Source organism: Monodelphis domestica, chromosome 2 (assembly GCF_027887165.1).
Source record: "Monodelphis domestica isolate mMonDom1 chromosome 2, mMonDom1.pri, whole genome shotgun sequence".
Lineage (NCBI taxonomy): Eukaryota > Metazoa > Chordata > Mammalia > Didelphimorphia > Didelphidae > Monodelphis > Monodelphis domestica.
In genome coordinates this window covers 448,472,560-449,625,992 of record NC_077228.1, presented here as the reverse complement: position 1 = coordinate 449,625,992, position 1,153,433 = coordinate 448,472,560, and the positions used below count along the sequence as shown (strand labels likewise).

General features: G+C 35.2%; 2 protein-coding genes, 2 long non-coding RNA genes and 2 pseudogenes across 6 annotated transcripts; 2 read left to right on the top strand and 4 right to left on the bottom strand.

The window, feature by feature from the left end:
* Window positions 1-338,485: 338,485 nt before the first annotated feature.
* Window positions 338,486-804,730, top strand: PDE10A (phosphodiesterase 10A). Of its 3 annotated transcripts, XM_016429717.2 has the most exons (23): window positions 338,490-340,610; window positions 522,527-522,655; window positions 600,697-600,725; window positions 637,679-637,801; window positions 648,537-648,657; window positions 654,202-654,251; window positions 666,990-667,130; window positions 671,847-672,002; window positions 673,042-673,092; window positions 674,820-674,878; window positions 680,855-680,906; window positions 690,886-691,028; window positions 693,932-694,024; window positions 699,124-699,310; window positions 729,061-729,203; window positions 733,524-733,607; window positions 736,023-736,173; window positions 737,272-737,427; window positions 749,685-749,857; window positions 775,705-775,816; window positions 782,539-782,619; window positions 787,384-787,472; window positions 797,693-804,730. In XM_016429717.2, the coding sequence occupies exons 1-23, from the start codon at window positions 339,530-339,532 to the stop codon at window positions 797,808-797,810; spliced, it is 3,522 nt and encodes a 1,173-aa protein (XP_016285203.2). In that variant the 5' UTR covers window positions 338,490-339,529; the 3' UTR covers window positions 797,811-804,730. The 3 variants fall into 3 exon arrangements, with proteins under 3 accessions (XP_003340504.2, XP_056670363.1, XP_016285203.2); XM_003340456.4 differs by lacking the exon at window positions 637,679-637,801 and having other exon boundaries at window positions 338,486-340,610; XM_056814385.1 differs by lacking the exons at window positions 637,679-637,801; window positions 797,693-804,730 and having other exon boundaries at window positions 338,486-340,610; window positions 787,384-787,476.
* Window positions 348,862-373,697, bottom strand: LOC130457602 (histone H3.3C-like; annotated as a pseudogene).
* On the bottom strand, window positions 802,200-806,068 carry LOC130456853 (uncharacterized). Its single transcript, XR_008915893.1, has 3 exons — window positions 805,814-806,068; window positions 804,019-804,202; window positions 802,200-802,556 (listed from the first exon to the last, which is right to left on the bottom strand). It is a non-coding gene; the product is annotated as an uncharacterized LOC130456853 (long non-coding RNA).
* Window positions 806,069-815,419: 9,351 nt separating this feature from the next.
* On the bottom strand, window positions 815,420-822,110 carry LOC107650980 (uncharacterized). Its single transcript, XR_001627230.2, has 2 exons — window positions 821,957-822,110; window positions 815,420-815,606 (listed from the first exon to the last, which is right to left on the bottom strand). It is a non-coding gene; the product is annotated as an uncharacterized LOC107650980 (long non-coding RNA).
* On the top strand, window positions 822,098-885,665 carry C2H6orf118 (chromosome 2 C6orf118 homolog). The gene is made up of 11 exons (XM_007484877.3): window positions 822,098-822,229; window positions 825,411-825,489; window positions 837,400-838,082; window positions 840,884-841,006; window positions 841,940-841,999; window positions 847,765-847,889; window positions 852,050-852,105; window positions 867,475-867,656; window positions 871,011-871,064; window positions 878,986-879,047; window positions 885,514-885,665. The coding sequence occupies exons 3-11, from the start codon at window positions 837,411-837,413 to the stop codon at window positions 885,566-885,568; spliced, it is 1,389 nt and encodes a 462-aa protein (XP_007484939.1). The 5' UTR covers window positions 822,098-822,229; window positions 825,411-825,489; window positions 837,400-837,410; the 3' UTR covers window positions 885,569-885,665.
* A 233,047-nt stretch (window positions 885,666-1,118,712) lies between these two features.
* On the bottom strand, window positions 1,118,713-1,120,476 carry LOC100032554 (rRNA 2'-O-methyltransferase fibrillarin-like; annotated as a pseudogene).
* Between the last annotated feature and the right edge of the window lie 32,957 nt (window positions 1,120,477-1,153,433).

The following is a 1,153,433-nucleotide window of genomic DNA, read 5'->3' as shown; positions in this document are numbered from 1 at the left end:
ATAAAAAACAAAAATTATTTCATTGCTTTAGTGTATGTGTAGGATGGGTTTGTTGTTCAGTCATTTTTCAGTCATGTACAGCTTTTCATGACCCTATTGGGGGTTTCCTTGTCAAAGATACTGTAGTGGTTTGTGATTTCTTTCTCTAGCTCATTTTATAGATGAGGAAACGATGTCAAACAGGATTAAGTGGCTTGCCCAGGGCCGCCCAGCTAGTAAGTGTCTGAGGCCAGCTTTGAACTCTTGAAGATGAGTTTTCCTAACTCCAAGTCGAGCAGTTTATCTGACACACCATCTAACTGCCAAGGATGATATGAGTTGATGGGAAATGACAAGCAGAACATGGTTACAGATAAACTGAATAAAATATTTTTGCCTCTCCTGTCCATAGTGATTATTTTTATAAGACTCTAACCATCTTAAGAATTGAAATTTTTGTCATTTTTTAGGTGTCTGAAGAGTGCCCGACACATGATAGATGCTCATAAATGTTTGTTGATTGATTCATGCATATTATTGACTCATTAATTGAATTAAGCTAAATCTAGGTGTGAAAGAGCATAGCAACATGGAATATATGTTCTCCTGCTTTGGAAGGACCCCTGTGGAAAATTTATGAGACAATATGGGCAAAGGTCAAACATGTTGAGAAATAATGTATGGTTTGCATTCTGCATTGATGGAGATAATAAACAAAATGGGAGATGCATTAAAATATCAAAATAGCAGTAATAAGCTCCTTTTACTTCTGACAAGATGAGTACTTGCACCAATAAAATATGCTACATTTCTATGTCTAGAACATATAAAAGAACTTCAAATGCAGATTTCCTATCCAAGCCGAAAAACCAGTCATTATTTAAGTCTTCTAATGACTAGGGGAAATTTCAGTTAAATTGTGGGGTTTGACTGTTTTGGCTTTAGGGGCTAAAGGAAAGAAAAAGAGAAAATGCCATCCACATGACCTTGAGGTCCTAAGTACTACCCCAACTTTCCATGACTACTCCTTCTACCACATGTGCTCTTAGCAGTTTCAGCAGACTATTTTTATGCTACACTGGGCGAAACCCTGAAACGGAAATTGACTAGAAATTGAGCAGTTTAGATTGAAGTGAAATGAAAAGTGGGAGAAGAAGCAGAAATCTTGATAAGAACTCTCATGGTTCTCATTCTTTGTTAGATAATCCAGAGTGAATGTCTGTGATTCTTCATGCACTTGGGTATATTTAAACTATTTTTCTGCTGTCATCACATTGAATTTTATTTTTGTTAATTAGTATTCCTTTAGAGAAAAAAGCACTAAGCAGAAAAATCTGAAGAGATGCATTGAAATTGGTTGCAGCAAGTGATTTTTTTAAAATGGCAGACTACCTATGACTCAAACCAATGCAGCACAAGGTTTAACAGCTTTCAGAAATCGACGACCCAAGTTTTCATTTATTCACCAGTAGTTGTGGTGGATATAACTTGATATTCAACTCATGGTCCATCAATTTATACACTAACACAGTATTCTTGTACATAGTAATTATTTAAACAATCTATTTGGTTTTTATCCTATTTTTGACAAGAACTGACCTAAGATGGCATCACAGATTCATCATTAGGATTCCAGAACCTTGAAAAAAAATAGGGTACTCCCAAGTAGTGATTTGGGAGCTCATTGGAGTAGAGAGAGATGCATTTTCCATCGTCAGAGTCTTAGACTCAGAATCTGAGGATAATTTCCATCAAGCATTAGTCTCTTTCATCATAATTGGCAGTTAAGTGAACCTGGATTCCTGAGGACCACAGGATGAGTTAAGATGGCTAGAAGAGGGAGAGACACCCTCTTGCCCATTTTCTAGAGTTCATACACCTCTCTGTCTTCTTCTGAGCTTTCAGAACACTGGATCATTTTGCATGCTATCTTTGGCATGCAGGGCATGATTGCCCGTTCTTCATATTCCCTGGTAGATGTTAGGTTTATTTCTTGCCTATAATAGTGCCTAAATACAAATTAGTTCAGAATGCTTAGCATAACTTCTTATATGCTATAAAGTGACTAAAATGGTTCAACTGCTTCAAAATGGTGAACTGAAGTGAGTTCACATTAAACATGTTGGACTGAAAAAATATTTTAATGTTCTATTGACCATGTAGCTACATGATGCCCAAGTCAGCTCATTCATTCAGTCACTCAGTCAATTAGCATTTATTAACACTTACTAAGTGTTAGGCATTGTGCTAAGCTTTGAAGCTAGAAAGACATAAATAGCCCCTACCCTCTAGGACTCACATTCACACAACATGTAAAAAACTGTTATATAGAAAGAATATATATATATATATATAGTATCATATATATATTGATTCTACATACATATGTATTATATATAAAGGCTAGTGTAAATGGAGCAGGTGTAGGAAATAACAAGTTCAAGTACACATCATCAAGAGAAGAAGTGTTGTGTTTGAGGAATGGTACGGAGGCCAGTGCAGCTATATCATGAAGTGAATGAAGGGTAAGACTACTAGAAAGGTAGGAAAGGGCCTATGGTTGCAAAATGTTTTACATGCCAACCACACAGTTTTATAGCTGATAACGAAAGTAATGTGAAGACCCTGGAGCTGATTAAGTAGAGACTACAAGAGAGGTGATATAGTTGGACCAATCACTTTGGTAGATGAGTAGAGAATGAATTGGGGAGAAAAATCAAATTAGTCATTTATTGTCTTGAAGGAAAAGCAAAAAAAAAATCACTAAATGTTTGGTTGAATGATCTTTTCACTTTTGATATTGCTGCCCTGGCATTATGCAAACCTAGCTATGGAATCACAGATTCAAATTGTGGATTAGTTTGAAAGGAGGGCAACAAACAAAGCAAATTTCACTTGATCAAAGCTCTATAAGATCAAATTGGAATAGCTGCAGTGTCCAACCAAAGGGCAAGTTTTGACTTAGTACAATTTGGAAGTTGCTAGTCTTTTCATCTTTCAGTATTTTAATCCTCATAAACCAAAGAAAGACTAGCATCATTGGAATAATCTTCTAAAATATAAAAAATAGTTAACAAAGGATTAATAATTTGTGGGAAGCGATACTGACATTGGAAAGCTCTTTACAACTGTAAGATATGGTGCAAACCTGACTTGATAAAAGGGAATTCCTTTCTGGAAGTTTCTATAGAAATAAAAATCACCAGTCCCTATCCTTATCCCCCAGAGAGCAAGCAAGAGAGTTGATAGCATTGTGAGGTAAGAATAGTCCCTGTATTCCATCTTGACTATGGATGCTTTTCGGTATTTTTGGTGTGATACTATTAACTGAGTTTCTCTATGTGCAAGATGATCTGGTACTCAAGTCAGGCTTTGATTTTTGCCAATTGCTAACAATGTGACTGGACCGTGGTAATTAGTTTTTCTCTTTTATAAATAAATAAGAAGTTTGGACTAGACCAGAGCTTCTACCCTGTTTAATGTCATTGAACACTCTAGGGAAATCTGTGGACCTATTTTCAGAATACCATTTTCAAATACATAAAATAAAAGCAATTTGGACTATGCCCCCAAAGTTACCAAAATTTGCATACCCTTGGATCCTGTGTTGCCACTAATAGGTCTATATCTCAAAGACATCAAAGAGAGAGGAAAGGACCCATATTCAAAAAAGTATTTATAGCAAATTCTAAAAATTCATTAATAATTTTTCAGGTACACATAGAAACAATTTTTGTTTATTGTGTTATTTTCTGACATTTTAGAATTCAGATTCTCTTCTCTCCTTTGCCCCCCAGGACCTAGAGGAAGTAAATAGTTGGATACAAGTTATACCAATACTTTTATGTACTACATATTTCCCTATTGCTTGTGCCATTACAGGAGGCACATATCACACTTAAAACAAAAAAGAAAATAAACCACTCATGAAGGAAATAAAGTAGAAGATAATATGCCCTGATCTGAATGAGATTCCAACAGTTCCCTCTTTGACTGTGGGTAGCATTTTTCATCATGGATCCCTTGTGGATGTCTTAAGAATTTTCTTGGTTAATAATAGTTTAGTTCTTCATAGTTAATCATCATATAATGTTTCTGATACTGTACACATCGTTCTCTGAGTTCTGCTCACCTTAATTTAAATCGGTTCATACGAGTCTTTCCAGATCTTTCTGAACTCATCTTGTTTGTCATTTCTTTTGGTAAAGAACTTTTTTTATATTAGAAAAGAACTGGAAATTAAGGAGGTGTCTATCAATTAGAGAGTGACGGAACAAAATATGGAAATGAGTGTAATACTACTGTGACCATACAAAATGATAAAAAGGCTGGTTTCAATAAATCCTAGGAAGATTTATAAACTGATGTATAGGGAAGTAAGCAGAACAAGAGCAACTTAAATAATAATACTGAAAAAAATAACTGAAATAAGGATACTAATGCAGTAATGTAAATGGTTAGGTGGTCTTGACCAATTAGCTTTGGTGACTGGTTTGCTGAAAGGGCTATTGAGAAATTAAAAATTAAAAATATAAAAAAAAATTAGGCTTTAAAAAAACCCAAAACATTGTTGAGCAACCTCACTTCACAAACATAGTGAGCTATAATTTGTATGTGTGTGTGTGTGTGCCAGAAAAGTCAAAGTATTTTCTTTATCTGAGTCTTCTTATCACAGGCTAGTCACCATTCTTAGGAGAAAGTAGGCAAGATAACAGAAGGATTACTGGATCTAGTTGTGGGAGAACAAGGCTTTAGAGCCAGGCTCTGACACTTACCTGTCACCTCTGACTTTGGGAAAGTCACTTCATCTCTCAGTTTTTACATCCATAAAAATTTAGGATGGGTTTGATTAAAAAGTCTTTAAAGACTCTTCTATGCTCTAAATCCTAAAGTTAACAACAAAAAGAAAAGTAAATCAAACAATCCTCTAAAGTTCTGAAGATAAGATAAAGTAACTGGCAAAGCTTTGGAGTTGGCTATTTCTCAACATACGATGTTCCAAGTATAGTTGGCTTTTGACTGTCATACAAGAGAGTATGATATGATGTGATATAGGACTGATCTTGGCTACATGCTAGTTATATGGAACGTGGATACCAGCAATAAAAATTGCTTTATTGTTTAGAGGGGCTTGCCAATTTATTTGTTTGTTCCAGGATCACTTGACATCATTAGCGAACTTGAGTTCTGGAAGCCAGTTGCCCTAAAACATTTGTCTAGATCTATCGCAATTAAGTGATTTCGGTGGGCAGTCAGGGTAAATGGTATCCTTTTTTTGCCTATTTCCCATCATCAATAAATACTGTAAGATTGTGTAATGACCATGTACAATTCAAAATGTTTTATATAAACAAAAAGAGACCTATTAGGACATGTCGGAATATGATTGTGGACATTTGTGAGCACTTTTGACTGATTTTAAAACATCACAAAGAACTCTCATAGAATCAAACATTATGGACGAGTCTTTAGCGACTGTTAGACAGCTGGGACCCAAGTTTCCTCCTTACTCATGCCTCTTGCCTTCATGAACTCTATCCTAGAGTCAGTCGTACTAGACTTGATGGCACAGTAGAGAGGGCATAGAGTCAAGAATATTTGTCATTAAATGTGACCTCAGACACTTATTAGCTATGTGTACCTAGGTAAGTCATTTAATCTTCTGTCAGCCTCAGTTTCCTTGACTACAAAATGGAAATAATTATAATAGTACCAACCATCCAAGATCAAATGAGTTAATATTTGTAAATCATTGAACACAGTTCCAGGCATATAGTAGGAACTTAAATATAAGCTTCCCCCCTGCTGTCCCTCTCAGAATATGTCTCATGTTTTGTTTACACCGTATCCTATGCCTAAAATGTCACTTTTTTCAACATCTCTATTTATTTGTTCTATTCTTTAAGGCTCAGTTTGAATGCTTCTTCCCCAGTTTTGCCTTTTTTTCATCCCCTCAAAGCAGTTGCAATGATCATTTTCCTATTTGTAGTTCTCATAGCATGTTGATACTGATGTTTTCACTTTATTTCTGCTTATGTTTAAGATCTTTGAGTTTTCTTCCTCCTGACATCTTTGGTAATTTCAGTCTCTCTGACCTGTCTCTCAACCCACTTCTCCAGCACACCACCTGGTTTTCCACCACTCATCCTCACTTTCTCATCCTCTCCCATCTGATGGTGGTCTCTTTGGGGGATGGTTCTCAAATTGTCTCAGCCTCCTCCCATACTGGGCAATTCATGGGGTTTTGCCCCAAGTCACTTGTGAGAAGAGAGAACTGGCCCCAGCTAGAGACTGAATTCCCCCCCCTTACTTTAAACTTAGTGGAGTACTTCCCCTCCACACATGATGGTTCTTTGGGTCACTTGCACTTCAGAGCTTTGCATGCTGGTACTGTGGGATTGTTACAGTCCTGAAAGGCTAACAATGGCTGTAGCTGAATAAACTTCTATATTCTAGAACCAGTACCTCTACAGCACTTGAAAGACAGAGAGGACTGGAATGTGTTATTGAATTTTATTAAAAGCCCTTGTATTGAGTCCTTGGGTCAGCTAGTGTATGTAGCCTTACTGCCAGTAGCATGGAAGGTAGGAGAAGGGTGGTGAATAAGCTCACAGTAGGCATCCATTCATTTAAAAGGAAAAAAAAGCTTTTTTTGGATTCTGGATGTCCTAGATCATGAAGACAATAATAATCTGTAGATTGAAAGGGATCTTTGAGATCATCCAGCCTATTCTGACACACTGTAAAGGAATCACTGCTAAAAAAAAATCTCAGATTCAGATCCTGTTTCTTCTAGAATACTTCCAGGAATGGGAATTGAAAGACAGTCTATTCTACCTTGAAATTAATTCAGTTCAATTAGTTTCAAATTACCAAACACTTAATAAGCATCTAATTTGTAAAAAAAAACAAACCTTTGTTAGTCACTGGTGATATAAAGATAACTATAGCACCGGATCTGCCCTCAGTGCTGTTGTAGACTCTTATGGGGGAAGACATAGAACTGTGGAGAAAGGGAAGGTGACATAATTACAAAAGAGAGATGTAGGTAAGAAACTATGAGAAATTTGATGAGAGAGAAAAGATTACTTGCACTGGTGTGAGAGAAGTCAGAAAGGATTGGAAGAAGAGAGACCTGAATTAGCCCTCAAAGGCAGCACAACTCAAGCTGAAAAGTCCATTTTCTTTCCCTACCCAAGATGGGGAGCATATACACGTTGCTTCTAGTTCTGCACCCATAACAACACATCAATTACTTTCCCATTTCTTTGTGATAGTTCTTCAAGTAATTGAAAGTAAGTACCATGTCTTTCCTGCCTCTGCCAGTCCTTGTTTTGTTCCCCCCCCCCAGGCCAATAATTCTCAATATTTTCTATAATTAGTTAGCAAGCCTTCTCCATACTGTATTTCCTCCTGTGGAATCTCTCTAGTTTATTCCTCTTAAAATGTGGCATGCCAAACTGAACTGAGTCTTCCATAGGTGGCCTGATCAGGGCAGACTACATTGGAACTCTTACTCTTACAATAGAAATACTGTATTTCTGTTAATGCTTTAGATTTGGAAACATGCTTCATCTCCTGATAGAAGGCAATATGGAACCACATCCAAATGTCCATCAAGACTGGGCATATTCTTTGACCCAGCATACTACTAGGTCTATATCACACAGAGATCAACTATAGGGAAAAGCACCTAGTTTTACCAAAAATTATATTTATAACAGTTCTTAAGAACTAGGAATTGGAAGTATTGCCTCACTTAGGGAATGGCGGAACAAACTGTGGAACATGATAGTAATGGAATACTTTTGGGATATAGGAAATGACAAACTAGATAATCACACACACAAAAAATAAAACCTAGAAAAACTTCTAAGAAGTGATGTAGCAGAGGGAGCAGAACTAAAAGAACATTGTACACAGTAACAGCAATAACATAAGATGATCAATTGTGAATGAGTTAACGATTATCAACAAGGTTAGGATCCAAGACTTCTCCAAGGGACTTCTGATGGAAACAGCTATCCACCACCATAAAAGGAACAGATGGAGTTTGAATATAGATTGAAGGATGCCATTCTCCACTTCATTTCCTCCATGAAGTTTTATCTAGTGTAAGTGATATATGTCTTGTTTCACAACATGATGAACATAGAAATATGTATTCAGGATAATGTATGTATGATTGTACATACCTATCTTATTGAGGATGGGGAAGGGATGAGAAACAGGGAGAGAACATAGATTGCAAAATGTCCAAAAAGATTATTAAACATTTTATTGATATAATCTGAAAAATACATATATGAATTTGAAAAAAGATCATATGTTATTCATTAGTAATGCTGTTATTATTCAATTGTGTCTGACCCTGCACATTATCCCATTTGGAGTTTTTTTTTTTTGGTATAGATACTAGAATGGTTTGTTATTTCATTTACAGATGAAGAACTGAGGCAAATAGGAATAAGTGACTTGCCTAGGATCACACAATTGGTAGGTGTCTAAGATGGAATTTGAACTCAGATCTTCTGGACTCCATACCCTAGGGCTGTTTCTACAGAACCACTTAACTGCTCAATATTAGTAATATTATCTTTACCCTAATAATCCCTCTATCCACACATGTTTTAGGGATAAAAATATGGAAGGAGGATTATTCTCTGATGCTGCTTCAACACAAGTAAATCCTCTGGTGGTTGATGCTATAACTTGCTGTTATTGAGATATCCAGATTATAAATACCAAACTTTTTTCAAAACGTGTTTATGGTGAATTATCAGGGTCTACTAGAAGAGACAATGATAGTTATGTGAATAATTTGGATTTCATTTTATTGTATAGAACTGAGATACTATCACCTTAGACTGAGATAGTAAAGGCATCATGGTCTATTAGTTTCAGTGCTTTCATTCATTCATTCATTCATTTAACAAACATTCAGTATCAAATACGTGCCAAGTACTATTCCAGGAAGATCTGGGTTTGAATCTATATTTACTAACAATGTGACCAGGCAAGTTTGTTAACCACTATGTGCCTGCCATAATTCCCCATGCAGAGAAAATCATAAATAAGAGAGAAGAAAAAAATATTTTACCACAGTTGCAAATTACATGTACATATAGCCTTGCCTCACTTAATCTCTTACTTTTATTTTGTCTTGTGACAACACAAAGAAAGAAAAATAATGCTTCAAAAATGCTATTTCCAGGACTTCAAGTTGTATCAGTAAACTTAGCAGAACAGGGATCCTCCTTTGTGCATGTTGGAAAACTACACATCACTTTGCAGATGCTTTGTCAAGCATAGGACAGCCTGCAGCCCCATGAGAAGGAGAAAAGTCAGGAAGAATAGTAATTGAGAGAATCCTATGTAAGCCAATAGGCAAACAGTGTTATAATTAGTTATCGAGGACTAAAGAGGTTACCTTGAATTTTAAATCACTACTAATACATTTTTATGAAGCCAGGCTGCTACATTTGGAAAGGGTGCTCCAAGAGGAGGGAAATTTATGTGGAAAAGGAAGAGGATAAATTTTTCCCTCCCAAATTGCAAAGACAACTGTGGTCAAGAGAGGGCATCTGACTAATTTTGTTTCATTCTGAAGAAATGATTCCATTTTGGTCCCTTTGGCAATGACCACATACATAAATCAGCCCAGTTAATCAGCTCTCTTACTTTGACCATTCAAATAGTTATTTTTCCCCATGGGTACCTCTATTTATGATAATAGGGACCGTGGTGCTATGATTCCTTTTCTTTTCATTTCCTTTTTTAATTTTCTCATACTTTTTGCTTATGGTGTCCTACTGTTAATCCCTTGGCTTCAAATTGTTTCAATTCCTCTGGCAGCCACAGAAAAAGTTCTTCCTGAAAATTCCAGGCATGCGCTTCTAAATGTAGGACCCCAGGGATGGATGAACTCTAGACTCTAGGGGAAAATTTGCTTCTTTGTAATGAATATGAGGGCAAATAGGTGATGGAGTGGAGAGAGTGGCAAGCCTGAAATCAAGAAGATTCATCTTCCTGAGTTCAAATCTGGCCTCAGATGTTTACTAGTTTATAAGTCACTTAATTCTGTTTGTCTCAGTTTCTTTATTTGTAAAAATGAACTGGAGAAGAAAGTGGCAAATCACTCTAACATCTTTGCCAAGAGAACTCCAAATGGGGTCACAAATATTTGGATACTACTGAACATTTACAACAGGGATGAGACCCTTGATTTAGTCCATTATCATTTAATGAGACTTCAAGCAAACCTGTGATGTGGAGGACCAGGGATTGAGTATTTGAGTTGAAAGCCACTAACTTCAGACTAAATCAATATGTTCCCTTGGTTTTTTGTTTGTTTTTAAATAGAAAAAGAATGATTCTTTTGAGGTATCCCTGGTTTCTTCCCTCTTTATTGGATTCTCCTAGGATGTACTGACATCTAGCGAGGGGGAAAAAAGAAGAAACATGTATCTTTATTTCTTCACTGACCTAACAAATACAATGATTATACAATGTCAGTTTGGTGCCCCCTACTGGCTAATTAAATAACCATAGCTTTTTTCATTTCTCAGAAGATACAGGGAAATTCAACAGGAAATTTTATTGGAGCTTAAATCATAAAATCAAGGTTCTAGAGCTTCATTGTATAATCACCCAGTCTAAGCTGCTTCGTTTTACAGATGGAAAAATTAAGGATATAGCAGTTAATTTTTTTAACCATCAAAAGTCCTTAAAACTTAGAAAGGTTTTAAAATACTTTGATCTCTTCCTTTTTTCATTGTCCTGCTTTCTTATCCCAGGTTATAGGCAACCACCTTACTAATGATGTAGAGGCCAGATTTGAACCTAGGACCTCCTGTCTCTAGGCCTGGCTCTCAATCCACTGAGCTACCCAGCTGCCCCCTAGAATGAATTTTAATGTTGTTCTGCCCAGTTCTTCTTGTAAACCAAAAGAATACTTTAGAAATTGAAACATTTTTGAGCATTGAAATGTAGCCAATATAAATACAAAGTATCATTATTGCAAAAGTTATCTTTTATTTAGATTAAGAGTTTAACATAGGTCCATGCACCATGAAACATACTAGTAGCATGCTTGATGAATCATGAAATATCAGATGTTTTTCTTGAAGAAGTTAAACTGTGGCCAGAACAGTACAAATTCTTTATTTTCCACCTTCATTTACATTTCTTAATGTCTCTCAATTAGAGATGGATGTTATATTTTACTTTTATATATTTTTGGTCAAACACTTGGGAATCACGAGTTTAGAGCAATTTAGCAATTGGAGGCAAAGAAATTTCAATAAAATAAAATAAGAATTTAATTACAAATTATAATGGTCATACAGAGAGATGGAAGGACCATCAGAGGTCATCAGGTCATATGTGAACTGTGTAGAGGATATAAACAGAGAGATGGAGAAAGATCATGGAAAGAAAGGGGCAGGGGAACGAAGGAAGGAAAGAGGGAAGGAAGAAAGGAGACTTATTTAGTGTCTATATTGTGCCAGACATGGTGATAAATTCTGAGAAAATACAAGAAAAAAAGAAAGTCTCTGATCTCAAGGAGCTTCCATTTTAATGAAGGAAGACTATTCAAGAAGCTACTCTTCTAATGGGGGAAATTGAGGTCCTGAGAGTTTAAATGACTTATCCAAAGTCACACAGATTAGTAAATAACTGAGCCAGGATCTTTTTACTCTACATCTATCTCCTTGGCTGCTATTTCCCCACAATTGTCAGAGCTCAACAGGGAAGAATAGCCTAGCTTATTTCATTATATGGTATTCATTCTGGATTTTAGCTCCCATTTCTAGAATCCTGTTTGGATATTATTAGCAATTGGATGGATCTCAAAACTCAGCTTGATATGTGAAGCATGTAAATAATACTAGTAAGGGCAGTTAAATGTTGTATCTACATACAGATATTTAATATTTGGTCAGATCACTTGCATTTTACCTGAAATCAAAGTCTGTAAAGGAATTTCTACAATTAGAGAATAATGTCTGGACTGAATAATGAAGATTCCATTCACTTTATCTCCTCCATATCTTTAGGTAAAAAAAACCTTTCTGTCTTGTCCTCAAGAACCATCAGAAATGGTTCCAGGATGCCTTCAATAACCCAGTTTTACCTTTAATAACTCTTGTCTAGCAGACTCTATTCATATATGGTTTTATCTATCCAGTCTTAGTTTTGGTGAAGTTTGAAACTGGACATGTTCGTTTGTCAGGGGAGCTAGCATTTCAATTCATTAGTTGGTCAATGAACATTTATTAAGTGCCTACCAAGTGCCAGGCACAGTGTTAAACACTGGGAATATAAATACAAAAAAGAAACTCTCTGCCCTTATGGAGTTCAGAGAATAATGAAGAAAGATGATAGATACAGGGAAGGTGAAAAGGAGGCAAGGACGCAAGAAGCGAAGGAACTTGGTATTGGCTCTGGGAGCATAATGATGTAGAGCCACATGGGAAATAATAACCATCTCTTTAATGCCAAAACATTGATCTATGCTCTGGGGATTAAAAGTCAATTTTATTTAATTACATCTTTTTTCCCCCATTTTTCACATTTAAAATCTGTTTCCCTGCCCTCCTATTTCTGAAACGGGTGTCATGAATGATCTCAGGCAAAACATTTTGTTTTTTGGTTTTAACTACACAAACATTTCAGGATTGAGAGCCCCCCCCCCATCCCCCAAACTAATACTTCAGTTCCAATAACTAATTGATCCATCCAAATAATTTTTTTCTTTTGTTTTATCACAGAAGTTGACCCATTCTTAAAAGTTCCATTTTGCTATTATATGGATTTAACCAATATGGAGTTTCCTCAAATGTAAAAATTTAATCAATACAGTACAGTACCCTTTCCTTTGAGGAAGATTATTAAGATTAATGGGCTTTTATTCTTTGTCATTAGAGAGTTCTACAAGTAGAGGGTTAAACATCATTATGTTCCATATTTTAATAGTATCATAAAATTGATGTTCATAAAGGTGACCTTGAAGCACTGTATGATCCTGAAGTCCTTCATGGTTGTAAACAGGAGATTCAATCTCACTTAAGTCATGTTTAAGAGAGGAATGATTACATGCTATCTAAGCTAGCATTGATCTGGTTTTGGAAAAATGAAAGAAATCCCACAAAATTAAAATCAATAGAATGTGAGATTTAAAATAGTGAAGCCCATAAACTGTAGTGAGTTAAAATGGTGGAAGATATAAATTGTGATAGATATAAGAGAGGGTGAGTAATTTTGACTGCAGAAAATGTTTCACTACAGTGTCTTGGTTTTTAAATCAAATATAAGGTGGTCGCCAGGGAAATATTCCCAATTATTCAAATACCCAAATCAACTGGGTTTTATAGAGATTTTAATTAATACAAATGTGGAATTAAAGGAAAGAGAGAAAAAGGAAATAAGTATGAAGGGCCTTAAGCCAACATGGCCTAGACCTGAGTCTTAAGAGAGAGGGATCAGTCAGTCAGTCTTTTAACACTCACCACAAGGTCTGCCTAAGCAAGGATTCTAGTGACACCAGGCCAGCTCCATCTCAGCTGACTTCACCAGAGAGAGTTCCAAAGGGCCTCTCTCCAGAGCCTCCATAAGGACAGAGTCCCCTCAGAGGAGCTCCAGAGAGATCTCCTTAGAGATTGTCCTCCAAGAGCTTCCCTTCTCCAGAGCCTCTCTCAAGAGATTCTTCCCAAGAGATCCTCATCAGAGATTCTCCAAAAGGATTTCTTCCAAAAGGATTGTCCCTCAAGAGATTCTGCTTTTTCTTATATAGGGGTTTTTCTCCTATGTCACCTCCCCTAAGTCCTTACATCTACCAATCACTGTAGACGTTTTCCAAAAGACAGCCCATTTTGAATTCACAGCTGAGTAGATTAATCTCTTTAGTAAGTCAGAAAAAAATGCTGCTGTGTCGACTAATTTCATTAAGAGAAAACCTCTGAGTAAGTTTTCACCTTTTAGGTCCAAGTAGTTTACAAGTTGCCCCACCTTTATAGGCACCTAGCATCCCATTGTATGAATTCCAAAAACAGCCATGGCTCAAAGAACTCCTTTCCTTTATAAGTATGGTTTTCAATTACTTTCATTGTTTTGCAAGGAGCTTTCTGCCCTAAAGCAGTCTTAAGTAAGGGTGGAATCGAGGTCCTCCCATAGCAAGGAGTTTTCTCCCCTAAAGCAGTCCCAAGTAGGGATGGGGTAGAGATCCTCCCATAGCAAGGAGTTTTCACATTCAAGTAGAGTTCTCACTGTCTGGTAGGGAATTATTTCAAGTAGGGAATTGGAGGATTCCTCAATGTGGAGTAAAATTTTTAGCATTCATAAGTCTGTGAAATTTTAAGGTTTACAAGAAAGAGCTAACATTTATATAGCACTAGAAGACTTTACAAAAATTATTTATTTGAATTATCTTACTTTTAGCCTCATAAATACCCTGGGATATAAATATTTATAGTGAGACTATATATATATATATATATATATATATATATGTATATATATATATATATATAATATTATATGATATATAGTACTATATATGTGTGTAATATGTATATGTATATATATATATATTATAAACATTATTTTCTGATTTTAAAGATCTGGAAACTGAGCTAGAGGAGGAGTTAAGTGGCCCATCTTAACAGTCTTACAACTGTTAAATGGGAGACTGGAACCTCCAATCCAGATGATCTGACTTCAAAGTCTTCTCTCTCTCTTCCCATATGAATACACACAAACACAAATATTATATACACATACATATTCTATGGTATATGAAAATATATGACAAATATTAGGTTATATTTAACCTAGAGTTTACAAATTTTTAAAAGATATTTTGATATTTTTATTTCAATATCATTGTTTTTTTTGATTGGGTTATGTATTTAAAAACTTTGTTTTGAGAAGGGGTCCTTAAGCTTTATCAGACCATCAGAGGGATCTGAGATAGAAAAAAATGGGTGAGAAACACCTAGACTAGAGAATTTCTAAAGTTTCTTCCAATTTAAAATAATTTTCTATAGATACAGGGATTGGACCTTGTTTGTAGAGAGCTCCCAGATGAGAAAACTCTTTATTAATACAAGTCAGTAACTTCTCTAAAATATATAGCCTTAAAACATTTTCTAGTACACTGAAAAGTCAAGTACCTTGCCCAAGATTACAACCTGAACCCAGGTGTTCCTGGCTTTGAAAAATAAAATATGTATACACACATACATATATACATACACATACATACATACTGTACATTGCAAGGGGACTGACATTTATTTGGCACCTACTTCCTATACTTTTGGAGAGACAGTGGAGTACGGGAAACCATTCAAGCAACTGTTTATTATTTCCTTTTAAAACTACATTATAAACCCCTTAATAGCAGGAATAGAACCTTGTACTGTGACAAGGAAATCACTTTAAAAGACTGATATATATTAATTTAAGGTCGCCAAGGAATTCAGCTATGTAATTCCTAAATGAAAACTCAAGTCAGCAGTCAATCTTTTATGGAGTTTAATTACAATAGGAGGAAGAAAGGAATTAGAGATAGAGAGAGAGAAAAGGGAGAGAAGGGAATAGGGCTTAAATACCCCTTCTGTTTAGGCTGGGCCAAAAGGCCCAAGCCCTTAGATAGCTGGGGCAAAGAAAAGAGATCAGTCCCTATTACTCACGTGACCAAAATGGAGAAACAGTCTCAGAGGCCCCCACCTTCAGCTTCCTTCAGAGCAAGCTTCTCAGAGCACACACCAACCACTCCGACCAACTTCTCAACCACCCCCTGAGTCTTCAGACCCCTCTATCTTTAAGGAAACCATCCAAGTTCCCTCCCCTCAGTTCTCACATCTACCAATCACTGTCCATCAATTTCCCTGTGCCAATGGAGGCTCTAGCTTAACCCAGGACCGCCCAGAGGTCTGGCTTTGCACATGTCTGTTGAAGGTCATATTTTCAAATAATTAAATCTTTGATCCTTTGCTACAGCCCTTTCTAAATCCTGTTAACCTGAGTAGGGTAGAGATTGGAATAATTAAATTTTGATCTAGGCTGCAGCCCTTACTCAATCCTGTTAGGACTGAATAGGGTGGAGATTGATTCCAAGTATCTCCATTGTATCAATTCTAAAATCAATCATGACTCAAAGAAATTCCTGTTCTATGCTTAAGCATAGGTCAAAGTCCTTTCCATTGTTCAGCAAAAGGTTTCTGTCCTAAAGTAATCTTAAGAAGGAAAGAGAAGGAACCTCCCATGCCAATGGGGTTCACATTCCAATAGTCAAGACCCACTATCAATAGGAAATTTTTCAAGTATGAAATTTCCCAATGGTGAATTTTCCAACATTTATAAGTCTAAGAAATTTTGAGGTTTACAGTACCCTCTTTGCTTGCACATGTCTTCCTTGCTCAAGTGCTTAGGAATTCAGTAAATATTTATTTGAGTAAATATGTTCTTTTAGTTGGGACCTAGGTTTTGTCTGTCTTGGCTCTTGTGATGCCATGATGTGTTTTATATAAGTGACTATTAAATGCCAGGCACTCTGCTAAGTGCTAATAATGCAAAGAAAATTATTTGTAAAATGAGGATATTACCTTTAAGTTCTCTTCTCTGCTAAGTCTGTGACTGTGTACTTTCATAAGACATATCTGCATATAATACACAAAGTATATAAATATAGATGTCATATGTAGTATTTTATAGATATATGAATCTACATAGATTTGTGGATTATAGTTACCTGTAGTATATATAGATATATCGTAATCTGTATCTCTCTCTCTCTATATATATATATATATATAGCTGCAGATATATAGCTGCAGATATTTTAGTGTTTTAGATATAAACACAAACATACATACTATCTATTTATCTATGTCATCCAACCATCTACCTACATGCATACACATACCATCTCTCTCTCTCTCTCTCTCTCTCTCTCTCTCTCTCTCTCTCTCTCTCTCTCTCTCTCTCCCCCCAATAGAAACCCCACACCTATATATTTATTCCACATTTGTAATTTCATTAGTTTATTAAATTCTAAAAGTAGAAATTCCTTCTCCCAATGTAGAACTTTTGTGCTAGAGTTATCTGGAACACTGGCAAGTTAGTAACCTAGTCATATAATCAGTATACAGTATATCAGAGGTAAGACTTAAACCCAAATCTTCCAGCCTACAATTTCAGACTCCTAGGCAAGAGATCATGCTGCTCTCTCTCTCTCTCTCTCTCTCTCTCTCTCTCTCTCTCTCTCTCTCTCTCTCTCTCTCTCCTCTCCCCCCCCCCCCGTCTCTCTGTCTCTGCCTCTGTCTCTCTGTCTCTGTGTGGCTGTCTGTCTTTCCTCACTTCCCTCCCATTCTCCCTCCCTGTCCATCCGTATGTCTTTCCATCTAATTATTTACCTACTGGTCTTATCAGCAGACTATTCTACATGTAATATTCTAGAATATTCTACATATTTCTCTTCCAGAAAATAATACCTAAAACATATTAAAAGAATTTATACAGATCTAGGTCAAAGACATTCCCTCTCTTTGCATGAGTTTCCATATTATCATAATGATATACAAAGATGTTTTGTCTTTTATAAAAAATGATTTTTTAAAATGGAAAGGGATTTTAAATATGCCTTGGTCTTTGCACACATATGGAAAAATGTTCCAGTAGCTGAATTTGGGATTTTGCTTTTGAATGAGTGTATACTTCCACCTAGTGGAACATAGCTGCAAAATCATGAAGATTATAGGTCCTGATCTGTAAATACAGAGTTGTTGTAGAGTTCTATAATTATGCCCACACAGTAACTGTAATATAGATGAACCTTGCAATTATATGTGCCCTATTCTGTCACCCATCTTTCCCCTTAATATGTTCAAACTCTTCCCCTGTGTTATTTCCTGTCTATCTTCCCAATTATTCCATAAGCCCCCTGGGTAGAGAATGTCTTTAATGCTGTATTCTGGACAAAGTCTGGCACATTGTCAGCACTTAATAAGTATGACCAATTATAATTAATGATAGCAAAAGAAAATAGGTGGTCATCAATCAAGATATGTTTGGAAATCATGACTTTCCAAATATCTGAAGGACAATTTTAAACCAAATTCTTTTTTTCCTCTCTTTGCTATGAACAATTTACAAAATTCACATAACTGGTCAGTTAAAAGGAAACAAATGGAAACATGGAAACAAAGACGTGTAATCCAGATTTCCTAAAGTTATGCATACAAACTTGTACCTTTCATCTGTAGTGTTTTTAGGAGGTTTTTGGACAGGAGTTCTTAACCTTTTTCTGTGTGTGTGTGATGGACCCCATTGGCAGTCTGATGAAATTTATGGCCCCTTCTCAAACATGTATTTAAATGCATAAAATGAAATAGGTGCAGCTGTGTGGCACAACAGATATAGCATTGGACCTAGTATCAGAAAGACTTTAGTTCAAATCTAACCTCAGACATTTATTAAGTATGATTTTTGGCAAAGACCTTAACCTGCTTCTGCCTCAGTCTCCTTACCTCTATTTGCCTCAGTCTCTTCATTAACAAAAAGGGGATGTTAATAATACCACCTTTCAAGGTTGCTGTGACCATAAAATGAAATAATATTTGTAAAGCACTTTGCAAACTTTAAAGTGCTTTCTAGATATTATCATTATTATTATTAATTTTCATACCATTGGAAAGGAAACCAAAGGTTATTTAAAAAGTTGCAGTTCTTTCCCATATAAGTTCATCTAGTCACTGAAATCTATCCATGGACACCACCAATGGATTCTAAATTTACATCTGTTTCAGAGAGCAGATACACAAATGCCTTTGTGTATAAAGAGAAAGAAGAGAAATGGTTTGAATTTGAAGATCTACTGTTAACTGGGTGTATAGGTTTAGACAAATCATTCCATTTTGGGGGCCTCAGTTTTCTCATTAGAAAAGTGAGCATATTGGACTAAATTGCTCTAAATCTCCCCTTTCATCTTTTAAATGAAATCTACTCACTCTATAAGGATAGATCCACAACTGTGATAGGAATCTTTATGTTAAAATTAGGTGTTTTTATTTGTTGATTGCACCCTCTTCCCTACTATACAAGGTGGAACCAGACAATCTTATTTTTGATCTTCATCAAATTATTTTTAAATTTTTAAACATTCAATTTAAAAATTTTCAGTTTCAAATTCTCTCCCTCCCTCCAGCCCCTTCCCCACCCATTGAGAAGGTAAGAAATATGATAGCCATTATATATTTCACTAAATTCTTTAAATAAAATGCATGAATGAAATATTGACCCACTATCCTATTACCATGTCTTCCCAGTGACCCTTTTCTCACCCTACCCTTTTTACATGGCCCCAGGAAAACAGATGTCACAGATGTACCATGAATTCCAGGACAGATTTCCTGGAAAACCAACATTTCTTTGAGTGACAATTGGTTATTTCCCCCATAGGTCCCTCATGACCATGATGTCAGGGCATATGTGTGCTATCAAAGCACATGTGTTGTTGTACATTCTTTCTCTGTAATATCCCCATCCTCCCTCCCTCCATTCACTTCACTTCCTCTTGCTTTCCTATCACTTTCCCTCTTTTATTCCTTTGCTAGTTTGATAAATATTCCATGTGTGAAGGCAAGGATCCCTAGAAAGTTAGGGGTCAGTTCTAATGTATGTAGTAATTCCATCCTATTCTGTGGAACCTCTCCTAGGAGACAAATGGGGAAGCAAACAAATGGCATATTGAAGTAGTGAGTCATTGAGCAGAGTTGGGGAGCTGACCTCCTTTCAATTTAGTGTTTTAAAATTTTGCTTTATAATTACTACAATTCACGATGGTATGTGACATCGTCGATGTAGGGTGAGACCATATGCTGTTAGTTTCTTATTAGATGTGACCCTTTTCATTTGTTATATACACCAAACATCTGCACAAACCTTTGGAAGTGGTTTTGATGATATTTTCCTCCAATGACCTTTAGGCAAAGAGCACCCATGATGCTGACTGTCCAGTGGCAAGACAAAGTCTAAACTCAGGATGCATTTTGATTTCTTGTTTCTTCAATGTCTGACCAAACTCTCAATTACTGAATAGCACCTGCTTCAGCAGCCTTCATGGCCATTAGAACAAATTGTTCTCATCTACCCTTTCAGCTGGGAAAAATCTTTATATGCCCGGGGTACACATTCCTCTAATGTACTGATAGGTTTGAGACCTGTTGGTTACCCTCAACCTGGTTCAGCCCGCCTAACCGAGGTGATACATCAGGTCACTAGGCACGCTACAGCTTCTTGGAACCACTGGTGAGAGCTGTTGACAGGTAGACAATAGACACAATTAGCTTTTATTTAAAAAGCAATTTCAAACAACCCTCTCCCATACCTGGTCTATTAACTGGTTATACTCCTCCCCTCAAGTCTTTGCATTCAGCTGTCAAATTAATTTTTCTAATCTTGCCTCTGTTTCCTCACATATAAAATGGGAACAAGGTTGTCTAGAGTATCTACTTCTAAACCTCAATTTTCTCATGTGTAAAATGAAAATTGTAACATCTTTAGTACCTATCTCAGAGGGTTGTTATGAGGTTAGATATGAAAATAAAGCATTTTGGAAACTTTGAAAATCTATGTAAGCTGGCATTATCATTTATGTAGTTTGGAAATTTGCAAGGTGTTTTTTATGCAGCCCCTTATCTGAGCATTACAGTAACTCATATTTTTGTTCAGTCATTTTTTAGTTGTATCTGACTCTTTGTGATGACCTTTGGAGTTTTCTTGGCAAAGAAAACTAAAGTAGTTTGCCATTTTTTTTATCCAGTTCATTTTATAGATGTGGAAACTAAGGCAAACAGGAGTCATTTTTTATTTTCCCAGGGTCATACAACTAGTAAGTGTCTGAGGCCAGCTTTGAACTCAGGAAGATGAGTCTTTCTAACTATCGATTGTACCACCTAGCTAGCCACAAGCATATTGCCAATCCTCATTTTTGTGTATTTGGCTATGTCAGATGGAATTCTAAGCAAAGTTAAAACAGGAAGGCCGGCCCGCAGCCTTCCAAAGAAAGGAAAGATAGAAAGCTGACCTTGGGGAAGGACTACAGCCAAGGAAATGGACAAGAAGCAGGCAGATACACACGTAATATTTGACAATGAGCTCCACAGAAAAGCCCCCACTACTTAGCTATCATGAGGACATGATACCGCTAAGCAGTCCTAAATTAACAACACATGGAAATAGGAGTATAGAGATTAGCTGAGAGGAAAAGCCACAATCCCTTGCAGCCTGGGCTGCAGGTACAGATCAGTCCGAGTTGAGGAGTTGATCAAGAAAGAAATCACCAGTTCCTTAGAGCTGGTACTCTAAGCACGAACCACTTGAGGATAAGAGATTGAGGAGGAAAGGTCTTTCAGGAAGAGAGAGAGATAGAGAGGGAGGAAGTTAAAGATTGAGCTTGGCCAGAGGCCAGGCTCCAGGAAATTCAGACATAGGTGAGAGGTGATGCTGCAGAGACCTGGCCTTCGGTGGAGCTCCTATTTATTTCCATTGAGATGCAAATGTGCACAATACATAGGGATGAGTACATAGTGTATTACCATTGGTTAATGACAAGGTATAGGTGTGGTTTGTCTCAACCAGGTGAGCACAAAGAAACCTAACCTGGGGGATGCTGGGATCAAGGGTTAAAGGCTTTATTTGCCATGCGCAAGACTGAGCATGCTTTCTTCTAAGACAATCTTTACATTCTGTTTCCCTTGTCCATAGATAGGTGTGGACTGCTACAAAAGTCTTACTGAATACAAAGCTATCACAATATTCAGTATGCCATGCTACTTTCTACTCCCCTCTACCAATATGCTAAATTAGATACCAGAAAAAGGTCCTTGACATAGGCCCATTACCATTAAGAGATAATTGCCCCAAATTTTAAATGACATTTACAAAATATTAGATGTAAACTTTGTTCCGTACACCTGGTTTCAAAGCCTTTTCACAAACTTGGCTTAAACTAAGCATAGTTGAGAATGGATTCCATCAAACTAGAATAAAAGCCTTAGTGTTGTTCCTGCAGTCTGATCCTTAAATCTTAGAAGCCATTCAGTCCAACCCAGAAATTTTTTTTCAAAATCAGTTCCAACAAGTATATGTCAACCTTTGTTGAAATGCCTCCAGTTAAAGGTTTACTCCCTCCCCAAATAATCCATTCTACTTTGGTACAGATTGGTTGGAAAATTTTTATGTGAACCAAGCCTAAATCTGTTTGTCTGCAGCTTCTGTGCAATGCTCCCAGTTCTTATCTTGCATATCTTTAGCAGTATTCAGGATCTTGAGAATTGAGATGAGTTGAAAAGAATATTGGGTAATATTTTGCTTAACATTCCACTTTTGTATGATATATATGATATATATTTTAATATAATATATTTAAATATTTTATATAACATGTAATATGTTATAATACATTGTAAGATATGTATTTATTGTCATATATTTACTTTAAAATATTTGGATTAATCTCCACATTGTTTTCCTTGTACCTATTTCACTAAAATTCTTTCCTACCAATCTGGGTCCCATGGACTAAACACTCTCAGGTGATTATTATTAATAACAATAAAATAAAAATTACAGTAAGTATTTATATAACACTTTAAGTTTGGCAAATTACTTTATAAATGTTATCTCATTTTATGGTCACAACAACCCTGGGATATAGTTGCCATTGTCATCCCCATTCTACAGAAGAAAAAATTGAGGTAAATCACTTAATCTCCCTCTGCCTCAATTTTTCTCTTTCCTTGTAAGGGTCTGAGGGAATTCGAACCCCAAACTGACTTCAGGTCTAGTTGCCCACATAGCTTCCTCTGGGAAGCTTTTCATGAAAGATGAGTCAAATTAATACTTAATTAATCTTAAACTATTAAAATGCAAGAGATTTAGAAGGCTAGTTGTTTAGAAAAGTATGTTTTTGAAGGGATCATTTAGTGTTCCATTGAAAAATGTCCATCCCTGTTAGCCAGAACATTTCCCAATACTCTTTGTAAAGGAAAGATGATAGATTGAATTTGGACAAAACTAGAACTAATTTGAACTTCCAAAAGAACTTGATATCCAAATTAACTTGAATCTTTAAAAACTCATGTTTTGTGAACTTCTTTTCTTTTCCTTAAAAATGTGGCTTTCTTAGTTTGAATACCAAAGGGGGAAAAGGCTTATTAAAGTACACAGAAGGCTTCTTGTACATCAAAAGACCCTTACAAAATGACACAATGATGAGTTAAGTGTGAATGAATGAAAAACATGCGGATTAAATTTCCCTTAAAATGCACATGGGTATAAGAATTAAGTGGAAAAAGGGCTTGGCATACTATACTTTGGCTTTCCTGGGCCCAGAAGATTTGATAAATGGCTTTCAGTATTCTGCTTAACCTGGCTGGGTGCCAACCATGTCTATCCCTATTGAAAGAATTTATTTCTAATTTCTCCTTGTGATTTTGTCATTGGAAACTAATAATGCCAAAGAAAAGATGACATCTGGATGTATCAATCACCTTTGACCATGGATTAAGGATCTGAGTGAAGCATATATTCTTTGAATTAGTCCCCATATAGATGTTCATCTAGTTAGTCCCCATATGGTAATTCTTAGATGCTTATACAAGAATTTTTAAAAATTAGAAAGAGCCCTCAGATACTTCCTATCTGTATGACCCTGGGCAAGTCATTTAACCCCAACTGCCTAGCCTTTGCCACCTTTTGGCCTTCGAATCAATACTTAATATCAATTCTAAGACAGAAGATAAGAGTTTTAAAAAGTTAGAAAGCTACATATAGTTAGAAAAGGATATTTCTGGGATATTTCTTGACCTCAAAATCTACTTTTGCACAGATAATCACCGATCAAAAATGTATTCCTTCTTTACTTTGATGGAGATGGTTTGTCTTTTCCATCAGAAAGCTAACATGTTGGTCAAATCCAATAATTCTGTTTAGTTTATGAAAAGATAATGATAATTGATAATATCAAGTAGATAAAAATGATGTTTTTAAATAATGAAGATATTAATGGAGCACACAGTCTATTGGTTATGTTTTTCTCTCATTAAGAAACCAGGCTATCTTCTTCTCATTTACATTTCTTTAATTCTGTATTTCCTTCTAGATCTCCTTTAAAATACCTTGCTTTCAATATCTCATAATCTACTCACACTAAATTATGTTTCCCTATTTCTCTCTGAGTAATACTCATTTTCAATTTTCTGGAAACTATAGTTATTCCAAATCCATACAACTCTATCAGTAGAGCACTGCTATTAAAATATTGGCCCTTTGGTTCAGGGAGAATCATTAAAAGAATTTCTAGGTTTTCCAAAGCTAATGCAGACAGTCAAAGGTGTGCTGGATCCAGAAGCAGCTCTCAGAGGATTCTTAAATTTTCAGTGTAACCCTTATTCTATGTAAACTGGTAAGCAATACAAACCAGGACTTGGTTTTCTGTTTTAAGGATTGTTTAAACTTAAGAAAATGTTGGAGGAAAAGTTAGTAATGTAGATTAAAGTTGAGTTCTTTGAGTACTGTTGCTACCAACAATCTCTTGCAACTAGCACTCTTTCTTTTTTCAATTTTAGGTCTAATTCATTAGATTTTTTTCTAAGATATATGAATAGGTATGTGAATTTTCAGTATAACAGCATATTAGTTTCTGGACAGTAAGTATTTTTTTACATACAACTATTTTTTTTGATGATGAGGATTCAGTCCCCTCCTGAAATTTCATTGGCTTTTAGGGAATTTCTGGTGAGTTCCTTCTATCAATAAAAATCAGCAACCATTATACCAGGGGAAAAGTTTAGGGAGTCACTTAAAGCCTGATACTTAAATTACTTGCCATCGGCAACAAAGCTAATTATATGTCAGAGAGGGGACTAAAAGATATAAAAGAATCACTCTTTGATACCCTACTGAAATACCATTACTCTGACACCCACTGTATTCATTACATCATGACCATTTGCAGTGTTGGAATTAAATAAATATTTGTTGGATTGAAGTGGAACAAGATAAGAGTCCCATATCCACTTGGAACTTTCTAGGTATAGGGGCAGGTATGTGGCTTACTGGATAGAACACTAACTGCAGTCAAGAAGACTTGAGCTCAAATTTGACTTCAGATATGTGCTAACTATGTAATCATGGGCAAATTATTTAACCCCTATTGTTCTCAGTTTCCTCAACTGTAAATTAATTACCTGGCAGGGTTGTTGTGAGGAGCAAATGAGACAATATCTGTATAGAGCTTAGTACAGTATCTGACACATACTAGGCACTCTATAAGGGGCAGCTAGGTGGTGCAGTGGTTAAAGCACTGGACCTGGAGTCAGGAAGACCTGAGTAAATCTGCCTCAGACAATTATTAGTTATGTGACCCTAGGCAAGTTATTTGGTGCTTTTTGCCTCTGTTTCCACAACTGCAAAATGAATTGGAGAAGGAACTGGCAAACTACTTCAGTATTTTTTAATTGAATTTTTTTTAAATTACATGTAGAAACTATTTATAACAATTGTTTTCTGACTTTTTGCAATTTAGATTCTCTTCCTCTCACCCTACCCTACTCCTTGAGGTGATAAGTAGTCTGATATAGGTTATATCATTGCTTTCTTGCAAAACATATTTCCATAGTCCCCATGTAATGACTAAAAACACATACACAAAAAGAAAAAAAAAGCTAATGAAAGAAGTGAGGGATGGCACTCTTTGATCTGCAGTCAGCTTCTAACAGTTCCTTCTTGTGAGTCCCTTAGGGTCATCTTGTAGCCTTATTTTGCTGTTAATAGTTCAGTTCTTCACAGTTGATCCTCATATAATATTTCTGTTACTGTAGACACTGTTCTCCTGTTTCTGCTCACTTCATTTTGCATTTGTTTATATAAGTCTTTCCACGTTTTTCTGAACTCATCCTGTACATCATTTCTTATGGAAAAATAATTTTCCATTTCAACTATATACCAGAACATGTTCATTCAACTCCCAGCTGATAAGACATTGCAATTTCCAATTCTTCGCTACTACAAAAAGAGCCGCTAACAATATTTCCTTTTCTCTTATTTCTGATCTCTTTGGGGTACAGATCCAGTAGTGGTATTGCTGAGTCTTGTATGGTTTTATGGCCCTTTGATTGGTTTCCAGAATGTATCAATTCATAGTTCCATTAGCAGTTCATTAGTGTCTCAATTTTCCCATATCCCACTTAATATTTCTCATTTTCCTTTTTGGCCATATTAGCCACTCTAATAGGTATCACAGGTAATTGTATCTCAGATTGTTTTAATTTGAATTTCTCTAATCAGTAATGATTTGGAGCATTTCCTCATATTATTTTAGTTGATTTTAATTTCTTCATCTAATAACTGGCTGTCCATATCCTTTGACCATTTATCAACTGGGTAATGCTTTGTATTTTTACAAATTTGGCTTAGTTCTTTATATATTTGAGAAATAAAGTCTTGTTAGAGACACCTGTTATGAATTTTTTTCTCAATTGGTTGTTTCCTAATTTTGCTTGTATTGATTTTGTTTGTTTGTTGCTATTTGTTTTTCTTGTATTGGTTTGTTTAAATTTAATGTAATCAAAATGGTCCATTTCATTTTCCATCATGTTCTTTATGTCTTGTTTGGTCATAAATTCTTTCGTTATCCATAAGGCTTACGAATACTTTTCTATGTTTCCCTAATTGGATTAAAGTATCACCCTTTACTTCTAGATCAAGTATCCATTCTGACTTTATCTTGATGTATGATGTGAGATGTTAGTTCATACCTAATTTCTGCCATATTGTTTTCCAGTTTTCCCAGCAGTTTTTATCATATACTGAGTTCTTGTCTAATAGCTTCATTCTTTGGGTTTATCCAACACTAGGTTACTATGATCATTAACTACTATGTGTTGATTTCCTGACCTATTCAATTGATCCACTACTCTCTATTAACCAGTACCATATTGCTTTGCTAATTATAACTTTATAATATAGTCTGAATTCTGATGTGCTGGACCTCCTTCCTTCGTATTTTGTTCTTTTGTTTTTCCAGATGAATTTTATTATTGTTTTTTCTAGTTCTAGGAAATAATTTTGAGGGTGTTTGATTGGTATGGCACTGAATCAATAAATTAAATTAGGTAGGATTGCCATTTTTATAATATTGGCTCAGCCTATCCATGAGCAATTAATATTTTTCCAGTCATTTAGGTCTGATTTTGTGTTAAAAGTGTTTTGTAATTGTGTTCATATGGTTGTTGAGTAAGCAACCTCCATGTTATTTTATATTCACAGTTATTTTGAGTGATACTTCTTTTTCTATCTCTTACTTTTGAACTTTGTTGATGATTTATGTGGGTGTATTTTGTATCCTGCAACTTTGCTTAATTAATTAATTTGTTAAATTAATTGTTTCTGTTAAGGTTTTTTTGGTTGATTATCTGGGTTTCTCTTGTATAGAGAAACTATATATGAACCATTATATCATTTTCAGAGAGTGATAGTTTTGTTTCCTCATTACCTATCCTAATATCTATAATTTATTTTTTGCTCTTATTGCTGTAGCTAACATTTCTAGTGTTATGTTAAATAGTAGTGGTGATAATGGGCATCCTTGCTTTATCTCTGATCTTATTGGGAAGGATTCTAGTTTATCTTCATTACATAAAATGCTTGCTGATTATTTTAGATAGATGACCTTTATTACTTTAAGTATAGCTTTTTATTTCAATGCTTTTTAATGTTTTTATAAAGAATGATATCTTTTGTCAAAGGCTGTTTCTGCATCTATTGAGATAATCCTATGGTTTCTGTTGGGTTTGTGACTGATATGGGTGGCTAGGCTTGAGAGTTTACCTCTATTATCGAACCAGACATGAATTCCTAGTATAAAACACAGCTGGTCGTGGTATATGATCCTTGTGATATAATGCTAAAATATCCTTTCTAGAATTTTATTTAAAATTTTACATAAATATTGTTCAAAAGATTGATCTATAGATTTCTTTCTCTTTGTAAAATTTTCATGTTTTAGGGATTAGTACCATAATTTGTGTCATAAAAGGAATTTGGAAGAAGTCCTTCTTCCTCTATTTATCCAAATACATTACTCAGTAGAGTAGTTAATAATGTTTTTTGAATATTTGGTAGAATTCACTTGTGAAGCCATCTTGCTCTAGAAACTTATTCTTAGGGAATTCTTTCATGGTTTATTCAATTTCTTTTTCTGTGATTAGGTTAAGTATTCTGTTTCCTCTATTGTTAAACTAGGCAGTTTATAGTTTTATAAATATTCATCTTTTTCACATAGACAGATTTATTGAAATATATTTGGACAAAAACAGCTCCAAATAATTGTTTTAATTTTTTCATTATTGGTTGTAGTTTCACCATCTCATTTTTGGTAGTGATAATTTGATTTTATTCTTTCCTTTTTTTTCATCAAATTGACCAATTGTTTGCCTATTTTTAAAAAATAAAATCAATTCCTTTTCTTATTTATTAGTTCAATATTACTTTCAATTTTATTTATTTATCCTTTGATTTTCAGGATTTCCAATATGGTGTTTAATTGAGATTTTTAAATTTGTTCTTCATCTAGTTTTTTTAGTTGAATATTCTTTCTCTATTTTTTGATATAATAATTTAGAGATATAAATTTCCCCTTGAATACATTTCTGGATGCATTCCATACATTTTAATGTATTGTTTCCTCATGGTCATTCGCTGTAATTATTGTTTGTTTCTATGACTTGTACTTTGACCTATTCATTCTTTAAGATAAGATTATTTAATTTCCAGGTGATCTTTTAGTCTTTCTTCTACCCTTTGTTGAACGTAATTATTTGAAAAGGAAGTATTTAATATTTCTGCCTTTCTATATTTGGTTGTTAAGTTTTGTGCCCTGTTATATAATCAATTTTTGTGAAGGTGCCATTATTGCTGAGAAAAAGGTATATTCCTTTCTATTCCCATTCACTTTTCGCCAGATGTTTATCATATCTAACTTTTCTAAAGGTTTATCTCCTTAACTTCTTTCTTATTTATTTTATCTACTCCCAAGAGGGGAAGGATGAAGTCCTCCCCCCACTAAGAATATTTTATCATCTATTTCCTCCTGTAACTCACGAAACTTCTTCTTTAGAAATCTGGATGCCAATGTATTTGGTGCATACATATTTAGTTTTGACATTGTTTCATTATCTATGTTACCCATTCATCAAGATGTAGTATCCTTCTTTATCTCTTTTGATTAAATAAACTTTTACTTTGTCTGAGATCATGATTGCTATCCCTGATTTTTTTTTTTACTTTACCTGAAACATACGAGATTCCACTCTAGGCCTTCACTTTTACTCTATGTGTGTCTCTCCCTGCATTAAATGTGTTTCTTGTAGACTTCCTATTGAGGGATTTCAATTTTTAATCCACTCTGCTATTCTTTTCCATTTTACGTGCAAGTTCATCTCATTCACATTTATAGTTATGATTACTAATTATAGATTTCTCTCCATCTCATTTCCCTCCCCCATTTACCCTTGCCTCCTTTTCATTTCAGCCTTTCCCTGTTTACAAATATTTTGTTTTTGACAACTAGTCCCCCAGTTCCCTGTTCTTTTTGTCCACCCCCCACAACCCATTTTTATTTCCCTTTCCCTCCTGCTTCCCTATAGGTTAAAGTAGTTTTTCTCTAGCTGGCTGAGTGTGGGTATTATTACCATTTTGAGCTATTTCTAATGAGAGTAAAGTTCAAATGCACCACATCCTTCATCTTCTCCAGTGTATTGACTCTTAGGCATCTCTTCATGGAAGATAATTTACTCACTGCTGGTTTTCCTTTTCTCTTCTTCACACTTCACAAGTATTCTTGCTTACTTTTTCTTGTTGTTGTTGTTTTTTAGTATCAATCCATCCTATGGTGTTTATTGCTTTCCATCTTTCTATGCATATTCTTTCTTACTGTCCTAATATTGACAAAGTTCTTGAGTACCTTAAGTACTTTAAGCATCATGAAAATTTTAAGTATCTTATGTGACTTAAGTATCTTTTATTATTACCTTCCTAGATATGAATACTCACTTAAACCTTATTGAAACCCTTAAGTTTTCTTTTTTCTGTTTACCTTTTTATATTTCTCTTCAGTGTCAAAATTTTTTTAGCTCTTGTTTTTTTGTTGTTGTTTTGTTTTCTTAGGAATACATGGAAGACTTCTGTTTCATTAAATATCACGTTTATTCCCCTAGAGGTTCATACTAAGTTTCATTGGGTATGTGATTCTTGGTTGTAGGCCTAGATCCTTTGACTTTTGGAATATCATATTCCATGCCTCCCAGACCTTTCATGTAGAAGCTTCCAGGTCTTATGTAATCCTGTCAATGGCTCTATGATACTTGATTGATTTCCCTCTGGCTTCTTGCAGGAGTTTTCCTTTGGTCTGAGAGTTTTTAAATTTTATTATAAGAATCCTATGATATTTTATATTAAGTTGGTGATTGGTGAATTCTTTCAATTTCTGTTTTCTTTACTTTTTTGAGTATATCAGGGCAGTTTTCCCTCAAGAGTCTTTGCAATATGGTACCCAGGCTCTCCCCCCCCCCCCCTTTATCATAGCCTTTAAGCTTTTAGGTTGTTTCTCCTGGATTAATGGATCTATTTCCTAGGGCAGTTGTTTTTCAAGTGAGATATTTATCATTTTCTTCTATTTTTTTCTTCTTTTGACTCTGTCTTATTGTTTCCTGATACCTTATTGAGTCATTTGCTTTCCATTTGCTCAATTCTAGTTATTAGGAAGTTGTTTTCTTGTTTGAACTTTTGTGTTTCCCTTTCTATTTGGCCAACTTTAGTTTTTAGAGAGTTGTTTTCTTCAGTGGGTTTTTTGGCCTCCATTTCCATTTGACCCATTCTAGGATCCAAATTGTTAAATATTTCTGTCATTTCTTTAATTTTTTAAATTTCTTTTTTAAAGTTGTTCCTTTGAGGCTTCACATTTCCCTTTTGCCATTGTTGACATCTTTTGAGTTTGTATTTTGATTTTCTCTGCCACTAAAGTAACTTTGAAAACTTAGTTTTTTTCTTTATTTTTTGCTCATTTTTTTTAGTTACTATTTTTTCTTCCTCATTACCTTGTCTATCTGATGAGGTTCTACTTTGCTCCTAGGATGGAAAGAGAGCACTGTTCCAAACTTGCAGTGTAGCCTCCTCTGATGTTTGGGGAAAGTCTGGCTGTCTTTGGATCCCTCAATAAGTGCTATCCAGGAGGTAATGACTAGCGTCTTGTGGAGAGACTTGTAGCAGTTTTTTTTTTATCTAGATTCTGACACACACACACACACACACACACACACACACACACACACACACACACACACTTTTATTTTCCTTGTTGTGTCCTGTGTTGGGCTATTCTCTGCCCTTTCCTTTCTTCAGGCCATGTGGAAGGGGGTAGAACTAGTTGAGCTGCTCTTCTATTCTGTTATCTCAGTACCTCTCTCCTCTGCTGATTTTGTGGTCACAGGCCATCTATAAGGCTGCTTTGCTCTAAAGTTTCCTTACTTCAAGCCTTTGTAAGGCTTGTCTTTGACTGCTCCTCTTCCACAGCTAGTGCTTGTGTGTGTTCCGCAAGCCCCACCCCCTTTATGCAGTACTCACTCTCACCAAAGTGAGACATGTCCCTCCTGCTTTCCTTTAAAAAAATTTTTTTTATTTTTTGTGTGTTTGAAGTGTTTGGGTGAAGTGAGCTTCCTTTACTCTGCCATCTTATGTCCCAGCATGGATCTCCTCTGTGTCTATCAGGGTCTTTTCCAATGATATCTACTTCTTTTTATTTGCCATGAAAATCCCAAACTGGTGTCTCAGAGTCAAACATGACTGAAATGACCAAACAACAATAGCAACAAAGTTAGGACAAAGCTTTAACAGTTCAAGGAGGGACCTTCTTTTGCAGAATTTCATCAGGCACCAAGAAACCCTATTTGTGACCATAAAGTCAGTATGTGTCAAACTGGACTCAGATACTCAAAATAATAATTATGCATCTGGACTTTGGGTTCCTCATCTGTAAAAGAAACTTATAAAGTGTTATCTAGCTTCAAGACTAGCTTTTTCACTTTTCAAGGTTTCCCCCTACCCCTTGCTTCTCACATGTTGGATTCCTTCAAATTAAAGTATAAGCAGAAGAAACTGTACTTTAAAGTGAATTTCTAATATTATTTCATTTCCCTACAATGTACCTTTTTTCCAATCAACTGAGGACTTGGTTTAGTGGGAAAATTGCTCCAGAGAAATAGATATAGTTACAAGTTCAATTCTGGAGATCTATCATTAACTGTCTGTGTGGAGTCTTAGACAAATCAGACTTAGAAGACTGATGTTATGTGGAGAAAAATAAATGCATACGCAGATGTTAAACAGCTTCTTCTTTGGGGGAGATATATAGATTTGGTATGTGATTTGTTTTCCTAATAATAGACACAGGGAATGTTCTACAGACAGTGGGGAAAGGTTATTTTAGAGATGGTTTATGGGGGATTTTAATCTTTTGAACAGTTCAATAAATTAATTACTCATAATTCAGAAAATCCACTTCTTAGCCAAAATTATCCCAGTATACTACCATGGATTAATTATTATAATGTTTATGAGCAAAGGTCACTGCATGGTAAATATATTTGTTATTTTGCAATTAGAATAAAGCACATTTTCAGAACTCACATTCAAGAATTTAATAAGAGCAATCTTCTGGAGGCACTTGAATATATCAATCCAGCTATAGTGTTCTCTGAGGTATTTTTAGGAAACAATGACAAGATATTCAGGTGAGAGGGCCTAGGTAGCAAGAGAATGTTAGTAATACCTAAGAATAATAAAAATAAGTGAGGACATAATGAGGAAATAAGTGAGCTCAATAATAGTTGGCCTGAACACAAAGAGAACTTTGACTGGGTATCTGAAAAGTTAGTAGTTGTGTAACAAAGAGTCACAGCAAAGGTAATACCAAAGAAGGAAGGCATGCGTGTATTTGGTAATACAAAAATAGATGGAATTCATAGGGAGGTTGCTTACTTTGAGGAATTCATATGAACCAGCTTGATCCTCTGTTTTGAAAATAGAATCTTAATGTTGTAAACCAAAGTAGTTAATTCCTGATTTACAGGATTATATTGTGGGATTATAGATTGAGAACTAGAAGTGACCTTTGAGGTCATCTAGTCCAAACTCCTCTTTTTGTAAATGAAGAATGGAGATCCAAAGAACCATAGCAAATTTGTCCAAAGTCACATATGAAGTAATTATTAGGATTTGAATCCAGGTCCTTTGCCTCTCAAAACAGCATACTTCTCCCTTCTTAAATACTACTTCTAATCTATTGCCCAAACTGAAAACATCATGCACCTTAAAAAACATGCATTACTCATTTTGCAATTTTAAATTAAAAGCACCAAAATGTTGATTTTTAAAATATATGAGATTAACATTATATATGCCCATTGCCCTGGGCTGTGAATTAGATATGCATTTTCTGTAGTAATTTATCTTCTAGCTTCATTCTCTCTTCTGACTTTTTCTATGCTCTCTTCTTCTCTTCTCTATCTTTGTTGAACACCAAAGCAGAGCTGACAAGGCACTAAATTTCTGAAAGGCAAGCAAACAGATTTTATGTACATAATTGAGACTTTTAAAATTATTGTCACTGATTAGTTACAGTTATCAGCTCCTAGACACAAGAAGATTTGGCAAGATCTCTTAAAAGGAAGTGCATAGTTCCTGATTTTTCAACCACTAAAGAGTTCCAATAAGAAAGGCAGTTATACCTACGAGGTATACAGAGGAAATGTAACCACATAAAATAATTGGGAAATAATTTCTTAATTTGTTGTTTTGTGGCTTTCAAAGTATAGTTTCTGTAGTCTTCACATCAAAGATGAAAAATATGAGAATTGAAAACCAAGGGATACACAAGGGATAGACTTAGTACAATTGTTATAGGTTAACTCTAACGGCAATCATCTAGATCTTTTTGAAGAAATAGAGAAAGAAATTATTTCCCTGAACTTTTTAAATTTGAACTTAAATTGCCTATAAAACATGCTTTTAAGTTTGAAATACCAAGACCAACTTAATAGGGGATCTTGAATAGAATTTGAGTTTCCTTTTATTCCTTATGGAGATGAATGGGATAACAATTTTTAAATGCAGTAACTGTGTTAATTTCTACTCCTTTCTCTAATAGACCAAAGTCATTTCACATTGTGATTTGTTCTCCTTAGGATTTGGTTCTAAAATTTGTTTAGGATTCCTTTTTCAACAACTTTGAAAATACCTCGTCCTCAAACCACTCATATTCCCATGAGCTAAACACCTGTTTGCTGAATTGATTTGTTTATCCTTTTCCCTCCCTAGGAGAATAAACTCTTTGAAAGCAAGGATTGCATAAACTAATTCATTTTTTAAGTCTCCCTAGTGCCCAGCACATGCCCTTCAGATGTTGTTCACTGACTGACAAATGTGTAATTTAATACCATCAACACATGGAAAACAGATTGTTTTCCCATATTTTCATTGATTCTGCATATAGCTTTAAACAGGTTTCTTTTATCTAACAACTTCTTTGCTTATTGCCAAAATGTATTATGAAGTATAACATGTATATACTCTAGGGGTCCTTGTCCCAACTCCTACATTGATGGCAAGTAGATTCTCAAAGCAAGACTATATCTTATCTGTCAGTGCCCTGGGAAGGTTAGGGATAGCTTTCTAATACAGTCAGATCAAGTCCTCATGCCAGAGTGCTTTCCCAAATATCAGTGACCAATTAAGATTTCTCCCATGTCAATGATTGTCAGTGATTAGTGGCTTCATTTAACCATTTAACATCAATGAATTTTTATAAAAGGGATATTTACTGAGCAGTAGCAAAAATAAAAGCAATTTTCATTGATAATTTCTAAAAATATGGTATTTATACTTTTACCATCGCTTTTTTTCTTAGATCTTTGGTACTAAGGTTTCCTTCCTGTCACATGGCTCTGGGACTTCCCCTGCTTTAATTTTGTGGCACTATCCACACCAGAAAGCTCACAGTAATTATTGCTTCATCATTTAAATTCAGGTAGGCATGAAAAAAAAGACTTAAATTGCCCTGGAGAGTAGGGTCTTCCATTATGTATCTGTACTTGAACTCATCAAGGAAATTCAGGACTTGTATTATTCTTTTTCTAGAAGTCAACTTTTTTTTTAACCCTTACCTTCTGTCTTAGAATCAATACTGCATATTGACTTGCACAGGGTCACACATCTGGGAAGTATCTGAGGTCACATTTGAACCTAGGACCTCCCATCTCTAGGTCAGGCTCTCAGTCCACTGAGCTACCCAGCTGCCTCCTAGGAGTCAACTTCTTATTAACCATTTTGTGGAATCTTTTTATAGTCAGATCATTTTCCTTGGTAGTAAAAAATAAAAATATTGGGAAGGATAATCATCTCTCCATCATCTATGAGTTTTATTCTTTACATTTTGAGCAGAAGTCCTCTTCCTTCTCTGATCTTTCTCTTTTCACCATTGTAGTCAAACAAACAAAAACTTCATGAACACATAAGACCATTTGGCTATCCTTATATGTCCAGGCTAACTATAGATCATTCCTTGTTTTTAATACTCCTAAAAGTATTCTGAATAGGCTCATGTTTTATTTTTTCTGTTTATTTTCTATTGTCTGATCTTGATTCTATCTTCTAAACATGCATTCAAATGATCTAAATTGCTTGATTACTTTCCAGCACATGTACATTAGTCTTTTCAAACGAGTCTTTTTTCTTCCTAATCAGAATTGTTTCTCTTGATGTTTTCAGAATTTCATTTTGGGTGCTGTCCATCTCAATTGGACTGACTTCACTTCTATCCAGGGGATTGAAACCTACACTTTCTATGATCCCTTTGAAATATGCTCTCTTAAAATCTAAGGCATGTTAAAGAATAAGCTTAGTTTTTTTCTTTCACTCTTACAAGTTCTAGGGTGGTGTGGTTACATTCTTCCAAAGCTCTCATTCTTTCTTCCCTAGCAACAAAGTATTAATTATTGGTAAGAACTGGGTCTCAACTAGACCTTGCCACTTTCTTCTACATTTTGATAGATGAAAGACTACCTTAATTGTTCTCTACCAACACAAGTCTCCCACGCATACATCCAAATTGTGCTATATTCCTTAATCAGTCAATTAATAAGTATGAATTATGTGACCACTATGAGGTACTCTTGGGTGCTGTGAAAATTAGGAGGCAAAGGAGGAGAAACATAGTTGTTATGTAGTGTTTTAAGGTTTACAAAGTACTTTACAAATGTTATCTCATTTTATTTTTTCAATAACCCTGGGATGTTATTATTTTATTATTATTTCAATTTTATAGGTGAGAAAACTGAGGCAGAAAGAGCTTCTAGAGATAGCCACAAGGGTTGGAAATTCTAATACTATTGCTCATAAACCAACACCAATGTGTTCCACATTAACAATTAGGACAGCCATGCTCCATTAGCTTTTAGAAAAGAGATTTAAAATGAAAAAGTATAATAAAAATAGAGTTTTCAGGTGGTATAATGTATAGAATGCTGGCCCTGAGTTCAAATCCAGAATGACACTAACTAATGTGATGCGGGGCAAATCATTTTATTCTTGTTTGTCTCAGTTCTTCACCTGTAAAATGAGCTGGAGAAGGAAATGGCAAACCACTTCAGTATCCTTGCCAAGAAAATCCTAAATGGGATCATAAAGAGGCAGAGTGATTGGAAAATGATTAAACAGCATAATAAAAGAAGCCAGTACAGAACATTTAACCTCAAATCTGAGGTGCATAATTTTCCTATACATACAAGGGAGAGAGTGGGCTCAAACTTAAAATATAATGACAGTGAACCCCAGATTTAGACAATACATTGTGGCAAAAGATTACCTCCTTGCCTTAGAAGTAATTTTCTTTCTTCATGAAGTCCCTAGTAGCCTATAACCAGAACTTCTCTCCCTGAGTAGGAATTATGCTCCCTTACCCTTCTGTTGTCCTTCCCAATTGTCTTCATATTTGTCTACAGTGACATTTCCACTATCATCAACAATTAGTATTTTGTTGGCTACTGCTACTGCCATTATTCAACTACCACTGGGCATCTGGTGGGATTTCTGGATCTCTTGAATGTATGCATATTGCCTACATACTTCCACCTCAGAATACTCATTTTGTTCATGATCAGGAAAGAATAACTCTAAGGAGGTCAGGTGAAACAGATGCAGCCTCTACCACACCCTATTCTTTGAACCAGTTCCAAGCCCTGCTTCTTCTCAACCTTTGCCCTTAGGAATTAGTTCTTGGGTTTTGGCTTAGAAATCTCTGCATCACTAGTTCTTTTGGCTCTATCACTAGCTAGCTGGCTTTTTGTACAAGCCTGTAAATCATCATCTCAAGCTTCTTCCACATGATCCCTTGGACCAAGTCCAGGTGGATAATATGTATGCATACTCCAAGAACGTTCCCTCCTAAAAGTCTACCGCTTTTGCATGAAAATTTAAATATTTGATAATGGTGAAATACCTCAATAAGTGAGCTTATTATTTCCCATCCTTTCCTCAATTAACTCATTATCTCCCTATTGCTCTTAGGATCAAATGAATATTCTTCTGTTTAGTAAGTAAATATTTTCACACCCAGAACTCTACCAATCTTTCCACTATTCTTATATATTATTTACTTCCTTATGCCCTACAACATAACCATACTAACCTATTTATTGCTCCATCCACATCTTCTACATCCACTATCTTCTGCCTCAGTTTTCTTGCTCTTACTATTCACTCCCTCCTCACTTATATATCTTAGAGTTGCTGGTTTCCCTCAAGTACCACCTACTACATGAAGCCTTTCATGATCCTCCCATCCTCTAAAGTGTTTCCTCTCCAAACTAGTTTGTATTTATTTTGACTATATTATGTATGTACTTTATATGTTAATGTAGTCTCCTCCATTAGAATGTTAACTCCTTGAAGGCTGAGACTTTTCACTTTTGTCTGTGTCCCTAGTGCTTAGCATTTAATAAAGGATTGTTAATTGAATTATTGATAATACTTTTCAAATGTCCCTGTATAAAGACAAACCATGTGGTGTAATCATGTTTGATATGCTGGAGCCATCAGAATGGCATCTTAGGACCTGCCAACCACAGTAGCATACATAGCACCATGACAAATTTTACAGTGGCCTATCTATCTAATTTGGCATTTTAGTTATTTTCATTGTCCTTTCTATAGCACCCCAATTCAGTTATTAAAATAGTGATAATCAGGTAGACTATAATGTATTTAAATGAAATAATATTGACCTATGACTTAAAAAGGGGAGGAGGCAATGCCCTTGCCCCATATAGCACATTTGTCATTTTGGAGGTAGGCCTTGGGGTACATGGATGTACATATATGGATATATACAAAATAGATACTAAGTAATTTGGTCTGAGGAGGCACTAGTTGCTGTTGAGGCATCACAAAAGGCTAGGAGGTAGTGCTTGAGCAAAGCCTCCAAGGAAAGTTAGAAGTTGAAGAGATGCAGATGATGTGGGAGAGATATCAGGCAGGGTGAACAGCCAGGGTAAACTTATGGAAGGGAAAAATGGAATGTCAGAGATGAAGCACAGTGTATTAAAAAACAATAAAAAGGCTGTTTTGGCCAGGCCATAGTAGAATGAAAGGGAATGGAAAGAAATGACTGTTTTCAACTCAAATACATTGTCTCAAAGGGAAATTTTCAGTTAACATCATCATTTCAGCTTTTCACAGAATTTGTCATTTGTTTTATCCATCATGTAGATAAAGGTCCAGAGCTATAAAGGACAGGCAAGGGGGTGGGGGGAGGTAAAATGTACTTTACCCATAAGATGAAAACCTATGAGTCTGGTAAAGTTTGGGTAAAGATGCTCCTTAAGTCTAGGAGTCTAGGACCAAACAATATCCATGTCCTATTTTTAAAAAATACTACATTATCGTATCCCTATTCTCTTTTGTCCTTGCTTTCACCTTTTTCCAGACATAATTTTAAATTAAAGATGCCTTTCTTCCTTTAGGCTCCCCTGCTCCTCCCTGAGCTTGCCTTAGGACACCTGCATTACGGTTTGACAAGTGTACCGCCCCAGTCAAACTCCCCACTTGACACTGTCCCCAGAGCCGGTTGCCTCCCGGGGCCCGCAGTGCGGCTCGGCCCTTGGCGCCAGAAGCGAGAACCCCTCGGGGCTCGCCCCCCCCCCCTCACCAGGTCAGTGAAAAAAAACGATCAGAGTAGTGGTATTTCACCAGCGGCCCAGAAGGCCAGCTCACCGACCCTGGGGACGCCGACCCGGGGGATCCCCTCGCGGCCTCCCACTTATTCTACACCTTTTTTTTTTAATAAACCCTTACCTTCCATCTTGGAGTCAATACTGTGAATTGGCTCCAAGGCAGAAGAGTGGTAAGGGCTAGGCAATGGGGGTCAAGTGACTTGCCCAGGGTCACACAGCTGGGAAGTGTCTGAGGCCAGATTTAAACCTAGGACCTCCCGTCTCTAGGGCTAGCTCTCAATCTACTGAGCTACCCAGCTGCCTCCTCTCTCCTCTCTCCCCTCTCCCCTCTCCCTTTCTCTCTCCTCCTGGATTATCAGTACAATCTCAGGAGATCTGTTTAAGACAATGACCCTCTTGACTTGATTCTTGTCCTTTTGTGAACTACGTCCTTGTCTGCCTCCAAGTCTGAGCCTCAAGAGCTGAGGTAATGAAAATAGTATAATTTGCTTTTTCATATTTGGAGTATGTTACCAAAAGACTTTTGACATCCCTGTGTGAACTAAATGTGTCATGTTGGATCTCTGATTATGCCACTGAGAATTTAATGGAATTTTTTGAGTGGGTTTGAAATGTGTTGGAAACAATTTTTCCCCTCCACTTCCTAATTTTAATTATGAGTGCTTTGGACTGGGTAGGCATTGGCAAAAGTTAATGAGAGAAAATTAAATAATACGTGCTTTAAAAAATGTTGCCAGAAACTTTAAAACCGCATCATATATTTCAGATTTCTGATACTATGGCAAAGCAAAATGAATGAATTATCATATCACAGAAAAGAAACACTGAGATATGAAAGAAGTCAATATCTTGGCTATCATCTTTCATGTCTGAGAAATAAACTGCAAGTATCCAGTTGATAGAGAATGAACCTTCCTTTTGAGGGCTATATAGTACATTATTCCATGAATAATGAAAATCTCTAGCCAAATGTCATTCTTTTCAGAGGCAAATAGATGGCTACTCAGTAATATTTTTGAAACTATCACCCATTCTCTCCCAAGCATTGCCTAATTCTAGGATTGTTTTAGAATAAAGTGTTCTTCAATATACTGTGAAGTGTGTAGTAGAAGTATTATCATCCCCACTTTTAAGGCTGAGTAAACTGAGACTTGGCGAGTTTCAATTACTTTTTAAGTCATATAGGTAATAAAAGGCTTAGAACAAGGACTAATTAAACTCAGGTTTTCTGATTTGACATCTAATATCTTCATACCACAACAAATTGCCTCTCTTCTCACAACATTCTGTATTGGCTGTTGTGTGAATGTCAGTCATATGGTGGTTAATTTTCTCACATGAACTTAGTTTTCTTAGATTCAAAGTTAAACTCCCTTGATAAGACCACAATATTGAGGAAAAGAGGTACAGAAGCCCCATTACCATTTTTGGGCTTAGTTCCCTAAAGAAATATTGAAATCATAAAAGTGTTTTGAAATTCCCAACACTAATGGAAGAAACTATTTTTCATTGAAATGCACTATTTTATGATCTTTCCTAATCCCATTATTTCATAGGAATTTTTAACCTGCTATCCAGAGACCCTTCTCCATCACTCCAGGAGTTCCATTGATAAATTGCAGAGGATTTATGAACTTGAGTGGGAAAACTCAACATCATTGTTTTTTTAATAGCTTTTTTCCAATTACATGTAAAGATAATAACATTCATTTTTAAAGATTTTAAAGTTCCAATTTCTCTCCTTTTCACTCCTTACATTTCATTGAGAGACCAAGTGGTTTATATCGATTCTACATGTGCTGTCATGCATATCATAGTTCCATATTGCTCATGTTGTAAAGGAAAACTCAGGAAAAAAACCCACAAGAAAAATGTTTTTTAAAGTATGATTGGGAGGGCAGCTAGGTTGCACAGTGTATTGAGAGCCAGGCCTAGAGATGGGAGGTCCTGTGTTCAAATTTTGTTTCAGATACTTCCTAGTTGTGTGACCCTGGGCAAGTAACTTAACCCCCATTGCCTAACTCTTATTGCTCGTATGCCTTGAAACTAATACAAAGTATTGATTCTAAGATGGAATGTAAGTTTTTGCATGAAGTATGCTTCAATCTGCATTCAAATTCCATCAGTTCTTTCTCTGCCAGTGGACGACATTTTCACCATGAGTCCTTTGAAATTGTCTTGGATCATTGTATTGCTGAGAATAGCTAAGTCATTCTCAGCTGATCATTATACAATATTGCTGTTAATGTGTTCACTGTTTCCTACTTCTGCTTACTTCACTTTGCATCAATTCATCTAAGTCTTTCCAGGTTTTTCTGAAAGCATTCTGCTCTTTTCTTATAGCACCATAGTATTACATCACAATCATATATCACAACCTGTTTGGCCAGTCCCCAATGGATCATCTCCATTTCTAATTCTTTGCCACGAGAAGAGCTACTATAAATATTTTTCTACATATATGTTTTTTCTTCTCTAAAAATTCCCATTGGGATATAATCCCAGAAGTGATATTTCTTGGTCAAAAGATATGCGGGGTTTTATAGCCCTTTGGGCCTAGTTCCAAATTACTCTCCAGAATGTCCAGCCCCCCTCACCACCTGTGGGCTGAGAGTCCTGCTGCTGGCTTGCTGGGCAGGTTCTTCACAGGTGGCGCAGATAGCCCACAATTCACTTTCACCCAAGAAGCATAGACTTTTCTGCCAGTCTTCTAGATTGTCTTAGACAAGAAAATTGTTTTACCTAGTCCTTTTGATTGTTCTGCCACTTCAGAACTAAAACAAGGCATTATGTTAATGTTATTTAGATGGGAATTTTGGAGAGCTCTCTGCCTTTACTCCATGATCTTAACTCTGACCCCAACATTTTTATTTTCAGAAACCTCTAATTATATTTCCTCAAATTTAAAAAAAAATTTTACCTTTTGCCTTAGAATCAATACTGTGTATTGGTGTCAAGACAGTAGAGTGATAGAGGGTAGGCAATGGGGGATAAGTGACTTGCCCAGGGTGACATGGATAGGAAGTACCTGAGGCCAGATTCAAACCTGGGACCTCCTGTCTCTAGGTTTGGCTCTCAATCCACTGAACCACCTACCTGCTTTCTTCAAATATTTTTTGAAAAATTATTCTCATAAAGGTTCATGAGACTTCATCAGAATGCTAATGTGTGCATGACACAAAAAGTAGCAACTCTCACCCAAACTCACATTCCCTTGTCTCCCTCCTCAAACTACCTCATATTTATTTATTTGTATAAATATTGTATCCCTCCTGTAAAACGAAAGCTCCTTGAAGGCAAATACTATTTTCTAGGTTTTTTTCCCTCCATCTAGTCTACAATATCCTGTGGATATTAGGCACTTAATTAATGCTCATTGAGTTGAAAGCATATGTACTTCGTGATTCATATAGAAAAATGCTCTTCTTTTGTTTCACAGATCTCAAATTTTAGGCTGTTTAAAGTCATCAGCAGACTTTACTGCCCTTTGGGGGAGAATGGAATTAAGGAAACCCATGCCTTCCATCCAGTGAGCTCATAATACAAAATGATAAATTATCACAGCTTTGCAGATGTAGAAATGGAAACACGGTGAGGTTAAGTGACTTCCCTGCAGAGCAAGTTAATGGAAGAGCCAGAAACAAAACACAAGTCTCTTCACTCCTTGTCAAGTTTTTGCTCTGCTTCCCAGAATTGCCTCAGAATTACTTTTGTTCTTGGATGTATAGGGTATTCACCATCCAAGTTGCTCAGAACACTGGTGGATGAGGTAAAGGGTTTTAAGCAAAGGAAATTATTTTGACAACCTTTTCTGAGTACCTATTTCAAATGGAAGTTTTGTTCTTCACCACAGGATATACAAATAAGTAGGGCATGGTGAATGTATCCTAGAGGAGGACATTGTCCACTCTTGTAAATGTGTTCACTTTCCAAGTGAGCAGGCCTGGAGCCAGGGATCAGCGTTGCCAAAATACCAGTTGAAAATCTCTGTTTTTCAATGCTTGAAGAATTTGAACTCAGTTTGCTTTACTTAACTGGGCGTTACACTCAAAAATGTTTCCTTCTCTGGTGATTGAAACAGAATTCTGCCTAAGAAACTTAAACAATATGATTTCTTTTTGCAATTAAATTTTGGGGATAGCAAGTTGTGGTAATTCAATAGTCATTATTGATATGTGGCAATAACACAATTTACCTGGTGGCCTTTGCTTTCTGAGGAATGTTTTAAATATTTTTCTGACTACTTCTTTTCTCAGAATTTTGTATACAGCTTCTTGTATCACAGAAGGATACAAATGTGATCTATATGAAGGGTTACTGTTTTTCTAATGAAACCTTACCAACAGATGGAGAAAGTTTCAGTCTCATAGAATTTCTAGGTTTTTCAAGTTCTAGAGATTTAGGATAGAGTACTAAGTCTATAGTTGGGGAGACCTGAGTTCAAATGTATCTCAGACACTTACAAGTTTTATGACCCTAGACAAGTCACTTAACTTCTGTGTGCCTCGAGTTCCTTAATTGTAAAATGGGGATAATTAATAGTACCTTCTTCACAGGGTTGTTGTAAGAATCAAATGAGAGAATGTTTAAGTATTTAATAATATACCTGTCCCCAGCTGATAGTGGATTGAGTGCTCCCCTTCCATTACTTTATATTTATGTTTTATATATTTTATATTTACTTATCTGGTTCGATGTCATTTCCATGTAAAAGGATAGAAAGAGTTTAAGGACAAAGATTGGTCCTTTTTTTCTCCTTTGTATCCTGGCACATGGCAGACACAATAAATGCCTGTTTAATGAATGGATGAATGGAGTTTGGGTGTAAAACTATTAGCCCATAAAATATAATCAAGCTAATTTCATTAAAATTTCCAACTTAGAAAAAAATAACTATGTGGACTTTTTTATCTTTATGAATTATAGCTCAAAAGGGGATAGATTCATAGTTATTCCAGGTCAGAGATTCAATTCCTCTCCTCTAGTCATCCTTGGTCAATAACTAATTGACATGGGGGGGGGGGAGATCCTAACAATTAGAGATATTGGAGATAGGGAGAGCTGCCTCAAAAGGAGGTAGTGAGTTGCCCTCACAGTGGAGGCTTTCAAACAGAAGCGGGATTAACTTCTAATTAACCTGGGATTAATTCACAGAAAATTCTTGTTCTTGTTAAAGTTGGACTAAATGGTCTCTGATCTCCCTTTCAAATGTGAGTTTCAGTGATACCAACTAATTCTTGAATTACCCCTTCTGTGCAACAAATTCTGGATCTAGAACATTTACAGATTCCTACTGACTTTTCCAAACTTATATCTCATACTATTCTCAAGTTTCCTTACTCTTCTTATGAATTAGTTACTCACCAATCCCTGAATCCATCCTAATTTTTATTGACTCCATCTTCATATGCTCTATGCCCATTCTAATTTGTAATTTCAAACTTCCTCTGCCTCAACTGGTTGAAATTCTACATATTCTTCCAAGTCCATCTTAATTATCACCTTTTCTTATGAGTTTTTCCTGCATTTCTTTTTCCCTTTACCCCTACACTCCAACCAAGGAAGTAATTGTTCCTTTCTTAGGGTAATTTCTTTGCTTTTTTATACTTTGTAGTCTTCCTGGAAACTTGCATTCATTCTCCTTTGTATTCTTATTGTATACATCCTAATATATACCGAAAATCTCCTTGAACACAAGGATCATGTCTCTTTTTTTGTATGGTGTGATGGCTTGCTGATTTTTAGGATTGTTCATCTGATATGATGAACATATCATCATTGGTATCACCCTGTTCAATGTAAACCTCAAATTTCCTTAGACTTATAAATGTTGGAAATTTCACCATTGGGATATTTCATACTTGGAAAATTTCTTACTGATAGTCTATTGGAATGGGAACTCCATTGGCATGGGAGGTTCCTTCTCTTCCCTTCTTAAGATTACTTTAGGACAAAAACCTTTTGCTGAACAATGGAAAGGACTTTGACCTATGCTTAAGCATAGAACAGGAATTTCTTTGAGTCTTGATTGATTTTAGAATTGATACAATGGAGATACTCCACCCTATTCAGTCCTAATAGGATTGAGTAAGGGCTGCAGCCTAGATCAAAATTTAATTATTCCAATCTCTACCATACTCAAGTTAACAGGATTTAGAAAGGGCTGTAACAAAGGAGTATAGATTTAATCATTTGAAAATATGACCTTCAACAGACATGTGCAAAAAGCCAGAAACCTCTGGGCGGTCCTGGGTTAAGCGAGAGCCTCCATTGACAGGGAAATTGATGAAGAGTGATTGGTAGATGTGAGGACTGAGGGGAGGCAACTTGGATGGTGTCCTTAAAGATAGGAGGGTCTGGAGACTCAGGAGGGGAGTTTGAGTTTTTGGGTCGGTGTGGTTCCTGGACTCTGAGGAAGCTTGCTCTGAAGGAAGCTGAAGGTGGGGGCCTCTGAGACTGTTTCTCCATTTTGGACACGTGAGTAATAGGGACTGATCTCTTTTCTTTGCCCCAGCTATCTAAGGGCTTGGGCCTTTTGGCCCAGCCTAAACAGAAGGGGTATTTAAGCCCTATTCCCTTCTCTCCCCTTTCTCTCTCTCTCTATATCTCTAATTCCTTTCTTACTCCTATTGTAATTAAACTCCATAAAAGATTGACGGCTGACTTAAGTTTTCATTTAGGAATTACATTGCTGATTCCTTGGCGACCTTAAATTAATATATATCAGTCTTTTAAAGTGATTCCCTTGTAACATTGTGGTGACCACGAAGGGACTCTAAAGAATCCTCTCAATAAAACTTTTTCCTTGCCTTTTTACTATACTGTTTCACCACTTAGTCCTTTTTTTTTTTAAAAAAAAAAAAACTTGGCTTAAAGACACAGCTGCTAGAACACGTGAGTATAAAAAACTTTTTCTCTTTTCTCCTTAAGTTAAATTGGAATCAGCAGTTTTTTCTTTTTCTTCCCTTTAATCTTAAGGGACAGCTGGGTAGCTCAGCGGATTGAGAGCCAGCCCTAGAGGCAGAAGGTCCTGGGTTCAAATCGGACCTCAGATACTTCCCAGCTGTGTGACTCTGATAGACAGAAAACAGCTGTTTTTAAATCTCAGCAACAGGACTCTAAAGTCCTGGCTGGAAGAACTGTTTCTAAATATCCTTTCCCTTAAGGAACAACTTCCTGGATTAAAAAAAAAAAAAAAACCCTGTGGAAAGTTTGTTGCTTTGCCCTGCTCCCCACGTGTTTTGTGAAATTACAAAATATACATATAAAAATGAGTACTACATTCTTTGACAATTATATGGCAGCTGAAGAAGTAGGGGCATTGAGGAATGAAGGATACCTCCAAATTTTTATATTAATAGGTACTGTCATTTTTGTACTCCTCAATACTATATTTAGAGATGAAAAAATAAAAAATATTGAGGATAAAATAAAACAAAATGAGGATAAAATAAAACAAAATGAGGATAAAATAAAACAAAATGAGGATAAAATAAAACAAAATGAGGATAAAATAGAAAATATTGAGGATAAAATAGAAAATGTTGAGGATAAAATAGAAAAAAATGAGGATAAAATAGAAAATATTGAGGATAAAATAGAAAAAATTGAGGATACAATAGAAAAAATTGAGGATACAATAGAAAAAATTGAGGATAAAATAGGAAATATTGAGAATAAAATAGAAAAACTTGAGGATAAAATAGGAAATATTGAGAATAAAATAGGAAATATTGAGGATAAAATGGGAGATATGGAAGATAAAATAGGAAAAATTGAGGAAAAAATGCAAGCCCAATTAGAAGATCTAAAATGTTTCTTACAGGATCAATGGGCAAACACCCACTCTACCAGAAACAGACCTGTTTCTGAACCTTTGAATGAGGAAATTTCCTTCCCTGAAATAGAGATGGAAAACATCCCCCCTTGTAGAGAGAAACTAATTTCTACCTGCCTCAGATGCCTCAGTCTCCCCCTCTCCCCTAAATTTTAATCATTACATCAACCAAATCTCACCAGTAGCTCCAAGAATCTGTAGTGTTCCCAGTAGCCATGCCCTGATAAAATTTTCTCTGTAGATGGGCTAAAACCAAATTGAGAATATCTGACAAGCCTCAAGTCTGTCAGTGACTTAGAGGTGTGTCTAATCCAAGCATATGAAAATTGCCCCCATTGGGAATGGGCGGATGAGAATAATTTGTCCCATCATTCATGAAAATGGCTTCGAGCTTAGTCAGACATCAAGGTCATCTACTGCCTCCCAGGCCATTGCCTCCTGTCTTGCCACTGGACCTTTGATAACTGGGAGAATGGGGCTAATGATTTTGTGAAAATCTGCCTCATTTATATCCAATTCATGAGTACTGCAAGACATCATCTAAAACAAAGGATGAAAAACAACAGTCTCCTAGTCCCCAGCACATAATCTGGCATGTGATAGGTTGTCAATAAATATTTATTGAATCGAATACCACCTACTTCCATGTCTCTAGTCCTGCCCTAATTCTGCACTCAAGTCCTACATCTGCAAACAATTAATAAACATTTCCATTTTAATGTCTATTTAACTCATAAGCTTCCCACAATTAACTTTCCCTCCTAAATGGTTTAATCACTTGCCCAGTCATCTGTGTTTGAAACCTTGGAATCATCTTTGATTCCTTTCTTGCTGTTTCTAACTCTGTTCAGTTGATTATTCTTTCAAAGCATCTTGCTAATGCTGGCATATCAATTTCTATAATAATATCTCTTATGTCTTTTCTCTCATCAAACAACTACCAACATAGTTTAGAGCCTCATCACCCCTTCCCTGGTCCATTGCAATAAGCAGTGGCTGGCTGTGGTCTGACGGGTCTCCATGACTGAATCCATCTACAACATAGCAGCTCACGTGATTTGCCTAAGGCTCATGTCTAAGATTCCCATCACTCAAATTCCAAGTGGCTCTCCATTGACTGTAGCATAAAATATTATTTCATCTTCATCCTTTTCAGATGTCTATTTTTGTATAAATTTTGCAGATACATAATGATAAGTATTAAAGAACAACATGTAACTCATAAATAAGCAAATGTTCACCTCATTGGGGTATGTGGTAGGAAGGCAGAAGGAGAACTATATGGATAGACTTGAATTTTGGCATTTAAATCCAGTCAAATCCATATTTCTAATAAACTCAATATATGAAAAAGTAGGCACATCTCCTTGCAAAACTGAATGTGTATATATATATATATATATATATACACATATATTAGTCTATGAGAGGAGAGATACATAGCAGTCTCTATATTTAAAGAAAATATGTATTTCTTGTCCCCTGTTTACATTCCATTTTAAGGCCTAGGGGAAATCATAGCATGTCAAAACTATTTAAGATTTACTTCCTGGAGCAGAGCTGGAATTTACATGTTCTCTGTCTAAAAAAAAGAATCCCTTCACATAACTAGAGAAACCTGAATCCAAATCATGAGTTAAATCATATTAGCACATGTGGCTCTGACTGGAAAGAGCATTTCACTAGCTGTCATACTTTTTTGATCATTTCTATAAAGCTCTGCCTAATAATTTTATAACCTCCTTGAAAGTCTTTAGGGGAAAGATGCTTAAAACTGAAATTGTGTTTTCTTCATTTAAGTAATAACAGCTATTTTAACTAAGCAGAAGAGCCTTGTTTTTCCAACCACAACACAAATTTATGATTCCTGCATTGCCTACAATTTACTGTCCAAAAGTATTCCCTTTTACTTTTTCTTAATTGTGAAATATATATTCATTGAGCAAAAGACTTATTTTCTCTATGACCCTCTTCTCATTCATAACAGGGACTACTTGGGAGGCCATTATGTCAACATTTCAAACAAATAAAAGCTAATGTATTTTAATTTTTCACAAGTACAGTAAATGTTGGAAAGGAGTGGTCTTATTAAGTAATCAATCAATTATAACTACAAGAAGTATGATTATAATGATAACTGACAGTTACATAGTTCCTTAAAACTTTTAAAATGCTTTAATTATATTATGTAGGCATCTCTGCAACTTCGGGGGATTTGAGAGATTGCATTATTTATTTTTTTTCTTTTATATTCTTTTTCCAATTACATGCAATAGCAATTTTCAGATGTGTTTTCCAAAACTTTGAGATCTAAATTGTGTCCCTCCTTTTTCTCCTTTTTTCTCCTCCTCCCCTCCTTTGAGATAGTGAGCAACTTGTTCTGGGCTATACATGTAAAACACATTTATACATTATTCATGTTATATTCATGCATATAAGGAAATGAAAAAATATGTTTTAATCTGCGTCCAAACTCCAACAATTATTTGTCTGGAGCTGGATATCATTTTTCATCATAAGTTCTTCAGAATTGTTTTCAGTCCTTGTATTGCTGAGAATAGCTGTCTTTCCCAGTTGAACATCATACAGTATTGATGTTATCATGTCCGATGTTCTCCTGGTTATGCTCACTTCATTCTTCATCAGTTCATATAATTCATTCCAGGTTTTTCTAAAATCCTCCCACTCATCATTTTTATAGGACAATAGTATTTCACTACAACCATATTCCACAATTTAGCCAACCATTTACTAATGACAGATACTTGAAGGATTATTACCCTCTTTTTTACAAATGAGGAAAAGAAGGCTCAGAAAGAGTTAGGTTCATGGTCATACAACTAGCAACTGTCAGAAGTAAGATTTAAAGCCAGGTTTTCCTGACTGCAGGTATAGTGCTTTATCCTCTATGCCATGAAAAGTAAAAATAAAAAGGTTATCATAATATCTGATCCAACTTGCCTGCATGTAAGAATTTCCCACAGCAACTTCAGTGACTGCCATGTCTATTACATCACTGACTTTAATTACTAATGTTGAAAAAGGTATTGAGCAAGATGTTAAAATGGAGAATTCTTGTGTTTCTTTCTCCACACCTATTCTTGTTTCCAAGACAGCTTTGACAATATTTGAGAATATGAATATTGGCGGAAAATGCAATCAGAGTAAAAACAATGTCAGTGACATTGTTGGGTGTGCCAAAACCAACCCATTCCAATGATTTTACACATTGCAGTTATTCTCCAAGCTCTAAGTACCATTCAAATTCCTGTTCAGTGGTGACTTATTCTCTGTGACTGGAAATTGCAAGGAGGTCACCATAAGGAATTGCTCTGACCTAGCTTTATTTATTTGGCTAAAACTGTCTTGAAGCATACAAAACCTACTTTTTGAATTAGGTTCCACAGTGTAGAGCACTACTGGAAATACATTGCACATTGTCTGTGGCAACTCTCTGACTTTGGCTGCTCTCTTAGTGACTGTTTTTTTCTCTTGTGTCACTCTCTTTAGAAAGAAAGTCCATGGAAAGGTACTGCCCTCAGCTTGAGGCTACACTTACAATGGGCTGTAGTTCTCCATCACTTATTTCCCTTGCCCGTACATCAGAATTCTCTTAAAGAATAAAAAACAGTACACAATATTGTAAGACCTTGTAAGAGGCATCTGCTTCTTTCCCAATTATAAATCAGAAGCAAAGTGTTTTGGAAGAATGGAAACTTTATTTGAAATATTGGCAGATTAGGCTGATGACTGAATGCTCTTTGTTTAATTATGAAGTCATCATCCACTAGGGAGCTGGCCCCCTGTGGGAGTTTATGCAACAAATTACCATCAAAAAGGAAGAATAGCCTGAACGTGGTTTAATATCAGAGTCATTAGGGTCAGAGGAAATCTGTCTTGCACAAAACTTTTGGTTCTTGGGATAGTAGAAAAGGTTCCATATTTAAAGAAATAAGACCTTGAGATAATGAGACAGGTACAATGGGAAGAGTGCTGAATTTGCAATCAGGAAGACCTGAATTGAAATTCTACCTCAGACATACTAGCTATTTAACCTGAAACCAGTCACTTACTATCTTTACTCTTCAGTTAACTCATCTGTAAAATATGGGGGTTGCCATATAAGGTCCACTCTACCTGGGTTCTAATGATCACTCTGCTATTAATTGTTGTATAATTAAGTCACCATTTTTCTAAGATTAGTCTCTTCATTTGTAAATTGTCAAGATTTTGACAGATAGCTTAAAAGGTCCCTTTCAAATCCAACAGTATACATATCATTATATAGACCCCATTAGAATAATGTGCCCTGTGATCCAAGACCTTCATATATGTAAACCTTGTCTCCTCCACATGATTATATGTTTTATCAGGGTAAAGGATCACATTCTATTTTCTCTCTGCAACTAGGTCTTAATTAGTGTGAATAATGAATCCTATGAAGTGGTCACCTCTATTCAAAGTGATAATTATGTAAAGGATAGTAATTATTTCCAGTCTAATGGAAATATGTAATGTGAATTCAAATAATGTGAGGAACTCACTGGATTCCTTATCTGCATTCATCTGGACCTCATTATAGTACCATAATATACAATAGATACTCATTAAATATTTGTTTAATTAAACTGAAATATGAAGTAACTGAATATTTTCATAGTGTGGAAAGAAACCAGTTCACATGTGATGAGCAGCAAATTATAGTGTGAAGGCAGGGCAACTGGACTTGTAGAAAGGAAGACTGGGTTCAAATTCCCCATCAGATTTTACTAGCTGTGTGCCCTTGACCAAAACACTTAACCTTTTGGGCCCTGAGTTTCTTCTTCTGTAAAATATTGGATTCATCTCAATAGACTGAAAAATCAACTCCAGGTCTAAATCTGTAGTACTATGATCAAACTGATAGAAAGAAATAGATGGACGCAGTATTGTAGCATTTAACAATGTAACTAAAGTGATAGGCTAGTATAGTGAATTGAAAGTTGGACTTGCAATTGGGAAGATGTAGGTTTGAAATATTACCTGGTAGTGTAGCCTTGTATATAGCATTTAGTCTCTTAAGCTTATGTTTTTTCAACTATGAATGGAAATACTTATATTTGTACTATTTGTGAGACTTATAGAACACAATGAATATAAATCATTTTGTAAAAGAGATATGTAAATGGCAATCATTAATGCTCTATTAGGGAGAATTAATGATGTACTGATGATTTCCCATCCAGCAGAGGTCTTAATGTTTTCCATTAAGTGACTTTGTTGGAATATCAGGCACAACTCCCTAGTTCAGCTTGCTAACCTTAAAATAGGCTTGATGAGTTCATAAGCCTTTCCTGAATCTATTTTATTTATTAGATTCAATGATTTTATGCTTTTGATAAGTTTTGGGTTTTTGTTTGTTTTTGTCATCAGTATACCTAACATTTTTAACTCGATTTTACTTTGACCCCAGGATATCTAAGCTACAACATTCTGAGAGATGTTGGTAGTCTCTTCTTTCTACTTTTCTATGCTTTAATGGGAAGAGAAAAATTTGAGTTTTGAGATGCAAGACTCAATGACGGATACTAGAGCAGGATACATAAATCAAAGGATGACAGATGAATCAATACACAATTCAAGGAAGGGTGACAGAATAGAGTACTTAACTAGTTCCTATGTAGGAAAGTGAAATGAATTACAACCTTAGAGGCAGGAAAATGGCAAACATCTGCTTTTAGTAATTATACCATTTTATCCTGTATAATGTTTTCTTAGCCAATATCTTGGTACGACAATATTATTAATACAAAATAACCAAATATTCCATGCTGTGAAACCCCAGGAAAATGTATGTGATTGACTTTGATCCAAGCTTTTAGATCTCAAGCTCTAGCAAAAATAATTTTTGAGGGGGGCAGCAGGGTAGCTCAGTGGATTGAGAGCCAGGCCTAGAGATGGGAGTTCCTAGGCTCAAATCTGACCTCAGACACTTCCCAGCTATATGACCCTGGACAAGTCACTTAACCCCCATTGCCTAGCCCTTACCACTCTTCTGCCTTGGAACCAATACACAGTATTGATTCCAAGATGGAAGGTAAAGGTTTAAAAAACAATTTTTTTGTTATCAGTATTTTGAGTTTATTGCCAGAAAAATTAAAGAAATTCCTAAAATCATCAGTGAGAAATAAAGAAATGGCTGATCCAAAGCCCATCAAAGTGAGTGGGCAAGAGGTCATCCCCTCCAAGGACACACACCATCTTGGATCTTCAGGCACCATTAATCTGGAGCCAACCACAGTCCAAATACATGGGTTTGGAGGAACCAAGGCAGCTGCATCTTTTGGATCCCCTAGAAAACTACCCAGGCATATGGATTTTTCTGTGGACAGATTGAGGAGAAAAAAATCAAGATGTGAAAATTTAGAAAAAATCTCAAGCATCTAGTGTAGCAAGATGTCTCTGGTGCTCGGCATCCATGTCATAGAAAAATATCCAGACATTAGATAAAAACGACCTGTGGACCAACAGTGTTCTTAGTGGCCATCCTCTCCTACCCTGATGAAATATTGCTCCCAACAGGATCAGGTATGAGATGGGGATATAAGGCCATGTGAGCTAAATGGTAGGAATGGAGGATCCTTCCCTAGGCTAGAGCAGTACTCTGAGGGAGCGCCCCGTCCTCTTGGTGGATATCTTAAGCTGGGGGTTCTTGGGCATCCCTTGGGTCCTTTCTCCATCATTATATTATTGATTGTATTGTGAAAATGTCATTCCTATGTAACTCATTGGTCCCCTGTGACTTATGTCTATGAATATCCATGGAAACCAATTTATGATGCTAAGTAGGGTATCCCTGTGTAGCCATTGATTGCTAGGATGCAGTGATGACTCTACAGTTATTGTGTATCATTAATGGGCATATATAGATTGAGGGAAAGAGATCCAGCAGAGCCATGAGCAAACAGGCCATAGAGTAATGGCTTGCCAGCTGATTACATGTCAATTTAGTGAGAAAAGCACAGTGGATATAGATATAAACAAAGATACGGGCATAGTTGTAGATGTAGGTCAAGTCTGACTGCAAATGTGAGAGGCACTATACTTTCAAAGCTTGAAACTGCACTAAGACTTTTGGAATACATTATATATTCCTACATGAAACATAACTACACTCCCTCTCCATAAATTACTGCTACTAACAAGAGCTAGAATTTATACAAAACATTTATGTTTACAAAGAACTTTACATCTCTTATTTAATTTTCATGAAAGCCCTGCAAAGAAGGTATTATTTTTGTCCCCTTTTTACAGCTCAGGAAACAAATGCTGAACGAAGTAAAGTTATTTTTCCAGAGTTGTAGAACTAGATACTTGTCTTATCTTCCCAGTTTCAAGTATAATACTAGTGTACATGGCTCCTCATGGCTAGGTGTACTTAGGTGGAAACAGACAACTGTGTCCTGGTTGAGTCTGAAGAAATATTTGGGAATTATTCAAGGTTATTAATTAAAACTTTCATCTAGGTGAGACTCTATGGATATAGACACAGGTTTAGAGACAGGAGGTTTGGGGCTCAAAATGTGACCTCAGACATTTCCTAGCTGTCTTGAAACCAACATAGAGTAGTATTGCTTCCAAGACAGAATGTAAGGGTTTAAAAAATAAAAGGAAAAACTATTAACCTTAACTTAAGCTACATAAAGCCTTGTAAAAAATGATACAGTTCCACTACCTTTTCCTGCCTTTCAAAAGTCAAAACAACATTTTAAAAACAATATTTTATAAGAGCTAATTCTAAATTCTGTTTAAGCTCAAAGGAGAAGTAAATGGACGTTTTCTTTATAAGTCATTTTTTCAGAATGTGTTGCCACAGTTAAATAACCCGAAATCTCTAAATAAATCTCCATATTTAGATGAGGTCATGTTATAGATATCCCTTTCTATGGGTAGGTAGGTATATGAAATAACCCAGCTCCATATACATACGGACTTCTAGAAATCTTAAGAATGGAGATTCTCTCTCTCTCTCCCTCCCTTGCTCCCCCCCCCCCCCCCTCTCTCTCTCTCTCTCTCTCTCTCTCTCTCTCTCTCTCTCTCTCTCTAGACAAATAGATAGATAACACACATAAGGTATACCTCTATAGCAGAACTTCCCCCATCAACATTTCAAGACAATTTTTTAACTCACTGAAAATAAAAAAGGAATCACTGAATAGAGAACAATCAAGGTGGGGATTCAAGCATCTTCAAAGAAAAATTAAACATCTTGGAATGAAATATTTTGCATCTAGCTTCTTGAGAAGTTGGCTTAGTTAGCTATATTAGCTGGATGTGACCATAAATAGTCATTATGCATAATTCTTCACATATAGATTTTGTGAAAAGAAGTTTTTGATACTTAAAATAAAACATGTTTAAAAACAAGCAGCACTTAAATATCACTCCCTTTTGAGGAGTTACTTGTGAAAGATATATTTGCTTCTCTAGTGAAAGTGTGTTATCTTCTGTTGGTAAATATAGTGGTAGTCTATTTACAGTAAAGATTACACAGCTAAATTTTACAAATTCTAACATGATTTAGCAGTTATCAATTTATGGACTCTGCTAATCCATCAAATTCTAAATCTGAATCACCTCTATTATCCACCAGAGGGCACAAATTCTCCATTGATTGGCATCTTGGCACTGAATAACACTTAAATGATTCTGTATAAGCAATACACAACCAGTTCTAGTGGCAAATTCATACAATGGCTTTTGAGAGTATCACTTTATTTGGACAAAAGAGCAAATAACCAAACTTAATGAATTTTAATTGTAGTTTTACACTAGAGGCCATGACAAACTTCTTCAAATGTTGCAGGTTGAGGAATCCTCAGGGATTTATGTCAGGAGTACATTAATGGTGGTTTGATTTAATTTCTGAAAATGAACTGCCATCTTTAGATTTTGAGTTATCATTAATAATGCAAATAGTAGGATAATAATATTTTCTTATTTTATTCTGTTTTCCTATCTGATAATTTAAAATCATCATTGCTTTTATAAAATTCAACCCAATTTCAGTGCCAGGCTTCCTTCTTCATTTTTCTCTATTCAGTGATTACTTTTTCATTTTCAGTGAGATACCGAATGATGAACTAACAGATTATGCTATGAAATAAACACCTGTTTGTTTGCTCACGCATAAATTAATCATCTTCAAGAGAGAGCAGCTATCATGATGGATATTGACTCCCCAATTCATAGCTATAATTTGAACATTTGTATGTGATTCTGTTTTCAAAATGTTTCTGTTATGCTTGACTCATTTTGTTTTCAATTAAGTGTTTAGCCAGAAGGGGATTGAAAAATGATTGTTCTTGCAAACTTATCAGCAAGTTTATCATCTACTAATTTTTTGAGAAATTATGTTCAACTTCTCTGTAGAGAGATGACAACTGTCAGTTTTCAATGTACTGGAAGAAATAAAATTTACTATCGACTAGTTTCTAGATAACCAGAATTAAAACAGGCATCTGTTGTAGGCAAGAATTTTAAGATATCCTGAGGGAAAGGAATATAACTTTATTCCAAAGCTATTTAACATAAAAAATAAATCAGAGAAAAGAAAGAACACCCAAGTGGTTACTGAAAAGCTGAGGTGGCCTAATGTCTATGGGGTCTCAGACCTTCCTACCAAGTAAACTCACAATGTTCTCTATTAAGATTTTGTCTGCCTTATATGTATTTTTGAAATTTTGTTGTTCTTTGAGCAAGTATCATCTCGTCTAAAAAAGAGATAGATAGTATCTAGTTCTTTTTGTTGTGGTAGTATTAGATATTCTCTAATTTTGACAATTTTTGACAATTAATGAAAATTTATATTCTTTTCCAATTCACTTCTCCCCATAGGGGGTGGGGGAGATGACTACCCTTGAAAAGATATGCAGAGTCAAGCAAAACTTATTCTTGAATTGGTCACATCTATAAATTTATATCTCATTTTGTGCCTGAGTATATCATTTCTCTGTTAGGAGATAGATCAATGGTCTTGAATAGTGGTTTGTCATTGCATTAATCAGAAATCTTAAATCTTTAAAAGCTACTTGTATTTTCAGTGTTGTTACCAAATACATGGTGAGGGCTAATCCCTGACAGGTACCATGGGAGTGTTATTGTATGCCTCAAAGGGAGACAGTATAGACAACTCTGGAGTTTTGAGCCAGAAGCTTTGTCACTGATATCCTCAACGAAAAAGGATATTGAATGAGAGTGATATTTTCCCCATAAATATTATTGCTGTCCAAGATGTTTTCAGGTTCAGACTAAATTCCTCATCACTGTTCAATAATTGGAGAAAAATAGAACCTTTCTATTAAAGGCTCAACTTCTCTCCCACTAAATACTAGTTCTCCAATAAACACAAATAGAGGAATAATAAAGAAACCCATTTATCCAAATCAATAGCAAAATAGAAATCAGAGAAAGTATACATAGGAGAATATATACCAGACAATACAAAAGACAGGAACTGTCCCATTGGGAAGTAGATAACTCAATTGAGAATCCTAGATCTTACCCAAGGGAATGTTGTCCTGAGTCTCTAGTATATCAAAGTGAAGATAGAGATAAGATGTAGACTTTCACCTAGTCTCATGGCAAATTCTTCACACAATCTTATTTTCCCTTCAGCACACAGAAGTAGGGTTAGCATTGCCTATATTCTCTCCCAAAGCTAGAAGCCAAAACATCCCAAAGTGACTACAGTGGCCAATGTTCACAGAGAATGAAGAGTTAAAAGAAATTGAAGAGACTCAAAGAAACTGGTGCTCTTTTTGCTTTTGCTGTTGCGAACTCTACCCCATCTCTCATGAAGACATAGACATTCATAGACATTTATTATTCATCAATGAGGAGAAAGTCCCATACCAATGGGCTTTGGGACTCAGGTTACATATAAATTATTTTCTAAGTTTTTCTGACTCTACTCTGTATCATTTCATCCTGTAAGTCTTTGTAGGTTTCTCTAGAATGCCCATTTTGTCATTTTTAAAGGCAAAAATTTATTCCATTCTTTCATTTGCCATAATTCAGGAATTAAATTCTTTGTGTGTTATAGACCCTTTGTCTGTCTAATGAAACCTATAAAACTCTTCACAGAATTTGGCTCTTCATTGCATCAAATAAAAAGAAACAGATTATCCTAAAAATACAATTATCAAACTATATTTTAAAAGTTCCCAAAGCCCAGATTAACAACTTCTGCCATATTTTTTCAGCCATTCTCCAATCAATGGGTACCATCTTTTTTCATTTTTAAAATACTACACAAACTTACTACAAATACTTTTGTATGTATAGGTTCTTTTCCTCCCTTTAAAGAGCTTTTTGGAAAATGGGTCTAGTAATGGCATTCCTAGACCAAAGGTTTCACAATTTAATGGCTTTTGGGAAAGAATTTTAAATTGATTTTTAGGAAGGCTGGACCAACTGATAACTCCATCAGCAGTGAATCAGCACCTCTTTCCCCCATTTTCTTCTTTTTGTCATTTTTACCAATCTGATAAGGATAACCTCAGAGTTAGATTAATTGTTGATGATTTGAAACATTTTTATATCGATATTATTAGCTTAGATTTTCTCCCTTTGACGGAATATTTGGAGTTGGAGAAAGAGAGAGAGAGAGAGAGATGGAGAGAGAGACAGAGAGAGACAGAGACAGAGAGAGACAGAGACAGAGACAGAGAGACACAGACAGACAGACAGAGAGGAGAAAGAGACAGAGAGAGAGAGAGAGAAAGAGAGAGAGAGAGAGAGAGAGACAGAAAGAGAGAGTGAGAGAACACAAATTCTAACTTGGTGAACATCTTATCTTGGGGGCCAAGGCATGGAGACAGGACAGGGAATGTCACATGCAATAAATAGGCCAGTAGGCCAGTTTGGTTGTAACAGAGAATGAATCTAGTAAAACAGTATACAAATAAGCCTTGAAGGACAGCTGAAGAAGAATTGTGAAAGACTTTAAAAGCCAAACAAAAAGTGTTTTATTTTATTCTAGATTGCATATAAAACTGGAGCCAGACTGGAAATTTATCTTTTCTCAGAAGTTTTATATTCTGAATATAACCATTGTAACTTTCTAGTCTGAATCGGCTATCTTCCTTATTTTAACATGAAGTATTTTGAACTGCAATAGGAAACTCAGAAGTATGGGGACATAGGACTTTCTTAAGCTTAAATATTCAGCAGCCTTGACCCGATCCTCTTGGTGTTATATTTAAACCCATTAATATATGGCTAAATCAAGAACTTGTCATTTGAATCAAAGAGAAATTTATCCTTTCATATATAACAGCCTCTTAACTATAAGTCCCAGAGAGGAAGACAAAGAGAAGAACCACTTCTCTGATACCTGTAATATTTCTCTCATTAAAGTCTCATATATAAGATATCATCATAACAACAGCAATAATGCCAATAATAGTTAGCATTTTGCAGCTTTAAGGACTGTAAAACATTTACCAATATTATCTCATTTGAGCCCCATAAGAACCCATGGAAAGTAGATGTTATTATTATCCTCATTTTACAGTTGAAAAAACTGAGGCTGATAGAGATTTGCCCAGGCTCACATGAATAGTATTTTCGACAATCTGCATTCAGGTTTTCCTAATTCCAACTCCAGTGAGCCACTGCCTATACCATCTAAATTGCCACTATACCACCTACCTGGCTCAATAATAATAGCTAGCATTTATATAGTTCTTTAAGGTTTGTAAAACACTTTACAAAAAGTAGCTAATTTTAAGATTATAGCAAACCTCGGTGGATTTGAATTCAAATCTTCCTGACTCCATATCTTTTTTTCCATATTTTGTTTTCCTTATTCACAGCTACAAGCTTCCTTTAAATATAATGAACAAATAAAAACCCATATAAATAATAAAGAAAAATTATGTAGTATAGTTTAATGGTTACTGTGTGTTTCATACCATGTCATTTGATTTTTACCAAAAAAAGTCTATAAGGAAGGTATCCATAATTCCTATTTTATAGTTTAGAAGACTGAATCTCAGAGATTTGTAAATCTCTGACTTGCCCAATATTATATAGAAAGCAAATGATAGAGGATTTACATATTATTCCTTCTGATCTATCTCAAGTTTACCTAAAAATATCTTTTAAAAATCATTTCTTCTAATCCTAAATGCAGTGTTCTTTTAATGTCAGCATGGAAAGAGAAGGTGAGAAATAAAACAGGGCTAGTCCTTAAAGAAATAAAACAGGGGTAGTCCTTAAAGGAAATAGTATCTTCTCTCTCTCTCTCTCTCTCTCTCTCTCTCTCTCTCTCTCTCTCTCTCTCTCTCTCTCTCTCTCTCTCTCTCTCTCTCTCTCTCTGTCTCTCTCTGTCTCTCTCTCTCTCTCTCTGTCTCTCTCTCACTCACACACACACACACACACACACACACACACAAACCATTAACTCTAAAATTTAAATCAGGCAGGCAGAAATGTCCAGAAATAAAATAAAAAACTGAAAGAAAGAAAAATGATAACAATCAATTCTCCACTTTCTTGAAGAGGACAAAGTCCTGAAAATCAGCAGTGCTAAAGATGATGTTGCCAGATGTATCATGTGGTGATACCAATGGGGTAATTCTTTCATCATCAAAAGGATCACATAATGTTGTTGTTAGTAGGAAAAGTCTTGGGAAAACTGCCAGTATCATATGATATGATTCATGTCTTTTTTCTGAAAAAGACTCATGTTTATGGCCTGAATTGATAATGAATAATGTCTGTCCTGGCCTCTGAAAAAATACAGAAGCTGAAAAAGTGAATTCATCTCTTTATGCAATATTTAGCAATCAATCGTTTTGGTCCATCAGATCAACAAATCAGGAAAGCTAACTATTAAATAATACCAGTGCTATGTCCAACAGCACAAATGTTACACTTCTGACTATTGTATATTAATGTAAAATCACAATTAATAGAAAAAAGGAGGATCATTTAACAAATAGAGTGACTTACCAGTTTGTACACATTTAACTCAGAGTCATAACCCAGGAGCAGCTGGGAATATTACTCCATTTGGGTATCTGACTAGAAATCATCAGTAGTTTCACTCCTCCAAATGACTTATGGAATTCTGAGAGATATGTTTAGCACCAGTCTGGAAGAACTGGGACCACAAAATTCAGGAAAAGTAAATAAATAATTTGTATCCTCAGATGTACCCAGGGCTTCATTGCTTTTAATGAATAGAGAGGAGGAAGCTCTATCTATCATCATTCAATGTTCTTACCTTCCCTCTTAGTGTTATGGTGAGCTGCCTTTCATATTCAGAAAAGAAAGAATGTGAAAGAAGGGAGGAAACAGAAGAAAAAAGAAGGAAGCCTAACTCTGCTTGAAAAATAAAACATATCTCCATTATTTATCCATCTAGCTGACCCCAGATCATGCTTCTTCAGATTTCATCCAGCTCTCCAGGCAATGAATCTTATCATTTACTGTCTCTGTCCCTCTACTACCAACCTGGAACAGTATTCTCTAGACCAGAATTTCAGAAGCCATTGCTTATCTCTCACTGAGGAAGTTAATCTGTTGTATAATTCTACCCTATGTTTGAGCTCTTGTGATGAGTAGAGCAGAAATCAACTAAACCACATCAAAGTATTCACCCTGGGAATCATACAATTTGTTCTCTGTGTAGTTGGTACTTCTTTTTCTTCTTCTAATTTCTACCTTTTGTACTGGGAAAAATAATCATAACAGTACTACCATTGCTTCTGAAAAGAGTGTGACACCTAACTTGTCTATGGCCCTTCTCACTACCTCTGTAACTCCTAGAAGGAAAACCACCCTTCTTTGACCACCATTCACTTATATATGTTATCTCTCCTTATTAGAATCTAAGCTCCCTGAAGGCAGGTACTGCTTTGCTTTTGTATTTGTATTCCCAGTGCCTTGCATGATGATTGACACATAGTTGGTGCTTTATGAAAGACTTTTTCACTAATTCATTGAACATGTAGCATGCATACACTTGAATGTGCCTCATAACTATTTGAGACCTATAAAATTGCTGTATTTGTATTGGAACCAAAAAAAGAATACTTTCTTTCCCATTGGATGCTTGCAATATGTAACACTGGAAGAATGATGTCGAAATCCCCTGTGGTGAACATCCTGCAGTTTTCTACATCTTATACTTTAGATGTTCAGAATATATTACAACTGGGGCGCAATTAGGGCAAATAAAGAATCCTCTCAAGTGTATGCACTATTCAAATTTGAACTGTAGATTTCCACTGGTCTTGAGCCAATTACCATAATTTACATAATTAGAACTTCAGATAGTGTGAATTCAAATACACACACAGCCACTTTAGCACACCCTTTATTCACACTAATCAGGTTTGAATTATGAATGTGCCAGGATGTAAAATTATAGATACTCATTGGAAGGAATAAATGTAACAATATTTGAAGAAAACAATAGTCCTTAAAAATAGGAGCTATTTCATGAAGAATTAGTATGGAATGTGTGTCAATGATCTTTTAAAAAAACTTCACCCATACTTATATTATCCCATTTCAGAAAAAGAAACTGAACAAGCCATCAATGAATTCCCTATGAAAAAATCCCCAAGGCCAGATGGATTCACAAGTTAATTCTATCAAACATTTAAAGAACAATGAATCTCAATACTATGTAAATCATTTGGGACAATAGGCAGAGAAGAAATTTTACTAAATTCTTTTTCTCACACAAATATGGCACTGTTAATTAAGCCAGGAAAACCAAAAACAGAGAAGGAAAATTATAGGTCAATTTCATTAATAAACACATATGTAAATTTCTTAAATAAAATACCAGCAAGAAATCCAGAACAAGATAACACAAGAATCATTCACTATAGGTATATCAGGAATGTACAACTGGTTTAATATTAGGAAAAGTGTCAGTATAAATAACCTTGTCAATAACCAAACTAGCAGAAAGCACATGATTATCTTAATAGATGCAGAAAAAACCTTTGACAAAAATACATTACCCATTGCTATTAAAAACACTAGAAAGCATAGGGATAAATGGGTTATTCCTTAAAATGATAAATGATATCTACCTAAAATTATCAGCAAGAGAAGCCTTCCCAGTAAGATTAGGGGTGAAGTAGGAATGCCCATTATCACTATTATTTAAAATTATACCAGAAATGCTAGCTTTAGCAATAAGAAAAGAAAAAGAATGTGAAGGAGTTAAAGCAGGCAAAGAGGAAACTAAACTATCATTCTTTGCAGGTAATATGATGGTATACTTAGAGAGTCCTAGAGAATCAACTAAAAATCTAGTTGAAATAACTTTAGTAAACTTTCAGGATACAAAATAAATCCACAGAAATTATCTTCATTTCTATATATTAACAACAAAGTTCAGCAGCAAGAGATAGAAAAAGAAATTTCATTAAAAAAACAAACTCTAGACAGTACAAAATACCTGGGAATCTACTTGCCAAGACAAATAGGAATTATATGAACATAATTACAAAACACTTTTCACACAAATAAAGTCAGATCTAAACAACTGGGAAAAATATTACTTGCTCAGAGGTTGGCCAAGCTAATATAATAAAAATGATAATTCTACCTAAATTAATTTACTTATTCAGTGTCAAGCTAATCAAACTATCAAAATTATTTTATAAAACTAGTAAAAATAGTAAAATTCATCTGGAAGAACAAAAGGTCAAGAATATTGAGGGAGTTAGTGAAAAAATGTGAAGAAAAGCAGTCTAGCAGTACCAGATTCTCAAACTGTACTATAATACAATAATCATCAAAACAGTCTTTTACTGGCAAAGTAATTTTTACATGATAATACATGTATAACCCAGATCAAATTACTCACTATATTGGAGAGGGGAAGGAAGCAATTAGGATCTTAAAGTTTTGAAAAATGTAAGATGCAAGTTGTTATTACATGCAATTGGAAAAATAAACTATCTTTGATGAATTATTTTTAATTTCACCTGTGATCATGTAAAAATACCAAAGATAGAGGGAAATGCTTATTGACATTTGTAATAGAATTTTAAATTATCTTTGTTCAGTTATAGACAATTAATTTGGATCACGTTTGAGTCAAGTTCAAATTATCAACATAAGTAATAACTCAATATGATTCTATGGCACTGAGAAGCACATTTCCAGGGAAGCAATTATGAGGGGATGAATGGGGAGGGAGAGAGAGAGAGACAGAGAGATTAAGAGACAGAGAAACAGAGACAGAGGAAAAGTGGAAAGTAGATATTACCACATAGCAATTTGATGAAAGCTTCAGAATCAGCCAAGAGTGAGGGGTAAAGTGAGCTCATGGACTAATGAAGCAAAGAAAAAGAAACTTTCTGGCCATGAACAAATCAATTAATGTCATTTAGCCCTTATTTCCTTATCTCTAAAATGATGGTAAGAATGATTATTGTTCCTATCTTACAGAATCATTTTGAGACTCAAGTGAAATAATGTATGGAAAGTATTCTATAAACCTTATATTAAAAGTATAATTATTATAATTAGTCAATTATAATAATTATTATTTATGAAGATTACTCTGAAAATAATATAATTATCAATAAATAAGGCAAAATGTTTAGATCTAGATTAAATAATAAATATCATGATTTTGATTCCATTTAATGGTTGTTATTTAACTCAATTCTCTTCTTTACCCTAGCAACTATAAAAACCAGCTGTTGTGTTACATTTTCCTAGAAACACTGGCTTCTGACCAATATCACCTTAGGAAATAGAAGCATGTTCTACAATCAGCTCTGTGGCAGTTGGCTTGCTTCAAACCACAAGATATTCTCATTTTTAGGAATTATATTAATTATTTATACATTTTGTTTAGCCATTTTTAATAATTTGCCTCTTAATTATAATATAATATCTTTTCCCTATGATTTGAATATATTGTGATATTAAGTACTCATATTCAGAAGAGACCATAGAAGGAATATAATTCTATGCACACACTATAAGTAAAGAAATAAAAAATTAATGAATGAGTGAATGAAAAAAGAATTTATTATACTATATACTATTATATCTTATTGTAATATATTATTATATTATTATATATTAAACACAGTGTTGATTATGTCAAAAGAAAAAGCCAGAGTCCCTTCTCCCAAGGAGCTCACATTCTAATTGGGAAACAACAGGGGAGAGGAAAAAGGATATTTCCCTGACAGATCTTCTGGATAGCAATGTTTTGAGACTACATTTAAAACCTCCAGCAAAAGCAAACCTACTACCTCCCAAGAAAATCATAACACTTTTGGCCATGTCAAAAATTTTAATTACATATATGTAAATATGTAAGATATATGCATGTGTGTATGTGTGTGTGTGTACACACACATACTTGGAGAAGAAACTGGAAAAGACTTCTTGCAAGTGATGGTATTTGAGCTGAGTCTTGAAGGCAGCCAGCCTGAGAAGCTGAAGGGAAAAGTGATGGAGGCGTGGAGAAGCACTGATTGGGGAAGAAAGAAGTACCATGTGTGAGGAAAAGCAAGAAGGCTAGCATTACTGGATCAAAAGACTATATGGAAGGGAATAACTTAGAAGAAGACTGGAAAAGTAGGAGGGGATGCAGTTTTAAAGGGCTTTTAATATCAAATAGAGCTATAATTTTTATTTGGTCCTATAAGTGATAGGAAGTCATTTAAGCTTATCATATAATAGGAGGATATGGTCAGACTTATGCTAAACTTTGAAAAACCATTTTGGCAGCTGAGAAAAAGATGGATGGGAAAGTAGAGACATTTGAGGCAAGAAGACTAATTAGAAGGCATTTGTGTAAGCAATGAGTGATAAGAGTTGGGACAGTGAGGTGGCTCAGTGGATTGAGAGCCAGACTTGGAGACAGGAGGTCCTAGGTTTGAATTTAGCCTCAGACACTTTCTTGTGTGATCCTGGGCAAGTCACTGACCCTCATTGCCTAGCCCTACCCTTTTCCTACTTTGGAGATGTGGGAGTGCTTGTATGTAGAAGGGAAACACCCAGTGTTAAGGAAAGGTTATGTAATTGAGAAAGTGGGAATGGTAGAGGGGGCAGTCTTTTGGAGAAAAAAAAGATGGAATGGGATCATTTAAACATGAAGTTGGAGTTTGACAATGGCAAGGAGAATTTTTCATGTGAGAGAGGGGGTGAAGAAAATAATAGAAGCAGACATAGGAGATGAGGAGGAATGTAGAGAGAGCTTTCAGCTAATGGCTTAATTGGGGTTTTGGGGTTTTTTGTGAATTATGAGGGAAAGCCCTCAGCTGAGAAGATTATAGGAGACAGAGCTATGGGATATTTAAGGAAGAATGAAAAGGTTTATAATAGCCACAATGGGATAACAAATTGAATTAACTGTAAAAAAGGAAGCGTAAAAAGATTGCCTTGATCCAATGAAAACCCAGTTGATAAATTTCTTGTGGGCCCAGTTAGCACAGTTTCAGGCTTTTCTCTGGTTGTAATCTATCAGTAAATATTTATTAAGCACCAACTATGTGCCAAGCACTGGCCAAGGGCTAGAGATATGGATGAGAAAAGGTTCCCCCCCTGTTTTTAGTTGTGTAACCCTTCCTGACTCCATTTGGGGTTTTCTTGGCAAAAATCCTGGAGTGCTTTGCCATTTCCTTCTCCAGCTCATTTTAAAAATGAGGAAACTGAGGCAAACAGAGTGAAGTTACTTTTTCCAGGGTCACCCAGCTCCAGGTGAGGAGTGTTCCTGACTGGAGTCCATGCGCTCTATCCCCTTCCCCATCCCACCTGATCCCATCCCCAGTTGCCCTGGGTATCCTCCTTGAATAGAAGATCTGGGAGGAACTCTCCACTTTCCACTCTCTCTAATCAGAGGAAAGGAGAGACCCCAGGAGTAAGGGATGCAGAGGTGTTTCAGGGTTGATATGATCTTGAAGGATGATGAGATGCCAGTAAAATCAGCAGCATAGGAAGGGCCATGCCTTCGCTAGATTATAGAGCCTAGAGAAGATTGGAGCCTTCCTTTTAATTGCTTCCAGCATGAGGCTGAGACTCTTTCTCCGTAACATTTTGCAGGAGTATTTTCTTTGCTGATGTATCTTGATGCTATATTGACAGATACCACATAAGTGGCCTAGAGAAGTAGAAATTTTGTTAATTTTTAAAAATGAGATTAATAAACTATTGATTATGTGTTCTGACTTTCAACTTCAAAAGCTAGTCAGGCTGCTTAAGGGGAAATTATTATTCTATTCTCATAAAAATCAAATTTTAATGATATAACTTTTCTTGCTTATAAAAGGCCTTTCCTAGTGCTTTCTGAACGTCATACAAAACATTTCTTTTTAAACAAATGTTCTTATTATTCTTTAACAACAAATTCATTTCCCACTCGGTCCCTCTTAACTTTGCCACCCAGAGCGTCATCTCTTATAAGCCCAGGGCTTAGCACAATGCTGGAACAGGGGCACTAATAAATGCTTATTGATTGATTGATAAGAAAAATGTGGGAGAGGAGTTAGTTTAGCAATTAATCAGGCAAATCCAGCAGTTTATGCAATGTTCTACAACCATAATCCCTACCAGTGCAAATAAGGAAGAAAGTACATTCTGACATCTCTAGTTCAGGACCAAACTTGGCCATTATAATTAGCTAGTGTTCGGTTTTTATTTTTTTGTTGTTCGTTCTATTTAGTCATTGTGAATATTGTTTTCCTGCTTGTTATATGCATAGAATGTTTCACTTACCACTCATATACCATTTTTGCTAGGGTACGTTTCATGGCAATTTTGCTCAGTTTTTAGAAACACTTCATAGCATGCAAAGAGCAAAGAAATGAAATTAGTATGCATGTTTGGATCTGCAAGAAGAAAATAATTGCTCATTTTGGAATAAGCAGCTAAAGTTCAAGAGAGCATCACCCAGGCAATGGGCTATGCAATATTCTCTAACAGGCTTTGAGGCTACAAATACACCTAAAAGTACAAGTGTCTGAAGCACTCAATTGGTATGCAGTTGGAGAATGATGATGAGGGACAAATGCTGTCAATGGAATCAATGTACTAAATCTCAAAAGAATATTCTGTAGTTAAAAGAATAAAACAGTCTCTAAAGCAACAACTACAAAATTAGGGGGAAAAAGGAAGATGCTTTAATAACTTAAAAAAAGAATGAGCTTGAGAGTTTAATTCCCAATGAGAGAAAGAAATGAAAATGGAAAGGAATGAATGGTTTTGTTTCATTCTCAGAAGGTTTGTGCTATTCATTTATCTACAGGTTGTTTTGGAGGGTGTTTGGGGTTTTTTGCTTTAATTTGGTTTCCAAATCAGTTGCACATATTTTTTCTTCCCACAAACTGCTTCAAAAGGAACTGGGAAGGCAGTTAGGTGGTATAGTGGATAGAGTACCAAGTCTGTAGTCAGTCAGGAGGATTTGGTTCAAACTTGACCTTCCTAGATGTGTGACCCTAGGCAAGTCACTTAACCCTGATTACCTAGCCCTTGCCACTCTTCTGTCTTAAAGTTGATACTAAGCCAGATGGTAAGGGTAAAAATTTAAAAAAAGGGGGGGGAATTGGGTCTCTTTTTATGTGGCACTTTAGGAGAGGCTATCACCAGCCTCTTCATTTTTTGGTTATAGCAAAACTTAGGATTTATCAGGCATACTTTAAATGAGAAAGATCAGTAAAAAGTTTAAGAAAAAAAATGTTTTCCTGAGGAAATCAGATCACAGGAACAAATATTCATTCTGTTTTCTAAATGCAGATTTTGCACCTATAACTACAATGACAGACATTTGGAACCAGAGAAATTTATCTCTCAGAAGATTTCATTGTTGTCCTTCAACTTTGACTAAAATCCTACTTTTATATTCAATCATAGGTGGAAGTGTGGGTTCAATCATACTGTAGGTCCTTGAATGTCTGTTTCTGGCAGATCCTCCTAATTTGATCCTTCATGGATGGATTTGTATCTATCATCCGAAAGGTAACCTTGTAAATATCAGAAAGGCTCATTACAGTGTTGATTATGGGATAATAAAGTTTTCATATATGTCTACCATCAACATTCTGGTTGGGAGGACCTCTCATGCTGATAGAATCACCTTGAAAATAAGAAGTAATTTTTTTTTAATGCCTAAAGGTCTACCATTGTTAATCTCCACATCAGGGTTAACTTCTTAATGTTTTCTATGGAAGAAAATGGAATTTTACTGCCCAACAGATGATTGTCAACCACAGATATGCAGATCAAAGAAAGGCTTAGTACCCCTCCTTTCACAGAACATGGCTTCCTCCCATGACTTCTTGCTTCTGGAGGGGAATGGTAACATGATTTTAAAAAGACTAATTCTCCTGGAGAGAGATTGAAGGCACACTTAGACTACAAGGTACAAAGAACTTATTTTCTGCTGGATTCCATGAGACCAGCCAGAACATGACAAAGATTAATCACAAGCTGTCTTGAAATCTGGAAATTGTTATGAGAAGCTGAAACCCTCCAAAATTATTCCTCTAATTGAGTCTGCCACCTATTTCCCTCTTAGCATCTAGAACTGCTGATCTCTCAGACAATTGCACTGTGGAATTTTAGTTTGTTTGGTCAAGACATACATATTTAATGAGTAAATGAAAGTTTTGGAAAAACAGAGTATCAGATGCTCTCATGCCCAGTCATTGGTTAAATTTATGGTCTTCTTATTAAGCAAACCAAAGAGAATGTAATAAATCATTTACATATTTAACAGATTCTGGCAGATTTATTCACCATAGGAAGTGATATATCAAGTGGTACGATTTAATGCTTGTTCCGTGTGCTCAGTGGATTCCAGATAGGTTTAATATTTTCCCTATGAGGTTTAACAGCACATAAATAATATCTAACAAACAACCTTTAACTTTCAAAAAGAAACACAGCCCTTGTTGAATGAACATGGCTGTTTGAGATGTATTTATTAAATTCTGACAGGACTGATTAGTTTGAGCAATATCCCCCCCACCCAAATGGGATAAATGGCTGTCTTGGCCAAATGTTGGTTAAACCAGTTAAAGATGTGCCATTTTCAATATGGATTTCTGCTCTCAAACAGAGCATTGCTGCCATCAGTGTAGAGGAAAATTCTGTTTATGCTTGGTTTGTGAACTTTTCCTTCTTACATACTTTTTCTCTTGTTTTCTCCTCTTCTTCTGTCCCTCATCTCTTCTCTCTTTCCTCCTCCCTCATGTCTCTTCTGTAAGCCTCCCTCCCTTTTGTCTCCCTCCTCATTTCTCTCCCTCCCTCTCTATCTTTACTTCCCTCTGTATTTCCATCTCCCCCTTTTTCCTTCCCTATTTTTTTCCATATCTAGACTTTCCCTCAAGTTATGAGAACAGGAAGAAATATCTGTGGATAAATTTTTGGGATTTGATTTGTCTTTTAGAGAATGTCCTGCTTTAAAAAAGGGCCCATTTAAAGTCACAATGATTCAAGTTGTCAGAGCCTTTTACTAGTAATTCTTTTTTAAAAAATTTATGTAATTGATTAATTTAGAGCATTTTTAAAGAATTACAAAAATCATGTTCTTTCCCTCTCCTTCCCCCACCCCCTTCCCATATCAGATGCACAATTCCACTGGGTTTTACATGTGTCTTTGGTCAAGACCTATTTTCATATTCTTGATATTTGCACTAGGGTGATCATTTAGGGTTTATAACCCCAATCAGAAACCCACTGACACTTGTGATAAAGCAGTTGTTTTTCTTCTGTGTTTCTACTCCCAAAGATTTTCCTCTGTATGGGATAATGTTCTTTCTCATAAGTCCTTCAGAAATGTCCTGGGTCATTGCATTGCTTCTCGTACAGAAGTCCATTATGTTTAATTGTACCAGAGTGCATCAGTCTCTGTGTATAATGTTCTCCTGGTTCTGCTCCTTTCACTCTGCATCAATTCCTGTAGGTCATTCCAGTTCACATGGAATTCCTCCAGGTCATTGTTTCTTTCTAATGTGTTTTAAAGAAATATTTTTTAAAATTCCAAATCTGATCACTTAAGATCGTATTTTGTAGGAACTATTTTAATTGGACCATCCATGTGATGTATAGTTTGGTTTTAAAATATCATGATTGGGCACAGACCAAAAAACATTTTTAATTTTTTACATGTCTCAGCTTTTCTTTTGCAAAGTCATAGGAGTATTGTAGGTAGGGTTGAATTCTCTACTTTCTAAGTTATCTATCATTCCTAACTCTTAAGGCAGGAAGAAAGATTTGCAGATATATACACTGTGTGTTTTGTATTTAGATGGTACAGTTGCTAGACCATTGGGCCTGGAGTTAGGAAGACCTGAGCTTAAATTCCATTTCAGACATTTATAAATTGTGTGATCTTAAGCAAGTCACTTAAAGTGACTTTACCTCAATTTCCTCAATTGAAAATGAAAAAAACGATAGCATTTGTTTCTAAGGATTTTTGTAAGAGTCAAATGAAATTAATATTTACAAAGAACAAAACATAATGCCTGGAACAAAGCAGGTGCTATACAAATATTAGCTACTAGCCCTACATGTGAGGGCTGTCCCCAATATGTAGCAGAAGGGTGTCATTTTATGACACAAATGGAGGCAGAATAGACAACTCTAGCCTATTCTCCCTTTAACTTTCTCTAAGGGAGACTTTAATTGCTGCCAAGAGAGGAAGCAGGAAGTTATAGTTGGAAGCCACTGGCTATATACTAGGCTAGAAATATATCTATCTGCTCCCTTATTATTGAAAGTTTAGGGGATATTAACAGGTTTAAGCTAACTTCTGATCACTGTTTCCTTATTCAGGGAACATGACACCAAGTTTTGTAACCAAGACCACCTCTTTCTCTCCAAATAACAGTTCCACAATGAACACACACAGAAGTTATGAAAAAAAAACCACTACTTATCAAAATTGTTAGCAAAACAGAAAATAGAGAAAGTATACATACATACATACACACACACACACACATACACACACACACACACACACACACACACACACACACACACCAGACAATACAGACTGAAGTAGCTCTCCCTTTGGGAGTAAGTAACTCAGCTCAGCCAAGAGAATCCTAGATCTTCACCGAAAAGGAAGTTACCTTAAGTCTTTAGTGTGGCAAGCTGAGGAGATGGATAGGAAAAAGAACACCTGCTCCTCTCATGCCTTCCCAGTCTTTATCTTTAGCAAGATGAAATGGGATTAACATCATCCATCTTCTTTCTTGAAGCTAGAGATCAGATGCACCTGAAATAACCTGAAGAAAACCAAAGAATACTGAAGAAACTAAATCTCTCTCCTCCCCTCCTCCTCCTCTTCCTTCTCCTTTTCCTCCTTCTCCTTCTTCTTCTTCTTTCTTCTTCTATTTCTTCTTCTCCTCCTTCTCCTTCTTCTTCTTCTTTTCTTCCTCCTCCTCCTTCTCCTTCTCCTTCTTCCCCTTCCTCTTCCTTTTCCCCTTCTCCCCTTTGAACTATCTCATTTTATTTTATTTTATTCCTTTGTTTATTTAGAATATTTTTCCATGGTATCATGATTCATACCCCTCCTTTCCTTCCTGTTCTTGCAATTGCCAAACACATTTCCACTGGGTTATACATGTACATTGTTCAAAACCCATTTTTCTGTTTTTCATATTTCTAGTAGAGTGATCTTTTAACTCCCAAACCCTAATCATATGTCCATGGAACCACATCAATCATGTGTTTTTCTTCTGTTTTTCTACTCCCAAAGTTCTTTCTCTGGATGTGGATAGCGTTCTTTCTCATAATTTCCTCTGGATTATCCTGGGTCATTGAATTGCTGCTAGTAGAAAAGTCTATTACATTCGACTGTAACATAATGTATCAGTCTCTGTGTATAATGTTCTCTTGGTTCTGTTCCTTTCACTCTGCAACAGTTCTTGGAGGCCTTTCTAGTTCACATGGAATCCCTGCAGTTCATTATTTCTTTCACCACAATAATATTCCATCACCATCAGATACCTCAATTTATTGAGCCATTTCCCAATCAATGGGCACCCCCTCATTTTCCATTTTTTTGCCACCACAAAGAATGTGGCTATAAATATTTTTGTATGAGTCTTTTTCCTTATTATCTCTTTGAGGTATAAACCTAACAATGGCATGGCTGGGTCAAAGGGCAGGTAATCTTTTAAAGCTCTTTGTGCATAGTTCCAATTTTCCCTCCAGAATGGTTGGACCAAATCACAACTCCACCAGCAGTGTATTAGTGTCCCAATTTTGCCACATTCCCTCCAACATTTGTTATTTTCCTTTACTGCTATACTGGCTAGTCTACTAGGTGTGAGATGGTACCTCAGAATTGTTTTAATTTGTATTTCTCTAATAAGGAGGGATTTAGAACACTTTTTCATGTGCTTATTGATAGTTTTTTTTTATTTCATTGTGTGAAAACTGCCTATTCATATCTCTTGACCGTTTGTCAATTGGGGAATGGATTGATTATTTTTTTGGAAAATTGACTTAGTTTATTATACATTTGGGAAATTAAACCTTTGTCAGAGAGTTTTGTTCTAAAAATGTTCTCCCAGTTTGTTGCTTTCCTTATAATTTTGGTTGCATTGGTTTTGTTTGTACAAACCCTTTTTATTTTGATATAATCAAAGTCATTCATTTACATTGTACAATGTTCTCTATCTCTTGCTTGATCTTAAATTCCTTCCTTTCCCACAGACCTGACAAGTATACTATTCTATGTTTACCTAATTTATTTATGATTTCACTGTTTATATTTAAGTCACTTACCTATTTTGAATTTATCTTGGTATAGGGTGTAAGATGTTGATCTAAACCTAATTTTCCCATATTGTTTTCCAATTTTCCCACCAGTTTTTGTTAAATAGTCAATTATTGTCCCAAAAGCTGGGATCTTTGGGTTTATTGAACACTAGCTTGCTGAGGTCAGTTTACCCCTAGTCTATTTCATTGAGCCATCCTTCTATCTCTTAGCCAGTACCATATTGTTTTGATGACCACTGCTTTATAGTACAGTTTAAGATCTGGGACTGCTAGGCCACTCTCCACATTTTTTCATTATTCCCTTGAAATTTTTGATCTTTTGTTCTTCCAGATCAACTTTGTTATACTTTTTTTCTAATTCTATAAAAATTTTTTGGCAGTTTGATAGGTTTGACACTGAATAAGTAGATTAATTTCAGTAGGATTGTCATTTTTATTATATTAGCTTAATCTACCTAGGAGCAATTGATGTTTTTTCCTGTTATTTAGATCTAGTTTAAATTGTGTGGAAAGTGTTTTGTAGTTGTGTTCATATAATTCTTGTGTTTGTTTTGGCAGGTAGATTTCTAAATATTTTATGTTGTCTAGAGTGTTTTTAAATGTAGTTTCTCTTTCTAATTCCTGCTGCTGAGTTTTGTTGGAAATATATAGACATGCTGATGATTTGTGTGGATTTTTCTTCTACCCTACAACTTTGCTAAAGTTGTTATTATTTCCACTAGCCTTTTAGTTGAATTTCTGGGGTTCTTTAAGTAGAACACCATATCATCTGCAAAGAGTGATAGCTTAGTTTCTTTGTTGCCTTCTTTATTCCATTCGATTTCTTTTTCTTCTCTAATTGCTATCACAAGCATTTCTAGAATAATATTAAATAATAGAGGTGATAATTGGTATCCTTGTTTCATTTCTGATCTTATTGGAAAGACTTCTAACTTTTCCCCATTGCAGATGACACTTGCTAATGGTTTTAAATATATACTTTTTTATCATTTTGAGGAATGGCCCTTCTAGTCCTATACTTTCTATTGTTTTCAATAGGAATGGGTCTTGTATTTTGTCAAAGACTTTTTCTGCATCTACTGAGATAATCATATGGTCTCTGTTGGTGATTATTTATATGGTTAATTATGTGGATGGTTTTCCTAATATTTAACCATCCTTGCATTTCTGGTATAAATCCCACCTGATCATAGTGAATAATTCTCATGATAACTTCCTCGAGTCTTTTTGCTAGTATTCTATTTAAAATTTTTGCATCTATATTCATAAGGAGATTGGTCTGTAGTTTTCTTTCTCTGTTTTTGGTCTGCCTGGCTCTGGAATCAGTACCATGTTTGTGTCATAAAAGGAAACTGATAAAACTCCTTCTTTGCTTATTTTGTCAATCTCTCCCATTCTTGACAACTCCTCCTCTGACCCTGCTACAGGTGTAAGCATTGATCTCCAACAATATAAAGCTATTCTCTTACCAATAGGCTTTGAATCTGGGGTTATATTTCATCTGTAGTAATAGTAGTGATGGTGATAGTAGTAGCAGTAGTAGTAGTATAGAAATTGTAATTGTAGCAGTAGAAGCAATAATAACAGTAGCTCTCAAATAGCTATCTTGGAGAAAGTAACCAAGTTTTCTCTTAAAGACCTTAAAGCGTTTACATTCTGAAATATATTTTGTAGAGCTCTCTAAGAAGTTGATACCTAAAACATGGGTAATATTGTGGGGTTATCTTTTCACTAACTAAGTAACTCCTTCCAAGTCCACATCATTTGATAAGCCAGTGAATTCATGGAATTAACTCTCTAAGAATTGTTTTCTCTGAGAAATGCATAATTGCAGAAAAATTCCCCTGTTACCAGTCATCTATGACTAAGTAATCTAAAGACTTTTGAACTTCCAAGGTAGTCACTAACAAAATATTTCTCTCTTATAATCTCTATTCAGACACCTAAACTCAAGGAAACAAATGCAAAGTAGAAGAGGCTGAGAGACTTGAGATTTTAAGCTGATCTCAGTTGGCCTCTATACTCTCAATGCCATGTTAAAAGCAATCTACCATTAATGCTGAGAGGGAAAGGAACCTTGTGTCACTCCAGTAGAAAGTTCAATGCACTTGATCTAACAAATATGATGCTCTCCCTGGTTAAATGGCCAGTTGTTTCTGGTGTATCTTCGTATGTCGTGGTGATGGGTGGAGAGACACAGAATTATATGTTCTTTTCATCAGGCAGAAACTCCTTTCAGAGCTTTAAAGTACATGCTATATTGGGATTGTTTCTTCTTTTGTTACCCTCTAGGGTTTGCCACCAGAAATTGGATTTCTACTTCTTATATGTTCTTTGGTGACCTCTAAATGACTATTAAATGACAAAACAAGAAATAATCTAAGCAATCCATTGTTGTTGGGATTTAAAAAAATAAAACCTTTACTTCCATCCCAGAATCAATACTATATGTTGATTCTAAGACCAAAGAGCTGTAAAGGCAAAGCAATAGAGGCCAAGTGACTTGACCATGGTTACACAGCTTTGAACCCAAGACCTCCCATCTCTAGGTCTGACTCTTTATTCACTGAGCCATCTAACCTCCTAAGTAATCCATTGCTAAAGAAGCACTATCAAAATGAAATTTGAATTTAAATTAATTTCTAGCATGAATTACAATGGTAAAACTCATTCTACCTTCTCCTTGAAATGGTTTTCATTCTTATATATTTAAACTCATTAAGTAGTTCTGAAAATATAGTTTCAGACCATGATGATGATGATGATGATGATGATGATGATGCTACTAATAACAATATTTATATAATGATTTAAGGTTTATAGAGTATTTTATTTCATGCTTAAAACCACCCTATCAGATAAATAATATTATTGTCTTCATAGTACAAATGAGGAAATTGAGTTTCACATGTTCCTGGCTGATGCTTTATCCACTATGCTACCTAGATACTTAAAACTCCCATAGATTAGGTATCATATTTTCTTTCAAATATTGAAAAACAGTGATGCAGAAAGTTGTGAACAATCTTTAAATTCCACAGTTGCTCTCTATTGCATTTTATGAATTGAATTGGGCAATTCATTTGTCATAGAATGTGTTTTTTCTATAGTCATAATGATAAGGTTCTAAGAATGACTTAAACTCATTCTCTCTCTCTCTCTTTCTCGCCCCTCTATCTCCCCCGCCACACACATGCTTGCAAATATCTTGTCCATTGTCCTTGACCTCCAAGTTCTCAAATGTACTTTTGTTGCCATAAAGCAAAATCCCATATTTATTTCAAGATACAGCACAAAAGTTCCCTTCTCCATGAAGTCATCCTTGATTTCTTCCATTTAAAAGATAGTTCACCCACATCTTTACTCCCATAGAATTTTATGCCATTTATATAGGACTTTCCTCTTTTGTTACACTAACAACCTAGTCCAGCCTACTCATCCTATAAATGAAGAAACTGAGGAAAGAAACTAATACAATCAAGCTTACAGGAGCAGTGACAGAAGAGGGATATGAGCCCAAGTTGTTTGATTCCAATTCAGTTCTCATTCTTCTGTATAGCACCCCAATATTCTTGAATGCTCATTGTCAGAGGCTCAGGATGGCATTTAATATTCATTTCTACCCAAAATATTTACCATCATTCATTCTGCATTTGCCTTCAGAATATCCAGGAGAGATGTTGCCTCAGTTACTTTCTTCTCCAATTTCATAAAAGCCAATTCCTTTCTGCTTTGCTCATTAGGCAATCATGTTTTAGGAGTGGGCAGCTTCTAGCATCTTTTCAGTATTGAGAACATTACAGTGTGTAGTTATTGATGTTTAGGGTCATAACCACATGGGGATATTTGGAAGTGCCACTCCATTTGGGGAGCTGATTCTACAGTGAACCCTTTTATGCCCCACAGAAATTTCCTGTAGATTTAAATGTCTCAGAATGATTTCTGGGATCATAAGTTAATAATAGCAGATAGAAAGATTTAAACTTTTACATAGCAAGTTTTCTCACAACAACCCTGGGAATTAAGTATGTATTGTTAACTGTTTTACCTCTATATTAACTCTAGTAGCCAACATCAACTATTTTAAAGATGAGGAAACTCACTGGGCATTTATGTTTAGCTTTACTGTGCTTGTTACCTTTATCTTCATAACTAAATTATAAGCCCCTGAGGTTTGGAACCTAGCTTTATGCTTCTCCAGCTACTCTTGTAGAATATTTTGTGCTCACAATTAGTTCTATAAATAGGGCACCACCCTATCAAGAATGGGAGAAATCATGGATGTTAATAACTTAAATATACATTCTTTATGTTTCACTCCATATACCTTACAGTATTAATTTTGTGTATTAAGATAGATGACTATTTCTAGATTTGCTATAATGTTCAGGAAAAGGAATCAGGCTCAAGAAAATTAACTACCTGTTCTTTGGACCCATCAAACTCTGAAAATTACTGAGCTACTGAGGATTTCTAATGGGTACATTCATAGTAGTAAGTGGGTTCACTTCATAGAACTCATGCATTATATCACCATGCTGGTATGAAAAATATAGGGAAACACAGTCATCTTTGGAGCCAAATTACCTAACTTTTGTCAGGTTGATTGATTGTGACAGTCTTAACATTTAAAAATGGATGACATTAGCTCCTAAGCTTTTAATATGACAAAAGACAAGCTTGTTAAAATTCTGTTTAGGCTAAAGCTAACAACCATATATAACTCAAGAGGGGGGAAAAGAGGCCTTTGTTATCACATATATTCACTTCTCATCTATAGGATTTCTCCCTCCAGATCTTGCATTTGCCTTTTACTTTATTTTTTCTAATTTTCTTTTCCCTAAATAAAATGTTGGGCTACTTACCAATGAGATTGTCATGTTGCAACATTTTAATCAATTAATTATTTTTTGTCAGATTGTGTGGTTTCATGTTTCTAGGGAGCTCCTGTTGAAGGAGTAATACCGATCTGATCAGCAACTGTTTAGCAGCTTGTTATATTAGAACACTGCATGGGACACTGGAAGTTTAGGTGACTCTTGAACTCAGGACTTCCTCACTCTGAAGCCATTCTTCTCAATACTCCTTTACGCTTCTTCTCTTTTTAAAAAATAAATATATTATAAAGCAAAAAATTAAAGGATAGGTGAAAATTGTAATAATATGATCAACTTGTATTTGTAGTAAAATGAATTGATTTTGTATGTTTGTTAGGATTTTAAAAAATATACACATTCTACTTTTATTTCCCGGATATAAATATCATATCCAACCTGGTTATCCTGAACATATAAAATTATGAACTCTCAAGTACTAAGACACAGCATGGGATTTAGATTTGTACTAAACCTTTGGCTCCATTTATTCCAATTCTTTCTTTTACAGATGAAGAAACTGAGACATGTACTTGCTACATAACTTAGATAAGGTTGCACAAATCACGGAGTTTGGCTTTGGCTATGATGCTCCATAATCCATTGTTCTAACTACCAATAGTTCTCAGTATTCTCAATATCAACAGATAACACTGATTTCTTTGGAGATCTTTTCCTCTTTTTCAGAATACTAAGTCCATTGTAAATTTCCCCATAATTCTTCTCCAGGAAGGTTAGTTTCGATGTATTCTGAATTGGTACAGCTTGCAGATTCAGATTTTACAGTCATTATCCATCTCTAGATCTGATGTTTGTTTGTTTTTTCCAACACTCCAATCTCTATTATTCTTGTTATCACTAGATAAAATTCCCTTTTTTGGAGATATTTCCCTCTTTTACAGAACACAAGGAAGTTCAATGTAACTTTTCTTATAACTCTTCTCTAGGTAAATTAGGATGAGAGAATGCTGGAGAGCTAGAAAAGAATTTGAATTATTGTCTAGTTGGTGTGGTGATAAGACTGATCTTCAAATCTGACCTCACACCTAACTAGCTATGTGACCTTGGGCAAATCACTTAATACTATTTGCCTCCATCATCTATAAGAAGAACTGGACAATAAAATGGCAAACCACTCCAGTGTCTTTGCCAAGGAAAACCCAAATGGGGTCACGAAGAGTCAGATACTACTGAAAATGACTGGACAACAAATATATTCTCAAGAATTGGCAGCAGGTTTGGGGGGAGAGGTTTTCAAAATTAAAAGCTCTTCTCCTTCTTTGACTCTTAGTCCCAACAGGCTTGTGATGTCCCAACCACCTGCTGATTTTGGAGGAAGATTTATAAGAAAACAATATGACAAACTTTCCTTCAGGAGAAACTTTGAGGCAAACATGATAATTTTCACTGTATTTTTTTTTTTAATTTTTGCACAGCTGGAGTAATTATAATACTTTGAGCTCCTGAGATGAAAGGTGCTATTTAAAGCACAAAGCACTTTATGAACATTAACTCAATAATTCTAACAACACCCTTGTGAGGAAGGTAGGTGGAAGAATGACTCATTCAAGGTTACATTACGAAGTCAGCAGCAGGGCCAGGTATATAGAAAGAGTTTCTGAACTCTTTGCAGTGTTCTTTTCACAGAACAAGTTATGGCACCTGGCCTCATTTCCTTTTCTGATAGAATTATACAACAGAAGTGTGTTTTTTGACGTTAGCAAAACATTTGACTTTTTTTTTTTGATATCTAGAAGTATGAGATGGAAAAAGGGAAATAGATGAAAGTACAGTTGGGTGGATTCACAGTTGCTTTGGATATTTGGTTATTCAGTTATATTCAAAAGGTTCATACAAAAGGTGACCCTGGGACTGTATCATCAAAGTATTAGCCTGGGCAGAAAACTATAATGATATGATGCAGAATTCTATCCCATTCATTCAGTATAATGAGCAATCACTTGGATGAAAAGATATAGAATATATACATTTAAGATCTGTAAATGACAAAAAAAATAATTTGAGAGAGGTGATGGTGGTGAGATAGCTAATATGGTAGCTAAAATCTGAACCTTTAAAAACATCTCAGACTAGAATTATGAAAAGAAATAAGGTAAAATAACTCAGAGATTAATTAAAAACCAAAATCAATCATATAGGATCAAGATGAAGAAGACCAGGATCAAAGTGAACAAAAATCTAGAGGGTTTTAGTTGACTTCCAACATCAATATAACATAGTTTCTCTAATAGCCAATCAAAATTAAACTAAATTAATAGATTTTAAGTATCAGAAGACAGAAAAGTCTAATACTCTGCCCCGTTCAGACTAAAGCTATAATACTATACTCAGTTCTGGACACCTCTTTTGGAAACATTAATGATGGTTCTCATAAAAAAAGAGAACAATCAGAGAGAAAAACAAAGTTAGTGTAAGGTCATGCCATATGTTCAATAGTTAAGAAAAGGAAAATGTTTAGATTGGAGAAGAGAAGACTTAAGTTAACTTTAATCAGTATTTTCAGATTTTCAAAGGATTTTGATGGAGAAGAGGCTTTAGAGTTATTATTATGTGCATTTTCAGAGTACATCCCAAGGGGAAGGACTCAGAAGTCAATTTAAACATTAAGAGCCACTTAACAATCAGAATTTTAAAATTGAATGGTTAAGTTAATAAGCTTTCAGCAGAAATTCCTAAACAAGGACTGAGTAACCAATTTTCAGTGATGTTAAGAGTTTTCTTCATTGGATGTGAGGTTGGACTAGATGACCTTAAAAAATCCCTTCTACTTCTAAAATGCCTTGATGTTAAAGGAGAAATTATAATCTCAAGCACATTTTATGATATTTTGATGATGCTTAGGAGAGAAGTTCGTCCCAGACATAAAGTGAGCAAAGCACAGTAGTAGGAGAGTATAAGATGAGGATAGGGAGAGCAAGAAGGGATGGGGTCACAGAACAGTAATTTAGTTTACCAGTAAACTAAAGCATGTGAAGTGGAAAACTGAAAAGTATATGAAGGTAAGTAGAGGACAAATTATGGAGGACCTGAAATGACAAGATTGGGAGTTTACTCGTTATTTGCTAGACAATGGGGAGAAATTAACTGAAGGATTTTGAGCTATAAGAAAGAATGATTTATGAAAATTCCTTGATTAAAAGGTTATATGAGTAGTTGTGAGAAAGTAGGATTGGAAAGAGGAGAGACTAACAGAAGGAAACCCAATTAGAGGGCTATAATTATAGACTAAAATGAGGTGATGTAATCATATGACAGGATAAATTTGGGTGATCTTTGTTTCTTAGCCTTTTTCTGGTGTTAAGGTCCGGGTTTTCACCCACCACCAAGGAAGTCTGGACAATGTAATCAAGCAAGGAGAAAGCCTTTATTGGGAAGACTGATTCGCGCATCAGTGGGAACCTCTACCATCAGAGTTCCGAGTTGCTTCTGACAGGCTGGGCTTTAAATACTTTTTTGTAAGCCTAGTTTTCCAGCCCCTTATCTACTATATACCATCCTTGGAATTTTGCCTGCATGTATGGCTCTTATCTGCTTCCTACTATTCTTGGAACTTTGACAATTCTATATTATTGGGGTCTTCCTGCAGCTGGAGTTTGGCATATTTATTGGGGTCTTCCTGGCCTTTATCTGGTACCCACTACAGCTGGGGTTCGGCATGTTTATGGTTCTTATGTTATTGGGGTCTCCTTGGCCTTTATGTGGTACCCACTGCAGCTGGCATATTTATGGTTCTGACAAACTCCCAAGGCCAGCTAGCTTGTTAAGGTTTTCCTGTATTTTCAAGGCTGGTCAATTTTGCCTCCCTCACTGGTAGTTTCCAATTCCTTTAAAAAATAATAGGTGTAATAGGGTATGAATTTAAAGTGGAAGTCAAATAATCAATAAGCTTTTATTAAGTACCTACTGCGTGCTACATATTATACTAGGCACGGAAGATATAAAACTAAAAGCCAAATAGTTCCTTGTGCTCAAGAAGAAATATATCCCTACAATGGGTATAATAAGCATATATTAGGTATATGCAAAAAAAAAGTAACAAGTAGTTGTTAGAAAAGCTGGGGTAAGAGGCATGAGTAGCTAGAGGGATCCAGAAATAATTCCTGAAGATAGTAGTACTCGATTTTAATCTTGAAGGAATTCAGAGGGTGAAGTGAGGAGGGAATTCATTCTGTGCATGAGGGATAGAGGCAGGAGATGAAATATTCTGTGAAATATCCCGTGAGACTAACCAATTAATAGCTGGTGATGTGGACCTGGCAATCAAAAGTAAGACTGTTTCCAAATAGGAAGTTCTAGGAGTTATCTGAAACCTACAGGAGCTAATTATGGCCCCAAGTGAGAGGACAGAAAGTTTAAAACAGAGAATTGAAGTATACCCGCAGTGAGGAGAGGGAGGACAGAAAGGAAAGGAAAAGTTCAAAAATTACATAAGATATATTGATGGAGTTTAGAATTGGCAATGGATTGGTTGTGTTCTATGAGAAAGCAGGATGGGACAAAGACTACTCTGAGATTTTGAACCTAGAAAAATGGAGATATCCTCAATAGAAATAGGAAAGATAGCAAGAAAGGTGGGCTTTCAGAAAGAAAGATAATGTGTTTGGAATAGAAAACCAAGTCTGGAAGAAATCCAAAAACTAAATTTTTCCTAGTTTCTTTCTCATATCCCCCATTAACTCCAGTATGCCCACCAATATCGGAGGTGTGACCAGAAGGGCAGCTAGGTGGCACAGTGGACAGAGTGCCAGACCTGGAATCAGGAAGACTCATCTTCCTGAGTTCAAATATGACTTTATATACTTACTAGCTCTGTGACCCTGGGCAATGTAAGAGGTAAAATTTATGGTTGGACTGAATATATTTTTAGTTGGTTATCAGAGATTTAAATTCTAAATCCCAATGAAATACTCAAGTCAGAATGAGATTTTATTGTGGTTTATTTACAATAGAAGGAAAAAATTAAGAAATGAGAGAGAGAGAGAGAGAGAGAAAGAGAGAGAGAGAGAGAGAGAGGAAAAAGGGAAGGATAGCTGCCATGGCCTGGTCTGAACTAGGCAGGAGTTCAGAGGCCTAAGCCAAGGGGTCTCTCCAGAGGCTAGTGACTCCAGAAAGCCAAAGGAAAGGGAGTCCCAAGAGATGGGCCTCTCCAGAAGCTGGTGCATCCAGAAAAGCCAAGGAAAGAGGAGTGAGCCTTCTCAGGAGTGACAGTCTAAGGGAAGCAGTCTGAGGTCTCATGCTAGAGCTCCTCCACAGTAGAGTTCCCTGGCCAAGTTGCTCTCACAGAAAGTGTTGTGAAATATAAAGGCAGTTATTTGCATCACTTCCTGTGTCTTACATGTACCAATGGTGGCTTAAACTTGGCTTTGGTTGGCCCAGTGGGTCAGCCAGTTGTTTCTGATTTGTCACTTGCTAGCACAAGAGGGTCATGGATCTTCCTCCCCCACACTTAATCCTTAAATGGGAGTATATACATTCCTGGTTGCTAAAATTCTAAAGACTAAGCATGGTGAAGTAAATCTAAAATTCACAGCAAGTAATGTAAGTTTATTTGCCTCAGTTTCCTTATCTATAAAATTAGCTGGAGAAGGAAATGATAAACCATTCCAGTGTCTTTGCCAAGAAAACCCCAAACGGAGTTACAAAGATTTGAGACAACTGAAAACAGTAAGACCTGGGTTCAAAGGGAAAGTCAACCAAATAACTCTAGACAAATTATTTACTTTTTCAAATTGCTTTTGGATTATATTTAAGTTACAAAATGACCCTAATCCAATACTGGTCTTTGTTTGCTCATATATAATATGAGGGGGTTTGACTAAATGGTCTTCAAGGCCCTTTCTAGAACAAAAATTTATGACCTGAAATCCTGTTTCTGTCATTAAAAGATCTATTTAAATAAATTTTATTCCCTCGTCTGTATATGCTTTTATCTTTTATCATTGCCACTAAGTGGTTTGAGATGCTCTTTCTTTGAATAGCATTGAAGTCTCAGTAGCTTGAGATCTGGATACTTCAGGGATGGAAAAATGGGCATTTGTAGGTATACAAATATCTAATATTTATCCTTAACCTAAAATTAATATTTATCATACTATAAATGTTGATATAATCCAATTATTTAAGCACAGTTATAAGAATTAACCTATAACAAGAGAGAAAACAAAAACTTATAGGTCCAAGAAAGTGTCTTATTTCTCCTTAGTTTGGCTGTGATATCTAGCTTTTACCTTCTTGGTCAGCCTTCCTTGGCTAATCTTAAACAGGCAAAATCTTAGTGTTCAATTTCCATTTAATATTAGCATTATACTCACTAATTTACTAAGATGCACAGTGTCCTGAATTTCCCTTGTCTGGCTTTTCCTTGTTCTTAGGACAGCCAGTCCTTTCTTTCTTTGGCAGCTTCCCTCCTGGAACAGCTGCTTTCTGAAGCAACCCTTCTTTGTTTCCGAACTCTCCACAAGGAGCTCCTATTATCCCTCCCCTCTCTCCTATACATTCTTTTAAAATACTAGAAATATTGTCTGCTCACAACTGTTTACAATTTGGGGGGGAATTCCCCTGTGTCCAGGTGACTTATTTCACCAGCCTTCTCTTTTTTCTTAATGGCCAGACTATTTTGAATATAGCCAACCAAGGTCACCAATCAAACAAGTTAAACATTGACACCTTTTTAATTTTTTTCCTTGTAATATATGCTAACTTTTTAAGGACAAATAGTGGTTTCATTTGTTTGTTTTTTGTTTTTGTTTTTTTTTGTTGTTGTTGTTTTTTCCAATTTGGCGAAGCTTAAAGAGAAACAATTTATATATGGCAGCAAATTCAGACTAAAGTAAATAATTGCAGACAATCTAGCAATGTCAAGGTAACTGCAGAGTACTTTGGGAAGTCTGGTCTCATTGTCAGGTCTTATACGTGTATAGACACATACGTGGAATCATACCATATTCGATTTATATAAGAGATTATGTAGTTCAGTACCTTCAATTGGAAGGTGAGGAAATAAATCAAGTAAAAAGGAAAGGGACTTGTCCAAATCCTTGCAATGAATTTGTGGCAGAGCTAAAATTATAATATAGAGTCCCAGATTCTAAACCCAGAATACTTTCCACTATGCCATACTACCTTTTCTCTCCTCAACCAGAGGATTGGTTTGTGCTCTTTTCCAATTTTATGATGTTTCTCTGAACTCTTTCTTCATTTTCATTTATCTAAACTAACTAGATTCTTCTTCTTTTAAATTATGTGCCTAAATCCTTTGACAGAACTGTTCTGAAGCTTCTTGCTAAAGACACAACTTTTTTTAAAGCATGTTCCAAGAATCAGTGAGACAATAAACATTTATTAAATGCCTATTGTGTGCCAGGAACTAAGCCCCGGATAAAAGTCTCATGCATTTGGCATCTCTGAGTTTGGTTAATGGTTTTTATCTGGGAAGATTGTGCCCAATGACATACTCACTTTGAAAACAGTCATGTAAACTTATTCATCATAAAGAATCAAATTGGGTATTAATCAGTTAGAAGATGCATTAGGTTAAAGACACATGAGCAATTTACTAATTAACAAATTGGTAATTAACTTAAATCAGATAATTTCTTTGCATTAGAAACTCAGATTCACTTCTAATGATACCCTATATATGTCACAGTCAGGAAAAATAAACAAAATAAAAACACAGAGAAACAAGACATGAACAAGATGGAAGTTCCTAAAGGGAGAAGACATTCACATAGAAAATTGGAAAAGCAACTTGCAAGGAAAGAACCTTCATGGAGATAGGACAGAACAGTGAATTTTCTTTCCCAGGGTCCTGTTGACCCAAGGCCATTCTTGCTTGGATAAATAGGCAACGTGAGAATGTCCAAATTCTCAGGCCTCAGAAATGCCTCCTCTAAGACATTCAGCAAGAGTGAGACCCTCTGAGTTTATATGCAGACTTGTGTAAAGAGAACAAGAGTACTCAATTGGCCTCAAATTTCCTTTTTAAAATAGGAAAAAAAATACAACTTTGCCTCTACTCTTTCTTTGTCTTGGTTTTGTTCTTTCAAAATGAAAAACACATAGTTGTCATTGGCACCCCTTAATTTTCCTTGATGAAAATGTTTTAAAAGTTGTTTTAATTCTGTCATATCCCTTTCTGGTCTAACTTATCCTTTCAAATATTTAACTCTTTTCATAGCATCATAAAATGATAGAGTTGGAAAATGATAGAAGATCTTATTCTATCAGTATGCTTCAGTTCCTCCAAAATAGTATTTCCTCATTTTACAAAGAAACTGAGATTCATAAAGGTGAAGTGACTTCTGCATAAATAGCTAACTGCAGAAAATGATGACAATAAAAATACATTCAAAGGGAGTTATAATAAGATTATCCAAACCATTATGTTTAATGCTATGCCAAAAGGACGTTCTGGGGTATAAAAAGCAACTTATTCTCAAACCACCCAAAAGTATCATAACATTTGCACAGCCTCCATTTGTTTTCAAGAAGCATTTGGCTCCATTCCTCATTTATAGTCATTCCCATATTGTAGTAGAGTACATATGAAGAGGTACTAATTGCAGACAGAAGACCTGGGGCCAAGTCCTTGATGTAACCTTGGGCAAATCACTCAAACTCCCTGTGCCTCAGTTTCTTCATATATAAAATGAGAGGGTTGGGGCAGATGACTCAGAAGTTCCTTCTACCTCTATAGCTATGAGCTTACTTGCAGATGTAGAACATAGACCCAAGTGTAGTGAATCCTGAGTTGTTGAGGTAGCCCAAAGAAGATGTAAAACTTGGGTACCAGAGCCGTGCCCAGTTTATCTTTGACTCCCCCAATGTGCCTAGTATATTAGTATCTTGTACATAGAGACATTCCATAGATTTTTGATGGATTAAATTGAATTATCTCAGATATAGAATGTTTGAGTCATGAAAGTTAAAATACTGTATTTTATACTTGGCATTTTCCAAGGCAATTTTGTCCCAGACCAAAGATGTCCCATTAATGTGTACTTTTCAGTGAAAATAGGGAATGATGAATGGGCTGCTGTAGTTTTGAGTGAAAATATATTCCTCCAAAAGATTTAAATGGCATTATAAATTATGGGAGGGGAAGTGAAATGTTTTATGATGTTACTTGAACCCCACAATTAAACTAACTCCTGATCATTTTCACTGAGACATTTGTTCTTCTTTAGAATATGTGGGTAGAAAGAAGTCTACAAAAGTTTAAATATTAAAATCTACTCCCCCCCCATTTCTTACCTGTATACATACATTAAAAGAGATGTTACATATACCAGAAGCCATTTTTGTACACAAACTCCATTATAACTAGCACCATTGTAGAAAATCAATTCATATTTTTTTTTTCTAAAACATCCTTGGGGGACTCTGCCTATACAAGTCTGGTTAAGTTTTCCAAACCCCGGTAATTATCTGAAGTTAACAAACCTATCCTGATGAAGAAATAAAGAACAATGTAGTTTATAAATTAGAAAGAAGGTGGAGATCTGAAAGCAGATGAAACAAAGAAAGTCAGTGCCAAGGAGGGAGAAAAACAAGAATAAAAAAAAAGATATGCATCCTTGTAGTCTGGACAATGTGATTTGGACAAACTGTGGGGCAAACAAGGCCCATAATTTAAAAATAAATTCAAATCATACCAAAATATGTGTTGGTTGTACAATTTCTATATTAAACTTTTCCTCTACATGCTTCCTTATATTCCTAAATTTCTTTTTTATATCTAATATGTCATTTCCATTAATATTCTGCACAAGAATATTTAAAATGGACTCAATAAGAAAAAGGATGGAAATTTAAGGATAAAGGACTTCTATGAATAGCTATTGAAAATGAGATTGTGAGGTCCTAAAAAAGATAGGGAAAACAAGAATGATTTGTAATATAAGAAAGGTTAAGGAAATAAAATGATGGAAGATTTAAATAGTTGGCAACCAGTGGGGAAGATATTCTAGGTGGATAAAAGATATATTTGGAGGGTACAACAGTCTTACTGTAGTAGAGGGCTTCTGTTGAAGGATAGTAGGGCATAAGGATGGAAAGCATGAATTGAGCAAGATTGTGAGTGTTCTTAAATTTTTAGCTAAGAAATGATGATGGTGTTGTTATTATTGTTGAGTCGTTTCAGTTGTGTCCAACTCTTTATGTCCTCATTTGGAGTTTTCTTGGCAAAGATACTGGAGTGGTTTGCCATTTCCTTTTTCAGTTCGTTTTATAAATGAGTAAACTGAGGCAAACAGGGTTAAGTGACTTGCTGTGGGTCATCCTGCTAGTATGGCCATATTTGAACTTACCAAGTTTTCCTGATTCCAGGTCTATCTCTCTATTTACTTCACCACCTTGCTACTCCAAGGAATGATAACAATGATATAAATAATAACAGCTGAAATTTATGTAGCACTTTGTCAAGTTTGAAAAGTGCTAGAAAGTTTTTAAAATGTTTTACATATATTATCACATTAGAGCCTCATAAAAGTCCCTTGAGCTACGTATTGTGATTATTCCCATTTTGCAGATGAGGAATTTGAGAGTCAGAGAGGTAATAACCTATTGAGGATCACATTAACCTTTGCAAAATATTTTATACCTCTCATCTCATTCCAGCCTCAAAAAAAAAAATCAGTAAATGTAGCACCACATTATAGATGTGGAACAGAGACTCAGAAAAGTTAATTCAGTTGACTATGATTACAGGAGCAAAAAAGTGTCAGAGGCAGAATTTGAATCCAAGTTTTCCTAATTTTCAGTTAGGGAACCGTTAAGGCTTATCATTCCTTGAGCTGTTGAAAATTCTTTTTCCTTGGAAAGTAATATTGGACTTGACCTTATTTGTCCAATTCTTTCAGTGTAACTCCCTGCCTATTTCTCTTTCCTTTCTTTGAAAGTTTAATTGTCATTGCATTCTTTGGGGGGGGGGGGGGTGTACACCTTTTTTCCTTAAGCAAACAGTTCAATTCTAGGGAGGGTCTCTGATTTTCAGCTGAGATGCCAACTATTTTGGTTGCTACATTTCTTCTGATCACTTTGGCACTGCCTCTGGTACTGGGGCAGCTTCATGGGGGCAGTGGAAACATATCATTTGAGATCACTTACTTCAGTTGCTCTTTAGAAGAGATTACTGACCTCTCTGTCAGTGCTTGAACGGAGCTTTGTCAGCATCAAAAGGGTTGGCCCAAGAAGGGTGGAGGCATCCTCCTGACAGCAAGAACCCATGGATTCTGGAGTCTCCGGTAATACTTTGGGTCCTGAGCTACATAAATAAAAAGGTGCAATGAATGATTTTATAATAGAGGGTTTGGTATGGAGGCAGGAAGGATGATGGAAGAGGAAGAGGGACAGAGAACCTCTGAAACTATTTGGGTCCCCCAAAAATGGCGCTCAATAAAGTGATTTCCTTTGTAGCTAGAGGGAAGGAATGAGGGGTAAGAAGTCAAAAGATAGGAGGGGGAAGAGCAAAGCCTTAGCTTGTAGTCAAAGGCATTTATTTTAATCGGCAAAACATCGTAAATTATAAGCCTCTGGGAATCATAGCCTGGAACTAGTGATCATTCTCTATTTGATGGAGAAGAGGGGGGGCCTTTCAGTAGGAAATTATTTCAGATTCTTTACTTGCCTGAAAAAGAATATTGTTCGAGGCTGTGGAAGTGCCCTGAGAAAGATTTAAAGGTGAATAGAAAAGTGCTTATTATTTCTGCATCAGATAAATCTTATTCCAGAGTCATATTGTTTTCTCAACTCCATTTCAGAATATTCTGTGCCTGGCCTACAATACTTGAAAACATCAAGTCTTGAACTTAACTCATTATCAAAAGGTCTATTTAGCAAATCAGGAATTAGATAAAGAAACATATTGGGGGGGGGTGATTTGGTAAGGGGTGAGTCCCTACGAATGAGTAACATATGGAAGGCTGGGCAAAGAGTTTCCTTGTTGTCAGGAAATACTGATCCCCAAATAGGAGAGTTAATTCTCCTGTTATGTTATTTCCAAAGGTAACCAAGGAAGATTGGTATAAAACAAATATAAACCCCAAGAACAGTAGGGTACATAAAGGGAACCCTGAGAGGAGAGATTAGCTCATTTAGTGGGTGCCAGTTTGTTTCTGAGATCATTTTGTAGATTGAAAATCCTGTTACAACCTCTGAGAGGAAAGCAAAAGGGATCTTAGGGAAGAAGATGATGAAGGAAAATGGGGTTAGGCTGGTGGTACCTTTTTTTGTTTGTCTTTCATCCTCCTCCTCACCACCTTCCAAAGACTCCTGACCCATTTGTCGAGTTGGTCTCAACACTACTTTGCTGCCTTTTTGGCTGGAGGAGACTACTGGAATCTAGGTTGATAGATAGTGCTCAGTAAAGGTCTTTATTCAGAATAAATGTTTTGATTGAAGTTTGAGCCTTCTTTTCTGATTTATAGACCCCAAACCCAAAAGGCAAGAAAAAAGCGGCTCAGACTCTCTCTGTTGTCATCTTTGGGCCTTTTGGAGCCTAGTCTGTGCTTTATACCTAGAAAAACCATTCCTTCTCTGATCCTCTTTTGGGGAGGAGAGTGGGGGAACATGGTTTTCCCATTGGCTGCTTAGGGAGGGCTTGAGTTGGGTCTTCAACTCCATTTGAACCCAGGACTTCCCAATCACGCCTAGTGCTCCGCTCTATCCACTGTTCTACCTAGTTGCCCCCAGTTAGATTATTTTTAGTTAAAGTTAATTTAATAAGATTGCCTTCTCTTCAGGTAGTGATGTGATTAAGTATATAAAACACTGGACTTAGAGTGGAGAAGACCTGAGTTAAAATATCATTCAGCTTCAGACACTGTTTTTGGTTGTGGGACTCTGGGAAAGTCATTTAACCTTTTCCTGTCTTGGTTTTCTCAACTGTAAAATGAGGATAATAATAGCATCCACCTGTCAGGGTTTGTTATAGGGATCAAATGAAATCATATGTTTAAAACAGATGTTCTCCTTTAAAATGCTAGCCATCATTATTCTTATCATCTGGCAGAGGTCCTCCACTCTGGGGAAATGAGGATTTTTGACTGGGGAGAGGAAAGGAAGGTGATTTTTTTAGCATGGGATGTGGGAAAGGGTGAAAAAAGGTGAAGGAGAGGTCCAGGTTAGGTTCTCCAGGGGATGGTGACCGGAATAGGTGAGTGGGAGTAAGAACAGTGGTAATATAGAAAGGGAAATGGGATAGCACTAAAGATATTTCTTTGCCTAGGGTCTTAGAAGGAGATATGCCTGTCTCAGCCATTAAAAAATTCTCTCTGCTATTACTTCCTATGTGGTGTTGGACAATTTCACCCTTCTGAGCCTAAACTTCCAAATCAATAAAAATGAGAGAGAAACATGATTTTGATCATCTTTAAGTACCCTTTTAGATCTGAATTTATCATTATGTGACCCTATATTATATATGTAGGTTGCTAGTTTCCTGTATAGGGAATGAGTATTTTCAGTTTGGGCTATAAAATCTTTTAAAAAGTTAAATATATTTCATTTTTATGTAAAAGTTAAAGACAATCAACTAATTTATATAACCCTTTAATATTTTCTAATAACTCTATGAGATTGATTTTTCAGGTATGATCATTATAATTTTACAGATGAGGAAACTGAGGTACTGGACATTTAGGTAATGTGCTTAGGTGCACAAAGCCAGGAAATAAAGATTTGAACTCAGTTCTATTTTTAATTCTTTTCCCTACAAAACCCAATGCTTCCTTAGAAGCCATGCTTTTGTGTTTTAGTCTAACTCTGTCATCCCATTTGGGGTTTTCTGGGAAAAGATACTGGATGGTTTGCCATTTCCTTCTCCAGCTTATTTAACAGATGAAGAACTGAAGCAAACAGGGCTAAGTGGTTTGCCCAGGGTTATACAGGTCGAGTGTCTAAGACCACATTTGAACCCAGGTCTTCCTGCCTCAGTGTATCCACTACACCACCTAGCTGCCCTTACAAGTTATAATTCCTTAAAGTATCAGGAAACTGGTGTCACTTAATAAAAATGCGCCTTTATATTTTCCTTTTTGTACTTGCAGAGTATTTTTATTATTTTCTTTGATGAACAATGATAAAAATTAGTTAGCAGGAAAGGGCATTGCATATATGATGTGATAATTACAATGACCAAGAAACTAACAGAAAAAAAATGGTTTCATTTTTAATCCCTTTCATTAACTCTTAACATACAAATGACATGCTGTGCCTTAAAGCATTTAGAAAGGTGAAATGTGAGTGTGAATTCACATCCCATCCAATCTTTTCTCACAGGAGAGGAGCTGACCTCTTCTTTTAGGGATATAAGTCTGGTAAAAGAGTTGTGCTAAGCTATTTACAGTATCCCATCTGTTTACCAATTAGTACAAATGCTAATGGGAGATTTTCAATGAGAACAAAAATCACTTGAACATTTACAGTTTTATTCTTGTTGTAAGACTCTAAGACTTGTAAGGGACATCAAAGGCTCTCTAACCTAACCTATGACCTGAACAAGAATCCCCTCTGCAGCACCCCTGAGGAGTGATCATTCAACATTTAACCTTAGGTGGCACAGTGAATAGAGCACTGGACTTCGAGTCAGGAAGACCTGAGTTCAATTCTTGCTTCAATCACTTAGCTTTGTGACCCTGGGAAAGTCACTTAACCTCTCCCAGCCTCACTTTCCTCATATAAAAGTTGGGACAATGATATTGCCTATCTCATATTGTTGTTGTGAGGGTCAAATGAGATAACATTTAAAGTGATTTGTAGATCCTAAAGAATTATCTAAATGCTAGTGAGGAAATTAATAATGAATTATATTATTTATTAGTAATATTTCTATGGGAGATCTTTTTTCCCTTTAACCCCCAAGATCAGGTTGAAATAGCCTGCTTCCAAATTAAAGTTTCTTCTAGTGCTCCAACTTATCAAAGTAGATTTTGCCTTTTGATAAGACCTTGAAAGGATTAAAGGCAAGGCTGATCAGCCTTGGTGAATTCTGATTGATTTGAAAATAAGCTTGATTAATTAAATGAAAAAGGAAAGGAAAAAAAAAGAAAGGTGGGTAATCTTCCTTATTTAGACAAACACCCTCCTACACTGTGTTGAAGGAATGAGGGAGGAATTGAAGTCTCTAAGTCTACCTCCTCATTAACTATTCACCAATCCAACATGTCTTGGGATATCAAGGGAATGTTGGATTGTATACATAGACCTGCACAAAAGAAGTTCTTTGACTTTGATTTTTGGGAGGGTCATAGACCACTTTTGAAAAGGCCTAATGACATCACAGGGTGATATTTTGACTTGCATCTGAGTTAGATTTAAGGGGGGCAGAGTTGTACAAGATGAAGGTAATCAAAATGGGAAAGCATTAGAAGCTTGGGAGACTAAGAAAGGCTCCCTCAGTTCAAAGGGAATTTGAGCTGTCATGAAGGCCAGAGAAACTAAGAGGAAAAGTGAGGGGGCAGAACATTCCAGGGAAATAAATGCAAAGTCAAGGAGATCAGAGATTTGGCATTCCAGGAATTGCAAATGCGCCAGTGCAAATGGATCATAGAGTTCATGGAAGGCAATAGGATTTAAGTAGAAGGAAAAAGAGAAAAAAGCCAGGAGATGAGAGTTTGAAATGACAAAGTTTATATTTGATCTGAAAGGAATTAATATTTAGGCACTGGAGGTCCTTGGGCAGAGGGTGGGGAAAATGAGGTAGTAACCTGGTTGGGCTTGTACTTTAGGAAGATTCCTTTGGCAATTTGGTGGGGAAGGAGAGCAATGGAGTCCAGGAATGAGATGAAGATGGACCACCTCAAAGTGGTGGTTAAGTGTCAGAGACACTGTTAAGTATGGAAATCAATTAGGGGATTCTTAAAGTAGTTCATTGAAAAGGTAAAAGGACCTAAACTAAGTTGGTAGCCTTGTGAGTGGAGTCTTTATTTTCTGAGCCAACTGATTAGACTGTGTGTGATTCATAGGTCCTGAAGATAAATTTAATTCTTTTAGAATAGTTTGAGAATAAAGTAAAGAGTCAGAAAAAACTATTCATAGTCACTACCCACCAGACTAATGGGAGAGCTAAATAGCACCTTGAGTAGAATACCTGGCTTAAATTCAGGAAAACTCTTTCTAAGTTTAAATCTAGCCTCAAATATTTAACTATCAGCATGACCCAGGGCAAGTCACAATCCTGGTTGCTTTAGTTTCCTCATCAATAAAATGACCTGGAAAAAGATATGACAAACTACTTCAGCAGTCTTTTTTGCCATAGATGGAGAAATGAGATGTCAGGCATGACTGTATGTCCTCTAAAGAGGATGACCAAAGAGGCTACATTCTAATGTGGGATGAATGAACCTGTCTTTTTGTCAGTAGATTCTTCTAGGACCCAAAGCCTTTCTCCCCATCTCTAGGCCAATAGGCAGGTCCCCTCCCTATCAACTTTCTTTCCCCCAATTTCTTTGCTTCAACTCAGGTCAAGTTTCTTTTTCTCCTTTCTCTAACCTTTATTTCTCTTCTGCTCTCCACTCCCTCTATGGCAAAACTCCCAGATCTTTAATTATGTTTTACGATATGTTTGATTTTATTTTAGTTAATGTTTAATCATTTTTCATAGTCTCAATTCTCCCTCATCTGGCCTTCAGGAATTCATCCTTTACCTCTGGTTATAAAGTTTATACAAAATAAGATCATGAGATTTAGAACTGGAAGGAGCCATATATGTCATCTATCTCAACTCCTCTTATTTGCGGAGGAAGAAACTGAGGCCCTTAGTTTTCAAGTAGCAAAGCCAGGATTCAAACACTGCTTCTCTGACATAAGATCTGGGGCTCTGAGAAGTGTTTTAATGGATTGATCTTTTCTCTTAATTGAGGTATCCTATTTATATGCTACTTAGCATTGTTTTGCTCAGTCTACTTAAAAAAATAAAGTCTAAGCCTTGGAATAACATCATGAGAATCTGTTGTATATATCACTTTGTTCTATTGTTGATGTTAGTGATAATACAATCTTAATAATGTTGAGTCTTCCCATTTTCAGTTATATTGCCTTCTACTGGGGATAAATATTAATTTTTGTTGAACTAAGTACTCTCTGTGAAGTCTATTTGCCTAAATTTCTGTTTTTGAGGTACCATTACTGGTATTAGGTATTGCAATGCTGCACTATATTGACATTATATCTTTTGAATATTCATTTTAATATCCATGTCTTCTTTTTAGGAGAGGCAAGGGCAATTAGGTGGTGCAGTGGACAGGGTACTGGATCTGGAGTCAGAGAAGACTCATCTTACTGAATTCAAATCTAGCCTCAGACACTAGTTGTATGACCATAGGCTAGTTGTTTAAACCTGTTTGGCTCAGTTTCCCCATCTGTCAAATGAGCGGGAGAAGAAAATGGTAGACCACTCCAGTATCTTTGCCAAGAAAACTTCAAATGGAGTTATGAAGACTTGAACAGTTGAAAGATGACTGAACAAAAATAACCTCCCCTTCTTATATGAAATAATTATAGCAAATTCTATAACCCTACTATCATGCTAGTTACACGGTGAGAAAAGGAGGAAGAGACAACATAGCTGCTATAGTAAAGACAGTGTTTTTGAAGGTGTCCACAAGCATTAATTCTCCCCCAGGTCTATTTAAAGAGTGCCAATGCATTGATGTTATTCATCCAGATGGTGGGACATCCTGGATATGTTTATAAGCCTGCAGAGGTTATTGAGTGAATTAAGTTTAATAGAAGGTGATGTCAGAAAGGGAAATGAATGTGAATCCAATGAATGTGTAGAAAGCAGGAGTAGACTATCTTCCTTGTGGGGTGAGTGGAAACAGGGAAGGGTCTCCATCCAAGTATTGATTCTCAGGGCTTATTCTGTACCTAATGAATGTGGAGAGGATTTTAGGGGTTATGCTGAGGTTGGCAATCTCATCTGAGTAGCTGATTAGAGAAATTTGGGGATCCAGATCCCTAGTTTATCCTATGGGATAATATTAATATTGGGGAAACTAAGGTAACCAAGTTATGACAGATGAAAATATCTAATTCTGATCCCTATATGACCTTTGTACTAGGAAAGAAGGAAACCAAATGATACAGTGTCTAAATATGGTTGTAATGAATGGAAAGAAGTGACATGCTTGAAAATATGGGCATCTATGTATCCATTTAACAGAAATGGGTTTTGAATTGAATTCCATCAATTCAATTAATGTTTATTGAGTATTTATTAAGTTCTAGCTCCTTGCTAAGAAATAAAAATATAAAGACAAAAATAGAAACAGTTTCTACCTTCAAGTAATTTTTGTGTGTTTGGAGGGATGATTAAAAAAAGGAGATGGGCAACGGTACAAAGATAATTAAATATATATTGATACAAAATAAATACAAAGTTATTTCAAGGATTGAGAAAAACTGTAACAACTGGGAGCACAGGGGCAATGGAAAGGACATTGTGTATGACACTTAAATAGTTTGACACTGTGTAACACATTAGAATTTTGAAGGAACATGTCATTCCAAGATGGAGCAGTGATGAATATCCAGAAGGTGAATTCTTTTAGGGTAGGGATCATGTTTTTCCTTTATATCCCTAACACTTCTCATAGTAACTTGCTTATATTAAAAACTAGTTTTAATCCATTAAAATTTCTTGTTGTCATTCACTGGAAGAATTCCAGGTATAAGAGAAAACATGTATAAAGAGGCAGGGGCAGAATATAGAATTTTTTATACATGGAAGTGCAAGCAGAACTATTTGGCTAGGACTTAGAGCCTATGTGTGTTAGCAGGGAAGTGGCAAGGAGGCAGAAGAATAATATTAAATCAGCCTAGCTCTGGAAGAAAGATTGAATGCAGATTGTGGAGGATCTTAAATACCAAAGAGAAAAGCTTGTATTTTATCACTCAATCCATAAAGGACTATTAAAGTCTCTTGAGTAGAGAAGTGACATGGTGAGACCTGAGCTTTAAGGATGTGCTTTTGACACCAGTCTAGAAGATGGGATTGGCAGCAGAAGAGCATGGAGGCAGGAGACCAATTAGAAATCCACTTCCATTGGCCAATCAAGACTTAATAAGGTTCTAAATTAGAATGGTGGTTGTATGAATGGAAAGAATTTTATGACAGATATGTTTAAGAAATGGAAGCAACAAGATTTGGCAATTGATTTAATATGTGGAGTTAAATGAATGGCATTGAGTCCTCTAAGAGGCAGAGTAGACAGAGTACTGGACCAAGAATCAGGAAGACACATTCAAATCTAGTCTTAGATACTTGCCAGCTGTAAGATCCTGTACATGTTGCTTCATCTCTCTCTGTCTCAGTTTCCTCAATTATAAAATGAAGATAATAATAGTACCTGCCTTCCAGGGTTGTTGTGAAGATCAAATGACATAATATTTTATAGAACAGGGCCTGGTACATAGCAGGCACTATATAAATACAAGCTATTATATTCTTCTTTCTATTATTATTGTCTCTGAACTCTTTTTTATATTCCAGTATAAAGCAAGGGCAGCTGCATAGTCTTCATGATGTATGGTGCTAATAATCAACTTTAAAAAAAAAATTCCTACATTTTATCTTAGAATCAATTATAAATATCAATTCAAAGGCAGAAGAGTAGTAAGAACTAGACAATTGACTTGTCCAGGATCACATAGGTAGGAAGTGTCTGAGATTGGATTTGAACCCAGGACCTCCCATTCCCAGGTCTGGCTCTCTATCCATCTAGTCACCTAGCTGCCCCTAATAATCTACTTTCAAGTCTTATTGAGAAACATTATTAATAATAATAAAATATCAATAACAACATATATGCAAATGTGTATAATCTATGTTTTTGTATATGTATGTATGTATTAAGGTTTACAAAACATTTTACACACATTACTTCATTTTATTCTCATACTACTCTTGGATGTAAGTGTTATTATTAGTCCCATTTTGTAGATGAATAATCTGAGGCAAACAAAGGTGAAGTGTCTTGCCCAGTGTCTCACAGCTGTTAATTGTCAAATTAACTTTTAAAATTGACAAGTTAACAAATTAACTGAACTTTTCCCCCTGACTTGAGTTCTAGCTCTCTATCTCCTGCAATACCTCATCGCCTCATTAGTCATTAACTGCCCCCAAACATAAAATAGCACGTTAAAATTCACAGCATGATATAGTTTATATTTCAATTTTAAAAAAATCCAGTTTAAAGGGGCAGATAAGTGCCTCAGTAGATAGACTGATTTGGAGATGGGAAGTCCTGGGTTCAAATGTAGTCTCAGACATTTTTTAGCTAGTGACCCTGGGCAATTAACCCCAATTGCTTAGCCTTTAGAGCTTTTCAGTTTAGGAACCAATACACAGTATTGATACTAAAACTGAAGGAAAGGGTTTTGGAGGTGGAGGAAAGGGAAAGTTTTTTTGTTTTTTTTTTTAAATTAGAAATCATATGAGAAATTATTTTTGTGGGGAAAGCTGCAAATAATTTATACTGGTGGAATGTTTCATGCTACTGAATTGATGCCTGTCCTAACAAATCAATTCACATGGTTCTGACCTTTGTATTCAGATGGAAATTGGTCACTTTGTTATGTAAATTCATCATTTTCGCAAATTAGAGATTATGGAGATTTTGTCTGAGAATTAGGTGACTTTTTTGGTTACTTCACCTGCTATTTACCAAAGAAACCAAGATCAAGAAGTGCTTATTAGCCTTTTAATTTTTTTTTTCTGCCACCCCCTGCCCCCACAGCGGGTCTGGAGGAGAGCAACACGCTGGAGGTAACCAAAGAACATTCTTGAGCTCCAGACTCTGGGTCTAGAAAGCAGTCATGCAAAAAAGGAAACAAAAACAAAAACAAAACCCAGCTGTTACATACAGTACTATGGCACTAAGAACAAGTGGCTGAGCCAAGGTAAGGCCCTTGTGAATTTATTCCAGGGCTCTGACGTAGTTTTTCCACAGAGCTTCTAAGCCAAAGAGCCAAATAGTGGTACATTTAGTGTTTTCATCAACAATGCAGAGTGCTGGGGCGGAGAAGAGGAGGAGAGCCAGTCCTTCTTCCTCCTCCCCTCCCCCGCCCTACCAGCTCAGTAGCACGGACCGCATTGGCTACTGTTCTGACGTAAACCCTCCTTCATTTTCCCATCTCTTCCCCCTCCCCTTTTGTCCCCTCTCCATTTCCCTGCTCCCTTTCTTAGTTCTGTGCTGGCTTGTGTGATTCATGAGCTTATTTTCAGTTGGCTGCTGAGCTGAGTGACTCAGGCAATGGACTTGATAAAGGTGTTGTTAGGTAACATGAAGGTCAGGATGAGGCTTGGGTCGCTCCACTCCCCTTCCCCCAATTCCATAGATATCATTCTTTTGGCCAGAAGATATCAGTGATGATAGAGGGTGGAGCTCCAAACCTTTGCCCCATCTCTACTCTGTGAATTGTCAGCAGGTTTGCGGAGGTATATACATTCTGGAGTCTGTGTGCACCTCTGATTAAGGGACAGATGATGGCAGCATAGACGCAACTTGCCACCTTTTGTGGGTAAAGCTTTGCTCTGGTTTACATCCTAGGGTATGGGAAAGTCAGCTCCGTATATTCATGAAGTTACAACCGCTCTGTATCTCCTTACAAAGGGATGTTATAAGATGAACCTACTTTTTAGCAATTCTGTGACTATAGAAAGTCATTGCTATGGAGGAGGGAGTAGGAGTGGGAGATAGATTTCCTGACAAGGACAATGAAAATGACTAATATATTAGAGGTTTTTTTAAGTTTGGAAAGTATTTTACAAATATCTCATTTTATCCTTATGAAAACTCTTGAGAGGGTGTTATTAGTATGCCTATTTTTACAGACGAAGAAACTGAGGCTGGGAGGTTAAATAATTTACCCAAGGTCCCTCAGCTAGTAAGTTTCTAAGATAGGATTTGAACTCAGGTATTCCTGACTCCAAGTCATCCCTCCATCTACTAAATGTATAAATGTAGATTTTGAAACTTTGACTTCATTCCCCCCAAATCCTTAGTATTTCCCAAAATTCCCTATAATCTCTCCTGTGCCTCCACATTGATGAGATCACGTTATTGGTGATTACTAGCTGTAACTCCTCCCAGTCTTCCTTTGGCATGCAGCCAGTGGTGATGGCAGTGAATGGTGATTTTGAATATGGCTAACCAGTCATGGGCAAGTGGTTTTTATTTTTTATCCTCTTTATTCCTTGATTTTTAATAATCCTTTAATAAACCTCCTAAAATATAATATTTTTTATTATTTAAGATTTTGACTTTAATTTTTATAGTTGGCAACCTCCTAAACATATTTTTATTATTAAGATCTAATTTATAATTTTACATAAACATTTGCAATTTCATTACTGAACAGCTTGAAAGATATGCTTTTCAATATTGTTTTTCTTTTAAATGACATTATTGGTTTTCATTATGAATGTAAAATCCCAGGATTATAGTATCCTAGTATTGCAGTTTTAAAATCAAAGTCTTATAGAGAGGAGCGGGGCTAAAGGAAATGAGGAGGAAGCAGAAATGGAAAAAAATATTAATTGATCTGGGAAGATGAAAGATGGGTTAAAATGACTCATTTGATTCTAGGTCTGAAGTTTAATTTATGTTTTGGAATTTTCTGAACAGCATTTCCTTCTGATGGCAGCTGGTGGCCTACTAAGAATGAATCAGGTTGGTTCCATTCAATCTTAAGACTCCTTTGAGGGTAGATACCCCCACAGTAGATAACCACATTACATAAGCTATCAATCAACATGTCACTAATTGGTCTCCTTGAAAGCAGTCTCAGCAGAAAGGCCAGCAATTGAATTGACCCAGTGGTTGCCCTGTGGTTTCAGTAATTTCATGGTGGGCTCTAGGCCAAAATTTGGGGGAAATATGTTTTTCTGTGGCTACCCAGATGTCTTAAGGAATGGATTTAAGGAAAGAACTCTTCTCTAACTATGATTCAAGGGGTGGAGCACTGGAGGAGTCAGGATCATTTCCTCTTCCTGAAGTCAACAGTAATCCATTGAGGCTTCCTCCCCTGTTATTCCCAGCTGCTCTTCAATTAGAGTTTACTTGTGCTTAATGAGTGCACAAGGGGTAACTTATTAATATTATCAAGCCTCATAGCTTTTTCTTCTGAATTTCCATATGAATGTTTTACCATCTTCTCAAGTGGAATGTATCCCAAACTGAAATTTTCTTTTTCTCTTGAACTTTTCTTCTTGACTTTATATTTTGATATTTCCCCCCCCCCAAGGTTGCTGCTCTTTTTATTTGTACCATAGGGGATATCTTTGATTCTCTCACCTCTTTAACCTCACATATTTGAATCATCTATCATGGCTAATACTGCTTCTGTGCTTTCAGTAACCTTCCTGTCTTTTACCCATTAAATTCCTATACATCTTTTAAAATTCATTTGATTCAACTTCCTTCTTCAAGTTTTCTTTGATTCCTCCTCCCCATTCAGTAATAACATTCCTTTTTGTTTTGTACTTTTCTCATACATTAATATATTAATTCACTAAATAATATATTAATTTTATGTACTGTAGTTATTTGTATTATGAACAAAGATATGTAATTATCTGAGCTCTATGTCTGGTGTCAACAAGGATGTAGGATTTCCCAACAAAGCTCATGGTTGTTTGGAAACCCACCAAGGGGCCCTTGGAAGTGGGAAAATTTGACACTAGCTTCTACCCCTTATTTTGGCATCCCAAGAAAACCTTTGGATTTTAAAGCAAAATATATTACTTCTGAACATCTGAACTATATCTCTCTGAGTAGATGTGTGGAGTCCTCCCTGTAATTATGGGAGACAATGTTGTATGGATATTCTTAGGACCACATGGCAACTCTTGGTGCCCAGAAATCTGCCTTTTATCTGGTCTGAGATCAGAGTCCACCAACTCTGAGGAATTCAGGAAAGGGGCATCATAAGGAACATAAATTAGAATTGGGGAAGGAAGTAGCTCTTTTTTGAGTTGTAACCAAGGACAGAAGAGGTGGCTGGGAGAATGTTGGTTTGCCCATGGTCTGGCTCAGCAACCAACTCAGGAGGAAGTGCCTAGAAGAGTGCCAATATCATAGATCTGGCTCAGTACTGGCTATGGGAGTACCAGTGCAAATGCACAGTCAGTCTTGGGTTTGACTAAAGAAGCCTTGGTGCACCTGAGGTCTGACTGTGGATGTCCACAGCCAGCTGTGGAGGAGGCTCCTAAGGGAACAACCAACTATACATGGCTCATGCCTTTTCTTTCTCTGGCATATTTTTTATTATTTAACAAATAATTATAAATTAAGATACAGTCTCCAGATAATTTTAATTTTAACAGAAACTACCATAAGATCTGACAAAAATAATACTGTAGTACCCCTGGCCCTTAGTCTCTGAAGTCTCTACTTATGAGATGCCATAGAGGACCCTGACAATCTAGCATTCTGAACTTAAAGATCCAAGAAAACCAACCCCAGGGGATGGAAAATAGCCCCCAAAACCCAGGTAATGTGAACTAAAATGAAGTAGGACTGACTATCCCATCTAAAAGAACAGTAGGAGTTAGAACTGACCCTGGCACAAAGCCTAATGCAGGAATTAAAACTGGGGAGACAAGTATACTGAAGAAAACACTAATCGCTATAAGGAATTATTGTAGGTTTAGAGATGCCAAAAATATGTATCCCAGAAAGATAAAGTATCAGCAAAACTATTGAAACTGAAGATTTCTTTTAAAATGCGTTTTCTACAAGGATTACTTGAATACCTAGAAGAAATGAAGCAATAAATTTTTAAAATTGAAATAAAAGCTCTCAAGGAAAGAGCTAGGAAGGTAATAAATGACTTAGAAGAAAAAATAGTAGACCTTTTCCAAGAAAAGTTTACTAAATATTAGAACAGATGAAACAGAAATCACTTGCTCTATAAGAACAAGAACTATCAGGGGAAAAAAACAACAACAAAGATTGGCAAAATACAAGAAAATATAAGGAATTTGATATGTTTTTAAAAACTGACCTGAAAAATATTTCAAGAACAACTCATTGAAGAATAAAAATAATAAATAAAAATCTCAACAATATTTCAAGAAATTGTAAATGAAAGCTATCCAGATATATTAGAACCAATTATAACTTAAAAGAGACTAAAAAGAAAAATCTCTGGAATATCTTAGTCAAAATCTTAAATTCATGTATTAAAGGAAAAATATTGCAGGCATCCAGATAGGAATTCAAACACCAAGAAGTCAATCAAGTTCACATAAGACTTGACAGTAAGCTCCTAAATGAGAGGAGAGCTTGGAATCAAATATTTCAAGAGGCAAAAAGCACAGGCTTACCAAGAATAACTTACTCTGCAAAAGTGAGTATAATTCTTTGTGGAAAACATGGAACTTTAGAGGAAGAGAGTACTTCAAATATTTCTGATGAAAAGACGAGAGTTGAATAAAATTTTGAGATGCAAACACAAAATCAAGAAAAATGTATAAAGCAAAATTTATTTGATCAATCAGAAGAGGTTATTTGATGATGTATGCCGATCTTTTAGTAGAAGAAAGAAGTTTTTCTTAAGAAACTTAAATGTAAAAGATATTGTGAAGCTTAAATAAGAAAAACAGAAGAAAAGAAAAGAGAAAGGTTGTATAAAGGAGGTGATTATTATTAGAGGGACTGCTCTACATAGTTCAGTCATAGAGGAGCAAAAAAAAAAAACTCATTTTAAGAAATGAGCAATTTCAGGCAAGCAGCCACAGCCTAAGAGTGTTTTCAGAAGCTTCTTTTAGAAGAGGTAAACGTATCTGTGGTAGAGAAATGGAATAAAATGAATGAGCTTTTGGGTGATCAATAAAAGGAAAGGTGTTGTTGAATTAAAATGAATTGTACAGAAAATTCGGTTATAAAAAAACCATATAATTGGTCATATACTCACTAGCTGCCTGGCTATGGACTTATACTCTTACCTCCTACCTTCCACACCCATTCCTGTTAATTAGTGCTGGAAAAAGTATATTACTCTATTCCACCAGTTTACCATTTAGAAGTAGGGAGAAGGCAAAAGAGAACTACAGAGTCATATTTTGTTTTGTACATGGTACATGTTTGTATCCCCAATTTATGGTTCTCATATTACATTATATTCTTCTACATGATATTACATAGTATTATTTTTGAAGCAGAAAGATACAGATTTGATTGTCTATTACTTTAAATTTTATATTACAATTCAATAAGCATTTAGTTGGTACTTTCTACGTTTAAAGAAGAATGAGTTTTGGAAAAAGAAATATAAGAAGAGCATTTCACTCCTCGTTAATCTAAAAAACAAGATATTTTTGGCCCTGACATACATATTAGGTTAGAACATATTTTTGATTCATTTACAGAAAACAATCAATAAATCAGATGGGTAATTTAGTTTTGGTACCTTTTCAGAAGCAACAAATAATCAGTTTTCAATAAATAATAAACAAAAATGGCCTTCAACTAACTTTGATTCCATTACAGAAGCAATCAATAAATCACATGTGTAAACTGACTTTAAATCATATCTGTTGCATTTCTGTGGTTCTTTATGGTTTACAAAATACTTTCTGCAACCGTGACAGGCAGGCAGGCACTGTTCTTAGCTTCATTTTACAGAGCAAAAAACTGAGACTGAGCAAAATGACTTGCCCAAGGTCACACAGGTAGTAGGTATCACAGGTGGATTTCAAACTCAGATTTTCCTGACTCTAGATCCAGAGAGTTATTCAATATGCCATGTCAATGCCTACACAAGTCTATAGAATCAATGTCAACCAGTCAAAGACAGGCAAAGGAGGGAGAAAGGAGAATGAGCCTAAGAAAGGTTCCCTACTCTTGCTTTCCCACCATTGACTCTGAGCTCAGAGAAATGAGTCCAGTAACAAATAGCACATCTAGTTGGGATCTCAGAGATGACAATAGACATTATGAAGGAAGGAAGCTTTAGAGAACCTGGAATCTTCAGGATGAAAAGAAAGTTCAATTTCAGATGAAAGGTTCCTACCCTCCAGTATTTGTTCTACTGGAGAAGATAACCATCATCCTCCCACCCTTTGGAATACCTAGCTATTCTCTAGAAATGGACTAGGGTTCACCTCCATCACATGCCTATCCTTTGCTGATCTCTGCCCAAGTCCTAGACTTCTTTAGATTGTCACCACACCATTTTTTGTATTTATTGTGTATATTCTTTGTAAATACAAAAACGTATAGTCCTTAGGGAGCCAGTCTTAGAACCAGCAAGACTGACTATATATATCACAAGTCCACTCCCTTTCTTTTCATATTCATTTAACCATATCCCTGTTGTATTTCATCTTTTAACCCCCCAGAGCATAGTTGTTTTTAATCTTAAACTGTAATATTATTAGCATAATTTAAAGACTGAATATTGGTAATTGTTCTTCAACTAACTGCTATAGAAAATTATTTTCCCAAGGTTTCACCACTATTAAGTTTCTGAAGCAAGATATGAACTCAGGTCTTCATGACTCCAAGCCCAGCATTCTATCCAGGACACCACCTAGTTCCCTGGAAGTTCATAATCAGTAAATTAGAATCATAGAATCAGTAGATTAGAATACCAGGTCAGGAGATGGCAGCCCAGGAAAGATATGTTGCAATGTAGAAAGCCATATGTTACTGGGCTTTACTAGGAAATTTTGAAATCTTACCTGGTACATCTCCAAGCTACTTGTCATCACCATAACTCATTCTCTACTACGTGCCAGAATTTCCAGTGGGGAGGGCAACATAAACAGCCAAAATGTCCTATCCTTCTCTCAAAGACTTCACTCAGGGTTGCCCCTGGTGACTTAAAGGCTTTGGAGAAATTAAAAAAAAAAAAAGTAGTTTCTTCATCACAGAAAAGGTTAAGAACTTCTTGTCTGGGTTAGTTTGTTTACTAAGCACATCATAATTTTTTTTTAGAAATCAAATATTTATTGAATGCTCACTAAGAACAAAGATTGATGCTGAAATCATATTGTAATAAAAAAGGGTCATAGGATCATGGAATTTAGAGTTGGAAAGGACCTTAAAAACTATCATGTCTAAAGCTCTCATTTCTTAAAAAATTTTACTGATGTTTTCTGTTTTTTCATTTTAGACTTTTCTGAATATTACTCCTTCACCCCACTCCTTCCAAATGATCCTTCTCCTATAAGAGAAAAAGAAAACAGTTAAGCAAAATAAATTCCAATGGTTCCCTATCACCTTCAGAATCAAATATAAAATCCTCTGCTTGGCTTTTAAAGCCCTTCAGAAATTGTCCCCTTCTACTATTTCTAGTTTTCTTATACCTTTCTTCTCTCAATAGAGCCAGTATCCCTGATCTCTTTACCTTTCCTCACACATGTATTCTATATCACAACATCAATGGTCCCCAGACCTAGAATATTCTCTTTCCCTTCTCATCTCCATCTCCTAACTTTTTCGGCTTCCTTCAGATCTCTGCTAAAGTCCTACCTTTTGTAAGAAGCCCTTTCTCATATCCCTTAATGCTAGTGCCTTCCCTCTAAAATTACCCTCAAGTTGTTCTGTCATGTCTTTATCTTTTATATGCATAGTTTCCATGTTGTCATCCCCCTTAGGCAGTGAGCCCCTCTGAAGTCTGGACTATCATTGTCTCTCCATATCTCCAGTGTTTAGCACAGTGCTTGACTCATAATAGGTGCTCAATGAATTTTAATTGACTGACTGAGCCAAACAGTGATCATATCCAACAGCAAAAATATTTCCTATTCATAGTCTGTTATCTCTCCAATAAAAGTATAGAAGTACATTTTTTTAATCCCTTTTCAGAGACCAGGCATGGGCATTATAATTGTACAAAGTTGGATTAAAAATATGTTATGGTCATTGCAAATTTTGTTCTCATTGTTCTACTTATTTTACTGTGCATCAATTCACAGAAATCATCCCATATTTTGCTAAGTTTCTTTTCTTCCAGAATAGTTGGACCAATGTATTAACTCTACAAACATGGAACTACTGTGCCTGCCTCCCTCAGTCTCTTCCACACTGACTACTTTGGTCTATTGCTATCTTAATCAATGTATTGAATATCAAGTAAAACCTCATAGTATGATTTTGCAAATATTTTTAAACTTGTGATTGTGAGCAATCTTTGCAATTCTTCTGAGAATTCTTTATATCTGACTACTTTGAGTAATGGTCCTTTATCTCATATATTTGTGTAATTTCCCATATATCTTAGATGTCAGAGTTTTGATAAAGATATTTTTCCCCAAATGATGGTTTTGCTTTCTATTCTAACTTCATTGATTTTGTTCATACTTTTCCTTTTTATATATTTGAAACCATCTATTTTACCTCAAAATCTTCTTTATCCCTCATTTCCTTAAGAAGTCTGCTTCGATTTGTAGTTGTGAAAGGTACCATTTTAACTTGTCTCTTATTTTTTAAAAATGATGCAAACTTTATATCTAGGCAACATATCCATTGGGGACTTAGTATGGTATATAATAGTGATGTCAAACCTGCCATCATGGCACAGGCTCCAAAGATGACACCCAGAGAACTCTCTGTGGACACCCAGAGTTCATTACTAGAAAGCGAGAGGGACTTGGGCAGAGCTGCTCCCTTCCCCTTCTCCATCATGTCTGATGACATTTTTTCACATTTTCACATTACTTACCCCTCTGTCCAGTAGCTCAATGGGAGTGGCACAGGGGGTAAGGTGACTCATAGGCAGCACAGGTGTAGGAGAACAAAGAGCTTGGGCTACTCCCCCGCACACTCCCTGAAGACATTCCTCACTTCACCCAACCTTCCACCCAGCAGCACAATGGGAGCACTTTCTCCCTCAGTGTGAGGTAAGGGTGGGGGCATGGTGGACCCATCACTCAATGAAGGGGAGGAGCATGGCATGCCATCTTTGGGTGGGGGGGTTGTGTGGCACTCGGTATTGTAAGTATAATTTTAGGATTGTGACCTAATCTTAATTTTGGTTGCCAGGTAATATCCCAAATAAAATACCCAAGTCAGCTTGGAAATTTATGGTGGTTTAATTAATAAAGAGGGAAAGAATTAAGAAGAAGAGAGAGGGAAAGGTATAGGATTTCTCCTACCTGGCCTGTGCCAGGGGGAGTTCAAAGTCCTCTGTCACGAGGTCTTTGAATATTAGAGGCTTTTTCTAAGAGGATGGTGTTTGGAAGGTAAAGGAGGAAAGAATCAGCATTAACTCTGAGAGAGCTCAGAGAAGAGTGCCTCACTTGAATTAGATTACTAGGCTTCTTCCAGTATGGTATCAAGGAAAACTCACTGCTAACCTGGGCAATAGTTGCCACCCTGCCAAGATGCTGAAAGGCTCAGCATGCTGCCACCAGCCACCCCTCCATCTCCAAAGAGGCTGGAGAGAGGAAGTGACGTGAAATACATAGATGATTTTACATCACTTTCCTGCATCTCACCTGTACCAATGGTAGCTTAAGCTTGACTTAGGACAGCCCAGGGGTCTGTCAGCTGTTTCTGATTTGTCATTTGCTAGTACATGTCTATCATGGGCCATTCTCCTAGATACTTAATCTTTAAGTATGAGTGTAGACATTCCTGATTTTGTTAGACTAAGTAGGGTGGAGTAATCTAAAGTTCACAGTATGGAGCATGGGATGGGGGTGGATCCTGGTACTCCATCTCTAAAAGTTTCACCATTGCTGGTATATAATATGAGAGACTGATATAAAATGATTTTTTTTTTACATTTTTCAAGTATTTTAAGCCATTCTTGTTAAATAAAATTTCGTCCCCAAATAGTGTATGCTCTTGGGTCTATCAAGCATTACTTAATTTGATTGTTTCTGGTTTCTGCTAATCTTGATTATTTTAGATCTACTCTTCTACTTTTTGGGCCATAGTAATTAATTTTTATGATTATTGTTTAATAGCATAATGGGAGTTCTGAATATTCTATTATTTTTATATCTCATTTTTATTATATTCCTTGAATGCTAGAGATATTATTGGTCAAAGTTAATTTGGCTATCATATTTGTATCTATAAAGTAACATTTTGCTCATCTGATCATATTGCACTAAATCTGTAAAATAATTTTAGGAATAGCATCATTTTCCTTATATTGGGCTCAAATGTTAGCAATTATCATCCTTCCACTTATTTATTAATGGTTTCTTTTAATTCTACAAAATATTTTCATAATTTTATTTGTATAGGCTTGAGTATAACTTGGTAGATTGATTCCCAGATGGTATTTGTATTTTGTGGGGTTTTTTTTTTTTTACAATTTATTGAGTTTTTTTTCATGTAATAGAGTTTTATTTAAACCATTTTTGAAACTCTTACCATATGGAAACATTGTAGTATTATAAGCACGTAAGTGATATGTTCCATAATGTCTCCATGTTGATTTCTGACTGGCAAAATGACAATTTTAGAAATCATTTATGATTCTTTGCAGATAAGCCAAGTCCTTCTAGATTATTTTTCTCTTGTCATGTTTTAACGTTAGAATAAATATTTTATTATATTTTATTTTTCTTTATTTATTCCAGTGATAAATTTACATATAAGTTTTCCAAGATTACATAATTCATGTTGTTTCCATCCCCTTTTCTCTCTCCCTCCTGGACGTGACAAGCAACTCCACTGGGTTATATGTGTATTATCACTTTTTGAGTTATTTTGGAAAGAATTTCTCTTCTCAATTTCCTCTTGGTTTTTGTTATTGCAATATAGAAATCCTGGTGATTTTTGTGTGTTTATATGTATAATGCTATTTGAACGAAGCTATCAATTTCCTCATTCAGTTTATTTGCTAATTTTCTGGACTACCCAAGTAAATGATTGCATTATCTATAAATAGGGATTATTTCATTTCCTTTTTACCAATGGATATATCTTTTCTTGTCTTATTTCTATCACTATGATTTTTAGAATTTATTCAAATAATAATGTGGAAAAGGGACATCCTTGCTCTACCTTTATATTTATTAGGAAAGCGATATCATTACTTCCTTTTTGCATTTAACATTAGCATTGGTTTTAGAGACTTTTTATTGTATTAGAGCTTGCCTATTGTTTTTAGCATAAACAAGTGCTATATTTTGTCAAAAGCTTTTGAAAACAATCTGTTGAAATAACGATTTGATTTGGGTTACTTTTGGTTTTAATATGTTTAATTATATAAATTGTTTTACTAACATTGGAACATCTTTGTTTTTCTGATATCCCAACTTGGTCATAATTAAATTTTTGTATAAATTGTTATAACCTTTTTTCTAGGATTATTTATAATTTTTTTTTCATCAGGGGCAGCTGGGTAGCTTAGTGGATTGAAAGCCAGGCCTAGAGACGGGAGGTCCTGGGTTTAAATCTGGCCTCAGACACTTCCTAGCTGTGTGACCCTGGGCAAGTCACTTGACCCCCATTGCCTAGCCCTTTTCACTCTTCTGCCTTGGAACCAATACACAGTATTGATTCCAAGACTGAAGGTAAGGGTTTAAAAAAAATTTTTTTTCATCAACATTCATTAGTGGTATTGTTCTACAGTTCTCCCTCTTTGCATCATCTTTCTCTTGTTAAGATTTAAGAACATGTTCTCTCAAAAAATAGATTTGGCAGAATGACTTTTCTCAATCTTTGAAAATAAATTTGAAATTGAAAATATAGACACTAAATGATCTTGAAATGTTTGAAAGAATTCATCTATAAATCCTTATAAACCAAAGGTCTCAACCCTTTTACCCTTGGTAGTTATTTTACAGTTAATTTAATTTCTCATTCTAATACTAGGTCACTTAAAGCCTCTGTAATTATTTACTAATTTGGATATTTTGGAGCAATCAATAATTTGCTTTGAATTATCTGGTTTTCTGGTATCTAAATATTTCTAGTAGGTACTGACAATTATATTAATTTCCTCTTTGCTAAAAATTTACTTTGTTTTCTATTTTGATCATTTGAATCTCCATCCTCTTTTTAATTTTGTCAGTTAAATATAACTGTAATGCTTTCAAAATATCAGCTTTTGTTTTTGATTATTATTTTTATACTATTTTTTTGTTTTCCATTTAATTTATCCCCCAATTTACAAGATCTCTTCATTGTTCTTATTCTAAATTTGTTAATTCTATAATTTTCAAATGCTTCTATTTTGTTAATGTTTATATTTAAAGAAATATTTGTTATCTGAGGACTAATTTGTCCAAATCTCCCACTTTTCGAATATTGTCTTATTACTAATGTTCTCTTTTACACAATTAATTTTTAGCTTTTTCTAGTATTTGTTCTTTCATCCACTCATTATCATTGTCAAATCTTCATTCAGGACTAATAATTTTATTTGTTTTACCTGTATTAATCATTTTTCCTATTAAATATGGAATATGAATTGTGTTTTAAAATTTTGCTTTTTAACATTTCTTTACCAAGTGTTTTTCCTTATTATATATCCTGTTTTTTTTTCCAAAGGGATCATATAATGTTGAAAAATATGTATGCTCTTTAATGGTCCCATTTAGAACCTTCCAAGTCTTTTAAATCTATTTCTTCAACTTTTTATTGAATTCTATATTTTACTTTTCTGTTTATCTATTATATTTATCCAATATTAGTAGTTAGCATTAGAGTTTTCTACAATTCTCTTGCTATCTATGACTTTTTTCTTTTTTCTTTTTGAAACTATCTGGAACTTGTCTAATATAGCTTTAATAATGATATTATTTCATTGTTTGTGATAACAAATCATAATATTATACTTTGTTTTCCTGTTCAATGTGAATTTTTTTTAATTTTTGCTTTGTCTAATAACATGATTGCAAATCCTGTTTAAAAAAAATCATTCCCATCTCATAAACTTTTTTCTAGACTTTCATTTTCCATCTATAGGGATTTGTATTTTAGATGCTTTTTTTTTTGTATGTAGCAAATTATTGAGACTTGCTTTCTTTTGCCTTCTTCCATTTTATTTTCTTGTAGTATTTCATACTTGGGCTCATGATTATTAGGTACAAATTTAAAATTTTCTTTTATATTGATTTTTATTCTCTTCCTATGGATAGCTAGATGCAATAAATGGAGTACTAGAATTCAAGTCAGGAACATATGAGTTCAAATCTGGGCTCAGGCACTTGCTAGCTATGTGGTTCAGGGCAAGGCACTTCCTTTCTGTTTGCCTCAGTTTCCTCAGCTGTAAATGGATATAACACCTATCTCATAGGGTTATTTGGAAGATAGCCTGAGATTAATATTAGTAAAAAAGCACTTAGCATGGTGTGGCACATAGCAAGCACTATAAACATGTTATTCCCTCCCCTTCCTCTTGTGTTGATACTTTCATCCTATGTTTAGTTTTGCCTAAAATAATTTGATGCCAATCTATTCCCAAATGCTCTTGTGACTTCTTCTGTTTTTCTGCCCTATGCCAGGTTCCTTCAATTTTCTTAAATTTTTCATTTATCTTTCTATTTATGTATCTTCTCTTCCCTTTGGTTCATTTCTTCCCTACCAAGAGAAGTAAGTAACTCAGAACCATCCCTTCCCTTTCCTGACACCTTTTTTCATAGTCATATTTTTATGGTACCCTTTTGAAAAGTTTTCATTTGCACATTCCCTCTTATTCTCATAATGTCTTCCATGAGAAATTGAGCCTTGGAAGTCAAAGAAAATTTGGATTCCCCCATATGCTAGCTCTTTATTAGTGAATTTGAAGATCTCTTCTCATTTTCTCCTCTTCTTTGTTCATTTATTTATCTATCCATCCATTCTTTTATTTTGCAGGGGGTTCTGTTTGGTGAAACCTCAAAAAATATATATTCATGAAAAAAGCAATAAAATATAATGGGGATCAGTTCTGTAGTCTATTTCAGAAGACACAGATGTCCTATGCCCCACTCATGAGGTCATATTCCCTCCATAGAAGATATATCCAGTCTCTGGATCTGTCTCCAATACTGTCTTAGGAGGAAACTTCAGGGATCCAATCTCCTCTCCTGGGCTCAAAGCTACCTGTGACCATCTGGTTTAAGTCTTGATTAGAGAAAGTGGTCCCTTATTGTGCCTATTAACCTTAGACAAAACACATTATAAAACCACTGACTTTCATCGTAATCATATACACCTACCCTCACCCAAATGTTCTGATCAACAGCTTCAGAAAACTCTTTCATTTCCTTTTTCTAAAGAGAAACCTACTTTCCATCCTTCCATCACACTTCCTAGTTCTGCCACAGCTCTTAGCCTACTCTGCCCTTACAACACCTACTCTTCTTCCCACTGGTGGAGATATTCCAAATGGTGTGGGATTGTATCTCCAGCTTCCTTCTCTTTCCTCTCATCTCTTAGATTGATTTATCTTCTTCCATCACCTACTAGCATCATTTATAATGTATTGATTTACTTAGAAGAGAACACAGAGTATGGCCTATGGAATATTAATTCAGCAATTCCTCCTCATCTCTTATCACTATAGAATTCAACAATCTCATTTTACCAGTGAAGAAATTGAGACCTAGAGAACTTTAATAATTTTCCCAGTGGCACAGAACCAAAATTCAAGGATCACAGAATTTTCATCTAGAAAGGATATTTAATCATCATAATTTTACACATGAGTAAACTGAAGCCAGAGTCACACTGATCATAAAGGCAATAAATTGTAGAGTCAAGATTCAAGCTAGAGTCCTTTGACTCCTAAATTAGTGTTCCTTTCAATATGCTGTGCTGACTTGAACCCAAGACAAGTTTTTTAGAAAGCATGAAATTATGATTTGTTCTGTTCCTTTAAAATAGAAGTGAATATTACAAAAAATTACAGTATTACGAAAAAAATATCAATCCTTATAGTTTCTTTTATGGAAAAGATGGAAAAACTGAACTGAACAACAGCTTCAGACATTTACGTCAGTGAAGTCATCTTCTGTTCTCAAATTAGCATTTGAATTATCATATGGGGTGGGTGGGGGATAACCACATGTCCCAGCTGGACTGGACATTCTCTACCTGCCCAATGAGATACGTATCTGATAATGTCTGTAAGTTTCATTGAGCCAAATGATTCAGTGAAAAATAGGACTAAAACAATACAACGATGCTAATAGGAAACCTCTTGAATTTTGTTAAGAGTATTAATTCAAATTCAATAATAATCAGGAAACTAGAAGAATTCGTTTTCTCCTTGGTTTTCTCATTTCAGATCAGGATGGCTGTGGATGCACAATCATGAAATTAGAAGTTTTTGTTACCTTTTAGGGATCATTATCTTTATCATTAAAGTAAAGAATTTAGTAAAGATAGAATGAGCAGCAACTCTCAAATAGTAAAAGTTTTGCCATTAACTTGAGTTTTTTTTCATTGTGATGATAATATTTAATCCAATCCATAAACATGATTTCTTTTTAAAAATGCATTCAGGTTCAGATGCTATTACATACACATAGGTGTTCTTCATAATAAAAACATCCAGAAGATCACTCTTCCCAAAAATATTATGATCTTTTACCTTTAATTGTATAGACCTAAAATAAATTTTGTAGTGTTTTCTAATTGCTCTTTAAGTGTTTGACTTCCAAAAAAGATATTTATTAATTGATCAGTTTTGGTTAGAAAACATTTTAAAATACTAACCTTCAAGTACATATAGTGATTTCCATATACTCATATTCCATATGAGTTTATTATTTTTTACCTTGTAAATAGCTCTTCACCCTTCTGGTCATATTACTAACCTGTATTTGTTTTTAAGATGCTCAATTATATTTCTATTTATTGCTGCTGTGTATAATACAAACTAGATTAATGTGAGAAATAAGCTTCTATTGCCATCTTCACTTAATGTTATACTTGCAGTTTAATATGCAGGCAACAAAGTAACAGATCATATGATCCTCATATCAGTTTCTGGTTTCAGTCATGCTGAGCACATAAATCATCTTTGAAAGTCTAGAATCAATTTACTGAGCTACTCATTTCATATTCATAGGTAAAGCAACCATATGTCCTGAAATTTCCAAGACAGTCCAATTTCAAGAAAGCTAAAGCTTTGCAAAAGAAATATCCTTTGTCAGATCTTGTCTTAATTTTTGGTTCAGGAAATTCATAGGTAATCTGATTAATATTCAAAAGCTAAACCAAAACAAAATAGCATCTTAGTCACTTCCAACATAAAACACAACATAAATCAGTGCATACCAACCTTTCTCAAGAGACCAAAATAAATAAAACATTTGCATCTTGGCTAATGATGGACTCTTCTGTCCCTAGATGTGAGATCTCTCTCCCTGATGTTCACCTCTCTCCCAGATGTTTGTTCTGTCCCCAGGTACCAAAATCGTTGGTTAGCATTCTCCTTATATCAATATTGTATTAACTATATTATCTAGCCAGAAATGGCCATTACAAGATATATTTCATTTTTCACTGATATGCTTGAATTTCACTTAACTTTCTTTTCATTTTGTAAGAATCAAAATAAATGTCAATAATGAAAATATTATATCTTAGGAGATTTATTAATGATCATTTGAAATAAAGGAATAAACAGATACAAAAATAAAGACCTTGTGCCTATGGCTCATCAGCTAATTCAAATACCTGCCTTACTGCCACCAGGCTTGTTGTCATCAAGCCAAAGAGGCGGGAACTCCACAAACCTCCCCTTTCTACAGGAAGTATGTAATGACAGGAAGTCAGTGGGCTCCTGGGAAATTTAGTTCTTTTTTTTAGGGTAACAGATTTTCAATTTTACATGTCCCCCTGAAATCCATGGAAGACTAGTCTCTTCAATGGATCTTGTAAACATAACCAACTTTTAAATTACAATAATTTGAGGATAAGAAGAAAATAGAACAAAACCAATCATTATTCGATACATTGACAAAAACCCAGTTAGGGGGAAGTCCCCTTCAGAATAAGAGTATACATACAAAACAAATGCATTCAACACCACATAGTTCAAATCACCACATCCCAAAGTTCACTCTAGATCTTCTGGTGCAGTTTGTGGTCTGTGTAGGCATCTTCATGGTGTCTTCTCCAAACAGTTCACTTTCTGAATTCAGAGAGGTATCATGTTTCTTAACCTAAAATTACTCTCAAAAGAATTTAAACTTTGCATTTTAGAATAATTATACATTCCCCCCTAAGGAGGTGGTGAAAAACACAGGGGTCACTTAGGGATGCATGGCTGAGTTATGAGGTACATGAATCAATTGACAAGAGAAATAAAAAAACATTAAAAAAAGACAAAATAATTTCCAGATGAAAATAGACTAACCCTTATGTGTAAAAATTTTAAGCAGAGGAAAATAAACCTTTAACAAGTCCTTGAATCAGGGCCCAATTAAAGTGATTTATGTAATTATGCACTTTCCCAACCAGTAGCCAGGATTATAGAAAGTTTTGCCACACAATGAAAGACAGAATAGGGACTACATTATAAGAGCCAGGTAGGAACCAAATTTGAGATACTTGGTAGAGTGTGGGACAAGGAAGACCTGCCTTTTACATATGTCAAAACAGCCATAACCTCAAACCCCAAAGAAGTTCAAATCCTCTTGTCTTGGCTCAAAATTTCATCAATCCCATTGGGATTGATTGGTCTCTTTGACCTTATGCTCAATTGGCACTATGCAGTTTAGCTTTGTGCTTCTTTGGCACTGTGCAATGGCTCTTTTTGTATTCCCTTCTCCTGGAATCAGACAAAATCATTTAAAAAGTTCCATAATTTTTTTAAACAATCAATGGCATCATTTTTATAGTCTAAAGCTTTTTGGGTATGCATTAATATTAGAACAAATATATTTTAAACTTATAGCAAAATAAAAAAATCAAAAAAATTAAAGAAAAATCTTTTCAATACTGTTGACATGTGCTTCAAATACAAAAAAGAGAGGAAAAAATAAAACTCAGATGCTATATTGCATATGCAAGGAAAAACAATAATTAAAAAGAGTTTTAAAAATCAAAAATATATAGCTTGCAATCAGTGACACATTGTGTCAGCCAAGGAGAGGTAGAAAAAAAGGTTTATCACCAAAAAAAATAAAATCCATTTCCTTTTTAACTTAACCACTATGTGAGTACAAATAATTTTCAAATAAAACAGTAATAAATTCAAGGAAGTATCAAAGTCCCCAAAATTCACAATAGCCCAGTTAATTACAATAGCAAACAAACCCATTATCATATTTCATATAAGTTGCTGTGTGACATAAAAAAACCCTATGAACTGATGGATATTTGTTACAATTTCTACAGATGTAGCAAATCTTTCAAACTTGGCAAACAAATTTTTAAACAAAGTAAAACTTATCTAGAACATCATCAAGAAATCTAGATTGTTCTGGTGGAAGTAAATTAAACTGAAGAGTTTTTGCAGATCTTTTTTTTTTGGCTTTCTGCTTCATAGAAACACTTTGGTAGGAACATCTCTTTGATTCTCTACCTTTACTACAACATTCTTTTTAATAGAAATAGAAATAGAAAATATCATTCATTCAGAAACCACTAGTTATCTACAATTATTTCTGAAGACCCCTTAAAATCAATTTGAGATATTTAGCTCATTAAATTTTTCAAAGGTTGTTAGCCAGGTTGAGTCCATCCTTCATCTATGACAATTAACAAATGCAAAATGGAAGAAAAAAAACTATTTATGGGCTTTTAAAGTATTTTACAATATTTTGTTCAGTTGTCATAGGGGAAAGGTAACAGAATATATCTAATAGTTAAAACACAGTATATTAAGCTAATTAAGTGTAACAGAACAGTATTGAATACATTAATATATGTACTTAAAACAACAAAACTAAATCTTAAATAAAACAATCAGCAAAATACAATAAGATACAAAGATTTTCATTAAAAAAATGGAGTCTGAAAAGGCTTAAAATTTCCCCTCCAGACTCTTTAAAGTTCTTTTCTCTATCCACTGAGCTTCCTTTTGTCAGAGCTCTGGAATTTCCCATATCAAGGGAGAACATGGGTTTGGGGAATCTCAAACTGGATGAAACTTAGAGATTGGGCAGGCCCAACTGGCAAAGGGTTGTAGGGAGATGAATTTCTATCCTAAATCTCAAGCAAGATAATTGAAAGGATCAGTGGTGTAAAGAAAAAAAAAATCCTTAAAAAATAGGCAAGGAACTGCTCTTTCATAAAATGAGCCATGCTTGAAATTTATTTCCTGTTTGGAAGAGTAACTTCCTTCTTCCTTTCCCTTTCCTCCCCCACCCCCCTGAGGGAAAATGCTAGGGAGCAGTTTGTTTCCTCAGCCACATGGAGTAGGAGTTATGAGGCTAATCGTTACATTAGGAAAATACACCTCAGTTTTTACCATTGCCCAGAGAATTGCTCCAAGTTTTGGAGTTACAAAGACACAGTGGCAGCTACCAGCAGTCTGGGACATAGGGCTGGGGCTTGGGCCAGATGACCAATTGGGGTCAGGGGCAGAGATCAGGAGGAAGCAATATCAGCAATGCCAGAGGCAGCAGCAAGGAACTGAGGAACCTGGGCTAAAGCAGATGGGCAAGAAAAGTTTCTTATCTCCTCTTTGCCAAGAGTCCCCCAGATAAAAATAGCGGCCAGTTAAGAAGTAGGGAAATAAAAAAGCAGCAGCTCCAAAGAGAGTTCAGAGTTCTCTTGGATTTTGTGAGGGTGGGTGGGTGTGATGGAGTGGGCGAAAAGACTTGGCAGGAGAAACATGGCTTAAAAATTTGTATCTAGGCTATCTTAAAAAATTGAGAGTCCCTCTCCAACTAGTGGTTGGCATCAATGTAAAAATTAAAATTAGCATCAATAAATAAAATTTTATATTTTAGAAGATTCATTAATGATCATTAGAAATCAAGGAATAAAGAAGATACAAAATAAATACCAGCTGCCCATGGCTGATTAGCCCATTTAAAATCCCTGTGCTTAGCTTAACACTGCCATCATCAATGCTCATTGCCAGCCAAAGAGAAGGTGGAACCCTCCACATCCCCCCTCCCCCCATTATCCCTGATCTACAGGAAGTACATAATGACAAGAAGTCAGTGGGCTCCTGGGAAATGTAATTCATTTTTTTAGGGAAACAGATTTTTAATTTTACAATTTGAACCCAGTTCCTGTCAATATATTCATACATACCTGTAATGTTGGCATAATATCTCACTGGGACAATCAGTTTGCCTTCAAAAGTATAAATAAATCATAATTGATGAATTTTCTAATTGTTATTTTCTTCTCCTGACAGCTTCCATGTGACCTTATTTGCTATAACCTACTTCTGTGATTAAATTGTTTGATTTTTCACCACCCATTGAAAGATTGGTTTAACTTTAGAGACTTGTCTACTTTATTTACAGTTTCCTATAATGAAACTCTATGTATCTACTATTACTGATAATCACATTTTAGATAAACATAGGTGACTAGATATGCAAAACACTGCAAACATTTTAATTACACTGATTTGGGAACTTTTGAAGAACCTTTTTACTTACTTTTGGACTGGATAATGGATGGAAAAGATGGACCTGGGAAAGAAAAAGATGGAATCATAGTTATAGGACAGAAACTGTATTATAGAGAAAGAAAATCAAAGCATATGATGAAAAAGATTGGAGAGTGAATATTGTGATGGAGGGCAAGGAGTAGGGGAGGTGTTTAAGAGCCATGCATTCCCATTCAGCCTTTTTTTTTCATTATTTCCTATAATCAACCCTGGTACTTAAGAGAGTAGAGCAGGTATATGTAAAGTTGCCATGGTTAAAGCATGAATAATAAAGCTACACATTTTGGGAATCATAGGATCATAGATTTAAAATTAGAAGTAATCTTAGAGATCCATCTAAATCCTTCATTTTATGAGTTAGTTAACTGGGCTCCCAGTTGTTAAGTGTCTAAGCATGATTTGTACTTAAGTCTTCCTTCCTGCAACTCTCTAGCTGTTTGCTACACCATGATGCTTTGACTTATCCTGACAGCTTGACAATTCTAGATGGAGGATTTTTTTTCTTACTTTTTACTTTTTTACTTACTTTTACTTTTTACTGCTATTGTTCACCCTCACAATCCAATTAGACACAAGAGATCCTTTTGTAATCTATCATAGTCTCTTCTCTGTTGTTCATCCCTGAATTCAAACTTCATCTTAATATGGCTCCTCTTTATACTGCATTATCTCCTTCTGTTCCACCATCATATCCCTCTACTTTATCTGGATGGTCTTCTTTTCTAGCTTTAAGATTAAGTCATTTACGTTATGTTTATATCTACTTCAATGCCTTCAAAGGAAAATGACTTTAGAATGAAAAGAAACCTTAGGAGTACTCATCTTGCCCAATTTCCTCCTTTTTTTAAACATGTAATACACTTTTACTTCTTTTTTTTTCACTAATCTCCAAATGCAATCCATCTTTCAAGTCTAATCTTCCTCTGGAAAGCCTTACCTATTGACTTTGAGAAGGATCTGGGATGTATTTATATCCCATCATTTAACACAGTGTCTGATACATAGTAGGTACTTAATAAATGTTTATTGACTCATCTTGAATTACCTTACCTATTAGAATTGAACTTTTATGACATATATACATTATATTGTCCATATAGCATTCTACCTTCCTGATTTAGACTTAATTGATCATCTCTATAGCTGGGTCCTGACTAGGAAGAAAAATGAATTCACTAAAGTTGTTAAATTTTTCTAAATCAAGCTGCATCCTTCCATAGTGCTGAAACCAATGACTATCATTTACATAATTCTAACTTCAAATAGTGCAAATTCAGATTTATGCATTTATGTCAGGGAATTCATTATCCACATTAATAGGGAACTATCTATAACATAGACCTCTGCATTTGTTTATGTTCACTTTGACATCTGATTATATGTATTTTTAACAATCGTTTTACTGTTTTGTGTATATATATATATCATCTCCTAACACCACCAAGATCAAGAGGGCAATAAATTAGTTATATTCTGCTTTTTTATTCCCATAGTGCTTATGATTCAGTTAGACACATATGATAATTTCTGGATAAATAAATACTTTTTTTCAAATGGCATTGTTAATTCACCCTCTAGATGGTATTTTCAAGGGCAAGATAACAGAGTTAGGGACCCTTATTACAACCTTACATGACCTACAGACATCATGACTCTTTATTCCCTGTACAATAAAATACAGAACTTGCCTGGCATTTAAGTGCTTCCATATGCACCTTTCCAGCCCTATTCCACATTACTCTCCTTTATATACTCTGTATTCTAGCCAAACTGGTCAGAAATACCTGGGCCCAAGTCCTGCATCTGACATATAACTGATCCATGTGACCATGGTTGGGTAAGTCATTTAACCTTTCTTTGTCCAAGGCAACTCTCTAAGATGATAAATTTCAGATGAGCTGCTGATCCACATTGATGGATAAAGTTCTTTCCCATGGAGTTCAGCAAAGAAATAAAGTCACAGGGCTAGCCATATATATAGACACACACATAAACACAAAGTATTACAAGATACTAGGAAAGTTTCAGAAGAGATTCAAAGATAAATGAGAAATTATTCTTGCCCCATTTACATGGGGTAAATAAAGGAATATTTCATAGAGGAGATAGCCTTTGAGTCAAATGTTGAAAGAGATATAATTTCTTTTTAAAATTGTTATTGTTTCTTCTTTTCCAGATTTCATATAGATACAATTTTTAATAATCATTTTTTAACATTTTGCAATCTGTGTTTTCTCTCTCCCTACTTATCCTTCCCCCTCCCTGAAATGGTAGGCAATATGATATATTATATGTTGTTTATCATGTTGTGAAAGAATATATGTCACTTTTCCAAGAAAAAAAAACTCATGAAGAAAATAAGGTGAAAATGGCATGATTCAATATGCTTTTAAACTACATCAGTTTCTTCTATGGCAGAGGAGAGCCTTTTTGGTCATGAGTCCCTTGGAATTGACTTGGATCCTTGCATTGCTGATAATAAATTCATTCACATTTGATCATCATATATTACTACTGTTTTTGTGTATAGTGTTCTGATTTAGCTCACTTCACTTTGCATCACTTCATATAAGTCTTCCCATATTTTTTTATGATGTCCCATTTGTCATTTCTTAGAATTTCAATGGAAAAAAATGAGACTGAGAGGAGGAAAAGATTCTCAGGAAAATCTATAACTTGTACACAGATAATGAAATTTCTAAGTTATGTTCAAGGACCCACTATCAAGTAGTCCAGTTTGACCATATCATAAAATATATGGGACTGGGCTTATTTGGGGAATAGGTTGGGAATACAGGAGGGAAATGGTGGTATTCTACTGGGATGTGGATTGGTGGGTAGACTGAGGGAAAATGGTAGAGAAATCCTAGAGCAGGCACCTTCTAATTACTGATTCTCCAGGGCCTAGATGGGTTATGGAAGCTTTTTGGATTAACTGGTTAAATAGATACTTTTTGAGTTTATATCATATAAAGTTGGGAGCTAGGATTATATACTCAACATAGACTTCTTGCCCTATCTTGCTGTTATTAATCAACTGACAAGCCAGACAAAGCTGGCTCAGAATATTCTTTATATGATCATGCACTCAAAGAGTAGAGATCCCCATTCTCCTTCTCAATCTCTTTTATCATCCCTCAGGTACAAAATCCCTTTTTAATGTGCCAAGGATCATCTACATACAGAAACAGACTAGTGTGTTTAATGGTTTGATTAATCAATTATAATGTGCTGTCAGATGTACTGGGATGTGACCATCGTTTAAAAAGTTGATTGCTATTGTTAGGTTTAATTTAAAGTATATATTTATGGCTTTTGGAATGTGTATGAATAAAGGACCTTTCTTTACTTTCTATTTCCCATCCTGCCATTAGATAGACAGTAGTTTGTCCAATTACAATTATTTTCCAGATGAATGAAGTATTAATTCCTTTTTTTTTTTTATTTGGAGGGTTCATCTTTGACCCTGATTTCAAACATAAAATGGAGCTCTACATTGAACTGAAGTCAGGAATGGAGTAGATTTATCATTATAACATTCAGAATATTAAAATATAGGAAGAATATTTCTTCCAAATAAAAACAGGCCATTTTAAAATTTAATAGCCATACATGGGCCTACTTGTTATCTCTAGTCAGTTGATACATGAATTTCCTGTTCTATATGCTTTAGTCAATAATTTTTCCCTCCTCAAACCTCCCATAATGCTTTGTGTCTTACTTCTTTCATATGCTTATCATCTAATATGGAGAATCATGGTTGCAACCTTGACTTGGCATGGACCCACACTCTTACTAACTGGAGTTTCTATAGTCACATGGTTAGTAAGTGTCTAGGGTAGTTTTTGAACTTTGGGCTCCTGACTCCAAGTTCATTCAGTGTTCTAGCCACCACCTCACTATATCCTCTCAAAATCATTATACCACTCTTCTCCCCCCTTTTTATTTTTATTTTTGGAATGATTCACCTTTGACTTTTGAATCAGATTAGTCAAAATGATCTCCACTGACCTTAAAAATATATCCCTGAAGGCATGGAGGGAAGAGAGAGAACTGGAACGTAAAGATAAAATAAAATTCAATTTAAAAAATATATATAGCTCTGGAAGAACATCAGGGAAGGCTTCCCAGAGTGTAATGCAGTGGTTTTGCTGTAAACTGGCATTAGAGTCAAGGTCAATGTCTTTGTGTGCTTTTTTTTTGTTGTTGCTTTCTTTCCTTTTCATCTTTCTAGTATAGAGTACCATTAAAACCTATATATGTTGCTGCTGTTGTTCAGTAGTTTCAGTTATTTCTGACTCTTCATGACCCCACTTAGGGTTTTCTTGGCAAAGATACTAGAGGGGTTTGCCATTTCCTTCTCCATTTCAGTTTCCAAATGAGGAACTGAGGCAAACAGGATTAAATGACTTTTCTAGGATCCCATAGCTAATAAATTTCTGAGGCCAGATTTGAACCCAGAAAGATGAATATTCCAGATTTAGACCTGGTGCTCTATCCACTGTGCCACCTAGCTGCCACAAAGCCTGCACATAGGCTTCTGTAAGAGAAAAGTGTTATAAACAAGAACATAGTGGTCTAGAGTGCTGAGTAAATAATAGATATGCAATAAATATTTAGTCATTAAGAATTTTCTCAGTCTGACTCTTGCCCCATACATTCCCTCAGAGCTGAATTCAGACTATATTATTATCTCATCAACATAGGCTTTTGTTTCTGCTACTTATAATTCCTTTAGGGGAAGTTAAGACATAATGGAGTCAGTAGTGAACTTAGAGTTAGAAAGTTCTAAGTTCAAAACCTGTCTCTAACTCCTCTGACTTGAGGAAAATGATTTAATTGCAGTGTGCCTTAGGACATTATAAAATTTCACTGCAGAGTCATAAATAGGTTCAGGTCTAGGTTGGTATATGGAATTACCATTTCAAGAGTTCTTCCCCTTGAAGACATAGCAGATTTCACTCTCTGATTGGCATTGAGTAAGATGCTTAACCTTCTAGGCGCCCACATTCTCCAGATGTAAAATGAGGCATTTGGACTAAGTTCCCTTCTAGTTCTAAATCTACAGTCCTATGATATTGCCCATATTTGTATAATAATTCCCTTGAGTTTGTAAATTATGCTCTAGTAAATGAAAGACCTGGACCTGGCAATTATAGTTCTCTCTATCATCAAAGGATTCCTCTAAGTTACAATGTGGTCTACAAGAAAGAGCTCCAAACAAGGAATGATACATAGTCTCAGCTCTGATGCTAACTTGCTAAACAAAATAAAGGGAATAAACCCAAAGAGCCATTCTGACTCCAAAATTCTGCAACGTTGATTCATTTCTGTCATTTTTCAGCCCTCCTTGACCCCATCTGGGTTTTTCTTGTCAAAGATGCTGGAGTGGTTTGGCCATTTCCTTGTCCAGTGCATCTTACAGATGAGGAAACTGAGACAAAGAAGGTTAAGTGACTTACACAGGGTCATACAGCTAGTAAAGGGCTGAGGCTATCTTTGAGCTTATGAAAATGAATCTTCCTGACCCCCAGCCCACCACTCTTATCTACTGCACCTCCTCTGTGAGCATATGTCTTTGTCATTTTAATAGGGTCAATTTTATGTGCACAGCACAACCACCACTTGTGAGTTTATGGGTTTAGGATCCCCTCCACCAATTCAGAATATAATAAAGAAGCATTTATTTCACACTTTCGGTGTCCCAGACACTGTGCAAGGGGTAGGCATGCAACTATACACAAAAAAAAAAATAGTCCCTTCTCTCAAGAAGCTCACATTCTAATGGGGGAGAAACACACACACACACACACACACACAGATACAATATATATAGGAAATATTTTTAAAAATCTATTTGAGATCATATCATTGGGGCCTGGCAAGGCTTCCTGAAGAAGTTGAGATTTAAACTAGACTTTAAAGACACCAGGGAAACTCTATTACTTTGTAGGTGAGTCCTAGAGAATTGTCCTGGAGCTCAGAGTTGTTGATGGGGAAAAAACAAGGTATTGCATAAGCAAAGTTTGATAGCAAGATGCAGAGACCACAACATAAGTCATGGGGTTGAAGAAATAGTATTGCAGTCCTAGGCTAGGGTGAAAGGGTGGACCCCAAGCTTGTGTTTGATATTTTGCCTTATTCCAAAAGAATTTTATACTTGAGTTGTGTTATTGGGGTTAGTGGGGAGAAATGGCTCAGGCTAGTGGTAGCATAAGTGCTGGTCTCTTTTGGAAGTGGAGTCACCTTCCCCTGGAGTAGTGAGGGATTGGATTTTTATAGAGAAACTGTCAGGTTCTTTTGCCCCCTCTCCCTAGGCTAGGCTTGAAGAGATGGGCAGGCACCCTTGGGTAGCTCTACACAAGTGGGAACTAGCAGAATTAACCGATGACTATTCATCAGAGGGAGCCAGTTGTCCTGCTATGCACCCTTGGCCTTGGACTGGGACTCAGGCTGATGTCATTTGATGTCTGACTCAAGGGTCCAGGGCTTCCAGGCCCAGTAAGCTCTCTTGGCTTGGTACAGGAGCTCCAGCACTCATAAGTGCCCCTGACTTAGAGATCCCAGTTCCCGTCAATCATTCTTAAATAATTGAGATATTCAATTGAGAGCATGGCATAGCAGATAATTAGGAAGACTGGAGTATAAGTTCCACCTTTGACACATAATACTAGTCCTACAATGCTGAGCAAGTCCCTTAACTTCTTGGTTAAAACCCTAAGTTAGAGATAAGGTACGAATCTGAATTAGTAAGAGTTTCTTTACATGAGAATTCCTATGCAATGATATTACAAGTCTGATTCTTATTCCTGTCCCCTTTGATAGAGAACCAAGGAAAGGTCTAATGTACAAGGGGGAAAATAGGGATTTAGGTCCATGGAACTGAAATATAAGATTAGGACTTGTTCACAAGAAAAAAATAACAACCCAATTATTGGCAAAATGGCACAAAATCAGAGCAACAATGATGCTATGTCTAAGTGTCCAGGGCATCTTGTATTTTTTTTTTCCTTCTAGGCTTTGAATTGGGTCTAAACGCCTCTGTAAAGTTGAAAGTGTAAATGAAGATTAAGTAGACTTATTTATGAGGACTAAGAGGTTTGTGGGCAGAGCTAGAATTCCATTGGTTTAGAAGGACTCTTGAATTATGATGCCCAAATATCAAAATCAGATAGACTAGTGAATTTCCCATTACTTCTAAAAAGGAGAAAAACATTCTCAGTTTATGAAATATTTATCTTTCCTGTATAGATATGATGTGAGAGAGGTTTTTTCTGGAGTTTTCAATTTGAGTCAGAAGTGAGGACAAACTTCTGTCTGCTCGCTCATGAAAACATAACATGCTTATTGAGAACCTAAGTCTCAAATGTAGGGAAATGTAATATCCCAAACTAATCTATTAGGAATGCTGAATAAGCTTATGTTAGACCTCTAGATGCTATTCCATATGGGTATTATTTGAAGGATCTAGAAAAAATCTAGAAAGAAAAGAGAACAGTATTTGGAGAGTTGTAAGAAAGAAGGATTATACTTGTTCTGCCTGGTCCTAGAAAGCAGAGCCAGGAGGAACAAGACAGTTACAAAAAGTTAGATTTATCTCAAAACTCCCTATTAATTAGAACTGTCTCAGAGTGGGATAGACTACCTGGGCAGGTAGTGAGTTTCCTTTTATTAGAGCTCATCAGGTAAGTGTTTGCATGGCTTCTTGTCAGGGCTGCTATACAGGGGATTCTTGGTCAGGTAGGACTAGATGATTTCCAAAAGCCTCCAGATAACTTTAAAATGATGTATGTTTACAAAGTTAAATATGTACATTATTATGATTCTTCAGCTGATATAATTTTATAATTTTGGCAATGTTGTTTTACATTAAATGTCATTTTTGTCATGTATCAGTCGGCTTATGATTTTAGCATATTCTAACATGAGAATGCAGTTTTCTAGAGTTGGTGTCTTCAAAATGTGTTCCCTTATTAATCTTTAGATTCAGTTTTTAGCAGGAAGCCATGCCATAATTTCTCAAATGGGAAACTGAATGTACCTCTATAGTATTCAATACTATGTCATCTCTGCCTAAAGGATATAAGATCTAAAAACCCTTAGAGGATGATGATCTCAGTGCTGTAGGTATTGCTTTCAGTGATATAGATGCAGCCATACCTGGACAACCTGGGTGACATTTTAAAATGTTTTTGTATTGTTGTGTATTGGTATGACCACAAGTGGTCAACTCAATGTCCTTCATTTATTACAATGAATAAATGTGCCTTGAAAAATCATTGGATGATTTTCTATTGAGCAATATACCTGTTTTGGAAGGTAGGAGATAGGTAGATAGAATCCTTATTCTCATGAAACATATTCTAACGGGGAACATAAATCACAGACACATGAAAATGTAGCAGTATAAAGTAAATGATGGTAAAATGACAAAGAGACAAAGACTTCCAGAAGTTCAGATGAAAGAGAGACTATTGTAAGGTAGAATGGTTGGAGATGGCTTAATGGAAGAATCAGAATTTAGAATGAATTTTAAAGGATTTAATTTGTATAGATGGGGATTGAGATGGGAAGGGGAGGTACAGGATAGAAGTATGAAGGTAGGAATGGGTAAATTATTGGGGAGGAAGCCTATATCAGCCAGCCTCACTGAATCAGAGTATTTATCTTAGATAATAGTCTGAAATTAGTTTATAAAGTGAGACTGGAGAGGCATTATGAAGACGCTTTAGTCCCAGTGAGATGCCATGAAAGACTTTTGAATTGAGAAGTAACTCGATCACTTTTTGTACAGAAAGACTCATTTAGGAGTGATACATGGATGCATAGTATTGGGTGTGGAGTAAGGGTGCATAGGGACACTAGAGACAGGGACACCAATTAAACCATAATTACTCTAATTCTAGGGTGAGGTAATAGGGCCTGGACTAGGGTGGAGGCCCTGGGAATGGGATATTATAGATGGTTGTAAGAAATATCAGAAGGGAAGAATTGCTAAAAATTTTGGTGATTAAATGGATAGGAAGACTGAGGGAAAAGGGAAGTCAAATGATATTGAGCTTTTAAAACTGAATGACTGGGAAAATGATGTAAAATATTAGAATTAAGTAAGCAAAGAGGAAGAGGAAGTTTTAATTTTTGAGGGCAGAGAAATGATACAAATGAGATGATGAATCTGACTTTTTAATTTAAAAAATGCAGAATTTCAAGTTGCCCTTGGGCATCTAAGGTGATACTTGAGGAATGAAGCTTGAGAGAAAAATATATATTTGGAAATTCTCATTAGAGATGCTAGTTGTATAATTGTGATGATGGTACTGACTAGTTCAAGAAACTTTAATAGATACTATTCATCTATGGAATAAAGTCCAAATGTCTTAATACAGGTTTCAAGAGTCTCCATGCTCTGGCATTATTGTAACTTTAGAAATTTTCATTTCCCACATTTCCACTTCAGAAGCCATTCACTCCAGAAAACATGAACATTTACTCCCTTTATTAAAGGTATACTTTTCATCCTCTATATCTTTGTTTATACTGTATAGCTTAGCTTCTTGTAGTAGAAGGCTAATAAACATTTTTAAAATTCTAGAATGCCATCTCCCTGATATGCCTACCAAAATCTTGTCTCTTCTTCAAGTTCTCACTCAAATATCATCCCTTCCATAAAGCCTTCTTTGAACTGTCCAGGCAACATGAATTTTCCCCTCATATATGTTACAAGAGCCCTTTGATTATATCCTCAGGTTAGCCTATTTTGATTTGTATTTTATTCCATATTCATGTTATCATATAACATAATACACTTTTATAATTCCTGGAACTGTTCTATAGACACTGCCTGGCTCATAGTAGGATCTTGATAAAGGAGAGTTTAATTGTTTGATCAACTCTAGTTATCTGTGTATCTGACTAATATCTTCCAAGTTTGATAGAGAATAAACAGAAATCATTTTTTTATTTACTTCATTTTGTATCCCTCACAGTGCTTCATACATAATAGGTGCCAAGTAAATATTTATTTGAGTCCTTCAAACCTGTACTCTCATCCTGTTTGTGTAAGTTTATGTGTGTTTAAGTAGATATTTCTAGAGGGAACAAAGCCAGTTTATCTCTTCAGAACCACCTGCCTTGCCAAATGTCAGGCAGTTAACATCTTTTGCCATTGAGCTCTCCATCCTTATGGCCAATGCTCTTCTAATCCAGGAGGGGAGGAGTAGGTGTCCTTATGAGAAGATTTTTGAAGTCCCACAGGGAAGATTGCCTGCCAAATATTTCAAATGTTCCGCCAACATGTTCTATCACTTTGTAAAAAGTAAATTCCTTTATCTTTTGAGAAGAAGAATAACTCAAAGAAAGAGTCTGTTGAGAATTATGTTTTCTGGAGGAATGTCGTAGAGTTTTTTGGTCTCAGTTAAGTTAAGGAATTCACCAGACAGGTTGAATCATTAGTTGCTCACATATTGGAGAGGCTAGGGAATATGATGAGAACACTATCTATTGCCTCCATGTGATCCAAGTGACCCATTATAAACTTTGAGTTTCGACCCTTTGCGTATGTTTCAAAAGTTATTTTCTGTATGTAGTAATGTTTCCAGTGTTGAGGTAAACCTTTCCAGTCCTTCAAATACTAAATTAAATATCTGAGGCTCCATATTTAGAGTTGCACATGAGAAAATATGATAATATTTACAATCTTACTTATTCCTTACATAATAGGAATAAACTGCTTTCTTTCCTTTTAACTGTGATGCTATAGTTAACCAGTTCAACTTTATTCTTCTATCCTAGATTGTCTTCCTCATTTTATTATACTGATTTGCACCCCAATTCTGCATTTCTCTCAACTTCACCATCTACTTTTTATTCTACTTGTTCTCCTTTGCTGTGGAATACTAAAAGAATAAATCATGCAACCTTCTTGACTGGATCTAATACAGATATGTACTATCTAATCTCAAGTATTCCCTCACTGTTACATGACTCCTCTTTATTTTTTCTTGATTGATTCTCTATTACATTTCTATAGCATCTGTTCAAAATCTTCTCTATTATCTTCAAGTCACTTACAATACTTCACCTTCCACTGGCTTCTCAGTCTCTTATAATCTGTTTTCTGGTTCCACTACTCAACTTAAATCTTCTTTCTTACCAAAGATGACTTAACTGTTAAATTTAATGACCTTTACCGAGTCCTTGTCCTTCTTAGTCTCCGTTTCTGTTGAGGGATGATATTGATTACCACATCCTCTAGGAAAATTTCTGTGTTTTCATGAAACTTTTCTCATGGTTTTCCTCCTACTTGTCTGATGACTGCTTTCTGTTTATGACTGTACCTCTGGGCTGTGTTCTGGATCCTCTGTTCTTCTTTTTCAGTGCTCTTTTTCTCAGTGATTCTATCCATTTCATTGACTTAATTAACATCATGATGGAGTTGACACTAAATCTATATATCCGGCCTTTTTCTTGCTTTTGAGCTCCAGTCTCATTTTCATCACCAATTGTTGTATGTCATCTTTCAAATGTCCTGATGGCAGATCAAATTCAGCATGTGCAAAATAGAATTCATCTTTCCCTTAAAAAGCATCCCTCTAGGGATGTCCATCTATTGGGGAATGGCTGAAGAAATTGTGGCATATGTAGGTGATAGAATACTATTGTGCTATAAGAAATGATAAGCAGGATGATTTCAGAAAAAGCTGGAAAGACCTACATGAACTGATGCAGAGCTAAATAAGCAGAACTAGAAGAGCATTGTACACAGTAACAGCAATATTACTGTATGATGACCAACTGTAGAAAAACTTGGCCATTCTTAACAATACAATAATGTGGGAAAATTCTGAATGACTTCTGACAAAGAATGCTATCCACCTCTAGAGAAAGAAATGTTGGAGTCAGATGCAGATCAAGGCATACTATATTTCACATTAGTTTGTTTAGGTTTTATTTTGGGGTTTGGATTTTATATGGATATTCTCTTACAACAGTGACCAACTTGGAAGTATGTTTTGCATGATAATACATGTATAGCTCAGTTCAAATCTTTGAGAGGAGGGAGGGAAGAGAGAGAAGGATACAACTTAGATCTCATAATTTTAGAAAATGTATGTTAAAAATTGTTATTACATGTAATTGAGAAAACAAAATATCTTTGAATAAAACATGAAAAAATTACTTCTTGGACTTCCCAATTCCCCTCAAATGTATCATCATCATTCTAGTTATCCAGCTTTTGTATCATGAAATTATCCTCAATTCTCTAATTCCCCTCACTTCATTTCCCCCATATATACTTAGTTACCATGTCTTATTCAATTCATACTCATTGCCAACTCATATTCACATCTTTTTTTTGCATCTAATTCATTCTCTGCATTCTCATGGCCACCATTTTAGTTCAAACCTCTTACCTAGACTGTTACATTAAACTTTTAATTGGTCTCTCTGACTTGTCCCTTATTTCTCAGATTTATTCTCTATATAGCTCTCAGTCCATGCCAGTCCTCTGCTGAAGAAATTTTGGCCGCTATTTCCAATAGCATTAAACTTAATTTCTAAAGTTTGGCATTTAAAGTACTTCACGATTTATCTCTAACCTGTATTTCTAGATTAATTACATTACTCTCCCTCACACATTATAAATTCTAGTCAAACTAGCTTACTTCTCATTCCCAATGCATGACATTCTATCCTCCAATTTCATGTATTTGTATAGTCTGTCCCCCATACCTGAAATGTTCTCCCCTGTCATTTGTCCTTGGATTCCCCATTGACCTTCAAGGCTCAGCTCAAATGGAATTTGTTTTTATAAGCCTTTCCTCATAGTAATGCTGCTCCTCTCTTCCCAGAAGATCATGTTTGGCTCCTTAATTTTTCCTTATGCTGGCAGGGCAGTTTGAAAAAGAACTTAAAGAGCTATGATAATACTAATTTTCCCTTAAGCTGGCAGGGAGATTTGATACAGAACTTAAAGGTCTATGCTAATATTAAGGGAAAGAGGAAAATAATTTCATTATGTTCACTGCCCATAGATTCAAAATGTGCCTGATAGATTTAGCGAAGAGCCACCTCTAGTCCTCCAAATTCATACTATAATAGCATTATTAGTGGTACATGAAGGGAAAATTGCAACTTGCCAATGTTATACAAAGTCTTAATTTAATCATTCAAGATTGAAGAATGTGATTTTAAATTAAAACTAAGAATACTTACCATTTGACCTCATATAAATGCTGTACTATTAATCACTTGACATAAGCGATGAATATGCATATTTCATATGCATAAAGTAACTTAATATAGAACTTCTATTCCACCGAGAAAATTGATCAGTAGTTCTGTTTTCACCTCTGTTGTCTTTGCTCACAATGGTTCAGCCATTTTTCAGTCATATCCAACTTTTCAAGGCTCCTTTTGGGGTTTTCTTGGCAAGTAGGCAGGAGTGGTTTGTCATTTCCTTCCCCGACTCATTTTACAGACAAGGAAACTGAGGCAAACAATTAAATGATTTTTTTTCCGAGGGTTACACGATTGGTAAGTGTCTGAGGCCAGTTCTGAACCGGCTCTAAGCCTGGCACTCTATCCACTATGCCACCCTAGCTGCCCACTCATAAAAGTACCCTTAAGATATAGAATGAATCCTCTCAAGTTAGTGATTTCCCTCATACCCACACTAAAATAGGTTCTTTTTCTTTATATAAGGTTTGTACTTACTTATCTGTATATGTCTTATCCCTCCCACTCATATCCCCTAGAATGAGCAATTTGAGAGCAAGGACCTAATGTTGTATTTGTCTCTATATTCCCAATATCTTGTACATAGTAGATACTTCACTAAATTTTATTCACGAAATGAATTAAAGGAATACTGTGGAAAGAGATCTGGACTGGGAGTCAGGACTACTGGGTCTGAATTAAATGAATGATACCAGATATGTGACCATGGACAAGTAAATTCTGAACCTCAGTTTCTCCATCTGTTAAATGGAGATCATATACTAGTCACCCAGAGCTGTTGTGAGAAGAGTGCTTTGCAAATGTCAAAACATTATATAAATGAGTTTTTACTCTTTTGTTTGGAATGTAACCTTCTCTCTATTTTCCACCTGCTGGAATCATGCAAATTATGCAAACTTTAAATGCTGACTCCTCCATAAGACATTTCCTCATGTGTTCCCACTTCAGGGATGTGCTGGTAAATGTTATAACAACTGAATCCAACGAAAACTGTATGCATAACACACTTTTAAGTTTATTATGCATTAGTAACATCACTTTTCAATGTTTTGACTATCAATAAACCAAGCCATGATTTTTTAAGTTCTGCCCATTTCCAAGGTGAAAATAATCACACTGAAAATTTGACAGTTTTCTCTTGAGGGCTTTAGGAGTTGGCTCTAGAACACCTCTGAGTCGCCCCCCCCCCTCCCCGTTCAATCTTTCTCTTCACAATTCTTAGAGGCTTTAATAAAAATTCACATATGGGAGAGAATTTAAAGTTCATCTATTGCAAATAACTAAAGCAGAAATCCATTCTACAACAGCTCAGAAAAATTAATGGTCTTCCATCTTCTGCTTAGAGACTTCTATAGAAGGGGATCTCACCAACAACAAAATGTTCATCCTACTTTCTAGCAGTTCTAGTTGTTGAAAGCTTTTCTTCATATTGAGCCCCTGTAATTTCTACCCACTTGCTCCTAGGTCATGCATGACAAGTTAATCCCTTTTTAACATTTGATATATTTCATTGATTTCTATTTTTTACAAATTTAGAGCAAGAAGGGGCATTTGAAATTCAATGACTTTCTTTAGAAATGAGAATAATACCACACAACCACTTCTAGAATTCCACATCCAACTACTTAGTCATATTGAACCTACAACTTACTGAAAAGTCCAGGTTTCTTTGAATCAGATAATCAAGCCTAAATTCTGTGATTTTTTGTCTTTGAATATTTACCTAGAATAATGTTTGTTGTGTAGCACAAACTTAAAAAAAAATGGTATGTACTAGTTGTATTCTAGACACTAGTATTTATTTGAAGACAAAAACTGAAGTAATCTTTACCTGTAAGAATGTTATAATCTATATGCTTTTTACATAAGCTGTTATCTAGCCAGGTATCTTCTCCTTTGTACCTGTGCAGATGTTTTTTTTTAAATCTAGATGGGATTTTTTATAATGAACTCTATTATTCTGAAATTATAGTGGATTCATTCTGTATCTTAAGAATACCATAATGAGCAGGCAGCTAGTCATGCATTGGATTAAATGTCATGCATAGAATCAGGAAGACTCATTTTCCTGAGTTCAAATCTGGCCTCAGACACTTATTAGTTGTGTGACCTTGGGAAAGTCACTTAACCTTGTTTTCCTCAGTTTCCTTATCTATAAGTGACCTGAAGAAGGACACGGCAAATCACTCCAGCATCTTTGCCAAGAAAACCCCAAGAGGAATAATGAAGAGTTGGCACTACTCAGCAATATTAGTTCTGTACCCCTGCTATGCAAATAGGACATTTCATGATAGTTATTTTGTTGTATGTCTTAAATTCCCTACTATTTAGTAAAGCCACTTGAGGACAAGGAATATGTGCTCATGCTTCTTGCTTTTGTATCACTTCATAACCAGCACCGTTCTTTGCACATCTAATCAATGTTCACTAAATCAAATAAAATGGAGAATTTTTTCTGTAAATATCACATCTGTTGTTCAGCCATTTCATTGTGTCTGACTCTATGTGACCTCATTTGGGATTTTCTTGGCAAAGATACTCATTTTGCCATTTCCTTTTACAGCTCATTTTGCAGATGAATAAACAGAGGCAAGCAGGGTTAAGTGACTTATCCATGGTCACACAACTAGTTACTATCTGAAACCATATTTGAACTAAGGTTTTCCTGACTCCAAGCTTGGTGCTCTATCCCCCTTGCCACCTAGCTGCCCAAATATGGCATATAAATGAATAATCATATGGGTAATTCACTATCTTCTTTCCGGAGTGATCCAAGAAAAGGTAAAATATTTTTAGAATTACAAAATCAAAGTGAACTACCTTGTCCAACTTTCTCATTTTACAGACTTATTAGGAATTTTATTGAATTACTGGAAATAATGAATCCCCATGAAGTGGTTGCATTATTTGAATTTGCAATGCATATTTCCATGAAGAAGAACCAGTTACTATAGTTTACATAATTATGTCTACAAATATTGCAAATCTGAGTGAGTATAAGCACTTCATAGGATTTGTTACTTATATGAATTGGGACCTACTTATAAATGATCAGCTTAAGATCACCCAATAACTTAGTGACAGAGTTAGATGTAAAACCTATATCTCCTGCTTCCCAAACTATCTCCGTTACTTCTAGTACATGAGTTTTTGTTTTCTTGTAGTACTTGGGTTACCCCATGACCTGCTGAACTCAGAGAACAGAGAGCCATTTCATTAAATATACGCAACTTCTGGGGAGAGTACAAGAACAATTGGCAACTGATAATACTATAATCCATCTTATTAAAGGTTAAATGCTCACAGACATTGTCCACTGCTCAGTAGCAATGGACAACAGATTGTCCAGGGTGAGCCCAGACAAATGTTTTCTGAATGATTTCCCAGGGAGAGTGAGATAGAGAGGGAACCAGGGATGATTCAACAACTCAACAACAAAGCAAAAGAAAAAGGGTGGGGGGATGTAAAAAATAGGGAGTGGGCAATAAAAAAGGCATAAGAAACTTGGCTGACTATATCAGACTATTTATGCATTTATTAAAAGTTTTCAAAAACAGTTTTTGGAAATATGAATCCTATCTCATCATAATAACTCCCTACCCCCCCCCCCCATACCTGGAGAAATTTCTTCCACAAAAGATTTAGTGACAGAAAATGGGAATGTGGCTATGTGGACACACATGGAAGTAGACATTAGGAGTGCCTAAGTCCAGAAAACATTAAGTTGCACTGACAAATTTATCATCCTTGACTTCCTCTGTACAAGGGTGTTGACCTTCATGTTCAGTGATCCATAGCTGCCAACAGTATGATCTGCTTGTATCGTATCTTCAACTTGATTTTGAATTCTTAAGTGGACTTTGGGGAGTTAAAGTATGTTCTTTTCCAATGTTTCTAATGCCCTAAGTAAGAAAGAGTTTGACGTTGAATTTGTCCTTTTCCTCTTTCCAGTTAATGTTCATCATTTCCATGAGCTGTACATATTCACTTAAGTAATGCCATCTTCACAGAATTACAGGATTGCAGAGTTGGAATAGTCCTTAGAGTTTGTCTAATCTAACTTCTTCCCCTTAGAGATGAAGACACTAAAGATAATAGAGGTGATGTGACTCGCTCAAGATCATCAAGAGTTGAAGTTTACTGTAATTCTAGGTCTTTTGCCTTTGCAGCCTAGGGTGTGATTTTCTCTATTGATTCATCTTATCTTCTATGACTCTAATTTTATTATGCCACACATAAAATATAATATTGTCTCTTCTTCCACAAATTCTGGTTATTTTTAGCAATAAAACAAGCTATTATTTGGGCTGTTAGATTAAAACCCAGGAGAGCTCAAGTCAGGAAGGACCTACTGAGGGTTCCACAATTATTGAGGTGATTATCAATCAATCAATAAACATTTATTAAGCATTTACTAGGTGCCAAGCACTGTGCTAAGTTCTGGAGATATAAAAAGAGGCAAAAGATAGTACCTCCCATAAGGATCTCGGTTTAATAGGGAAGAAAACATTCAAACAAATACATACAAAGCAAATTATATTTAGAATAAATAGGCAAGAATGAATAGGAGGAAAGCACTAGAATTAAGAGATTTTGGGGAAGGCTTTCAGTAAAAGAAAGAATTTTAGTTAGGAATTAAAGGAGGTTAGGGAGGTCCAGAGGTATAGAAGAGGAGTGAGAATATTCCAACCATGAGACATGAAGGACATCCAGAGAAAATGCCCAGAGCTGAGAGATGGAGTGTCTTGTTTATGAAATTGTCAGGGGCATTTTCAGCTTCATATAAATGGGTGAGACGAGGAAAAAAAGATAAGTGAATAGATTACATATGTATTAATTATAATTCTAGTAGATAATACAACTCCCCAAATATCATAAAGAATGATTGTATGATATAGGGAAACAAAAATAGATGGACCCATGAACAGTCTTTATTATCTCAATCCTTCCTACCTATTCTTTAAAACCTACCTCAAATGTTACCCACTGTATGAAGGCTTCTCTGATCTCTTTAGCTAGTAATGACCTTTCTTCCCCAGACCACACATGATGCGTTGTATGTCCCTCTCCTATGAACTCATATTATTTGATAAAGTTCATTTTTTCTGTACATAAGGAGAAGTGTAATAAAGTAAAAAGAGTACTGGACTTGGCAAAGGGAGCATCCTGTATCAAATTCCCTCTGCAATGCTTATGAGAACTCTGTGATCATGGGGAAGACATTTATTCATTCTGAGCCACTTAGACAATTTACTGAGGGAGAGAGAGTGTGTGAAAAGTAAAGGAAGGTGGATATCCCCTCCTGAAGAACATACAAGTCTTTGCAATATTGTATGTAGGGGTTATATCCCCCCTACAGAATATAAATTCCATGAGGCTATCACCTGTTTATTCTGTGTATTTCTCTGCAGCACCCAATGCAGTGTGGTTGGAGCATAATAGAAACTAGACAAATTAATAAATGGCTAACTGTATGCATATGTTCACCTATGTTATATAATTTTTCTGTCTGTTTTGGTATTTGTCTTGATTTTTTATTTCATTGGTTTATGGAACTCTTACTGTAGAAACAAACTCTATCAAAGTAGCTCAGCAACTTGTCTGTAACTTACAGTATTTGAGAGTTATGTGAAGTTCTTGGAAATTAAGTGACATGTCCATGTTCACACATATCTCATAAGCAGGACTTGAATCTGGGACTTCCTGACTCAAAGGCTAGGCATTTGTCCACCAATGGTTAGTATACCATGTCATATAAACACGAGATAGTCTCCTTGTCATTGGTGCCCTTTTATCTTACACATGGAAGGAAGAAAGTCTGTGTAGTCACTATTGTCCATTACTAACATTAACCTTGATTGACAACAGAGGTAGGTGCTTCGGTTTTCACTCCTCTTTAACTAATTTCTCATTGAACTAATAACAACTTGAGTATATACTCTTCATATCAAAGGGGTATTTTAAAATTTGGGGACAAAATAGTAAAATTTGACCTATTATTTTAGGAGATTCAGCAAAGAATATGCAAATGTGCCAGGAACACATTTGGATAAAGACTATAGTCAGGAATTAGGGTACACACCTATGTTGACAACAGAAGTAGTGATAGGACCACATTTTAATAAAAAAGGCTAAATGACAGATTGATGGGGATCACTTGCAGGATCACATGTTTCCATAAAGTTAAGTTAAATGAGCAAAATGTGTTGTCAGATTGATGTACGAGGTACAACATATCTAATCTGCTGTCAAAGCCTGTGAGTTTTACCTTTGCAGCATCTCCTGAATATGCCCCCTACTCTCCTGTGACACTCTGGAGCAGGTCTTTAATGCCTCGTGCCTAACTGTTACCATCATCGGATGGTGGGCTGCCTGTCCCAACTCTGTTCTCACTCAGTTCCTCTCTTTCTACTCACCTACCAAAATGACCTAATGCACATTTCTGACCATGCCACCCACTTACACCAACTCATTAAATTCCAGTTGCTCCAAGTCAGCTCCAGGATCAAATATAAAATCCAGTTTGGATTTTAAATTCCTTTATATCCTAGCCTCTCTCCCCTTACCTTTCCCAGTCTTCTCTCACTTTATACCCCACCGTGTACTTTGGGATCCAGTGATATCAGTCTCCTTACTGTTTCTCACATAAAAAAATGCCATCTTCCTCTTCTTGATCGTTTTTGTCTGGTTGTCCTTCATCCCTGGAATGGTTTTCCTCCTCATCTTTGCCTCCTGGTTTCTTAGGCTGTCTTCAAGACCCAGATAACTTTCTACCTTCTTCAGGAAGCTTTTTCCAGTCCCCCTTAATTCTAGTGCCTTCTCTCAGTTGATTATTCCCATCATATCCTGTAGATAGCTATTGTTTTTTTTTTTTTACATAGTTGTACATGTTGTCTCTCCCATTGGACTGGGAGATCTTTCAAAGGAGAACTCTCTCTTGTCTTTGTATCTTTAGCACTTAGCCAAGTATCTGGCACATGGTTAGAACTTAGTAAATGTTTATTATCTGACTGGTATTTAGGGGAAAATTAATCCAAACTGTACTTCTAAAATAAAGCTTACTATGCTATTGGCAACAACTCTACAAAAGAACCAAGGAGTCATTCACTGTATACTGTTCTCTGAGGTAATTGGCCCAATATTTGTTTCTAGCTAAAAAGACAAGTGAAATACCTGACATCATTAGAAAGACTTTCAAAAACAAAACAAAAGCATTATCTTGACCTTGTATTAGTAGTAAGCCTGAGAAGTTCTGTTTGGCATTTTTATCAGGGAAGACAAAGCCAATGGAAATGGTCCAGAAAACAACAACTAGAATTATTTAGAGGAGACATATGTGGGGATAATTAAGCAATTAGAACTCAGGGTCAGCAAGATGGTACAGTAAATAGAGCACCAAATCTGGTGTTGGCAGGACTTGAGTTCAAGTCTGGCCCCAGAAACTTCCTAACTATGTAACCTAGGCAAGTCACTTAACCATGTTTTCCTAGTTCTTGCCCTTCCATCTTAGAGTTGTTAATAAGACAGAAGGCAAAAGTTTAAAAAATAATTAAAGCAAAACAATTAGAACTCTCATAATGGGAAAATCCAAGTCTGAACAAGACTATGGTCCTATCTGATACTGTCATGAAAAATCTGAGTTTATTGGGTATAGACTTTTCCAGCAAATACCAGCTTCTAAAACATGGCCCTATGTGGTTTATATATGAAAATGGTCTAGTACATATTGGAGGTTAAATTAAACCCATGAAACTTGTTTTTCTTTTTTTTTAATTTGGAAAATTTTATTTAATTAATTTAGAATATTTTTCCATGGTTACAAGAAACTTGTTTTTTCTAAGAGGGAGTAGAGAATACAAATGAAAATTTGTTAGAGAAGGATTTAGGTTAATTCATGCTTAGTTAGTTCATATCTTGGAAAACAGTTTGGGTGCTTTGAAGAAAACCTACCTCTTGGTTCTGATCCTATCACTGAGATTTACTGCCCATGTGTCTCTGGGCCAGTTATTTAATCCACTCAAGCTTAGTGAAGTAGATCTAAAAGTTCCTTCCTCCTCCATATCTAAAGTGCTCTTGGGTCAGATTCCAACTGTTTTTCCTGGTTTGGAAACTCTTAGTTGAAGAAACTCCTTCTACTAATGTAGCTCAACATCTATTCTGCAATTTATAATCTTAGAAATTCACCCAGGGCCCTGAGATTGTCATTCCTATAGTCACAAGCAAGTATATATCAGAGGGAGGATATGAACCCAGATCTTCCTGACTCGGAAGTCAGCTCTCCACTAGATTATGCTGCCTCTTTTCTGTTATGTTATTTTTAAATTTTGTATGATTTTTGCTAATTAAGTATGTCCAACTCTGCCTGACCCCACTTGGGTTTGTTTGTTTGTTTTACAAATATAATGCAGTGGTTTGCCATTTCCTTCTCCAGCTCATTTTATAGATGAGGAAACTGAGGCAAACAGGGTTAAGTGACTTGTCCAAGTATACACAGCTTATAAATATCTGAGGTCAGATTTAAACTCAGGAAAGTGAGTCCTGTCACTTTATCCACTCTGCCACCAACCTGCCCATCCTTATATTAAAAGACAAAAGAAACACCTACCATATCTCTAAGCCTTTTCAATTTGGCTTCATAGATAGCAATCATCTTGCCCCATAAAAACCTCTTTTTGTTGTCCCAAAGACATACTACTACAGTGTATAGCCTGTCTTCTCCACTACAACATGTCTTATATTCTCAGTGTGATACTTTTCTGATTATCAGTTTATATGTACTGGTTCACAGATATGTTATTGTTTGATTGAAACCATTAAACTCTGGTTTAAGAGAAAGAAATATGACTTTAAAAACAATTTAGGGGGCAGCTGGGTGGCTCAGTGGATTGAGATCCAGGCTGAGAGATGGGAGTTCCTGGGTTCAAATCTGGACTCAGACACTTCCCAGCTGTGTGACCCTGGGCAAGTCACTTGACCCCCATTGCCTAACCCTTACCATTCTTCTATCTTGAAACCAATACACAGTATTGATTCCAAGACAGAAAGTAAGGGTTTAAAAAAACAAATAAACAATGATATACTTCCAGTGGCACTAAGCTGCACTTGATAAGCCTTTATAAAGTCCACCTTCCATATTATCTTGCTTGACACCCCTAACTATTGCTGAAGTGTCCCTCTTCCCTAACTATCTTGCATTAAACTCTTCTAATGTATTTGTGCCTAATAACTTTATGTTTATAATATGTATACTTTTTTATTTATACTTGTCTTCCCCATTAGAATATAAGCTCTAAGTATAGAGAGGTTATTCCATTCTTTTTTCATTTGTATCCAAGAAACTTAGTACAATGCTTGATGGATAGTAGGCATTTGATGAATATCAGTTGATTGGTTAATTGATTTAAAATCATGGGTTTTGTTCCAAGAAAAAATTTGAGAACAACAAAAGCAAAAAGAATTTGAGGACCTTCTCTTATGAATTGTTCTCTAGCATAAGTGATATGTGTCTTCTTTCACAACATTTTCATATTAGAAATGCATAGAAATACGCATTGCATGGTAGCACATGAACAACTTACATAAACTTACTTGCCATCTTTATGTAAGAAGGAAAGAGAGGATATGGATGGCAAAATGTCAGAAAATGATTAGTAGCATTGGATCTATATATAATCTGGAAAATTATAAAATGAAAACATTTAAAATTTTTAAAAAGTTTGGGGAATAAGTAGAAGGAATAATATTGATTTGAGAGATATAGTTAGGGAAAGAAAATGGTACTCCTCTGAGTGAGACTTGGAGCCTCGTTGGTAAATTCGGTTCCAAGTTGGAGGGCCACTTGGCTTCCATTTGGGAGCTATTTCTCCAACTTGTCCAAAAGGTTTCTCCTTCCCTGATACACATGGTGGAACCTTTGCTATTAAAAGCATACCCCTGCTTGAAGGGAAAGTACTGTCTTTCTCTGCACATCACCCACTGCACACCAGCTCGTGACTCTTAGTGCTGTCAGCCATCTCCCGCTTTCCCTCTCACTTGCCCACCCACTCCTCTCAGGATGTCAATCATTCACCCTCCCACTACTCTCACACTCACCATTCTCACTCCCCCTCCACACTGTCAGCTCTCAGCCCCAAAGCCTCTGCCACCCTCCTAATCCTCTCCCTCAACTCTCACTCAGCTCCTTTCCACTTTCAACCATTTGTTTTTTGCCACATTTTTTTTTCTCTTTTGACCTCACAAGTCTTCCACTCTGCTCAACAGCTCTTTGCCCTCTTTTGGTTCTGTGTTCTTTTAAGGCGATTATCTTCAAAACCTTTGTGTTGATGATCATTAAAACATCTTAGTGACTTAACTAAACTATCCCATTTCATTAGCTAGTCCAGGGTGATACTCATCTTCCTTGGATGTTTGAGTACAAGAATTGTATATGCATTGGGGCTCGAATTTGGGACCATTTTATTGCAGTTGTCCTTAATGGGACCCATCCTCTTTGCCCAGATATTTTTTTCTTATAAATGGACAAAGAGAACACTCATTTCTTTTTTGTACAAGAGGCTGCAAAAGGATTTTTTTGTTTTGGTTTGTTGTATTAACAAGTATTAAGATAACCATTTACAGGCAAGAAAGGCTTCTTTGCTAGAATTCCACTGAGCTTAACAAGGATTTTTGTATTATTTTGTATTTATTTTGAGACTTTTATCATGTTTTAGTTCACTTTATGTCCTAATATATCCATCCTTTTCTCCCACCCATAGAGCCAATGACCTTTATAACAAAGAATAAAAAGAAGTAGGGGAAAAAAGAGCATTCAGCAAAACTAACCAGTGCATCAATAGAATCCAACATAGCATGCAATTATCAATGTCCATAGACCCCACTACAACACTGAAAAGAAGTGAGGAGTTCATATCTTTGTATTTCCTCATTGGGGCCACAATTGGTAAATAAAATGACACATCATTCATTTAAAAAATCCTTCCTTCCATTATTATCATTGTCTATTTTCTTTTCTTTTATTTTTCTTGCTTCTCTTTCCATCAATCAGTTCATATTAAAACTGAAAATTAACAAAAGAACTTAAAGAGTCTGCTTTAAAATGGGAAAATGATAATATCAGGATGGAATTTGTAGCATATTCCTGTAGCAGCTGTCAGCATTTTAACATGGATTTGGAAAAGAATATAACAATTTAGGGACCTGTTAATATAAGATGAATCACTGTTTTGATAAAAATATTTTCCACTAAATCTTTCTTATCAACCTGTCCTAATCAGTCTACTCAATCCAACATACCCCTTTGCATAGTGCTTTGGTTTCCTGTAAGGACTTTTTTTCAGTTATGAGCTTGAGATGGTTTCAAAGGGCAGTCATTCTTAGAGTGTATTGGATTTTAAAATTCATTATTAATTCTCATTTTGTCTTTGTATATGCCTTATCCCTACAAACTCCTGGATTTTTCTGGGCTCAACATTCTAAGATCTTTTAATGAATCCTTGTATGGCATAGTTTTGAGCTTCCTTAGCCCCCAAAGTGGTACCCAGACAAAATGCATGGAGAAATGATGAGGTCCTCCTGGGTTTAAGTCCTGCCTATGCCATGCACAGCTAAGTGGTGCCATAGTGCAGAGCACTGAGCCTAGAGTAGGGAAGATTCATTTTCCCGAGTTCAAAACATTTACTAGCTGTGTGACTCTGAGCAAGTCACTTAACCCAATTGGCTTCAGTTTCCTCGTTTGTAAAATGAGCTGGAAAAGGAAATATCAACCCATTCCAATTCTCTGCCAAGGAAACCCCAAATGGGTTCATGAAGAGTTGGTTATAAACTGAAAAACAACGGAACAAATAGCATGGCATACACTGACTGTGTGATCCTGAGCAAGTTAACTTGATTATTAGTGTCCTTTAAGACTATAAGATCCAGAGAAGTAGAAGGAATTTTTTTTACCTGAGAGTTCCTTTTTCCAAAGAAATAATAGATCTAGTCTCTCTCTTCTATTCAAAGCATCCTGGTCACCCTTCCCTGGTTGTGCTCCAGCGAGAAAATGGCCTTCCAAAAATATAGTGACTATAACTGGACATAGTATTATAATCAGAATGTATTATATAGTATCATATAATTATTTATATAGTTTTATTTTTTATTTATTTAATTTATATAAATACATAGTATTATAATAGGGAAGAGTATCTTGAGCTTCTGACCTTCCTTGTTCTAGGAAATATGGAATTTAAAAATATAGCTTTTGGAGTTATTTGTTGGAAATATCCATTCATATTGAACAAACTCCACTATAACTCTCAACTATTTTTATACAAATCAACACTTAGGTGTAATGGCTATAGTTTATATTTATGAAGATAAATTTGGGTCCCTAAATTATGGGCCTTTATGTTGATGCCTATAAAAACTCTTTATATTTGATTCATAGTTCTAGCCAGCTGAGATCTCTTAATCCCTTTTCCATTATGTTATCTGCCCTTGCTAGCTTTGGTTATTGGCAGACTTAATTGTCCTAAAGCATGGGTCTGATCATGTCTCTGCCCTCCTCATTAGACTCCCTCAGTCTCTTCTAAATTAGGGAAGAATGCTCTGTTTGGCATTCAAAGCCTTTCGTCATTTGGCCACTTCCTGCTTTTCCAGGCTTCTAACTTTTTACTTTTTACTTCCCAACCTATACTCTTTGATCTAATAACACTGGACTCTTGGCTGTTCCATGAACAAGACACTCCATCTCTTGACTTTGGGCATTCTCTCTGGCTCTCCCTCTATACCTGGAATGCTTTCCCTCACCATGAGAATCTATGATTCTTATTTTAATATTCACAGGGTGGTTTTTACTTCTTCCTGACATCAGTGATTACGTGGAAATGAAGATCACTGATCTAGAACTGAAAGGGATGTCTGAAGCCATGACCACAGCCCCATGTTCTCACTTTACAGAGGAAGAAACTGCAAAGTTTGTTCCAACTACTGACCTCTCTCACTTTCTTTATATACTAGCTAAAATCCTACCTTCTATAGGATGCCTTGCTTAACCCCTCTTTATTCCAGCACCTTCCTTCTGTAATTTACTATTTATCCCATGTATTAGCATTCTTTGTATAGCTTTTTTTTTTTTTAATCATTTGGTCTCCCCCAATAGATTGCTAGTTCTTCGAGTTCAGGGATTGTCTTTTGTCTCTTCTTGCATGCCCAATTCTTAACACGATGACTGGCACATAGGAGATGCTTAATAAATGTTTATCAGTTATTTCATTCATCTCTGTCTTCATTCAAGTGACTTAATAAAAGTATTAAACAGAACAAGGCCAAGCTTAGATCATTGAGATATTTCGTAAGAGAAGTATCATCAGTTATTTAACAAATAACTTTGGGTTATTCATGGATTTTTTTATCCACCTAATTGTTGTATCATTTAGTCTACCTTGTGTCTCAGTATACTGTGAGAAACTTGAGATTGCAGCAAAGCATTTTAGAAATATATTGTGCCCAAGGTGGTTATTTACAAGCACCTCTTTGAACAAAACAAAACAAAGAGATGTAATATGTCATTACCCATTCTCAATGAATTCAGGATGATGCTCAAGTATTACTATTACTAAATGTTTACAAAGTTTCTTTTAAAATATTTTCCCTCCTTAATTCTCCTTCAAATCCATTCATCTCATCTCTTTGCCAAGAGATTTAGTAGCAAATGTTATAGTAGGACTCTATCTGTACTTCTGGTACTGGATGGGCTAGACAACTTTGAAAATTCCGCTCAACTCTAAATTTTTTGAGTCCATAAAATTGTCAGAATGGTTATGGGGGAAATAGTTGACCCAAGAAGAACTGATATAGGAATTTTTTAAATTGCTTTTCTTGCATAATTCATTATAAGGAAATCAACCACTGCTTTTTATTTCTCAAAATTCTAGTTATTAAATAACTCCTAGGGTATTAACAGCAAGAGCAAAGTCATAAAACTATTATAGCAGGTGTATTGAATAGGAAGGATATTGGACTTTCTTGAAAGGAGATTTTATCCTATACAGTAATAGGAATTAAGGTTAGATAGATAGAGAGGTGTGCTGCCTCTAGCGCTGCTTGCTTCCCTTGAGAGGAGAAAAAAAGAGCATTGATCATATCACTTATCGTACACACTCCAAGGCATACTAGCATCCTTGTAAGTTGGACCAAAATATTAAGACCTTGAAAGTCAGTAAAAGTATCTGGGAAAGGAAGAGCTGGGTTGCACAGTGGAGAGAGCACCAGGCCTGGAGTCAGGAGGACCTGGGTTCAAATTTGGCCTCACATAGCAGTGTGAACCTGGGCAAATTACTTAACCCCAATTCCCTAGCCCTTGCAGTGAGTTAGAATTGATACTAAGTCAGAAGTGAAAGGTTTAAAAAGAAAGATGTGTCTTGAATCAAAGAATCAGAGAATGTTGGGAAAAAGGAGATGATTTTGTAGGTCATAAAATCCAGATCCCCTAATTTTACAGATAAGGAAACCAAGAGGCTGTATGACATCTACAAGGTCACAAAGCTGCTAAATGGCAAAGCCAGAACTCAAATCCAGACCTTTTTAGTCTTTTAACTTCCAAGTCCAAGACTTTTTACTGTAACCAATAAGGAAGTATCAGATTTTTTTGGTGCTAGAATTAAAACTGTGTTCAATGAGGAAATAAGGAAAACACATAGCAAATAAGCTTCATTAAGCACTTACTATGTGTTTGGTACTTCATTAAGCACCAGTGTTATAAAGAGAGGCAAAAACACAGTTCCTGTATTTCAGGAACTCACAACATGCAAGTTTCTATATACATTAATGATAAATACAGTATAAATGGGAGGTAATCTCCAAGGAGTAGATTGGAGAGGGAAAGGATGGAAGGAAGAGATACCACTTAGAGACTGCTACAGCAGGAGAAATGGAGTGGAAGGGAGAAATAATGGGAATATTTTATTTTATTTTTTGAAAAATTTTATTTAATGAATTAATTTAGAATATTTTTCTATGGTTACAAGATTCATGTTCCTTTTCTCCCTTCCCTCCACCCCCTCCCATTGCCAATGCACAATTCCACTGGGTTTTACATGTGTCATTGATCAAGACCTATTTCCATATTATTGATATTAGTACCAGGGTGATTTTTTATAGTCTACATCCCCAATCATATCCCCATCGACCCCTGTGATCAAGCAATTGTTTTTCTTCTGTTCTTCCTCTGGATATGGATAGTGTTCTTTCTCACAAGTCCCTCTGAATTGTTCTGGAACATTGCATTTCTGCTAGTAGAGAAGTAATGGGAATATTTTAAAGGAAAAATCAGTCATATTGATACTTAATAGAAGAGAGGAAATATGGGGATCTTGGGTTAGATCTAAGAATAATCATCAACACTTCAGGTTGTACATCAAGAATAGATCAAAAAGTATGGTAAATTTATGGCTGTTTGGGGATTAAAACTACCTCAGTCTGATGGAGTGATGACTTTTGCTGAAATAAAAGTATAGATGGGATGATGGAAATGTGCTATGGAAAATACCTAGAGGTCTTAATGGATGATAAGCTTTCTATGTGTCAAATGTATGATATGAGAGCTTCAAAAGCTAGAGTAATCCTGGGTTTCATGATTAGAAATATAGCATTAGGGATCTGAGGATTCTCATGTACTCTACCCTACTCAGATTATGTTATGAGTATTAGGAAAATGTGGAAATATACATTGGCAAGTTTAAATGTGTTAAGATCAGGGAGGTAAGAATGCCAAAGGAACTTGAGCCCATGCCATATGAGTGTCAGTTGAAGGATCTGAGGAAGAGACCTTTTAGAAGCATCTGACAATTGTCTCTAAATATTTGAAAGGTTGCCGTAAGAGAGATTTACATTTCTTTCTTGATATTACCAGAGCCCAGAACCATTCTACCAAAATGTAAAACCAGAAAAAGGTGATTTTAAAATGGGCATAAAGGGAAATGTCCTAATATTTAGAACAATATAAAAATGGAATATGTTAGGATAATGAGTTCTCAATTGTTGGAAGTAGAAGCTTGATGGCTAATTAGTGATATTCTAGATGGTATTCATGATATAGGTAGAAAATGGACTGTATGGTCTTAGAGATTCCTTCAAGAACCATTTGACATGAGTAAAATATCCCTTAAACCTGCAAACTTAAATACTTAAATGGAGCTATGTTCTAAGATAGGAATGCTCTCTTTAGTGGTATCAAAATCAATCCATCAGTGCCTTCTGATCTGCATGGTTCTTATCTGTCTTTTGTAAGACCTCAATAGGAGATGCACACAGCATACTGAAGGCCATTGTCTTGTTCTTTTAATATCATCAATGCAAGTTTGCATAGGCATTTTCTAACACTCCACATGAAGGACTACATCATACTTTATGGACCATACATGTTCTCGAAAACACCTTCTGTAACACTTCTCAAATGAACTTCATTTCTGGGGATAGGCTTCAGTCAATTTACATACATCAAGTTGCATCCATTTTCCTTTGGGTCAACTAACGTGCTTCAGAGATCATGTTCAATGAGCTGCTACCATAGAGTTTCATCAGGAAAATATTGATGCTAATAATATCTTCATTGTGTAGCACTGATGGTGGCAATCAATTTAGAATCATTTAAAATGGGCTCAAAGCCCTAGCTTCTCCTTCTACTCATTTTGGGTCCATTTCATTGCAGTACCTGCCCCTGATATAAATAAATATTTCTGTATGTATTCATGCATATTCACAAACATACATACATATATAATACCTATTATATCTGTATATGAATATATGTTCTAGATATACTCAGTGGGCTCTCTGTCATAATCTAATCAATATGCATTTTTTCATCCATTTTGTTTTTCCAATGTAGATGGATATATTGATCTTTTTTAAATAATTATAGATTCTGGGGGCACCTGGGTAGCTCAGTAGATTGAGAGCCAGACCTAGAGATGGGAGGTCCTAGGTTCAAATCTGGCCTCAGACACTTCCCAGCTGTGTGACCCTGGGCAAGTCACTTGACCCCTATTGCCTAGCCCTTACTGCTTTTCTGCCTTGAAACCAATACACAATATTGAGTCCCAGACAGAAAGTAAGGGTTTAAAAAATTATATTATAGATTCTACTAAGTCTGTGTTATTCCAAAACAATGCAATTATTACATCATATGGAAATACTATCATTTAGAGAATTTTACCATCAATAAATATTCTTTGTACTGCTTAGACTTTCCACAGACTGTACTCCAAAACACTGGTGAACATTCTAGGTGAACACATGAATCCGTTTCTCTCTTTTATGTCTTACTTGGTATTGAGAGTGTATGGGCAATTGAAGAGAGACTATAGCTGGGGAATGTTACCCCTGGAGAGGAAATATGTGTCTTCTTTACCCTGATCAATTCTCTATCAAAGAATTTACCTAAATAAAAATGTATTTTAGTGGAAAGTCCACCAAATTGGGTATCAGAAGACCTCAATTCTAGAACTAACTTGGCTAACTTGCTTTGTGACCTAAGAGAGTTATTTTCCTTCACTGGGCCTTGGTATCTCATCAATGTAGTGGTTGGATGATTTGATCTGAGGTTCTCTTTCAGTTATAAAATCCTATCATTCCAGGATACTTTCCACTGATTCCCAACTACTTGGACAGAACTATAAAATTGGGAAATGATCCTACAAAGAGCGTGTGTTGTAGTTTACAGCTGAAAGGAAACTTAAAGACCTTTACATCTAGCACCCCATCTCCATTTTACAGAAGAGAAAACTGATATTTTGAAATTTCTCCAAGATTAAAAAGATAGCAAAAGTCTGATGCAGGATATAATTCCTAAATGCAGTGTCCCAACCATTAGGTCATGGGTTTTACAATTGTATTCCAGCCCCTATTTCAGTATCTGTCACATAGAAGCACTCAATAAATGTTTTTTGACTGATTGATTGATTGATGGTGCTTATGGAATAGCTTATGAATGAAGTATCATTTATGTTTCTCAACATCTCCTGCCAAGAGAGGTGTCTAAGCTGTATGTAGAAACAGACATCTGGTTAAAGGTTTGTAGGGGGCCTCTCAGGAAGCATTGAACCCACACTGTCATCTGAAATCTATTTAAGCAGCCCAGGTGGCAATAGAAAATCAATGTATGAAAAAAAAATACAGAATGGAAAAATGCAATGCCAGTCTTCCTTATAATGGAGGGGACAAGAACAGAGAAAATCCAAGCCTCATAGAGCAACATCTCTGGGAAAGTCAAAAGGGTTTATATAAACTAGAGACTCTGAAAGCCCTTCTGCCACAGTAACAAATTTCCTCTGTCTCTGCAGCTTCTGTAACCAAGCATTTCTTAATTTTCCTTCTCCAACATGAAAAGTAGGGTCCATTACCCACTTACAGTGGCCAGCCAGCTTTGATTTAGGAGCTGCAGAATCTGCCACTGTAAGGAGAGGGAGTCTAGTTCATTCATTTTCCAGGACCTTGAAACATACCAGAAAAGGAAATGCAAAGCCTTGTCTTTCTCTTTCTAACTTTCTTTCCTGTTCTCATTCAAGATTTAGAATGATGTTTCACTGCTTGAGAGATCATGTGAATTTATATGCAGGTTTTTCTGCCTGATTTTATGAAACCATCAATTCCCGGGTCCTCACATCCTTCACTACAAAGAAGATCAGGTGGTCATGCTGTCAGCCAGGAGAATGAACAAAGGGTACTCCTGAGAAAGGTCAGGCTTCCAATTACTCCACGATCTGCAGTCCAGGTGCTGCTCTCTGCAAGGACTAAAACAGGAATGGCCCTGACAGATGTCACAGCTGCTCTGCAGCTGAAAATCAAAAGATGCTCAGCCTAGCTGACATAATTAACAATTTAAAGAGCGATCAAAAGTGAGAATGTAATGAAAAAGTGTTGTTGCACATGGTTTTATCCTGAAAAATTTTAAACTTTCCTTGCTTTAATGTTGTTTTCTTAGAGGGACAAAGACAGAATCATTGGGATTGCGAATTTTTCATATCAGAATTCCAGTTTCCCAAAGAAATAGTTTATCTAGTATAAATGCGAAGAGCAAATTATTTTAGCAAAATCTTAATATAAAATATCCTATACTATTGTGCTTTTTTAATTTTCAAAGCACTTTCATATAGATCATCTTATGTATGTCAAAGTTCTGACCTAACTCTCCATATTCTCTCACTTAGTGACATCAATGTTCATTTTTCTTTCCTATATTGTGAACTATAAAATCTATATGTCAGGTCTATTTTCTCTCTTGAGCTGCAGACTCACATTATGAACTGCCTTTTGGACATTTTGAACTGGATGTGTATCTCAAACTCAACATATCCAAAACAGAATAAATTAGCTTTCGTAGAAAATATTTAAAACTTTTCCAAACTTCTCAGTTACTTTTTATTGTACCACCACTCTTCTAGTAACCTAAGTTCAAAATCTATTATTGTAGAAAGAACAAGTTACTAATATCATTTTCACTTTTATTCCACAAATCCAAAAAGTTGTCACATCTTCTCATTTCTATCTTCACAATCTCTTACATGTATTTCAATTAATTACCATCCAAGTTCTGGCCCTCTTCAGTTGTCTCCTGTCTTAATGCAATTTAGTCTACCTGCCTCAAGTCCCTTCTTCCTCTAATTTTCTTCTACTTAATCACCAACATGATTTTCCTAAAACATTGTTCTAACCTTATCACCTCACTTATCAGTAAACTCCAGTGGCTTGCTATTACTTTTCTGTTTTCTATTCAAAGTATTTTATAGCTTGACTCTTTTTACCTTTCTGGCTCATTTATATGTGACTTCGTTTTTTAATTTCAACAGTCCAACCATCTGGCATACTCATATACAACACTCGATTTCCCACCCCTGTGGCTTTGAACTGATGAACGTCCATGCCTCAAGTGCTCTCCTTGCTCTCCTCTGCCTCCTGAAATCTTCCATTTCCTTCAGAACTCTGTTCAAGTACCATCTACTATGTAAATGTTTATCTTACCTCATCCATTCCCTTTGGTGGGAAAGTGAGTGTGTGCTAACACTTTCCCCTCTAAAGTTACATTGACGTTGTAGAGAGTATCAAATGAGATAATATTTGTAAAAACAAAACAAAGAAACACAAAACACTTAGCATGTTTTTATAACACTTATTTGTGTCTGGTCCTAAGACTCAAAACACTTTGTGTGACTCCTGCATTAGAATAAAAAGAGAAGGAAGGAAGGAAGGAAGGAAGGAAGGAAGGAAGGAAGGAAGGAAGGAAGGAAGGAAGGAAGGAAGGAAGGAAGGAAGGAAGGAAGGAAGGAAGGAAGGAAGGAGGAAGGAAGGAAGGAAGGAAGGAAGGAAGGAAGGAAGGAAGGAAGGAAGGAAGGAAGGAAGGAAGGAAGGAAGGAAGGAAGGAAGGAAGGAAAGGTAAAAGAAAAGAAAGATAACAAGGAATGAAGGATGAATAAAATGAATGGAGGACAGAAGGAGGTTAAAGGGAGGATGGAAAGAGAAAGGAGAAAAGGAAGGAGAAGAGGAAAGGAGAAAGAAGGCAGGGAAGAAAGAGGGGAAGAAGTAAGAAGGAGGGAAGGAAGGAAGATGAGAAGAAAGGAAAGAAGGAAAGATTAAGAAAAGAGAGAAAGGAACAAAGAAGGAAAGTGAATCAAAGGAATGAAGGAAGGACAGAAGGAGAGGAAAATGAAGGAAGGAAAGAGAAGGAGAAAAGGAAAGAGAGGAGGGAGGGAGAAGGAAGGCAGGGAAGAAAGGGGGAGAAATAAGGGAGGAGGGAGAAAGGAAAGAGAGAAGGAACAAGAGAAGAAAGAGGGAAGGGAGGGAAGAAGGAAAAAGAAAGGAGAAGGAAAGAACAAAGAAAAAAGAGAGAGGGACAGAGAGAAAGGACAGTAGAAGAGGGAGGGAAGGAAGGAAGGAAATAAGTATGTATTGAGTACCTTCTATGTACCAGACACAACACACTTATTACAGATATATAAGCTCATTTGATTTTCACAACAGCTCAGGAAGTAGGCATTAATATTATTACAGTGGTTGTTGTTGTGATGATGATGATGATGATGATGATGTAAATGGGTCCTGCATTAGGGATACAAAGACAAAAATTCCTGACCTCAAGAAATGTTTGTTCTACTGGAGAGATATGGCATATAGAAAGATTAGACTTATTATTCTTGGCCTCAGAGAATAGAACTAAGAATTATGCCGAAAAGTTAGAGACACAAATATAGGCTGGTTGTAAAGAAGGAAGGAAATAAGCAATTATTAAGTACCTACTATGTGCCCTTCACTGTCCTTAGGACCTTGCAAATATTATCTCTTGTGATCCTGTCAAAAACTATGGAAGGTGTTGTTATAATCCTTATTTTGTCATTGAGAAAACTGAGGCAGGCAGAAGTCAAACTGACTCGCCCATGGTTATAAAGGTAGCACATATCCAAAGCCAGATTTAAATTCATTTTCTGGACTCTAGGGCCAATGCTCTATTCCCTATGCCATCTAGCTTCCTCTGGATATAAAGGAAAACTTTTTAATGAAGAGAGCTACCTCAAAGTGAAATAGGAGGCCTGGAAGTTAGAGGTTCTGCCTCACTGGAGGTTTCAAAAAGCAATATAACTATTTCCTGTTGTAGAAGCATTTTCCCTTCTCAAGTGCCAGGAGGGGAGGGAAGGAAATACTTGGGAATTTTAACATAACCAACAAACAACAAAATTAATTTAAAAAACTAACCTAAAATGTTCTCCATAATGGGGTAAGCGAATTATTCAGAAAAGTGCAGTAATAATCACTGTAATTAGAAAAGTTGTACATCAAGACAAAATCTCTTCAAATCAATTTTTTTTTCTTGCTGACTTAAATTAACTTAAGAAATATGCTTGAAAAAGCCACTAATTCTATTGGTCACTCTATTGATCAGCAGTTTGAGTTCACAAATATCAAATCTATGTATTTCATATCAAAGGCTGATAGGTGCCAATGTGTAATTTTGGGGAGATCTTTCATAGTTCCAAGAATCCTTTGTTGGATGTGGTGCTTTGTAGTATTCCAAGTTCAGATTTTGGGTTATTATGTAGGTGGTTTAGGAAATAAAAGAGTTCTGATTTAAAAAAAATTCTGTTCAGGAAAAGGTTGCTCTAAATCAAGGTTTCTTAACCTTTTTGATGCTGTAGACACCCATCCCCACCCCTACATCCTTTGTCAGTCTGGTGAAACCCAGGGAATTTTTTCTGAATCATACTTTTTAAATAATTGAAAGAAATATTAAAAGTTAGCATATACAAAGACACTTTTCTCCATCTAAGTTCATGGCCTCCCTAAAATCTATCCATCAACTCCTTCTAGGCTAAGAGCATCTGTTCTAAAGGGATTTTGATATTCTATGAATCAGGTCCACTCTGTCCCAGGGTATCTCTAAGTTATGATAACTTATCAAAGGAGAACTTTGGTGGAAGTGCAGAGGTTATAACATTTGAAAAAGGAAGGAAGAACTGAAAATTACCTTGAAATTCTTATAATTCATCAAAAACCCACCTGTTCTCTTCATAACTAAGGAATAATTGGCATATGGTAGTAGTCTCTCAGTAACCAAGGATGACGATTGTCTTTGTGCATTTTCATCTATGGTGTATAGATGAGTGTGCACAAAAACACTTGTGCATGAAGATTTAAGTGGAAAAGTCGATGCACAGAGACAGTCCCACTCTCTCGGCATTGGAAGCCTGGGTCCAGTGGCACGAAAAATCGTTACACCTGGAGACTTCCTCAACTGCATTGGATGGCCATGTTGTCTTTTGTGCTCCAACACACCCTGAGCACTCCACAGTGCTTTGCTGCGTCGCCCTCTCAGCCGTTGAACCTTCTTATTGGTTTCTTCCATCTGTTCTGCCAAAGCAGTCTTCACATGCTGGGTGAGCAAAGCCCTGGTTCACCAGGGATTGACGACCCAATGGCTACCCTCACAAGGTTTAGCCGGCTTGTCGAAGCCGTTGCCCGGGGTGTGGCTGCTGCCGCATGCTAGCAGCTACTGGGAGCCACAATACAGACATATAGGCATATAGACAATTACAAAATAAAGGGTACTTTTATATAGTGATATTTTGTTTCCATTGTTAAAGATTATAGACCACATATAACTATGTTATCCAATTGCATAACTAATATATTAAACATATACTTATTAAACTTGTGTCACTAGTAAATTATAAACTTTATATTATATGCATTCAATATTAACTACTGGAAAAATTAAGTGAAGTTTTTATTCATGAATATAATTTTGGTAACCACATATTTATATAATTATATATGTAATATGTAATATATAAGTAATATAATAATATATAATTATAAACACACACATATATATATGTAATTTGGCAGGGTTAGTAATATGATAGTCATTATATGGGAATTTTAGATTCCTTGAGTAAATGCACTCTTATAATTTTATTAATGTGTTAAGTAATTGAATAAAATTTATTTTTGAGAACTTACTAGTTTTAGATATTTGCATTTCAAGAAAATTTCTACTAAATTGTCTTGGGGAAATCTTTAAAAAATTATTCTCAAAAGTTCAATTACCTATAAAAGCCACATAAAATTGCCACAAGAATGGGTGTCTGTGAATCTAGAGTTTAAATCTTCTAGAAGAGTGATGATACTGATCAATCTGAAATGAAGAGGATGAGTGTGTAATATTCCCTAATGCCACTCTTGTAAATCCATTAGGACACTCATTGTAACACTTGGAAACAGAGCTGCCAACAATGAGTCAAACATGGTGACTGCTAAGAAAAAGTGATAAGTAACAAATTAGCCTGGAGCACTGCAGTCAGAAAAAGGGTGACTTACATTTTGTTAAGTTGAGGTTTTTCAAGACCCCCAAATTCTCTGAATTGCAGGCCTTACACATATACTTCCTAGCTGTGTAACTCTAAAGAAGTCACTTAACCTTTATTTGTCTGTTTTCTCATCTGTAAAATAGGAATCATAATTGTAAGAATTAAATTTTAATGTTTTGACTAAAATATATGAAGATTATAAATAATAATTGTGGTTTCCAATTCAAGGTATTATTGTTCAAAGTCAAAATGACTTTAATAGCTTTTATTTACAAAAGAGGTGGAAAGAGTGAAAGCAGAAAAAAATACAAAAGGGTAGAGAAGACATTAGTTTAACTAACTAAATATTGCTCTGGTGCTCAACTCAGGGAGGACTTGTTGACCTTCAAACAGAATTAAACTCTCTCCAGAAGACAGGAAGGGAAAGCCAGCTATTCTTTCACCTAAGTTCCCTCCAAAAGGCAGGTCAAGATGATGACTTTTTTCCTTGACCCAACCTTCTTCTTGAAGCTAACTTCCTTCTTGAAGTCCAACTCATTCTTGAAGCTGACTTTCTTCTTGAAATTGACTCTTTTAGGCCCAGAAATTCAGGGTGTTTTATAGTGACTTCTTGTCCCTTTCTCTTTTCACAAGGGCCAATCATAGCTTCCAAATTGTCCAGCACTGCCCAAGGGACAGTGTTTGTGGGAACCACTTCTCACCTTTTGGAGAGGTGAATACTTATCAAAGAGTTCACAGATTCCTGGCTGAGTGAGGTGTGAATTCTTATTTTTAGAATGATTGAGTTGAAAAAGTGGAGAGCTCCTCCAAACAGTGCTAAATAGGGGGTTCAAACTTTTGTTGATTCAATTCAAAAGTTAATCCTGTCTTCACAATCTAGTGAGGTACTAAGTAGGGGTACTTACGTTATTGTTAACCAAAGTGTTAAGTCAAAATAGACAAAGGGAATAAAGGATTCCCTTTCACAAGTGTAAACTCAGAGAAAACAAAGAATTTCCTTTAATATAGCAGCTCCTACTTTCCAAAGTTGTGATGATCAAAAGGGATAATAACTGTATAGTGCTTACAACAATACCTGGTACCTTGTAAATATTATGTAAATCTTAGTTATTATTATTATTATTAAAGGCTGACACCCCAAAGGAGGGACAAACTCCATGTGCTTATGGAGTCAGCTCTCTTAAGACTCAAATTGTAGTGCCATTGATTATCTACATCTGTTGAAGGAGCTAACTGTTCACTGGGAAGTATACACTGATAAGCAAAAACACTGATAAAATCAGAGTTGCCTCTCAATCAATCAACAGATAAACATTTATTAAACTCTTGCCCTGGGCCAGGTACTGTGCTAAATCCTGGATTTAGAGAAAGAAAATCTCTGACTTTAAGGATATTATATTCTCTTAGGAAACTACAGCATCTGCACAGAGTGATGAAACTTGTTCTTAACCTCATAAAGTAAAACTAGGAATAATAGTTGAAAATTGAGGAGAGATAAATTTAGTCTAGTTTTAAAGGAGAAGTACACTAGCTTCTGAGGGTACAAGGATAACAGTAAAACAGCCCCTTCCCTCAAAGATTGCTTACATTTTATCAGAGGAGAAAATATATAGATATATACAAAAACATATATGGACTATAGTTTATATATAAATATGTAGATGTGTATATATTCATAAATTTGCATATATTTAATTTCTTATGTACACTATTAGGGGTAAAATTAGGGTTGTTGATTGAATAAATTATTTTAGTGGTCGCCAGGGATTTAAATTCAATCCCAATAAAATACTCAAGTCAGTTTAGGATTTTTATGGTGGTTTAATTACAATAGTAGGAAGCAATTAAGAAGAGAGAGAGAGAAAAGGATATAAGAATTCTCTGGCCTAGCCTAAGCCAAGGGAAGTTCAGAGGCCTCACCCAAGAGGCCTCCTCCAAGATTAAATCTAGCTTGTCTTTCAGCTACAAGGCCTCCTCCAAGATGAGAGGTCTCCTTGGAGGATAGTGCCTTCAGGAGGTCAAAGAAAGGAGGAATCAGCCTAACCCCTCACCCAGGTCACTCAGGGAAGATGCCTCATCAGGCTACAAAGCTTCTCCTCCAGGAATAACCTCACCACCAAGCTGCAAATGCCAAACCACTGCTAGGAGCTCCCAACGTCTCCCTGAGATAGCCCAACTTCCCTGAGAGACGGGAGAGAGGAAGTGATGCGAAATAATAGGCAGCTCTTTACATCACTTCCTGTACCTCACATGTACCAATGGTAGCTTAAGCTTGACTTAGGGCTGCCCAGGGGTCTGTCAGTTGTTTCTGATTTGTCCCTTGCTAGCACATGTCAGTCACAGACCATCCTCCCCTACAGTTAATCCTTAAGTGGGGGTGTAGACATTCCTTGGTTGCTAAAATTCTAAAGACTAAGCAGGGTGGAGTAAATCTAAAATTCGCAACACACATATTTGTGTGTGTATGTGTTTGTGTGTATATGTGTACAGATATGTTTGTATTCATCAGTGATCAGGAGAGGAAGCATTAGCTTTGAAGTGAGAAGACCAGGCTTCCCCCTTCAGTTCTAATACATATTAATTAGGAAATCAAGGGTAAATCACATAACTTTTCTGAAGTAGTTTCCTCATTAGTAAAACGAGGTTAGAAATGAGGCTAGAAACATTTGGATAGCCTTCCTCCTAAGGCTATTGCCATCGAAATATTTCATAAACATTAAAGGGCTATATTGCTATTACAAACCACTTTATAAATTTCAGAGTGTTTTCCTCATCACTATTCTGTGAAGCAATATATCATTCTCCCCATTTTACAGATGAGAAAACAGACTCAGAGAGGTTAAACAATGTATTTTTTTTGTTGTTGTTCAAATAGAGAGGTGGCAGAACTGCTATTTGAACATATATCTTCCTACCCCAGGTCCAGTGTTCCCAACCCAACTGCTTATCTAACTCAGGTATGTTGCTAGCTGCACATTGCATGAGATCCTAAGATGCCTCTAGATCAGTGGTTAAGGAGTTGAGATGAGAAAGGAAAGGTAAAGTGTCACAGGTACTGTACTCTAAGCAAGAAGAATAAGAGAAACACAAGGGAGAAAAAAAAAGAAAGACAAAAGTACAGGCAATTTATTCCAACAAAGATAGTTCCTTGTTTTAGTCTATAAAGAACCACCTTCAGAAAAGTCACTTCAGGTACTTGGGAGTGACAGGAACAAGCTGGAGAGGGGGTGAGGGATTCAAGGCTGACTTGTATCTTTAAAAAAATTTTTGACAATGATAGTTCTGTTTTGACGTGCCACTAAAATAAGCCTGTGCCACATTCCTTTTTTCCTTTATAATTCTGTAGCTATATACTTTTAATTACTCCTTCAGTGTTTTGCTTTTAATCAAACAGTAGCTATATTCATATTTATTCCTGAATAATTTGGTTTCCCTCTCTACCGCTGACCCCTGGTCTAGTGAATCTTCTTGGCATCTTTCTCCTAGAATTTGGGTAAAATCCATAGGCATAATAACACTCCCTTTCATGTTCTACGTGTCCTTTAAAGTGGAGCTCCGAGTGGAGATGGAATCAAGAAGGACCACAATCTGCCTTCAAGAGAATGTACTTTTTCAGATTGTAGGTTTCCTTTGTTCTCTAAAGTGAGAATAATTGCCAGTCAGTACAAAGATAGAAGCAGTCATGATGGTACCATATTCATAGACACCTCTATGTAGTTAGGCTTGTAGACATTTTCATATTCTAAACTGGAAATCATATTTTTGAGTAATGGAGATGTAGCTGAATATATAGTCCCTGTAAGTGTTTGCCAAAATGTATTCAATATAGTTGATTCACACAGAGCATAAGTGGAAAAATAACTTGGCGGACAGTGTATGAATGACTGCAGCCTGATAGGGCACATCCTGATATGTGCATGGATATACAGAAACATGAGAAGGTTTTAATTCTAACCCTAATGCTAATAAGAGCAATTAATTTTATTTGAGGGATTGGGGGGTTGTGGGAGGAGGGATATGAGATACCTGAAAAAGCTAGGATGGTTAAGACTTGGTAAATGATTGGACTGGGGGATGAGAGAGAATGAGGAGGTAATGAATCTGAATTTGCAAATGTAGGTGACAGGAAAAAAATGAAGGAAGCAGGGAAGGAATGAGGGTTGGAAAGAAAGAAAGAAAATATATTTATTATGCATTTGCTACATAACAAAACACCATGGTAAGTGATGGCTTCACAAACATAAAAAACAGATAGTTCTACTCTTAGAATTTCTTACTCTGATTAGGAGAAATAACAACAACAACAAAAGTTAAACTGCAAGGCATATGAAAAAGCTTGGAAGTCCCGAAGATTCAATGGACAGAAAGATGGGAAGGTCCAAACATCCTTAGATTATATCTGTAGGTATGATTATAGTGCTCCAGGGTCTGCTGCTTGTAGAGGCAGGAAAAAAATGGTAAGATCTAGAGCACCTTAGGAAGGAAGCCATGGTAGTTTAGATAATAAGGATGAGTGGTCCTCCATCTCACTAGAGGTAACCAAGTCCATCCCAACTCATCTGAGATATACAAGTAGGATCTAAGAAGCCTGATGGGGAGAGGGTACAGGTTAGAAAGACAAGAGAGGAAGGGTATCCCTAGTGGTACCAGAATTAAGGAAGTTAGAAAGAAAAATGGATTGTGAAGAAAGTTAACGAGTTATGACAGACATATTGAGCCTGAAATACCCACAGGGTATGTGATTGGGTGTGTCAATTGAGCAATTGATGGTGCAGGACTGGATAAAGACTAAAGCCAGTTATATAGATCTTGGAATCATCTGCTCAGAGATGATAACTTACTCTACTGAAGCTAATCATCTTATAAGGAAAGAAGAGGGACCAGAATAGAGCCTTATAGGTACACTCAGTGTCAGAAGATGGGATATGAATAACGATTCAGCAAAGGTATCTGAAAAGGAGTGGCCAGACAGAGAGGCAAAAAACTAAGAGTGAGAAGTCTGTTTGTCTGTGTGTGTCTCTGACTATCTCTGTCTGTCTTGTTCTCTCTCTCTCTCATATAAAGTGAGAGAGACAGACAGACAGACAGAGACAGAGACAAAGACAGATACATAGGGGGAAGAGTATCCAGGAGAAAGGGGGCAATCAACACTATCAAATGCTACAGAATGGTATAGAAGGATGTAAGCAAAATTCAATTGGATTTGGCATTTTAGATCCTTGGAGATAGTGATTACAATTGAGAAATGAGGCTGAAAGTAAGTTTTTAAGGAGTTGAGAAACACAGGAGAGGAAAGAAAGCAGTCAACAAATATATTTTTCTGGAAGTTTGGTTATGAAAGGAAGGAAAGATATATAAGGGTTATGTTCAGAGCTCTATGATTCTGTGATTTATTTTTTTAAAGCAGCTGTTAGGAAAGGATAGAATAATTATGGAAATGTTTTTGTCTTTCAATCTTAAATTATCATATAGCTCAACCTCTGGGGATCTATCTGTCCCTTGGGGGGAGAGAAGAAAGTGTGTCCTAAAATGGGGTGCTGTTTTCTCTTTTGAGTCAGAGATAGAGGTCTGGCTTGAAACGGGGATGCAGATATTCTAAATCTTTCTTAAAAATACTATCTCTAGAAGTTTGAATTGATGGTTTCTAATCCTAAGTCTAACCCTCCAACTCACAATAAACCTATTTGTGATAAAAGATACCCATATAGAGCTCCAACCAGATCAGAAGTCATGAACTTTCCTCTCAGTAGAAAGACTGAAAACTGAAGAGGGAACTAAAATAATTTCTCAGATCAGAAGGCACCAAATCTGGCTTCTACAAAAAAGGGAGACGAGGGTGAGGCAAGGTACCTTTCATAACCAAAGCAGAGGGAAAAGCCAACCTAGAAAGCCTGAGATTCTGAAGATAATTTATCTTGGGCTGACCTCAGAAGTTTGTGAGAACACTTCTTCCCCCAAAACTGTACAGGGGACATTGGACTGCTTTTCCTGAAGCTTTCTTTGATCCTCTTCTCTTTATCTCTCAACTTTATCCTCATGACGCTCACTACTCCTCAGTCCAACTGCTTATTCTATCCTATGGCAACTGATCCATTTTTAGCCTGACTTTAGAAACAACCTATATTTTACTAACCATGTCCCAGAGCCTAGTTCCAAAGAAAATGCCCCCCACCAAAAAATAAATCATTCCAATTGATCCTATTGAAATTATAAGATGACAAATAAAAATGATTAATAAAAACTGATTTTATTATTAAGGGTTTCCTAAAAATCTTGTATAGTTTTAAGTAAATAAGTTTCAATTATATTTAATCATAGCTTAAATAATATTCAGTTTATATTAAGTTATAATTAATCAATTAATTACTCAATGCCCAATTTAGTAATATACTTTAAACTTAAAGGAAATGGCAAAACTTTGCCAAGAAAACTCCATGGAAAGTATATATGAAGCAAGGTAATCCATGCCTTTCACCCCCTTTAGACTTCAAGGTGGTGCAAGAAACTGAAAAGATATTGAATTGTAAGAAAGAAATGATAATTTGCAGGTACAGAGAATGTCCTGAAAGTCTTAGTGCAGGTTTAAGCTTTAATAACTTGAGATATATACATGCTACAAACATATAAAAATAACATTTGAAAAGATAATGATTTAGATTTTTAAAATATTGATAATTTTCTTGTTAAAAGCCAATTACTATCTTGTGCTACTTGAATCCATTTTAAAACTTTGCAAAAAATTTCATCATCTTCTGCTTAGTCAAAAGGAATGAATTTGTAATCCTAACCTTAAAACCATCCAAATAATCAAGTTTTGATGCATACAGGATCCTGTCATTCATAACTTGTATTTCTAAAGGTATTAAAATTTCAAGCTGCACTGAGACTTTGGGGACATGTTGTATATGGTATTTTAAAAATCAGTGAAGTTATAGAGTATATATATATATATATATATATATATATATATATATATATAATTGTGAGAGAATGGATGAGCAGAGGGTCTCCTGGCACACTGGTGTCCTCAAGACACTACAAGAATAAGAAGAAAACCTCCAGTACATAGAGTGAATCTGCAGAGAAATATGAATAATAATCCCACAGAATGACAAAGCATGGATGGATTACTATTGGCATGAATGAATAAGGCCCATACTATGTTCAGGATATCTTGGATCCTTTAACATGTTCAAATCTATATAAGTAAAGTTATTGGCATCCCCTTACCCCACCTCTTCTTTCTAGACTCCCTTCATTATTCACTTTCCCATTCTTTGCTCTGTCTGTCTGTCTGTCTGTCTATCTCTCTCACTCTCTCTCCTTCCCCTTAGCACCAAGCACACAGAGAACTTACACTTACTTCTCCAAGGCTCCGAATGAGATGGCCCTTTCCACCCCATTCCATGAGATATAATGATGAAGATGATGATTACCACAATAGATAGCCCCTACTATGTGCTAGGCATTGTCCTAAGTAGCTGGCAAATATTGTGTCATGTGCTCTTTACTACAACACTATGAGGTAGGTGCTATAATTATCCCCACTTTACAGTGAAGAAAACTGAGGCAAACAATGGTTAAGTGACTTCCCCAAGGTCACACAGCTTATATTCATGACCATATTTGAACTCATGCCTTCCTGCCTCCAGCCCCAGTGCTCTATACATCATCTAATTCTCCCTCTCTGATACTTGCCGCAAAAGAAGGAAATGTCATAAGCGACCTCACATTAAAAAGAAGGCAGCAAGGTATAATAAAAAGCATTGGGAAGAGTGGGAAAGTGAGCCTAGTTGAATAGAGTCATGAAAATCCCATTTTATAGTATCTTCTTTAGACCTCATCTGGAATATTACGTTCACATCTGGACTTCATGGTTTAAAGACATTGTCCAAAGGATGGCAAAATCAAGATGGTGAAAGGTCTTGAGTCATGATATATGGGGATCACAAGAAGGAACAGGGTATGTTTAGCCTAGAAAAGAGATTTAGGAGGAGATCTGCTAGCAGTTTTCAAGGGTTTTGAGGGCTATCATGTGAACAAGAGATTAGACTTTCAGCATTTGACCACAGAGGACAAAATCAGGACCAATGCATTGAAGTTGCCAAATGGAAGGATTGACATCAGGAAGAAATTCCTAACAATTTTAGTTGACCAGATGTATAGAGGTGCCAGATTCCCCCTTCTTGTTGGTCTTCCAGCAGAGGCACCATTTGTTGGGCATAGTATAACGTACATTCCTCCACCTATGGATTAGACTAGATGGCCACTGAGGTCCTTTTTCGCTTTCATTCTGTGATTCTGAATGATGAATTTGGGATTGTAGCACCTGTTGGTCAAATTCTGGCTCTACCACTATTACCTATGGGTGATCTTGGACAAATTAATTACTTTCTCCTCTCTGTTTCCTCCTCCATAAAATGAGAGAGTTGAAGCTGTAATCTTTTGGGTTCCTTCCAGTTCTAAAACCTTCCATGATCCTTACATGTTAATGAATGAGAGTAAATTTAATGTATTACTCCTCCAAAGGGCATCTACATGCATTTTGAAAAAGAATCTTTCATTACCTTTAGATCAGTTGTTTAAAAAAAAAAGAAATGGAGCAATTTCAGACATTGAAACATTGATGTTTTGGAACAGGGAACTTTCTTATGCCTCTCCAGTCATATCACAGAGGTGACCTGTTAGTAAGCTAGTTAAGTAAATAAGTAAGTAAGTTCATAAGTAAAGTCAGGTTGACCTTATAGATTCCTAAAGTCTAGAAGAGATCTTGGAGATCAAATTATCCAATTCTGTCATTTGTAGTGAGAAAACTGGCCTCCAGAATAATTGGCCCAGGGTTTCAATCAATCATTCTAGTACATTTATTAGGCACCTACTTTGTGCCAAGAACTGAACTAAGCTCTGGAAATTCAAAAGGAGAAAAAAGATAGTCTCTGCTCCCATGGAACTCAGTGAGGGAGACAACATGCAAAAAAAATATATCTAATGCAATCGACATACAGGATACATAGGAACTGGTTTAATGAACTAATGTGGCAGAGCTCTACTAGAACTCTATACAAGCAAGCACTAAATAAATATTTTAGGATGATTGAAGAAAAGGAGCTGTGTGGGGGTCAGAGTGAACAAGCTTTCTCTCCTTCAGTTTGTCAGGGCAGTCTGTGAAAAGAGATGACATGATTGTTATTGCAAATAAAGATTTTAAAAAGGCATTTTAACTGACCTAAATCTCGGCTGGGTTAGAAGATTAGAATATGGATGCGTGTCACTGAAGCACTATTCCAGGGAGCTATTACTTTTGCTTGGGTAAGAACTAGACCCAGATGAGTCGTGTAATGTCAAATCAAATACTTGTTCAGAAATGAGTGGTACGCTCCTAAACCCCTGTGGGGAAAATGTTGTTGCGTCAAAGCACCAGTCAGTGTCACCAGAGGCACTGGTCTCTGGGAGTTTCTGAAAGGAAGTGGTGATGATGGAAAGCACAGGGTATCATGCCAAAGAAAATACACAACAGAAATGTTAAAGGAGGTCATGCATATGAGCTTTACACCAGACCTGCTGGGACACAGTGTATTAAAGCAACCCATATTTCCAGCTGAGAATGACATTGAGCTAAACAGCTAGGATATGATGAATAGGGCAACTAAAAGAGAGAAACACCCAGCTGAGTGGAATGCTGTACCAGATGCCATTGCCGTCATTTTGACCTATCGCTAATAGATTTTGAAAATTCATTGTACATAAAGAACTTCTCCTTCCCCCCCTCCCAAAAAAAAAATCCCTTTACTGACCTAAGGTGCTAATTAACCCTGACAATGAAAGCACTGTTGAATATGAATGAATGATTATGGGAAATCGTTCAATCCCTAAATTCACAGAATATCAGAGTTGTAAAAGAACTCAGAGACTCTCTGATCCAACCTATACCTGCCCAAGGGTCCTTTTCATGTGTCTAAGTGGCCATCCAGCCTTGACTTGAGAGAAATAGCATGATACAACAAAAAGAAAGAATACTGTATTCTGAGTCAGTTAGCCTTTTGAGACATTGGGCTAACTGACTCTGTTTATTTGGAGATATTGTTATTATAAATAATTTATTCCCTTATATAAGGATTTAGTTAGCTTTAGTTAGATAGCTTTTGGGTTTTTTGTTTTGTTTTGTTTTGTTTTTTTTAGTAAGTGATAAATAATTCAGAGTAGCTTGTTTCAAATCTTGCCTTGTCCAGTCACCTGTCTCTGTAGGACTCAGTTTCTTCATCTGGAAAATCAGAGTGTTGAAAAATATGGTCTTTGAGGTTTTTTCTAAACCTTTATCTCTGATCCTCTGAACTGAGGTTCCAGCGAAGGGGTCACTATGTCATACTAAGTCTACCCATTCTACATTTGGACAGTTCTAGTTAGGGAGTTTTTCTTGACACTAAGACTCAATTTTCTTCCCTTCAGCTTCCACTGATTAATCCTATTTGTTCACTCTGGGACCAAGCAGACACTTTCATCTACCCCTGTGACAGTCAACTAAATGGTTGGAAGTAGCTAACATATCCCTAAATCTTTCTTTTTCATGTTCCTTCAACAGATTCTGTTACAGCCTAATTGTAAGAGCCTTAAACTTTCTGTTTACTCTCTTCCAAACACTCTCCAAATTATTATTATTCTTTCTTCCTAATCTGTGGCACCCCAAACTAAGCCCATTCTTTCATAAATGGTATGACCATAAAGGGCACAGCAATGACAGTATACCACCTTCCTTCAGTGTGCCATGTACAACTCTTAATGCCATTTTTAAAAATTAATTTTAAAATTCCAAGGTTTCTCCCACCCTCCTTCCCTTCTCTGTACTACAGAAAGCATCATTTATCAAAAAGATAAATGTATATATAAAACTATGCTTTGCTAATATTCTATTACATAAGTTCATTCTCTGAAGATGGAGGGGTGCTAAATACACTGTTGGTGAAACTATTAACTGATCCAATAATTTTGGAGAGCAATCTGGAATGATGCCAAAAGAGACATAAAACTGAGTATACTCTTTGACCCAGCAATACCATGTTAGGTTTTTCCCCTGGGGTGATCAGGGAAAAAAGAAAAGAACCTATATGTTCTAAAATATTTATGGCAACTCTCTTCGTGGTGGCAAAGAACTGGAAATTAGAGGAATGCCCATTAATTGGGGAATGGCTGAACAAGTGTGGTATAGGCTTGTGATGGAATTCTTTTGCACCATTAGAAACACCAACCAGGTCATTTTTTTAAAAATATGGAAAGACACTATGGCTTTCTTAATACAGTTTACAATTATGGTTGCTTTTTTGGCTGCCATGTCACAGTTTTAATTTAAATTGATATTCAAATCCAATCAGGCTTTAATATAATTTTTTCAGTGTGTTACTAGTACAAGAACAATCATTTACCATAAATCAAAATCATAGACATGTTTAATTACATGATTTTTCCATTTTTCTGACCTATTATACTCTGTTCAAGACTGATTAAGTCCTCTTGTTTCATGAATATTAGTTTATCTTTGAAATTCATTGTAAGTCCCCTAAGGGCAAGAAATCTCTCTTTTCCCCACACAGTTTCCTTCATAGTTCCTCTTACTCTGGACCAATTGTGGAGAAGTTTCCTTTCTCTAAAGGGAGAAATCTAGATCAAATCCTATTCAGTTCTAAAAGTAGCAGTGTGGTATTTGAGGGTTGAAGCAGACTGTTGAATTAGAAGGAATGCTGGACTAAAAATCGGGAGACTTTAGGGCTCCATTCATTATGTAGCCCTGGGAATGTCCATTTTCCTCTCTAAGCTGTTTTCATTTCCCTGCATCTATAAAGGGGGGACATAGCTCTACATGATTTTTAAGGCCCTTTGCTACTCTAACATCCTATGATTCAGAATAAAAGAAATACAACTGTCTTCCCCATCATCATTCTTCTAACTATAGAATCTGAACCTTGCCATTTTTGAATTTCTCATTTGTTTTGGGAAACCTGAAGCTTTTTAGACTTTAAAAGAAATTTTGGAATTTTTGTTTAAAATTTTGGTAAATATTGGGACCTGGGTAGAAATGTGGGTCAATAGAGATTTTTGTTCTATTCTAGCCCCTAGAGCGATGAAAGTAAGGTATAGCAATATGAGGAAGCCAGTGTTATTCTTCTTTGAGAGCCTATAGCTACTAAAAAGGCAGTTTCTTAGAGAAGTTAGTAAGATTTGATTAAAATTAGAAGTATCCAGATAAAAATCATTGTTAGTATCTCTCTTCTCATAATTTCTCCAATCACCTTTAATTTTCATAGGACTATAGACATGGAAAACACTTTGGAAGTAATCTAGTACAATCTCCTCATCTTAAAGATGAGGAAACTGAATCCTAGAGAAGTGAATAATTGGTCACACCGGCATCCTCCACAGCATTCCAGGAAAATTGTTCATCTTGGATCTATCAATATTAGTAACTTTACATGGAACTGTTGGAGTCAGAATGCAGATCAAAGCATGCTATTTTTCACTTTAGTTTGGGTTTTTTTTTAATTTCGGTTTTTGTTTTATGTGAGTTCTCTTATAACAATAAACAACATAGAAGTATGTTTTGCATGATAATAGTGTATAACCCAGATTGAATTGCTTACAGATTTAATTGAATTCCAGGAAGAGGGAACGAATGGAAAAGAGGGAGACAATTTAGATCTTATATCCTCAGAAAATGTATGTAGAAAATTATTATATCTAATTGGAATAATAAAGTCTTTTTAAAAATAGTTTTACATGCTTGATCCCTTTCCCATAGCATACAAGGATGTGTTTTTATACACAGAGAAACCCATCCTATGTGACTAAGCACAAATCAGTTGACTTCCCTGAACTTCACTTCATATCTGCAAATTGAGTATAATATTGGTTGTAATATATACCTTAGGAAATAAAATTTAAATTAAAATATTTAAAAAGAAAAAAGAAAAACACATACCTCATAGGGTTATTCTGAGGAATCAGTGAGTTAATGCATAGAAAGTAATTTGTAAACATTAAGATACAAATATCAGGAATTTCATTCCTGATATTAAAATTCTGTGGGTGTATAATTATTCAGTCGTTCAGTTGTGTCTGACTCTTAAGTATCCCTACAGACATTTTTCATGGCGTCTTCTTTGCAAAGTAATTGGACTGATTTGCCATTTCCTTCTCCAGTATGTTCTCATTTTACAGATGAGGAACTGAGGTAAATAGGGGTTAAGTGCCTTGCCCAGGGTCACACATCTAGTAAGTATCTGAAGCCAAATTTAAACCCCAAACCTAGTGCTCTAGTCACCATATCATCTGTGTATATTTGCTTTTATAGCTATAGGTTCATGAAATTCTAAAAGTGACCCAAAGAAGCCATCAACTGCCAGAATGATCTGGTGATGAATGTGAAGGCTAACAAAAGGAAGTTGGTTTTTTATGTGTTCAAAGTACTTTTTTTCTGAGACAGAAGAAGGAATCTTCCACAACGAGTCAAAAGTACTTACTAATGTTAGGATTGGATTTTGGGCAAGGGAAACAGAAGAGGAAAAAAAACATATTAAAATCTGCTTTATTGTTTAGGAAGGGAAAGGAATAAGGGCTTAGGGATCTGCTTATGCTTACTCTTATTTAAAACTAACTAAACCATACTAACTAGGTTACTAAACTAAAAAACTTAATCAAATACCCAGATATCGGAGCAGGAGTCCAAAAACAGAGCCAGAATCTGTTGTTAGATATCCAAGCAAGTCCTGATGTCCAAGTAAGACTGATGCTGCCAGCAGCCAGAAACAGGGAAAAACTCCTTCCACAGTTTGATCACAGGCAAACTTCTCTTAAAGTCTTTAGGAGAGCAGACACCCTCAGAAGACAAACTGTTGGTCCATAGGATCTTCCCATATCCTCAGGCTCGGACAAAGTAATTAACAAATAGGTATCACTTCATGATGAACTATGAAGGAAATTTTGAGAAGAAAAGGGATTCCTTGCTCTTATAGAACTTACAATGTATTTCAGAGATAAACTAATATTCATTAAATGAGAGAATTAATCAGTCCCAAAGGAATGTCAGTATCTTAGGCAACTCCAAGATTATCAGTCCAAAAGGATAGAGATTGAGAAAAGGCATTTAGATAAAGTAGTTAAGAGATGATAGGTAACTTGTGAAAGAGAAGTTTCACTTAAATAGTGAAGATACTAGTCAAATTTCAAGATGCTAAGAAGTGAGCAAAAGTAGAGGTCATAAAATGAAAGAGAAATGGCTTAGTAGATAAGGCACTCTATTCAAATTCCAGGAGTTCTGGGTAAAAATATTGTCCTGATATGTCCAAACTGTGTAACCTTCAGCAGCCTCTATAGATCTTTTTTTTTTCAACTTCACCCTTACAAAATAGGGATTGGAATAGATGAACTCTAATTATCCATTCTAGTTATCAGTCTGTGATCTTATGAGTATAGATAGTTTTTATATGACTTCTGCTGCATATAATATATATGGCATTTAAGATATAGTTTAAGGAATAATAAGGTCAAGCAAAGGATTTTTAAGGTGAAGGATGAACATTTTGATAAGTAGCAGAGAAAGAGTCAGGAGAAAAGAGAGATAGACTGATTATTTGTGCACACATTGTAATAAGTTCTAGGGGTAAAAATACAAACAAGAAAGATAGTCCCTGCCCTCAAGGAACTTACATTATAGTAGTGAAAAAACAGTACCTAAAGAGGAGCAAGGAAAGAATGAAGGATATGATTGTGGTGACAGGAAACATTTATTAAGATCCTAGTATATGCCAGGTATTGTGCTAAGTTCTGGGGATATAACGAAAGACAAAAAGACAATTCCAGATCTTAAATTGCTCACAATTTAATGGTGGAAACGATACTAGCTCCACAGGATAAATTGGCAATAATCAAGAAAGTCTTCATAGAGAAGGAGGCATTTTAACTGAGATTGAAGAAAACCAGTGAAGCCATTAAGTAGAGATGAGGAGGGAGAGCATTCCAGGCAGAGGATACAGGTAGTGAAAGACAGGCAGTCAAGAGAAAGAATATATTGTTCGAGGAACTTCAAGGTGACCACTGTTACTGAATCACAGATTACATAGAGAGGTATGAAATTTATGATGACGTGTAATAGATCTATATCTTTTAAAATAAATTGATAAACATCTTTTTTAAATGTATTAGTTTTGCACAGAAGAAAAACGTATGATTTATCACTTTTTTCAGGGATATATGATTTTGTGTTTTGGTTTTAAAAGATTTCTTTATTACAAAAATTAGTAATATAGAAATAGGCATCAAGCGATAACACATGCATAACCCAGTGGAATTGCTTGCCAGCTCCAGGAGCAGGGAGGAAAGAGGGGGGAGAGAGAACATGATTCATGTAACCATGGAAAAATATATAAAAATAAAATTTAAAAATATTAGTTATATTTTAATACAATAAATATTGATAGCTATAAAACCAACATACAGAAAAACTCTTCAGCATCCTCAATAATTTTTAAGAAAATATATGGGTTCCTGAGAACAAAAAATTTGAGAACTACAATGCTCAATATTCTTATGTAGATAATTTCAATTGTATATATAACTAATTCTCTGTAGATGACCATTTCTATAATATCTGTGCAGAGATGGTTTACATATTCCCATTTTAGCCTTTTTTAATTATTTAAGATCTGTGTTTTATCTTTATTCCTGTTTTTCTGAAAATGTTTCTAGTGTTTTCTGAAATAACACTCTTAAAACTTCATAGAAAATGCTTAAAAGAATGAAACCTCTTTTTGAAAGTACAAGAGGCAATATAGCATAGTCAATCTTGGAGTCAGGCGTCCTGTTTTTATTTCTTGTGTGACCATGGACAAGTCAGTTCATGCTGCAGTATCCCAGGCAACTGAACTTTCCGAATGACAGGTGAGGTAACCATCTGGATCAGTGGAGGAAGTTTCTGCACTGGGAGGTCTCCATATGGATGAAATCACAGTCCCAGAGAGAAAAAAAAAATATGATTACAAAGATATTTATTCAATCCTGAAATATGGGTATTTTGAGGAGAGTAAAATTTTAGGATTTAGATTTGAAAGGCCACTTGGAAATCATCTCGTTTAACCATTTTGAGTTACAGATGAGGAAGCTGAACTACAGGAAAGAGGGAGTCTTGCCCAAAGCCAATGACAGGCAAAAAATAATAGATAAAGAAAATTAAAGAATAAAATGTTCAGGAAATACTTCTTTCTTTAATATATGAGATTGAGTTATCTTTTTACTTAGAGTGCATCAGCAGCACTTATGCAACGGGAGACATAGGAAAGTATGTTTTTAAAATTGAGGATGGAGAAAGTAACGGGAAATGAGATCAGTTTGAGTAGAGCTGGGTGGAATGTACCCTGAAAGCATATGGAAACAAATAGCATTCTTAGGAAAGGGATGTATTGCTAAAATGAAGTGATTTCTTGACAGTTGGCCCAAGATATGGTATTGTTAACTAACACTTTGAACTTGCTGCATATAGTGGTGTTTTCGTAGAAATGCTTTTAAAGCAAATATTTTTCTTCCTATTTTGCAGATGAAGAAAATGAAACTTGGAAGGGGCCTGGGGCTTATCTCTAATATTCCAGAATGAACTGGCAGTGGGGTAGAAGAAAGGCCCAGACCTTGAAGTCTTCTACTCTTTTCTTTGGCCATTCTATATATTTCTTTCTATTGGAACGCTTTACAGAGTTCAGGAAAAAGAGATATGCAAGCGATTTTGCTATACACAAAAGGATGTTGACTGTGGAGTCCAAAAATCTGGGTTCAGATGATCTTTATTCCCATGTATGATCTTAGATAAGTCACAACCTCCCCGAGACTTAGTTTTCTCAACTGCAAAAAGAATGGGTTGTTAATACAAGATAGCTTCTGAGGTCCCTGTCAGCTCTAAATCTAAGATTTGTTCTGTATTTATGTAAAAACTCACGGTTCCGGAGGATGATCATTTTATTTATAAAAAAGATTTCTATTTTCCTTTCAGTTTTTGTTATTACATTTTGAAGAAGAATTTAATTCAACAAAGACTGAATAAATATTGAGGAAGCATTTACTTTATGCAAGGCAGTGTTCTGGGATCTAGGGAGCTGGGCTTACAAAAATGAAAAACAACCTAATTTTTGCTACTTTAGAAAAGGTTATGATCCAGTCTAACATGTGTGTTTGGATATGAGTAAGGTGATATGTTATAAGAATATACCACTATGCCAGTGAGTAGCATGTGACAGGGACAAAGAAAAGCTAGAGGGGAAAATGGTATTTAAAAAAATTGGAGTAGAGACAGAGAAAGAGAGAGATCTCTTTGTCCTGATCAAAGATCACAAAATTCCATAAACAATGGACACTATTGAAAGCAAAAGCCTCATAGCTGAACAGTTTCTCATTGAGACTGAATCATTTAATGGTATGCAATCTATATCTCTTCATGCCAGTAAACATTATAATTTGATTTAATTTATTTTAAATTTTCAGCAAATATTGACCCTCCAAATCTGATATTTCCTATCATGGGAGTTCTCTTGCTATCATCTGGGTTTTGTTCAAAATTTCTTTTAATTTTTTACTGTCCTTTTCCCCCATTTAATTATATTTATCCTTTCTGAGGACAGGAGTTGTTTCATTCTTGTCTTGTATCCCCCAAGCCTAGCAAAGCTCCTGGCATTTAATAAATACTTGCAGATTGATTATTAATCATTAAAACTATTAAAATAGAATGATTTGCCTCTTTGGATGTTAAGGTCACTTATCACTACTATAGGCATTCAAGTGATAATTATGAACTTTTGTCTAAGATGTATAAAAATAAGATTTGTAGTTTGATTAAGTGTTGGACTCCATGGCCTCATAGGATCATAAATTGGGAGCTGAAGTTAATTTTAGAGTCCATGAAGTCCAGACCCCTCTATTTACAAGACATGCCCAGAGTCTCTCAGCTCATAAGTGGTTGAACCTCAGTTTTGCTCACTCATTCTCCAGTCTCCTAACCATTCTGCTGCTGCTGAGGTCCTTTTCTCTCTACCCCTCACCACTGCTGTGTCCCAGTTCTAGAACTAAAAGCTATTATAGCTCATTAGCAAGCTAATTGAGAGTCGTTTCCTTAACAAAGGGTCAGAAAGAAAAAATTCCTCACTCCCCTCTTCTTTCTACTTCAGAGAAATCTGGTATCAGTTCCACAGGAAGTCAGTAAAAGTCAAGGAACAGAAAAGAAGGTGCCATCTGGTTAGATTCATTAACTTCATTAATATAGAAAAGGTCCATTTGTTGTAGTCATTTCATGGAGGCAGCTTAAGGACACCCTGCCAGTTTTTCCACAGTTATTTCATGTGGTTAAGACATCTTCTCCATGTGAGTGGGGAGGGGGAGTAGAATATTCTAAATATCTTTTCCTCACATCTTAATTTAAAATAGTCTAATACTTACTAGAATATTCACTAATGGGAAAAAAAAACCCAAGCATTTTGAAAAATCACATTGCTGTGCAGAGACAGAAAGCCTGAAACTAGATCCTATAATTTTTTCATACACAATGTAATAGATTTTAAAGAAAATGATAAAAATTTGTTAGGCTGAATTTTGTCTTGCCTGAGATTACCTCTGCCATGTAATTTAGCACTTAGTCATTTTTTTATCCATACCTGTGATTTTTATTGGTATGTGGAATTCCCTGAAGTAGATATTCCCATCATTGGTACAAATGAGCAACTTATTATACTATCACAAATGTGAAAAAGCTTTGTGATTTCTCCAGGGTCATAGAATTAGTTAATATTGAGGACAGGAGATGGGCACAAGTTTTCTTTTTTCTTTTATACAAATTCTTTTGAAAACTATTTAATTTTCCTCAATTATACATAAAAACAAAGTCTTGACATTGATGTTTTAGAAAAATTTTTGAGTTCCTAATTCTATCTCTTTCTCACTCATCCTCCATTCCTTACTCTCTCTTATACCACCTCCCTCCTGGAGACCATAAGCAATCTGATATAGATTTTACTTGGAACATAACTTTTCTTGATTTTAAAGTGGCCTTCTAACAATCACATCATACTATGCCTTTATACTAAATCATTTGGGAGGAGATAGCGAATTTCTATGATTTCACTGGTTTATAGATGAGGAAATTACCTTTTCCAAAACAGATTAGCAATAGTCCTACAATGTATACTCTTTGAAGAGTTTTCTAGGATGCTCAGACCTTGAACCCCTTGCCCAGGGTCACAAAGTCAATATAATATATGCCAGAAGTAGGATCTGAACTCATGTCTTCCTGACTCTGGTCTGTCTTCAGTCAATTATTCCACACTATCTTATACTTAATCATGTTATCTGTTTTACAGTTTGCTTTTTTTTCCTATATGTTTTGTCTCCTAAGCTAAATATGAGTCAGCAACTTGAGGACAAAATCTCTGCTCCATGAGGTCTCATTCATTTTAATTCAATAAATAGGAAACTACTCTGATATAACATACACAATACTAAAAGATAGAAAGAATAAGCTGGAAAGGAGTCTGCTCTTAAATGGCTTACATTCTGAAAGGTACCTTCCTTGCACATGTCTTTTAAGGATTCAGAGGAAATATTTATTATTCAGTTGTTTGAGTCAGATTGTGTGTGGTTTTTGTTTTTTGTTTTTTTGTGGCAAAGATACTAGAGTGGTTTACCATTTCCTTCTCTAGTTCATTTGACAAATGAGGAAACTGAGGCAAATAGGATTAAGTGACTTGCCCAGAATCACACAGCTAGAAACTGTCTGGGACCAGATTTGAACTCAGAAAGATGAGTCTTCCTGACTCTAGGTCTGGCATTTTATCTAATATGCCACCCAGCTGCCCCAAATGAAAGCTACTTAGGGCAATTCAAAAGAGACTTGAAGTTTAGGAAGAACTTTTCATATGTAGATGATGAATGTGGACCAGCACAGAGCTCTCATTGCTTGATTGTTCAGTTTGCAAGAATTAGAGGGTGTGCATTGGGCACAAAAGTCTGCCTGATTTTCTGCTCATCCCCTGCTCCCTTCCCATAAGTCACACTGAACTTACAAGATCTCATCTGTTGTATTAGCATTTTCCTGAAAGTACCACAAAATACAGTTTTTTCATCTAAACAAATTTTAATTTCAGAATTCTTTCATGATGGGACTCATAGTGAAAATAGATAACTTGCCAAGTTCCCAAGCAAATATAGTAGGAGTGATGAGTAACTGAATCTAGTGTTTCTCTCCTTTGGCCAAGAAAATAAGAAGGGTTAGTTAGATACAGCGATCCCCAGTTCAATCTATAAGTTGCATATGCCCAGTTTGGCACAATTCAAACTCTGTTTTGCAGGCAGTTAGTGATATGTTTGCCTTGTTTTTGACCATATCTGCCTTGCTCAAGCCACCTGACAAAGAAACTAGGGTGCTTATCTGCTAAGACAGTCAAAAAGATCTCCTACAAACTGAAGGAGGGTGGGGTATCTGCGTCAATGGATTCTTGTTCTCTGAAATCGTTTCAAACTTTGTGAAGTGATTTCTTTTAGGCATTAAATCAAATTCATGAAGAGGATGACAGTTGGATCCCAGAGGACAATTAACTTGTCAGTGATTCACATGACTTAGTTCTCGCACTGGCAACTTCGGTGGTGAAATTTTGAGTTATTAAGAAACTGCTGCTTTTAGGAATTCAAGATAAAAGTACTTATGTTTAGAAATTACACATTATAGTTTGCTTCAGTAAGAATTTTTTCCTAGGGATGCAGACCTGTGATTTCATAGGTATAGAGAAACTGTAAGTAATTTATAGTCTTAGAGAATTCCTGGAGTCTTGAAAGATTAAATGATTTTCCCATGGTCACTCAGTCAGTATGTATCAGAAGCAGGATTTGAACTCAGATTTTCCTAACTCTGCAACTAACTCTCCAAACACCGTTTGATTTTGCCTCTTCAGGCAACAAATAGCCACTAATCACTAGATTGCTTGATCTTCTCCAAACTCCCATAACAGATACTGTCTAACACTAAATGGTATGTTCTAGCCAACCTATTCTATTTCTTCCTCGTTCAAGAAACAAAAGCAATATTGTCTTTGCTTCTGGAAACAACAGGAGAATGAATTTACATCTGCTCTTCTCTGCCTCCACTCCTAATTCCTCTGCTACCTTTCACATTTCAGTAGAACATAAACTCCTTGAGGACAGGAGCTACCTTACTTTTGACTGTATATTCCCAGGGATTATCACAGTGAGTAGCACAGAGTAGATACATAAAAACCTTTTTGATTGATGACATTCTTTGTTTTACCATCATTTATGCAAGATGCCTTGTGCCTTCTTCTTCTAAATGAAGGGTCATCTTGGCCCTTTGGCCAAATCTAATCCACCTGTTTTTTGTTGTTTTTTTTTTTTGCATGACTTGTGATTTAAGAATAGTTTTGAGTGGCATATAAAAATGAGAGGCAGCCTGGATTTGACACCTCAGGCCATCATTTACCAATCCTTGTAAGTAGATTATAAATTCCAAGAGGACAATAGCTGTGTTTTACACTTTCTTGTATGCCCCATAGCAACAAGAGTAGTGGTTTGCATACAGTAATGGTTTAATAACTATTTGTTTGAATAAATGACCATGCGGTATGATTATGACACTTGTATCAGTTCTTAGTAAAAAAAAAATCTGCCTTTTCAGTTAATGCATTCTGTCATAACAATTAAAAAAACAAACTCTTACTTTCTGTCTTAGAATCAATACTAAATAGGGCTTCCAAAGCAGAAGAGTGGTAAGGACTAGTCTAATTGGGGTTAAGTGACTTGACCAGGGTCACACAGCTAGGATATGTTTGAGGTCAGATTTGAACTCATGAAGATGAATCTTCCTGACTCCAGGTCCAGTACTCTATGTACTGTGCCACCTACCTACCTCACATACAGGACACAGACCATAGAAATGGAAGATAAATCAAGAGGAAAGGCACCAAAATTGAAGGCAAAGGGAGAAACTGCCCTCTGCAAAAGATGGGATTTGTGCTGTCTTGAAAGAAGCCAAAGCATCCAGGAAGCAGAATGAGAAACACCCAGAGCAAATGCCTTAGAGTCATAAGATAATCATGTAGGGGAGACAGCAATTAGGATATTGTAGCTATATTAAAAGTGCCTGAAGAAGAGTAAAGTATAAGAAGATTTATTGAGTTTTGAAGGCTTTAAAAGCCAAAGCGAGAACTTTATATTTAATTCTAGGGGTAATAGAACAGTGTCATCTATTAAGCTTGGGACAGACATGGTCATGCCTCCAATTTAGGAAAATCACTTGGGCAACTGTGGAAGAAGGATTAGAACAGGAAGAGACTTGCACAGAGACCAACAAGGATGTTTCAATAGTCCAGACAAGAGGTGATGACAGCCTAGGGAGGGAAACAAACCCAAGAGACAATGTTCACCTCTAAATGACAAGATTTGACAACAAAATGGATATGGGAGTGAGTGAGAGTTTTAATCAAAGATGAGACAGAAATTGTGAGCTTGGGAGGATGGTGTTGTCTTCAACAGTAATAGAAAGTTAGGAAGAGAGAAGTCTCGGAGGAAACATTATGAGTCCTTTGGACATATTAAGTTTGAAATGTCTATAGGACAACCAATTTAGATGTCAAAAAGTGTCCAAAAGACATTCTGTGATGGAGAATTGGAACTCAGGAGAGAAACTAAGTCTAGGTATAAAGATATGGAAATCTTTTATGTAGAGATAATAGTGGAATCCATGAAAAATGACAAGATTACCCCTGGACACTGTAATATAGAGGGAAAGGATTAGATGACTTAGGATGGAGCCTTGGAAGACACTTGGTTAGTATCACTTAGATTAAGCCCTGGAAGAATGTATTGGGAACAATATGTTAGTTAATAGATGTACTTAAGTTAAAATATATTTAGGAGAAAAAGCTATGGGTTTGTGGCTAGAGGAGTTGGGATCAAATTCTAGCTTTGCCACTTTCTAGTTCCATAAGGCTGAACAGGTGGTGTTTTTGTTTTGTTCTTATCTCTTAGGTATTTAATTTTATCATCTGTAAAATTGAGATGATAATACCTGTACCTCCTACATCTCTGAGGTTGTTATGAAGGAAGTGCTCAGTAAACCTTAAAGCGTTAAGTCTAAAGTCCTTATTATTTTGTTAATTTATATACATTTTGTGAAATACATTATCCCTTGATTTATTTTCTCAAGTTCTCATTTTGATGATAGGATGCGAATTCATAGTTATCATTCTATTTATCAGGAATACTGCACTCATTTTTGGACCTGTGGTTTCTTGGGTATAGGATTTACAGGATAGAGACTTTCTCTACTGATACAGATTAGCAACTGATTTGCAACTTTGAGTCTTTCCTGCCACCAGCTCCATAATGTGCCACTTTTACCCCAGCCTTCATTCCCACCTCTTCCCACCATAAACTTAAACTTTATCCCAGGAATTTCATTGGGTTCTAATAGGTGAGCTTTCTCTTTATTTTGTCTAGACTCAAGATAGTCTGAATTGGGCTACTTTTACTGAGTGTTTTATGAATTATATTTCTCTATTAGATTTAAGCCCCAGAGAGCAGGAACTTTCTTATTTGCTTGTATTGGTATACATAGCATAGTGACCTTCAGTGATACCCACAACACAAATCATCCTTCTTTCCTTGGGTCTTATATAGCAATTTTTATTACCCCCCCCCCCCATTCATAAGAGTGCTGCCTTGAATATATACTTACTTAATAGATATTTTAGTTAATTAAATTAATCTATTCTTATAAAACACAATCCATCAGATCAATTTATTCAGTTATTCAGGGATACATTGTACAGCTAAGCCATCCTGGCAAACCAATCAAAATAATTTGCAAAATCAGAACTTTATTAGGGTTATATTGAAATCCTTCTCTGATGAGTCATTAGCACTGACCCTTAGCATCTTTTGGTCTCTTATCATCCAGTCCATTTTACCACCTGAAGCAAATATTAGCTTTAAGCACTTATGAAGTTTCCAAACTGAGTTTTGAGGAAAAATGGTTAGCTCTTTCCCCTAGTGCCCCTGCAACACACCTTGATGGGGAAGTAAGTTTTTGCTTTAAAGAAAAATATATTATGTATTACCTCAACTTTCATAGCAGAATGCCAACTCTGCTTCCCAGATGGCTGATACCTGAAGCTCGTGGGATGATCTTTAATTAGGAGCACAGAATAGAACCATGGCAGATGAAACTTATATAATTAAAAAATGAATCACCTGTGATCTATCCTCTTCCTGAAAGCTCACTTAAGATATCTTAATTCTTGATGTTAATCTAAGGGCATTTCTACTCTCTAATCCTTTAGCCTCTCTAAATGCTATCTCTGAATTCTTCTTGTTTGATTCAGTCATGTTCAACTCTTCATGACCCCTCTTTGTGTTTTTTGGCAAAAAGACTGGAGTGACATTCCGTTTCCTTCTCCATCTCATTTTAAACATGAGGAAACTGGGGCAAACAGTTAAATGACTTGCTCAAAGTCATGCAGTTAGAAAGGCTGAGGCCAGATTTGAACTCATGAAGATGACTCCAGGACCAGCACTCTATCCATATCTATGCCACTTAGCTGCCCATCTCTGTATTATGTTTGGTTATTTGCCATATGTAGACCTTATTACCTCAGTTTTCTACAAAAATAACTTTCATTATTTCAAGATTTAATAATCTACCCTCCCACTTTCATTTCAAATGCCACATCTTTCATAAAACCTTCCCTGACTTTTCTCACTAGAAACCATTCTTTCTTCCTTTCTTAGGCCTCAAAAAGAACTCTATTAAGTTCCTCTCATGTATATGTCACTTTCTATTTTGTTGCTTGTATATACTCCTTTGTCTACTTACTAGATGATCAACTTCCTAAAAGTAGGGGCAGATATGCTACTAAATGGATTTATGGGGTAGGCATAAAATTGTGCTACACAACCCTGAATTTCTTAAAATTTCAAGACTTTGGGATTAATTTTAGATATCTAGGAGTTCCTTAAATAGGGTTAGATTCTAATACTAACTTACTTTTCGAGTGTAACTTTTCTGCACAACTCCCAATGTATTATGATTCTTTAGAAAATGAGTGAGCCAAAAAGAAACACAAAAAAATGTAAATAATTACAATTATAAAGACTAAGAAAGGAAGTAATTTCTCTTACATTAATAGATGAATGGGTTTATTTCATTCCATTAATGATTAGAAGAAAAAAAGAAAAGGATCATTATGGGACTAAAAATATCTAAAAGGCTAATGGTTTAAGGGAATTTTAAAATTAGAATCTGAGGAAGAAGAGTTGAATACCCATAGACTAAATCTCATAGGTCCCTATATAAGTGAATCAATATTCTGGGAGATGGATAGAAGATGTAATAGTGTAAAGTAAAAAATTTCTGTAACTGAGCAAAGGGAATCAAGAGACAAAAAAGAGCTTAAGATGGTTCTCATCCTCCTTCCAGACTGAAAGTGATTAGAGAAGAAATAATACTTTCTTTAGACTCTCAAAAGCAGTGAATGGTTTAAAATAATAGAATAAAATCAGTGAGAAAAAAGTGTATGGGGTGAAGGAATTAGAAGGCAGATCTTATCCTACAAATGAAAGGGTGTTACTAAAGAGGTTTCTTATAATGGAAAAGGAGAGTGTGGGGAGATACAGGCTTTTTTTAATGGGGGAAATGAATTAATAGACCATTTTCTGAAGCTTTGGTTTGGTTTCCAAATGCTGTAATCTCCTCAGGAGTGTGAAGATAGTATCCTGGGCAGTAGAAAAATAGACACTGAAATAGAATAGTATTGTCTCAGAACCTAAAATTAATAATGGTAAGAAGAAAACTCAGTACTTTGCATATAAACCTAATTCTTTACATGACACTACTTCCTTCATGAAAAAAATGGTTCATAGTAGAATTAGGATCCACCAAAACACAACAACAAAATCCCCCCCCCCAAAAAAAACTTAAATTAATACTACAGGAAAAAAGAAAGATAGGATCAAAGTAATAAATGCCATTATATATAAATAAGGTAGATGAAGGAGCTCAGATTTTGTACTCCAAAAGGTCTAAATCTCTTGAGAGTCATTTCTTTCTCATAGAAGGGATAAAGAAGAAAAAAAGTAAGAATATAACCTAGCTGTTTGAATGGAATTTAGAATAGACTAGAGGGGTGTAGATGCATATTAACAAAGAAAGTAATCAAGACAAAATCTTCTACAAAGTGTCAGAATATAAAATTTCTACATAAAATTAACAAAAATCAGGAGAAAATGATAAAAAAGAGAAATACTATTACAATAGGTACAGAATGCATAAAATATTTTGGATCCAGTCTACCAAGATACACACTTCATTAGTTTGATGAATATCAATATAAAACTCTACAGAAATAATGGAAATCTTAAATAATTCAAGTATATTAGTGGTCATGGCTGTACCATATCAATATAATAAAAATGACAACACATCAAATTTTAAGTAATGCATCTATAATAAATCATATAAACCAAAACTATTAATTTTCAAATAATGTAGATGCTTTTAATTGCTCTTCCTATCAGTGATGTCAGAAAATAATTAGTGTCATACTTAGAAAAATACAGTTAACATAGAATACATCTTTATGTATTTGTAAAACATTCATAAAGATAATTAAGCATACACACTGAGAGGTCAAGAGCCATGTGTCATTCTATCTTTATTTTATCCTATCTCCATACCTTTGTTTTTATTATCTCACTTTTAGGGATTTCACTGTATTTGCCACCACTCCCTCCTCAACTTCTCTGCTTGTTGAAATCCTTCCCCTCTTGTCATTTTTTCTTTTATTTAATTCACTTTTACTTTATTTTCAGTCCTAAATTCTCTATGTCCACTTCTCCCACTATTTCCCATTTGGAATGGAAGAAAAACAAACTTATTATAAATACATGTAATCATGCAAAACAAATTCTCAAATTTTTCATGTGCCTAAACAAGGAAGAAAAGAAAAAAAGAAAATCTGTACTGCGAATTGGTCAGCTCTACATCTGGAAGTGGAGAGCTTATTTTTGTGGTTGGTCATTGTGTTGATCAGAGTTACAAAGTCTTTCAGAGATAATTACAGTATTTTTACAATTTATAATATTGCTGTTATATAAATTGTTCTCCTGGTTCTGCTATTTTGTTTTGCATCAATTCATGCAAGTATCTCCAGGTTTTTCTTGAAAATATCCCCTTCATCATTTCTTGTAGCACAACAGTATTCCATCACATTCATAACTTTTTGAGCCATTTCCTAATTGATAGATATCCCCTCAGTTTCCAATTTTTTGCCACCACAAAAAAAGAATTATTATGGATATTTTTGTACCTATTGAACTTTTTCCTCCTTCTATGATCTCTTTGAGATATGGATTTAATAGTAGTATTACCAGATCAAAGAGTAGGCATAGTTTAATAGCTTTGGGATATTGTTCCAAATTGCATTCGTAATGGTTGGATTAAATCACCTGTGGCCCCACACATTAATATGTCTGTTTCATTACATTACATTACATTTCATTACATTAATATGTAAAATGTCCCCACATTTCCTATAGCATTAGATATTTTCCATTTTTTTGCATGTTAAAAAAATCGGATGAATGTGAGATATCTCACGATTATTTTAATTTGCCTTTCTCTGATCAATAGTAATATTTTCAAATGACTTGATAGCTTGGATTTCTTCTGGAAACTACATATTCATATCTTTTGTTGTTGTTCAGTCTTTCAGTCATGTCTGATTTTGTGACTCCATTTTGAGGTTTTCTTGGCAAAGATACTGGATTTTTTGCCATTTCCTTCTCTAGTTCAATTTACAGATGAGGAATGGAGGAAAACACGGTGAAGTGACTTGTCCAGGGTTGCACAGCTAGTAAGTGTTTGAGGCCAGATTTGAACTTGGGAATATGATTCTTCCTGATTTCAAGCCCAGCACTCTATCCCTCGAGCAACCTAGCTGCCTACTTTCTTTGAACATTTATCATTTGGGGACAGTGGTCATATTTTCAATAAAACTTCTCTAAAGGTAGTTTCCCTACCATTAATTAAAAATGTCTCCCTCTTCATTTAGTCAGTAGGATTAACTGCTTGTTCAATAGATTTCATTTACATTTTAGAGAAATATTTTTATGAAAAGCTCAATACAACCCAAAATTGGTTAGCTACTTTTTTCTTATGTCTGCTCAAGGTTACCAATCAAGGATAATTCTTTGGATGATGAAGGAATGGTAATAAATCCAGTAATCATAGACAAGTCCTGTAGGAGTGACAATGATGAGGATGATGATGATAGTTTTTCTATAGTGCTTTAAGATTTACAAAATGCTTTATGATGCCCCAAAGTTATTATTTCTAGTACAATATTGAAAAATAATAGGCATCCTTACCTCATTCTTTATCTTATTAGGAATGATTTAAGTTTATCCTCATTATGGAAAATGCTTACTCTTGGTTTTGGCTAGATACTACTAATCATTTGAAGAAAGACTCCCTTGATTCTTATACCTTCTTGTATTTTAATAGATATGGTTGTCCTATTTAATCAAAGGCTATTTCTGTATCTATTGATGTAACAATATAATTTTTGTCATTTTTCTTTTTAATATACTCAGTTATGCTCATAGGTTCCCTAATATTGAACTAGCCCTGTATTCTTGGTATAAATCCCCCCTGGTTGTAATGTATAATTTTTGTGATATATTGCTGTACTCTTGATAATATTTTATTTAACAATATTGCCTTCATATTCATGAAAGGAATTGGTCTACAGTTTCCTTTCTCTGTTTTTTCTCTCCTAAACATATATGTTTCTTTTTTTTCTGTTAATGGGAATGGGATTTATTTAATCTCAAAGTAATGTTAACCTCTTTGAATAGGATAAAACAAAATACTCTTCCCTCTAACATTTTTCTGGCTAACTTTACATGTAGTCTTCTTTGATGATAGCTAGTTTGCTAGATCCTGTGAGATTTAAAATGGTTGAGGTCTTAAACTGTAGTGATCAAAATAGTGGGAGATATAAATTGTGATAGATATGAGAGAGTGAGCAAATCTGACCGCAGAAAATATGTTTCACTACAGTGTCTTGGTTTTTAAATCAAATATAAGGTAGTCGCCAGGGAAATATTCCCAATTATTCAAATACCCAAGTCAACTGGGTTTTATAGAGATTTTTAATTAATACAAATGTGGAATTAAAGAAAAGAGAGAAAGAGAGAAAAAGGAAATAAGTATGAAGGGCCTCAAGCCAATATGGCCTAGACCTGAGTCTTAAGAGAGAGAATCAGTCAGTCAGTCTTTTAACACTCACCACAAGGTCTGCCTAAACAAGGATTCTAGTGACACCAGGCCAGCTCCATCTCAGCTGACTTCACCAGAGAGCCTTCCAGCCAGAGACTGTTCCAAAAGGCCTCTCTCCAGAGCCTCCAGAGGGACAGAGTCCCCTTAGAGGAGCTCCAGCGAGACCTCCTTAGAGATTGTCCTCCAAGAGCTTTCCTTCTCCAGAGATCTTCAAAAGATTCTTCCCAAGCAGTCCTCATCAGAGATCCTCCAAAAGAATTTCTCCAAAGGGATATATCCTCAAGAGATTCTGCTTTTTCTTATATAGGGGTTTTTCTCCCATGTCACCTCCCCTAAGTCCCTACATCTACCAATCACTGTAGACGCTTTCCAAAGGACTGCCCATCTAAATTCCTGCTAAGTCGACCAATCTCCTCAGTAACTCTGAACAAGAGAAAACACAGCTGAGTCAACTAATCTCATCAAGAGAAAACTTGCCTGACCCTTTTAGGTACCTAGCATCCCATTGTATCAATTCTAAAAACAGGCCTGGCTCAAAGAACTCCTTGCCCCACCATAAGCATGGATCCAAGTACTTTCTTTGTTTAGCAAGGAGATTTCTCCCCTAAAGCAGTCTTAAGTACGGTTGGAATAGAGGTCCTCCCATTTCTGATCCTGGCGAGTTCTCACATCAAAATGGGGAATGTTTCTCAGTAGGAAATTTGTTCCAATTAAGAATTCCCCAATGGGGAAATTTTTAACATTCACAAGTCTGAGAGATTTCAAGATTTACAATCCATGACCTAATCAAAGTATTTTATTTATCGCTTCTATTTTTAAATCACAATAATTCCCTGGTATATATTGCTCCATTGAACTTTTTCTTTAAAGAATTAGAAATGGTGAAACAAAACCAATCAATGGAGCAACTCTAAATGTTAGAGGATGCTGTATTCTGTTCCCATAGTCCCTTGCTTCTCCATTGAGAGAAGGGAATTGTTTTTCATTGTTTGTTCTCCTGGATTAAAATTGCCAATTAAATTTTAATAATGTTTTTGTTTATATTATTATAATAATGATGCATTTTTCTCCTATTTCTGTCTTCTTCACTCTTTAGCAATTTATGTCTCTTCCCTTGCTTCTTGAATTTTTGATTTTCATAATGTCTTATGGTAAATTAAAATTTTGTTACTTTATATATCCTTCAAAATTATATTGTGTTTTACATATACCTATGTAATAATAACCAACATTTATATAGTATGTGCCAGACACTGCACTAAGCACTTTATAATTATTGTCTGATTTGATCTTTTTTTTTCATTTTTTTATTGGCATTCACAACACACTTCCATATTTTGGGTCATTGTTGTAAGAGCAAAGACATACATAACCAAAACCCAAAATAAAAACAAAATACATTGATGTAAAAGATGACTCCAACAGTTTTTTCTAAAACCTTATATATTTCATAAAAGGAATGTAGTAGGAGTCCTTTTGCCAGGTAGTTTATTCTTGGTTGTAATCCCAGCTCTTTTATCATCTCTAATATCATCTTACTTTCCCTCCATTTCTCTAGCTACAGAAATGTATGTGATCCTCACTAAGGCTTTATAGTATTTGGATGATCTTTTTCTTTTTTTTTACATATTTTTCTGATTACTTGTAGAAAAAAGTTTTGAGAATTATTTTCTGACATTTTTATGTTTCAGATTCTCTCCCTTCTTCCTTCTCCCTGTAAGAATTTAAAATTAAGTTTTTATGCTAACATGAAAATTCTAAGGTAATATTGTGATTGCCAATTTAAAATATTATAGCTCAAGTCAAAATTACTTTTATTAGCATTTTACAAAGTAGAAAGAGTGAAAGTAGAGAAGTGTAAGAAGAGGGTAGAAAAAATGTATAGCATATCACACTAAATGTTTCTCAGGGTCTGGCTCAGCCCCAGTAGGGCTCGTTAACCCTCAACCAGAGGATCTGATGGTGTATTATTCAAGGGTTCCACCTTCACAGGAAAGGAAGACTTCTCCGGAACTAATCTCTCCAGAAGCCAGGAAAGGAAGACCAACTATTCACTCACCTAAGATGAAGTCCAAAGGAAAAAATCCAGGAAGCAGTCCAAGAGCCAAAGCCAAGGTCCAAGCAGTAGGTCAAATCCAAAGCCATGTCAACAGGAGAAGTCCCAAGATGAAGATTCAAGCCAATGGTCCCCCAAACAGGAAGCTCAGGACTTTTTATAGTCCTTTTCCCACATCCTGTACCTTCCTCTTGTCACAGGGGCCAATCACAGCCTTCAAATTGCCTAGCACTGTCCAGGGAGGCAGTGCCTGTGGGATCTACCTCTCATCCTCTGAGGGTATAAACTCTTATCAAAAGATTCACAAGTTGCTTACTGATTGAGTTAAAAGGGTGGAGTTCTCTAAGTAAGTGACTTGTGAATTCTATTATGTGATAGCTAACAAAGTGTTAAGTAGGGGTTTCTTGATTGATTAACTCAAAATAGACAAAGAGAATAAAGAATTTCCTTTCACATCCTCTTCTCCAAGGTAGTAAATAGTCTGATATAGGTTATACCAATGCTTTATTACAATACATAGTTCCATATTGCTCATGTTATGACAAAAGACACTTTATAAATACAATAAAAATATCAAGAAGGAAATAAATTGGAAGATGGCATGCTTTGTTCTATAATCAGATTCTTATAGTTCTTTCTTTGGCTGTATAGAGCATTTTTATCATTAATCCCTTGTGGATAGCTTGGAAACTAGCTTTCTTTCTGACTGCTTGAAGTATTTTCTCTTCGGGAGCTCTGGAATTTGACAGTAATATTCCTGGAAGTTTTCATTTTAGGTTCTCCTTCAGGTGGTATTTGGTAGATTATTTCAATTTTTATTTTAACCTCTGGTTAGAGGATATCTGGGCATTTTTTCATGATAATTTGAATCTTTCTTTAGTCATGACTTTTAGTTTGTAATTTAATAATTCTTAAATTACCTCTCCTCAATCTGTTTTCTGGATCAGTTTTCTTTCTCACTAGATATTATACATTTTCTTCTATTTTTTTTTCATTCTTTTTCTTTTGTTTTATTATTTCTTGATGTCTCATGAAGTTATTTAGCCCCCACTTGACAAATTCAAATTTTTAAGGAATTTTTTAAACTGAACTTTTGTACTTCTCCAATTCTGTTTAAGGTCATTTTCTGTAGTATTTTTGTGCCTCTTTTAGCAAAATGTTAAAATTTATTTTCATAATTTTCTTCCTTTGCTTTCATTTCTTTACTTAATTTTTCCTTTACTACTCTTACTTGATTTTGAAAAGTATTTTTAACTCTTTAAAAAATTCTTCATGAGCTTTTGTTTAGTTCTCTGTGTATAAAGAAAAAAATTGAGACTTTGCCTATAGCTATTTTTTGTCTTCTTCTGAGTTTGGATCTTAATCTTTCCTGTCCCCAAAGTACCTTTTTATACTCAGGTTCCTTTTTCCTTGTTTGGTCATTTTTTCTTGTCTATTTCTTGACTTTGAACTTTATGTTGTCATTGGGCTCAATTCCCAGTGTCAGGGTAGAAGGCATGGATCCCAAGCTTCAAGGTTTGTTTTTCCTGTGGTGCTATTGCTTTTGGAGCTCATTATAGGGGTAGGGAAAGTGTGGCCATTGCTTTTCCTGGTCTATTTTCTCTTCTTTTCCAGGAAGGGCCCCATATCTCTTGGGATTACAAGTAATACTGTTCCTCAGGGACTCTGCGCATTTGAGAATGGAAACAATAGTGTTCCATGGAGTTCTTGATTCCTTGAGACTGAAGGTGATGCTGCCTCATGGGACTTCTAACTCCCTCTTAATTGAAAGTACTTCTCTCTGCTCTTGAACCATGACCCTTAAGTATATAAAGGCAGTGAAGTTGCTGAACATTTGATCCTTCGTACTTTCAGAGGACCTAGTAATCTCTTTCTGAATGGTTGCCAGAGTTCTTTATCATATCTGGTTTGAGAGTTCCCAAAGCTATTGCTGCTTCTGTCACAATCATTTACCTCTGGTATTTCATCCATGTAGGCTCTAGTCCAGCCTCATCCTTCCCCTTATCACAGATCTCTCCAACCTCCTACATTGCGTTGGGCAGGAAGGATGTTTCATTCTAACATTTAGTTGACTTTCATTCCAGAATTTGATATGAGACATTATTTTAAATGTGTTTGCAGGGGAAAGTTGGGAGAGCTAACTGACTGCTTTCTCTACTCTAGTATCTTGACTCTACCCCAACAAGTTATTTTTAATATAAAAAATTTCAAAACTGAAAAATTGAAAATGGACTTTTCCACACAAACAAATTAGACTTATTGCTAGATAATTCAAGAGGTATATTATGATAGAAGAAAGAAGAGCCACGGCCACCCCAAAAATAAAAAATCCAATACTCTTGTTTTCATCTGATGCCCTTTCGAAAGTCAAATATTAAGCTTGTTACAAAAAATAGTGAGTTTTATCAGTCTTTGCCCTGTAAAATCAGTTACTAAGGAAGTGTTACATTGACTACTCTTGTGACTTAATGTTTGCTGTAACTGTATTACTGTCTTTAAATGAGGGGAGTAGACATTAATTACCCTGGAAAGATTCAACCTACCATCTTCTCAACAATGCTGATTATGATTGTGATCTTGTTGGGACAGCAAGTGAATCCTCTGAAATATTTTTGAACAGTATTATCTTGTTTTCTCCAATGACCTTGTTCTTGAAGAGATTTTTATGGTAAATTGTAAAGGGAAAAAGAAAGGTCTTTGGCTGACTTGAAATATTCCTTTGATGTAACTTATAGTACATTATCTAAAGTGGTCAATGGCTTCTCCACCAAATATTCCCAAACTAAGGACTGGGATGTTATATGAGGAGTTCTTAAGGAGTTTTTGAACCTATAGGTACAACCATTCCTATCATTTTGATCTTTATTTAACTCCAACAAAATATATAGGGTAAAATAATGAGTTGTGGTAAAAAAGGAAAGAGAGTTGAATTCAGTCAAATGATCTGGGTTCAAATCCCTCCTCTATCCTCATATCTAAATCCTCATCTCAAAAAAGAGTTGGATTTGATGACCTCTAAAGTCCCTTCCAATTCTAATCTATGATCTTATGATCTTATTTACCCAGCTGACTTTTTAATTAACAATATATCAATTCATATAAAATTATACTGAATTTATAGTAGATTTTTCTCATATATTTTTCAGTCAACAAATACTAATAAGATGACTACTATCATGTAATAGCCACTGAAATGTTTTCACATTAAAGATGAAGAACTATGGGTGTGGAACATTGTGTAGGTTGGCAAACTTTGTTGATGCACTGATTACTTTTACTGAAATGCTTTTTTGCTTCTTTATTATGAAGAACTGGTTTTATGGTAGGAGATGATGGATAAATATATGTGGAGATGGAGGTAGGGGAAAATAATGTAATAATAATTTTCTCTTAAAGAAGGAAACTTCTTGTTATTATGGATACTTATTCTTAAAAAGAAAGAGAATTGCCATTCTTTACTATTAGGGCTGACCAGATTTTCCAGTCTATCTCATATGGAATTGCTATGTCTTTTAAATGGGCATCCTTCCCTGGAGAGGGTGCCATATACAAGTAGAGTGCACAAGATGCCTATACTTTGCAGGAGACAGACACATAGTTTCTTGCCTGCAAATCCTTCATTATTCTATTTGCCTTGGCAATCTTCCCAGCAGGTTGGGGCGTCAGTATCATATACAGAGGAATGCCCATATGAGGGGAAGATTCTCTGGGATCCCCATACAACTGAAGTACACCTTCCCTCTGAACTCAAGGTTTACTTGGGTCATTTTTTTCTGCTGACTAAACAATTCTATCAAAAGGTATCAGGATTGCTACTTGTCATATGCACTAGCGATAATTGCCACTCTTGGTTTTCCTTGAATACTCCAGGTAAATGCATGTTAGAGTGATGGAACTCCCTAGGTAGCCCATATGTTCCCTCTGGCTCCAGTGGGTTTCCTTAGCTATCAGGCTAACACATTTTTGCCTTGTTAAACAGAATACACTGAACATAATTTAACTTTTTTTTTAAAATGGTTCAGTCAGTGTTATGAATCATACGCCACTCTTGTATTATGTCCTGTCAGACTAATGGCCTCAGGGACTATCAGGGTCTTAGCCCTTACAACAAGTGGCCCCCTAGACTGCCATCATATCTGAGTTTTTATGTCTAGTTTTCATGGTTTACCTATGTCCTCATTTGCAGTCAGGCTCTCAACAGTCACTTCTGGATGTCAGAGTACCAGAATCTTCTTTGAGTACTCTTAATCTACTCCAAACTGGAAATCCAGATAATAAAATTTATTTAAAATGTGTCTAAAATTAAAGTGATATATAAATTAGGCTACAGAAAATAGGTCTCCGAGTTTCTAAGTAAAGGTATGAATGAAGCCCAGATGTTGAGACATGCATATTAGCTCTTCAAAAGGACTTTCATCTTCCTTTCTGATTCTCAGATGGGCTGTTGATAACAGAACTTACCAGATAAAATGACCACTGGATGGGAGGGGAAGGGAAGGGACGGAATAATTATTTATTAAGAACCTATTCCATGCCAGGTACTGTGTTTTATGTTTACAAATATTATCACATTTTATCCTCACATTTAACATAATGAAGTACTCTCAAATTTGAATTGGTAAATTTCAAGATGTGACATTTACAAAAGATATGATATTAATGCTGATTATAATAATTACATATAGAAATTAAACCAATGTATTAATTGCTATGAGAAGGAGACCAAAAAATCTCCCCAAACACCTTATCCAGGAAATACTTAATTGACTTTCCATCCAGAAAGAGATGACCATAAAAGACAATATCAAGTTAGAATATAAACTCTTCTGTAAAAGCTTAGGAAGAGGGAGGATGGATGATTATGAGCAGTATCACCTCATAAAGTAGAGAGAGGCAGTGAAGGGTAAAATCAGTTTAAAGAAAGCTTGGCTAGATATCCAACTGAGTGAAGTCATCCCAAGGGCATTCAAGGATGGAGATGGAAAGAAGATTACAAACAGTAGAAAAATGGGAAAAATTGTAAAAATTCTTACAACTGTTTTTTCCATCAAGAATAATAGAACCACCACATTTCAACATTAATGTCATAGTACTGAGGTATCTATTTGGGAGGAAGAAATAGCATGGGAGAGAACAAAGACAGAAAGGAAACCATTGAGATTTGGAAAGGGAGGGAGGGACCAAGTATTTATTAAGTACTTGCACTGTGCCAAGCACTGCTATGCACATTATAAATATTATCTCCTTTGATCTTCATGACAAAGCTAGAAGGCAGGTACTATTATTATTTCCATTTTAAAATTGAGGTAACTTAAGAAGATGAGATGAAGTGACTTGCCTGTGGTCACACAACTGTTAGATATCCAGAGCAATGTTTGAACTTGGTTCTTCCTGACCCAGTATTATATCTACAACACATTGCCTGGTTGACTGTAAATGGCATCTAATATACAGAATAGTGTTCCTTACTGGAGATGATAAAATGATGAGGCCACTGAGAGATTGATAGAGAAGAAATGTGCAGGAGGGAAAGATACCAAAATCTTGGAGGAAAAACTCCAATAATTAATAACAGGAAAGCATCAAACAGATATTTGACGAAGGGAACATCAGTATTTATTGTCCTTTATGCCTATTTTCTCATCTATACAAAATCTTTATGATGGTTATCTATACGTGATTTGAGGCATTCTCCATAAGGCTACTAGAAAGGCATAAACAAGGTTATACAAGTTAATACTCAGAAAAGGAATATAGCTAAGTGGCACAGTGGATAGAATGGGGGACCAGGAGTCAGGAAAACCTGAATTCAAATCCAGCTTCAGAAACTTACTATCAGTGTGACACTGGGCAAGTCATTTAACAACATTTGCCTTACTTTCCTCATTTTTAAAATGAACTAGAGAAAGAAATGGCCAACCACATTAGTATTTTTGCCAAGAAAACTCCAAATGGACTCATAAAAAAGTCAGGCATGACTGAAGTGACTGAACTATACTTTACTACCTTACAATTAGTTGAAAGATGTTGAGAATGTAAAGTTCTGATTGTGCTTATTGTTTGATAATATTTTTAAAAAGCATTTGGCTGGGTAAAATAAAGTACCAACTTAAGATTCTTTTAAATATATTAAGATCATTCAGGATTCTTTGGAAAATATTATACAGAAGTAACCACATTCAATAACCCAATAATAGTAAACCTCAGGCAAGGAAGGCATAAACAGGGAGCCAAATTCTTTGACAAAAGTTTCCAGGAGGAAAATGGAGAAGATGCAATGTAGGATCTGAGTGAGAATGGATTTTGTGCAAAACAGGGGCTTCCTCATGCACTTTTTGGGTGGGGGATGACATTGTGCTGATTTGCCTCCAGCTCCAAGATCTGTCAGTGAGCTTCCTCAAAAAGGTCTATCCCCTGTGGCAGATTCATGGCTGGACATGGTTATTTTATACATACGTTGTTATTTATGTGTTGTCTTCCCCATTAGAATGAAAGCTCTCTGAGGTCAAGGAACCAAGGTTTTGCCTTTATATTACCATCATCTAGCACAGTGCCTGGCAGATAATTAGCACTTAATAAAACTTAATTATTCTTGCTGATTGTCTGAGAGGATGTGCTACTAGCTGAAAGACAAGTTGATTCTTTGGAAATTAGAAGTAATTTTAATTCTTTTATATAAATTTTATTTGAAAAAATATTTTAAAAATAGCATTATGTTGTCTTCATATTGAAGTATTCTGTAGATAGCATCAGATGTCAGGTTAGGATTTTTAATATAGTCCACAGCAGTTTTATATAGTTTTAAAAGTAATATTGGAGTTGGGGGTAGAAGTACTAACAATTAGGGGAATCAGCAGTAGTGCAAGTTTTATTGGTCATGAATATGAAATTACAAATAAGGATATAAGCAAAGTTTTGTTTTGCCTATTTTTGGAAAAGGATTTTCCCCAAGGAACTTAATAGTGTAAACAATACTGCAGAGAATATTTTACAAGAAAGTGAACTTTTCAAACAGTCTCAAAACAATGCATTTGAAAATAAACATATGCTTATCATAATCAAGTCCAGCAGCCTGTCTACTTTATATTGTATTCCTGTCTTTTAAATGAATTTACAATATACACCTAAAGTAATAAAATTACATTTTCAAAATCAATGTGTAATTGAAAGGAATAAAAACACACTTCCTCAGAAATAGTCTAATATTTTTCTGCTAAAGGCATCATATGACTTGTTTAGTCAAAAACCATTTTTTTGAATCTATTATATTTTTAATCTATGCTTGAATATATATGACAAAGTTCCCACCCACAATGAGCTTTTAATTTACTTAGAAAGAACAAGACTAATTAATGAAAATAATTAGAAATTTAGTAACCAATAAGCATTTTTTGAGTGTCTGTTATATATCATGCACTATTAGGAGCTGGGATTGTAAAATACAATGAAAGAAACAATTACTCTAGTTAGTAAAATGACATATATTCATATAAAATATATTCATATATGTATATATAGCTAAATATGAGACTGTCTACCGTGCCACTGCTGGAACACAAGATGTATTATATTTCACTATTCCTCCAGGGTTCCCCAATACTAGTAAGGGGATTTGGAAGGTGGGAGTGAGTGTTTGTACTCTCTGCAAATGACTCTAGTCCCCTCAGCTATTGTTCCTTTCAGTGATAAATTGGGTACCCTGTACCCTATTTCATTTAACTACATTAGCTTTGACAAACAAAATTTTACTTCAAAATGTGTAATTATGAATATACAAAATTATTACCCCAAACATGGTAGACATCCTCTATCTCCCCTTTTGCACCACTTTAGTAGCTGGGGAGAGGAAGCAAATTAGATTCATAGGTTAGTTCAGTTCCCATAGGACTTGGTTCCAATTCCAAGACTAAAATTTCCCATTAGTCTTGAGTCCCAGGCACTCAGGTTTTTTAAGGCTTCTGTGCCAAAATGGCTGCACCATCACCTACCGTCTTGGCTCCAATGTTAGCCAGAATTCCTAGGTTCTGTGGGAAATCAGCCTGAAATAGAAGTAGAGGAACAATGCAGAACAGAAACAAATACATCCCCTCCACTATCTCCAATCCCCATTTCTCTGAGCTGGGGAAAGAGTCCTTTTCTCAGCAATTCAGTGCAGGGCGCTTGTGTTATGACTAAACTGTGATCTTCACCTTCTGGATTAAGTAGATGAACGGCCAAAAAAGAGCATAGTAGGAAGAAGGAGGGATCAGTTTAGGCTCCCCAGTTTTAAAAACAAAAGGAAACAATGGAAAGAGGCTATCCCAGCCCATGCAGTAGAGGCCTCCCATGTTAGGACATCTGGAAATGCTACAAAGGTACCTCCATGTTAAGTGAATTGGGCATGCCCAAAGAAACACAGGCTACATGGATATTTTTATAGATTTATGGATATTAATATATTTGTATGTTTATATTTATATGCGTTTCTAGAGATAAAAATTGAGATATAGTTATTCAACAAGTATTATGAGCCAAGCACTCTGCTAAATGGTAGAGATACAAAAAAAAAAGGAAAATACAGAGTCTACTCTTAGAATGCTTGAAATCTAATCGGAATAAATGGAAAGGAAAAATAGGATTATGAAAAATTATAACTAAAATTGAGTTAGTAAAGGGAGATGAAGGAACCAAATTGGTCTAGTCTTTAGTGAAGACTTTGTAGATGAGGTAAGCCTTAGACTAGGCCTTGATGAATTTGGGAATTTGTTAGAAACAAAAGAGAACTTTCTACAATTAGGACATTCCAGGGCAAACAAACTGAATGAAGTCATGATAGAACCAAAAATGTTATGCAGAGAAATAAAAGGGAATAATGAAATGGAGATGAGAGAGGAAAAGAAATAATGTTATCTTCCCCATTAAAATGTGAGCAACCTGGGTGGTACAAACTTTGCTATTCTTTTTATCCTCAGCAGTTAGAACAGTGCCTGGCACATGGTATATACTTAATAAATGTTTATTGATTGACCAATTCACCCTAACTGAAGCAGAAACTCTGTACTGAGGAGTAGATGCAAACAAGATTAGATAGATATGGTGGGTCCATATGATGGAAGGGTTTGAATGTCAGATTATTAAATGTAATTTAATAGGATAACAGTCAATGGAAAAAGTTGAAAGGAGAGAGAAAAAAACTAGATTTGTAGAGAGAAGATGCAGATTTTAATCTTGAGTCTTTTTAATTGGTTTTATGTCCTTGAACCCTTTCTCAGGGGTTCATGAAGTTCCTCATTTGCAAAATGAAGGAGGTTTCATGATATCTTTAAATTCTCTTCTAGTTTCAAATTCTGTGATCCTATAATAATTACAGGTTTTCCAGCAAAGTTTTTCTGAGCTGGTGAGATTTTAAAAGAGGTTTCCTAAAAATAAGTGGTAGAAAGCAAAAAAAAAATTCTCAAAGCTGAGATCAAAGGTAGAGAAGTGCTATGGGGTGGACCTGCCTCCCACAGGGATGTGGTGTTGGAGGTGGGACAGTGTCAGCAAAATGATGGATGGGCCACAGTTTTCACATTCAACCCACAGCACAGGTTTCACGGGATAAACTACTCTGCCTTGGCTAAGGCCTGGTTTTATTTTATACCCTCATGATCACACATATACTTGGCACACAGTTTCATTCTCAACATACATGTTTCCGTGGAACCTAACAACAGACAGGAAGCCTAGGGAGATAGTTAATGAAACATTGTTGCTAAGTACAGGATCAGAAGGTAGAATCAACATGACCCAGATATAGGTTAGGGAATTCAGAGCACATATTTGCCAGATGTTTTTATGCATAGAAAGGAGGGTCCTATCTAAATGGGTATATATAAGAATCCTTAGGTTTAATTTTGTAAGTGGGCTCTCCTGATAATATTCTGGGGGGACAGAGTGGGATATCTGTATTAACCTTGCAAGCATGTTGCTCTCATCTATTTTTCCTGGGACTAAGTAAGAATAATAATCATAGCAATTCCAATAATAAGAGGATGTTAATAATTAAAGTCACTTAGGGGGGTTTCAGTGGATGTTTCCATCCTTCCTGGGGGCTGCTTTGCAGTCCCTGGTTTCCACATGGACCATGTCAAACACCGTGGTCTTTGATGGCTCCTGAAAGAGAAGGTAGGTAATTTTCTCAACACATACCCACAAGGCATGCTTTTATTTTATTTTTATTCTACTCTATTTTATTTTTCCAGACCCCTGTCTTAGGTATGAGGAATCCTCAGAATTGAAATTCTTTCCAATATAGCAGACCTGCAATCCATCTGGATTTTAAAATTTTAGACAATTGCCCTGGGGTGCTGAGATATTAAGTGTCTGCTCATATAGTTAGCATATGTCAAGAGCAGAACTTGAATCTAAGATTTCCTTAGTCTAAGCACTGTATCTTATATATTATTACTTTTTTTTGTTTTCATAAATGAAAAGAAAAAATAAAATGCTAGACCTAGAATCAAGAAGACTAGAGTTCAAATTTAGCCTGAGATACTTACTAGCTGTATGACCTTGGGTAATCATTAACCTCCACTTACCTCAGTTTCCTCTTCTGAAAAATTGGAATAATGCTAGTACCTACCTCCTAAGGATGCTGTGAAAATGAGATATTTTTGTAGAGGCTTCATAAACCTTAAATTGATGCATAAATGCTAAATATAATGACATAAATGGACATTTTAAAGGCTAAATTTATATAAACAATTTACTTGTGAAAAACAAGGACTTTGCTGCCTTTGAATTCTGCGCAGGAGTAAATAGTTTCAAAATCGTACAAAATTCATTGTTATATAAAATCAGCAACAACTTCTTGTCTTTTGAAATAAAATAAGAAATTTAGACCTTCAAGGGACCTTGAAGGTCATTTAGTCCAACCTTTAATTTGACCAATGAGAAACAATCTGAGTCTCAGAGAGATGAAATCATTTCCCCAAGTTCACACAGCAAATAGGCAATAAAGCTGGAATTTGAACCCAGATCTTCTGAATATAACCACTCAGCACTTCTTCCAGCTTTGACAATGATCAAGACTATGCCTTTGAGGACTGCTATTCAAACAATTAGCATCCAACATTTTTTTTTCATTGTTACATCACTATAAGGTGCAACCAAAAAATGTAAATTTTGAATTTTATTAAGTTCAATTATAAAGTAAAACCAGATTATTAATCTAAATTCAGGCAAATCAAATATAATTCAAATCCATGTGCTCTCATGGAGTCAGAAGCAATACAATGACACTCTCAAGATCTTGCTGAAGAATTTTAGTGTCAATTGTGAGAAGAAATGAGAGACCCTGGCACAGGATGTAATAAATGCTATTACAAGAATATATACGGTAATAAAGACTGAGACACAGGAAGCCAACCAAGGCAAAGACTGGGTTTTGCACTCCTTCCCCCCCCCCCCCATCTTGTCTCTGTCAGCTGACTTCAAATGCCTTTCTTCCAAATGGTAAGATTTAAGAGGGTTTCAAGGACTGGTCTCACAATCTAGCTCTTTACTAAAAGGGGTTTTATTCTTAAAGTAAAGGAAATAAGGGAAATGGAGAAGATGAGAGGGGAATACGGTTTCCCTAATCTCTAAGGGTTTCCTGTTGATTAAAGGATTCTCCCAAGGTGTTAAGTTCAGGAAACAGGGTTAATTTTCTATGGGGAGACATGGATAACAAAATTAACAAGGTTCTTCAGAGCTAAGCTCCCAATCTTCCCAATAGTCAATCAATAGATAATCAGGAATCCAGAGCAAGTCTGTCTGTCAGCCTCTTCCTAATGCTCCCAAGGGAAAAAGTGCCTCAATTCTAGCTGCTGGCTTCTTAACTGCCTCCTGACCAGATTCTCTTTGGAATCTTCTCTTCCTCTGGTTGATTGGCAGTTCATTCAACATTCCATCTCTTGCTTTTTCTTGCAAAAGCCATCTTGTGCTGTCATTTTTTCTTTACAAGGATCATCCAGGATGGTGTGCCCACAATGAAGAAGATGCTGTGCTCCCTAAGCAAAACAGAATCTCAGTAACAGAAAGAAAATGTGAGATGCATAAATTTAGAGGCATCTCAAAAAAAAACCTAGAAAAAGAACAAATTAAAAATCCTCATTAAAAAACTAAATGGAAAATCCTAAAAATTAAAGGAGAAATTAATAAAATTAAAAATATGATGGTAAAAGAATCATTAAACTAATAAATAAGACTAGAAGATGGGTTTATGAAGAAAAAACAAATAAAATAGATATATTATTGGTTAATTTGATTAGAGGCACTTCTATCCCAAATATTCAAAAAGGTTATTTGTGCCTGACTTGCAATAAACCCTGCCAAGCTCATATTGAACTGCTCAGCCATAGTGGAACATACTGTACCCCAACCCCAACATAGTGATGCCATTGGGTTACTACAGTATACTTCTAAACTGAAATAAACCAGCATAGTGTATTTCATTCACTTAATCTTTCAAGACATTCAGCTTGGCTTTTGTTAATACTTCTGTTTCCGAGTCTCTTTAAAGTACATATGGCTCCACTATTCCATATTTATTACTAGACCCCCCAAAATATATATGTGTGTGTGTGTATATATGTGCATATATATGTGTGTGTGTGTGTGTGTGTGTGTGTGTGTGTGTGTATTTAGAGGGGGTTTTTCATTTCACACGTATATATGTGTGTGTGTGTGTGTATTTAGAGGGGGTTTTTCATTAGGATTAAGCTTATCAGGTTTTTATATCATATTCTTTCATTTTACTTTAATTTCATAGAAATAGGGATTTTGAATTCCCAAGTACTTAAAAAAGTATTTGAAATCAAGGTAGTAATGTAAAAATTAAATTATATCTCTAATAATAAAAAGATTACATTTTATGACGTTTATTAAGGATCATTAGAAATCAAGGAATAAAGAGGATACAAAATAAAAACCATGTGCCCAAGGCTGGTAAGCCATTTCAGCCATCCCCACCTTACCACCATACTTGCTGCATCATTGCAAAGGAAGAGAGTGAGTGGGAGGTGTTACTACCAGTTAAATACCAATCATGATCTCGCCAACATGGAGACACAGGAGAGATTATAGGGAATTCTGGGAAATACCAAGGACTTCTGGAGAATGAAGTCTAGGGTTCAAAATCTCCCATTTATAAATCCCTTCCCCCAGACCCCTGGAAGACTAGTCTCTCCAGTGGGTCTTATAAACATAATAGCTATGAAATTGCAATAATTTGAGGATAAGAGGAAAAGAGAACAAAACCAATAATTGCTAGGCTCATTGACAGAAAGCCAGTTAGGGGGCAGTCTCCTTTGGAATTAGAGTATATGTACAAAACAAATGCATTCAACCCCACACAGTTCAAATCAACACATCCCAAAGTTCACTCTGGATCTTCTGGTGCAGCTTGTGGTCTGTGGAGGCATCTTCATGGTGTCTTCTCCAAACAGTTCACTTTCTGGATTCAGAAAGGTAGCATGTTTCTTAACCTAAAATTACTCTCAAAATGAATTTAAACTTTGCAATTTAAAATAATAATAATTATACATTTCCCCCCTAAAGAGGGTGATTGAAAAACACAGGGATCACTTAGGGATGCATGACTGTGTAATGAGGTATATGAGGCATATATATTTGCAAAAGAACATCAAAAACATGAAAAAATCCAAATAAAAGAGAAAAATAATTGTGCATATAATACAAAATGTAAAAGTCTAAAAAAGTCTAAGTAAAGAAAAAACAAATCTATAACAGGTCCTTGAATCAGGGCCCAATTAAAACGATTTAAGCAATTATACATTTACCCAATCAGTAGCCAGGACTACAGAAAGTTTGCCATACTATGAAAGACAGAAAAGGATTATAGGAGCCAGGTAGGAGCCAAATTTGAGATACTTGGTAGAATGTGGGACAAGGAAGACCTGCCTTTAACACATGTTAAACAGCCACAACCTCAAACCCCAAACAAGTACAAGTCCTCTTGTCTTGCCTCAAAATTTATATCAATTCCACCAGAATTGGTTGGTCTCTTTGACCTTGTGCTCAATTGGCACTATGAAGTTTAGCTTTGTGTTTCTTTGGCACTGTGCAATGGCTCTTTTTGTATTCTCTTGCCCTGGATTCAGACAGAGTTACTAAGCAACGTCCCATAATTTTTAAAAACAATTAATGGCATCATTTTTACAGTCTAAAGCTTTTTGGGTATGCATTGACATTATAGCAAATATTTTAAACATATTATTGAAAAATAAAAAAAAAAGTTAAAGAAAATCTTCTTAATACTGGTGACATGTGCTTCAAATATAAAAAGGAGAGAAAAAATAAAAACAAATAGTATATTGCACATGCAAAAATATAATAATATAAGAGTTTTTAAAATAAAAAATACATATAGCTTATAAACATGGACACACGTGTCAGCTAAGGACATGTAGAATACAAAGGTTTCTCACAAAAAATGAGATCCATTTCCTCTTCATACCTGGCCATGATCTACTGTGAATACAAGCAAATGATTTTCACAAAGTAACAGTTTATATATATATATGTATATATATATATAAAGAACAGTAATACAACAGGTAATGCACTTTCAAAAAGTATCAAAATCCCCAAAGTTATAATAGCCCATTTAATGACAATAGCAAACAAACCCATTATCATATCTTACAGGAGTCTGCTATATGACATTTAAAGAAAATGGATACTTCTCACAAGTTTTTCAGATGTAGCAATATTTCAACCTTGGCTGAGATATTTTTTAAAAATTCTATTACTGCCATTACAAAAATGTGGCAGAAGAGTCTAGAAAAAAACCAAACCTACCTACTATTGATATTGGGTCTAAAAATGTCACCAAGAATCTAGAGATCATTCTGGTAAAAGGGTAAAATTAGCTGACAGGTTACAAATGAAAGATGTCCCTCTTTTGGGAGCCATCCAGGTACCTTGCCCTGGGATCAACTTCCCAGATCCCTTTGGTATGAGACTGTAATGTTCCATTGGGAGGTAGGGATTATAATTGTACTTCACCTCATCTACTAAAATGAACCTTACCTCCTGTTAGAGGCAGGCAAAATGATCAGTTGTTGAGAAATATCTAAAAATCACATCTAAAGACCCCTTAAAATCAATTTGAGATATTTAGCTCATTAAATTTTCCAAAGGTTGTTATACAATTGTAACCAGTTTTTGATGAAGTCCATCCATTCTCTATGTGACAAGTTACACAACCAAAATGGAAAAAAAAAACAAAACCCTGCTTTTTATATGGGCTTATTCAATAATGTTTGTTCAGTATAGTTATAGGGGGAAAACAACAGAATATAATAGTAGTTAAAACCTAGTACATTAAAATGATTCAGTGTAACAATACTATTGAATACATCAATATATGAACTTAAAACTAACAAAATTATATCTTAAACAAAACAAGCAGCAAAATGCAATAAAATATAGACACTTATAGAGACTTTTATAAAACACTGGAGTCTGAAAAGTCTTAAAAATATAACCTCCAGTCTCTTTAAATTTCATTTGTATGTTTTGTTTTTTTTTTTATCCTTTGAGATTCTTTTTGTCAGTACTGTAGAATATCCCATAGCGAGGAAGAACATAGGTTTTAGGAATCTTAAATTGGGCAGGCCAAATGGCAAAGAATTGCAGGGAGACGAATTTCTTCCCTAAATCTCAGGTAAGATAAGTAAAAGGATCAGTGCACTCAAAAAGCATCCTTTCAAATAGGCAATGAACTGCTCTATCATAGAATACTCCATGCTTTTTTTTTTCTATTTGGAAAAGTATCTTCCCTCTCCTCGCTGCCCCCCCCAGGTGGTCCCCTGCTATGTGTAGGCTTATTGGTGCCTAAGGAAAAAACACCCTAGTTTTTACCAGTTGGCTTGTGATTCCAAAGACACAGAAGCAGCTACCAGCAGCCTGGATCCTGGGGCTGGGCCTGGAGTTGAATGAGTGATCTGGATCAAAAGGCCAGAGATCAGTAGTAGAGTTGCTGGGGCCTGAGGCTGGGGCTGGGCTGGGTGAGCAATCCAGGTCAAGAAGGTCAGGAGTGGATGACTAGAGGCAGGAGCTGGCAGCAGGAGCGAGCTGAATCAGGAGAAGTGGCTTTGTGAGGGTGGGTGGGTGGGTGGGGTGAGCGAAAAGCCTTGGCAGGAGAAACATGGCTTAAAAGAAATTATCTAGGCTATCTTAAAAAAAATTGAGAATAATTCTCGTCCCTTTGTGGTCACCAAAAACTGTAAAAATAAAATTATATCTCTAATAATAAAAATATTATATTTAATGAGGTTTATTAAGGATCATTAGAAATCAAGGAATAAAGAAGATACAAAATAAAAACCACGTGCCCATGGCTGGTTAGCCATTTCATCCATTACTACCTTACCACCATACTTGCTGTATCATTGCAAAGGAAGAGTAGTGAGTGGGAGGTGTTACTGCCAGTTAAATAACAATTGTGATCTCGCCAACATGGAGACACAGGAAAGATTATAGAGAATTCTGGGAAATACCAAGGACTTCTGAGGAATTAAATCTAGGGTTCAAAATCTCCATTTATACATTAATAAAGTTAAGTCAATTATAAATTTAGGTTAATGCTAGACCCCTAAAATCTCTGGTATTAATGACTGGAGACTCTTTCTTCTCTTCCTAATTCAATGTTACTTATTAGGGTAATCAGTCATACAAATAGGAGGCTAATAAGCCCCTACAAGTATAATACTCTCTATTACCACATCACACGAAAGTTATCAATTCAAAAGCAAGAACATTTAAATATAACATAAGTACAATATTGATAAAAGGAAGGAAATCTAGTGGGAGAATACTTTTCTGCTTCTTGCACCCTTCCCTCATTTACAAATGAGTAGAATCGATTTACAGACTCCTGGGAGTGGGTAATGGAATCTTTCCTAATCTTGCTAAAACAGTGGTGGAATAGTGATGGGGAAACAGTCATAGATAGACATAAAGCTTAGATTTTAGTCTTTAGATATTTGTCTCATGCAAGTTTGACAGCAACCTCTTGCAGAGAATGGAGATTTGTGAATATTCTTACTTCAACTCAAGAAAATTCCTTTTTTTGGAGGGGGGAAGCATAGAAACACACTTCTTGGATATTTTTTTAAAAAGCACTTAAAAGGAAGTTAAAAAGGAAGATACACTACTGGAATTCAAAATCATCATCAGACCAAGATATTGCTATATTAATGATGTGGGTTTTGTTGCTTTCTTTGTTTGGGAACAGAAAACATGATTAGCTATTTTCTGTCATCTAGTTTCTTTAGAGAGAAAAAAGATTTTATTTTTGTTAAGGGTTGTGTGTATGTGTGTGTTTGTGTGTGTATTCCTAGTGAAGAAATGACAAAAACATGCCTCATATTTCTTGTTACATTTCTTTGAATTGTGATTCAAGTAATTGTTAGTCTACATAAAGAAAAAATTATCATTAAGTTAATTTGTAAAAGTGGAGGATGCTGCTGAAGGGAAAGAGTGATATATATATATACATATATATATATATATTCTAAGACAGAAGGTAAGGGTTTAAATATATATTATACATATATACTATTTTTCTATATTATACATTTATTAAATATATATATATATATTTAAACTCTTACCTTCTGTCTTAGAATCAGTACTGTATATTGCTTTCAAGGCAGATGAATCAGCAAAGCCTAGTATAATGTTGAAAAGAAAACTCTATCTCTTTGATCTAATAAAAACTTTTATTCAAAGAAAAACTGGAGTACCATCAGCCTGAAACTGACAACTCTCACCCCCCCCCAACTCCTAAACTAGTAAGATTCAAAGGTCCCTCCTTAGCATGGGCTTGGTCCTTATATAGACCAATCCCATGCCAGGAAGCAGGGGGTGTGGTCCCTCCCTAGCATGAGGTTGGTCCATTGAAGACAAGTTCTATGCCAGGAAGTAGTGGTGGAGAGGGATCCCTGGAGCATGCAGTCCCATGGAGAGACAATATTTTGAAAACTCACACTAGTCAATAGGAGTTAAGTGGTTTGTCCAAGATCACATAGCTAGGAAGTGTCTGAGGCCATATTTGAACCTATCTCTAGGCTTAACTCAATTCACTGAGCCACCTAACTACCCCCAAGATACATATATTTTTAAGGTTTAATTTTAATTTTCTTTTGCTGTTTTTAAGTGGGTATGTATTTGTGTGTGTTTTTAATACTGTAAAAATATTGGCTTTCTGACAAGACAACAGGGTTTTATATATATGTACTAGCTGACTTTAGAAATACAAAAATTATATCAAGACTAATGAAGAAAGTGGAAGGAAAAGTGGAGAATTCTGAAAGGCTTTCATGTATGGTGAAGAGGTTAGGATTATATGTTATGGGGTAAGTTTTTACTGGGTCTTTGGTTCAGTGCTCCTAAAACACTACAAATGAAAACAGAACCAAAGTCAACTTTCAGGCTGATAAGGCTTTCCAAATCTATAGAACTCTTAGGAGCACTTTCTCTAAAGAATGGATTGTTGCCAACAGTATCCCTTTAGTCATGGGCACCTGATGACTCTATTTCTCTCTTTTACTCTTGGCATATCTCCAGTAACATTATGTAGAATTACTTCTTAATTCTAAGGCCATTATCCTTCTTAGACTTCCATTCTATCACATTATAATAGCATATTTATGTAATGCTTGATAACTGTAAAGCACTATCATACATTATCTTATACTAGATCCTCAGGATAACTCAGTGAGGTAGGTAATCCATGGATTGTTTGATTATTTTGTTCCAGAAAAGGAAACTAAGATACAAAGCAACTTGTCCAAGGGCTACACTGATAGTTAATAGCAGAAATATGATTAAATGACCGTGTCACAATTTAGTCTATTTTTTCATATAATTTTTATGTATATATAACTCAGGTCACAATCAAGTAACTTATTTCAAGTTTCTAAAATTGTCAAAGTCTTAAAGAATGACAGTAGAATATGGGTGAAATAACTCTAAACTTGGGGCCAGAAGATCTTGTCTCAGATATTGGCTTTGCTATTAACCTTGGGATAATTATTTTTACTCTTTAGTCACAGCAGTAACCAAGATAGGATTGGGGATTTCCTATAGAGCACCAAAATTTAGGCAGTACTAACATTCACATTCTTCCAACAGTATAGAAACAACTGAGCATAGCACTTAATTATGAGAATAATCAGTTAAAACAAACTTATAGATTTTATTTTATGAGAAATTTATTATAAAATTATCTAAGTTAAATTATAAAAATAATCTAAGTTAAAAGAAACTTCTAGGATCTAACTGATATGCTTCCTCTTCCTAGCAACTTCCATCCACTGCCTCTAGATTACCATCATTGCCTCTAGATTACCATCTTGACTTCTTTTATAAAGAATATAAAATCTTGAGGGCAGGGACCATTTCACTCATGCCTTTCGATCTCTAGAACCTGGCATGGTGCATGGGGAATATTGCTGCTCAATAAATGTTTCTTGAATTAAATTGAATTGAATTGAAGTAAGTGATATCTTTGCTCAGCATCAGCTTCTCCACCTACCTGGACCATGTGATATATCCCTGAATAGAAGCCAATTTCAGAAGTGGTGTGGCTGAATATGTGACAACACCATCTCTCATATCCTGAACTAATTGGTGGCAGAAAGCTTGGTAAAAGCCAGAGCAGAATCAAAAGTGACCTCTGCAATGGCACATTCTCTCTCCTCAGTGCCATTTCATCCTCACATAACCAGTTTGTCCTCGAGTAGATTGGAACTAAGAATATAAAGAAAAACAAAAAACTTAAAATATTTTTTAAAAATCCTCTTCACATATCAGTGATGTCAACCTGACTGACACCAGAATAACTGAGATGGAACTGTTTCATGATTCATATATATGTCATGGAGGGGAGGGAGGTAAACAGAAATGACAATGGAAATGTGCAGTGGTAGCAATGAGTCTTGTGTCACTAAAACTAGTTAATGAAGCTAATGGTAAGGGATAGAGTAGGAGAAAAAAATGGACTTGTAGAGAAAATATCTGGTTAAAAAATTTGAAGGAGTCTTAGAGTGGGAGATATGCTTTTGGAGTTAGGGTGTCAAGAAGACCTGAGTTTAAATGTAGCCTTAGACACTTACCAGTTATGTAAGTTTGGGAAAGTTATTTAAGCCTCCTTGCCTCGATTTTCTCATTTATAAAATGAGGGTAATCATAGCAAATATATCTTAGTGTTGTAGTAAGGATTAAAATGAGGCAATTTGACACTTAGTATGCATATATACTTGCTTATTTCTTCTCCTCCTTCCCCCAGATAGCTTTTGTTACCATCATTTTCTCAATCTATCAAACTTAAAACCCCAAAGGTATCTTGAAGTCAGACCTCTCTCCTTGCCCTTACTTAATTACTCTGAATTTTTTCTTTACTATATATATATATATTTCAACCTTTATTTCCTTTATGAACTACTGGACAGTTTCTTACTTACAGCATCTAGGGGCTCTTAACTTAGGGTTCATCAACTTTTTCTTTTTAGTTAAAATTGATTTGCTTTATAATACTATGTATTTTGTCTAATTTATTTAAAAACTTTATTCTGAGAAGTAGTCCATATGCTTTACCTAACTGTCAAAGTGTCTATGTTCTCCCCCATAAAGGAAAAAAATCTTTGTTCTAGATATAGCTACCAAAGTAATTTTCATAGAATCAGAGAATTTAAAAATAAGAAAGGGCCTCAGCAGACATCTAGAGCAACTTTCACATGAACCGTATCTCCAATATAATATATCCAACAAATGGTTATCCACTTTTAGCTTGAGTACCTCCAAGGAAGAGGAAACCTACCTTCCTTTGAGATAGGTCATTCTACTTTTAGACAGTTCTAATTGCTGGGAAGTTTTTTTCCATATTTCAATCCCAATTTTGCTTTTTTTTTTTTTTGAAATTTCATCTGTTGTTCCACCTGTTGGTTCTGTCTTCTGGGACCAAAAATTATCAAATCCAAGCACTCCTCCACAGGATAGCCCTTTAGATACTTGAAGACAACTATCATGGCTACCGCTAGTCTTCTCTTCTCCAGCTAAATATTCTCAGTTCCTTCATTGGATCCTCATATGACATTTACTCCAAAAGCTTTACTGTCCTGATTATCCTTCTCTGGACATTCTTTAGATTATTAATGTCCTTCTTCAATCATGATACCCAGTACTGAGCAGAATACTTCAGATGAGATCTGAAGAGTACAGTTGGACCATCTCCTCTCGATCCTACTAACATTTTTTTTGTATGTACCATCCCACTGCTGGTTCATAATGAGTTAATGGTCCAACAAAACTCTTAGATCTTTTTCAGAACAATTTCTCCATGCCTGTCAGTCCTTCCTCCATCTTATACTATTGAATTTCAAAATTGGATCCAATGTTCTAACATGTCAAGAAACCTTTATATTTTGACATCTATTGTATTAGTTATCCATCCCAGCTTTGCATCATTTGCATAGTTGATGAGCCTATTGTCTATGCCTTTATCCATATCATTAGTCAAAATGAAATACCACTTGATCACACTTCCAGCTAGTTCTAATTTTAAATTTCTCTGGTGTCTCCAATTGGTTGACAACTAACAACTCTACTTTTTGATATAGCATTCAAAGTCATTTATAATGTGGATAGAGCCTTTTCTTTAGTCCTTTGGTCTCATTGTTGACTCTCACATATATCCCCAGAGCAGATAAACTTCCTCAGTGCCCTCTATACATGTTCAAATTCCTCCTTCAGTGCATGGCTCATATACTTTTCCCAACTTGCGTTATACTTCCTATTCCTTCTTTGACCACCTCAGGAATATCCATTAGTCAAAATCCAAAATACATTCCACCTTCTGTATAAAACCTTCTGGGGTATTCCATTCTGAAGTGATTTTCTATTTTTTCTGAATTCTCATCACTCTTACCATCTGTACAAATCACTCAGATATCTTCAACTGCTCTTTAAATTTTGTGGTTATTTGGCATTTCAGAAATTTGTCTTTTCTCCCCAGTAAGATTGTTGATCTTTTGAGAAAAGAGATCATATCTCATTTGTCTTCCCCCACCCTTATTAAGACGTGTAGTACCCATTGGTGTAGTCAATGAATATTTGTAGATTTTATTTGATTACAACTTTTGTTTCTTGGGTGGTAACAAGAAAGAATTCCCTAAGTAGTGATCAAAAACTACCAGGAGTTTGCTACTCTTTGTTACACTGAGTCACTCAAAGATCACCCATATAATCTCCTTTTCCCTATTAATTTGCTTAACAAACCATTATTATAAAATGAATAAACATAGCTCAGCATGGCTCTGTCTGAAGGGCCTTGAGTTCTAAACTAGTAAACTCCAAATTAATAAGGGTTTGTCCTACTTTTATAAGTTCTACAGACATAGTGGTAGATACTCTTGAAATATTAGATGGTGCTAGGAATTAATAAAACTAAAATTTAGGGCAGTCTATTTGCTGAAAAAAATTCCCTAAAACCTTTTCTTCATCCTACCTCATTATTTTGTGTTTCTTCATTTTTGTTTAGATCCAAGCTGCTGTCAACTTAGTTTTAAATTGTGATATTTTTTATTACATGCTGTTATTTTACTTATGGTTTCCCTTTAAGGAGTACAGAAGTACATATACACACAAATATGTGTATATCATATATATATAACATACAATATATGCATATTATATAATCTACTACAGACTATGATACATGTATAGAATATACACATATACAACCACACATGCATGTATTTACAGTAAATACATATTAAAATATAACATGTAATATACATAATTCAACATTCATTAAATCTCTATTGAGAGCATGTTATAGGATAGAATATCTTAGAATCAGGAACTCACGGACTCCAATTCTGTCTCTGATACATAGCTAAGTGACATTAAGAAAATAACTTAACTTTTTAGTGGGACCAGGCAATTCTCTGTCTTTAAATGACAGAAAAGTTATCTATTTCTTTGATAGAGCAAGTTTTCACACCAGTAGTTCCATGGTGTGAAATCACAGATCCATACCAAACTAAATGTATCAGTTATATGTTTATCATAGTTATAATATGAATAGGCAAAGCTATTTCTCTATTCAAGCATAAAGCATAAAAATATGCTGAAATGAAGCTTAAATGTTTTTAGCAATGTATTTTAAATTTGCTTGAAAAAATGGAGTACATTTTAAATATATTAATCTTTATAGAATTGTAACTTTTTGGAACTTAATTTTCCATTGTTATTCATTAATTTTCTCTTTAGGCAAGGATGAGAGGTCAAGAATAGTTGAGAATGATAGAAATTGTTGTAAGCACGTTGCTTTCCTGAGTCATGATGTACAATTTCACTGAATCTTCAATGTAATAACCATTTTTGGTCTTGATTGTGAAATGCGCTTGCCTGACATCCAAGGAAAGGAGATCTGAGGGATAACTCTGCTCCCTTTTTAATTGTGGGACTTGGGTGTTCCTAAGCTTTGGTTCTGATCTCCTAATATTGTTTTTATTATATAGATAATTTCTTGAGCCTCAAAAACATTCTTCTTTTCTAGGTTGTAGAATTCTTTCCCAAACTGTGCAGTAACTGACTGTGCCTTTAGCATAGTTCAGTTTTCCTTCAATTTTCCTTCCTTTTATAAACAGAGAATATTTTGACAATGCAATGCAAGTAAAAAGGAAATGTACATTAATATTCATCTCTCTCCTGATCACTACTTGCAATAAACTAATATATTAAGTAACCTTTTGGTATTTGTTTCTCTCATTTTCCACAGGGAAACATGGGCCAGATTTCAGCCATTTGCTAAAGTCCAATAGCAAAGGTCAGAGTAAAAACCAGAATAAAGTTTTGGTGCTAAAAGATCATTTAATCCAACTTCCCCCATTTTATAGATCAAGAGAAGGTAATTTCTCTGAATATAATCTAAATCTTATATGAATTGTTAGGGACAAAAGCAGGATTTGACCCTCCATTTAGGGTAGCTAAGCAGTGCAGTGGATAAAGTGTCACGCCTGGAATCAAGAAAACCCAAGTTCTAGTCCAGCCTCAGACTCTTACTAGCCATGTGACCTGGGCAACTCACTTCACCCTGTTTGCCTCAGTTTCCTCAACTGTAAAATGAGATAGAGGAGAAAATGGCAAACTACTCTAGTATCTTTGACAAGAAAACCTCAAATTGGGTCACAAAGAATCAGACACAACTGAAAACATCTAAACAACCAAGACACCTTTTCAGTGCTTTTGAAATATGAAATCCTTGATACCGAAGTATTTAAATATTTTTAGGCATTGCTGGCGGTAGGGAGGCATAGGATGGTTGGTAAAGAGTGCAGAATGATTATAACCAATCATATTTTGTGAACTAAAAACATCAACCAGAAAGAGGGACAAGGTTTCTCTTCCACTTTCAAAAAATAAAAGAGGGATTATAAAATTAGAGGAAAGTTTGAAAGACTAAACTAGTTAGCATCATTTTGAGTCAAAATGACATGTTATATAATCTTCCAATGACTATAAAAAAGAATAATTTAGAACCACATAGGATTTTCCCACGACTCTAAAGTTTTAGATAAATGGAATGATTTTGAGAGCACTGACAAACTATTAAGCACATTTTATTTCAATTTATTTGTCATTCTCTTTGCATTTTTATCTCTCTGAAGTGCCTGCTTCTTGCAGGAAAGAGAGACTGAATCATTGGAAGCAGCCCACAGGTCTGGTGATTTCATTTCCTGGGTTATATAAAATCCAAACTTCTGAACAAACTGTCTGCAGGAAGTGATTTCTGCACAGTTAATACATACTTGGAGTTGGGAGAAGAGTAAGGTGGGGGTGAGGTGGGATGAAAAAACATAAAAACCCCCTAAAAATAATTTTAAAAAATTCTTATAACTGATATTAATTAACAAGATTTAATCCATTCATTATAATATTCAGCAGGTGTTAAAATCCCATTTCTGCTGCCAAATTAAGGGTGGGGACAAGAAAGACAAACTTGAACTTTAGTAAGGAAATTCTTCCTGAGACATCATAGACAACAATAGGTATTAGATAAGATAGTTGTGAAAAAGAGTGAACTTTATCTTTAGATAGATGTATCCCACTGACTCAAGCCTAAGCTTCCTGATCCAAATATTCAGGAGGAACAGCCAAAATCTTCTTCCCTTAACCTTGACATACTCACGCTGTAACTAACAAAGTATTTTCCACCTCTTTCCCACCATAGTATATACTAATGTAGTCCCTGGAAAGAGCCAAACAGAAATGCTAAATGAAGGAAAATGACATTAATGGTCATTTTCATGGTGATTCCATTTCACTTCCTAGTGAGTTAATTCAATATATGTGAAGCCTTAGAAGCCTGTTCCACCCATGGGTGACTGAGGAGCAGCCATCATACAATGAGGAAATATCTTCTAATTGGCATAGGAGCCGGAAGAATCAGTACCTTCAGTTATAAGTGACTGACTTCTCTTCTGGATTCTATGGATTGTCGTGATGTAGATAGTTTCTAGTTTTATAGATCCCAAGCCCCCACTGGAATGTTCCTCATTATCAATTTACCAGTTTAAATTCACTTGATTTTACCAAAAGGATTTACTGAGAAGGCATGGCAATAACAAATGGTATGAAGCATTTTTTATTCCTCCACCCAGGGAACACAATGCCCCCTTTACTCCTACCCCCCTACCTGGGGAGAGTGGGTTCAAACTTAGCAAAGATTGTGAGGCAAATGAATAATACAAGTGGTAAACTTTCCTAAGAGGTCAGCAGAGGGAGAGATTTTATGAAAGAGGTAAATTTTGAACTGAATCTGAAAGGAGGAGCAGGATATGGCCAAAAAATACCTCCCACCTCCTGTACGTAGAAGTAATTTTTTTCCTTTTCATCAAGTCTTCCCCAAATTTTTTTTGGTGTAGCACTGCCTAGTTCTAAGGATTAGTGGCTTTATACATAGTCCATATGTAACATCATTTTCTATTACAAGGGATCAGGTGTACCTAAATCCATCATTTCTTTGGGGAATTGCCAGTCCACATCTACCTGCCCATTCTTCCTCTATCATTGGTCAATTCCACTCTGGTGACTCTTGCTACAGCCTCCCATGGCCTCAGCTACCAACTTTGTTTGTCAGTGGGACCTCTGATTTTTCTGGAGCATCTCCCATGATTGATAAACACAATAAATGTAACAAATTGCCAAATGATATGTAATTAGAAATCCATTACCCTAAAGACTACATTTCCCAGGAGCCCACTGATTTTCTGTTTTTATGCACTTCCTGTGGACAGAGGGATAAATTCATTGGGGTTTCTGGTCTCTCTCTCTTTGCTTCCTGGGTTGCGACCATGGTGGTAAGCAGGGTTTTTGAACAGGTAGATTAGCCATGGGCATGTGGTTTTTTATTTTGTTACCCTTTTATTCCTTTACTTCTAATGATCACTAATAAACCTCCTAAAATATAATATTTTAAATTATTTTGAGAATACTTTTAATTTTTACAATGAATAATATAAACAATCAACCTTCCCAAGAGATCAAAAGAGGGAGAGATCACTTTAATATGATTTTATGAAAGAAGTAAAATTTGAGCTGAATCTAAAAGAATGGGCAGGATATGGATTTGTTGAGGGGAGGAGTCAGGAAGACTGTCTAAAAGGGTGTGGTAAACAAGAAACTAAATTACTAAATCAGAAGAAAATTCATATCCTTAAATGATCAGATTATGCTATCATTATATGATTTGCAAACAGAAACAATAAAGAGACTGTCTCATCTCTTCCCTTCAAACAAAGTGAAAAAAATAATGACTGTTAAAAAGCATTTAATATACTTTATACTTTATAATTTCATTATATTGATATAAGTTCATGATTTCAGTCTTTTAAAAATTGAAATATATACTTCACTGGAGCCTCATTGTACAATAACTTTGTTTTGAAAATTTACTCCAAAAAGCATAGCAGATTATTGGCTTTGGGTAATTATAATTATAATTCACATTTATATAATACTTTAGCTTACAAACTTGATTCTCTGATCTTCCTTCTTTTCCCCCTCATCCATCTATCCTGCAAACAACTGCCAAATTGACATTTTACTAAAACAGATTACATGTCTCTCCAGTGTTCAGTAATTCTCAGATAAAATATAGTATCTTTTGCCTAGCTCTTAAAGTTTTCCACAATCTGGCTGCACCTTTCCTCACCCCCCCCCCATATTACTCCTCTCTCTTTTCAAACTGTCCTGATTACTTTTCATCCATTTTTCAGTCATTTCCAACTCTTTGTGACCCCATTTAGGGTTTTCTTAGCAAAGATACTGGAGTGATTTGCCTTTTCCTTCTCTAGCTCTTTGACGGATGGGGAAACTAAGGAAAATAGGATTAAATGATTTACCCAGGGTAGGTGTCAGAGGCCAGATTTGAAGTCAGGAAGATGAGTCTTTCTGATCCCAAACCTGACAATTTATGCCCTGTACCACCTACCAGTTAATCCTTATATTGTGGATTTCATCTTTTGCTTCTATTTCTTTATCTCTTGCCTAGAATACATCTTCTCCTCCCCTTAGACCTGTTAGATTTCCTAGCTTCTTTCTTGATTCCTTTGTGAGAAGGCTACCATCTTCTACAAATAGCTTTTCCTGATCCCCAAAATTGTTAATGGTTCTCTCTCCAGAATGATTTTGAATTTAATTATTTGCATATAAGTTATTTCCTTCTAGTAGCAAGTAATCTTTTGAAGAAGAGATTGTTTCATTTTTGTCCCTGGTGGCTGGCACATAGTAGTTACTTAATAAGTATTTGCTGAATTCAAATGAGTAAGATATTGAAACTATTATTTCCATTTTACAAATGAGGAAAATGAGACTTGGAAAGTTGACGTCCCAAGAACTCATAGTTTTAAATACTGTTTGTACATATTTGTTTGCACGTTGACCCTCCCATTAGGCTGTGAGCTCTTTGAGAACAGGGATTATCTTTTGCCCCTTTTTGTACCTTCTGAGTTTAGCACAGACACATAATAGACATTTGACAAATGTCTACTGACTGACCAGCATATTAGATTTAAAATTCTTTCTCACTAATGTCTATGCTTCAAGGACCTTTACAAAGTACCTCAGGTGCCTTCCAAGTTTTTTTTTTTCTTGATGGGATTAGCAATTAAGATTATTAATTAAGATATTGCTAGAAGTCATATTTGACATAAACAGAACTAATGCCTGATTTGTCTATCATGAATTAATAAATGAAAAGTTATGTTTTGGACCTTATAAAAGAATAAGGGAGAATAATGGTCTTTAACATTTCCTTTCTTTTTTGTCAATATTCCTAATGGTAACTTTATTTTAGAAGTCAAAAGGCATTTTTAAATTTTTGTCCAAACCTATGATTCTTTGGGTATAGGGAAGTCCCTGCCAAACTGATCAGAAACTTTTCTACTACGTATAGTCCTGGGAAGTTGTCTGGGGGTACTGAGAAGTGTAATATGGTCACACGATGGCAGGGACAAACCTACGTTCTGCTTCAACTGCTCTCCCTCAATGTAGTGTATGTGGCTTATGCCCCAGAGAATGACCAGCTGTGGACTGAGGCCAGTAGGAATTATAAGGATGATAATTTACAAAGTGGTTTAAGTTCATTTGCAAGTGTTGTTATCACATTTGACTTCACAATTACCCTCTGGCATGATTAGTACCTTTTTTTTCCTTTTCTACAGATGAGGAAAGTGAGTCTCACAGAGGGAAACAGATATCCTCAAAGTCTCATAGCTATTTGGTGGCAGCCCAAAATATAGATGTCAGGTCCCCCGACTTCTGGATCTGTGTTCTTTCCACTAAACTAATCCACTTATTTGCATTTCCTGACTTAGAAGTTGAGAATAAACAAAAGAACAATCTATGGAACTGTGTGCATCCGTGGCATGATTTATTCTCCTATCCACTCCCTAAGCGAAATTGAAATGATCCCATTAGATTATAAACTCCTTGAGAGAGCAAGAATTGTCTTTTGCCTATTTTGTATTTGTAACAGCATTTTTGGACTGCTAGGTGGCACAGTGGATGGCGTGCCAGACCTGGAGTCAGGAAGATTCAACTTCCTGAGTTCAAATCTAGCCCCAGATATTTACTAGCTGTGTGACATTGAATGAGTGATTCATTTATGTTTGCCTCAGTTTCCTCCTCTATAAAATGATCTGGAGAAGAAAATGGCAAGCCACTTCAGTATCTTTGCCAAGAAAACCCCACATGGCGTCACAAAGAATTGGATACAAATGAAATATCTGAAAAACAAACCCAGCACTTAGCAAAGTGCCTGCCTCAAAGCAGACATTTAATAAATATTTATTGGTTGATTTCTGTGTTATGCTGTTGTTCTATTAGACCAGCAGTTGGATCTTTGCTGGTAATCTCTTTACATTTTTGCTCATAAAGCCAGATCGGCTTCTATGATGTCCCTAGGATAATTGTGGAATTTAGCCTCATGAGTCATCCTTAGAGAAGCTGCTTTTGAAAATCAAAGGCACCTCCAGAGCCATCCTTCATTATTCTCTCACCATTTATGCTTAACATAACGAAGAAGGGCTCAATCCCAGAGGTTTTTTTTTGTTGTTGTATTTTTTTGTCTTGAGTTATAGTGAAATTGAAGTTTAATTTATTTTCCCTGAAATTTCTCACGTTTTTTTTTCTAGAAATAAGTGTTATTTAAAGGAAATGCCTGAAAGCAAAAAGCAGGCCAGACATCATCAGACTGTTTCCTAAGAGCTTTCATCATAGCCCCTGAAAAGAAAACAAAAGGGAAAAAAAATCTGACGCAGATACATTGACAAAGTGGATCTGAGAATTTATTTCCTTCTCATTTTCAAGCTAATTCTTAACCAAACAGAAGTCGACTGCTCAGCAACCCCCAACATTAGAAAACAAATGAAACAAAGAATTGTACTTTATTTTTCTGACTGATCATTGGCCCTTTAGCTTCTGATTTGGCCATACTATGCATCCTATATTCTTTCACTTTCTCAATATTAGCATAATTCCTGGCACATAGTAGGTGCTCAAAAATATTTATCACATTGAATTATTGAATTTCTTTGAATTTAAGTCTATGATCTTAGGTACATTTAGTCCTGTAGCAAATCAGAACATCTCTGAGCCTAAATATCATCATCTATAAAATGGAAATAATGCTAGCACTACATATCTCAGTGGTTTGTTATGAGAACTGTGTTTTGTGAACCATAGAGCATAACATACATGTTAACTATTATAATATTCTATAAATTAACAAAAAAATTAAACCAAACCAACGAACAAAAAGCACTCGCTGAAAAATACGGGTCCCATAAATAAAACTTGGACCTCCTATAATAATTTCCTTTGTTATGAAGGTATTAATGGTCATTGCATAAAAACTGACATTTATGTACCAATTTAAATATGTCATCTCATCTGAATTTCACAACATGGAGAGACTGGTACTACAGGTATTAATGTCCCTGTTCTTTAAACAAGGAAATTGAAGCTCAGAGAGACAAAAGTAATTTTATCCACAGTCACAAAGCTAATGAGTGTCTTTCTTGCCTCTTTTTCAGAAGGACTAGCTTAAAAAGGTTACTTTGTTTTGGAAGATAATTTTTCAAGGAAAATTATTTAATTTGAAAAATTAGTATTTTGATAATTATAGAATCATTTAGCATGAATCTATATATTTAGTATCATTTGATATTTACAACAACCCTGTGAAGTAAGTGCTGTTATGATCTCACTTTTACAGTTGTGAAAACCAAACAAGCAAAGGTTAAGTGACTTTCCTTGGGGTCATACAGCCAGCAAATGGATGAGACCATATTTGGACTCATCTTCCTGACTCTAACTAACAAGCTCTATCCATTGTGACTCCTAGGTGCTTGATATCTTTTTCAACTTTCATGGGTTAACTATTTTAAAATATGCAATGTGCTTTTAAAAACCTATCCCTTAAAAAATTAAAAATAAAAATCTAACCCTTCCCCCACTTTTTCTTAAGTCTTTAGGATCGTAGCTAGTAGGGACTTTCTACAGCATCTAATCTAGCCTCATTATATTAGAGATGAGCAAACTAAGGCTGTGAGAATTCGGCGTGATTTGCCCAAGGTTACAAGGCTAGTCAATAAATTTATCAGCATAAATACAAATAATAACAAGAATACAAATGCAATGAGAAAATCTCTGCCTATTTGGAACTATGCCCAAAGAGTACTAAAAGACTGTCTGCCCTTTGATCCAGCCATGGCACTGCTGGGTTTGTACCCCAAAGAGATAATAAGGAAAAAGACTTGTACAAAAATATTCATAGCTACGCTCTTTGTGGTGGCAAAAAATTAGAAAATGAGGGGATGCCCTCTGGGGAATGGCTGAAAAAATTGTGGTATATGTTGGTGATGGAATACTATTGTGCTCAAAGGAATAATGAAGTGGAGGAATTCCATGGAGACTGGAACAACCTCCAGGAAGTGATGCAGAGTGAGAGGAGCAGAACCAGGAGAACATTGTACACAGAGACTGATACACTGTGGCACAATAGAATGTAATGGACTTCTCTACTAGCAGCAATGCAATGATCCAGGACAATTCTGAGCAACTTATGAGAAAGAACACTATCCACATCCAGAAGTACTGTGGGAATAGAAACACAGAAGAAAAACAACTGCTTGATCACATGGGTTAATGGGGACATGATTGGGGATGCAGATTCTAAATGATCACCCTAGTGCAAATATCAATTTTGGAAATAGTTCTGGATCAATGACACCTGTAAAACTCAATGGAATTACACATGAGCTACAGGAATGAGGTGGGGAGAGGGGAGGGAAAGAACATGATTTATGTAACCATGGAAAAATATTCTAAATTAATTAATTAAATAAATTTTAAAAAAAGTCTTCCTCAGGAGGCATGCATTACAATGGAAAAAGACAACATAAAAGAGAAAGGTGGGGGGACAGTAAGGAACAAGGGTACTGGGTACTAAGTCATGATAGAGAAGCCTGGAGTGCAGCCTGCAGAGGAATGAGGCATGATTAGCCTAGATACCCTCCTTAATTGGCTACTTAAGAGGCAGAACAAGGATTTGGTTCCTTTGTTTTGTTTTGTTTTTTAATTTCATATTCTAGTTGAAAATTATATTTGTACCTAGACATAATAGTTTTGTGCCAGTTGAGGTAGAATTGCCCTAAAATTTCTTAGAACTAAAAATTGGCATTTATATAATAACATTTAAGTTTATAAACCATTTTTCATACACTAACTTATTTGATACTCACTAGAATACTGTAAGGTAATGATACTATAAGTTTTATGATTATGATTTTATAGATGAGAAATTGTAGATTCGGTGATGTACCTAATAGCCATGAAACTCCAAAGTTTCAGAGGCAGGATTTGAACTTCAGTCTCTCCAAGATTTGAATTGTATTCTCTCCAGGTTCTAAGGGCAGCATGCTTTCCACTACACCACACTAACACATTAGATAATACTAGAAGCTATTGAATCTTGATTTGCAATTTGGTTATCACAGATCTATAGCTGAAATGTAACTCAAAGCCATCTACATCAACCCATTCATTTCACAGATGAAGAAACTGAGGCAGAGAATTGAAGTGAATTAATTAAAGTCACAGCTAGTTGTACCAGTATAGCACCCTTTACACTATATTGTCTTTTAAATGAAATTGCATAGCTTTTCATTTTCCTTTACAAACTGAGAGCTAGATATAGATTAGATTGAAGGAAAAAGAACAAAATAAACAAGAAAAGATTTTATGAAGCAACATGACATGAATTAAGCATTTAGATACTAATGTTCCACATTTGCAAGTATGTATATATGTTTGCATATATGGTGTGCCTATGTGTTAGAGTACATTTTAGGTACTGTGGGAAAATGGAGAAAAAACTAAATCAGGGTCATTCATACTAGAATCAGAAATAAATGACTCAAATTCTCACATCTCTTCTCTTAACAATAAACCTAGAAAGAGAAAAACAAAAAAGAGTTCTGCTTTTCTTCCTTCAAACTTGCCATCCCTTCTTACATTAGTTAGATGGAAATGCAAATTCCTGGCAGAGTTGGCAGTGCCTCCTCACCTTTCTCTAAGAGTGTGATGCTTGTATTTTGTGCATGATTGGACTGTTTTTGTCTCTTTCTCCACTGACTTTTCAAAGCTAATCTGGTTAATTATTTCTGTAGTCAGATAGACTCATTCTTATTGTCATCAACATCATCATCAAAAATCATATGTGATAGTCTTAATTATCCCAAAGACAAGACTCTGGAGTTTATGTCCCTCCTCAAGTTAAATATTTCAAGTAGATTTTCCTTTTTTATCTTTTTCTTTTCTTAATTCTTCCAATGGGACTTTTTGTCAAAGATTGTTTCTGTGCGTAATTGAAAAACAATTAAAAAGTTAAAAGTGGAAAAAAAACTCAGGGAGTCTTACAGAAACCATATTTCTGCTGTTAGAGGAATCCCACTAAACCCATGAATGAGTTTGCATTTATATACAATTCCATATTAAAAGTTCTCTGTGCTTCCTAGAGCAAGAACTACTTAAAATTTAACAGTTTTTTTCAAATGATGCTACAAGATCTCAATGCTACATCTATGGAATTCTGTCATGAATGTTTAATAAATGGGTATGTTTCCCATCTTCCAGACACATACTTTGACTTTAATATTGCCTGAAATCGTTTTGTCCATTCATTCAGGAAGTGACTTACTGCATTTTATGGAAGTATAGTCTCAGAATGAATATTTTTCTTATTTATTTTAAAATATTCACACATTTATTTTTTAAATAATCATTTTATTTCTGGTTGCAACATAAATGCATATTATTACATAGTATCTTAGAACCAGAAAGATCATAATATTGAGTGAGAAAGGACCTCAGTGGTCATTTACTCAAATTCCTACATTGTACAGGTGAGGAATTTTAAAGCAAAGAGAAATGAGTGAATTGACTAAAGCGATACAGGTTTGTCAGTCAAAAGCAGTTATTTAGGACCTTTATGTGCCAGACCCTGTGCTAAGCTCCAAGCACATAAAATTTGCAATCTAACAGGGGAGACAAAATACAAATAACTCTATATAAGTAAGATACATACAATAAAGATTGATGGTTATCCATAGAGGGAAGGTGTTCGTATTAAGAAGAATTGGGAGAGCCTTCTTGAAGAAGGTGGAATTTTAGATCAGACTTGAATGAAGGGGGGAATGCCAAGTGAAGAAAATTCTAGGCATGGGAGGACAGCCCATTAAAATGCATGGGGTAGGAAGATGGAGAGCATCCCCCAGGAATCAGTATCACCAGATTGCAAAATATATAGAAGGGAATAAAATAAAAGAAGACTAAAAAGCTAGGAGGTAACCAGAATAAGGAGAATATACACAGTGATTAAGCAGCTACGTAGTGTAGTGGATGAAGTGCTTGGACATGGAGTTGGGAAGAACTTTCTGAGTTCAGTTCTGGACTCAGACACTAACTAGCAGTGTGGCCCTGAGCAAATCACTTAACCCTTTTGCCTCAGTTGCCTCATCCTGGAGAAGGAAATGGCAAACTCCTTTGGCATCTTTGCTAAGAAATCCCTGAAATGGGGTCATGAAGAATCAGACATGACTGAAAAGTGACTAGTAACAAACAGTGCTTGTTTAATTTATTGGGTATAGTAGAAACATAAGGTCATATTCTTTCTTGCATTTGTTAAATTCTGTTTGATGATAAAGAGGCAGATATTGAATAGAGCTAGCCTTTGAGTCTTAGAGGAAGTCTTATTTCCTCTGCTGGATGACCCTTGGCAAACTACTTAAAGTCTCTGTGCCCCAGGAAATTCATAGGTTGCAAAGTAGTTGCCAATTTGCATTCGTAGAGGAATTTTCCTCACTCTAAGAGAAGAAAGAGAAGGAGAAGGAGAAGGAGAAGAAGTGTTCATCAAATAAAGGATCTTTTTTCAGTAGGATTTCTTATTTCTGGAGTAGTTCAAATGAACTAAGATAACATATCACAGTTTATTTAGAAATATTCTAGGTTAATCAAATAGGGAATGTGAACCTCCAATTTTCATGGAATCATCAATCCAAACTTGACCTCAGAAGCCATCTAAATAAGCTGTATTATTTTATAACTGAGGAAAGTGAGGTTCAGAGAGGGATGAAGAGGCTTTTCGAGGTCACACAGGTTATCATCAGAGGTGGGATGTGAATTTAGGCCCTTTGACTATATCCTCTTCCCAAAATGACTCTTTTGGTGTCTTTCTCCATTGACTTTTCAAAGCTAATAATTGTGTGGTCATGTAGCTTCATTTTCATTGGCATCAATAGAATCATCAAAAATCACATTTCATAGCTTTAATTATCCCCAAAGACAAAGGTCTAGAGTTTATGTGCCTCCCCATGTGCCTTGCCATCAGAGAGGAGCATAGTTACAAAGATAACTTAATAAGAGTAATACTGATTTAAAGATATTTTTCCGAAATAAAAACTTGAAAGCTTTCTCTTGTTTTGCTCGCAAAATTTCCTGACTAACCACTCCATGTCTATATCCAGTATACACCTGTCTATTCTGATTCTTTCTGGAGAACTACCTTATCCCCTCTGCTCTCCTTCACCTTGTCATCACTTTACTGACCCCTTCACTCCTAGACATAAAACACTATTTGTCAACCAGTCTTTTAATTGTTTTCTGGGTAAAGACCAGGGAAGTTTAGCTGATGAGAGAGAGCAAGGACTCTGCTTTCTCTACCATGGCTTAACAGGTGGCAGTTGTTCCATTTGGGTTTCCAAGTGACTTTAGAATTGAAATTCTTCAAGGAAGACTGCAGAAGAGCAAAGAAAATGTTTGAGTTATTTAAAGGGATACAGATAACAATAGTCAGGATTTCCATAGTACAAAGCACTTTACATATGTCATCTCATTTTATCCTCACAACAGGAAGGTAGGTGTTATTATTATCCCCATTTTGCAGATGGGGAAACTAAGGCAGGCAAAAGTTCAATACACTTGTTAAGAGTCAGTACCTGAAGCTGGACTTGAACTCAGTCCTTTCTGATTCCAGGTTTAGTGTTCTAATCATTGTACCATTTAGCTGCCTCTACTTCTGTTGCTTATCATCCAAAAGTTTAACATATTCTGTTTGGATGACAATTTAAAAGCATTTTGCTTAGTTGTGGAATAGAGGGGGGTTGTCTTGATTTACCCAGGGTCAAGTTTTTCTTTTTCATTGAATCTTGTAAATAACTGTGGTTAAACCATTTGATTCACAGTTCATTTAAGAATGACAAGTTGTAATTATTCTTTTAAAATGCACTAAGATCCTATTGGAATGAAATAGCACTTTCCTACCAACCAATCTCATAGAAATTGATATGTTTGTTGCTAACAACCCTCATTCAGCTACACACAAGGGCAGCAAAGAGCTTTGATTCTTCTTCTTAATTACAACACCTATCCAAGGCTACAGAATGCTAAAACTTGTTGCTTTTCCTTGAATAGAGGATACAAGTATATTTTAAAGAAATCCAACTGGAAAATACAAATATTTCTTTGTCGAGCCCTAATGAATGAGTATTTTTTGTTGTTGTTGTTGCTGTTCCTTTCCCAAAAGGATCTGGATTTTTTTGTTTATTTGTTTCAGTGAGGCATGTGAGGCATTTCCCACAGATGGCAAAAAGATGCACATTTCATAAATTACATTTTTTTGTTTAACTCTTCTGGAAAAGATACCTCACAAAAAGAAAGAAGCTTTCCACCCTCTATGTCCTCCATGTTTACTTAAAAAGTTATTAATATTAACAATTCATATCTATGTAGTAACTTATAGTTTACAAAGTATTCACCTCAGAGCAAATATTATCTCTATTTTAAAGATGAGAAAAATGACTCAGAAAGGCCAAATTCTTTTCTCATGGTCATGTGACTGGTTACTTATCCGAGCCAATACTCAAATGCAGGTCTTTACTGACCAAAAGTCTTAAACAATACAGAATTCCAATGGCAGATCCCTGGGATTCTGTATTCAGTATCTCCCACCAGGTAGACATTGGTTAACATCCTCTGATCCAGTGATTTATCCAATTTCAATTGCATCTAAACATTCTTTCATCTTACACATTTATCTCTGTTGTGTGTATGTAAGATGCAAGAGACTGTAAAATACATATCGTGTTTTCAGCATTCCCCTCATATATCAATTTGTTTGGGTGTTAGAATGGTGACTATGATTTTATTGGTATAGGCAACTTTCAGGTGAGGCAACTTCCTGTACTAATATTCAGTCAGCACCTTCTCTGCAATTTCTAGTCTTAGAGAGTTGACTAGACTTCTAAAAGTGTAGATGACATTCAGAGACTCATAGATGACTAAAACTGTTAAATTTTCAATGTGGTCATTTTCACCTTGAAAATGCACAAAATTTGTTATTGTATTGTTGTTCATTGCCTCTGCACTTAAGAAAGCAATGAAGAAAAATGCTAATAATTAAGATTAAATTTAAAGATGTGTTGTGTGTACATTTTTTCCCTAGAGAACTAGTTGTTAAACAACTATATGTTTAAGAGGAAGGGCATGAGCAAGATCTTCCTAGATTTCTTATTTTACCTCTATATGCTTTTATATTCTGCTTCTTTTACAGATATAATTAATTAAAATAAGTGACATTTTAGAATTTCTCTGAATTGCACATATCCATTATTTCTTATGGTTTTATTACCATTTTTATTATATTCACACAGCATGGTTGATTCAGCCATGTTTCTCAATCCGTAAGATTGATCTTTTTTCTCTGATCATGTATCTTCTGGGGAAATCCTTTGCACTGCTTTACCTATTCAATTCTTCATTATGAGGAAAACTATAAGACAAAAAATGTATACATATAAAAAGCAAGCAACACACTTCAGTTAATACTCCCAGTGATATGTTCTTATTTTTCCTATTGCCATGTAACAAGTAAGTACAATAAAAAATCTAGCCACCATTTACCCCTCAACTTCTGTTGTATAGGCATAGAATTGGAAAAGGGCTTGATAACATAGGACACTTTTCCAATGGTACGCAAAATAATTAAGGCTGCTAATTAGAGGAGGAAGAGAACTAGATCTCACTTTTGTGTGTCATCCTGTTTCATATTAGTGATTCTACTCATAAGGATCATTACCTGTGCATTTGAACAAGAAGACTTAATCATCCTTTCCCTTCTTCCATACAAATGATGACTCTCCTTTGGTTTATGCCTACTGGTAAATCATAGCCAGAAATACCTTAGATGGGGTCATCTCATCCCTTAGGATTTCCTATATTTTATATTTACACTATAAAAATGTGCCCATGTTGTAAACAATATCTTGGTTATTAATACAAACCCAGATAAATAAGAAATATTCTACTTTTAAATTCTTTGAATGGGAGAAATTTCCAACAATCCAGATATAACATATATGTAAACATATAAATATATGTATAATACTTGTATTCTTTTTTGCCCTAGGTTCTCTTAAGAGGGGATCAATTTGCATCAAACTTTGGACTGCCATTCATATTTATTTCCCCAAATCATCACTGAGTTTTTTCCATTCAGAAAGCCAACTCAATTACTTTATTTTCAATTTCTTTATTTCTGGCAGATTATTAATAATTTTATAGACATATAGATTAATTAAATAGCTAATCAGATACCTACTTTTGTTCTCATAAATCAAAATAATTTTGAATCTTTTTATTGACTAATTAATTAATTGACCAATTTTCTTAATATCTTCAACAGAGTGTGGTAAGTGTACCATTCATAGGAATTTCTTTTTTTCTCTGATTCTAATATGGTGGTTTCAAAATAAGCCTATTTTCAGAACTTGTTCATATCACAAAATGGTTGTAAGCAAGTACTCTTCAAGACCTAAAATATTTTATGAATAAGAACTTTTCATACCTTATATCAATAGACTTATTATTATTTGTGGTTGCCAGTTAATATTGCTGATGTAAGATGATGGCCTGAAATTCTGGTAGAGCATGATTTGGTTTCATTGGCAACATAATATTCATGCACAAGTTATACATAAATTAATAGAGTTCCACCTTATCATCTAACATTCTAGATTGCTTCCAAATCCAAATAATGAATAATCAGAACTGTGATGGAATATAAAGATTAGTAGGAGGAACTGACCCATAGATGGAAGGAATGCCCATAGAAAATGCCTAGCTATATTCAAAAATAGCTAAAGGAGTAATCAAGTGGAAGAGGGATTATGCTTGCATTGTTTAGCCCTGCAGGGCAGAAGTATAGGAAATAAGTAGAAATTGGCAGAAAAGACTAGTTTCAGCTGAGGCTAAGGACAACCTTCCTAACCATTGGTGCTATCCAAGAAGAGGAATAGGAGACTGTGAATTCCCCAATTCGGTACGTATTTAAATTAAAGCTGAATAACAAGTTCTTGAGATTAAGGACTGTATTGGATAACCAACCTTTCAAATATGAAGTCATACAGGTTTATGAAATACCTTTTGCATTTTAGTTTTGTGCATTTCAAGATAAACTGATAGAGTTTCATTTATTTTCATGTTGAATATGCTGTTATCCCAGAGGAAGCAGGGTTAGATGGATTTAATATTATATGATGAAGGCATTCTAAATGGAGCCTAAGGATGATAATCTATTTTTATGTTTTTTTACAGCTTTGAAATTTATGAAAAAAATTTTGCAGGATTTATGTAAAATTTCTCAAGTGGCCTAAAACAGTTCTGTTCCTGATTCCACACAAATAGGTTTTCCATCTTAGGACAAGTTGTTATATTAGTATACAATATAATATATAACATATATTATATCTTATAAAACTAGCCACTCTCCTAGTAAAATATAAGATTCTTGAGGTTAAGGACTATTTTTTCTTTTCTTTATATTCCCCAGAACTTAGCACAGCACCTAACATAATTGGGACATGGTGTAATACATGCTTTTAAAAATAATTTTAATGAATTAGTAAAAACAGCATTTAAAAAGAACTCTTTAGAAATCTCAAGGTTTCCAGTATAAACTTTTTAAAGATCTGATACCACTGGTGGTAGTCTCATCTTTAAATAGAGAGGACAATGATACATGGTTGTAGACAGAGGACTGTGATATATGTAGGTGTGTGTGTGTGTATACATAAATATACATGCATATATATTTATATGCTTCAGCTTTTCCTAAAGATATTTTCTTTTACTTTTCTGAGAGGAGGCTATGGTCCATTTGTGAAACACATTTGGAGTTTTTAATATCTAAATCTTTTAGGAACAGTTGATTGTCAGAGAGGAATGATTCTTACCACCTACTACTGATAATCAGTCATATACAGATTACAAAGTAGCTCATATTTCTTAGTTCTTGCATATTTTATCATGTTTATTCTATGAGCATCAACCTCATCTATCTTATAAATGACATATAGGTTTCTCTAAACATTCTTTCTGCAAAAAAAAAAATATGCCAGGGTATAATTTATAAAGAATCAGCAGTCAATTTTGGAATTTATGAAATAATTTAACCTAAATTACCTTGGGAGCTAAGGAAATCAGAAGAATTTATTGTTTTATTGTTCATATGGTTAATTATGTGATACTAGGTAACTAAATGTATACATCACAATACTAAATTTGAGTTGATAAATAACTTATGGCTGGAAAAATGTAGAGAGTTGTATAAAAAAGATCAAGAAAGGATTTTTTTGGAGACATGTTCATTCTCAATTCTTAGTTGGTCTTTGACAATTTTGCAAGCAAATAAACTTTCTATAATTTTCAGAAATCAGGAGATGCTGAGGAATACACAGGCCTTAATTAACATGGCAAAAGCAATGTAAACAATTCAGAAAAGAACTTTAAATTAATTTTTTTCTTTGCTGATTTGCCATGCCTTGGTTTTTAATGTATGTGGAAACTAAGCATGAGAAGGTTAAAGGAAAGTCAGCTTCAGTAAATTATTTCTAGTCAAAGATTATTAACATAATTTTCCCCCACGTTAGAATCAGTTATCTATAAATAAACACCAAAAGTTCCAAAGGAAAAAAAAGTATTGTGAATTAAGAATATATTCCTTCACAACTGTGTATTTAAACATGACCTAAAATACTTAGAGGAAATTGCTCACCCTCCTTATGAAATATCAAGAAATACTTCCTTGCTATCAAATTTAAATGCAACAAGTACTTTTTGTTTGAAAACTATATCATAAAATGCAGATGACTGAAATATAAAATTATGAGGATATTTATTCTTTTATTTTTAAAAAGATATTAGGTATATTCAAGTCCAACCACAAATAAATTTAAACAGATATAAATCAGAAACAATTTTAAAAGAAAAAATATACTAGAGTTTTCCTATAATGTTCTCCTTGAGTTTCATGGTAGGTGTCTATGCTATTACTTTTAGTACCTTAGAAAACTGTATGTATAGTGTCCAAAATTGATCCACTTCATACTAAATTAAGCTTAGAATATGGCAAAGGTGCAAATTTTAATAATAATAGCTAACCACACCTACTACTTTCTAGGCATTGTGCTAATAATTTTACAAATATCTCACTTAATCCTCACAGCTCTAGATATACATACTATTATTATACTTGTTTTATTATTGAGAAGACTAAGGCAAATAAAGATTAAATAAAGACTGCTCAGGGTCACAAAGGTAGCAAGTGCCTGAGGTCAGATTTGAACTCATATTTCCCTGACTCCAGGCTCCATGATCCATCCAGTGTGTCACTTAGCTAGAGTCAGAGGAGTCGGTTTCAGATCTCTACTTTCCTGGTTAATACCTGCTTCAGCCACTTCATTTGTACAATAAAGGAAAATTAGACCAAAAGACCTTTAAGACACACACTTCTTTTTTTATTGAAAAAATTTTATTTAATTAATTTAGAATATTTTTTTTCTATGATTACATGATTCATGTTGTTTTCCTCCCTTTCCCCTGCCGTAGCCAGTGAGCAATTCCACTGGGTTTTACATGTAAGATTCACACACTTCTATAGAAAAGGATGTTGCAAGAACAGTTGGATAGACAATAACTTTGTCATTCTACCTGCAATTGTTCCAAAATTTCAGAAGGTGGCATTACTAGCCTTTTCCCAAAGGAAAATTTTGCCTTTCTGTCCAGACTCTGTAGAGGGTGTGGGAATGGAAAACAAGGTGCATAGATATTGCCCAATACCTTTTAGTTCATTTGTTATAGCTGAAATGCTCGAAAAGATCAGTATCTTTAACCCTGAAACTTCTCTCCTGAATTCTATTGCCTGATCACCTCTAGCCTCACAAAATGCGCGCGCGGGCGCACACACACACACACACACACACACACACACACACAGAGTTTAAGATAATGTATATATAAAACATTTTGCAAATCTTAGGATGGAAATTCTAGCAGTTGTTATTGGTATTTTGAAATAGGGTCTTGCTTTATCATTGACTTCAGATGTAAATTAGACAGGATTAATTCATAATCTGTTATTTCCTTTCCTCTCCATCCCCAAGACCTATATTTCCTGCCAATATCAGCATTTCTAAGATCACAAAAGCTATATAGCATTTTTCTCCTCCCCCTAAATTTGTTCCTCTAGGCAAGCCCCAGAGTCTATATGAATATATGTGTAAGGGGAGCTGGGTGAGGCGGATTCAAATGATGAAGGGTCGCTTTCCCCTACCTGTTGGATAATACAAAGGAACCAAGCAAGTGTTATCTTCACAGGGACAGGAGAATAAATAGAAATTCTCACTCTAAAATAGTATATTGAAATTTTAGCATGAAATCCCACAGATCCCTCCAAAACATAGAAATTGAGGCTTCATTATTTAGCTTGCAAGCAAATTCCTTATATCTCTTTAGGTATCCAACATCCTCATTCAGTCCCCTAGCCAGCACTGCTCCTCAGTGAATCCTGCATTTTATTCTGTCCTTTTAAACACAATAATGATTTCCTGTAGCCTATTCTATCAAAGCCCCACTAGGAAACTGGTTAGTTAAACTAATTAATTCATTTTCATTAACCTACCAATTAAGGATACTCAATTAATAATAACTAAGAATAAATAGAATACTTGATTAATAATGTATTGCCCCTGGTAAGATTTATTTGCATTTGCCAAGGACTTTTAATACTTGATCCAAAGGAATATCATTTGTAGATGGTCTGAGCCCATCATTAGGTCATTTCCCTACCAACCTAACATTGCATCTTGTAAGGGACTTTTTAGTCCATTCATCCTCTCTGCCTCTTTAGACTTAGAAATTCCTGGAAACATCATTAATGGCACTTTTCCTTCCTTTTCGTATCCCGAGTTGAACTAGGACTGGGAGAAAACATTCTGGCCTAGATGATGATTGAAGTGGCTAAATTCACCTCACCTGCCCTGCCCCATGCTGGAAAGAGAACAATGACTGCTCTCTTCCAGTCCTGCTCCACTTTCTACTGTGGAAGTTATCTCTACTGGTCCAGCACCCTCTGCCTCCTTTTCCTAGCAGGAAACAGATTGAGGATGTTGTCTACTTAGCTGCCCAAGTGCAGAAGTTCTGACTGTGGTCAATAAACAGCAATGACCCCCTATCCAAAGGCTTGGCAATTAAAGTCCTCAACAAAAGGTCTCCTTTCTACATTTCAAGTCTTATATGTTACTCCCCTTCATGCATTCTATGATCTAGATACACCTCATCTCATCCCCTGTTTATGCTTTTGTACTAGCTGCCTCCCATGCCTAGAATGCTCTCCATCCTCACTTTCAACACCTACCTGCCTACTTTTTTTCTAGCTCTGTTCAAGACCCAGCTCAAATCCCACCTTCTGCAGAAGGACTTTCTTCTTCCCTCTCCATGCTCCATTGTTTGTTCTGTTCTGCTAAAATGACCCAGCCTTCCTCAACCTTTCTTAATTCTAGTGCCTTTCCTTCTCTCTGATAATGATTTGCCATTTATCCTCTACATAGTTTGTTTTGTGTTTCCCCATTAAATTGTGAGCTCCTTGAGGTCAGGGACTGTCTTTTGCCTCTCTTTGTATCTGTAGCACTTAGCATAGTACCTGACACTTAGGAGATGCTTAATAAAAATGTATTGATTAATTTTATTTATTTATTTTAAAATATGTACATATGGAAATATATATAAGATATGTGTATACATAAGGAGATATGTATGTGTGTATGTATATATATTTATATATTCTCCATTAGAAGCTTCTTGAGAGCAGGGACTTTTTCCCCTTTTCTGTCTTCGGTGCCTAGCACACTACCTGGCATATAACAAGTTCTAAAGTGCTGGTTGCCTGCTGTGTCAGTAACACTCTCAGAATTGGTCTGAGATGCTATTGCTACTTTAGACTACATACTCAAGGAAATCAAAGCCATCAAAATATGAGTGTCTTATTGGATAGAAAAGGTACTGTTGGGTCAGTATAAAAATATGTATTGGTGTGAATGAACACTTTTCTGGGAGGTTACATGCATGGAAACCTATGCACATGTGTGTATTCATATGGGCTTTCTGTAATATGACTGACCCACTGTATGTATAAATGTGACTAAAAGGAAGTGAAATTTCAGTAGTTAAATCAGACCTGAAAGATTTTCTTCAGTGAAGGGACAGATCAAAGTAGTATCAATCAAAGGATTATTGGATCAAAAAGGTGGCTGTTCTAGAAGGGGAGGGGAGGGGAGCAAAGAAAACACAGAGAGCCTTGAAAATTTTAAAGTATACTTGAGGTACTGTGTGTAGCCATATGCCCTAATTATTAGTATATTTGAAAAAACAAACAACATTTTATGCTACCAATACCTTTTAAAGAAACTATGCCTACAGATATGAAATTGGAGGGAAGGTGTTAAGAGTAATAAAATAGTGTTTTGGAATCCTATTTCATACAATATATGAAACTTGATATATTTTTAAACTTTTATCAGACATGAGACATATCTGTATATATTTAATGTCTTAATGTGGGGATTTAAAAACAATGGGAATTGGGTGGATACAACCAAAAATGTCTTTGGAATTAGCTAATTTATATTAACTTTAAAATTATATTTGGATTTCTATTATTTTCAGTTCTATATTATTTAAACTTTGTTTATTGCAGGGAAGGTACCAAATACTACTTTTTTTAAAGTTTCTAATATTTATACTTTAACACATTAAGTTTTAAAACAGAATGACTAAAGAAGTGTTTTGATTTCAAAAAAATCTAATTTGATGACTATTAGAACTTGACTCGGGGGGAAGCTGGGTAGCTCAGTGTGTTGAGAATCAGGCCTCGAGACGGAAGGTCCTAGGTTCAAATCTGGCCTCAGACACTTCCTAGCTGTGTGACCCTGAGCAAGTCACTTAACCCCCATTTCCTAGCTCTTCTCTTCTGCCTTGGAGCCAATACACAGAATTGATTCTAAGACGGAAGGCAAGCAAAAGTGTGCCAAATTCAATTTGCACCTATTATGCACCTATAATGTTTAGAATACTGAAAGAGGTAGAAAAGTATAGATAAATCATGATCTCTGCCCTCATGGAACTTAAAATTTAGTGGAGATCTAGAATGGAAACATAACTATAATATAAAATTGTACATAGAGGAAAATTACATATATGATGTCAAAACAGAATGTTTTATAAGATCCAAGGAAGAAAAATGGAGAGGCAAGGGATCACAAACGGGAAAGGGCATTTAATTAAGCATTGAAGATCGGCAGCTCTACATCAGTAGTTAGAGCATTAAACCCAGAGTTAGGAATACCTGAGTTCAAATCCATCCTCAGAAACTTCCTAGTTATGTGACCTTGGACACATCTCTTAAACTCTATATTGTTAGGTAAGTTAAGCAGTTAGGTAAGCTCAGTTGATAAATCCAGCCTCAGACACTTCCTAGTTGTGTGACCCTGGGCAAGTCACATAACCTTTGATTGCTTCACAAAAGAATTTGCTGGATCCATTGGAAAAGTATCTGGCAAATCACTCCAGTCTCCTTGCCAAGAAAACCCCATGGATGGCTATGGTCCATCGGGTCACAAAGAGTCAGATATGAATGACTAAACAACATCAAGTTGACTCTTTGGAAAGAACAATGGATCAGGAGAACTGGTTTAAAAATCCCAGTTTTGCTGTTTATGACCTATGTAACTTTAGGCTTCATTAGATTGCCAAAAGTTGCCGCCCCACCCCCCCAATTCTAACCCCCTTCTATTGGCCCCAGGAATAGGAATAACAGAAGTGGACTTCAGAGGAGAGGGTTTCAAGACATCCTCAGGGGATATGTATCTTCAAGGGAAATCCAAGTTTCATTTAAAGTGAAGAAATAGAAGGAATGTTAAAAGGTTCAAGGATGTAGGAAGGGTTGTTTGTTTTTTTTTTTTAAGGAATAAATGGGGGCTTCCAAAGGAGTGTGTATGAAATGGGCCTCTGGTTGGGGTACAGGCTGGGGAAGAGTAAAGATACTCTCAATAGGGATAAATCTTTGGGAAAAGACAATATAACCATGAGCTTTACCCTAAGGTACTTGCCATGTTTTAGAAACTATTATAGTATCTAGATTGTACTGGCATGCTGGTTATCAAGGAAACAGATTTCTCAACTTAAAACTATGAAGACAACACATATGTTTTTCTAGCAAACTTTTCATTTTTGATCCAGATGTGTGATTTCATTGCTCTATGGAACTCCTAGTAAGGAAAACACCCTTTGCCAATAGAGACCAGAAACAATTGTGTAACTTAAGGTCTCAAGAATTGCCTAGAACATTGAGACAACTCCTCAAATGATTTGCCCAAAGTCATGCAGAGATTGTGTGTCAGGGTTTGAACTTGAATTCAGCTCTCCTGCCTCTGACAAATTAGGTCATTTATATTGATGTACCTCACAAATCCTCCCTACCTTTAGCTTCTTCTCTTTGTGTTAGTGCAACAAAATTGTAAAATGCTTTTTTTTTAACCTAATAATTCTGTATCAGATTATTTTCCCTCAAACCAACGATGGGATCTCCTTTATATCCACTTTTACATTGGTTGGTCCATAGTTCATTAGTATCGACACTGTCTTTAAAGATAAAGATTTCTACCTCTTCTTAATTCACAAAAGCCTTATTCACATATCCTGAGCATCCAATATCTTCTTTCCCAGGATTTGATAAATAGAAGTAGAAAAGATCATAAAAGAAAACTAAGGGAATTTTAAGGAGTGTATTTGGCACGCATAGAGGGAAAATTACAACATGGTGGCTCACCCTGTGTCAAAGAGACTTAGGTTCAAATCCCACCTTGAATTTAAAATAAAGAAAAAATACTTCTTCCCTATGTGACTATAAGTCACCTAATTTCCTTGGACTTCAGTTCCCTCATCTGCAAACTGTGGAAAATAACTTACTTCACATCATTTTTAGGTTCAAATGTAATGTGTACAATGGACTACAAAGTCGTAAAGCACTCTATTAGTGGTCTGGTCTTGAAGTCGTGAATATACGGCATTTAAGGATTCGGCACTACCTCCATGCGGCAACAATTACTTTAGCGATTATGCTTTCCACGTATAATTTAGGTGCCTGCCTTTTTTTATTACAAGGCCATCGAAGAGTCTGTCCCTGTCAATGGCATCACTCTCACCTCCCCCTACGCCTGTCAGTTCCCTTCACTCGAGTTAAACAAGTGCTTGCTCAGTCTCCTGAGTTCCCTCATCCCACTCCCACCTCCCCGCCTTCTCCTCTGCTATTCCCTATGCGTGGAAAACCTCCCACTGCACATCTGTCAAGTTGCCTCCTTCTCCCTGTTGCAGTTCACCTCGAGATTCACATCGAAGGAGTCTAACCTAGGTCAGTGAAGGTTAGTAAGTGCAATATCAGTATCCTCGCCTTGGAGATACTTGGCTAAAAAATACCTTTACAGCTTTACTCTCTGTTCCTTTGTTACAAAGACTCTGGAAGAGCAAAGTTGTTTTACATACCACAAGACACCTGCTGTACCGTGAGAGTGGGAGACATGCTAAGAGAAAATCCTGGCAGAGGAATGTAAAGCCTCAACGAGAAACTGCTTAAAGTACTGGTAGCAACATATAGGTGATGATCCTTTTTGTCCAAGAAGGTGATTTATCCAGCTTTAAAAGCAGTAAATTTAAAACTGAGGAGAGAGGAAGCATTTTCAAGAAATACACAAATTGTCCTGTGTATTTCCCACAAACAAAAAATCGAGGAAATGACTGTGATTAGATACTTAGAAATTAAATATTTGGGTGCCATAGGGGTTTGTAGATATAGCAACTGATATCTAGATAAGAGATAATTAAATTATAAGTGCTATCCCAAGCACAAAACATTTATGCTTCAAATAAAAGAGAATGGGACCTGTATAGTTATTTTGTTGTTGTTCAGTCTTTTCAGTGTCTGACTGAACCCCATTTGGGGTTTTCTTGGCAAAGATATTAACATGGCTTGCCATTTCCTTCTCCAGCTCATTTTATAGATGAGGAAACTGAGGCAAACAGGGTTAAGTGACTTGTCCAGCATCACCCAGATAGTATCTGAGGCTGGATTTGAACTCAGATCTTCCTGACTCCAGGCCAAATGCTCTAGCCACTGTACCACTTAGCTGCCCTCGTGTTCATTAAAGGCATGTTTCAAAAGCAATTCTTGTCTCCAGTAGTTCCCTAAAAGTATATACTTTATATATTTATATAGTATATATACTTTAATACATACACTCACACACACACATAAATATATATGTACATATATATATATCTTCTACTATAGTAGAAGAAACACAGGAGAATATTTTGACTTTTAATGCCTTTTACAAATCAGCTCCTACCTTATTTTCCAGTCCAAGTTCTTATTATTCACCTTCCTTCACTCTAAGTGTTAGCCAAACTGGACTATTAGTTCTTCTCTGAATTCAATACTTCATCTCCCATTTCAGTGCATTTACATTAGCTTTTCCTCTCTATGCCCAGAATATACTCATTCCAAATCCCTATTTCTAAGAATTTTTGTCTTCCTTGAAGGCTCTACCCTGGTATTACTTTCTCAGCAAAGCCCTTCTCAATCCTCCAGTTATTAGATCTTGTTTCTCCCTCAGTTTGGCTTGTATCATGCCTATTTCTGTATGTACTACATCTTCCCAAAAGAACACAGGCCCCTTGAGGGCAGGAACTGCTTCATCTTTGTTCTTTGCAAACTTGGTGTCTGACACAGTGCTTTGCACATACTAAATGTTCATTGAACTGGTTGTTTGAAAAGTGCTCTAGAGAAAATGAAATATTGTGTCATGATGTTCTATAGTGGCATATAGAAACAATTGCAACCTTGAATGGGTTTACAGGTGAGTCAACCCCATTCTCTTGTAAATAGAACTTTGCCCAATCATGGCCATTTGATGCCTTCATGATCTACCCACTGTCCTTTGTGACAACCAGCGACTAGAATCCATTTAAGTAATTGGACGAATGGTGGCAATCATGCCACTGAGGGAAACTTCCTCTGATGATATTTCTGAAGGGCATGTTATAATTTTCCTTTGGGGAAAACCACCCCTCATCTTTTTATGGTTGAGAGCTATGTTCTTGCAAGAGCCCATTTATTTCTAAGGAAAGGCTTATATTTTAAATTAATATATTTAGCCAAAAAGAAGGATCTATCTTGTGCCTTTAGCAGGAAAATTACAATAGTAATAATAGACTTAGGTGGAGCCAGTGTGATAAGTGCTTGGAGGTGCTTTAAAAAGGGATGAAAATCAGTCACAAACCTTTTGAAGACATTTGCATTGAGGTCTTAGAATACAGACAGTAAAACCAGAAGTGTAGAATAAAACCTGAGTTTGATAAGATCACATGTGGAATAGGAAGGATGAGGTAAATATCAGAGGACAGGGTCAACTCCTCCTTCCTCCATGAAACCCTTTTTAACATTTTCCAGACAAGGCCGCTCTCTCTCTCTCTCTCTCTCTCTCTCTCTCTCTCTCTCTCTCTCTCTCTCTCTCTCTCTCTCTCTCTCTCTCTCTCTCTCTCTCTCTCTCTCTCTCTCTCTCTCTCTCTCTCCCCCCCCCCTCCCTCTTCCAATCTCTTGTTCTACTTGTACTCAATTCTAGCTATTTATTTCTTTGATACATTAAGAAATACACACACACACACACACACACACACACACACACACACACACACACAAATTCAGCCAGCAGTAATTTAAGATACATAATTATCCAAGATCATTTATCAAGGCGATTCCATTCCTTTTACTGTGCTATTTTTTAAACTTTTGTTTTAAAATCCTTACCTTTTGTCTTAGAATTGATACTAAATATTGGTTACAAGGCAAAAGAGTAATAAAGGTTAAGCAATTGAGATTAAATGACTTGACCAGGGTCACACAGCTTGGATTTGTAGCCACCTAGATATCCCTACAATGCTATTTGTAATAATGTCTCAGATGAAACTAACTTTTCTTCGTTCCTTGTATATTTGTTTTGTTTACATCACTGATGCTGATAGTAGTCTCTCGGTAACTGAGGATGACGATGTTTACATCGCTAATCATTAATCATTGAACATGAACTAAATGTCTAATATACACCAAGAATTGTTCTAGGTGCTGGAACTGTGAATATAAAATTGAGATTCTCTTTGCAAGAAACTTACCTTCTACTGGGCAAAAGAGATCCAATTTACTCATTAGACTGGTGTTGCCCTGGATTATAAATTCCTTGAAGACAGGAATCTGTACTCATACTTTGCATCCCTCATAGCACCTTACATATAATGGACACACAATAAATGCTTTTTCATTGAGTATATATCAACACTATAGTGACACATAATCAATGAAAAAGCATTCAAGAACAATTACAGCTTGATGAATAAGAGGTATAGATTTATTCTTTTTCTTTGGAAAGAATTTAAGGGATTGAAGTTTGGCATCATACCTTTCTAACCTTATTTCATACTGCTTCTAGTCATCTAGACTGTATGTCTGCCAGTGAAAATAATATAGCATACTTTTCTCAGGGCTTATAGAAATGTGGAATTTAGACCAAAAAGGTCATTAAAATAATCTCCCTTTTGTACAGAGGAAGAAACCGAGGCCCAGGGAGGATTGGACCCAGGACTTCTTGACTTCCAGTCAAGACTTCCAGTTTCTGCCTACTATAACAGTGTCCCCTAGAAGCAAAATCTAACTAGGAAAGAAGCTTATTTGTAACTATTTTGCAGGTCTTGTTTATTTCTCAAATGATTAGTTTGGCAAATATGTTCATCTTGATCAAAAAACATCTTGAATTCACTAAATATATTTAATAGTTACTAACATATATGTGTATATATGAACTTAAATTCTAAATATATATTCATGAGATATTTTTATATTTGAACCATTTCATAGCTGCCTCTTGGATAGACTCATCTCTAGATCATCAATTCATGAGCACTACTTCAAAATATTGTAATTACTCAAACCTATTTTATTTCATATATATGTTTTATATGTACATATACATTTATGTCACATGAAGCCTTCTCTGATCTCCACCCTCAGCTTCTAATGTTTCCCCCTAATATCTCTTCATTTTGTATATAGTTTGCTTATTCTTATGTGTGTGTCTCTCCCAATAGAATGTAAATTCCTTGAAGGAAGAGATTGTTTCTTACTTCGTATTTCCAATCCATGGCAAAGTACCTTATACATAGTAACTCTTTAATATATACTTATTTATTGATTGATCCCGAAAACCCACACATAAAGTATCATTTTAGAGAGTTATTTAAAACTCAGAAAAATTAAGTGATCATACAGCGAGGAAATATCCAAGGTGAGATTCGAACACTGGCCCTCTTAATACCACATCCAGCATGCTAGTCCATACACACACACACACAGATGTCCTAAATATAGATTGGTTCAAATTTTGGAAGCACCCCTAACTGTATGTCTTTTTGAATGAGAAGAATATGTATGTTTATTCAAATGTATGAATGCATATAAATACATGCATTCATGCATGTATGATAGTTGCATCAGTAATTTTATCCTTTACCCAAAATAGGTTGGAAAATCCTAAGGGGTTCATCAGTTTGCTTTGTAGTTGCTTAAAATACCTCCTAATATAGGCATTGAAGAAACACTTTTTTGTTGGTTTCATTTTCTTCAAAAAAATTTACACACACACACACACACACACACACACACACACACACACACACCCGCCGCCGCCACCACCACCACCACATCAAATGAACTATACTGGAGAAAAGTTTTTCCTGACTATCTAAGTCTATACCTTCTCAAAGAATCATAGAAATTCAGAGTTAGAATTCTCAACAATTATTTATTTTTAATCTATACTGATTTGCTATTCCATATTCCACTCTAGGAAACTTATAATTTTCAGACCCAACCTACTGCATATAAAGGGTTCTAATAGTCAATTGTTGTGTTGGTGGTGGTGGTGGTTATGGTTGTGGCTACTTGATGGTGATGACTTTGCACACTTTTTTATCCCATACAACACCTGAATTCTAACAACTGGAAGAAATAGTGAAAAAAGTGTAGACAAAGGTATAGAATTTTATAATCAATAAGACCTTAAAGATAATAAACAATATAATAATATCACTTTAAATTGGTACTATTTTATAGTAAAATAAGATGCTCAATTTTGCATAATTGGACTTTAGAAAATAGAGAAAAGAACAGATACAGTGGTACCTTGACACACGAGTTTAATTTGTTCCATGGCCAAGCTCATAATTCAATTTGTTTGTGTGTCAAATTGAATTTCCCCATTTAAATGAATGGAAATGCAATTAATCTGTTCCAGACCCAAAGAACCACATTTTTTTTGTTTTATATGTTTTTAAATACAAAAATGTACTTTATAAATAACATATATTTATAGATAATAAGAAAGAATGTAAAGAAATAAATTTGCTTATGAAATGTTATTTACCTTCATGGTCAGGCAAAGATGCTTGTGGAGAAGGTTTTCATTTCATGCACTATTGCTTAACAAAGCTTAACTCTCTACACGCATAATGCTACATTTAAATGCAAAATTGACCTTACACATTACTTATGATATATAACTTTAATGTTAAACTTAATTGCTATATATATATATATTTTTTTTGCTTTACTTAATTATCATTATTTTCTTCATTGAATTTTGACTGTTTTGCCATACTTTCCTTGATTTCACTTAGAGGCTGTTTCAACAAAAACCCTTCCATGGAAATTTGTTTCTTTCTTATTTTTAGAACGTTTTGATATGTGAAACAAGTGTTGTTGCACAGCTCTAACGCATGACTTTGGCAACTTTTTCTCAGTGTGTATTTTTAATAAACTATTTAATTTTTTTCCCAAATCCTCAACATTTCCTTAATCTCTCTTGTGCTGATTACCGCATCCACCTCAGGCTCCTCCCCACTAATTTCCTGAAAAATCTCTGTGTGCTGCTATCTAGTGGAGTGTGGCAAAAGTTCATGATTCAAATATCCACTCCTGACATAAAGTAAAAAATCCCGATCATGATTGCTCATGACTTAAGGTGCTCATGTATCAAGGTACCACTGCATACACTATGGAGATCTTTATTCAGAAGACAAATACAAAGAGATTTGGAGTAAAGTCAGTATTACTGAGTAAGTAGTAAAGGGTGCAGGCTCTCAGTCACCAGGTATGGCTTCAATAAACTATGTTTGAATTCTGTAATTATCAAGTTACTATTTGCATAAATATGAATCTTGTACATTAGGTGAATCAGGGCATGGCATGCTAGAGGCAATGCTATGTCATTTCTACAACTATTTCACAAGTAGAGTCTTTAAGTGGATAAAATTATGAAAATATTACTTCAGTTAGTTATAAAGTAAATTATTAATGTAAGTTGAATCCATATTAACATTTTAGTTCCAAGTAAACTTGTTACACATTTAAAAGTCAATATTAAATCTGTAACCTTCATTCATCGATAACATTTCTTTCACTTTCAGAATTTATTTTCCTACTAGTGCTTTGTACTATAAGTTAATCACACCAAACTATTTGTATTTTTCTGCCACACAATAAGCCATCTGTTCCTGATGCATAAATATGTTTTAATGTAATTTAACACTTATTAGGTACCTACAATGTTCTAGTGTATATTATTTCAATTTTGTAAAGTTTCAGTGAACTATGATTTCATCAGAGTGGGTACTTCTCTGCAGATACAGACTAGAGCCCTCCAAAAAATAACAAGAACTTTAAGGTTTGCAAAGTGCTTTGCATAAAATAACAATAGCTAGCATCTATATAACACTAAGTTTTGTAAGTGATTTACACATCATTTCATTTGATCATCACAACTCTGTGTGGTAGGTATTATTATCATCCCTATAAGGAAACATAAAATCAGAAATTAAGTAATATGCCCAAGGTCACTCAACAGGTAAGTACCGGGGGCAGGATTTGAACTCTGATCTTCCCAACTCTATGTTCAGTCTGTCAAGCTATATGCTGCTCCACCTCATTGCCTTAGCAGACAGTACTGCTGAATAGTAAAATTCTATAATGTATAATAGAGAGAAACAGTATGTCGAGAAGCCTTTTCATTCTTAGCTAAGTTGATTTTCAAGGAACAGATATACATACAGTTTATTTGCTGGGCACTTTTTAAAGACAACTTAAGCTTGTTAGGACTTGGCAAGCTTGTGTCCCATTGGCAACCAGGGTATCTTTCATTCACAATGAAGTATCAAAATAGAATTTTGGTGGAATAAGAGCTATATGGAATATTTAAGACAATAATAACAAAGAAAACCCTATTGTCCCTGAGATTCTGTGGTGAAAACAAGGCAAATTAATTTCATTATAAATTGGTTTTGAGATGATGTGAATATGAGACTGCAATTTCGATTTCTTATCTGTTTTTCTACTGAGAAATCCAATTATTAAGTAAAATATAAGCTCCTTGAGAGCAAGAACTATTTTTTTTTTTTCAGTTTCCAGTCCTATGACAGTGACTAGTCCCTGGTAGATACAGTAGACATATGTTTGTTGATTGATGAAATAATTATAATGCTACTTCTTTGAATATCAAAGTAGCACATTTATTTCTTGAAGGAAAACCCAGAGATAGCTCCAGGCTTTTTACTCTACATCTGAGATTGTGGTGGCTGAGAATATTTATGACACTTCTGTTCTTTGTGCCCAGGTCTCAATTTGCAAGGACTAGGTGCCAAAGAATTACAATATAGAATTTCATTTCTTTTAGTGGTTATCTAAACTGGGATTTGGCAAACACTCAAGCTTAGGGCAATGTGTTTCTAGGAATTAAGCTTTTGGATGGTGCTAACAAGTCTTTGGTGAATTATGGGGGAGATCTTCTAGATGACATGGTAACAGTAATTGTATTTACAAAGGACTTCCTGTGCAGGTATTAGTTATGTAAATATGCCTGAGGATGTCATAGCTGTAGGTGCCAAAATGGTGTCATGGATGATCTAGGTCTATTACCCAAGGACTTTGGGGCATAATTTCCTCATGAGTTCCCATATCTACCTTTTTCCACTTGGCCAATTCTATCTACCTTTTAAGTTCTTTTCTTTGGATTTTTTTACTTATTGCTCTATTCTATTTTTTTTTAAGTATTAATTTCTTCAGTATTTTTTTGGCCTCTTTTGCCAAGCTGTTGACTCTTTTTTCATGATTTTCTTGTATCACTCATTTCTTTTTCCAATTTTCCTTCTACCTCTTTTATTCATTTTTTAAAATCCCTTTCAAGCTCTTCCATTAATTCTTTTGGGGCTTGAAAATAATTCCTATTTTTCTTGGAGGCTTTGGATGCAGTGGTATTGACTTTATTCTCTTCTTCTGAGTTTGAGACTACCCTGTCACCAAAAAATTTTCTATGCCAAGTTTCTTTTTTAGTTGTTGTTTGCTCATTCTTCCACCATTTTCTTTTCTTTTAGTTTAAAAAACTGTTTAAATTGGGTTTTTTTTATCTGCGGTGAAGGGAGCACTGTTCCAAGCTTTAGGTTCTTTGTGCAGCTGTCTTCAGAGCTGGCTCTGGTGGTCTATCTGCTTTCAATTCTTCCAAGGCGGTGTGATGTAAGGAGAGGTGTGTTTAATATTCTCCTAGAAAGTACTTCAAGCTATCTTTTATCCCTTGGAACTGTGACCAGGGCCCCCTGCTCCCCTGTGGCTGCAAGTGCTTGTGTATGCTGATGTCCCTCCTCACCCTGTGACTGTATCCCAGGACTGTGACCTGGTTCTGCATATGGGCAATGCAACAAGAGTCTTCTTATACCCAGAGCCAGCAAAGGGACCCCTGTAGTATCTTACTGTCTGTGGTACTGTCTATAGTTGAGAGTTCCAGAAGTCTTTGCTGTTGCTTCAGTTGTGCCCAAGGCCTGTTGCCTAGGTAGGTCTTTGCCTGGCAGGCTGTTCCACTTCCATATGGGTGCACTAGATCCCTGGTGCCAGCCTTCTGAGTTGCTTTGTCCTGAAAATATTATTTCACCTTGACTTTTTGTAGGTTATGCTGCTCCAGAATTTATTTTGAGATGTTATATCATTGCTTTCTGGAGGGTAATTTGGGGAAATCATATAGATCCTATACTTTCTCTGCCATCTTGACTTCACCCCTCACATCGTTTTCCCATATCTTCCTTTTAACTGAAGATAACATGCAGTGAGCAGTGCCAGAACAATAATGTATTCCCTCCTCACCTCTACCTCTCTCCTATATGAGAACTTTCCTGTTTCACCTCTTGCCAACCTCTCACCCCAACCTAGTTAATTGCTAGGACCCTAAAAGAATTATATTTGCTTTTTATACATTTATACTTGGGGGGACAACATGGGGTGTGGTAGATAGAGATCTAGGCATCACAAAGACTTGGTTTAAATCCCACCTCTGCTGCATACTGGCGCTGGGTGACCCTGGGCAATTCACTTAATATCTTCTTAGTGACCAAACCATCTCTAGGATTAAGCTGAAAATTAAGAACTAATGTATTTGGCAGAGGAAGTTTCTTGCCCAGAGGACATCGCACATCTGGTCCAAGTACGGGGTGTCTCCAAAGTCATAGTGTATATCATATATATCTGGGTATGTGTTTGCATGCATACATACTCAGATAGGATATGGATAGCTAATCTCTCTATCTATATGCGTGTAGTGATATATGTATATATATATATATATATGTGAAAAAAATTTCCTATTTTTCTTGGAGACTTTGGATGCAGCGGTATTGACTTTATAACCTTCTTCTGAGTTTGAGTCTACCCTGTCACCAAATAACATTCTATGCTGTTTCTTTTTTTGTGGTTTGCTCATTCTCCTGCCATTTTCTTTTCTTTTAGTTTAAAAAACTGTTAAAGTTGAGCTTTTTATCTGTGGTAATTATCTATCTATCTATCTATCTATCTATCTATCTATCTGTCTGTCTATCTATAGCAATGATCCCTTACTATTAGATCCTTTTGGATCTCTTCCTAATAGAATGTAAAGTCTTCAAGAGTGGGTAAAGTTTTTGTTTTTGTCTTTGTGTACCAATCACATAGCCCAGTGCTTTGCACACAGGAGATGTAACTATCCTTGAAATATAAACAAAGAAAATGTCTTAGTAGACCTAGACCCCTTGGATTTATAGAATAAGGAAGCTTTTGAGGCAGCTAGGTGGTACAAACCTTGGACCTCACATCAGGAAGACTTGAGGTCAAATCTGGACTCAGACACTTTCTAGCTGTGGGACTCTGGGCAACTCATTTAACCTTGTTTGCCTCAGTTTCCTCATATATAAAATGAGCTGGAAAAGCAAATGGCAAACCATATTAATATCTGCCAAGAAAATCAAAAAGACTTAGATACACAAAAGACTTAGATGTACAACAATACATACATACATACATACATACATACATACATACATACAAACCTGTCTATAACTATATACATATGCATATATATACAAACACACCTATATTATAGATGCTTATATTGGTAAAATCAATAACTACTCAGTTACCATACAGGATCCTTATCTCGCTACATGCTTTCTCTGTAAGATATTCCATTGCACATGGGCCTCTTCTGACTTCAAGAGTTCTGAGCATGGAAGATATCTGTGGGGGTGCAGAAGGGGAATCAAAATTTCACATTAAGTCTTTTGAAACAGGAGAGCAATTTTAATTTTCCCTTGTCAAACAACTGGGGCATTTTAATAATCCCAGCTTTTTAAAGTCTCAGACTTTTAAGTTTCCTTAAATCTTTGACACGATTTCTCTTTGCAATTCCACCCACTCTTTATGAGAAGAATAATACAGTAATATTCTATTCTTCCACTGTGCCTTTTATTCAGAGAACTCTAAGCACTTTGCAGACATTGTCATTTATCCTTACACCACCCTAGGAGGGGAGATAGTTTGTGAGTAGAAAGGACTGTTGTCCCTGTTATATGGCACCTGAGATGGAGTCCAAGGTCATAACAAAACCACAATGAAAAAGATGAAAATGGATTTCAAGATTCTTAGTTTTCAGATTGTACCTCCAACAACGAGGTCATTCCTATTCAAAGCAAAAAAGAAAGGGGCTTTCCCCCTCCTTTTATTCCTGCAGTTTTCATCTGTGGTACCACAAGAGCAAAATCCCTTACTTTAGCTAAAGAATATTAAAATAATAGATATCCTTAGTTTCCTGCTTCCCTCTGCCAAGAGTATCCAATATGCCCATTCTGGAAATGGGTATGAGTCAGAACTAGTTACTTCTATTCTCACCCTTTCCTAGTTATTCAAGTTGAGAAAAAAATCCATGATCCTTTACAAGTCAATGTGGAAACTGAAAATAGTGTGGATGGTAACAGCTTCTATTACTGGCAATGTGGTAGCTAAAAATTGAAAGTTCATATGTATAGGTGGGGTTCCCAGGGAACATGGGTATGTTAAGGAAGGGGTCGTTTATGTATCTTGTCTCTATTCCTTTGCATAGTCTGTCATCTATGTCTGGAATGTTCTCCCTGCTCACTTCAGTCTCTTAAAATTCAGAGCCCCTCTTAAGGGCCTCTTCCTTATATTATAATATATGCAATAATATAATATGTAACATATAATAATATATTCTTGATTATCCCCTCCCCAAGATCTGGAAGTCTCCCCTTTCTCACTAAATTACTTTGTACTTACTTTGAATATATTTCCCATTTACTTTTATGTCGGTTATTTCCTCTCCTCTGTCCCCAGTAGCATAGAAGTGATATAAAGGAATGTAGTATTTTCATTTTTGCCCTTTTATCCCTACTCCCTAGTATAGTGCCCAGTACATTTTGTCACTTGAAGGCAGAATAGTATCTTACTAAGAAAAAATTTAGAGTCGTAAGTCCTGGGTTCAAATCCTGACTACACTATTAACTACCTGGTGACTTCAGTGAAGTCACCTAGTCTTGCCGCCTCTAAGATTTTTTATCTGTACAAAAGTGGAGTTAAAAAAAGATGGCATATAAAGTTCTGTCCTCTAAATCTACAATAAATTGCAGGGTATCATATTGGTTGTCTTCTCAATGAGTGGGGGAGGGGTTATGGAGAGAATTTCAGACTCAAAAAAAATCTATAATAAGTGCCTTTTTAATTGAATTTCTCAAGAACAAGTAATATAGCACCTATGTGCAAGGTAGATTAGCTCATGATAGGACTCATCTACTAAGCCATGCAACGATTGACTCCAATTGCTTTTATTGGTTATTTAGCCTTTACACTTCTTGGAAAATGTGATTTCTCTTGTCACTAGTTCACAGGCTAGAGAGTATTAGCTTTATTTCATCATAAACATTCTAGATAAAGTTTCTTCTCTTCAAAAAACCCACTATCTACAATATTATAAACCAGAATATCCAATGCTACCATATTTTTTAAAAAGATAGGTGGAATGGGATTGGGGAGGGAAGCAGCGAGGTAGCTCAGTGGATTGTGAGACAGGTCCAGAGATAAGAGTTCCTGGGTTCAAATCTGTCCTCAGACACTTTCTAGCTCTGTGACCCCAGGACAAGTCTCTTAACCTCCATTGCCTAGCCCTTACCAATACACAATACACAGCATTGATTCTAAGATGGAAAGAGAGGGTTTAAAAAAAAAAGATAGATGAAATCTCAATTTCATTAATTTCTTGCCGATGCATATAAACAAACAAAAAAAAATCCTAGTCCTTGAAAAGTCACTCAAAAACTGAATATTTTTAAACCTTAGAATAAGATTAATTCTTCATCACTTCATTAGAGGCAGTTTCTCTATGCTATCAAAAGATCCTCCTTATACAGCAGTTGCACAGTATGAAGCCTGAAGTGAAATAGGAATCTCAAGTAAACTATTCCATAGTTTGTACTCAACTTTGCGTGTTGATTCTTTCATTTGAGAACCTATTTCTTTTTTAAGAATATTGACTTTTCACACCTTCTTGATCATGTGGGTCAATGGGGATATCAATGATCATCCTAGTGCAAATATTAATAATATGGAAATAGGTCTTGATCAATGACACATGTAAAACCCAGTGGAGTTGCTCATTGGCTATGGGGGGGTGGAGAAGGGGAGGGAAAGAACATGAATCATGTAGCCTTGGAAAAATATTCTAAATTAATTAATTAAAGACATTTTTAAAAAAGAATATTGACTTTTCTTTTGTGGATTCTTGTATTAATTACAACTCTGAAATAATTTAAAGATTTTTGTACTTTTATGAGCTCTTAAATTTTGACACTTACTACTTTTGTGATCTTGGTTAAACTATTTAACCTTTCTGGTTCTCAGCTTCCTTATCTCTAAAATGAGAGAACTGTACCAAATGACTTATGAAGTCTTACCCAACTGTCCAGCTATGTATTATCCTATGTTCCTGTAGGTTATGTTCTTCCGCTACCAGCAAATCTAGTCAGTTCATTTGGTTTGGATTCTTTCTACTCTAGTTGGTGTATTTAACTAATGACTGTAGCCTTTATCCATATTCATCATAGCAACTTGGGATAGAATATATTTAAGTGAAATGTAATATGTGGACATATGGAAGGATGTCAAAGAATCCCTGATAACTCAAGGTGATGATGATATAAAAAAAAAAAAGTTGACATTTATATAACATGTTAAGGTTTGCAAAACACTTCATAAATATTATCCTATTTTATCCTCACAAAAATCCTGGAAGGGTATGTGTTTTTATTATTTCCATTTTGGAGATGAGGAAACTGAGGCAGGAAGAAGTGAAATGACTTTCCGAAGGCCTCACAGCTAACAAATATTTATGGCCAAATTTGGACTCAGGTCTTTCTGACCCCAAGTCCAGTGCCCTAACCACTATCTCAGATAGCTTCTCATTCCATTTAGCAATGTAGAAAAATATATGAAGATATATATATATATATTTATATATATATATATATATATATATACATATGGAAAACCTAAAGCTAACACATTCATTAGGTGTATTTTCTTTTGCTTTGTGAGTGAGGGGTGGGATGGAGGAGATGTGTGTGTGTGTGTGTGTGTGTGTGTGTGTGTGTGTGTGTGTGTGTGTGAGAGAGAGAGAGAGAGAGAGAGAGAGAGAGAGAGAGTGGGGGGGGGCGTGGAAGGACAGAAGAAGGTTTGAGTTGCAAGCTAAAAAGTGGTAGAAATGCTTCTAAGCACTATGAGGCCACTAAAGCTATATGAGCTGGTAAATGGATTTTTTTTTCTTTCTGGTAAGCTGTCGTTCTCAAAGTCTTCAGATAGAATAACTTAATCTTTTTCAAAAGGACCAGAATGCCAAAGTAGCAATGAGCCACTTTAAAGTCATGCCTAAATTCTTCTAAACAGAAGGTCACTTCTGTCACCCTGGAGAGAGGGGAGAACACTTTCTTATCACTGATAATCCACAAGAAGTCTTGCTATTTTATTTCATCTAAGTAACAGATGTCAAGTGGAGTTGCCTATTCCTCCTCCCTTAACTAATAAGCCAATGAACAAAGTAGTTAATTATTATTGTCTTCTACATTAAGCTGAACGCTTATCTGATAATTAATGCTGCCAGAGGTGAATTCTCCCACCTTATGGAATGGTAGAGATTTCAAATTCATATGATTTGCTGAATTCAATAGCAAATAAATAACCCCCCCATTGGGGGACCCAAATGATAGGTGAGTATTATCTTGCTGCCCTCTAGTGACAGGAGTAAGAAGTAAACCATTAATTAATCTTCACAAGCTTCATAGCTTCACTCATATAGTGGTGGTGGTGGTGGGGGTCTTTATCTTCAGTTTCTTCAGGTTTTGCAGTGTTTCTTTGGGGTCATTTTAATTTGATAATGCCATATCTAGTTCTAGATCATAAATTGCTTGAATTTAGATATTTCTCATTTGAATTAAAGCAAAGGGATAAAAATGGGGGAGGGGAGAATCCAGTAGTTCTTTTCCTTTGCAGAGGATCATAGATTTTGAGTTATTTAGGAGCTCTGAGACCAACCTCTTCTTTTTAGAAGGAAGAAATCTTAGAGACAATGACTTTCTGGGAGTGACACGGATAATAAATATCTTAGGCAGTATTTGAGCCCAATTCCCTGACCCCAAGTCCAGGGCTCCATCCATGGCACCATACTGCACCCTGGCTTTACATGTTATAAAAGGTTGCATTTCAATAGAAAAGTTAAAATTTCTCAAATGGGAAAAATCTCTGAAATTCTTATACAATGATTTCCTTTCTTTAAGCAGATCCATAACTATAGTCCCTGCTATTAAATGAGTGCTATTCTTTTTTTAATCGGATCCTTATATAGTTAAATAATATACTTTGCTCTTAAATATATCGTTAAATAATATACTTTGCTCTTAAATTTTATCATTACAGGGCCCTTCTGTTTTAGGCATTTCTTTGCCTTTATCGTTATTTAATTGGGTTTGCCACTATAGTTTTGTTTTTTAATATCCAGGGGATTGGGGATGTTGAGATTATGAAAGGTGAGAAGAAAGAACATGCCTTATTACTCCGTTAGGACTGCTTGAATTGAAAGAATACTAATTGCTGTCTAATTGGGGTTTGCCCAGTTAGTTCCAGAATAAGTGGCTAGGTAGAGTCATGGACCTCCTCAATGAAGGGGTTACTCACTAGTTTTACTCCTTTAGATAATTTTGCCTTCAGTTTTGAGAGGAAATATGCACATTTTCCCTTCTGCAAAGATACTTTGATTCACAGCAGGGGAAGTTCTGAAGGCTTACTCAGAGCACTTAAAGAAATGTAACAGCATGTCTGCTGTAAATAAAAGGAAGAGTTATTAAATAGCATTACAGTGGCTAACCATTCTGGCCAAGCTTTCAGAGGTTCTGCTGGGTAAAATATGCTGTTGGCTACAAGGAAGCAGAGATAAACAGGGAAAATGTATAAGCATAATTCTCTCTACTTCTCCACATTCCATTTTACCATTAAAATATTTCCTGCAAATGGCCAGGATGGGAGGTGGGCATTAAGGGAGTTGCATGATATTCTCGGCACCATCAGACTCTCAGGAGTTTTCATCCAAGGGCCAACAAGAAAGGATTATTAGATTTTCCCATCCTTCAATAACATTGTATAACCCCTGGATTCCCAATTGCTTTTTCTCTCCCCTGTAATTCTCCATTACAACTTAGTTTTACAGCTTGATCTTTTTTAATGCTTTAAGCTAGAATACCTAAATTGAAAGAAAAAAAAAATCTATATTTTTCAAAACACAAACTAAAAAGAAACCTCATGAACAGCTCAACCCTCGATTTTTTTTAAAAGGAAGTTTTTGCTTAGATAGGGACTGGATCTATCATTTCCATGGTTTAGGGAACTCCCTGGTAAAGAAACTTCTTAGACCAATGCAGTTCAGAACCTTGTCTCCAACTTACACTCTTTCAGAGTTATATAGAGTGAGAGGTTGTGATTTGCCCCAAGGCGCATAGACAGTGTACATCAGAAATAGCACTTCAACCCAGATCTTCTAGGATTTAACAGGGGATTTTCATCTACAGTGCCCTGCTGCTTCCTCCCTCCCCCACTTAGGTTGAACCGAATGACCGAATAGGAAATAATAATTAAAAATTATGGTCGTTTAAGGTTTACAAAGCATTTTTAGACACTCCAAAAATTTCTCTGATGTAAGTACTTCAAGTATTGACTCCATTTTACAGATGAGGGAATTGAGGCTTATAGTTGGATGTCAATGGTTATATAGAGTGTCAGTGGGAGTATTTAAATCCAGGTCTTGGTGACTCCCAGACCTATTCTGGGTGCTACTAAATAAATTAAGTGGAAGACAAATTCATACCTGTAACCTCTGATTCTCTAATAAAACTTTCTTTCTTCCTAAAGTTCCCAAGGGAAGTTAGAATATTATAGTTTAGTAAAATGTATTACATGGGATTATACACAGTAGTGAATTGATCCTTTCTCATGGAGTATTTATTGGAAACATATGGTCTTTGTGAGTGTTCATTTTAAAGTGACTGATGATATATGTGTGATACAAGGTAGTTGGAGAAAAAGTACTTCAGAGACTCTTCAGTAGCCTTAGGAATCTTAAACAATCTTAAACAAATCTCTGAGATGTTTGCAAAGACTTTTTTGAATTTAGAAGACATAGTATCCAAATAACTTGGTGGTTTTTTAACTTGATTTATCTCACTATAGCTTGTCATCCTAGACTTAGAGTTCAAATTGAGTTGCATCTCTAAGTCTAATGCAGCAGAAATCTAACTAAGATTTATGTACAATAACTATGGACATTTCTTGTGGAGGAAATGGACAAAAGGACTTTTGAAACTGGTTTTGTGTTTATTTTTATTGAAATTAGTTTCTCTAAACTGTTTAGTCAGGGATGTATTCATCACAAATTAAATTGAAGTTCTCTTCATGATAGGAACATGAAGCAAATAGTATAGACACTGGTACAAAAGAACAGGGTTAATTGAAAGACAGAAAAATGGCTCTAGACTGATTGCTTTCTGTATATCCCCACATAACTTCACCTCTTCAGCATATTTATTGGCATCTCTGATGTTTGCGCTATTTTTTTATTCTGGCAATCATTGCCTTAGCTGTCCTTTGAATGGTTTTCTGTTTTTTCAGTTTAGAGTGCATCTGGACTTCTCTCTAATCCTTCTTTTTGGTCATAAATGAAGTAGAATATGTTTTTCTTTTCAAAAGGTAAAAGCAGTGCCTGTGCTCAAATGCTAGACAGCTGCTCTTTTATACTATTTTAATATGTGTTGAACTCGGATATCCAGGACCACAAATTGTGCTATTAACAGGCATTATTCCTACTTTTCACATGGAAAAGAAAAGTCTCTGCTACTAAAAAAGTCACTAAAAAGGTATTAGAGTATCACCTGGGTTACTTATTACTGGGATACTAATCTAGTGGTCCAACCATAGGGCATCTCTCCATCAACTCAGAAGTTCTTGGTTCATAGGATCATAGAATCAAAGCTCTGGAGCTGGAAGGGACCTCCAAGGTCATTTAGTCCAAATCCCTCATGAGCAAACTGAGGCCCAGGAAGGAAAAGTGACTTCCCCATGTTACAGTTACATTAATTGTCAACTTATTCACAAAACTGGGGAGGCAGGGGCAGGGCACAATTCTAATGGAAATGTGATGAATTTTGTCTTTTCATTATCATTGTTGAATTCCTCCTGATGTCATTCTGTCAATACATATAACTCCCTCATCATTTTATAGCATGCACTTTGGTTATTGTAAAGATTAAAATTTGGGGGGAAGCTAGGCATGTAGAAATTAGTTTCTCTCTGCAAGGAATATTATATTTTTAGAGGTTTATTTAAGATTAAGAACTTAAGAATATACAAGTAAGAAAAGCACATGTCTAGGCCAGAGAGAGAGGCCTACACAATCTCACCTACATCATGAAAGACCCGTCTGCTTGCAAGCAGAAACAGGAAAGAAAAGAGAGCCCTAGAAGCCTTTCCAATCAGGTTAAATACACCATCTTAATCTCGGCCCAAGTGAGAATTAAGTGATATTACAAAGCATTCTGGGGAAGTAGAGCAAGGACTTCTGGGGATTGAAGTCCTGGATTCAAGTCTCCATTTTTATATTTATACATAATTGTATTTCAATATTTCAAAAGATTTGTTATTTCATCAACATGAAGACTCCTGGAATTATAATATCATGAAACTAGAGGCAGAAGGGAATTAAGAAATCATTTGATCTTATGCCATCATTTTTAGATGAGGAAATTGAACAATATGGGTTATTACTATAACCCTATAGGTTAAGTAATTTGTTCAGAGTCACAGAGCTAGTATTGAGGGGGGGGGTGAGATTCTTGCTCAAGTTTTCCAAATTCTACATCCAGTGCTCTAAACCATTTATTAAATTATGGACAATTTGAGACTCACGTGGTATATGATTATCATACTTTTGACAAGGTGCCATGAGTTGCTGTGACCAAAAAAGTTATAACATTGTGACTGATCCTCTTGGTGTCTGGTCTAGTTATGGACCTTCTGATCTCAAATGATAGGACCATGTTCTCTTTCCAGTCCCAAACTTAGACCTTTACCAGACTGTTAGCTTGGACTATGTTGACATATCTTTTAGAGTTCAGGGTCCTTCCATGTCATAGGGAGTTATCAGAGTAGTCTTTTAATGGAGGTTACAGGATAATACAGTTATAATATAGTTTGCATTTTAAAAATCCTTACCTTAGATTTTAGAATCTATACTAAAGTGTTGATTCTAAGACAGAAGAGCAATATGGGCCAGGCAATTGAGGTTAAGTGATTTGGCTAAGGTCACAGAGCCAAGAAAAGTCTGAGGCCAGATTTAAACCCAGGTCCTCCAGACTCCAAGCCTGTCACTCTGTACTATATAGCTGCCCCTAGAATACGTATATTTTAATATTAGTTTCAGGGTAGATGTGATTTTTGCATATATCTGGGGCCACATTCTCTAGATGACATTATAAATACTTAAAAGAGAAACCAGATTCATTCATCTCACTTTTTAGAGAGAAACACCAAGGATATACAATCATAGAGTGTCAGAGCCAGTAGGGACCTAAGGGAAAGAGTTCTGATACATAGTCAGAGGACTTGAAGTCAAGAGTCCATACTATCTGTGAGACTTTAAGCCAGCCACGTTCTTCGTTGAGCCTCAAGCTCCTTATCCATAAAACTAGATGACTTCTAAGGATCTCTTCAATTTTTAATCCAAGTTTCTAGGAAACTCCAGTCCCCCCTTCATTTTGCAAAAGAGGAAACTGATACAAAATATGTTCAATGATGATAAAAACTCAAGATGGCAAATCTGAGGTGTGAAGTAGGATAGCAATTGGACTGAATCTGTGATTTTATTGGTATAAAGAGCTCCCATATTGGTATACAAAACTCCCAGAACTCTGCTAGTAAGGATCAGAACCTTCTCTGAAACTTTAGCTTTAGAGGTTGCAACTTGTCCATTATCATACAGCTAATATGTGTCAGAGGCAAGAACTGGATTCAGATCTTTCTGCGTCCAAAGCTTACTTGTTGACCATTGTACTTAAGTACCTTTCAGTAGAAAAATTTGAACATTTGAGCACCAATACAACACCAATTTCATTGGTGAATGAGAAAGGGAAAGAATGGAGCAGTGAAACAGAGACAACAATGTATAGTGAAAAACATAATGAATATAGAGTTGATCACAAATTAAATTGAAGCCTCTTCATCACAGGAGCCCAAAACAAATAGTATAGACTCTGGCACACACACACACACACACACACACACACACACACACACACACACACACACACACAGAGGACTGATTGAAAGACCTCGATTTAAATTCTAACTCTGTTACCAATTACATATGAGGTCTTGGGGAAATTATTTAACTTCCCTGGCTTTAGTTCATTGTCTGTAAAATGGTGGGATTGGGGTAGAGGATCTCTTGGATGCGTTTAGCTCTATCTCTACCATCCTATATATTATCAGGGTAAATAATTCCCTGAGAGAGTATTCAAAAATAGAAAATTTACAATAAAGTTGATGAAAACATTAAGAACAATAAGTAATAAATAGCCACAATTCCTGCTTAGAAGTTACTTACTCTGAAGCCTTAAAATAATTATGAAAATAATTCCATTTATATGAGTAAAAAAACCTTAAGAAAAGATTTGAAATGACAATCAAGTACCAGATATTAATATTCTTATTATACTTATATATTTGTTATGCCAGAGGTAGCTAAATGGCTTAATGGATAGAGTACTGGACCTAGGAACAGGAAGATTTGACTTGTCCAAGTCACTTAACCACTTCAGTATCTTTATCAAGAAAACTCCATGAACAGTATTGGGGTACTATGGTCCACAGGGTCACGAAGAGTCAGAAATGACTGAATGACCAAATAATCCTCATTATTTTAATCAGTTTCACAGTTATTTGGGTACATATAATCTGCCTTTCCCCCCTTAGATAACAGACTCTACCACAGAAATTATATACCATCTCTTTGTATTCCCAGAACCTAGATTAGTACCCTATGTCTTACACACAGTAGGGGCACAATAAATGTTAACTGAATTGGATTAAATAAAGAACATCAATATTGTACACAGCTGTATAATGTAGAGAAATTGTATCATTTTAAGTAAGAATGTCTTTAATTGAATTTATTGATTGAATTTTTAATTTAATTTATTTGGTTTTATAAATATGCATATATTTATATATTCTATATTATAAAATTACATAAAATAAAATATTTATTAATTTAATTAGTAATTTAAATATTAAGATAATTTTCATAAGTTTAAGTAAGATTAATTAAGACAAGGATCCACAAATTCCACCTTAGTAAAAGTCTAACAGTACTGTTCTTTTTAGTCTGAATTCCCTTTTATCCAAGTATTGGTCTCATAAATAAACTTCATTTGATTAGAGTTACTTGATCAGAAAATGGAGGGATTTAGGTAAATTTCATATTTGGAAATGATAAAGCATTAGCAGTCTTGAAAAGAAATTCTTTAATTTCCTGATGGTACATTTAGTGCCATAAGTAAAGGAAGTCAAGGAGGCTATCAGAAGGAGAATTACTAATTTCAGGTCAATCCAGAGAAAGATTACCATCCTGTTTTTTGAAAAGCTCCTTTTTCTATTTATGGGGATTTATTTCCAACTTTTAGAGTAATGTTAATGAATTTACCATCTTGTATCTGTAGAGCACTCAGTTTTCTTTTCAGCTCTCTCATTTCCCTTTATTCAAAACCCAGCAGACCCATGAGCTAAGGAGAGTAAGTTCTACTACCCCATTTGACTGATGAGAAAATCGAGCTAGTTGAGCACTTAAGGCCCATCTAACCTTAAGTTTCTGTGATTCCATAAGACTTAGTTACTTGCCAAATTTGTACACCAAGTGAATAGTCAGACTTCCTGCCCTTGGACCTTTGGATTCCTGGTGTGGTGTACTTCCCACTACAGACACACACCTAGAGTATATTCCCAAATATATGATCTTACATGAGTGATTATACATGATCATTTCTCAAACCAAAACTTTGTGATCCTAATTAAGATGAACTATTTACAGCTGCAACCCCCACTTTTAATGTTAAGCCTGCAGCAATGTGAACTTGAAAATTCCTGTTTCTGGAATTGCTTACATAACTTTTGACATGCCAGCAACACACTGTGCTACACAATGAAATAGAACTCTCTCTCCTCCCCCACCCTCTAGCCCCCAGGATTGCATCATTTCAATGGACTTCACAGGCTGGGATTCAAGAGAAAATGAACTAATCATCAGTATAATCCATTCCCTGAAATGCAAACCTATGTCCTCACCATTTTTTCAATGATGTTTCCTTTTCATGAAGTTCTTAAACAGTTTTTTAAGGTTAAGCAGTTTGAGAGTGCTCATCAGAAACAGCATTTGTTTATACAGATCTGAACTTTAAACAAGTATGCTTCAAAAAAAGGTATTTGAAATTCATGCCCTACTTTATCTTTTTTGCAAAGAGCTGGGCTAGAGGTTATTGATTTCCCTGTTGACTCCCTGTATGACTAGCAACTACAGTGATTTATTTCTATTTATTTTTAAAATACAAAACTCTATAGATTCCTGTATTCAAGTCCTGGCAAGTGAAAATGGAAATATTTAATTATTTACTTAAGTTGATCAGATAACTAAACTTGATAATTAAGCTCAAAGTTCCTCCACATTTTCTTGATTAGTTGTCTACACTGATCAAAGTAGGCATTCAGTATGCCCATGTATGGTTCTACTCACCATCCCTTTAACTTTCAGAACCAAAGTAGCTCTTCAAAGTCACTGCTGGCCTATAGAATATATAAGCTCTTTGAGTGTAAGGATGGCCTTTGTTTTTGTTTCTGCAGTGCTTGGAACATAGTTAATATTAAATAAGTAATTGACTTGATCACTATAATCAAAGTATCAATCCATTTAATGAAAGATCTGTATTTGATATCGTGTAGATCATAGTAAAACTGTGATTTGACTACTTTCTACCTTTATAACAGCTGTGAAGATGTTATCCAGATACTGAGACAGTTGTCCTGAAAAGTACTTCTGAAAGGAATTATTTTTCATAATTTTCCGAAGTGGAAATTTTAATAGTTTTGTCATTTGGGAAATGTTGATGTTTTCTAATCAGCAGTGATTTAGCAAGTCTGGTAGGTAGATAACTACAAAAATCAATCATGCACTCAATACACTAATAAGAATTATATAAAAGCATGTTGTATTCATACTATGGAGAAGCTGAACACTGTGACATTTTCATTTTTAAGGCAGCAAGGTACTTTTTTCCTAACTTGAGAAATTAAAAAACAAACAAACAAACAAACAAAAAACTTCACATTGTCCTTAGAGAATGAATGATTAAAAACTGTCATTATTAGAAAAATTGTATTTGTTATATATTAAAATAATTATTGGTACCAAATAAAGATCTTTTTAAAATTTGGACTTATTAATATAGATCAATAATTATTCTGTAACTTACAGTATCACAGATCTGGACTTAGAGATTATTGAATCTAATCTCCTCATTTAACCAATTAGGGAACTGAGACCTATGGAGATGAGATGATTTACCTAAGATCTTAAAGAATTTCCTAGGGTATTAAGTTCAAATGACTTAAATGTTGCCCACAGATAGTACGTTTCAGAGGTATGAGTCAGGTCTTCCAAGTCCAAAAAGGCTGGCTCTCAAGAATATTGTGCTAAGATTTTTTTAAAGAAGAGAAAGTTCTTTCACAGGGCTTTTACAAAATGAGTGTGTAAATCAGGATGTAGAAATACCTAGAAACACTGTTATAAGGCTGTGCTGTATTGACATAGCATGTCACACGAACATACCATCTATCTTTATAAGCTTTTTTTGATAAGCATTGCCCCAGTTTCCCAAAGTAAAAAGGACACAAAGTAAAAGAGGACTTAACTAGGGAGAAGCATTGAATTTGTGGAGACTATCAGGAGCAAATTCCTTGCTTCTCATTCACATCAGGCTACAATTTTATTCCTTTTGGCCAAATGCCATCTCAAGACTTACATAACAAAAAATAGGTACAGAATGATCTTTAAAATGTTATAAAGATCAAAGTGAGTCAAAGTTTGCATTGAGTTCCAAAATGTAAAAATGCCACATTCTGAGTTAATTACATCAAAGGAATCATGAGACCGATTCATCACTGGGTCATTTTAATTGAGCACCTAAAATAACTTTAGCTCTAAGAGTTGAAGCAGTGAATAAACTCAACAAAATTCTAAAAGTTACATACACCTCAATGAGGTCCAAAAAGTGACTTAGTTTTTCCAGTATATACAAACTTCTAGTATAGCAACATAGGGCACTATAAAACGTAGCCTGGGAGGTTCTTTACTCCACAAATTATTGTTTACCATGTTAGTTGAGTTCAGTAACAATGGATAGAGGCTCAGTATGGTTAGTAAATGGATTTCCATAAAGACATGTCGATCAAAGGCTGTTGGCCAAAGATCGGGGCATGTAATTTAGAGCCTTTTTGAGAATTAGTCCATGAGGATAGAACAGAATTGTAATAATCTCCAATATTGATAAATTCAGCTCTAATAATACTGTAATAAGACCATTTTTTAGACTTACGATTTCATTAGTAACTTCTTCTGCAAATGGAGTGGCACTTTCTTTGCAACTTAGAATCTTAGTCTGAATTTTTGGCAGGTTGGAAATTATACACTGTCATACTGCCAATATGTAGCAACCAGTATATGGTAAAGAGAGAGAGGTCTACCTTACCCAAAATCAGGCTCTATCCATACACCATAATATATCCTATAAGAGTAGGAGTCAGGATATAATTAGACACAGCAATTTTTACAAATGATTCCCAAGGGAAACTTTTGCTTCCTTTGAGTAATTAATTAGCAACCTACAGCCCAAATTCATATGTCACTATCCTTTAGCTTAGTTTCTTTCTATGTCTTTTAATAAGACAATTTTAAAAGGTAAGTGTTAATATTGGACTAATAATTAAATTAATAATGTCATGATAATAAAATAAATAAACAAAAAGTGTCCATCAAACACTTTGAGTTGTACAACAGCTGAGATTTCTGACAATCCAATCCATACAGCAAACACTTACTAAGTATTTCTCTTATACTAAGTACTCTACTGGACCCCTAGGGACATAAAGATAAGAAAAACAGTAGTTTCTGCCCTCAGGGAGCTCACATTATACTCTGGTTTAGCAACTATTTCTCCTTTATGACAAGTTATTCAGATGCTAAGTGACTATGATACTTTCTAAACTCTTGTAGCAATAAATTTACATAAATTAAACTTACAGATAAAATAATTTCATTTGATATTAATGTCATTTCTGATGTCCTTTATCCAGGTTAAAAAGGTTCAGTTATGTGTTTAAATGCTTTGGAGTTAAATTATTTCTGTACACCATTTGTTTTTCTCATTATGATTCTTTATTTTAATTTCCTGTAGTAGCTCTGACAAGTTGATGGTCTGCCTGTATACAGACAAATAATTCAAGGATAATTCCAATATCAATATCATGCCTTTTCCTAGCTGATAAAATTAATCTGACCACCAAAATGTGGTCACCATGTCCACTTACCATAATTTCTGAACTATGCTTTCCATATGTTTCTCCCCATCTTCACCTTTGATTTCATTTGGAACTTCTTGTCAAGTTCCTCAAATTTTTCATTCTTAGCAATTAGTTTTAGTATACAAACTACAATTATTTTCATGGTGGTCTTTGTGTAAATACTCATCATTAATATTACAATATTCTGAAGACAAAATATCTCATGAAATAATGTTTATTTTAGCCTCTGGACACATAAAATAAAGCCCACACCACCAATTCCTTTATTTGTCACTCTAAGTAGTACCTGTGAGCCATCCCCCTATTTGCTATAACTTTCTCCTTCTGGTTTTATTTATAGCAAAAATGTCAAGATTGACATGACTCAGCTCCTTCAGCAATATGCCTTCTCATTGGTCATTGGATTTGGAAAATATGAAGCATTTCATGAATGTTCATGAGCAATGAATCAAAATTCAATAGTTATTTAATAAGTGGCTACTATGGGCAAAAATACTACAGCACTTTACTCGTGTTTAAATGGATATCTTGGAAACAAACTAATATCCCTTGGGTCCAGTTCACTTTTTGTAGGAAGGAAGTTTTTAACTCAAGCAGGCATCTGGATTTGATTGCTTTTTAATGCATCATAGACTGCTGATGAGATCTGGAACCATTTATGATGTCATATCCTGTAAATAGTACTTATACTATGAAAATAAATAAAGGGAATGCCAAAAAAAAAGTTAATCTCCTGAGAATTTGAGAAAGTTATTTTTCTTTTTATTCAGTGATCTTTCTTAGAACAAAGTTCTGTTGTATTTTTACTCACATACTAAGTTTGCTATGTTTGCAAAGTCAAAGAGTAAGCCAGGAAGTACTTTTTCTTTAAGTTAATGATGGCTTAAATGGGTTGGATAAAATAAAAAGAGACCCAACCTTTACCAAAAACTTTAATGATGTATTTTTGAGGTAAAAAATTGTTGATATATGATTTCATTGTATATAATTAAAACCAAAGTGAGAAATGATGGTATTCATATTATCAGTGAATCTTAGTTGCAAAGAATTCCAGAAGTCAATTTATCCAATTTTTCAGACAATTTTTCAGCAAAAAGTGACAGCATTCCCAGTAGTTGTTCATTTAGCCTCTGCTTAAATATTTGTGTAAATATTTATAGAAAAATTAATCATAAAAAATTACAAAGCAATCAATTCCTTTTCTGAATAGCTATTGTTTTGGGGAGCCTCTGCTTATATTAAGCAAACATTTCAAGGCTTCCTTTTGTTACTTCTATTCCTTTGTCTTTGTTCCATCCTTTCAAACTTTATAGATTATTTGACCTCCCTTCTTCTATATGATAAGACTTGGATATTTAAAAACAGCTGTAAAATTCCCCTACAGTCTACACACCTGGATTTTCTTTACTCTTTCCTCATAAAACATGATTTTTCAGATTCTTTTAAAAATCCAGATTGTTATCCTCTAGGTACATTTCATTTTGTAAATGTTTATATGAAAGTGTAGAACCCAGAATGACTAAGAGCCAAGATGGTAGTAGAGCTGAAAAAAATGTTTAAATGTATGAATCAGATAGTGGAAGAAAATTTAGAAAAACATGATTTATTTTCAAATATTGAAGGCATGATTTTTTAATTAAAATTTCATTTATTTATTTCAAAGATATTTCTATGGTTACATGATTCATGTTCTTTCCCTCCCCTCTTCCTTAACCCCCTCCCTGAGCTGACAAGCAGTTCCACTGGGATATACATGTATTATTGTTCAAAATTTCCGTTGTTTTATTCCATAACTATTTCCATATTATTCGTATTTGCAATAAAGTGATATTTTAACACTGAAACCTCAATCATATCCTAATCATATCCCCATTGAACCACATGATCAATCATATGTTTTTCTTCTACATTTCTGATTCCGCAGTTCTTTCTCTGGATGTGGATAGCGTTCTTTCTCATAAGTTCCTCTGGATTGTCCTAGGTCATTGCATTGCTACTAGTAGAAAAGTCTATTACATTTGATTGTGCCACAGTGTATCAGTCTCAGTGTATAATGTTTTCCTGGTTCTGTTCCTTTCACTCTGCATCAATTCCTGGAGGTCATTCCAGTTCACATGGAATTCCTCCTTTTTTTTATTCCTTTCAGCACAATATTATTCCATCACCATCAGATAGCACAATTTGTTCAGCCATTCCCCAATCGATGGGACACCCAATTTTTTTTCGAATTTCCAATTTTTTGCCCCCACAAAGAGTGTGGCTATAAGTATTTTTGTACAAGTCTTTTTTCTTATTATCTCTTTGGGGTACAAACCCAGCGGTGACATGGCTAAATCAAAGAGCAGGCAGTCTTTTCAAGGCCTTTGGGCATAGTACTGAATTACCTTCCAGAATGGTTGGATCAATTCACAACCCCACCAGCAATGCATTAATGTCCCAATTTTGCCACATCCCTTCCAACATTTATCATTTTCCTTTGCTGCCATATTGGCTAGTCTACTAGGTGTGAGGTTGTATCTTAGCATTGTTTTTCATTACATTTATCTATCTAATCAGGAGGGATTTAGAACACTTTTTCATGTGCTTGTTGATAGTTTTGATTTCTTCATATGAAAACTACCTATTCATATCCCTTGACCATTTGTGGATTGGGGAGTGGCTTGATTTTTTTTTTTGTAAATTTGACTTTGTTCCTTATATATATTTGGGAAATTAAGCTTTGGTCAGAGAGTTTTGTTATAAAAAAAATCTTGTTACTTCCCTTTTAATTTTGGTTGCATTTATTTTATTTATACAAAATCTTTTTAATTTTATATAATCAAAACCATTTATTTTACATTTTGTAATGTTCTCTGCCTCTTTCTTGGTCTTACATTCTTGCCTTTCACACAGATCTGACAGGTATAGTATTCTATATTCACCTAATTTATTTATGATTTCACTCTTATTATTTAAGCCATTTACCCATTTTGAATTTATCTTGGTATAGGGTATGAGATGTTAATCTAAACCTGATTTTTTTCACATACTGTTTTCCAATTTTCTCAGCAGTTTTTGTCAAATAGTGAGTACTTGTCCCAAAAGCTGAATCTTTGGGTTTATCGAACACTGGCTTGCTGAGGTCATTTACCCTTAGTCTATTCCACTGATCCACCCTTCTGTCTCTTAGCCAATATCATATTGTTTTGATGATTACTACTTTATAGTAAAATTTAAGATCTGGTGCTGCTAGGCCACCCTCCTTCACTTTCCCCCCCCCCCATTATTTCCCTTGATATTCTTGATTTGTTGTTCTTCCAGATAAACTTTATTGTAATTTTTTCTAAATCTATATAAAGTTTTTGGTAGTTTGATAGGTATGGCACTGAATAAGTAGATTAATTTGGGTTGAAGGTATAATTTAGATGAGAAATAAAAGATATCAGACTTATGTTGCTTCGTTCCAAATGGAATATCTGGGAGCAATGAGAAATTTCAGAGAAGTTTCATTCATAATCTAGAAATTTTATCTAAGAACAATATTGTAAAAATGAACAACTTTGAGAAACTTAAGGCTTTTTACCAATGCAGTGACTACATGATTCCAGAGAGTCAGTAATGAAAGTTGCTATCTACCTCCTAACAGAGAGGTAATGGACCAAGGATGAAAGAGACAATTTTTTATCATGGTTGCCATGGGAATTTGTTTTGGTTGACTATGCATGTTTATTTCAAGATTTGTTATGGTTTTCTTAAGTAGGGAGTGAAAGTGGAAGAAAAGAAATAAAAGCTTTGTCAACAAGCATTTATTAAGTAGTAAGCTAGGTGATGGGATACAAATATAATCAGAAACAAAGACAATTCTTGTTCTCAAGTAGTTTACAATTTAATGGGGGAAAGATATTTCCTCAAGAAGTAGTGTTTCCCATCAATTGAAGTCTTCAGGTGGGTGTTTTGTAGAGGGAATTCTTGTTAAAATACATGTTGGACTTGGTGAATTTTTTTAGTTCTGAAATTCTAGGTACTATCAAAATCTTTGTACTGAATGCATTACAGTCGTCCCTCGCTATATTGTGGTTCATTTATTGAGTCTTCACTGTATTGAGGTTTCTAAAATAGATATATCCAATTCTGTATTGCAGAATTTTCTTTATATTGCAGGATTTTGTGGGTGGATACCATACTGTATAAAATGGAAATGCAGTACAGCACAAGTTTGCCAAGGTGAGGTTGTACACGGCAAGAGCAGATATTTCTGTATTGACTGATGGAATGAAAGATGACCAACCACAGTGCTGTGTTCTGTATCCTGGGCACTGAAAAGCTCAGTGTTTATAAGAGTGAGGAAAAGGTTTACAGGAGAGTGGGAAGGATTTATAAAGCCTTAAAATATATACAAATAATAAAATAAATATATCGCCTCTACTTTGCAGATTTTCACCTATTATGGGGGTCTCTGGAATGTAACCAGTACAAAGCACAATAGGTGAAAATCTGCATTATATGTTAGACTTGTGCTGATTCAACCTATGTTTACATTAAGTTTTTTGTAGTTCTGTTATACTGGTGTCTTATTGAACGTGAAATCTAATAAAAATTTCCATGTTTTTTCATGGAACCAGAGTCCCTTCCTGGGTAAATACCAGGGTACAGACCAGGAGAGCAATGACCACAACTTTCATTTCTCCAGATCACATCATCTTAGAATCACTGAATAGTTATAGACCCCCTAGTAGTAACTGAAAGCAGCAGCATAAAAAAAGCTTGAAGTTTGGGACAGTGACTCTCAACCTTCAGATGAGCAGAGCCCAAATTTAACATAAAAGTTTATAGTCAAGAAATAAGCTGGACAAAATGAGCAAACAAAAATATTTTTTAAATAGTTGTAAAAGCTATTATGGTGCCTGGGAAGATCGAGATATATACTCAGAAACAGAATCCTAAGCTTCCTTTAAGACTCAAGTCAGCTGCCAGTTCCTCCATGAATCCCCTAATTATTAATTTTCTCACCATCTTAATTTTTCATTGTGCCATATTAATCTCCATATATGTTACATTCTTTCCAGGAGTTCTAGGCAACTAGTGGAGAGTAAGGTCCTTGAGTACAGGGATGGTTTTTATTTTATCTTTGAATCGACATAGCATGGTGCTTAACAAATGTTGGAATTGAATTTTAAATCCAACTAGAAATCTGAAAGTATTATTATACAGGATATTTTTTCCTCTGCAATTTGAGTTTATGATCATTTCTCCCTAATTACTGAAATTAAGACTCAATGGTTTTGCCATGTCCCAAAGACTGTACGTTCAAGAGGACAATGGCCATGTGCTAGCTAATATAACTATAGGTAACTATAATGTTATTTAATTTATAGCTCCAATATTATTCCTTCTCTCCCCTCCTCCCACAGCTGCTGTACCTTTCTTTTCCAAGACAATCATAAGATTTGATGTGTGTTTATATATATAGTTATATATATAATATTTCATGTTTAATAATTCATTCAATTATATATATTATATTTATGTATTTATATATTTTGAGTATGCATATTTGGTACATTTATATTTATCGATGTTTGGGTATGTGTGTATATACATACACAATCTATATAAACACTTATGTTTATATAAATACATGTCTGCACATATATGTATGTGTGTGTGTTCTTTGAGCTAGGGGACTTTCACTTTTGTTTTTATATTCTAATAACAGGCCTGGTATATAGTAGCTGCTTAATAAATTGCTTTTTGCTTGCTTGATTGGTTGTCTATTATATTTGTTCTTTTGAATGAATGAACTAATGATGAGTTAATGGAATGACTTTATTTTTGGAGTATGATAATAATGTTGGTAGAGTAACCTGTTTCATTTTTTCCATGTTGGTTCTCATGTTAGGAAGAAAGAGCATTTCTATAAAATAATATTATTATAGTGAAATTTTATTTATAATAGTAGTCATATTCATTTTACAAATTAGGAAACTAAGGCTTAGAGATTTAAATTAAATTGCCTATAGCTCCAAAGCTTAAATGGCACAGGCAAGAGTTAAACCTAGGACATTAGGACTCCCAGTCTAGCTGTTTTCCCACCAATCCATACACTTTGTCACTTTACAAGGTCCATCGTGATGTTTCGTTCTGATCATTTTTCTATTTATTCCAGCAGAGGACAAGCTCTAGAAGATTTTGCCATTTTGGAAAGACTTTGGTCATGGTATTGCCAACACTTTATAACTATCTTCTCAGGACTAGTCTAACTAATTACAGAGAAGCTCATGACCAACAGGCTGGTCACTTGGTAATGAATTCTTTGCCTAGAGCAACCCATGGATCAAAGAAAAATACAAAATACAGGCTTGTGAGATTTTCTTTTACTTCAATAATATTTATAGGAGAGTGATAGGGAAAGGTAAAAACATGCTAAAAATGATGCAATTCTTAGAACTTTTATGAACTTTGCTTTAGTTATTGGTAATATAAATGTGAAATCTTTGCCACTGGACGAACAAGTAGACATTTTACTAGAATCAAAATCCTATCAATCTTGATATTCTCAGTGTAAATAAAACCAAAAGGCCAAAGGAAGTTGCTCCTAAATGGAATGAAGGTTCACAAGTTCTCCTTGGAGAGGTAAATAAAGGGATTGGCAGAGTAAGTTTTATTGTTTGCCCAAAAGCAACAAGAGCCATCATTTCCTGGAACACTCGGTTTTCTTGTATGGCAGTAATCCACTAAATTTTTGCAAAAAGAGCATGATGGAGCCAAGCAAACCTTATGTATCAGCATCTGTTGAAGATGATCAGGAAATTTTTTTAAACTTCTCTAAAGAATTAAAGGAGAACCTACAAATTAAATCAATGTATAGTTGGTGGCTTGAATGCAATGATGAACATAGAAGATTACTATGAAATGTATATTGCAAAACCTGGCTCATAAGTTAAAAATACAGAAAAGTACAGAATCTTCATGCCTACTTATCATATACACTTTTTTGAGAAAATTGAAAGGATCAGATGTGTTCAATATAGAATATTAAAATAAAGTATATGCTTTATTTTGGCAGTGTTGGGAACTCTGGTTCTGAAAACTTCCTCTCCTGACAGATCACAGTTAATCTACAAATTAGTTAATAAATTCTAAGAAATTTCTCAAGGCTGGTAGAGTTAAGTGACTTGCCCAAGATCTCACAGCTAATAAATGTCATAAGTGGGATTTGAACAGAAGTCTTCCTAATTCCAAATTCAGTATTCTTTCTTGTACACATATTTTTTTCAGTGAGTATAGCACAACATTGCATTATTTTAGTTTTGGGGTTTTTTTTTGCTGATTCCCTAGGTTTTTTTTTAAGTAAATTATCATACTAACAGCAAATAGAAATAGTTATATCATCTCTTTGTCCATCTTTTATACTTTTCTTTGTCTTGCTTTATTGCTACTGCTAGCATATTATTTCAAATAATAGTAAAGAGATTGGGCATCCTTCCTTTGCTTCTTTATTTAATGAAAAAACCTCTGTGTATCTCCATTACATATAATGCTTACTTTTGATTTTTGACTTGATATGCATTTTATGATATTAAGAAAGACATCTTTGTGCCAAAATTTCTTGGTATTGTTAGCACAAATGTGGCTCAGGACACTTTTGTTTTTAATGTTATTAATTATACTAATTTTCCTAACAGCTAATTTGGTTATAATGAATAATTTCTTGGATTAATTGTTATAGCATTTTTGATTTTTGAATTGTATTTAAAATTTAAGTTGAAATTCATTCATTGTATTTGTTTATAGTTTTTTTTTATTTATCTTCCCCTGGTTTAGATATTAGGACTATATTAATCTCATACAATTAACCATATAGAGTGCTTTCTTTTTCTTAATTTTTGAGAATAATTTATGTAGCATTGCTATTAGTTGGTCTTTAAACATTAGATAGAATTCTCTTATAAATACTTCAGGACCAGGACTTTTGTCTTCTGTAGCTTCTTTACATTTAGTTCTATTTCCTTTTCTCAGCTTAGATTATTTAAACTCTTTATATGGTGTTCTGTTATTTATATGGAGTCCTGTCTATTTTTGAAAATAATCTTCTACTACACATAATTTTGTTGTGATCCAGTTCATTCAGTCATGTCTGACATCTAAATGACCCCATTTGGTTGTTTTCTTTTTAGCAAAGATACAGGGGTGGGTTGTCATTTCCTTCTCTGGCTCATTTTACAGATGAGGAAACTGAGACAAATAGGGTTCAGTGATTTGCTTAGGATCATATACTGTCTGAGGCCATATTTGAGCTTCACTCTTCTTTACTTCAGGCCCAGTGCTCTATCCATTACACCATATAGCTGCCCTCTATGCATAGTAAGATTCTATTAATTATTCTATTCTTTTTTTCTGTTGATGTGATTTTATTTTGATAATTTTTATTTTGTTGATTTTTATTTTCTATGCTCTAATTTTTTATTTCATAGAAAAAGCTTTTAATTTTGTATCAGTTACATAGAATTGTTTCATCTCTAATTTAGCTATATCGCTTTTAATTTTAAAGTTTTCTTCTTTTTTCTCTTATTTTTGGTTTCTTTATTTGCTGGGTTCCTCATTTTTAAATGTATATTAAGTTTATTATTCTCTCCCTTTCACTTTTGCAAATGTTTGTTCTTGAAGATATAATTTTTTCTCCTGATGACTGCTTTTAGCATTCTAGAAGTCAATTGTATTTTAATAGAATTGAAATTTTTACATTATATATAAAACTGAAATGAACAGTTTTTGATATGAGTTCTTTCTGAACCCTATAGGGTATAACTGACTTGTTATGGCAGTGATCAATATAAAAAAATTCTACCAAACTTCAAAAAGAATAAAAATGAGAAGATAATATGACATGCAATTCAGGTCACTCCTAAAGACACCTTTAAATGGTCTGATGCTACTAAAAATGAGAAATTTATAAAAGAAAAGATATTGATATACTCTTGCCATTTCCTAATGAGGTTCAACTTAAGTAAATCAATCACCATGACAAGAAAACTAACCTTAAAATTGCTTCCACTAGCAAACCCAACCTTCTTGTCAAGTGAAAACCAAGAATATCTCTAGTTTAGAATACAGACTTGTTTGTAAATGGTCACTTTAGGATGGTGAAGGTGAATCATTAACATTGTCATCTGTAAAACAACAAATTAAAAATAGAAGGAAAAACCAGATTTTTAGAAAGTTCAACCAGGAATCCAATTAAGAGAGATAAGTCTATGACCATTTAATACACTTTCTGCTGTATGTCTGTCTGTCTCTCCTTCCATCTAAGACAAGTAGAACAATTGCATCAGAATTCTAACCTCGGGATGCTACATGGGGAGGTGGAAATGTCACAAAAGAGAACCAAAAGAAAAAGAGGAGCTGAATTCAACCAACAAATGATGGTCAAGACAAAAATTTGATATGGCCAAATGGTCATTTGATAGGTTCAGTCCAGCATTTTAGGCCATCTGGTAACTGTGACCAGGGCTCTAATGGAATCCTCAACTTTCTACCTCTACAGATAAAAAATTTCCCCAGTAGTTTTATCATAGAATCAGAGATTAGAACTGAAAGAGACCTTGGAGATAAAGCCTTATCATTTTCAAAATAAGAAAACTCAGTTCTGTTGACCTTAAGAGAGTTGCCCTAGGTCACATAGGTAATAAGAAGTGGAGCTAGGACTCAAATCCATATCCTTTGACTCTAAATCATGCATTCTTTCCACAGCACCATTCTGGAAAATTACAAATCTAATGTTAGAGTTCTCTAGTAAAGGAAAGGATGGAGAAGGAACTGGAGGGAACCTACTCCCTCAGGGTATTCCCTGTTTCACTCACTTTTGCCTTTTCTACAGAAAACCCAAAGAAACATTCCCCTCCTGTTTTAATCTTTGGTGATGTTAAAGGAGGAATTACTCATTTACAGACTGTAACGAGAGTTGTTGTTCACTCACTTTCATAAGTATCCAACTCTTTTTGGTCCCATTTGGAACTTCTTTGGGAAAGATACTGGAATGATTTGCTATTTTCTTCTCCAGCTCATTTTACAGATGAGGAAATGGAGGCAAACAGAGTTAAGTGAGTTCCCCAAGGGTCACATAGGCAGCAGGAATCTGAGGCCAGATTTGAACTCAGAAAGATGTCTTCCAGATTCTAGCCTGACATTCTATTCACTGTTCCACTCAGCTGTCTAGCTGTAAAGAGTAAAAAGGTATTAAATCCATTTTGAGGGAAAAAAGAATGCTAGAAACCCCTCTCCCCGATTTTAGCAAATGAGAATCAGTGATTTTTCCTTATACAGTGAGTTAATAGTCCTGTGACAGGTGAAGTTGTAAGACTGTGCCCATATTGTTTTGCTATCAGTGCTGAAACATCAGCTCTGAGGGTACTCCTCAACCTAAAAACAAAAGGGAGGAGGAAGTCTTAGTCTGAACAAACTGTGGCTCCCTCAGCACCCACATGGGTTCATCAGGAGGGTGCCTAAATTTGGTGCTTGAATTGGGGGTGGCCCTCCCCAGATAGTTCCTAGTGTCCCCAGAGACTGCATGCTAAGCAAACTAAAATCCATATGTTAAGAGCACATGCATTGTCTTAATTAAATTAAAACTGAAAAGCAATAAAAAGGAATGATTCAGTCAGACATTTACCTTGAGGTCTTCAGACTTGCTTGTATTTTGGAAGGAAAGGAAGCAGTGGTTCTCCACTCAATTTAGCAATCCTATAATGAAACCAATCTGATCCTATTTTAAAAAACAAAGGGAACAAAAACCATGACCATATCTCAATACTATGTATTGGTTCTAAGGCTGAAAAGTGGAAAGGGTTGGGCAATGGGGTTTAACTGACTTGGCCAGGTCCCACAGTTAGGAAGTGTCTGAAGTCAAATTAGAACCCAGGACCTTCTATCTCCAGATCCAGAGAGCTGCTCCTATCACCCTGTTTTTGAAAGACAGAAATGAACTTTAGCATGTCTGTAATCGACTCTGGAGATTACAAAGGTTTTCTGTTTTATCTATGGCCAACATTATGGAATGGCACATCCAGTGCCCCTGAGTGTGTGCCATCTACATTTTGAGTTGCTCCTAAACTTTTCTGGGTGCAGATAAATACAAACTTAATACAATATGACTGGCGACCATTCAGAGGTGTGAACTGAAGCTTTAAGTCTTCATGCCAACACTTCCAGGAGGACCATCATCCTTTGATAATGACAACAGAGAAGATGGTCATTCATGTTTGCCTTCTACTGCTGTGCAAAAGAATAGTGTTTCTATCTTGACATCCAAGTATTTTAGGTCTTCATTTTATGAATGAATTTCTTTCAGACCACAGTTTTGTTTGTTTGTTTGTTTGTCCCATCTAGCAAAGGTCTGCTGCAGAAGATTAAGGTTAGCAAGGGAAAGTAGGTGTGGCATGAGAAGGAATTATATTATCAAAAAGTTTGTGTTTAACGTTCACTTAAACTCATATTTCCAGTATGTAGAAGAAAGGGAAACTCCATCATCATACTGGAACAAAATAAGCCTGCAGGAGCAAATAACTTCTCTTAAGTAATCTGTGTGATTTCATCAGGGAGGATGCTGATTCCCATACTCTTTAAGATGCTGAGCCTGCTGAGAGAACTGCCCTAAGGAGGAAGAACCCCTTTCTCCTTTGCCCCACACAAAAATTTAGAATACTTGTGCATTTTGTCAGGGAAATTTAATTTCTTTTCCTTTTGCCTTCTCCTCCCTTTCTCCTACATGCCCCCAGATCCTCTTGTTCTTGGCAAAGAAATATGTTGTCCCCCATTTCATTCCTTTTCCCTTTCTTCTTTTAATTTTCATCAGTACCTGTTAAGTTGGGAGATTTGGGGGTATATTCCTTTCCAGCAGGTTTCTTTGTTCCCAAGGGCAATTTTGTCTTTCAAATAGCCAAAAACAAGGCATTTCTGGAATCTATTGAATGGTAGATGTGGAAAAAATGTCTAACTACAGCATGGGTCCAAATCTGCCCAATGTTTGACGCACACACAGCTCCAGGGGCTGAATTTTTTTGTGCAGGAAAAGTGCATGGTTCCAGGGTTAATATTTTTGGTAGCCCCTGTCAACAGAAGGAAAAATAAAATCCTGATTTTCCTCATCCTTTTAAAGATGTTTACCCTGGAAAATTCAATCTCTAAGTTTCAGTCTTACTTTACTTAAGCAGGCTGACAAGTGGGGCATTTTGGCTTCACTATTATGAATTCAGATGTCCTTAGGTGTTCCATTTTTTAAAGCATATATGTGATTAGAATTATAGCAAAGAACACTGAATTTTGAGTGAAAAACCCACATTTTAATACCATTCTAATCATTAACCCACATGACTTTGGGCAGGTCATTTAACTACTTTGAGGCTTTGAATCCTCTCTTTAAGAAGAAGGTGTTTGATATCTAAAAACCTATCTTTCCCCAAATCTACAATTCTGTGACACTAGTCTAGTTTTCCCATTTTTTTAGATGAGGATTTGGAGGCTCAAATAAATCAAATGAAATGCTTAAGGACATACTCTATCAGTTAGTGACTATGTCTAGGTTAGAATTCTGGTTTCCTGACTTTTCTTCTTCATCAAGATACTCTGACTATTTAAAATGCTGAAGAATCTGTATCAACTCCATATCTTTATCATAGAGCCCTACTCAAGGGACATCTACTTCTTCATGAAATTCTCAAAATCCAATGATATCTTAATAGGTACAGAGAAGTGATTAATAAAATTTACATTTAGTGTCACCTGAGTTATTTGATTTTAAATATTCCTCACTTTTCGTTTAGTCTTTTTCAGTCATATAAAACTCTTTGTGACCCCATTTGGGGGTTTTCTTTACTAAGATCCTAGAGTGGTCTGCCATTTCCTTCTCTCTTTTTATAGATAAGAAAACTGAGGCAAACAGAGCTAAATGACTTGCCCAGAGTCACACATCTAGCAAGTGAGGTCAAATTTGAATTCAGGAAAAAGAGTCTTCTCTGGACTCCAGAGCTGTCATTCTATCCATGGGGCCACCTAATGACCCTTGACTTTCCTTTTTAAAATTTTTTTAAACATAGCTCTATTTACTTTCCAATAATTATTTTTTTGAAACCAAATGTTTCAGTGTAGGCAGACATAAGGCAGAACTGAATCATGGATAGAGTGCTAGATTTAGAGTCTAGAAGATCCATATTTTAATAATGATTCTGATGCTAATTGTGCAACTCTGAACTCTGTACAAACTAAGATGTTTAAGCCTCAGGCTCTTCATTTCTTAAATGGAAATAAAAAGATCCCCTACCTCCCAGTGTTGTTGTATAGATGAAATGAAATTTTCATGTAAAACACTTGACAAACTTGAATGTGGTAGATAAATGTTAGTTTCTTGTACATGAGAACAAGCCCTGCTTTGTATGCTTGCTCACACATCTTATACATATTACCCATAAATGATTTTTGTGTTGGATATTTCCCTGTCAGTGTAACGAGGAGGGCTGCAGAGCACTGTCAGAGAGCCTTATTAAGACCTATTTTATGGTGATTCTACTTTTCATCCTCTTATACTTTTCACTTTTGCCAAACTCTCTTCCCTAATTCTCCCCACCCCCATTTATCCCTTTTTTCCCTCTCCTAATGACTTGTCTGTGTTTGGTTTTTTGGCCACATTATTCTGGTCTCCAGGGTTCTAGATACCCTTCCTTGAACTCCAAATTATGCTGGCAAACAGACTTTCATTGCAAAGATTGTCAATTAATCATTGTTGTCATCAGTAGGAAACATTTATTAAAGCACATTTATTGGAAACTGTGTAGGTACTGAGCTAGCTGGATTCTTCTTTTGCATATTTCAGGCTTAAGTACCTTTTCACCACCAAGTGAGTTTTGTGTTTTCCTTTTCTCTCTCTCCAATAGCTATTATGCAACCTTAGAACAGTAACCCCTTCTTTATATGGTGACAAGTACACTGTTAATGCCCAGTAAATAAGTGTGAGTAGATTTTTCAAAACTGGCTTTAGAAATGCTGCATTAACCATTTAAACCGGCATCCACGCTACTGTGGAGAGGGAAGGAATACCAAAAGGTCCTGGTGTAAATATGACTGATATCTGCTCAAGAAAAAAAAAAAGGCTTTGGACTTGGAATCAGGAAGACCTGAATTCAAATCCAACCCCAGATACTTTCTGGCGGTGACTGGAGAAGTCACTTAATCTCTGTCTGCCTTAGTTTCCTTACATGTAAAATGAGGATAATAATAGCACCTACTTCCCAGAGTTGTTGTGAGAATCAAATGAGATATTTGTGAAGTGCCTGGCACATAGTAGACATTTAATAAATACTTCCCCCCCCCCACTCCTCCCTTTTCCCTTCAAATATGACATTCATGGTAATCTCAGCACAGAGAACACTCCTCCCTGGGACTACACCTCAACATCATGTATAGAATACTGAATTTAGGGTCAGGAAGACCTGAGCTTCTGCCTCTTAATAGCTGTATGACCCTGGCAAGTAATTTAATCTCTCTCACCCTGAGTTTCTTCATCTATTAAATAGGGGTAATAATAGCAATTACCTCATAGGGTTATTGTAAAGATCAAATGAAATAGTATATGTAAAGCACTTTGTAAACCCTAAAGTCCTCTATTAATGCTAGCTATTATTAGTGATTATAATACTAGTTCAGCTCTAGAAGAGTCCAGGGAACTGGGAAGGCAACCAGCACTGTTGGGCAGTTGTCCATAGTGATTCCAGAAAATTTCCAAGCAGGAACTTTGCTTGCAGATCCTATCTACTCCTTCCCTCTTCCTCTGTTCTTATCTCAAGGAGTTTTGATCTAGCTAAGAAGGCTTCTGGGAAGTAGAAGCTAATGGGAATTCCTCACTAAGAAAACCTCATAAATGACTTAGAACACCTTAAAATCTTTTCTCCAGACCCCAGTGACTCTTTCTTCAAACCAGAAGAGAAACAAACATATGCCCTAGGGAACTATGGACTAAAGCAAATTCCCCAAGGTTATTCTAGACCAAGAGGTTCTGATGTAGCCTAAGGTTTGAGAGTATTAATGTATATGTTTCTTGTTGATATGAGACCTATCTCATGAGGTTATGGTAAGGAAAGGATTTTATATGGCATAAAGAGCTATACAGCTAAGATGCTACTGAGGATTGAAGATTGTTGTTGTTCAGTAGTTTTTCAGTCATGTCTGACTCTTTTGTGTCCACATTTGGAATTTTCTATGGAAGAGAAAATTGGAATGGCTGACCATTTCCTTTTCCAGCTCATTTTACAGATGAGCAAACTGAGGCAAGCAGGTTTAAGTGGCTTGCACAGGGTCACATAGTAATAAGCTTCTGAGGCCAGATTTGAACTCAGGAAAGTGGGTCTTCTTGACTTTAACCTAACACTCTATCCACTGCACCAAGTAGCTGAATTAATCACACTGGAGGGTCAAAAATCTGAGAACTCCTAATGGGTATAGGTCAGTATGAATCTAACAGAATTCATTCTGAATAGAAAATCATATCATAAAATCAATTTGGACTTCTTTAGGGTACTAAATTTTTAAAAAGAGTACCATTCATACCTACTAGCCATTTCTGGCTTAGGAATTATTTCTCAGTGAATGGAAAATGACCAGTAAGAGCTCTGTGCTCAGTTCAAATATCATTTGCATTTATTTTTTTCTTAGTATTAGTTACCTTTAAAAATTAAATACTGGGCTATTCTTTGCTAGCAGTTGTCTGTCTCTCTTTTGTGACTAAAAATGGGAACCACTGAAAGGCTTGGCTGACCTGGAGAAACGGGATAACTTCATAGAAGTGGATGAATAATCCCTGAAATCTTACAGTGTCACAGATGGAAGGAGAATTTTGTCCACTTGCCACCTCCCTTAAGGTTATGATTCCTCTCTCTGTTTCTTTTTTCTTTCTTTTAAAAATATTTTTAAAATATCCTCTATTTTTTATATTGTCTACACTTTCTAAGTTATTGCTCCCAGAGAACAATTCCTTGTAGTAAAGAAGAAAAAAAAGATGAACAGTTGAATTGATCAATCAATAGATAGGAAAAGTCTGACAAATGATGTTCCACAGTAGTAATCCCCCATGTCTGCAAAGAAGCATAGAAAGAGTGCATTCTTTCTTGTTTCTAAATGAACTTTTATACAATTAGCAAAATGAATTTCTCTTGATGATACAGAACACTCAACGTAGGGCTCTCTCCTAACATCTGAGAGTCACAAAATTTTTCTTTTGTCTTCAAATAAGAGCAAAGCCAGGCTTCCAGAAAGGAAGAAGCAGCATTTATGTAGTGTCTAAAGGTTTTTCTTGGGTCAGTTTTCCCCCTGAGAGTTTAAGAGTCAACTCTTAAGGTCCTGAGTGTATTTTAAATTTGGGAGATTTTGTTGGGGGAGTTTTGTTTAAAACCTAGTCAGGGGCATAATAATCTTTATTGACACTTTCCCCATAGGAGTGCCAGGTTAATAGTTCGGAAAATGATTAAGAGAAATCAGGGGCCCTTTTCCACCAGCAAAGCCCTGAAATTTTCAATGGTAGGGTAAATTGCATTGGGTTTTGCCTGTAATTTATATAAGCCATTTGACCTTATTGAAGACCTTATTTTTTTTTCTCTTTCTTATTTACCTTTTGATGCTTCTCTTGAATTTTGTATTTGGGCATCTTTTTTTTTTTTGCTTCAATCTGATCTTTTCTTAAGGAATACTTGGAAATCTTCTGTTTTATTAAATGAACACACTCTCCCCAGAAAGAATATAGTCAGTTTTGCTGGGTAGTTTATTCTTGGTTATAAATCCATTTCCCTTGCCCTCCAGAATATCATATTCCAAGCCTTCTGGCTCTTCATTGTGGAGGCTGCCAGATCCTATGTGATCCTGACTTGGGCTCCCTGGTATCTGAATTTTTTTCTTTTTAGCTACTTGTAGTATTTTATCCCTGGTTTGGGAGCTCTTGAACTTGGCTATAACATTCCTAGGAGTTGTCATTTGGGGACTTAATATAGGAGGTGATCCGTGGATTATTTCAATCCCTGGTTTACCCTCTTGTTCAAGAATATCAGAGCAGTTTTCTTGGATAGTTCCTATAGTATGATGCCTAGGATATTTTTTTAATCATGACTTTTAGGTAGTTCAATAATTCTTAAATTGTCTCTCCTGGATCTATTTTCCAAGTCAGTTATTTTTGTGAATGATATATTTCATATTTTCTTCTATTTTTTCATTATTTTGTTTTTGTTTATTGTTTCTTGATGTCTCATGAAGTCATTAACTTCTAATTGCCCATTTCTAATGTGTAAAGAATGAATTTCTTCCATGACATTTTGATCTTCCTTTTCCAATTGGTTCATTCTTCTTTTCAAGTTACTTTTTATACTTTGACTTTTTTGCCTCATTTAACAGTTGGTCAATTCTAGATTTTAAAACTCTATTTTCTTGTTTTAATTCATATGTCTCTATTTCCAGATAATCTATTTTGCTTTTCAAGCTGTTGTTTTCCTTTTCCCATTTTTCTTCAACCTGTCTTATTTGAGTTTTGAATTCATTTTTGAGCTCTTCTAGAGCCCGAGTTCAAATCCCTGGCTTTTTTTGAGGTTTTATTTGAAGTTCCTTGGATCCTGCTGACCTCTGTTGGTTCTGTTCTTTGGTCTTTATCCCTGTAGAAGCTTTCAATTGTTGCTTCTGTTTGTTTGTTTGCTTTTTTAAACTAATTTTTCCCCCTAGTGGACTGTAAACTCCCTATGTTGGTTTACTGGCACAGGGCATGTGAGCTGATCTGCCCTGGAGGGAATCTTGAGTCTTCTCTCTCTTCTGCTGGTATACTGAATTAGACCAGTTGAGTTGACCTGCTGAGCAAATCTGCCCTCAGGCCAAATCTTTGCTGTAGCCTTCTGCCATGGAGGCCTAGGATGCCCAACCAGATGCCCACCCCCCCCCCATTTCCTCCCCAACAGCCACTGTCAGAACCTTGGACTTCATGTGGTGGATTTGAGGTGTTCCCTTATGATAAAAGCCCCTGCCCAGGAATCCCACAGTTAGCCCAAGTCTGATCACAGATCTCAGTGTGATAGGTGCAGGAGGGATGTCAGGTTTCTCCCTTATCCCATAGAAATTGATTCTCTCTTCCTACCTTTCCAGTTGTGTTCAGCAGGAGAGTCCCATGGATCCACCTCATTGTTTGATTTGGATTTCTATCTTTTTTAAAGGACTTTTTAAAGACTGGTATGGAAGGAGAGCCAGAGAGGTTTCAACTTCTGATGCTCCTAAGCCATTATCTTGACTCTGCCCCTTGCCTGTAATTTCAACTGTAGCTAAAGTAGGTAATTAGTGGCCAAATCACTTTTATGTTTTGCCATTTTCATGAAGAAGAGATTTTTTTCCCCACAGTTTTCTGCAAGAAGGCACTCAATTAAGTCTTTCTGTCAATGGACAAGCATGGCCATCTTATCAGTTATGTTATATAGTATTTTAAAGTTCATCTCACATTAGAAAAGTACTGGTTACTTGCCCTTGTGCCAATCACCCAATAAACAAGCTTTCCTACTATGTGCCAAGATGTGCTAAATGATATCTGTCTTTTCATGTGTGCAGATCACAAAAATTTCTAGTCTCTCCCTTTTCAAACATATCTTTCTCTCTCTCCCTACCTCCCTCACCCACTTCACCTTCTGGTCCAACTTTATTTCATCAATCTTGTGATTTCATTGATGTTAGAAGTTTCCAATGAGGTAACCCCACCTGTGCAGATCAGTAACTATCTTGCAAGTTATATTAGAGAATTAGTTACCTGGGACATTTAAGAGTTTAAAAGATATGCCCAGGGTCAGCCAGTATGTATGAGAGACTTTTTCAAAATCATTGTCTCTACAACTTGCTGATGATGATGAGCCTCTAAAACATGCAGCCTCAATTAATCCAGTACTTTAGTAAAAATATCCTATAAATTAGGTAGTTTAAGTAATAAGTGATTTATTTCTGAGCTCCTATTTCAGTCAGAATGGAGTCCAAATTGTCCAGTTCTAAATCCCATGAAACTTCTGTCAAACACAAACCTTTGATAAAATGTGGAATTTTCTTCTTCTTTCCTTGATGCAGCTTTTTGACCACCCATTCCTGGGAGCAGCACCTTTCCTCGCTGTAAGTCATCCCAGGTTCTTTGCATCTGATGATTTTTCCCTTTTGACAATGCTTTATATCCTCCAAACACTTTTATTTTTTCAATAGCACACAGATATGAGTTACTTTAGGCTTATCCACAAAAACTTGCCCTACTCTCCAGAGACTATGCAGTGAAGGACCAATGATTTAATAATGCAAAAGGGAAATAAGAAGGATAAGAAGTAAACCAGAATAACAGAAAAGAGAGAGGCTAATGACAAATACGTACATATATATCAAACAATTGTTCAAATAGGACAAAGTTTTTCTGTTGAATCATTATTCAATTACTTGGATCATTTTGGCACATGAACAACATGTCCATTTTCTTTAAGAATGGCATGAAATTATCCAATAAATTACAGGAACATTTTTATTGGTTTCATCTTTTTATTTGGTTTTGTTTTTTTAAATCTGTCAGTCTTCAAATATATACTGAAGAACGGTGATATTTCCTGTTCAGTGAAAGCTGTTCATGGAACCCAGTCAATAGGCCCTCCTTAAGCAAAACTCTTCTTTGCTTTTACTTGGGTATTTTTATGAGCAACCAGTAGTAAGTAGTTGATCTACTTCAGGTTACTGATGTGATGAGAATAAATAAAATAATATGCATGAAACATTGTGAACCCTTTTAGGAAAAAATTCCCACCTGAAGACTATCCAAGGTAAAGCTATTCCTTTTGTTGCTATTGTGACTATTGACAATCCCCCTTGTAAGGATCTTTGCATTGTGGCACAAACCTTCTTTGACCTTCAATAGAAGATGATTATCTTCTACTCACTGACTTTTTTTTCCCCTTTGCCACCATCCTGTACAATCTTTCTCTGGAAAAAGCCCAAGTGGATCCTTCCAAAACTGATGCCATTGTACAATTCTGTTAATCTGGCTGTGGTTATTGTTCAAGGAAAGGAGCCAGCAACCACCCACAGTTTCTGCTGGCCCGGAGCCGGAGCAGTTGAGCCGGTTCTCAGGCTCCTGCAGAATCTGTTAGGAGCACAGCATATTGTTGTACATGACACTGCTACAGCTGAGTTTACTCCATGCCTCACAAATGTGTGTGCGCACTTTGCATATGTATATGGCAGCCTTCATAAAGTGCTAGGGGGGGAAAAGGCCTGGAGCCATGTGTTTGTTCTCTGAGTCCACTTGGACTGAATTATTCTAGTCAGTTTTATGTTGTCATTTGATTTTGTGACTTAAGAATTCAATTTTTTACTGTTGAGCACTTCAAACATTTTTTAAGAGAAAAGACAGTGTACAGAGAAAGCCAAAGTAGAAGTAACATTTTTGTTGATACTGTTCAACCTATTAGAGTGCTGGGCCTGGAATTAGGAAAATGAGTTGAAATCCAGTTTCAGACACATCCTTGCTGGTTGACCCTGGACAAATCACTTTAACCTCTCAGTTTCCTCAGTTGTAAAATGAGGATCATAGCAGCTCTTTGAGGATAACATGAGATGACATCTATAAAATTCAAAGTGCCAAGTCCATATTAAAAGCTTAAAATATGCTTTTGTCATTTTCCCTCCCACCTTTATTCTTTCCTAGGCCATCACCTGTGCACTAGCTACAATCTCCTTTACCTAACTCATCTCATTGTTGAACTAGTTCAGCTCTACACTATTCTCTGCTCTTGAATTCCTTCACTCCTCCCTCCACCCCAATACATACACATTTCCTGTTGCTCACCATAATTTATCAACCCCCACCCCTGTTATCTCCTCTCTTTTCCTTTTATTTACAATCTGCTAAAAGGAGCTGGAGGAGATCTTGAAAATTTGAAGACCTTGCCTTTGATGAGTGCATAAAAAAAAACCAACTGAGACCACATATCAAAAGTTCCTTCTTTTCTCATCTTCTTCACTACATACTCCCAGACATCGTCCCCTACTATCTCCATCTTCACTCCACTCTTTAAAGAGTTGGACCTTCTCCTTGCCAAAGAAAACCATTCTAGACTCATCCTTGAAACCATATTTTCTAGTCTTTTCCAACAAATTTACCCTATAATCTTCATTCTCTAATTTTCTTTTTCTCTCTATCTACTTTGCTTCCCTAGTGCCTAAAAACATGCCACAAAGTTTCTCTCCTTAGAAAAAATTCTCATCAAAGAATATTGCCTTTGCTAGCTATCATCCTATATTTTCCCTCACTTTCATGGCTAAATTTCCATGAAAAAGTTACAATCAGGGCCTTGACTTTGTCTTCTTAAACTTGCTTCCTTTTAGTTTTCCAACATTATCATTTAACTAAAACTACCTTCTCCACAGTTATCATTTATCTCTTAACTGCTGAATCTAACAATGGCCTTTTCTCAATTCTTAGATAATTTGAACCCTATGGATAATTTGACACTTCTGATTACCTTCTATTCTTGGATATTCTCTTCTGTGTTTTCATGACATTCTTTTCTCCTGGTTCTCTTGCTAACTAGTTGGAAACTCCCCCTCAATTGCTTTTGCTGGATCTTAATCCATGTTATATCTGCTACTTGTGAGTATCCCTCCTACTTCCCCCCAACCAGGCTTTTCCCTCTTCCCTTTTTTCCCTTTACTATCTCACTGGGTGAACTCATTAGTTCTTATATGTTTAATAATTTCTATGTAGATGGTCTCTAGCCTTAGACACTTTCCTGAAATCTAATCTGACATCCACTGCCTATTGGACATCTACAAATATATATCCCATAGGCATCTCAAACACATTGTTTAAAATAGAGCTCATTATCCTTTTCCTCTCTAAATCATACCCTCTTTTGAACTTCCCTCTTCCTTTTAAGGACATTTCCATCCTCCCATTCACCCAGGTTTGCTACCTTATCTACTTACCATGATATCAAATCTGTAGTCAGATACTGTTTGTACCTTACATCTCCTATGTGTGTTTCCTTCTCACCATTTCCACCGTCACTACTTTAGTTCAAACCCTCATCATCTGTTGCCTAGACTATTACTATGCCCTCCTTATTAATTTCTCTTCCCACTTTAATCCATCCTTCAGTTGCCAGTGATTTTCCTAAAGTGTAAGTATGACCATGTCACCCCCACCACCTACTCAAAAAAGAAAAGGAATCCAGTGCTTCACTATTGCTTGCAGCATCAAATATCCCTTATTTGATATTTTAAGTTCTTCACAAGCTAGCCTCTACCTACCTTTCTAGACTTTTTATTCTTTACTTCATATTCTGATCACTTCCATGAGCATGATACTTCATCTCTGGTCTATGTGACTTTGCACTGGCTGCTGCCCAAGCTTGAAATGCTCTCCATGTCACATGTAGAATTCCTGGCTTTTTTCAAGACCTAGTTCAAATGCCATAATGCTGCCTTTTGCAGGAGGTCTTTCTTTGTCTCTTCCACCCCCAAGGTGCTGGAGACTTCCTTTCTTATCTACTCTGTATGGATCTTGGGTGTCTCCATTTTATTTATATATTTTCTCCCTCATTCGATCATAATGTTCTTTAGGTCAGAGACTGTTTCTTGTTTTTTTCTATTCCCAATGCTTAGCACATAGCATCTTACATACAGCATTTGGTTGTTGATCTTTATCAAAATGGTTTAAGTTTTGTATATGGCCCCTTCTTGTGAGATTAGGCATTGACCTTGTTTGAAATAAAGTGGTTGAATTGAATGTATAAACAAGGTAAAAGGTTGGCTACAATTCTTCTGGCTAAATATCAACAAATTTCTCATAGGTGCATAAGGACAATATTCTTTAATGATTTCTAAGAGGCCGTTGTTAGGCAATTTAAGATCTTTCCTAGCATCTCTCTTGACTCTGAACCCTAAAGTGACCTAATTTTTATCTTCAGGTAGCTAGAAATGAATAAAACTATTTGCAACCAGTCTCAATACCCCAGAGCTTAAAAACTCTTCTTTGATAACCTAACATCAATGAAGAGAACTAGTGAAGTAATAATAATGATGATAATAGCTAACATTTATTCTGTGCCAGCCACTATGCTAGGTACTTTACAGTTATTTTCTCATTTGATCCTCATAACAACCCTCACAACAATCTTTATAATAGTTATTTTAAAAAATTTGTTCATTTATTTAATTTAGAATATTTTTCCATGGTTACATGATTCATGTTCTTTCCCTCCCCTCCTCCCCACCCCAAACCCATAGCCAAGGAGCAATTCCACTGGGTTTTACATGTGTCATTGATTAAGACCTATTTCCATATTATTAATATTTGCAATAGAGTGATCATTTAGAGTCTACTTACCCAATCATATCCCCATCGAACCATGTGATCAAGGAAATGTTTTTTTCTGTGTACAACAGCTATTATTATCTCCATTTTACAGATGAAGAAACTGAGACAAATAGAGACTAAGTGACTTGCTCATAGTCACACAACTAGTAAATGTCTGGGGCTGGATTTCAACTCAGAGGAAGAGAATGATGAGGTAGTTGTTTAACAGTGATGGAGAATTGTGCTTTCAAAGTAGGAAAATAAAATAGAAAATCATTTAGGAGAGGGAAGATCCCATAAGATTTTATAACTTTTAGCCAAAGGACACTGCCAGGTGAAGTCAAGAGAAGGTACAGTATGACCTTCAGAGGGAGGTACAGAGTTTTTGAATATGAAAATGTGTTATAATTCCAGTGCAGCTTCAATAAAAGGAAGCATCGGATCAATATATCACCATGTTAGATCAGTTAGAGAACTAGTGTCCTAATTTCTGGATTGGAAGAAATATATAATGCATGACTATTCCTAATAATTTACCTTTATCATATCACTTTGAGTAGCCAATGAAGGAACATCAAAAAGGGATTGAAATGATAGGCTTCTTGATGATATGGTTCAATCCATGAAATATTGGTATTCCACTAAGTTTTGATGAAATAATGATGCTTATATTCAGCCTTCAATAGAAAACCTGGGTGAAGGAAGCAGAACATATTATTATTGGGAACCAATGTTCCCAAGTTCACTTATATAATTAAAAGTGGATGGGGGTGGGAAATGGAGAAGGGGAAGAGAGAAGGAAGGGTAGGAAAACGGATAGAGAAAAAGAGATTTCACTATTATAGACCACACACCATAATTTACTACCACATTACTGCAGTTTTTAAATGTTACAATATTAAGTTGGTAAGTTGTTTTTTTGTTGGTTTGTTTTATTTTGTTTATTTAAAAGATACTAGTTTGCAAAGTTGCAAAAGACCTAAGCAATTAGCTTTTGCAGCATTGCATAAGCTTTAATTCTTTCCTAAAGTCAAATATTTTGTTTAGTAAATTACTATATATACATGAACCTTTACCTTAAAAATCACCTTGGATTTTGAATTGAAAATTATTTTAAATTGCATGATAGCTTTGAATAGCACCAGACTTCCAAATGCATTTTGGTTCCCAGGATTTTGGAATACAACTATTCCTTTTTCCAAGTGTGCTATCAATGATTAGCATCAATGCCTGACTTTTTTAACCAATGTTAGTCTTGGGGCAAGGAGTCAAATTCTGCCAGTTAAAGTAATCAGAGCCTTTGTATATGTTTGGTTCTAAAGCAGATGAGATAAGGAGAAAATAATATTGTAGTAAGGAGTAGGATAAACTGCAATGTTTATTTTTAAATAGACTGTGGGTAGGTAGAAGAGCTAGAGGCCAAAATAATTCAAGTACTCAACAAGAATGTATTGTGCCCACCATCTGAATAGTTCTTTCAAAGAGTACCATTCTTCAGTCTGGATTTTTTTTTTTACTTCCTTGTATTTCTTAATTATTTTAATTAAATGAATTTAAGTATTTAGAAAGATAATATCATTTTCCTAGTTTATTATAATGGAAAGTACATTGCATTAAAAATCAATCTTAAAGCCAGGTTTAGTCCAGGCTTTGACTCTAATTAGCAGTGTGACTTTGAGCAAGAAAATTATCCTTCTGGACCTAAAGTTCTTCATCTATATAAGGAAAGAAGGAGATGGGGAGTAGGTGAGAGCCAGGTTCATTCCAGCTCTATGATTCATTTGCCAGTCAATTTTGAGTTTATCTTGCATCGATTTCTTGTCATTACAATGGACAATTTTCTGAATAGCAGTAGTGGGATTTAAACTTTTTTTGGCTTTCTTTTTATCTTATTCATACAGGTATTTCCATGTGTGTCGAGTAAAATTTGAAAAAAAAATCTATTGCTGCATTCATATATGTAGCTGCCAGTTATTCAGGTTATGAAGAGATGCTGTGTGTCCACATGTCTGAGATTAGAATCAAGCCCTCGGGGCCTTTGTACAGTCCTTTCTCAGGCAAAAAGCCCATTGACGTCAGTGACTGTGGAACAGTCTGGTTTCATTGTAGGTTAAAAGTGGTCACTGTCAGAAGGAAATGGAGAAAAGCCTGTGTTTTGAGAAGCTTAAGTAAAATAAAAAATGTGTTCTCTCTGTCTTTATGTGGTTTTCCTTTTTAGTAGATTTCACAAGGCGGGTGTGCCTCTCACTTAGAATTTGTCAGCCTGGTTTGGGGCAGTCAGGTTTGGAAAAGGAGAGTGCCACGGACCCCGACCGAAAAGTCATCGACCCGAGAGGAAGGGACCCTGCTGGAGCGGAACATTCAGGGGAGAAACACAGGCATTGCCAGTTGAAGCAGAGGAATATCTTAAGACCCAGTGCTCTGTCTGTCTGTCTGTCTGTCTCTGTCTCTGTCTCTGTCTCTGTTTCTGTCTCTCTCGCTCTATCTCTCTCTGTCTCTGTCTTTCTGTCTGTCTCTGTCTCTCTTTCTCTGTCTCTCTGTGTGTCTTTCTGTCTCTCTCTTTCTGTCTCTGCCTCTCTCTATCTCTCCCTCCCTCTCTCCTTCCCTCCCTCCCCCCTCTCTCTGTCTCTGTCTCTCTTTCTCTGTCTGTCTCTCTGTGTCTTTCTGTCTGTCTCTCTCTTTCTGTCTGTCTCTGCCTGTCTCTCTGTCGTCTCTGTCTCTGTCTGTCTGTCTGTCTGCCTCTCTCTCTCTCTCTCTCTCTCTCTCTCTCTCTCTCTCTCTCTCTCTCTTGTGTGTGTGTGTGTGTGTGTGTGTGTGTGTGTGTGTGTATTGCAGTACTCTCTTCAGTTCCACCAACTCACCCCCTCCCCAGCATTTAGAGTGAACTGTCTCCCTTTTAGGGAAAAAAAAAGTATGGATCAGCAGAGACTGGCAAATTAGACCACTGATTTATACACACCAGAGCATGTTTGCTCATTACAGGGGATCAGGACTATGCAAGACAACTACTGTGAGAACTCTAGAGGAACAAAGGGCTCAGACTCTGGACTGTGTGTTTAAAGCAAAATTCCCAGCCCTGCATCATATGTCTTATCTTGAGCTGAATACACATACTCCAAACTTGCAATTTTTCAGGGGTCAGTGTCTGTCAACTTTCAGAACTGAAGCTTTCTTAGACCCCAGATTTCTCGCAGTCTTTCTTGACGGAGGAATGAAAATCTTTTTCAGTGGCTGACCAGCTTGCCTGTTGGTTTAATTAAAAGCAGTGCACATCAAATGGAGGTGTTTTATAATCCCTGATTTTAGATAGATAGATTTAGAGATGGAAGAGACCTAGGAAGGCAGCTACTCTGACTCCCTTATTTTATAGAGTAGGAAATGGAGGCACAGAGTAATGAATTTGAGGTTATATTGTAGGTTCTAGAAATCTATATTTATCCACAAGGCAGGTGAAATGACAGCTAGAGGATTGTAGATCTTCTTTGTGTATAACTGAATCTGTGAAATGGTGAGATTCTTTATTGATGAGCTTTTCAAATGCATATACATAATTAATAATAATAATAATAACCAGCATTTCAATGGCCCTTGAAGGTTTCCAAAGTGTTTAACATGTTATCTCATTTGATTCTCACAACCTTGTGAGGTGGGTGCTATTATTACCTCCACTCTTCCCCCAAACTAAGGCTGAGAAGGTTTAAATGACTTACTTAAGGGCACAGAGCTTAAGATTAAAACTTAAATTTTCCTGACTCCAAGTTCATTGATGGATCTGCCCACTAAATCATCAAATCATTTTCTAATTGTAAAAGGAACCAGCTCTCCTGAATTGTGTTTATATTGTTGTTATGTATATGTGTTAATTACATTGAATTGATTGAATTGATAAGAGCATCCAGTCAAGTTGAATACTGATTGATTTTTCTAGTTAGCATAATCACTGTATATGAATAGACCTTGAAATATTTAAATTCCTACTCTGTCAGTTCAGTAGGCTTAAGGGTCTACCTATTAAATATTGAGTTTACTTATAATGAGGGATCCCAGTATTTTACTATCAAAGAGAAGACATTTGTTCACAGACTATTTTTTGTTTTGCATTATTTTAAATTTATGGTATTCTACATTAGGTGTTGTCTGATAGTACTATATAGTGAGACATGGTTCTGCACTGCAAATTGTCAAATGCTACATTAGGTGTTGTCTGATAGTACTATATAGTGAGACATGGTTCTGCACTGCAAATTGTCAAATGCATGATACTTATTTCAGATTTCCTGCTCTGGAGCCCAGATTCCATTTTAGAACAACCAAATTAACACATTGGTTTCATGCAATTGTTTATTTAACTGGAAAGAATGTTTGAGAAAAACATGGGCACCTAAGGGAGCAGCAAGCATAATTATTGAAATCTGAAAATAGGTTAAGTGAAGCCCTGTGAATTTGTTAGATGTTCTGAACCATCTTGCCTGAAGTGAATTGCCCCTGGAATGAATTAACAGCAGGATGTTTTGGGGGTTCACCCAAAGGATTGGGGGAATTTAATACAGTCTGTTTAGCTTGGTTCTCAAACAAATCTCATCCCCAAAACACATGACTAAGTTACTCTCATAAAAGTGACAGACTTTAATAATTAAAGGGTAGGTAGAAACTATAATGATTCAGACTATATTATATTTACCTTCTGTTTTTTTTTAAATAGTACCCTTTCCCCAAGACAGGTAGGTGGCTCAGTTATCTGATGGCCAGATCTATAGACAAGAGGTCCTGGGTTCAAATTTAGCCTCAGAAACTTCCAAGCTGTGTGACCCTGGACAAGTCACTTAACCCCCATTGCCTAGCCCTTACTACTCTTCTGCCTTGGAACCAATACAGAGTATTGATTCTAAGAGGGAAGGGAAGGAATTTTAAATCCAAATGAATGAATGAATGAATGAATAAAAAAAATTTTTTTCTGTTTTATTAAAAGGATAGGGATAGGAACTAGACTAATTTCATTCGTATTGGGTACTCCTAAATAAGGAAACACTCTCTTCCAATGCAGAGCTATAACCTCCTTATATTTTTTTGTCTTAGATAGCATCATATTATTAAAATGTTTTATTAAGATTATGAATTACTAAAATGTTCTTCTGAAACTATATAAATGGTCAGTGTATTGATTCACATTTAAAGATGGAGAAGCTGAAACACAAATCTGTGGTCAATTAGGTAATAAAATGGAGCCAAATTACATATTGTACTTATTCCTTGTTTTATTAGCTCCATGGCATAGTTTTTATGAAATGATGACAGAGAGCCATGATTAGTAGCAGGCCACCATATTTTTATTCCAACACTTTGAGATGTTCTGCGAGCTTCTTGGGACCTTCTTTCCCATAGAGTGAGAGACCTCATACTTTACTTTCTGGTCCTCCACCAACTCTGTGCCACAGTGCAGCCTGAGCATTATTTGGCTGCTACCCTCTGAATCACTGTGGTACCCTCTCTTGGAGCTTGCCTTCCCATCCACTCTTCTTAATAGAACATTCTCTGGGGAACTAAATTAAACACAAGATTTTGCTCTGATTCAGTTCTAATGTGGAAATAAAACCTGGTACTGATGTTTTTTGAGTTAAACAATTATTGTCCCTAACTGTTATCTGTTTCTGCTACGTTAAATCTATCAATGAATTTATTAAGCACTAAGGTGCCAGGTTCTGAGGATACAAAGGTAAAGTATACTAGAAGGGGCAGGGGACAAAGAATATATCTACAAAGATCCTTCAGTGACTTTCAGGTAAGAATTTCTCTTCAAAAATTCTGTCATCTATGGCTGGCAAAGCTTTTTTTCACACCAAGAATGTTACAGCCAGGAAAATCCTTCTTGACTAAAGAGATGAGAAGAAGCACTTCTCCAGATGGTTAATGTCACTGCTGAAGGTTGTAGACAGGCAGAGAAATCAAAAGGAAAGAGGCAGCCTTTGAAACCCTGATTGATGGAAATGAAGCATTTCAAAGAGGAATAGGTAAGAATCCTCTGGACTGATGACCCATAAGGCCAGTCTGTGGAGCCCTTTGAGGGGCTGAGCTTGCCAGTGTGTAGTCTTTTTTTTCAATGACTAAATTATCATGATTCTAAAGCTCACCAAAGGGTCTCTCAGCTTGTAATAATGTCCTGACTTATTAATAGATATCTCAGTGATACCAGAATGCTTTTATTTCAATGTAGAGCACAACAGTTTCGTCAAAAGACTAATGCTGCCCTAGACTGTAAAGCCCTTCTTAACTTGTCCCAAATCTCCCTACAGCTTTTCCAGTTATCTTATACTTTACCCCTCCTCAAGTATTCTGAGATCCAGCAACACTGACCTCCTTGCCATTGCTTGAACAAGACTCTTCATCTCCTGATTCCAGACATTTTCACTGACTGTCCCCCATGCCTGTAATGTTGTCCCTCCTCATCTTTGCCTACTGACTTCCCTGACTTCATTAAAGTCCCAGCTGAAATCTTCCAGGAAGCATTTCCTGATTTCCCTTAGTTCTAGTGATTTCCCTCCATTAATTATCTCCAACTTATCCTGTCTCTAGCTTGTTTGTATATAAATATTTACACTTCATATTATTCGTTAGATTATGAACTCCTTGAGAGTTTGGACTATCTTTTGCCTTTCTTTGTATGACTTCAGCATTAGCGTCCTGCCTGGCACATAGTAAGAACTCAATAAATGTCTTTTGACTGACTGCTGATCCTTTCTATCCTTTTGACATATGTAGGAGATCATGTGGTCCAATGGAAAACAAACAGATCCAAGAGTCAGAAAACCTAGGCTGTATTTTTAGGATTCCATCACCTGTTGAATTGAGCAAATTCCTTAGTCTTCCTGTCTTAGTTTCTTCATCAAGAAGATGAAAGTAACAACAGTAATATATTCCCTTGGTACCCCATAGGACTGTTGTGTGATTCAAATTAACTTTTATAAAGGAAGGTATTTAGTAGGCAATAAAATAGTTAGGGATGAATAGCAGATGCAACAAGGAGGAAACTTCTACAAAAAAAATGAGGCAAGGTAGATATGCTTCTGAGGGAATGGCTTTAAGGTTCAGAAATCCAAAGAAGGAATTAAGGTGGAAGAAGATAACATCTAAGGACATTTAGGGAAGGAAAAAATGAAGAGGAGAATAATCAGAGTAGAAGGCTCTCAAGAGTATCTACAAAACTACAGGAGTGGAATGAAATCACCAATAAGTGATGATAGTGTATATATAAGAATCTAATTTAAAGAATGAAAATCAGGAAAAAAGATGACAAAGAATTAAAATTCAATTTTATTATGTTTAATAAATACTGGAATATGATCTAGGGGTTTGAGGATATTTCTTGGTTAATAAGTTAAGGAAGGACTATCAATATGTAGATATTTGGCATATAAAATAGTTGTTAATTAATTATTAATTACTAACTAGTTACTAAATAAAAGTTACTAATTAATTAATAATTAGGATTCCCTTTAAGAATATGATGAAATAGTATATGCAAAAATGCTTTAAGAATTTAAGAATTAAGAAAAGTAAAGACAAAAGGTGTATTTTGAAGGCATAATCATCCACCTAGAAATGTAGTAAATTGTTGCCATGTAATTAGTTCTTGAAATTTTACATTATGTCATAATTTTGTTTTTGGTGAACAGAATAATTTCCTAGGGAGTTTCACTAGAGTCAGGGAGACAACTTCTTAGTGGTCAGGGTTCCTTCTTTGTGTCTATTTTAACTCTGACAATATTTTTTAGCAAATAAATTAAACTACTACACTCAGATTCTCCATTTACTATCCCCAGAACTATTTTCAAGGCCCTTTCTTCTTTGGAGAGAAATATTGAAAGCACATCCACATGTATGTCATGTGTGTGCACATACACTGAAACATAACTCTTGGAATAATGAGAGACAGAAAGAAGAGAGGAAGAAAGGAGAGAAGAAGAGAAGAGAGGGAAGGAGAATGGATGGAAGAATAATGGAAAGGAGTAGAAAACCATTCTAAAGCTAAAATTCCACAAAATCCATGTCAATTCTCCTCTCCAAAAATTTGGGAAAAAGAAGTTACATTCTGTTCATTCTCTTTCCTTTGACTTCTTTAATGTGATACATGCTGAAGCAATTCAGTATATATACTGAATGACTGCAGTAGCTACTATTCTACGTCCAATTTACAGAACTTATAATTAAACTATTTAAAGAAAAGGGCAGCTGGGTGGCTCAGTGGCTTGAGAGCCAGGCCTAGAGAGGAGAGGTCCTGGGTTCAAATTTGACCTCAGAAACTTCCTAGCTGTGCAACTCTGAGCAAGTCATTTAACACCCATTGCTTAGCCCTTACAATTCTTCTGCCTTGGAACCAGTACATGATACTCATTCTAAGACAGAAGGTAAGGGTTTAAAAAAATATTTAAAGAAACCAATTTTGAATGAAACTAAAGGGGAAAATTCTTTTAAAATTATGTGTATGTATAAATTGTGTGTGTGTGTGTGTGTGTGTGTGTGTGTGTGTGTGTGTGTGTGCAAACTCATGAAAGTATAATAGGACTGGATGAAAGGAAGGGACAGCAGATATAAATTGTCACCAGTTGAAGCTACACTTCACAGGAAGCAAAATTTGTAAACCCCAAGTAATTTGTTCAGTAAAATTGTTTTCTGTTTTTACTATCTTCCCAATGAGGAAAACTTCTGTTTTTCCTTCCTTATACAAAATTGTACCTTCCTAGTTATTTCCTAGGGCATTACCATCTGCAGCTAGGTAGCACCATGGATAGTGTGCTTGGTCCTGGAGACAGGAAGACCTGAGTTCAATTTCCACACCAGATACTTACTCGCAGGGACTCTGGGCAGATCATTTAATATCTTCCTGCCTCAGTTTCCTCCACTGTAAAATCAAAATCATAATAGCACCTACCTTGCAGAGTTATTGTGAGGATCAAATGACAATGTTTTCAGAATAGTTCCAGGCACATGATATGTATTTAATAAATGATCATCATTTTCCCTTCTTCTTTTCCATAATGTTATAATCATGGGAAATTTGTATGAAATAATTGAATGATTCCAATGGGGTCATCTTCAAGATATCTGCTGAGATGATTTTGAAATTTGCAAATTGTTAATGGAAATCTTAATAGATTTGAAGCTGACAGATGCTTTCATTTTGTCAATGTGTAACAGCCAAGCCAGAGATGATTCTATTGTGTGGAGTTCTTATGACAGTGAACTTTACTGAGTCAATTATGTACCTGAACTTTTAGCCACAGACCCACTCTGATCCCTTAGATAACTTTACTTCCATAATTAAGAATGTTTCTTAAGTAATATGGCCATAAAACTTTCAGGCAAAAAAGTATGCCTCCCCTGCGTGGGTAGTAGCCTGCCTTTGGGCATTGTTCTGTGTGCTCAAAAGCTGTAGTGATAGGTGCTTTAGAAATACATGGAGAAGATGGATCCTTCATGCCACAGTATATGTAATGACGTGGGTGGATATATGTGGGTGGATAGGAAGGAAGGCAAGAGAGATGTAGAACAGCTACACTTGGAATTGTTTTTAGTGCACTAAAGCTTATCATAGTTTAAAATGTCTTTATTCAACTATTGCTTAGAACAGACTGAACAGAAATCAAATTCAGGGGGGAAAAAGTCACTTGAATAAGCTCCTGTTTTATCAGGGGTTGTTCACTTTAGCCTGTTTAGATTCCAACCATTTCTATTTTTCAAAAAGTTTGCTAGGCATAAATATGGATTCTAAATGCAAATAATATTTAAAAGAGTAGAGAAAATAATGTTTCCTTCTTCATTCAAAGGCTTGTGATTTCAGCTGTGAGGATATTTTTCTTTTTCATTTTGATTTGAGGGGGGGATACTATGGTATAGTAAAGAAAACATTGGTCCAGTAGTCAGAATTTTCCACAACAACTTCTGGAGACAATAGGTCCCAATCCTCCAGCATGAAGAGAGAAAAAGAGAAATTCCTTTTATTTTTTTTTATTTTAATTTTTTAATTTTTAGGCTTTTTTTAGAAATTCCTTTTAAAATACATAGATAATATGATGTACTTGAGAATCTTCCTGCCAAGTTAAACTCAGGGATTAGATGGACATCACAATAAAACACTTTTCATACAAATAAAGACAGATCTAAACATTTTTAGAAATATTAATTGCTCATGGGTAAGCCAAGCCAATATTTTATTCATTAATTAAATTGACCTATATTTTTCTTTCTCTAATTTTGCTCTTTCTAGTTCAGGTATCAGCAACATATTTATATCATAAAAGGAATTTGGTAGAACTTCTTTACCAATTGTTCTAAATAATTTATTTAATATTGGAAATAGATAATATTTAAATATTTGGTAAAACTCACTTGTAAATCCATCAGGCCTATTTTTTTTCTTAGGAAGTTCATTTATGGCCCAATCCATTTATTTTTTCTAATATAGGATTATTTTGGTATTCTATTTCCTCCTCTGTTAGTCTAGGTAATTTATATTTTTGTAAACATTCTTTTATTTCAATAAAATTATTAAAATTGTTGGCATATAATTGGGCAAAATGACACCTAATAATTTCTTTGATTTCATCTTCATTAACCCTTTTCATTTTTGATATTGGTGATTTGGTTGTCTTCTCTATTTAAATCATAATCAATAAACTAATGGTTTATATATTTTATTCTTTTTTAAATAAGACCGTTAGCTTAATTAATTCAATGATTTTCTTATATTTAGTTCTGTTACTCTCACTTTTAATTTTTAGGATTTCAAATTTGGTATTTGCAGATTTTTAATTTGTTCTTTTTTTAGTTTTTTTTAATTTATACCAAATTTATTGATCTGTTATTTCTCTATTTTATTGATATTGTTGAAATTGGAATCTGAACCCCAGAACTTCAATTCCCATTAACCCACTCTCCTTCTCACATTACATGCTGACAGAAAAATATAAATTTTGGGTAGCCCTGCCTCTTATACTCTCTCCTTGTGATTGCAGGCAATTATGGATGTGGGCTTTTTGAGAGCCAGACAAACTTACTTGAGTGGGTTTACTTTTGTTAGATAATTAGGTGTTTATACTTCTATTTCCTTTTTATTCCTTCTACGTCAAGTGATTATTAATAAACTTTATACAATTAATACTTGGAGTGTTGGACATTAATTTAAATATCATAGTATAAACATTTAGAGATATGTTTTTCTCTAATTACTGCTTTTTTTGTATCCCCTAGATTTTGGTATGTTGTCCCATTATCATTTTAAGAAGATAAAAAATATCAAAGGAATTCATGAAAAATACAAAAGAAGGAGATTTAGAAGTATCAACTTTAATAATGCAATAATGATTAAAACTATCTGGTAATAAGAAATAGAAAAGCAAAGCAGGGGAACAGAATAGACATACAACAAACATTTATAAAATGTAAAAAATAACATGCAAAATATCATAGTAACTTTGTGTTTGACAAAAGTAAAGATCCAAATTTCGGGAATATAAATTCAGTGTTTGGTCAAAATTGTTGGAAAATCTAGAAAACAGTCTGACAGAAACTAGATATAGACTAATAACTTAGAGCATTTGGCAAGGTAAGATCAAAATGGATACACAGTGTAGGCAGAAAGAGAGGTATAAGCAAATTCAAACAGAGAACATATATACCTTTCAGATTTAGGGATAAGCAAAGAATTTATGAATAAATAAAAGACAAAATATTGCAAGAGGTAAAAGGGAAAATTTTGAATGCTTTAAATTAAAATGTTTTGTACAAATAAAACTAATATAAACAAGCTTAGAAAGATAGCAATTAGTTGGGGGAAAATTTATATATATTTTCTCAGGTAGAGGTCTTATATATAAACTATGTAAAGAACCTTGTCAAATATGTAAGAATATCAGTTATGCCTCAATCAATTGATAAATGGTCAAAAGATGTGAACTGACAGTTTTGGGATGAAGAAATCAAAGCAATATGTAACTATATGAAGAATTCTTTAAATTATTATTAGAGAAATATGAATAAAAACTCTGAAATTTTATCTGATATCCATCAGATTGGCTAAAATGATAAAAGGACAAAATGACAAATGTTGAGGTGGTAATGGGAAAATGGAGACACTAGAACACTGTAGGTGAAACTGTGAACTGATATAGCCATTTTGAAGAGCAGTCTAATGATGTTCATAGTTATAAAACTGTATATACTTTTTGAACCAGCAATACTATTATTAGCTTTATTTCCTAAGTTGATCAGGAAAAAGGGAAAAGAATCTAAATGTTCTAAAATATTTATAGCAGCTCCCTTTGTTGTGGCAAAGAGGTAAATACTAAGGGAATTTACATAAATTGGGGAATACCTAAATAAATTGTGACATTTGATTGTGATGGAATATTATTGCAACATAAAAAATAATGAGCAGGTTAATTTTGGGAAGAAAAAAAATCATGAGAAAAACTACCTAAAATTATGGAGAATGAAATAAGCACAACCAAGAGAATGTCATACAGGTATCCCTTCCACATCACGGGAGGTAGGGGCATGATGCCCCCAGATCTGTAAAACCCATTTAAAAATTTTTGGCCCTCTCTTCATACCAGAGAGGAAGCCTGAATTTTTTCTTTTTTTTTCTTTTTTGGAGTATTTATGTCCTTATTCTGAAATTTTGGTTAAGTATTTTGTCATAGGCTATATATAGGTCAATGTTAAGATATTTCTACATTTCAAGCCTTTGTGTGTTGTCTGCTGGACTTCACATTCTTTTCACAAATTTTTACTTTTTATTTTAACCTTGAAAAAGAAATAGCATATATTTATGATTTTAAAAAATGTTCATATTATAGAATACCATGCAAGTATCTTATGTATTTCTGAGTTTCTAAACTTTTCCTGTGTCATCAATTGGCTTTTGCATGTCATTTGTGGCTTCTGCAAAATTCCCCCCAAATTATAGTTTAACTTCTTATGCCAATCCTCAATATAATGAAACTTCAATGGGGAAAGTTGAGATGTGAAAGGGATATTTGTATATAGCATTAGAAATATGGTTGGAAGAATGACTTGTGTATGTCCACCTACAGGGAAAGCACTGATAAATAGAAATAAGATATAGTTTTATGTATGCAAGGGTCTTTTTGACAAATGATGCCTTCTCTATTGGGGGAAGGGGAAAAAGAGAGAGAGTTAACTGGGTATTTTAATGTAACAAAAAAAGTAAACCTAAATTAAAAAAAGAAAAAGAAAAATGTATTATATTATACTAGAGTATTTATCCAGAATCTTAGAAAATTCCAAATAGTCATGGAAGCAAAACAGTAAATACCAACATAGTTGATTACTTAATTTAGCTCATAATACTATCTTCTTACTTCAAAACCTCAAAAGATCTATGCTTTCATTCATGTAGGTTTTCTTTCCACTGTTGCAGATCTCAAAATTTCGACGTACAATAGAAAACATTCAGGAATTTTCCAGGCCCAAAAAATTTCAACCCCTGGTGACAACTTTTCTGATAATAATCCTCTCTGAAATTAACCAGGTTAATCTTTGGATAAAATATAACAGGTGAGGGGGCAGTTGGGTAGCTCAGTGGATTGAGAGCCAGGCCTAGAGATGGGAGGTCCTAGGTTCAAATTTGACCTCAGACACTTCATAGCTGTGTGACCCTGGGCAAGTCACTTGACCTCCATTGCCCAGCCCTTACCACTCTTCCACCCTGGAACCAATACACAGTATTGATTCCAAGACAGAAGGTAAGGGTTTAAATAAAAAATAAAATATAGTTATCAGGTGATCCAGACTTAAAGCCTTCTACCTTATTATGACTTCTCAAAGTCTATGCTCATTATTTTCTACCCTAAACCCATTCCTATGGCAAGATTCTTTCTTTCTTTCTTTCTTTCTTTCTTTCTTTCTTTCTTTCTTTCTTTCTTTCTTTCTTTCTTTCTTTCTTTCTTTCTTTCTTTCTTTCTTTCTTTCTTTCTTTCTTTCTTTCTTTCTTTCTTTCTTTCTTTCTTTCTTTCTTTCTTTCTTTCTTTCTCTCTCGCTCTCACTCATTTTCTTTTCTTCTTGCTTGCTGCAGATACCACCATCCTTCTGCTCCCCCCACCACATCATAATCTAGGAACCATCCTGGACTCAGACTCCTCTTTCTATGTTATTCCCATATTCAGTCAGGTGCTGGATCTTGTCATTTTTATTTTTAAAAAAACTATGTTTATTTATCACAAAAACATCACCCTAGTTCAGGCACTCATCATCTTTGCAATCTGTGACTATTGCTATTTGTTGCTGTTATTCAACCATTTCAGTTGTGTCCAACTCTTTATGACTTCATTTAGGCTCTTTTCAGCAGATATTGGAGTGGTTTGTCATTTCCTTCTCCAGTTCATTTTACAAATAAATGTGAGGGAAATAGGATTATAAAGTAACTTCTCCAGGGTCCCACAGCTAGTGCATAACTAAGGCTAGATTTGAACTCACTAAGTCATCTTGACTTCAGGCCCAGAACTCTATCTATTGCATTACCTAGCTACCCCTACTATTGCAACTACCTTCTCACTGAACTTTTCTCTCCAAACTGTGTTCTCTCCAAATTATCCTCCATACAACTAGCAAAATAATCTTAATATAGCCCAAATCTTACTACATCATTCTTTTGCTCCAAAAAAATTGTAATGGATTTCTAAATCCTTTAGAATAAAATAGAAACTCAGAATGGACTTTAAAGTCTGTTGTAGATTCATTTCAGATAATCTTTCTGTGGTAATGGCACATAATTTCCTTTTGCTCAATCATTGTTCTCAGAATCACTGAATTTTAGAGCTAGAATAAGATACTTAGTCCAGCCCATACCCCAAAAGCATTCACTACTACACAGTATAGCAGTAGATGGTTATCCAGCTCTTGCTTGAAGACCATCAATAAAAGGAAACTCTCTCCTTGCCAAGGTAGTCAATTATACTTATGGATGACTCTAATAATTTAGAACGTTTTTCACACTGGAAAAAAATTTTTAGGCAAACTGCCTTCTTTGTTTCTAGAACCATAAAACTCCATCTACCATTCCTGAGCCTTGCACTCATAGACAGAATATTTTCCTCTGCTCTTCTGAATTCTTAACTCCATGAGTTAGCTCATGTAGAATCTCTTAAGGCAGTGTTTATTGAGCCTCTTAGTTGCTATGCTTGTTTCCATCTTAAATTATCATGAACATACTGTTTACCTTTTATATCCTTTCTGTCTCCCCCAATTAAATGTAAGCTCCCTAAGACCAAGGTATATTGCATATCAATATTTATGTTCACCACATATAGTTGTGCTTAATATATGTGTTTAATACATATATATAGTGTTTAATATATATAGTGCTTAATAAATGCTTATTGGACATGATTAAAAGACTTGTAGCCTGGTATTTATCTACAGAATGAATGAATGAATGTAGAAGTTTTAAGTTCTTAAGCATAAACAACTATGTTACAGACTTGGGATACAAATACAAAAGTGTAACAGTTTCTACCCTCAAAGAGCTTGCATTCTAATAGGGGGAAACATTGCATTTAAGGTAGTAGGGATCAGAGAAGAGAATTCTGGTCTGGGGAGTCACAGGGATGATGAGTTGAACTATACGGCAATAGACATTTTTTTTCTTACTAGAAAATATTTGAAGACCTTCAGGGAAGCCTTCTCTCAAACCTCCTAGCACACTGACTGGAAATAGTGGGAGGTGCTTTCTTCATACCCCAAAATAAAAAGAATGAGTGAAATAAAAGAGAAATTAGCTAAGAGAGAGAAGGAACAGTGGATTATCATGTAATGTGGAGACTGTTTTGAAACTGCTGACAAGTCAAAGGATATTGAGAGCAGCAGTGAAGATGATTTCCTAGAGTCTAAAAAATTGAAAATGGCCTTTGATAAGATAGTTCATTGTGCAGGAAGTCATTCCTGTTTTCTTCTAGAGAGAGATGGAAATGACCAACACAAAAATTGGAACTTTTTCAGAAAAGCAAGGGAGCAAGTTTCTAGGTATCTGTGGAGTGAGTTTTTTTTTTTAACCTTCCCTTCCATCTTGGAATCAATACTGTGTATTGGTTCTAAGGCAGAAGAGTGGTAAGGGCTAGGCAATGGGGGTCAAGTGACTTGCCCAGGGTCACACAGCTATGAAGTGTCTGAGGCCAGATTTGAACCTAGGACCTCCCATCTCTAGGCCTGGCTCTCAATCCACTGAGCTATCCAGCTGCCCCCAGGAATGAGTTTATAACCACATTGATAATACCATTCTATAAAATATTAAAGCAGATCATCTTGAGTTATGTTAAAATTTCAATATTAATCTAAATATTGCTTGCATGAATGTAAATATATGGTTTTACCATATATTAAACCATATGAATATGTGGCCTATAATTAGTGGTATTTCTCTTTTTTTTCCCCTTTTGAAATAGATCTCATTTAGGCATGTAGTCAGATGTGGAAGTGGCCTGTATTAGACCAATATGATATCCTCAAAGTAGGCTTCAGTTAAGAAGACTCATTGTATGTAATACATTTCAGAAAGATCTCTATTAAAACAAACAAACCAGCAGTTTAAAATTCCAGCACTAATTAATTAAACTAATTTTCTGAAAAACTTGCTTATTCAGAGCAACCTATTCACCCTTCTCTTCCCCGTGTAGGATGATGTGGAATGATTGAAGTGTAACTGTATTAAGACTGACAGCAAACCTGGACATGAAATTTCTCCTGTCCTTTTAATTTAACGTAGTAAATATTTAAGTGCCCTCTTTGCAAGTACAAAATGCAGCTAACTGGGACCAGTTTTGTTTTTGTTTCATTTCTCATTCAATCACTAGTTTTGTCTGATGTATAAAATAATTGCCCCCAATGCTCTATCCAAACCATAAAAGCTTCATGCTTAGTGAGACTATCTACTGTCACTCACTCTTTCCCAGAAGGAAAGATCTTAAAAGTTGTAAGAAATTAGTGTAACATTATTTCTACTTATCCTACAAGTGATCAGCACCCTTCTACCTACTCTTTGAGACCTGATTTGATTAGGTAATACTATACTACTTCTAATTTTTATATGAGATTCTAGAAATTTTGCTTCACCCAGTGAATTTTGATAGTCTTTTGAAAAGTTCTGTAAACTATTGCCTAAATCTATAAAGTAATGTGATTTTAATTATATTGACATAACCCATCCATGCACAGTAGATATCACTCCAATTATTTGCCTCTCTTTATTTCTGTGAAATGTTTTATAGTAGATTTATAAGACATATATTTCAACCATTTTCTATTTGATAGGCATTTCTCTTTGTTTCTAGTTCTTTGCTACAACAAAAAGGACTACTATAAAAATTTTAAATATATGGGTCTTTTTCTTATTTCTCCCATCTCAGCATTTCTTAGGGGTAGAGGTATAGTAGTGGTATTGATAGATAAAAGGTTATACATACCTTAATGATTTTGGAGACATAGCTTAAATTGCTTTTGAGAATGATTGGGTCTATTTATAACTCCATCAATTAACATTATATCGATGAGCTTGTTTTCTTTTTGCCTCTCTAACAATTACTTTCCTTCTTATCATCTTTGCCAATTTTGTCAGTATGAGCCAGTATGTTTGAATTGGATTAATTTTCTTATCATTAGTGAATCGAAATTTTTTTCCATATAACTATTGATAGATTGAATTTCTTCCTTTTAGAATTATTCATTTATGTTTTTGGATTATTAGGGAAAGACTGTTGTTCATATAAATATATGTATATACATACATATGTATGTATACACACATATTTGACTCAGTACTTTATATATCTTGGATATTAGAAAAACTTGCCACAAAGAATTTTCTTCCCAGTTAACCATTTTCCTTCAAATTTTAACTACATTAACTGTGCAAAACTTTTAAATTTTATTTAATCAAGGTTGTTGATCTTCTCTTGATCCTCTATATTCCTTATTTCTTCATAAACTCTTTCTCTTACCAAAGTTATGATAGATATTTCCTTCCTTGCTTCTCTAGTTTGTTTAAAATGTGGCCTGTTAAATTAAGTGTATGGTGTGAATTGTTGATCTAAATCTGACTTCTACCAGACAGCTTTCCAGTTTTCTCAACAGTTTTTGTCTAATAGTAAGTCCTTTCCCAAATAGTTCATGTCTTTCAGTTTACTGCATACATAGTTTCTATTTTAATTTGTTAATAATATATTGTGTGCCTAATCTATCCCACTGATCAATTTCCTTACAACTTACACTGATCAACTTACTGTGTCAATGTGAGATTTAAAATGGTTGAGGTCTTAAACTGTAGTGATTAAAATAGTGGAAGATATAAATTGTGATAGATATAAGAGAGGGTGAATAATTTTGACCACAGAAATGTTTCACTACAGTGTCTTGGGTTTAAAATCAAATATAAGGTGGTCGCCAGGGAAATATTCCCAATTATTCAAATACCCAAGTCAACTGGGTTTTATAGAGATTTTAATTAACAATACAATGAGTAATCAAAGAAAGAGAGAGTAAGAAAGGAATAAGTATGAAGGGCCTCAAGCCAATATGGCCTAGACCTGAGTCTTAAAAGAGAAATCAGTCAGTTTTTTAACACTCACCACAAGGTCTGACTAAACAAGGATACTAGTGACACCAGTCCTTCCTCAAAGAGTCTTCCAGCCAGAGATTGTTTCAAAGGGCCTCTCTCAAGAGCCTCCAGAGCTCCTACCCCAGAGGGACAGAGCCCCTCAGAGGAGCTCCTCATGGAACTCTCCTTCAGAATGAGAGTCAGAAATCGAGAATCTCCTGCTCTTCTCTGAGCTCTTATTTTTAAGGGCAAAATCTCCTCTGTCACCTCCCCTAAGTCCTTACATCTTCTACCAATCACTGTAGATGTTTCTAAAGGACCGCCCATTTTGAATTCACAGCTGAGTAGTTTCAATCTCTTTAGTAAATCAGGAAAAAATGCTGCTGTGTGGACAAATTTCATTAAGAAAAAACCTCTGAATAAGTTATCACCCTTTTAGGTTTAAGTAGTTTACAAGTTGCCCCACCTTTATAGGTACTTAGTTTCCCATTGTATCAATTCTAAAACAGTCATGACTCAAAGAACTTCCTGTATCTTCCATAAGCATGGATCAAAGTACTTTCATTGTTTAGCAAACAGTTTTCTGTCCTAAAGCAGTCTTAAGTAGGGTGGAGCAGGGACACTCTCATAGCTAGGAGCCCCCACACCCAAGTAGAGTTCTCACCATCTGCTAGGGAATTTTTTTAAGTAGAAGATTCCCCAATGGGGGAAACCCCTAACATTCATAAGTCTGAGAAATTTTAAGGTTTACATCAAATAGTTCCTAGGATTACTACTTTATACTGTGGCTTGAGATCTAGTACTGCCCCTTTCCTTCCAACTTTTTTCCCCCCATTATTTCCCTTGAGATTATTGACCTTTCATTTTTCACAAAAATATTTTTAAAATTTTGCTGCTCTACAATATAATCTTTTTGGTAGCTTCATTTTTAAAAGTAGTTTTTGTTGTCGTTGTTATTCAGTCATGTCTGGATCTTTATGATTCTATGGACCATAGCATGCCAATTCTGTGACCAGGGGATTTTCTTAGCAAAGATAATGGAGTGGTTTGCCATCTCCTCCAGTGAATTAGGACAAATAGGAGTTGGTTTATCTATCTAGAAAGTGTCTGACATCGGATTTGAACTCAGATCATTCTGACGGAAGGCATTGTGTTCTAGCTATTAAACCAACTAGCTGCTTTGGATAGTTATATGTGAATATGTAAAATATGTAAAATTACTTGGGTAATAGTTTCATTCTTAATATATTTGCACATCCCAACCATGAGTAATTACTGTATGTCCAATTGTTTAAATCGATATATTTTTAAAAGAGTATTTTTTTATTGTATTCATATAGTTCCTATATCGGTCTTGTTAAACAGATTCCCAAATATTTTATACATTCTGTAGTTATTTTGAATTAAATTTCTATTTCATTTCTTCTATTCTGTTCATAATATACAAAAAAGCTGATGGTTTGTGGGGTTTTCTTTTTTCCTGCTACTTTGTCAAAGTTGTTGTTTTGACTAATTTTAGTTTACTATCTAAGGTTCTCTAAGTAGACAATCATATCATCTGCAAAAAATGATATTTTTTTCAACTCTGCTATGCTTATTTCATCAATTTATTTTTCTTGTTATTGCTATTACTAGCATTTCTAACATTGTCATAACTAGCACAATAGCAAGTAATAGTGCATATAATTGGAATCATTCTTTTACCCTTGATCTTATTGGAAAGGCTTCTACTTCATCCCCATGACATAGAATGCTGGGTTTGGGTTTTACATATATGATATTCATCATATTAAAAAAAGATCCATTTATTCTTGTGCTTATAGAAATAGGCATTCAGTACTGTCAGTTTTCCCCCTCTATTGATATTATCGTGTAGTTTTCATTATTCATGTTAGTAATATGATCTACACCAGTGGTCATAGTACATGACCTAGTCATAGTATATAACATTTTGATATGTTGTTTTGATTTCTTTACTAATATTTTGTTCAATTTTTTTCATCTATAGGAAATGGCAAACCAATCTAGTGTCTGCCAAGAAAACCCAAATGGGGTCATGAAATATCAATTAAATTAAGTATCATTAAAAATGATTGAACAACAAAAACTGGTCTATAGCTTTCTTCTACCTTTTACCTTCCCCTGATTTAAATATGAAAATGATATTTATACCATAAAAGCAATTTAGTAGAATTATATATCTAAATAATGTATGCAAAATTAGATAATATGGGCATTATTATTTGAATGTTTGATAGTCTTAACTTGTAAATCCACTGAGTCCTAGGCTTTGTTTTTAGGGAGTTAATTTATAACTTTTCACTTTTCAATTTCACTTTTATAGATAGTTATTTAAATTCTGTTTTTATTATTTTAATAGCTGCATTTATATTTTATAGGTACATATCAATATAATTTGTCACTTATGTAAGTACATAATTGGTCAAAATAAGTGAATAATTTCCTTTATTTCTTCAATTGTTCATTTTTGAATTCTTTTTCATTTTTGATATTGGAAATTTTATTTTCTTCTGTTCTTAAATCTGATTATTTAACTATTTTATTGCTTTAAAAGTAGCTCCTGCTTTGTATATCAATTCAGATGTTTCTTTGCCTTTAATTTTGTTCATCCTTTTTATTTTTCAGAACCTTTTCTTTTTCTTTTTAAAAATTTTTTTACTTTTCTAGTATTTTAGTTACATGTCCAATCCAGTGATCTATTTTTTCCCTCTCTTTTGTTAACACAAGAATTTAGTCAGTCAGAAGATTTTATTAAATGCTGACCATGTGGCAGGCATTGTACAAACTAGTGGGTATGTAAAGAAAGACAATCTTGCTACAAAAGCTCTGGCAACTTCTTGTAATCTGTAATGGTGGAAATTTAGGCCTCTGGGAGAAGGTTATAATATATTGTAATGGCTAAAATGTGGCTACAGGATTTATGTAATATTAAACAATGGCCGCCAAGGAATTTACTTATGAAATTCCTAAAAATGAAACACTCAAGTCAGAATGAAGTTTATGGAGGTTTAATCACACTGGGAGTAGGGAAAAGGATAGGGAGAGAAGGAGAGAAGAGAAAAAGGGAAAGGGGCTACTCAACCTCTGACCAAGGCAGAGGGAGTTTTAGGCCCAAAGGCCCAGGTGGAAAGAGTCAGTCCTTAACTCACGTGACCAATCTGAAGGAAAGCTGTCTGCGGGCGTCCTCCCTCTCCAAGCTCCTAACACCAACTCTTCCTAACACCAACTGGCGTCTCCCTCTCCCCACAGGAAGTGCGCGAATTCCAGAGGCTGTTCCCTACCTCACTTCCTGTGTCTCACAAAATCCAATGGTTGGCTCTAGCTTGGCTTAGGACAGCCCAGGTGGGCAGTTAGTTATTTCTGATTTGTCATTGACTAGCACATGCCCGTGTAGTGTGGGTGTGCACAATTTTTGGGTGCTAGACCAAGATGGAGACTTTTAAAATTCACAAATCCTAACTGTGTGGGGGTAATAATCTAATGCACCTATCCTATGTTCTATGGGACTACTACCTCAATAATTCAGGATAATCAGAGTGAAAACTTTTTTAATACTTTTGTCATTATTTTTAATCGTTTATAAAAATTTTCATCTTTGATTTTGATTGTTTAATATTAAGAACACATTTTATCTTTGCAATAATCTTTATGAGCAAAGAGGAAGATTTTATTATTGTTGATAATCACACTTACTTTTTTCAGCCAAGGCTTTGGCAATATATGGTGAATATCTAATTTTAATCACTTGAAGCATCAATTGGTGATGCTACATGATTTTTATATTTTTGATTTTGTTCACATTTCTATATCAACCACCTTTCATTTAAAAAAAAAGGGGGGGGGGATATGTAGCATCCCAAGCATATTCACATCTATGAAATATAGATGACTGTATGATTACTGTGTCTCCAAGCATAAGGTTATACCAATGAGGCTTGTGAATGTAACCTTGAACTGGCCATGCGGCCCTTGGCTAAGACAAACTCATTAGCATGCTCGGAGTCAATTCCCCAGGAAAGCATGGTTTGCAATGTACACGCCCAAAGGTGTTCCCTCTACCTTGCCACCCAATCTTAATTGTCTATACTTTGTGATGTGGTTACTTAGTCCTTGGGAGTACCGCCCAAGCAGGACAGGAATAAATTCAGAGGCAATCCCATGAACTTCCTCTTGGCCTTTCTCCCTTCCATGGAGCTCCACTGGGCTCCTCTATGACTATGTCTCTCCCTTCTTGACCTTCTCCTTCCCCGAGGCTGTAACCATCTTGGCCTGCATTCTCTATCTTAATCTCCTCAACCACCTTGTATTCCATTATCCTCATTTTCCGCCTTAAGGAAAATCATAGGGGTTGCCTGCCCTATCCAATCACTGATTTGTCGGTGTCTTTCATTTCCACCCTGGTTCTCGGTTCCTACCTCTCCTCGGGTCCCATCACAAAGGTGAGCCCCTTCCCTTGTGGGACCCTGCTGGTCAGGGAAGTCCATTAAGGAAAACCCCACACTTGGCACCCCAGATGGGACACAGAGTCCTGACCCACAAGAAGTTCACAGTCTAAAGGTATAGACAACAAGCAAGTAGGATGCACAAATCAGCTAAATATGAGATAATTGGAAAAGAATTAACAGAAGGAAGGCATTAAAATTAAAAGGGATTGAGGAAGGCTTCCTATAAAAGGTAAAATTTTAGCCAGTACTTAAGGGAAGCCAGGGAATGCAGATGGCAGACATGAAGAATGAGAGAATGTCAAGCCTAGGGACTACCAAAGAAAATGCTCAGATCCAAGGGATGGAATGTCTTAGTCATGGAACAGAAGATGGTATTACTCTGTCAAGCAATACATTGGTGGGGAGGGTATTGGAGGGTAAAAAAGGGTAAAAAAAGATAAGAAAGGTGATGCATGGGGATAGGTTATGAAGGGATTTAAATGTCCAATAGAAGATTTTATATTTGGTTCCAAAGGTGTTGGGGAGTTACTAAAGTTTGCTGAATGGGAAAGAAGTTTATTGCTTTAAGAAAATTACTTTGGCGACTGACTAGAGAATGGATAAGAGTAGGAGAGACTTATGGCAGGTAGACCAACCAATAGGCTATTGAAATAATCTAAGCATAAGGTGATAAAGTCCTGCACCAGAGTGCTGGCAAAATCAGAGGAGAAAAGCGAGCATATCTGAGAGATGATCCAAAGGGCAAAATTGACAGGTCTTGGCCACAGATTGGATTTATGGTGGTATGAAAGATAGTGAGAAATCAAGGTTGATACCTAAAGCCTTATAAAAATTAAAATTAATCTCAATTTCAAATATATTTTGACATTTATTAATGATCAGTAGAAATAAAGGAATAAAAAGATAATAAAATAAAAACCATGTGCCCATGGTAATCTACCTGTTCAAAACCCCATTTACCACCACCCAGGAAGCAAAAAGCCCAAGATCAGGAACCCTATCTAATATATGTCCCTGTCTATATCACCACATAATGACAAGAAAGTGGGCTCCTAGGAAATGCAGTTTTTAGGGTAACTGATTTCCAATTACATAGTCTGTGGACCTGGAAAGGGGGGAGACTATAAGGAAAAGATAATAGTTCAGTTTTGGACATGTTGAGTTTAATGTGCTTACTGAGCATTCATTTCAAGATGCCTTTTGGAGCTCTAAGACTAAAGGTCAATAAGAGAGATAAGCAGAAAGCTAAATTTAATAATCATCATTATTGAGATGGTAATTAACTCCATGGGTGCTGATGAGATTAACAAGTAGAAGAGAAGGAAGAGAGAAGATGGCCCAGGTCAGAACCCCCATGAAACATCCATAGTTACTGGGTATGCAACAAGAGACTGAGAAGGAGTCTAATAGGTAGGAGGAGAAACAGGAGAGAGTGATATCCTGAAAACCTAGAGAATAGAGAGCATCAAAGAAGATTTTTAACATCAGAGGCTACAGAGAGGGCAAGAAATATGAAGGCTGAGAAAAGACTATTTCATTTGGCAATTAAGAAATCATTGGTAACTTTGGAGAGAAAAGTATCAATTGAGTGATAGTCAGAAGCCAGATTATAGGGAGTAAAAAAGAGAGGAGAGTTACTGTGTATCTAATATATTAGTATAATATAACCTCTTTGTCAAGTTTAGCCACCAAAGTCAGAAAAAGTATTAGATATTTAGCAGAGATGGAAGGATCAAATGAAGGATTTTTTTTAGATTAAGGGAGGCATAGGCATGTTTATATGCAATAGGAAAAGAGCCATTAGATGAGGAGAGATTAAAGATAAGAGAAAATAGAGATAACAGAAGTGGGAAATTTGTTGGATGAGATAGGACCACTTGTGCAGGTAGAGGGCCCTTGACAAGTAATAAGGCTACCTCTTCATGTAAGATAAAAGATGAAATAATGCCAGAAAGTATACGAGTAATATGAGATAAGGAAAAGGGAACTGCTAATGAATAGTCTCAATTTTTTTCCAGGAAAATATGAGGCAAAGTTTTCAGTTTAGGGGCTGAGGGGAGAGGAAACATGGAATGATTATTTTGGAGAGTGGGATGTTAATTTGATAAAGGAAGTGTCAAGGATTTTTTTAGATGCACAAATTTCCTTCGAAGAATTGCTTTGTATATTCCAATTTTTTGGATATGTTTCTTTGTTGTAATTTTCTTAGTAGCCTGTCAGTTGTTATAAGCAGGACTATTTACCTTCTTCCCTCTCTCTCTTACCTTTCTTCTTTCCTTTTTCCTTTAACCTCCTTGTATGGTTCTCTCTGCCCCTTTCCTCACCTCTTTTCCTTTCTTTCTCTTTTACTTCCTTCTCTTCTCTCCTCCCCCCCTTACCTCTAACTTCTACCTCTTCTCCCTTCTTCCTTCCTCTCCTTTCCTCCCCCCTTTCTCCATCCTCTCTATTTCTTTCTTCTCTTCTTCCTTTCCCTCTCACCTCTTTTTATTCCTCACTTTTATCTCTTATTTCCCCTTTAAATCTTTCCTACATCTCCCCAGTCCTCCTGTTCCCTTCCTCCTATTCTTTTCTCTTCCCCTCTTCCCATTGTATTTTGGTTGTCCTTATCCTCAGGAAAGGGGCCTTAATTTCTGCTTAGAAAAATAGATCCTTCTAGCAAACTTCAATAACTGTAATTTTCTCCTGTGTGTGCGTGTGTGCTTTTTTTTTCATACAGTTTGCTAAAGCTGAACATGGAACTTCTTAGAGCCAAGTCATTTTCTTTTTAATATATAGTATTTAGTTTTCCTGTTTCTTCCTAACTTAGAGATCTGGTCATTTCCCATAATTACCCATTTCTTATATAAGACCCTAAAACCTTGAAGAATAAACCTCTGCATTGTGCTTTATGTGCATATTTTAACTCAAACTTTTTCTTTCATGAGAGTAGTTTCCATCCAACTTTTTAAAAACTATAATCACAAATTGTACACCAATGAGGGACTGTAATCCTAAGACCTAAAAGAAAAAAAAAATACATTAGTACTTTTTTTTAATTAGCATAATGGAGAGCTGGCCTTGAACTGAAGAGAGAAAGAAGGAAACAAACATTTATTTATTTTTTTAAAACCCTTACCTTTCTTCTAAGAATCAATACAGTGTATTAATTCCAAGGCAGAAGAGGGGAAAGGGATAGGCACCCTGGGGGTAAACAACTTGCCCAGGATCACACAGCTAGGAAGTATCTGAGGCCAAATTTGAGCCCAAGATCTTCCATCTCTAGGACTGGATCTCTATCCACGGGGCCATGTAGTTGCCTCTGAAACAAGCATTTATTAAGAACCTTCTATGTGCCAGGTATGGTGCTAAGCCTTTTACAAATATCTCATTTAATAAGAAGACCTAAGTCCAAGTCCAGTCTATAACACATACAGTTTATGGGACCCTGGATAAATATCTAACCTTACACTGCTCCAGGAAACTTTCTAAGATGATGATTTCCAAAGCCTATACCAATGAAATAGCAAGTCTAGTGAAAATGACATTTTAAGATAAGAATGGGATCTGTACTCAGTTTACAAGCTTTCACAATACAGAAGCTGCTTTCTAACCTATGGACTACTCCTGCATTCTTCCCCAGGCTGATCATTCTCTCTCCTCTACCTTACCCTTCCTAAGAGTTCAGGCAGGGAATGAAGAAACTGGGCCCAAGAGATATTATTATTGGAGGTGTGTTATTTTGAGGATCATAGATTGAGGTGAATCTGGAAAGGACCTCAGAAGCACTCCAATTCAACTCCTCATTTCAGAGATAATCTCTGCACTTCTCTTTGCTTAGAGGACTTGCCCAAAGTCATATAGCCAGTATCAGAATACCATCTATCACTGGTGCTTTATCTGGCCTTCTCTAACAACAAAAAAAAACTATCTTTTTCTGTAATCAAAATTATAAATACAAACAAACAAAAAAGGAAGCTACTACTGGTTTTCATCATATACATTTTTAACCTGATTAGGTGGGTTCTGAAGCAAGTATTTTTATGTGCTTCAGAACTTAGGGGTTTTCTTATAGAATTTCTTAACTCAGGATCCATGAACTTGGTTTATATTTTTTAAATAACTGCATTTTACTAAGATTTATTTCTTTTGTAATTCAAAACATTCAAAATATTTTTATGTATTTAAAATATTATTCTGAAGAAAATAAATAGAATATTAGTCTGAGAAAGTGTCTGTAGGCCTACTCAGACTGCCAAAGGCATCCACAGGACTAAAATAGTTAAAGAACTCAATTAAAGAAAAGGATGCTGGTAGAGGCCCAACTGTTCCAGTAGCTAAACAAGTCATTTCACCTCATCCTTGCTTCTATAAAATGGAGATAATATCATGCTGTACATGCTTTATGGGATGATTGAGGAATTAAATATATTAGTAGTTATGGATGCTTCCTGTACCTACAACTCCAGACATTCTATGAACAGATCAGTAATTAACATTCACAATAATGGGTTTAATTTAATTTTCATTGATAATACTTTTTAGAGAAGCAATTGACTTCTTCCATATTTGTGGTCATTTTGATGGAATTTTTTCTCAAAAGGGCTCCTTGCTTCCCCAACTTCTTGGTATGTTTTCTAATGCATGTTCTAATAACATATTGTTTAGAAAACAAAAATAGCTATGAAAATCTAACACTGCTTTAAGCCTCTCTCTAGAAGTACACATAAACTGACCATCTTATTGGATGACAGTTGATCTAGTGACCATTTGCTAGGATAAATTTTCCTCTTACAAGTAGAAAATAATTTTCATGCTAATTTATCCTTCAAAAGAATTTTTTTGGGGGGTAGGAAGTAATATGCAAATTCTGTTTGTATATGGAGGTTAGAAGAGAGGCTGAGAGTGATGAGACTTATGATCTAGTACTGTGAAGATCTCTCAGACTCATACTGCTAATAAAACTGGCTGGACAAAGGTTGTCCAGAATAATATGTAGCATCAAGGAAAAAAATGTGTGAATTCTGGGAGCAGAGGGTAGAAAAGAAAGGAAAATCAAAATAATTTAAATAAATAAAAATTTTGAATCTGGACTGATCTTGCTGGAATCCTTTATGGTACCTTCTTCCCCAGTCACAGATACACACACACACACACACACACACACACACACACACACACACACACACACACCTCTAAAAGTAATGATCTTCTATAGAATCTCTCAAGATCAGTGTTTTTGGAGGAAATAAGAAAGAATCTGATTGCGCAGATGTTAATATGAGGGCTGTAATGGTGAAAATTTCACCTTTTTAAGATTGTTGTAATATTGAACAATGGCCGCCAAGGAATTTACTTATGAAATTCCTAAAATGAAACACTCAAGTCAGAATGGAGTTTATGGAGGTTTAATCACAATGGGAGTAGGGAAAAGGAGAGGGAAAGAAGGAGAGAGGAGAAAAGGGAAAGGGGCTACTCAACCTCTGACCAAGGCAGAGGGAGTTTTAGGCCCAAGTCCAAGGTGGAAAGAATCAGTCCTTAACTCACGTGAGTGATCTGAAGGAAAGCTGTCTGCGGGCGTCCTCCCTCTCCAAGCTTCTAACACGAACTGGCCTCTAGCTCTCTCCACAGGAAGTGAGTGAATTCCAGAGGCTGTTCCCTACCTCACTTCCTGTGCCTCACAAGTGCCAATGGTTGGCTCTAGTTTGGCTTAGGACAGCCCAGGTGGGCAGTTAGTTATTTCTGATTTGTCATTGACTAGCACATGCCCGTGTAGTGTGGGTGTGCACAATTTTTGGGTGCTATACCAAGATGGAGACTTTTAAAATTCACAGGGCAGAGAAGGATAGGAAGAAATCTGATTGTTGGAGAATAGTTTTGGAATTTCTTTATCTGAAGTACTTTGAGTAGATTTTAATTTCCCAGGAATAACTTAGTCCTGTGCTTTCTTCAAGTCAAAGTTAGCCTAGATTCAAGTTAATTAAATTCTACAAATATTTAGGAAGTGCTTACCACATATCAGTGTCTGTGCTAAACACTGGTGATACTGTTCCTGTCCTCAAGGATCTTATAATCTCCCAGAATTTCACATCTATATGAAATGATTTGAGAAATTAGAGATGAACAGCTCAGGGAATGAGGGAGTTAAGTGGTGAGGGGCAGGAAAGTGGTGACAGTCAAGGAATAAGCTTCACCAAGGCAGTGACACCTGAACTGTGCCTTAAGGGCCAATTAGATTTCTGAAAGTCAGGTAAAAGGAAAGACTATGTTCTAGGAATGGATATAAACCCTGAGATGCATGCATGCAATGTGAACTAATATGAAATTCAGGGAACAGCTAGTAGCCCAGCTTGCCAAGAATATAGAACAAACAAAAAATCAATATGAAAAAGGGTTGGAATCATATATTGGAGCCAAACTATTTTCATTTGGAGCCTTAAACGCCACACTGAGGGGTTTGTATTTCATCTTAGAGGCAATCAAACACTATAGAAGATTTTTGAGCACACAATTATACCTGTGCCTTAGGAAGATTATTTTAGCAGTAGGATATATCTGAAAAGGGAGAGAATGGAAGCAGATGCTTTCCCAGAATTCACCAGTTTATTGACATCATTTGGAACTTAACTTAGATGTCTGCAATTAGTCAATCAATCAATCAACATTTATTAAGCACATTACTATGTGCCAGACACTATTCTAACCATGCACAGAAGAAACCTGAAGGGAAGAGATCATCCATGTTGGGTCATGTAGGAAGAAATAACACTGGTAGGATTAAACCAAATCTGACTTGTAGATACTGCTTCCATGTTTCCCCTCTCCATTCTTCTTATGGGATTCAGTGGTGCCCTGAAATGATGGGATCCTTTTACTGGCTTCACTCTATTTTCTGCACCATTTGAGGAGGAAGAGACAGAGTTCTGAACCACCCCCTCTGCACTCCCTATTCTAGCCATAGTGGCCAGTATTCTTGATGATGTTTACCTTCTAATCCAGTCTCCTCCACCCATCTTCCCTTGCATTGTCAAGTATGTCTTGTGTCTGATTATCAACAAATAAAATCTGACCACCAACTCATTATCTAGTATGATTAGTGGTGGCAGCAAGTCAACATTCATTTGAGAAGTTTTATCTCCTTAGGGAGATGATTGACACATCCCAGCTTCATAGTAGACTGAAGAAACGGAAGGGGCATGAGGTGGAAAAGAGTGGAGAATGATCCTGTATAGAAAAGTCATCCACAAAATGAGAATAATGATATAATACTTCTGGGCAAATATAAGATCTTTTTTTTAAAGGAGAGCTTATTAGGGAAAGGGAAGGGAAGATGTATTTCTTTTTTATTTTAATTTTTTTATTCAGCCCCTCCCTCATTCTCCACAACAGAGAAAGTAACATTTGACAAAATATATTTTTATGCCTTTTGTACTTTAATTCTCAATTTATCCTCTGGAGGTATGATAAAGGCTGGCACTAAAGAAAAAGCCTTTATCACAGAGGTAAACTTTCACAAGTTATTCTTCAAACAGTAAATCTATAGCTGCATTTAGTGTTATTTGGGTTCTATTCATTTCATTTTTCATTATTTCACATAGTTCTTTCCAAGATTTAAAAAAGTTAATCTGCCCATCTTTTCTTATGGTTCCACAATTTGTTTAGCCATTCCCCAACTTATAGGTATCCTTTTGATTTCCAGTGCTTTGCCAGCACAAAAAGTTTCTATAAATATTTTGGAATCTATAGGTTCTGATGCATGTGAGATGATAGCTCAGAATAATTTTGGTTTGCATTTCCCTAATCAGTAGTGATTTAGAGCATTTTCCATGTACCTATATCTGACTTTGATTTTTTCATCCAAAAACTTCATATTTTTGCCCATTTATCAATTGAATTTTGTTATTATTTTTTCTAGCTCAATAAGAATGTTTTTGTAATTTGATTGTGATGGCACTGAATAAGTATGTTAGTTTAGGTAGGATTGGCATTTTAATTAAATTAACTGCTTATCCATGAACAATTAATATTTCTCCTATTATTCAGATCTGACTTTATGTGTATAAAAAGTATTTTAATTATACTTTTATGATCCAACCATTTTGAAGAACAATTTGGAATTCCAGTCAGAGAGTTAGAAAATTGTGCATACCTTTAGACCCAGCAATATGTATTCATTGTTAGAGATCAGGGAAAAAGGAGAAGAATCTATATGTTCCCAAATATTTATAGCAGCTCTCTTTGTGGTGGCAAAGAAATGGAAAATTAAGGAGATGCCCATGTATTGGGTAATGACTAAACAAATTGTGGTGTATGAATCTGATGGAATACGACTGTGCTATAAGAAACAATGAGCAGGCTACTTTTAGAAAACCTTGGAAAACATTATATGGAATAATGAACAAGTGAAATGAGTAGAACCAAGAGGATATTATACACAGCTACAGATTTAATATTTGAAAAATACACTGTGAATGTTACCTCCAGAGAATCAGTTGAAAGATGGAAACATGAAAGACCTATGGGATGATACTTGCTATGATGAAAGGGGAAGGAGGGGCAAAGATGCTAGTAAATAAATTCTATTAATAATATGTGTGTGTTTATGCAGTTCCTGGGTTTCTTTTGGCAGGCATACTCCCAGATATTTTATTCTTTCTGTGGTAATTTAATGGAGTAACTATTTCTCTTTTTATAGGATATTGTTAGTAAAATATAAAAATTCTGATGATTTGTGGAGTTTGTTTTATATCCTGCTACTTTTATAAAATTATTGAGTTTCAATAAACATTTAAGTTGCATTTCTAGAATTTTCTACATATACCATCATATCATCTGCAAAAAGAGAAAGTTTATTACCTCTTTGCCCATTCTTATTCCTTCAATTTCTTTTTCTTCTCTTATTATAGGGTTTCTAATTCCATGTTAAATAATACTGTTGATAGTAGGCATCCTTGTTTTACTCTCAATCTTATTGAGAAGGCTTCTAAGATTCTCCCCATTATAAATAAAGTAGTTAATATTTTTAAGTGGATGCTTCATATAATTTTAAGAAAAACTCCATTTATACCTATGCTTTCCAGAGTTTTTAATAAGAATGAGTATTGAATTTTATCAAACTTTTTCTGCATCTATTGATAAAATTATGTGATTTTATTACTTTTGTTTTTAATTGAGTTGATAGTTTTCCTTATACTAAATTATCCCTACATTCTTACTTTAAATTCTGTTTGGTCACAGTATACAATATTTGTGATATATTGTTGTAGTCTCCTAGCTAGTATTTTATTTGGGATTTTTGTATCCATATTCATTAATGAAATTTGTCTATAATTTTCTTTCTCTTTGCTCTTCCTAGTATAGATATCAGTATCATAATTGTTTCATAAAAAGAATTTGGTAAGATTTCTTTACCTGTTATTTCAAGGAAACAAGCATTTATTAAATGACTACTATGTGTATGACACTAAGCTAAGCACTTTACAAATATTATTTCATTTGATCTTTAACCATTTGGGAAGTATGTGCTATTATTATTTCCTTTTAACAGTTGAGGAAATTAAGGCAGAGGTTTAGGTCACTTGCTTTTGATTGTACAGCTAGATTTAACTTGGGTATTACTGAATCTAGGTCTAGAATTCTATCTGCTATAGAGCACCCTGAATGTACCATGTCCATTTGGAAAAAAAAAAAACACATTTTATCACTTTATAAAAAATATGAGGGAAGCCTCCATTTTATGAAATTCAAGCACTCCTTAGGAAACTAGCATTTCTAGGTTGGGATCAACTATCTAGTAGAGGGCCACAATTTTATACAGATAACCTCAGATGTAACTGAGGAAAGCCCAAGTTCTTGGAGTAAATGAGAGTTGCACCCTAACCCAGATAAACATTCCATGACATGGGGGCTTCCCTCAAATCTCTTATCAAGTAATGAGCCCTGTACTTTGCCATATAAATGGTTATGGTACACTCATGAGTTCTCACGATTTGTTTAAAATATTATATTTATATTGTTTTAATCTGTGCATATTTTCCTTCTGAATCTGTCATCACTTTATACAAATGTTCCCAAGTTTCTTGGAATTTTTCATATTCATCTTTGCTAACAGGGCAATAATATTCCATTTCTTCATTGGAGGAAATATTTTCTGTACTGGGAGTTCTCTGACTGACAACCTCATAGGTCCAAGGACTTCTCATGTCCCATTTCCCCCTATCCAAATGCACAAGGCTTCATTTATAATTTGAAAATTCTTGAGAGAAAATTTTATTCAATTGAAAACAAAATAAATCCATATACATAAGTGTATTTGTGTGGTTTTGTGTAGAACATTGGAGGGCAATACTTGTCAAACAATATTATTAATCTTTACCAGTATTAACAGCTACATTTTAGTTTTAGATCCCTCAGCGAAGTATTTCCTTCTTTCACACTTACCATAACACAGCCCATTCCCCAGGATTTTCTGTGTATGCAATATGAACTTTTATGTGTGTTCCCTCAAAAAAAAATGGAAAAATTCATGTTTCTTAAAATGAGGCTTCATGTTGTGTATAATAATTTTTTTGTTTGCAGAACAGTGAGACCAAATTAGATTATTTTTCCTCCAGACAGTTTTGTTTCTGATTTTAAAGCAGCTGCAGGAGCAGGCACCACTACTAACTTCCCTACATGGAAATATCTTAATGGCTTCCCTTGGCTCCTTCCAATTTTCTGAAAGCTGTTTTCTTTTCTTTTTAAAACAAATTGATTTTTATTGAACTTTTGCATTCATATCACCTTTATTTCTGAATATACTCACTCCTTCCCTATCCATATAGCCATTCTTTGCAATAGAAAGAAAAGAGGAAAAGAAGGAAGAATTTAGTAAAATCAACCAGCCAACCTGTCAACAATTTTCTCAGAGAAAATGAAACAGTCTATACCCACAGTCCTCTCTATATGAAAAGGAGGGAAGTACCTCAGTTCTTCTTTGGGACCAAGCTTTGTCAGTGAAATTATATGTTACCCAATTTCATTTTTTTTTACTTCTCATTGAATGTCATTGTTGTCATGTATACAATTTTCTTTTTTGTTTTTTTTTCTTACTTTACTCTGTATCTGTTCAAATAACTCTTCCTAAACATCTCTGAATTCCATTACATTTATACCCCCAATTTGTTTGGCCATATCTCAACTAGGGGAGATCTACTTTGCTTTCTATTCACAAAAAGTAAATAATGAATATTTTGGTTATATGTGACACCTTTCTGCCTGCTTTTAATCACATTATATTGTAAGCCTTTTATTGGAATCTCTTAGATCAGGGGTGTGAACATTTTCCAAAACTGTTTCCTAAAAAAAAAAAAGCCAACTTTTGATTGTCTATCTATGAAAAAAGATGTTTTAGATGTAGGTTTACTTATTTATTATTAACATATTATTAAATATTATTATTGAGAACTATTTTAGAGTGTTGATGCTGGTGAGACATATAAAAGAGTCAAAGGATCCTAGTGTTGGAATTAGAAAGGACCTTAGGAGGTAATCTAGTCTAATAATTACATGAGAGGAAATTGAGCCCCCCCCCCCCCCATTCAAGGCTAAATTATTTGTTCAAAATCACATAGTAAGTGGATAATTTGAGACTTGAACACAAGTTCTCTGATTCCTAGTCTTGCATTCTTTCAACTTTACCAATCTATTAATAGATATAGTGGACAGAGCTGTTATCCTGGAAAGTAAAATAAAAGAAGAATTTTTACTGTCATAATTTCAAAAAGAAAAAGTTTTAGGAATACTTCTTAAGAAATTAAAGAATAGTTTCTTTGATCATTTTTAAAATGTCAGGGTACAAAAATCTTCCATCACACTGTTGATCCTGATGTTTTAGGCCACAGAAATTCTCTTATTCCATAAATCTTCTGGTTTCTCTTTAGCTATACAGTTGTTCTTAAACAAACAATCCCTGGTTAAACATTAATATTTTGCAGGCCTATCAGCCATCCTTATTGATAGAATAATTAAAAAGCATTTTGAAAAATCTTGACTCTCTCTGCAAAAGGTCTGATTAGAGGGGATTGCTTATTTTACTTTAGTGTTTCATTCTTTTAGGGATAGTCTTAAGGTAAAAAGGATACAGGTGGATTTAATTTACATAGTGTTCCTTATACTTCCCCGGGGACTTAAATTGAATTAAATTGAATTTGTATATGTCAAAACACATTGAAGTGCATCATGGAAGCTTCCTATAAAAAGTCTACAGGGAATTGATTCTCTTATGGTCCTCTAAGGATCCACTGGGTTTTTCCATCTTACCTGTAGCTGAAACCTTCTGTATTTGTTGTCTCCCTTATTAAAATGTGAGCCCTTTGAGCCTGGGGGACCCATCTTCCTTTTCTCTTTGTATGCCCAATGCTTAGCAGAGTCCTTCACATATATTAAACATTTATTTACTCATTCATAATATGAATAACCTTCCCCCATATCTATTTTATCAGTTAGGGGGGGAAAGAGGCAATACAGTAAGTAGGGGAAAAAAAAGAACTGACCTTAGAATATGTAAGTTGGAGTGCTAGCTGCATGACTTTAGCCAAATTACTTAAGGTCTTCCAACCTTATTTTTCTCAACTGGGTATTGGGGATAATAAGATTTGTATATTCTATCATATAAAATTGGGAAAAATACTTTGTATACTCAAAAGCAAGATATAAATGTAAGTTTTAACTTTCAGAATTTAGGACTTCTTAAAAGTGAAGGTATAAGCACTTTATTGCTCATATTTGATTTTTTTTTGCCTCATTCTTCAGTAGAAATGACAGCCCCAAAAGACATTATGTGATGGCTTTAGGGTTAGTTATTTTACATGATTTAGAGTTTGGTTAGGATGCTACTTTGATTCATTCGAGTTTCTTTTTGGTTAGGAAGAATACTGTTTGTCAAGATAAAATGGTAGGAGGCAGCGAGGTAGTTCAGTAGATTGAAAGCCAGGCCCAGAGATAGGAGGTTCTGAGTTCAAACTTGACCTCAGACACTTCCTAACTGTGTGACCTTGTGCAAGTCACTTAACCTCTTTTGCCTAATCTTTATTGTTTTTCTGCCTCAGAACCAATACACAATGTTGATTCTAAGATGGAAATAAGGGTTTAAAAAAAGAGTGGTAATCAATGACTTCAGTAGGCCGAAGTACACTACATGGATGAATTTAAAATAAATTTTAAATTAAATAAACTTAAAAATAAGCATATAAATATATCATATATAAATATGAAAAATAAAATTTTAATTAAAATAAGTCTTTATGCCAAGGATTCATGCATACATTATTCACTATCAATTATTAAATGTTTATAACAGCTAAGTGCTAGGAATATTTTAAAAAGAACCAAAAGATAGGCCCTCCCCTCCAGAAGTTCAGCATCTAAAGAGGAAGGCAACATGAAAACAAATATTTACCTATAAACTACATACAGAATAAATAAGAAATAAATAAACAGACGGAAGGCTCTAGAATTAAGAGGGGTTGAGAAAGGCTTCTTGTAATAAATAGTATTTTAATTGGTACCTAAGGGAAGCCAGGGAATTCAGCAGGCAGAATTGAGTAGGAAAAGAATTCTAGGGATTGGGGACATCTGGAGAAAATGCTCAGAGTTGAGAGATATTGCACATTAGAAATACAGAATAAAGATGTGCCTTATTTTGTGCAATAGATGTATTCCTTAAAAAAACAAAAATTGGAAACCCTGATACAGTAAATTCAATAATTCTTTAAATGAATCAGAAGACCTCAGCTATTTGAGCAATTCAATGCAAAAAAAAAAATCTAGAGGCAATTGCTGAATATAAGGCAGAGTATTAGGCATAGAAAGATTTAAAATAACATAGTTTCCCCCTTCTAGGAATTTACAATTCACAAGGAGGGAAATGATACATACATACATACATGATACATAAGTACAAGAAAGGGTGTGATAGGGCTAAGGAAGAATTCAAACAATTGATGAGGGAGAGAACATTTTTTCAGCTAGGGCAAGGGGCTGGGGTGGGGAGAAAGCAGAAAGCCTCATGAAGTAGTAGAACTTGAGTTGAACCATGAAGGGAAGAATTTCAAAAAAGTTTTAAGATGTAGAAAGAACATGATGCAGACATAAAAATGCATAAAGAGGATTGATCTAGGCCGAGGTTGTAAAGGTAGTGCTGGGACCAGGTTGTACTGGGACAATGTGGATATCTTATAGGCAATGGGGAATAACAGAAGATTTTCAATTCTGCAAGTGACAAGATCAGAAGTGTATGTTAGAAAGATTCTTTTGAGTTTTATGTAAAATTGTTATTGGAGATAAAATAGATAGGAGGCAGGGAAGCTAGTTAGGAGGCTGTTACAGTACTCCAGGAAAGATGGATTGCAGATTTAGATTAGGATTATAGCATGGTAGGGGCCATTGAGTAGCACAGTAAATAGGGTGCTAGGCATGGAGTCAGGAAAATTCATCTTCCTAAATTCAAATCTGAACTCAGAATTTACTGTGTGACTCTCGGCAAGTCATTTAACTCTGTTTGCCTCAGTTTTCTCATGTAGAAAATAAGCTGGAGAAGATGCCAAATGATCTTAGTATCTTTGCCAAGAAAACCCTAAATGGGGTCACAAAGAACCAAACATGATTCAAATGAATGAATGACAATAACAATGTTAATGGAAAGAAGGGAACAGGAGAAGTTGTAGAGGTAAACTTGGCAGAATTTGGCCAATGATTGTATTTGGGAAGTTAGAGAGGGCAGGAATAGCTCGTATTCCTATAATACTTTAAAGCAGTAACTAATGCAAGTATTATTTCCATTAAAAAAAAAAAGATAATTCTGTAGGAAAGTTGAAGTTAGGAGGAAGGGAAGGTGATAATCTCAGTATTGGCCCTATTGAATTGGAGGAGTGGATCTGGAGCTCAGGGGAGAGATCAGGTCTTGAGATATAAATATATATATGTGTGTATATATATATGTGTGTGTGTATATATATATATGCATAGAGGATCACACTATTCCCAAAATATTTAGAGGCAGTTAGTGGTAGTATAGATAGGATGCTAAACTAGAAGTCAGGAATATATGAGTTCAAATCTAGCTTCAGACACTCACTATCTGTATGACCCTAAACAAGTCACAACCTCTATATGCCTCAGTTTCTTTAACTGTCAAATGAGGATAATAATAGTAACTATTTCCCAGAGTGTTGTGGAAATCAAATGATATAATTTTTGGAACAAAATATCTGAGCCACCAGCTGCCTCTAAAATACTTTGGGAAAAACATGATTCTTTATGTCACTATAGTAAGTCCTAATCTCTCTCCTGAACCCCAGGCTACATCTATATCTCCAACTCTAAAGGGCCAGTACTGAGCTTCCCTTTCTCCCAACTTCTGTTTTTCCACACTTTCACACAATGAATGCAATACAATAAGGCAGAGAACAGGGGAGGAGGATGGGACTAATGGGGAAAAAAAGAATGATAGAAAAGACGAGAAGCATCAGTGAAACAGTTTCTAAAAATCAGAACTACATGAAGCCTTCCTGTCTGCTTCTCCCAGAAGCCTTCTTAACCTGCTGAGTAGAGCAGTATAGTTATTTCTGTACTCCTGCCATGTGGGATACCGGTCTGAGTCAATCAGATAGCATAGATATTTCATTCTAATCCAGTCTGACTCCAAAATAGATGTGTTTTAGGGCCAGTTGGGGCTTTTTAAAAATCACAGATGAGACACACGTAAGCATTCCCACCTCTTCTCACCTCAGACGGTGGTATTGTGTGACTGTGTACTTCTTATTCTGAGGCTATCGGAGCACAGCAGTGAGCTAGGCTCACAGTGTGTGCAAAGTGCCATTGCTATTTATTGTGATCGTTTAAAATCAAGTCTCTATGACAGTAAACTAGGCTCTTAACTTATTTTTAACCTAGTGGCTAGCAGGAAGAATGGATAGAGGTATATTTTTTCAGTGACTAATAGGGGAAGTAGGCACATTGTGATCTAATACAAGTCTCTAGCCTTTTCCTGAAGAGTTTATGATTTTGATAATTGATAGAGGTGAAAAAGAAGGAGTAATGATGGGAGTGTATGGACAGTTATTTCCTGATGGGAATACCCAATAACAGAGTAGAGTAAGATATGGCATCACCAAGCTATCTTCAAGATTGGTCATATTGGATGGTGATATAACCACCATTTTCCTGGGAAGCCTATGTAGCAGAAGGGGAAGGAAAAAGGATTTATTAAGTACCTACTTTGTGTCAGGCATTGTGCTAAACATTTCAAAAATGTTAATTCATTTCATCCTCACAAGAACCCTGTGAGGTATACTATAATTATTTCCATTTTGCAGTTGAAGAAACTGAGGCAGACTCATAAGTTACTTGCCTATGGTTACATAGTAGTTGAAGTTGGATTCAAAGTTGGGTCTTCTTGACTCCGGGACCAGTGCTCTCTATCTACTGTGCAACCTGATTGCCTAGACACTTAAAAGATGCCTAAAAATAGGAGATTAACTTCTCTATGAATTCTTGTGTACCAGACATTTATCTGTAATGCTTTGCTCCTGGCTGGGGGTGGGGGGCTTTGCTTTCATGTCCCCTACAGAAAGAACATTGAGCTTTAAGTCAGGAAAAACTGACTTCAAATCCTACCCACATATTAGCTGCATAATCCTGGGTCTGTATTTCAGCTTCTTCATAATGTAAATAAAAGCCTTATTTACCTCTTTGATTGCTCCCAACTCCAAAACTACTATCTTATAGCTGGGATGGGGAGTATAGTCTGAGTTTCATAGTCTTTAAAAGCATAACATTTTATAAATGAGAGAACTGAACTTAGTGATCTCTTAGGTCCTTTCCAGCCATAATACTATGATCCTTTAAGGACCCCTCTATTTTTTAAAAGTTTATTTATTTAATTAATTAATTTAGAATATTTTTCCATGGTTACATAAATCATGTTCTTTCCCTTCCCTCCTCTCACCCCTCCCCTCCCATTGCCAATGAGGAATTCCACAGGTTTTTACATGTGTCATTGATCAAGGTCTATTTCCATATTATTGATATTTGCGCTAGGGTCATCATTTAGAGTCTACAACCCCAATCATATCCCCATCAAGCCATGTGATCAAGCAGTTATTTTTCTTCTGTGTTTCTGCTCCCACAGTTGTTTCTCTAGATGTGAATAGCATTCTTTCTCATAAGTTCCTTTGGATTGTCCTGAGTCATTGCATTGCTCCTAGTAGAAAAGTCCATTACATTCAGTTGGGCCATAATGTATCAGTCTCTGTGTACATTGTTCTCTTCGTTCTACTCCTCTCACTCTGCATCAATTCCTGGAGGTTGTTCCAGTTCACATAGAATTCCTCCACTTTATTATTCCTTCGAGCACAATAGTATTCCATCACCAACATATACCACAACTTGTTCAGCCATTTCCCAATCGAAGGTTATCCCCTCATTTTCCAGTTTTTTGCCACCACAAAGAGCACAGCTATAAATTTTTTTGTACATGTCTTTTTCCTTATGATCTCTTTAGGGTATAAACCCAGCAGTGGTTTCAAAGGGCTGGATCAAAGGGCAGGCAGTCTTTTAGTGCCCTTTGGCCATAGTTCCAAATTGCCTTCCAGAATGGTTGGATCAATTCACAACTCCACCAGCAATGCATTAATAGGATCCCTTCATTAATAAAAATCTGCAACTACTTTTCCACTCATATTTTTAGAGAGTTACCTGGAGCCCAGAGTAGTTAAGAGATTTTTCCCCAGAGTGAAGCAACCAATATGAATCAGAGGCAGGACATAGATGAAGGCTGTCTAGATTCTTAGGGCATTTTGCTCTGCATTTGACATGCTTGCCTTTTGTATCATCATTGCCCCCTCATCCAAAGCTGCACTGAAAAATTCAAGTGGAACTTGGCCATTTTGTGATTTTTATATTAATCACATGGATGAATTGTACAAGGAGACACATTACTGTATAATTTTCTCTATAGCTTTCACCACTTAAAGTTTTGCAAATTAAGACCATGAAGTATCATCAAGATACAGTCCTTTTTGAAGGAGCAACTAAGTCTATGGTCTAGTGAGTAAGAGAATGACTCTTCATCTTATGAATATTAGTATTTTATCCCAAAGAATGTCATTTGTGTAGAGCTCTATTCATCAACTTGGGGGAAAGTATTCAACTTTCTTCCTTCATTGGCATATAGTTTTCCTTTGGTGAAATATCTGAGATCAGGCAAAAACTAACATTAATCTTGTAGAAGAACAAGAATGGGTCAGGTTTAATCATATATGCATGTGTGTAAGTATACATTCACATATATAGTGTATATGTATGCATATGTGTATACAGAATTTTATTTTTTTCTCCAACCCCAATCTAAGGGGCCATTTTCCCATTTGTAATACTTTTGGTTTGTTTGGTTTGTTTTCCTTTTTTGTTCTTATCAAAAGAAGGTATGAAGGTAAAGGAGTTGGGGATTGGATTAGGTTGGGGTTAGACTCATTACCAGTAACTACACTGATGTGAGGAACTACCAGTATAAAACTGCGGAAATCCCCTTTCACTGATGCAGATCAACTGAGATATATAATCTTGGAAAGTTTCCTAGACCAACCAAAGGTTAAGTGCATTAAATGTATCACTTTAGCCTAGATTTTTCTGATTCTCAGACTAATTCTCAATTCATTATGCCCCTACCACAGAATACTTTTGGTATAATACATTGTTTGTATTGTTACACTTTGTGTGTGATTCTCTTATGCATATAAAATTTAGTATTAATATTGGGATCATTGAAAAGCAATGTGAGATATTTCCATTTTGAAAGCAGTCAGACAAGACTTTGAATTGAGGAACATTAAATCCTTTATCATGTTTTAATTTTTGTGAAATCAAAAGTATTTAAAATGTAAATTATCTTTGCCTGACAGTCATGGAGAGTATAGTGAAAGGCCAAATGATTTCATCTTGCCTGAGTAATGTTCATAGCATTTTTAGTGCTCTGTGAATAAAATAAATCCTATTAATGAACTACTTAAAAGGATTTATATTATCAAAATTATATGGAGAAAATGTAAATTACTGACATAGGTATAGAGACAATCCCTATCTGTTGGCAATATTGTTGATGCGGTAAATGAATTAAAAAATAAAACTTTGATTTTTAAAAAGTCAAGAATATATTCTTGACTTTCTGTGGGCTCTAGTCCCACCTGAAAGAGGCAAGGAATAAAGCATTCTAGAAAGGACTTTTATTTTGTATGTTTTAGAAAATAAAGTTTTATTATTTTTTATTTCATTTACCCCATCAACAATATTGCACTCCACACTATAGTATTAAGTTTAATTGTAGCAGTTGCCTGCCTGTATCTCTTTTTGAAGTGTGATTGAGTTAAAGGAATAATGTTATTGGCTGAGCCAAGATATTAGTTCCACCTCCAAGGACTCTAAAAACTAAGTCCCCATGAGAGCAGGAGTGAAATATTTTGCAAAATGGGACCTATCTGTAGACGAGATTTCCAGCAGGCAGAAATTATCTCTATTCTCCTTTCCTAAATGCCTACCCCCATATTGGCTACCTTGCTTTGAAAGGAAGTCATGGACCTGTAGGATATAATGCATATACTGGGAAACATGGATACATACTCCCAAAAGAACTAGATAATCGCTCAAGGGAGGAATATGACCTTTGGCAAAAGAGAAGAGTGTCAGTCAGAGAAGAGTAGACCCTGGGAATCCAGTTGAGCAGCCCACCCATTAGAGAAATCTGGGTAAGTAGAGTCAGGTGGCACAGGAGATGGAGTCTAAAATGCCAAATCTTGTAACTGGCAAAGAGGGCATTGCTTCATGGCAAGAAGACTTTTTTCCTTCCTCTCTCCCTTGCCCAGCTAGGTGGTACAGTGATAGAGCATGGTGCCTGGATTCAGAAAGACTGGAGTTCATATACTGCTTCAGTTATTTTACTAGCTGTGTGACCTTGAGCAATTAAATTAACCTCTGTTTGGCTTGGTTTTCTCATCTGTAAAATGAGGATAATAGCACCCATTTTGGAGGGTTGTCCTGAGGATCTAATGAGATATTTTTAAAGTGCTTATCAAAGGGGCTAATATATAGCTTTGTTCAGCAGTGTCAGTCTTTTCTGACTCTATGACCCCATTTGGGGCTTTCTTGACAAAGATCGTGGAATGGTTTGCCATTTCCTTCTCCAGCTCCTTGTACAGATGAAGAACTGAGTCAGAGCTTAGGGTCACAACACTAGTGTGTGAGGCTGGATTAGAACTTGAAACTGATTTGTGCCACCTAGCTGTCTCCCTGGCAGATAGTAGGCACTATTTAAAAACACATTCCCTTTCCTTCTTCTGAACTCAAGGAGAGTTTCAGGCTCTGTAGTACCAGGAACTATAAGTTGCCTTTGCCACAATGTGTCTTCTATTCATATGCCTCACTCCTATTTTACTCTACATTTGTGCCCACTCTTCCCAGGGAAGCTGTGTACTTATGGGCACCCTAAGTTTTTTTGGGGGGGAATGTTTTTGTAGCCTTCATTTGTATTTTGCCATTTGGGTAAATTCCTTTGCCAATGGAAAATGAGTATACTAACAGATTATTAATGGAAACTATGCTGGAGGGGTCCATGAGTGTTAGAAGAATGGGCCAAAGGGTTAAGCCTCGAGCCCGAGGTTGCAGTGGCCCCATGGGAAGCAAAACTGAAAGCGAAAGCATTGTGTTGGGGAGGGGGAGGTATTCCAGAAGGAATTATTACAAATTCATAAATTTGTACCTATATACTATCCAATTCCTTATTTCTTGAATCTGCTCCATTGCTGGATAAAGCTGTTTTTTCATAGATTCCATGCCATTTTCTGTCAAATCATTTAGGTAACAAACATTCCTGAGAACATCTGTTTATTTTTTGCATGCTCCTAGGTAATTTTTATACTGCTTTAATGCATTTGGTACTTTTTCTCTTTCAATAGGTTGCTTTCTCTGAAACAAAAGGTAGTTTGTGTTCAACACACAGGATTAACTACATTGCCTGAAGCTTTTCTATTAGAAAATCCAAATTCTAAAAAAGAAAATCCTATGACATCAGCACTTATGTGTGTGTCCATTTCAGTGTAATTGTGTACGTCAGTAGCTGAGAGAGCCTGATCATTGCATTGAGCTCAGTCCTTTTCTTCCTTTTGGCGCTTCAATAAAAGCTCTAGAGGGAAAGGGGAAAAAAACAAAACAAAACAAAACACAACAATTCGATTGTTCTCTCCTCTTTAGAGCCTGTCATTTTAATAAGACTAAGGCTAACATTGAAAATATATCTATGCAAATACATACAGCCTTGACTTTAAAGCTCCAGAATAATTCAGCCAGTCAACAAGCATTTATTAAGGGATTACTATATGTCAGGCACCGAGGGGATACAGAAAAAAGACAAAAACAAGTTGCCATACTCAAGGAGGTTATGTTCTAATGGGAGACTCTGACGCAGTATAATCTTGCCCAAGACATCCAAGTCCAAGTTTGGACAAGACTCACAGGCCTGATCCATTCTGGACAGTGCCTGAAGTAGTTCTTAGGCCAACTTGGAGGGTCAGGTCCTTTTTGATTGATTAAACCCCAGAAGCAGCCTAGCATAATCTGAAACTTTTGTCTCATACAACTAAATGAGCCTCCTAAGTGTATTCTAGAATTGGATAATCTAAGAGTAGATCAAGACCTTCATGGACTTCTTTAAATTAAAACTCAGTCCCAGACCAAGACCCAGACTAAATTCTGGGTTCAATTGGGACCAGCCTCCAATCTGGGCAAAAAGGTATGGAAATGTGCACTGCATTATTTATCCAACTGAATCATTCTCAATTTGGGATTTTGTTTTGAAAAGCAGTATGTACTTTCATAACCATGCTGCTCATCATTTCACAGATTTGCGAAGTACTTCGTTTGTGCAAGACATGTTTATTTTCTTAGGAACAGTTTGAATCTTTGTGTTTCCATTCACACAACACCATATGCCAATGGAAAGAGTACTGGTCTTGGAATCAGAAGAGGTAGGTTCAAGTCCTGACTGTTTATGACCGTAGTCATGTAACTGGGCAGTTTTTTGAACCTCAGTTTCCTCATCTATTAAAAGGGGATGTTAGTACTTCCACTAGCTATGTCACATTGTACTTTATAACCTTATATTTGGGTTAATATCATTTTCATTATCAAGATAATCCAAGCAGCAGCTGGGCAGGGCTAATAGAAAAATGTTGGATCAATAGTCAGGAAAATATAAGTTCAAATCCAATCTCCTTCATGTACTAGCTATATGACCCTGGGTAAGTCACTTAACTTTTATCTCAGTTTCCTCAATTGTAAAATATAGTAACACCTACCACCCAAGATTATTATTAAGATCAAACAAGATAATATTTGTAAAGTGCTTAGCATAGTGACCAGAACATAGTAGGCACTAAAGAAATGTTTAAGGGCAGCTAGGTGGCTCAGTAAGTAGAGAGCCAGGCTCAGTGTCTAGAGGACCTGGGTTCAAATTTGGTCTCAGACACTTTCCAACTATGTGACCAGTCACTTAACCCCAGTTGTTTAGTCCTTATTGCTCTTTTGCCTCAGAACCTATATTTAATATGATTCTAAGGCAGAAGATATGGATTTAAAGAAACAAAATCCTTCCTTCCTTCCTTCCTTCCTTCCTTCCTTCCTTCCTTCCTTCCTTCCTTCCTTCCTTCCTTCCTTCCTTCCTTCCTTCCTTCCTTCCTTCCTTCCTTCCTTCCTTCCTTCCTTCCTGACAACATCAGCAGCAACCTTACACTGGACACTCCCAAATGCTTTGTGTTATGTTGATTTAACTTCTTTTTAGATTTAGCATTTCATCAATAAACTATTACTAGCAAACTGAAAAAAATATATAGGCAGGTCTTTAAATCAGATAATAATTAGAAACATCATCCTAAACTAGTATAACCTATATAGAAGGAATTCTAAATTTTTAATTACTAACCATGTTTGTATTCTTATTTTGGGGAATAATCAAATGGATATTCTAGTAGTACTTGAGGATTGTCATCTTTTAGTGTTCATTGTTTTGATGATAAAAGAATTGTTGCTTTGGTTCCTTGAAATTGGTGCTATTATGGGTATGGTGGAGCTCTTGAGTGTGGTCTCATTAAAAATAAAAGTGTAAAACAGAATTGCCCCCTTTTGTTTTGAAGCAGGAGATATACAAAATTGTAGGACTGACATGAATACACATTCCATTACAATGTAAAGTACTACTGCAGATAGTGAATAACAAAAAAAGATCTCAGTCATAGCAAAAATCTCATTTACTTTAGAGATCTGAAAAAAAAGGAAAGAAAAAACACAACAAATAAAAATGAATGGAAATTCATAGTATAAAATGCAAAAGAATTTGGACATACAGTCCCATAAAGTTTATATACTACTGAACTTGCTAGCCCTCTACATGTTTTTCTTCAGTTTACAGTACTTCATTAGGATCAAGACAAGGGAGTTTTTAAATTAATAAGTAGCCTCAATAATCCCCTAAACCAAATGATTTATCTTAGATATCAAATCCTTCCTTAATCTTCATTACTACTCTTATTTTTTTTTTGTATTTTAATTTAAACTCTCTATATTAGACATTGGTTTTCCTGCTAATTTTCCATAGACTGAAAATAAAAGTCACAGCTGTTTTGGGTACAGGTTTTCCTGAAGCAACTGATTATTTTAAATGGCTATCTATTACACTTAGTACTTTGTCATAACAGGAGAAACTTATATAAGAATATTAGTAATAGCATATTTATGCTAAGAATTTAGTGTCATTCATAAAAGCTCCATAGCACTTTTTCTCACTAATACAATTAAAGATTTCCACCTTACCCTTCTCCTCAGGGCAGGAAACCATGGCAAAGGCCATTCTGACTGAGCACATGTTCTGCTGGGTCCCATCAAGGATTGAATGAAGGCCTACTGATGGACTCAGTAACCAGCACACCCAACTAGACCCATTTGTCTCTAGGAATTCAAGTACAAAGTAATATTTGGGGGGGGGCATAGAAACTCAAGAAATCATTCACTAAGTGATATATGAAGGAGATTAACCATGTGAAATATCAGATTCCATGCAATTTTGTAATTTAGGAGTAAACTGTTAACTTCCAGTCATGAGAAACAAAATTCACTTGAGCCACCACTTGTCAGTCAGGCTATACTTTTTTCCTTTCTTCAAAAATATCCAAAACCCTTCAATAAACATTTATTAGGTGCCTAATATACAAGATATTTTATTAGTGGCTGGAACAAAACACTTTAAGATTTTTCTTCTGAACATTATTAATTTTTCTTCTTGTAAAAGATGGAACTCTATTATTAGTATTGAAAGTATTAGTTATGTGAAACTGGCAATTTTTAAGTTTCCTGAAAATTATAAAAATTAAACTTAATTGAAAAAGTCAAAACCAATTTGGTGTTTATGGCATGGAAAAAATAAAAGGAAGTCATTAAAGTTTTTTGCCAATGTCTAGTCAAAAATCTGGGCAAGTTTTAGCTTTTTGATTTTGTTTGCATTTTCCCTTCAAAATTTTCCTATAATGCTTCCTTTTGCTATTTTGCTAATATTTACTATAATATTAAAGTACTAAGTTTAAGAGATAGCCATTTAAAAAGAAATCATTTGGTCAGGAAAACCTGTACCCCAAACAGAAGTAATAGACAGAAATACTATCTTAATTTGATACAGTTAAATAACTTATATGGTTATTGAAATCTTTAACATGAAAGATTATTTCAAATATACCTTATTTGGAATCAGTGAAATAAATTAAATTTATATAATGCAAAAATATCTAGGAATATTGGGGTTGTGAAAAGTTGTTTTTATTTGTTTAGTGATATTTTAAACAATGTTTCCTTCCTCAGTAATAATGGCTTTGTAATATCCCACTCCTCCCTGCCAGTCTTTCCAATGTTTGTTGTTGTGTTTGAATAAGAAAACACTAGCCATCTGATTTTCATTTTCAATCCATAATATTCCTGAAATTAACTTCTTTGTTGCAGTTCTTTTCTTTCCCTGGCACTACCCCAACCCATCTCAGGTTTTTACTTTTTCTTCTTTTCCTTTTGATCCTTCCTTTACATTCTCTCCAAAATTTGAGTCTCTTTTATCTATGACAAATAAATAATTTATTGAGTGCCTATGATATGCCAGGAACTGTTCTAAGTGCTAGAGCAAAAGACCCTGCTTTCAAGGAGTTTACAATAGAATGAGAGAGACAATATGCAAAAAAATATATACAAACAAGATAAATAAGAAATAATTCACTCAAAGAAGGCACTGGAATTAAGAAGGGTTGGGAAAGACTTTCTGTAAAAGATTTTTTCATCAAGACTTAAAGGAAATCCAGGGATGTCTATCAATGGAGTTGAGGAGGAAGAGTTCTGGAGACATAGGAAAAAACCCAGAGAAAAAAACAAACCCTTTTTATTCTTTCATCCTTCTTAGATCCCTCTCTGCCCTTCCTTCATTTCTGTCCCCTTTTATTTCCTTCTAAGTTTTCTGAAATGTCTACCCTTAATGGTGCTCAATCTCCCTCAAACCAATTCATATGCAAGTGAGATGGGATGCCTATTTCTTCCCTACCCTTCTTCCTTTTTGATTATCTAGTCTTCATCTTCTGTCCTTCTATCATGCAATAGTTATTTCTTTATGTTTCTCTCACCTCCCGTTTTTGTTTACTAAAAAAAGTCATTAAAATAGTAAAAAGCTTCCTTCATCCTTCATCATTTTTACCTTTCTTTGTGGCCCTTAAAAACATCAGGGTTATGAGAAGACATTTGTTTCTTATCCCCTATTAATATGTAGATGATTTATCCCCATATATTCCCTTTCAATGAAAGAGAATGACCAGTTAAAAGAAAAAAAAATTACATATAGAGGATGACTGTTTAGGAGGGGGAAACCATACAGGGGAAAATAAATTTGAGTGATATAAACAAGATCACTAAAATATAATAAAAACAACACTGGAGATTTGTAGGTATCTAAAATATAGATGGTGCTCAAGATTTCCTATTTTTTATGGTTAGGTAGCTAATTACAAATAATTTATCAATTGTAAATCAATATGAACTGTAGCTGTGGTAAGAGGAGGCAGTTTCAGAAGGCATAGTATCATACCTTGAGGAATTTATAGTGGGTTTGGTAGCACTGTACATGAAATAACATGTAGATAGTTACAAAGAAACGTGTCAACATAGACATATTCTTCAGTACAGGTGAAATTGGTACTTGCTAAAAAGATACTGGACAAAGAGGTTATTGAATTGGTATGGGGCTATTTGAAGAAAGTGTGGCCTGTGGAGAAATCATCTTGTAGCCAGGTATGAACAGATTAAGTGGTTTAGGGGAAGGCACTGGAGGATAAAGACTGGCACTAATTAATGACCATTCTCTTTGAAAACAGAAGTTTGTGCCTAAATGAGCTGTGTGGCTTCTTCAGTTGGGGAACTCCCAGCATGGGAATGCTATGCCCTAGTAAGTCCTAAGAAATTGCACCTGAGATACATAAAGTTTAAGTGGTTTACTCAAAGAGTTAATAAGAATCAGAGGCATAATTTGATTTTAGGCTCTCCTGAGTCCAAGCCCATTGCTCTATCCACAGTTCCACAAAATGAGGAAGCTGTGTAGAAAATGATAGTAATGTGGTAATTCATCTTTGAAATTTGGGTATAGACTTGAATGCACTTGGAATAATCCAGGAGCTGGGTTGGAATGCTACCTCTGACATTTATCAGCTGCCCACTGCTAGTCACTTAACCTCTGTCAATCTCAGTCTCCTCACCCATAAAATGGGGATAACCACACCTCTCTCCAAGAATTATTGGGAAGATCAAACGAAATAGTATCTCTAAAGTGCTTTGCAAAAATCAAAATGCTAAATAAAAGTGCATTCTCATAAAGCTAGCTGCCTTTGGTACTACACAGGCAGATGATAGTTCATTCCTTTATCAAGTTGTAGAATTTGACATCTGAATATCTTGTTTTTACTGAATATCAAATAAAGATGTAAATGTACCAACAAATTCTTCATCATAGATATCTTTTAAACATAGGTCATACATTTTTTAAAGGGACATAAAAAAGTCTTTATCTTTAGTAATAGACAATTCATCATCTGACCTTTTGTACATCTTATTTTTACTGTATGGGGGTCAGGGAGAGATTACTATCAATTACAAGAAGGAACAAAGCCATTAAAATAATTCTGATGGATGAATTGTATAACCATTGTATTCTTGAAAATGTGTAAAAGATACCATCATTCTGTGGATTGCATACTTATTAAATAGTTCATAAAATATTGGTAAGTTAACAAAGAAGGTAGTTGGTGAATCTCTTTTAGGGGCAAACTGTGGTGGGCTTGATGTATTCATGAAACATAGAGGACATTTTACTTAAATTAAAAAGTTTCCATGAATTCAAAGAAAAAATATTTAGATGTCTAGTCTTATTTAACCCTTAAGGATTTTGGGCATAGTGACTTTAAAAGTAGCCAATAAATGGTTCCTTCCATTTATAAACTATTATACAAAACTTAAAACATTTACTCAAATTTTATTAGTACTAGATATAAAAAACTAGCAAAATACAGAACAGTGTTTAGTATTCAGAGTGTTATAAACTTATGCTTACCTTGGCCTTAAAAAATTAAGTCCTATTTTCTACTAGAGATCAATCTCTAGTTATGGCTTCTATGCCATATGGTTAGTCTAGGGGCTTCTGTTATGATGAAAAAATAACTTTATTCTTTGATTGTGTGAGTGTATGTATGTAATATCAGACATCTGTGGGGGAGGTTGGAGAAGAAAGATGAGAAAATAATTTGGTATTCACAAACCTCTTAGAATTCTTTTGGTTTTAAATTTTGTGATGTAGGCCAAGATATTTTCTCAAATGACTATGATAGAATATAAACCATTTCTTTTGAATGACCACTGAAACTTAGTAGAAAATTTCCCTTGAAAAATTTTCCTATGTCTTTGAAGTCAGAATGTAGCTCTAAAATGCAAATATTCACTCTTAAATCCTACCTATCTCACAGGATTGGGTGTGAAGAACGAAGTTGTATGCTATAATATAGAAGGAAGTACTTTGAACCCTAAGGTACAAGTGTAAATTTAATAGGTTATCTGTGAACACTCACCTCAAACTTAAGTGTGAGCTCACAGTATTTTGATGTGTTCCTTTCCAGGAACGGTTTCTTCTAAGAAGTCTTGCATAGTAATTGCCACTTTATTCTCTTTTGATGACGGTCTAGCTTAATAATGTAACTTTGTTTTGGAGCTATCAATGTGTTAGTGACAAAACTTTTTCTCCTTTCTTGATGTTATATATCACTATAGAAAAATCAAAAGAAAAGCAGTGGGCCCAGGAGAAAACATTCGGAGGGTGTTGCAACACCGGGACTCATCGGGGTGAGTAAAAAAAGCACACCTTTATGTCCGTGTGATTAATATCTCGTAAGCAAGCCCTGATTTTATTTCCCACCCAATCCTCCATCTAGTATACACAAAGAAATTTGGTTTCTAACAGTAGGCAAAAGGTTTAACAAAATCTTGCTGAGGGTCATTAAAACTGTTCCCAGAATTGTTTGCCTTTGTCATTCCCTATGGTCACTTTTGAATCGGCTGAAAAACCGGTCCATTTGGAGAAAAGAAAGACAAGTTATTGTCATTCGTGGGATTCGAATAAAGGGTTAATTAAGATATGAAACCTTGCTAATTAATTTATTTAAGATCTCCAGCATAGGGTAGAGCAAATATGTACTCTTTTGTCCCACCTTAGGTTAAAAAGAAATCTGGTTTACATTCAATTTGGATGTGTATCTTCCTCCAACTGGAAACCGCCCTTTTGGCCTCAGGTTCTTTGAAAGATGTTTGAAAGCCACTTTTAATATAAAGGAGAGGAAGAGACCACTTTGAGAAGTACAGATTTCCAGAATATTGTGGCTCTCACCTTTTTCAGACACCGCTGGATATAGTTCCTGCCCAGCTCCAGGCTCCAGAGAAACTTCAGGGTAGTATTCTCAACCATCAGAATCATTTAAAGAGAACAATTCGAAAAATATGTTTATCCTGGGACGCCCAGCGCTGGAGGAAAAGCCCGGAGGGGGGTAGGGAAGGGACCATTTCCTGATAGGTACTAGTTTTTCCTTCTCAGAAAAAAATTGTAAATGTCACTGTAAAATGCCCTCCCTGTAAGGTAAAAGGTCATTGGGACTATTTTCTTTCTGGGAGGGTTTGAGAATTTTGATCTCACGACCGATATTATTGACATCCGTTAAATCATAAATCTAAGGACCGCTGAGAAGGCAAGAAAGGAAACCACGCCACCGGATCATCCATGGAAAGACTAGCATTAAGACAGGATTTCAAACACCAGCCGTTTAGAGTAGATGCAGAAATAAAAATTTCAACTCTTGTGAGTGGGTAAAAAGGACACGCAGATTAGCAGGCTGTATCATTCCTCAAAATGAAAACATCGGAGAATTGGAAAAAAGCAAGTTTAGATCCGGGCCAGGGGAAACCGTTTGTCAGTCGGGAAACTTAACTTCGTGTTCATGGAATACTTTTTGTGACCAGTTTGTCCTTCAAACTGCCTTGGGTGTGAGTATTCCAGCTGAATTGAAGGTGAGCTAATCTCAGCCAAGCAAATGCCACAAAGGTCTGCCCTAGACCTAGTTTAGGGGACAAGTCTGTTCAATCTCACATCTTTCCAAGTCTTATCCATCCTTAGTAAAATACTGAACGTTATTACCTGTCCGTCTCGAGGTTTTCTACCAAACCGTCGCAAACTCTAGGATCTAAACTTTCTGTGCGTTCTAAACTTTCTATGCGGCAACCTACCGAAGCGTGTCATTCTTTTCGCAGTCAGTTTGGTTTCGTTGCCAGGTTAGAAGAGGCGGGCAAAAAGCTAGCTTTAGCTCCGTTTTCTTAGTCATTGGTGCCATAAAGACCCCTTGACTTTGTTTTGATTTTATATGTCCAATGAGTTCGTCATTTCGGTTTTTAATCCACAGAGGTAAGATGGGAAGAGCCACTAAGCTTAAGCAAATAATTTTAAGTTGGGTTTTAAAGAAAATGAGCGAAATGTGAATAATTTCTTTAAACATTTAGGACCTGAAAAAAAAAGTCTACTGTACTTGTGAGTATCTTTTAATCACAAGATGTCCTACAAAGCTTTTCATTCCACCGGAATGACAAGTATTGCCTGCTCTCGTTGTTCTCATTCCTAGGTTAAAGTTAAGTGGAAACAAACGGTAGGTAAGGAGGGAGGATGCTGTTCAGCAGCTCACAACTGGAGTTGCAGCACATCTGTCTAGTTCAAAATTCAGAAAAGATCCAGCATCTGTGTGGCCCCCTTCCCTGCATTTGTCTACTGCCCCCAAGTATACTCATCAGTTCTATGACTTGGCCTGCTTCTCTTCCCTTTTTTCCTTTATCTCCCTCTCTTTGTCCCCCCCCCCCCCCCCCTTCTAATTGTCTTTCTACTCTTTCTGTTCTCTCTCTCTGTCTCGGTGAGTGTGCTTTGGGTACGTATAATGAGAAGGGAGGAGGTAGCTTGAGAAGCAATAGCTCCGCCAGTGGGCGTTTTCTGGCTGCTGCCGGAGCGTCCATGGGAGGCACTGCAGTGATTTTATCCGCTGCTTTTGAGCATCCATCGAGCAACATATACATCAGAGAGCATAGAAAACACACAGACAGAACCCATAGGTATACTTCCCCCCCTCCCCCAACCTCCACAATTGGAGAGGAAGACGAGTCCTTGTTCCATTTGGGAGGCACTGCTGGACCAACCCTGACAGACATCACCATGTCCCCTTCCACCTAGAGAGGGGATGAAAATGTGAAGATTTTACAGGGCGGGGAACCGAAACCAGGAGACAAGGAAAAGGACCCCTTCCCTCATTCCCCCAACCTTTCGCTGTGGTTAGCCTGAAAATCTCCTAGCGGGGAGGGGAGAGTAGACGGAGAAAGGCGCCTGGCTGCGTCCCTGGCTCTTCGTTCCCCCACCTCGCGGCGTCTCTAGCAAACGTCCTGCCTCAAACTACCGCGAAAAAGGGAGGAGGGTCATGTCCAACCCCGAGAAGCCGCTTTTATCCCGCCCCCAGGCCCCACGGTCTGCAGACGGAAAAAAGCCCAGATCCGGCCACCACCAAGAGCACTGGGATCTCGGCAGCGGTGGCCAGGGTGGGGACGGCTTCTGCGCTCCGAAGGCTGGGAACGCCCGCGGCTTCCCCTCGCTCCTGGCCCGCGCCGCCCGGGGCACAGACCGCCCGGGCCCCGGTGGCGCCGGCGCTTGCTTCTCTTCCTGCGGCGCTCGAGGCAGCGGCGGGGTTGTCCCCCCAGTTCCTTTCTCCGTTCCCTCTTCCTCCTCCCCTTTCCCCTCCTCTTCTCCATCTTCCTTTTACTTCTTACCGCCCCCACCTCCCCCTCCTCTTCCTCCTCTTCTCCCCTCCTCATCTTGCTTTCACCTCCCAGCGGGTCTCCAAGGAAGGGAAGCCGCAGCAGAAAGAGCAGGAGGAGGAGGTGGAGGAGGAGGAGGTGGAGGAGGAGATGTTGGAGGAGGAGGAAGAAGAGGAGAAGAAACAGCTCCCTTGATCGTCCATCCGAGCAGTAGTAGTAGCAACAGCAGTGGCATCAGCAGCGGCGGCATTAGCAGCTGCAGCAGCAGCAACAGCAGCAACAGCAACAGCAACAGCAACAGCAACAGCAGCAGCAGTAGCAGCAGCAGTAGCAGCAGCAGCAGCAGCAGCAGCAGCAGCAGCAGCAGGAGGTGGCGGCTGTTTTTCTCTCCTCCTTCTTTCCAGGGTTTGCTGCTCCCAGCCTCCGCCGGTCCCCGGCTGCAGCAGCCGCAACAGCAGCTGCCTCGGTTCCTCCTTTCCTCAGCCGCCTGCAGCCTGTGGTCCTACAATTTCCTAGGAGCTGCAGGGGCAGCCCGCGCCGGCTGTGGGGTCGGAGGCGGCGGCGGTGGTTACAGCAGCAGCAGCAGCAGCAGCAGCAGCAAAATTCAGCAGCAGCAGCAGCAGCCCAGAGGCTCCTTCTTTTCCTTCGCTGCCTCCTCCCCCTTGTCACTAGGGTCAGACATGGAAGATGGACCTTCTAATAATGCTAGCTGCTTTAGAAGGTTTACAGAGTGTTTCCTGAACTCGAGTAAGTGTTTTTATATTTTCTTTATTCGTTTTACCCCAACCCCCCATCTTCCTAATTCTTGTGAGGATGGCGAGGAGAGGGGGGTTGTATTGTAGTGGAAGTTGAGGATTGGAGGAATGTAGCTGGAGGTAGTTCATGCGATTGTGCAGTTTAGAGGGGTGGGCTTTTTCCAAAGTGCATTTTCGCAAAGAGGCAGTGTGAGGGTGGTGGTGTTTTCTAATCCAGTGTGCTTTTTTGGAGAGGAGATGAGAGTAGGAAAATAGATGGAGTGTGCGTGAAGTGGGCTTCATGAGTGTGTCGAAAAGGGTTATTTTTTTTTAAGCGCGCGCGTGTGTATGCGCGTGTGTACTGTATATGAATGCCTCTGAGAGAGGCGGGAGAACTGTAGGTGATTTGTCGAGGAAAAAAAAATACTGTCCAATCCCTGTGTTGAGGTCCCAGAGTTTTTTCTAAGTCTACCTGGCATTTACCCCTCAAGTTACTCTGATTAAGCTCAGAACAGAAAGCCCATTTTTCCTTTTCTAGGCTTGGGACGGACTTGTCCAAAGTCAAAGGTGTTTTATTCACTTTAGAAGCCGGGGGACTGCGGGGTGGGGAAGGGATTAGGTTGAGGGGAGCTTGGTGGCTTCTCCGTTAGTAGAGGAGAACAAGTTACGGGCGCCATGCTGCCTTGACCCCCTCCCTGGGCATGCTGCAAAGAGCACTAATTAGCATGTTGCTGGAGAGTTCTTCAGTCAATTCCCAAACAAATGCATATTTAGTTTTTGCAGTTTTTTGATTTAATTATGGTTGCTGCCGCTCCAACCAGCGTCGGGTGCCTGTGACTTTATTAGAAACTCTTGTTGCCGGAGAGGAAACAAGTGTTTGCTGCACCTGGCACTTTCGGGACCTCAGAGAAAATTGAAGTTTCACGGTCTCTGTACTCCCTTCTGAGATGTATGCTCTGGTCTCTGGCTCCCATTCCAGAATTCTTTTCTGTTAAATGTAGGGTATTAATTGGCATCCAGGTTCTCAATAGAAAATAAGTCCAAAACTGTAATCTTCATGCCCTGGGGACAAGGAAGACAATCTGCAGACAAACTGTTGGATTTACACCTTCTCCCAGCTGGCATCTTCCTTCATCAGGTGCTTTTTATCCCGCAAGTAGGCATGGGACTGGGGACGAGGCAGAGTTGGGGAACTGGCAGAAAAGGGTACTCAACTGGGAAATCACCTTAAAAGTCAAGGGAAAAAGTGGAACGTCTCCAAGAACTAAGGAGGTGCCTTGGGGAGAAGGCTCCAAGGTTAGAGAAAAGAGAAGGTTTTGATAAGTGTCAGAAAAGTAAATCCAAAGTTGGACAAAGAAATTGGGGAATGGGTTAGCAGGGGGTGAATGGATTCCAGTGTGAAAGAGATGTTGCCCTACGTGACCCCCTTCCCCCCAGTTCCAGAAACTACACATTAGACTACTACTGAAGGAAAAGCTTAGGACAGGGAGAACATTTGTCTTTGCAGAAGTCTGTTATTTTCCCAAGGATTCCACCCCCCCCCCCTTGATTTCAACCATCCTTCTCTTGGGGCCCTTCGATTTTGCAGCTTGGCCTTTTCTGGGGGAATGACATCTCATGTTTACCGATTAGGGAAACTTCCCTATTGGGTTAAATGGCTTGCTGATCTCATGCAAGAAGCTCCTTCAGGAGTTTACCAATGCTTTGGAGTCCACTGACTTTTCCATTTCAGGTTTCCTTTTCTTTTTCTTTTTTTTCCCCCAAATATATACTTGAAGGTAAGCACTTTGCTGGGATAGCGTTTGGTATACAGCTTCTAAGGGAAATCAATGGACCTTTTAGGGAATTTTACTCCACCATTGGAAGAACCAAGGCACTGGCTAAATAATCTAACTAGGGGATGCTGGAAAAAGCTTGTAGCTGCTTTCAGTAGAAACAGATTGCTTGCTAAAGGGCAGTTTCTTGTTAAAGGACTTTCCTTTGCTGGATTTCAAGTCAGCCAGGCACCCTCTTGGACATCTTGGATTTGTTTTGTCTGTTAGCTGTCCATTGGCCAGTAAATTACAGCTGTGATACATTGCTTAGTTCCTGTAACCCTTACCTCTAGTCTTGTCCCAGAAAAGTGCACAAGTGAATTGTTCCTGTTACAGGTGCTAATCTATTGCTACAAGTTTCAGAAGTTTAGGGGGTAGAAGAGGGGAAAAGTAAGTGAGTGAGAACTTCTTTACAGTGTAATGTTCATTCCTTTCACTAAATGTACAAGGCAGAAAAAAAAATGCCCTACAGAGAGCAGTGCGAATTTATTTACTTTTCTTATAACAAAGTTGGCAGACAGAATCTAACATATGGGTCAGAGGATTATAGGATCCAAGATTTGGAGCTGGAAGAGATTTTAGAGGTGATAGGGTCTAGTACCTTCATCTTACAGTTGAAAAAACTGAGGTCCAGACCACAGTCACAAACTAATTAGTCCGGTAAAAAGAATTTGAACTCTGTTCTTTTTGAATTCTAGCTTAGTACTCTATTCACCATACTATCCTGCTTCTAAGGAGGTTTTTTTACTCTGAGTGCAAAGTAGAAACCCATGCCATTTATTTCTTTGTCTATAAACAGAAAGCATGGCTCAGTGTGTAGGCTTTCTATTTCTTGTTTTTTGAGCTATACTTACGAATTTCCCTTTTCCTTCAAAAAACACTTCTAGAATATGGGAAATTCACTGACAAAAGCTGGTTGGGGGAAAAGTATGTTGATAAATAAAAAGAATTGGTTTTTAAAAATACATTTAACTGAAAAAATGAGAAGAGAAGGGAGGAAAAAATGTGGAGAAAGGTGATGAGGGCTAACCATTTGATGCTAGAAGATTGTAAAATATTGGACAGTCAGTACCTGCGCTGCCAATAGCCATTTCAGGGGAAGATCTAGAGTTTTAGGAGTGCAGGAGGAAGGTCTCACCATTATATATACTTCCTAGGTCTTTACCTCTACTCATAATACCTTAGATGTTCATTGGAAAATTGGGAGGGGGGCTGAAATTTTTCCTTGGATTATTATAAAAGTAGAAAGATTCTGTTTCTATTCTTTTTTCATCATCTAAAGAGGTCACAAGCTCTTTAGCTCCAAGTAATTTCAATTGATTTATTAATGCTAAATGTAGGTAAATGCCACCAATTTTCCTGAGCCCTGTTTGTCACAGTGAAGCACTTACTCAATTTATGTGTTGTAATGATCTGATTTTTCAAACATTATTTTATAATAAATTGCAAAAGTTAAAAATAAAAACAGAGAAGACAAGAAATTTTGTGGAAGAAAAAGATCCAGTTTTGTGATAATTACTTGACATCCATAGTCCAAGAAAGGAATATTATTATGACATCATCTAGATTTATCTAACATATCTATGATCAGTACAAAAATTTATTAGAATTTTAGATTTTTGAGAATTATAATGAATATAAAATCATGTCCAGTCAAACTGCAGTTTACAAAAAATTCAATAATAGCTGGTTTTAGAATGAGACAGATGTCAAAAAAAGCAAATTATTGTTAAAGACACTAGAATGGGTGCAAAATTGGTCATAATTAAGGAATGGCTTATTACTTCAGAAAAAAGATCATAGATTTTGAAGTGGAAGGAACTTTAGAGGTCACTAGTCCAAGCCTCTTATTTACCTACTAAACACCAGGACTGCTAATGCCTTCCCTCCTAAATCTACTTGGTGCTTACCTATGTTCAGGTTGTTTTTCTATCCAAATATAAGCTCCTCTAAGACCAGGGCATTGTTGTCTTTGTATCTCTTCTTCTAGGGGCATAATTCAAGTTGTTTAATAAATATTTGTGGAATGAATTTCACTGAAAAATAAAGTCCCAGCAAGATTAATTGATTTGTCCATGATCTCCTTGGTATGTCAGAAATGGAACAGTTAGATGGAACTGTGAATAAAGCATTGGTCCTGAAATCATATTCTACCTCAGATCCTTACTGATAGTGTAGCACTAGGCAAGACACTTAACCTCTCCCTTACTCAGTTTCCTCATCTGTAACCTCTCCCTTACTCAGTTTCCTCATCCTCATCATCCTCATCTGGAAATAATAGTTTTGTAAGGATAAAATGAAATATTTGAAAAGCTCATTGGAAACCTGAAATTGCTATATAAATGCAAGCTGTTAGTATTGAATACAGGACCTCAGATTCTAGATCCAGCACTTTCTTCTATACTTCATACACTTTCCATACACTCACATATATTCAATGTCTAATATGTATATAAGTATACACACACATACACACACACACACACACACACACAGAGGTGTTGATGTAACCTCCTCAGAACTCAAAGGAGGAAGGGGACTTTGTGCTGATCCTTCTGTGGTAAAAGGAAGGAATGTTAAATTCAGAATCTGGAAAAACCTGTGCTTGAATCCCATTTCTGACACTTTGTACTTTTGTGATCCTCAGTAAGTCACTTGGCCTCTCTGATCCTCAGTCTGTTGTTCAGGCATTTTTCAATCATGTCTTACTCTTCTTGACACAATTTTTTTGGCAAAGATACTGGTGTGGTTTTCCTTTCCCAACTTGTTTTACAGATGATGAAACTGAGGCAAACAATTAAATTATTTACTCAGGGTTATATAGTTAGTAAATTTCTGAGATCAGGTTTGAATTCAGAAAGATGAAGCTTTTTGACTTCAGGTAAGAAATCCATCAAGCTGCCCTGACTCAGCCTACTTTAACTGTAAAAAAGAGATAATAAAAAAACTACATAACTATCTCAAAGGATCATTTTCAAGCTTAAGTAAGATAATGTATGTAAAGTACTTTGGAGACCTTGAAGAATTATATAAATGACAGCGATTATGAATAAATTAATTAGAAATGTGCTGTTTTAGATCCTTAGAAATAATATTTTAGATTCCGTTTCTAATTAATTTATTTTTCCCTTCCAACCATAATAATTAAATCCTAAACCGTTGTACTCCCCACTCCCTAAAACTGTTCTTCTCCACTCCCCTAAACTACTGATTGAATTGTGCTGTGATGTCCCAGAATGAACTCTGCTACTGATAACACATTTATGACAGAAAATCCTGAGAATATTTGGTAAGCCAGCAAAGGGTTTGCCAATAATATTTTTATGTTATTTAATAAATTCTTTCATATTTTGAGATTTAAACTGACAGTAAATGCGTCAGTATTGAGTAATCTAAATTTTTGTTCTTCATTAGTATCACTGCCTCATTGTTTTTCATTAGTCTCATCCTCTCCTCCAGGAATGGGTAATTGTCTCGGTTATTTGAGGTTCATTGTTTATTTTCATTTCTTAACTAGTGTTTGGGTTGCCAAAATGTGTTAGGGATTTTTGTTAAGCTAGGTAGCATTTAGTAGTGTCATGAAATATAGATAAGAATTGTATGCTAGTGTAGAACTAATAAGAAGAAAAAGGTTTTAACTCTTTAATAAAAAAAATCATTTTCTCAACTCATTTGAAACCAGTATACTAATTCATTATTTTGATCATTCAGATGACTTCAAATTATTTTTCTAATTGACTTTCAAAGCATGTAACATTGAAAAAAGTTTCAATTATGTTCATACAGATTTCAATATATTTGAGGAAACTTAATTTAAATATTCCATGTACTTAAAATATAGAAATATTAAGATTTTTTAAAAGGCACAGTTGGATTTCATTGTTCTATGTATGAATAAGCTCCTTGGGGCTATGGACTTTTTTTTTTTTGTAGTTTCAGCATAGTGCCTGCCATGTAGAAGATTCTTACTACATTCTTGGTGTTTGACTAAATCCTAGTACCTAGATGTACTTCTGACAAATTGTTCTTTTCAGCCCTTCATATTAAGAAACAGTAATTTAATTTTGTCAGTTTCTTTCTCAGCTGTACTTGTTAGGCACAATTCTATCTAAAACATTTGTGGGGGATAGTATATATGTGTGTATGTGTGTGTGTGTGTGTGTATTCTATATTTTTCCAGGTTTTGTATATGTGTGTATGTGTATTTGACTATATTTTTTCCAGGTTTTGTGTGTCTATGTATTATATTCTTTTCAGGTAGGGAAGAAGATTAAAATGATTCTTCTTTAGCTCAAATTTGACCAATATTTTGTTCCCTGCCACTTAAAAAAGAGAGAGGGAAAGGAGAAGAAGAGGTAAAGAGGAAGGAAGGAAGCAAGGAAGGAAGGAAGGAAGGAGAACCTTTATTGAATTAATTCTAGATTCCAAAAGAACTTCTAAACTTAAAACCACAGATGGTCTGTTGAGGCTTTTGTCTATGTTCATTTTTTTCCTGTTTAATCTCTCTCCTGGTTGGCACTTGTCTATTTCCAGCAAATTGTGAATGTTGTATCCAAATTGCTATGTTTATTAATGGGAAGGAGTTAGGAATTTTTTGAAAATGCTTATTTTGTTTTCTGTATTTTCATCCAAGTGAGTACAAAAGACCATATGTATAGGGACCAAACATTTTATCTTTATACTCAATCCTTTAGTCTACATGTCTTTAGTCTTGCCTCTCAAGAGGGCATTTTGAAATTCATTCCTTGATCTGAAGCAAGTGGTTCATGTTGGTTATGTGTCTTCAGGACATTAAATGATTAGACATGATCTTCCCATAGCTTGCCTACAACTTGTCTTCAGGGACTTGTCTTCAGAACTCCCTTACTTAGGAGGGGCACTGGATTTAAAATGACAACATTGGTGTTCCTTTATTTTCCTAGATTTTGGAGCTGAGTAGATTCTCTCAGAATTAATTTAGAGAGTTCACTGTTGCTTGTCCTGTTCAATGAACAACAATGGAAAGACAAAGAGCCCTTTTGTGTGCTTTATACCCCATCTCCTGGCAAAAACAACATGGGTTTGCCTATCTCCAGTTGTCACTGCTGCTGTAGTTTTAGGGGTGCTATGCCAAACAGCAAATAAAAAATTGGGGTTGTTACTTGGAGAAGAACCCTTTGGCTGTTCTTGACTTTTCATTTTGGCAATCCCAGAGATACACAGTAGAAGGTAGAAAATTTTCACCTGTCCCAGACCCTTCCTTTTCCTCATCAATGTTTGCAGCAAAGCCAGATGACAGAATCTCAAAAGTCGGAAGCAAGTTCATTGGCTCTAGGTATCAGCCGGAACCTGACATCCTCTTTTATGATGAGCCTAGACAAGTAGTCATTGAGTCTTTCTCTGAAGATCTCCAAAGAGGAAAGAGATCACTACTGAGGCTGCCCATTTTCCTTTTGAACAGCTTTAATTTATTAAGAAGCTTTTCCTTTAAGCCTAACTTTTCTTCCCTCCTTCCATATTCTACCCATTTGTTGCTGTTTCTGCCCACTGGGTCCTGAACAAACAAGACTATATTTAACTCTTCAGATAGTTGAAGACAAATTATCCTGTCCACTGGCAGCCTTCTGCAGTCAATATATCTATATTTCTATAGTTTTTTTTTTCCCCTTTTTCAAACCAATCTTGATCTGGCATGTCATTCTTAAAGTAAGATACCCACAACTGAGTACAGTAGCTAGACAGCTGTGGCATTTTACGTGTTCTCTCAGAGTTTAATCTGTCATAGCAACTGTGAAAAAAGAAAGTGTAAAATTTGACCAGCAACAAAGCAGAGCCAGAGGAAATCAAGTAAGAATACAATAATAAACCCCTGTGACCAATGACTGAATGTATATTTGAAGCACAATCTATTACTACATCTTCAGATTTTACAGTTTGCTTATTTCTTGGTTCCAAGAAGTAGGAAGTTTTTATTTTATATTTTAGCTTAATATATTTTAATAGCAAACTTACAGGAACAGCACAGAAGACAGGCAACATCAAAACATGTACTTGGGTGTAGGATTACTGAGAAGTATAGTGAATGGATGGAATCTACCATGTGTTAGAAATGCTACAAATACCATTTAGTTGCTGTCAAGAAGATATATTTTTAAAAAAATCCAAATTCTGGCATTGTCCAGAAAAATTTAACAGGTTTATTTATAATTGTTATATAGTTCAATTGTTGAAACTTGCTCACGAAATTATTTTTTTTTGATTGGATCAAATGCTTTATGTCCTGGCATTTATATTCAAAATTCTCACACAAATGAAAGTGAAAAAAAACAAACTTGGCCAATATCTGATTCTATCCCTTATTTTTCCATTCACAATTATATACTTAGGTACCTTTTGACCCCATGGGAAAAAAAAAAATCTAACATTCAGAACTACCAATAACAGGAAGAGGTTTTTTTTTGTTTTGTTTTGTTTTATGTTTTGAGAATGAAGAATGTTTCCCATCTACGTGGAGTTTAAGCACATTCTCCACTTATGCAGTGTGCTAGTTGGATATCTTTTGGCATGATTGTGCCCCAGTTGGCTTCGATAGCACATATAGGTGTACTCAAACCAGAAATGCTTCACTTGCCTCCTTCGAAGCACCAATTACTGCACTCTGGAAGCGCAGATCTGTTTTGAAATCCTGAGCAATTTCCCGCACCGAACTCTGGAACGGAAGTTTGTGAATCAGAAGTGCAGTGGACTTCCGGTAACATCTGATTTCACAGGGAATCACAGTACCTGGCGGGTAGGGATGGGGATTCTTGACCCTTCCAGTAGAGGACGCACTCTTGAAAGCAGCTTCTGTAGGGAACTGCTTTCTGGGTGTTTTATCACGGGTGGATTTACCAGCAGTTTGCCGTGTAAGAGCCACGTACCTGAAAACTTCTGCTATAATTCCCCTCTCTTTTGGCTTGGGCTTGGACAGCGAGAGACGTCCTTAACACCGGAGAGCTAAGGCGGCAGTTGCTGAAAGATCAAGTAGGGAAATTTTAATGCCCTTTTATCAAACTAGACATCATTAGTTTTTTACTAGTCATAATAATGCACAAATATATATATGTGTGGATGTGTATATATATATATATATATATATATATATATATATGCACACACACACAAAACCACATATTTAAGGAATAACGTGTGATATTACTTGACATATGCAATGTGAACTGTCCACTTCTTATCTTGGCTGAAATGAAAGAGTTAAAATCGAAATTCTAAGCCCTGTAATTGTAAGTGAGGTTAATGCATACAAATTAAAACATCTTACAGTTGATTAATTCACCTTTTATTTTTACAAGGATGATGAAACTGAGATAATAGAGAGAGGCAGGACCAGTAATAATATTTCACATGTATATAGTCCTTTGTAATTATAAAATGTTTTCACATTAGCTAATATGAGCCTCCCACCAGTATGAGGTAAATAGTATAGTAAATATTATCCCCTTTTATAGAAGAGAAAATTGAGGCAAATGGAGGCTACATGGTTTTTCTGAAGGCCACACAGCTTGTATTTGTTTATACAGATCAGAATCCTTTTTTTCTGAATTCAAAGCTCTGTGTTCACTTTCCAGTGTCCTTGGATGCCAATAGCAGTGCCTGCCATTTCATTTAGGGCTAACAGTTGCTCTTGGGACTAAAACTTTTAACAGATCAACCAATAGATTTTACTGACTGACCCTCATGTAGGTGGTGATTGTTGGTTCTGTTCTAGCTAACTGAAAGAGATATAAAGTGACCCCTTCTTTTAGGCTAACTTCTCCCTTGTATGTGAATTAGGTTCTGTACATTTGAAAGGGTAACTATTGAAGCAAGGCAGTAAATTATAAGATATAATGTGGTACAGTAGAAAAATCAGTGGTGTTAAGAGTCTAGGGGCTTGGGGTTCAGATCCTATTTCAGATGGTAATTGTCTCTGTGACCTTGGACAATTAATGAGCTGTTACACTTCATGAACCTCAGTTTTCCTAACTGGTAAAATGAAGGGGTTGGACTAAATGGTTTCTGAGGTCCCTTTTTGCCTAGATTGAGAAGCCTATCATTTAAGTGCCAAATGGGTGAAATTTGAGAGAAGAGGTATAATATTTCTGACTAGTGGTGGTCAAGAAGGCTTAGAAGAAGGGAAAGACATGTTGAAAGGTAGGCAGGACTCCAAAAAAACCTCTTCATTTCTAGAAGCTTCATGACAACTTCCCAAGGGGTTTTGAACTTAAAAATAATTTTTTTAAAGAAACAGGTAACATATAATTTATTTTTCCTATAGTAGTTATCACTGAAACATTCTTTGAGGATTCCTTTCATGCATTTTTATAGGTATATATGATGAAGTATATTAAAATATAGGTGTGTAATATCCGTTTGTAAAGTGAAGTATATTTTATGTGTATATACACATACATATACTTAGACACACACATATCGAAAACCTCAAAACTGTTTTGAGCAGAGGTTCCCTAACTTTCTTGGTTTCTAGACCTTGAATTGTATTCAACATTGATCTTCTAACAGAATACTTAAAAAAAAAAATCACAGCAACCACCAAAAATCAAGCTTCGCAAAAATAGGATGTTGCAAACAAGAAAACTTGAAAAGTTACTGACCTAGCCAAAAGTTTATGGAAACAAACACTTATCTCTGTCATTTGAAAGCTTCATTGAAATGAGATTATCATAGAATTAAGTTAAAACTGTAATTTACCTTCTGTTAGTAATTTGCCTGTTGACTGATAAATGTCAAGTATAGCTATGTTTTCCCTGAAAATTTAAAATTCTACATGGGACATTCCAGGTGCCACAGGAGTTTGGGAATCAGTTCAGGGTAATTTTCCAAATTCTATCTTGGGTTGCAAGTTCCTGTAAAAAACTTTTTGGGACTGTGGATTTTATGAGGTGAGGGAGCTTGGTTTTATTCTCTTTTTACCTTTCATTGCTGAGTTACATCTTGTCTTTGGCATATTGAGGGAATGGAATGTTGAAAAATTTCTTGTTTAAATGATAGGAAGGCAAATATAAATGAGTAAAAAACTATCTCAAAGTTAATCACATAATGCTTTATACAAGTCAATGTGTTAGTAACTTTAGACAGGAGTTCTATATATATAATGTTCCAGATTACAAAACATAGTAAGAGGTGAATCTGATTTAGACCACATTTAAGGGATTTAATTAGCAGCCAAATCAGGAATCGCCCCAAGGAAAACTGTGAAGCAGATGAAATAAGTCTTTGCCTACTTTTTCTCAAGCTTTCTGTGTGACATCCAGGCTTTGAGTGCGTAAAACTACAATTTTCCTTTTGGAGGAAAGCAATCTAAAACAAATAGGGAGATAAGGCAATTGCATGAAAGTATTAGTGACTTTTATTATACTTCCCAGGGTATTTTTATTTTTAATATTTATTTTTAGTAAAAGAAAAGGTATTTATTAAGACAAAGGGAAGAATCACAAAATGGAGAAACATATGCACCAGTGATATTTCCCCTATTCTACAAATCACCCTTTATAGTCATAAAACCAGGCATGATCAAAAGAATGTTCTTATTCTATCTCTTTGAGGAAGTTCACAGCAGAGATTTCAAGGAGAATATAGTGATAGTAAAATATATAGTCATAAAATAATTCCTTTTATTCTCTGGAGAATTTGTTAAAAGAATTACATAGAATTCTAAGTATTTTTAATGGCCAGAATATTCTCTCTTAAATAAATATATACTGATTTTTAAAAAAAACTAGAATATTAATTCAACATTTATGGTGAGCTAGAGCATTCAGCATAGGGTGCTAGCAGAAGAGGGTAATCTCTGCCCTCAAGGATCTTGTTTCTTTGGAGAAATTAAGGATATTTATATGAAAAAAATAATTAACAGCACAAGGCTGAAAGCTTCAATCAAATGATATACTATAAAATGAAAAATGATGAGGTAAATTGCAAAGAGCCTTGGATGAAGTCAGAGAGTTTGGTTAGAAGGTTCACTTCCCTATTCACTCTCAGTTCCTGGGCAAATCATAACCTCTCTGCTTGTTTCTTTAACTACAAAGTGAAGGAGTTGAACTAGGCAGTTAGAAATTAGTAGTAGGAGTTAGAGGCAGTTTGGTGATGCAGTGGATAGAGCCTTGGTCTTGGAATCAGAGCTGAGTTCAAATCTAGCATCAGGTGCTTATTAGCTGTGTGAAAGCTGTGTGAACTTGGGTAAGTCACTTTTCCTCATCCCTAAACTGGAAATAATAATAGCACCTAATGGGGGTAGTTTTGAAGATCCAATGAGATTATATTAGTAAATTGCTTAGCACACACATAATGCTGTTTGGCACATAGCCATTTAATAAATGCCCCCCCCCCCCCAAAAGACAATGATTCTTCAGTTCTCTTGCTGCTCTCAGTTCTTGAATCCTGAAATCTCACCTCTTATGGTCTGGGATGATTTTTTGAAGGAAGTAGATAGGAAGGAAAAGGAGAATTTAGATAGGGGAAACATGCATAAAGGTAAAGAAGTTGGGGGGCACAATATCTGATGCATGGTTTGGAGGGGAAGGTTTTACTTTTATTTTTTAATTGTAATTTTATTTATTTATTTAATTAATTTAGAATATTTTTCCATGGTTACATGATTCATGTTCTTTCCCTCCCCTCCTCTCCTCCCCCCACCCCCAGCCAAATGCAGTTTCACTGGATTTTACATGTGTCCTTGATCAAGCCCTATTTCCATATTACTGATATTTGCATTAAGGTGATCCCTTAGAGTCTACATTGGAGGGGAAGATTTTAGGAAAGGAGTGGGTGGATGATAAGACTGAGAAAGTGAAAGCAAACTTTGGAGATCCTTGAATAATAGGCTTGAGAGGTCAGACTTTATTCTCTAAGCAAGAGGGAGGTATTGAAGGGCTTGAAGAGATGACTGCTATGGATCCAAGTACTATGTTAAATAATAATAATAATAGCATTTATATAGAGCTTTGAATTTTACAAATTGCTTTACATATACTAAGATCACTTGAGCCTTAAACTAATAAGTAAATCACCTTCTTCCTCTGAATACTCCCCAAACCTTTATAGCTTGAGATGAAGACTAGCACTGTAGTGGAGGAAATGCTGGACTTAGAGGCAGGAAGATCTGAAATAAAATTCTGCTTCAGGCTCTCGCTGGCTGTGTGAGCCTAGACAAGGCATTTGCCTCTTTCAGCCAACTTCCCCATCTATAAAGTGGAGGTATTATCACTCCCCTCACAAGATTATTATGTGAATCAAATGGGGTAACCTATGTAAAACACCACAAATTTTGAAGTACTGTATAAATGTTTAAATAGCTATTCCCTCTGCCTTTCTTTGCTAACCCTGTTTCATAGCTCTGGAATATTATCCTTGTCTTCTCAGATTCTTGAATTCCTTTCTGTGCTTCAGTCATTTCCATTGTGTCTGACTCTTCCTGGCCCTATCTGGGATTTTCTTGGAACGAACACTAGAGTTGTTTCCCTTTTCCTTCTCCAGCTCATTTGGCAGATGAGGAGGAAACAGAGGCAAACAGGGTTAAGTGACTTGCCCAGGGCCACCCAGCTAATAAGTGCCTGAGGCCAGATTTGAACTCATGAAGATGATTCCAGGTCTGGCACTTAAACCAGTGAACCACATAGTTGCCTCTATCCATTCTTTAAAGTCCAAATCAAATGCTACCATGAAGCCATTTGTGATGCCTCCAATCTATAATGATCATTGCCCCCTTGGAATTCCCATAACACATATTTGTAACTGTAATGCATTTCTCATGTAGTGTCAGGGCTTTCATCACAACAGTTCCATGGTAGGGATAATCAAAATACCATTACGTACAAATGAAGAAGTAGGTGTAAATCCCTTATATATAGTAACTAGTAAGTATCAAAGCCAGGAGTCTGACTCCCAAGTCCAGCCTCCATTGGGGGGATTGCTTGTATTGTAGCTGTATATGTTTTTATCCTCTCCTCCTAACAGATTGTGAACTCCATGAGGGAAGGGATCTTATCTAATCTAAACCTTGTATCTCCCCCCTGGGTCTAGCACAGAGCTCTGCACACAGACATTTAATAAATATTTGTTTAATTGAAGAAGATGATTTTTTTTTTATAAGGAAGAAATGGGAAGGAGTTCAGTCGCGGATAGGGAAGGATGTGAATTAGAATTGAGAAGTTCTGACTCCTTCTCTTCAAAGATTATGAGGCCACATGGCAAAATTCCCAAACTAGTTAAAAAGGTTACTGTGTTATTTGTATAGAAATGAGGCAATCCTCTTTTAGTCAGTGGCAATTTGCAATTTCTTTGGCCTGTTATGGTTCTGTCACCATAATCTGAGGGCAATGTTTGGCCCATCATCTACCCAGTGGTGGAGTTAACATTTTGACAGTGTAATAATAAATCCAAGATTCTTGTTCTGTCAAATCAGTATAATAAAATTCCTCACCAACCTCCTGGGGACTCATGTGAGTATGTAAACATTTTGAATTTTTCTGTTTTGTTACCTTTGATTAAAAAAAATTGTTGACTCGAGCTCTCTTCCTTCACTAGCAAAGAGAATATGCTGGTTGGTGAGATGTTGGGTAAAATGCCTGATGATTCCCACATGCCAGATTACCCACAAAAATGATCACCTTTCAAGGGGGATATTTGTACAGTTAGTAAATACTTTGGAAGCACCATAGTGTTACTCAGATTTTCAAATAGCACAATCCAGGGTGACTGTTCAGAAACAGACAGCCTTATTTCCAGAACTGTGGGTGGGAAAGCAGGAAAATGTGCATTGATGGAATGCTGTTTAAATCCTATAGGTTTACCTTTGGAATAATTTCCATAACATTGAATATTTTGCTGTTTCCAAAGTCATAATATAAATTTAACATCCAAAGACCTTATCATATGAAGGCATTTTATAATAAGAACTGACAAAAGGCAACTTTTTTTCTGATGATAATAATAATAACAACTAATAAATATATATATATATATAACACTATAAGGTTTCCAAAATACATTATGTTTATCTCAGTTGATCTTCACAACATTCATATGCGGTAGATGCTATTATTAACATCTCCTTTTTACAAATAAGGAAACAGGTATACTGAAGATAAGTGACTTGCTTAGGGTCACACAGTTAGTAAACAATCCCTTGACCAATAAGCATTTGTAAAGGGCTGCTAGGCACTATGTGAAGCACCAGGGAGTCCCTCTGCTCAAGGGGCTCTCAGTCTAATGGGGGGGGGGAAACTATGTCCAACAAATTATATACAGGGTAAATTGGAGGTTATCCTAGAGGGAAGCTCCTTTCTGTGGGGAAGACAAAGAAAAACCTCTTGGAGAAAGTGGGATTTGGTCTGGGTCTTCAAGGAAGCCAGGAAGGGGAGGGAGAGTGTAACAGTCATGGGAGATAGCCAGTGAAAAGACATGAAAGGCAAATTTGTGAAGCAAAGCAAGCAGACCAGTGTTTCTGGATCAAGCATGGAGAGGAAAGGGAAATAGCCTGGCAAGCTTAGAGGAGGTCGGTTGGTGAGGACTTCCAAAACTGAATAGATCATTTTGTATTTGATCCTGGAGGTCATGAGGAACCAATGGAGTGTACTGATTTTGAGAGGGGACAGGGTCATCCCATCAGCTCTGCACTTTGGGAAGATCACTTTGCAACGGAATAGAGAATGGGCAGAAGGGGGGGGGGAGACTTGCAGGGAGACCAACCAGAAGGCTGTTGCAATTGTACAGGTGTGAGTTGATGGAAGCCTCCACTACTATGTAGTAGTAGTAGTCTCTCGGTAACCGAGGATGACATTTGTCTTTGTGTGCTTTCATCTATGGTGTATAGATGAGTGTGCACAAAGACACTTGCGAGTGAAGGAGATTTAAGTGGAAGGGTCGATGCACTGAGACAGTCCCACTCCCTTGGTGTTGGAAGCCTGGGTCCAATGGCACGAAAAGTTGTTACACCTGGAGACTTCCTCAGCTGCATTGGATGGCCGTGTTGTCTTTTGTGCTCCAACACACCCTAAGCACTCCACAGTGCTTTGCTGCATCACCATCTCAGCCGTTGAACCTTCTTGTTGGTTTCTTCCGCCTGTTCCGCCGAAGCAGTCTTCACATGCTGGGTGAGCAAAGCCCTGATTCACCAGGGGTCGACGACCCGATGGCTACCCTCACAAGGTTTGGCCGGCCTGTCGAAGCCGTTGCCCAGGGTGTGGCTGCTGCCACATGCTAGCAGCTACTGGGAGCCATAAGTGAGAGCTGGGTGTCAGGTGGGGGTCAGAGGCTGGAGAGCTGCCCTAGGAGGGCACGACAAGCCCTCCATACCATACCAGAGATATTACCCCTCCCTGAACACCCCATACATAAGAATGAATAGAATGGGGTGTATAGAGAGATGTTGTGAAGGTCTCCGCGATAAGCCTTGGCAACGGTTGGATAGAAAGAATGAGAAGAATGAGAGCAAGTGTAATACTTGGGTAACTTGGTAAACTGAGAAGATGGTAGTTTCCTAGACAGTAAAAAGAGTGTTTGGAAGAAGCACAGATTTTGGAGGAAAGATAATGAGGCATGTTGAGTGTGCGATACTTTACATCCAGTTTGAGATGTTGCAAAGGCAGGTAGGGATGCAAGATTGGACTTAGGAGAGAGGTTAAGGATAGATTTCATACTTCAACTAAAAATTTGAACTTAGAATTTGAACTCATGTCTTTCTAACTTCAAGTCAAGCACACTATCTATTATGCCATGTATATTCTTTTTTTTTTTTTAAACCCTTACCTTAAATCCATACTGTGTATTGGTTCTAAGGCAGAAGAATGGTAAGGGTTAGGAAATGGGGTGACTTGCCCAGGGTCACACAGTTAGGAAGTGTCTGAGGCCAGATTTGAGCCTAGGACCTTCCAAGGTCTGGCTCTCAATCTGCTGAACCACCTAACTGCCCCCCATATAGCCTTATTATTTTGCAAACTTATTTCAAGACCAAAATTTTCCTTAAATGCCTGTTCTTACCTGTTTTGACTTTGGGCTCTTGTTTCTCACTAGATGTATGATTTTTTCCCCTGATAAATTAAAAAATTGGGTGATAATAAAGAAAACAATGACTGGCTCCTATTTTTAATATGTCTTCTTACCTAGACCTTCCCATTTTCTTCAATTGTTATAAAATTATATATTCTACTTTGCATGTGAGGTGCTGGGCAGACCAGAGGTCAAATGCACAGCCAGAGGATATGAGAACTAGATACTCATTTAGTTGGTATAATTTGCATGAAATCTTCTTAGTGATTAGTAAACAACATGGATGATAATTCTGGATCCCAGCTGATAGCATGATGATACAGATAAAAAAGTGGAAAGCTTTGGGAGTTTTAATTCACTTGGGCCAGATTCAATGAAATAATGTCACATCTTGTCTCTTTTGACCATGAAATTAAGAATATTAATCAGGCTTGTTAAAAAGAAACTGGGACCTTTTTTGTGGGGAAGGGAGGGATAGGGAGGTGAGGTTATTAAAACGAACCATTTTGTATTTCTGAAGTGGTTAACTATCTTATCTTTTTTGCTGTTTTTGTTTTAATTGGTAGAGGGAACTCCCAGATGAGAAAACTCCCCCTACTCCTGAGATTTATAATCTTGGAGTTGTCTGGAACATTTGAAAAGTTGTGATTTGTCCAGTCAGGGTAATGCATATCAAATGCATATCTCTGTACAAGTAGTAATCTTCCTTAGATCCTTAAGATACACACATCTTACTTAGAAGCTTAGGATCATCATGATAAATGTTTCCTGCTGGGCTTGCCTTCAGTATTTCAGAAATGCCATAATTTAATCAGTGCCAATACTATGGTGCCTCATGTCTTAATTGCTGATCTTCTTGAGTTTCTGTGCCTCCTCAAAATTCGCCTTCTGGTGGCCAGTCTTATTGGGATGACCTTATTGAAAATTTAGCTAGTCCAGTTTGGGGATGACAGACTTTGCGTTACTTGTATTGCCTTGGCTAAATTCTTTAGCTTGCCTCAGTCACAGCTACTTCATCTCTAGATCTTTAGATGAATCTCTAGATCTATGAAAAGGTGACAAACTATTCTAGCTTGGTATGACCTTCCCATACCATTCATTCTGTTGGTGTAGACTTTGAGAATATTCTTATTCTTATTAATTTTATTAATATTAATATTATTAATTATAGTAGTAATTATTATTAAATACATATTAGTAGCAAGAATAATTGTTAAATAAATAAATATTATTAGTAATTACAGTAATTATTAAATAAATAATATTAATAATAGTAATTGTGGTTATATAACACAAATAGTAGCCATGATTATAATTAAATTATTAATAATTATAATTATACATTATTAGTAGTAATATTAATAATTATTATTGAATAGTAGTAGTAGCAGCAGTAATAGCAGTAATTGTTATTAACTAAATATATTAGAAGTAGTCAATTATTAAATAAAGATTATTAGTAATAGTAGTAATTATTAAATTAAAATTTCTAGCAATAGTAGTAATAATAATAAAATATGAATAGTAGTAATAGTGGTAGTAGTAATAATATAGTCCTTTATGAAAACTTCGTGAAAAACTTTGTGAAAAATGTTTACCTCATAACCTTCCCTCTCCTCCCCATTTCCTCATGTGCTGAGGTAGGTAGCATAAATATTGAGGAAATTGAGGTTTATAGAAGCTAACTTGACCATAAACCCATAGTTAGTAAATGACTAAGCTGAAACTTGATTTAAAACCTATGAAACCAGGTATTTTAACTATATCCATCATTGCCTTACAGCTAATGCCCTAGGTTGGTTCCACATCAAGGTAAACTTCCATTAACAATTTTTTAAAATTACATCTTTTGTTCCTCTCTAAGAAAGCATAGAACTTTTGAGTCTATGGATAAAAGGATTTTTTTAATTGTATAGGAAAGAATTTGTATTCTCCGAGTCTGCCATGATCTTTTTTATAGTATAAAATATATGTTCATATAATCATAAATTTAGAGCTAAAAGGAACTTCAGAAATCATTTTGCACATGAGGAAACTGACACCTGGTGAGATAAAAGTTACTTTCCTGGGGTCACTAAGGATTTGAACTCATGTGTTTTGATTCTGTATCCAATACTTTCCACTGTGCCTCTGGCTCTCCTATTTGGTAACTTACGTTGGCAACATCTTTTTGCCAATATCAGGATTTTATTGTCTAGCTTTTCCCAGCAGGGGTTTGGTTTTTCATTCTTTTTAAGTCTGACCTTTTATCCTTTTTAACTTTTGTCAAATTATAGGTATTAAAACACACATAATTAAGGAGGAATTCAATACAACTTGCGTTATCACTTCTGTTAACTCCAAGCTGGAACTTCTCAGTATAATAAACAAATTTATAAAATTATGGCATATGTCAACATCAAAAAGAATTCTGCTTTCACTTTGTGACTGACACAGGTGGAGGCTACAGAATGGGTGAACTCTTGTTTAAATTTACTTGGACAACTGCCCAGACTTTTTCAGTCAATGAAAACTACCAGACTTTGGCAAGAAACACGGAACTGTCTTCCTCGTTGAAATAGGAATTTTGCTATTGTACACATTTTCAGTGAACCAAGAATTAGGATTTGTGTATTCTATCCTTTTGGCATAGCTCCTCTCAACTGTGTATTGAACCTTGCAGAGTGCTAAGTTTTTAATGTTGAACATTAAAAAAAAAGAAAAAAGAAAATATGTACATACACACACACCACCAAACTCCCAAGTTTTTAAAAGCTCCTTCATTAAATCAGTACTGCATTATTGAATTATAGCATGATGATCTGTAATTGGAAAGAATTTCAAAGGGCATTGAGCAATTTAAATGCCATTGTTTTCTTGTAGCAGAGTTGGGGCTAGAGTCAGAATCTCCTGATGTGCTGCTATGTGCTATGGCACTTTCTAGTACACCTTGCTATCTGAAATCAATTTGTGATATTTTTTGTATAGCACTTTAATGATCATAAAGTGCACTCTCTCTAGCTCTCTCTCTGCCTCTCTGTTACTCTGTCTAGGCTTTTTTCTCTCTTTCTCTCTACACATACACTCCCATGCACACACCCACACATAGACACACATACAAACTCAGCTGATTCTCACATGAACACATTGCCTATATTTTGCAGATGGGAAAATTGGGGCCTAAGGAAGTCAAGGAACTTGTCCAAGGTCAGATGTAATGTAAATGTTCGAGACAGAAGTTGAACCTGTTTTTGTAACTCCAAGGATAGCATCCTATCTGCTTTGCTGTGAATTATCTGTATCACAGAGCTGATGCTCTGTAAGTTGGATTGTATCAATAGGTTAGAAATTATTGAAGTAGATTAGAGTATATCAATTGGCTAGAAAGTCCTTCCCTCTTATAGTAATGTTGTACCATTAGAATTATGCTTTAATTTATTGTTCTTAGGAAACCAATATCTGTTCCTTGTAATTTCTTTGAATTTGAATATCCATTGTTCCTATTGTCATATTTCCCTAAGCAGTTCATTTCCCTTGGTGCTTACTCTGGTTCTCACTTTACACTCTATTTTGGATTTCTTTTGTTGTTTTACTTAAGATGCAGTATCCTTCTCTCCCCCCCCCCCTATGTCTTATTTCTAAATATTATTTCCTTCTTGTCCACCCATTAGTTTATTTTTGCTTCTACTTCTTTCCTGATTACTGGATTTAGTGACTATTATTTCCTAACTTTAACTGACTGGTGCCTTATTCTTTTACCCTTACATCTTTATAGTAAGTGCTTATATTTCTTTAGCCAGTATATTCACACTTGGCTGATCTTCACATAGCTAAATTAAATTGAATTAATTTTCATTATCTTCAATTTTCCATGAAAAAATTCCTTAATCCTCACAAACTTATTTCCTTTCTTTGCCCACAACATGCTTTTTGGAATATATTTTGGTAATAGATTTAGGAAAGACTAAAATTCCTTTGTTTTAAAAGAAAGCCTTTACTTTCTGTCTTAGAATCGATGCTGAGTATTGGTTCTAAGGTAGAAGAGAGAGAAGGGCTAGGCAATGGAGGGTTAAGTGACTTGACTAGAGTAACATTGTTCCAGAGTGTTGAGGTCAGATTTGGACCTAGGGCCTCTCATCTTAGACCTGGCTCTCAATCCACTGAACCACCTAGCCCTATTTCCTCATTTTTAATGAAAATAAAGCTATCATTTAATGGAGATTTAAACCCCTGGGAGTCCCTCAGATTCTTTACAATGATTCTTTGTATTAAAAGTTTAATTTTACTAATAATAATGCCTTTGTTGCTGTTTTCTCCTTGATTCCTACTAGTACCTTTAGGGTTTGGGCCCTTTCTCTAATATTGTTGTTTCAATTTTTTGTACAACAAAACAATCTTTAAAAGTTTATATTTCTGAGATGATATAGTATTTTTAAAAATAATTTCATTTTTCTTTGGATTTTACTTTTAAAAATTGAATCCTGGTCAAGCTTTTTGAGTTTTCAAGTACTTAGGTCTCCATCACTCTAAATATAGTAGGGCATAAAACTAATTGTTGACTGTGTGTGGAAAGTAGGTTTTGATTTCTTTTGTCCTTTGCTTATCTAGTCTATTTCATTAATCTGTTTTTCAGTGCTTTAATTGGTACTGAATGATGGTTTGGATGAATGCTGTTTTATATTATAATTTGAGATCTGCTAATGAGCTAAAATGTTCTATACCCTTCCTTTGTATTCTGTCCTCCCCTCATTATTTCACTAGTCAGACCCCCCCCCCCACTTTGTTATACAAAATATTTTCCTATGGCATTTGATAGGCATAGCACTAAATTTGAAAATTAATTTAGGTAATATTTTAAACATTGTATAGCCTGTCTATAAATAGAGAATAAATACTTATCTAGTTTGATTTATTTATTTCTTTAAAGGGTATTTTATTGTTTTATTAGTTTATTAGACTCTTCTTCCTGAGTTCAGATCTCTCCTGACATACTAACTGTGTGACCCTGGACAAATCACTTAACCTTGTTTGCCTCAATTTTCTCATCTATAAAATGAATTGGAGAAGGAAAACCACTACTGTATCTTTGCCAAGAAAATCCTAAGAGTCATGAAGAGTCAACATGACAGAAAAAGGACTAAACAAAAAATAGACTTCTGATCAAATATTTTACTATTGTTATTTTTGATTTCTCTTATTTCTTCCTGGTTTTTGTTAGTATTGAATAGAAATGCTGAGAATTTTTTTAAATTTTATTTAATTGATGAATTTAGAGCATTCTTCTAGGATTACCAAAATCATGTTCTTTCCCTCCCCTCTCCCAATTCCCCTCCCACATTCCCCTCACAATTCCACTGGATTTTACATGTGTCTTTGGTCATGACCTATTTCCATATTATTGATATTTGCACTAGGGTGATCATTTAGGGTTTATAACCCCAATCATATCCCCATTGAAACATGTGATCAAGCAGTTGTTTTTCTTCTGTGTTTCTACTCCCATAGTTCTTTCTCTGGATGCGAATAGCGTTTTTTCTTATAAGTTCCTCAGAATTGTCCTGGATTATTGCATTGCTGCTAGTAGAGAAGTCTATTATATTCAATTGTGTCACAGTGTATCAGTCTCTGTGTATAATGTTTTCCTGGTTCTGCTCCTCTCACTCTGCATCAATTCCTGGAAGTTGTTCCAGTTCACATGGAATTCCTCTAGTTCACTATTCCTTTGAGCACAATAGTATTTTATCACCAAAATATACTACAATTTGTTCAGCCATTCCCCAATCGATTGACATGCCCTCATTTTCCAATTTTCTGCCACCACAAAGAGTGTGGCTATAAACATTTTTGTATGAGTATTTTTTCTTTTGATCTCTTTGGGCTATAAACTTAGCAGTGATATGGCTGGATCAAAAGGCATGCAGTCTTAAAGTTCTTGGCATAGTTCCAAATTGCCATCCAGAATGGTTGGATCAATTCACAACTCCACCAACACAATGCATTAATGTCCCAATTTTGCCATATCCCCTCCAACATTTATTACTTTCCTTTGCTGTCATGTTAGCCAATCTGCTAGGTATGAATTAATACCTCAGAATTGTTTTGATTTGCATTTCTCTAATTATAAGAGATTTAGAACATTTTTTCATGTGCTTATTGATATTTCTGATTTCTTTATCTGAAAATTGTCTATTTATGTCTCTTGCCCTTTTATCAATTGGGGAATGGCTTACTTTTTTGTACAGTTGATTTTGCTCCTTGTAAATTTGAGTAATTAGACCTTTGTCAGAGGTTTTTGTTGTAAAGATTTTTCCCCAGTTTGTTACTTCCCTTCTAATTTTGATTGTTTTGGTTTTATTTTAAATTTAATATAATCAAAATTATTTATTTTACATTTTGTAATATTTTCTAACTCTTTCTTGGTCTTAAAACCTTTCCTTTCCCATAGATCTGACAGGTAAACTATTCTATGTTCACCTAATTTACTTATAGTTTCCTTCTTTATATTCAAGTCATTCACCCATTCTGAATTCATCTTGGTATAGGTGTGAGATTTTTATCTAAACCTACCCAATCTCTCCCATACTGTTTTCCAATTTTCCCAGCAGTTTTTGTCAAATAGTGGGTTTTTGTCCCCAAAGCTGGGCTCTTTGGATTTATCATACACTGTTTTGTTGAAGTTATTTACCCCAAGTCTATTTCACTCATCCTCCCTTCTGTCTCTTAAACAGTACCAAATTGTTTTGATGACTGACTACTGCTTTATAGTACTGTTTAAGATCTGGTACTGCTAGGCCCCTATCACATTTTTTTCATTATTTCCTTTGATATTCTTGATCTTTTATTCTTCCAAATGAACTTTGTTATAGTTTTTTTTCTAATTCAGTAAAAAAAGTTTCTTGGTAGTTTGATAGGTATGGCACAAAATAAATAAATTAATTTGGGTAGGATTGTCATTTTTATTGTTAGCTTATCCTACCCATGAGCAATTAATGTTTTTCCAATTGCTTAGATCTATTTTTTTTTTAAACCCTTACCTTCCGTCTTGGAGTCAATACTGTGTATTGGCTCCAAGGCAGAAGAGTGGTAAGGGCTAGGCAATGGGGGTCAAGTGACTTGCCCAAGGTCACACAGCTAGGAAGTGTCTGAGGCCAGATTTGAACCTAGGACCTTCCATCTCTAGGCCTGGTTCTCAATCCACTGAGCTACCCAGCTGCCCCCTGCTTAGATCTATTTTTAATTGTGTAGAAAGTGTTTTGTAGTTGTATCTTTATAATTCCTGTGCTCTTCTTGGCGGATAGATTCCCAAGTATTTTATATTGTCTAGGGTGATTTTATAGATTGATTGATTTTTTAATTAAAAAACCTTTACTTTCCATCTTGGAATCAATACTTTGTATTGGTTCCAAGGCAGAAGAGTAGTAAGGGCTAGGCAGTAGGAAGTGTCTGTGGTCAGATTTGAACCTAGGACCTCCCATCTCTAGACCTGACTCTCAATCCACTGAGCTACCCAGCTACCCAGCTGCCCCTACTAGGGTGATTTTAAATGGAATTTCCCTTTGTACTCTTGCTGCTGGGATGTGTTGTAAATATATAGAAATGCTGAAGATTTATGTTGTTTTATTTTATATCCTGCGACTTTGCTAGTGTTGTTGATTATTTCCACTAGCTTATTAGCTACTGTTTCTAACATTATGCCAAGTGATAGTGGAGGAGTAGCCATCCTTGCTTTAGCCCTCTTTGTACTGAGAGAGCTTCTAATGGTGTTACAACATTATATGTCATACTGGTTCTTGATTTGAAATAGGTGCTCTGATTCACCCTCATGTATCTATATCTCTTCTGCCACATTTGTTCATAATCATTCTCAGGACTGAGTTACTTCTATTGATAGAAACTGTTCTCTGGATGCTTAAGCCCCAAGTGAGAGAATGCTCAGCAAGGGACAAAGTTAAAAGCAGCAGAGCATTCTTTGGATAACAAGTATGATTTCCTTAAAATATTAACCTGCCACTAGAGGATTTCTTTTTAAGCCATTGCCCAGAGATGTGAAGATACCATTATTAAGCTTTTAATAGCTTAAAACTACACTAAGAGTTTTGGGGTACCCTATGGAAGAACTTGACTTTATTTTTGTTTTGTTTCATTTTGTTTCAAATGCCTTTACCTCCTCTTTTAGTTGTTGCTTAATACCTTTGAAGTTTATATACTATTGACTCACTTTTCCCATTGACTGTACAATGAATTAGTGCATTTAAAAGTACATATATTCAATGTCAATAATGTGAACTCTTAGCAGGTGACAAAAAGGGAACACCTTGAAGCTCTGTTGTGAAGAGATCTGAAAGGAAGTAAACAAACCCATATGTATTTGGCAAAATTTATTCTCACCACATAATAATGAGAGAGCCAGTTTCCAAGTCTGGGAGAACTCAAGGACATAGGTGCTGTGCAGGAGAGCATTTAGAGTTGCAGTGAGGCTGGAGTATGTTCTCATTAGCCACTTTGGACATTGTTAACCTACCTTACAATGAACCAGTTTCTGAGATGCCTCTAAAACTGGTGATATTCTGGCCACCTTTCTCAATTTTACTGAGAGGTTTTTGCAATATAGGGCTTGTTTATTATTTGATAGCTAGGATGCTAATATTTTTATGTAGGACTGTATACATTAAAGACTTCAGAACCTGGATCCCTTACCTAACCTATTGTGTAAGTTTTCTGTGTCATCCTTAAGATCTACCTAGTCACCATTAGCACAATGGAAACTTGTATTGTGTTTTATTTGTATTTTCCTGAAAATGTGGACCCCTGGGTGTACACACCCTCAGAGTTTTTTGGGGTTTTGAAGAGTTATTTGGAATGGACTTGAGTCAGATACGTATGGATATTTAGACACTATGAGAACTGGATCCAGACAAGCCCAAATAGAGTTTTTTTTCTTTCTTCTGAAAGTATGGTTATGGCTGCCACTATATGTATTTTCAATGGAAATTCAATGCAAGAAACATTTATTAAGCAACTACTATATGGTATAGATAAGGGCAGGTAGTTATGTAAATAAGGTAAGGTGGGCTTGGAATCAGGAAGACTCAACTTTGTTTCAAATATGGCTCCAAATATGAGCCATGCGACCCTGGGCAAGTCACTTAACTCAGTTTGCCTTATTTTCCTCCTCTGTAGAATGAGCTGGAAAAGAAAATGGCAAATAACAGTATCTTTGCTGAGAAAACTCCAAAATAAGAGTCACAAAAGTAGAACATGACTGAAAGGATTCAACAACATATGATATGCATGGATCTGTAGTTATAAAGTTCAAAGAGTAAATACAGGCTTCGAAGCAGTGGTACATTCTCTCATGAAGTAGATACAAATTATTTTCTTTCAAAGGTAAATTTTGAGAAGACTAGCTTTTAAAAATTCTCTTTTCTATTAAAATATTTTTGTAAAAGTTACATTATTTTAAAGTTTTATAATTCATACAGGGAGAATTTTTTTCCTGTTGTGACATTTTAAAATGTTTTCCCCTCCTTTCCAATGATTTACTTGCCAAGAGAGAAGATGGTAACACTGGTTTACAATATAAATTCATTTCTAAAAGATGAATGATTATAAGATGCATCTCATGAAGCAGAAAGAAGCATTGGTGGAAGAAACTAATTTAAAGAAAGTTTGGTTAAAGATCCAAATAAGCAAAGTGATCCCAAGGGCATTTAACAATAAAAAGAGAAGAAAGATAACAAATAGGATAAAACTTGAAAAGAACTAAGGTTACTACAAAAAATATTTTTATCATCAAGAGTAATGGAATTACCATACCTGGACCAAAATAAATAGTTGTGGATGTGTTTATAAGGAAGATAAAGATAATCTTACAAAGAATAAATGTATAAAACACAGCTGTTTAGGGAGGGATTGTCTACATATGAAAAGACACATTTGTTTTTTAATAATAGACTTAAATGTCAGTGAATATACAATATATTCTTTTTTATTTATTGCCTATTTACATTTTTAGCAGAAACCTGAGGAAATATATGGGAATAAAATATGCTAGTATATTTTAAAAGAATATTTCTTTAAAAATGATTCAAGTATATAAATAGGGTTTTCCCACTCCTTAGTTATATTATTGTCATAGACCATAGTTACGTTGTTGTTACCAAATCTCACTGAATTTTTTTGTTTCAAATTTTAAATAGTTCTCAAGTTGATTACAGGGAATTTGCACCTTATGATTCCTGGAAACAGCAACAATCTCTAGATGAACAGGCTACTCTAGTGGAAAAGGGGCCTGCCATTCCTGCCACCAACTCTCAGCAACAGGACAGGCAAACCTGACAGTTGAATGTCGTGGACTTTTCTACTAGCAGCAATTATCCAGGATAATCCAGAAGAATTTATGATTAAGAACACTATCCATACCAAGAGAAAGAACTGTGGGAACAGAAACACAGAAGAAAAACATATGATTGATCACATGGTTTGATGGGGATATGATTGGGGTTTTGGTGTTCACTCTATTGCAAATATGAATAACATGGAAATAGGTTTTGAACAATGATGCATGTATAACCTAGTGGAATTGCTTGTCATCTCCAGGAGGGAAGAGGGTTCGGAAAATCATGAATCATGCAACCATGGAAAAATATTCCAAATAAATAAAACTATATTTTATTATTATGTAAATACTTATATATATATTTTTAAAAAGACAGGCAAGCCAGATTGACAGAAGCAGCAAGGTATACTGAAGGAAAGAGAGGAAGCCTCATGCAGTCAATTCACACAGACACATTATCATATAAAATAAATTATACACTGAAATATTCATATTCGTATTCATTGACATTTACATCCATTGAGTTTTTTCATATGTAAACATCCCCTTCGTAAGTGAGAAAATAATGGACTAGCTGCCTGGTATGATAAAGAAAGTGGAACTATGCATTCATGCTTCAGGTGGTTTCTTCCAATGTATGAATTCCCTTTTTCTGTATCAGAATAAATGGTATAGTTGGATATAAAGCAAAAATATCAGCATAATTGTAGATGGGGAACTAGAATGGAATACAGGGAAGAAAAAGTGTAGTCGTGTAAGACAGTATAAGCAACACCTTGTACAGCATGCAGGAAACACAAAAAAGAAAGCAAAACAGCTTTGCCATCCCTTCTTGGCCGTGCTGCTGAATTTATTTGTGATATGCAAAGAAGGTTGTCCAAGTTCACAGGATGCATTAATTATTGGTTCTGATTTTAGAAATGGATCTGTTGTTATGTCTGCTGTAGCCCCTTATAACACTGCTGAGCTTTAATAGGGCCCTATCTCATTGAGATGCTGTGAAAGTGAGCCCATATCTGTCATAAGCTTTGAGGATCTTGAGTAAGAAAATCTTTGTCATCATAAAGAACTGAATCATTTTTTTCCACCTTTGCTCTCACTGCTCCTTATGCCTGGTATGTTTTGGGATTTCACTGAATATATCCAATGTCTTCATTACCTAAAAATACAGATTTTTGTTTGTAATGAAGTTTGTGACTCCAGATTCTCCCAGTCTTCTAGTGTGGGGAAGAAATATAGCAATTGACTTCAATTGACTGGTCCCCAAGAAACTCCAACCCTAATTAACTTAAATTTATATTCTCACTTAATTTTTAGCAGAAAGTAGCAAATTGACCATGAAGAAAGTTTTTTTCTCTCAAGGATTTAATAAAATATAAAATATAACAAAGATTTAGTAATAATATTAAGTATTTTTCCTAGTCACTCCATAAAAGCAGCCTTATCTCATCTACCTTCTACAGTCCTCCTTTACATTTCAAGAATTTAACAGGAAATCCATTCATGAGTATTTAAAAAGGGGGGCTCAGATATGTTCACTAGATGGTATATATTAAAGCAGAAAGGGGGGGAAACTATAATTTTGACAAAAAAAGTTTGAAATAAATAAGATTTTATGATTAACCCTCAATTAACCATGAAATTAAATTCTAATTAAGTAAAATTTTGTACTGTATTTCTAATCTTTAACCTTTAAAGTTTTCCTATTCTAGATAATTCTTTTTAGAATTGAAAAAAGAATGAAATTTTATTTTTAAACTTGGCATAAAAGGAATATTTTAGTTTATTATAAATCTGAATATTATTTTTATATTTATTATATTTGTATTATGCTGAATTAAAGAATTATCTAATGTAACTGATTAAATTACAAACCCAGGTAACTTTAAACTGAAGGAGGTGGATATGTAGAACAAATGTCTGAGGTTATGTGCTAAAGAAATAAATGTCTTCTGTGTATGCTTCCATTTGAAATTATTAAGTAATTATTTTATCCACGCCAAATACTCCCTTTAGGCATTTTCTATGTATCATTTAAGGGAAAGCAAGCTCTTTGGATAGAAAGAGTTTCTGTTTGATCTTATAAGATAGTATGGGTAGTTGGACATACACACACCACACACACACACACACACATATATATGAAAATGCTTGATATATTTTAGATCTTTGCTCCAAGAACTCATTTTCTTATGAAGCAAGGACATGCTCTTATAATTCAGTTCCTCTACAAAGTTTCAAGTGCCAACCTTTTTTCTAAGGGCTGATTTAGAATTTGTAACCTAGCAGTTGAAAAATATATTATCTTTAGATGTTCAGCACCTTGTATTACAGTGGAAAAAGTAAGACATGGATGGCTAACATGAATAAAATTCATGTGGTTGTGGTCCTTTTTAACTGTTATGCGATATATTGTTTTCATAGAACTTCATGGTGTTTTACTATTTTTGAGACCCCTGTGGAGTGAGTTCATGTTATAGATAATTGAATTGAAGCACTGAGAAGTAAAGTCACTGGCCTTTTATGGGTACACCAACTTATAAAACTTTCATTGAAGCTCCACAGGGTCTCACCAAATTTCTGTAATTTGTTTGCATTATAGTCATCGTTTTTCTAAAGAATTTGATGACTCAATTCATGTGGATGATTTTTATAATGCAGTAATATTTGATATGTAAATGTCAGATGTTTTTATCTGCATGGATAGGTTAGTACTTAAGTAAATTACATCAAACGAAAGAAATTGAGCAGAAATTCAATAGTATCACTTGATTAGCATGGTACTCAGAGATGAAGAAAAAAAAAGAACAGACTCTTTTTATTTTGCCCGTGCCTGTGCCAGTGAAGCCTGTTGGGGTAGTACCACTCTAAGTTGTTTCTTAAAATGTGTAGGTAGGATGTTGCTATATTTGTAAAGCAAAAGATGTTCTACAACTGTTCAACAAATCAGGGGGAGCTAAAGCCTAAAGAATGGGAAATTGCCACCTGAGAATTTTGAAGGAACTGAAGAATAAATATGTGTCCCTCTAAGAGAGTATAGAAATTTTAGATTTAAATGATCATTCTGCTGGACACCTAGCAAATGGCCACGGTTAGCACCAGCCCTTCTTCCCACAACTATTCAACCATTCTTTCATTTTGAGGGGTGAAAGGCAGGGAACTTAGCAACTAGACTATATAGGGTTAAAAGGGACTTTAGTCTTAATTTTTCAGATGTGAAAACTATGTCTAGGGATGTTAAGTGATTTTCTCATTACCTGTTTGACCTTAGGCATCACCATTAGAATTTGAGCCCTGGTTCTGTAGAGTCATTGTTCTTTCCTCAATTTGAGTAATGGTGTAATTTCTTTGGTATAGGGAGCTTCTGATAGGAAACTCCCTCTCTACACAGAAACTATTCCTCAGTATATAGTGCTAGTGATTTGCTTGGAACACTGTGATTTACCTGGAATCACATAACTAGTATATGTTAAAGATGGGAACTGAGCTCAGGCTGCTTCACTCTGAGGTAGTTTCTTTTATCTACTATACCACATTGACTATAATTAGGATGGTATTGATAATGATAATGACATTCATATAAGACTTTTAAGGTTTCAAAGTGCTTTACATATTATTTAAATCTTGGGGAAGAGGGATAAGCCCTATAGATATCAACACCCCCATTTTACAGAGGAGGAAACTGAAGTTATGTGATTTGCTTGTGATCACACACTAAGCATTGGAATTTATATTTTTTGGTCCTATTAAAGAGAGGACTTGTTTAGAGATAGGAGGCAATAGTTGGGGATAAATGGACATTTTTGTAATGCAGGGGTTAAAACTGTAGACTCCTCTTAGCAATATAGTCTCAGACATATTATTTAACATTTCTTTAAAACATTTGGAAAAGGAAGTGCACAATGAAATCTTCAATTTTATATAGGATATGATTCTTCTGGGTGGTGAGATATCAAAGTCCTTGGCAATGAACTACAAGAAGTGTGTAAATAGAACATTAGTATGTAAGAATAAAGTGAATGTGGACCTTCTCCAAGTCATGGAATATCGAAGCAAGGCACATATATTTGAAATCTGATTGGATGTGACATTACTTTATAAAGTAGCACTGAACTTAAGTGATTATTTTCCCAAGGTGAGGAAAGAAGTAGAAAATATATAGATAAACTAATCTCTCCCTCCCTCCCTCCCTCCTTCCCCTTTCACCCCCCCCCTTTCCTTCCATTCTTGGTCTCCCAGTTTTCCTACTTTCCCGCTTTGCCCTCTCTTCCTTTCTTCTCTCTCCCTCTTGTCTCTCCATAGGTTTACATATAATATATAAGTATATGTATTTAAAATGATACTTTGAACTTAGGAAGGATGTCAGCACCTTTAAAGACAATTATGCCCTAGCATAACTTCTGGACATCATTTTGTTTTTCATCTTTAAAGTGAATCCACTGGTGTAGATAATCTCCAAATTCCTTTCCAAGTCTAAATCTTATGATCCTCAGCATGCATATAGTGATTTTTTTCCTTCTTAGTTAATATTTTCAAACTTTCTTTTGAATTGTTTGTGATTGTAATTGAGCATTAATGAATCAATAATCTATATTAGATAACCAAAATCCAGGTGTACTTTGAATCTTTCTGTCTAGTTCATTCAGTTTTTCATCTTCTTCTCTTGCCATTAGTGAGTCACCTGTCATTTCTTTCCTTTTTTAATATGCTTGCTTAAAGCATTTGAGCTTTCTAATTTGTTATTTCTAATCAATAGCTTCAGAAGTCATGTAGCAAAGTATATTAGAATAAAGTAAGAGAAAATAAGCTCTGAGTTAGTGCTTTAGGAATTGCTTAGAGTAGAATATAAATTTTAGCAAAGGGATTTTTCAACATTTATTTTGGCTAAAGTACTTTCCCCCAACCCCCACCCCTTATGCTGATTCTTGGCTATATTCCTGGTAAGTCAGATTGTAATCCCTGGATAGTTGAGATACTTTGTGCTCCCTGAATTTTGCTGGGTGTTAGGCATATAGGTGAGTCATTTTTCAGTCATGTCTGACTCTTTGTGACCCCATTTGGGTTTTTCTTGGCAAAGATAATGGAATAGTTTACCATTTTCATCTCCAACTCATTTAAAAATGAAGAAACTGAGGCAGAGTTAAGTGACTTGCCCAGAGTTCACACAGCTAGTATCTGAAGCAAGATCTGAACTTGGAAAATAATGCTCAAAAACTTATTGGTCTAATTACAGTGATACCTCATCTGTTGTGGCAGTTATGTTCCAGACTCCCCAGAGATAGGTGAAAATCCCTGAAGAAACAGGAGAGCAAATAGACCCATGCTACAGTCATTGAGCCAATCAGCAATGAGGTTGTAGAACACAGTACTGGTGAGGGGTCCCCAGCTGTTGGTTAAGAGTTAGCACCCCAGGAATGTCTCTGTCTCAGGTAAATTCAATTCTTCCCAAGGAGGACAGAAGGGGTGGCCTGAGGCCAAAGGGACAGAGCTGGCTGGGAGGCCAGCATGAAAGGGGCAGTCAGGGCGATGGAACCCCTCATTTCCTGGCTAGCTGGGCATTATAGGGAAGGGCCCCTCTGTCCCCGAGGCGGGGTGGATGCTGCCCGGCATCCCTGGTGACCTCAGAAGTGTCCTGTCCATGTTGTGCATGTGTCTTCAAGAACTCATTGGCTTTTGCTCCTGCAGCCCTGCTCTGGCCTGCTCTCTCCTCTTCATTCTGGGTGACTCCCCTGTGCACCAGGCCCTGCCCCCTCCAGCTTCTCTGCTCCCAGCACTTCTGCCCACCCACATTCTGGCCTAGTCCTGCCTCCCCCAGGCTCCCACCCCAGCCCCTCTTCTCCCTCTGTGAGCAGCCTCCCAGATCGGGGGAGCCCCTGTGAGGATCTCTGCACTTTTTGTTCCTGCCCCAGCCTGACTGCGAGTGTCTACAGGCCTCATTCCTCATGGTGAAGGCATGTCTGAGCCCGAGCTTCCCCGTCTTCCACCCTGAAGATGGGGGATTGAATTCTAGGTGCCAGGCTACAGGTCTCTGTCTTCTAGTCAGTGTTCTGTCCACTGAGACCCCTTGCCTGCCCCCAAGCTCATTCCCATTCCAGAGGTTTGGACAGAAAGACGTTCTCCCTTCTTAGCCCTCCTGTGCCCCCCAGGTCCTGCTACTCAGTCCTGCTGTCCAAAGCACCTTGTCTGGGCTCAGCTGCTCTCTAGGTTGAGTCATGGGTAGGTGGGGAGTTGCTTTTGGACTTTTCATTCAATAAACTGGTGGTTTAAAAAAAAATCCTGTGATATAGTGAGAACTCCTGGTATACAGAATTAGATATATATTTTTTAAAAACCTGTGATAACAGTGAAGCTGTGAACTGCGATATAGGGAGGGATGACTGTATACTGTACTCAATCAGTTCTATAGATATTATTTATGATATTTATGTTTTTCTGTTAACCAGGATTCATAATTTAGTCTGAATATTGTTACCACTTATTCAAATTTTATTTGGCACATTGACAGCCTTGTTCTTTTAAGGATATGTCGGAGTTTTAGATCCTTGTCTCTGAAGAATTAGGAAGTCAAAAGAGAAGGAATTACAGTAGTAATTTAGCTAGAGAATGTCCATTGCTCAGGTGGCAAAAAAACTACTTTTTTTTTTCTCCCGGATACATTGTTTTACAGTGTTGTTTTGAGCTGAAATTGATTTTTAGAGGTGTGTGAGCTTGTCTTTATTTGGTAATGGAAATGATAGCAGGTAAATTAAAATTTTTATGTTTAACAATTTTGATTTATGGTACTGGTCTATTACAGGCAGTGATTAAAATGTAATTAAAGTTCAACAAACAGAAGTACACTATAACACTTGTGACTTAAATCAAAATGATGAATTAAATTAAATATGCATGATAGTAGCTATTTTCCTGGGAAACTGTTATAATAATGGCTTCTTTTTTAAAGTAAAAAGGTCAAGATGAAAATTAAAAATGTTTGTGCTTTTTTTGGAAAATAACATGATTACTATAACTATGTAAACATGTCCATATATATCCAAATGTGACTAATATAATTAATATAATAGTTATAATTATTATAAACTTATTAAATTTGATACCCCTAATGTGATACTATTGGGTGCTTTTTTTAAGAATCTTACTTGACTGTTTTGCTTCAACAAACATTATGTACCAGCAGTGATCAGAGTATATTGTCCATGACCCTGGGGAAGATAATGAGAGAAGATAAAATGAATCCAATCTCCACTGAATGGGACACTACAGTCTAGTAATTATTTGCAGTTGAATGTTATACTTTTGATCTTGGCCACAAGGCTGGTTCCAAAAAATTAGGGTCAGTCTTTGAAAGGTAGAAAGAAAAGCTTTGGAGATTAAGCTATTTTTTTTTTTTTTTGGTGATAAATAAATAGCGGGAAGGTAGAAGAACAATTGACTTTTTGGCTAAAATCTAGTATGTCCAAAAATGAATGAATTAAATAAATGAGATAAATGAATAAAAACATACATTTGTAAATAAATATGTATAATTTTTCAATCCAATTTAACATAAAATTTAAAGGCAGATCTCAGAAACAGATCAGTAACTGTTTACTGAATAATTTTATCAATATCCATAAACATAACTAGATTAGGAAAATTTTTTCATTTTAATAAGGTATGGTCTTTCTGGCTTTTATTTTGATTATCATATTTTTGTTTTATTTTTCTTACTGTTCTCTTTACTTTTCCTTTCCTACTCTCTAAAGATTTAGGGAAAAATTCTAAATGGTCCATTTATTACTTCAATAATATAATTTTTGTTGTGAAGATGTGTTGGGAGAAAAATCTTTCTTAATGGACAATGATTAGCCAAAAAGGTGAAAAGTTTCATTTTATGAAAAATTAACTTAAAATTTTTGGTCCAATTCTGCTGATCATCTTTAAAGATATTTTACCTTTTAGATCTTTACTTAAATGAAACTATATTTTGGTCAGACAACCCATATGCACACAATACCTTCTCTCTCTGTGTGTGTGTATATATATATATATATATAACACACATCAAGGTGCTCCAACATTGGTTACTCTTGATATGAGCTTATCTCCAAAAAATAAAACACGAATAGGGATTATACTATATATAAGATGTATATACAATAAATATTTTTAAGTTTAAATGATTGAATAACATAATTGTTTTTTTTTTCTTTCTAGATTTTGTGAGTGATGGCCTGGATTAAAATCCTGGCTTTGCCCTTTACCACCTGTGTAACCCTGAATAGTCACAACCTTTTTGAATTTCACTTTCCTTAGCTATAAAATGAGGGAACTCTAGAGAATAGATCAGGGATTCTCAAATTTTTTGGTTTCAGGACCCAATTAATGCTCTTAAAAATTAATGACCCCTGTGAGCTTTTGTCTATATGGCTTCTACTTATCTATATTTATTGTATTAGAAATTAGAATATCTTAGAATAATAATAAAAATAATTTTGACAATGGTTCCCAGAACTAAATTTGAAAACCACTGGACTTTATTAACTTATAAGATCCCATCCAACTTTAAATCTGTGTTCCAGTAAAGGCTACCAATTAGAGCAAAGATAATGTGAACTATAGAAGAAATAATATTCTGTTATATTTATATAAAATTTGAGGGCAAGTAATATATTAGGCACTGTACAACCTGTATTTCCCCCTAAATATAATAGTTAATTTGCTGTTATTGTTCCTATGTACTATTTTACATTGCTAGGTAGGCATCTAAATACATATTTTTGTATGCATTGTGGGAGACATGTGGGTGTAGTAACCTTGGAACAAGAAACTTAACTTTCATTCTTTTTGACTGACAAATGTTTAAATGAACAAGTTTAGGATTTCATTAGTATGTATAATGTTTTGCATTTTCAATTGTGCATTTGTGTGTTGCCTGCATAACGTACAATATGGAATATTCTATCTTAAATAGTCATGTGAGCTGGGACATTTCAGTGCTGAAGTGAAACCTGCTTTTATAATTCAGTAAAACATTAATAATGACATTTGGAATAAAAATGGTGATTGGAGACATTTTCCTTAAGTACTTAGATTTTGTTTATTAAGAGAGCTTTTCTCTGTATGAAGCCTTTGCCAGTCCCTCTTAATATGCCTTTTCTCTGAGATACATACACACATATGTTTATATATCTATATACAGTTTATACATAGTCATTTAAATATTGTCTTCCCTCACCCCTCATTATAATAATTTGAATTATCAAATTAGATTATATTTATAAAGCACTTAGCACGATATTTGGAACATAATTGGCTCTTTGTAAATGCATCTTTCCCTCTTCTCCCCTTCCCTCCCTCTCTTCTGCAATGCTACCATACACCATCCCATCCCATCCCATGCCATCTAATTCCATTAGATTGCATGCTTTTTGAGGTCAGGGACAACTTTTGCCTCTCTTTTTTACCCCCAGCACTTAACTCAATGCTTAGCACATAAACTGTATTTCATTAAATGCTTGTTGACACTTCAAAAAATGCTTAACCATCTAAGGAACTATATTGTACATTTAGGTTTTAATTATAATGAAATAACCATCAATAAATTAGACTCAGTGCAGCAGTGACTTCAATCATACCTCAAGTGATTAGATTTATAAATGGGAAAAGGATTACATTGCTATGGGTCGATGGGACCATTCAAGACTTTGGACTAAAATATTTAAGAAGCAATGTTCTAGAAGAGGAAAGGAGAAAATAAAGTTTGGCTGCATTACTTCTGGGGCAGGTCATGCAAGGGGTGACACCTTAAAAATAGACTCAACAGATATCATTATGGCTTTAGCAGTGAGACCCTACCTTAAATGAGACAGGATCTATAAACACAGCCAAGGATGAGGGTATAAGGAAATGGTGAGTGGGATATAGAGATCTTTGGGAAGAAAAACAGTAAAACAAATACAAATGATGGACATTTTATCTCCTTTTAGAAGAAGAGGGAAGATATGTTAAGGAATGGGTTTTGGCTTGAAATTTTGGCCAGGTTTTCCTTTACCTTTTTTGATAGTTTCCCCTTGATTCTCCATATCATGTCTCAAGAGTGCTTCTAGATTGCAAGCAGAAAATACATATTTTTCTGATAACCTCTCTTAGTGAGATATTGAAAAAAGGGAGAAACCTTGTTATAGGATTTCCTTGACAGGTACAGACTGCTCACATGTTGCAAATATTTATAGGTCTCTAGCTAAAATGATTGTATGGGAGAATTGCTCTTCGCAAGCTAACATGTTATAATTTAACACTTTCATGGGAAGAGGGATAGGAGCATGAAAAGTCAGTCTTGGGAAGCATAGTGAGAAGATCAAGCAGAGAGAGGAACTATTGAGGGAGCTCAGTGGACAGAGCACTGGACTGAGAATCAAGAAGGTTTGAGACCAAATCTAGCCTCTGACATTTACCAGCTATGTGACCCTGTACAAGTCTATTAAGTTCTGTCTGCTTCATTTTCCATATCCAAAAAATAGTAATAAAAACACCTACCTCCATGTATATTGTGAGTCTAAAATGAAATGACAAATGCCTTTTTAACCGTTGAAGCACTTTGTAAATGTTAACTATTATTGCTTTCCTGGGGTTCTCTTTATAGTATTAGCACTAGAGTATGCCCCCAGAACCTGAAGTGAATGTGGGTTCTAAGAATCTGATTTTTTCCACTGACTCTCATGTCTATCTTATTAGAACTTTCTGTCTGGAGTAGCTGGATCACTGTTTTTTAAGTAGAGGGATATGCATTTTTTCTTTTATCAATCATTTTTACAAATGAACAAAGGAGCTTTATCTTCTTTAAATTCAGAAGTGAGTATTTATTAAGAGGCATCTTGGTGGAGTAGAGTGGACCTTGGTTTTGTAAGCAGAAGGCCCGAGTTCAAATCTTGTTTCTATGAATCAATTAATAAACATTTATTAAACTACTATGTACTGTGCTAAGCCTAATACAAAAAGAAGAAAAACAGTCCCTGCCTTCAAGGAACTTCTACCTTGAACAAGTCACTTTGCCTCTCTGGGTCATGATTTATCTGCTTGAGAAGCAGGTGAGCTTGGACCAGTTTCCATCTAGTTCTCAATTTCTATATAAATTGTAATGTAAACCTTTAATGTCCAGAGAAGCTCCAACCTTCCTTCCAAATTTTTCAGTTAAAAGTTACCCACGTGAATGTGTAATCCCTCTATCCAGTTTCCCCGCAGAATAATTACATGTGGAGTGAATTTAACTTTCTGGATAGTGATTATTGCATTTACTGTGGGAACTTGAAAGGAAACAGACAGCTGTTCTTTCTGTGGATTCACTTAAGGCCTTTGAGATGGAATGCCTGGAATGTGAGGTTTCCTGTATGGGCTGATTTTGCCTACATACTTCCCTGTGAGGATTTTCCGAAAAGTTGTAAATCATAGGAAGATCAGAATGGGCCTTTTAAAATAATTGATATTTATTCCTCAGAATTGAATTTTAATTATAATAGAAGAAAACATGCTTCATAAACCACTTTTCTCTGTTTCACCTTAGTGTTGATCAAACTGAATTCACAGTAGGACTTTGGGGGTAATTGTAGCTAGAGTGTGAATTAAATTTCCCCATATAGTTTTGTTTAGAATAGCCAATTGAAGTGGCATAATAGGCCTTCTTGACTTAGAATCTAATACTCTATCCAGCTGGCTACCTAGCTGCTAAAACATTTGTATATAAGTATACACGAATATGTATATATTCCCCAAGGTACCTAGTACCCTTGCGTTTTCTCCCCTCCTCCCATCAAAACTTTCCCCCATAATTTAATTTTTGTATAACTACCAAATATTTGTTATTTCATATCATCATGTTCCCCTACCCAAATATATTTGCATTTTCTATTTTTTAATTAAAATTCACATATATTAATTTTGTTTGTTTTGGTTTGGCTTTCAGTGGTATTGGACAGAGGCATTAACATCAACTAGAAAAGAAAGTGACTAAAACATATATAAGAATCCCTGTGTCCCAAATATTGATTCAGAAAACCACATGTTAACATTGTTTATGTTTCATTGTATCTTCATGTTCTTACATATTTCCCAATTGCATGTTAATATGGTTTGGGCTGCACTTAGGAGCTTGTGGGCTGCAGATATGCTTCACACCTCTAGTGTAGGGAATTCCCAGGGAGGTTCTATAATTTTTTGGTTGCCACTCAACAGCTTAGAGAGAACTCTAGGACACTAAGAAGTAAATGACTTGGCCAGGATCATCTAGCCAATATAATGCAGAGGTGTGACTCGGGCATGTGTCTTCCTAAATCTGAAGCCAGCACCCTATCTGCTACCCACTCTGCTGTACTATCGTTTATGTTATTATCTTTATCAATATGTCTTCTCCAAACACTATAGTTTAAAAGCTCACTGTGGCCTGGCATGGAGGGGACCCTTAGCTATAGAAGGACATGCCATTGGAGAAGATGTTCTGGCCAGTTCTATGAAATTAGAAACACTTTGGGTACAGTTTCAGAGATGGAATTCTCTTCAGAGACGAGCATAAAGATGCTTCACTTGGAGGTCTGGCCTCTCTGTGATGAGGTTTTTGGCTGTAGCAATTCAGAAAACAAATAAAAATTCAAAATGACCCTTTTTGATTCATTTTACATTGCAGTGATAGTGGCATGATTTTAGAAGAAGAGTGGAGAATGTTTTGAGATAATTATATTGTACCGCTTTTTAATTCAGTATTTCATATATACACATACATATATCTATTTATCTATATACACACATACTCATAAATATTTATTCAGGCAAATACAATATGTGAACCTATTAGTAAAGGAAGACAGAAATTAAGAAACTTGTGGTAGGACACAGAGATGGCAAGCATTCTGACTTAGAACTTATGAGATAATGTGTTGATAAATCATAATAAAATGTAATCAATATGTAGATTCTTTTATGGTCACTTACAGGTACCATTGTATAAGTCCAGTTTCAGACAACTGCCTTGTAAAGTTCAAAGCTCAGAAACTGGCCAGCTCAGTTGGCCTTTGATTATAATGTGTATGTGCATGTGTGTTTTTTGGGTACTTCTTCTTCCCTGTGCTCTGCATTCCTATGCCCTGGCATAAGTGATCTATCCCCAATTTATTACCTCCCTAGAGCCTTTAAGTAAAAAGCACAATTTAAATGCTACCTCCTACTAGAGATCTTACCTGCATCTATCACAGTTATTAACACACTTTCCTTTTAAAAACAAAAGTAATATTACTTTATATTTAGTTGTAAACATATAGTATCTCTTCTTCCCTTTCCCTCCCTTCTACACCATGTAAGCTCCTTAAGGGTTTGTATTTATTTTTTGTCTTTAGGGCTTAAAAGTTTCTTGCACAGAGGAGTTGAATTCTTTACATCTAAAATTGCATTTATACAGTATTTTCACAGATGATAAATAAGTATATTTTCCCCTGTTAATCAGAGTGTCACATCCAGTTGGGCATAATGCATTTTTGCTATTCATTTCACTAATAGCACAGCTATTACTCATTTTAATTCTGTTTTTATTCTTCTCAAGGGCAGAGCTTCATAGCTGGGCTGCTAATGCACCCCTCTTGAATAGGCTCCTTTAGTTAGTTTCATGTAATGAAACTAACCCCTCTCCAAAATGATCTTGAATCTCTGATTTTACAGGCTAATTAGAATGGAAATATTTAAACTGATTGAAGATGGTTCAAGTACATGAGGTGTTATTCCACATCTGAAATGTTCATTCTGCAATATTTTGGTAAAATTGTTTTCCCCTCAAAGAAGCTAACTCATAATCTGTTTTCAGTTTACTTCTTGGCGAATTTTGTGGATTAGTCTTAACTATGTAGGTAACAAAGGGCAGTATACTTTATTTATTTTTATTTTTATTTTTTTAAACCCTTACTTTCTGTCTTAGAACCAAGATTGGTTCTAAGGCAGAAGAGCGGTAAGGACTAGGCAATGGGGGTTAAGTGACTTGCCCAGGTTCACACAACTGGGAGGTAGTCAAGGCCAGATTTGAACAGTATATTTTATGCATATTAATTAGGACGTTTTTTTCCCCCTTGGAAAAACCAAATGCAAATTTATCTTACTACTTTTAAAACTCTGTATCTCCTGAAAATCTCACAAACAAAAACATCCTCTGACCAGAATTTTCAAATGTCTGTGTCCAAGATGTTGCCTGTGTTGTGGATTGCACTTTAGGAGACAATAAAAAGCCATGATAATTTTCCTGTAGACATTGTTTCACTTTTTCATGTCTAATAACAATTTATTGAAACAATTATTTGTGTAATAAAGAAATCTGAATTTCTAGCATTGCTTTATAGCTATATATACAGTCCTCCAGAAAAATGGTTTGGTAAAAAATGCAGGATTATCAAAGAAATCAGAAGGTAATACTCATTGACAAAATAATTTTATAGAAGAATTTGCCATACACTTTTCATAAATAGCAAACCCTCAGTGCATTTAAATTATTATCTTGATTATAAAAATTAAATTTGTGTAAAGTTTTTCAAGAACACAACAGTTATTGTACAAATTGAGGAGCATCTTTAATAAAAATGTTTAGTCCTACCTACTATTGTCCTTGAATTGTTCAAAACTGACATCTATCTTATAGAGAACAAAGGAGCATAATAGAACAACATTGTACTTGGAATCAAAATTGTTTCAAATCCCAGCTCTGATACTTATTAGCTGTGTAATCTTAAACATATTGCTTCATTTGTCCACGTGTTAGTTCTTCATCTGTGAAATAAATTATCTGCTTTGCAATATTAAATGAGATAGAATACATAAAAATACTTCATAACTATTAAAGATTTGATTATTATTTTTGTGATTTCTAAGAAAGAACACTGAATTTTAATAAGTAAAGCAGGTACAATTCAATCAAGTATAAGGAGTTATTTTTTTAAATGTCCCTCAAAGGAAGTATTATAGTTGTCCAAACTAGCTTGGCAATTTCTTATTTGTGGCTGTTGGGTTATGCTAATTTGGGGATAAAGAAGGGAAAGAATTTCACTGTATCTTTATGTAACTATATGTATCTATCCCATATAATTGAAAACTTCCTTAAAAACTGAAGACTACAGTTAGCATTGGGTTGTAATTTTAATTGACACTTTTAATTGTTATTATATTCCATCCAAGTGAGAGATGTGACAGCTTCCTTGCTCCTAATGCATGATGGAAATGTTTGTCCTGCATCAGAATGTGACTCCAGCTTTCCTAGGGCTTGGTTATTTCTGTAGCCACATTTTCATGTTGTCACCACCAAGTAAGAATACATTGACCTAAAAATGTTTGCTATATTTTTCTACTACACTTTAATCTTTCTATTTCATCCTTGTGGGTCTAGAATGGAGGCTTTCCTTCTATATCAGCAAGTGGGTCTTTCTTGAAAAGTAATTTTTCTAACTTTGTAATAGACAAGTCAAATCAATATAAAAATGGTATATTTATCCTCAGTAAACTTCTCAAGAATGAATGCAAATTGATCTAATTAAAGGTCTCAAATTAATCTTGTTCACTATCTGTTATCAGTGTCCAGAAAAATATATTTATTTACCACTATTCCCTGTAAACACCATATGATGAGTCAGTGTGAAGGTATTACTTTTAAATTTTCTTGGGCTTCAGAGGTTCTAGGTGTGTTTATAGCTAGAGCTGTGACTGCCATGGCAAAGTTGAGAAGATTTTTAGTGAACATCAATGAAGGGGCAAGAACTATGTCTTATAGAAATACTTTCAGACTAATTTTGAGTCTCTGCCTGCTATAGGTCCTAAAATAACTGTTCTTTTTTGGAAATTAAATGCATTTTTATGATGAAAGTGAAATGTGTTTGCTTCATAGTTTTCCAGCAGTAAACTTGATACTTATCTTGTTCATCTAATATTTGAGAAAACTAATTTGCTGCTTAAATTATTTCTACATCAGTGTCCTCTCATGAAGTAGTAGACAACAGTATAATTATAAGACTTTTTTTGAGATTGTGATTACTTATCTTTCCAAGACTTGAAGTGCAGAGGCTACTCATGGGCCAGTTACTCTCAGTACTTTAATCTTCACAGAAGATTTAACTTACTCCATTTTTCTGACCTGGTTAGGCATTTTGATGGCCTTTTGCTCCTAGAAGCTCACCATGTTGGTGACCAATTTAGTGTGGAGAGCCAAATGGCTTTAGTACTATTGTAGTTTAGAATTCTTGAACTTAAATCAACCCACTGGCCTCAGCCTCACTTTTATCAGGAACTAGGGGTATGTGTCAACACTACCAAATAACAGGGAGACTTGAAAATTGATTTATATGACTGGAGTCATATACCTTTAATTTTTTCCTTGCTTACTTCTGTTCTTTAATTACAGGCTTATTTTAAGGAAAAATTATTTGTATAATGAATTCTATTTTTTAAAAATTCCTTCATTCCCTTCAGTTTTCATTATTTTTTTCATTTTCCCATCATCTTAGTTCCTTTTATCAGGGAGTTCTGCAAAGCAAGAAATTTGCTGAAATTATAGAGCTATGAGAAGTATCCAAAGAAGGTAGGGCATAGAGTTAGAAAATTACTTACATTTTCTTTAAATTACATGTAGGCTATTCTTAATACTGTGAATGTACAATCAGGTAGCCTTATATTTCCAGTCTTGTATCCATAATTTCAAATGACAATTTTACTTCCTTAATTAGTGGTCACTCTAGAGAACTGTGGCTCCCTTCTAAGTACTTATTGGTATGATCATTCAGAATCTCAACTTTTTATTTTTTTTCTCCCTATTCCTCAGACATTCTTTTGATTTGTCATGATTCATTACCTAATTCACTCCCTTAAGGTTGGTGGCTATAATTAGTTCCTAGATATCGAGTACAAATTCTTTTAATTTGAGGTTTTTTGTACAGTAATTTTATAATATCTCATATAAGTACTTAATAAGGAAGTTCATAATTGCTCTTTTAATTCAATAAATATTTAATGTATAGATATTTGCAAAGCATTTTGTAATGATAATTATGAACTGTATAGAATTTTAATGGGGTAGGTAGTTTCCTTTCCACATAATTGTTTTAAAAACTTTTTTATTTTAAACTTTTTTTAAAATTTTGAGTTCCAAATCTCTTCCTCCTATTTACTATCTCCTTTGAAGAGTCAAGCAATATACTTTCTTAATATTTTATAATTGCTTTTATTTTTGTAATTATCTGCTTAGTGGTTTTAGTGTGAGTATAATCAGTGGAATTATTTAAAATTATGAGGCATGCTTGCAATTGATAAATTAATGAAAGTAATGAAGACAGCAAGGAATTAGTCTCATAGAGGGGTAGATTAGTTAGCATCTTTTTCTAGCCATGAAATGACTGAATGAAAATTAACCTTTACAAATGGGGACAAGAGTATGTCTCACCTTTTCTTACATGCCCAAAGTGATGGAATTTTATCTAGCATAAATGTTACAGCAATATGCCTTTTATTTTAATATGACACTCAGCTGTATTTTCTGAAAAAGGCATTCATCTTCATATCATCTATCCATCTTTCTTTTCCTTCACTTCTCTGCAGTCTTTGACTCAGTCAATAACGTTCTTGTCCTTATTGCTCTCTTCCCTCTAGGTTTTATTCTCTTACTGCATATCTGACCCCTTCTCAGTTTCCTTTTCTGAATCTTCATCCAGATACTTCCCTCTCACTTGAGGTGTCTCCACAGGATTCTGTACCTTGACCCTCTTTCCTCCTCTCTCCATTCTACTGCCCTTAGAGATCTCATCAGCTTCCATAGATTTAATTAGCACCCTTATGCTAATGATTCTTAAGTTTAACTGTCTTTCCCTAATCTCTTTACTTGACTCCAGTCTCTTACCTTCAATTCCCTATTGGATATCTCATACTGAATGTCCAGTAGATATCTTAAACTCAGCATCTCTAAAACTCAATCCATTATGATCTTCTAAACTCACTTCCTAACTTCTCTATTGTTTTTGATAGAAACACCCCCTAGCATCTTCTTTATTCTCTTCAGAATCTCACCCTGCACTGCATATCCAATTTATTGCCAAGACTTGTTGATTTCCCCTGGACAACATTTCTTAAATATGCCCCCCTTCTCTCCTCTGACACTTCTCTCTCTCTGGTGCAGAACCGTATCACTTTACTGTTGGACCTTTGCAATAACCTACTGATGGGTTGCCCTGCTGAAAATCTCTTTACATTCCTGTCTATCTTCCATTCAGTTACCAAAGTTATGTTCCTAAAATAAAAGTCTAATTAATCAAGTCTCATTTCTCTACCCTTCCATCCCAAATTCAATAAATTCAGGTGGATCTCTATCACATCCAGAATCAAAAAACAAAATTCATTTTGGTATTCAAAGCCTTTTATTATCTGATCCCCTCTCACCTTCCTAGGAATATGCTTTATTCTCCCTACCCCAGCAACACTTTATGATTCAGTGACACTGTGCTCCTGGAAAAAAAATCAGGGAGTATTTTTTTTTATTTAAACCCTTACCTTCTGTCTTGGAACCAATACTGTGTTTTGTTTCCAAGGCAGAAGAGTGGTAAAGGCTAGGTAATGGGGGTCAAGGGACTTACCCAGGGTCACAACTGGAAAGTGTCCAAGGCCAGATTTGAACCTAGGAAGGGAGTATTTAAATTAGTTGACTTAATGAAAAAATAGTATCATATTGCCTTTCTTTAATTAAAATAATCTTGAGGACAGGAAAGGCAATCTCCAGAAGGTTTTGTGACACTATTCTCTAATTTATCTAACTCTCATTTTGGTTGAGAGGCCATGTGGGTAGTGCAGTCATGTCAAACTCAAATAGAAATGGGGCTACTACACTATATATAACAATCCCTGTTGGTCATATATTGACTTAGAAAATGTTAATTTTATGGTTGGACTGAATATTTAATTGGTCACCAGGGATTTAATTTCTAAATCCTAAAATTTAATTACTACAGTCAAATGGTAGTTTATTTTACAATAAAGGGAAGATATTAAGAAAGAGAGAGAGAGAGAGAGAGAGAGAGAGAGAGAGAACTTCGATTTCCTCTGACCCAGGTAGCAATTCTAAGGCCCCAGACAAGGGAAAGGAGTCTCAAAATGATGGGCCTTTCCCAGAGGCTCACGCCTCTATAAAGGGCAAGGAAGTCAGCCTTGACATTCACCACGGTGGCCGTGTAAAAGGAAAGCAGTCTGAGGTTTCCCACACGAGCTCTTCCAGGGTCGAGTTCCACAGCCAAGTGTCCCTCTTCACTCCAAGTTTGAGTGTCACTCCCAAGTGTGTCTCTGTTTCCACTTTTAAAGACCTTTTTCTCTTTTGTCACTTCCCCTAAATTTTATGTCTACCAATCACAGCTGACACTCCACTCTAGGACTGCCCACTCTTTCACAAGTGGGTTAAAGACCTCCCACTCAATGTATGAAATGGGTGTTCACACCTTTTTGTGGTTAAAATCCAAAATGGGTAGATCAACTTTGAGTACTGTGTTTACACTTTGGGGATTAAAATCTAAAAATAGACAGGGGATTACAATTTAATCTTCAGAATCAAGGAAGAGCTAAGTACTTCATTGTTACAATCAGGAGAGAGCCAAATCCAATCTTCACAAAAACAACAGTAATATTATCTGTGTTCTATAGCATTTTTGTTCATTTTAAATAATATTTATCAATTACATTTTAATCTAATTTGGGTTCAAATGGGAGTGTTGAGCCAGAGGGATGTGTGTAATGAATAGAAAATTATCCTAATTGAAAAATACTTGGGTTCAGGTTTTGTCTTTGATACCTATTATGTATGTGACACTGGAAAAGATTATTTGACCTCTAAGTTTTCTGAGCAACTCTCTAAGACCATAAGTTGCAGAGAAAATGCCAACCTGCTTGCTTAAGTAGGAGTCTCCACACTTGTAAGTTTCCTATACTAAACAATCAAATAGCAACTAGCTGTCTCCTTTCTGAAGTCTCCCAAGTCTCTCCATGTACTCTCACTTCATTCACCTTTCCATGTAGATGAACTGCAGACTTTTTCCTTGGTACAGTTCTTTTCTTTCTCAACAGTCTCTAACTTTGTGATCTCATACTTTCTTTTCCATTGCTTCAGTTATTCCCACTGTGCCAGTAATTCCCTAATGTACATATCTAATCCAATATCTCCCATGAGCTCCAGACCCATACTTCCAAATGCTACTAGAGATCTGTATATCCCACTGGAATTTCAAATTCAATGTACTGCAAACTGAATTAATCATCTACTATCCCCCTAGATCTTCTCTTTCCAGATACACTGTTTCTGTTGATGCCAACAAATCAACTAATTGAAACCTTTGAAGTAATTTTTGATGTTTCTTATCCCTCATTTCTATCAAATCAGATGCCAAATCTTGTGAATTACATTTGGCAATATCTCTCCTATCCCATTCCTTCTCTCTGTTCACATCCAATGACTCTGGTTGAGTCACTTAATCTTTCTCTTTATTGTGATAACCTTTGCATTCTTCTTATACATACATACTTTTACATTTACTCTTTTCTAGCTATTCTGTGCCCTCGTATCATCTTGTTCTCCCTTTTCTACTTCCAACTGTGGAGGTGAGCTTCTATGCCTTGAAAGCATCCCCTCCAAATATTTTTATTGAAATCCTTCAATTCCTTCATGACCCAGCCAAACTACCACCTCTTTCTTGCATCACCTCTAGCTGATCTCCAGCTAAAAATGATCACTTCACCCCCCAAAATTCTTTTAGTACTTTGTACTTATCCTATTTTATTATTATTTATTATTATGGTATATAATATTATGTATAATATTATATACCATATAATAATATATTATTATTAATATAATTATAGAATATTATCCCATTCTACCTTGTATTGTGTTTATCAAGGCATATCTCACGCCTCCTGCTGTACTCTAATATCCTTGAGGGCAAGAATTATATTGTCCTTCATCTGAAAATGATTGACATTTGAATGTGATGAAGCTATTTTGGGAGGAGACTCTCTATTTGTTCTTCCATCCTTTCCCTGTTAACACCAGGAGATTGTTGTACAACATTCCTGAGAATGGTAGCTTTCTGTTACTCACTCCAGTCAGTTCTTTCTTTTCAGAGTCCTCTGGTTCCAAATAATTCTTCCACAAAGTTAATATAATATTCATCCTATTATCTGGATTTGTAATCTCTGATTCCCCTTTTCTTCTCTCCAGTCTATACAATCCAATCAGTTGCAAAGTGATATTACATTTGACTCCTCAATACCACTGACATTCAACCCCCTCTCAGTCATTTACAATGCTAGAATCCTAATTCGAGCCTTCATCACATCTCATCTAAACTATTATAATGGTCTCCTCTTTCCAATATGTCCTCTGCACATCTGCTAAAATAATGTAACTAAATTATGAGGAAGAATATTGCAATGATATTTGACATGGCATCATTGGACCCAAATTTGAATCCTGACCACTACTTACTGTGTGTTCTTATCTCTGTGGGCCTCAGTTTGCACAATATTTAGTTATACTTAGATCTATGATCACCTTTGATTGAATGATATATCTGATCATGTTATTATACTGCCCCCAATTTTTTTTGAGGTTATTATTGCAGTCATTCTCTCCTTTCAAAGAAAAGATGGGAATCCAAGAAAGGACCAGATTGCTACAGTCTTGGGGACGGAGCTGCCTCTCCTTGGACCTTCACTGAGGACTTTATCTTCTATTACATTTTGATAGTGATTCCCAGTCAGAAGCACAGGTCATTGAATTTCTTAATCTCCTCTTCTTCTCCCCCTTAATTGTACTGATCAGGGGAGAATTTGTTTTAACTTTTTTTTTTTAAGAGAAGCTAAATGTGAAATGAATATGTCAATACTGTCCAAATCAGCCATAGGGCCACACTGGAAAAAATAAAAGGGGGTGGGGGAGCAGCTGGGTGGCTCAGTGGATTGAGGATCAGGCCTAGAGATGGGAGGTACTGGGTTCAAATCTGACCTCAGACACTTCCCAGCTGTGTGACCCTGGGCAAGTCACTTGACCCCCATTGCCTAGCCCATACCACTCTTCTGCCTTGGAGCCAAAACACAGTATAAAATGAAAACAACTTTGCCTGACATTTTCAGTTCCCCAGAGTCTGACTTCCACACATCTTTTTAGACTTACATTATACTATTCCCTTCTCTGAATTCTACATCATAGCCTAATGGATTTTTAGTTGTTCCCCAAATTCTCTTACTTCCATTGTACACTTATACAAACCATTCTTGGTTACGAAATGTTCTCACCTCTCATCACCATCTGTTGAACCCAGTTTCCAACAGCCAAGCAAACTCACCAAAATTCACCTCCAAACAATCACAAAAGAAAGAAAAATCCTCAAAGTAAGTTTTATAGTGACAGAACCAATAGAAGAAAGGACAGAGCAGAGTTCTAGCCAAAGATAATGGAGAGGAGTAGCAGGAAAGACCTATCAGGTAAGAGATGAGATCAGTGGAATCAGCAACCTGAGGAGCAGTCTGGTGTAAGCACATGCTTTATTTATAATATCTCATAAGTACTTAATAAGGAATTTCATAACTACTCTTTTAATTCAATAAATATGTAATGTATAGATATTTGTAAAGCATTTTATAATGATAATTATGAACTGTATAGAATTTTAATTTTAATGGGGTAGGTAGTTTCCACATAATTGTTTTAAAAAATTTTTATTTTAAACTTATTTGTGTACACGTGACCTTCTCCCCCAAGTAGAATATAAAATTCTTGAGGAAAGGGACTGTTTCAGTTTACTTTGTTTTCCCAAGCCCTTTATTAAATTATTTTTGCCAAAACCTGTTGGGACTATTGGAAAGAAGTTGGACCAAAATTAGTTGGAGATCAACATCTCCACCATTTACCACAATAATCTGAAAGTGAACCTATGACTTTTGTACTTAAAAAGATATGTCTTGCAAAAATTAGAAGAGCATAGAAGGGACAGCTAGGAGGTTTAGTAGATAGAGCACTGTCTTAGAATCAGGAGGATTCAACTTCCCAAGTTAAAATCTAGATTCAGATACTTGCTAGCTATGTGACCCTGGGCAAGTTACTTAACCCCATTTGCCTCAGTTTCTCATCTGTAAAAATGAACTGGAGAAGGAAATGGCAAACCACTCTAGTATCTTTACCAAGGAAATCCCAAATGGGGCCATGAAGAGTTGGATACAACTGAAACAACTCAACGATAAGATACTTTCTTTTCATACCTTTCTCAACTGTGGTCAAGGGATACCCTTAACTCTCACACACAAACACACACACAAATGATAATCCCCAAATATATAATAGATAATATCATTAAATAAATTAAATTTAATTTAAAAGCTTTGGCACTAAATGAATGCAACAAGAATGAGAAGGAAAATTACTGATTATTGTATAATTAGAATCTGTTCCCTAGGACTCTAAATCCCAGCATCCCACTTTCATTTTCACATTACATCCAGATGATGTTTGTGTGTGACCCTGCCCCTCTCTCTCTTTCCCCCGATTGAGCTGGGAAAGGCAGCTTTATACTGGGCAGGAGAATTGACACATGTAGGTTTTTGTTAGATAATTAGGCTTAAACTTCTATTTTTTTTTTGGTTTATTTTCTTTCTACTTCAAGTGATTATTAATAAACTTTATAAATCTAATACTTGGAGTTCTTGGATATTAATTTTAATTTTACATTATGAAAAAACCTTGCAGCAGCTATCTATAATAAGCACCTGATACTTTAGATATATAGGATAACTGGCACAAACTTATGCTATACTCAAATTTATAAGTAGTAAAAATAAATAAATAAATATCAAAAGAACATCCATATGGAGCAATGCTTCAAAATACAAGTAAAAGTGCATTGCAAATCAAAATTCCAAGGCTTACTTTAAACCCAGCAAATTGGGGAAGGTGTCAGAAGATAGAAATGTTAGAGAAATTCTAAAAGGACAGAAAGTGCTGGTGGATCTAGAATTGTTTCATTCTAGAGAGTAATTTGGAATTATATAAATAAATGACTAAAATGCCCATATCTTTTTTTGCTTAGAGGTGCTACTGCTGGCATATACTGATGAGATCAAAGAAAGGAAGATTACAATAACATCATAATATCCATAGTAACATTTTTCATAGTATCAAAGAATTAAACATGTCCATTGATAGACTAAGTTGTGATACATGAATGTAGTAAAATTGTACTGTGATGTAAGAGAAAATGAACATGAAAAATTTAGAGAAACTTGAAAAAAAATTAAGTCAACTGATACAAACTAATGTGGGGACTTGCCCACAATCACAAACTTTAAACCCAGGGCTTTCTACTTTTAAGCCCATTATTCTTTCTAACAGATCTCAATGTCCTATTTCAATGGGGTTCATGTTGCTGATATTGTGAACACTATGAAATTACCTGGGTGCCATTATAGCATCAAAGTGAACAATACTGTAATGTCACCAAATAGTTTAATTGAACATTTGAAAAAATCCTTGATCTTATTGCTTACACCACATTCACCTTTTATTTTATGGTATTTTATGCACATTTTGTGCATAATTTTGTGTTCTTTTTACCATTCTCTCTTCTCATATACTTCAAATGATTGCAAGATTGCAGTTAGAATTACTTATTCTCTAAAATTCACTTTGTAAGGATTTCTCAAAAGTGTCAGGTGTACTGGTCAGACTTATCAGCTGTAAATATATAATTTAGTGTTAGCAAAAGAACAAAGATGGAAGAATGAAAACTTTTGAAAACAAATGATTTAAAAATTTAAATATACTTGGATATGTAGCCAGGAAAACCAGCCAGTTAAGAAAATGACTAATATCTTAATGTTGATCAGGAAAAGCTTTAAAAATCACCCTCACAGCTCTCTTGTTCTTGTCCATTGAGGCACAACCCTGCCTCCCATGCAGTGTGGCCAGTGGGAGACTTGGGATAAATGTAGACTGAGACAGATAAAGGGCTTCAGAGCTTTGGATCTACCTGGGGGAGTTTCGGTTTCATTCAAATCCACCTCCCTTGATAATTTATTTAACAGAGAAAGCAGCCTGTATGGTTAATTCTCTTCTTCAACTTTAAATAGCACAGAACTCTTTCATGTCATTTTTTTCAGGTAAATACAAGTGTAATTACATTTCACATCAGTATTGAAATAGCTGTGTTTCTTTTTGGATTAGCATGGCATTGTGAGGCTTTCAAAGAGCTTGAATGATTTTTTCAGACTTATACATGCACATGGACATTTAGATACTGAGTATTAGATCTGTGTTTTCATATGCTATTTTTGTTGTTTATTGATAGATGTATTTCTTTAGTGATGGTGGTGTTCAATTAGAAACAAAATGAAATTGGTACGATAAAAACTTTTTTATTCTGTCAGGCATCCATTTTAGTTTTAAATTTCAAAAAAAAAATGCCATTTTTCCACTGACTGAAATGCCTCATTGTTGAGTTTTTAAAAATCACATGGCTCTAATAGTTAAAAGTCTTTTTTTGTTTTTTGTTTTTTTTGTTTTTTGCATGGGTGAGAGTAGCTGCTCCTTTTTTATTCATTTAAACAGTAAGTTAAAGATATCCACACCATTCAAACTGGGGACAATAATCACGCAGTTAAATATATTTCAAAAATAAAATATACCTAGAAATATTTACAATGTACTTTCTCTACAACCCTGTGTGCCAATATTTGGTTTGGTCATTATTTTGTAGATATTAAGCAGTTGCTTATTAAGAGCATTATGAGTTTCAGAGTAGTGAAATTATTTGCCCAGGGTCATATGGATAATAAATATTAAATTTGGGTTATGAACCTAAATTATTATTTACTTCAGGAACCTTGCTAAGTTATTGTTCCCATTTTCTTTAAATGTGGCTGTCATATTTTTACTTTATAATATTGTAATAATTTTCTGGAAATCTTTTCTCCTCTTCTTTCAGTCACTGCATTCAAGAAGGGGAAAGATGATTCAGAGAGATGTTAGATGAAGTTATTCCTCCAACCTAGATGAGATTTTTACCTCTTCTTAGGGTTGTCCCTTTGTGTGATCTTTATTGTCCTCTTGTGCAGTGGAAAACAACTTTCTGCAGCTCTCAAGACCTTTAACAGAGTTCTCTCAACTCTTAATCATCCCATCCACCTACTACCTACCCACCAACACATCAGAAATCCTAAAATAATGTCAAGTCATGTATTGCTTCTCTCAAAAAACAAAACATAACAGGATGAAACATAAAAAATCTCATAAAAATCAGTGCATCTGAGATTCTGCCAAGAATGGCAAAAGCATATTTGTTTCCTGAATTTTACTGTCTATTAACTAATCGCAAGATTTCTATAAGAACCCTTTTCTTTTGCTATCGTTCTTAATTCATCCAAAGCCCAAGGATCCAGGTTTTACAGAGAGAGTAGATGAGTATGAACCAACAGTACAACACTGGGGAAATAAGTTGTTCAGGATAGCCATGTTTTTTAGATAATAGATGGCTTACCCTTTAAGTCCCCCACCCCCAATAAAAAAAAATCATTTTAACCATATTAGGTGAAAATAATCCTGAAATATATCCCAGCTCTCCCTTCTTTAAAAAAAGAGGACATAATTTGCACATAGTTTAACCATTTCTAGATTTCCTAGCATCATCATTATTATTATCAGCAATTATTCCCTCAGAATCTACACTAGGGTTTCTCTGGTTTAGAGATAACTGTGCCTTATTGAATTAATATGTGTACTTGTTTCTTATTAGCTACATGACCTCATACAAGTCAATATCTGTGGATCTCAGTTTAGTTATCTATAAAATGGGAGGTAGGCTTGACTTTGATGACTTCTAAGGTTCCTTCCAGTTCTACATGTGTGATGCTATAATTCCTATTTTTCAGGTTATTCTTTCCCTGAAACTTTTATGGAAGTAGGAGTAATTAATACTACTTCAAAGGGCCATTCCATCTAGGCTCAGTAGATGTTTCTCTAGCAAAATTCTTCATATATACTTTATCTACTGGCTTGTTATTGTGTAGTGAGAAATAAAGTGGTACTCTTTGGACTAACAATCCTAGCTTTCTTAGTTCTTCCAACCCATTTTGTATTTCTACTAGATAAGTGTGAAGTTGGCATTCTCCTTTTAACATGGATATGTAAGATAGTTTAGCTGTTCATCCATGCCACAACAATTATCCATATAGAATTTTGAATGGGGAGATGTGCAAGTCTCCTCTGGGCCTAGTTCTAAGATGGAATAAAGCTAAAGGAAGAATATCTGACAGTTTAGATGTGTTTGTGCACAGAGTTTTCCTATACTTGTTTTAAATTCTTTATTCATGTGCTCCACCTGTCTTGAACTTTGAGGCCTATACACATCACACAGACTACTTTTGATTTCTAAGTTCCTATATACATTTCTTGCAAAATCTGCAATGTAAAATGCGATCTCCTGTATGAGTCTATGACATCAGGAATGCCATATCTAGAAATTATTTCCTTCAGTAGTGTTTTTACTACTGTGGCTGTGTTGTTTTTAGCCGGATATGCCTCTATCCATCTAGTTAAATGATCCATGATTACAGGTGCATATTTGTATCCCTTGTCACTAGGCATGTTAATAGAGTCAATCTGTAAACATTGGAACAATGTGTAACTCAAAGGTCTACCTCCTAGTGCCTTGTTTTTAAAATGACCTTGATTGAACTTCCTATATATATCATAAGCCTGACAAACTCTAATAGCATTTCAAGATATCTCTGGGGCTGTCCAAAATCTCCTTATCTCATCCAGCATGGATTGCACTCCATAATGACCTTTGGAGTGAATCACATTGCATGGATGTTGATAAACTTTTCTAGGTAGTATGAGCTTCCCTCCTTCAGCAGCCATATGCCTTTCACTAATTTGGCTCCTAGATGTTTTTGCCATGACTGAATCTCAGAGTCCCTATGATAGGCTTTAGTAATCTCATGCTTTTCCACCAGAGAAAGATTCAGAACACGGTAAGGACCAAATCTAGCTGCATATCTGCTGTTATATCTGCCCTTTGGTTCCCCTGGGATGCATTGTCCTTGTCAGAAGTATGTGCTTTGCAATGTATGACAGCTACTTCACAAATCCACTGCTGCTATTAGGCAGGATATGAGATCTTTATATGCAATTTGTTTCCCAACTGTTGTTATAAAACCTCTGTTCTGCCGCATATATGCATTCACATGCAGAACTGCAAATGTGTAACTGAAATCTGTGAACATGTTCACTCTTTTGCCTTTTGCTAAATAGCGCGTGCAGGAGAACTTTTAATTCGGCACTCTGGGCGCTGACATGACTAGGCAACGAAGCATGCCATAGCGTCTTTCATTAGTCACTACTGCTGCACCTGTGACCTTTTGTTCTCTAAAGATGTATGAGGATCCATCTGTGTAAAACTCCATCTCTGGGTCACTAAGAGGTGTTTCTTTTAGATCTTCCCTTGGTGTGTATACCATTTCTATAACTTGGGTACAGTCATGTAGTGGTTTTTCTCCTAAAGGCAAATCAGGAATCAGAGTTGCTGGGTTTAGAGGTGCACACCTATGAATGGTTAGATTATCATTTCCTAGCAAAATGATTTCATACTGAGATAACCTGGAAGATATGAATGCATGCATGTTCTGTGACCTTAAGAGTTTTTCAATTTGGTGAGCTGAAGATACATTTATCTTACATCCCAGTACTATGTCTTTACTTTCCTCACCATGAGGGAGGCTGCAGCAATACTCAAGCAATGTACCATTCCCTGTGCCACCTTATCTAGGATCTAGAGCCACATAAGCAATAATTAGACCTCACATAGGGTGTTAGAATAAGCATTGAAATAAAGTGATCCCTCACCTATTGCGGGAATTAGATTCCAGAGACCCCTTCAGTAGGTGAAAATACCTGAAGTAGTGGCATTATTTTATTATTTATATATAGTGTAAAACTTCATAAACCCTTCCCACTCTCCTATAAACCTTTTCCACACTCTTATTAACCTACAGTCACTGAGCCAAACAGCACCCAAGATACAGAACATAGCACTGTGGTTGTCCATGAGCCAATAGTGTGCCTCGATAAGTGTAACTCCTCGCTGCAGAAGTTTTAAAAGTTTTAAAAAGCCCTAATACAGTGAAGCCTGATAGTGAACCATATTATAGCAAGGGATAACTCTATATTAGCACATGTAGGGACCTTGTAATACCTTTTCTGCCTATCACAGGCCCTTTTCTCCTTGTTTACTTCATTGGTCTAAGTGTAAGCTTTATGATGGGCCTCCTGATGAGTGCTCTGAGTGCAGAGGTGCAGAGAAATGATGAACCAAAATTCCTACTCTTTTTCTTTGGTCCAGTACTTGAGTACATCAGAAACTTTAAGTCCATGTTATTGAAATGTTTTTAAGGGAAGAAATAAGGTTCGTTGCAATGACGATCAGGAATAGTGATCCACTGGGAGCCCTTTCAGAGGTGAGTATAGCATCACTGCTGATCCTAGGACAGAAGTCTGGATAGTCCTTTAATTTTTCTTGGTCCTAGAATTCCTGATGGCTGGGATTGTGGTAAGCCCTACCAATAAACAGCTGAAAATGAACAGTAGTAGCAGTAGGGAGGATTCAGTTGCTGAGTGACCCCAGCCTCTTTCTCCCCCAGGGGAGATGTTTTTGGTACCCCTCAAAGACTAGGTGGAAAAATACAGATACAACTATTTTTATCCCCCCCTAAGGAGGCAAGTTCCCACAGTGAGCTCACTTGTGACTTCTGGTTTGGGGTTTGACTACTATTCAAAGAGGAAATCAGGATTAATCTTTGTAAAAGGAGGCATGTGCCAGAGGGGCTGTACATATCAGCTTTCTCTTTAGTGGGAGAGCAAGGGTCTGAGTGCAGTAAATTCCTGGGAAACAAAGCTTAAGTAGAAAGTAAAATTCTAGATATGGGCATATGTCATACGTATGTGGAGTACAGAAATGATTCCTTGTAAACTGATTTTCAGACCAGGGATACAACTACTCTGCTTAAAAATTATAATTTTGGTTTATCCTATCTAATTTAAAATTTAAATATGTTTTTTACCAGATACTAATATTGATACTACTGATTATAACAGAATAAAATGGGAATTCCATATTAAAAGATTATGAAGACATTTTTGTTTTGCTTTCTTGGGGTGCAGATCAACTTCTTTAGCTTTTAAAAAAAATCTAAGTGCCTTTCTGAGGATCTTAGATTAGAATTTTGCTTCACAAGGTATCAGAGCTGGAAGAAACTTTAGATGTTATGTTGTCCAACTCCATTACATAGAAGTACATGAATGTCCAGAGAGAGGTTAGACAGCTTTCCCAAGATCACACATATATTAAATAATAGAGCTAGGGCTAGACCCTAATACCAGTCTTTTTCCATGGTCTACCACACTGCTGCCCAGAATGGACCAAAACCACAGGGGTTTTACTCTTAGCTCCAGGATCAGATATAAAGACCTCCATCAGACACTTAAAGCCCTTCACAATCTGTACTTTTCCTCCCTTTCCAATTTTCTAATTCTTGACTCTTTTCTGTATTCTCTACCATCTAGCTGGCCTGGTCTATATGCTATTTTTTTTATATGACATGCTACTTCCTTGCTTGATGTCATGCTATTGGTTGTTCCTGGTGTCTGTAATGCTTCTGTTCCTTGCTTCTGACTCTTAGTTTTACTGGTTTCCTTCAAGATTCAACTCATCCCAGCCTTCTCCTCCAGTTAGTTAGTTGGTGCTTTCCCTCAGAGATCACCTTTTGTAAACTGACTTTCCTGAATTTTGTCTTTGACTTCTACAATCTACTACTACTAACTGCTAAAGTTATATTCCTAAAGTATTCAAGGAATGGTAGTGACTTGTTTTTGGCCCTAGGTTAAAATAGAAACTTCTCCCTAGGTATTTAAAGCCATTTACAAAATTACTTAAAAATTGATGATCTTCTTTCAGATACTCTACAACTTCAACCAAACCAGGTGATTTTTAGATTTTAATTCTCAGGACATCCCATTTCCCATCTCTTTGCTCCAGCTATCTACTATGTCTGAAATTCTCTTTCCTCCTCACCTTCACTTCTTGTTATCTCCAGCTTCATTACGTATCCCTGCCTTCATGAGGCTTTTAATAGCCCCTAGCTCTTAGTGCTCCAGACCATTATTTTATATTTATTTGTAGGTATCCCATTTTTACTTATCTGTAAACATGTATTTTACTCATTCTCAAAAGAAAGTAAGCTCATTGCAGACAGGTACTATCTAGTTCCCCCCCCCCCCCATTCCACAGTAGGTGCTAAATATTTGTTGTTGTTGATTAATTCATTGATAGGAAGCTTTATTTGTTTTGTTTTGTTTTTTGAAGCAAAATAATAGTCTCAATATTTTCTACAATGGATTTGTCTATGTTGCAACTCTAGAGATTAGTTCTTCTTAAAGAGAGAGATTTAATTCTTAGATACAGAAATGAAACATCTGGGAGTAGCAGCTCCTTAAAGACACCAATTCAAAGTTCATTTTAGGCTTTGTTGGATTCATCCCAATTCTGAATCCCTGATCCAGTCACTTGTTATTACAGCGGCTCAGGGAGAGCCCTGTGGATTCCTATTTGGGCTAACTGCATTACATATGAGATAGCTCCACTTACGTAAGGTACTGGGAGTACTTGTAGTGTCCAGGGCTAGTGATAGATAGTTCTTGCTGCTAGTAACTCATTTGCTTTTCTGACTCTACGTTCTTCTGGCACCAATTCACTTATTAGTTGTTTTTAATCTCTTGTCTTTGGCTGTAAGAGAATTTGGGAGAATGATAGTTTTTATCTCTAACACATAAATTATGGTGTATGATTAAAAAAAGTGCTCTATGCTTTTCAGATAGAATTATGTTGTGAGAGTGAAGGGAAGATTCCAGAAAGTAATATAGGGACTATATGTAATACAATACAGGGATAATAATAGCATTAGGCCATACTTATAGCCCTTGACCAATCAATAAACATTCATCAAGTGCCTACTGTGTGCTGGCACTATGCAGAGTACTGCCGATTAGATGAGGAAGAATTCTGTACTAGTAGAAAGAGTCCTGGAGTTGGAATCGAAATATATGAAAACTTTGTAAACTTCAACAAATGAGTTAACCTTTCTAGAACTTAGTTGCCTTAGCTGTAAAAATAAAAGTATTAGATCTGATGGTCTCTAAAGGTCTTCCAGGTCTAGCTCTTCTAAATAGTTTACAAGATATTCAATGAGGAAACTCAAACACTCAATTATTTAGGGTCTCAATTTTTGAAGTAAGGTTATATGATGTCAGAATTTGAAGTCTGAGTAAGGCTGCTGAGAAGGGAAGTGATATTTTGAGATAATGTAGCATGAAGGAGAACCAAAACTAAAAGAACAAATAAAGAAAAGAGAGTTCTCTTCCTCAAGGGCAAGGCAAAGCACAAAAGAATTTTTGATGTTTGTGTCTGTGGAAATCTGTGTATCTTAAGTGCTGCCTCTGTACAGCTACTGCATCACCAAATTCAATTAGAGCATCTGTCCAGAAAGAAAGCCAATTTGTCCCACAATAGAACTTTATTTGTTCAGAAGAGAGATACCATTTCATTACAGAAAATCAATTAAGGCAGGAGTTCCTTTCAGGATAAGAAAGGTATGTATAAGATTCTTACAGTCCACTCTTCTTTATTCCTTCATACAACCTCATATTTGAGCATTAGGAAATTATTCATTCAATACATATTTGATAGAGTTAAATATACATATATATTAATTATATATATACATATATATATATAATAGATAGAATTAGAAAGGACCTCAGAGGACATGTGGTTCAACTGTACTTGAATCAGCATTCCCTGTAACTGAATCAACATTCCCTCTAGCACATCTCCTGCACCTATATTTCTTTTGAAGACTTTCAGGACTTTATCAAACACCTCCAATGTTTGGGACAGACTCTAGACAGAGAGAACAATATAAATAAAAATAGAGACATTGCTCTTAATATCTGGGTAAAAATGCCAAATGTGATGACTATAAAATGAGAACAAATAGTTCAAGCCAGAATATGAGAAATATAGAGTAAAGGAGAGGAATTCAAAGGTAGGGCTGGTAGAATTGTTATGTTATGTTTTGAATCCATATGATATGGATTCAAAGATAGCTCTTTCTATGACCAAGTCATCTAACCTCTCTGTTGAACTAGATGACCTCAATATTCTTTCCTTGTTGCTGTAGGCAATGGAGAATCTGATTTTTGAGTTGAGGGCGAAGTATATAATGAATTCAGAGTTTGAGGAAGATTAGTTTGTTGGTTGTGAGTAATAAACTGGTGAGGGTAGAGACTAGAGGTAGATAGAATGAAATTTTTATAATGTGACACTGAAATAACCCTCAGCAGTTGAGTATGACCATGTCTTCCCAAGTTGATATCAATCCATTCTTGTGTATTTACTCTACACTCCAGCCAAAACTCAGCATATAGAGATGACTGAGTTTATGATTCTCCATTAAAGCTGTAATCCTCCTGCAATGGTGAATTTCACCCCATCCTTTCAAGTCCAGTGAATATTCTTTCATGTGCCATTTTACTTGTGCATCTTTTATGAACTGATGTTACTGGCACATATATGCTATCTTCCTGTATGCCTAAACTTTTTCTAAAGCATTTTCCCAAGTTCCTACCACAGTACTTTGCTCACAATAGGAATTTAATGCATGTTGATCTCATTTCACTATTGCAATAGGGCAATTATAAAGTGAGAAGAATCCTTGAGTCAGGTAATCCCAGTGGGAATTGGTAGAAAGAGGAAGTTGGATTAAAGAATCATTTTTAAAGGCTGCATTTAATGCCTATAATGTGTATGTAGGGGCTAAGTAATGGAAAGAATCAGAAATGAACCAGAGGATTAGGTGAACAAGAGTGTCATTTACAGTGAAAACGTAGAGTGGTGTTTTTTTTTTTTGATGAGACAGTTTTTAGGCATGCCGAGTTTTTGGTGACATTGGAAGAATCAAATAAAAATGACCATCAGGCAGTTAGAGATGGGACATGGTAATTCATGAGAGAGGAGAGGTAAGGAAGGGGTGTTATTGAGTCGTTTTTAAGTGTATCTGATTCTTCTGAACCTATTTGGGTTTTTCTTGGCAAAGATACTAAAATGGTTTTCCATTTCCTATTCCATCTCTTTTTACAGAAGAGGAAACTGAGGCAAACTGGTTAAGTGACTTGCCCTGAGACATACTGCTAGTGAGTAAATTTAGAAAGATGAGTCTTACTGACTTCAAGCACAGTGCTCTATTAACTGTGCTACCTAGCTGCACCAGGAAAAGTGTAGGGGCACACACACACACACACACACACACACATATATATATATATATACATATATATGTATATATATATGAATGGATGTATATATGAAAATGTAATAGTTGTGAAAAAGCTCTCTGAAAGAATGCAAAGATGGAAAAACACATGATGGAGGGAACTAGTGGGAACTTTAGTAGAAAGAAGGCCCAGAATAAATTAGAAAAACTAAAGAAGGAGATAGAGAAAGGTCAGTGAAGTAGGAGAAAAGTTCCATGTCAAAGAATAGAATTTCAAAGTAGTTGCCAGTGTCCGATGACTCAGAGAGGTCAAGGAGATGAGGGCAGAGAAAAAAGCCACTGAATTTAGTGATTAGGAGGTCCCTGGTGACGCTGGAGGAAACAAAAATGAAATCTGGCTATGAGAGAAACTAGATTTCATTTCCTAAGATTTAACTTTTCCTGTGCTATTATTACTTTGTTAGACAAACTAAAAAAGTAGACTAATCTTTCTTTTATTTAAAAAAAGTTTTAGACTTATTTGATTAGCTTGGTTTCAGGCACATGCCTTTTATGGTGTATTTAGATTTTGATGCTTCTATAACCATTTCCTCCTCTGTAGTTTAAAAAGGCACAGGACATCGTAGAAACTTTCGGCTAAGTTGAATGTTTAATTTTTTAAAAGGAATTTATTTCTATATTTCTCTTTCATGGATAAAATATTAAAGTAAAACAGCTTTCTAATAAATCTAGTCTCCCCCCCCCTCTGCCCCCCCACCTTCACTTCCTCCCACTGCTGCTGTGAGAACATATGAAATTGGCTTGGTCTCCTTAAAGAACATAAACGATGATTGACCATCTTACTGTGGTTTGTTACGAGGCTTGTCTGGAGATGTGTTACTGTAGGGCCAGGTCTGGGAATGTGAGGAGGGTGGTCAGGGAAGAGGGAAGAGAGGTGGTTGAGAATTCAAACTTGACATTTTACTTTATTGTCTTAGGTATTAAAATCCTCAGAAATAGCTATTAAAATGAATTCTGTGAGGCAGGATGCTGAAGAAGAAACAAAAAATTGGGGGGGGGTAGTTTTTAAACATTTCATCCAAAAACCAAGTAAAAGATGTCTTTGGAGTGGGCAGCTCTTCTGATTGTATCTTTCTTTTAGCTCTTGGTTATTAGGCAGTGTAGGGAAGCATTCAGTGGGTTAGCTGGGACACTCTAAGAAAAGGACTTTGACACAACTGAATAATGAGGGAGCAGAAGAGAGCGCTGGCCTCTCCTGGCAGATTTCTTTTCCCGTATCTCTTCTGCTCCTCTGCTGTGCTGATCATGGAAATGATTTTCTCGGAGAATGTAATCATGATCTTTTAATGTGGTGAGGTAACAAGAAACCGGTGGTGAATGGAGTTTTTAAGTTGACATTTGGAGTGGTCATCTCGACTACATTAGAGATCTAACTATTCCCTTTGGTTCGTTCTCTATGGCAATCTCTGGGTATAACAAACTGTCTGAACCCATCTTCAAGATGAAAACTCTAACTCTGAGTGTTGACCTTGAGCCCTGAGTGACCTGTCCCTAGCAGCTGTGTCACCTCTTATAGGAATGGGACTGGGATCTCAATTTATTTGGGAACAAAGGATCTCACCTGATTTTTTCTAACTATGAATTCAACAAGAAAAATAGAGATGTCTTTAGGTAAAAAAAAAGTCAAAGAAAGGATTCTCTGGGTTTATACATTTCTTGGGGAAGTCATCTTTGGCCTTCTCTAATTTTCCCATATATGGACAAGCATTTTGTGTCACTAAACATGAAAACTTGCTTTTTTAGAAAAAAATGAAATGTTTCTGGGATTTGGGAAAGTTAAAATTTAAAATATGAATTGAATATTAGTGGAGTTTCACACCTTTCAAAAACATTGAGGCTTGAGTTGATATTGTAATTATTTCAAATGCAGAAGTATGAAAATGAAAGTTGTTTAAATATCTTTTTTTTAAACCTTGAAGAAAAATCAATCGACCCTTGTCAATTGTTTTGAAGACCATATCCCATTCTGAGAAAGATCATTCAAAGAGACTTGAGGGTAGACTTTTAACTTTTTCTCATTCTAAATATTTCTAGTTAATAATAAAAAACTGAAAGCAGTTTGAATTTTTTCTTTTAATATTACATTTCTGACTCCTCACAAAATGAATATGTTGTATGATTTAGTCCAGGAGCTAAAAATTTAATTGTCTGCCTTGCTTACTAAATAAACCACTTTACAAACTTTGGCAGATATTATTGTCTTGCATGTATTAAGTACCACTTGTGTGCCAGCTGAGGCCTGAAGTACAGAATTAGAAGTGATCCTTGCTTGAAGCTCTCAATATAGAGCCTCTCTGGATAAATGTTTTTCTCTTTGGCTCGTCTAATAAAGTGACAGAGATGGAGATGAGAGAGAGAGAAAGAGAGAGAGAGCGAGAGAGAGCGAGAGCGAGAGCGAGAGAGAGAGAGAGAGAGAGAGAGAGAGAGAGAGAGAGAGAGAGGGAGGGAGGGAGGGAGAGAGGGAGGGAGGGAGAGAGGGAGGGAGGGAGGGAGAGAGAGAATGAGGAGTTGCTGCTTTCTGTTCATCTTTTCTTCACACTTCTACTACTCTAACCATTGAGAAACTAGTATGACAAATGTTGTGTGATACTAGTGCCCACATTGAATACCTGACCAGGGCAGGAGATCTAACGGAATGCTTTCCAGGAGTCCATTTATGAAATGTTTGATGCTCTACATAAAACTTTATTTTAGTTAACATGAGACAGATGTGGCTTGACCCTCTCACAGGTAAGCTAGGTGGTATAGTGGATAGAATGCTAGATCTAGAGTTAGGAAGACTCATCTACTTGAGTTCAAATCTGGCCTTGGACCCAAGCTGTGTTACCCTGGGCAAGTTATTTAATCCTGTTTGCTTCAGTTTGCTCATCTGTGAAATGAGCTGGAGAAGGAAGTAACAAACTACTCCAGTATCTTTGCTAAGAAAGCTTCAAATAGGGTCACAAAGAAAAGAGATCAGAAGAGTTGGACAAAATTGAAAAATTGCCAAACACCAACAATAAACTCTTGTATCTTCAGCCTAATATTTTTCACTAGAATTTTAATTTTTATTCTAGAAGGAATATACCTTTGATTTTTTCATTTAAGGAGCAATTAAAACATTGAATGATACAGTAGGAAAGTTCAATTCCCAAGATATTTTGTTTTTGCAATTAATGTTTGCTTTTCTGAGAGTTTATTGTGCATAGCCTTAAAATGATTTGTATTTTATTTAAATACTCCTACAAAGGGAGAGATAATGAGGAACAGTAGTGACAGGGCTAGACATGGAGTTCTAGTTATATTACCCTGGGCAAGCCACTTAAAGATTCTGAGCCTTGGTTTCCTTATTTGTAAAATTGGGAAATTGCCTGTAGTGTCCATCTCAGGTATTTTGAAAGCCTCAAAGGAGGATTTATTTAAATCTTAGCTTAAACATTTAAAATAGTAAAGTTTAAAACTGTGCTGACTTTTGGGATACACTGTAGGTAAAATTATGTAAATTTTAAAGTACCATGAAAATAGTAATTTTTATTATTTATTGTGCCAAAGGAAAGCCAAGCTTTCTGCCAGGTCAAGTTTTGATAACCAGCTACCACAGTATTGTAAGGTTTTTTACCTGGAACCTCTACATGCCAGGAAAATTATTGGCTACCTTTACATATTCATATTCAAACCTTTGCCCCAGGGCAAAGTTTAGCAGAGATGATCCCTTCTCCTTAGGTAGTAACATGGCAGGTTCTAGAAAAAGGAGGAAGCATCTGTAGAGAGTAGCAGGCTTCACTGGTGTATATGATCTTGGCATACAGGCTTCTTCCCAGGCTTTCAGCCTGATAATACAAATTAAGAAGATAAATAACATACTTGATCAGGGAAAAATGACATTGACTGCTCAAAATAAGTACTAACCCAAAGGCAACTAAATGTGTAGGAGATGGTGCTCAACTGGGAGTCAGGAAATTGTTGTTCAGCTATGTCTGATTCTTCTTGACCCTGCTGGCACTGGCTGTGGGGTTTTCTTGGCAAAAGTATTGGTGGTTTGCCATTTCTTTATCCAGTGAACTAAAGCAAAGAGAGGTTAAGTGACTTGCTCAGGGTCACATAGCTAGTAAGTGGCTGAGCCTCGATTTGAGATCAGGTCTTCCCAACTCCAGATTTAGTGCTCTGCCCACTAAGCTTCAGTTAGGACCTGAGTTCAAATCCTGTCTCTGACACTTGCTGTGTGACTCTGGATAAATCACAACCTTATTCTGCCCCAATCTCTTCATCTGTAAAACTAGAGCAAAGTAACAATAGTATCTGCCTCTCAGAATTGTTGTGAGGATGAAATGTATAAGATAATGTTATTTTATTTATTATACATCATATAATGACATTATAACATTATTTATAATAGGACATAAATGCTCGTTATTCTTATCACATTTCAAAATACTATGCCCCACATCTGTAGACACAGTAGCCTTTTCTCACTAGTGGTTCTCTTATATCCTCTACATTTTTTCTTCCCTTCCCCCATTTATTTCCTTTTTTATCCAACTTCTGAAGTCATCAGTTTTGGGAGGTCTTGGTAACAAACTCTCTAGCAGTGCAGATCTGGTCCTACTCTTTAATTTAGTCCTAGAGAATTGCAGGATTCAATCCCACGTGTTCCTGCTATCACAGCCAGCTTTTTATGCAGTATACCATGGCTGCTTGTGCCCTCTCAATCCCTTATTTATTCACAATTTCACAGAAACTAGCCTTTTTAATTTAATTTTTTTTTTTGCTTCAAGTTTCATCAGTCACCCTCCTGTGGCCAAAGTGACCTTTCTTGCTATTGTGGGACTCTTCTTTTATGTGGTTTCTGGGACAGTTGGTGACAGTTTGTGGCTATCAGGCTTGGATGGGTCTATGTTCTCATCTTGTAGGTGGGGTTTTAATATATTGGAACACGGATCCCTGGGGGGTCAGAATAGAAAGTTATCATAGGTAGATGGATCCATGGCTGGCTATCTGATGGAGAATTTCTGGAGACTGTTTGCGTAATTTTGTGGAAGGTGAGGGGTTTGGGCACCAAGGCAGACATTCAGAGTCTTGGTCTTTAGATCAGAAATTTGCTCTATGTGTGGTCTGATTCTGCCCAAACTATGTTCCCACCAAGGTTGGATCATTTTGTTCTCTCTAGTGTGGCACAACATTCCCACCCAGTGACAAGCTGCTGTTGTCTTTGGTGCTCTTCCCCATGGGAAAACTGACAAAATTGCAACAGAGGCACATTTGAAAGACTTCTGTGCTTTGCCTGTTGTTCCATATCTTAAAACCTATTATGCTAGAAGATCAGGCCAAAAAAATCACTCTCTACTCACTTCATTGATGAGATAGATCTTCCCTCTCCTGGCTGCCTCTTTTGCTTGTTTTGTTTTGTTTTGTTTTGTGGAATAAGCCACGGCATTTGTGTAGGTGTGTATGGGTATGATGGTTTCATTATCAAGGCATATAGAAATTAGATTTCACTATTGAGTTGATCTCATGAAAGTCAGACCTTAATCCATAATGCCAGTTATATATTGTAGTTTTATGATCCAATTAGGATCGACTTTTTTTTTCTTTCCCACTTTAATGATGATATTCACATCAGTTTGAGGCACAAAATTGGTTTCTTTGTAGCTTGGTGGTGGGAGTTCTCTACACCCCCAAGGAAGATCTCATTTTAATACTCAAGTCCATTAATATAGACATTATACAAGACACAGGGCAGTGTATTAGTATATCCCCAAATTTATTCCTTTCTTTCCAAAATTTTGAACTTGTTTGGGAATATTTCTCTTTTACTTTTGAACACATCTTTAAGTGACATTAAATTACATGAACTTACCTTTTTCTTCCTGGAACAATGACTTTCTTATCTCTTTAGGACTTCATGATCAATCCAGAGTTGATCAAATATTAAGAGGTAAAGGTAGGTTTACTCTGAAGACTAGCTATTTTTTCTTTTATTATTATTCTAAATATTCACAAATCCAAATAAAAGAAACATTTCTATATAGAATGGAAATAAGATTAAGAAGATATTACACAAATGAAAACACAAGTCTCCTATATGTTTAACTTAATTTTCTTCATATCTACATAATAGATCCTGTCCACCAGTGTCCCACCTTCCTCACATCACATAGGATATCATAAGGGTGGCCAACATTTTCATATAAATTCACACTTTCATGTTTTATCTTTCTGTTCACTTATTGGAAGTAACATTCTCAGTTTATTCTTCTAATATATTAGCTCTATAACTATGTATAAAATTCTGATTCTACTCATTTCAATTCTACTTTATTCATTATCTTATGTACATACTATTTAAAAATTTTCACTTTGACTATATCAGCGTGATATAGTTAATAATAATTGCCAGCATTTATATGATGCTTTGCAAAACACTTTTCAAATACTATCTCATCTGATACTCCCATAATCCTGAGACAAATCATATCTCCATTTCATAGATGAGGAAACGGAAACACAGAGAGATTAGGTGATTTTCCCAGCGTCAAAAATCTTGTATCTGAGGAAAGATTCGAATTCAAGACTTCAAATCCCATGCTCTCACTCTTACAAGACCCTACTGCTTTCAGTAGACATTACTGTCAGTGCTGTTGTTTAAAAATGGATCCTCTTTCTCTATTATGATTCTCCATAGAATTAAAATAACATACTTGTGAAGTTCCTATGTAAATATACATATTTAAATAAGCATAAATATACATATTTAAATAAATATATGAAAATATTTAAACTTATTAAATATATAATATATATGAACAATTAAATATATTTATATAGGAAAAATGCATATACAGGAACATAATGCATATTTAAATATATTTTATTATAGGTACATACATTTAAATATATATTTAATTATATATTATATGTATATAAAATGTAATTTATTATAAACATTTTATTATAATCATGTATATTTAAATATATATTTTGTTATATATATTTATTATATATTTTAATATATCTATTATAGGTAGATATTTAAATATAATTGTTATAAATATTATAAACATATATATTTAAATATCTTAAATTTCTATCTTAAAATCAATATTGTTTATTGCTTCCAAGGCAGAAGAGTGGTTAAAGCTAGGGAAATTAGGGTTAAATGACTTGCCTAGAGTTGCAGAGCTAGAAAGTATCTGAGGTCAAATTTGAACCCAGGACCCCCAGTCTCTGGGCTTGGCTCTCAATCTACTGAGCCACCTAGCTGCCTCCTATGAATATTTTTAATAACAGATTTATAATTTCAGAAATATTGGCTTACTGTGCATACATTCAATAGACAGCTATGTGCTAGACTTCTGATTTCCTTGAATTCAAGGCTCAGATAAAATCCTCCCTTCAACCAGATATTAGGGCTTTCCCTCTGAGATTATCTTGTAATGCATTTTATATGTGCATAATTATTTGCATATTTTCTCACTCCATTAGAATGTGAGCTCCTTGAGGGCAGGGACTGTTTTTGCCTTTGTTTGTATACCCAAAACCTTATTACAATGTCTGGTACATTGTAAGAAGTTAATAAATGCTTGTTGACTGCCTGTTATTAAACACCCTGCAAAAAATGCTTTCTTCACTCACTGGTGAAGAAAAATGATATTTTCCAGATGAAATATAGCTAGAAATTGTAGTTTTGATTTCTATCTATCTTGGAAACTCCCAAGGAAGTTAGGTTACCCCATGTAAATTTTTATAGTTAAAAGTTCTGATGCTCTTAATGAGAACTCAGTTTTCTTTAGTAACCAACTTATTTTTCTTTATTTTTTAAAATGACTGATAGGTGGTTGAATTGATGAAGTTACACAGTTCAATCCAGTAGACTGTATCTATTATTAATAAAAATTAATGCCATTGTTTGAAAAACTTATCCATTTAAATTCAGGAAGTACATAATGTACAACATGGCATATCAGCTAGGAGTCAGGGGAAAACCTCTGAACTTACTTATGTGACCTTGGAGAAGTCCTAGAACTTTATTTCATCCCTGTCCTACTATAGGGGTCACTATATACCTCAGAGGGCTTCTGTGAGGACCATTTAGATAAGATATAAAAGAAAGTTGCATGACACGCCCCCACCAAATTACAACTGGCAAAGAACAAAGGTTTTGGAATTGGAGAACATGGGTTTGAATCACCCCCCTGATGTTTTCTCCCTTTGTGACTTTGAGAAAGTCATTCTACTTCTCTCTGCCTCAGTTTTTCTCAATTATAAAATGTAGTAAGACTTGGTGACCTCTCAGATTCCATCTAGCTCTAACTATGCAATTTTATAACCAAACTGGTATTTTTTTTTGCTTATAAAAGTATTTTTTAACTTCAAAATTATAAATTGTCTTTTTTTTTCTAAGGCATCCACAAATTTCAAAAATCCTGGTTTTTTAGTACAGCTTTTAGAAATGAGCCATTAGGGAAATCCATTTTTTTTGGTATTATTTGAATCCAGCTTGTCAAATCCATAAGTAAGAGTGATTACCTGTATTAGGACCTCACCCTTTCCTCTTCAAACAAGATTTGTTAGCAGGTAGTAGCTTCCTGACTAAAGCGGAATGGATGTAATATGTACTTTCATTTACAAATGAAAGCTACTAGGGAGAAGGGTGACTTAAAAAAAAAAATTAAAAGTTCTTTACACCATCCCATTGCCAAAGAGCAGAGACTTCATGAAATCATATCATGGCAACTAAAGGTTGTTCCCTGGGAATGGAGCAGAGTTTCCTCTCCAAATATGGTTAGGAAGGCTTTTCCCCCCCTTTCTTTCCTTTTTACAACTAGGCTGTGTACCAGAGGGGGAATCTAATTGACAGAATAATTTTCTAGCCTGCTTTTTGATAGGATTCTGTGGGTGTGGTAGGTTAGGGAGGGGGTTCTCTGCACACTCACTGGGAAAGGCTAGAATGGGACAAACCAATAACTGCTTAAATTCAGTTGCCTTGGCTTGGCTTCCTGTGTTGTGTGGACAGGGCCAAATAGAGTACTAAAAACTATTTGACCTGAAAATGCCTTTTGTGCCTTTGGAAAGAAAAAGAGAGAGGAAATGAAGTCGGAGCAATTTTACTAGAAAGCCAGCTTTTCTAAACTGCTAATCAAGCGTGTATGCGAAGAAAGGAAACTCAGGTTTGTGTGTAAAGGCAGGGCTTTAAAATATCTAATGTGAATCAATGAAAATGCTTCCTTCTCCCTTCTCTTTTCCTCTTCTGGGTGTGGATTTATACATTCCCCTGCAATGTTGCAAACCCAATAAGAACATGGTGTTAGCTCATAAGTCCCAGAAAATGAAAGTGACCATAAACAGAAGGGAAATGGTGTTAAGTTCACAGCTGAATCCTGAGTTAAATATTGAGAGTAGGGGAACAGGAATATGAAAAACAACTTATGTGTGGTGTAATTTAAAGTTTATCAGTGATGTGAAATTAACTAACAACAGTGACCCCGAATAATATTTGTAATCAAATGAACAGATACTTTGGAAGAAGAAATTCCAAAATGAAGGTATTTTAAAACTTTTATAGAATTATTTCATTTTTAGAAAATCAATGCTTTGTAATTCACTTTTGTGAGAAATATCATTCTGAAGTGTTTTGTGTATAAATAAAGCAGTTATCTTCATCAAATAAGATAATATATGTTAAAGGGCTTCATATAATTCCTGGCAAATAGTAGTTGCTATGTAAATGCTTATTCCCTTTTCTCCTTCATCTCAGGCAAACAACAATTGCCATCAGCTTCTGTTTCTCAAATGTGAAAAGCATCCCATATTGTACTCATCATTTTGGTGTCAGAAATAAACCTTCCACAGACTATTTTTTAAATGTTCAAATAAAACCTTCTTTAAAAGGATAAGTGTCAATGATAGTTATGACAATTATCTTCAATAACTCCAAAATATTTTTTCTTAAAACAGTATCTATAATTAAAATGTTTATTTTATATAAACTTGGCCAACGTGGATGAAAACACTGTCAGATTCTGAGAATGGCATTATTCACTGATATTAATTCCCTTCTTTAGGAACCCAGCATTTTTTAGTTCTATTTGGACAAAGAATTCAGCCCTCTCAATGAAAGCCTATTTTACTTGTTAGGAAAATAATACATTTAGGTTTTTTTTTATTCTTTATATTACTTTTATTGAGAAATCTGAAGTTTTCCCTCTCATGTAAATAGCTGACAAATATTATCACCTTCACTTTGCAGATGTGAGACTTATGGTTATGTGGCTTGTTCAGGGTTCCACAACTAGACCATTTCCTGATTCCTTCTTAGGTTGTCCACCCATTAAATGATAGATTTTAAAACCATGACATCAATGTTAACTAATTCTAAATACTTTATAGTACCTCTTTTTAGAAAGCAACCTCTGATGGGAAGACTGGCTTCTTCTTTTGGGAAGACTGGCTTCTTCTTTTGTCATGTGTATTAAGCAGCAATAAACTAAGAGAAGTTTATGTCAGAATTAAAAATTTGCCAGAAAACTTCTCAGAAAAAGAACACACACAACAGAAACTAATGAAATATAATAGTTCTGCTTCTTGAAAAAGAAGAAAAATGTTTTTAAAGCATTTTACTGATAATTTTTATTCCTTTCTTTTAATTTTAAATGTCTATGAATTTTTTTATTGTCCAGTTGATGATTTTTATCTTTTTTCTGCACTATTTATTAATGACACATTAGTCTCTATATAGTGAATTCTCTTGGTTTCTATCCATTTATTTTACAGTTAATTGTGGAATCAGACTCTGTAATCAAAACGTAAGCTATTGTAATGTTATATGTAAAGTATTCCTAATTTTTTTGAATTTCTAATTTAAAGTGGATACTAAAAACAGGAATTGAATTTAGTCTTTTAGCTTTATAGCATATCATATAGTGTGCACATTTTTATTGTTGGCTTATTGTAAAAATGTCTAGTGTAAACTATTATTGTTAGTTATTGCCAATTAGAAAGTGCTTTTTGAAATTTTATGGTACTGTTAGTAGAATGAGGCAGTAGCAAATTTCTTAGAACAGAAGCAACTATAGGAAAATACCTTTAATCTGCCTGTTGTTGATGGAAGCATAATTTTATTTGGATATAGCTAATATAAAATTTTGTTTTGCTTGACTATACATATTTGTAAAGGGTTTCCCCCTCCCCCTGATTTCTTAGTAAGTAGGGAAAGGGCAGATGGAAGAGAGAGAATTTTGAACTGAAAATAAAATAAAATGGAACTGAAATTTAAAAATAAAAACAATGGGACAAAAAATCGTGTATTGCTCTAATGAGAAAATTTTATTTAAGGCAGGATTCTTACTTATCATTACTCTGATCATTTCATTATACTTTCACATTGAAATGATGAGCCATTATGTGTCACATTTACATTTCTCATTGGCATATCACAGTAACACATTATATATGACATTTGTGTTAGTCAGAGACCCTTTTCCCTCCTAAGGGAAAAGTGTTGGAAGTTTAATTTTTCTAAGGAATTTTGCAAGGTGCATCACAGATTAAACACTAAAATTGACTAAAGAATGAACTTTTTAAAAAGATGAAATAATATATCAAGTTGACTTTGTTTTGTAGTAGCATAAAACAAAGATAACTTGTTTAATCCAGATATTTATTGTGTGACTATTACGTTGTAGTAGTATTTGAAACATAAATATATTTATGTGTGTGTATACATATAATTTTATACATATAGTTTATAAGGAGATAAAACATGTTAAATAGTCATGATTATATATACACATATATGTATATATGCTAAAAGAAAATCATAGCATCCTATTTAGATATAGAATTTATATCTATATACACACAAATGTGTATATATATACACATATAAAAAGAACAGACTGGTTTCAGGATCCTGCTGCTATCTATAGAGCTTAGATAAAAAATAATGAAATGTGATGACACCAGGGTCATGAGATATAGATAAGTTTAGAATAATATTCTCACCCGATAATGTTTTGGTCTCAGTTATTCCATCACTAAAAAGAAGAATTCAGCTTATTCCATAGCAGTGATGCAAATGGATTGATTCTTTATATCTTTATAAAGCTTAAAATGGTGAAAATGGACAGAATTTTGTTTTCCTCTTGGAGGATGAGAGGGAGAAAGGGAAGGACATAGGAAAACTGTCTGTCTATGAGCTTATGTTTGTTAGGAATAAAGGGATAATTCCTTCCCATTTAAATGTTACCGTTTAACTGTTCTTTTAGCATCTCATCTAAAGCCACAGTTAACATCCCACATTTTTCCAATAAAATAATAAAATAACATTAAAATTAAAATAAGTTAGTTACAATAATAAAATTAATAAAATAAAATAAAAATAAAATAATGTATCAGTTAAATAGGGGAATAGGTATTTAGATTGCAGGTATCCAAATGATATGCAATACACAAAAATTATATCAGATTAGAAAAATAAAAACGTTGTCTTATAAACAAATAGCCTTTAAAAGGCATCAAAATGCAAATAAACCATTTTAAATTGATTTAGTTTTCTGTTTAATCTTAAATGCATCTCTTTTGTCTTGAAACTATCTTCAGGGACAAGTCCACAACTCTTCAGTTATTTGCTCATATGCTATGTTTAATGCTGCTATAATTATTCGGTTTCTACCTCTTGCTATGTGTAAGTGCCCCTGAAAATTACATTTCATGCTCATGATTGGCTTGTAACTAAGATGATTCCCTAGAAATTTAATGTTTCTAATTTATGAGATGATTTCATTAGCTTGGGTATCAAGAAACCTTGATTCTTATTCAAACCCTATCAACCACTAGTTGTGCTATATTAGTTGATTCATTTGCTCCTTCAGAGCTTTGGCTTTGGATAGGTTTGGATTATGAATTCTGAAGTTCCTTCAAACTGTAAAGTATCTGATTCCTACATTTAGATAATGGTAGCAATTTAGTTTGGCTGGAGTTTAAAACATACTTTAAAGAGTAGAAGGAAAAGAATCTAATAAGTAATCTGGACTCAGATTTTGTAAAGGATCTAAAGGCCAGGATAAATAGTTTTCAAAGGAATGCCCAGATAAACATATAAACCTAGACATTAGTAAACATAGCAGATATAGAAAGAATTTAGAGTAGTGCTGGTATTCAGTAATTCACAAAAGAAAATAAAGGGGAAGAAATTTAGGGGCATTACCATAGTCTTACAGTTCTATATATGAATGCTCAGAGGATAGATATAAAGTGAACTTGAAATGTTAACACAATGAGATACATTTAATCTTCTGGTTATCAATAGGATTTGGTAAAGAGTTGCAAATCTGCATTTAGTTTTGACATAGAATGAATTAACTTTTTGAATGCAAATTATGTCAGCCTTAGGAAAACGGGAGCATATTAAAATAGAATTGCTTAGAGTGGAGGCAAAGAAGACTGGGCATAGTCACAGAGATTTCAGAAAATTAATCAAAATAATAAGCATTATTCCATGGATAGAGTTTCTTTAAGGAAAAGAGATTTGAAGGATTGGGATGCTTTCAAAAACAAAATCCTGTCAATCTCAAATGATCCCAATGAGGAGAAAAGCTGTTTCTAAGGAAACATATGTCTGTATAGGGAGTTTTTTTAATGTTCTCAGATTTTAAATTGGCATTTATGAGAGATTGAAGTAGGGGTACATAACCAAGGAACAGTATGAAAGAATGGCACAGAAGTGTCAGAATTATGGTAGGAAAAGTAAGTTTGGCTTCTAAAAAACTAAAATGCTAAGGACAAAAACACCCCAATAATTTTTATGTATATTTGGAGAAGGAAGAATAACAAGGAAAGGATATACCACTTGGGACAGATGGTGTAATGATAATAGAAGAGAAAGAAAACAGAACTACTCAAATTCAGTACAGCATTCTTTCAAAGAGAATAACTTTCAAACTAATAGCATTGATTAAAAGGAAATTAGACTTCATGATAGGAAGGAACTACCAAGACATCAACTTTAAATGTATTTAGAACTCTTGTCCTATAGTAATTAAATTTGAGTTCTGGTAGCACTTAGAGAAAATCATAGTCCTGGAATTATAGAATAGTGGAGAATAGAAAAGTCACCAAATAACTGGGGAGAGAAAAATGGTGTCCCGATTTTCATTAACGTAGGAAAAAAAATGGAACCAAAACACTGTGGACTAGTGAGTTTGACCTTAATCCCATGAAAATTCTAGGAGAAATGATTAAACATATAATTTGCAAGCAGGTAAAGAAATGTTGATCTTTAGGAGGTACTATATATTCACAGGGGTCAAATCATACCAAATTTCCCTCCATTCACCTATCAACTTTAATTCCAATAATTACCAGGTCTGTGTATCTCAGAAGTGACTCAAATGCAACATGTCTAAAACTGAACTCATTAACTTTCCCCCCAAACTCCACCATCTTTATAATGTTTCATAATTCTTTTGCTTTTACCTTCATGATATTGCTTACATATACTCCCTTCTCTCCTCTGCCATCATCCTGATTCATATACCCTCATCACATTATACCTGCCCTAATGAAATAGTCTTCTGGTCAGTCTCTGTGATATAGGCCTCTCCCTCTTCCAGCCTCTCCTCCATGGTCATTTACATAGTTAATTATTTTAGTATTCATAGTAATTCATTTGAAAACCTTTGATCACTTATCCATTGGAGAGAACAGCAATGAGTCTTACAAATGTTTGCTAGTTTCTTATATATCTTGGCTATCAGATCCTTATCGGTGAGATAGCTGATATAAAGAGCTTTCTCCAGTCAATATTTCATCTCAGTTACTTTGTCTTTGTTAGTGTAAAAGCTTTGAGTTTACATAATCACAAATATCTATTTTATCTTTTGTGATATAGTCATATTTTTTTTGGTTAAGAACCCTCAAGATGACTGCAAAAAGATCTCTTTCTGTTTGATTTAAATATTAGTTTGACTTTTGATATTCAGGTAGTGTAATCTTAATGATTATTTCTTAAGTTCAATTGTAAAAATATCATAGATCTAAGAGGCTTTGGAATCTCTCAGGTACAACCTCCTCATTTTAAAGATGAAGGCACTGAGGTAAAGAGATAATAGATGACTTGCCAACAATCATAAAACTGTTAAGTATCTGAGTTAGGATTTAAATCTGAATCTTCTTGACTGCTAGGTAATTGCTCTATTATAATACATTTGCTGTTTTTCATTATAAATATATGTGTAGCCATGTATATGTGTGGAGATATATACACATTGTACTAATATATATAGAGAAATTATAGAAGATTAAGAATGAAATACAGAATTGGAACATTTTAGCTATAAAGCCCTGTTTTTTTTTTGGGGGGGGTCTTTCAAAATTAAAGTAAAGTAATTATTAAATAGTATTGATTAAATGTAGGCTAGCTTGTTATTTAAAATATTTTAAGATCATAGAAATATGATGATATTAAGAAGCTACCTTCTCTCTTTGGTTGTCTTGTGAATAATTGAGAGTGACTATAAAATAATTAGGCAGCTAGGTGGTGCAGTGAATAGAGCACAAGCCGTGGACTCAAGAAGACTCATGTTCCTCAATTCAAATGTGACCTTGGATATTTGTTAACTGTGTGACCCTGGGGAAGTCACTTGACTCTGCCCTAATTTCTTCATTTGTAAAATGAACTGGCAAAGGATATGGCACATTATACCAGCATCCTTGCCAAGAAAATTCCAAATGGGGTCATGAAGAGTCATATATGACTCAAAAGAACTGAACAACAAAATAAAATAATTTTATTAGGAACTAGGGGCAACTGACATTTAACAGTTAGAGGAATATTAATAGTAATCATCAGAATAACCATATTTGTGAAAATTATCATTTTTTCTTTTGAGGGATCAGATGGAAATGATTTCAAAATAAGGGAAGCTGCTAGTATAGCATAGCACAGTGATGACGAATTGATGGTAGAGGCCAAAGATGGCACATAGAGCACTCTGTTGGAACATGGTTGCCCTCTCCCCATTCCCAGAGCTGATTACTAGAAAGGCATAGGGACTTTTTCCCTCTCCTGTTTGAGGTAAGGAAGCAGGCAGGGTGAGCCTGGCACTTGGTGTGGGGGAGGGGCACAGTACAGGGTCTGAGGAGAGTGGTGGGCATGGCACTTGGTCTGGGGAGTGGGAGCAGAGGCCAGCACTCTGTCTCTAAAAGTTTCGCCATCACTGGCATAGCATGTATTCATGTTTTGCAAAACATTGATTCATATTTATCATTTTGTAGCTTTGTATGTAGGTAAAGAAAAATATTGAAACCTATTTAACAATCATTGGGTAATAGGTATGAAACAATTGATGTTGATACTATTATCAAAGTCAGGTGTATGTAAAGAACTTTTTATGTAGAGATAGGGAGTTGGGAAGAATGGGTTTGCTATTACTTGATGCAGAGACATGCTGCTTTTTTATTTTTGGTGACCAAATGAAGTTAAGACCTTTGTATAGGAAACATTGCAGGCTTTAGAAAGAAAATGAAGAATAGAGTTATGCATAGTCAAACAAGAAAGGGAGAGATTCTAGAGAATGAGAAATAAAAACTGCTTAGGGGAAAATAAAGGCAAAGGTAAAAGAGACTAGGATTTTTTCAAGAAGGCAAGGAAAAGCACATTTCATGGTGGTTATAAAATCATTTATTGTTCTGTAAATAGATAGGAAATGTTCAAAGGCAAAACAAAACAAAATAGAATAAAAGACATTGTAAATATTTCCTGTGACTTTAATTTAGTTTTTTTTTAAGAACTTTTAAGAAAATGCCAATATGGAGCAAACACTCCATCATCGTAATACCACTCTATTACATCTGCAATATTTAATTGCATAAAAGTCTCTGTCTCTGTCCCTTTTATCCCCTTACTTTCTGCTCCCGTCCTCCGTCTTTCTATTTTTGTGCTTTCTTTCCCTTTCCCTGTCTTTCTTTCCTCTCCCATTCCCTCCTCTCTTTGCACCTCTCTATTGCCACCCAATCCCCAGGATCTCTGGAGAAGCAGAGGGTAAGTGTTGGCAAGGTTTTCTATTTTCCCCTTGAGAGCAGTGGAAGAGATAGATATGGGAGGATTTGTTGGGGGGGTTGGGGTAGTGAATTAGAGATTCCAGGGTTCAGACTATGATGTCATAGAGGACACAGAGAGGCTTCTGCTGAGCATGTGGCAGTTGGAATCTGTTAGAAGGTGGTTAGTGATTCCCTTTATCCACAGTGAATGGGGATGATTCGATACCCTAACTGTGTATCACTTTTGACTCTGAATTGTTCAAAAGTCACTGGGGATTTGTGGTTCTTGCTTCTTGACATAACTCAACAGTGTGTGAACCTCTCCTGGGCCTCTAGGAACAAGACTGGCAGAGACGAATTCCAGGACAGCCCACTTAGGAGCTTGGTTCGTGTGGCTAAAGATGGATTATTGTCACATCCGTCCTTAGCTCCCAGTCACAAGTAATTTTGCCATGTCAAGGTTTCCTGGTGAGATGGAACTCATTTCCTTTTAACATTTTCTAAGTGTTTTTTGTTTTAAAAACAAGCATTTGTTGGTATCTTGTATCTGGGGTGCACCAAGCAGTTTTCACACTCATACTCAGGGGATGGAAATCCCCCTGATTTTCATTGTCACATGCTTGGGGAAATCTTAGTTGGGAAGAGAGGCTAGGAAAAGAAGATGGAGTAGAGGAGAATTAACCCAGTGTAGATGACTGGAGGAAACTGTGAACTCTATCTCTGTTTAAAGAGATTAGGTGGGGGGAACAAAGATAGCACAGCAAATAGAGTGCCAATTCTGGAGCTTGGAGAACCTGAGTTCATATCTAGCCTCATACTTCTTAGCTGTGTAGCCCTGGACAAGTCACTGAATCCCAATTGTCTAGGCCTTGCCACTCTTTTTTTTCCCCTTAGAACTGATACTAAGATAAGGCTTTTTTTTTTTAAATAAAGAAATTAGGTCAAAATAAGAAATTAATTATATTCTAGACTTGAGATTTTATGAAGACAAAGGCAACTAAAACTGGGTTTGGTGACCATCCCTATTCTGATAGATAAAATTCCTAACTCCCAGGTGAGGCAGAGATGATTCTTTGATAAAGTGTGAGCAGTTACAGCATGAAGTGTTGCCAAAAGGCCATCCTTGATCTTATCTTGAATTTCATCTGATATTCTGAAAGTTGGAAACCCATAGTCACTTTTTCCAGTGCATACTTTAGAGTTGAAAAGTGTTTTGTCAAGATTTTTATAATTATTTAACTTTATAGATTGCTTTTTTCCTCATTCAAAACTGAAAGGATGCTAGGGTTCTAGGGATAGTGAATGATAAATGGATTTATTTTTAAGAGATAAGTTGGCAAGGACCTTTTTGGGAGAAAGTGTTTGATGGAGAGAAAAGTCTGATTAGCTGAAAGGCCTTGGAAAGGATGGCTTACTAGGTAGAAAGTTATAGAATTCCCAGTTGTGGATTCTTTTGTTGGCTAGGGTGCTACCTCTAGTTGAAACAGATAACATTTATTCTGATCTGAGTTAAAACTCCAGAAAACTTTCTGGGTCTTTAAGAAAATGCATTTTGAATAATTTAATAAGTAATTATTGAACATTTGTTGTTACATGGTGCCTAATATAATTTGTGTGCTTTAAAATGAAGGAGAAATCCAGTGGTGGTGGTATATTATGTTACTGATCCAAATGATATTCTGTGTTTTATGTTTTATGCAGAAGTTAATAGATTCAATGACAGCACATGAAGGCTTAATGGTGGAGTAGAGCAATAGAGGAGGGTGTTCACAGAGTTCTAAGAAACTGTTAAAAATTCATTTATACTCATGATTTTGCAAAATAGTTTTTTGCATTATGGAAACAGTTCTGCTGGACCTGTAATAGAAGCATAATTAACTTGGTAGGATCTACTGGAACTTGTCATCCTCTTAGCATAGACTTAACAGCCTCACTTATGTCTATACCACAAGGAAGCTTTAGAGTAGATTTTAAATAGAAGAATTTTCACATTTGTCAACTATCTACCAAAAAAAAAAAAGGAAGTTCTTTGAGGATATGGATTTTTTTCAGCATGTGTTCGAATTTGTTAAAACTTCAGCTGCAACACATATAGTGAACCATAAACATAGCAAATACAGAGAAAAATATACTTAGTCACAAAACTAAAAGACCGAGACATTAAAGCATTTGTATAATCTACTTTTCCCCTGAAGCTTTATTCATATAAATATATCTTTGAATAGGATCTTAATCCTTTAGTTGCTAGTTAAATATTCCTTCATTTCCTATACCACTGCCCTGCCCACAAATAAGGTACCAAAGTAATAGGAAAAGTAAGATAGCAATCTTATACTAATGTGTTCATATTTAGGAAGATATTCTTTTAAATATATAATATATATATTTCCAATTACATGTGAAAATAATTTTTAACATTCATTTTCAAAATTTTTGAGGTCCAAATTCTCTCCTTTCTTTCCCCCCTGCCTCCATTGAGAAGGCTAGCAATTTGATATAGTTATACATGGGCAGTCATGTAAAACCCATTTATTTCCATATTAGTCATGTTATAAAAAAATCACAAACCAAAAAAAAGAAATGAGATTAAAAAAGAATATGTTTCAGTTGTATTCTGACTCCATCATTTTTCCTCAGGAAGTAAATATCATTTTTTGTTATAAATTCTTTGCAATTGTCTCTGATCTTTGTAGTACTGAGAGTAGCTGTTATTCACAGTTGATTGCCATACAGTATTGCTGTTATTGTGTACAATAGTCTCTTGATTCTATTCACTTTACAACACTTCATTTATTTTCAGGTTTTTATGAAAGCATCAGAGAAGGATTCAGTGCAGGGGGATTCATGCAAGGAGGTAGACTTTTTTTTTAAACAGTTTTCAAGGCATTAAGTGATCTAATACTCAATGCAAATAGTAATAGTACCTACCTTCAGGATTCTTGTGAGATACTACACTTAAAAATGCTTTTCAAAATATAAAGTACTATATGAATTTTATATGAATAAAGAAAAAATTATTATTATTATCATTATTATATTTTGTTAAAAGATAGTGAAGAGGGGACATTAATCCACTGTTGCTGGAGCCACAAATTGATAGTCATTCTGGAGATAAATTTGGAGCTATGCCCAAAGGATCATAAAACTATGCATATCCTTTGACCCAGCAATACCATTAATAGGTCTGTATTAAAAAGAGATCAAAGTCAAGGGGAAAGGACTTACTTGTACAAAAATATTTGTAGCAACTCTTTTTATGGTGGCAAAAAATGAAAAACTGAAGGGATGTCTATCAACTGGGGAATGTCTGAACAATGTCTGAACAAGGTATATAATTGTAATTGAATAATACTATTGCACCATAAGAAATAACAAGATTTATATGACGTGATACAAAGTGAAGTGAGTAGAACCAGGAGACTGTTTTACATAGTAAGAGCAATAGAGTATGATGATCATCTGTCCGTGACTTAATATTATCAGCAATTCAAAAATACAGAACAATTCCAAAGGACTAATGGTGAAAAAGGCTTTCCACTACTATAGAAGGAACCTGAAAACAGATTGAAACATACCATTCTTCACTTTATTTCTCCATGAATTTTTCATTAGTGTAAGGAATATATGTCTTCTTTCACTAACATGGAAATATGTATTGTATGATAATACATGTACCATCAATATCATGTTACCTGCCTTCTCGGGGACAGGAGAGAGTAGCAAGGAAGGGAAAGAATATCAATTGCAAAATGTCATAAAATGATTATTAAAAATATATTAACATATAATTTGGAAAAAGTAAAAATCAAACAATGAACAAGATAGTAAAGAGGATGTTTCAGAGATAAATTAGTAGTATTTCTTATAGAGATGGAAATGGGAAGGACATAATTTTCAAAGAATCATACAAAGTTAGATCTGGAAGGAACCTTAGGAATTATCTAGCGTAACCTTCTCATTTTACATATTGCATGCAATATAACCTTTACATTTCACAGATTTTCATTTTATAGAAAGTGAGGCCTACAGACTTGCCTGTGGTCCCATAGCTAGTGAGTTGTATAATCATAGCTAAAATACAAGCCTCTTGGGTCTCAGCCTCTAATGCTTAATTCCATAGCACCATGTTAGAAATACACAAGAATAATGTATATGAAATTCCTTTGAAATTATTTTTCAATAACTTCATTAGAGGGGGGGCAGCTGGGTAGCTCAGTGGATTGAGAACCAGGCCTAGAGACGGGAGGTCCTAGGTTCAAATGTGGCCTCAGCCACTTCCTAGCTGTGTGACCCTGGGCAAGTCACTTGACCCCCATTGCCTAGCCCTTACCACTCTTCTGCCTTGGAGCCAATACACAGTATTGACTCCAAGACGGAAGGTAAGGGTTATAAAAAAAAAATAACTTCATTAGAATGGTTATAAATTAGCTCCAACACATTACAACAATACCTAGCTGAAATGGAGCCTAAATTCCAAAGACTGAAATTTCTGCTTCCTTCTGTTTGTTTGAAGAAATGATGTCTTTAGTAGTCTTGAAAATTTGGGTTAATTAGTAAATGGCCCTTGTATATATAAATGGCCCTCCTGACTCCTGCCACCACTATGAGCCTCAATTCGATCACATTTGCAAGAAAGACTTGGGAAAAGCAGTGGGTAGGCAATGCTTATAAAGTGGCTTCTCTCCTTGAATTGATGGTGAACTGCCAAAGAAAGGTGCAAAGTTGTGAAGGGAATTAGTGCTGCCAAGAGAGCCCTCAAACCCAAACCTCCCCCAGTACCTACAACTAGCCACAACTCTGCAGGGCCAACTCTTTGTCCTACACTCCCCTGGGTCTCTGAACTAAGAAAAGTTGGAGGGCAGGAAGAGGGGCTGAAATCAGCATTAACTGCTCTAACTTACTTCTACATAGAGGTTTATACTTTACAGAACGCTCTCAGTTCTCTGTAAAGACCTCATTTGAAGCTTTTATATTATGAATTTTGGTAACTTTGGTAGTTATCTGACATTTATAGTATTGTTTCTATGGAACTAAAGGCCCCTGAAATGTTTCACCTAATGTTGTACTTTCCTGGAACCAATTAATATTAGGTGTGGTATGCCTGTAAAGAAGGAATAAAAACCAGAATATGAAGGGATTGTGGGCATTTCTTTGTTGCTGGAGTATAAGTGCTGTGGAAAATTTCCATTTTAAGAAAGCATTGACTCACTCTACCCACTAAGTTTTTAAAGTACTTTGGGATCACTTAGAAAAGAATACAAATGATGTCTCCAGAAATGGTCTGATTATTGATTCTTGAAAATCCAGCTAATTATATGACATTTTTACATGTAAATGTATTTAAGAATGGATTGAAAATTTCTCTAGTCTGTTGATTTTGAGAGATTGATAAATACCTGTGGGTTTATTTAATTCTCAAGAACTTATATATAACAGTTAACTTCAGATAAAGTACATCTTTGCTAAGAAGTAAGATTTTAAAATATTTTAAAGAAAATCTCATTCATCTGTTGACTTGTTTTTTGGTTTAAAATTTTATTAATTTTTTTCCAAGTCACACTAGTGTTTGGAGGCTATTTCCCCATGATCAGGAAGCTTAAATGGGAAAGTTCAAAAGGATTTGAGTCTGAAAGCCATTCTCATTTTAAATGCAAAACCATCAAGAGTCTGTTCCCCCTAACTCCTGTGTGTGTGAGTGAGCATGTTTTTGTTTGTGTGTGTGTGAGAGAGAAAATAAGAGAAAGATACCCTTTGATTAAATAAATTTTACCATTCGTTTTTAACAATCTAGTGATTACCAGGATATATTTTGGAATCATTATCAAATAAAAATATATGTGCATATTCAGGAGGAGTCCTCAAATACAAATAACAATGGAAAGAAGAGATTATTTAATGAGATATGAATATATATATATAGATAGATAGATAGATACATAGTCATCCATATCTTGTTAAAACCAATAGTTTTTGAAATTCAAGGATGTTCCTAGGAAGTAATTTGAAGCCTAATAATATGATGATGTAATTCAGAGTGTATGTTATCCTGGTGTAGTGGAAGGAATGTAGGACTTGGAGTCACTTAAATGACAATGGGGCTAACCTCAATCAGATTAGAAAGGTTAAGAAGATGGGAGAGCTTGATGGAAAGATAACAGTTCTACTTTAAACATGCTGAGTTTAACTATTGGAAATCTAATAGGAATGTAATGTGGGTTGGAGTTCTGAAGAGAGACTACATGTTGTTAATTCCTACTTGGAGGGAGCTTACATTCTAATAGGGCACACAAGCACTTATAAAAATGAACAAACATATAGACACACATATATGTGAATACAATAAAAAGCAGTTAAATACAAGGTAGTTTGTAGGGACAGAAAGGGAGGGAGGGGGAGAGAGAGAGAGACAGAGAGAGAGACAGAGAGAGAGACAGACAGACAGAGAGAGAGAAGAACGAACTAGCAATTGGGGAGCTCAGAAATGTCATTATGCAGACTACCTAAACTGCATCTCAAAGGAAGAAAAGGAATTTGAGGTAAATGCAGAAACAGAATTCATTTTAGGACTGAGCATAGCCAATACAGAGGAACAGAGACGGAGAATGAAGTGTTCTGAGTGAGGATCAGTGAGGCCAGGTTGAATAGAGGGACCACAGATTGCAGAAGGCAAAATACAATGAGGCTGAAAAGATAGGTTGGGGTGAGTTTGTGTAAGCCAATGTAGAGACAATGGGAAGTCCCTGGAGTTGGATGAGTTAGGTTAGTCACACAGCCAGATCTGTGCTTGAGAAATTACTTTGGTTGTGATGTGTACGGGGCAAGGAGACTAATTCTAGGCTATTAAAATAATCAAGTCAAGAAGTCATGTGCTGAACTACAGTGGAAGCAGTCTGAATGGAGATAAGAGAGGATGTTGAAAGCTGGGAGGGAGAGAGAAGTATCAAAAAAAATTGGTGGGGGAGAGCCAGGGTCCAGAAAGAGAGGAGGTGGCCAATCAAAGGCTGCAGAGAAGTAAAAAGGAATGAGATCAGAAAAGTAAAATAGAATGAGGACTGAGAAAAGGCCATTCGATATGGAAATGATAACCTTGGAAAAAGGGAGGAGTTAGATTACAAGAGGGAGGAAGTGAAGGCAATTAGTATAATTACCTTTGAAAGAGAGGAGAAATCTCTGAATGAAAAGCTCTAGGCAAGTTGTGTTAAGAATAAGTTCAGTTAGACTGTGTCCCTTAAAAGTAGAACCACACTTACCCACCCATTTCTTGCATTTTTTAAAGGAGGATCTTTTTCTCTCTTTTCTCTCATTTAGTTTAGCTTTATTGACTTATTTATGAACCACTTAAAACTTCATTAGGAATTAAATATTAACATGAAATCATTGGAGAATCAAGATTGGCAAGTAGAGGGATGGGAAGAAAGTTTATTTTAAGGGGAGGGATATCTATACTATGGAGAGTTGGGATCGGGTTTTTGTTCTGTCACTTGTTCCCTATGTGAATTTGGTTGTCACCTTGCTTTTGAACCTCAGTTTCTTTACTTGATAAATGAGGGTGTGGGAGTAGATGGTCTCTAGTTTCCTTTCCTCCTACCTCTTTGATTCTCTCATTTTTAAAATTCAGGAAGAAAATATTAGAATTCTTCATAATACCTGAAATTAGATTAAGCTAAAGTTGGAAAATGATAATTATTTTTGGTTTTATTTTCATTGCTCATAAACATTTTACTAAGGAATTAATCAAAGTATTGGGTGTATGGGCATCGTTTTGTAGAAGTGGTACTTGGTTCTGCCCCAACAGTATATCCACTTGTTTGAATCAAACAGTTAGCATCTGTTGAGTTTCTTTTCATACAGTTATTTTAAAAAACAACACAACAAAACTCTTACCTTTCATCTTAGAATCAATACTGTGTATTGTTTTAAAGACAGAACAGTAAGGGCTAGGCAGTGGGTGTTAAATGACTTGCCCAGGGTCACACAGCTGGGAAGTGTCTGAGGTCAAATTCAAACCCAGGATCTTCCATCTCTGGGCCTGTCTGTCAATCCATTAAGCCACCTAACTGACCCCTTCTGTTTTGTTTAGCTCTGGTGAAATATATGATCTGTTTTAATTTTAGGTCCATTGGGAAAAAACATTTGAAAGAGAAAAAATATTTTACGTTAAACAATGCATCAGACATACTTTGAATTGGAAACCATCTGTATGTAGAGACAATCTAAATGGCTTTGAGCTTTACTTGTCAGCTTTTCACATGGAAAATTGGAAAGGCAAAACCTGTTGGGGACCGCATCTGGAAGGTAGTGGTGGGTGTTTGCTGTTTAAAGGCCTCATGAGTCATGGCCAATTTTTGCGCAGCAAATCCCAAATTCCTCATCAAATTCAAGAAAAGTTTTCACACTTCAGGTGATGGAAGACATAGATCTAGTTAAACTTTATAATTACTTTTGTTATTAGTTCTTTGCTTTGTGTGGTGGAGGAGGAAGAGTTGATACAATTACAGCTTTGCACTTATAAAGGAACTTATAATTTCTACAGTCATTGAACACCTACACTAGGGCCTTTTGCTAAATGTTTAGCATTTCTCCATTCAAAATGACCTCTCATTCTTTAGTGTTTTCTACATGGTCCTGTAATATAGTGGTAGGGATGAAGGATTGGGAATTTCTTTTTAATGAAAGAATATTTCCAGAAAGAGCAAAAATGTTACGAAAGTAATATGAATTGGAGTAGATGTGATTGATTATAAACTTGTAGATATGTAAAGGAAATTGAAAAAACAAAAAAAGGAGAAATTGTCATAGTAATACTAGTCACTATTATGTTTTTAAAAAGATTTGTGTTAATATCAAAAACTTTGTATTGAGAATTTGTTTTTTGAGGCAACAAATTAATACAAAGACTTATGAATAGAATTCTTAATGGATATGGCTTCCTCTTTGCACTGCAGTGACATAGAATTGTGTCCTACAAAAATATCATGTAAAGATACAGAGAACTCTGTAGGATTTAAAGATATGATAGGGTTGAAGTTCATGATATAAATATACATTCTGACCTGAAAAATTATTATCAAGAATTGAGAAAAGGATTAGAGATGAAGAGACTGATACAAAGGTGATAGCCTTTATGAAAGGGAAGCAGAAAAGGAATAAATTGTTTGTGTTCTAATGAATTAAAAAAGAGAAATAATTTAAAATGATCAAATAAATGAAAAAAGAAGAGAAAGGCAAACTATCTTAACTCATATAACTTGATTAAAATACAATTCATATATAAAGTGGTAAACTTTGTAAATCAGTGGAACCTAATAACTGTTTTTTGTATGTGAGTATTTATATTGATAATTTATAGTTCGTTGGCAAGAATTAGTGAAGAAAGGACTGATAAAGGTGGAATTGAAGGGTCACAATCAGTAGAATATATAGTTGACTGAAGACTGACTGAAGAGGAAAATCTCTGCTTAATTAACTTGGATCTGGTTAAAAGGAGAGGCTGTGAGATGAGGGGAGTAACATAAGGAACCTCCTGCTTTTGATGTTTACTGACTTTGGGACTTGTATTCAAGTGATTGAACCTTTCTCTAGGCTCCAGTTTCTTTATCTGTAAAATAAAAGAGATTTGACTAGTTGGCCTCCAAAGTCTCCTCTAGCATTAAATCTTTTATTCTATGATCCTTTCTCTTCATTTCTGAGTCTAGTTTCTGTGCTAGTAAAATAGGAATAATAAAAAAAACCCCTCTATCTCACAAGGTTGTTAAAAGGATCAGCATAGAGGTTATGCAAAGTGCTTCGCAAAAATTAAAGCACATAAATATTAACTATTTTAAAGGCATTTCTATACAGAGATTCAGAATGAAAACAGATAAGTGTTACCCAAACATTTATAATGTGTTGCATTTTTGTTTATGCAAAGGATGTTTTACTTTTAACTAATTTTAATGAAAACAAAATCATCTTAGGTTTTTTCAAATAAAAAGCATTGAAGAATGAATGAGTCAACTTTTATCTATACATTTTTCTTTAGCTTGTTACACTGTCCATGAAATCCATAAAAGGTCATCCCTTGTGAATTATATTTTTACCCTAGGTCAGAACAATATGTTGTGTTTCAGCAATTGCTTTAGAAGACATTTATTTTAATCTTCTGAAGAGTTGTTTAAACTCTCAGTTTTGTGCGTCCCATGTGTCCGGTAAGCTTGACTCTGCCTTTTGGCCCAAATCACATAGGGCAGGACCAGATGAGTAATGCTTGTGGTGGTTCAACTCTTTGGCGAACCATTCCATGCAGCTGTGGTTCCGAGTTATTGGAAAACCTGGGCTTTGATTGAGAGGCAACAGCTGGGATCTGGCAGGTTTGTTACAATAAACTAAAGTGTCACCCCTCCCAGCCAAAAAATAAAACACACCCCCAGCCTGAAAAACCTTTTGGTAATGACCTGAGCCCTAATGGCAGCAGCTTCATTCCTCCTGTGAAATTTAATTCAACTCCTATCTCTTCCTTTAAAGGAACAATGAACAAAGAGAGACTGGAAAAACTTGGAGGAGAAACTGCTTGCAATACATTCAGTCTTCTTTGTCTACTGCAAAAGAAAAACTTTGTGTTTGTGTTGGTCATTAGAGGAAGGTAGCTGCAATTGGGACTCCCCTTTGACAGGAATGTGAAATCCACAATGAATTACACATTTTCCCCCTCATTTATTTTTCATTTCTTGTCCCATCCCTCCCCCATACATACTTCTCTCAATAAAAATACCTTTTTGGGGGGTTTTGTTACACTTGAAAGCCAGATGACTAATATATTTCAAACACAGTGAAAAAAGATCTGTGAAAAAAACCCTCTCATTTTCTAATTTTTTTAAAAAATGTAAACACTTGGCTAATTAAGGAAAAAGAACACAAATATGCTACTTCCCCATGATTCTCATAATTGAATTAAATGTCTAGGCAGTGTTTTTGTTTGTTATTTTACAATTTTTAAAATTTGTGCTTATTATTTCGATGTCAGCTCAACAACCACATTAATTTTTTTATTAGCAAATAGTTGAAATGTGGGAAAGGTGTATGCAATCTGACAAAATGGAAAGTGAGTGTTAATCTTTATGTTTAAATAGAAAATTCACGATGAGCAGATATAGTACCTACTGCAGATCTGTTAATGTTTCGATTTGCTTTAATGGACCTTTATATATTATCAGTGAAAAAGTAGAAAAATCAATAAGATTGCTTTGAAAATAACAGTTTGCATTATTTTATGTTTTTAAAATTAATCAGAGATTGGTCAAATATATTAAAATTTGTCACATAGAATTTCTTTTGTTTTTAAAGCTGGTGCACTCCTACTTTTTTCAGGTATGCTTTCTACCTTAAAATTTATACAATAAATATCTCTGGTTACAAAAAAGGGCTAGTTTTGCATGTTTTAATACCTGTTTTAAAAGCATATATGTTTTAATAGAAGAATATTTTGACCAAGTAAAGATGGATAATATATATTTCAATTGAACATTTTATTTTTGATAATGTATTTTTATTTTGAATATCCTTGAAATCCTTTATTTTAGAGTTTGAGGACACAATAACTTACTGAAATTCATTCCTTTACATATACTTCTTGTTGTTTCATCTCCATATATAGAGAAGTAACTAGCATGTTGTGTCAGCTAGATGTACTACCTTTTTTCTTTGAATCCATTTAAGATTATTTTCTATGAAATTTGTGTCTAATCTATGTGATAAGGATTTTTTGTCATCTTTTCTTAACATTTACATTGACCTTTTTAGTTTACTTTCTTTTGAGTCATCAGTTTTTTGCTTGGTTTGTCAAAATGGTGAACTGGTGTCAGAAGAATACGCTTTTCTTGCTTTGTTAAGTTTTTTTTTTTAATGCAGTATAATATGTGCTTTGTAGACTGTTTTAAATTTTAAGTGTATACTATATATATTTACTTTGCTTTTCATATGTATCTATATACATATAACTCAGAAATAGAAATCACAAATAGTTCTAATAGAAATAGCTAATATTTAAATGTGGTAATTTTTTCTACTTAAATTCCTCATACCAATTTGTTTTAATATGTTGATTTTACTTGACTCCACATATTTTAAAGGGACCAATGGAAGCAGTTACTTAGTTAAAGGATCTTGGACATTAATGTGAATATAGGTAGATTCCTGTCCCTTATCACCCCACTCTAGAGTAGCCAGTATGAGAATGTGTCAGCGTTCTTATCATCATCATCTTCATCACCATCCTCATTGTAAATATTTGTAAATATTGTTTTATTTGAGCTTTGCAATAATCCTAGGAGGTGGGTGCTATTACTATATTGATTTTTGTTGCTGTCCGGTGTTTCAGTCATGTAGATTCTTTGTGACTCCAGTTGGAATTTTCTTGCCTTTGACTTCAGATTTTATCAGTTTTATGGTTCGGAGAAAGAACCAAGACTGACAGAAGTTAAGTGACTTGGTCAAGGTCACGAACTAGTTAGGGTCTGAGAACATATCTGAACTCCGATCTCTCTGAATTTATCTCCGTGGTGCAGTGGATAGAATGTTGGACCTGAGTTTAAATCCTGCTTCAGACATTTACTAAATGTGTGACTCTGGGCAAGTCACTTAACCTCTGTCTACCTCAGTTTTCTCATTTGTAAAATCAGTAAAAGAGTACCTGCCTCCAAGAGCCTTTTTGAGGATCAAATGAGATGACAATTATAAAATGCCAGATAGTTATTATCTGAATGTTTGTTTTCTGCTGCTGCTGCTACTACTTCTACTATTGTTTTTGCTACTATTGCTATTCCTGACTCTGGCCAAGCCCAACATTCTAACTGCTGAGTCACCTAGGGTCCTTTAACAGACCTAAAGCCCTAAAGTCCTTATCCATGAGCAGAGTTGTATATTTTACATAAGAAGCTCATTATAATATTTATATAACTATTAATTTACATACTTATGCTTTTTCTTCTTACTTCATCTTTCCCCTAAAAAAGAAGGCATATTTTAAACATGGATTTTGGCTAATCTTACCTTTTTATAATTGATTTTCATAACTTTCCACTAGAATGACACTCAAATTAAGAAATAAAATACAGGTGCACTTTTATAGGAACTACTGGCCCAAGTATTTGACAGAATCTCAATGTTGAGAGGGACCTAAGAATCTTCATAAGTTGAATCTGGGAATCTGGATATAACTAGACAACAATCACCTCAGCAACGTAACAAATGAGTGGTCATCCCGCTTTTTGCTTGAAGACATCCAGTGAATCCCCCATCTCCAAAGACAGCATGTTCTTCCTTTGGATAGCTAAGCTTAGGAAGTTTTTTGTTTTTTTGTTTTCTTCTCATCTCAAGTCTCTGACTGCCATTTTTGCTTCATTTTTGCTCTTTGAGGCTAAATAGACCATACCTTCTCTAAATCTTTTCCAGCCTGGAATAGTCACCACACTAGGCCTGGAGCTTTTCTCTCTCTTAATGTAGTTGAAGGTTCAATTAGCCTTCTTTCCTATCCGTATGGCAATATCAATGCATAATGACCTTGAAGTTCATTGTTGTTGATTCTAAGTATCAGTTCTAAGACAGAAGGTAAAGGTTTAAGAAAATAAAAGAAACTGAAGTCATTTTGGTTTTATATTTCACTGAGCTTTTGTTCAGTCCATATTTGAACATTTGTCCTTTTCCCTTCAGCAATCACACGTAACAATTCTTTCAGTACTCGAGGATGTTGTTCATTTGGACCATGTTATTCGAGCCTATCAACTGCTACTAGTTTCTGCTTTTACTCTTGTTTTACTCATCTTGATGATCAACTCTGTATTAGCCATTTTTTGTTCTTGCTTTTCGAGTCCAAAGAGAATTCTCCTTGGTAGAAAACTAAGTGAGAAGTTATGCTTTTAATGCATTATCTCTTACCATTGTGCTGGCCACCCAAAGTAGCCTTTCCTTTCATAATATGTATATTTATTGGACAATCAGTATTCAAGGCACTTTAAAAAAAGCAGATCTGTGATTTCATCCATGCAAGAAGCTCCCAAGGGGGAGCTTAGTTATCTAACTCTGTAACTTAAATTTGCCTGAGGGCTCTAATCATAGTGATAGCATTTTAGCATTTATATATGCTTTAAGATTTGGCAAGTGCTTGACAGGTAATTCTTAGAGCAGCTCTGTGAGGTTATTGCTTTTATTATCCCCATTTTACTTTAAAAAAAAAAACTGAGGGTTAGGGAACAGAAATAACTTTCCCAGAGTCATACAGATATTAAATATCTAAGGTAGAATTTGGACTTGACTCCAAGTCCAGCATTCTATCTGCCATAATGCCTTAATGCCTGCCACCCTCTGCCTTTAACAATGACTTATGTGGAGTCCCAGAACCATACGTTAGAGGAGAGATGTCAACTGAGCTCTTTCTGTTTCAGTTCTGTTCTCTTCCAGTTACATAACATACTAACATTCTGTTGCTTTGTAAGCAGCCACATGTTTTATTGTTTTGTTCAGTCCTTTCAGTTATCTCCAACTCTTCATGACTCCATTTGGAGCTTACTTGGCAAAGTAATTGGAGTGGTTCACCATTTCCTTCTCCAGCTTGTTTTACTGATGAGACAATGAAGACAAACAGGGATAAGTGACTTGCACAGGATCACACAGCTAGGAAGTATCTGAGCCCAGATTTAAAATCAGAAAGATGAATTTTCCTGACTCCAGTCCTAGTGCTCTCTCCACTGTGCCACCTAGCTGCCCTATGTGTTTTATTATATATTGGTAAAAGAAATGTATATAATTCTTTGTCTTTTTTTGATCATGTTCTAATTATGCTTCGGTTATAAACAATTTATAATTTTAAAGAATTCCATCAACTTGTATACATTTTATATAGTAATATATTATCTATATAAGAATAACAAGTACTTATTAGGTACCTACTGTATGCAGATCACCATGGAAGATAGTTGGGAAGTCACAAAGTTTAGAAAACATATATTAGTCCCACTACTTGCTGCTGTGCCAAGAAAACTCCCCAAAATGGGGCCATAAAGAATTGGACATGACCGGAACAACTGAACAGTAACCACCAAAATTTACTACTTACTCATCTGACAAAATGAGGGAGTTGGGCTTAACTTTTAATATCTTTTAAAACTCTAAATCCTGTGCCTTATATATTAGTATACATGCGATGAACTTGAAATGAATTGGGAAGGAAAAATGGAGACCCATTCAGCCCAAGTGGCCTAGAGTTGCCTTGTCTCCTTATAATGTTGATGTAGTCTAGTGAGGGGAAAGATAATCATTGAACTATGAAATCATGATGTCTGAGTTTTATTCCCAAGTCTAGAAATTCTATATTGATTTTAGAGCAAGATTCTTCTAAGTGCTTACTTTGTGAAGCTATTTAAAATAGGCATAAAATATTTCATGTAACTTCAGTAGTTTATAGACTTCCAATATAAAACATATATTATAACCATAGTTTCCTTACCTTAAGAGATATGAAAGTGATAAATTTAATTTACATGGCATCTTTTTCCAAGGATCCTCATACTTTTTTGTTGATTTTTAAAAATAATATCCTTATCTAGTAGAAAGGACCATGAGTAATGAAGCATATTTATATGTTGAGAAACTAAAACATACCCTTAAAAACTGAATTGTCATTAACTTGATCAAGATCACATATAATCAGTAGTAGGGACTTAGAACTAGACTTGAAAAAAAATTCAGAGCCTTATATTTTATGGTAACTAAATATGTTATTAATAAAATTAAATCATATGTATACAAAGTATAAGCATATAGTTTTTAATAATTAAAAAATGCAGAATCCAGGACCTGTGGAAAAATAAAAAGCCCTGGTTTTATGCCCCTTCTTCTAGTTATTCCTTGTGAACCTTAGGTTTGATTGTTTTTTTTAATCCTATTTGTCTTTTAAAAATATTTTATTTTCCCCAATTACATATAAAAACAACTTTTAAACATTCATTTTTTTCAGATTTTGAGTTCAAAATTATCTCCCTCCCTTCCATCCTCTCCGTTCCTGAGATGGTAAGCCAATCTGATATAGATTTTACATAAACAAAACATTTTTCCATATTAGTCATTTTGTAGAAGAGATCTCAAAGTGAAAAAACAAAACAAAACAAAGAATGAAAATGACATATAGTATGTTTTGGTTTGCATTCAGACTCCATCAGTTTTTTTTTCCTGAAGACAGATAGCATTTTCCCTAATGAGTCTCTGGGATTGTCTTGAATCACTTTATATCTAAGAATAACAAGATCATTTAGAGTTTGTAAAAATAAATGGCTTTTACTATGTGCAATATGCTTCTGGTTCTGCTAACTTCACTTTGCATCACTTCATGTATGTCTTTCTAGGTTTTTCCATTTCTCATAGCAAACATATACCATTTCAATCATGTACCACAAATAGTTCAACTATTCCCCAGTTGACATCCTTTCAATTTCTAATTCTATGCTACCACAAAAAGAGCTGCAAAAATATTTTTGTACAAATGAATCTTCCCCAATGCAGTCATCCTGAACAACTTGGAGGAATCTACGAGAAAAACCACTATCCACTTTCAGAGGAAACACTGTGGGAGTAAACACACCGAAGAAAAACAACTACTTGAATACATAGGTCCAAGGGATACGGTTGGGAATGTAGACTTTAAATGAATATCCTAGTGCAACAAAATAAAAAGGTTAAAAAAAACAAAAAAACAAAACAAAACAAATGAGTTTCCCCCCCTCCCCCTTGTTGGAATAGAGACCTGGTAATAGTATTGCTAGATTAAAGAGTATGCAAATTTTATAAGCCTTTAGGCATGGTTCCCTCTTCAAAATGGCTAAATCAGATCACACCACCAACAGTTCATTAGTTTCCCAATTTTGGGATATCTCTTCCAACAATTATTAGTATTCCTTTTCAATAATATTGGTCAATCTGATTGGGGTGAGCTGGTACCTCAGAGGTATTTAAATTTGCATTTTTCTAATAGAGCGATTTAGATAACTTTTATTTCTACCTCTAAAAATTGTTTGCTTATTTATATTCTTGGACCATTTGTCAACATTTGTCAACAATTTATATTTTTATAAATTTGATTTAGTTCTCTTTATATTTGAGAAACAAGATATACCATATACACACATGATGTGAAACTCACATGTGAAACTCACCCCCCCCCCCCAGCGTTTTGCTTTTCTTCTAACATTAGTCATACTAGTTTTGTTTGTATAAAACCTTTTCCCTTAAATCAGGATTATCCATTTCACATCCTATAATGATCTCTACTTCTTGTGTGGTCATAAATTCTTCCCTTTCCCATAGATTTAACAGACTAACTCTTTGTAAATCATGTAACTATATTATCTTTTCTTGGTATATGGTGTGAGATTTTGATCTATCCCAAGTGTCTGCCTTACTATTTTCCAGTTTTCCCAATAAGTTTTTGTCAAATAGTGAGTTCTCCCAAAAGCATGGATATTTTGAATCATCAAATACTGTATTACTATGGTCATTGCATTACTGGGTTTTGGGTACCTAATCCATTGCACTGGTGTGCATTCTATTATAATTATTGCCCTGTAAAAGAGTTTGAGATCTGGTACTGCTAGGCTACTTTTCTTAACATTTATTTTCATTGGTCCTCTTGATATTCTTGATCTTTTGTTGTTCCAGATGAATGCTGTTATTATTTTTTCTGGCTCTATAAGATAATTTTGTTCTGTTTGATTGGTTTGGAACCGAATAAGTAGATTAATTTAGGTAAAATTGTCATTTTTATTATTTTTGTTTGGCCTTCCCATGAGCAATTGATATTTTACCATTAGATCTGACTTTATTTGTGTGAAAATGTTTTGTAACAGTTCCTATAGTTTCTGGGATTGCCTCAGCAAGTAGACTCCCAAGTATGTTACATTATCTAACATTAATTTAAATGGCATTTCTTTTTCTATCTCTTGCTGCTGGGCTTTGTAGGTAATATATAGAAATACTGATGATTTATGTGGCTTTGCTGAAGTTGATTCTCTAGGTTTCTCCAAGTATGCCATTATGTCATCTATGGAGAACCTATTTGACTTAATGAAATGTTTTTCTGTTATTTACTAGTGATATGATCTTGTGCAAGTCAGTTAATATTTATTAACTTGAGTTTTCTCAACTATAAAGTAAGAAGATTTTACTAGATGCTATGACTTTCAATATTATGATGCTAAGACATTCTTTAAATTATTTAGGGAAGATTAAAGACATTCTTTAAATTATTTAGGGAAGATAGGGAATTAATAATAATAGTATGATAGCTAGTATTTGCATAAATCCTTTAAAGTTCACAAAGTGCTTTACATGTTTTTTAATACTTGGAAGGATGATTGTTATCAAAAGAAGAAAAAGCTTTTTAGCCTTTTGTTACTCCTAAATTCTGTAAAACCTGAATTCTAAAAGAAAACAATAAAATTAACCTCCCATTATTGCACTAAGGATTGATCTCTGCCTATATATTTTATTAGTTACTTACTAATCCTTTGGTTAACCTGGAAGCACCATTTTCTAGAAATTATTTTAATCATTCTCCCTCATTAGCTCCACTTTTTTCCCTCATAGTTCTTTGCTTTTTTTATTTGTTCTTTTACTTTTCTCTATTCCTAACCCCTCCACTTACTTTTTTAAAAATCTCTCCCATTTGGTCTTGATTTCCATTGTTGCATACTTTTTCTAATCCTAAAAACTAACATTAAAAATTAAAATTGTATGAAAATATTCCATACCCTGATTTAAATATCAGGGGAAACAAAAATACTATGAGCCATTTACTTTTTTTTTCTCATTTCCCCCTTATATTTCTGTCTTACTTAGATACATTCATGAATTCATTGGTATATTTCTTGCACTTGTCCAGACTGCATCCTCTCAAATTCCTTGCTACTTACGGTGATTTTCTTTAGTGGTCCTATATGCTTTCTGTTTTCTTACTTATTTTATATATACAGAGATATCAGCCTAGTACTTGGTGTGTCCACTTTGGCAATGTCTTTCAGGTTGCTTTGTTGGAGAACTTGGTAGTGAAACATGCTTGTAGGGTATATGTGTGGCAAAGGCAACCCACAGCTCCTGATACTTCAGGGCCCTAAAATCACTTTCTCTTCTAATGAAGTCTTTATGAAGTTTCTCTGAGTACAGCCTACCTCTTGCCCCTTAACTGGGTTTCCAATTTCCCCTTCCTCTCAATAGTCTGACTTAAGGTTGCTGGTGTTCATAGCACTCCCTCCTTCAGGTGATTATCCCTGTATCTATTTTTCTCAGTATTTCATGTCTCATCCATCACCCTGATAGATGCAGTATTTGCAATAGGCAAGGCAGATATCTCTCCAAAAGAACTTGGCTAATATTGGGAAGGCAGAAGAGAGAGAGAAATTCTCTTCCACCTTCCCTGTAAGTGTACCTTCAACAAGCAGCTTCTGACTTTTAGTATCTTAAACTTTAACTGTAATTGTTGAATGCCTGTTTTTAAAAGTAATACCAATTCTCTCAACTTGAACCACTAGCTAGGTATTGATTGTGTGGTGTTCCTTGCCTTTATCCAGTGGCCAGAACTCAGTTATTTTCTCAAGTTAAGTTCTGGGATTTTAGGAAAGTCCTTTAGCACCTTGAAATCACTTTCTCTTTCTGTGACTATATTAACTTTATATATAAAAAGCTAAAAGACAATAGAAGCTGGTATGGATTACTGTTGACTAGCAAATTCTTTTATACAACCTATTTAGCTTGCTTCTGCAGCTTTGGTCCAAGGACATACTCTATTTAGGGGAGCTTTCCAAAGACTTACACCCTTTAGTATTGCAGGAATGCAACTCCCCCCCCCCCACCGCCCCCCAAGAAGTAGATCAGCCTGTCACACTTAGACAATCCAGATAAATCTGTGACTGATCAAAGAAACTGGCATAGAGCATTCAAGGCATCAATTTTGTGTTCATAAACACCCCTTATACATTATCATGAAGCTTATATCCCAGTTTCCTGCCCTGAGTCTCCACCACTCCATTTAAGGAAGATTATATCTTGGGGTCTTAGCCCTCTCTGTAGACTATTGTTTAAGAGATGTCAGGAAGTGGGAAGGATAGCTATGGGGAAGGTCAGGGTTCTCATGCTCACCATTTTTAATGTTCTAGTCAGTATTTTTTTTATAAAGGATGCTACAAAATGCTGCCTTCTATTCCCTGCTTAAATTTCAAGCCCCATATAGGGCCATTCAAAACCATTAGTACTTTTAGCTTTGAGGAGGTAAGCAGAATAAACAGACCTCTGGCCAAATGGAAACTGGTGCTTCTGGGTTTCTGGGTTTTTCAGAGTCATCAAGGCAATTTTCTCAGGGTCTGAATGTCTCACAAGTACTTTCTAATAGTTTTATTGATTCTTCTTTCTCTTCTTTTGTCTGAGGTAAATTGACATGTAAATTACTAATAAGCCACTTCCACAGTTTGTTGATATTTCAGTTGATTTTAAATGACTGTAAATTGTTCTCTACATCTGGGCAGAACTAATTTGATTATTTGAGAGTTTGCAAATAGATGTATACAAATCAACATATTTAGGTCCTCTTGGACTATATTGCAGTGTGGTATGATAGCTTTATTTGCTTCTATACTATGAGGGAAACAAATAGATATTTAGTTCATTTATCTTGCTTTTGTACCCCTAAGCTTTAGTTATACATTTGAAGTAGAAAATTTTACATGTTGAATGTTAGCTGGATAGTTTAGACTGAAGATTTTTGTGTATATAAGTTGAGATTCAAAAATGTAAATAGCTCAGTTTCACGGGTTATACTTGGTTAAAATTATTTTTATAAGCATTTAATTATCTTTCTCCCACAGCTCCTTATAGCTAACAATTTAACAAACAAAAAGAAAGAAAACTAAAACCCTCATAACAAATATGAAAGTAAAGCAAAACAATTTGCCTCATTGACCAGGACCGTAAATATATATCTCATCCTGAATTTTTAATTCTATCACCTCTCTGTTAGGAGCTGGGTGGTATGTTTCAGCTTCAGTCCTCTACTCTCCATGGTTTACCCTTGAATTGATCAGAGTTCTACAGTCTTTCAGAATTGTTCTTCTCTATGATGTCCTTGTATGAATTGGCCTCCTAGTTCATCTCATTTTGCTCTGAATCATTGCATTCCTCAGAAGATGTTGATTTTGTCATTTCTTAGAGCACAGTAGCAATATCCCATGACATATATACCATAATTTGGTTAGCCATTCTCCATTGAGTATTCTTTTAGTTTACAGTTTGGAACACCTATCAAAAGAGTTGCTATAATATTTTATGTATAGGTTTTTATCTTCTTTGATCTTTTTGGATGATAGACAGTAATTTTATAGATGTATAGGCTCAAAGAATATATACAGTTTAGTAACTTTTGTGGCATAGTTCTGAATTGCTTTCCATACTGGATAAACCAATCCAGAGCTCTACCAACAGTGTACAAATGTAGTCAGTTTGTGCCAGGAATAGTCTTTTTCTGACCTTCCTTTCCTAATTTCCCTTACTCAACTTCCTAGGTTGTCTGAGCCATAAAATGTACCAAACTTGTGTAGTTGAAACCTTTACGACTTGGTGGGTGCCAAACCCTAATAAACTAATTAATGGGAGGATGGGGCCAGAAAGCTAAGTGCCACTCCATCCTTCTTGTCTATTGTAGCTATGGTAGAACAAAGTAAACCTTTTTCTTTGTTAAATGTTCAGTGACTTTCTGGTGCCTCATTTCATCCTCATATCATGCCTCATATCAAACCTGACCTGAGAATGCTGACTTTGGAGCTTTGCCTACAACATAGTCACTGTGAATTTATTAAATTTATTAAATACAGACTATGTGTCAAGCACTGGGAAAAGCATGTTCATCCTTTATTGCAGGTGATATCTTCTCTTGCCCATGAATTGGATTTAAGTGAGGCAGAGTTGCACAAAGTCCTCGGCATCATTCTGTCTTCTGTCATTGAAGTCTAATAGCAAGATAAAAGTCAGGATGATTGGCGATGGTTTAGGATGCAGTGTCTGCATCCTCTGCAATGTCTGAGCAAACTTCCAAGTTCTCCACAGTGTTGGCTTACACTGCTTTAATGTCCATTGGAACAAATTGTTCTCATATGTCTATTTTGCTGGAGGAAATCTTTGGCTGCTTGTGATAGACATCCCCCTCATTCACTAACCAGTTTGAGGCCTGTGAGTTATCCTTATCCTGGGTTAGCCCATCTACTGAGATGATTTTACCAGAGTATGACCATTATGCCAGCAACAGCTTCTTGGAGCCACAGTTGTAAATTGGATGAAAAGTAGACACCAAAAGTGGAAGAGCAACCATGAAAATGGGCTGAGCAACCCCCCTCATACTAGAGGTCTAGTAATTCCTGAACAATAAGCACTGGGGTGCAAAAAAAGAAAAAAATTCCCAGTTTCCAGGAGCTCACAGTTTGATGGGAGAGATGACATAGAAACAAGTAAGAACAAACAAAATATGTGCAGGATAAATAGGAAACAGTCCACAGAGAGAAGGCACCAGAAGTAAGGTGCTTCAAGAAAAGCTTCTCAATGGAAGATTAGGGTTTAGCTGTGATATGAAAGGAGCCAGGAAAGCCAGGAGGTAGAAATGAAATGGGAAAACATCCCAGGCATGAGGAAAGTCAGTGGAAGTGTTTGGAGTCAAGAGCAGAATGTCTTGTTTTAGAAACAGCAAAGAGGTTAAAGTCACTGGATCACAGAGTTTGTGGCGATGAATAAGGTATCAGAAGACTTAGAAAGGTAAGGGGTGGCAGGTTGTGAAGGGCTTTGAATTTTTTACTTTTTGTTTTTTTATAGGACTTTTTTTTCTAAAAAAATAGAAATGTAGACCTGTGCTTTAGGAAAATTAATTTGACAGGTGAGGAAGATAGACTGCAGTGGGGAGAGACTGGAAGTAGATAAATCAGTAGGCTTTTGGAATAGTCTAACTTGATGTAATGAGGACTTGTGCCAGCATGGTGACAGCTTCAGAGGAGGTGTTGCAAAGGTAAAATCAACAGGATTTGGCAACAGGTTGTTTATAAAGAATGAGAAAGAGAAAGTGAAGAATAGAAAATGGTATGTGAGTTATGAGCTGAGTGCCTGGGAGTGTTGTGGTTTCCTTGGTAGCAAAAGGAAAATTAGAAAGAAAGAGAAGGAGGGCTTGGGAAGAAAATTAAAGAAGTTAGTTATGGTCATGTTGAGTTTAACTATAAGACATGCAGTTTGAGATGTTCAATAAGATGTTAGAGACATAAAGGACTAGAGAGAAGGTAGAACTGGATAAGTAGATTTGAGAAAATGACTAATGTTCCCATAGAAATAATTGAATCCATGAAAGCATTTGTCATTTTCCACTTTTCCCCTTCTTGCCAGTTTTGTATGTGTGAGGTAGAAATTCATAGTTGCTTTAATTTGCATTTCTCTACTGATTTGGAGTATTTTAAAAAAGGTATTTAGAATTAGTACTTTATTTTAACCTGGTGTCTATTTTTAAAAAACCCCTAAGAATGTGATATAAACTAAATATGAATAGGTGGATTTAGTATTTCTTTGAAAGTTGTTGATTTCTTAGTACCACTCACTGGCTTTGAATCCGTTGTAAGGAATTTTGACCCAGCTAATCAAAAAAATAAGTTCTATTTCCCCCTTTCATTTAACACACGATTTTGACAGAATGGGTTTAGCCCAAGAAGTAAAATATTTAGAATTATGGAATTAAAAATAGATTATTTGAACTCATAGATAAAATCATGTATTTAGAGCTAGAAAAGAACCTTAGAGATCATGTGGCCCAACCTCCACATTTCACAGCTGAATAAACTATGGTCCAGCGAAATGAGATGACAGAGGCAGTATTGTGCAGTGGATAGAGTGCTGGCTTTGGGGTCAGGAAGACAGGTTTAAATCTTGAAGCAGATTTTAAGTAGCTGTATTTCTCTAGGCATGTCTCTGAACATCTTTGTGCTTCATTTTGCTCATCTGTAAAATGAAAGGGCATGCATGGACTCCCTGACCACAAATGTTTGTTCCTTCTGGCTTTCAATCTAGGATCTCTTGATCTCAATGTCCTCCTCAACCAATCATGGAAAGTGGGCAATGGAAGAAATTGGGAGTTCAAGGCATTCCTTGAAGAATTGCTATGGCTGAAGGAAGGGGAGAACAAGAATTGGGGAACAAAGGGTATTTAGAACTTTTTAATGTGTTTTAGTGGATCAAGATGAGAGTTGACATATTAATGATTTATCTCACAAAATATTAATATATAAATTCAGACCAATTTTTTCCCTTCTGGTTCTAGATGACCAGAATGCATTAAGAGAGCCACAGAGCAAAGGAAGTTATTTCCCAGACCCCTTTTTGTGAAATAACAACCCTTCTCACCCAATAGAATGATATCTTGACTGCTAGCACAAGTGTTGGAAGATCTGAGTCAGTGTTATTCATATTTAATATAATTTGAGGCAAAATCCATCAAAGAAATGAGCATATTTATTCAAATGGCATGCATCTGCTATTTAATGTAGATAATTAACTGATTTGTCAATAAATACTACAGTGTTTATTACTTTTGATGCAGCCTTAGAATCTACCATATACATTTTTTTCCATCTTTGACAGAATAGCATTTAAAGGAATGACTCAGCGTATCATAAGTTTCATTTTCTTTAGCTTTATACCTCTATCCCCCAAATATTCCATCACACTTTTTATTTACAAGAAAAACAGTTTTAAATGCCAAATTTCACTATGAATAATTTTATTTTAAATGGAATTTCTGGGTTTATTTATATTTTCCAGTCATTCAACATGTAGAGTATTGTAATCTAATGCAAACTCTTTTAAGCTGACAATTGTGCCTTGCTCTTTCCCCTTGTTTGAAGTCCTTGTTCCATGTTTTGACAGTTCTGATCCAATGAGCCCCACCCTCTTTCCCTCACACCCTACCTGACCTCTGACATGTCCAGAACTGGTGCCTGTAGAGGCATTGGCCTGAAGGCTTCAAGCACACTCCTTTTGGGTTGGTGTATTTTATACAATGGTCATATTTTTATAAAAAAGACTCACTTCTCCTTTAAATACTTCCAGATGCAATGTAATCTGAAAAACATAACTGGCAATTGTAGCTTTTATATATATTTGCACAAGTAGGAGAATAAGTGGCTGTCACACTCTATTCAGGGCACACTTGAAAACCCTATTATTTTCCCTTTAGACTGGTTTTCAGGGTGGACAATTTCATAATAATTAATTCAAAATGTTGGGCAGTTTGTTTTGTTAATAATTCACTAAAACCTGCTTAACTAGCAACTTCTACTCCCACCCCCCTACCTCCCAATTACATACACCTTCCTTCCTCTCTTTTACTTTTCAGCTCACACTGTAATAGTTGAAGTGCCAGACACTATAAACTGATAAGATAAGAAGCACATGGTCCATTGCCATAAGCCAGGGGTCCCTACTGGGCCTACTGACGCACACAGTCATCCCCTGATGTCAAACAGCTGATAAGTAGCACCTTGGCTCAGGTCCCAAATTGTGTGCCAGAGGGGAAAAAAGGCTCTTTGTCTGCAAAAGCAGCTCTATTGAGGTATTTTTTAACATCTTATTGCTTTTCTTGAATTAAAGCCAGATTCCTGTCTGCTTAAGCTATTTTGTATTATTTCTGAATTGTTTGGCAGGAATAAATGTCCGCTAGAAAAAAAGTATGTTTAATTCATTATGTATGATATTCCTTGGTATGTTGGTTGCAGATTATATGGAAGTGAAAGTTTTATATTTTAGATGAAGCCCTAATGTAAGCCATGCTTGATTAAAGGTAGTTGATAGATGTCAGAGGGTTGTTTCTTTTGCAGAGTTAAGCTATTAACATTTGCCTCACAGTCACTTATATCAGAACTCACAGATTTGCCTAAAAACATTCCTGATATGTAACAAACACTGAGATAGAAGGGCTATGCAAACAACTAATCCATATACTGTTACAAAGTTCATTACACAGGAAGAGAAAAAAGGATGCTCAAGAGTGAGAATATACTCATTTCACCAGTATTAGCACCTGATAAGCTGCTTATGGACAAGCACAAGCTGTCAGGAAAAAACATAGCTTTTTTGAGTTGAAAAATTAGTTGCACACTACTTTGAACACTTAGCTGAACTCATCAATATAGGTATATGGGAATAAAATGCTGAGAGACTGGGTTTGGGGTATGAAAAATCAATTTATTCACTAGGTTAACAATTGTCAATAAATTAATGGTCAGTGAGCTTTTTTAGTGATTTAAGATGAATAATAGAGACATGTATCATTTAAATGCAGTTCTGAAACTTCATTATTTAACCCTCCCCTGAACAGTAAAAGACACTTTCAATGAGGAGGTGGGCTAATATTTTTTTGGCCTACCCCAATTATTCTATAGTGGTAGTGGAAGTCGTGAAGAGGAAGATCTGAGTCACAAGAGTCTAGTAGGTCTGGTTAAGTTTTGACTCCATAAACTAAATGCACTCCAAATCAGTGAGGGGAAGCAAAAATACAAACTCATCGTCCTCGGGAATTAGCTGGTTAGAGTCAGTTCTCTTTATAGGAAGAGTGGACTTACATTCTCAATCCTAATTATACCAGTTTTAGAAGTTACTCTGGGGCAAGGAATGAAAAGATGTTTATAGAACTCTGAGGACAATGGAGCAAGAGATTGATTTCAACTTGAAAGCTGTTAGATTAATATTAGAAATTAAATAATACAATATATTAAAAATAATTTTCCTTAGGCACTCATCAGAGGGTGGGATTTAAAGGCCTTTTCAAAGAAAAGCTGTATCTCTGTGGCAGCATATTCTGCACAATTCTTACCTATGTTTTTCGGGAAAATTCCTTTTGATGGAATATTCCCAATAAATAGAAAGCTTTTCCTTGCTTCATTGAATATGTTCAGATACAATATTTGGATTCATCTTTCTGTTATCCTTTCTTACTCTGGTGATGTGACCAGCCCACCCTATTTATGATGACATTTGCTTTTGATGACATCCATTTAGACATAGTTTGCATACAAATTACCATCCATCTCAAACATACAGGCTCCTTTTCCACCCACAGCCCCAACCCCATTGACTTGGTTCTTTGGAGAAGGTGGTATTCCATGATTAGCCATAGAGTATCATTTGTGCCTGGCACATAGTAGTCATTTTAAAAATGTTTATCGGTCAGTTCTGGGAAGATGGCCACTTAGATGCAGCAAAAGTTCAGACCTCTTTCAAACCCCTTCCACAACCAAAAAAACCCAAAGTGCTTTGAGGGGACAGAAAACCAAATCTAACAACAGAGCTTGGAGACCCTCCTGCTGGATTTGACTTAACAGATAAGCAAAAAAACAAAAACAAAAACAAAAAAAAACCCAAAACCTGAATTCTTGAACTCTCAGGTTCAAGGGAAAGGAAGAAGGAAGGTCCCATGATCCTTTCCCCACCTACTGTGCTGAGTCTCCAGAGGTCACTGGAATCTCTGGGTGGGCAAGGACCCTAGTCTGGAGGAAGTGCCTTGCTGGCACAGTTGTGCCAAGCTCAGGGTGTTGAAAACAGACTGCAGGGAGGCAGCTGGAGGAGAAGCTCAGAATGGGCAGCCTAGTTGAAGCCAAAATGCTATATCTTGCCCCCTTTCCCGCTCCCCCTTTTCTCCAGGTTTTGGCCTCAGGGCACATCCAGCTCTGAAGATCAATTCCTTCCAGGCTTAATCTTATAAATAGGGCAGATAAGAAGTTTTCAGAGGCCAGGCAAGCTAAATACCCAATATCCCACCCCAAAAAGATGGTACTGAGAGCCTTGCTGATTAAACTCTGAGGGTGAAGCCTGCAACAACTAGAGAATACTCTGATAAAGGGTAAGAAGCCCTGCACAGAAGCCCTGTTTAACTTCAACTCCTTTATATATACCTTCAGCTTCTGCTGCCAGCTGGTGAGGATCTGACCTCAGGATTCATTAATACCATTAGCCTAACATAGTCAATCAACAGAGCAGAGAAGAAGCCCCTTCAGGATGGAATAGCCCAAACCCACAGATACAGCAAATAATCAGAGGAGCAAGATTACATCCAATTACAGGGGGCGGGGTTTGGGGGCAAGGAATAAAATAAATAAACAACAGAAAACGAAAAAAGAAATTACAATGGAAAGTTACTATCCAGATAATGAACAAATAGCAAATGGAACAAAGGAGGACCAAGGAACACCAAGCAAAAACACAGAAACTCCTGCAAATTGGACATAGACTCTGGGACACAGGCTTTGGAAGAACTCAAAGCACAATTCAAAAAATAAGAGAGGCTGAAGACAATTGGGAAAAACAACTTAAAAAGCAAAATAAGTCATGTGGAAACAGAAAATAGTGTCTTGAAAGCCAGAATCAACCAGCTTGAAAACAAGCCAAAGAAGGTGGAAGATGATCTACAAAGAAAATCAGACCAGAAGGAGAAGGATGACCAAAAAACAAGGGATGAAATTCAGTCTTTAAAAATTAGAATCCAACAGCTACAAGCAAATGACTTCACAAGGCAGCAAGAGTCTATAAAACAAAATCAAAAGAATGAAAAAAAATTGAGGAAAATATGAAACACCTCATTGAGAAAATGAGAGACCTTAAAAACAGATTGAGGAGAGACAATTTAAGAATTAATAGACTGCTGGAAGATCATGACAAAAGAAAAACCCTGGACATCATTCTACAGGAAATTATCCAAGAAAACTGCCCCTACATTCTTGAAAAAGAAGGAAAAGTGGAAATAGAAAGAACCCACAGATCACCCCCTGCATTTAATTCCCAACTGACAATATCCAGAAATGCTGTATCCAAATTCAAGAACTACCAGACTAACAAAAAGATATTACAATAGTGTAACCAAGGAATAATGTTCTAAATTGACTAAATAAACTTCTTCAAATGGAAAAAAAAAAGATAAAATATTACAAGTTGCTAAGAAGAAGTCATTCAGATACCATGGAACCACAGTTAGGATAATACAGTATCTGGCTGTATCTACACTGAAGGACTGAATGACATGGAATATGATATTCTCAAAAGTAAAGAAACTGGGTCAACAACCAAGAATCAATTACCCAACAAAATTGACCATATTCTTGCAGGGGAAAGTATGGTCATTTAATAAAATAGAAGACTTCCAAGCATTCATGAAAAAAATACGGAACTTAAACAGAAAATTTGATCCCCACACACAGAACTCCAGAGGATCACCAAAAGGTAATTAAAAAGGGGGAAAAACAACTTTTTTAAGGGACCCAATAAGTTTAAATGATTTGTTTTTCTATGAGAAAAGATGATATTGGTAACTCTTAAACACTGTGATTATTACCTGGGTAGCTAGAAAATTTATACTTAGAGGAAAGAGTGAAAAATTGTATTATATATATTTATATATCTTGATATTTCATCCAATACAATATAATATATATATATATGTGTATGTATATGTAAATATATATATATATATATATATATATTTGGAAGAACTCAAAGCACAATATATATATATATATACATGTATATATATATATATATAACGAGGTTAAAAAAAGAGGTTAATATTAAGAGAAATAGGAAAACAGACAAAAATGGGTTAAAATTATATTTCATTAAGAAGTGTATGACATGAGTAGGGGAGAACATCAATATCCTGGAAGGGTAAAAAGGTTGGAGACAAGAAATACTTAATTCTTATGTGCATTGAAATTGACTCAAAGAGGGAACAACAATCAGACCCATTGGGGCAGAGAATTGATTCATGCCCTATAGAGAAGTAGAAGGTAACAAATGGACTGGTGGGGAGGGAAGCAATACAAGGGAGGAAGAGTATAGGGGTAGTTTTAAAAGACCCAAAGAAAAATAAGAGGGGAATAAGAAAGGGGGGAGAGAAAGAGAAGTAATTTAAGGGTGGGAATTAGGGGGACTGATTATAAACAAAACACTAGTGTAGAACTCTGAAGTGAAAGAAGAAAAGGCAGGACTAGGAGAGTAAATCAAAATGTTGGGGAATACACAGGTGATAATCATATCTCTGAATGTGGATGGAATGAACTCACCCATAAAACACAAGGAAATAGCAGAGTGGATTAGAAACCAAAATCCTACCATAAGAAACACACATGAGGCAGGTAGGCACAGACAAGGTAAAGGTAAAAGGCTGGAACAAAATTTATTGGGCATCAACTGAGAAAAAGAAGGCAGGAGTCACAATCCTGATATTTGACAAAGCCAAAGTAAAAATAGATCTGATTTAATGGGATAGGGATGGTAATTTCATCCTGATAAAAGGCTGTATAGACAATGAGGAAATATCAGTACTCAACACATGTATGCACTAAATGATATACCATCCAAATTTTTAAAAGAGAAACTAGTGGAGCTTAAGGATGAAATAGATAGAAAAATTATACTAGTGGGAGACCTGAACCTTTGTCTATCAGATCTAGACAAATCAAACCAAAAAATAAATAAGAGGTAAGAGATATGAATGAAATCTTAGAAAAAATTAGAGTTAATAGATATGTGGAGAAAAAAAAGAAATAGGGACAATACATCTTCAGCAGCATGATATATTAACAAAGAATGACCATGTACTAGGGCATAAAAAACATGGCAAACAAGTGCAAAAGAGCAGAAATAATGAATGCAACCTTTTCAGATCATAATGCAGTAAAAATAATAATTAGTAAGGGTACATGGAGAAGTTCTCCAAAATTGGCTAGTTAAAACAAAAAATTAGAGAAACAATAATTTCATTGAAGAATATGACAATGATAAGACATCCTATCAAAACCTATGGGATGCAGCCAAAGCAGTACTCAGGAGGAAATTTATGTCCTTGAGTGCATATATGAACAAATTAGGGAGGGCAGAGGTAAATGAATTGGGCATGCAAATTTAAAAAAACAAACTAGAAAGTGAACAAACTAAAAATTCCCAGATGAAAACTAAATTAGAGATCCTAAAAATTAAAGGAAAATTTATATTTTCCTATAAGTAAATTATATTTATTTATATAAAATTAATAAAATCAAAAGTGAAAAAACTATTGAATTAATAAATAAGACTAGAAGCTGGTACTTTGAAAAAACAAATAAAATAGAGAAAATACTGGTCAATCTAATAAAAAAAGAAAAAAGAAAACCAAATTAACAGCATCATAGATGAAGAGGGAGACATAATCTCTAATGAAGGGTAAATTCAGACAATAATTAAAAACTATTTTGCTCAATTACATGGCAATAAATTTGGCAGTCTAGGTGATATGGATGAATATTTACAAAAATATAAATTTCGTAGATTAACAGAAGAAGAAATAGAATACTTAAATAATCCCATATCAGAAAAAAGAAATTGAACAAGGCATCAAAGAACTCCCTAAGAAAAATCCCCAGAACCAGATGGATTCACAAGTAAATTCTGTCAAACATTCAAAGAACAACTAATCCCAATACTATTCAAACTATTTGACATAATAAGCAATGAAAGGGTTCTACCAAATTTCTTTTATGACATAAATATGATACTGATTCCAAAGCCAGGTAGATCAAAAACAGAGAAAGAAAACTACAGGCTAATTTCCTTAATGAACATAGATGCAAAAATCTTAAATAGAATATTAGCAAAAAGACTTCGGCAAGTGATCATGAGGGATATGCATTATGATCAGGAATACAAAGATGGTTCAATATTAGGAAAATCGACCAAATAATTGACCATATCAACAAGCAAACCAACTAAAATCACATGATTATCTCAATAGATGTAGAAAAAGCCTTTGACAAAATATAACACTCATTAATATTGAAAACACTAGACAGTATAGGAATAGAAGGGCTTTCCCTCAAAATAATAAACAGTATATATCTAATACTATCAGCAAGCATCATCTGAAATGGGGATAAATTAGAAGCTTTCCCAATAAATTCAGGAGTGAAACAAGGATGCCCTTCATCACCCCTATTATTTAACATTGTACTAGAAACACTAGCAGTAGCAGTTAGAGAAGAAAACGAAATTGAAGGTATTAAAATAGGCATTGAGGAGATCAAGTTATAACTCTTTGCAGATGATATTATTGTCTACTTAAAGAATCCTAGAGAATCAACTAAAAACTAGTGGAAATAATCAACAACTTTAGCAAAGTTGCAGGATACAAAATAAACTCAAATAAATCATCAGCGTTTTTATATATTTCCAACACATCCAGGCAGCAAGAGTTAGAAAGAGATATTTCATTTAAAACTACCCTAAATGTTGATCGACATATGTAAAACCCAGTGGAATTGTGCATCAGCTATTGGAAGGGGTGGGGTGGGGAGCAGAGGGAGGAAGGAGGGGGAAAGAATATGATTCTTGTAACCAAGGAAAAATATTCTAAATTGACTAATTAAATAAAATTTTCAAAAAAATAAAATAAAACTGCTCTGGACAATATAAAATATTTTAGGAATATATCTGCCAAGACAAACCCGGGAACTATTTGAATACAACTACAAAACACTTTCTGCACAATTAAAACTAGATCTAAATAAATGGAAAAACATTAATTGCTCATGGGTAGGATGAGCTAACATAATAAAAATAGCAATCCTACCCAAACTAATTTACTTATTTAGTGCCATACCTATCAAACTACCAAGAAACATTTTTTACTGAATTAGAAAAAAACAATAACAAAGTTCATTTGGAAGATCAAAAGATCAAGAATATCAAGGGACATAATTAAAAAAAATGTGAAGGAAGGTGGCCTAGCAGTACCAGATCTTATACTGTCGTATAAAGCAGGAGTCATCAAAACAATGTGGTAAGAGACAGAAGGGAAGATTAGTAGAATAGACTTGGGGAAAGTGATCTCAATAAGACAGTCTATGTTTAACACAAAGATTCCAGCTTTGGGGACAAAAATCCACTATTTGACAAAAACTGCTGAGGAAATTGGAAAACAGTATGGGAGAGATTAGGTTTAGATCAACATTTCACACCAAGATAAACTCAGAAATACTTGTCAGATCTTTGGGAAAGGAAAGATTTTATAATTAAGCAGGCTTTAGAAAAATTACAAAATGTAAAATAAATAATTTTGGTTACATTAAATTATAAGGTTTTTGTACAAACAAAATAAATGCCACCAAAATTAGAAGGGAAGCAACAAATTGGGAAAACAAAACTTTAAAACAAAAACCTCTGACAAAGGTCTAATTGGGTTTATAACCCAAAGAGATCATAAGAAAAAGAATTGTACAAAAATATTTATAGCCACACTCTTTGTCATGGCAGAAAATTGGAAAATGAGGGGATGCCCTTTGATTGGGGAATGGCTAGACAAATTATGGTATCTGTTGATGATGGAATACTATTGTGCTCAAGGGAATAATGAACTGGAAGAATTCCATGTGAACTGGAATGACCTCCAGAATTGATGCAGAGTGAAAGGAGCAGAATCAGGAGAACATTATACACAGTGATGGATACATTGTGGTATAGTCGAATGTAATGGATTTCTCTACTAGCAGCAATGCAATGATCTAGAATAATTGAGAGGAATTTATGAGAAAGAACACTATCCACATTCAGAGAAAGAACTATGGGAATAGAAACAAAAGAAAAACAACTGCTTGATTACATGGGTTGATGGGGATAGGATTGGGGATGTAGACTCTAAACAATCACTCTAGTGCAATTATCAGTAGTATAGAAATAGGTCTTGATCAATGATACATGGAAAACCCAGGTTATGGGATGGGGTAGGGAGGGGCGAGGGGAAGAACATGAATCTTGTAACCATGGAAAAATATTCTAAATTAATTAAATACAGTTTTCCAAATTAAAATATTTATCAAATTGAATTGTACTGAGAAAATAATGGTGGTAAATTTATGGACATTTGTGACAGAGAGTACCTTGGAATCACTGAAAATTTTCCACATTGTCATAAATCAAGGCATCTTGTTCTCTCTCTCTCTTATTAAATTCAACCTCCCTGCCTGTGTTCTGCTGCCCATATTGTCTGTGACCTGGTAAACCTATTTCCTGGACCACCTTCCTATGACTGTCTCTCTGACAAATAATCCAGCCATTCAGCAGCCTATGCTGACTTGAGGTTAAGAACAGTCAGCTATTAAGTAGTCCTAGATGGAACTTATTGAGGGTCAAAAGGAGGCTAAGATCAGTAAGCTAGGATAAGAGATTTCCTTGGGTGTCTCCATTATACTCAAGATTAACACCTGCATAATCAATTGACCACTTCTCTCTTAGAAATCTCTTCAAATGAAAGAAAAAAATAATTAAAAAAACTCAAAAACATTTAAAAGTGAACAGTAGGCAATACAGATGGTTTTACTAAATATGTCAAGTTAGGTAATTAATACCTTGAAGAAGGGCAGAATTTTTAACCTCATATAGCTACTGAGAATTATTGAAAAGGCAAGAGAGGCTAGTTTAAATATCTATAGTAACTTTTCCTTCTCATAGTGAATTGAGAAAAATGTTCAACAAACATTCAGAAAAACTCATACAACATCATTAAGATAAAATTCCAATAATAATAACAGAAGTGTACACGTCTCTATATTGTTTGGATAAGCAAGGACAGTATATGGTGTTAATCTCAAATCAGATGTACCAGGTATAGTGACACTAAGGAGGAAACATCAACATATAACATATAAATAACATTCCTCTATACAAATTATGGAAACCCTTTTTTAAACTATTAACCCTAGTAACAAAAGCCTTTCCAGAAACATACCCTATTGAAAACACAATTACCCTTAGCACTGTGGACTTGACTGCTGCTTGCCCCTATCGTCATGTGAACTCATCAGGAAGTCATTGAATCATAGCATAGCTATAGGCTCAAGAATAACATAAATATAAATTGTGAATAGAGGAGGTATGAATGTGTGTATGCATGTTGGCTAATGATTCTTGGGGGGAAATTGTGTTATTATCTGTTCACTGATTGTGTTCTAACATTTCCTTCCTTTGATCTTGGTTTTGGCAACTCTAATTTTGACAAGAGGAAACAACTTCTTGTAAAAGTGAGAAATTTTCTTCTGGTCTTAATTTACCCCTTTTAGTCTTGACTTCCACATATATATATATATATATATGTATATATATATATATATGTATATATATATATACGTATATATATATATATACATATTATTCAAATGGCAGCATCTTTTAATTGAATATGAAGTTTAAGAAGGTAATAAAATAACTCCTTTCCAATGCTTAAGTGGTGGAAATAGAAACTGGGGTCTTCAAAATTTCATGACATGAAGAAGGCCTTTATTTTCAGGTTCATCAGTTCATAGTTATTTTAGTTGTTCCTCATTCTAGCAGAATAAATAAAATAAGTGATAAATTAAATGGTTGTGAGCTTGCAGACCCTGAGAACTTTGTTCTCATTACTTTGATTGGCAGAGAAAGACATGAAAATTAGTTCCCACAGGGACATTTATGCTTAGGAGACCTGACATACAGTATAGGAGAGGCCACAAGTTGTAGGGGATAGGAGCAGCCTACTATGAAGACAACCTGAGTTTTCCCATCCTACCTCTTATAGTAGGTAAGCCACTTAATGTATTGGTGCCCATGGCAATTTTTGTTGTTTATTCTTTCAATCTTATTGGACTCAATCTAATCAGACTCAATTAAATTGGATTCTTTGTGACCTTATTTGGAGTTTTCTTGGTAAAGATAATGAAGTAGTTTGCCATTTCCTCCTCTATCTCATTTTACAGATAATGAAACTGAGGCAAACAGGGTTAAATGACTTGTCTAGGGTCACAGAGGCTGGATTTGAACTTGGGAAGATTTTTTTCCCCTCACTTCAGGTTACTGTGCTACCTAGTTGCCCTAGGCAACTTATAGTTTTCAAATTAAGTGCTAGTTTACATTGATAGAATAAGTTCTTCATCAGGAACTCCTCAAGCAGTCAAATTATAGGCTTGATTTAATATGAAAAAATAAAATAAGATATAAGAATGAAATCTGAGAATGAAATGGACACACTTTAAACATAAGCATGTCCAGTACAGATATATCACAGATATGTCACAGAGAGCACTGGGTTGGAAATGGTAAGCCCCCAAGTTCTAATAGTCTTCTTCTTGAAAACTGTCTGACTTTGGGTATCCTCTCTGAGTCTGTTTCCTCATCTGCAAAATGAGCATGTGGCATGTAGACCAGATTACTCTATAGTGTGCCTGCCAGCTCTCAGTTCTATGCTTCTTCAGATTACAGATGAGGAAGCTAAGTCTCCCAAAGCTCCGAATTTGCTAGTTTGTCACAGAACTGAGACCAGAAGCAAAGGCTCCTTGATTCAGTACCATTGCCTCTCCACTAGACAGTCTGTGATTCATGAGAATTTAATCACCCGAAGTACTTCATTATAAGTACAAGCAAAGCTCTGGGAGGTAGGTGCTATTATTATCCCCATGTTATAGATGAAGAAACTGAGGCAAACATGTGAAGTAAATTGGCCCAAGGTCGCATAGCCTGTAAGCATCAGAGGCAGTGTTTGAACTTGGACCTTCCTGACTTCAGACTCAATGCTATAGCATTCACATTTATTAAATTTATATAGTGCTTTTGGCATCTCTATCATTTTGATCCTTTGAAAATCTTTGTTTTCTGTAGAAATATTGATCTTAAAGGGAAAGGCTTTTGTGACAGGGAGTGAGTGGCTTGGGATTATTGGAAGTATTGAATAATTTTTCAAATATAATTTCTCTGGATTCCGCAAACATTACCTATTGTGTACTAGCTACTTTGGAAAGTGCTTGTAATTATTATCTCATTTGATCTTCACAGCAATCCTGGGAGAAGTAGGTGCCATTATCATCTTCATTTTACAGTTGAGGAAACTGAGGCAGACAGAGGTTAAATGACTTGACCAGGGCCACATAAATAATAAATTTCTGAGGCTGCATTTGAACTCATCTTCCTGATTCCAGGGCCAAGCTGTCTAAACCACTTGATAGAAGAAATGATTGTTCACCCCAGCATGGGTTCATATCTTCCCAGTGTTGCTTTCTCTTTGACCTTGGGTAATTAATCTTCCTCGCCTTTTAAGTAAGGGTTGTTGTACTGGGTGTCGTCAATGGTTCCTTCTAACTTGAGATCTATGAGCCTAGGCTCTTATTATCCAGTGAAGTTTGGGGTCGGTCTCATTGCAGGGCTGTATAAGGGATATATATCTACGCCATCCCAATGGACTGCCTATGCAGCTTCTTTAGACTCTGGACAACATGGGTTTTTAATCCAGTTTGTTTTTTTTCCAGTATTATTCAATACCTAGAATTTTGCATTGCTTTGCATTTTACTGAGGAATTGTCATAGTATTCCTGGACTCAATGTAATCGATACACAACTTGTATTGAAAATGCTCCTCTCTTCCAGAACAGGAGCCAGGGGTCACAAAAGAGCAAGTATGACTTTATTAAACCTTAATTAATCTCCTAGCTTGTGGGGGGAAGGAGAGGGATTACCAAGCTAGTAGGTGAGGGGAATTGTGTAGCCAGTTTACCCCAGATTTAAGCAACAACTTCCACAGTTTTTTATGTTGTATTAGGTGTAAAGGTCATAAGGATGGCTCTTTTGGAGTGGGGAGAGATACATGGGGGACTTGAGATAATATAAAAAATAAAATATATATGAAAAATGTATCTTACATATAATAAAGTAAAAATCTACGGGGGATGTGGGCTAGATGATACTGCATTCAGGTAGTTTGAAAACTAACTGAATGTCCAAAAGCAGGGCTCTGATATTAGCTTGGATAGTTCCTTGGAGCATACTTCGGGGATCTGTTTTGGTCCAACACTGTAAAATTATTACCAATAACTTGAATAAACACATAGATGATATTCCTAACAAATTTTCAGATGATGCACATCTGGGAGAAATATCTAACATGTTTGATGTGTAGTCAGGAACCTGGGGATTTGAACAGGCTTAAATCACAGATTTAAGAATTAGAGGGAACTTCAGTAGTCATTTAGTCCAATTTATACAGAGAAATCGTCTTCCAGCTTCTTCTTAAAAATCTCCAGGGAATAGGGAATCCATCAACTCCCAAGACATCCTATTTTCCTACTAGATAACTTTAACCCTGAGAAGAAGAAAAAATGTCTGAATCTAATAAGTTGAAATTTAATAGGACCAAATGTAGTCTTGGAATCAAAAATCAACTTCACCAGAGCAAAGCCTAAATAGATACTTGTTTGTCTTTAAAAAACAGCAAGACCTGGTGATTTTAATCTGTATAGTAAGATAATTATGATTCATCAACTAAAAGTCTAATGTAATCCCAAACTATGTTAAGACAGGCATCGTGTTGGAGACCAGACTCCTTACTGGCCTCCCTGCCTCATGTTTCTCCCCATTCCATCTATCCTTCCCACAGCTGCCAAAATGATTTTGCAGAAGCACAGGGATAACTTAGGTCATTCCCTTACTCAAGTAAACTCCACTTTTGTTATGACAAAATACAAATGGCTTAGCTATCCTACTTGCCACACAGCAGCTCTTTTCAATTTTTTTTTCTTTTTTATCACTTCCTCAAACCTGCTATGGCTCTCACTCCCCCAGCCTTTCAGCTGAGAACTTTGCCTCCGGTTTTTGTAGAAAAGCATTTGGCCATTCACTATGAGTTCTCTCTTCTCCCCTCTTCCTCATTTCATGTTGCTCATGACGTCTGCCATTACCCCTTCTTTCAGGCTTGTCTCCCACCAAGAGGTGGCTGACCCCCCTGCCTGAATGAGTGATCCCATTCCCCTCTCTCTCCTCCAGCAGATTGTCTCTCCTCTGTTGTCCCTACTCTGTCATTTATTTTCACTCTCTTTGTCAATTAGCACCTTCCCTACTGCCTGCAAACATGCCCACGTCTTCTCCATCCTCAAAAGATCCTCCTTCTATGCTTCCATCCCTGCTACTGCTCTTTGTAGCTAGGCTTTGTGAAGAGGTTGTCTAAAATTGTTCTATCTGCTTTCTCTCTTCTTATTCTTGTCTTAACCTTTCATAACCCAGCTGTTAGTCTAATTATTGCTCTCTACCAAGTTACTTGAGATTTTGTAATTGTAGAATCCAATAGTTTTCACCATTCCTCATCTTCTATGACAACTCTGTAGTCTGACCCTGTTGATCACCCTCTTTTCCTGACACTCCTTTCTCTCTCTAGGTTTTTGGGACACCTACCTCCTGATTATCTTCTTGCTTATTATAACTGCTCTTTCTCAGTTTCTTTTGCTGGATCCTTATCCCAATTGTACCCTCTTACTATAGATGTCCCACAGGGTTCTGACTTGGTTCCTCTTCTTACTTTTATTTCAGATTATGGTTTCATCAGCTCCCATATATTACTTTTCATTTCTATATTGATTTTTCTCAAATTTATCCCTCCTGGTCCATAACCTCTCTGCTAACCTCCAATATTGCTTTTCCAACTGCCTTTCATCCATCTCTAATTGGGTGTCCATTAGACAACTAAATTCAATATATCAAAAAGCAGAGCTTACCTTTCCCCTTACACTGATGCTGTCTCCCCTCCTCATTTCTTTATTAGCATCTTTCCATTCCCTCTGGCTTCTAACCTGGGAGTTACCCTGAATCTCTTACTGTCTCTCTCCATCTCCATTCTATTGTTGCCAAGACCTGTTGATTTTATCTTTGCTACATTTCCTGACACACTCCCTTATCTCCTGTGGCACTGCCACCTGTCTGGTGCAGGTCTTCATCCCTAGCAAACTCAGATGGCTTCCTTTCATTTCCAGCATCATGTCTGCCTTGCATTCAAGCCTTTATAACCTTAGGTCCTTCTTCCCTCTCCAGACTAATTATACCTTACTCTCTGCCATGGCACTGGCATTTCTGAAATTACTCAAAGAAGATGCTCCATCTTTTGGCTCTAGGCACTTTCTCCATTCCAGAAATACTTTCCCTCCTCATCTCCCACCTACTGACCTCCCTGGCTTCTTATAAGACCCTGCTAAAATTCTGCTTTCTACAGGAAGTCTTCCCCTTCCACCCTCCCCTTGTAGTGTTTCACCTCTATTGATTATTTCTCTTTCTGATTATAGAACTTGTTTGCATATATTTGTTTGCATGTCATCTTCCCCATTACTTTATAAATTTCTCGAAGGCAGTGATCTTTTTTTTGCCTCTTTTTTGTATGCTCAAGTTTAGCATAGTGCTTGGTGCATAGCTGCCACTCAATAAATGTTTACTGACTAATGACTGACATATTTAAAGCCCTTCATAAACTTTCCACCTTGTTATCCATTATTCTCTTTCCTGGCTCCTAGTGCCCTCTTTCCCAAGATTGCCTTGCATTTATTTTGTAAATATTCTATAGATACTTTATTATGAGAATATTGTTTCATCCTTTTCCATAATGTTTTTAAAATTAGCTTACACTTGAACTGGGGCTCCCTGAAATACCATGACTTTGCTTAGCTAGGGAATTGTTTGCTGAGGAGATGGTTTTTCCCTCTTTCAGTCTCCTCTGCATGATGACTTGTGTATCAGTTAAATTCTGTATGAAACAGTGAAAATTAGTGTCTTCATTTTTGTCATGTTTTTCAAAAATAATAATTGATTTAAGTAGGTCATTTTAACTGCTTTAATTGCAAAAAAATTACATATATGGATATGTATATCCATATATATGTATGCATATCTTCTCATTTGGTATTTATTTTAACCTTTGCTTCATACAGTTATTTGACCTCACACAAGCCGATCATGCTTAAATGACTGCTGTTTCCTGTCATCCAAGATAATTGTCAATCTTATTTTTTAAAAATTTTACCATATCCAGTCCCTTGAGACTCATTTCTTGAAAAGAGTACTTCTAGACATGAACTCTGCAGTATGACTTACCTTTTATTGATAGTGTCTTATATTTTCCCACATTGTTTTTGAACTCATCCTTTTTTTTTGCCTTCCTTGCTCTGAAATCACTATTTTTTAATATAACATAGAATTTTAAAGATTCTTAATCTTCAAGTATTCAGTCACATGGGCTGGGGGCAGACCCAAAAGGATTACTGCCTGATAAACTCATAGATGTAGGCTAGAAAGGATTCTTAGATACTACCCCCTCACTTTACAGATGAGGAAACTGAGTTTCCTAAGGTCACATTACAACATAATCAGCTGACTCCAGAGCTGATGCTCTTTACATAATACCTTCCTTGCATTTGTCTGGCTCATTATTGTACCTGTTAGAGATTAATCTGGGAAATCTCTGTATAGCTTGTACATAAATATGTTTAATTTTCTATAAGTCTGGATAATAGAGAGACCCTAATTGCTGTAGGAGCCCTGAAAGTAACAAATGCAAACCAAATAGAAGTCCAGGTTTATTTCACTCCACAGAAAATGCAAAGAACATTCATAGGAACCCATGAGCAAATACAGATAACATATAAAGTGCTCATGAATTACCCTTAGGAAGGAATCTAATTTGGGATCTCCACCATGGCAGCATTCTGGTGAAATTCCTCTCCTGCATAGATATCTTTATAATGTCTCCCAGACTCATATCATCACTGTGTTTTTTAGTCTCTTTGAAGACAGACCCACAGGATGACTTTTGAACAGTTATTTCTCTTCCCATGAGACTTTCACTATGTAAATAACTTGTGTTGATAGGAAGGGGAGGAAGCAGAGGTTAGCAGAGAGAACTGGCTTCTTAGTGAGAAAAATTTGAATGTAAATTCTACTGCTGACATAGACACTTCAGCTTATGAATGCTTTGAGCTCCAACACCTTCAAAGAAGTTACAGTCATTAGTGAGAGATGAAATTGCCCTACCTAGGAGTTTCTTTTATCACTGAAAAAAACATCAACAGGTCCATTCCCTATTCCCTAATAGCAGGGCATAATATATAGGTCTTCTCTTAGCCCTGTAATGGATTTGATTCTTGATCTTCCAGCTATAGTGATTACTTTTCTATAAGGTCAAAATTTGGGATTATTTTCAAAGCTATACCCCAAACTGATATTACCTAATAAGTCACCCTTCTGTGTTAGAAGGTTAGATTCTAGAATTTCACTACTAAGAGAACTTCCCAGTTCCTCCATTTAAGAGGTAGTGGTTCAGGAGTATTGTCCTTGAACTCATGCCTAGTGCCAGGTGGGCAAACACATCCTCCAATGTTTTTTTCTCCAGGATACTCCACTACTGCTTTGGCTTTTTGCCATCCTTTGGACTAGGAAAATAGTTTTAGGAACACTTCTCTCAGGTTGTGTGATTGAAAAACCAGGGGCAAGTATATTCATCTACCATGACCCATTGTACTCTAGAAGAAAGGTATAAGGGAAGAAATGAAAATAAATCAAGAAATCATCAGGTTTTTTTTTTTAACAAACCCTTCAAGAGGGTTTGGTTCCTCCTGCAAGTCATTTTTTCTAGAATCCTAGCCAATCAAGTTATTGTTGGAGGCAACCCCAGTAACTGTATCTTAACTTGTAAAATCTGGAATTTTCTTTTGTTTTCTTAATGAGGAATCTATGAGCATGTCCATAATCTATATAGGAGATATATACTGGACAAAGGTTCCAAACAAAAGCTCACTTTTGTAAATTCATCAGATGTGTTTTGGAATTCTTGTGATTAAACCTTCTTTTGCCCACTTCCTCATATTCTGTAGGAATTGTTCATATATCTTCATTGGGCTATGGTTTCTTATTTTTGTTGCTAATGATTGAAATGACCAAGTGTCTCCTGAAATGAGATCCTTCCCCCTCCCTCCCTCCCTCCTTCCCTCCCTCCCTCCCTTCCTTCCTTCCTTCCTCCCTTCCTTCCTTCCTCCCTCCCTCCCTCCCTCCCTCCCTCCCTCCCTTCCTTCCTTCCTTCCTTCCTTCCTTCCTTCCTTCCTTCCTTCCTTCCTTCCTTCCTTCCTTCCTTCCTTCCTTCCTTCCTTCCTTCCTTCCTTCCTTCCTTCCTTCCTTCCTTCCTTCCTTCCTTCCTTCCTCCTTCCCTTCTTTCCTTCCTTCCTTCCTTCCTTCCTTCCTTCCTTCCTTCCTTCCTTCCTTCCTTCCTTCCTTCCTTCCTTCCTTCCTTCCTTCCTTCCTTCCTTTCTTTCTTTCTTTCTTTCTTTCTTTCTTTCTTTCTTTCTTTCTTTCTTTCTTTCTTTCTTTCTTTCTTTCTTTCTTTCTTTCTTTCTTTCTTTCTTTCTTTCTTTCTTTCTTTCTTTCTTTCTTTCTTTCTTTCTTTCTTTCTTTCTTTCTTTCTTTTTGATTTTTGGAGCTAAAATGCAGATAAAGAATATCCTAAATTATATTAATATTTGTAGATGCTTAAAAGGCAATGTGATATAATTTAGCACTTTGTCCCTTTTTTATTAAAGAAATAAAGCATTGATTAAAAAAAATTAAAAATAAAAATAGTTTATTGGAGCCTGCCACTCTGCTACCATAATTGAGGAAGTTAAAGAAGCCAATGGGGACTCAAGGCCATTTTTTATATTACCTGTTTCATTTGTTAGTATGGCCAAAAATCATTCTTCATCTGGTGGTTAGTTTTCTGTCATGAACTAGGTTGTTGCACATTTATTTAGTCTGTTTGAGACACTCCCAGAGTCATTTTCAGACTGTAGTGAAATGTTAGTGATCACTTTTGTGATGATTAACTGTGAGTTCTCATGTCTTTAAACTTCTGACATTTTTATTCTTAAATTGATATATTACAATATGAATAATTGTACATTATACATGCTTAAAACCTTCCTCACCCTAAGTTTTATCAAGTGAAAGCATAAATTTGACAAGGGATGTCAATAGTGGGGAGAGAACAGTACACAGAGAGAAGGAAGTGAGACAAAAACCTAGAGAAGGGGAAAGAACACAAAAGAAGCTAAGACTAGAGGAGAATGATGAGAAGAGGGAAGAGACTAAAGAGAAAAGGGATGAAAAGGACACAGAGAGAAAGAGAAGGGGGAGAATAGATGTAGGTGGGGGACTAACTGAGAGGGAGAAGCGGGAGGAGAGAGAATATGGAGAGCATTCAGAGAGAACTGCTTGGAAGAGGGAGAGACACAGATTGAGATAAAAGGTTTTACTCTTGCCTTTTTCCTAGTAACAAGCATTAGATTTTCAGAAAGGAGAAAACAACCTACATTTTGGCCCGTAGCCTAAATCTTTTGGCAATCTGTTACTTAAAACAAGTCATTTGTGTGCAGTTCATATTGGAAATTCCCTCCAACTTCATTTTTCCTCTTCAGAAAACAAAGGCCTTTTAGTGCCTTTTATATTATTTCTTACTCTTCATGAAACAGCTGAAACAGATGTATGTTGTCTGTTAGAACTAAATGACCATGGGGAAGTATATGGGCTTCTTTTTTCTCTTATTTCTTTAATGCCCTCTGAGGGCAAGACATGAAGACTCACTCAGTGAAAGGTAAATCAGAGGAAAATTAAAAAAGGACTTGTTTTTTAAAAAGAAAGAAGGGGTAAAGGGGGGAGGAGAGAAACTTAGAGATGAGATTTAAGGAGAGGATGTGACTCATAGTTCAAAAAGAATGCAAAGATTTTTCACATAATGTAGGGATGAAGCAATATAAATAGAACAGTGACCACCCCTTCCTCTGCTATATGGAATAAACAGGCAGTCTTAGAATCATATATGTCAAAAAGGCAATCAGTTGATTCTGTGGGGAATATTTCAAATTGAGTAGGAGGAAGTGCATTTTGAATTTGATGAAATTAGATAAATCTATGAAACTAAAGGCGATAGAAGGTAGATTTTTTTTTTTAAATTAGACTTCAATGGCTATTTAGGCTACTCCTTGTTTAAGTGACTGGGGAAGAAAAATATACATGCTATGCTATATGAAATCCTTACTGTACAGAACTTCAAAGTTTGAAAGGAGAGCTAGTCCAAGCCAGGAATCAAGCTTGCAGCATCTCTGGCAAATGGTCATTTAGCTTCCATTTGCAGATATTATTAGCTGACCTGGAAGTTATACAAATCTGGTTTTCAGAAAGAGTATCATAAAGAAAAATTAATTCACTTCTCTGGAACTTAGTTCTCTAATCTATAAATTGGGTTTGCACTATATTTTTCTCTAAAACTAGGGTCTCATAATTCTGTGAAATCTGTGGCTTCAAATCTTTTAAAACTTTTATATAAGATTCTCAGAATCAAGTGTGAAACAAATTTGTTAAAGTATTGTGAAAGGTACAGCATGCTAAGTAATGTGAGGTGTCCCATGCAAACTTTTTTTGAGCATTCCTCTATAGATCTTGTAAGCTATTTGACTACTTATTAGAAATATAAAAAAGATTTTTCAGGCCAGTTGTCATATCTTCTGGTCAAGACATTTCCAAGGGGAAAGAATATTAGGAGGCATATATGGAAATCTAACAATTAATAAGTGTTTATTAACTATGCCAACTATTGTGTTAGATGTTAGGGCTTTAAATATAGTAAATGAAACAGTCTTTACTTGCTTAGCATTAAAAAAAAAGAGTTTCTATATTCAAGGGACTTTGGGTATAATAAAGCAGATAATAGAGGTAGAGGAGAATCAGTTTCCCTAAAAAAGAGTTTGAGAGAGAAGTTCATGTACACATATTTTCTTATGTTTTGATGTTGAACATTTTTTCAGAGCATTACAAATTTACTTTATATTTCTGTATATTTCTGAAAGAATTGGAGACACAGAGAAATGCTACAAATTATATTTACTAGAAGATACTGAATCTGGGAACTGTATCCTTGTGATAGTGATACAAAGTAGACTGGTAGTTCCATTAGTGAAGAAAATGGGAAACTCTCCTTGCCAATGTCATCAAGAACCAAAGTATTGAGAAGATTTTTGCTGCTGTTGTTCATTCATTTCAGTCTTGTCAACTCTTCATGACCCCATTTGGGGTTTTCTTGGCAAAGACCCTGGAGTGGTCTGCCATGCCCTAGTCCATCTTATTTTACAGGTGAGGAAACTGAGGCAAGCAGTCTGGTCCTACATCATATAGCTTGTAAGTGGCAGAGGCTAGATTTCAAGTCAGGAAGATGAGTCTTCCTGATTCCAGACCCTGTACTTTATTTGCTGTACCATCTAACTGCCTATGAATTATATGGTGAGATTAAATAATGATGTTCCTTTTAAACACACAGACATTTCTTAAGCATCTACTATGCCCAAAGTATTTTGTGAGAAGTTCAGTACAAACATACCACTGAAATAGTCCTTGCCTTCAGTGCTAATGTTTTACAAGCATTTTGTAAGCTCCAAAATAAATCTAGTACCTCATTTGAGGTTTTTTTGCTGATCATCGATATGGCAAGAATACAGGCAAAGCCTATGGAAAACAATGACCTTTGTATCCTTCCCTTTTTCTGTACACTGGCTCAAATTCAATTGCATGCCAAGTCAGAGAAGATCTTGGCAATTTCTAATCCTGTATCAAAATAGTGTGATCTCAGCCCTAGATACAAAAGTTAAAAGATCAGCAAAGCAGGGAAACCTTCTGCCTGGCTTTTGTAATGTAAGAGGCAGGCTCAATGCCTTTGGCTTTGGCAGAAGAGCTGACAGCCTACCCTTTTCAGGGAGATTTTTGTCATGGAGTCCCCAAAATGGGAACAATGATTAGTGATCCAGCAACAGCCAGCCATGAGACCCGAAGAGTAACTTCAGAAGACTAACCCAGTAGGGAGCAACAGATGTATGATGGGATATAGGTATAGTCACACCAGAAAGTGACCAGCAGAGAGCAGGCCCAGGGAGGTTGGTCTGATGATGTTAACAAAAGACACTGGTCACCTTTGCTGTTTGTATTACATGGTAACTTGAGTAGTTGACACATTTCATTGTTTGTCTTATTTGAGTTTTTTTCTAAAAGGAAACTAATAATTCTAGATGTAAAGTAAATTTCAAAGTCAGAAAACCATACAACACTAATTATATAGTCCACTAATAGCACCAATGCAGAAAAAAAATGAGTTTATAACTCTCTTCCATATGGAATACAAGAAAGAGAATGGTCATAGTGTGGTTTCATTGCTCTTTTCAGGTTTCTAAATTAGTGAAAAAATGGTCTTTACGAAGTTAATATTGGAAACTTTGTAAAGTAATTTAAACAATTCAAAACTGAAGCTAGTGGCCTGGAGAAAATTTAAAAATAAATTAAAGATGAGGAATATCAGAAGAGATACGATATAGAGCCTTTACCAGTTGTTACTTTAGGAATCTAAAAAATAAAATTTAATGCTCATCATACTTATTCCTTTGAAATTTGAAAGTCATAGGCTGTGATATATTTGTGGTATATGTATGTGTGTGTATATATATATATTATATATATATATATATATATAATACATAAAACACATACACACACACACACACACACACACACAAACACATACACACCCCATTTGTTAATTTTTACTAGAATCAAGGAACCCTGGGGAAAAAAGGTACATTAAAAAGTAATGTGGTTCAGACCCCTAGGCAGAGGAGTGCTGTTTATTCTCCTAGACAAATAGCTTTTCATCTGGTTTTTAAAGGTAAAATAACCCAATTTTCATTTTATCTGATAATCTCCAAGATAGTGGCAAGAGTTTAGCCAAATCTCATTTTGGCCAAGGACTGCCTCACTCAAAGTCAAAAAGGGATCTCTTCATCTTTTTCTCTCTCTCTTTCTCTCTTTCTCTCTCTCTCTCTCTCTCTCTCTCTCTCTCTCTCTCTCTCTCTCTCTCTCTCTCTCTCTCTCTCTCTCTCTCTCTCTCTCTCTCTTTCTTTCTTTCTTTCTTTCTTTCTTTCTTTCTTTCTTTCTTTTCAAGTTTTGAGAGTGATAGCAATACTTTTGCTCTTATCCTTGGTGCTATAGGTGTCCAATTGATTTTCTGGTTGTAAATTAGACCTGTTCAAAAGTGTATAGGTCTTGTAGCTACTGAAGGTGGTTTACCATTCAATAAATTATTAAGAAAATGATTTAGCAAAAGCCTCCAAATTTCTATTGAGCTTACCAAAGAATAAGTCACTAAATGTTACTCTAGTGTTAAGAAAATTAAAGCTGTCCTTTTTGTTGACAATTTTCTACATGTTATGTTTTGATGTAATGCTCCCTGTGAAATAAAAATTTATCACCCCAATGATTCTGCCAGAATTCCTCAAATAGGTTATATTATCAGATATTTTAGGGTATTGTCATCTTTGAGTAATAATTATAAGACAGTTACCATGATTAGCTTATGATGAAGCACCAAAAATTACCAGATCTTTGAGAGTGTGTAAATTATTCACATCATGTAGGAATTCAAATTATTGATATGTGGACAGCTCTTGCTATATTATTTCAAAATTTTCTAACCAAAGAAAGCACATGATGGTTCATCTCTGTTGGGAACATTTATAAAAAAATCTTTTTTAATTCACATGGCTGCCACTTTTAGGTATCTGTAAGGCAGAGAGTAATTATAATTCTACAAATAAGTGGCTATGGTCCTGAAATATTTACACATGGTTTTTACATGGCATGGTTCTCTTGAACAATCTAATGGTGAGAATAACAGTAAATTCTAATTTATTCTTACTGATCATATTATGGCTCAAGGCCTTATGGAAACTCTAAATCTTTCATGAAAGCAATCAGGACACATTCTCAAAACCCTCATTGACCTTCCTATCTTTTAAACATCTATAACCCTTATACCAGTGTTGCACAATTTTTATCATAAAATTTACTTAATCCACTGTGATACCTATTTTATTAATTTAGATTTTCCCAAATGAATTGTTAGACCAACTGAGTGATTGTGATTCCAATAGAGGAAGCTTTCTAGTATTTTGAGAGTTTGATGCAATCAGCAAATTGTCATCTATGAGCAGGAACATATGGAGCAGTGGCATCAAACTCCAATACAAACAGATCCCTATGGGTCACGTATTGACTTGGAAAACCACAAATTAACATTATCTATGTTGTATTCCATATTTATTTTGCTAACACTTTACTAATTTTATTTAAATCTGGGTCGGAAAGCACTCAGGAGCCACCTGTAGGTTACACACCTCTAATTTGAAAAGTGTTCACTAGAAGGAAGCCATATTTCATTTGGATTCATCACTGAACATCCTCTATGATAATAGAAAACACTATTGCAAACATCTAGGGCTCCATGTTTTTTGTCTAACATCATATGGATAATTGGAAAATTGTTATCATTCCTTCATCTATTATTGATTTTAAAATATGCATGAAAGAAAACTCATTGGAAGTTAGCTTTTAAAGCCACATTTTGTTTTACCTAGTCACATCATAATAAATACTATGCTAATAATAAATGTACATTAAATTTAATTGACTTGCAGGTGCTTAGTGTACCTACTTAATTAGTTGATCATAATTGATGGCAGTTCCAGTAAATGTATTCTTTACTTTGTACCTTTACTGTTGAATCTTTAATGAACTGTTTTTGCTTTTTCCTACTATCCAACATAGACAAATCTGTTTATGTCTAAAAGTTTTCATGAAATATTAGAAATTTACATCTGAATGCCCAAAGAGAATTAGAGTGGTAGTTTAATAGAAATATTTGTATGACATTTTAGACTAGTGATTTTATTCAATTAAGCAATAATTTTTCTTCATGGCTTTTAGGTTTTATACTAAGCATGATCTCTTTGGGAAGAGAGTTCCCCAGGAGATTAGTACATTCTTGTTATGTGACTGTTATTGTTGTTGTTATTTTATGAGGAAAACCATCTTTTTTTCTTCTTGTGATTTCATTATGTCTTGGAACCAAAATATTTCTAGAAAACATGATACTAATTTTATGTGAATATCATTAGGGAAATATAATTTTGTTTAAGGAATAGAATTGTATTTTATTTCTCCTAATGGATAGTTTTTCACATCTCTACCTGAAATGAGAGGTTCATGAATATTTTGAAGACTATCAGGCTGAGAGGATTATAAAATTATTTAATTTGTTTCATTTTAGTTTGCTTAGACTTAACCTCATGTAAAATCTTTGCATCTTGATCTCAACGAACAGAAAGAGAAAATTTTCATATTGTATAATTTTCATAAAATCCAGCATTTAAAATTTTTCGAGAGAGATTTCAGGAAAAGAAGCTCGCTAACTCCCCGAATCAAGAAAGTTAACTGTTTGGAGAAGGGGCCATAAAGAAACCTACAGAAGCCATACACTGTATCAGGAGATCCAAAATGAACTTTTGGATGTAGTAAATTGAACTGAAGGGGGTTGAAGACATTTATTTTGAATGTAAACTCTTCTGCCAAAGGGGATTGCCCCCTAATTGGCTTTTTGTCAGTGTGCCTACCAATCATTGGTTTTGCTTTCTCTCTTTTATTTTCCCTTTTATCTTCAAGTATTGTAACTTCTTAGAAAGTGCAATATTATATGTACTTCTAGTTAGAAAATATTTAGAGATATAAGCTAGTTAATGTGAAATGATTCATTGGGGAGACTAGGTGTGTAAATCTGGGAGATTTCAACATACTCATCTCCCAATCAAATCACAGTGGGGATTGTGAAAGAAACTGCTCCTTGGGTAGTGCTAGGCAATTTGGGAGGTTGTTATTGGTTCCCATGAAATAGGAGAGAGCAGGAAGTGACATGGAAAATGATTATAAAAGGTGAGACAGAAAAGATTTCATTCATTCCTTGGCTCTTCTATAAGGAGATGTTCTTGGGTAAGAGTAATTCTGCATGATTCTGCACTGGAAGCTTTCTGGGTGGATGACTGGAACTAAAGGAAGAGGATTACTAAGTGACTGCCTGCAGTCACACATTAATATATTCATGGATGGACACCTGAGAAGGAGAATTGGAAACTGAGGGAAAATAGGCGAAGGGGATAGAGAGAAAAAACACAACAAAGGAACTAAGACTCAGAGACAAAGAGTTAAAACACATGGGCTCTAGCAGGCATGCTTCTCTGAATGTGGTGGAAAGAGAGAGGGAACTGCATGTATCCCCAATCTTTTATTGGAGAATACAAGAATGTGGAGTGGGAGGTAGCTAATGAACATGTGACATGGCATAGGATTTAACATTGGCTCAATTGACAACCACATGATCAAAGAGGAGGAGACTAATCAAACATGTGAACTAGTATGGAATGTGGTCTGAGAAGGTATGAGCTAGGACCCTATGGCATTTAATGTCCTGCTCAGGAATCCTTTTGTCCTTTAGACCTTAGATATGAAAATATAATGATCAAGAAATAAAATGACCATGAGTCTGGTACCTGAGCACATAAGTTGCAATATCAAAACATCAGTAATACTTTCAGGATGACAGTATACCTGGGATGCTACACTTTGGATCTGCAATTATAGAGTATTTAGCTAGGAAATATTTTCTACTTCCCTCTTATATTTCTCTCTTTTGCTATATTTATATCATATTAAATTATTAAGGACTACTAACAGATTTTTTTGACTTAAGAAGTTAATTATTTTTATAAACAATGACCACAACACTTTTGTAACTTTCATATTGAGTCAAACCTAATTTAATTTTTACAATATAGATAATTGCATTCTCTCTCTCTTTCTCTTTTCTTGTCTCTATTTCTCTTTTTATACATTTATACATTTTAAATAGAATCAGTACACATGCTTATGTTAGCATTGTGCCATCCCTGCTTAGATCTATGAAAAATTTAGACGTCTTATTATGAATTTGAATATGCCTTTTCATAATGTGGTAAAAACAATTTCTTGCCCAGAGTTAAGTCTTATAATAAAATGAATCAATTTTTGGCATATTCTCTTATTAATTAATAATCCCATTACTAATTGCTAAATGCTGTTAAACATTTGGCACATAGTAGACACTTAGTAAATGTTTATTGCTAAATATTATGAGAGTAATTAATACCAATGAAGACTGAAATTTTAAATGAAGTTTAAAATAATTTATTTCCCATTGCTAGTGAATTTAGTTATGATAAACCTATAAGCTAACTTTTTTTGAAATCTAATTATATCCTACACTATATTATTTTATGCCTGTTGTAATGGGAAAAGGGAGTTTATTTATATAAAAAGGTTGGACTGGATTATATTTAAAATAGGGTCTCTAGGAAATTAATTTATTCCAAAAGAGATTTATTTACAATTTATTTACAAAATATAGAAAGAATGAAGTAAGAAATCAGAGAGAGAATAGGGTAAGATATCTAGCCTAAGCACTAAGTAATTTACTCCTGGCCCCCGGCTCAACCTGGGCAAGGAGAGTTAGTCCTTAGACCTCAGCAAAGCCGAGGACCTGGGGAAGTCTCTCTCAAGAGGTAAATTTCTCCTGAGGCTAGTTTTTTTTTCCAGAAAATCCAGCAGTTTAGAGTCAGCTTTTCACTCACCATGTCAGTCCAAAGGAAGAGATTTTAGAAAAGCCTCACCAGGAACAGGGTCTCAGGTCCAGTCAGCAGATTCTTCTCTAGTCTCATCTCAAACTCAGAACTCGAAGTAAGAACTGCACTGGAAGTTGTAACTCCCTTTTAAAGAGACTTTCTTTTGTGTCACTTCCTGTGCCTTCTGCTAATTTTATGTCTACCAATCACAGTTGAACCTTTGCTTTAAGACTGAAGAGGCAATTAGTTTAATTCTGATTCGTCACCCACTATTGCACACATTGGTCACAGACCTCCCTCACTCAAGTGTGAATGGGGCATTTACACTTTTGATGATTAAATCTAAAAATGGGCAGGGGAGTTAATTTAATTTTCACAATCAGGGGAGAGTTAAATTTAATCTTCATACTGTTCTTGCTATGTAATAAGCATAGATATTTATTTACATGTCTAATCCCCAGATTATAATCTCTTACTTGGCAAAGTCAAGGAAAAAACATGACTTTGCCAAGTAAGAGATTATAATCTGCACCATACTCAAAGATTTAATTATTTGAGGAAATGGCCCTCAACAGTCATGTACAGAAAAAACAGCCAGACCCCTGGGCTGTCCTAAGTCAAGCTAAGCTATCGTTGGTACAGATGAGATGCAGGAAAGTCACATAAAACCATCTATATAAGGCATGTCACTGGCTCTCTTCGCTCTCTTTCCCTGGAGAGGCGACTCTGGCTGGCAGCATGCTAGGTGTTCCAACATCTTGGAGTGGTGGCAGTTATTTGTCTGGGTTTGGCCGTGAGTTTGCCCTTGAGCTGATTCAGCTCAACACTGTAGTTTATTTGGGGGGGAGGGAGAACCTTTGGAGATTTAGTAGCCAACAGGGTGAGCATGAGCCAGCACAGTAGATCAGTTAAGAATAATTAGATTCCTTTAAGAGAGGAATTTGTGTCCAGAATGAGGGATGTGATTCTCTTCTTTGAAGAGGAGACCTCTGAGTTTTTGTAGGTCTCATTTTAGGAAGTCATTGACCAGCCAGAGAGAGAGATCAGGGTTGGGGGGACCCAAGAGACAGCCAGGATGTGGCGGGCTGGGGAATAGAAATCATGCGTTGAGGATTGGTTGAAAGAGCTGGGAATGTTATTCTAGGGAAAAGTAGAGAGAGTGCACCACATGCAAGCAGCCTTTGGTTATTTGAAAGACCATCCAAAGGACCAAGAAAGAACTAGTCATTTTCTTTATCACAGAGAAACCAGGAAGGATGTATACAAATTGCAGATAGGAAGATTTTGACTGTATATATGGGGAAAAAATTCCCCCAAATTAGTTATTTCCATGTTGAATGTGCTCTTTAGGAAGATAAAGAATTTTTTCTCTGTGAAGGTCATCTAATAAAGGTTTGTTGACAACTTCTCAAGAATGCAATAGAAGGCATTTCAATAGCACTGTGACATAATAAATTAGTAAGCCTCAAAAATTCATCACACAGGGTGTATATTAAAATAATGGGAAAACATAATGTAATTGTATTTTCCACATTTCTAATATGGAATCTACATTTTCAGCAGGTACCTCATCACCCTAAGCTTCAGTTTCTTTATTCATAAAATGGAGATAAAAATACCTGTGCTTTGTATCTAACAAAGATGATTGTGAGGAATTTTTTCTGCGTGTATGTGACTGTATGGGTAAGAGAAACTTCTCACCCAGTGAAGGCTCAGCAATTTATCTATGACTTATAGTCTTAAAACAATTGCTTAGGGCAGAGAATGATAAAGTGTCTTGTCATGGTTACACAACTATTATATGTCAGAGAGGACAGATTTGAACCTACATCTTACTGCCTTTAATGTGAGGAAGTTGCTGTGTAAACCTTAAAATGCTATAAGAATGTGTGGAATATTATGTCCTCTCTAAATGTGATTCCAAACAAAGACATCTGTGGTAGATTAGATTGGATTGCTTTTTTTTCACCATCTTACATCAACAATAAAACTGAGTATTTATTTGTAGAATCTTCATTCACTGATTATTTAAGAGGAGAAACAGAATTTGTTTTCTAGATCTTAGAGCTGTAACTTAGAGAGATTGATTTTTCCAGTTTGATTTTTCCAATTGAATAAAACTTCAATGAATGTATTTGGGAGAAAATGTGATTTATTTCTCCTTTCTCATATTTCACTTTTAAGCACTTTTGACTCTACCATGAAATATTTAATGACTTTAATTTGCAATAATACCCAACTTAATAAACCATTAACAACTTAACCAAAGTTAGTAAATGGTTTATTTCAAAATTTGAATATACATCCTATATAGACAATGTTATCAGTAATGGTTAGATTCCTAGCTAATCCACAATGTACCTTAAATTAATTTATACCTTCAGTTTATCTCTCTATTAACTGTTTCACTACTAGGGCTTATTCCTAAACCTCTTTACCTCCCCCCACCCCCATTTGACCTTATCCTATTATTTTTCTTGTTCCTCTTCCCATTTTCTTTATTTCTATTTAATTTCTCTTCCTTCTTTTCTATTATACCTGATCCTTTCTGTGTGAATCTAATAACTATTTATAAAATGTGTTTCATAGGAACATGAATTTAAAGTCAGAACCTGGCATGAGAATCATCTTTTTTGCTAGGTGACTAATAAGGAAGGGAATATTGTTGGCATTATTGCCTGAAGGCTCTTGCCAGAGAAGAATTATTCCCCTTGAACTATGGAGATTCTTAAAGGATAGCCTCCTGCCTCACTGTCCTAACATTGTACTGGCAAGCCATTTGCATTTGTAGCCAGTAGGTGATGCCATGAAGCAAAGCTGGTAGAGTATTCTCTCTTTTAATTTTGCCTCCCAAAAAGAAAAGAGGGAGGAGCTGATTATTCCCCATTAGCCTTTTTTTTTTCCAATTGGAGAGTCAGAGCATAAACTTTCCATTAATCCTAATCTCTATTTTCCAGGGGCTTTTGTGATTTGAATAGTCATCCTCAAATATAGAAGTTGAGTCAACTTTCCACCTAAGGCAAATGAATATGTGGATAACTTTCTCTGCCAAGTTCAGGTCTCTATGTAAATTTTTTAAAAATTGGTAAAATCATCACAGATCAGAAATCCCCAGTTGGGAAAATTCTTAATATTGGGACAGAGATCTATATTTTGATTCTTTTAAAAAGTTGTGTATTTTCCAAATAGCCATTGACTTTGCACCATTTTGCCTTTCCTGGATTGGTCTAAATATATAAAAGCATTCAATGCATATCAATCATGGTAGATCATGGATTTTTATAAAAAGGAAAAGTGCCTTTGAAGGAACATACCAAGCAACACAAATTAAAATAAGATTTTAATATAAAAACTTAGAAGTAAAATGCCTATTATCTGCAGACAGAGATAAAACAGAGACAGGGGATTTGAAATACATCACCAGTTTCAGGATTCTCTTAGGGAGAAGCATTTAAGCCATATTCTTCTGCAGAATTCTTTCAAAAGTGAAAGTGATGAATGGGAAAAGTATATCTTCATGCCAATTGTCAACTAAGATTCAAAGTCCTTCTTCATACCTTGGCACTATCTTGCCCTCCTGTCCCTCACTCCTCCAGGGAGAATTGTTACAAAATTCCTAGTCTGGGAGCTCTCCAGCCCCAGGTTCACATCTCAGTCATGATGGACAAGTTTCTTCCTGAGCTGGGGAATGGGTCAATGTCATTCCCATTCTGTATGGGATGTTTATTCTCTATGGATATGAACCATGAAACCAGCTAGGTTTTTGAGTAAGAGGATGATTGGCATTTCCAATGGTTTGGTTAATCCTTGGAGCCTATCTAAGGACGCTGTGAACTGACTGACACCTAAGCCCTCCCTAGTCCCTGAGGGATTTGATAGTAACATGCCTGCACTTATTCTACCACTTTGATTAAAAACTTTAATGCAATGACTTAAGGTTAAGTGCCATCAAGTATCACAAATAAAACAGGCCACAAAACAAATGATAGACACATACTACTTGTGGAACAGTCACAGCAGCAGACTCTTCAAGCTGTTAGAACAGAGATTCTTTGGGCAGTTGTATGCTACTTCCTGCCCTTGTGTGGGGCACATAATGGACTGGATTGCCTCTGAGGACTCTTCCACCCTAAGGACTTGGATTCTGTGAATCTCGGAGAGACGTTGTTTGCTTTTTATGAAGATCACACAGGAATCATATAGTTGCATATATCCTTTGCTAGAACATATTTAGCTCATGCTCACCCAGCATGTGAAGACTGCTTTGGCCGAACAGAAGAAACCAATAAGAAGGTTCAACCGCTGAGATGGCAGCAAAGCACTGTGGAGTGCTTAGGGCGTTTTGGAGCCCAAAAGACAACATGGCCATCCAATGCAGCTGAGGAAGTCTCCAGATGTAACGATTTTTCATGCCACTGGACCCAGGCTTCCAACGCCGAGAGAATGGGACTGTCTCTGTGCATCGACTTTTCCACTTAAATCTTCATGCACAAGTGTCTTTGTGCACAAAAACGCACAAAGACAATTGTCATCCTCGGTTACCGAGAGACTACTACTACTACTACTACAGTAACAAATTTTACATATTGTGTTAAAGTTTATGTACTGTTTAGTTTATGTTTATGTAAATTCAAAAAACTGTTTAGTTTATGTAAATGACAATACACTCCTCTATTCTATCTTTATATCCTATGCATTTGTACATATTAGTGATATGAAATGGGATTTAGTATTATATGTGTACTTATATACATATATGTATATATAAAACACACACACACATATATATAAATAAAACCTTAATTTACCAAAGTTAAAGGATAATAGAAGCCATTTAGCCCGGTCTTTTTGTTTTATGAAGCTATTAAGGCTCAAGGAAATTATATAACTTGCTTAAGAGAAACCAAAGGAAAGAGAAAAAATATGTTTTAGTGATAATTCAAAAAGTAAAGGTATTTCAGAACTTGTCATTTCCAGATATCTTTACTTTTGTTTTTTATCATTAAAATGCAGTTAAATTGTACTTCAACCAGATATATTCTTTGCAGACATGAAGATATCATTAAAACTTTTATCATAAAATGGAGCAAAATTATCTTTCAATGAATGTGCTTTCTACTTGTAAGTCTTCTATAATATGTTTAAAGAGGGAAAAAAGTACTTTACCTGTCATGTTAAAGAAATTTAAGTTTGTACATCTTCTGTGACAGTTCGGAATTGATATTTAACATTTAATTTTTATTCTGAAGGTAGATTCTCTATCTCCCCTCAAAATTAACTATCTTCCTTAGTTTAAAATTAAATGAAAATGCACATCTGAGTTGAGCATATATATTTGACATATGAACTTGAGGACAGTATTAAGGCAAAGAAGTTTTAGTAAGTCAAGTAAATCATTTCACCATTTAAACTTTTTTATTTTTAAAGGTATAAAAATAGAAAATGAAGAAAGACTATTTTGTGCAAATAAGATGGGGACATTATGCTTTCAGCATTTGTCCTAAGAATCTTTTTTGGGGTAGATGTTTTTTAGGGAAGGGGAGGGAGGCAATTGTTTTATTTTATGTTGACATGTAGAAGTAGGTCCTTGGCAAAATGCTGAGACTTTGTTTAATATAAACTAAAATTTAAGATTCTTCAGTTTATTCATCTTTTTAATAAAGGGAGACTATTATTTTTTCTGATAATATAAAGATACTGTGATTTTTACATAGAAGATATAACTCAGGAAATTCTGTATAAAATTCCTTTGAGAGAGAAATTATCTAATTCCCTCAAAATATTAGATTGACATATAACATATTTGAACTGGAGTTGAGGTTTATCTTCAGCAGGTTAATGCCTCAGTTTCCTATGACTTTTTTTTGGAGGGGGAAGCATGAAGCATATCCATTATTTTAACTCTCATTATTAACCTTTAAGAAGAATTAAAGAATAAATAATGTGTCAATTTAGAGTGAAATATAAGTTTAGGAAGGCTTTTGAGCCCACATTTGAAAGTCAGAATAATTTATGGAGTGTTTTAGCCAGCTGTTAAAATTTCAGATGGATCTCACTCACATTTAAAAGAGATTGTTTGGCTTCAAACAGATATGGAATTGGGCTTTTTTGCCCTTCCTTGTTTCATTGCTATCCAAGACAAGGTGCTGCCAAAACACTGATCATTGGGTAGAGAAATGTTAGTAAGGATTGATTGGTAAGCCTTTTTATGGATTGCCAATTACAAACTCTTCTTAAACTGTTCTAAAGTAAACTTTGAATACCATAATTTGGCAGAATCATTTAGTCTAATACTTTGTCCAAAAGCGAGCACTCCTAAAAACAGTACAGAGGCTGTTATAATATTAAAGTATTGCTTTCAAATTAAATGAACACCACCATTTGTTCTGCTATTGGACAACTTCCATTCAAAACAGTAGCCATGTCACTCTTTTGCTTATGGTTTCATGAACCAGGTCTTCTTATTTCTGCCTTTCATCCTCCTTTTTAGCAAGCTTGAAAATGGAGAAGGTAGGGAATATTTTTTGGTTTCATCACAAAGTTTTTCTTTACCAAACATTACTCTAGAAAATGAATTAAAAAAAAAAACAGCAGAAATCAGACTAGCACTAGGTATTCAAATGCAATTTTCTTGGTATTCTAGTCAAAATGTTTTCATTACTTCTTAGTCTCAAATCATTTGCCTAATTATCTGAATGTTCCATGTTTCACTTTCTCTCTAGCCATTTTAAAGTATTCTACTGTGACCTCAAGCACATTAGGTAACTTTTATCTAGTTCTTACAAATATTAATGACTGGTTAAAAAAAAAAGAAACAAAACCTTTATCTATACATTTGCTTGAATTCTTACATTTTCCAGACAATTGAGGAAAATGTGTTTTAAGAGACTTTGACAATTTTTGAGAATTTACTTTTACATATAATCATAGACATAAATATTGGTTCTCCAAGCCATTTCATCTTATGTTTCCATCTAAAATCAACCCTGAAACAAATATTTGAGTATCTACTATGTGTGGTACGATGATGACAGTAGTTATTTGCATATTGTTTGTAGTGTACAGTGAAATGTCATGGTCTTCCAGAGATGCAAAGATGAAGATAAAATATCCTCTTGTATCTATCTAGAAGATTATGCCCTATTAGAAGAAAATAAATTTGAAAACAGATAGCTAGCATGGATACTATAGTGAGATAAGTACATAAGAAATATATAAGAAAAGTTGAATGAGTTCAGCAGCTTTAGAGTTATAGAAAGAGAACTAGGTTTCATTTTATTTTATTTTTGGGGGGAAATTTTTATTTAATTAGTCAATTTAGAACATTATTTGTTGGTTACAAGATTCATATTCTTTCCCTCCCCTCCCCTCGCCCCTTCCTGTAACCGATGTACAATTCCACTGGGTTGACAGCAGCCATTTTTGATGTTACGACAAATATTTTTCTGTCTCACTATTTTGCTATTTTGTTTCCTCAAGACTTTCTTTTCAATGCTATCTCATCTGGTTGATCATATCCTAGACACTTACCAATATATGGTCCAGTATTGTTAATCAGTCATTTAATTTGTGTCTGACTCTTCATGACCATATTTGGAGTTTTCTAGGTGAAGATACTGTGATGGTTTGCCATGTCCTTCTCCAGTTCATTTTTCAGATGAAGAAACTGAGGTAAGTATGCTTAAATGACTTGCCCAGAGTCACACAGCATGTGTCTGATGCTGGATTTGAACTCAGATCATCTGGACTCCATGCCTATGCTCTATCTACTGTATCACCTAGATATCATCCAGTACTGAGATCTATAGACTTTTAAAATAATATTTTATTTCTCCCCAATTACATGAATAGGTAATTTTTAAACATTCATTAAAAAAGGTGATTTCCAAATTCTCTCTTCCTGCCCATCTCCTTCTGTCTCATCCTATCCTCTCCCTGAGAAAATAAGCAAACTGATATAGAGTCTACACATGTGATCCTGTAAAACATTTTTCTACATTAGTTATTTTGTAGAAGGGATTTCAAAGAAAAAAAAGGAAAGAAAGCAAAATATAGTATGTTTTGGTCTGTGTTCAGACTCAATCAGTTCTTTCTCTGAACACAAATGGCAGTTGTTATCTCGAGTCTCTGGGATTATCTTGGATCATTATTTTACTGAGAATGATTAGGTCATTCACAGTCATTCATCAAAAATATATTGATGTTTCTATATGTTATACTCTTCTGGTTCTGCTCATTGAAATCATCCTGTTTGCCATTTCTTATGGCACAGTAGTACTCCATCGCCATCATATACCACAACTTGTCCAGCCATTCCTCATTTGATGGATAACCCCTCAATTTCCAATTCTTTGTTACTACAAAAACAGTTCTATAAATATTTTTTGCACAAATAGTCCCCCCCCCCTTTTATTTATTTTTTATTTATTTTTAATTTTTATTTGGTCATTTCCAAACATTATTCATTGGAAACAAAGATCATTTTCTTTTCTTCCCTCCCTTCCCTCCCACCACCTCTCCCATAGCCCACGCGCAATTCCACTGGGTATCACATGTGTTCTTGATTCAAACCCATTTCCATGTTGTTGGTATTTGCATTAGAGTGTTCATTTAGAGTCTCTCCTCAGTCATATCCCCTCCACCCCTGTAGTCAAGCAGTTGCTTTTCATCGATATTTTTACTCCCACAGTTTATCTTCTGCTTGTGGATAGTGTTTTTTAGATCCCTGCAGATTGTTCAGGGACATTGCATTGCCACTAATAGAGAAGTCCATTACCTTCGATTGTACCACAATGTATCAGTCTCTGTGTACAATGTTTTCCTGGTTCTGCTCCTTTCGCTCTGCATCACTTCCTGGAGGTTGTTCCAGTCTCCATGGAATTCCTCCACTTTATTATTCCTTTTAGCACAATAGTATTCCATCACCAAGATATACCACAATTTGTTCAGCCATTCCCCAATTGAAGGGCATCCCCTCATTTTCCAGTTTTTGGCCACCACAAAGAGTGCAGCTATGAATATTCTTGTACAAGTCTTTTTCCTTATTATCTCTTTGGGGTACAAACCCAGTAGTGCTATGGCTGGATCAAAGGGCAGACAGTCTTTTATTGCCCTTTGGGCATAGTTCCAAATTGCCCTCCAGAATGGTTGGATTAATTCACAACTCCACCAGCAATGAATTAGTGTCCCTACTTTGCCATATCCCCTCCAGCATTTGTTACTTTCCATAGCTGTCATGTTAGCCAATCTGCTAGGTGTGAGGTGATACCTCAGAGTTGTTTTGATTTGCATCTCTGATTATAAGAGATGTAGAACACTTTTTCATGTGCTTATTAATAGTTTTGATTTCTTTGGCTGAGAACTGCCTGTTCATGTCCCTTGCCCATTTATCAATTGGAGAATGGCTTGGTTTTTTGTACAATTGATTTAGCTCTTAGTAAATTTGAGTAATTAAACCTTTGTCAGAGGTTTTTAGGAAGATTTTTTTCCCAGCTACCCTTCTGATTTTAGTTACATTAGTTTTGTTTGTACAAAAACTTTTTAATTTGATGTATTCCAGATTATTTATTTTGCATTTTGTGACTCTTTCTAAGTCTTGCTTGGTTTTAAAACCTTTCCCTTCCCAAAGGTCTAACAGGTATACTATTCTGTGTTCACCTAATTTACTTATAGTTTCCTTCTTTATGTTCAAGTCATTCACCCATTCTAAATTTATCTTGGTGTAGGGTGTGAGGTGTTGATCCAAACCTAATCTCTCCCACACTGTCTTCCAATTTTCTCAGCAGTTTTTATCAAATAATGGATTTTTGTCCCAAAAGCTGGGATCTTTGGGTTTGTCATAAACTGTCTTGCTGAGATCATTTACGCCAAGTCTATTCCACCGATCCTCCTTTCTGTCTCTTAGCCAGTACCAAATTGTTTTGATAACCACTGCTTTATAATATAGTTTGAGATCTGGGACTGCAAGACCTCCTTCCTTTGCATTTTTTTTTCATGATTTCCCTGGATATCCTTGATCTTTTGTTCTTCCAAATGAACTTAGTTATGTTTTTTTCTAATTCAGTAAAGAAGTTTTTTGGTAGTTCAATGGGTATGGCACTAAATAAATAAATTAATTTGGGTAGGATTGTCATTTTTATTACGTTAGCTCGTCCCACCCATGAGCAATCAGTGTTTTTCCAATTGTTTAGATCTAGTTTTAGCTGTGTGGAAAGTGTTTTGTAGTTGTGTTCATATAGTTCCTGTGTTTGTCTCAGCAGATAGATTTCTAAGTATTTGATATTGTCTAGGGTGATTTTGAATGGTATTTCGCTTTCTAATTCTTGCTGCTGAAATGGGTTAGAGATATATAGAAATGCTGATGACTTATGGGTTTATTTTGTATCCTGCAACTTTGCTAAAGTTGTTGATTATTTTGAGTAACTTTTTGGTTGATTCTCAAGGATTCCTTAAGTAAACCATCATATCATCTGCAAAGATTGATAGCTTGGTCTCCTCATTGCCAATTTTAATACCTTCAATTTCTTTTTCTTCTTTAATTGTTACTGCTAGTGTTTCTAGTACAATGTTAAATAATAGAGGTGATAATGGGCATCCTTGTTTTACTCCTGATCTTATTGGAAAGGCTTCACATTTATCCCCATTGCAAATGATGTTTGCTGATGGTTTTAGATATATACTGTTTATTATTTTTAGGAAAGGCCCTTCTATTCCTATACTTTCTAGTGTTTTCAATAGGAATGGGTGTTGTATTTTATCAAAGACTTTTTCTTCATCTATTGAGATAATCATGTGATTTTTGTCAGTTTGCTTGTTAATATGGTCAATTATGTGGATGGTTTTCCTAATATTGAACCATCCTTGCATTCCTGGTATGAATCCTGCCTGGTCATAGTGGATGACCCTAGTGATGACTTGCTGGAGTCTTTTTGCTAGTATCCTATTTAGGATTTTTGCGTCTATATTCATTAGGGAGATTGGTCTATAGTTTTCTTTCTCTCTTTTTGACCTGCCTGGCTTTGGGATCAGTACCATGTTTGTGTTGTAGAATGAATTTGGTAGAACTCCTTCTTGGCCTATTTTGTCAAATAGTTTGTTTAATATTGGGATTAGTTGTTCTTTGAATGTTTGAAAGAATTCATTTGTGAATCCATCTGGACCTGGGGATTTTTTCTTAGGGAGTTCTTTGATGGCTTGTTCAATTTCTTTTTCTGAAATGGGGTTGTTAAGGTAATTTATTTCTTCCTCTTTTAGTCTAGGCAATTTATATTTTTGTAAGTATTCATCCATATCACCTAGATTGCCATATTTGTTGCCATATAATTGTGCATAGTAGTTTTTAATGATTGCCTTAATTTCCTCTTCATTAGAGGTGAGGTCTCCTTTTTCATCTTGGATACTGTCAATTTGGTTTATTTCTTTCCTTTTTTAAATTAGACTGACTAGTACTTTGTCAATTTTATTTGTTTTTTCAAAGTACCAGCTTCTAGTGTTATTTATTAAATCAATAGTTCTTTGACTTTAAATTTTATTAATTTCTCCTTTGAGTTTTAGGATCTCTAATTTAGTCTTCATCTGAGGATTTTTAATTTGTTCACTTTCTAATTTTTTAATTTGCATGCCCAATTTATTGACCTCTGCCCTTCTTAATTTGTTAATATATATGAACTCAAGTATATAAATTTCCCCCTGAGTACTGCTTTGGCTGTATCCCATAGGTTTTGAAAGGGTGTCTCACCATTGTCATTTTCTTCAATGAAGTTATTAATTGTTTCTATGATTTGTTCTTTAACTGGTTTTGGAGAATCGTATTGTTTAATTTCCAATTAATTTTCGATTTACCTCTCCATGTTCCCTCACTAATTATTATTATCATTGCATTGTGATCTGAGAAATTTGCATTTATTATTTCTGCTCTTTTGCACTTGTTTGCAATGTTCTTATGCCCTAACACATGATCAATTTTTGTAAATGTACCATGTGCTGCAGAAAAGAAGGTATATTCCTTTTTGTCCCTATTTATTTTTCTCCACATGTCTACTAACTCTAATTTTTCTAAGATTTCATTCACTTCTCTTATCTCTTTCTTATTTATTTTTTGGTTTGATTTATCTAGTTCAGATAGAGGAAGGTTCAGATCTCCCACTAGTATAGTTTTTCTATCTATTTCGTCCTTAAGTTCCTCTAGTTTCTCCTTTAGAAATTTGGATGCTATGCCATTTGGTGCATACATGTTGAGTACAGTTATTTCCTCACTGTCTATACTGCCTTTTATCAGGATGTAATTACCTTCCCTATCTCTTTTAACTAGATTTATTTTTACTTTGGCTTTGTCGGATATCATGATTGTGATTCCTGCCTTCTTTTTGTCAGTTGATGCCCAATAGATTTGGCTCCACCCTCTTACTTTCACCCTATGTGTATTTACCTTTCTCATATGTGTTTCTTGTAGACAGCATATGGTAGGGTTTTGGACTCTAATCCACTCTGCTATTTGCTTGCGTTTTATGGGTGAGTTCATTCCATTCACATTCAGAGTTATTATTACTAGCTGTGTATTTCCCAGCATTTTGATTTCTGCTCCTTTTCCTGCCTTTTCTTCTTTCACTATTTCCTTCTACACCAATGTTTGCTTTTGAACAGTCCCCCTTATTCCCACCCTTATTTTACTTCCCTTTCTACCCCCTCCCTATTCACCCCCCCTTATTTTCCCTGTAGTCTTTCTAAAATTAACCCCCCTCTCCCTCCCTCTCTTGTACTGCTTCCCTCCCCACCAGACTGTTTGTTACCCTTCTACTCCCCTATAGGGTGCAAATCTATTCTCTGTCCCCAATGGATTGGATTGTTTTTCCCTCTTTGAGTCACTTTCAAAGCACGTTAAAGTTGAGTATTTCCTGGTTCTGACCTCTTTACCCTTCCAGTGTATTGATGTTCTCCCCTCTCCCAACATGAGCTTCTTTATGACATATAAATTTACCCCCATTTGTTTCTTTTCCCATTTCTTTTAATATTAACCTATTTTTAAGCTCTAGTTATATATATATATATATATATATACACACATATATATATATGCATACTCATGCATATGTATTTTTGCATGCATATATCTATATACCTATTTATGTTTTGTCCTTTCATCCTATACAGTTTGTTGCTGTTCCCTGTGAGTATACTTCTTTTTGCTGCCCAGCTAATAACAACAGTTTTTAAGAGTTACCAGTGACCTCTTTTCTTATAGGGATACATATCACTTTAACTTATTGAGTTTCTTAAAATTTTTTTTTGTTTTTCTTATTTTCCCCTCTTTTTTAATTACCTTTTGATGATTCTCTTGAGTTCTGTGCTTGGACATCAAATTTTCTGTTCAGGTCTGGTCTTTTCTTTACTAATTCTTGAAATTCTTCTTTTTTGTTGAATGACCATACTTTCCCCTTTAAGAATATAGTCAGTTTTGCTGGGTAGTTGATTCTTGGTTATAGACCTAGTTCCCTTGATTTCCGGAATATTGTATTCCATGCCTTTCTTTTTTTCAGTGTGGATGCAACCAGATCCTGAGTTATCCTCACTGTGGTTCCTTGGTATCTGAATGACTTCTTCTTGGCAGCTTGTAATATCTTTTGTTTGGTCTGATAGTTCTTGAATTTGGCTATAACATTCCTGGGTGTTGTCAGTTGGGGATTAAGTACAGGAGGTGATCTGTAGATTCTATCAACCTCTACTTTTCCCTCTTGTTCAAGGATTTCGGGGCAGTTTTCTTTAATAATTTCCTGTAATATAATGTCCAGGCTTTTTCTTTTATCATGGTCTTCTAGTAGGCCAATAATCTTAAATTGTCTCTCCTTGAACGATTTTCTAAATCCTCTGTTTTGTGAATGAGATGCTTCATATTTTCCTCAATTTTTTCATTCTTTTGGTTTTGTTTTATAATGTCTTGCTACCTTGTGAGGTCGCTCGATTCAAGTTGTTGTATTCTGGTTCTTAAAGACTGGATTTCATCCTTAGTTTTTTGGTCGTCCTTTTCCTTTTGGTTGGATTTTCTTTGGAGGTCATCTTTCATCTTCTTCACCTCTTTCATCCGCTTTGCTTCATCTTTCATCTCCTTTGCCTTATTTTCCAGCTGGTTGATTTTGGCTTTCAAGACACTATTTTCTGTTTCCAGATGACTTATCTTAGTTTTTAAGTTCTTTTCCCAATTGTCTTCAGCCTCTCTTAATTGTGTTTTGAATTGCATTTTGAGTTCTTCCAAAGCCTGTATCCAATTCGCTGGGATTTCTGATTTTTCCTTTGCTGGGTCCTCCCCCTCTGTTTCATTCGCTCTTTGCTCATTACCTGTGCAGAAGCTGTCTATTGTAATATCTTTCTTCTTTTTCTGTTGTTTGCTCAAGTTTATCCCTTCTTTCCTCCCCATATTTGGCTGTGCTCTTGCTCCTCTCATTTTGCTTTGGTTTTGGGGCTGTCAGTCTCCCCTCTTGAAGCTTTGTCAGATCTCTTGGTACAGTTTCTAGGGGAGGAATGTTAGCTTCCCTGTCCTCTGGAGGCTTTTGATTGGATTGCGTTCAATTGGGTTGGGCTGTATGTTGTATGAAGCACTGAGGCTCTGAAGACTCCTGGAAGGCTGGGCCGCCCAGGCTCTCTCCAGTTCTCTCCAGCTGCTTCTCAGCTGTCTGCAAGTGCCTTTGTCCACCTCCCTAAACTCTGAGGAGTTCTGATGGGACTAGTTCAACTGGATTGGTCTGGATGTGCCCTAGGCAAGGGTGAGACTGGAGGCTGATGGAGGGACCCAGCCACACCTGTTTCTCCCTGGCTTCATCCCCGCTGTCCAAGCTGGATGCTCCGAGCCCGGCACCCTGCTGCTCACAAGGTAGACCCTGCAAACCAGCACCTTTGCCTGCTCAGAGGTTCCCGCTGCTGCTGGGGGCTCAGCCCTCTGGGTCGTGGGGGAGGGGCCCTGGAACCTTTGCTCTGCCTTCCCCTTAGCCCAGAGTATTCTCGGATTCCGGCTTTTGGGGGGGGGCGTACCTTTTGATTTGAATCCAGAAGGAGGGTTCCCCGCTTCTGTCCTGTTGTTCAGATTGAATTTCGGTGCCCTAGGAGCATTCAGTCTGTATCGATAAGGAAGGGTCTTCCATGAGGTCTGAACTTTTGCTGCTTGCTAAGCTGCCATCTTGACTCTGCCCCCCTAGGTTTCATTTTAAAGGACCTGGGGCTAAATCCTGATGCCTCAACTTACTGCCAATGTGTGATGTTTGGAGGTCATTGTTCAGCTCTAGGCAACATGTTTTAGGAAGGATATTGATCAGCTAGAGTATCTCCAGAAGGCAGCCAGAACGTCCCAAATTTATGCCATATGAGAGTAGTTTGAAAGAACTGGTGATGTTTAGTTTGGAGATGAAATTATTTCAAGTAAATATAATAGGAATATTTCAAGGGAAGGGCTTTGACAAGGGTGGTTTCATAGGTGCTGGGGTTTGTGTGAAAAATGGTTAGAAATTTCAACAGGTATTTGAGCTGTTATAGAACCTACTACACCCAATTCTCATAAGTGACTGCCTTCTTGAGATCTTCTAGGGACTGACCAATTGAGTGCTTGGAAAGTTGCATTCTACTACCTCAAGACTTTTGTTTGGAGAAAGATATAATAAAACTGTCAATTTATGAGATGAATTCTTAATTCACTATGAATATACACATTGAAGAAAAGTAATATGTAAAAACACATAATTCTTAATAAATAATTTGTAAATTATCCTAAAGATGAGAAACACAGTTAAATTTGAAAGGAGAATGGTAATGGAAATGTCTTTTGGCCCATGTTCAGGGGGGAGGGAGAAAGGAAGGGAAGGAAGGAAGGATGAATGAATGAATGGATTTTTTTTAAAGTACCATCTATATGCTAGACTTTGAGCTAAGAGTTTTACAACTATTATTTTTTTTTGATCCTCTCAATATACTCTATGCCTTGTAGATATTATTATTATTCATGCTAGAGAGTTTAGGAAACTGAGATATTAATCTACTTGCCCCAGGTCACAGAATTGTTAAATGGTAGAAGGCAGATTTGAGCTTATCATATTCCTAACTATAGGCCCAGTGCTCTAACTACTGTCCTGGCTTGCTGCTGTATGTTGTCTGGACTTCTCAAATTCTAGGATAGAAAATTTTAAAATAAGTTAATTAAATGCTCCCCAGCCCAATCTTAGAATCTCCTTCAGTTCATCATTGGCCTCAGTAAAAGAATGTGCTAGTGCTCAGTTCTCCAGAAGAGAGAAGAAAATAGAAAGGTCACCATCAAGAGAAAGATCCAAATCTAGAACCCTTTGAGGCTGGATTCTTTTATATTTGCCTCCAGGCTTGCTCCACTCATTCCCCTTTGAGGTCTGAGGCAGGATTTAATCATCTGCATAACACTCTAGTTCTGTCCCTAGAGTTGTCCTCTCTATCCCTTTTTCTAGGAAGAGTTCCTTTTAATCAAAAGAGTTATCCTATTTGTACATAAAGGCCTGCTTTTCTCATTAGAGCTAAGTGAGCCTTCTACCTATTCCCACTCCATTTCCAAACAACCAGAAGATATATGAATGTCAGCTCTTAATTTTGATATTGTTAAGTATGACAAAGTTGAGAATCGGTATCAATGGAGGAGATGTCAAGACAAAAGATTCATGCTGCCAAAGACTTAGAGAGAAAACATGGCAGAGTATGAAAGAATGTTGGATTTGGGGTTATAAGTGGCCCGGCTTTTAAGTCCTGCCTCAGATACTTAATTCCATTTGTGAACAAATCAGTTTATCTCTATGAGACTCGGTTTCCTTAGTTGTAAAATTTGTATACTAATAGCTACAGTACTTATATCATGAACTTATTATGAGGATCTAATGAATGATAATATGTAAAAAGCTTTATGATAACTTTATAAGAACTGACATTATGAAGATAGGGAAAATAATGACTAGATTATATATAAGTGTGACGAGAAAGCATGATTGTCTTCTCTGATGGTCCAACTTATATGCTGAAGGGAATAATCCATTGACTATAATTTTGCCAAAATAGAAGGAGTTGCCCTCAGGACACTTTTCCCTCTTCCAGAGTTAGAGGACCTGAATTTGAATCATAGCATTAGCACTCAAGACAAGCTATATAGCTGTCATCCTCTTTAAAATGAGTACTTTCCCCCATGATTAATTTTAGTCTACTACAATATATCCTCTCACAAAGTTTTTTTCACTTAACTAATCTGTCAACCTTTTCTGCAGATTTGGAGTTTTACCCATTGATTTCTTTTTTCCTTATTTTATTTAATTATCTATAAATATCTTCTATATAATTCTCCTTTATTTTTTCCTTTCTTTTCCCCCTTATTTAAGTATTTAGTTCATAATTATCCTCTTTCTTTTCCAGCTTTTTCTAGTTGTTTTTCCTGCATTTTTAAGAGTTTCAGTATCTAGTCCTGCCTATTCCAAACTTCTGTTTTTTGATTCATGGACAATATGCTTATATATTCCTCCTTTAATTAATTTGTGTTCTTTGTAAAATTAGAGCTTCTGAACTCCACTTTCTGAACAGTTCTTGTTATTCTTGTGTAGATTTTATCCTATCATTCCTTTCTTTTGTCATTCTTCACTTTTCATTTTTCTAGATAATTAGTTCATGAGAGAAATAATGAAGATAGAAGCATAGTCCCATAAGAGAATAATACCTTATTTCTCACATAACATCATATAATTTTGACCTCTTTTCTCTCCATGATTATTCCTTTTTCTATTTCCATGAAAGTCTACTTTCTTTATCTATGTCTTTCCACTCTTCTGAGTGCCAGAAGCTCTGATTACCATCTGCATAGCATGATATTGTCTATAGAAGCATTGTACTCTTAGAAGAAATAATATTCCCAGATTATATCTATTTTGAAGTCCCCATCTCCCATTACAGATTATATACCTTTCCCCCTTCATTAACTTCCTTCTCTGTCCCTCACTAGGTAGAGACTTTCCTCTTGTATTCTTTCTATTTCATTCCCTTCCCACTCCCCTTTGGTGACTCCTCACTTTCTGCTGTAGCCCTTATTATTGAACAATACCACAGTTATCTATCCTTCCTTCATACATAGTTTAGTTGTGTACTTAAGTAGAATACACTTGATACTCCCATTTAGCATCCATTTTCCTTTTGAAATAATCCCTATAAATGGGCTAATTTGTTTTATTACATATTCTTTACTTGGAGCACTTTAGTTTTGTAAACTACAGTATTTTGGGTTTTGTGTTTATTAGGATTTTCTTTCTTTTATATTTGAAAGCCCTTTTCCTGGTTGCTTGCAGAATCTATTATTTGTTTTTGTGGAATTTAACCATTATATGCCCCAGAGTTGAGTCATGGAGTTCTTCTCTTTTACCCATCCTGAGGCACTCTGTGGATTCTTTTGATTGGTTGGTATATTCAGAAGTAACAGGGATATTTCTTGCATTATTTCCTTTATGGTAGCAGTTATATGTCTTGTCAGGCTATTCAGGCTATTCAGGGAGGCTTTTGATCCTTATGTTGGCTTTAAACTTCTTGTCTTTGAGATCAGTATGTATTACTTGTATAGAAGTAATGTGTTATCATTGCCTACTGCTTCAGTTCTTCCAGATTGGTCTTTTCTTCAGTATACATGTATTTCCAATCTGCTGTTCTCTTTTATTTCTTTGGAGAGGTCACCACTCATTCAAATTTTTCTAACCTGCCAATTATTTTTGTTGTAGAAGCCATATATTCTCACATTTATATCCTAATTTCTCTTAATTCTTTTATTTCCCATTTTAACAATTCTGGAACATCTAATTGCTGTTACTTGCTCTCATGGAGTGAGACAACATTCTTTGAGGTTCAATTTTCTTTTTCTTGTAACTTTTAAATAGAAAAGTTGTAAGCTTTTACATGTTTTAGTACACATTCTTTAATTTTTAGTATCTTTTATCTTTTTGTGCACTGCATTTTTATTTAAATTGTCTTTCTTTTGGAATAAGTCACTTTCTGACTTATACAATAATGGTGGGTTTTTTCCCTTGGGACTGAACCATTGGGCTATATCAGCCACCCTCAGTTTTTGCTAGCCTCAATCCCTGCCCGAGGGATTCAGTTCTGTTTCCTTCAGGTCCAGTTGCATATTGGTCCCTTGGGTTCCTGCTCCAACTATGACCTTTATTTTTCTATTTTGGTGATATTAATGTCTGACTTTTTTTTTTGTAAGGTTGGTGGTGGCCAGATTGAGATTTCCCAGCAAAATCTATGTGATTTTGAATTTTCCTAACCTAGGATCTCTCCCAATTCCTTTTCTTCCTGTTCTCTACAGAGCTGAATGAACTCAATATCTGCTGAATGTTGCATTGTTTTAGAGTATGAGTAGAGTATATCAGCAGTCTCTGCCATAGAAGGAAAATTATTTTAAAAAAATTCTTCTTGCTAAATATTTCCCAATTATTTATAACTTTCTTTTGAAATTTATTTTTTAAAATTTGGCTTTCTATATTCTTTCTCTCTGTCCTCCCCAACTCCTTGAGTAGTCATATAATATGATTCTGTCCTCCCCAACTCCTTGAGTAGTCATATAATATGATTTTGATTATACAAGTGAAGTTATACGAAATATATTTCCCTATTAGTGATGTTGCAAAAGAAAAAACACACACAATAAATAAAAATTTTAAAAAAGGCATGCTTTATTTAGTCAGTATTCAAACTTCATCAATATTCTCTCTCTGGAGGTAGGTAGCATTTTTTTTAATGGGCCCTTTGTGCAGTGGTCTTGGATCACTGTCTTGATCAGAGTAGCTAAGTCTTTCTAGGTTAACTGCCCTTTTAATATTGCCATTGCTTTGTACAAAATTCTTATGGTTCTGCCCACTTCTCTTTACATAGGTCCATATAAGTCTAACCAGGTTTATATGAAATCATCTTGCTCATCAGTTCTTGAAGCACAATCATTCCATCAAAATCATATACTACAATCTGTTCAACCATTTCCCAAATGATAGGCATCCCCTCAATTTCCAATTTTTTGCTACCCTAAAAAGAACTGCTATTAATATTTGTGTAAAAATAGATCCTTTGCCCTTTTCTTTTATATCTTTGGGATTCAATCCTAGTAGTACTATTTCTGAGTCAAAGAATATGTACAGTTTTATAGCCCCATTGGTCCAGAATAATTGGAATAGTTCACAACTCCACTAACATTATATTAGTGTCCCAACTTTTCCACACTTCCTTCAGCATTTGTCATTTTCCTTTTCTTTTATGTTAGCCAATCTGTTTAAGTGTCTGGTGGTATCTTAGAGTAGTATTAATTTGTATTTCTCTAATCAGTAGTTATTTAGAGCATTTTTTAATGTGACTTGATGGCTTTGATTTCTTTTGAAAACTGCTTGTTTATTTCCTTTGATTATTTATCAACTGGGGAATAGATCATATTTTTGAAAACTTGATTCAGTTTCCTATATATATATTTGAGGGGGAGAAGCCTGACTGTAAAACTGTTTACTTTCCTATTTACTTTCTTTTTTGTTGTTTTAAACCCATATCTTCCATTTTAGATTCAATATTGGGTATTTATTCCAAGGCAAGAAGAGCAATAAGAGCTAGGTTAATGGGGGTTAAGTGACTTGCCCAGGGTCAGTCTAGGAAGTGCCCGAGGACCTATTTGAACCCAGGAATTCCTTCCTGTCTCTAGATTTGGCTCTCAATCCTCTGAGCCCCTTAACTGCCCCCTCCTGTTTCCCTTCTAATTTTGCCTGTTTTAGTTTTTTTGTGCAAAAACTTTTAAATTCATATAATCAGAATTATTCATTAGTTTAGTCATAAGGTCTCCCCTTAAACATAGATCTGTAATGTGTGAAAAATAACAGTAGAAAAAAGAGATAACAGAAAAGGGTTCTTTATTCCAGCAAGCTAGCTCCTACTCTCTCCTCTGCTGCTCTGCTCCTTAACTCCAAGTCCCCTTCAAAAGTTCCCTCCCTGGTGTGGGATTGGTCCATTTACATAAACCAATCCCAAACTAGGAAGTAGTGGGTAGGGAACCCTTCAAGGTGCAAGGCATGCTGGTGGTTCTAATTCCCCAGCATACAATTTTATTAAAGTTATAGAGAATGTTGGAGAATGTAGTTCTTGAGCATACAATCTTTTTCTCAAAACCCACATTCTACCCCTGGGATTTGTTGGGAGACTAGTCTCCCCAATGGATTCTGCAAAAACTACTAAAGATACACACAGTTTTTTAAGGGAAATATACAACAACTTGGGGACAAAAGGAAACAGAAGAGAAAAAGAACAAAACCAATTAGTGGGTAGTCCCCTTTTGGCACAATATACAAAATAAATGCATTCAACAAACCAAATGCATTTAATCCCCCAAAGTTCAAGTCAGCACATCAAAAGGCTTGCTCAGGATCTCTTGGAGCAGTATATGGTCTCTGCAGGCATCTTTATGGTATCTTCTGCAAGGAGTTCACTTTCCGGATTCTAGGAGGCAGCAAATTTCTTACCCTGAAATTACTTTTAAAAGAACTTAAAAGTTTCCTTTTAAGATAATAGCACATGGCCCCCCTGAGGAAGTAACAAAGAAACTGAGAATTACACAGGGAAACATGGCTGAGGTATGAGGTATATGAATCATTGCCAAAAAACCCCCACATATTATAAAAATCCAAATAAAAGAAAAAAAGTAACTACTGGATGAAACATAAAATAGCCAAATCGAAATCTGATATGTAAAAATCCCAAGCAAGGAAAAATAAAACCACAATATGTTCTTGAATCAGGGTCTAATCAAAGTGATTTATGCCCAATAAGCTTGTAATAGTAATCATGCACTTACCCACTCAGCAGCCAGGACTTCAGTAAATTGCCACCATATGAAAGATAGAAAAGAGATGAGATTTTCAAAGCAAATGGGAAATATCATTCCCTGGTCTGATCTTTCCTGTCTCTTAGGGATAGAGGAGCCAGAACAGCCAATGCTAGGTATTTGATAGAAAGTGGAGTGTAGTACAAGGAATACTGAGTCTTAACATATGTCAAGCACCGCAATCTCAAGTCCCACACAAGGTTCAAGTCCTTTTATATTGGCACAGAATCTCATCAATCCTACCAGGATTGGTTAGTCTCTTTGACCTGTGTTCTCTTTTGGCACTATTCAGGTTAAGTCTGTGCTTCCTTGACACCATGCAGGTTAAGTCTGTGCTCCTTTTTGATCCCTTTTCCTTGAATCAGACACATTTATGAAGCAAAGTCCCATAATATTTTAAACAAACAATGGCAGTTTCCACAGTCTAAGGCTGTTGGGCATGAATTTACATTTAGGGCTAAGGACATTATAAACCTACACTAAAGTAAAATTTAAAAAAATCTTTTAATATTGGTGACATGTACTTCAAGTGTAAAAATGGGAGAAAGAAAAGAAAGGAAAATGCAAAAACTATACTATACATGCAAGGAAAAACAATGATAAAAAGTGTTTTAAAAATAAAAAATATATATCTTACAATTAGTGACACACTGTTAGTCAAGGAGAGGTAGAATACAAAGGTTTCTTACCAAAAAATGGAGATCTATTTCCTTTTTAACCCAGTCATGACCCACAAGTAAAGGAACAGGTTTATAAAACAATAGGCAACAGGTAATGCACATCCAAATTCTCAAAATTTCCAAAAATCACATCAAGGTACTAATACAAATTTTCTGTCCAACTAGTTTATGGATTCAAATATAGGATGGTATAAAAAAAGATAGTACTACAGAATATACATACAATAGCAAAATTGCAATAGATGAAAATGACACAGAGTAACAGTAATATGTATATATATATATATATATACACACACACACATATTTTATATATATACACGCACTTAAAAAACAGAATGAATTCTCATAACAAACAATTACTCATCATCTGTAGAAGGTGCTCTCTTGACATGGGAGCAATGGATTCAAGAGACCTTATCTCCAATTTTAATGGCTGTTTGAGTAGTTAACAGGACTTTGAATGGATCATCATAGGCAGGTTGGGTTGCCCCAGTATGACAGCAGTTATTTATGTAAACTTTGTTATCTGGGCACAAGTCATGGAGCAAGAAGTCTATAGGACCTGCTTGTACAGCATCTCCAGATTCATGGAGCTCTTGCAATTTGTCTGTAAATCTTGTATGTATGAGGCAATGGAAGTATCTCTACCTAGTAAAGATGTATACATGGGGGAAAAATGCTTAGCCTGTATAGGAGAATATTTGAAAAATATCTCGAATGGTGAGATGTGCAGATCACCTCTGGGCCTGGTTCTAAAATAAAATAGGACCAGAGGGAGAATTTCAGGCCGTTTTAAATGAGTCTCAGTGCACAATTTTCCAATCATAGTTATTAGTTCTTTATTCATTCTTTCACCTTTAAATGGACCAATCCCACACCAGGGATCTGAAAGCATATTTTTCTATACTCCTTGAATTTAATTTATAGCACCCTTTATGTCTGAATCATTTATCCATCTTGACTTTATTTGGGATCTTGTGTGAGATTTTGGATCTGTGCCTAGTTGTTGTTTTTTTTCAAATTATTTTAAAGTTTTCTCAACAATTTTTGTCAAATGGTGAGTTCTTAATTCCACAGCTTGTATTGTAGGATTTATCAAACACTCAATTGCTATGGTAACTGTATTGTGTATCTACTCTGTTCCATTGACCCACCACTGTATTTCTTAGTCAGTGCCAGATGTTTTTATGATTACTGTTTTCTAATATATATTGATATCTAAACTGGCCAGACTGCCTTCTATCACATTGGTATTTTTTCACTGATTTCCTTGATATTCTTGACCCTTTGTTCTTCCAGATTAATTTTGTTATTTTTTCAAGCTCTATAAAATAATTCTTTGGGAGTTTGATTGATATGGTAATAAATAAGTAAATTAACTTAGGTAGTATTGTCATTTTTATTATATTGACTCTGCCTTCCATTGCATAATGAATCTTCCTCTAATTATTTAAATATGTCTTTATTTTTGCAAAAAGTGTTTTGTAATTTTGTTCATGTAAACCTCTGTGCTTGTCTCGGCAGGTAGATTCCAAAATATTTTATATTGTCTGCAGTTATTTTAATATAATTTCTTTTTCTGGATCCTCCTGCTGAATTTTGTGGGTAGTATATAGAAATGATGATGGTTCCTGTGGATTTATTTTATATTCAGCAGTTTTGCTGAAATTATTGTTTCAACAATTTTTTAAGCTGATTCAAAGGATAACATCATACCTTCTGTGAAGAGCAATAATTTTGTTTCTCTATTGCCTATTTTTATTTTTCAATTTTTTCTTGAATTATTGCTAAGACTAGGATTTCTACAACATTGAGAAATAGTTGTGATAATGGAAATCCTTGTTTCCCCTGTTACAGACAGGTGGTTGCCATAAACTGTGACCGCGAAAATATGGGTTTCAAGACTATGAATTGCCAAACTGTAAAGATAATTTTTAGTGTCTTGATTTTATATCAAAAATAAGTGGTCACCATGGGAAAAATTCCCAAATATGAAATACCCAAGTCAACTGGGTTTTATGGAGATTTTAATTAATATGAATGAAGGGAGAGAGACAGAGTAAGAGGAAATGGTAGGAAAGGGTGTAGGCCATTGGCCTAGGCCTGAGCTTTAAGAGAGACTAGTCAGTCCTTAATCAACTCACCACAAGATTGTCCCAAGCAAGTTCTAGTGTTCAGAGACAGCCTCCCAGCAGCCTCCTCTGACTCCTGACCTCCAATTCAGCTCCAAAGCTGAATTTTTCTCAGAGGCCTAAACCCCTTCCTTTTAAAGAAAATTTTCTCCTATGTCACCTCCCCTAAATTTCTACGTCTACCAATCACAGTAGACATTTTCCAAAGGACTGACCATTCTTAATTCACACCTGAGTATACTAAAACTTTTGAGTAATTCACACCTGAGTAGATTTGTCCTTTGCAAGTTGCCTGATTAATTTGATCTTCATAGGTACTTAGCATCCCTTTGTATTAGATCTAAAAATAGACCTAGCTTAAGGGTTCTTGCTTCACTTTAAGTATGGGTTGGGAACTTTTCATTGTTTAATCAGGAGTTTACAACTTTATCTTCCCCTAAAGTATGGGTGAAGTAATGTTAGAGTTCCCACCTACATTCCTGACCAAAGTCCCTTCATTGTTTTAAAATGGGGAATGGTCCTAACCAAATGTTCTAAGGTAGAGTCTGAGAATTTTTAAGATTTACAAGTCTGAGAAATTTTAAGATTCACACCCCTTTGATCATATTGGAAAGGTTTCAGGTTTATCCCCATTATAGTTATTGCTTGCTGATGGTTTTATATAGATACTACTTATTTTAAGAAAGGCTCCATTGATGCCTATGCTGTCTAATATTTATTCTTAGGAATGAGAATTATATTTTATCAGAAACTTTTTCTGAATGTATTGTTATAATCCTATAATTTTGTTTTCATTTTTGTTAAGATATGGTCACTATGCTTTTAGTTTTCCTCATATTGAACTAATACCAAATTCCTGATATGAAACCTAGCTGATCTTTGTGATATATTGATGTAATAATCTTTAGGAGGAAAATCCTTGAGACTTAGAGCACAAGGCTCTGGGTTGGTTTGTGTGCCCTTTTGGAAAGCAGAAGACAGATGATGGAAGTGTTCAGTGAAAAGCATTAAGGATTAATTATTCCAATTGCCAATTCATACAATTTTTACCTCATTGGGCCTCTTGCTTTCTTTTTCTGTGGAATCATAGACAGTCGCTCAATTAGTAGCCTGTCATCTAGAGTGTGTTTTGTGGTTTTGAGCGTTACTATTGCCAGGAGAAAATGACTAGTTCATTATCTTGTTGGTGATTTGGACACTATCATAAGATTTGGCAATTAAAAGATCATTAATAACTTTGAACAATGCAGTTTCATTTGAGTGTTGAGGTTCAAAGCCAGATTATAAAGATTTGGGAAGTGATAGAGGGGAGGTGGAGGCAAGAAAGGTAGAAGGCAATTCCTCTAATTTTCTTTATTAAAGGGAATTTAAGGGATTGTTAGGGTCATGTGAGTACTTCCCCCCCCCCCCCCCCCTGGGTTGGGGCTATTAAGGCTTATTTGTAGGCATCAGTGATGGAATAACTATGTAGGGAGAGATTTACTTTACTGTGGGAGAAGCAGGATGATTATGGACTCTACTGCTAAAAGAAATAAGTGGAAATAGGATCAAGGATACATGGTCTTATGAAGTAGGACAAAGGAAGTTAGGGAATTTAGAAATGAAAAGATGGTGATAATAAGGCTGTTTGTAAAATACAAGGTAGGTTCCTCAATGAATGGTGGGGGTAGGCAGTGTTAGAGGAGCATTGAAGGAAAATAGCTGCTAAAATTAAAAAACACCCACTTCACTCCCCCCCCCCCCCCCAAAACAAACAAACCTGACAACTAGCTGCTATAGGAAGCTAACACCATCTATTTGTGCGGCTGTGTTACAGCAGAATATAGGCCATAATAGTTATAGAGATTGTGTACATGAAAGATTGATACATTTAAAGGAATAAATATATTTGTTGAGATCTTTTGGTAAAAGAACTGGTGTGGGGATGTTGTGGAACATTTTGTGTCAGGAACTAAACTCCTTGAGAAATGATGGAGAAGGATTTGGAAACTGGTAGCCAAATGCCACCACGATTTGGTTTTGTGATTATAATTAGATAAAATGAACCTTAAAAGTAGAGAGGTTGTTGACAGATGATGGTAGAGAAAGATCCTGGAAGTGGAGGAGCAAGATGAATTCTGTTCTCACTCCAAAACTTACATGTGTACAGAAAGGAGGGTACAAGAAATGGCTGATCTTGGAAAGGATTACCTAGGATCCAGGGTGGATTGAGGCACCTGTTCTCTCTCTCTCTCTCTCTCCCCATTTCTCCAACATATCCCCAAGAGTGCTAGAAGCTGGAAGGATTTTACAGTGTCATAATTTAAATTCTGGACATTTGTGTTGCAACTTCAAGCATATTGAACAAGCCAGTTTTACTTAGTTTTAAGAAAGCACTGTCTTAACATGAAATAACATTCCTTTGGAGTTTGTATGTATGGAATTATCAAGAAACAACATTGATTAGAGGTTAGAATAATGTTCTGCTGGATATGACTATATAATGCAATGAAATAGATTTCAGAACTATGCACAAAAACCATTTTCATTATTTTATCACCAAGCTTTACTTAGAAATTTCCTTTGAACAAAGAGATGGACTGGGTTAACTACAACTGTATTCTCATAATAAATTTTTGCTGAACATATTCCACATTTAAGTTATCAGTGTATAAGACATTTTGTAGGGATTCAAACTTGAAGTCATTATTAGTACAATAATATGGGCCCTTAAGAAACCCACCAAATTAAAGAGATGCTGCCCTTAGTTGACCTGAAAATGACCAAGTTTTTTTTTTTTTTGGTTTTGTTTTGTTTTGTTTTGATATTCTACTGAGTCTATGTTACTGTGCACTGGCTTCCCGCCCTGTCCTTGTAAACAGGGGAGGTATTGAAGTATATGGGGATCCTGCCGAGCTCAGGGACAGTGTGACGTGTGTGCTTGCAATTGCAAACAGACTTCCAAGTTTTAGTTATTTCAGCAAAGGGCTATTGAGCCATGGAGAAATTCAAATTTTGGAAGGACAGTCTTGTCAGGATAAAGAAATAACTGTTGAAATAGCATCAATCTTGAATCAATCCTTTTCATTCATGTGTATGTAGAATGTTTTTAAAAGAATTTTTTTCTAATTTAAATTGTCACCTTGGGGGAGGAATAAAAAAACTACAGGGTATCCCATTATTCGGTTACACATGAATAACTGCTTATTTTCTCTTAGCATCCCCAGAAAACAGTTACTTTACAATTTCTAACTTCCTGTACAGTGATATCCCTTTCTTTAGAGCTATAGTAAACATCCATCAAGCAGAGTGAGCAGTGTGTTTTCAGTTACGGATTTAAAAAAGGAAAAAAGAAAACTTGTAAGGCTCTCTTGATTTACTGGTGGAAAACTAATTCTTTTCAAAATATTTTAGGAATAAATGATTCTGTGAAAACAACCCACACCATGCGATTTTTAGGTTCATTTTCCAGATAATGTCTTTCCAATCTAGAGCACAGTTAAAATAAAGTTTAGGTGACTGTTTTTAAAAATTAAAGGTTAGAAAATGCTCATGTGGGAATAGTGGCTCTAGTTATTTTTCATAAATATTTGCTTTAGCTTAGAAGACATAGAGGGAGCAAAAAGACAAAGAGTAGATTTTGCCCAATCCTTAAGAGTTTCAGATGATTGAGGTCCTTGTAAAAATCAGGCACCATTTAATTGGTAAGAAATTAGGAGGGACCCTTAGACATTTTGAAGCTGTATGAAATTACTTTTTGGTGAGTTTGGGAGGTTATCAGAACTAGGTATGACAAAAATAGTAAAACAAGAGTAGAAACAGTAAAAAAAAGTAAAAAAAAGACAAAAATGTTATTGGAAACGTGAAGAAAACCATGAGGAGTTCCTTTTTTAAGGATTTAAGTTGTTTGTATTTTAAAATTATTATCAGGTTCCTGTTGATTCCTTTCAAACTTTATTTACTAACTTCCAAAGACTTGCTTTGAATTATATGATTATTTATATTAAAAGGCTAATTTACTAGATTATATGCCCTCATCACACATATGCAACTAATGAAACTGTCTGCAAACCAGACAAAATCTAAATGGGGCATTTATTTATTGGGATAATTCAGATTACCAAATGGCTTCATAGAAAATGGTCGCATGATTAAAGACGCTTTAAAACTGTTTTAAACTGTAAAAATTTCGTCATTCCTCTAATTTATTCTATCTTAATAGGCAAGTAATTGAGATTCTACCTCAGACTTTTTAATTAGTTATGGGAATTACAAAGAAATAACCTGATATTGTAAATAGAGAACTAGCCACAGAGTCTGAAGGCCTGAGTTCAAGTTCTACTTGAAGCATATTGACTATTGGACCCTCAAGCAAATTGCTTAACCTGTCAGTGCCCTAGGCAGATTTCTTAAGGTTATAGAAGTCAAAGCAACTACATCTCTGCATTGGTGGGAGAGAGTTTCCTCACTATCCACTGGGAAGCTTTCCTCACCATGAAATAGGTCCAGACCAATGGAAGAGAAAAATTACTGTGCTTAAAAAGTTACAAATTAAAATTCACCAAATTTGGCAGTTATTAAATTTAACTGCATATTTTAACTAATGTATAAATTTAAATATACTTAAGGTTTTCTTGACTATCACCATAATATATTATCATTTCAAAGAAATCTTAGGAAAGTAAAAAAAGAAAATGACATAGTTTTGTTTTTAGAAACCAGAAGGCATGTTCATTATTCTCTTTGTGCTTTTAATGGAGATAATACTGTTTGTTTCACATAGCTATTGTGAAAGCATTTTTATGTACCTTAAAGTGTTAAAAAGTGAGTTGTTACTTTATGTTAACTAAAATATATCATAGCATCACTGGAGAAGAGTCAGAAGCAAAGCACTTGTTAAGTGCCTACTATGTGATATGCCAAGGATGACACATGAAAAATAAGTAATGTAAAATGTGAAGATTAAAATTCTTTAGAGATTATATTCATTTATAAGTAATTAATAATACAAAGTAGGCCAGAGAAAGAAAAGGCCTCTAGCCACATGTGACTAGACATTCCCTTAGGAAGCCTCCTCAAGGAGCCCATCTAAAAAGCATTAATTTCTCTCTCTGTATTCCCTGAAAAAAAACCAAAACCCTTCCTTCCTCTCCCAACTCAAATTTATGTTCTTAGTGACATCTCTTTCCAAAGTCCTCTGATTGGAGGACTCTGACCTCATTCTGGGCAAGAAGGGGTTGCTGTGGATGCCAGGATGTTACAGGGGGCCAGAGACAAGGGACTTCCAGATGTCAGGAGACCTTTAGGGTGGCAAGCATAGTGGCCACACCCTCACTATCTTTCCTTTATCCCATTATCTTAAGTAGTTTGTTTATAGATAAACAAAAGGCTCTGTGTGTTCTTAATTCAATCAGAGGGCTGGGTGAATTTCAACTTAATTCAGTCAGAGGTGACTTCAAATTTAAAATCAAAACTCTCCCTTTTTAGAATCCAAAATTAATCTTGGGGTACTTAAAAAAAGTACTGGCTGGTGTTAATTTTCACAAAAATTATGACAATTTTGCTCTTAATTTTTTAAATTTAATAGCCATTTATGTATAAAAGTATTATTTATTAAAACTTTTTTTTAACTGTACCATAGGATGCTTTAGAGAGAAATCATGTTAGCTGAGGTCTCAAAGATAAAATGTTGCCAGACTATGGACAGGCTAAGACGTTGACATTTTATTGAGTTGGGGCAAGTAGGTGGCACATGGATAGTGAGGCAGCCTGGAGTCAGGAGGATCTAAATGCAAATGTAGCCTTAGTTATATTGTGACCCTGGGCAAGTTACTTAAGCCTGTTTGCCTCAGGTTCCTCATTTGTCAAATGAGCTGGAAAAGGAAATGGTTAACCAGTATGGTAGGAATGAGTGTTGTATTTTGTCAAAGGCTTTTCTGCATCTATTGAGATAATCATGTAATTTTTGTTGATTTGCTTGTTGATATGGTCAATTATGTGTAGTTGGTTTTCCTAATATTGAACCATCCTTGCATTCCTGGTATAAATCCCACTTGATCATACTGATGACTTGCTGGAGACTTTGTGCTAGAATTCTATTTAAGATTATTGCATCTATGTGTAAAGATTAAATTTAATGGTTGGAATAATTTATTATATCTCAAGTCAATTTACCAAAATAGAGGGGAAACAATAAAGTAAGAAATGTGGGAGAGGTTAGAGAAAATACCTATACTAGTCCTCAGCCAGGAGGGCCAGTAGTGAGTAACTACAAGGCCTACTCCAAGATGGAAGCTAGACTCTTAGGAAACTAGAAAAGGAATCAGACCTTTTCCCTCACCCAACAAAGTAGACCAGGAGTCAGAATCTAAGTTAAAACTAATTTTCAAGCCCACGATCCAAGCCTCAGTCTCTAGTAAATCTCCCTCTAAGACTCTCCCCAGTCAGAAGACCATCCCCAAAAGGCAATCTCTTCAGACTATCTTCTCAAGCACCATAATCTCTCTTCCCCCCGCCCCCCGCCCCCCAGACTGAGTTCAGGGCTTGCTTTTATGGTGAGTCCTTGTCCCTGCCCCACATCATAGTATCCAAAATTGTCTTGCACTCCCCAAAGGGTTCACAGTTTCCTGATTGAACAATTTCCGAGGGTGTGAACTCTTATTAGTTTCTGACTGATTGAGTTTAAAAAGGGGTGGAGCTCTTCCAAGTATCTTGCTGGATTCTCACCTAGCACTAAGCAGGGCTGGAATTCACTAAGTGGTTTGTGAGCTTCACCACCTAGTTCAAGCTTGATTCAATCAAAAGGTAGACAAAGGAGAGTTAATCCTGTCTTCACAATCTAGTGAGGTACTTAACTAAGTGAGGTACAATAGAGTAAAGAATTCTCTTTCACATATGTTCATTGGTCTGATTGGTCTGTAGTTTTCTTTCTCTGTTTTTGATCTGCCTGGCTTTGGAATCAGTACCATATTTGTGTCATAAAATTAATTTGGTAGAATTCCTTCTTTGCTTTTTATGTCAAATAGTTTTTTATAGTATTGGGATTAGTTGTTCTTTGAAAGTTTGATAGAATTTACTTGTGAATCCATCAGGCTCTGGTGATTTTTTCTTAGGGAGTTCTTTGATGGCTTGTTCAATTTCTTTTTCTGATATGGGATTATTTAAGTATTCTATTTCTTTTGTTGATCTAGGAAATTTATATTTTTGTAAATATTCATCTAGATTGCCATATTTATTGCCATATAGTTGGGCAAAATAGTTTTAAATGATTGCCTTAATTTCCTCTTCATTAGAGGTGATGTCTTACTTTTCATCTTTGATACTGTTAATTTGATTTTCTTCTTTCTTTTTTTTAATTAGATTAACCAGTACTTTATTTTATTCGTTTTTTTTCAAAGTACCAGCTTCTAGTCTTATTTATTAATTCAATAGCTCTTTCACTTTTAATTTTATTAATTTCTCGGATTTCTAATTTAGTTTTTTTCTGGGGATTTTTAATATATTCTCTTTCTAATTTTTTTATTTGAATTCCTAATTCATTTACCTCTGCCCTTCCTAATTTGTTAACATATGCACTCAAGGATATGTTTCCCCCCCAGTACTACTTTGGCTTTGTGGAGGAGAGAATTTACAATGCATGCAAAGGACAAAAAGCTAGAGATGGATCATCTGTCAGTCAAAATGAAAATTCCATTTGGAATGTTACCGGGAAAAGCAGTTGGAGCCAAGCCAACTACTGGACTGAGCAGAAAGGGATTTTGGCTTCTGCCTGATGTGGAAAAAGAAGCTAGTTGTATTTCTGGGACTTGAGCTAATCATGTTGGAGGTGACCTGCCTGATTTAAAGGAAGAAGAAAGACCATAGTCCTTATATGACTCTTATTTCATGCTTGTGACAGAATTGCCATTTTCCCTCAATATCCTCCAATCTAACACTCTCTATAGAAAATAGGGATATCCCACTCCTCTTACCTTATCCTCGACCCTTGTACTGTTTTCCCCAAATAAACCCTTACTTGAGAAAAGAAAGGAGTATTTCCTCTGAAATCTCATAGCTCCCACTGAGAGGTTTGAGGAAGACTGAAGAAAAGGGGTGAGGGGAAGCTGAAAAGCTTCTGAAGAGGGAGGAAAATGGGAGGAGGATAGGCAAAACTTGATCCATTAGTCATCTAGTATCAATCAATCAAATATACACCCTCAAAATATCATCTATTACAGATGCATCCCATAGATTTTGAAAGGTTGTCTCATCATTATAATTTTCTTCAAGGAAATTATTCATTGTTTTTATGATTTGTTCTTTAATTTTGGAGAATCGCATCATTTAATTTTCAGTTAACTTTTGGTTTGACTCTCCATATACCCTTACTAATTATTATTTTATTGCATTATTTCTGTTTTTTTTGTATTTCTTTGCCATGTTTTTATGCCCTATTACATGGTCAGTCTTTATGAATGGTACCATGTTTCTGCTTAAAAGAAGGTGTAGTCCTTTTTTTCCCTATTTATTTTTCTCAATATGTTTACTAACTCCAATTTTTTATAAGATTTCATTCACATCTCTTGCCTCTTCCTTGTTTATTTTTTGACTTGATTTATCTAGATCTGATAGAAGGTTCAGGTGTCCCACTAGTATAATTTTACTATCTATTTCCTCATTAAGCTTCAATAGTTTTTCCTTTAAAAATTTGAATACTATACCAATTGTTGCATACATTTTGAGTACTGATATTTCCTCATTTTCTCTACTGCCTTTTATCAGGATATAATTATCTTCCCTGTTTCTTTTAATCAGATCTATTTTTACTCTGGCCTTTTTTTTTTGGTCAGATATCATGATTGTGACTTCTGCCTTTTTTTCTCAGTTGATGCCCAATAGATTTTGCTCCAACCTTTTTACTTTTAACCTGTATGTGTCTACCTGCCTCATGGTGGGATTTTTGGTTTCTAATCCACTCTATCTCCTTTTTTTATGGGTGAGTTCATCCCTTTCATATCCAGAGTCATGATTATCACCTGTGTAGTCCCCATCATTGTGATTTCCTCTCCTAGTCCTGGCCTTCCCCACCCCAATTATTTTCTTTTACAGCAGTGTTTTGCTTTTAATCAGTTGCCCTAATCCCCACCTTTATTTAACTTCCCTTTCCACCCCTTTCCCTTCTTATTCTCTTATTTTCCTTTAGGGTATATTAAATTCCTTTCCCCTTTCCCTACTACCCTCCTCACCCTCCCCAGGTTTCCCTCTCATCTTTCCTGTAGGGTAAGATAAATTTTAATACCCCAATGTATCTAGATGCTCTTCACTCTCAGAATTGATTCCACCTAGAGTAAGGTTTAAGTATTACCTATTGGCACTCTCTTCTTCTCTTTCTTATAATAGTATAATTTCCCCTACCCCTCCTATGGGCCCATGTATGTGTTATAAATTATTCTGTTTTTCTTATTCCTTCAAGATTCTCTTGGTGCCATCTTTGATTCCCCCCTTTCCTTTTTTTTTTGCATATTATCTTAAACTTAGTACCCTAATCTCTACCTGTGAATGATTCTTCTAACTACTATAATAGTGAATATAATTTTTGATAGTTACAAATAACATATTTTCATATAGGAATATGAAGAATTTGACCTTATTGAAGCCCTTAAAGAAAAAAAAAAATCCCTCTCTTATTTACCTTTTCTTGTTTCTCTTGTTTTTTGTATTTGGACATCAAATTTTCTATTTAGTTCTGGTCTTTTCTTTATAATTACTTGGAACTCTTCTATTTTGTTAAATGTTCATACTTTCCCTGAAGTATATAGTCAGTTTTGATGGGTAGGTGATCCTTGGTTGTAGACCCAATTCTCTTGTCTTTCTGAATATCATATTCTAAGTCTTGAGATCCTATAGTGTGGAGACTGCCAGATCCTGTGTAATCCTGATTGGTGCTCCTTGATATCTGAATTGTCTCTTTCTGGCTTCCTGTAATATTTTTTCCTTATCTTGGAAGCTCTTGAATTTGGCAATTACATTCCTGGGGGTTGTCTTTTGAGGTTTTAATGTAGAGGGTAATCTATGGATTCTTTCAATATCTATTTTGCCCTCTTGTTGAAGAACATCAGGGCAATTTTCTTGGATAATTTCTTGTAGTATGATGTCAAGGTTTCTTTTATTTCTAGATTTTTAGGTAGACTTATGATTCTCAAATTGTCTCTTCTAGACCTGTTTTCCAGGTCAATAATCATCTCAGTGAGATATTTCATGTTTATTTCTATTTTGTCATTCTTTTGTCTTTTATTAATTCTTGCTGTCTTGTGAGATCATTAGTTTCTACTTGCCAAATTCTAGTTTTTAAACACTGGTTTTCAGCTATGATCTTTTGATTTTCCTTTTTGGTTTGGTCTATCCTGCTTTTTTTGGCTTCTTGTTGTTTAATTCTGGTCTCCAATTTCCTTTTCATTTCATTTGATTTCTGGGCTTTTTCCAAGTGGGAATTTCTCTCTTTTAAACTTTTATTTTCTTTTTGATCTATTTCCCACTTTTCTTGCCAAGTTTCTTCTATTTTTCTAGTTTGGTGTGTAATCTCAAATCTGAGCTCCTTAAGGGTTTGTGACCAATTTCCATTTTTTAGGGAAGTTTTGGATGTGTCTACTTATTTGTCATCTACTGTCTCCTCTGTAGTCAGGAATCTTTCTGCATAAAAAATTATCTAGGGTCAAGGTTGTTGGTTTTTGTTTTTGTTAGCTATGGATTGTAGTTGCTTTATTCCTTCATGGTCAGAAATCTGAGTAAGGAAGGTGGGCAATCTTTGTATTCAGGTCCAGAAAGATTTTTGCCCTAAGGCTATTTTTCTAGTCTCTGCAATGTTTGCTGTGTGTATCCCCTCTCTTCCCAATCTCCATGTTACCTCAGCCTTCTGGGGTCCCAAGTCTCTTCCCCCCTGCCCCCCAAGAACCTAGACTACTCTGACTCTGTCACCTTAGGTGGAGTGGAAGAGGGGTGAGGAGCTCATACTTTGGTGGGAGTAATTTTGTCCCCTTTTAGCATGGAAATTCCCCATCTCTGACCATCTTCAATGCTGCACCCTACAGTGGAGCCCCTTTGCTTGGTTATTGTCCTTTTGAGGCATTTTATTTTGGTTGGTGGAGACAAGAGGAAGAACCTTGCTTCTACTCTGGGGCCATCTTAACCCAGAAGTCCATTTTTTTTTTCTGTTTAAACAACAATAACAACAAATTAATTTCTGTAGTGAATAAGAAACCATCTTTTTTTTCTATCTGAAACTGAGGTTGGGTTATGATAATTGCTTTATTCATTGTTAGTTGTTGAGAATATGATTAGTTTTCTTAAAGTTTGACTCTCATTCTAATTATTACTCCCTAAAAAAAAAAAACTATTATCACCATAAGTAGCATATGTACTTTTAGTCTCTTAGTATTCAGTGAAACATTCATTGATGTTCTCCAGCAGATGCAATAAGTTTTGCTTGTGTTTAAACTAGATGTAAATAAAAATAAGAATTTGAGGGGAATGGGGAGAGACTTTTCTGCAACCAGGTACAGAGAGGGATCCCTTGAGTTATTAATTCTTATGGAATAAGAAACAGAACACATAGCTCAGAATTCTGACAGAATATTAAATCAAGGTTTATTAAATGACCACTTTCTAGATCATATGTAAGCCCCTTTTCATCAGGAATGTATGTGGGTGGAAAGAATAAGATTTTTCTGATATAGAATGTGTGCAGGAGGAGGGCATGATTCTTTTAAGACTTGGGTTTGTATTTTTCCTTTACTACTTTATTTGCTCTGAAGTCTAGAAAGTGTGAAAATAATAAAGTTAGATGATTGTGGGTTTTGGCAATGAATAAGAACCATTTCCTCTGTGGGTCTTTGGGATAAATTCAGAGCCAATTTACAACTATTGAAAGTCATTAACATCTTAAATTTGGAACCTTAGTTCACAGAATGATAAGAAACGTACACATACTGAATGGATTTTGCTATTTTCACTAAAGAACTCAAAGCTGAATAAATCTTAAAGATTAGTATGCGACTCTCTTAATCACAGCCAGAATTAGACATGAAGATGGAACTTTATCACAAAGTACCAACTAGAGGGGGCAGGAAAGAATAGGAATAATGTCCTTCTCCCTAACTCTGCCATTTCCTAGTGTATTGATGGTGAATCTTTTAGAGATGGAGTCCTGGGTCCCACCTGCACCCCCACCCCACTCCCTAGACTGAGTGCCATGCCCACCTTCACCAACATGCTGGGTATGCCCTGCCTACCTCCCATTACCCTACACAGTTAGGGGAGAAAGTGCTTCAATTGGGCAGCTGGGCAGAGGGACAGGTGTTGGGAAAAAATGTCAGGTGCAGTAGAGAGTGGGAAGAGAGAAGATTCATTCGGGTTCCTCTGCTTTTCTAGTAACAAACTCTGAGGAGTGGGGGGTGAGGAGAGAGGGTGGCCAAGTGCCCACAGAGGGTACTCTCTGTGCATCTTTGACATCCACTCCATAGGTTTGCCATCACTGCCCTAGTGATTCCTTGTCATCTGTAGACTTTTATCTTAACATGAAATTCTGTGAAGTTCTTCTATTGCTTCTTCTTGCCTTACTCCATGATATTTCTGATTCTTTCCCATCATTTAAAGTTCTTCTTGGTGTTTTACCAATACTACCCCTCTTTTTTAAAAACCATTTCTGTTGCCCCTCTCTCCACTCCAATTCTCATCAGGGTTTCTCCAATGTCTTCTCTATATCACCACACTGTATCTTTGTGTGTGTGTGAAGGTAGGAAGGGGTAAGGAAAAGGGAAAGACAGACTTTTTGTGAATAAATCCTTGAATATTTTATACAGTTTTCTTGAAACTCATTCCTTTCCTCTTTTTGGGAATTTATTTATAGTTCTTTCAGATTCTTTTTTTTTTCATAACTGAGAATGGGTTATTTTTTTCCTTTTTGGCTGATCTGCATATTTTGTATTTTTGTCAATATTCATCTGATTCATTTAAATGATCAGTTTTGTTGTCAAGAAATATAATTTTCAATAATTTTAAAATTTTAAATAAATTTAGTGTTTTTCTTTAATTTTTATTAATTTAATTTTGAGAATTTGTATTTTGGTGTTTAGTTTTTGTTGTTATTGGTTTTCTAGGGTTTTGTTGTCATATTCCTGGTTCATTTCTTCTTCTTCTTTATAACAAAAATAAAATATACTTATTTAAAAAATAAAACAGGTAAATTACATTATATTTAAAAGTCCTATAAGCAATAATAACATTCTGTGTGTAAGTGTATATGATATTTTCCAAATTACATCACATCAAAGTGCTTAAAGAAAAACTACAATGAGGGGACCTCAATGTAGCCTTCTTGAATCTAGATAATCTAAACAAAATATACATAAGAACACATTAAAGATCTGAGTACAATTTTCAAAAAGGCAGATATGATCTTTGGTGATCACTGAACAGGAACAAAAAAGGAATAAGCCTATTGCCCAGATATGTATATGCTATCTTTACAAAAATGATCCCATACTTAGATGTAAAAACCTGACAAAAAGTTCAAAAACAGCACAAAAAACAAATGCACCCTTGTTGATGACAGTGCAACAAATATGTTTTTAAATGCTTTCATTGAAAATAATTAAAATTTGAGCCTAACAATCTTAAAGAAAATGTGAGTTAAAGAATAAACAATGGAGGGGGGCGATAAAAGAAAAAAATTCACTGAAGCAAATTACAACAGTGTAATAAAAACCTTTTTGAAATGTAGCCAACCCAGTCCTGAAGGGAACTTTTTTCCCCCATCTAAATTTTCATCAACAATGAAAAGAAGAAATGAACCAGGCATATGACCACAACAAAACCCTAGAAAATATGTATTAGTAAAGAGAAAGAAATAGAGAAAGAACAACCTAACTTCCAAAAGTTTCCAGTCACATGCTTCCTCATGTCCAGTTATCCTCATGGTACAGTGAGTTCAGGAAGGGAACACAACCCAAGAGGTTGATTTTTCTGATTCCCAGCTGGGTGGTGTCCCTGCTGGGCAGCCACCTACTGTTTCACTTGCCAGAGATTTCTTATATAGATAGGTGCCAGTTCAGCTGTGAGAGAGCTCCTCTGTAAGTAAAAAAAATGACACAGAGAGATTCAGCTTGCTTCACATGCTGGCTTTTAAGTTCAATCTAAACCCTTCCCCTAAAATTTTCGAATTGACCAGGGTTTCACTTCAGTCCCTACAAGTCACATCCCTTGACTACCATCAATCAAAAATCTTGCCTGTCACACTGGCAAATTAAAACACATGGTGAGGCTTTTAGATTCTGGTTGGGAGTCCTCAAACATTTAATTCACACATTTTTGTCTAAGATTATGATTGCTACCCCTGCTTTTAAAATTTTAATTCGAAGCATATAATTGATTTATCTCCAGTATCATATTTTTAATTCTTTGTAATTCTTTTTTCAAGTGTATTTCTTATTGACAATAAATTGCTAGATTTTGGCAGTCTTATACATTTGTCTACATTTTTCCCTTTTGTGGGTGAATTTATTCCATTTGCATTCAGTTATAATGATCAATTGTCTTTCCATCATATCTTTTTTTTTAAGTTTCCTCATCTCTTTATTCCTTGCTTTTCTTTTTAAAAAGAAGGCAACATTCAAAAAGGAGTATGTGGAGTATATTCAACATAAAGGATAGATATTTGCTACTTTGATTGTTTTCTTCCTCTTCCTTTCTTCTTGCCTATTTGTCAATCACAAATTCTTACCTTTTCTTTTTTTTATTTTTCAGTTTCATTCTTCATCTTCTGAAAATGGAATTTGTTTGATGATTAATTCTTCCCTGAATCTACTGTCCTCAACATCTATCCTCTCCCTGTTTTTTTCCTGAATTACTGATGAATTTCATTATATTTATACCAAGTCTTCGTATGTATAAGTTTGTGCATATATGTTTTCTATATACACATGTGTATATTTATGTACGTATGTATATATAGTCCAATTTTTCTTTGTCTTGTTTAGGTAAAAGAGAAGTTAATGTGTAGTTCAAATTCTCCACCCCTTTCACAATATTCATACAGTATTCTCATGCAATCTGATCCATCTCCTTCCATTTTTTCCTTTCCTTTTTTTCCTCCTCTCAGTTTTAGCAAAATATAAAAAAAATGTTTCCAAGTGTCCTACATTATTTACTCTCTTACTGACATATAAAGACATTAGAGTTCTGATAGGATGTGTGTTTCTTTCTTCTACCCTGTTGATGACTCTCTTCTATCTTAGATTTTCTCAATATCACCCACTTCTCATTCATCTACTTATCTAACTACTACTTCTCAGTCTTTTTAAATCTTCATTCGTAGAGTTCTGTCCTTGACTCTCTTCTCTGTCTGCACTATTTCCCTTGGTAATCTTATATACTTCTCTGGATTTAATAATCATCTCCATGCTGGTTATTTTCAAATCTTATTTATCTAGCCCTAATCTTTCTGCTGACCTCCAATTAGACATCTCAAATTGACTGATAAGAAGACATCTTAAACTCAACATGTCCAAAATGAAATTAATTTTCTTTCCCCTCAAAGTAGCCTCTTTCTTCCAACTTCCTTATTACTATAGAGAAATGGTGTCAAAGTCAAATAGAAATGAATCCCTATGACTACATATTGACTTAGAAAACTGCTAGTTAACATTATGTTGTGTTGTATTTTCACTAATTTTGTTAATAATTTCCAATTATATTTAATCTGTTTCAGGAGGCATTTAGGACTTTTATAGGCTATAAGTTTGATATCTGTACTGTAGAGGGTGATTATCATCCTCCCAATTCCTCAAGCATCCAACATAAGAGCTTTCCTTGACTCTTCACTCTGTTCACATCCCCCATATCCAATCTGTTGCCAAGTCCTTTTGATTTGACCTTCACACTATCTCTTGAATACTCCCCCTCCTCTCTGATACTGTCAGCACTTTGCTATTGTTCCTAATAACATTACACCTGAGCTGTTGCAATAATTTCCTGATGGTTCTCCATGTCTCTCCCTACTCCAATTCATTCTCCAATCATCCACCAAAGTGTTTTCTTAAAAACATGTCATCCCTGCCCCTGGCCCCAAGTAAATTTAAATGATTCTCTATCAACATCTTTTGGATTTTCAAACCCCTTTATAACCTAGTACCCTTATAGCTTATTCTTTTATATATATATATATATATATATATATATATCTTCATATATATGTATATTTTTTTATCCCAGTGACACTGACTTCCTTGCAGTTCCACAAATAACACTCCATTTCTCAGGTTCAGACATTTTCTCTGGCTGTTTCCCATGTCTAGAATGTTCTCTCTCCTAATATTTGTCTACTGGTTTCCATTAAGTCCCAACTAAAATCTCATCTTCTATAAGGAGTCTTTCTCAATTCCCCTCAACTCTAGCAACCTTGTTCTCTTAATTATTTCTTTCCTCATTAGTTTTCTCATTTGTAAAAATTTGGATAACACCTAGGTCCCACAGTTTTTATAGTTAAAGTGAGATATTAATGAGTACTTTTGGAAACCTGAATTGCTATATAAATAATATTCATTTAAAAGAATCAAGGTTTTTCTGCAGAAAATTTGTGAGGTCATGTGGACAATAATGGTACAATGATAAAGAATAAAGAGGTGTCATTAACCCTTTTTTTTAACCCTTACCTTTCATCTTAGAATCAATACTATATAATGGTTCTAAGGCAGAAGAGTGGTAAGGATTAGGCAGTGGGGGGTAAGTAACTTGCCCAGGGTCACATGACTAGGAAGTATCTGAGACCAGATTTGATCCTAGGACCTGCCATCTCTAGGCCTGGTTCTCAATCCATTGAGCTACCCAGCTTCCCCCAGTAAAGTTAACTCTTGCAAAGCTTGTAGCTATCAAGACATGTTTCATACAAACTATAAATAGTACATTCATTCTCAAGAACCCACATGAGATAGTGACAATGTTATGGGAAGAAATGAAAAATAGAAAGGGCAAAGATAAAGAAAATTATTCTTTGACTAGCAAAGAGAGAACACTGCCATGACCACCATCACCCAATAAATTTAACTTTCCATATACTGTAGAATATGATGAAGATGAAGACTGGAGAATGGTCACAATTGAAGAAGCTCAAAGACAAAGAATGAATGAAATTGGTGATGATACAAAGTTCTTGCACTTAGTGATGACCCAGAAAGGACAATTAAAGGAAAAGTCAATGCTTCATTTCAAGAAAAATGAGGTGATATTGACACTTCTGGCAATTAATCCCAGTAAGACTGGGATGTAGGGAGTACTGCTTATAATCAGTCAATGTAATGAGAACTCTGTTGAAATATAAAGGCATAATACTGCCTAAGAAGTTGACTGTAGATTAAATGAATATAAATGAATGGAAAAGAGACAAATAATATTTGGTTTGATTTTTAAAAATAATAATTCTTCTAATAAACATTGTTTAAGTCTACAAAACATGCTTAGTTTCTTATTTTACCCAAGTCAGGAGCAGAGTCCCTCTTGACACCATTCTAATTTTCTATGAAGTATTTGTTTCTATGAAATGAAAACAGTACAAAAAATTTTTATACTTGGGTCTTTTGAATGTAATGCCAAATGAAACTGAAATAGATTTTACCCAGAGAATGATGAATTCAGCATCTTATTCTATTAGGCACCCTTAAATGAATTCTCCACATTTGTTTTTAAATATATCTATAAAAGTTTATCCAGATATGCTACTTTAATTAGAGCCTATGAAATTTAATCATTATCAAGAAATATGTACCACTTCTAACTGTTACGACCTGGCTCTGATTTACAGAGACTTTGAATCCTTTGTACTGAACCGTTAATCTATACAGTATAAGAACTGGGCAATAATTCTATTTCATTTCATCTGGGAAGGAATGTGAAGCATCAGAATGTGAAGCATATTGTAATTGTTGGCACTTTAAACTGTATTCTTGGCCTTGTTTTCTTCCCTTTCCATTTTTTTGTCTTCCTCTTTTAATAAATCTAGCACATCTGTGCTTTAAACTTTTTTGTACACTTTGACTCCTGCTAAACCCTCAAGCATTATACATATAAACTGATCAGTATTTTAGTTAATTAAGCTCCCTTAATGACATTATTACTGTTTGAGGTACTTTTCTGCCTAATGAGGAAGAAATCTGAACCAGAGAGCAGGACACAGAAGAGCAAGTAATTCCAGACAGTTCTCACTCAATGTACATTTTCATTACACAACTTTAATTTCAAATACAGGAATCTGAAAGAAATCTGCATCCAAAATTTTCTTTTAAAACAATCTTAGACCACAGAAGTCTTCATGTATAATAAGAGCAAAAATTATTATAAGTTCAAAATATATATACATATATAATGTTCCATATATTATAGTATATTAGACAATGCATTTATGTTCTGTCTATTCAATGTTAAAAGATGATATTTTTAGGAGATAATTTATTCCTTATTATGCTTATAAAATATATTGCTAATAGAAGATGAAAATGGCTTGCTAAAATTATTCCAAAATCATATTTATCATATGATAGTCTTAAAACACTTAAAATAATTCATTTTGTAATCAAATATTTAAAAAAATATTTGTAAAGGACCTCATGGAGGAATTCGAAAGAATAGACCATCAATGCTGGAATTAGCATCATTTGACCTAATTTGAATCCCATCCTTACTATTTGTGACTTATATGATTTCTGCTAGATTATTTAAGCTTTTTGGGCCTTGGTTTTCTAATAAATGTAAAATAAGGGGATTTGACTAGCTGATGGAAGTCAGATCAATCCAACTCTAAATCTGTGAAAATGAATTTAACTTGAACTTGAAGGATGGATAGAAATGAAATAGAGAAGAAGCTGTCATGGGGGCAACTGAATGACTCAGTGTTTAGAAGAAAAGGTGTAGAGTTGGGAGATTCTGGGTTCAAATCTGTCCTCCTATACTCCCTAGCTGTGTGATCTTTGGCAAGTCACTTAACTCCTCCTGACTAACCCTTACCACACTTCTGCCTTGGAACCAGTACTTAGTATTAATTTCAAGACAAAATGTTAGAGTTTTAACAAAAAGAAGAAAAAGAAGCCTTTACACAATTGAAGAGAATAAAACAAACACATTAAATATAGATGTGAGATTGAGATTTTATATTAATGAAATATTAAGGAGAATAATTTAATTAGAGGAGAAATCACATTTTGAGGAGTATTTGGATAGGTAGGTTGGGTAGAATTATATAAAGATACTTTGAAACCAAAGCAGATTAAAGTTTGGTGTGTTCATATGTAACTGAAAGTTTTGAGTAGTAGAGTGAAATTATAGAGGTGGGAAAACCTTTTGTAAGTAGGAACTAGAGAAAAGAATAGATGAATACCATGAAACCAAGTTGCAGGACCATTAAGAATTGAGTGCTTAAACTGCTTGACTACAGCAGTTGAGGGGACATGACAGAGGAGAGACTCTAAAGGAAACCCTAATACAAATATTAACAACATAGCAACCATATTAGTGGGAGACTTGAACCAACCACTATCAAATTTAGATAAATCAAATCAAAAAATAAATAAGAAAGAGGTAAAAGAGGTGAATGAAATCTTAGAAAAATTAGAATTAATAGACATATGGAGAAAAATAAATAGGGACAAAAAAGAATACACCTTCTTTTCAGCACCACATGGCACATTCACAAAAATAGATCATACACTAGGTCATAGAAACATGGCACTTAAATGCAGAAAAGCAGAAATATTAACTGCAGCCTTTTCAGATCACAAGGCAATTAAAATATTGATCGGCAAGGGTACATGGAGACCCAAATCAAAAATTAATTGGAAATTAAATAACATGATACTCCAAAATCGGATAGTTAGAGAAGAAATCATAGAAACAATTAACAATTTCGTTGAAGAAAATGACAACGGCGAAACATCCTTTCAAACCTTATGGGATGCAGCCAAGGCAGTACTTAGAGGAAAATTCATATCCCTGAGTGCATATATTAACAAATTAGGGAGGACAGAGACCAAGGAATTGGAAATGCAAATAAAAAAACTTGAGAATGAACAAATTAAAAACCCCCAGAAGAAAACCATACTAGAGATCCTAAAAATTAAGGGAGAAATTAATAAAATAGAAAGTGACAGAACTATTGAGCTAATAAACAAGACTAGAAGCTGGTACTTTGAAAAAACAGACAAAATAGACAAAGTACTGGTTAATTTAATTAAAAAAAGGAAAGAAGAAAGGCAAATTAATAGCATCAAGGATGAAAAGGGGGATCTCACCTCAAATGAAGAGGAAATTAAGGCAATCATTAAAAACAACATAGCAATGGGTTCGACTCAAGAACAGATGTAATACCCAGTGGAATCACGCGTCGGCTACGGGGGGTGGGGGGAGGAAAAGAAAATTATCTTTGTCTTTAATGAATAATACTTGGAAATGATCAAATAAAATATTATAAAATTAAAAAAAAAGAATTGAGTGCTTAGACTAAAATTGTAATAGTGGGAATTGATAGGAAAGATTATAAAGTTGGAAAATGATAGATACTATTAGCACAATATATTGTATGTAATAGGTCTTGAACATACTTTTGTAGAATAAATTGATGATAAAGAATATAAAGGAAAGAAATAATTCAAAGAGTATTCCAACTTTTAATTTGAATTGACTATGATAATGATGAATAATAATGAAATGATAGCTGGGAAGGAAAAGCTTAGACAATGACAGTTGGTTTCATTTTGGACTTGTTGAATCTTATGTTGTTTTTGGAATAAACTATTATAAAATATGGGATTGAAGGTTAGTGAGATGACAAAACAAAGGGTGAAGATTTGGGAGTCAGCTGTATAAAGTTGAGAGTCAAAGTTACATATCAGGGAGAATGTGGAGAGAAATGAGTAAATTCACACTAATGGATGATTTCTGATACAAAGCAAAAGGAAGAACCAGAAATATTGGAATACATTCAGAAAGGTCAGATGGAAATATCATGGAAAGCCAAAGGGAATGAGGAAGACTTTCTAGGAGAAGGAATCACCAATACTGTCAAATATAGTAGATGTAAAAATGAAAATCAAAGGAAATATCTCAGCTTTATTTTAGATGCTGTTCATCTTTTTTCCCTTAAATTTTTAGTTTAGTAATATTTTTTTCAAAATTACATGTGAAAACAATTTTAACATTTGTTTTTTAACATTTTGAATTCCAAATTCCCTCTCTTTCTTTTCCCTAACCCTTCCCTGAGGTATAAGCAGTTTGATATGTTATCATGCAAAACATATTTCTATAATCATCATGTTGTAAATTTTTTTACAAAGAAGAAAATTAAGTGAAAATGATATGCTTTCATCTACATTCCTATTCCATCAGTTTCCTTTGGAGTTAGTTGTCTTAGATCATTTAATATTGCTGATATTTGGATGCTATTTATCTTAAGATGAAATATATGATCATTTTAATGATAACCTGTATGTTTTGTCTCAAGGTATTATAACTAGTTTTTCCAGGGGAACAGAATCACTTAATGAATCTGTTTAATTTCTGATTACTTGGAGAGTTTTTCAAGTTGAATTTTATGCTTTTTTTGTGTGGAATGAATATAAGATTCTCATTGCTCTGCTCCTTTGTATAACTTTTGAGTAAATGGTTTTAAATAGACAGATTAAATGCTGGTTACATTGAGAGATAAAGTTTGGGTTCACAATGAAATAATGAAGCTAAATAGTTACTGCAGTTGTGACTTCAGTCCCCAACAGAATTAACACTCTTGAATTTTGTAAGTTTTCTGATTGTGAAAATATGCAACCTACTCTCTGGAGCCATCAGGAAGGCTCATCCTTTTGTTATTCCCTTGTCGTCTTCTTACATGAAATAATCTGTTGTTTTTTTATATTTAACCATCTCCAGAGAGAAGTAGTTACACTGAAATAATTTACTGGGAGAATAGAGTAGGAGCTGTGATTAACAATTATCATTACTATGTTATGTTATCTTGCTGTGGTTGTGATTTTGTGAATGTGGCGTTTTATGTGACAATGCATACTTCTTATCCATATTAGGAAATACATAGGAGCATATAAAGTGGCAATCCTTAAGCAGTGTTTATATTGAGAAGTGGTGGTCATCAGTCTACAAGAGTTTTTTATAGTGTTTTCTGTGTGCTGGATGCTGTGCTAGAGATACAAAGAAAAGCAAAAATGTAATGGGAGAGACACAAACAACTTGGTAACTACAAGACATCCACAGAGCAGAGACAAGGCATTCTGAGAAAGGTAGGCATTGGCAGCTGGAGATCAGGGAGTCAGGGACAAGGGAAGACTTCTCACAGAGTAGAAGGTGGAAGTTGAGCTGAGTCTGGTGAGAAGGCAGAGCTCTCCAGTTGTACAGGCACGGAGATGGTAGGAGGAAGTGCAAGTGGGATCTAGAATGTCACCTGTGAGGATCTTCCTGTCAGTCTTTGTTTCTGGAACACAGTGGGTGCTAATGAAGGGATCTCAGGTCTTAGAGTCATATCCTGCCTCAGGAACTAAATAGCTGACAGTAGTGCCCTGGGCAAGTCACCTTTCCTTTCTAAGCCTTGTTTATTCCAATACAAAATTGCATTATAATAATTCTATTACTTAAGTCATCCAATTGTGAAGAAGAATGATTTTGCATACCTTAAAGTTCTGACTGTAAAGGCTTCATTCAAAGAACTAGATTTTAGAACTTGTGAAATTTGTGATCCTAAAATCAAGCATTGTGCTGAGATGGGATCTGAAATGAGCTGTAGACTGGTTGGATCAATAGCCACTGGAAAAATGAACTCTAATGCAGGAAAAAAATATGTGAACTATATTAATCCAATGAGCATTATTAGGTGTTTCATATAGTGTTGGCTACATTGCTGGGTTTCCTCCATTTTTGCATACCAAATTATATACTCTGATACTCTTCTTTTAGAGCTATAATCCCCCCCCCCCAAAAGATTAAAGCAATTTCATAAGCACAAATAACCTTATTGTCAACAAGTCCTTTTGTTCTATATCCCATCTCCATGTTTTTTTCTTTCTTTTTAAAAGTATAATTTATTTTTCTAATTATATATAATTAGATTCATATATGTTCATATAACAATTTCTAACATGTTTTCCAAAATTATAAGATCAAAATTATCTCTCTCCCACTCTTTCTCCCCCCTTGAGATGGTAAGCAATTTTATATGAGATATACATGTATGAGCATGCAAAACACATTTCCATATTGTTCAAATTTGAGAGAATGCTCATATAAAACAAAACCCCAAAATAAAAGTACACAAATCAAATGAAGTGAAAAATAGCATGCTTTCAGTCTACATTCAGACTCCATCACTACTGTAAGGATGATATTAGAGAATAAGTATTGTTTTATTAGTTTAGAGATAAGAAGTAAAGTGGCTGCTTGAGAAAAGAACTAGAGTTTGAAGCAGAGCTGAGAGAGCCTGTTAATTTCAGATGTGACAGTTAGAACCATTTTTCTATGTCAATTACAGTTGGCAGAGACACACTCTCAGAAACTCTCACGGCTGGAAGAGGTAACATCTTTGCCTCTCTGTCTGAAGGAAAGACCTGAAGGAACTCAGTGTTTTCCTTTCCCAACTTGGGAAACACTATTGACTATCTATTGTGGTTTTGTAGATTGTAACTCTGAGAAGACCAAAGAAAAACCTGGTCTTTGGTTTGGACTCTGAGTCTCCTAAGACTTGATTCTTGTTGAGACTCAAGCAGCTAGCCATTGCTATTTTATAATTTGAGGGCGAAGTTAAGATTTATAGGGATAATAGCAGTAGTTTTTATTTAGATGGTATAAATTTGCGTCAGATCAGGGAGGATTAGTGTAGCCTGTGAAACACAGGAGAAGGGGTTCCTTGCAGAACCTGGGAGTTTATGGGTGGATTTGGAATCCCTTAGAATGAGAAATTATTTCTTTATCCTTATATATTTCAATAAATATTTTATGTTTATAATGAGTCCCTTTAGCATCTTTGTCCCTGGCCCTGAAGGGAAGTTCATATTTGAGCTTTACTTTATCACTGAGGATACTTTTGATTACCTCTATCAAAAGTATCCAAACAGTTTGAACCTGATTGGTGAGTTAAACAGTTTTAAACAGTTTTGAACCTATATTAGAACTGTTTTTCCATCTGAATATTTTATTTTTTTAGATCACAATTTTATTTTTACAGTTTGGCGAGCTAAATAGGACAAAGAACCTAACTGTCTGATTTTAAGGGTCCAAATGTCAATTTAGACAATTTAGAACTGAACTCTAGGTGGCTACAAAATTCATCTCCCAGTCAACTTGCTACAAAGAATTTGTACTCTCAGAAAATCTGATGAATAGCTACATAAAATCACCATGGGATTTTCTCTATTAGATATGACTTCTCTCATTTTCATTATTGTACCAGAATTTATACAAAATATAATTGCCTATGACTTTTTAATGCCCAGTACTCTCATTGACACTCCTACAACTCTCTTATGTCCCTGTGATACCATTGTTTATCATGTGCTTTTTACATGATGATCAAATCTTTAGCCGTTTTGTTTAAACATTTAAAAGCAAGCATCAAGCAAACTACTGCAAAGAGTGATCTAATATTGAAAGTGAACTATCTAGAAACTAAACTAGATAGAATGCAAACTCAGTATGAGGAATTACTCTGCTGGTAGATGGCATTTTTTTCTCTTGGATCATTGTATTGCAGAGAATAGCTAAGTCTTTCACAGATGATGATCTTAAAATATTACTATGTTTTTAGACAATTTTCTCCTGGTTTTGCTTACTGCACTCTGCATCAATTCATGTAGGTCTTTACAAGTTTTTTTTTTTTCTGAAATCATTCTATACGTTATTTCTTATTAGTGCAAGAGTATTTCATCATAACAATGTACCAAAATTTGTTCAATCTTTCCCCAGTTGATGGACATCTCCCCAAATTCCCATTCTTTGCCACCTCAAAAAAAAAGAGCTGCTATAAATATATTTTGTAGAACTAGGTCCTTCTTCCCTCCTTTGTATCTCCTTGGGATACAGATCTAAAGGGCATGCATAATTTTATAACCTTTTGGGCATAGTTCTGAATTACCCCCCACAATGTTTGTATTAGTTCACAATTCCACCAACAATGTATTACTGTCCCAATTTTGTCACATCCCATCCAACCATTTTTTACTTTGCTGTAATATTAGCTAGTCTGATAGGTATGAGGTGGTACCTCAGAGTTGTTTTCATTTGCCTTTTTCTAATCAATAGTGATTTAGAACATTTTCCCATATGAATATAGATAGCTTTGATTTATTTTTCTGAAAACTCCCTAACTTGCGAATGACTTCTTCTTATAAATTTGACTTAGTTCTCTATACATTTGAGAAATAATGCCTTTAGCAGAGAAATTTGTTCTTTAATCTTCTCCCCATTTTATTTCTCTTATACTCTTGGATGTATTGGTTTTGCTTGTGCAAACCCTTTTTAATTTCACATAATCAAAATTATTCATTTTACATCTCATTTTGTTCTCTAGAATTTGTTTGGTCATAAATTCTTTCCTTATTGATAGATCTGACAGGTAAACCATTCCATGCTTCCCTAATTTGCTTATGGTATCAAATGTCTAAATTATACTCCCATTTTGAAGTGTTCTTTAAATAGAATATGAGATCTTAGTCTATACCTAGTTTCTGCCATTCTGTTTTCCAGTTTCCCTAGTAGTTTTGGTCAAATAGTGAGTTCTTCCAAGAGATTGGGTCTTTGGGTTTACAAACACTAGATTGCTATGGACATTTACCCCTGTATATTGTGTATGCTCTATCTATTTCCTATGCTGGGAATGCACTTTCTCCTCCATTCCACCTCTTAAAATTCTTGACTTCTCTTCATTCAACTGAAATTCTATGCCTGAAGATAGTTTGGAGCTAAGTTGTGAAAGCCTGTAGAAAGGCACATATGGGAAACTACAGGTTGAAAATCCGTGTCCCTGTATGTGTGTGTGTCGTCAGTTGTGTTTTCAGATGTCCTAGCTCCTTGCTGTTTTTAGATTGTGTATAATGTGCTTCCATGACACTAGCGGTACTCAGAGTATTTATTAATTTTTATCAATGTTAACCCTGGAGGTATAAATCTTATTCTTTTTTGCTTTCTTTTAGGTCTTACAGATGAAAAAGTGAAGGCCTATCTTTCTCTTCACCCCCAGGTACTCGATGAATTTGTTTCTGAAAGTGTAAGTGCAGAGACAGTTGAAAAATGGCTGAAGAAGAAAAACAACAAACAGAATGGTAAGACTTGGCATAAATTGAATAGGAAATTATTTTAAATTGTTTTTGTTTGCTTACATTGCAAAATAAAAGGCTCACTTCTAATGCACATAAGTCTCACACCTCAAAATAAATTTATGTATGTACAAATAGCTTTGAACAACTACAGACACATTACACCAGGGTTACTTTTTTTGGAATGCAGCTGCTAATTTTAGAAAAAAATTAGTACAACAATGGAACAATAATATGGTGTGGTGGGAAAAACATTGCATTTCAAGTTAGAATAACTGGGTTTAAATCTGACCATTGAGTGGATAGAGCTCTAGGTCTGGAGGACCTGGGTTTAAATGTGGCCTCAGACAATTATTAACTGTGTGACCCTGGGCAAGTCACTTAATCCCAATCGTCTAATCCTTATCACTTCTTTGGCTTTGGAACCAATACTTAAAATTGTTTCTAAGAGAGAAAGTAAGTGTTTAAAAAAATCACCTTTGTTTACAGCCTTTCTGGCATTGGGCAAACCATTTCACCCATTGGGGGCTCAATTTTCCATTTTTTGTAAAATTAGGGGATTAAGTAAATTCTAATATTTCTTTTTAGTTCTAAAACCTGTAACCAATTTGTATCACTTGTAAACTCTTAGAGACTTTATCTCCATTCATACTGATGAATTGGGTCCCTCAAGAAGGAGCTTTCTAAGGACCTTCCCAAGCAGTTATGGTATTCTTTTCTGTTACTTCAAGTTCTCCTTGATATGAGTCATCAGGGATGAGGATTCTAGTTTCATTTAATTAGTTTATATCAGTTCTGAAATTATAGATACTGGGAAATTACATCAGCTAACTGATATAAAATGGGGATGCTGGTGATGCATAATGCAAATTTAATCTGAATTTCTTTGAAAAAGGTGAAAAATATGATTATTCTTTATGAGATAATATTGTGTCCAAACTGTATGTTTCATTTTTTTAAGTCTATTTTCTCTCTGGGAAAAAGTGATAATCAAGTTTCCTTTTTCTTCTTCCGGAATTGTTGTTTGTCATGTTGTTCAGAGTTCTAAAGTCTTGCCCAGTTGTAGTTTTTTATAATGCTGTCATATAAATTGTTTGCTTCTGCTCACTCCACTCCATGAAGGTTCATAAAGGCCTTTCCAATTACCTCTGAGACTGTCCATTTTGTCGTTTTTTTATGGGAAATAAACTTACATTACATGCAGATTATCTATTTTTTTAAGCTATTATCTATTAGGTGTATAATTTTTTTTTACTACCAAAAGAGTACCTATAAATAACTTTGGGCATTTGAATTCTTTTTCTTTTTCTTTGATTTCTTTAGTATATATATGTAATAGTACCATCACTGGTTATACATATGTACACATATATAAAATATACATTATATATGTACTGGTTAGTTATTTTCTCTAACCATTTTTAATGTGGAAACTTTTTTTTTGCTACATTAAGCACAAAGAAATGTGAACTAATTTAAAGACGGTAAAAGCAAATACATTTTGCCCCAAAGTTTAGAATGATGTTCTAACTATTGCTATTGAATATTAGAATGTAGTGTTTGAGATTTTTGTTTGAATAATTAAACTTTTTGCAAAATTCAACTCCTCATCTCTAAGGAGATTTTTAAATGATTCACAACACTGAGGTAACAAATTGGCAAAGAGAATAATTCTTTTTCAAATTAAGTGTAAACAAATTAGAAACAGAATGATTAATTCTTAAAATAGAATTAAATTCTGAAATTAAGACTATTGTATGGACAAAACATTTTTGAGGGGATGCCAAACCCAAAATATTTGGCAAAAATTTGAGTTTGTGGTATCAACATTTAGGTAGGATTTTAATGATCATTTTAAATAAACATACAAAATAAAGTGATATTCAACTTGTTTTAACTAATGGGATAATGTATTTAGCAAAATTATGCAATGTATGTGAACTTTGAAAAAAGAGGAAAGTGTCTTGAAAAATACTAATTACATACATTGCTCAGGAAATAATATGAACTTATAGTTTTAACTAACTACTGAAAGTATCCCTTGATTTTTAAAAATATTTTAGAATATCCAATGACTTTCTTTTAGATGTCATTTACAGTGACTATGTGATTTTCAGGAAATTGCTTTCTTCACTCAGTTTCCTCATCAGAAAAATGAGGAAATTATAAATTAAATGAATTCTTATTTATCTTTTAGCTCCAAATCTATGATCCAGTGATCTTTATGGCAATTGAAGCCATACTTTAAAATAATAGAACCCTTCTAGTGATAGGTTCTTTTTAGGCCAGACTTGATTTTATCAGTCATAGAAGCACTCCTAGTCTGGAAAATCCCCCCATTGATGCAAATCTGTATCTTAACTAAAAGTTGTTGTTATAGAGATTTCCTTGGGGACAATGTTAAATTACTTTTCTTGGATCACACAGTATATTTCATAGGTGGTACCTGAAATCAAATTGACCTGAATCTGAGGTTAGCTCCATACAGGCTCTATGGGATTTTTTTCTTAAAAATTTTATATTTACTGAATTATTCATTGTAGGGGTCTTTTAAATAGTGAGTTCCTCTAGGCATGTGAGCATATTTGGAAACAGAGATCATGTACAGTCATCCCTCGCTATATTGTGGTTCACTTATCACAGCTTCACTGTATCCCAGGTTTTTTTTAAAAAATATAATTCTGTATTGTGCAGTTTTTGCTATATTATGAGATTTTATGGATGAATACCATACTTAACAATATAGAAATGCAGTATACCACTACAGGCACTGCTTGTGCAAGTTTGCAAATGTGAGATCATACATGGCACACTATTGGTTTATGGAATGAAAGGCGAACAACCATAGTGCTGTGTTCTATATTCTGGGTGCTGATTGGCTCAGTGCTTATAAGAGTGTGGGAAAAGTTAAAAAGTATGGGAAAGGTTTATAGGAGAGTGGGAAGGGTTTGTAAAGCCTTAAAATATATATAAATAATAAAATAAATATAATGCTGCTACTTCATGGATTTTCACTTATCACGGAGGTCTCTGGAATGTAACTCACATGAGTGAGGGTTCAGTGTAATTAGTAAAATGGCTTGGATACATTTTTTGGGTGGGTTTGTTCATTCTTTCAGTTTGTAATCTAGGTGCCTTCCCTTCCCAGTTTTTATACTGTTTACACTTCTATATTGGAAGAGGATACATGTAACTCCTAAGAAGTCTGCATAAAAAGTATATGGCTATGAGTCTATCATTTTGGGGTGAACCCCCCCCAAAATGTAGGCGTGAGAAAAAGGGATGCATTGAGAGAAGAAAGGGAAAGGTATAATGGCACAAATTTTTTCACATAAAGGAGGTATAAAAGGAAGAGCTTTCATAGTGTACAGGAAAATGGGAGGAGTAACAGGCAGTTCTTAAAACATCATTCACACTGGAATTGACTAAAACAGGGGAGACTACACACACACACACACACACACAAATGTGTGTGTGTGTGTGTGTGTGTGTGTGTGTGTGTGTATTCAGTTGGGTATAGAAATCTATCTTACCTAATAGGAAGATAGAAGGCAAAGAGAATAAGAAATATGGGGGTAGATGATACAGGAAAAGGTGGATTTGGGGGAGGCATTGGTTAGAAGTGAAACAGACTTTTGAGTCTGGGGAAAGAAAGAAGATAAACATAGGAAAATAGGAAAAAGGGAAATACAGTTAGTGACCTTAACAGTGAATCTAAATGGGATGAGCCAACCTATAGAATAGAAGAAGATAATAGAATGTATGGGAAACCAGAATCCAACAATGTTTTATGTTCAAGAGGGATAGACTCATGAAGAATGGAATAGAGTCTGTTATGCTTCAGCTGAAGTAAAGAGGGCAAGGATGACAATCATGATCTCAGACAAAGCAAAAGCAAAAACAAAATTATACCTAATCACTATTATTTAGACAAATACAAATTAAAACAACTCTAAGGGCACCACTTCATAACTATCAGAAATGACAAATTATGGAAGAGTGGATAAAAAAGGAACGTTAATGAACTTTTGGTAGAGTAATGAATGACCTGGGTAAACTTGTTGGAGAACAATCTCATGGTAAGCCAAAGGACCATACATTGTCATATCCTTTGATCCAGTGATACCACTACTAAGATTATACACAAAAAAGATCAAAGAAAAAGGAAAAGATCTGTGTATAAGCAAATATTTATAGCTGTGCTTTTGATGGTGGTAAAGAATTGGAAATTGAGGGGATATCCTCAATTGGGGTATGGTTCAACAAGGTGTGGCATATAATCGTGATGGAGTACTATTTTGCTATAAGAAATGACAAGGGATGTTGGTTTCAGAAAAACATGGCAAGATATATGATGCAAAGTAAAGGAGAACTAGAGGATTCATTGCAATCAGTAATAATATTGTAAAGTTGATTAACTGTGGAAAACTTCACTACTCTGATCAATACAGTGGTCCAAAACAATTTCAAGGTCTTGTGATGAAAAATACTATCCCCCTCCAAAGAGGGAACTCTGAGTTCAAATTGAAGTATAATTTTCTGGTGTTTTTTTTTTTGTCATTTGGCTAATAAAGAAATATGGTTTACATTATTTCACATATATAATTGATATATATTGTGCCTTTTTAGTGGGTAGCAGAGGGAGAGAATCTGGAATTCAAAATTTAAAAAGAAAAGAAGGCTAAAAGTAAATATTTTTATTTTAAAAAAATGCTATATGTGGATCTCAATTACTTGGCTCGAAAGCTATATTCACTTAATTTAGGTGTATCATTCTTCTCCCAACTCCGAGGTTACCAAAAGGGGATCATTGTTCCAAAGCACTGTTTGAATAAACCCTAGTTGAGAGAACTATTAAGGCAAGTGTGCCATGGTGATTAAAAAACTAGACTTCGTGGCAAGTTGATCTGGTTATTTGGATAATAATACGCATGCAAGGGGCCGGAAGCAGAAAGTCCTGTCAGAGGAAATTTCCAAGTTTCTTGGCTTAAGATGGACCATTCTACAGATCTCTGTTCCACACAAAAATGGTATTAACAGTCTCTTGAATTATAGAACCTATTACCTGCTGGGTGAGGCTGTCCCTCATAGTCCCTTACTAGGCCCCCAATCAGGAAGACTTTGTTCAAGGGTTCTAGTAGAAATAAGACCTGCAAACAAAAACTCCAGGGTTTTTTGATTACAGGTCAATGCTGGAATCTATCAGGTCTTTCTGAGTGTTAGCCCTGTATTTCCCTTAGAGTTTTTCCTTTTGACATCAACCATTCAGTTCTTAGGACTGGCTGATGGAATCTAGGATGAATTGGTTCATAGCTAGATGACAGATTTCCTTCCAACATTTTGCTCTTATTGCACCAGGATAGAGAATTGGGCCAGTATCTGCCTGAAACTATCTTGGGGTTATGAAATCAACTTCACAGATTCCTACTAGGCTTACTTAGGACTTTGGGGGGAGTACATACAATATAGGAGGGAGGTGTGTTAGGGGAGATCAAGGTCACATAAGTTGTGTATGATTCATTACACATAAATGGGCTTGATAGTTTGAAGATGAGCACTATGGACCTGCAAGAAGGAGGAAACAGAGAAGATAGAGGAAAGTTGGGAGTACTGAGGAGCCCTAATTTTCATAGTCCCTAAGGATCCACAGGTCCTCTTTTACCACAACTCTTCCAATTCTCAAAGAAGGAACTTCCTATTAAAAATCAAACCCACATTTTTAGCGTTGGAAAAAATGTGTCTTAAAATGTCAAATGGTATTAAACCTGGACTATGGTTTCTCATGATCTTGAGAATTGAGTAGTTGTTGGTCAGATAAATATAACAGTTCCCATAATCTGGCCTTAAGTGAATCACCACCATCAGTGCACCCTTTTATTGATACTGCTGCTGGAAATGAGACACTGGAGCACTTAACCAGCACTCTTCTCTGCTCTAATGGGCATCTCTCTGGTTCACCACTTAGACCTTTAAGAAGAAGCTTAATCATCCAGTCAGTGATTGTACTATCTCATCTTCAGTACCCAAAACAGTAAAATCAGTTCTTTTCCCATATGCTCAATGATTCACCCTGTCCCTGACTATGCTACTGCTTGTCTTATGTACTCCTGCCCTGGCTGGCCGAATATACAGAGGCCCGACATAAATCCCACGAAGTGTTTTATCTAATTGACCCTGCACCACTCCCAACCCCCCTTCCTCTTACCAAAAAAAAAAATGCTCCATGTCTTATCTATTTGAAACAAAAGCATATATTTTTAGTTCATGTTCACTATGTACTGAGCACCATTACTCATTTTCTATCATTCATCTTCATTCTCTTGAAGAACCTAAACCATCCTATTTCCCCCCTCCCCCAAGAAATTAGACTCTCATGGAGTGTGTGCATGAGAGACCAGCAAAGTAATGAAAAAGACCTCTTCTAGCCAGTACAGGTATTATTGATGCTGTTTAGGATCAGGGTTGACCTCATTGTTTACTAGCACTTCACGGATTGTATCTTCTGGGACCTGTTAACACCATAAAGTGAAGTTAGATTAGCTTATTCAGATTACATTATCCTTGAATGTCTGCCTTGAATTGGTTCCTTTTCAAACTGGAGAAGAGCTGCCTAAATTAGGTGTTTCCAGGGCACCTAATAAGCTGGCAGGGATAAAAATGGAGCTGTTGTAGGCATAACATATACTTTTGTGGAAATTCCTACAATGTTTAATGACCTCCAGAAATTCTTAGGTTTTGTAGCTTATTACTATTGCTTTATCTATTAATTTTATATTATATGCCACCCCCAACCTTCCTATTGTACAAATTCAACTTTTTTACTGCACTGCAGAGAGCAATATCCCCTTCAGTAAACTCAGTAGATAATTTGAGTCAACTCCCATCATGTAGTTCCCTGACTTGAACTCACCTTTTAAGAGATACCTCTAAAATGAACAGTGGATCTTTCTTATTAGCCAGTGGGTCCTGTATTATCCTGTGAGCCTGGGCATATATTTTTTTTAGTAATAGTAATTTAATAATAATTTTTAAATGTTTGGATGCACAAGACAGTAAATGGAACTTTGAGGTAGTAACCTTCAGATAAGATGCCTAAGCTGATCATTTCCCTGTATCAACCTGGCTTTTTATTCAGCTGTGGCATTTATCTTTCTTTAATGACCAAGATATTTATGTTCATTTATAAAGACTTTGACTTTAAACTGATTCTCTTAGGTAGGATATCCTACTAATATTCGTACCACTCCAGATTAGAATTGTAGCTTTAGTTTTGAGCCTCATAAATATTTTTATCCAATTATAGTTTTGGATAAATTCACTATTAAAATTAGTTATAAGAAAATGAACCAAGTCTAAAATTGAAAGTATAAAAATAAAAAAGTTGAATCCAAATGATTTTTCACAAAGAAATGTAGAATATATAAATGGATCTTGATTTTACCAATGAATAAAGTTATTTATCATTGTAAAAATCTGCAAAAAATTAATATAATATTTCATTGTAAGTAGTTTACAGTAACAGCAATAAAGTATGATGACCACCTGTGAACTTAACTATTATAAAAAATATAAGAATCCAGGGCCACTCCAAGGGACTCTTGATGAAAAAGGCTATGCACTGCTAAGGAAGGAACTGACATAGTCTGAATGGATATTGAAGCATGACATTGTTTGCTTTATTTCTTCCATGAATCTTTCTCTACTGTAAATGATATGTGTCTTTTTCACAACATAATGAACATGAAAATGTGTATAGTATGATAACCCATGTACATTCTATATCATATTACCTGTAGGTGTGGGGAAAAGGGAGAAAACTTGGATCTCAAAATACCAGAAAATTATTATTGAAACTTGTTACCAACATGTAATCTGGAAAAAATGAAAAATGAGTTATGAATTATGAAATTTAAAAAATAAAATAGACTGGCATTCAGGATTAGGGTGGTGATTATTCCACTGTACATCATGACATTGTTCTATATCTGAAATATTGTCTTCTTTTCTAGACACATAATTTTTAAAAGGACATTGATAAAAGTTAGGCAACATTATGAAGAGGGCAACCAAGATGGGAAAGTGGCTGAGACTAAAGCACATGAGGACTGACTAGTGGAAATAGAGATGTTTAACTCAGAGAAGAGAAGATGGTAGGCTGGGACATAAAGTCTGTCCTTAAGTATGTCAAGAACTATCACATAAGGAAGAGATTAGACTTATTCTAGTTGGCTTTTAAGGGAAGAATTAGGGGCAATAGTAAACAGAAAAAAAGAACACTTAGGCTTGGATATAAAGGGGGGAAACTTCATAATAATTTGAGCTATTTAAGAATAGAAATGGGCTGCCTGGTGAGGAAGAATACCTACTTTCATTCTTTTCAATTTAAAAATATGTCTATAGTAGATAGAACACTGGGCCTGGCATCAGGAAGATCTGAGTTCAAGTATCTAGCCTCAGATACTCTCTGACTGTCTGACCCTGGGCAAGTCACTTAAACTTCTTTTTTGCCTCAGTTTCCTTAACTAAAAAAAGGGAGATATCATCCATCTCCTGGGGTTGTTGTGAGGATTAAATGAATGAATAATTGTAAAGTGCTTAGTATAAGCACATAATGAGCACTATGTAATTAGCACTTATCATTCTTCTTCTTCATTACTTATGGAGAATGCCGTGGGTGTTATTCTTGTTCAGACCTGAATGACCAGATGACCTATAAGTTGCCTTTTATCTGAGAGATGGTGTGAAAATTGACAGCTTGTGGACAAGAGGAGCCCAAGAAGGGGAATGTATAATGATATATATATATATATGTATAATGGGACTACTGTTGCTAGCCCCTTATTTCCAGATTCCAACTAATCATATTGTTCCCCAGCTCTGTAATCAATCACACTGCCCTCAACCCCATGATGTAATCTACCCTGTTCTGTTCTTTGTTCTAACCTCATAAAAACTAGTTATGTCTTAATCTTAAGTGTTTTGGGCATAACTTAAGACAAGCTATTGATCCATTCTATTGGCACATAGCAGCCCTGCTAATATTATCTTACTTGGAGAAAATGTGCCTTATTTAGCTTTATTAAATTTTACTCACTACAGTTACCATTGTGTTTGTATCTCTAATACTGACCAAGTGCCTAAACCCTAAAGGCTACTTAGCCAATAGCTGTTGGTTTTTGGTAGGTTGTGCAGATCTTTTAAAAAACTAATTACATTTTTTTCCAGATTATGTGTTGGTAAAAATTTTAATAAACCTTTTCTGATTTTGTTCTCCATATTCTCTTCCCTAAGACTGCAGGTAATATGATATCAGTGGTACATGTGGTTTTATACAATACATATTTCCATGTTCATCATATTTTGTAAGATGACACACATTGTTTACATTAGGGGAAGATTCAGTAGCCATGGGTAGCCTTATTTTTATCATGAGTCCCTTGCAGTCGTCCTAGATCTATAAACTTCTAATAATTAAGTCATTCACAGTTGATCATTGTACTTTATTGCTATTATTGTGTACAATGTTCTCCAGGTTCTGCTTACTTCACTTTACATCACTTCAAGCCTTTCCAAGTTTATTTAGATCATCTTGTTCATCATTTCTTAGGGGACAATAGTATTCCATTTTAATTACATACCACAACTTATTCAGTCCTACTCCAGTTGATGGACATCTCTTTAATTTCCAGTTCTCTGCCATCACCAAAAGAGATCCTACAAATCTTTTTATACCCATTTTATAGAAGAAGAAATTGAGGCTTGTATAATTTCAGAATTTGCTAAAGATCAGACATGTAGAATGTGGCCAGGCCAGAATCCAAGGCATCTGCCTCTAAACCAAGATTATGTCTTGTATTTTATATTATCTTTGATCCTTAAACTTGAACCCATTCCTCTCTGGTACTTTATAATGCAATGGAAATAGACCTGGATCTGGACTCTTGGGTTTTCATTTACTATGTAATGACAATAGCTAAATCATTTAAACTCTTTTTATACAGTATTTTGTAAAGTTAAAAGATTGATTAGAATCAATTCAACAAACACTGAGTACATGTACTGGACCTCCTGATATACCAAGAGAAAAGCCTCTTCCCCTCTAGGAGCATACAAACCGGAACCTCTAAGATCCCTTCAAGCTCCGAAGCCATGGTCCTATGAATCCTATTTTGATTGGGACAAGACAGTGTAAAAGAAGAACCATCAGAGAGAGGTAAAGGGGTAGTTTAAAAAAAAGGCACCCATACATGAATATTTTCTATTTATTCTTGAAGTGGAATCCAGTTAATGCCAGTGCTTCCAAAATCACATTTTAAAACCTTCCAGTGAATAGTTTTGTTTTAAGATCTTATCATAGTTCTCTAAGAATTTGGACTTCACATGTTGATGATGTATAAGAACTATTAGCTTATAGGGAAGAATTCATCCCTTTCCAATTTATAAGAACCCAGCTGTGTTTACTTTTTTTTGCCAGAAGTCAAAGCCCTGGGCCTAATGCCAAAGTCATTTATTTGAATTTCATTAGTATGTACATAGAATTTAGTGTCTGCCTTGAGAATAAATGTTCTAGCAATTTTCAGTGATCAGAAGATAGTGTGTATAGAAAGGTGGAATGCATGTTACTTTTCAAACACAAAAATAGTAAAGTGGAAAGTCAAGGAAATTGTTGAGTATAAAGTCAATCTAAATTTTTGTCATTGTGTACATGAAGACATGGGAAGTTTTCCCCCTGCAACATTCTTACTATTGTAGCTTAGTCTCTTTGTGGTACTCTTTTATCACCTAGTTTTAACTAGTGGTATCTTTTGATTTTCTTTAAGTTATCATGATGATAAAATAATGCTCTTTGTTGAACTTTTATGGTATATGGCTTTGTTCTAACAGCATGCATGAATCAGTCAGCCTAAGCTCCATAAAATGTGCTATCTAGTGAAAGACAGTTCTTCTACAGCTTGAGAAATGGGAAGATAATTAAATAGAGAATGTTGTAGCAATTGAATGAAGGGCTAGTTTCTCCTAGAGTTACTGTGAATGCAGTCTTTGAAGGGGGTATATTTTAGGCCCATGGCTGCCATTCCCAGTATCACAATTTTATGGGGGACATGTGGGAAAAGAAGAGGTGGGAGTTACTGACATCATCAGCATCCCTACCTTTGGGGCACTAATGCTAATGGGATACTATTATACTAACAAATGATGATGGTAATAGTTAGAAGGATGGATGATGGGAAGAAGAGGGCATGAGTAGTGGGAGCCATTTTGAGTACATTTCAAGCTTTTCCTAGAATTGGAAAGATGAGATTATGAGAAAAATGTGTTGGTATCCTGCTAGAGTAATAAAATGAAATTGGTACATACTTCACAAAGGGAAGCTCTTAAGTATACAAGGACAGAGCAGAGGGCCTCTCAGAAGAAGGGCAAAATTTGTTAAGTTCAATTCTATTATACAGTTCACACTGGCAAGGTCATGTTTTGTGATAGATTTTATTATCACCTGTATTTTTATAAAGTCATATTAAGTTTGACAGTGTCATCATCTTTCTCCCTTTGTTCTTGACAGGTCAAAATAATAATGTAACTTAAAATTGTCTTTCTAATCATAATATTGATAGTGATCCTTTTTAGGTTCAAGAATATAGCAATTTCATTTTAGAGTTTTTATCTTCACTGTTTTAATTTTTTACTGATGCTTTTTTTTTTTCAGTTAAGTCATTTCAGTTGTATCTGACTCTTAGTAACTTCATTTGGGGCTTTCATGGCAAAGATTAGTTATTAGAGTGGCTTGCTATTTCTTTTTCCAGCTTATATTACAGGTGAGGAAACTGAAGCAAACAGGATTAAGTGATTTGCCCAGAGTTACACAGCTAGTGAGTGTCTGTCTGAGGCTACATTTGAACTCAGGGAGATCAGTTTTCCTGACTCCAGGCCCAGCACTCTATCCAGTGCACCTCCTAGCTGCTTGTTTTGTTTTTCCATCACAGTCCATCTCTTCTCCCTGTAAATCCTCCTATGTAACAAACATAAAACAACAGTTAGACAAAACCAGCCTCTGTACCAATTCTGCCCGAGCATGTAACATTTCTCATTGGCTTGTCAGGGAAAGGAGAGGAATGCATTTCAGCATCTCTTTTCTGGCACATGATAATTTCAGTGTGTAGTTTCATTGTTTCATTCTCCTCATTTCTATTGCTTTAATTATTGTATACATTGTTTTGTGGTTCTGCTTTACTTTCTTTTGTGTCAGTTCCTAGAAATTTTCATGTTTCTCTAAATTCCTATTTGTTCTTTTATAGGACACAATTTGATTCCATTCCATTCATTGGAATAAGAGAGAGATTCTAGCCCTGATCTCTGTACAATACACCCTAGAACTCTGGAGTTTTAAGCCTTTGGGAGAGTTCATCTTCTCAGTTTTAAGCTTTTCCCTGGGTTAAACCATCTGGATTAGTGACTAAGTAAGTGCAAACTCGCTTCAATCCAGTCGAACTTTTTGAACTGAGTTCCATGCTTTGTGATCCTTCTATTTGTTTACACATTGAGATCAGGGCTTGCTTCTCCTATGCAAAAACTTGCTCAGTGGCTTTACTCATCTCTATGACTACCTAGCATAAAACTTCCCAAGTCTCCTTTCATGCAGGTGTATAGTATCCCTCTGTTGGAATGCAAGTTCTTTGAGGCCAGGGACTGTCTTGATTCTTGGTATCCTTCAAGCACCTTGCTGGCATGGTAGATGCTTAATAAATTCTTGTTTGATTAACTTGTTTGATTTGCCACTTTTTTGACACTTAATTTTATTTTCAGTTGTTTGCTACCACAAAAAGTGCTGCTGTGATTTTTTTTTTGTATTTCTGTCTGATTTTCTTGGAGTATATCTAGTATTGAGATGGTGGGGTTAAAAAATATAGAAATAATAGTCACTTTTTTGTTTATTCTGTTAGTCTATTTCACAGATCTTTGAACTGTGTATCAGTGTCTTTATCTTCTCATAGTCTTATGACACTGAAATTCTGCTTTTTGGTAGCTTTGCCAGTTTGGTGAGTGTGAAGTAAAACCTCAGAGGTTCTGCTTTCTTTTTTAATTTGAATTTCATGTAATTAGTGGTAATTTGTAACAGTCTCTCTAGTGGTTGTTAAAAGCAATTAAGAAATACTTGATCATTTTTTAACAACCTAGTCATTAAGGAATATCCTTTACTCTTATAAATCTCAGTTAATTCTCTAAGTATCATGACTATTAGGTCATTATTAGACATTATTGATTTAAGATTCTTTCCCAGTCAAAAGTTTCTTGTTCTGAATGCAACAATTTTATTTTTGCAAAATTGTTTAGTGTAATTTAGGTTATTTATTTTATGTTTGTTTGTTTTTTTCCTATGGGTGATCTACAAAGTACCTTTTGTCTCTCAATTTTAAAATGATATGAATTTTTATTCTTAGATCATATATTCATTTGAAGCTTATTTATGTAGTATATGGCTTATGGGCATGATTTAAACTTTTTGTGGAATTGTTTTCCAGTTTCCTGAACATGAATAGGGAATCATTTCCTACTTCCCCAGGTTTATAGAACACTGAACTGTTGAGTTCAATTGACTTATTCTTTTCTAGTTGGTTCTGTATATTTACCTCTTCATTTTTCAGCAATTTGAAATAGTTTTGGAGATTATTAATGCAGTTTGAGGGACCTCATGCTTTTAGAATAAAGAATTCAGCATGTGCATCAAAAGTATTAGGTGCAGCTAATTTAGAGAAATGGAATTTGAGTTATTCCTCCAAACCAACCAAATTAGAGTATAGATGGAATAAATTTTGTACTATTTAATGTATTTTTTTACTTTTGAATAGACAAAAGGCATCCATGCTATTGCATATAATGTAAAGGAATATAAAGTTAATGGGTTATGAATTATTTCATCAAAATATAGTGTTGCCAGGTGTATGCCAAGTAGGATATAGCTACTATTAATAATGTATTAACTAGTGATACCCTGAATAAGGAAAAACAAAGGAAAAATCCTTGAAATTGCCAATTTGTAGTATAGATTTTCGTCACTTCCAGTTTCTGTTACAACCTTTAGAAAGATATTTTGTTGAGTATTCTCTAATTTTCTTAGAGAACAATTAAATTCAGGTACCTTTGTATATAATACTTAGATCATTGTCATTTGTGCATAGCTTTCATAATTTTTTTAATGAAAACAACTGTAAGTATCTTAAAACATGTTGAACTCCTTAGTGACTTGTAAATAAACAGGTGCTTACCAGATGGTAAGTATTCATGCAAAAGGCTGGTAAATTTTTTTTGAATTCTAATTTTCCTATATATAATTATTTGACAGATTGTGGTTGTTCTGTTTATTATTTGCTAAAATTTATGAAAAGGTGTTGTCATTCCAGTCATCAGCTTTTATTGCATGCCAAAATTTAGGATAGGGCCTAGCAAGGTACATGGGAAATGAATGAAATGCAAATAAGTCAGTCTGATCATCCCATCAGTCTCAGTGATTAATTCCAGATCTCAAAATTGGTCAATATATTCATATTAACTGTGTTTCACATCTTTGTATTATTTGCAAAGTGAAATAGCACTTTATTCAAGTAAAAAAAAATCAGTGTTTTTTAGAATGATACGGTTAGAATTTTATTGTCATTATGAGTTCTAGGATTATTAGAGAGAATGATTTTTCCCCCCACAGGTGCCTTAGTTCATACAAATAGTTCATTTTAATTTCAAATTGTAATGTAAGATAATAATTTCATAAGAGAAAAAAAGAAGACATTTTAAAGTTATGTCATTGCTTTGTGCACATTCTTTTTTCTCCTTGGAACTTGCTGAATCTTGAATGTTCTTGATTTTAATTTCAAAAGCAAAATTTAAACAGCTTCACAATCCTACAAAAGTTATGCATGAAATTTTATCAGCCTATGTTTATCTACCTACACAGTACAGAGTATAAATGAAGGTTTGGCAGTGATCTTGTTAATTTGATTATTGCAGATGGCAAAATTTAATTAATCCAAAGCCAAGAATGTGAACAGAAATTTCTAAAATTTTATCAAACATATCAAGTTCCATTATTTTAAGGTGGTAGATAAAGTCTCATTAAGTTTCCTCTTGGTCTCAGTTTCCTTATTAATGGAATGTGGTATTTAGACCAGATGACCTTTCAGATCTTTTCTAGCTCTAGCATCAGTACTAATTACCCTTCAGAAAGGTGTTTTGGTGACTATTCTCTGATTTTCATAGAGAATAAATTCAGTTTGGTATTTTTTCTATAAAGACACCACTAAAAATACAAAATTTTACTCTTTAAAAAATCACTTCTCCTAAGAGACTTTCAGGAACAGAGCCAAAATGGTAAAGAAAGCACTCAGTTGATCTCTTCCAACCTTATCCTCCAATAATATTGAAAATAATGCCTTCAATCAAATTCTGGAATAGCAATGCCAACAAAAGGTCAGAGTGAAATATTCTTCCAGGTAGACAACTTGGGAGGTTAAAATAAGATATCTATGACATGGAGATAGAGTATAGTCTAGCACCACTGGGAATGAAACAGCAATTATATGACTAGGTAGTGGTGACAAAAGTAGCAGTATAATTTGAAGCTCTTAAGCCAGAGATGGTAAGAGGATCTGGCAATCAGTTAGAAAGATATTACAGAGCATTCTGGTCCTGGGGAGGAGAGTACCTGAAAAGGAGTATTGTATAAAATTAATATTGAACTATAACTTTTATATAAACTTTTCTTAAATCTTGGGTTTAGACAGTCAGCCAGCTTCCAAGTTAAAGTTATTTATTCCAAAAATCTCAGTTAGGGGGACCTAAATTGCTGGCTTTTGTTACAGGCAAGATAGAGACCTACTCCTTATTTATCTGTAAACAGAAACTCTCTTGGGTGATGAAATCAGCAAGTTTTACTCACCATTTTGGACTGCAGTGACTCTGCCACATGGTGGGGAGAAAGGGACTTCATGGTATTCTTAAAACTCACCTCTTCCTGTGATGAAGTATTATGGGAGAGGTTTTGGTCTTTGATTTCACTTTCTCAGTGATAATTTATTTTTGAGTCAGAAATATCTTGGGAGAAAAACTGAGTGGTGACATCACAAGGGACATATTTTGGGCTATACCATAGGAACTCTTTCTTTTGTTGGTCTTTTTTGCCTTGCTTGTGCTCCTTGGAGTCCATGCAGATTATGGAGGGAGTCTACTAGCTAGTTTAGTTTCTTGAGTTAAAAAGTTTAATTTACACCACCACTTGAAGTTATAGTATCAATTTCAATCCCACTGGATCATGGATCTTTCCTGGATAAAAACCAAAGTGCAAACAAAGAGAAAAAACCTCTCCTTAGAGCATGCTACCTTGGAAGCACTGAAAATTTCCAAGTTCACATATCTAGTTTTGAATTCAGTGTGAAAACACCTGAAGCTTAGATAGTGCCCCTGCCTCCCACCATTATTACATGCCACAAACAGAGCTCAACTTTGACATACAGTTTACAATAAAAAAATACAATGTGAAAATGAGGAAACTATAAAAAAAGAGCCTGACAATAAATATTTATTATGGTGACAAGAAAGATCAAGACATAAACTCAGAAGACAATGAAGTCAAAACAGCTACCAATAAAACTTCAAAGGAGAAAAAAAAGTGAAATGAATACAAGCTCAGAAAGAATTGCTGGGAAGAGCTAGGAAAAGGTGTAAATTTTTAAAAGACAGTTAATACCTTGGCACAATTGACAGAGACATGAAAGAACATTGAAGAGAATAATACTTTAAAAAGCAGAATTGACCAATGGGGGGGAAAAAGATGCAAATCTTCCAAGATGAAAGCAACTTTTTAAAAATTGGTATTAGCCAAATAGAAAAAGAGGTATAAAAGCTCACTGAAGAAAATAATGACTTTAAAAGTTAGAATTGGGCAAGGGGAAGCTACTGACACCATGAGACATCACGAAACAATAAAAACAAAGTCAAAATGAGGAAAGATTTGAAGTAAATGAAATAACTTATTGATAAAACAATGATTTAGAAAATAGATTGATAAGAGTTGGTTTAAGAAATATCAGATGATATAAAAGCCATGATCAAAGAAGGAACTTAGACATATTTCAAGAAATTATCAAATAAAACTGCCCTTATATTCTAGAAGCAGATAGTAAAACAGAAATTAAAAGATTCCGCTGATCATCACTTTAAGGAGATCCCAAAATGAAAAGCAAAGATCAAGAATATCAAGGGAATCAGTGAAAAACAAAATATGAAGGAAAGAAGCCTATTAGTTCCAGATTTCAAATTATATTAGAAAGAGTAATCATGAAAAGAACTGTGTAAAGAAATAGAGTGGTGTAGTAGAATAGATTAGGTACACAAAAGAAAGTGGTAAATGATCAAAGTAATCTGGTGTTTCATAAACCCAAAGATCTGACATTTGGGAATAAGAATTCAACATTTGATGAAAATTACTGAGAAAATTATAAAGCTTCTTGGCATAAATGAGTTAAAGACTAACATCTCACATCATATTCAAAAATAAGATGAAGAGGGATAAATAATTTAGACAGTAGTGGTGATATAAGAAAATTTGGGGAGTGTAGAAAAATGTGCCTGTGGCTAAGGGACAACTAAGCAAAACCTATGACCAGCAAGAAATAGGGAGGAACATGAGAAGGAAAAGATAATTTTGATTAAGGAAATTAATTTTGATTATATGAAATTAAAGTTCTTTTGTACAAACAAAACTAATGCAGCCAAAATTAGAAGGAAAACAGAACTGGGAGAAATTTTTATAGGATGTTTCTCTGATAGTGTCCTCATTTCTCAAAAATATAAGGAAGTGAGCCAAAGTTGTAAAAATAAGAACCATCCCCCAGTTTATAAATGATTAGTAAATATTAACAGGCAATTTTAGAAGACATCAAAACTCTTAGGAGTCACATAAAAAAAATGCTCCCAATCATTACCGATTAGAGAAATGCAAATTTAAACACTTAGATACTGTCTCATACCTATCTGATTGGTTAACATAACAGAAAAAGTGACAAATTTTGGAGAGGATATGAATAATTGTGACTTGAATACTCCATTGATGGAGTAGTGAGTCTAACCATTCTGGAGAACAATTTGGAACCCCAACCAAAGTGCTATAAAGCTGTGCTTAACTTTGGACCCAGAAATTTCACTATGAGGTCTGTATTTTATTGAGATCAATTAAAAGGGGGAAAGAACCTGTGTGTACAAAAATATTTATAGCAGCTGTCTGTGATTGAAAAGAAATGGAAATTGAAAAATATCCATCAATTTGTGTATGACTGAACACATTCCAACATATGATTGTGATGGAATACTACTGTGCTATAAGAAAGGATGAGTAGGAAGAATTATGTGGACTGATGCAAAGTGAAGTGTGCAGAGTCAGAACAACATTGTACATAGTAATGGAAATATTGTAAAGATGATCAGCTATGAAAGACCCAGCTACTACTCTGATGAAGAAAATTATCCAAGACAGTTCCAAAGACCCCATGATGAAAAATGGTATCCACCTCCAGCATAAGAACTGGTGTTCTCTGACTGCCATGAAAGCATTTTTTAAACTTTATTTTTCTTGTTTACTTTTTTTCTCTGGGTTTTCTTTTACAACATGGTTATTATGTGGGAGTATTATCCTCTTCTCCTACAGGAGGCAATGCTTATTTTCAAAATAAATTTAAGGTGCCTTCTTTGGGAAAAAAATGAACAAGTAAAAATAATAATTTCAATCTCTTCAATAATTCATAAGGTTTTTTTACTTTTACTTTGTAAGGAGGATATTTTCCCCAAATCAAGCCCATAGTGTCTTTCTGTTGAGCATATGTTGGAGTGGTATGTAGAAGACAACTTCATTATTCTCCTATCCTCCATAAAAGTTATTCAATTAATTAAGAATTTAGTAGATAAGCCAATATCCCTGGGGGAAAAAAACAACAACAAAAAAGCTATCCCTCTTGATTCCTAGCTCTTTGAATTGGACCCTTGACTGGTATAAATACACTCATGGCAGCTGTTGACTGTGAAGATAATTTTAGGGTTGGGACTTACAATCTAAATTAATTGGTTGCCAGGGAAAAAATCCCAAATAAAATACCCAAGTCAGTCAGGAATCTTATGGTAATTTTAATTAATATAGAGGGAAGGATTTTAAGGAAAAAAGAGGGAAGAGAGGGTATAGGATTTCTTTCACAAGGCCAAGCAGAGTTCAAGATCTCCACCGCTAGGTCTCTGAAGGAGATTAGAGGCTTCTAAGAAGATAAAGTTTGTAAAGTAAAGGAGGGAAAACTCAGCCAGAAACTCACCACTGAACTGGACAATAGCTGTAGCCACGCCAAGATGCCAAAAGGCCCAGCACACTGCCACCAGCCATCTCTCTGCTGCCAAAGGTCCCAGAGAGAGGAAGTGACGTGAAATATATAGACCTTTTACTCTTGTGTCCCCTGCTCTAAATTTTCACATCTACTAATCATTCCAGAGGCTTTTCTCCAGGACTGCCCATTCTTTAGTACTCATCTTCTTTGATTAGATTACATCTTTTGAGTTACTTAACACTTCTTTGTTAAGTTCACCTTTTGTTAGTTACTTAACCTTTTTGTGATTAATTTACCCTTTATAGTTACTTAACCCCTTTTGATATTAAGATCTTAAAATAGACTTAGCTTAAAGTTCTAGTTTCACTATAAAGTAAGAACTAAGTACCTTCATTGTTCAATCAGGAGACTACAATTTCATCTTCTCCATAAAGTAAGATCTAAATAGGGTGGAGCAATCTAAATTTCACATAAATTTTATTTGTGGTTGGACTCAGAGATATATTAATTAGGTGGTCGCCAGGTATTTAATTTCTAAATCCCAAAATGAATTATTAAAGTAAATGGGATTTATGGTAGTTTATTTACAATATTTACAATAGAAGTAAGAGATTAAGGAATGAGAGAGAGAGAGAACACTCTGGCTTCTTCTCCTACCAGTTAGAATCTCTAAGCCCCAGCCAGGGGAAGAGAGTCTCAAGAAGATGGGCCTTACCTGGAGGCTTTTTAACTCACCAACAGTGACAGTCTAAAGAAGTCTAGGTGTTTGCCTTCCAGTTGCTCCTCAAGGGTCTGTCTTCCAGTTGCTCCTCTGAGTCAGTGCCCACATCTCTGAATGACTATGTCTCGAATTTCCAAATCATCTCTTTTTAAAGATCTTTTTCTCTTGTGTCACCTCCCCTAAATTTTAACATCTACCAATCACAGCAGACACTTTTCTCCAGGACTGCTCATTCTTTAGTTCTCACCTTCTTTGGTTAGATTTTCTCCAAGACTGCCCACTCTTTAGTTATCACCTTCTCTGGTTAGATTATATCATTTTGGGTTACTTAAAACCTCTTTTGGTAAATTCACCTTTTGTAGTTATTTTACACCTCTTTGTAGTTAAAATCTAAGCTTATAATTCTAGTTTCACTATAAAGGAAGAGCTAAGTACCTTCATTGTTACAATCAGGAGATTACAATTTTATCTTCCCAATAAAGGAAGAGCTAAGTATCTTCATTGTTACAATCAGGAGATAGCTAAATCCAATATTCACACAGCCTTCCACAATATTTGTAAGAGTAAGGGAATTAATTTCCATTTCCTTAACTCTAGCCAACATATGTCTTCTTTCCTCCAGAAATGGTATATCCTGTACAAGGACCAGCAAGTTTGCCAGTTTGGCCACAACTAGAATCTGTTGAGGAGCCTAATGCATTACAGTCTAGAAAGGTACTCTAGGATTAAATTGTTAAGAATTTAAAAAATCCAAGTGGAGTTCATAAATTGGCTTAGAAACAAGAGAAGTTTCTTGAACAGGAATGATGTGGTCAGACCTATACTTCTGGAATAATAATAATAAATGATCATTTATAATAGGTACTGGGCCAAGAACTTTACAAATAGTATCTCATTTAATTCTCACAACAGTCCTGAGAAGTAGATGCTATTATTATCCTCATTTTACATTGAGAATACTGAGGCAGATAGTTTAAGTGATTTGCCTAGGGTCCCACATCTAGTAAGTGTTTGAGATAAGATTTGAACCAAGATTTTCCTGAATCCACACAGTGCTGTATCTACTGCACCACTTAGCGGTATAGAACAGGGGGGTAAGTTGAAGAAGGAAGAAAATATAGCCTGGTAAATCAATTAGGAGGCATCTGTAGGTGAGAGGTGATTAGGACCTAACTAGAGTAATTGCTATTATAAGTGTAGAAAGAAAAAGATAGTTATAAGAGATGTTGTAGAGATATTATTGAAAAAAATTATGCTGCTAATTAGATAGGAGAGGGGAAGAAGGCTAGGGTTTCTTATCCCCAGACACCAGATATGAGTGCTGATCCAACAACAGAGACTTGAGGAGTGGTCAGATTTGTAAAAATTAAATTAGTTTCTAGAAATAAAAGTATTACCTTTTATGAGGTTTATTAAGATTATTAGAAATCAAGGATACAAAATAATAAACCACGTGCTTAGGGCTGATTAGCCCATTCACAGCTTACTCACTATATCTTGCAATGTCAGAGTAGAGGAAGAGTAGAGCATGGAAGAGGTCGAGGTAGGTGTTACAGCCAGTTTAAATACTAATTGTGATCTCGCCCAGGTGAAGACTCAGGTGAGATTATAGGGAATTCTGGGAAATACCAAGGACTTCTGGAGATTGAAGTCTAGGGTTCAAATCTCCATTTTTACACATTGGAAGTAAAAGAATTGAATGACATCAAGCAAATTTTGGCAAAGAAAAGCTTCTAAGAGAGGGCTGATCAGCAGTGTCAGATATTGGAGAGGAATAGAGAATGTTGAGGACTGAGAAGTCATAAGATTTGGCAATTAAGAAATTATTTGACAACCTTGTAGAAATCAGTTTTTGTTAAGTGATTAGGATGGAAATCAGACTGTATGGAGTTAAGTGAATGAAGGTTAGAAATTAGAACCAGCTAGTATATAATCTGCTTTTTTCTTAAAATTTGATTATGAAATGAAAGAGGGAGAGATACAGAACTATAGTTTGAGGGGATAGTCAGGTCATATGAAAGTGCTTTAAGGATCTTGGAATGTTTTAAACAATTAGGAAAGATTAGATAAGGAGGAATTGAAAATTAGTCTGCCACAAGAGTCAGAATGGCTTTGGCATCCGAGGCACAAGTAGAAAGCTGGTTTGAAATTTTCAAGGAGAAGGGTCATATCTTTCTTTGAGCTTGGAGAAAAAAAAGGGGGAGGGGGGATAAATTGAAAGATTCATTTAATATTTTTAACCAGTTCCAAATAGTTTGATATCTATTACCTTCCAAAGTGTTTGAGATCTGAAGGTACTATACCCACAAAATTTACCACAAAATTCAAGACCTTTTGTTTCTTTAACAAATGTTGTTACTAAGTTGTCTAATATTATAAAGTATTCTCCTTGGTAATTTTATCAGAATAACACTTACTTTCAATATTAATTTAGGTAGTATCATTTTTTATTATCCCAACTTATGGGTGCAATAAATATCCTTCCATTTAAGTACATTTAAATGTCTTGAATGTTTCTCAGTAGAATGCTATCTGGATATTTTATACATTTGTTAGTTAATTAGAATGAGATTTCTCATTTTATCTCCTGCTTTTTTTTTTTATTGCTGTAAAGAAATACTTATAATTTCTGTGGATTTATTTTATCCTGCTACTTTCCAGAAAGTAATGTCTCAATTTCTTTGTTGATTTTCTGGAATTTTATAAAGGAAATGATCCTGTCTACAAATAAGAATTTTATCTCTCATTTTTGTATTTACTTGCCTTCTCTTCTTTTATCACCACCAGTTAGCATTTCTAGAATTCTGTCAAATAAAAGGTGGAAAAGGAGGCATGCTTGGGAAAGGAGACACCTTTGCTTCATCCTTCTCCCTTACTTTCCTTTTATTTTTCTTGAGATAAAATCTCAAAATCTGGATATGTAGCAGCTTCTCATGGTCTTGATTCTACTATTGATTGCAAAGGAGTTCTGACATAGTCTATTTTTTCAAACTAGGCTGAGATTCACCTCTCTTTAGGCAGCCTCTTCCTTCTCACCTCCTCCATTCTTTCCTATGGCCTCACTATCAATCAGATTAGTCCATTGTTATTCAGAACTCCCAAATTCAAATGAATGCTTTAGCCTCAGCTTCTTTGGTTGTGGGGATTATAGGCATGTAACTTTACTTCTAGCCTTAGCTCCTTTTTTTCAAGGAAATTAGAAAATAAGATAATTTATGAAAAACAAGTCCTGAAAACCATTCTTGTAACTAAAGATCTCTTTCATGTGGTCATGCATTGATAAAACTAAGATTAAACATTACTTAAAGAGTTTTAAACTTTAATATGTCCTACAGTTTTGTTCATTTCTAATGGGAAAGTGAAAAAGATGGTTTCTATTTTTACCATTATTAAAGCAGTTTTCATGTGACTTAAGGAGTAATAAATCTTCACACATGTACAAAATAAACACATTTGGCATTGTGATAAGCAAGATATTGGTTAAGAACTCCATTTTTCTGTGGTAGTCTTAACTGTCCTCCCTCAGAAGTTAAAACAAAAGGGGGGAAATGACTTATGTAGGTACAATTTTGTTCGTGAAACATGAGACAAAATTGATAGGCTAGAAATGTTTTTAGAATACCCTTATTTTCATACTCTTAAATCTTATTAAATAACAATGTCTTTTCAATCTTGGCACCATTTAAAGAAGACTGAAAAAATAAACACTGAATATAATGTTAGAATGAAAATTCATAATGGGGTGACCAAGAAGCAGAAGTGAAAGAAGACAAGTCACATCTGTGCAAATGGTAAAATATTATCCAAGGAAAATGATTGACAGAATACCAAACAATGAACAAAGATACAATAGTATATAGAGGATTCTGAGATATATAAAAAAAATCATAGAATAATGATGAAATGATACATGAAACAGATTATTCTGGAATAGTATAAACATCAATAAATAAAAAAAAAACCCAATAATTTCCAGGAAATATTTTAGAATTTTGTATATACAAAAGAACCATGATCAATAATGTACATACTCTCTGCTTTGGATATAATCAGTTCTTTCTTACCTTCATTTCATGTTAAATATACATAGTGTTTCGCTTAGTTTTTTTGAATCACTGAGATAAAATACATTTGTTTTAAAAATTCTTTTGAGGCCCTTCCATGTCTTATGTTCCAAATGTCAATGCCCTAATAGCTTTATAAATGGGGATCAAGTGATTGGATTTGCCCAGGATCACACAGCCAGGAAGTGTCTGAGGCCAAATTTGAACTCAACACCTCCAGTCGCCAGACCTGTCTGTTATTTACTGACTGCCTTGATTCTAATAGCTCTAACAATTGTCATTGTTTTTAAAGTATCCCACACTATAATTTTATTTTCCACATAAAATATTCATTGACTTCAAACACATTTACTGTTGTCTCTTTTGCCATGTTACATTTCCTTTTATTATTGCTCATATTACAGAACTCAGACAATACAGTCCAGTAGCAAATAACACCTAGAGTATTATACACAGATTTTCATGAAAGTAAGAAAAGAGTATATTAGATTGCTTTTCTTTTTGTTTTATACTGTGTACTGAAGGGAGGAGGATATTTGTGTATGTGTATGTATATATACACATTTGTATATAAATTTAGTTTAGTTTTAAGAACTTTAATCCCTTAGGATTACAATTCTACTGTAAATTCAAGAAATTAGCTTTTTAAATACTCTGGGCAACTATGGGCTCATTTAGTACCCATTCCTTAAAACCAATAATATGTTTCTCTATTTCCAGAATTTCTTCATTATATTTAGAAAGGAAGAATTTTTCTCTATTTAACCCATGAAAGAAGAGGCTAGCCAAGAAAATACGAAGAATAAAAAAGACAGACATAAAGAAGATGTTAACAGGGAGGAGTGGGTAGAGGAAGATATCAGGAACAGAAATAATTTGCACTGACTTCATAGTAGGAAGGCTGGGACACAAAGCCTAGGAAAGAGCTTTAGGCTTTGTGGAAGAGGCCCTTTCAATAAAAACAAACAAACAAACAACAACAACAACAACAACAAAAAAAAACCCACCATTGCTTCCTACTGTTATCTAGTTGTTAGAGCTATATATGATGTGTGCAGTGATAAAATGGATTCTACAAATTGGTCTGATGACCCCAAAGACAACTTAAAAAAAATAAAAATAAAAACCCTTACCTTCCATCTTAGAATCAACACTGTGTATTGGTTTAAAGATAGAAGAATGGTAAGGGCTAGGCAATGGGTGTTAAAATGTTATGGGCAGGAAGGATACCTTGGGGGTATGGGAAGGATGCCTTTTGCAAGCATGCAATGACTCCAAAACTTAGCTTAAAAACAAAAAGATTTATTAATTTAGAAAGTAATGTTGAGAGTGGCCAGGAGGATAGCAAGGTAGAACCTCAAGATGGGGAGCAGTTCCTTGGGAGGACAGCATGAAAGGAAAGGCTGTTCCCCCAGATGACATCAGTTCTGGGGATTTTATATTTTTCACAACAGTTAGTCACTCAACAGTTAGTCACTCAGGCATGAGGTGGGGTGATCATACTGGGGTCTGCCTGGGGACATAAAGATTCCTTAGTTTTAGGGGACAAACAGATGTCTGATAGGATCGAGGTGTGGCTTGAAGATGCATCTTTCTGTCCATCTAGAGGACAATCAAAGGAAGATAGTCATCTCAGGACCCTAGAGGGGTCATTGGGCGTTTTTAGGCTCAGAGTCAGGAAAAACAAGGGAGTTCCCCTGATAATAGTTCTCCTGGGCTTCTGGGGTACAGTGCCCATGTCAAAATGACTTGCCCATGTCAAAATGACTTGCCCAGGGTCACATAGTTGGTAAGTGTCAGAGGCCGGATTTGAACCCAGGACCTCCCATCTCTAGGCCTGGCTCTCAAAATACTGAGCTACCCAGCTGCCCCCCTCCCAAGACCACATTTTAACTGTATATACAGATCCTATCTCTATTACTCATCTGAAACTTTTTTTGTAACTTATGAATTATAATCTTCACCTTTTTGAAATCCTATGTTAGACTGTACCATTACAGTGAGATTGGGCAAAGTGCTTGAGAAAGTCTTGGCCCCAGCACTCCACATCATACTTGGAAACCATGCGAATGTCCCTGAGGGAGGTAGCCCCTGAATTAACTGTTATTTAACATTGCTGATTTCTCCCTTTCTGTTTGGAAGGATATGAGCCCCTTATTCTTGACCTCTACCCCCTCTGTCCTATGTAATTTTTTTTGGACCAAATTTATGACCTGATGAAGGAAAAGCACTGTGGATAAAAATTGGTGGCATATGCAACCATGGCAAAGAAGCTTTTGAAACAACACAAAGAACTATAGTTTACTTGGATCTGGAGAACTGACTTTATGCTATGATGCTTTCTTTTTTAAAATTTAAAAAAATTAGTATTTTCACTTTGGAAAAACCTATTTTCTTACCTTCCTATATTCCCCCCTTCCCCAGTATGGGGGGAAAAACCTGTTAGTAAATATTTTTATGGTAAAACCAAACAAATTCCCTTCATTAAATATATTCAGATTAATTGTGCAGGTGAGATTCTAATCCTTGAGTGTCACATCCTTCTTAGGATGTAGGTAGTTTACCTTCATCATCAGACTTCTGGAATCATGATTAGTCATTGCAATGATCACAGCTTGGAGGCAAGAAGATATGAGTTCAAGTTTTGTCTAAATAGCTGTAAAAAAATAAGAGGATCAAGAATTCAGGCAACTGCAGGGAGTAAAGAAGAGGTAAATATGAGCAGACAACAGAAATAGACAAAAGAAATTACAATCAACAGCTTCTATATAGGCAATGAACAAAGAGCAAATGGAACAGAGAAGGATGAGGGAACACCAAGCAAAAAAAAAAAACAAAAAAAACCCAGGGAATTGGATACAGGCTCTGGAAGAACCCAAAATACAATTCAAAACACAATTAAGAGAGGCTGAAGACAACTGGGAAAAGAACTTAAAAACTAAGATAAGTCATCTGGAAACAGAGGCACTTTAACTAAAACAAGAAAATAATGTCTTGAAAGCCCAAATCAACCAGCTTGAAAGTAAGACAAAGGAGATGAAAGATGAGGCAAAGAGGATGAAAGATGGCCTCCAAAGAAAATCAGATCAGAAGGAGAAGGATGACCAAAAATCCAGGGATGAAATCAAGTCTTTAAGAACCAGAATACAACAACTAGAATCAAGTGATTTCACAAGGCAGGAGGACACTATAAAACAAAATCAAAAGAATGAAAAAAAATTGAGGAAAATATGAAGTACCTCATTCACAAAACAGAAGATTTAGAAAATCATTCCAGGAGATACAACTTAAGAATCATTGGTCTACCAGAAGACCATGAGAAAGGAAAAAGCCTGGACGTTATCCTACAGGAAGTTATCCAAGAAAACTGCTCCAATATTCTAGAACAAGAGGGAAAAGTGGAGATTGAAAGAATCCAAAGATCACCTCCTGTACTTAATCCCCAACCAACAACACCCAGGAATATTATAGCCAAATTTAAGAACTATCAGACCAAGGAAAAATATTACTAGCTGATAAGAAGTCATTCAGATACCACTGAACCACAGTGAGGATAACACAGGATCTGGCTGCATCTACACTGAAGGACAGAAAGGCATGGAATATGATATTCCGGAAAGCAAGGGAACTGGGTCTACAACCAAGAATCAACTACCCAGCAAAACTGACTATATTCTTACAGGTGAAAGTATGGTCATTTACCAAAATAGAAGAATTCCAAGCATCTGTAAAGAAAAGACCAGACCTGAACAGAAAAATTTGATGCCCAATCACAGAACTCAAGTGAATCATCAAAAGGTAATTAAAAAAGAGTGAAAAAAGAAAACAAAAGAAAACAAAAACCACCTTTTTTTTTTTAAAAGAGACCCAATTAGTTAAAATGATATGTATCCCTATAAGAAAAGAGGTCATTGGTAACTCTTAAAAATTGTTATTATCCCATGGGCAGCTAGAAGAATTACACTTAGAGGGAACAGTGACAAACTGTATAGGATGAAATGCAAAGATATAAATATGTAAATAGATATATGTTTGCATAAATACATATATATGTATATATACATATACAACTAGAGCTAAAAGGAGGTTAATACTAAAAGAAATGGGAAAAGAAAGAAAAGAAGGTAAATTTATATGTGACAAAGAAGGTCATGGAGGGAGTGGGTAGAACATCAATACACTGGAAGGGTAAAGAAGTTGGAGATAGGAAATACTCAACTCTTAAGAGCATTGAAATTGACTGAAAGAGGGAAGAACAATCTAATCCATTGGGGCAGAGAATTGATTTTTGCCCTATAGGGTAGTAGAAGCATAACAAATGGACTGGTAGGGAAGGAAGCAGTATAAGGGAGGGATGGGGTGGGAAGGGTAGATTAAAAAGACTATGAAGAAAATAAAGGGAGAATAAAAAGAGAGGGGGTAGAAGGGGAAGTAAAATAAGGGTGGAAATTAGGGGGACTGATTAAAAACAAAACATTGGTAATAGAAGGAAATTGGTGTAGAAGGAAATAGTGAAAGAAGAAAAGGCAGGACTAGGAGTAGAAATCAAAATGCTGGGAAATACACAGATAGTAATCATAACTCTGAATGTGAATGGAATGAACTTACCCATAAAATGCAAGCAAATAGCAGAGTGGATTAGAATCCCAAACCCTACCATATGCTGTCTACAAGAAACTCAAATGAGGAAGGTAGATAGGCATAGAGTGAAAGTAAGAGGATGGAGCCAAATCTATTGGGCATTACCTGATAAAAAGAAGGCAGGAGTTGCAATCATGATATCTGACGAAGCCTAAGTAAAAATAAATCTAGTTAAAAGAGATACAGAAGGTAATTTCATCATGATAAAAGGCAGTATAGACAATGAGGAAATATCAGTACTCAATATGTACGCACCAAATGGCATAGCATCCACATTTCTAAAGGAGAAATTAGTGGAGCTCAAGGATGAAATAGATTAAAAAAACTAAACTAGTGGGAGACCTGAACCTGCCCGTATCAGAACCAGATAAATCAAACCAAAAAAATAAATTGAAAAGAGGCAAGAGAAGTGAATAAAATCTTAGAAAAAATAGAGTTAGTAGATATGTGGATGAATATAAATAGGGACAAAAAGGAATACAGCTTCTTTTCAGCAGCACATTTACAAAGATTGGCCATGTATTAGTGCATAAAAACATTGCAAACAAGTGCAAAAGAGCAGAAATAATAAATGCAAACTTCTCAGACCACAATGCAATGAAAATAATAATTAGTAAGGGTATATGGAGAGGCAAATAAAAAATTAATTGGAAAGTAAACAATATGATTCTCCAAATTTGGTTAAAGAACAAATCATAGAAACAATTAATAACTTCATTGAAGAAAATGACAATGATGAGACATCCTTTCAAAATTTATGGGATATAGCCAAAGCAGTACTCAGGGGGAAATCCATATCCTTGAGTTCATATATTAACAAATTAGATAGGGCAGAGGTCAATGAATTGGCCATGCAAATTTAAAAAACTAGAAAGTGAACAAATTAATATCCTCAGATGAAGACTAAATTAGAGATCCTAAAAAATCAAAGGAGAAATTCATAAAACTGAAAGTCGAAGAACTATTGATTTAATATATCTAATTAAAACAATCTAATTAAGAAAAGGAAAGAAGAAAACCAAATTGATAGTATCCAAGATGAAAAGGGAGAGCTCACCATTAATGAAAAGGAAATTAAGGCAATCATTAAAAATTATTATGCCCTATTATATGGCAATCAATATGGCAATGTAAGTGATATGGATGAATATGTACAAAAATAAAAATTATCTAGACTAACAGAGGAAGAAATAGACTACCTAAACAACCACATAACAGAAAAAGAAATTGAACAAGTCATCAAAGAACTCCCTAAGAAAAAATTGCCAGGTCCAGATGGATTCACAAATGAATTCTATCAAACATTCAAAGAACAATTTATCCCGATATCATAAATACTATTTGACAGAATAAGCAAAGGAGTTCTACCAAATTCCTTTTACCACAGATATGGTACTGATTCCAAAGACAGGCAGGTCAAAAACAGAGAAAGAAAACTATAGACCAATCTCCTTAATGAATATAGATGCATAAGTCTGTGACAAGGAAATCACTTTAAAGGTTTACAAGTCTTAAATAGAATAATAGCAAAAAAGTTTCCAGCAAGTGATCACGAGGTTTATTCATTATGACCAGGTCGGATTCATACCAGGAACGCAAGGATGGTTCATTATTAGGAAAACCATCCACATAATTGACCATATTAACAAAGAAACTGACAAAAATCACATGATTATCTCAATAGATGTAGAAAAAAACCTTTGACAAAATACAACACCCATTTCTATTGAAAACACTAGAAAGTAAGGAATAGAAGGGCCTTTCCTAAAAATAAACAGTATATATCTAAAGCCATAAGCAAACATCATCTGCAATGGGGATAAACGTGAAGCCTACACAATAAGATCAGATGTGAAACAAGGATGCCCATTATCACCTCTATTACTTAACATTGTACTAGAAACACTAGCTGTAGCAAGTAGAGAAGAAAAAGAAACGAAGGTATTAAAACAGGCAATGAGGAGGAGACCAAGCTATCACTCTTTGCAAATGATATGATGGTCTTTAAAGAACCCCAGAAAATCAGCCAAAAAGCTTGTGGAAATAATCAATAACTTTAGCAAAGTTGCAGGATACAAAATAAACCCACATGAGTCATCAACATTTCTATATATCTCCAACACATCTCAGCAGCAAGAATTAGAAAAAGAAATTCCATTTAGAACCACCCTAAACAATATAAAATACTTAGGAATCTATCTCCCGAGACAAACACAGGAACTATATGAACACAACTATAAAACACTCTCCACACAATTAAAAACTAGATCTAAACAATTGGAAAAACTTTGAGTGCTCATGGGTAGGATGAGCTAAAATAATAAAAATGACAATCCTACCCAAATTAATTTACTTATTTATTTTCTTTATTTATTATAATTATATATACTAAATTACTTATATACCATACCCATTGAACTACCAAAAAACTTTTTTACTGAATTAGAAAAAAAAATTACAAAGTTCATTTGGAAGAACAAAAGGTCAAGGATATCCAGGTAAATGATGAAAAAAAATGTGAAGGAAGGAGGCCTTGCAGTCCCAGATCTCAAACTATAGTATAAAGCAGTGGTCATCAAAACAATATGATACTGGCTAAGAGACAAAGAAAGGAGGATAAATGGAACACACTTGGGGTAAGTTTCCTCAGCAAGACAGTCTATGATAAGCCCAAAGATCCCAGCTCTTGAGACCAAAACCCACTATTTGATAAAAATTGCTAGGAAAATTAGAAGACAGTATGGGAGAGATTAGGTTTGGATCAACATTTCATACCTTACACCAAGAATATAATTATAATGGGTAAATGACTTGAATATAAAGAAGGAAACTATAAGCACATTAGGTGAACACAGAATAGTATACATGTCAGATCTTTGGGAAAGAAAAGACAAGAACTAGAAAAAATCACAAAATGTAAAATTAATAATTTTTGATTACATCAAATTAAAAAGTTTTTGTATAAACAAAACCAATGCAACCAAAATTAGAAGGGAAGTAACAAGTTGGGAAACAATCTTCATAACAAAAACCTCTGACAAAGGTCTAATTACTCAAATTTACAAAGAGCTAAACCAATTGTACAAAAAATCAAGCCTTTCTAGAATTGATAAATGGGTAAGGGACATGAATAAGCAATTTTCAGTTAAAGAAATGAAAACTATTAATAAGCACATGAAAAAGTGTTCTAAATATCTTATAATCAGAGAGATGCAAATCAAAACAACTCTGAGGTTTCATCTCATACCTAGCAGATTGGCAAACATGACAGCAATGGAAAGTAATGAATGCTGGAGTCGATGTGGCAAAGTTGGAACATTAATGCTTTGCTGGTGGAGTTGTGAATTGATCCAGCCATTCTGGAGGGCAATTTGGAAGTATGCCCAAAGAGTGATAAAAGACTGCCCTTTGATCCAGCCATAGCACTGCTGGGTTTGTACCCCAAAGAGATAACAAGGAAAAAGACTTGTACAAGAATATTCATAGCTGCGCTCTATGTGGTGACAAAAAATTGGAAAATGAGGGAATGCCCTTCATTTGGCGAATGGCTGAACAAATTGTGGTATATGTTGTGATGGAATACTCAAAAGAGTAATGAATGGAGGAATTTCATGGAAACTGGAACAACCTCCAGGAAGTGATGCAGAGCGAGAGGAACAGAACCAGGAGAACATCATACACAGAGACTGATACACTGTGGTACAATTGAATGCAATGGACTTCTCCATTAGTGGCAATGCAGTGATTCTGAACAACTTAGAAGGATCAATGAGAAAAAACATTATCCACATTCAGAGGAAAATCTGTGGGAGTAGAAACACAGAAGCAAAACAACTACTTGAATACATGGGTCAAGGGGATATGGCTGGGGATGTAGATACTAAATGAACATCCTAATGCAAACACCAACAACATGGAAATAGGTTCTGATCAAGGACACGTAATACCAAATTAAATTGCAGGTCGGCTGAGGGAGGGGAGGGGAGGGGAATGAGGGAGGATAATAATGTGATTCTTATAACCAAGGAATAATGTTCTAAATTGACTAAATGAATTAATTCAAAGAGTAAAAGAATATGAACAAGCCACTCTCATCTTCCCCTTCTTTCTTCATCTCCCTTTGGATAGATATGAACTAGCTATGAGATTTGGGGGTTAAATTGGTTGAATGTGTACTCTGCCTTTCTGATTTTTTGTTTATTATGTGAGTTAGAAAGTATTTGTTCATTAAGTTAATTGGAAACATCTAATTGGTTGGAGTTTAAAACTTCTTGGAAGATATATAAAAGTAAAAATGACTTACTGTCAAGGGCCAGTTAGGTAGCATAGTGGATAAAGTACCAGGCCTTGAGTCAGGACCTGAGTTCAAAGCTGGTCTCATATATTTCCTAACTGTGTGACCCTGGGCAAGTCACCTCTTTGCTTAGCCCTTGTCCTGTTTTAAAGTTGTTACAGTATGAATTTAAAAAAAAGACAAATTAGAAAAATAGCTTGTCAAGTTTTTATGAGGGGAGTTGGGGCTGCTTCTAAACTATTATAAGTTATCTGCACAGAAGAAAACATGGGATAACATTTGATCAGGAAATCATTTGGCCACAGATCAGAAAAACCTTATTCCTAAAAATATGATAAAACACTGGAATTAACTACCAAGAGATGTCAATATCTACATTTTGATGACGTTTTAAAGTTAAAAGGGAAATTTTTATGCAGGAGAGGGGAGAAAATGATTCTTTTCTTCTCCCTTGTACTGCACCCACTCCTTCATTTGTGAGAAAAAAATTTAAGCCACCTGTTTTCCTTAAATATTTCAAAGATCTATAATTTTCCAAGTGTAGGTACTTTTTCAGCTGATCACAGTACTTCTTGTACCCTGACTAGGTCATCTGCAGTAATAGCAATGGTTAACCATTTCGTTACCCTTTGTATGACCACTCCAGACTTAGGTGCATCAATGATGCCCTAACAATTGAGAGTACAATCTGTCACCAAGCTTTCTCCAAAATTCTCACATAGGACCTGACAGAGCCCCTGGTATAGCATTCAATAACCCAGAGTCACCTCCATGAGACAAGGAGGAACTGAAGCAACCTGAGTTATAAAGGGTTTAATTTTCTTTGCTGAAACTTAAAAAAAAAAATCCTTTGAAACAATAACCACAGCAGTCATCCTAAATTCCTTTACAACTTTTAGAATGTCAATTAGTTTCATAGCTGGAACTAGAGATAAGTGGACAGTAATTCTCTTAAATTCCCCCACCCTGCACCCCTGCCCCACACCTCTTCTTTCCATCCAATAACTTTTATTTTTCTTTAAGTCAAATGAGTTCAGACTATAATAGAGTGGTCAGAAAGTCAAATTAAAGGAGCAGTGTGCAGTGTTCTGGTCTCAGCAGCTGCTTCTCATTGGCTTTATCTTGTCCTCTCTTGCTTGTTGTTATAACCCTCATTGCTAATCACCATCATCCAACATTCATTCTCAGTGTATCAAAGTAGTATGGCAATGGAAATTTGAGGTCATTGGCTTTTTTTTTAAAACCCAGTCCTGCCAAGTGGTTATAATTTGCAAGTTTATCTTTCCCATTAATGAATTGCTTCTGACTTGTTTAAATTTTGCTTTAATAACATATGAAACTTGGTATTTTACCTATTAAATAATGTCTTCCTAAACATGTCCTTTTTGAATTTTACTTTGCTTTCTTTATGTGCACCCTATATTAATGATATTTATACTATGGAATTCTTGTGATTAATTTTTATTCATATTACTATAAACAGATTTTCTACTCTGAAATAGTTACATAATTGCCTTTGAGAGACAAAATTGAAAGCAACTCTAGGCTTTCCATTCCCATAGTAGTCACCATTAACTGAGAACATGTTTAATGAGTATACTGCAGTTTCTCCATTGATGTCACAAATATTTTGGATCATCAGATGTTGAAATCTTCCCTGAATGATTAAGTTTGCCCTTAAATGTTTCTGAAATAAGTGTACAGATGTTCAAAGTCCAGTGCATAACTGATTACATTTGTTGCCAAACATTTTTCTATAATGGAATCATAGTTTGTCAGTCTCTAGAATAAATGTGTTTCCTTCAGAGGTGATTGCACTAAAAAATGTATATTTCCATATTTTTGGAGTAAAATCATTTGAAGCTGTTTGGGTGTCCAGCCTTGACCTGGCCTAACTCATCCTATGTAGCAACCACATGATCCAGAATATTTTGCTTCATTTCAAATCTCTTTCTACCATAGTTGTCCTTTAAAATTAAGTTGTTGTACTTATTATATATATATATATATGTACAAACATATATATATATTTTGAGAATTAAGAGCTGGTTCTTTTTTATTAATGTTGTTTGTGTTTTTGTCTTTGTATCTAGAGCATTTAGCGCCTGTGCCTGACATATTGAGGAGACTTAATAAATATTTGTTGAATTAGAGAGTTGAATTGTTCACAATTATGTCCTGACTTTTATTTGCTTTTCATACATTTAGCTTATTTATACTAATATTGAATACAGAGTAGGGGCTCAAGTATTTCATTAAATGAATGAAAAAATGAAAATTATTATGTAATTCAGATGAGATTATTTTTGAAGTTTAGCAATCTTTTCTTCAGTTTCATTATATAATTACATTAATTTTTGCCTTATTTACCTACACTTTTAGATTTATAATGAGGTGTCATCTGGGGAAAGTAAGTAATTTTACTTTTAAAAATTATCTTTTTTATCACATTCATTTCCACCTTCTTAAACCTCTTAAAAATTATGAGAGAAAATGGGAAAAGAAGCTTAGAGAAACCATTGTATTTGGAAGTATATGTAAAATTACATACCAGCTCAGTAAAGAATTTCTGCTCTTTACATTTTTTATCTGTTCTCTATGGCCAGGATTAATTATTTAAATTGTAAAATATTCAGTTGCTTCCCCTATTCCCACTTTCTCACTTTACTCTTTCTCTTTTCTCCTTTTCATTTGTTGTTGTTCAGAAAGTAATTAATGCCCTATTGCCTCGTGGCTAGCCTAGTAGAGATGATTCTCTCTTTTTTGAGAAGGAAATAGCATTTACATAGCACCTACTGTGTGCATCGATTGAATTTTCCTTTCATTTGAACATTTTGCCATTAGGCCAATTTATAAAGAGACTATTTTAAGGTTATTAATTGAGCTAATGCAGGGCCAATATTGTTGTGTCTTGGGGAAGATGGGGAGGACCTATTGTTGGAGTAGTCAGAACACACACATTTGTTGATTTAGTTTACATTTTGTATGGGTGTGAGTAATGAGTGCCCCAAAACAATTAAAATAGTAACATTAAAGATCACTGATCACTGTAAAAGATGCAATAATAATGAAATAGTTTAAAATATGTCAAGAATTACCAAAATATAACAGAGATACATGATGTGAACATAAGCTTATGGAAAAATGGTGATGTTATACTTGCTCAATTCAGGATTACCACAAGTCTTCAATTTACAAAAAACTTCAATATGTGCAAAGCACAATAAAGTGAAATTCAGTAAGATGAGGGCTGCTTTCCTGAAAGTCTCTCCAGTCTTCTAGAATCTGCCACAGAATGAACTCTTTGGGAATTCAGTATTGCTTCCATTTCATGTGGAGATATCCAAGATGGAATTTTGTGTAGGTCATGCTCTGTGACAATGAACTGAGGAACATCATAATCCTGAAGGAATCAAAATTTTAGGTGAAACAAAGGATAGATGAAAATAGTCTTTAGCATACTGCCAACAATGATTTGTGTCCATAAAAAGAGTAAAGGATGTTTTTCAGTTGTCCAGCTCTTTATCACCCTATTTGTTTTTGTTTTAGCATAAATATTTGAAGTAGTTTGCCATTTCTTTCTTTAGTTCATTTTACAGAAGAGGAAAACAAGTGATTTCACCAGTGATTTTAAGTGATTTGACCAGGGTCACATACTTCATAAGAATCTGAGGCCTGATTTGAACTTGAGTTTCCTGTGTTCAAAAATATGTAAAAGATAACATGTATGAAATAATATTTATATTTATGTATAAGTATATATAAAGAATATTTTTTAAATTCATGATCAGAAAGAAGAAGGATGGGTCCATCATATGGAAGGCAAAAAGGTAGCTACATACTGTACCTATGTGCCTATAATGTTGGAATATGTCCAGATGGCTTCCAAGTTTAAGAATAGCTGCTATTTTACTGCATAGTTGTCATGAGACAGAATAGCATTCCGGATAAAGAGCTGACTTCAAAGCCAGGAAGACTTAGGTTCTACTGATCTTGTCTTATTGAATGGCCCTAGGGAAGTCTCCAAACATTTTAATACCTTGAGAAAATCTAAGATGGGTTTTTAAACTATGGCCTGTGAATGCAAAGAAAACAAAACCAAACCAAAAAATCCAACAACTATATTTTAACATAATTGAATCTTTAATACTTCATGTTTTATTTTATGCATTTAAAAACATCCTGGGAAGGAGTTCATAGGCTTTGCCAGGCAACCAGACGGGTCCTAAACACACACAAAAATGTTAGGAACTCATGTTTGAATATTGAGTTTCAAAGAAAATCCCCATGTATTAAGCAAATTACAGGTTTAGTCTTTATCCTGTATTGTCATAATGCTACTAATGGGAAATGTTCATTACTTTATTCACTTCCAAAAGCTTTTTCAGAGGCCAGGTTTTTCTTGAATGAATTATGTAGAAGAGACATCTGATCTGGCTTATTTCAAATCTTCTCAAATCTTCATGGTAACCTATATCTATTATCTGTTAGTGACAATTATAATGGAAGAGTCAATTATTCTTTGTCTAAAAATTCTTAATGGATGATAAGAATGTCAAAAGTGCTAAGTGTTTTTACAAACCCAGCAGAAATGTTGCTATCAAATCAGGACATACTTATGCTACATACTAGGCTGTTTTAGATCAATACAGATGGGAAGGAAGCTTGTTCTGAATGTATAGTAGTATAGCTCAGAAGTAAGCAATCAATAATTGGAATCTTTTCATTACATTATAGTTAACAATGAAAATTATTGCAATGGAGAAGTACCAAGGGTATAGGTAGTTTAGGAGATGAAACATGATTGTAATTGGAGCATTCAAACATTTCATTGCAACTTTGCTAACTCTTGTGACTGTGTCCAACCACAAAATCTTTTTTCATTCCATATTATGATGGTTTTATGTTTTGTTTTGTTTGCTTCTACAAAGACATAGTCTTATAGAAATATAGTCTTTATATTTTTACTAGGTCTTTGATGAAGATATAGATAGTACTTGGCCTTATGTAAACTTTACCTAAAGAATTCTGAAAGAAATATGCATTCCAAAAAAACTCTGTTAATTTTACTGTATTTTACTGTCCATGCTCTCTTTGTCTCTGTCTCTCTCTGCCCCTGTCCCATAGCTTCCCAGCCTTTCCCACACTTACCTCCCCCTCCAAAACAAAACAAAACAAAACAAATTAGAAACTAAGAAAAGCTGAAAGTAGAAAGAATGGACTCAGGGAATTTCACCAGAGGAATAGGAACTTGTCTTGAGACCTCCACTGAGGATAGGAAACTTTTGTCCCACTCTGTTCCATATCAGACTCTGCTTGTCTCCATCTATCCACTTAGATACTGAGCATCTGTATCCTGCCCTAATATGTCTGTTGTCCTTTCCCATCTGCTTGTGCCTGGACTCCACTTGTCTGCCCTTCCCCACCCTCCAGTATGTTCTTCCTCTCCATTCTTGCCACTACATGTTCTTCCTTCTCCTCCTTGAACCTTGTAATGGTCTGCTCTCCTCCAGGGCCAGATTTTCCCTTACTTTCTCCTTTAGTTCTGCTCACTCTCCCTTCTTCCCTCCTTCCCCTCATTGCCTACAAATCACTTTATATAGAACCCTGGGGAAGAGTCAAATGAGAATTAACCTGTATGTATCCAAAATGTGAAGATCTGAATGATTTGGGTGATTTCTCTCTATTGTATGCATTCTGAATATACTTATATAGCTAAACCTTGTTGCACTGATAGAACGAGCAAAACATTAGGTCTCTAATTTGTTTTTGAATCCCCAGTGCCTAGCAGAGTGCCTGGTGCTTAGTAGGAGTTTAATATATAGCTTAAAAAAATGACCATGAGGTATTTATTAATGTTCATCTTAGTTCTCTAGTTTATTGTTTTTAGAAGATTCGACTAGCTTGCATTTCTTAAAAGTAATTTTACAGGATTATTTTGTAAAGTTTCAGTGCTGTTGCCTAGTTCAGTCTTTGACTAAAATAATATCACCTTGAGGTATTTTTAATTTATATATTTCAGACTGGTGGTTAAATTGGACAGTGATGTGGCTTAACTTTTTATTAAATTCATCTTGATAATTAGCACAGATAACTCTGTGCTTGGTACACTTGAGTCCATGGTAGCAAAAGTGATCAACTATAATTCCAATTCATATATCAAGCCAAATGGAAGAAATTGGGGCACATTCATCATTCTGTTTCTTGAATCTTCCTTGTTCTGTTGTCATGCTTTCCATGTCAATGATGTTTCATAGCCAACACAAATTGGGTGATTGATTCTCAAAATTCTTCTCAAGCTGTTGCACAGATGCAAAAGAATTTTGGAAATGCATAGTTTCTAATGGAAGCATAGTTTCCCTTATAAAAGAAAATTAGTTTAAAGTTCAGCCTGTTCATTTTCTAAAAGCAAGTATTTTTGATATGACTCCTTCTGCTGGGTTGATGTAACTGAGTTTGTGCCATACCTAATTAGTAAGTTCAGAACCCTGAGATAGGCTCACTTGCATAACAGATTATATAAGGTATATATCCAACTTTGTTAGTTTTCTTGTATGACAAAATATGCAAAAGGATGTAAAATCAATTAGAAATTTACATTAGAAATCAGGGTCATTTTCCCTATTTGGAGGTTCTGGCAAGCAATTGATAGCTTAGTAAGCAGGTAATTAGTGTTAGTAGAAGAGAGATTAAAACTAATTTTTTTTTGTGAATACTTCTCTTTGCATAAAAAAGGAAAATTTTCAGCATTTTTAAATGATTGAATCACTTAAGTGATTTTGTGGTTGGTGAAAATGAAATGTTTGAAAGTGGAGGGGCTTCTCTTGTGAGAAGATATTTTTAAAGATCTTTTCGTATTGGACTTGCACATAGTAGTATTCCAGAGTAAAAGAAAATAAACAGGACCTTCTTGAGACATTCCAGCCAAAAGCAGCCCCTGCAATAGTGTTGTCCTCTGCAATGTTGAAAGTCTTGGGTTGAAGGATTCTATGATGAGATGATGATGTGCTGTTGGGAATCAATAAAGTGCAAATCCTTTTTTGTACACTATGATAAATGGAAGGGTTGCTTCTCTTTTGGCTGGTAGCTGTCGGAGGCTGTATTGGCAGGTTAGGAGTCCCACTGGCAAAAGATAAAATATTAGCATTTTAAATTCATTCCCTGAGGGACATGGAGCACACCATAATGATAGGAAAGTCTTTCATAACCTAGGTCTGTCCTGCCTTTGCAGTCTTCTTATACCTTCCTCCCTGACACATGTTCTTCTGTCCAGTGACCCAGGCCTCCTGGATGTCCCATGAAGAAGACATTCTATCTCTCTACTCTGGGTGGCCTCTACAGTCCTTGATGTTCCCATTGTTCTGTTCTGCCTACTGACCTCTCTGGCTTCCTTTAATTCCCAACTAAAATTCCATCTCATACAGGAACCCTTCCCCCACTCTTCATTCCAGTGCCTTCCTTCTGTTAATTATTTCCGATATATCCTCAGTTTAGCTTGCTTTGTGCATTTTTATTTATGCTATTTCCTCCATTAGATTGTGAGCTCCCTGAAGCCAAGTATGGTCTGCTTCTTTTTGTATTCCCAGTGTTTAGAACAGTGCCTGGCTCTTAAACATTTAATAAGTATTGATGGGATTGACAGGAGTGCAGAGTCTAGGGGATCATGCATGGTACAGTGATGAGATTTCAAAGAATTATAAATCTAAGGCTAGAAGATACCACTAGTCCATCAAGGTCTAAAGTTAAAGGCCATCCTTTCCACTGCCCTTGCTACATCATATGGTTGTTGTTTTTTATACTCAAAGAGGACCAACATGACATCACTATATTAGGGTCGATATATAGTGTGTTGATTGTGATTGAGCAGATCAATGTGAGCTCAGGAGATTCTGCCATAGGTTGGATATGCAGAGCCCATATGAACATTTGGGACAGATGTCTCTAAATTTGTGCATTTCACATTTCTTTTCATCTATTGCAATTCTGCTTTGCACAGAAAGCACAGTGCCTTGTTTGATTCAGGCACTCTGTGCAGGGTGGTCCTGTGTCAATGTCTCCTGTGTCTCCCAATCAATAATAAAGCTCTTCAGAGATGCCTCAAGAGCATCCTTGTTTCACTTCCTCTGACCTCCATGTGAATGCTTGCCTTATGTGAGTTTTCTGCGAAATAATATTTTAGACAAATGTACATTTGACATCCAAAGAATGTGGCCAGCCCATCAGAGTTACTCTTTCTGCAGTAGAGTATGAATATCCCTTATCTTGTCAAGGGATCTTCAGATGCCACTTAAGATAATTCAGGTGGAAGCAATTCCATTTCCTGGAATGGTGTGATTTGTTACTCAGGTTAATGAAGTCAGCTTGATAGCTCTGTAGACCGTTCAGTTTGGTAGATAGCCTAATACTTTTTCATTCTCGTGCTTTCCTTTGGAGCATCCCAAACACTGAGCTAGCTCTGGACATGCATGCATCAACCTCTTCATCTTTGTCAGCATCCCTGGAAAATATACTGTCAAGGTCAGTGGACATATCCACAGCATTCAAAATATTTCCATTTGCTGTAATGGATAGTTCCCTATATAAATGGGGTAGTGCCAGCTGGTAGAGATTAATAGCAATAGTAAAATTGAATGATTGATATCTTTTTACTCATGCATGAATTTGATTTAAGTGAAGCAGAGTCATATAGAGTCATCAATTTTACTTTTTCTTCTAGTCATCAAAGTCCAGTGGCAGGACAGAAGTCAAGATGTCCAGTAATGGCATGGGATGTGGTGGATGACCTTGGATTCTTAAACTTCTAACGAAGCTCTAAGTGCTCCCCAGTGCTTACTTCTCCTACTGCCTTCATGGCCATTGGAACAAATTGTTCTCATCTTCCCCTTTTACCAGTGGGAAGTCTTTACATGTTTGAAGTAGACACTCTGCTGACTTGTCAGCAAGCTGGAAGTCTGCCTGTTACCATTATCCTTGCTTAGCCCTCCCACTGAGACACTTTTCCTGGGGTATAGCTTCTGTGTATGCTACAACTTCTTGGAACCACAGGTGATAAAGCTGGCTGGCAGGGACACACCAAATGAGTATTCCATTATGTAGATGAGGAAAATGAGGCCTGGAGAGATTGAGTGACTTGTCCGAGATCAAATTGATATCAGTTAGAATATGGGGTTAAACTCAAGTCCTCTTGTGATGCCCCTTATTTCATTCACTGAATAAGAGGTAGACATAGTCATGTTACTTAAGTTAGTTAAGATATTAGCCATCTTACTATATGTTACTTGGAGTGAGAATGATTTGATTTTATTGACATGCAATAAATTTTACTTTTTACTCTTTTAAAAACCGTTTGATGTATGTTCATGGCTTCCATTTGCTACAATTACTTATTTTATGTCATTTGGCATTGAGTTTGATGAATATTCTATAATTCTTCATTTTTACATCACTCATCTTGTTGGATAGAAAACATATCTTTGAAAAACAATATCTTTTCCTAATTGTAGCTTTGACTGTAGCTCATAGATTTTCAATGATGTTTAAATAAAATGAGTTCCCAAGTCATTGAATCATGTTTATCTCAGTTTTTAGATATATTTCCCAACTTTTTGTGACATATGGCACAATGCAAGACTTTGTTACCATATCACATGCCCATTTGAGAAGTTCTATAATTCCTTTCATCTATCTATCTATCTATCTATCTATCTATCTATCTATCTGTCTGTCTGTCTGTCTGTCTGTCTGTCTGTCTGTCTGTCTGTCTATATGTCTCTCTGTATGTTTGTCTAGAGTTCAGCATTCCCTTGATAGTCACAAAACTTTTAGAACCCTTGGAAATAACAAAAATCCTCCAAATATTTTTGGGTGAACTTTTTCAGTCTGAGAAAGATGATTAGATCCTATATAGGATTGCCTGGATTTATTCTAACAATAGTTTTGGTAGCTTTAGCTGAGAGGGAAAAAAGTAAGCTTTATCATTAATGGAAAGAGAACTAGCCTTAAAATTAAGGAGGCCTGCCCTTAACCTAATAATATAGGCCTTAACCTATGTGCCAAATAGTTGCCAATCTCTCTTCAAAACTAAGAATGAAAAGAAATATCAATTAAGTATTAGAAAATATAAAATTACAGGGATACAGTGTTATAATGTATAGACTAATAAAAAATATACCAGTAAACTTGGATTCTGTATCAGCAATGCCAGAAGCTAACTATGGACTTTTAGGAAAATTACTAACTTTTTGATGTCAACTTTCATATTTGTAAACAGAGAGAAATGGAGTTGATGATCTCTGGATTTCCCTCTCTGCTCTCAAATTCTGTAATTCCATTGATTCTGGACAAGATTAGAAAAGTGGCAGATTAAAAGGATAGTTTATGAACACTTGGAAAAGAAAACAAAGATAAAATAACCCCACTCAAACTTAATATCCTTTACCCATAAATTTATTAAACTGATAGATTTGCAGTATATGATAAGCATAATATATCTTTAACTGACCAGAGTATTTTAATCATGTTTTACAGTATCATCATAGATTAAATAGACATAGGTGATATTGTAGTATATGTGGGTTTGTACCTATTGAATAGCTGCACAAATACATGTTAATGTTTCACTATCTTCTTAAGTTTTCTGCTTTAAGGGCTGAATCAATGTCAGCATGGAAGGAATTCTCTTGACACAAAATTTTATTCTCAATACTGGCCTGTAATTTTTCTATCTCAACCAATAAGAACTTTAAAGCATTTACTACATGCCAGGCATTGTGGAACACAAAAACAAGCAGAAAGATAGTCCTTGTCTTTAAGGAGTTTACATTCTAATGGGAGAAAAGAACACATAAAACAAAGTAGAATCGGGGAGGGGAGGAGAAACAAAGATGCCAAGTGCTGGGAGCATGGCAAAGTTCAGAATGCAGCCAAGAGAGGAATGTACAAGTTTGGCTTGGACACCCTCCTTAGATGTTGTTTTGGGGAGGATTAATCTAATCAGGAGAATTAGAGGGTATTCCCAGACTGAAGTGAGCTTCTGGATGAAGAGGTTTCTGGGACATGGTAAAGGAAATTCAGAGTACATCCTGGAGAGGAATTAGACCAATGATTCCTTGCTAAACTTGGCATGCTTTAGCTTCTTGTCTTCTTATAATATTTTCCCTGATGTGATGACACTGTTCTTAAAGTAGAATTTTAATTTTAAAAGGGAAAAACTTAATTTCATTTTAACTATAATTTTCTTTGATTTTGTGCTATTTGTCCTCTTTTTAAAAGTTTTTATCTGTCAATATCACAGCACATTTTTAGAACACTTCAAAGCCATCTGAAATATTCTGTTGTTTGATGAAGATTGCTTGTGGTAAAAATCAGTTAAACTTTTTATGAAGAGTGATTCTTTGACTCAAAGGTGTGCTGAAGCCAACTAATTTATTGTTAGTTTTTGTTGTGAGCATTTACACTTTGGGAATTGGCAAACACTACAAATCCAAGCTTGATTTGTTTTATTGATTGTCTAGGCTTAGGAAACTGATGGAAAAATAATAATAATGCTGATTAAATTTAAGTGTTATGAGTACTGGGTTTGTTTACTTTTCTTAGAGAGCTAGTTGTTAAATGTTCACATGCATACTACAGCTAATGCTCATTAAATATTAGAGCAAAGTCATTAATAAATATATGAATACATATATATAAACGAAAATTAGCAAGTTGATTTTTTTTACTAAATAACCTTCATAAATATTAGCTAGTATAGTATTAGACAAAATTTAACTTACATACATTTCTTGCATTTCAATAAAAATTATATCAGAAGAGCAGAGGACTATAGAGTTTTACATGTACTAGAAAACAGTACAAATCATTAAACAGTAAAATAACAAATTTATAGAAATCTCATCTTGTATCCTAAGAGGTGGTAGAGGTAAACAATTTTTCTATCATATTCTTATGAAGCATGTCGGAACCTTAAAAGAAACTAAAATATTTGAATATAAAGGCATTAAGAGAATAGCCAACCTTATTCTCCTAACTGATATTTTCTTGTTTGAGGATCTCTAGGCAGTTTTCTTTGATAATTTCTTATAATCCGATGTCAAAGGTTTTTTTCTTGATCATAGCTGTCAGGTTGTCCAATAATTCTCAAATTGTCTCTACTAGATCTATTTTTTAGGTCAGTTGTTTTTTCAATAAGATGCTTCATGTTTTCCTCTGTTTTTGTTTCATTCCTTTGATTCTGCTTTATTGTTTCTTGATTTCTCACTAAATCATTAGTTTCTAGATGCTCAATTTTGATTTTAAGGCCTGACTTTCCTCTGTCAATTTTTGGTTCTTCTTTTTTTTAATTGGCCCATTTTTTATGTATCACTTTCATTTCTCCTTTGTTAATTGTGGTTGGGCTTTGAATATATTCTTTAATTAGGTGGTCACCAGGGATTTAATTCTAAATCCCAAAATGAATTACTAAAGTAAATGGAATTTTTGGTACTTTTATTTACAATATTTACAATAGAAGGAAGATATTAATTAATGAGAGAGAGAGAAAGAGAGAGAGAGAGAGAGAGAGAGAGAGAGAGAGAGAGAGAGAGAGAGAGAGAGAGAATGAACGAATACTCTGGTTTCTTCTGATACCAGTTAGAATTTCTAAGCCCCAGCCAGGGGAAGAGAGTCTTAAGAAGATGGGCCTTATCTGGAGGCTTCAGGCCTCCAGAAAGGTGGGGTTACTAAGTCAGCTTTTTACTCACCAATGGTGAGAGTCTAAAAAGAAGTCTGGGTATTGGTCTTCCAGTTGCTCCTCTGTCCTTCACTCCAAGCCCAGGTGACTGACTCTCCAAATATCCATCCATCTTTCCTTCAGCTCCAAGTGACTGATTCTTCACTCTAAGCCTGGGTGACTTTTCTGTCCTCAGTCCTTTTTTTTTTTCCTATTTAAAGACCTTTTACTCTTGGGTCACCTCCTCTAAATTTTCATGTCTACCAATCACAGCATATGCTTATCAGGACTGCATATGGATATGCATATCAGGACTGTCCATTCTTTACTTCTCACCTTCTCTGGTTAGATTATATCCTTTTTGAGTTACTTAACACCTCTTTTGTTAAGTTCACCTTTTGTAGTTACTTAACACCTCTTTTTGTAGTTAAAATCTAAAAATAGATTGTAGCTTAAATTCTAGCTTCACTATAAAGTAATAGCTAAGTGCCTTCATTGTTACAATCAGGAGATAGCTAAATCCAATCTTCATACCTTTTATCACTTTCCTTTCTTCATACATCACTTTTCTTTCTTCTTGTATCATTTTCATTTCTCTTGCCCACTTTTCCTCTGCTTCACTTGGTTTTTGAAGTCTTTTTTGAGCTCTTCCTGAATCTGTGTCCAATCCATTTTTTTTTCCTTTTGGACTTTGTGTGAATTTCCTTTGCTTTTATTATCCCCTTCTGTGTTTGCGCCTTGCTCTTTGTTTCCATAAAAGTTCTTTAGAGTTAGTTTCTTTTTTTGTTGTTATTTGCTCATTTTTACTATCTAATTATAGGTAGGCTCTGTTTTCTGAGAAGTTGGGGTACCCTCTTAAACTTCAGTCCTTCCTTGATGCTATGTTTAGCTAATTTTCTGGGTTTTTACCAGTTTTATTTCTTGGAAGCTGATGTGATGGTCTGAGTGAGGGCTAAGAGTTCTGAGAGATCCCTCCCCTGCTGATTCAGTTGACACTTGAGATGCTTATAAGGACTTGCCTCAGGCTTGGGCATACACTTTTGGTTTCACTGTATACTTGATCCAATAAGGCATACCCTTGATATCCCTGTCCTGGAGCCCCACCTTTAGTTTTGGGCAACAAGATGGAAGGGCAAGTCATCCTTGCGAACTGTGTCCTTACCCCAAAGTGTGAACTATGTCCTTTTCCTAAGCCCAGACTCCATTTCCGGGCTTTGTTCTGGACCCACAAGAACCAGCCCACTTCAGCTCAGACTGCTCTTGGCTGTGACTCTGGAATTCTCCTTTGATTTGAAATTTCAAGAGGTATGGGTTGGCTTAGATCACTATTTGCCCAGGCAAGATCTCAGGGTATGGATGTTGGCTTGATATTAGGTTCTGAACCTGAGATAGCAGATGTAGGGTATATGTGGGGGTGTGGGTTGCTGTTAGCTTGCTCTTCCCTCCTTGCTATAGCCTTTTGCTGGCTCTGCTCTTTTCTCACCCCAGTACGGCAGATGTTCTCTGCCTAACTTTTAGGTTTTTCTTTTCTTGAAAGTTGTTTCATTCTGTCTCTTTTTTGGTTCTTTTACTCCTTTATTCATTATGTGGTGATATTTTCATCTTGGTTGGAGAGGATTTCTCTTGGTGGCATAGAGCAGCTCTGTTTCACTCCTGCCATCTTGGTTCTGCCCTAGGAAGTCCTAACATTAAGATTTTCATCAGTAAATGAAGAAAATCATTCAGAATTCTTTTGATATTCCAAATTCTTTATACTAGTTTAAAAAGTCAGAAGCTTTTAATTTAATTTAACTGATAAATGTAAGAGAATATATATATATATATATATATATATATATAAATTCTGAGCACTCTATTAAGTATAGTATTTATAGATCATAAATTTTTTCTCTCTTTTTAAAAATAACATGATGTATTAAAAAATTCTGATATGCCATTAAAACTTAGCCATTAAGGGAATAGCTAGGTGGCTCATTAGATAGAGAGCCAACTTTGGAGATGGGAGGTCCAAATCTGGCCTCAGACACTTCCCAGCTATAAGATCATGGGCTAGTCACTTAACTCTATTGATAGCCCTTATTGCTTTTTTTTTTTGCCTTAGGATCAATGTATAGTAATGATTTTTTAAAGTGTTTTAAGAAAAACAAAACGAAATAAAACTTAGTCATGTAAGGTTTATAAGGTTTAATGCACTATAATAGTAATAACCACTGTTTGGCAGAGAAAAGTATTTTCCAGATGGCAGTTTTTTAATTGATTTTTAAAAAATTAATTACTCAGGTGGTTTTTTTTGACCCACCCTGGGTGAGATAGTTTATTTAAAACTTCAGTAAAAAATAAAATCTTTCATCTTAAACTACATTTTTTTTAGAAAGGGGAAGAGTAATATAGCTATACAGAATTTAATTAGAGAAAACTCAAGCTGGTATATGAGCTTCTAAGACTTCTCTTTTTAAATACTTCTAAAGGAATAGTTAGGTATCTGCACCCCTAAGTAGAGAAAATGAGTTTGGGTGAGTTCAGTTAAAAGAAAATATCAATTTTGTTATTCAATTGTGGATTTATTTGTTGTGGGTTTATTTTTTTCCTTTGGCAATGACACCTTGGAGCAATCATTTGTAAGATGGATTCCCCAAAACTTGTGATTATCTTGAATATATGCCCTTGTGTTCAACTTTACTGTTACTTTATGATTCTGTGAGGGAAGCATGATGTAAAATATAAAATACTCTTTTAAATTATAATTAAATTGTAAGAAAATGTTCTTTCTGGTTCAGTACATTAAATGAGGTAATTTTCTTTAAGTCTAGATTCATCAAATTATTCTTAAATGCTTTGGAAATTGGAGGTGAAGAAGAGAATGGGACAAGGGAAGTATATTATTGACTGTAAAAAAAAATCCTTAAAAAACATTGCTTGAACAAAGGAGCTTCAAGTTCATCCTTTTAGATGAAAGCAATCTCTCCCAACTCTTCTCATATTGGGTATGTTGTAATTGAAGTGTAGAGATATAAAATTACTTGTTCAAGGAAAAATTAGCAAATGATCCCTTACAATACAGTGGAAAGAGTCCAGATCTGGAATTAGAGAAACAGTTTTAATGCTAGTCCTGCTTTTAACTACTTATATATCTCTGAGCATATTATTTAACCTCTCTATTCCTGATAAAATTAACGGATTTAATGAGAGTTTAATTTCTTTTCTAGTTATAAGTCCATAATTTATGATCAAAGCAGAACTCCTGAAGACAGTGACAGAGATATATTGTTAACAGTTATGTTTGAAAGCGATAGGAACTTGATATTATTTTTAATATTATTTGAAAAAGGAAATGTTCAATAAAATTTCCCAATTTGCAATGAGTTGCCAAACTGTAAGAGATAATCTGGTAGATCTAATGATTTTATGAAGTTGCATTTTTGGTCAGAGAAGTCCCAAATGTTCTTAAGTGTGAACAAGCTTAATATAATTCAATTTCTGAAAAAACAGAGAAGCACGCTCAGAATTCTAAATAGTCAAATTTGATCATTGACATTGGAACAATTGTCCTGCACCTGTGCTGGGAGCAGGGGTGAGCCTAGAAACTTACAGCATGAGAAGCATTTCTAGAGTCTGATTCTGTGGTTGAGGTGAACTGGAGACAGGACTTAAGAAAGAAAAGGTAGGGAGAATGGGGGTGAAAAATGTGCTCCTTGTCACACTTAAGTCTTATAGGATGTATTTTCCCCTAAAAACAATGATACAAATTGTGATTGAGCTCCCAAGTAAGGCAACAGAAACTTATACAAATTATAATGTACTATGATGATAGTAGTAGTAAGTTATGGGTTATGGAGAACCTTTTTTGTTGATTGCTCTAACATAACTGCTATTTATTACATTTGAACTAAAAGACATTTGCCTGAGAAACAAACAATTAAAAAATCAACTTTTCAGGTACCTTCATTTGTATGTAGGAGATATAAAATATATCATATTTATAGAATAATATGCCTTAATCTCTTATTCAATGTTTAGGAAAGAGATGCTTTAAGTCATTGTAGTCTGTTTCTTGAAAACACTGACTTTGTATGCTTTTGTGGTTATGAAGATGAAAGAAAATTGTGGGCCGATTTAGAAGGAGCACCAGCAAAGGCATAATGCAGTGTCCTAGCATTGTATTTTTATGAAAGTTCTACTCTGATGCCTCAGCATGTCAGCAAGACCCAAGTTTTGAAAGAGGCAGGAGAGGTACCATCCCTACTATCCATGAAACAGTCTAGGTTTTGGGCAACCCATTGGAACAAGAAAAAACAACAAAAAAAGGATATAATGAGGGACATCAGCAGTCATTTCATCTTAAACCATACCCAAAAGAAACCCCCATCTAATATGTTCTTGGTCATCCAGGCTCTCCACTTCTCCATGAGTTAGTTCTGCTTTTGAACAGTGCTTATTATCAGGAAATGTTTCCTGCATACAGCCTAAATTTATCTTTGTGCGCTTCCACCTATTACTCAAAGGCTTCTGGCCTCTCAGACTAAACAGAACAAAAAAACCTCTTTCACATGTCATCCCTTCACAAATGTGAATGCAGTTCTCATGCCCTCCCTCTTTTATTTTTTAAGTTAAACATACCTAATTCTCTCAACTGCTTCTCTTGCAGTTCCTTCATCAATTTGGTTAACTCTCCTATGAACACTCCAACCTATCAGTGTCCTCCTTAAATGGAGAGTGCAGAACTGAACAGATGTCATCTGTTTAGGGAAGAGTATAGAAGAACTGTTGCTTCTTTATTCCTGGAAACTAAGCCTCTTTCTGTGCAGTCCAGAATGACATCTTTTGGCTGTCACCTCACATTGCTGAGCTTGTTCTACACTAAAAGCATTGGATCTTAAAAAACAGACACCACAAATAGACATCAAAAACCAAAAATACTATCTAATCATGTTTCAATATTTTGAACCAAGTATAAGACTAGATTGAAGTTTATTAAATTTTACTATATTAAATTCATCACAATATGTATCAGATTCTTAAAAATGGTTTTGCATCCTATCATACAAGACCTTCAGATTTAGAGTAAAGGGAGGAATAAGTCTGTGTTATTCATGCCTTTATTCAAGTCACAGATAAAAGTGTTAAACAACACAAGGACAAGATGGGTTTCTAGGGCTATCTCCTGGAGTCTTTCTCCCAAGTTGACTTTGAGCCATTAATTACCACTTTGAGAGTGACCATTCTACCAGTTCAAACCCCATTTAATTGAATTATCTACATTCAATTCTACTTTTTCCAGCATTATTAAAAATATAATATTATATGCCATTATTGAATTTGTATCATGGATAAATTTCATTTACTCATTCTACAAATGTTTATTAAGTACTTCCTCTTTGGTTTTCTTTTAAAAGACAAAGATAAACAGAACATAACTGTTTCTATAATTGTCACATAAAAAAGCTTTCTTACAAATACAATATAATATGTTTGATCTAATTGTTTCACAAATCTTAAGTAAACTATGTCTATGTAGCATTTCCATGGTATTAATTTTAGTTGTCCAGGTGTTGAAAACAGAAAAAAGGGGTTAATGTTGGCTTCTGATAATCCACACTTTCAGATATTTTATATTTTCACAGAATATTTCTTTTTATTATGTCTTCTAGAATGTTCCCAGTAATTAAAATTCACTGCCCAATAGTTTGTATATTTTATTCTCTTCCCTTTTTGTCATCGAGGACATCAGCTTTTTTTTTCCAATCCTCAATGCCTCCCAGTCTCCCAGATCATTCATAAATCACTGGAGTGGAGCTACAATCACATCTGCCAGTCGTTCATCAAGATAAGATGATTTGAGTTCACCAATGTTTGCCATTTTCAGCACAGAAGTAATTCTTCTTGTCAGAGAAAACAAGAAAAATCAGCACTGAGCACTTCTGGCTTCTCTCTCTAGTCATCATCATTGTCCCATCCATTCTAAGCACTGGGTCCTGTCTCCTCTTTCATGAGTCTCCCAATCCCAGTATTAGAAAAACCAAAATAAAAATGAAGCCATTCCTCTTTTTCTGTTGTTCTTGGTTTTCTTTGTCAGTCTCACCTCATTCGGAGCTCTGGCTTTTTGACTTTTTTTTTTTAAACAGGACCATAGCCTGTACTTATATTCAATATTATATTCAAAAGAGATTGCTTTTCTTTGCTTCTATGCTATGTACATATCTTTAAAAAAAACTAAGGTGATGGATGATGTCCCTGTGCAGCTACACTGATTGGGAAAACATTGGGAAAACTCCTATTTTTTCTTCTCATTAGAGTTGTTCTTATATAGTCAGTATTTTATTTTTGATAGGCTCCCAGTACTTGTGGATCCATTTGCCCTGTAGACTTTGAGTTCCAGGAACTCATTCTTTGCTTTCTTCAGAATTCTTTATAATCTACTTTCCCAAAATCAGGGAGGGGAGGGGTCACTCTCCCCAAGTCACTTCTGCTTCATTGCCAGTCAGTGAGAGTCAGATACAGAACAGAATTTTCCCTAGTTTGAAATTATTATTCAGGCAATTTGAGAAGTTATTAAAACTTCTCTGTATTTGGCAACCAGCATGCTAACCTTATCATCAATTTCCTGAAATCATTTGTTTCCTGTCTCTGTACATGAGAAATGTAACTCAAGATTAGGGAATGCAAGGAACTAAATGCTTATAGATTAATTAGAAACCTCATGCCCTGAATATCATGTATAATTTCTTCAAGAAGAGAATCAGAAAATGGTGCACATGTTGAGAACAAAAAACATTGCAGAAAGTGAAAATGGCCATATCTTAATAAAAAGGAAATGATGGGTTATTAGAATATAGTGGTATGAGAACCACTTCAGAACTAGCTGTTATAAAAAAGTAAAAAAATAGCTCACATCAAAATACATATCTAAAGGATAAAGAGATGAGAAGTACAGTGGGTTATCATAGCAGCTCCCCTGTGATCCATTTAAATAGTATTCATTATGAAAATTGGGAAATGGCTATAATTTTTCAAAGTCTGCTGAAGTTTAGTTGATGTAAAAAAGTTGCCACCATGAGGACAATAGAGCCCAGAAAATACTTCTGTTAGGAATTCCTGGTAAAAAGAGAATCCTGGTAGCCAAGAGAAACAATGAATTAATTAGAACACATGTTCATAAGAGAGGAGTTAATGACAGACGATTATAAGCAACATCACTTTACAAAACAGAAGAATTAAAGAAGAGGAAAAATGAGCCAAAAGTAAGCTTGGTGTAAGAACTAACCAAACTTGATCATCTCAAGAGCATTTATAGATGAAACAAGAACAGATAGAATTTGAGCAGATATTCCAGGACTTCTCAAATAATCTTTTCTTATCAATGATGAAAATCGAATAACTGGAAATGGAAATGAGAACTGGATATTTTACCTTTTAACTAACTAAAATGAGGAAAAGGAGAGCAAACTAACTTCCTTGTTTAAATAATGTCAGATTTTTAAAAAATTCAAATAGAATGTTTATTGTTAATGCCCTAAAACATCACAAATAGGAATGTAGTTTTGCTTTGTTATACCATAAAGACCAAAGGTGAGATCACAGGTTTACTTCTACCTTCTAATTGTACTATTTAAAATATATGTGGATGCCATTATGCTTATGCCATGCAGCCTGCAGAATCTTTTAATGTAGAGTTTCTTTTGTGTGTGTGTGTGATGGACCCCTTTGGGAGTCTCTGAACCTTTTCTTAAAATCATGTTTTTAAGTGTATAGAATAAAATACATAATGTCACAAAGGAAAGAAATTCTATTGAAATAGTTATCCATATATACATATACATAAAAATTATGTGTATGTGTTTTTTTTTAAGTTCATAGGCACCAGGTTAAAGCCTCCTGCCAGATTCCTGGAACCCTAGATAATTTGATGAACTTCCCACAATTAACTTGTTGAAATTATAGGGTGTGGACCTTGTTGCAGACTTCTAAATGGCACTACTCATAAAGGTGAATGTACATTAGCACCCTACTGATTTGACTTTAGAGATTAGGGCATTGTCATTTTCAGGGTTACTGACCTATACTAAAGAAAGAAAACAAAAGCAATGAGGAATTGTAGGTTCAGACTTAGTTTCCATATCTGTAAAATATGTGAGGTTCAAATGAGATATTATATGTAAAGCACTTTGCAAAACCTTAAAGGGTATATAGATGCTAGCTATTATAATATTTCTGAAAAACTGGGCCTAACTAATCAGGAATTAGCTCAAGGGCTGAGTGTAGAGCGCTAAGCCTAGAGTCAGGAAGATGAGTTTGAACTTGGCCTCAGACATTAGCTGTTTGACCCTGGGCAAGTCACTTAACCTTGTTTGCCGCAATTTCCTCATCTGTAAAATGAGCTAAAGAAGGAAATCACAAGTCACTCCAGTATCTTTGTCAAAATAACTCCAAATGCAGTCACAAAAAGTTTGGAACAGCTGAACAACAAAACTATCCACATGGGAAGTGTGAAAATAAGTATTTCTCAGAATATGATAAGTGTTTGAAAGATACTATGGATGGAGAGTGGATGGAGGGCCCTGAAAAGGAGGAAGAAAACAGTCTGGTTCCTATTTGGGAAATTATATTGACTTTTCAGTGACCTCTTTTTAAAACAAAAACCCATTATTGTAACTTTGGTATAATTAGAATGCAACTTCCTTGCTTCAGATTATACAATACTGCAGTCTATGAAAAATCAAAATTTCACATTACCAAAAGTATAATGGAGAAATACAGTGTAGTTATGGAAAAATTATAATATATCATCAGTGATGAATTGAATATAAAAGCAGTGTAAAATGATGCCACCAAAGAGATGTGTATGGAAAACCTGGAGAGCCACATTGGTATGCTATTGATGTTAAGAGTTCTAGAGGGAACCTATTTTGTTTCCAGTAATTTGCTTCTATTAAAAAATATTTCTATATTCTTGAGATATGGTTCTTCTACCTTTTTCCTAAAATTTTTTTTGGGGATATATGTTTAATAGTTGAATCATTGAGTGAAATGGTTGATATAGTTTAGTGACTTTTTGATTCATATGCATTTTCAGATAGGACCAATTTGTAGAATAGAAAATACATATTTGTTACAAGGGAAGGCTTCTACTTGGAGAGGAAAAGTATAAAATTGGTAGGTGAGTTGGTAACTGATAGAGACTCAAATGAGCATCGATGAATCATTTATTTAAAATGCATATTATTTTTAATTACCTTGTGAAATTAAATGTACATACTACTTAAATGAACTATAACGGAATTAATTGATATTTACAAAAAGGGCTTAGCACAGCATCTGGCACATAGGAGCTGCTATGTAAATGCTTATTCTCATCTCCTTCCTTAATGGATTTTTTGTTCTCCATGCTTATGCCAGATCTCCTGGTAGGTCTCAAAACATCATCTAGTCTTGACACATACCAGGTGCTTTGGGCTTATGCCAAATCAATTATGAGTGCAAGTTTCATAGTTCTTAAAAAAAAGAAATTATTCCTTTTTTTTTCTATGTTGTATAAGGGTTAAAGTAGGGATTTTGACAAAATAAGGGAGCAGTTTTTAACAATTTAAGTTTTAATGAGAATATAGTAGAGTTGTAAATTAATATTATCCCTTTAAGTCAGAGAAAGAAAACTTCTAGGAGCTATTAACAATTAACAATTTAATTTAATTAAAATAGAGATTGTAAAAGAATATAATAAAGGAGGGAAATATAGAAAAGAGGAGATTACTAATCTTTATACTCTATAAATATACCTAAAATTCCTAATATTACGTAAAATTCCTAATAACTACCTTTAACTGTCTTCTGAGGACAGCCTCTTCTTGGCCTGCAAACACTAGGCCTGTCTAATCTACACTATCTATAAATGATTCACTAAGTACCTAACTCTCTAAAATAATAGACAGCTATAACCCACTTACTTCTTCAATCAGTTTTCTATAGCAGCCCATACTGTCAGTACCCAAATTATAACAGATCCTTGCCTATGAGACAGACCTCCTGCTCTCTAGAGATCCTAGAACCCTTTCAAGGCTTAAGCCAAAAATCCTCTCAGTAAACTCAGGCCCACCTTCATATACCAGCAACAAAACACTAACCCACACTACCATCAAACAACCCCCAATGATCAACTGACACCCAGCAAACAACTTCCCCTTAACTGCCAGACACAAATGTCAGCAACTGACAACCTGCAATTGATGCTGGCTCAGCAAGGGGCTCCTTGGTTCCTACTTCCTGTAGGCTGGTTAATCCCTACACATCTTTATGGTATGTAAGGAGCAGAAATGTAAGGGGTTGGACTAGATTATTTAAGAGTATGATGGCCAGGAATTTAATCAATTCCAAAAGACTTTTTTAGCAATTTTTTTTAATAAAATAGAGGGAAAGTGTAAAAATAGAGAAAAGAGAAAGAGGGCAGAATAAGAAATCTAGCTTAATCAGCTAGACTATTGCTCTAGTCCTGGTTTTAGAAGCCTCAGGCAGAGGTCCTGAGGGTCAATTAACCAAGGTTTTAGCCAAGAGGCTTCCTCCCAGACTAGGGGCCCCTCCAGAGGCTAGTACCTCCAGGAAAGCCAGGTAAGGGAGTCAGCCTTTCTCATTCACCTACATGGTAGTCCTAATAGAAGTAGTCCTCAGCCAGAGCTCCTCCAGAGCCAAGTTCAAGGCAAAAGTTCTTGGCATTTTTAAAGCCCATTCCTTTTTTATCACTTCCTATGGACTTCCTTCCATTTTACATGGACAAATTACAGCTAAAACTTTGTTTAGGATTGTCCAGAGGGCAGTCAGTGGGTTCTGATTGTCACCCACTATTGCACACGCGGGTCATAGACCTCCCCCACATAAGGATAAGAGGGCTATGTAAGCTTCTGGTCATTAGATCTAAAATGTACCAGGGAGAGTTAATCCCATCTTCATAGGTAAGAGGACCTTCAGGTCCCCCATTAAATTAAAGAAATTAAAGAATTCTTTTTTACAGTTGAAATATTTAGATTGTTATTAAATATGTAAATGTAAAAATATAACTTTAAAATGAGAGTGCCAGAGACCAAGAAGTAGCTTTCCAGCGAGGCAGAGCCAGGAGAGGATTTAGAGGTCCCTGGACAGTAAGTAGTGCTCTGCCTGGGATAGTTTGGGATGTGTGTACCATTGCTCTGAGGGGAGCATGGGAGTGGATGTGTCCTCTGAGCCAGGGCTGAGCTCTTTTCAGGACTCCTTATCCATCTTTCCATGTCCAGCCAACTCACACCCGTAGATTCTGGAGAATGCTTGACAGCTGCGCCCCCCCACCCCCCACCCCGCCCCCAGAAAGCTGCCTCAGAAGAATGGCTACCTGTTGGCGAATCAGGGGGAATGTCTACTCCAAGCCACGGAAGACTTTTCAGGGCAGAATGGGCAGATGAGAACGGAGTTGTTTCAGTGACCATGAAGGCAGCATAAGCAGCCCCTGTGGAATGTTTAGAATTTGGTCAGATACCGAAGGTTCCCAGGTCACTCATTGCATTCTGAGCCATCCATTGATGCTGATTTTGTCCTGCTCCTGGGCTGCACTGACCCCGAGAGAGACTGAGGCTCATATCTTTCTGAGTCTGACTCACAGCAAGGCAACACAACAAATAACATTAACCATAGAGTCAGGTCCCCAGGATCTCTTCCCATCATCTCCCAGCTAGGAGTCACACTCTCCTTACTCTCTGCTACTTAGGGCTAGAAGGAAGCTTCAGTCAGGATAAGAAAGGAAAGACTGAGCCAGGACTGAGAAGGGAGGAGGACAGGGGGACCCCTTGACTGTGAGCTGAGGCTGTAGCGGCGAATTAGAGGGAATATTCCAGAAAAAGGTCTGCTCTTTCCCCAGCTTCCCTCCTTTGTCTCTTCCTATCTCCGAATGTATCTGGTGATTTATTTAAATTTTACATCAGATATAAAGAAGTGAGCAAGTGGCATTAGATTGGGATGATATTAGGGTATAGAAATAGACTTCTCCCTAAATGTTGGGAATTATTGAACTCTGAACTGTCCAGTGCATATAAACCCCTTAGCCTGGTGGAGGAAGGAAGCAGGGGTCAAGAACATTTGTAATTGCCCCTGGGTTTAGGGGAGGGGGAAAAGGAGAAATCAAGATGTGACTGATGAACTCACCCAGACTAAGGGGCTGGGGCTGGGAGGAAGAGGCCCATGGTGACTGGACAGTAGGTGAGACACCCACTAACACCTGTGTCATAAATGTAGACACCACCTTTATATACCTGCTGTCAGTATTTACTGTGTGTGTAGCACAGTATAGAGAACATCACCTGCCACTCACAAGAGATGATAAGCATAGAGTTCATTTTGATAATGTAACTTCTCTAGAAAGTTTTAGTAATAAGTGCAACTGACTATGAATAGACCGGGAGGCTGATTTATATGGATTTTTAATGCATGTTCCTCCTTTTATGCAGTTTGTCTGAACAGGTTTTTCCTAGTGCAAAATAAACACTTATACTGGAAACTTTTCAGATAACTGTTTTTTCCCAGAAAGAAAATATTTTAATGTAACAATACTTTTTTGTCACTTAATAGTAGGTAATGTAGAACCTTTTTCATTTAAGAATTGATGCCTCAATTTCATCATGTAACTCAGCTATTTAATAATCTTTCTTTTCATTAACACTTTATTTATTTAGAACTTTTCTTAAGAGATCTCGGAATATAAAAAGCAGTCTATTTTGTTATTTTGAAAAATATATTGGACTGTATGAAAAAAATGTACAAAACAGGGAGAAGAAAAATGAAACAAATGAAAAGAAAAAAGTATGTCTGTTGGGCCAGGTGGGCAAGCTGGAGGATCCATAGAGAAGGCAGAAAAAGGAAAAATCCTTTCAAGAAATTCTATCCATTGAGTTATCTAGCTGCATCATGTGGTTAGTTAGTTCTGACTTTTTAAAGAGACATTATATCCTTTAATGTTTGCAAAGTGCTCTATATCATAAAGAGAATGTTAAGAGAGACTTTGATTTGCCCAAAGTTAAAAAGCTAGTGAGGGAAAAAACCAGAATTTAATTTCCTGATGCTATATGTAGTGTTCTGCCTATGGCAGAACACTACATATAGCATCAGGAAATTAAATTCAGGTTTATGTTTATATATATATATATATATATATATATATATATATATACATATACACACACACACACATATATACTATACTGTCTCTCCAAGATTGAAGATGATGAATTAGCTATAAATTTTCATTTAAAATACATGAGTGTTGATTAACTTTCAACTCAATAGGACATGTAATAAGATATGAAAGTTATAAGTAAAATGTTTTTAATTTAACAAGGAAATGCTATCCTTTTATTTCTTCTAAAACCCTGATGAGTTGTAATCTTGCTTTACTATATTGAGAAATATTGTGCTTGCTTTAGTATATTAAATACTTCTTATTTTATTCTGTTGCATTGAAACAAAGTAATTCCTCTTTAGTGTCTGTCACATTTTTACTCCTAGAAAAAAGAGGATCAGATTGTGTATTTGTTTTTTAAGGTCTTTTTCATCCTGATCACTTCTTTAGTCTGACACTTTATTGTTGTCTTTATTTCTGAAATTGTATTTTGAAATCTTGCTTTTTCTCAAACATTTTATTCTACCCCCCAAATATTTAGAGTGCCAGAGTCTTGAGACTAAGTCTATGCTGCCTTCAGAGTAAACAGATTTTTTTTTTAGCTCAACCATTTGATAGTTGGAGGTTATGGTAGTTAGTAGTTATGGTCATGCATTCAGTTTAATATCCCCATTTGAAGTCTTCTCTGAAAATCTTGCTCATCCAAGATTGTAACCACCTATCACTTTTCTATCCTTAGGAGAGAATTACCCTCACTGCCATCCTCTTATAGAATATAGAAAATTTGTATCATTCCTCTATATCATTATTCAACACAATGAGAACACAACCCTACCAAAAAGCAAATTAGTTTTTATACAAAGTAGAACAGAAAATGATGATTGTACATGAAATTGTAAATGTATGTTATGAACTGTAGCTTTCTTTTCTATAGAAATTCATCAGCTAGTGACAACTGGGGAGTGCTTTGGATAGAGTGCTGGACGTGGAGTCCAAAAAGACTTAGGTTCAAATTTAACTTTAAACACTTGCTAGCTATGGGATCCAGCAAGTCCCTCTGTCTTCCTCAGTTTCCTCAACTCAACTTTAAAATGATGATGATAATAGCACCTACATCCTAGGGTTGTTATGAGGATCAAATGAAATAATATTTATAAGGCACTTAGCAAAATACCCAGCACATAGCAGTTGCTTAATAAATGCATGTTCCTCTTTCAGTGTATGACTTTAAAAAATATCCAGGACAGATGGAGTGTCTGAAAAGCCTGTCTGCCTTTCAGGAGTGGGAAGGGAGAAGTAGGTTGTTTGGTTTTGAGTTGCCATGCATTTAGGGAGAAATTTCTACCAGATATTAGGAAATGTTAGTTTAAAACAAGGCAAGTAGATGGGGTGGGAATCAGATCTAAAAACATAGCTTCAAAATTAATCCAGATGAAGATGAGAGCTAAAGGTGAGAAGTAGTAGAATGCTTACAGTTAGGAGGTGGGAGGAGGGAAATGCAGCTTGCAATGAATCAACTAGAGAAACAAAATACCTAGGAAAGTTTATTTTAATGGAAACCAAAGAAGCAGACAGTTCCAGAAAGAGTGAAAGAGATGATCAATAGGGCCAAATGATACAGGATGAGGACTGAGGATATTAAATTTTATTACCCTTTGGGCATGATTCCAAAATGCTCTCCAGAATGCTTATATCAATTTACACAGTGTATCAGTGTCCATTTTTCCACATTCCCTCCTTTATTATTTTCCTTTTTGTCATATTAGTCAGTCAGATAGTTAGAAGGTAGTACCTCAGAGTTGTTTTAATTTGATTTTTGTAATTAATGATGACTTGGAGCATATTTTCATATGACTAAAGATAGTTTTAATTTATTTGACAGTTGCCTGTTCCTATCCTTTGACTACTTGTAAATCAAGGAATGTTTTGTATTCTGACAAAATTGACTCAGTTCGCTGTGTTGTTTGAAGTAGATTAAAAGTGTTAGAGGGAAGTTAAACAAGGGATCACATTAACTAACTAACTAACTAACTAACTAACTAACTAACTAACTAACTAACTATATATATATATATATATATATATATATATATATATATATATATATATGTTTATTAGCTAAAGGGACAAGGGAATGGAAGGGAATCAGGAACCAACTTAATACTATTCCACCCAGATATTAACACACTAAAGTTTTCTAATCTAAACTTAACCTAACTAATAAAAGGGGTAATTAAATTGGAGGGAGATTTTGTATGAGAAAGACAACCAGGACCCAAAGGGAATCTCACGAGAGTCCTCCTTTGCTCCAGAGAGAGAGATGTCAGCACCTCCAGTAGAAACCTACTTTCTCTGTGTAGTATAATCAGCAGGAAGCAGGCAGGAATCTCAAGACAGCCACAGAGAAGGAACTAAATGACTTTTCCTAGGTTCACCCCAGGAAAACCAAACAGCTACCCTCTGAATATCTTGAGAACAAGTAGGACACAGATTCTTTCTCCTATGGAGTTCAGCAACCAACCACTAACTGATTTTTCAGTAACTTTCTCTCTGTCTAGTCCCAGGTCTTGGGAGTTCCAAGTGGAATGTTGGCCCTGCAACTTCTTCTTGCATTTTTGCAAACCCCTTACTACAGTCCCCTCTTTGCACAAAGCCGAAATCATGTCAAAAACACTATTTTGGCATTTGTGCACTAACATATTTTATATATTCCATAAACTAAAATTTCTACCCAAAATAGAAAACAACCTACACTCTGCTATCTTATCCTGTCTAGTACTATCCTATTCTAGGGATTTAGTGAAGGAAAGGAAAAAAGGGAAAGTATATAATGAACAATTATAAAGTTCAAAATACAGATCAAACATATGCAAAAGCACAACAAGCAAATAACATCAAAATCAAAATGCAAATAGAAATACATGCAAAGCATTAAAATCATAAAATACTATTCTTTTCAACTAATACAGAAAATTCTACTACTATTGCAATTCATAAACATCACTTAGAGAAAATATTTTGAAAAATACAATAAACACAACATTGCATACGTTTCACAAAAAATTAAACCAAACCATCAAATTCACTTATGTAAAATACATATAACAATAGATAAAATTAAACATAAGTGATAATTTTACATAAATTTTACATATATACATAAAATACATACACACAATATATACTTGTATGCTATACATATATACACTTCATATTTATATGTTACACATATAAATATACATACACTATAATACAATTAATTTTATAATCCTACCTATTATGCATACTATTTATGTATATTTATATATGTATTTGCATTTTGTGTGATATGTAATGTTATATGTCATATGTGCTATGCAATATATATTTTTATGTTTGCTGCAATGTATTTTGTAGGGTAGTTATGTATATTACCTTATCTTATCAACCTTAAATTCTAATTCTATTTAACTAAAGCCCTATTTTCATAAATTCTCTTATCTACCTATATTCCTATATTAAACTAAGTAGCTAACTATTTTTGTTAGTAACTAACTACTGTAACCGCAAAAATGTGGGTTTCCAAGACTGTGAATTGCCAAAACTATAAAGGTTTCAGCCAAACTGTAAAGATAATTTTTAGTGTCTTGATTTAAATAAAAAATAAGTGGTTGCCATGGGAAAATTCCCAAATATGAAAATACCCAAGACAACTGGATTTTATGGAGATTTTAATTAATATAAATGAAGGAATTAAAGAGAGAGATAGGAAAAGAAAAGAGTAGAAAGGGCCTAGGCCAAATGGCCTTAAGGGATACTAGTCAGTCTTTATCACTCACCACAAGATTGTCCCAAGCAATCTCCAGTCCTTCACTGAAATCCTCAACTACTGAACTGAGTTCAGAGACCCTCCTCTAAACTCCTGAACCTCCTTCAATTCAGCTTCCAAACTGAACTACTCAATTTCGAACTCCTCTTCCTTTTAAAGAAATTTTCTCTTATGTCACCTCCGCTAAAATATTTTCACATCTACCAATCACAGTAAACGCTTTCCCCCAGGACTGCCCATTTTTAGTTCTCACCACTCTTTAGTTTTCACCTTCTCTGGGTAGATTAAAACTTCACACCTCTTTTGTTAAGCTTGCCTTTGTAAGTTGCTTGACCTTTTAGTGATTAATTTAACCTTTATAGGTACTTAGCACCCTTTTGTATTAGACCTAAAAATAGACCACCTAGCTTAGGGTTTTTGCTTCACTATAAGTATGAGTTGGGAACTTTTCATTGTTCAATCAGGAATTTGCAATTTCATCTTCCCCTAAGGCACTGTCTGAGCAGGGTGGAGTAATTTTAAAGTTTTCAATACATTCCTGACCAAGTACCTCCATTGTAGAGAAAATGGGGAATAGCTTAGTCAAATCTTCTGAAGTAGATTCTAAGCAATTTTAAGATTCACACTACTTTATAACCAATTATAACATTGTTAGTATCTATCTATACATTGTTTCACTCATTCAACTAGTGATTCAATGTAACCTAACCATGTTTATGTTTTTGTGTATGTGTTTTTGTTATGTTGTCATTCATGCTATGTTATGTTTTTTGTTAGTGTTATGTCAGTGTTACTGTTGTATTACTGTTGCATGCAATATACCTACCAAAACTTTAGATTATTCCTTCTCTTCTCAACTTGTTTGAAGAATTCTTCCTCTCCAGAATTCATGGCAGTAAAATGTATTTATGAATGCTTGTGTGAATATATGTTATATTACATTACCCAAATTCCTTAAAACCATTAGTCCATTAATCACTTGATCCTCTTCATTGAAAATTCCCTCAAAGTCTTTATCTACTTTATATTTATCAGTCTTTCAGTCTTTTACAATGTCCATCAATTTTCTGAATCCTCCTCTTCATCTGTAATGTCCTCTTCCAGTCAAATGTCCTCTTCCACTGGAATGGTCTTCTCCTTACTGATTTTTTTGACTGCAGACTCTATTTGACTGATGAATCTCAGCTTTCCACAATCTCTTCTTCATCATTTTCTTCTTCAATAATTTTTACACTTTCATTATTAATTCCATGTGAACAATGATACCATGAATGTCTTCCACATACTTCAACTAAAGAAGGTGAAACTAACACAGTTGTATAAGGGCCTACCCAACTCTCTTGAGTTGCTGATGTTTTTGCAAAATTTTTCACATACACTATATCATTTGGTTGAAAATTATAAAGAGAATAATCCAATGGACTAAATTGGATTAATATTATCATATCATGCAGTTCTCTAAGCCATTTTTGTAATGCACTTAAATATGAAGCAAGCTGACAATCTCCTCCTAAGTGAGATATATAAACTGTCTTACAAGTTTTTGCCTGCAATGGAGCATGTCCAAAGAGCATTTCATAAGATGATATATATATAAATCTGCTCTTGGTCTTGTACTTAGGTAAAACAAAGCTATGGGAAGAATATGTGTCCATTTTAAATGAGTTTCACCACAGATTTTCCCCACCATAGTCTTGAGTTCCCTATTCCCATGCTCCACTTGACCTGAGCTTTGTGGGTGATAAGGAACATAATATTTAGGTGTTATTCCTAGATTCTCATAGACTCTTTTCAGGATATCTTGTGTGAAATGAGATCCTTTATCAGAATCTGTGGTAAGTGGTACCACAAATCTAGGAACAGTTTCCTTAAGCAATACTTTCACCACAAAGCTAGCTGTGTTAGTATTAGATGGGAAAGCTTCAGATTTTGTTAATCTACCAATTACAAGACAAAACTTGTATCTTCCAGCTTTTGGAATGCTGATGTAATTAATTTGCAAACTCTCAAATCTACAATATGCTAAAGGTCTACCACCCAAACCTTTTTTTTTCTGAATGCACCTTGGTTGAATTTTTGGCAAACAAAACAACTTGTACAGATCTTATTTGAAACAATACTTATTCCTGGTGCTACCCATTGCATTTTTACAGCATCTACAGCTTGAGTACCAAAATGACCTTTTGTGTGAATGGCTTGACACAAATAGGTATATAAATCTTTTGGTAGCAGTAGTTTTCCAGTGTCTGCAACTCATATTCCACATTCTTTCCTTGCTCCAAATTTCTTCTTCCACCTTTTAATTTCTGAATCTACATAAGCTCTTTCTAAATCATAGGACTCAATAGTTGACAAATTCATTACATACACTAGAGCATTCCTAGCTGCAAATCGTGCAGTCATATTGGCTATATGATTTCCTTTAGAGACTGAATCTCTGCCACAAGTATGACTTTTATAATGGATCACTGATAGCTGTTTAGGTTTTTGGATAGCATCCAACAACTCAGTTATTATTTCTGCATGTACAATTGGTTTCTCCCAATGCAGTAAAAAACCTCATTGTTTCTATATCTTCCCTCTAGAAAATGCATACCTTGAGTCTGTATAAATATTTGCACTTTTCCCATCAGCTAGAAGACTTGCTTGCTTCAAAGTCACCAACTCTGCCCCTTGAGCATGAAGATTACTAGGTAATGAGCCATACCACAGTTACTCTAATTCTGTGGCCACTGTAACACATATACGTCAAATTCCTTCACCCAAGTATGAAGAACCATCTGTGAATAATACCAAGTCTGGATTTTCAATAGGAGTATCTTTCAATTCCATCCTAGGCATATCCACTAGATCTACCACTTCTACACACTCATGTAATTGTTCATCATTCTTTGGCAAATCAGGGAGAAATGTAGCTGGATGTAATACACTATACCTTCTCAACTGGATATTCTCACTTCCCAAGAGAATAATTTCCTACTTAGAAATTTTCTTTGATCTGAATAAGCTTGAGTATGAAATTTCCTCATTAGTGTTTCTATTTGATGTGAACAATACACAGTCAATGTACATACCAAAACCAAATCTGACTTTTGGACTAACACTGCAGCAACAGCTACCCCCTTTAGACAAGGTACAGTACCTGCAGCTATTGGATCAAGTTGACAACAATAATATCCAATTAGACAAGAACATTGTCCTAAAGTCTGTGTCAGTACTCCAGAAGCAATACCTTTAGTTTTATTAACAAATAGTTGTAATGATTTTGTATAGTATAGGATACCCAAAGCTGGAGCAGATAAAAATGGTTTCTTTAAGCTTACTTAAGGCTTGAGGATGTTCAGACTTTAGTTTTAAAGGTTCTGGTTCTGTATTCCTGATTAAATCTGTTGGACATTTTGTTAGTTAATTATACCCAGGTATCCATTGTCTATAGAAACCAGTTGCTCCAAGAATAGCTCTGAGTTGCTTTTTGGTCTTGGGAGCACTCAGTTTCTGGATATCTGCTATTATTTTCTGTGTGATACTTTTGGACCCCTCTGATAACACAAAACCAAGATATTTCACTCGAGGCAAAACCCACTATAATTTTGCCTTGGATATTTTATGCCCACACTTATATAATTCTAACAAAAGAATCTTGATATCTCTTAGACATACTTTAGCATTTGGGGATGCAAGGATAATATCATCCACAAAATGCACCATTTTACTTCCTTTGAATGTTATAGTTTTTAGATCTCTATTTAGAATTTGTGAAAATTGGCTCAGCGAATCACTGAATTCCTGTGGCAAATGAATCCACATCCACTGGGTTTTTTCCCAGGTAAAAGCAATGGTCTTTTGAAAATCCTCATGAATTGGAATTGAGATGAAAGCTGAGCATAAAATATACCATGGTGAAATAAATATCTTGCCTGAGTTGGTATGGAAGAAATTATAGCAGCTGGACTTTGTACAGGATGAGTTTTGATCACATTTAATCATTGACTGCTCTTAAATCCTGTATAAAATGATATACCACTTTGCCATTTGTATCTAACTTTGGATTTTTAATTGGAAGAATTAAGAATTAAGAATTTAATTGGAAGAATTAAATTCTGAGAAGCAAAGTATTATGATCCCTTGTTGGATTAGGGATTCAATAATTGGTCTTATACCCTCAATTGCTTCTTTAGTCACATGATATTGAGGTACACAAGGAACTGGTCCTTCCTTAGTCTTCACCCTTACTGGATTAACTGATTTCAATAGACCTACATCTGTGGAAGACTTTGACCAAAGATCTTGAAGGATATCCTCAGGTATAGGATAGTTTGAATCTAAGTCACCCTCTGTACTGATTGAATCTAAGAACAGCAATGGAAAAGCTTTCAGAGATTCCTCTGGTAGATATAATGAGATATCATCAATATCAGTACATTGGATTGTTGCTCTTATTTTACATAATAAATCTCTATCTAAAAGAGTCATTGTACAGTCTGGCATACAAAGAAATGCTTGTTCCACAGATAATGGACCTAAAGTAATCATTTTTAGTTGTAATTTTGCCACTCTTTGTGGTTTACCAGTAGATCCTATAACTTCCATTGTACCAACAGCTCTACAATTCTTAGGAAGACTTTGCAAAACTGATTTTCTGGCTCCAGTACCAACCAGAAGATCATACATCTAGTCTCCTGTAGTTATAGACACATATGGTTCTGTACTATTTGGTGGTTGGAATGTTTCCAACACTGATTCTAGTACAATAACATCAGTACAAAGCTCAGTCATTTCCTATCCATCCAAATTTACATCTGCTTGAATTGCATGAAATTCCCAGGATTTTGCATCTTTTACACCATCATCAGCTTTTACACAACTCTCATTGGTCCTTATAATCTCTACCTTGGTTTCATTGCTCTCATTTACAATTACATTATCTTTATCCAATTTATATTCTTCACTATTTTTCATTATTTCACAATAATTATAATTTTCCAGTAATTTTACATGACAATTTTCTTTTTCCTCAAAATTATTAACACTAATTACATTATCCTTTGATTTAATCACATCAATTATAACTTCATCAACCTTATCACCATCATCATTTTCCCTTGATTGTCTAATACAGAAGAACTCTGGGCACACCTTCATAATGAACAAGCCCTTTTGTTCTGATTACCCTTAAACTACCTGACAGTATTTGGGTCTTGCTCCAGATTTAACCCATTCCTGCATAGTTTTTAAATCTGGTGCTTGAGCCCCGTGATAGCAAGCATTTTGTCAAGTATTAACATTATTTCTCCTTTGGTCATTGTTCCTATTATTATTATTCCAATTATTCTGTCCTATTTTACCCTCCATTTCTATTTGTCTGGAAAATTGCCCTTTGAACCTACAGTCCCTGACAAAATGTCCAGCAGGATTACACAAGAAACACCTCTGAGGTCCAGATCTTCTTTCTCAAAGCTTGTATTGGTTGCTTGGTTGTACAGATCTTAAAGCTTCCACAGCCTTCACTTCCTTTATTTTGTTTTCCCTAGCTTTATTTTCTGCATCCAACAATTACTTTTTTAAATCCTCTTTTACAGTGTCTTTTTCATCATATTTATCCTCATTGTCAATACACAAATATGATGCCTTTATCCTTAATCCTGCTAGTCCCATTTCTTCCCAATCAGGGCAATTATTCTTAAAGAATGAATTAATTTTAGGTATTACACTTCTTACAAAGATCTTCTTAATATGAGCCTTCTAAAACACCCATGCCTAATAAAATTTCTGCTGCTTCTGTAATTCTCTCCAGGAAACTTGTAGGTGTTTCATTTATTTTTTGTTTGATATTCTCAAATTTAGATCAGGCATTAGGTCTTTTAGTGTGTCTATTGATCACATCCATAATTGACTTTCTGACCTCTTTCATCAATTCATAATCAGCTTATTATTCATATCCACACCTTGAAAAGTTTCTGGCCATGGGGTCAATAATGGATCACTTATCTCATCAATAAACATATTTATTTCTCTTTTTGTTAATAATTCTTTCATCAATAAAAAATCACCATAATCAGGGTAAAAAATGTCTATAGCCCTTTGAAGTTCCTTTACAACCTTATTAGGTTCTTTTATAAATGATGGAGTCCTACATTTAATAGATTCAAAATTCTTTGGTGTAAATAATTTGTGAGTTTTGACTTTGCACATTTCATTATCAGTTACAACAGGGATATCCCTTAATGGAAAAAAGGATGCTTGATTTTTATTGCATTCTGCCTCTTTCAATTGTAATCTAGTCAAATTTTTAATTTTCCCATCATTATTTTCTTTATTAATCTCATTATCTTTTAAATGATTTGTTAAAATCATCCTGTCTTTCATGCATAACTCCATTGCCTCTATCCTTTCCTTCATAATTATAATTATTTGCTTCATCTCAGAGTCTTTAGTAAGCCACACCTCGATAGCTTTAAATACCAAAAACACCACAAATTTATACTTGTATAATATAAACATACACAACTCAAAGGTACATATGATAACACAGATTGCATAGTTAAACACATCAATGGTTTCATCCACTCAAACCCTAATATTACATAACAACATTGAGAAAACATATAAAAGAGTACATAAGGGATGTGTAAAACACAATCCCACAAAAGGTACATCATTTGTCATGTCCCCTGACATGTTTACCTTAAACAGAAAACTACTATATGATATAGGATATGATCTATTATTCTCCAGTTTTATTTATATTACTTAATACCCAAGAACAGAATAACAAAAAAAAATCAACAACAACAACAAAAAAATGGCTACCTAGCACATGTGCCTTTGGGCCTTTAACTTTTTAAATCTCCCTGGAGTCCAGCCAGAGTCAGAGAGTTCCTTGGAAACCCCCTTGGAAGCAACCAAGTGCTGGGAGTGACAATGGAATCTTTCCACTCCCTGTCAACATGCCCTCTATCTGTTTTTCCAGGTCAAAGTCAATTAATTTCCTAAGGTTTTGCCTAGCTGGCTCTTCCAAATGTTATAGGGAAGTTAAACAGAAGGGATCACACTAACTAACTATATATATATATATATATATATATATATATATATATATATATATATATATATATATATATATATATATGCACATATATGTATATTAGCTAAAAGGAAAAGGGAATGGAAGGGGATCAGGAAACAACCCACCCAGATATTAACACACAAAGTTTTCTAATCTAAACTTAACCTAACTAATAAAGGAGGTAATTAAATTGGAGAGAGATTTTGTAAGGGAGAGACAGCCAGGACAAAAGAAACAACTTGGGAGGAAATAACTATATGATATAAGGGAGAGAAAGCATAATTAATATAGAAAAGATTCCATGGGAATTCAGAAGGAATAGAATAAATTCACAAGGGAAAGGCTAGCCTTGGAGAAACAAAAGACCATCATATCTTTTAAAAAGGAATGATCTTTTGGTCTTAAGATAGAAAGCTAGAAGAGGGTCCAAGTCCTTCATTTTAGATAAGTAAACTGAGGCAAAGTTAGATGGCACAGGAATGGAGTTGTAGATGGGAAAATCAGAACTTTAATTTTTTGTCAGACAATCAGCTAGGCAAATCCTTTAATCTCTCTTAACCTGTTTCCTTGTTTGTAAAAGGAGGGTTGAACTCCGTGGACTCAGGGATCCATCTTGCTTTAAAATTATAGATTTTAGGAAGAGAATTGGCCTATGGTCTTACAAATTAGTGAGTAGCAAGGTCAGGATTTGATTTCTAGATGTTCTAACTCCAATCCTATGTGTCTTCTGCTGTGCCATACAGAAAGGCCAATTGAAAATAGAAAGAAACATTCAGAGGAATGGAAGGGAAACTCCAGGAAGATGTCCTGTACCTTCTCAATGAAGCAAAAAGGAAGGCTGTCTTTTCAAATATTAGGTATAAGCTTCAGGACTGGAGAAGAAAAATTGTTTGGAACACCTAAGGGAGTTGTAAGGGAATGTAGAGGAAGAGGTCTCTTCTAGACCAATATATGCCTCCTGATGTATTGGTTGTAAATTTTTTGCCATTTATTTTACTATCAATCCCATTTTTTCCCCATTCATTGAGTAAATACTTGTTAATTATATGAATTATATGAAAGGTACTGTTAAGTGTCACAAGTAGCATAAAGATGAAGGAAACTATCTTGCTCTTGGGAGATTTATAGCTTTATACTGTGACAATACAAGTACACAGTAACTAAGACAAAGTAGACTATTAAAAAGTGGTAGAATAAAAATATACAGTACTTTGAGCATCAAAAGAGAAAAACCATATTCATTTGGGAAGATTGAGTCATGAAAAAGGGATATTTGTACAGATATTGAAAAGTTGATAGCAAGATTTTGAGTAGGTAGAGGTGGTCAGACATCAAAGATGCCAATGTTATCCACTGCATCTTGGGCCCTCACCAGTTCTCCTAATTTGTGTCTGGTGACTGGGCTTCTGTGACTTTGGGATAAAATATGAGGCTAACAATTTGGTGAAACTTTGCCTCCCTTAAATTCAACTAGCCCTCAAGTCAAGATATCACCCATGATGGCATTGGGTCTCTTAAAAAGGAAGAATGAATGAATGAACAATATGGTGGAAATGGGGGAGGAAGAGGAGGGAATTCTAAAGAAAAAAATATCTTTAGTTTATTCCAACACCTTAAACACATTTTATGAGAGGGTAGTTATGTTAGGAATTTTTAGTTGGTTGTTTAATCTAAAAAAGATGGAGAGGTTTCCTAGGAAAATTTCAGTCATCAAGGTAATTGTTTTGCTTAAAGTATACCTCTGAGGTTGGTAAAAGCAGGCTTTTTCTCTTCTGGTTTATAAGTCAAAGAAGCTTAGGCATAGAAAAATGCCAGGTTGAAGTATGCTGCATTTTATTTATTTTTACATATATACATACACAGTTAAATCATTAGTGCATGGATATTGTATCTGTTCAAATATTGCTTTTCCTACAATTATTTCTCAGTTTGGTCTTTGTGAACATTTAGGTTTCTAATTCTGATACTGTAGCAGAGTTTTAAGATTATAATAGTGCAAGGGCAAAGTAACATTTTTTTTCAGCCAGCATGAAATTTTTCTAATGTCATCTGTGTTTATAGATTTTTGAAAAATTGTTGCCCTATTTCTAATTTTTGTGTATACAGAAAACTTTGCTATACTCTAAATCTCACATTGGCAAACTGGAAAGAATAGCAATATCCAAAATCATCTCAAATTCAGTACACCTTGTATGTTTAAGTGCTAGGGCTTTCAAAAAGCTTCATAGAGACTCAATCAATTCCTCAATTTTCTTTCATTTAATTTTTTTCTCCACATAGTTTTCTATTAAAAATTCCAAGATGTTCAAAGAAACAAACTTGTTCATAATGAGAATAAACAACAGAAAGAAGTACGTTTGCAAGGGCAAAGTAACATTTTTTCAGCCAGCATGAAATTTTTCCAGTGTCTTCTATGTTTATAGATTTTTGAAAATTGTTGTACTATTTCTTTATTATTAATAGAGTGTTGAAAATAAAAATGGATCAATTATTTCAGAAAAAAGAAACCGTTTTCAATAAACTCGTAAATTTATATTTTATTCAAGGCCAAAATCTACTATTGACAGTGCTCAGCAAAACCTTAACTGCAGTGGTAATATCCCCATACTAGGTACTTTCATGGAATCTTGCATGCCCTAGAGCAGCATTGGCAAAGTATTGGCACACTTGCTGGGCCCACATGGGGGTGCTGCTCCATTCCCCCTTTTCCCAATGAAGGTAAATTTTACATGCTCTGTCCCTCTGTTCAGTCATCCAAAGAGAGCACTTCCTTCTTCCCCTCTGGGGTAATGGAGGTTGGGTCTTCCAGGCAGCTTGAAGTTGCAGTATGGGCATGCAAACTTGAAAACCTTTGCCAACTCTGTCCTAGAGAATATTGAGAGACTGGAGATAAGCAGTACATTCTCAGATTTTTCCATCACTGGATAACTTTTTTTAAAATGTGGTTTTAGACTAGGCTTATGTTATTTTTATTATGAACAATAGTCATGGAATTGTTATTATTTTATTTTTTCCACTTGAAAGATCATAAAAAAGAAATTTTAAAGAATACTGGGAAAACATTTTCTGAGATTTAGGTTAGTTCATTACCTTTCAATTTACAATTAATCCAGAGACTTAGTCTCTGTTATTACCAACAAATTGGAAGTGAAGGACTTAGAGAATACATTATTGAATACAGGGTTTTCTTTAGTAATACTGAATTTGTTTCTTTTCTGGTAATAATTTATAGTTTTTTTTACTTGCATCATAAAGAATAATAGAAGAAATAGGCAGAAAATTCAGTATTCAATATAATTTTCACTTTTCCCTGACCAAGAAACATTTCTCACAGGTTTCTTAAAATATTTCTTATATATTTCAAATCTGATCATTTGATCTTATGAGCAACCTACTAATTCATAAAGTTTAGAATTTGTAAGCTTTTGTTTTAAGTGGACATTCAAAACTGAAAATGTTTATGAAAAATTAACTTAAAAACAGGAAAATAAGTAAAAGAACACATGAATATCCCAAAGTACCTTCTACCATAGCCAGAGGTTTCAAACAGTGGGTAGTAAAATATCTGCAAAATAAAATGTAATTGGGAAATATTTAACAAAGTAAAATGCAATAGAACATAGACAAAGTTAATATGTGGTTTTCTAGGTCAATATGTGACCATTGGGGATCCTTTTAACTTGCTGACTCAGAAGTTTGAGTTTGACACTACTGTTATAACTTGTTTAAATGTGATTTCAAATCATGTATAGTTCACATTATAGCAACATTACATGATTCAGAACTAGGAGGGATCTTCAGTCCTCCAAACCAATTTCTTCATCTTAACAAATGAGGTGCACCAAAGCCCATGGAGATGCAGTGACTTGGGCCAGTTCACAGGGGTAGTGCATAGAAAGTAGTACCTTTTGTGAGTCAGGTTTATTTACACACACAAACACACCCATATATATTTCTCTGATGTCCTTAAGAGGGAAAATGTCTTGCATTACAAAGAATACATATTATATGCTTTGTGAAATATGGTCTATAAGCTAAATGTTTTTAGTAGAGTTTGCAAATAATTTGATATTTTGTGCAGATTATACTTGTATCCCTAAGTAAGTCTATATAAGCTGCCCTTGTTCATTTGTTCAAACTGAAACTTCATCACCAGACTTCACTCTTCCTGTGTGTCTGCATTTTACAAGATGAAGTAAATGAAGCAATTCAGCAAAAGTGAGACTCGATAGGTAACTATAAAATTAGCATTCTCTTAGAGAGAAACAAATCATGGGAAATCTTATGATTTGTGAAACTCAGCATTATCTTGTTAGCTGTATTACAAAGAACATGCTATATTTACGTGGATCAGGGTACTGGATAAAGAGCCCTGGAAAATCTGTGATCATCTTAATGTATGTATGACTTTGATCAAGCCTGTTCACCTTGTCTGGGCCTCAACTTCCTCTTCTTTATAATGAAGAATGAAATTAGGTAACTTTTGAGGTCCTTTCCATCTATAAATATGATCCTAGGATTTTCGATGATTTTCAATGCCTGAAGTCCAACAGTGAGGCAGCAAATTCCAAAAAATGATGATAAATTTTGTTTCACAAAAATAACTAAGGGATTAGAAGGTTTTGGCAAAACTGAATATCCTGTCATGTGCTACCAGTCCATGATACGAGTTTAAGAATAAGCTTTCATCTCTTTGTCTATCCTTAAAAAAATTACACTTCACATTTTATATTCATTTATTCATTTAATCAACAAGTACTTATGGAATGTCTACCACTTTATCAGCATTGTGTAAGGCTTTGGGAACATAAATTCAAAGAATGAAATACTTTCAAGTCTCTAAATGCATATGCCTAGTACTTTGTTAGGGTCTAAGGAAACTGAATGTAGTAGTCACCTAATTAGTCTCCTGGCTTCATTTTTTTTCTCTTAATTTTTTTTTCTTTAAACAAAGTCCTACCAGTATAATATCCAAAACACACTTCTTTAGGGTCTTTTCTCTGCTTAATAACCTCAAATGGCTAATTACTGCTTTTATTAAAAAGCCCAAACCCAAACTCCTTAGCCCCTGTCTCATTCCCATTCCTAATTCCATTTTGCTCATCTGGGTACTAAGCTATCCAGATAACAAGATCACTTTGCACAAGGAAGCAGTGAAGAGATGGCTACTAACTGGGAAAATGGAAGCAGAAAGCCAAAGGATAGGCTGATAATATTAAGGGTGGAAATAGTCATTAACTTTTTTTTATAGCAGTTTAAGGCTTAATAGCTACAGGAGAACCTTGATTTACACAACCAAAATTAAATTAAAAATCACACATAGTAATAAATCCCATTATTTAATAAGTATTTCTCACATGAACATACGTAGGCACTTTATAACTTTTCTTAAGCTTATCAGTGCTCCAAGCACCATTGCTCTTCTACTTTGGGATTATTATTAATAATTAAATAGCATTAATGAAACAAAGAAAAGCACTGCTCTGACCAGGACATGACTTGTCACAAGCAAGAATGCCAAAGACTGACGGAGGTATCTAATGTTTGGTATAAAACAACTGTCAAGATTTACACTAACACAGACCAGGTCAACCCTGGTTCTGGTTCTTATTTCAACAGCGTTTAGACAAAACCAATCTGGGGTCCCCCAGTGTGATATTGAAATCACTTTAAAAGACTGATATATATTAATTTATGGTCGCCAAGGAATTCAGCTATGTAATTCCCTAAATGAAACACTCAAGTCAGAATGGAGTTTATGGTGGTTTAATCACAATGGGAGTAAGAGGAGAGGGAGAGGAGAGAGGAGGAAAGGGAAAGAAGTTAACTTAACCTTCTGGCAGAGCCAGAGGGAGTTTAGGCTTGGAAGGCCAAGGTAGAAAGGAGAATCAGTCCTTGACTCACCTGACTGATCTGAAGGAAGCTGTCTGGGGGCCTCCTCCTAGCAAGAACTGCCGCCCAGCTCTGTCCAGAGGAAGTGAGCGAATTCCAGAGGCTGCTTTCTATGTCACTTCCTTTGCCTCACAAGTGTCAATGGTGGCTCAAGCTTGGCTTAGGACCGCCCAGGTGGGCAGTTAGTCATCTCTGATTTGTCATTGACTAGCACATGCCCGTGCAGCATGGGTGTACACAAGTTTTTGGGTGCTATACCAAGCAAGATGGAGATTCCAAAACTCACACCAGCACCCTTGCCCTTGCCCTTTGGGCAGCATCTGGGAAGTCCTGCCTCTGGGACCAGCCACCCCCTTCCTTTATCAAAACTGCCAAGATAGCTCCCCTTTCTGCCTTTACCCACCCTACTCACCCAAGGCCTCAGTGAGATTGAGTAAAGTGCTGCCAAACTTTATACCTCTGGGGGAAATGGCACTGATTTAGTAAGTCCATTAAATATGTTGATGTGATAGTTTTGGGTTTTGTGTTTTTTTTTTTTGTCTTCTTGGGTCACAATTTGAGGCAGTTTCCCACATTTTCTCTGTAATCCCCTGGGGCATGTGTCTTGTATCTTCTACCTAAGACAATGCCCTCCCCCAATAAAACCTTATATTTTAAATGATTGATTTCCAAAGTCATATATTTTTAATCGGTGGTAAAAGAGGGTGAACTATGAAATTTCCAAGGTCTCCTCAATTTCCATCCCACACAAGATCATTGAGTGGTAGCACTTAAGAAAGCTAGGTCACCCTCATATTGGGTAACAGGATGGAGATCCCATGATTCAGAATTTTTGTACAAGTTGTCAGAGAACAAGCACATCTGGGACTCCTTTCAAAGGTTCTTCTTCCTTGAAGGGTACCCAGGGCTCAAATCCACATCCTGAGAAGAATCTTGTTTTGGGACATTTTAAAGTGTTAAATTTGGTTCAGCTAAATGGTAGCATTAGGGTATGTCATTACGCACTCCACTTAAAAGGTAATTTCATAGGGTCATCTTAGAAATATCACAACTGCATTGTTGAGAAGATCATACAACTCTCACTGGTGTAGAAACACTCCAATAATAACTGTTTATTTCTTTGGAGAAGTTTAAATCAATGAAAAATTAGTACCAGAAAATGCTAATGAAATTAAGCTTCAGCTAATCCACATTCCTCAATTGGATTACATGAAATGGATGGAGAATTACTAAATGACAGTCTGTGTCTGGCCCCCACAGCAGGTCAGAAACTATTTTAAAAATTTGTTTCATATAGAAGCCATGCCTTTTTGCAAATCTTATCTCATGATTACAGTTTACTGACACCAAATTATTCTGGATATCCTGAAGGAAACACATAAAGCATAATTTCTTCTCTATTTTCAGGTTAAAAGTTATTTTTATTTATTCATTAGAAACTTTTGAAAGTGAAACTGCTACAGAGAGTCACAGTCTTAATGAAATCTCACCTTCATTGCTAGAATATATGTGTTATCAACTATTAATAAAGAATTAAGATAAGATAAACAGATCTTTAACATGTATGAACTATGATTGTAAAACTAAACTTGTTTGGATAAAAACCAAATCGTCCAAAAAAAAGGAACAAAATTCAGCATGCAGCACTCATCATTAGATACAAGCAGAATGCTTATTGATGAATTTTAACTGGTTGGTGGTGAGATTTGGTTGGAGAGCACATAGGCCTGCAAAGACAAAGGTTTTTTTTAAAGAGATTATAAAAAGATTAATCATGATTGAATGAAGGATTTTTTTTGAAGAATAATGAGCAGAAAGATCTTTATTTAGACTTTATTTAGTTATCTCCATGAGTCTTAATCCAGGTCCATTAACCATACCCACCTGCCTAGTATAAAGAGAGATCACCTAGAATCAACTATAGCCAGATCAGTTGATTCCTAGAGCCACCCATCCAGGCCTTCCATAAAAATATCCCCTCTCCCCCACAGCCTCTGACAGGTAAACCCTGTGGTCACCCATCTTCCACTTTTATTCATCTCACTTCTCCAACTTTACCTTGAACTTTATTCAATAAGGGGTTTTAATAACTTAAAATAAGAATTGTTATTATCTGCTAGCACTGTTATTATCTCTGTGTAACAAGTCCTAAACTGGAGACTTAGATGCAAAAAATACCTATAATGTATATATGCACATATATTTGTATGTATACATACCCATACACTTATGCCTAATTCATGATATTTGCTTATTAGAACAAACATTTAAAAACCAAATTATCAGATTTATTAAGAGGAAGATGTTATGGGATATCATGGTACCTCATGTCAGGACCTACTTAGAGTTTCTAATTATTATTATTTTTCCTTCACAGATGAAGAAGCTTGTAATGAAATCACCCGGGTAAGTAACAATGAAGAATTTTTATTTACTCTTACCAAATAGAAATTAAGAACCTCTGATGAACTGTTGCTTATTGTATACTTCATGGTGTAGACTTTTATTTAGAAAAATTCTTGAGGATAGAGTGTCCAGATGTAGTTGGTTATTGGGGGAATGGTGTTGGCAGCATCATAATATTAGTCACTTTGGAAAATACGAAGTAAACCTTTTCACATCCAAGGGAAATAGTCATTTGATAATTTTCAGTAACTTGGGGGCTAAGCTCCTGGAGGACAAGGATTGTATAACACCTAGTATATTATGGGTGCCTAGTAAGTGCTAAATTATTAATTAAGACTCTTAGATGAAATTATTTTTTAAATATTTTTCATTTCAGTAACCTATTTAAAATTGAAAAACAAAACATTGAAAACCCAATTCCAAAGCATTAGAAGGAAAAAACCCTGTTACATATCATTCATCCTTTTCAGTGTTGAAAATGAACATTTGAGAATCATTGAGAGAATTGCCTGTACAAATATCCCTTTACATTGCTGGAGATAAATAGAAGGAAAGCCTTGGAAATGAACAAAGGTAGCTAGTTGTTTGTACTACTATCCCTGTATAAATAACAATTCAAATATGAAGAATTTAAGAATCAGGACATTAATTTCCCCAACACACATTTTTCAAGGTCTTTCTATGTGCAATGTGCTGGGGTAAGCACAAGGATGAAATGCAAGAATAAATATGATACAGTCCTTGCCCTCAAGGAGCTTACAATATAATTGAGGTAAGGTGTACACACACACACATACACATATACACACACATATAAATGCAATGAAAATTAGAATGAGGTATATATATGAGGAATATAGAAGAGAGTAAAAGTCTATTATAAAATCAAATGAAGGAGAGATCACTACAATTTAGGATATCAGGAAGACTTCATTTTAGAGGTGATTTTTGAGTGAAGGTAGAGAGAGAGGGACAAAAGGGAGAATTAAGGGATCAGTTAGCAAGAAGAATATGGATTCAGAGATAGGGAAGCACAGAATATGTCCAGAATGGTTTTACTTTGTCTAGGTGAGGACTAGGAAAGGAATATTGGATGTAGGAATTAGAAGGGCATTGATAGATTATTTTCTGCAAAGTGGTAGGGATGGATGCTAGATCACATGAGGTTGAAGGAGAGTCAGACAAGTCATTTATGATCCTGGGAAAGGTTTGTAGGTTGAACTTATTACTAGTTTATAGTTCATTTGACTCTGTTTTTTTACTATAACAAATTTTCCCTTCCTATCATGGACAGCAAAACCTTCTGTCATCATAAATACGTATATTTGTTTTAACAAGCATTAATAAAATATTGCCCCTTCCTTCTCCTTTTGTGTGTCATAGGCAACAGGTATCCTCACCTTTCTCTGGCTTCCATGCTGAGAAATGAGTTGATAATGAGGAAATGGGGGCAGCAGGTGTAGACTACTCATTAAAAATGTGTGGCAGGTAAAGAAGAAAAATAGGACAGTGCTTTGAGGAGTAAAAAAGTAGAGGAAAAGCTTAAAAACTAAGGGAAAAGATTTGAAAGTGTTTGTAGGAAGAGGGAAAGAATCCAAGAGAGGAGAGTTAAGATATAAGAAAATGAAGAGATTTTCAATATAAGCAAGACTGGTCCTATGAGATGAGGGAAGGGAAATCAAAGATATTAATGGAAGGGAAAATTATGAACTTGAGCAGGAAAAGACCCACCTCTTCCTCAGAGGAATGGAGAAGATAATAGATGAAGATTCATGATTTGAGAGCAGATAGAAGTGGAGAGACTTCAGTCTTTTCAGTGGTATAGGAAGTGGCCTAATCTGTTGAGAGTGTAGAAGTTCCACTGCTCAGAAGCTTGAGGACAGAGGAAGGGGTATAGGGCCTACCGCATGAGAATATAACAAGGGGCTAAAGAACAGATATAAAACTTTTGATGAGCAGCAGGGCAGGGGTCAATTGAAATTATGGTAACAATTACAACAACAATAATGTCATTGATTATAGCCAATGTTTACATATAGAATTTTCAAGTTTGCAATTGAGGAAAAGAGAAAGGGCCAATTTGGTTGGATTGCAGAGTGCGTGAGGAGAGTTTGCAAAGACAGGCACTGGCCAAGATGTGAAGGACTAAAAGGAGGAATTTATATTTGATCCTAAAGGCAATAAGAAACTGCTGGAGTTAATTGAGTCAAGAGGATTACATGGGCATATCTTCACTTAAGAAAAATTACTTTTTGGAGCCCCGAGACAGGAATGCCAGTTAGTTTGTTGCAGTTGACCAGGTTTGAATCAAGGGACCTGAATAAATGGAGAGGAGAGTTTGAATTAGATGCAAGATGTATTGTGCAGGTAGAAATGGAGAGACATCGAACCTAAATAGAGATCTAGGATGAAGAATAAGGAGTCAAAGATAATGTCAACCTAGCAGATGGAGGATAAGTATCTTATCTTTAACATAAATGGGAATAGAAAACTGTTGAATTTGTTGGGGAGGAAGAAATGACGGGGGAGAACTTATTAAAAGACCTACTCTGTTTTGTAGACATTTGTAAAATTTCACAAAGATAAAGCACTAAGCCAGAATAGGTGCTTTCTGATTATTTCTCATTTGATCTTCACAACAGTCCTAAAATTTAAGGACTATTAACCACCCCCACCCCCTTTTATAGTAGAGGAAGTTGAGATAATCAGAGGTTAAATAACTTTCTCAGACTCATACAGCTAAAGTGTCTAAAGCTGGATTTGAACTCCTTTCTTCCTGACTCCAGGTCCAGTGCTCTATCATCTGTGCCACCTAGCTGCCAAATGATTTTTACGATTACAGCATTTTAGTATAATTTGAAGTCTGAACAGAATATTTCCCTTTTATTCCTGCTTTTAAAAATTATTTCCTTTGAGATTATGGATCTTTTCCCTCCAAATTAATTTATTATTTTGTCTGAGTTTATAAAGCACGAGTTCAAACCCAGATACCCCAAATCCATATCCAGTACTCTTTCCATTCTAACTCATCCTCTCCATACTGGTACATGTCATGTGGATGCTAGATCAACCTAGCCTGACACAAATACCAATAAATGCTCCTCACATATTTGAGTTTAAATGCCACAGATTCTGCTGCTCTGTGCCTCCCACTTATTGCTGATAACTCTCTAGCAAATGTTTCCCTGAGTCATATCCCATGACCTACTTATGTCAAGTTATACACTCTCCCATGTATCTACCAATTTTACCACTATTCATGTTTCCTTCTATCTGGTAACTAGCTGTCATTACCCTAGAATATGCTCATAAAACTAACCCCTTGTCACAGCCAATAGTATATTAGAGGGAGGGAAATCTCATTTTCCCAGCCCAGTATCCTCTCAATATCTTCTTCATAAAGCCCCTGCTGCAATTTTATTCATATGGGAACCAGTCCTACCACTCCATCTCTTCCCATGGAAATCAACTCACTTTTGCAAGGGTATTTCCTTGCATCAGTAACAAAACAATGTCTATATTGGTTCACTATCTTCTGTGTCACTGATAGGTTTACATAGAATCATTCTTATGATTTTTTCCAGTGATTTCCTTCCTCCTGTCTAGTGTTTTCTGAATCTTTAAAAACAAATCAACAAATGAAGCTTTTTCTCTCTGTCCATTACTTAGAGAGTTGGTTCTGAATGTTACTGTGGCAATTCCTTTTGCATTAATTTATTATCAGAATCTGGCATTCCCTTCAAAATCTAGCTCTAGCTTATCTTCCTACATCAGGAAATTTCTCTCTGGTCCAGCCCAGTTTACTTACTTGCCATTCCTGACACATGCCATTTCATCTCATATATTGTCTTGGTATAAATTGTTCCTAAGTTCAAAGTGTTCTCTTATCTCACTTCCTACTCAGAAAATTCAAAGTTGCTCTCAAAACTCAACTCGGGTAACCACCTCCTCCATGAAACCTTGTGTGTACATGTGTCTATACAACCACACATGCATACAAATGCATTTGTGTGTGCAAATAAACAAATGTTTCCATCTCTTATATATACGTAAATTGTATTATTCTGTCCCCTCTTCTAGAAGCCAGGTTTCACTTTATATTTATCATTGTTACCCCAACACATAGTACATAATAGGTGCTTGCAAAATACTTGTTAACTTACTGATTGGCCCCTGAAATTTCAATTTAAAAGTTCTCTTCAACAAGATTCTACCTCACTCAACTCAGTGTGAAATGCCTGTTATTGACTATTCTGGTAATTTACCTTCAAGTCTGAGAAGCCTCTCTTTATGTTCACAACTAACAACCCATCCCATCCAGATTCAAAATGTAAGCTACTTGTGAATAGAGGTCAATTCATTCTTTGTACCAGTAAATCCAGTTTATAGTATAGTATTTCACACATAGTAGGTAATACTTATTGATTGATTGGATTATGAAATTAACCTCCTGCCATGAAGGTAGAATTGTGGAAATGGTTTCAGGGTAAATATTCTGGGCCTAACCAGAAGGAGTTACAATGTATGGATCTTTCTTTAAGATATTATGTTGCCCAGACCATTAGATCAAGGTACCAACATGTCTACACACACACACACACACACACACACACACACACACACACACACACAAGCACACGCACACGCACACATACAATGGCCCTAGATGTGCCAACTACAGCTATGCCTCAGAGGTCTGAAGCTTCCAAATGACAATTGCCAATTCCCCCTCCTTTCTTTAATATCCTTAATATCTAAGAATTCCTTCTGTCACGGATTTCTAAAAAGTAAATGCTTTGTTAGCAGAGAATGTTCCTTGTTTTTTTTTTTATTTGCTTGATTTATCTCCAAACTGCCAACACTGCTGGCCCAGATAATTTAAGCCTTTGCATTTAACACTTAGGCTATAGCTTGTCCCTTCTTTCCAAATCTGAGAAGCCTCACTTTGCCAGATGGCTTCCAGCTTCATAGGATTAGAGAATCTATTGCCTATCAATAACAAACCCCTTTACTCTCACATTCATATCTTTTCTGTTAATTACCATCATAGTAGATTAGTTCCTACCGAGAAATAATTTATTGTGGTTGCTCTGTCATTATTGAGTCAGAACACCTAAGTTCAGATCCCAGTTCTTGGTAACCTTGGGCAAATAATTTAACCACTCTGGGACTCACTTTCTTAACATGTAAAATTCAGGGATTGGGGTAGACCAACTTTTAAGGCCCCTTCTAGTTCTAAATCTCGGACAGTTCTGTGCTTGCATTGATGTCCTGACCTTACAAAACTCTACAGGGTGTCTCCTCTTGAGTTGTACCAACAAATCTATTTATGCTGAGTAATAGACAGTTTGTTAATCATCTCCAGTCTTTTCATCCATGAAGTGACTTATGGTGTTAATTTCCCATAAATACTCTTTCTGATTGCAAATCAAGCATTGTCTACACTATGCCACCTCATTGCCCTTTACCACCCATCCCCTTCTGGGCTACATGATCCTGGATGAGATTGAAGGTTGTTATAGTCAAAAGAGTGTTTGCCTTAAACTGTGACCGTGAAAATATGGTTTCAAGACAGTGTCTTGAGTTAAATCAAAAATAAAGTGGTTGCCATGGGAAAATTCCCAAATATTAAATACCCAACTCAGCTGGGTTTTATGGAGATTTTAATTAATACAAATAAGGAATTAAAGAAAGGGAAAGAGACAGAGTAAGAGGGAATAGTTGGAAAAGGGCTAGGCCAGGCTAGGCCAGGCTAGGCTTAAGCCTTAAGAGAGAGATCAGTCAGTCTTTAATCCACTCACCATAAGATTTGTCCCAAGCAAGATTCTAGTGTTCAGAGAGACCCACCAGTTCAGCTCCTGAGCTCCACTTCAGCTTCCAAGGCTGAATCCTTTCACTTCAAAGGCCTTCTGGCCTCCTTTTAAAGAGAATTTTCTCCTATGTCACCTCCCCTAAGTTTTCACATCTACCAATCACAGTAGATGTTTTCCCAGGACTGACCATTCTTAATTCACACCGGAGTAGACTAAACTTTTGAGTAATTCACACCTGAGTAGACTAAAACTTCACACCTCTTTTGTTAAGCTTATCCCTTGCAAGTTTGCAAGTTGCCTGACCTTCATAGGTACTTAGCACCTTTTTGCATTAGATCTAGAAATAGACCCAGCTTAAGGTTTTTTTAGCTTTACTCTAAGTATGGGTTAAGTACTTTTCATTGTTTAGTAAAGAGTTTACAACTTTAACTTCCCCTAAGGTATGCTTAAGTATGGGTGGAGTAATGTTAGAGTTCTCACATTCCTGATCAAGTACCTTCATTGTTTAAAATGGGGAATGGTCTTAACCAAATGTTTTGAAGTAGAGTCTGAGAATTTTTAAGATTCACAAGTCTGAGAAATTTTAAGATTCATAAGGTTTGTGTGGACTCTGCAGAGAAATGTTATGATGTCTGTCTTCATAACAGGTACTTTAAGTATATGTTCTCATTTGCTTCTTACAAGTTTGATGAGGAAAGATGAGGTGATGTTATTATTCATATTCTGTAGATGAAACTAAGTATCAAAGGGATTAAATGATTTACCCATTGTCATAATTTGCACTTTACCTATTGCTCCTAAGTATTGGAGGCAGGATTTGAACCCACATTTTCCTGACTTAAAGAACTTAAATGTCATTCCTGCCAAGAATAATAATGAGCTACAATTTATATAGCACTTAAAGGCTTACAGAGTACATGTATAATTGCATTTGATCTTTTTAAAGTGAGTAATCAATGTTTAATTATTAAAAGTAAAAACCAGAGTACTAAATTTCCTTAGACTTCCTTGGAAGAGAACATAGATGCCTGGTAGGCAAGTGGAAGTTGTGCCAAAAGACACAATGATTGATTGTTTTTAGCTTATTTCCAAGGTCAAGAGTCAGGTCCCCCTGCCTTAAATATGACTTCTATGCAACCTATTTCAAGGAGCCTCACTAAAATATAGAAACTCAGAGTGGAAGTGAAATGGTTTTCCTTGACATACCATGGTAAAAGAGCCCCAAACATATTAAGGCGATGCTTTCAGAATTTGAGCTCAAGAGCAAATGCTAACAACTAGTCAAGACTCTCTAGAGAGGAAAAAGTCATGGTTGGTAGCAGGTGCTGTCTGAAAACTGAAATCACTTCTTTTGTGCTTTAGAGGCATTTTCTAAAATGTTTCTTTTTTCCAGGCTTCCTAATCATAGTTTAAATCTTCTCTTTGTTGCTGGAAACTTTGCTTTGTCTTCTCCTTCCTTAACTTGCCATTCAAACTTTTCTAGTTATTTACAGAGATGATCAAATATAGCTTTGACCACCATTTTCTTTTTATTCACTATTAGCTTTAGGACTGCATGCTGAAAACAATGCAGCTGTAGTGAAAGGAGCATGGACTCTGCTTTCTGAATGTTGGGAAGAATATCTCCCATAGTATCTTTGAAGCTATGTTTTCTGCCTCTGTGTAGTTATAATAAAATATAAGCTAAGTCTTTTATTCTCAGAGTTGAATTCAGGATGAACAAATACTCAAAAGAGTTTAGAAGCATCATCTTGTTCAAACCAGAAAATACAATTAAAGAAGTTCTTTTTAAAGCCACCTCATACAAAATTCAGATATTTGATTGCATGACTAGTTCCCATTGTATGATCAGATGGCCAAGTGCAGTTTACTTGGGACAATTGCAGGTATTCCCCATCTTGCCTTAGAACAGAGGGAGTCTGTGATGCCCATTTGGGATATGAAATGTACAATGGGCATAGACTCCATGGCATGTGGATAGCAGGGGTAACCATTATTCGATATTTACAACATCCCTTTGAGATATTATTTAAAAACCCTTACCTTCTGTCTTAGAATCAGAACTGTGCAAATAATAAGTAGTTTTTATTTAAAACTGTCAGCAAATATCAACTGTAATAGGGATAAGTTAGAAGCCTTCCCAATAAGATCAGGATGAAGCAAGGATGTTCATTATCACCCCTATTATTTAATATTGGATTAGAAATGCTAGGGGTAGCAATCAGAGAAGAAAATAAATTAAAAGGATTAAAGTAGGCAGTGAGGAAACTAAACTATCACTCTTTGGAGTTGATATGATGAATATAAGAGAATCAGAGAAAATCAACTAAAAAGCTAGTGGAAATAATTAGTAACTTTAACAAAGTTGAAGGATACAAAACAAACCCACACAAATCATCAGCATTTCTAACAAAACTCAGCAGCAAGACTTAGAAAGACTTAGAAAGAAACCCTATTTAAAACCACTCTAGATAATATAAAATATTTGGGAATTTATTTGCCAGGACAAACTCAGGAATTATATGAACACAAGTTTTCACACAGATAAGACTAGATCTAACCAATTGGAAAAACATTAATTGCTCATAGGTAGGATAAGCCAATATCATAAAAATAACAATCCTACCTAAACTAATTTACCTATTCAGTGCCCATATCTATTGAACTACCAAAAAAGTTTTTTTTCATAGAATTAGAAAAAAAAATATAACAAAATTTATCTGGAAGAACAAAAGATAAAGAATATCAAGGGAAATGGTAGAAAAATGTGAAAGATGGCAGTCTAGAAGTGTCAGATCTTAAACTGTACTATAAACCATTATCATCAAAAAAATATGGTACTGGCTAAGAGATAGGAGGGTGGATTAATGGAATAGATTAGGAATAAATGACCTCAGCAAGTTAATGTCCAATAAATACAAAGATACCAGCTTTTGGGAAAATAACTCACTATATGACAAAAACTTCTGGGAAAATTGGAAAACAGTAGGGGGAAAATTAGGCTTAGATAAATTCAAAATGGATAAATGACTTAAATATAAAGAGTGAAATCATAAATAAATGAGGTAAACATAGAATAGTATACCTGTCAGATCTATGAGAAAGGACGGAATTTATGACCAAGTATGAAACATTACAAGATATAAAATGAATAATTTTGATTATATTAAATTTAAAAGGTTTTGTATAAGCAAAACCAATGCAACCAAAATTAGAAGGGAAGAAACAAACTGGGAAAAAATTACAACAAAATTATCTGATAAAGGTTTAATTTCCCAAATATGTAAGGAACTAAATCAAATTTACATGAAATCAAGCCATTCCCTAATTGACAAAATGTCTAGGGATATGAATAGGCAATTTTCAGATGAAGAAATAAAACCATCAATCACATGAAAAAGTTTTCTAAATCCCTCCTGATTAGAGAAATGAGATCAAAACAACTCTAAGGTTCTACCTCATACCTAGCAGATTAGCCAATATGATAGCAAAGGAAAGTGATAAATATTGGAGGGGATATGACAAAACTGGGACACTAATACAACTGATGGTGGAGTTGCAAAGTGATCCAACCATTCTGGAAGGCAATTTGAAATTGTGCCCAAAGGGCTTTAAAAGATTGAATGCCCTGTGATGAACAATACCATTACTAGGTTTATATCCCAAAGAGATAATAAAAAATGATTGTATAAGAATGCGCTCTGTGTGGTGGCTAAAAATTGGAAAATGAGGGGGAATGGCTGAACAAATTGTGATGGAATACTATTGTGCTATAAGGAATAATGAACTACTTGATTTCTATAAGAACTGGAAAGGCCTCTGTGAAATGATGTGAAGTGAAGTGAATTCATTTAGTTTTATTAAGAATAGATTTTAAGGCCAGAAAAGGGTTTTTTTCACTTTTATATTGTCCCCTTTAAGAAAATAAGCAGGAGGTTCTTATGCATAAGTCCAGTGAAGAGGAATTCTAGGCTCCATTTTCTTTGGCAGCCTGGGAGACCAGGGGTGGCTGTTGTAAACTCTTAATCTGAAAGATGTTTAGTTGATATTGAAGGAAGGAAAAAGAGATTTAAGAAAGCTGAAAAAGAAAAGTTATGATTTACGATTAAAAGTTAGTGACTGAGACTTCTGGGTAAAGATGGCTGCAGATTAGATGCAGGAATCGACCTCTCTTTATTGCCTACCAATATAGACATTTACAAAGTTCAAAGTCTTAGCTGTCCATTTCAGCTTTTCCTCTTTGTTTCTTTTCTTGATGCTTTTCCTCTGGGCTGGTTTAAAATCTTTTCCTCTGGGATGCTTTTCCTCTGGAATGCTTTTCCTCTGGGATGCTTTTCCTCTGGGTTGCTTTTCCTCTGGGCTGCTTTTCCTCTGGGTTGCTTTTCCTCTGGGCTGGAAAGTTGTCTCGAACATTATGTGTCACTATTATTTCTTATAAATCGTACTTTTTATGTTAATTAGTTTTTGTTTCCATTTCTCAGCCCTATCTGTTGTCTAATTATCTTCTATATCTATTACAGTGGTGTTGAACTTTTTCTGGTTTGTTTCTGGTCTGGAAAGACTCAGTGAAACCATGTGTCTTTCCCTGCAACTTTTATAGCTGTTGGGGTAGTAAGCAATACTTCATGTGGTCCAGTCCATTTTATGTCTGTAGCCAATTTTCTATTGAAATTTTTTAAGTATACTATGTCTCCTGGTTTGATGTTGTGCAAATTGTAATCCAGGGGTACTGTTTGTTGTATCAAGCCCATTTCATGCAATTCTGCTATTCTTGTCTGTAAAGCTTGTATATATTTTGTTAATTGACAATCTCCCCCTGTCATGGCAATGTAAGCTGGTTTACAAGTCCTTCCTTGCCAAATTGCGTGTCCATATGGCATCTCAAATGGAGAGATGTGCAAATCTCCACTGGGTCGTGTTCTAAGATGGAACAGAACTAATGGCAGAATGTTTGTCCATTTTTGGTGTGTTTCTGCACAAAATTTTCCTATCAATGTTTTAATGTCTTTATTTAATCTTTCCACTTGCCCTGAACTTTGGGGATGATATGGTGTGTGGTATGTTGCTTGTATTCCTAGATTTTTATAAATGTCATTTAATATTGACTTAGTAAAGTGACTTCCATGGTCTGCGTTCAATTTTGAGGGAATCCCAAATCTAGGTATGATTTCTTTTAATAGGATTTTGACCACAACTGCTGCTTTGTTCTTTTTGGAAGGAAAACTTCTGGCCAACTAGTCAGTCTGTCTATGATGACAAGGCAATACTTAAACTCTTTGTCTTTTGACATATTGATAAAATCTATCTGTATGCATTCAAATGGAGTATATGCTAAGGGACGACCTCCTAAGCCTTTGGTCTTATAAACTCCTTGATTGAATTGCATACAAATTTTACATTTTTGACAAATTCTTATGGCATATGAGGATATTCCTGGTGCAGTCCAAAATCGTCTCACTGAATCGATCACAGCTTGGGTTCTACAGTGTCCTTGTGCATGTATTGCATTGCACACGTGATAAAATAAATTTTTAGGCAGGATGGGCTTGCCTAGTTGCGAAAACCATATTCCTCTTATTTGTTTTGCTCCTAAGTTCTTTATCCACAATTGAATTTCCTGCTCATTATGGGCATCAGTTAGATTGTCCTGTTCAACTATTGAGAAATTCAATACATGAAAAGGTCCTTCTCTAGCTCCAAATTTTGCTGTAATGTCAGCTCTGTGGTTTCCTAAAGACACATGATCATTAGCCCCTGTGTGTGATCTACAGTGGATTATTGCCACTTCCTTGGGAAGTTGTACAGCCTCAAGAAGTTGCATTATTTGGCATATGTGATCTCTTTACCTGCAGTTGTCAAAAATCCTCTGTTTCCAAATTTCTGCAGTGGTATGAATTACTGAAAATGCATACTGGGAATCTGTGTAAATATTGACCCGTTTATCTTTTCCGATTTGCAAAGCATTTAATAAAGCAACTAGCTCTGCCCCTTGAGCACTCACATGCTTTGGTGAGGACGCATACCATAATGTCTCTGTTAGTGTTACTACTGCTGCTCCAGTATAACTTTCTCCGTTAACTATCCTGCTCGAACCATCGGTATACATTTCAATGTCGGGTTGTCCCAGGGGAGTGTCTTTTAAATCATTTCTTGGCTTTTCTACTACTGATATTGTTTCTTGGCAATTATGTATGGGTTCCCCTTCTAATGGCAGATCTGGAATCAAGGATGCTGGATTCAATGGTTGGCAACATTTTAAAGTGATGTTTTCGTTGCTTAGCAACACAATTTCATATTGAGAAAGTCTTTGCTGTGTGAAAGCGTGTAAATGACATTTCTTCAATATGGATTCTAGTTGGTATGCAGAGTAGACATTAAGTTTTGATCCTAATACCAAATCAGATGACTTTTGGATCATGGTTGCTGTGGCTGCGATTGCTCTCAAACAGGGAATCATTCCTTTCTCAATTATATCTAGCTGTGTACTATAATATGCCATTGGCCGAAAATTGGGTCCTAAAGTTTGGACTAACACTCCAGAAGCTATGCCTCTTGCTTCATGTACAAAGAGATGGAATTCTTTGTTGTAGTCTGGAATACCTAAGGCTGGAGCTGTTATGATTGCTTCTTTGAGCTGTGCCAATGCTCTTTCATTAGTTTCAAAGGTTCTGTGACTGTGTTTTTGGTTAAGTCCATAAGCCATTTTGTTATTTGGCTATAGCCTGAGATCCATTGTCTACAGAAACCTGTCACTCCTAAAAAGGCTCTCAGTTGTTTCTTAGTCTTTGGCACACTGAGCTTCAGTATGTCTTCTACTCTTTTCTTGGAAATTTTTCTCGTCCCCTTTTCCAAGATAAATCCTAGGTATTCCACTTTAGGCATGACCCATTGTAGTTTTGATTTGGAAACTTTGTGACCTTTTTTATATAGATCTAGGAGGAGTTTTTTTACTGTCCTGGTAACAAACTTTAGCAGATGGGGATGCAAGAAGAATGTCATATACATAGTGCACAATTTTGCTTTCCTTGAATCGGATGTTCTGTAAATCTTGTTGCAAGATTTGGCAGAATGTGGTTGGGCTATCACAGAATCCCCATGTAATCTGAGCCCCATTCCAAGTGAAAGCAAAGATTTTTTGGCTTTCCTTTGCAATTGGAATGCTAAAATAAGCACTACACAGATCAACAACAGTATAATATCTAGAGTTACTTGGGATTTCTGAAATTATTTTAGATGGGCTTGGAATGACTGCATGGGACTTTTTCACAAATTTATTTACTGCCCTTAAATCTTGGACCAGTCTCCACTGAACTTTTCCTTCAGAGTCACGTTTTGTTTTCTTTATAGGTATTATTGGTGTATTATATTCTGAAATTGTTGGGATTAAAATTTTCTGATCCAACAAGCTTTGGATAATTGGGTTAGTCTAGTTTCCTTTCCACAAGAATTTAAATCTGAGATTTTGAGAAAAATGGAGGAGTTTTGGCAAGAAAAGTTGGAAATAGTTCAAAAGGAAAATAACAGTCTAAAAGACAGGAACTCGGGGGCAGCTGGGTAGCTCAATGGATTGAGAGCCAGGCCTAGAGGAGGTCTAGGTTCGAATCTGGTCTCAGACACTTCCCAACTGTGTGACCCTGGGCAAGTCACTTAACCCTTATTGGCTAGACCTTACTACTCTTCTGCCTTGGAACCAAAACATATTCATTCCAAGACAGAAGATAAGGGTTTTAAAAATAAATAAAGGACAGGAACTCTCAATTGGAGAAATAAGCCCAGAAACCAAATGCCATGATAAATAAATTGGAGAACACAATTAAACAACTGGAAGTCATGAAAAGCAGGATAGACCAAGCTGAAAAGGAAAAAAAAAGATTATAGTGGAAAACCAGTCTTTAAAGACCAGAATTGGGTAGTTGGAAGCCAATCATCATGCAAAACAGCAAGAATTAATAAAGTAAAGTTAAAATACTGCCCAAATAGAAGGATATATGAAATATCTCACTGACAAGATACCTGATCATGAAAACCAGTCTAGAAGAAACAATTTGAGAGTCATTGATCTACCTGAAAACCCAGAAATAAATAGAAATGTTGACATCATACTACAAGAAATTATCCAAGAAAACTGCCCTGATATTCTTGAATAAGAGGGGAAAATATACTTCTTGAATAAGAGGGCAAAATAGACATTGAAAGAGCTCATAGACCATCCTGTACACTAAATCCTCAAAAGACAACCCCTGGGAATGTAATTGCCAAATTCAAGAGCTTCCAAGCTAAGGAGAAAATTTTTACAAGAAGCCAGAAAGAGACAATTCAGATATCAAAGAGGACCAATCAGGATTACACAAGATCAGGCAGCTTCCACACTAAAGAAAAGCAAGGCTTAGAATATGATATTCAGAAAGGCAAGAGAATTGGGTCTTCAAACAAGGATCACCTACCCATCAAAACTGACTATATACTTCTAGGGGAAAGTATGGGCATTCAACAAAATAGAAGATTTCTAAGTATTTGTAAAGAAAAGTCCTGAACTAAGTGGAAAGTTTGATATCAAACATAGAAATCAAGAAAAACATGAAAAGATAAATAACAAAGAGTGGGGAAAGAAAAATTGTTTTTATTTAAATTTTTTTCTTTAAGGGCTTCAATAAGATCAAATTGCTTATATTAATATATGGAAAAATATTATTTGTAACTCTCAAAAATTATATTCACTATTATAGTGATGAGAAGAATCATTAATAGGTAAAGACTGGGGTAATAAGTGCTATGTAAAAATAAAAGAGAAGGGGGGAGGGGAATAGAAGATGGCACCAAGAGAAACTTGATAGAATAAGATAAATAGGACAATCTGTGTCACAAAAAGAGGTACATGGGAAGGGGAGGGGAAGAATACTATTAGAAGAAGGAGAAGAAGATAGTGCTAATAGGTAATACTTAAACCTTACTCTCAGTGGGGTATCAAATTCTATCTTACCCTACAGGGAAAGTGAGAAGGGAAAATATGGGGGGGGGGAGTAGGATGGGGAGTACACAAAGGGAGGGATAGAGAGGGGAGGGTATATAATAGACCCTAAAAAAATAAGAAGGGAACAAAAAGGGAGGGGGGTGGAAAGGCACGTAAAATAAGGGTGGGAATCAAGGGGACTGATTAAAAGCAAACCACTAGTTTAAAAGGATATAGCAAAAGAAGAAAGGACAGAACAAGAGGATATCAAAATGTTGGGGAATGTAGACGGAGGCAATCATAACTCTGAATATGAATGGGATAAGCACACCCACGAAATGAAAGCAAATTACAGAGTAGATTAGAAACCAAAAACATACCATATGTTATCTACAAGAAACACACACGAGGCAGATAGACACAACAGAATGAGGGTCAAAGGCTGGAGCAAAATCTATTAGGCTTCAAATGAGTAAAAGAAGGCAGGAGTTGAAATCATCTCTGACAAAGCCAAAGTGAAAAAAGATCTGATTAAAAGAGATAGGGAAGTTAATTACATCCTGATAAAAGGCAGTATAGACAATGTGGAAATATCCATACTCAACATATATACCAAATGGTATGGCATCCAGATTTCTAAAGTAGAAACTAGTGGAGTTGAAGGAGGAAATAGACAATAAAACTATACTAGGGCAGCTGGGTAACTCAGTGGATTGAGAGCCAGACCTAGAGATGGGAGGTCCTAGTTTTAAATCTAGCCTCAGACACTTCCCAGCTGTGTGACCCTGGGCAAATCACTTAACCCCCATTGCCTAGCCCTTACTACTCTTCTGCCTTGGAGCCAGTACATAGTATTGACTCCAAGATGGAAGGTAAGGGTTTAAAAAAAAAAACTATACTAGTGGGACACCTGAACCTTCCTCTATCAGATCTAGATAAATCAAACCAAAAAATAAATAAGAAAGAGATAAGAGATGTGAATGAAATCTTTGAAAAATTAGAGTTAATAGATATATGGAGAAATATAAAGAGGGACAAAAAGAAATATGCCTCTTCTGTACTAGGGCATAAAAACATGACAAATAAGTGCAAAATAGCAGAAATAATAAATGTAACCTCTTCAGATCATAATACAATAAAATAATAATTAGTAAAAGTACATGGAGAGCCAAATAAAAAATAATTGTAAATTAAACAATATGATTCTCCCAAATCAGTTAAAGAACAAATCAGAGAAACAATTAAAAATTTCATTAAAGTAAATGACAGTGATGAGACATATTTTCAAAATCTATGGGATGAAGCCAAAGCAGTACTCAGGGGGAAATTTATATCCTTGAGCTCATAAAAAAATTAGGGAGGGCAGAGGTCAATGAATTTGACATATAAATTTAAAAACTTAAAAGTGAAAAAATTAAAAATCCCCAGATGAAAACTAAATTAGAGATAAAAAAATTAAAGGTGAAAATATAAAATCAAAAGTAATAGAACTATTGAATTTATGAATAAGACTAGACGCTGGTATTTTGAAGAAAAAAAAACAAATAAAATAGACAAAACACTGGTCAATCTAATAAAAAAAGAAAGGAGAAAATCAAATTAACACTCTCCAAGATGAAAAGGAGATCTTTCCTCTAATAAAGAAGAAATTAAGGAAATCATTAAAAATTAGTTTGCCCAATTATATGGCAATAAATATGGCAATCTAGATGATATGGATGAATATTTACAAAAATATAAATTGCCTAGATTAACAGAAGAAATAGAATACTTAAATAATCCCATATGAGAAGAAGAAATTGAACAAGCCATCAAAGAACTTCTCAAATAAAAATCCCTAGGATCTGATGGATTCACAAGTGAATTCTATCAGACATTCAAAGAACAACTAATTCCAATAGTATACAAAGTATTTGACAGACTAAGCAAAGAAGGAGTTCTATCTAATTCCTTTTATTACACAATTATGGTATTGATTCCAAAGCTAGGCAGGTCAAAAACACAGAAAGAAAACTATAGACCAATCTCCTTAATGAACATAGATGCAAAAATCTTATTTAGGATACTAGGAAAAAGACTCCAGCAAGTGATCACAAGGGTTATTCATTATGATCTGGTAGGATTTATACCAGGAAAAATCCTAAATAGGATACTAGCAAAAAGACTCCAGCAAGTCATCACTAGGGTCATCCTCTATGACCAGGCAGGATTTATACCAGGAATGCAAGGATGGTTCAATATTAGGAAAACCATCCAAATAATTGACTATATCAACAAGTAAACCAACAAAAATCACAAGATTATCTCAATAGATTCAGAAAAAGCCTTTGACAAATACAACCCTCATTCCTATTGAAATCACGAGAAAGTATAGGAACAGAAGGGCCTTTCCTAAGAATGATAAAGAGTATATATCTAAAACCATCAGCAAGTATCATCTGCAATGGGGATAAACTAGACGCTTTCTGTAAACCTTAAAATTTCCCAGACCCTACCTGATAAGATTGGATTAAGACCATTCCCCATTTGGGCAGTGAACTCTACTTAGATCAGAATTGTGAGAACTTGACTTCACCTACTTGGGTCTTCCCTAGGGGAAGATAAAGTTGTGAACTCTTTTCTGAACAATGAAAGTACTTAAACCCATACTTACAATAAGGCAAAAAGTTCTTAAGCTAAGTACCTATAAAGGTTAAGCAACTTGTGAATTTACAAGGAACAAAGAGCTGAGAAACTTACTCAGAGCTTTCCTGGTGTGAATTACTCAAAAAAATCCACACCTTCTTAGGTGTGGACTAAGAATGGTCTGTCCTTTCAAAAACATGTACTGTGATTGGTAGATGGAAGAACTTAGGGGAGGTGACATAGGAGAAAACCCACTATATAAGAAAGGACAGGCTGTTGAAGGAAAGAGTCAGCTGGGAAAGGCTGCCTTGAAGGGTCTCTCTCGAGACTCTCTCAGGGACAACTCAGATTGAAGATTGAGCTAGTGGAGGAAGCTGAGATGATGCTGGCCTGGTGTCACTAGAATCCTTGCTTCACAGATCTTGTGGTGAGTGATTAAAGACTGACTGATCTCTCTATTAAGACTCAGGTCTAGGCCATGTTGGCTTAAGGCCCTTCATACTTATTCCTTTCTTACTCTTTCTCTCTTTCTTTAATTCTTCATTGTATTATTAATTAAAATCTCTATAAAACCCAGTTGACTTGGGTATATTCATAATTGGGAATATTTCCCTTGCGACCACCTTATATTTGATGTAAAACAAAACAGTGTAACGAAAACATATTTTCTGTGGTCACAATTTACTCACCCACTCTTATATCTATCACAATTTAAGTCTTCCACTATTTTAATCACTACAGTTTAAGACCTAAACCATTTTAACTCTTACAGTTTATGTCTCCCACTCTTTTAAAAGCCACATTTCCCAATAAGATCAGGAGTGAAACAAGGATGCACATTATCACCTCTATTATTTAACATTGTACTAGAAACACTAGCAGTAGCAATTAGAGAAGAAAATGAAATTGAAAGTTTTAAAATGGATAATGAGGAGACCAGGCTATCACTCTGTGCAGATAATATGATGGTCTACTTAAAGAATCCCAGAGAATCAACTAAAAAAGCTAGTGGAAATAATCAACAACTTTAGCAAAGTTGCAGGATTCAAAATAAATCCACATAAATCATCAGCATTTCTATATATCTCCAACACATCTCAGCAGCAACAATTAGAAAGAGAAATCCTATTTTAAATCACCCTTGATAATATAAAATACTTAGGAACCTACTTGTTAAGACACACATAAGAACTATATGAACAGAACTCCAAAACACTTTCCATACAATTAAAACTAGATCTAAATAATTGGAAAAACATTAATTGCTCATGGGTAGGATGAGCTAACATAATGAAAATGACAATCCTACCCAAACTAATTTGCTTATTTAGTGCCATACCCATCAAACTACCAAGAAACTTTTTTTTACTAAATTAGAAACAAACATAACAGGACAGATCCCAGCTTTTGGGACAAAAATCCACTATTTGACAAAAACTTCTAGGAACATTGGAAAACAGCATGGGAGAGATTAGGTTTAGATCAACATCTCACACTCTATATCAAGATAAACTCAGAATGGGTGAATGAATTGAATATAAAGAAGAAAACTATGAGTAAATTAGGTGAAAACAGAATAGTATACTTTTTATATCTTTGGGAAAGGAAAGATTTTAAGACCAAGCAAGAGTTAGAAAAAATTACAAAACTTAAAATAAATAATTTTGATTATATTAAATTTAAAAGGTTTTGTACAAACAAAACTAATTCATCCAAAATTAGAAGGGAAGCAACAAATTGAGGGGAAAATCTTTATAACAAAAACCTCTAACAAACGTCTAATTACTCAAATTCATAAGGAGATATATCAGTTGTACAAAAAATCAAGCCATTCCACAATTGATAAATGGGCAAGGGGAAAATTTTAGATAAAGAAACTAAAACTATTAATAAGCACATGAAAAAGTGTTCTAAACCTATTATAATCACAGAAATGCAAATCAAAACAACGCTGAGGTATCACTTCACACCTAGCAGATTGGCTAACATGATAGCAAAGAAAAGTAATAAATGCTGGAGGGGATGTGGCAAAATTGGGACATTAATGCATTGCTGGTGGAGTTGTGAACTGGAACCATTCTGGAAGGCAATTTGGAACTATGCCCAAAGGACACTAAAAGACTATCTGCCCTTTGATCCAGCCATAGCACTGTTGGGTTTGTACTCCAAAGAGATAATTACGAAAAGGATACATACAAGAATACTCATAGCCATGCTCTTTGTGTAGCAAAAAATTGTAAAATGAGGGGATGCCCTCTAATTGGGGAATGGCTGAACAAATTGTGGTATATGTTGGTGATGGCATACTATTGATCTCAAAGAAATAATGAACTGGAGGAATTCCATGTGAACTGGAATGACTTCCAAGAATTGATGCAGAGTGAGAGGAGCAGAACCAGGAAACATCATACACACAGAGGGATACACGGTAGTTCAATTGAATGTAATGAACTTCTCTACTAGCAGCAAAGCAATGACTCAGGACAATTCTGAGGGACTTATGAGAAAGAATGCTATTCACATTCAGAGGAAGATCTGTGGGAGCAGAAATGCATAAGAAAAACAATTGCTTGGTCATTTGTTTTGGGGATATGATTGGGAATTTAGACTCTAAATGATCACCCTAATGTAAATATCAATACTATGGAAATCGTTCTTGATCAAATATACATGTAAAACTCAGTGGAATTGCATATCAGCTTTGGGAGGGGAGGGAAAGAATATGAATCTTGTAGCCATGGAAAAATATTCTAAATTAACAAATTAAATAAAAATTTAAAAAAAAGTTAATTACTGAGGGTTTTTTTTTTCCTTCTCAGCACTCTTAAGTCTAGCTTTGAGGCCTATTCATTATTGGAACTCTAGGGGGCGCAAGAGAGCTGGTCTGTGGAATCTCACAGGCAGCAGTATTCTTTGAACTTTCATGAGAGAGGTATTTAGTTTTCTTTATAAATTACTTTAGGTGTTCACTATAAATTAAGATTTATTATTTAGTATAAGGTAGTAAGAATTTCATTTAGTGAGAAAGAGTAGTTAAAATCAGATCTGTTTTTCAGACAAGAAGCAACTCCATGAGGAGTGGTTTGTTTTGGGGGATTTATTTAGAAATATTAGTATAGGGTTTAAATTTTAGTCATAATATATTAATATATACTTTCCTAGTTTCAAATTTTATTCCTATCTCATGGTTTCTGTTTTTATATCTCTCCTTCATAATAAATTTAGGTAGGATCAAACTGTTTCCTGAGATCCATCAATTGAGTAATTAGTATAACAAGTTACAGCTTTAATTACTATAGTGTGTGGCCCATACACGATTTAGTTAATCGAATAACAGTTCAATATATCAATTTTACCTGGGTATCAATACTAGATTTACTTTACCCATAACAGTTTTCTCAAGCCCTCTATCAACCACTAGTAATTAATTTAATGATATATAAGATTTAATATACCCATTACAATTTCTTAATGTACCAGATTTATTTTAATTATTACAGCAGAACCAGGAGAACAACTTATGCAGTAACTGAAACTTTGTGAGATGATCAAATGTGATAAAATTTGCTAATAATAGCAATGCAATGATATAATGATGGGATTCTAGAGATTTTTTAAAAATACTGTTACTTATGAACCCACCCATCTATTATGTTCCTCTCAGTAGCATATTTAATATTTCCCCAATAACCAATTAACAAGAATTGCTTTTTTATAGTAAGAACTTGTAGCACATGCTCCTTTACTTCCTTGGTCCCTGAGTTCAAGGTTAAGCTGACTCTGAAAAACATTCCCTTCCAAAAAGTACTCTTCTTTGTGTGGCATAACTGATGGATAAATGACTCCATTGTTTGTAGGATATGGTGTCTTACCTACTGGATTGACCTAATTGTTGGCTAGAATGAAGCCTGCAAGTCCCAGCAGTTCTTGTGTGCTACCAAGGAAAGCTAGGTGGTGCAATAAATAAAATCTAGACCTGGAAACAGAAAGAGCTGAGTTCAAATTTAGTCTCATATATTTATAAAACTGTATGACGTGGGGCAAGTCACACTCTGTTTTCCTCAGTTTTCTGTATTGTAAAATGGGTATAATAGTAGTACTTTTCTCACAGAATTCTTGTGAGGGTCAAATGAGATAATATAAAATGTTTGGCACAGTGCCTAGAACAAAGTAGAGCTATATAAATGCTAGCTATTATTATCATTCTTTTTTTGGGGCAGGGGATGGAGGTAATATCTGTAATTGATTTTTTTAAAATCCTTACCCTCCATTTTAGAATCAGTACTATATATATATATGTGTGTGTGTGTGTGTGTGTGTGTATATATATATATATATATATATATATATATATATATATATATATATAGAGAGAGAGAGAGAGAGAGAGAGAGAGATTCTAAGACAGAAGAGCAATAAGGAACAGAAATGGGGTAAAATAAGCGTTTAATTACTTTTGAAATCATACTATTTAGCTCACTGAAGCTCTTTTTGCTATATTGTTTTTATTTCCTACCCTAGAGATAGGTTTTTAGCTCTTGCTTTTAGTGTTGTAAATGTTTATTTTGTCCTCCTTTAGATATGAACAATGAATTCTATGTAGATATGTAGAAAAGATCTATGTAGATCTTTTTCTCTCAGATTAGAACATCACACATGTCATTACACTTAACATTCCCAGTATTTTAGTTTCCTTTTATCTGCATATCTGGGGATACCAGAGTAGGATCAGATGAAATTACTCCAAGGGATGAGAGAACCCAATTTTGGGACTGAATGTGAGCAGTTCTTGGAGTTGATTGGATAAGAAATTTGTACCCCTCATTCTTTGTGCAGCTGAGTGAAATGACTAGTATTTTGAGAACTGACTACCCATTTTTGGCCCTTTTTCTTGCTAACGGAGGAGGGAGTGGTCTGATGTAGCTCAATTCCTTTTAGAGGTATATAGTACTATCCTGACAAGTTCTTTGGCAGAAATTGGAACCATGTATTCACAGATGCAGTATAATCTGTACTTCTTGTGCTCTTGTATTTGGAGATGGTGCAAATAACCCCTTTCTTATGAGGCTTCAGATAATAGATTCATTTTTGGAACAGTTGCGACTCCTTAGATTTTATGCATGAGATTATTTTAGTTCTTTGCTCTAGAAGGGAGAATTTATTGCCTTTACAAAGTACTTTCAATGTGCCAGACACTATGCTCAATGCATGAAATACAAATACAAAGAAAGCAAAGGAAAGAAAGTCTTCTCCCTCAACTCTACAGTGAAGAAAATATATGAAAGAGCCAAAAGGGAAGGAGTTGGAAAAATCTAGTCTAGAGCAGATCTGACAGAGAAGTTAGCATGGCTGTTAAATTTTTTTGTGGTTGGACTGATAATATATTAATTAGGTGGTTTCCAGGGATTTAATTTCTAAATCCTAAAATGAATGGAATTTGTGGTAGTTTATTTACAATAGAGGGAAGATATTAAGGAAGAGAGAAAAAGGGAGAGAGAGATAGATCTCTGGCTTCTTCTGATACCAGTTAGAATTTCTAAGACCCAGCCAGGAAGAGAGTCTCAAGAAGATGGGCCTTACCTGGAGGCTTTGGGCCTCCAGAAAGGCAGGGTTACTAAGTCAGCCTTTCACTCATCAAAGGTGACCATCTAAATGAAAGAAGTTAGGGTGTCTGTCTTCTGGTCTCTCCTCCGAGTCAGAGAGCTCCTTCGATCTCCTCAAATTGAATCAAAATATCTCTAATCAATCTTCTTCTGCTCTGTTGGTCCTCTTAAAGATCTTTTTCTCTTGTGCCACATCTGCCAATCACAGCAGATGCTTTTCTCCAGGACTGCCCACTCTAGTTCTTATCTTCTTTGGTTAGATCATATCTTTTTGGGTTACTTAACACCTTTTTTGGTAAGTTCACCTTTTGTAGTTACTTAACACCTTTTGTGGTTAAAATGGGTAGATATATTTAAAATATGGAGTTATCACCTTTTTTTGTAGATTAAAATCTAAAAATAGATTGTGGATTACAATAGAATCTTCCCAATAAAGGAAGAGCTAAGTACCTTCATTGTTACAATCAGGAGATAACTAAATCCAATCTTCACATGGCTGACCTGGATATTTCTTTAAGTGACAATTCAAGAAAGTAATTCACCAACTAGTGGAAGGGGCCATAGAGGCAGAGGCATCATCAGAGTAAGAAGCTGCTTGGATCTGTAGAAATTATGGATATTTGATTAATTCCTTGTCCTGAGAGAAGATGAATGTCTAAATTAGCGCACGCACACACACACACACACACACACACACACACATACACACACACATATGTATATATATATGATTTTTCTTATTTTTAAAGCTTCTCAGGGATAAGGCTTTTCCTTAGAAGCTTATTGTGTTGATCATTTTCCCCAGGGAAAAGGTCTAAATAAATAAATTCACTCTTTTTGTTGTTAGGTCATTTCACTAGTATTGACTCTTTGTGACCCCATTTGCAGTTTTCTTGGCAGAGATACTGGAGTTGTTTTTTGTTTGTTTGTTTGTTTGTTTTTTACCATTTCCTTCTCCCAATTCATTTAACAGATGAGGAAACAGAGTACAGTGGGGTTAAATGACTTGCCCAGGATTACAGAACTAGAGAGAACTGGCTCAGTACTGTATGCCACTTAAGTACCCAAAATCCTTCTTACTGAAACGTAAAACCACTTTTTTGGCTTTCTATGGAGTTGGAGAACAATAGTCAGATTTTTTATTATTATATCTCTACATATACCTGAAGACATTTGCTAAATAAATACTTTACCTCTTATTGTAGAGAAAGGATCATTCCTTCTGAGTCCTTTTCTGATCTCTTTAATTAACTTTTGATTAACCATACTTGTTTTAAGTAGTAGCACAACCAGATAAGCAAGCTTATAATTTTTTTACAGATTTCTTCTTTTCTCCATTTCCAATATAGAAATCAACACTTAAAATTATTATCTTTGAAGTTGGCCATAAGATGCAACACTGCACCCATCTAAAGTTGTTCTAAGACAAAATTCCATAAAAGAGATATCCTTACATTTTCAAGACAAAGGACATTTTATTGTCAGGTAGACATTTTAAAAAGGCCCTAATCTTAATATGAATTCATCTTATTGATGCTGGGAGAAAGGATAACATATTTATGGAAAAGGAAAGATAAAAAAAGAAGTACAAAATAATTTTTACAACTGGGTTTTGAGGGAGGAAAGTTTAGCAACTGGGGGGAATAAACAAAGGCTAAGTATAAGAGGTGACATTTGAGCTGTGTTTAAAGGGAATTGGGGATCCCTATACACAAAAGTGATGAGGAAAAATATTCAAGACAGTGTATGAACCTGTGCAAAGAAATTAATATGTCACATTGGGGAGATAAGTAGGCCAGTTTAACTGAAGCATAGAATAAAATCATGGAGACTAGTGGGAAATCAGGTAGAAAAACAAAATGGCAAACATGTGAAAAGTTTTAAATACTGAGTGGAGGAATTTGCATTTTATTCTAAAGGGACATGATGGTCAGACCTATGCTTTAAATATATCAGTCTAGCAGATATGTTGAGAATTTATTAAAGAGAGGAAAGACCATGGTAGGAAGACCAGGTAATTGGAGAAAAGTAATGGGTACTGATGAGTACCTCAGTGAGGGTGCTGGATTGTGAGTGGACAAAAAGGGACAAATATAAGAGCTGTAAAGATATAATTGACATGATAGGTCAGTTGACCAGATGTGTGTCGTGGGGAGGATAAGCAGGGAAAGTGAGGGAGAGTAAAGAGTCACAAATAACTAACCTTGGGTTGGAAGTGACTGAAAGGATGGTGGTGCTCTTGAAAGAAGTTTTAAAGAAGCTTATGTTTAAGAGAAAAGATGAATTTGTTTTGATCATAATGAGTTTGAAGTTTCTATCAGATATCCAGGTGGAAAGGTTCAGCAGGCAGCTGGCATTACTAGAGCTCAGAAGAAAGAGGAGGGTTTAGGATATATAGATATGATAGACATCTATATTGATGAGATATTTGGAACCGATTTTTACTGATGATTAATGGAGAGAATCTATGCTGATGAAGAACCATGACAGAACCTTCTCTGCCACCACATAGGGGTCTGAACTTGAATGGTAAAAGTCTTATAGAATACATGAGATGTCGCAAAAACCCAGGGTAGGTATGCAAAAGGAAGAAGTGCTCAGTATGTAGTATCAGATGCAACTGAGAGGTCGAGAAGGTTGAGGATTGAGAACTGGCTATTAAGAAGATCTGAAATGGTGACTATTTGTGCAGTATACCTCACTAGAACAGGTGGGTAATAAACTATAACCAGTGCATCAAATCCAGGCTTCTAGCTGATTTCTTATACTCTAACCCTCCCACTCTTCCTAATAAGAATTTGTAATATACATTCCTAGTCTTTAGTATTGTCCTTTGAATGGATACAAAATAAAGTTGTTCAATTAAATGATAACTTTTCAAATATTTGAAACTATCTGGTTCTTCCTTTAATCTTTTCTCTTATAAGCATCTTAGTTCCTTCCACCTTTCTCATATGACCAGATCCTTTTGCATCTTCTATTTTTACTCAGTTCCTTATTAATATATGACATTGAGAAATAAACAAAGTATTATAGCTGTAGTTTGACCCATACATTATATGGTAACACTATTATTTCCTGCATTTTTTTCTGGACCTTCTGTTAATCAAGCCTAAGAATACATTAGCTGTTTTAAACTGTTATAATTGATGACTTACTTTTTACATATATATTAGAATATTATATGTGAAATATATATAAAAAGTGATGAACCTTTTAGAGATGGAGTGCTGGACCCTACTCCTACCCTACCCTCTAGACCTCCAGACCTACTACCCTGCCCACCTCCCCAAGACAACATGCCATACCCCTCCCTACCACTACATGTTGGATATGCCTTACCCCACACAGGGGAGGCAGAAAGCTCTCCCATTGGGCTACTGGGCAGAGGAGCATGGGATATGAAACCATTTCCTCAGGCATGGTGGAGAGGGAGCCAGGATCTAGGGACACAAAGTGTTGAGAAGGGCTATTTAGGGGCAGCTAAATCATGCAGTGGGTTGCCAGCAAGGCCTAGAGAAGGGAGGTCCTGAGTTCAGATATGATGCCTGATACTTCCTTGCTGTGTAACCCTGGGCAAGTCACTTAAACTTCTTTGCCTAGTTCTAATTTTGAACCAATGCCCAGTATTGAGTCTAAGATGGAAGGTAAGGATTTTTTTTAAGGGGTATATAAATGTAGTTTATCCTTTATTGCTCACTTATTTACTTTCTATATCCATTCTTTTGTCAAGGCTTGTGGTTTCTGCCTCCATAAAATCTCTCATATATGTCGTCTTCTCACCATTCACACAACTACCACCACAGAGCAGCTTCTCATCACCTCCTGCAATACCTATTGCAATAGAATGGTGACTGGTCTTCATGCCTCAAGTATCCCCACTCAAGTCTCTCTCCCCATCCTATAACACACATCAGACCATGTCATTTTCTCTGCCTTCCCCCACCACCCCTCCCTTCTCAGTAAAATTCAGTAATTCCTTCTTATCTTTGGGATCAAACATAAAATTCTCCTTGACCTTTTAAACCCTTCACAACCTGGCCCTTTCCTACCTTTGCAACAATCCTTTGAAAATAGATTTCTTCTCAGTTACCTCTCATTTACATGTCTGATGTCTTGCTTATACATTGTTTGCATTTAGTTTCCCTTATAAGAATGTTAGCTCCTTAAGGGCAGGGACCTTGTTTGTTATCTTTTTTGTTTTTCCTTTATAGTCCCTCAGGGCTTAGTGCAGTATAGGTCCATACTAAGTGCTTAATAAATCTGTTTGATTCTTTCTACTCTGAAGCATTATTGAGTTCCACAAAGCTATGAATTTTTCTCTTAAATATTTCTTAAGCCACTGATACAGCAAGACATTTTGAAGTCATTCATAGCATTCCTATATCCAGTTTTGTATTTTATTTTTTTATGACAGACAAGTCAGAGAGAATGAGGAGCTAAGACTCTTGTCGAGATTTCTGCTGTTCCTGAACTTGTAATATATTCTTATCCTCCATTCCTTTCCTGTTCTCTGTGTCTAAGACCTCTTGCAGATTTCTGCACAGCTTGGCACATTATAACTTCTTCAAGGTCTAACCAAAACATGAAATTGTACAAATATAGATATGCTGAAAACCATTCAGGAATACCAGATAGCTGGAACCATACTATTAAGTTTTTTTAAAGTGTCACTTGGTTGTAATAATAATAATAATAGCATTTATGTAGTATTTTAAAGTTTGTAAAGCACTTTATAAGTATCTAATTTTTTTTCTTAGAACACCCATGGGAGATAGGGGCTATTATTATCATGGTCATTTTAAAGATGAGGGAAGTCAGATTAAGTGATTAATCCAGAGTAATCATAAATTTAGGAAAATTTACAAAGGTAGGAACTAATAAATGTCTGAGGATGGATCTGAACTTATGTGTTTTCTACTTCATGTCCAGGACTTGATCTTTTAAATCATATAGCATGATAACTATATCTTAATGGACTAGCATATTTGGCAATTGTTCAAATGTTCTAGTTCTCTCTCATTTATTTATTGCTTATAGTCAGTCTAGAATGACATGAGAGTGTTAACAAGAGTCCTTGTTAGGGAACAACTTCTATTTTCTCTCTTCACAGATTCTATTTAGTTCAGTTCATCTAATGTTCATTAAGTACTCATTTGGTACAAATCTGTGCTTGGTTTATGAGAACAAAAATGAAATAGCTCTTCCCTACGGTGAGCTTGTATTTTATGGTGATCTAATGCCTTGCCTCTTCGTGGACACTTTTAATTTTAGCTTATTATTTGTTTATCAATCTCATAAGATAATTCAAAATATATTATCTCAAAAGTAATTTCAGAGAAAGCATAAAGTCATCTGTTTTCTGTCATAGTCCTGAGCCTAAGGTGTTCACTGAGCACTTAATTGATTGGAAAAGTTAATAAAAATTATCTATGGGCTTTCAAAAATATTTCATTCTGCATATATTTGTATAACCTTTATTGAAAAAAACTTAAATGATATATAATCTTGCTTAATGTGAATACCAAAACAAACAGAAACCCCCCCTAATTGTTCACTGAAGTTTCAAGCCTTTCCTTTGAAGGTATATCTGTGAGTATTTTTTCTTGTGTTAAACCAAATGCATTTTTGACTTACCACTGAATTTCCTCCTTTCTAGGTTAGGCCATGACACTGAAGGTAGACATAGGATATGTATTGTTAGCTGAGGATACTTCAGAGTTACATCAAACACTGTCTGTATATTTTCTTTTCATCTAATCTGAGAAAAAGAATTCTTACTTTTAAAAATTTCCTTCTCTGCCTCCAAAGGAGATGGTCAGGCATGAAATCTAAAGGGTATGTGGTTCAAAGGAAAGTTTCCTAGTTTCTGCTCTAAATTGTTGGCAGGTCATGATCTGATAGTCTTGTTTAGAATTATCTATTCTTCTCAAAAGCTTTATCTTTATCTTGTCCCCCAACTCTTTACCAATATTTTCAAAGGTTCTTTTCTTCTTTACATATTTCTTTTTATCCTGTTTTATTGATATGCAAAAGCTGATTCTGAAAGAGCAGACATTTTATTCTTTTTGTTAATTGGTCATTTATAGTTCATATATATATATTCATATAGTTCATACTCACCCTGCTATTGTTAGAAATTTAGGCATAGAGTAGACAGACCAGAGCCAAGATAATGGTGGTGGATCTGGGGGAAGGGAGGGAGAGTAGATAGGAGAGAGAAGAGCCTGTCAGGCTGGGTTATTTTTACCATCAGGCATTTTAGCTGACAACAAGAATAATTCTTTCAAAGAGAAATCCTATTGAGTTGTTTACAAATATGGCAAAAGGAAAACTGAGTTGCTTTTAAGCAAGAAAACAAAATGGAAATTGGTCTTTTACTAAGAGCAACTGTGGAAGAGAAGCTGTCTTACCTACAATACAACACAGCATAGTTTTACTGTATAAATTACATGATCCAAAAATGAGCCTAATGTGTATTTTATCATTAATTTTTTTCTATTTTTAAATATTTAATTTTTCCCAATTATATATAAAAATTTTAGACATGTTAAAGCTAAATTAAAACTACAGGCTTTAATTCCCATAGAGTTTATTAATATTTACTTGACTAAGAGAAGGCAGACAGAGAGTGATTCTGAACTAGCCACCTGGATACTCTTCTCATAGCTCAGCCCACATCCTTTTACCATAGCCTAAGGTAATAGAGAGAGAGCTTTGTCTAGAACCTTTTAACCTCCCCTTCCCTTCCCATTCAAACTAGATCATCCCTTGATCAGGTACATAGGCCACAGTCCAATGACCTACACTCAAGTGTAATGATGTGAAATAGCATTAGTAGGATGTCAGTACATGATCCTGGAAGGGAGGTTCCCTTCACACAGACATTAGGGTTTTTAAAAAATTTATTTTGGGTTCTAGATTTTCTTTTTCCTCCCTCCCTACACTGTCAATGAGAAGACAAGCAATGTAATAAATGTATAATGATACATAACATTTCCATGTTAGACATATCATGAGAGAAAACACAGACACCCCCCACTTCCCACTCACCTATACATTTTCACTTGAACTAGCTATCCCCTCACATATCATCCCATATTTCTTTTGAATGAAGATCAGACTCCTAAAAATCATTGGACACACTCATTTTCTGTCTTCCAGTTCACTTCTCAATCTCTTGTAATCTGGCCTCTATTGCTCAATGAAAAGCTATCTATACTAAAGTCACCAATGTTCATAATTATTGACTCTAATGGTCTTTTCTTAGTCCTCTTTTTAATTGATTATTCTACAGTTCTTAAGTCTGTTGACCATCACTTTATCAACATTGTCTTCTTCCTTGACTTCTAGCATTGCTCTCTCTGGTTGTTCCTTTCCTTGTACCTATCTGATCATTTTTCTCAGGCTGCTTTGCTGGATAGTCATTCTTCTATCCACTAAAAGCAGAGGCTCTTTTTTTCTCTGTAGTATTTCTTCATATTATCATCATCTTGCATAGATTAAAATGTTTTCTATATGTACATTGCCACCAAATATGTGTATATATATTCAACTTTAATATTTCTTTCAAATTTTAATTTTATATTACCATCTAACTACTGATATTGCCTCTTGATGTCACACTGAAACCTAAAATTCAACTTTAAAATTTCATATTTCCCCTCAATCCCAATCTATCTTCCAAATATAAATGTTTCTGTTGAAGATAATACATTCCTTCTGGTCACTCATGTTTGTAATCTTAGAGTCATCTTCAAATGTTTCCCCTCAATATTTGCATTCATTTAGTCACATGCTAATCTTGCTTCATCTCCACAATATTTCTGGTCTCTAAATCCCTTCTTTTTTATGCATGTAACCTCTACCTTATTTCTCACCTGTTTTTATTTTTCAAATTAATTACAATTTGAGAAATTGCATGAAAAGGATAGAATTAGGAAATATAATAATTACTTACAAATTGATGAAAATTATGTAAAACAAAAGCATACAAAAGAAATTTAATAGAATTAATAATTTAATAAAATAAGCTAAAACATTTTATATCCTAAAGTCTTATAACTACTATTATTGTTGTTATTAATGAATTAATGTTTTATAACACTTTCATATTAATAGGAGATTAGTAGTTCCATACATTATTATAATTGTATAGTGACATTCTTATAAGATAGAGCCTAGATCTGTGATTTCCTTGGTGTAGGGGGCATCAAGTCAGAACTTCAACTAGGGTAGACATAAATGCAGAACTTCCTGGAATCAAGGCCAGCTTTCTATGTTTTATTTTATTTCTGTGTTTTATTCAAAATCCCTTTTATTCAACAATAAATCAAGATTTTGGTTTAACAAAACAAAGAAGTGGATCAGTTTTTTAAAAAACCTTACCTTCTATCATAGTACCAATTCTAAGAAGAGCAGCAAGGGGTAGACAATCAGGATCAAGTGACTTACCTGGGGTTGCACAATTAGGGAAGAGTCTGAGCCCAGATTTGAGCCCAGGACCTCCCAACTTCTGGCCTTGTGTTCTATTCACTGTGGTATTATACTGCCCCTTAAAATTATTTGTAAGACTTTCCCCTTAGGCCACTTCACCTTCTTACTCCCAACCCCATGGGGTACAAAATGTGAGGGGAGGACCTATATTTAAGGCAATCACATAAAACATCACTCTTGGGGGAAAAAATATAACAAAAGAATTGCAATCTCTAATTGCCTGTATTCCTCACAGTTCTAAAGTGTGTGTGTTTTTTTTTTCTATATAGTTTTCATTTTATCCTCAAAACTTCTTGTGAGGGAGCTATTTCTTTGGTGGAGCATTAATATCAGTGTAGGTGATATCCTCTATGCCCTTTTATCCTGTGTGAATTTAATCCTTGTTTTTCCATAAATCCTGCTTAGAGGATCTAGTCGATTTATTGGAGAATTTCCTTTTAATTTTGTAATAGCTCAGGAGTACTTACATACATGCCCATACACATACATATCCTTATATAGCTAGCTATCTACCTACCTGTCTATCAGATTGTCAGTCATCCAGTCAGTCAGTCAGCAATTAGGATGTATAAAATATTCAAGAATGGTTAGTTAGCACCTCCAATATTAGATAACGCTGCTCATCCACTTTTGGTATCTACCTTTCACCCAGCTCTCACCTGTAGCTACAAGAAGTGAGAGCATGTGAGGCAACCTATCCCCTAAACCCTCTCAACAGGTAGGCCCAGGTTGAGGGTAACTAACAATCCTCAAATCCATTGGTGAGTTAGGGGGAGTATCTATCCCAGGCATGCAAATGTGTCCCCCCTGGTAGAAGGGGCAGAGGAGAACAGTTTGTTCCAATGACTATGAAGCAGCGGAAGCAAGTGAGGTAACATGCTTACAGTTTAGTTAGACATGGAAAAAGCCAAGGTCATCCACTGCCTCCTGAGCTTTCACTAGTCATCTTAACCTTTGTCTTGTCACTGGCCTTCAATGACTCTGGAAGAGAGAGTCTGAGGATGGGACTTTGTGAATTCTTCCTCACTTAACTGGAGATTAGTAAGGTGTCATAAGACTGGAAAGGTAGATAAGGGCTTTTAATGCTAGAAGAATTTATATTTAACCCTTGAAATGATATAGAGTCACTGGAGTCACCAAATTGAGAGTGACATGATGTCAAACACTTTAAGACAATCAATTCGAAAAGTTATTGGAGGAAGGACAGAAGTTGTCATGGAGACTTCAGACAGGCAGACCCAGCAGCACGATTTTGCAGTGCTCCAGGCATGATATAGAATTGAGAGCATGTACTAGCCTGGTGGCAGTGTCAACGGGAAGGGGTCATATTTGGGAGAAGTTGCAAATGTGAAATTGACAGGCCATGGCAGCAGAGTGGATTTAGATTTTGTGTTGGCAGCATTAGAGAGAGTGGAGTTGAGGATGTCTCTTGTGTTGTAAACTTGTGTAATTGACAGGACAAGATAATAGTGCCTCAACAGTGATAGGGAAGAATAGGGAAGTGCAGAAGAAGGGGAGAGTTTGGCAAGGAATAAGAGAAGTTTAGTTTTGGATGAGCCCATCTGCTTTGGCTCATTCTTGCTATTTGACTGATCCACTTCGGTTTCTTGTGACATATGTCTTCCATAATGTCATTTTACTTCATATGTGCAACTCATCTTTAGCACCATTCTAGAGCCTTTTTATAGCCACTACACATCTTTCAAATGCCCTTTGAGTTATTTTATTTGAGTAATTTGAATTCTTCTAAGATTGCGATATTCCATGAATCAGAGCCATATGACATCATGTTAAAGAGAAGAAACTTGACAGCTGCAAACTATTAGAAATCAGTGAAAGCACTTTTTAGATGCATTTTTTTTACCCATACACAGCATCTATTTCATGTACTCACTAGATTATTGGTGAAGTTATATCTGATCATTGACCAAAGTTACTTTGTATTTTCATTCATCATAGAGTGTGGCATGTATAAAATGTATATGTAAAAATCATCTATTATCTTCCTATTTCTTGTACAAATGCTTCCAGGATGGTCTGGATTATTTTTGTAAATAATATTTTATAAGAAAATGGGACCCAGCTTTGATTTTTGATACACTATTTCTAGTTCTACATGATAGCTGCTTCTATAACTGGCTTGATCATTTTGAATGAAATAATTCCATTTAGTTCAAAGACTTAAGTAGACTACTCTCTTAAATTGTTAGTTTGATTCTTTTTTTGATTTGACCAAACAAGCCTCATATTTTTGTGTGACACAGAATAGTCTGGGAATGGAATTATTTAGAAACATTTGGGAAAGGTTGAATTCTGTGAATGCAAGATTGGTTCAATATTAGAAAAAATGTCTACTAAACCATATTAATAACATAAATAATAAGAACCCCATGCTACTTTCTGTTAAAACTAGGAACAAATATTTATGTAATGGAGAAAGGCCTTTCCAATAAGATTAGAGCAGAGCAATGATGTCCATGAATACAACTATTATTTAATGTTGATCTAAAATGCGAGCTTTAACAGAAAGCTTTAACAGAAAGAATTGAGCCAATAATAAAAAAAAGCAACATTATAACTTTATTGTAGATATTATTTATCTAGAAAATACCAAAGAACAACAAAGAACCAATTAAAAATTATTTTAAACATCAACTTCTACAGAGTTGCAGAATATAAAATAAATTTACATAAATCATAGCATCACTGTATATTACATACCAATCCCCACATGGAAGAGTTAGAAAGAAAAATTCCATTCAGTATAACTACAGAATATATAAAATATTTGTGAGTTCATTTAATTAAGCCCTACTCAGGAAATAAATCTAAGTACAAAATGTTTTATGAATATAAATATTGTTATATATTACAACACATCATATTAGTTTTATTCATATCATTTATTATTTATTTTATTTGTATTCATATAAGTTATATTAATTTATTAATTTTATTATTTATATTAATTTATTTATATTTATTGTTTATATTTACCTGTTTTATTTATCATTTATGTTAAATTTTATTTATTTTAATATTTATATTTTGTTCATGTGTTTCTTTTTATTTATTTATAAGAATAACCAACAATTAAATTATTGTTAAAAATAAATACTTCGCTATATAAAGACTGTATAAATCATTGAAATAATATTGTCATGACAATACAAAATACAAATACAAAAAATGACACTATTTATATTACTTTATTAAGTGTTGGTCCAAACTACCAAATAATTATTTTATAGAGTTAGAAAGAAGAATAACAAAATTCATATGGAGGAACAAAAGATCAGAAATCTCAAAGGAAATCATAGAAAAAATAAGTGAGAAAGAAAGAAGAAAGCAGTATCAGATCTAAAACTACACTATAAGGTAGTAATCATCAAAATAATTTTATATTGAATAAGGAAAAGAATAGTTTATCAGTGGAACAAAGTAAGTATACAAAATTCCAAAGCAAATGAACACAGCAGCATAATTTCGGTAGGCTCAGAGTTCCTAGTTATTGGGGTAAGGACAATTTGTCGAAACTTTCTAGGAAAACTGGGAAGCAAATATGGCTGAAATTTGGTGTAGACCAACAACTGTACAGGTATTCCCTTTCACATCTTGACTTTCCCCATGCAGTTTTGCTATATTGTAGATTGGCATAGCAAATTAAATGGCATTTTTTTTTTAGGAATTTAGTACAGATGATACATGAAGGCCAATAGTCAACTCAGAAAAAATTTAGATCCTATTTAGTTTATGACCCAAATTTTATAAGAAGGCACAGTAAACACTCCATAAAAGAAAAAGAAAAATCCAGACTTCTTTTCTGGTATGAAGGGAGGGACAAAAATTGTGGATAAAGGGATACCATGCTCCCCCTCAACTCTGTGATATGGAAGGGATATCCATATGCTAAGATAAGCTACAAATTGATACATAATTTAGACACAAATGGTCACTTAAGCAAATTAGAAGAGCATGGAGAAAATTAACTTTGATCTTTAGATAGGAAAAGAATCTATGTCCAAACATTAGAGAGGTAGAAGTTCATGTAAGTTAAAAATAATTTGTTATCCGAAATCAAAAAGTTTCTGCTCAAAATAAATGTTAAAATTAGAAGGAAACAGGTACCAAAACTTCACGACTAATTTTCTTTTTTTTTCTTTTTTTTTAGTCAATTTAGAACATTATTCCTTGGTTACAAGAATCATATTCTTCCCCTCCCTTCCCTCCCCCCAATGAGTAATTTTCTTGGAAGAGGCCTCTTATCAAAAATATATAAGGACCTAGATTTAAATTTATAAGAGTGATTCCCTGATGGATGAATATTCAAACACTATAAACATTTTCAATGGTAGAAATCCGAGATGAAAATGGCCACATGAAAAAGTGTAACAAATGACTAATAATTAAAAGAAAATCAAGCAAATTAGGCTCCATGTCATACTCAAACATTGATAAGGGTAGCAAAAGAGGAATATAAACAAGTGTCAGAGAAGGCATGTGTGAATTGGGACAGACACTCCAAAAGCATTTTCGAACTGTTCTCATGGAGCTGGTGACCTGTATCAATCCTTGCCTAGATTGATATCCCATTTGTGCATATATCCTATGGAGGTAAAAGAAAGAGGAAAAAGATTAATACAAATAAAAACATTGTGCTCTTAGAGAAGGTGAAATTGAAAATTTCAAAGGAAAACCAAGCATACCTCTATGAATCGATACAGAATAAAGTGAGTAGAACTAGAACAATTTATAAAATTACATTCACTTTGAAAGACTTGAGAACTCTGATTGCTATAGAGACATACTTCATATTTTATTTGCTTACCTTATTTTTGTTATGAAATTTTACTGCTTTATCTACTATTTTTTATTGACAGGATTCTTAGGCTATTGTATTGTTATATAAATTCAAATGCAGGAACCCAGAAGAAGAGTTTTCTCTTTCCCATGCCAGTCATTACTCATACTTGGAAGTTTATATAACCTTTTTGACATAGCTAAGAGAGTATAATTTGTCTGATGGCAACATTAGCAAAATATTTTCATTCAGTGTCTTCTGATTGCCTAGGGTCAGAACATCATTGTGGTAGTAAACACTAGCCAAAATTGTTCTCCCCTACTTCAGATTAGAAAAGCTAGACTTTTAAAGAGATATTCTGGCTTAATCCCTGGCAAGGTCATTTTATCTTTGATGATGAGCACAGTTTATTTTTTATTTCTGTTTAGAATTTTGTATTTTCACTGTGCCCTACCCATAGTTTGATGATCATATAGAGAAAGCCATAAACTGAAACAATATTTCATAATTTACTATCTTGAAAAACCATTGGTTCTTTATAGATGCCATTAAACTATGCTTCTGTGGTCCATTTCACATCTTCAGTCAGATCAGAATTTTTTCAAAATATGGCTTCCACCTTTTCTTCTTCCCATAACTCAAAACTCATACTACCGTCCCAACAGTCAACTATGATCCTGACGACATTGAAGTCATCCAGGAGAACTGACAGCCTATCCCAGAGTCTTCCAAGATCATCTGTAAATACACTGAAGATTACCATCAGACCCTCCAGGGAAACCCTTCAGGTCAGCAAGCTTTAGCTCATAACCAAGAACTATCATATCAGCCAAATTTCCTAGAAGCTGTATGATAAAAAATATCAGGCCATTCCTAAGAGTGTAAAAAATGAGTACACTAGGATTCAGGCAATGGCTCCATGATGATTTCAAATGTCCTGTCTTGTATTCCTGGAGCCCTAATGACAACCCCACTCTCCATTTCTTGACCCTCTCCATATCTCAGCCGATTATTGATGAACAGAAGAAGGTCATAGTCAAAGGAGTTCTGTATTTCAGGGTTAGTTGTGGTGACTCCTCATGAACTGGGAAAACTATCAGCCAGATAAACATAAATTGGAGCCTACTAGTAGACAGAATATTCTTGAAACAATAAATTTTTTTAAATCAACCATCTGAGCATCTTAACCCCAGGTAAATACAAGGAAATTTGAAGGATGGTACATTGAAAACTAGAGGATTAGGAAAAGCTTTTTTCATAATGATGGCATCAAAATTAAGGCTTGTAAGTAGCCAAGAATTATAAGAGGTAGTATAGAGTAAGTGCATTCCAGGCAGGAAGGACAGTTGTGAAAAGGCATGGAAGATTAAAGGGAATCCTGAGATTGTTGTTTCTCAAATATTCCAATTTATTTGGAATATAGACTTACTGATGGGGATTTGTGTTTAAAAAAGCCTCCAAAAATTTGGTTCTATAAGGCTTGTCAAGTCAAGGAGTTTATGTTAAATTCTAATGGTAATAGGAAGCAGTTCAAGGTCTTAGGGAGTGGGATGATCATCTATTTCTCATGATTATTTTGACTACTTTGCTGAAGACTGATTTTGGAAGGTAGAGACACTGGAAGCAGTTCTAATAAGAGATAATTAGGCCTTGAATAAATTAGGATTATGATTTTGTGAAAATAGAGAGAAGGATGTACCTGGGAGATGTTATAGAAGTAGAATGATTAGATTTGGCATCAAATTGAATTTGGAGGATGAGGGAAAAAGAAAGGCCAACCATTAATTTGATATTGCAAACTTGGGTCACTGGCAGATTTGCCTCAGCCAAAATAGGAAAGTTTGAGATGAGAGGGACTTAACAATGAGTTGTTTTGGACATCTTGAATTTGAGATGTCAGTAGATCATCAAGTAGATATGTCATGTGAAACTGAAGTTCAAAAACCAGGTCAGGGGAGATATGTAGATTTATAGAAATGTTCTAGAACTCATAGAATCTTATAAAATTATTGAGGAAGAGGGTACGGAAAGAGAAGAGAAGAGAATCCAGAACAATGCCTCATATGGTATGACAGAGGGTGTTGCTCTAGAAGATACTGAGTGGTTCATAGGGTAGATCAAAGAGAGAGCAGTAGAATGAATATAGAGGAGCAGGGAATAGATCACAATGTGAACACTGCCAGAGGGGTCAAGAAAGATGGGAATTAAGAGAAAGCTACTGGATTTCTTAATTAAGAGAACAATAGTAAACTTTGAGAAAACTTTTTCATTGAATAGTGTTGAGTCAGAAGGTGGTTTAAAAGTGATTAAAAAGGAAGTAGAAGAGATGTGGAAGTAGAAATTACAAGTTTTGGTTATTGGGTACAAAAGGGGAATGAAACTTAAGATGATAATTTGAGAGATTTGTAGGATCAAGTAATATTTTTTCAGCATGATGGACTCTTGGACTTTCAGGCAGGAAGTTTAGAAGAAGCTATTCTGTATGAGAACAAGAAAGACTGATTGAAGTGGCAAACTACTGAACTCCTGGAAAAAACAGAAGTCCAGAGCATCCTAATATGATAGGGTACCTTCTCTCCTGAGTATATACTCTATAAGTTTCCTGATCTCTCCTGATGTCTTTATGCTGGAAGAGGTAATAAAGTTGACCCTTGTACAGTTTCCTGTATTCTGAAATTATAAAATAGATAAATTAGGGGAGGGAATGTCTTTAAATAGTGTCTACTAAATTCCAGGCATTGTTACTAAGTGGTTGACAGAGATTATCTCATTCAATGGCTCAAACAAATTTGAGAGGTAGGAGCTATTATTATTTCCATTTTACAGACAAAGAAACTGAGGTAAACAGATAAAATGACTTGCCCAAAGTGACAAAGTGTTTGAAATTCAATTTGAACTCAATTCCTTCTGACTTCAGGTTCAGTTCTCTATCCACCTAGCTGGCTCAAGAAATTAGTTTGAATCTAACTCCTCTGATACCAGGGTTAGTACTCTTTTCACTGTAGCACCCTGACTCATTATTTAGCAAACATTTATCAGTCCCCCATCATGTTATATTAGGAAGTGAGGAAGATACAAGATTAACCAACAAACATTTGTTCCCATAACCACACACTGTTGAATTGGTGCTGTTCATGTACAAGCAGCAAGAATTGTAAAAAAAAACAAACAAAAAACTCTTCTTACAAAATAGTTATGTCCTAATAGGGGAGACAACAAGGGGACATAGAAATATATTAAAGCATAATTACAACATGGATGCGTTCAATATAGCTTAATAGAAAGTAGTTTGGGAATGAAGGCACTAAAAGGTGGAAGGTTGGAAAGGGCTTCATGCAGAACATGTTTCAGTTCCATCCTAAGGAAAGAGGGATCCTGAGAGGAAGGTAAGGAGATAGTGTGTTTCAGGGAGTGAGGAACAACCCATGCCAAAGCAGGAGAAATGGGAGATGCAATGTTGGATATGCACAAGGAAACCAGAGAAGATTAATTTTGCTGGATTATGGAGTACACAACATTGATAAGAATATATAGGGAGATTAAAAAGAGAGGTCTCGATCAGATTGTAAAAAGCTTTAAAAGCTAACCGGAGTAGTTTTTGTTCCATTCTAGAAGCAAAAGGAATCTACTAGAATTGATAGACTGAAGGGGTCCTTTGGTCATATCTGTGCTTAAGAAAAACTACTTTGGTCCTAGAGAGTGGTGCAAATAGTGAAAAGTTGGAGGCAGAGAGACCAATTAGGAGACTGTTGCAATAACCTGGGCAGGATATTGGGAGAGTGTGAAAAGTCCGAAGCAGTGAAAGATATGAGAGTTGTTATGGAGGTAGAAATGGCAATTATTTGCCATTGATTAGGAATGTAGGGTGGGACAGAGCTGAAGTTAATATGAAACAGATTTAAAGGATGGTGATGCCTTTGACAGAAAAAAAGGGTATTTGGAAAAGGGAAGGGTTTGTGGGGCAAAGATAATGAGTTTATTTTAGGCATGTTTAATTTTGATATATCTCTGCATCCAATTTGAAATATTCATAGGAACTAGTTAGAGATTACTGAGACAAACAGACTGTGGGAGGGAAAAGATAACATTATGGAAAATTCAGATTGTTGTGATGTTTAATAAGCCAGCAAAGGAGCCTGAGAAGTTGTTAGGTAGGAGAATCAGAAGAGAGTTGTATCAGGAAAATCCAGAGTGGAGAAATATCCAGGAGGAGGATTATCAAATGAAGCTGTCAGAAAGGATGAAGACTGAGAAAAGACCACAGATTTGAAACGATGGGTTTGGCAGTCCGTGCAAAGTTTGACGAGTGAATGGGAGGGGTTATTTTTGGTAGATCTTTGACATATTTGAAGGAGAGATTCAGATGTTGGTAACAAATATAAAGCTAATAGTATTAGAGCCCATTAAAGAACTGACATAAAAAAGAAAAAATAACAGGACAAATTTAATTAACAAATATTTTATTCCTTGATATCTACAAAACATTGTGTTTTGTGTTTTGTAAGTATGAGAAAGGTATGGCCCCTGTTCTCAAGGAGCTTAGAGCTGTAGTGGGAATGAGTTCATGTGCATATAACAATAATAATAAGTAGTACAAGCATCAAATGAGCAACAAAGAAAAGTGTGTGCAAAGTGAAGAAGTAGTCACTTTGGGATGGGATGATGGCAAAGTAAAGCTTTTCTGGAAGAAGGAGAATTTAAGTTACATCGTGAAGTATGGGGGGAAGTGTTGGAAAATAGTCTCTTTTAGAAGGAAAGAAGTATTCCAAGAAAAATGAACAAAGAAGGTTAAGTATAAGGTTGGAAAGGGTAAGAATTTAGAGAGCTTTTAATGCTAGACTAAGTACTGTATTTTATCATATAGGACAGGGATTCTCATCTAGTAGACTATAATATATTCAGTCTTGAGACCTTAGTGACTAGATCTCTGCACCAGTGACCATGGACCTTTCCTCACCTCATACTTTTTTTCTGCAATTTACTATGTTAGTGGGCTATAAAGAGCACAAATGGTCTTACAATGAGGGCTCTTCTCCCTGACAGTGATGACAGTGTATCATTGACCTGGAAATTAATAATCTTCTGAAAAGATGAGAATTTCCTCTTTTGAGAGTATAATGGGGCAGGAGAATGACATAATAAAAATGTTTTAGGAAAAAAATAATATACTATAACTCAATACAAGTCAGATTTTCAGGAATATATATTAACTGACTAGAGTAATTGAATTGAATTTCATTCATCAAACATTTCCTGAACTGATTTATGTGATAGGCACTGGGGATGTTACAAACAAATAAAACACAGTTTATGGAGCTTATTATCTAGTAGTGGATCATGACACATAAATAATTATAACACAAAATGAAACATGAGCTCATAATGGAAGTACAGAGTACTGTGCTGAATTGAGAACAGAAGGATTTCTCCCAAGAGTATTCTGGAAATCTTCAGGAGGGGTTGCTTTGAAGATAAGTACCCTTAAAACAGCATATTAGAGGGAACAACTCTTGCAATAGTATTACCTCACTTTAATTTCTCATCAAATTACGGAAACTTCTTTTGCTAACAGCCTTAATTCTATTGGTCACTGATTGTAGACTAATTCTGGTTTATTTCTTTTATACTTTATACAATTTACTACTTTCCTATGCATCTTTAAGTAATTTACAAAGGAAAACATCTCTGTCCTTCCTCAGCTTTTCCATGTGCCATTTCTTCTTCTTTGCAGTGTTGACCAGAAGTTCACTGCTCTTTCAACATGCAGGTCTCTTGCCTGCTTGCTCCCAAGTGCTTTGCTGCTGCTGCTGCCCCTGATGCCTTTTCATGGTTACTCTAGTGCTGATTAGATGAGCCTGTCCCATTTTTCCTCTTCAGCATCTAGAAATTTCTAATGTGCATTACATAGAATGACATTTTGGGGGGATCATTAGCTTGTTGTTTCTTTTTTTTATATTATATTTATTTTTATATTCTAATTTATCTTCATATGCCATACAAATATATATGTATTCAATTTTATATTCTTTATTTATGTTTAAATATTATATTTTTATATATTGGAAATTTATCAGAAAACACAAAGAACAAGAGTATTAGTCATATATTCTCCTTGTCAATGGCAAGTTTCCTAAGGGCAGATTTTCACTGTATTTCATGTATCTTTTCATCCCTTTGTTGTGCCCAGTACAGAGTAAACAAATACTGGATATTTGATTATTATTTGCAGTTTAGGATGTTAAAGATTTTTAAAGAAGTGATTTCTTTCTCCCCCCCCCCCTTTGCTCTCTCATGAAATCTCTTTGGGAAAATCCCCCAATTTAATGTTTTTTTATTGCAATTGTCAATTTTGGCAGGGTGGGGGCAGATTTAGGAGTTTGCACAACTACAGTGATACTGAAAGACTATTGCAGTTTTTAGTAGCCTTTGCCTAATAATTGGTCAGATAGATGGCCCAGTGGGGTAGAGTGCTGGTCTGTCCTGGAGTCAAGAAGACTCATCTTCCTGAGTTCAAATCCAACCTCAGACACTTTCTAGTTGTGTGACTCTGGGCAAACCACTTAATCTTGCTTGCTTCATTTTTTCATGTGTAAAATGAGCTGGAGAAAGAAATGGGAAACCACTCTATCTTGCCAAGAAGACCCCAAACAGGGTCATAAAGAGTCAGGTATAACTGAAAAACACCTAACAAAGTATAGTAATCACATTCCTTAAAAGTCCTTAGCTTTGTGTGTATGGGTGACATGAGTATATGTATATGGATGCTTTTATTTCTATAGCATGTGGACTTTTTCATTAAATATATTAAATAAAACTTTATTGAAATGATTTAAATTATAGGCTGAAGCCTGACACTTTACTCATTGCACATGTCTGATTCATTTTAATCAATGATTTTTATATGCCTTTTTCAAATATATTTTCATTGCCAATCAAAATATGTTGAAACTTTGCAGACTAATTAAATTGCAAATAAATGTAATGTAGAAATTACCAAGCAATGTGTACATCATAGCACATGTAGGTGTGAACAGAGATGCAAATTTCAGATAAAACTCCCTTGAGCTTGCAGTCTAGTAGAGGAACAGAAAGAGCTTCCAAAGAACAAATTTATAGGATATATGCATTACCAAATATTTTTTTAAGTTTTATATGAAATCTAAAAGGTTCCTTGCCAGCTTAGGGTAGGAGTGAGGAAATCAAGGAGGGATTTGTGGTAAAATATTTTAATTGGACTCTTAAAGAATGGTTGGAGAGCATTTTAGTCTTTCTCAACCATAGGCATAGGATGGTACTTAGTCATGGCCACAGAGAGGAATCTAATCTGGTTAGATCTTAGAGTATGTGGGATATAAATGAAGTATAGATAAGGTGGTATGTCACTAAATTGTGGAGGGCCTTGAGTCCCAGGGAGAGGAATTTAAATCTTTCTCAGAAAGAAATATGAAATCCCTTAAAATTTTTGAGCAATGGAGTGATGTGATAAAGTTCATGCAGAAGGATTATTTTGGTAGTATGAAGGATGGATTGGCATGAGGAAAAAAGGAAAGTAGAAAGATGTTTTAGGGGACTATCAGTGGGGTGTTGGGTAATACCTTTTATTAGGTTTATAATTGGAGGGGGTGGTTACTAGAATATAGAGTGCTGGAGAAAGAAGTCCCTGAGGGATTAGTAATAAATAATGATTAAAGGTCTTTGAATAGTATTTTATCAAGTTGACATTGATGCAGTGTAACAAGAGAGCAACAAGAGAGCCTAAGTCAATAGAGGTAAATGGCAACAGGTAGTAGTGTTTAATTTTCAGCCTTCATGATTTCCTGAGATTATCTCCCATTCCTCACCCATATCCTGGCAAATTCAAAATCATTTCCAACTCTTTTCTTCTGGTTTGCTCGCTATCCCTACCCCTTCCTTATCATGTCCATTTCCTCTATTTCTTTTATCTCTTCCTCTCTTCCTTTCTCTCTCTCTCTGAGGTTGAGTTTCATTTCTGCCTTCTGCCTAAGTTTCTCTCAACTTTTTCCCTTCTTTCTTTCAATCCCCCTTTCTTGTTATCTGGTGTTAATATGAAATTAAAATACATTTTGTTATTGGGTGAAGTGTTTCCTATTCATAATTTCAAAATCAATTGTATTTAATCTTCCACTTGTGCAAATACCCCCAATTGCTAAAACTAAGTTGCATTTTCCTTCCATTTCCTTCCATTTAGCTCTTAATTGACTTTTGCTTTTCCTTTGGGGGTCAATGGCACTGGGAAAAATTCCCCACTCCATATTATCAAGTAGTTCTGTAAACCATGGCCAGTTAGATTCCACTTTTAAAATCTATTCCTCTTGAATGGTTGGTACCACAGCATTATCTTTGGTTAGGTTTTTTAAATAATAAAAGAAAATTAGGAAAGTTTGAATAGCCTTATAAAAGTATGTAATCATCTCTAAATTGCTTCTGTAACTTTCTTTACCTCAGAATAGAAAAATCAGCTTTATTTTCACGGAGTTGATTGACTGTTTATTTTTCCTTTTATGATCTGAAATTTTTAAATGCCCCAAATCAATAAGAAAAAAGAATGACTGGTATTTTATCCCCTCTTTTAATTCTCCAAATTACCATTTTGTAGAGCTATTAATAAGTAACTCAATGGATACAAAGCAGACAACACAAAAATAAAAACCAAAAATGGATAAGAAGTTCCATAATCAATCTATAAAAAATTATTGATTCTATGATTAATAATCTGTTGAGAAATGTATTCAGTATGATTCTTGGTATTAGGGGGAACCAAGGGGAAAAGAATCTATTCCTATATCTATTATTGTTAACATAATTTAAAATTTAATGTTGAAATTCCTTCTGCCAAATGTCTTTAAAACTTTGCCTAAATTTATATGTATTCATTTGTTTTGTTAGTAATTTTATAAATCACCTTAAGTTCTGAAGTTCAAATAAGGTATAAACTACTGATGATAATCTACAAAAATAAAGTCATGGAGATCAAAGGAACTTGTTTCTTTGATTTTGTGTCCCCCTTTTTCATAAAGAATTATAGCAGTATCAAATACTTTGTATATAATAGCAGTTTGCATTTTTATGGTGCTATAAGGTTTAGAAAAAACTTATGGCAAACTTTCACATATTAAGAATATGGACCACTTTCAGTGTGATTCCTGTCCAAGGTGATTTATGTCTTTCTTTGGAAACATTAGTTTAGATCACAGCATGTTTTGAGGCATGCACAGAAGTATACAGAAGATCTGTTCTGCCCTTCTCAGCAACTGTCTTATCAGTCTTGGCTCATAGAATCATAGATTATTAGATTGAACTAGAAGGGACTTTATATAGTTCATCTAGACCAACACCTTCCTTTTACAGATGAGGAAGCTGAGGCCCAGACATCCAATGCTAAACCTTAAGATCAGAAAATTCTTCTTGGTGTCTAATAAATTGTGCTACAGCCCATTTCCTGTTCAGTGGAGATGGAAAACAGATGATTATTAATCTCAGTACAGGTATAATAATCCTTCAAGTAATTAAGACCTGTTCTCAAAAGTATATTAGAGGCTAAGTCCAGGGGGATAAGAGAAAATCTGTCTATAAGTGTGCTTATAGCCTTTTTTTCCTCTTTTCCCTCAGTAGCCCTTTAGGGGAAAATTAGACTTTCTCATTATATCATCCATATCGATATTAATTTTGTTATTTTAATAAATTTTGGAATTATGAAATGAGTTTGTATAGATAAGCAGAACTTTGCCACAAGTAATGAACTAAAAAAATGTTTAAATTGAGAGACAAAAATAAGGTTAAGAAATTAGAAAATAAGATCAATGAAAAAAATGACCTACCGTCGCTTCAAATTTAACAACTCTAGAATCACTCATTATTTAAGCCTTATATTGTTATTAAGCTGTTTTTGTCTTTATATCTTGTCTCTCCAAGTAGATCATAAGCTCCTTTAGGGGTAGGTCCATGTCTTATATTTCTTTGTATTCCCCACAGTGCCTTGAACAAAAATAAATGTTCATTTTGTTGATTGAAAGGTTAAAGGAAATGGGATTATCCATCCTGGAAAAGGGGAGCCTGAGGGATGATGTAATAACGTCAACCTTCATGTATATGAAGGGGCTCTACTACGGAGGATGGTAACCAGTGATCTCAGGATCCACGACTAAAAAAGTGAGAACAAAGTTGCTTAAACTGCAGAATGAAGGGTTTAGATAAGTTATATGGACGCTGTTACATTAGAATGAAATGCTATACAATATTTTCTCTGGAGATGTTCAAAAATAGGCTAGATTTTTATCTTCTTGGTTCAAGTGTAGTGTAGTAGGATTAATTTCTCTAGATGATCAAGCAGACTGGATAATTTTTTATGACCCCTTACAACTTATGATTGTATAGTTTTTTGAAGGCTTAATCATTATGGATTTCTATGTAGACCCTGGCAGCTACTGGACCAGGCTAGCCATATAGGGAGGGAATGGGGCCAGGAGAGATCTGGGCATGTACAGTGTAACAGTCTATGGGCCAAGAGATCATCAAGCCATGGGACAGAGAGCTATTGACTGTGGTCAATTGCAAACTAAAGGTCTAGGGTGGGGAGGAGTCATCAGATCTAAGGTCAAAGCAACCTAGAATCAGGAGTCACCTGATCAGGTGATTTGAACATATGGCATTAGTGATCAGAATAAACCTAAGTGAGCCTGATCTTAGGGAAGAGATGGTTTTCTCTCTTCCCTCTCTTATAATTTCTGCCTAGGTAGGAAGTTGTTTCAGAATCTAGGCCTGCAGATGTGGGGAAGGTGGCTGCAGCTGGTTAAGAAAAGGATGAAGGAGCATCAGCTGCAGGTAGGATCCTGATACTAGCTAATTAAGAATTTTTAAAGCCTGTGATTGACCACAGTGATTGGTGGATGAGTGTCTCTTGTGATGACTGTTAATGTGTTAAAATCAGATTATATGCTCCTTGAGGATAGAGACTGTATTGCTTATCTTTTTGCATTCCCTGAAGTGCCTAGCACAGTATTCTGCACATAAGTAGGCACTCAATGAACATTTATTGAATTTTATTTATATTCACCATGAAAGTTAATTTGGTTATATCTACATAAATCATTTGGAATGGAGGGTTTGACTTAATGTGATACCTCCACAAATTGATCTTGCAACATCAAACAACATTTAACATACTTAGGAATCAAGGTCATAATTCCTCCTAACGAAGGTTCATGATGGAATTATCTAACAAACCACCAAAAATGTAATTTTTAATGTGTTTATAATTCAGAATAAATATACATAGTAATTATATAGGCACTCTCTGAAAGAAGATTTTTGTTAACTTTTAGGCCTTTTGACTTCTTTTTCTGTCCTCTGGCAAATTTAATGATATCCAATTAAATATATATGTATATATATAGTGCCTGATTTTATAACATACTAATAGCTCATTTTGTTAACCAAACAACATTTCCACTGTGCTAAACTATTTTTCTTTTAAATTTTATTTCATTACTTTTGATTCAAAAGTACCGGGATACAAATATGCAAGGCGTTGTATATGAACTAAACAGCTATATAGAACAGCGATTGGATACAGGAGGAGACAACCAGCTGCTACTCTATGAATTGAGTAGACTCATCAAAATAGGTAAGAAAATGTATTTTAATCATTTATATAGAATCTTAAGAAAAGGCAATATGGCATAGTGAATAGAGGGAGTTGGAGTCAGCAAGACCTGGGATCAGGTTCAGCCTCTAATATTTGTTCTTTATGTTCTTGGAGAAGTTATTTAATTTCTCAGTGCCCTCGGTCAGCTATCTAAGACTGTAAATTACATACCAACTGTGAATTTACCTTAATAGTTTCCACAGTAGACCTTCCTTGTCCTGGTAATAAAATATCACAGATCTGGTCTATGTAAGAAACATGGAATCAAAATGTTCTTCAGTTTATGAAGTATTTGTGGAAAAGTTGAACTCACTGAAAACAATTTCAAGTCATTAAGTCATCTTACTGCTATGCTATATTAATTGTGAAATAATAATATACCTAACAAGTTAAACTTAGGACAAATTAAAATGTCAAGAGTAGGGCAACCCAAATATTTTAAAACTGTGACATCATATGATATGAGAATTGAAGGAATGAAGGGAACTTTCATCTGGAGAAGACCTAGAGGAAGCCATTATTTCAAAGTTTGTATGGCTATGGGCAAAAGACACACAACACAGCCTTTTAAGACTTTGCCTTATCTATAAAATAAGGGTTAGATGATGTTAAAGCTCCCTTCTACCTCTAAGTAGACGTTTGTATGATAAATGTGTTTGGTGTATGAAGGATCCTCATGAGAATGATTCATTAGACTTATTATTGTAGGCCCTTGAGTACACAATTAGCTGCAAAGTGGTAATCTCCACAAAAATGGAATGAGATGCTTGTGAACATAGGAAATCTATCCTCAGTAGAGGGGTTAGAGCAGAGGCTAGAATACCGCTATTGAGTATTTTGTAGAGAGGATTTGGGGTTTGATTTATTTGATGAGTTGATCTCTGAAGTTCTTTCCAAGTAAGAGATCCCTGAGGCTATGAGACATCAAGAGCAGTTGCCACGTTTAATGTATACTTTCATAATAAAAATACATTCTTGATATGAAATTAGCACAATTTCGTCAAATAATCCTCCACAAAGTTATATCAGGTACAGTATGGTGGCTTGGAAATGACCCTCGGTTATTGAACACTATGACAGTAGAATACAATCTTCACCATGTTCAATGATGATAGAAACGATTTGAGTATAGTATAGCCCCAGCAATATTAAGTTTTCTTAAAACTTATTTATAGCTAATTATAGAGAAGATTACTACTAATTGTCTGTTTTCTGAGTGATGAATTCTTTGGCAATAGTAATCAGCAAAATGAAGAAAAGTGCAAAATGGCCTTGATTCCTTATAACCCCCTTCACTTTCTGTGATAGAGGCAGTGTTAACAAACACAAAATATTAGACTCTCTAAGAACATTAGTGAATAAGTAGACAAACTACTAAGGAATAAAAACATATCAATATTGATCTAGCTCGAGATGAAACCCAAAGTCAAAGGGACTCTTAAGAGGGAGTACACCCAACAGTGAGGTCACATCTATCAAACGGTATTGAAATATTATGATAGTGAATTAAAAAAAATAATCAGAAAGTAAATAAAATAATTTTCAAATCATGAGAATTTTTAAATTTCATTTACTACTGGGGCAGGTAGGTAGCACAGTGGATAGGGCACTGGAGTCGGGAGAAACTGGGTTCAAATTTGGCCTTAGACACTACCAAGTAAGTAACACTGGGAACAATTGCCTAGTTTTTTCTGCTCTTCTAACTTAGAAATGGTACTAAGACAGAAGGTAAGAATTGTTTGTTTGTTTTTTTTCCAAAATTCAGACAGTATTATGAATAATATGTACTCAGGTGTGTTTTCTAATAGAAAAGTTCTTTTTAATTTTTATCTTTTGTTTTTATGTTGTTTTCATTTCCACTTATCTTTTTTTTAGCTTAACCAAAAAGGCATTACCTGTTTTATTGTGACAAAGAAAAATGAGGGAGATTCATTTGATACTCATTTGTAATATTATTTTTATCTAATTCAAAGTGAACTTAGCCTATTTTTAATAGAGTAAGTATACCCAATCCACCAATTGTTCTTAGGTTTACATTCTATCATCAAACAGAATGATTTAAAACAAAACCCATAACATACACACAGAGTGCAGCAAAACAAATTCCCACATTGGCTATATCTAAAAATACTTGTCTCATTCTGGATTTTAAGTCCATCCCAGCTTTGGCAGAAGGTGGGTGGCATGATTCATCTTCAGTACTCTGAACTCCTGATTTATAATTGCATTCATCAGATCATTTTTGAAGATCATTTTCAGATGAATTTCTCTCTAACCATGTCTCCCCCTTATCTTGTATTTATGAATTTGATGTTTTTCCCTAAATTTTCCTGTACCCTTTTTGAATTTGACCTCACAGATTTTTAATTTTACTTCACTAGATTTGGTCCTAAATTATAGCTTATAAGGAATTTTTGGGGTCCTAATTATTTTACATGATGTGGTAACTATCTCTGATTGTCAGATTCAAGAACATGCCAATCAGTACTTTGTCCTAAGCTTTTTTTTAATTCCTAGAACAAATAACCAAAGGTAGAACTGTTCATCATGGTAGACCCTGCTAGAGCTTATGCTTCATTGACATAGACTTTGAGAACCTCAGGTTAAATGATGACATGGCATCAGAAGCATCAGAGATAACACTAAAGATACTTTCCTACATTGTACAATACATTATTGTGGATACATAACAAATCACCATTTGTCTCTAGAATTGTTTCATTGATGTAGGAAACCTCTAGTGAGGACATTTCCTCTAACAAAGCAGATTGTATAGTCGTAGTTGCTTGTGGGGGCTAGAGAGTTCAAATGATTTACACAGATTCACACATAATCAGTAACAGTCATTACCATACCAAAAATATTTATTTGATATACAAGAATCTCAAGTGCCCAAACTATTTAAGAGGTGATAAGTCCCTAATATCATCTACCACAATGCCAGTTTTTAAGTAAGTGGAAAACAAATTGGAAGACAAGTATTTGGGCCAATGAAAGTTATATTTCAAGGGCTTTGTGCCAACCATCTACAAAGGATATGATGTTAGAACTTTGTGTTCTAAACAGTTTGTGGCTTCCTATAAAAATGTACTTTGGGCCTCTTTTTTCTTTAAGTTTAACAATATCTTTGTCATTGTAATTTTTGGGAGATGATATCACTTTGACTTGCATTGTGCTAGAAGATGCCTTTTTTTTTGTCACTTAGGAGTTGATTATATACCTGGACCCACTGTCTTAATTCTGTCCTATATGATAAGAAAAAGTAGGTCAATATAGAGCAAGATAAATGATAGAAGATGAGTAACTGAAACAGTTTCTGTCTTTATGTGTACAGAATCTATCATATGCAAGTGTTCTTACCCCTTCAACTATTGGAGTTACAAAAAGGAGAGAAATCCAGTTACATTGTAGTTTGGCCTGAGTCACCAGTCCCATCTCTTTTTGCTCTCTATATCACTGAGGGGAAAGGCTAAAAGAACCTAGCTGGTATATAGGTAGAGATGGAATTGTATTAGAGGTGATCTTGAGAGAAGTCATTTAAACTCTGGCTTCAATGTCTTCTGCAAAATGGGGATAATACTTAGACTATCATCATCATCACAGAGTTGCTATAACAAAAGTGATTTGTAAAATATAAGCCACACTATCAATGTGAGTTATTGTTTTTTACTTGCATCATGTGTTTGCTGGGGCAGGGTTGGAGAAAGAATGCTTTTAAGACCTTAAATGATACAAATTATTGCCTTCATTTTTTAGCACCCATGGAGCCTGATTGCTCTTAATACAAATGTAAAATACATCTACAGCAATACACAATCATAGTTATAGAATGTGCATGAACCTTCTAACCATATACCTTAACCTCTTCATTTTACAAATGAAGAAACTAAAGCCTTGACAAGTTAAGTGACTTGACCAAGCCTATATAGGTGACAAACTCAAGCCTCCTGCCTCCTTAGCAAGCACTGTACTACTGTACCATGGCCTTCATGCCAGTTATACTCCATTGAGATAATTTCATTCATTCAAAATTCATCTGACAACCAGGAAATAAAGGGGAAGTGAAAATAAATGTCATAAAATCTACTCCCTTACTTTTTATACTTTCTAATTTGCAAAATCAGATTAGAAAAGTTATAATTAACAGGGGAAATGATGATACAATAAAAATTTTAAAAGTATCTTACTTGAAGCTATTTAGTTTAAGGGCAAAAAAAGTTGTACATTATTCAGTATATCAGGAGGGGAACTCATTCAGTAATAGAATAGGATGGCAATATGTTCAGAATGATCAACCTGAGTCATAAAAAATGAGTTGCATTTTATCTTCATTAGCATCTGTTTAATAAGACAGGGAGGTGATATTTTTTATAAAAATTTTCATTCAGAATGTTTAAGAGATATTTGTTTGCTAAAATGATGAAGCCCTTAGGTCCTTAGAAAACTTTACTATTGGGAGGGATTTCCTCAAAACTGTGATGGTTAGCCAAGGTTTTATTGAACCCTGTTGGAATTCAGTGTTGTCTGGAATACATTAATATTAGTTCATCATAGACCATTAATATGTTATAATGAAGGATTTTTGGAAATAAACAGGTTTCTTTTTTTTGAGAGGACTTAATTTTGATTTGCCCTTCATGTCCCGTGCTATAGCATGATTATATACTTAAATAATCCTCTTTTAAAAGTTAATTAAGCAATTATTATTTGCAAGGTAGTGTGTTTAGATGCTGGAAGTACATAGACAAAAATGAAAACTTTTCTTGCCCTCAAAGAGCCTGCTTATATTCTCCTGGTAGATACACATGTAATAATAATAATAATAATAATAACAACAACAACAACAACAATAGTTAGCGGGGGAACCTCCTAATGAGTGAGAATCAGTAAAGGCAATCCATGGGAGTATGATCCCTAAGCTGAACTTTGAGGAAGATAAGAATTCTAATGGGCTGAGGTCAGGAGGCAGTACATTCTTGACCTCCCTGACAAATGGCCTTTACAAAAACATACTGGTGGAAAATGCAATGTTAAATGTGGAGAAAAGCAAATTGGCTAATTTGGCTGGAACATAAAGAATTTAAGTAAGAGTAATGTAAAATAAATTTAAAAAAAAAGGCAGGTGAATTTTGAAAGGTTCTAAATGCCAAGCAGAGCAACTGACTGTTCTTGAGCAGGGGAATGACATGGTAAGATCTATATTTTAGGAAGATAAATTTATTCAACAAATAGCAGAAAGAGAGAATGGAAGCAGGGAGATTAGTTAGGCTGTATGATTTAAATCGGGTTACTAGCCAGGTGAATAAGAGAGGAGGCATCAATGAGAGAGATGTGATTGTAGAGTCAATGAAACTAGGCAATTGATTGGATATGGGAAGTAAGAATTAAAGGTATCACTGATTTTGGATATGTCACTAAATCCATTCAGAATATTCAGTGAAATATATTTAAAATTTTAAGTTTAAAAATTTACATTCTATTTTCTTTTGAGATTAACCATTGTTTATATTGTTATTTTGGCAGCCACAAGAGCAGATGGATTTGCACTATATTTTCTGGGGGAATGCAATAATGTAAGTATAGAATGGATTTTAGCTCTGTTATTTTATAGTGTGAAGAAACCTTTCTCTCTAAGATTCTATAGAATAACTAAGATCCTTTTTTTCCATAGGAAATGACATAAATTAAATGAAATAATATATGTAAAGTACTTTTTAAGTCATAAAGAACTATTTATTAGATATTTTAGTATGTTAAATGTTCATTTGAAATATTTTCAATAAATAGAGGTTTCTGCAAATTTTCTAATAAACCATTTTGAAAAAGTATTTTATAAATTACTATTAAATTTTTTGGAAAAATATATTTTTTGTTTTTGAAAACTTAAGGAAATTAAAAATTAGATTACTTTAAAATTTACTTCATTATTGCTAAAAACTATTTAAGACACAGGATGACCCTCAGTAGTTGCTCAGTTTAGACCAGAACTTCATCTATAGTTCAAAAATGTTATCAGTTGTGAAAAAAGTATTTGTTTTTTCCAGGTATCTATGGCTTTTAAAAATGATACTATCACTGATAGGTTATTGAAGGTTTAGAGAGACATCCTTCTACAGAGAAAGCCTTCTTATTATATCTGATTAGCTTGTGTTGAGGACAATCACAATTCTCTAATTCCATTTATATAGTGGCATTTAAAAATAAGATTTCATTGTTTTTGTTCCTCTAGTTTTGTTTATAACATTCAGTTCCCTTCATGTTTTATAGAATCTAATTTTTCACTATATACTTAGCATTAGGCCATAAAAATTTGTATCTATGATTTATAATTGCAAATCTGCTTGGGAATCCCCATCCTTATCTGAATTTGCAAGTTTTTTTTTTAATCACTATAATAATTCCTGAATAATGAGACTTAGAACATTGCTTATACAGAATTTCATTGTCATCATAAAGCTATTTATTCATTAAAATTTCTGTTGGATTGAGTTTAAAATGCATAGCATAGTGCTAACTGTTTAAGTCTTCACCAAGTGCTTAATTGACCACACTAACTCTCAATCAATGTCTGTATACCAATAATTAGCAAAGATGAAGTTAACAGATTTTATCTAATGGCATTTTCCCTTGAATTATTTGATAAGGACTTAGTTTTTGAACTTGTGAATTGTTTATTTCACTGGCTGCCTCTTCTTATTTTTAAGTATAATTTCATTTTAAAAATTAAGCATTTACATTTTTCTCTTCTGCCTATCTTCTCCCACTCTAAAACAGAAAATAAAAACAAGCCATAAAAGACTCTTTTAAACAAATAAGCTTAAATAAGCAAAACTAATTCCTATATTATTTTTATTCTTAAAATGTGTGTCCAATTGATTCATCCCTAAAATGTGTGTCCAATTGATTCATCCCTTTTAGTTTTTATACTCAAGTCCTTTTCCTGTTTCTTTGATCTCCTTAGGGTATAGACCTAACAGTGTATAGGTAATGCTGTCTTAAAGATAACTTAACATTTTACTTTTTTTTTTTTAACTAGAAAGACACCTATTTCAAAAATACAGTATTTGATATTAACTTTTTTTTTCCTTTTCTCTCTGCTTATGGGGAATTATCAATATCTTTAGGTAACTTCATACAATTTTTCCATAATTGCTGTTGTTGTTTTTTAATGATATAGACTTTAATATTTGGGCCATATATGCAGGCCAAGGTTATGGTGGGATATAATACAAGATGCTGGTATAAACCTAATTTCTTTCAGTCCTCTTTCCCATTTTTTTCAACAGTTCCTATCAAAAAGTTCTCAAAGTAATTTCTGCTGTCAGATATAACTAAGTTCTTGAGTTTATCATTTCTGATTCTTCTTTATCTGTTCTTTTCTACTATACTGCTCCACTAATACCAATTTTTTTTACTAGTACTGCTTTATTGTAGAATTTTAGATTTGATCACAGTACTCCTTCATTCCTACTCTTAAAAATGGTTTCCCTTGAAGTATGTACATCTTTGTTAAAAATATTTTATCTGATTTTTAAAGAATCTTTTTGATAGTTTGATATATTAAATCTATGAACAAAAAGTAATGTACAGTATGAATTATATATAGGACATAATTTAGTCTTGTATAAACACACACACACACACAAGAAATGCTAAATATAAAAATCAGTGTGCCTTGAGAGACATAAAGTAGGACTTAGTAAATCAAAATTGTTATTACAATGATTTGGGATTCTGATATTTAAACCTCCAAAATACAAAGCAATTCATAAGATTGCTGATTTGGCATTTTATATTTTGCCTTGGCTCTGGATTTTGCAAACAACTTTCAGAACATTTCTGCTGTTAAATTAGCCAGACTTGGGTCATTCTTTTTATTGACCTATATGAAAACAATGAAGTGATTGGGAAAGACTTTTTCTGCCATGATTTGTCTCAGAACAGATCGTTCCAAGTCTTTGAATATCACAAGATTAATTCCAAATCTAGAAATGCTTATCAAAGAATACCGTTACACCTAAAATCTAAAAAGACCAAAAGAGGAAATGATATCCAGAGGCCAGGTAAGATGTCCTCCATTTGAGCTTTCCTGTGCTAGCTGCCACATTAGGTTGTAATAATTCTTATGTGAAGAAAGCCAGCTCTTCTTTACCTCTTTATCATAAATCTCCATTCAATAATGCCATGTGGAGTATAGAATCAAGAAATCATCAGCCAAAATCTTTCTTTTCCTTTAACTAGGGCAGTCTTCTTACCCATGCCACTATCATGGGATAGAGGAAGACCAGAGGATCACTCAGGACTTTGTTACATCCCACTAAAAAACCAAAGTCCTTTAGCAGTGGACTTTTAGTAAAGAATACTTGATCAAAAGCACAATATCTCATGATACCCTATTGGTAACAATATGAAAGTTGGGTCGTAGCATACATACACATTGCTAATACAGTTAATGAGATATGTGAACTATGATCATTTTACATTAATAAGTTTACAAGAATAGAGAGAAATGCTAAAACTAGTAGATGGAATGATAGTGTTAGATTTTGTGGTACTTTTGTTATGCCAGAATACAATTGGAACGTGTGAGCATTGTCAGTTTTGAGAAGAGGAACTAGTGAGAGCCCCAGTGAATGCCTAGCCAGCACCGAGTCCTATTGATTTCTCAATCCCTGTAATATATCTGTGAGCCAAGATATAAGTGCTGCTTATTTGAAAAGTATTAACCTGAGTAAAAGATATATACTTAGCCATGATTTTAATATCATAATCAACTGCAATAAATCATAATAATAGAATGTTTTCACTGAATAGGATTGTTTGATTGCCAAATGTGTAAGGACCTTTCATAAATGCTTTGCTAGGTTTATATAACTAATAGTCTTGTAAAGATAATCCAATTCTTCATTAAATATATTTAAATCTGATTTAGTCTAATTTTAAAGAAATTCATATATATATATATATATATATATATATATTTCATTTTTGGATATAGCATAGTATATTGGAAAGAGCAATACATTTGTTGGCTGAAGACTTAGATTCAGATTTTGCCTGCTATTTATTGCCTTGGGACCTTTTTATGCTTTAAATGATTTCAGGATACATCCTTTCAAATAATCATGATTAAAAAAACAATTCAATCGTTTTTAAATTTTATTTTATTGTCAGTCTTTGAGCTGTCACTTCTTTCTGCTGTTGATGTGTCAGATTAGCAATTTTCCCTTCTAACTGTTTGTTTACAATCTGGAAAATCAGATAACTGAATTCATGGAAATTGAGTCTGTTATCAGTATAAATAGACTCACCAGGTGCTTCAGAGTCTTTCAAGTCATTAATGAAATATGAGAGGTCAAGTCCAGTGACACACTCATTCTCTGAACTGGAAGGAGAAAACTTCAGCATTAAGCATCAGGCAAGAGGCACCTAGCTGAATATAAAGGCATTTATCTTTTCATTAACTAGTTTCCTCTGTTTTGTGCTCTGCCCAAAGCCTCCTGCTTTCCTTAGCCCTAGATAAGGAAAGACCAGTGATTCTACTCCAACTGTGTCCCAGAAAATGTATGCAATCCCTTTTCTCTTCCATAGTATCCCCATTGCCTCATAGGTTCCAGGATAGACATTACTATGGCAAACATTCTGATTGGCATCCAAGATTTTGAGCTACTAATGAATGTGGAAAATAAAATGGATTTTCCTAGTACCTAAGGATTGACTGGATGAATCCCCTCTGCCTTCATAAGTGGCAGGGGGTATTAATTGAAGATTGTCTTACAGAATTTGGGTGCCATAGATATATAGCTATATCCTCACTTAGACCCAGTCTCCTTGTTAAACAAGAGGTTACCAGGCTGAATATGCTTTTCCTAGTGAAGAAAGATATCTTTTGGACCTCTAAGCATCTATTGGAGGTATGTGATCAGATTATAGGCAACTGGGAAAAGCAAATTTCTAAGACCAAGAATGCTAATTTGTTCTTGGTGAATTCCTTGGAAAAACAGAGCACCTTCTTATGCAAAGTATACTGTGTAATGCTAAAGGAACTATATTATGTTCTGATTTACTCTTATGCCTGTCTATTGCTTCAAAGATGCAATGTCATGAATTGTATACTTCCCCAGGGTTCTTCCTTTAGCCAGGAGTTGTGGGGTCTGGTATAGGATGATTTTCACCAAAATCTGATAGCTTACCATTGTATTTTTTAGATTGTGGAGTGTTCTCATGGCAATATCAGATATAAGATCAGATGTTGGGGCAGCCAGGTAGCGCAGTGGATAGAATGCCAGGCCTGGAAACAGGAGCTCTTGCATTCAGATGTGAACTCAGATACTTCCTAGCTGTGTGGTCTTGAGCAAACCACTTACTTCCAATGGCCTACCCTTACTGCTCTCCTATCTTAGAACTGATGCCTATTATCAAGTCTAATACAGAAGGTAAGGGTTATTTTAAAAATCTAGATGATCTAAGCTGAAGAAATAATTGAACGCCATAAATAGTTTATCTCTTAAAACTTTTGAAATGCATTCTCATTCAGTACCATAGAACTCATGCAGCTTGAGTGACTTGCTTGTGGTTACAGTAATCTTTAGTTTTTGTAAATTATCTTTTTTCTTCCATTAGAGTACCTGTTGCATATTGTAAAGATTAAAATTTGGGGAAACCGAGGCAGTAGAAATTAGTTTCTCTCTGCAAAGAGTATTATATTTTTAGAGGTTTATTAAAGGTTGAGAATTTAAGAAAAATACAAGTAAGAAGGGCACATGCCAGGTGGGCCAAGAGGCCCAATTCAATTTCACTCACATCATGAGACGTGCTTGCAAGCGGAAACAGGAAAGAAAAGAGAGGCCCAGAAGCCTTTCCAATCAGGTTAAATACCCCATCTCAGTCTCGGCCCACGTGAGAATTCAGTGATATTACAAAGCATTCTGGGGAAGTGTAGCAAGGATTGGGGATTGAAGTCCTGGATTCAAGTCTCCATTTTTATAATATTAGACATTTCGAGCCTAAATTAAGCATGGTAATGCCAGTAGATAAGTCTTAGTCGCTATCAATCTGGAATATCCCATCAGTAAGGCATTTCAGTATGTTCTAACTTCTTTCTAGATCTCTGGCAACTCTTAACATGCTATTGTTGATAAAGGAGTCAGTGTTTCTTTGATCTATTCTGCTTCCTAAGGCCATAGACAGCCTGGACACTAACAGTTGTTTCATATTCCTAATCTTCATCAGATTTGTTAGCTCTGTACTGGGGACAGGGTATCTTTAAGTGTGTGTTTGGATTTGGAGAGCTGTACCATGCATTGAAAGGACCAGAAGAGCTGCAGTTTCTATGGCAACTTGACAGGACAGGTATCTTTAAAATGGACACAATTTTCAAGGTCCATCATGATTGGCAATTGAGTGCTATCTGACTTTATGGTGATGATTCCTCATCTTTGAGGTGTGCTTGATTGTCAGTAAGCCATGGTTAAGTCACTAGTCTGTATTAGAGAACAAGAATAGCCATAGTGAAGAGAGCACTAGGGCTAGAGTTATGAATGCTTAGATTTGAATCCTCTCTTTCAAACTTAATAGCTTTATAGATATGGAAGAGTCATTTAGATTCTCAGGGCTTCTGTCTCCTCTTTAAAATGAAGATAATCTATGCCAAAACTTGCAAGACCAAGGCAAGTTTTGCATATTGTATTCTTTGCACCATATTTATTTCTGCATTTCTATCACTAACTTGTGAATGTTGGCTGTAGTCTAAAATTTAGCTCCTTGACAGCAAAAAGTCAGGGCACCTGAGAGATTGAGTAAAAGAAAAAATAACAATTATATAGACAGTATCAGATTTAGCCACCTAAACGCTGTTAACATTGCATAACTCCCTGACTTCTGGCATCATGCTAGGTTCTATTCAGAATTTTAATTGTAAAAGACATGCAATTTTCTTCATTTGTGGATTTCTGGTCTTTATTAGATTCAGGATATTCAGATATTAGGTATTTGATTGCTTTGTGAGGGTAGACATAGACCCCAAAATCTGAGTAGCATTGGAAGTAGTGACTGGTTTTTATGGACCAAATTTTTGTCTAATAATTTACTTTTCTGATTTTGAAATCATATTTCTACATATTAAGTGTGGATCTAAACCAGAACCAGGGAGTAGGCAAAGTAGGAAGCTGCCTAAGGCACACAGGAAACAAATCAGGGCAGCAAGGTAAAATGCAAAGAGTCATAAATTTGGAGACAGAGGACCTGGGTTTGAATCCTGCCTCTACCATTCACTTGGTAAAGTCACTTAAAACACTCTAGGTCTCAATTACCTCATCTGTTCAATGAGAAAATAAAATTAATTGACTTCTAGAATCCTTTTCATTTCAAAATCTATAATTTTATAATCAGAGACTGAGCTTTTATATTACATTGCAAATTATGTATGTTTGTGGTGAGCAGGAAGGAGCAAGAAAATTCTGTTCTCTGTGGAATGTAGGTATTTATTTTGAATTTAGATCAAGTTGCCTAAGGTACAAATTCTCAAAGCCTCTTGTGAACAGTGATATATAAGGGCATAATTATAAAATGCAAAGAACATCATATGCAAAGCTAGTTTTGTATATGCAAATGCATTTTCTTGGCTTTTAGATTGGCATTAGGTGCTTATTTTGAAATTCATATAAAGAAAATATTTGAAATTGATATTATATTTCAATATGTTCTTTTTCCCTTAAAAATTTCATTTATATAGTTGTGACCTCTTAGAAGAATATAAATGGAAAAGTATTATAATGAGATTAGAAAATTGACAGGTTTATATTTCAGTGATGTGGCTTGGCACATGCTATAGAACAGGAGTCATAGGCTTCCTATTCCATAATAATCTTGTGAAGCTGATGGACTACTTTCACAGAAGAATGGTTTGTTACTTACATTCATAATAGAAGGGAATGCTAAATTTTAGTTAGAGGCTAATGAAAATAAAGATTCATTTTCCTTCCAGTAGTACCCAAAGGGCTTATATTCTCCTTGGTAAGAAAATGCACTTCAGGTTGCTAGAGAAACAACCTTCTTTTTCACTGGATTAGTGTAATTCAAGGATCTCATGGTATTACAGAGGACAAAATCCCATTTTCTTATTCTTTTGTAATATGGCTCAGTCTGTACCTATTACCTTGTTCTGTATAATATTCTTCTTCCAAAGATACTGATATTGCCCAATAACAATATCTTTCATTAGATGATGGCATGAGCTTTTTCCTCTACAAGAATTGATCGTGGTGATCATAGTCTCTTAAATAAGAGCCTAAAATGACTGAGAACCAATGCTTTTGTGTTATAGAAGTTCAATACTCTGAACTGTATAGGTCCTATACAATGAAGAACAGCTTATTGGGCAAAGATAAGTTCCTATATAGGAATCTATCCACTCATTTTCTAAGAATATTCTTTGATCAGTTTGATGACCTTATTACACTTTTGCCTTTCTTTGTATTCCCAACATTTACAAAGAGTCTACCACAAAGTAAGAGCTTAATCCTTTGAGACTTTCATTCATCTTCAAGTTGGGAGGGAATTGATTCACTTATGGTGAGAGGACAAGGGTTTTCTCTTCTTGTTTTCCTTCAAATGGGATATGTCCCCCACCCTGTCCCACACCCTGAGTCAATAAAGTGATCCTTGAGATCTGATTGAACTCACCTCCCTTAATGCAGCTTTCTGGTCACTGTAAGTCATTAAAAAATCCCACCCATGTGAAATTGGGATCTTGCTGAGTGCTCTGTAAAAGCCAAGTGCCACTATAGCCATGTTATTTGTCCTTACCATGTTAGGGGAAGTAAATTTATGTTTGTTAACTATTCATTTTCTTGTGAGAGTCTTATTTCATTACAACACTAAATTTGAACTAACAGGATATGCTGCTCCTAACTCTTAGGCTACTGCACATCAACTGGGGTGAATAATTGAGTTGGCTTATTATGGATCAGAACCATTTCTTAAGGTTGGCTTATAAACAGGGATCTTTTGGAGATTTGAATTCAGAAGGTTTGATTCTTTTTGCCTTTTGCCTTTTTTGGAGTGTTCCAGGGAACAGTGGACTTTAGCATGGACCTAAGTCCTCATGTCATGGAGTCTGTGTGTATATAAAACTTTCACGCAAGAGCCGATAATGGTTTCCACACAATTAATAGTTTTCAATCATATGGCCCAAGAAGTGAGTTTTTAGGCCACAGATTCTCTCCCCCCCAAATGTGGAAAACAGTGTCAAGAATTTCAGAATCTTATCCTCTTGGAGACAAGAGGGCAGGCTGCCTGTGTATATCCATTTCTGAGGAATTTGAGGATACAACCTTCTAGAGCTACATAGGTACTATCACTATTGGTAATAAAGCATGAATTGTAACAAGTTCATGTCAAAAAGCAGCAGATATGATGCCTTATCCTTGCTTCATTACCTAACTAACTCAGTTCTATGTACCTAGGATCAAGGATTTAGAATAAATTAATATTTTATCATCTCCTAGAGTATCAAGCTATTTATTATTGTAGAAATTCCAGGAAGTGACTGATGTCTTACAAATATTGGCAAAAATACCATTATAATATGCCCCTAAAGTACCAAATGAGGATAGCAACCATTAGATAGGAAGCAAAAGCATTTATTCTAGAACAAAATAGATTGCAGTTTCAAGCAGTTTGTTAAAGCTTATCAAGTTATATACTTCAAGCTGTAAAAGTCTCTACTTTAGAGGTCACTTAGTCCATTCCTCTTATTTTCTAGATGAGGAAAAGAGGTCTAGGGGGGCTAAATGACTTGCAAGTTAGCACAGGTGGTAAGCTATGTACTGAATTGTGAATCCAGCTTCTCTGACTCCAAATTCAGCATTCTAAGATGGAATTTAGTAAATTTTTTCATGCCTTTCCATTCCTATTTTTTACACAAACCATCCTTATGAAGTAGAAAATAACTTTGGAGTCAGAGCATGAATCTGATGGCAAATGAAGGTAAACCTTCAAGGTCATCTCAAACATCCCATTCATTTTACACACGAGGAAATTGGAACCAATAGAGTATAAATGACTTGCCCAGATCATATAACTAAAGAAAGAAGTTAATTCTACTGATTTACTAGGCAATGTGCTTTCTACTGCACAGATTGGCTTTGTATATATATAAGTATATGGATATACATACAAACATATAAATATATAGACAGAATGTTATGTAGTTATACTTTAATAAATATATATTGCAAAAAATTAATCTGAAGATATTACTTTTATTGTTTGTTTTATATACTTTCTAAAGATATATTGTCCTAAGTAGTTAAATTAGTTAATGTTGAGTTGTGCCTCAAAAGTATTTAAAACATAGATTTATATGAAAAGTTTTAAGCTGTTTATTACCTCTACTACTAGCTGTATTAGTCACTCACTTTTCAGTATTATGAATATTATTAGAAGCCATTTTATACTAAGACTTAAATCACTTTGTTCTTATACATGTGGGGCTAAATATCTTCCTTTTATAGTTTACAGATAAGTGTTGAAGTTTATTTCAGTAATAGTTTGGAAGTGCTTTCAGTCTAAGTTCTGTTGTAGCTGAACTTTTTTATCTATCCCCTGTTGGGGCTAATACAGTGCTCTATCTGAAGCAAGTGCCTAATCTTTTTTTGAATCCAGTTAACTGACTCAATCTAATTTTAGCTTCTTGATTAATACTGCCACCTAGTGCCTTCTTTGGCAAAATGCTTGGTATATTAAATACAACTAACTAAACCCCTTTGTTATTGCAAAAAGAAAAATTCTAGATATTTGTAAGGATATCATTATAAGCATCCTATTTGAATTGTATTAGGATACTTGGGCATTTGATGAATCATTTTTGATAATGATTTATGATTGACTTTCTTATAGTGTTGCTATTTTAGTAAAGTCTGAAATAAAGAACATGCAATAAAGAAGTGTAGATGGTACCACAGTGAATAGAGTGGTAGGCCTGGAGTTAGAAAAATTCATTTTCCTGAGTTCAAATCTGGCCTCAGCCATCCATTGACTGTTTGAAGGTGGGGAAATTACGACCTATTGGTCTCAGTTTCCTCATCTATAAAATGAAGTGAAGAAGAAAATGGCAAAGCTCTCTCTTTTCCAGGAAAACCCCAAGTGGGGTCATGAAGAATTAGATAGAGTTGAAAAACTACTCAACAATGATGATAAAATATTGAACATTTTTATTTCAAATTTTATTCAGGATTAATTATTTCTTTTCCCAGAGGTGAGAAGTAAGGACAATTCTTTTTTTTAAATTACATTTAATTTTTTTCAGTTAACAAAAGTTATTTTCCCTTCTTCCTCCCCACATTAGGAAAAACAATAACTAAAAACCCTTGTAACCAAGATGCATAGTTGAGCAAAGCAAATTCCTACTTTATTCATTGTCTAAATATACACATATGGGCACTCACATACATTTTCTTCTCTAAGTATATCACTTCTTTGCCAGAAGATGGGTAGGATACTTCATTGATTTTTCTGGAATTGGTTATTACATTCCTAAATTTTACACAGTTGTTCATCTTTACTGTTGTTGTATAGTCTTCTAATAATTCTCTTTTCATTCCATATCTGATGAGGTGGAGTTTCAAGACTGATGAGATTTAAAGGATGATGAGATTATCTCAGTAGGGAGCTTCCTGGGCCATATAAGGGAAATCAGTCAAACAAGTCCCAAGGTGGAGGACTTGCAGCCAGGGGAAAAGATTTTTTCACAATTGAGATAATTTTTAAATTCAAAAGTACATAATACAATTAAAAAATGTCATCTGTCTAATAATGAAGAGTTTACTTTAACAGAAAGGAATGTAACACAAAATGTTTCACACTTAAAGGTATAACAACAACAATAAAAACCAAAAACTGACAAATCAGTATAGTAGAAAGATGTGGGTTAAAGATCCACCAGTTACTGTCATAAATTCCTTTGTTTTCATTGACCTTAGTTTGTTTATTTGTAATTTTGGAGATTTGGATTGATTGCTTTTTCATGGCATTTTTACCTCTAATATTTAAGGCCATTAGATTTGAAGGCAAAAGCAGATTTGGGTAGGCACGCATGTTTTCTTCAAATATTGAATGGTTTGCCACTTTTCTTACATGTCATAACTAAATATTTCTTTTATGCAAGAAGCTACACATTTGTAAATATAAACCCATAGGTGTATTTTATTTGGATATAGCTCAGAGCATGGGAGTGTATGACCTAAAAAGAAAACAAAAATCAACCTGAATTTTAGCAAAAATAGAAGATAAAGTATATAGTATTAAAACTTTCTAGTATACTAGATCTACTAGTACACAGTGACATCTGATACACTTTTAAAATCTATAAGAAAGTTGATTCAATGCTTTTTATCTTTTTGACTGATTCAATTCACAGAATCTGAGTTGGAAGAGACCTCAGAGAACATCTAGTCCAACCTGTACCTGATCAAGAATTCCTGCTACAACATACCAGACATGTGGTCGTCCAGCCTTTGCTTGAAGACCTCCAGTGAAAGGGAGCCCATAGTCTCCCAAGGCAGTCCATTCCACTTTTGGATAGCTGTCACTGTTAGGAAGTTTTTCTTTCTGTCATATTTATATTTGCCTCTTTGTTGCAATACTCCCAGTTTGGAGTTGATTTATAAGAAAACATTTCTTCCTCATTTAAATCTTGCTCATTATGATACTACTGAAAGTATACTCTAGTTCAATAAACCCAGCTGTTGCTATGCCCTTGATTCTCCAGTATCCATGTCATTGGATCTTCAATTCCAAAAGTCCTACTGAAGTGGAAAGATTGCATCTCATCTAAGGAGCATTCTCACAAATTTCAAAGAGACTAATTAACAGGCTGATTTGCAGGGTGATGCATCTTTTGGTGACAGCCTTGTTTGAAGGCAACCGACTAAATTATAAATGGTTATTTGGGAGATAATCTATATAGGTGATATCACAGGTCCTAGAAGGATTTAAATATTGAAATACTGCTTAAGATGTTTTATTTTGTGTGTGTGCATTGAGTAGAGACCTATACTTCTCCTATAGTTCTTTTTCACAGTAAAACTGAAAATGTACCCACTTCCTTGTAATTTTTGCCCTAGACAACAAATGCATCCCAAACCAAACAAACTAAAACTTAACCCACTAAACAAAATTATTTCCTTTTATTGTTGTCTTTCTTCCTTCATTTTCTCCACAGAGTCCTTAAAGTGCTTAAAGTTACCAGGAGTTTATGTGTCTATGAGGTATATATTATTTATTTGCCTTTTTTCCCTTGTTTTTACTAGAGTCTATGTATGTTCACACCACCTGGAATAAAGGAAGGAAAACCACGACTCATCCCAGTTGGACCAATTGTGCAGGGTACAACAATATCTGCTTATGTAGCCAAATCAAGGAAAACAATGCTAGTAGAAGATATTCTTGGGGTAAATTATTTTTAACTTGTAATGGCATATTTTATGTTTGATCATTTTTAAATAAAGTATAACTTACTGTTTTGATGTGAGCTCTCCTTTAGGTGTTTTTTCCTGCCCCGTCCTCTCATGCACGTTCTACTCCCTGTTTGCCCTACAAATTCAGGTCTCTGACTTGGGAGCAGGCACCACATAATTCTTTTAAAAATAAGTGGAAAATGTTTATATGTGAATTTTCTACATTTATTTCATTGGAATTTTATTATTTTGAGATTTTTTGAAAAGGCACATATTTGTCATAATTATCCATATACAGTTATTACTTAGTATCATTTACTTGATATCCTCAAGGAATAGGATTTTCAGCAATGAGGAAATTTCCCAGTTGTAATTTTTAAGAAATTAATAATTCAGAAAAGTTAACCATTTTGATTGATATCTTTCTAAAATATATTTGGCTTTCAACCTTCTTAAACATAAACATTAAACACAAACATTTTTCTAGGTGATACTAGGTCATCATTATATACACAGAATCAAAAAACACTTAGAAGTTACAAGAAGATTTTGTATTCTTACTTCCTTTTTACAGATAAGGAAACTGAGGCCCAGAGATAATTTGTATATTACCTAAAATCATACAACTATTTTGTAATAGAATTTGGATTAGTACCCATCCTTTGGGACTCTCAGTCAAGTGTTCATTGCATTCCCTCCTCCTTAAGTACAATAAATGATGTTCTCAGAGGTATTAAACCTAAATGGCTGCAGATTCCTTTTTTTTTTTTTTAAGTTTTATATCTGCTTTTTATTATTTGGTTTCCAAAAAGACTTTTTCTTTTGTCATTATTAACAATTTTCAGTGTGCTGTTACCTAAAGGGGTGTCCCATTTCAAATTTGCTAAGATTTCATAGTCTAGATAACTAAGCTTATTAGATGTCTAAAGTAATAATGATTGAGAACCTAGGGATGCTTTTATGAGAGTGGATGTTTTCAAGAAGAGACCAAGTAGCATTTGTTTGGCTATCATCAGGGCATTTTTACTTTCTATCTCATCATTAATTATGAGTTCTTAATCTTCTGGTTGCCTGATGAGAGAATTTCCTTTGGATGTGAAAAGTATCACCTGATTTATAAAAGTACTGAATAATTGTATGTAATCTAGGTACAATTTTGACATACAAAATGATATTTTGTAGAAAGCAAGGAATTGAACCTATGAATCTAATACTGGTTCTACCCTTAATTAGCTTTGTAACTTTGGACTTCTAATTTATCTGTCCTCTATTGCAGTTTCCTCACCTGTAACACAAGAGTGTTGGAGCATATCATCTCTAAGATCCCTTTCTGCACTAAACTTTAATAATTCTATAATTATTTTTAAAAATTTAGTTGTAATTTTCATAGTCTAGTCTAGTCATACAATGGTAGTAACTGCTATAATAACATAATAATAAAAATACCTTGCATTTGTATAATGCTTTATAGCAGTAGTTTCTGAACTTTTTGAATATGAATCCTTTGTTAATATCAGTTTTCAGAGACTTCCATGACAGTAGTAGCTGTATTCTTGCTGCATATTTTTAAAAATACTAAATAAAGATTAAAACAAAAATTTATTGGTGTATGTATGAATTCAAAGACACTTTATACTAAAAGTCCACAGCTTAGAGGTTGGAAATCTTTACATTTTATAGAGTTATTTATATTCATTCCAATTTATTGAATGTGTTAGGATATTTAGGTAACTAGCATTTTTTACTTCTAAAACAATTTATCATCTGCAAATACTGGGTTTTACTATTTGTGGTTGGGGGGAAAATCAGATTTATTTTTAATAGCCCTTTGCAGGTTGGATAAGCTGATGAAAATGAATTACAGTTAAGCCATGGCCAACAATCTGAAGTCCTAAAGAGGATGTTTGCTCAGATAAAAATTGTTATTTTCATTTTTTGTAACAATTACTGATTAATTCAGATATTTAAAAAAATTAATGAATTCACTGACCACTTAAAATTCTTTTATTTCAAATATGTCTTATTATAAACCTAAAATAAACTTTATATTAGGCATATCTTTCAAATGTGACCATATAAAATAAGTATATCACAACTATTTGAGTTAAAAGGAACCTTGGAAATCATTTCTTCCAACCTCCTAAATTTTCATATGAGGAAATGAGTTCCTAATATAATTATGTGACTTTTCCAAGGCTACAAAATTAGTAACAGGATGGAGAAGAGAAACCTGGATCTATTGGCTCTAAATCTATTGTTCTTGTCACTATCCCACTTGTTAAACCAAAATTTTATTTGAATATTAAGTAATGATTACATTTTTAACATATTAAGTCAGGAAATTAATAGTAGTTTGATAAATTGAAATAGTGGAGCATTCTAAAATAACATTTTTCTGAAGAATAATTCCAAAATCATTGTGTTAATTTGACTGCTGATTCTCTCAAGTCCTATGACTAATGAAGTTATAAAATACTAGGAGAACTGAACCACATAAATATTAATATTTTCATGTAAATGAAATAAAATATAAAAAGTAGCCTCTATATAAAGGGGATCTATATAGATTGCCCTTTTTAGAGTGAATTAAAGAAATGGAGTTTGATCTCTAATGCAAGTTCCTTGAGAGATAAGACTGTACTTGCTTTTATATTTATTTATATCCCTAGTTCATTGCACTCTATTAGACACACAGTAAACATCTACTAAATGCATTTTAATTTTTCATTCACACAGGCTATATACAAAGGTATTAAAAATACCTTTCATGGAACTCTTGGCCCTATTTCCTGGCAGGGCTTATGATGAGTATGTAAATAAACAGATCACTATAAAATCATAGTTTTTTCACAAATATCCCTTGAAGAAAATGAATATCTAGATAAATTTAATGAAGAACTTGACAAGATCCTGCAAATTAAGTCACATATGCAATGATGATAAATGATGATTTCAGTATATAACTGGGCACAGGGGAATCTGGTAAAAATTTGAAAACTTTTTTGCCAAAATCCAATTCAGTACTAAGAAATGAGTCCAAATGATTATAGACTACCCCCAAAACATTGTACCTGTGTTTCATTAGTGTTTTCTTAAAAAAAAAAAAGCTAAACTCTGAATGACATCTCCAAAATTTCATTGCCTATGTTTATCAAATGAGGAATCAATAATTGATTTCAGTTAACTGTAGAATTTGTTAGAATAAAAGTTAAAGTAGGTACCAAATTAACTGAAAAGATACTAATGAGAAAAAGTTTCTTTTTGGACCTACAATAGCTCTGAAATAATCGTTTACTTCAAAAAATGAGTAATAGTTCAAAGTAAAGATAAAGATTTTGATCTTTATCTTTGAAGGTTTGGCCAGTGTAAAAGTGTTACTAGTGAGAAAGGCAAAAGCTCAAAATCACATTAGCTTAGAAAAAGCTTTCTTTCAATTCTTTTCCCTTCCTTCCTTCCTTCCTTCCTTCCTTCCTTCCTTCCTTCCTTCCTTCCTTCCTTCCTTCCTTCCTTCCTTCCTTCCTTCCTTCCTTCCTTCCTTCCTTCCTTCCTTCCTTCCTTCCTTCCTTCCTTCCTTCCTTCCTTCCTTCCTTCCTTCCTTCCTTCCTTCCTTCCTTCCTTCCTTCCTTCCTTCCTTCCTTCCTTCCTTCCTTCTTCCCTTCCATATTAGAATCAGTACCAGAGGAAAAGCGAAGATTTATTCATTCAACAAATATTTATTAAAAAACATTATGTTCCAAAGTACTGTTCTAGAGGCTGTGAATATAATGTAAAAAAATAGAGTTCTTACACTAAGGAAACTGACATTCTAATGGAAGGGTAATTAATTTGAGAGACTAAGAATTTTTAGAGGTAGAATTCCAAAAGTATTTCAGCTTTTTTTTTTTTTTACAATAAAAAACAACAGAGATCCAATATGGAAAGTCATATTCTGGGAACAGCTGACACCCCAGTTTGACTGGCATATAGTATATAAGTAGGTATACATTATGTTTTCTCAAGAATCAAATGTGGAGATGATGCAGAACAAGGAAAGGAAAGACAATATGAAGAGGTATATAAACTTGCAGATTAGAAGTGGCATAAGAGATAAAATGTAATAAAAGAATTGAAAAGGAAGTGGGGCAACATTTTAGTGAAGAGACAGACCACAAATGACTTTGGAAAGCAAAGTAACAGAAACTATGACTAGCTTTTCTATGGAAGATTTCAACAAAGGTGTTACACTCATGAACACACAGGACTGTGAAGGTTGGGGAAGAATTATAACTTACACTATTTGAAGAGTAACAAGCATGCTACATATAATAGAATTTGAAGCAACGTCAGCAATGATCTCAACTAACCCATAACCAAAAAAGAATTCTCCCCAACAACATCCTGGACAAGTATTTATCCAAACTTTTCACTCCGGGGGTTTTCTGTTAAAGGAAGTTTTTTTCTTACATGGATTAGATTAAATTGAATAAAATAGTCATTTATTTCATTCAAATCCTGAGGTTTAATGATGCTGTGACTTCCCTGATGGTCAAATAGCTAGTAGGTGGTTGCTAATGAATAAACCAACAAAAATTATCATTTCATTGTACTTATTTATTATTATTTTCCTCTGGATAGTATAAATCATACTTTATTAATTTTACTTGCTAAAACTGATTGGTGTGGGGGGTATTTTCTCTCTTTTTTTCCTTTCCTTTTTTCCCCTTTTATTAGGATGAACGATTTCCCAAAGGTATTGGACTGGAATCAGGGACACGTGTCCAGTCTGTTCTTTGTTTACCAATTGTTACTGCAATTGGTGACCTCATTGGTGTCCTTGAACTATATCGGAACTGGGGCAAAGAAGCTTTCCATATCTGTCACCAAGAGGTGAGAACTCAACATGTTTGTTTCTGAACTGAAAGTTTGTCATGTTTCAGACAAGTTTAAAATACCTGTTTGGATTATGAGCATCCTTATTTGAAAGTATACCAAGGCTTTTAAACACAAACAATTTTTTTAGCTTTTGAAGTGGGAGGAAATTTGACTTTGTTTTGATACATTGGAATTGTGGTGATAATTTAGTAGTATTGTTTACAATATAAAAACTGTACATCTTCTTTAGAGGAGTGATATGGAAAATTTCTTAAGACAGTATACCTCACCCAAAAAAAAGGAGAATTGGGTTGCCTATGTTTTTGTTTTGATAGTGAAAAACTACCAGACCTTGATTCAAGTCCAGCTTCAGAGACAGGAACCGAGCACTCATAATGCTCCAAGTAATTTAGAAGTTCATAAGTTGCAGAAGGATTATGGAACTAAATTGGACAAAGAAAAAATAATGTTTTTACAGAGTTCTCTATACTCGAATATAATATATATATAATTAGAATGTCCTCCAACCTTCTCTTCCTTTATCCCCAAAAAGTCAGATTAAAAAGATAACAAACTGATGTCCATTATGGTGTATACCATAGATATTTCATCATTAGATCCATTTCTTAAAAATAAGGAATTATTTTTGCTGAAATATAATTTAATAGGAGCTTTTCCTAGACATAAAAAAGATGGTAAAGCTTTTGAGATTCCTCTTGCTCTTGTAGATGAATCTAATTTTTGCCTTAATATGAATTTACTAGAAATATGACTACATTGAGTCTCTACACTGCAGAAGAATGAGAAATGAAGAAAAAAAACCCTGAATAAACTCAATTTTTAATGAAATCTGAACAGTGGTATATTTGTGAAGCATCTACAAGACCAGTGACCTTAGAAACCTATTTCACTGCTTTTTTACTAATTATCTAATAGGTGATCTGTAGGTGAATTGTCCTTTAGCCATTACAGATAAAATTCTGGACATAATTTTGAAATCACTACTGAAGTTCATATTAAATAACTTTATATACATTTCTGTTTTCTTTTTCAGATTGCAACAGCGAATCTTGCCTGGGCCTCAGTAGCAATACATCAAGTACAAGTGAGTCATAGTGATGTTTTCATAAGAAAATAGCAGCTATCCACTGTACACACTTGACAACGAATCATAGGCAAAATCTAAAAATGCAGTAGTATATGCATTAGTATGAGCAGTTAGGACTTAGCAGTTCTACCTTAGTAAACTACTGTTTCCTATTTCTGACAAAAATAATAAAATAGAGCAACTAATGGAACTAGTTATTTTTAGGACTTCTACCATTCCCTTGCCTGTTAATGATTTTTTTGTGTTTTCTGAAAAACTGGCATATTTGTAGTCATAGGCCCTGTGTTCAAAACTAACTTTGTAACTTGCTATCTTTGTGATAATGGACAACTCAAAGGCTCTCCATGGGCCTTTGTTTTCATTTTTGTTGTTGTTGTTGTTTTTAATTAAGACTTCAAACTCGGGGATTTCTTAGAATGCTTCCATATTCATATCTATATTCCTGTTCAGAAAGTGACGGGATCAGCTCATTAAATGTTGGGAAAGATTCTCCTAAGAAAGAAACCGCTGACAGTTTGGGCTGGTTCATTACTAGGCTTTTCAAGGAATCATTTGCTAAACTGTCTTATAGTGCAGTATGAAGAGCCCACTTTGAAATATTTCATCAGGACACCCCAAATCAGAATTTGCCTCTGAGACATACTGCATTTGTGAGCCTGAGGAAGCCACCAAACATTTCAGTACTCTAGGCAACTCTGTAAATTGGAAAGAAGGTGCCAACCTACATTAGAAAAGAAGTTTCCTCACCCAGAAGTTCCCTATACCAGTGACATCACAGGAGTGGATTTTTGACTTTTTTTGTAAAAATAACCAAAGGGGACAGATGCAGAGTTAGTAGTTGCACCATCTCCCCTAGTGAAATAGATATATGACTTTGATGTTGATTGAACATTTTTATTAGGAAAAGGTTTGTGAGGGAAGGTGGAACCTTCCAGAGTATAGTTTTTTTGCTCTCGTCTTAGAAATTAATATTTAAGAAACTTTTGATAAGAAAAGAGGATAGAGCAATCATTAATAATTAATAATAATCATTAAAGCAATAATTAATAATGAATTAAAATTATATCTATATACACACATATATATTTAAAATTATAAAATATATCAAACTAAGCTACTACTTAAGGTTTTAAAATTTAAAGAACACATTATAGGTATTTCTCATATAATTCTCCCAAGCCTCATTTTGCACTGTAGCATTACTATATTATAACCATCTTCCACTGGAAAATCTTAAAAATCCCTCTTAACAGGGACAGCTGGGTAGGTCAGTGGATTGAGAGCCAGGCCTAGAGATGGGAGGTCCTAGGTTCAAATGTAACCTCAAACACTTCCCAGCTGTGTGACCCTGGGCAAGTCATGTAACCCCCATTGCCTAGCCCTTACCACTCTTCTGCCTTGGAGCCAATACACAGTGTTGACTCCAAGACAGAAGGTAAAGGTTTAAAAAAAAATCCCTCTTAACATTTAATCAACAACATTCTTCATGTGATACTGTAGTGTCTGTTTTCATGAAAACATTTGACATGCTAAATAATGGTATAGCTATGTATTAAAAAATACTTGCTAGCTTTGTGATATGAGCAACATGACATAAGTTACAAACCAAGTTATTACTTTAAGCCTATTAAAATTAATGAGACAAATGACATCACTACAATTTTATTTGTTTAATAAAAATAAATACCTTTTGCTGCAATTAATAACACTTTAATTTATATCAGGTATGCAGAGGCCTTGCCAAACAGACTGAACTGAATGACTTCTTACTTGATGTATCAAAGTAAGTATCATTTGTTTCTAGGAATGTAATAATGTTTTTTGAGCAATGATTTTATATTGTGTGCATATTAAAAATGAAGTCATAAATAGTTTTATTGATTGGAGATCAGACTATTTCCAAATATAATATGATAAACCACGTATTGCCTTCAGTCACATCTTAGCAGTTACTTCATAATATGAAGGTAGAGATATGAATGTGTGTATGATGAAAATTAATTTTTAGTTTAAAATATAGGGCATGTAACTTTAAAAATTTTTCAAATATGTCCACTCATGTTGATTAAAAATTCAAGTATTTTAACCTTTGAGAGAAAAAAAAGAATAAGTTGAGAATGTGGGCTGGAGGATAGATATCACTTAGTATATTTTCCAATAATGTCAGTACATTTATTTTCTTTTAATTTATATGAATATTTCATATATTGAAATACCGCTTTCATTAGAAGGGAAATATGTCTGTACAACATGAGCTCTTTACCTTTCTCTTTGTTATAGACTTCTTTGGCAATATGAAGATAGGTCTATGTGTCACTTTTCAAAATAACATTTTAAGATAATTGAAGGAAATTTTAAATTTCAATTAGAGGTTAATAAAATCAAGATCTTTTTTTTTTAACCCAAATTTCCAGACTCCATGGACCCAAGTTAATAACTTTTTTCCTAGTGATTTATCTTGGCAGCTCCCATAGAGATAGGATTAGTAGAATTTAGGAGTTTACCAAAAGGCTGGTCCTTATGAAAGAATGAATGAAAAGCATTTATTAAATACTTGCTAGGCATTGTAAAAATTAAATTATATTTCTACTAATAAAAATATTATATTTTTTGAGGTTTATTAAGGATTATTAGAAATCAAAGAATATAGAAGATACAAATAAAAACCACATACCCATGGCTGATAAGCCCATTCAAAATCCCTGCTCTTAGCTTAGCTTACCAATATACTTCCTATATCATTGCAATGGCAGAGAGAGAACATGGGAGGTGTTACTGCCAGTTAAATACTAATTGTGATCTTGCCCAGGTGGAGACTCAGGTGAGATTATAGGGAATTCTGGGAAATACCAAGGACTTCTGGGGATTGGAGTCTAGGTTTCAAAATCTCTATTTATACAGCACAAAGCACTAGGGGATACAGAGAAAAGTAAGACATTCCTTACTCTCAAGGAAATCACATTCTTACAGGGTACTTAACATAAAAAGGTTTTAGCTACTAGTCAGATGAAAAAGTTCTGTGATCTTTAGGGTAAATCAGGAAAGCAAATAATAATGTCATTCTTTTAATGCCACTTTGACCAATAAAATCACGCCAGGGTCTGATGTTGAATCATTTGACAATGCCCCAGAATTAGGTGGCAAAACTTTTTTTTTTTCCTGGATCTTCAGCAACTGTGGCTATATAGCACCCACAGGGCTGCAACTTATACAGAGATTTCTTCACAAAGTGATACCTTGGGTTTCTGGGTTGGATGCATTTCAGTTCACAAATATCTTGTGTTCAAACATCCTGTGATCCTGAGGGAGATGACAGTCAAAGTATAGACATTATTTATCTTGCCTGGGACAGGCTGCTTCCCATTTCTCCCTGAAAGTGCTTTGCTGCTACACTAGCCTGCTTTACCTGTCCATTGGTTGGCAATTGTTCGAGATTACTGATCCATCCCTTCTTATGAATTGCTTCCCCATTTGATGGCTGGGAAGACTAGGGTGTTTGTGATTTCCTTCAAAAATCCGCTAAGGAGGTGTTACAGCATTACTTGAGAGTGCATATTAATATTTCACAATCCTTATACCATTTCCTATTTCTAGAGTTTAATCTTCCTTTCCTATTCTCTATAGTTAAATGACCTATTTTTGCCACATTTTATATTTCAAATATTTTTGCGTATTTCAGCTTATTCCAGTGTTGTTTTCTCTTATATTAAATATTGACTAATTTATTTTTAAAATTTCTATTTCTGCTATTCTATTTTGTCCTTTCTCCAGAATTGATCATAATCCCATCTAATTTGCTAGACCTGACCCATACAGCTTACATAATTGAAACATTAACTCACTTTACTCCTGATGCATTCACAGAGGCAAAGTTGGAAGAGACTTTTCTGTAGTCCTACTTGTTATTGAACTGGAATTCCTTCTACCATGCTCCTCCCTGACAAATGTTTATCCAACTTTTGACTGAAAACCTATTGAAGTGAAAGAGAATAACCCATTGCCAATGTCTAAAGGAGCTCATTTCACTTTTGGATAGATTTAATTTTTAAGAAGTTTTTCTTTCAATCTTTAGTCTGCTTTACTGAAATTTCCATCTACAGATCCTAGTTATACCCTGTGATGGGACCAATTAAATAAGACTAAATCCATCTTCGTATTAATAACCCTATCAATATTTGATTGGAGCTAAGATATTTTCCATGAGTCTTTCTTCTAATTTAAATATTCCCATTTCTTCAAAATATCCTTATACATCCAGCTTTAGAAGTCTTTTACCCATAACTGTATCATTCTGAAAATGTGTCACATTCAACACAGAAATTTAGATACACCCTGGCCAGACCAAAGTACAGAGGGGATTCTTCGCCTCTGCAGTTCTGGAACTTACTCTTCTCTCTAATGCAGCCAAAGAACTTATTAACTTTATTGTTAGCTATAACACTCTGTTTATAGGCATTGAGGATTACTGAATAGAGAACTAGATTTGGAGTCGGGGAGATTTACTTTAAATTTCCACATCTGATAGCTGTGTAACACTTGGTATCGTCTGTCGATCTCAGTCATCTCTGTATGACTTATCTGCTAAGCATAGACAGGGTAGCCTGTCTACCCTAACCCTAATTCCACACTGTTAGAAGGAGTTTCCATTCCATAATTTCCATATGTCATCAGTGTCATAGATCTTCATGTATTTAAGAAACTGTGCAGCTGAGTCATATTATAATATAATATAATATTCATTATCTTACCTCCTAAACCCACCTGTCCTCTAAAGTTGTATAATTCCATTAAGAATGCCATAATGAATATATTTGGGTATCAAACTTTGTTTATTTAAATCTATACATTTCCCTCAAAATCAACTCTTGGCACACTTATACTTGTTTTTGTTGATGATTTATTGTCATTTGCCCTCTCAAAAATTCTTCCCAGGGTCTCATACTGAAAGGATTCCTCTACGTTTCATGATAATATTTGATATTTATTTGATTTGAGTGTTTTCAATGATTTCTATATACAGTTCCTCATTGGTGATAACCCTATATATGCCTACCATGATTCATTCCATTGCTCTATGTGGGCCCCACAATTTTAGTTCTAGAGAGCTTTTGGTATTCTGTGATGCACATACAGAAAAAAAAAAAGGCAAATTTGACAACTTTTCCTAGAATAAGTTCTGTTTACCTTGAGTTGGGTGGGTGGAGATAAATAAAAGCTGTCAGAACAGGCAGTTTTGTCATGTAGAGCTATTTTTGTCTCTGAATACATATTAAGTCTTCATTCCATAATCTAGTACATTTTGACAAGCTAATCCACTCGGTTTATATCCATGAATTTATCTGACTCATAAAGATCATTTTGAATGAAACATCACATAAATTGATGGGGCTATCAAATTCAAACAAATTGTCTTTTCCATCAAGTAAATCATTGACAAAAATATTAAATAGAACAACCAGAATTGACTTCTGTGTAATTACATTCAAATCCTCTGAAAACATAACTGAAGAACTATTCTGGCAATGCTTTGATTAATGACTTCTCTAGGAATCAAATTCCTTTTTAACAGAGTATGTTTAAAACAAATGAAGACCAATAAATGATGGAATTAAGAGCTATATGTATATGTAGGAAGATTCCTCTTCATAACAAAATTACATCTGATGACAAGTTCTATTTTTCCCACCCAGCTGAAAATAAACAAGATTAACTTGAGTTAGAAAAGTTTACCAAGATTTTTTTAACATACATTTTTCCAAACATCTCCTTCATCTTTTCTCTTAGTCATCCCTAAACTCACTTCTTTCCCTTTCTTCCTTTTCCATTATCTGTTAACCTTATTTCAGTTTTTTTGCATTCTTTTATGTATCCCAGAACTCCAATTTGAAAATGCTATATTTTTAGCCATGTTGGATATTTTGGTATTTAATGAAAGAAGGCACTGACAAAAATGATCTTTTTACAATTCATCTTTTTGTAGAATTGCCAAATATCAACATTATTAGATAGATCAATGTCTTTCTAAAACAGAAGTGACTTATTATTTTAGTTACTTAATATATATGTAACAGAACCTGGACATGCCTACATGATATTTCTCATAAATGGCAAAAATGTAGTGCCTCGTGGATATTGATTCATATTTGTGGTAGAATTTTTTGCTAAATCACTTCTTTTGCCTCAATTTCTTCACCTAACAAGAGACTTGATGGGAACTTCTAATTCAACTTGAATCCAAATATTTTTAATTTATCTATAAGAGAAATCCAAGTTAAAACAACATATCATGAAACTATGAAATTTAGATTCCTTTGCAGTCAGATTTGATTTTTGATGGATAGCACCTCATAGGAAATATTCCTAAATGATGAACTAGTGCACATAATATTGAGTATGGGATTACTCTTGTATAGTACCTTTTACTTGTAGTAACCCCTTTTTTCATGACTTCATCAGTTCCTTTTGGTTTACCTATTATCTGAATGGAGGTGATTACCAGATCTAGCTTTTGCTTATCTTATACATGTTACTTTCTTGTAACAGCAGACAATTGGTTATTTCCAATTATATTTATCCTAGGAATATAAATTCATCTGTTATATCAAAGAATTCTTTTCCTTTCCCCCTAAATCTCCTCTTACTCTTCTTTCTAACTTCTTTATTTCTGTTAAGGATTCGACCATCCTCCCAGTCACTGGATTTTTAATCTTGGATATATCTGTACTTTTCTCTCTAATTCATACCTTATATTTTTAATCAGTTACTAATTCTATTAATTCTTCTGAGGAAGGAGGGTAGGGATAAGGAATGTTAAAATATATCTCTCAGCTATTCCTTTGTTCTGTATACATAGCTACCACTTTAATTCGGGTCTTCATCTCTCAATTATTACATTGGCCTTCTCAGTGTTCTTCTTGCCTTCAATCTCTTCTCTCTCTAATCTCTCCTCTACAGGTCTACCAAATTGATATTTTTAATGTTCAGATCTGATCTTGTCACTTCTTGCTCAAGAAGTCCCAAAGGCTCCTTTTTACCACTAGGATATGATGTAAATGCCTCTTTGGCATTTAAAATCCATTACACTCTGGCCTTATCTTTTCAGATTTATTGAATGTTATTTTTTCTTTGAATATTCTATATTCTAATCAATCAGACTCTCTTGCTTTTCTCATTCAAATCATTTCATCTCCTAACTCTGTCTTTCCACAAACTGTCCCTACCCTAGGATGCATTGCCAATTTCTATCCTCCTTCAATAGTTGGCTTCAGTGTTACCTCCTTTAGGAGACCTTTCGATTATCATTCCAACTTGTTAGGGTCTCCTTTCACTTCAAAATTATTTGGTATTTATGTTCTATATTTTTATTTACATATCTCTATGCATATTATCTTCCCTATCCTTCCCTGGGAGAAGTGAAAGACCCTAACATTGAATCTAATATGAAGTATCTTTTTAATAAATGCTTGTTGAATAAATCAATATTAAAATTCCATATTTATAAAGGTTGTTTAAAATTAGCAAAGGAAATCAATTATTTAGCACACTTTTTACAAAGTTTCAATTATTGAAAATTGCTATATTGAATATTTTAAAAGTCAACATGTGAAACTGATGCTTCTTTTTAAAAGAATTATAGTGTAACTCTTTTTGTAGTTTTTTCCCTAAGCAATCAAAATCAGAAAATGTACTCAGATCTTAGTGTTTAATGTAGTCAAAAAAAAGTCTGCTTACAAACTTTATGTTCCTTTTTTTCCTACAGAACCTATTTTGATAACATAGTCGCAATAGATTCTCTCCTTGAACACATAATGGTAGGTTGGTTCTTATTTTTAAAATTATATTTTAAGTCTTAAGAATTCCACTTCTGATTCTGTACTTATGTAAGCTGCTATTAGTATTATGATCAATGATATTCAGTATAAAGTAAGTTTTATATCACTGTCAAATTATTGATAATTCATAATAATGGCCTATTCTTTTTAGTAAACTGTTTTTTTTAATACTTCAAAGCTCATCTTTGCTTAAGTGACGACTATTTTGAAAGCTAGGTAGACTTTGAACTTTTTCTTTTCAGTTCAGAATATATTTGTATTTATAGCCTAACTAATGTGATGTATGAAAAAATAAGAACAGTAGAAAAAAGAGGTAAAGAAAAGGGTCACTTTATTCCAGCAAGCTACTCTTCTCTCTCCACTGAGCTGCTCCCTGGCTCTAAGTCCCCTTCAAAGGCCCCACCTTAGCTTGGGATTGGTCCATTTAAAGACCAATCCCACACCAGGAAATATGGGGTAGGGAACCCTGGGAGGTGCAAGGTAGAATACAAAGGTTTCTTACTCCCCAAATGAGATCCATTTCCTTTTTAAATTAGACATTAGCGGCAGTGAGTGCAAATGATTTGCCAAAAATAACAGGTTTATAAAACAGTCGTACAATAGATAATGCATACATTCAAAGAAAGTACCCAAATTCTCAAAATTCACAAAAAAACTAATACAAATTTTCTGTCCAACTAGTTTTGGGACTTTTACAAAGATATTTTCCCAGGTTCGAGGATAGGATGGTACAAATGAAAAAAAGTGAAACAGAATAATATACACACATGAAAACAACATAATATACACACAATAACAAAAATACAAAAGCTGAAAATGCAGAGTATCAGCAACATATATAGATATAGATATAGATATAGATATGTATTTAAAAAAACAGAATGAAATCTCAAAGCCAACAATTACTCATCATCTTATAAAAGGTGCTCTCTTGACATGGGAGCAATGAATCCAAGAGTTCTTTTCTCCAATTTTCATGACTGTTGGAGTAGTTAACAGGACTTTGATTGGACCATCATAGGCAGGTTGGGTTGCCCCAGTATGCTGGAAGTTCTTTATGTAAACTTTGTTACCTGGTCGCAAGTCATGGAGCAAGAAGTCAATAGAACCTGCTTGTACAGTGGCTCCAGATTCATATAGCCCTCACAATTTTGTCTGTAAATCTTGTATGTATGAGGCAATGGAAGTATCTCCCTAGTAATGAAGTATATGTGGGGGAGAAAGGCTTAGTCTGTATAGGAGGATGTCCAAAAAGCATCTCAAACGGTAAGATGTTTAGAACACCTCTAGGCCTGGTTCTAAGATAAAATAGGGTCAGAGGGAGAATTTCAGGCCATTTTAAATGAGTCTCTGCACAATTTTCCAATCATAGTTTTTAGTTCTTTATTCATTCTTTTAAATTGACCTCAGCTCTGGGGATGGTATAGTACATGGAATTTAGGAGTTATCAGTAAAATGAATACCTCTCTCTGAATCAGTGCATGTTGGTAGGCCAAAGTGAGGAATAATTTATTTTAAAAGCACTTTGGCAACAAAAGCTACTGTGGCTCAAGCAGTAGGAAATGCTTTAGGCCACCTGGTCAATTGATCTACTATGACTGGGTTTTATGTTAATGTTATAAGGGGCTTAGTGATTTCCCCATAGCAAGGAATCCACTGCCTATAAAATCCTGTTGCTCCAAGAATTGTCCTTAATTGCTTCTGAGTGGAGGGTGCATTCAATTTTTTAATATCTTCAATGTGCTTAAGATAAATAGAACAGGAACTAGCAGTTAATATGAACCCTAAATATTTGACTTCGGGGAGATACCACTGAACTTTTTCCTTTGAGACATTGTAGCTTCTCTTATGCAACTCTAAAAGGAGATGTTTGCTGTCTTCTTGGCACACTTCAGCATTTGGTGAGGCCAAGAACAAATCATCCATATATTGAATCAAAGTGCTATGATCAAATTTAAGTGTCTGTGTCTTCACAAACCCTTGGGGAAATCGAGCACAGGTTCCCTGAGAACCATTCCAGGTAAAGGCAAATATATGCCTGGAATCCTCATTAAGAGAAATTGATAGAAATGAATGTGGATCTGGGCTTCTGGGTAGCTCAGTGCATTCAGAGCCAGACCTAGAGATGGAAGGTCCTAGGTTCAAATCTGGCCTCAGACACTTCCCAGCTTTGTGACCCTGGGCAAGTCACTTGACCCCCATTGCCTAGCCCTTACCACTCTTCTTCCTTGGAACCAATACACAGTATTGATTCTAAGACGGAAGGTAAAGGTTTTCAAACCAAAAAAAAAAAGGAAAGAAAAAGAATGTGGAGCACAATTCTGCTACAATAAAGAATGTCTCTATGTTAGGAATATTTGAAAGAACTGAATTTAGGTTTGAAACCACAGGATGTCTTTTAATGATGTGATTATTTAAGGCTCTTAAGTCCTGGACAAATCTATACATAGGTTTTCCATTGGGGCCTATTTTTGGCTTTTTTACAGGTAGGGAGGTATATTATATGCAGATTTGCAGGGAACTATTATGCCTTGTTCAATTAATGAGTTTATCACCATCAGTTGCTTCTTTTGAGAGAGGGTACTGAGGAATGAAAGGAGGTGGGGCCAGATTTTGAACAGGAACAGGATTTTAATAGACCAACAATAGAAGATGATGTTCCCAGAGAAATTAAAAGATTCCTCAGGCAATTCCAGTAATATAGAGCCATCTGGAAAGCCAGTTAAGTTTGCATAAAAGATCTATCCCCAGGAGATTTATAGGGGAGGTAGAAGGAAAAATTAAAGCCATTAGAAGGAAAGAATGTTTCACTGCTACGCATCCTACAGACACCATTTGAGGGGAAAGATTTGGGACCTTTAGGGGTGGCCCTGATGATCTCTTTACATGTAGTGAGCCAGTTGAACTATAGTCAGAATCAGGTGTACTCATCAGTAAAGATCTGGAGGCCCCTGGTGTCCAGGAAACATTGATAAAAGTATTCCCAATGTTTGAGGTTACATGAGATTCGTAAGTATGGGGGGACAGTAGATGGGGATAACTGGCATTAAGACATCAGAGTCTGGGAAATCAAAGATTGTTGTACCCTCTGATTCCAGTGCCCTTTCCTCCTTTATCACCTTCATAAAGATCTTTGGATAGTACCTTGGACTCCTCTAGGCTGAGGGATAGTCTCTCACCCTGAGTATAGCATGGACAACTCCACTTTGAATATATAGTTATTATGTATTTTGGTGTGTGTTATAGTTTGCCTGATTTGGAGTGGGATGCATTGTATTATTACCATAATTGTTATTTCTATAACTGGTATTACTTCTATAGTTGTAATTTCTGAAGTTATTATTTCTAATGTTATTATTCTGAATTGTTTGTTTCTAGTTCCTACATTTTATCATTATGTGACCCCTTTTTGCATAGAAGTGGCATATAAGAGATTGATATGTGGATTCCTGTAAAGGGACAATGGCCACTGCTTGCCCTTCTTTCTCTTTTTCTTTTTATCAAGACTTTCAGTTAATGATTTTAGTTCCTTTTTTAATTCTGCTACCAAATCATTTATTTCCAAATTTTTCTGTTCATGGCCTTTTGATACATATACTGCGACCCTCCTTAATTCCTTAAGGTCCATATTAGGTCAGTTTGGGCAGTTTGTCTTAAAATAATCCCAGACCACTTTGCAACATTTATTTGCAAACTGTCATCTAATTTACCATACATCCCTTTCTTTGGTAAGGCCAAGGTGTCTGTACCTTTCTCCCAGATCAATAAATCTATCCATAAACTGGGAGGGTCTCTCATTATCTGATTGCTTAAGGCTTTCAAACTTGGTTCATGTGCCTGACCTGTCAGGGCAATCTCAAATTGCCTTTAGTAATGCTTCTCTAGCAAGGTATAGTTGTAAATATTCTCCTTCATCTGTTACATCCCATTTCAGGTCTTGCTCTGGCCAGTGAACCACATTCCTTCACCAGGCTTTATTAACAAAAGAAATAATTTTACTTTTCTCCTAATCAGTCAAAAAGCCCTGGAGCAAATTTTGTACATCCTGGTATGGAGGATCATATGTAGGAAATATATTTCTTGGGTCTTAATGATGACAATAGGATCATCCTTAAAAGAAGGGACATTTTGTTTAAATTTCTTGATATCCTGAGGAGAAAGAGGCATATGGTGGCTTAAAGTCAAGAAGTTCCCATTAGTCCTCAAGGTGGTAATTTCCCTTAAGGGGAAAAGGTATTCAAATGAATCAAATGGGGTTCTAGTCTTTTTATTGGATGTCTGTGTTGATACTGAGAAAGTAAGAGGAGGAGTGGGAAGGTGGGGAGGTAGAGGGCCTGGGTCTGGGGATGGACATGTCTGGGAACTGGGACAAGGATCAGGAGAGGGCAGGGCATTGATAGAAGGGAGAGAGGATGGCAGGGTGGCCAGGAGCTATACAAGATGAGAGAGGAGAAATTTCACCAGAGGTATAGAGGTATAGGTGGGGAGGGATCTTCCTGTTGCATCTGGAGACCAGGCAAAGATCTCTTTAAAACCTCCATTTGGACCTGCATTTGGATCTGCAGAGTAGTCATTTGGTGTTTATTGTTGAGGTTAATAAAAAAGAAAACCTCCTAAGATTAGCAAAAGAAAAAAGTCAGTCTAAATCCCTAAGGTTTTCCAAGTATAGAAAAATCCCTGGGGAGAAAAGGTTGTTTATTAAGGTTGCAAACATATTTTGTAATATTATGTCTCAGTTACAGCTAAAGACAGAACAAAACAAAAAAGAGGAGACTGCCCCTCCCTGGTAAATTGCAGGTGCAAACCTCCCTGAGGCAGGAGGGTGGCAGTGGTAGCAGGGAGGAGAAAGCCACCAGAGGAAGGAGGAGGAAAATAGTGGGAGTGAGGCTCCAGAAGAGCTCATAGCAGGGAGAAAGGGAGAGGGGAGATGTCAGAAAAGCACCTGGTAGTAGTACATGCAGCAGGGGCTGCTAATTCAAGAAGGAGGAGGAAGAGGAGGAGGAGGAAGGGAATGATGATAAAGGGAAAGTGGCTCTGAGAAAAGCTCTCAGCAAGGGGGGGAGAATTCAGCTGAAGGAGCTGGCAGGAAAAAGGAGCTTGTCCCAGCAGGGGGTCTGCTGAGGAGCTGGCAGGAAAACAACTTGGCTCAGCGTGGGGTTTGAAGGGAAGGAGGAGGTAGAGGAAGACGAGAAGAGAAAAGGAGGAATGGGAAGGAAGAAAGAGGAAGGGGATGAGGGATGAAGAGTAGGGAGTGGTGGAAGCCTGATTGGGAAAGGGGCTGCTGGTAAGTGGCTTACTGCCTTTTGTGTAGACAGATAGTGAAGGGAGCCTGTGCAACTGGAGCAGGGGTTTCCTACTTACCTGAATGTCCTTTGTCCCTTCATGGGTCACCAACTGCAAGTTATAAAAAAATAACAGTAGAAAAAAGAGATAAAAGAAAAGGGTATTTTATTCTGGTAAGCTACTGTCCTTCCTCCAATGAGCTGGTCCATGGATTGATCCATTTAATCCCACACCAGGAAGTAAGGACGTACAAGGCATGCTGGATGTAGTTCCCCAGAATCCATTTTTTAAAAAAATTTTTCCATTTTTTTTGAAAAATTTATTTAATTAGTCAATTTAGAATATTTTTCCTTGGTTACAAGATTCATGTTCTTTCCCTCACCTCTCCCCACCCCCTCCCATACCCTACCACAATTCCACTGGGTTTAACATGTGTCTGATCAAAACCTATTTCTATATTATTGATATTTGCACCAGGGTGATCATTTAGAGTCTACATCCCCAGTCATATCCTCATCAACCCATGTGATCAAGCAGTTGTTTTTCTTCTCTGTTTCTGTTCCCACAGTTTGTCCTTTGGATGTGGATAGTGTTCTTTCTCATAGAGACCTCCAAATTATTCTGAATCATTGCATTGCATTTCTACTACTAGAGAATTTCATTACATTTGATTGTAGCATAGTGTATCAGTCTCTGTGTACAATGTTCTCCTGGTTCTGCTTCTTTCACTCTGCATCAATTCCTGGAGGTGGTTCCAGTTCACATGGAATTCCTACAGTTCATTATACCTTTGAGCACAATAGTATTCCATCACCAACATATACCACAATTTTTTCAAAATCCACACTACCAAGTGTGTTGATCTCTGTGCTATTTTGTTATATTACAGGTCTTAAAAATCAAGATTGTGGGATATTCTAACTTGAATCTGTTTGATTATGGGCCAGTGTTATACCAAATTTTTCTTCCCAAAAAACTAACTAGCATTTAATGGAAGAGCCTTGAAAAATATTCCTTATTGGGCATGTATCATTTTTCACATCTAGTCACTCAATTAGCTCAATTTCCACCCTGTTCACCTCAAAGCTTTCTCTTTTTGCAAATGGTATGAATTCTTCCCTACAAAATTGTTAGTAGTCATTTATGCCCTTTCCTCAATGACAATCTAAATTTTTTGGGTGGGATGGCAAAGTATCAGTTTATTTTGAAGATATTCAGGATTGCCATGCTTCATCTTCACTGTAGTGTCTTCTTTATCTAACCTTAAGCTAGATGAATTTGACAGTCATGGCATGTGAGACCAAATGCATAAGATAATTTAGAATGTTGAGTTTTTAAAAGCTTTAATAGCACAGAAACAAAGTGCTAAAGAGTTTGGGATTCAGTGTCAGTCAAGAGCTTTAGATCTTTCTACTTAATTAGCACCACAGAATGTTTTAGGGTAGGCATTTTAAGAGTTTTGGTTGTCAAAGCAAAGGAGCACTATTTCCTTAAAAAGAAAGCTTTCTTGGAAAAGTTTTTTAAGCTATGATTAATACTTGTCTTTGTTCTTTAATATCCTGTTTCTTTATTGACAGCAAAATATCCACATGACTCCCATTTTATTTCCAATGCATGAAACATAATTCTACTCTTTACTCTCAGTGTATGTCAAGTGACAGACACATAGACTCATCAGATACTTTTTTATCTGTTTTTGGAGCACCTACTTTTGATATTCCACAGTAGAGCCTATGTGAAAAATAGAGCTTTCTATCCATTACCAAGCTTTTCCAGAAGGACATAAAATTTTTATTCCATTGTAAAGTCATAAACTTTAGGTTAAAGAAACAGATTATTAATTTATCTTAAGGTTAGTGGGGTCTTTATTAATATAACATTTTGTATACCCTGTTTTTTGTAAATGTCCTTAGGCTCTGTTGCAATATATAGAACTATTTGCTTTATCTTAAAAAACAACAAACAAGCAAATTAAACTCTTATTGAGTCTGTTTTTCCTATTATCTACTCCGTCTTTTTTAACGGAAACTTCTTGTGATTTCAGTAAAAAGATATCACTTTCTAGTTTGCTCTCTTACTTCAGCCAGTATTTGGAGTTCTCTGTCTTAAATATGGTTACAGGATTTTTAAATGAGTTTTTGATAGCCTTTTTCCTCATAGCACTCTCTTCTCCATACATCAGTTTTATGTATCCTTAGCAAATGAAACTGAGCTGTATGACCTCTGGAAAAGCAATGTGTTGCTCTACATAACAATGAAATGTCTCTCCATAATCATAGAATCTCCAGGAGCTTTAGTAGCCATTTAGTTCAATATATACCTGAGCCCAGACTGCATACTGCATAATTCTCAAGTTGTATATTAATCATATTTATTTCATCATTATAATTTTAAGTATCTTTTCTAGAATACTAATTCTTTCACCTAACATGTTAATTTTCCTCCTAGTCTTTTATAAACATGCTGCTATAATTTCATCCAAATCATTCATAAAATTATAGAGTAACAAAATAAAACTAATGCAGGTATTAAAAATGTAGATAGCAGGTGTGCCCAAGCACCTCTCTAACCTTGATTCTATCCTTCCCCCACCTTTTTGTGGCTCAAATAAAACTATCATATATATATATATAATATCTCATTTCATCCTCAACAATCCTAGGAGGTTATATTTCCCTCCATTTTAGAGATTAAGAAATGCAGGCAATTAGATGTTAACTGATTTGCTGGGAATTACACAGTAAGTGTCTAAGAATGGATTTGAATTCAGGACATAATTCTAGACCTGGTACTCTATCCACTTTGACACCTAGCTGCCTAGTAAGAATTAAATGTTAAGTTATAATATTAAATCATAATAGTTAACTGTTAATTGTTACTTTATGTGCCTCATGATCAAACCACATTACTTATTTTGTTTCTGATTTTCACAAGGTGATTCTAATTTAACCAGAGAGAGAAATTCTCTGAATATATAATTAAGACTGTCATAAATTAAAATTATTTCTCCTAGTCCCAGAAATTTCTTAAGTAGTTTTCCCAAGGTGTGATCTTTTTTAAAAAAAACTTATAAAATATCAGTGAATATCTGGACTTATACCAAAATTTCATTTTGCTGTATTCCTACTTACCACAGAAGTTCTGAAACTGACTTTCTTAATGTTAAATCATTCTCTTTCCTTTAAGTTGGAAAAAATATTCACTTTAGAAAGATAGATAGACAGGCAGACAGACAGATAGATAGATAGATAGATAGATAGGTCGATAGATAGATAGATAAGATAAATGCATTATCTGCCCCCTAAGATCACTTTGGGGTGAAGTGAGAGTGACTAATTAAATCTGCCAGACTCATAGAAAGAAATATATTGGGGATTTTAGATTCTCCCTCAAAACACTGAAACATAGATTACATTGGGATGATAAGTTCTGTTTGATATATCCCAGGCACTAAATTACTAAAATTTGTAGATCATGATGACAATTGCATACTTTTTCAAGGTCACTCTTTTATATCTATTTAATCTTAAGAGATCTATTCAGTTCAGTTAAATTAGTGGAATTAACTAATTATTTTATGTTTCTCTTAGGTATTACTTGTGTCTCCAAACATTAATGGAGGTTATCTAAGACTAAAAGTTGTCCAAACTAATGTAGAAGGCCAACAAATTCAAAGAAGGAAGAGCTGGCATTATTGATATGACTAATGGGGTAGGGTTGGAAGCAAGGTAGAACAGAATAGGAAATCAAGGATTGGAGATCATGAAGAGGATTAAGAATGTCTGACCAATTGGTTAACTGAAGAATGGATATGATGCTACAAAGTTGAGTTGAGAGAGTTGAGAAAGTCAAGAAATGATGATAACTAACTAGAAGACAGAAACTGAATACCAATACTGAAAGAGTTATAAAAATCATAGATACTAAAATTTCAGGATGTTTTTAGGAAGGAATTTGAAAGGAAGACTAAAAATCAGGTGATAGTAATAAGAAAATTTCTTTGGAGGTCAGTATTAGTGGATGGCAAAGAATTGAGAGATTTAAAAAACCAGATGTTATGAGCTTCAAAGGAACAGGAATGGTTGATTAATGATGACTGAGTAAAGATTTAGAAACAGCTAAGGGGGAGGCCAAGAAATATGTGTCAAGGAAATGGATGAAAAAATTAGTATTGTGAACTTTAGTTATCTGGAAGAGGGCTTGGATTCTGGTTAAATACTCCTCCCATTTAAAAAAAAAAGTTTTATTCAGACAAATAAAAAGAAGTGCCAAAGATTTGAGATTACTATCAGTTAAAGAAAAGTAATTCTATATATGGTAAATATTTAATGTGAATTACTTTTGACTGGTTGTGGAAGCCACTTGGAAATCATAGGACCATGGGACTGAGACTTGGAAGGGATCTGACTTAGAGGTCAGTCCCCCAATCCATTTTCATTGTTTTGCATAAGGATGTAAAGTCTGGAGATGTTAAGCCTTGTCCCTGGGATGTTAATGGGAAAGCCCAGTTTTGACTTAAAGTCTTAGGGCTTCAAATTGAAAATTTTTTCATTGTTCCACATTTTCCTTTGTTCAGAGCCAATTCTGGCCAGCACTTATTTAAATAATGAGTTACTTATGCACTTCATTTAGGAGTTTCTTTATGTCTAATCTTTATTTTGTTATATTTCCTTAGATATATGCAAAAAACTTGGTGAATGCAGATCGTTGTGCACTTTTCCAGGTAGATCATAAGAACAGAGAACTGTATTCAGACCTTTTTGATATTGGAGAGGAAAATGAAGGGAAGCCTATCTTCAAGAAGACCAAAGAAATAAGGTATGCAACAATGTAAAAAAAAAAGCAAATAGACTCTGATTATAGATGTGCAAGTATTATGTTACCCGCTTTCTATGCCTATTCACAGGTATGCTGACAATACTTGTCATACTGTGATATCATTCCCACCAGGACCCGCCTCCAGAAGGTAGTACTTCTGGGAATGACATTGCAGTGCCACCGAAACAGCATCTCTGAAGCAATAACGTCACTCCTGGAAATGCCGTCTTCCGGAGGCGGTCCTTTTGGAAATCATGGTGGAAAAACTTACTAGTGTCCCAAGGTAGGTGAAGGTGCACCCTTTCTGCTGCTGTGCATCTTCCATGTAGAAGAGCATGGAGATGTAAGGGTGCACCAATATTGAGTGTCTCCTCAGTCATACCTCTAAAGCTAAAGAACCAAACATAATGTGCTTAATTTAGGAATTAATATAATTAATTCAGATCACAGAATCCACTTTTGTCAAATAATGCCATATATTTTTTTCACACTTGAAACTGGAATGATTTTTAATGGCCTATGATGGCTACATAAGCCAGAATTTGGTTTACAGAAATCATCTGATACAGCATTGCAGATCAGTAAAATTCTTATTTGACTGGTGCAGATAATGACTTTTTTCACATTCAAACTAGAAAACATGTGGAGAACTCTAGCATAACTGACAAATATAAAGAATTCAATTTCCTGACAACTCTCACATCAACACAAAGTACCGTGATAGTTACCAGTTTCCATTGTACTTTCCCCTCCTCTACTAAATCAAATTCTTGTCAAAACTGTGCTCCTATAGCACAATGAGAATTGGCTAACTTCCATGCCCTATAATAGGTTAGGAAACCAGAACTATATGCTTTCTCTTTTGGCTTGCTAAGACAAGTAATTTAATTATTATAAGTTTTAGTCACTCCCCCAAAACAGGTGTAGGTAATCGTTAATTGAGTCATTTACCTAAGGTTTGAGTATTTGCTGACACCTTCAGATAGAGTATAAATCTTATTTTGAAGACCGTTTAGCATGTTATCTCCTTTAACAATGCAGTAGACTATTTTTATGTCTGCATTCATTGTAGGGAGAATAGTCTAAAGAAAGTTTCAGATTTAATTTCAGATGTTAATAAAAGGCTTTATAGTTACTCATATAAAATTCCATTGTTTGTAAAAGATAGTAAAATGGCAGAATGAAAGTTAACTTCATGGTTTTTGTGGCATGGAACTACAATGCTTTGTTTGCTTATTGATGTTTTGAAAATGATATTTGTCTAGGTATGTCTTCTAAACATAACTTTTATTTGACATAATGTACAAGTGTTATTCCTGTATATATATATATGCAAAAGATTTTATATAATTTATTTCCAGCCAGCACCATTAATTTTATTGCAGATGCTGATTATAAAATTCATTCTTAGCTAATTCAATTAAAGCTTGCAATTTAATTATAGTAATCCATTTAATAAACCTTGGTAAACTCTTATTGTATACAAGGCTAATAAGGCATTTCTTGAACATCAATTCTGAAACTAGTACTGTTTCTCAGTATTTGCCATACACAATAATTAAGTAATCTTAAGAGTATGATGACTGAAATGTATTTGTCTCAGATAACTGTGAGTGTTTAAGTCCATATGTATTTGAGATATAAAAAGCGACTTATTCTTTATAGAATGACTCTATTTCAGAGTCCTTAAGGACCTTACTCCTTATGTCAGCTTCATGGTGTTGATGCCATTCCGTTTTGAATGCAGAAGAATGTTAGTTATATATGTTGAAAAGTTTGTAATGAGTGGTTGGGAGGAAATGAGAGTGATGGTCAACTCATTGACTTTTTCATATATTAAAACAATACTTGGAGGTATCTTGCAGGATGGTGTTAATCTCTGCCCATTTTACTGTCTGCCCAGAATGCGACAGGGTACACTGAGCTTATATTACCTACCTTGTTCCATATTTGGCAAGGGTGAAGGACTTGTTATCACCTTTGGTGTAACAATTCACTGACCTTTTGAATATTCCCTCAATAACATTTTTACAGCGGCATGGGCTCTGAATTAATTGTACCTTGATGTATAATCGGTTATGCTCTATATATGGAAAGAATTTTTCCTTTTCTATCCTCCCCTATATCATAAACAGATATTTTGAATTGCTTTAAATGTTGTTATAATATACTATTTACCCCTTCTTGATGGGGACGAGAGAACCAAGCTCTGTTTACTTTATGCTTATAAATCAAGCAGTAAGTCAGTCCATCAGTCATTAGTTACTTACTAAGCACTCCTTATGAGCCAGGCATTGAGCTAAATTGTGGAGATATAAGGGCAAAAAGAGCTACTTGCCTTAAGGAGTTGACATTCTAATAGAGGAAACAATGTATAAATAGGTGTGAATAATAATCAGTGTCATCCTGAATATTTGTTGAGAATCCACTGGATTTTTGACCATGAACTAACTACATTTTTATAATGTTTTCTTATGTGAGGCTTTTCTTTCAAAATATGATTCTTGTTCTACAAAAGGAAGAGATGTAAACAGCAGATTGTAGTAGAAATTCCACAAAAAATAGAAACAATTATCAAAATGATATAAAAATGCAATGTAATTTTGGCAAAAGATAAAATATTATAGTCAGTGGTCCTCTAAAGAAGTCTTAGTATCATATTGCAAACTGGAATGCTTAAAACATTGTAAATATTATCTTTTTTATTACATTTGAAGTTTATTATGTGAAGTAATTACTACATATATTTTTACTGTTTTAAAAATAATTGGAATATAGGTTTTAGAGCCTTTTAAGTTCAAGGTTAATAGCATTTATAGTTTGTATGTCACTGAATGTGGGAAACTCATTTTGAGACTGTGATGTAATTTACTGATAAGCATTCCTCTTTTTTATGTGTGCAGATTTTCAATTGATAAAGGAATAGCTGGCCAGGTGGCAAGAACAGGGGAAGTCCTTAACATCCCAGATGCCTATGCAGACCCACGCTTTAACAGGTGAGAAATACTTGACAGGAGGACACATACTTTTCTTCCTCCATGATGCTAAGAGTGAGCAATACAATTGCCATTATGCCCTACCATTTATGTGAACCCAGTATAAGTCATCTAACATCAATCAGCCATATGTAATATTATTAGGGAATAATAATAGCACTTATTTCACAGTGTTGTGAGGATCACAGGTAAAGCACTTTGCAAACCTTAAAGTGTTATTTATATGTCAGCTATTACACTGTAATATATGTGTCAGAGTTACATGTGGCTAATAAGTTTCTGAGGCAGAATTCCTTTCTTCTTGCTGCTGAGTGTGAGTTCAGTTCTCTTTGCACTTAGTGCTTTCATCATTCTGTTATATTATCACAACTACGTATACATACATACATATATATATATACATATATATGTATATATGTATATATATATATATATATATATATATATATATATATATATATATATGTAAACTAGAGCCAGCAGGAACTCACTTAATTTCAAAAAGGTTCAGTCATGGTACCAAATGGTAATGATAACTAGTGGTGTTGGGGGAGACATTCAGCAGTAATTAACTGCTTTTTAAAAAAGTTTATTTATTTGAAAATTCTGATCGTATATATTTCTCCAAATAGTTTCTTCTACTTTCTAGTAAAAGATATAGTTTCAGAGAATAGAATCTTTTCCAAAGGAAAAAGAGTGCAATAATGTCCTTTTAACAAGTTAAGAAGAGTTATTACCTCCACTTTCGAATTAATTTAACCCCTTCCCCAACAAAAATTGGGAGATAAAGGATACTATACCTGTGATTTCATGGTTGTAGAAAACTACTAATTGAGAAATTTCCTCTATCAAAGCAAATCAGTGGGCTTTTTTTAAGTTTAAGTCTTGGAAATGTCTCTGGGTAACTATGAAGTGATTTGCCCAGGTTTACATAGCCAGTTTATTTTAGAACAGAGTTGTTAAACAAGTGACCTGTAGGCAACATTGACAAGCATTAGTCTCAAGGGCTGCAGGAATCAGGTTAAAATGAACTAGGGAAATGAATACAAAAGAAGTTTTGTGAATATATGTTTTCTAAGTCAATATGTGGCCAACAGAGCTCCTTATGTATGGTTTAATGCCCCTATTTCTATTTGCATTTAACATGATCACCTTAGAGGCAGGACATGAATCCATGTCATTCTGACTGAGGCCTCCCCTTTAGCCATCATGTTGCCTCTCCAAAAATCTATATTTTGTAAAATGCATAGGCAGACAAATAGCCAAATATCCATTGGAGCTAGACAGATTTTATTTGCATATTCATGAAATCCTTTTCAGTTTAATTTTATGACTATTACATAAACCCCTTTAGGACCTTTATTATTATGAACTCTGCCTTGAATAAAGGATTGAATGACTGAGTGAAAAAAAAATTCTTTTTATCATTTTAGGTATACCAGGTATTCTACTGAATGCTTTGGACACAAATAAAAAAAGTAAAGTTTAGTCCCTGCCCTATAGTAACTTTTCCTTTCTATTAGGAAGACAGTGAATCTAGTGGAGTGGCAGTCAAAGGAGCATTTTGCTCAGTGGGATCAGAGCTCTGGTGAATTGACCCACAAACATGCCCTTTCTAGAAGTGATGGATATGATTATGGATTTGGTTATTGTGCTCACAGCAAGAAGTAGAATGGGGGACGAAGACTGAGCAGAGAGGAAACAAGATGGCCTCAGGGAATGGCTGGGAACCTGAGTGATTGGATACAATTTTGAAATGTAGTCTGGGGCTTAGCTAGATAAAGAAGCTAAGTAAGTTACTCTCTCTCTAACTAAAATGGAGTTTGCTTCCCTGGAGACAGAGAAATAAGTTGTAGAGGTTTGTAGCAGAGAGACAGGTCCACATGGGAAGAAGCAGTACTGGCATAGCATGGTCAGTGGTAAGATGGTGTGGGTTTCTTTTTCATGTAAAGAAAGTTTGTTGGAATTTTTGAAGCACGTAAAAAAACATATATAGAAAAAAATAGCCTGAATAAAGAGCTAGTAATCAGAAAATCTGACTTTGGGATTCCAATTAGTCTATAATCTCATCTCTCTAGGGGGTGCAGATTGCAATCCATGCATCCCTTTCCACCCTGTGGTACTCTCATCCGTGTCCTCTAGCAAGCTCTTCACAGATATCCACTTGATGTGCTTTGGTGTCCCTTTAATCCTCTGGACAGTTCTGTTGAGCAAACAGGCTGTCCATCACTTACCTTTCCCTCGTTACATGACCTTTAGATAGCTAGGTCTTTCTGTTTGCAGTTAACAGTGTACCAATTGCATTAAGTTCTCCAACACTGCAGAATCTCATAATTGAAACTCATAATCAGTCAGAAATGTATGTATCTATTAGAGATGCATACCTAGCTTCTGTCTAGTTCTTCATTTTAAAAATAAGTGTCACAGGACTTTGTCTCTTAATGCTGTTATATTGAAAATAATTCATTTTTGAAACAGCTATTGAATAGGATTACAAAAGTGAGGGGGAAACTAACTATAAAAATAGCTTAAAGGTCTCTGTGGCACATGTCTGATTTTTAATACAATATTCAAAAGAGCATAAAGGAGATTCAAACAAGTTTAATAATTTTAACAACATAATTTGAAATATTCCACTAAAGTGCTGTTCTAATATATGAATATATGATGACCTTATCATGTCATAGAGAGCGTGCATTCTCTCACACCATGCCATTGCCACGAGCATAAATATCAAACTTTCACTTCAAGAATCAGCCTGATGGCTTCCTGGTACCTCTGTTTGTTGTTGACCAGTCTAGGAAATGTTGAGAGATTCATCAATAGAAGACTGGCTACTGAGTTATTTTGACCGCGGCAATTTGTGAAGATCAGCTAAGCTAAGAAGAATAGGTGCTAGGAGTAAACCCATACCAAAGAAATTATAGGTCCTTAAAGCTCTAAATTACTTTACAAGAAAACTTTAATTTTCATTAAAAAACTATCCATCCTAAGTGATTTAGGGGTTGTTACAATGCTGTGTAGGAGCTTTACTGACTGCTGGATATACATTTCTTTCATCTTTGAAATGAGAGCGTTGGGATAGTTGATATTTTAGACCAATTCTGGCTTTTAATGTTCTATCTTATCTAGCAGAAGATATCATCAAGAAAAGGTATCCATCTTATCTACAACACCTTTATTATATCTTTAGGTTAGGAATTTTTATACCTATTTTACAAACCAGGAATCTGAAGCTCAGAGTGACTGAGCTTGAAGTTATATAATTAGTAACAAAGCCAATTTCTTGACTTTCGTTTCAGGTATATCCTTGGATCACACTGCACTTTCACAAAATTGGGACCATATTTTTCAAACAGCTTATGTCTGTATTCAGTGTCTCTTATTTTCTCTTGCTTATTTCTCATGATTTTGCAACCTGACTTCTGACAACTGAAACTATTCTCTCCAAAATTACCAAAAATCCCTTGATTGTCATAATTTGATGACCTTTTCTTAATTCACATCCTTATTGATCTCTCCGCCGCATTTAAAACTATTATTGATCATTTTCTCTTTTTTTCATTTTTGATTTTACAATTCCTTTCTCTGTTGGTCTTTTTGTCTCTCCCTATCTCTGTCTCTTTCACTCTTTTTCTTCCCTTTCACCCATCTTCCTCTCTCTTTCTCTTCCTCTATTCATTCACTCTATTCTTTTAATTTGATTACACCTTATTCAGTCTTTTTTAATGGGATTATCATTCTTGCCATCATTCTTATTTCTGGATTTCTATCCTAGGACATCTTATCTCTTTTCTCTTTCTCTATTGATGTCTCTCTCCTGAACTCTAGTTTCCCACCACCAATATTCTGTTATATATTTCAGACATATATTTCAGACATGTTATATATTTCAGCCTTAGACATCCCAAAATTTTAATTTCCAAAATAACTTAGTATCTTTCCCTTAATCACCCATCTTCCAATCTCTTTTTTGTCAAGGACATGTCCATCCTTCCAGTCACTGAGATTTGCAACCTCTGTGGAACTCTTTACTTTTAATTCTTAACTCACATATCCAGTCTATTGCCAGATCTTACTGTTTATATGTCCATAACATCTTTCACCTCCATTCCTAGCCCCTCATCACCTTTCACCTGAAGTAGTACAGTAGCCCCTAATTGTTCTTATTCCCATAGCTCTCTCCTGATTCCAATCTATCTCCCACTTAGAGAAAGTATTTCTCCTAAAATATAAATCTTTCCTTAGTACTGCCCTATTCAACGAACCCCAATAGAACCTTTTTGCCTCACAGATAAAATACAGTCTCTCCTGGGATATTTGGAACCTGGTTCCCAAGCTACCTTTTTAACCTTACTGTACATTACTCTGCTTCAGACACACTCTAATATAGTCAGACTTCTTTCTTTTATGCCTCTCTCCTCTCCATGTCTTTCCACTGGCTATCCCTGGGGCATAGAAGATATGCCTACCTCTGGTTAAGGCTTAGCTTAAGAATGACATCATTTGTTTTCTAATCCCATTAACTACCAATTCTTTCCCTCTGGCAAAATTGCCTTTTATTCTGTCTATATTTTATACATGATATTTTCATTGATCTAGTGAAAAGTCCTAAAGCACAGAGGCTATTCTACTTTGGTTTTCTCCTCAGCATCTGGCATATGTGGTGCATAATAGTTATTTTTTAAGGGATTTCATCTGTCTCTTCATTCAATATTCTTTTCTTCTGCCCCTCTAGCATACTGTAACTATACAAGGATTTTGAGTAGATGGGCACTTAACTTTCCCTAGAAAACTCACTTAAAAAAATGAAACAAACTGATTTGGTAGAAATAATAAAGCTCTACTGAAATATTTGAGATAATAAAGTTTGTTTTTGCTTTGAATAATATGCTTTTTGCCTTTGAACACCAGTTGTTTACTTCCCTGCACAATTTTTTCTGCTAATTTAAATGATTATGCCTTCCTACTCAGTACTAATATTTTCTTAACTCTTTTGAATAGTAGTACTACTGTTAAGTAGAATAATTGAGACCCATTAGACAGATGACATTTAATCATTTTCTCTTCTGTTTTTTTTTCCCCCAACAACTCTTTAGAGAAGTAGACCTATACACAGGTTATACCACACGGAATATTTTGTGTATGCCTATTGTGAGTCGAGGGAGTGTGATTGGTGTTGTGCAGATGGTGAACAAAATAAGTGGAAGTGCCTTCTCCAAAACAGATGAAAACAACTTTAAAATGTTTGCAGTCTTTTGTGCTTTAGCCTTACACTGTGCTAATGTAAGTAATATTTCTCAGATTTTTTTAATCCAATATTGATAAAAAAGCCTTTCATACAAGTATAGTTTTCTATTGTATTATCTCTGTTGATTAGAGTGATTTGTTATTTTATGCATTTAATAATTACAAAAATTTTAGAAAATGTACTTTAATCAAATGAGTATAATACCCATAACTTTATTCTAGTATCCTGAAGTTTGAAAACCCAAGAAAAAAAGAAAGTTGTGGGAAGTGAGAAATGATCAGCTTTGTGAATAGTTCAGAATGAAAAACAAAACTAAAAATGGAAAATATTATCTAAGTCATAATCTATGACATGTGAATGATAGTTGAGAAGACATGACCCAACATTTAATAACCCTTTACTTTACTTAATGTTTGTGTGGTGCCCTCTCGTGGAGAAATGTATTACTGCTTCAACTTTGAAATCAAATTTAGCCTATATTCTGGGAAAGATGCAATATCATATCTTAAAATTACATTTGAAAAGACAGAAAAGAATAACAATTAAAGTTAAATACTAAAGATACATTTTAAGTAATAAATGCTTGTGATTATCTTTTACTTAGAAAATGAGATGTGAAAGGAATGAGATTATAGCAAATTTGAGTAAATTGAATTTTAGAGAAAACCATGTTAGGAGGATGAGAAAAGAATGTGAAGTAACAGCAGAAACTAGAAACAAGTGTCTAGAGGCCAGTTGTGATAAAGATATCTGGTAGAGAAATAACAAAGGATTAGCTAGAAAAGACTGACAAAAAGTGCTGAATATGGTAGACTTTTCATGAAATAAATATTCATTTCTTTTTGGAATTTAAACTTGCAGACAATAGAAAATAGGGATATATAGAAGTGATGCAGTTTTGATTTCATGTGTATATCTACTCTTTGAGAGATCACAATTTGTCTCATTCTTTTCATCTTTTGTGAGCCTTATTCAGGTGACAACAGAACATAGTATGTGCTAATTGATTATTAGTAGCTGATGCCTTTTAGTTAGACTTGTAACTTTGGTTACCAACATGTGTTTCTCTTTCTTTTTTCTTAACATGTTCTCTTGAATAAATTTTACTTGATTAACTGAAAAAATGTAGTTTTTGAACTTTGTCTATATGGCAGAGAATTTTTAAAAAGCTAGAAAATTCCTAACATGTAATATGTTAGATGGCTGGCTTAGGCAAAGAATTGTCTCTATTTTTACTGGATAGTATATGCTGTGACTTTGTTTAGCCTAAATGACAAGCTTTCATATGGCATAGAAATTAAGATATATATTAATTAATGTAATACTTTACCTTCAAAAACATTCCCTCAAAAAAGACTTTCAGAGGAAGTTTGTATGTATCTTTTTAACACTCTCTTAAGAAATCTTAATTGTATAAACATTTGATTTTTGCCCCTTCATTTGCATTTTGCTTTGGGATTGAGTGGGGTTATACATCTTTCAGGAGATTTTATATGTAATATTTTACTAAGACAAGACTAATGGTACTATTGTTATATACCTTGTAATTTAGATGTTAAAATATTGTTAAAATATAGTATTCCTTCTCTTAAAAAATTCATTACTTAATCATAATCTCTGTTTCATCATCTACACAAGAACTTCTTGAGATTATTAGATTATTTTTTGCATGTTTGTTTAGCTAAAAAATGCTCAGAAACACATTTTTTATTCGCTATATTAAGCTGACATGTCACTAGAAGAGGTTTGATTCTTTGTATTTTTTTTATATTTTGAAATGGGAAATAGAATAGGCAAACAGGAGACACTTGAGCCTACTCATGTGCTAAAACTCAAAAGTTTGCATAGGAAGTAGAGTGATTCATTCTCATAAAACACTTTTTACAAATACAAAAGATGTATTATATGCAGATTAGTATTCTTATGTTTTTGTCTTCACTCCCTTTCTCTTTCCCTTAATTTTGCTGCCTTCTCTATATCATGTGTATATCATATGCCCTACAATCCTAATAGCTGTACTCTATCCTCTTTTTTCCTGATTCGTTAATTTCATTCCATTTGCTTCTAGAAATTAAAGATTTAGTGGGATCCTGATTATTTATATGGACTATTTTCTCCTCTCATGATTAGAGTTCTTTCTGGTTCCTAAGACTTATCTTGTTTACTGCTAGAAACATAGTTATAGATGAAAAACTGCTCAAGAGAAGCAATTCCATGAATAATGCTTGCTGGTCTATAAAGTTTCTAGATATCAAACTAAGGAGTATAGTCTTTAGCTATTCTAAATCTTTCATTTTACAGATGACTAAATTTAGGCCCATACAAATTAAGTGACTTGCTCAAGATCACATAAGTAATAAATGACACTCATGATTCAAATCCTTTGACGCCAAATCCAGTGCATTTTTCACCACATCTTATGAGATCAACTGATTAAAAAGGGTTCTTGTGGCACTGTGTACATCAAGGAGAACAAGACTGAGGCAAGAGACCCAATCCTCTTCCAGTAACTTACTGTTTGACATATAGGGTAAGACTTCAATTTCCTCATGTGTAAAATGAATATCAATTAATCTCTCAGGTCCTCAAATATGTATTTCTGTATTTTAATTTCTGTAATCTTCTACTTTAAGAATAAGGAAACTCTGATTGTCAAGTCCTAGAAGACCTTTTCCAATTATTTCAGATAATACTGTGGAAAGTAATAGCAAAGCAAACTATCCTTTTTAGACAGCCAAGTTATTCAATTGAATTGCTTACCTTTAAATAGATCCCAACTTTAAAAGAAACTGTGTATTGTTATTGCCTTTGAAGTCTTTTAAGAATCTGAGAAAGACTGTAAGAAAATTAGAGGATAAGAACTGCTTAAAGGAATGTTGGCCCTGGAGGTAGATACAAAGGCATTTCTGATATAAATTTGCCCTTCAGTCAAATATATCTTCCTCTACATTGTCTCAGAGTTTTCACCTACCTTTTTTACATTGCCTAAAATTCTACCATCTATAGAAATATTTCAATTAAAATATATTCTTTTAAAAATAGAGATAACATAGAAAGGTAGATCAGTGGAATAGATTAGGGTTTAATGATTGCAGCAATCTAATGTTTGATAAACCCCAAATCCCAGCTTTTGGGAAAACTGGAAAAAAAGAGTATTGTAAATTTAGTTCAATATCTCATACCTATACCAAGATAAGGTCAAGATGGGTACATGATTTAAACATAAAGAATGATTTAAACATAAAGAATAAATTAGGGGAACATAAGACAGTTTACCTGAAAGATCTATGAAGAAGGGACGAATTTATGGCCAAACAAGAGAAAGAGAACATTACAAGATGTAAAATGAATAATTTTGATTATATTAAATTTAAAAAGCTTTTGTACAAAAAAAACCAATGCAACCAAAATGAAAAAAAATAACAAATTTCTCTGAAAAGGTATTATTTCTCAAATATATAGAGAATTGAGTCAAACTTATAAGAATCCAAGTCATTCCCCTGTAGATAAATGGGCAAAGGATATGAACAGGCATTTTTCAGATGAAGAAATAAAAGCTGTCAATAATCATATAAAAATATTACAAATCACTCTTGTTTAAAGAAATGCAAATTAGAACAATTCAGAGATACTACATCATACCTATCAGATTGACCAATATGAAAATAAAGGAAAATAATAAATGTTGGAGGAAATGTGACAAAATTGGAAAATGCATTGCTGGTGGAGTTGTGAACTGATCCAACCATTCTGGAGAGTAATTAGGAATTATGCCCATAGAGTGATAAAAATGCATATCCTTTGATCCAGTAATACATAAGGTCTGTATCCCAAAGAGATAAAAATGGGGAAAATGGTGAAAAAGAATTAGTAACTAAAGAAATGTCCCTCAATTGGGGAATAGCTGAACACATTTTGTTATGTGGTGGTGATGAAATACTATTGTGCTATAAGGAATGTTGAACAGGATGATTTCAGAAAGAAATGGAAAGACCTACACGAACTGATGCAGAGTGAAATAAGCAGAATCAGGAAAACATTGTACACAGTAATAGTAATATTTTGGAATGATCAAATATAATAGACTTTATTACTAATAGCAATACAAAGATCCAGGAAAATTCTGAGGGAGTTATGGGAAAGAATGCTGTCCAACTCCAGAGAAAGAACCATTTGAAACAAGATTTGCAGAAGAAAACATGTGATTTATCACTTGTTTATTTGGGTAGATATTTTGATGTTTTGTTTATTCACTTACAAAAATGAATAATATGAAAAAATGTAAATACCTCAAATTTATTGAAAGGGGAATATGGCTTTTACTCATTAGTGTGAATTAGTTTAAGTTGCTTTTGCCTTAGCTATATTCCCCCAAACCAAGGAAATATAGTGCTTTTGCTTAGAGGTAAAGAAATGAGTTTTTGTTTCTTATTTTTGTTTTGTATTTTTCTTTTTACAATTTAGATTTAAACATCATGTCAGTATATCAATGTTATTCAAGCACCATATTTATAAATATTTTAAAAAGTAGAATTTTAAAACCACTAGTTGTTGAACAAACTTTTTGTAACTGAGCTCAGTTCTCTATTCAAGTTCCAAGGCAATCACTGACGTCATTGATATGAAAAAAATCCTTCTTTATCCCACTGTCTGCCACAAAATGGGTGGGTACAGACTCATTAGATAATTGGTAACATCTCTGTAAAACTAGTATGATTACATTCCATCCCATTTTGTGTCTTCTGTAATTCAAGGAATAAAATTAGTATAGTATGAAATATGTTCTCAGAAAAGCATTATTAGACTAGAAATGTGGTATTGCTTACCAACAATAAATATTATTCATAATTTCCACATAAGTACAACCCATAGCATATTGATGGTGGAGTCATGCAGACTTATTATTTTTTAAGTTATTTTTACTACATTTTATTTTTCCTAATTACACACAAAAACGATTTTTAACATTCAGTTTTTAAAAATTGTGAGTTCCAAATTCTCTCCTCATTATTTCTCTCTTCCCCCCTTCCTGAGATATTAAATGATCTGATATAGATTTTACACATGATAATCTTATAAAACATTTCCCACAAAATATGGAAGAGATCTCAAAACATAAAAAAGGAAGAAATAATATGAAATATATTACGTTTTGGTCTGCATTCAGACTCCATCAGTTCTTTCTCTGGAGGTGGAAAGCATCTTGCATCATGAATCTTTAGGATTTTCTTGGATCATTATATTTTGAGAATAGCTAGGCCATTCACAGTTATTCATCATAAAATATTGCTCTTACTGTGTATAATTTTTTTCTGGTTCTATTTTCTTAACTTTTCATCAGTTCATGTAAGTCTTTCCAGGTTTTTCCAAAATCATCCTGTTTATCATTTTTACAATAGCAAATTATATTTCATTACAATTATATATCACTACTTATTCAGCTTTTCCATAGTTGATAGACATCACCTCAGTTTCCAGTTCTTTGCTATCACAAAAAGAGTTGCTATAAATATATTTGTACAAATAGATCCTTTTCCTTTTTTTTTTATTCTTGATGGGACTTCATGATATCTGAATTATTTCTTTCTTGCTGCTTGCAGTATTTTCTTTTTACAATATTGGCCTGGGAGCTCTTGAATTTGACTAACATTCCTGGGAGTAGGCATTTGGGGATTTATTGCAGGAGGTGATCTGTGGGTTCTTTCGATGTCTGTTTTGCCTTCTTGGTCAAGAATATCTGGACAGTTTTCTTGGATAATTTCTTGTAATATGGTGTCTAACTTTTTTTTTTTTTGGTCATGGCTTTTAGATAATTAAATGATTCTCAGTTTGTCTCTCTCTGATCTGTTTTCCAGGTCAATTTTTTTTTCAAAGAGATATTTCATATTTCATATTTTCTATTTTTTCATTCTTTTGATCTCAAGAAATCATTAGCTACTATTTACCCAATTCTTATGTTTAAAGACCAAATTTCTTCAACAACCTTTTGATCTTCCTTTTCAATTTAGCCCATTTTGCTTTTCACAGCACTCTTTTCTTCATTGGATGATTTTGCACCTTTTCCCAGTAGGTCAATTCTGATTTTTATGAAGCTTATTTTTTCAGTGGATTTTTGTACCTCTTTTTCCATTTTTTATTTTTAAGTTCTTATTTTCTTTTTGCATTGCTTTCATTTCTTTTTTCCATTTTCTTCCCATTCTTCTTCAACCTGTCTTATTTGATTTTTGCATTCATTTTTGAGTTCTTCCAGAGCTTATGACCAATTTCTGATTTTTTTTTATTTTTGGTTTTTGCTTTTGCTTGCTTTGCATGTGACTGCTTGCATCATCTCCTGTTGGTTCTATTCTTTGATCTATTTCCCATAAAAATTTTCAAGGGTCAAATGTTTCTTTTGCTGTTTACTGATCTTTCCACTCTTTTTTTCTTGCCTTTGGACTGGGAACTCCAAAAGCTGCTTGCTAATTCCTTCTCCTCTGCTGAATTTTGCCCTGGGGCTAAGTCTTCAGTGCAGCTGACCAGAGTCTTGAAAGGTCTGAGCCCAGTTGGTATGCTGAGAGTTGTGCTGGTGCCAGGGCTTGAGATATCAAGGGGGTGAGTCTGAGATGATCCCTTGCTGGTGCAGCCCCTATTCTGTTCCCTAAATTGGCTCACACCCAGGTTCTGATAATCTCATGGTAGGTTGGGTCGTGGGGTGGTGGTGGTCATCCTGCTGGCCTCTATTTGGGTTTTTTTGGTTTGGGTCTGATTTTGGGTTTTCCTTAATTCTTTAAATTCAACTCTCTCTACCTACCTTTTAAGTTGTATTCAGTAGGAAAGCCCCTTCACTTGTCCTGCTTTGACTCCTGTCCTTTTGTTGTGCCTTGGAAAGATCAGTTTGGAAGCGCTGTCAATGTGGTTTCTGCTTTTGCTGTTCCTAAACTGCAATCTTGGCTCTGCCCCATTTTACCTTCTTTATTTTTTAAACCCTTACCTTCCATCTTAGTACCAAGATTATGTATTGTTTCCAAGACAGAAGAGTGGTAAGGGCTAGGAAATGGAGGTTAAGTAACTTAACCAGGGTCACATTGCTAGGGCAAATTTGAGCCTAAGACCTCCTGTCTCTCAATCCAGTGAGCCACCTATTTGCCCCCTCCCCCACTTTAACTTCTTTTAAAAGAACTCTTTGGGGTATAAACCTAGTAGTGGTATTGCTGGATCAAAAAATAGGCACTGTTTTAAAACTCTTTGTACAAAGTTCTATATTGATCTCCCGTTCAGCTCTCAACTCCACCAACAGTGTGCATCAGTGATCCAGTTTTACCGAGCCCCTCTCTAACATTTATCATTTTCTGTTTTTGTTGTATTGGCCAGTCCAATTGGTATAAGATGGAACTTCAGAGTTGTTTGTTTAATTTCCATTTCTCTAATCTATAGTAATTTATTTTTTAATTTTAATTCTTCAATATTAGTCATTGTTGTAAGAGAATACTCATATAAAACTAAACCCCAAATAAAAACATGAATAAACTAAAGTGAAAAATAGTATGCTTTGACCTGAATTCTAACTCTGTGGAGGTTTATAGCATCCTTTGCCATAGGTCCTTCAGAATTGTCCTGGATCATTGTATTCCTGAGAGTAGCTAAATCTTTCATGGTTAATCATTGTGTAGTATTGCTTTTGCTGTGTATGGCATTCTTCTTATTTTTCTTTGCCTCAGTTCATGTAGGTCTTTCTACCTATTCTGAAGTCATCCAGCTGATAGTTTCTTACAGTGCAGCAGTATTCTATCACCATAATATACCCCAATTTCTTTAACCATTCCCCAATTGAAGGGTATCCTTTCAATGTCCCATTCTTTACTACCATAAAAAGAGCCACTATAAATATTATTTTACAAGTGGGTCCTTTCTAATTTTCTCATGATGTCTTACAGAATCAAAAAGTATACACAAGTTTATGGCCCATTGGGGCATAATTCCAAATTACTCTCTAAAATGTTTGGATTAGTTCAGAACTACAACAACAATTTATGTGTTCCAACTTTGTCACATATCTCCAATATTTATCACTTTCCTTTATTTTCATATTGGCCAATATGATAGATGCGAGGTGGTACCTCGGAGTTGTTTTAATTTGCTTTTCTCTACTCAAGACTGATTTAAAACATTTTTATGTGATTATTTAAAACTTTGATTTCTTCATCTGAAAACTTCTTATTCATATCCTTTGACCATTTTTCAACTGGAGAATGACTTGTATTCTTATAAATTTTACTTTATTCTCTATAAATTTGAGATATGAAACTTTTTTTTTCAAACCCTTACCTTTGCCTGGGTATTGGTCCCAAGGCAAAAGATCAGTAAGAGCTAGGCAATGGAGGTCATGTGACTTGCCCAGGGTCACAGAGCTAGGAAATGTCTGAGGCCAGATTTGAGCCTACAATCTCTCATCTCTGGGCCTAGCCTTCTAATCATTGAGCCACCCAGCTGCCCCCAGAAATCAAACTTTTCTCAGAGAAAGTTGCTATAAAAATTTTCCCCCAGTTGTTTCTCTTCTAATCTTGCTTTCATTGGTTAGGACTTGTTCTTAAGAATATCAGTTTATGAAGACATTTGAGAGTCAAATAAATTTCACTAAAATTATAATTTGTTTATTCTTGAGGAACCTACATTTATTTGTCAATGAAAATGATGTCTATGAATGGTAAAAATTGTAAAACAAACTGCAAGTTGTAAAAATTAGAACCTACTTAATATCTACCAACACATAACATGGTGGTTAAAATTATACACCAAAAGCTTGCTTTTTCAAAAATTAATAACTAATGGTTCCACAAATTAAAAATATAACCTCAAAAATATCCATGAAGATTCAGCAGATAAGTTGTAGTAGAATCAGACAAAAGCAACTAGGTAGCATAATAGATTGAATCCCAGGCCTGGAGAGGACTCATGTTTACGAGTTCAGATCTTGCCTCAGACATTTACTAGCTATGTGATTCTAGGCAAGGCACTTAACTCTATTTGCCTTATTTTCCTGGTCTGTAAAATGAGCTGGAGAAGGACATAATCTACTTTAGTACCTTTGCCAAGAAAATGTCAAATGGGGTCAGAGAGTCAGACATGAAGGAAAATGACTGAACAGCAACAAAGATCAGACCATTTTCTCAAGCAGAGCTGTTTGCCCACATTTTCCTGGGCATAACCATGCAAATTTACACATAAAATTTTTAGTATATCACTGAAACACATGAAACTGAAAACTTTCAAAAAGGAGAGAATTATCAGACTAAATTAAACTATCTAGAAATGGATGAGATATATATCAATTCTATTACCCTGTCCACTATTAGAGCTGTCCTGAAGATGCTTTAATAAAGATTAGAGAAGATAGCTTTACATCCTGTTATTCTTCCAGGTTAAAAAAGTAGTTATTGTACAGTCATCTATAGAATATTAAATATAAAAGATTACTATCAGAACAGTAACTTGTTTTTGGACTATTGCTATCTGAACTCAATTAAAAAGAAAGAGAAGACAAATGGGATTGATACTAATAAATTATACAAAAAGCCACAGAGATACTTTGGGGAAAAAATCAGGCATCATTTTACTAAGAAAGAATAAAGGTTCAAAATAAGTGTACATCATTGAATTTGTAAAATGTAACTCAAAAGAGTTTACTTCCAGATTGAACCCTTGAAACACTTGAGATCTAAAAGTTAAATAAATAGTATTCCAGGTGTAACATCTGTGTGAACTCAGCAAGAAATATATCAACAAAGGAACATCAAAAAATGACTGTCATGCAGATTTGTTTATGGGTTTGAAGGTTTTTTTATGATGATTATTCAAAACCAGTTATCTCCACCTGGAATTATAAAAGAATTTTCCTTAAGGATCTCACACTTATTGATCAATGCAAATTATGCAAACAAATGATAGAAACTGTGTAACCCATCACCATAGGATGTATACATTTAGTACCTGCTAACAACCTAGCAAAAAAGTATAAATGATTGGAATTAGACATCAGAAGATTACTATTTTGTTAATATCTAACAAGTAATATACATTATCACAGACTAAACTGTTGACTCAATTCATCTGGGTGTAATACTGGTCCAAAAATATGTAAGAATAACATTTAACAGATCTCATTATACCAAATATTCAAAACTTCCAAGCTGCATGAAAGAAAAGTCATTTTTGATACAGAGCTCTACCATATAAATCAGCCATATTGGGATGGAAGAAATTACTTATTATCCCCATTATCCTTTCTGATACTGGAATTGAATTGATATTTTTGGTAAAGTGAATAATTTGGTTTTATCTACTTATTTATTTGCCAATAGAACAGTAAACATAAAAAATAGAATAATTATTTGTCCCAGAAGCACTCCAATCTGAACTTAAAAGATGCTTTCTTTCCATCATCATAATTTTTCTCCATTGATGTTTAAATATTGCTTGGAGATAGAGATTGAATACTGTATTTGAATGAGGTCAATCTAAACTAAGATGGTATGACATTGACCTTTTCCAGGCAATATTCCTTGAAGATAATGGCATGAGCAAGGAGAGAGTGGTGTCCATATGTGTCAAGAGAATTACTGGAAGAATTACTGGCATCTTGTTTAAAGAAACTTATACTTACATAATACTCATTTAAAATATATTTTTGAAAATATAATATGGATAATGAAAGACATGGAAGGAATTCTAGTAAAGATCTATATAACATTAATAGAGGGATCATCACACTAAAGTAGCTTTAGAAAGATGAACACTTTTTTTCTTCAAAGAGAATTTATGTTCTCTGAGCACTTGATAAATAGGGTCAAAACTTAAAGAAATACTGTTTCCCAAAATTGCCTGATCCATAAATATTTAAGAACAAAATCTGTAATATACAATAATAATAATAAAGTCACATGGAATGAAAAAATTTCAAAATATAAAGACTGAGCAGAATAAAGCAAAACCAGATGGGAACAGAATGAGATATACCTAACAACTTTTGTATTTTCTCCTATGGAAATTATGTCATATATGCTTTCATTGAATCTACAGAATGAAGTAATTTTTTTCTGGAATGATCTTACATCCAAAAAAATTTCCTCAGATACAAACAGTTATTTTTTATACTTGTATACATACAGTACAAAGAACATTAAAAATAAACATGAAATAGCAGGGTAATGACTTGACTATTCCTATTGGAATATCATTGAAAAAGATGACAATGATGAGATTGATAATAGTCTTCATTGAAAATTTTCAAAGCAGAATTTAATTTTTGCTTATATTTAAACTGGTGAAGTAGCTTTTACTTGGTATGACTATGTTCATTTCCTAGATGACAAAATAGCCTGTGTAACATTTAAAATAGTTGGAAGGCCATAAACTGTAAGAGTTAAATGGTTGAGGTTGTAAACTGTAGTGAGTAAAATAGTGACTGCAGAAAATATGTTTCCCTACAGTGTCTTGGTTTTAAATCAAATATAACGTGGTCGCCAGGGAAATATTCTCCATTATGAATATACCCAAGTCAACTGGGTTTTATAGAGAATTTAATTAATAATACAATGAGGAATTAAAGAAAAGAGAGAAAGAGAGAAAAAGGAAATAGTATGAAGGGCCTTAAGCCAACATGGCCTAGACCTGAGTCTTAAGAGAGAGATCAGTCAGTCAGTCTTTTATCACTCACCACAAGGTCTGTCTAAGCAAGGATTCTAGTGACAGAGTCTCCTAAGAGAGAGTTCCAGCCAGAGTCCTCCTCAAAGAGATTTCCAGCCAGAGACTGTTCCAAAGGGCCTCTCTCCAGAGCCTCCAGAGGGACAGAGTCCCCTCAGAGGAGCTCCAGCGAGACCTTCTTAGAGATTGTCCTCCAAGAGCTTCCCTTATCCAGAGCCTCTCTCAAGAGATTTTTCAAAAGGATTCATCCTCAAGAGATTCTGCTTTTTTTATATAGGGGGTTTTCTCCTATGTCACCTCCCCTAAGTCCTTACATCTACCAATCACAGTAGACGTTTTCCAAAGGACAGCCCATTAGAAAAACACTGCTGGGTCGACTAATCCCTTTAGTAAGTTTGTACCAGAAAAAACTTCTGAATAAGTTTTCACCTCTTTGCTCCTGGCAAGTTTACAAGTTGCCTGACCTTTAATAGGTACTTAGCACCCCATTGTATTAATTCTAAAAATAGGCATGACTTAAAGAACTTTTTGCCTCATTATAAGTATGGGTTTAAGTACTTTCATTGTTTAGCAAGGAGTTTTCTCCCCTAAAGCAGTCTTAAGTAGGTGGAGTAAGGTCCTCCTATTTCTGATCCAAGTAGAGTTCTCACTGTCAAAATGGGGAATGTTCCCAGTAGGGAATTGTTCCAATGGAGAATTCCCAGATGGTGAAATTTTTAACATTCACAAGTCTGAGAAATTTCAAGATTTACACCTGAGACATTAAGCAATTTGTCCATGGCCACATAGTATCAGAATGGAAGTATTTGATTGGAGGTCATTCAGATTCCAATTCTAGCCCTGTATCAATGAGCAAGCATTAAGTTAAGCATTTATGATATACTAGGCACCATGCTAAGTGCTAGGGATTGATTCAAAAGAAAGCCCTTACCTCCCTCTCCAGAAGCTTCTAGTTTAATGATGAAGATGATGTGTAAACAAGAACATACAAGTTATACATGGAGAGAAGAAAGGTAACCAGAGAGAGGATGGCATTAGTAGCTGAGGCGATCAGGAGAAGCCCCCTTTAAAAGGTGGTACTTGAGCAAAGTCTTAATAAAATAACAGCAGCAATGTCTTAAGAAAAATAAGATAAATGACTCATCAATGAATACAGAGGGCAGTCCTGGACTTGGGAGGTCCTGAGTTCAAGTCTGGTCTCATCCACTTCCTAGCTGTGCGACTCTGACAAACACGTAGTACCAGTTCTCTTGACACATACAGACACCGCTCTCTCCTTGCTTGTGCTTTATCTTCAAGGAATATTGCCTGGAAAAGGCCACAGTCATATCATCTTTGTTCAGCTTAACCTCATTCAAAGACAGTATTCAGTCTCTATCTCCAAGTAATATTTAAACATCAATGGAGAAAAATTATGATGATGGAAAAATAATAAAGTGGAGGATAAGGAAGAACATTACAGGCACCAGGGATATCCAGTTCAAAGATATAAATATGGAATGCCTTTTGAGAGAAGTAGCAACCCCAATGTAGCATGATCATGCATTGAGTGAGGGAGAAGAGTCAAGAATAAGACATGAAAAGAGAAGAGCTGAGGATTCAAATACCTTTTTCCCTGCCAAAATAGAATAGCTTATCCTGGCATATAATAAGGTTAAATATCTTTCCTCATTTCTTCTCTTCCCATTCCTTTCTCCTTTAATAATCTGCTCTCTAACCTAAATGCAAACAGTCTTATTAGTATTAATTATGATTGAAATTGTGTTTGTGTTATTAGCAACCTGCTGACATCTGGTCTTACCTTGCTTTACATTGTAAATTTAGGAATTATTAGTCATCAAATACCTTGGCTGTGCTTGCCAATTATATAATTTAAATATCTTGTCCTTTTAGGAGAGCTCTGAGCCTAGTCCAAAATAATTCATGCCAAACTACCTTTAATATCTCATCAAAGTCCATTATAGTTTTCTTTATTTTACATTAACTCAGCTTATCACTGGCAGTTGCTATGTGAAACTTCTCCTTAATTCTACTCACAAGTCTTTTCACATTTTCTTTGCTCCTGCCTAGTAATTGCTTAAATGCATTATTCTGGGAAGAGAAAATTTGTTCCACCAGACTCAGGAATGAAGAAACACTACTACTGTGATCAATGCATTAGATCTCTTTGTTTTTCATTGAAAAAGCAGTTGATTATAGAGATTGACCTTTTGTGTTTTTTTCCTCCCTGTAATTTCTTAAAGATGATTAATTTCTACTCATTTCTCCTGCTTCTTTTCTAGAAATCTCTCTAAAATATGAACGTAATCATTCAGTTGTTCAGGAATAATTGATTTGGGGTTGAGACTGATTTAAAATTTAGATATTAGGAGCACTTCAGCTCTGTGCTCCTCTGAGGCTTTTGTTCTTCAGGGATTCTTTACTGAGTCATGAAGGTAGAAAGCCTGGTGATCAACTTTCATCTTTAAAAAAATTTTTACACATATGCATAAGTTATGTAGACCACCCACTTAAATAGGGTATGAGAATAACCCAAAGTACCCATCAGATGCTTTAAAGTGAGTAAAATTCTTTTGAAGGGTAAGGTCATGGCATTGACAGGAAAGGCTGTGCCTACCTAACACAGTCTTGATACATATAGTTGTGACAAGACAAAGAGGGTATAGTTGTAACATGGCACAGTTTGCTTTATGACAGTTTTTCCAACATCAAAGTCTATTCTCAGAGTTTGAACTGTAACAAAAAGAGGGAACAATAAGTTTTCTTTGGTGATTGAAAATATTTTCTTCATAACAGAGCTAATGTTGGCTCATATAGGGTTACTACAGGTGTTTTACATTACTACTACAGAGCTGACATGGTTGGTCTGATTTGACCTATGGTTCTAGTCCATGATTTTGACAGTAATAGTTTGACAGCAGCAGAGTTTACTCTGAGTGTACACAAGCAAAAGACTGTTGTTATGCCAAGCTCACAGCACATCTTGATTGGGTGAGATATGCTCAATTGCTAGGTCTGGGTTTGGGGAACATGATAACTCAGAAAAATGAGAGACTTTAGCAAGAGGTTAATTTTAGAGTCTTGATACCTGTATTAAATTATTTGCCTTCCCAAGGTGGAAAGGGGGGAGGAAGGGAGGTAGAAAATTTAAACCTAAAGATTTAGAAAAAAAATCATTTTTACATATAATTTGGGGAAATAAACTATTAAAGATAAAAAGGAAAAGTTTCCACAAATGTCTCTCTAAAGAATTTAGGACTGTGAAGAGTGAATCAACCTCTCTTTGTCTATAAATCAGCTAATTTTAAGTTGATCAATCAAAAACTTAAGTACCCTTACTTTGTACCTTATCAGTCACTAAGTTTGAGAGTTCACAAGTCACTTGCTAGAGTGGGTGACAACTCCAGAGGCCACTGCCCTCCCACCCATGCAGTGTTAGGCAAATTGAAAGACTGCAATTGGTTCCCATAAAGTGGTGAAGGGACAGGAAGTGACATGGAAAAAAAGGACAATAAAAAGTCCTGAACTACCTGTCCAAGGGACTTCTCATTGAGGCTTCTCCTTTGGAGAATAGATCCTTGGGGCTTTGGGACATCAACTTTGACTTGGAGCTTTGAGCCTTTCGACTAGAGTTTTCAGCTTCAGGATTTCCACTTTGGGCTTTGGAGCTTCTTGGAGTTGTGGACTTTGTTGTTGGGTTCACTGCTGCCTCAGTGAGCTTAGCTCATGGGAGTTTTTCTGCATTGGGACCTTGCCTGGATCCTGCCCACCTTGCTGGTGAGTGACTAGAATTCCCATGTGGATATTGGAACTCTGTCGGGGAGCGAGCTTCATTTCACAAGATCAGCATTTAAGGTAGGCTAGGCCTTACCCTTTCCCTTCCATATTTCTCTCTTTTTACTAATATTCCAATTAAACAAAATTGTTAATAGCTGCTAATACTTTTCCTGACTTAAGGGATAATAATGGGCAACCATTTTTTAACACTCTTATTTAGTCAAAATGCCACATTAACCATTATGGTGTAGCAGTTACTGTGTCTTACGTAGAATATAAAACAGTCCTGAATCATCTCCATTTAATAAACTCTTAGAGGATTCATAGGCTATGATCACTACTGTGTTGATACATGAAGTACGTGGCTATATTTATTGATTGCTATTTTATTGCTCTAATCAATTAAGATTTATTGCCGCAAATCAATTAATAACAAGTATTTATTTTAAAGTATCTTCTTAGTTCCAGACATGAGTTTACATTCAAATGGAGAAGACAAATAAGTATTTAAAATATACAATGCAAATATGAAGTTAGCTTGTGTTTATACACAAAGTTGTTTTTAGAAAAGATTCTATGGGAGGAGGGCACTAGCCATTGGGGAAGATCTGGAAAAATGTCATTTAGAAGATGGTATCTTTGCAGCATTTTAAAGGAAAGAAGAGTCTCTATAAAATGAAAGTAAGGAGGGAATGCCTTCCAGGCTTTGTAGACTACTGAAGCACAAAGATAGAAGGATTCTTATGGTGAGTGAAGAACAAAAAGAAGATCATTTGGCTGAATCAGAGTGCAGGAAGTGGAGTAATATCGAGTATGGCTAGAAAGATAGGTTAGAGCCAGGTTGTATAGGAATTTAAAAGCCAAACAAAGGAATGTATATCTTATTTATTTATATTTTATTTTAAAGGCAATGGGAAGTAACTAGAATCTATTGAAAAGAAGAGTCACATGGTCAGGTTGTTTTGGCTGCATCTGTGTGGTATGGACTGGGGTCTTGAGAAACATGAGGCAAAAGTCCAATTAGGAGACTATTGCAGGACTCTTTGTTGAGAGATATGTAGGAGTAAAAAGGAATAAATATTTCTAGTATTTAAAAATATATAGGATTTTTAGTAATAAATCAAGAGAAGGGAAAAAAAGGTCCTTTCAGTCAAGTGAGCAGAGCAAAGAGAGACAGAGACTGATACCTACATCACTTTACTAAAAGCACAAGCTCTGAAAAAGAGCCCCACAGCATTTGTCTCTGCCAAATTTATCTCTTAAGCATTCTTACGTAAAATGAAGATGTAACTTAATAGGATGCTGGGAATGTAGTTCAGGTGTTGCAAATTTTCCATCTGCACATACTAACCCCCATGATCCTTTAGGAGACCAGTCTTCCCAAAGGATCATTTTAAACATAATTAACTAAGGTACATACAATTTTACACAGGGAAAATACAACAACTTGGGAATAAGGAAACAAAAGGGAATCAAGAACAAAACCAATTAGGGGGCAGTCCCCTTTGGTACAACAAACAAAGAACATATAAATAATGTATTCAACCCCCCGTCCCCAAATTTCAGTTCCACACATTCAGTTCTGCTCAGGAACTCCTGGAGCAACATGCAGTCTCCATGGGCATCTCCATGACATCTTCCACAAGGAATTCAGTCTCTGGATTCCAGAAGACAGTAAATTTTTTACCCTTTATATTTTTTTTTTCTCAAAAGCAACTTAAAACTTTCCATTACAAAATAAAAACACATTCCCTCCTGAAGAGGATATCAACACATCTACCCCCTCCTCCCCGAGGAAGATTCAGGGTTACACATAGGAATTACACAAGGATACATGGTCAACTCATAAGCATATGAATCAATTATCAAAAACGTCAAAGAATCCAAAGAAATTTTTAAAATAACCTCTGAATGAAATATAGAATATCAAAAATGTGAAAAATTCTAGGAAAAAGGGGGAAAATTTCACATATTATAACAGGTTCTTGTAACAAGCCATGTCCCATAAACCTGCAATGACAATCACTCAAAATTATCACATCGTGAAAGAAAATAGAAGAAAAACTAGGTCTCAAAACAAATGAGAAATAGCATTCCTTGGTTTGACCCTTTTTTCCATTTTGAAGGATAATGGAGCCAGAACAATTGATGTTATATACTTGATAAAGACTGTGGTACAAGGAAGTCCTGCATTTAACACATGTTGAACAGCCTCAACCTCGAGTCTCACACATGATTAAGTCCTTGAGCTCTTTGAGCAGAATGTCATCAATTCCCATAGGATTGGTTTGGTTTTTTACCTTTTGTGCTTGTGTGGCACTTTGCAGGTCAACTTCTGTGCTCCTTTGTGGTCCATTATTTCCTTGATTCAGACATATTCATTGAGCAAAAGTCTCATGATATAAGTTAGTGGCAGGTTGAAAGTCCAAAGCTTCTTGGGTACGCATCTATATGCTAGGCAAATGGACATTTTAGCTTATTCTATTGCAAAAAGTAAAGCAATAAAAAATATCTTTTCAATATCGGTGACATGTGCCTTAAATATAAAAACAAAAAAAAATGAGAGAAAAACTCAAATACTGTATCACACATGAAGGAAGAAAAGCAAAAATGAAAAAAATATCAAAATTGTATATATTTCACAATTACAGAGATAAAATATGTTTGCCAAAAATAAGATTCATTTCTTCTTTAACTTGCTATGATCCGCAGTATGAGTGCAAATGAGGTAAGTAAAGTAATGGAGGTATAGCACCAGTAATACATTCAAGATAAAAACATTCCCAGAAGGCACAAAATGTTATAAAAGGCACATAAGGTCAATATAGGTCACTAAATAAATTTTTTGTTTGTTTTAGGTAATATATATATATATATATATAGTTCTATAAGGGCAATTTGTTCAAGTAGAAGGATTAATAAATACAGTGCAACAAATAATACAGATCCAGCAGTAGGGAAGTCTTATCATGATCAATAGTCAATACAGTCAATTATTCATTATCAACTGAAGGTACAATCAGTCACATGAGTTGCTGTGTGACAAATACATGCTACAAGTTCTTTTACATCTAGCAGATCTTGCAACCTTAGAAGAGATAGGTTTCAATAAAATCTAAAACACAAACCTTTATATTGCGATAAAAGTATTCTTTTGATTCAAAATATCATCCAGAGGTCAATAGACTTTATGGGAAATGCTCCCTCTTGGGAGTCATCCAGGGGTATTATGTCCCCTAGGAATACCTTCACACCTCCACTGGTACGAAACTGACACTATATGTCTCATCCATTGCATTTCTACAAAAGCAGAGGTGGGAAATACAAATATTGCTATAGCATTTTATTTCAGTTTCTTTTCTAGTAGATCATTAATTTTTGATTGTTTTTCTTTATTTCCTTTAAAGACATAAGCAGCAGTTCACCTTTGGGGTGGGAGAAGGGACATGGTAGGATAGGGCATTGGGAGAAGGAGCAAGGGAGGGAGGTTTAGCCAGGAGTTGCTCAGTATGAGAGAGGAGGTTTTCCATCCAAGACATATGAGAAGGGTCCATCTTTATTTCAGGAAAAATAGAATTTTCCTCTCTGAGTAGTTTGGAAACAGGCTTGTAAAAATTTGAATTAGACATTTAAATGGAATCCTCCTTTTCTACTGGATTGTGTAAACAATTCAATTTGTATTGTTGCTTGTATTTTTGCTTGCAGTTTCCTGATTCACAGCCTTTTGCATCTTAATAGTAATAAGTAGGAAAAGATTTCCTAGCAGCATTAGGAAAAGGAGCCATTCGGGAACCTTAAGGGTTTCCAATTTGACAAAAGCCGAAGGGCTTTCTTGTAGAGAAGCGATCATGTTGTGTGACTTTTATTCTATAGAATGATATAGGGAGGCTACATTGTCTTCCAATTTTCCCAGCAGTTCTTATCGAATAGTGGATTTTTGTCCCAAGACCTGGGATCTTTGGGTTTATCGTATACTGTCTGGCTGAGGTCACTTGCCCCCATTCTATTCCACTGATCCTCCTTTCTGTCTCATAGCCAGTACCAAATTGTTTTGATGACTGCTGCTTTGTAATATAGTTTGAGGTCTGGGACTGCTAGGCCCCCCTCATTTGTGTTTTTTTTTTCATTATTTCCCTGGATATCCTTGATCTTTTGTTATTCCAAATGAACTTTGTTATGTTTTTTTCTAAATCAGTAAAGAAATTTTTTGGGAGTTCCATGGGTATGGCACTAAATAGATAAATAAGTTTGGGTAGGATGGTCATTTTTATTATATTGGCTCGTCCTACCCATGAGCAGTTAATGTTTTTCCAATTGCTCAAGTCTAGTTTTAGTTGTGTGGCGAGTGTTTTGTAGTTATGTTCATATAGTTCCTGTGTTTGTCTCGGGAGGTAGATTCCTAGGTATTTTATTTTGTCTAAGGTGATTTTGAATGGGATTTCTCTTTCTAGTTTTTGCTGCTGAGCTGTGTTGGAGAGATATAGAAAAGCTGAAGACTTGTGTGGGTTTATTTTATATCCTGCAACTTTGCTAAAGTTGTTGATTATTTCAATTAGCTTTTTGGTTGACTGTTTATTATTTTTAGGAATGACCCTTCTATTCCTATGCTTAAACACTAGAAAGCATAGGAATTCTGTACCCATTTTGACCTTCTCTTGGTATAGGGTATGAGATATTGTTCTAAACCTAATTTTTTGCTGTCTTGATTTTTCAATTTTCCAGCAGTTTTTGTCAAATATAGTTATTTTCCCAGAAGTTGAGGTCTTTGAGTCAGCCTATCATAGAGAAGATTACTGAGATCATTTACCCATAGTATATTCCATTGATCCACCCTTCTTTTTCTTAGCCAGTACCAGATTGTTTAGATAACTTGCTTTATAGTACAGTTTGAGATCTAGATCACCTTGTTTCACTTTTTTCATTAATTCCCTCAATATTTTTTATCTTTTATTCTTCCAGATGAATTTTGTTATTCTTTTTTTCTAGTTCTACAAAATAGTTTTTGGTAGGTTGATTGGTATGTATATAATTGCAAATCTGTTACCCTAAAAAAGAACTACATTTCCTGGGAATCTATTGACTTCCTGTCATTTCATATTTCCTGTAGATAGGAAATAAATATTCTGTGGGCAGTCCTGCTCGCTCTTGGGCTTGAAGGCAAGGATGGTAAGCATGGGGGGTTAAACTGGCTGATTAGCCATGGGCACATGGTCTTTTTATTTTGTTACCTTTTTATTCCTTTATTTCTAATGATCCTTTAATATATCCCTTAAAATATAACATTTTTATTATTGAGATCTAATTTTAATTTTTACATTGATGGCAGCCAGAAATTGGAGAAAAAACTCAATTTTTTAAGATAGCCTAGATAAATTTTTAAGCCACATTTCTTCTACCACAGGTTTTCACAACCACCCACCACCCCCTCACAAACTCTAAGAGAACTCTGACCACTCTTAAGAGCTGCTGCCCTATTTCTGCCATTTTTCATTCCCTACTTTTTGACCCATTGCCCCCTCTACCAGCTTGGCTGTTTTTAGTTTGAGGGACTTAGCTAGGGACTCTTGGATTGAGCCCATGTTCCTCATTTCCTTGCTGCTGCCTTTGGTGTTGCTGCTACTGATACTGGCTGCAATTGCACCTGCTCCAGCTCCTATTCCTGAATCTTCCTCCTGATCTCTGGCCCCCAATCCCAACCACTATTATTGGTCCTGCTAGGCTGCTGGTAGCTGCTGCTGTTTCCTCGGAACTCAGAAACGTGGAGATGCTCTCTGGGCAGCTGGTAAAAATCAGGGTGTATTTTTCTTAGGAAACAATTAGCCCCTTAACTCCCTGTCCATGTTTCAGGGGAAACAAACTGTTCCCTAACATTTTTCCTCAGGGGAGAAGGGGAAGGGAAGAAGTTTACTCTTCCAAACAGGAAGTAAAATTGCAAGCATGACCTACTCTATGAAAGCACAGTACCTTGCCTATTTCAAGCATCTTCCAGTTTTAGATGTTTTGTTTTGTTTTGTTTTTTTCTCTCATTCATGGGTGCACTGATCCTTTCAATTATCTTGTCTGAGATTCAGGGGAGAAATTAATCTCCCTACAACTATTTGCCATTTGGGCCTGCCCAGTCTCTAAGATTCTTCCAATTTGGAATTCCTTAACACTATGCTCAGCAAGGAATTCTCCCTTGCTATGAGAGGTCCCAGAGCTTTGACAAAAGGAATCTGAATGGATAGAGAAGGAATTTTAAGAGACTGGAGGTGAAAATTTTAAGTCTTTTCAGACTTCATTGTTTTATAAAAGTCTGTATTTTTTGTATTTTGCTGATTATTTATGATTTAATTTTGTTGTTTTAAGTTCATATATTAATTTGGTCAATACTATTCTGTTATACTGAATCATTTTAATCTACTGTGGTTTAACTATTAGATATATTCTGTTACCTTTCCCCTATAACTATACTGAACAAAATATTGTAAAGCCCATAAATAGCTTTTTCTTTTATTTTGCATTTGTTAAGTGTCACATAGATGATGGATGAACTCAACCTGGCTAAAAACCCTTGAAGAATTTAATGAACTAAATATCTCTAATTGATTTTAAGGGGTCTTCAGACATGATTTTTAGATTTTTTTCTTTCAACAACTCTGACTGATCATTTTGCCTGCCTCTGAGATTTTTGTAACAAGAGGTAAAGGGTACTTTTAGTAGCTGAAGTGAAGTGCAATTATAATCCCCACCTCCACATTTGTAAAAATGTAAATGAATGAAACATAATAGTCTCATACAAGAGGAGCTGAGGAGTTGTTCCTTATGTGTGGTACCCCTAACTCTTCAGCTTACTCTACCCTTCCACCAGAATGATCTAGATTCTTGGTAACGTTTTTAGACCCAACATAAACAATATAGAGGTTTGGTTTTTTCTAGACTGCTCTACCACATTTTTTTATTGATGGCAGTAATAGATTTTTTAAAATATCTCGGACAAGTTTGAAATATTGCTACACCTAAAAAAAACCCCTAAAACTTGTAACAAGTATCCATTGGCTTCTAAGGTGTTTTTTTTTATGTCATACAGCAGACTCATGTGAATTCTAATGATAGTGGGTTTGTTTGCTATTGTCATTAAAGGGGCTGTTATAACTTTAGGGATTTTAATACTTCTTGAATGTGCACTACATGATGTACTATTGTTCTTTATAAAAAACTGTTAGTGGATCATGGCCAAGTTTGAAAAGGAAATGGATCTCATTTTGGGGTGAGAAATCTATGTATTCTACTTTTCCTTAGCTGATATAGTATGTCAATGATTATAAGTTATATATTTTTCATTTCAAAAACATTTTTATTATTGTTCTTGCTTGCATGTGCAATATACTATTTCAGTTTTATTTGTTCTCTCCTTTTTGTATTTGAAGCAAATGTCACCACTACTGAGATTTTCTTTAACTTTTTTGATTTTGCAGTAATATAAGTTTAAAATACATTTGCCCTAATTTTGATGCATACTCAAAAAGCTTTAGACTATAAAATGATGCCACAGATTGTTTAAAAAATTATGGGTCTTTGTTTAATGATTTTGTTTGATTCTAGGAGAAGGGAATACAAAAAGAGCCACTGCACAGTGCCAAAGAAGCACAAAGTTAAACTGCATAGTGCAAATTGAGCATAAGGTCACAGGGACCAATCAATCCCAATGGGATTGATGAAAATTTGAGCCAAGACAAGAGGACTTGAACTTGTTTGGTGTTCGAGGTTGCAGCTGTTTTGATATATGTCCAAGGCAGGACTTTCTTATCCAACATTCTATGAAGTATCTCAAATTTGGCTCCTACCTGACTCCTATAATCTAGTCTCTATTCTGTTTTTCATAGCACGGCAGGCTTTCTGTAGTCCTGGCTACTGATTGTGTAAGTGCATAATTGCTTAAATCACTTTAATTGGGCCCTGATTCAAGGACCTGTTACAGGTTTTTTTTTCTTTACTTAGGATTTTTACACATAAGAATTTGATAGTCTATATTTCATCCACAGATTATTTTCTCTTTTATTTGGATTTTTTTGATGTTTTGGATTTCTCTTGCCAATTGATTCATATACCTCATATAACTCAGCCATGCATCCCTAAGTGATCCCTGTGTTTTTCAAAGCCCTCTTCAAGGGGGAATGTATTATTATTGTTATTCTAAATTACAAAGTTTAAGTTCTTTTTGAGAGTAATTTTAGGATAAGAAACACACTACCTCTCTGTATCCAGAGAGTGAACTGTTTGGAGAAGGCACCATTAAGATCTACTACTACCCTCTGCACCAGAAGATACAGAGTGAACTTTGGGATGTGGTGATTTGAACTGTGTGGGTTTGAATTAATTTGTTTTGTATGTATACTCTTATGTCAAAGGGGATTGCCTCCAACTGGCTTTTTGTCAAGTGCCTAAAAATCATGGCTTTTGTTATTTTCCCTTTTATCCCCAAATTGCTGTAATTTAAAAGTTGATTATGTTAAATGATCAATTGGGGAGACTAGGCTCCTAATCATCATCAGGGGTGAATGTATAATTGAAATTCTGTTACCCAAAAAAGAACTACATTTCCTGGGAACCCACTGACTTCCTGTTGTTATGTACTTTTGGTAGACAGGGAATAAATATTCAGTGGGTGGTCCTGTTCACTCTCTTGGGCTTGAAGGCAAGGATGGTAAGTGTGGGGGTTTTGAACTAGCTGATTAGCCATGGGCACGTGGTCTTTTTTTACTTGTTACCTTTTTTTCTTTACTTTTAATAATTGTTAATAAATCTCCTAAAATTTAACATTTTTTATTATTAAGACTAATTTTAATTTTTACATATGGCATTGAATAATTAAATTCATTTAGGTTTTATTGCCATTTTTCAATATTAGCTTGACCTGTCTATGATCAATGAATGCTTTTCCAATTGTTTAGATATAATTTTATTTATGTGAAAATTGTTTTGTGATTGTGTTCATATAATTCCTGCTTTTGTCTTGACAAATATATTCCCAAATATTTTATCTTGTCTAGAGTTGTTTTAAGTTGAATTTCTCTTTCTAATTCTTGATGCCAAGTTTCATTGGGAATATAGAGAAATGCTGATGATTTATGTGGGTTTATTTTGTATCCTGCATTTGATTTTCTAGGATTCTCTAAGTATACCATCATACCATCTGCAAAGAGTGATAGTTTAGTTCTCTTATTGTCTACTTTAATTCCTTTGATTTCGTTTTCTTCTCCAATTGGTGAAACTAGTATTTCTAGTACAATATTAAATAACAGAGGTGTTAATGGGCATCCTTGATTCACTCTTGAGCTTATTGGGTAGTTGTCTAACTTATCCCCATTGCAGATAATATTTGCTGATAATTTTAAATAACTACTACTTATTATTTTGAAGAAAGGCCCTTTTATTCCTTTGCTTTCTAGTGTTTTCAATAGGAATAGGTGTTATATTTTGTCAAAAGTTTTTTTCTGCATCTATTGAAATAATCCTGTGATTTCTGTTAGTTTCATTATTGTTCTGGTCAGTTGTACTGATGTTTTTTCTAATATTAAACCAGCCTTGAATTTCTGTTATAAATCCCACCTGGCCATAGTAAATAATCCTTGTAATATATTGCTACAGTCTCTTTGCTAGTATTTTATTTGAGATTTTCCATCAATATTCATTAAGGAAATTGGTCTTTAATTTTTTTGTTTGTTTATTTTTGGTCTTCCTGGCTTAGGTATCAGTACCATATTTGTGTCATAAAAAGAATGTTTTAGGACTCCTTCTTTGTATATTTTGCCAAATAGTTTGTATAATACTAGAATTAAGTATTCTTCAAATGTTTGATAGAATTCACTTGTGAGTCTATCTGGCTCTGGGGATTTAAAAATTATTTTTATTCAATTAATTAATTTAGAATATTTTTCCATTGTTACATAATTCAAGTTCTTTCCTTCCCCTCCTCACTAACCTTTCCCAAAGTCGATGAGCAAATGTAGTGGATTTTACATGTATCATTGTTTAGAGCCCATTTCTATATTACTAATATTTTCAGTAGAGTGATCATTTAAAGTCAGCATCCCCAATCATATCCCCATTGAACCATGTGATCAATCATATCATTTTTCTTCTGCTTTATACTCCCACAGTTCTTTCTCTGGATGTGGATAGAGTTCTTTCTCATAAGTTCATCAGAATTGTACTGGATCTGCATTGCTGCTCGTAGAAAAGTCCATTATGTTCAATTGTTCCACAATTTATCAGTCTACGTGTACAATGTTCTCCTGGTTCTGCTCCTTTTGCTCCACATCAGTTCCAGGAGGTCTTTCTAGTCCACTTGAATTATTCTAGTTCATTATACTTTTCAGCACAATAGTATTCCATCACCATCAGATACCACAATTTGTTTACTCATTCCCAATCGATGGACATTCATTTTCCATTTTTTTTTGCCACGAAAAAAAAAAAAGCTGCTATGAACATTTTTGTATACATATATTTCCCTGTTATCTCTTTGGGGTATAAACCCAGCAGTGTACTGGCTGGATCAAAGGGCAGGCCATTCCCCTACATCTTGATTTCCTCTTTTAATTCTGCACTTCCTTCTTTCACTCTTTCCCTCCACACCAGTGTTTTGCTTTTATTCAGTCCCCCTCCTTTATATTACTTCCCTTCCCATCTCCCCTCCCCCACCTTCTAACTTCCTTTTATTACTCCCCTCCCAACCACCCCTTTTATTATTCTACATCTACTTCTCTATAGGGTAAGATAGGTTTCTATTCCCCAATGAATCTGGCTATTCTTCCCTCTCTGAGCCAATTCCATTGAGAGTAAAGTTTTAAGCATTTCCCATCACCACCCTCATTCTCCCCTCCACTGTAATAATATTTCTACCCCTATGCTTCTTTATGTGATATAATTTACCCCATTTTACTCCTCTCTTCCCATTTCTCCTAGTACAATCCTCTTTTTCCAACCCTAGGTTTTTTTTTACATACATCCTAAATAGCTTACTACCATACCCTCTGTTTATGTATACTTCTCCTAACTCCTCTGATAATGATAACAATTTTAAGAGTTATAGATAGTATCTTTCCATATAGGGAATGTAAACAATCAGATCTTGTTGAAGCCCTTAATTATTTTTCTCTTTCTTATTTAACTTTTTATACTTCACTTGTATTTTGTATCTGGAAATCAGATTTTCTGTTTAAGAGTCTGATCTTTAAGAATGCCTGGAAATCTTCTGTTTTATTAAATGACCATACTTTCCCCTGAAAGATTGTAGTCAGCTTTCATAGGTAGGTGATTCTTGGTTGTAAACTCAGTTCCCTTGCCTTTTAGAATATCATTTTCCTTGCCTTGTAGTCCTTCAGTGTGGAAGCTTCCAGATCCTTTGTAATCTGGACTGGGATTCCATGATATTCGAATTGTTTCTTTCTGACAGTTTACAGTATTTTCTCCTTAGCCTCGGAGCTCTTAAGCTTGGCTATAACATTCCTGGGGGAGGTATTTGGAAGATTGATTGTAGGAGGTAATCTGTGGATTGTTTCAATTTCTATTTTACCCTCTTGTTCAAGAATCTCAGGGCAATTTTCTTGGATAAGTTCTTGTAATATAATTTCTAGGCTTTTTTTTGTGGTCATGACTTTCATGTAGTCCAATAAATCTCAAATTTTTTTCTGTGGGATCTATTTTTCAGGTCAGTTTTTTTAATGAGAAATTTCATATTTTCTTCTATTTTTCATTCTTTTGATTTTGTTTTATTGTTTCTTGATATCTCATAAAGTCATTAGCTTCTGTTTGCCCAATTTTAATTTTTAAACACTGAATTTCTTCCATGACCTTTGATCCTTCTTTTCCGTTTGTTCCATTCTACTTTTCATGATACTCTTTTCTTCATTTGACTTTTCTGCCTCTTTTTCCAGTTGACTAATTTTGCTTTTTAAGCTGTTATTTTCTTTTTTTTCATTATTTTCATTTCTTTTCCCCATTTTTTCTTTGACCAGAGCTTGAGAACAATTTCTGTTGTTGTTGTTGTTGTTGTTGTTGTTGTTGAAATTTTACATTTGGTTGCTTGAATCTCACTATCCCCTGTTGGTTCTGTGCTTTGCTGTTTGTCCTCATAGAAATTTTTTAATGTTAAATGTTTCTTTTGCTATTTACTCATGTCCCCAGGCTTTTTTTTGCCTGTGGACTGGGAAATCTGAAAAGCACTTGTTGAATATTACTCTTCTGCTGCTGGTTTACTGGGTTTGACAGTGTGAACTATTTTGCCCTGGGGCTAAGTCTGTACTGGAGCAAAACAGGATTGAAAGGAACCAATGCTATGGCTTCCCGAACTCATTGAAGGCTGTTACTAGCATCTGGGACTTCAGAGAGTGGGTTTGAGGTGTACTTTTGCTAGTGTAGCTTCAGCCTGGAGATTCTGAAGTTAGGCTACACCCAAATGAAGAACCTAGCATAATAAGTTGGAAAGGGGGAATGGGTCAGCCACCTCTCCTCTGTGTGTTGTTTTACTTCTGGTTCCCCATGAAAATCAATTCTCTCTCTGCCTACCTTTCAAGTTGTGTTCAGTGGTATAACTTTTATCTGTTCATTTTTGACGCCTATCATTTTGAGGTGGTTTTTAAAGATTGGTTTAAAAGGATTGTCAGGGTGGTTTAGGGTTTTGATGCTACTAACCTGAAACCTTGGCCCCCTAGCCAGAATCATGGCAAGTACTTTTGACAGTAATAAAATACTTTACTAACTTAGCCTTATTCAAAAAGTCTTACTAATCTCAACTAGACTCTAATCCAAGTATAATAATTATTTTATTCATTTTGGCTTGACTCCCTATTGTTTTTCACTGAAATTATTCAGAACCTAAACACTCTCCATAGACCTTTAAGACAGTACTTTACCTAGAAGTAATAAATGAAGCCACAGAACTGAATAAAGTCATCAAGAAAGTATGAATGGTATTTTTACTGTGTTCACATTGTTACCTTTTGCCTCCCTATCAACAGGAAAATATGTTTTTATTTTGATACCACATGTGTTTCAGAATAGTTACCTTGATTTCATTGATTTTCTAAGTTCATATGCATGACCATTCTCCAGGGAAGGGCATGTCACCAATATAAAATGGAGTTTTGTCAATAGAAATGATTTTTGTCACTATTAATCAGAGGTAAGTGCACGTGGCTAATTACTCAGCCTCCTTAGATACCATTGTTTGTCCAAGAACAAGACAAGAACAAGAACCAGAAAATATTGTTTTCCTTTTGGTACCTTACCTATAATCTCATTGGAAAGATAAAATAAATGACATTCCATATATTATTATAAATTATTATAGTAATTATGTATTTCTCTCAGAGAATGTTAGTCATTATAATTAACCTTGTTTCTCTCTCCAGACTTCAACAGTCCCTCTCCCCATCTCAATCCTTTCTTGGTTCATAGAGGACTTGTCATGATTTCTTTGTGTTATATTTATAAATAATATTAACATAATTATTTAGTCATGGAGATATTTGTGTATTTTTCTCTGGTGAGAAAAATTAAGCTGACTTTATGATATCCTTGAGCTCCTCAATAATTTGTATTTGTTATTATTTGGAATGAAAGATGTCAGCTTCATGAATGGGGGCTAAATGGTGTTTTCTGTTATTTTTAGGAAAGATTTACATAGTTTTCTCTATATATTATGAATCTTTAGGATTCTTATACCTTTTTCATTCAGTGTTTCTTATCCTATATAAGTTTCATGAGGTCAGAGAATGAATATTTATCTTTTTTTCTCCCTAGCAGCACAGTGCTCTCTATACAAAATATGTGCTTAATAAATATTTCAGGAACAACTAGAGGGAAGGAGGAGTAGAAAATAAATTAGTAATGTATGTGTCACATTCATCATTGTGATTTTTCCATAATTATCTTTTCCCAAATCTGATGGAAGTTTTATTTGGTGGTTGTAGTGGTGTTTTTCCTGCATTAGTCTATATGTTTTACTTAGTTCTTCGCCCTTTTAAAAATATAAGTTGTATTACTCCTAATGTTATAACTTTAGACAGCATGGCCTATGATGGAAACTACTACCTTATAAAGAAAAACCTTGTTTTCTTAAAACTCATTATTTTAGAGCATTCTAAAACAGAATAAAGCAGCGTTTTAAAGAGAAACCACATGGTAATCTCTTTCTATAATTTATATATGTTTTTGTAGATGAAGGAGGAAACAATGATTTAATCTGGATGAAAAGTTATATATCTTTTACATGAAAAATTCTGAGCTTTACAAAATGCACTTGTGAAATTATATTAATTTTTTCCTGAAATTTTTCTTCTAGATGTATCATAGAATTCGCCATTCAGAGTGCATTTACCGGGTGACAATGGAAAAGCTTTCCTATCACAGCATATGTACTACAGAAGAATGTCAGAACCTCATGCATTTAAGAGTCCCAATAAACCTCCACAGAGAAATTGAATTGTGAGTTTTTTTAACTTCTTATATCCATTGTTTCAGATATAAAGTTTGAACTAACACCTATTACACATCCTTCAAGTAGCTGATAACTGTCAATTTAATTTATTTGATTCTAATTTGACAAATCTGAGCTGTTTACAATAGAATGGATTATAGGGATTAGAATAAATAATCTCTACACTGTGCTACACACACACACACACACACACACACACACATATATAATTTTTGTGAACATACCTTTCACTTGCTGATTATGAAAATTCTGTGATTAAACTTGAAAATAAAACCATTTCATTTTCATTTTGACAAACACATTTTTTAAGTTAAAGGGAAAAGAATGGACACTTGTTCCGTGACTGAAAATGTTATTAAATATATTTTGACATTTCAGTGCTTTCACTCAAGTATTAATGTTATTAATGTTCATATGCATGACCATTCTCCAGGGAATGGCATGTCACCAATATAAAATGGAGTTTTGTCAATAGAAATGATTTTTGTCACTATTAATCAGAGGTAGGTGCACGTGGCTAATTACTCAGCCTCCTTAGATACCATTGTTTGTCCAAGAACAAGACAAGAACAAGAACCAGAAAATATTGTTTTCCTTTTGGTACCTTACCTATAATCTCATTGGGAAGATAAAATAAACATAGTAAGTTAAAAAGGAATTAATTGATAATCCTATAGCTTATTATCCCAAAATTATAGCTATGGTGAAATATGAGAAATATAATAATATTTAAACTTCTTAAAAGTAACCAGTTATGTTGGAAAGTCCTCCATGAACTGATGCAGAGTGAAATTAGCATAACCAGGAGAACATTGTTTGTAGTAACTGAAACATTGTTTATATGGGTATATGATTTAGGGTTTAAAATAATTTTTTGAAAAGTAGCCAGTTATGGAGGATGGAGCCAAGATGGCAGAGAAGGTACAATGATCCATCTGATTTCTAACAAATCACCCTTGAGAAAAGCAATGATATAATGCCTCAAAATGAATTCTGGAGCATTATAACTCACAAAAAGGCAAGGCAAAGTAATTTTTTTCAGTCCAGAACAACTTACAAGAATGGCACAAAGGATCCAGTGCACCCAGGTAGAGCTGGAACACAGTGAGCCAGGGCAGGTGCTACAGGTATCAGGCACAATTGAAGCAGGAGCCAAGGACTGCAGAATTTTTACTACCAGATTTTAAGGGAGATTGGACAACTGCTTTGGAGATTACAAAGGTCCCTTTGCTGGTTGTGGGTGTGAAACTCTTGTTGTATAGCCCATACTCATAATCAGGTACTGGGATTCAGTGTCAGGGTGAGGAGTAGCACCAGCATGCACAACACTTTCAGGCAAGAGGTACATTATGACTCTGGTCATAATTCCAATGGGTAAAAGAGTCCTTGAAATTATTCAAAGAACAGAGCACAGGCTGGGAGACTGTTAAGTACATCTCTCCTTACATCATACCACCTTGGAAGAAGTGAAGGAGATTTATCCTTCGTGCTAGCTCTGAAGGCAGCTGCACAAGGAACCTCAAGCTTGGAACAATGATCCCTTCACCATAGTTATAAGGCCCAACTTTGACAGTTTTTTAAACAAAATGAAAAGAAAAGAGCAGAAAATGAGCAAACAACAAAAAAAAGAAACTCAAGATAAAAAGTTATTATGGTGACAGGATAGACTCTAAGAAGACAACAAAGTCAGTACTGCTGTATCCAAGAAAAATATGAATTAATAGTCCCTAAAACAATTAATGGAGGATCCCCAAAAGGATTTTAAAAGTCAAGTAAGAGAGATAGAAAAAAAATTGGGGAAAGGAAGAGTGATACAGGAAAGTCATGAAAAAAGAATAAACAGCTTAGTAAAGGAGGCACGAAAAATACTAAAAAAAAAAATTAATGCTTTAAAAAAAAACAGAATAGTCCAATTGGTAAAAGAGGCACAAAAATCCAAAGAAGATAACCTCTTAAAAAGCAGAATTGGCCAAATGGAGAAAAATATTCATAAATGTTCTAAAGAGAAATACTTCTTGAAAGACAAATTGGCTTTTTTTAGGGAAAGGTACAAAAACTCACTCAAGAAAATCATATCTTATTTCTGAGAGACTTATGAGAAAGAATGCTATCCACATCTAGAGAAAGAACTATGGGAGAGGAAACACAAAAGAAAAACAACTGCTTGATCACATGGATTCATGGGGATTTGATTGGGGATATAGACTGTAAATGATCACCCTACTGCAAATATTAATAATAGGTCTTGATCAACTGGAGGGGAATGTGTGGAGGGGGGAGGGAAAGAACATGAATCATTTAACCATGGAAAAAACTTATGAATTAATCAATTAAATAAAATCTAAAAAGAAATTAAAATTAAAAAAGAAGTCATATCTTAAAAATTAGAATTGGGCAAGTGAAAGCTAATGAGTCCACAAGACATGAAGAAACAATCTAACAAAATATTTTAAAAGAAAAGATAAAAGAAAATGTGAAATATTTCATGGTAAAAAATGACCCAGGAAATAAATTCAGTAAAGATAATTTAAGAATTATTGGACTATCTGAAAATCATGATCAAAACAAAAGGGAATTTAGACACCATCTTTCAAGAAATCATCAAAGAAATCTGCCATGATATTCTAGAATAGATGACAAAATAGAAACAGAAAGAATCCACTAATCACCTCCTAAAAGAAATCCCTAAATGATGACTCCCAGGAATATTATAACAAATTCCTAAACTCCAAAGTTAAGGAGAAAATATTGCAAAGTAGCTAAAAAAAATTCACATATTGTGGCACTGTAGCCGGATAACAGGATTTAGTAGCTTCTATATTAGAGGGCCAGAAGGCCTGGAATAAGATTTTCCATAGGGCAAAGGAACTAGAAGTTTAACCAAGAATCTCCTAACCCAGAAAAACTGAGTGTTATCTTTCAGGGAAAAAATTAGATACTTAATGAAATAGAAGACTTTCAAACATTCTTGATTTGGAAAAGATAGGACCTGAATGGAAAATTTGACTCTCAAATTCAGGACTCAAAAGATTCATAAAAAGGAGAATCAAAAGACATTGTAAGGTCATCCTCTACATGAGGAGATGATTCATTTTAAATTATTTATTACCAATTTCATTTAATAACAAATTGCCCCATAAGTTTTACAAAGTTATATGAGTATATTTGTTTCCCTACCTCCCCTCCAAGAGATGGCAAGTGATTTGTTCTGCATTATTCATGTATTATCATGCAAAGCATATTTCCATATTGTTCATTTTTTAAGTGAAGAATCAGATAAAACCAAAACCCCAAAACATAAACCCAAATAAACAAATGTATGCTTTCATTTGATTTCTAATTCCAACAGTTCTTTCTCTGGATATGGGATAGCATTCTTTGTCCTAAATCCCTCAGATTTGTCCTGAATCATTGTGCCGATCAATCCACAATATTGCTATAACTGTTTACAATGTTTTCCTGCTTCTACTTATTTTACTCTGCATTTGTTAATGTAGGTCTTTTTCAGCCATTCTGTAATTGATGGATATTCCTTCAATTTCCAAGCAAGAGAAGCCCAAAGACTTAAATGAACTGAAATAGAGTTAAATAAGCAGAACCAGGAGAGCATTGTACAATGACAGGGATACTTTATAATGAATGAGTATGAATAACAACTATTCTCAGAAATACAATGAACCCAAACTATCTCAAAGTAGTAATACTAAAAAATATCATCTACTTCCTGAGAAAAAGAACCGAGTCTGATTCTACACCAAAGCAAACTTTTTTCACTTCTTAACTTTTTCTCTATTTAAGTTTCCTTCCACAAAAAGATTAAAATAAGAAGTTTTCCATGATTGCACATTCAGTATTTTTTGAAAAATATTGGAAAGCTTTTATATGTAATTTGGGGAAAAATATTTTTAAAAATATTTAAAAAGTTACCAGTTACAAATGAGTCTCTGGGTTTTAGAGACTGGAGATGGATTTTGATGTTTCTAACATTTGAGATAGTTCATTGTACTTTTTTTGGTGCTACATAGACAACAATTTGTAATACATCTTAATAATAATTAACAATCCTAAACATTGGTTAAGGAATTTGCTTTCCAAGAAGATCTTAAATAGATGATGGGTTTGTCTGGGAAAGTAAAATAAAAAAAAATATCAGATTACCTCAATTTAATTTCTGGCTGTTCTATTCTATGATTATTTTGAATCACTTGATTATATATTTAGGTAATATGTCTTTTATTTCTCTGTCCTTATGTTGTTTTTTTAAAGTTACATGTAACTATACGTGAATTTATCTCTTCTAATTTCAGATACCATTTTGATATCAGTCCTTTTGAGGAATTGTGGCCTGCCATTTTTGTCTACATGATACATGAGTCATGTGGGACAGCCTGGTAGGAATTTCCTATATACTATATTATCAGAAATTTGGGTGTTATTGTTCATTATATAATTTTATTGTTCCTCTTTTATTTGTTATTATTTGTAAATCTATTATACATTGAACTTTTTAAAATATGTTGCTTTTCTCTCACTACAAAGGGCACTAAGCTTCCAGGACAAGTCCTAAAGAGGCTTTGTTCTTTTAGGACACTACGGATGTAGACTGGTCAAGCAGCCATGAGGCTGTGTCCAAGGAGGAATATGTCATAACTAAATAGTAGTTAAAACTTATAGTATTTCAGACATGACTGAGTTAGAAAGATAACATTTAAGATACTCACTTTCTAATTTTCAAAAATTCTTATTTAAAAAGCAGCCTGTAAATTTATATTTACTTTCTACTTTTCTACCATAAAATGTTGTCAAAATAAGCATTAAAAGAAAAGGCACCTTTTATCACCTTATCACTAGTTTAATTATTACAGCTCAGTTTCTTCAAAAATTCGCTTCTTTTTCATCTCACCTTTGAGTCCTTCAAGCCACATCTCTTCTAGATGACAATTATATTTTAGAAAAACCCTTGTATTTTGTCCATCAGGCTCTTAGTTTATTTGCTAAACTATAACCCTTCTTTGTGATACTGAGTGGTTTGTACTTCTCTCCTCTTTTTCTCCTCCCACCATAGGTCTGAACTGCCTCATAAAAGTATATCTTTTTAGTCAAAATATATTAGGGGCAGCTAAATGGTGCAGTGGATAGAACACTGGACCTAGAGTGATGAAGACATTACTTCTTATGTTCAAATCTGGCTTCAAATTCTTACTAGCTTTGTGTGACTCTGAACAAGTCACTTAACCCTATTTACCTAAGTTTCCTTATCTGTAAAGTGAGTTGGAGAAGGAAATGACAAACCAGCTCCAGTACCTTTGCCAAGAAAACCCCAAATAAGGTTATGAAGAGTTGGACAAAACTTAAAATTACTGAATAACAAAATTCTAAATTCTAAAAATAGTCTCAAAAGTCTTAGTGAAGCTTTTAACTATTAAAGTTTAATCATCATTTTTTCTCCTTAACTTCTTCAATAAGCCAAACTTTCTTTCTGAACATTATAAAATAATGAAATGAAATAAAACATGGTTGGAACAAATCTGAGTTTTATATCTACATACCTATAATTATAGCTATATATCAATATAGATATATTGATTCCTTTTACCTACTGTACCAGCAGAGGTTTAATTTTATGTGCTTGTGTTTGGCATACCAATTTATATATCTCTTCAAACTTTTAAACATAGAATTCTAATTGTATAGGAAACACTTATGATTTAATTCCTTACTTTACTTTTTATAGTTTTGAACGTTAATTCTACATGACACCTCTCCCCAAACAATTTAATAACACTTCACTTCCACTGAATGCAAGTCAAGTTCAAAAGTGCTTGCAAAAATGAGATTTAGGGGGATTTGGATATTTTGTGGTTAAATATTCTGAAACAGTATTCATTGTACATATTCCCTGGTTGTCTAGTTTCAATTTTAGGACCAATTTGGAAGGTTTAATTTGCATACTTCAGCTTCCCCTAGTTGTGTTCAGCTTCCCTGTACCAGTCTCTTGAGTTTGGCCTAGTCTCTCACATTGGAAAAAGAAAAGTTATGTATGTATGTAAAATGTAAAATGAAGGAAGGTTAGATTTGCCCATATGACTTTTTTTTCCTGTCTTCTTAAAAGTAATAAGGTAGAGATTCTAAATTAACACTCTAATGCAAATATTATCAACAAAGCAATGGGTTCAAATCAAGAAAACATGTAATGCCCAGTGGATTTACGCGTCGGCTATGGGGGGTGGGGGGGAGGAAAAGAAAATGATCTTTGTCTTTAATGAATAATACTTGAAAATGATCAAATAAAATATAAAAAAATTAAAAAATTAAAAATTAAAAAAAAGTAATAAGGTATAATTTCAAATGTAGGCAAAATATACATATAAGTAGATCTGTAGATAGTACTGGCTATTATACATATTCTGTGGAAATGCACACACATGTATCTCCTCATTTTTTCAGTATGGTTTTTAGAGATCCCTAGAAGGGCATATTCCTACTTGTGGAGAGGAGAAGGTGAGGAAGGCATATATATATATACATTTGTCTGTGGATGTATTTATAATTTTCTTCTCTTACAATAGAAAATTGGGATGTGCATATGTATGTGTGGTCTTACAAAATAAAGTTAAAACACAAAAGCAGATCCTGCCTCTCACATGTTAATCACTAATATGATAACATGTATACATGTGCTTATGTGTGTATACATATATATGTACACCCATATATTTGGCATTTTTCTTTTAGAATATGTAGTTTTAATTTGATTTAGATTCATTTAAATTTTTGACTATTAAAACAATTTTTTTTCCCTACAGCTTTGAATATGAAATGCTATGTCGTTTCATTATGTCTGTTAAGAAAAACTATCGACGAGTCCCTTATCATAACTGGAAACATGCAGTTACTGTGGCACACTGCATGTATGCCATACTACAGAACAATCATGGGCTGTTCACAGACCTCGAGGTAGGTATGGACAGAAAAGGTACTTCCCATTTCAGTTCAACCTAAAGAAAAGGCTATCCTATGAAGCCAAATAACTTAAATACCTTGATACTCAGACTTAAAACTCAGTAGCCAAACCTCATCTGTGTCATAATTACTGAGGGCATATTTCAGTGCTAAATATTAACTTTACCAATTGATCAAACAGAACTTCTGCAGTTAATTTTTTTAGCGTGATCTTAGTTACTTAGTATTTTCTTTTTTGTGTGCAAAGTATAGGTAAGAAGATAACACTTAAAATGATTTGTAAAATATATGCAAACTGCATCAAGTTCCATACAGTGAGTTTCTTCAACACCTCGCCTCCCCTTTTTGTTTCTACAATTCCCATACCAACTTTGATTAACTGAATGACCTCGTAATATCTTCCTGGCCTATACTTTCTCCTCAGTGAATTCTTTATATCCATAAGAGAATTGTCTTCACATAAGCATAGAACTGATTATATCACACATATACTTACAATCTTCAGTGGCCCCATATTGCTTACCAAAGAAACTTATGATTTTCCTGATGTTCAGGGGCTTTAAGCCCTAGGCACCAGCTTATCTTCCCAATCATGCTTCTCATTATTTCCTTCTATGTACTTTTTGCTTGGTCAGTTCTCAGTCAGGGTAAAGAAGAATGAGAAGGACACACAGATAAAAAAATATATTTTTAAAATCCAAATGAATGTGGCTAATGCCAAATGAATTTCCAATACTGATACTTCATCACTATTCTTTCACCTTTTCTTTTTCCTTTTCTATCAACTCTGGTTATAAATAACTAGAGAAATTGTATAGCCCTGGGACAGTTTCAGCTGAGGGAAAAAAAGGAAATAGACCTTAGTTGGGATTGGGATCTTGCTAATCAATCAATAATAATCAATCAGCCTTAAGGGCCTACTATGTGCCAATCAATCACTGTGTTAAGTGCCAGTGGCTATAGATGTTTCTCAGTGGGGAAAAGAAGGACTTGATGGCATTGGGGAAAGTGGTTGGTGTGATACTATGACCAAGTCTGAGTCTCATGGTGGCCCCTTTCCTTCCTTTGAATCCTTGTATGTCATCTCCTTAGCGAAAAGGACTTCTGATTGCATGTCTGTGCCATGATCTGGACCACAGGGGATTCAGTAACAGCTACCTTCAGAAGTTTGACCACCCTCTGGCAGCTCTCTACTCCACCTCGACCATGGAGCAGCACCACTTTTCACAGACAGTGTCCCTCCTACAGGTAAGGGCACCAGGGCTTCACGCCAGACAAGGGCATGCATCATTTCCATCCATCATTTTCTGAAGCATGATGGGCTCATGTAAGTGATAGTTATAATTTATAAGGGAGACATAAAAGAGCGGCCTGGGTTAACATCACTGGCTAAGGTCACCTGTCACATAGTTATATTTAACTATCTTTAAATTAATTGTAAAAATTTTACTTAAATTTCTGTTATACTTAGTGAACTTTGAATTTTTCTCTGTGATATGATCAGAAACATGCATTTCTCTTAGCAAGTTTGACTTAGACATAGAAGCAAATACAAAGAAATCCAAAGAACTTTTGTTATTTTTTATTTTTTAATTTAAACACATGCCTTTGGACCACAATTAGAAATATAACTTTTGTATGCTAAAATCAACCTCAGGAAGATGTACAAACAGAAATTGGGGGACCTTAGAACTTTGTTCACCTTCTTTTTCCCCTAAATGTCTTTTTGATTTAAAAATTTATTTAAGTAGGATCAGCCACTTGTGCAGAAGAAGTGCTCACTTTCACTGTATTCTCATTTGGTATGCTTGCTTATTGTGTACTTTAAATTAGCTCATTTTGCCTATGTTAGCAAAACTATTTGTCAAATAATAAGGGACATAAATATTTCCAAAGTTTGGGTATGATTTAGTTTTTATTTAAATAAAATGACTTGATTTATGACTAGTGACATGGATTATTGCCTTTATGTTTATAAATCATTAATTTACATCTACATACTAATTTACATCTTTCGCCCTCATCTTGATAGATCCCCTCCGATTCAGATAAGAAAATTAAGGTCTAAAGTGATTTAAGTGATTTGCCCAGTGTCATAGAAATAGTAAATGGAAGAACTATGATTTTGGCCCAAGTTTTCCTATTTGAAACCTGGGGCATTTTCCACTAAATTATGAGACTTGTCATATAATGATGCCTGGCATATATGCTTAGGGCAGGTAGGTACCCCAGAGTACTGGGCTTGGAGTCAAGGAAACCTGAGTTCAAATCTAGCCTCAGGCACTTACTAGCTGTGTGAACCTGGGCAAGTCATTTAACTGTCTTTACCTCAGTTTGCTTAAGCTATAAAATGAACTGGAGAAGGAAATGGCAAACCATTCCAGTAGCTTTGCTTAAGAAAATCCCAAATGAGGTCATGAGGAATTAGACATTACTGAAATAGGCATATGTGGCCTTCTTTATAATTCCCAAGGTATAGTGAAGACCTTTTAGCCATTGTTTTCCAGTAGCTTTAAAAACAAAACAAAACCCTTACCTTCTGTCTTAGAATTAATACTAGGTATCAGTTCCAAGGCAGAGTAGTAGTAGGGGCTAGTGTGGGTTTTAAAAATTAATAATCAATAATTAAGTATTATATTTTAAAAGTTTTATTAATAATAACTAAAATAAAAAGCTACCTGAACTCAGCCTCAACTTAAAGAGAGGAAGAGGGAGGAGTAACAGTCACTTATATAACAATAATGTAATCATGCAAAAGTGGAGGCACAGGAGAGATTAAAGGGAATTTGGGGAAATACTAAGGGACTTCTGGGGTATGAAGTCCAAAGGTTCAAAATCTCCATTTATACATATCCCTCTGTGATCCTGATGGAAGTCCAGTCTCCCCAAAAGGATCATGGAAATATAACTAATTTATAAATTGTAATAATTTGTGGATAAAAGGAAAAGAGAACAAAATCAATGATTACTAGGTTTACAAAAAGCCAATTTGGGGGCAGTCCCCTTTGGCATAAGAATACACATTCAAAGCAAATACATTCCATCCCCCCATAGTTCAATTCACATCCTAAAGTACACTCTGGATCTTCTGGTGCATCATGTTGTCTCTGCAGGCATCTTCATGGGGCCTTCTGGATTCTGGGAGGTAGCAAGTTTCTTATCCTAAAATTGCTCAAATTCAAATCAAAATTCACAACAATAATTTGGACCCCTTGATGTGAATAATAACAAACATAGGGATCACTCAGGGATGCATGGATGAGTTATGAGTTACATGAATCAATTTGCAAAAGAAAATCAAAAACATCAAAAAAATCCAAATAAAAGAGAAAAATAACTTGTTGGTTGATGAAATGCAAACTATAAAGCTCTTATGTCTAGAAAATCTAAGTAAAGAAAAAACAAATCTATAATAGGTCCTTGAATCAGGGCCCAATTACAATGATTTAAGCAATTATGCATTTACCAAATCAGTTGCCAGGACTACAGAAAGTTTGCCACACTATGAAAGACAGAAAAGGGACTAGATTTCAGCAGCAAATGGGAGCCACGATGGCAGCAAAAATGAGGTGCTTGATAGAATGTGGCTCAGAGGAAGGTCAGCCACTGAAAGCTGTCAAAACAGCCACAACTTTGAACCCCAAACAAGTTCAAGTCATCTTGTCTTGGCTCAAAATTGCATCAATTACATCATTATATTGGGATCTGTTCTCTTTGACCTTGTGCTCTGTAGGCACTATGCAGGTGCTCTGTGCTTCTTTAGCACTATACAGTGGTTCTTTTGTTATTTCCTTCTTCTGGAATCAGACAGTCCCCAAAATTCACAATAGCCCAGTTAATGATAATAGCAAACAAACCCACTATCATATTTCACATCAGTTCTTGTGTGACATTTTAAAAAACCTATGAATTGATGGATATTTATCAGTTTTTACAGATGTAGCACATCTTTCAACCTTGGCAACCTTGGTTTTTGTCAATGAACTATTATATTTTAGTTCCTTTTCTCTTTTATTTTCCTCTTAGCCCCAAATTATTGTAATTTCCCTTTAAAAACTGTAATATTTTTGTATATAGCTCTAGTTTAAGTTATAAGTTAGTGATGTTTTCATGATCCATTGAGGAGACTGGTCTCCCAAAGGATCATGCTGGTAAATGTATTAATTAGAATGTGTACCACAGACATTTCCCACAATTTCCTTTTCCCTTTCATCGTTGCATCATTCCCGTGCATCGTTGTTTTGACTGAGGTTTTTAGTTTTGGTTTGGGCCACCCACTCTCTCTCAGGATCCATGTTGAGGCAGGAGGAAGCTCTCTTGGTTTTTCCTATCTTTACATTCCCTTTTGCTTCAATACTTGGAGTATTGGATATTAATTTTAATCTTTACACAAGGCAGTTAGGGTTAAGTGACTTGCCCAGTGTCACAAGCTAAGTAAATGTCTGAAGCCAGATTTGAACCTGGGATCTCCCATCTCCAAGCTTGGTTCTCTATCCACTGAACCACCTAGCTGCCCCTTTCTAGTAGTCTTTGATTTTAAAGCATGTGAATTAAAAATTTTACATTTTCTAAATTTACTTAAAACTCTGGCAGTAATTCAGTTCATATGCAAAATTGTAATGAGAAATACTCTTATACTCCACTCTTATTTTTGTTATATCACAATTTTTAGGGCTAATGGATATTTTAAATTCATCCTAATGCAAAATCAAAAAACTATTAATACTGGTAACATATGCTTCAAGTACAAAAAGTGAGAGAAAAAAGAAATCTCAAATACTCTATTGCACATACAAGGAAAAGCAACAATAAAAAAATTTTTTTAAACTCAAAAATATATAGTTCACATTCTATAAAAAGGTGTCAGCCAAGTAGAGGCACACTACAAAGGTTTCTCACCCAAAAATGATATCCATTTTTTTAACTTGGCCATGTTCCACAGAGTGAGAGCACATGATTTTCACCAAGTAACAGCTTTTAAAAACAGTAGTATACCTGCTAATGCACATTCAAAGTACCAAAATCTCCCAAATCATAAGAGCCCATTTAGTGACAATAGCAAACAAACTTGCTATCATTGGGATTCACATGAGTCTCTATAGCTACTTGCTGTGTGACATTTAAAAACCTATAAAGCTCATGGATACTTGTCACAAGTTCTCCAGATCTAGCCAATCTTTCAACCTTGGCGAAGATATTTCTAACAGTCAAGTACTACCATCATTCCAAAATGTGGCAGGAGAAACTAGGGGAAAACAACAACAGCAAAACCAAACAAATAAACAAAAAAAACCTCTCTCTACTGCTGATGAAAACCTTTTGGGTTTAGAATGTTACCAAGAATCTAGATCATTCTGGTAGAAAAGTAAAAACCATCCAGGAACCATAGGAAATTCTCCCTCTGGGAGTCATTCAGGGGTTACCAAGCCCCCTGGGAAAACCTCCCCATCTCCTGAATACAATTATAACCCATCATAGGGTAACTGAGCCCCTTAGAAAACCTCCTTCCTGTGGTATGAGACTGTAGCAGCCATAAAGGGCATGTATTTATATGTCCCATTCATTGCAATGTGGAGGTGAAGAACACAATACTTGAAAATCACTTCTGATATCTTATCCATTACATTTTTATAAATGAGGAGGTGGGGAATACTTCACTTCAACTACTAAATGGACCCTTGCCTCTTATTACAAATAACTCAAAGGTAGGCAAATGATCAGTCAGAGGTAGTGGTACTACTAGATATGTGAAAACCAGTTCTGAAGATCCATTAAAATCAATTGAGATTTTTAGCTCATTAAATTCTCCAAATGTTGTATATAGATTGTAACAAGTTTGATGAAGTCCATCTATCATCATCTATGTGACAATTAACAAAGGCAAAAAGGAACAAAAGGCCATTCAGGCAACATGTGACCTCGATGGATCTAGTGACAAATCTAGCATCCATAAGGACCTGTGGTTTTGTCATAGAAAAGGGCTTGTCCAAATTTTTTATGGACTTTTATAATGGTATTTTTCCAGTTCTGTCATAGGGAGCAGGTACAAATAAAGATAGTGTAACAGAACATGTAGCTAATTGCCAAAACACAGTAGCTGAAAATGACATAGTGTAACAGAAGATATAAGATTAGATTAATATGTCAACTTAAAAAAACAAAATTGAATTTTAAAGCAAACAATCAGCAAATACAATAAGCATAACAGGATACAGGCACTTGGTATTAAAAAAAGGTTTTACATGTGAACAATCAATCCAAGAGTACTTTTCTCCAATTTTGATAGCTGAGTTACAGAGACTTCTTCGCTCTTTGGAGGGGAATAAACTGAAACAGTTAACATCAGTAAGGCAATGGAGTCTGAAAAGGCTTAAAATTTACCTCTAGACTCATTGAGGTTTCTTCCTCTCCAGAGTATCATCATTCATCTAGATTCCTTTGGTCACACTTCTAGGATTTCCCATACCAAGGGGGATTTCTGCACTGAGCATAATGTGGACAAAACCCATATTGGATGTGTTGTAGAGACTGGGTAGAATCTCCCTTCTGCATCTGAAGATTACTCAAGATATATTTCAGTTGTTTTTTCTTGAGGAGGAATGGATACATTTAAAATTTTCCAATCAGTACAAGTACTCCCAGGAATGGTAGTAAGAAAAGACATCCTAAAACTGCTCTTTCATTGAGAAGGGTTATGCTTTTAAATTAAATTATTAAATCAGCAACAATTCTACTTCCTGTTCATATACATATATATATATGTATATATATATATGTATACATATATACATACATATATATATATATGTATAATACAGGCTACTCCTGATGGTCAGGAAACCAGAGCCTAATTTCCAAAAATCTGCTTTGCAGTCCACTGAGCTAATAGCTTCCCCCCTGCTATGCTGGGTTTTAGGGTCTAGAGGGTGGCATGGGAGATTCCCATGTGGGCTAAATCAGTTTAAATCCCAGAATCAATTTAAAATCATCTTGGACGCTAGAAGGGGGGTGGGGTGGTGAGCAGTGTGGGAAAAGCCCAATACCTCCAGCTTGTTGTGCTTCTGTGCTATTCTGGGGGCCATCTCAGCTGTTAGTAATATAAGGGAAATGTATACTTTACCTTCTGTGCAAGAAAAATGCCTCGCTCAAAAGACGCAGCAGGCGGGCAGTGGCTCCAGGCTTGGCAAGTACTCCCAGGCTAAGTCCTGCAGATCAAAGTGGGCAAGCAGAGATGCCACTTTGGGTCTCCTGTGCCAGGAAGACTCCAAAGAGAGTTCCCCTGAGGGGGAGGGCAAAAATGGCTGGTGAGAAACACGGTTTTCTCAAAATAATCTACTCCTCATCTTTACTCAAAGGCTATCTTAAAAAAGTCAAGGATTCTGCCTCTTTGTGGCTTGCCAACAATTTTAAATTTTAAATTAATGCCCAGTAACTCCATGTATTATATTTTATAAAGTTTATTAATAATCAATTGAAGTAGAAGAAGAAAAAATAGGAGTAAAAACTTAAGTATGACCATGTGAGTAAACTTTCCTGCCAAGCTTTCCCCCCAGCCTCTACATCCACATTTATGGGAAGAAGAGTGGGAGGGACATCAAAATGTATCATCTCTACATACACATTACACATGCAGTGTGAACACATAAATGAAATGCTGGATAAGAGAGTCCTAGGGAGGAAATGCTATCCACACAATATTAAAAAGGAAACATTTTGCTTCAACACAGGTGTTTGAAAGAAAGGTTTAAAGATATTTTCACCTACTTTTTTCTGTATACAAAATATAATGTATTCTTTCTTTGATGGCTGAGATCATTGTATTACATCAGAATCATTGCTATTCTTCTACAAATATACTATAAATTTAGAAGTTAGTGAGTACAGTGAGTGAAATTGAATTAAATCTATGGTGTTCTAAAAACAACATGAATGTAGTGGGATTTTTAAACACTAAATATCTGACATGAACTTGTTTTGCTCTCATTTGTATTTGTTGCTTTTTGCTCAAAGATGAGTTGTAAAGTGGGAGGGGTGGAAAATTAGATTTCAGTGATAAAGTTTGTAGTATTCCCTTTACAAAGTGTTAATTCTTAACTTAAATTGTTTGAACGATAAAGGACAAACATGTTTGCTTTAATAAGAACACACATTTATGTAGCACTTTACAGTTTATAGAAAATTCTCATCATAGCCTCATGAAATGCATATTTTGAACATTATCTCTGTTTTACAGAGGAGAAAACTGAGGCTCAGAGGAAAGAGTGGTCATGTAGCATTTCAGTATCAGAAACAGAATTCCAACTCAAATCTTTTCTGATTCTATGTCCAGTTCTCACTACACTATGTACATTGACTTGGTTTCTAATTCCATAACCCATAAGTCTTTATTTTCTCCAAGACAGGAAAAAAAATCAGCAAAGAATAATGGTTCATGAATTCCTTTCTAAATACAAATATACCCTAGAATCAGCTTAAAAGACACACTGTCTAATTCACACTGTTGGTTTAGTTTCAAGCTCATAGCATATGTCAGAAGAAGAGGGAATATTTAGCTTGGAGTTTAGCTTTAAGAGAAATGCTAGCTTTCTTTCAAGGATTTGAAGTGAGCTCACAGAAAGAAAGAAAGAAATAGAAATAGAAATTGTGGGATATAAGTTTGGCAGATTGATCCTCAATGTAGGAAAACATTCCTAAACAATTAGAGCCACTGAAAGCCAAAATATATTCCAGGAGAATAGTGAGAGCCTCAACTCTACTCCAGATTTTTAGGCAAAGATTGAAGGACTGCTTTGGGGGATATTGTTGAGAGAATTTCGCTCAGGTAAAAATTGTTTTACCTCAAAAGTTGTCCCCAAATCTGACGTTCTTTGATTCTTACATATGATATTCATTGAATTGACTTCTCTAATCGTTTTAAGTTTGGACAGCAACTCTGTAACACCTTGAATCTCATCATTTCTCAAAATTTAATCTGAACTTTGTAATTATAATCTCCAAGAGCACCCTCTTAGCTTTTTAATTCTCCCTTTCTTTGTATTCACACTATCCATTCTTCATCATTGAGGAATTATAGCATCATAGATACAGAACTAGAAGGGATCTCAGAGGTCCTTAATATAACCTGAGGAAATCTGAGGTTCAGGGAGATTAAATGCTCAAGGTTACACAGGGAAGAGGCTTTGAAGAGTGGGATTTGAGCCAAGGTCATTTGACTCAGGAGTCATGCCTCTGCCCCCCATACCACACTGCTGATCCTTTTGTCCATCCTTCTTGCTGTTCATTTTGCCTGAATTGCTTTCAAGAAACTCCATATTCAAAATTTGCCTCAGGTTCTACACCTTCCATGTTTCACTAGATACTATCCTAGGATATTTTGCTTCCTCAGTGCACACTACACTACACGCTACACTTTGTGGAATTGACCAATTCATTCTTCCTGACTGAGCCCCCAGCATGTGATTTCTCTGCTCCTGGACCTAAGTTCCTGAATATCACCACTAAAAATCACCAAATATAGCTGAGCTTTGACACTATTAAAAAACAAAACAAAACTACTCCCTTGAAAGTTCTAAGAAGACCTTTTACTTAAAATCCAGCATTTTTTTCTCACCTTCTTTGAATTGTTTTCAGCATTTGATAATAATTTAATAATTTTCCCTTAGATTTAGAGAAACTCGGCTTGAAGTTCTCCTACCTTTCTGTGTTCATTTTTTTTATCTCCTTCACTAACTCCTCCTCATTTTCTTACCTTTTATGTTGCCTCTTCCTTAAGGTTCTTTCCTTGGCTCTCTTCAGAAGGCATAGTCTCTCCCTTGGCACTTATCAGTCACAGGACTTAATGTCTGAAGGGACTTTGATGCTATTGAGTCCAAATTGCTGCTGAATAAGAATCCCTTCTAAACCAATGATCATCCAGCTTCCACTTGAAGGCTTAAAAAGGGGGCTCTGGTTGTAACCCATTTTACTTCTAGAAAATTCTAAACCTAGATTTGCCTTTTTGCAACTTTGCCATTCTGATTTCAAGGCTCCTGGTTCTACAGTATTGTTCCAAACAGAAGTAAATTATTATCTTCTCCATGAAAAACCTTGAGTATTTGAAGAAAATTATGTTTCTCCGCAAGTTCTTTTTCATGCCAAAAAAATATTCCTTTTGCCCTATCTTATAGCATATTCACCAATCCTTTTGAATGATATAGCACCTCCAAAGAGTCTTGAATATAATTATAGCAATATTCTCCACTTAATTGTAATTAATCAGGAAGTATTTGTTGAGCACATTATTATGTAAATAACATTGTTGGGAGAATATAAAGGAAATATAGGACATAGTCCTTCAAGGAGTTTTCAGTCTAGTAGAAGACACAGAATAAATAAATATGAAAGAATGAAAATATATAAAATTATAATTATATAAGGTTACATTTGGAAATTAATTCTCAATGTCATTTAGATCAAACTTATCACTTTACCAACAAAGAAATAGACTCAGGGAAGTAAAGTAATCTATATAGAGCCACAAAGGGAATTAATGGCCGATTCAAGAACTGTTTAGTTTTGTGAGCTTCATCTTTCCTTTACCCTGTGAAGTAATTTTTCTCCCCATTCAAAGTAACATATTTAATGTAATTTATATTTTAGTGCAAATTAGTTTAACTTCTTATCCTTAATTCTATTTATAATTTATATTTTATTTAAGAGGGCTATTTTAAAACAGCCATTTTGGAAAAGGGTTGGGGAACACTAGGATCTTTTTGATACCTCTCAAATCATACCATATCCATTGAATCTTGTTAGAGAATACCATAAACTGACCATGAAACCAAAAATGATAGTAGGAATGCTAATTGGACATATAAACATTTGCAGAATATGGGTATATTAATCCATTTTAGATTAAACTTAGCATTTTCTACACTAGACCTTTTTTATTTTATTTTATTTTATTTATTTATTTTTAAACCCTCACCTTCCGTCTTGTATTGGCTCCAAGGCAGAAGAGTGGTAAGGGCTAGGCAATGGGGGTCAAGTGACATGCCCAGGGTCACACAGCTGGGAAGTGTCTGAGGTCAGATTTGAACCTAGGACCTCCCGTCTCTAGGCCTTACTCTCAATCCACTGAGCCACCCAGCTGCCCCGTATTTTATTTTTTTAAAGAATAACATGTAGCCCAGTGCTTGACCATTAGTTTGTTGAATGAGACAGGTTTTGGTCTCATCATAAAAAAAAAAAATGGAGAACTTGGAAAATTCTAAAGACGAATACAATGTTGAATAAAGAACTGATCATCATGAGTTGGGAAAAAATTTCTTTATTGTCACTAACTTCTTGTTTCCTTTGTAATCATACTTATTTTACATGTTTCATGACATTATTCTGAGAAGAGTTCCATAGTCTTCTCAAGACTTCACAAGGGAGTCCATGATACAAAAAAATACTAAATACTTTTTATTTAATTAACCTAAGGTTATTTAACTTAGAGAAGATCCTTTTTGGTATTCTTACTATTATTTTTAAATATGACAAATACCTCAATATTAATTATGCTGATAAAATCATATAATGAGAATATTTGTTATTAAAATTATATTTTCTCATCGTCTTAACTTTAGAATTTTGGAACTATGTTTCATAGGATCAAAGACTTTGATGTGGAAGGGATCTCAGAGATCATTGATCTTAATATAAAATAAAAATCATACTCAAAAACTCATTGTAGTTTGCTGTTTCTTTGAAAGACCATAGTGATCTAAGTGATGTCAATCACAAATAAAAATGTAGACCACTAAATTTTATATAAGGGTACCTATGGTCACATATTGTCTTAGAAAACCATATGTTATCAATATGTATGTTCTATTATAATTTGTTAAGTATTCCTAATTACATTTTAATATGGGTAGAGGCTTGCATTCAAGAGGGTTGTGAGCCATCCATGGTGTTTGACACCTGTGATCTAACTACAGAAAACACTAGTATAAAAAGAACAAAACAACTCCAGGAGACATTTAAGGTTTTGAAGGGAAGTACCAGCCTTATCAATGTGTTTTTTTTCCCACTACACTTAGAGAAGAGCTATGATAGTTTCCCAAAGGGGCCTGAGACATTTATGAAATGTGAGTGCTTTTGATGTGTTTCAGTTCATTACAAGCATTTACTAAATGTCACAGTGAAATTGTACTTAAAAGATTGTTCTCTGAGCAAGATTCTCTTGTAATTCCAAATTATTTTAGGCAGACAGTCTTAGTGTAATATAATATAAAACTATATAATAATATTTAAGGAAATGGAGTCATATTAAGTTTAAATGCAGAATACTTTATCTGACAAACTGATATTAATTAAAGTAAAATAAATTAATGAAAAAATTGTATTTTAGTATATTTACATTATATAATACTTTGATCATACAGATAAAATCTTTCCTATATGAAAATTATGTTTTGAACTCAGAATCAAAAGTCTATTAAAGGACTACAAACTTGTAGTTATAGTTCAAATTCATAAAAACTTTATTGTTTGCAAATCTATAAATAGATCTAAACAGATATAGATACATATCTGTCTCTCCATAAAAAGATATATTTTACACTCATAAAGATATATAGATTCAATGAGTGTGTGTGGCTGAGTGTATAAATTATCTCATATCATCCTTACAACAAGCCCTGTGAAGTAGGTCTTAAAGGTTTTATTTTCATTTAATATGTGAAAGGAGTAGAAGGGAGAGGCATTTCATTTCCCCCCATAAGAATCACATATATAAAATTCAATGATCATGAAGTCTGAATTATTGGAATCACACTTAATTATCTTTTACTGTGTATGAAAGTACACAACTGTTTCCCATCTCTACTTAGGATATAACAAGACAAATGGCCTTAAATGAATTTCATCCACAGAGGTTTAAGTTAGAAAGTCTCTCCTGACAGTGAGTTGTTAAATAGTGAAATGAGGTACTGGTAGAGATTGTGGAATTATTCTTTGTTTCTTAAAACACTGAAAAGAACAATATTTTTTTCACATGTCTCAGTTTAGAAAAATATTCAGCAAACCAAAGGAAAAACTAGATGATCATGATCTTTCCAGGCTTGTATTTGTCTCTGTAAAATAGAAATTAATGGGTTGTAGTAGTTGTGAGATTTAAAGACCAAAGCCCAAACTGTAGTATTTAAGATTTGTTTGTGCTAGATTTTAGAGATGACCAAACAAACAAACAAACAAAAAAAATGTTTAAGTTTTGCATTGTGATGATTGGATTTTACCACATGTAGAGCTTGTTCATTCATTGTTTCCATGGTAGCAGCATTCTCTTAAAACTTTTCATGAGAAATCAGAAAGCTCATTTCATTAAAATCACTTCATACTGTCTGTTTCTTTATTTCTCAATTTTCATTAGCATGTAATGTGGCTATAGCTATCTTGTTCCAAATAACTGAAAGTATCACAAGATTAGAACTTTTGCTTTTTATTGGTCTCTTCTTTTTTTTATTTTTATTTTTTCATAGCTGGAAGGGCACAATATCTTCTCCTCTCTGAACTCCAGTGAATATGAGCAGGTGCTGGAGATCATCCGCAAAGCCATCATCGCCACAGACCTTGCTCTGTACTTTGGGAACAGAAAGCAGTTGGAGGAGATGTTCCAGACAGGATCGCTAAACCTTAATAATCAAGCACATAGGTAAAGAACAAATTCAGTTTAGAGATTTAGGCATAACTATGGGGATTTTATTTTTCATGAGCATAGAAAATTTAAAAAGTTCTATTCCCCAAAATTGGGTATTAGTAGATGACATTTGTATATGTGTTTATTTGAGTTTCTTAAATTTAAAATCCATTAAATGTTTGATTACTCTATACATTGTTTAAAGTATTAATTGTGCATATTAGAAAAAGGACATTTTAGAAATAGACATTGAAGATTATGCATTTCTATTAGAAATAAATTCAGAAAAACCGTTTTAACTTCATAGCTTTCTCAAGAATTTCATATACTATTTTGGGTTCATGATTTTTATGCTCTGGAATCAGTAGTTATTTTTAATTTCATCATCTTCATACTTGTACTTTTTTAGGTCACTGTGGTGTAGAAATCAAAAGGTTTAGTAATAATTTTTGATTATTTTGAATGCTTTGAATGCTTTGGTATTTGGTATTGGACATTCACTATCTTAAAAAAAATCAGTACCTATATTTGGTGAGCTTATACATATATATACATATATATATGATTACTCCAGCATATTAATGGATCTTGGATAGTCCCTCCAATTATGGAGATCACAACATATCCATTTTGCCCATCATGTGTATATCTTTTCCATATCCTCTCAAATGTTAGTTATGAGGCATATCTGTTGTGCTAGAGAGTATCTAGAGGAAGTGCATTCCCCTTAATATTATGAAGTACAAAGTAGTGGTTCCATTTGTTAGTAATTATAAAATTAATGAAAATGGCATGCTTTGGGGTTGGAAAAAACAAATGTTTACTTTCTATAAGGTCTTTTGAATTTACTATTTGTCGTCTAATCACCCTAATATAAAGTCACATTACCAAGCATACAACTATATTCAGGTATAAGATATAGATTCTGTGGTATAGGGAAAAATGTTTTGTCTTCATGTTTCCTACTAAATTACAAAAGCTTGGGACAGTTTACATTAACATTTACTTAGATTTGGGTTTTTTAAAAAATAAATCATAAATATATATTTGTTTTGCTCTGGTATTATTTTGTAGTCCTTGGAATATTTTATTATTTGTATTATGTATATATTTAGATTAGTAAGTACCAGGGTGAGTCTGAGTACTTTACTGTATATGCTTGTTCTAAATTTGGGTTAGTAACTTTTAAAATTTATTTTAATTTCAAACTTTTGAATGACAGTACTAACACATTGACCCATGTTAATTAAATTCATTAAAAAATCTTAGGATTGACAATATTTCAACTAATATCATGTTATGGAAATGTCAGTCCTGTCATAACATTTGAGTTCATAAAAGGCAGCTAAAAGCTATAAAACTATAAACTATAACTATTTATCCAATTTAATGTAGTAAAATTATCAAAATATCTAGCTTTTATTTTTATCCACCATTTTAAATTAATTTTTTCTCAATTACTTTTAAACAAAAATTTTTAACATTCTTTTAAAACAATTTTGAGTTAAAAATTCTCTCCCTTCCCTATCCTTGAAAAGGCAAGCAATTTTATATAGATATATGCATGTAGAACATTTCCATATTAACCATGTTGCAAAAGAAAACACAAACAAAAAAATGATAGTAAAAATAGTAAACTGAAATTTCCAGACACCTTCAACTCTTTCTCTGGAGAGGGATAGCATTTTTCATCATAAATCCTATGAAATTATCTTAGATCATTGCATTGCTGAGAATAGTTGTCATTCACAATACTGCTGTTACTATGAACAATGGGTCAGTTCATGTATTATTAGTTCATGTCTTCCAAGGTGTTTTCTGAAACTATCCTGTTTATCATTTCTTACAATACAATAGTATTCAAGCATAATCACAACTTGTTCAGACATTCCCTAATTAATGGGCACCATTCCCTCAACTTCCAATTCTTTACCACCACAAAAAGAACTGTTCTAAAATATATACATATGGGTTACTGGACCGTTATAAAACTCCAAGGACGTATTATCTGTAAATCTTCAAATTTCAAAGTAGTAATGCCCAACTAATTTTTTAAAAGTCAGCTAGGAAGGATGCTAAAAAATGAAAAGAATATAGAAAATTAATCTGTTCTTTGGAATTGTGCTTAGTCAGGGCATTAATCAGAGTTTCTGAGTCTTTCAAGGTATTTCAGTTTAGAGTATTGTTAAATAATTTATATTCTATGTCATGCTATATCAATTCATATAAGTCTTCTTAGGTTTTCATTTCTTACAGAGCAATGACATTTCATCATATTTACATGCCATAAATTATTTAGTATTTTGCCAAAAACATTTTCTGCATTTGTTGAAACAATCATGATTTTTATTGTTTTTATTAATGTTATCTGTTATGTTGACTTGAAGCACCTCCCCAACATTCTGTTATAAATCCAACCTGGTTATGGTGTATATGGTTTATGGATCTGTAGTTTTCTCTATTATGACTTTTTCTGGTTTAGGTTTTGATATTATATGAACATAGAGGTTTGCTTTCTTTTTTTTTAAATAGCTTTTGGAATATTAGAATTTATTATTATTTAAATATTTGATAGAATTTGTTAGTCAATAAATCGTGTCCTGTAATACTTTGTTTGGAGGTCATTTATAGCTTCTTTAATTAATTTTTCCAAGAAGGGATTGCTTAAAATTTACATTTAATTGTATTTTTAACATAAACATTTTATTTTTTTTTATTTTTATTTTTTTATTAAAACCCTTACCTTCCGTCTTGGAGTCAACACTGTGTATTGGCTCCAAGGCAGAAGAGTGGTAAGGGCTAGGCAATGGGGGTCAAGTGACTTGCCCAGGGTCACACAGCTGGGAAGTGTCTGAGACCAGATTTGAACCTAGGACCTCCCATCTCTAGGCCTGGCTCTCAATCCACTAAGCTACCCAGCTGCCCCCTAAACATTTTATATTTTTGCAAACATCCAATCGGGTCATTTAACTTTCTGTTTTTATTGACTTATATGTGTATAGTATTTCTCACTGTGTATCATTTTTCATTTTTTATGTTGGTAATTTGGTTTTCTTTGTAAAAATCAAGCTAAATAATGGTTTCTTTATTTTATTTATTTTTTCTTTCTGAAATTCTTACTTTCTGTCTGTGCATTGGTTCCAAGGAAGAAGATTAGTAAGGACTAGGCAATTAGGGGCTAAATGACTTACCCAGGATCAGACAGCTTGGAAGTGAATGAGATTCGATTTTGAAACCAATAGCTTCTGTCTCTAAGTCTGGCTCTCAGTCCACTGAGACACCAATGTCTCCTCTACATATTTTTTTACTGAGAAGCCCTACTTTTCTTTATTAGTTCTATTTTTATTTTTCAGTCTTTTTAGATCTGTTACTTGATTTTCAGAATTTATTTTTTGGTGTTTAATTAAAGTTGTAAAATGTGTTTATTTTTGGGTTGTATGTCAAATTCATTGATTTGGTCTTTCAATCTTTGGTTGGTGAAGATATTTAGAGATTTACATTTTCCCCAAAGATCTGTTTATTTCCATTACACAAATTTTGGTGTGTTTTTCTGATTTTAGTCATTTTTAATGAAATTATAATGTCTTGTGTTTGTTCATTGACCCACAAAAATTTTTACAACCCTTATCTTCCATCTTAGAATTAATACTGTGTATTGGTTCTAAGGCAGAAGAGTGGTAAGGGCTAGGCAGTGGGGGTAAGTGACTTGCCCAGGGTCACATAGCTAGGAAGTGTTTGAGGCCACATTTGAACCCAGGACCTACCCTCTCAGGTCCTGGCTTTCAATCCACTGAGCTACCTAACTGCTGCCAACTCACAAGTTCCTTAGAATTAAGTCATTGTTATTTTCTCCTTTGATTTTCATGATTTCAATTTTAGAATTTTGGGGAAATCTTTTATACAAGTTTTAGTCACCTTCCTAATTTGTTGATCTGATATTTCATTCTTTGATGAAAGTGTTATGAAGTACAAATTTCCCCCTGAAGACAGCTTTGCTGACTTCCTCAAAATTTTAGTATTTTATTTTGGCTTATTATTTTTATAATGTTTAATGAAATTGAGTGATTTTATGATTTGTTCTTTAAACCACCTATTCTTAAGATTATGTTATCTTGTCTCCAATTAATTTCAATAATTTCCTCAATAGTTTCACATTAAATATATATTTTTTTTTATTTCATTGTAGTTCTTATAAGATGTTTCTCAGATTCCTGCTTTTCTATGTTTGTCTGTTTGTGTTTGGACTCAATTACATAGCCACGTTTTCACACCCAAGAAATATCAATATTAATACTACTAATATCTAACATTTACATAACACTTACTATGAACCAGGGACAGTATTAAGTACTTTATAATTATTTTTTTATTTGATCCTGACAACATCCAGAGGAAGGGAGGTATTATTACCCCATTTTACAGATGAAGAAATAAGGCAAAAAAGATTTAAGTGATTTGCCCAGGGTCACATGTCTTGTAAGTGACTGTTTGGGAGTTCAGTTCCTCCTGACTCCAGACATGATGTTCTACCAGAGGTCTATCATACCTAGCATTCTTAAAATTCTATTCAGATCATTAATTTCTTACTTGTTTATTTTTAATTAGAGTTATTTAGATCCAAAGCAGGTAAATTGAAGTCCTATACCTGTGATGGTGAACCTATGGCATATGTACGGCACACAGAGACCTCTGTGGGCATGCACAGGCCCCTAGCTCAGTGGGCTGGGAGCCTGGCCCCACCTCCAATACAGGGGCTGGGGCATTCTAGCCTCCCTCTACCATCTAAGGCTGAGCGAGGCTGCCCAGTGCAGCCTCAGCAGCCCCCACTGACTGTGTAGCCCCGCCCCCAAGTGCAGGCACAGCATGCAGTTGGGGGCGGGGCATAGCATGCAATGGGAGTGGGCACTGGCAGGCAGTCTGGGGGGGTTGGGCATGGCACGGGTCTCCAAAAGGTTTGCCATCATTGTCCTCTACTATTTTAGTTTTACTGTCTGTTGCTAACTGTAACTATTCAACTTTTCCTTTAAGCATTTAGATGCTGTTTGTATGAGTTTAGTGTCAATATTACTTTGTCTATGATACCTTTCAGCAAAATGTAGTATACCTTTCAGCAAAATGTAGTTTCCCTTTTTATCTCTTTTAATTAAGTCTATCTTTTCTATTGCCTGAATTACGATACTGTTTCCCTTGACTTTTTTTTTATTTCACTTGATTCATGATAGTTTTTAACTCTGTGTGCATCATGCCAGTACTCTTCGCTTGGTACAGTTTGCTTCAATTCTCTTCTGCCTCTCTTCTTTTCACTGATGCAGAACCCAATTATAGGTTTTGTCCTTTTTTAATCTCTTTCTGAGATGTTCCCTCTAGTTAGATGCTAATTAGGACTAACCCCTCCCCAAACCTCTTTTCTTTTTTCTTTAAAAAAAATTTTTTTTTTCTAAAACCTTTACCTTCCATCCTAGAATCAATGTTGTGTATTGGATCCAAGGTAGAAGAGCGGTAAGGACTAGGGTCACATAGCTAGGAAGTGTCAGAGGTCAGATTTGAACCCAGGACCTCCCGTCTCTGGGCTTGGCTCTCAATACACTGAGCTACCCAGCTACCCTCCCCAACCTCTTTTCCCATTTATTGCCTTGTTCTTCCTTTAAACTTAACTTAAACTTCCCCCTCCCATTGTTGAGTGAAATATATATTTCTTTTTACCCCATTCTCTGCATGTGAATATTCTTCCCAACTTTGAAAAATTCATATAAAAGTAAGGTTTCAGTGTCAAACACACTCTTTCCACCAAGTTTGTATATGATCTTCTCATTGTATTCCCTGGTTGTATGAGATATTTTCTCCCACATTTCCTTTCCCCAATCCCTAGTACTTTTTTTAAACTTTTTTACTCCTTACTTTCATTCTTCTAACAAGATCATCAAAACATTACAAAATACCTCCCAGGTCCTCTGTCTTTTTGGATTCCCTATTGATGAAAGAGTTCTGAGGAGACATGAATAATTTCTCCATACTGGAATATAAATATTTTATCTTTTTTTAATCCCTTATGACTGTTCACTCACAGTTGTTTTTGTATTTCTTTTGAGGACTGTGTTGTTTGTAGTTTAAGTTACTGTGCAGCTTTGGTCTTTTTATGAGGAATGCTTAGAAATTCTCTATTTCAATAAAAATCTAGTTTTTCCCTCTGTAAGATTATATTCATGTTTTCTGGATAAATTATACTTCGTTATAAGCCTAGATTCTTTGCTTTCTGGAATATCATATTCCAAGCTTTAAATTCTTTTTAGTGGTGGTTGCTAAGTTTTGTGTATTTTTACAACATCTCCTCAAGGAGAACAAACATTTCTTAAACTCCTATTATGTTTTATGTTCTGTGCTAATTACACTTTACACACATTTGATCAAAGGAAGCTATAGTAAAATCTAAATCTTACATGACTGATTCTAAATTTAAGGTGATTTACCTTTCAATTTCCTATTTCAAGCCATTAATCAATCATCAGGTATTTATTAAACACTTAACACTGTGTTAACCATCAAGGATACAAAGAAAATGCAAGAAATAATCCTTTTCCTCAAGAAGCTTACATTTCCATGAGGTTTTCAACATAAATAAAACAGAGCATAGAAGATAAATACAGAATATGACGGGTAAAAACTTTTCTTTTCCTTTATTCAAAAGCCCATCTTCTATATTGATCCTCTCCTAATTTTAGTGCTTTCTTGCTTTCTTCCATCAGTCAATTACGTACCATTTGTCCTACATATAACTTGTATGTATATATTCATTTGCATGTTGTCTCCCTTATTAGACTGCAAACTCCTTGACTGTAGAGAATGCCTTTCACATCTTTTTGTATTCCTAGAGTTTGCCACAGTGCTGGACACATAGTAGGGATGTAATAAATGCTTATTATTTAGTTTTATTGTCTCCCAGATTTGAATTTTTGAAGATTACCAGGTCTGATATCTTTTGACAAAATCATTTAATCATTTAATAGTTCTTTGATATGAATTATCTTTCCATTGACTGTAGAAATTCATGTTTGTCTTACCCCTATACCCTCAGGGCTGCTTCTATAAGTAATATAGAGTTTTCTTTTTAAAATACTTAACTAATTTCTAGAGGTTCATATGAAAATTGCATTTATGAAAAGCAGAGTCTTCAAGCTTCCCCAATAAGAAAGATTTTTAAAATTAATTTATCATTTAAAATGAGAGGTCTTATAAGGATTGTGTTCATTTAATCCTCTTACTATTTTCTATTATGATATCTGTATCTTCTGGTCCCTTCATTTTGCAGCCCTAGTCATTCTTTTTTTTTTTCTAAACTGTTTTTTTAAGCTGTTTTCCATGTTTACATGATTCATTTTCTTTACTTCCCCTTTTCTCTACCTCCTTCCAGATCTAACAGGAAATTCCATTGGTTTGTACAAATGTTGTCACTTGATAACTATTTTCATATTAGTCATTTTTGCTATAGAGCGATTTTTTTAAGGCCTAAACGCTAAATCATATACTCAGATATACATCTGATAAGTGATGTCATATGTTTTGCTTTTGCATTTCTACTTCTATAGTTCTTTTTCTCAATGTAGTTAACATTCTTTTACATAAGTCCTTCAGGAGTGTCCTGGCTTACTGCATTGTTACTAATAGCAAAGCCTATTATATCAGATTGTTCCACAATGTTTTACTTTCTGTGTACAGTACAATGTTCTTCTGGTTCTGGTCTTTTCACTCTGCATCAGTTCATGGAGGTTCTCCCAGTTTATATGGAAAGCTTCCAATCATAAACTCTTACAGCACAATAATATTCCATCACCATCAGATGCCACAATTTATTTAGCCATTCCCTCATCGAAGGGCATCCCCTCATTTTTCCAATTTTTGCTACCTCAAAGAGCACATCTATAAAATATTTTTGTACAAATATTTTTCCTTATTATCTCTTTGGGTTACAAACCCAGCAGGGGCATGGTTGGCTCAAAGGGCATACAGTCTTTTAAAACTCTTTGGGCATAGTTCCAAAATGCCCTTCAAAATGGCTTGATTAATTTACAACTCCACCAGCAATTCATTAGTGTCCTGATTTTGCCACATTGCCTCCAACATTTATTTCCTTTACTGTCATATTGGCCAATCTGCTGCTAGGGGTGAGGTGATACCTCAGCATTATTTTAATTTGCATTTCTCTAATTATTTTTTATGTGCTTATTGATAATTTTAATTTTTCATCTGAAAACTGTTTATTCATGTCCCTTGCCCATTTGTCAATTGGGGAATGGCTTGACTTTTTGTACATTTGACTTAGCTCCTTATAAATTTGGGTAATGAGACCATTGTCAGAAGTTTGGTTATAAAGAATTTTTCCCAATTTGTTGCTTCTCTTCTAATTTTGGTTGCATTGGTTTTGTTTGTACAGAAACTTTTTTAATTTAATATAATTAAAGTCATCCATTTTACATTTTGCAATGTTCTCTATCTCTTAATTGGTCTTAAATTCCTTCCTTTCCCATAGATCTGACAGGTATACTGTTAACCTAATTTATTTATGTTAACCTAATTCTATTTATTATTATATTATATTATTATTTATTATTAATTCTATTTATATTACCTAACCTATTCTATGTTAACATAATTTATTTATGATTTCCTTCTTTATATTTAAGTCATTTATCCACTCTGAGTTAATCTTGGTATAGGGTGTAAGATGTTGATCTAAGTCTTTCTCCCATATTGTTTTCCAATTCTCTTAGTAGTTTTTGTCAAATAGTGGTTTCTTGTCCCAAAAGATAGGATCTTTGGGTTTATTGAACACTCTCTTGCTATTGTCGTTTACTCCAAGTCTATTCCATTGATCCTCCCTTCTGTCTCTAAGCCAGTACCATATAGTTTTAATGATCATTGATTTATAGTATTGTTTGTGATCTGATAAAGCTAGACCTGCATTCTTCACATTTTTCACATTATTTCCCTTGTATTCTTGATCTTTTATTCTTTCAGATGAAGTTTGTAATATTTTTTCTAATTCTATTTAAAAAGTGTTTTGGTAGTTTGATAGGCATAGCACTGAATAAGTAAAGTAGGGTTGTCATTTTTATTATATAAGTTCATCCTACTCATGAGCAGTTGATATTTTTCCAATTGTTTAGATCTATTTTTATTTATGTGAAGTTTTTTGTAGTTATTTTCATATAATTCCTGAATTTGTCTTGGCAAGTAGATTCTCAGGTATTTTATCTTGTCTAGAATAATTTTAAATGGAATTTCTCTTTCTAACTCTTGCTGTTGGGTTTTGTTGGAAACATATAGGAATGCTGTTGATTGATGTGGGTCTATCTTGGACCCTGCAATTTTGTTAATTATTTCCACTAGCCTTTTAGTTGATTTTCTGGAATTCTCTAGGTATACCACCATTCCATTTGTAACGAGTGATACTTTGGTTTCCTCATTGCCTACTTTGATCCCTTTAATTTCTTTTTTCTTCTCTAATTGCTACTGCCAACATTTCTAGTACAGTATTAAATTGTAGTGGTGAAAATGGGTATTCCTGCTTCACTCCTGATCATATTTGGAAAGCATCTAACTTATCCCAATTGCAGTTGATAGTTGCTGCTGATTTTAAATAAATATTGTTTATTATTTTGAGGAAAGGCCTTTCTATTCCTATACTTCCTAGTATTTTCAATCGAATGGGTGTTGTGTTTTGTCAAAAGTTTTTTTTTCTGCATCTGTTGAGATAATCATGTGATTTCTGCTAGTTTCACTATTGTTCTGGTCAGTTGTACTGATATTTTTTATAATATTAAACCAGCCTTGCATTCCTGGTATAAATCCCATCTTGCCACAGTGAATAAATAATCCTTATGATAATTTGTTGTAGCCTTTTACCTAGTATTTTATAATATTTTTGCATCTCTGTTCATTAAGGAGATTGGTCTATAGTTTTCCTCCTCAGTTTTTGTTTTCCTGGCTTGGGAATCAGTACCTTCTTTGCCTATTTTATCAAATAGTTTGTAGAGTATTGGAATTAATTGATCTTTAAATGTTTGATAGAATTCATTTGTGAAACCATCTGTTCCTGGTGATTTTTTCTTAGGGAGTTCTTTGATGGCTTGTTCAATTTCTTTTTCTGAGACTGGATTATTTAAGTATTCTATTTCCTTTTCTGTTAATCTAGGTAATTTATACTTTGTAAATATTCATCCATTTCACCTAGATTGACATATGTATTGCCATATATTTTGCAAAATATTTCTTAATAATTACCCTAATTTCCTCTTCATTATTGGTGAAGTCACCCTTTTCATTCATTATACTGTGAATTCAAAGGTGTGAATCCTAGGAGGAGAGTTACTACCTTCGGAGGATGAGAGGTGTGACAATTTTGGAAACTGAAATTGGCCCCTGTGAAGAGGCCACCACCATAACAGCTACAAAATCCTTCAGCTGGCAGTCTTGTGAAGTTGAGTCTTATGGAGAGTGTCTCTTGGAGATAATCTTCTAGGAAACATCATTGGAGACTGCAGCATGGATCCCGACTTCAACTTAGACTCTGACTCCTGGACTACTTGGTTGGGTGAGTGAGAAGGCTGACTCTCTTCCTAGTTTCCTAAGAGACTAGCTTCCATCTTGGAGGAAGCCATGTGATTGCTCACTGCTGGCCCTCCTGGCTGAGGACTAGTATAGGTATTTTCTCTAATCTCTTACATATTTCTCTACTTTATTGTTTCCTCTTTATTTTGGTAAATAAATTGCATCCAACCATTAAATTTAACCTTTACACACTCAGAGTTATGATTACCACCTGTGTATTCCCTATCATTTTGATTTCCTCTTTTAGTCCTGCCCTTTCTTATTTCACTATTTCCTTCTATACCAGCGGTTTGCTTTTAATCAAACCTTCCCTTATTATGCTTTCCTTCCCACACCCTTCCTTCTTATTCCTCTCTTATTTCTCTTCAAGGTCTATTAATCATTACTCCCATGAAACTTTCCTTCCCTTTTAGTACTCCCTGCCCTTCTCCCCCCACTTTGTTATTCCTTCTCAACTTCCTGTAGGGTAATATAGAATTCTATACCCCAATAGATCTGGCTATTCTTCCCTCTCAGAACTGATTCCACTGAGAATAAGGTTTAAGTATTACCTATTACCACTCTCTTCCTCCCCTTATTACAATAGTATTCTCCTTGCCCCTCCATGTGCCTCTTAATGTGGTATAATTTATCCTATTTTTCTTTTTCCTTCAATTTTCTCTTAGTACTATCCTCTTTTTTGTCCCCCCATTTTTTCACATATCATCTCTAATAACTTAATACCACAGGCTCTGCCTATGAATAATTCTTCTATCTACTATGATAATGAAAACAATTTTTAAGAATTATAAATATCATTTTTCCATATAGAAATATAAACAAATTGACCTTACTGAAACTCTTAATTTTTTCCCCCTCTTTCTTATTTAACTTTTCATCTTTCTCTTGAACTTTGTATTTGGACATCAGATTTTCTATTTACTTCTGGCTTTTTCTTTATGAATGCTTGAAAGTCTTCTGTTTTGTTAAATGCCCATACTTTCCCCTGAAAGTATATAGTCAGTTTTCATTGGTAGGTGATTCTTGGTTGTAGACTCAATTATCTTGACTTCCAAGCCTTGTGGTCTTTTAGTGTGGAGGCTGGCAGATACTTTTGTAGGAATTAAAATTTAGGGGTTTGACTAAAGTATGATAATTCTAAAGTAATATTGTGGTTACCAACTAAATATATTATAGCTCAAGTCAATATTACTTTTAATAGCTTTTATTTACAAAGAGATGGAAATAGTGAAAGTAGAGAAATGTAAGAAGAGGATGGAGAAAATATCTAACCTATCACACTAAATGTTGCTCCAATGTCTGGCTCAGCCCTGGCAGGGCTTGTTAACCCTCAGCCAGAGGACCCAGCAATGTTTTATACAAAGGTTCCAGCAACTCAGCCTCCTTCAGAAGAAGGAAACCTCTCTGCAACAAATCTCTTCTGAAGCCAGGAAGTGAAGGCCAGTTGCTCACTAACCCAAGATGAAGTCCAAAGGAGAAGATCCAAGAGTAGTCCAAGAAGCCAAGGTCCCAGGTCAAAGCTGAGGTCCAAGTCTAAAGCTACCTCCAAGAGGCAAGTCACGAGCCAAAGCTCCAACCCAAAGACTCAAGCTAAAGTCTCACTGGAGAGGAAGTTCAGGATTTTTTATTGTCCTTTTCCCACATCACTTCCTGTCCCCTTCTCTCTTCACAGGGACCAATAACAGCTTTCAAATTGCCTAGCACTGCTCAAGGGAGCAGTGTCTGTGGGATCCACCTCTCATCCTTTGAAGGTGTAATCTTTTATCAAAGGATTCACAAGTTTCTGACTGATTGAGTTAAAAGGGTGGAGCTTTCCAAGTAAGTGATTTGTGAACTCCCTTACTTAGTGTTAAGTATGGGTGTTTAAGTTTTTGGTTGATTAATTCAAGATAGAGAAAGAGAATAAAGAATCCCCTTCCATACTGTGTAATTCTGATTAGAGCTCCTTGATATCTGTATTCTCTCTTTATGACTGCTTGCAATATTTTCTCCTTGGTCTGGAAGCTCTTGAATTTGGCTACAACATTCCTGGGGGTTGTCTTTTGGGGATTTAATGTAGGGGTTTATTTATGGATTCTTTCACTGCCTATTTTGCCCTCTTGTTCAAGAATATCAGGGTGGTATTCTTGTATAATATCTTATGATATGATTTCAAAGCTTTTATTTTGTTCCAGACTTTCTAGTAGACTAATAATTCGCAAACTGTCTCTTGTGGATCTGTTTTCCAGGTTGGTTGTGTTTCCAATGAGATATTTCATGTTTCCTTCTATTTTTTTTCATTCTTTTGATTATGCAGTATTAATTCATGCTATCTTGTGAGATTATTAGCTTCTACTTGCCCAATTCTAGTTTTTAAAGACTGATTTTCATCTATGATCTTTTGATTTTCCTTATTGGTTTGGTCTATCCTGCTTTTTATGGTTTCTAGCAGGTCAATTCTAATCTCTAATTTGCTTATTACTTCATTTGATTTCTGTACCTCTTTTCCCATATGGACAATTTTGTCTTTTAAGCTGTTATTTTCTTTGTTTTTTTTTGGTATTATTTTCATTTCTATTTCCAACTTTTCTTCCATCTTTTCTCTATCTTTCTTACTTGGTTCTTAAACTCATTTTTGAGTTCCTGAAGTGGTTGTGATGAATTTTCATTTTTTTTTTGGAGAGTTTGGATATTTGCTTGTCTGTCACTCCCTGTTGTTGCTTCTGTATTTTGCTTTTTCTCCATAGAAGTTATCCAGGGTCAAGAGTTGTTTTTTCTTGTTGCTTGTTTCTTTTGTCACTGGTGTATTAGGGTTCCTGAATGTTGATTGCTTTCTTAGCTTCTGTCTCACAGGGCTTTGCTTTGGTAGTATCTCCCCTTCCTACTCAGAAGCCTGAGTAAGGACAGGTGATGTGATATTCTTTGTGTAGCTAGCTTTGTGTAGCTAGCATTTTGCCCTGAGGCTATCTTTACATCTCCTGCTACCTCAGCTGTACCCAGCCCTACCTCTGCCCAAGCTCCACACTCTGTTGCCCAGGCTCCATGTTCTTCAGCCTCAGGTCTCAAGTCTCCCTCCCAAGACCTGGCACTGTCCCCACACTGCCCCCCCCCACATATCTGTAGTACCCTTAGCCAGCCTCTGAGAATTTAGAGTTTGCCAGGGCCCTTGCTCTGACTCTGGTGTGGTAGGTAGTTTGGGGAAAGGGTGATCAGCTTGCCCTTTGATAAATGCAGCTTCACCTCCTTATAGTGTAGAATCCCCAAATAGCACATACCTTTAAGGCTGTATCCCATGGGAGAGCCCCTTAATTGTCTGATTTTGATTTCTGTCCTTTTGAGATGCTTTGCAATGATCAACTGAAAGGAGATTCAAAAGACTCCTACTCTTAAGCTGCCCTCTCGTCTCTGCCACCCTAGTGTTAATCTGGGAGACTGTGTAGTAGTTTTGACTACTTTCTTTCTTTGACTGCTTTCACAAAGTTATTTTTCTAGATTTTGCTTTTATTTACTGGTTATGGTATAACCACTTTGTGGGAAATATTTGTAGATTCAAAACAATCTATCATTCTTCCCATTTCATTGTGTACAGTTTTCATATAATATGGTGGCATCATGAGGGAAGTTTTCAGAGTACCTTTCTAGAAATGGTTTGCTTGTAAAAAAATGTATAAGGGTCATAAATTAGTATCTACCACTGCAGAAGGTACAAAGATGTTGTAGGAAGTAAAGTTTCAAAGGATTCTCCATCTGCTCAGTCCAAATTAATTCCCTCATATTTTCTTTCCTTATATTATATTCTTTGAATTCTACCAACCTTTTATTTTGATGCTTGTTTCAGAATTGATTCCAGATGCCCTGGCTTTTGAACTTTTTTAACTTCTTCCTGCCAAGACTTCTTACCTCCTCAATGTAAATGTACTTGTTTAAAATGAGCTTTTCTTGAGGGCACCAATGAATAATGAGTTTTCTTCTGTTGTTTTAGTTCATAATAAACCAATATGAAGAAAAATACTCTGCCCTTTCACTAGTTTTATTTTTGATAAAATACTCCGGTCATGGAAAATTTTAGATTTTTTTATCATTTCACTATGTAGATATTCCTACTTAAAGATGAGATGTGAAAAATTTTCATCACTATGAATATATATTTATGCTACCTTTCCATCATATTAAAGCTAATCACATATGATTATTTACCCCCATGATTGTAACTAATGTTTATTAAATAATTGTTACACATTTATTAAGTATTTTTTCATATATTACAAAGTGCTTTGTCATCCTACTCATCATCCCTATAATTTTTTGATTCTGTGATCAAGGTACTCACTATAAAATATTTATGAATTTCTTTTAGATGGATGAAAAAGTAGGACAGGAACAGAAACATAGTAATTTATGGTGAATATTAGCCTAAAATTATTTTCTAAATTCTTAATGACAACTTCTTCCCATGCTTCAGGTGAAATTATGTCTATTTGCTCCTCATTAACATTAATCCTAGTAGGGAAGACTTGAAATCAGAATATTCTGATTAATAATAATAATGATTGCAAACATGGATATAACACTTTATAATTCCAAAGATGTTTTATCGCATTTAATCCTTACAACAACCCTTAAGATGTTGGTGCTATTATTCTAATTTTTTATGTAGTAGATGGAAATCCAGCTTAGACAAGTGCTTAAAATCATTCTGAAGAGAATATTTTTCAGAACAACATTCACTTCCATCCTGAAATCCTGAAATCATAGAATTTCACAATTGGAAGGGACTTTAGTAGCCATCTTGTCCAGTCTGTGATTCTTTTGCAACATTCTAAAAAGAATTTAACAGTCATTTGATTTGGAGAAAACTAGGTAGTGCATGTGATCGACCAACAAGCCAGGAGTCAGATATTTGGTAATTGTATGACTTTGGGCAAGTCATTTGACTTCTTCTGGTGTCAGTTTCCTCAGTTGTAAAATTGTAAAAAGAATCTATCTCCCAGGGTTGTTATAAGGATCAAAAGAGATAGTATAACATTTAACACAGTGCCTGGCACATAATAGGTACTCAATAAATGTTTATTTACTTTCTTTTTTGCTTACAGATCATCCATATGTTAAAAATTTACCTTTACATTCTGAGACAACTTTATTCTATTCTTAGGTAACTTTTAAAATGAAGTTTTTCCTAGTAATACCCTAAGTTTTCAACTTCTAACCACTGCCTTTAGCTCTTCCCTTTTGAGTCATATAGAGCAAGCCTAATACATATTTTAAAAGACATTCATTATTCCTCATGTCATAATAATATTCTTTACATTCATATATCACATTTTGTTTAGTCATTCCATAATTGACAGGTAACTCCTTATTTTCATTTTTTGCCTCTAAAAAAAGAACTTCTAAATATTTTTTATAAAATGTCTTTTTCCTCTGTGATGTCTTTGGGATAGAAGATTGATAGTTATGTTACAAGATTTAAAGTATGCTCAGTTTTATGCGTTTTTGGATATGGTTTAAAATTTCCTTTCAAAAGGGTTGAACCAATTAATTCAGGAGCTCCATAGACAGTACATTTCTCAGAGTTTCTCCAGCAATTGTCATTTGATTTTTCCCATCTCCACCAATCTGATAGGTGTGAAGCAGAAACTTAAAATTGTTTTAATTTATATTTCTTCTTAGTAATTTGGAGCATTTTTTCATATGCTTATTGGTTGTTTAGATTTCTTAAGAAGTAGATGTTCATATCATTTGACCATCTCAAATAAATAACTATCATTGTGTGTGTGTTGGTGTGTATTTGAAATTATTCCTTATTTTGGATTATAGACATTTATCAGAAGAAACATATTACAAAGATTTTTTTCCAGTTAATTGTTTTCCTTCTAGTTTTAACTACATTGCTTTTATTTGTGCATCATTTTTTATGTAATCAATATTGTTCATTTTATCCTCTCTGGTCCTCTCTATCCCTTGTTTAATCTTAAACCCTTTCCCACCCATAGTTGTGAAAGATAATTTCTTCATCACTCCTCTAATTTGTTTATTATTTGACATTTTATATGGATTCATCTGGGAGCTTATCTACATATATACTGTGAAATGTTACTCTTAAATTAATTTCTTCCAGCCTCATTTCTAGATTTCTCTGAATTTTTTTTGTTTAATAGTGAGCTTACACTCAATAATTGCAGTCTTTGGGTTTATTAAACAAGCCATTATTATGTTCTTTCTTTTGTATGTTGCTATAACTAAACTGTTTCACTGCTTAACTTTTCTTATTTTTTAATTGATAACAAATAGTCTTAATATGATTGAGATTTGGTACTGTAGGCACCACACTTTTATCCAGTTAAATTTTTTTCTTCGACATTTTTGATCTCCCAATGAAATTTGTTAGTTTTTACATCTATAAATTAAATATTATTTATTTTTATCATAGCAACATTACATAATATATTATAATAATATATCAATAGTAACTATTTGCTATATTGTTATGTATATATAAGTAATACATTATTAACAAAGTAACATGGATTGGCAAATACTGTAAATTAATTTAATGTAGTATTAATATTTTTGTTATTGGTACACTGCAGCTAGAAACAGTGGTTTATTTAAGTCTATTATATTTATTAAGATTGCTTTGTAGTTATATTCATGTTTTTTTATGTCTTGGTTGGTGGACTTATAAATATTTTATATATACTTGAATTATTTTGAATGATGACTTTTTCTGTCTTTTCCTTATGAATTTTGATACATTTTGGGGGGCATTTTTATCCTACTACTTGGCTAAAATTAATAATTGCTTCTCTTATTTTTATATGTTTTATATAATTCTTATAAACACTATCATTTCATCAGCAAAAAGCAATAATTTTAATTTCTTCTGTGCCTGTTTCTTCTTTTTTATCCCTTTAGCTGGTATTTCTAGACCCAAGTTAAATGATAGTATTAAAATAAACACACTTGCTTTATAACACTGATCACTGATCTTATTAGAATAGGTTCCGGTTTAGCTCCATTATATATATAATACTGGCTCTTGGGTTTAGATAGATGCTATTTACAGTATTCAATAAAGGAAACCAACTGTTCTTCAAATTTTCTGTGTTCTGATATGTTTGAAGTGAAGAATTAGGTGGCTGAAACTCATCCCCTTGTTATTGAAAGTGGATCAAATCATTTCTCAGTGTTAAGCAAAATTCTTAGGTAGGAATGGTGAACTCTGAGTCCTTTCTGACTCCTCCAAAATTTTTTTCCCTCATTTTAAAGATTAAGTATTTTGGTTTTTCTCCACTGGAACACATGTTAAGAAAGAACAAATGGACATAGTTCAATTAGTAAAACAGAGATAATGATCATTAAGCTCTCCAGAACAAATTATTTTACTTCCATTAATGGTATAGATTAAGTCAGTTGAGATTTGACTTTAATATTAAATCACTTTTAATATTGTAAGCTTAGATATACTTTGTTTCTTAGCAAGATAGTTCTGTAATTTAGAAATGGATTAATTGAATTTAAGACACCATATTTTTTGCACTATAAGTATTTGCAGATTTCTCTTAACTACAAAATTATAATACACTTTTTTTCATTATAGATGCCAATCATCAGTCACATATCTTAATACATAATACCTATTTTCAATTTTAAAAAAATATCTTTCCCTGCCATTTCTAGCCTTGTATAATTTTACCTCTATCTCTCTTTCCATTCAGATTTCATATTACTCTTTTTCTTGAAATCTCTATTCTCACTAAACTGGCTTACAGGCTATTTCTAGTATACAATAATCCATCTCTCACCTCCATTGTATTCAATATTACAGAAAACCCATGGATGAAATGATACTCTTAAGTATTAATTTATAAGTAAGTGGGCCCTGGTAATGAGAGATTCAAATAGATGTGCATGCAAAGAAAGGAAAAACAATAACTTTACCAAATTATGTGGGATTCTTTACTGAAATGTCCCTTAAAAAATTAAAATAGAAGGCATTCTGAAAATTAGCCATGGATCCAAGAAAACACAGTGGGACAGCACTGTAAATTTTAATTTGCTTTTCATTCTAACAAATTTATTTGCCTTTGACTATGAGTTCCTTCAATATTAGAATTTTGACAGAAGCATTGAAGTCATTTTTCTAATTAGATAAAATTATCCACCAATTACTAATTGAAACCTCTTTATTCTCTATAAATAAGCAAGGAATCTACTTTGTGTAGTCTTTATCCACAGAGGAAGAGGAAAACATGGCAAAATAAAACTCAGAAGCACATTTTTTATCAAAATAAAGCTTTTAATTAATCCATCATTAAACATTTATTAAACTCCTAGTATGTGCCTATTATAGCCTAAGAACTGGACAAGGGACATGTTTTCCCTTGAAAGCAGCCCTCTGTAAAAGTTTTTCTGTTAAGTAATTTACCTTTAATTCAAATATCAAGTTCTCTTCAGAGGTAGGCTCTTTGCTCCATCCTTTATTTTTTGATGCATGTATCTAGCTTAATTTATGCCTTCATCAGACCAAGTTTTTTTTATTATTCTAATTGTTTTTGTATTGGTCTCCCTTCTGTCACTTCCTTCATCCTTTGTACAGATTTCACATCAATATTCCTAAAACAGAGATATGAACATATTATTCCCCTACTAAAACATTTTAGTTGGATCCTTATATCTTTGGAAATACAAAATAGCTCTTCACCTGACATTGGGAGCTTTGTATAATTTTATACCTATGTCTCTTTCCTTTCACATTTCATATTCTTTTTATTGAAATCTCTATTCTCACTAAACTGGCTTACAGGCTATTTCTAGTATACAATAATCCATCTCTCACCTCCATTTTTTTTATTTGGACCAAATGATCATCATCTTTGCTGAAATGTAAGCATTCTTTACTTTATAGAATCCGTAACTTTCTTCAAAATATAGTTTTACTGTCCCCTCCTACATGAGACAGTTTCTGAATAACCTAGTAAAAAGACCACACCTTTGTAAGTATTTTGCATTACTTTGAATTTAATTTACGTGTATGTTGTTAAAACTTGAAATTAGGGAGGAACCCATCTCTGTGATTTCATCAGGGCAGGATGCTGCTTAGTTTCAAAACTCCCCTCTACTAATGCCAGATAGCAGCTCTTTTTTAACTTGTGATTTGGAACACTGAGATAATTAGTAATTTGCTTATGATCTTACAGTTGGTGTGCCTTAAGAGGCAAAGCTCACTGCTTATTCCAAAACTGGCTTTGTCTTTTTGTCATGCTGTCTCATTATAAACTTGGATGGTTGCACCAAGGTCGGCTCCCCTTGAAAGTTTTTTGAGACTTGGTATGGTCAATGAGGTTTAAAGAAGAAAATGCAGGAAATATAGAAAAGTGAAAAAAAGGAGAGATTGGCAATGAGAGAGTATCATATCAAGAATTGAACCCTACTAGTATCAACAGTCTCTCATGATATAAAAATCATTTTATTCTTTCATCTTACACCTACAAATTGCAGTTTATTGTAACCTTTGACTGTCTATTATCCTTCTTTGTCTACATCAATCTTCACATTTCATACTTTTAATTGTAGTACTTTAGCTGCTGACCTTACTAAAAGTCATAAAAATAAGCCAAGAGGAGATTTTTTTGCTTTCCAACTGAGCTTTAGAACTTCTAGAAAGAGAGGGGGAAAATACATAAAACAATGAGGTTGTTGTCATTGTTTTTTAATAACAAACCTTCCCCCTCATTTGCTAGATAAGAGACACACTGACACATCCCTGTATTTCCTCTTTAGAAAGAAAAGGTCAGTGCTAGAAGCAGGAATGTTTTACAAATGTTTCTTAAATAGGTAAAAAGTGGAAACTGAATCTGTTATAAGATTCATTATACTCATTTAATTTTTATTTCATGTTTAAGCTTATGTATTAGAATTATTTCTTTTATGCCATTAGAGACAATAAAACACTAAAATCTGTCATATTCTTGGGAAATCATTTATTAAAATGTGATTATTTTTAGAAAATCTGTATCACCTCTGTGATATTTTAATAGGAAATAATATAAATGGGATTTTTATGCAGAATTATACATTTTAAGCATAATCACACACTTTAAAATATTAGCTGAAAAGAGGCATTAAGATTAGTATAGGAGGGGGCAGCTGGGTAGCTTAGTGGATTGAGAACCAGGCCTAGAGATGGGAAGTCCTGGGTTCAAATCTGGACTCATATACTTCCCAGCTGGGTGACCCTGGACAAGCCACTTGACCCCCATTGCCTAGCCCTTACCACTTTTCTGCCTTGGGGCCAATACATAGTATTGACTCCAAGACGGAACGTAAGGGTTAAAAAAAAAAGATTAGTATAGCAATAGTGTAAAAAGATGATATCTTTAAAGGAAATCGACTTAGCCAATGGCTAAAGCAAACAACAAAATCATGTCAGATACCTTTTTTTCAACAGGAGACCTAAAAAAACCATAATGCTAGAGTATCCCTCACATCCTAGACTTAATTAATACATCAATCTTTTGACAACTTTTTCCATGTTAGAACCTATGAGTCAATATGGTATCACACAAGTAAGTCAATTTTATATTAATGAAGAGGTTCATCTATTTTCTATAGTTACCATAGGATACTTAGCATATTAAATATATTTTAAAATTAATCATAATGTAAATCTGACATTCATAGAGATTTTTGTATATGAATATGCTATATAGCACTTACTTCCAAGGGTGGTTGAAAGGATCATGAGGCAATATTTGTAAAGCACATTGCAGACTTTAAAGTATTATATAAATCTTCACTTTTTTATATTTTCATTGCTGCTGTTTATTAGTTACTACTTCTACCAATTATTATTATTAGCATTACTAAGCTACACAATTTTGAGATTGTTATAGAATCAATTAAAATATTTGAAGCATTTATTATGTGCTAGCTGTATGCCATTGCATGCTAAAGTCATACTAAAGTTCTTGCAAGATTTAATAAAAGTTATAACTTTGTCCAGCCATCTTCTGATTATAAAAGTCAAGCAAGGCATGAAACATTAAATATTTGAGAGCAGATGTGTATTCTTCAAAAGCATTTTCCACTGTCATGAAAGTTGTTTAGTACAGAGTTAAAATTAATGAAATCACCTGTAACATAATGAGGCCTTCCAGTTATTCTTTTCAAAGTCAGCCTTAATTCCTAAAGTTTTTCAGATATTTTCTTAAGTGAGAGCCATAATTACTTCAAAGTGTTCACTATTCACATAGGAAAAAAAAAAAACAAAGAATGAATGAAGAACGTCTATTGGCTACATTTGGCAATGCAGTTGAATAGATAAACCATTGAGCTGATTCATCATATTATATGTCCTAGCCAAATGCTATGCTTAGACAGTTAGCCAGATGCGAGATTGACTCTGAAGAGTTGTTTTACTTTTAATGGCTTGAGACTTCTCTTTGAAACAAAATCCTAGTTTTTAAAACAATATTCTTCTAGTGATGTATGTTGCACTTTTAGTTAAAATGCATTTGAATGTGGGAAAAAGTAGAGTGGTCAAGAGAAGTGGCAAAGAATATAATTACAAAGATTTTTTGACTAGCATAGAAGGTGAACCAGTGAGGAGTAACTAATAACAGCCTTTTTACTGTTCATGCACAATGTCAAGAGGTCTGGAGGAAGATCTCTAGCCCATTGAGTGAACCTCCAATGGAGAATCAGTAGGGCATGAACAAGAGTCACACAAGTTCAGAGAGTTTAGACAGACTGTGATTTGCATCATTGTAAACAACTGCCTCTATCATTCTATTTAAAATTTATTTTAACTAGATAACAAAGAACCTTATAAGGCATGATGGGAAAGTTCAGGTTCAATAGAAGTAATTTTTTTGTTCTATTCCCACCTTCCTTTATCTCAATTTTAATTTGTAAAGCATCCAAGGGTTATCAAAAATAGCTCTATATAGTATTTTTGTAGTATCATACATAGAGTAATATGTACTATGTACTTTATTAGGATATTTGGATGAAGGAAATGGATATAGTTTATTCCCTTTTCTCATAAAAATATAGTCTTCCTAGGTTCCTAGAAGAATCACATATAGAGTTAATCAGTTCTACTATTTCTTGTAGAGTTTCAGAAAATGTTTGTTCAAATAATAATGAGAGGAACTTTGACAGAAAAGATATTTTCTATTTTGATTATTTTATCTTTGATGTATCTGTAGATCATCCAGTGAGAGATGTTGATTTGAGGGTGTTTGGTGCTGCTTTTCTTGGATGCCAGATTTATAATTTTTAGATGAGGATCTAAACTTCATCTCTGCCCTCCTGAACAGTGATATCGAGCTGAAAACCATGTGTAATCTATGGTTCTAGACCAGGTAGAGCTCTCACCCTTTGGTTGGGCTTATTTGAACCCCAGGACATTATGGCATAATAGAGAGCTGGCCTCAAAGCCAGGAAAAGCTGGCTAAGTGATTCTTTAGTTCCCTTAGCTTTTCAAGGCTCTTAACCATTCTCTTAAGACTGAGTTTCAAAGAAATTACCAACTTGTACTGGTAGAGAGTGTTATTTTGAGAATTTCCAATGAAGTCACCAGTCCAGTCCTTATCCCTGTGTCTATCCCTGGCATAATATCCCATGATGGTGTTCAGCTCAGTAGTTTCATGATATCCCATGATGGTGTTCAGCTCAGTGGACTTATGATTCAGAATAGAGAATCATAAATAAATAAATGATTTATTGAGGATTATATTTTGATATTTTAGTTTTAGTTTTTACTTTGTTAATTATATATCCTGCTTTATATAAACTCATATTTGTGTAGCTTACAACTCTTAAAAATTATCAGAGATTCTTTAAATTGTAAATGTTATTCTGAACAAACACATAACTAGAATCTCTAACTCATCACAATTTTTACTTGAAATCTACTCAACAACTACAGTTGAAAAATTTTGTTTAACATTCTTTGTCAAGACAATGGACTAAACTAAAGGCTCTTCTTAAAATGCACATTATTTAATATGTATCAAAGTTAGACAGTGTCAACTCATTTTAAAGTTATCATGAAACAGACAAGTGTGAAATGGCAACCATTTGAAACAGAGACCTTTTTCATTCAGTTATGATGTTCTTGGAAGAGCCAATCATTACAGCGACTTCCCTCAATATGAGACACCATAAAATAGCAGGAAGTTCAAAAACATGGCCTTTAAATAGATAAGTTGCATGATGTGAGAATGCATGCATAGAGAACTGACCAATACCAGATTTAAGATGGTATTCATAGATTTATTTTCCTTAATTTTCAAAGTCCTTCCCTAAGGACTATACTGAAAAATCAGTGACAAAGAACATCAGGGTTTGCAATATAAAATCAAAATGTGAGAGGTGAAGAAGTGAAACAATTTATTTTAATTGTGAAGAGAGTAAGAGACATAAAGTTTCAGAAATCAAAGGGAGCTCAAGGTCTAGTATACCTTCTTACCTGAAAGGTATGAACCCATGACAGGTGATACTCCTGTCTTTAAACTATACTTCCCCTATCTTCTCCTTTTCACATTTTTACCCTGAAGCCACCAAGTGTATGTCGATTTGATTCTGGAAGATCTTATGAAGTTGTTTATAGAGTTACCCCACCACCTTTCCCTGAACAAATATTACTGGATCAAAAGTTGGGTATTTTCAGTGGTGGTCCTTTGGCAAATATCATTAATAATATAATATTTGATAAAAAAAATTCCCATTAAGTAATATTTCTTGTAGGTTAGGAGTATACTATAAAATCCATTCCGGTAATTTCTTTCTTTTCATTGCTTCTGGTAGGAGAACCAGAGAGCTATCCTTCCATGTAGCTGCATCATTCTTTTTCCTCATTTTATTTATATCAGGAATACCAGGATTGATATTATTCAGTTCCTCCAATAGTGTGTGTTAGTCATTTCACAGGGATCTCTCATATTTGTAGTAGCAATAGTCAAATTAAAGTTTATTGACAGTCCACAACTGGTTATTCTTAGCATTCCTCTGTTCCCTTTTCTTCTACCACTATCTGTTGAAATAGAAGGGATGGAATATACATTCAGAGGGATATTTAAATTTTTTTTTTCATTGATTTTTTTTTCATTGATTGCCTTGGCCAAAAAAAATGTTATCACCAAGTAGTCAACCTACTACTGATGTGCCTCTCTGTGATTAGCTATTCTAGTCTTTGGAAACCAGAATTTATCTGTTCTGGGGCTATACTCAAGGCCTTTCCAGCATGATAGTATCTACCAGAGCTTGTACTTCTAGCATAGCCTTTGGGGACCTAAGGTTACCTCTGCCCCACAAAAAAAGGTATTAGAGTGCCTGTTTATGTCTTTGTTTGTAATGTGAATGTGTATACACACATACATATATTTTACACATATATCCTTACTAAATATGGCTATATGTAAGGATATATTATATAAGGATATATATGTTTCCTTAATACATCATTTGAAGGTCAAGAAAGCATTATGTAGAAGATGGCATTAGAGCTGAGTCTTAAAGGAAACTAGAAATTCTGAAAGATGAATGTGAGTCAGCAGTGCATTCCATGTGTAGGACACAGTTATAGGGAACGGAGATGAATGAGCAACAATAAGAAAGTCAGTTTATATTGATTACAATGTAATTGAGTATGCATTAAAGTTAGAAATTAGATTGTATATTTCAAATGAGTCATTTTTTTTTTTTGCATTTGATCCTTGAAATAATAGGGAACCATTAGCATAGTCAGATCAGAATTTTAGGAAAATTGCTTCTGGTAGCTTTGTAGAAGATGGTTTGGAGCCTAAATAATTTAGACCAGGAGATAAATTAGAAGGCTATTGTAATACAACAGACAAGAGGTGGTAAGGGTAATGGCTATGGATGCACAGGGTATCATGGGGTTAGAAATTACCAGATTTGGCACCTGATTAGATATGGAGGGTATGTGAGACTATAGAATCAAAGATGACAGTGAAGTTGTGAATCTTGGTAATCATCCAAATACTTGAGAAATGATTACATAATGCTTTGTTTGCAAATTACAAGTGATAGTTGTGTCTTCAGAGTAGTAGTGAGATTTATCATTTGGTTCCATTTCTTGTCTCTAATATTACATTATTATTTTAGTATATTTCACATGTTATATTTATCATTCATTCAATTTTTTAAAATATAAAAAAGTTTTCACTGATATTTCTCTTCGGTATCTCTGATCAATTTTTTTCATCTTTGAGTAGCTATCTGATTAATTTTATATTGTTATATTCTAGAGACCGGGTAATTGGTCTGATGATGACTGCTTGTGACCTTTGTTCTGTAACAAAGCTGTGGCCAGTTACAAGATTGACAGCTAATGATATATATGCAGAGTTCTGGGCTGAGGTATGTACATGTTTATCTTGCCTACACAGATAATATTGAGAAGTATGAAAAAAATCCTGAGAAAAAAGTAAAATAGATCATAGTTACACAATAGTATACTATTTATGTTAATATTTATTTTAAAATCAAAATTTATAATAGTTATCCTTTAGTAAGGTGAAATAAACAATTAATATATGTATGAAGAACAATAATTTTTTGGAAATTGCAATGACATCTTTAGTATATAAAATTCATTGGTTCAAATGAAAAATTTATGTTACTCCCTCAAGGAATGAAAAGGATTCCTTTCCTAGGCTAATATTTAGTTCTTTTTGCCACATTATGATAGATCCCTATGTAAAAATGCCCATTCCTCTGAAATCATTGATAAAAATGATTTTGTTGCAATGCCACATGATATTGACAAATATAAACAGACCTCAGAGAATGTGAGTTCCATAACATTAATGAAAAATTAATTTAAAATCCTTAATGAAATTGTATTACTTAGTCATCTCCTTCCTTTGCTTATACTATCTATATTATCAGAAATGCTTTTCTATTTTTTAATACCTAAATTTACAATTCAGTTTGCCTACCCATTCACTATTCTGGAACTTATTGTTATATAAGTATCATCTCTTTACTCATCTTTACATCATCATTAGGAAAACTAAAAAAAATATTTCCAAAAGATTTGTGCATCCTCAATTACCTTCTTTTAGGAAAGTTATATTTTGCATTGTGATATTTGGAAACTAATGATTTAACTTGTAACTTACCCAGGAAGATGAACTTACTTAAGAAGTAAAAACTAGCAAATTATTCATCTGCAATTTAAGTTGAAGAATTTTGTCATTCAAATTTCCTTTTAACATTCAGGCCAAGAAATTCTTATTGTATGAGCATCATGATCGTTCAGTTGATTGCTTGTCATGGAACTGTTTTTCTGGAATGCTATATGTGCTGTGTAATTAGGTTTTCCACACATGCTTGTATGTTTATGTATCTGTATGTTTTGTCAGAGAGCCTAGTTATTGTCAGTCTCATTTAGTATAGTTATTTTGGATCTGCATGTCTGAAATCCCTCAGCTAGAAGAATCTGGATAAACTTTTTTTTTTGTTATCAAGATTAGATTTTTACAACAATGTAAAAATGAATTGTGTATTTTTTTTAAACTTGTATATCTGGCCTACATTATATGAGTCTCCATTAGAACATTTTTGGACTCCATGGAAAGCAATATATGACTGTAGAAGACACTCATTTCATTGTGTTTCTATAGCTAACAGCTATATTGGCCATCTAAACTAGAAAATCTATAATATATTAATTTTTGTATATGTTTCATATTAATCCTTAAGAGCCACACTAAGAAAAATCTTGATATAAATTATTTAACAAGTCAATTATTTCAATAACCAGTTCCTCCTCAATTTCAATTATTTTGTATTGCTGCAAAACTGATGCATTTTGGGGAACTGGGCTAAGTTTATTTAACCTTCATATTCAGCAGGAGGTCAACTATAGGAGAGGTAGTCAATTAGAGATTGAATTAAAGGTAAGGAAATGGAAAGAAAGGGAAGAGAAATTAGAAAATATGACTAATTTTTGTTTTGTTTTTGATTGAAGATCTGCCAGGAAACTAATGTAATAGTGAAGATTCTAAAATTTAACTAAAATGATATATTACATTTGAATTTTAATTCTATTTTTTGAAATATCTCAAAGAATTATAATTCCAAATATAGGATCACCCACCCAATTTTGTGCTTATACTTGTAAGTTGAATTCTGCAAAAGACAGTTACTATTTGCTGTCTAGGCTCTGGGAGTAACCAATAAATTGGGTCATTGGCCTCTCTTGGCAATCAAAGACTAAGAGTGAAGGCCTGCAAAGCCTTTTAATCCTGATTTTAGCCTATCATTTGAATATCCTCTTGGCAAAGCAGTCCCAATTTTAGATATCCAGAACTCCTACTTACTACACATCCTTTTTGCCCTTTGCAGAGTTCTCATGAATTTCCTGTTAGGTGTAGATCACACTATTCTCTACCAGAAAGAATCACTGCCCTTGAAATTGTCTTTTCCTTAAATTGATGTGTTGTCTCCTAACTGCTCCACTCCTCCAAATTCTAGTTGGATTCCTTGTGTGCTATTGGTCCAGTCTCTCCATTATCATGGTCAGTAGTGAGAGAGAAGCCAGACAGAGAGATAGAGAGAAGAAAACATTCCACTGCCAACCTCCCCCACCCCCACCCCCACCCTGCATACTCCCAGCTCCTCAAAGCAATCCTCTTTCAAGGGTTTAGCATGAAATGGATCCTTCTGAAATGAAGCCCTTCACTACTTCAACAGCTTGAGATTTTAGATACAACTCAAGAAGTCTGACTCAGTGTTCTCAACCAGTCACACAATGTATGTGGCTTCAGTTTTTGCTCCATTGCCAAATAGCACTCTCAACATTATTAAGAATTTATTCATATCTATACTTTTTTGATGGATTGATTTAGTTGAGATTTCTGAATTTTTCTGTGTTAAAATTAATGGGAAGTAGAACCCCATACATAGATTTTTTTATACACATACATATACACATGTATAGAGTTAAATAGTTTATGTTCCTAGAAAATAAATTGGAGGCTTTTTAAATCCATACTCACAAATTCTAAATTGCTATCTAGTGATTTGGAGAGGTATAACCATTGTCCTTTTCTTGTACATCTACAACAAAACACTTTCTATTAAAGTCTCAGAAAAGTCCATGTTACATAGTTCACAAACAGTTGAGATGTTAAGATATTTTCAGACTTTCAGATGCATGATGACAAAATTTAAATAGATATTAACAGTAACATTTAAAATTTTGTTACATTATTGCCTGCTTTGGTATTTACTTTAAGCTTATTTAGTATCATTGATCTTCTGGCACTAAGAGGCATGGGAAAACATACCTTCTCTCTCTCCTGCTGAAGAATCTCTTTGCTCTGGGCTTGGGTACCTAGTGCTTGGTGTTGGGGGCTGGCACTGGGACCATGGGAGACTGAGCCACTCATCCTTACCCTTTTCTACTTAAAGCCCCTCTTCTCTGGAAGCACTTAGCTACATAAATACATAAATACAGACATGCCAGGTTTGATCATGGAGAATTCTTCTTGATTCTTATAATACACAGGCTGCCAAAAACTTCTCCAGGGAACACAGAAATGTATAAACAATCCAACAGAAAACTCTGACAAAACACTTCTAGGTTAGCCATCATACACAGGGCACATGAAATATCCTTAGGGATCTTTTCCCATCTAAAATGATTCCAATTTAAGCTAAGATAAAAATTCCTTCAGGGTTCCTTTACCTTAGAATATCCTTAACTTTTCCCCAAATAGCCATAAAATATATAAAGACTTCCACTGAAGACCCAAATTCACCCTTTACTATATATATATGGAGAGAGAGACTTACTTATAAAGAAAAACAACTTAGAAACCCTTAAAAGAGGTATAGAACTCCACAAAAGGTTTTAAACAGAGACTATAGTCCAGCAGGCAAACCTTATTTTATAGACCTGAAGTCCCTACAAATCTCACAGTAAAATAAATATTGGTCTGCTTAAAAGCCACCTCCCCCTCCAAAAAAAGAGAAACATTTTGGAGTGATACATAACATAATAATTGGGTGATCTTAAATGGTTATAGTAATAACAAATATTAAGTACTTAAATATTCAAACAAACAGAAAAAAAATCTTAAAAAAAAGCAAAACACCCCCCCCAACCCTAGTCTGATCTTGAAGGAACTATACCAGAAAACAGACTAACAAATTGTATTCTAAGATAACAGTTCTCAAATTAGATCTAGGAACTTTGGGTTAGGGAAGGGTGTCCAAGTCCCTTTCAAGTGATCTAAAAGGTTAAAACTTATTTTCATACAAAGGCAAAGATTTTAATTTTCAATATGATAAATGCTAATAGATATAAACAAAACAAAACAGAACTCCATGGGGGTTCTCAGTCTCTCAGAGTTTAAAGGGGTTCTAAGACCAAAAGTTTGAGAACTAATTGTCTTAAAAAAAAAAGTTGATTTTTCCCTACTGGATGCCTTCAAATGAGAATATCTAGGTAGAAAATCTCTGTTGAATTTTTGCAAAGGCAAATCATCCCCAAATGAAGCTTCCACAGGGTAGCACCCTATCTGGGACAAGCTCCTTCACTTGTACTGGCATAGCTCAGTCAATATTTGTGTTCTGGGAGTGACTCTGAGGGGTTGTCTATCTCCCACAGGCATGTTCTCCTTTGATAGTCAACCCATAGCTTTTAGAAAAGGAATTTACTGCAAAGGTATGAGCAAGAACTGTTACAAAGCACTCTTCCCCAAAGGCTGGTGCATACTCTCTCACAAATACACATAGAGTTTATGGCAAGGACTGAGCACAAAATTACATGTGCAGAGAATTCCCTGTGGCAAAAGAGCACCCCCAAATTCCCTGGTTGCTGAAGTTCTTATAATGTTCCTTTTATCTATATCTTAGTTGAGAGAGAGCTGAATGAGAGCTAGTCACTGCTGCAAGTATATTCTGGCTGAAAGGTAAGGAGGCATCAGTGGAGGTTAGTAGTTTGATAAAAAGTTATAAAGGAAGGGGCAACTAGTTAACACAATGAATAGAGCACCAGATCTGGATTTGAGAGGACCTGGGTTCAAATCTGATCTCAGAAACTGGACAAGTAACTTCATCTTGATTGCCTAGCCCTTAGAAGTATTGATTCTAAGACAGAAGGTAAGTGTTTAAAAATAAAAGTTACAAAGGGATTTTGGCCTTCAACTGTGGGAGGCCTTGAATGCCACACAAAGGATCTTTTAATAATTCCGTTATAGGCTACTGTATATAAGTATAGGCAACAGAAGAATATAGCTTTTATCTTAGAGAAAACTGAGAATCGTTTGAGCAATATTTATTGAGTGGAAAATTGGTATGGTAAGATCCATACCAAGAGTAGTTTAGCTATATATGCCCTCACTTTCCAGCCAAAGTATACTTGTAATAATTAACTAGTTTTCATTCATCCCTGCAGTTATTCGAGAAGCAGTATAGCATAACAAATGGAGGTCAGCCTTGGATTCAGGAGGTCTTGAATTTAAAAGTTGTTCCTCTGAAACAGACTGGCTTTATATCCATGGGTAAAAGGCTTATTATAAATTTGAAATGTTTAGGTATAAGTCTGCCTGAAAGCAAAAATGAAGGTCAAATGATACCATTCTAGGCCTGTGCTTCTTTGTGGAGTTCTAATTTTATATTTTGATTATCTGAATATGTAATTACATGTGAATGTATATATGTGTCTATAGAGGTATGGGGCAGTGGATGTATCTAGCTAAAATAATAATAAGGCATAAGTCCTAAGGCATAAACTTTATCATTTTAATAGTTTTATATAACATAGAAATTTGTAGAAAATATAATAGTCCATAGATATGGATCCTATCATATACTTATTCTATCTTCAATAAAAGACTTCTAAGACCTGGGTGCCAGTGGATAGAGCACTAGATCTGGAGTCAGGGAGACCTTAATTTAAATTCTACTTCAGACACTTAGTAGATTTGTGATGCTGAGACAGAGGCTCTTTGCTGTTTTCTCATATGTAAAATGGGAGATATTAATAGCACCCGTGTCATCCAAGGGAATTGTAATGATGCAATAAGATAACATATATAAAGCACATTGCAAATTGCAAGGTTCAATATGAGTGATGGTGAACCTATTGCACAGGTGCCAAAGATGGCATGCAGAGTGCTTTCTATGGCACTCAGCTACCCTTCCCCCACCCAAAGCCTGACTAGAAAGGCAGAAGGACTTGGGTGGAGCTGCTCCCTTTCCCCTCTTCACTATGCCTGACAGCATTTTTTCCCACCCTCACCCCTACCCCTCTGCCCAGAAGCCCAATGGGGGCACACAGAGGGTAAGGTGGGCAGCTCACAGGCAGCAGAGCTGGAGGGAAGCAGAGCACTTGGGCCCTCTCTATATACTTGCTGAGGACATTCTTCACTTCACCAATCCCTCTGCCCAGCAGCCCAATGAGAGTGCTTCCTCTCTCCCCTGCGTGAGTGGGTTAAGTGTGGGGGCAGAGTGCAACCAATACTGATGGAGGGGCAGAGCAGGCCATGCCATAGAGGGGGGACAGCAAGGCAGTCAGTCTGGGATATGGGATGGGGCAAGGTCTGCACTCTGTCTCTAAAAGGTTCACCATCCCTGCTTTATATGAACACTAGCTTGTTATTCAGAAAATTTATATTTGAGCATCATAGCCTTTTATAGGATACAGTTCAATTGATCAAGAGCATTCCTCCCCTTTACACTAGGAACATGAAAGACAATTTGGACTACATGAACTATGATGGCTTCCAACTTTATTTCTTTAAAATCTCCTTATTAATTCTTGGAAGAAGGAAGCAGAAAGTATATGCTCATTCTTAGCAACCTTAACTTACCTTAACTCAAATATTAAGGTAAAATGAGGAAAACTATATCTAAATAGAATATATTGTATTGTGAAAGAATAGTGCCATTAAAATTTTTTCTGAAATAGGTCTTTTAATAAACCATATTACTTTTGGCTTGTCAAGCAAATATGATGTTTTCAAAGAAAAAAAAGGCTTTCATACCAAAAACTTATTTTCTCTTAATTTCATAATGTATTGGTAAAGAAAAAAATATGATTCTTTCTCTTTTTTCTTTCACTCTAGGGTGATGAAATGAAGAAATTTGGAATCCAGCCTATCCCTATGATGGATAGAGATAAAAAGGATGAAGTCCCTCAAGGCCAAGTATGAATTATTTCATTAAACAAATACATGTTTTATTTTAGTCATAAATGGTACATGAGTAAATTTCTGAGTGAGAAAAACACACATAAAATCTTACAATATATTTTGAACACAATGTTACATTATTCTAAGTCACATAAAAACTGTGCAAATTATAGCCATCCTCTTTAGAAAGACTGAGAAAAAAGTAGAAAATATATGCACCCTCAGTTACTTTGAACCACATGAATCTTCCACGTATCTTAAGCATTTTAATTATCTACATGTAGAGAATTTCATATTAATAACCTAAAACACCAGTTCTGGAGAGAATATTGTAAGAGGCAACAGCCACCTCTCCTTATAAAGGTATTATTCTATGAGGGCTGCCTTGGTGTGGTGGTGAGTGCTTTAGATTTAGAATCCCACACCTGGATTTCAAAGTTTAATAGGTCTATCTTTTAGATCCAAAGTAGAGAGACGATAAACTCTAATTCTTTTTCTTATTCTTCCCTTATAGGTCCAAATGGCCAATCAGAGTAGATGCTAGCTTTATTGATGGTTGTAAATATTTGAATAAGCATTTTGTGCATTTTGCTTTCCATCTTTTTGACAGACATTGCTAGGTTATGTACTCATGTCCAAGAAACTACTTTTGCTTTTTGCCTTTTTTCACTATTGTCCTTCTTAAAGAATCTTGTATGAATTCATGAGCACTTCTTCAATATTTATTGCCAAGCCCTGAAGTTAAGTGTATTTTAGTCTCTTTTTTTAAAAAGCATTAATCCAAATTGCTTAACAGATGGTTATGGGGCTTAATTTCCTTAGCTAAGATTTATTATTAAATTGTGATTGTTTACATCAGTACCTTTTTTACTTTCCATTTGGGGTCATCAGTAGCTTGTTAGAATAGATCTGTGTTAGTGTACCTATTGCATAAAATGTCTTTTCATTTTGATTCTTTCCTAATGATGGACTTAGTACAGTCATCATAGTTGTTCAACCATCTCTATTTGGCATTCATCCTACTATTGACTCATTGCCTAGATGAGTTACCCAATATTAATGTTGCTCTTCTATTATTGGAAATAGTATAGAAGAATCTGTAATTCTTGTTATCCATTTTTTAAAAACTCTAATTGCTCCCAGCCAGAGACAGTTCTTCTCAAAAAAGTGCCTATATTAGATATGTGGATATGTATCCACTGAGAATTTTTCCCTTTCAGTTACTTCCTCATACTGTGTTTCTTATGAAAAATGATGTCTACTAAGACAAAGTAAATTCATAAAATAAAGAAAGGTATCCAGACTTTCCCTGTACCTAGAGGAAAAATGTTTCAAGCTTTAGTGAGAGGAGTTTATGTCCTGGAGGTCATCTAGTCTGAGAGTTTCAGCAACACAGCATCCATCTGAACAATCTAAACATTCCTCGTGCCTGCTTGATCTAAGGAACCTTACTCCCTTGAAGTGGTTGCCCCTGCTTGTTCTTGTCTGCTGCCTGCAGATTCTTTTTTTAGTTTTTTTTTTCAGATTAATTGTTGGAACAGTATTTAATAATCATTTTGTGAATCCTGTTCTCTCCCTCCCTTCTCCCCTCCCCCCCCCCAGGGCATCAGGTAATAGGATATAGGTTGTACGTGTTGTCATATAACACATTTCATTATTCAACATATTGTGAAAGATACTTATTTTTTATACTAGAGAAAAATTCACAGAGAAAATAAAACTGCTTACTTCACTTTGTCACTTTGTAGAAGTCTTTCTAGTGTATTTTGTGATCACCTTGTTTGTCATTTCTTATGGCACAGCAGTATTTCATTACGATCATGTACCATGACTTATCAGCCACTCCCCAATTTGTGTGTGTCCCTTCAACTACAGCAAAAAGAGCTGCTATAAATATTTTGGTACAGTTGATCATTTCCCCTGTCTTTGATCTTTTCCCCTATTTTTGATCTCTTTGAGATATAGACCTATTAGTGGTATTGCTATGTCAAAGGGTATGCATGCTTTTATCTCTCTTTGGGGCATCGTTCCAAATTGCACCCCCAAACAAAAAGTATCAATTCATAGCTCCAGAAACAATGTTTTAGTGTCACAGTTTTACCACAACCTCTTGAATATTTATCATTTCCCTTTTTATATACTACCTGTGGATTTTTTTTTCTTTTCTCTTTTTAAAATTTTTTATTTAGAATACTTTTTCATGGTTACATGATTCATGATCCATCCCACCTCCCATTTTCTCCTCCCTCCTTCCAAAGCCGACAAGTAGTTCCACTGGCTTGTACATTGTTCATTACATATTTCCATGTTATTCATATTTGCAGTAAAGTGATCCTTTAACATCAAAACCCCAGTCATATCCCCATCACACTATGTAGTCGATCATATATTTTTCTAATGCATTTCTGCTCCTACAGTTCTATCTCTGAATGTGAATAGCATTCTTTCTCATAAGTCCCTCCAAATTGTCCTGGATCATTGGGTTGCTGCTAGTAGAGAAGTCTATTACATTCGATTGTACCACAGTGTATCAGTCTCTGTGTATAATGTTCTCCTGGTTCTGCTCCACACTCTGCATCAATTCCTAGAGGTCATTCCAGTCCCCATGGAATTCCTCCACTTTATTATTCCTTTCAGCACAATAGTATTCCATCACCAACAAATACCACAATTTGTTCAGCCATTCCCCAATTGAAGGGCATCCCCTCATTTTCCATTTTTTGCCACCACAAAGAGCGCAGTTAAGAATATTCTTGTACAGCTCTTTCTCCTTATTATCTCTTTGGTGTACAAACCCAGCAGTGCTATGACTGGGTCAAAGGACATGCATTCTTTTAAAGCCCTTTGGGCATAGTTCCAGATTGCCCTCCAGATTGGTTGGATCAATTCATAACACCACCAGCCATTTATTAGTGTCCCAATTTTGCCACATCCTCTCCAACATTTATCACTTTCCTTTGTTGTCATATTGGCCAGAATGCAAGGTGTGAGGTGGTACCTCAGAGTTGTTTTAATTTGCATGTCTTTAATCAGGAGACTTTTTATATCTTTTTCATGAGATTATTGATAGTTTTTATTTCATCCTGTGAAAACTGCCTATTCATGTCTCTACCTATGGATTCTTAAGGCTTTCCTTACTTATACTGTTAAGAGCTGGGCTTCTCTTCTAATCACCTGGTCTCAGTTCAATGCTTTTTAAAGATCACATTAAGGCATGGCTATCATTCTTCACCCTTTGTTGGTTTCTTTTTGATTAATTTGAGAAACCAATTCAGACTTCATGAAGGAATTACTTAGCATGGTGGCAACTTTGGGCCATTTAATACCTCTTTGTCATGATCCCCTTTTCTTAATCCATAACATGCCAACTAACTGTGGTTGTCCCACAATTTTGTCCCAAGTCTTCTTCTCTTCTTTCTCTATACTATTTCACTTTGAATTTCATCCATTTCTATGGATTCAATCATAATCTCTTAAGCTAATGATTCTCAAATTTACTTATCCAGCCCTAACTTTTCTCTTCAGAACTTCAGTCTCGCTTCTATAATTAACCACTGGATATTTTGAATTGGATGTAATAAATATCTTAAATTCAACAAATCCCAAACTGAACATATGATCTTTCCTTCAAAACTCACTTGCCTTCCTAACTTCCCTGTAATTACTATCCTCCTTCACTCTCAACATAGATGTGATCTTCTACACTAACCTCTCAACTCATATGTCCAATCTCGTGCCAAGGACTGTCGATTTCACTTTCATAACATGTATTCCCTTCTCTCCTCTGACATACTACCCTGCTACAAGGTCTCATCAACTCCTACTTGGGCCAGTACTATAGACTTAGTTGATCTTCTTGCCACAAATTTCTCCCCACTCCAGTCTATCACTCAGCTGTCAATGATATTTATAAAGCTTAGATACAACCATTTCACCCTTTCACTCACGTTCTTGGGAATCTCTATCACATATAAGATCAAATAAAAAAATATTCCATGTGGTGGTTGAAGCCATTTATAATCAGACTCTTCTCTTCTATTCCATCTTCTATTCCACCATATACTATGCAATCTAGTGACATTGATTTCCTTCCTGTTCCTCCCACAAAATGCTCCCATCTCCTTAATCTGCTCCTTTTCATAAATTCATTTTTCCTGTGCCTTTAATGGTCTCCTACTTCATCTGTCTCCTAACTTCTCAGATTTTTTTCAAATCCCAGTTAATTTTCCTCCTTCTATAGGAAGCCTTTCCCAATCCCTCTTAATTCTAGAGCCTTCAATGTATTGATTCTTTCTTTCTTTAGTTGTATATAGTTTATATAGTTGTTTGCATGTTGTCTCCCTCATTAGACTGTGAGTTCCTTGAGGGCAGGGCCTTCTTCTGTTTTTCTTTATATCCCCACCACTTAACACAGTTTCTGGCACATAAAAAGCATTTTATTTTGACCAACTGTCAGGGATTGAGTTCCAGTATTAGGCATCTAGTAACTTTATTCAATTTGTTTTTAAAATAAATTATAAATGTGGTGGAGGCTATTGCATTTCCTTTCAGTGCTAAAGGTTGACCCTTATTGACAAAAATCACAGCTCTGAAAATTCTAGGATAGTTTTTAAAATTACATTTTTTTTTACTCACAGAGCAATATATCTTATTTTCACAACTGAGTTTTAGAAATGCAGAGCACCTGAAAAGTATACATATTGCTCTAATTGATTGTATTTGAGGAAATAACTTACAAACTAATGGCTTCTATCAACACTTTTTCCATCTTTATCACAGCTTGGCTTCTACAATGCTGTAGCGATTCCCTGCTATTCCACTCTAATGGACATCTTGCCTCCTACAGCACCCCTGCTCCGGGCATGCAGGTAAGTGCCCGTGTTCCCTTCTTTCATGTCGATCAGAATTCCACCAAATATTTGTAAGTGCTAGTGTATAGATTTTTGTAAAAAACGGGGCAACTTGCAAATAATAACAATAATTTACCCACAATATCTCATTTAATCAAATATATCTCATTATCATTTATAGATATAATCATGCTATCTTTATATGTATACCCACACATATAACCATGCAATGTTTCCTTATAAAGAGATTAAACTAAATATTTAATATATTATAATATCATATGTATCAGGAATAACCATTCTTTATAGGGGAGTAAGTCTCTTTTAAGTTCCAGAATCCCTCATCACAGTTTTGTCACTAAACGGTACATTGTATTTGCTCCTGTACATTTTTGCAGCCTTTCATTGTCCCCAATGTATGGCTGTAGTTAAGTGGATAATCTTTCTCCTGTATGATTCATTGGTTAATGTTTCTTTTTTCATTAAAAACAAAGAATGTATTTTTAGAATACCTTGTGAATGCTCATATTTGTCTAGTGCTGATTATCAAGTTCAATAATATCTCTTTAAATGTGTAATCAAACTAAAATATAATTTAATTTTCATAGATTCCATTTAATTTATTTTCATTCCTAATTCAGTCTTGCCAATTTTATTTATCATTAGTCCATTCAAGGTTTTATTATCCCATAAGATTTCAGTTAGTCCACAAGTGCTTGTTATACAAAGAATGGCAATACCCACCCCCCCAAGGAGCTCACAGTCTACTAGGGGAGATAACATATGAAAAAAACACACTATATATAGGATAGATTTGCAAAAATCAGCAGAGATAAAGTACCAGCATTTAGGTGGATTACCAGAGATTTCTGCATGACCTGAAATTTTGGCTGAGACATGAAGGAAGCCAGGGGAGCTGGGAAGTGGAGATAAGAAATAAACATCACAGGGATAGGAAATTGAAAATTCTTAGAGTCATAAGATGGAGTATTTTGTGGGAGGAACAGCAAGAAAACTGGTGTCAATAGATTACATATATAGAACAAAATAAAATAATAAGGTTTGCCAGATAGAAAGGGGCCCAATTACAGACGGCTTTATCAGCCAAAAAGGGGATTCTAGGCCTTTGATTCTGGAAGTGATGGGGAGACACTGGATTTTATTAAATGTGGGGTGGGAAGTGACAAGATCAGATATGTGCTTCAGGAAGATCACTTTGACAGCTTAATAAGGAAGAATTGTATCCAGCAAGAAAGACTTGTGATAGGAAGACTAGCCAGCAAACTAATGAAGTACTTCAAGCATAAGGTGATCAGGCTATATACTAGGGTGGTGGCAAGGTCAGAGGAGAGAAGAGACATACAGAAGACAAAACTTGGCAAAACTTTGGATTTGGGAGTGAGATAAAGTGAGGATAAAATTCAGTGCATGAACCAGGGAGGGAGTGAGAGGATTGTAGTCTCCCCTTCAGTAATAATGAATTTTGGAAGACAGGAAAGGTTTTTTTTGTTTGTTTGTTTGTTTGTTTGTTTGTTTGTTTGTTTGTTTGGTGGTGTTGGGGAGACCATTGAATTCAGCTCATGATATGTTAGATTTAAGATGTATGTGGGACATCTAGTTTGAGATGTCTAATAGGCATAATAGGAGATGCAAGTTAGGTGAGAGATTAGGGCTGGATAAGTAGATTTGAGAATCATCCAGGTGCTACTTGAATCTAAACCTAGCAAAAAAGATGGAGAAAGAACAATCAGGAAGGTGAGAGGAGATCCAGGAGAGTGTTGTAATGAAAATCCAGAGAGAAGAAGGTATCCTGCTCCCTCCCCATATGCCCAGAAAAATTTGAGAGAGATTGACAGTGTCAAATGATGCAGAGACATTAGGATGAGGCCTGAAGAGAGATCATAACATTTGGCCCTTAAGAGATCATTGATAACTTTAGAGAGTATAGATTCAATTGAATATTGAGATTGGAAAACAGACTGCATAGAATTAAGAACAGAATGAGAGAATAGGACGTGGATGGTCTAGTAATAGATGTCCTTTTCAAGGAGCCTAGCAGTGAAAGGGAAGAAAGGGTGAGAACAAAAGCTAAAGGGTGGATCAAAGGAGTATTATCCCCTGTGAAAAGAGTAGGGAAAGGGACCAGACCTATATTTTCATTGCTATAGAGGATATAATGTTGAGGAGATTTCCTCTATTAATGATGTTTGACATGAGTAATGTTCTCTGCTATTTAGTCTTACAGATTTCCTGAGCACTGAGAGATTATTAATTACCTAAAATTATCCAGTCAGAAGTGAAATTTAAGCCCTTGTTTTCCTGACTTGGAAACTGACTATCTACTTTGTGAGACTGTACTTTTAAAAATTTAAATTTACAATAGAGTTGGCATCAGTAAACATTAATAATCTGAAAAAAATGTACCATTACTCTTTACTTTTTCTTTGCTGAAGCTTTAGCTAATTTATTTGAAGTTATATGGAAAATGATTATTTGAGTAAATTCTTATTAAATTTCTACTAATGGAAGTAGGTGATAGTCTCCTATCATATAATAATATATAACATTGCATAGCACCCTAAAATTTACTCACACTCAGACCAATTTCACAAGATTGTATTTGCAAAACAAATGAACTTAGGTTCCTTCCTGATTATTAATTCAAAACCAGTGCTTTAGTCTAAATCAATACTTCCCTCTCATATATCAAGTTACCAAAATTTTCATCACAGCCATAAATGTCTTTATATTAGCAACTTGGTATAAATTACCATGTTGTACTGCTTTAAGCTCTTTTTTACAGTGAATTATTGGGGAATTTTATGTGATTGTTATTTCTATATATGTAATACTTTATTTCTATAATATTTCAATGCTATAGTTTGGAAGGCAGTAAATAAAAGGAAGCTTACAGTTAAGAAATAATCATCTCATTCAAATTATCATTCTTGTCACCATCTCCCAATAATTTAAACAGTTTTGAAAGTTATATTTTTTCAGTATTGTTGATTTTAACAAATTTCCTCAAATCTAGATCTGGGAGTTCCCTGCATATTATAATAGTGAAATTTCAGGTACAATCCACCCAAAAAAATAATTTAAAAAGATGATGAGGTAGTGACTTTCCAATGTCTTAAGTTCATTTCAAGGCTTGAAGCCTTGAACTGATCAAATTATGATATATTTCTCTAAATATGAACTTGATTCTCCAAACCAATAAGAATTTATAAACTATCATGAGGCTATTTCACTTAGTGACCAGCCATATGTCAGAATTGTGTGAATTTCTAATATATTACTGTTTTATAGAGACAATTTTATATGTCTATCAATCATATAACTTTTGAAAAGGGAATTTTGCAGAGATACTAGGTTATACTTTTCATCTTAAAAAATCATAGTCACTACCCAGCATTGACATTATTTCTTCTGGTTCTTATATATTAATTAGTCACCTACCAGTAGAAATGTATAGAATTAATGAAAAAGAACACATATCTTTTATTTCCCTTATTTCATTTTTGCTAAAATCAGTTAAACATTTTAAAATCTTTTAAAAAGAAATTCTAATAGTAAATTGAGAGCTTCCATTTCTAGCCCATGTAGCATTACATTTGAATTTCTTTTTTTAATGCAATCTTTTTTCAGTATTTCCTAGAGAAATTTCCATAACCAACTTTGAATACTGCCTTCAAGTGTAACTCTTTTAATGTCAAATCATTTTAAAAAGCATTTTGACTACTAGCTAATGTCATGTTCTTATTTAGTAACTGATTTTTTTTACTAAACTTCTAATTCTTCTTTCAATATTTTCTAATCCATAGCTTTTATTTGTTTCACCAACTCCTCCAAGTCAGTTAGTTGACAATTCTTGTCAATTTTATCTCCATAAATTTTCTCATTTTCTTCTCTGTACTCTGGCCTCTGCCATCCTAAGGTACTGATTACATTTTGCTTAAGCTATTACAAAATTTTCTAAGTTCATTCTTTGTCCACTACAATTCATTGTCTACCCAAACTACCAAAATAATACTCTTAACTTGTAGGTATATCTTCTCTAATCAACACTCTCTAGTGGCTCCTCATTGGATCTGAAATAAAATGTAAACTTGTCAGTGGGGCATTTGAAGCTCCCCCACAACTTGACTACATTTTGTCTTTCAATATCAAGCACATTCATGCACTCTTACTTCCATCCAAAATGATCTACTTCTTGTCCAAACCCAGCATTCCAATTCTCCCCAACCTCTCTTTCTACAGGCTGACCCTGATGCTTCAACTGCATTTTATCTCTTAGGGTTTTCCCTAGAATGTTTAGCTCATTTTGTGGCTCAACATAAGGTGGTATCCTTTAGGGATAAACTTTCCAAATCTGCTTGGTCAGTGATCCACCTCGCCTTCCTCAAATTATTTTATATGTGCTTGCTATATACATGTAATAACACACACTCTACTGCCCCCTACTCTTCCCCTCTCCCATCCAAACTTGAATGAAAATACTGCTGTAGAGCAATTACACTTTTTCATTTTGTCTTTATCACTGATGCCTTGCACATAGTATCTTGTAGAGTTGGTGCAATGAGTGGTCAGTAATCCTACTCTGCCAAATGGCTCCCACCATTTAAAGTTTCATGTATATTACTTAACTTCAAATTTTTATTTTGCTTAAGAATTAGTGTCCTATTATTCCCTTAAACTTATATTTTAAGTGAATTTAATATTTCTCTATATTTTTGTAGTTGTATTATTTAACTAATTTTAATAATTTTTAAATTTCTATGTAACTACTCAATCTAATCAGTTAATTTATTTATTAATTACTTATCTATTTTAATTAATTACTTATGACTATCCCCCAATTGATATTATAAGTTATGTAGAGTATCTAGAATCATGTTTCTTAAATCTGTCATTTATCTTCCTGGTTTCCTTATACATACTTGATTTTTTTTTAAATCATAGAGAAAGAATTAGACATTTCTATGCAATATCACTAACTTGTACTTCTTATAGTCATTAAACCATAAGGTTCTTGAGATGCTTTTCTTTGCATCCCCAGCACTTAGCACCAGGCCTGGCTCAAAGTGCATACTTATTAAGTGCTTTGTTGACAAACTGTCTCCCATAAATACATGCTCTAATTTCTCTAATTGCTATATTTTAAAACTTTTTTAACCAAAGTGATGTCATATTATACCTAATATTGCAGATCAGCCTCAAATAAGCAGTCCTGCAGCCCAAAATGGAATTGTTATTTTAACCCAAGCACACTGATGCCATATTTATGTAGTTTGGAAGTATTATTCTTTACTTCCTGCAGGCATGACCTAACCATTTGTTTAATCCCTTGATCTAAATAGAACCAACAGACATGAGAAAACAAGAATCATGAGGGCAGTATATAAAAAGCACTCTCATATACTTTACTAGGAACTTTTCTATTAATCTCTAATATACAACCAAAAACCAGAACATGAACAGAGAGCTATAAGTATCTACAAAGCTACAGATTAAAGTTCATGCACTTTGCTCAGAGGGGCGTCATTCTGGCTTTTACTCAGAGAAGAGTAGAATCAGTAAATGGGGAAGAAAGGGCCCAGCTATAGTCAACATGAAATGATAGCCAACAGAAAAACCTAATAGAATAGAAAGAATTTAAATATTTATAAAAATCTGAAATAAGAATTACCATTTTTTCCCAGTCTTCTATAGTCTTTTGTGCAGAGTAGGGGAAAAGAGGCATTAGTGTGTCTTGAGAACATATTATGTGATAAAATGTAATTGCTTGTATAATAATCCATGAGCTTTGTTTATTGAGAAAAAGTCAGTTCCCCCATTATAGTGTCTTTACAAAAGTGGGAAAATCCATACTATATTTTGTAAATATTTCAAGCCAAAATGATTAAAAAGTTGAAAAAACTTTATAATTTGAAAATCAGCATTAGTTATATAGAGAAAATTTGCTTATTTAGACTAGCTTATTCCCTGTCAATGTAAAATAATTATTATAGTTCTCTCTATTGGATATAAGATGAGAAGACTAAGACTAATTTCCTCTCTATGCAGATAAATGAAGTCTTATTGTGTCTTGGCATAGTGTATAGAGGGTCAGGAAAACCCAAGTTCATGCCTTCCCTCTTACATATATTGACTGTATGAATATTGGAAAGGCACTAACCCTCTCAGTCCTCCCACATAGGGAACATTTAGGATTATAAACGACAAAGAGTATGTTGATCTTCATCCATGGAGGGAGTTTATATACTTGGAGTTCCCTACACAAATAAAATCAGAGGTCTAGCCCCTAATACCGTCCCTTCCTCAATCCATAAAACATGTCATCTGATAATATATACATGTGAGATGGGGGAAGGAAGGGGACAAAGACAGAGAGATGGATTTTTCCTCTGCCCAGAGTCATTAGAAGGATAAAGAGGTGGATATGTAAGCTGGCTTGATAATGAATCCAGCCTGGACTGAGACCTAGAATCTACAAAGCAAACCTATTGATTTCAGTTATTTCAAGGCTCAGCTCTCGGTGCGTTTTCTCCTCTTAAATTCTGTAATTTAACTAGGATTCTGTTGAAGGAAGAAGTGCAGATTAGAATTACTTGGATTTTTCTGGATTATGCCTCTATTTTTAACCCCAGATTTTAGGAGTAATTCTGAGACAGGTGCTTAGATGGTTTTTTTGGACATATGAAAAGAACATAAGGTATGTCTGTGGTGACATTTCTGTGCTGCCAAGTTTTCCTCTCAGAATTCACCTGGGGTCTTGGGTCTCTATATTAGTAACCTCTCATTCCACAGAATCCTTATCAAATATGTGGTAATCCCAGCAACTGTACCACTGCTCAGTGTCTTCTGCTGCTTAGATGCCATTGAAGTTGAGGGGTGGATATATTGAGACTGAACTGCTTTTGGCTTTCACACAAGTCTGGGCTTCAGTATTATAATGAAACATATCAAAGTCTATTGTTCTCTGAATATCACCTATTCCCATTCATCTGGTTGTTGATTTTAGGATGTGTTGTCTGCTTAATTGTCTACTTAAAGTCTATCCTGGCTGCAGTATGCCTCACTGTCCTTGTTTCATATCTTGGTACAAAGGGACAAGGGAATAAACTTTCTACATTACTTTACTCTACCAACGAAGCCATAAGGAAACCAGTTAAATCATTTAACATCTTGTTTTTGGTCACTGTCTATAGAGAGCTATGCACATGTACAAGATTGGGGAGGAGGCATTTAAAATTCAATGATGAACCCTCAGGAATCTATCATCTAGTCCAGGATTTAATAGGTGCACACATGGACTTACATTTAAGCCAGTCAAGACGTGTACTAAACATTTTCTGTGCGCTCAGGGAAAAGGTAGAATGTGAGCCAGTAGTACTAGATAGGTGGAGGACCAAGATTGATCGATAAAACATGAGGCAGCTAGGGTGCTCGGGAAGACCTGAATTCAAATCTGACCTCAAACAATAGCTCTGTGTCCCTGGGCAAATCACTTATCCTCATTTTGTTTTAATCCCCTGGAGAAGGAAATGGCAAGTCTGTCCCATGGACAATACTGGGATGAGATGACGCACGAGGTCATGAAGACTTGGATATGAACTGAACAACAATAAAATAGTATATCATTAAGTCGATATGTATAAACAGACCACATGCAGAGTATGTGAATCTGTGGAAATACAGAGTAAAAGGAGAAACAGTATAAGTAAGTCTACGGCAGAAGCATGACCGTGCCCCTGTTTCTGCAACTTCCTAGAACAGCTTTACATACCTGCTGACATGGAGGGCTTCTTATTCATGGTTCTCTCCAGCCATTTTCTTTTGGTACTCAGGAGCTCCAGGCATCCCTGCCAAATCCTAAATGGCCCTTCCAAAGTGAACTCAGTTACTCCTCTGCTTTATTGCATCTTCACACATACTAGAGTCGAGCCAAAAGAGTTTTCTTACAGTTCTTCTGGTGTGACAGTGCAGTTCCCATCTTTCTGCCTTATCTCCTAGACCTAGACCTCTGCACTCCATCATAAACACTTTTGAGAGTCCCTACTTTCCTTCAAGGCTCAACCTAATTCTCTTCTCTTCCAAACCTTTTCTGATCTCATGAGCCCCAAGTAGCCGGCACAGGGAGAAGGGCTGCTCTACTAGGAAGAGCACAGGGTAGCTGCGTGACCCTCAGCCAATCATTCTACATCTCAGCCTCCCTTGCTTCGTCTTTAAAATGTTGATGAGAACAGTACTCCTTCGTAGTGATCAAATGAGATCATATTTAATAGCACTTTGAAAATCTTAGTGTCATCTCTGTTAGTACCTCCAAAGTTATCATGTTTCTACTTTGAATATAGTTATATGCATATATTTAAATTCTTTCCCATACTAGAATGCTAAGATGCAAGAGAACTGACACTGCTTGTTTTGTCCTTAACCCTCTTTCATCTAGCATAGTTCTTGGACTATAAAAGGTTCTCCACTTTATTCATTCTTATTATTGCCAAAAATATGAAGCACATGCCCAAATTCCAAAACTTATAGCCAATTAGAATGAAAACTAAAGGAAATTAAAAAAAAACAATTTGGCAGTAGAATTAATGAAAACCAGTTAAAGAAATTAAAAGAAATTTAATGCAATCTTCTCTTCAAAGTTTTCTCTCTCTCTGCCCTCCCTTTTTGAATCTGTGTTCATGGTATGTTTATTTTTGTACAAGTAGATGCTTATTCTTATGTACTCTGTTACTCTTAAAATATTGTAAACTCTAGAAGGAGTTGGGTGAAAAAAAGGTAAGACTTTCTGTACCCGAGCAAAATTTTAAGGAACTAATTTTAAAGAATTATATAGGCCTGACAAGAGTTTGACTCTTTTACCCTCCATGGGTCAGATTGTCCACCTTCAACAGGTGAGTTTAAAGTCAGTTACTTTGGTATATGTTCAGCTCTCGGCCTCTTGGATCATGGAGAATGTATGCCGGGATCAACCTAAACAAAAGAGTTAGGTTTAAAGCCAATTCCCCCTGCCTCATGAGAAATTAGAATAGCAGACTAAATCCAAACAACATGTTACAAAATTCCTTGGCATTATTTATGTTTTTTTCCTTGTCCAAAAAATCTGTGCTCTATGTTGTATACCCAGAAACCACTGTAATGAGTGTTATATTTATTAAACACTAGAACAGATTAGCAAGGAGCTTGTGGAATCTCGTTCCTTGGAGAGCTCTGTGTGCTATATGCATAGCCCTCTCTGTGGGCTGGTTTAGGGAGGTTCTTGCCTGTATGTACTTCACTCAACTGGATGCCTACTTAAGGTCTCTTTCAATCCTAAAATTCCATAACACCAATCAGCATTGATTGCGCCTCATCAGTATACAGGGAAACACTGCAAACAAAAGCTAGAATTCTCTGTGTTTTGAATTGAGACATCTATGGGACATGCAGGTGGAGATATCCAACAGGTGGAGCTCATCCCCATAAAGATGATTATTGAAATGATGTTAACAGTTTTGATCCCTAAGTGAGAAGATGCATAGAATGAGGAGGACCGTGGACACGTGGTTTGGGTTCTCACACAATATGGATGTCTTAGTAAAGGATCCGAGGAAAGAATCATAGAGGGAAGAGAAGAACTGGGAGAGAGAAATATCACAAAAACTCTTAGAGGAGGGAGGATTCAGAAGGTTTCTAACTCTGAAGCCTCCTTAGGAAACCTCAGGCTTCTCTCCTGCTGGTAGAATACAGATACTTGGCCACTCTCGAGGAGCTAAGGTTCTTTCCTGAGGATTTTGTGATACCCTGAAAGGTAAGATAGCTTTGATGAGAGACAACTTTAATCTTCTAGTAGACATCTATGTTAAAAATTCCAGAATTATATGAAAATTATAGGATCGTTGATTTAAAGCATGGGAGAGCCTTTAAGACCAAGTGGTTCAACCTCTTCATTTTCTAGTTGAGGAAACTGAGGTTACAAAGAATAGCCATAGATGTACAATGACTTGGCCAAGGTGATGCAGATCAGAAATGACCAAATCAGGATTAAACCCCACATTTTCTGACACCTTCCAGTATAAGCCACCTACAATAAGAGACAAGAAGCGATACAGCAGTGAAGTTCAATGTTGTTCATAAAACAGATAGCTCCATAACCCAAATTGGAATACCTAATACTTAATTACAGTATCTCGTTATGAAAATCTTTTTCACATTCATGCATCATTTTTACTCTCTTTGTATTCTAGGGACAATCTTGAGCAATGGGAGAAAGTAATTAGAGGCGAGGAAAGTCTCTTATGGCTTCGAAACCAGCCAAATCCAGAGACATCTAGAGCACAGACTTTGAAGAATGTTCAACAATGATTATTAATATTCGCCTGAAGGCTCATCCTCATCCCTCTCTTTTTTATATTATTTTGTGGAAGGAACGTGAAAAAGGAAAAAACAAAAGCCACACCTGCTAACTGGGACACAAACCTTTTCCAGGAAGGTAACATCAAGGAGATATCTCAACTGGATGACTCCCTGCCAGTCTCACCTGTGAAGTACTATAGACAATGAGAAACTAGGACTACTCGTGTTTTGGAATTAGCTGTCCAAGCGAACTCTATTTGACTTGCAAAGTGGCCTTTTCTCATGGGCTTTTGCTGAAGCCTTAATTTAAAACTGAAGAAAACTATACTATGGGGGTACTTTTTAAGTTGTAGCTTTCTAGAAAGGGTTTAAAATGGTACTTTTACTGTATTGTTCTCTGGCAGGCTTTCACAACATTGTTGTTGTTTGGAAGTTCTTGGTTATAAATAGGAATTTTTACACATTACTATGGTGAATGTTTATGTGTGATCTACTTATAATCAGTTTGACCTCTAGCAGAAAACCTCAGCACTACAGCTTGTCACTGAGGCTGCAGTATATGGAGTTTCTTTCTGCAATCAGGAATGGGAGAAAACCAGTTTCCAGGTTCAGAGTGTCAAAACCCATTTGAGTCGATGATTTCACCTGACTGTTGCATGCTGGAAGTCGCAGATTAGGAGAGCTCACTTGAGAGATTATGCAGTAAAAGAAAAAGAGAGAAGAGACCTTGAACCTGTCTAGCACTTTCTTTTTTCCTAAATGCCAAAACTTAGATAAAACCTAGAACCAAGTCTCATCCACTTCATAATAAACTAAGAAATAATTTATTTTTCCCTCTTTTATAAATTGGATTAGATTGATCCTCTTCATCTGCAGATTCAAATTTAGTAGATGCAGCTCTATTGAGAACAGAAAAGTAGATGGACAGGGTAAAATTTATTGCCAGATAACCTTGTTGACCACAATTATATTCTCTTTTGTAGAGAGAGAATTTTTTTTAATAATCAGTTTCACTGATGTTGCCCATTTTCAGACACGTTTCTCAATCATCCTGCTGATCGCCAATTGTCATATATTTTTCTAAATCACTTAGACTTTAGGCCTACTGATCTCCAGAACTTGTAATCCACAACGACTGTCTTTGCCCATTAGGCAACTTTCCTGTGGGTCAATAGTAATGCCAGTATATTTTTATCAACGTCTTCTCATCCACTGGGAGATACCATAGACACCTATTTCTTCACTCTATTTCTAATATATACTACCAGTTTGGAAACCAGACTTCAGTGAAAAGACCTATACTTTGTCTTTTTAAAGTCTTACCTTCTGTCTTAGAATCAATACTGTTCATTGGTTCCAAGGCAGAAGAATGGTAAGGGCTAGGCAATGGGAGTCAAGTGACTTGCCTAGGGTCACACAGCTAGGAAGTGTCTGAGGCCAGAAGAGCTATAGTTTTGATGGGACATTGTTACTCAATATTTTGGTGAACTGAAAATGACTGTTCATAATGCCAGTAGAAGGGAAAACACAACTCCTAAACACTTTGGACCAGATTTGTTCTATTTTGAAGTAGTGTACTCAGTGGGAATTAGCCAGACACTTTGGGAGCAAGAGTATTGAGGGAAACTGAGTATTTAAAGATGCTAAGGAGGCATTTAGTGCAGTGCTAAATGCTGATCCAAAGGATCAGCCTGCTGCCACCCCTGAAAGGTTTGCTTACAGTAAGTAACATTCACCTTAAAGGAAATAAAAATAATAATATTTATTTTAATTTAATAAAATGTTAAATTCCCTCTCTTTAATGTGAATTATACCCATATTTTCATAGATAAAGGAACTTTTCATATTCAATATGGAAAAACATTTCTATATATTTGTAGGATTCAGCGGGTTACTATGAAAGTAGTGAGGTAAAATCCCCAAGTTGCCCATGAAAATCAGTCTCATTGCCTTGTTACCAAGCTGCCTCCCCATTCGTTGGTTTCTGAACCTCCCCTGGTTCTGCAGGACATAGAATTCTCATGATTAGGTCTCCATTAAACCAAGAGAAGCACAAGAGCACCATTGCAATTAAAGAGAAAAAAAACGGTGTCTTGTGAGGACGATAAAACCCAGGTTCTTTTTTGAGAATAGCGGCTTTAAAACACGTGGGAAATCTATAAAGTCTGATAAGAGATTGTACAGTGATGGAGAAACGTTAAGTACAAAGAGTATCCTGTACATCTTAAAGCTTTGTGACCTCCTCCTCTAGATCTTTACTCCTCCAGGAGTAATTTAGTGACTTGTGTCATCAGGAACCAACTTAAAAAAACAAAGCCAAACACCTCCCACCTTCTGTCTTAGAACTGAGACAGAGTATCCGTCCAAGGTAGAAGAGCAGTAAGAGAGAGGCATTGGGGGTTAAGTGATTTGCCCAGAGTCACACAGCTAGGTAATGTCTTGAGACTAGATTTGAACCCAGGACCTCCTGTCTCCAAGCCTGGCTTTTTATCCACTGGCTGCAGAATTATCCCATTGGGAACCAACATTAAGAATAATTTAATAAAATATTGTGTTTGAATGAAAAGCTCTTTAAGGAAGCAAATGATTGTTTTTTTCTCAACATGACAAAAACTTGGCCTTTTCTCTGTCTCACATTCCATACTGAAAACAGTCTTAATCCTTTTGCTCTGGGTACATTTTACTTAATGAGACTTGATCTCATCAATAGCTATAAGAAATCTAGATGTGATTGTTTGATAGCTGATCCTTTGCCAGTGCTGTCCCAGGAGAGCTAGAATTGGACTTGAGACCAAATTATAGACTTTATTTTTTAAGCCCTTAGCTGCTGGCATGTATCGATTCTAAGGCAGCAGAGTGGGTAAGGGCTGGGCAATGAGGGTTACGTGACTTGCTCAGAGTCACACAGCTAGGAAATATCTTAGGCTTTTTTGAACCCAGGACTCTCCTCTTCAGGCCTGGCTCTCCACTGAATCACCCAACCCCCCCACACCCCCCAATTATATATTTTAAAAGTTCAACTATTACTTTGAGGACATTCTATACTACCAACATCTTATAGGCTTGTCCAAAAAATATTTTTTTAAACAAGCACGTTAATATTTGGTTAATGTTGTTTTGGAAAAAATGTAGTCAGGGGTATTTTTATACCTTGCCAGATGTTGTCCCAGCACTTAACAGGCATGATTGCAGAGCTCTGTTTCCCATCTTTCTCTCGGATCTTTGCTTAAAGGGCATTTCAGTGCCTGTAGCCAGCCAGATGCCTTCTATTACCAGAAGTTTGGATGTGCTTCTCTGTAGAGGAATACTTTATATTGGCCCAGTTGTCCCGAGGAAAATGAATTGAGGACATAGCTGTGGATCTATGGCAAGTTTTGAAGCTTGTAGAAAATTGTACTGATTATGAAGAGATACAAACCAAACAGTTTTCTTGTCACATAGAACATGTCTGATGCTATCTTTCCAGATGTTGTAAACATTTTTTAAAGCAGCACATTTATTGGAAAAATTAGTGCATATCCATGCAAGTTTCAAATATTAAAGTCAAGTAATGTAAGGAAACCCTAATCTGAAAGAAGCATTAGCAGTTAGCCATTCAGGGAGAAACCAGAGTGAATGAGATAAATGTGTACTCAAAAAGAAAGTGGAGACTAACTGCGTGACCCTGGACAAGTCACTTAACCCTCCTAGCCCTTGACTCTCTGACTTGGAATCGTTACAAGGTAGAAGGTAAAGCTAAAAAAAATTGGAGCTTTTTCTGAATAACAGTTTCTAAGTTGCCTTAAAAAAAATTCATTGTGATCCCTGGGCCATGCACAATTTGACTTACAGTTGAAAATCCAAATCCAATTAGCTTCTCCATCTCTACCTACATGTCTGCCTGCACCACTCATCTTCCATTCTAAAGGGGAAAAAAAAGTTTTCCATAAATTATAAGTACAGCTAATGCCAGAGCTGCAAAATCACAGTAAACATAAAGCTAGATTTGTTCGTATGCCGTGCACTTTTTGAATATTTTTACTTTGAAATAACCAGCTCCTAATTTATTTTGTTCCATTTTGTTTTTACCATGGGCAAGCGCATTCAATATGTAGGTGCAGAATATTGATATTTAGTAAGCAGAACAGACAAACCCTGTTTGGCACCTTATCTTGAATAGATTTAAGTTTGTGTATTTTCTGAAGTGATCTTGCTTAGAATCCAGAGTCCTATTAGGACCAGACTATATTCATACTGCCCTGAACTTCTTTGATGCCTCACACAGCTAAACTCACAACCTTTCCCCCATAACTTCATTCATTATGAATGAACAAATGAATGAGAAGCTATTCATGAAGTGCTTGCTATATGTCAAGCATTTGCTTAGCTAGCTGAAGAAGGCAAATTGGAAAAAAAAAATTGACCATTCATTAGCTTATGCTTTATTTGTAGAAAACAATAGAGAAAAGATAGTGAAACTGGAGAGAGAACACGCTGGAAGCTCTACAGGTACAGTGTGGGCGCCATGCCAAAGTGTAGGGTTCCCTGGACCCCCTAGATAGCCCCAGCAACGATCTCCAGGGTCTGTAGGGTCTAGATGGCGAGAGATGCAGGACCTTAGCAGCAGCAGGGCACTCGCTAGGCAGGAAGGTCAGCTGGTCTTCCATCCCTCCAGGAAGAAGGACACGGGGGACATTCATCTCACCCAAGCTGTGTGAGCCCCCGCTGCAAGGCCAGGGGAAGAGGGCTCCCCAGCCTTATTAATTATGCTCCACCCTAATCAGAGACAAAAATGGTTATTTCATGAATCGAGTGATTTTCTTAACCCTGTTCTATTTAACTTCAAGCATTCTTGTGTATCACCTATGATTGTAAACATTCAGCGGAGTCAATTCCATTGGAACTTCCCGAGAACTGTGATTTTAATATGTGATCTTGTTGGGTTTCAGGTACGCACATAAAATTTAGGTTCTGAAAATCTTGAATCTCAAACAAAGACCTTTTTACTTTATCCTCTTTGCTGACTACTTAGTGCTTTTCTCGTATTCACAGGCTAGATACGTGACGTGTTCTACAAATTATTAGCCTGCCCTACCATCACTGTCCAATGCAAATTGGCTAGAATATGCCGTCTGTTTTCAGAAGCTTGGCCATAGTAAGAGCTCGTGTTTTTACATCCTCACAAGGATTGCTTCTAGAGTACTTTTCCACTGATTTTTTTTTAACATAATAGTTCAAAAGTATTGTTGCCAACCAATGCAGGACAGCCTTCACGTTTGTACTTGATATTCCAGTTGTGTGAATCACTAAATGCACTCTTGAGATGATGAAAGTTATTGCACTATCATAAAATGGGTTTTGAAATGAATTTTTATGATTCGAAGTGGATAGAGGAAGAACCTTTGGGTGGAGCGGAAAAAGATAATGGTTTTCCCAGGAAACTTGTTTAAAAATCTGTTGTTTTAAATCCCCCATGATACCATCTGCATTGAAATTCTAATGATATTTTCTCCTCTAAATCCAACAATGAGGAAGGAAACATTGTATTGTATATTTAAGAGTTCTTTTTCCCATAAGTAGTAGAAAACTGGCATCTAAGAGCACATACACTCAGGCATGGTACACTGTTTGCTGAAGCTAAATGGCTAAAAGGGAAACACGAAAACCAAATTTGAAGATGTGACAATAAAGAAAAGATGGTTACTACATGTCAGTTTTCAGCTGACATAATTAAATTATCTATTTACTGAAGCCTAATTGAAACATTTTTGTTCATGGTGTAAGATAAGATGTTAAAATATGTGTTATTTGCATATTCTAGAAAGCTTGTTATAAAACATCATGTTAATTATATCATGGCATATGGCACAGTAACATTTACTTCTTCCTGAATGAAGCACCATGAAAAAAAGTGCTACGAAACGTCTACAAATCCGATTTATGGAGCGCATCAAGACACTTTGAAGTTTCTTTGCCCCTGTGTATGTGGACTGTTCTTATATGTGAGCTCCTTTACTAGGCATTCAACCAGAGCTGAGTGAAAAGAATCTAGAATTTGGTCTCTGGAAGCCATTTCGTTACAAGACCCTTATTTGCTCACTGGATGCATTCATCCCCTTGAAATAATGCATTTGCCTAAAACACTGTGATATAGTTACCATGATGTGCAGTGATAGAATCAATACATTCATTCTGTCTAGAGAAGGAAGTTTCCACCCCTGCCCAAATCAGTACTCACAGCCGGAACTTGGAGTTCGTGTCCCGCCCTAGCAAAGGCACAGCACAACCTGCTGGTGTGGTCTTCTTATTGACCAAAAACTGTGCATGGCTGTCAGATGGGTGTAGGAGCCATCAAAAATGGAGAAGTTGGCGTAAAAACTCTGTGGTGTAGTAGATCGATCTGTTTCCAAAGGTCTGGTGAGCTAGTTTGTCAAGGAAGAAGAACACAACAAAGTCCAGTTTTACTACATTTAATAACTTAATGAGCTAAAAATGATTTTCTATGTATGACAAAAAAAACCTTTGTACAAAATATGCACAGTGCAATAATTTAAAGAGGTCTTAACTTTGCATTTATAAATTATAAATATTGTACATGGTGTGTAATTTTTTCATGTATTCATTTGCAGTCTTTGTATTTAAAAGAATCCTTTACTGTTATGTTTGTATAATAGAATAATAATCATTTATTATGATCTAGGCAAGTTGTAAATAAATTCATAAACCAAACAGCCAGTACATATGCATATATGGGAGTCCTATGGAGAAACCTATCTTTGTTTTACTTACTGGCCTAAAGCAGCAAGAAATCTCTGTGAATATGTAATTATTCATATAAAGTATATATATATGTATGATACATAAAATATATTTAGAAATGTTCATAATTTTAATGAATATATTCTTTGGTGTGAATATTACTGAATGAATACAGAGTTTTTTAAATACCATTTTTCATGTCCATCCTTTGCTCTCAATGGTGGGGGAAGATTATAGAGACATTGTATAAATGTGTATTGTTTAGGGTGGAGAGTTCCCCTCGGAGGAAATTATAAGATTGTTGCCTTTTAGCCTACATGTTGTATACTCCCTAAATTGTTTCTTGACTTCTTTTTAGGTGAAACCTTAAACATCCTTATCATTATAGTTTACAATTATATATCACTTTCTAAAGTGTTTTCACCCCCCTCCTAATATCTCATTTAATCCCCTTAATTGCCCTCTGAAATCCAAATAGCATTGCTCTTTTGTCACCCAGGAGGAAATGTAGACCAACAGAGGCAAAAGAGTCCAAGGTTGTTAAATGACCCAGTTTGACCCTTGACCCTTTCTGGTATCATTTCCCAGAAGTCCTGCAAGATGAATGCGCTACTCCACAGGTAACTTGGAAACTGCAGAACCCGGGTTAGCCAAGTAGGATGGTTATTGCATCGTGACAGTTAATGCAACTCTCCAAGTGCCTGATCCCATTCAGGATGTTAGCTGGTAACTCATGCCGCAAACCTAATCCCATTCGATAAAACGTTGACTGCCTGTGAAATGGTAGACACAGAGTAAATTCCAGCGTGTAAAGAAACAAACCGTTGGAGATGGCATCCGTGCATGGCATTTACTCATTCTACCATGTTCAATGAGAGGTTTTAGACCCAAACTCTTTGCGGTCGAAGGAACGCAGCATTCATCCTGCTTTTCCTTAAAGACTCAGTTTAAACGAGCAGCCTCGTAGCAATATTCCCATCAAAGTTCTGTTGTGCGGCCTCAGAAGAGTAAAGGGGACGTTCTAACTCGCATGTTAAATATTCTTTGGAGCCAGCCTTAGAAAACAAATATTTGTGCCATGAAGAAGTCCTCCAAGCACGGGTGGCTGCAGTCCTCAAGTAGAGCGATTCCTACCGGACCTCAGGAAAGGGCACACACATTTGGGAGCCTAGCAGGGGTCCCTCAATACAGTATTCAGGAGGAAAAGAAGCCCTTATTATGAAGCATAAACGGAGACAACTTCTGTTCATTAGGAAGAAATAGAGATCACTTACCAACTGCCCATTCGAGGCAGGATTGAATGTAGTCGGTGTATCGTCTAACACCAGGCACTTAAAATGGATTTAAGATCTCTCAGCCTTAAGAACATTGAAGTTGTATGTTGAGGTTGTCTTGCTAAGTGCGTTTATAAAAGCCGAATAAAATGTTTCCAATTTGACTGTATTTAAAGAGAAAAATAACTCAATTTGTAAAGGAGTGAGACTAGCCCTAATTCCCTTGATTTACCATCATCACAGAAACAAAGACAGAAATTGGCACCACAGCATTAAAGCTCACCTGAATTTTAATTCGCAGCTCAATCAGCCACTCATGCTTCTTTTTGTCTCTGTCTTCATCCCAGCCCTGCTCAGGATTTTTGGGGACAGAGCAAAGCTTCTCATTAGCAACATCTGCCAGTGAGTGAGAAGGGCTGACCCCGTGGAATGTAGGAAATGACAGGCTGACCTTGAACTTGGAATTTATACAGTCAAAACTGACATCACTTTTTCTTCATTTGTTTTTATATTTACTGCTTTTGTGTTCATCTAGAATTACCTAAAAGTTGAGGTGGAATTACACAACAGCTTTGTAGATCTAGGAAATACAAAGCATAATATCCAAATGGAGGGGGAAAAAAAAGAAATGCAATACTGCAGCCATAGTAAAAGTAGATTTAAATGTTGATGCACTGAATTCAAAATAATAGAAAAACCCTTCTTATCTAGACTTTCACTCCCCCCTCCAAGCTCCATTTTCAGGGGAAATATAAAAATCTAAAAGTAAGTGGATTTTAACTTTTTCTTTTTAAATCAAACTCCAGAGTATGTGTGCCATAGGTTCTCTCTCTCTCTCTCTCTCTCTCTCTCTCTCTCTCTCTCTATATATATATATATATATATATATATTAGAAGTGGAAGGACTAAATATATGAATATATATATATATATACAATTTTACAAGAAGAAAATGCATTCTGTTTAGTGATGACTGAGACTATTCAACATTCTAGGCCCTCAAATCAATATTCAGTTCTGTTCAAAATATTAGAAATGACTAAGGTAGAAATGGAAATTACTACATTTTAAATTTACACAAAAACTGTTTTTTTTTTCATAGTGCCTTCAGGTTGATTTTGAATTACATGGCATAATTGGTACTCCCAATTAATTATGAAATAGCATCATGAAAACAATTTGAAAGGGTCCTAAAGGTCATCTGGGCTGATCTTGAATATTGTCTCAAATGAGGTATTTGTATTGAGGTAATATTTATAAAGTGCTTAGCACAGTGCCTGGCATATAATAGGCACTATATAAAGGTTTCTTTCATTCCTTTTCTCTTTCTAATCTATATGACATCAGAAGAATCCTTTCTCCTACATTCCTTATGGAGTACCAGCCACCCTATTTACCAGCCCAAAATCACTCTCCTCACAACCATTGGCCCTAGTTCTGCTTCCTTTTTCAAGATTACCCTTCTTCACAAAATCGAACTGTTGTTATGTTCCACTTCACCTTTTATTCCTGGCTTAATGTCTCCCATTTTCAGTTTTTCCAATGTTTCTTTTCTTGAAGTAGATCAAATATTCCTTGCTATCCTGATTAAAATCCTAGATACACTCTGCATTTTCCAGTTCTTAAATGCAGAATTTCACACCTTCCTCTAAATGTACTCAGCAGAGTAATTATGAGAAGCAACATGGCAACTTCTGTTTTCTATGTACTAGATAATGTCTATTCTGTCACTGAAAAGGCCTGGGTGGATTTTGGTAATTTTGTAGAATGTTTAAAAGATTTTCCCAATCAAGGCATGAGTAAAGATAACTGAGATCTTTAAAATGATCATTCTAGAAAGGGAGATGTTCATACATTCAAGATAGCCTGGTTATACCATTGAATCAGCATGATCTGTTCCTAATGCATCATTTTCAAATTTCCTTCTTGTAATAACAAATCAAAATTGACGGATCCAGTTCTATTCTTCATTTAGTGCCCTAGAGGGGGAAAAAGGTGCCTTGATTTGTTGAGGAATTTTTAGACTTGACCTAGCTATAAAATCAACTGATTATGGGGCAACTTGACTCTCATTCAAGAATAAACACTGAAAAAAAAAGGCATCTAATTGTTTTAACACAGGGAGCAGTAACCATTTAATTCCAATGTTAGCAACTGGGTTATTCCAAGTGAAAAATGTAGGAAGATGCAACATAAGTATTTGAAATCTACTTAAACTGGTTTTAGGGAATAAGAAGCACCTCAAGAATGAACTGTATAACAGGGGGACTTTACTACTTGTATTTGTGTTTCAAGGTGCTGAGATTGTGCCAGAGGCATATTTAAATACAGTAATAAATGCTATATCTTTCATTTGAAAATTTTCTGGAATATTATGGAAGAACTTTGTTGTCGTTTTTTAAGGTCCCCTGAGTTCCACTCACATGGAATAAAAAAAAACAATGTTTTCTAAAACTATCTTTGTTGTGTGTTTAAAAATAAATATAATTTTTGTTGAAGGACAATTCTGTTGTGTTGCATTGAGTACCTACTCAATAAAGAAATACAAGCAATTGACTACACCTACCTAGCTGGTGTACAAATTAACTTTTAAGGGAAGAATATCAGCGTCAATAGCAGCACTAAATTCCTTGCCCTGACATGATTTTAGCAGAACTAGTAATGATGTAGTGGTGTGGAAGTGGTGGTATCTTGTATTTATATAGCATTTTTATGTTCATAAAGCATGTTACCTTATTCGATCATTTTAATGACAATGATAATAGCTGGCATTTTATAAAGCACTTAAAGGTTTATAATGCACTTGTGTTAGCTCACTACATCCTCACAATATTCCTGTGAGGTAGGTGCTATTTTCATCCCCATTTCACAGGTGAAGAGATAGGCTCAGAAAGGTTAAGTGACTTGCCTAGTTATAAAGTAAATGTCGGAAGCAAGGTTTGGACTGAGATATTCCGGATTCCAAATCCAGCACCCAGCCAATCCTAATTACCTAATTGTTAACCTGGTGAGGTATTTATATTATTTCCCCCACTTTAGAGAGAAGGAAACTGAGGTTTAGAGATTAAGGATTTGTACCCAAGCCTTTTTGACACTAAGTCCACAACTTGATCCACTCCCACCACTTAACTCCATATATTATTATTTTTAAATAGATTGAATGAGGTCTTTCTAAAATTTGACTTGATATATTCCTGGTTCCCCCCCACCCCTAAGGAAGAGCATTTTTAAAAAGGAAAGAATGCTTCTCTGAGTCATGCTGCCAAGAAAATACCCCCTAGTAAGAAAAAAAAAAAAGTCCTCTTCTATTCTTGGGGTTTGTGTGTCTTGCTCTAATAAATATTGGTTTGTTTTACTTTGCTTTTCCATTTTTTTTTCTACAGACAGGATCCAGGAATCTGTGAGAGTTACATGATTGTGAACAAACTGGCTTTCACAAAGCAAAGGGCTTTTCATAAAATAAATAACCCTACAGCTTTATTTGCAACAGAATAGAAAATTTGCAGCAAATTTCCATGTTCTCTATTTTTCCATTTCTAACAATGATATCAAAAGATTTCCATAGATTCAAAAAGATCTCATTGTCTGGCAGAAAACAAACAATAAACAAAAATAGGAAGACAAAGGCTAAATAAAGAGAAAGACCAAATCACGCACAACTGCCAAATTTGGTTTTATTCTTCAGAAGACAGTAAGAGCTCATCTTCTGGTTCACTGTAAAGTTTGCACAGTCCCTTCCTATATCACTGGGAGAGTAAAGCAGTATACTGAAAAAGGAAAAACTAAGTCTGATTCTTGGCTCTGACACTTGACAGTCTTATAAATTAATGAATATTAAGTGCCTATTTTCTCTGATAAGTACTGACAGTACAGTAACCAAAGCCTCTGCTTTCAAGAAGCTTGCATTCTACTGAGAAGTCCAACAGGTACAGATAAAAGCATATAAAGTGTCTATTCAAAACAAATCCAAGCACAGATCCAGGCTAGTTTGGGAAATGATTATGCTAGTATCTGGGGTGATCAACAGAGTTTTCATGTAAAAAGTCATTTTTGTGATTTTCCAGTTAACAGATAAATATCAAAGCGGAGACTTGAACCTAAGATTAATATGTCCGAGATAATTTCTATTCCATTGTTCAAAGCGAGTGTAGCAACACGTTAGTCTGAGATGAAAATCCCATCTGTTTAAGAAAGAAAAATGATAAGCTACAGATCCATCATCCCCAGGACCTCTTCTCCTTGGGTCTGTAATACATGGACATGAGGGCAGTGGATTATATGTACAAATCTGTAAAAATTAAGGATTATTGATTTCTAATGAGCTTTTCTGGAAAGTGTTACAATTGAAAAGCACTTACCTATATATGTTTTGGTATGGAAAATACAATATTGCTACTATATTTCCCCAAGAGCAACCATAAATTAAAATTTCATAAGTAATATTTTTAGATTTCTTAGAAAACTTTTAGATTTAAGGCTGGAAAAGACTCTGTTTTAACATCTCATTTTACATCTGAGGAAACTAAGGCCTAGAGAATGTCAATCAGCTACTAAATCACAGAGCCTAAGATTGAAAAGTTCACTGACTCTTAATCCATCTATTATTCCTCTATCTTTCCCTCCCTCAAGAAAAGGAGTTGATTGTCCTGAGTGTGAAGGATCTATATTATCTCTTGAGTTCCATATCAAATGAATGAGGTCATCTGACAGCGAGTAATTAAACTAAAGCTGTCCTGAGAGAGTGACACTAGTGGTCTACCAGATCATAAAATCTCAAATCTGGAAGGAATCTCAGAGGTCCAAACTATTAACAGTCTAATCTAAAAAGAAATCCCCCCTTTAATATTGCCAGCATCTGATTATACACTTAGCTTTAAGACCTTCAGTGAAAGGAAACTCCATCCTTATTGAGGAAGTCCATTTGACCCATGGACCACTAATAATCTAATAGCTAGGAAAATTTTCCTTCAATGAGCTAAAATTGATTTCTCAGTTAACATACAACCCTAGTTCTTGTGCCTTTGGGAGATTTGCAGGTTAAGCTTGATCTCCTTCAAATGGCAAATGTAACCAGTTATTTATTTCTTTGGTAGTGTCAGTGCCATAAGAGCTGTCCCACCTACTACTGAATTGGCCTTTGCTTTTGCTCCAATCAAGAAGACTCATGTCATGATCACATCACTATCTGTAACTTATGTAGGACAGGACAGTAATTTTGATAGGGATGTAGATCCTTACACATATCTGCCTCTGTCTTCACCGTCTTTAGAGAAAGAGTACACAAAATGGTGCTGTTCTTTGTTAGTTTGTTTTTTACTTCTTAGTATTTAGATGAGGATTAAGAAGTGAGTGCATATTTGATTGATTTGTGTTTCTCAGGATAGAAGATTTGGGGTTTCCAAAAGTCATTAAGAAGCCATTAGTTTCTTGAAACAAAATCAATAATCCATCCCCTAAAAAAACTAAACTAAACTAAAAGAAACTCGTGAAAGAGCTATTTTCTGCTTTTTCTGACTTTAGAGAGTTAATTCCTAAATCTTCTTCCTAGGACATCATGATTACCACAAAAAGCCACCTCTGAAAGTTCTAAAATCTGAAATCCAAAAGATGCAAAAAGACCACAGGAACAAAGACTTCATTCTAAATACTAGAATTCCAAATTCCATAGTGAACTTTGGGTTCACCATAGTACTAGTCCACTATGCTTCCCCAACATCTTCTGTACCTACCTCAAAGTCTTCCTCTGTAATTCATACACTTTTATCCTTATGATTTTCAATAGTTTCATCAAAGATTCCTAGAAATCTTTCTTCTTAACTCTTCTTTCTACATTTTCTTCAATTATTAGCTTTCATAGCATACACTATGCTAAGATCTTTGGTATAGGCTGTATATTTCTCTACTTTTGAGGACATAGCTATTAAGTGTTCTTTCCTTCTCATTTCAATATTATTTAAAAGAAATCTTCAACCCCAAATCAATACTGGTTTAGTTGTTATATGGAATGAGGAAAAGAACATTTCAAAATCTACATTTTAAAATATCAGCCTCCCTAACATATTAGAACATTTCCTTTAGCTAAAGCTATTGATAATAGCTTCTATTCTTATCATTTTGAATTGTTTAGGACTAGCAATCATTTCTTTAAAAAACAAACAAACCCTACCCTTTGTCTTAGAACCAATAATGCATATAAGTTCAAAGGCAGAAAAGCAACAAGGGATAGGCAATGGGGGGTTAAATGGCTTGTCCATGATCATACAGCTAGCAAGTGTCTAAGGACATATTTGAACCCAGGACCTCCCATCTCCAGGCCTTCCTTGCCATCTACTGAGCCACCTACCAGCCTCCAACTTGTAATTATTTCTAATAGGAATTGGCTCAAAACTTAAACTTAAATATTGTCCAAGAAAATTAGTGTCAGAATAAATGGACTTGATAAAAAGCTCATTTTTTTTTCCAAAGCAAGGAAAGATATTTTTTATGGTTCAATATTTCATTGGATCCATTATCTTACCAATGAGAACAATCCTACCAATGGTACATATCACAACCACATATATACCAAGGGAAAATGAAAGTTAGACAAATTATATTTCTTGTTCTTAGAAGATTCACCCATCTCATTTTCAAAACATACATCCCTTGGATATTGTCTTTTATATCACTTTGTATGTATAATTTATCTTTATTTTTAAACATTTATCTTCTGTCTTAGTATCATTTCTAAGACTGAAAACTGGTGAAGGCTAGGCAATTAAGTGATTTGCCCAAAATCACACTGCTAAGAAGTGTCTGAAGGCAGATTTGAACCCAGATCTTCTAAACTCCAAAATTGGCACTCTATCCACTGTACTATCTAGTTGTTCCTACCATTCTTCTTTGATAATAGGCTATAGACTATTTCTGCCCACCATGCATCTCTGTTGTTCATAAGCTGACCCATAATTTTGGTTCATCAGGTATTATAGTATTTTATATTTTGAAGTTATATGGCATCATTGGAACAATATTGATATTTTTTAAAAGCTAGGTTTGTTTTACCATTTCCCAAATGCAATGTACCCTCTCTCTTTATCTTATTCAGTTTTGGCTCCAATTCACTTTTCAACTTTAATGTATACACAGACACACACACACATACACACACACACACACAAAGATTCTGATGAGCAAGTTATTTGTACAATTGATGTGATTAATATATTAACTTGGAAAATTAGTATTCTTTATTTGTTTTTTCTTATTTGGATCATAAAATTGATCTCTTTTGAGTAGTTGTGAATCTCATTTAAGTAGTTCTATGCCGTTCCGAGGTTTAATGAAACCAACATAACATCATCTGCATTTAGCATCTGGAAGACCTCAATTTGAAATCTTTTGGTGTGTGTCATAGACTTCCCTTTGTAGTGTGGTAAAGCCTATGGATCCCTTCCCAGAAATGCCTTATTAAAGGCATAAAATACATAAGATTACAACAAAAACCAATTAAATTGAAATATAGTTAATAAAGTATTTGTAAAGAAAAATTCATGGACCCCAAGTTAAGAACCCTTGATCCAAAGGAAATCCCTTAACTCAGAGGTAGAAATACTACTCAGTAATGTTGAACACTATGGATTCAGACTGAACTTGCAACTCAGAACTAAAGAAAGAGTCCCAGCTAAGATAAGGCCAGGGCAGAGCACAGCTGAACTCTCATCTTTTTTTTCTGTACTCTGTTAGCAATACAGCATATGATCATGAGATTTGAGAGTTGAGTTCTCTCTCTCTCTCTCTCTCTCTCTCTCTCTCTCTCTCTCTCTCTCTCTCTCTCTCTCTCTCTCTCTCTCTCTCTCTCTCTCTCTCTCTCTCTCTCTCTCTCTCTCTCTCTCTCTCTCTCTCTCTCTCTCTCTCTCTTTCTCTCTCTTTCTCTCTCTCTCTCTCTCTCTCTCTTTCTCTCTCTTTCTCTCTCTTTCTGTCTCTCTCTTTCTCTCTTTCTCTCTGTTTCTGTCTGTCTGTCTGTCTGTCTGTCTGTCTCTCTCTAATGCATTTGAATACATTGAATTATTGACGTATTTTTGTTCTCTTCTTCCCCTCCTTGGTCTGGACCTATCAGCTTGTCTATATAGAAGAATCTAGGTGTGAAAATGCTACCAATTCTAATACATACTGCTTGAGGAACTGAGAAGTTAAGGGATTTATTTGTTTATGGTCACAGACCCAATAAGTATCAAAGGCAGAAACTGAACCCAAACTGAACCCAACTTTCTGACTACAAGGCTGACAAGATGTTGCCTCATATTTATTACTATGCCACTAGGTTGTTTAATGGATAGAGCCCCTGGCCTGGGGTCATCATCTTAAGTTCAAATCAAGCCTCAGACATTTACTAGCAAGTGACTCCAGGCAAGTCACTTGACACCGTTTGCCTCAGTTTCTTATTTCATCAATTGATATGGAGAAGGAAATGGAAAATCCCTCCACTTTCTTTCCCAAGAAAACCCCAATGGGATTACCAACTGAATTGACTGAACAAGTTATTTTTAGCCCTTATTTCAGAGTCTTCCTCATCAAAAAGGATTTTGATTCACTTTGGAGAATTCCTCATCTGTCTCACGGCTTCCCCAAAGAAAATTACAATTTGCCAGCACTCAGTGGTGTCCTGGGAAAAGTACTGAATTTGGAATCACTGGGTGTGAGTTTGACACCTGACTCTGCTACTTGCTGCTTGTGTGACCTTGGGCAAATCACTCTTGGCTTTAGTTTCTCCATTTCTAAGTAGAGTGGGTTGAGCTAAATGACCTTCCCACCTGTAGGGTAGTGATCCTATAACAATTCTGCTTGCAAACACAATTCACAAAATTAGCATGGGAATGTTTGTGGAAAGGGGACAAAGCAGAACTCACCAAAGAATGCCAAGTAATAAATACATCCTCTAATGAGAAATGCTATCTAAAGTCTTTGCCATTTTCTGTCGTGGATGTGCTGGACAATACTGGCTTTGATAGCCTATTAGTCCATCTTCATTGGAAGCTAAGACTGGTATACTATTCTAAGACCAGAATTCTCTATGTGTATGCACACATGCACATTGATACGCATGCATTGGAGCACACATAAATATATATACATACTTAGCAGACAGCAAAATGCTTATAATATAGGGAAAGCACTGATCTGCTGACCTGGAACTACGTGGAACTGTCCTTTTTAGCATGGCCCCTCATCTTTACCTTTGAGACTAGATTACTCATCTTCAGACAGGGAACAAAAACTCTAAACACTTGGGTCAATGCTAAGGTTAATTGCTAGCTCTTTGAGAAAAGCCTTTAAGGTAGCAAATCATATTTGCTGCTTCAAATTTTCAGCTGAATTTTTTAATGTGTGTTAAAGCATCATCTACAGTTGAAAAGCAAAAAGAACATTTATTACAAAAACAAGCCCTATTTGATAAGGCATTCTTTAATTTTATTCAGAATTTAGAAAATACCAAATAAAATGGTCATTTGTATGTACATACCAGAAGGGGGGGAAAAGGTAATACAGGCAACTATATCTCATTACATGCAGCTTGTTTTTTCTTTTAAATATGTAATAAATTCAACATGTAATTTTGAGAGCTGATTTGTTTATCCTGATTCCTTCTGAATTTATTTCTTTTTTCTATGCTTTTAAAATGATTCAATAAAAATAAAATGATTCATTGATTTTCTTTCCTTTCTCTTTATAATGATTCAGATTTCTTTACTTTTCCTTTTATTTCTTTTGAGGGCTAGAGGTTTCCTGTATCCAGTGCCCCTTTCTCTTCTACCTAAAGTTGAAAAAAAGAAAAAGAAAATCTTTGTAATAAATATGTATAGTCAAACAAAATAAATTCCTATACATTCTACATTTGAAAAATATATGTGTTAATTTGTATCTTGAGACTATTACTTTTCTGTCAAAAAGTGAGAGCTGGGGCAGAAAGAATCATAGGAGGCTTAATAAAGATGAAAAGATTTGAAAGAGTCTCTGTAGAAAACGAGATAGTTAAATTGATAAGACAGAAAAAATAGGATTGCCTAGTGGCAATGAAGGCCCAATTGAGTCTAAGTAATATAAGATTTTAGTGGACCCAGTCAGAATTGTTGAGTGATCTCTCCACCTTTGGTCAGCAACATATGTGTCAGAGCAAATGCAAGGGATGATGGGAATAATCCAAGGCTAAGGCTTGGCTAACTATAATCAGCAATATGATAAGGGGGCTAAATATTCAAGAAAGGATGATGTTGAGTTGATTTGGTCCACCAAGGATTCAAAACGGAGAGAAGAGGAGAGAGTGGCTCAGGCAGGAGAGGTAGCCTGGGAAAGAATTGAAAGGTCAAGGGATTGGAGGTCAAGGTGAGGATAAAGAGTAGGGTTATGGAAGGGAATGCTAACAGAGAGGTGTAAAGAATATACCGGGCATTTCAGAATTCTTGAACATGGAAGTGGTACATTTGAAGTTGATGGTAAGATCTAGAGTATGACTGTCTTTGTGTGTGGCTGAGGTAGGGGGAGAAGTAGCTCACAAGAGGTGAGTAGGCTGAAGAAATCAATGCCTAGAGTTTTTCAGAGGAAATCAATATGCAAAGAGAAGTCTCTTAGTTGAGCTGTAAAAGGTTACCAGGACTTTGGCTGGGTGGCAAATATGAAGAGTCTGAAACTCAAAGGAATATATTATGTTGAATGATGGAAGAAAGGGAAGAACCTGGAAGTGGCAATGAAGAGGGAAGAATATTCCAACTCTCCGGCTTTGATCAGTGCACTGAAAAAAATGAGCAAAAAGTATGACCAGTATTGGAAAAGGTGACCAGGGAGGCTCTGTCATCAGGAGACAGACAGGATTCAAAGAGAATTAGGAGATGGAAGAGAGAAATGGATTTAAGATAAATGGAAGTTGCCTATGGCAGTGGAAGTGTGGAGTGGGGTTTGGATGACAGTCTAAAGGAATTTAGAGCCCCTGGGAGTGAAGAGTATGACCAGACATGGGGACGTTCATTTATTGAGTGGAGGGTGCCACTTGTGTTCCTTCAAGTGATCTGAAATCAAAGGAAGTGTCACTCTTCTTTGCAGGACAGGTTCTCCACTTCCCAGTTGGGAGATTGGGATGGCAACAGGTGATGAAAGATGCCCTATTCTAGTAAAGATGGAAGTGGTTGTTTTGGGTGAGGTTGAGTTGCCAGCCTGATCCCAAGCAAGCTTTTCCTCAGGGAATAGGTTTGCAGGGAGCAGGAGATAGAAAGCTCAGAGTGCTGTTGTACCTGTAGGGAGGTCTTCTTAGCTGACTCTGAAACAGAAGTAGGAAATGGTAGATTCCATTAAAGTACAAAATACAGTGCCTGGTTCACAGTAATGTTAGTCATTGTTTTTGTTATTATTGATTGTGCTGAGTGTAAATATCTTGCCACACCAGGAGTTGGTGGTTTCCCAGTTACTACTTCCCAGGATGACCCTTTCTCCTCCTGGGGCTTTGATGTGGACTGCCTTCATCAAATCTCATCTCCTGCTATGGGTCTACACTTTTGCTTCTCCCTACCTTGGCCTGTGTCTACACAGATCTTCTATAGGACTCTGACCCTCACTTTGGGTAGTTCTGAACTAGATGAAAGATTTTGTACTTTTTTATCTTTGGCTTTTATCATTCCTACACTAGGTATTCACATTTTTAGAGACTTACCTAAATTTAGTTAAATTATTGATTATTTAATTAAAACTTTGATTTAATTATTGGTAACAAACCATTATTTATTAAATATTAATATAATTTTAAAAATATTAATTGATTGATCATTAAGTAATTAGCTAATAAATTGAATTTTAAGCTTAAATTGTTAGATATTTATTTAGGTATTCAAAAGCTGTCTGAGCTCTCTTTGTTCCTAACATCAATGTACCATTATCTACCCACAATCCCTTGGTAAGTCACTCAAAATCTTAAGGAACATTTAGTTCATTTTCTTTCATTCCAAAGACAAGAAAACTAAGGCTATTAGAACTTAACTAATTTGTTAGAGATCACTTAGTTTGTAATAGAGCCAAAATCAGTTTACCACTGGTGATTGCAAGGTTTTTCCAAATGTATTAATTGATAGAGATTCAAAGTTGCCCAGAATGTTTGATCTGTAAGAGCTTTCATCTCTCCTGGGATTTCATTAGAGGAACTCTTAGTATGAAAACTCTCTCCTTCCATACAGATGGGCAACTTTATTGTAATGATCTTAGAAAGTTTCTGGGAACACTTAAAATGACCATGGTCATATAGCTTGTATGCTTGGGGTTTTCTGATTCCAAGACTAGCCTTTAGTCCATTTCACAATACTGCATCTCTATAGCTTATTAATCTCTACAAAATATTCAGACCAACTTTGATCTCGTAGCATATCTTTGATGTTTCCTATGCCAATATAAATTCACTACATTTATGAAATTAAAATGGAAACATTCTACTATTGTAAACATTTTTAAATAAGTAAAATGAGCAATGAAGGAAGTAAAAAAATGAATAATGAAGGATGCATCCCAAAATTTTAGGAGCCTAAAATGGATTATAATACTGGTTCTATGAAATTTTAAGTTTTTCTTTAAAGCATTGTTTGATTTAGTTGAAAATATAGTGTTATGCAAGCAATGCCATCTGTGAACCTGTAGACCTGAGCACAGATGGATCATTTCATTTTCAGTCCCAATTGGGTTGTTATAGCCAAGGCAGGACCTTTTCATGGGCAAATGAGCCAAAATCATTTTCTGCCAATGAACAGGTATAAGGGAAGCCATATGCTGAAAATTTGAGTTAGAAACTGGCATCAAACATCTTTAGTTTTAATTGTTGGCTCTGTCCTCATACTACCCAATGCCTTATTTTCTCCATTTTTGAAAAGAGAGTGGAAAACTACTATATGCCATCTGTCTACAGGAATAACATCATTGATTTAAAACTGGAAGAGACCTTAGTGGTTATCTAGTTTAATTTCCTCAGTTTAGAAAGAAACCTGCTGTGGTTTGCTAGTTGCTTAATCAAGGGAAAGTCACTTAACATCTCTGAATCTGTTTCCTTATCTGTAAAATAAGAATAATAATTGAAGCCAAAAGAGCACCTACTCTTTGTGAAACACTGTACTAAGATACTAGAGATGTAGAAATAAAAGTAAAACAAGTCCTTGTTGCAAGGACTTTACATTCTATCAAAGGGAAGCATATCATAAATAGAAAATAATAATGAAACATGGAAAGTAATTTCCTAGAATGTTGTTGCTTGTCGAGTCATTTCCATTTTGTCCAACTTTCCATGACTTCATTTGGAATTTTCTTGACAAACATACTGGATACTTTGCCATTTCCTTCTCCAGCTCATCTTATAGATGAAGAACTGAGGCAAACATAATTAAGTGATTATCCCAGGGACACACAGCTAGTAAGTGTCTGAAACCAGATTTGAACACATGAGGATGAATCTTCTTAACTCCAAGCCCAGTGCTCTACCCACTGTGTTATCTGACTGCCCCTAGGATGGGCAGCTCTAAAAATCAAGGAGTTCAAGAAAAAGTTCAGAGTGGAGGTGTCAGAACTAGAGATTCCAAGAGGCAAAGATGAGGAAAGAACCTTCCTTCTATGTATCAAGGAAAACCTGTATGGAGACAAAGAGGAGCAATAGTATTTGCCAACATTAAAACATTATGTAAATGGAAAGTGTTATTATTTTGTTGGTGAAGAAACTATGACCCAGAAAAATAAAGTAATTTGTCTCTAATTATGCAAGAACCAGCATCAGGAATTAAACTAAATAACTTGCAGACTTAAAGCCTCTTTCTCTTACACTATGATATCCTCCACTGAGGATTTTGAAAGCTATGAATATTACTGTTACTCTATACAATGTTTTCCTGGTTCTGATTATTTCACTCTGCATCAGTCTATGTAGGACTTTCCAGCTCTTTCTGAAATCATCCTTTTCATCATTCCTTACAGCATGATAGTATTCCATCATCATCATATAACAAAATTTGTTCAACCATTTTCCCAACTGAGGGACATCCCTTTAATTTCTAATTCTTTGCTACCACAAAAATAGGAGATATAAATATTTTTATGCAAGCAGGTCCTTTCCCATTTTTTACAATCACTTGGGGATACAGACCTAGTAGAGGTATTACTGGACCTAAGGGTATGCATCTTTTAAATCCTTTGGGCATAGTTCCACATTGCCTTCCAGAATGGTTGAATCAGTTCACAACTCCACCAGTAATGCATTAGTGTCCCAATTTTGCCACATTCCCTCCAACATTTATCATTTTCTTTTACTGTAATATTGGCCAATCTGATAGGTGTGAGGTGATACCTCAGAGTTGTTTTAATTTACATTCCTCCAATCAAGAGAGATTTAGAACATTTTTATATGATTTATGATAGCTTTGATTTCTTCATCTGAAAACTACCTATTTATATCCTTTGACCATTCATCAGTTGGGCAATGACTTGTATTCTTACAAATTTGATTTAGTTCAATATATATTTGAGAAATGAAACCTTTATCAAAGAAATTTGTTATAACCCCCCTTCATATGTTATTTCCCTTCTAATCTTGGCTGCATTGGATTTGTTTGTACAAAATGTTTTTAATTTAATATAATAAAAATTATTCTTTTTTATATCTTGTAATGTTCTTTATCTGTTCTATAGAAAAGCAGATGCTTTATGTAGGTTTATTTTTTATTCTGCAACTTTACTTAAGTTGTTATTTCAACTTGTTTTTCAGCTGGTTCTGTCTGTTCACTAAGTATACCAGCATATCATCTGTAAAGAGTGGTAGTTTCCTCAGTGCTTACTCTAAATCCTTCAATTTATTTTGCTTCTCTTATTGCTAAAGTTAGCATTTCTAGTACAATATTAAATCACAATGGTGATAATGGGCATCCTTGTTTCACTCCCAATCAAGTAAAAACTTTGGCATAACATTTTTGGTCAAAGTTTATCATTTGATAATGACTTTAGATTCCAGGACAATTTTTCTTAGGTATTTGTAGAGATGAAAATGATGATCCTGATTCTATGTGGAAATTTTTCATATTTAGGCATTTTATGCATTGCTGTATTTGAAAAAGGCCTTCAAAATTAAGAGAAAGAAAAAAATTATCCATTTCTGATGGAATCTTTTTCTAGAAAAAATGTCCAGAAACACCCAAAGAATGAATTGCAATGGCAAGCCTTTTTATATTTTAGTTTTTCATTTGTTCAAAAGTATACAATTTAAAAATGTCAAGTAACTGATTAGTGGGGATTGGAATATAAACAAACCTTATACTGGCAATCACTCACCTTATGCAATTTGATAGTTATTGACTATGGGAAAGTATTAATGGGCCTGAGTTTCATCTATAAAATGATGAGTTGAATTCAATGACCTCAGAGGTCCTTTCTAGACCCCATCTTAATGTCATGGGAATTCTTATTTATTAATAAGAAATTTCCTTCTTCTTCATCTCCATCCACCATCCATTGCTGCCTCTCCCATCACCACCATTTGAAATTCTTGCCCATCTTTCAAAGTTCAGTTCAGAAAAGTATGAGATCTTCCTTATTCCTATCATCATCTACTTCTATATCCCTTCAAAATACTTCACAGTCCTCTCATCCATTTATATTATTCTAATTTATATTATGTTTATTTTTATACATGCATTGTTCTTTTCTCTCTCTTTCTTTTTTGGTAGGAAAGTGGGAAGAACACAGGCTCTAAGATATAAACAACCTGGGTTAAAATCTCATATATAATACTTATTTCCTGTGTGGCCTTTGACAAACCACTTACCTTCCCTGGACCTGTTTCCTTATCCCAATTGTGGAATTAATTAAGTAAAGAATTAAGGTATTGATCTTCATTACCTTTGTTCTATAATTCAATATCTTGCCTCCCCAAGAGCACAGAGCCATGTTTCATCTTTATATTTCCCTTTACATAGTAGAGTTGCTTAATACATGGTTATTGAGAGAGTTGAAGAAACTCTAATAATCTGTGCTATAAGGAGGAATCCTGCTCTAGCAAGGGAAACCTCTGGAGACTCCTTTCAGCTCTTATTTCCCTTTTCTGACTCCTCCAGAGAAAAAGTCCAAGGAGGCAGAACTTACCAACTTAGCAACACTTACCAAATGGAATGGCAGAATGAACATGACTTTATTTGGCTAAAAGAGGCTCCCAGAGTCGCTGAATGAGATAGAATAAGGATACAGAGACCAGTATCAGAAAGTTCTTTAAGGCTTCTGTAGGCGGTTCTGTCCTCTTGTTGCTGAGCAGCAGAAGCAGAAGTTAGGGGTAGAATTTAGAATGTTTTCCAGTTTCCCCAGTAACCCAGTACCTTCTGGCCATGGTGGTAGCTGTAGTAGGGAAACTACTAGATGGCCTAAATTTGGAACCTGCATGTAAGTAGATAAAGTCTTGTATTTAGGCTTTTGACATCTATTTGACACTCCTAGATCTTAGGAACCAATTAAAAAAAAAGAGCAAAGTAAAAACCTTTTTGCAAAAGGGAACCAATTTCCTTTTCCATTTTCTCAAGGGTCTATGTGGGATCACAAGATATGTACATTGGCCTTGGAGCTATGTTGTAAGTGGAAAAAATCTTTAAGCACCTTTTGGCTTCTACTTTGACAAATTGAGGCTAGGAATTTTCAATGAAGTCAGTAGAAGACGAGTATAAAGGAAAATAGGACTGTTTATATAAAGGACCTTGTCTTTATCTGGTTCCATGTTTTCATTTGGAAGGCTAGGAGATGACACAGATTGAAAATGGAGATTTTTAAAGCCAAATTCAGATTATTCTCCTTTAAAACAAAACAAAACAAAACAAAAACTAGGTCTCAGAAAATTCTTTAAAGTTAAGTGTTATCTTACTTATGTTAAATTCATACCGTCTAGGTTCAATATTTCAGACCCTTTGGGGGAAGGCCTGGACTAATTTAATTAAACATTTGAAATAATGGATTTTTTTTTTTAGAGAAATACAGTTTTATTGTCTTCAGGTACCTACAGAATGGATAATGCTACACAGTAGAAAGTGGACAACGCAGAGCTATAAGATTGGAATTCAAGCCCTTGTTTAGACAAATTAGCCTCAATTTCTTTTCTGTAAAAAAGGTGATTTCAATACTGGTATTATCTCCTGGGCAAGGATACTATTAGGAAACAGTGGGAAAATATAGGTATGTGTTTTGTAAATAAAGTAAGACCACTGTTTGTTACCTATTTTCATTATTATTATTATTAGTCTTATTTCCTCAAAGTAATTAGTAGCTCTTAGTCAACTTGGGTCCTTTCAAATTTCTGCTGTACCTCCTAACCCTTAAGGTCTAGTACAGGGCTAGGGATTCACTTAAATATAGGTGCTACATTTTAAAAAAAGCTATACATTATATAAATTAAGGGCTGGAGAACATTAAATAAATGTTTGTGGAATAATTGATACAGTATTTGAACTGTAACTGCGAAAATGTGGGTTTCAAGACTGTGAATTAAGTGGTCACCATGGGAAAAATTCCCAAATATGAAAATACCCAAGTCAGCTGGGTTTTATGGAGATTTTAATTAATACAAATGAAGTAATTAAGGAAAGGGAGAGAGAGAGTAGAGAGTAAATAGTATGAAGGGCCTATTTGGCCTAGGCCTGAGCCTTAAAAGAGACTAGTCAGTCTTTAATCACTACCACAAGATTTGTCCCAAGCAAAAACTCCAGTCCTTCACTGAAATCCTCAATTCCTGAACTGAGTTCAGAGACCCAGCTCCTCCAACTAACTCCAAAGTCCAACCTCCACGGCAAACTCCAACTAATACAAACTCCAACTAGTCCAAACTCTAACTCACTAAATTTCGAACTCTCTTTCCTTTTAAAGAAATTTTCTCTTGTATCACCTCCCCTAAATTTTCACATCTACCAATCACAGTAGACATTTTCCCCAGGACTGACCATTCTTAGTTCACTTCTTTTTTTGTTATCACCTTCTCTGATTAGATTATATCTTCTGAGTATTTCACATCTTTTTTCTAAGCTTGCCCTTTGTGAATTGCTAGTGATTGAAGGGTGCAATCCAATTTCCTATACTTTTCATAATGTCACATTCAAATATCTCCTGTGAATCCCCATAAAGAATATCCTAAACCAGTGATGTTTTTTATTTTATTTTATTTTAGTATTTTTATTTATTTATTTATTTATTTTTAATTTTTATTTAATTATTTTTTAATTTAATTATTTTTTAAATATTTATTTATAGTATTTTAGCAACTGAGTGCCCAAAGTGCCACATATGAGCCTCCTGTCTTACTCTAGACAAGGAAGGAGCAAGTGCTCCCATTGGGCAGCTGGGCAGAAGGGAGGGTGATGTGAGAAATTTCCTCAGGCTTGTGTGGAGAGGGGGAAGGGAGCAGCCCCCTCCAGTATGCATGCCATACAACATGGTGACCTAGGCAATTAAATTAATTTTCCTTTATAACTGAAAATATTTTTCTTGGTTATTTATGATATTTAATATTGAGCATTAACCACAAAATTTCTTGGTAATTAAATTCAGACTTTCCCTCAAAAGTGATCAATGAATCCTGATGACCTATATTTTGATTTCTAAGAAGGAGGTAGAGAAATCCAGGAAGAAGTGATTAAAACAGCATCTGGTACAGAAAAAAGGGACACACCACAGTACAGCCTACTTAAAAACTAAAACCTTATAGTTCAAGGAAAGGAGACATCCATGCTATGGAAGTGGCAAGACAATGAGTTGCTTTGAATAGAGTTGTATTGTCAGAATTGGTTAAAAGTATGGCCATGTCAGATTCTATACAAGACTTTTCCCCATATCCTAAGATGTAGTTCTTTCTGAAGACTGTTAATCAATTTTCCCAACTGAATGTCTCATGCATGAATAGAGAAATCTTCAAATCTAAGCCTGCTAGCAGAGAAAGCAACATTTGTTTTGGGGGGAAAGGGTCTTAATTTTAGAAGGTCTATGATTAAAATTCTCCAGAAACCATATCCTAATTTTATAATTATTTATTAAGTAGCAAACATTGGTCCAAAGAAAGAGCAAAAAGCATGAACCACATGACCTGAGCCAGCCAGCCCTCAGTCAGATCACATGCCCTCCTGAATTCCTGGTTCCAGAAAAACAGGGCCACCTCTCCATCAATTTATGCTCTATGCAATGTACCTTGCTGTAGCCAAACAGTTGGTCTTCCAGATGCCAGGAGTAACCAAGAGGTATTTAGAATGGCCACACAATAAATGGGAGGTGTTTTCTAACGTGGTAGACAAAACGAGGGAGGATCCTACCCATGACTCAGGGAGATACATTGTGCTTCTGCCCTAAAATCAAACTTTGCTTTAAAATCAAAAGGTTATTTTGTGGGACAAATATGGGGTATAGATTAATATTCATTTTCCACAGAAGTGTTCATCTCAAGTTATATTCCTTTCCCAGTCTGCTCTGATCAGAATCACGGTAAGTTTGCATTTATTTACCAGTGAGTTTGAGAATACTTCTGTATTCCTTTGTTGGTTCTTTCAGTCTCTTTTAATTGTTTATTTAAAAAGTACATTTTTCAAATTTCCAGGCAGAAGATAGAGTGAGACCCTACTTGTTGGCAAAACTTCTACTTCCACTAACTCAGAACAAAGAATCCACCCAATAAGGTAACAAGAATAGGAAGATAAGAAAATATCCACAAAATGTAAATTATTATGATATAACAACAGAAAACTATGCAAAGGACCTTCTCCCAAATACCCAATGAATTGATGCATTGATCATGGCAAATGCTGGCAAACAGACCTAGATTTTAAACTTTGGTTGTTTCTTCTTTTTTCTCTCTGAAAATAGACACTGGTCTCCCACTTTAGTGGGAAGAGAGTGTTGAATTCATCTTTCATAGCAATGGACCCAACAGGCAACTGGTGCACCAAGACTGGGAGACACACAGCAATACAAAGCTAGAAAGACTAGAATTAGAATAAGTTACTAGTGAGGAAAGGAAGATTTATAAATCCAGCTATGGTCTTCTTCGCATAGTTTCCATAGATCAGAAATATAGTTATCCTCTCACCTCTTTCTTCGCAGCAGTTCAAGGTTATTAGAGCCATCAATTCTTAGTGGTATGGATAGGCATGGAGGTTGGGGAAGATAGATGTAGTGGAAGTTGGAAGGACTATGTAGTTGAAGGAGCCTGGCACAATTCCACACAGAACAGAAGAAAAAGAGCTAAGAGATAAACCAATGATGAGATTAGCAAAGCAGTGGGGAAATAGTCCTTTAGTTTTGAAAAAAATGTATATATTTTGCCATGAGTCACAGAGATTGCAAAAATCTCTATAAAAGAAAAAGCCTAGAAATTCTAAAGGACTCCTAGATAAAATAAAAAAAATAAGAAAGGCTAAAATATTTAGAAAGTAAAATAAATTATTTTTAAAAGAATAATTAAAAGAACACTGGGAATTAAGGCAGAATTTAAGCAAACATTAGAGCTCTCAAAAATGGTAAGTCAATGAATAGAAAATTTAGAATATTTGAGAGATATTTTCTCCAAAACAATGGGGTCTGTGAAAAATAAGATCAATTTGGAAATATAAAGTTGGGAGTAAATTTGACATTTATAATTTAAAAAAAACCTAGTGATTACTAGTGCGTTTAGAGAGAGCAATCTCAGATTGAATGATGAGGTCAGAAGCCATACTGAAAAAGAAATGAAGAAAATAAGATGATAGTAAGAATGAAATGATTTAATAATTTGATGACAGCCAAATCATGGGCATTTTTGTAGTCAGTAGGAAGCAACCAGTAAACAGGAAGTGATTGATGATTAGTACAAGAATAGGGCTGATAGTAATGGGATAACTTGCTGGAAAAGAATAGAAAGACTAGGATCATATATATGTAGAGGAGTTATTCTTGACAGGAAGAAAGGCTAAGGTTTGTGAAGCAGAGGTTAAGGATTGGCTAGTGGCAGAAGGCACGGGGGTGATGTAAGACAGGGAACTCAGGAGAAGAGGAAGGTCTGTGAATGGCCTCAGTTTTTTCAGTGAAATATCAGGAAAGATTCTTAGACAAGAAAGTAGGAGGAGGGGAAGCTTTAGGTGGTTTGAGGAGGGATAAAAAGATTTGGAAAAGCCCCTTTGATGGACGTATTGGGAAGTTCTGTATAAAGAATTGATTTGCCACTTAGCACATTTTAAAGATATTTCTCCAGCTTTGTACAGCAGGATATGAGGAAGAGCAAAAGTTTTGGACGTATTCCAATGCTGGTTCTTGTATCACAGGATCATTGATGGGATAAGGGGCAAGGGGCTTAAGAGAAGAAGACAGTATAGAGTGGAACTGGTTCACCAAGGGGCCAAGATATGGAAGGGACTAACGTATAACCAGTACAAGGGTCACAATATCCTTTCCCATCTTGGGAGGGATGGGAAATATAATATCGACTTGGGGGTGGTTTTTCTCTTTCATGAACAGTTTTAGAGTAGAATCTGCTACAAAGCAAGGAAGGAAGAAGGTGTCAGGAAGGTGGGTCAGTGGATAGAGAGCCAGGACTTAAGAAAGAATATCCTGAGTTCAAATGTGAACTCAAATACTTCCTAGCTTTGTGACCCTGGGTAAATCACTTAACCCCCATTGCCTAGCCCTTAACCATTCTTCTGCCTTGGAACCAATACTTAATATTGATTCTCAGACAGAAGGTAAGGGTATTTTTTAAGGAATAGAGAAGAGTTATGAGCAAAAGGCAGTGGAGTGTCCCATGATACTGAATCCACTGAGTGGAATTTAAAGATAAATTGCCAATACTACCAGAATTTCCCTCACTCCCTGCTCTGCCTTCTGAAAGAGAACTCCAAAGAGGCTGATAGGAATAGACTGAGATGGTTATCTGTGACCATCACATCTGGGTCCACAGAAAAACTATGAACTCCCCCATGGTTGTTATTTGCAGACACTTTGTATATGATTTCAAAATGCCATTAAATTTTTTATATTTTAATTCTGTTTCATATGGAAGCAATGATCAATCACAACTTCTTTCTAGTGCATATATTGCATCTTGATTTAGAGGCTGTGATCTGAAAGTAAGAGACACTCTTACAGTTTTTATTATTAATTATATTTCCCTAAAGATAGAATTAAAAAGAATTAAAAAAAAATTCTTGTCTCCAAATGAATCACGACCCTTTTTGCTATCTGGGCTGAGACAGGTGCTCTTAGGTCACATATCCACATCCACTCCTTCCTCTTTCCTCCCTGTTCTCTGCAGGGACGGAATCAAGGGTATAGGAGCTGCCAACTGGTAGGCTACATAGGTGTAGCCAGACCTGGCTGGTTAACTCCCAAATTCTTAAGGTTAGAGGAAGAGCCTTCACATAGCAAAATCTTGCCTCACACTGCCACCTAGTGTAACAGGGGACATTAGACTGAAAACCTACCTAGCCACCAAGTTAAAAAATCAAGCCACAAGCATTTATTCAATTCCTATTATATTAAACTATATTAAGCACTACTTAAACATTGAGTACTAAAAGAAAGGGGGGGAAATTATTGTCCCACCGTCAAGGACTACATTCTAAAGGAGACAACATGAGCCAAATATTGTCAACGGGGAAATCTAGAAGTCCCCAGTTTATTTAGTTTGAGGGTAGAAACCCAGGTTTTGACCTTGTCATGAGAAATTTTCCCCCTGAGGGAAGGTCACACTTCACAATAGACATCCACTTCAGGTGGGAGGTCCACCCCATCCAAAGTCAAGTAGCTCTTTTGTCTTCAGAAGCCTTTCCCCACCCTCCTGAGGATCAGCTTGTGAGACTGACTGCACCAAAGCTGAAGTGGATGTCCATTGTCTGGTGAAGAGGGACCTTCCCTCTGGGGGAAACTCTCCCGTGACAAGGTCAAAACCTGGGGTTTCTACCCTCAAACTAAATAAACTGGGGACTTCTAGATTTCCACGTTGACAATATGTATCGACACGCTATGTACAGACAAATTGGGAGATAATCCTAAAGTGAGGAGACTAGCATTAAAGGGACCAGGAAAAGACTTACTGTAGGCGGGATTTGAGCTGTTACTTGAAGGAAAACAAGGAAGTCAGGAGTCAGAGATGAGGAAAGAACATTCAGCTCAAGGGAGAAAGCCAGGGAAAATGCACAGAAACAGGAGAAAGACTGTTGTGTTCAAGGAACAGATTATAAGAGAAGAGGTTATAATCTAGTTGAGGAGTAGTTGACATATTCAATAATTGTGCTTGGCAGTTTAAAAATCGCATTTGGCTTGAATAAAATCAAGTATATAAGATTCCAATAAAGAGATATTACACACACATGATCTATGATCATTTTCATATCTTTTTCCTCCTGAGAAGATGGTAGAATGAAATACCAGGGAATGGGGAGGGGGATGCAATTATTGCATAGTTTGGGAAGTACAAGGAGATAAATCTGGTCATTTCAGGAATATTCTAATAGTATATAAAGAGAAGTCTGGCTCCTCTCCCTGATTGTCTGTAGCTATTTACCAAAGGAGGAAGCCCATTGTCCTAGAGACCAATCAGAAGACTTTTCTGTGGCTTCTCAATAAGAAGGGGATTGTAGGGTTCCTACCTTCCTGGGAGGATTCTTTCTGATAAAAGTCCATACTTTATAATTACATTCCTGCCATTTTGTTATTTGCCCCATCTCTCTAGTCCAGGACCAGCTCTTTTAGTATTAGAACTATACACTATTATCAATAATAGTTCTGGAGGAAACTTTGGAGTTCTGGCCCTAGAGCCAAAGTATCTTAAATTGAGCCTTGAATGTGCACTTACTTAGCCCAATATATCCAAATAGATCTCCCACTACACTTAACAGGGCCCAAAGGTCATCTTCCCATCTGCCTAACTCTTGAATGTAGCATTCCACTCCTTAAAAAAATTACCACAATAATTAAATCTATAAATAGTGCTATTGCTTCTAGAAAAGGTAAGGGAACACCCTTCAAGACAATTACTATCACAGTTAGTTATCTCTTCTTATTAGAATATAAACATCTTCAGGACAAAAAAACTATCTTACTATTCTTATTTGTATTTGCATTAAGTCTGGCACATAGTAATCCCTTAAGTGGTTTTTCATTCATTCATATGTTCATTATGAGGAATTATCAAATTAATGAGATCATATAGGATTTTTTTAAAAATAAAAAAAGAGGCAAAACATTTTCAAAAGCTATTCATAAGCTTAAAGATGCAAATTGTAACTCTGTTGACTCAATTGTCTTTGTAGCCCTATAGGCAATCCTGGCACTGGGAAAGAGAGGAGGAATACACTTTCAGTGGTTTACATTTTGCTTTTCCATTTCTAAATAGGTATAAACTCTCCTTGAAAAACTCTCATTTTCACTTCAACAAACATTTATAAAATACTACTTTGTTCAAAGCACTTTCCTCCACCATCTTCTTCCTCTAATAGATGGGACTGAAAGGATAATAAGATATTCTCTGACGTACTTTGAATTCTTTGGACATAATATAAGAATTTCCACATTGGATCTGTCATAGTCCAACCTTCTTTGCAATGTGCCTGAAAATAGTAGAGTGAAGTCCTTCTCTACACAATCTCCAATGAGCTATATACATTTTAATAATTTGTTTTTACTTACATAGTCAAAAATGATGCAGATATTAATCAATCATGAGAAAGTGAAATAATGTAACAACAAATTAGTTATTTCAACAAAAGGTAGAAATTCAAACCAGATCTAGGTCTAAAAAGTGACTTTAAGAATCCACCAAAGACCTTGAGATAATGGCTTGTGAAGAGATGTTTGTGTCTTTGAGTTCCATAAATGGCAAGTTTCATTTCAGGTACTCCCTCAAAGAACTGTTAGGCTATCCAACCTAAAATGGGTTCCTAGGTTGGTGAAAGTGAGGTACCAGAAAGGCACTTTAATATGGAATTGTTCTATATTTGAGGTTATCTCATTTGGATAATAGTGTACTTGGTGACACAGTGGATAGAGCGCTGCTGATCCTAGAGTCAGGAAGTCTTGAGATTAAATCTAACCATGGACAAGTACTAACTGTGTGACCCTGGGCAAGTCAATTCCCCCTTTTGGGCTCAGTTTTCTTGTTTTTAAAATGTACTGGAAAAAGCAATGGCAGTTCACTCTAGTATCTTTGCTAAGAGAACTTCAAATGGGATCACAAAGAATCCAAGTGGACCAAAAAACAATTAAATCTTATTTGGATGTTCTCTCTGTTGCTTAGCCCAGTGGAGATTTGAGAACCTACTTTAAAGCTATGGCTCCACTGAAGTGTCCCAGGGATCTATGTTTGATTTTGTTGTTTAGCACTTAATCATTGATTTGATTAAAGGCACAGATAGCTTACTCTTCATCTCTTTAAGGACTAGCTAACATGGTGTATAATAGTCAAGGTCCAATAGGATCTTGATAGGCAAAAATGGAGTCTAAGAAGATGATACAGAACAGATGTAATTTTGAAAAGTTGATTTAAAAAGAAAAAAATAATTCAAATTCTCACATGGCATTGCCAGAGAGAAGTTTTAACAAAGAACTTGGGTTTCAGTGGACTGCAAACTCCCCAAGTCAGAGCCAAAAATAAAATTAAAACAAAACAAACAAAAAAGTGTTATGTTTTTTAGTCTTCTCCACAAGAGGAGTGAACTATAAAAAGAGAAGACACAAAGAGGATGTGATACCCATTTGTTTAAAAGAGTTGCCTTCTAGAAGAGTGAGTGGTCTTTTGGGTCTCTGAGTTCAGAAACTGTAGAAATGTGCACACATTACAAGGAAATAGATCTAATAATAATATGCTAACTATACTAGGATTTATATAGCACTTTATAAATATCTCATTTAGGTGTGATGTAAGGAAAAAGCTTTCTAACAACTCATGCTGTCCAAAAGTGGAAGGAGCTGCCTAGAGAACTAGTGGCTTCCCCCCTCCCCCCATTCATCTTTAAGCAAAGGTGGGATAACCACCTGTCAAGTATGTCATGGTGGAGATTGCTTTTAGTTTTGGATCGGACTAGATGGCCACAGAGATAGATTCTCTCTGTGAATTCTATGATATTGTGAAAACAAAATTAACTCCTATTAGTAGCTATCAACCTCTGGGATAATTCAAGATTTTCTTCCAAATGCCTCTGACCCCACACAAAGACATATGGGGAAACAGAGAAATGAAAGAATGTCACATTTTCAGGGACTCAAAGAACCAATGATCTTCCCAGGACCCAGGGGACTAGCCTAGATGGTGTCAGGCAGACTCATCACCCAGGGGATGTTCAACCAGCAAATGCTAAAGAGAGTGAAATTGCATGAATGAAATTCTTCTCTGTTTTATTTTTTGAGTTATGAATCTATAATATAATATCCCATAGACTGGTGAGGGGGCAGGGGCAGGCAGGCAGCCTCTTTATAAACAGCATCTTATATTGGTTTTTATAGCTACCTACCCATTGCCACTTTCTAATTGCCTCTGAGTTGACTGCCATTTCCCTCATTAGCCCCATCATCTTTTTAGGGCACAGTTTAGGTACTCAGATAGACACTTGTTATTGTTGCTATTACTGTTCACTTATTTTAATTTTTTCTACTCTTTATGACCCCATTTGGAGTTTTCTTGGCAAAGTAACTGGGGTGGTTTGCTGTTTCCTTCCTCAACTCATTTTCCAGATCTGACAAACAGATAAGAGTGGCACACTTGAAGTCTGGAGGACATGAGTTCAAATTTGGTTTCAGACACTTCAAACAGTTGTGTGACTCTGGGCAAGTGACAACCCCAATTGCCTAGCACGTACCACTCTTCTGCTCTTCTAATACTGATACTTGTGTTGATTCTAAGATGATTGTAAGTTAAATGTTAAAAAAAGAAACTGAGGCAAATAGAGTTAAGTGACTTGTCCAGGGTCACTCAACTAGTGTCTAAAGCCAGGTTTGAACCTCAAGGAAGGTTAATGTTCCTGACTCCAGGTCTAGTATTCTATCCACAGTAGCACCTAGCTGGCCTGTAATAGAAATAATAACATTGAGTTAACATAATCCATGCCATGAATACTCCATGGACCCATTTATAAGTCTTTGATTTTCATTGCCTATTAAGTCTTGATAATTTCCTTTGAAAATCTCAGAGCATACGAAATAGAGCTCTTCAAATCAGGTCAATCCAATTTATCAATCATTTATTTATTTGGTAAAATTGAAAGCTCACACTCCTTGGAATGAGAGGACTTGCATTCAGATTCATTTTTGGTGAGCCTATATGACTGTGGGCAAGTTATTAACACTCATGGCCTTCAGTTTCCTCTATAGCAAAATAATAGAGCTTGCATAATTTGAAATTATGCCTCTGATGTGTTTTCTTGTACAAGATCAATAATCCTCTGGACTTAAAAAGTATCTAAATTTTATAAGGCACTGTGTGAAATGCCAAGGGTATATAATTAAAATAGAAGATTATTTTACCCTCAAGAAATGAATATATTTACTGGAGATTATTTCCAAAAGTTTGATACCAATTTACAAATATTTTCTGTGCTATAAGGAAGTAGAAGTTAGTGTTAGAAAGGACCATCTTCTGATTTTTTAAATGAAAAAAATGAATGCCAGGTAAATTAGGACCTTGCTTAAGGTTATACTTTGTGGTAGAAGGAAAGTTTCTGACATCAAGTCTAGTGGATTTTCCACTAGAGCAGTGGTTGCCAATAAGTGTTTTCTCAAACCCCTTGTTCAAACCAGAGGGTTTGCACTTAAAAAAAAATCCCAATAGCACTTTAAGCAGTGAATAATTTTAAAGATTATGAATTAAATAATATTATAAGTAGTATATTAAATCACCCTGGGAATCACAAAATATTTTGGTTTTGTTGTTGAAAAAAGTTGGTGAAACAAAAATAAAGTTGTGAATCATTTTTTGTTGTTCAGTTGTTTCAATTGTATCAGATTTTTCATGACCCCATTTGGGTTTTTCTTGTCAAAGGTAACTGGAGGGTGTTTGTCATTTATTTCTTCAACTAATTGTACAAATGAGGAACTGAAGGGAACAGGTTTATATTATTTGCACAGCTAGTAAGTATCTGAGACTGGATTTGAACTCAGGAACATAAGTCTTTCTGACTCCAGGCCCCATCCTCTATCCATACTAGCCATGTCTATGTGATTCAGTAACTACAGCTCTTGGATTGGAATCAGGAAGATCTGAGTTCAAATTAAGCATGAGATATTTACTAGCTATGTAACCCTTGGTGAGTCATTTACCATTTCTTTGCCTCAGTTTCTTCAACTAACCATCGACCTAATAAGAAAAATGGGGATCGTAAAGGCACTTGCCTCCTAGGTTTATTGAGAGAATCAAATGAGATAATATCTGGAAAGGACCTAGAATAAGTACCAGGAACATAGTAGGTGCTTTGTAAGATGTTATCTTCTTTTGCATATCAGTATTGATTGGATATATACAGTGGCACTCAGTAAGGAGAAAAGGCTGGAAGGGCATGAATGAAAAGATGTTCCATAAAGGGCAGTTTTCAGGATAGAAATCAATCATAAGTCCTATAAGGTATTAGAGAAAAATTTTAGCAGATCAATTCGACACTTATTTATTAAGCAACTTCTATGTACCAGGTACCATGCAGGGGAATATAAGTAGAGGCAGGTTATGAACATGAAGGAATAATTGACACATCAGGTATCAAGTAGCTTAAATTCTAAGGAAGATATGGCAGAAAAGAAGGTTCCTGGGGCCAGTGGTCATTATCAGTTTTGGCATCATTGATTCATGATGAAAACATCAGAAACTAAGGTAAAAAAAACAATGCAATGATTTTGAAATTGCAGATGTCTTTAGATTTTAAAATATGTATTAGTTGCATCTCAGACATATTTCAAAACATCTATCATGTTGCTATCTTCAATGATAGTGGGGCTAAAGTCAGTTTTGCTTTACTGTAACCCAATGTTCCAACCTCTTATTCTCCATGGCAAACTATTATGGATCAAATACAACTTACGTTAGTTACCAAAGGTCCTTGCTTTGTAAGACCCATTCAATCTGTAAAAGTAACTCCTCCTTTTCTTTGTTTCTTATACCTTACTAGCTCCTCCTCTTTTCTGGCTCTGTACTCCCTGCCTCCTAAGTATAATAGGTGTTTAGACTGTGGAAAGCAAAGAAGGAAGAGACAGAAGAAAACTGTATTTTGTTTGTTTTCCCATAGAATTTGGGTTGGGAATCACTGTCTTATCCAATCACATTTTCAATTAGATACATAATATAAGCACATTTTAGACTAATAAAGAAAATAATTTATTTTAGTTCAGTGGAAACAAATAAGAAATGCTACTTTTTCTAAGTGGTGGATTTTTATTTCAAATTATTATTAATAAACTCTATGGAAACTAAGTACCTGGAGTTTGAAATTTAATTGTAACAGAAATATAAAATTGCTCATTAACTCATATCCACAAGTGAATTGGTTATAACTTGAACTTCTTTAATTGCCTTTGTGGAGAAGATGGAAAGATACAGACCACAGGATAATACAATTAGGTGAATTAAGATAAGAACATTCTGATAAGAGTGTTGGACACTGTGCATGGGGCTGGAGATAGCCAAAAACCAAAACAAAATAAAGCCAAACAGACCAAAATCACCCTTGTTTTCAGGGCAGGGAGTGGAGGACAAGTAAATAGAAAATTAAATTAGACTGACAAAAAAGTGGACAACAATACCTGAAGTAGGATCAGGAGAAACTTTCTTTAGGAGGTGACAAATTAGTTAATTTTTTGGTAGCTGGATTGGGGGTCTAGACCTGTCACATTCAGACTTCACATGCTTTATCACCCAGCCACTCATGGCCATGATCTTACTACAGATTTTCACAGAAGCTTTCACATGTATGCTATTTGTTACCTGAGCCAGTGTGCCCCCCTTGGGTCTCCAAATGATTCCAAAGACTCAGTATATTGGTGCTGGAGTTAATCTGGATACTGGACTGACTTATTCCATTGCTGCTCAGAAACCCCCAAGGTCAAACAATACAACAGCCTCAACTTCCCCTGTAGCAGGGATTATAGACTTGAACCACACCTGTGAGCCAAACTTTGAAGGAAGCTAGTTATCTCAAAAGACAGAAAAAAGCAAAGAGTTCCAAATATGAAAGTGGTCTGTGCAAAGGAATGGAGGTGAGAAATAAGATTTCATGTATGGGGGAACAACACGTAAGTCAATTACCTAGAACATGGATTGCATGAAGGAGAGTAATATTCCATCTACCTGGAGGTGTAGGTTAGAGCCAAATTTTATAACATAGGACATGTTGGACAGAGCAGTTTGTATTTTTATCCTGGAGTGGTGTGTCATAAGCCAGGTTGTATGGACCCCCAAGGAATTTGTAGATAGATTTCAAGGAGTCTGTGAACTTGGATAAAGAAAAATGACTGCCTCTTTATTTTTACTAAATACTTTATATATTTAATTTTTATTTATTTAATTAAAAATAAATATTTTCACCTCTAACAGAAATTATTTCCTTCACTAGTAAAAATTATTCTAGGAAGGGGTCAATAGGCTTCACCAGTTTGATAAAGGGGTAGTTGACATACAAGAAAATTTAAAGAACTTTTGTCTTTAGGAGAATAAGGAACAAACTTCATAAGCAGCAAAGCAATATGTTCAGATCTATGATTTAGGAATATTATTTTGGCAACTCTCTGATGGATGGATTGGAGAGAGGAAAAACTAGATGTAGAGAGATGAGTTTTGAAGGTCCAGGAAAATGATGATGAGGTCATGAACTAGGGTTGTGTCTCTGTGAATGAAGAGAATTGGCAATCTGTTAGACATATTATTATTTCAATGAGATCAAGAACACACATGGAGGACTGGCCATGGCAAGGAGGTGGGCCACTGGTTCATCAGGGACTAGAATAAATAAGGAGAGAATGGAGTTAAAAGAGTATTGAGATGAGGAATAGGGAGAAGACATTGCAGGTGAGATTTTCTTTTGAGAGGGAGAAGGAAGAAGGTGGAATAGGGGATTTGAGGGAGGAGGTTTGGGTCCACACCAGAGTGAAGAGTATGAGACAGTGATTCCATTAACACAGAATTGCCTTGCAGGAGTAATGGGCCAGTTGAGATTAAAGAACATAAATTTGCAGTGAAGGGGCTGTAGGACTCTTCTTTCAGAATTCATCAGGATGTTGACTAGGAGTGAGAAGGTTTTCAAATCTTGCCTCTTACATTTAGTAGTCCTTTGACCTTGAATAATTCCTTAAAACTCTCAGTAAAAAAACAAAGGAGTGGGACCAGCTCGAGTCTAAGGTCACTTCTAGGTCTGAATCTACTGTTGGACTTGAATTCATGAGTTACAAGTTCAACTTTTGACTCCTACAAGCTTCAATTTTAATACATTTAAAATGAAAAGAACAATTGCCCTACCTTTCAGGGTTGTGGAGAAATGCTTTGGAGACCTTAAATATGCCATTATTGTTACTGTTACTATTCAATGTGTCTTATACTGTAACTTTAGATGGTAGCTTTTAATATGTCTTTTTTCTCCCTTGAACAGTCTGCCTAAGGATGAAGAATTCTACAAGGCTCAACCCCAATGAGGGATGGAAGATATCTAAGCTCCTAAATGAACTACAAAGAGTCCATAGAGATGATGTTAGCCTTTATACTTCAGGACACCTGAATCCCAGTAAGCTCTATAACCCCATTAAGCACACGAGTTTTTGGACTGGTGCCCTTGGGCCACTCAGGAAAAAGACTGTAACGAGAAGTCAATTCGATGATACATCCGCAAAGATGCAAGATGCTTTGTCTGAATTTACCATTAACACTGCTCTGGTCTCAGAGGCTGCTGAGCATCCTGGATTCTTGAAGGTTTTGCACCCTCAGCTAAAAAGCAGTTCACTTCCTTCCCTTCCAACCTCGGATGTAGCACTTGAAGAAAAACTGAAAGAAGAGAGAAAGAAGCTCCAGGCTGAAATGTTTGAAAAAGACCTCAAATTGCCAGAGCTCCGACTGCTTAAGTATAAACAGGCCAAAACTAGTCGCCAGTGTTTTAATTCTCCTCTTCTCAAAGATGAATACCGATTTATTAGCACCTATTTGTCTGGCGTGACTAAAAAGGACAAGTTTGCTAAGTTTTTGCAATTTCAAAAGGAGGTGATTGCCAAGCAAGATCTCTTAGAAAGTGATTTCACTGGGAGCAGGGTTGCTGTAGACCATGAAAAGAAGTTGGAACAGGTAAGGGACATCATCTCGAGTTATTTTGACATCTCTCCAAAGCTTTAGGGTTGTGATTCTAAAAATTAGACCATTTGACCTTTGCTAGTGTGTGACAATGGACAAGTCACCTAACCTCTCTTTCTTTGAATCTGGTTTCTCATCTGGAAATAATGGGAATAATGATATTTGTATTACTTATAGATGTAAAAAGACTTACAAACTTTAAACGTAGTATGTAAATGTCTCTTATTTTCCCTCTTATTTTTCTTATTGCTCTTCTCTGCTTCCTTTTTTTCCTTTTCTTTCTTTTCCTTCTTCTTGTCCTTTATCTCCTCTTTCTCCTCCTTTACCTCATTCTCTTCCTCTTCTTCCTTCACCACCACCACCATAACCAAATAAAATTGCCATGTAGGGAATACTTATATTGAAAACTGCAAAATGAGCTTTCCAATTGTTCTTACTTGATATTCTTTAGCATGATTCTCAATACTAGCATGAAATAATCAAGCACTCAGAAGACCTAGGGTAGCAGTTGTATTGCCTCTATTAATAAATTATCTTCTGATTTTATTTACATTTAGAAATATAATAGTAATGAATTCTTATATTTGATAAACATGCATTTATTGAGTAGCTTCCAAATACCAGACACCATGCTAGGCTTTGGAGACAGAATGATGAATAATAAAATGTACTAGCTCTTATTCAGTTTATATTCTATTATAACACCAGGCACTGTCAGTTTGCTTCACCTTAAGTGTTTTAATGACATTGGATACATCTTTTTACCTTAGGCCACTGTAAAAAAAGCCCCAGACTTTTCTACCTCAGTGACTCCATCATACCATCTCCTTAGGAACTGGTGACAAGAAGATTAAATCAATCCTGTATCATTTATTTATTGATCCTATTTGTAATGAACTGATTTTGTCCTGTAACTGCTTAAGTCATGGTTCTTTGTCTCTGAGCTTAGCTCAGAATTCAGCTGTTCAAAAATGGGTTATATTTAAAAATCCAACTCTCCTGCTAATCAAATCTTTTCTTGCCTCAAGGAATTTAGATGACATTGGGGATATGTGTGACTGCAAGGGAGTCAGGTCTAAGCATAACCTAACTGCTATCTAAAAGTCTGGCCCATGGACTCTTAGTAGAGAAGGAGGGGAGTAGTTGCTAGCATTATTGCCAAGGTTCCAAGAAATTCCTGCACCTCCAGTCTGTAACAAGCCATGTTGTCCTCAATCCCATGATGTCATCTACTCTGTTCTGTGCTTCGTTCTATACTTCATAAAACCTATAACAGTGAAACTATCATTTGCTCAAGTATTTGGGTCAGAATGCCTCTGTTAATAAATGTTATCTTGTTCAGAGAAATGTGACTGAATTTACAATTTTGTTAAATTTTACGCACAACAGTTGTAATCTATACTTAACAAGTGCAATTAACACTTAAAAACAAAGAACCTAAAGAACATCTTTTATTTTTAAAAATATTGTATTTTTTCCCAATTAAATATAAAAATAATTTTAAACACATAAAAAAGTTTTGAGTTCCAAATTATCTCTCTCCTTTCCATCCTTCCTCCCTCCTAACTCTCTTCCCTCTCTGAGATGGTAAGCAATTGGAGAATTACTTATTTTTATGAATTTGACTTAATTCTCTATGTATCTGAGAAATTAGACTTTTATCAGAAATATTTGCTGTAAATTTCCACCCTAGATTTCTGCTTTTCTGCTTTCATTTTAATCTTGATTTCCTTTGTTTTTACAAAACATTTTAAATGTAATATAATCAAATTTAACCATTTTATACAATTTTAGTGTGAGAATTTATATTTCAGAAACTATCAATTTATCAATCAAAAAACTTACAGAGAAAATGTTGATAATACTATTAAAATTTTACAGACAAAGCAGGTTGTTAAATATTTATTAGTGTACTACTAGTATTAGAATTAGTATTAGTATATTCATATTAGAATTATTAGAATAATAGTATTCAAATTAGTATTAGAATAGCACAAGTTAAATTCCTTCTGCTGCTGGCATTCTAAGATGATACCTTTGTTGAAATTATTGAATAGCATGATTCATTTCTAGCAGAGGCTGAGTTTAGGACAGCAGCTCCTATTGAAATGAGTCTTGCAGAACTTTTGCAAAGGGGATTCTTGTTTAGGTATAGGTTAGATTTCCTATGAGGCCTCATCCTACTGTGAGAAATGTTGTGAACAAAAAGGGAACCACTGAGAGTTTTTAAATGAGGGAGTGAAATGGGCATACCTTCTCCTGAAAAAAAAAAGAGTTAATTTGGCATCTATGTAGAGGAAGATCAAGTGGGTATTGATACTAGAAGCAGAGAAAATAACTAAGGGACTGTGGCAACAATGACAATGGAATAAACCGAGGTTGGTAAATTCTAGGGAAAGTTGAGAGTTTGAGACCTTTAGAACTATGGCTTTGATTAGTAGAATATGATTTTCCAAATGGCTGGCAAAGGATTTTCCTCTTCTCCCCCCAGTTAAAGACATGAGACTGAAGGTTGGAGAGAAGGAAGGAGGAATTTATAGTTGTCTATATATGAAATAAATAAGTTTAGATATGAATTTGGCTGTGGGAATGAGGAGACAAGAAAAAAGGTCTTGTAAAAATATGGTGGAAATAGTTGGTGAATTGTTGAGTATGAGGAGAACATTTCTTCTCTTGGGAAACTAGAATATCATAGGTGAGGCATATTATAGTTTTTGGAAGGATGAATAGTAGGAACAATGTTGTAGGCAGAGAAAGTATTCTGAAATGAATTATTAATTTGGATTTTCTTCCAGGAACTGCAGAAAATGCCTACTACACTTCCTCCCCAACTTAACAGACTAAAGGTGTTTGGGCAAACATTTCAAGACATTTGTAATGGCTCTCTTATTTTTGGTGACCTCTTGAAGGAAGTGAAGGTAACATTACTTTATATATTTATATATTTTTTTAATTCCTTTATTTCCTGAATAGTACTTTTCTGCCAAATCCCCTACTCAGGAAAGCTCATATATTGTCACATGTACTAATCTAAATTGTGAACAAGGATCACTGAAGTAAATTCTGACTTATCTTTTTCTTCAAAGAGCTAAATTTGAAGAGCTTCATTCCAAGGCCAGCTAGAGGGCAATGGATTTTTGATGATTGTTGAGTTTTTTCTTCACCAAAGTGACTCTCAAAAACCATCAATGAAGTTATAGATGGGTTATAATCTTCATTATCCAGGGATCTCACACCAATAAAAATCACATTTTTATAGAGTTTTGAAACATGAGCTAAAGTATCTGTAATTGATTGCCATAATTAGATATTCTTACTTAAGTTCAATGGAGGCTTGGGTAATTTAGTGATATTTCATGACAGGTAATGATGCTTGTTGCTGAAGTTAAGAGTTGGAATGAGAATGTTTTCAGGTCCTTTTTGCATGCAAAATGGCAACAGGATGCTCATTGCAAAAGATCCTAAGTCTTAAAAATGCCTTTCCATTAGTGGTATCTTGGGAACCAAGTCCATTGGCTTTGGTCTTTTAACACAAAACAGTTATATGAGGTATATATCAAGTCATATGATCCTGATCCTATGAAGTACTAGGTCAATGATGAGTAAACATTGAAAATTGACAATGGAGAAATATTTTTCAGGGACATTTATTTTTTTTTTATTTACCAAAATAATAAAATGGTTAAAAATAGGTCTTAGTCCAAATAACTTACTAGTTAGTAATGGAAATCCCTGTCAGGAAATTTTTACAATGTTAGGAAATTGTCCAAAAGGACTACTTTAATCTCTACTTATTTGTGTATTGTTTTCTCTTGTCTCATAATAGTTTTCAATGGTTTTTATTCATTTAGGATGAATACGAACTCTACATAGCAATTCTTATGGATTCCCAGTCTTCCTTTCAGTACAAGGTAATAGCTACTCTTAAAAGTCTTAAAATAGGATGTTTAAATGAATGCCAGTGCTTCATGAGTCATTTCTCCCTCATATTCAAGGAAGCCTCTTATGAGTTTCACTATTTGTAGATCTCCAATTCTTAGTGTAAGTCTAGTCTGAATTTTGTACTATGAAAAGAGTTAGCTAAACAAATAAACATAAGTAGTGCAGAAAGCCATTCCTTTTACTTAAGGAAGTAGCTTGCCTTCAAACCTTTTGACAGTCATCTGCATAGAAATCTTTCATACATTAACTACAAATGGATTTTACAAATTCATTACAACAGGATAATGGTGTCTACTTTACGATACTGAGAGCAATTATTTCTTGTGATTGTTGAACTAAAAAGAAATTTAAAAGTGTGGTTTGTTAAAATTCTCAATGTTTTCCCAAGTCATTTGAATTGGTAAGCTAATAGAAATTTCTGACATATGAATTACCCAAGGTGACATTTCATTTTTACCTATATCTTTTAATAATCCTCCAAATAATAGAAATACTAAAGCAGAGCTAAGTTTCAATTGCACTTTCAATTTCAAGATGATTTCAAAATTAATTTCAATGTAAATAAAGGCAAGGAGAGCTACTCTAAAGAAATGACAAGGAATATGGAAATGCACCATCCTCCTCTGCCCCCAGTGTTCTTCTGACATTCTTCTTAATAAAGACATATTTTATGATGGTGAACATGTAGTGCCATTCTCAGCTATCACAACTTATCACTCCTCAACATTTGACTCCAGAGGACTTTGTTAAGACCCACTTGCGTTATTTGATACTGCTTTAATCTACAAGCTGATAAAATAGTAGGGCATATTGGATAGCACACTTGATTCGGATTTAAGAAGACATTCATTTAAATCCTATCTTACACGTTAACAGTATAAATGGGCAATTGCCTGGAGGCTAATAAATACTCCCTTCTTCCTATTTCCTAAGAAATGGTTTCTTATATATTGATACAAATAACCAACAAGACTATGTACATGAGTGTATAGCTTGCAAGGTGTATTTTGTATGCTATTCTATCAGATAATTTGGATCTTCCTCACAACCCACAGAAAAGTATCATTTTTTATTATGAAATAAACATCCTTTATGAAAAGAGATGAGTTTGCTTTCTTAATCTAGGAACATAAAAAGTATGTCTTGCTTTGTTTACAGAATGATCATGTGTGGTTCATGTAATATAAAAGTATAGTTAATTCAGATGATAATTATGCATTTATTAGTTGAACTTTCAAATTTTGTCGACTTCTGTTAGAAAATAGACCAACAAGCTATTGGAGCTACAAAGTGTCCTTTACACATATATTAAGGTTAGAGTTTCCATTTTCTTAATAGAACCTCTGAGAACCCAGGCTCACTTTCATGAACATTCTCCTCAATATGAAAAAAGCGAACCTGGATTCTTAAAGGCAATGTCAGCAGAATAAACACTCTGAGAAGTCTTTTCAACTTGAAAAATCCTCAAGGATGAGGCCTTGGCCATTTTCTACTTGCTGAGAATCTGTCTAGCTCACTTCAAAGGTACCCATCAGTGCAATATTGGACACCAGGTAATGACTTACTATTTTGTTGCCACAACTCAGTCAGATGGTTCATAAATTAAGATGTGGCTGCATCATGGATGCATGAAGAGAGCAATGTTTTTTTCCTCTGCTATTAAATGAATATTTGAAGTGTTAAAATAAACACTACCTAGCTAGAACAATTAATGAGAAAGAAAACCAAAAATTAAAAATTTAGTAGAGAAGAAAAATTTATAATATTGTCAAACCAAACAGTTACTTCTTAGGAAAGCTGCTGAGAGCAAAAATATTGGGAGAAGAAACCTTCATTGCTTGCATGAAATTCTCTTTAATCATTTTTACTTTTGAGATTCACAATAGTTCATACAACAATTCACACAACATCTTCTTTGGATGTTTTCATTTTCATGATTTCATAAGTTTTTTTTTTCTTCATGGGTTTTTTAAAACAAAAGATTTGCCTGAAATGAGAAAAAAAATTCCCACCTTCATATACCCAATTCATTTCTTGATTTCATCTATTTCAAATATAACCCATGGTCTATGTGACTGATTTCCCATAAGCTAATGACTTTGGGGTGGGAGGGGATGTTTCATGAGACAAGTATTCCTTTTAGTTCAATCTCCCAGCCCAGTTAGGTTAGGAAAATAAAAAAATCATTTGAACTAACACTGCATTTTGTTGGCCAAATAGATCAAGAGCATGGATATGATAAGCAAAATATTGAATTTGAATTATTCAATTATCAAAAGAATAGAGAAAACTATTTCAATAAATACTTTCCAGGAGTATTACAATGCAGCACTCTCTAATCCTCCCCAATATTTTTAAGAAGGGGAAAGAGAATAATGCCTACTGTTTTTCAGATACTATACTAATCACTTTACAAATATCTCATTTGCTCTTTGCAACAACCCTTATAGTGGTAGATGCTGTTATTATCCCCATTTCATAGATGAATAAAACGAGTCATATTTTAAATGACTTGCCCAAGATATCCAGCAAATAACTAAGGCTAAATTTGAATTCAAATTTTCCTGAATTCATGCCCACTCTTTCTATGATGCACTTTACTAAAGGAGAGGGGACTCAACTGGAGCCTTTAAAATTTGCCATTTCTTTATCAAAACAAGACATGAGGGGGCTGCTGGGTAGCTTAGTGGATTGAGAGCCAGGCATAGAGATGGGAAGTCTTAGGTTCAAATCTGGCCTCAGATACTTCCTAGCTGTATGACCCTGGGCAAATCATTTAACCTCCACTGCCTAACCCTTACCACTCTTCTGCCTTGGTTCCAAGACAGAAGGTAAGGGTTAAAACAACGATAACAACAAACAAACAAACAAGCAAACAAACAAACCAAGACATGAGAGGACTGTAGTGAAGGTGAGCATGGGCACCAACAGGCTATGCCAGGGGAGAGTAAGCTCTAGCCTGTCCTGATAAGGTGTAGAGAGACTCAAGTTAGATTATTTAAAATTCAACAATTAGGACAGAATGAGATTTTTAAAAAAATTGAATCCTAGCCTGCTTCTGAAACATACTGGCTCTGTGACCCCAAGGAAGTCACTTAACTCCTCAATGTCCCAAACAACTTTCTATAACTATAAATAAGTTACTGTGCTGGTACCAATCTAGCCTGGTAGAGGGAGCTTCCTCACTCTATAATATTCCTTTGAAATTACAGGACCCATCAAAAAATTAAACCATTTTGAAGGAAATTCAAAGAAGCATATAATTATCTTAATTGATGACAATTTCAAATTTAGCAGACTATACCTGATTATTTTTTGACTAAATCAAGCCATAATATCTAATATCTAAACAATAAAGACCTGGCTTTTAGAAGCCAGTTTTAAAGGAAGGGATCAAATATTTATTTGCTCCAAATGAATACTTTTATCTATTATACCTGAGATTATGAAGGAACTAAGATTTATTTTCTGACTCTATAATTTGTAGTTCTCATCATCATGGTAGCTTGGGAGTCAGAGGAGCTAAGTGTAAATCTGGGTTTTGACAAACTTCCTGTTCAATCTTGAGCAAATGATTTTTTCTCTAAGGGCCCCTATTTGCTCAATTGTAAAAATGAGGATATTGGAGTAGAATACTTCTAAATTCTCTTTCAACTTTAAATATGTGATCCTATGATTTTGAACTCATTTCATTAGAGAAATGATGAAAACTGGATATAATTTGGTCATGTCTATAGTACATGAATTTACATACCCAACATCTATTGATTTCTACCATATTTTCAAAGAAGGAAACCCTTTCCCCTCTATAAGCTCCTTTTAGCTTATTTTTAGTAATAATCAAGCATGCCTCTCATCTGCTCTCCCTTTTCTAGTTGAAGGTATTGGTTTAATTGCATCCTTTACATCATTCCCTTCTCTTATTTTTTTACACCCCCCAAATTCCTGCTAATAGCTTTAGGTCTATCCAGCTTGTACTTTGAATTTTAATTCTCATGAGAAATTGAGTCCTGGGAAATATCTACCAATGGGTCATAGATCTTTAGGATCAGGCATCATGGAAAATGAGTTGGGAAAGGAATTGAAGCCTTCCTTTTCCCACCCAAGCTTTAGCTTAAACACCAAATAATACATAAATTAGAAGAATTGGAAGTGGGGCATTAGCTATTTCTGGAAAACAGTATTATATAAGGACCTTATTCTCATGTTATTGAAGGTATGATAATTGAAAATCTGTAATTGTAAAGGTGTAGTGTGGCTTCATCAAGAATAGGTCATTATAGGAGGTGGAGTCAACAAGCATAGAACCAGCAAAAGTTCAGACCTCTGAATACCCTTCCTTACCAATTACAAACTAAATGCTCCTAGGGGACTGAAAATCAAACCTAACAACAAGACAGAACCAAGGAACCCCCCTGCTGGACTCAATTCAAAAGGTCTTCCCCCCAAAAGCTGGAATTCGAGAACACTAGGGTTTAAGGGGAAGGTAGAAGGAAGGTCCCAGGTCCCCTACTCCCCCACCTAGAGCACTAAGCCTCCAGTGGCAGTGGGAACATCTGGGTGGGCAAAAGCACTGGTCTGGAGGGTCTACCTTGCAGGAAGGGCTGTTCCAGGCTCAGAGTGTCAAACACAGGTGGTGGGGAAGGAGCTAGAGAGGGAGTGCAGAGAGGGCAGCATGGTCACAGCAGCAGAGACCCTCCATATTGCTCCAACCTCCAGGAGGTTTTGGTCTCAGAGCACATCCAGTCCAACCCAAATGAACATAATCCCATCAAAAGGCTTCAGAGGTCAGGGAAGCCTAAGCTCCAACATCCCTCCCCCAAAGACTGCTGGACTTTAATCCAATCAAAAGCCTCCAGAAGACAGGGAAGCTCAAACTCCAACACTCCTCCCCCACAGACTTCACTGAGAGATCTCCTGACAAAGCTCCAAGAGGGGAGACTGACAGAAAACCCAAAACCAAAAAAAAAAATGAGAGGAGCAAGAGCAGAGGCAAATACGGGGAGTAAAGAAGGGGTAAATATGAGCAAACAACAGAAAAAGAAGAAAAATTAAAAATCAACAGCTTCTATACAGGCGATGAACAAAAAGCAAACTAAACAGAGGAGGAGGGATCATCAAACAATAAATCAGAAATCCCAGAGAATTGGATACAGGTTTTGGAAGAACTCAAAATACAATTCAAAATATAATTAAGAGAGGCTGAAGACAATTGGAAAAAGAACTTAAAAACTAAGATAAGTCAACTGGAAACAGAAAATAGTGTCTTGAAAGCCAAAATCAACTAGCTTGAAAATGAGGCAAAGGAGATGAAAGATCAGGCAAAGAAGATGAAAGATGAGGCAAAGGAGATGAGAGATGAGGTAAAGAGAATGAAAGATGACCTCCAAAGAAAATCAAACCAGAAGGAGAAGGATGAGCAAAAATCCAGGGATGAAATCCAGTCTTTAAGAACCAGAATACAACAACTAGAATTAAATAAATGGTCTCACAAGGCAGCAGGACACTATAAAACAAAACCAAAAGAATGGAAAAATTGAGGAAAATATGAAGCATCTCATTCACAAAACAGAGAATAGAAAACTTCTTATCTCTAAATGCCACACAAAACCTATGGTACTCGAATTCTTCTGAGGCAATGGCATACCTTGAATAAAGAATGAAATTTAATTATTATGCAATTCTCACGTACTCTTGTATCTCATTTTACTCCTGTGTATGACTACGCTACCAGAATTTGCTGTCTCAAGTAAAGGGCATGGAAAAGAGAAGCACGCTGACTGCAGATATAGAAGAAGCCAGAAAAGAAGTACAGAGGCTCGTGAAGGTAGCCAGAGAATCTTTGGAAACAAATGAGCAGTGAGTGTCCTAATATTTGACTTTTATTCTTCACATAACTCCTTACTTTTTTAAAAAAGGCATTTGCATGATTAAATTTAAATGTACAAGTCTTTAATATTGTCCATTCTTTTATCAAATTGTTAGACTCCATGACCTCTTCACCAACTGGATTACTCAAATACTGTAACTTGAACTTGCTCTTGATAGTGGAAATGCAGTCTGAGCAAGTGCTAGATCCAGATCTTGGTTGCACTATCCCTGGAAACAGGAGAGGGAAACTTTTGGGTTCTTTGTTGAATGGTTATTGTTTTGAAGAAGATACCACAGGGTATCATGGTCCTTTCTTATCTTAGATCCAAGGTAAGTGGAGATGCCCCCATTAAATCGAACATACAAAAAGCTCTTTTACAAAATCCTGTAAACTCAGTCCATTTTCTTTTTGCAAAGGAGAGGACTAGTGTATCCCCAATTGATTTCACAAAAGGGTAATAAAGTTAAAATACTGTTTTCTGCCATAATAAGAATCAATTGATTTGTAAAAATTCATTCAGACTTAGTCTTGCATTTTAAAAATCACTAAAAATGGGGGCAGCTAGATGGTTCAATGAATAGAGTGTCAAGCCTAGAGGCAGGAGATCCTGAGTTCAAATTTGGTCTCAGATACTTCCTAGCTGTGTGACCCTGGGCAAGCCACTTAACCCCAAATGCATAGTCCTTACTGTTCTTCTGCCTTGGAACTCACATGTTGTATCAGTTCTAAGACAGAACATAAGGGTTTAAAAAAATAAAATGACTCTCAAACAGTTGTCTGTCTGTCTGTAGAATCATACTTCTTTCAAGGAGTTGTCTTGTGAATTCTGTTTCCATATCTTCCACATCTATCCCTTCCTCTCCATTCCATTTACATGGCTAGTTCAGACACATAACTTCTTATCTAAAATATTGCAGTAGTCCACTAATTTATATTATTGCCTCCAGGATCATCCCTCTCCAACTCATGCTCCCAGAGATGCCAAAATAATCTTCCTAAAACACAGGCATTTATCACTTTCCTGTTGAAAGCACTTTAGTAGTCCCTGTTTAGTAGCAGGATAAAATACAAACTCCTCATATAAGGCTACCTTCCAGATTTATTTCATATTCTTTCTCTTCACACACTCTATGTTTTAGCTTTCCTAGCTATTCCCAAAATTGGCATTCCATGTCCTGCTTCCAAAACCTTTCTACAGACTACCATCATTCAAGCATGCCCTAAGCATTAAGTTGGTTCTTAGTATATGCCAGACACTGTGCTCCGCTCTGAGGAATCGATGAAATACGTGGCATCAACTCCCTCAATAGTCTACCTCTTAGAAACCAGAGCTTCCTTCAACCTCAGCTTATGATCCCAGGTTGTGCTGAGGTCCTCTTTTGCATCCTCATGGCAATGTTCTTATTCATTTCATTTTAAGATATTTATTATAGTCCACCTTGTCTAAATTATATCTTTTTATGGATTTGTTCAATATAATAAGCATTTATTATGCATCGATTATCAAACTATTAGCTATAGCTCTTTGAGTTGAGATGCTCAACTAGTTCCAGTTCCATCTAAAAGTACTATTATTTAGTTCATATCTCTCCATATGTTTTCAAAAGAGTAGCTGTTATCAACTGCTTTGTTATAATACAGGTCAATTATATCTATAGCATATTCCTTATCTACTAGTTTAATAATAACCTGTCAAAAAGGGAAATGAAATTAGCATAGCATAACATGTCGATGAAGTTCTGTTATTTCTTTATCACTGCACTTTTTTTTTTATTAGACATTCACTAACCATCCCTCTAATAACAGGGTTTAGAATTTTGCCAAGAAATGAAGTCAATTTCTCTTGCTTATAGATCACTGATTCTTTCCTTTACACAACAGGAAAACATTTGCTGTTCTTCAGTCCGGCAGAAGTTTTTGGAATTGTCTCAAGTATTATGTCTTTTTTTTTTTAAACCACAAAACTTTAGGATAGGTTTATCTAATATAATGTAAATTTCTATTTCATTTCTTGCATTCCTGTCAGTGCCTGGAACACAGTAGGTGTTTAATAAATATTTATTGAGTGTTGGATTGATTGATTGATGGGGGTCACCTGACTTGATCTCTGCAGAGGCAGATAATGCTTTCCTTGATACCACTTTCTTACCTGTAGGAACCATTTCCTATTAGCCATTTTTGTTCTTCCCTTTCTACTTAAATGACTATTGCCCTTAGCAGAGAAAAAGAGATGGAAAATAAATATTTAGCAGCTCTGACTTTTGTGTCATAATTTATGATTTACTAATATACCCTAGGGACTGACTTTTCTTTAATTATCTTCTTTTCCTTGATATATCTTCCCTGTAAAAACTCATCACTTTTAAAATTGTCCTTAGCTTCCCTAATGAGCTGTTGTTCATTTTGAGCTTTTACCTTCTGATGCTGTTCTTACAAGACTTGGCCACAAATTATATCTATCTTCCTTTACTTGCCCTTCTGTTTATTTATTTCCTTTTCATTACAAAATTCAAGTTGGATGATGAAATTCTCTATCTAACCACTTTTATCTCTTTAGGCAAATATTATTTTCCCTCTTTATTAGAATAATTTTTCTTTTTTTATTTCAAAATTTCATTTTTGAGAAAACCCCTTGTGGAAATTTAATCCACAGAATCCTGATCTTTCTCTAAACAATTAAAACTCTGTTCTTTTCAAGTTCAGGGCACATGTCAGAATATTAAGAGGTTTCTTTCTCTGGATTTCCTTCCTTCTAAAAGTATTTATTCCTTATCACAGTTTCTAAGGCATTGTCGGTTGCTATTATTTCAACCCTAGCACCAATTTTTCCTTATTGAAGGAATCAGATCCATAATAAATTTTCTAACTGTTAATTTTACCACAATTTGAAGCATAAATTCATATTCATAGTAAGTCAAATTTTGGGAAGAATGAGAATTCCAGCAGAGGTGTTGATAAGTCTTCTTTCACTACTATAGCATACTTTTTTTTTGTTGTTGTTGTTTAGGCTTGTGATTTTGTTCCTAAAATTTTCATCTATTTTCCTTTTTCCAGCAGGATAGTCTATAGTTTACTCTAATCACAATATCCTTTCTGCTTCTTCCTTTGTTGATCTTTACCTACATGTTGTTTTCCATGTTTTCTTGCTGTTTCTTAGTTTTTTCAAATGAGCAAAGCATCTTAATATACCATTGTAAATTATTCTCCTTTATATCTTTAGTGTTGTCTTGTAAAAAAAAAAATTAGTTATATTCAGTCACAGTCCATTGATCTCATCCAGCCAAATCTCAGTGATAAGGATGAATGAATGTCTCTGAATAATGTTCTATAGTTCACCTTGCTTGTTATCCTGATATTGTGCGTTATTATGTCAGCATCTGAGACCATCCAAATAATCTGTCTCTTGCTACTTCTGAGTTTCTCCACTATCATCCTTCTTCCTACATTTTAACTACTCTTGATGAATATCTAAAATCAATTTTTTCTCTCTACTTTCCATTTCAATTTAGAACGATTGTGATAATATTTACAAAACTCCAGAAACATTATATTCTTATCAGCCCTTGTTAGATTCATGAGAACTATAGCCAGAATCCTTTTTATTTCTGTAGTCTCAAATAATGCATTTAATGTCATTTTCTTAAATGTTTGTTTACTTACCACACTGATGAACTAAAAATGAAAGGAAGTTATTTTTACTTTAAAAGATTATCTCGGGAGCAGCTCGGTGGCTAAGTGGATTGAGAGCCAGGCTTAGAGATGAGAGGTCTTAGGTTCAAATCTGACCTCTTATACTCCCTAGCTGTGTGACCCTGAGCAAATCACTTAAACCTCATTGCATAGCCCTTACCATTTTTCTGCCTTGGAACCAATATCCAGTATTGATTCCAAGATGGAAGGTAAGGGGTTTAAAAAAATTATCTCTTTTAACTAATGGAATATATATTTAACTATATTTTTCTATGTTTTATTGTCTTCATTTTTATATCAGCTTTTTTATTATTTTAGCATTGGTACCAAAGTGCCACATTAATTAAAAAAGTTGAAAGCAATAATTATTCCATAGTGATTTAGAAACAAAGTATTCAGTAGGAAAAGCATAGAAGTGATCTAAATTGTTAATGATCCTTCTTTTTTGTATGTATAGGCTCCGAGATGAATTGAAATCAGAAGAATTGCTTGACCAAATTCCTTCTAAAGAAGGTAAGTAAATGTATGATTGATCAGCTGACATTTTTCTGTGCTTAAGAGTAAATATATGAAACAACTTTAGACATCTTATTAGACCTTAGGGCCTCTATGAAAGTTTTTAAACTATTTGAATGGTAAGAAAGAAAAAAGGCTTTAATTAATTACCTTTATGCAAGGCACTGTTGTAAATGCTTTACAAATATCTTTATCCTTCTGATAACTCTGAAAAGTAGATTTTCTTATATACATATACATATATATATATATATATATATATATATACACACACATATATGGAATGCTTGTCACTTCATTGATTGATTGATTGTCACATCTTTAGTGAGTGTCTGAGACTGTATTTGAATTCAGGTCTTTTTGACTTCTGCATTCTATACCAAGAAGCCATCTCAGAATGGGTGATTATTATAAATTGCAGAATGGGTTTGCCAGCAGACTTACAGATATTCTCACTTGTCCTACATTCTAAAGACACCATCCCTTTATCCTATGATTGTTATCTAGCTCTCACCTTATCTCTCTCTTCCCTTTTATGGCTAATCTCCATGAGGAAGCTGTCTCTACTCCATGCTCTTACTACTTTTTCTCATACTTCTAATTATTCTACATTATAGCTTTAAGCCTCATCATTCAAGCCTTTTGTATAGTTATCAGTAATCTTAATCACAAAATCTAATACCCTTTCCTCAGCCTTCGTCCTTCTTGACCTCTCTGCAGATTAAAAAAAATAAATCCATGTCTTTTGTCTTAGAATCAATTTTATGGATTGGTTCCAAGGTAGAAGAGTGGCAATGACTAAGCAATGGGGGTTAAATGATTTGCCGAGGGCCATACATCTAGGAAGTGTCTGAGGTCATATTTGAACCCAGGACCTCCTGTCTATAGCCTTGACTCTCAATCCACTAAGCCACCCAGCTGTTCCCTCTCTCTGTAGCAATACCTAACAAAAAGTCCTGATTTAAAAGACTCAGTTTAATATCTTGCTTCTGTATCAAGCATTTCCTGCCTCTTCTATAAAGATCTGGGAAACATGTTTTGTCACTGGACCTCTTGTAGTTATGGTTCATTATTATATTGATCAGAATACTTAGGTCTTTCAAAGTTTTCTTTTTTCATATTGCAGTTCTTATAATCATTTATTTTCCTATGTAACTATGAATATGTTCTTTTCATTTAGACATTTCTCCAATTTATGGGTCCCTCTTGAGTCATTGCCTCATCTTGGCTGAGGGACTTTCATAGCTCCAAAAAGCTATGAGCTCTGCCTTGCGCAGTTACCCAAAATGGGCAGGTGATAGTGGAGAGTTCTGTTAAAAGGTGATCCAGTGGAGAAGGAAATAGCAACCCACTCCAGTATATTTTCCAAGAATACCCCATGGAAAGTATTAAAATTGTAAAAGACAAGACACAAAATTATGAGACCCCTAAGTCAGAAAATGTCCAGTATATTTCTGGGAAAGAGTAGAAGACAACTACAAGTAGCTTCAGAAAGGATAAATGGCTGGACCAAAGCTTAAAGCAAGCTCAACTGTTGATATGTCCAATGACCAAAGGAAAGTCCAATGCTATAAAGACCACTATTGCATAGAAACTTGGAGTATAAGATCTATGAATATAGGTAAGCTGGATGATGTCAAACAGAAAGTGGAAAGATGAAATATCAACATGTTAGGTATAAATGGACTTAAATGGACAAGAATGGGTAATTTTAATTCAGGTGATCATTACATATATTAAGGTAGGTAAGAAATCCTTAGAAGAAATGGAGTAGCCCTCATAGTCAGTAAAAGCATGAGAAAAACATTGGCAAATGTCAAAAATTATCAAAAATGGCAGAATTATATCTATTTGAATCCAAGGCAAATTATTCAACATCACAGTAATACAACACTGTACTCCAACTTATGATACCAAAGAGGCCAAAGCTGATGAGAACTATGAAGACAAATAGATTTTCTAGAAATAACACCAAAAATAGATGTTATACTCATCATAGGATTTGGAATGGTATAGTAGGAAAAAATAACAGGCAATGGCTTTGGAGTAAAAAATGAAGTAGGGAAGAAACTAATGGTTTTGTAGAATTAACTTGCTCATTATATCAAACACTTTTTTTTCAACACCCCAAAAGATTACTCTATGCAAAGACATCACTAGATGAGCAATATCGAAATCATATTAATTACTTTGTGGTCAAAGGTAGAGAAGCTCTATGTAGTCAGTTAAAACAAGATTGGAAGCTATTAGTCAAATGATATGCTTCTTGTTGCAAAATTCAGACTTAAAGAGAAGAAATTAAAACCATCAGAACACATAAGTATGAGCTAAATAATATACCACATGAATATAAAGTAGATGGGAATAGATTTAAGGGATTAGATCTGGTAGATTAAATCCCTGAAGAACCATGGACAAAAATTTACTATACTGTACAAGAGGCAGAAAAAAATCAAACCATTCCAAATAAAAAAAAAGAGCAAGAACTAGTGAGGCTTTAAATATAGCTAAGGAAAGAAGGAAAGGAAAAGAAAAAAAAAACCATCTGGATGTAGAATTTCAGAGAATATCAAAGAGAGAGAAAGTTTTCTTATATGAGTAATGCAAAGAAATGGAAGAAAACAATAGAATGGGAAAGACAACTTGTCCAGAAAACTAGAGAGGTCAAGGGGACATTTCATGCAGAAATGAGCATGATAAACCTTAACAGAAGTAGGCAAGATTAAGGAGAAGTGGCAAAAATATACAGAACTATATAAGATGTTAATGTCACTGATAATCACAATGGTGTGGTTCATGATCTAGAGAAAGCATTGCTAATAATAAGATGAATGGAGGTGATGGAATTCCAGAAGAACTATTTAAAATACTAAAATATGATGCTATTAAAGTCCTGCAAATTTGGAAAACTCAATAGTGACCACTGGATTGGTAAAGATCAGTTTACATCCTAATTGTAAGGAAGGGCAATGCACAGAATGTTCAGAATGGAGAGATTAGGAATGGAAGAGAATAGGTACATAATATAATTTTGTCAATGACTATAGCATTCTAGTAGTGTTTGGTAAACCCAAAATTTCTAGCTTTTTGGGCAAGAACTCACTATTTGACAAAACTGATGGAAAAACTGGAAAACAGTAGAGCAGTAACTAAATATAGACCAATATCTTACACCTTAAACCACAAAAAGGCCAAAATGGGTATGAGATCTAGAAATAAGCAAATTAGGGGAACATGGAATAGTTTACCTGTAAGTTCTATGGAGAAGGAAATAATTCATGATGAAACCAGAGATAATTGAGAAATGTAAAATAATTTTGATTATATTAAATTTAAAAAAAGGTTTATATAAACAAAATCTATGCAACCAAGGAAGGAAATGGCAACCTGGGAAAATTTTTATGGCATATTTATCTTATAAAAGTCATTTCTTAAATCTAGAAAACTGAGTCAAATTTATAGGAATATAAGCCATTCCCCAATTAAAAAGTGGTCAAAGGATATGAACAGGCAGTTTTCAGATGAAGAAATTTAAAAAATAGAGTCATGAAAAAATGCTCAAATCACTATTGATTAGAGAAATGCAAATTAAAACAATTTTGAGATACCACCTTAATACCTTTCTCATATTAGCCTGCCTAATATGAGAAAAAAGGAAAGTAATAAATGTTGGAGGGGATGTGGGAAAATTGGGACACTAATACAGTGTTGGCTGAACTATGAATTATTATAAATATTCTGGAGAGCAATATATCAAACCATACCCAAAGGTTCATAAAGCTATGCATTCCTTTTGATCCGGCAATATCATTACTGGTTTGTACCTGAAATAGATCAGAGATAAAGGAAAAAGACCCATCTGTACAAAAATCTTTTTAGCAGCTTTTATTGTAGTGGCAGAGAATTGGAAACTGAGTAATTGTCCATTACTTGGGGAATGAATGAATAAGTTATAGTATATGATTGTAATGGAATACGATAGCACCATAAGAAATGATGATCAGGATGAATTCAGAAAAATCTGTAAAGTCCTATATGAACTGCAAAGTGAAGTGAGCAGCACCAGGAAAACAACATATAGAGTGACAGAAATATTATACCAATATCAATTGTGATGCACAGAACTATTATCAGCAAAACAGGTTCCCAAGATATTCACAAGGGGCTCAAAAAATGTGAGCCACAGCCAAAGAAGGAACTGTTGAAGTATGATTGTAGATCAAAGCATGCCATCTTTCACTTTATTTCTTTCATGCATTTTGTATAATATTTGTGATCTGTGGCTTATATTTTAGCATGAGTAATATCAAAATATGTAGTCTATGAAATCACTGGTATAACCTGGATCAGATTATTTACTGCCTTGGGGAGAAGGGGAAGCAGACAGGGGGAAATTCTAAATTCTAAAATGTCAGAAAACAATCATTAAAAACTGTTTCTAAATAACCTTAATTTTTTTTTAAAAGGATGATAGGATGATTTTAGAACAAACTCAAAAGACCAACATAAACTGATACAGAGCTAAAAGAACATTACAGTAATAGCTATATTGTACAGCGAACAATTGTGAAAGACCTATCTATTTTCAGTAATACCATAGTTCAAGACAGTGCTGAAGGATTTAGGACAAAGAATGCTATCCACCTCCAAAGAAAGAACTGATGGGGTCTAAATGCAGATTGAAGCTTATTATTTTTTCACTTTATTTTTGTCTATGTGTTTTCATTTTGGTGTTTTGATTTTATATAATATTGTCTCTCAACATGATCAATATGAAAATATTTTTTGCATAAACATACATGTATAACATAGATCAAATTTCTTATAGTACTGGGGGAGATGAAGAGAAGGGAGAGGGGACAAAAATTTGGATCTCATAATTTTAGAAAATATTTTGGGAAACAAACATTTTGGGGAAATAAGATATTAAAAGAGTTGGACACCACTGGATAACTGAACAAAAAACAATTTATGCGCATCTTCTGTTTCTTAGCTAATACAAAATATATTACTTTTAATAGCTTTTTATAATATGAATTATTTATCTGTTTTTCTCATCTCTTGGGGATATGCCTAATGCTGATATTACTGGATCAATGCTTTATTTTGTAAAATTTTGAGTATAGTTAAAAATTGCTTTCCAGAAAGGCTGGATCAATTCTTCAGATCACCATAAAGACTACAGGATATATACATAGAAATCACTGCTATCATATTAGGTCTGGTTATCTTGATGTCATTAAAAGAGGCTGTAAGCTTATAGAAAATATTCATAGAAAAATACTGACAATAATAGTTTTGAATGTTAGTATAGCTTCCTCCCTCAAATAATATTTTGTTTAGAACTTGCTTGTTTTCCTCTCTGATTAAAGTATAAATAAATGAAACAAAATTTTGCCTGATTCCTGAAGGGCAAATCAGCCTGCTTCAGGGGAGCCCCAATCTGAATAAAAGAATATAAGAGTACACCCTTACTTCCAAAGGGAGGAATATACCTTCCCACTGATGTCTATGTGCTCCCCAATATGGCACTGCCCTTATGTGAATCATACCCTATGTTAGTGCATATGACTGAGTTATATGTCAGATCCCCTTTCCCTAACTCTCTCCTCTTCTACCTCTTCCCCATTGCTTGCAATAAAGCTCTGCACTGAATGGATTCCCATTGTTTTACAGCTCTAGAACTCATTAAAGGATTATGTCTCCCAGTGCCTTGTCTGGCCCATAGACCTTTACTTAGACATAAACTGAATATTGAAATAAGGTCTTAACCTTTTGACATTTGTACCTACACAGGGAGAGTATGGCACTGTGAGCCCAATTGTGAAAAGCAAGGATAAATAGGGGCACACTATGTCATCCCGAGAGGACTGTCACAAAATTGTCATAGACCACTATGTCAGTCTAGTAAAGCTCATGATCTCACAATGCTTTTATTTATTTGTTTGTTTGTTTGTTTATTTATTTATTTATCTATTTATTTATTCATTCATTCATTTATTTGTTTATTTATTTATTTTTTGTTCAGAGTGATGTAGACATTTACTTAACATAACATTTTTAATAAGCCTGGTTATCTTTTTTTTTCTAGTCTCCAACAGATTAAAAACAGAACTCTGGAAACACTGTAAAAAGAAAGATCTGCAAATAAATTGGCATAACAATAGAAGTGATACCTCATAGTCTGCTATTGAGGGGAAAGTAAAAAAACAAACAAACTTAAAATTAAGCATAGAAATATACTATCCATTATATGTTCTATCCAATAGTATGTTCATAGATGGTAGCCCTTAAGAAAGGGTTATGTTTTAGTTCTGGCAGTCCCATAGGCATCTCAAACTCAACATATCTCAAACATCAGCTTTCCCCATAAAGCCACTCTTCTTCTGAACTTTTATATATATATATATATTTTTTGCTTTTAAATACATAAAATGAAATATATGATTAGAAAGGAAATCAAATATATTGAAACGCAGTTAACATATATACATATATATTTATATTTAACAAAGTTCATGAACTTCAGATTAAAAGCCCCTGATTTCAGAGTAATCTAGTTTGGATGAAGTAGAAAGTGAGTACACAAAAAGAATTAGTGTGAGGTAAAGTGGGACAGACTGATTGATTGAATGGTGTCATGTTTTAGAGGACCTTGAATGCTGTCTGAAAATATAGATCCTATCCTGTGGCTACTACCATATCTAAGAGTTTGGAGTTTGTTTTTGTTTTTTCCTGTTCAAAGCTTCACTGAATTGCTGAAGTAATTTCCCAGAAGATTTTAGCTTCCTTCTCATCACATTCTCCTTTTTCTTTTGGAAATACTTTGACAAAAGAGCAAAGATTAAAGCCACAGTGTCTGCATGTCAGTTATTTCAGTCTCCAATGATTGCTTCTCATCTGAAGGGAGTAATTTCTCCCTTCTCAAAGGATCGTACTTCCCCCATTCCAATTAGGTGTCTGGTACTTTAGTGTTTGGGGAACACTTTGAATTAAATGGCTCTTTAGCAATTATCACTCTCAATCAAATATTATTCCATCCTAGGACATACATATCAAGGAATTCACTCACAGTGCTCAGCAGGAAAATGTATACACATAGTTATACATACACAGAAATAACATTTTAAATATTATAGATAGGCATTCTACCCAATGAGCATATTCTCTGAAATGAGAATGAGAAATGAAATTGTTGTTCATTCAGACTGTCTTAGATCCCTGAGTATTTCCTCAAGCTGTATTATTCTAGAATTTTCCTTCATCCTAACTAGAGACCATTTATTCATTATACTTAAAGTAATTTTACAAAGAAAACATTAATGAATGAGACAGATGACTTTAGCTACCCTTTTAGCATTTAGATAAGGAAGAAGGCACTTGAAATATTTCCTTTGATTTTCTGATATATGAGTAGAAATCCTGATTCCTGACTTTTTGTTAGATATTGCTTAGCATAAAATTTACATATATTTTCCCACATAGCAACAATCTAAGGTCTTTTCCCCCCTGTATTGCCCTCATTTAAGAAACCCAAGCCGCTTTCTAGATTTAATTGTTTAAAGATGGCTTATGTACATTACAAGCACTTGTTAAATTTTCAAAGGTAATTTTTGACCGTACAAATTTGTGGCCTTCTGCACTGATTTTATTTATTTTTTAAATTTCTAATGATGTTTTATTTTACCAATGCCATGTAATAACAATTTTCCACATGAGTTTTCTGAAGTTATATGATCCAAATTTTCTTCCTCCTCCTCCCCCCACTCTAGGAGTTGGTAAGCAAATTGATCTGGGTTATATAAGTATTATCATGTAAAATATATTTCCATATTGTTCATTTTTGTAAGTGAATACTGATATACATTTATTTAGACAATTTTTCCATGATTCCATGATTCATGATTTTTCCCCCACCTATCTTCCCTCCTCTCCCTGAGCTGAGAAGCAATATCACTGGGTTATACACATATCATTGTTCAAAACCTATTTCCATATTATTCATATTTGCAATAGAGTGATTCTTTAATGCCCAAGTCTCAGTCACATCCCCATCAAACCACGTGATTGATCATATGTTTTTCTTCTGTATTTATACGCCTAGAGTTCTTTCCCTGGATGTGGATAGCATTCTTTCTCCTAAGTTCCTTGATGTTGTCCTGGATCATTGAAGAAAAAGTCTGTTACATTCGATTGTGCCACAGTGTATCAGTGTATCAGTGTATCTCCTGATTCTGCTCATTTTGCTCTGCATCAGTTCATAGAGATCTTTCCATTTCACATAGAAATCATCCAATTCATCATTCCTTTTAGCACAATAGTAGTATTCCATAATGATCAGATACCACAATCTGTTCAGCCATTCACCAATGGATGGACACCACCTCATTTTCCAATTTTTTGCCACCACAAAGGCATGGCTATAAATATTTTTGTATGAGTCTTTTTCCTTATTATCTCTTTGGGGTATAAACCCAGCAGTATTGCTGCTGAGTCAAAGGGCAGGCATTCTTTTAAAACCCTTTGGGCATAGTTCCAAATTACCTTCCAGAATGGTTTGATTAATTCACAACTCCACCTGCAGTGTATTAGTGTCTCTATTTTGCCACATCCCCTCCAACATTTATCATTTTCCTTTGCTGCCATATTGGCCAATCTTCTAGGTATAAGGTGGTACCTCAGAGTTGTTTTGATTTGAATTTCTCAAATCAGGAGGAATTTAGAACACTTTTTTCATGTGATTATTGATAGTTTTGATTTCTCCATCTGGGAACCACCTATTCATATCACTTGACCATTTACCGATTGGGAAATGGCTTGATTTTGGGTAAATTTGACTAAGTTCCTTATATATTTGGGAAATTAAACCTTTGTCAGAGTTTTATTGCAGATTCCCCACCCCATTTCCCAGTTTGTTGCTTTCCTTCTAATTTTGATTATATTGGTTTTGTTTGTAGAAAACCTTTTTAATTTTATATAATTAAAATAATTTTACAGTTTGTAATGTTCTCTGTCTCTTGCTTGGTCTTAAATTCCTTCCTTTCCCACAGATATGACATATGTTCACCTAATTTATTTATTATTTTATTCTTTATATTTAAGTCATTTACCCATTTTGATTTTATTCTGGTATAGGGTGTGAGAAGTTGATTTAGACCTGATTTTTCCCATACTGTTTTCCAATTTTCCCAGCAGTTTTTATCAAATGGTGAGTTCTTGTCCAAAAAGCTGGGATCTTTGGGTTTATCAAACATTAGCTTACTGAAGTAATTTAGTCCTAGTCTATTTCACTGATCCACCCTTTTGTCTCTAAGCCAGTCCCATATTGCTTTGGTGATTGCTGCTTTATAGCAGTTTAAGATCTACTAGACTGCCATTCTTCATATTTTTTTCATTATTTCCCTTGATATTCTCGATCTTTTGTCTTTCCAGATGAATTTTGTTATAATTTTTTCTAAATCTATGAAAAACTTTTTTTTTTTTGTATTTTGGTAGGTATGCCACTGAATAAGTAAATTCATTTGGGTAGGATTATACTTTTTATTATATTAGTTCACACTTCCCATGAGCAATTAATGTTTTTCAAGTTATTTAGATCTAGTTTTAATTGTGTGAAAAGTGTTTTGTAGTTGTGTTCATACAATTCCTGTGTTTGTTTTGGCAGATAGATTCTTAAATATTTTATATTATCTAGCATTATTTTAAATAGAATTTCTCTTTCTATCTCTTGCTGTTGGGCTTTCCTGGAAATATATAGAAATGCTGATGATTTATGTGTTTTTTTTTTGTATCCTGCAACTTTGCTAAAGTTATTAAGTATTTCAACTCATTTTAGTTGATTTTCTAAGTATACTTTCAAATCATCTGTGAACACTGATAGGGGGGTTTTGTCATTGCCTACTTTAATTTCATAAATTTATTTTCCTTCTCATTGCTAATGCTAGTATTTCTAGCATAATATTAAATAATAGTGGTGATAAAGAGCATCCTTGCTTCACACTTGTTCTTATTGGGAAGAATTCTAATTTATCCTCATTGCAGATGATAATTGCTGATGGTTTTAGATACTACTTACCATTTTAAGAAAAGGTACATTTATTGCTATGCTATCTAGTATTTTTTAATAGGGATGAGTGTTGTATTTTGTCAAAGCCATTTTTTTTTTGGCTTCACTTGAGAGAATCTTGTGATTTCTGTTAGTTTGCTTATTGATATGATCAGTTATGTTGTTTCCTAATATTACACCTGCCTTGCATTCCTGGTATAAATTTTACCTGGTCATAGTAAATGATTCTTGTGATATATTGCTATAGCCTCCTTGCTAGTATTGATTGAAGATTCTTGCATCAATATTCACTAAGGATATTGGTTCCTAATTTTCTTTCTCCATTTTTAGTCTTTGTGGTTTAGTTATCAGCACCATACCACTATTTATGTCATAAAAAATAATTTTGTAGGATTCCTTCTTTGCCTATTTTGCTAAATAGTTCATACAACATAGGTATTAAACATTCTTTAGATATTTGATAGCATTCACTTATGAATCCAACTTGGCCATGGAGATTTTTGTCTTAGAGTTTTTTGATGACTCATAAAATTCCTTTTTCTGAAATGGGATTACTTAAGATTCTATTTTCAGTTTTATTAATATGGAACACATTAATTCCTTTGCTTCATTTTTTATTTGTTAAGTTTTATTTATCTAGTTCTAAAATGGGAGGTTTGAGGTCCACAACTAGTAGAGTTTTACTATTTCTTCCTTTAGCTTCTTTAATTTCTCCTTTAAAAACCGCAAGGCTAAACCCTTTGGTACACGTATGTAAAATATCAAGATTACTTCACTCTCAATAGTACCTTTTATCAAAATGAAATTACTTTCTTTATCTCTTTTAATGAGATCTATTTTTGTTTTTTGATATCTTTTGGTTGCTTTTTCACTTCAGTTGAAGCCAAATAGATTCTGCTCTATTCCCTTATCTTTACTCTGTAAATACCTGCCTCGAATGTCTTCCTTTTCTTTCTTCCTTCCTCCCTCCCTTCCTCCCTTCCTTCCTCCCTCCTTCCCTCCCTCCTTCCCTCCCTTCCTCCCTTCCTTCCTTCCTTCCTTCCTGCCTTCCTTCCTTCCTTCCTTCCTTCCTTCCTTCCTTCCTTCCTTCCTTCCTTCCTTCCTTCCTTCCTTCCTTCCTTCCTCCCTCCCTCCCTCCCTCCCTTCCTTCCCTCCTTTCCATCAATACAGTGTATTGGTTTTAAGGCAGAAGATAAGTAAGGGTTAGGTAATGGGGGTTAAGTGACTTGCCCAGGGTCACATAGCTAGGAAATGTCTGACATCAGATTTGAACCTAGAACCTCCCATCTCCAGGCCTGGCTCTCAATCCACTGAGACACCTAGCTGCCCTTTATCTCAAATGTGTTTTTTACAATCAACATTTCTTAGGATTTTGTTTTTTATTCCCCTCTGCTACCCACTTACTTTTTATGGGTGAGTTCATCCCATTTATATTCACAATTAATATTGCTATCTGTGTATTCCCCTCCATCTTATTTTCCCCTTTTTATCCTGATCTTTATCTTTTTACTGTGTCCCTCTTCACAAGTGTTTTGCTTTTAATCCCCACAAATTCCCCTTTCCTTATATTTCTCTCCTCCTCAACCTCTCCACCATCTCATTCCCCTCCTACTTCTCTATGTTATAACATAGAATTCTAGACCCTAAGTAATTTTTAATTAAGCATTGCCTTTGACCACTCTCATCATTCCTTTCACTATAATGTTTTTTTATGATATAATTTATTACATTTCACCTTTCTCTTCCCTTTTCTTTTGGTGTAATGCTCTTTTTCAGCCCTTGATGTATTATTATTTTTGGCATGTCATATCATGTCATCCTAAACAGCTTACCCCTTTGCCTAGGTATACTCCTTCTAACTGCTCTGATAATGATAACAATTTTTTTTTAAATTTTTATTTGGTCATTTCCAAACATTATTCATTGGAAACAAAGATCATTTTCTTTTCTTCCCTCCCCCCCCTCCCACCACCTCTCCCACAGCTGACGCGCAATTCCACTGGGTATCACATGTGTTCTTGATTCAAACCCATTTCCATGTTGATGGTATTTGCATTAGAGTGTTCATTTAGAGTCTCTCCTCAGTCATATACCCTCCACCCCTGTAGTCAAACAGTTGCTTTTCATAGGTATTTTTACTCCCACAGTTTATCTTCTGCTTGTGGATAGTGTTTTTTAGATCCCTGCAGATTGTTCAGGGACACTGCATTGCCACTAATGGAGAAGTCCATTACCTTTGATTGTACCATAATGTATCAGTCTCTGTGTACAATGTTTTCCTGGTTCTGCTCCTTTCACTCTGCATCACTTCCTGGAGGTTGTTCCAGTCTCCATGGAATTCCTCCACTTTATTATTCCTTTTAGCACAATAGTATTCCATCACCAACATATACCACAATTTGTTCAGCCATTACCCAATTGAAGGACATCCCCTCATTTTCCAGTTTTTGGCCACCACAAAGAGTGCAGCTATGAATATTCTTGTACAAGTCTTTTTCCTTACTATTTCTTTGGGGTACAAGCCCCAGTAGTGCTATGGCTGGATCAAAGGGCAGACAGTCCTTTATTGTCCTTTGGGCATAGTTCCAAATTGCCCTCCAGAATGGTTGGATTAATTCACAACTCCACCAGCAATGAATTAGTGTCCCTACTTTGCCACATCCCCTCCAGCATTCACTACTTTCCATAGCTGTTATGTTAGCCAATCTGCTAGGTGTGAGGTGATACCTCAGACTTGTTTTGATTTGCATCTCTGATTATAAGAGATGTAGAACACTTTTTCATGTGCTTATTAATAGTTTTGATTTCTTTGACTGAGAACTGCCTGTTCATGTCCCTTGCCCATTTATCAATTGGAGAATGGCTTGGTTTTTTGTACAATTGATTTAGCTCTTTGTAAATTTGAGTAATTAAACCTTTGTCAGAGGTTTTTATGAAGATTTTTTTCCCAGCTACCCTTCTGATTTTAGTTACATTGGTTTTGTTTGTACAAAAACCTTTTAATTTGATGTAGTCGAAATTATTTATTTTACATTTTGTGACTCTTTCAAGTCTTGCTTGGTTTTAAAACCTTTCCCTTCCCAAAGGTCTAACAGGTATACTATTCTGTGTTCACCTAATTTACTTATAGTTTCCTTCTTTATGTTCAAGTCATTCACCCATTCTGAATTTATCTTGGTGTAGGGTGTGAGGTGTTGATCCAAACCTAATCTCTCCCACACTGTCTTCCAATTTTCCCAGCAGTTTTTATCAAATAATGGATTTTTGTCCCAAAAGCTGGGGTCTTTGGGTTTGTCATAAACTGTCTTGCTGAGATCATTTACGCCAAGTCTATTCCACTGAACCTCCTTTCTGTCTCTTAGCCAGTACCAAATTGTTTTGATAACCCCTGCTTTATAGTATAGTTTGAGATCTGGGACTGCAAGTCCTCCTTCCTTTGCATTTTTTGTCTTGATTTCCCTGGATATCCTTGATCTTTTGTTCTTCCAAATGAACTTAGTTATGGTTTTTTCTAATTCAATAAAGAGGTTTTTTGGTAGTTCAATGGGTATGGCACTAAATAAGTAAATTAATTTGGGTAGGATTGTCATTTTTATTATGTTAGCTCATCCTACCCATGAGCAATCAATGTTTTTCCAATTATTTAGATCTAGTTTTAGTTGTGTGGTTATAAATATCATCTTTCCATATAGGAATACAAACATTTCAACCTTATTGAGTCCCTTATATTTTTTCTTTCTTTTTTACCTTTTTAGTCTTCTCTTGTGTCTTGCAGTTTGACATTGGCTTTTCTGTTTTGCTCTGGTATTTTCATCAAGGAATGCTTGGAAATTTGTTTTTTTAAGTGATATTTTTTTCCTCTCAATCAATACACTCAGTTTTTCTGGGTAGGTGATTTTTGATTCTAAATCTTGTTCCTTTTTGTTCTTTGAATATCATATTCTAAAACATATGATCCTTTAATGTAGATGCTGCTAAATCCCATGTAAAGCTAACTGTGGCTTCATGATATTTGAGTTGTCTCTCTTTGGCTGTTTTAAGTATTTTCTCCTTATCCTGGAAGCTGTTGAATTTGACTATAATCCTGGGAATTGCCTTTTTGGGATTTATTGCAGTTGGTGATCCATGGATTCTTTCAATTTCTACTTTACCTTCTTGTTTGAGTATATTAGTTCTTTTAAAATGATGTCTATGCTTTTTTTAATTGTGACTTTCAAGTAGTCCAGTAATTCATAGATTGTGTCTCCTGTATCTATTTTCTAGGTCAGTTTTTTCAATAAGATGTTTCATGTTTTCTTTTATCTTTTCATTCTTTCGGTTTTGTTTTTATTGCTTCTTGATGTCTCATGAAGTTATTAGTTTATTTTTGCCCAATTCTAAATTTTATGAAATGATTTTCTTCTGTGAGCTTTTAAACCTCTTTTTTCCATTTGGTTAGTACTACATTTTTATGAAACTCTTCTTTATCAAATTTCTGTGCCTCCTTTTCCATTTGTCCAATTCTACATTTTAAGCTGTTAAATTCTCCCCCCCCCATTAGTTTAATTTATCTTCCCCATTTTTCTTCTGCTTCTCCTATTTGATTTTAGTATTCTTTTTCAAGCTCTTTAATTGCCTAAGACCAATTACCATTTTTCGTGAAAGTTTTGCATGTGGCTATTTGATCTCACTTCTGTCTTCTGAGTCTGTTCTTTGCTATTTTTTGTCTCCATAATATTTTTCTATGATTAGGTTTTTTTTTTCTAATTGCTCATTTTCCCAGCCTTTTTTTAAAAGTTTACTCTTATCTTAAAGGTGGGTTGTGTTCTCAGAGTAGAGGGCAAGCCTCTTAAACTTCAATTTTTTTCTTCCTACTACCTTCAGCTCTATTTCTGGATTTCTGCAAGTTTTAATTCTCCCAAGATGATATGATTATAGCCTGGAAGTCATCTCCTATTGCTGATTAAATCTTCTTGAGGGATTGATGATGGTTTACAGGGCTCAGGGCACTGTGAGCTATCTTGTGCTGGTACTCAGGGCCTCACTCTGAGCTTAAACCAGTTGAGTACACTATAGATTACTCTACAGTGGAATTTGGGCCTCACCAATACTCTGAGCTACTATAGTGCCACCTTTGCTCTGCCTCTCCTGGGCTAATTTTAGAACATAACTTCTTCCAAATACATAACTCTACTCTGTTATAAAGCTTGGAGTTATATCAGGACATTACTTAAAAACATACTGAAACTGAAGATAATTAAGTTTTAAGATAGAACTATTAGGTGATTTCTTCACAACCTGTTTTGATCTTATATTTTCAGAGCCATCTGAAATTGAGGCAGTTGAAGAAAGACTACTTACTTTGGCTGAAAAGGTTGAAGAAAAGAGATGTCAGATTCTTAATAAATGGGATGAAATCTATGCTCTTGAAAAACACATTAAGACTGACTTGGTTCATAATGAGATTGCAAATATTGCTGAAAGTAGCTGTAAGAGCATAGAGGTATGCTATTTCCTTATTTAATTTTTAAAAATATTTTGTTTTATTGAGCATTGACAAGTATATGAATACTGTCCCAAAAGGATCTTGTTGCATTTAACAGTTTTTCCCCAAGTAAGATATAGTTAGTAATTTGGTTAAAGCAATGTCTCTTTCATATGCTTTGTATTTGACTGATTTGATTTATACTTGAAAAAAATTATATATAATGTTATTCGTAGTAAGGTTTTTTAATTTTGATGGGGGCAGCTAGGTGGTTCAATGGTCTGAGAACCAGGTCTAGAGACCTGGATCCAGATTCAGCCTCAGATACTTCCTAGCTATATGATACTGGGCAAGTGACTGCCCCATATTGCCTAGCCCTTATCACTCTTTTATCATGGATCTAATACACAAGATTAATTCTAAGATGAAAGGTAAGGGTTTAAAAAATAATAATATTTGACAACAATGATTACAATGATGACAATAAAAAAAATTTCCATTTATATAACACTTTTTTGGTTATAAACTACTAACCCCCTGGAAGTTAATAGGTGGCACAGTGTATAAAGAGCTAGGTCTGGAAATAGGGAAACATGAATTTGAATCCAGCCTTGGAAATTTACTCTTTGTATGATCCTGTGTAAAATATGCAATTTCTGGTTGTCTTACCTTCCTCAACCATAAAATAAGGATAATAATAGCACCTATTTTAAAGATTTATATGGATCAGAGGGTATTTCTTAAGTGCTCATTTCTTCCCACTCCCTTTTCCTTCCTTCCTTCCTTCCTTCCTTCCTTCCTTCCTTCCTTCCTTCCTTCCTTCCTGCCTTGCTTCCTTCCTTCCTTCCTTCTCCATCTGTCTGTCTAACTATTTATCTATCTATCCATCTCTGTCATCTATAGAACAAGATTGGTCTCTTAGGATCACTGATTTAGAATTGAGGGGATCTAAGATGTCATCTAATCCAACACAAGACTTTAAATGGAGTAAATGACAGAGTTAGGACTCAAACCCAAGTCCTTCAACTTTAGATCTTTAATACTTAGTGTCAGATAGAGTTCAGCTACATCACATTCTATAAGTGTTCAATTATAAGAGTATTTCTTGTTCTGAGAAGACTGCCAAATTCATTTATTAATACACATAGATTTAATTCTATATTGTCTATCCCTAACTACTACAGAGAGCTGATAGAAGATGAATTAAGATTCTGTGAAAGGATTTTAAAAGTAGACAATTCTGTGTCAAGTTGTGAGGTTTTATTCTTATATAAGAATTTACCTGCCCTCAAGCCTTCTTCTGAAGCCATTATGGGAGAGAAATGATTATGAAGTATAAATTGTTATGCTTTTTAACATAAGCTCTTATAGGTTACCCTGATGAACAGGTAGCTAGGTGGCACAGTTGATGGAGTGAAGAATCATCTCCCTGAGTTCATATCTGGCTTCAGACACTAGCAGTATGACCCTGGGCAAGTCATTTCACAACGTTTGCCTCAGTTTCCTATTTTTATACAATGAGCTGAAGAAGAAGATGCAAAACTACACCAATATCTTTGTAAAGAAAACCTCAAATGGGGTCATAAAGAGTTGGACACAGCTGAACAACAAAGAGGATACTGATAATACTTCATTATCCATAGTACTCCTTTAGCCTCAACATAATAAAATTAACCTGTTCATCTCTTCCATTTAGATCCCTTTCACTCCAACTTTGTTGCTCATTACGGCTACCTCATTGTACTCTGAAAAAGCTGAGGCACAGTATATTCTGCTCTGTCTCCTCACTTTCTCTCTGCATGTGTTTCTCCTTTTCAGTTTGATTCTTTTAAACAACTCATTCTTAGGTTCTTTTTTTAATCCTTTTAAGGTCAGGTGTTTCTCTGATAAAATTTTTCATATTCTCTTCTATTAATTCATTCTTTTTATTTCCTATTGTCTTAGGAAATCATGAACTCCCCTTTGTCCAATTCTAGTTCTTAATACATTATTCTCTTCCATGATTTCCTGGATCTCTTTTTCCAGTTTGGTGATCTTTCACAGCGTTCTTGATTTTCTCAAATTGCTCTTATTTTTTTTTCCTAAATTTTCCTCAACCTCTCTTATTTTGTTTTTGAATTCTTTGTTAAGTTCTTCCAAAAACTCTTTTTGGTCTTTTAGCCATTTATTGTATTTTTTTTTTGCTGTTTTTGTTGTAGGTTTCTTTATTCACTATCCTCTGAGTTCTAGCAGAGGTTTTCTCTATCCCCATAATAGCTATCAATAGTTGGATAATTTCTCCTTTGCTTGCTCATTTTAATTGACTTTTAAAATTTTAGCAGCCAGTGCAACAGATTTAATTATAACAATTTTACTAGACTCTCAGGTTCCTATTGTGTTGATGTATGTTATGTCAGGTTTTATGATTTATTTTTTAGTTTATTTTTACCTGGGTTCTATTTGGTTCTTCCATTTTTGTTTGTTTGTTTGTTTTTTTAGTCCAGGTTCTAGTATAATGCCAGGGCAATAGCTGAAACCATACTTTGTGATTGACCTCAAATGTTTTGCCCAAAGCCAGTTGGCAGTTATGCCAATGCCAGTGACATAAGCCAGTTTGTGGCAGCAACAAGAGATTCCACTCTCCTGCTAGTGACCACAGCTAATGGAACCCCAGTCACTCCAGAACAATACTCATTGGTGTGTCCTTATTCCTCACTCCTCCTCTCCTCCTGCAATATAGCTCAAGAGAGAGCAGATGTCCAGTCTGTGTTCATTGGACTTCCAAAGTCCTTCATTTGCCCATGAAACTTGAACCAGCAGAGTTCTCCAGAGCTGAGGCCTCAGCAGACACAGCTACTCCCATACCTTCTGCCTATATATTCCAGGGTTATCCTTGAAGATTAAGGTGCAGGAGCTCAGCAAACAAGACGAGGTTACCAATCCTGCTCTCAGCCTTTACTTTATTGATTCCATTCTGTTTGCTTTGTTCCTGCTCCCAGGGCCTAGAGCTGTGGGACTGAGGTCAGGGAAGTCAGAAACCTTCCTTCTTACCCTAGTTGTTTAGCTTCACTCTGAACAACTTTATCGTTGCTGCTTTTACCTTTGATTCTGTGGAGTTACTTTTGATTGTTAGTGGGGGGTATTAGGAAGGCCAAAAAGCTTCATGCCCTTCTTCCCTATTTCCCCTAAAGATATTTTCATGGAAGCTTTTAGCCTCTATTTATAAGATGAAACTTATTTATTTAGCTAAAAACTAATTGTATAATCACCTTTGTCTGTATTTAACTTTAAGGCATGTAGAATTTTCCCCATATATTTCTAAACTTAAGAATATTGATAAACAATTCTTATTAACTAGATATATAATAACCCCTTCTTCCATTTCTCATTCAGACTGAAGCTATTAAGTTGGAGACAATTAATGGAATTTTGAAGAAAAAAATATTGGTGAGTTCTTTTGGATTTTATATTATATTGATATTAGTTTTCCTGTGGTGTCTGCTTTTTTTTTAATATTATCAGTAAAGCATTTCTCTAATATATTGTAGTCTTTATAATGTGTCATTGAATTCTGTCTAAAATTCTTAGTCTTAAAATATTCCAACTTTAACCTAGATAAATAGAAGGCAATTCAATTTAGGGGAAAGTAATTTCCTGGTTTTCAGGAAAAGGATTCTGTAGGCATTACAAATTGTTTTTTGGAGACAGGGTCTCTGAGTATTGGCTGGGACCTTATCAGGGAGCTTCTGGTGTAAGATTGGGATCTAATTTGATTCAGGATCACTTCTTAGGAGAATATTATTGGGATCATTGGAGAGATAAAGAACTACTAGGAATAAAGACACCTAACAACCCAAAACTAGTAATTTGGTCCAGGAGTCCAAAACAGAGAAGAAAAAGGCCAGAAGTGAGAAAAGGGTTTAGTTCCAATGAAAATTACACCAGTTATGAGAAGGGTAGTGATTAGTCATCTTTCAAATTCTTAGTATCTGCTTTTCATTCTAATTGAGGCACCTATATTATTTTGTAGTAGTTATCAATAATCATCTTTTCATTTTTTGAGAGCTTAGCATTTTTGAGTGATTTTTTTTATTTTTCTTGCTGTGGTATCATGCATATTCTTTTGTTAGTATATTGTAAGGGTGAAAAGGGGTTAATTGTATAGGGTTGGACTTGATTATTTAAGAGTTTGGTTGCCAGGAATTTAATGAATTCCAAAGAGATTTTATTTACAATTTATTTACAAAATGTAGAAAGAGTGAAGCAAAAAATCAGCAAGAGGATAAGGTAAGATATCTAGCTTGAGCACTAAATAATTAATTCCCAGCTCCTGGCTCAAAACTAGGACCAGGAGAGTTGGTCCTTAGCTGACCTCAGCAAAGTCAAGGACCTGGGGACGTCACTCCTGAGGCTAGTATTTTCAGAAAATATCCAGGAAAGGGTCAGCCTTTTCACTCACCAAGTGTCAGTCCAGTAAGCAGATTTTTCTGCCCCTCTTCACCAGCCTCAACTTGAAAGCATGAAGAATTAAACTCCAGCAGAAGTCCAAGTTGAACTCCACTCCAAGAATGCCCAGCTCTGTGTAGCACTCTCTCTCTTAAAGACATTTTCTCTTGTGTCACTTTCCCTAATTCCATGTCTACCAATCACAACTAATGCTCTGCTCCAGGACTGCCCAGAAGGCAGTTAGTTGATTCTGATTCATTACCCACTACCATACATGTGGGTCACAGACCTCCCACTTCATGAGTAAGTGGAATATTTGCACTTTGGGTGATCGGATCTAAATGGGCATATCTTCATACTTAACTTTAAGTACCGTGCTTACACTTTTTGTGATTGAATCTAAAAATAGGGGGGGGGGGTCTCCATATTTAACTTTTAAGTAGGATGTTTACACTTATGGGGATTAAAATCTAAAAATATACATGAATTACAATTTAAATCTTCACAATCAGGGAAGAAGAGCTAAGTACCTTCATTATTACAATCAGGGGAGAGCCAAATCCAGTCTTCACAATATACTCTATTCTATATGAATTAATACAAATTTTTCCTTGTTTTTTAAAAAATTCTCTATATCATGTTTTACTTTCGACTATACAGCTTGAAGTATTCCTGTAGACTTGCTAGCAATCTGAGCTCATACAAAATAAGATAGGTCAGAGCCAAGTTTTAAAGAGACAAACTCAGGATCTGTAATTTATATTTTATCCTTCACGCAATAGGAAAGGCTTCCAGTGGAGGAATGATGTAATATATGAAATATGAGGTAAAGAGAGGAGAGACTATACAAAAAGAATAGCTAGGAGCCTATAGAAATAGCCCAGGTGAAAGGTGATGAATATCTGAAGAAGTGACTACAGTATGGACAGAAAGATGAGTGCAAGATATGCTGTAAACATGAATCAATAAGATTTGACAACTGATTAGATATGGGGAGGGAGGGAGGAAGTTCAAGGGAGTCAAAAGTTATTCAAGTTTGAACATGGGAAACTAGGAAGATAATGGCTTTCTTAAAAGATATGAGGAAGACTGGAAGAAGGACAGACTTGAGGATGGAGAGGATGATGGGTATAGTTTGGAATATATTGACTTTGAATTGCTTTTAGAATATATATGAGAAAATTCCAACAGACAGTGCTGGAGCAATAAAATGAAGGAAAATTTTAGGACTAGATATTTATATTTTGAAGTGGTTAGAGGTAATACCATATTTGAACCTATAGATACATAGTAATCACCAAGAGAAACAATTTATAGATAGGGAAATAAAGCTGATGATGAAGCCTTATGGAACACTCATGCTTAGAACATGGAATGTGGCAAATGAACTAGCAAAGACTGAGAATAATTGGTCAGGAAAGGAGGAGAAATACCAAAAGACAGCAGCATCACAGAAACCAAAAGAAGGAAAGAATATCCTAATTAATACTCTTGACATTTTCAGAAAGCTCAGGGAAGTAAAGGATTGATAAAAGCCAACAAAATAATGATGATCAGAAGTTGGAATTAGGGTTTTGGGAGGTCAGGTATCCACTTTACCTTGATGGGGACCCTGTACGACCAATTTGATTAGTCAGCTTGGAAAGTGGAATGCTTATCTAGGCTAATAATGATGTATCAACTGAAATAATTATACTTAAATATTATATATGTATAAATATAATTAAAATAATTGTTTATTTAGATAAAGGAGGAAGGGAAGAGAATTGGGATGATCTATCTTAAAACCTATAAATAACCTCCCCCACAATCAAGTTGATAACCTACACTATTTAATATTTCTCTACCTACAAATCTAATTCATAAAACTAGCTAAATTAACCCCCATTAGGTAATATATAAAAGTGGTAAGGAATTAAAGGTAGCAGGAACAAGGTTGAAAAGAAAGGTCTCACTGACAATTGTCCTCTGGAGTCTTGAGCAACTCTGTTGGAAATCACTCTCTACATCAACAGGGTCCACAGGGACAGACTGGATCACAAGGAAATCCAGAGGAAAGAGAATATTTTCCAGGTCCACCCCAGGAGACTAGACAGAAACTCGTCCTGCCTGCTTAACTGTCCCTCTGAGAAGAAGCAACAGCCCCTGTTACTTCTCCAGAGCTCTGGAACCTTCCTGCTTTTGCCTTGCAGCATTGCTCTTGCTCCTGCTAATTTCCCTATAACACAACCAAGGAGCTAAGCTTACTAGCCTGCTTCATTCAGAACTAAGGGTCTAGATAAGTACAAGGAAAATAAATAAAAAACAGATCTAAGAGGATAGGCAATAAGAGCTGTCAAAGTTTGACTATGGAACTCTATGTATGATACGGAAAAGAGATGACTAAGCTGAAAGAACAACTGAGAAGAAAAAGGGATCCAATGAAAGCCTGGTCTTACTCCTTGAGATGTTGGATAAGAACTGCAACCAAAATGCCTGCCTACTGAGGTATACTTTGTGCCTCAAGACTCATAGGTTCTCTATGAAAGGGGTTGCTAGTGTGGAAGCTGGGCCCACTCTGAAATCTTTAAGGAACCATGGTTCTGTGAGTCTGGAGTTTGACCCTGGGCAGCATCCTGAAATAAACCTCAAAGAATGGAAAGTAATATTGTTTCCTTCCCACAAACCAAGGTTCAAATCCATTGGACATACTATAACCAGGTCTCAAGAAAGACATGATCAAGCTGGAGAAGAATTAGAGAAGGGTGACTAAGAACTGGCTTTCTTAAGTAACTGGGATATATCTGGCATATATTTAAGTTGAGAGAAGATTAAATAAGTCTGTAAACTGTAAATCTTGAAATCTCTCAGACTTGTGAATGTTAAAAATTTTCCCATTGGGGAACTCTTAATTGGAACAAATTCCCTACTGAGAAACCTTCCCCATTTTGATGTGAGAGCTCACCAGGATCAGAAATGGGAGGACCTCTATTCCACCCATACTTAAGACTGCTTTAGGGCAGAAAACTCCTTGCCAAACAAAGAAAGTACTTGGATCCATGCTTATGGTGGAGCAAGGAGTTCTTTGAGCCAGGCCTGTTTTTAGAATTGATACAATGAGATGCTAGGTACCTAAAAGGGTCGGGCAAGTTTTGTCTTAATGAGATTAGTTGACTCAGCTGTGTTTTCACTGGTTCAGACTTACTGAGGAGATTTGTTGACTTAGCAGGAATTCAGATGGGCTGTCCTTTGGAAAGTGTCTATAGTGATTGGTAGATGTAGGGACTTAGGGGAGGTGACATGGGAGAAAAACCTCTATATAAGAAAAAGCAGAATCTCTTGAGGAGATAGATAGCCTTTTGGAGAAATCCTTTTGGAAGATCTCTGATGAGGACCGCTTGGGAAGAATCTCTTGAGAGAGGCCTTTTGGAACAGTCTCTGGCTGGAAGGCTCTCTGGTGAAGTCAGCTGAGATGGAGCTGGCCTGGTGTCACTAGAATCCTTATTTAGTCAGACCTTGTAGTGAGTGTTAAAAAACTGACTGATTTCTCTCTTAAGACTCAGGTCTAGGCCATATTGGCTTGAGGCCCTTCATACTTATTCCTTTCTTACTCTCTCTCTCTTTCTTTGATTATTCATTGTATTGTTAATTAAAATCTCTATAAAACCCAATTGACTTGGGTATTTGAATAATTGGGAATATTTCCCTGGTGACCACCTTATATTTTATTTAAAAACCAAGACACTGTAGTGAAACATATTTCTGCGGTCAAATTTACTCACCCTCTCTTATATCTATCACAATTTATATCTTCCACCATTTAAACTCACTACAGTTTAAGACCTCAACCATTTTAAATCTCACAAAACCATTACAGAAGAATTATCATGTGCCAGGCTTGGTGCTAGTGGCTAAGACACTTTGATTGGTCTGGGGATATGGTTGAAAAAGTGAAACCAGAAAACATCTGTATGAAATGAACACAAATGTGCTGACCAAATACTGACCAAACAGCAGAAATAACTAGCATTTATGTAATTTTCAAAGAATTTTTATTTTTTAGTTTTATTTTTTTAGTTTTATTTAATTGGTCAATTTAGAACATTATACCTTGGTTACAAGGATCATATTCTTTTCCTCCCCTTCCCCCATCCCTTCCCATAACTGACTTGCAATTACACTGGGTTTTACATGTGTCTTTGGTCAAAAACTTTTTTCATGTTGTTGATGTTTACACTAGGATGATCATTTGGAGTCTGCACCCCTAGTCATATTACCATCAACTCATGTAATCAAGCAGATGTTTTTCCTCAGTGTTTTTGCTCCCACAGTTTTCCCTCTGAATGTGAATAGTGTTTATTCTCATAGATCCTTCCAAGTTGTTTGGATCACTGCATTGCCACTAATGGAGAAGTCCATTACCTTCGATTGTACCACAATGTATCAGTCTCTGTGTACATTGTCCTCCTGGTTCTGCTCCTTTTGCTCTGCATCACTTCCTGGAGGTTGTTCCAGTCTCCATGGAATTCCTCTACTTTGTTATTCCTTTGAGCACAATAGTATTCCATCACCAACATATACCACAGCCATTCCCCAATTGAAGGGCATCCCCACATTTTCCAATTTTTGGCCACCACAAAGAGTGCAGCTATGAATATTCTTGTACAAGTCTTTTTCCTTATTATTTCTTTGGGGTTACAAACCCAGCAGTGCCATGGCTGGATCAAAGGTCAGACCGTCTTTTAGTGCCCTTTGGGTCAAATAATTTTTAAAATAGTCTTTCATTTTGTCTTCACAATGACCCTGGAAGTTAGGTACTATTACCACTCCCACTTTATTGATAAAAATAATAATTATAACAGTGAAAATTTCTATAGTGCTTCCTATGTGTCAGGCACTGTGCTATCCACTTTACAATTGACTCCAGTAACAACCTGAGAAGTCGGAGCTATTATTATTCTTATTTTAGAGATAAGGAAACTGAGGTAAATGCAGATTAAGTGACATGCCCAGAGTGACACAGGTAGGAAGTATCTGAAGCTACTCAAGTCTTCCTGACTTCAGGCCAAAGTGAGGAAACTGAGGCAAACAACTCTTAAGTGATTTGCCCGGGGTAACAGATTTTATACTTAGTTTGAAAAATATCACTTTATGATAAACATAGAGTAGTACTAAATTTAAATGTATAATACTCATTACTCTACAAGCTGTTAGAGGTGGTAATTTAAAGCTGTTATATCTCTAATCTTTTCAAACTGATGTCATGTGATTGCAAATATAAAATCTATGTCAGATTGCTTGCTATTTCAGGGAGTGGGGAAGGGTGGGAAGGAGTCAGGGAAGGAGGGAGAGAATTTAAACTCAAAACTTTTAAAAACTAATGGTAAACATTATTTTTACCTGTAATTGGGGGAAAAGAAAATATTTTAAAATAATTCTTTTACAAAATATGCCCAGATCAGAAAAAAAAAAACCAACAAAACAAATTGATATGATGAAAAGTGACCAAATAATCTTACAGCATCTTTGGGTGCCTTCACCACAATAATGGAATCATATTGAATTGATCTCCATTTTTGTCAGAGCAGTGTGGGGCGATGGAGGAGGTGGGAAGCCAAGGTTACACACTGAAGGAATTGAATTATGGGTAAATCTAATAACAAGCAGAGTCAGAATATAGATAAATAATGAGAATTAGAACAAGGAGCAGGTCAGAAACCAGGCAAGTAGCCAAGAACACAGAAGACATAAAAACTAGTGAGTTAAAACAGTATAGGTGTCAAGCAAGCAGGAATAAGGAGAAAGAGGAAAGGACTAGCCAGCAGAAGAAATGAAGTTCTGATAACAAGATCTTGACAACAGAGGTAACCCTGAGTCCTAAGCTTGTGCTATAACTTGGAATTTCATTTATTTAAGGAACAGAGTTTCTAAGCATGAGTAACTTTTATCTTTTAGGTAAAGAGAATCAGATTGGGTTGTGGGCTAAGGGGATAGATAAGTGGAGTTCCTAACAAATGTGACCTAGCATGACATTTGTACTATCTTGAATATTCTGTTTAGACTAGTCAAAATGTTCAACAATTTTAAATTTGTCCCTCTAACATATAATTATTCCAATCATTGAATTAACTCTAAAAAGGACTTTAAAGTGTCCAAAACCCTGCCCAAAATCTCACAGAAATTTAATTGTATTGTCCCAACCAAACCTTTCTATTTCAATTCTTAGCCGCTATGTTCTGGCCTCAATTTAATAAATGTGTTTCTTTTTAAAAAATATGATTTAAAAATTTCAGTGAATACACATTTATTTTCACTCCCTTCTACTCTCCTTATTAAAAAAAAAACAAAAACAACCCTGTACAAATTCGCATTAAGCAAAACAGATTCTCATCTTCAAAATGTTCATTTCCAAAAAGCAAAACAAAACTGTATGACACATTCTGCATTTTGAAGTCTTCACCTTCCTCCCAGGGAGTGGATTATCATAGTTCATCATCAGTTTTCTCATGGTTGATTGTCCTATTGGTCAGAATTCTTAGGTATTTCAAAGTTCATTGTTTATATTATTATAGAAATTGTTCTGGTTATTCTCAATTTATTCTACATCAGTTTATATAATCTCAAGTTTCTCTGAAAACCATCCCTTTCATCATTTCTTATGGCCCAAACATATTCCATTACACTCAGATACCACATTTTCTTCAGCCACTCCCTAGTTTATATGCTGCCCCCTTTTTTTCCAAGTTGTTTGAGAGCTGCTGTGTGCTATACTCTGTCTCTGATGAACTCCTATTATGTGCTTCCCCTAATACTATGTGTGTGCTTGTTCATATATAAGGATGTAATAGCAGAAGGTGGCATACACACGCTCTTATTTAAGGAGAGATGATTGAGTTATTGATATTATATGAGATTGACTGCTTCATTTGATTTATTTTGATAGGACTCCGAAGTAAGAATCAAAGAAAACCTTGACAAGCATAAAATAATCCGGGAAGAACAGCAGTAAGTATTAATAAGTTAATAATTGTAATGGGATATATGTGTGTGTGTGTGTGTGTGTATTTATTGAAGCCCATACTTTCTATCTTAGATTCAATACTGTGTATTGGCTCCAAGGCAAAAGAGTGGCAAGGGCTAGGCAATGGGGGTCAAGTGACTTGCCCAGGGTCACACAGCTGGGAAGTGTCTGAGCTCAGATTTATACTCCTGTCTCCAGGGCTGACTCTCTAGCCACTGTCCCACCTTTTTGCCTGATCCTATAGCAATATATTTTTATAACAGATCAATTCATATCACATTTGATCATATGAAAAAGTAATATACTTGGAGTCAACAAAGTTACAAAACCTGCCTGTAACTCAGTTTTTATGTGGGGAAGTGTACAAACTTTCTGGGTCTCATTTTATTACCTGAAAAATGGAAGTGATGATACATGTACCTCCCTCATCAAGTCATTGGGAAAAGGGCAAATAAGATGGAGATTCATAAGCTTTTAAAAGAAAAACACAAATAAAACAGCTAAATTATTTGTTTTAAGTGTATCTGCTATGGGGCAGCTAGATGGTGCAGTGGGAGCAGTCAGGAAGACTCATCTACCTGAGTTCCAATCTGACTTCAGACTTCAGACATTTGCTAGTTGTGTGGCCCTGGGCATGTCCCTTAACCTTGTTTGCCTCAGTTTCCTCATCTATAAAAATGACCTAGAGAAGGAAATGGCCAACTACTGCAAGATCTTTGCCAAGGAAACCTCAAATGAAGTCATGAAGAGTGAGAAATAACTGAACAACAAAATCTATTATAAGTATGAACCTATATTCAATTCCTGTCCTTTAATAAGTTATATTTTAGGATGGACATCTACATATATTTACCTTTTAGTGGCTTCTTTCTGAACATCTGCCTCACTGTGAATTGGTATGTTGTAGATAAGGTATTGGAAATGCTGAGATCATTATTGTAGTTAGTCCAGAAGCATTTTTTAAATACTTATTGGGTGAGAGAAACTTTGAGAAGTTCAGAGACAGAAGAAAAAAAAAAACCACAACAAAAACTGAAAACAAAAGCAAAATCCTGTCCTTAGGGACTCATGGTCTAATAAGGGAGACAGCATTTAAATAGCCAAGTACATACAAGATTCATACAGAGAAGAAGGAATCTGAGAGGACTGAAGCCTTCAGTAGCCAGAGAGAGATCTATTTGGGAGAGAATAGGCTGTGAACATAGAGGGACCTGAGTAACCTTTGGAAGATAGCTTCATGTGAAAATAAGGATGAGATTTGGAAGAGAAAGGAAATTTCCATTTGAAAAAGAAATGATAATAAAAGAAAGTAGTGGCTAGGGTTATGCCCAATTATTCTGTTTCCTTTCATACATATTCAGGAATAGTGGTTGGAATACAAGGTACCAGCTTCTAAGAATAATTGACTCAGATCTGGAAGGGACACCCTCTGAGGTCAGAGACTTTAAAATTCCATCATTTCATAGGAGGAACTGAGATTAAATAGGTTAGGTGAAGTGTTTTGTCTAAATTCACCCAGGTTATTAGTGGCAAAATGTGGCCCGTCGGTCCTTTGATACAAATCACACAGTGATTTTAATAGAAATAATACTGAAAACTAGCATTTACATTGTACTTCATAAAATTTGACAAATGATTTAACATACATTAACATATATTTTTTTCATAACTCTGTCAGATAGATAACAAAAGTTATTATCAACCCATTTTACAGAATAAATAAGAAGGAAAGTTTAGGGCACTAAATTAGTCCTGTAGTTAGTAGATATCAGAGGTCAAATCCAGGTTTCCACTGATTTCAAGTGAGCTACCATGATGCAACTTGCTAGGAAAGAGTAATATCTAATAGTAATATCTTACATTTATATAATTCTTTGAGGTTCTTAAAGTGCTTTACAATTATTATCTGACTTAATTCTTATAACAACCCTAGGTCATAGGTGCCATTATTAACTCCATTTTGTAGATGAGGAAAATGAGTAAGACAGGTTAGGTGACTTGCCTATGGTCACAAAGCTGGTATCTTGTGTATGATATGAATTCATGCCTTCCTGAAATTCAGTTCAGTTCTCTACTTACTGTGACTCAATGCATCTACTAGAATCAGAAATAGCTGGGGTGCTAACAGAAGTCTCCTTAGGCTGCCCCTCAGCTGGAATCCTCAGGCAGAGGGCTCTTGGAACAATTGTGTCTGCTGTATCCTCTGCCTTGGAGGCCCTCACTGGCCCATAGCTAGAGAATGAAGGACTGGACATGTTGGAGTTGGTGCATGCCAAGGTCCAAGGAACATGGACTACATACCTGCTCTGTCCTGGGCTACAGCAGGAGGAGAGGAGAAGAGGGGAAGGAGGGGACAGCAGTGAGTGTGCTTCCTGAGGGACTGGTGTCCTGTTAGTTCTAGTCATTCCTAGGAGAGTGGAGTCCCTGGTTGGTGCCCTAGGGCAAGGCAGACTGGCTGCTTGCAGTAGTGGTGGCAGAACTGCCAACAGACTTTGATCAGAACACCTGAGGTCAATTGTAGAGAAAAGTTTGTGAGGGATCAGGAATTACATCATACCCTGGATTATAAAAACTGGGAAAATTAAATAGGACAAAAGTAAAAGAAAACCCAAAAAATCCTGAAAGCTGCAGTAACACATACCAGTAAAATAGGAACCTTGAGAGTCCAGTAAAAAGCTAATAAAAATAAAAACAAACAAATGAATAAAAATGAGCAAAGTAGAATAACTGAGCTATTGATTCCTATTATGGGAATAGAAAAGACCTTGGCTCAAACTCAAAGGGAAGTGAAGTAAAAACACCTACCTCAAAACAGCAAAGAAATAGTAAATAGCCACAAGCTCAAAAATAACTTTTGGAAGATTTAAACAAAAAACAACAACATAAAAAACAAAATAAGGCATTGAGGGAAAATGAGGGGAAGAAAAGCAAAAGCAATGCAAGAAAATAAAGAAAATCAGGAAAGAAAGAATGCTCAATTAGAAAAAAGATATCAAGAAATTCATGGAAGAGAATAATGTATTAAGAACTAGAATTGGACGAGGGGAAGTTCATGGTTTCTTAAGAAGAAATAATGAAGGAAATCCAAAGAATAAACTAATATAAGAGAACATGAAACATCTTATCAGAAAAGCAACTGATGTGGAAAACAGATCAAGGTGAGACAATATAAGAGATTACAATAAAAAATGGTTTAGGCCTCATACTTTTAAGATATCATCAAGAAAAGCTGTCTAGAAATTCTAGAATCAGAGGGTAAAATAGAAATGGAAAGAATTCACCTATCACCACCTCAAAGAAGGTGACCCAAATATGAAAATGCGCAGAAGCATCTTTACTAAGCTCCATGGATCCCAGGTGAAGGAATAAAATGCTACAAGTAACAAGAACAAAGTGATTAAGTAATTTAAATGCCATGGAGCTATAGTCAAAATCACATAACACTTAGCAGCCACAACATTAAAGGAACACAGGAAATGGAGCAACATAGTATTTACAGGAACAAAAGAACTAGGCTTACAACCAATAATAGCATATCCAGTAAAGATGAGCATAATTATGAAGGTTAAAAAAATGGATATTTAGTTAACTAAAAGGGTTTCAACTATTCATGGGGAAAAACTCAGAAGTCACCAGAAAATCTGATCTATAAGAAACACACAATGATAATGAAAGACAAATCCTAAACAAATCAAAAGGTCAAATTGTTTTATTCTAATATAGGAAAATGTTACCTAAAGCCCATGGGAATGCCATCATTACCTGGGTATTTTGAAGGGGCATGGCAAGGTTAAGTTGTGAATGTATTGGAATGAGCCAAAGTGGAAATGGAACATACTAGGAGGAGGCAGGGTAGAATGTCTATCTCATATGGAGGAGGAATGAGTGGAGGAACTGTCACAGAGAAGTGGAGGAGGGAGTGGAGTGCTGGGAGTACTTTGACACAACTCTCCTCAGACTTAGGATGAAGAGAGAACAAAATGCACAATTAGAAAGGTAAAATGTCTCTTAGTGTACAGAAAAATAAGAGGGAAGGAGGATGGGATAATGGAGGGGGGCTGTGAGAGGGTTAAGAGACAGGAGGACAAGAAAAGGGAGGGAAGGAAGGAACACCTATAGGGGAGTAAAACATCAAGTGGTAGGGAAGTAAGGTGAGGGGATAAGGGAATCAAGAAATAGGGAGGCATGGTTGGGGGGGATAAGGAAGGTATATTAGAAAGGTGAATATAATAAGAATTAAAAGGTAAGAGGGAAAAAAAAAGGGAGTGACCTTTTGAAAGGAGAGCTAAATTATAAGGAGGAGGAGGAGGAGAGGATAAAAGAGTATTTCGAGAGGTATTGGTCAAAGGAAATTGGACACCCGAGGAGGAATATAATGGAAAGAAAGGAAGAGGGGTATAGACAGTGAAGGGGAATGGGATAGATGGAAATGCACAGCTAGTAACTATGATTTTCAGAATAAATAGGATGAATTCATTCATGTAAAGAAAATGGATAACAGAAAAGATTAAAAACTAGGATCTTACAATATGTTCTTTACCAGAAACACATTGAAAAGGAAAGATGCACATAGAATGAAGGTGGACTGAAGCAGAATATACTATGCCTCAGCTTATCCAGAGATGGGAGGGGTAGTGATCATATTCTCTGATAGATTTGGGGCTAAAATGGATATAATTGGAAGGAATGAACAGGGTAATTATATGTATTGGAGGTTACTATGGAAAATGAAGTATTATAAGTATTGGATCTGAATGCTCCAAGAGTTATAGTATTCATATTTTTAAAGGAAAAACTAAATGAGAAGCTGATGGAAATAGACAACAAAATAATACTAGCAAGGGGTTTTAATTTCCCCCTCTCAGAACTAGATAAATCTAATGGCAAAAAGAGTTAAGAAGATGAATATAATTTTAGGTAAGTTAAATATGACATATCTAGAGAGCTCCCACACAACTGCTTCAGGTTTGAGTAGATCTAAACCTGAGCATACCCATAATCCAAACAGTTTCTGGTGGGACAATTGTTTGGAGAGCATAAATATTCTGCAAAAGTCTTTCTTTAACTTTCATCATGCCATGGAGATAATCCTGCATTCCTGAGATATGGTGCTAGAATGAAAGGTGGGTATGATGAAATTGGAAAGACTTGCTTTTGGAAAAAGTATGGTCCCAGCAACAGATTGTTTCTGCTACCAAAAGACTGATCTAGCTAAATATAATACTTGTAATGCATATTAACTGAGAAACAGTTGGATTAAGTTGATCAAATTAAATGCTCAGAGAACCATAGAGAAACAGGCTCTATAATAAGTTGCTAAAGCAATTGTAAATATTTTTTAGAAAACAAGATGGAAATATACATTAAGATCTCTTAAGTTTCATGATTATTAACCTAGGGATCCTGTTCCTAGGATTAGGCCCTAAGGACATTATTTAGAGGACAAAAAGCTGTGTATGTATGAAAATATTCATGGAAGCTTTGTTTATAATGACAAAAATACTGGAAATAACACAAATGAATGGGAGAAATGGCTGAATAGGTTGTGATATTTCAATGTAATGGATTGTATTATGTTAATAGAAATGACAAACATTGGAAATATAAATAAAATATGAGGGAAATATATGAAGAGATGAAAAGAGAATAATGATAACATAGATAATGATTACATTAAAAAATAACAGCTGCACAATCAAGAGAAAAAATTTATCTAAGTAAAACCAATTGAAAGAGAACTCAAAAGCAGAGGGTGTTTATATTAGCACACATATATAATTCATACATTTTTAAACAAATTATAAACTGGAATTTGTAGTTTAGTACACAATGTTAATGCATTTGTTTATCTAAATGTTTTTGTTATTGCTTATTAAGAATATAATTAAAACTATTATATGGGACCTTACTTCTCTATAATCCCCCATTAAGGGATTTCAAAAATGGGATTTCAAAGTACTTAATAAAGAATTTTGCTAGTTCTAAGGTATAAGAATAAACTATTTTTATAGTTGCAAAGGGCTTCAGGGGACATCCAATTCTGATTAGTGGAATAATGGAGACCTAGAGAAATGAGAGGACTTGTTCATGATCACACTGATAGTAAAATACCTAACCCAAGTTTTGATTCCCAAATCATCACTGGTTTCATTGACCTATATCACTTACACATGGTTATAAAGGCTTGAATTCATTTCCCAGACTTTAAGTCTCATAATAGTCAAGTAGTACCATCAGTAGGAGAGTGTTTATAGATGTTGGTAATATATTTGCTACCTACTTACTGTAGAATTGAACTAAGATACCCATTTAATTGAAGGTGAATGGATATTTCCAGAATACTCGATTCAAAGTAAATTGTGTTCAAAAATAAATGTTAAATTGAAATATATTTTTATTTTTGAGACATTTCCTCCTATCTAATGATTTTTAAAAATTGTCTATTTAAAGGAAATTTTGGGATTTCCTTGACACCCTGATAAGATCTGAAGATGTGGAAGAATGATAAGTACCTGGGAAAATGGCACGTGAACATCAAGAATGATCTCAAGAACAAACCCCTGAGGTTTTGAAACATAAAAATTAAATTGGCTTGTTTCTTCTTTTCGATTTCAATATTATTTTCTACTTTAAAACATAGGAATATCTATATATTTATATTTTTTGCTCTATATACATAGACATATATGTTGCAAAAACATTTTCATGAATATTTTCTTCTAATATATATGTAATTTATATGTTTTTAATGCTGTATCTATAGCATTTTTTGTAGATACAATCATCTCATTTAATAACTTTGGGAAAATATTTTTCATTGTTTTAATAAGGAGGAAAACTAGTATAAATGTAATACTAGTCCAATTTGTTTTTGAATATTTGCTTAATGCAAGTTCAGATTTTTATATTTAATAAAATCTGACAAAGTTCTAATTTATATAACTGATATCATGATCCTCATGTAGCTCCCTGGTTATAGTATTACAAAGAACAGATCCTTCTAGGAGGATGTATCATTATTTTCCATAATCCTCTCCTGGGTTCCTCAGTGAACAGAGGGGACAACTCATGAAAACCTATATGTTATGAGTTACATTTTTTTCTTGGGGTCTTGAAGTTCAAAGAACTGGGGATTCTCTTCTTTGATGGAGCTTCATAGGGAGTAATATTAGCAATGAGAGTAAAACAAAGAATTTATGGCATATAAGATTCTACCTGGAATTCTTCAGGAAGTGGGAAAATTCAGAAGCATGGACTAAATTACAAGATCCTAGAATCCTGGAGTTGAAATAATCTGTTCCTGAATAAGAAAACTATCACATTCCATAAATGCTCAGTAATTTTGCTTGAATATTCACAACCTTCCAAAGGCAACCTGTTCTTCTATGAGCTGTAATTGTAAGGACAGTTTCCTTAGAGCAAATTTAAATATGCCTTTCTGTAACATCCACCTTTTGCTCCTAATTTTATCTTTTGGGGCCAAACAAAACAGTTGAAACCTTTGTCCTTTCAAATACTTTTTTTTGTGATCAATCTCTCTCTGTTGAACTCTTATTCAAGTTAAACATCCTCATTTCCTTAAATCAGTTTTCAAATGAAGCGTTTAACCAACCTGGTCATCTGAATTGGGATATATTCAAGTTCTTCTCTACCCTTCTCCAAATTTGGTACTTAACACTCAACACAATATCCTGGATTCCTCCTGAAACTCTCCCTCTTTCCTTATATGATTAGGAAGTTATGATAAAAATTTAAGGGAAAAATATTTTTGGGCTTATTCATTTTCACTTTTGAATTTTAACTTGTTATCTAATGTTGGCCAATGACAAATCTTATCTAGAACTCAGTCCCTTAGGACTCTTCTTATTTGACTGAGGTTGGTGTTTGTAACTTTTTACTATATTGTTTTTCTCTCTGAGATATGGGAGCCACTGAGCTAATTCAGTTTCAATGACTGAGAAATGTTTCAACCCAAGAGCTGAACTTCATTGGGTAAATTGGATTCCACATGTAAAAATTAAAATTAGTCTCAATAAATAAAAAAAAATTATATTTTAGGAGATTTGTTAAATGATCATTAGAAATCAAGGAATAAAGAGGATACAAAATAAAGACGAAGTGCCCATGGCTGATCAGCCAGTTCAAACACCAGCCTTGGCACCACCAACCTCAGATCAGAAGTAAAGAGGACAAAGTAGGACTGCCCACTCATTGTATCCCCTGTCTACAGGAAATACGGAATGATGGGAAATCCCCTGTCTACAGGAAGTACATAATGACAGGAAGTCAGTGAGCTCCCAGGAAATGTAGTTCTTTTTTAGGGTAACAGATTTTCAATTATACACAGGTAATTATTTCTTCATCTCCCAACTCCTTTCTTCCTCTCCATACTCAGAAGTATTGGGCCCTTAAGAAAAAATATTGCTGTCAATTAAAAAACAAATATCACCTTGCAATATTAGGACCAACTTAAAAGGCTCTAATAACAGTTAATAGGAGCTATATCCCTTCTTTTTAGTCTGATTTGTTGAGTCCAGACTATTGATCATTAACCTATGTAGGAAAAAAAACCCTATCATATTTTTAGATCTAGTATTTCCATATTATATGTTCAGATAAGTGAAGCATGAACTTGAAGGAAAGCTTCAGAAGTCCTTCATTATTCTATTATGTGACTTCTGATCACCAAGAGAATTTAGGACTTTTATGTTTCCAGATTGAAGCTATCTAAAGGATTTAAACACTATGAAAGGAGTCTGCAGAAGCAAGATTTTGGAAAAGAGGAAGATGTGAAGAAAAATAATTTTGTCCTATGTACCCGGTGCTGTGCTAAAGGATGGGGATAAAAAGATGGATGTGAAGTCAGTCCCTGCTCTCAAGGACCTTACATTCTTTTGTGAAAAACAGCATATATGTTCTCGGTTATATACAAAAAAGTGTCCCCAAAAGTCTTAATGCAATTTAAAGCTTTAACTCAAATCTTCACTAAGACTTTTAAGACATCAGGTGATTTTTTTTAAGGAGGGATAGAAAGTAGGGATATTAAGAATGGTAGATTATCTTTAGATACTTTGGAATTCAGAAAGGTATCCCTTGACTGATTATTTTACTACTTGTACTTTCATTTAGTATGCAAAGGTCAAATGGATTAATTGTAAGAGCTAGTTAAAGGAAGTATGACATTCTACTTGGATGCTGAAAGTCTAGAATGTGTGCACAAATAGTTCATTAAAAAGTCAATTATTTTTTAAATGTGCAGAAAATGGAAGCAAGAGCAGTTAATTGAGAGGGAGAATAGCAAAGTCACTTGATCCTTCAAGTATATATTTAGAGATGATAACATTTAGAATGAACTTTATGATTGAATCAATAGAATCACAGAATTGAAAAGGAACTTAGAGGCCATATAGTAATCCAACCCAAACCTCAAGAATCCCAAACATTTTGGGACATCCCAATTTTGCTTGAAGCTCAATTAATGGGGAACCTACTGCTAAGGGCAGCAGTCAATTTTAATTTTAGTTAACTCTTTGAGGTTTTCCTTTGCCTCAATCCTAATTCTCCCTTGCTGCAGTTCTTATCTACCATCCCTAAATCTAATCCCTTTTCCATATGGTTCTTGAAGGCTTAGTTTCATATTCATGTACTATTAGTTACCTGCATATACACACACCTCCATTTTCTAGTCTTCAAGCTAATCTTCCTCATAATGGGCTCATGCTCTCCTGACTGGTGGAAATGACTTTATCTAATTGCCCCAGTCCTCAAACCATACTTCATCTCCACCCTCTTACTGTTCAATTTAGAATTACGCTAAAAATGTGTCTAAGTTGTTCATATGTCTTTAGTATGTATAATCCAAGAAAATCAAAGTCAGAAAGGTGTCATTTACACAGAATCATTCATGGCGGCTCTTTTGGTTGTGGTAAAGAATTAGAAGCAAGATATACCACCAACTATTCAGGAATGGCGGAACAAATTGTTGCACATAAATGCAATGGAATATTACTGTGTTGTAAGAATTTACAAGAAGCCAGAAAAATGAGAAATTTATATAAAATGATGCAGATTAAGGAAAGACCAGTAAAAAATCAATATACACAAGCACTTTGTTCTTGTTTTTCAGTAGTGTCTGACTCTACATGACTCCATAGACTTTTGTACATGGGGTTTTCTTGGCAAAGATACTGGAATTGTTTGCCATTGCTTTCTCCAGTGTATATCCATTTTACCAATGAAGAACTGAAGCAAATAGGGGTTGAATGACTTGCCCAGTCACATATCTAATAAGTGTATAAAGTTGGATTTGAACCCAAGACTTCTTGTCTTTAGGCCCAACATTTTTGTCACTGCATCACCTAGCTGCCCTTAGATGGACAAGCGCTGTAACAATGTAGATGGAAAGAACAAAAACATGAAACTGAGAATTTAGTCATTATAATGACTTGAGAAGGTTTGAGAAAAGACATTCCCCTCCCATCTTTACAGGAGAGAGGAACCATGAGTGTGGAATATTGAATGCATTAGTTGTTGTTTTTTTTTGCTGTAATATTTTTTCTCTTTTTTTTTTCACAAAGAATAGTTCCATGGGCAAAGGAGTAGAGAATAATATATTTTAAGAAAGAAGGTCACATAAACCCAAAATATATTAATAGTTAAATTTTTAAAAGATCATCTCATTAAATTTGGCCTTTGTTGTTCTAGCACATCAAGGTCTTTTAAATCTTGTTCATTCCATCAAATTGGATAAACTTGTCACCTATGCTTTCATTAATTCATTGTTAAAGATAGTTTGGCTCAAAGCCAGTACATATCCCTGGGGCACATCATTGGAGATCTTCCAAGTCAACATTGAATGCTGAGTGACAACTCTTTGCTCAGTCATTGGGTAACTTGCAAATCCACTTAACAACACTACAACTTTATGGGTCTTCTACATCAAATGAAGAATGTAATATCTTAGGATAGCCTGAAGGGAAGGGAAGAGATAAGTATTTATATAGTGACTTCTTTGTCATTAGTTTTTTTTTAAAGGCATACATTTTAACATGACAATAACCCTGTGACATCCGTGCTATTATTATTTGCAGAATTTCACAATTTCAGAATCTGGGGTAAAAAGAGGTTAAGTGACTTGCCCAGGATCACACAGCTATTATGTGTCAGGCTAAATTTGAACTGAGGTCTTCCAAATTCCCAGCCCCAAATTCTATCCACACTACCTGCAACCTCTGTCAGGCAGAGAGGATTGTCAGATTGACAAAAAGACTATAAATTGTGTTGTTAAACCCCAGAGAAACTACCTACAATACCCTCTTTATCTAATAGACTAGTAAACCTATTTTTTTTAAAAAAAGGAAATCTAGTTCTTAATGGAATCATGTCTACTACCTTTGGTGAATCCCTGCTAATTAACATAATTGCATTTAGTCTCACTATTGAGTTTGATACTAGAATTTTTTTTCCAGATTACATGTTTGATACAATTTTAATATTATTTTCTGACATTTTGCAATCCCTCTTTTCTCCCTCCCTGCCACCACTTCCCCTCTCCAGGAATGCAGGTAATATGATATAGGTGGTACATATATTATCATATAATACTTTTCCATGTTTGTCATGTTGTGACACAAGACACATATTGCTTGTCCTAGAGAAAAATTCATGGAGATAATAAAGCGAGACATTAGGATATTTTCAAATGACTATCATTCTTAAGGTGATGAAACAATTCTCTTTGGGTAGTTCTTATCTGTTAGATTTCATATGGACTCATTTTTGTATCTAAGCTTTAAAATATTGAGAAAAGAAAACCCCAAATAGAGCTTCTGTTGAGTCTTTTTAGTTATTCTTTGGTATTTGTTAGACATTGGGGCTATAAATATACGAATTAGATATTTTTGCTTCTGTCCTGTTTTAATACAAATATACTTTCTACCTTGGATTTTTTGCTAGTTGAAATTTCTATTTACTTAAAATGTATTCTTATTATTTTTAAAATCACTGAATGTGACTTTTTTAAACAAAAAGTTCTTTTCTAGGAAAATTTAATGAGGAAATTGTAATTCTGATTTAGGTTTCTAGATGATTTTAATAGTGGATGCAGTGGATCTGTTTGTTCTCTTTTCTCTTCCTTGAGAAAGGAGTCTCTAGAGGCAAGGCTCTTCCAATAGTTTCTACCATGCTTCTAGAGTTTTAAGACTGTCACAAGCTAGATACAAATAAAGGGCAAAATATCTTTGTGGCTCCAGGGAAGAGAAGGAGGTAATTAACTGCTGAATTGAGCCACCTTCCCAATCTAGTTCTTATATTGCTATTACCTAATTTACAACACCTGCCTAAACACCTTCTGTTACTAGGCAACAAGCTCCTTCGTTGATCATAGATTCCAGCCTGGTTTATAAGGGACTCAAGGTACATTAATAAGGTCTCAGTATGATGTCAGTTTTGCTCAGCACAACCTATAAAGTTGTTGGATGCCTTTGAAGAGTAGGTCATTCCTGGGTGTGCTGATGAATTGCCAAAGCCTTTGTGAGTTGTCCTGATAGAGTTTTTATAGCTGTGGGTTCATTGGTGAATCATGTTTTATTTTATTTATTCATTCATTCATCTATTTATTTATTTTTGAGTCAGCCAAGTCTTCACTTAAGGTCCAAAGAGTTCATAGCACTTTTGTAACTGCTTGAATTAAATGGTCAGCAAAGTTCCTAAGTAAAACTGTGTGTCCTCACTCTCTCAATCCAGTGTGGTTGTCCCTCTTGTTCTTTGGTTTAGTGACCAACAAAGTAGCCCACAATCACTAAGTTTGTATGACAAAAAACTGAAATATTCATCTTTAACAAGAGTCAAAGCCTTAAGACAAATAAATACATATAACAGTTAAGTGAATGAATGAACCAAAGCTCTTATGCTGGGGGTTCTTTAGTTATGAGCCAGAGGGCTAGAAGGAATTAGGATTTAGGACAGGAAGACCTTTCCAGCTCCCATTAGATTACATGGTTTAAAATATCATTTTTATGCAGATGATTCTCAGATCTACTTGTTCAGCCCTGACCTCTTTCCTAATCTCCAGTCTAACATTTCCAGTGCCATTCAGAAATTTGAAGTGGATGTCCCATAAACATCTTTAATTCAGTGTGTCCAAAACTGAACTCAGAAACATTCTCCTCGGGCTTTTGCCTCTTTTTAACATCCCTGTTACCATTAAGGGTATCACTCTTCTCCAAGTTGCCCAGACTGGTAACCCCTATGTATTTCTTTCTCATCTTCTCCCACTCCCATATCCGATCTGTTGCCAAGGTCTGTTGATGCCACCTTTGCAATCTCCCCATTCTTTCTTCTGACACTGTCACCACTCTAATGAAGCCCCCCATCAACTCTTGCTTAGACTCTTCCAAAAGCCTTATGGTTGGTCTCCCTGACACAAGCCTCTGTTCTAGTCATCTTCCACTCTGGTGTCAAATTGATCATATATCCTGAGTCTGACAATGCTATCCCTCTATTCAATAAGTTCTAATGGCTCCCTATTGCCTGTACTATAAAATATAAAACATTCTGTTTGTCATTGAAAGTCCCCCACTCCCAACCTGGCCCTTTCACATTCTTCCTCTCTACATTCTCTGGCCTCCACACTGTTTCTCATATACTAATGGCTTTTCTACAGCTGTCCTGCATACCTGGGATTCCCTTCTTCTCCTTCCTGGCTTCCCAGACATCCTCAAAGTCCCAATGAAAATCTTTCCTTCTATAGGGAAGCTTTCTTGATCCTCCATAAAAGCCTAATGCCTTCCTGCTGGTGATTATTTCCATTTTAACCTGCCCATATCTTGTTTGCACATAGTTTATTGCATCTTGTCTCTCCTGTTAGACTGAGCTCCTTTTAAACAGGAATTATTTCTTCCCTTTTTCTTTGTATTTTCAGTACTTAGCACAGTGCCTGGCATAGGACAGGTACTTAATAAATACTTGTATACCTGATAAGCCCTCTTCTCATTCCTTTTTAGGATATGTAACAAGTTTCTGTCTACATACTTTTATATAAGAATTTAGATTTATATATTGTGACAATTGCTCATAGCAAACAGCAAATAAACTCATTAAGTCAGTCAGTCAGTCAGTCAGTCATCAGAAATCACAGAAATGATACAAATGAGAATGACCCTGAGAAATTCACTTGATTTGTTTGCCTCAGTTTCCTTATCTGTAAAATGCCAATAGTAAGAGCACCTACCTTCCAGTGTTGTTGTGAGGATTAAATGAGATAATAATTTTAATGTGCTTAGAACAGTGCCTGACATATGATATATAGAAACCTTATATATTGACAATTTAGATGTTATTATTATTATGATTATTGTGATAAGGGTGGGGATGATGAGGAAGAGGATTATATTCCAGACAATCCCTAGTGAATGGGTTCTCCTACTGGGAATGAGATGGTTCATTTTATATGAAACATTTCCTATCTTAACCAAGTAGAAATTCCCCCAAAAGGTCCATTAACTGGGATTAGCATATGCTGGAGGCACTATGTCCATTACATGTCAATTTCCCCCTGAAGTCTTTCCCAACGTGGACATATGCCTGAAGAGAGCTTTGACCATGACTTTCCTCTCTCAAATCCAGAAGACCAGGGATCTCTCTTCTAAGCTCTTGCCAACTTTTCTTGTCATGCAGGCATGGAGCATAGATGAGTAATTCTCTCCACCAATGAGGAGAACCTTATACAAATGCCAGATTTGAGTGCCACATTATACTCACTATTATTATTATTATTTTTATTAGTGGAGAAAACTATTAATAAAAATAGCATATCACCTTACAATGATATTTACAGCAAGGCTTTATCCATTTAGGTGTATATTTTCATTGTGGTGGTTGCATGCATCACAAGATGACAAGAGCCCTGTCTCTCCCATATCTCCCCCATGCATAGAAACTTCCAATTGAACATGTGGGTGAAACATTTCATTCATTTCTATCCCAAATAAGCAGGTTTAGGCAAAGTTAGAGGGGTAGGCAGAAAGAGCAGTGGTAGATAGAAGCCACAGCCAATAAAAGGTGGAGTCCTATAAGAAAAGCCAGCATGACTGGGGCTGGTGATGAAAAATCAAATAGGATAGAACAGTAGTGGGGAAATGGGCTCACTGAAGCCTCAATTGACTTGATTATGATTCTGTACTATGTTTTGTTGTATAAATAAATCCTGATCTGTGTGTAATAACTCATTACCTTGAGTCTTATAGAGCAGATGATGATTCCCCTAAAGCCAGCTCATATTGGCTCGAGAACTGGTTACTAAATTGTCAGTGTGAGTATTTATACCTCTGAAAAGGGAAAACACTACAAAATAGGACTTGATTTATTTTGTTGATTGTCTAAGCTTGAGATAAAGATGCTGAAATGTTTATAACACATATTAAGCTTAAAAGTATTCCATGGGTAGGTTTTTTCTTTGGAGAGGGAGTGGGTATGTATTTATCAGCAGAGGACTTCCTAAAGATGTTGTACTTGGGGAGAAGGCTACCCACTGAGATTAATGAGTTAAAAGTGGGTGGGGAAAAATAAGCCAGATACTCAAGTTCTCTGTGTCTACCCGGGAAGAGGCAGGCATATTCATAAGAAGTAATAAGTTCTTAAGGGTCCTGGGAACCCATAAAATCAAGAGAAAATTTCTGACACAAGGATTACATATTAACAAGCCATTCCTTTAAGATTCATCTCAGACTATATTTGAAATCCAAAAACCTTATATAAAGAACTACATACTTAGATCTATTCCAAAGCAATTATTTGCTTCACTGTACTTCTATTGCAAAGCCTTTCAGTCCACAGAAAATAATTCATTTTTCCTTGTGCACTATCCAATTTTTTTGTTGCATGTTTTCCTATAACATCAACTTAAATTGAACTTAGAATTATTGGTTTGAGTGCTTTTCAGAGTGTGTAGTGTAAATGACTTCTATTATTTTCCACCTATATGAGATTTTGCACAAATATGAGTCTTCTTCAAGCTTTTAGTGTAGCTCACCATTTCTAATCAATTTGTTTAACAATTTGTTTAAATTGTTTAACAAATGTAACCCTAATGTGCCTTCTTCAAGAACAAATCTCTTGATATTTTCCATAACCAAATTTCAGATGTCGAATTATTATTTTCAATTGCTTCATAGATAAGGCACTAGGTATTTCCATTTCTTGTTTTTATATATGCTAGTATCACAGAATTTGAGAGTTGGAGGGGACCTTGATAGTCATCTAGACAACCCTTACATAAAAGAAATATCCATTATTACATACCTGACAAATAGGGTGGGGTGGGGGGAAGCCCAATCAACTTTTGCACAGTTCCAATCATTGAAAATTTTTCCTTAATACCAACACCAATCCTGAATTGGCTTCCTTGTAACTTCTTTACTTTGCTACCAGTTTTGTTCTTTGGGAACAGAGAACATCAAATCCCTCTTTGATAGGACAGGCCTTTATATTTGAAGTTGTTATGTTGAGTTGTTATGACCCCTTCCTATTCCATCCTACTTCTTCCACGAGTCTTCTGTCAGCTACATACAAGTTCCTTCAACAGATCCTTGTATGAGATGGACTAAGGAATATTTACCAGCTTCACTTCAGTCCTCTGAACACTCTCCAAATTATCAATGTCCTTCTGAGTTCATAGTGCACAAAAGTGAACACATTGCTCTAGATGAAGTCTACCAATGGTAGAGTACCTGGAATCACCACTGTCATGTTCCTGGAACCCATGCTCCTTAATGGAGTCCAAAATAGTATTAGCTTTTTAAGTTGCACATTGAATATTAAACTTGTAGTTCACTACCCTACTAGTGTTAATCCCTCTGCATCCAGGTCTTTTTTAGAACTGCTGTATAACTATAAAAAGTTGTCAGTTGGAGACAGGGCTATCAGTTACTGAGAATTAGGGCTGGCAGTTATGGGGAAGTTGGCTGCTGGGTCTGAATTGGTCATTGGGGGTTGGTTGCTGATAGGGTGGTTTGGTGATTAGTAGATGGTTGGCATTTAGTTGTTGAAATATAAAGGCAGGCCTGAGCTTACTGAGAGGGCTTTTGACTTTAGCCTTTAGAGGGCTTTTTGCCTTTTGGGTTTTGGGCTTTTGGTTTGGACTGTTAGTTTTTTTTTCCCTTTCCTTGAACTTTTTGGAAGGTTGACTGGTGTTGTATTAAACATTGATTAGGTTGGTTTTGATTGGGCTGGATTGGGTTGGAAATTTGTGGGGTGGTTATTATTAGTGGTAGTTATAGGCAGTTATAGGATAACATTAGGAAATTTTCTTTTTCTACCTCTTTCCTATAATTCCCTCTTTTATTATATTCATTTGACTTACTATATTATTTTACTATCTCTAATGAAATTAAAACTAAAATGTTAATTGTTAAAAGCTGCTAGAAGTTTTCTTTTCTCTGGCTTAAGGGATATTAATTTATAACTGTAATATATTCTCATTAAAACTTAAGTTATTAAAAGCTGCTCTTTTATTTTTGTTGAACCCCTAATTTAACCCTTACAGTTCTCATAATTTCCAATCCTGTAATGAAACCCTCCTTGTTTGTGAGAATAAACTTCAGAAGAGATTTTCTTATTAGTATTTCATACACATTTGGAAAGATTAAATTATCATTAAAGCACATACAAAAGTTATAATTTTCTCTGTATTTCACTAAGAGGTTTCAAAATATGTCAGATACTTGAAGTCTCTTATGATTATTATATCATGCCTTTAGACCAGGCCTTTAATTTGTTTTCCAACACCTTATCTGCTTACCCTTTAATGTCTAGGTGGCAGATAGTATATTCCAATGACAAAGGCACTTCTGTTTATCTCTCAATTGACTTTCATTCACTCTGTTATGTATCTCTCCTTTCCTTTATGAATTTCCTCAAAAATTTACTTGCTAATATATAATACTAACCTAGCCCTTCTTGCCCTTTACAAGTCCCATTAATTTTGAGTGATGATAGTCATCTGGATCCATGATGCAGTCATGAATTTCATCCAGTGATGTGCAGAAGCCAGTTTAAACAGGCTTGGAAAAGCTGAATAATACATTTTCATTGTGAGTATTTATATACAACTTGGAAATCCACAAATGCTAAAAACGATGGCTTAATTTATTATTTTATTATTTATACTTAATAAGTTGATGGAGAAAATATAAATAATGTAGATTATACTCAAAATTGCATAATGTACACATATACATATGTACATATACACATATTAGAGATATATAGTATATGTACATACATTCACACATATAGAGAGAGGTACAGAGACAGGAAAGGAAAGATATAAAGAGAGAAGAAGGGACAGAGAGAGAGAAAGGGAAAGAGAGAGAGGGAGAGAGAGACAAAGAGGGAGAAAAGGAGAGAGAGACAGACAGAGACAGAGAGAGAAAGAGAGAGGGAGAGACAGGCAGAGAGAGACAAAGAGACTCAGAGAGAGACACAGAGAGAGACAGAGAGAGACAAAGAGACTCAGAGAGAGAGACACACAGAAAGATAGAGAGAGACAGAGAGAGAAAAAGAGAGGGGGATAGAGGGAGAGCACAAGAGGGAGAGAGAGAAAAAGACAGAGAGAGAAAGAGAGAGAGGGAGGGAGACACACAGAGAGAGAAAAAGAGAGGGAGACAGAGACACAGAGAGGGATACAGAGAAAGAGAGAGAGGGAGACAGAGACAACAGAGAGGGAGAGGGAGAGGGAGAGGGGGGGTTGAGGGGGAGAGAGAGAGAGAGAGAGAGGCAGCGCAGCCAGTGCCAGGAGTTGGGTTGAACAGGGAATAGGATAGAATATCAGGCCTAGAGTCATGAAGATTCATTTTACTCATTAAAAATATGGCCTCAGACACTTAACAACTGTGTGACTCTAGACAAGTCACTTAACCATGAATGTCTCAGTTTTTGCACCTCTAAAATTAGTTGGAGAAGGAGATGACCCACAGATGTAGTATCTTTGAAAACCCCAAATGGGGCCACAAAGAGTCAGGCATGACTGAAAATGACTAAACAACATTTTATAGAACCAATTATTAAGTATTTACCAGCTCAACACTATTTCATCCCCCACTAAGAATCAATGATTCCTATCAGGTCAAATGTGTCTCCTTCTGTTAGAACCTTGGACTCGTCTTATTTGTTGTCTAGGACTTCTAGATCTGAGAGAAATCTATGAACTGAGAAAGAATTCAGGAAATGAATGTACCTATTATTCTATCAGAGACTGGACAATGCCTTGCTGGGATAATGTAGATGAGATTCATGCTTTGCGGAGATGTTGGAATGTATGAGCTCTGGGACTGCTACCAACTCTGCAGTTCTATGATATTGCAAATAACTTAGGAATGCATCATGGCACTTATTGTGTATATAATATAGTTATACACTATATATAGAATATAGAGTATAGAAAAACCTTAAAAAGGCCTGTGGGTAATGTTGGAATGTAGGCAACTTTAGCAATTTCTATCCCCTGAATTGAATTATCTATCAGAGGCTTTGAACCATCACAATAATACTTGACCCACTTGATACCACAAAACAAATACATACTTTCTACAGAACACAGGATTTTTTTCTGATTGAAATGTATGCATTTATGAAAAATTATCTTAAATCTTATCCTTAGACCCCTTTGTTGGGCCTAAATAGTTCCTTACATTATATAAGCTTAGTCTTGGTTCCAGGTGTACCTCACAAAATGGACATTTCTTCCTGGATAGAATAGGATAGACTCGGGCTACTTAAGTGAGAAAGGAACTCTACAATGAATATAATTATATTATAATTAACAGTTGAATTAGAAATAACTTCCTAAATTATTTGTATGATAACTAAGTTCCTTTGTTGAATGAATATTTGTTATATATTACCCTTCTTTAATGAAGAGAACAGCTGGGAAAGAACTGATTAATTTTACAGATAGATTTGGATAGGGCATCCTCAAACAAGTGGTAGTGAATTACTGAGGCTATATACTGTGAGCGAATGTAGTCTTTCTTTACATTTCTGCATCCATATTATGTTATTTGGTGCTTATTGTAAATGTATTATGCAAACTTGTTAGGTTCCAATGACTATATTCAGCAAATTCTAAATTAAAAGACTGTTATATAGATTACAAAGTAGTCACTCTTTCAAATTTTGTAGAGGCTTACAAATATATAATGTTTCCATCTGTTAAAGTCTTTCCACTCAGCAGTCTGTATAAGAAGAAATTAAAACTGGAAGACATTGAAACTCAGTCTATAATGGACAATCCTGAGTAGGTAGAATGTAATGTGATGCTATAATTTTTTTAAATCTGTCATGATTTTAAGAATTATAATCTATTTAAAAGAAAACAATTATCTCATAATATGTAAATGACCTGAAATGACCTTTTATTTGAAATCAGAATGAAGGAGTTAGGAAGGAAATTAAGACTATGTCTCATTCATTTCCTTCACTTTAGAGAAGTAGAAATTGGAGTCATTTCCCAAAGGCCAAATAGTTTAATTAATAGTTTAATGACAAATTGAGTAATTATGACATAGAAAGCCTTCCTGGTATGTGCTCATCATTCTGATGCCATATTACTGGTTGGCCTTTTCCCTCTGGAAGAACAAATTCTAGGTTGATGCTCAGTGCAGACCAATTCTGGTGTAGATTTGGGTACCATTGGTTAAATAAAGGCATATGAGAATGGAACAAAGAAGAGGAGGATTAGGAGGATAAGGAGAGGAGTGGGGGGAGAGAGAGAGAGAGAGAGAGAGAGAGAGAGAGAGAGAGAGAGAGAGAGACAGATAGAGAGAGACAGAGACAGAGACAGAGAGACAGAGACAGAGAGAGACAGAGACAGAGACAGAGAGACAGAGAGACAGAGAGACACAGAGAGAGAGACAGAGACAGAGACAGAGACAGAGAGACAGAGAGAGACAGAGATTGAGACAGAGACAGAGAGAGACAGAGACAGAGACAGAGACAGAGAGATAGACAGACAGACAGACAGACAGAGAGAGAGACAGAGAGACAGAGACAGAGACAGACAGAAAGAGACAGAGAGAGAGATTCTCAGGACTTTTCCTAAAGCTTTAAAATACTTTAGTGAAAAAAAATCCTTTCTTATATTTTACTTAAAAGTCATTTTCTATAATTTAAACTAATCTCATATTGTCTTCCACATAAGAGTCCATGTGATATAGTAGATTGAAAGGTGGCTTAGGAGTTGGCAAGACCTGTGTTAAAATCTCAAATCTGTCACACGTTGGCTAGGCCATCTTAAACAAGAGGATTACTTTACCTCTCAGTAGTACCTGAGACAATTCTCTAATTCTGTAACTTGCAGAGAATGTGACAGTTTGTGTTAGAAGGGGATGTTTCTCCCTAGGAGATCCTTTGTTATTGTTTTACAGTTGTGTCTGACTATTTGTGACCACTTTTTAAAGTTTTTTTTTGGAATATATAATGGAGTAGTTTGTTGTTTCTTTCTGTAGTTCATTTTACAGATAAGGAAACTGAGGCAAGCAGGATTAAGTGACTTTCCTAGGTTTATATAGCTAGGAAATATCTCTAAGGCTGAGTTTTACCTCAGGTCTTGCTGACTCTAGGCTCAGAATTTATCCACTACACAAACTAAGACAGTGATGGTGAACCTTTTAGAGTGAATGCTGGGCCCCATCCCTACCTCACTCCCCAGATAGAGTGCCATGCCCTGCCCTCCTAGAGACTGAGTGCTGCACCCTAATACCCCAGCACCTTGCCAGACAGAGGAGGGAGGATGCACTCTTTGGGTTGCTGGGCAGAGGGGAGGGTGGAATGAGGAATGTCCTTAGATGCATGGAGAGGGGAGGGGGAACAGCTCCTCCTGGAGTCCCTCTGCCTTTCTGGCAGTCTTCCCATAGGATCACCATCATAGATCTGTATAAAATTAAATTTTGTGGAATCTAACCAGCCTGAAGTTATAAATAACAGCAATAAGGAATTTGCAACAGAAGGAACCAGTATGTAATCTGAATATCTGTGAAACTTAAAAAAATTAACAAATAATTAAATCAAGCTAGTAGTCTTTATTTTTATAATCAGTTTTAAAAATCTTAACACAATTTTTTTTTATCCTGGATAGTTAGAACTCCATAATGAAATAATTAGAACACGTTAAAAGTTTATTAAAAATAATGAAAATGTATTCTTGCTATGAAAGCAGAATGGGTAGGATTATCAGATAGTCTCCTAAAAGTAATATAAGGTAGTGGCTCTTTCAGGTAATACTAAAAACCTGAACAAATGGCCATTGAAAAATTATGACCTTATGTGATAAGCAAGGAATATGTGCATATATTGGTACAACCTCCTTGCCCCTCAGATGAACTTTTCTACCAAATTTTAACATGTTTTAGACTTAAAATTTTTTATTCTTATTTTTCATTTCATTTATGCTTCTGGTTCTTTGGGTTCATGTGGAGGCCAGAATTATAAACTGTAGAGTGCCAGAAAAAGAGGCTTTTCATGTATTATGACCACTGTCCCACTGATATGTGACTTTCCACCTTTTCCTCTAAACATTTTCTGTCTCCTCCATAAAATCTTTCAAAGTTGTTTTATGTAAAGGGGAGGGAAGGAGGTTATTTTCTAGGACAGAGCCTACCTGATTCATTGCTTTTCCATGCATCTGCATGATATTCCTTTTTAGCTGAAAAGAGCTTAGTGAAGATAGTGCAAGGGACCCTTAAGAATGTATGGCAGTTTATATGTTTACAGTTTGGGAAGAGAAGTCTAGTTATTTCCTTAATGGGTTTTGGATGTTTCAGGTCTTAGGCCACTGCAAACAACTGTGGGGTCACAGTTTATTCTGCTAATTTAGGCTTAATGGTTAGGCTGCTCTCAAAATAAATAGGGATCAGAGGTATTCTAAATAAATCATGAGCAGTTAGAAATTAGAGAGAGACAGAGAGACAGAGAGAGACAGAGAGAGACAGAGAGAGAGAGAGAAGGAAAGAAAGGAGGGAAGGAAGAAAGGAGGAAAAGAGGAAAGGAGAAAAGGAAAGAAGGAGGGAGGGAGGAAGAGATGGAGAGTCAGAGATAGAGAGAGAGATAATAAAGACAAAGAGAGACAGAAAGACAGAAAGAGAGCCAAAAAGGGAGATACTGATTCTTGATATTTTTCCAATAATTGATTTGTACATCTGTTGAAAGGTAATCCTTCCTTACATCTTGCCAAAGCACCATTTTCATCAGTTTAAAGTAATTTCATTGAATATTCCACAAAGTCAGTGCAATGGAATAATTCAATTCCTGCTTTCTTTACAGTCATCTGGTATGTCCTATTCTAGCCTCTCATTTTCATACTGTTTTCTTTTTAGATATATGTCTTACTACTCTTATTTTATTGGATAGTTTAATCTAAGGTTCTGAATATTTGGTTTGTGTTTTATTTAGTTTATTTCTTTTGTGTTGATTTTTATTTCCTTCTTCCTCTAAGTCATCACTTTGTCCATGGATTTAATTTTGCTCCCATTTCTTCAATAGAAGTCTTTTCCCGCAGACATTCATTCAGCTGTCCTATCCCAAGTTCTTTGAATTTAATTAAATTATTAATGTATCTTTCATTTATGCATCCTCCTCCTCTCCTCCTTTTTGATCCATTTATTTACCCATGTATTCAGTTAAATGCATGCTTCAAAATCTTGCTTCCCTTTGTCCCACCCCAAACAGCTAAAAAACAAATCTCTTTTTTTGATATACTTTTCTCAAAAGGTTTCCCTTGCTTTGGCATCCTCACTCTTTTTTCTTTTCAACCTGTTCTGAATTCTATTCTCCATATCATAGACTGAATAACCTTACTTGTCAAACTTCTCTTTGTCTTCGGAGCTTCAAGAGGGCTGGGTTTCTGGATACTAAACTTGAAGTCTCTTGTCTAACCCATTTCTATGTTACTGAATTGGAACTTTTATTCTAGCCATTCTATTTTCCTTTTTGCTTTGCTCTTAGCAATATCAACTCATGATGAAAGCAGTTGCAAAATAAACAGCATCATTGAGTACATTCTATTTGCTCTGTCCTGCTGTTTATGTTCTTAAATTTCATGTGGAGAACTTTGATTTTTAATTTAATTTCATTCTTCCCATGTACATTTAAAAAGATTGATTTCTCTTTTACATAACTCTGGACTTCATTGCCCTTCTTTCATGGTTTCTGATATTTATAAGATTCATTGCTTATTACAAAGTTTTCATTCATTTTCTTAGATGATATTTCATGAAGTTTGTACCTTGTGGTGGATTTCTCTCTTCACATCTTGTGGATTCAGCTTTAATTACTCTCTAATTCAACCTTTGTTGCTCTGTAACTAGCAAATAATTTCTTTTTCTGAGTTGTTTGACAATTAGAGAGGTTTTTGGGGAAAAAAAACATTGTCATCTTACTCATAATGACCAACCAATGCTTAGCTATTTGTATTATTTACTACTAATTGAATTATATATACATATATACATATATATATAAATATATATATAATATCTTCACAATAAACCTTGATGTCATTAAAGCAAGGATTATTTTGTTTTTGTTCTGGGTGACCAGTACCAACCATAGATCTGAACATATGGCAGTTATTTAATAAATACTAGTTCAATTGAATTGAATCAGATTTAGTTGATACCAAAATCTCATGCTTAATGATAAGAATGTCATTGCTTTCTGGGGCACAAATACTTCCATTTCCAAGGTACACCCTCTTGAGAATTCTAACCCTTTTCTTTAGGTCACAAGAAGCTGAGATAAAAGCACTTACTGTTAAATGGCCTATGCATGAGTCAAAGCCATAGCAATGATCCTAACTTCATCTCTAAAATGCTAGTTATTTGGACATTATACAATTATTTAAGAAATTTTAGATGAGGAAGAAATGGGACATTTCCACAGGCAAAAGCCCAGTAAGTTGTCAGCATCCTCTTATATACTTTTGTATGCTCTTGTGCTGTTTTGCTTTTTGTTAAGTTGCCTACTTAAGGGATCATGTTATACATCCTTTGAGGATATCTACTTTCTTTGTCCTTGGAAGTTCTTAGTACTGACCCAGAAGCAAAAAGACATTAAAAAACAGCTTTGATTCTTCTTTAGAATCATCTTTCATTTTGATGAGTGTTTTTAACATTGAAAATGCAAGGCAGAGAAGTTAATGTTCTAAAGCCTGGGGAGGGTTATTATTGGTGCTGACAATGGAGCCCAAAATGCACAGAAAAGACTAATTTAAGTTGCAGTAATGATTCCAAATGGATTGTATTTCTCATTTAAGACAGTGGAGTCTGTTTTTATTTTGGTACTACCCCAAACAAGGTTTTCTATTCAGTTCCTATCAATCATGTCCATAAGAAATATGGTGAATAAAGAAAGAAATATATTGAGGTCAATAAAAGAGAAAGATATCTAAGAGGAAGATTATAAAATGTTTTGAAAGAAACAATTTACATATATTCAAAAGGTCTGAAGGGATATATGGGAGTAATAATCATCCAGCTTTCATGAATGAATACTTGGTGTACTTCGATGAATGTTTCACAAAATTCTTATACTTTATGAAATGTTATTAAAAATAATAGATTAATACAAAGTAAAATGCTAGAAAAAAAGCATATTATAGCCAAAAACTAAAGATACAAGTAAATCACAATGCCAACTTTCTTTAGTCAGTCAAAACACATTTATTAAGTACTCTCTTGGGGTGGAAAATTGTCACTGAGTCCTGGGGTCAGAGGTGTGTGTGTGTGTGTGTGTGTGTGTGTGTGTGTGTGTGTGTGAATTTATGTATAGAACTTAAATAATAGATGTGATTCCTGCAATTCTTTTTGTGATGTTGAGTACATATGGAAAATAGCCATGAAAATGAAGGAAAATAGTTGTGTCCCAACTGCTTACCAAGCAAATTTCAAACCTTCACCCTGATATCCATGTTGTTTTTTTATCCCTCCATATCTTTCTTCTCTATCTCTACTACCATAACTTCTTCTACCTGCATCTGTTGAATTTTTAACTGGTTCTTTAAAATTTCAGCTACCCAAGATGGCAAAGCAGCAGAAAGGAGTACAACTAGGTTCTCTTTCACAACTGTTACAGAAAGATCTGGAAAACTGACCAGATGGAATTATGATTTGAAAATTCTTGAAAAACATAGAAAACCCAAGGAAAAAAAAATCAGTGAGTCATTTTTAAGCCAAGATCAGCATACGATAACAGAAAAAGAGGTCTTGAAATTCTAATATGGGAAATGATATAGGACTGGCCATTGCTGTTCATCGATTCAAGAAAAGTTCTTAGAAACACAAAGAGGGTTCTTATCTTGTGCAGAGAGCAGGAACAGGGACCCTCTATAGCTCACTAACCAGAGATGAATCATAAAGGACTGATTGTGAATACTTAACCTATGACAGAGTGGCCACGTGCCCCAGGTCTTTTGCTGAATAAGGAGCATATACAAAATCCAACAGAAGTTGTATGACTTGGACATCAGGAATAGGGTGAAGTGAACATCTCATTTTTAGTTTCTCTCCTTGCCTAAAACTTGCAACAAAATAAACAGAGTATCAGTTGCCGATCAAAGGGAAGCGAAGTTCTATCACTCTGAACCTACAGACCTTTATACTTGGCTCGCTGTAGCTGATTCTGATGGCAGTCTATTTGAACTTCAGTCAGAGGTAAACCCAAAGTTGTGTTCTTAGACCCAAAACCACTTCAGAAATTTGCAGACCTCAAAACAGAGCAGGAAATTAGATTTTGTCCTGGCAGACCTCCTTGGTAGCTCTGAAAGTTTGCAGGTCCCAAACTTGAGCTGTTCCTTATATCCTGGAAAACAATAATCATTACCTGGAAAAAGGAGTTGTAGGACCCAAGAAGACACAAGCAGAGCTCCAGACATTTAATTAGAGTAGTAGATGGAACTTGGCTGCATATAAAGTCTAAGATAAGAAAGTAGTTTAGAAGAATGAACAATGAACCCAAGCAAAAGAAACCTAACCAAAAGATCTGTTATGATGACAAAGATGCTAAAGGCACAAACCCAGAAGAAAAGACTGAACCCCAAATATATATATATATATATATATATATATGTGTGTGTGTGTGTGTGTGTGTGTGTGTGTGTGTGTGTATTACACACACATATGCATAGGTATACACACATATATATTATAAATTCTTTTAAACTAAATTCTATCTTTATTTTGTTGCAACAACAACTCTACATATAAAATTTCAAGTTACATGATTCATGTTGTCTCCCTCTCTTCTTCCCTCCCCCACTCCCAGAGTTGACAAGCAATTGAACTGAACCCAAAATATTTATAAACAAAACCACAAAGGCAAGTAGGTGACTCAGTGGATAGAGAGCCAGTCCTGGAGAGGGAAGTTTTGGATTCAAATCTAACCTCAGACATTTCATAGTTGTGTGCCCTTGGATAAATCACTAAAACCCCAATTATCTAGCCTTTACCACTCTTCTGGTTTGGAAACAATATTAAGACAGAAGGTAAATATTTAAACACATACACACATGACTTGCATACAACTTCAACTAGATTCCTAGGAAAGATGGAGCAATAGTCAGAAAAAAATAGTTTAAAAGATTGTATAAATAGAATGAGAGCTCCAGGAGGGAAAAAAATAGAAAAGAAATGAGAGCAGTGGAAGAAAGTATTAGAAGTAGAATTAATAACTTGACATGAGAGGTAAAAAAAACAAAAACAAAAACAACTTACCCTAGCAAAAGTATCCCTAAAAATTGGAATGGATTAAATACAAATTAATAATTTCATAAGATAGTAAGACTTATTAAAATCAAGTCAATAGAAAAATAGAAGAAAAAATTAAAAGCATATCATACCAAAAAAACTGACCTAGAAAATCACTTGAGGTGAAAAAATTTAAGAAACAATGTATGATCTGAAGGTCACAACCAAAAAAACCCCCCAAAACAGCATAGTTTTATTTCAAGAAATAATAAATCTGCCCAGATATCTTAGAGTGATAGGACAAAATAAAAGTAGGAAGATTTTTGTCAGTCATTTCCTTGGAAAAAAATCTCCAAATAAAACCTCCCCATAACATTATAGCATTGACCAAATTGATTTGGAGCTTGAGGATCAAAGAGAAAAAAAAATACTACTACAATCAGAAAGAAAGAATTCAAGTCAATTTGCAGTAGTATTAGGATTTATCAGCCACCAAGGTATGCTTGAAATATATGATTCCAGATGGCAAATGATTTAGATCTACAATCAGGCATAGCTTATCCAAAAGAACTGTTTAATCCTAGAGGAGGTAAGAAGTCACTTAGAAATAAAAAGGCTTTTATGTATTACTGATAAAAAGGTTAGAGCTACATAGAAATTTAATATAAACGTAGGCATAAAAAAAGATAAATATGAGTGACTAAATATATAGGTCCCTAAACATAAGAGGCTAAATGAGGATAAGTTGTTTTCATTTTAATACATAAAAATGGTATGTGGCTCCTTAGAACCCTATTATCTTCAGGGGTACTATAGTCACTACAGTAAGACAGAAGACCTGTGACTATTTTGGATATTTCTCAATGATGTTAAAAGAATGGATAAAGAAAAAAAAAGGAATATATAGGGGGAAGAAAGGGGAGAGGAAGGATGGGGAAATGATTTCACATAGCCAGTATGAACAAGTCAATGACTATAAACAAGGAGGAAAGTGTTGGGGAAACAGTTAACATTTGAATCTTTCTTTTATCTGAATTATTCAAAGGAGGAAACAATACACATATGGGTGCAGAAATACATTTCACTTAAATGGGAAACAGGAAAGAAAGGGGAGATGGAAGAGAGGAAAGAATGAAAGTAGGTCAAGGAAGGGCATTAGTATTAATCAAAATCAAATCTATGGAGGTTGTATCATGAAGAGGGGTTGAAAAGAAAGAAATAAAGGAAAGAACATGTGATTGGTCTCTGATTAAGGAAAAAGAAGTGGCCAGGGAAATGGAAGCAAAGTATCTCAAATATAGAACACTGATGCTGAGCACACTCCTCTCACTACCATCTTATCAATAAATAGCAATCAGAAAACAACGAGGACAATAAGAGAATATGATGGAGGGAAGTACGCAGTGATTATAACTGTAAATGGAATTCACTCTCTGATAAAATGGAAAAGGATAGCAGAATGGATTACAAAGCAGAATCCAACAGAATGTTGTTTAGAAGAAACATATTTGAAATGAAGATTCAAATAAGGGCTTTGAGCAAAATCTACTTCTGCTAAAGGAAGAGGAAAGTCTTGAGTAGTACTTATGATCTCAGATCAAACTGAATTGAAAAGATGATTGAATACATACACCCAAGGAACTTGAATGGATCTATAAAGCCATCAATTTTGAAAGTTCCCTCAAAAGGTGCAGATAGCAACCCATCCACTTCTGCCCATTCCATTATGTTTTCTCATTAAGTTTGCTGCTGGGTCACGGTATGTTCAACCTGGGCAGGGTATTTCTCTAATTCTGGAGGTTTTTCTCTGTTATTGCAAGGCTACCAATGGAGTTCACAATTTCTCCAAAAGGCTATTGAAGTCATTTTTATTACATGTGGAATCTGTATACTTGTTAATAGGGTTAATATGCAAATACATCATAGACTGCCATATTTGTTAATTTTTATGTATGGCCAAGTCTGCTTTCTGAAAGCAAAACTATTAAAGGCTGCCCACTTAGTGATGAATATTTAGGTCATCCAACCCAATAAAGTAAAGAAAAATACAATCTGATTCTCAGTCATGTTTGTTTTATTATACTTTCTGCAGTGATTCTGGCAGAGTAGTGGCAAAAGGGACAAGGCTGCTATGAATCAGATTGTTTTTTATACTGTCCATAAAGTTGATTTCAACTGATGGTGATTGCATAAAGGATGAAAAAGTAAGGGATAAAATCAAAGATTATAATTACAAAGCAGGATAAAAATGAAGTGAAGTGACAATGACATATTAATAGTATTTAGTATTAATAGTATAATCATTTTAAATAATTTTCTGATAATCTGATAATCTTTTTTCTGATAATCAATTTATAATAGTAGAATAATTAACTTATATTATAATTGTATTAAGAGTATAATATAATCTAATTAAGGAGTACAAAATGAAAATCAAGCTCATCACTTTAAAAAGAGAATAAAAGGGTCACTGAAGCTGAAGGAGTAAATGCAATATTTTAGATGGCAGGCTAATTGGGCAATATGTATTTTCATTCACTTTGCTTTTCTAGGGGGGATGGCTACCAAGAGAATATAAGACAAGAGAAAGTCTTAGGAATTGGTGTGCTATAGACCTTGTCTTGGAAAATGAGAAAAAGGAAAATGAAGGGGCAGCTAGGTGGCTTAGTGGCTAGAGCACCAGACCTGGAGACAGAAGGTCCTGGGTTCAAATTTGTCCTCAGATCCTTCCTAGCCGTATGAGCCTGGGAAAGTCTCAACCCCAATTGCCTTCTTTTGCTGTTCTGTCTTGGAACCATAACTTAATATCAACCCTAAGGCAGAAGGTAAGGTGTTTGTTTGTTTTTAAAGAAAGATTAAAATGGGAAATATACAAGTAGTGATATGTACAAGAATATTCCTGATTCTACTCTAGAGTCAGAGAGCTTCCACAGTAACCAAAGTGTTATGTAAAAATTGAACCTTAGTATATTCTTTCTCAGACACTAATTTTCCTTACTCTGATCCATGCCAGTATTTTGAGCCCAAATTGCTCAAGGAAGAATTTAATTTTTCAGGACTTATATTTAAATTCATGCCTTACCATACCCAAGGAGACCCCAATCAGGACTCTTCTAATTTGCAATGTTAAATTGGTTCTGGACAATCTGTATAAAACAAAAGGCTTGGAACCAGCACATAGTGTTGTGATTGCAAGTCTATAAAACACAGGGAACTACCCCTGCCATATTTGCTGATGTTTGAGAGCTTCTTCTGCCCACTGGTCTCTCTTTTGTAGCATTAGAAGTCAGACAAAATCTACACTCTCAAAACCCAAGATTTTTTTTTCCTTCTTTTTATTTGTTGTTTGTTAAAGTTCCTGTGTTTCTCCTTCTTTTTTTTCCCTCCCTCCACTAGAGAAGACACCTTTTGACTATCCATGTATATCATGCCTAACTTGTTTCTGTTTGTCAGTTCTTTCTCTGGAGATAAATAATGCAATTTCTCTTCAAACAATATTTCTGTTGCTGTATACAATGTTCTCTTGGTTCTACTCATTTTTCTTTTCATAATTTCATTTAAGTTTTTTCTCTGTTTTAAAAAATTAACCTGCTTATCATTTCTTAGGGCACAGTAGTGCTCCATCACATTCATATGCTACAACTTGTTTAACCATTCCACAACTGATGAGTATCCCCTCAATTCCCAGGTGTTTGCCACCACAAAAAGAGCTGATATAAGTATTTTAGAACAAATAGGTTCTTTTCCTTTTACCTGATCTCCCTAGGAAATGGAAATAATAGTGGTGCTGCTGGGTCAAAGACAACACACAGTTTTATAACTGAGTATAATTCCATATTGTTCTCCAAAATAGTTGAATCAGTTCACAGTTCCACTAGCAGTGCACTAGTGTCCCCATTTGCCCAAATCCCTTCCAACATTTGCATTTAAATATCTGGAGAGAATTGAACTAGAGTATTAAGTAATATTCTTTTTTCTCAGTAGTACGTGGGATCTTTACAAAAATTGACCATAGGCTAACAAAATCTTTATAGTTAAATGCAGCAAAATTAATTTTTTGATCATAATGTATTAAATTATGTTTAATAAGTGACCATCAAAACACTGAATAAAAATTAAATGAAGAGTAAATAACAATATCAATACCCAAAAGTTAGTTGAAACTGCTTCTTAAATATAGTTTTAGCATGAAAGAAATCAAAGTTACCAAATATTTACAATTGTGTAGAATGGGGAGGGGGAGTAAATGCACATCAAAAGGAGAACAGCTAAATAAATTGTGGTATGTTAATGAAATGTGTATTTATTATACCCTAAGAATTATGAGAAAGTTTGGAAGAATTGAAGTGAATCAACACAGAATCAAATGAGTAGAAATGGGAAACCATTTATACAATGATCAGAATAATGGAGAGAAAAATAATTCTGAATGCAAGATTACTGCCCAAAGGAGTGAATCCTTTTGACTTCAGAAGACCCTAGATTTGGAACTAAAAGGGATCTTAGAGGCCATCTAGTATAAACCCTTATCTCATAAAGGAGGAAACTGAAGCTTGTATCTAGAAGCCACATAGCCAGAAAAGATAAAGACATGAAACATGGACTCTATTCCACATTACCTCAGTTGACTTCCAAATGGACATTTGGTTTTATTATACTATGGGGATTCATGATGAGATTATTCCCTCCCTGCCCTTTATGTGATTATTCCATACCTAATGGGTTTTTGGAGACTTGGGGTGGAGGAAGGATTGGCAGAGGAGTAGGCAGAGAGTATAAAAAAGGAAGGAAACGTAAAAACCTTTTAACATTTCTTAAGCCCATCTATGTAGTGAAAAAACAGTACTTGCCAATAAGAGGGCAAAGATCTTGGAGATATGATTTCAATTCCATTCCTCCTGTTTGGTTCTGTTTTTATTTCTATATTTCAGACAGGCTGTGAAACTGCCCTTCTGGGGCTTATTTTCTGCACATATAAAATGAACAGGTTGGACAAGAGGACTTCTAAGATCTCTTTCACCTCTTACACTGTGATCCTGGCTCATTACATTTCTTGGTAGTTCCCTTTTTTAAATATTGAGAGATTTCCTCCCAAACAGCCACAAGATGGCAGGGCAACCTGTTCAAAACAGTCAACACAGTGTATGGTACAAGGCTAAAAACACTGTTATGATTGTAACAATGATTACTTGACATTTTGCCTGATCAAAACCCCCTGTCAAGCCTCAGCCTGAATGAGAGGGCAATCTACCCCCACCAATACCTTGAGGCCATGGCTTGTTTGTTCTTAAGTCTGTACAAAAAAAGGGGTTATTGTCAGATCAGCTTTGTGTTTGCATCAAATGTCAAACCATTTTAGTGAAAGGCATTTATTTAGAGTGGTGCAAACTTGTAAGCAGCAGAATAGCACTTAGCACCCTGTTCTAGGTCCTGACAATAGCAGAAGGCTTGATTTTCCTATTTACATTAAAAAATTTTTTTTGGTGGGGGTGGACCTTGGACCTGTGATGTCATCAATATAGAGGACTCCTGGTATGGACACTCCCTCCATCAATACAGATAGACAAGTTGTGAGTTGGTGTGAACACTCCCTCCACCAATACAGATAGGAAAATAATAAATTATAATTCTGGGGAAACTAAAAATTAAGTAAATTCTCCATGGTCACATAATTTGTGCCACAGTTATGACTTGAATTTAGGTCTCTTTGACTTGAAACTAGCCCTCTATCTACTATATACTTCACTACCTCTTTTCATGCTTTCTTAAAAATGGAAGATGATCCTTTCACCATTGTAACCTGATCACGAAATGATAACTGATTTTATGTTATACAGCAATTAAAAGATTTCAAAGCACATTGGGTACCTTGCATCATTGAATCATCAGAACCAGCCTCAGGGGGAGATTCTACAGAGTCTCTTTAACCCCATTTTATAAGCTACAGAGTATTATTATTATTATTTTTCTGATTTTACAGTCGAGTAAAAACGATGTTCAGAGAGATGAAGGAACTTGTATGCAGCCATAAGGTAAAATGTCAGAAGTGGGATTTAAACACATCATCTTACATATCCATTAAACCAGATCATCTTAATTCCAAGGAGATGACATATAAAATAAGAGATCCGAATCTTCTCATCTAGCTCCAGGGCTTCAGACCTCTGTCTTAGAATGCCCACCACCACTTGTCTGGTGTCCTTCAACAGCGCTCTTATCTTTTACAAAGGCAATACAGTGACTGCTAGAGCACCTCCAGGATGGGCACCTCCAGGTCTCCTGTTTCTCCATATGGTTTCTGTCATCACTGAATCAAGAAAAGATTTTCCTGCCACACTGTTGTGTTTCTCTCTCATTCTGATGATGCAATTAGTGTAGGTATTCATTAATAAGCTTCTTCAAAGGGTACTATGAAGAACTTGTCCATAAATGTCTCTATGTTAACTAATGCAAAATTTGTAATAGTTCACATTCAAAACAGGCTTTAGGATTTACAAATAATAACTCTGCAAAGCAGGTCACATGAGTATTGCAAGTATCATCACCACCATTTTACAGGAGAGGTAACTGAAGTTTCCTGGCCAAATGAAATGACTTGTCCAAGGTCACTAACCTAATAAATAACAATGTCAAGATTTAAATCCAGTTCTCCCAGGATTTGTTTTTTGTTCTTTTCATGTTTATATGAGAGATCATCTGTAACTTGGGATATAGATTAAGCATTGTATCTCTTGAAGTCTTATTAAATATTGTCATTATCAATTGTTAGAAGAACTGAGTTTTAGTCTCTACTCATGTCTTTGTTTTTTTTTTAAACCCTTACTTTCTGTCTTGGAATTAATACTGTGTATTGGTTTCAAGGCAGAAGAGTGCTAAGGGCTAGGCAATAGGGGTTAAGTGACTTGCCCTGGGCCACACACTTAGGAAGTGTCTGAGGCCAGATTTGAACCCAGGACCTCCATCTCTGTCCCTGACTCCCAATCCACTGAGCTACTTACCTGACCCTCTACTCATGTCTTTGGACTGATTTTCTCCTATGAAAAACAAGTAGGCTGGAGTAGATAACTTTCAGGGGCTTTCAACATCTTACATTATTTCAATTGCTCTTAGTAATTTCTTTTTTCACTTTGAATTGGTTTGTCATAAATTTGTTTATGATGTTATTTTCCAAAGAGCTACCTGAATAGCTTGAAGGAATGAGAAAAGGATAATTAAGTTTTATACAGAGGAATAAGTAAGTAGTATGTAGTACTCATTGTATGGGGCAGTACAACTAGATGGGGCAGAATGGCAAGAGGCATGGTACTGTAGGAATGTAGGTTAGGGATAGAGAAAATGTCATGAATTACCTTTAAGAGGAAAAGAGGAGAATTTGGATACAAGCCCTGGGAGAGAATTCTGACAAGGAGCGAAGGATTGTGGGAGTTTTACTGGCATTAACTGTCATTAACTTTCTCTCCTTTTTGACTGAGTTGGGTGGAGGTTTTGTTCTGGCAGATTTTCCCTTGGTAGTCCTAATCTCGTGGAGAGATTAGTGATTCCAGGGTTTGAGAATCTGCTTTGGAGTGGACTGTTTGCCCTAAGGTACAGAGACCATCTGCCTGTGATCCATCTGCCAGAAATCCACTTGGCCAATCCCAAAGATTTGTCACCTGGGACTTTGGGTTATATAGTGAAGGCAACCCCAGGCTTTAGGTAAGGGCTCAAATTCTTGAACCTATGAGTCCTTTCCTCTTTCTCTTTTTGTTAATCCCTATTAGGTAGGTTAGTTTATAGTCAGATAGCTTTTGGGTTTTTAGATAAGAGCAGGAAGATATAAGAAGGGCTTGAGAAGATCATAAGAATGAACCCTATCTGGGGCATAGATTGGTAGCAAGGAAATACAGTTGGATAGATTTAGGACTGTATCATTTCCCTACCCTACCCTTAATAAACTTGTTTTTACTACTTTTAAGGGTTGTGCTTTACTGGCCCTGGGGAGGTTCCTAAGTGGGTTTTATCACCTATCATACATTTAGGAAGGATTTTTATTTCAGTACTCCCTGCTTCTGCATAAAGGCTCTAAGAACCTGGTTCTGGATGATGGTTATTGAAAGGAGAGAAGAACATGTATTGTAAACTTCATATACTTCACCCTTTTTTTCCATTGTTATTGATAGTCAGTAGATTAGGTAGAAACCACAGATTAGGAATTAAGTGTAAACCAAATGAATATATAAAAAAGAACTCATTTTATGGCATTTGGGATTCCAAAAATGGTCACATTAAAATTATTCTCTCATGAGTCTGACAATTCCTTTGAGATACTAAATCTTAGTCACATCCTAATAATTTTTTTTCACATGCTAAACATTGTCATCTGAAATTCTGGCATGAGGGTTTTGTACTTGAATGTAAAATTTAGGAGAAAAACATTTTCTAAGTTAAAATGCCAAAGCTAGTTGATTCTTTCACTATTTTAAAATGAGTAACTTGAAGGACCAAATCAGTGATTTATTTTTTTGCTGATCTTCATAAAATGTTAAGCCATTTGAAAGGACTTTTGTATTTGTCCCATCTAAATGTTAGTCACACCATTTAATTATTTAAGCTGATGGCTAGAAAAAATATGTTAATTATGTATTTCCTAGATTCAAAAAGAAAGGGAACTGATTAAAATAGGCTATAACACAATTTTGTATGCATGAGACTTAGCATTTAATAATACCACCAAGAGCATTTATTTTAAACGTTTCCATGTTCCATTTATGTCTGATTAATATTTAATTGTTAATGGATTCATTATGCATTTTTCTCCTTTCAATTTTGGATTTGAAGTTACTTACATCACTGGGACTGTTACCAATGCTAGCAGTTTCCAGCAAAAACACACCAGCCTCTGATGTCCACTTTTACTTGCAAGTTACATATACAATAACACCAGAATATGTGTTGAAGATGTGATTGAGATCATACCATGGTCCTGACATTTATTAGCTCACTGAGCCTCCCCCAATCACTTTACTTCTCTATCTGTTTTTTAATTTGCAAAATGATAAACATAATACTTATGAAAACCTTAAAGCACTACAGAAATATGACAGAATGAGGTAACGTGGTAATGTGAAAACAACAGTGGATTTGGGATGAGAGAATATGGATTCAAATCTTGGCTTTGCTGATATCTACCTCTGTAATCTTGGGCAAATTATTTCATATCTCTATAATTCAGTTTTTTCATCAGTAAAAAAGAGAATTGGGGATAGACTAAGAGTTATAATTATGAATTCTTAGATCTGAGATAAATGCAGGTTTGGAGCAAGGTACGATTTGAAATGACTATTCTTGTTCAGGGTTGAGGCTAAGGTTCTGGGAATTATTTCTGATTCTAAATTTAGCAATCTGCAAAGTCATCAGCCTCTTTCTCTCTTCCAGAGTCATTGAAGTCCAGTAAAAGGAGAAAAGTCAGGACAACTGACAATGGATTGGGATACTGTGATTAAATCCATTTCACACACAAGTCAAGACATCACTCTATGATGTCATTGGCCCTCTTCTAAAATGAAGGACAAACAATTACAGCAATCCATTGAATCACATAAACAGAGTGGGAACTGTGCCCTTGAGGGAGAATAATAGTGATTCTCTTCTATCTTCACTCCCTAGGTGCTGTCTGGGACAGAAGCCTCTAGTTCCTCTGGTTCCACTTAGACTAGATGACTGCTAACATTACTTGCTTCTAAATCTATAAGTCTATGAATATGAAGTTATAATTATTGCATGCTCACATTGATGAGCACATCTGAGAGCCAGTATTTGAATGACACAGTAAGGTCAGAAAGCTTGTTTCAGAAATGAAATGAAATATTATTGGTATAGCAATTCTGTTTTCCTGGGATAAGCAGGTATTTGACCATTAATGTAACTGATATAAAAGTCTGTTTTTTGATTCATACTGCTGTGTATACACTGTGAATTAAGATTCATATGTCTTATTTATTGGAGCATATTTATGACAATCATTATGAAATAAATGTCTCTTTCTATTTCTTCTCTCCATTTCCCCCCTTTACTTTCTCCCTAACATCTCTCTCTACTACTTCCTTCTCTCTCTGTCTCTCTCTCACACATTTTATTATTCTTTACTTGCTTATTCTTTTAACATGAAAACAGAATGTGCACCAAATTAAAATGCTAGAAAAGTGATAGCAACATCTAGGTGGAATTTAAATGTTAATGGGAAAATTGTTGCTTTGGTTCTGTGTTCAAAAATGTTAGATACAATAACAGTGTTAAATTAATAGTTATAATTAGTTGTAAAAGTTTTAGGAAAATTGATTAGGAGTTACATGTTGAGTTAAGGATAAGTGCTCTTTTCTCAAGTTTCTGTAAATTTAATGGTAATTCATAGAAAATAATTTTATAAGGAAGAGAAGAGGGAATCTATACACAATTTTATTTCTTTTATAGATTTAGGTATAAAACTATAATAATTTATTTTGGGCAATTTTTATTTCAAAGGATTTTTTACTATTGATTTGCTATTAATAATGCTCTATATATTCATAAGTAAATAATAATAATCAGACAATTACTCTGGAAAACTTATTCAAAATAAATGACAACTTTGGCAGCCAAACCAATATAATTATCTTTTAGAAAGTCCTTATTCCTCAACTACTATGTTAGAAGTTACTTTTTCTTTGGGGGCTGTACTTAATGAACTAGACTTTGCTAAAGGGCAGTTTGGGCATGTTGATTGCCTTGAGTTGTCCTCTAATCCTTAAACTTAGACCCAGGATGGACTTTGACATTTGAAACTAATTCAATTTGGGCCAAGTTTTTCTGAACAACCCTGACTTGAATAATGCTCATGAACATGAAACTTCATTTATTGACTCATTTCATAATAAAACCAAATAAGGTGTTTATTACAAAGCCACAAAAATTTGAAACTAACTTATATTATATTCACTTTGTTATTTTAAAAATCTGAAAAGTTTAGAAATCATGACAAGGATTATAAAATGAATGTGAAATGGATGAAGGGTGTGTCTGTATTATAAATAAAACATTTGTTTATTTTTTTAAAGTGTTTTTTTCCAGATTACATGTTGATACATTTTTTCAGTAATCTTTTTTGGAGTGCAGACCATGGGCATTCGTGGGGAGACAGCACAGAGAATGGCAGCAAACAGCAGAAGCTGTGGAGACTCGAGAACTTGCCTCAGGCAAAATCCTTGCTCCTAAACTCCATACACAGAGAGCCTGTCAATCTCACTCAGATTTCTGACTAAAAAAGAGAAGGAAAAACCTCCACAGTTATGGCAAATAGTTCCCAGGAACAACAACCTCCTTCCACCAAGAAAAATAAGAAGAAGGGGTTGACCCTGGAAAATTTTTATGGAGGGAAAAACCCAGGCTAAAGAGGAAATAGAAGAGGAAATTCAAATAAATGCACCAAAACCTTCCAAAAAATGGAAATTGTCCATAAGATCTTGAAGAATTTAAATTGGAGCTTATCGAAAAGATGAAAGCCTTCTGGCAAGGAAAGTGGGAAATAGTTCAAAGAGAAAATAACAGTTTAAAGAACAAGCACTCTTAATTGGAAAAACAGCTGGAAGCTAGGAAAAGCAAGATAGAACAAAATGAAAAGGAAAACCAGTATTTAAAATCCAGAATTAAGCAATTGGAACACAATGATCTTGCAAAACAGCAAGAATTAATAAAGCAAAGTTAAAAGACTGACAAAATAGTAGAAAATATAAAATATCTCACTGAGATGACAGATCAGGAAAAGAGATCAAGGAAAGACAATTTGAGAATCATTGGTCTACATGAAAAGTCAGAAATAAACAGAAATCTTGACATCATACTAAAAAAAAATCATCCAAGAAAACTACCCTGATGTTCTTGAACAAGGGGGCAAAATGGACATTGAAAGAGTTCATAGAATACCCTCTTTACTAAATCCCCAAAAGACAAGTCCCAGGAATGTAATTGCCAAATTGCAGAGCTTTCAAGCTAAGGAGAAAATTCTACAAGAAGCCAAAAAGAGACAATTCAGATACCCAGGAGCACCAATCAGGATCACACATTCCTGGCAGCTTCCACACTAAAGGACCACAAGGCTTGGTATATGATATTAAAAAGGCAAGAAAATTGGGTCTTCAACCAAGGATCATGTATTCATCAAAACTGACTATATACTTCCAGGGGAAAGTATGGGCATTCAACAAAATAGAAGATTTCCAAGTATTTGTAAAGAAAAGACCAGAACTAAGCGGAAAGTTTGATAGCCAAACACGAAGATCAAGAGAAAGATGAAAATGTAAATAAGAAAGAGAGGGAAAAGGGGGGAAATGTTCTTTTTATTAAAACTTTCTACTTTAAGGGCTACAATAAGATCAAATTATTTATATTAATACATGGGGAAAATGTTATTTGTACCTCTCAAAATTATATTCACTATTATAGTAATTAGAAGAATCATCCACAGGAAGAGATTGGGGTAATAAGTGCTAGAAGATGATATGCAAAAAAAGAAAAAGAAAAAGGGAGAAGGGAACTGAAGAAGGCGCCAAGAGATACTTGAAGAAATAAAATAAATAGGATAACCTTTATCACAAAAAGATACACATGGGAAGGGGAGAGTAAGAATACTCTTATAAGGAGAGGAAGGGAGTGCTAAGAGGTAATACTTAAACCTTACTCTCAGTGAAATCAATTCTGAGAGGGAAGAACATCTAGATCCATTGGGGTCTTGAATTCTATCTTATCCTACAGGGAAAGTGAGAAGGGAAAATTAAGGGGGGGGGAGGAGTACAAAAAGGGGAGGAAAAGAAAGGGGGGAGGGAACTTAACAGACCCTAAAAAAAGAAGAGAACAAAAAAGGGAGGGGAAATAAAGGGAAGCATATTAAGGGAGGGGATTAGGGGGATTGATTAAAAGCAAACCACTGATTTAAAAGTATATAGCAAAAGAAGAAAAGACAGAACTAGGAGAGGATATCAAAATGCTCGGGAATACACAAGTGACAATCATAATGTTGAACGTGAATGGAATGAACTTACCCATAAAATAAAAACAAATAGGAGAGTGGATTAGAATTCAAAATCCTATCATATGTTGTCTACAAGAAACACACCTGAGGCGGGTAGACACTCACAAGGTCAGAATTAAAGGTTGGAGCAAAACCTATTGGGCCTCAACTCATAGAAAGAAGGCAGGAGTTGCAATCATGATATCTAACAAAGCCAAAGTAAAAATAGACCTGATTAAAAGTGATAGGTAAGGTAAATACATCCTGACAAAAGGGAGTATAGACAATGAGGAAATATCAGTAATCAACATGTATGCACCAAATGGTATAACATCCAGATTTCTAAAGGATAAACTAGTGGAATTGAAGGAGGAAATAGATAGTAAAATTATACTAGTAGGACACCTGAACCTACCACTAACAAATTAAGATGAATAAAATAAAAAAAAAAGAAAGAGGTAAGAGATGTGAATGAAACCTTAGAAAAATTAATAGATATATGGAAAAATAAATAGGGACAAAAAGGAATATGCCTTCTTTTCAGCAGCAGATGATACATTTACAAAGATTGACCATGTACTGGGTCATAAAAACATGACAAACAAATGCAGGAAAAATGCTACCTTTTCAGATCATAATACAATAAAAATAATGATCAGTAAGGGAACATAAAGAGCGAAATCAAAAATTCATTGGAAATTAAATAATATAATTCTCCAAAATTGGATAGTTAGAGAAAAAATCATTGAAACAATTAATAATTTCTTTAAAGAAAATGACAATGATGTGTCATCCTTTCAAAATCTATGGGATTCATCCAAAGTGGGACTTGGGAAAATTTATATCCTTGAGTTCATAAATTAACAAATTAGGGAGGGCAGAGGTCAATGAATTGGACATGCAAATCCAAAAACTCGAAAACAAACAAATTAAAAATACCCAGAAGAAAACTAAATTAGAGATCCTAAAAATTAAGGGAGAAATTAATAAAATCAAAAGTGAAAGAACTATTGAACTAATAAATAAGACTAGAAGCTGGTTTTTGAAAAAAAAAAACAAACAAAATAGACAAAGTACAGTCAATCTAATAAAAAAAAGGAAAGAAGAAAACCAAATTAACAGTATTATAGATTAAAAGGGAGACCTCACCTCCAATGAAGAGGAAATTAAGGCAATCATTAAAAACTATTTTGCCCACTTATATGGGAATAAACATGCCAATCTAGGTGATAATGATGAATATTTACAAAAACATAGATTGCCTAGATTAACAGAAGAAGAGATAGAATTCTCAAATAATCCCATATCAGAAAAAGAAATTGAACAAGCCATCAAAGAACTCCCTAAGAAAAAATCCCCAGGGCCTGATGGAATCACAAGTGAATTCTATAGAACATTCAAAGAACAATTAATCCCAACACTATACAAAATATTTGACATAATAAACGAAGAGGGAGTTCTACCAAATTCCTTTTATGAAACAAATATGGTACTGATTCCAAAGATAGGCAGGTCAAAAGCAGAGAAAGAAAACTATAGACCAATCTCCTTAATGAACATAGATGCAAACATCTTATATAGGATACTAGCAAAAAGACTCCAGCATGTCATCACAAGGGTTATTCACTATGATCAGGTGGGATTTATACCAGGGATGCAAGGATGGTTCAATATTAGGAAAACAATACAAATAATGGACCATATCAACAATTAAACCAACAAAAATCACACGATTATCTCAATAGATGCAGAAAAAGCCTTTGACAAAATACAACATTCATTCCTATTGAAAACACTAGAAACTATAGGAATAGAAAGGTCTTTTCTAAAAATAGTAAACAGTATTTATCTAAAACCATCAACCAACATCATCTGCAATGGGAATAAAATAGATGTATTCACAATAAGATCAGGAGTGAAACAAGGATGCCCATTAACACCTCTATTATTTATCATTGTACTAGAAACACTAGTAGCAGCAGTTATAGAAGAAAAAGAAATTGAAGGTATTAAAATTGGCAATGAGGAGACCAAGCTATCACTCTTTGAGGATGATATGATGGTTTACTTAAAGTATCCTAGAGAATCAACCAAAAAGCTAGTGGAAATAATTAACAGCTTTAGTGAAGTTGTAGGATTCAAAATAAACCCACACAAGTCAACAACATTTCTATATAACTCCAACACATCTCAGCAGCAAGAATTAGAAAGAGAAATTCCATTTAAAATCACCCTAGACAATATAATATACTTAGGAATATATCTGTTGAAGCAAACACAGGAACTATATGAACACAACTACAAAACACTTTCCACACAACTAAAACTAGATCTAAACAATTGGAAAAACATCAACTGCTCATGGGTAGATTGAATTAACATAATAAAAATGACCATCCAACCCAAACTTATTTACTTATTTATGCCATACCCATCGAACTACCAAAAACTTTTTTACTGAAGTAGAAAAAAAACATGACAAAGTTCATTTGGAAGAACAAAAGATCAAGGATAGTCAGGGAAATAATGGGAAAAACAACAATGTGAAGGAAGGGGGTCTTGCAGTACCAGATCTCAAACAATACTATAAAGCAGTGGTCATCAAAACAATATGGTACTGGCTAAGAAACTGAAAGGAGGGTCAGTGGAATAGACTTGGGGTAAGTGACCTCAGCAAGACAGTCTATGATAAACCCAAACATCCCAGCTTTTGGGACAAAAATCCACTATTTAATAAAAACTGCTGGGAAAATTGGAAGGCAGAATGGGAGAGACTGGGTTTGGATCAACATCTCACACCCTACACCAAGATAAACTCAGAATGGGTGAATGACCTGAATATAAAGAAGGAAATTATAAGTAAATTAGGTGAACACAGAATAGTATATATTTCAGATCTTTGGGAAATGAAAGTTTTTAAGACCAAGCATGAATTAGAAAAAAAATCACAGAATATAAAATAAATAGTTTTGATTACATTAAATTAAAAATGTTTTTTACACAACAAAACCAATGCAATGAAAATTAGAAGGGAAGCAACAAATTGGGAAAAAATCTTCATTACAAAAACCTCTGACAAAGATCTAATTACTCAAATTTATAAAGAGGTAAATTAATTATACAAAAAAATCAAGCCATTCTCCAACTGATAAATGGACAAGGGATATGAATAGGCAATTTTTAGTTAAAGAAATAAAAACTATTAATAAACACATGAAAAGTGTTCTAAATATCTTATAATCAGAGAAATGAAAATCAAAACAACTCTGAGGTATCACCTCACACTTAGCAGACTGGCTAACATGACAGCAATGGGACATAATGAATGCTAGAGGGGATGTTGTAAAATTGGGACATTAATGCACTGCTGGTAGAGTTGTGAATTGATTTAACCATTCTGGAGGGCAATTTGGAACTATGCCCAAAGGACACTAAAAGACTGTTTGCCCTTTGATCCAGCCATAGCACTGCTGGATTTGTACCCCAAAGAGATAATAAGGAAAAAGACATGTACAAGAATATTCATAGCTGTGTTCTTTGTGGTGGCAAAAAACTGGAAAATGAGGAGATGCTCTTCAGTTGGGGAATGGCTGAACAAATTGTGCCATATGTTGGTGATGGAATATTATTGTGCTCAAAGGAAAAATAAAGTGGAAGAATTCCATGAGAACTGGAACAACCTCCAGGAAGTGATGCAGAGCAAAAGGAGCAGAACCAGGAGAACATTGTACACAGAGACTGATACACTGTGGCACAATAGAATGTAAATGGCAATGCAGTGGTCCTGAACAACCCAGAGGGATCTATGAGAAAGAACACTATCCATATTCAGAGGAAAAACTGTGGGAGTAGAAACACTGAAGAACAACAACTGCTTGAATACATGGGTTGAGTGGATATGATTGGTGATATAGACTCTAAATGATAATCCTAGTGTAAACATCAACAACATGGAAATAGGTTCTGATCAAGGCCACATGTAATACCCAGTGGAATTGTGCTTTGACCACGGGAAGGGGGGAGGGGAGAGAGGAATAGAATATGATTTTTGTAACCAAGGAGTAATGTTTGAAATTGACCAAATTAAAAAAAAAATAAAATTTGCTAACTCCCAAGAAGTGACCATGGAGGATGAACCTCAGTAATTAGAAACATACCAGTTGATATTGCCTTTCATTTTTAAAGTAAGGAGCAAATACAACGTAAGTAGAAAAGCATTTATTAAGTTCTTGCTCTATGTCAGGCACTGTGCTAAGTGTTGAGGATACAAGGAAATGCAGAAACCATCCTTTCTCTTGAATAACTCACATTCCATAAAGACAGGACAATTTGGAGATAATCAAATGATAATGAATTTTTGTTGTTGTTGTTGTTCCAAATGTGTCAGAGATGGCTATAGCATGAAAGACTCCGCTTACTCTTTAAGGGTACTCTGAGTTTCTGGTCTACAGCTCCCATTAAAAAAGCTGGGTATGACTCAGCCTAATAGACTGACACTCAGTCCACCTTGAAATTAGATTGACCTCAATGAATGGAAGGAAAATTTTATTAGAAGGGAAGAAAAATCAATAGCTGCATTAAATATATCATCTTTTGTACTTCACTTTTTGTAGATGAGCCCTTAGATCATATCTTCCAGATGGTCAGGTAAGGTCTGGATTTTTCTTTCAGATTGTAACTCAGATAGTGACTCAAATGACAATTTGTATTTATTTATTTATTTTAAATTTTTTAAAATTGATTAATTTACAGCATTTTCCCAGGATTACAATAATCATGTTCTTTCCCTCCCCTCTCCCCAAGTACTTCCTATGACAATTTATATTTAAATAACATTTTCTAGTTTATCAAATGTAGGAATATTCTTTTATATGAAACATATTTCCTTGGCTAACACCTCAACTGCTTCTGCATAGGGACTATGAAATAGGGACTAACACACGGGAGAAAAATCTTAGTGTCACTTGCTTTTTTAAGGAATTTAGGGGTGCATTGAAGTCAGTGATATTTGCCTCTCAGAAATCTGTAAATGCTACCAAACAGGGCTTAGATTTATTGTTTTGTAGATTGTCTAAATTTAAGAAAGTGTTGAAGAAAATCTTAATAATGAAGGTTAAACTTAAAAGTATATGTAATTATATGTACTTTTGGGAATGCATTAAACATTTATCAGCACATCCTTGAACTCAACCTTAGATTCCCAGATTCATGGATGTCTCACTTCTTTAAAGACACAGCTCAAGTATATCTGAGTCTTTTCTGATTTCCACAACTACAAGTTGCCCTTGCTTATTAAACTATCCTGTGATTACACTTTGTATTTATTCTGCATCCATATTATCTATTTATCTATACTTTTAAGTGCACTACTATTTCCACTCCTAGAATGTAAACTCTTTGACAGCAGAGATTACTGCTGTTTTTTTTTTAACTTTTGGTTTCCCTAGTACCTAACCAAATGCTTGATCCAGGTAGAAGCTGCTTAATAAATATTTGCAGACTGATTGATTAATTAACTTCTTTTATCTTTCTAGCTAGATGATAGACAGCAAGAGGAACATTAATGGTAGAACAGATAACTTTAGTCTTATCCCAACTCTGATGTAACTTCTCATTTGTTTAGAGGTCCACCAAGCATTGCAGCTGTTCCTCAGTTTACAATTATCTGATGTTTGACTAGAATCAGTCAGATCACCTGGGTTGGGGCAGAATTTCTCAACAGCTCTTGTAGGCTGTCTTCTAAATTGGTCTGCAATTCCCCTAAATCACATTTAGGAAAAAGGGAAAGGTATGCACCAGTAGGTCAAAGATGGTTGCCCCTAGTAGAGAGTCAGGGCATTAGTCAGAAGCTTAAGCTACCTGCAAGGACTCCTTTTCCTGTGACTGGAGAGAAATATGGGCTCTTGGTTTGGAGAGTCTCTTCTGTTGGGTACCATGTTATTGAACAGCAGAAGGTGAGTTTATACACTGTGTGCCTCTGAATTGCCACATCCCATTGTTGTTCATAAAAGGCAATGTTTATACAAAGATGAGTAGCTCGTTCTGTACACAGCATGTGCTCTAACTAGGAGTTGAGAAGGAGTCCTTGGTCTGTTGGGCAAGTGATTTACTTTGGTTTGAACGAATACCTTAAAATCCCTTTCACACTCTGAATTCAACTTGGAAAATGAGACAATTATAAAACCCACTATAATTATACTGAAAATGCCTTATCCTAGGATGAAATTTTGCTCCTTCAAAGATAAGAATAATTGTGCTAAACCTCCTCCATTTACTCCTTCTTGTTCTTGTAGTTCTTATTAGTGTTTTGTATTTATTTTACTCATTGGAATATTAACAATCTAAGACTCTGTGATCCCAGGAACCAAAACTCTGGCAACCTTTCCTCCTAGTTTTTGAAGTTTGAAAGAAACCCAACCAGCAGAGGGATTATAATATTTTATCAAACATGCAGCAAATGAGATTAAACAATAGATAGCTAATATGTTTCTTTGGTATCTATGTCAATAAGCATTTATTATCGGGGGCAGCTGGGTAGCTCAGTGGATTAAGAGCCAGTCCTAGAGACGGGAGGTCCTAGGTTCAAATCTGGCCTCAGCCACTTCCTAGCTGTGTGACCCTGGGCAAGTCACTTGACCCCCATTGCCTAGCCCTTACCACTCTTCTGCCTTGGAGAATACACAGTATTGACTCCAAGACGGAAGGTAAGGGTTATTAAAAAAAAAAAAGAAAAAAAATAAGCATTTATTATCTTTTAAATACATAAGACCAATTATACTGAAAAGATCTTGATGACTATATTTTAATTGGTTTCCTTTTAATTACTGTGAATTTTATTTTATGCATTTAAAAGCATTATTCTGAGAAGGGGCCCATAAGCTTCATCAGATTGTCAAAAGGTTAAGAACTCTCTAGAGAAAGGGTCAGAATAAAGAGGGGACTTCTGTGTACAGGATTTACCTGGCACATGGTAATTGCTTACTAAATATTTGTTGATTGACATCAGAACAAAATCACAAGCGAAAGCTGTGTTAAAGGTATAGATAACACAGTTCTCTAGATGTTTTTGATGAAAAATGCCATGATATTTTTATAATGGGAGAGACAGTATTTGGACATTGAAGTCAGAGAACCAAGATTCAAATACTTGTCTAGTTAACAAGTAATTTTGACATCTATTGGTTTCATTTTATTCATCAATGAACAAACAAAAAACCTCAGGAAAATATAGAGTATATAAATCATCACTTTATTAGGCTATAATTGACAGTACATAAAGTAATAACACATCTGGTCCAACTTATCACCAAATGGTAGCTGGTACACCTATCACATTCTAAAAATCATAATTAGATGCATATATTTACTGCTTAATATTTTCCACATAAATTAAATACACAAAAGCTCTTAAATTGCTGTAAATCACGATTTCTTTGACATGAAAGAAATAGATGATTGCCTTGCATACTGAAATGATTGATATCTCTGCATAAAGCATATGCCAGATGTTAAGGTTACTAATATAGCATTTCATAGTAATATGAAATCCGTTGATATGAAGATTCAGATAGAAGTAAAGCAGAAGGGGTGAAAGGTATCAGGACCCTACAATCTTGTGAACTATATGACATACAATCGCCTCTAAGCTTATTCTGCCAGTTCATGTTGGATTGGCAAGTGGGATCCTCAGAGGGTGGCTGCTATTCTTATTCTCCTCAAGGTACTAAGGGTAACCCCAAGGTGCTGAGATTTCTAATACCCACTGCCTCCCCTTAGAACCATAAGCTCCCATCTGGTGTGCACCCTCCCACTCCAATATCAATCAACCAATTGATTAATAAAATAATACATTATATTATGTTACATCATTCATAATTAAATATCAAATTAAAATAATGAAATAAAAGTTATAAAGCATCCCTTGAGGAAATACTCTCTCTTGGAAGGGACAAAATCCCTGAGGAAAACAGTTTAAAGTTTAAAGCAATTAGTACAAAGACAATGAGGTCCGTATAGGGACTAGAGTCCTTTTAAAACCTCTGTGGAGTCCCAACCAAGTTTATGTTGGGGTGAAGTAGTGATGATGAATAAGTCATCCCTTGCTTAACTGGGTTGAGACCTTGAAGGATGCTGTTGCTTAGTTGATGGATCAATAATTCACTGCTGGGCTTTAGGTCAAGTAGCCTGCTTGGCTGTGATGCTTCCTACTATGATGACTTTTGCTCTCAATACTAGTTTCTGAGCAAACCTTAGACAGCTCTTTTGACCCTTTGAAGCTCTCCAGGCTATAGAATCTGGTCAGTTCTATCTCTGAATATGCTTTTACCTAAGATAGAAATGAATAAACAAAAAAGAGACAAAAGAAACAATTTTTCCCAGGTTCAGACATTGGAGAACTGGTAAAAAAAAAACATGGCGGTTGCCATCTAATTCTACCCAGAGGCTCAGAGCAGTGTTCTTCACGTAAAAATTTACCAGGGAAGAAAGGCGTGAAGGATAGGGAATACTTTGTTAGCATGGTCATCAGGCTCCTGCTACGGGTCCAATTAAAAGGCTTTTTGCCATCACACAACATGAATCCTTAAATCATCATGGCCAAACTGAAGCAAAGAGCATGAGTGTTATGTTCTGAAGGAGAGGAAGGGGAGGGCCCTAGCTTAGTTGCCCTTTGTATAACTCAACACCATGAACTAAACAAGAATAAAATAAGTATTGTCCTTATATAGGGGCCACAAATCTGAAGGGCATAAAAAATAGATAAAATAGGCTTTTACTAGGCAAAGTACATGGCGTGATTAGAATAAAGGCTGTGTGTGTGTGTGTAATTTTATACTCTTGCCTTCCTTGCAAGATTAGCTAGTTATGGTTCTCCCTGGTACTGTTTTTTTTCTTTCATGTTTGTATACTTTTTTTTTCTTCAGTGTTCGTATACTATTTTCAACTACATTCATACAAAGATAAAAGGAGCATCATCTGAAGCACTCTGTGAACAGAAAAGACAACAATTTATGTCCCATATGTCTGTCGTCAGCCTGGGATTGTAAATTCATCAAGGGCAGTCATCAACTCCAGTCTGCTAAATTTGGTCTTAAAATAAGACCAAGGAAGCCATCTAAAAAGCCATAACATGTATTAAATGGTGATAATAATATAGCATCCCCTCTGGGCTCATTCTCCCTCTCTCCCTCTTTCTCTGCTAGAGCTCTGACTTTTCCCCTCAGAGTTTTAAGGGGTAACTCTCAGGGGGCTTCTAGTACTCCTGTATATGAGGTCCTCTTTGGCATATTTCTCAATATTGATCAATCTCATTGAGCTTTTATTAGAGTATTTATTGGGAAAACATAGCAGCAAAAAAACACTCTTCAAACCAGGGGTCACACTTACCCATCTGCATAATGTGGCTTCTAGGGAAGAGAGCTTAAATTTAAAGCATCAAAGTAGGGGTGTATAGAAGAAGGGCACACGTGCTCTTGAGGGGTACCTTATGACTCTTACAAGTCCCTTTTTCCATTCATGAAGTTTCCACCAAATTCACTTCAGGATCAGGTAGTGGTGATGGCGGCTCCTTGGAGGGGGTATCTTAGCTAATGAGTTAGTTCACTGCTGAACATAGTTACACAGGTAGTTTTACTTCTCAGTTCTATTTCTAAATCTCTAAATTGGTTTTCTGAGTCAGAAGGTTCTGGAACCCTTCTGTCAGGCTTCCAAGTTAAAGACGTGCAGAGGTCCTTCTCAGCTTTAAGTGGCAGCAGCATTACTGCGTCTCCCCTTCCCTTCTCTTGGTGACTTTGTGTATTTGGTCTCTCTGAGGGTGAGGGCTGCCTGCTGAGCTCTGCATTCTTATTATTTTGAATTACCTGTCAGGTTATTTTTTCCCTGCAGGGGCTGCCACAGGTCCCTCAACAGTGGCCCCATTCGGAGTCTATCAATCCCTGTGGATTGCCCCTGGGTTGAGACTGACAGTATTGTCCTGAGATTTCCTAGCCTCCTTGAAATAAAGAGCCAGAGCACACGAGCTTTACCTGCAGGCCTGGCTTGTTCTTTGTTCCAGGGAGGATGCTGTGGGGGGAGGTAATGCTTCACAGGCTGCTTATTGGATTTATGGTGGCAGGATTCAGAGAAGTTTAAAGGTGAGTGTAATAGACGGGTGTAGGTGAGACAGAAAGGAAAGCCAAAAACAGTCGTGTGTTATGTCTCCCTGGAATCTTCAAGCTGATCAATATTCCATTTCTTGATGGTATTCAGATTCTAGAGGCAGAGAATGATTACTGCCTAAGTGGCCATTTTTAACTCTCAGCTCTGATGCTGTTCAGTGGATGTGAGTAGGAAAGTAGAGCTTTAGCTTGTCCCACACAATAAATTTATAGACAAGAACTGTATCCCTCCTGCAGCCTTCTGTTTGGATCCTGGGACACTCTCTTAACTCAGTGGAGGATGGCTCTCTGTTCCACCCTGGAGCATAGGGTAGGGGTGCCTTACATCCCCTTTGGGCTAAATGTTTCTTGAAAAGAGTCATGAAGCCTCTTTTGAAGTGCAGAAAAGATTTCAGCAGGCAATGCTCTTCTTCCCTGTAGGTAAAGTAGCTAAAGCAGGAGGGGACACATAGAGCATGGTAGTATTTGAGTCATAGAGAAGGAAAAAATAACAGAAAGTACTTGAAGATTTTTTAAACTAATACTTATATATATATATATATATATACACACATTTTTCTTCCTTCCTTCCTTCCTTCCTTCCTTCCTTCCTTCCTTCCTTCCTTCCTTCCTTCCTTCCTTCCTTCCTTCCTTCCTTCCTCCCTTCCTCCCTTCCTCCCTTCCTCCCTTCCTCCCTTCCTCCCTTCCTCCCTTCCTCCCTTCCTCCCTTCCTCCCTTCCTCCCTTCCTCCCTTCCTCCCTTCCTCCCTTCCTCCCTTCCTCCCTTCCTCCCTTCCTCCCTTCCTTCCTTCCTTCCTTCCTTCCTTCCTTCCTTCCTTCCCTCCTTCCCTCCTTCCTTTCCCATATAGAATATTATTTTTCTTATCCTTTTCATTTGTATAATAAAACTTAATTGATAAATACATAGTAAGATATCATCAGCATGAATACAGTAATAATGAAGTGCATTATATGTTATATACTGTGTTGCACAGTAGTCCCCACTTATCCATAGGGGCTATAGGGTCCAAGACAACCAGTGGATGACTGAAACCACAGTTCTGTGGACAGATGTCAAGCCTGGGGTCAGGAAGGCTCATCTTGCTTTCAAATCTGACCTTAGACACAAAGTATACTCTATGACCCTGGGCAAGCCACTTAACCCTATTTATCTCAGTTTCCTCATTTGTAAAATGAGCTGGAGAAGGAAATGGCAAACTACTCTAAAATCTTTTCCAAGAGAACCCTGATTGGGGTCACAAAGATTTGGACAGGACTGAAATGACTGAACAATATCATACATATACACACATACATTATATGCATTCATTATATATCTACATTGAAAAATTTAAATACAGAAATACTTGCATGTACATATTTATTTTAAATGTTTATTATAGTCATTTTTGTGTACCTATACATATCTGTATAGATTTAAACTTTTAATGTAGTCATTTTATGTATACATTATTTGCATACATATATATAAATTTATTATATATTTTTGTGTATTTATATATATTTATAATATACAGCATATATGCATTTTTTGTTCTGTTGTTTCCATTTTATCTGACTCTTTGTGATTCAATTTGGGATTTTCTTGGCAAAGATATTGGAATGACTTACCATTTCCTTCTCCAACTCATTTTACTGATGAGGAAACTGAGGCAAATAGGGTTAAGTGACTTGCTCACTAGGATTACACAGCAAGCAAGTGTCTGAGGACAGATTTTAACTAAGGGAGAGGAATTTTCCTGACTCCAGGCCCAGTCCTCTATCCATTGTACCACTTACATCCTTATAAGTACTCTAAATATTACACTAATCCAAATTATCCATATTTTAACAGGGTTTCTTAACCTGGAATCTCTAAACTCCTTAAAAATTTGATAATTATTTTGACATATTGAATTTATGTATTTTATGCATTTAAAAACATTATTCTGTGACAGGGTCCATAGGCTTCATCAAATTGCTAAAGATACGATAGATACTAAAAAAGAATAAAAATCCTTACTTTAGGATTTGCATTTTAGGACTCTGATATTCTGGCTTTTGAGAGTATGAAAAATAAAACCAACCCAGATTTGACCTACATTGTTTCCCAGCTCTCCTCTCCCCAGCTTCTTTGTTGGGTTAGCTGGGTTCCAGTCTTTAGCCCTTTGGGGAGTATATTTAAATTTTTCTCTGAAGCATCACATACACTACTAAATATTGCTGCAGGCAGGACATGGGACTGGAGGGACCTATATTCTAATTTGATGTTAAATAAAAACTTCTGTTTTCCTATCATTTGAAAGGAAAAAGCACTACAAGCAGAGCTGGAACTTTCTATCTTGGTGGGTATTTAATCATGCTTGGCTAGTTTTTCTAAAGCTTTGATCTCCTCAGTTTCAACCTGAATTTTACATCTTTTTCTACAGCACTTTGTTTTCTGTACAAAGGACTGGAGTTCAGCCTTTCATAATTCTCATTTGCAGAATGGTAGAGAATAAAAAAAGACAATTTGAGGTCTTACAAGCAAACCTCTCTCTCTCTCTCTCTCTCTCTCTCTCTCTCTCTCTCTCTCTCTCTCTCTCTCTCTCTCTCTCTCTCTCTCTCCCTCCCTCTCTCCCTCTCTCCCTTCTTTCTTTCTTTCTCTCTCCCCCTTTCCTTTTTCTCCCTTCATTCTACCCCCCCCAGGTGTAGTAGGGCTGTTTTGAAGTTTGAAAGGGAAAGATGCAGTCACCTATACCCAACTGCAAATGCAAAATGAAATGCATTCGGATGTAATCAAGGCACCCAGCAAAGGGATGGAACTCAAAGCTGTGATGGCTTTGACAAGCCTTTTCTTTCTTCTCTTGAGCTAATTGTGTCATTTGACATGCTGGCATCAGGGTACAGTGAAATTCTGACAGGCTAATTTGAGCTTGCGGTTCCAATGAAATGTACATACGGCACTTGTTATATTTCGTGACAATCAGTGTCATTTTCTGTTTAAAAGCAAGCAGCTCAATACAGCTGTGCCACTGCCTCTCCCTAAAAACGCCACAGTCCTTTGAGGGCTAGTTAAAGGACTCAGTTCCAGGGGAGTGTTTGTCGTTGGGCCACTTTGGAAGGACTAGATGAAAGGGCATGGGTGAAAGGACTGAGGGCTAAGCTGCTTTGAATGTAAGACAAGACAGGCAATCAGTGCATAAGGACCTGAGCAGACAGTAGGATAATTGCCATAATCTCTCATCTGACACCATGAAAAAAGAGACTACAGAAACTTCTGCAGTAATTTGGCTCCAAATGTTAAGTTCTGAATTTCAAACAAGCAATGACTTGGACAGAGATTTTCTTTAATGCCAAGGTCTCCTTATGATAGTTTGAAGAGGAAGGATAAAAACCAGAACATGAGAAATCTTTTAGATACCCCAGGAGTTGAGAGAGGGAGAGGGAAAAGGAGAGAAACAGAGACAGAGAGAGACACAGAGAGAGAGAGAGAGAGAGACAGACAGACAGACAGACAGACAGAGAGACAGACAGAGAGAGCGAGACAGAGACAGAGACAGAGAGAAAGAAGGAGGGAGAGAATATGAAAATGATCAAAGTAAAAGAGGCAGAGGATCTCTCTTGCCAGCTGGTGGCACTATGTTACCACTCAAACAGCTTTTATTCTGGCTATGTTGGAATAGTGTGGATCAGAGCAGTATAAAATTTCCTGCCTGCCAGCAGAGAAGGTGAAGTCAAGGGTTGTAATAAAGACCACTTTGAGTCTTTGAAAATGTCAAGTCAGCAGCAACTGAAGTTGACCCTTGAAAGGAAAACAGATTAGGCATAAGGAGACTTGAGTGGGGATCCTGAATGAAGCTGGGCTGCAGGTGAAATCTTGGCTAATGTCATAGGTAAAAATGGGCACACGGCATCCATCTGTTTATTTAGGTCATAAGATGAACATGTGTTAAGATGATTGACAAACTCACTTAATCATAAAAGAGACGGGCAAAAGAGCCTTCACTAAACTCATTTTGGGGACAAATAATATATAAGCAAAGGCACACTAGATGAAATATTCCCTTAAAAGCAACACTGTCCCCTCAGATAGACACATTTTTTATCCCCCTCCCCAATAGAAGCCATTTGCTTGGAATAGGAGGGATTGTTGCAAGTCAAGGTAGTATATAATGACAGGACCAGATGGGAGAATGTTTCTGCCAGTCTTGATTCTAATTTAGTACTTTTCCTTTAGTGCAAAATTGGTTCTGGTTAATAGATCCATACTATGAACCTGACCACTCTACATATGTGACATTCTTATTTCCTTCTGCCTAATCTCCTTTCAAAGAGCCTAGAGTAGTTGTTGTTTGAATGAATGGTGGAATTGCATTAAAAGGGAGCAAGTGCCAAACAAAATTTAAACAGAGCATATAATAAACTGAAAATGCTCCCCTAACCCTTCATATCATTGAACTGAGCAGGCTAACTTCATGAGCATTAGCTGTCTAGGGAAAGAAGAGCTGATGCTTTGCACTCTTTGTTTGCCACCCCCACCCCATAATGTGAAGAAGAAACCCTACCAAATGAGAAACTTTACCTAAACAAATGAAATGACAATAATTTGTCCCTTCATTCTCCCCCATTTCTCCAATTATGGGAATGATCTCCATTAGAAGTTGCAGGAAAACCTTTTTCCTTCCATGTCACTATTTATTTTAAACTAGGTTCCTGTTTTCTTTTAAACCCTTACCTTCCATCTTAGAAACAATACTGGTTATTGGTTCTAAGGCAGAAGAGTTGTACGGCACTTGGGATTAATGACTTGCCCAGGGTCACACAGCTAGGAAGTATCTGAGGTCACATTTGAACCCAGGAGCTTCTGTCTCTGAGCCTGGCTCCTAATCAACTGAGCCACTTAGCTGCCCCCTAGGTTCCCAGTTTGCTTAAAACCAAAGTTATGGAGGATTAATGAAATCCCAATTTAAAAAAAAAGGGGGGGAAGCAATGATTTAGGAAGTAGGACTTTCAGTGGTGCCTTTCTAAGGGAGAGTTTACCTAGATTGCTAAAAATCAAGGGTGTATGTGTGTATTGTATGAATGTTACAGAACTTGAAGAAGCAGGGAGATTTGGAGAACTACCATAAACCCAGAAATGAAAGAGGCGAGAAAAAAAGAGAGAAAATGGGAAAGAATGAGCTAAAGAGAAAAGGAGAGAGCCAAGGAAAAGGGATAAGAATTGGATATAGGAGAAGAAAGGCAAAAAAGAAAAAGGATATCATAGAATTATAGATTTAGAGTTGGAAGAGACCTTAAAGGCAGCTGAATCTAATCCCTTCATTTTGTATATGAAATTAAATGACTTGCCCAGGATCCAAACAGCTATTAAATGTTTGAGGCAGAATTCAAACTTAGGTTTTTCTCATGGTTAATATATGACTCTACCATTAAGCCACCTGGGAGAGAGATGATGAAAGGAAGAACCTATGAGATGTTGACAAAGTTTTAGCACTTGGATTTCAAATTTTAAGAGCTTTATATCATGGCCACCATTCTTAACTGGCAACCCTACTCAGAAGCAGGGAACTACTATCAGGATAGTTATCTTTACTCTGGAGGGTGTCATTTCAGAAGTCATTACCATTACACTAAAATTCCAATTGGAACATTTGTATATAATTCTGCATCCAAACCTGGGTCCGTGTCAAAATAATCATGACAATAAGGATGTTCTTTTACCAAGATTCTACTAGCCCCCTACAGCATGAAACTGGGGAAAGAGGAATTGGTATATATTTGTATTGAATTCAAAGAAGAGGAGAGGAAAAGAAGCCAAAATGACAGTTGGAGTTCTCTTCCATCTTGAATTTCTACAAAACCTCTGATAAGCTGTTGTTTTGGAGCTGCTTTACAGCTGCTTCTGGAGCAGCAGGTGGGGCTGTGGCTATGCTGACAGATTGTAGCCCACTGTGATCATTGGGAAAACTTTCTCTCCATCTTCCTTCACTTCTCTCCTCTGAGTTGGGAGAGATATTGCTCCAATAATAGGAAAATTTTTCTGAGAATCTTAAGTGTTCTTTCTCAGGAAGGGGAAAGATCCTGAACAGTAAAACTGCTCTTGTTTCTGCTATCAGAGGTATTTTACATTGGCTCCTCTTCTTTCCCTCCCCTGTTTCTTCTTGCAATCTTCTTCCTCTATCCTTGTCAGATCCCACTATTGATTGACCAGGAGCCTTGACCTATTTAATTTCTGGTTTGGGCTGCTGCACTTCTCATCCTGAATGCCCACTACATTTATGCTGGACTTGTTTGGACACCTGATTGATTCAATCCATTGAAACTCAGAACTCCTGAATTCAAGCAATTCACCAGCTTGCCCTCCTGAAAAGTCAATATTATATGTATGTACCACCATGTATTACAAATGCTGTTATTTTCAGGTAACTATACAAATCAGCCCCTTTGTGTTCTTCATTCTAACATTTTCTATCCATTCCCTTGATACTATTTATTTGCTATTATATGCAAGAAATTAGCAGCTCCTAACCTTTTGGTATGTGTTTGCTATTTTCTTTTATAAAAGAGTGAGTCTAATGGAAAGCTCTAGACCAATCCTGTTCTCCAAATAGGAGCAACCTGGAGAAAGATGAGAAATGATTTCTTCCCTTGAACATTATAACTCTCAGATAAATTTCCTTAGCCAGCCTGAGGTGATAGGTAGGGGGAAATTCAGGTAGAATCATATTCCTAGAGCTAGAGATATTAAAGAATCAGTCTGGAACAAAGAATGAGTGGGAAGGGGCTTGTTCTACGAATTCCAAAGAGATCTGTTGAAATCCATTCCAGATGTACTCTTCAGAGGTGCCCTTCCTATGTCCAATTTTCTTTTGAGTAACTTAACAGTGGAGAAAGAGATTCAAAGAGTGAGGGATTGCTCTTATCCAATAACCCCAGTCACCAGTCAGTATTTACCTTGAGTGTGCTTACTCTAAAAATTCCCTTACTAAGTTCATTATCAGTTATATGCTCTTCCAGTCTATTGTTTTATTACTATTATCCACAAATGTTTGTTTAGGTGTGAATTCCTCTAACTTCTTATGTTCTTCTGTACTTATAGAGCTTTGTGGGCAAATCTCCTCCTTTTCATGAATTTACATTAGAGCTATTTCACCAATACACTGTGTAATCTAAGTTCTATTTTGTGCAAATTACTCTCCATCTTCTACAACTTCAACCAATGTTGGCTTGAAGTCTGGCTGTCAATTTCCTTGCAATTTTCTCTTTAGTTGAGGTCATTCTTCCTACTCCCTTTAGCTTACAGGACAATACTCAGAATACTGGGCATGTCATTGCTGCTTTCCAAACATTGCCATGTCACTATTACTAAAAAAATCAGAGCGGTAGGTAACAACAACAACAATAACAATAATTAGTATTTATATAAAGCCTATTATGGGTCAGGCACTGTGGTCTGCACTTCACAAATTTGATTCTCATTTGATCTTCACAATAACCCTGAGATAATAACCCTATTATTCTTATTTTACAGTTGAGGGAACTGAGGCAAACACAAGTTAAAAGTCTTGTCCAAGAACAGACAGCTAGTGCCCGTGTCTGAGGCAGGATTTTAACTCAGGTTTCTTTCTGATTTCAAGTCCAATACTTTATTTACTGTATCACCTTGCTGTCCCAATGGCCAAAGTTTGGATTCAGGAAGATGGGTTTGAATCCTACCTTTGGCACTAGCTGTTTGACCTGGGTAAGTCATTCACATTCTCTGTGCTTCATTTTTCTTATCCCTAAAATCAAAGGGTAGAACCTGATGATCTATGATTTCTTCAATATCTAAATCTATGATCCTATCACTTTTCCTTATTAGAAGTCAACACATCTCATTTTACTGACTTCTTTGATCCATTTTCACGATCATTTTGTAAGATACTCTGTCACTATCCTTAATCTTCAGTGAACTGATTCACAGTCTAGTCACTTTATCATCTACCATTATTCTTGGTTATTATATTATTATTTGGATCTCAAAGTTCCTTAACTTGGTCTCATTAGGCACCAATTTAGGTATACCTGCAACCTCATTACCCTTGGAATCTCAAACAGGATCAGAGATTCTGAAATTTTATCCTCTGCTCATAATTATTTATCTCAATCTCCTCACTGTGGATTTTATTGACACTTGTGGGTTCTACCTTTTCATAGATGATTTCTTGACCTATAATGCATTTCTCTTTGCTTCTCTCTCCTCAAAAACCCTATGGCTTTTTATTATATTGTTTTATCATACTTCTCATACCTTGCCTCATATTCCAGTTATTTGTTTATGTGTCTGATCTCCTTTGCTAGATTCTATACTCCATATCTTATTCATCATTGTTTCTCTTTAGACCATAGAACAATAATACAGATTCAATAAAAACTCATAGAACAAATAAAAGGATAGATGAATGGGGCAATATATGGGAGCAGACTGTTTAAGGTGCTGTGAACCAGGAGAAAAAAAAGAAAGCTTATTCAGGGAATTTCTCTGCCACAACTGGCTGAGTAAACAGTTCAAGTGGTGTTGAGGAAAACAATTTGATTTTGTAAATCACACTGAATAAAGGCTGGACTTCTCTGAGAATTCAGGGAGCTGGGAGAGAAAGGATGATGACAGTGATTCTAAATAGTAGAGCTAGAGAAGGTCCCCATTGACTAAATCCTTAGTTTCAAAGGTCATCAATTTATATTAATTGCCAACTTTGACATCTTTTTCTTATTCCTCATCCATTTTAAACTTCAAGAAGAAATTTTTAGTACTTAAACACAGAGTACCACATCAGGCCTGCCATATTTAATGTTGATTGACTTTTAAACAAAACAAAACAAAACAAAACAAAATGAACCAAAAAACTCTCTTCTTTTTATTTCTTTGACAACTATTTTCCTCTAGATTTCATCTAGACCTTTTAGCTCTGAAAGTGACCAGAAGTTCAGGTTTCTGTATATACTTCCTTACATGTTCTCCTAGCAAATGTTTGCCTTTTATGGATATAATTCTATTGGACATTTTTACTTGAACATCAAGCTCAATAAGTATAAAATTGACTCTGTTTCTTCTCCATATTGGCTCTGTTTTTTTTTTCTTTCCAGTATATAACAAGGGCAGTCACTATCCTATTACATGAATTTAGGACTTATTACATGATTTAGGAATTTTAGAACAAGTTCATATTGGAAGGTAATGTCATTGTTGGGTGACACCCTCAGAATGACTGGGGTCCTCAAAGCTTCTCTTGAAAATCACTTTTTTTCTTGTCCCCCTTCCCCCAGAACAATTTATCTGGATTCTGACTTTTGGATTGTTGTAAGTCACTTTCTTGGCTTTTGAACTACAGGATTGGAATCCAGCATGCAAAATGGAAAAGAATTAATAAAAGTCCAAGAAGGCCTCATTTCTTGGAGGTAATATAGCCTCAGAGCTGGAGGGTTCCATATAATGGTTTTCTCACTGGATAATATCATATCACCAGGATGGGAGCTGAAGAAAAAGAAACAATGAGAGGTAGAAAGGAAGTCATGAAAGCAAAATGCATTTTTGAATGTCTCCGAAGCCAATCCATGGCCTCCTTCCATTTCCATTTGGAGAAATGTCCATATGTGCATTAATTTTTGTTAAGGTAATCCTTTATGTATTATCCTAGACACAATTTTCCAATTTCTTTTACAGGTAGGGATATCATGTCAAGTGATCTGAGCATATCTTACCCTTCATCCCCTAATTTTTATTAATATTGAGTAAGTACTTCTTAAATATTTGTTGAAAACCTATTTGACATAGCCCAGAAGAGATTTATTAATGTTTTAAATTTTTAAAAAATGCTTCATGCTTTAAACCATTATCTCCTAACATAAATAGTCCCAGTTCCCTCTGAGTTGCTTCTATTTATCTATCTTTTTGTAACCACTTAGTAATTTGGGAATTTCTTTTCTGAAACCACTACAATGTGTGGTTATTGCTTTCCTTAATACCACCTGGGTTCAAAGGGTTGAATGTATGAATATATTTATTTATAGACCAATTAAAGTGAATGAAAATAATCTTAGAATATGGAAGTAATAGTGCCCCACAGGGAACAACTTCTTCCCCAGAGGCTGGTATAACCTTATCTTTATGTAATTCTACCCCAGTGACTCTTTTCAGTATTTACATCTTATTAAAGTTCTCTTGGTCTTTCAACTGTGTTAGTTCCACTTTCTCAATCTACTTACAGTTCTCAATTCTCAAACAGTGGAGTGTCTGATGTTCAATAACAGGTTAATAAACAGAAAAATACATCTTTCTCAGGTTTTCCCAGAAAATCTTTATTTGCATTGCCCAGTGCTTTTCACTACTGATTCTACTTTCCTCTAATGGTGACATTTTCCTTCACAGAGGGGCTTCCCAAAGTTTTATTATCTAGGATGGGGATTCCTGAACTCTCTTATTATTTTTACTTTGACTTTTGTTTCTTCCTATTCTCTCTCATTCTCTTCTGCTCCTTGGATCCCAAGATATGCAAGAACACAGTTCTAGGCAAATTCCCCAAACTATGCAAAATCTGGAGTAAGAATGGGTGGAGAGTCAAGCCAAACATAGCCTTGTCATTTTTTAAGGAGGAAAAGGGGTTAATTTTTAAAAGGTTGGATTTTATATTTTAAGACTATGTTCACCAGGAATTTTATTAATTCCAAAGAGATTTTATTTCCAATTTCATTACAAAATGTAGAAAGAGTGAAACAAGAAATCAGAGGATAAGATAAAATATCTAGCCTCAGCACTAAGTAATTTATCTACATCAGGGGCTTGGGGGGTGGAGAAGGGGTGACTCTGCCCCCTGGACTAGCTGACAGCCCTCCAGACCATCCTTCTCCTTTGCCGGATGAAGAACCCAAGATCTGGAGAGGTTACTCAGAGGTTACCCCCCCCCCCCACACACACCCTCCCAAGTTAGTTTCAGCTGGTCTTGGTAAAGCCAAGGACCTGGAGAAGCTTCTCTCAAGAGAAGGTCTTTCCTGAGTTTCGTCTCTTCAGAAAAAAAAAAAAAACAACAGTTAAAAGTCAGCCTTTTACTCACCATGTGTCACTCTAGTCAGCAGATTCTTTATCAGCCTCGCCAGGAAACAGGGTCTCAGGTCCACTCAGCACTCCAAGGAATGAAGAATTTTTTTTTTCTCACAGGAAGCAACAGCTCCTTTTAAAGACGCTTCCTTTACATCACTTCCTGTATCTTCCCCTAATTTTATGTCTACCAATCACAGTTGACGCTCTGCTCTAGGACTGCCCAGAAGGCAATTAGTCAATACTGATTCATCACTCAGTATTCCACACGTAGTTCATAGACCTCCCCCACTCAAGTGTGATTGGGGTGTTTCCACCTTTGGTGATTAAATCTAAAATGGGAAGATCTTCAGACTCAACTTTAAGTAGGTTGTTCTAAAAATAGACAGGGGTTACAATTTATTCTTCACAATCAGGGGAGAGTTGAGTATTTTCATTGTTATAACCAGAGGAGTGTTAAACGTAATCTTCACACATTATATGGTCCCACTACATTCTATCCTAAGCTAAAATATTTTGAATCCCTGTAAATTATATCAGTTAGATATGTAATGCTTCAGTATTTGGTATATGCCAGTCTCTGTGCTAAGCACTGGGAATACAATTATGAGAAAGAAAGATAATTCTGCCTATAAGGAGCCTATAGCTTAAGAGAGGAAGATGACATACAAAAGAAAGCTGAAAATAAAGGAGAAGGAAAGATGCCTGCATGATGGAGATCAAAGGAGTGCAGCTGCCTGGAAAAATTAAAAAATATATATACATATATAGCTACTCTGGATGACTTCCTTAAACAAATATTTTGGGAGGAGCTCTCTTTTCCACCCTCTAATCAGAGGAATCACAGAAGCCAAGGGTATGAATGAGAGGTGAGTACAAATTCTGATGTGATCTGCAGTATGATAAGACTTTAGAGGGGCATGATAGAAAAGTTCATAGGAGTATAACTGGGTGGAAATGAAATTAACATAGCTAATTAATAGTTATTTTAAGTTGTGTTTAATACTTTGTGATCCCATTTTCAGTTTTCTTAGCGAAGATACTAGAATGGTTTGCCATTTCTTATCCAACTTATTGTTCAGACGAGGTAACTGAGAGGCAACCAGAATTGAGTGACTTGGCCAGGATCACATCGCTAATAAGTGTCTGTTTTAAATTCAGGAAGATGAAGCCACCAGACTCCTGAAATGACTGACCATTATTTGGATACAACCAGGAAGCAAAATGTGTATCATGTCAGTCTCAGGATCAATATTCATTCCTTGTTACATTGCCATATGTGTTAGCACCCATTTGATCAAAACTAACATTTGCCAGTTGACAGCTTTGGGCTATCAACCTCTGGCTAATACGATATCTTCAGCATACATTCCTGAGCTTTATCCCCTGTACTACCTAACTGCAGTACAAATAGTACTACACGATATAGACTTCTTATGCATAGTACATGTACACACACACACATACATATACACAAATATACATGCACAGAGTCCAGATTCTAATAGTAGAGGGATGAAAAAGAAGTTTGGAATGCAGATGGCATGATAAGAATTTGTCTCTGGATTTGGCCATTGGTTTTACCCAGGATGACATGTCCTACTGAAATTCTACCTATCTTCTATGTTTTCTAATGGTCATTGGATTTCTTCTCTCAATAGGGGTTTAGTTTAATTGTCTCTAACAATATTTTTATCTGGGACCAAATGCAATTGGAAGATGAAGCCTCTTGTATCAGATCAGCAGGAATATCAACACCATTGACTGTGAAAGATAATCAATTTGGTTCTTGAATCTTCCTTATATTTCTCATCTTAAAATTCTATAAAAGGTCCTGAAACATCAAATTCAGAATGTTCCTTTTGCTTGGGATGTCTTTTCTAAAGCTGCATGTTTACTTGTCCTTTTTCCTAACATTTTCCACATGGATGAGAACATCGAGGGGTTTCAAAGCATCAGCATGCTTTTCCTCCAGATTTCTGACAAGAGCCACCAGACTCCTGGAATGACTGACCATTATTTGGATACAACCAGGAAGCAAAAATGTGTATCATGTCAGTCTCAGAGTCAATACTCATTCCTTTTTGCATTGCCATATGTGTTAGCACCTATTTGAGCAAAACTAACATTTGCCAGTTGACAGCTTTGGGCTATCAACCTCTGGCGAATATGACATCTTCAGCATACATTCCCAAGTTCTCCCAAAGGGTTTGAATACAGTGAGATATTTTATATTAGACGAACAGCTCCAAGCTATATCACTTCTTCCCCTTACCAAGAAGAGTGGGGGAAGTCATTCTTTGGAACCATAACAGGTTTATCAGTTATTCAGAAATTGTCTTCATTTGGCAATCTTTTCATTTATATTGTTGCAGATTTTTGTGTTTGTGTGTGGGAATATATGTTTGATTGGTTCAACTTATTTCACTTTGCACCAATTCATATTAGTCTTTATTTTTTACATGTTGACACAATTTTTAATAATTATTTTCTGACATTTTGCAATTCCTATTCTCTTCTTCCCCTTCCCACTCCATCCCCAATACTTCAGGAAGTATGATCTATGTTGTACATGTGCTGTCATATAATATATATTTCCAGGTTCATCATGTTGTGAAAGAAGACATATCACTTATACTAGGGAAAAATTCATGGAGGAAATAAATGGAAGAATGTTGTGCTTCAATCTGCATTCAAACTTTGTCAGTTCTTTCTATGGTGGTAGATGGCCTTTTTCTGTCATGATATCCTGCATCCCTACATTGCTGATTATAATTTATTCACATTTGATCAGACTAATTTTTCAGTATTTAATTTTCCATATTGCATTCTTTATTACTGTCATATCTTTTGTACATACTTACATTCCATGATATTTATTACTACTTTTTTAGCTATTAAATGATACTTGGAAAATAGAACAGGCATTTAAGGAATTTTAAAAAACAACTTGAAGAGATGAACAAATGTATATTTAATTTCTCTCCCACTGAAATAAAAATTAATCATACATTGAAACATACCCTAAGCTTGCTATACTGTAGTGGGCATGGTGAGTATTGATGAAGAGTTAGTAGGAAAAATAATCATGAGTCTTATAAGTACAGAATTTAGAGGAGACATCATCTTTTTTGATTCTGTTGGTGGATGTAGCAGATGGTTACTGAGATTAAGCCAGGGGAGGTAATAATCCAGATGGACAGATTTTTAATGCTATGTTATTCTTAAGACTAAATCAGAAAAATATGTGGGTCAGATAACATTTATGGATATTTCAGTATTTAAGGCTATTCAACCAGATGAGCTTTTAAGCTGTGGATAGAATAAAAAAGAGAATTACCATTCTCCACTAAAGGCAGTTGCCTTTACAAGATTTAATCATGTAAGCTTCAGGGTAGTTAGAAAGAGCCTTCATGCACAGATATTAAAAATCATAGCAGAAGTTTTGAGTCACTATGTTAAAACATCTAAGATGGAAGGTATCACCTTTGCATTGAAATGAGATGGAAGGAATATGACAGTTGATGAAAGGCATATCACTCTGAAATTAGACTTCTAATACTGGAAGTGTTCTTCACCTCTCTGGACCCTTCCTCTGATTGGCTGGTTTCCCCAAAAGCACGGTTTTAAGAAAAATACCAGAACCGGCCATATCATCATCCCTCCCAAGATTCTATTCCTGACTCTCCAGACCTTCTCTACCATAACCCTATGTTGGTATTTTCCCTCCTCCAACTTTTGTCTCTGTATTGAATCTTATCCAATTAGAATGTAAGCTACTTGAGAGCAATCAGGGATTGTCTTTCTGCATAAAATTGTTTTCCCAGTGCTTAGTACAGTAGCTGGAACATAGTAAATGCTTGATAAGTGCTTGTCAATTTTACTTCCGTTTGGATGCTGTTCAGAAGCTTGTTCATTTCATCACAGCATGTGTGAGCATCTTCTAAAATAAAAAATTTACAGACAATGGGAAAACAAAACAAATATTAAGTTCATACTTTAAACTCTTTTCCTCCTTTATTCATATTACTTTCCTTGTGATAGGTAGCTGAGATCAGAGCACTCGAGGGAATGGTACGTTTAGATAGAGAGCTAGAGATAAAGAATTTATTCTTTACTATGTGACATTTACTGTGCCAAGTCCTAAGGATATAAAAACAAGGAAACAAGATGGTCCCTACTCTCAAGAAACTTACATTCTAACAGGGGGAGAGTGACAAAACAAAAAGAGAAGCTGGAAAACAGGAGAGGAAATGGGGAGGATGGAAAAGGCAGCTGGTGTGGAGGTGGAGTAGTCTACCAGGAAATGGCCTGGGCTCAGAGTGAAGTGAACAGTATGGCTGAAGCCCTTCTTGAAATGGGGATACCAACCAGTGGGAGTCAGAAAAGAACACCTGGAAAGCAAAGTTGCTGCTTGGGCAGGGAAGGCTTAGGGCAAAATGAAGGCAAAGGGCAGAAATGTGCCTAGTGGTAGGAATTGTATCAGAAGATGGAGAAGTGTGATAAAGTCTAGGGGGCAGAAATGTAGAAAGGAATTAGAAGGTGATACATACAAAAGCTCTGCTTAAAGCTAACTGTGTTTGGATGTCTATTAATTTCCTCATACCAACCATCTCTATCTTGTTTTTACTTTTGAGGGAAAAAAAGAGTAAGAAATATATTCACCAGAAAGGATTTTATTTGCTTTAATGCTTCTCCCCAACTCTGATTTCTGTTTATTTTTGAGTAGTAATGTGGTTTTTTTGTTGGTTAATAAATTTAGCTGCTTCCAATAGGAAAAATGCTTCCATTAGTAGGGAGCTGTCCACAACTATTTCAGAAGCAGATGAAAAACTAGAAGAAAGAGGATATCTCCCAATTTTTGTGTTCAAAAAGGTATAGTATATATTTCTGTGTGGGGTGAGAAATAATCTGACAGCAACATTGTGGAATGATCAATTTTGAGAGACTTAGCTATTCTCAGCAATACAATGATCCAGACCAATTCTGAGGAACTTATGACAAAGAATGTTATCCATCTCCAGAGAGAGAATTGTTGGAATCATAGTTCAAAGCATGTGATTTTTTACTTGTTTATTTCTGGTTTTGTTTTATATGATTCTCTTGCAAAGATGAATAATATGAAAATATATTATGCATGACGATATATGTATAACCTAGATCAAATTGCTTACCAGTTCCAGGAGTGAGGAGGGAAGGGGAGGCAATTGGGAACATAAAACTTCAGAAAGCTCACATGGAAATTTACTACATGTAATTAGTAAAAATAAAATATCTTTCTAAAAAAAGCAAATAGGCTATTTGAGCTCAAGCTTATTTGGATTTCTGATTTATTGGACTTTTCCTTAAACTTGCCTGTTATTCTTTTGGATGCTACTTTGTCAAAAAGTGTTTCTAGAATATCTGTAAGACTTAATACCAGGTGATTACCAATACTTTTGCTTAATCTGACCCTTTGCTTGTTTTTGACTTATTACCACTAAAATCTTAAGTAATTACTATTATTAAAAGCCCCCTCCACAAAGGACTATTGACACCACTTCTGGTATGGCCAAGAGGAACAGCATTGAAACTTCAACTTCTTCTGATTCAGATAAGAGTCAGTGAGGTTAACTTGAATATCGATTTCTGACTTGTTAGTCACTTTGGTAACACAAGACAGAACACAAAGGATCACCAGAATCTAGTAGTACATCACATTTTGGACCAGTGGGAACCTACAATAGGTTTCCTTGGTCTTAGGAACATGAATTCTGAGATGAAATTAGCCTGAGTTAGTGACTCCAATACATGAGTCTTGAAAAAAAGGAATATTAGAATCAAATACATTGATGTAAGTAGAGTCAAGAAAACAATATAAACAATATGTACAATGACTACATCAATGTAAGTGGGGAAAACATACATAATGTGGGCAAATTTGAATGTTGTAAAACTACAAAGAAGATCCTTGTCCCCAAAGAATTTTTTTCCAAAAGTGACAGATACAAAAGGGAATCCCAAGAGTCATAGAACCTTAAGGAATTTATTATGATAGGATCTCAATCTAGAACTAGAAGGGACTGTAAAGGATATCTACTCCAACTTCTTCATTTTATAGATTAAAAAACAAAACAAAACTGTGGCTCATGGAAATTTAGTGACTTGCCCTAGGTCGCATAGCTAGTATCTGAGTCAAGCTTTGAGCTTAAGTCCTCTGACTCTAAGAGCAGACTTCTTTCTTTTTTCTTTTTCCCTTTATTTCAAATATTTTTCCAGGTTACATGTTGATAAAATTTTTAATAATCATTTTCTGACATTTTGTAATCTATGTTCTCTCCCCAAGAAGGCAGGTAATATGGTACCTGTTGAACATGTGTTCTCATACAATAAATAATTCCATATTCATCACATTTTGAAACAAGGCACATATTACACCAGAGCAAAATTCATGGGATAATTAAACTGAAGAGTGTTATGCTTCAATCTGCATTCAGACTGTCTTTTCCTTCTATAGCAGTGGGTCACCTTTTCCATCATGAGTCCCTTGGAGTTGTGCTGGATACATGCCTTGTTGATAATAGTTAAGTCATTCATAAGTGAAGAAGCAGAATTCTTTCTATTGCTTGATGTTACTTCTAGAAAAGGTGCATTTCCCCATTGCTGCAGGAGCAATATCGTTTAGGTCTTTGTGGCATTGCCAGATAATTGCCTGACAGTCTTAGTCTCAGACAAATGTAAATACAAAGAATCATCTTTAGGAGCTGACGTGGCCATTTGGGAAAAACTCTAACAATCAATTAGTAGAACTCAACTGTTGTTTTTCTAGTATCAACACTGAGAAAAATGTAGAGATACTCTCCCTCTATCCTCTGTTGACCAAAGGAACTATCTTGTTCATAAATTCGATACCACAGTTCTTCTCACTGTTTATTGCAGCTATGTGGATCATAACCAGCAGGGAGCAACCCATATGCTGGAATGAATGTTCAGGGGGTGTATCAGACCATCTTGCCTAAATCATGCCAGTCATAGAGGGGTAAAATAGAGCTTAATTTTTTAAAATCCATTTTTTGCATATAATTTGATAAATATTTTACATTCCATTGCTTTGTTCATTATGCACATTTTAATGAAAAGAATGATAATGAACTCTAATGCTCCAAGTGTTATTTGACTTAACTGCCATGTTTCATTTCACTCTGCTTTCTCATTTCAGAGTGTGTGGTGGGGGATTTTCTTTCTTTCGGAAGATTTTTAACTGAAATGGCTTTACTATTACTCTGCTCTAGTTAAGAGTTCTTTGCCCTGTACGGACTATTAACAAAAATAGTGATGCTCACAGGATATCCCAATGAGCTCTACATTCATCCCAGCTTCAGAGAAAATATTTGCTTCTTTTTCCCCTCTCCAAATCCCATTAAAATGATCTCAGATTTGTCCACTCTGCTGTGATCCCCATACGTTTATTTCTAGGATGCTTTTATGCCTGTGGTATCTAGACTGTCTGGATGGGTATGTATCCAGAGGAGTGTAAGAAATTGGCCTCTAAGTGTGAGCCCTCGAAGGAAGTTAATCATGTAATCTTTGTCTGAGTGAACACAGGAAATAGTAGATGAACTATTGTCAGACAGGTTTGTTTAAAATAGAGATGAGGAATTTTCTCTTGCTCTTGTTGAATTAGAATTCAACTTTGGAAATTACCATATATGCTCAAAATCTGAAAAAAAAGGGATTTACATCTTCATCAAATTTTACTGGGGTGTTTTTGTACGAAATTTTTCTTTGCTCTCATAGCCATAAATCTCCTGTTGTAAAGGCTATTTCAAAAGCTTTAATAGCTTTAAACTCCACTAATACTTTGGGATACCCTCTATTCCTCCCCCCCTTTATACATAATTAGGATATTACTGGTTTCATAAACCTTCATGAGGAAATTTCCTTTATCAAAGGAAATTGTTATGCGCCTTTTAACTTATATTCTTAAGGAGTTATTTTAGACTGTGGTAGAAACTGGGGCCACTAATAGGGATCTCTGTGGACCACATATTGACTTAGAAAACCACACATTAACATTATCTATGTATTATTGCATGATTATTTGTTTTGTTAAATATTTCCCAATTTCATTTTAATCTGGTTCAGAGAGTGCTTTTGGGAGTGTTGTGGGCAGCCTGTTTGACACTCCTGGTTTACGTGCCCTACTTTGGGTCACAGAGGCAGAATGCAACTATCTGTCCACTGCCAGATCATCTGTCAATAAACTCTCACATGATTAGAATTGGAGTCAAGAAGACTAAAGTTCAAAGGCTGTCTTACCTGCTTACTAGCTGTGTGAGCCTGGGCAAGTCATTTGACAGAGGTCTTGCCTCAGTTTTTACCTCTTTCAAAAAGGTATAATTATAATACTTGCCTCCTAAGATTATTGTGAGGAACAAATGAGTTGATGTATGTACATTATTTTATAAATCTTAAAATAACTATATAAATGTTAGCTATTATTAGCTAAATATTAACTATTAGAATGAAACAGGACAGAAGACCTCTGTCCTTGAGCTTTTCTTTTTAACGTGTATTTCCTTCCCACCTTCCCTACTAACTTAGATGTCTTAAAAAGTGCTTGATGTACGGAATTGAGTTTTTAATTTACTCAACCAGACAGGCATTCAGATGGCTTTGATCTCTTATAATGTGCTCACTTGCCTAATATTCAACAGCTTATTTCTTCTGTTTTCCGGTCCAGTTGATATATGATATAACATGGTCAGGATAGAGCAGGTAGCAGTTTAAAAAATGATGATCTAAATCTGGTTAAATTCTATCCAGAGACCATTCTCTGGACCTCTCTTGAATGTTGTCATTTAAATACATTTGAGCTATAATATTGCACATCATTTTAACTAAAAATATGATAATAAATATTTCCAAATTATCGGCATTCATATCAGAAAAGCAGCTGTGCTAATATGCCCCCCCCCTTCTCAACTACTGTCAACATGTGAGATGTTAAAAGGTCACAGTTGCTTACAGCTGTGATTCCCCGAGATCTTTCATTAGGATAACCAGCGTCTGTGTGCAACCATCTGTCTTGGTTTCTCTCTGGATACAGTCTAGGTTAGAAAAAATGACATGTCTGCACGAGTTAACTTTTCAGCATAGTATGAGCCCAGCCAAAATATTCCTCAATTAGTTTATTTCCAAGAGCTTCTTGCTACATCTTGGACTAATATTTGTGGAAGGAGCATTAGACTTGAAACTAGGCAGCTTGGGCTCACATTCAGATTTTGATGCTAGCCTGTGTGTCTTGAAACAAGTCAATTAGTTCATCATCTATAAGATGGATGTAATAATACTTGGACTACCTACTTCATAGCTGTGGGAGGAAAGAATGTTAGAAATGTAGCTACTTATTTTTTTTAACACAAAGCTCTACCACACACCCCACAAACATAATAATAGTAATGAGGAAAGAGAAATTTAGTTTCCTTGGCAATAAGAAAATAGAAGCTGCTTGTGAAGGCATAATTAATAATATTTTCTATTTTCTTGTGATGCTTGATTTTTTAAAATAAATATAATTGGTAAAAAGCAAATAAAATTTAACAAATTAGGGGGATAATTTTGCTCCAAATCCTTAGAATTAAAAAAAAAATGAGTGTAAATACACACTTAAATAATTGAACTAAATGAATTAAAGCACAAATATGCACAACTGAGAAAAAACAACAAAAAAGTTTTCTTTTTGCTTTCTTTTCCAATTCTGCCTCAAGGTTTAATATCACTGACTTCCTTTTCCTTCTTTCCTCACTTCTTCCCAATTCTTTCTTTCCTTTTCCCTCCATCTCTTCCTCCCTTTTCTCCTTTTTCCCATTTTCTTCTTTTATTTCTTTCCCCTTCCCCCCTTCCTCTCTCATTTCCTCCATTTCCTGGTAAAAGCAAAAGGGAAAGAAAATATTCATTCTCCTCTGGCCTCTATCCTTGGAAGGTAAGCATCATCAATTGGGTTCAGCCAATCTTTTTCTCTTCTCAACAGGAAGTTGCTCTTTTAATCACTACCCTGGCCTTCCTACCTACCTGAAAGAAAGTAGGAACAATGGAAGCTCCAGTGATAATCCAGTATCTTTTCAGATATAAATTGCTATTTTAACCAAAAGGCAGTGAAAATCCTCCACGAAATTTTCTCTGCTTTGGGATGCTTATAGAAAATATTTTTAAAAATCAATACTAATTAGTCTCTCATTTGTTTAGAGGCACCAGATAGGCTAGAATCTTAGCATGTTCTTTTTATTTGCCCCCCTCCCCCTTCACTCTTCTTACAGTGCTATGTCCTTAGTTTAAAGACTCTGGCACTTATCTGCACAACTGAAATAGCCTTATAATCATTTACTACTTCTAGTCCATATCTTATTCATGAACCTTCCAAATTTATGTCTCTTAAACACATATATAGTCATACAACTCCCAGATTTTAAAAAAAATGTAGTTTTTTATTCCCTCTGGAAGAAAATATAGTATCCTCAATCTCCCATTTAATCTATAGGTGATTTGCCTGGGAGTTGGGATAATCAGTCCATGAATAGATTTCAAGGGCTCCAAGATCTTGGATGGGAAATAAATTACACCCTTTATTTAACTAATCTTTGGAAATTTTGCATTTCCTTAAATTATTTTAAAGCATTATAATGTGAAGGGCTCCAAAAGCTTACAATATTGCCAGAGGATCCATGACATAAAAGACTAAGTACCACTGATTTAAATCTACAGTCTGAGTCCTATCCACCTTGTAACATTATTTTATATTGCTTCTCTTAACATATTCCTTATAACAGTTAAACTGTTCTTGCTACATAATAATCTATCCTCCATCTCCCACCTTTGCAAACTGGTCTCCTATGACAGGAATTCTAAGATTTTAAATATAGGATTTATGTTTCTGTCTCATAACCCCAATATTAATCACTGCTTAATTTTTATGGACCTCCCCATTCCCAAATAATGAAATACATAAATAATAAATTACATTAAATCACATTGTTTATCTCAAGTAAACTGTCTTTGAAGTACTAGTCAAAACAGAAAGTAAATGACTTAAAAGAACATAAAATTATTGGATTAAACATCTGTCCTTTTGGGCAATAATCAAGGAGAAAGGTTACCACCTATTGGACATACACTATGCTCTGGTTATAACTAGCTCATATGCTTCAATGGAAAAAATTTCATCTGCCATGGAAGAACCCATTCATACTTAGCACCATCTACACTTGGTTTCCCTTTCTCATTCTGTTTACTCCTCTTTCTCTTGAATAGTTCATGCAACACTCTTTCCCCATCCATATGTCTCCATGTAAAACTCCCATGAGAATGTCTCACTTTCTTTCAGGATGGGTGAAAATTCTATCTGACAGATCTAAGAAACTCATCCAGATAGGCTCTTAGAATTATTTTTCTCTGCCCTTAGAAGAATTGGTGTCTCAAAAAGCCCATCATACATTCCCTCCCTCCCTCTCTTCCTCCCAGCTTTCCTTCGTTCCCTCATTCATCTATTCCTTCCTTCGTTCCTTCATTACTTCATTCCTTTGTTCCTCCCTCCCTCCCTTCCTATCTTGTCCTTTCTCCCTTTCAAATGCATATAATTTTTATATATAACTTTGCTTTGAATGATTTCATAGAGGTCTTTCCATATTTCCTTTATACCTTAAAATGATCAATTTATGTCTTCATAACATTCTATTATTTTGTGGTATTTTTCTAAGGAAACAGACTTAAAGTGATGCCTTGATTGATTGTTGGATGTAGCTATGAGTCAACCACATTTGAACAGCAAAACACAACCCAGCTGGTGTATGTCAGCAGTACAGCACAGCTGGTGTTTCTAGCCTCCTTCACCCCCTAAGGTGAAGAAGCTAAGAATGACTTCTAAAATTGAAACTGCACGAGGCATCTTTAGGCCCACAGAATGTAATTAGTTGAACTGGGAACTGACCTGGTCATCAGGACTAATGCTCCATATCTTGGAAACATGTATTAGGGTTTTTTTTTTAAAGAAAATACTCTCACTTGTCTTTAGCCAAGCAGCCTGAAAGTTCAGCAGATACAAAGTCCTTCTCAGCCTGAATGGTTTTTATTTTAATGATATTTTTGAATCAAGCTCTTTGAATCTATTGTTAGTAGTAACAGGCTCCAGGCTTAAAAGTTGCTTATGGTTATTGCTGATGTGGAATCGAATCTATTCCACTAGAAACTGATTTTACAGTCTTATGAGCCAAAGATTTGATGAGTGAGTCAGCCTCTTGCCTTAGTTCATTATGGCCTCAGCTTTCCTATTCCTCTAATCTTGGCCTTTTGCTCCACAACAGTTACTGTGAGGCATAACAAGTATGATTTGAGAGGTCCATTAAGTGACCAAATACTTCCAAATTTCCCTACCTCCATTACAGTTCATTTTTTTTGGATGAATCAGACAGTAAGCATTTATTAAACACCTATATTTCAGGAACTGTGCTATGTACTTGAAATACAAAGACAAAAATGAAACAATTTTTCCTTTAAAAATATTATATTCTAGCTGGAGTTGCATTGTATGCATGTGTATATTTACACAGACACAAAAATCTACATGAATATATATACCCACAAAATAGATACCAGGTAAGTTATTTTGGAACCACTAGCTTCTGAGGGGATGGAGAACCTTCAAGTAAAAAGTGGTAGATAAGTTAAACTTGGAACAAAACTATGGATGCTATGAGATCTAGGTGAGGAAAAAGGAGTGCATTCGTGGCATGGGGGCAGCCTGTGTAAAGGATGGATATTGGAGATGAAATGTAACTGATGGCAAAAATTAAAAGCAATAACTGGAAAGGTAGGTTAGAACTAGGTTCCAAAAGGTATTCTATACAAAATAGAGGAATTTCCATTTGATTCCAGAGATAATAGGGAGCTGATGGAATTTATTGAACAGAGAAGTGACTGAGATCTCTGTTGTAAGATCAAAATAATATTAAAATTGTTTCATATTTACTGTATCTATTAATACTAAAACTAACAGCAGAGGGCCATTGTAAAATGATTACATGTTACCTTTAAGGGAAAGAAGGGTGTTCATCTCCCTTAATAACCCATTGTCAAGGGTTAATTTATAAAATTAGCATTCTTTAAACTTTGGAATTTAGATCCTTGAAGCAATGCGACCCAGGATTTTCTTTTCTTTTCTTTCCCTTCCTTCCTTCCTTCCTTCCTTCCTTCCTTCCTTCCTTCCTTCCTTCCTTCCTTCCTTCCTTCCTTCCTTCCTTCCTTCCTTCCTTCCTTCCTTCCTTCCTTCCTTCCTTCCTTCCTTCCTTCCTTCCTTCCTTCCTTCCTTCCTTCCTTCCTTCCTTCCTTCCTTCCTTCCTTCCTTCCTTCCTTCCTTCCTTCCTTCCTTCCTTCCTTCCTTCCTTCCTTCCTTCCTTCCTTCCTTCCTTCCTTCCTTTCTTTCTTTCTTTCTTTCTTTCTTTCTTTCTTTCTTTCTTTCTTTCTTTCTTTCTTTCTTTCTTCAGGGAGCACATGGTACATTGTCTAGGGGAGTCCAAAGGAGTACAGAAATGAGATGGGTGCTATTGTAAAGGGTTGAAGGCATCCAGTCCCTGGAAGCCTGGAATGGTCCTGTTCTAGGAAACACTTTGCTTCATGATTTTGCCTAGATCAATTCCAAATGGCAGTAACTAATTCTGAGAGAAAAATGATTCACTGACAGGAAATTGAAGTCAATCTATGAAGCCTCTGACTGTCACATTCCTTTTCTTCTATTATTTAGATAGTAAGAACTAAAAACATCCTGAAAATAGATTAATAGAGAAATTCATTCATTAGATTAGAAGAAAAATGTATAGTGATTACTCTCCCACCCTTTGATAATAAATGGTAAAAAATTTTTACTGCTTCTGTCTGGTTTAATATCTATCTAGTTTCTGAGTGTTTTTCTACTATATTGGTAATTTCCAGTTGTTTTTTCTCTGAATATAAACTTCTGAAATAAGTCAATAATTACTAGTTAAAGGCTTGACATCACCAATCTCATCTCCTATCAGCTTGTATTCCTTTAGACCACTGATTCTCTCATATTCATCATGTGCTCAGAAAATATCAGGAATCTTGCCATCCTGTGAGATTACATCTGCTTTTTATCAGCTTTGCTATTTAAACCTCATAAGTATCCTCAGTACCCTCTGCCCATCTGATTGGAGGACTGGAGGGTTGAAGGCAACAAATACCTGCCCAAACCTCCATTTAAGAGGGCTCCCATGCCAGTCACATCTTCATTTCCCATTAACCTTTATATTTTTGCACTTGAACTCCTTAGATTAAACTCTATCATCTCCAACATGCCCTCCTCCCTACCTCACATCACTTTTGAGTGTGAGACTGTAATACATTAAATTATAAAATCTTGAGATCAGATATTATCTACATTTTTCATGTCTAGATCTCAAATGATTCATGATTTCTTTCACTTTTTTTTTCATTTGCATCTTTTTGACCCCTTTTGGGGTTTTCCTGGTAGAAATACCAGGATAGTTTGCTATTTCCTTCACTTGATCATTTTATAAATGAGGAACATGAGGTAAAAAGGGTTATATGACTTGCCTAGGGTCACACAGTTAATAAGTGCCTGAAGCTAAATTTCAACTCCTGATGATAAATCTTCCTCACTCCAGACTCAGAGCTGTAGATTCAATGTACAGTATAGTTGACTTGCACATGATAAACATTTAATAATTATTTATCCCTACTGAAGATACTTTGATTTCATCATACTGTCTTTGTTATAATTTTAAGATAATATAAAAATGTTCCTTTTTTCTTCCCCACTGTGTAAAGCCAACACTGATCTAAGAATTATTTCATGCTTCTAATTGACATAATAAATATTAAATGATGGTGATAGTAATAATCAAATCCAAGATGAGTTAGTGGAAATCTTGAAAAGGAATTTCTAATTTCAGGATTAAATGTAAAAAGTGTCGTGCTTGAGCTAAATTTGCAGCAAGACTGGATTGTAAGAGGTGAGGGCAAGGAAGGATATAGGGGAGATAACTTGTGCTCTGCTGGAGAATATCAGGTCCTACTTATTATAAAGATAAGGCAAGATGCTTTGCTAAATGTTGGGGAAATTTTTTTCAAGAAAGCAAGCCATCTTCTGCACTAATGTAATTATATCTAAAAGGGGAAAGTTGACACATAAACAGGTGCTAGATCAGGTGGAGATATTCATGTATTAGCATGATATGGAGATATTAGAAATTGGTATGGAAGATGGGTTCAGGACAAGATAAAGCAAAAGCATTCTTTTCAGGGACTGGTATCCCACTGTAGACATCAAATTGTAGAGATGGGAATCGAGAGTTTTAATCTGAAAATAGAAAGATTCTGAATTTTTTATTTTTATTTTTTTCAGTAAAGCTCTGCTTTCTAGATGATGTTCTTATGATAATGGATAACAATGTGATCTTCCTTCTGGCAATATTTCTTCCAGTTTATCATCTCTCATAGCCTCCTCAGTGGATCCTGGATCAGATTAGAGAAACCACTTTAAGAGATCATTCCAGCCATCAAGTTTTCTAAGTTATTTCAGGAAGATACTTCTCTCTACCTTTTCCCCTCCCTCCCTCTGTGCCTTTATCTTTTTCTTTCACTGTCACTTAAATCAGCCAAAGCTTTATCAGCACTATCATAAGGGGCTTAGATTTTCTTTTAAACCATGTTCCTAATTGGATGATATTTTTTAAATCACTGGAGTCTGGTTCATTTGTAGATTTTTTTCATTGGCCACATCTTTATTAATAATAATTAGTTTGAAGGATTTAGATGAAGCAGGAGCAGGAGCCTGGACCATTTCCCTAAGGCACAGTGGTGGTAAGCTCTCCACTGTTTTTGTGTCTGGTTCAGAGATCTGATTTACTGTGAACATGACCCCCACTTGGTTTGATTCAGATCATTCATTACTCATCTGTACTGGTTGTTTCATAAGGACATAAAAGTAATCCTCGTGGAGAAGCCTGAAGCTCCTAAGTGTATCTCTTTACACTGTGCCCTGTCAATTGACTCTGCAGAGAAATGAATAAGGGAATTTTTTAGATAAAGTATCTTGTCAAGTCACAGTCTGTGGATTTGCTTAAATGTGTGTTTTGATTTGATGCTTTGGAGCAGCTCCACAGATGCTTTCTCAGTGTGCTGTGCTAATTTTGAAGAAAAACTATTAATTATATTAATAATGCCAGAGTTTAGGGACATTTGATTCAGAGAGGAGGGGGCATAGTAGTATAGTGGTGGTGAAAGAAAGGAGTTGAAGTTTGAGGAAATACAATAAATAAGTCATTTTTATTTTGCACAAATTCAAAGTGGATAAGTTGTTCTTGTTTAAGCCTTTCTAATCATTTTAAATCTCATATCTATTCCTCCCCCCCCCTTTTAAAATCCAGTGATCTAGTCTCCTTGCTGTTCTTCATATAAGAAATTTCATCTCCTATCTTGGGGAATTTTTCACTTACTGTCCCCTATTCCTAAAATTCGTTCCTTTCGGGCTTCCCTAGATTTCCTTCCAGTTCCAGCTAAAATCTTGCCTTCTATAAAATGTTTTTCCCAATCCCTCTTAATTCTAGCATCTTCCTTTTGGTTGATTATTTCAAATTTATCCTGTATTTGACTTGTTGGTACAGTTATTTGCATCTTTCTCCTATTAGAATATGAGCTCTTTGAGAGCAAGGACTGTCTTTTGTCTTTCTATGTATCCACAGCATCTAGCACAGGGCCTGGTGATAGTAAGCACTTAATTCATTTTTATTGAGTGACAGATCAAAATATTAACAGGCTTATAGATTTTAAGAGCTGATTACTATATAAGTGACCATCTACTCCAGGATCTAGTTTGGGAGGTCTGTAATCATCCTGGTGTGATAATGGCTGCTTTCATTCCATTCTAATCCCACATTCCAGCTTGTAGCTAAACTGTATATAATCCAACAACAAAAAAGACATTTTAAGGTAAGTACTGAGTGCATTGCATTGTGTCGTGTCTGGGTAATACAAATACAACAATGAATCGGTCTCTAGCGTGAAGGAATTTATATTCTACTAATTATAGTCCACTAATATGCATTCTACTCTAATATTATATCCTTTGTTTGAATATGTAATTGGATTAGCAAATTTTGTGAAGTGACAGACATATATAGATTATAGAGGTGGGCAGAGATAAATACTAGAAGCAAATACAACATTTGAGCCCAATGATAATTCAGTTTTTTTTTATTTTATAGATAAAATATATGAAGCTCAGAGAAGGCAAGTAAAAATATAGATATTACATAGGATCTTAGAGCTAGACAGGACTTTAAAGGTCATATATTCTGGCATCCTCACTTTACATATAAAGAAAATGGGGTTGCCAAAGGTGAAGTAATTTGTACAAAGTCTAGAGAATCATAATCTCTGAATTATGTAGTTGGAAATGAAATCAATTAGTCACCCTGTCTAATCCCTGTCTGAATAGGAATTCCCATTATAACATACTTGTCAACTCATCATCCAACCTGTGACCAAAGACCTTGAATGAAGGGTAACTCACTACCTCTTGAGTTCACTCATTCCACTTTAGGACAACTTAATTGTTAGGAAGTTTTTTGTGATATTAAATCTTAATTTGTGTCTTTGCAATTTTGACTGCTATTCCCTGGTCTGGTCTTTGGGGGTAGACTGAATAACCTAAAGTTCTTTTCCATAAGATATCCCTCCATAGACTCAATACATTTTTATTCCCACTTTCCATGATGAAACTTTTTGTCAGAGTAAATGTATCCAGTTCCTTCAACTGGTTCTCTTATGACAAGGATTGAATGAAGACATGCTAATCCCACGCATCACTTTTTAGTGTGTCCTAGAAATTTCCTAGGAATCAAAATAAAATTCTTTGGCTTATAGTTTACAAAATTTCTCTTCTTTCCTTAAAACAGAGATAACATTCTTTATTCGAAAGTCCTATGGTACATGATCTTTCAAATATCACCATTAGTGTTTAGCTATTACATAATCCAGTTCTAGTAAATGATGGAATTTATCTGGGATGGCAACATGAGTTCATCTAGAGCAATTGATTGCTCACTTAAATTGTCTTACTCATCTTGGCTATCAACTATCTATTTACTAAGCATTGTTTTGTTATTGCCAAGGAATAAAGCATTGTTCTTGGCAGAGAAAACAGAAACAAAAGGAAATAGAGAAATTCTGTTGTATTTTTATCTGTCAGTTAACATTGCCCTATCCATCCCCAACAACAATATTTTTTCTGACTCAAACCTAGTTTCTAACCCTACTTTAATTCTCCCCATTTTCCCAAAATAGCAAAAAACAAAGAAACAATGCCCTAAAAAAACAACCTGCAAAACAACAAAACCCCAAACAGCCTTTTATACTTCTATTGTTCTTGCTCATTTTGAGTTTTAGTGTTCTTGACTCTATTTCATAAGTATAATGCCAATTTCATCAGTCCATGGTTATATATCTTTGATTCAATCTTGAAAAAACATTTAGCACAATTTTTAGTACATAATAAATGATTTTCCCCTTGTTCTCCTTTGCTGTGTGCTCTATGTGTCAACAGCAATCAGTTTAAACAACTACCTATTTTTCTCATCATCAAATTTTTTCCCTTGTGCCTGCAGAATTCCATTCCAGAGAGTTTCTCATAACTCCTGAGCTAATTATTTATAATCCTAATCTATGAGATCCTGCCTATTTCTCTCCTAAATCCTTTGGAACTTTCTCTCTCCAAACCTTCAGTTCATGTCAGATTATGTCTGCCTTTCCTTTTTTCAATTATAGTTTAAAGAGGGAGTGGCAGAGTTAGCTGGGAGCTCAGTGGAATGAGAGCCAGATCTAGAGATGGGAAGTCCTAGGTTCAAATCTAGCCTCAGACACTTCCCAGCTGTGTGACCCTGGGCAAGTCACTTAACCCCCATTGCCTAGCCCTTACCACTCTTCAGCCTTGGAAGCAATACACAATATTGATCCCAAGACTGAAGGTAAGGGTTATTAAAAAAAAAAAGAGGGAGTGGTCATTATCTCACAAAGTTCCACTAATTTCCACCCTAGAACTACCAGTTTTGATTTCTTTTTCTGTTTGGGGAGAATAGATCCAGTATAGGATTTGCATTTGTTGGTTCATCTACCATTCAAAGTATTAATTTATCATTAAGGCCAGTTAAGAAGTTATTTGTTCTTTTTAATTCAATTTACATAGATCTTTTAATGGATGTCTGGATAGTTGAAATTTCTTATTACTATTGCTACATCTTGTATCTGTCAAGGTAGTGATCTTTTTCTTCCTGTTTCCTTTAAATCATTGCTCAGATGTTCTCTATATGTTTTAGGTCCCCTTTATGGATCTTGGATTTCCTTAAATGAGTATACAGTATGTATAGTTTCACTTTCTGTGGTTTCAGTTACCCATACAAACTGACAGAGGTAAAACAGACATGAGACTCTGCACCAGAGGACCAGAGATTCACTCATTGGTAGTCTCTCCCTCCATCAGTTCTTTTGTTTTCACTTAGAAGGATTTTTTTAGGGATTCTGTGTGTGTGTGTGTGTGTGTGTGTGTGTGTGTGTGTGTGTGTGTGTGTGAGTATCAGGATCAGAAATAAGAAGAGGGGGCACAGTATAATATAGTAAAGTTAACAAGTGTTAAAAGGTGAAATGAGAACTGTCTGGGACTTCAGGTATCCACTGGAGGTCTTAGAGCATATGTCCTATGGATAAGAAAGTAATGTCTTGCTGTGTGCTTAATTTATTAATTAAACTCCATTATATTTATTATGTCTTGAATTGACAAGAGAATCATGTTATAAATGGGATCAGTAGATATTTACTTATATCCATGGTATTGATCATCCATGGTAGGTCTTTGGAACATTTCCTCTGTGGATGTGAGGCTTTTACTGTACCTTTTTAGTATTATCCTTCTCCAAACATATTTAACTATTCTATTTTTCATGTTCTGTAAAGGATATTCTTTCAGAGCTCTGTTCCAATATTGGACCTCATCCCAACAATTTCTGATGATTCCTATGAGGTTAAATTTTCCTTTTTTATTTGGATCCTAAGTTTCTCTTGCTTATTGCCCAAATGTATGCATTGAGACCATGGCTTGCACTGAGTCATTTTTTAGATTTTTTGTAAAATTTATTATCTATAAATTTATTTTTTAAATCTATATTTATTTTTAAACATTTATTTAAAATATTCAGTTGCAAATTCTCTCCCCTCTAATCTCTTCCTTTGCATTAAGAAGGCAAGCAATATGATGCCCATTATATATGTGAAATCATGTAAAACATTTCCTATTTTTCAGTCATATTAAAAAAGCAAGAAAAAATAAAGAAAATACAAAACAAATGCTTCAATTTTTACTTAGAGTTTATTGAATTTTTCTCTGGAGGTGGACAGTATTTTTCATCATGAGCCCTTTGGAGTTCTTATGGATCAGTGCATTGATTAGAGTAGTGATGAAAATTAATATTATGTTATATCACATTAATCTGAAATCCATTTTGTCAGATCCCACTTACCAGTTTAGCTCATTAGTCAGTTTCTAAAGGGCATGATATAGTGATATCATCACTACCCCCGCCCCAAAGCAGTTGCTCTTTAATGTTTTCTAGCTGGATCCCACTTAGGTAGAACCCTCACTTCTGTTTTCCATAAATAGAGAAACCAGTTTCAGCTGTGTTCCTCCCCATGGAATGATTCTCCTGTCCTTACTGCTTCTCCTCCTCAATGTTAGGGATGACTTTGTCTCCAAGAGGAAGGCTTCCTGGGCAGGGAGGGGGAATCCTGATTGAGGTAGTTTTTATTATTAGCCAAGATTCCTAGAAGCAGTCTATGCCTATCAAGCAATTAACATTCCTAAGTTGTCAGATAGGGGTGTGATCATCCACACCTAAAGCCAGCCCACCTGTAGGAATTATTTTATCTTTGCCAGGGGATGCTCAAATTATGCTTGTCAGGGATCAGAAAGAACCTATGTTTTAAAGAACCTGTTGGTCCTCACTTGGGGGTCTCTGGTACCTGAGAGAGGTGACTGACTAAATTGCTTGGTGACTGCTACACTAATTAATAAACTGATCATGCTCAGGTATCTGGCATTACTGTTAACATGATATCTTAAATAAGAAGGACCTCTTTGTACAAAAATATTTATAGCTGTACTTTTTGTGGTGGCAAAGTATTGGGAACTAAAATGATGTCCCTCAATTGGGGAATGGCTGAACAAATTATGGTATATGATATGATGGATTACTATTGTACTGTAAGAAATGATGACTAGGATGACTTCAGAAAAAGCTGGGAAAACCTTCATGAACTGATGGCAGAGTGAAATAAGCAGAACCAGGAAAACATTGTACACAGTAAGAGCAATGTTGTGAAATGATCAAATGTGATACATTTTGCTAACAGCAATACAATGACTCAGAACAATTCTGAAGGACTTATGAAAAAGAATTTTATATACCTCCAGAGAAAGAACTGTTGGAGTAAGAGTGCAGATGGAAGCATATGACTTATTGCTTGTTTATTTGGTTACATGGTTTAAGGCTTTGGTTTTACAAGATTATTCACTGATAAAAATAAATTATATGAAAACATATTTTGTGAGATAAAACACATATAACCCAGATTGAATTGCTTGTCAGTTCTGGGAGTGGGGAAGGAAAAAGGGAAGGAGACAAATTGGATTACATAACTGCAGAAAACTCATGTGAAAATTTGTAATTAAAATTTTAAAAATTAAAAATATCTTGCACTGAAGAAAAATGTACTTCAGCACCATTTCTATTGTTATAATAGCTAAGCCTTTCACACTTAATTATCATTATGATATTGTTATTATATATAATGTTCCCCTGGGTCTACTTACTTTACTTAGCATCTGCTTATATAAGTTTTCTCAGTTTGGGTTTTTTTAAACCACCCCCTTTGTTATTTCTTATAGAACAGTAATTAGTATTCCATCACAATCACATACCCTAACTTGTTTAACCATTCTCCAATTGAAGGGCTATTCCTCAATTTCTAATTCTTTGCCACCCCAAAAAAAGAGCTGATATAAATATTTTGTACATATGGATCCTTTTCTTTTTGCTTTGGTCTCTTTGGGATACATACATCCTTGTGGTATTGGTAGGACAAAGAGTATGCATAATTTTATAGCCCTGTGAGCATAATTCCAAATTGTTTTCCAGAATAATTAAATCAGTTCACAACAGTTAATAGTGACATTTTGCTACATTCCCTCCAACATTTTCTATATCCCCTCCTGTCTTATTAGCCGATCTGATAGATGTGAAGTGGCATCTCAGAATTATTTTGATTTGCATTTATCTAATTATTAGTGATTCAGAACATTTTCATATGACTGTTGACAACTTTCATTTTTTTCTGAAAACTGCCTATTCATAGCCTTTAATTTTATCAATTGGGGAATGACTCTTAAAAATGAAATTGACTCAGTTCTTTATATATTTGAGAAATTAGAACTTAATCAGAGAAACTTCCTGTAAAATCATTCCCCCATTTCTTGATTTCCTTCTAACATTCACTTCCAATGGCTTCCTTCCTTAGCTGCATTGGTTTTGTTTGTGCAAACTGTTTTTAATATAATATAATAAATTATTTTCTTTGTGCTACCACTCCAACACTTATTCCCCAGGAACCCCATCTTATATATATTATTAGGTCATGTTTTCCATATCCATCGATATGAAAGGTATTTTTCCTTACTCTCTTAATTTGCTTATGATACCTCCCTTTATGTCTAAATTATATTTCTATTTTGAATTAAGATTTGAATAAAATGTGATAATTTCTTCCAGACTGCTTTTCAGTTATCCCAAAGAATTTTATTGAATGAGTTCTTACCTCAAACTTTGAATCTTTTGGTTTATAAAACATTTGATTACAGTGTCACTTATCTTTGTGTATTATGTATCTAATCTATTCTATTGATTCATCACTTTAATTCTTATCCAGTAAAATTGTTTTCATGATTACTACTTTGTAGTATAGTTTGAGACTTGATACTCTTTTGAGGCCTCCCTTTACTTTTGTAATTGATTCTCTTCATATTCTTTACATTTTTTCCTTCCAGATGAATATTGTTATTTTTTTCTAGGTCTATAAATCATTTCATCAGAAGAATGATTGGTATTGAATAAATGAATTAATTTAGATAATATTGCATTTTAATTATATTGACTGTGTCTACCCAAGACCAATTATTATTTCTCCTTTTGTTTATATCTATCTTTATTTGTGGGAAATTTTGTAATGTGTTCTTATAGCTCTTTTGTGTGTTTTGGCAAACAGACTTCCAAATATTTTATAATGTTGCATTAATTTTAAATGGAATTTTTCTTTCTATATCTTTCTGTTAGGTTTCATTGGTAATATGTAGAAATGCTAAGGGCTTGTGTAGGTTTATGTTATATCCTGTCACTGATAAATTTTACTATTTCAACTAAAATTTTTAGTTGATTTTCTAGGTTTCTAAGTAAACCATCATATTGTCTTTAAAGTGATAATTTTGTTTCCTCATTGCCCATTATTCTTTCAATCTTTTTGTGTCTTATTGCTACAGTTATCACTTCTTGTATAATTTTGAATAATAATGATGATAATAGACATCCTGGTTTTGCTCACTTCACTTTGCATTCTTTTACATACATCTCTATAGTTTTATTGTCTTATTTTTGTTGTTTTTCTTATTGATATGGTTATGCATTCCTGGTAGAAATCCCACTTGGTCATAATGTATGATATTTCTGATATAATTTTATAATTTAATTGATAACATTTTATTTGCATTTTGCATCAATATTCATTAGGGAAATTGGTCTATAATTTTCTTTTTCTGTTTTTGCTTTTCCTGGTTTACTCTTTTGGTTTGTTCTTGGTATCAAGATCATATTTCTATCTTAGAAAAAAAATTGTAGGATGCTTTCTTTACTTATTTTTTTTTGTTGTTTGTATATTATCGAGATGAATGATTATAGTAGTATTTAGAATAAATTACTTGTAAATACATCTGGACATTGATTTTTTTGTTCAATTTTTTCCCATGATAGGGCTATTTTAAGTATTCTATTTTCTCTCCTCTCTGTCTAGGTACTTTATATTCTTCATAAACATTCATTTCATTTCAATATTATTTTATTGACTTTATTGAAATTGGGAAAATTGCTACTAATAATTGCTTTAATTCTTTGGTGGTGCATTCATTCTTTCCATTTTTATTGCTTTTTTCTTTGAAAAATCAGATTAACCAGTAGTTTATATATTTTATTATTTTTTCATAAAACCATGTCTCAGTTGTATTTACTAATTTAATATATATACATACATTTTTTTCAACTTTGTTAATCTCTCCTTTGATTTTCAAGATTTATATTTCAGTGTTTAATTGGAGATTTTGTGAAATTCTTCATTTTTAAACTGCTATTCTTCCTTCATTGCTTTTTTTAATTTTAAAGTGTCTTTGATTTGATCTGTACGACACCAAAAGATGAATGATAACTAGCAGTTGAAAGTATATTTGTATGAGTCCCTTCATTGATTGAGATTGATTGATTACTCAGTGCTCTAAACCTTTGTGAGAGGTGGGGTAGTTAAGAGCCTGAGAAAGAAGAGAGTTCCTTACTTTTGACTTCTCAGATTTGAGAAAGAAAACATTTAGTTTCATAGTCCCTCCAGGTCCCCAAGACCCTTTAGAAAGAAAACAACATGATCAAGACTGTTTGCTCTATATGTCAGCCTCTTCCTAGAGTCTGTCTCTCACTTTGAGAACCAGTATTAATTAGAATCATAGTATCTTGAAAAATTCAAATTCTCAGATAAAAATAGTTGTCAAAAAGTTATCTTTTCCTTATGGAACCATAGATTTACTTCTTTAGAGTACTGTGCTCATTTTAAATTTCATTCTAGATTTAGCCTTAGTTTGAAAAGAATCTAAGAACTAGGTTCTCTTGAGTAATGACATTCAGGCTTTCATCTCCTTGGATATGATGCTATGACCTCTATTTTTTTAATATAGGGTGATCAGGTCCTTATCTAAAGATGGGGTATATCCATTAAAATTGCTAAATATTTGATTGCTGTCTTAAAATTTCAATTAAGTGGGCTTAGAACTTTGTTGCCAAGTTGCCAAGTTACATATTGTAAAGAACAGTTATAATATAGGATGAAGAACAACAATTGAGATCTTGAAGTGTTTTGATGACACAATTTGACAAAGGGGTTGGTAGTAAAATTCATGGCCATAAATGCCAAATTAAAAAAAGAAGTTTTTGGTAATGGGCCATGTGTTCCATCTTTTTAGATCCATTACTCTCAACCTGATAGTGTTGATTCTTTTCTGGTTGACCTCAAAATTATTAAAAATTAATTTTACTATTTCAAGAGCCAAATAATTTTAAATGCCAAATAATTTAGCCTCTTGCTTTAGGTTTCCTTATGAGTTTACCTTTCCTTTTCTTCTCTTCTTATTCCCTTTGTCCTAGTACTAATTTGCATAGAGTTCCACATCTCAGATAATCAGAAATCTCTTCTCTTTCATCAGAATTATTATATTTAATTAAAATAATATCTATACAGGATTACTACACAAATGCTTCTATTTTATTAGCAGGGAGGGAAAGGTCAGAAGAAAACTATTTCTTTTCTTTAATAATGCATTTGTAAGATTAATTTTTTTTACATTATCTTGCTATCAACTTAAGAAATAAGCAATTTGAAGAAATAGGACATAGAAGAGGTAGATGTAGGGAGTTGGGAGATAGTGTGGAAGAGTGGAGCAAATGCATCAGAGAAGGAGAGCAATGTGGGGGTAGTGGAGGCAAAATGGCAGAGAGATACACAGACCCTCTTGACCTCTACCAAATTTCCCTCCAAATAACTATTATATAACCCTCAAAATGAATTCTGGGGAAATATAAGCTACAAAAAACAGAGCAAGGTAATTTTTCAGCCCAAAACAACTTATAAGACCAGGATGAAATATATATATATATATATATATATATATATATATATATATATATATATATATATATATATATATTGCTCCTGGGTGGAAATGGAATACAAAGCAACACACTAAAGCAGAACTAAGTCAGGTCCACCATGGCAATTGGCATTGGAATGGCTGGATTAGCAGCAAAAGCTTCTGGAGCTTTCAGCTTCTGATATTAAGGAGGGATCAGACAACTGCTTAGAAGGAGATTACAGGAGTCCCTTTGCTGACTATGGGTGCAAAACACAGGGGGAAATACCCATAAACCCAAAAGGAATTAATGTAAAATAATATGCAGTAATCACAATGATGTAAAAATTTTTGTATAAAAAAATCTCTCTAAGAAAGGCCTCATTTCTTAAATATGTAGAGAAATATATCAGATGCCATTGCCCAGTTGGTTAATGTTCAAAGGATCTGAATAGACAATTTTTAAAGTAATTAAAACTTAGTGGTTATGTGGAAAAATACTCCTAATCACTATTAGAGAAATGCAAATCAAAATACCTCCGAAGTACTACCCCTTACCTATCAGATTGCCTATTATGACAGGAAAGAAAAATTACAAAACTTGGGGGAGATTCTAGAAATATGAAATATTAATTCACAGTTGGGGGAGTTATGAATTGGTTCAACCATTATGAAGAGTCATTTCAACTTGGACCCAAATAGCTATAAAAAATGCATGCCCTTTAACCCAGCAATACCATTACGAGGCTTGCATCCCAAAGGAAAAAAAACAAAAAGGAGAATGACCTATGTGTACAAAAATATTTAAAGTAGCACTCTTTGTGGGGGAAAGAACTTTAAAGTGAGGATACACTCATCAATTGGGGAATGACTGAGTAAGTTAGAGTATATGATTATAATGGAATATTACTGTGCTTCAAGAAATGATGAGCATGAAGAGCTCAGAAAAACCTGAAAAGACTTACAGCAACTGAAGCAGAGCTCAGGAGAAACATTGTGCACAGTGACAGCAACACTGTATGATGAATAACAGCTCTTCTCAGCAATATAATGATCTGAAACAATCCCAAAGGGTTCTTGATAAAAACATTTCATCTGCTTCTAGAGATGGATTCTGAATCCCAAGCAAAGCAAACTATTTTTGCTTTCTTAATATTTTTTGTATATTTCCTTCCAGAAAAGAATTAGTATGTTATATATGTAATGCATATATATATATATATATATATATATATATATATATATATATATATATATATATCAGACATGTATAACCCCATGGAATTGCTTATCAGCTCATGGAGGTGGGAGGGAAGAGGGGTGGGAAAAATCATGAATCATGTAACCATGGGAAAATATTCTAAACTTTATATATCTCAGATCACTTTCATTTCAGGAAAAGGGAGGGAGGGAGAGAATTTGAGATGAAAAATTATTTTTAAAATGTTGGAAATTGTTTTTACATGGAATTGGGAAAAATTAAATTTATAAAAAGGAAAGCAAAAATTGGCTACTTGCATTTGCCAAAGCCTGGTAGATACAATAGAGTCGGTATATGATAGTAGAATACTAGCAGTTGAGATCCATAGATGCATACAGGATAAAATCAAAGAAAGGAGCCAGCACAAAAGCCTGTGACCTCAAATGTTTATACACATATGATGAGGTATACCAGTTGTCCAAGAAATTTTTACCAAATTGTGATTTCTTATCCTAATAGCCTGGATCTATACTTTTATCAGTATAAGGTTTTATATATATATATACATATATATATATTACTACTTTTTGTTGAATGTTCTGTTGCACTGACTTACTTTTATGTTTCTTCTCCAGTACCAGATAGTTTTGATAATTGCTACTTTATAATACATTTTAAAATCTGGTACTAATAGACCTCTTTCCTTTATAGAAAAAAAAAACAAAAAAGGAAGGAAGAGAAGAAAAAGCAAAGAAAGAAAGAAAATAATAGAAAAGTAATGATAGGAAAAAGGAAATTGAGACAAAACTACAATTTGAATGTTACTTATGTATTTTAGTTGTGATATGGGATATGCTCTTTGTAAGTGTCCTGATCTTCAAAGGTCAACATCTCTAAACAAATGAGTCCAAGTTAAGATTATGAGTGTTTCCTTAAGCATCTCTTTAGCTATACAAAAGACCAGATTGAGCTTTGAAATCTGATTGACGAGTCTACACTGAAAGGAAATCTATCCTATATGGACTGAACAGAGATAACATGAATATAGGACAATTACATCTAATGGGCTGAAGGGACATTGTAGTAGAATAGGATTATTCATTGAATGAGATTATGTTTAGTCTTCAGGCTTAAATCAGCTTACATAGCAGCACATATCTGTGAAAATATTATTAACTTTAGATAATTAGGATGTCTTTAAACCTGAAAATCTGAGTTGAGAAGGTAGTCACTAGTTGACTGAATTACAGAGCAGCTTTAAAAAGCCTGTAGTTAACTCTTGTTTAAATATTCATTTTTATTTTATTTTATTTTTTTAAATATTCATTTTAAAGGGTTGGCAGAGGCACTCCTGTGGTAGTAGCAGCTGGAACTTAAACATTTTCTGTCCTTTTCTACACATGCCAAAGAAATGAAGGACATTGCTGTTAGATCTTTGGAAACTGCATACTGAAACTTTGAAAGAGAAATGGAAGTGCATGAAGAGTAGGATGCACATTTATTTATTTATTTTTGGTATATATGTATAATTAATTGTAGATGCAACACATGTATGCACGTGCATACACACATATGTATATGCTTTTATGTACATGCCCACATATATCCTGTCCCTCCAATTAAATTATAAACCTTTTAAAAGCAGTAGCTATGTCTCCTATCTCCTTGTTTCATAAAAGGAGTGTGGCAACCTTCTTTCTTTACCCATTATTTTGAATGATTTATTTATTATTGGAATTAGTTGATCCTTAAGTGTTTGGTAGAATTAATTTTAAAATCCATATAGTCCTAATGTCTTTTCTTTAGAAAATTCATTTATGGTTTCTTCAATTCCTCCCCTCCCCCAAATAGGTTTACTTAGGCATTCTATGTATTGCCCTGATGGTCTAGTTCTGTAGTGGCAAACCTATGGCATGTGAGCCAGAGGGGAAACTCAGAGACATCTCTGTGGGCACATGTGCTATTGCCTCAGCACAGACTTCACCACAGTTTGTTACTAGAAAGCCAGAGGGACACAGGGCCAGGCTGTCTTTCTCCCCTTCTCCATATGTGCCTGAGGACATTTCTCATATCACCCATTCCTCTAAAAGGTTTGCCATCACTAGTCTAGACGATTTATTTTTTCTAAATATCCTGCTATTTCTCTTTCATTATTATATTTGTTGTTATATAATTGAGCAAAATAACTTATAATAATTGCTTTAATTTCATCCTTATTGGTAGTATATTTACCCTTTTTATCTTTAATATTAGTGATTTGGTTTTCTGATCTCTTTTTTTAAATCATGCTAACCAATGATTTGTCAGTTTTGTTCATTTTTTTCTTAAAACCAACTCTTAGGTTCCTTTATTAATTCAATGGTTTTCTTTCATTAAATTTTATTGATCTTACCTGCTTTTCTGGTCTATGCTCTGGTTCTTACTCAGGAAGGGCCCCTGATCCTGTACAGTCACAAGTCCTACTTCTACTCAGGGACCCTGTTTCTTTCTTTTTTCAAAAAAAATTATTTAATTGATTTAGAGTATTTTTTCATGGTTATATGATCATGTTGTTTCCCTCCACTCTTTCCTTCCCCCTCCTTTAGCCAATGAGTAATCCCACTGGGATTTACATGTATCATTGATCAAGACCTATTTCCATATTATTAATATTTGCAATAGTGATTGTTTAGAGTCTACATCCCCAATCATAAAGGCCCCTGTTTCTCTTAGCACAGAAAGAGATAATGTTCTTCAGGATCCTCAAAGTCCCTGGATTTCTGCTGTCACAAGTACTTTTAATTGTGACTCTGAAATAGATATTGGAAATTAAGTTGTTAAATCCCACCTGCCCTCACTTGCACCCAGTGATTGGACAGGGGTCCCTTGTAATTTCTTCATGACTTGTTGCCAGACCTCCTACCAATCTCTGGATTGAGAGCTCCCAAAACTCCTGCTGCTGCTATTGTTGCTATCTCTAAGGACCATAGCTGGTATTGCTGCAGGATGGACACTAGACCACAAACCTCTCCTTTTGAACTCCCAAGTTGCCTTGGGCAGGAAAAATGTCTCACCTCCACCTTTTGTTGGCTCTGTCAGTCCAGAATTCAATATGAAATGTTATTGAAATTATTTGGTGGAGAATGTTTGAAAAGCTCAGGAGCTTCTTTTACTTTGCCATCACAGTTCCATGCCCATTTGTCCAAATTCAGACTAGTGGTTTTCCCACAGGAAGCTCTATGTCTTTTTATGAGATTGGCCTGTTAACCATCTCTATTGGATCTCCTTTTGGTATGAGTATTTTATATTTTTGAAAGTAATCTTCTATTTCTTTTGCATTTACATTCATTAGTATACTATGCATAATAAGCTAATAATTATTTTTTATTTTTTCTGTTTTATTGTTAATTTGCTACTTTGTTGTTTTTGTTTTCTGTCCTATTCTTTTTAATTCATATGGCTAAAAATTCATCTTTTCTATTGTTTTCAAAGAACCAGCTTTTAGTTTTATTATTTCTGAAGTCTTTTTATTTTCAGTTTTTCTATTTATCCTTTCATTTTCATTATCTTTTCTTTTGGGCTTTTTTGACTTTTTGGTTTCCTTTTTAATTTTTTCAAAATGCATATTCAGTTGACTAATTCTTTCCTTTTCTCTTTTGTTAATATAACTTCAGGAATATAATTTCCTCTTAAGCACTGCTTAAGTTGCATCCAAGAAAGTTTGGTATTTTATTTCTTCATGATCATGTTCTTTCACACAATTCTTTATTTTTTTATTTATTCTTTGGCACTTATTATTTAGGAATTTATAGTTGTCTTGATTTGGGTCTGTATCTTGTTTGTACTCCCTGAACTGATCCTAATACATGGCCAATTTTTTAAATAAAAGATCCATTTGATTCTGAGAAATACATATGCTATTTAGTAGTCCCATTTAGATGATGTCATAAGTTTTTTATTTCTTAATTTCCCCAGCATTTTGTTTTCTTCTCTATTTATAATCTTCTTTTTTATCTTCTTTTTTATATTCATCCAGCTTTGAGAGGCATCAACCCTCACTACATTGTTTTTTATTGGGCAGTGTTAGATTTATTATGGTGGGACTGAATATTTAATTGGTCACCAGGGATTTAATTTCTAAATCCAAAAAATGAATTATCAAAGTAAAATGGAATTTATGGTACTTTATTTTTATAATAGAGGGAAGATATTAAGGAAGAAAGAAAAGGAGAGAGAGAGAGAGAGAGAGAGAGAGAGAGAGAGAGAGAGAGAGAGAGAGAGAGAGAGAGAGAGAGAGCTAGCTCTGACTTTCTCTGAGCCAGGTAGAAATTTTAAGGCCAGGGGAAAGGAGTCTGAAGATGATGGGCCTTTTCCAGAGGCTCATGCCTCCAGAAAGGGCAAGGAAGAAAGTCAGCCTTTACACTCACCACATTGTAAGTTAAATCAGCAGATTCTTTTATCAGCCTCAACTCCAAGTGACTTCACTCCAAGTGACTCTCTTCAAGTCTGTCTTCACTCCAAGTCTGAGTGTCTGTCCTCTGTGTGTCTCTGTTTCCACTTTTAAAGACTTTTTTCTTCTGTGTCACTTCCCCTAAATTTTTACATCTACTAATCACAGCCAATGCTCCACTTCAGGACTACCCACTCTTTCACACGTGGGTCACAGACCTCCAACTCAATGTATGAAATGAGTGTTCATACCTTTTTGTGGTTAAAATCTAAAATGGGTAGATCTCCATACTCAACTTTAAGTATTGTGCTTTACACTTTGGGGATTAAAATCTAAAAATAGGCAGGAGATTACAACTTAATCTTCACAATCAAGGAAGAGCTAAGTACCTTCAGTGTTATAATCAGGGGAGAGCCAAATCCAATCTTAACAGTAGCCAATAATGAGGTAATGAAGAATTGAATTATTGAAATATATGGATAGAAAAATAGATCAAGGCAGAATTAAAAAAATAGAACACAATTGGTTTTCAATAAATTCCAAAGCATAAAGTACTTATGAAAAGACTTTTTATTTGATAAAAATAATCTTTGGGGGGAAATGGAAGCAGTCTTGTAGAAATTAAATGATCTTAGTACCATCCTTTCCCTACTTGGACATTAATATTAATAATATCCCTACTTAGATCTTAATATAAAAAATTATGCCATTAAAAAGAATTAGGAAAGAAATGCTTTGTATGCTTCTCACATCTATGAGTATAAAATATATTGTTAATTAATAAGTCGATAAAAAACATAAAAACAAAATATGTAATTTTATTATGTGAAATTAAAAAGCTTCCACACAAAAATATGAAGACATCTAAGCTTATGATAAAAATCGCTAGATGAGAAAAATTATGTTTAATTTCTCAAATAATAATTTAGACAACCAACAGAAATATGTGTATACTTGGGTATATATACATACACAAATATACTAAAATACTATTCCTCAAATGATGTCATCAAAGACTATGACTATGTAGTTACCCAAAGAAAAAAATGTGTAAGAATTGATAAGAAAATACTCTATGTAGACTAACGTGTTTGAAGCATCAAAGAGCTAGAATCAAAATAGTTGGCCATTGATTAAGAAACAATAATATAAATTTAGTACATGAATGTTATGTAATATTATTGTACTTTAAGAAATTAGGAATAGGATGAATAGAAAGAAGCATGAAAAGACTTAGATGAAATGATGAAGTGTGAGCTAAGCATAGACAAGGAAACAGGATCCACAATGATTGCAAGAATTTAAATGAAAAGAACAACTACCATAAAACAATAAAAATTATTATTGTGGAATTACAAGGAATAAGCCAAGCCCCCAAAAGAAATATGAGAAGAAACACTCCCCCCCCAATATATACTCTTTTATAGAGGAGGAGGTCTATAGGTATGAAATGCTTTGACATTTCATATAGAATTTTTTTTTGCTGTCTTAACTGTTATTTTTGTAGCCCCCCCCCCCCATTTCTTTACCTCCTCTTCCTCCTCCTTCATCTGTTGCTTCTGCTTCTAGTACTTTTTTGTTGTTGTATGGGATGGCTTTCTGGAAGGAGAGAAATACTGGGAGAAATCTGAATGGTATAAAAATAATATCAATACAATTTATTTTAAATAAGTGCAACACAGGACTTTAATGTGTTCATCTTTTATAAGTTCATTTTATTTGCTCATAGTACCTGGAAGAGTGAAAAAAGGAAAACTACACTTTAAATAATACTGAAGTTCACAGAAAGCATTCAATAAATATTACTAGGAAAAAGTAATCTTTAGCATTAGAGAAAAGGATAAATACTTGATTTTCTGACAAACAATGAGTTGGAAAAATATCTAAAAGTAATGAAAAATAAAATTTTGTATTATTTTTTTCCTCTGCAAAAATATTTGTGTAATATTAAACCTACCTCAAGAGGACACTCCTGAGGTGAAACCTGATAATATTTGGTTTGGAAGAAACAATCTCTGGAGGTCCTTACAGTTCTGAAGTATAGTCTAAGGCACAGTGGCAAAATGGAAACTGAAGCTTGTTGATGGGTTGTGACTTGTTTATACTTTTATTCAGAGAAAGTGAGAAAATAGAAGATTGGAGCCAGGAAGAAAAATTGTTAACAATAGACTGTTCCTCAGAGATTAGGCATGCTCCATCAAATGGTCAACCACTCATACCGATTATTAAGCTAGAGTTGGAACTCAGAACCTATTTTGACAGTTGAGGAAACTGATGCCTAATGACTTGTTCAGGGTAACACAGATAAGTGGTACAATGGATAGAGTACTGAATCCAAAGTTAGAAGAGCTTGGGATCATATTTAGCCTTACATACTTATTATTTATATTAGTTATATGGCTTAATCACCTAACCTCTGCTTTTCTCAGCTTTCTCATCTGCCAAATGAGAATAATATTACCTACATCTCAATGTGATGAGTATAAAATTAGATAAGATTTTAAAGCTCTTTTCAGACTTTTAAATGCTATATAAACAATAGCTGCTATTATTATTATTATTATTAATAGTAATTGTAGTAGTAATATAAGAGATGTATTTTAAACTCAGGTCCACTGATTTCATCCAGGGCCAATGCTTTTTCTGGTGGAGTCAATCAGTCAATCAGCATTTAATAAGTGCTTAATATATGCCAGGCACTATTACACAGTATACAAACTGATTTTCTTTTAAAGCATTAATATTATAGCCAAAGAGAATTGCCTATTTTCCTTTTAACTTCATTTAGACAAGAAAATATAGGTCTGAGAAATTCAATTTCCTATAACTGAAGTCACTACATACACAGATTTTCACTACCCCTTCCCCATTATGGATTGAATATACTTTTTTATTTCTGTGAAGACTCTACAGTGAAGAAACTCCCTCAATAAATCCAGATTAGTTTTTGAGTGTAATGCATAGTCTGATTAAAAACAACAACAAATGCACAAGTGAAGTCTAGAATAGTTAAGTACCTTGCTCAAGAGAGCTAAATGGCTATCAGAATTTGAACTCAGGTCCCTTGACTCTAAGCTTAATCTTTCCATTCATTGTGCTTTGCACTGCATAATGTCTCTTCTTTTATATCCTATTTTCAGCACTGCTTAGGTGGCTATTTATATGATGGTTACAGAAAATGTACTATATTTTGTCTTTTATTATTTTCACAGTCAAATTTTTTTATTTTTGCTTCATGTAGAAAGGCTACCAAGGGATTATTCACAGCTGGAATTAGTAGCTATTCATTCTGACATCCTTTCTCATTCTTGATCTTTTTATAGAAACATTATTTTTGGAACACATTTGTTCTGAGCTTAGAAGAGGGCTGGTGGGATAAGAAAACACAGATTTATGAAGGACCTACTATGTGCCAGGCAACTTGACAAATATTATCACATTTGATCCTTACAACAACCATGAGAGATAGCTGTTATTAAAATCAGCATTTTGCCATCGAGGAAACAGAAGCTGATGGATTTTAAATGATTTGCCCAGGGGCACACAGATGATAAATGTCTGAAACCAGATTTGAATTCATGCCTTTCTGACTCCAGTCCCAAGGTCATATCTAATACTTTACTTACCTGCCATCTAAGCAGCATACTAATTGTTTACTACTCATCCTTTGTATTTCTTCTGTGCCATTTTCCTTAACCTCAAGTAAATTCCTCTTCTAATGCCTCATCACAGTGTGGAGGTTATTCTTATATTCTTAAAGACTGTGCAAGTGGTGAATAATTTCTGGTATATCCTCCCAAGAAAGAAAGCCTTTAGCCAAGTCTTGTTGTGGTCTGTGTGCCTACTTTCCAAGAAACAAATGATAGGATTTCCATTTGGAGAGGTTCATCAACAGAGTGTTGTTAACCAGGTGGAGGATTTTATTTTGGCTCCAACAGTTGATAAAGCCATCTACTAAGATATTCAGTAATTGTGATCTATATTGGTGTTGAGAGTAAAAAAGTTGCCTTTTGAAGTATTACTCTAATAATATTTTGAAAAAAAAAGATTTGCTAACTCTAAATCCTCTTTTGCATATCCATTTATGTATGGAGTCTAGTGAGTACTTACTATGTTACAAACATAGCTATAAAAGAAGTTACAAAAGAAACATAAAACACTTAAAGTGTATTACTTTTTATTATGAAATAATATTTTATCTAGTTTCATCCAAAGGAGTATTTGTAATTAGGCAAGATGAGCACTCCAGTCATTAGAATGATGTAACCTAGAAGCGGAATTTGAAAACAGGAGTAATTCTCTAGATTCTCAACAACTGAGATGAACTATCTTGAAATGCTATTCCAATGTTTTTGCTCCAAGCACAACAAGGCAACCTTTGGCTGAACACCCTGTACTTTAATACTGGAATTTAGATATGAGTACTTTCAAGAGTAGACAGAAGTACTTCAGTTACTATAAAATTATATCTTCTATAGTGAATAGTGATTTATAATTGAGCATCTTTTGAGTTGGCTAAGCATGAATTACTTTCCCCAAAACTGATGATCCTTGATTGAAATAGTAAATTCTAATTTCTTAACTTCTAAAATTAAAAAATAGATCCAGAACACATGGTGGTTCCACCTGAAACAACCTTAAGATTTCTCCCCATTTTGGCTATAATGCTGAAGCTACTGCTAAGTACATTATTTTATTAGTGTTTCTATAAGAGACCCAACAGAGTTTCACTGCTCCAAACACCTCTTAATCTTCCAGAGCTAGGAATGAAAGAGTCATTTCAAAGCCAAAGTCACAAGCAAAATTCAGCAAGCTTCTGTCAAGGGGCTAGAATGTTCAAAACACAGCGTTACAGGCAGCAGGAGACAACATGATCAATAAGAAATGGACTCTTCCTTTGAAGAGCCAAGAAGACATGTCTTTTATTGTCTTATAATGTCTTATAGGGGCATCATAGGGAATATATGACATGTCCTCATAAAACAGTAATTCAAAATTGCTGTTACAAAACTGGAGTTAGAGTGCTAGCCTCAGATTCAAATGTTGTCTTTAATACATTCTGGGTAAGTTAATTAACATCTCAGTGCTCTAGGTAACTTTCTAAGATTATAAATGGCAGAGAAGACAGCAACTGGTAGAGGTGTTTCCTCACTGAAAAGCTCACTACATCAATGAAATAATAGATTCAGTTTGTATCATATTCTTTTTTCTATGTAAATAAGGGAAGTGTAGGCAAAATGCTATGATAACATTAAGAATTCATGAACACAAAACTGAACTGAATCTAATAAATAAAATTTACTAGGAATTGAGTTCTAAATAGAAGTATTGTTATATCTTAGATAGAAAGATGGTCTAGAAATAAACAACCAAGGTTCAAATTTTGTCTCTGATACGTGCTGTGCAAATCTGAATAAGACACTTAAACTTTTTAGAAACTGACTTGATAGGTCTGGGAGGAAGGCAGCATTTAACCTAAGTCATGAAAATGGGTAATGTTTATACAGTCAAAGACAGGGTTCAGGAAAGAATATTTCAAGCATAAAGCGATACATTAACAACATTTTTAGTGAAACGTTAATTTTGTGGAGCTTTTTGAAAAAAACTTTTTTAGAGAGACCAAGCAACTATGGGTTGGAAGGAAACAATTACCATACTTGCATTCAGATAGGCTTAGTCCCAATCCTTTCTTACCCACTATGTATGTAATTTATGTTTGTTCCAATTTTTTCATCTGTAAAATGGGGATAATGATATGAGGTTGTTAAGAGGACTAAATGAGATGATTTTTTAAAAGCATTTTGATTTTATAAAGCTCTAGGTTCTGAAAGTCCATGCCAAGGGTATGAGCTCTAGTATGTCTTATCAATGCTGGATTTTGTCAAAGGCCAACCCTAGGTATATTAAGTGATGTTCTGTCGGAGAAATCTGGTCACCAGGTGATGATTTAAAAAAAAACAAACAAACAGAACCAGTCATGAATATACTTGCTATGGCAGGAAGGTTGTTGAGATCTTTGTCATTGAGCAAAGTGCCTAAACTTCTGCAATCATGGTTCTTTTGAAGAAGTATGTGAAAGATAGTACTAGATAACCTTTCGAGGTCTCTAATACCCTGAAGATGCAATGACAACTTCCTTTTTGATCTTAAGAAAATTTACTCTGTCTCAAGTTATGCTGATTTTGAGCTAATGTCAAAGTCTCGTTGATTTCACTTTCATATTTTAACAGTCAAAGCAGATTCTCAAAATGGAAATTAGGTTGTTTGTGGGTGATGGCATTTGAGGTCTGAGAAAAGATTTAGTCAGCACAAAAGCAATGATAACAACTTTTTTTCTTCCATTTTAAAAATTAGCAAGCTCAGTCAGTGATTGCTCTAAATTATAGATTCCTAATCTTACCACCTAGCAGTGGCATAATTACCAAGCCCTTATCTACCGCCCACTGATTGTTCATTTGTAACGTGTCCATCTTGAAAGGAATGGAGAGAACTGCACAAGGTGGTCTAAAATGGGAAGTTATACATTTAGTACAAAGAAGAAAACTTCTGAAAAACTGTGTGGCAGAATGAGCAAAAAGCAACTCCTATTCCAGTTCCTATTATCTTCCCCATCTACTCCATAATCTGTCTTGTAGCTTTGATTTTCTGATGGAGAAATCAAGATATTTTCAGAAACGTGAATATGTGAGTGATTCCTAGAAAAGCAGCAGTTGGACAGCAATACCCACTTTAATATTATAGGACCTGCAAGAATGCTATTCAACAGTGGGCTTTTAAGTAGGAATATACTAACTTGTCTCTTAACCTGTTGGCTACTATAGCTAAAACAAGCACATGAAGCTCAATTATATGCAGATTTCCTTAGTTCTATTTGGAGAATTCCTGGGTCAAATAGTTTGACTTGGTATTATTATGGAACTGTCAGCCCTGCTGGCTTTTTTCCTCCATGCATTCAGCGAGGTAAACACTAGTACTGGATAATGGTCCCTGCTGACATTTTAAATATAATTAGCTTGACAGATGCTTTAAAATACAAGACCTTCAATAAACATATTGTATATGAAACAGTCACAACCACCATGGCATAATGAACAGAAGGCTGGCCTTGAAATCAGGAAGACCTAGGTTCACTTCCCACACCTGACACAATCTATTTCCCTGTCTTAATATTTTATTCTCCAATTGATTATTATACAACAAAAGACCAAAATGATATTCCTAAACACACATATCATCACTTCACCAGCTCAAGAAGGTCCAATGATTCACTCATAACACTGTCTTCTAGCCAAACTGTCTTGAATGCTGTTTCCTATTCATCTCTAATCTCTATCCCTTTACATGACTTTTCACCTATATTGGAATATATTCTCTTTTCTAAATTGTCTACAGTCCCTGTCTCCATTCAAGTGTTACTTCATTCCCATGAATTCTGAGGATGAACTGACAAGATAAAGAACTGGACACTGAGGTCCTTTTTCTTTCTTTTTTTAAAACCTTACCTTCCATATTAGAATCAATACCATATATTGGTTCCAAGGCAGAAAAGAGTTAAGGGCTAGGCAATGGGGGTTAAGTGACTTGCCCAGAGTCACACAGCTGGGAAGTGTCTGAGGTCAGTTTTGAACCCAGGACCTCGTGTCTCTAGACTTGGCTCTCAATTCACCAAGTCACTTAGTTTTCCCCACTGAGGTCCTTTTTGAAGCTCACCTGCCAAGTATTCAAATTCTTCTACAGAGAGCAGAAATCCATTGGCCTGGCCACATTGATCAAGTGCCAAATATATGTTTGCCTAAAAGACAATTTTTATGGAGAGTTCACCCAAAATGAGCACTTACAGTGAGATTGGAAGAGCTTTATAAGGATGTTCTCTAAAGGTCTTTCTGAAGAACTTTGGTATCCATGGGAGACACTGGCCCAGGACCTTTCAGCATGGCATACCAGCATCAAAGAAAGTGTCATGCTTTTTGAGCAAAGCAGAACTGCCATTGCTCAAAAGAAACATGGAATAGGCAAATGTAGAGATATCTCCATTCCAAATGATCCTATGGGCTCTCTGTGCCCAACCTATGGCAGAGCCTTATATTGTCCTGATTAGCAACTGTCAGATACTTACACATTAACCCAGATATAATGATGTCATTTTTACCTTCTTTGAGTATGAAAGACAACAAGCAAGCCCCCAACTTCTACAGTGGCTAGTGTTCTCTCTGCCAGTCTCATGGGGAACTAATTTGTATGTATTTTTTATTTGCTTATAATTGTTTATCTATTTTCACTGATTGTGTGAAAGCTCTTAGGAGAAAAAATGATTTTGTTTTTTGAATCTCTGAAATCTGACACATGATAGATACTTAATAAATGCAACTTGAAGGAATGAAAGAGGATTACCAGGGACAATTCACTTAACGTCTCGTTCTCCCAAACAGTTCTCTAAGACTGTAAGTGACAAAAGAGTTGCTAATCTAAATTAGTGGAGGGAACTATTTCCCCATTTTAAATTCCCTCCAATATTGAAATCATGGATCTGGACAGGGAAGAGGTGGTATATTCCTGACAGAAAAACTTCAGAAAAATAAACAAAACCAAGTCAGGAGATGTGGGTTGTCACAATTATACCATTATGTAATATATCCTCTTACCTTTTTGACATTAGGCAAGTCACTTAAAATCTTTCAAGCTCATCCCTGAAACTTGCAGAATGAGGGAGACTGATAAGCTTTCTACCAACTCTACAATTCTCCAGTTTTATTTTTTGAAATGCAAGAGTCATCATGTCAGAGTTAGAGAAGAAAAGGGACTGATATGTTGAGGGTGTGTAGAAAAAGTTACATTTTGTTCTTTTAAGGAATGATAAACTAACACTACTATGATTCATTACATTTTATAAAATTATTTGTATTTATTACCTTATATTCTCCAAACAACCCTGTGAGGTAGGGGCTATTCATCTATTCCTATTCCCCATTTTACAGATGGGAACTTGAAGCACAGAAAGATTAAATTCTTTGCTCAGGATCACACAGCTACTAAATTACTGGGGCAGGATTAGAACTCAATGTGTATAACATATGCATATACTATAAAAATAGATTCTTAATACATATGTATGCATATATGTGTATGTATATATATGCATGTAATACATTTATATATTAGTATATACTATATATGCATATATAATATGTATCATATATACAATATGCATGTATAGTAGATGCTTATATATGTATATTTATATAAATTTATATACTATATATGCATGTATAGTAGATAATTGAGATAATTGAGAATACAGATGGTGCTTAAAAATGTGTATGTCTTCTTCTTGTGGTTGTTCAGTTGTTCAGTCCTGTCTGATTCTTGATGATCCCATGGACCATAGGTATCTATTGTGTTTTCTTGTCAAGGATACTGCAATAGTTTGTTATTTCCTTCTTTAGTGGATTCAGTGGACCATTTTGTCAGTCAATTAGAGATTAAGTGACTTGCCCAAGATTACATAGATGGAAACATAGATGGAAAAGGTCTGAGGCTGGGTTTGAACCTGGGTCTTCCTGACTCCAGGTCTAGCACTCTATCCACTGAGCAACTTAGCTTCTTCCTGTATACATAGATAGATTCATGCAAACATATATATATATATATATATATATATATATAAATATATACACAAACATAAATGTGATAATTCAGGCTGTCAAAAGTAATTTTTGCCTTTTTCATGGATCTACCACAGTGGGGTTGAACCGTTCTATTCAATAACATATCTAAGTTACAACAATTATTCTGATGTTTTGCTTATTTTGTTCTTGGCTATTATATGATGAAAAAAAATCCCAATCAGAATAATTAAACCATATCTGATAAAAATCACTTAGGAAGCAGATGTTTGGGGGATTTGGGACAAATGGGAAAGAGCTTAATCAAGAATTGCTTGCTCAAAATTTCATTTGGGACATTTAATGTCTCAAATACCACAGTCACTCCATCATTTCTTTAGTTATGGATTTCCATTGCTTGTAGAACAAATTTAGGTAAAGGCACTCTCTAGTTTTGACCCATGTGTGCTTAAGAGGTGTGAATGAGGAGGTTAGTGAACTTTAAAAAGGTTCAGGAAATAGGAGGATAAATATTTTGAGAACATTTTCATGTAAATATTAAAGTCCATTAGTATAAGGGCAAGAAAAAGGAAAGAAAGGAAGATGGTGGACCAGGTGCTGAACTCATTGAGAAATGATAGAGAATGACCCATTTTGCCCTTGTTATAAGGAGAGAGATGTTGGTAAATATGTAGTTTCATATCTGTGCCTTCTGCCTCTGCATATTCCTTTTAACTACTGTAATAACAATAAAGTTCTTAGGAATTAGCAGTATATTCTTCCCATATAGTAATGTAAATAGTTTAATCTTATTGAGTCCCTTTTCCCTTAGTTGCCAATTCCATTGGTCTTTTCTCAATCCTCATTCTTCTTAACCTCTCTGCATTTTTGCTACAATTGATCACTCTCTCCTCCTTGATACTCTCTTTTCTTCAGATTGTCAGAATATTATTCTTTCCCGGTTCTTGTTCAACCTATTTGATCATTTCTTCCTTGCCTCTTTTGCTAGATCATCTTTTAGATTATCTCCTTCTGAGATTAAAATTAATATCCAATAACTCCAAGTATTATCTTTTATGAGATTTATTAATAATCCCTTGAATTAGAGAAAATATAAAGAACAAAAGTAGAAGTCTGAGTAAAGAGAAGTTTTTCCAACCACATTAATGGGAGAAGAGAGTGAGAGGCAGAGATACAGAAACTTTCTCTCCAAAATGTAAGGATGTAATGTAAGGATGAAAGTGGGATTCTGGGAAATGGAATCCTGGGGTACAAAATTCTAATTACATACCCTCTAACTTTAAGTGTCCACCAGGATTCTGCCCTTACCCTTCTCTTCTATACTACTTAACTTTGTATTCTCATCAGCTTCTATGGATTTTCTTATCATCTCTAATGGTTCTCATATTTACTCATCCTGTGTCAAAGTCTCTGCTGACCTCTGAAATTACATGTCTCAATACCTTTCAGACATTTTGAACTGGATGTCCAATAAATATCTTAAATTCAAATATCCAAAACAGAAATTGTCTTTCCTCCCAAACCTTCATTCTCTTCCCTTAGCTTTCCTTTCAATGTACAGTGCAATATTATCTTCCCAGTCCCTCAGGCTCACACCCTGGGAGTCATCCTGGTCTTCTCACTCTCTCTTACCCCTGTATTCATTCTAATGCCAGGGAATATTGGTTTCACCTTTGCAACATCGCTTCCCTTCTCTCCTCAAACACTGCCACCACTCCAGAATAATTCTTCATTCTCTCATACCTAGCCCATTGTAATAACCTCCTGGTTAGAGTGCCTAGCTTGTCTTTCCTTACTCCAATCCATCTTATATTTGTTCTTTAAAATAATTTCCTAAAATGAAAATCTGATCACGTAATCCTTCTACTCAACAAACTCCACTATAACCAATAGTCTCCATGCTCCTTTTGACATTTAAGGCCCTTTACAACCTCTTCGTCTTCTACCTTTCCAGGTGTATTATGCCTACTCCTCAAAACCTACTCTGATCTAGTGACGTTGGTCTCCCATTAATTTTCTTAACAATTTCTGACTCTCCACTCCTGGCATTTTCCCTGGTAGTTCCCCAAGCCATAAATGCTCTCCTTCCTCCAATCTATCTACTGATCTGCCTTGATTTCTTTAAGTCCAAACTGAAATCCCACCTTTTATAGGAAGCTTTCCTCTACCTTTCTTAATTCTAGAATCTTTCCTCTGTTAATAATTTCTTATTTCTCCTGCATATAGCTTGCTTTGTATTTATTTGTTTGGATGTTGTCTTTCTCATTAGACTATGAGCTAGTTAAGGATTGAGATTGTTTTGCCTCTTTTTGTATCTCCAAGAGGACATAGTAAGCACTTAGTAAATGTTTATTGAATGATTTGTGTTGACTACTTATAAATATACTTTCTATTTTACATTCTTTTCTACTTTATTTTTAAATGATTTATTGATATTTTTAATTCCTCTAATTTCTAAATATATATTCAACCTTCCATAAGCAAGTCATCCCTTAAACCAAAAATAGAAACAAGAAAAAGAAAAAAATAATTCAGAATAAAATAATCAACATATACACTAATATACTTTTTATTTCCTTAAAGAATTTTCAGCAGTATTGATGTTTGTAATTAAAACAGCTACAATGTGAAAATTTATTTTGCTTGGCTGTGAATATTTGTTTTGAAGGTTTTGTTCTTTTGTTTTCATCCAATGATAGGAAGGAAGGAGATAGGAAGTAATTCTTTTGCTCATTGAAAAAATATGTAATAATTTTTTAATATTTTCATAGCAAAGAATATAACAGCCTTCTCTTAGCCATGGCCCTAGGCCATAAAGCAATCAGTATGATGTCTGGATAGATATAATGTGAGCTACATTAGTTGGTAGACAAGCTTTTATGAGGTGAGCTTCAAGGTTTCTGATTCTACTTGAATTTTCACATATTGAACTTATGGATACCCTGTTTGAGTTTTACATCCAAGCAAAAAAAAGAACCTTCAGAGGTGATCAGGCAAATCTTTTAGGTTTCATCACAAATTAGATTCTACTTGAGCATCCATTTGAGGAAAACAATTAAGGGAGAACTTGGCAGAAACATTTCAAAAAAGAATTAGTTTTTACTTTATAGGAATTGTCATGATTTTTTTGATGAATTTAGCTTGATTTTGAATTCCTAATATTTTACTTAAAAGATTTTCTCTCCTAAACTAACCAGGAAGAATATAGAGACTTTAGGGCAGTGATGGAGAACCTTTTAGAGTCAGAGTGCTGGCCCCATCCCCACCCCATCAGTACATGTTGTGCTCTTCCCTGCCACATCCTGGGTATACCATACCTCCCTCCAACCCCACACAGGGGAGAGAGAAAGCACTCCCCTTGGGCTGCTAGGCAGAGGAGTGGGGGATGTGAAAAAATGTCATCAGGCTTAGTGAAGAGGGAGAGGGGAGGGTTCTGCCTGTCTAATAACAAACTGTGGGGGGGTGGCTACATGCCCATAGAGAGGGCTCTGCATGCCATCTTTGGCACTCATGCCATAGGTTTGCCACCACTGCTATAGGGAACCTTTTTAATGTAGCAATTAATGCCACAATTTTATTTATTTACTCCACTACATATATGTGTGTGTATGTGTATATATGTGTATATATTTATATTTAATCTTACAAATACTTGTTAACTGGAATATAATTTGCAATAGAAGAATGTAACAGAGGACCCATCTCCCAACTTCCTCCATTTCCCATTTTAAAGTTCTAATCTTTGTTGAAAAGCAGTCAATATAATTTCTTGACATAGGAATATAATCAAATACCGGGGGTAGGGGGGAAACTCCCACAGATTCCTATAGATAGATTTCTAGAAATATTGAACTATTTTATGATTGAATCCATTTTACTTTGCCTTTCATGGAGAAAGGATTCATACAGAGGGAACTATAGTTAAGTTGCTATTTATATGTTTCACACTCAAGATTTTGGGATTCCTCCATGTTGTTTTATACTTTAATTATTTGACACTGATCTTTGAAGTTAATTCCAAATTAGTATGAGCAAATTCCACACAGTGACCTTCCTAATGATGCCATTTGTATATTGAAGCTGTGTTGTGCCATGGTGATCACTGGAGAGGTGAATCTATTGTTCTGATGTTGTTGTTGTTTTTAACTTCAGAAGTTGAGTTAATGTTGATTTATAATGTTACAGGTGCATTTCATTAAGCTGGCTCCAATGGAACCAGCAACATATAATGTCCAGTTTGGTGTTTTTCATAACTTAGTGCATCTTGAAAATAATTATTTTTTTTTATGATAATGCCAGTTTCCAGGAAGAAAGGAAGTGTTCTGTGAATCAAAGGTAGACTTTGCTTCCTCCTCTCCTCTCCCTCTCCTTCTCCTCTGCTGTCCCTCTCTCTCTCTCCCTCTTCCTCTCTCTCTCTCCCTTTATCTCTTCTCCCTTCTTTCTCCCTTCATCTCTCTCTTTTTTCTTTTTTCATTTATAAACAGAGAAGCAAAAGAGGATATAATAACAATAATAGTGAGAAATAATATGGTATATTGAATAGTGAGTTAATCTTCACACCAGGAAGCCACAGAAATGGCTTTATTTCATAATGTCCTAAGAATCACTCTAAGACTATAAACTAAAGACACATTGTAACCTATATCAGTAGAGAGTGCTTCCACCCTGGGAATTCCTTGACCTGAAGAAATCACAGGTTGGTCACCATCCACCATCCACCCTCAACTACCCAGTGATAATAATATCTTATATTTACATGACACTTTGCGAAACATATTTTTATCACTCTGGTAATGGTATGCAACTTTACTATTCAGAAATTTCTGTTGTGTTCAACTCTTCATGACCCTATTTACTATTTTCTTGGCAAAAATACTGGAGGGATTTCCCATTTCCTTCTCTAGCTCATTTTACAGATGTGGAAACTGAAGCAAATAGAGTTAAGTTTATATTTATATATATTATTATATTATAATAATGCTACAAATATGACTTTTACATAGTGCTTTAGCATTTATAAGGCATTTTACGTATATAATTTGAATCTCGTGATAACCCCATCTACGTACACTTGATTATAGCAACAGTTGGTATCAGAAGTAAGATTCAAATCTGAATCACTTGATTCCAGGTCTGAGACTCTTTCTACTAGACTATGTTGCTAATTTCCTAATCATATCATGTTGCCAATATCTATGAATAAACTTTTCATTCATGTAAGGAGAGACATAAGATTTCAGGAATGTCATCCTTAAAATCATGTTAAGAAAACATGAGAGAGGGATATAATCAGAACATGGTATTAATTCCCACAGTCTTTTGCTTGTTGGTGGCAAGGTATTTGCCAGACTTCTATATTCATTATTGATCAGAATTAGCAAGCTTTCATTCCCAATTTTGCCTTTTATAAACAATTCTCAAAGTGTGGTCTGTGTACCACTGGAGGGCATTGAAACTCTTTTGGGGGTCTTTGAGATTAAAATTATTTCCATAACCATATTAAGAAGATTTCCTATTGAATATTCTTTCCATTTTCCAACTACAAATGTGTGTAAGGCTTGATTTTCTCCATATGCTTCAAACTAAACTACAGATTGAATGCAGAAGCAAATATGAGACTCTGTTAAGCTAGAAATCAAAAGAAAATTTCAAAACCTATGTAAAAAGAATTCCACTCTTGCTATGTTTTAGTTTTGGAAAATATAGTTTAATATATATCAAATATGATATATAATGAGTTTTTTCATATAAGATGAAATAATACAGATATGTTTAATAATTTATCATTTTTAATTTTTAATAGGATAAATATTGGTAGATATGCCCAACATCAGTAAATGCTCTTTAGGGTTTTCAATTATTTTAATGTGTAATGAGACCAAAATTTTGGATAAACACTGCTCAATGGTTTTAAACCACAATATATTAAAGGAAACTTGAGTTTACAGACTGGGAGAAAAGCAAGATATTATTTATCATCTGTTTCAAAGGACTCGACATCATGAAAAATTGATCTGATTAGCTTTATGTCTCCTTTCCTCTTCCTCAAAAACAACAACAACAATAGAATATATTGACATTAATAGGAAGTCAAGACAATAAAGGAAAGAGATGTCCTGAGGTGTTAGGAAGAAGTAGCATTATGGAGACCATCTCTGAGTCACGATGACCTGGTTTCAAGTCTTATCTATGTATATTGACTGTCTGATACTGCAAAAATAAGGTAATCTCTCTGTGATCCAGGTGGATCTCTGAAAGACAAAATCAGATCTAGCTTGTATTGGTAGGAGAAACTTCTCACCCAGTGATTCCTGTATCAAAGAAATCACAAATCTGAAGTAAAAGAAATGCTGGGGGGAAATTTCAGTTTTGGGTGTGTCAGTCAATAAACATTTATTAAATGCCTACTTTGTGTCAGACAGTATGCTAAGCAGTGGGAATTCAATGAAAGATAAATGATCATATATATGCCATTGAGGAACTCACAATATAAAGGAGGAGGCAATGTGCAGACACATACAAACAAATTATGTACAAGATAAATAGGAAATAATCAAGAATAGAAAAGTACAAAAATTGAGAGGAGTTGTGAAAGTCTTCCTCTAGAAGGTAGGATTGTAACTGAGACTTGAAGGATGTCAGGGAAGTCAAGAGGGGAAGATGATGAAGGAAAACATTCCTGGTCTAGCATATAGTCTGAGAAAAGTGCCCAGATTTGGGCAAGTCTGAAATAGGGAGGATTAAGTCTTCTAGAGTAGGTGATGAACAATCAGGGACAAGAAAGAGTGCATTCAAATATAGGGAGCAAACTAAATAAGAAAACATGGAAAAGTATGAAAGATGTTCAGGAGGTGTTAAATACCCCAATTTTTCTGTAGTACAGAAATGAGCAGAAATTTGTTGGTAAATATTTAAGAATTGCCTCTCTGGGGGAAAAAAGAAACAAACTATTTTTATTTAATCAGCATTATTAAGTCTCAAGTTTATCAACAAAACATAATTCAAGCCCTGATTTCCAGCTTTTTTTTTAAATTTCAAATGTGTAAGGGCTTGTTCTGAAAATTTAACAGTTGATTTTTCTGAACTGGTTCAAGCCAGTTCTGTCAAACTATTTCCTAAGAAAAACTATAAAGAAGAGTTTGGAACTAGGTTGTAGAAGAGGACCTACAATATGTAAAAATGAAAAAGAAATCCTGGGTAAGCCCTTATCTGAGCCATACTGACATTTTATTGTTGAAAGTTATAAAAATTACAAAATGTCAAGGTCCAGGCCCATCTCAATTTGGCCAGAGAATGAGCTCATTTGACAACTAGTATATATAGTCAAATTGCACACATCCTACCCTTAAAAATGGCAATGGTCTTCTGAATATTTCTTCTCAGAAGGGGCAACGAGAGTTTTCATCTTTTAGAAGGTCTCTTTCTTCAAAAAGGTCAGATTTTTGTCTTGTCTCTACTCTATACAGTAATCTATCCATTCCATATATCGTAAAAATCAAGATCACTCTTGTAGCTGCAAAACCAACACAGGTATTATAGTAACTGGATGAAGTCCAGAATGCTAGAAGCATGCACACAATTTCATTTGTCAAGGATATTTTGCCTATGCACTTTAGAGGATTCTCTTTTTTATTTTGCTCACAATATGATTATTGATTATTATACCCAGTTTAACAATTAATGAATAGTATTATTCTTTACTATTAATTCTACTTTGAATGCATCTTATAATATTGGGTAACTAAATGGATTACATACAGAAGATATAAACAAAACAAAACAAAACAAAAAAACAATGAATATAACCTAATTAAGGTGGCTTAACTAACTTATCTTTTTGAAATGCCAGAGTAAGTAGCTGAGAATGAATGTGCTAAATAATTTTCTTATCTTGCTGATGGGTGGTGATATTCATTTATATAGTTATTGTTCAAATGATGACCTATTGAATAGTGTGGTTCTTGTTTGGGGGGAGCAAGGGGAGCTAAGACCTATGGATTTTATCCATTTATTGGCATCCTACTGATGATCTCCTACTACCAATTTGGCTTGATATAGTATATACAATTTATAATCATGAAGAAGTGCCAATGTTACTGACATGTTAAGTGGTTTGCCCTGGGTCACATGGGCTGTTGCAATGAGATGGAATTTCAATCCAGGTCCTCTGACTGTAGTCAAATACACTTTTTACTGTACCAGAAAGGTAAGTAGAGATTTTTAATTATATTCTATTCCTAGCATTTCTCTGGCTGGATATTCCCTTTATAGCTTTTGATTACAGCACATTCATACTGTGCAATAGTACATGGTATTTTTCATGGTCAGAAAAAAAAGCTAAATATTTTTTACATGAGAATGTTGTTTCATCACAAAGCAGGGGGAGGATGAAAGGGAATCTTTTCTGAAATAGAAACAGTGAAAACATTCCATATGTCTAGAGTGGCAAGAGATATTCTCCACCTACCATTGTCCAAAGAAGATTGGCATTTGAACCAGATCCAATGAAAAGCTACCCTGGACTGCTGTGAAACACAATGAACCTGTTGGTATAATTTAGCATTGATAACTTCCTTGAATAATTATCTATCAAGCTGTCATTGACTATTCTTCCTTCTGATCATAGCATTAGATATTAATTGATGGGAAACAAATTACTACTCTTTATGTTCCATGAAACAGTGGGTGGGTAGGTATGTAGGGAAAGAAGTCAAGGGAAGGAATATATTTACCTTGATTATAGATTTTGTCCTCTGAATAATTCAACTTCAGACTTACCTTCCAGGAGCCAGTACTCCTCCCATGGCCACTGAAGTTTTGATGATGATTAAAATCCAGTATAGTGCTACTCACTTTTCTCATCTTAAAAAAAAAAAAAGGTTAGAGGGGATGAATGACTTGGTTAATTGTGTTACCTAAGGAGAAAGCGAATTTTCTTTCATTTGAGTTCTTCAAGCAAGAATGTGAATATTTTCTGGCTTTCTTTTTCACCTGTATGTCAGACTATATGACCTCTGAGAATCCTTCCAGGTCAGATAATACACAAATCTAAAGTTGTCTAACTGTATACCTGATATTTTTATAGTTCTTTAGCATTTACAAAGTTCTTTCTCTACATTGTCTCATTTGAGCCTCACACTAAACTTGAAAGGTAAGCACTGTTGGTTTGTTCATCTGCTGATTTTTTGGTCCAAACGTAGAATTTAATAAATATACTTTCAAAGATTAGTAAATTCTCTGTACGTTACAATTGTTCCTGGAGTTTCCATGTAGCTTTCAAGTTGTCCATAAACAAACTGTCTCAGAGGCAGAACTTTAACACTCCACATTGCTCTAGACTACAGTTTCTTCTCTCTATTATTAACATATTTGTCATCCTCCTCCTCTTCATTGTTGTTCCCATCATTTTCATTGTTATTGCTATTATCTTTGATTTTATATTTATTATTACTATTTTACAAAAGAGGAAACTGAGTCTTTGAGGAGGCTAAAGAATATGTCCATGGTGAAGCCAAAAAGAAGGTGTGATTCCAAAATGAATCTTCAGGATATCTTCTCCAGCCCTCTTTCCATTACTCCATGCTTCCTTTCTTTTCTTCAACCTTCCTCTTGCATTCCAGTATTATTGGAATGACTGAAGTATTTCTAAAGACCAATTGGGAACTTAGTTTTAAAGCAGATGAATCTAAAATACAAATGAGGTAATTATGCTAACTTTAAAGTGATTTATACATGCCAAGTATTATTATAATGTTAATTCATGTTTCTTACATCATTAACTTAGCAATAACAAGGTCAATAACATCTACAAGGAAGTTGAAGTTATCTTTTTAATTGTCAGGTATTCCTCATATCATTAGATGAGCACTTCTTGGCACACAAGAGATTTTTTTTTTCTTGATCAATTTACCTCATTCTGCTCTTTCCTTAGGATATATATTTAGAACAACAATACATATTTTGATTTTCCTTCTTTGGTTTCCTCAATGTCTAAATTTAAGCACCTGGGATGTAATCTCTTCTTCCTTTCTGTCTCCAATCTTTGGTTGACAAAAGCACATTAATTTACATATTGAATCATCATCCCTTCAAAGAAATACATGTGTTTTGAGTTACAGAAGACAGAACCCTAGACTTGGGAGTGAAGAAATCTGGAATTTGAACCTTATCTCCCCTATTAGCTATGTGGACAATTTACCTTAACATTGTGTTTTCAGATCTGTAAAACAGAGCAAATTGGACTTGTAATACCTAGAGGCTATTAGAAGGAGCAAACAGGAAATGTTGAAATCAAGATGTCTTGAACCCCATTCTGTCCTTAGATACCTAATATCTATTGGACACTGGTCAAATCTTTTAAATTTCAGATGCCTCAGTCTCTTTATTTACAAAATGGGGATAACAATAACATCTACATTATAGGGTTGTTGTAAGGAAGAAATCAAACTGTGTTTATAAAATGCTTTGCAAACATTAAAACTCTCTATAAATGTTGTTGTTATCATTGTTGGGGTTATTATTTCCCAGAGTGCCTGCAATACTCAAATGAGGTTTTTATAAAGTTCTTTGCAAATTTTGAAGCACTATATAAACTTTAACAATATTACAAAAGACTATTGATTTAGAACCAGAATAGATCTTTGAAGTCACCTAGTCTAACAATCTCAAGTTGTAAATGAAGAAATTGAAAACTGAGGCATAGAGAAACTCAAAAGATTCAAACCTGATCCCAGGAAATTAATCCCAGTTCCTCTGACTTCAGGCTGAATTACTTTTCACCACAGAGCTAGTTCTCAGTTAAGAAATTGGGGCTTCAACTAATGACTGGAATATCAACAGCATAAAGGTGATAGTTGAAGCAATGGGCAAGGATGAGCTCAGGAAAGCAGTTTGGAGAAAGAGAGCAGAGAGCTAGTGACTGAGTCCTGAGAAATAAAGAAGAGAAAGAGGCAGAAAAATATTTCTCCAGAATAACTGAATACATTTATAACTCCACCAACAGTACGTTAGTGTCCCAATTTTCCTATATCCTATCCAATATTTATCATTTCCCTTTTCTGTCAAATTAGCCAATCTGATTAGTATGAGGTGGTACCTCAGAATTCTTTTAATTTGCATTTCTCTAATCCATAATGATTTAGAGCATTTTTAAATATAACGACAGAGAACTTTGATTTCTTTATTTGAAAACTACTTGTTCAAATCCTTTGATCATTTACCAGTTAGGGAAAGAATATATATTTGACAAATGAATCCCAAGTTTTATGAATTAGGGAATCAGAACCATTTCCTATATAAAAGTTTTGTTTCAACAGTATGCTATCTCTTTGCTGACAAGTAGAGATAGGAAGGATCTAAGTAAAGTTCCCTATCTCTTCTGCAGGCACATTAGATTGAACAAGAGGATGAAAAAAATTATTCAGCCTACGTACACACTTCCTGAAAAAGGCCATTGTTTCTGTGGGGTAACATCCCATAAAAAACTGGAAGGTCCAGTAAGACAAGGAGTTAGATTTCCAGGGATTTTGGTTTTTGAATGAAAGGGAAAATAAACATGTACAAAAGATTATTTTATACCTTTGCAAGAGCTCACACTGATGTTTTTCTGAACTCACCCAAAATATTGATCTCTTTTAAGTCACAATAATATTGGCGATAGTAATAATTAGCTAATTTTTTTTTTACAAAAACAAAGGGTTATGGTCATGGAAGGATACCCTTTTGGGTTCGGGAAGGATACCTTTTGCAAGCATGCAATGACTCCAAACTTAGCTTAAAAACAAAAAGAGATTTATTAATTTAGAAAGTAATGTCTCTGAGAGTAGCCAGGAGGATAGCAAGGTGGAACAGCAAGATGGGGAGCAGTTCCTTGGGAGGACAGCATGAAAGGAAAGGCTGTTCCTCCATGGGGACAGCATGGGTGGAAAGGTTGTCCCCCAGATGACATCAGTTCTGGGTTTATATACTCTTTCCATGCTAGGTCCTGATGTGGACAAGACCAGAGTGAGTGTTAGTCCCTCAGGCATTTGGTGGGGTGGTCATCTGACTGGGGTCTGCCTGGAGGCATAAAGATTCATTTCTTTGTCCACCTTAAATCTAGAGGACAAAAGAGGGTAAACATCTCAGGACCCTGGGTGGGGTCATTGGGTGTTTTTAGGTTAAGAGTCACAAGGATGCAAGGGCAATGGAGTTTTCCCTGATAATAGTTGGCCTGGGTTTCTAGGGGTACAGTGCCCATGTCATCTCCCCCCTCTCCTAATATGTAAGGGTAAACAGGACAGCGATCTGTCTTCTGTAACTTCTTCAGAGCTGAGAATGGGCGTAGAGAGGTCCTTAGGAGAGAGAGGCATTGACTATAGACAGTGTGCAGAGCATCAGGCTGGGATGATTGCAGGGGTTATGGTGGAATCTGGCATCTGGGTGACTCCCATGAGTGCTTTTACCCTAGAAGCAACTAGAGATGACAAGGTTACAAGTACAACCTCAGGTCTTGGATAAACCTCAGAGGCACTGAGATCTTGGGCTAGAGGCTTCGGGTTCTCTCCACTTTGGGGGTGCTTCAGACAAACCCAACAGTTAGAGGGACCCACTTTGGCTAACGCTTCCTCAAGCTGAATCAAAGAATTATATGTCCGGCTGGCTGGGTATGCATGATTTGAAACATAGAAGAAGACCCAAATTTTAAGGAAAGAAAGTTATGGCCAGGTAGTTAAAGGCTAAAGTAAAAGGGGTTGAAGATAGCAGGGATGGAAAGGCTGTGGGCACAGGGTTTTAGGGACATGTCCTCAGTGAATGCCTGTGCCCCAGGTAGCTAGAAACCTGCTTCGAGATTTGAGGGATGTCCAGCGACTGCTTCCCCTGATGGGCAGACAGGTCACAAGGGGAGATTCAGTCCTTAAGATAGAAGTATAGAAACCAGGACTAGGGGATAGAAACAAGGAAAATTAGTACAATAACAATTGACATTACACATTTGGATTTGGTTATCTTAGCCAACAGACTTCTTCAGAAATCATCTTCTGACAGGAATAGATCCCTTTAGGAAATTGGATTCCTGAGTTGTTTGCAGAGTTGGTATGTGATGTTTCTGTTAAAGAATATCCTTTTGCAAAGTACACATTAACTATAACATCTATAAATGCTTGAGTAACAATATTTTACAGAAGAATTTCTTTACTCCAGATTCTGGGGAAAATTCAGGAAAACTTTGAGCTATTCCAAGCTCAAGATCCAAACTTCACTTAAGGCTGCAAATACGAGTCATCAATTAATAAACTTCACCTACTTCTCAAAGTATGTTTTCTAACAATTTGAGAATGTTCAATTTTTAACCTAAAAGGTTGTTTGGGGAAATGGAAACTTTAATTTTCCAATTTGTATTATGTGCTGATTATGGGGTTGTCACAAAGGAAGAAGTGTGATATGGAAATCACATTAAAAGACATATATATATATATGTATATTAATTTAAGGTCGCCAAGGAATTTAGCTATGTAATTCCCAAATGAAAACTCAAGTTAGCAGTCAACCTTTTATGGAGTTTTTAATTACTAATAGGAGGAAGAAAGGTATGAGAGAGAGAGAGAGAGAGAGAGAGAGAGAGAGAGAGAGAGAGAGAGAGAGAGAGAGAGAGAAAGAGAGAGGGAAAGAGAAAGGGGAGAGAAGGGAATAGGGCTTAAATACCCACTCTGCTTAGGCTGGGCCAAAGGCCCAAGGCCTTAGATAGCCGAGGCAAAGAAAAGAGATCAGTCCCTATCACTCACGTGACCAAAATGGAGAAATAGTCTCAGGGCCTCTACTCCAAGCACCCAGGCTCCAATAACCTCCTCTCCTTCACACAGGAAGTCCCCAGACTCCACACCTGTCCTCTACCTCACTTCCTGTGTCTCCCTTGTGCCAATGGTGGCTCTAGCTTAACCCAGGACCGCCCAGAGGTCTGTCCCCTTTGCACATGTCTGTTGAAGGTCATATTCTCAAATAATTAAATCTTGAGCTTTGCTGCAGCCCTTCCTAAATCCTGTTACCCTGAGTAGGGTGGAGATTGTAGTTTCCAAGACCTGATTCTGTCATTCCAAGTATCTCTATTGTTATTGATCAGGAAATAGCCAAATCCCATCCTCTAAAGAATGGTTTGAATAGGGTCGAGTAGTTTTGAAATTCATAATCCCCCCTGAGGCGCAAGGAAGGCTAACCTCTCCAATTGGTCTTGTAAACATACTAGCTATGAAATTACAATAGTTAGAGATAAGGGAAAATAGGAGAGATAGACAGAGACAGCAAAACGAATCTTTTGATGGGCACATTGACAAAAGCCAATTAGAGGACAGTCCCCTTTGGCAGAAGTGTGTACATTCAAAATAAATTCAATCAACCTTCAGTTCAAGCAACCACACCCCAAGGTTCATTCTTGATCTTGATGTAATGTAGGTTTTCTGGCATCTTTCTGCAACAGTTCATTCTCTGGATTTAGGAGTTAGCAAGCTTCTTCCTTGAAGATGTTTCTCAAACAAACAAAAAAAAAACTTTTCAAAATCTTGGAGTTTTATTAAAATACAATCCCCCCTGAAGTGGGTGTTAAAAAATCCAGTTCAGCTCAGGATGCATTGTTGAGTTATGGGGGTATATGAGTCAGTTATTAAAAGAATTCAAAAACATTAAAAACAAAACAAACAAAAAACAAAAATATATAAAGGGAAAAATATGGAAGAAAGTTAAACTTTTGGGAGAAAGGGAAGAAAAAAAATTCAAAATCAGAATCAAAATGCCAAAATCTATATATAAAATGTTGAGTAAACCAGAATAACTTCATAATGGGCCCTTGTAAAGGTCCAATTTACAGTAATTTCTATCCCACAAGTCTGTAGGACAGAATGCAGTAATATTTCACTCACCCATTTGCAGCCAAGACTACAGGAAGTTGTCATAAGAAGGAAAGGAACTAGAATTCTATTTTGATAGGGAAGAGTCATTCCCTGGTCTGACTTTTTTCATTCTCAAGGATATAGGGAGCCAGCATGATAGTCAAATTTTTGTACTTGTATGAGTACTTCATAAAGAGTGTAGATACAAGGAAGTCCTACGACTTAACATATGTCAAGTGTCTCAACCTCGAGTCCACATTAATATTTCCTGTGTTCTCCTTTGGCACTATTCAGGTAAAGTCTGTGCTCCTTGTTTTTATCCCATTTCCTGGAATCAGACACAAACATTTATCATAGTCCCATAACATTTTATCAATAAATGGCAGGTTTCCACAGCCTAAAGCTGTTTGGGTATGTATATTTAAACTTATATTACTGAAGAGAGAGAGAGAGAAATAATTTTAATTGTATGTACCTTTTGTACAAGAAATGAGGAAAGGGGAAAAATCAAATATTCAAAAGAAAAGCAATAATAAAAAATAAGGGAAAGAGAAGAAAAAAATCAGGAGTTCAGTGGGTTTTTAAAAAAACAGCATCCACTTGTCAATGGATTATTATCTTCAAATCTTATAATAGGATACAGTCAATCAGTCTCAGCAGAAAATGCTCTCTTTACATGTGAGCAATGAATACAAGAGTCCTTTTCTCCAACCTTTATAGATGTTGGAGTAGTTAACAATATTTGGAATGGTCCTTCCCACAAAGGCTGAGTTGCTCCAGTACACTGGAAATTTTTAATATATACCTTGTCTCCTGGGTTCAGGTCGTGAAGTGAAAAGTCTAGTGGTCCAGCTTGTACTGCAGCTCCAGATTCATGAAGTTCACGCAGTTTATGCTGTAATTCCTGTATATAGGAAGCAATAGTAGTATCTCCCCCTAATAGTGATGTATATGCCGGGGAGAAAGGCTTAGCCTGTATAGGCAGATGTCCAAAAAGCATCTCAAATGATGAAATATGTAAGTCTCCTCTAGGCCTGCTTCGAAGATAAAATAGGGCCAGAATCAATACGTGCTGGCAGGCCAAAACGAGGAATAATTTCCTTTAAAAGCACCTTAGCAACAAAAGCCACCATGGCTCGGGCCGCAGGAAATGCTTTGGTCAGTTGATCTACTATGACTATACAACATTTATAATGTCTGGCCTTTGGCATTGTTATGAAATCTATCTGTAGGTCCTCAAAAGGTGTGTAAGCCAGAGGATGCCCACAGAAAGCTTTGCCACGAAAGGCATGTTGGTTATATGCCTGGCAGGTAGAGCAGGCTGAACACATTTTAGAGGCTATGGTAGTTATACCAGGGGCTATCCATACTCTCTTAACAGAGTCCAAGATGCTCTGGGTACCAAAGTGACCATTTTTATGCATAGATTGGCAAATTTGGTGATAGAAACTTCTAGGGAGCAGGGGTTTCCCTTCAGACGATACCTATACTCCATTAATCTGTTTTGCTTTAAATTTTTGTTTCCATTTTTCCACTTCCTTTTCATTAATGGCAAGTGATAAATTTAAATCATCAGTGGTTGTTAATGTTAAAATTAATCCAGGTCCTTCTATGGCTGCTAGCTTTGCAGCAGCATCTGCTCGGTCATTTCTTCTAGAGACAGGGTCAGAGCCACCTGTATGGTCAGAGCAATGAACTACAGCTAGGGCTTCAGGCAGTTTGAGAGCAGAAAGAACTTCATTAATAATTTCTGCATTAGCTATGGATTTTCCAGCTGAGGTTAAAAATCCCCTCTGGAGCCATAGCATCCCGACTAAGTGACAAATGCCAAAAGCATATCTAGAATCCATATAAATTGTTGCCTTTTTTCCCTTGGCAATTATACAGGCATGTTTCAGAGCTATGAGTTCTGCCCCTTGAGCACTAATATTAGAGGGCAGCGAAGCTGACCACTCAGTGGCAAATTCTGTGACTACAGCAGCTCCAGTGTAGTGTATGCCATCTCTCATAAATGAAGAACCATCAGTAAATAAGACCAGATCTGAGTTGTTTAAGGGAGTGTCCAAGAGATCATCTCGAGGCTTTTCTGCCATGATCACTAGTGTTTCACAACTATGTAATGGTTCTCCTGAAGTTGGTAAATCTGGAAGCAAGGTGACAGGGTTTAGAGTTGAACAGCACTTCAAGGTAATGTTTTCATTGTTTAACAAGGTTATTTCATACCTTGTAATTCGCTGATCAGAAAATGCCTGTGTTCTATGTCTTAACAACAATGCTTCTACCTCATGTGGGCACATAATTATCAATGGGCATCCCAATACTAGATCAACAGTTTTTGTCACTAGTAAGGCTGTAGCAGCTACTCCTAAGACATGGTGGTGCTCCTGATGCTACTGGGTCCAGTTGGGCAGAATAATAGGCAATTGGGTGCTGAGAAGGTCCCAAAGTCCAAGTTAAAACACCTGAAGCTACCCCTCTTCGCTCATGTACATACAAAGTAAATGGCTTGTTGTAATCTGGGATGCCTAGAGCAGGGGCAGACAGGATAGCCTTTTTTAGATCTGAAAGAGCTGACAGGTGTTCTGGTTCTAATTTGATGGGTTCAGGGACCGAATCCCTTGTTAGTGCTATAAGGGGTTTAGTAATTTCCCCATAGCAAGGAATCCATTGTCTACAAAACCCTGTTGCCCCCCAAATTGCTCTCAACTGTTTCTTAGTGGTAGGAGCACTTAAATTTTGAATATTCTCAATTCGTTTGGGAGAAATCAAGCAGGCACCTGCAGACAGGATGAACCCCAAATATTCTACTTTAGGGAGGCACCACTGAACCTTATCCTTCGAGATCTTATGACCTCTTTTGTGCAATTCCAAAAGAAGGTCTTGCTATCTTTCTGACATGTTTCCTCATCTGTTGAGGCCAAGAGTAGGTCATCTACGTACTTGATTAATTTGCTGTTTTTAAATTTTATATTATCTGTATCTTGGCTCAAAATTTGCTCAAATAAGCTCGGGCTGTCTACAAAACCTTGTGGCAGATGGCTCCAGCAGTATTGACGGCCTAGCCAGGTGAAAGCAAAGATATGCCTCGAGTTCTCATGTATGGGTATTGAATAGAAGGCTGAGCACAAGTCTACTACTGTAAAGTATGTAGCTATGCTGGGAATAGAAGAAATAATAGTATTGATATTGGAAACTACGGAGTGTCTTTTTATGATGTGATTGTTCACAGCCCTCAAATCCTGCACGAATCTATAGAGGTGTTTGCCATCAGGCCCTCTTTTTGTTTTTTTAACAGGCAGGATGGGCGTGTTGTATTCAGATTTACAAGGGATTATTATTCCCTGTGCAATTAATGAGTTAATTACTGGGGTAATTCCCTCAATTGCCTCTTTTGAGAGGGGATAATGAGGAATGAAGGAGGTGGGCTAGATTTAGTTTTTATCTGCACAGGAACAGCCAACTTAAGTAAGCCTACATCAGAAGAAGATGTGGCCCAAAGAGACTCCAGTATATCTTCAGGTATTGCAAAAGTGGGATGCTCTTTTTTCTCCTGACTCTCTGAGAGAATTACAGGGAGTAAATTTAAAGATTCCTCTGGTACTTCCAATGATAAAGAACCATCTGGGGAGCAGGTTATTGTGGCTCTGAGTTTTCATAGGAGGACCCTCCCCAGCAAATTTAAAGGGGAGTCAGGCATCAAAAGGAAGTAATATTGTACCTCTAGGGGTCCTACAGACACCATTCTAGGAGGAAGTCTTTTAACTCTTTGGGTTATACAGAATAACATTGTTAATCAGATGTTCTCTTTAATACAGACCATGAAGCTCCAGTTTCTAATAGACAATCATAATAGGTGTTACCCACCTTTAAATTAACATGGGGTTCATTAGTATGGGGGGTAGTAGGACATCAGGGTCTGGAAAATCAAAGGTTGTATCTTCTGATTCCTGTGCCCCAGCCCTCCCCCCGCCCCCGCCACGGACACCTTCATTGTGTTTGGGAAGTTCCTTGGGCACCCTTCTGAAAAGTGCCCCCCTGAAGAGCACTCCCCCTGAGGGGCATTTGTGCCTTGAGTATTTTTTGGACGAGCACCATTTTTTATATTTTGTTGTGGAGTTATTTCATTTGAGTTATCATTTTCCCAATATCCATTCCTATAGTCATCATTCCTAAAGTTGTGGTTTTCATTGTCATAATTATATTTATTTCTATAATTATCACTTCTGTAGTTGTTATTAAACTGAGTATTCCTTCCTATAATCTTGAGAAAAGCTCTATACTGTACCGTATTGTGGCCCTTCTTCCCACAGAAGTGGCAGGTAATGGATTAATAATTAGATTTCTGGAGAGGGGCAAGTGTCGTTGGTTCATTATCATGCCCACTTTCTAATTTAGTTATCCTATCTATTACACATCTCATTTTTTTCTTCATTTCCTCCATGTCATCATTATTTTCATCTTCCTTTTCTTTGTTTCCCTTTAAAACATATATAGCTGTTTTTTGCAATTCTTCAAGGTCCATCTCTGACCATCTTGGACATTGTGTTCTAAAATAATTTTTAATTGCTTTGCGAGAGTTATTGACAAAGATCCTTCTAACTTCTCTTAAGCTAGTTTCTTTAGTTAGGTCCCAATCCAGGTATCTGTCCCCAAACTGGATTATTCTATCCATGAATCTGGAGGGTGTTTCTTCCTCCTTTTGCTTAATTTTTTCAAGTTCCATCCACTTATCTGTATTGTCTGCACATTCCTTCATTGCCGTAAGGATGGCCTCTCTACAACGGTATAGTTGTAGATAATCCTCAGGATTGTTATAGTCCCATTTGGGATCCAGAGATGGCCAATGCGCTGCATTATGCCCCCGGGTTTTGTTGACATGAGCAATTATTTTATTTTTTTCATGTTCAGTTAAAAAAGCCTGTAGCGACTTCCGGTTAAGATGGCGGCTTAGAGAAAGCTCAAGTTCAGATCTCCGGAAAAACCTTCCCAACCGATCTCAAACTATAAGCTCCTAAGGTGCCGAAATTCAAAACGATCAACAGCACAGACCCTGGGAACCCTCCTCCTGGACCTGGACCCGGTTCAAAAGGTACGGCTCCCCTCAAAAGCCAGAACCCGAGATCACTCGGACCTCAGGGGTAGGAGCGCAGAGTCCAAGGCTCCCGGAAGCCGCAGCCCGGCTGGCTGGGCTCAGAGAGCAGAACCCTCAGGGCCTTCTACCCGAGTCCCAGTGAAAGTTACTGCCTGGGGCTCCCGCTACAGAGAGCTGGTCGAAACAACAGCAACCCTCAGGGCGGGCAAGACAGCCTCACGGGCTGGATCCTGCTATCCAAGTCTCAGTGAAAGTCCTTGCTCTTGGAGCTTGGGTTAGCTGCAGCCCATCCCCCCGCAGGTCGACAAAACAGCCTCACGGCCAGCGATTCTGAAGGCAACTTCCTGAAAGCAACGTGGTCCGACCCTTCCATTCCAGTTCCAGTGAGGCATATTCAGTTTAACCCAGGGAAAGTCATAGAACCATCTGCCCAGGACTAAAGCCTCTGAACACCAGACAGAGACAAGAAAAGCCAATCCTCCACATTCAGAGATGGAAAACTCCACAGAAGCACAGAAGCCCCAAAATACCAAGAAAAATAAGAAGAAAGGGGCGACTTTGGACACATTCTATGGAGCCAAAATACAAAATACAGAGCAGATAGAAGATAATATAAAAGAAAATGCTCCAAAACCTTCCAAAGGAAATGGAAACTCTCCACAAACCTATGAAGAATTTGAATCAGAAATGACCAAAAAGATGGAAGCCTTCTGGGAGGAAAAGTTGGAAATAATGCAAAAGAAATTCACGCATCTACAAAACCGGTATGATGAAACTGAAAAGGAAAACCAGGCTTTAAAGGCCAGAATCAGGCAGCTGGAAGACAACGATCGTGTAAAAGAGCAAGAATTAATAAAGCAAAGCCAAAATACCAAGAAATTAGAAGAGAACATAAAATATCACACCGACAAGGTGATAGATCTGGAAAATAGGGGGAGAAGGGATAATTTAAGAATAATTGGACTCCCAGAAAAGCCAGAAATAAACACCAAACTGGACATGGTGATACAAGATATAATCAAAGAAAATTGCCCAGAGATTCTAGAACAAGGGGGCAATACAGCCACTGACAGAGCTCACAGAACACCTTCTACACTAAACCCCCAAAAGACAACTCCCAGGAATGTAATTGCCAAATTCCAAAGCTATCAAACAAAAGAAAAAATCCTACAGGAAGCCAGAAAAAGACAATTTAGATATAAAGGAATGCCAATCAGGGTCACACAAGACCTTGCAAGTTCTACTCTGAATGATCGTAAGGCATGGAACATGATCTTCAGAAAGGCAAGAGAGCTGGGTCTTCAACCAAGAATCAGCTACCCAGCAAAACTGACTATATACTTCCAAGGGAAAGTATGGGCATTCAACAAAATAGAAGACTTCCAACTTTTTGCAAAGAAAAGACCAGAGCTCTGTGGAAAGTTTGATACCGAAAATCAAAGAGCAAGGAATACCTGAAAAGGTAAATATTAAGGAAAGGGGAAAATGTTATCTTCTTCTTTTACTCAAACTCTCTTCTATAAGGACTACATTTATATCAACCTATGTATACTAATATGTGGGGAAAATGTAATGTATAAATAGGGGGTAAAGAAAGACCAAATAGAATAATCATTCTCACACAAAGATTCATATGGGAAGGGGAGGGGAAGAAAACTCCTATAAGAAGGAGAGGAAGAGGGGGGGGGGTTACTTAAACCTCAATCTCAGGGAAATCAACTCTGAGAGGGAAAAACATCCAGATCCATTGGGATCTTGAATTCTATCTTACCCAACAAGGGTAAGGAGAAGGGAAAACCAAGGGGGGGAGGGGGAGAGGGAGAACAAAAAGGGAGGGAAAGAGAGGGGGGAAGGGGAGGGAACAAAAAGGGAGGGACTAAAAAGGGAAACATCAAGGGAGGGGACAAGGGGGACTGTTTCAAAGTAAATCACTGGACTAAAAGGTAGAGCCGAAGAAGAATAGGTTAGAATTAGGGAAGGCAATCAAAATGCCAGGGAGTGCACAAATGACAATCATAACTTTGAACGTGAATGGGATGAACTCACCCATAAAACGTAGACGAATAGCAGAATGGATTAGAATCCAAAACCCTACCATATGTTGTCTTCAAGAAACACACATGAGGCGGGTTGACACCCACAAGGTCAGAATTAAAGGATGGAGTAAGACCTTCTGGGCTTCAACTGATAGAAAGAAGGCAGGAGTGGTAATCATGATATCCAATAAAGCCAATGCAAAAATAGACCTGATCAAAAGGGATAGGGAAGGTAATTATATTTTGTTAAAAGGGACTATAGACAATGAGGAAATATCATTAATCAATATGTATGCACCAAATAATATAGCACCCAAATTTCTAATGGAGAAACTAGGAGAATTGAAGAAAGAAATAGACAATAAAACCATACTAGTGGGAGACTTAAACCAACCATTATCAAATTTAGATAAATCAAATCAAAAAATAAATAAGAAAGAGGTAAAAGAAGTGAGTGAAATCTTAGAAAATTAGAATTAGTAGACATATGGAGAAAAATAAATAGGGATAAAGAGGAATACACCTTCTTCTCAGCACCACATGGCACATTCACAAAAATTGACCATACATTAGGTCACAGAAACATAGCACACAAATGCAGAAAAGCAGAAATAATGAATGCAGCCTTCTCAGATCACAAGGCAATAAAAATAATGATTAGTAATGGTACATGGAAAACCAAATCTAAAACCAATTGGAAATTAAACAATATGATACTCCAAAACCGTTTAGTTAAAGAAGAAATCATAGAAACAATAATTTCATCGAGGAAAATGACAATGGCGAAACATCCTTTCAAACCTTTTGGGATGCAGCCAAAGCAGTAATCAGAGGTAAATTCATATCTCTGAATGCTTATATTAACAAACAAGGGAGAGCAGAGATCAATCAATTGGAAATGCAAATGAAAAAACTGGAAAGCGATCAAATTAAAAAACCCCAGCAGAAAACCAAATTAGAAATCCTAAAAATTAAGGGAGAAATTAATAAAATCGAAAGTGATAGAACTATTGATTTAATAAATGAGACAAGAAGCTGGTACTTTGAAAAAACAAACAAAATAGACAAGGTACTGGTCAATCTAATTAAAAAAAGGAAGGAAGAAAAGCAAATTCACAGTATTAAAGATGAAAAGGGGGACAGCACCTCTGATGAAGAGGAAATTAAGGCAATCATTAGAAATTACTTTGCCCAATTATATGGCAATAAATACACCAATTTAGGAGAAATGGATGAATATATACAAAAATACAAACTGCCTAGACTAACAGAAGAGGAAATAGAATTCCTAAATAATCCCATATCAGAAATTGAAATCCAACAAGCCATCAAAGAACTTCCTAAGAAAAAATCCCCAGGGCCTGATGGATTCACCTGTGAATTCTATCAAACATTCAGAGAACAGTTAATCCCAATACTACACAAACTATTTGACATAATAAGCAAAGAGGGAGTTCTACCAAACTCCTTTTACGACACAAACATGGTACTGATTCCAAAACCAGGCAGGTCAAAAACAGAGAAAGAAAACTATAGGCCAATCTCCCTAATGAATATAGATGCAAAAATCTTAAATAGGATACTAGCAAAAAGACTCCAGCAAGTGATCAGAAGGATCATTCACCATGATCAAGTAGGATTCATACCAGGGATGCAGGGCTGGTTCAACATTAGGAAAACCATCCACATAATTGACCACATCAACAAGCAAACTAGCAAGAACCACATGATTATCTCAATAGATGCAGAAAAAGCCTTTGATAAAATACAACACCCATTCCTATTAAAAACACTAGAAAGCATAGGAATAGAAGGGTCATTCCTAAAAATAATAAACAGTATATATCTAAAACCAACAGCTAATATCATCTGCAATGGGGATAAACTAGATGCATTCCCAATAAGATCAGGAGTGAAACAAGGATGCCCATTATCACCTCTACTATTTGACATTGTACTAGAAACACTAGCAGTAGCAATTAGAGAAGATAAAGGAATTGAAGGCATCAAAATAGGCAAGGAGGAGACCAAGTTATCACTCTTTGCGGATGACATGATGGTCTACTTAAAGAATCCTAGAGATTCAACCAAAAAGCTAATCGAAATAATCAACAACTTTAGCAAAGTTGCAGGATACAAAATAAACCCACATAAATCATCAGCTTTTCTATATATCTCCAACACAGCTCAGCAGCAAGAACTAGAAAGAGAAATCCCATTCAAAATCACCTTAGACAAAATAAAATACCTAGGAATCTATCTCCCAAGACAAACACAGGAACTATATGAACACAACTACAAAACACTTGCCACACAACTAAAACTAGTCTTGAACAAATGGAAAAACATTAACTGCTCATGGATAGGACGAGCCAATATAATAAAAATGACCATCCTACCCAAACTTATTTATCTATTTAGTGCCATACCCATTGAACTACCAAAATACTTCTTCACTGATTTAGAAAAAACTATAACAAAGTTCATTTGGAAGAACAAAAGATCAAGGATATCCAGGGAAATAATGAAAAAAAACACACATGATGGGGGCCTTGCAGTCCCTGACCTAAAACTATATTACAAAGCAGCAGTCATCAAAACAATTTGGTACTGGCTAAGAAACAGAAAGGAAGATCAGTGGAATAGACTGGGGGAAAGCGACCTCAGCAAGACAGTATACGATAAACCCAAAGATCCCAGCTTTTGGGACAAAAATCCACTATTCGATAAAAACTGCTGGGAAAATTGGAAGACAGTGTGGGAGAGACTAGGAATAGATCAACACCTCACACCCTACACCAAGATAAATTCAAAATGGGTGAGTGACTTAAACATAAAGAAGGAAACCATAAGTAAATTGGGTAAACATAGAATAGTATACATGTCAGACCTTTGGGAGGGGAAAGGCTTTAAAACCAAGCAAGATATAGAAAGAATCACAAAATGTAAAATAAATAATTTTGACTACATCAAACTAAAAAGCTTTTGTACAAACAAAACCAATATAACTAAAATCAGAAGGGAAACAACAAATTGGGAAAAAATCTTCATAGAAACCTCTGACAAAGGCTTAATTACTCATATTTATAATGAGCTAAATCAATTGTACAAAAAATCAAGCCATTCTCCAATTGATAAATGGGCAAGGGAAATGGATAGGCAGTTCTCAGATAAAGAAATCAAAACTATTAACAAGCACATGAAGAAGTGTTCTACATCTCTTATAATCAGAGAGATGCAAATCAAAACAACTCTGAGGTATCACCTCACACCTAGCAGATTGGCTAACATAACAGCAAAGGAAAGTAATGAATGCTGGAGGGGATGTGGCAAAGTAGGGACATTAATTCATTGCTGGTGGAGTTGTGAACTGATCCAACCATTCTGGAGGGCAATTTGGAACTATGCCCAAAGGGCGACAAAAGAATATCTACCCTTTGACCCAGCCATAGCACTGCTGGGTCTGTACCCCAAAGAGATAATGGACACAAAGACTTGTACAAAAATATTCATAGCTGCGCTCTTTGTGGTGGCCCAAAACTGGAAAACGAGGGGATGCCCATCAATTGGGGAATGGCTGAACAAACTGTGGTATATGTTGGTGATGGAATACTATTGTGCTAAAAGGAATAATAAAGTGGAGGAGTTCCATGGAGACTGGAACAACCTCCAGGAAGTGATGCAGAGCAAGAGGAGCAGAACCAGGAGAACATTGTACACAGAGACTAATACACTGTGGTATAATTGAACGTAATGGACTTCTCCATTAGTGGCGGTGTAATGTCCCTGAACAACTTGCAGGGATCCAGGAGAAAAAAACACCATTCATAAGCAAAGGATAAACTATGGGAGTGGAAACACCGAGAAAAAGCAACTGCCTGAATACAGAGGTTGAGGGGACATGACAGAGGACAGACTCTAAATGAACACCCTAATGCAAATACTATCAACAAAGCAATGGGTTCAAATCAAGAAAACATCTAATGCCCAGTGGACTTACGCGTTGGCTATGGGGGGTGGGGGGGGGAGGAAAAGAAAATTATCTATGTCTTTAACGAATAATGCTTGGAAATGATCAAATAAAATATATTAATAAAAAAAAAAAAAGCCTGTAGCAAGTTCTCAACGTCCTTGTAAGATGGATTATACTGAAAAAATATGTCTCCCATCTTTTTTGTTACTAGAAAGGGATCTTGTTCATATGTGGGTATATTTCGTGTAAATTAATTTATTTCTTGGGGAGTAAACGGTATCCTATGTCTTAAAGTCACCACAACCCCATTCCTTCCTATTTCAGGTACTTCTCTTAGAGGAAACAGGCCTCTAGTTGAATTTTGTACCTGTGGGTCAGTTTGACAAGGACAGGTTTCTCTAGGAGGATGAGATCTCCTTTGTGTTGGAATTTGGTTTTCTGTAGGAGAGGGAACATGAGAAACTGGGATTGCAGGGGAAGGGTTTTGGGGATTAAATTCAATCAAGATTTGCACTATATGAGAGAAGCAGTCTGTTAACTGAGCTATAGGGAAGGTTTTTTCCATCTCTGTTTCAGGGAAGGAAATTTCCTCATTCAAAGGTTCAGAAACAGGTCTGTTTCTCGGTAGAGTGGGTGTTTGTCAATTGATCCTGTAAGAAACATTTTAGATCTTCTAATTGGGCTTGAATTTTGTCCTCAATTTTTTTCATTTTAGCATCTCTAAATACAGTATTTAGGAGTACAAAAATGACAGTACATATTAATATAAAACATTGGAGGTATCCTGCATTCCTCAATGTCCCTAATTCTTCAGCTGCCATATTAATGTCAAAGAATGTAGTACTCATTTATATATATACATATATATATATATATATATATATATATATATATATATATATATAGTAATTATTTCTCTAACAGTCTTCACAAAACATGTGGGGAGCAGGGCAAAGCAAAAAACTTTCCACAGAGTTGTTTTTTTTTTCTAATCTAGGAAGTTGTTCCTTAAGAGAAAGGATATTTAGAAACAGCTCTCCCAGCCAGGACTTTAGGGTCCTGTTGCTGAGATTTAAAACAGCTGTTTTCTATCTAAATATCAGAGTCACACAGCTGGGAAGTATCTGAGGTCTGATTTGAACCTATGACCTTCTGTCTCTAGACCTGGCTCTCAATCCACTGAGCCACCCAGCTTCCCCTTAAGATTAAAGGGAAGAAAAAGAAAAAAAAACTGCTGATTCCAATTTAACTTAAGGAGAAAAGAGAAGAGAGAAGAAGTTTTTTATACTCACTTGTTTTAGCAGCTGTGTCTTTAAGGCGAGTTAGCTGTTAAAAGGGACTAAGTGGTGAGAAGGTAGAGTAAAAAGGCAAGAAAATTCAGAAGTTCATTGAGAGAATTCTTTAGACTCCCCTGTGGTCAGCCACAATGTGATATGGAAATCACATTAAAAGACATGTATATATTAATTTAAGGTCACCAAGGAATTCAGCTATGTAATTCCCAAATGAAAACTCAAGTTAGCAGTCAACCTTTTATGGAGTTTTTAATTACTAATAGGAGGAAGAGAGGTATGAGAGAGAGAGAGAGAGAGAGAGAGAGGGAAAGAGAAAGGGGAGAGAAGGGAATAGGGCTTAAATACCCACTCTGCTTAGGCTGGGCCAAAGGCCCAAGGCCTTAGATAGCCAAGGCAAAGAAAAGAGATCAGTCCCTATCACTCATGTGACCAAAATGGAGACAGAGTCTCAGGGCCTCCACTCCAAGCACCCAGGCTCCAACAACCTCCTCTCCTTCACACAGGAAGTCCCCAGACTCCTCAGCTGTCCTCTACCTCACTTCCTGTGTCTCCCCTGTGCCAATGGTGGCTCTAGCTTAACCCAGAACCGCCCAGAGGTCTGTCCCCTTTGCACATGTCTGTTGAAGGTCATATTCTCAAATAATTAAATCTTGAGCTTTGCTGCAGCCCTTCCTAAATCCTGTTACCCTGAGTAGGGTGGAGATTGTAGTTTCCAAGACCTGATTCTGTCATTCCAAGTATCTCTATTGTTATTGATCAGGAAATAGCCAAATCCCATCCTCTAAAGAATGGTTTGAATAGGGTTGAGTAATTTTGAAATTCACAGAAGGTCCAGAAAGGGAAAATATCTCCTCATGCCACAAAGGACACAGTGAGTGGCTTCATGTACCAAGCAAGGCTGGCCATTATTGTTTCACTCAAGGATTCGCAGCCTAGATGGTCAAGAAAATTCAGTCCAAGGTGAGCCCTGGGCTCCCTTCTCTATAATCATCCTAGGACTTTCTCTCCTTAGAGCACTTGCCACTGAATGCCAGAGGTCTTCTTTTCCTTAAAGGGCAAGTCTCACCCATTAACAGCTCAGACAAATTCTGCTTATTAGCAATCCAAAAACAAATTTCCATACCCTCAAACAAGCTTTTCTGACCATTTGCCCTCTCTAAGGATTCCTTAAAGCCTATGAGTCTACATTATAGAAATTATTCTTACATATTTTGGCAATAATTAATTTGTCACAATGCAGTCATAAAACCTGAACAGGAATGTTGAATTCATTAGCTCTACAGTAAATACAAATCAAGGCTAGATCATATCCTGACCTTAGGCCATCTGAAGGAACTAAGACAAGACCAGTTAGGAATCTCTCTAAGGAATTTTGATTTTCTAAAACTACATACATCAATTCTAGAAATGATCCCTAAGTTAAAGATCCAATTATGAGAGCAAAACATCTATCTGTTCTCTTTCACCTTCTCTCTCTCTCTGTCTCTCTGTCTCTGTCTCTGTCTTTCTCTTTTCCTTCAAAACCCTCTGCTTAAAAAGGCAGAACACAACTTCCATTCTTCCTTCACAAATCTGCATACTCAAGCTTCATGGACTTTAGAACAAAGTTCCTCTTTTTTTCTGAATTCAAACCCAACATAACTCTTCACCTTCTCTGACTTGCTTTTACCATCATAAGTCAAACATTCTATTGATATCACTTCAATTGCTAATCAGTAACCCAAAGAATTCTGATTTAAAGGATCATTGAAATACTGTAACTTTAGCATAGTACTCATCAGTTATAAATTTTAGTTCATAGAACAAATTGGTAACCTGAGGTAACCACTGAGTATTGAACAAAGTCTATGGTAGAGTCAGGTTTACAATGAGCTTGTTTACATCCAAACAATATTTAAAATACATATTTCAACAGCAACTCACATAACATTAAAAAATTTCATAAAGCATTTAGTATTACAGGACCTATTTTACATTTAGAGATTTGAAACCTTTTAAGGACTGTAAATCTTAAAGCAAGCCTTTTGACAAGCAGACTGATTACCTATTTTGAAGAAGTTAAATGCAATAATAAAGTTATTCCAACTTTAGTACACTGGGATGAACACCATTTGATAATTTTAAACAACCCATTTTTGGTAAATTTAAACACTTTAACCCATTTTTTCCCTTAAACCTCTTATGATGGAAAGGTAGATAAGGATGGAATGCAGTCTTTTCAAGGCTATACTGCTAAAAACCTATTTTACAAAACCAATCTGTGGCTTTTCTATGCAAACAAATTTCACTGTCTGACAAAATTAAAATTAGGATGGTATTTTTTAAACCCATATAAATACATGATCACAATTTTGAAATAAAATACCAATAAATACCTCTAATAGACAGATTTTAAGCATTACTTCCTTCTGGCTAGCAGACAGGGAAAGGAGATTTATCAGGTCTTCTTATCTCTCCCTGTTTACCTCAAAACAGAAGATAATTAATAGGTTGTTCTACAAGTTGGAAAAAAAAAACCTTAGTTTTAAGACATTTAAAAATCCCCAAAATAGGGGTGTCTCGCCAGTTTTTCTGTTCAGAATCAATCCTTCTTCCTCTCTGCAGTAGAGGAGTTAGGAAAATCTGATCAGTGATCTGAAAAGCTTCCCCATTTCCTTCCCCCCCTCCTCTTCACCTGGTTTTTGTTAGGCGGGCCCTGGCCTTAAAATCCAAGTGAAGAATAGGGTTTGGAGAACTGGGTGCCTGGTGGGAGAGTAAATCTAAAATGTACAGAGCTTCTGTCCATAAAATATTTCCAATTGCCACCTGGTGTTGGAATTTTTAGGGTAACAAAAAATTCAATTTCCTCATCATTTTTTTTATGTTGCTCAGCTATTTAACATGAGAGAGAACAAACAAACAAACAAAAAATCCAACTGAATTTTCTCTCAGGCTCTTAAGCTTCATCGCTTCCCAACAGGAGAGACCTGCAAGCATGCTTCTCCCTTTGTCTTAATTGGGTGGGCTGGTCCCTATCTGGCTTGACCTCAGGCTGAAAAAAAGAAAAAATTTTGCCACTGATAGGCCATGCCTCTTGCTTATCAAAAATGTAAGGTGGCCAGTCAACATTACAAAAAGAAATTGGTTGCCTTTTCCTTAGTGCCAATTTTTTCCAATTTTTAAGTATATGCCCCAAAGGGGAATCTCGGGGTTCTCTCTGTCTCTGTCCCATTTAGATGCAGAATTGGCCAATTCTACACCGAAGGTCAACGCTGTGCGTCCACAGGTTGCCCGACCAAGAGCACTTCAGTTTAGGACTGAGGCAAGCTCTCAGCTTGAACACTGAGGCGACAAGACTTTCCCACACAACTAAAACGTCTTCTAGTATATGGGGAACCGACAGATAGACCCCAAACTCCAGTGGCCAGACTGATCTGGGGCAGATAGGAGAGCACGAAAGAGTTCCCACGGAGATATCACCCAAAAGATGGGGGTTTCAGGAGTCAAAGAAAAGGCTCCTTTCCTACCTGAGAAGCCTCGTCCTCGTGGAGGATCCGGGGTACAGGCGTAGCTTTCAGGAGAGCCAAAAATCATGTTGGGCATCAAAATGTTATGGTCATGAAAGGATACCCTTTGGGGTTCGGGAAGGATACCCCTTGCAAGCATGCAATGACTCCAAACTTAGCTTATAAACAAGAAGAGATTCATTAATTTAGAAAGTAATGTTGAGAGTGGCCAGGAGGATAGCAAGGTGGAATAGCAAGATGGGGAGCAGTTCCCTGGGAGGACAGCATGAAAGGAAAGGCTGTTCCTCCATGGGGACAGCATGGATGGAGAGGCTATTCCCCAGATGACATCAGTTCTGGGGTTTATATACTCTTTCCATGCTAGGTCCTGGTGTGGACAAGACCAGAGTGAGTGTTAGTCCCTCAGGCATTTGGTGGGGTGAGGTGGTCATCTGACTGGGGTCTGCCTGGAGGCATAAAGATTCATTTCTTTGTCCACCTTAAATCTAGAGGACAAAAGAGGGTAAACATCTCAGGACCCTGGGTGGGGTCATTGGGTGTTTTTAGGTTAAGAGTCACAAGGATGCAAGGGCAAAGGAGTTTTCCCTGATAATAGTTGGCCTGGGTTTCTGGGAATACAGTGCCCATGACAAAAGGAGTTTACAAATATAGAGAAATTAAATAAATATCATAGAGTTCAATGGAAAAGTTAAGAGATGTATATCATGGATAGAATAATTTTATATTTGGAACAAATACTGCCATAAAGTTTTACATTTTCAAAAATGTAATGGAAAACAGATTATCTTCTATTTATAGTAGTACCAATATTGAACAGTGACTTTTGAAACATTAATGATACTAAAAGCTTACATTTTTATAGTGATTTGGATATACTTCTTCCTAAATATGACTCCAGCACTCACTGACATTCCACATACCTTTACCAGATCTCAATAGTAGGTAGTAAAACCTGGGACTAGTTACATATATCTTTATAGAATCTAGCTACTATTAAAAAAAAAAAAACAAATTTACCTTCTGTCTTTGTATCAATTTTAAGACAGAAGAGTGGCAAAGGCTCGGTGAATGAGGTTAAGTGAATTGTTCAATATCACATAGTTATAACTTTATTGTTAATGTTTATGATTGAAGTTTATTTTTTCCTCTTTTGAGTGATATGATTTAAAAATATTCACAAATAAAAATCATCTAAATAGCTTTGAAATTACTAATACCCATGTTAGTAATAGTCTTTAGTATTCAAATAAAACTTATTTTGTTTTAATGGAATACTGAATTTGGCATTAGAATCTCAAGATTATTGTTCTTATTCTATGACTAATTCATACAGAATTTGTTTGGACAAGGACTTTAACTTCCTTGATCTGCAAAAAAATGAGGGCTGTGATCTCTGTCTGAGGATCTTTGTACCTAGTTCTCTATGAACTTCTTTACTCCTTTTGTAATGTCATAATAATTTGCAAGCATTCTCCTTTGAGACCCTTACACTTTTACAACTGGCTTCTTTAATTGTTAACTTTGATTTATCCTCATCATCCAAACCAATGAATCTATTGATTCTAACCCATACCCAACCACCAACATTCTGTACAGTGACACCACCAAGTGATCATGAAATCTCCTCAGTTTAGGAGTACCAAGTCAACTTTGGGCATCTCCAATTATTAGGAAATTTTTCATTATGATGCACTGAGGCTATAAAAAAGAGGCAAAAGACAGTTCATGCATCCACAGAGCTAATACTATGATTGAGGAGACAAAAATGCAATCAAATATATACAAATATAAATATATACAAAGCAAAGCATATATAAATATATAGATACACACATACATGTATATATATTTATATGGATATATAAACAATTATGTGTGTGATGTGTCTATATTTATATATGATAAGTAGTAGTTAACTTAGGGAAGGCACTGGAATTAAGTTTAGAAAAGGTTTCTTGTAGAAGGTGATATTTAAATTGGGGAAGTAGAGGATTTTAGCTTAGGGACTAGAGTGAATTTGTTCTACTTGGCTGAAAGGAAGTAACTAAGAATAACTGAAAAGCAGAGTTAGAATTTATTTAATGAAAAATGCCATAATACTTAGGAATCAGTACAGTTCAGGTTGGAGAAAAGTAGAGTTGTGGATGTGTGTTTATGGAAGGTAGAGAGTATAATTACTTTTCAAGTGCATGAACTATTCTTGCATCAAAGTGCGAATTAACGAAGAGTAGAAAAGCAGAGAAGTAGATCTGGACACAGTATAAGCATCAGCTTCCTAATAACTGAAGGACTCTCACAAACTGGAATGCAGTGCATCATGATGTAATTGTCCCCCCACCCATTCCGGACTATGGATGTTTAAGAGTAAACTCTGGATTTCTATTTTTTGGGAATGTGGCATGAGGAAGACTCTTGGACAGGACAGGCACAACTTGAACCAGATGATTCTCTGAGGTCCCTTCCAAGTCTTAAATTCTGTGATTTTGTGATCCCCCTTTGAATTTCCAATTTTTAGGCTCTGGTGCCCAGAACTAGATCTAAAGCTCCAGTTGTTATCTAAGTAGGGCAGTGGACAATGGGACTATAATCTTACTCTCCTTGAACCTTATACTTCTAGAAATATAGTCCAAGCTTGAAACTACTTTTCTGCTATTTGCAGCACTTTACTGACATTCAGCTTGCCCTATCTCAGAGCATCTTCCCTCTTTCCAGGTTTTTTTTTCATATTCATGCCTTTTTCTAGTAACTCCTCTGCTTAATGGATTTGTTGAGTTGATTATTTTAACCCAATTTCAGGATAAGTACTTCTATAAAATAATTTTTTATTTAAAAAAAGTTTTATAAGGCCTGATTGATGACTCATTTTTTAATAATAGGAATACAAATATAAAAAGGAAGACAAAAAAACTTGACAGATCGACTGTACAGAGATGGAAAGAACAAGAAAGGGAGGGTTACCTTTGATATTTTGTGATATATTTCTTGTCTCAATCTTTTAACTGACTTCCTTACCTTTAGTTGTGAATTAATAAATTTAGTAATGATAATGATAATGATATTTATATAGGTCTCAGCTTTATATAATTCTTCCTACATATTTTTCTTTTGATAAATATAAATTAAGTTAAAAAAGGATTGCATTTGGACAGTAAATGAAAGATCATTGTATGTGTTTCATCTTCAGCTCTTGAATAAGTGAATATGCAAGTTTAAAAGGATCTTGAATGCAAAAGATGAACTACAGGGAACTTTTCTAACTCACTTAGTGACTATTCACTAATTTAGCAAATTGCTAAATAGGGCTCAGTTTGCTTCCAAGAATTATTGCAATTTCCATAGGTGTCTAACTGAATACCAGGCAGGAGGGGGAACCTGGTCAGGATTATTTGCTTCAAGAGTCTATTGCCCAGTCCAAGTGTTTGTTTATGTCCTGCTGTGTTTAGTTCATTTAAATTTTAATTTCCTTTCTTAGCTTTCATTGTCACTGACTGTGAAAGGAAGATCTTGGCTTCTCCTGTTGACAGCTGGCCTTAGTATACAAAGCTTCCACTGAGCTGAAAACAGTCTTTTTCTGTTTCTTTTTAAGAAAACTTTATGAGCATTTTGAATAGCTGAAAGAACATTGATCTTTTAGGAAATATAAAAAAAATATATCAGAGGTTGATTTTATTTTTTTGGCCAAGTTTCTTTTTGCAGAACAGTCACCCCATCAGCAAAGGAAGAATCAAAGCTGGAAACTCCATTAAAGTCAGTTTGTTCTTCTTTTGAGGAAGGAAGCAAAGCTAAATTGTTTAACAGCTGATGGATGAAGAAAAAAAAATTGTGAATGGGAGAGAAGACCTAGCCTTGTCTCTAGTTTCATAAATTCCCTGTGCCTTCGGGGGGGGGGGGTGGGGGGAGTGCAGGTTAAATGTATTTATTTGTTCTTTTAAGGTACCTCACAGGCTCTGGGATGGCCACTACTTAAGACTGACCATCTACCTCATAAGGTACTCTGCTGTATATAACTTTAAAGAGAGTAAAGTAGAAAATGAGTTTTTATGAAATTATTTGGCTCATATTAATCACTGGGCAAAAAAAAAGTACACAAGAACAACAAGAAGGTTACTACGCTGACTTCTGCATTCTCACAACCTTTACTTAAAGGAGGGAGATTTCTGATTCTTATTTCTGCCTTCTATCTCCTTCTATAAGACAAAGGGGAGAAGGTGGTTCTTATCCCTCTAGATCTGAAGAATTTATTTTTCATCTCAAAGTCTTCTAACTGGCTTCCTTACTTTTAGTTCTTCCTCTTTCCAAATCATCTTCCCTATAGTGTTCACTAATGTCATTTCCCTGCTCAATAAGCTCTAGGGATTCCTTATTGCCTAAAGGATCAAATAGAAACTTTTCTTAGCATTTAACTCTAACGATTTGGCTCCAACCTATCTTTCCTGACTTATTACACATTATTCACCTTATATTCACTCTATGGTATGGGCAAACTGTCTTTCCTTTTTTATAATTTTAAAATTTATTTAATTAATTAATTTAGAATATTTCCCATGGTTACATGATTCATGTTCTTTCCCTCCCCTCCTCCTATTCCCCTACTGTAGCCAAAGAACAATTCCACTAGGTTTTACATGTATCAATGATCAAGACCTATTTCCATATTATTAGTGTTTGCACTAGGGTGATCATTTAGAGTCTACATGCCCAATCATATCCCCATCAAACCATGTAATCAAGTAAATGTCTTTCTTCTGTGCTTCTACTCCCACAGTCATTTCTCTGGATGTGGATCATGTTCTTTCTCATAAGTTTCTCTGGACTGTCCTGGATCATTGCATTGCTGCTAGTAGAGAAGTCCATTACGTTCAATTGTGCCACAGTCAATCAGTCTCTGTGTATAATGTTCTGGTTCTGCTCTTTTCATTCTGCATCATTTCCTGGAGGTTGTTCCAGTTTACATGGAATTCCTCCAGTTCATTATTTCTTTGAGCACAATAGTATTCCATCACCAACATATACCACAATTTGTTCAGCCATTCCCCAATTGAAGGGCATCCCCTCATTTTCCAATTTTTTTGCCACCACAAAGAGCGTAGTTATAAGTATTTTTGTGCAAGTCTTTTTCTTTATTATCTCTTTGGGGTATAAACCTAGCAGTGCTATGGCTGGATCAAAGGGCATAGTTCCAAATTGCCTTCCAGAATGCTTGGATCACTTCACAAGTCTACCAGCAATGCATTCATGTCCCAATTTTGCCACATCCCCTTCAACATTTATTACTTTCCTTGCTGTCATATTAGCTAACCTGCTAGGTGTGAGGTGATACCTCAGAGTTGTTTTGATATGCATTTCTCTAATTATGAGAGATTTAGATCACTTTTTCATGTGCCTATTGATAGTTGTGATCTCTTTATCTGAAAATTGCCTATTCATGTCCCTTGCCCATTTGTCAATTGGGGAATGGCTTGAATTTTTTGTACAATTGATTTAGTTCCTTATAAATTTGAGTAATTAGACCTTTGTCAGAGGTTTTTGTTATAACGGTTTTCCCCAATTTGTTGATTCCCTTCTAATTTTGGTTGCATTGCTTTTGTTTGTACAAAACCTTTTTAATTTAATGTAATCAAAATAACTCATTGTACAGTTTGTGATATTCTCTATCCCTTTCTTGGTCTTAAATTCTTTCCTTTCCCATAGATCTGACAGGTATACTATTCTATGTTCAACTAATTTCCTTATAGTTTCCTTCTTTATATTTAAGTCATTTACCCATTCTAAATTTATCACAAACTGACTTTCTTGCTTTCCTTCTGATCTGACATTCCACCTCCCATCTTTCTGCCTTGACATAGGTCATGTCCCAAATGTAATCCTTTTGCCCTACAAATATATATTGGATAAAGGAAGACTTTAACAGAGAAAACTCCTGTAAAAGCTTACCCCAGATTTCAAATTTCCTTCTATTTTGACTACATTTATTTTGTTTGTATAGAATTTTCAAAATTTAATATAATCAATATTATCCATTTTATATCACATAAGTCCATATAGCTCTTAAATGGTCACATTCTTCTTTTATCTGGCTTTCTGACAAGCAAACTTTTCCATCTTACCCTAATTTGCTTATATTACTACATTTCTAAATCATGAACTCAGTTTTACTTTTTCTTGGTATACCTAGTTTCTGCCAATTTTTTTTGTTTGTTTGTTTTCCCAGCAGTTTTTGGTCATATAGTAAGTTCTAGTGTCAAAATCTTTGGCCTTTGGATTTATCAAACACTAGATTGCTATGATCAATTGCTACTTTGTATTGTGTTCCTAATCTACTCCACTGATCCATTATTCTATATTAGTAACAGATGACTTTGATTACTATTTGTGGTACAGTTTGAGATCTTGTGTGACTAAACCATCTTCACCACATTTTTGCATTGATTTACTTGGTATTCTCTACCTTTTTTTAGTCCAAACAAAATTTATTTTTTTAGCCCAACAAAGTAATTTTGGGGTAGTTTGATTGGTATGGCCCTGAGTTTGTGAATTCATTTAGATAGAATTATTATTTTTATTATATTGGCTTCTACTACCCATGGACAATCAATTTTTTTATCCTAATAGCTGAGATCTGACTTTTTTTTTGTATAAAATGTTTTTTTTTAATTATTTTCATATAGTTCCTGGATTTGTCTTGGCAGATCAACTCTCAAGTATTTTATATTGTCTACAAATATTTTAAATAAAATTTTCCTTTCTATCTCTTGCTGCTGCACTTTGTTGGTCATATATAGAAATGTAGGATATTAAATAAACCCATATAAAACATTAGCAAATTTTCCTTCTAATTTTCTTATTTTTTAAAATATTTTTTAAACTCATGGCCTGAGTCTGATTCATAAATTTGCTTTGAGTTTCTTGTCTTCTGAGTTTCATGTTCAACATAGTAACTTCTATTAGGAGGTATTTGTTGTCATTATTGATTTTCTTATTTTCCCAACTTAATGTTATCTAATATATTTTATCTTATGCCTTTAAAAATATGATTTGGAGAATGGGTTTATCCTTTGCAACAGTTCATGTCACTAACAAAGTTAAGCCTCTATCTTAAAAGATTCTTGGAGGCAGAAGGTTTCTCCTTACTGAAGAACTTCCAGTGGAGACTGTTCTAAAACTTTTTGAAAATATTGAGGGAATATACATTTTATTTATTTGTTTATTCCATTAAAGTTCCCAAATATTTTTCTCTTTCTATCCCCTTACCGCACTAGAGAAGGCATTCTTTGACAAAATGAGATATGTATATATAAAACTATATCTTGTTTGTTTCTGTTTATATATTCTTTATCTGGAGGTAGATATTGACAATTTATTTTTCAAATATTAATTTTTTTGCTGTATGTAATGTTTTCTTGGTTCTATTCATTTCAGTCTTTATAAGGTCATATCTTTCCAAGTTTTTTTTTTTTTAAATTAACCTTCTCATCCCTTCTTATGATGCGGTAGTAGTATTTTATCACAATGATTTGTCACAACTTGTTCAGGCAAATCAAGGACTATATGACTTCTGATGTTTCTCCATCTTTGAAATTCTGTGTTAATGGAAAGACTTTCTGATGAGAAAATCATTTAATTCCACCCCCATCCCCTGACAATCATTGATATTTAATATACACATAACCTCCAGGAATATGTGTCAACAACCCTATAAAGTAGGATTATCATCCTCATTTTGTAAATTAGGAAATTTGGATTCTTAGAGGTCACAAGTGTTAGAACTAAAAATAAGGCTGGAGCTCTTAGATTATCTCCTGGAATTACATTCTGTCTTTAATGGTAGGACATTTAAGGCAATCAAAAATGAGGTCTGTATATAGGACAATAGTGTTCATAGCCTGGGGAGGGAGTATACAACAGGTAAAACAAAAATATTGGAATTAGGGCAAATTCACAAAGAAATACTGCATAGAGGCAGATATTAGATTCCAGCAAAGTAAACTGAACTGGGACAGATAAGGAAGTCTAATAGTATTACAAGGGCTAGTGTGATAGTATCATTAGCTAATTGTCAGGATCATCTATTCGTCCCATGCTTAGATTCTTCTTCCTTTTTTCCTACAGTTTGGCAGTGAACATATTCTGACATTTGCATTTGACAAAGGACTAAAAATTAAGGGCAAGAGGAAGAATAGAATCTAGGGAAAAAGTAGTCAAGAAATGGAGAACTACAAATTATGGCATATGATTGTGAAGGAATTCTTCCTTTGCTTTAAGAAATGAAGAAGAGGTTAATTTTGGGAAAATGTTGAAAGACCTACATGAAATTATGAGTACCATTATATGTTCCAAACTATTTAATTTTCAGCTCTCTTCTTGATGAAAAAAAAATTAGAAATTGAAGGGATGGCCATCAGTTGGGGAATGACTAAACAAATGGTGGTGTATGATTGTGTTAGAAGACTGCTATACTAGAAGAAATTATGAGCAAGCTAATTAAAAAAAAAGTGGGAAGAACTACATTGGATAATGAATAGTGAAATGAGTAGAACCAAAAGAACATTATACACAGATGTAGATTCAATAGTTAAAGAAAAATTGTGAACGTCACCTCAAGAGACCTAACTGAAAAATGGAAATATGAAAGGTGTAATTTATATATACACATATCTGTCTCCTGAAGCAGGGAGGGGAAGAAAGAGCAGACACTGGCAAATAAATTATATTAATAAAATAAGCTATAAAAAGAAAGCAAAGATTCTAAAGTTAAAAATGTGGGGACAATACATTTAAAGTTTGAGGGGGCATTCTATATTGTGTATATATTATGTAAATGTAAATTAACCTCTTAACTCAAAATTTATGATTCTAACATCATTGAGCCTCAGTCTACTCAGCTGTTTGATGGAAATTATAACATTTTACTTTCTACCTCATATATTCTTATTTGTTTCTTCAAAATATAGCCAAGAATTTCTGAGCCAGAAAAGCTTTGAGAGATAGATATACTAGTATATGATTTTCATTTTAGAAACTAGGAAACCTAATGAGCAGATAAGGATGAAGGTCAAGGTTCTTTTCCATTTTCCACATCCTCTTTTGCCTGGTACACCTTCTTTTCACTTTGTATTCCAACTTACTTTTATGCTATCATACATTAGTCTAACATTTCCAGATGTACATTAGGCAGGTGATATATTTCTCTGAGTTTCTATTTTCTATATTAAAAATAAGAATACATATTACGTATATTACTTAAATTATGAGACTGTCCTAAGAAAACTATTTTGTAAACATCTATGGCCTAAATAAATGTGAGTTATTTTTGTTATTGTTATTATATAATTACTTGCTCATTCTTATCATCTTGTTCCATGTAATTCAAATTAAAAAAAAAAACAGTCCTGAGCCCAAATCATTGTTCCAATATTACTCTTTAGGTTATAATGTCTTGTGCACTATTTCACAGATGGATAAAATGTCTGATTTTTGTAACTGAATAAAAGTATTGAAACATACTCATTGTCTAAAGGTTCACTGAAAACATCTTTATTTATTTTTTGTAGTTTTAATTGAAAATTTTTATGTAATTAATTAATTTAGAATATTTTCCATGGTTACATGATTCATGTTCTTTCCTTCTCCTCCTCACCCGCCCCATAACTGATGCGCTATTATTCCACTGGTGAATATCTTTAGTACAACATCCAGATAAAATGATGAGGATATGTGTTTTATCCTGTTCTCACATAAAATACTGATATATCTATATATTTTGCAAGCTTTTCATTCTATAGAATTTGGAGCATATCATTATTAAATATCTATTCCAATATTGTTCTTAAATATTGTATGAGTCAAAGTTAGGTCTATGAAATTGTGAAAAACTTCTTTTTCTATGATGATATTCCACTAATAGGTTTTATGTTTACTTATTAATTTAATGTTGGAGTCAAATAATTCAAATAATAATGTAATATATTACCTATGACTTAGAAAGGGAACATACAGTATAAAGTGCTTATTGTTTATATATAAAATTCTAAATTTTTAAAAATTATGTATGTATACATATGTGTATACACATACACACATACACACACATATATATGTCAATTATATATTTTCTCAATTGTATGTAGATACAATTTTGAATAATAATTTTCTCACATTTTGAGATCCATGTTCTCTCCCTCTATTCATCCCCTCTCCACTCACTGAGAAGGCAGATAATATGATAAAAAGCTATACATAAGTTATCATGTAATATATATTTCCATGTTTCTCATGCTGTGAAATAAGACACATTAAATAAAAAAAAAACTCCTAAAAGAAGTAAAGTGAAAAATGGCATTCTTCAATCTGCATTCAGACTCCATCAGTTTCTTCTCTGGTGGTGGATAGCCTTTTTAATCATGAGTCCCTTGGAGAGGTCTTGGATCTTTAAATTGCTGATTATAACATCCACAGTTGATGATCATACAGAATTTGTGATACTGTATAAAATTGTCTTGGTTCTCCTCAATTCACCTTGAATCACTTCATATAATTCTTTCGAGGTTTGTTTTTTTCTTGATTGACCTGTTTATAGTTTCTTATGGCATGATAGTATTCCATCACAGTCATTTATCACAACTTGTTCAGTCATTCCCCAAATGATGAACATCACATTAATTTCTAATTCTTTGACACCACAAAAACAGAGCAGCTATGAATATTTTTGTACAAGTGAATCATTTTCCCTATCTTTGATATTTTAGGGATATGAACTTTGTTATATATTGATGCATCAAAAGGTATGCATAGTTTTATGTCCTTTGAACATGATTCCAAATTGCTCTTTGAGCATTAATTCCAGATTACTCTACAAAATTTATCATTTTCCCTTTTTCTCATATTAGTCAGTCTGATAAGTGTAATGTGTTACTTGGTTGTTCTAATTTGCATTTCCTTAACTAATAGTGACTTAGATCACTTTTTTCATATGACTAAAGATAGTTTTGCAAGCATTTTATATACTTGCTTATATACTTTATTATATACATACTCATATGATCACTATAACAATTCCATGTCATAGATATTAAATTATACTCATTTTAAAAATGTAGAAATAGAGGTTCAGTTAATTTCCATGACTTACCCAGAGTCACAAAACTAATAACAGAGACAAGATTTGAAGCCAGGTCCCTTTTGACTCCGAGGTCCAGTGTTATTTCTACTGTATCATATTGCCTTTCTCCTATTTTACTTGCTTTTGCATATTTTTTATTTCTTAGCATAATTTTATACTGTTAAAGAATATTTAAGAAGTATTTGTTGTATTGCATTGAACTGAAATTTGAGTAAAATGTTTTCCAAAAAATAAAGGAAAATATTCTATATTCATAAAAATTAACGATCACCCAGTGGCTGATTCAATGTCTATTTCAATTGTTTTTAGCTTTTAAGGATTCTTCCCACAATGAGATACTGAACATTTTTATTTTTATTTTTGGGGATAACTAATAAGATTAAAGAATGGCAAAAGCTCCAAGGGCTAGTTATCCTAACTTTTAATGTGGGCTTAACTACCTTAATGAATTCAAAGCTGTTGACAAGCTCACTGCAAAGGGTGAATACCAGATTTCCTTCTAGTCACAAGGGGAAAACTCTTCACTGATTTATTGAAGAACTGACTAGTGGCACACACACACACACACACACACACACACACACACACACACACACACTCACTCAATAGACAAGGAAGCTAAACAACTAAGGACAACCAAAGGACTGACTGATTGCTGAATAGGCATCTCTAATAGTACATATAGTGTAGCTCTCAATCACCCCCTCCGCCCCCAGGGGGCAATTTTTAAAAAAAATCTACAAATAAATAAAATCCCTTTCTTGAAACAGCTGCATTACTAGACATCTCTGAAATTTTCACTAAGGGAAACATTGTGTATAGAGTAGTGAGCTGGGAAAAGAGGAGCTGTCCAAATCCAATCCTTGCTATTTATTACCTTTTAACTTGGATAATTCATTTAACATTCAGTTTCTCAAAGGTAAAATGAGAATACTGGACCAAATGTTTTCTAATTTTTCTTTCAGTTCAAAACATCATAAACTCCTTATTTGGAACTGATTAAGAGAGAATATGTCAAGCTTTTCAGAGCTAGAGTAAAGTTATACTTTTAAAATGCTATCATTAACTTTCCCAAATAAAAACAACAGAAAACCATTTGCTCTTTCATCTAAAATGAAGAATTAAAAGAGCCTTTTGTGAAATGCCTTTCAATCAGTCCTGTTTTTCTTTTCTTCTCTTCGCATAAAGTTCACTTCCAGGATATCAAATATCTCTGTCACACTGGGTCAAAATTTTAGTCTCCTGGAAAGCTCTCAGGTTTATATCTCTGCTTTAGGTGTCCTTCCCCCCCCCCCCTTTTAATTGACTGATTGATTTTTTGTCATCTCCCCTAACCCCCACGATTAAAGGAGGCATCATTTGACAAAAAGATAAAAGTTTATTTTTTAATTTAAAATTTTAATTTTAATGAAAAAAAAAACTCTTTCTCTGAAAGTGAATATCCCTAAGTCCTTCACACAAGATTTCTCTTGCTATATATAATGTTTTCTTGGTTCTGCTTATTTCTTATTCCTATTACCTATTTTTCACATTGATTCTATAAAGTCATTTTTGATTGTTTGTGGATGATATTAGGATTTGAAGAAGTTTTACCCACTACCTCCCCATCTTCCCTGAATCACCTCCCCCAGGAAATCCCTTACTTTCTTTTAAAACACAAATCAGACACAAACTTTATTTCTTTTATTCATTGATTCATTTTCATGAGCTCAAAACTGTAAGGACTCCACCCATTATATTATGAACACAAATTTCATTTATGCATTTATATGTAGTAAGCATGATTTTGATTCTTATTGAGAAGCAAGAGGTTGTAGTAAAAAAGGGAATTGGCATCTGAGTCTGGAAGACATAGATTCAAGTTCCTCTATTGAAATATAGTAGTTGTATAACCTTAGGCAAGTAAATTTTTTTTAACTATAGGTATCCTTTCTACATTATGACTTTGTCTATCGTGAATTCAATATATTGTGGGTGGCCATAAGAAATTGGATGGGAATTTGTTGGGACTGTTGTCGAATCTGAAGATGACATGCAAGGGACAGTAGGCAACAGAGAAAATGTTTTGAAACTCAGAAATGCGTACTTAATCCAAAATTTACAATAAAGTATTGTAAACACCCCATGATAGAAAAAGGGAAAAAATCCAACTTCTTCTCTGATATAGAGAGAGCTAGAAAATTTTATGTGGATTTCCTCATGATATAGAAGGGTTACCTATATTGTGTCCCAGGCATTGGTCTAAGAATGTAAGTTGATGTCAGATCAGCATTGGTAGAAGAATAATTCTTGGTATCCCTTCAATATCACAATTTTTCCCATCATGAATTTGTTATATTGTGAGTCAGCTTAAGAAATTAAATAGAAAAATTTGGGGAGTTTTGTGGAAGTTGCAGATGACATGTGAAGGCAAGCAGATGACACAAAAAACTTTAGAAACATAGAAATGCATAAGATATGTATAGTATTGTTTAATATCAACATATTTTATCTTTCAAAACCATAAACATATACAATTAATTTTTAAGTTAAAATAAATGAAAAATTAAAGTTTGCAAAAAGACATGAAACTAACAGATAACAATGGCTAGAAATGTAGATACATCTTAAAAGCTTAGTAATTCATAAATGCATAAGAGATACTGTAAACACCCCATAAAAAGAAATCCATTTTTTTCTGTTTGTTAGGAAAAAAAGAGTTCTTCTCAGATATAGAGTGAGGGCCAAGACAATTTATGTGGATTTTCCAGATAGTTGGGCTACCATGCCCTCAATGCTGGTGATGTGGACCTGTACTTTGAAAATGAAAGCTCACTAGGTGGGGAATCAGAGACCTTGAGTTTGTGACCTGGCTCTATCACTAACAGCTGGCTCCTCTGACAAATCATTTAAGATTTATTGCCTGTTGGACTTGGGAAAAATCACTCAAACCTCTGGCTTTCCATTTTCTCATCTATAAAAAGAGGAGATTGGAGTAGATCGTCTCTTCCAGCTCTAACATCTTCAAGATAGCAATTATAATATTTTATCTCCTTCCTCAGATAGCTGTGAGGAAAGAACTTTGTTGAACAGATATGTGAACAGGAGTTATTATTTGTTTCTGTCTTGTAGATGAAAGCTGCTATGTATAGGGAGAATCACCTGTTTAAGGAGAAGACAGTAGTAATATTGGATGCATTTAAATTCCCAGTAAATTATTAGAACTAAAGGGCAGGAGAAATTTGATCAGTCAACCTTAATGTAGGTGAGAGCTAAGAGCCATCTGGTCTAAGCAACATATTGCTATGCCAGGCTCTAAATCTCTAGCCAATTCTGGCTTATAGACCAGAAAAATGTTCTTTTCCTTCTGATATCTTTTGAATAATGGTGAGAAATCTTTATTTCATCAGTATGTAGCATATGTGGATAAACTGCATGCTAGTTGCCAACAAAAGCCAGTGATGATGACTTCTTCCCCTTTCTTTTTTATTTTCTTTCTTCTCTTTTTCCTCTTCTTTTTTTCAACATTTAAGAATTTGTTTTTGGGGAAGATTCAGATGCCAAAAATATGTCAGAAACTAGAAAAAATAACTCTTTGGCCTCCTACTTCTCTCTGTTGGGAAATGTAAATTTCATCTTTTTTACTTCCTTGATGTTTCTCCTCAATTTCTTCAACAACAGCTTTAAAAATCAGGTGTAGCTAAGCAGTTTTAACGAGTTTTTAAAATTTACTTCATTAAAAATGATTTTCTTTTTTGTAACATTCCTTCTGCAGTGAGGAGGGGTAGCTATGATGAACCTGCAAAACATTGATGAGGATCTGAAATACTGGCAATGAAAGGTTAGAAAAGGTTCACTTTGGTGGAAAGGATGATTATTCAGAGTCAGGAATCTGGAATGGCAGTGATATTCCAAGTTTATATTTTATTTAACAGACCCTTTGGAGGGAGACCCATTCAGGAATTGTTCATTGGAGTCCTAGAATTTAAGTTACTTTAAGCATCACCTTACATTTAATCATTTTTGTACATTTTAACTAAACACACTTATCAATAACACCAGCTTGAAGGGTTGAAAAATCTGTCATCATGAGAAACATGCCTCTAATTACCTTTCCTCTAATTATCTTTTGCCTATGTGTGATAATTGAATTCAAATGTTCTAAAACAACAAGCACCAAAAATAAAAAAAAATACTTTTGCTCCTTCTCTGCTTAAAACACACAGGAGCCATATGGATATTACTGTGAATTTCTGATATTTTATTTAAGGAATTACATTTATTTCCAATGCTAGAAGATCAGAAAGACAGGGAACAAAGTTCAAGAGGAGGAAAAATATTCAAAAAGACAGATATAGGAACTGGCTGAATAAATTTAGCCAGGGGTAAGGTAAATTGCTTTTAAGAGTAATACTCCATTCCTTTTTCAACTTTGCCCATTATGAAAAAAGGATATGAAACTGTCAGCAAAGTTAAAGTTTGTCATAAGGGAGAAAAAGTAAACTCTCCTTAAGTGAACAGAGAAAAGACATTTTTTTTTTCCTGCCATCTATTAGAATTGCTCAGAAAATGTTATTAGCATGTTCTCCTCTCTCTCTCTGATCTTTCTCTTGGTGACTTCATCAGCAACCCTGTGCTTAATTATGCTCCCTTTGCAGTTCATTCCACTTTATCCTCATTGGACCAGCTAAACTGACCATATTGCTATTTCCCAAATACAACATTTCAGCTCTCATGTCTGTGATTGGCTATTCAACCCTCAATTCTAAAATGTACTTCTTTCTCATTCTGCTCCTCAAATCCCTAATTTCTGCCAAGGCTTAGCTCAAGTTCAATCTCTTGCATGAAACCTTCCCTGTTTCATTCCAGTTATAATGCCTCTTGTTCCAAGTTATCTAGATTTTTTTAACTTTATATACATTTTGTACAAACATATGTGCACACATTATTGCCCAGAAATAATATACGCTTCCCGAAGGCAAGGATTATTTAATTTTGTTCTTTGTTTCTATACAGCCTGCCACTATCTTTGATATGTAGTAGGTGCTTAATAAATGCTTGATGACTACTTGATTTTTAACTTCTCTATTCTTCTCTCTACTTTAGATTTTCAACTGAATTATAAAAATCATTTATGTAAACTTGACTTTATAAATCCAGACCAGAATAACGTGACTTCTGTTATCTATTCCTTCTCCAATGTCAAAAGAAAGTGAAGAAACAGGGTAAGTAATAATTTTAGATTGACATCAAAAGTAGGTAACAGTGTGAGGTAACAATTCAAGCAGTAACTGGTGAGTGCCTTGTGTACTCTATAAGAGTGAAATTATCAAGGGGTATTCAATCTCTCCTTATATAAGGACATAATTCTCCTACAGGGCCATTGAAGTTAAAAAAAAAATTACCACATTACATTGGACTTACTTGTCAATCAGTATTTATAGGAGGCTTGGCTTCATCAAGTTGTTATCTTATGAGACAATGGGGCAAATAGTTTTTTGTAGAAAATTACTTATATTCCTTATAATTAGAAAGGATAATAGACTAAGAAAGTAAAGCAATAATTACAGAGCTGTTTTGATACTTTCTGAAGATTAAAAAAAAGTTCACTGTGATGTGTTAATCTGTAAAATTTGTTTTAAAATTCTATTTTCCCATTTCTAAAAACGTGATGTATATTTAAATATATTAATTTATAATACTATAAATTATTAGCTATTAATTATGTCAGTAATGATATACTACAAATCTGTGTATGTTAAATTACATAAATTTATTTGAGGTTAAGTGTAAAAAGTAGTATAGAAAATGTGAAATCAGTCTTGCTAGAGAAGCCATATTGAATATGCTAGATTTCTTGGATTGGTAATCCATTGTTATTTAGTCATTTTTGAGTCATGTCCAATTCTTAGGTTTTTAGTGACCCCATTTAGAGTTTTCTTGGCAAAGATAATGTAGTGGTTTGCCATTTCCTTCTTGAGCGCATTTTAAATATGATGAAACGGATGCACAGAGGCTATGTGATTTCTCCAGGATTATACAACTAGTAAGTGACTGGGGTCAGATTTGAACTCAGGAAGAAGAGTCTTCCTAACTCTTGGCTTGGAAGTCCATTTGCTACCTATCTGTCCATAGTACTACTAAGCTGCCCACAAGATCAGAGGATCATGGAAATGCCATCACTGAGGTCTGAATCATAGATAAGCTCAGGGCACAATATATATTTTACCTTCCTGGACTCTTTGGGCTTCAATTTCTTGTTCCATTAAATGGTGGGCTGGATTAGATGATTTCTAAGGGTTCATCAAGCTCTAAAAACTATCAAGTTTTATATTTAAAAGGGATTAGGTACTTCAGTGATTTAAGAAAATAAAAATTTGGACCACCTGTTAAATGAAATTCAATTGAATTAAAATGACTAACTCCTATAATTTTTAGAATCAATCACAATTTCATGGTAATAGTATTTTAGGATTTCTCACAATGACCTTAAGAGGTAGTTAATGTGAATATTAAACCCATTTCTAAAAAAAATGAGGAGGCAATCTCAAGGAGGATAAGTAACTTACCCATTGTTACATATCTGACAACTTGCAAGAGACAGAATTTGAATCCAGTTTTAAAGCTAATAAATGGCATCATTTGAGATTTGAGTCTAAGTTTTCTGACTCCCATATCAATCTTCTTGCCATTGTATGCTAAAAGAAAAAATATCATTATATATATCTTCATGTTTTATAAAGTTATGCCTTCATTTATTCTCAATAATTATGATATTTTTATATCCTGTTCATTTCCATAGCTATAGTAATGTAATGATTAGGGTATAGTTCCCATCTTAGTAGTTAATATATTCATTTGAAAGAATAAACAAAATGTAAATCCTGATTTGTTTTCATTTCCTTTCATGAAGATATAGTACATCTTTAGCTCCTACATGTCTCAAGGGCAAAGCGGCTAAAGGAACCCATTAATGGTCTTATTAGATAAGAAAAAAACATTACCTAGAGTATAAGCCAATTAACACACCATTTCTCTTCATTTTGAGTGCTAAACAGTCCCTAAGCTTTGCTTAGAAAATATACTTGAGCCTCCAACCTGAAGTGTTGCCCAACTTGTGTTTGCCTTCTGCTTTGTTGTTTCTGTGCCATCTTATCTGTGTCCCAAGAAATTGTACTCTCATGTTTTATTACAACACAGAGAAATATTTCTAGAATACGTACAGCTGTGCTCTTGAACTTGTGACATTTAAAGGGCAATAGAATACTAATGTGACTAATAAAACAGAAAAATGGCTTTATAACAGCCTGCGTGAGAATCACCATTTCTCCTCAAACTATCTTTTCAACCGACTAATTTTGACAACATAGTTTGTAAAGCTGGGAAGAGAGAAGCACTGGGAATTAAAACTGAAGAAGAGTGAAACGAAGACATTTCTTACTCTTCAATAAAAAGGCTACTCAGTTTGTCATTTCCTTCTCTTTTTTGGTAAGCAGAAATTTGTCAGGGAAGGAGTAGAGAAGGGTGATTCTGTATGCATGGTGGGTCCTACTGATTTTGGAATAACTCTTGGCAATGGGTTACAAGGCAAACAAACAAACAAACAAACCTTTTTGGTATTGAGTTTTTTAACTTGGATTTGAACACACTAAATTAGTTTCAGGTCCAGTATATTATCCTATGCTGGTGGGCAAGAATATTGTCAACTATAATCATAAACTCTGCAACTTATCCTTGCCATTGTACTTACACTAGGCAAAATAAAGTCATGGCATTATCGTTTATCTTGGGAAAAGGTACTTGAACCTTTAGGTATATACTAGGCATGTATTCAACAAAGTGATTCCTGGCTCCTTTGCCATTTTTTCTTCACTAATTAATTTTGCCAGTGTTGCCACTTTCTCAGGTCATTTTAGATGGGGATTGAGAGTTGATCTCTTTTGATTGGAGAAGGAAAGCTTTAAGTTTCGTTTTACACTCTCAATGGGAACAAATGAAGGTAAGAATATATATATATATATATATATATATATATATATATATATATAAAGATATGACTGAATATCTATATCAGTGTCAGATATAAATGTGCAGGTCAGGGGGGAAAGTAATGAGGCATCTGGCATTCACATAACTCCTGGTAAATAATTCCAGTCTGATAAGGGGCTCTTTTCAAAGTCCAGTCAGTGCCCTCATTTTGTGCCTTATTAGATAATATCTGATTGATAGAGGAAGGTTATTCAATTGATAACTCAAATAAACCTAAAACAAGGATAGAAATAATACTAATAACAGAATCAATATTTACACGGATTTGCTATCAAAGCTTCTAGCTCCAGTTGTGGTGGTAAATCTTGTAAATTCTGCTACTGGGGAAGGCTGAGGTTGCTCCATTGCTTGGGTTTGGGAGTTCTAAGATTCTGTAATGATACAGCTGATAATGGTGTCACCAAGGGTGTCACCCTTGGTGAGCCCATAGGAATGGAGAGCTAGTAGGCTGCCTAAGATGGGGTGATATGGACTAGTCCAAATAAGAAAAATGGAGCAGGTCAAAGGTTCAGAGTTGATCATTAGGGGGATCATATCTATGAGTAGCCACTTTCTTTTCAGCCCAGGTGAGGTAGGGAGACTCATTGAGGGCAGAGAATAATTTATCTTTGTATACTCAGTTCTAAGTCGGATATATAATAAGCATTTATCACCTGACTTTTGACTAATAGACATAGTTTTGGAAAGGAGTCTGAAATCATTTAAAAACAAATTTTATTAATGCCTTTTAGGTTTTTAAACATTTTAAAATTTTGAACTTAAATGTTAATACATATGAAAATTTCATTATACAAAGGAAAATAAAGGGATCATATAAATGAAACTGATGTCTCTAATATATACATATTTTAATGTGTGCATTAAATTTAAAATTATGGTAGCAATAAGTTCCTTCATGTTTTTTAATATTCTGAAACTCATTTCTGTCTTTCTCAATTTTTAAATGTTTTACTACTACTTTTTCTTTCCTTCTTGACCCATTCTATATTACACAAATCTCCATTTCAATTCCCAAAAATAAAATAATCCTAGTTAAGCAAAACAAATATATATTACCTGTTTTTAAATCTTTCACAGTTTTAGATTATTATAGTAATTAAATAAATAATTTTATTGGTTCTAGTCATTTCATTTTTCAGCATTTCATACAAGTCTTCCCAAATTTCCTTAAATCTGTCTTTCTTTTGGCACAATAATATTCCATTACATTTATATAATCATATTTTATTTAACCTTCCCCAATTATTGGGCACCTATTTTATTTCTAATTCCTTGCTATGAAAAAATGTGCTCCTATAAATCTCTCGGTAATATGAGTACATTCTCCTGCCCTTTATCTCTTAGGAGTATATAACTATCGATGCTACTGTTGATTTGAAGAGAAAAGGCAATATAATGTCCTTGGGGGTATATTTCCAAACTCATCCTAGTTCTATTAAACGTATATTAATACTATTTACCCTGTCTCATAGACAGAGGAAAGAAGGGAGAAATGGAGAGAGTCTGGATTGCAAAATGTCACATAACAATTGTTTAAAATTGTTTCTATGTGAAATTGAAAAAATTAAAGATAAAAAAGTATTAGTATCCTGATCCTCTGAAGTTCCCTACAGAAATTGTCATTTTCCTTATTTTATGTCTTTGTCAATCTGACAGATCTTGCCAAATTTTAATTTTTAAAGTAATGATTTTTAATGCATATTTTAATATGTTTCTTTGAAAACTATTAGTATCCTTTGACAATTTTTTCTATTGCAAAATAGCTCAAATTTTCTATTTCCAAGTATCTTGGATATGAAATCTTATCAGAAAAATATTTTGTTCTGAGCTGATTTATTAAAAAAAAGTAATAATACACTAAGGGAGCATAATAATTAAGTTACTTTCTGTTTGTTTCATTACAATTGGTTTCTTCTTGTGGGTCTTGGGAATATCAAACATTTCTTTTGTGTATAGGCATAATTAATTACCTTATGCTTGATCTGTTATTATACACTGAGTACCTTTCACTTTGGAGATATTCTAGAGATGTATAAAACGTAATTTTTAAGCAACTTTTTTCCATGCATTTTTGGAACCGGAGGGAGAGGAAGAGTCAAAAAATATTAAAAGAGAAGTTTAACTCCTTTTTTGTGTGGAGTGGGAGGCAGGCTTCTCCAGGACAGAAATCAGTCAGTGGGTATGTGAGACTCCAGGAAAAAGGGAACTACTTACCAGAGATATCAAGGGATTAATGGACAAGTTCTCTGGGTTCAATAGTGGTTCTAATTAGTAAATATAAATGAAGAAACTGAGGTCTCAAGGGTTAAATGATTTGCCTGTGTTCTCATAGATAGTGCCCAAGGAAAGAATTCACCCAAGACTAATAAATCCCAAATCATTACTCTTTGTAATCAAACAAGACTTTGTGGTCTTTGCAACTGAACCGATATGATCAGAAGTAAATTGTGCCTGCCATTCATGTACCCTGACTGTAATACATTTGATACATGTATTTTTCTTCCACTACAACTGATAGAGTAACTTATAGAAACATGTACTCTCTGCAGAATGGTTAGAATCTTTATTTTCTATTATTCTGCTTTTTTTTTTTTAAATTTAGATGTTTTTTGTGTGGAACTTGTGTGTTACATGTTTGGTTGGTAAAAGAAACAAATGCATGGGAGAGGGGAGAGTTGATACTGGACACGTCTTGATTCTGAAGGTGTATCTAAGTAAATCTTGAGACAATATACAGAAATGATAGCTTAAGAGTTTTATGATACCAAATATATTAGAATGTTTATTGTAAGCAATCAGTGCCTATTTGAAAAGTAATATTTGATTAGTACTTTCACTGGAAAGATACCATGAGAGTACATGGAGGTTTCAACCAAACCTCACTGAAATTTCATGAAAATCGACACAATTGCTAAAGTAGCAAGATTCACACAGCCCTAGCTCTGAATTCATTCTTTAATCCTTCCTTTTAAATCATCAGGAAAAAAAAAGAAAAAAGTGGTTTGGAAAATTAGGAAATAATGAAGACTTTGCAAAAATAGCTACTGTTGAAATTCAGGTATGAGAACACTTGTATAATTTGAACAAAATAAAATTAGTGGATCCAGATGGTATTGAATGTGGTGCAAAGTCTGAATTAACTAAAGAAACCACTGAACCACTGTAGATTATTTTTGAAGAGTCCTAAAATAGAGACCTGAGAAGGAGGCATGAAAGATCAGAAGTGTGGGACAATGTTTCAGAAAAGACAGAGCAACCCTGGCAATTATGCTAAGTGTATAATTTCTTTTAATTTCAAATAAAATACAAAGAAAAATAGGTCAAGAGCCTGGAGTTTCATGGGAAGAGGAGACATAAGACTCACAGGCTCAGAAAAAGATGCTGAGTCTAATTCTTAGTGAAGACAAGAGATGGCCTTCTTCTTTCCCAAGGGTAATCTGCCTTTATTCATGATGCATTTTCCTTGTGAAACTTTGCCCATCTCTCCCTTTAATAATGTCATTCTTTCCTCAAGCTTCTTTTTTTTTTACTATTAACATGCAAAAGAGCTTACATTCTTGAAAAAACACATTTGAATGGCCTTATAAAGACCTCAAGTTACTATGTAATTTTTAAAGTGCTATGCTGCCAATGACTTTCAGATGCTGCTTATATTTCCTAAGTACCTTCTTCCTCCTGTAATCTACCTTTTGGATTCACCAATCCATTAGGAATGCATCTTGGATGACAACCTTTCAATTGCCAAATCTTGGACACTTGACTTATTTAGAGCTTGCTTACTTGTGCCCTCAGTCTACCAATGGTCCTAGAAGTTTGGGGTGGGATTATTTAATACTAAAGTTCACAAGCTCCCGCAGGTATGCTTGCCCTCAGGATTATAAATGGATATCAAGTTTTTACAAGACTTAGCTCTTAGAAAGTATATTTACTAAGGCAGTAGATAAAGAACAGTTGGTACAAACATTCTCCCTTATGTTTTTATTATAACTTTTCACAAGTACATACAAAGTCCTGGGAAAGAGTCATACTTAAAAAGCACATTTGTCAAGAGGATAAACTAACTCCCCACTCCTGGAAGTTATTTTGCCAGAGTCTTCAAAATATCCTTCTTAAGATATTGGGTAGCTTGTCTGCTGTGTTCTTTGTTCTTTGAATCAGGATTAGCCAATACTTTACTCTCAGTTAAGACATCACCATCAATTGTTACAGAGGGACTCCTAGGCTACTGTTAGGAAGATGGGGATGTCCCAAATTCTCCTGACTTTTTAATGCTGGTAATATCATCTTCTAACCAAAGGAAGTTGGTAGGAAGCCTAAGCTGAGGTCAGCGGTCCTCTCTTCTGTCTACTTCCAAATGATTCCTTTTCAGGCATGGCTTCCTTTTCTTCTTTGTATCCAGACAATCAAATCTCAGTCATTTTTGTTCATTCTTTTCAAATTCAAATATCATTCTCCTTGATATAAAGAAGAGAAACATAAAAGGAATTGGGTGTTGGTGACATGGGTTCACTAAGAGAAGTTAAGTAGGTATCCTCTTTACAATCTTCTCAATTTTCTTGGCTTTCAATTCACATTCAACTGCTTTTACTAATTAGGTAGATGACACATTTGTTCTGAGTGAGTGAAAGACATCTAAATAAAAGCATAAAAAATAAGAGAAAACAATTATCCCATTTCTCTGGGTTACTATATCACTGGGGGGGGGGAGAAGCATACTTATATGAAATGCATATGGTTAAGGAAAATGATTGACTGACACAAATTACAATGTCCAATTGACTTAGTTCAATCAAGAATATTACTTTTGGGAGGAATTGAATGCTGGGATCAAATATGATACAGTAAAGGACATTTCTCTCCTCTAATCTCTACATCTACACATAAAAAAGAAAGTAAGTCACCTCAAAACAAAGAAAAGATATCGAAACACATTTCACCATGGTAAGAAGAGAGAGTAGCTCAGATAGCACAGCAGATGTAAAAATGGCAGAACTTGGAACAGCCCAACATGCTGCAACACTGCTAGATGCAAAAAAGCTACAGAATAGGAATAAGCCCAGCCTTGCCCTAGCCACTCTACATAGTCATGAGAAGCCAGGAAACCCCAAACTTTCAGTTGGCAGCAGAGCCCTGAGATAAGGAAGAAGAGAGGGAGACCAAAAGCTATAGGAAATTACTCACTCCCATAAGGAATCAGAACCCTGAGGATACAAAGGAGAAGAGGACAGGGAGAATCATGAACTGTGCAAGCTATTCATTTCCAAATGGTAGCAGAGTACTTGAATGAGCATCCTAAAGCAGGGGACCTGCTGAACTAAAATCACCTGGCAGGAATGTGGAAGCAGCACAGTGGGGATCAGCCAAACCAGAGAAACAACAGGGGAATTGGTGATGTGAGGAACTGAATATAGCTGGATAAAACAGCTGCCATCTCCCTCAACCCCCAGAGTAAGCTAGCAGGGCCACCTTCTTGACAAATGCACCATGAGAAACAAAGGGTCTTCCTTGAGAAATAGAGAAGAGTATTCTGCAAGCTTGTAGGAATGTGTCTTCTATTATATATATATCAACAGAGAAGAACCTCAACAGATAGTGAAGATAATGGGGGGAAATAACTAGAAAAATGAGCAAAAGATAAAAATAAAATACCCTGACCTAAGAAAACTACTTTAGTTACAGGGAAGATCGCTATACAAACTCAAAAGGACAATAATACCAAAATGGAAACATGAGAATCCTCAAAGGAAAGTATGAATAGATGTCAGACCCCAAAAGAATTCCTGAAAAACTTGAGATAATGTTAAAAAAATAAGAGAATTGACAGAAAACCTCTCAAAGTGAGAAAAATTCACTGAAGAAATCAACTTCCTAAAAACTAGACTAGGTCAAAAAGAAAGGGAGGTGCAAAATACATTGAAGAATACAGTTCTCTAAGGAATAGAATGGATCAAATGGGAGTGGAGGCAAAAACAACAACAACACTGAAGGACTCTTTACAAAGTAAAATTTGCCAAATGTAAAAGGAAACAAAAGTTTAAGGAAGACAAGAACTCAAATTATTAGGTGATATGAACAAGCTGTGGTATAATGGTTGTATTGGAATACTATTGTGGCATAAGAAATAATGAACAAGATGAGCTCAGAAAAACCTGGAAAGACTTACATGAATGGATGTAAAATGATGAGGACAGCCAAGAGAGCACTGTATACAGCAACAGAAACCTTATAGAATGATTAATTGTGAAAGACCAAAGCATCATCAGAAAAGAACTTTTCTAAAATAACTAAGAAGACTCATTATGAAAATTCTATCCACAGTCAAAGAAGAACTGTTGCAGTCTAAGTCCTGACCAAAGCATGAAGTCTCCATTATATTTCCTTAATGAGATTTCTATTGTATGCATGCTATGTGTCTTCTATCATGATGTAAGCAAAATGGAAATATGCATTACATGTAAGTATGCTTATAACCTATATTAGATTATTCACCACCTTAGGGAGGGGAGGGAAGAAGAAAGTCTGAATTCTAAAATGTCTAAAAACAGTTGTGAAAAATTGTTTCCACATGTAACAGAAAAATTTAAATTGGGAAAAAGAAAGTGAATGGAATAATCTGGAATTATGCCCAATGAGTTATAAAGCTGCATACTTTTTGATCCAGCAATATTAGATGATCAATGAAAATGGAAAAAAAACCCCTACATATTTGAAATATAGCAGTTCTCTTTGTCATGGCAAAACACTGGAAATTGAAGGGATGTCCATCATTTGGGGAATATCTAAACAATTTGTTGCATATTATTGTGATATAATACCACTATATTTAACAATTGAAGAGTAGGTTAATATTTTAAAACTCATGGAAATGGGCAATTGGGTGGGGGGCTCACTGGATAGAAAGTTAGGCCTAGACCTGGGATGTCTTGGGTTCAAATTTGTCCTTAGATACTTCCTAGTTGTGTGGGCAAGTCAACACCAATTGCCTATCTTTTACCATTTTTCTGCCTTGGAATCAATGCTTAGTATTGATTTTAAGAAAGAAGTTAAAAGTTTAAGAAAAAATAGAAATATTTTACATGAAGTTTTGAAGAGTTAAACAAGTAGAACATTATATACAGCAATAGAAATATTGTTTGAAAAACAACTTGTATATTTTCCGTTACAGAGAAAGAACTGAAAATTGAAACAAGCAAGACAAAATTTTATATAAATTGATATAATTTTTTTTAAATGATGCCTCCTCTAATGGGGGAGAAGAGGAAGGTATTGAGATACCTGGGTATTTTGATGTAACAAATGAAGAAATAAAGAAATTTACTTCTTTAAAAAGTGAAAAAAAAGTTACTTTTAAATAGACTGGGTTAAGCAATGTACTCCCTCCCTTACAAATAAATGAAAAAAACTCCAGGAAATCTTCTGTCATTCAGTATAGTTAATTGTTTCTGCCTCCTTTTGTAAATCAGTCACCATACATTTATTAAGTGATTACTATTTACCAGGTTCTCTGCTAGTACTAAGAATATAAAGAAAGACAAAAACCTAGCTTTTATCATCAAGGAGCCAATTTTCTAATGAGGAGACAGTAGTCAAATAAGTATAGACATAAACAATATTTACTTAGCATGAATGGAGGTTCCCAGCAATGAGGTTGACTGGGAAAGGCTTTTTTAGACTTTTTAGACTGGGAAAAGTTATTTTTAGAATTTCCTGTTAACTTGGATTTCAATTCCTTATAAGCAACCCCACCTTTTTTTTTTTGCTCAATCCTTTCCAATCTGAAAATAATTGACAAATGGGAGTTCATTTATGATAACATAAATTCACTGAAGGAAGCTAAGTAGATATAGATGTCCTCTTTACCATCTTTTCAGTTATCTTAGCTTTCTATTCCCTCTAAACTTTTTTGCTTTACCTTTCAATTCTGTACACATCATTCTATTGTGTAGAGAGAAAATATGGAAGTTCAGCCCTCTAAATATCATTTTATTTTCCTTCACATATACATTTTCTTTATCTTAATATTGTTCTTGGTCTCATAGTTAAGAAAGACATTTTTATAATCATTAATATTCATCATAAGGTTTAAGTAATACCATAGTTTAGCTTTCCTGATACTATTCTTATAGAAGCATGTCATTCTTTTGTTTATGTGTCCCCAATTAATTGATCTTTATTCCATCTTTAGACATGGCTTTTTTTGAAGTCTGAATTAATCTATAACCAAGTTTTTAAACTATTCAAATATCTTTAGTTAGCATTTTATTTTCCTCATTTTTAGATTCAATTTCAGTGATGTGAGATTTTTGTTCTTAACAGTTCTTTATCTTTCATGAGCCAATTTCCCTTTAGTAAGCCATGAAATTAAGTCTTCAAAAGTCCAGGGTATGTCTCAGATTATGAAAAATTTACCCTCTTTATCACAAACACTAATATTTCAATGTAAATGTTTCCTAATGTCCTTTTCAATTTAGTTTTACCAGCCAGGTGTTCTTCTGAACTGTGAATTTTAGATTTACAACCCCTTGCTTAGTCTAACAAAAGAGGAATGTCTACACCCCTACTTAAGGATTAAGTATTGAGAAGGATGGCCTATGACAGACATGCACTAACAAATGACAAATCAGAAATAACTGACAGACCCCCTGGGCTGTCCTAAGTCAAGTTTAAGCTACCATTTGTACATGTGATATGCAGGAACTGATGTAAAAATGGTTTATATATATTCACGCCACTTCCTCTCTCTGTCCTCTTTAGGCTGATTCTGATTCCTTTTTCCTTTACCTTCCAAAACACTATCCTCTTAGGAAGCCCCCAATCTTCTGAGGAGGCCTCGTGGCTGGAAGGTCTCTGAACTCCCCTTGGCTCAGGTTAGGCCAGAGAAATACCATACCATTTTCCCTCTCTCTTCTTCTTAATTCCTTCCCTCTATATTAATTAAACCACCATGAAATTTCCAAACTGACTTGAGTATTTTATTTGGGATTTCGAATTAAATCCCTGGTGACCAATTAAATTTATATTCAGTCTCAACCCCAAATTTACCCTTACAGAACCATGCTTAGAATAGTAATATCTCTTATCATTTTTTCCTCTTTTGAAAGGTAACTATATTAGGAGATTATAACAAGTAATTATAACTGGAAACATTGAAAGGAAATTAGGAAAGTAAAATAAATTGGAGGACCTTTTCCAGAGTTACTTCTCCAACTCCTACTCTCATTATGAGACTGTAAAAAGAATTCTTTAATTTCTTTAATTTAATGGGGAGATCAAGACTCTTACCATAGAGATGTGTAGGGATTAACCAACCCATAGTGACAAGAAGTAGGAACTGGAGAGCCCCCTGCTGAGCTAGCTTCAGTTGCAGGCTCTTAGTTGCTAACAGTTGGTCGGTGAGTTGCTGATAGTTAGGGCTGTCAGTTGCAAGGAAGTTGGCTGCTAGGTGTGAGTTGGTGGTTGGGGGTTGGTTGCTGGTGGTGTAGTTGGCATTTAGTTGCTGGAATATAAAGGTGGGCCTGAGCTTACTGAGTGAGCTTTTGGCTTTAGCCTTTAAAGCCTTTTTGCCTCTGGGATCTCTGAAGAGCAAGAGGCCTGTCTCTGAGTCAAGTTGGAAGTTGGGCTATTCTAGAAAACTTATTGAAGGATTGAGTGAGTGAGTGGTAGATGTCTAATATTTTAGGGAGTTAGGGAATTAGTGAATCATTTATAGATAGCATAGGTTAGATAGGCCTGGTGTTTGCCAGGCAGAAGAAACTGTCCTCAGAAGACAGATAGTTATTAGGAATTTTTAGTATATTTATAGGGTATATGATTAGTAATTTCTTTCCTCTTTTCTATCATTCCCTTATTTACTAGATTCTTCACTATCTCTATTTTAATCAGATTAATTAAATTTAATTAAACTAAATTGTTAATTGTTAAAAGCTGTTAGAAAAATTTTTCCCCTCTGGCTTAAAGGGATAATATTAATGTACAACTCAACTATATCCTCATTAAAACTTAAATTATTAAAAGCTGCTCTTTTAGTTTGTCAAAAACCCCTATTTTAACCCTTACAAGACCATATGTTCAAAGGTCATATAGTTTTTCTTCATTTAAAAATATTTTATTTTGTTAAATATGTCTAAATTACATGTAAATTTTTAACACTTGTTCTTTAAAATGTTATGTTTCAAATTCTCTTCCTCCTTCCCACTTCTTCCTCCTACTTGAGAAGGTGAGAAATTTTATTTCTATTATACATCTGATGTCATGCAAAATATTTTTCCATATTAGCCATTTTGCAAAAGAAAACATTCACAATCTAGAAAAATAGGGAAAAATATTTTAAAGTATACTTCATCCTCTATTCAGAGTTTATCTGTTTTCTCTCTGGATTTGAATATAATTTTTCATCATGGGTCCTTTGTAACTGTCTTGAATCATCCTTAAAATATTGCTTTTAATGTGTACGATCTTCTCCTCTTCTGGACATTATACTTTATATCAATTCATATAAAGTCTTTCCAGTATTTTCTGAAACCATCCTGATCATCTTTGTTCACAACTGTTTTTGCTCCTGTTTACTTGCCTCCCAAGTTTTCCCTCACACACCTGAGTGTGGATGTATTACTGCTTTGTGCCAATTTTGATGAACGTGAGGTTCAAATATTGCCTGCCACTCAGTCAGCTTCCCTTCCTCTATATTGATTCTTTCATGCCTTGCTCTTTCTGATTTCTGTTTTTCACAGTGTATTACTCTTTATTATCCCTTGATTAAAAAAAATATCACATTACAATTGTCCCTTGCTATATTGCAGTTCACTTATCATGAATTCACCGTATGGTGGGTTTTTTTAAAAAACATATTTAATTCTGTATCTTGGAGTTTTTGCTATCTCATAGGATTTTGTGGGTGAATACTGTACTGTAACAATGGAAATGCAACACACCACACAACTTGCACAAGTTTGCCAACGTGAGATTGTATACTATTGGCTGATGGAATGAAAGGTAACCAACCACAGAACAGTGTTCTGTATACTGGGTGCTGATTGGATCAGTGACTATAGCCTCTGTCTGCTTGCTCTCCAGCTACTTTGTGGATTTTCACCTATTGAGGGTGATCTCTAGAATGTGACTCCTGCTATAGGTGAGGGATCACTGTATATACAACTTATCCTCTAAGTCTATATAGGCTCCTATTCATTGTCCTAATAGAGATAACATTTTTAGTATCTTCAGTATCTTAAGCATCTTAAGTACAGTACTTTTGGTATTTTTAGTCATTCAAGTATAACAGATCACCTCACTAATAATACAATCAGTTTAACCCTTTTGATTCCCTTTTTACTTTAAAGTATCTTAAGTAACACAAATATCTCTTGTACCATAAATATCTCAAGTATTTTAGTTATCACTTTCCCAGGCAAAGGATGTAATCAGTTTAACCCAGTGATTTCCCCCAATCATTTTATGTATATCAAGTACCTTAGATATCTCTTGTTCTATAGAAATCTTAAATATTCTAGTTACCACTTTTCCATGCAGGAATGTAATTCACTTGAGAGTTTTTTTTTCTGTTTACCTTTTTATACTTCTTTTGAATGTTGACTTTAATTATTGAATTTTCTTTTAAGCTCTGGACTTTTTGTCAGGAATGCCTAGAATTCCTCTGTATCATTAAGTATTTATTTCTTTCCTTTGAGTATTATGTTCAAATTTGCTGGGTAGGTGATTTTTGGTTCTAGGCTGGGGTCCCATGTCTTGTGGATTATATTATACCAAGTCTTCTGAACCTTTAATGTACAAACTGCTATCTTCTGTTTAACGCAGATTGTGGTTCCCCAATCTTCGTAATATTTTCTCTTTGCTGGACCTTTGCTATAATAGTCTTGGGATGTTTAAATTTTGAATTTCTTTTGGAAGGAGATCAGTAGATTCTTTCAATTTCTATTTTCTTCTTTTGTTCAAGAAAGCCATGAAAGTTTTCCTGATAATTTCTTTCAAAGTGTTGTCCAGGTTCTTTTTTTTATTATTGTTTTTGGGCAATCCAGTGATTCTTATATTATTTCTCCCAATGTTTTTCCATGTCAGTTGTTTTTCCAGTGAGAGATTTCAAATTTTCTTCTATTTTTTTTTCATTTTTTTTGAATTTGTTTTAGTGATTCCTGAAGTTCTTAGCTTCCATTTGTCCAATTCTAATTTTTAGGGAGCTATTTTTTTTCTTTGAGGCTCTGTATTTTTCTTTGTAGGGAGGTATTTTCCTTTTTTGAGGTATTTTGTTTCCTTTTTTTTGAGGAAACTTTTCTTCATTAAGTTTTTGTCCTAAGTTTTTATTTTTTTCTATATTTTTTTAAATTTTTCTTTAAAGTTTTTTTATTTGTTTTTCTATTTTGGGCAGGGGGCTATTTTAGGGATTTATTTTGGGCTTGACATTCTTTGACATTTCCCTTCACATGTTTTTTATTTTTGTATTGCTGTCATCTTCTGAGCTTTATTTTGGTCATTTTTCTTGTTGAAACATTTTTCTAGTGTTGGGCTTTTTCTCTATCTTTTGTTCATTTGGGGATTATTTTTTTCCCTTGACATTGTCAATTTCCTTAAGCTTAGCTCCTTTCCTGGGATGAGGAGAATGCTGTCCTGTGCTTGTACTGTGCTTTGTGTTGGCTCAACTGTCTTTGTGTCAGAGGAAGCTCTCTGTTTTGGCCACTGTATGGAGATTTGCAGCTCTTCACTGTAATTGATTGGAGTTGCTTCTGCCTAATTTCAGTGAGGCTGGGTCCTTATTGGACTGAATTTCTCCCATTTCTGCATATGCTGGGTCATGCCAGGCCTCTATTCTTACTGGGTTATGCACAGCCACTTTCTTTCCATTCCTGCTTAATCCATATTTACTTGGTTTCTCCTTTTATCCTGCTGAGCCTGGACTGAGCCAGCTCTTCTCCTTTTCCTGCCATTTGCATCATATTGCCATCAAGTCCTTCTGAGGTTTGTTCAGCACTTCCTCCTCATATCCCAGTGAGATGAATTCTCACTGTGGTCTCTCAACATTATTCTGGCCCAGAGCACTGATTTATCCCTTCTCTTATTTCTGCAATTCCAGTATTCATTTTGAGGCATTTTTATTCTTCTGTGGTCATTTGGAGGGTGCTTGACAGGCTTTGAGTATTGCTTACTCTTCTGATTAAAAATTAATCTTGGAGACTTTATACTAAATTTTTAAGCATTTATTAGAAAAGAGAAAGGAACAGAGAAAAAAGAAAATTATACCAGCCTAACTTCTCATTGTCTCCAGCAGAGTTACTTCTGCTTCTGGTCCTAGATTCTCCTTTGGTCCAACTAACCACATTATCAAATCAGACAAATTAAGGCCAGCTCAGGAGAGGGCTTGAGTTCAGGAAGGGACCAGAGCACTAGAGAACAAACTACCAGTTTCCCAATCCAGCCTAGTCCCTACCAGCAGCTGCCATTTGTGAGAGATGGCTTATGCAGAAAAGCTCTGGGACAGCTGTAAGGGAGCTTCTGTCACAAGACCCCAAAATGGTAGAGAGACAAAGCCTGATTCATATGTTGGCTTTTAAAATTCAGTCTAAAACCTTCTCCAAGATCCTCCACTTGATCAAAATTTCACATCAGGCCCCACATGTCACATACTTTGACTTCTAAAACTCAGGATTCTCACTTGCCACACTGAAAATTAACACATGACTCTGTGACTTCTATTATATAAGACTTCTGGGATCTGGTGGTCTCCTAGATATTTAATTCATATATTACTTCATCATCTTGGCCTGATCTATAGCTATGGATAAGTTTAAGGACAAACATTCCAAAATTTTCTGCTAATTCATACAGAGTACCTTTTTTTCCCTAAGAATTTTAGGAGTAAAACCAAGTGGCTGGCATTTCCAGCACTCATACTCATGAACTTCCACCATTATACTTTCCATTGATTATCAACCAATTGTCTCAATGGGCTTTTAAGAATGCTAGTTATTAATGTGATATATTAAGAGTTGGTACAAAATATTTTCACTTCACCAACCCCCACAAAGCTTGAGACACACCCTCCTTTTTAAAAAAAATTTTTTGCTATTGTAAACATAATTTTTAATATTCATTTGAAAAATTCTGAATTCCAAGTTCCCTCTTTCCATCCTTTCTCCCCTGATTGAGATGGCAGGCAATTTGATATAGGTTATAAATGTGTAGTCATTTGAAACATATTTCTATATTAATCATGTTGTGAAAGATGTAGAACTTCCCCTCAAGCAACTCCCCCCCCAAAAAAACACCTCAAGAAAAAGAAAGTTAAAGAAGTATACTCTGATCTGCCTTCAGATTCCATCATTCCTTTCTCTGGACATAAGTAACATTTTTCATCATAAGTCCTTCAGAATTTTCTTGGGTCATTGTCTTTCTGGTAATAGTTAAGTCATTCATAGTTGAACATTGTACAATATTGCTGTTATTGTGGACACTGTTCTCTTGGTCAGAACCAAGAACACCTTGCTTATCATTTTTTTATAGCCCAGTATTTCCATGACAATCATATTCTACAACTTGTTCAATCCCTTCCTGATTGATGAGCATCCCCTCAGTTTCCTATTCTTTGCCATCACATAAAGGACTGCTATAAATATTTTTGTGTCCATAATGCCCATTTTCTTTCTTTCTTTTTCTTTTTATGATCTCTTTGGGATACATACCTAGTAATGGAATTGCTAGGTCAAAAGATGTGATGGATTTATAGACATTTGGGTATGGCTCCAAGTTTATCTCTAAAATGGGTGGATCAGTCCACAATTCCACCAAAAAAATTCTTTAGGATACACACTCTCCAAAAATACACATTGTATCTTAGTGAAATGTGATTTTCTCCTTAAAGTAAGAACTTAATGTGGCACAGGTGTAAGAAACTTTTGCCACTAATGGGTAAACTTACAGCTCCTGGTTTCTGGAAGTCTTTTTTAATGTGTTTATGTGATTATAACCATCATTCTTTTATTGACCCAAGGAATTATCTTTCTGGATTAATTTGTGCTATTGCTGGTGTTTTTTTGCTTGTTCTTGTTTTCTGCTTTGCATGTGTGCATTGTCTACTTGTGGTTCATTCTCTCTAATGATATAGTGGGACTGTAATGTTCTTTCTGGGCATTTTTTCTCCACCTCTTTTCTCCACCTTTCTCTTACTTCTCTTTAATATAGGAACTATGTAAAGTATGTTTTGCTTACTCGAGGCATTTCTAAACCTGGAAATTCCTGGAACTCAAGAGTTAATGTTAAATTTTTCTATTCCCTAAATCCCTCAGAAGTTTGATCACCTCTTAAAAAATTATCAAATTGCACAATTATCTCTCCAATATAACCAGAGATTGATATCTCCTAAGGAAAGGAAAATGGACCCAATGAAAATTTCAATACTTAAAAATTCCAAAGTAGAAATTTTTAGAATTCATTCAGGCTTTTGTATTGAAAGGCATCTTCTATTCTCTCCCATTGTTGGTTCTAGCTTTAGCTGCAGGCTTCAACTAGGTGGACCTGTGGTTTACTCTGTATGGCAATTCTGATTCTCCCTTCCAAAAGAAGACAGGCATTCTATCATTCACCTTATACAGTAAGTAAAGTTAGAAAGGAAATCCCCTAGGCCACTTTCCTTGTAAGAATAGTTGCTTAATCTTTTCATTTGAACTCAAACTGGGATCTACTGTTAAAGTCATTAATATTCTGCCTTTTCCCTTGGGAGGTGGTGGTTTGATTTCCCCATTTAGAAGTATTTTTTTCCCTTGGGAGGCAGTATGGTATAGTGGAAAGAGTAATGGAAACTGAACATAAAACTTGGCTTCAGGTCTTGGCTCTGCTACTTACTAATGGTATGAAATTTGGCAAATCAGAATTTCTCTGGAACTCAGTTTCCTCATTTGTAAATTAGGGGACTGGACTATCTGGTTTCTAGGGTCTCTTCCAGTACAAGATTTATGAGCCTATGATCCATTCCTTCTTTCTAATGACTACAAACATGGTCATTTCCTATCTATCTGTCCCAAATACTCAGCATGCTGATTTAAAAGGGAATTTCCATTGAGGTATATAGCTCAACAGTAGAGGTAATAAGTCAATTTTTTCACAAAATAAAAACAGAAAACTGAGGTATGGGCTTTTATTGCTTTTTTTTTTTTGGTGAAAACTTAGCATTTTGCCAATAGTATTCATAGAACTTAAAAGGAAATAATAACTGTAGGTCCTAGAAAGTTCTCAAGGAGATATGTCCTTATTCTTTTTGTAGGTTAAATTCTTAAAACATTCCCAGGAGGATACATTCATTCCTTTTACTATCTAGATAAAGAATTGAGCACTCTGTGCTTTGTTTTAAGCACCCAATTTTACATTAATATGATCATAAGTTTATGCCATACTAGGACACCAGAGCTGATGCTTCATTTATTACTTCATACCTGATGCATTAGATGTTCAGCTTCTGTTAATGAATGGAGAATCATAACGCCCAGGAACAATTGCTCATTTCTGAAGCTTTTTTACTGCAGTACTATTCAATTTTTTCTGAACTATTTTAGGCTTATTAGTAACTTGCTAATAGCCTTCTGCAGATGATGTAAATCTTAGAAAAGAGTAATGGTAGTCCATTTAAAAGTTTTTGTGTTTTGCTTCCAACATCCATCAAAAGTGGACATCCTTATGACAGATGTAATTAGAGTACCTGTTGTATAAGTGCTACAACTTCTCAGTTTGGCTCTCGTATGAGTTCAGGCTGCAACTGCAAGAAATATAGCTAATCGTAAGGCTTACATTCTTCTACACATATAACCTCTCATTTGAGCCTATCAACAACCTGTGGTTTGAGAAAGGCATTATCCTCATTTTCAACTGAGAAAATAGAGGCAGAGAATGTTAAGTGTCTTGCACAAGGTCATGCAGTGAATAATCCATGTCAAGTATAGAATTGAAATCCCAGGTTTTTATTTTTTTCTGAATCCACATCCTTTCTTGCTACAAAGGAGTTATTTTCTGCTTTCTCTCTTCTATATAAGAAATAAAATAAAATAGAGAAGGAGAACAAATAATTTCAGTACTAGTTTTCTCATGTTAATATTCGATTACTTCTTTTATCTTTTAATTTTAATTAATTTTAAATTATTTATAAATATAATAAATAAATAAAAATAAAATATTAAATAATTAATTTTAAATTAAAATCTTTTAATTTTCCTACTTTCCACTGCAAGACCCAAGATATCTGTATAAACATTTTTTCCTAAAATATTTTTATAGACCTTTCTTATTTTCAGTGTTTTTATGGGGGAACTTTTTGTGAAAGGAGAGAGATTCTGTGCTGTATTTGAGAGAATGAAGATTGTATGTAGGAATCAGAATACTTGGGTTCTAAACCTAATTCTACTGGTTACTAAATTGTAGGATCTGGAAGAAGTCATTTGACTTTCTCTTGGCCTTAGCTGTGAATCAGATGACCTCTGAGGTCCCCTCTAGCTGCAACATTTTCTGAGTTTATGATTTTCTTCGTTGAAGGAGGATATTTTTTTTCCATACTGTATTGTTATGGCAGAATAATGCCCCCATTGCTGCCACTACCACCAGTTAATAATACTCTATATGTAATATGGCACTTTAGAGTTCCCACATGTTATCTCATTTGATATTCACAGCCTACCTATGACATTTTTTTTAATATTCACAGCAGTCTCTGCGGGGATAGGACAGATATAGATGCCACATTTACAATCACACACTAACAATGAACAATGCTTATGGTAAGGATTTTTTCAACAACATCATCTAATATCCAGAGCGTGTCATTGGGTTATGCCAAATTTAGCTCAATCTTCTACATCTATAGCAATGAAGTCTGGAAGTCTATTTACCAAATACTTATTAAAGAAAGAAATGTGGTATACATAATTAGAGGTTAGAGGGACAATATTATAGTAGCATTGCTCTAGGGCTGGAGTAGATCTTTGAGGCTTGTATCCTTCCCTCAGCACATTTTCCAGTTGAGATTCATTTGCATATCAAGCTGGAGAGTATCTTGGGAATTTTTTTATCATTAGTCAAATAGACATCTGGGAAAAAGAACTATAATTCAGCCTATGACAAGAGGAGTTTAAAAAATAGATTTAAACTTAGCTTGGAAACTCTGCCTGGCCATGACTCTTAGCTGAATGCAACATCTTAAAACATTCATTTAGGGCAGCTAGGTGGCACAGTGGATAGAAAGCCAAGCTTGCAGTCAGAAAGACTTGTCTTCCTGAGTTCAAATCTGGCCTCAGATGCATGTTATGTGATTATGGGCAAGTCACTTAACATAATTTGCCTCAGTTTCCTCATGTGTAAAGTGAGCTGGAGAAGGAAATGACAAGCTACTCCAGAATCTTTACCTAGAAAACCCAAAATAGGACCATTAAGAATCAGACATGACTGAAAATGACTGAAGAGAAACAATAACATGACCAATGAATCCCCAGTTTACTTATAGAGAGGAGCTTTGTAGTACTTGGGCTCTATATCCTATGAGATGGAAGTTAAGATGTAAGATTACCAATAGGCATCCTGAAGAGATGAAGCCCAGGAACTTGGATGACCCTAGATCAGTGGACTCTTGTGGCTACCAGACTATGAAAGCAACATTGAATGGTGATCATTTGAGGATAGTAGGGAATGATGACTGGCAGAGACCTATGAAAAGGAATTAGATCCAGTGCAGCATGACAATAAAACCAAAACATATTTGTGATCCTGTGGCATCAGAAGCATCATTTGCTCCTCTACAAATATACTCTGGTCACAGTGTTCTTTACATGGGCACTCTTCCAAATTCATACCCTTCGTGTGTTCATTTTTCTTAGCTATGTCCTTGGTCTTCATTTTTTTCTATGCTACTTTACTTGAGGATCTAATTAGCTTTCATGGATTCAACTCTCATTTCTATTGTGGTGATTCTTAGATTTTTCTACCCCTAACCTTTTTCATGGCCTCCCTTCTTGCATCCCCAATTGCCTTTCTAATATCTCAAATAAATATTTTGTAGAAACATTAAACTCAACATTTCAAAACAACTCAATTTTACACTTCCCCTAAATACTTCCCTCTCTTCTTTATTTTGTTACTATTGAAAGTCCACCATTCATTCAGTCAACTGGGCATACAATCTAGGTGTTATCCTTGACTCCCCACTATTTCTCTCATTCTCCCTCCCACATCCAATCAGTTGCCAAGACTTGTTGGTTCTCCCTTCATAACATCTTTCTCCTTTTTGCCTTTTCTATTTTCTGACAATGCCTCTGCCCTTGTGTAGACCTTCATCACCCCATGCCTGGACTATTGAGAGAGACTGCTAGTTGATCTCCTTAACCACAAATTTCTTTCTATTCCAATCCATTTTCCACTCAACTACCAAAATGATCTTCCTAAATCACAAGTCTCACCATATCAGACTCCTACTCAATAAACGCCATTGTTGTGAGCTTTGAGTTCAAAAGTTCTTTTTAAAATCTTTTCAGTGCCCCACTTGAAACCTTTTCAGTCTTCTTATACCCACCATAATCTGTGATCCTGTGACACTGACCTCCTTTCTGATTCTGGCATAAGACAGTCCATTTCCCATCTTTGGGCATTTTCTCCATCATTTCTGCCTCCTAGTTTCCCTGGAATCATTCGAGTCTCAGATAAGGTTCTATATTATGCCAGCAGTCCTTCCTGATCTCTAATGATAATGCTTTCCCTTCATTGGTTACCACCAATTTATTCTGTATTTATCTTTTTCTATATAGTTGTTTGAATGTTGAAGTCAGGGACTAGACTATCTTTTGTCTTTCTTTGCATTCCGTACTTAACACAGAGCCTTGCACTTACTAGACACTTGATAACTTTTTGTCCATTTGTTAACTTTTAGAGCCAAGCATATCTCATGCCTTTACACATTGGTATCTGTGTAGAGATATATGGTAACTCCCAGTTAGTTTAATTAACCAGAAAACTCCATTCACCAACTGTTCGTGATAAACGGGAGTTTGCTGTAGTTCCTTTTCATTCTAGAGTAAACACCAATTACCATAATGCCCCATCGTCTCAAGAAGTTCTGTTTTTGGATATACAGCATCTGGTTTTAACCAATTATAGAAAGATATATGTAATGTTAGTTGGCAGAGGAAAATATTTGCAATAACTACCAATTATTGTGCCTTTATTCATTCCAGAATAGGACACTGATTGCCAATTCTCAAGATTGTATTGGTGCCTCAATATCTCTCCCTTTGTTTCTTTTCCCAAAGATCCAAGTATAAAGTACTGTAAAACATAGGAGAGAGACAGTGTTGCCCACTTGATAAAAGTGGATTAAAAAGTAAGGAAGGCATGACATTGAGACCTCTTTTTGGTTCACACTGAATACAATTTTTTGCATCTGATGGATGGTGCAGTATTTCAGATGAAACACTAGACTTGGCATCAGAAGACTTGGGTTTGAATCCCATCTCAGACAATTATTAGTTGAGTCAATCTTGAGTGATCACAACTTTCTGGGACTTAGTTTTCTCATCTGGAAAATGAAAGAGATGCACTTTATGACATTTAAGGTTTCCATATAACTCTATGGTCCTACAACTTAATCATTTAGTGCCTCAGTCACCTTTAATATTTTAAGTTACAGATGATTAATAGTCACTCAATAAATATTATTAAGTGCCTACTATGTGTCAAGCATTGTATTAATCTATATTATTAGAGAAAGTAATTGTGGATTTAAGAAATTATATATGTGGACCAAAAGACAAACATCAAAAGAAGGCTTTTTCTACTAAATTTATCTTAAGGTGGTATAATTTATACTCATTGAAGCCTAGTTAATGACCACCCATTGAATATACTATAAGAGAATAGTGTCTAATAATTTCTTAGGATTACAATTTTTATCAATCAATGACAACTTGTTAAACTCTGGTTTCATTATTTATTAAGCTACAGTGCCAGGCTTTGTGCTGAGCAGTGTCAAAGTCAAAGTCAAAATTGAAACAATCCTTGATCTCAAAGTTTTTATATTTTACTTGCATTCAGGAAGAAAAAGAAAATGAGTGACTTTGGTCTGTTATACCCAGAGAACCATTTTCAAGATGCCATTTTACTGGTTCATTAGTTACTTTATTCTTTCTTCAAGGAGTTCCAAGATGAACTAAAAATAAGACCCGGTGGTAATAAAATTCATTGATAACTATTTATGAAGCTTTATTTTTCTCTCTAGAGAATCAAATCTGGTTTCAAACATTGACTAACTGTGTGACCTTGGGAAAGTTACTTAACTCTGTTTACCTCAGTTTCTTATTAGTAAAAAGAACTGGAGAAGGAGATGGTAATCCACTCCAGTATTTTTGCCAAGGAAACCCCAAATAGGGTTACAAAGAGTCAAACATGGCTCAAAGGGCTGAAAAGCAGATTAAGGGATCAAAAAATAGATTGTGTTTTAGCACTAGGATAGTGGTACTCAGAATTATAATAGTAATAACGTTAACAACAATTGAAATTTATATCACCATTTAATGTATGTAAAGTGTTACACGTACATCATCTTATTTGAACTTCAATCAGCTCTATTAGGTAGGTACATAAACATTATAACCTATAGTTTATATACAAGTAAACAAACCCAGAGAACTTTATTGACTCATGATCAAACTATAAAAGGTAGGTTTTTAATTCTGATTTTCTTTGCTTAAAGTAAACTTTATTCTATGCCAAACCATAGGATTTTTGGAATATTGCTTAATTTTAACTGAAATTTTCTGTGATGATTTCTGTAAGCATCTTTCCAGTCTGTATCATAAAAATCTACCCCAAAATGCACTTCCCACCCCCCAGTGAATAACTATTTAAACACTGAATCTCAGAAGACCTCAGCCTGACTATAAGTTTCATATAACAATCATCAATAAAGATAGGTTTCAAAAATTTGGCAGATTGCATTTCAGTATGGAGGAAGAATAACAAAATGGTGTGCTGAGCTTGGAACAAATATGAATTAAGTTCAAATTTCACCTTTCAGACTTGAAACTTGTGTGACCATCAGTAGTAATTCACTTAAAGTCCCCCGGACTCAAGTAATTCCCAACTAAATCATAAATGAATTGCATTTACATTGGTCCAGATTTTTTTTTTTGCAACTGGACTTCCCCATGATAATAAAATCATAGATCCTTTACATATCTGAGTATGTTTTGAAAACAAAAACTTAAAACTGGTACTAAATGGTTTTACATATACTTTCTATATAATTTCTAGGGGAACTGACATTTTGGAAGAATAATTTTAGTTGAAGGTTTCAGCATGACCTGTGATCAAACTGATCATCCCTTTTTGTCTAATAAAAATGGATGAAAATCCAGCTTTCAGAGAGACATTATGAGAAGAGAAAGCAGGAATCAAAACAACAACGGCGAAGCATATGCAACCTTAGAAAAATCCCTGTTAAGAACAGAAATATTTTCTAAAAGGCATATTTTAGCTACTGACTTTTAAAAGTGAGATGCACTGTGTGTGTTTAAAGCAAAACATCTGTTCTTTTTTTCCCAGAGCAAAGAATTCTATCTTTGTCCCTGCTATAGACAATTCTACCATTTCCCTTGCTTTCAGAGCATGGATAATGAATTGAGGTGCCTATGGGAGTCATGTTTAAAGCCTTGTGCCCTTCCTCCCATCTATGATGAGGCACAATATAACATGCTTCACAAAATTCTAATAATCCTCTACATCAAACTCCATCTCTGTGAATGAGTATTTGTGCACATGGTCTTTGTTGGTTAGCAACTGGACCATATGCTTCTGGGCACTAAATCCATAGTTGGCAGCACAGTGCTATGGAAATCCCATTCACTTGGTGAAGTCATCTAAAATAATTATGCCTTGAGTAAAAGTTGCAGCTGCCAAAACTTGTGCCCAAGAAGCAAAGATGGTATGAATTTTCCATTTGTGACTTTAGCCAGCCTACTACCATCTGCAATGATCTGGGTAGGGTGGCTCACCCTACCTTGTATTTTTAAATGCAGGAAAGCTTTAATTAGACATAAATGAGTTTGATCAATGAATCATTAACTTCCATTAAACTTTAAGTAGATTGCCTGACCTGGCTACTTTAGTCTGAATTTAATCTGGGATAGGCTTGATAATTAGAGTGAAGGGGATGAAAGCTGGAGGCGATCCATCTCAATCTTTCACAGCAAATGGAGTTGAGTCAACTAATAAGGTAATTTTATAGCCCACTTCTAAGGACTGAAGTGTCCATCAAGTGCAATTTTTCCTTTGAAAAAAGAATCTCAGTGTAATTTGCCATTAGGGGTGGCTATGTTAAATGCCTGATGAGTGTTTCCAAGAAACAGCATGATCAAGTTGAGTTTTTGATTTAGAGTCAAAGGACCTAAATAAGAATTCTGCATGTGATTTTGGACAATTTTCTCGTTTTTAAATTTCCTTATCTCCAAAATAAAGTGATTGAATTATGTGACCTCTGAGGCACTCTCTTGCTCCAAATTCAAGGATAATCTCATGATGACAAGGTATTCCCCTGCCCTGGACCATCCCAAAGGCAATAGTTCCTAATTGCTTAGATTAGATCTATAACTTTGGAGTTCAATTTTTAGCCTCAGTAAATAATAGTGAATCCAGGTGGACTGAGTTAAGGGAGCAACTATGCAGAGTATCTTTTGTCCTCTCCATTTACCTCTCCATCCTCTTCCTTAATGTGTATCTGAAAAGGATGTAAGTTAGCTTAGCTTAGGTTACTTAGTGAAAACTGCCCTGATACTATTTTCTTCTTGCCTGTTTCCTCCATGTTCCAAGGCTAATCTTATCCACTCTCTGAGGGGTTTTCACTGAAATTATTAATTTTTTTTTACCTCTTGAGATTTGTGTGAGGATTTGCAGAACTATATATACAATCTGAAAGAACAATTTAAATCTGTGTTTTATTGGTGCATGTGTCCCTTTCTCCCTAATCATTTGTAATAGATAAGACTACTGTACCATTTGTTCAGATGTTTTAAAAAGTGAAAAAAAAATACTAAAAATCTTTTACTTTGGAATCTGAAAGAATTATAGGTGAATGTTAGGATGAGACAAAAGTGACTGAACTGACTTTTACCTTACATGACATAACAGATACCTAGAAACTTTAATCATTACATTCATGTATAAATATGACATATTTATAATATATGATGATAATATTGTATATTAATATATAAATGCATCTAAATATAAATATGAATATGATATGAATATTATAAACTAATTTTAAGTGCTTCCATTGAGTACAAATAATGCAAAATCAAAATTTCTACTTGGGAAAATTATTGGTACAAACTTTCTTAGGTGAGATCTTCTTGACGTAAGACACCTGATGATATGGCTTATTTTCACAGGGCATTTGCCACTTTTCTATGCACTCAGAATTTGTTGACTTAAATGAATTTATTTAGTCTGGAAATAATTATAGTGAGAGACATTTCTATAAATATGCTATTTGATGTTTACTTTTTCTTTTCCAAACAATGTCTGCATTAAAAAAAAAAGTTTTCAGGTGATGCTATTTTATGTACCTTTGGGAATGGGTCTGCTTTGGTTAAAAAGATGTAATTTTATATATTTGAAGGAAAATTATAAATCTGACATGGATTCATCCTAGCTTTAGATCTTATACTTATCTTTAGGAATAATAAAACAGTCCTTAGGTTGAATGCTGGGATATCCTAGTGGGAGTTTGACCTTCCAATAGTGTTTGAACATAATGAACTATGAGTGTTGCAACTTAATATATGTGACCTTGGCTTCTGTTTCTTCATCTATAAAATAGGGTGTTTGAGCTATATTCTCTGGAGTCTCTTGAAGTTCTAAATCTAAGAACATATGATCTTATCGATATTAAAATTCTCTGATTTCAAGGAAATACAGAAAAAAATAATTGTCACCCAGAGAAATAAATAACATTTTCTAATTTTTTTAAGTTTTATTGATTCCTTAATTTTTATTGTTATCTCAGTATGACAACCTCCTTTTATTCTCTTCCCCAGTACTTAAAAGCTTCCATGATCACCAAAAAATAGGCAAAACTGAGTGACATAGTGATCTCATATGATAGCATATGGAAATTTTTTTCACCCATTTTAGTCTAGAGAAAGTATGTTTCATATTCTGATTTGCAGGGCCAAGATTGATGATTATACCAATCCAAACAGCTATGATGTAAGGTTGTTGTTGTTTTGGTGCAATTATTTTTTTTTTATCTATAGAAGAAAAGGATACAAGGGAAAGGAAAAAATACTTTGTGAATGATTAAGAAAAAGATTCTAGGGGGTGGGAGGGAGGAAAAGAAAATGATCTTTGTCTTTAATGAAAAATGCATGGAAATGATCAAATAAAATACTATAAAATTAAAAAAAGAAAAAGAAAAAAGAAAAAGATTCTAAAATGATTAGGAAAATCTTCAGTTGGATTTGAAAATTATGTTGTGTTAAATTGTGTGGATTTGAGAGAATATTATAGATTAATAGAATCTATTTAGAGGAGCAGAAAAAACAATCTGAAGTAATATATATTTGTATATAAACATATATATGTGTGTATATATATATGTACATACATTCAACACTCAGTGACTATTGAAATGAAGCCTGTTCAGTTATCAAGAAGTATATAAATAATGAAGTTAAAATTACACAGAAAAAGGAAGTTTTGGCAAAATAAATCTGCAAAAAAGAAAAGGTAATGGAAATGGGTGAAAAGTAAAAGTGTTACCTCTTGTTACAGAGCTATCAATTCATCAATAAACATTTTTAAGTGCCTACTATGTTTCAAATGTTCGGCTAAGCAAGAGATATAAAAAGACTCAAATCAGGCCCTATCCTAAAGGAGCTTTAAATCTAATGAAAAAAGCAATACTTTGTTATTAGGAAAAAAAAAAACCCAACAGATTTTATCAGGGAGATGCATAGGGGACCTATTGTTCACAATGAAAGTGATTATTTCCTTAATTACATGGTTACTTAAAAGATTTCTTCAGTGTCTTGGATGATTATGTAGTGTGATCTTACAAAAGAACTCAAGTCTAAGAGTTAGGTCCTGAATTTAAGCCCTCTGATTTATTTGTGTCTTTCTCTACAACTTCAATCACAACATTTCTCTGTGTGAAAAATACCATTCAGAAATATTTAGCCTCCTACATTGGATTGTCGTGATGATACCCAAAGCTTATAAAAGAGAAGCTGATTTAAATATTAAATTGCTAATCAATTGTAAAAGAATAATGACATTATCACTTTGCTCAGTCATAGTGTATGCATAGTGTATATGTATGCTTATGGAACTATATAAAATGTTAGAAACCTCTGCCAGCTGCAGAATAGGAAGATGCAAAATATATTTTTAAATCAACAACAAAAAGTAGGACTCAAGTTATGATGTTTTAAATTTTTACATTTTAAATTATTTTCCCTTTAAACATTATTTTATTTGGTCATTTACAAACATTATTCATTGGGAAAAAAAAGTCATTTTCTTTTCCTCCCCACCTCCCATCACCCCTCCCATATCCGACACGCATTTGCACTGGGTATCACGTGTGTCCTTGATTCGAACCCATTTCCATGTTGTTGGTATTTGCATTAGAGTTCATTTAGAGTCTCTCCTTAATCATATCCCCTTAACCCCTGTAGTCAAGTAGTTGCTTTTCCTCATTGTTTTTACTCCCACAGTTTGTCCTCTGCTTGTGGATAGTGTTTTTTCTCCACGATACCTGTGGATTATTCAGGGACATTGCATTGACATTAATGGAGAAGTCTATTACGTTCAATTGAACCACAGTGTATCAGTCTCTGTGTACAATCTTTTCCTGTTTCTACTCCTTTCACTCTGCATCACTTCCTGGACGTTGTTCCAGTCTCCAAGGAATTCCTCCACTTTATTATTCCTTTTAGCACAATAATATTCCATCACCAACATAAATCTCAATTTGTTCAGTCATTCCCCAATTGAAGGGCTTCCACTCATTTTCCAATTTTTGACCACCACAAAGAGGACAGCTATGAATATTCTTGTACAAGTCTTTTTCCTTATTATCTCTTTGGGGTATAAACCCAGCAGTGCTATGGCTGGATCAAAGGGCAGACAGTCTTTTATCGCCCTTTGGGCATAGTTCCAAATTGCCCTCCAGAATGGTTGGATCAATTCACAACTCCACCAACAATGAATTAGTGTCCCTACATTGCCACATCCCCTCCAGCATTCACTACTTTCCATAGCTGTCATGTTAGCCAATCTGCTAGGTGTGAGGTGATACCTCAGAGTTGCTTTGATTTGCACCTCTCTGATTATCAGAGATTTAGAGCACTTTTTCATGTGCTTATTAATAGTCTTGATTTCTTTGTCTGAAAAATGCCTGTTCATGTCCCTTGCCCATTTATCAATTGGAGAATGGCTTGATTTTTTGTACAACTGGTTTAACTCTTTATAGATTTGAGTAATTAGACCTTTGTCAGAGGTTTTTGTTATGAAGATTGTTTCCCAATTGGTTACTTCCCTTTTAATTTTAGGTACATTGGTTTTGTTTGTACAAAAACTTTTTAATTTGATGTAATCAAAATTATTTATTTTACATTTTGTGACTCTTTCTAAGTCTTGCTTGGTTTTAAAATCTTTCCCTTCCCAAAGGTCTGACGTGTATATATACTATTTTGTGTTCACCTAATTTATTTATAGTTTCCTTCTTTATATTCAAGTCATTCACCCATTCTGAGTTTATCTTGGTGTAGGGTGTGAGGTGTTGATCCAAACCTAATCTCTCTCACACTGTCTTCCAATTTTCCCAGCAATTTTTATCAAATAGTGGATTTTTGTCCCAAAAGCTGGGGTCTTTGGGTTTGTCATAAACTGTCTTGCTGAGATCATTTATGCCAAGTCTATTCCACTGAACCTCCTTTCTGTCTCTTAGCCAGTACCAAATTGTTTTGATAACCACTGCTTTATAGTATAGTTTGAGATCTGGGACTGCAAGGCCCCCTTCCTTTGTATTTTTTTTTTCATGATTTCCCTGGATATCTTTGATCCTTTATTCTTACAAATGAACTTTGTTATGTTTTTTTTCTAGTTCAGTAAAAAAAAAAATTTGGAAGTTCAATGGGTATGGCAGTAAATAGATAAATGAATTTGGGTAGGATGGTCATTTTTATTATATTGGCTCATCCTACCCATGAGCAGTTAATGTTCTTCCAATTGTTCAAGACTAGTTTTAGTTGTGTGAAGAGTGGTTTGTAGTTGTATTCATATAGTCCCTGTGTTTTTCTCGGGAGATAGACAGATGCCTAAGTATTTTATTTTGTCTAAGGTGATTTTGGATGGGATTTCTCTTTCTAGTTCTTGCTGCTGAGCTGTGTTGGAAATATATAGAAATGCTGATGACTTATGTGGGTTTATTTTGTATCTTGCAACTTTGCTAAAGTTGTTGATTATTTCGATTAGCTTTTTGTTGAATCTCTAGGATTCTTTAAGTAGACCATCACATCATCCGCAAAGAGTGATAACTTGGTCTCCTCCTTGCCTATTTTAATGCCTTCAATTTCTTTTTCTTCTCTAATTGCTACTGCTAGTGTTTCTAGTACAATGTCAAATAATAGAGGTGATAATGGGCATCCTTGTTTCACTCCTGATCTTATTGGGAATGCATCTAGTTTATCCCCATTGCAGATGATATTAGTTGATGGTTTTAGATATATACTGTTTATTATTGTTAGGAATGACCCTTCTATCCCTATGCTTTCTAGTGTTTTTTATAGGAATGGATGTATTTTATCAAAGGCTTTTTCTGCGTCTATAGAAATAATCATGTGATTTTTGTTTGTTTGCTTGTTGATGTGGTCAATTATGTGGATGGTTTTCCTAATATTGAACCAGCCCTGCATCCCTGGTATAAATCCTACTTGATCATGGTGGATGACTCTTCTGATCACTTGCTGGAGTCTTTTTGCTGGTATCCTATTTAAGATTTTTGCATCTATATTCATTAGGGAGATTGGTCTATAGTTTTCTTTCTCCGTTTTTGGCCTGCCTGGCTTTGGAATCAGTACCATGTTTGTGTCATAAAAGGAATTTGGTAGAACTTCCTCTTTGCTTATTATGTCAAATAGATTGTATAGTTTTGATGTTAGTTGTTCTTTGTATGTTTGATAGAATTCACTTGTGAATCCATCTGGCCCTGGGGATTTTTTCTTAGGAAGTTCTTTGATGGCCTGTTGGATTTCTTTTTCTGAAATGGGATTATTTAAGAAAACTATTTCTTCTTCTGTTAGTCTAGGCAATTTATATTTTTGTAAATATTCATCCATATCACCTGGGTTGGTATATTTATTGCCATATAGTTGGGCAAAGTAGTTTTTAATGATTGCCTTAATTTCCTCTTCATTGGAGGTGAGATCCCCCTTTTCATCCTTGATGCTGTTAATTTGCCTTTATTCTCTCCTTTTTTAAATTAGATTGACCAGTACTTTGTCTATTTTGTTTGTTTTTTCAAAGTACCAGCTTCTTGTCTTATTAATTAATTCAATAGTTCTATCACTTTCAATTTTATTAATTTCTCCCTTAATTTTTAGGATTTCTAATTTGGTTTTCTTCTGGGGGTTTTTAATTTGTTCACTTTCAAGGTTTTTGATTTGCATTTCCAATTCATTGATCTCTGCCTTCCCTAATTTGTTAATATGTGCACTCAGGGATATGAATTTTCCTCTGAGTACTGCTTTGGCTGCATTCCATAAGGTTTGAAAGGATGTCTCACCATTGTTATTTTCCTAGATGAAATTATTTATTGTTTCTATGATTTGTTCTCTAACCAATTTTGGAGTATCATATTGTTTAATTTCCAATTAGTTTTTGATTTGGCTCTCCATGTACCCTTACTGATCATTATTTTTATTGCCTTATGATCTGAAAAGGCTGAATTTATTATTTCTGCTTTTCTGCATTTGTATGCCATGTTTCTGTGACCTAGGGTCAATCTTTGTGAATGTGCCATGTGGTGCTGAGATGAAGGTGTATTCCTTTTTGTCCCTATTTATTTTTCTCCATATGTCTATTAACTGTAATTTTTCTAAAATTTCATTCACTTCTTTTACCTCTTTCTTATTTATTTTTTGATTTGATTTATCTAAATTTGATAGTGGTTGGTTCAGATCTCCCAGTAATATGGTTTGACTGTCTATTTCCTCCTTCAATTCTCCTACTTTCTCCATTAGAAATTTGGGTGCTACACCATTTGGTGCATATATGTTGATTAGTGATATTTCTTCATTGTCTATAGTCCCTTTTAACAAACTATATTTACCTTCCCTTTTAATCAGGTCGATTTTTGCTTTGGCTTTGTCAGATATCATGATTGCAACTCCTGCCTTCTTTCTATCAGTTGAGGCCCAGAAGGTCTTACTCCATCCTTTAATTCTGACCTTGTGAGTGTCTACCCGCCTCATGTGTGTTTCTTGAAGACAACATATGGTAGGGTTTTGGATTCTAATCCATTCTGCTATTCGTCTATGTTTTAGGGGTGAGTTCATCCCATTCACGTTCAATGTTATGATGTCACTTGTGGATTCCCTGGCATTTTGATATCCTCTCCTAATTCTGACCTTTCTTCTTTAGCTATAACCTTTTAAGCCAGTGATTTACTTTAAATCAGTCCCCCTAGTCCCCTCCCTTGATATGTTTCCATTTCTAGCCCATCTCTTTTTGTTCCCTTCCCCTCCTCCCTCTCCTTCCCTCACTTTTTGTGTCCCCCCCCCACCCCCTTTGGTTTTCCCTTCTCCCTTACCTTGTTGGATAAGATAGAATTCAAGATCCCAATGGATCTAGATGCTCTTCCCTCTCAGAGCTTATTTCACTGAGAGGAAGGTTTAAGTAAAAACTCTCTTCCTTTCCTTCTTATAGGAGAATTTTTCCCCTCCCCTTCCCATGTGTATCTTTGTGTGAGTGATTTTTTTTTTTTAAGATGAAGGTTTTCCATAAAGAATTCTTATTTGGAAGAAATTGGGTAAGATGGCATGTTCTTTATCATGTTGCAGCAACTAGATGGTATAGTGTAGAAAGTCAAGCTTGTAATCAGAAAAGTGAGACCAAATTATGTCACAGATACTTACCAGCTAGGCGTTACTGGGCAAGTAATTTAATCTCAGTTGTAAAATGGGGATAACAATAGTACCTACCTCAGAGTTGTATGTGGGTCAAATTAAATTGTATATTATTTGATGAAATATAATTTAAAATAATTGAAATATAATTTGATGAATAATTTAATATAATTACATTAAATAGTATACTCTGATAATGTAATTTTATAAAATAAGTTTGAGTAAATAATGACATATTTTTATATTATTATTTGAACCATCATGACTGTTTCTTCCAAAACCATCTTTTGACATCAGATAATCTTAGAACAAGTCTGAAGCCTCTTTTCTGCCCCTACCTTTAACCTCTGTGCTCACCCCTCAGTCTTTTATCATCTTTGCCAGTCCCTATAAATGTATGTTTATATATTTAGCCTAGGAGAATTTGCCTTGACCTTTTATCTCTTTGAATGATTATTTTCCTCTCCGCTGAAGGAAATGATTCATCAAAAGAGCCTAGTAGAGCAATTTTGGGATTTTGGCCCAGACAAAAAACATCCCATCCTCCTCTGGTATGACAATGATAATTTCTTTTTCTTTCTTTTTTTTGAGAGGAGAATGAGCCAAGAACAACAGAGTAAAAAGAATGATGATTATGTTTATTGTCCTTTTCTTCCTATTCCTATTTCCCCTCTACCTCTATGATAGTAGCATTGGTGTTGGAGAAGGGCCACCAGTGGCATGGACAGTGAATCAATCAGGATTTAGGAGCAGTTGGGACTGACCCAGGCAGTGAGGACCAGAACTACAACCTGTATCACCCCAAATCATGTGAGGTCCAGCAGTGAACCCAATGCATATTTCCATTACGACTGGAGAACTGTTATATATCATATTTCCTTTAATCCATGAGTCTGAGATGAGTGCGATGAATATGCTTCTTATTTCTGTGTAAAGGGAACCCTCATTCCTGTCCTCCTCCCTTTCCTGTCTTTTTCCCCTTCCCCGTCCCCCAGGGTCACCTGACCTGCGTCTCTGTGCTGCTTGACTGGACGTCACGTGAACGCTCCAAACATAGGTCACAGGTGTAGGGACATGACCTGGAACTAAAGGTTATGGGGAGTTGCGGGGGAGAGGGAGGGAGCAAAATAAAGGATAAAAGGATAAAAGCATGCAAGGGAGTGAGCTCTCTCTATTCCCTCGGACCAGGGCTTTGCAGGACGCAGGCTGAGAGTGAGTTCACATTTCCTTTCATTAGCCAAAATTATGTACATTGTTAAACTTTCTGAACCCACACTGAAAATTTGAGAGGATGTATTTATGTCACAGATAGTTTTTGTATTTCTTTGGTACTTTTCCTTGTTGTTAAAAAGTATGTGATCACACCATACTAAGTTTATGCATCTGTGAGTGCCATGTAAATCCCTCCTTGAGGACTGGGGCTGAGACAGATATAAATAATACATTTTCACATTTGAGCCATGTGTCCCTTAATTTTCAATTCTAAATTGTAACCTGGCCAGCAAGGTCTTTAAGAAATTTACTCAGGCCAAAAACAGAGAAAGAAAATTATAGACCAATCTCCCTAATGAATATAGATGCAAAAATCTTAAATAGGATACCAGCAAAAAGACTCCAGCAAGTGATCAGAAGAGTCATCCACCATGATCAAGTAGGATTTATACCAGGGATGCAGGGCTGGTTCAATATTAGGAAAACCATCCACATAATTGACCACATCAACAAGCAAACCAACAAAAATCACATGATTATTTCAATAGACGCAGAAAAAGCCTTTGATAAAATACATCCATTCCTATAAAAAACACTAGAAAGCATAGGGATAGAAGGGTCATTCCTAACAATAATAAACAGTATATATCTAAAACCATCAACTAATATCATCTGCAATGGGGATAAACTAGATGCATTCCCAATAAGATCAGGAGTGAAACAAGGATGCCCATTATCACCTCTATTATTTGACATTGTACTAGAAACACTAGCAGTAGCAATTAGAGAAGAAAAAGAAATTGAAGGCATTAAAATAGGCAAGGAGGAGACCAAGTTATCACTCTTTGCGGATGACATGATGGTCTACTTAAAGAATCCTAGAGATTCAACCAAAAAGCTAATCGAAATAATCAACAACTTTAGCAAAGTTGCAAGATACAAAATAAACCCACATAAGTCATCAGCATTTCTATATATTTCCAACACAGCTCAGCAGCAAGAACTAGAAAGAGAAATCCCATTCAAAATCACCTTAGACAAAATAAAATACTTAGGCATCTATCTCCCGAGAAAAACACAGGGACTATATGAATACAACTACAAACCACTCTTCACACAACTAAAACTAGTCTTGAACAATTGGAAGAACATTAACTGCTCATGGGTAGGACGAGCCAATATAATAAAAATGACCATCCTACCCAAACTCATTTATCTATTTACTGCCATACCCATTGAACTTCCAAATTTTTTTTTTTTACTGAACTAGAAAAAACCATAACAAAGTTCATTTGGAAGAATAAAGGATCAAGGATATCCAGGGAAACAATGAAAAAAAATACAAAGGAAGGGGGCCTTGCAGTCCCAGATCTCAGACTATATTATAAAGCAGTGGTCATCAAAACAATTTGGTACTGGCTAAGAGACAGAAAGGAGGACCAGTGGAATAGACTTGGGGTCAATGACCCCAGCAAGACAGTCTATGACAAATCCAGAGAACCCAGCTTTTGGGATAAAAATACACTATTTCATAAAAATTGCTGGGAAAATTGGAGGACAGTGTGGGAAATATTAGGTTTGGATCAACACCTCACACCCTACACCAAGATAAATTCAAAATGGGTGAATGACTTGAACATAAAGAAGGAAACTATAAGAAAATTAGGCAAACACAGAATAGTATACATGTCAGACCTTTGGGAAGGGAAAGACTTCAAAACCAAGCAAGACTTAGAAAGAGTCACAAAATACAAAATAAATAATTTGGAATACATCAAATTAAAAAGTTTCTGTACAAACAAAACCAATGTAACTAAAATCAGAAGGAAAGCAACAAATTGGGAAGCAATCTTCATAAAAACCTCTGACAAAGGTTTAATTACTCAAATTTACAAATTGCTAAATCAATTGTACAAAAAATCAAGCCATTCTCCAATTGATAAATGGGCAAGGGACATGAACAGGCAGTTTTCAGCCAAAGAAATCAAAACTATTAATAAGCACATGAAAAAGTGCTCTAAATCTCTGATAATCAGAGAGGTGCAAATCAAAGCAACTCTGAGGTATCACCTCACACCTAGCAGATTGGCTAACATGACAGCTATGGAAAGTAGTGAATGCTGGAGGGGATGTGGCAATGTAGGGACACTAATTCATTGCTGGTGGAGTTGTGAATTGATCCAACCATTCTGGAGGGCAATTTGGAACTATGCCCAAAGGGCGATAAAAGACTGTCTGCCCTTTGATCCAGCCATAGCACTGCTGGGTTTATACCCCAAAGAGATAATAAGGAAAAAAAAAAAAACTTGTACAAGAATATTCATAGCTGCACTTTTTGTGGTGGCCAAAAACTGGAAAATGAGGGGATGCCCTTCAATTGGGGAATGGCTGAACAAATTGTGGTATATGTTGGTGATGGAATATTATTGTGCTAAAAGGAATAATAAAGTGGAGGAATTCCATGGAGTCTGGAACAACCTCCAGGAAGTGATGCAGAGGGAAAGGAACAGAACCAGGAAATCATTATACACAGAGACTGATACACTGTGGTACAATTGAAGGTAATGGACTCCTCCACTAGGGACAATGCAATGTTCCTGAATAATCTGCAGGAATCTAAAAAACACTATCCACAAGCAGAGGACAAACTGTGAGAGTAAAAACACGGAAGAAAAGCAACTGCTTGACTATAGGGGTGGAGGGGATATGACTGAGGAGAGACTCTAAATGAACACTCTAGAGCAAATACCAACAACACAGAAATGGGTTCCAGTCAAGAACACATGTGATACCCAGTGAAATCATTTGCTGGCTATGGGAGAGGTGGTAGGAGGTGGGGGGTAGGGGGAGGAAAAGAAAATGATTTTTGTTTCCAATGAATAATGTTTGGAAATGACCAAATAAAATAATGTTTAAAAAAATAAAATTAAAAAAAAAAAGAAATTTACTGACGAATCAAGTACACAGAAGTAGTGCTTCCCTTTGAAGGTGTATATGTCAGAAAGAGGAGTGAGATAAACCAATAATGTATTTAGACTTTGAACTAGGTTCAAGTACTAGGAAACTTTAAATACCATCTAGTGGTTATATGAAATACTGTCCTATAAGGTAAAGTTAACCATTTGGCTGAATAATGAACTCGGAGCAGTTTTCTCCTTGTACTTACTGTTTCTCTCTTGTTTTTTACTTTAAGGAAGAGAGGCCAAAGGGAGCCACAATATTGCATATAAAGTAGGACAATAATGAGGTCTATAGATTAAATAAATATACCTCAGTGGATTCCCTTAACAATAACTCTAATTCATAACTTGCTCAGGCTAACAACTTTTGGGGCTCAGAAAACTTATTATGGGACATTGAAATTATGAAAATTTATTCAGAAACTTGCCAGAAAAAGTTGTAGGCAATTTTCAAGTTGGCTGACTTCTTTAGACAAATAAAAGTGAAACAATTTTTCATCAACTTGAATAGCAGTTGTATAACAAAACTGTAGTGCAGCTACGTACCAGCTCTTCCATCTTGTATTTTATTTTTATTTTTCTGTAATTTTGGTCTTTTCCAAAAAACAATTTGGCATATAACACTAGTACATTTGATTTAATTTTTGTAAAACCTTTTATAAAAATAACTGTCAGTTCTGTCTGATCTGGATGTTTATCAAATTCTAAAGTGTCTTTCCATTGTGATTGTGTGCAGAAAATTATATTTTTATTCTTCATATTAGGCCTCTTGCTCTTGAACTGTCTATTTTCTTACAGTCACAAATAACTGGCATCTCCCAGAATAGTTCATGTCTGGTCACATCTCTAGTACCAAATGCCCCTTCTTTTGGGTACTGACGCACTAGACCATAAGAGGAAATAGGTATGGTTTGTATTGTGCACAGCCACTTCTAGAAGCTCTTCTATTACCTTTGCTCTATAATTTCTCCTTCTTTGAATATCATTCTAGACATATATTGTAAGATCACAGAATCATAAATCTAGAAATTGAAGGAATCTCAAACAAGTCCAATTCTTTAATTTTTCATATGGGGAAAAAACAAACAAGGCTCAGGAAAGTTAAATTACTTATGAAAAGTAACATAGGTAGTATGTGTCAGAGGTAGAATTTGAAACTGGATTTATGGACTCAACAGTGTATGCTTATTCCCTGTCCTGATTCTTATGGCTATTATTTGCCCACAGTCAAGCCATTCTCCCTCCTTCCTTAGGCTCTAAGAAGTTTTCTTGTATTATTTTGTGCATTTTGTTTATCACATTTGTTGACTTGGTCTGTTATGGGAGTACTAACACCCTTAAGCTGTGCCCATGTATTGTCTTTAGGACCTGTATCTTTTGCTTATATAGAGCTCATATGTTCTCATGATGTTATTGCTTTGTTACTTCTCTTCTTCCAGATGGTTCTTCACTTCATTGTATTTGTATTCCCAGACTTTATTTTTTTCTTTCATTCCTTTGGAAAAAAATTACCACCATGGATTCACGTTTTTCTATTCTGCTAATTAATTCTACTGTGCAAGCCATCAATTCAGCTATTTGTTTCTACCACAATTTATTCTCTCGAGATTTTGAGTTATCTTTTGAACCGTTATGGAATATTCAGCTGTGGTTCCAAACTATCTAGGGAACCATGGTCTTCTATGTTTCAGTTTCCTTTGTTTTTCAATACTTATTTAGACTGTAATCTTTTAGACATTTATTTACTTTTCCTCCTAATTTGTATATCGTCCTTTGTATTTATCTGCTTCAGCACTGGGTTTAAAATTGAATTTTCTTCCACCTGAGACATTTGGTGATTTTTTAGTCTTTTTATTTGTCTTACATTACCAGGTTTTCATGTTCTAATTCCTACCCTGGCCACACACCTTTAATTGTGGATTTGCCCCTGGGACTGAACTTCAAAATTGTTTCAACCTCTATCTACATAGGGAATCCCACCTTTTCTAGTCATTGTCCTTGTCCTAAGTAACTTCTGAGGAGACATGACTGGATCCAGATGAATGTCAGCCCTATTTATTTCAATCCCAGTGCAACCTCACATGCTGGTCCCCTGCCCCAGTATCCTCCATCCTTTGGAATGAACTGATTCGAATTCCAACACTCCTTTATACAATCTTCAGGAGGAAGAAAGAGGTCTTCCAAACAGTGTTTTTGCCTTCTTAGAGTTTGCTAAGTTAGGAAATGACCCACCCAGAGCATAGTCTCGTTTCTGATGCCTCCCCACTTCTAGGCAAATATTTGGGTATATTTGAGGTCCTCTGTTTCAACAGTATGCTAAGAAAAGTAAGGTGTACTGGGAGACACTACAGCAGAAGAATGGAGATCCTTGAGTTAATCTCAGAGTACAATACACTCTGGGTTACTTTACATACAACGTAGGTTACATATTTTCTGATATTTTGGCATGAGCTGTGATTTCTCTACATCTGGTACATAATTCTTCTTTAATCTTTTTGGAAGAATTAGTTGGAATTAAAGAAAATATCTGGTTTTCCACTGTATGAGCCATGTGAGATGGAAGTCTCTCCTTTCTTTCATTCTTTCTTAAGGAATTCAGGATCTGATTTATAATCTTCCTCTCTGCCTCAGTCTTAGAGAAGAGAGCTTTAATTTACCAATACAGGTTCCTTCGAGTACCCTTACTTTACAGTTTGTTTATGACCTCAGCTCTCATAATCCTCATTTTCATTTTATCCCAGGCACACAGAAGGATGGATACTGATTCCCTTAATCATATCTTTAACTTTAAAATAATTATATTTAACTCTAACACCTTCTCATTCAGACTTTCTTGTGCTTTACCTTATCTCTTTCCTTCACCATTGTTAGTACTCACTGCTACTTCCTTTCAGTTCACCCATCTCAACTTTATTTACCTATCATCCCAGTTCTTGACTTACTTTTTCCCTTCAGAATTTCAACCCAATAGATAATCAGTTCAACTTTACAAATGCTCTTGACCCTTGAATATCTTATACCAGTGTCCTGTAGCAATTTATTCCTTTCCTGACTCATCCTTGGATTGTTCCCAATATTTATCTCCTCTCCTCCAACTTACATGTTGATTAGAAGTCATATAACTCTGGTGGTTGAGGACAACACAAATCTTATTCTTCAACAAGTTTTTCAGTTCTGCATGTTCCCTTTGTATTCTTCTCTGTTAGGCACTATCCATAGCATGTTAGCTTCTCAAGCTACATCACCTCTTCCCTTCCTCTTAGCAGAGAGCCTTGCCTCATACTTATTAAATTAATGACAATGAATGAGCGCCTTCTTTTGATTTCATGCTTTAAATCTCATTGCTATCATCTTCTCCTATCCTCCAGTTTGGGAAAATGTTAGAATTATAAATTTCTTAAGGCCAGAGATTTTGCTTTATTTTTCTTTTCTATTATTATCACTCATTGCAACTAATACTAGTATCTTGTATATCATAGGTAGGCAGTAAATATTTGGTGACTAACTGATTAATTACTGGGTACAGTTAATAGATTTTTCTTTGGATTCATAGTTTAAATTATATTTGAATTAAAGAAAGGGAAATCTTATTGACAATATTGTAGTAGGGAATAATCTTTCTGCTTGAAAAATAGGAGATATGAATTAGAGAGGTAGTAGTGGCTTTCAATAGATGTGGATTCAATTTCTGGCTAATCACTCTAATATATATGTAATTTGGGGCATATTTGATAATTTTTCTCAGCTTTAATTTCCACATCTGTAGAATGAAGTATTTGGACTAGATGATCTCTAAAGTCTTTTTTCAAATCTAAACTTCTGTGATTATATGATAAGGAATAGAACTTTGAAAGTGGCTTATTATGGGAAGAAGACAATGAAAATATTTATCAAAGATAAAGAAGTTGAGTGTTTGACAAAAGCTCAATTGGAAAAGAATCCATATAAATGAGAATTTAAATATCTATGATTTTGTGTGTGTGTGGGGACAGGGATGGTTAAGGAGGACAAATATGTACATTTGAACAGGAATTGAGAAAATGAACCCTCAAGGGACATGCATTATGCACTATTTTATATTGAAGAAGAATTAGCCATTTAGTTCAATAGGGAAGCCTAGTTGCTTTGAATTTAATACTCTTTTGACCCCAGGCATATAATTTAGAGTTTTTCCAAATAACTTTTAGAATTTGACATTCCTGAAGAAATACATAATCTTTTCTCAAGACTATTTTTCCCTACTCTTCAATGTCAACTCTTAGCCTCACAAAGTTGTCATCTTTGTGTATCACTTCTATTTTTCTTGCCATATGATGGCTTCTAAATGTGCTCTTAGATTGCTCTATTAGCAGAAAGTATAGAGTGAAGGAACATAACTGGTGTCATGTGCCAGAAGTGAACTCAGGAAGGTTCCAGCCACATGTTTAGTAGAACAAAAATAAAAACACTTAGGATTAGTTCTAAAGAAGAGTACTTTAATTTTTAAACTGGATGACTTTTGATGGTCTAGATGGGAAAATATCTGACAATTCACGAACAAAGCTAAGAGTTAGCATTGAGGTCTTGATAATCGAGGAGTCTTAAATGGTTTTCCTCTTTGTGGTATTTGTGGTGTGTGTGTGTGTGTGTGTGTGTGTGTGTGTGTGTGTGTGTGTGTGTATGTGCTTGTGTGTGTGTCCTTGTGTGCGCGCAAGTGGCTGCTGAATAGTTAGGAAAGGAAGCAGAAACATGTGATGCCTGTGTAATCTTCACCAGATACCTTTGTACCTCTTGATTGGATCCTGCCCTTCTTTAGAGACTTCAGAGAATATATCAAGGCTGTGCTATGAGATAATGATGCATATCCAAGATATAGCTTAGGAGTCTCACAACTGAAATTTACCTACTAAACTCATTCTTTTCCCAAGAGACAGATGCCCACTGAATGGATATTCAATTCTACTTTTAAAGCTTTTCAACAGACTGTCCTGGGCTGAATCATTTCTTTTGACTCATCTTAAAATTTAACCAAATTAATTGTCAAGCAAATTATCTCACATTCAACTTCATGATTCACTTTTTACTCAGCATTCTCTTTATGTTTGTACCACTCTTTGCATATGTGATTGTGTTATTTATATGCTAGTTCAACATTTCATCACTAGTTATGTCCTTCATGTCTCTAATTCTTAAATATTCCTCTAACTTAATTTCTAAAACAGGAATAATATTGTTTAACTTTAGCTATAAAAGTAGTGTAAAGTAAAAAACAATAGTGTAAAGCAGTAAATTAATTAATTGCCTCCCATAGAGAGGCAAATTATTCCTAGCTTAATATCTCCTTTTTCTTTTCTCCTGCATTCTTCCTCTACATCATTACATTGCATACTTACCCTTCCTTCTACTGTGCCCTCTAGATTTTTCATTCCATAGCCAACACAATCCCTTTTGTCCTGGACTCATTTCTTCCTCACTTCTTTTATGTTTTAGCCCCTTACTGATAATAACATTCCTAGATACCCTCTCCAGAATTGTCTATACCTTCTCTCACATCACACACTGGCCCTGGACCATCAAAATTTGTTCCCCATAACCATTTCAAATCTTTCCCTTTACCTATTTTATTCAGCAAACTTTTGAAATGCCAATCTGCAGGTCATTCTTCATAGTTTCTCAGAGTTCAGCACTTGACCTTCCATTCTTCCTCCATTCCTGTCCTTATGAACTTTAATATCCCTATAATGATCCATCACAGCTCCTACCTTCCCAACTCCTCAGCTTCCTTATTCCCTATTCATCCATTCCACCTCATCTACCCATTGAGAAGATCATACACACTGGATCTCACTATTATCCAGAAATGTACCACTTTCCTCATCAGAAACTAGTATTCCTCTATCTGATATAACATTCTACATCTCTGTCTTGCCTTTACTAAAGCTATCTTTTGAATTCATGGAGATCTCCAATCCCTTCCCTTCTTGGGGCACCTTCTCTGGTCATTCATTATTCCTTCTCTAATTTCACTTTCCTTCCTCTCTCTCCAGACTGAATCCATCACTTAGACATTTTAATTCCAAACTACCCTTACTCTCAAATATTTTTATTTCTATGTCCTATCATGGTTCATCTCTCACCAAACCTGTGGATTATTTTCACCCTCTACCCCTTCTGTTGTTGCTCACAATATGCTGAATACAGCTGTGAGAAGTCTTAGAACTTTGATGACCATCTAGATATATTGCAAATTCATGTTATCCAACTTCAGCTGGGACTTCACTGCAGTAAGGCATTCCTCTTAGTGTTCCCTAATTCTTTTCCTTTCCCACTCCCCACAGAAGATATTTCAAATCCCCTTTCTCACTCGCTGAAGACTTTAATTACTCTTTCCTTCATTGATGAGAAATTTTTAGAATATTTGATGAGTCCCCCTTTTCCCCATTTTTAACATCATCTTTCCCCATTTTCTTCTTTCTCCTAGTCTCTGAAAATGAGGTTGTCTATCTCTGGGTCAAGGCTACCCTCTGCTCATATGTGCTTGATCCCATTCCCTCTCTAATCTCTAGTAGATTTCAAATTCAGTCATCTCTTCTCCTTAAAGTTAAATCTCTATCTCCTACTGCTCTCAAATATACCCAAGTCTCTTCCATTCTTGAAATTTCAAGGAAAATGGTGCACTAAATCCAACCATGCCCACAGTGTTATGCTATAACTCTATATCATCTCCACTATCATTTATCAGCCTTTTTCTATACTCATTAACTCCATATCCTCTCTTCTCACTTATGTCTAGTCTTATGATCTCATTGCTCAACTAAAACTGCTTTCTCAAGAGCTAGTAATGAGTTCTTCACTGACAAATCTGACAGTCTTATTTCAGACCTGTTTTCTTGACTTATTTGTTGTATTTGAAAATACAACTTCTTTTCCTTCTCCCTGCTCACCTCTGATTTTTCCTGAATACTCTCTCTTCCATATGTTTTCATGACTCTATTTTATCTAGTTCTCTTCCTACCTGTCCAAATTTCCCTTCTTGTTGGCTACTTAATCATACATATTATATATACCTTACCTATGGGATTTGGCTAAGGTCCTGCCCTAGTTCTACTCTCTTTATCTTCTTCTGTCTTTCCTTATCAGATCTCCTAAGTTTAACTGTCACTTTTGTGTAGATAACTCCAAAATAAATGTATTCACCTTTATTCTTGCCCTGAGTTTCAGTCCAGAATAACCAGTTGTCTATTGAACATTTCAGATTCCATGCTCTGGAAACATTACAAAATCAACAGCTGAATTCACTATTTTTCCCTCAAGCCTACCCCTCTCCCAGATTTTCTTATTTCTGTCAGTCATTATCATTCTTTCAGTCTCCCAGGTCCACAAGCAGGGAATTGTCTTCAACTCTACACTCTCTTATTTCACAAATCTACTAAGTTGCCAAATCTTGTGCTTTCTATCTTTCTTGCATCTGTTCCTTTTCTCTACTCACAGAGCTACCACAGCAAGGTCTCATCATCCTTTGCTTCAGTTATTGCAACAGCCTATTGAATAAATTCTCTTCCTCAAGTTTCTCCTTACACCAGTCCATTCTACAGATTGCTATCGATGTAAATGTTTTTAAGCTTAAATCTGTCTGGGACTTTCTTCTGTAATTAATTCTAATGCTTCCTATGGCATCTAAGAAATAATCTAAATGCTTACATTTAGCTTCAAAGCCCTTTGCAAACTAGCTTCAAAATTCCTTTTCATTCTCTCTCTACTTTATTCTACTTCTTGAACACTCCAATACAATTAAACTGGCCTCTTCTCTGTTCCTCACATATAATATTCTATCTTTCAGCTCCATGTTTTTGTTCTGGATATCCTGCATTCCCAGAACTATTCCTTCCTTATTTTGTCCTCTTAAAAGCGCTTCTTCTTTAAAGATACAGCTCCAGCACCATCTTCTGCATGAAGCCTTTCTTGTCTTTCCTCTAAGAGCTCTCTCTCCAAAACTATGTTGTATTAATTTATTTTATATTTTTTCATTTTGAATTTATCCTTTATCTTATATAATTACTTGTTTTTACTCCTCCTTAGCTTATCAGCTACTTTTTGTGGAAGTATTGTTTCATTCTTTGTACCAATATCCCTAGCATTTAGCACTGTGCCTAGCACATAGCAGGTGATTAATGAACATATTTTCATTGATTAATTGAAGGTACAGGAAGATATGTGGTTTTATTATTATCTCTCAGAAAGTTTTACATAGTCTAGTAATAAGGGAATATAAATGGTGGAATGACTACAGATGAGGAATATACTGAATATGAAATACATGGTATATATCAGTTTCTAAAGCAATCTCAAATATATTATAAATAGAATTAAATTATGAAGAAAACCTTGAATTATAAAGATGAAACCAGGATTATTAACTAGAAGAGTGTAAGTTAGTTGAGGGCAAGAGGCTATTTTTCACTTTTCTGAATACATAGTAGACTTTGAATAAATGCTCACTAAGTTGAATTGAACCCAAAATGCAGTAACATGCAGTAATATAAACCAAGTGCTAGGTACACAAAGCACTCAATAAATCTATGCTTGCCATTAGATTACCAAGAGTGAATAGAAGAAAAATCACAAGTCAAAAAAGTGAAGAGAGTCAGCTAGTAATATACATGTTCATAATTCCTCTATGTTGGTAGATTTCAAAATATAATGTAAAAACAAATAGTGTGATTATAAATGGGAGTGGTCAACAGACTGGAAATGCAAAAGGGAAAGAATGGATTTTGGTAAATAACATAATTTTGCATTGTTATAAAAGAACTTTGGATTTCCACAACTCCCTAGAAAAGTATTTTTAACAAAAAATGTGAAAATTAATGAGAGACTGTCTACAAGTCACTTTGAAATGCTTGAAAAAAGGTACGGCAAGAAGGCTGCATTATTTTTCTCTACTGACATTTTAAGAACTATGAAAGGAAATAAAAGCCTGTTTTTTTTTCTGATTTTTTTCTGTTACTTCTCAGTTATTCTTTATTTAGGTTATCAACTCGGAGGTGTCAATTAGGGTGAAAGTTAAGGTTAGTTTGCTAATGTAATTTAAGTGTTGCATTCAGTGTGTAATGTGATAGTGTCACCCAGAGTAACACAGCAATTGTGGAACTGGGAAAGAAAATGTTGAAGGCAGAAAGTATGAACTGGTTAGGTGAGATTCTTGACCCCCCCTTCCCAAAAGGAAGTGTAGATTTATGGCTAAGAAAGTAAGCATGTGGTCTGAGATCTGTCAATTAAATATAAAGAAAAATTGTGACCCTTTAGTGTGTCCTAATTGGAGATTGTTTTGAGTAGGGGACTGAAATTGCTGAAGAAAAATGGAAAACGTGAAAATTATAATTAAGATATGAAATGAAGCCCTAATAGAATTGGAGAGAACCAATTATGAAATGGTCATCCTGAAAGATGGGCATCTTAAGCATTTGTCCTCATGCATGCAGAACTAGGAAGGCTATGGTCATAGCTGCTATTGTTCTCCTTTCTCTGTGACCACTGCTACATCCTCCAACCTGAGTCCTGGAGCTCTGTCTAGTCTCAGGTGAGATGTTGAAAGCACAGCTTACCTGATTTTATCTAATTAGAGAAATTAGAGTTGTGGGATCATTTAACTTCTTCATCTTTAGGCTTGAGTTCAGATGCTCAGAAGGGGCATGCATAAAGAAAATGAAAAGGGCCAATTCTTTGCAGATTTAAAATAGTTTGAGTTAGGGATATGGACTAAATTCATGTTTTCTGATATAACAAACTGGATGATGAAACTCTACATCAATTCAGATTGGCATAGAACATTGAAAAATTAAGTGATTTACATAGAGTAATATACCCATTAAGAATCAGAGACAGAATTCAAATTCAGATCTTCCTGGTTTCAAAACCAGTTATCTATTCATTATACCATTCTAGCTCTCAACAGTTTACTTTATAAGTGGGTATAAAACTCATCAGGTATGTTATAGTTGGAATTTATTTCCTTTTTGGTTTGGACTAGATGAGGCCCCTTCCAACTTTTAATTCAATAATTCTAGACCTGTAAGTGTAAAATGTATTTTAATTCATCATTCATTTGATTCTTCTTCCTTTTTTTTCTCAAACTCTTGCATGACTTCTGACCTTATCACCACATTGAAATTAATTGCTTTAAAATTATCAATTATCTCTTGATTCTTTCAGTTTTCACCTTTTATTTATTTATTCATTTTTATTACTCTGTTGGATGTGACCTTTTTGATCAACCTTTCTTGGATATGTTCTTGCTAGGTATACTGACACGGCTCTCCTAATTCTTCTTTGACCTTGTGTTGCTGTTCTCCAATCCCCTTTCATAGATAATGAACCATATCCCACTCCCTTAATGGTGCAAATATCTGAAGACTCTGCCCTGGGTCGACTCCTATTTTTTTTTAATATTCTTTCTGAACCACTTCAATGATAACAATGGGTTCAATTATCATCTCTATGTAGATGATTGCCAGATCTATATATCTAGTTCTAGTCTTTTGCTTGAGCTATTAGTTCCCATGGCAATAATTCACTGTGAAACTATCTCAACTCGGTGTTAATAGTCATAAATTTAACATATTCACAAACTGATCATTTCACTCAAAAAAATTCACTCATCTTCCTAACATTTGTTTGTATATTGTTTTTCCAGATTACATGTTACTACAAATTTAAGTGATTGTTTTCTGACATTTTGCCTCCTCCACAAGACAGATGATATAAGCTGTACATACATTTTCCTAACAATTAGGATAATAATACTAGAGTTGGAATGGACCTGAGAGGCCATCTAATCCTCCATTCAAATACCTATATCTTTTACATAGCTGCTAAAGTGATACTCCTAAAGTATGAATCTGAGCATGTCAGTCAGATTTTCAGTGGGGGATAATTGGAATGTTAGAATTTGGAGGAGAGCAAATTTACCACAAATACTATCCCAGTATATATCATATATGTGTAATATTATGTATATATATATGTACATGCATATAATGACAAAGTAAATCAAAGAACTATAGCTATAAATTCTTCCATCCAATTAACACTGGAAAAATAAAAAAAAGACTTCTAGAATCCAGAGGCTAAACTCTACAGAATGAGGTGTAGTTTGACTAGTATCTACCTCAGGGTCCACACACCCAGTGCCCTAGCCACATGACAAGCCAGAGGCAGTGTCCAGATGAGCACATAGGCAGGACTACTGTGATGAAGCTCCCACCAAGGCATGACAGGAGATTGTGCCAGACCAGAAGCTAAGTAGCATCAGCCACGTCTTCATTTTAAGTGCTCAGGAGCCTGTGGCTGAACAGCCAGACAGTCCAATTCTAGTCAACAACAGAAGGGCCAAGGCAGCTCAGAGGAACTACAGTACCAGAGTTCATGCAGAAGTCCTGCTATCAAAACATCCACAGGGTCTGGTTAGCACTATTAGTTCAAGGGAGAGATCCAACTCTGAGTTCAGGAATGTAAAAGTAAAAAAAAACTTAAAAGGAGTGAGGGGTATAACATAGACCGCAATGGACTGAGATAAAACGCAGGAATCCCTTAAGAATGTGCGGACTCATTTTTTATTTTAAAATTTTTTAAATGTCCCAATTACATGTCAATACAATTTAAATATTTCTTCTGACATTTTATGATTTGTGTTCTCTTCATTCCTCTCCAAAATGGCAGGCAATATGATATGAACCTGTGTTATCAAGCAATATGTATTTCCATTTTCATCATATTATGAAAGACACACATTGCTTACACTAAATAAAAATTAATGGAGGAAATAGTGGAGGTGGAGCCTAGCCATAATTACAACTAATCAGGGGCTACAGACACATTTCAAAAGTATGGAAAAGAATAGGGTAATAAGCAAAAAATTTTAATCTAGAAATTTAGGTTGGAGATAACCTGGTAAGCAGAAGAAATGCCAAACATCGAAAAAATACTCTGGATTTAGAGAAGGCAAAGAGGTGAATTCAGAAAAGATTAATGAGCCATATACTTCACAGGATGATAGTCTGGGCTAGAGACTCACCAGTCAGAGAAGACCACAGGGTAGAAGAATCTCCAGGATGAGAACACTACTGGTGAAAAGATTGGAAAGTCTGGAGAGTAAGAAATAGAGATAGGAATGAAATTGTCCTCTTAAGCCTGGCCGCTCTGTATTTTTTTCTACAATCCATCACCAAAGCAACCTTCTAATGGCAAAATAAAACATGGTGTACACAACAACACCCATTGACAAATATAATATTGCACCCCAGTTCTGTCAACGCCTTGTGCCTTGTGTGTTGTCAAGACAAAAGGAGAATAAGGAATTGTAGGAGTTTCTTGTATGAAGTTCAAAGATCACTAGGAATATATGATTGACATTATTGTGATTTGAGATGATCGTCAAATTGAAAAACAGTAGAAGAATAATTTCAGTGTCAGGAAAACAATATATTGAAAAATAAATACATAGGTGAAGACCTTAAAACTAAAACTAAAAACTAAGAAAAAGCATAGTGTTATTTGTATGCCAACTCTAATAGCAGAACTTTCTAATCACCAACCATAGGATGGTGTTTGGAAGTTGCTGGTGATAAATAGGAGAGTAAAATTTCACCCTATTTTAAAGAAAAGTCATATTTATTGCTCAAATTTAACCTCAGACACTTATTAGTTATGTTACCCTTGGCAAGACACTTAACTATGTTTGCATCATGTCCCTCATCTATAAAATGAACTGGAGAAGAAAATGGCAAATCACTCCAGTATCTTTCTCAAAAAAATCTTAAATGAGATCACAAAGAATTGGTCATGACTGAACAATAACAATAAACATAAACAACAACCTATAAGTATATTATTCTATAAGGCTATATTGAGAAGTAGTGCAAGCCTTATTGGAAACCTTCAAGCAAAGACTGGATGACTACCATCTTGAGTGGCTATACTATAATGGAGATTTCTTTCAGGTATGGGTTGATCTAGACTGCTGAGGTACCTTTCAAGTGTAAAACTCTCTAAAATTCTGATCTTAACTGTGACTTCTCTAGAGTCACATTCCTTTTTTGAAGAATAATTTTGAACTTTATCTTTAATACTGAGTCATTTAAAAGACCTTATTTTAGGGTTCTACACTATTAATCTATAGGAAAGTGTTTAGTAGAATTCAAATAATCGACCTGAAGTCATAATATTGGAATTTTCATTCCATTCATCCATTGTTCCAATAGGAAAGAGGAAAATAAATAGATTCTGTATTAATTGTATGAAAAATAGTTCACATAGCTGTTCACCTGATAATTCATCTTTATTTTTTTCTTGAGAAGCTTCTACTAACCAATGCCCTTCTAGGCCCCTTAAGATGACCAGAATTGGTAAATTGTGAGCCAAGTTTTAGTTCCATACTGTGTGTATAAGCAAACACACACAGACACATTCATTTTCCTTTCCCTGCTCCCTCTGTTTCTTATATTTTGCTTCTAAGAATACAAAATATTTCTATTTGGAGAATTACTTGAAATTTAGTTTGTTCTAGGCAGCATTACATTTTCTATTGGCTCCTAATAAAGGCCAGCTGATTGCAGTGAGTTACAGTGGTTGTTCTGTGATGAAATGTTCCTTAGAGAGACTCTGAACCAACCAGCAAAAGGAAGCTAAAGATGGCCACAATGACTTGATGGTCTCATAAGTCTTTTCCACTTATAACTACCAAGCATCATAGCTATAACTCAACATATCTCCCCTGATAGAAATTCCCTTCAATTAAACACTTTGGCATTGACATTGCCCTTTATTACTTTTATTACTCCCTCTTCCTGCCATTTTATTGCTGCTTCTTTCTCTGATCCGAAGACAAAGGTTTCTTGAATTTTATGAATCTCCAGCATGGATTTCCTTCATAATTAATTTCTGGCACCACTCCAGCTCAAGAGTGGAACAGTGATGTCCTTAAAGAATGAAAAAGCCACTTCACTTTTAGATGGAATGTTTTGAGGAGGGGAAAAAGTTAATAAGTTGAAGTGATGTCCACAAATTGCATTGTAAAACCAATGCATTGTGTCTGAGAAGAACATAATGAAAAGTGTCATCAATAAGCATGTGGATGATTTTTTTTCCTGCTGTCTTTTGTATTGGCTCCTCTTTATTATCTCATTAATATTCTTCTAGTTATTACCAAGGTTGGCTATTCTTCTGGCTATTATCAAGTGGGATAATATATATGAAGTACTTTGTAAACCTTAATTTTTTTTTATAAATGCTAGCTATCATCATCATCATTAGTTATCAGTATCATTACTACTATTACTATTATTACTAGCTATATAAGTTTTAGGCAATATTATTGTTTCTTTTCTTTCACAAACAGGCTTTTATCCTATCTATAGCACATATGATAGTGCAAACTGTATTTCTTCTTCCTTTTGACTCCTAGAAAAAAAAATCTGCTTCTCTTTTTGTCACTTTTTCATTTATTACTTTTTTTTCTTATAACCAGGACCATCACCTTTCCTCTGTGATTATCTCCAGCTTATTTTGTATATCTTTTCTTTGTACATTTATATTTACATGTTGTCTCCCTCTATAAATTGTAAGCTTTATGAAAGCAGAAGTTAGTTTTGCTTCTTTGTATCTCCAGGCACATAGTAAGCATTTAATGATAACTAAGTTTACTTGGTGAGATGATGATGAGCATATAATAGTGACTGCAAGTACATTTACAGAAACTTTTCATCAGTATTTGAATGAATGGTTATTTATGCTTCAGGACTAAATAAGGGAAAGAGTTGGAAAGAGCTGGTCAGAAGAGATGGCTCATTCTTCTGTTTTTTGGTTTGGAGAGAAGATAAATGCTATTTGTTTCTCTCTTTGGGGAAAGATTCCTGGAGATAGAGAAAGACTTTGACATATGGTAGTACAGCCTTGAGCTTTCTCCCAAACCCTGAATTCATCCTTAGATAATTTGGGGAATTTTTGTTTGGTTGAGATCAAGGATTCTCCTTGAGATATCTTGATCATAGTGGGAACTATCATTCAATCTATTTTCTGGGATATTTTCATCTATATTGTTTCTTTGATATCTGTTTGTTATCAGTTTAGATAAATGAATTTATTTACCATTTACTATATGTAATAATCTTTGTGTAACTAGTATTTGATAAGTAGGGATTCAAGCCTTTGGTCATACCTTGGGGCACTCTTTACCCAATAAAGGATAGCAATTGGGCAAATGTCCTTGAACCTAAAATATTATTTCCACTAGATTTAGAATATTTAGGGGGCAGATATAATTCACATTCCTATTCATCTCTGATGAATTCTGAGTGGCCAACCTCATAGCCCCACCTGGTATGAATCAAAATATTTTAGAAAGGTGATTGGAGTAGATTCTAAAGATATGTATTCATACTTCCTTGTGAGCTACTTGTAGAAAGATCTATATAGACACATTCATAACCTATATGTGCTGCATACACACCTTAATTAATAACATTTTGAACACTAACATAAGCTCTTGACTTTCATAGGGCTTCAAGATTTACAATATATATTTTCTCACAACAATGGTTTGATAGATTAGTTTTCCTGTTTTACAAATGAGGGAACTAAGTCTCTGTGATGCTTGGAGTTCTCCAAAGAGATACAAACAGAGTTGGATTTTGACCCCTTGTTCCTTGACTGATTTCAACACATTTTTATTACATTATATTGTTTTTCCAAGCCCTTTTTCCTGGTCTCACTATTTTCAAGGATTTCTATATGGGCTCATTATCATGGACCCAAAAGATGAGTCTTGAAGGAATAGTGTAAATATTGATGTTTTTTGAGAAGTCATGTCATTTTGAATGGAAGGCTTGTATTTGCACAGAGGTTCTAATCAGTCTGGCCAAACCTTGTTTGTTGTGTCCCACAAGCATAATATTTGATATTGACAGAATTAAAGAAATGTTTTGAAAGTGAATGGGCAGTAACAAGAGTGCTGGATTTGAAACCAGAACATCTGGTTTCAACTACTTATTATTTGTGTGATTTTAGGTGCATCATCTCTGTAGATCTCAGTTCCCTTATTTATAAGAAGAGGAATTTGGACCCAGTTGACTTCCAAGATTACTTACAGCTATAGTTCTTGGAAACTAATTGTCCAAGTCAAGTACTAAATGAGTTGAAATGTATGGCCATTCCTTTTAAAGGAGGGTATTAGGGGACACTTTCTTTGTAGCATCCCCATACTTGAAATAGTCACAAAGAGTCAATAACAGAAGTAATGAAGTGTTAACACATTAACAATCCAAGATCCTTTGAGGAAGTTTGAATGAATGCCTTTTACTAACAAAATGAAAAGGGAGTAATCTTAATGGATGAGCAAAAATTGAATGCAACTCTGCAGGACTATAATTAACAAAACTTTTAATTTGGCAGTCAGGAACTACAGGTGGAAGGGATATCTGTGGGGGCAGAGAAGGAGGAGATTTTGCCCTCCCTTGGCCATGGCATGTAGCAATGGCATCCGGGCCCCAAAGGAGACATCCTGTCATGCAGTTAGAAAATTGTCATTTTGAAAAAGTAAAAACATAAATGTTAGTAAATGTTTAATAACTGGATGTCTGATTTTTTAAAAGAACTATGACATACTTTAAGTTTAATATGCATGATTAGCATTTTATCTGTCCCTTTCTTAAGCATACATAAACACATACATAAATACACACATCCAGTGAATATGTGTATATGTTAAAACAATTTATATTTCCACAGGTTTTTGTTCTTCTTGCCCAGTATAGAAATTAAGAGTACCAAAGAGAGGAATCATCATAATTTCAACTAATATTCATTTATATCTTAAATGTCCAAAGTACTGTATATATATCTTCTGATATGAATCTAAAAATATTCAATATGCACTGGTTTTAGAACAATCTTTTTAAATAGGTACTACTACATAGACAGCTAGCTGGAAAGATGGTACTGTGGAGAGACTACTGGAGTTTTAGTTAGGAAGACCTGAGTTCAAATTCTACGTCAGATAATGTGTGACCTTGAAGAAGATATTTAAGCTCTATCAGTCTCATTTCATTTTCTGTAAAAATGGGAATAATTGTAGGTCACAGAGCATCAAATGAGATAATGCATGTAAAGTTCTTTTCAAAGCTCTATAGCAAATTGTGATCATCATTATTTGTTATTATCATTGCTATTATTGACATTATTTTTCCAATTTATAAGTGAATAAATTGAAGCCTATAGCTTAAATGACTTGTCTAGAAAGTAAATGAGTGGTAGGATTTGAATTGAAATCTTTGTTGCTTTAAACCTAGCATTGTACCCCTATAGTACTTCCCTCTGATAGGCATGATGTTGCTCTGACTATAAAATACAAAATTCACATCTGTACTCAGGACTTTTATTTTTCATTGGCAACTCCAGATCTTGGTAGTAAAGAGAATAAATAAGTTATTATCAGCTTGTGGCTCTCATATCTCTTAATCCTACTTCTCACTGAAGCCCCTGAGTGTATAAACTCACAAAGGAAGCTGAAACCCCATTAGTTAATGACCATTTGACAAAGAAAATCACTAGAACTCCCCAAAGCTACTTTAGCAACTATGGCAATATTCTCTGGAGTGTAAGATTAATTTACAATTTGACCTCTGGTTAGAAAAACTCTCAAAATACAGGTAATGTTTTCCTCTGTTTTAAAAAATTCTGACATCATTGTTCTTTCAGAGGGGAAAAGGGCAAATAATCTTGATTTCCCAGAGTGTTGGGAAAAAAGACAGTTATTACAGAAGATAAAGTTCTCAGAAAGGGCAGGGAAATTTAGTCCTCAGGCTTTTATTACCCTCCTCAAATGACCTTCATGATTAGCCTGGCTCCAGAGAAACAAAGTCATATAAAGGAGGAAAGAAACTACTAACTCAGTGATGAAGGATAGAAGTGAGTAGCAGAATGGTTATATTGGAAGATAATTTTGTCTTCAAAGTAGGTATCATGAATTTCTGATGATCATGGCAATGAGAGGTCATTATGCTGAAATTTCTAAGTGCTGGGGGCAGCCTATCATAGTAGGTAAAGACTTGAACCTACATACATTTGAATTGGGTTGAATCTCACTTCTACCATTTTATAGGTATGTTAGTCACTATACCACTAAGAATCCATGTTTTCTTATCTATAAATAAGTAGTACTCTTGACCTGCTTACTTACTTTATGAGGATTAAATCGAGATCATGTACATGTACAAAAAAGTTGTACAAATATGAACTATTACTCTAGAAATGAAAATTCAAAGGTATCAGACACTGTGCCAGATGCTGGGGATACAAAGACACAATGGAAACTCTCCCTGCATTTAAGGAGTTGACATTTTATCAAGGGGTATTTGAAATCTCTCTCTCTCTCTCTCTCTCTCTCTCTCTCTCTCTCTCTCTCTCTCTCTCTCTCTCTCTCTCTCTCTCTCTCTCTCATATCTATCTATCTATCTATCTATCTATCTATCTATCTATCTATCTATCTATCTATCTGTCTGTCTGTCTGTCTGTCTGTCTGTCTGTCTGTCTCTGTAGCACTCCCTCTTGGTCTACTTTCCTTAACTCCTACTCAAATTAGCATGTTGTGCCTCCAGAGGATAACTCACAATTTATCCATTTAGGATTCTCAGGGTTGGAACTTTTGAATATTATTGCTCACAAACCTCCATAAAATGGGTTCCCTATTGATTTAGGCATAATTAATAAGATTTTAAAGTATTTACAAATACAAATGCAATATAATAAGAATATTGAAAAATCATTCACTAATGTTATTTGGCCTAAATTTAGGTCAATTATTTGGCCTAAAACCAATCCCAAAAGAACCTGGAACACTCACAAAAACACCCATAGAGTTCCAGGGAAAATGGGCTCAAACATAGAGAAGATTTGTAGCAAAGGAGTTAAGTTGATTTGTGCAGTTAAAATAAAATAATTTCCCACCTTCTTAAAGTCCCAATGAGGTTTTCCTTAGATTTGATTAGCTCTATGCTGGGATCCAAAAATAGGTACCTTTATAGAATTCTGATGTTGTTAATGTGTTTACTTTGTCCTCAGTTTCTGATGTAGACACTACCATTAGCCACTGTGGTTTTGGGGATACTGCTATCCCCAATCTACTGACTTTTAAAAGTTCACAAGATCTTTCTCTGTTCAAGGGTTTAAGGGATGATACAGAAGCTTTGCCATTGGCCCAGGCAATTCTCTCTGGGCCTTGCAAGAGCTACTTTTCCATGAGACTGACTGTCTATTCCAATAGTGGCTTGCTATTTTATCCAGGCTCCACAACATTGATTCTCTTCAACTAAAATGACAGTTCCTTTGTGACCTAATCTTTTTTCCTTCTACTCCTACTTAGTTTCCACTTTGATGGCTTGATTGAGAGACATCTAGTTTAATCACACTAGTTTTTGCTTTTGATTCTGTAATTTGAAGAAAAAAAGGTATTCTCAACTGAAAGAGACAGAATATCGGCCATCTTCTCGGTTTCATGGAGTAACCTTCATATATGCTGCACAGTTTAGCCTCTGCTTTTCTCATATCAAGCTAGTTCTCTAATGACTTGTTGAGGTTGGATGTTAACTTTTTTGAATGCCTTTCTTAATACTTTATGCTTAAGAGTCTTTAGAAAAGTCAGCACGTTACTATTTCTAAGAAAATCCACAACTTAGCACACTGCCATATTGCTAAATACATTCTACTGCATCTTAAGAAGATAAGGTTTAATCGAAGCAGCTCCGTGGTACAGTAGGTGGGCATTGGGTTTAGAGTCAGGAAGACTTCAATTAAAATCTAAAATCAGATATTTAACAGCTATGTGACCTTGGGCAAATCACTTAACATCTGTTTGACTCAGTTCCTCATCTGTAAAATGGGGATCAGAGCAGCTACCTCCAAGAGTTGTTATGATGACCAAATGAGAGAATGATTATAAATCCTGTAGCAAAGTATCTAGCACATAGTAAAGGCTTTATGATGACTTAATTTCATAAAAATATAAATTTTTACTAAATTCTCATAGCTTTTTGACTCTTAAGACTTACAAAATGACTTCCTAAAGCTAGAGAAGAAAAAAAATAATAAAAGATTGTCAAGCTTTCCATCCTCAGAAGGAAAGCCTGATCTCTACAGGGGATTTTCCTAAAGGGATGAGGCTCCTCAGTTAACTGGAAGTCACTTTCTTGACCTTAGGTGAAAAACCAAACTGTCTGGTATGAAGATGTTCCCATGCTTCCTTTAACTAGTAGATCAAATAATGGGGTTTTGAGGGGAAAATGTAGGTATCTTTTTCCCCACACACTTCAGAATTTTTCCAGAGCTCCCTTTATCATAAGCAGTCCTTTGCAAGGACAACAAAATTTCTTCTATGTCCCTGTGGGGTGGAGCACCCCATATTTTTCCCAAAAGAGTCCTATCACTGCTTACAGTGATTCAAGTAGAATTATAATACATAGTTCACTAGGGAAAACAAGTTAAATTAAAAGGAAATAAAACTTGGAAAAGTCCCCAAGAGGTGGTAGCATCTCCCCAAATGCTATTAAATACTTCAGATTGATAATGAACTTTCTTTGTCAGAGGGCAAAGTTTATTCAATAGACTTATACTACAAAAATGTCTGTCAGACTATATGAACTCATCACAAATATGATATTCAATCTAGGACTGATTAAAATTTTTAAAAAAGGAACAGAAAAAGAGGGCAATTCTTGAGTTAATAGAGAATAAATTGGTAAGTATAGTGCTTTCAGGTGCTGAAAAAAAAGGCTTGTATATAACAATATAAATGCTTGTAAAGCTCTTGGTAATCCAATAACTATTGGTACTTTAGTATTCAAACAAACAAAGATTATCTCAAAGGTAATTGGTTTGTCTTTTTTTCCAAAATTATATGATTCATGTTTTTTCCCTCCCCTCTTCTCTCCTTCCTCTCAGCAATTCCTCATGTATTATCAGTCAAAACCTGTTTCCATATTATCCATTTTTGTAAGAGAATAATTTTATTAGACCAAAACTCAAAATCATGGACTCAGATAAATGATAAATCATGTGTTTTCATCTACATTTCTACTCCTAAAGTTCTGTCTTTAGATGTGAATAGCATTCCTTTTCCTATGTCCTCCAGCATTGTCCTGGGTCATTCTATTGCTGTTAGTAGCAAAGTCTATTACATTTGATTGTCCCACAATGTTTCAGTTACTATGTACAATGTTCTACTGGTTCTGCTTATTTCATTCCACATCAGTTCATGTCAGTCTTTCCAGTTCTTAAAGAAATCATTGGTTTGTCTTTTTAAGGGGACTCTACCAGAATTTATACTCTGCAATTGTAGTCTAAACAAAAGAGAGGGCAAAAATGTTCATTTTTCCCTAGTGGAATCTAAAAATGAGGGGATTGCTTCATGAATCTATCACATGTCCTTTAATAGGAAGAGCCCAATATTTATCCTGAATGAGGCTCTTATCAAAATGCTCTGTAGGGTTAATTTCTCTCTCCTGTTATGTACTGTTATTATATATGCAATGATGAATCATAACAGAATGAATTCAAATAAAATACAAAGTACTTAATAAACATGTGGTAGAGAGAAATTGAGGATAATAAAACTCAGAGGTCTGAAGTAAAATTAGCCAGGGATAAACAAGTAGTGACTATGGCAAGATTTGAACTTTGTTCTTTTTAAATCCTCATTCAATGTTTCTATATTGTTCTACTATTATATGTCAGATACTATGCTAGGATCTGAAGGTTTTGATACATTCAAAAACAAAATTACTTCTACTCTACAGAGTATTATATTGTAATGGAAAAATTACCCCATATTCAAATATATCAAGATAACTCATGTATATATGTGCATCAATAGTAACAGCAGATCTGAGGGGAGAATAATCTTCCTATAGGAGGTGGCACATGAAATAAGCCTTGGAGAAACATAAGGATTCTATGTGGCATAGAGTAGTAGGGCATTCATTTCATGCATGAGAAATAACTGGTTCAACAGCATGGATATGGAACATTAAGTACAATGTCTGAGGATCACAAATAGGCCAATTGGGTGTGAATGTATATTAAGTAGAGGAAAATAATGTGCAATAAACTTGGGATGGTAGATGGGAATCAGATTAGGAAGGACTTTTAACCAAACAGAGAGCTTTGAATTTTATCCTATTACAACATTGGTGTTTCTTGAACAGGAAAGTGACATGGAAAGATTTTTGCTTTAGGAATATCCGTTTGGGTTGAAAAGACGAGACACAGGAGATAGGGACCATATTTGAGAGCCTCCGGTGTGAAGTAATGAAGTCCTAATTAGGAAGGTGGCCATATTAATGGAGAACAGGGGATGGATATGAAATATATTGTTGAAGTAAAATCTACAAGACTTAATGACTGATTGAGGCAGTTAGGTGGTACAGTGCATGGTGTCGAGCCTGGAGTCAGGAAAATTCATACAGCTGATGCATCTGAGAGAAGATTTGAACTCAGGTCTTCTATCTATTATACTACCTGTATGCCTCCTGGTTTCAGCTAAAGGCATAATTTAGCTGATTATATAAACAAAACACGAAGCAAAAAAAGAGTAAATATTTGAATTCTGAGATTCTGCTTTGTTCTTAGAGTCTGCTTCTGTGATAAATATGACACGACGGGTAATATTAACATAACCAATTCAATGTAGAATTAAAGAATGAACTTCAGTAAATATTTCTTAAGTTTTTAATGTACTGCTAAGATGTAAAGATAGAGAGGGCATGATTTTTAATAACAGACTCTAAAGTCTTTAGAAAAGTCAACATGGTACTATTTCTAAGCAAATCCCCAATTTAGCACATTTCCTTATTGATAAATACATTTTAAGCATCATCTTGTAATCTAAAATAGGGTAACAGAAAGGTAGCACCCCAATAACTATACAAAAAAAGAAGCATGTAAAGAATATGAATAGAAATTCCAAGAAGGATCCCATTCTGTTGTAGGGAATGGATAAGGAGAGAAGTCCATTAGAGAAGGTGGTTTCTCTGTTACGCCTTGATTCCTAAAGGAAAAGTGTTAACAGGCAAGCCTGGTGGGTTTTTGAATGTTAATCTCTTTCAAGAATGGGATATGACAAATGGTGTGAAGGCAGAAGAGAATAGGAGGTGAACAAAGAAAATGTAGTACACGTGGGAGCTATAAATGGGCAAATTGGAGTCAGTTTGAGAATGTCAGCATCAGAAATTTAATTTAATTCAATAGAAAATGAGGAATCTGAAGGTTTTTTAGTAAAGAAGAACTGTGAATAGATTAGCTCATGAGGAGCTGTTCAGGTAGCAATGTGAAAGATGGATTGGCTTTTTCATTTTCTAGGTTAGGAGTGATTGAAATTTGCTTGTGTGTTTGAAGGACACTCAGTCAGTCACATACAATTATTAAGTGTCTACTATATGTCAGACACTGTATTAAGTACTAGAGATATAAAGAAAGGCAAAATATAGTTAGTCCCTTTGCTCAAGAACCTCAGGACTTAATGAGGGAGATAAAATGCGAATCACAATGTACTTTCTCCAAAGGACTTCCCTTCTTATCCTTGCTCTACAACTGAATGGAATCTTTCTGTCATAAAATTTCTATTCATATTTTTCACCTTCTACTTTGGTGGCATATTTATTGGGGTACTGACCTTCTGTCCCCCATGTTAGATGACAAGTTTATTAACTACAGAATCTATGTTTTCTCTGACTTTATTTCTTAGGAGCACATAGGATGCTTAAGAAATATTTACTGAATTAAATATTTGAATTTAATTCCATAATTCTACAATGAATTGGTTGCATTAATATTACCTAAGTCATGCCAAGCATATACATAGTTTATTCATACATAAAGGCATGATATATATATATATATATATACATACATATATACACATAGATATATGCAGATGATAAGTAGGAAATAATCAACAGAGGAAAGGTGTTAGAATTAAAAGTAAATGGGAAAGGCTTCTGGTAGAATGTGGGATTTTAGCTGAGGAAGCTGAGGAAGCTAAGGAAGCCAGGAGGTTAAGAGTTGAAAGAAGAATATTCCAGGCATGGAGGGCAACCATGGAAAATTCCCAGAGGTAAGAGACATAATAATCTTGTTTGTGAAATAGGAAGGAGACAAGTGTCTCTGAATCAAATAGTTTATGTGTACATGGAGGAGCCGGGTAAAAAGAAATGGGTAAGATGACTAGAAAGGTAGGGCAGAACGAGATTATAAAGGGCTTTGAATGCCAAACAGAGGATTTTATATTTGATCCTAGAAGGGATGAGGAACACAACAATAATAACCCCATTTTCACTCAGCTTGAAAAGAAACTAATGTTTTAGTTAAGAAGAGGTCTGTTACGTGAAGGGATGGTGTTGTAAGGTAGTTGTGTCCAACATGTAGCCCATGTGGCTCTCAACACTTCTCAGCTTTACTTGCACAAAATAGAAATGTAATTGGGAAATAATATAACAAAATAAATAAAAATAAAATAAAGGAAATATTTTGTGATTTTCTAAGTCAAGATGCAATTTCAAGGATCTTCATGTGTGTTTTAGTGGCCTCTACTTATAGTTTGAGTTTGCAACCTTTTGAGTTTGGTGGTAGTAAGAACTGTACAAAGGGTCAAATTTGCCCTGATCCTCAAGACTCTAATTTCTACCTTTTGCTCACATCCTCATCTGTACCCTGGCTACCACTTAATACTTTTTTGATCTTCCTTCCCTCACTACTATCAAATCCTATTTGAGCTTTCCTTTGCATTATACAAAAAACAAACCACAACTGATATTTGAAAGTGTGGCACATACCTCAGAGGGGGTATATACATTTTAACAATAATCAAAAACATAAAGGAATGAAATGCTAGCAGCAAAATTTTGATTTCCAGTCTCCAGTGTTCCTGGGAATAATTATATATAGTCAGTGGCTTCATCCTTGACTGTGAGAAAATCTTCTGTGACCCAATTCATCCTAAAGGAGGTTTATCTTACTCAGCAGCAGTACCCACTATGTTGAATAAAAGTAATAATTTATATAGAAGCATTTTCTTCCCAACAACTCCAAGAAGTTACCAGGGCAAATATTTTCAGTGCTATTTTACAGATCTTAAAAGTTTGGCATGCCCATGGTGATATAACTGAATGTTTAAGTTGAGATTAAGAGAGTTCTTTGAATTATACTAAGCAAAAGGAATGCCAACTCTGGTCCTTACTTGATGTGTGACCCTAGGTAAGTCACTTAACCATTTTGTGTTTTACTTTTTTTATCTCTAAAACAAATACATTTGATTTGATGGTTTCTTAGGTCTCTTCAAGCTCCTAATAAATTAAGATCCTAAGTCATCTAGAAAAAGTGAGAAAGTAGTCTGTTGGGTGTTAGGAGTTGACTATAGTATTATCATGGTATGGCCAGAAACTTTTTTCCCTCTAGGTAATGACAAAACAGTTCTTTTCCTCTATTGGGAAACAACTGAGCTCTTAAGGCTATTCACCTTCATTTGGTGTGGGCATCATCTCTGCCCTCTGTTCTCATGAACATGTTTCTTAATGTCCTGGGAATGTAAGGGAAATTAAAGCTCAAATACATTTTGACTCTTTATATATAAATATTTTAAAACTTTTATTTTTCTTTTGCTCCAGTCTATTTTCTCATATTGTCTCTTTACATTTAAATGCTTTCTCAGGTTTTGTTAGTTCAGTTTAATTAAAAAAAAAGATGTCATAAACGGCAAAAGTTGATCTGTGAGAAGATAAAATGAGTGTTGAGGTTATGAGTGGTGTCACATAAATAAATTTATGAACTGGCAAATTAATATTGTGATTGCATTTGCGTCTTAGCTATATGATGGATAAATGCCATATTTCAATTTCAATAGGTTTTAATTCTCAAGCCAGCTAGGAGTCAGAAATTATGTGGTATGGTTCACAGAGCAATTTATGCCTTGCAAATGATTAATATCTATTCCAAACAAGGTGTCCTGAAAGAAAACAGATTACTTCACATCTTTAAATATGGACAGACCCATTTTTTTGGAAGACTCAAAGCTACATTTTTTGGCAGATTAATGATTATGTATTAATGTATATGAATGTTTAAAGATGATTTTTTAAAAAGATGCAGTAGAGATTGTTTGGTACCAGCACCAAAAATAGATACAGATGATTGATAAATAATTACCCAGAATAATATGTTGGCCACACTTTTTGAATATACTTTCATTTCATTTTTCTTTTTTTCCATTTTAATTGCAATTTAACTCTTTACATGGGGGCAGACATTAATTTTGGATCTTGGGCTACTTCTTTGCTTTTGTGGGATGCTAGAGAATTGAGCAGACATAACAAATAGGTTGATAAAGACACATGAGATTTAACTCAGTATATTGATGACTATACAAACATGAAACTATCCTAAGTCATTATTATATCAATGTAAATAAGAGAAGAATTCATAATTTCATCTCCATGGGGAACCCCTGAAGCTATAAATCTATTCACCAGCTCAGATTGCAGTCCATCTATAATTGAGCTGTTATAACCCAAGGCAAATAAAAGTTGTGACTTGCCGAAGGTCACACAACTGATAGTGTCAAAGGAAGAATTTGAACCCAGTTTTTTTTTTAGTAGTCTATTCAACTCTATAATTCAACTCTACCAAATTACAAATGTGCCATGGATTTGGTTAGGGAATCAGAACTGAATTTGAATATTATTCCTTAGTTCTTTAAAAGCTCTTTTAAGTTGCTTAACTTCTCTGCACCTTCTCCTCAGCTGTAAAATAAGAATGTTGGACTAGAACAGGGATAGGCAGAATATGGTCTACCTTTCATACCATTTGATTTTACATGGTCTGTGAGCTAAGAAAGGTTTTTCACATTTTAAAATAAAACTTATTTGTATTTAATAATGTAAAAAATATTTACAAAAATAGGGAGTGGACTCATACCTGAACTAATTCATCCCTTCCTGCTCTTAATCCATGATCTATGGGATAAATATTTTTATAATCATTAGTTGGGTAAGTTTCATTTGGATGTCTCACTACCACTTTGAAGTCATGGATATCTAAAGTTGCACTGATCACCTTGGTGACCACCATTGTAGTAGATAGGGCAATGGTCACAGAGTCAGGAACACCTGATTTCAAGCGCTATAAAGTTCTTTTAAGCTCTCGGAGACCCAGTGGCCCAATCATTGGTCTGATTGTAAATAATGACCCCTAACATCTATTTATATAGCACTTTAAATTTTCAAGACTTTATATATATATATATATATATATATATATATATATGTATATATATATATATATTAGGCCATTTGAATGCATGAATGTTGTGGCATTGATCAAGCACTTATTATGTGCCAAATCCTGTATTAATCTATGTTTTCAAGGAACTCACACTCTTATCATGGATGACAACTTATAGAAGAAACTTCAATGGCAACACAGAGGTTTAAAAAGGCTGTAAGTTCCAAGGGAGCTTTAGCCAAGTGGATGACAAGACTTTGGGGTCCTTAGATTGCATCTTGTAGGTCAACTGACAGAGCTATCTGAGTGCAGGCTATACACCTGAGACAGAAACTAATTTCTGGAGGACTTAGGGAGGGAATTTCAGGGCTGGTGGTGAGGCATGGGACCTTCTTCCACTCAGTGACAAAGTAGATAAAGTGCCCTGCCTGGAGTAAGGAAGATCTGAGTTCAAATCCTGCCTTAGATACTTATTAGCTATGTGACCTTGGGGACATTATTTAATCACTATCTGCATCAGTTTCCTTTATTGTTAAATGTGTGTGGTTGGTTGCTTTTCTTTCATTCCAAAATGGCTAAAATAACATTCCTTATGTTGTTTTTTGACTGGCATATGAAATGGATTTAAGTGAGTCAGAGTTACTCAGTGATTGTCCTCTCTCTTTCAGAGTCATCAAAGTCCAGTGGCAAAAAAAAAAATCAAGATGACTAGTGATAACTCAGAATGCAGTGGATGACCTTGGCTTCTGTAAATGTGTAGATAATAACAGAATTTATCTCCCAAGTTTGTAATGAGGATGAAAGTATTTAATATTTTAAAGCAGCTAGTATATATTTCATGGCACATAGTTGACACATATTAAATGCTCCTTTCTTTCCTTTTCTCTTTGCCCATCTTTCCCCCATCATCTCCTCCCCTTACATGGGTCTGGAACCACCTTACCTGGAGAAAGAGTGATAAGAGCCCTGAAAGTTAGGTACAAAAGATATTATCATTTTTTTAGAGATGAGAAAGTAAGTCACACAGAGGTTAACTTGTTCAAGACCCTCCTACTGGTTGTAAAAGTTAAGGAAAAAATTGAACCTAGGTTTTCATGACTTCAAGTTCAATGCTGCTACTTCTAAGATAAAATGGAATCTCTTCTATTTAACTTTTCAAGCTCTTTCACAAACTGGATTATTTTTATATTCTAATATTTTAAGATATTACTTTCCTTGGTGCATGATGTCGTATGGGCTCCCAAATCTAAACTTCTAGTAGCTTCAGCTGAATCATCTCCTTTTCTCCTCTTCTTCAATGAAACAAATGGGCAAGAGAACTATGGAAAATCCTTTCTAACACAAATCTGAAAAGTGATAAATTATATGTATCTTCATGTAAAGAAAGTAGTTCTAGTGTGATTCCAGTCTCCTCCTCTCCTGCAATATCCTTATCTTATCTATAACTAGACTGGTCAGTGTGACCTGTATTTCAGCCACTTATTATCCATGTATATGGAGTGCTCAGGGAGGACCAGCACCTCTGGCATGAGAGTTACTCACTCACCTCTGATGTCCATCTGCCACCTGATTCTCACCTATGACTCCATGAAGCTGTAGTATGGGTGCCTGGCAGCTGCACCCCAGGAAAACCATCTCATCAGATGGGCTAAGCCAAGTTAGTAACTGACAGACTTATAACCTGGTAGGGATATAAGGAATGGTCTACTCCAACCATGTGAAGACTTTGCCAGACAGAATAGGCAGATGAACACAATTGGTTCCGATGGCTATCAAGGAGGCTGAAGCAGGTGCTTTGGAATGCTTGGAGCTTAACCAGACATCAAAGACATCATCACCAGTTGTCCTGACTTTCCTCTTGCCGTTGGACTTCGATGACTCTGAAAGAGAGTGAGACTGACGATTTTCTGTAACTCTGCCTCAGAAAAATCCAAATTATTTGCAGAAGTGAAGATGTCACTATCATGATGTCATTAGTATTCTTCAAAAACAAAGGATGAACAAAAACAAAGGTGATATTAGCCAAATTGCTTAGACTCTCTGAAATCTAATTTCCTCATCTATAAGATGAGATAATAATATTTGGCTCTTAGGGTTGCTTTAGGTTCCAATAGTGATATAGTGCATGTGAAAGAAGGTACACTTTTAGGAGCTCGATTAATAAAAAATTGTAATATCTGAAATCAAGCTCTGGATAAGAAGGGAAAAAGAATTCTCATTCCCAAATCAAGCAGAAGTATATAGCTTCAAATTTCAGTGGTTAGTTGATGTATGTTTCACTTCAGTTTGGATGAATTTTATCCAAAATATGTGACAGACACAGATATTTATCCTTCCTGCCTTTTATAGCAGCCAAAGACTAAAGAGAATAGGAGGCCACAGTGTGTTTTCCATGTGTAAAAGCAGAAGAAATATCTTGTCAGGCCCTGATTACCCCTTGCCTGGACTACTTCAATAGTTTCCCTAGAGCTCTCCCTACATCAACTTTCTCCCCTCTCCAACCTACCAAGGTGCTTACTCCCTGTAACAAAAAGTCCAACTGACTCCCTATTTCTTCTAGAATCAAGTGCTAACTCTTTTATTTGTCATTTAAGATGCTCACAACTTGACTCCAAACTGCCTATATAGCCTCATTATACATTATTATAGATAATGCTTACAACCTTATATACAAACATTTTCTTCTTGGACCCTAACTACTGTCCAGCCAAATTGACCTCCTTGCTGTTCCTAATATATTACATTGCATTGCCTCTGTAGCTAAAATGTACTATTTCCTTGCCTCTTCCTCAAAAAACTCCTCATTTCTTTCAAATCACATTTCAAGCTCCACTTCTGAAATTAATTCTTTCCTGATTTTTCCCAGCTGTTGGTGTTTTCCACACCACCTTACTTTGTATTTATTTTGTCTTTATTATATTTAGGGATGTATGGGGTGTTCAGGGAGGGGTAGTATCTCTGGTATGGAGGGCTTGTCGTGCCCTCCTAGGGCAGCTCTCCAACCTCTGACCCTCATCTGACACCCAGCTCTCACTTGTGGCTCCCAGTAGCTGCTAGCATGTGGCAGTGGCCACACCCCGGGCAACGGCTTCGACAAGCCGGCTAAACCTTGTGAGGGTAGCCATCGGGTTGTCGTGGACCTCTGGTGAACTAGGACTTTGCTCACCCAGCATGTGAAGACTGCTTCGGCCGAACAGACAGAAGAAACCAATAAGAAGGTTCAACGGCTGAGATGGCTACACAGCAAAGCACTGTGGAGTGCTCAGGGCGTTTTGGAGCACAAAAGACAACATGGCCATCCAATGCAGTTGAGGAAGTCTCCAGGTGTAACGATTTTTCGTGCCAATGGACCCAGGCTTCCAACGCCAGAGAGTGGGACTGTCTCTGTGCATCGACTCTTCCACTTAAGTTTCCTTCACTCACAAGTGTTTTTGTGCACACTCATCTACATCACAGGTGAAAGTGCACAAAGACAATCGTCATCCTCAGTTACCGAGAGGCTACTACTACTTCTATATTTAGAAACCACTATGGTTCAGTGGTTAAGAGTATTGAGCTGGGACTCAGGAAGACTTGAGTTCAAACACAAGCCTGTGGAAAGGAAAACTATGAATCAAACTTTTGCATTTCTGCCCACTGAGGTGGAGCAGACAGCAATTGGAATGTGATGGGAGGGGGATTGACAGTTTGAGTGAGAGAAGAGGATTGTGGGAGAAGCTGCTAACTGAAAGGGTCTTTGCCCTCTGAACTTGGCTGAGTGTGGAACAAAGACCAGGAGCTCTATATCCCATCCTGAGGAAAACCTTGCCTCTATTCCCTTACCCTGGAGAAGAAGGTTCCTGTATGTGTGAGAGCATCCATTAGAGGAAGAACAAGACAAAAGTAAGCTGTGGAAAGGAGTTGATTCCTTAACTTCAGGGGGTCACCCCCTGAAGAATCCTTCCATCCCTTGACCTTCCCAAGAAGGACACTTGCCACTTGTTTAGTAGGATAGAAATAGTGACTAGCTAAGAAGAAGATAGATAAGCTGAAGACGAGCCACCTTGGCTCAGCTGAAGAATAAGTAAAGGTCTCCTATTCCCACATACCTATTCCTTTCTTGATTGACTATTGTAAAAGTTAAAATTAAATCTCAATAATAAAAATATTATATTTTAAGAGGTTTATTAATTGATCATTAGGAATCAAGGAATTAAGAGGATACAAAATAAAAAAAAAAAACACTTGCCCATGGCTGATCAGCCAGTTCAAACACCCACCTTACCATGACCAAGCTCTGGACAGTAAGTAAAAAAGTGGAACCTTCCACATCCCCTCTTAATATTCCCTATCTACAGGAAGTATGTAATGGCAGGAAGTCAGTGGGTTCCTGGGAAATGTAGTTCTTTTTTTTAGGGTAACAGATTTTCAATTGTACATATCCCCCTGAGATCTGTGGAAGACTGGTCTCTCCAATGCATCTGAAATTACAATAATTTGAGGATAAGAGAAAAAGAGAACAAAAGCAATGATTGCTAGGCTCATTGACAAAAAGCCAATTAGTGGGCAGTCCCCTTCAGCACAAGAGTATACATAGAAAACAAATGAATTCAACCCCACATAATTCAGATTACCACATCCCAAAGTTCACTCTGGATCTCCTGGTGCAGGGTGTGGTCTGTGCAAGCATATTAATGATACCTTCTTCAAACAGTTCACTTTCTGGATTTGGAGAGGTAGCATGTTTCTTATGCTAAAATTACTTTAAAAAAGAATTTAAACTTTGCAATTTAGAATAATAATAACCATACATTCCCCCCTGAAGAGGGTATTGAAAACACAGGAATCACTTGGGAATGCATTGCTGATTATAGAGACTGGCACTAAAGAAAAAGTGCCAGGCTGAAGAGTATATGAAATTGATCACCTTGGCAGGGGAGGGGCCCCAAGAGTGAAAATCCGGAGGAGGAGTAGACTCTGGCACGGAGAACAGTGATGGTCTCTCAGTCTTGAGAAGCTGAAGAGAGAAATTGGGAGCTGTATTAAAAAAAGATAAAAGAGGGAAGGTTTATCCTGAGGGAAGCTTGGACTTTTGGTATGGAGAGGGGGAAAGGTAGGAGAACCCCACCTTCCACAAAGCTGCTGAAAAGTGACCTAGAAAATCTAAAATTCAAACACTGCAAGCTAGTGCATTATGTGAATGATCTGCTTCTGGCATCCCCTGATACAAAAACATGCCTAGAAAAGATCTCATGGGAAACATGTTACAATTAATACTTTGGTCTTCTGGGCTAGGAATACTTTCAATTTATTGGAGCTACTGTATCATTTATAATACAGTGACAGGGATGATAGACAGACAATGTTCTGGGGACATTAGCCAATATGACTATGGGATGGACACAGTTGCCAATTAATTATCTAGATATAAATTACCTCTGGCAAATCATACTCCAAGTCTATGTTGTATTCTTGGTAGTGACTAACATCTTAAAGATTATCAAAGCTGGTGCCAACCTGATCTTCCCAAAGAAAACTGTACATACTCTAGTCATAGATAATGGATTACAGGCATTGCTTGGTCAGATCCCTATTATAACTGAGATGTGCCAGGATTACATGCAGAGAAAACAAAGCACGGGGAAGGGAATCAACGAAGAGACTGCGGATGTGATGGGACAGACTAATAAAGATGATGGAGTTACTAATATTGGGACTAAATACTGGGACACCATTAGGTGCAGTAGGGGGAAATGACCTTGCCAATAACATATAGGCACCAATTAATGAATCTGCTAACAATCTTCCAAATGCATCACATGCTAAAAAGATTATGCCTTTGCGTGATATAGAGTCTTTATGTAAACGTATGCCTAAATTTTTATTAGAGCCTCATCTCGCAATTAAAGAACTAAAGAGAGCAATTTGCCTCTATGAACCAGATTTTGAGGATGTAGAATTCTTTTATCTGAACTTTTTATACCCAAGGAACATAAAAATTTTATTGAGCAAACTAGAAAAATTCTTCACTCAAGGGCTGGTCAGAAGTTTTTGAGGATCTGGATGTTTCTAATCCAAGATCAATGCCTTATCTAAGAAAATGCCATGAGGACCTATTGCAAGGAATGAAGCAGTTGTCAGAAAGACCCAATGCATGGGGTTCTCCTTCCTTTCCCACTCTCCATACTGAAAGTCCAAGCTTCCCTCAGGTTACAAACTTCCCTCTTTTATCTTTTTTTTTTAAACATGAGCTATGAGGCATATGAATCAATTGTCAAGAGAAATGTGGAGGAGGAGGGGAAAGTATGGTCATTCAACACAACAGAAGAGTTCCAAGCATTCATAAATAAAAGACCAGACCTGAACAGAAAATTTGATGTCCAACCACAGAACTCAAGAGAATCATCAAAAGGTAATTAAAAAAGAGGGGAAAAAACCAAATAAAACAACAAAAATTTTATAAGAGACTCAATAAGTTAAAATGATATGTATCCCTATAAGAAAAGAGGTCATTGGTAACTCTTAAAAACTGTTGCTATCACCTGAGCAGCTAGAAGAATTACACTCAGAGGGAACAGTGACAAACTGTATAGGATGAAAGGACAAGACATAAATAGGTATATAGATATATGCATACATAAATACATATACATGTGTATGTGTGTACATATATATATATATATACATGACTAGAGCTAAAAAAGAAAAGAGGTTATGACTAAAAGAAATGGGAAAAGAAAAAAATGGGGGTAAATTTATATGTCACAAAAAATCAGGAGAAAATTGATACACTGGAAGGGTAAAGAGGTTGGAGACAGGAAATACTCAACTCCTACATACTTTGAAACTGACCCAAAGAGGGAAGAACAACCCAATCCATTGGGGAAGAGAATAGATTTGTGCCCTATAGGGGAGTAGAAGGGTAAAAAATGGACTGGTGGGGAGGGAAGCAGTCCAAGGGAAGGAGAGGGTGGTGGGGGGAGAAATTTTAAAAAGACTACAGGGAAAAATAAGGGAGGGAATAAGAAGGGAGGGGGGTAGAAAGGGAAGTAAAATGAGGGAACAGGGAGGGGGGGCTGACTATAAACAAACATTGGTATTGAAGGAAATAGTGAAAGAAGAAAAGGCAGGACCAGGAGTAGAAATCAAAATGCTGGGAAATAGACAGGTAGTAATCACAACTCTGAAAGTGGATTGAATGAACTCACCCATAAAATGCAAGCGAATAGCAGAGTGGATTAGAATCCAAAACCCTACCATATGCTGTCTGTAAGAAACACACATGAGGAAGGTAGATATGCATAGGGTGAAAGTAAGAGGATGGAGCCAAACCTATTGGGCATCAAATGATAAAAAGAAGGCAGGAGTAGCAATCATGATATCGGACAAAGCCAAAGTAAAAATAAATCTAGTTAAAAGAGATAGGGAAGGTAATTACATCCTGATAAAAGGCAGTGTAGACAACGAGGAAATATCAGTACTCAATATGTATGCAACAAATGGCAGAGCATCCAAATTTTTAAAGGAGAAACTAGAGGAGCTCAAGGATGAAATAGGTAGAAAAACTATACTAGTGGGAGATCTGAACCTTCCCCTATCTGAACTAGATAAATCAAATCAAAAAATAAATAAGAAAGAGATGAGAGAAGCAAATGAAATCTTAGAAAAATTAGAGTTAGTAGACATATGGAGAAAAATAAATAGGGACAAAAAGGAATACACCTTTTCAGCAGTACATGGTACATTCACAAAAATTGACCATGTACTAGGGCACAAAATCATTGCAAACAAGTGCAAATGGGCAGAAATAATAAATGCAACCTTCTCAGACCACAGTGCAATAAAAATAATAATTAGTAAGGGTACATGGATAGATAAATCAAAACTTAATTGGAAATTAAACAATATGATTCTCCAAAACCAGGTAGTTAAAGAACAAATCGTAGAAATAATTAATAACTTGATTGAAGAAAATGACAGTGCTGAGACATCCTTTTAAAACCTATGGGATGCAGCCAAAGCAGTACTCAGGGGGAGATTTATATCCTTGAGTTCATATAAAAAAATTAAGAAGGGCAGAGGTCAATGAATTGGGCATGCAAATTAAAAAACTAGAAAGTGAACAAATTAAAAATCCTCAGATGAAGACTAAATTAGAGATCCTAAAAATCAAAGGAGAAATTAATAAAATTGAAAGTCAAAGAACTATTGATTTAATAAATAAGACTAGAAGCTGGTACTTTGAAAAAACAAATAAAATTGACAAAGTACTAGTCAGTCTAATTAAAAAAAGGAAAGAAAAAAACCAAATTGACAGTATCCAAGATGAAAAGGGAGACCTCACCTCTAATGAAGAGGAAATCAAGGCAATCATTAAAAACTACTATGCCCAATTATATGGCAAAAATATGGAAATCTAAGTGATATGGATGAATACTTAAAAAAATATAAATTGCCTAGACTAAAAGAAGAAATAAATTACCTAAACAACCCCATATCAGAAAAAGAAATTGAACAAGCCATCAAAGAACTCCCTAAGAAAAAATCCCCAGGTCCAGACGGATTCACAAATGAATTCTATCAAACATTCAAAGAACAGCTAACCCCAATACTATACAAACTATTTGACAGAATAAGCCAAGAAGGGGTTCTACCAAATTCTTTTTACGGCACAAACATGGTACTGATCCCAAAGCCAGGCAGGTTAAAAACAGAGAAAGAAAACTATAGGCGAATCTCCCTAATGAATATAGATGCAAAAATCTTAAATAGGATATTAGCAAAAAGACTCCAGCAAGTCATCACAAGGGTTATCTACTACGATCAGGTAGGATTCATTCCAGGAATGCAAGGATGGTTCAATATTAGGAAAACCATCCAAATAATTGACCATATAAACAAGCAAACCGACAAAAATTACATGATTATTTCAATAGATGCAGAAAAAGCCTTTGACAAAATACAATACCCATACCTATTGAAAACACTAGAAAGTATAGGAATAGAAGGGCCTTTCCTAAAAATAATAAACAGTATATACCTAAAACCATCAGTAAACATCATCTGCAATGGGGAAAAACTCAAAGCCTTCCCAATAAGATCAGGAGTCAAACAAGGATCCCATTATCACCTTTATTATTTAATATTGTACTAGAAACCCTAGCAGTAGCAATTAGAGAAGAAAAAGAAATTGAAGGTATTAAAATTGGCAGTGAGGAGACCAAGCTGTCACTCTTTGCGGATGATATGATTTACTTAAAGAATCCCAGGGAATCAACCAAAAAGCTAATCGAAATAATCAACAACTTTAGCAAAGTTGCAGGATACAAAATAAACCCACACAAGTCATCAGCATTTCTATATATTTCCAACACAGCTCAGCAGCAAGAATTAGAAAGAGAAATTCCATTTAAAGTCACCCGAGACAATATAAAATACTTAGGAATCTATCTGCCGAGACAAACACAGGAACTATATGAACACAACTACAAAACACTCTCCACACAATTAAAACTAGATCTAAACAATTGGAAAAACATTGATTGCTCATGGGTGGGACAAGATAACATAATAAAAATGACCATCCTACCCAAACTCATTTATCTATTTAGTGCCATACCCATTGAACTTCCAAAAAAAATTTTTTTACTGACTTAGAAAAAACCATAACAAAGTTCATTTGGAAGAATAAAGGATCAAGGATATTCAGGGAAATAATGAAAAAAATACAAAGGAAGGTGGCCTTGCAGTCCCAGATCTCAAACTATATTACAAAGCAGTGGTCATCAAAACAATTTGGTACTGGCTAAGAGACAGAAAGGAGGATCAGTGGAATAGACTTGGGGTAAATGACCTCAGTAAGACAGTCTTTGACAAATCCAAAGACCCCAGATTTTGGGACAAAAATTCAGTATTTGATAAAAACTGCTGGGAAAATTGGAAGGCAGTGTGGGAGAGATTAGGTTTGGATCAACACCTCACACCCTACACCAAGATAAACTCAGAATGGACGAATGACTTGAATATAAAGAAGGAAACTATAAGTAAATTAGGTGAACACAGAATAGTATACATTTCAGAAGTTTGGGAAGGGAAAGATTTTAAAACCAAGCAAGACTTAGAAAGAGTCACAAAATGCAAAATAAATAATTTGGAATACATCAAATTAAAAAGTTTCTGTACAAACAAAACCAATGTAACTAAAATTAGGAGGAAAGCAACAAATTGGGAAACAATCTTCATAACAAAAAACTCTGACAAAAGTCTAATTACTCAAATCTATAAAGAGCTAAACAAGTTGTACAAAAAATCAAGCCATTCTCCAATTGAAAAATGAGCAAGGGACATGAATAGGCAATTTTCAGTTAAAGAAATCAAGACTTATTAAGCACATGAAAAAGTGTTCTAGATCTCTTATAATCAGAGAGATGCAAATCAAAAGAACTTTGAGGTATCACCTCATACCTAGCAGATTGTTCAACATGACAGCAAAGGAAAGTAACGAATGCTGGAGGGGATGTGGCAAAGTAGGGACATTGATGCATTGCTGGTGGAGTTGTGAATTGATCCAACCATTCTGGAGGGCAATTTGGAACTATGCCCAAAGGGTGATAAAAGACTGTTTGCCCTTTGATCCAGCCATAGCACTGCTGGGTTTGTACCCCCCAAAGAGATAATAAGGAAAAAGACTTGTGCAAGAATATTCATAGCTACACTCTTTGTGGTAGCCAAAAATTGGAAAAAGAGGGGATGCCCTTCAATTGGAGAATGGCTGAACAAATTGTGGTATATGTTGGTGATGGAATACTATTGTGCTAAAAGGAATAATAAAGTGGAGGAATTCCATGGAGACTGGAACAACCTCCAGGAAGTGATGCAGAGGGAGAGGAGTAGAACCAGGAGAACATTGTACACATAGACTGACACATTGTGGTACGAGAGAACGTAATGGACTTCTCCAGTAATGGCTTTACAATGTCCCTAAACCATCTGCAGCGATCTACGAGGAAAAAAAACAAAAAACAAAAAAACAACTATCCTCAAGCAGAGGACAAACTGAGGGAGTAAAAACACTGAGAAAAAGCAACTGCTTGACTACAGAGGTTGAGGGGACATGATTGAGGAGAGAAGCTAAATGAGCGCCCTAATGCAAATACCAACAACAAGGAAATGGGTTCAGAGCAAGGACACATGTGACACCCAGACGAATCGTGCATCGGCTAGGGAAGGGGTTGGGGGGTTTGGGGGAGAGGAAAAGAAAATGATCTGTTTCCAATGAACAATGTATGAAAATGAACAAATAAAAAATGTTAAAAAAAAAGTCCTTGCCAGCACTACAAAGTGAAAATAGAACTCAGAATAAGGCAAAAGTAAAAAGAAAAAGAGAGAGAGAGAGAAATAAAGAACATTAAAAAAATCCAAATTAAAAAATATAATTTATGGATGAAATGTATACTATCAAAGTCTTATGTATAAAAGTTCTAAGTAAAGGAAAAATAAATCTATAACAGATCCTTGAATAAGGGCCCAATTAAAATGATTTAAGCAATTATCCATTTACCCAATCAGTAACCAGGACTATAGAAAGTTTGCCCCACCATGAAAGAAAGAAAAGGCAATAGATTAAAGGAGCCAGGTAGGAACCAAATTTGAGATACTTGGTAAAATGTGGGTCAAGGAAGACCTGCCTTTAATACATATTAAACAGCCACAACCTCGAACCCCAAACAAGTTCAAGTCCTCTTCCCTTAGTTCATAATTTTCATGAATCCCATTCATATTGGTTGGTCTCTTTGACCTTGTGTTTGATTGGTACTATTCAGTTTAGCTTTGTGCTTCTTTGGCACTGTGCAATGGCTATTTTTGTATTCTCTTGTCCTGGAATCAGACAGAATCATTTAGCAATGCCCTATAATTTATAATCAATGGCATCGTTTTTTATAGTCTAAAACTTTTTGGGTATGCATTGACATTATAGCAAATGTATTTTAAACTTTTATTAATTCAACATTTAAAAAAAAGTTAAAGAAAATTATTCTCACCAAAAAATGAGATCCATTTCATATTTAACTTAACCACTATGTGTGTACAAATTATTTTCAGAATAAAATAATAATACAGTAGAGAATACACATTCAAAGGAGTACTAATGTCCCCAAAATTCACTATAGCCCAATTATTTACAATAGTAAACAGACCCACTATCATATTTCTTATAAGTTGCTGTATGACAAAAAAAAAAACCCTATTAACTGATGGATATTTGTCACAATTTTTACAGAAGTAGCAAATCTTTCAACCTTGGCAAATGTATTTTTAAGTAAAACTTATTTGGGTCTAGAATATCACCAAGAAATCTAGATTGTTCTGGTGGAAGTAAAACTGAAGAATTTTGCAGGAACTCTTTTTGACTTCCTGCTTCATATAAGGACCTTGGTAGGAATATTTCTTTGTTTCTCTACCTTTAATACAACATTATAATATAAATATAACAAAAAGTCATCCATTCAGAAGCCACTAGTTAACTAAAATTATTTCTGAAGACCCCTTAGAATTACCATTTAAATTCTTAGCTCATTAAATTCTCCAAAGGTTGTTAGCCAGGTTGAATTTATCAATCATCTGTGTGACATTTATCAAATACAAAATGGAAGAAAAAGCTGTTTATGGACTTTACAATATTTTGTTCAGTATAGTTATAGTGGAAAGGTAACAGAATATATCTAATAGTTAAAACACAGTAAATTTAATTCAGTGTAACAGGATAGTATTGGATACATTCAAATATGAACTTAAAACAACAAAATTAAATCTTAAAACAATCAGCAAAATACAATAAGATACAGAGACTTTCATTTTAAAAATGGAGTATGAAAAATCTTACACCTCTAGACCCTTTAAAGTTCTTTTTTTTTTTTACCAAAATTCAGATCCTTATTGTCAGCACTGCGGGATTTCCCATAGCAAGAGAGAACATGGGTTTGAGGTATCTCAGACTGGATGAGTCTTAGTGATTGGGAAGGCCCAAATGGCAAAGGGCTGTAGGGGGATGAATTTCTCCCCTGAGTCCCAGGAAAGATAATTGAAAGGATAAGTGGTAGAAAGGAAAAAAAATCCTAAAGCTGGAAGCTGTTTGAAATAGGTAATGCACTGTTCTTTCATAGGATATGCCATGATTGTAAACAATTTCCTGTTTGTAAGAGTCTCTTCCTTCTCCCTGTCCCCCCTGAGGTAAAATGATAGTTTCTCAGAGGGAGTTAGGAGGCTAATCATTTCTCAAGGGAAAAAAAAAAACACCCTAGTTTTTTTTTACCCTTTGCCCTGAGGAGTGACTCCAAGGACTCCTAGCTTCTCTGCCTTTTCAATCAGCCCAGCAGGGACAGCAACAGCAGTCAGGGTCCGTTTGGGGCAGAGGCCAGTTTAGGAGCAGAGCAGGATATCAGGAGGATTTCTGGGGGCCAGGGGCTAGGACAGAGGCCAGGTGAGCAATCTGGGTCAAGAAGTTCAGGACAAAGTAAGTAGTTCAGCAATGCCAGAGTCAGCAATGAGGAATGAGGAATGAAGGACCCAATCATTTGGGCTAGAGAAGTAGTTTATCTATTCTTCACTAAGAATTCCCCAGATAAAAATATCCCAAATAGTAGGAAGAGCAAGCAACCAGGCAAAAAGTAGGAAAAGAAAAACATAGCAACTTCAAAGAGAGTTGGAGTTTATGAGGGTGGGTGGGGTGGAAAAAGCCTTGGCAGGATAAATGTGGCTTAAAAAATATATCCAGGCTATAAAAAATTGAGAGGTTCTTCTCCAATTAGTGATTGCCATCAATATAAAAGTTAAAATTAAATCTCAATAATAAAAACATTATATTTTAAGAGGCTTATTAAATGATCATTAGGAATCAAGGAATAAAGAGGATACAAAATAAAAATCACTTGCCCATGGCTGATCAGTCATTTCAAACATCCACCTTATCACCACCAAGTTTGGGACAGGAAGTAAAAAAGTGGGATCTTCTACATCCCCACCTAATATCCCCTATCTACAGGAAGTTAGTGGGATCCTTGAAAATGTAGTTATTTTTTAGGGTAACAGATTTTTCAATTATATACTATAATTATTAAACTACTTGAAAAATAGAAGATCACAGTCTGATTCCTATTGAAGGGAGAACAAAGAAAGAGAGGCTGGTAGCTTAGTTTGCCATTAGCCTAGGCTAAACAACGAAACCCAAGAGAGATAGTCTGTTTGCCAGACAAGGGGAAGTTCTGGGTTTCAACTACCAGTAAAGCCTTGAGAAGCAAACTCCACTATTTCCCAGAAGTCATTCAAAACACTGGTCCTGTCATCCTTAACCTAACCTTACCCAGGGGTACCTCTCTTTAGGGTTGAGCGGTTGGAAATTACAAAGACAGTCTCTCAGCAGAGGGGTACCTCTCTCCCTTTACCTCATCAGCCTCCATATTCCTTCTGTCCTTCACCTCTTCCATTCCCAGTTACAAACCCTTCCTGTATCCCCTGTACCTCTTCAATCTTCTTCACAACCTTCATTATTACAAGCCTTAGACCTTAGGTCCCTAACTGTGGGACCTGGGGAAATTTCACTTCATTTCACTTCTAATTCCCTGACAAAAGCATCCAGTGGAGAGTCTAGACAGAGGCAGAGTCAAGACGGCTGCTTAGAGGCAGCAAAAGTTCAGACCTCTGAAAACCCTTCTTCACCAATTAAAAACAAAATGTTCTTAGGGGACTGAAAACCAAATCTAACAAGAGGACAGAACCAAGGAACCCTCCTGCTGAATTCAACTTAAAAGGTGCACCCCCCAAAAGCCTGAATTTGAGAACACTCAGGTTTAAGGGGAAGGAAGAAGGAAAGTCCCAGGACCCCTCTCCTACCTACAGTACTGAGCAGGCATGAGCCCTAGTCTAGAGGGAGTACCTTGAGGATGTAAGGATAATTTTATAGTTGTGACTTAAAATCTAAATTAATTATTGGTCACCATGGAATATCCCAAATAATAAAATACCCAAGTCAGCTAGAAATTGTGATGATTTTAATTAATATAGAGAGAAAGAATTAAGGAGAAGAGAGAGGGAGAGAAAAGAGTTAATTTAAACTGCTCCGGCTCAGGCTGAGCCAGGTAGGAGTTAAAGGCCTTGGCCAAGGGGACCTCCCCTAAGAGATAAGGGAAAGGGAATTCAGTCTTATCACTCACCCCGAGACCTTCTTAAGGAAGCTGTCTGAGGGAGCATCTCCAGGTTCGAGTTCCAGGATCAAACTGGCTCCCAGGCCTTCTCACAGGAAATCACCAGCCAGATCCACCTCTCTGGGAAAAGAGGCTGAAGAGAGGAAGTTATGTACTCTATATAGATGGTTTTATTTCACTTTCCTGCATCTTATCTGTACCAATGGTAGCTTAGGACGTCCCAGGGGTCTGTCAGCTGTTTCTGCACATGTCTATCAAAGGCCATCCTCTTAGATACTTAATCCATAAGTATGGGTACAGATATTCCTGACCTTGTTAGACTAAGTAGGGTGGATCAATGTAAAGTTCACAAGACATTCCTGATTCTGTTAGACCAAGTATCTCCATTGTTATAATCAAGAGGTAGCTAAATCAAATCTCCTAAAGTACAGTCTAAATAGGGTGGAGTAATTTTAAAGTTCACAAGGAGAAAGCTGTACTAGGCTCAGGGCTTTGAACACAGGTGGCGGGGAGGCAGACAGAGGATAGGAGGCAGCCCAATCACAGCTGAGACACTCCATATTGCCCCCCCTTTCCCTGAGGTTTTGGCCTCAGGGCACATCCAGCTCTGCAAGTTCAACTCAGCTGGGCTTAATCTTATCAAATTTCAGAGGGTAGGGAGGCTCAAGCTCCAAAACCCCTCCCCCACAGACTGCTCCTAGAGCCTTGCTAAGCTCCAAGGGTGAAGGTCAGCAGAAAAGCCCAAACCCACAGATCCAACACTTAATGAGAAGAGCAACACTACAGGCAACTACAGGGGGAAAAGAAGGGACAAATATGAGCAAACAATGGAAAAAGAAAAAAGAAATTACAATCGACAGCTTCTATCCAGGCAATGAGCAAACAGCAAATGTAACAGAGGATGATAAAGGAACATCAAACAAAAACACAGAAAAACCAAGAAAAGACACAGAAACTCCAGCAAATTGGAAACAGGCTTTGGAAGAACTCAAAATACAATTCAAAACACAATTAAGAGAGGCTGAAGACAACTGGGAAAAGAACTTAAAAAGCAATATAAGTTATCTGGAAACAGAGGCACTTGAACTAAAACAAGAAAAGAGTGTCTTGTAAGCCAAAATTAATCAGCTTGAAAATGAGGCAAAGGAGATGAAAGATGAGGCAAAGAAAATGAAAGATGAGGCAAAGAAGATGAAAGATGACCTCCAAAGAAAATCAGACCAGAAGGAAAAGGATGACCAAAAAGCCAGGGATGAAATTCAGTCTTTAAAAACCAGAATACAACAATTAGAAGCAAGTGACTTAACAAGGCAGCAGGAAAGTATAAAACAAAATCAAAAGAATGAAAAATTTGAGGAAAATATGAAACACCTCATACACAAAACAGAAGATTTTAAAAAATCATTCCAAGAGAGACAACTTAAGAATCATTGATCTACTGGAAGACCATGACAAAAGAAAAAGCCTGGACATCATTCTACAGGAAATTATCTAAGAAAACTGCTCCAACATTCTAGAACAAGAAGGAAAAGGGCAGATTGAAAGAATTCACAGATTGCCTCTTGTACTTAATCCCCAACTGACAACACCCAGGAATGTTATAGCCAAATTCAAGAACTTCCAGGCCAAGGAACAAATATTACAAGCTGCTAAGAAGAAGTCATTCAGATACCATGGAACTACAATGAGGATAACAGAAGATCTGGCTACATCTACACTGAAGGACTTAAAGGTATGGAATATGATATTCTGGAAAGCAAGGGTCTACAACCAAGAATCAACTATCCAGCAAAACTGACTATATTCTTACAGGGGAAAGTATGGTCATTTTATAAAACAGAAGAATTATAAGCATTCGTAAAGAAAAGACCAGACCTGAACAGAAAATTTGATTATTAAACCCAGAACTCAAGGGAATCATTAAAAGGTAATAAAGAAAGGAAAGGGAACCAAAAAACCCCCAACTTTTTTTAAGGGACCCAACAAGTTAAAATGATATGTATCCCTACAAGAAAAGAGGGTATTGGTAACTCTTAAAAATTGTTATTATTACCTGGGTAGCTAGAAGAATTATACTTAGAGGGAACAGTGACAAACTGTATAGGATGAAATGCCAAGACATAAATATGTATGTAGATATATGTATCTATATTATATATATATATAAAACTAGAGTTAAAAAAAGAGGTTAACACTAAGAGTAAGAGAAATGGGAAAAAAAACCAAAATGGGGTAAATTTATATGTCACAAAGAAGCCCATGGTGGGATGGGGGGAGAACATCAATACACTGGAAGGGTAAAGAGGTTGAAGATAGGAAATACTCAGTTCTTACATGCATTGAAATTGACTCGAAAAGGGAAGAACAATCAAATACATTGGGGCTGAGAATTGATTTGAACCCTATAGGATAGTAGAAGGGTAACAAACAGACTGGTGGGGAGGGAAGCAATACAAGGAAGGGGTAGTGTGGGAGGTAGTTTAAAATGACTGTAAAGAAAATAAAAGGGAAATAAGAAGGGAGGTAGAAAGGGAAATAAAATAAGCCTGGGAATTAGGGGGACTGATTAAAAACAAAACACTGGTGTAGGAGGAAATAGTGAAAGAAGAAAGGGCATGACCTGGAGTGGAAATCAAAATGCTAGGAAATACATAGCTGGTAATCATAACTCTGAATGTGAATGGAATGAATTCACCCATAAAATGCAAGTAAATAGTAGAGTGGATTAGAAACCAAAACCCTACCATATGCTGTCTACAAGAAACACACATGAGGAAGGTAGACACAAATAGGGTAAAAGGAGGCTAATCTATTGGGCATCAACTGATAAAAAGAAGGCAATCATGCTATCTGACAAAGCCAAAGTAAAAATAGATCTAGTCAAAAGAGATAGGGAAGGTAATTACATCCTGATAAATGGCAGTATAGACAACGAGGAAATATCAGTACTCAAAATGGTCAAAAAAATCAGTATTTGGTAAAAATTTTTAGGAAAACTGGAAAGCACTTTGACAGAAACTAGATTTAGACAAATATCTTACATCATTCACCAAGATCAGATCGGAATGGATACATGATCTAGACATAAAAAAGCTACAAATTAGAACAGGGAACATACTACCTATGAGATTTATGGATAGGAGAGAAATTCATGAGTCAACAAGAGATGGAGAGTACCGTGAAATGTAAAATGGATAATTCTGAGTACATTAAGTTAAAAAGTTTTTGTACAAATAAAATAAATATGGCCAAGATTAGAAGGAAAGCAGAAAATTGGGTAAAAAATTAAAGACAAACTTTCAGAGGTATCATTTCTAAAATAAATAGAGAATTTTAGCAAATGTATAAGAACCATCATACAATTGGTGAATGGGAAAAAGATATAAACAGACAATTTTTAGATAAAGAAATCAAAGTCATACATAGTATATGAAAAAATGCTGTATATCACTGCTAATTAGAGAAATGCAAACCAATCAGACTGGCTTAAATTGGCAGAAGGGCAAAGGAGTAAATTTTAGAGGGGAGGTGGTAAAATGAGGACACCAATGTACTATTGGTGGAAGTGTTAATTGATCCCACCATTTTATAGAGTAATTTGGACTTATACTCAGAGAATTATAAAATTGTGTCTTCCCTAAGACCTAGAAATACCATTGCCAGTTCTGATTCTCTAGGAGATCATGGAAAGAGGGATAGAACTCATATGTTCCAAAATATTTATAGCAGCTCTCTTTGTGGTAGAAAAGAATTGGAAAATGGGGGGATGCCCATAATTTGGGGAATGACTCAACAAACTGTGGCATATGATTTTGACAGAATATTATTGTGCTATAAGAAACAATGAACAGACTGATTAAAAAATTTTTGAAAGAACAAGAGATAATGAATAATGAAAAGAGTAGAACTGGGAAAACATCATAAACAGCAACAGAATTAATGTTGGTAGAATAAACTGTGTAAATAAGTTATCTCCAGAAAGTAAACAGAAAGGTAAAACATGGAAGACTTAATATCTACAAGTTTGCATTTTTGATATCTTTTGTGATGTGGGAATGGTGTGGAATAACTGAGACTTGTAGCTGGGATTTATTATACAGAAATGAAGAAAAGTAAGCTAACTATATAAACCATATGAGATTTGTCATTTCAATTGTGTAGTGTCTTCTTTTTCTTTATATATGGAACTGCTTGTTTTGTTAGGTTTCATAAAATTTGGAATAATATTTTTTAAAGAAAGCTATTATTCCTTTATGGGCCTCAGTTTGATCATCTGTAAGATGAGAGGTTGAATATACTGTGATTTATCAAGTCCTTTCTAGTTCTAAATCTGTACTCCTATAAAAGGCTACTTGTAGGGTTAGCACTAAAAGTAGTGCTATTTTTCTAGTCATTCTAGTTTTTCTTTAAAATAATTATTTTTACATAAAGAAAAACTGAGACTGTGAGTTTAGGTGACATTCCAAATTATTTAAGTTAATGGTGAAATCTGGCTGACCTCCTTGATCCCAATTGCTGGCCACTATATTGCCTTAAATTTTCCTTCTCTTTACTCAATATTCAAGTTTATTGGAATGTTAACCTTTCACTGTCCCTAGTGTTCTGTCTGTGACGAAATAAACCAACTCCCTGGCTGACAGGAACCCTTTTACCTTTCTCTAATTATTAATTGATGTTCTTTAATCTTCAGTTGTCAATCAATCTTTTTTTTTTTAATATGATGCCTCTAATCATCTGACTGCTTTCCTATCTTTCAAATTCCTTACTGCTTTTCTTTATCTTCTTAATAATAATAATAATTATGGTGATAATAATAATAATAATTAAATGTAATGATTGCAATGATAACCCTTTTCGTCCAGTTATTTTCCTATTTCCAATAAGGAAAAGGTTCTTGCCAAAGATTTTTGTCTATCAGGGCACTAATATTCATAGAAATACTTTGAAGCATTTTTCTTTCCATCTTTTTCCTCTTAATTTCAGGGTTGAGTTGTGGTACTTGTTTGTCTATTCACTTCTCTCATGCTTGGGTTATTCATGGCTTAGGACTTAATAAGAATTTTAACAACAAATTTCCTTCATAGCATAACAGGTTTCATTGTGAAATAAATTTATGAAAATATATTTTAATTATTCCAACAGAAGCATAAGACTTAATGATGATAATATTGTTTTATAATTGTTTAATAATAAGTATTCATTTGCATTTCCAGCTATTTCCTGGACTATTACCCCTGGATGTCTTGTAGGCACCTGAACTTCAATTTATCCACAATTTGAACTCTCCTCTTCTGCTTTAAACCAGCTGTTCTATTTAAATTCTTGTCAAAAATAATTTTACCACTCTTCTCCCAATAACCAAATTTAAAAACTTTTGAGTCTTCCCTATTCTTAGACCCTTTCACATACTCTATACACACATACACATATGTGTATGTAATATATAGTATTTGAGCTAGTTTCCTCATCAGATATGCTCACACACAATGAAGGGTGATAAGTATACCTGGACACACACACACTACATACATACACACACACACACATATGCATATAAATATATATTTTCCTTCTTCTCAATACTGTTTCAGGCACATCAAACACTTTGTGAACACATAGGATTTTCTTGACAAAGATAACGGAATGGTTTGCTATTTCCTCCTCCAGCTCCTTTTACAGATGACAAAAATGAGGCAAAGAGGGTTAACTGATTTGCCCAGGATCACACAGGTAGTAAGTGTCTCAGGCTGGATTTGAACTCAAATTTACCTTATTCCAGGCACAGTTCTCTTTGAATTGTACCACCAGCTCTATCCACATAATGGTTATTAAATACACACATATCTGTGTATATGTGCATGTATGTGCAGTCCTTTCCTGATGAGGAATCTGCTAAATCTTTTAATTTAAACCATGGCTTAGAAATCCAAATTGCATATACATACATACATACATACATATATATATATATATATATATATATATAATTGCTAGAGAAAAACTTAGATTTAAAAGTGTTCACTATTTGGAGTGTTTAGGGAATACAGTAGTATGTTTCTGTTGCCCCCTTCCTTCCCTTCTTTTGTAAAGTTGTAAAGACATGTATTTTTTAGATAGGTCCAAGTCAGTTGCAATTATAATATATTCAGTAGTTTTAAACATGGTACAATATAGTTACCAGAAATCTTCACATATGTAAAAATATTTATTTTTATTTTATTGACTTGTCTCTTCCCTAGGTGCCATGTACTGTTTTATGCCCTTTTGATTAATAGTATCGTTAAGAACCAGAAGGGGCAATATGGGTCATCTAGTCATCTACTATCAAATTCTCAAGCTTTTTGGAGTCTGTAATATTTCTCAGTGGAGCCTGAACCACATTAAAATGTATTTTAGAATTATTTAACAAAATACATAAAAATATAATATGACAAAATTATGCTAATGTGTTTTTCTAAGCCATATTGACTTGGAAATTTGGGGATCCATTTTTTTTAAGTTTGACATTATTGATATTCTAGTCTACCCTACTAATTTTATGGGTTATGGGCTAAAACTCAGAGAGATAAAATGTCACAGAATGGCAGAATCAAGTTTTGAACCCATGGCCTCTGTATCCATATTCTTCTGGATATTTATTCATTGTATCACACTTGCTGATACATGCATATTATTTCCTGTGATTCATGCCTTAAAACGGAGAAATCAGAGTAGCATACTTAGTAGAATCTAGATTGTCTTCATTGTCTTTTTTTGTTTGTTTTTTTTCTTGGAAAGTTACATAATTAGTCCAAGTGTAAGGTAGCATATTGGTCTGTCTGATCAAAAGGTCACCTCTACCACCTGGGCTGTACATTCTAGTATGACATCTGAAAGTCAGAGTTATAGAGTGGGTAGAAATATATGCTTACGTGGAGCAAAAGGCATCTTCCCATAATTTCTTTACCTGTCTGCTGAAATTCTTCAATTAGAACATCATTTCTTGAAACGCAAATGCTCACGAGAAGGTAAGCCTTATCAATTATTTTTACCATAGTATGAATGAATGTTAGACAATGCAAGCATCCAGGATACCTCCAAGATTCTCAAAAAAGCTGTCTGCTGCCATTGAAAGAACAGAATGAATGTGAAATTGAAGCATACCATTCTTTATTTCCTACATAAATTTTTCTGTGGGATAAGCAATATGTGTTTTCTTTTACAACATGATGAACATGGAAATATTTATTGTGTGAGAATATATGCACTTGTACAATCTATATCATTATACCTACTCTCTTGGAGAGGGGACAGGTTTGGAAGGAAGGAGAGAACAGGGATTGCAAAATGTCAAAAATTACAATGAAAAATTGTATCAACATATCGGAAAAAAATTAAAAAATTAAATGAATGAATGTCAGAGCCTTTTTCAAGAGCAGATTTGCTATGGATTGGTTAGAAAGAACTAGGAAACGAGTTATAATATTATGAAAATAAAGCTAAAAGGTACCTCAGGATCCATCTAGTCCAACTTGGTCATTTTACACATGAAGAAACTAGGACTCAAGGAGATTAAATTATTAGTCAAAGGTCAAACAGATAGTAAGAGTCAGAAAGAGGATTTGACCCTAGGATCCTAGACCTCTGCTCTAAGAGTCATTGTTTATATAGAAGTGACCAATTGCTTGGGGAGAAAAAAATTCAAGAAGCTGAAGGTTTAGGGAATCATCTTCCTAATTTTTTCCTAGGACTAGTTCTAGATAATTCTATATAAACATGTGCAGATTCCATTACAGTTTAAATATTTTGCTTCATATAATTGACATGTATTTTAAAATAAGCTTTCTGTATGGTAATTAAGAAAAGACTAGATTCCATTAATCTGAAAATCCTTTAAAAATATTAACCCTGCTCTAAAAGATCCCCTTTTATTATTTCTAAGCCATAAAAAATCTATTCTTGCCAGTAATGTCTTAATTTGTTCTATGCTGAAAGCCCAACTTTATATTTCACAGTGGAAACATAACTCATGCACCTAAAAATCAATATTTCCATGCTCAGAGTTAAGCAAAACCAGGTCTCATATCACTAAGCCAATCAAATTAGTGCTTAGGCTGGAAGTTCTGCAGTTATGAGCATTGCCAGTTTAATTGATGCTGGCATCCAAAGTTAATGGCTCTTAGGTTCTCAGATAAATTTGCAACCATTACTTGAGGGATTCTAGCAGGCACAAAATATGACTAACAAAAAGACTTGAATTTTATTTTATTCATTCAGACATTTATTAAGTAGTTAAAGTGTAGAGAACACGTTGCTAGGTAGGTTCTCCCTGGTTTAGCTGTCACAATCATATTTATCTAATAGTCAAGTCAATAAGCATTTATCAATTCTACTGCTCTTATGAAATTATTATTATTAGTTAATATTTGTAAATGTTGGAATAGTGCCTGTAGAAGGTGTTAATAAATTTGTTTCCTTCTTTCATTCTTCTCCCTTTCCCCCAAGGTTAAGTTCTGAGGATACAAAGGAAAATAAACATGCATGCATAGTAGTACTATATGTTTTTGGTCAGAGGTTCCATAGTATTCTGAGCTGTACCTACTCAGGTGGGTCCTTTGTAGTTTAAGTTTGGTATTAGAATAAAATTATATAATCATACGTCAGTTAATAGTCAACAAAATGAGATTTATTTAAATATAGCAAGAGATAGTTAACAAAAGTGGGCACTGAATGCCCCTTAACTAGTTCAGCCCAGTTAAATTCATATTTGAGCTCTTGCTGTGTTCCTATAGCAAAGCTTCTCTGAGCTCCTACAACCCTTCATGGTTGCTTTGTGTTCAGACAATCAATCAATATACATTTAATGAGCACCTCCTTTGTGTCAGATTCTGTGTTAAGTGCTAGAAATATTAAACAGGCAATTAGGAAGTTATGTCAAGTGTCTGAGTCCTCAGTCCCTGGCGCCAACCAAGGTTTATACGGAATGTTTCGATATAGTTGAAGGAAAAACTAGCTTCACACTCTTGAGGAGGTCTTTCAAACATTGCTCTTTCCACATTTGACATTCTAGTCTCATCTTTCTGGCTGTTGGTAGTTTGTTTATTATTTTTTTGGGGGGGAGGGTCATGCCTTTTAATAGAAAATACAAAGATCTAACAAAACAAAGAGAGTAGAAAATGAGGCCAGGGCAGGGAACAGGAGAGGCAGGAGCTACTTAGCAGTTGCTTCCTTCTGCTTGTGGGGGCGGATGGAACACACCCACCACCACAGCATGGTCCTGTTCATAGGGCTCCAAGGCAAGCTGTCCAGGGGGATTCATGTTTTCCTGCTGCATTTTTTTTTTCACTTCAGAGGCAAACACAGCTTCAGGGGAGGCTGTAGAGTCTTTGAAGTTGGCCTTGATGGGGATTGCAAAATGTCCACCTTTGCACAGGAAGTTGTAGGCATTGAGAGCCACAATTCTGGGCTGCTCTGGCTGGACCACATCAGCAAAAATCACATCCACCATCCCAATGAGCATTCAGGATTTGTGGGGGTGTTGTGCATCCTCAATGACAGGAATGATGTTTGTCCTCTTTTTTTGGACACATAGATGAGGTCTCAGCCAGATAGAAGAGAAAATTCAATAGCATAGTCTAGACCTTCAGGGCCCACAATGTCAGAGAGATGTAAGATGGTGGTGCCTGAAGCTGCTCCCAAATAGAGTACTTTGGCTTCCTGGTCTGATGTGAATCTGATCCACTCCACCTAGGGCAACGGGGGTCAGCTTTGACTGGGATGGGTTCCAAGCACCATACTCCAACTTTGGCTCACCATCCACCATGTCCTTTGTGACAAGAGCATCTTCCTTTCTTCGACAAATAAAAACTCCCTCATGCCGATGAGGTTCCACAGTAACCTTCTTTCCTACTTGGAAACCTCTTTGACTACTCTGGCTTTAAGCCAGGGGGAACCGGTCCCAACCACCAGGTGATTGGAACCCTATTTGTTCACCTCCTCGGTCCCCTAGATCTCTAATGCTACCACATCCTCCAAAACCTCTTCTGCCTCTGCCAAAGCCTCCTTGACTCACACGGTCACCACCTCTTCCACACCCTTCAAAGCCACCCCAACGCTCTTGTGTTTGGGGGAGGCGGGTGGAGCGGAATCCAAGCTTCCTGGCACTGGGCTTGAAGTACTGAGAAAGCGGAAGCAGAGGCGGTGTGGGGGGGAGTGGCTACGGAAGCCACCAATGGACATGCAAATTGCACAGGCCACCAGGCCTTAGAATCCCCTGACTGCCTGCAAAGGTTTATTTTTATCTGGTAGCCCTTGACTTTGGAAATTCTATGGCTACATTATTCCAGCAAGTACTCTAAGATGGTGAGTTGTGGATTCTGTCAATCTGTAGTTTACCTTCTGGTTCCAGTATTTCTGAACGATTTTATGAATTCCTGAAATTTGACATCCAAGGGTTAAAAAATATTTCATAATGTTTTTTAGTGAGTCTTGTGATTCTTAATTTATCTTTCTTGTTCATATTCGCCAGTCTACTATTTTTTTAACTGGGTTGTTTTTTTTGTGTTCTTGTAATTTGATTGTTCATTGACTTGTTTTAATAATTTTGTTATGTAATTGAAATTTAGTTATATGAACTTATCAGCTTTTTTCAGCTCCAACACATACCACATCTGATCTGGCAAAAGTCCTTTGGCGAGACCCCCTCACAGGCCTTTGGCAAGGCCCGGACCCTGTCCTCACTTGGGGAAAAGGCTCAGCTTGTGTCTTTGATGCCAAGGCGAACAACGCCCGTTGGGTCCCCTCCCGTCTGATAAAGACCTTTGACTCCCCTGCCCCTCCCCCTAACACAAACCCTCCAGGGGCCTGCCCCTGAGATTTCTTTTGTTTGTTTTTCAGGAAAATACAAAATGATCCCGATTTGCTTGATCCTGTTCCTGAGCGTCTGTCCTTCGTCAACGAGCCCTGAGAGTCCTCATCTCCTCGTACACCAAACATGGGAACTCATTAATCCTATTAATCAACTCTCCATCACCTCCGTCTCTTCTCAAAATTGGCCGCGTGGACGCTGGTTCCCTGATATCACAGTTGATCTTTGTACCCTTGGCATTCCCTACACTTCATCACCTCATTATTGTTCTTCCCCCGTGCCTGACACCCAGATTCAAGACCAATGGGTCCAGCATACCCAGTTCCCACTATACGGGTGCCCTGGTTTTGGACAGCCCGCCCACTGTGGAAGTCATTTAGATGGATTCTGTGCCGCTTGGGGATGCGAGACAATTGGCACAGCCAATTGGATTCCCCAAGATAAAGACCTTATCACACTCGCTCGCAAAGACCCCAAGCCCAAACACTGTACTTCCAACCAGTTCAATTGCAACCCTCTTATTATCAAATTCACCAACAAGGGTAAAAGGGATTCCCGTTGGACTGAAGGACTCACTTGGGGACTGCGCCTTTACAAAATTGGCCCTGATGATGTCTTTCTCTTTACAATCAGACTGCGTGTGACCCCTGTTACCATTCCCATGGATTCTAATATTGTTCCTATAGACCAGCGCCGCCCCTCATATCAAGATCCCCAGCCCTCCCGACCCCTCTCCCCTACCCGAATCCCCCCCTCTACTCTCTCACCTGCCCCTACTTCCAAAGTACCCCCTGGTATCGCTGATAGACTCCTCAACCTTATTAATAGTACATATTTGACTTTGAATGCTACGGCTCCAAACCTGACGACTGGCTGTTGGCTATGCCTCTGTCCGCAACCCCCATATTATGAAGGAATCGCCTTTACTGACCATCCTCATCGTACCTCTACCCCTTCCCCTCGTTGCGCCCTCTCCCCCCACCGCATCACCCTTACTGAAATCTCTGGAAAAGGCCTTTGCCTAGGTCACCCCCCTCCCTCTCACTCCCATCTTTGTAATGTTACCCTTCCCATCTCCCACTCCCCTCATTATTTAGAAGCTCCCAAATAACACTTTTTGGGCCTGCAACACTGGCCTCACCCCCTGTATTTCCCTTCAGGTTTTTAATACCTCCTCCGAATTCTGTGTGCTTATACAATTATGGCCCAGAATTATCTATCACACAGACACCGCCTTGGATAAACTTTTGTCCTCATCCCCTCGTGTTATAAGGGAACCCCTCTCTACTATTGCCTTATTTTAGGTATTGGTGGTCTTGCAGCCGGCATTGGTACCGGCACCACTGCTCTCCTACAGACCCAACATATTACAGCCTTACAATCTGCTATGACATCTGACCTTGTAGCCCTAGAAAAATCTGTTTCTGCTTTAGAAAAATCCCTATCCTCCCTCTCAGAAGTTGTACTGCAGAATAGACGAGGCCTCGACCTACTTAATTTAAAAGAAGGAGGATTGTGTGCAGCCCTTAAAGAAGAATGTTGCTTTTATGCTGACCACACGGGCGTAGTTAGAGAATCAATGGCAAAATTAAGAGAACGCCTAGCCCTTAGAAAAAAGGAGGCTGAGGCCAAAGAAGGATGGTACAATAACCTTCTGAGAAGCTCCCCTTGGCTTTCAACCCTAATTCCCACGATAATAGCTCCCTTTTTTATTATCCTCCTAATCCTCACCTTTGGCCCTTGGGCTTTCCAACGCCTGGCTAGATTTTTCAAAGGATTTATCAAATCAAATATCGACTCAGCCCTTGTCAAGTATCCTACGGTCCAATATCATCGTATCGAAATAGCAGATACTGGCCAACCACACACTCCATCTGATACTGATCGCCTCCAATTTAATAGCAGGGCGGTAACCCAACGACGGGAATAGCACAGGTCCTCAATCCCTGATGATCGAGTAACTCCCCCTGTGTAGCCTAAGACAGGGGCCGTCGCTGCGGTCCTGACTTAATAATCTTCCCTCTAATTAAAAAGAAAGGGGGAATTGTCAGAGACCATGTATGGGGCAAAAATTATGACCAAGATAATTATCAGAGACTATGTGTGGGGACAAACTTATGACCAGGAATGAAATAAGGGTTTCTGAGAACATGATCAAATAGGTCATCTCCTGGAGACTGGCGTCGCTAAGTCCAATGGCCACAAACCATGACAGTTCTTCATGTTCCCTCCTGGTACAAACCGTCCTTAATCACCACCATCCCCCTGCTACCTTAAGTATATATTCCTGCCTTGCGCCTGCAATAAATGAGCCGAGCTTTGCAGCAATCAGACAGACTCTTTGTCCTTCTTCCGTGCTCGGTCTCCTCTCTCTCCCCCTATGGGCTTTTAGGTGGCTGTTCCCCGGACCCCACAGCTGTATCTGAGCAGGACTCGGATAGGAAAGTCCCTATTTCTAATCTCAACCTTCAGGGATTGAGGGCTGAGGTCTGGGGACCTGGGTCCCTGAGGACTGTTGTGGAGTCAGGCTGGTGTAATTTCCTAAAATAAAGAGATACAACTTTGAAGGTATCAATGGAAAATCTTCTGGGTGGATAGTCTCTTGCCTTCCCCAAAGGGAAAAAAGTCTCTATTCACTACTCTTGTGGAAAGATGGGTAATCTGGGTTCTTCAGCTCAATGAGGGATTATAGCAAGTTAGGCACAGTGAGATGATCTTCTCCCTGTCAGTTCAGAAGGGATAAGAACTCTGTTTTAAACTGTCCACCTGCTTTTCTTGGCTGGAGGTCCTAATCCTATCCCCCATTGCCAGCCAAAGTTCCAATTCCTTCCTGCTTGAGGTTTCCTTGTAAGTCAAGTTCTTGCAGTGCAGTCTATACCTCTCTCATCCACACTTTCTATTAAGGAACTCTGGTGGGCAACCATAGATGTGCCCAAAGAGATGGCTCTGTGTGCCCTTTTGGCATGTGTGCCATAGGTTCCCATCACAGGCTTAGGGTATTAAAATCAATGGAGGTAACCTTGTAGAAATTTCTTTCCTTGAATTGTTATTTTCTTGGGTTTGTACTTAATTTGTTTTGAGGTTGAGTTGAAAATAGTCAACAGTCAATAAGCATTAAGTGCATTCTTTGTGCCAATCACTGTGCTTAGAATTGGGTATACAAATATGTAAAAAAAAAGATAGTTCTTGTTGTCAAGGATCTAATGGAGGTAGACATAACACAAATAGAAGCTGAAAAGGGGGAGGAGGAGTAGAAGATACTGGATTGGGGCCATGATGGAAAAGTCAGAAAAGTCTCAAAGTATTGCAGCCACATAAGATATAAGATGTCTGAGTTAAGCTATCTGTTAAAGAAAGAGTTAGAAGGCAGTGATGAGGAAGGCAACTAAGGCTGATGATATCTCATAGAATGATAAAGTTATCCCCATAATGAGCTTCCTGGAGCATGATGGAAAAATTAGTCAAAGAAGTCCCAAAGTAGTGCAGCTGAGTGAGAAATGAAATTTCTAAAGAGAGCTAGGTTTGGTTGAAACTTGTCTTGTTGGAAGTCAAAAGTCTTCTGAAGATGAAATTTTGTTTTCCCCAGTCTAAAGGAATAAATTAATAGTTCAACCATCTACATGTCACTGGAAAGATAACTGAAAACTTGAGCTAGAATTACCCTGTACTGAAAGCACTTAAAACATAAATCTGAAACATTAGGGGAAAGAGAATAGATATAAGTATCACTCTTTAATCTATTCCCTTTCTTTATTACTGTTACTTATGCATCATTGCTTCCTCACCTAAAATCAGTTTTCAAAGTAATATATTTCTGAAGGTAAGAAACTCCTTTGAAGGTAGGAGTAATTTCCTACATTTTGGGGGGTGGTTATTTACCCTATTTTGCCATTGCTATAAAATACATGATCAATAAATATATGCAGACATAATTATAGAATTTCAATTCTTAAACAAATCTAATGAATCTTCTTTTCAATCCTTTTATTGGTGAGGAAACTGAGGTTAAACTGTGGCTAAAAAAAATAGTTTATATCTGACAAGATAATTAATCCAGGGTGGAAAATAGAATCCAAGTCTTCAAATTCCAAGGCTACCATTCCATTCTGCTCCTCACATTTTGACAAATTTCTAAAGGTAATAATTTTTGAAAGATATAGATTAGATTTTGCTTGTGTTATTCTGATTGTGTTATTACATTTAAAAAGTAGGGCTGGGATCATAAAGGCTAATGATAGCTTCCAAGAGTAATGGTGGACCACAATTTTAATTCTAGGAATAATAGTTTGTATTTCTGCAAATTATTTCAACCTTCCTCTTCTCTAATTCAATTTAAAGATAAAAAATAGAGGAAAATGTGGGGCCTTACAGGAGAGTTCTGAATTATGCCTATCTAGAAGCTATAAGAAAGAAGAGTCTGACAATTCCGTTTGTCTAGTATTAGAGAAATTAAACGTTTTAAAAAAAGATATCTCTTAAGCTCTAAGTAAAGTTATGATTTATGCATTAAGTTTTGAATATTCAATGAAACTATGAGTTTACTAGTATATTTTGGGGAGTGTTTTAAAAATCTTAAACAAGGTTATTCCAAGGCATGCCAGGATGGATTTTACAAAATATAACACACGGATGGCAACGTACTTATCTCATTAAAGATTTAGAACCAAACATTTTAGATTCAATGAAATCTTGTCCCCAAACTAATAAATACAAACAGTATATTGTTTTTTTATTCTCTTGCTAAAGATTTTTGAAACTGTGAACCTTTAATAAATGTGAACACATGTCTGTCAATGCTTTGCCTGATTTTATTAGAAACAAAACTAAACTAAACTAACTTTAGATTGCTTAAGAAATCCTCAGGTGTTCCAGGATTTTTCTACCTGGAAATTCTGAATAATGATATGTAGCTTCTGAAATGTCTCAGTGCCTGCTATGGAAGATTTTCTCTTTTTGCCTTGCATAGTAAAATATTGTGGCATAAAATGAGACTCATTCAAATTTTTGTTTTAACCTCATAATTGCATGCTTTTGACATAACTTTGACCTTATATGCCAGATTTCTCATATTTTTACTATATTAACTGGGTCATAAAATAGTTTATTTTCTCCCTCAATACAAAATTCTTAGAGTATTCAGTTGAGAAAACAAGTTTCTCATTTTTTAATACTCAGTAAAATAATTTTATTTTCATGCTTATTTTAATATTGTTTCTTTTTCTAAAATAATTTATAATAAAATATTGGAAGCATTCATTATGAGGAAACTTGACAACATAGTCAGAAAAGGGGAAAATTGTGTAGTAATAATGATGATGATTATCTTTGATGATAGCAATATCTTAATGTACACCTTAAGGTTTACAAAATGTATTCCTCACAACAATCCTATGTTCACAAATGGTCATATATTTCAAGGAACTTCTGAGACCATCTACCTAAGAATCCTCATTTTGTAGAGGAAGAAACTCAGGGCCAGAGAAGTCAATGGTTTTCTTAAGGCTAAAGTCAAGATTTAAACCCCAAATCTCTGACTCTAAAGTCAAGACTTTTCTCCAGACATCATTAAAGTGATAGGAATAGGACATTGGAAGGAAAAACAAATCTTTCCCCAACTGAAGAAGCAGGTAAATATTATTATCTCCAATTTACAAGAAATAAAACAAATTCTCTGAGGTCTATCTACTTATCTAGTGTTACCAAACAAATGTTGGGTCTAGGATTTGAACTGAGATCCTCTAATTTCATGTCTAGCAAGTGCCTCTCAAATTACAAATTTTATAGTTATGTATTTATAGGAAAATGAATTAATGAATAACAGGTTTGGGGGAGCATTTAAACTATAAGACATTAGGAGAATGTTCCCTGGTCCTCCTTTATCTGCATATTAAGAACGTAAAAAAAGTCCATTTCATGCTGCAAATTACACTAAAAAATTGTCGACTTATTTGGCTGATTATAATTAGATATCGTTAGTTTTACTCCTTGACTTACTGAGTTGAGTTCCCTTCTATAAGCTGCTTCTTCCTGTTTTTCATTTCCAAAACAATAAATCAAATAAAAAATGCCATTGCTACTGGAAAGGGTATGCCCATTGATTTTCCTATGCTTAGAGTTGGGTGACTCAAGTTCAGTCTCATATCTCTACTTGATATCTTTGGAAAGTTCCATCACAAAAACTTTCTCTCTGGCCACCATTTCCCATTCTCTGTCATCTCTCCCTATTAGAATGAATGAAAGCGGAACTATCTTTCTGTGTGTGTGTGTGTGTGTGTGTGTGTGTGTGTGTGTGTGTGTGTGTGTTTGTATTTTCTGTGCTTATTACATTTGGTACACAGTAAGTACGTACTACACTTTCCCCCTCCATTCAATTGTAATTTTCTGCTTTCTTCTGAAAATATTTATAGTGTTCTCCAAAACAAGAATTCCCTTAAAGAAACTTAGAATGAAAGATATTATCAGAGAGTGTTTTTTAATTATTTTTATATTTTTTTTCAGATTATATTTTCAATAATCTTTTTCTGACATTTTGTAATCCATATTGTCTCCCTTCACCCCATCCATCTCCCCTACCCAGATAGTAAAACATAGGTTGTACATTTTTTTATTTTTTATTTTATATTTCCTTGTTCATCATGTTACCAAAGAAGACATGACTTACACTAGAGAAAAATTCATGAATGAAATAAAGTGAAAAATGGCATGCTTCAATCTATATTCAGATTTCATCAGTTTTTTTCTGTAGTATTGGATAGCCTTTTTCATCATGAGAGAATGATCCAGGATCCTTACATTGCTGATAATAATTGTCATTCAGAGTTGGTCATAAAACATCATTGTTGTTGCTGAGTCCAATGTTCTCCTGTTTCTGCTCACTTTATTTATTATCATTTTATACAAGTCTTTCCAGATTTTTGAGATCACCTTGTTCATCATTTCTTATGGCAAAATAATGTTCCATTACTATCATATATCACAACTTGTCCAGCCATTCCCCCCATTGGTGGACATTCCTTCAGTTTCCAGTTCTTTGACATTACAGAAAGAGCTGCTATTCAATATTTTTCACAAGTAGTTTCTTTCCCCCATCTTTAATCTTTTTGGTATATATTCATTCGTAGGAGTGGTATTGCTAGGTTAAAGGGTACTCACAGTTCAGTGGCCCTTTGGACATATTTCCAAATCTCTCTCTTGAATGGTTATATCAGTTCATATCTCCACCAATAGTGTATGTGCCTCAATTTTCTACATCTACTTCAACATTTATCATTTTCCTTTTTAGCATAATATCCAGTCTGATAGTTGTGAGATTATAGCTCAAAGTTGTTTTATTTTTCTAATTAATAGTCATTTAGAGCATTTTTCCAGTTTATAAAGATCTTTTTAATTTCTTCATCTGAGAATTGCCTATTTAGATCCTTCAACCATTTGTCAATTGGGGAATTTGTGTATCCTTATAAATTTGATTTGGTTTTCTATATATTTGAGAGATAAGGTTTTTGTCCAAGAAAAATAATATTTTTCCCAGTTTGTTGTTTCTTTACTAATTTTGTTTTAATTGATTTTGCAAAAACATTTAATTTATTGTAGTTGAAGTTATGTTTAAAATTTCAAATTCTTCTCAATGTCTTGTTTGGACATCGATTCTTACCTTATTCATTGATAGGATAGGTAAACTATCCCATGCTCCTCTAATTTGTTTATGATATCAACCTTTATTTTTAAAGAGACAGTCTTTGTAGTGGATAAATCATCTTCTTAAAGTAATTTAAAAACTGGAGGAGAGGAAATTGTATTTTCATCGCCATCACTTGTCTTCCACATGTATATGCTGGAGATTTTACAACAAAACCATTAGATACAGGAAAACTGACAAAAGGATTTTGGGGATCGATTTCTAATTTTCAATAACTTCATATTTGGGTTGGTAGTCTAAGGAAAATGGTTTAATTTGCTCTTAATTTGATCTAAGAGCACACAATTGATCATGGATTTAGAGTTGGAAGGGGCCTTTAAAACTATCTAATCCAATCTTCTCATTTTGCTGATGAGGAAACTGAGAGAAATGAAATGATTTGCTTTGAGTCTCATAGGAAGTACCAGAATCAGGTTCTGAATGTGGGTCTTCTGACTCCAGGTATAAGGTTCTTTCCATTATAGCAATATTATGCTTATTTTATGAGTAAGTGACAGATATTCTGTTACTGTGACTGTTCGTATTAGAGCCTTCATTGATTAGAAATCCTGAAACAAGAATGATCAATAGAATGTCCTGACATTTGAACTCAATTAGATTCAAAATCCACCAAGATGATTAAGACAAATGTCTGGTACTTTAATACTAGATTTGTATGAGCTAAATAATTTTGAGTATTTTATACTGACATCCCCAGATTTATTGTGTTCAGGGAAACATTTTTAAAAAGCACAAATGAGTTTATGAATATCAGTATGAATACTATACACAAATGCATACAGGCAATGTGTTCAATTTCATATACACATTTATTAATCTATGTCTAAACACATGAAATACTTAGTTACTCATTTTGTCAGTTGATCAATCAGCAGACCTTTATTAATGAATCCTTTACTATGTGCCAGACACTGTAATAACCCCTGAGTATACATATAAAATTCCCTAAAGAAGGAAAAACAGTTCTTGTCTTCAAGGAATTCATACTTCAGTGGAGAAGACAATATGTACACATATAGATAAGAATCAGGGTTTTGTTGTTCAGTTATATCCAACTCTCCATTTTTTAGAATTTTCTCTAAGATACTGGAATGGTTTGCTATGTTGCTCTCCAGCACATTTTACAGGTTAGGAATGAAGGTTAACAGGGTTAAGTAACTTACCAAGGGTCACACAGCTAGTAAGTGACCAAGGTCAGATTTGAACTCATAAAGATGAGTCGTCTTGATGACAAGTTCAGTGCTATCTGCTGTGCCATCTAGCTCACCAAAATCCTGATGAATATTAAGCAAATAGAAGGTCTCATTAGAGGACAAAGGATCTTCTTCTAAAGAATCCTTTTGCCCTTTACTCACTTTCTGGTGAGTCCTTGGGCTCAAACTTAGGGGAGCGTAGCTTCTGATAGGAGGGGCAAGTTCCCTTTCTCCTACTCTTCTCCTTGCTACATCTCTGCATCACTACCCAGAGTAAACATATATCCTAGATTTTGGCTCAGATTTCCGATTTCCAGAAATGGAGAACTGGGGAGATGAATTCAGTATAAAAATTAAATTGGGTATGGTAAACATATTTATTTCCTATACACAAAATTATTAGTAAACAAAAAATTATCTCATCAGTTCATATTGGCAGAAAGACAGAGTAGAATCCAATGTTATTATGGCTGTTATCCTCCTCATGCACTGACAGAAACAAAAAAACCTCCAAATTTATATATATATATATATATATATATATATATATATATATATATATGAAGGTTGAAACTTAAAAGTATCACAACCTCAGGTGTTTCCCAGGGCAACAGAAAAGGCAATTTCCTTTTCTCCTGAGCTCTATATTACGAAGAGTTGATCAGAGTCACTGACCAGGCTTTGGGCTTGTCCTCTGACTGGTAGTTTTTATCACCAAAAGGAATGGAAAAGTTGTCTAGAACATTTTTGAAATTGTTGTCAGAAATAACTGAAGATTTTTTCCTAGACCTTTAGAACTCAGGAGGTAGCCTCTTATCAAATACACTTACATCTCAAGATCCAAATTTTGATCTCCTGGGAAAAGGAAAAGACACACAAAACAAGAAATAAACGGAAACCCGTACTTACATTTGAAAAATACATTACAGTTTTGAAATTTTTGTTTCTTACACTTGTTTCTCACAATCTAGAAAGGTGGAAGGTATGATCTCTATTTTCAAACAACCAAAAGGCCTCCATGTATAGAAGGGACTAGATTATTTTTCCTCAGAAGGCAAAACTGAGGGTGGAAATTACTGAGAGGCAAATTTCAGCTTGCATTTGAGAGACATGTTTTAATAATTACAGTTGTCTAAAAGTGGAATAGCTACCTCCTTAAGTAGAAGGTTCTTTCTTTCTTATTGATTTTGCCATGCAACAACTGGATGCCTGTTTAATAAATATCATATAGAGAAATCTCTTCATTTGTGGCCTTTCTGAATCATAAATACTGTGTCTGAATAGTTTCTTTGAGGGGGACAAGAAGTAACTACACAGACTGAGACAAATAGTGTCATTGCGGATAAATTCAATACCTGGCCAATAAGCAGAGTATAAAACTGGAATGACTTATTGTTGGATTAAAGGAAACAAAAAAGAAACATAGAATGGAAAACAAAGGCATGATATCTTAATAATTAATTTAAAGGCAAAAAGTTAAGATGATATAAAGTCATAATGGTGAATAGGATAAAATAATTTAAATTCAATTAGAAAGCCTAATTATTCAGGCTTGAGAATCAAAGAAGACAGAGGAGAGTGGGGATTCCTGAAGAAGATAAATCTTAAAGATCTCTGTTCATAAGTATAATAAAATCTAGCACTTATATAAAATGTTAAAGTTAGCAACATACTTTACATTCGATCTTGTTCAGTTATTTCAGTCATATTTGATACTTCATCACCCAATTTGGAGTATTCTTGGCAAAAATACTGGACTGTTTTGCCATTTCCTTCTTCAACTCATGTTATTGATGAGGAATTGAGGCAATCAGGATTAAGCTACTTTCCTGGGATCACACTGCTAGTAACTGTGTGAGTTCAGACGTGAAGTTAGGAAGATGAGTCTTGCTCACTTCAGGTCCAACACTACTCCCTGTATCACCTAGCTACTGAACCCTGTTGGGTAGGCATTATAATTATCCACACTTTACAGATGAGGAAACTGAGGTAACAGCTCACCTAGGGCTATAGAGTAAGTGCCAAAAGTTGATTCAAACTGATCATCTAGATAGTTGCACTAAATCCCACAACATAAAAAAGCAAGATGGATCAAATGTGAAACAGGAAGTAGACAGCTTTAATACAAATCATTGCAGAACGACTACCTCAAAGAAGGTGGTGGAAACTAGATTTTATGGAAAATGGAAAAGTGAGGAACCTAGAAATAATCATTATTATTGGCTCAAATCCTTCATATTGGCACATGAACTATCAATGAAAAAATTTACCACTTCCTCTTTGATACAGAGCTGATATCACCTTTTTCGATAGAATTCATCATCTATATGTTGACAAAAAATGATAACATAAATAGTGTAAGGATAAGGACTAGTCCTATGATTTCAATAGTTTACAGTGCAGCAGGATGAGGAAACCCACTATATTAATGCATGTCAGTACTTTCTGTTACTTTTAATGTTAGAAAATTTTCTTGAGCATTGAGAAATTAAATGACTAGCCCAAGATATTCAGTATATGTGTGTAAATACACACACATATGTGTGTGTTTTTCATAGGCTTGAACTCAAATCTTCCTGGTAGTGAGGTCAGGTCAGTTTTCTACCCACTATACCACCTTGCTTCTCTTTGTTTTATTCTCCCCAAATTGCCTAATTGCATATTCTTGTATTTCCTCTCTAGCATTTATAGAAAAAGTTATATAAATACACAAAAATAATATTGGTTGTAGAATAAAAAATGCAAAAAAGTCCTAAATTGACTCATTGCTTTGTTAATTAATGAACATGTTGTCCCAAAGTTCTGAAACTTTAATGGCACCTTCATTGGGTATTTCAATGTCTTTAACTCGGTTTCACACTTGCTTATTTATATATTACAAATACATAAAACAGAACCAAATATAATGAGAATGCTAGAGTCCTGATGTCCACATAAAAAATTGTTCTCTTTAAAGCACACCACAGACAAATTACTGTTATATGTAAAATGTGGTCATTAGTGTAAAGAGTTGAAGCTGATTATGGTTCTATACTAGCTTTCAACTTATTATCTTTTTTTTTTTCCCCAAATGAGAACTAAACGTAGCCACCATGTCAAAGAGGCACTCATACTAAAATTTCACATTCTTCAATTACTATGTGGATGACATAGTACTATAATTCCACTGTGTGTGTGTTTGTAACAAAGAAATAGCTTGGGAAATTTCTCCAATGATAACAGATATATCATTTCAGATTTGATAATACTATTGATATTTGCCCTGGAAAAGTAAGAATTGAAAGTCCTGACCTTCATTGGGACGAAAAATGCATCAAACAGAACATTGCTCACAATTATTTCTCAAGCCTAGACAAATCTGGACTAATGCAGTAAAGAAGAAGAATGTGCCTGTATATGTGAATAGACTTCTTGGCCTCCTAGACCTAAAGTTCAATAGAAAGAATGGGTTTAGAATACTTTACATCTATATATAGTTGTCTTTTCTTTGTTTAAAAATATTTTATTTTCTCAATTTTATGTTATTACAATTTTCCATGTTTTTTGATGTTATAAGATCTAAATTGTCTCCCTTCCCGCCTGACTCCTGGAAATGGTAAGTAATTTGATTTAGGTTATACAGGTATTATCATGTAAAACACATTTCCATATTGTTTATTGTAAGTGAATACTCATATAAGACCAAAACCCGAAAATAAAAACACAAACGAACTAAAGTGAAAAATAGTATGCTTTGACCTGTATTTGTAACACCAATAGTTCTTTCTCTGAAAGTAGATAGCATTCTTTGTCAGCAAGTCCTTCAGAATTGTGCTGGATTATTGTATTGCTGACATTAAGTCTTTCACAATTGATCATCATACAATATTATTGTTACTATGTACAGTGTTCTTATGGGTTCTGCTTATTTCACTCTGCAGCAGTTTATGTAGGTCTTTCTAGGTTTTTCTGAACTCATTCTGTTCATTTCTTACAGTATAATAGTATTACATCAACATCATATACTACAAAAATTTGTTCAGCCATTCCTCAATTGATGGGCATTCCATCAATTTCCAATTCTTTACCAACACAAAAAGTTACTCCTGTAAATATTTTTATACAAGTTTGTCCTTCCCCTCCTTTTCTATTTCGTGGCAAAACAAACCTAGTTTGGTATTACTGGATCAAATGGTATGTGTATTTTTATAGTCCTTTTGGCATAGTTCCAAATTACCCTTCAAAATGATTGAATCAGTTTCAACACTACCAACAATGCATTAATGTCCCAATTTTGTCACATTCCCTCCAACATTTATCACTTGCCTTTGCTATCATATTGGCCAATTTGATACATGTGAGGTGTATACCAAAGTTATTTTAATTTGCATTTCTCTAATCAAGAGTGATTTAGAACATTTTTTTCATATGATTATTGATTGCTTTATTTTCATCTGAAAACTACTTGTTCATATCCTTTCATAATTTTTCAGTTGGGGAGTGGCTTGTATTCCTATTAATTTGACTTAATTCTCTATATATTTGAGAAAGGGGGTCTTTATTAGATAAATTTGTTATAACCCCCCAGTTGTTTCACAAAACCCTTTTTATTTAATATCATCAAAATTATTCATTTTACATCTTGTAATTTTCTCTCTCTTGTTTTGTAATAATTTCTTCAATAGATTTTACAGATAAACTATTCTATGTTCCCTTAATTTATTTATGGTATTTCTTTTCATGTCCAATTACCCATATTGATCTTATTTTAGGATAGGTTGTGAGAAATTTGTCTATACCTAGTTTCTGTCATACCATTTTCCAGTTTTCTCAGCAGTTTTTGCCAAAAAATGAGTCCTTATCCCATAAGCTGAAGTCTTTGGATTTATCAAACATTAGAAAGCTGAGGTCATTTATCCCTCTCTGTTTTCTACATAATCTACTACATTGATTGATATACCATTCTATTTCTGAGCTAGTATCAGATTATTTTGATGATTACTGATTTATATTACATTTTGAGATCTGGTACTGGTGGGCCTTCTTTCACCTTTTTTTATTAATTAACTGGATATTTTTGATCTTTTGTTTCTTCATATGCATTTTTTATGATTTTTTCTAGGTCTATAAAATATTTTGTTCATTGATTAGTATGGCACTGAATAAATATATTAATGTAGGCAGAATTATTATTTTTATTGTATTACTTTGGCCTATCCATGAGCAATTAACACATTTCTGATTGTTTTGATCCGTGTGAGTGTTTTTTTAATTGTTTTTGTATAATTCTTTTGTTTCTTCACAAGTAGATTTCCAATTATTTTGTATTTTATGGAGTTATTTTAAATGGAATTTCCCTTTCTATCTCTTGATGCTTGACTTTTGTTAACATATCAAAATGCTGGTGATTTATATGGGTTTACTTTGTATCTTGCAACTTTGCGAAGGCTGTTAATTATTTCAACAGGTTTTTACTTGATTTTTTAAGTATATACCATTATATCATCTGCAAAGAGTGATAATTTAGTTTCCATATAGCAATCTTAATGTACAATTTTGGGAAATAAAATGAAAAGTATGAAGTATGATCCTGTCTGTTATCCTACAGACTACTGTAGTTATTTCAAATGTGCTTTCAGTGAAGTTTCAGAAGTCCCACAGAGAGGTTTCAAACCACACATTCAGAAGAGGAGCAGAAGAAATAGAACACAAAATCTGTAGATATTTTTGAACTGACACAGATAGGAATACAGACCCCAGAGACCATGTAAGATTTCTTCTATCATCCCAAAATACCAAACCCTTCAGCACTGAGCAAGTTTAACTCACTAAAGTTTTATGCCCTGGAAAACTCCACATTCCAAACAAACGAGGAAACAAACAAAAAATCTTGGGCATACATTAAAAAAAAAGTCTTCATGATGATTCCTCTTTATGATGATTGTACATCCCTTAGGCCTGTCAGAGTTTCAACCCAGCCTCAAGACTGCAATTCATGCTTTATGCTTTAAATTATGTCACAGTTTTTTCTGACTCAAAGTTTATTCAATAGAGAAATTATCATCATTCAAGAATCTTTCTTAGTTTTGGAGAATAGGCAAAGGGCAATGATTGCAGTCCAGAATGTTCCTGAAGATGCATATCTGAATATAGCTTAAATCTTTCTGAATATTCCAAGAAAGAAAAAGATAGTATCTTCTCTGAAGAAAAGGAAGATTGTTAAATAGAAGCCCTGAAGGTTCTTTTACCAGTTGCATCAGTCAACACTGCTCCCTGCCTCCTGGGTGACACACCCATGCTCTGCTTTCTTCTGAGTTGTTTGTTTGTTTTTTTCTGTTCCTCCCTTCCTCCATCTCTTCCAACTGGGAGAATTCCTGGTTGTAAGATGACCTGAAAGTGTGATACAGTCATAACTGTGACTCGATAAATCATTTCCGGCAGAAAAAGAACTGAGAAAAGGTCATTTTTTTCATTGACCTTATTCTTGTTTGTATTGCTTCAGGATGCTTCTGTGGGAGAGGTAGAAAAGCTCATGCTTAGAAATGGAAAAACACACACCTATAAGGAGAAGCTATAGGTCAGAGGTTCCAGTAGTACACTGAAGGTAAGACAGTCAAGGCACTTGTAAAAATAATCCAGAGGATGATGGAACTTTCCCTGTACCGGACTATTTATAATCCCAAGAGATGGTGAAGTATCTTCTTCCAATCCAGAGGTTACTTGGGAAACAGAAGTGTATTTTATAATCTATGTGGCTACAATAATGGAGGTCTTGTGTTTTATAAAAACAACAACTCAAATAACGTAATGAGAACTCAAAATACAGTCAACACATAATAAAACAGACTAATGTATGATAACTGTGATAGTGACTTGGGCTGAATTCCTCTTTGCTTATAAAGCCCCTTTTACTTTGTACAAATTAATTGTATAAACAATATTGCAGGGGGATAGTAAAATAATTGAAAGAATAAATTATTTTCAAGTACTTTAATAGCATACATTTACATACAAACAATGGATGCCCTAATTATAAAATCTATCTAATCTGCTTATTAAGACAGGTCTCCTAAGCACCTTTTCAAGTCCCATTTTGGGTGAATAAGCTTTGTAACAAAGTAATTAAATAATGCTGCTTGATAGTGTTTACTATTTTATCCAGAACATTTAAGTCTTTGGGGCTGTAAGAATAAAAGCCATTCTTTAATAGATAAGTGATCAAAAGATATGAAAAGTTAGTTTTGTAAAAAAAAGGAACTTTATCAATAACCATATGGGAAAGGGTTTTGAATATCTATTAATCAGATGAATTTAAATAAAAACAACTGAATTTCTACTTGACATAAACATCCCATAGATCAAAGAGTAATGTGGCAAAATTCAGTCCTAAAGTACCTGTAAAGCAAACATGTTATAACTGTGAAATTATAAATTGGTTCAAGCTTTCCAGGGAGCAAGGACATTATCAATCACTCAATCAGCAAATATATTAGGTTCCCGCCTTGTGCCAGGCACTTTATTTGGTGCTGTGGATATAGAAAAAAGAGTGAAACAATCCCTGCTATTGTGGATTATATGAGTTACAAATTTATGAATCTTCTTTGATCCAGTGATTCTATCCCCTCATAGCAACGCCAACAAAATGTTAAATGTTACCAAGGAGAAGCATTACTAAAAAAACTGGAAAAAATAAGTGACCACCAATTGGAGAATAGCTGTAAAATGAATATAATGGTGCTTAATAAATGTGATTTACTGGCTAGAAAATTTTTACACAATAAAAATGATTTGAAGATAGGAGACACACAGAGAGAAACAAAGTGAAGAAAATCAAAAGGATTATGTACTTTGTTTTGTTGCAACTCTTTTTATAAACAACAGGAATAACTCTGCACTATGTACCAAATAGAGGTCAGAAAAGGCGATAAAGATAAGAATGATGTGGGTACAAAAAATATTCCAATAATATGGATCACAACTAATAAGTTCATCTGATTATAAGGTGGAGTGTAGAATAAGAGACTTCCTCACTCGCTCTTCATGTTGTAAAGGTATAATTGGATTATACAAACCATCTAATAGGCATTCCTTGCTTTTTTTCCTGTGATAAATCTATTTCTTTTGTTTAAAAAAAAAGCACACATTTCTTGATGGCCTCCTTTACTCTGATTATTCTCTCTATTTCCTAATGTGTTATACTTTGAACTTACTTCCAAACAACTTACATTTGTCCTTTGCCTTCCAAATGATAAAATGTTCTGTTTTGTTTTGTTTTGTTTTGTTTTTTTCATTTAGAGACTGTCATAGTCCTTGACTTTAACCAATATGGCATACTATTATAGTAAAGTCAATGCAGAGACCTTTTTGGGTGCTGTTAACTCTCAGCAATAACAATAGTTGCAAAAAAGTATAATAATTTATAATCTCTTTAATTTTTTATTTCTATTTAAAAGCTCATTTTGAATTACATTTCTATCCACACATTTTATTTGAATGTCTATATTTGTAAATTGAAGCAGGTATTTTCACTTGCTGCCCCTCATACCTAAGACTCTTTCCCTCCTTAAATCTGTCTCCCTTCCCTGGCTTCCTTCAAGTTTCAACTAAAATTCCACCTTCTGAAAGAAGGCTTCTCTGATTTCTCCTAATGCTAATGCCTTTCCTGTGTTGATTATATTCATTTTTCTTATGTGGTGGGTATTTATGTGTATATATGCATTTATACATACATACTTCTTAAATTATACAATTTATATATTGCATAAATCAAGTACTACAGATGATACTCCTTGAAATTCTAGAAAAAAAATACCTCCATCTTTTAGTAAATCCCACCCTGTCTTTTAGTAAATCCTACCCTGTCCAATCCAACAAGCATATATTAAGCACCAACTATGATCAGTGTACAGACACTGCCCACAAGGGACACAAAACCATGGAAAACAAAACAATTTCTGCCCTTGTGGTATTTACAGTTTATCCTAAAGCTGTTTTAAAAATAATTTATTCATTACATTAAAATGCACAGGTAACTTCCTCCCCCCATTAAAGTGGGCATCATCTGACAAAATCTGTATCTGTCTATCTATCTATCTTTCTGTCTGTTTGTTTAACTATATCTTGTTCAAGCAGTTCTGTTTTTGGAGGTGGAATTAAACAAGTAATTTCAAACTATTTCTATTGCCATCTATAATGTTCTCTTGGTTCTGCTGGTTTCACTCTTCATAACTTCACGTAGGCCTTTCAAATTGTCATTTTTATAGGATAGTAATATTCCATCACAATCAGATGACAACTTATTTAGTCATTCCAAGATTGATGGACATTTCTTCAGTTTCTAGTATTTTGAATCCCAAAGAAAGTTGTTCTAAATATTTTAGAACATCTAAGTTGTTTTCCTTTTTCCCTGATCACCATAAGAAAAACATCTAAAAGTGGTATTGGTTTTGTTTTCTAAACACACACACACACACACACACACACACACACACACAAATAAAGATTATGACTTATGCAATTCCTTTACAATACTTGATGTTAAGTTGGAATGTTAATTTTAGAATCCATGGACAAGAATTCAGATACTTTGCAATTTAGTACTGATAATGGTTAATATTTTACATAGTAATTTAAATTTTCCAAAAGTCTGTATTTTATTATACTTTTTTTTATCACATCAAACCTGAGTGATAGATACTGTTATTATCTACATTTTACAGACGAGGAAACTGAGGATGAGGGAGGTTAAGTTGCTTTGTCAGTGTTAATAGACCTGCTAATTATGTGAAGAAATACTCAAATCCAATTATTTTTTTTAATTTCATTTGCACCATTCTATCCAATGTACTATATAACTTAGTCCTTATCTTTCTGAGAATGTTGAAATCCCCACTGATAATTTCAAATCTTTTCTGGAATGAGAGGATTTATTTTCCTCCCTCAAGACAGCATACCTAGAATTTTACCAGAAGAACAGATACTTAAACAGTCTATTATATAAAGATAATTGCAACTATTCTTTTTGCTGTAGTGCCCCTTTTTTGAGCAACATGGTATTTGGCAGGTAATTGTATAGCAGAATAAGCTCAAACACATCTCCCTAGTCCCACCCACAAGTTCCTCTCTACCCCTCTAGATTCACTTTTATTTCTGTGCAATTTCACTTTTCAAAGCAGCTCTTGGTCAAATCTGTTTGATAATCATTCACATCTAGTAAATATTTCCATATTCAGAATGCTCTAAATATTACATAGTACTTAAAAGTTTTGATCCAAAACTATCACTTGAGCTCATGCTGTATGCCACCCTCTAACCTGATAACAGCTTATACTGAAGAATATTTCTTCTGTGAGGTCAGTATCTGAGGTATAATATAAACTTGCATGGGGGTTAATACTGGATGACGGTTAGGTCATGATTCTGGCAAGTTGTCACATATAAGAATTCTGATTTTTCTATTTCATGATGTCATATTTTCATTTACATCTAATAAATGTTTTAAAGGAACCAGTGTGGACTCTCAGTATGATGGAGAGTACAATCATCCTACTCTGTTCACATCTGTGTTCCTTTAGTCTTCCAAAATTCTCTATCCGGTCTCACAGTAATGATCTTTCAGAAGATGCCAGCATGCAAACAAGGATTTAGCAGTATGTTTTTCCTCTGATCAGAAGGAGAATATCTATGGAACGGGCTCAAAGTTTTCAGAAAAGGAAAAAAAAAAGTCTTCTTAGCTCACAGGGTTATTTTACCAGCTGAATCTCTTACTAGTGCAATAAAAACTATAATTAAACATAAAATAGAAGGAACAATTCAAGCGACATTATATGTAATCTTGCACGAAAAACATACCCTAATTATGTTACTATTCCAAGGCCCCTTTTTGCAACAAAAGTTTACCCCCCCGCACCACACACACTTTTGTTCCATATTACAATATTCTATGCCTTTGCTGTTTCTCTAATGCCAGCAGCACACTGAACATCAGAAGTCAGAGCTGCCTTGGAAGGTTTAATATTAATTGCACAGAAAATTGTTACTCAGAGCACAGAGCAGCATGACTGACAAATCTGGCTTAGAAACGATTTAGGCAATTTTCTCATTGCAGTGGTGATTATGGCATGGAACATTATGTCTCTCATTTAGAAAGCTTATATTTAGGAGACTACTATTATTGTTTAGAACTTTTCCCCTTTTTAGTCCTTTAGCAGCATTTACCCCTCATTTTTGCTTTCAATTAGATTGGCTTACATTAATAACTTTCAGGTCCTTTGCTCTCAATCAATTCTGCTTTCCATGCTGATATTCTGTGAGGATCTTTTAACAATCTTGTTCTTTCTTCTTGCTCTATATACCAAGATGAACATTTGAGTAGCCACTTGGAGGAGAAAATGTGTAGAGGGACCAGAACTAAATAATGGCTCATTATTCTTTATATTTCTTTTTAGTGGTGGGGCAAAAATATTTTCTTTGTATCAGATATTAAAATTTTTATTTTATTTTTCTTCTTGTTTTTGCTCTTAAAATCCAAAAATAAAATGTCTGAAAAGCAATTATAGGGGAACATAATTCTTTTCTGGACAGTACAACTGACAATAAGGTGTAGATAAAGTACATAAATATCAACAGTAGGCCTTTTGGTCTAGAGACCAAGAAAACATTGAATGGGATATTCTCTAATATTCCTTAATCCAAATGAAGGGCTGAAGACACTTAAGAAGGAAATTTGATTTTATCTGTTCGTCTGGCTATTGAGTTTAAAAGATCAAAATGTTCAACATTTCCATGATAAAGTATCTTTTAGATCAATTGTATTCACTTCTGTTGGCAACTCTTAGACATGGATAGTCCTAGAATTAGAAGAGACCTTAGCTTAATAGTCATGTAGTCTATACCTGAACAGGAATTTTCTCAAGAATCCAGTATCTCTAAAAAGTGAGTATTTTGTTTGTTGGAAAATTTTCAGTGATGGAAACCCACTGATTACCGAGATAGCCCATTCCATTTTTGTGTACTCTTGATTGTTAGGAAGTTTTATTCTTCTATGTAGTCAGTATCTACACATCAACAAGCATTCTACTACTAATTATGTCCCTTAGGGCCCAGCCAAGCAAGATGAATTTCTCATATAATTTATGTATAATACCTAAAAGATCTGTTATCTTCTTGATGTGGGAGCTCTTTCTAGTGGGCACAGATAGAAACCCATGAATAAGATCCATGCTATTCCATTTGTAAGACTTTTGTCTATATCATCCAATAAATCTATGTGAGGTGTGGGCTACATTGAGGTAGGTAATAGGGGATGATGATGAGGAAGTACCGAGGATAGGAGTATGGCTTTGACATCTTGAAAGTCAGGAATGGGGATGGGAGGAGAATGAAGCCAGGCTGGTCTGGTAACTTTCACAAAATGGCTCCAGGAAGAACTCGCCAATTGGAGAAAGTGGGCAGACCTTGTGAAGAAATATTCCAGGGTCATTAGGCTGCATAATTGGTAGTCTGTTTCAGGGCAAGGATGCCCTAGGCTCTGAAGGGGGGTCCAAGATGAGCCAGCAGTAGAAATAGCATGGTTTACCACTGGCCACATATCCTTAATGCTATCCTTTACTAAGTTTCTCCTGCAGAATTGTTCATTTGTGATATTTTTTGATGTTCATTGATATGTTCATTGAATGTTCATGTTCATGTTCATGTTCAATGAATGTTCATTCATAGTGATATTTTACACCTTTCTTATGTCCACCTCTAGACTTTTCATTGCCCTTTGGATGGCTTATGACTATAATTCTTTAGAGAGTATAATGTTCTGTTATTTGTAGTCATTGTAATAATGGACCCCAGACTCCAATCCCCAAAAGTCCTTGCTCTAAGTTCCTGAGATGCCCTCTAATTTCACTGAGATTCTCACCTGGGCTGAGAGCAAATTATTATGTAAAGAGTCTCCACTTATGGTTTTGCTCTCTTTCCTGTTTCCACTTCCAAGCAGACACGTCTCTCATGATGTAGGTGAGGGTGAATGGGCCTATTGGCCCATCTAGGCAAGTGCTTTCTTACTTGTATTTTCTTAAATTCTTAATCTTAAATAAACCTCTAAAAATATACTTCTAGCAGAGAGAAACTGATTTTTACCTGCCACAGTTTGGCCTAAATTTTAATCTTAACAGTTTGGTGTTGTTACAGACAAAAGAGTGGTTGCCTTAAACAGTGACCACAAAAATATGGTTTCAAGACTTTGAATTTTCAAACTGTAAAGATAATTTTTAGTGTCTTGGTTTTATATTAAAAATAAAGTGGTCACCATGGGAAAAATTCCCAAATATGAAATACCCAAGTCAGCTGGGTTTTATGGAGATTTTAATTAATACAAATGAAGGAATTAAAGAAAGGGAGAGAGACAGAGTAAGAGGAAATAATAGGAAGGCTAGGGCCTAGGCCAATGGCCTAGGCCTTTCTTTTAAGAGAGGAAACTAAGTCAGTGTTTAATCACTCACCACAAGATTGTCCCAAGCAAAAACTCTAGTTTTCAGAGAGACCCTCCAGTTCAGCTCCTGAGCTCAACTAAGTTCAGCCACTGAGAGACTCCAATTCAGCTTCCTAAGCTGAACTAATTCCAGAGCCCTCCAGCTCCTTCCTTTTAAAGAATATTTTCTCCTATGTTACCTCCCCTAAATTTCTACCTCTACCAATCACAGTAGACATTTTCCAAAGGACTGACCATTCTTAATTCACACCTGAGTAGACTAATCTTGTCCTTTGAAAATTGCCTGATTAATTTGATCTTCATAGGTACTTAGCACCCCTTTGTATTAGATCTAAAAATAAACCTAGCTTAAGGGTTCTTGCTTCACTTTAAGTATGGGTTGGGGACTCTTCATTGTTCAATCAGGAGTTTACAACTTTATCTTCCTCTAAAGTATGCCTAAGTATGGGTGGAGTAATGTTAGAGTTCCCAACTACATTCCTGACTAAGTACCTTCATTGAAAAATAAGGGGATAGCAGCCTTAACCAAAAATGTTCTAAGGTAGAGTCTGATAAATTTTAAGATCCACAGAGTACCTACTTCAGTAAAATGAAATACTTCAATCTTCTGATTCTTTTCTCTACTAAATTCAGCCTTTAATAGCTAGCATCTAGTTTGTTTATTTTTTTAATCCAAGTTTCTCTGGCCAAGGTTTTTTACCTTCACAAAGCTGCTGCTCGTTCCAGCCATTAGATAGCTCACCAGCTCCTGGCCTGGCCCTTCTCTGCCTGCCTGCCTTTAGCCATCCGCTTCAGACTTTCTTGAGCCTTTCCCTGTGCTCCGACTGTGCTCCATTCTCACCTGGTGCCCACTCTCCCGGACCTACCTTCCAGTGTTTCTGTCTGTAGCCTTCTGCTCCAGACCTGTTTACTGTTTTGCCGCTCACCAGATCTCGCTCACCTGATGCCCTGCTGCCTACAATCCCAACCCAGATGAACCTCCCAGTCCAGCAATCCTGACTCATACCCAGGACTCATTTCTACCAGCTGGTAAGATGGGGAGGTAATTTTCCCTTAGGCTAAAATTAGCCCCCACGTGGACTGGGGGCAAGGGATCATAGGAGGGGAGAAAGAAGAGGGAAAGAAGAAAGTGACTTTTCCAAACAGGAACTTAAAAGCATGGCTTTTAACAAGGATATCTTTTAATTGCATTGATCCTTTTATTGACTTCACCTGCGTGTCAGGGGAAAAATTCAGCTCCCTACAACCCTTTAACCAACTTTGGGGAGGCAGCTGGGTGTCTCAGTGGACTGAAAGCCTTGCCTAGAGATGGGAGGTCCTCAGTTGAAATCTGGCCTCAGATAATTCCCAGCTGTGTGGCCTTGGATGGGTCACTCCATTGCCTAGCCCATACCACTCTGCCTTCTAACAATATGCATCTAAATGGATAAAAACCCAAGGAACTTTAAAGAGACTGGAGGTTACATTTTTAAGGCATTTCAGACTCCAATGTTTTATACAAATCTCTGTATTCTATTGCATTTTACTGTTTGCTTTTTTTAAGATTTAACTTTGTGATTTTAAGTTCATATATTACTGCATTCAATATTATCCTGTTATACTGTTCATTTTAATGTACTGAGTTTTAACTACTGTTATATTCTGTTGCTTTTCCCCTATAACCATATTAAACAAATATCATTGTAATTAAACCCATATATGAAAACAGCTTTTCTATTTTTGACTTTGTAAATTGTCACATAGAGGATAGATGGACTTCATCAGAACTGGTTACAATTGTATAACAACCTTTGGAAAATTTAATGTGCTAAATATCTCAATTGATTTTAAGGGTTTTAGACATGATTTTTAGAATTTCTTTAACAATCTCTGATCATTTTTTCCTGCCCCTACCACGAAGTAAGGGCCATTCTAGTAGCTGAAGTGAAATACAATTATAACCCCAACCTTCCCGCATTTCTAAATATATGAATGGAAGTTGGGCAGCCTCCAAAAAAGGAGCACCTCTCATTTATACTCTTCAGCTCATTTTACTTCCACCAGAATGATATCTAGATTTCTTGATGATGTTCTAAACCCAAAATGCGTTTTACTTTATTTAAAAATATATTCACCAAGGTTGAAAGATTTGCTATGTTTGTAAAAACTGTGAGAAATATCCATCAGTTCATAGGTTTTAAAAATGCCATACAGCAACTTCTGTGAAATATGATAGTGTGTTTGTTTGCTATTGTACTTAATTGGGCTATTGAGAATTTTGAGCATATTGATATCTACATGTTTGTAATACTGTTCTTTACAAAAAAAAAGAAAACAAACCTTGTAACATTCTTTTGCTCATACTCACAGTGGATCATGGCCAGATATGAAGAGGAAATGGATCTCATTTTTGGTGAGAAAGCCTTATATTCTACATTTTCTTAGCTGACACAGCGTGTCAATGATTATTAGCTACATTTTTATTTTTAGAACTCTTTTATTATATTTTTCTTGCTTGTGCAATATACTATTTCAGTTTTTTAGTTTTTCTCTACTTTTTTATATTTGCAGCACATGTCACTAGCATTAAGATTTTCTTTAACTTTTTTGATTTTACAGTAATATAAGTTTAAAATACATTTGCAATAATACTAACGCATGCCCCAAAAGCTTGAGACTATAAAAATGATGCCACTAATTATTTTAAAAAATTATGGGACTCTACTTAATAATTCTGTCTGATTCCAGGACAAGATATACACAAAAGAGCCATTGCACAAGGCCAAAGATAAGCCAATCCAGGATGGATTGATGCACTTCCAAGCCAATGCAAAGGTCTTGAACCTAGTGTGAAGACTCGAGGTTACTATGTTTAACATTTGTTATGACAAAGGCTTTCCTTGTGTCCACACTCACTCTGAAAATACTTACAGATGAGTATTCCAAACCTTGGCTCCTACCTGGCTCCTATAATTTGGTCCCTTTTCTGTCTTTCATAGTGTGGTAACTTTCTGTAGTTCTGGCTACTGACTGGGTAAATGCATCATTGCTTAGATCATTTTAATTGGGCCCTGATTCAAGGGCCTGTTATAGATTTATTTTTCCTTTACTTAGAATTTTTACCCATAAGACTTTGATAGTCTATATTTTCATCCAGAAATTTTCTTTTTCTTTTGGATTTTTCTGGTGTCTTTTTAATTTCTCTTACCAATTGATTCATATACCTCATAACTCAGCCATGCATCCCTAAGTGATCCTGTGTTTTTCAATCACCCTCAACACGGGGAAATGTAAAAAAAAAATTATTATTTAAATTGCAAAGTTTAAATTCCTTTTGAGAAGAATTTTATGTAAAGTAAGATGCTACCTCTCTGAATCCAGAAACTGAACTAACTGTTGGAGAAGCCACCATGAAGAAGCCTCCAGACCACAAGCTGCACAAGAAGATCAAGAATGAACTTTGGGCGTAGTTGATTGAACATTTATTTGTTTGTATACTTTCATGCAAAAGGGGACTGCCCCCTAACTGGTTTTTTGTCAATGTGTCCAGCAATTATTGGTTGGTTTTTTTTCCTATCCTCAAATTATTGTAATCTTTAAATTGACTATGTTTTCATGATCCTTTGGGGAAGTCCTTCTTCCCAAATGATCACACGGTGAAATGTAAACATGGAGACTTGAACCCCGGACACCAATCCCCAGAAGTCCTTGCTCTAAGTTCCCGAGATGCCCTCTAATCTCACTGAGATTCTCATCTGGGCCGAGAACAAATTATTATTTAGAGAGTCTCTGCCTACGGTTTTGCTCTCTTTCCTGTTTCCACTTCCAAGCAGACGCATCTCTCATGATGTAGGTGAGGTTGAATGGGCTTCTTGGCTCATATAGGCACGTATTTTCTTACATATATTTTCTTAAATTCTTAATCTTAAATAAACCTCTAAAAATATAATACTTCTAGAGTAAAACTAATTTTTACATGTAATAGCATGGGAGATCACCAGAAGAATATTGATGTTAAGCAGTTTTATGCTTCAGAAAGAGGCATAAGGTTATTAAAGGTAGTACCCAATTTCTCATTGCAACAAAACCCAATCTTCTCATTCTTTTCCAATTCTGTGCTTCTGTGCATCCATAATATTTATCCAAGATATATTTTTCAGTGGACCAGCTCTCTGAATTCTCTATCCAACTGAAACTCAATCAGGATAATAAACAATATTTTATGCATGTCTAGTTACACTGAATTTTCAAGTGATTTTTCATCTTATGTAGAAGATTTTGCAGTGATTTGTGACTTATTGCAGTCTACACAGTGTTATCAACAAATTGAATCTTTGAGAGACACTAACCTATAAAGAAAGTGTGTCTTCCATTTGGATTCTACTGGGAATTACCTTTTACAATAGGATTACCTGTGGCAATCATGTCTCTTTTTATGTCTCACCTGGCATTACTAATCAGAGAAGTATCAAAGTAATTTCAATTTTTATGTCTTTCAAGGGATATTTTAAGGTTTTGACATGTGAAAGAAAGATTTCCTTGTAGGAAGAGAAGTCTTCTCTGCCTTTAAGGCAACATTTGGCTCTCTTAGGTTACTTCTTTTGTTTTAAGCATTTATAGTCACAGTTTGCTGAGACTCAGGATTACAAAGACTTTTAATCCTGATATTTTAATACTGTACATTTACGAAAATTATAGAGAATTTGGAAGACTTTGGAAGAGGAAAATTACTTCTTGGTTTGAGCTAACTTATCCTGAGGAGAACTTGCCTGTTAACTTAAATTTTGAGGGGGGAAAAAGGAAAAAGACCACATGCTTTTTCTTTCAATCTGCATAGCAATTGAAGAGTTTTTTCAGCTGACCCAGACTTTCTTCAGGCAATCATCAAAGAAATGAATTTCTTCCCATCAGTAGGCTCCAAGCAGTGCAGCAATAAAGCATTCCTGTCAACCCAGTTCTCTCAGGCTCTGTCTTCTGTAGCTGCTTTTCTTGTACTCTTCTGTGCGATATAGCCCTACCTTTTTATGACTTCTGAGCTTAGATTAGCTTCCTGGTTCTTTTTCAATCACTCAATCCTTCCTTTCCCCAACAACTTTTCATCTTCAACATCGTCAAATCAGAGTCTCCTTGTGGTCTGCAAAATCTTTACCTTAATGAGGCAAAACTCAAAAAAATCCCTCTTTCTGTCAGGTATGAAGCCAACTGTACTTATTTTCCCATATTCTTTAAATTTTATTTGGTTTAAAATTTCTCAGTCATTAACTCTAAAACTCTAAAATATTGTCGCATGTAAATGAGATGAAGAAATACAGTGTACCTCAGCCATCATTACCTCAATCATTGGTTTGCCTTCACATGAGTTCTCTCACTGCATTAATCCAAAGGGCATTTCTCTGTTTGGTTCTGTGAACAATAGGTGTTTTTCTTTAGTATTTTGTCTTAGAGACTTTCTGTACAAGTTGCTTTTTGTGACGTATCCTTACACAATTTTTTCCTATTCCATTGAACACATGAACTGTCCACAAAGGTAAGGGACACTACTTTATGTGACTATTAGACATATATCTCAAAGGTCAAGGAGAAAGGGAAAAGGTCCTTTTGTATAAGACTTTTATAGCAGTATTTTTGTTAGTAATAAAGAACTGAAAATAAAATATGTGCACAAGTGGTAAGTACCTGGAAGAACTGTGGCATGTGAGTGTCATGAATTATTGTCATGCCATAGGGAATGACAAGCATGATAGATTCAGAGGAACTTTCTAATACTTGTATAAACTGATTCAAAATGAAATGAGAGGTGAGAGAATAATTTAGATAATGACAACAGCAATAACATAAAGGAAGATAACTTTGAAGGATTTCAGAACTCTGATCAAAGAAGTGAACAATTATAACTTCAAAAGAATGATAGCCCTTTCACTTCTTTACAGAGAAGTAATGGACTAGAATTACAGAATGAGGTATGCAGTCTCAGATACAAACAATGTGTTGATTTGTTTTATACATACACACAGAGATACACCCTTTTGGGACATAATGTGTGCTTGTGTGTGTATGAAAGTTTCTTCTTTGGTAGGGTGGAGGTGGCACATTAGTGGGTAGTGAGAGATTTTAAAAAAAAGGATTAATAAAACATTTTAATGCATGGTAGAAAAAATATCACAGGAAAAAACACCCAAATAGAATAGTTTGCTTATTTCTTTTAAACTTATATACATATCTATTTGTCAAATACATACCTATTTTTTTAAAACTAGCTGAATGTAACTGACAATCATTTTCTTGTTCTTTACATATTTAAATGGTTATATATTTTAAATTATTAAGTTCAAAATTAAAAAAACAGAAAACAATTAAAAAGAATATAGAGCAGAGTATAAATTTAAATAGAAATAGGCAGGCATGATTGAGCCATATATAAGAATTTTTGTGGCTGCAAATTAACTTAGTTTTAAAATGTAATTTGGTCTGTGGTTTATTTTATTTTATTTTTATTTATTCTGTTAAATATTTTTCAATTATATTTTAATCTGAATTGCGTTGTACTCAGGAGGATTGTGAGCTGTATGTAGCCCGTGGGGCATGTTTTTGCGACCATTGGTCCAGAGTATACTTACTAGACTTCTTTCAAACATGGTAAAATGAATAATAAGGAAAGCATCTAATAATAGATGAAGGGATAAGAGTTTTTGTCTTTTCATCCTCAAGAGCATCTGAGAGGCGGGGAAGCTAGGTGGCTGAGTAGATTGAAAGCCAGTCCTAGAGATGAGAAGTCTTGGGTACAAATCTGGTTACACACATTTAGGAGCTCTGTGACTCTGGGCAAGTTACTTAACCTCCATTACCTAGCTCTTGCTGCTCTTTTGCCTGGAAACCAATCCACAGAACATAAGTTTTAAAAAAAAGTATTTGAGAGGCATTGCTTCCCTCTTGTATCACACACAATATATTTCTTTATAATCAGTAAGCAATAAAATGGGATGTTGCATTTTCTTCAATCAATCACGTAATAACTGTAAAGATGTAGTCAGTCATCATCGACACATTCTTAAATGTCTAATGTGTATCACCCTATGAATATATGTTATAAAATACTCATCTAATATTTTCCTTTAGAATATGAAATCCATAACATATTTAGATATGGTTACATTCCCCAGCTAGCAGTGTTACCTATCAATTAATTAAAAAAACAATATTAAAGAACCTATTATGTAATGGACATTGTTATACTGGCATTCTGGAGAAGCAGAGACACAGATAAAAAAGTTTCTTCCTTCAGAGGGTTTATTATAATAGGAGTAACAACTTACACGTATACAAGTATATGCTTATGATATGTAAAGATAATTCAAAGCAGTTTGGGGAAAGAGTCAAAGCTACAACAGACTTCCTTTTAAAACTGGTGCTTAAGTTGATCCTTGAAGGAAACTGAGAATACCATTCAGCAGAAATGCTGACGCTCAGTACAAGCACAGGTACAGATAGGGAGTGCCATGGACCAGAATGGCTGGACTATAGAGTAAATGGAGGATAGTAATTGTGTAAAATGGTTGGAATTAGTACTGTGTAAGAAGCTACTGAGGTTATGAAGAGCTAGAAATACCTAATAGGGAAATCCATGTTTGATTGCAGAAGTAATAGGTAAATTTTGGAGCATAATACAGAATAAGGAGCTGGCATGATATGTTAATAAAATCACTTGGGCAGCTGTATAAAAGATGTTGTAGAGAAATGGGGAGAAAGGCTTGAGACAGGGAAACCAAATATAATGCTATAGTAATACTTTTGTGCAAAGTGATGAGTACTTGCACTAAGCAGAGGAATGACTTTGTGAGTATAGAGAAAAGGACCCATGTGAGAGATATTAGCAATTCCAAAATTTATCCAGGCTCCAGGTCACATTCTTACATACATTTTGCACATATAGGTGTAGATTCCTGATGTCTTTAAATATATGTATAAATATCTATATGATTCTAAAATACTTATGTAATATACATATATTCATACTGTCCTTCATCTAGCATATTTCTGTAGTTTTCTGTTAATATTTTCATCTAAGTCTATACCTGTCAAAACCTTGTGCTAGTTGGATCAGTGGAAGTATATGGTAATGTTCTCTCTCCATTTCCCATTTTCATTTAAAGCTCTTTTGATCAGATCTGCAAGCCTGCAATAAACAGGTAAATGTTTATTTCCAGGCTTTTTGAAAGGATCTACATGCATAGTCAAGAACTCAATTTTAAATCTTTCATCATTGTCAGTGAATGAAGATCTTTTCTCAGACATTAACTTCATAACCAGCTGTTCACTTCCAAATCCTCTATTTCACTTTGGAAACCCTTCTTTTAAATCTGCATCAATGATTTAAAATACCATCTGTATCACTAAGATCTTTCTCACCTTTCTCACCTAAAACTACATAATTCCTGCCAATGCCTTCTGGCAATATTATTTGTCTCTGCCTGAATCATCAGAAATAGCTAGTGTTGTCTAGTTTGACACATCTGGGAAGACTTTTTGTCACATCGTTCATGAAGGAAAGCATATTTCTTGATTGTTCATGTTAGGTGGATTTATGGCTACTTTGTATCCCTCAATAGAGAGCTTAAGTATCCAAAAGAGGATGTTTTATTTCTGTGATCATCATTTGATACCTAGTCTCCAATTGGCAACTATGAACCTCCCTTAGACAGGAGAATTTCCTTCCTAACAAGATATAATTCTCCCATCTATGGAAGAGATTCCAACTTAGTACATTTCCAAAAATTCATTTGCTTTTCTCTATCTTCTCTTTGTAATGTGTTTAAACTATCCAACATTTTGAAGGTTTTTTTAAAAATAATCTGTTTTTTATTTACCATTGGAATATTTCTTCTCATTAAACAACATTTTTATTTCTCCCAATAAGTTAAAGACTACAGCTCTATCCTACCCCTTTTACTTTTTTCTTTTCTTTTTATTATTGTTTTCTTATTTGTTACATTAAGATTCCCAGGTATCCCCCTCTCCTCCTCCCCATATTTAGAGAAGATATCATTTCACCATAAATAAATAAATATAAATATATTTGTTTTATATATTTTCTATATCTATATATCTTGTTCTTTCCTCTTTTTTCTCTGGAGGGAGACATATACAAGTCATTCTTCAAACTATTTTTGTTGGTGAATATCATGTTCTTTTGGTGGTGCTCATTTTACTCATTATAATTTCACGTAGGTCTTTTCATGTTTTTATTTTATTTTTTAAAAGATTAACATGTACATTATTTCTTATGGTGCAGTAATATTACATCAAAATCTTATCCCACAGCTTGTTTAGCCATTCTCCATTTGATGGGCATGCCTTCAATTTTCACTTCTTTGCCACCACAAAGAGAGTATTTCAGAACATGTAGATTCTTTTTCCTTTTTCACTGCTCACCTTAGGAAATACACCTAATAATGGTATCTCTGGGTCAAAAGGTATTCATTTTTAAAACGATTTGGGCATGCTTTTAGTATTGGAGACCAATCTGCATTTTATATATATACATATATATATATATATGTAGCTATTAATTAGCATTGACTGAAATATAGTCTGCAGGTCAATGAGATTTTTTAAAAAGTTTATTTATTTAATTAATTAATTGAGAATATTTTTCCATGATTACTTAATTCATGTTCTTTCCTTCTCTTCCTCCTACCCCTCCCCAGCAAGCAATTCCTTTGGGTTTTACATGTGTCATTGATCAAGACCTATTTCCATATTATTAATATTTGCACTAGAGTGATCATTTAGAGTCTACACCCCCAATCATATCTCCCTCCACCCACATGATCAAGCAAATGTCTTTCTTCTGTGTTTCTGCTCCCACAAATCTTTCTCTGGATGTGGATAGCATTCTTTCAATGAGATGTTCTTACCCTTTGCACTTGATGAAACTGAGGCCTTTGCATCACTGTTGTTCCTACTGCTAATACTGACTTGTAAGATCTGTTCCTGAGATGTGGGGTCCTGTCACTGGAAAATATTGAACAATTCTTTTTTGTAATTGTCAAAGAGGGTTTTTCTATCTTTATTTAAAAGTCTACTACAAATGCACAGATACTATTGGATATGTGAATACTACATTCAATTCAACAACTTATTATGCAACTACCAACATCTTAGAGAAGCTAAGAGTGTTGTAAGGGATCAATAAAGCTTAAGTTTGAGTCTCAACATCAGAGAAGTTTTATC

Coding starts and splice junctions, on each gene's coding strand:
- C2H6orf118 (XM_007484877.3), top strand. CDS start 837,411: ATGAAGAATTCTACAAGGCTCAACCCCAATGAGGGATGGAAGATATCT. Junction 847,890..852,049: donor TCTTTGGAAACAAATGAGCA/GTGAGTGTCCTA, acceptor TTGTATGTATAG/GCTCCGAGATGAATTGAAAT. Junction 852,106..867,474: donor CCAAATTCCTTCTAAAGAAG/GTAAGTAAATGT, acceptor TTATATTTTCAG/AGCCATCTGAAATTGAGGCA.
- PDE10A (XM_016429717.2), top strand. CDS start 339,530: ATGTCCAACCCCGAGAAGCCGCTTTTATCCCGCCCCCAGGCCCCACGG. Junction 736,174..737,271: donor GGCTGTTCACAGACCTCGAG/GTAGGTATGGAC, acceptor TCATCTCCTTAG/CGAAAAGGACTTCTGATTGC. Junction 737,428..749,684: donor AGACAGTGTCCCTCCTACAG/GTAAGGGCACCA, acceptor ATTTTTTCATAG/CTGGAAGGGCACAATATCTT.